The 934785-nt window shown below is 45.3% G+C and overlaps 2 protein-coding genes and 1 pseudogene across 3 annotated transcripts; 1 reads left to right on the forward strand and 2 right to left on the reverse strand.

The window, feature by feature from the left end:
* Window positions 1–237447: 237447 nt before the first annotated feature.
* RAB22A (RAB22A, member RAS oncogene family) lies at window positions 237448–521501 on the reverse strand. The gene is made up of 7 exons (XM_078651959.1): window positions 520637–521501; window positions 462001–462080; window positions 320777–320858; window positions 276035–276106; window positions 275832–275938; window positions 275330–275439; window positions 237448–242556 (listed from the first exon to the last, which is right to left on the reverse strand). Exons 1-7 carry the CDS (start codon window positions 520700–520702, stop codon window positions 242462–242464), a joined length of 612 nt encoding a protein of 203 aa, XP_078508085.1. The 5' UTR covers window positions 520703–521501; the 3' UTR covers window positions 237448–242461.
* A 39-nt stretch (window positions 521502–521540) lies between these two features.
* On the forward strand, window positions 521541–915053 carry LOC144768360 (serine/threonine-protein phosphatase 4 regulatory subunit 1-like). 2 transcript variants are annotated; one of them, XM_078651957.1, is made up of 20 exons: window positions 521569–521638; window positions 526077–526121; window positions 584688–585064; window positions 604779–604911; window positions 670167–670273; window positions 689878–690020; window positions 740846–740992; window positions 756279–756386; window positions 763769–763834; window positions 807644–807802; window positions 827671–827837; window positions 829002–829456; window positions 830940–831145; window positions 834245–834334; window positions 866390–866575; window positions 867209–867471; window positions 872805–872925; window positions 904686–904820; window positions 911859–912000; window positions 912785–915053. In XM_078651957.1, the coding sequence occupies exons 3-20, from the start codon at window positions 584923–584925 to the stop codon at window positions 912928–912930; spliced, it is 2916 nt and encodes a 971-aa protein (XP_078508083.1). In that variant the 5' UTR covers window positions 521569–521638; window positions 526077–526121; window positions 584688–584922; the 3' UTR covers window positions 912931–915053. The 2 variants fall into 2 exon arrangements, with proteins under 2 accessions (XP_078508084.1, XP_078508083.1); XM_078651958.1 differs by lacking the exon at window positions 584688–585064 and having other exon boundaries at window positions 521541–521638.
* LOC144766974 (uncharacterized) lies at window positions 618538–636554 on the reverse strand (annotated as a pseudogene).
* Window positions 915054–934785: the final 19732 nt, after the last annotated feature.

A 934785-nucleotide genomic window follows, 5' to 3' on the forward strand; every position in this document is an offset into this window, starting at 1 on the left:
AAACTTCATTTCTAAATATATGAAGTCCCTGTGGAGTGAGTGTGGGGTGACTTACAAGTTCACCACTCCTTACCACCCTCAAGGAAATGGTTTGGTTGAGAGATTCAACCGCACCTTGAAGGGCATGATCATGGGCCTGGAGGAGCCCATGAGGCGGAAATGGGATGTCTTGTTGCCATGCCTGTTGTTTGCCTACAGGGAGGTGCCTCAGAAATCATTAGGGTTCAGTCCCTTTGAGTTGCTGTATGGCCACCCTGTCAGAGGGCCTCTGGCTCTGGTGAAGGAGGGGTGGGAGAAATCCCGTGGGAAAACCCCTCAGGATGTGTTCAGCTATGTGCTGGCCATTCGCAACCAGACCAAGCGCTTCAGGAAGCTCGCTCAAGAGAACCTGGAGGCTAGCCAGGAGGAAATGAAGAGGTGGTATGACCAGAACACTTCTCTGGTTGAGTTCCAACCTGGTCAGAAGGTGTGGGTGATGGCGCCAGTGGAGCCTTGTGCGCTCCGTGACAAGTGGTCTGGCCCATATGAGGTGGTGGAGCGCAAGAGCGAGGTTACCTATTTGGTTAACCTGAAGACTCCCAGGCAGCCCCTGAGAGTGCTACATGTGAACCGCCTCAAACCCCACTTTGAAAGAACTGAAGTGACTATGCTCATGGCTACAGATGTTGGAGGGGAGGAGGATAGTGATCCTCTCCCTGACCTCCTGGCAGTCAAGGAGCAAGATGGGTCAGTGGATGGTGTGGTCCTCTCCCCCACCCTGACCCCAGAACAGCAGGAGGACTGTCGCCAAGTCTTGGGTCAGTTCACCCCACTGTTCTCCCTGACCCCAGGTGTCACCAAATGGTGCGTCCACGACGTGGACACTGGAGACAGCATGCCCGTGAAACAGAAGTTTTACAGGGTGGCTGACAAGGTCAGAGCTAGCATCAAGGAAGAAGTTTCCAAGATGTTGGCGCTTGGGGTTATTGAGCCCTCCAGCAGCCCCTGGGCTAGCCCAGTGGTCTTAGTGCCTAAGAAAGCTGCTACCCCCGGTGGCCCCCCAGAACTTCGGTTCTGCGTGGACTACCGTGGGCTCAATGCGGTCACGAAGACTGACGCGCACCCCATCCCCAGAGCTGATGAGCTGGTGGATCGGTTGGGAGCTGCCCAGTACCTGAGTACTTTTGATTTGACTTCAGGGTACTGGCAGATTGCCTTAACTGACGGGGCAAAGGAGAGGTCAGCATTTTCAACGCCGGAAGGACACTTCCAGTTCCGTGTCATGCCCTTTGGGTTGAAAAATGCCCCCGCCACATTTCAGAGATTAGTCAACCAGGTACTGGCAGGGCTGGAGCAATTCAGCGCAGCCTACCTGGATGACATTGCGGTGTTCAGCTCCACTTGGGAGGAACACCTGCAACACCTCACTGAAGTGTTGAAGGCTCTGCAGAAGGCAGGCCTCACTATCAAGGCCAGTAAATGCCAGATAGGGCAGGGATCTGTGGTGTACTTGGGACACCAGGTGGGGAGCGGCAAGGTGGCGCCCCTACAGGCGAAGATCGATACCATTCTGGCTTGGGAACCCCCCAAGACCCAGACGGAGGTGAGAGCCTTTCTAGGTCTCACCGGGTATTACAGACGGTTTGTCAAAGGCTATGGCACCATTGTGGCCCCTTTGACAGAGCTGACATCTAGGAATCAGCCCAGGAAAGTGAATTGGACTGAGGCCTGTCAAACTGCTTTTGACACCCTCAAAACTGCCATGTGCACAGCACCGGTGCTTAAGGCACCTGACTTTTCAAGTGAGTTCATTGTGCAAACTGACGCTTCAGAGCAAGGCGTGGGAGCAGTGCTCTCACAGATCAATGATGAGGGAGGAGACCAACCTGTGGCTTTCATTAGCCGGAGGCTAATCCCCAGGGAACAAAAATGGAGTGCCATTGAAAGAGAAGCTTTCGCTGTGGTCTGGGCTCTGAAGAAACTGAGGCCCTACCTGTTTGGGACTCACTTCCGTGTTCAGACCGACCACAGGCCCCTCAGATGGTTAATGCAGATGAGGGGTGAGAATCCAAAATTGTTGAGGTGGTCCATTTCCCTACAGGGGATGGACTTTACGGTGGAGCACCGCCCTGGTACAGAACACGCCAACGCTGACGGTCTGTCCAGATTCTTCCGCCTTAGTGATGAGGACTCCCAAGAGGTTGGGTAGTTCTCCCCACTTTCAGCTGGAGGGGACACGTGTTAGACCTGACACCTTTTGGCGTGGTTCTTCCCCCATCTTTTTGCCTCTGACTCATGTGTTTTGATGCTGTGCTGGATTTCGTTTTTGCTGATTTAGATGTTTTGGACACTCTGCCACTGCTGATCAGTGTCAGAGTGTAAGTGCTCCTTCTGTAAATTGTGATATTGATTGAGTATACCTAATTGGCATATTTGTATCACCACGAAGTCCCTAGTAGAGGGCACTGTGTGTGCCAGGGCTGGTGATGACAAATGCTACTAGTGGGCCTGCAGCGCAGATTGCGCCACCCACATGAGTAGCTTTTAAAAGGTGACTCAGGCCTGCCAGCGCAGGGCCTGTGTGCAGTCAGTGACTGCCATGTCAGCCTGGCCAGTGTCCCCACTGGCTAGGTCCAATCCTTCCCTGTCTGTGCACATCAGTCACCCCTATGGAAGGCTCAAGGTACCCCCCTGGGCAGGGTGCAGTGTAGGGATAAGGTAGAGCATGTGCTAGTGCAGGTACTATGCTCTGGTAGTGGGCTACAGCCATTTTTGTGTGCTCACTGCTGTAAGGCTATCTTGCTCCATAGAGTAACATGGAGGGGGGCTGGGCCCATGTGATACCAGCCTATCTCCCCATAGGAACAAGATGGGACATAAGTGAAAGATATCCCTGGACTCAGAATTTAATGACACATCTTTTAGTGAAGGGTGTTTTTAAATCCTGTGTTGGAGAATAGCACTTTTAGAAAGTGGCTGTTCTCTTGTCTAAACCTTTTTCTGTGTGCCTGGGTTTGTGGAATGTCTGCCTGGTCTGGATGTGACAGGAAGGGGCTGCAGAGCCCCAGAGGAGAGGGTCGGAGCCATCCCGGGGATGAAAGGGCACATCTGCCTGCTTGGAAGGAGGGAGGAAGGAATGCCAGATAAGTGCTGGGCTGTGCCTGCCTACCTCCCCCACATTCGCTCTCTCCTGGTGGTCAACTGACCCCCCTGGCCCTGAAGCTGACAGGAAGAAGAAAGCCAGAGACACCTCAGTGCTCCGCAACCCCCAGAACTGGTTTAGACTGGACCCAGGGCCTCCATGCACCAAGAACTTCAAAGACATTGGGGGTATAAGGAAAGGACCCCTGTCTGCAGAAAGTTAGATTCTGAAACTCTACAATCAAGACGGACCCTCTGCTGGAAGGAGGACGGCGAGAGAACTAAAGGAAGATTGCCTTGCTGTGTGCTCTAAGGGCTGACCTGTTCTGCTGTATCACTGGAAGCTGAGGAGGGGAAAGGGACTTTGCTGTGGGCTGTGTCCCTGCCTGCTTGAAACTGCTGAGACTTTGCTGTGTGCTGTGCCTACAGCTTGAATCTCCAAGGGCCTGAGAAGAGCTGGCCCCCTGTCTGCAACCCAGGGACATAAAGGTTGCCCAAGGACTGCCAAGACCCTGCTGTGTCCCCTGAAGCTGCTGTGGGCTGAAGAGATCGTGAAGCCCTGCTGTTTGCCTGACCGTCGACCCTCTGTTTGGCTGGAGGGTGCTGCGCTGTGCATTGTCTGCCCAACCGGCTGCTGTGCCGTGCTGTGAGGTCGCCGTGTTCATCGACACGGGTTATGTGCAGACGGAAGGTTTGTGAGCCTTCCCCGAGCAGAGCGCACTAAAACAACCTGGGTGCAGCTTCACCACCGCGACCCGGGGTCAGTAAACCCCCGACGAAGGGCCCCGTACCTTGCTGGTACCAACGCGACCGAAAGCGAGCCCGCTGCTCTCCGATTGGCCGAGAGAGCCGGGCCCCCTCACCAAACGCCGCGACGGGATTGGCCCGTGCGGCGCAGCGTCATCACTGTTGCCGTGCGGTGATTGGCTAGGGCGAGGAGCGTCATCGCAGGCTTGACCCGGGAGCCGCACTGCCATAGGCTGACTCCCGGGTGCTGTGGAGGCTCGCCCGTTCTGCCGCGTCTGGATTGGCCCGCTCGACTGGAGGAGCCGAGAATTCACCGCGATCACCGCCGGGCCCGGGGAAGACTGACCTGACCTCGCCGAGGGACCTGAAAGAGTGCTCCAGCCCCCGGCCTGCCGTCTCTGCTCCCCGCTGCTCCCTGGAGAACCGAGAGCGGGCGGTGGAGCGTCCTGAGACTGGCCGGGCTGGAGCGCTAGTGAGCGCTCGCCGCGAGGTGCGCCTGGAGGGGAATCCCCCCTCCCAACAGCATTGCGGTGAGACGCGCTAGAGGCGCGAAGGGTCCCTGACGCTAGGGGCCGGGTCCCGTTTATGTTATAAAACATTGGCATGATCCTTGGCTCGTTTTGAGAGCGAATTGCATATAAATCAGTGGCCATATTTTTGAGTGCTGATTTAAGAGACTAGAGACTATTCTTATTTTTATGCTAAGAACTGCCTATTTACAAGACCTACTAAGAATTAAGTGCAACCTTGTTCTAAATGAAGTGTTTAACGTGCAACCTTTAAGTTAGAAATGCTATGTGTTTTAAAGAAGTGATTATCATGCAACTGCTTCATTTACATGCTGAAACTAGATAAAGTTATATTTTATATATACTTACCTGTGTGGTCTCAGTTTGTGGTGGATTGGGAATTGCTGTTGTGTTAAGTGCAAATGTTATCCACATTGTCTCCGAGTTTAGCCTAGACTGCTCGCGCCATGCTACCTAGAGGGTGAGCAGGGGTTATCTCAGAGGGTTATTCCGTTGCCCTGACCGGAGCTAGGGGTCCCTACTTGGGCCAAGGTACTTACCTTTGCCAACCAGAGACGCCCGGTTCTAACAAATGCCAATAGCTTAATCGCTCGCAAATGCGAGACCTATTGCATTTGCACCCACACAGAGCCACCCACACACACATACAGAGCCGCCCATACAAAGTCATTCACATAGAGCCACCCACCCACACAGAGCCACCCACACAGAGCCACCTACACAGACAGATCCACCCACGCACACACAGACAGACAGAGCCACCCATGCGCACACAGAGACTGAGCCACCCACGCGCAAACAAACAGCCACCCACGCGCACACAGACAGAGCCACCCACGCGCACACAGACAGCCACCCACGCGCACACAGACAGAGCCACCCACGCACACACAGACAGACAGAGCCACCCACGCGCACACAGACAGACAGAGCCACCCACGCGCACACAGACAGACAGAGCCACCCACGCGCACACAGACAGACAGAGCCACCCATGCGCACACAGACAGAGCCACCCACGCGCACACAGACAGACAGAGACACGCACACAGACAGACAGAGCCACCCACGCGCACACAGACAGACAGAGCCACCCACGCGCACACAGACAGAGCCACCCACGCGCACACAGACAGAGCCACCCACGCGCATACAGACAGAGCCACCCACGCGCACAGACAGACAGAGCCACCCACGCGCACACAGACAGAGCCACCCACGCGCACACACAGACAGAGCCACCCACGCGCATCCTGTAGCACCACTTATTAGGCATTTTTGAAGAATGGATGACATTAGACCATGTAATAATTAAGCTGTTTGTAGCCAGATCTAAAAAAAAAAGAGATGGAAGAGAAAAGAAAAACTAATATCCAATTCTGAACATAATTTCACTATGGCTTCCAATAGTGGGGATCTGTTCGTCTGTGTTCACCCTATGCAACTGCAAAACACTAAAATACATTAAATATCCATTTCACCATTATTCATGTAGTTTCGAAAGCAGTGAAACTGTTGGAGCACAGGCACCAAGGTGCGGGTCTGATGTTTACAAAAAGCAGCAAAAAAAATATCCAACCTCATTAACAATCTTTCTCTTGTTTGATAAATGCCTCGACATAAAAGGCAGACCCAAAAAAAGAGCAGCAGACAGCAACAAAAATACTTCACTGCCAGTTGGCTCTAAACCACAAAGTCAGCTGTTGCGAGACATTATTTAGGGAATAAGCTAAATTCATCCCAACAGTAGGCAAAGATCGAGAAGGAAAACCATTAAGTGCATATTAATGGATGTTCTGGCATCAACTTTGAGTGGAGCCAATATCTCAGCTGCTGGCAAAGAAAGCATACAGGCCTAACTACTTGGTAATTGCTCTAGCAGCAGGCTTGTAATAGTATTTCCAGTTTAGATCTGGTTTCGTGCCGGGGTTACACAAACAGCGCCTTTCTGCCACATCTATCGGGATATTTAGGCTGAGAAAAAATGCGCAATATTTGTTGAATGTGCAACTTGAAACCAAATGGCGCACTTTTTTAGAGACATCTGAAAATGCAATGAAATGCTGGAAAGGGGGTGGGGGAGACCCAAGAACTCTAAAATTGAGACCAAGGGGAGCAGAGTGATGAGGGTAAGCACTGTGGGGAGCTGAGACAATGACAGCCAACCTCTGCATTCATTTTTACAAACTCTTTTACCCAAAGAAACAGGGAAATGAGGAAAAAGGTGATGGTAAAGCTTTGCTGGTGTAGTTAATCGTACAAATCTATACTTCCTTGTAAACTAGGAGTGAAATCACCTGCAATACAGAAAGATAAGCCTCGTGGTTAATGTATTTGATGCTAGAGTCTGTGCACAAACACTCATCACAGGTCTCGGTTATCACAAAATATCACAGAGATTTAATGTGCCTGATGCAGTGTAGCGTTTGAATCTAGGTTACAGGGTTCTATATGGTGCATAATAAACACTTATAAAGCGCCAACAATTCAGTATGTATTGATTGACACTCCCGCACCTCACCTCACCTCGTCGCGCTGTTCGACGGTTACCTCATCAGAGCCCAGCATACGTGATCTGAGCATGCCCAGTGCAGGCGATGCGTAGCGGCAGGACTTTCTCGATGCACGCCAGGAAGAGAGCAGTCATCGGCGCGCGGCGGGGACGCTGGCGCGCGACTAAATCCGCGCGTGGCCGGCACTTGTCGCTCCCTCTTCCATTAGGAATGCTGGGCGCGTGCCCAGCTCTTGTCTCCTTTTTGGCAGCTTTGGCGGCTGACACGATTGCAATAGTTCTCTGCCGAGAACACGCTTCGCGCGTCTCTAGGCCGAGACCTAAAAATCAATATTTGTGCTTAACTTCTGATAGATAAAAGACTGAGTTGGCATGCTAGATTTGAAACTTGTAACCTCGAAGTTTCATAAATGAATATGTCATCAAATCTTTTAGCATTTCAAATTCTTTGCTGAGCCAGTCAGTCAGTCAAGATCTTTATTCGATTTTCATTATTCGAGGAAAACAATAAAAGTACAAACTTAACATATTTACACTTAAAATCTTTAAAAAAAAATATGATTTGACTAAAGGATAAAACAGTAATTAATTAATTAAGATTTGGACGGTGATTTAAACAAAAATTTAAAAAAACAGGCAATGAATTTAGCATGTAATTCTATTTCTAACATCTGTAGTAATAGGAAAGCTGGGCGGCAAGTTCGGAGTCCCATTTGTCTCAATATCGGGACGATCCATCGTCCCGATGGGGCCTCATAAAACTTGCAGAACAAGGAAATATGGATTGAGGATTGCGGGGAATTACAATCACATGGACATGGTGGTGAATTCTTAGTCCAGTCGTTCTGCTTTGGAAACGAAATCAGCCTATGGAAAGTATTTAGTCTAAATCGAATAAGCAAACATTTTTCAAAATGATTTAGGTTATACTTCAGATATGGCTGGATCGAAACGGTGGTTTGAATAATCAGCAGATGTTGCACTGAGCTTTTTCCTATTTCTTGAATTAGTCGATGGTCGCCCAGATGAAGGATAGAGATCCTTTTTAGCTCTCTTCTGGGTATTTCGGAGATAGTATGTGGGTGTATAAAATATCTCTGGAGGCCTAAATCATTAAAAAAGGACTTTACGTAAGCTAACCATCTAATCTTTTGCGTGTTATCAAGTAGCATGCATTCCTCTATAAGGGAACGGGTTAACTCACACTGTTCAGTGGTCCAGATACGCCGCCACAACATTATTGGCTGGATCTTTAAAATATCTGATATATGATCCAGTCCTAATTCTAGGTGGCAGCCGTATGTCGTTGTACTTTGGGGGACTGACAAAAGATATCGGAGGAAGGAGTTCTCTACTCTCTGTAATACTTCCGTGTTTAAATATCCCCATAAACCTGAACCATAGCTGGCAACACTGGTGCATTTTGACTGATAGATCTTTAGCATTTCTTCAGGCGATCTCTTGCCTAGCTTTTGAGCAAATGCCACCAGTGCTTTCGTAGTCCTTAAAAAGGCTAGCTTCCTAGCTTGAATAACCTTTACCCAATTTAGCTTGTTGCCTATTAGAATCCCTAAATAAGGGTAAGATGTTGTAGACTCAAGCTAGAATTGTTGACGTATATGTCGTTAGTTTTTATTTTTTTTATTCTCGAGCCAATATGCATGGTAAATGTCTTTTTTATGTTAATTTTAAGATTCAGGGAGCTGATAAAGTTGCAATAGCTGGTTAATGAGCGTTGGAGCTGTACCGGGGTTCTTGCCAAGATGACGGCGGCGTCGGCATTTAAAAGTGCCAACGCCGTATTGCTGGTAGGTCTTGGCTCTCTTTAACCATCTCAGACTCCAACCCATTTGTATACAGTGTGAATCGGAAGGGGGCCAGGACACACCCCTGTTTGACCCCCCTCTCTATCCTGAATAGCTCGGTCAGCTCTCCCTCTACCCCATATCTTACCCTAGCCGATGCATCTGAGTAGAGCTCTCTTAAGAAGTTCACCAGCGGGGGATCTACCCTATATCTAAAATTATCGCCCACATTTTTGAATGACTGACGCAGTCGAAGGCTGCTGTCAGGTCTACATAGACCATGTGCAGGGCTCCTCCCTTCGCTGAGCCATACTTCCCTATTAAAAGGGCAAGATTCAAAGCTTGATCGACCGTGCCCAGGCCTTCTCGAAAGCAGTATTGTAAGTCTGATAGTATACTATTATCAGAGGCCCAGACCTGGAGACGGTCTAACAGAATTCATCCAGCGGTTTTACAGAGGGAATCAAAAAGCGATATGGGCCGATAGCAGGCCGGGCTGTGACGATCGACTTTTTAAAAAATTGGTACCAGGATTGAAGTGGACCACGACTCGACTAATCCTATACTGATAGCTGCTTCCAAAACTCTCGTTAAAATAGGAGACCACAAGTCTAAATTATATTTAAAGAGGTCCACTGGGACCCCATCAGGGCCTGGCGCTTTACCAGATTTCGACATTTTAAGGGCAGTGATGACTTCTCTGTGTGCAAATTTTAACTGTAAAGGGTAATTAATTTGCTTCATACACTCCGGTGGACCTAATAGACTATCATCTTCTTTTCTGAAGATGTTTGAAAAATGTTCGACTCAGGCGGCGGCGTCTACCGCCACCTCCAGCTTCGGAAGATCATTACCATCACAGAGAAAGGGAGATTTAACTACCCTCCAAAAGGTAGTATTATCTTTCATGGTGCAGCTCTCATGCAGCTGCTTCCATAAATTGTCCTTAATCTGGGTTTTGCGATTTGTTTGCGCTAACATAACTTTTCCTTAGTTCCGTTATTTCGTTTCTATCCCTTATTTTCTTAGTTAAAGCTACCTTTAATTTTGTATAGGCTTTTGTGCAGTCTGTGTTGAACCAACCCCTCCTAGTGGACCCTTTCAATTTCTTCTTACATAGTAATTTGTCTCTTATTGTTTTAGTAATAATAGCATAACTAGACAGTACCAACTCAGGGGTAGCGGACAGATCTAAACAAGTAAACACAGAGGGCAAAGCTTTCTTTAATACATTGCACATTAATAATTCTTTGTCTACCTTACCCCATTTTAATGAAAAACCATTAAGTCTGTCTAAATAGAGAGATTGCTGGTCCAGGATGCTCCAGTAAGCTTTCTCGGTCATAGCGGAGGGGCTGCTTATTAAGACTCTATTTGGAAAATGATCGCTAACTGCGTTCATGATTGTTTCAAATTTACCTAATCTTGATGTAATACTATGCGAGGTGAGTATAAAATAAATTATGCTATTAGAACCTCTCCCATTAAAGGTTGTAGAGAAGGGGACTGGAGGGCAAACTATTTTGTTTGCAAAACCCAGGTTCGTAGCTGCCATTATTTCATTCATGTGGTCTCCACTGATCGTGTGTGAAAAGTGTGTCGAGTTATTCCCACCCTCGTCCTCAATTCACAGTTTTTAGTGCTGCTTCCTTTCCACAATGTCAAATTAAAATCACCGCCCCATACTAATGTTACAGACTTTTTAATATATTTCTGAGATAAATCCTGGATTAAAATAGAAATCTTCTCCAGCTACTGCACAGGAAAAGGCTTGGAGTGCAGGGGAGCGACCATTGGTGGGCCAGGTGGCCGGCATAGAACCGTGAGTACCAGCGTGGGGGCCCCTGGACGCCGGTAGTGGTGGCCACTGGACTATCTCTTCCTGAGGGGTGCAGCACGGCCCGCGGGCCGCTGGCAGCGTGGGAGTGGATCCTGAGGCCTATTGCCGGCTTTCCTGAGCCGTGCCACGCGCCTGGAGCCTCGAGGGACACCACCGGGCGGAGGGTGAGCCCTGCACAAACGACGTCAGAGACCCATTGCAGTGGAGCCCATGGTCGCGGGAGAGTGGCGCCGCCTGGCCCGCCGAGAGACGGGGTGCCTTGCTTGTTGACCAGTGGGGGGCTGGACCCGGGGCCCGCCTGGACCTGGCCCGGACACAGCACTATTCCACGGAGGAGATTATCCGGGGCCCTCTGAAGGAACGGTAGCCCCGCATCCCTCGCCGGAGTAGACTCTGGTGGGTCTGTTTGGGACTGGCAGCCATGACCCGGGGGGGGGGGTGGCTCCACTAAGCAGCCGACCATCGATAAATTCACGGGACCCTCTGGGGGCCCGGGCCCTTCGAGTGGAGGACAACACCAGTCGCAATCCCTCCCGGGGGTGGGGCCGGACAATACAGCCCTCATGGCAGCCATCACTCAGTCCAGAGACATGCTGGACGCCAAGATAGGCGCAGTTGGCGTGGATGTAACCCTGATTCGCCAAGACCTGAGAAATGCGGTGGAACGGATAACCGAAGCTGAATCCAGGATCTCGGTTGTGGAGGATGATATGGGCTCACTGAAGAAGCGTCTGGCGGTAGTGGAATCCGTGCAAAAGAATCTGGCGCTTAGGGCGGAGGATGCAGAGGGGCGCACTCGGCGCAACAACCTCCGCTTCATTGGTTTTCCGGAGCGCTGTGAGAAGGGGGACATGGCGCGGTTTCTGGCTCAGTGGCTGCAGAGCTGGATGCCTTCTGAGGCCCTGTCCAACTGTTTCATCATTGAACGGGCGCATCGTGCCCTGACCCAGAGGCCCCCGGAGGGTGAGCGGCCCAGGGCGGTGATAGCCCGACTGCTGAACTACCATGACCGCGATGCCATATTGCGGGAAGCGAGGTCCAGGGATGCTCTCCTCTTTGAGAATTGCAAGATAATGATCTTCCCAGACTATGCTAAACTTGTGCAGCAGAAGCGTCAATCCTTCATAGATGCGAAGGCAAAGCTGCGGGGCCTGCAGCTCCAGTACTCTTTGCTGTACCCGGCTCGTCTGAGGGTGATCTTTCAGTCCAAGACGCTGTTTTTTGACTCCCCGGAGGATCTCTTCAGGTGGACGGACGAAACGGTGGCGCTGCGGCCGCATGCTCAGCCGGGCCTGAATCCGGGTTCCTCGAGGGGATCGTCTCAGGAGCCCGGGGATCGACCGCCCAAGGGCAAGAGGAATCGACGGTCCCGATCACGGAAGCGGTCGGCCTCTGTCTCTGGTGCGCGTGGAAGTGGCAGGACTGAGGACTCCGACCAATCTGGAAAGTGACATTGATGAACTCAGGTACTCTGTGGTCCATGCTTGATGGGGTGGCTCCCGGGCTCTGGAGTGGTGGTGGCTGTGGCCCGTTGGACTTGTGGCCTATTTGATGTCCCCGCGACAATCGAGACTGTGCTGTTGATCTGTGATGGGGGGGTGTAGATGACTCGGGGACCGCTGATTGGGGGCAGTCCCTCTCCTACATTGGTAGGATTTGTTGGGGGGGGGGGGGATGTGACGACTGGGTTTTCAAGTTTTGGGATCCATTGGTATGGTTGGTCCTAGGCCCTCCGTTTTGGGCCTGGGAGTGCCCATGCCGCGACAGATGCTTCATGGTTTTGTGAGGTATGGGGGGGGATGTTGGGAGGCGAGAAGGGGGGTTCTGAACCTGGTTGCAGTAGGGGGAGTTTGGGGGTTAGAGGAGGGAATGGCAGTTGCTGTCCCTGCAGTTTTCGAGTTCCGGGGTGATAGGGGGGGGGGTGCACGTACTTATTATGATGATGCAATTGTTGTTGAGTGGTGTGTGGTGTGGGCGCAAGGGGCATTCATGGTGGCCTCCATTTGATTATGGCCGATACGATACGCGGACTCCCGTTGGAGTCTTTGCGAGTAGTTACATGGAATGTGAGGGGGATGCTTGACAAAGTAAAACGTGGGGCTGTTCTGCGCTGGGGGAAGAGGGCCGCCGCAGATGTGCTTCTGCTTCAAGAGACTCATATGATGGGGTCGAAGGTGCTCTGCCTGCAGAGATTGGGTTATCAACAAGTATACCATGCAGGCTTTACCAGGGGGTCCAGAGGGGTGGCTGTCCTCATCCATCGTAGGGTGGCGTTTGTGCACGAGAAGACATGGGCCGACCCGCAGGGTCGTTATTTGTTTGTCAAGGGCATGGTGGGTACGGAGCCTGTGGTTCTGGGAAGTGTCTATGCCCCCCCCCCCCCTGCAGTGGGCCCTGGCTGAGAGACTGTTCCAGGTGTGGAGTGATATCCCAGAGTCCCTGGCGGTGGTCGGGGGAGACTGGAACGAGGTGATGGACGTCTGTATGGACCGCAGGGGGCGCCGAGAACTGAGTGGGCTGACCTCCCCTCCCCCTCCCTCTACTAGACTGCGAGCGATGTGTGATGGCCTGGGCTGGATGGATGCCTGGCGACATATGCACCCTACAGCGCGCGAATACACGTATGTGTCTGCAGTACATGGCTCCTTCTCCCGCTTGGATTATATGTTTGTTCCCCGGTTGTGTATGTGCAGAGTGCGTGCAGTGGAGATTTTGCCGAGGGGGCTGTCTGATCACTCCCCAGTATTGCTAGAAGTGGAACTCCGTCGGAGACGCCAGCCCTTTCGGTGGCGGATGTCCTCGTGGCACCTTCAGCAGCCTAGCTATGTCAAACATCTACGGGAGGTCATTGATCACTACTGGCGGGAAAACTTGGTTGGGGATATAGACGCAGTAGTGGTATGGGAGGCTATGAAACCCACAGTGCGGGGAGTGGACATTGCATGGGCCGCTGCAGCTCGTCGTGGGCGTCGTGAGGCGATCGCGACGGCTGCTACTCTGGTGGACACATTGGAGCGACAGAGTCGGGAAGGTGGGGACGAGGTTGCCGTGCGGCTCCTTCTCCAGGCACAGCAATCCTACGCGTCGGTCCTACTGGACGAGGCCAGGCAGGCGTGGCTGGCCACGCGGAGCCGGATATACCAATGGGGGAACAAATCGGGTTCCCTGCTTTATAGACTGTGCCAATATAATATCAAACCTGACACGCTGCCTGGTCTCATTGCGGAAGATGGAGTGGTTATCACGGACCCCGCCAGCCTGGCGGCGAGTTTCGCGGCCTATTTTGCGACGCAGTATGCCCCGTGTGATAGCCTGTCGGGCGCGGAGGTGGCTAAATTCATTGATGACCTACCCCCCAAAGCAGTGTCTGATGAAGCCCGGAATTCTCTGGATGCTCCTCTTACAGCGGAAGAACTGGGAGATGCTCTGGGACAGCTTAACGTGGGCAAGGCCCCCGGGCCGAGCGGTTACCCTTGTGAATTCTATAAAAAGTTTCACACGCAACTAGGGCCCCACTTTCGGCGTGCGCTTGAAGCGGCGCGTGCACAAGGTAGGCTACCGCCTGTTTGGCGTCATGCCGAGATTGTGGTTTTCCAGAAACCAGGTAAGCCCCCTGATAGGCACGACTCTTATCGCCCTATCTCGCTCCTTAACATTGAGGCCAAAATTCTGGCGAATCGGTTGCTCCCGTATATCACGGAACTGGTGCACCCCGATCAATCGGGCTTTATGCCCGGCAGGGCTACACGCCATAATATTCGGCGCGCGTGGGCTGCAATTGATGCCATGGGGGCCACAGGTGAGCAGGCGGCTTTGTTGCTAGCTGATATTAACAAGGCGTTTGACTCGGTGAGCTGGACATTTCTGTTTGCGCTCCTGCACCGTCATAACCTGGGCCCCGTATTTTTGTCATATATTAAGCTGCTCTTTACGGACATCACAGCTACTGTGCGTGTTGCCGGGGCGGTGTCGGAGACCTTCCACATTGGCCGGGGGACCCAGCAGGGATGCCCTCTATCCCCGTACCTCTTTGCCCTTGCTATGGAGCCGTTGGCTGCTTGGGTCCGTATAGACGCGCAGATGCGTGGCTTTGTGTGGCCCTGGGGCCTCTCTGATAGAATCGCGTTATACGCTGATGACGTCCTCTTCTTCCTTACAGACCTGCGACGCTCCGGGCCGCGTGTGTTAGAAATTATGCGGGTCTTTGGGGAGGTCTCGGGCCTATATTTGAATATGGGTAAATCTACCCTGTGGGTCCTTGGAGGTGGCACTGTGTCGGATCCTTGGACATTGGACCTACAGGTGGCAACCACTGGCTTGCAATACCTGGGAGTGTTTCTGTCGGAATCTGCGACCCACACGTGGGAACGCTCTGTCCTTCCGGTATGGGAGCGGGTGCAAGCCGACGTGAAAACTTGGTCCCGAATGCCACTTAATATCTTTGGCCGATCCGCCATCTTTAAGATGGTAGCGCTTCCACGCCTTCTGTATCAACTGCAAAATTATCCCCATCCGGTCCCGACCTCGTGGTTTCGGCAGGTGAACTCGGTATTGGGGCGGTTCCTATGGGCTGGGGGTTCTGCTAGGGTGGCGCTGCGTACATGCTTTTTATCTACTTATTGTGGGGGCCTCGCCACATCGGACCTCCAGTCCTACTACCAAGCAGCTCACCTGCTCATCCTAAATGACTGGTGGTACGGCCATAGGGGTGACCCGGCCTATGCCCTGGAGCGCGCACAGATGGGCGACAACACCCTTCATATGCTCCTCTACTCTGCTCGGCTGCGGCGGGAATTGCCCAGAGTCACGAAGACGGTCTTCCTTGTTTGGCGCCAGGCCCTGAAGCGCATGGGCTGGTGGGGTAGGCTGACTGCGGAAACACCCCTGTGGCGTAATGGTAGACTGCCTGCCCTGGCTTCCTTGTCAGGTTTCGGTGGTTGGGACGCGATCGGGATCTCGTCGCTGGGCCAAGTGATGTCTGGCACCGCTCTTAAGTCGTTCCAGGACCTCAGTGCGGAGTTCTGCATGCCACGGTCCCAATTCTTCCGGTATCTGCAGCTCCGGCATGCGCTAACACCATACATTGCCGACCTTGACTCGCTCCCTGAATTCAGCCCCATTGAGGCGAAGTTGTTCATGGGTGATCTCGGTGACAAAAAAGTATCCCGAATATACCAAACGGTGGTCACTCATTGTGCTTCAGATTTACTTCCCCTGCGGACGGCTTGGGAAGCTGATATTGGTCCCATGGATGAGGATGATTGGCGGGAGGCCCTGGAATCCCCACGAGGTGCTGCCATCGCTATGAGGCTCAGGTTTATTCAATTTAAAATTCTCCACAGGGCTTATTTTACCCGTGAACGCCTCTGGAAAGCGGGACTGATTGAATCCCCGGAATGCCTGCGTTGTGGGGCGGAGATGGGCTCGCTGCTTCATACGGTGTGGCTGTGTCCTGGGATAGCTGGCTTTTGGAGAGGTGTGTGGAATTGCCTGTCTGAGGTGCTACACTGGGACCTACCTCGCACTCACCGGTTGGGAATGCTCCATATTCTTGCAGGAGTGGGGGGGGAACTGCTATAAGCGCCATCTTTTGCTGTTGGGACTTGTTTTGGCCAAAAGAGACCTGGCACGGGCATGGAAAGACGAACGAGCACCTCCTTTGTGTGTATGGAAGGCGGGGCTGGATTTCTGTATGGGTCTGGAGCGCCCGATTTTTGAAGCGCGAGGGTGCCCTCGCAAGCACTTTCAGATATGGAAGAGATGGGCCGATTATAGAGGCTTGCCGCTGGACCCCCCGATCGACCCCGAAGAGGAGCCCTAAGCTCCCCCATTGCATGGGCCTATGTCTTGCGCCTTGCCGGATACACTATACTCACACACGGCTGTTTTTCCCTTGATTCTTCTTACGTGCACAGGGTTAGGGTGGGATTGCGGGGTGGAATTAGTTGAGGGAAGTGGGAGTTGGGATGGGATGGGGTGGGGGGGTATTATCAATAAATAAGATTTGCGATGATCTCATTTCGACCTTTGATCCTGCTAACAGTAATGTATCCAAATGCTTGGTGGTTTCTCCTGATTGTGGGGTGCCACATTGATTGCCTTGCTTGATTTCCTTAATAAAATCTGTTGTGAAAAAAAAAAAATAGAAATCTTCTTTAGAACATCAATTCGTTCCGATGTGTTCAAATTATTATAAAAATTTATAATAATGGAAATGGACGCAGTATTGTGGGCTATCATAAGGACCTGGTAATTAGTTCCTAACCTTAAAACTTCGATTTTGTCAACAGGCAGGGCATTAGATATGTATATTATCAAGCCCCCTTTTGCTCTTCCAGAGGGAGATGGAACAGCTTCTGAAAAATAGGTTTTGTATCCCAGCAAATGTACTGGGGTACGTAGCCATATTTCCTGTAGGCCAATCATATTATGTGTTGTTACTTGTGCTCTCCAGTTAGTATTTGTAAATTTATTCTGTAGTCCAGCCACGTTCCAGAAGATAATGTCTAACATTGATTTCTTTTTATCTTTTTCAGGAAGAGGGTTAGGATTCGGCGGAGAATGTACCATCTGGGGTGTTACAGATGAATAGGACTGTTCAATAACACTCTTCTCACATACGCCTACCATATCTCCAGCAAATGTCAAGCTTCTTAAATCATACATGCTGGGTGAAGGGCCCTTGGAAACATTTAGTGAGTCAGTATGGTTTGATACGCGAGGGGCCGTGGGCAGTGCATTGTTAAGTCAATCTACCCCATCCAAACCCGTAAATACCCCCCAGGGTATTCTGATGTGGATTCATTAACCTTGATTGCTGGGGTAATAGGGACCTAGGATAAAAATAACTCAGATCGTGTATCCTGATCCCCTCCCCTCCGCTCTCGTGGTACCAATAGTTAAGGTACGGAATAACCCTGCGATCCCTAAAATTGATGACTATGACATTGCCCTGAATGTCTTTAGGCCTCTGTCCTACCCATCTGAGCCTCCTCACATGCATGATTTCCCCGTCGATGTTGGGGGGGTAGTGGTCTGTTGTTCCTTAGCCAATAAATAACTTTATTTTTGAGTTCGGGATACCCTTCGGTTTTCCCTATTTTCATTTCTGGGACCGTTGTCAGTACCGCAACATAAGGGGCTGCTTCTGGCGGCAGGTCTATTTGTATTTGTAAATTGGGGCCATTAAGGTTCCTGGTATTTAACTTCTCCCTAACACTATTTCCATGTATATCCACTAACTTATTTACGTGTTCAACGGATCCTTTCGTCCTAGATGTTTTTAGGTCACTGCTTATCTTCATTAAAATTGGTGTTTTATCAGGCAGTGAGTGTGGGGGTTCTAGTGTTTTGTTCGCCTTACTTACAATATGCGTCCCGGGTTTCACTGTTAGAGTTATTTTCCTGTTATCATCTACTAAATCCTTTAATAAAACTGTGTTTGAGGTAATAGCAGCTTCTATTGACCCCAAATGGTTGGCTAACCTTTTAACTCTTTCCACCAATGGGAGTAATAAGGACTTCACTAGAACTTCAATATTCCCCATTAACTCTTGGTTTGAGGGAAAGGGAGTAGGTGTCTGAGCTGAAGGTGTATTCTCAGTTCCTATGATATGATTAGTTGGAGGGTGTCGGGAAGTATTAGGTAGTTTTGCCTGCCTACCCTTATGTCAGTTTCCCCCCCTTTTCTCTTTAATGTATGCCCTTGAGGTTGTGTTGGGACTTGAGATTTATTTTTTGGATTGGACATTAGAGGATTAGGTATCAAGGATTCTTCTGAGATTATTTTTAATACAGGATCTATCCTTGTTACTATATGACCTGCTAAGCTCGGATAATGTTGTAGCATCTTGGAGTAGAGAGGGAACACTAATATCACTATGTATGGATTTTTTCTTCCCTGAAATCGGAGTCGGAGTGGTCGCTAGTTGGAGGGGTCCTAACGATGAGCGTCTATTCTGCAGTTCTGTAGAAAGGCGGCGCTCAGTGATGGCTATCTCATGTTCCAGCACTGAGGCCGCCCTTGTAATAAACTGGTCAAGGGTCCCCCGCACAGACCCACCCACTAGGGATTTCCTTCCCTTTAATACCCCTTGCGGACATGTTCCAAGACACCCCACTACTCGTTCACTATATGGACTAGGGTACAGTCAGTAGTAGTACAACCAAACCAAAAACAATATGGCAATAGGCCAGTATATGCTGGAACTAAAGTTCAATGTACCTTATGTTGCAGAGTCCCGAATAGCCTGTATTTGAGGGGAAAGAGGGAATGGCCAGCCCAGCCTCCTCTGGCCTCTGAGGGCCACAGAGGTCCCGCCCTTTGCCCGGGCTTAGCCCAGCTTGGCCCGCGCGCGGTCCCGCGTCGCGGGCGCTGCAGAGGTTTTTAAAGCGCCTCCTGGCGTGGACAGGGCGATTACACTTCCGGTGCTGGTGCGCTGGGGAGCCTGGGAGTTGTGGTATCCCTCCACTCAGCGGCCGCGACATGACAAACTGCGGCGGCGGGAGGGAGACAGGGCAGAACAGGCAGCAAGAGTTCAGGTCTTCAGCTCCAAACAGGTAGAAAATACCTCTAAGAAAGTGTATGCAGCACCCGCTCCACCGGGGCTGCAGAGGTTTTTAAAGCACCTCCGGGCGCGAACACGGCGATTAACACTTCCGGCGCTGGGGAGCCTGGGAGTTGTGGTCTCCCTCCGCTCAGTGGCTGCGAGATGACAAACTGCGGCGGCGGGAGGGAGACAGGGCAGAACAGGCAGCAAGAGTTCAGGTCTTCAGCTCCAAACAGGTAGAAAATACCCCTAAGAAAGTGTATGCAGCACCCGCTCCCCCGGGGCTGCAGAGGTTTTTAAAGCGCCTCCGGGCGCGGACATGGCGATTAACACTTCTGGCTCTGGTGCGCTGGGGAGCCTGGGAGTTGTGGTCTCCCTCCGCTCAGCGGCCTCGAGATGACAAACTGCGGCGGCGGGAGGGAGACAGGGCAGAACCGGCAGCAAGAGTTCAGGTCTTCAGCTCCAAACAGGTAGAAAATACCCCTAAGAAAGTGTATGCAGCTTTGCTGAGCCATTCTTCCTTCCTACAGGTAATTTTTTACAGAAAACAATATTGGAAGGAAATTAATAAACGTCCATTGTCCTCCACAGGATTGGGAACACCAGTTGGATGGAGGCTTTGGTAGGTGCTTTGCATTGCATTTACGTTTGCTCCTTGCAAACTAGACTGGGCTGATGCTGCCAACAAGGTGATAGCCACTCCTGAGCACTATGCCAGCCCCACAAACTGATAGCTTGCTCAGGCTTACGTCTAGCTGTTTATCAGAGACCAGGATGGTAGCTGTGGGCGCTGCAGTCGCTGTGAGCAGAGCTTGAGGTGCAGTGGCAGGTCGGTGGCTCCTTGGGCAAGGCTAGGGTGGTAGGCCCTAAATCACGGGCAAGGGAACACAGCCAAATCACAGTGCCAGGCTGTTGAGTCGTACACTGCCTGCATACTTGCGTGTACCATGAGCCAGGGTTACATACTTGGGGTCAGATGTAGGTAGCAAATTAGCGATCCAAAACGCAGAAATTCGCTGAATTTCCACATTTGCGATTGCTAATAAACCATGTAAAATGTAGAGGCAGAAACACCGAATCGCTAAATAAGGAATCGCTAAAAACAACGGAAAACAACTAGCGATTCCTTATGTAGAGAAAATGCCACACCTACTCACTATTTAGCAATTCGCGAAATAAGGAATCGCTAAAACAAATCGCTAAGCAATGTACATAAACTCGCTATTACCGAATCCTTAAAAAATCGCAAATTAAGAGTCTCAAATTACCACAAACTCAAAGCAAGTGGTAACCAGGTGCACAGCATATAAACTGCCCCAGAATGCATCAGCCTGAACACAATGGCGGCCCTCTATGTCATTGCAAGGCGGTTACGGATACAAGTTGCAGCACAAAGGAGCTGGAGACGACAGGAACGCGTATACAGATTGCGCATCACATTATTCCAACTCACAGAGGCTGAAATCCTTGAGAGGTACAGGCTTCACCCAAACACCATCATGGACCTGATACAGGACCTACACCCAATCCTGGAGCACCAGACACCAAGGGCGCACGCAATACCTCCACATGTACAGATACTCTGTTGCCTGCACCTACTAGCTTCCAGCAGTTACCAGGGGTAATAGCTGCGGCAGGTGAAGTCTCGCAGAGTTACCTGTTATGTTTCTTCAATACATTCCTGGATGCCATGTTGCAAAGGATGCCACACTATATCCAATTCCCCAGCACCCAGGCAGAACTGCATAAGACAAAGATGGACTTTTATCAGAAGGGCCAGTTCCCACATGTCATAGGGTGCATTGACGGGACATATACCAATCTAGCCCCCTCTGCGACTTAGTACAACCACCGCAACCGCAAATCCACTCATTCAATCAAAGTACAGGTCATATGTGATGCTTCTCACATCATCACCGACATAGTTGCAAAATTCCAAGGGAGCACGCATGATTCCTACATCTTCAGGAACAGTGGGATCTATACCCGTCTTGTTAGGGGTGCATTTGGAGAGGGATACCTGCTAGGTAAATCCATGTGACACACCCTGATGTATACATTTGATGCCACGATTGCTAACTGTGAATCATTTTCCTTTCTTTTACATTTAGGTGATAGCGCTTATGCGGTGCGTGCTTTCATACTGACTCCATACCTCAACCCATCTACCTCAAGTGAAAGGAGATATAATGTGGCACATAAATCTACGCTCAATGTGATGGTGTGGCTCACTGGTTAGAGCAGGCAGACCCTGAAGCAGAGGTCAGACCCGGGACCAGGGTTCAATTCCCGACGCGGCAGGGTCTTGAGCTCAAATGTCCATGGACTCGATAATTCTCACTTCGGTGCCTGACCTAATCATGGGTTCACACTCTGCAACTCTGGGCATTAAGCTTGCTTAATCTCCACAACGGCCCCCCTGCGGCGGGATGCCTGGCTTTCACCTTGGGGATGCCCTGTAGGGGCTATCTCACAGGGAAAAGCCAGGACGGGTTCCCAAGGCAAGCGCGGAGATACCCCTTCGGGGGTCGATTCAGGCGCTATATAAGAAACATAATAATAATAATAATAATAATGGAGCATACAGTTGGACTCCTGAAAAGCAGGTTCCGCTGCCTCCACAAAAGTGGCGGTGCACAGCAGTACCGGCCCCTGATCTGCTGCAAAATATTAGCTACATGTGCCATGCTGCATAACCTTGCATAAAGAGGGGCACACCCGTGGAAATCAGTGAATCTGAGGATGAAGAATGTCCCCAGCCACAGCACAGCGCTGCAGGTGTCTCAGCTGCACTAGATGGAAGACACAGACGGGCAGAGATCACACACAACTATTTCTGAGTAAGTAATGAGACAAAGCTAGTAACTGCAATTGTGTGATGGTGTTTAATTGACCTTCAGTCAGGCAATTGGACAGCACACCGCAACACTATGATGGCCTCACAGTTCCTGGTCAAGCTAAACATGGCACAGTCACTCCACCATACAACATCCCTAGTCCCATCATTGTGTCAAATGGGTTACGTCACCCATCATACAATGGAATGTGATGGCAGTGCTCATCTTCTGCGCCCACGCGCAGCACTGCTGCGTTCAGCAGGCACACTGTCCTCCCCAGTGCTGTGTCTTGCGGCTGATCCATGCCCACCACTGCGCCTTCTGGTCTCCTGTAATGGGGCGGGGGGGGGTGTGATGCTGCTGCGGCTTGTTGCCTCCTCACTCTCAGCCCCAAACCCGATCCTGTGGCAGCAATTTGGTTGGTCTGAAGCACCTCCAAGGCACTGGTGACTGTCACCAACCCCGAGTGACATCACTGCTGCACTTGGCCATCTCCAATTGCATGGCCACCGAACGCCTGCTGAGGACATGGGTGGCATTGCACAGCCTGTTAACTGCCTTAGTGTACCCTTCCAGTCTCTGTCTGTCCCTGCGCCTTGCACCATGGTCGCTATCAATCTTGCTGCATAGCAGCCTAACAGCATCAGATATCTCCCTCATGCCCTCAGCCACGGTGTTAATGAGGCAGTTTATGGCCTCCTTCATGTCGTTAGTGTTTTTATTGTTTGCCACCATCTGGAGTTGCATTGCCGTCATTGTTTTGCCTTGCAAGCGCTGCACTTTATAAGCATCTTCCCCTCCAGACCAGAGAAGACACTGGACTCCTCTGCCTCAGGACTGTGTGCCCTTGCTCGGCGTCTTCGTCCACCTGTGTTGCCAACCTCCATGGGGGACTGTGTTACAGATGTGTGTGTACATCATCATCCTGTGGTATGCTCCCTAGCTCTCATCCTCTGTACCGTCCATCTCCCGGAGGCTACCCACTGTATACCTCCTGGCTTGTGGTGGTGGTGGTGTGGCATCAGCAGGTGATAGGTCATCCTCCTCCAGTGTGTTTTGCTCCCTGGAAGCCTCTTCTGTCTCCCCTTTTGCAGCCTGGCACGATGTTTTGCCTGTGGATATAGAATGTAGTATTACTCACTTGTCTGGCAGCATTTGCCTACAAATACATTTCATGACTGCCAATCTAGCTTTTCTGTCCTCTGCTTGCTTATCTATTGATGTGTGTGACATGCATATGTTTTTTGTGGACTGACTGATATGCTGTTCGTTGATAGGGACTACATCTCCCTTGATGCATTGCTGATTTTAGGCAAAACATGGTCTGGAGTGGGATTCTTGCAGGGGAATTGGGGGTAGGGAGGGGTGCCCAGCATGCTGTGCATGCATCTTACCTTGTCTGTTGGACCCTATGGATGAACTGTCCACGTCTCCAATGCCACCGACGCTCTGTGGCTGGAGGGTGGACTCCCCCATTTGTTCCAATGCTGTCGGTGCAGGCGCTATTGATGTCCCCCCACCTGTCTTTCTGACTTGTTTGAGCCGTTCGGCCACCCTCTCCTTGGTGTATTTCCGGAGATCGTACCAGCGCTTCTTGAGGTCTTCTATTGAGCGATGGGTGACTCCGATGGCATTGATCTTCTGCTGGATCACTAGCCGAATCTTCCGTTTTTTCGACTCAGGGATGTGCAGTGATTTTTTTCCGAAGAGCTGGTCGTGATCCTTCACCACCTCCTCTATTAGGACCTCCAACTCCCTCTCACTGAACTTGTGTTTACGCTTTCTTTCTCCAGCATCCTTCCCTTCTCCTGTGAGTCCATGGTTCTGTTTTGGTGTATCATCTAGGTAGTGGCTGTGCAGCTCCTTTGCTTTTGCTCCTGCTCCCTGCCTCTCCAACAGCTTCAGGATCAGTTTAGCTGCATGGGTGTGGACACTTCCTGGTTGTGAGGTCATCAGGAAGCACAGGTTTGGCTGATTCACAGCTTTGCGTTTTTTTGCGGATTCGCTAATTACCCATACGTTAATATGGAATCGGTAATGAGGATTCGGTATTTTTAATAGCGAATTATAACGGATCGCTAACTTTTAGTGATTTTTTTATCTACATCACAAATAGCGAGTTCTTAATAACGAATTGGTGAAATTCGCTATTAAGAACTCGCTATTTCGGTTTTACCTACAACGGGCCCATAGTCTTTAGTTTGCTTAGTTAACCCTGGCCACCAATAGCGCAGTTTCAGTAAAGTAATAGTAGCTGTAACGCCTGTGTGCACAGAACCCAAACCCTTGTGTGCAGCTAGTATTAACCCTTGCCTTCGATCCATATTTGGTATTGCTCTATTCCCTAATCCAGGAATCTGAGCATATGGAATGTTTTGTGCATCTAACTTGTAGGAATATTTGTGTGGAAATTGTTTAGCTAGTGCTGTGCTGCCTTTGTGTGATGCGATAACAGCTATCATTATATCTCCGTCTATTCTCGCTTTTGAACGAGGCAGCGCAGACACGGAAGCTGTGCAAACGACCCCCTTCTGATAGATACATCTGCCGTGTGGATTCCTCACCTTGTGAATATCCCCTTGCGTCAGCAACATTCGGAGGTGAGGAATCCACAGGCAGATATAGTATCTACCAGAAAAAGCGTTACCGAAGGTAAGTAACTTGTTCTTTGCTGCTATATCAGCCAATGAATTCCCTTCAACGTGCACGCTATCACGTTGATGACTCAGTGTGTGGATCACGTGAGTCCTCGGTAGCTGGGATTTCAGTTCCGCTACCTGTTTCCATAGCATTTTGTGCTTTATTGTGCCACCTTTTGTATCTTTAAACCCGTTCTGCTCCCAATGTTGTAAGTACTCTTGTATGCAGTAAAAGGAATACACCTGGGATGTTTTTCTACACGTGTGCTAGTCGACAAAATAGTTGCTCGGACCCCAACGCACTGAAGGCAGTAAAATACCTGCTTTCAGGTGCTATATTTTGGCAGAAAAATCCATTAGAGAAATCAAGAGTGGTTTTGTATTTTGTGTGCACAATGTTATTCATTAATGCAGCTCTATGTGCATCTGGACAGCAAATGTCTGAGTTTAAATGTTTGTTATCTAAAACTAGACGATATGTATTGTCGGGTTTAGTGACAGGAAACAAAGGATTGTTCAATGGAGAGGTACATTTTTCAATGAACCCCTGGTATTCAAGTTGATCATCTAAGATCTCCCTGACCTGTTTTTTAGCTTCTTGCTTTATAGGATATTGCCTCTGAGCATTAGGTGAAACTTTTAACGGGATCACGTGGTAGGCTGAGTTATCATTCCACCCTGCATGATTTTTGTACAGTGCTGGAGGTTGGGCTACTGCCCACTCCTGCGCATAAGCCTGTTTTAAGTGAACGGGAACATAGTTGGAAAATGCAGGAAAAACTTCATAACGAATGCAGGCGGCCAATCTTGTTCTGCTAACAGGATGTCATAACCAGATGATAAGTTCTTCCAAAAAGAGCTTTCACTTTCCTGGGCTTGTCCCCCTCCAGCGGGAGTGTTACTTCATATAACCTATGTGGAAAGCCCACCCTGGTATCTGGTGTTTCCACCGTGATGTAATCATTCAACTCCGCTGTCACCAGAAATTCCTTCAGGTTCAGGTGAGCTATTGTTACTTCTGCCTCACTGTCTAGCATCGTCAGAGCCCATTCCTCGTTCAGAAGTTGTGTCCTCAGAATTCTGGACATGTCTGATTTTCAGACCAGCAACTTTCTTTTTCTTAAACTAAGGTTTTGGATTTTGCTTATCTTTTTTAGAAGTAAAGTCTTGAGCGCGCTGCTTGTCTCTGGCCTGTGTGCGCTCCTCTCTGTGTTCTAACCGTCCTTCTCTTTCTGAGCCTTTTTTTTTAGCCCTGAAAAGAACGAGAGGAGCGTGTATCAGTATCCTGATACCTGTCAGATTTCCTAATATTATCCCTATTCCTGAGGTTATACCTCTTTTCAGAGGGCTCCTGTTGAGGAGACCTACCTCAGGACTCAGATCTCTTATCTTTAGAGGTTTCTTATTCATCCCACTTCTTTTTAGATGAAGTAGCTGTTTGTTTAACAGTGTCCTCCTCAGGACTGCCCTGTAGTTGAGATTTTAATGCTTTCCCCCCCAAACTATCTCTGCCTAGTTCTGCGTATGCAGTTTCAATTATTTTGGGTAGTTCAGCCTCCTGAATTAACAGGCCGACCTCCCTTAGGTGTTGGCGGATAGACACCGATGCGGCTTCTCCTTTAATATTAGCTAGTATTGTGGCTGACACCTGGTCGTAGTTATTTAATAACTTCATCCCTAAGTTTAGGGCAGGTTCTGCTCTATCGTCGTTTTGTATTTGTCTTAATACACCTGGTACTACTGCTAATGAAGGAAAACCATGTGTTCTGGTATATATGGAATTTGTTCATGTTTTGTGGGCACTTTGCCCATTACCGCGTGTAATGTTTGTAGAGTAATTTTAGTACCTGAGCTCTGTGTAGGTGCTGCAGTAGTTGTGATTACTGTAGGTTGGACTGCAAGTGTCCTCAAGACAAAATGTCATGTTTCTGTAGAGTTTTATCAACTCTTGTGTTAAACAAGTAGTTCATCCTGTGGCATTGTGTCAATGTCTGGATGTGGTGCATAGGTCGCTAATATCGGCCATGTTGCTCCTGGTCTTCCTAAATGACCAAGCCTTGCTCTTGTTTTTATGTGGGGTAGGGCGCCATTAAACCAGAAAATAAGTTCCTGGAAAGTAAGCGGAATCTCAATCTCCTCAAACGGAGTCTAGACCTCTGGAGCTTCTACATATATGTAGTAATGAAAAAGTTTTGTTACAGCATCTGCTTCTGGGAATGTATCCCATGAGTAAAATACCTCTGTTTTGAAGTCTTCATGTGCCTCTATCAGGAATATTACTACACTTCCTCTGGGTTGTAACCCATGTTTGAGTAGTTTGAAGGTAAGTGTTTGTCTTACTTTGGGTGCAATATGTATTGCATCCGTATCTACCTCACCAGTCCTATTAAGTCCCTGGGCTAGATCGTCTATTGGGTGTAAGTTTCTCTCCTCGTCTGCCATTGTGTTTAAGACACGGAATTACCGTACAAGGAAATTATGAAAATGTTTTAGGCACAATTTTGGGAATATTCCCTTCAAGCTTGAATAACTAACAGCCAATACAATGGAAATCTCGCATACTAAGCTGTGGCGGAGTTTTTTCCCACCTACTCCAGACGTCTCTGGGCTTTGTAAGTAGGGTCTCTGAGAATAAGCACGACTGAGCTACTCGGATTCTACTGTTGAGTATGTGCGCCATGTGTTTACCACGTTGGGCAAACCATGTTTGACACGTTGTGTGCCATTCGACCACGTTGGGCGCCATGTAGTGTAGGCCCAAAAAGTACCCTGCATTGCAGGACCTACAAGGATTACGGATAACATATACTGTGGGTCTGGTGGCAGACTGACTCTGTGTACACCCCTGCCGCATATATTGGCCTATGGTTCGCATTAGCTAGCTCAAAGTCCCACTAGAATCTCCTGTTATCGGAGAAATTAGTTTGTGCAACTTTAGAACACACTAACCTCAGACTTGCGGAAACAATATGTTACTTTTCACCCAGTCACTCGTGCTTGCTTGTTTTTGCTCTCAGAGAGATACAGAGAAGACACAGTCGAACGTTTTCACTATAAGAATTTATTGTACAGTAGTTATTGTTATTGAAAATCTTTATTTGGCATATAAAATACCATAAAAGATACAATTCATATACAATAAAAAAACATAAACATTTACAGTATACAGCTTTTAGGGACATTCTTACAAAGTACCATTTCATCATAGCCATCATATTTTGTTACTTTAAAAAATCTCAGAAAACTGGAGCCCTACCTACATTTTAAACCAATAAACATGTAACACCCAGTAAATTCATATTTAGGAGCAAGGAAATAATTAATAAACGACACAATAAAATTAAAAATGTTATAAAATACTTATTACAAAATAACAAGGTGTGAAAGGCAAGATAGTAATTTATTAAGGTCAACCGCCCCTTGAAACCCTTATCTAAGAGCAGATCTTAAAAAGTTTGTAATACTAAAAAGGGTGAATGGATCTGGTGCCAATTTTTAAAATGCCAAAGCAACACGTGCCTGCCTAAATCTGGCTTTCTTTAAAAGGCCCTTCAGGAAATATATTTTCTAGGGAATGCATAATACGGGCAAAACAGAACAAAATGTAGGGTATACTGCGAAGACCTATTGTCGCAGCCGCAGGATCCTTTCTGTTCTGTGGTCGCTGTAAAGCCTGCCTGCACCGCCAGTAGGTGCTGAAAAAGATTTAGCCTAAAGTGTGTGAGTAGAAATCTGTCGTGGGCCCTGAATATGAGAGGAAAGTAAGGTTCAATGCCCTTGGTAGACTTAATTACTAAATAATCTCTCACCGAAGACTTAATGAGCTCACTGTCCTCCCTCTCCCTCATAGAGTGTTTAATAAATAGTTCCTTGACAATTATCTTTTCCCGAGTACTCATATTAGCTGGTTTGTGAATAAGTCTGCACACCCTATTTTATCAAAGGGCTTATTCACATTCCCTAGCCAGGGAAATTTAAGCCCGTGTTCGAGAGAAAGACACTCTTCAATCACCAGCCTGCTAAAGGCCGCCTCCTCATTTGCCCAGATCTTTACCCAACCGCCGTTCAGGTCCGATATATAGCAGGTTCCCAACTCCTCATGGATAATATAGGCAGGAGTACTCTAGGGGACTTTTAGTAATCGTCTCAGATGTCTATTTTCTTCAATTTGCAATTTGTTGGCTTCCACAATTACCCAGACATCACTTCCGTTTAACACCACATTGAGCTATATCATTTTAAAACCACTTCTGGGGTCCATCTTCCTAATCTATGTGCAAAATTCGAAATTGACCCAGTTGACCTTACCAAAGCTAGGCACTTTTCCTCTAGCAGGTGTCTAAAATATAGGTGTTCATCAAATAGGATGCCCAGGTAAGAAAAAGACCGTACTTTGCCTAGGGTGTAGGAACCTATTGTGTAGTTATAAGATTTACTTGGCTTCTTTCCAATTTCCATAATGTATGATTTTGTGAGATTTGGAGACATTTCCAGTCACAAAACCATCAATTAGGAGCTGCAAACCTCTGGGAGTGCGAGCAAGCAGCACCGCATCATCTGCATACAGCAGAACCTAAACCACCCGATTACCTATTCTGGAGCTATCTGCCTGTATCAAGCTCAGTATGAAGTCAAGAGCATTAATATATAAAGTAAAAAGGAAGGGTGCTAGTATATAACCCTGTCTCACCCCGCTGGAGCACTTGAAAGGGTCCGTTACCTTCCCCTCCTGAGTATACCTAACCACCGCCGAGGTATTAAAATGTAAGACCTTTAGAATATTGATTAAGGCCGGGTCCACCTCAAGCTCCCTCATCGTCAACCACAGCTTCCAACGGTTTACTAGGTTAAAAGCCACAGTAAGGTCCATAAATGCTAAATACATCGTCCCTAATTTTGCAACCGTGTATCTAGCAGTAATAAGTTAAAGGTTGAGGCATTGGTCTGTGGTGAATTTCAGTACAGTAGTTCTCATGTAGAATATGTGTGCTGTTACGACTGTAACACAGTAACAGAGATATAGAGCCATCAGTACAGTGAATAAGAAGAAATAGTATTGTTCTACCATTTTGCAACGGTCATGAACCTTTACATGAATATAGAATGCATTTATAAAATAAAGTGCGTACTCCTAAGATGCCTGACTAGATGTACCTAAGTGTAACTAGCATGTGAGTAGGTGCTAAAGAGCTAATGAGACTTATAGTCTTAATAGTCTAGAATCTAAGAGCCAAAAATCCCGCTAGGATTTAGTCCAACCCCCATACCTGAATAGTGAGAGTGTGGGACTCCGTCCTGGTCTCGAGTTGGATACCCCGCAAGGGATCTTCAGACCACTGTCAGCTGGAGCGATGTCATGCCAGAGCCGCAGCTTCTCTGGTCAGTGTGCCGGCCTTGAAGTCTCGGGTCCCTCCTGCTTACTGATAGCAAGAGGTGCTGTATTTATACAGTCTATGTTCACGTGTTACCCATTGTTCAGAATGAGGAGGACCTTTCGGGATTAAACATTGTGCATCGATGGGAGATGAGAAGTGTACCTCCTGGAGAGTGTACTCATTAATTATTCATATGTGCTAAGATGACGTCCAACAGGAGCGATCAGGCAGAACCCACCCTCGCCATGAAGTAGGTGAAAGGTTTAGTCCATAAAAGGCTGCAGACCTTATAAGGCGTTATGTCCATACAAGGCAGTCTTTCCTTATTTGGAGTTATGTCCTTATAAGGCTTGTTCATATGAAATGACGGCAGCTGATGTAGGGAAAGTGTACGATGTTCCCTGGACCTATATTAGTGTACCAAAATGAAATATAACATCAGTGCCCCTACCAGTTTGTCTTCTGGGTGTGCCGCTCCAGGTGGTAGGGAACAAAGCCCCAGCGAGAGGACCGGGTGTGGGAGAGCCCACCCCAGTCCCTGGCTCAGCCCCGGGGTACAGACCCTGGGCTGGTGTACCAGTTGCAGGATATCACCCCTGAACTGGTGGGCAAAGTGTGCAGGACACCTACCACAGGTGCCCTGACAAATCTGGAAGGGGGTACGCTCCAGGTCGGAGGGTACAGAGCCCCAGGGAGAAGGAGAGGGTGTGGGAGAGCCCACCGAGTCTCCTATCCAGCCGCAGGGTGCAGACCCTGGGCTGGTGGGCCAATGCCAAAATGCCATACCTGACTTGGCAGGGGGAGAGTGGAGAAAGGGTGCCAGACACCTGGAGCTACCGGCCCCCACTCTCTGAGGCCATAGTGGTTGGAGTGGCCTGAAAGGCATACGGCCTGGCTCTCGTCATTGACAATTGTCAGTGGCCACTGTGACTGGATGTCCTGGTGGACAGAGTTGCCCCAGGGAGGGGGACAAGAGCCACACCCCGGGGGTGGACTAGGCCACACTCTTTTGTTGGCCGTGTGGGTACTGTCTGCCTGTTGTGACGCATCTGTGAGCAAAGTAAGTTTAGGTGCTGCACAGACTGAGGAGAAGGGTTCCCCATGGTTCAGCTCAGTGGGCCCGGAGAGTATGGATAGAGGGATCCAACTAGGTTCAGGAAGTCCGTAGAATGGGAAGAAAACCCTGCTGTTGCGAGCCAGGTTCCATGTTCTATCGCCCCAAGCAGGGAAGCCCATCGAGGTATGGATTGGGCTACCCTGGCTATAGGCTGGAAGGGGGTTGTGTTGGAAATTTCCCTTTTTGCTGGGTTATCCCCAAACTTTTTGCTTCTTCCTCCTATTTTTTCCCTGACCTGTTTGTGTTGGTTTTAGGACTCTGGGCACATTACCAGTGCTAATCAGTGCTAATGGTGCAAATGCTCTCTGTGTAAATTGTGTTATGGATTGGTGTTTCCATGATTGGATATTGATTTACTTGTTAGTCCCTAGTAAAGTGCACTGAGTGTGCCAGGGCCTGTAAATCAAATGCTGCTAGTGGGCCTGCAGCAGTGATTGTGCCATCCATGTGAGTAGCCTTAAAAATGTAACTCAGATCTGCCATTGCAGAGTCTGCACGCAGTTTGTAACTGCCATATCTGTTTGGCCAGTGCACACACTTGCTAGTCCCTAACCTTTTCCTTTTCCTACATGTCAGACACCCCTAAGGAAGGCCCAAGATACCCTGTGGGCAGGGTGCAATGTATGTGAAAGGTAGGACATGCCCTGGTGTGTGTGGCATATCCTGATTGTGAATTACAGCCCATTTCGTTTTCACTATTGCAAGGCTACCTGTTCCCCATAGGACAGAATGGGAAGTTTGTTTATAACATCTTATAAACATAATGGGCCCTGGGAACTAGGTAGGAAAATAAAGTTTAGTATGCCTGAACTCAGAATCTAAAGCTGCATCTTTTACTGAAGGTGATTTTTACATTCTGCGTTTGAAAATACAACTTTTAGAAAGTAGGTATTTTCTTGCTCAGTCATCCCGTGTGCCTCTGCTGGAATGTGGATTGGCTGTCTGGGTTACGAATGACAGAAGGCTGGGGAGCATGAGTGGCTCCAGATAGTCTAGGTAGTGTCAGGAAAGCCCTTAATAGACCTGGGCTGCAATGGGAGAAGGAGGAGGAGATTTCCTTGCACCTCAAAGGGCCTGGTTTGCCTATGACAATGCCGTCCCCACCTCCTGCCAGGAATTCACACCAGAGAAGACAGAACTGATTCTGGCTTGGCACAGACACTCTCTGCCTAAGAGATCAAATGATTTTGGAATATAAATATTGGGACCGAGACCCCTGAACTTTAGAACACTTTTGGATCAAGAAGACTGCCAAGAAGAAGAGCTGGAGAAGATGTGAGGAGGAACTACCACTTTGCTGTGTTGGCCTGCAGTGGCGGCTTCTGTCTTGGACAGTGAAAGGACTGGACTGAACTTTCTGCAATCTACTTCTGTGAGTTTCTCCAAGGGCTTGAGGTAGAGCTTGCCCCCTGTTCAAGAAGTCTCAGGAACAGCAAAGACTTCAAGCTCTTCTGCCATCAGCACTGGGGACTGTGTGTTTTGTGCTACAACAGAAGAAAAGTAACACGACAACGTCTATGACGCTGCTGCCGACTCTGTGTCCGGAAGGCACCACAGAGGGCCTCGCTGCAACGTGACCCTGGTCTCACCGACAACGCCTGCTGACGCCGCCACCAAGCCGCTGCTCTCACAGCGACCTGTAGGCACCGCACACCGCTTCGCTTCACAACGACGCCTAGGCTGCGCAGACAGCACCTCCGCACCGCTGTCCTGGTCTCACCGACGGCGCCTGCTGACGCCGCCACCGAGCCGTTGCTCACACAGTTACCTGTGGACACCGCACTCCGCACCGCCTTGCTTCACAACGACATCTTGGTATCCTCGACGACGCTGCTCCATGCCGAAATCGACGCCGCAGCCTGCACCATGGTTCGAGGGCACCGCTCATAAAGATACATGACGCACCACCCTCATCCCGCTCCGCAGCCTTGGCCTACCGACGACAGCGCCATCGACTCCAGTTCACCAGCCGATGACAGCGCTGCAGCAACAATGACGCCGCTGCTTGCACCGTGACCTGCCAGCACAGTGACGAGCACCGCCTTCATCTCGCACCACGACCCTGGTCTCACCGATGACACCATCTGATGCTGCCATCGAGCTGCTGCTCGCACCGCGACCTGAGGGCACCACACGCCGCACCGCTGCACTTCGCACCGCAGCACTCGACGCCTGCAGACGCCAGCGCTCCTGACTCCATCAGAGAGGAGATTGACCTGCAACGCGTGTGACTTCGAGGGCCCGACGACTCCTACACTGACTTCTGGAACCGACGCCTGCGGACGCCGTGTTTTCAGAAGCTCAACAAGAAGTTTTTATAAATACACTGTGTGGTTCTTTTTCACTTAATCTATTTCAATAATAATATTTTCTGGTAAAACAAGCTGCTTTGCACTCTTTTTGGACTAAGCCTGAAGGCTGCTCTCCACAGCTACCACTTAGAGAGCTTTCTAAGGTTGTCTAAGACCACTAAAATCAACATAATGGTTGTCTGGATTGGTGCAGGGTTCCCATTTACATAAGTGTGCATCATATAACAAGAAAGCTTCTCGTATATTGCTTTTATTGTAATTTGCTTTCCCTGAAATATCATGCACAACAATATCACTTCGCATAAATATTACATTTGTGGATTGGAACGCACATATTAGGGGGGGGGAAACAAGGAACTTTGTTGTGTAAAATACTGCGCTACACAGTATATATTAAGCACCATACGAACAGAAGGTAGGTCTTACCAGCTCCTGAGTCTGCAGTCTTCTGTGCCTTCATAGAACACTCAATGCATCATCAGCGGTTATATACAGATTAGAAGCCAATACACATTTCAAGCACATAGAAAATCCCCTTCCTTATTAAACAAAAGATACACATCCTACCAATATAATCATAAAGGTTCTACAATAATTTTTTAAAACTGCATTACCTAAAAGAAAGGAAAAATAAAACAAACATTTCAAAACATAGCTATACATCAATCATCCATTAATTCAATAAATGAACCTAATCATCCATTCTTTCCACAATGTATTCCTTCAACTATCCAGGTGGCCTTCACTCCCTCTTGCCACAAGTAACTTCTATACTCACAACAAGTTTGCCATCTTCCCCGATACATTCTGCCGCATCCTGATTAGGAATCACTTGTTCTCCTGCCATTCCTGATGGTCTCCCCTCAACAACGTTTGAGTCATACACCAACTCACCTTCAACACCACTTGTACATTCTAGATGCTATCCTCACTTGATGGTTCCCCAACAATGATATTCGAATCATACACCAACTCCCCTTCATCACCACTTGAATGAAGTGTTCAGCTTATCCACCAGCCATTGAAAACCATCTTCCAGGACACTTTTGAAATCCTTTTGAAATCCTTCCACAACTTTTGCAAACCTAAAGCTACTCTTTTCAGATTCTAGATTTTGCCACTTCTCACTCTGGATGCATTATCCAACACTCTTATCACCCCATCAGGATAAAAAAAATTACTCACACCTTCAAGGACCTTAAAAGTCTTCCTGACATGAACCCAATCACCAACTTTAATATCAGTGGGTTTCACTTCATGCTTACTGTCATAAAGGAGCTTTCTTCACTTCTACTTTCCCACTAATTGGACCCACCTTTACTACTCAACCATCTAGAGTTTTACTTAGTCCTAGGATTCCTCCCTCTTATGAGCAAAAATAGCAAAAAAAACTCTGACGTGATTATTCGTCACTCTATATGGCCACACTGATTTCTTTATATGTATCTCCCATACATTGTTACTGGCAACAATTGATTAATTCACCCCTGCCCACACACAGTTTAATATCTCAACCATACCATTACCACCTGGGTTGTATAGTGAGGTGGTTTTGTGTTTTAACTCCAATCCTCTCAAAGTACTCCTTAGATGCCTTAGACAAAAAATTGTACTTCTTTGTTACTTAAAATGGTAGCTGGGATGCCTTCAGAAAAAAACCCTGCGTTTCAGTATCTGTTTGTCCACAATGTCCGCCACAGGCCATCTTTTAAAGAGATCCATAAGTACAATGACATACCTCTGTGATTCACCAACTGGTCCAAGAAAATCAGTAGCTACAGAATCCCGAGGTTGTTCAGGAATATAGCAAACGCCCATGAGTGTTTTCAAAGTGCAATGAAATTTGTCAGCAAAATAACAGCTAGATCATTCCCTAACAAAACTCAACACCTGACCATCAAAACAACTTCTTCACTGCAGATTTAGTTCTCACCACCCAAAAATCAATCAATCCAGGATTTGTGAAGCACACTACTCACCTGTGAGGGTCTCAAGTTGCTGGGGGGTGGGGAAGGTTGTGCAACTCCAAATCAGCTGAAGAGCCAGGTCGTCAGGCTTTTCCTGAAGGTGTGCAGAGTGGGGGAACATCTGATGTTGAGCGGGAGTTTGTTCCAGGTCTTTGCTCCGATGTAGGAATAGGCTCTTCCACCCATTCTGGCTCTGTGGAGGAGTGGGGTTTCGGCGAGGTCGGCGGATGGGAGGGTTCTCTTGGGTGTGTGAAAGGAGACTCTTTCGTTGAGGTATTGGGGTCCGGTGTTGTGAAAGGATTTGTAGACATGAGTGAGTAGTTTGAAGGTGACTCTCTTCTCGATGGGGAGCCAGTGGAGGTCTTGTGGGTACTGGGTGATGTGTTTGTGTCGTGGGATGTAGAGGACGAGCGTGGTAGCAGTGTTTTGCATGGTCTGAAGTTTCTGGAACAGGGATTTGTTGATTCCGGCATAAAGGGCGTTTCCGTAGTCCAGTCTACTGGGTATGAGTGTGTGGGTGATGGTCTTTCTGGATTCGGGGAGATGGACTTGAAAGTCTTGCGAAGGATGCAGAGGGTGTTGAAGCACAAGGAGCAGACAGTGTTGATCTGTCAGGTCATGGTGAGGGAGGAGTCTAGTATGATACCGAGGTTCCTGGCGTGGAGTAGGGGGGCTGCGGAGGGCCACCAGGTGTTGTCCCATGCCGAGGTGGTGGGTCCGAAGACGTCTGTCTTCTCCGAGTTGAGCTTTAGACAGCTGCTGCTAATTCAGGATGTGACGTCTCTCATTCCTTCTTGGAAGCTGAATTTGGTGGTGTTGAGTTGCCTCATGATGGAAAGGATGAGCTGGGTGTCACAGGCATAGGATACTATGCTGATTCCATGCGGTCGGATGATGGCGGTCGAGGGGGGCTATGTAGGTGTCGAAGAGCGTGGGGCTGAGTTACGATCCTTAGGGTACTCCGCTGTTGATCTCTGTGGGTTCGGAGAGGAAAGGCGGGAGTCTGATTCTTTGGGTTCGGCTGGTGAGAAGGAGCAGATCCATTCGAGGTCAGTTCCCTGTATGCCGGCTTTGTGGAGTCTGTTATAAACAGGGGGTAACCCAATTGAAGTCAGAGGATCTGGGTATCAAGTATTATAGAAAAAAGCGGTCCTAGACGGTAATTCAAAATATACAGTATACACATAGATCAATTATTCATTTCACTCTAGATCCCCATCCGATTAAATCAGTTATGGTAGATATCGATCAAGACAAAGAAAAGAACATATATTAGCCGGAGATGTTTGTTGGTACAGGAAAAACACACTTGAAACAGAAAACTGTGTCTCGCCCAGTCTGGGAGATTGTATTATTTAATACATACTTAAAGAGACAGCATATTCAATAGGATAACGAATGCTGAGAGATATTTAATACATACTTAAAGAGACAGCATATTCAATAAGATAACGAATGCTGAGAGAATATATTCAATAAGATAACAAATGCTATGTGGAGTCTGGCAGTGAGAGTGCAGTTTGAGACAGTGTTAAATGCTGCGTAGTGATCCAGTAAGATCTGTGTGGCCCTGGTCGAGGAGAGTGCGGACCAAAAAGACCTTCATGACAAAAAACTATTATCATTCCACGCAACCCAAGCTGGAGAACAATCCTGTCACCTCTCAAAATAAAATCATTTTCCACCGGGAGCTCAGACTTAACTTTCCAGAATGGCCGCAACTCAGAACGGAGGTTTTCCTTTTTTGGCCATGTGCCATGAATACATCTGGACACTTCTTGAAAAACACCATCTTTCCCATACTCCGAAATCCACTCTTGTTCCTTAATAGCTGGTGTACCAGAGACATGCACTTTCACGATTGAGCAGGCATACAAGACAACTCGTCACCTAACACATTATCCCTTCCATGCACATACATAATATTGTAAATATAATCCTGCATGCACATTGATAGTCATGCAATTCTAGCAGACTTCAGATGTTAGCAATTTCACCAACGGTTTGAGATCACATTGATTAGTCATAGGCTTGCCCTATATAAAGGCTCTAAAATAATCCAAAGCTCATGCACTATCCAAAGTCTCCTTTTCGATAATGGGATATTTTTCTACTCATCTTTCCATTGCTGCGCCTTGTCAAAACTAATGGAGAAATCCACTCCTAGGATTCTACAGGTTCGATTACATCACCTGAAACTAGTTTTCCAACTCTTTAGATACCTCCTCCCTTATCACAATTGCAATACTCCTCACCTTGTGAACTTTAGGGGATGCATCGTCCTTAAGGGTAATTCTATGTTCAAACCCTCACAGATTTCCAAGGGTCTTACTGAAAACACTTGGAAATTGTTCCAGCATAGCTGCTCCAATGGTAACACCCTCATCCACAATTAACACTTTTTCTTTGCTGTTGGGGTCAAGCACAATATGTAAATTCCCTCAATCGAACCAACCTAAAATAGAATGTCTTTTCTTTGCTACATAGTGTGTCCCCCTTATTCTTCTCTTAATATGTTTAAATCGTTGTTATTGTTATTATAAATAAAACAGTGCCAATGGTAAAGGATCACAAATAGCAATAAGACATTACATGGCATTTAACATAAATAGAAAATAAATTGTACTAAGGAAATCCAAACTCCCTCCTTCCCTCCCCCCCTTGACAAATAAATTAAAGAAAAAGTAAAAGAAAGCGCTCTCCCTGGTCAAGATCTAGTGTACATCACAAACGCTTCTCTTTTTAAACTTAAGTGCAACCATCGAAATCCCAACATATCTATTTTCTCTCCATTGCATCCTTTAGGCTGTATGTCAGATTCCAAAAGGTGTGTACCAGTTTTGTCAACAAACTTATCTTTCCACACCTCCTCATTCACAATAGTGTAAGGTGAACCAGAATCAGCGTAAATCTTGACCTGTACACCTCCATTCATCATATTACACTCAGGTTTATTTTTCTTAATGGTGCCGCTTATGTTCAATACCAGTTTGTCATGGAAATTCATAACATTGCTAGATTTCTTCATTTCATTTTCTGAGTCACTTCCTTCCGAACCTTTGGCTTCTTCATACACACTCTAACACAGTTTTTGTTCTTCTTACAAACAGTTCTTGCTGTAGGCCAAATTTTCCTTACTGTCACAACGGAAACATCTATTACCTCCCTTCAAAACTGGTTTGTCACTGGTTTGGCTCTGTCTAGAATAATTCCTACCATTAGGATAATTAGTCAACTTGTTGACAGTGTCAGATTTTTTATCACTTTGCTTCAGAACATTTGCACACTTGCCAAACATTTTAGCCTCCCAAACAATGGGAAAAACATCAAGTGGGGAATCCCGATTGGGGCGTGGCCAAGATGGAGGCAGGCGTCATATAATTGCGAGCTCCGTCCTGGTGCTGGAGGGCGTTCTGGGGAAATCGTCATCTCCCCACCCTGCATGTGAAAACGGACTGCAAAGCCCACCCGTTGTCCAGAGCACCGGCAGGTCATGTGAGCTCCTCGTTGCCTTGGGAGCTACTGCAGCATATAGAGGCCTACGAGCAGAGGCCATTGGAAGTGACTGGAGTGGGTGAGTCTGAGCCCCATCTGAAGTACGGTACAAGGCAGCAGATTCGCCTGCCGGTCTGGGGGACATTTTTGAGGCACTGACAACCCAGGCAGTAGCTCCAAGCAATGGTGCGGACCACTCTGGCATCGGAGAGAGCATGTGGGCGTCTCCCTCTCAATTTTCTTGGGGCTTCGGACTATGCGAGGCCTGACAGGCGGCTAGAAAGGCCCCAGTACTTAATGGGCAATGCAGCAGGGCCTTGTGGTGCAGGCAGTCCTTATAGCCTGGCAAAACTTTTGGGCAGATTTACCTTTTGATTGTTATACTGCTACATGGACGCCTCTGCTTTTTCTTGCTTACTACAGAGGAGTAATCCAGGGCCTCACGTTGGGCTGGCTGCTCGACTAGGAGGTATTGGTACAGCTTTGATCTTGTGACTTCTTATATATTAGGGTGCCCCACCTGGCCCTTTGTGAAACCTGGCAAGACTGACTTCCAGGGGTGATTGAGGCTCGCCTTGTGTAGGGAAAGCCACCCCATCTCCTAGGTGGGTAAGCTGGAGACCTAGAGGCACACCAGGATTGAGGAGCAAGTGAGGAAGTCGCTGCATGGGGTGGGCCCGTCGAAGGGGTAGGGGATGATCAGGTGACATGGTCTGGACACACCCTGGACAATCCTTGCGGTGCCACAATGGTAAAGAAGAAGGGGTCCAAAGCGGGAGAGAGCCAACCAGTGCCCTCCTTGATCGACCTGGGATCTGCCCAAGCTGGGGCGCCTCTCAATTTTGGAGCATATGTTGCAGGACACTAATGCTGAATTTATGGAAATTCTTCCCATTGCACAATAGTTAAAAACGTCTCTGGAGCCGAAATTGGGCACACTGATCATCGACAATGGCATCATGCAAGAGAAGCACAATAAACTGAAGGCAAAGGTAGCCACACATGAGACCATCATAGCTGAGCTGCAAATCACTGTGTCAACGACACAGGCACAGATCGTAGCCCTGCAGTGGGAGGTGGACCTGTTGCAATGCATGGTGGACTATGTGGAAGTAGGTATGCGTAGATAGTGAAACTGGGTGGTGAAGAAATGTTGAAAAATGGGTAGTGGTTTCAGAAGTCGGCAAAGATTTGCTTAAGACGGAAGAGGGGTAGTAGAAGGGTGGGGCAAGAGGGTCATGGTAAAGTGGAATATGGAAGCGAAGAGAGGGGTGTTTTGTCACTTGGCAACCGAGTAATATTAAGCATGTACAATTAATGGTATGTTTTAAAAAAAAAAACAGTTTTCTTAAAAAAAAGAGATTTTGTTGGCATACATGAGGTGGAATACAAGCCTAAAAACGTTGTTGTTGTTATTTCAGTTTTCCCTGACGAAGGACCCGACGGAGGTCCGAAATGCATTGGATCAAAATAAACTGCTTTTAACAAATGGTGCTTTTTGTGCGTATTCTTGGAAGAAAAGGTTCGGAAGGCCGACTTGAATATGAGAAACTGTGGAAATTGGCTAATTTACCTTGCATGGTGATGTGGATGACATCTAAATTGGATAAAGCGAAAATGGAAGAGTAAAAGTAGAACGAATTTAAAAAGGAGGAAAAGACATTTGAATTTTAAAATACTGAATGCAAACGCGCAGTGAAAAGAGGTTGTCGCCACTGTTTTTTTGGGGTAAAAAGGAGCCCCAAAATATCGGAGTTACGTTCAAGCACGTGCTGTTTGGGCTTGGCACGATTCAGTGAGCACGCCGAATGTGAAAAGTGACAATTTAATTAAAGTGAAAGTTTGTGTTTAATGAAGGTGTGCTACCCATCCATATGTGAAAATTAGGGCTATGTGGAAGGCCACTTGCGCCACAATAACGTTAGGGTGGGTGGACTACCCGAGAGGATTGAAGGCCCGAGCATGGACCTGTACATGGAACACTGGCTGGCGCAAACAGTACTGGGAGGCAAGACGTCCCCCTTGTTTTTTGTGTATGTGCATAGAGTGCCAGCCGCGGTCCCCCGCCTAGAGCGCCTCCATGCCCAGTGGTGGCGCATTAGTTCCACTTCCGTGACAGGAATGGCATTCTGAAAATTGTCCATACCAAAGGCCCCTGGCAGGTGGAAGATTACACAGTCACGATTTTCTCGAACTACACAGTGGATGTGCAGAAGGATAGAGCATCTCATAACTCGGCAAAACAAAGGCTTAGACATCTGGGGCTCAAGTATGCATTAATATTTCCAGCCAAACTCAGGGTCTACGAGCGAGACAAGGCGTTTCTCTGTCAATCGTTACAGGAGACATGGTAGTGAGGGGTCCTTAGCTTGTTGCTGTGTAGAAGCTGGTCCCCCAGTCTTCTTACTCTTCCTCTTGGGAGGTTGGGCCATCCTTTCAGATTCCAACACTCCAACACTCCTTGCTCACCCTGTGCTCAAGTTTGCGCTATTGTCTTCATAAACATTATCTCTATCTCAGGGATTTGCAGCACAGCTGCAAGTGTCTTTCTCTCTACCTCAACCGATGCTGTGATCTTCAGGTCATTTTAAAGTAGGCCGGCAGCTAGAAGTTTTCGAGAGACCAGTACCCGCTTCAGGTCAATAATCCCGCCCCCACCCCAGTCTAAGGTCACCATAGCCATGGAGTGGACTGTGGTGACACTGTCAACAGTGGTGACTGGATACGTTTTCCCAGTCAGTTATTGTCCTGCGGAAACCAATGTATCTTTCACCATAGTGACACTGCCAGCTGTATCCCTCAGGGCTTCTATTCTTGTCCAATTCACTAAGGGGTATTGCAAGTAGTTCTTTAAGTTAGGGGGGCCAGCCAGCTAAAGCGGTCAACTCCCCAACCCCCTCAGAAACTAGAACAGCTTCAGTATGAACCCCGATTTGCTCTGGGGACACTGTTAATTCCATCTGGAGATTTGCCATACCATGGCTAACTGGAGGGAGACGAGAGGCATTTTTGTTGGGACAGGCAGGATCTCCAGTTGGGTATCCACCTTTTCTACAGTTGTGACACCATTCCTTTAGTGGATCAAAATGTTTACCCTTATACCCACCAGTGGGCTGGAAAGACTTTTGGGATGCACCCTCCTGAACAGGTTTTTGGGGGCCTTTAAAAGACTCTTGGATTTTATCTATGGGGGGATCATCCCCTTTCCCCTGGAGAGGTTTTGTAACCCCTTTCTTTTGGTCACCCCCATGTCTTGCTTCACACTCCCAAATAAAGGTATTTCAGCACTTCCAAGATGAGGCACCAGGCAAAGCAAGAAGAAACACTTGGAAAGGAAACTTAGCACTCACACAATGTGGCAAATTAACCATCAAAAGACAGTTACAAAATGAAGCGTAGGATTTTATTAATACAACTCTCTCCAACAGCAAGATTTTTCCAGATGTCAAATGAAACCGGTAAAACAACATGCAAATATATATAGATATATATGTGCATAAGCAAATATTAATAACACACTCACAATTAATCGAACTATCAAATGCATGAGATAATACACAAGCAGATAATAATATTAAAACACTTGCAAATAAGAATGAAGCATTCACAAGTCAAATGCAAGGGAGTAAAACACATGTGAGAAAGTGCCCTCTATCTGCATGATTGCTCCCACTTTTTGTTGCATTGCTGATGTGCTTTGACTTAGTGTGCCCTGGGCTCCTGCTAATCAGGTTCCCAGGGCATATGTTCTTGCCCTAAAACTGTATTGAATCCTAAACCCAACTGGCATCTCTGGCCACAGGTCAGCCCCAGGTAAATGGTACTACAGGTACCCAGGGCAGCGTGACCAGAGAAGGCCTCTAAGGGCTGCAGCACTTGTGCCACCCTTAGAGGTCCCGTACCATTACACTCACACACTGCCTTTACCTTTTAGTCCAATTAGACAATTCCTTATTTTATGTAGTCCTAAATGCCGCAGCAAGGGTATTTGCTTTCCTTGTAATATCCAACTTTTGTGGTAAGAAGTTATCATTGTCATTAAAAATAACGCCAAGATATTTATAGGAAACAACTTGTTCTAAATCATTGTCTTCCAAGAACCATTTATTTTTATATTTTAGTCGCGTGTTTTTTGTAATAACCAATATTTTTGTCTTAGCTTCATTTATTACCATTCCATTTGCCTTTGAATACTGTAAGATACAGTTGATTAGTCGTTGCAATCCAATTTTGGTATGACTTAAGAGAATAACATCATCTGCATATAACAAGTTCGATATCTGTTTGTCTGCTAACTTTGGAGGATGTGCATTGGTTTCATTCAAAACCGTAGAACAATCTGCTAAAAATAAATAAAAGGGTAAGGGGGCCAGGACGCATCTTAGTTTCAGTCCGCTAGACGTGGAGATTTTGTTTGTTAGAGTGCGTCCATCGGCAATCCTCACCCTGACCCATGTATCGGAGTGCAGAAGCCTAATCATTTTTAACAATGTGTCCGAAATTCCTTGTTTTTTAAGTTTTGCCCACAAAAGTTGTCTGTCAACACAATCAAAAGCAGATTTAAAATCAACAAAACAAAAGAATAAGAGTTGTTTTGCTAAAATTGCCTTATCAATTAATACAGATAATATTAGTATATTTGTAGATGTTCCAAGACCCTTAATGAAGCCTGTTTGGTTAGGGGGCAGTACCTGCTTCTCCTTTGCCCAATCTGTTTAAATCATTAATAGGATTCCAGCAAACAGTTTTGCATCCGTATCTTGAAGGGTGATTAAACGATAATTTTCTGGCAATTTCCAATTTCCTTTCTTAAAGATAGGAGATATTAGTGAGCCTCTCCACAATTTCGGAATTACTCCACTCTGAACCACTTCATTAAAGACATCAGTTAAATAGACAGACCAAAAATCTGGATCCTCCTTATACAGTACGAACGGAATACCATTGGGACCGGGAGCCCCATCCTTCTGTTTCTTTATCAGCTTGGCCACAAGTTAGGTTTTATCCTCTCTACCTGTATGTTATATTGGATATTTGCTGAAATATCTGGGTTTAGATGTTTTATAGGAAACGTAGCCCAATCGTCTTCAGTTAGGGCAGATCCTACCACCGATTTTTTTGGTCTTGCTAGACCGTTAATCAATCTCAGAAACTCCCTTGAATTTGTTAGAGCGCTTGCATGAAATATTTTTGTCCACAATTCTTGTCTGGCTTTATTTTTTTCATTCCAAATCAATTTCCTCAGGTTATAATTAGTATTTTTTTATTTTACCCGTATGTCTTCCTTAAACGGTAACTTAATTAACTGTTTCCTAAGTCTAATTTTTCTCACAGTAAACGGGAGATAGATGTTAGTTTCTCTTGATTCAATCTCAGTCGCTTATTTTGTTTGTACATACGATGTGTTTTCATTATAGCTCACTATTTTCTGTGTAAACGTTTCCCATTGCTCAATTACTGCTCTCATTGTTATTTCTTTAACACATTCTTTAACTAGACTTTGCGCTTTTTCCTTTATATCATCCGCATTATTTGGTTTCCATATGAGTTTCCTATAATTGATAGTACAAGTCTGGCCTTGCATTGTCAAATACGTTTGAGATTTTGGACAGGACAGTTTTATCTCAATAATTTGTTGGCTATGGTCGCTATCTGGGACATTATTCAGGTGGTAAGAAATTACTTTCTTGAAGGTATACAGTGATGTCATTGTATAATCGATTCGTGAGTTACCATTTTGCGAGTGAAATGACCAAGCAGATGGAATATCCATTGGGAATGTACTGTTTAATATTCTTAGTCCCAATGCTTCCATGTCCATTAAAACATTTCTCCCCATTCTATTTTGTTTGTTAGTTGTTCTAGGTTCAATTGTTTGTTAAGGGATTTACCATTGTTGGTTTTGGGAGTGAACAAAGTCATTCCGTTGGAAGGAAATTAACAGATTTATATTGAAATCACCTGTTACAATATAATCTGCCAAAGGCTCTTCCAAGATTTGCTCCAGACGCAAATTATTAAGGCAGCACACATTTCTTTCCTAGAAATCTGATTTGGCTGTATATATATATTGACTAGAATTAAGGTTTTTTTGTAACCTACTTTTACCAGATATATATCGTAGCTTTACTGCAAGAAGATTCAGATTATTCATAGCGAAGCGCTCATGATTTGCTTTTAAATCAATCAGTATGAATATTGCCAGCTCCCCACATGGACGTTCAAATTTGTGATTTTTGATTGCAGGTTCAAAGTATCCTTTATGTTGTTTTAACATTAATGGATCCATTACCCCTGTTTCCTGCAATAGTACTAAATGACTAGAATATGGTAATGCTTCTATGTGGGCATCTTTTATTTTTTTACCAATACCATTTATGTTCCATGAACACAACCTTATCATAGAGGTGTCCATATTCTGCTCATCTAATTCTGCCCGTGATAAGGTTTGTGAATGTTCTTCATTACGATGTAAAGCTGTCACGATCCATTTTTCTTTTATTCCATTTATATTTTCTCCTTGTATTTTTTTGGGAGGATTTTATAGCTTCAGGACTTGTTTTGCCAGGGGGATTTTTTAATATGGAGCAGATTGACTCAGTTGTTTCTAGCTTTGTTTTTTTTGTCGGGCTTCCTTTCAAAAAAGGCTGATTAGTATCCCCCAATTTTGAAAGATTCCTTGCTCTTGCATGATTAAGTCCGCTATAGACACCGTTGCCACTGTTAACATCGTTAGAGGATGTCTGCCTTCAGGATTAGGTAAAAAGCCTACACATTCAATATCTTCAGATTTTACATTATGTAAAGTTATTATTGTTTTCAGTAGCCGTGGGATATTTCCTCTATTTAGAATATTGTGTGTGCCCCGTAAGTCGTATAGTGGTGTAAAAATAATTTGAGCTGACTTTTTTGGGAGATCTATTTCCTTTTTTTAATCCTCAATTCTTCCGTGTTCCTCATATGTAATCTGCCTGTTATGGCCACTTCTTTCAATCACTAGATTAGCCCATGTTTTTTTACACATTGTTTCTTCTATCCTTTCTTTTACTTTCCAAGAGTTTTTTGTTGTTCTGTTGGCCCACAATTCGTATTTAATTCGGCCAGTTTGTTCTCAATCCCGGCTACTGCGTTTGCCATAACTCCAAGTATATCAATTGGAATGTCCATTTTGTTAGATTGTACTGATAGCGCTTCAGGGGTTAATACTGATGTTTGATAAAATATATCCCATATGGACCTACTTCTTGAGTGTCTTGATTTTTAATTTTTTTGTCCATGTATGTTTCCTTAGTACTCGTTACAACATTGATATCATCATGTCCACTTTCTTTATTAGCTAATGCTGATGCTTTTTTGACGTAGGCACACTACTATTATTGGTGTCATATTCATTTGTAAGTACAGGTTGGTCATTAATTCCTAGGATTTTATTCATAATGACTGGTGTTTTTGGTTGATTCATGGTTGCCTGTTCAAGTTGTTCTCGATTTTCGTAACTCTGTTCCATGATATTTTTTCCATCCGTATTTATTTGCACAATTGACCCATTTACGGAATTAATTATACCAGTTGAGCCTTTTTGTTTATTTCCTGATATTTGGTCAGTTTTATTCTTATCATTGATATAATGGTTTAGTGGTCAGTGTATATTCATTAACTAAATCCTCATTTTGTTTCCTTATCTCAACTTTAACTTCTGGTGGCAACGGGACTCCCCCAATATATACATTCTTGGTGTTATCAATTTGTTTACATTCCTTCGTCTATATTTCCATCCTATTTTTATCCGACACTCTGTTTCCCGTTTGTCGAGAGAATATTTGGTATAACGGATGTACTGGATGTAATGAGTCCACATCCTCTTTTTGCTCGTTTTTTTGTTCTTCAAGATCCTTCTCTTGCTGATCATTAAACTGGTTTGATTCCCAATCCACATCAACTACGTCAACTAAATCTATATTCTCGTTTGATTTGTTCGTTGGCTTGATTGGGGTCTGTAAATATTTTGATTCTCCTTCTGATTGCATTGACATGAGTGCGGTTGTTGGATCTCTCATAAAGTCAAATTTCTGTGGAATTTTTGTGGATTTTTCAAACATCCTAGCTATTGGTGAGATTAGTGTTTGATTCGCCCGCTTAATTTGAGCTTTAGCCTTTTTTAACACTTTTGGTGCCTGATTTTTTCGAGCACGTCTTTTCGGAGTAACCAAAGTTCTTTCTTTACCTGAACACATTTCCAGCGACTGCCTTGCTTACTCCCTTCACCTTTCTCTTCCACAGAATAACTAAATACTTGTTCTACTAGTATTTACTTATGCGCCAAAGTATGCGCCAGAGTGTGCGCTACAGTATAGACAATGCAGGTCGAGGGAAAGTATATGAAGGTTCACAAACTCACTTTCCAATGAAGTTACTCATGTAGCCTTGACCCTGATGAGAAGATTAGTGTATAATAATTTCACTAGACTAAGAAAACAATGGCCGATACCATAGCGGGCCAATTTAGCAAACAAGTAGCCCGACTCCAGTGAATCGGAGGCATTTTCAAGGTCTAAGGCCAGACATTCCACCTGAGGCCTAGCCTTCTTAAATGTTACCAGTGGATGTGCTGGTATGTCATCTCTAATGACACTGTCGGTAATAAGGATGTGCCAATTCTTTTTGAGCATTTTTTTCAGATGGTTAGCTTCTGAATAGTAAGGAATGATCATGCAAAATTTGCCCTTATTGTTGATGTCATTCACTTTTGGTTTGTCCATAAGGAGTTTATCCCTAGGGATCTTTCTAACTTTACACAGAGTCTTATCTAGGGCACCTAGATCGTAGCCTCTTACACTAAATCTGGCAATGCACTCCGTGGCAGCCGCCTCGAAGTCTTGCTCTCTAGAGCTGTTTCTCCTTAATCTAAGGAGTTCGCCATACTGTATGCTTTGGATTAGCTTGGGTGGATGATTACTGCTGGCAAACAGAGTGGAATTACCGGCAGTGGGCTTACGAAATAGTGCTGTGTGTAACTTGCCGTTATCTACAAACACCCTCAGGTCTAAATAGTCCACTGTCACTGGACATATTGTATCCGAGAAGTGAGATTGAGATAATTCTTGTTCAATATATCGATATATCCATGAGCCGTGTCCACCGTCCCTTGCCACACAATGAACAGGTCATCGATATATCGATGCCATTGCACTACTCTCCCACTACTCTGTCCCTTGTACAGCCTGGGCACCCGCTCCTCCCACCAGCCAACGAACAGATTCGCGCATCTGGGGGCAAAGCAGGTGCCCATAGCTGTTCCAGACACCTGCCTGAAGAATTGGTCCTCAAACAGGAAAATATTGTTTGTGAGGCAAAATTCCACAAATTCAAATAGCATTAGATTATGTTCCGCAAAGCGTAACTGTCGTTTCTCTAGATAATACTGAATAGCCCTCAAACCATGCTTATGTTTAATACAAGTATATAAACTTGTGATATCCAACACCATCAGCAGGTAGGTCGGATCCCAAGTGGTTTTGGCAACCTTATTCAGAAATTCTTTAGTATCTTTGGTGTAAGATTCAAGTTGAGCTACAAAAATAAATAGTTGTCAATAAACAAAGACAAATGTTCCGTTAGACTATTGACTGAAGACACAATTGGCCTCCCCGGTGGATGCTGGCTGTCTTTGTGTAGTTTAGGAAGGTGGTAGAATGCGGGGACCACTGGATTGTTGCTCCAAAGTGCCTCATTACGATATTGTTCCCTTGTTTGGAGGACCACATTTCCACCTTTGTCTGAAGGTTTTTTACGACTGAGGTGTCTTTCATTAGATATTGTAGTGCCATCTTTTCCTCAGGTGTGATGTTACCTCTTTGCACATGGTTGTTACCTTTTAGTCCGAATTTGAGAAGGTCATTTATCATAGCCTCGGTGAACACATCAATTGCGTCCAGGGGCATCGGGGGATTGAACACCGATGTTGGTTTGAATGCGCTCTCTTCCTGTTCTTGTTCAATGCCCAACATTTTGGCCCTCTCTGCCATGTTCATGCTCGCAACTGAATGCTCCTCTCATTCTAGTTTCACATTTTCAAGAAGTTCAATACCTGGTAAATCCTTTCCAATTAGTATGTCCGTTGCTGTTAATCTTGATGGCACTGCTTTTGGGTCCCTAATATGAGGTCTTAGTTTAAAGTACTTATGTAATTTAAGTTTGCATATGAATCTGAAAAGGTCTATCCGGGTTTGAATATACTCTAAATGGCTACTCGGCCAAAATGTCAGTCCAAGGCTTAACATTTTGGTTTCAATGTCCGTGAGAGATTTGTTAGTAAGGTTGACTACTGTTAAATTAGTAGTCTCCATTAGCGTTTGTTGAATCTTTTCTTGCTTTTGTTTGTCCATGTCTGAGTTCTTCCTCTTCCTGTCCTCGCCTGCTCTGCGAGTTTTTCTACAGGTCCTTCTGGGGGCTTGTTCTTTCCTCCCCGCAACCAGGACTGGCGAATGATCTTGAACTCGTCGTGAAAAGGGACAGCCACTCTTCTCCCTTCCACTCTCTGGTGTGTTTGATCATCACTCGAGCCATTCTCTGTGACCTCTGACTCCGAGGTTTCCACGCGTGGCATTGTCGTCTGTTGCATTCTCTGATGTAGTTCTTTTCTAGGGGCATCAAATTTAGGGGCAAACGTCCCGTCCTTGCAAGTAGTCATTTTCATCACAGTTAAACTTTTCATGCTTCCTTGTTTTAATCTTCTGTTCATATTTTAATAATCTTGTTTTCATTTGCCCCTTAAGCTCTTCTACTCGGCTTGAGTCGTCCTCTTTGGTCAGATCCTCTTCCAAATCATTGATTTACGCCAATGCCTTATCCCGGACACTCCAGGCATATTTGACTAGGATTTTCAAAGTCCCCTTACAGTAATGAGCCGTATGCTCTGCCCAGTCCGTGAGGAGCTGTGGGTTGGGATTTTCATAGGAAGGGACCGTATACACTCTTAGTCCCCTTGGAACTCGATTTTTGTCTATGTAGCTCTGTAAGCTGGTGGCCTCCCACCACTTACGAATTTTGCGCTCATAGAGTCTTTCTATCTTAGTCAGAATTTCATTAAGTTTGTTGCCCTATTGTTATAAGGCTGGTGCAGTGGATTGTGCCGCTCCTACCTTCTTTTTAAACATATCTTTGCCCACTTCGCGGCGCGAGGTCTTGCAAAACATGCCCGTTTCGAAACAACGTCTTAAAGTTTTAATTGAAAAAGTTCACTCAGCGCCCCCTACACCTTGCCGCTGTATTCACTGCTTTTAGATGAAATGCCTCACCGTTCGAGGTATCCTAGGACTCCCGTCACTGGTTGCTGTCTCGGCAGTCCTCCGGTCCAACCCAAACAGGAAATTTCCTTCGCCCAGCAGTTGCCGCGGTGCTCCGAATTTTCACTCAGCTTCCACTTAATGATGAGGCACTCCCAGGCGGGTGCCGGTTGCGGTAGTGGCTGAACCGCTATATAAAGTCACTCAAATTCTTTGTTTTGCTGAAAGAATTACTGCACTCACAGGGGCGCTTGTAAACTTTTATTTCAAGCAGCCTCTAAACAAAAGCGTTTCAGCACAGAGCCTTCTACGGTGTTCATGACACATCGAAGGCGGCATGTTAATAAAGCATTGTTCACATACATAGAAGTAAAGAAGGGACAATCATCCCATAGCTAGCATGGGCACCATATTAGAGTTACTCAATGCCTATTCATAGAGCGCACATCAAATTCATTAGTAAATACATGATGATGTTAATGCAAAACAACACTTTCATTAATCGTTACATTTCATAATACTCAATACAGCCGTTTGTAGGCATAGACTCCATGCAATGAAAAGGGGAAAAAACAAAACAAGGTCTTGCCGTATATATATATATGTATATATATATACTTTTTTTTCAAACAAAGGCCCGAAGCATTAAGAGGGCACTCCACCTCGCTCCCACCATCTGGTCGTTTGCTGCAGCTCGCCTCAATGTTCCAGTAAGTGTAATCTTTAGGAATAAAAGATTAAAAGATACAGGAATGCTAAAAAGGAATAAAAGATTAGAAGATGCCGGAATGCTTATGCTGGTTCTTCTTTGAAAACGAAACCTATTGGTTGACACTTGCTATATAGGAAAGAAAGGGTTGCCCCTGGAATGAACCAGCCCTCATAGTCAGGTACACGCTGTTGGTAGCAAAGGCAGCTCAACAACCACCTACTCAGTTCATGCGCCACTGCCGATGCATTTCGGGTAAGAACCCTTCTTCATGGGCAGCATTACAACAAAAGACGGCCAACAACTGAACAACAGTTCATCCCCTTCATTTATTTAGTGTAGGTGAGTACATGCATTGCATCATGGGACCAGTAGTTCCAAATTATATCTCCTCAGTGGGCTATGTGCAGCCAGCTGCTTCAACCACATTTTTAAAAGTCCCAAGGAAACAGCAGTTCGTGTTACCACCTTTGCATATTACTCCAGCACCTGCTGCTCCATACAAGCGGCTACCATACACCGCAAAGGACAAGCTTCAATCTCGCAGCAGTCCTAGTTCGTGGCCGGGCGAGCTACTGAAACAGGAAAGAAAGGTTTGCTCCTCGAATAAACCAGCACTCGCAGACAGGTACACGCTGTTGGTAGCAAAGGCAGCTTAACAACCACCTCCTCAGTTCATCCGCCACTGCCGACTCGTTTCGGGTAAGAACGCTTCTTCATGGGCAGCATTACAACAAAAGATGGCCAAGAACGGAACAACAGTTCGTCCTTTTCATTTATTTAGTGCAGGTGAGTACGTGCATTGCATCATGGGACCAGTAGTTCCAAATTATATCTCCCCAGTGGGCTGTGTGTCGCCAGCTGCTTCAACCACATTTTTAAAAGTCTCAAGGAAACAGCAATTTGTGTTACCACCTTTGCATATTACTCCAGCACCCGCTGCTCCATACTAGTGGCTACCATACACCGCAAAGGACCCGCTTCAATCTCGCCGCAGTGCTAGTTCGTGGCCGTGCCAGCCACTGAAACAGGAAAGTAAGGTAGCAAAGGTAGCTCGGCAACCACCTCCTCAGTTCATCCGCCTCTGCCGACGCGTTTTGGGTAAGAACCCTTCTTCCTGGGCAGCATTACAACAAAAGACGGCCAACAACGGAACAACAGTTCATCCATTCATTTATTTAGTGCAGGTGAGTACGTGCATTGCATCATGGGACCAGTAGTTCCAAATGATATCTCCCCAGTGGACTGTGTGCCGCCAGCTGCTTCAACCAAATTTTGAAAAGTCCTAAGGAAACAGCAGTTCGTGTTACTACTTTTGCATATTACTACAGCACCCGCTGCTCCATACTAGAAGCTACCATACACCGCAAAGGACCCATTTCAATCTCGCGGAAGTGCTAGTTCGTGGTTGGGCGAGCCACTGAAACAGGAGAGAAAGGGTTGCCCCTCGAATTAACCAGCATTCGCAGACAGGTACACGCTGTTGGTAGCAAAGGCAGCTCAACAACCACATCCTCAGTTCATCCGCCACTGCCAACGTGTTTCGGGTAAGAAACCTTCTTCATGGGCAGCATTACAACAAAAGACGGCCAACAACGGAACAACAGTTCATCCCCTTCATTTATTTAGTGCAGTTGAGTACGTGCATTGTATCATGGGACCAGTAGTTCCAAATTATATTTCCCCAGTGGGCTGTGTGCCGCCAGCTGCTTCAACCAAATTTTTAAAAGTCCCAAGGAAACAGCAATTTGTGTTACCACCTTTGAATATTACTCCAGCACCCGCTGCTCCATACTAGCGGCTACCATACACCGCAAAGGACCCGCTTCAATCTCGTGGCAGTGCTAGTCTGTGGCCGGGCGAGCCACTGAAACAGGAAAGAAAGGTAGCAAAGGCAGCTTAGCAACCACCTCCTCAATTCATCCGCCTCTGCAGACGCTTTTCGGGTAAGAACCCTTCTTCATGGGCAGCATTTCAACAAAAGACGGCCAACAATGGAACAAGAGTTCATCCCTTCATTTATTTAGTGCAGGTGAGTACGTCCATAGGAAAATGGCAACATTCTATTCCCAATAACTTTGGCACCGATTGACAAATCTTCGTGAAATTTTGAAAAACAATTCTTTGTTGATATTAGCTCCTATATTGAAAGTTTGGGGGTGATTCGTCAAGGGGGGCTGAGAAAAAAGGGGGTTACCAAAACGTGTTTTCTTCATGTTAATTTCAATAGGAAACTACAGGTCGAAAGGGTGAACGGAATTACCCCATATTTGGCAGGGAGAAGGGTCTTGGTCTTGAAAGCACGCTTTTGTTTATTTGGTGTAAATTCATTTAGTAGTTCTGGAGAAATATTGAAATTTACAGATATCGATATTTGGAAATTCTGCCATCTGATTGGCTGAGGTGTTACGAGCACGAGCTTGCTGCTGATTGGCTGCGAGCGGTTGCAACTAGTAAGTGTTGTCCGCCATTTTGTGATTCCGTTGAAGCCAGTAAGGGGGAAAAAAGGGCTAAAAAAGTGGAAAAGAGAAGGGTAGGATCACTGTAACCGCTGTGGAGTGTTTAGGGTGTGCTATAGAGAGGGGGAGAAGTGAAGTATTCACCCCTACCGGTGTGAAATTGGTGGGCTACAGAAATTAAGTGAAGTATTGCCTAGAGTCTGATGCTGCTAAGGTAAGCTGGTGCAGGACTCTGGGATTAAAGCGTGAGCCCAAATTGTGTGTCTTATGCTGTGAAGTCATGTGTCCTGTCCGCTGCACTACACTTGTTGATGTAGTGTCAGCATGTGTTTATAACTACTAGGATGAACTACTGACCCGTACTGGTCTGAAAGTCCTGGGGTACGGAAAATATGTGCGGTACTGTCTAGAGTCTCATGCTGCTAAGCTGAGCTGCTGCAGGACTCTGGGATGAAGGCTTGAGTCCAACTGTATGTCATATGCTGTGAAGTCATGTGCTCTGGCCGCTGTGCCACATCTGTCCAAGTAGTGTCATCATGTAGTTATAGCTACTTGGGTGAACTTTTGTTTCGAACATTGTAGCTTGTGTATGGTGCTTAGGGGGTGTTATAGAGGGAGTTCCAAGGTAAATTTGCGCGTATCAAATCAATTCGGTATTTGTGAAGTGCTAACTACTGACCCCTACCGGTCTGAAAGTGCTGGGTGCGGAAATGAAGTGAGGTATTGCCTAGAGTGTCATGCTGTTAACTTGAGCTGCTGCTGGGCTCGGGGATGAAACCGTGAGCCTAAACTGTGTGTGCTATGCTGTGAAGTCATGTGCTCTGGGCGCTGTGCCACACGTGTTCAACTTGTATATGGTGCTTAGGTGGTGTTGTATAGGGAGTGCGAAGGTAAATCAATACGGTATTTGTAAAGTGCAAACTACTCACCCTTATGGGTGAGTAGAGCCGGGGATCAAAGCGAGAGGTCTGTGCTGCAAAGTGAGATGATCTGGCCGCTGCGCAACAGCTGTGTGGAGAATACATTTTGGCGAGGGTCCGGGAGTTGCCATTATCTGGCCCTAAAATAGCGGGCCTAAGTTGTAAGTTATAAGATGGCTCTAAAAAGAGCCCTTGTGTTCATTAGTTGGAGCTACATATAAGTGCGGATGCACAGCTTCAAGTTATTCAGGAAAACTCGGTTTCCCTGATCTATGAAGTGTACTCCATCACTTCTGTATATATCCGCCATATAAAAACGCATGTTGTTGTTGTAGATGGAGCCCATTTTGTGGTCTCTGAGGTATGCAGACACAGCTTTATTGACTTTCATCCGATGTGCCTCATGACGAGCCAAGCTTGTCACAAGCACAGCGGTGCCGCGCGTGGCCCCCCTTCCCCCCGCACAGCAGGTGAAAACGCCCCAAAGCGAAGGGGTTAAAAGTATGGTGCACATTTGTTTTGTGGGAAAGCATCTTTGTGATTGGTGAAGAAAAAGCAGTTTGAACGTGGAGTACATATTATAGGATAACATTTGATCAACTCAACCACACCGGCTACTTGCATTTGGAATGCAGTGTTCGATCTTAAAACATTTGTGAACTTTTAACCTGCACGTGCCATTAACTGTTCGAGAAAATGTTGCAAAAAAATATCGTTAGGTTTAAAAAATTGATGAACGTTTAACCTCCACGTGTTGTAGAATGTTTTAGAAAGTGTGTTGATAGACTACGTTGCATTTCTGACTTCTATGTGTACTTGAATATTAATAAAATTGTTAATATGGAAAATTAGAAAGACAGTAATAGAGAGAAGTTTTGAAAGCTAAAAGAATCAAGGAACTATTCTAATTTGTTCTTTAGGTAGTTTTAGAGTTAGGACCGAGTTTTCATAGGAAGAACACTTTTAGTTGTGCTGATAACTTTGGCGTCCTTTGATGAATCTTCATGAAATTTTTAAAACAAATTCTTTCTTCATATCAACTCCTATGTTGAAAGTTTGGGGGTGATTCGTCAAGGGGGAGCCGAGATAAAAGGGGGGTCCCAAAACGTGTTTTCTCTATGTTAATTTCCATAGGAAAGTTTAGAAAAGGCTACAGGTCGAACGGGTGAACGGAATTACCCCAAATTTTGCAGGGAGAAGGGTCTTGGTGTAGAAAGCATGCTTTTGTTTATTTGGTGTAAATCCGTTCAGTAGTTTTTGAGAAATATCGAAATTTACAGATATCGATATTTGGGAATTCTGCCATCTGATTGGCTGAGGCGTTACGAGGAAGAGCTTGCTGCTTATTGTCTGTGATGGTGTTGCAACTAGGACGTGTTGGCCACCATTTTGTGATTCTGTTGAAGCGAGTAAGGGGAAAAAATTGCAAAAAAAAGTAGGAAAGGAGGGTAGGAGCACTGTAAGCTTTGTGGGGGAGTGTGAAATTAAGTAGTCACTGTTACCGGTCTGAAAGTGCGGTGTTGCTCAGAGTGACATGGTGCTGATATGATATGGTGCTACACTCTGGTATGAAACCAAGTGTCTTAAACCATGAGGTCATTGCTGTAAAGTGATGTGGTCTGGTGTTTGTAGCATACGTGTGCAAGTAGTGTTAGTAGGCGTTTATACCATACAGGGAGTGGGAAGCGAACTACTGACCGCTACTGAGTGTTGATAGTATACCAGAAGCAAAGTAGTTACGCCTACCGGTGTGAAGACTTGGGGATGAAGCCGAGATGATTGCTGTAAAAGGATGGGCTCTGGGCACTGTAGTATAAGTGTGCAAGTAGTGTTAGTAGGCATTTATACCATACAGGGAGTGAGAAGCACACTACTAACCGGTACCGTGCATTTATACTATAATGGAAGTGAGAAACGAAGTACTCACGCCTACCGGTGTGAAGACTCTGGGATCAAACAGAGCTGATTGCTGTAAAGTGATGGGCTCTGGGCACTGTAGCATACTAGCCGCTGTAGTATAAGTGTATAAGTAGTGTTAGTATAGGGAGTAGGAAGCGAACTACTCACCCCCTACTGGTGTGAAGACTCGGCGATTAAACCGTGAGCCTAACTTGTGAGCTCATTGCTGCAAACTGATGTGCTCTGGGCGCTGTAGCATACCTGTGGAAGTAGTGTTAGTTTGCGTTTATACAATATAGGGAGTGAGAAGCGAAATACTTACCCCTACCGGTCTCAAGACTCGTGGATGAAACCATGAGCTCATTGCTGTACAGTCATGTGCTCTGTGTAATATTCCAATTTAAGTCATAGTAGAATGTTTTTTTGGCAGTATTTGTGGCAGACTCTAGTTAGAGTTGGGATTAGAGGAGGGTATTTGAAAGCAATTCAGACTTTATATATGGACCCAGGAGCAGCATTAAGGATAAACGGGGGTATAACTGGTCAATTTAAAATCAAGAGAGGAACTCGCCAGGGATGTCCTTTTTCTCCCCTGCTATTTGCCATTTATATGGATCCCTTAATACGTAAGATAGAATCAGCACCAGAGATTACTCCAGTCAGTACAGCTCTTGGGCCATGCAAGATATTAGCCTACGCTGATGACGTTGCGGTGATAACACCCTGCCCTACGGAAGCAACTACGTTTGTAGAGGCTGAGGCCTTAAGATTTGGTCAAGTCTCAGGGTATTCACTGAACGCGTCTAAAACTCAGATTATTAAAAACTCTTTTACACATTGTGAAGATAGTAGAGTAGTGCCGGCAGGGAAATACCTCGGAATCAATATTATGTCTAGTTTAGATAGCTTGGTGGATAATAATATTGCCCCAGTAATTGAAAAAGCAAGAAAAGATCTGGATCGGTACGAGAACTTACATTTATCATTAGTTGGGCGAGTTAATATTATTAAAATGCTGATCTTACCCAAACTGCTGTATCTTTTTAGGGCAATTCCTTTTCTAATTGAAAATAAGTGGTTTAAAACTTGCGAAAGTATGGTAAATCGGTTTATTTGGGCTAGAGGTAAAACCCGGAGGGCATTGAGGTATATGTCCCTTCCTAGGGAGAAAGGGGGGTGGTCATTGCCGGATCTAAAGGTATATTATTGGGCTGCAGCAATACAAGGAATGGTGGGATTAATTGGGGGGGCTGAGGTGGATGGATGGGATAAGACAGGTTCGCTGGCTATATATGGTCTAGCTTTGGGTACAAATGCCAAAAATATTTTTTTAAGATTTACTGATGGAATTTACTTTAAAAGAACACGTTTCAAGATAATTATGGCGGCCTATAATATATGGAAAGGATTTTCCAAAAAAGTTGGAATAGGGAAATATAGTGTATATACTAGATTTAAAAATAATCCCTCACTACCTAGGGTAGTGTTCTCAGGAATGGTATACGAAGAATGGGAGAGTCGAGGCATAAGGATGATCGGTGATATGTGGGATGACAATGGTATGTTACAATTTATAGATTTGAAAAATAAGTATATGTTAAACACAAACCATTTCTTTAAATACCTTCAAATAAGGAGCTGTATATTAAATAAAAAAGGGGGAGCTCTAGGTTTTGGGAGGAGTACAATGATGGATCTCATACAAAAAGGTAATGACTGTACTATAAAAAGATTTTATTTAGAAATGACAAAGTTAAAAAAGGATGATCTTGATAAATGGATAGTTAAATGGTCCTCAGATTTGGATATAGTTAGAGAAAGAGATATTTTCTCTGAATCACTTGAGATGGGATGTAAACTACTATGCTCAGCGTCTCTTCAGGCCCAGCACTACAAGAGTTTGTATCACCTGTATTATACGCCATGGAAAATTGCTCAATGGGGGGCTGTGTCGGGCATCGCGTGTTTTAGATGTGGCAGTATGGAGGCCAACCTGTTACATATTTTCTCTACTTGTCCACATTTAGATAAGATAAAACAAGATATCAGGATTTTTTTCTGGAATGCCTTAGACACAACTATAGAGTTGGACTCAGCAACTATTTTGCTGGGAATCTCCCCTAACGGACAAATTAACTGTAAATATTTTCTGTTTGTAGCAATGGCGATTTTTAGATTGCTTGTGGCCTCAACTTGGTTAGATCCAAATCCTCCCACGTATCATCAATGGCTCGGAAAAACTTTGTCAATACAAAAACTGGAAACAGCTATTTATTCTAGGAAAGGGAGAAAGGGTAAAAAGCTGGGTATACAAATCTGGGGTCCTTTGATTGATTGGAAGGCTGGAACTGAATAAGGTATTTTGAGGAATATATGTATTATGGAAAGCTAACATATATTATTTGTATTTGTATATATTTTGATAGGATCTGTATGTAGTATGTACACTGTAATATTTTTATCCCTTTTTTTCTTGAATATGTGGTTGAGTATGTGGCTGCCTTATGAATCTTATTGTGCCTTGTCCATGTAATGGGGGAGGGGGGGGAAATAAAATGAGGGGAAAAAAATTCAATAAAAATATTAAAAAAAAAAAAAGAATGTTTTTTTTTTTAAAACTTTGTACAATACAAAGGTGAGGCTGAAAAGACGATAGAATAGCATCCAGAATGTATATCATTCACAGAATACGACAGTGTAATCACATGATTTCAACAATTGGCTTAGCAATCAGATGAGCATCATACCGGGTTCTCAGGGTAAGCACATGTAATTGGTATAGACTAGAGGGGAGGTCATGACTCAGTATGTAACAATGGAAGGTGAAGGAATGTATCTGGTGTGCACAAAGATAGCCGCGGTCCATTATCTATGGCCCACAGCAGCAAGTGGAGCATGCATGCGCAATGTGTGTTGGCGTGTGTGGTCGGAGGCCCTCCCCGTGCGAGGCCATCCGAGGGGGTGTATATGTTATATTTGGGCTTCGCCGTCATCTTGAAGATCAGTCCCAGTCTGGGCCAGTAGGTAGGTTGTTAGTGGTCCCCATATGTCCCTTGGTCTGGCAGTAATCTGAAGCAGCTCAGCAAAGGTGGTATGTTGTTCTTGGCTGTATGTCATGTCCGTGAGCCACTCCTTAAACTTGGGGGCCCTGCCACGACCCCATCTGCATGCCACTCGTCGTTTCGCAAGTAGCAATGCGATGTCTACGAATTTCCTACATGTCGTGGGAATGTGTGGTGTGTGTCCTAGGAGCGTTAGTAATGGATCAATACTTATGGTGATCCCGATCATTGATTCGAGAGCCGTCTGCACCTGCTGCCAGTAAGCATGAATTGAAGGACACTCCCAGGCGAGATGTAAAAAGCCAGCATGGTCCGCTCGACAACGTTCGCATTTGTCATTATCAGTCAATTGAAACCTACATTTCTTCACTGGGGTATAATACAAGCGCTGTAGGAATTTATAATGGATTATTTTGAGCCTGCTACTGGCCGATATTCGGGCTGTAAGGGAACAGCAGTATGACCACTGCTCATCAGTGAGCTCAGTGGTGAGGTCAGTGGACCAGTGCGAGGGGGCTGAGGTCTCCGTACCTGGAGCACATGACCTGATATGTCGATACATGCCCGACACTAAGTGTGAGCCATCTGGGGAACAGAGCATATAGTGCAAAGGAGACATGGTCTCGGGTTCATCCGGGAAGTCAGGCAGGATTTCCCTCATTCCCTGGCGCAGCCGCAAGTAGTAAAACACCTCAAGTGGGGTGCGACTGTGCGCGGCAAAAAAGAGGTCCGCAGTTTTAAATCGCTTAGCCGTAAATAGATCGCCCCAACATGTGATATGTAGTTTCCTGCAGAGTGTGCGGAAGCCCTGCTCACATAGGAGTTCAAGTTTAGGGTGATAGGCCAGGGGCATCCGAGGGGAATATAGCAAGGCACAGTCCAGCTTTTTAGCCACACGGCGCCAGGCTTCGATTGTACATGTGACAGATGTATACGGCATGGTGATAATTGAGGGTGGGCAATGGAGAAGCCCATTGAGGGGAAGAGGATTTGCAATCCAGTCCTCCACTGCCAATTGTGGCATAAAAGGAGTGGGGATCATCCAGTGGTAAGCATAATGTGCTTGAGCACACAGGTAGTAGACATCAAAGTCAGGGATATCAAATCCCCCCTTGTCATACGGTTGAATCAGCACAGACCATTTTAGTCTCGGGCTTTTACCCCCCCAGAACAAACGACAGAGTTCCGACCTCAATGTTTTGAAGAAATACGCTCCCGGATAGTACGGGATGTTTAGGAAGAGGTAGAGGAATCGGGGGAGCACCACCATTTTAATGAGTGACGCCCGTCCCGCCATGGAGAGGGGGAGGGATATCCAGCGATCCACCTGAGAAGCTAGCTTCGTAACTGCCACACAATAGTTGGAGCGTAATGTCTCGTCTTTGTCACGCGAGACCTGGCTACCCAAGTACCGAAGTTCCGAACGGCACCATTCCAGGGGGTAGTCAAGGGGGAAGTCTACCACGGCCTCCATAAGCGGGAAAAACTGTGATTTAGCTCAGTTGATATGTATCCCGGACATCCCGCCGAAGGTAACGAACTCTCTAAGTAAGGGGTTCAGGTTACATGCAGGGTCTTTGACAACTAGTGTTATATCATCAGCGTATAATGATACATCAATTTGACGTTGTAAGCAGCGAAGCGCACTCTCCCGATGTAGCTGACGCAGCCTGCAAGCTAGGGGTTCAACAGCTATTGCGAACAGGAGAGGGGATAATGGACACCCTTGACGGGTGCCTCTGGAAATATCAATAGAGGCGGACAGGTGGCTGTTGATCAGGACTTTCGCCGTCGGTCGCGTGTATAGCAGCTGGGTCCACAAGATGAAAAGTTTAGGAAAGCCCATTCGCGTCAGTACCGTGAAAAGGTACGGCCATTCGACCGAGTCGGAGGCTTTAGTAGTGTCAAGAAAGACTGCAGCTACTGGGATTACAGGATGCACAGTGTGCAGTAGAGAATACAGAGTGCGTAACTTATGAGAGGTGGAGCGGCCCGGAACGAAGCCAGACTGATCCGGCAATACAATCCGGGTCATAAGGAAAGACAGTCTGGTAGCCAGCACTTTCGCCAATATCTTTACATCGCAATTTAGGAGCGAGAGTGGGCGATAAGAGCCGCAAATGTTGGGATCTTTACCAGGTTTTAACAACGACGTTATTACGACTTCGCGCATTGACTGAGGGAGGAGTCCGTCATTCAGTGATTCTTCAAATACTTCGCGGAGGACCGGGGCCATAATGTCAATGTATGTTTTAAAAAACTCTGCAGGTAGCCCATCCAGGCCGGGTGCCTTCCCATTTTGAAGCGACATGATGGCATCACGAATTTCGTCCAGCTCAAAGGGGGCAGCAAGGAATGCCCTGTCGCTATCGCTAAGCCAGCAGAGGGCCACGTCGCCCAGAAAGGTATCATACGATATATCTAAGGTTGCGGTAGAGGTGTATAAAGTGCGATAATGTGAAACGAAGGCAGTGAGGAGGTCATCGGTATCTCTGAGTGTGTGCCCCTGGTCAGTTAGCAGTTCCAAGACTGTGTTGTTAGTGCGTGGTGGCCCGTCAGCAGCGCTAGGGCCTTGCCCGGCCTGTCCCCTTCACAATACTTTCTCGCTCACCAATGCTTCCCTTTAAATTTGGCCTCTGTCAGCTTCCTCCTCATATTTTGTCAGTTTGTCCCTAAACTCTGCATGGATGCCTGAAGACTCACCCTCTACCATCCTAGCCTCCAATCCCTTTAGTTCGCTCTCAAGTTTGCGGATCGTACGTTGGATATCTCGCAGGACCCCAAAGCTTTTCGATATGCAATAGCCCTGTACCGTCACTTTAAAGGCCTCCCAAATACTATCGACTGAATCAACAGAGCCTTTATTGTTAGGGAAGAAGGCAGCGATCTCTTCTCCAAGCTCGGTGCGAAACACGGTGTCCAGAAGGGCTGCAGGCTGAAGTCGCCATTGTGGCCTAGGAGTGTCTCACCCAGGTATTTGCAGGTGCATCAGGACGGGGCTATGATCTGAGTATGTCCTTGGAAGGTGCTCTATTCTAGTGACCCCCCCGCATATCTCTCTGGTGGTGAAGAAGTAGTCTAATCTTGCCCATGTGCCCGTCAGGGATGTAAAGTGTGTGCCCTCCCTTCGGTGGGGGTGCATAAATCGCCAACCGTCCACCAGGTCACCCTCCATTAGCAGGTCTCCCAGCACTCCCCTAGATCTAGGTTTGTAATGTGACACCCCGTCTGCCCAGTCCAGGTGTGGGTCCAACGCCAAATTACAATCTCCCCCCCAAATGACATGTCGGGATCCTACATCCAGGATCTTCCCCCAGAGTGCAGTGAAGAATAAGGGTGTGTCTGAATTAGGGGCATAACAGTTGACCAATGTGACGGTGTCGCGACCCAGACGACCCCACAGCAAGGCATATCGACCCTCCGCATCAGCCAGTTCGCCACATATGTGAAAGGGTATCGCGCGTTTTATTAGGATAGCAACTCCTCTCGCATACGTAGAATAGGAGGAGAAGGCACGAGCAACAGCCCATTTGCTTGCAAAGGTGGGGCGTGTCTGTGGTGACAAGTGCGTTTCCTGTAGCATAGCTATCTGAACATTATGACGCTCTAAGTATGCAATCACATTGCGACACTTTTTGGCATTGTTTAGACCCCGTACTTCCCATGACATACAATTCAAGCGTGCATCAACCCCTGAACCCGCCATGTCTTAAGGTCAGTATAGAAGTGTTACAGTTCGTGGTCGATACAAGTCCAGTAGTATCTCTTGAAAGATGCAAATTCCCGTGTTGCTTACCCAGCCTCCCGCAGAACGAAACTCCCCCCCAAACAAATGACTTAGAGCCCCCCATCCACGACTTCATCCCAATCATGCCAGCAGCCACCCATATCCACAACCCCCCCCCCCCCACCCTCCCTTAACGTATGTAACATGTATCCACAAAGGGGGTATACCCGTAGGGGAACCAACATCAAGGGCGCACAGCCACGTCTCCTCCCAGTAGCCTACCATACTGTACCACCCTCGGGGTAGGCCAGGGTAGAGATGGTGGTCCTTGTCATACTTTACCATTGGAGAGGTCTAGGAGTCCCCGGTGGCTGCAGGGAGAAAAAAGCAAACTGGTTCAAAACCTCAAGGAGTGGTCCATGATAATAGTCCAGGAATCATCCGAGCCATACGGAGAGTGTCATCTCATTCGTCATTTTCCACTCGAAGCGAGTCGTCGTCGAGGTCAGGATTGTTTCTCCGATCTTCCTTTTGCGCTTTACGAACCGCTTTCAAGTAGTCCTCAGCTTTGAGGAAGAACCTCTGTCGACCCTGGTGTGTCACACGCAGCTTCGCCGGGTAGAGCAGGGCATAGTCCAGCTGTGCTTCTCTCGTAGCTTCTTTTTAACTGCCAGAAATTTGCGATGCTCCTCCTGCACCAGGGGGGTGAAGTCAGGGTAGATAGAGAAGGTGACGCCATTGTAATGCAGGTTGTTTGGTCCGGGCCGCTCGTAGCGCGACATCCCGGTCGCCATAATTGAGTAGTCGGGCGATAATCGGTCTGGGCGGAGCTCCGGGCTTAGGAACCGGTGCTAATGATCTGTGTGCCCTCTCTACTATAAATTGTGGGGAGAAGGCATCCTCTCCTATCGATGCTCGGAAGATTTTCTCCACATACAGGTCCATCCGTCCAGTGTCTGTGGACTCCGGAACACCCGTGACGCGGATGTTATTGCGTCTGCTTCGAGCTTCCAAGTCCTCATTCTTAGCTACTATCACTCGCAATAAGTTATCCATGCGGGCTAGTTGGGACGTATGGGAAGCGGTAACGTCGTCGCCGTCGGAAATCCGCTGCTCTGCTGCCGTGAGTCTCTCTTCGTGCTGGTCCACCTTATGTACCAAGGCGTCCATCCTAGAAGACATCCTGTCCACTTTGTCCACCACAGTGGCGAACCCCTGTCGCATTTCTAAGAGCAGCCGGTGCATATCAAGGTCTTTAGAAGGGGAAGGCGCAGCTGCAGGATCCGCGCCACTAGGCCCTGGCTCCGCAGTCCCGGTCTTAGACCCTTTCTTCGCGCCGTCAAAGTTGATTTTCGTCTGACGGTTCTCGGGACGCACTATCGTGCTCTCGCGTTTCCCACGTCGCTCCGTCTTGAGAACCTTGGCGGTAGTAGGGGGTATCTTCTGGTCAGGCAGGGCTATGTGGGACAGTTCAGCCAATTGTGGAGCAATGGGCAGCGGCAGGGCCGCACCCGAGGGTCAGTACCCCACTAAGTGATGCCAAACCGGAGACTTCCTTGGCAAAAGCGTGTGGCAGAGCGTCGGTCAAAAGGGGACAGCCGGCAGCCAGGAGCGCACCGCAAGCAGGAGTAGTCAGAGCTTCGCGCTGGGTGCCCACGGCGTAGGTGCAGCCCTCAGCTTGAGAGGTCCGGAACACCACAAGCCCAGAGCAGCTCACCCAGCAGACCACAGACCGCGTCCGGGGGCTCACGACCACACCACCAATCAGGTCCGTAACACTGGTAGGAGTCCAGGATGATATAGAGAGCACCAGGGCACGAATCAGCGGGTCGCTCAGCTCCACAAACAGCCCCCGGGCGAGCGGGTGCCAACAGCTACGTCGTAGCCCAAGGTCTCACCTCTGCAGCAGCTTCACAGGCGCCATGTGCGCTACGCCCGCCCTCAGTACCAAAAATGCACAACGGGGGCAGGAGAAGTCTCGTAGCGAGGGAAGCCTCGCAGGCCAGATGGAGAGCAGTCCGAATCCCTCTCGCCTCAGCGTCCAGCAGCGCGATGTGGTAGGTCACGGTGTGAAAGAGCCCCCAGGCGCCAGCAATGGGGTGGGAAATCCAAAATGGCGTGTCTAGTGACGGCTCCTGTGAGCCGCAGCGACCTCGGGTGATTGTCCCCCAGGTGCAGCGCCCTGGTCAGGCACAGGATGAGGGGTAACGCCGGGGTTTCAGGTGGCCGCACAGTGGTCGGGTAGGGGGACCGAGCAGATAGCTCGCGGCCAAGGGCGCCGCCGCGTGCGTAGGTCAGCCCGCGCTCAAGGCCTACCCCAGCAGGAAGAGCACCGGCCTCTCGTGGTGATTCGCGGTCGACCGCCGCAGCACAGTAGTTCCAGGGGCCGTGCCGGCGTAGACTGATCAGCCCATTTCACGCTCTTGGTCGCACCCAGAGGCTCCAGAGTCAGAACGAGTGTGGAGGACCATCCACGGCACCAGTGCAGCCACTTTGGGGAGCAGCAGCCCTCCAGTAGGTAAGGATTAGGGAAGGATTACTGTTTCAAGGAACGGGAGCCACACAGTCAGGCGGCCATTCCGTTTGCGCGCCCTCTAGCGCCCCAAGTCATAGTAGAATGTTAGTATGTAATTCTACTAGAATATAAGTATGTAATGTTTAGAATGTAGGGCTGTCATGAGGGGAACCTTGTGGAGTTTGTACACGGTGCTGGAGAAGACGGTTTGCCTTGCTATCGGCTCCTGTTGGTGGCTGTTTCAGGTGTCTTGTTTTTCTATAATAAATCTACTTATTGGATCCACTGCTGTCTGCCTCTTCACTACATAAATTTGGCGACGAGCGGGAGAAGGTAAAAAGAAAGCTCCACTCACCAATATTTCAAAATTTCTTGCGTTGTGCTGAAGACCTGTTTTCTTCGTGTAGCTGTTTCTACTCATGCCAGGGTCGTCGACTCATTGAACTATGTCATCCGACTTCTGGTAGGATTTATAATTTTAGATTCTGCACCTCCTCTGCTTCTTCACTACATTCTGGTCGCTGTACTATACGTGTGTAAGTAGTGTTAGTATGCGTTTATACTAACAAATGTATCACGGTCCTAGGGAGGGCGACATGTCAGGCGCAGCTCATACTATGTCCCGGGGTGTGCATTCGGGGGACATTTGTGTTTGGTGTTAGAGGGCTGGTGCATCGCTTCCACCCTGTGATAGCAAATACTTGTTTGACTACTTGAAGCGAGAGGAGGAAAACCTTGTATCGCTTTAAGAGAGGATGCGGATGGTAAAAATGGAGAGAAAAAAGAAACAAAACAAAAAAGAGCAGGGTCTCACCCGTTCTTTTAAATGAGGCCCCTGGTAGGTAATGTTCCGTTGCCAATCCAATTATTATATTGCGAGGACTCTGTGGGACTGGGGATCTTAATGTCACATGTAAATTAGGCACGGAAGGGCACTGAGACGTTTGGCAGCCTAGGGGACCCCCACCTTCCGGGTATTGTTTACTAATTGTTCGGGGGGTTCGAGGTCTACTGAAGTCCGGGGATGGCCACACTCCAGGGCTTTATTTAAATATGCAGGGTGGGCCTTGGCAGTCCCTGAAGCCTCGGTGGTCCTAGGCAGTGCTTTATTTGTTCGGTAATCACACAGGCAGTACTTATAGTGTTATAAAGTGATACACTCATAGAACTCTTGCAGTTGTAGAATTACCCAGGCTTCATTTGTCTAATAGTCAGTTAGATTATGTTTGGTAGGTGCGCTGTAATATTAGGAAAGTTTGTCCTTAAAATCTCTTATAAACAGATGATTTTCACAATAAATTATAGACAAGTGTTTTCAGAAAAAGAAGACCTATACGATTCGATAACTTTATTTCGGCTTCAAAGGACCATAAAAGCTCAAAGAAATACATTCTATACAAATATTAAGACAATAAAAAGTTTCATTAAGATACATTATATATACAATAAAATACAGTACATGTTAAAACGAGATTAAACTATATTTCGTTATCGAACTTTGCATTGAGTTGTAACGGAAATAGATACTAGTGACTAATCAATCTCCTACGCCGATGCCAGATTGTGTTAAGGAAGAGCGAGACAGCAAAAGTAATAGGGGGGTGCGTATCATATTTTAAAGTTCTCATTGCTTGTGAGCACTTACGAAACCCCAAATTTATACAAATTGGGATTAACCAGTACTTACGAGCACCCCGGTACCCTGGGCAAAAGAAAAAGACATGGATTTCATCTTCTAGAAAATATCCACAGACTGGGCATTCTTTTTGGTTGTTTCTATCCCATTTACTAGTGAATACTCTAAGGGGCAAAGTGCCCAATCTGAGTTGTATATAGAGTTTTCTAGCTAGTGCAGGGAATACTAGGTCCAGTAATTGTTCCCTTTTATATTCTGCCTTGACCTGAAGAAACTCTGTGGTCAATCGTCCTAACTCTGTGCTCATCTGCAGGGTGGCTAAATTGTACTTCTTGTAGTGAGACATCACCTCAGCCTTGGTGATCTCCGGGCAGGCAACGTCCGGGGTCTCCCAAAGCTCCGGTAAGCATATTTTACTGCTAGTGAGCTTAATGTGTGACAACCACCTAATGTTCTTGCCTCTTAAAACATCCCAGATTTCCATAAATTCATTTCTGTAAGACACAAGTTCCAGCACGGACCAGAGTCTTTTCCAAAATAATAAAGGGCGTGATGACATAACCTCTTCAATGGGGAGCAACCCTAGGTCCAGGCGCAGCGGTACAAGTGGTGTACTCACCGGGAGACCAGATATGTTCCTTAAAAAGGTATGTTCGGCCTTCACCAGGTTGGGGGAATTTTGGTGCCCCCAGACTTCTGCCCCGTACAGCGCGGCTGCTCTGGCCTGCATATTGTAGATTTCAATAACAGGGGCTGCTGGTTTGAACTCTGACTCTCTATGGAGCTTCTGCATCCCCCACCACTCTTGTTAGTTTAAGTGTTGCCTTAGCCACCTGCGAATCCCATTGAAAATGTTCACCCAGGGTAATGCCCAAGTATTCGAAGGTTTTAACTCTCTAAAGGAACTCCTCCCAAAAACAGGTTTGGGTGTGTCTGCCTCGGGGGATTGAAAATAATAAACTTAGTTTTATCCAAGTTTATCTCCAATCCCCGCGAGACACAAAAGTCCGCAAACCCATTCAGAGTGCGTTGGATGCCCGTTGACGTCTTGGACAACAACAAAGTGTCGTCCGCGAACATCAGAGCGGGCACCCGACCCGTAGCCAACCTCGGGGCATCTATGTTGCCGATCCCAATAAGGTGATCTACCAAGCCGTTGATGTACAAGCAAAAGAGGGTGGACACCAGAACACAGCCCTGGCGAACCCCCTGTTTGACCGGAAATCATGGTGACAATTCACCCTGCCTTCCGCACCTCACCTGGGCATAGTTATCAGTGTGGAGCCTTACTAACACATTGAGGAGGTATCCAGGTAGACCCAGCTCATGTAGCACCTTCCAGAGTTTATCTCTAGGCACCAGGTCAAATGCTGACCGCAGGTCAACAAAGATTATGTAGAGGCTGCCACCCTCTACAGTCACTGTTCTCCAATAAAGGACCTGCAGTCTAAATAGTTGGTCCACAGTTGATGTTCCCTGCCTGAAGCCTGCCTGGAAAGTAAAAAGGATCTCCTGTTCCTCCATCCAGGTCTGTATTCTGCCCAGGATGATGCGTCCCATCAATTTTTGGGTGACATCTATAAGGCTAATTGGCCTATAGTTGGATGGTTTCAGAGGGCAGCCTTTTTTATAAATGGGGACAATTTCGGCACCCCGCCAGGAGTCCGGAGGATCCATACCCCTCAAAATAGCATTGTACAAAACACAGCGGTAGGGGGCCCATATGCTTGGCTCTGAACGGTACAGATCCCCGGGTAGCTTATCCAAGCCAGGGGCTTTGTTAGGGGGCAGTTTCAGAATGGCTGTCTCAACCTCCAAAAGAGTGATCTCCCAGGCCCCCTCCAGTCGATACTCATGGGGGGGCATGGGAGAGGGGTCTCTAGGACATCACTGCTCGGGAGGGAGTACAACTCCCCGTAGTGTAACTCCCAGACCGAAGCAGCAATGTGAGGTTTGTTGGTCAATTTTCCTTCCTTGGTCCCACTGTCAGGATTCCAGCCGATTGCGCCTGCCGAGAGAGAAGCTGCGAATCCCTGATCAGAAACTACCAGTCCCAGAAAGCCAAGCGGGGGAGGCGCGGTTAAAAAGAAGAAACGCGCGATCCCGCGCGTGCGTAATACTGTGTCCTTCGAGGTTTGTTTGGATTGCGTATCAAGGAAGACGAGAAAGCCGCGAACCCGTGTTTGGATTTCCGAATTTCTTGGGAGAGAAGTCCCCCAAGAGAACCCGGAGGTTTTTTGGAGCCTGGCGGGCAGGTAAGGAGAGACGAGACGCTGGGCGGCTAGTCTCTCTGAGTCCACACGAACTGTGTAAATATCGAAGGAGCGAGCTGGGGACTACACCGTGAAGGAACGGGTCTTCCTTGTCGCTCCGTTTTCCTGATTGGAAATACTTGGTGCAGCGCTGCCATCCTTGGGGCCTCTTATGAAGCGCTGTTTAAATAGGCAAGGAATTGCTTGGTTTGTTCTCATTTGACAGCGAGTTGATACCCCCGTGAGGAGGAGCGCTGTGGCTACATTAGTACTTACATTGGGACAGCGTGTTGATCCCCCAGAGAGGAGGAGTGCTGATAATATTGGTATAAAGGGCGGCGGTTGCAGAAAACCGTGGAAGCCAAGGAGGTATCAAAGTTCGAGACTTCTGACGAGGGCTTCAGGTTAGAGTAGGGCATTCTTTGGACTCCCGTGTGTGAAGCAGGAATGCAGCCACTCTACAGACTTTTCTAGGAGTTGAAGTTGAAACCCTGGGTGTCTCTCTTAAGGAGGTTGTGGTTTGGGACCTCAAGGAGGAGAAGTGTTTATAATTTCCAGATTTTGTTTGAAGGCAAGAGGATCTGCATTTGAAGGTATCTAGGGTTTAGCGAGACCTAAATGAGTGTAGCCTTTCCGGTGTATGTGATATGTTAATGTGTCTGTTTATGTATTACAGATCCTTTGTCCCTGCTGTCCCTTCCCGACCTATATCCCATGCCTGATCTGACCAGAACTCTGTGTATGTCATTCAAGAGTTCGCAACGATCTGGAAGGGGAACCCTTATAGCATCAGCCTGACCCTGAGGAGTTCGGGAAACCTGACACCCACAGCTCACAATTGACCAAAAGGATCTGGAGTCTTTAGTCTTGAGTGCAGTTCTAAGCTCTTCTCAATTATCTGCCTCCCACTCCTTCCTAGCCCTCTTAGTAGCTAGCTTGTACAAATGCAGACAAAGCTTGGTCTTTTCTTTGTCATGAAGCCTGACCGCACAAATCAGTTCTTTTTTAGCTTTCCTACAGTCGGCGTTGTACCAAAGTTGGACTGTGCCTCTTTTAGGCTTGGGTCTCACCTCTGGGTAGAACACCTTCCCCAGGTTCAATACAAGCCCCTGGTGGATATTTAGGGGTTCCTTACTAGCACCTGAGTTTTCCTCCGCCTTTGCCATGTCACAGAGGTGGGGCAGTGCCCTTAGGTAGACATCAGCCAGTTTGTTCGGGGAACCCAATATGTATGGCCACTTAACTCGCCGCCTGTTGTTGGTTAAAGATAGCGGTGGGCCTATGAGGTTTGAGTCAGTTACTGGATTAGACAGGCCCAGACTCCCAGGCGTAAGAGACATAACCAAGGGATTGTGATCACTATCTTTCCTAGGATGGATTTTAAAGTCTGAAACCATACCCAGGTTCTGGCTTCCACCAGGATATAATCAAGGATGTAATTTTGGCCCTCCCTGTTAAATGTCATTTGGGCCGGTCTATCCGAATTTGTCCTCCCATTGCATGCTCTAAGTGTGCTCGAAAGAGTGACGGAGTTAATTTGTAGGACCAGAGGGGTCCATGCTCTCACCACCCGGGTCTGCGGTTCCGGAATAAACCCGAACTGTCTTCTTCATCAGCGCAGTCACAAGATGGATCAGTGAGTGGCTCAAACTGGCAATTAAAATCGCCACCCATGATTAACAAAACTGCAGGGTCCAGAGTTGGGATGAACTGCGCAAGTTGGTCTATAGTTGGGGACTCCTTCCCACTAACAGTAGGTCGCGAGTAAATGTTTATAAGTGCAGCTTGTCTGTTCCCTGGGAGTGTAAGCAACACACACTGCATGTCTCGGGCCCCTGTAGGAATCTGGACGGCCTGGGCCCCTAAGTGTGTTCTGACCCAGATACTCAGTCCCCCCGAAGGTCTGCCCCTCCCCTTCTTGGTAGCTGGTTCACTGAACGTTGCATACCCGCACCTTTGTTCCCCTTCCAGTGCCCAAGTTTCCTGGAACAGGCAAACATCATTACTTTCCACAAAAGCTCCTCAATCGGGGCACAACAATTTGTTCTTAATTCCGGCCACATTCCAGGAGAGAATTTTAATAAAGTCCTTTACCATCCCCTCCATGGATTCGAAATCGACTGATTTCAAACTGTCCCCCCGAGCAGACCCCTCCACAGTTGGGTTTATAGAGAGTGCTTGCCCCAACTTTGATAGCTCGCTGTCGCCGGACCCTGCCACAGCCTCCAAGGTGGTCATACACAAACCCTCTAATCCGCCTGTGGAGGACCGGCCTGGACCCACAGACGTGCGTCAATCAAGTTGGTCTAATACACTAAATCTATTAGTAAGGGCAAGCAAATTATTCCGTGGGCCATTAATGTTATTTTTTACCCGTGTATCGTATGGTCTAGGATCTGGAATAACCTGCACGGCCCAGTTTTGGGACCCTCTCACCATACTCACAGTGGGATAGAAATAGGTCAAGGGCAAGGATTGTACTTGTGATGTAGGACACCCCGGGGCCCAGTTGGAAATATGGGCCACCACCCTACTGTCCCTGAAGTTTATGACTATACAGTCACCTTCAATATCTTTCACCCGCGTCCCTACCCAACTTACCCGCCGGGCAAAAAGGATTTCACTTGAAACATGCAGTGGCAGTGGCCTGTTGTAATTGAGCCAATGGATATATTTATTTTTTAGAGCGCCATAGTCCTCCCTTTTCTCTTGGTCCAGGGCTGGGACACCTGCGAGAACAACCAAATACGATACCGACTCAGGAGGAAGATTCAGACAATTAGTTAGTGTTTCAGAAGTTGGGGGATTGAAGGTTGCACTCCTGAATACGTGGGTTTGGCCACAGTCTAGCCCACCACCCTGCCTCCCCAACAGGTCTGTACCCCGCTGTGTGTCTATCATAGCCTACTCCAGCTAGGGCCCCCATTACTCCGCAACTGGTAATACTGAGGTTGTGGGACTATGGGCTTGGGTGCAGGCAATGCAGAGGGATTACAAGACACATTATTGGGCCCAGGTTGCCTCACTAGACTGTCCTTGGTTACCGGTGGACCAGGAACCACCCCCTTCCCTGCGCCAGCAGAATACAATTGTTCCAGACTTGTCAGTCTATTTTCAATGGCATTTAATCTGTCATACAAGGGACTACAAGTCTTGAAAAATATTTTTTCCATCTTAGCCCAGAACTCTTCTCCCAGGTCCGTGTGACAGACATCATTGGAGGCTAGAGATGTCATAGACAACTGTTCTGTCCGCTGGACTACAACTGGGCTCACGGTGTCAGGTGCCGTTTGGTCCATTCCCCCGCCGTTGCATTTTTACAGCTTGGCCTTCCTCTTATTGATAGGTGCTCCCCCACGCTTCCTTTTGGCAGGGGCTACCGGAGCTTCTGCACCTCTGTTTAAGCTAGTTGCGGAGCAGGTTTGTAACTTCCTACAAGTGGGGCCCAGGGCTTCAGTCCTAATGGCCGATGTTTCCTGTACAGGAGATAGAACGCCCCCCTCACTGGAGATACCAGGGGTCTTATTTCAATTTGCACCTGGTGAGGAGAGACCTCACCAGCGCCCCTCCTGCTAGATCTTTCAGATAGTTCCAACCTAATGGGTGAGGGGGCCAATGCTAGCCGGCCCAGAGATGACCGCTTGTCAAAGTTAGGATCCACAGAAAGCCTTTTTCCAGTTAAGTCTATTTGATGGTCCAGCATAGACGATGCCCTGGTGAGGAACTGATCGAGGGTTCCAATAAATGACCCTCCAGGGATCGACTTTCTTCCTGTTCCCCTTCCCACTTTAGCGCCTGCCATATCAAGGTTGGCGGCCACAGTACCTTATATCAGCTTTCAAATAGAATAAGCGGCCACTGCAATGCTCTCACAGCGCTAATTAATATACTAGTAGGAATTGCTTCATACCAACCATAGCTTGGTCTTTGCGATGGAGTTGAAAGAGGGAGGCCCCGTCCTGTCCTCTCTCGGCCTCGAACGGGCTCAAACGGGCCCGCCCTTGGCACGGGCTTCGCCCGGCACGCGCCCGCGCGAGTCCCACGGGCCGGAAGTAATAGCTGGCTGAATCACTCCCGGTAACACGGGGGAGGGGCCGCTTGCCTGCCGCGTCCTCCCGCAGCCTCCTGGTGGTTGTGGTTCGGCTTTGCAAACTGTAGCCGGCCGCGCTGCGTCTCCCAGTTAATTATTTTCGAAAAAGAAGTAACCTTTATTAAAACACAAATAAATAGAAACGTACGTTTAATAGAACAAACAGTATAATATAAAAAACGTGGGTTGGACTCCAGTGGAAGCAGCGTAGGAAACCTGCAAGACAAAAATGAAACATAAGTATATGTGCTATGTGGAAGAGGTAAAGAAAGGTAGTCCGAATGAAAGGACGATAGTAAGAATGGAAGGGAGGGGGAGTCGGTGGAAGGGAGACGGGTAGGGAGAGTCAAAAGAAGAGAGGGAGGAGGAGACAGAGCGTCGGCCTACTGCACCCAGCCCTTAGTGTTTACCCTCCCGTCCCCCATTTGTCTAGGACGCTGGGGTCCACGAGAAAGAGTGTGGTTCAGCAAGTCCTTAACATGATACACATGAGGGTAGAGATTATGGGGCCATATTGTCATGAAACGGCGATAACAGTATCTCCACTTTAGCGGCAGAAAACTGCCGCTAAAGCGACGATCAGGGGTTGATAATATGCCCTTGTGAACTCCCATTGAAGCCAGGTGCTGGTGTGGACCTGGGCGTCTATGGGAATTCACAAGTGCATATTATCACACCGATTATCACCGCTTTAGCGGCAGTTTCCTGCCGCTAAAGCGGCGATAATGGTATCGCCATTCTTTGATAATATAGTCCCACAATATTAGCTACGGGAAAGTTGCATGCACCTGTGCACCCAGGTTGCTGCACCCCAGCCCCTTCCCCCACACTGTGCTCAATTGTTGGTCTTGCCCACCGAGGCTTCACTGCTGACCGGCAGTGTCTGCTTCTATCATAATACATGGAATAGTAACTAAACTATGTGAATATGTGCATCACTGTCTCTGTTGTTGTATAACATGCTGCATCAGTTGGTCACTAACTACATGAGTGTGTATATTAGTTATTGATTAGTTGAGTATTTGTATGGGACACTGTGTTTGTGTGTGGTTGGATGGGGTGTGTGTAACTCTATGCATAGATTTGTGAATGGCTGATTGACTAGGTGTATAGGTTTAAGAGTGCATGTGGAAACAGTTGTTTGGGTGACTGAGTGTATTTATTTGTGTGTTGGTGAACGAATATATGTTTTAGTTGTACATCTTCAACAAAGTAAAAAATAAAACGCAATGTATGTGAGAGTTGGTGTTTATAAATAAGTATTTGTAAGAGTCGGTGATTGTGAGAGTAACTATATGAATGAGTGTATAATTGTAATGGTGATTTTTTAACATATTAACTATGAGTTACTATGTGTTTGAATTAATGAGGTTTTGTATGTATAATTGTGTAAGTGAGTACATTTAAGTGTGATTAATTTTTTTCATGAGTGAGTAGGATGACTGCATAACCGACTAAGATGACTGCTGATTTGTCAATGTCTCTATATGTGTATAAGTGCATTTGAAGTGTTCTATTAATTATTGACTGCATGTATAAGTGATTCTGTTGTTGAATGGGTAGTTGTGTGTGTAGACTTAAGAATCAGTGAGTGGGTATGTAGTAACTGGTATTGGCGTGTCAATGGTTTCAAATATGGTACTCTGTATTTTACAGTGAGTGATGAAAGGTTATACTAGTGTATCATGAGGTGTATCAGATTGTCACATGGATTATGTCAGCAGTGATGTCATCAGTGATGTCACTGACCATGTCATGAATGATGTAATATGTGACATCATCAGCAGTGCATTGCAGGTGCGCGAGTTATAGTTAGCAGAACTAAGTATAACGGAGGAATTTCTATGGTTTTGTACGAGTGAAATGTCCAGCTAACTATAACACCCCTGAAACCTATGTTTTTTTCTGTGAATTTCTAAGGTTTTTTAAATGCTAATTTCTAACTATAACATCTCTGAAACCTATGGGTTTGTCAGTGAATTTCAAAGGATTTTTAAATGCTAATTATTAAGTGTAATAGTAGTTATATCAATTTTTTTGTACTGATTTCTACATTTTTTTGACTGTTTATTTATAAATATTTTATTCATTAAATAACATTATATATTTTTCTGAAAATTGCAACAAAACATTTTTTTAAAAATTCAAACTGAAATATTGTTTTTTTTTGTTTTATTTTAATATATTTATATTATTTTCCAATTTTGTTCGGAGTCGCGCACCCAAAGTGTACACATCACAGTGGGTGTGCGAATTCTAGCCGCCATTTTAGAAAAGTCGTGAAGGATCCGCGTACGGTGTGCGATGGCTGCGTGTTTTTCAGTTACATTATATACTTTTAATATTACGTGATGTGCGCGATTGGTATGCGACCAGTCCGCTACTCCTGATCTCGTGCATTTGCGACACATGCGCATTACGGTACGCGACGCTTGTGCGGTGGCGGGTCCCGCGTGACGTCATATACGTGCTGGAGCGCGCTGGGTGCGCGACTCCCGCAACATTTTTTTATGTTCTAATATGATATGTGTGTGTCTTTAATATACATATAAGGGCAAGAGATTATCTAAGATATTCATAACAATAATATATTTGTACTTATAATAAACTTATATTATTTTAAAATATATTTTCGTGAAGTCGCGTCGGGTGCGTGCTTTGTGAGCGCAGAGTACGCGGAACCCATGTGACCTAAAAAAAAAAGATTTCATTGGTTCATAACATTTCCCACTGTAACTATTGAAGGACCCCACCTATTTTAATCATTCTTGTTGGAGCATCTTTAGAGAGAAATCTCTTTTCCTTCAATAACCCTTTTTGCTAGTTTTTTTGGTGTTTTTCAAAAAATATCAAACAAAATGGCATATGGACAGCAGCAGCAGCAGGAGGAAGTATCTTCTGAAGAAGAATTCTTGCAGGAGGCACCACGTCCACAGAGGCCGGAATCTGTAGTGTGGAAATTCTTCACTTTTCCACCTGGAGAGAAGAAAGTAAATGCGAGGAAGGTGACGTGCAAAATTTGTGACGGAGTCCTGTCAATACTCTTGTGGCACTGCTTCTATGCACAAGCATCTCCGGACCACACATCCTCTCAATCTTGCTTGGGAGGAAATGAGGCGAGCTGCTTTGAACCACTCACCTGCTGTGGCAAGTACGTCTGGAGCGTCCTCAGGAACACCTGCAATGGACATTAGGCCAGAATTCGCCTTTCTCGAGCAACACTGCGTGAAGTGTAAGAAACGTATATGCTTCGGTGAGCAGTCGGTGGATGCAGTTTATGCAGCGCAACGCAACCATCATTGTTAATTTTTTTTGTTATTTTTGGAATGATAAGTAATTCTAAAAGTTTACCATTTTATTTGTTCTTTTTTTCGTTCATTTTTTTAAAAAACACCCAAAAAATAAAACATTGTTAAAAAAAATACAAAAGAAAAAAAAGTTCTTATTAGAACTACCTTATCTGGTTAAAGAAAGAACTATAATTGCAAGGTAACGTGTGAAAGTTTGGTTGAATATATGTATACAGCATGATTGAAAGAACGCATTAGTAGTGTATGGTGAATTTATAGGTGAAGATTTATGAGGAAGTATTGCAGCGTGACACTGCAAGCTCTGTAGGTGCACTGCACTTTGGCTCTTCCAAAGCACAGGGATGTGACATATGTACATGAATATGATGCAACTCTGTGCTTCCCTCTGCACTGCTGCACAAACTGCAGTCATGCGGTGACACAGGCACCCTTGCACCATGGTGCAAGGATGTCTGTGTCATGCGGAGATTGTTTTTGTGCAGGAAGGGACACCTTCCTGCACAAAAACAATCAGTAAAGGCATTTTCCTCTTTCAATGTATGCTGTGGAAAGCAGCATGCATTGAAAGAGGAAAAAGGAGTAGTTTCTGTCCTGTAACTCCAGTTCTGTAGTAGGGGTATCTCTGTTATAGTCATAATCTAGTGAATAGTCCCGCCCATGTGCGTGGACCCCGGAGCAATCAAAAATAATCTCTTACAGTGTCAAAAAATGCAGAAAATGCATAGACACTTAAGAGAGAATTTAAAGACAGATAATGCAGCCAAAAGGCTACACTGTCCAGTACTTCAACTAGAAATTTCCACCATAAAATCCACAAAACAGCAAAGCCTGTACAGATTTCCCTTGCTTAACAGCAAAATCCCTCAGGAATGATAGAGAGAAGAACCTGGACAGACAAGCCCCATAGGCTGCCATTATGTGGCTTAATTAGGATACTGTGCCTTTAAGAGAACCTTCCAGAACCTTCTCTCAGTATCCCAGAATGCATAGCAGGTCCAACTTAGCCTCAGTTCTTTTCGAGGGCGTAGGAAACGCCAGACCTGTAGCATTATGATCATGAACAACACTCCACCGGGGAGGCGGGAGGGCGCTTATGACTATAACAGAGATACCCCTACTACAGAACTGGAGTTACAGGACAGAAACTACTCCTTCTGTAGTAGGGGATCTCTGTGTATAGTCATAATCTAGTGAATAGAATGGCAAGCCCATCCCCACACCAAGCGGCGGTGGAGAATAAAATAACGCCACTACTGTGCGAACAGATTCCGCAGCGAAGCCTGCCCAACCTGAGCGTCTGCCCTGGCATCAGTGTCCAGGCAGTAATGCTTAGCAAAGGTATGGACCGACTTCCAAGTGGCCGCCTTGCAGATCTCTGCAATGGGAACATTACGGAGCATAGCTGTCGTAGCAGCTTTGCCCCTGGTGGAATGAGCCTTAGGCTTACCTCCTAAGGTCTTATTAGCTTTGTAGTAACACAACTGTATGCAGGACACAATCCACCTCGAGATGGACTGTTTAGAGGTAGCAAGACCTGTCCTGACTGAGCCATAATTGACGAACAATTGGCCTGACCTACGAATATCTTTAGTCTTATCAAGATAAAACTTCAGCACCCTCCGCACATCCAGGGAATGTAAAGACCTTTCCGCCGGAGATGAAGGATTCTGAAAGAACGTAGGCAAAGTGATAGTCTGATTGATATGAAAATCAGAAACAACCTTGGGAAGAAACTTAGGGTGAGTACGCATAACAACTTTAGCATTATGAAATACAGTATAAGGTTCTTGGCAACACAATGCCTGAATCTCACTCACCCTGCGGGCCGATGTAATGGCCACGAGGAACGCCGCCTTCCAGGACAGGTGCTGCAACGAAGCCTTATGAATGGGTTCAAAAGGCTCCTTCATCAATCTGGACAGCACCACATTCAAGTCCCATGAAGGCGAAGGAAGCCTGACAGGAGGGAACACTTTCTTCAAGCCTTCCAAAAAATCTTTGATCACAGGGATCTGGAAAAAGGAAGTCTGTGAAGGGCCTTTCCTGTAGGCAGTCAAAGCAGCCAGATGAACCTTAATGGAATGGACATTAAGGCCCGACTGCGCCAGATGAAGCAGATATGGAAGGATGACATCTTCCTTGCATGACGTAGGGTCATAGTTCTTAGACTTGCACCAGATGCAAAACCTCTTCCACTTGTAAGCATAGGAAGTCCTAGTGGAAGGTCGCTTAGCCTCCTTCAGTATGCCCATACAATCCTCTGGGAGATTCAGATGGCCATATTGCACTATTTCAGGAGCCATGCCGCCAAACTCAAAGACGAGAGGCTGGGGTGCACCATCCGCCCCCCGAACTTCGTGAGAAGGTCCGGCCTGCACGGCAGCCTCATGTGAGGAAGGAGAGATCGGTGAAGCAGGTCCGTGAACCACCACTGTCTGGGCCATTCCGGGGCAATCAGAATCATTCTCGCCCTGGATTGAGACAGCTTGATGAGAACCGCCGGAATCAGGGGAATTGGTGGAAAAGCGTACAGAAAGCTGTTCGACCAGTTGATCCATAACGCGTTCCCCAGCGTCCCTGGCTGGTAGTACCTGGAGGCGAAGCCTCGGCATTTGCTGTTTTCGGCGGTGGCAAACAGATCTACGTCTGGAGTTCCCCACCTTGCGAAGACTTCTCCTAGTACTTCGTCGTTTATGACCCATTCGTGGTTTTCCTGCACGATTCTGCTCAGCTCGTCTGCCTGAACATTCTGCACACCTGGCAGATGGGTGGCCGTTATCGACAGTCCTCGAGCCAGAAGCCAGTGCCAGATCGCCTGCGCCTCCTGCGACAGAGTGCGCGATCTCGAGCCCCCCTGCTTGTTGAGGTAATACATCGTAGTCGTGTTGTCCGTCTGAACAAGCAGAGAGTTGGTCTGAAAGGACGGATGAAAGGCCTTCAGTGCCAAGTGAACAGCTCTCAGTTCCAGGAAATTGATGTGGTACGTGGACTCCGTCGGGGACCACGTCCCTTGAATTTGCAGATCTCCGGAATGCGCCCCCCAACCTAGGAGAGACGCATCCGTCACGATGGTCTGTGTGGGAATGTCCTTGTGGAAGGGAACGCCTCTGAGGAGATTCTCCTTCGAGCACCACCACTTCAGAGACTGAAGAGCATGTAGAGACAGTCGTATCCTGTCGTCCCAAGAACCTCTCCTCTGGTCCCACTGATCCTCCAAGCACTCCTGCAGAGGACGCATCTGTAGCCGTGCGTGAGGAGTGAGAAAAATGCAAGAGGCCATCGATCCCAGTAGAGAAGACACGGTCCTCACCGTCGTAGACGGAGTTTTCATGAGAGCCTGAGCCTTCCGAACGAGTGATAAACGTCGCTCTTCCGAAGGAGACACGCTTGCTGACAGCGTATTGATGGAGGCCCCCAAGTACTGGATGCACTGCACCGGAATCGGGACCGACTTGGACATGTTGATGTGCAACCCCAGCCTGTTCAAGAGAACGCACGTCTTCTGGAAGTGTGCTCGAGCTTCCGAGAAGGAGGAGGCTTTGATCAACCAATCGTCCAGGTACGGGTAGACAAACACCTTGTTCTTCCTCAGGTGTGCCGCTACCACTGCCATACATTTTGAGAATGTCCTGGGTGCAGACTTCAGTCCGAAGGGTAGCACCGTGTACTGATAGTGATTGGTGCCGACTTGAAAGCGCAGAAATTTTCTGTGTTTGCATGCAATGGGCACGTGGAAGTATGCGTCCTGTAGATCTATGGCACACATCCAGTCTCCCCGTTGCAGCTGAGGGTAGATCTGATGCAACGACAGCATGCGAAACTTTTCTCTGCGAATCCACTTGTTTGCCTGCCGCAAATCCAGAATGGGCCTGAACTCGTTTTTGTCCTTCTTGCGGACAAGAAAGAACCGAGAGTACAGACCTCTTCCTCTTTGAGACAGAGGTACGTCTTCGATCGCCCTTTTCCTTAGCAGAACGTCCGCCTCCGTCTGAAGCTCGCGCAGTTGATACTGCGAGCTGACGGGAGGAATCGATGGAGGAGGGCTGGTGAAACGTAGACTGTATCCATTGCAAACAATATTCAGCACCCACTTGTCCTGAGTAATTTTTCTCCACTCTGCCAGAAAAAATTGAACGCTTCCCCCCACCGGAGCGGGTAACGGACGAGGGGGAAGTAACAGCTCAGGGACGGGACCCGGCCGGGCCCTTGGTCGCGGTAGAGGACTGTTGACGACCTCTACCACCCTGTCGCTTCTGGAAGGGCTGCCTGTACTGCTGCTGCTGCTGCCGCTGTTGATGTTGACCAGCAGACTGCCCCCTTCCACGACCCTGCGCCCCAAACCGACGCTGGTACTGTCGGAAGGGTTTCTTTTCCTTGGGCTTTTCCAGGCCCACTGCCGTCAGGGTCTCCGCTTCGGCCTTCATCCTGGCCATCTCATCATCCGCGTGCTTCCCGAAGAGGGTATCTCCGGAAAACGGGAGATTCGCCACGCGTTGCTGTGCCTCCGGTTTCAACGATGTCAACCTGAGCCAAGCATGGCGTCTCTGGTGAATCCCGTGGCAATATCCGTGCGCGGACAGCAACGATATGTCTGCTGCAGCGCCGATGGCCTGATTAGAGACCAACATCCCCTCCTTGACGATCTCCACAAAGTCCTCCTTGCGGTCTCGAGGGACGAGGTCTGCGAACTGCTCCATCGAGTCCCAAAGGGACCGGTCGTAACGTCCCAGCAAAGCCGAGTCACTGGCTGCCTTCATGGACGAGGCGGATGTCCCACACGCCTTGCGACCAGCAGAATCGATCCACCGGCTCTCCTTGTCCGGAGGCACCGTGGACGCAGGGGAGGTGGAATGAAGCTTCCGAGCAGCAGTCACGATGACTGAATCCGGTACCGGGTCTTTCCTCAAGAAGGCTGGGTCTGAGTCCGGAGCCCTGTACTTTTTCAGTATCCTGGAAGGGACAGATCTCACCGTCGCCGGCGTCAGGAATAGCTGTTCGGCGGGCTCAAGGAGCCCCGGCACCAGAGGTAACAGGGGGCGAGACAAGTGCCTCTTGTGTAAAGTCTCAAAGATTACCGAGGTAGAAGCCGTAGGCGCTTCAACCTCAATGCCCAACTTCGCCGCACCACGCAGGAGAACCTCCTGAAATGTGCTAATATCGTCTATCGGAGACACCCTAGTCTCCGGCGAATCGGACAGCGTGGGCGAGTAGGAACGGGTCCCAGAAGGAGAACGTGACCTGGACCGACGTCTCTTGTGATGATGCCTGGACCGTGATGAAGATCCGCGGCCACTCCTCGATCTGTCCCGTCTCCCCGAGCGAGACCTCGACCTCTTGGGCCTCGGACGCTCCTTCGGCCTCCCAGGGTCAGGAGCTCCAGGCTTCTTAGGAGTCTTCTTCGGAGGCGTCGGGAACTTAGGCATCGACACCTCCCTCGGTGGGATCGGGGGTGGAGGGGCAACCGGACGCGGGTCCCGCGGAGCCGGCTTCGGAGGCGGGGTAGGGGCCTTCGGAGGAGGACCCTTCGGCACAGCAGGCCGCGGAGGAGGCGTAGACGGCTTCATCGGAGTATCCACCCCGGAATGCGCCGGTCCCGGCGAGCCATCACCTCTACCAGAGAGTGGGGAGCCCCCCACAGTCCTGGGCCTGTCCTTAGGACCTACAGACGCTGAAGACCGGTGTCCAGACGACGACCGATGTCCCCTCGACGTCGAACGGTCCTTCGGCGTCGACCGAATCACACTCCTCGACGTCGAACCGTGTCTTCGTCTCGACGTCGACCCCGACCAGATCGACGAGCCACGAAACCTCGACGACGGGCGATGGTGCCTCGACGGCGACCTCGACCTCTTCGCCGGTCTCGACGTCGACTTCCTGGATCGCTTCGACGGCGACCCTTTGGATCTCCTCGACGTCGACCTCTCCGACCTTCTCGACGTCGATCTTCTCGACCGTCTCGACGTCGGCCTTTTGGCATGCTTCGACGTCGACCTCTTCGGCGCCGGAGATGCCTTTTGTCTCGACGGCGACCTCGACGACGAGGATCCCCTCGACGACGATGTCCTCGACGGCGAACGGCGGTGTCGCCTCGACGGCGAGCGCCGACGCCGGGCCCTCCGATGTCGATCACTCGACGCCGACAGCGACGACGAGGATATCGACACCGGCTTCGACGGCGGCCGGAACACGTTCCTCGACGTCGACGGGCGACGTTTTCTCGACCCAGAGCCCTGGGGAGACCTGGAACTGGCCGTTGACCGTCCCCTCGACGTCGTGGTCAGCGCAACTGACCCAGACGGAGACCTTGGGCGCGGGCTGGTCTTCCTGCCCCTGGGGAGCCCCCCAGAGGCCTCAGCATGGGTAGAAGGAGCCCCTCCTGACCCACCTCGTGCCTTCAGCTTCCTCTCCTCAAGCCCCTGAAGCCTGATCTTCTTCCTCTCCTTCAGGGTCCTTCCAGAGAAGCTTCTGCAGATCCTACACTCCTCAGGGATGTGGGAAGAGGGAAGGCAGAGAATACAGACCTCATGGGAGTCTGTCTTGGCCTTCTTTCTTGAGCACTCAGGGCACTTGTCGAATAATGCAGGCATTATTGGACAAAAAAGAGTGCAGAAACACAGAAAGAAAGTCACCAGAGTACTTTAAAAGTACCAAAAATCGAAATCAGTGTAAAACACCAACAAAAACCCTTGAAAGGGAGAGCTCAATGCTCCAGGGTCCTGCTTGCAGGAGCCGGAAAAAAGAACTGAGGCTAAGTTGGACCTGCTATGCATTCTGGGATACTGAGAGAAGGTTCTGGAAGGTTCTCTTAAAGGCACAGTATCCTAATTAAGCCACATAATGGCAGCCTATGGGGCTTGTCTGTCCAGGTTCTTCTCTCTATCATTCCTGAGGGATTTTGCTGTTAAGCAAGGGAAATCTGTACAGGCTTTGCTGTTTTGTGGATTTTATGGTGGAAATTTCTAGTTGAAGTACTGGACAGTGTAGCCTTTTGGCTGCATTATCTGTCTTTAAATTCTCTCTTAAGTGTCTATGCATTTTCTGCATTTTTTGACACTGTAAGAGATTATTTTTGATTGCTCCGGGGTCCACGCACATGGGCGGGACTATTCACTAGATTATGACTATACACAGAGATCCCCTACTACAGAAATGAGGAGAACAATTCTCCTCGTTGCACCTTGCTATACCAACTATAGGATGACGCAGCATTCACACACATCTCCAGATTTAAGATTTCTCATAAATCTGGAGATGTGTCTTGTTCTATGGGTGTTGCGTGGGAACACCCACAGCAACACCTATGGAACGCCCCTTCAACGCAAAGGTCTGTGTATGAAGGTGTCGTATTTACAAGGAGAGGAAAAACCATGCAGGGTGGCTTCTCCTCTCCTTGTAAATATGAAGGAGTGCCTGGCGCCATCACTACGTTACAAAAAGTGACGTACTGGTGGTGCAGGGTGCTTGTAAATCTGCCCCCTAAGTGCTTAGGTATATACAGACGGATACAATAAGAACATAGTACTGGGTGGGTGATTGAAAAATTGCATGAGACTGACAGGAGGTATCCTATGCTGCCTGGGTACTACTTCAGTATTTAATAGAGTGGACCAATAGTATGTATCTGCTTAGAGATTTGTAGGGATTATGCACAGATATGTACTTGTGTTGGTGCGCAGGTCATTTTTATAAGAATACCACTAGTAACTGGAATGATGACAGTGCTGCAAACAGAGTGAACACTTTATTTATAAGTGCTTACGAATTGGTGGAGGGATAGGATAAGTAGAAAGTGGTAGATAAGTGATTAAAGAAGTGCATGGGACAGACTGGACGATTCCTACACTGCATGAGTACTAACTGGATATTTAGAAGAGTGTATCAATAGTATGTAGCTAGTTAGAGGTCTGCTTGGATAGTGCACAATATATTATAGCTGTACTTGTGTTAGTAGCTAGGCCATTCCATAAGTTCATGACTAGTAACTAGAATAATTACAGTATTACAAACAGTGTATAGTGAATTTATAAGTGCTTAGTTATTGGTGGAGTGATAGGATACATAGAAAGTGCTGGATGGGTGAATGGAGAAGTGCATGGGACAGCCAGAAGGATTCCTAGACTGCATAGGTACTAACTGGGTATTTAGAAGAGAGTATAAATAGTATGTAGTTGGTTAGAGGTCTGCATGCATAGTGCACAGAATATTGTAGCTGTACTAGTATTGGTGTGTCTATGGTTTCGAGAATGGTAGTCTTTATTTTAGGGTGTGAGGATGTACATCAGATGATCACGTGGATGATGGCATCAGTGATGTCACTGACCATATCATGAGTGATGTAATATGTGACGTCATCAGCAGTGCATTGCGGGGGGCAAGTTATAGTTAGCACAACTAACTATAACGGCCAAATCTCTCTTCTTTTATACGAGTGAAATGTCCAGCTAACTATGACGTCCATGAAACCTGTGTTTTTTTCAGTGAATTTCTGAGGTTTTTTAAATGCTAATTTCTAACTATAATGTCTGGAAACTTGAGGTTTTTTCAGAGAATTTTATATATATATATGTATTTAATCTCCTCTCTCTCTAACAAGGAAGGAATCAGCACTCATGTAGTTTGGAAGTATTTAATTTGCAAAGGACGTGATCCAAGCGTTTCGGCTCGTCCGAACCTTGATTATGATACAAGACGTCATTGTAGCATCCTTATTTAAATGTACAAATGCCTAAAGTTGCCAACATTAACAAAGGACTACATATTACTTTAATCCAAAAAGCTGGCTGCCAAATTGGCCTGGTCACGATGTGAAAATTCAGGAATTGATACAATAAAGAAAATAAAACAAGTGTTAATATGCACACAATCTCATTTCAGCTTATCTTGCCCCGTGACCGCCATACCTGTATGTTCGTCATCATGACTTATTCATAATAAACATACTTAGGATTGCAAACATAAACAATGGACTACACATTACTTTAAAGTGAAAGGCTATCGGCCATGTTAATCTGGGCACATTGCGTATTATAATGGTTCTTACACGAAAGAAAAGAAAAAAAGGGGTGTTAATATACACACACTATCCTTAAATAAAGTTTTCTCGATTATAGTTCCATTCCATTCACAGCTCATTTGAGATGTCATGAGTGATGTAACTGACCATGTCATGAATGATGTAATGTCTGAGGTCATTAGCAGTACATTGCGGGGGCGTAAGTTATAGTTAGCTCAAGTAACTATAACTGCTGAATTTCACTGGTTGTGTGTGAGTGAAATCTGAGTCTAACTATGCAGTCCCTGTAATCTTTGTTTTTTTCAGCAAATTTCTAGTTTTTTTAACATTAAGTAAGATGCATATCACAATGGATGGTGGGGGGTTGGAAGCAGGGCCTGGCATTGTGCTGCCCCCACCCAAGCTTGCTGCTCCTGCCTTCCCTCCTCCTAGATAAAGAACCAAACACAGTGCCAATACTGCTTGCTATTTGAAAATTATTTCTAACCAAAATGTGTGGACATACCATCAAACCATCTTCAAGCTCATTAGTCGCTTTTATTTAATTGTCGAAATTTCAAAAGATGTTTTCATTTGCAAACATACATCTGATACACATTTTATATACACCTTACACAGAAAGTAAAGAAATCCCATTGAACAGTCCACAGTTCTCTCGCCATCCCACACTCACATCAACCACACTGTCAAAAGAAAAAATATTAACCATTCATACTTGTGATTCCCATACCAAACAATCTTGCACTGGATTACACATCCTTTTATATCCTATACAATATTTACATGTTTTTAACTCCTATTGTACAATTTCATTTATTTGGATACAACAAAGCACAATTATTTCAAAACAAATTGTTCAGGGCAAGTGTTTGGTAGTTCCACGGTCTACGCGTTTCAAACCCCCTTTAATTCCGGGTCCTCATCAGGACCAACCTCACTTTATTCCATATGCCTCACATCACCTGCTTCCTTTTTCAGTGTAATGGAAAAAGACCAATTTTGAATTTCTCCCTCTGTCGTTTGACCTCCCGTATTAATTAAGCTCTTGCGCTGTGAATGATATCCCCAGCATTAGTCTCCTGTGTTGAATTTTATTTATCCATCAGTCAGGAGTCCTTCCTCGCGTGTAACCTCCGCGGGTGCCTGTTTCAAGCGATTCTCCCTGTTTGCGGACCTCTGTTCAAAACCGGAAGCTGTCATTTCCCTCCTCATAGCCATCCATTGTCCAAATCCATGTCCCTGCTCCCTTATTACAGCCCTGTGTGGCTGTTGTTCTGCCACTAGCCTTCCCGCCTTCTCTGAACAGTTAGCTTGCTGCCCTATCCTTTCCCTATCCTCTGTTGTCTAAATCCATGGACTAGCCTTCTCCCACCTGCCATGCATGGTCTGATGTGCTGCCACTGCCCTCCATTTAGCATGATGTACCAGTCCACTCCTCCTGCCCTCCATTGCCCTATTCTATGCCCCATCATTGACCTCCTGCTTAGCCTCTGTGCTTAGCTTGCTGCCCCTATTCTCCTTCCCCTTCCCTCCGATGTCTGTGTGCATGCCCCTGCTCCATCCTTTTTGCCCACCATGTTCCATGGACCTGCCACTCCTATCTACTCTGAGTGTTCACTCCCCTCCCACCTGCCTAGCATTGTCAGATGACTGTAACCTGTCCCTGCCACCTCCACCCTGCCTGTCCACATTCCATGCCCCTATCCCCTTCCTCCTGTCCCCATGGCCTATTTTACTGCCACACCCTTCTTCCTTCCCTGGTCTGTTGTGCTGCAACTGATCTTCCTGCCTGTCCAGCGTGGTCTGTTGTGAGTCCCCTTCCCCTGAACTCTCTTGTCCGTGCTAAGGTCCTGACCCTCCCTTCTAGCCTCCATGGTCCTTTGTGCATGCCCCTGCACCCTCCTTCTAGCCCATCATAGCCATTGTGCTGCCACTAACCCTCCCGCTGCCATGCATGGTCTTCTGTGCTGCCACGGCCCCTCCCACCTTCCCTGTGTGGTCAGCTAGCAGCCCCTGACCCCCTCCCACCTTCACTTCATGGTCTGTGTGCATGCCATTATAGTCTCACTGTTGCTCTCCATGGTGTGTCTTGCTTCTAGTGCCCATCCTGCCTAACCTCCATGGTCATCTTGCGGCTCTTGCCGTGTCCCCTTGCCCCCAGCCCTCTGTTTCCATGTGCAGACCCCTATTACCTCCTTCCTGGTTTGTCTGTTCCATTGTAATGCCCCTGATCCGTCCCTCCTGCCCCTTATGGTCCGTTATGCTGCAGCTTTCTCTCCTGTCTGTCCATTATGGTCAGCCAGCTACCATTGCCTCTTTCCCCTCTATTCTCGGTTGTCCATGTGTATGGTCCTGTCCCCTCCTTGTTGCTTTCTATGGATTATTGTGCTGCACTCCCACCCTACATGCCCTTTGTGGTGTATAGTGCTGCTGCAAACCCTGATGCCTGCCCTGTAGGCTCAGTTTGTTGCACCTCTCCATGTCCCTCCTGTCCTCTGTTATCTGAGTCCATGTCCCTACCCCAATTCCTCCTGCCTTCCATGATGCAATGTACCATACTTGCTAACATTTTGAACTTGGTAAGAGGGAGATTTTGAAAAAAAACTGGGGTATTGATTTTCCCCTTTGACTTACATTGAAAAAGAGGAGATTGTAGTCAGGAGACAGATCAAATAAAGCCCATTTGTGCTTAAAAACATTGGATGTTTCCTGGCTGAATCGGATCTGTTGGCATGTATGGTTGTACTGTCACTGCCTCTTCCTTCTGGCCACAATGGTCTATTATATTGCCACAGCCTCTCTTGCCAGTCCAGTATTGTTGGTTTGTTGCCCCTGCCCCCCTTTCCACTGCCCTTGTTCTTCCCGTTCCAACATCAAAACCTTATTGCAAATCAATTTTACCCACAACACATCCTCCTTCCTGATCTTTTCTGGTTCCTCATAAAGTTCTAGCCGTCCTATTTTAATAAACATACTTTTAACATACGAGAGCCATTTGACTTTTAGGGACTTATCTAACTTCAAACAGTCCCGTAAAATCACATGGTTCAAGGTTAAATCGGGGTTCAGCCAGGTTTTGAGCCAGCAGAGCAACGGAGCTGTATTCAAAGTATCAGTAACATAGCCTAACCCTAGCTCCTGGTGTATAGCATACGATGGGGCAGATTGTGGAACAGACAGGAGGCTTCGTAGGAATTTGTTTTCAGCTATCTGTATCCCAACCTGTTCTTTATAGCCCCAGATAGAGGATCCGTATGCCGCAATAGCCAAACACTTGGCTTTATAAACCTTTAGGATAGCCTCTATCGGTCTAGCCCCCAGTTGCCTGCAAACTCTAAAAGAGATGAGGAAGCACGTATAACTGCATTCTTTTGACTTTTTGCTGCATGACCCAGGACGACCTATCATCAAAAAGGACTCCCAGATAAGTAAAGGAGGACATGGAAGAAACTTCCAATCCATTACAATAAAATGTTTTCCTAACTCTGCGACCTACTGTCATAGTATGCGACTTTCCGTTATTCACAATTAAATCCAAAGAGTTCATAAAAGTCCCGAAGGCATCTAGAAGCCGCTGGAGGCCCACTGCTGTACGAGCTAAAAGTACTGCGTCATCTGCGTACAGGAGAACAAGAATTAAACAGTCTCCTACACGCGGAATATCCAAGTCCGCCTCCACAAGCACTTTTTTAGGTCATTTATGTAAAGGGTAAACAACAGGGGTGCAAGAATGCATCCCTGCCGGACCCCCCTCCCGGAATTAAATGATCTAGTGAAGTCACCAGCCTGCGTTACCCTAACCGAGGCTGTAAGATCTTGGTGAAGGTTAGCTTTAAAATAAACAAGACAAGGGTCGAGACCCTTTTCCAGCAAAATGTTCCAGAGCTTTGACCTGTTAACCAGGTCAAAAGCGCTCGATAAATCCATAAAAGCCATCGTCAAGCACCCCTCCTTGGCCATAGTGTATTTACTTATTAATAAGTGCAAATTTAAACACTCGTCCATCGTGCTCCTAAAACCTTATTGCATATTAGATAGAATCCCCCTCTCATGTACCCAATCAGTAATATTAGTTAAGATCACCTTTCCCAGAATTTTTACAGCAGAATCAATAAGGGATATCGCCCTATAACACCAGGGTTCCCCTCGCTGCCCCTTTTTGAAAATGGGTATAATGATTGATTTTGACCAAGAGGCCGGAAAACCAACTGAGCCCAAAGCACTAAAAACATTCATAAGTATATTGGCCCAAAATTGAGGATTACTTTTATAGAGGTCTGCAGGAACGCCATCTGGTCCTGGTGCTTTATGACTGGCAGTGTCTCTTATGGCTTTCTTGTTTTCCCCCTCATTAAACTTAAGCGGGGTACTGGCTCGATAGAGTGAGTACCAGGGTGCACAATCCGCAACCCCCACGTCTCATAAATTGCTTCAAAATGGGAAAGCCATTGAGCTTCAGAGATATTACAATCCTGAATCTCATTGTCCTCCCTTGGAAAAAAAGGGGTGTTTATGATGGTCCAGAACCTTGAACTATCTCTTAGCACCTCCACAGACAGCAATGAATTCCACGCCTCATCCTTAATCTCTTTTTTCCGGCTATCAAGGACTAATTTGTAATCCTTCCTTCTCCCAGCTATCAACTCCCTATCCCGTGGTAGTTTTTTCAAGGCTAAAATTAAAGACCGATGGGCTTGAGAGGATTTCTCGTTAAACCACTTAGGGCCACACTTAGGCCTCGCTTTATTTTTTGAACGTAAATCACAGCTTACTTGAGTAAAAATTCCCTCAAAAGCTCCGAGTACCGCATTCTTGGAGCTAAGAGGCTCAATGCAAATGGCAAATTGATCTGTGCATTTCTCACGCAGGCCCTTTAGAAAATTTTCTGGGATTACATTAGCCCATCTAAGCCTCCTCCCCTGATCACAGGGTAGCACCTTGTTCATAACCCGGTTCCTACCACCTTTGCTCAGGATACCACAAGCGATCTCCAGAATTAAAATGACCGGATTATGATCACTTAAAGGGGATTCCTGCGCATTATAGAAAATCAGCCTTGGCTTTAAACGTGGGGCACTAGTCTCCAGGGTTAGCAAAACTAGCTTAAAAAAGATCAGCATCCGTAAAAAGCGACTCCAGGCCCTCACCCCGTAAGGTGTGCTCAAAATGCGGGATCTTAGCAAAATTAAGATCATGCGGATCATGTAATAAACAATGTGATGTACACAAATGCGTGTTAAAATCACCCATTAATAAAACATGAAAAAAAGTGGATCGCTTTAAGTTATAATAGTTAAGAAAATAACTCAAAGTGTTTATATGCTGGTTTGCATAATCACACTCTCCCGACTTGTAAATATTACTAATAAGAGCTTAGAGCAATTAAGTTCACTAAGCTCCAATATCAAACAATGGGGAGAGTCTAGCTCTAACCTTTTTACAGAGCATCTCAGATGCAAGGAGAGGAGAAACAGCAGACCACCTTTAGCCCTGCCTGCTAAACCTGGGCATGCTGCTAGAAAGAATGAGCTAAAACCATCCAACCAAAAATTATCCCCCTTATCCCAGGTCTCCTGGAGGGCAATTATTTCATATGATTTATTAAAGGATAGCCAATTGGGATCGTCCCTCTTAGATCTCAAGCCCGCAATATTCCAGCTCAGGACTCTACAATTATTAGTGTGATCGCCCATTTGTTCAACTCTACCCTGGTTGACAGAACTTAAACCATGAGAACAAGGAACACTGCTCATAGTAATATATCCAGATATACTAGTGCATACCTACCCTGTACTTCTCACCATCTGACAACTTATCTCAGGCAGTAGAGAAACAACAGACTGACTAGTAACTTCCTTTGACTCTGGGGCATATAATGGTATAAGTCAATCACAGGCATCTAGGCCTGACAAAGGGGCAAATCTATTAACTAATTCAAGATCACAGGATCTCCCTAAGGGTCCATGAGGTACACTCCAACTTCTCCCCCCTAGCTGGGATGACTGATCCGGTCTATAAAAGAACCCTAATGGTAAAAGGGAGATTTTCCCACAATAGCACCCTTGCTTTCTACTTCCTAAGTGCTCCAACTGGAATCTGACAACCCATTCGTTGTTAAAATTGACAATTACACAATTCCCCCCACCATTCTTCCTCGAATGACCGATACAAGAAACCCGTCTTGCCATTATCAATTGGTTACAGATATCCCAATACCAGGCCCCCACTAGCTTTAATTGGGCTGTAAACCAGTGCATGGTTTTGGCCATTAAATGGTCAGTTGATTCAGAGTACCCTTCTTGTAAAGTCGGTACGTTCCTCAATACCACTACCAGGGGGGCAGCAGCCGGTGGTAGATGTAATACCCCGTGCCCATCCTTATCACTTCTATGGGCCACACCTTTATGCGTGACTACGGGATTTCGTCCTAGCTGTCCATTTACTGACATAGGTTGGCTAACCATACCACAAATAGAACGATTATGAGTGTTGTTACCTGCTAGACTACCCCGGGGTCTCTTTCCAGCCTCCTTTGGTGAGCTCGGTATTAACTGTGCAAATTCACTGGAGATATTCCCGTCCTCACCCACCTGACCACCATGGGCTACCAAACCCTCCGCAGAAACTAGACCTTCTGTATCCGTTCTATTGGAGGGTGGATCCCCAGTATTAGCAGTCATAATCAGCGGGGAGGGGCCAGAATTTACAGAATTACTCAAAACATTAGATTGGGTTTCAAATCCCGACCCATTTTTAGCAAAGAGGCTTCAATAACATGAAGATTAGGGACAACATTCAATTCAAAATCAGTCAGTCTTTCTTCAATGCGAGTTAGCCTATCAATGATCGGAAAAAGAGTTGACTCAATTATGGCCCCCAACTTCCCCCATAAGGCCTCCTGGGGTTCAGGGGGAACACTCAACTGGTCAGAATTCACGGTATCTTTAATACATGTTAGAGACTGCTGATCTAATTTCAGTGAGGGTGTCACAGTCACTATCCCGCCATTGTTTTTAATCTTCTGAGCTTTAGCGTTCTTCGGCCTTTGCGGCCCCCCCTCCCCTCCTCCTCTTAGTGGACGGTTCTGGCACAATTACCATGGTTTCCTTTGATTGCGATTTGGCTTTAGGCGCAGACCTAGTCACAGCACTTGTTAGGTACTATTACAAACCAGAACATCGACATTAGGGCTACTGGAAGGTTCCACAGTGGGCGATAAATCTAACAAGGCATTAGGAGGTTGAATAGTGGCTTTTACCACACCGCAGGGATCTAAGTCTGCAACCTCTGGGCGTTCTGGCGTAGGTGCAGATATTAGACCGTCCAATGACGAATGTTTAGATTGCAAGACATCTAGAGAAAGACGCCTCTCCATCAGGGCAATCTCATGAGCGAGAACAGAACTCGCCCTAATTAAAAATTGGTCTAAAGCCCCTGCAACGCTTCCCCCAAGGGTGCAAATCCAATCTTTCCAATTTCTCTGGCAAAATGAACCCCCTCACTGTGTTCCTTTTTAAATTAAACGTTGTAAATGTTACCAGTTTATTCCAATCAAGATGGCTTCAGGTGTGCCATACTTTTGTCATAAGTAAGCCAGTCAGCGCTCTAGTTGTTCTTAAAAACACTCTGGGACATTCTGTCATTGAGCTATACGTGGGCTACATCTGGATGATATTTGTGCTACATTTGGGCTACTTTGTCTCTGGTAGCCATCTTGGGAGACTTATTTGTTATGAAGTTTCCACATTTACTCATTCACTGCAGTCTCCTCAGTAGGAAATACTTTCAGTTTTTTACTTTGGTTCCATCAAGAAGGCATTCAGATGTGTCACACATTTGCCATAAATTCTGAATGTTAGCACTCTAGTTGCTCATTAGATCACTGTAGTAAAGCTACTGCTCACCAGGGAAGTCTGCTGCTGGTATTGAAAGTGCATGTGGAGAAGTGTGGCTCAGTGGTTAGAGGCGGCAGACCCGGAAGCTGAGATCGGCCGTGGACCAGGGTTCGATTCCCCGCCCCGGCGGGTCTCGGGCTCATAAATTCCACGGACTCGACAATTCTCGCTCCGGTGCCTACTCGACTCACGGGGTCACACTCTGCGACTCTGGGCAATAGCTTGCTTAATCTCCACTACGGCCCCTCGTGGCGGGATGCCTGGCTTTCACCTTGTGGATACCCTGCCGGGGTATCTCACAGGGGAATACCAGGACGGGTTCCCTAAGCAAGCGCCTTGATACCTTCGGGTGATACGTGCGCTATATAAGTCGCAATACATTTACATTTACATTTACATGTTTCAGTCTGCATGTCAGAATGTTTTAATGAAATGGAAGAGGATTTGAGAAGTCACTCAAAATGTTCCCTAATTTTTCTTTCTGCAGCACGAATCATACTTTCTATGGCAAAATAAACCCTCTCATTTTGTTCCTTTTTAAATTAAATATTTTAAGTGTTATCAGTTTATTTCAATCAAGATGGCTTCAGGTGTGCCATACTTTTGTCATAAGTTAGACTGATAGTGCTCTAGTTGTTTTTTAGAACACTCTGGGAAGCTGCAGTAGAACATAGAGGAATCAACTGACAGTCTTTGCCCTTGTAGGATGTACATGTTTAACTGAGAATGTCGGACTTCATTCTCACATGACTGAGAAAGATAATGGGAATTTACAGAAAATATGCTCTCAGTTTAGCTTATAGATCACCTTCCAAACCTCTGTGGGAAAAGCATGAGAAAATAGTTTTCTCTCAAACATGATTCATGATATCCCAGCAGAAGGCTTTTTCACATGGTATAGTCACCTTAGAACACACCACAATTCCTAAAATGAGTATGGTACCATCAACAAATGATTTATAATGTAACTAACGTCTTAAAACCTTCTATTAACTGCAATGCTTTTTAATGAGGTGCTATCATGTATATTGGTCCCAAGATGGCTGCCATCACTTCTTGGATGAAGTGCTGACAGCCAATCAGCTCTCACAATGAGATGTGTGGTTAGGCTCCGACCAGATATTGAAACTTTTTCTTTTTCTAATTTCTCGTGAACTACTGAACGGATTTACACCATTTAACAAAAAGGGCTCTTTCTGAGCCAAAGGCTACCTTTTTGCCAAATTTGGTGTAATTTCATTCAGCAGTTCGGGCTGTAGCCGTGTCTAAAGTTTCCTATGGAAAATTGCATGGAGAAAGCACGTTTTGGAACCCCCTTTTTTCTCGGCCCCCGCTTGCCAAATCACCCTGAAATTTTCAAGATAGGTGCGAACCGAAGTGGGCCATAAGTTTGAAAAATTACACAAAGATTCGTCAATCGGCACAAAAGTTATTGGGGATAGAATGTTGTGATTTTCCTATGGTAACTAGGTCCTAACTAGAACTACCCAGTAGGTAATACACGAAAGAAGTGGAAGCCACAGCAGGGGAACATCAAGGAGGCCGCTTTATTCAGAAGAAACACACATAGCAGGCAAATGAATTTCAGCATGAAAGCCTTCTTCAGTGCCCGGTGAGTATGACAGGAGGCGTGCACAGTTCCCAAGGAAATAAGTCCTGCTCTGTTCTGATTGGTTGAGGCCCATTAACTCACCCTCCAAGTGGAAACATCACCCTGATTGCTGACCACTGTGTGGCAATGGCCTGCAAGTCCCAGAATGCACCGTTCCGGAACTGGGCGATGCTGGGGTAGGTCACAACCAATTTGCCGGTAGAATTGCACAGGCGAGTCAGGGAAGATGGACACGGCCAATATCCTGATGTGTCCTGTAGAGCAAAGCACCCCCTCGGGTCCCCACACTGCACCAACCCCCTGTCCGGGAGTCTGTTTGGCGAGGGCACGGACGACAGTGCATCTGGCCCAGTGTGAGGCATAATGGCCTCCGCATCGCTTCTCTTCTTCTCGGGCGGTGAAGGTGGGCTCTGGTTGATCCGATACCTCGGCACACAACAAACGAGCAGCCGTAGCCGCCCACGCCAATGAGCACCAGAGCCAGCTTGCAGTGCGGGGGCTTCCAAAAGCATGTCACTGGCAAACACGCTGAAGTTATCCACAAACACCTCCTTTACACGAAAAAAGTGGAAGCCACAGCGGGGGAACATCAAGGAGGCCGCTTTATTCAGAAGAAACACACATAGCAGGCAAATGCATTTCGGCATGAAAGCCTTCTTCATTGTCCGGTGAGTATGACAGGAGGCGTGCACAGTTCCCAAGGAAATAAGTCCCGCTCTGTTCTGATTGGTTGAGGCCCATTCACTCCCCCTCCAAGTGGAAACATCACCCTGATTACTGACCACTGTGTGGCAATGAACCGCAAGTCCCAGAATGCACCGTTCCGGTACTGGGCGTTGCTAGGGTAGGTCACAACCAATTTGCCGGTAGAATTGCGCAGGCGAGTCAGGGAAGATGGACACGGCCAATATCCTGATGTGTCCTGTAGAGTAAAGCACCCCCTTGGGTCCCCACACTGCACCAACATCCTGTCCGAGAGTCTGTTTGGCGAGGGCACGGACGACAGGGCATCTGGCCCACTGTGTGGGGCACAATGGCCTCCGCATCGCTTCTCTTCTTCTCGGGCGGTGAAGGTGAGCTCTGGATGATCCGATACCTCGGCACACAACAAACGAGCACCCATAGCGGCCCACGCCAATGAGCACCAGAGACAGCTTGCAGTGCGGGGGCTTCCAAAAGTGTGTCACTGGCAAACACGCTGAAGTAATCCACAAACACCTACTTTACACGAAAGAAGTGGAAGCCACAGCGGGGGAACATCAAGGAGGCCACTTTATTCAGAAGAAACACACAGCAGGCAAATACATTTCGGCATGAAAGCCTTCTTCAGTGCCCGGAGAGTATGACAGGAGGCGTGCACAGTTCCCAAGGAAATAAGTCCCGCTCTGTTCTGATTGGTTGAGGCCCATTAACTCCCCCTCCAAGTGGAAACATCACCCTGATTGCTGACCACTGTGTGGCAATGGACCGCAAGTCCCAGAATGCACCGTTCTGGTACTGGGCGATGCTGGGGTAGGTCACAACCAATTTGCCGGTAGAATTGCGCAGGCGACTCAGGGAAGATGGACACGGCCAATATCCTGATGTATCCTGTAGAGCAAAGCACCCCCCCCACACCGCACCAACCTCCTGTCCGAGAGTCTGTTTGGCGAGGGCACCGTCGACAGTGCATCTGGCCCAGTGTGAGGCACAATGGCCTCCGCATCGCTTCTCTTCTTCTCAGGCAGTGAAGGTGGGCTCTGGATGATCCGATACCTCGGCGAGTCAGGGAAGATGGACACGGCCAATATCCTGATGTGTCCTGTATAGCAAAGCAATCCCTTGGGTCCCCACACTGCACCAAACTCCTGTCCTGAAGGGGCGGAGGGGAACAATCCACGGCGCTTCATTGTCAAAATCCTGAGAGATGCCTTTCCCGAACATTCTAATTGGAATCACAAGATCCAGCGGGCAACATGATGGCAGCAGCTACAGTGGAGATGAACCTAGTGCCTTTCTGGTGTTATTTAGTGAACATTTTGCTAAGACAATTGGTCTATGATCAGGCCTGTCCCAATTCCAAGGAAGGCTCTGGAGGGTGTTATTCGCCTAAACCTGATCTTTGTCATGCTACAGTGGAGCGGAGGTGGCGCCTTTGCCAGCTAATTGCCCCTTTCCAACAGCAGGGTGCCCAGGTTTTCCTAATGAACCCAGCCAGACTAAAGTTTATCTTGAATGGATCTTCTCACATCTTTCTATCAGAGATTAAGGCAGAGGAGTTCCTTGGGGAAGTCAAGGCCAGAAAGGGGAATAGTCAGTGAGCACTTTAGTTGATAAAGATTAATACTTTTAGTATACGACGGTCCCCTCCTCTTTTCTATTCTCTCTTTCTGCTTTTTTGCCTTACTATCTGCTACTGGGTTGGATAAGCCTGGGGGCCAGTGAGGTTTTCTAATGGGAGCTCCTCTCTAATAATTGCTGGTATACTTTAAAATTCTTAGCAAATAACCACAGCTTTGATAGGCGGCGGGTACTCACATCTGATGATCATCACTTAGGGACTTTCTGATTGCTCTATTTTTGGGGTGGGGTTGTGGGAGGGGTGTTTTTCAAGTAGAACTGTGGCAGGGGAACAATTGGTGTTAACGATTTTTGATTGCTTTAGATATTCTGAGAATGAACCTAGAGGTGAAAAGTGCAAGGGAATTTATATATATATATATATATATATATATATATATATATATATATATATATTTGACCACCAACAGAAATTATACTCGCACTCCACCAGGATGTTATTCTACAGCAGGTTTATTACTAACCAACGCGTTTCAATCTTACGATCTTGCTCACGGTTACAAACATTTGTTCCTTCTTAGTTTCCACATTTGATACCAGGAAATCATGCTTGCATTATTATGATGCATTATGGTACTGGTTGTTACATTCACGATTATTTCATTTATTTCATGTCATTTCTACGGCATATCCATGATTGCATTAAATTACTGGTGTCGGTCCATATACATGTATGTGTCTCTGCGTGTATAGATTACGCTTCTTACACCTAATGCTACGTGATCTCTAAGTGAGATACACTCAATTATATTACCACATCCAAACATAGTGTCTTGGTATGTGATTTCTCATTGTCAATAAGCTTGACATTTATAGTGTAGCGCCATATAATCTTTTAGGGGACTAAGTGCCCTGATTTTGAGACATTTATACATTCTATATATTAGACCTCCATATATCTTATTTTCAACCAAATTATCTCCACGGTGGTTAAGATTAATCAAAGGTGCACATAAAGTTCTTCATCGCCATTTAGTCCTTAAGGAATTTTTGTTTTAAATCCAATGATCAATCTTGACTCTAATCTGCGTAAGGTCATCAGTCTGTTTCCACCTCTCTCTTTTAATGGTACTGTTGCCAGTCCACAATACGTCATATCCTTCCATGTCTTTTTCTCTTTTGCATGAGTTAACATGTGCTTGGCCATAGCATAACTTAGATCACAGTTCTCAATTGCTCGGATATGTTCCAATATCCTCTTGTGTAAAGGACAAATGGTGCTTCCGATGTACCTTTTGCCACAAAAGCATTGCAATAAGTACACCACATGTGTTGTTTTACACGTGATGGTGCCTTCCACCGTGAAGACTTTTCCTTTCGGATCCTTTATTTTGGATAGATTGCGTCCTACTTGACAGGCTTTGCATTGAATGCATTTTGTAAAGCCCTGTCGTTTGCCATCTAGCCAATTCTTAGTTTTTTTCTTTTCTTCAAAGTGGCTGTTAACCAAATTGTCCTGCAAAGACGGTGCTTTTCTAAATGTCATTTTAGGAAACTGACCAAGTTCCTTTCCTATATCCGGATCTTTTTGCAGAACATGCCAATATTTTTGTAGTGTTTTCCGTATTTTGTGGCTTTCTTTTGAGTAGGTCAATATCATTCTAATCGGTTCCTTCCTGTTTTTTTCAATTTTCACTTCTTTTTGCGGTATCAATGTTTCAATTCGATTCTTTTCTCTTGCTCTTTGTTCACCTCGATCTATATCACATTTTTTGTATCCCCTGTTACTGAATCTTTTTGCAGTTTCTTTGAATTTCTTGTTCATTTCAGTTTGATTTGAACAGTTCCTCTTCATCCTAATGAATTCTCCATACGGTATATTCTTTTTCAGTACTTCAGGATGAAAACTTCGTCCATGTAATATGCTATTCGTAGCTGTTACTTTTCTGTGGACAGTAGTTTCTAGTTGACCATTATGGACATAGACCTTAGTGTCCAGAAATACTATTTCACTTGTGCTTATATTGTGGGTGAATTTCAATCCTATTTCGTTTTTGTTCAGGATTTCCATATATGCCAGAAATTCATCATTTGGTCCATTCATTTGGATTGCGAGTGAGAGGTCTTTGCCTAGTCCTGAGGCGGAAAGCCGGGACCCCGTTTAATTCATCTTTTAGGAAATATTAATTGTTTTTATAATATTGGGTGTGATTTGTGTTGATTTTAAGAACCAATCTGCACATACCGGGGCTCGAACTCCAGGAAATCGAGCCTCCGGTCCCGCCATTTTCTTTTTTTTTTTTAAAACCTTTATTGTACAGAGAAGGCTCACAAATACGGGCCTACAACCCAGCGGGCCGGCCACCACAAATAAGAAACAGAGTAAACAGCACCGAAACGCATACAGAATATCACATCAAAGCATACAGGAAATAAGGGCTAAAAGCCATATAGCAACCAGCAGGGGCAGGATACGTGAAGGTTGATTTTCTAATGTAGAAACGGGAATGACAGAATAATAACAGGTAGGAAGTCTCGGAGGGCCGGGGTGGGCCGCGAACAAGCCGCGTTGGAAGATACAGGATAACGCAATAATGACAAACACATATCGATAAAGGCAGAATAGGAGTCCCGCCAGAAAAACAGTGGCAACCGCCGTTCAGCGCCCACCCACCACAACAAGAACATATCATAACAAACAGAATCGAAAAAAGCTTATCAAATAAAGCCCTCCATCACACAACCCAAGGAATAAGGAAAAAAAAAAACCACGAGAGGGGGGAGGAAGGAAAAAAAAAAGAGAGAGAAGGGGACAAAAGGGGAAAGGCATGGCAAACGAGATCGGGAACCACAAATCGGTATACAGAACCAGTAGTAACCGGAGCAAAATTACGTAGTGAGCCCAAGTTACAGTGAGACCAAACGGTTAGTGCAACAAAAATAACCCACCCAGGGGGACATATGCTGAGACCGCGCCCCGAAAAAGAGGACACACAAGAGCCATAGAACCAAAGAATAAGAAAATGAGGGGAGAAAAACCCCAAAGAAATGACAGACCCCCCCCCCCCCACCCCACAAGCCCACCCTGCACCCCTGCAGAAGGCTATGGCCTACCCCCCAGCAGCGTGCCTGTCGCCCTAATCAGAACCCGAAATATAGAAGAACTAAAGCAAGATTGAACCATAAAGACAAAAAAGGGGAAAAGAAGGAATAAGGGAGGAAAGAACACGGGAGAGGGCCATAAAACAGAATCATAGGCTCCCACCCTCCCGTCCGAAACAGCAGTGCCCACGGGAAGACAAAGATTCCAAGGACACATTACAGGACTACGACAAGAATCCGACAAGGTCATACCGTTACCAGCCGCTCATCCAACCATTACAAAACACCAGTCCACAAAGGCAAGATCGTCTCATCCCTGTCCTTGTTTTTCCAAATCTGTGGCAGTCCGCCTCACGAAGAACCAGACCATGAGGAACAGGAGGCAGAGAACAGGGAGGTCAAACTTCAATCCGCAGAAGATGTTTCGTGTACCACTTGGATGATCCGGAACAGTCAGAAACCATTGTACACAATGCAGGCACAGTTCCGAAGATGATCTGAGGAAAGCCGACCCAGCGGAGTCAGCACAGGATCTACGGTCGGCCATTCGAGGTGATGAAGCACAGGAAGAACCACCGAGTCCGGTCCGGACAGGACCCGGCCTACCGACCCACAGCCCAGGAGAGGACACATCACGATGGAGGGCAGCGGAACTCCGCATATCCGCAGAAACGGCAGCCACCGGGTCCATAATTTCCAGGATAGTTCCAGCCGCACCCAGTAGCGACGTAGCCGCACACGCCAGGGGGGGCTCAAACGGCCCAGCGAAACAAGCCTCCTCCAGGTTATCAGCGGGTGCGGCCACCGGAGCACCCCAGGAGCGCAGGGCGGCGAGGACGTCGGCAAGTGTAGGAACACCTTTACAGTATCCGGCTTCTGTGCCACATCGTGGACCACCGCCGCCCATCACGGCCCGGCTGAGATATACAGGGTCGGCCGCCATTTTGGGAGCCCGGCGGGGCCGCAGCGATCCTCGACCCCGGCCCGGGCCACAGCAGGGCAAACAGAATTCAGCCAACCACCAGCAGAGGCACGTCCAGAGCAAGAGGGGGGCCACCAGAAGAAGGAGGATCGCAGGCCTCCCAATGCCACCGGCCCCGTTCTCCGAGTCCGGGCGGAGGCACTCAAAATGGCCGGACCGGAGAACAAAGGGGGGGGACAAGCCACATCTACGGTCAGCCCCGTCAACGGAAGGCGGCGCCTCCACCCCAGGCCGCGGGACCGCCTGATCAGGCCAGAAAGCCGCAACCGGCCTATCTGCACAACCGCCTCGTCGGCCGAGCCCACTGCGCCATCAAAGGCCGGCCATAGCGTAGCGCCCCGTCCGGGCGCCGCCGAGGAGAGACTCAGGCCAGTCCGCTCCAAAGGCCCCGAAGCGAGCGAAGGCACAGCTCCGGAACCACGGCACCCAGAGACAACCGGAACAGACGGTAAGTGCCTAGAGATCGCCGCAGATCCACAGCTTAGCAGAAATTGTCTTCCCGGGGCAGGATAAAGGCAGGATTTATGTTTCGAACAGGAAAGTAGACGGAGCCGAGCTAAAGCGCGGCCATCTCGGACGCGAGCTTGGCTCCTCCCCCGGTCCCGCCATTTTCAATCAGGCAGACGAGCTGGGCGAGCAGTCCAGTGCTCCGCCCCGCCCACCACAGCCGGCATAAAAACACCAGCTCTTTGACAACCCCGCTGATTGCGAGTGAGAGGTATTTGCCTAGTCCTGAGGCGGAAAGCCGGGACCCCGTTTAATTAATCTTTTAGGAAATATTAATTGTTTTTATAATATTGGGTGTGATTTGTGTTGATTTTAAGAACCAATCTGCACATACCGGGGCTCGAACTCCAGGAAATCGAGCCTCCGGTCCCGCCATTTTCAATCAGGCAGACGAGCTGGGCGAGCAGTCCAGTGCTCCGCCCCGCCCACCACAGCTGGCATAAAATGACACCATGGCCCAGGAAGCGCAGCGGATGAGCGCAGCGGGCGCGCAGCCGGCGCGCCAAAGGCAAGCCCGTCTGCGCCCGTCCGCGCCGGACCCGTGCCCAGGGCCGGTTACCCTGTTCAGGTGGCCTCTAATCCCGCACCTCGGTTAGTATATACCCGCAATACGCTTTTGTCATTGGGCAGCTACCCGGGTACCTATGGGTGCACCACCATTGTTATGGAGGATGACCGACAGCCCCTCCCCCATCACTGTGCTAACTGCAAACAAACTCTTCCCAAAGTACTCTGGCATGCTCTACCTATCCCCAAGGCCCCCCCATGGACCCAGAAATAAGAAAATCCAACACGACCAACTGCATGCTCCTTAACGCCAGATCTCTAGTGAAACATAGTACCGAACTGGCGGAGCTGATACTGGATTCCAAAGTCAAGATCGCCTTTATTACAGAATCATGGACAGACGCAGCGTTAGGTCCTGACATCGTTAAGGCTACCCCCCCGGATTATATCTGTCTCACCATGAACAGAGAAAGAAAAAAAGGAGGGGGGCTGGCCATTATTTATCATAAATCCATTAGAGGGACTATAAATCCCTGTGCGACCAATCTAGATGAAGCAATGATCTTCAATTTCACCCTCTCTGATCATCTAACTCTTAGAGGCTGCCTACTTTATAGGCCTCCGGGCGCTAAAGCACCTTTCCGCACAGCCTTAAACAGCCTATTAGAGGAAGTTATTTGTGCCAACTCATTTACCCTTTTAGGGGACTTCAATTTTCACCTCGAGAAGGACTCAGATCCAGACACTCATGATCTCCTAGATCTATTACAGGGGGTCGAACTAACACAATTGGTCCATGGCCCGACCCACAAGGCAGGACATACTTTGGATGGGATTTTTTCTAATCTCCCAAACCTAGAGGTGACGGCAGTTCAGCCCGTCTCCTGGTCGGACCATGCGGCAGTCTTCTTTAAAATCACCTCAGCCCCCATTGCCAGATCCACTCAGGCCACAATTCCACTTAAAAAGATCAGGAAATGGAAAAAAATAGAAGGCACCATGTTGACAGACCTCCTGATGTCCTCCTCTAAGCCCCGTTCAAGCAATGTAGAGGAAGCAGCTGCAGATTATACTAGATGGCTAGATGCCGCGTGTCTACAGCTAGCACCTCCAGTAACATACAGCCCCACTCGTTCTAACCCCTCGGCCCCATGGTTCACGGAACAAATTAGGGACCACAAAACTCGTTGTAAAAAATTAGAAAGAACATGGTGGAAAAACTACAGGGAGAACGACAAAAAACTGCTTAACGCAGAACTAAGAGTTTTTCTCCAAGCGCATTAAAGAAGCGACAAACTCCCCCAAAGAACTTTTTAGTACTCTGTCGTCATTGGCGTCCCCCAAACCGATAGACATACCACCCAGTCGCCAACTTTGCGAGAACCTAGCCAATTTCTTCTTGAGCAAGGTAGAATTTTTTTTCCATCCTTTAAACAATCAAATCGGGTCCACTGTCCCCGATCTCACCCCGGTGACGCTCCTGGAGAGTAATACGAACAGCGAATTATTGAACAACTTCTCCCCCACCACTGAGGAGGAGGTATTAGGTCGGCTCATGAGAATAAAATCAGGTTCCCCCCACGATCCTTGCCCAGCTACTATCGCTAAAATGGCCCCCGCAGCTATTGCATCTGGACTCACTCCCCTGTTCAACATAATGCTAGATAAGGGGGAATTTCCCTCGCGATGGAAACAAGCCTCGATCCTGCCCCTGTTAAAAAAACCTAACTTGGACGTCACGGATTTAAATAACTTTCGTCCCATTGTTAGGCTCCCCCTCCCTGCCAAAATCATGGAGGGCATACTGAACAAACAGCTCAGCAACTTCCTAGGTGCTGGAGAGAGGCTGGATTCATCCCAACATGGATTTAGGGCTGGACACAGCACAGAATTGGCGCTGATAAAATCGGCCGAAGACATTCGAATGGTGCTGGATGCTGGGGGCAGAGCCGCCCTGATCCTGCTTGATCTATCTGCGGCCTTCGACACGGTCCACCATAAGCTATTGGTGGACCGGTTGAGGGCCAGTGGGATACAGGGAAAGGCGCTCGATATTCTGAAAGCCTTTTTGGCTGGGAGGACTCAGTCGGTGGCCTTGGGGGACTTCGAATCCGAGCCATTTGTGCTCCCTTGCGGAGTCCCCCAGGGGTCCTCCCTGAGTCCGACTCTGTTTAATGTCTACGTTTCGACCCTGGCGCCAGTGATTAGATCCTTTGGATTTAATCTTACATCCTATGCTGACAACACCCAGATTGTGGTGTCACTGCGCCAGGGAGATCCAGACACCACGGCAGATCGGTTCAGATGCTGTATGCGCGAAGTGAGCAACTGGGTGGCAGGAAACTGCCTTAAGCTCAACTCCGCAAAAACAGAGGTGTTACTGTTTGGGACTAAAGATAACTTTTGGTCCCCGCGCTGGTGGCCAGAAGAAATGGGATCGCCACCGGTCCCAGTAACAAAGGTCAAAAACTTGGGTGTCCTGATGGACGATTCCCTATCCTTCAGGCCCCAAATCAATGCTCTATCCTCTGCGACGCACTTTGTGCTCAAGACTATCAGGAAAGTCTTGCCATTTCTCCCGGTGGAACACAAAAAGACAGTAGTCACGGGACTGGTTATGTCTCGGTTAGATTACTGCAACGCACTCCTTTTTAATGCCCAGCAGGGTCTCCTAGACAAACTTCAGATCCTGCAGAATGCTGCTGCACGTCTGATCACAGGCACTTCCAAGTTCGCTTCAGCTTCCCAAGACCTGGTTAAGCTACACTGGTTGCCAGTGTGGAAAAGAATCCGGTTTAAATCACTGTGTGTGATTTTCAAAGCGCTGCACGGCATTGGCCCCCACTGCCTGACTCCCCTCTTTCAGTGGTATAAACCAGCCCGAGCGCTAAGATCAGCCGAGCAGGGGCTAGTGGTAGTCCCTAGAATTAGGAAATCTCGCTGGGGAGGCAGAAGCCTATTACTAGGCGCTGCCAAGGCATGGAATGCATTGCCGGCCAGTTTAAGACAGACCCCCGACTTACTCAAGTTCAGGAGGGCTCTCAAAACCTGGCTTTTCTCTCTCTAAGGTCTTTTGCTCACCCCCACTAGCTTTCAGTTAGCGCCAGGACACCCCCGGGTAACAGTGCGCTCTAAAAATGGCAAAAATAAATAAATAAATAAATTCCATATCAGAAATAGGTCGTCTATAAATCGCAGCCAGAGAATTACTCTGGCTGCGTATCAGCCATTTCCTTCTCTCCAAGCTACCATTTTCTCCCACCAACCCATCACTAGGTTGGCGTAGCTTGGAGAGAAGGAAACTCCCATCGCTGTACCGCAGACTTGAGTGTAGTGTACCTTGTTGATAAGAAAAACATTGTTTTTAAGGCACATCTCCACCATTTCGATAAGCATACCACAATGCTTCAATTGATCTAAAGGTTTCTGTTTCAAAAAATATTTTACTGCTGTCAGTCCCAGTTCGTGATTTATAGAGGTGTAAAGAGATACAACATCTATGGTTACCAGCCGGTAACCGTCCATCCATTCAATGTTCATCAAATGTCTGAGGAAATCCCCCGTGTCTTTTATATACGATGGTAAGGTGGGCACAATGGGGGCTAAAAAATGGTCAACATAGATGGCGACATTCTCGTATAAAGACCCACAACTGGAGATGATCGGTCTCCCAGGGGGTTTGTTCAAATTCTTATGGACTTTCGGGAGAAAGTATAACGTTGGAGTGATCGGGGTTTGATTGTTGAGGAATTGCACTTCATTATCACTTAATAGACCCGAATCCTGCCAGTTTTTTAGTCAGATTTCTAAGTCTGTTGTCATTTCATTGATCGGATTCTTTTTCAACCTTTTGTAGTTATTAGTATCCATTAATTGGCGCATAGCCTCCTTCATATAGTCCGCCTTATTCAGACCCTCCAGGATTTCGCTATTTCGCGATTTCGCGATTTGCCGCGAAATCGGCACTTCTGTAAAAATGCCGCGATTTTTTCAAAAGTGGCCGCGAAATCGGCACTTTTGAAGAAATCGCGGCATTTTTACAAAAGCCGCTCGCTATATCCTGGGGGGTCTGTATGAATGAGTGCTAATTTCAGCCATGGATTATGCTTTGTGAAATGCATGACTCACAACAGACCACTAATCCCTTACTTGAACAGCAAGGACAGTGATATGGCAGCCACTGGGTGCCAGAGACTGTTCTGATTTAATGCATGTCAAAGTAGAATATGCTGCAGGGAAAACTCTGACTGTCGGAGTCAGTATCCAGGTTTCAGTTGAACGCTCCCACCAAAGAGCCTTAGGACGAGGTGAAGATGAAAGATGATTTCAAGCGTGGGTTAGACTGGCTGCCTCAAGCCAAAATTGGAAGCTAATAAACATTGCATAGACAATTAAGAAGCATTGGGCATGCAACATAATATGCTGCTTATGAGTACATTTTTATTGTTTGTATTCTTATTTTAGCCTATTTTATAGGGCGTGTGAAAACAAAATAATACATTGAAACATAAAATGAAGCATGGGCAAAGCAAACGGCGTTGCCATTAGGACTTTTTGGCTTTGCCAATGCCTTTTCGAGATGCCTTACAACATCGGGCTTGTTGCAGGATGTTGTGAAGCATCTTCAATAAATGCACAAATATATGAATAAAAAATAGATAAATAAAAAGGCGCAAAGATGTGAGCATGGCTGTCACTTCTATGTGCATGCCTGATGATGTACGGAAGAATGCACGTGCGTACCAATGGAATGACTCAGAGGCAATTTGCATTTATTTTTTATTTACAAATCCAAGAAGGAGGAGGAGGATGCCACTTCGATCAGTAAATACAAAATATTTTTTTTTTGACTGTTAGACTGTTTGAGTTCTAGTCTTTACGAGTGATACAAACCACTGTAAAGATTTAGAATGGAATCCAATTTTGTGAAGTTTTCTGATTAGCCGACTATAGTAGACGATGTCAAAAGCCGCAGACAGGTCACGTAGGATGAGGGCAGCGCATTTGTCCTGATCCACTACTGACCTGATATCGTCCAATGCGGCCAAAAGGGTGGCCGCTGTACTATTATTGGCTCGAAAACCCACTTGAGAAGGGTCCAGCAGATTGTTATTTTCTATAAATAGGCTAACTGTCCATTTACAAACGTTTCCAGTATCGTGGACATGAATGGAAACAAAGATATATGTCCATTCCTGGTTGCTTGGCTAGAGGTGATATTAAGCATGCTTCCAAGCATCTGGGGGGCAAATCTTCCAGCAATAGATAGAATGGATATGCAGGGGCTCTACGAAGGGGCGAAAAACAATTAAGCCTTGTTAACATGTAAATGGCCTCTGAAAGACCTGTGAAGTACTTGGTGCGGCTGCAATAATACCCAGGAAGCTGCGTCAGCCCGGGCTGCACACATGAAGGGAGACGGGGGGAGGGGGCGGGGGTTGTTAGGGCCTGAATCACTTTGAGCTCTGAATGCTTTTTGGCCCCTGGACGGCGCAAATAAATGTTGTGTAATATGCCTCCCCTTTTAAAATGTGTCATTGCATTATGTTCCCAGGGTATGACAGTGCCGCGGTGCTCTCTGTGTCTCAATGTCCCACCTGAAACATTAGCACAACCTATGTGTGTGACAGGCTGCTTCTGGCTCCCCTTGCCCAGAGCGCATAAACATAAACTGGATTGGGCAGCATTTTATCCTTATGGTGAACAGTACACAAAGGTTCCTTTTTTACTTTTCCCTGGGTGTGAACTGATCTCTTGGTTGAGTGCCCCCATAGCATTAGTTAAAAAAAATTAAAAAGAGGCTGCCTGAGGAAGAGGTTTCCTGCCTCTTGGATCTGGATCAGCGGTGCCCTGATAGGGGTGCATACATGGGCACTAGAACATCCCAGGGAGAAATACAGGCCCCTCACACAAGGTTAGGACTGGAGCTGTGCTTCTGTAGAGCTGCAGACACTTTAAGCATGCCTATTCCAAGTGCAATACTCTGCTAAAACAGTTTCCATTGATTTAAGGCTGAAAATGAATGATTATGAGTAAAATAAAGGGCCGCAAAATGCCGCTAAATTTCCATATTTGTGCCGCTAAATTTCCATATTTGTGCCGCTAAATTTGCTAATCCATGCCGCTATATCCTGGGGGGTCTGCTTATTTTGGATTACTATATTTCCGCCTTTGTCGGCGGGTTTGATTTCAAGATTTTCATTTGCCATCAAGGTTTCCAAGGCTTTTCGTTCTTCTATTTTAAGTTTTCTTTTTGTTTTTTATTGATGTTATTCAATTTGTCCAGTTCCTCATTCACCAGATCATAAAAGATGTCGATTTTGTTGCCTGGATGTAAGATCGGGCAAAATTTTGATTGCTTTTTAAATGTTGTACATGGATGACCACTGGTTGTTTGCCCCATTTCATTTAGTATTTGAGTATCTGAGACGTTCTCTTCATTTGTTTCATGTGCCAGTTCATGAGCAGTTCTTAATGCTGGTATGTCCTGAATACTCCAACCTTGATTATCATTAGTTATAGTATCAGTAATTGTCGGGTCTTTGTTTTGTCTCCCTCGCTTTTTAAAGTACTTCGCTAATTTCATCTTTCTCACATACTTGTAAAAGTCTATTTTGGTTTCCACTGGATCCCAATGTCTTTCCGGACAGAAGGTCAGTCCTTTGTTCAATAGAGTCTCTTCTGCTCTAGTTAATACGTGTTTCGATAGATTGATAATTAGGTATGGCTCATTTTCTTTTGGATTATTTACACATTCGTTGCTCTCTTCCTCAGATTGTATCCTTGATTATTTCCTTTGACTTCGTCTGGTTTTACGTTTTTTTCCCCTGATGCTTGCGATCCACTCCCTCTTCCCCGTCCTCTCAAGAAGCCCCTTCCTCTGCCTTCGCCTCTTCCTTTCGGTAATTGTTGGTCGAAGTATACCAATTCCATTTCCTCTAAAAAAAGAAGGTTTTTGGCCTTGTGGTGTTGGTGCTTCATTGTCGCTGAAGTCGGTGTCTGATTCACTCGGGGTCACATTCATTGCTGCTGCAAGGGGTTTCTTATTTGTTTTTAATTGTTGTTTGAGATTTATGAAGCGTTTGGCGAAAGTGAGGATTGTTCCTGAGGCATAATCATGTTGGTCTCTTCTGTATTTTCTTTCTTTCCTCTCTTCTACCTCTTTCTCATGTTTATCCAAATTGGATTCCATTATTTTACGTAATTTTTTTACTTCCTCCTCTTTATTCATTTCCAATATTTTTGCTTCGGTTTCTTCCACCTTTTTCTTTATTTCATCAATGTATATTTTCGCGTGTTTCACAATAATCGTCATCATGTTGTAAGAACACTGCATGTTGTTATTTCCCCAATCTATCAGTATTTCAGGTCTTGTGTCTGGGTGGTTTGGGAGCGTGAATATCCGTAATCCTCTTGGTACCATTTTTTGTTCCAAGTACTTCTCCATTGTGAGGATTTCCCAGCTTTTTGTTATTTCTTTTTTAAGACCTTTTCCAGTTGAAAGAATAATTGTTTCAATGTCGTTTCCCCAGTTGTTGTTAATACCTCGATGTCAGTTTTTTCTGTCTCATTTGATGTAGTTTTCAAAAACATTGCCTCTGCTCTCTGTGCACGTTTGAGAGCTCTTTCCTCCATTGTTTTACTTGCAATCCCTTTATGCCGTATTATTTTCCACTTAGTTATACAAATAAGTAACTTTGAGACAAAGCGCTATTTGTGGTTCTGGCTCCACAACGTTTCCTGCTTATCCTGGTGAGTTTTCTATACAATTGAGCAACGCTCGCGGTAAATTTGAAAGTACACTGTCGCTTGAATTGCCCAGATTTCAAGGGAGTATTTTCGTCCAAAGAAAGTGCTTGGAAAATGAAAACGGAGGCACAGGAAGTGGAGTGAAGCGTGAACCTACAATTCAGGTGAGAGCACGAAGCTCAAATGTGCCAAAAACATTAACCTTGCATAAAGTCGCAGCGAGTGTATTTGGGCAATTCAAGCGACAGTGTACTTTCAAATTTACCGCGAGCGTTGCTCAATTGTATAGAAAACTCACCAGGATAAGCAGGAAACGTTGTGGAGCCAGAACCACAAATAGCGCTTTGTCTCAAAGTTACTTATTTGTATAACTAAGTGGAAAATAATACGGCATAAAGGGATTGCAAGTAAAACAATGGAGGAAAGAGCTCTCAAACGTGCACAGAGAGCAGAGGCAATGTTTTTGAAAACTACATCAAATGAGACAGAAAAAACTGACATTGAGGTATTAACAACTGGGGAAACCACATTGAAACAATTATTCTTTCAACTGGAAAAGGTCTTAAAAAAAGAAATAACAAAAAGCTGGGAAATCCTCACAATGGAGAAGTACTTGGAACAAAAAATGGTACCAAGAGGATTACGGATATTCACGCTCCCAAACCACCCAGACACAAGACCTGAAATGCTGATAGATTGGGGAAATAACAACATGCAGTGTTCTTACAACATGATGATGATTATTGTGAAACACGCGAAAATAGACATTGATGAAATAAAGAAAAAGGTGGAAGAAACCGAAGCAAAAATATTGGAAATGAATAAAGAGGATGAAGTAAAAAAATTACGTAAAATAATGGAATCCAATTTGAATAAACATGAGAAAGAGGTAGAAGAGAGGAAAGAAAGAAAATACAGAAGAGACCAACATGATTATGTCTTAGGAACAATCCTCACTTTCGCCAAACGCTTCATAAATCTCAAACAACAATTAAAAGCAAATAAGAAACCCCTTGCAGCAGCAATGAATGTGACCCCGAGTGAATCAGACACCGACTTCAGTGACAATGAAGCACCAACACCACAAGGCCAAAAACCTTCTTTTTTAGAGGAAATGGAATTGGTATACTTCGACCAACAATTACCAAAAGGAAGAGGCAAAGGCAGAGGAAGGGGCTTCTCGAGAGGACGGGGAAGAGGGAGTGGATCGCAAGCATCAGGGGAAAAAAACGTAAAACCAGACGAAGTCAAAGGAAAAAATCAAGGATACAATCTGAGGAAGAGAGCAACGAATGTGTAAATAATCCAAAAGAAAATGAGCCATACCTAATTATCAATCTATCGAAACACGTACTACTAGAGCAGAAGAGACTATTGAACAAAGGACTGACCTTCTGTCCGGAAAGACATTGGGATCCAGTGGAAACCAAAATAGACTTTTACAAGTATGTGAGAAAGATGAAATTAGCGAAGTACTTTAAAAAGCGAGGGAGAAAAAACACAGACCCGACAATTACTGATACTATAACTAATGATAATTAAGGTTGGAGTATTCAGGACATACCAGCATTAAGAACTGCTCATGAACTGGCACATGAAACAAATGAAGAGAACGTCTCAGATACTCAAATACTAAATGAAATGGGGAAAACAACCAGTGGTCATCCATGTACAACCTTTAAAAAGCAATCAAAATTTTGCCCGATATTACATCCAGGCAACAAAATCGACATCTTTTATGATCTGGTGAATGAGGAACTGGACAAATTGAATAACATCAATAAAAAACAAAAAGAAAACTTAACAATAGAAGAACGAAAAGCATTGGAAACGATGGCAAATGAAAATCTTGAAATCAAACCCGCCGACAAAGGCGGAAATATAGTAATCCAAAATAAGGCGGACTATATGAAGGAGGCGATGCGCCAATTAATGGATAATAATAACTTCAAAAGTTTGAAAAATAATCCAATCAATGAAATGACAACAGACTTAGAAATCCGACTAAAAAACTGGCAGGATTCGGGTCTATTAAGTGATAATGAAGTGCAATTCCTCAACAATCAAACCCCGATCACTCCAACGTTATACTTTCTCCCGAAAGTCCATAAGACATTGAACAAACCCCCTGGGAGACCGATCATCTCCAGTTGTGGGTCTTTATACGAGATTGTCGCCATCTATGTTGACCATTTTTTAGCCCCCATTGTGCCCACCTTACCATTGTATATAAAAGACACGGGGGATTTCCTCAGACATTTGATGAACATTGAATGGATGGATGGTTACCGGCTGGTAACCATAAATGTTGTATCTCTTTACACCTCTATAAATCACGAACTGGGACTGACAGCAGTAAAATATTTTTGGAAACAGAAACCTTTAGATCAATTGAAGCATTGTGGTATGCTTATCGAAATGGTGGAGATGTGCCTTAAAAACAATGTTTTTCTTTTCAACAAGGTACACTACACTCAAGTCTGCGGTACAGCGATGGGAGTTTCCTTCTCTCCAAGCTACGCCAACCTAGTGATGGGTTGGTGGGAGAAAATGGTAGCTTGGATTGAAGGAAATGACCGATACGCAGCCAGAGTAATTCTCTGGCTGCGATTTATAGATGACCTATTTCTGATATGGAATGGACCAAATGATGAATTTCTGGCATATATGGAAATCCTGAACAAAAACGAAATAGGATTGAAATTCACCCACAATATAAGCACAAGTGAAATAGTATTTCTGGACACTAAGGTCTATGTCCATAATGGTCAACTAAAAACTACTGTCCACAGAAAAGTAACAGCTACGAATAGCATATTACATGGACGAAGTTTTCAAGTACTGAAAAAGAATATACCGTATGGAGAATTCATTAGGATGAAGAGGAACTGTTCAAATCAAACTGAAATGAACAAGAAATTCAAAGAAACTGCAAAAAGATTCAGTAACAGGGGATACAAAAAATGTGATATAGATCGAGGTGAACATAGAGCAAGAGAAAAGAATCGAATTGAAACATTGATACCGCAAAAAGAAGTGAAAATTGAAAAAAACAGGAAGGAACCGATTAGAATGATATTGACCTACTCAAAAGAAAGCCACAAAATACGGAAAACACTACAAAAATATTGGCATGTTCTGCAAAAAGATCCGGATATAGGAAAGGAACTTGGCCAGTTTCCTAAAATTACATTTAGAAAAGCACCGTCTTTGCAGGACTGTTAGAACCGGGGTCTCTAGTTGGCAGGGGTATGCACCCTAGTCCAAGTAGGGACCACAGCTTCCGACCTGGTAGCTTGGTGCAGAGCAGCAAAGGCGTAACTTCAGAGGCAATGTGTAAAGTATTTGTGCAACACACAACGACGATGACACAGTAAAAACACTCACAAAAGGAACACCACACCAGTTTTGTATAAGAATAAAAATTTCTTTATCTAAAAAGTATGCGAGAACCAAAAGCAGGTAAATCCAGCTCCAGGCAAGATCAATAATAAAAAGGATTCCAGTTTCCAAGCAAGATCAATAATCAATAAGAATGAATCCAGTTCCCAGGCTTGATCAATAACAAAAAAAGGATTCCAGTTTCCAAGCAAGATCAATAATCAATAAGAATGAATCCAGTTCCCAGGCCTGATCAAATCACCAAAAGCTCATGTGTGCCAAGGGCTCTTGCTGGTAATGTCTTTCTCACAGTGTCCTTGGATGGTAAAAGTACACTTGAGGTAGGTTCTTATGGTCAAAATTCACTGGGGGAAGGTTCTTAGGCCAAAGTTCCCTTGTAGCGTAATAAATGTGCCTCTCATAGAAATGATGCTCCCAGCGTAGGAAGTGCGGCTGCCCAGGCGCTGCTGGTAATGCTAAATAATGCCCCAGTGTCAATTACCAAGTAATTATGCCCCCGTAGGCCAGTCAGTGAAGGACGGTTCCCAGCCAAGCACAAAGCTCACACTCCAGGTACCCGGCCAACCCGCACCCCGCCCCTTCGCAGCAGCCTGGTTGCACTGAGGCGTTACCTGGGGTGGTGGTTGCGGACGCAGGTGCGAGGCTCCTCTCCATCTGGGGCATTGGGCTCAGCAGGCGCTGCACGGGTGGGGGTCACAGCCACACAGCGCTCCTTTAGCACAGCGCTTAACAGTGCCTCCAAGTCCTGGGCAACGACGGAGCCTCCTGCCACACAGCGCTTCGCTTCTCAGCGCTACACAGCGCGCTCCGGTCCCAGTGGCGGTGACCTCAGGGCCAGTTTCAGTGGGCTTGCGCCATAAGCAGAGGCAATCACAGAGCCCTGGGAGGATCACGGGGCAAGCAGTGCTGAGGGCAGGCACAGCGTTGCAGGGCAAATCTTGAGAGTGTTGTTGCTGTTCCAAAGGGAAGTCTTTAAAATGCTGTGGTCCAAGGACAGGTAGTTTCCTTTAGCTTCAAAAGGGTGCAGTCCCAAAAAGGCAATCTTTAAAAGGTTGAAGACTCTTTAAAATGCTGTTCAAAGAAAAGTAGTTCCTTTGGGATGTTGTGGAGACACTCTGGTGGTGATGTTGCAGTCTCCCATGCAGGGCAGGATCAGCAGACAGTAGGGCAGCTCAGCAGGTTGTGGGGCAGCAGTTCCTTGGAGCAGTCAGCCTCCTTCCTAGTGGCAATCCTCTTGCGCAGCAGTCCTCACTCCAGCAGGGATTCTTCCAGGTCCAGCAGTGTAACCAGAAGTGAGGCCAGGACCCTCCCTTATATATCTTTCAGTCTAAGGGCTAGAAAGTGGTGGAAGTCTCTGGAAGGGTCTGGGGGCAGGGGCTTCTGGAAGAGTCCAGGGAGTTCTGGTATGTTCCCTGCCTTCCCTGACCTAGCTGTCAAAGTGACGAGAGACAGGCCGTTAAGGCTACAGTGAACTGCCCATCACCGCTCATCCCAGGGAAGAAGGTGTGAATCACCACTCCCACCTCCCAACCCAGGCAGGCAATCAGTATGCAGAGGGGAGGGGGGAGTCTGCAGAGCCTAATCTAAGTGTAGGCAGGAAAAGGTCCCCTTTATAAAAGTGGGATCCCTAGCGTAGTAATGCCCAAACCCTATATATCATTGGAAAGGGTTCCCCGCCCCGAGTCCAACAAGACCAAACATGACAGACTTATTAGGTCCCTGTCAGAAGTTATCCCATAAGGGGAGGTTCCCAATGTTTGCCTATGGAGGATTAAACCTTACTGCGGTAGCAGTGGCTAGTGGCAGGTATGCCAGTCTCACAAGGTTTTAGGGAAGAGCACCTGCACCTCAGCACTGTTTAGCAGTGGTGAGGCGCCCAGAGTCCTAAGTCCAACAAAATCTAGGATAAAAATGGGAGGCAAAAAGGGAAAAAATGTAGGGGAGACCACCCTAAGGCTGACAGGTCTAACACGTGTCCCCCCCAGCTGAAAGTGGGGAGAACTACCCAACCTCCAGGGAGTTCTCATCGCTAAGGCGGAAAAACCGAGAGAGACCGTCAGCATTGGCGTGGTCTACTCCGGGTCTGTGTTCCACCCTGAAGCCCATCCCCTGTAGAGAAATGGACCACCTCAACAATTTGGGATTCTCGCCCCTCATTTGCATGAGCCACCTGAGGGGTCGGTGGTCAGTCTGGATCAGGAAGTGGGAGCCAAACAGATATGGCCTCAGCTTCTTTACAGCCCAGACCACCGCGAAGGCTTCTCTCTCTATCGCACTCCACCGCTGTTCTCGGGGGAGCAGCCTCCTGGAGATGAAGGCTACTGGTGGTCCCTTCCCTCCTCATTGAGTTGCGAAAGTACCGCCCCTATGCCATGCTCTGAGGCGTCCGTTTGGACAATGAACTCTTTGGAGAAGTCAGGGGCCCTGAGCACAGGAGCGGTGCACATGGCCTGCTTCAGAGAGTCAAAAGCTTTTTGGCAAGCCTCTGTCCAGATCACTTTCCTAGGGTATTTCTTAGAGGTTAGCTCAGTCAAGGGGGCCACAATGGTGCCATAGCCCTTGACAAATCTGCGGTAGTAACCTGTGAAGCCCAGGAATGCCCTGACCTCAGTCTGTGTTTTGGGAGGCTTCCAGGCCAGGATGGTTTCTATCTTGGCCTGTAGGGGTTGCACCTTGCCCCCGCCCACCAAGTGTCCTAGGTAGACTACCGACCCCTGCCCTATCTGGCATTTGCTAGCTTTGATAGTCAGGCCTGCCTGCTGCAGAGCCTGAAGCACTTCCTGGAGGTGACCCAGATGGTCCTCCCAGCTGCTACTGAAGACAGCTATGTCGTCCAGGTAGGCAGCAGAGAAGGCCTCTAAACCGGAGAGGACCCGGTTCACCAGCCGCTGGAAGGTGGCAGGAGCATTTTTCAGTCCAAAGGGCATCACCCTAAACTGGTAGTGGCCCTCTGGGGTGGAAAAGGCGGACCTCTCTTTAGCTCCATCTGTTAGGGCGATCTGCCAGTATCCTGACGTGAGGTCAAAGGTACTCAGGTATCGGGCAGCCCCCAGCCTGTCAATGAGCTCATCCGCCCTCGGGATAGGATGAGCGTCAGTCTTGGTCACAGAGTTCAGTCCCCTGTAATCCACACAGAACCTAAGTTCTGGTGTGGTGCCCGGTGGGGCAGCTTTTGGTACCAGAACCACCGGACTGGACCAAGGGCTGTTGGAGGGCACTATCACCCCCAACTCCAGCATCTTAGTGACCTCACTCTGGATGCTGGCCTTCACCTTATCTGACAACCTGTAAGACTTGGACTTGACAGGGTGGCTGTATCCTGTGTCCACATCATGGGTACACAGGTGGGTAATCCCAGGGATAATGGAGAACACTGAGGAGAACTGCCCCAGGACCTGGCGGCAGTCCCTCTGTTGCTCAGGAGTCAAGGATGGGGAGAGGACCACTCCCTCCACCGATCCATCCTTCTCTTTGGAAGCAAAGAGGTCCGCGAGAGGTTCACTTTCCTCTTCCTCGGCCCCATCAGTTACCATCAGTAAGGTAAGCTCAGACCTCTCATGGTGGGGTTTGAGGCGGTTGGCGTGTAGCACCCTGTGGGACTGCCTGGGGGTTTTAAGGTCCACTAGGTAAGTGGCCTTGCCCTTCTTCTCCAATATCTCATAAGGGCCTGTCCAGCGATCCTGGAGGGCACTAAGCTCTCCAGGCTCCATGACCCACACCTTCTGTCCAGGTTTTAGCTCCACAGGGTGAGAATTCTGGTCGTACCATTCCTTCATTACCGCCTGGCTGGCCTCTAAGTTGTCAGAAGCTTGTTTCCACAACTTAGCCATTTGGCTACGGAAGGCCAGCATGTAGCTCACTACATCCTGGGGAAGCCTCCTTGGAGTCTTCTCCCACCCATCCTTCACTAAACTGAGAGGCCCCATAACAGGGTGACCGTACAAAAGCTCGAAGGGGCTGAAACCCACCCCCTTCTGCGGTACCTCTCTGTAGGAAAACAGCAAACAGGGCAAGAGGATGTCCCACTTTTTCCTCAGGCCCTCAGGCAGACTCCTGATCATGCCTTTTAGGGTCTTGTTAAATCTCTCCACGAGACCATTGGTTTGTGGGTGGTAAGGGGTGGAGAACTTATAAGTAACCCCACACTCCTTCCACATGGCTTGCATGTAGGCAGACATAAAGTTGGTACCCCTGTCGGACACCACCTATTTGGAAAAACCCACTCTGGTAAAAATCCCCATCAGGGCCCGTGCCACTGCAGGTGCAGTGATGGTTCTCAGAGGAATAGCCTCTGGGTACCGGGTGGCGTGGTCCACCAGAACCAAGATAAACCTGTGACCAGAAGAAGTCGGTGGATCCATGGGCCCAACAATGTCGATGCCCACCCTCTCAAAGGGGGTGCTAACGACAGGCAGCGGTTCCAAGGGAGCCTTCAGCTTAGTCCCTGTTTTCCCACTAGCTTGGCAGGTCAGACAGGTCCTGCAGAATGTATCTGAGGAGATCCTCATCTGCGGCCAATAAAAATGTGGGACAAGCCTAGCAAAGGTCTTGTCTTGGCCCAAGTGTCCTGCCAATGGGATCTCATGAGCCAGTTCCAAAAGAAAGGCCCTGTAGCACTGGGGGACCACTAAGGCCCTTGATGACCCATGCACAGGAGCCTTGGGCTCACTGTAAAGGAGCCCATCCTCCCAGTAAATATGATACTTCGCGGAGGCATTGCCTGCTGCTTGGGCTTCGGCCTGTCGCCTCATGCCCTCAAGGGTAGGACACTCCTTCTGTGCCAGGCAAAACTCCTCCCTGGTGGTCCCTCCTTCCACCTGCCACCCTGCAGGGGTAGGTAGGTCCCCCAAGGGAGCAACGTCCCCCTCCGTGGACTCCGGTGCAACCTCCTCAGGTGCCCCATCCATCTCACGGGGTGACTGCCCTGGGGCGGGCTTCCCACGCCCTCGGGCTCCTCCCTTCTTAGCAGCTGGCTGGGCCATTTTTCCAGGCTCCAGCCCTGGCTGACTCCCTTTCCGGGCAGCCATAGACCGTGTGGTAGCACAAATCCACTCCGGTAACCCCAGCATCTCCACATGCGTTTTGAGCTCTACCTCCTTCCAGGCAGTATGCTCTAGGTCATTCCCTAACAGACAGTCCACTGGCATGGCAGGGCTCACAGCAACTCTTAAAAGGCCTGAAACACCTCCCCACTCAAATGGAACCTGTGCTATGGGATAGTGACCCCCCCTGTTATCAGCCATCACAACTGGATGGACTGCATCGGGAATTATTTGCTCTGGGGACACCAGCTGACTCCTTACCATAGTCATGCTGGCACCTGTGTCCCTCAGGGCCTCCACCCCCGACCATTGAGGGTGACCCACTGCCTATACTTGGTAGTATTTGAGGGCACATGGACCGTGGGAACCATCTCACTGTCTCCCAGAGACACTAGGACAAGCCCTGCCCCCTCACTCCCATCATCTAGGGACAGCTCCTCCCCAAGCGCTACACTAGCCACCCCGGGGTTTTTACCTCCAGTGGGCTGTGGTGCTCTCTTGCGACACTTGGGATCCCCCTTGTAGTGTCCAAGTTCACCACACTCATAGCACCGGACAATTCTGGGCTGCTGACCTTTGTCAGGATAAGTGGGCTTCTGGTGGCCAGATTGGGGCTGGGACCCAGACCCTTTCCCTTGTGAATTATTTTGGGGGCCTTTGGGAAACTCTTTCTTTTTATCTCCCCCCTCTTTCTTCTGGTAGGAACCCTGACCACCCCTTTGGGAGTCCCCCCCAGAACCCTTGTTGGACACCCTGGTACTGACCCAGGTGTCCGCCTCCTCCGCAAGCTTCCTAGGATTGGTCAACTTGCGGTCAACCAGGTGTTGGCGCAGCTCTGGAAAACATTTCTCTAGAAGGTGCTCTCTTAAAAACAAGTCATACAACCCTTCATAGTCATGCACATTGCTGCCCCGCACCCAACCATCTAAAGCTTTACTAGCGTAGTCCAGGAAGTCTACCCAGTTCTGTGTGGGAAGTTTGTGGCTATTCCTAAACCTCTGCCTATACCTCTCAGGGGTAAGACCAAACCTCTTAAGCAATGCGGCTTTCATGACAGAATAGTTAGTCTGGTCTTCCTTCTCTAGGTAAAGGAGGGTGTCCCTAACATCTGGAGGTAGGTACTTATACAAACCACCCCCCCAATAACTCTCTGGGACCCCATGGGCTCTTAAAGATACCTCATAGGCGGCAAACCACTTATCAATATTATCCCCCACCTTAAAACTGGCCATCACATCTTTAGGCATAAAGACCCTGGACTCACGTGAAGCTTCCATAGGTACGCTGCCACCATTCTTGTTGCTGTTGGCCCCTACTTCTAGGGCCCGGATTTCCAGTTCCTTCAGGCTGAGCTCATGGGCAAGTTCTTTTTCTCGCATAGCCAGTCGCTTGTTCTCGCGATCCTGCTCCATGGCCCACCTTTCTCTTTCCCGCTCTTTCTCCAGCTTGGCAAGCTCCAACTTGAGCTGTCTCTCCTCCCTCCTGTCCTCCAGGTCCTCTGAGGACAGGCTCTTCACTGACACACTACTGCCTGCCCTGGAAGGTACCCCTGTACCTGGTAACAAATTACCATTTCCCGCCATGTGCAGTAGGTCAAGGTTTCCCGTGGCGTTGTGCTCTGGTCCTTGCCCGTCCCCATCTCCTTCTGAGTGGGCTGTTACCCATGTTCTCAAAGCTTTCTGAAGCTCTGCCTTCTTGGCGCTTCGCTTGAAGGGCACCCCTTTCTCCTCGCAGAACTCTTTGAGTTGCGCCACTGTGTAAACTTCCAGATTGGCCAGCTCGAATTCCATGTTGCTAGGTGGGGCCTCAGACGTTTGTAGAGAAAACCAAATGAGACTTAGGCAAAAGGACTTTTAAAAAGAGCAGCCAGTCAGGGAGAATTTAAAAAAAATTCAAAAATGCCAATTGGAGAGGGTAGACAAAAATTCAGTAGAGTCAGGTGTAGGGTTGCGGTGTACACTGCGTCGCTGCGTGGTGTTACACAAGCACAAGTCCTATCCCACCGCTCGATCACTAATGTTAGAACCGGGGTCTCTAGTTGGCAGGGGTATGCACCCTAGTCCAAGTAGGGACCACCGCTTCCGACCTGGTAGCTTGGCGCAGAGCAGCAAAGGCGTAACTTCAGAGGCAATGTGTAAAGTATTTGTGCAACACACAACGACGATGACACAGTAAAAACACTCACAAAAGGAACACCACACCAGTTTTGTATAAGAATAAGAATTTCTTTATCTAAAAATTATGCGAGAACCAAAAGCAGGTAAATCCAGCTCCAGGCAAGATCTATAATAAAAAGGATTCCAGTTTCCAAGCAAGATCAATAATCAATAAGAATGAATCCAGTTCCCAGGCTTGATCAATAACAAAAAAAGGATTCCAGTTTCCAAGCAAGATCAATAATCAATAAGAATGAATCCAGTTCCCAGGCCTGATCAAATCACCAAAAGCTCATGTGTGCCAAGGGCTCTTGCTGGTAATGTCTTTCTCACAGTGTCCTTGGATGGTAAAAGTACACTTGAGGTAGGTTCTTATGGTCAAAATTCACTGGGGGAAGGTTCTTAGGCCAAAGTTCCCTTGTAGCGTAATAAGTGTGCCTCTCATAGAAATGATGCTCCCAGCGTAGTGCGGCTGCCCAGGCGCTGCTGGTAATGCTAAATAATGCCCCAGTGTCAATTACCAAGTAATTATGCCCCCGTAGGCCAGTCAGTGAAGGACGGTTCCCAGCCAAGCACAAAGCTCACACTCCAGGTACCCGGCCAACCCGCACCCCGCCCCTTCGCAGCAGCCTGGTTGCACTGAGGCGTTACCTGGGGTGGTGGTTGCGGACGCAGGTGCGAGGCTCCTCTCCCCCTGGGGCCTTGGGCTCAGCAGGCGCTGCACGGGTGGGGGTCACAGCCACACAGCGCTCCTTTAGCACAGCGCTTAACAGTGCCTCCAAGTCCTGAGCAACGACGGAGCCTCCTGCCACACAGCGCTTCGCTTCTCAGCGCTACACAGCGCGCTCCGGTCCCAGTGGCGGTGACCTCAGGGCCAGTTTCAGTGGGCTTGCGCCAGAAGCAGAGGCAATCACAGAGCCCTGGGAGGATCACGGGGCAAGCAGTGCTGAGGGCAGGCACAGCGTTGCAGGGCAAATCTTAAGAGTGTTGTTGCTGTTCCAAAGGGCAGTCTTTAAAATGCTGTGGTCCAAGGACAGGTAGTTTCCTTTAGCTTCAAAAGGGTGCAGTCCCAAAAAGGCAATCTTTAAAAGGTTGAAGACTCTTTAAAATGCTGTTCAAAGAAAAGTAGTTCCTTTGGGATGTTGTGGAGACACTCTGGTGGTGATGTTGCAGTCTCCCATGCAGGGCAGGATCAGCAGACAGTAGGGCAGCTCAGCAGGTTGTGGGGCAGCAGATCCTTGGAGCAGTCAGCCTCCTTCCCAGTGGCAATCCTCTTGCGCAGCAGTCCTCACTCCAGCAGGGATTCTTCCAGGTCCAGCAGTGTAACCAGAAGTGAGGCCAGGACCCTCCCTTATATATCTTTCAGTCTAAGGGCTAGAAAGTGGTGGAAGTCTCTGGAAGGGTCTGGGGGCAGGGGCTTCTGGAAGAGTCCAGGGAGTTCTGGTATGTTCCCTGCCTTCCCTGACCTAGCTGTCAAAGTGACGAGAGACAGGCCGTTAAGGCTACAGTGGACAGCCCATCACCGCTCATCCCAGGGAAGAAGGTGTGAATCACCACTCCCACCTCCCAACCCAGGCAGGCAATCAGTATGCAGAGGGGAGGGGGGAGTCTGCAGAGCCTAATCTAAGTGTAGGCAGGAAAAGGTCCCCTTTATAAAAGTGGGATCCCTAGCGTAGTAATGCCCAAACCCTATATATCAATGGAAAGGGTTCCCCGCCCCGAGTCCAACAAGACCAAACATGACAGACTTATTAGGTCCCTGTCAGAAGTTATCCCATATGGGGAGGTTCCCAATGTTTGCCTATGGAGGATTAAACCTTACTGCGGTAGCAGTGGCTAGTGGCAGGTATGCCAGTCTCACAAGGTTTTAGGGAAGAGCACCTGCACCTCAGCATTGTTTAGCAGTGGTGAGGCGCCCAGAGTCCTAAGTCCAACAAAATCTAGGCTAAAAATGGGAGGCAAAAAGGGAAAAAATGTAGGGGAGACCACCCTAAGGCTGACAGGTCTAACAAGGACAAATTGGTTAACAGCCACTTTGAAGAAAAGAAAAAAACTAAGAATTGGCTAGATGGCAAACGACAGGGCTTTACAAAATGCATTCAATGCAAAGCCTGTCAAGTAGGACGCAATCTATCCAAAATAAAGGATCCGAAAGGAAAAGTCTTCACGGTGGAAGGCACCATCATGTGTAAAACAACACATGTGGTGTACTTATTGCAATGCTTTTGTGGCAAAAGGTACATCGGAAGCACCATTTGTCCTTTACACAAGAGGATATTGGAACATATCCGAGCAATTGAGAACTGTGATCTAAGTTATGCTATGGCCAAGCACATGTTAACTCATGCAAAAGAGAAAAAGACATAGAAGGATATGACGTATTGTGGACTGGCAACAGTACCATTAAAAGAGAGAGGTGGAAACAGACTGATGACCTTACGCAGATTAGAGTCAAGATTGATCATTCGATTTAAAACAAAAATTCCTGGAGGACTAAATGGCGATGAAGAACTTTATGTGCACCTTTGATTAATCTTAACCACCGTAGAGATAATTTGGTTGAAAATAAGATATATGGAGGTCTAATAAATAGAATGTATAAATGTCTCAAAATCAGGGCACTTAGTCCCCTAAAAGATTATATGGCGCTACACTATAAATGTCAAGCTTATTGACAATGAGAAATCACATACCATCACACTATGTTTGGATGTGGTAATATAATTGAGTGTATCTCACTTAGAGATCACGTGGCATTAGGTGTAAGAAGCATAATCTATACACGCAGAGACACATACATGTATATGGACCGACACCAGTAATTTAATGCAATCATGGATATGCCGTAGAAATGACATGAAATAAATGGAATAATCGTGAATGTAACTACCAGTACCATAATGCATCATAATAATGCAAGCATGATTTCCTGGTATAAAATGTGGAAACTAAGAAGGGACAAATGTTTGTAGCCGTGAGCAAGATCGTAAGATTGAAACGCGTTGGTTAGTAATAAACCTGCTGTAGAATAACATCCTGGTGGAGTGCGAGTATAATTTCTGTTGGTGGTCAATTGATAACAGGGAATGCCCGTCCCTGAGACTCGCACCGGCTGTGAGAAGTGTGCCCTCGGTTACGGGATTACGTTGGTGGCCAAAAAAAATTATATATATATATATATATATATATATATATACTTGAAGATGAAGGATCACAAGAAAACAACAGCCAGCCAGGGCAAAAATCTGGATCCCAAAGGATACAATGAGTCACAAAGAAATAAAATATCCAAGAAAGAAGTGACTCAAACAGATATATTCACCAAAGAACAAAAATATATTTCCACTACAACGTTTCAGCTTCCGCCTTCCTCAGGTAGTTTCAAGATGGTAAGCTCAGTGGCTGCACAGATGACACAGCTGAATTTTCAAAAAGCATCATGAGTGAAGATTCCATTTGGAATGTGGAATCAATGCAGTCCTGAGAGTTCTTGAGATATGCAGTAATCAGGATGTGTTGTCAGTAATGTTCAGTCCATCTGGATGCAATGATTTTAAACGGTACATCCAGAAATTTTCCTTGGAGTCCAGTAGTTCTTCCTTTGAGACATGTTCCACGGGGAAAATCTTCAAATCTGATAGTGAATGATCCACAAGGTTAAAATGATTGGCTACAGGCTGGTCAATTTTCTTATTGATTATGGCTGATTTGTGGTTCCTGAATCGTGTGCGGAGGTCATTCATTGTTTGGCCTACATATTGTTTTTTACAGCTTTGTCGTTGGCATTCAATCACATAAATAATGCATGTTGAGTGACATGTAAGATGCTGTCTTATTGCATAGGTCCTTCTGGTAACATAACTAGTAACTGATGATGTTTGTAAAAGGTATTCACACGTGATGCACCTTTTAGAGTCACAGCAATGAACCCCTGGATTTGTTACAGCTTGCTTAAGTTCTGCTCTCACAATAAGAGATCGTAAATTTGGAGCTCTGCGGTAAGCAATGACTGGCGGTTTTGGAAAAACCTTTTGCAATTTTTCACAAGTGGACAGTAAGGGAAATGTTTTTTGCATTATATTTCTGTAGTTGGGAGCTGATGGATGATAGTCAACTACAAATGGAGTTCTGTCGCTTTTGTTTCTGGCGTTGGTATTCCAAATAAGTGCTTCTCTGGGTAACTGCAAAGACTTGTCAATTTGTTGCTGTATGATATGCAGAGGATAGCCTCGCCTTCTAAATAATGTAGCAAGTTCCTGTAGATGGTCTTTACAGGTTTCCTCATTGCTGCAGATGCGTCTTATTCTCAGTGCTTGGCTGTAGATGATGCTCAGTTTAGTGTGATGAGGGTGACATGAAGTCCAGTTTAGATACAAATGAGCATCTGTAGGCTTGTGGTACAGATCAGTTGTAATTTTGTGTTCATGAATGGTGACTAGCACATCCAGAAAAGGAAGATGATGTTTCTGTTTGGTATTGCTGCTGGTAAATTTGATGGTAGGATGGATATTGTTGATATTAGCTGTAAATTGTTCCAATGTTCTACTTCCTGCATTCCATATTATAAAAATGTCATCAATGTATCGTAGCCATACCAGTGGTTTGATGCTAGAAGTAGCAAGTATACTGTTCTCTAGTTTGCCCATGAAGATATTTGCATAGGATGGAGCCATCCGAGTACCCATGGAAGTACCTTGTATCTGCAGATAGTGTTTACCATTGAATGTAAAATTGTTGGATTTAAGGATAACTCTAGCAAAGTTGGTAAGCACATTTGTTGATGGTTTTTTCACAGTTCTTTTACTAAGAGCTTCAGATAACGCTATAAGCCCATCCTCATGTGGTATATTGGTGTATAATGATGTAACATCAAATGTAGCTAGAAGAGTATCATCATCAAATGTGTAGGTTTGGTTTAATCTTTCAATAATTTGAAGGAAGTGACTGGTATCTTTAACAAATGATGGAAGTTCCTGTACAATGGGCTGGAGGTGCAGGTCAACAAATAAAGATAGTCTCTCAGTGGCGGTGTCATTGCCAGAGATGATTGGACGGCCAGGATTGTTCATTTTGTGAATTTTGGGAAGCATATAAAATCTCCCGGGTCTTGGTTGGGGATGAACAAGTATATCTGCTGTTGTTTCATCAATGAGGTTTAAGCACCTGTACCTTACAACCATGTTTTTAATTTCTTTGTTCAAATCTTCAGTGGGATCAGTTTCTAAAGGTTTGTAAGTGTTGGTATCCATTAGTTGTCTCATTCCTTCCTCAATATAATCACTTACTTTCATGGCAACCACTGCACCACCTTTGTCTGCCGGTTTTATAATGACATCCATTCTCTGTTGTAGGAGGTGGAGAGCTTTTCTTTCTTCTTTGGTGATGTTATCAAAAATCCTTTTAGGTGTTGATTCCTTGATGTGTTTGTTGATGGATAAAATGTATGTATCAAGAACAGGATTTCTACCACATTGAGGAGTCCATGATTTGGGATGGCGGAACTTCTTAAATGGATCTGGAAGGTAGCTTGGCAGACCAACATTAGAATTATTGTAAAAATATTCTGCCAGTCTGCATCTTCTCTCGAAGGTTTTTAGGTCTCTCATCATGTTGGCCGTATTATGGTCCTTCGGTACAGGACAGAAATAGAGGCCTTTGCTCAAGAGGGTCAATTCACCTGGTGATAGGAGCCCTCCAGTCAGGTCAATAACTGAGTCAGATGTCTGGAAGGGTTGAAGCTGCGATATGGTTATGGTTATATATGTATATATATATATATATATATATATATATGGCTACGATACATTGATGACATTTTTATAATATGGAATGCAGGAAGTAGAACATTGGAACAATTTACAGCTAATATCAACAATATCCATCCTACCATCAAATTTACCAGCAGCAATACCAAACAGAAACATCATCTTCCTTTTCTGGATGTGCTAGTCACCATTCATGAACACAAAATTACAACTGATCTGTACCACAAGCCTACAGATGCTCATTTGTATCTAAACTGGACTTCATGTCACCCTCATCACACTAAACTGAGCATCATCTACAGCCAAGCACTGAGAATAAGACGCATCTGCAGCAATGAGGAAACCTGTAAAGACCATCTACAGGAACTTGCTACATTATTTAGAAGGCGAGGCTATCCTCTGCATATCATACAGCAACAAATTGACAAGTCTTTGCAGTTACCCAGAGAAGCACTTATTTGGAATACCAACGCCAGAAACAAAAGCGACAGAACTCCATTTGTAGTTGACTATCATCCATCAGCTCCCAACTACAGAAATATAATGCAAAAAACATTTCCCTTACTGTCCACTTGTGAAAAATTGCAAAAGGTTTTTCCAAAACCGCCAGTCATTGCTTACCGCAGAGCTCCAAATTTACGATCTCTTATTGTGAGAGCAGAACTTAAGCAAGCTGTAACAAATCCAGGGGTTCATTGCTGTGACTCTAAAAGGTGCATCACGTGTGAATACCTTTTACAAACATCATCAGTTACTAGTTATGTTACCAGAAGGACCTATGCAATAAGACAGCATCTTACATGTCACTCAACATGCATTATTTATGTGATTGAATGCCAACGACAAAGCTGTAAAAAACAATATGTAGGCCAAACAATGAATGACCTCCGCACACGATTCAGGAACCACAAATCAGCCATAATCAATAAGAAAATTGACCAGCCTGTAGCCAATCATTTTAACCTTGTGGATCATTCACTATCAGATTTGAAGATTTTCCCCGTGGAACATGTCTCAAAGGAAGAACTACTGGACTCCAAGGAAAACTTCTGGATGTACCGTTTAAAATCATTGCATCCAGATGGACTGAACATTACTGACAACACATCCTGATTACTGCATATCTCAAGAACTCTCAGGACTGCATTGATTCCACATTCCAAATGGAATCTTCACTCATGATGCTTTTTGAAAATTCAGCTGTGTCATCTGTGCAGCCACTGAGCTTACCATCTTGAAACTACCTGAGGAAGGCGGAAGCTGAAACGTTGTAGTGGAAATATATTTTTGTTCTTTGGTGAATATATCTGTTTGAGTCACTTCTTTCTTGGATATATATATATATATATATATAAATTCCCTTGCACTACATATATATAATCTCAGACTCAATCCTCAATCCCCAATGCTTCCAAGAAGTAGGCACAGACTCCTTCCAAGTGCGAATGTGCTTTTATTTAGTTAATCCATATAAATAAGCTAAAAGCTTTGTCCATGACATGTTTTGACCGCAACCATGCGTTCTTGATCGCATGATCGCGCTGCGTATACTAACACTCTTTTAACCTCTTGTGTCATTGTGCTACTCAATCATAGAAATAGGTAACAGACTTCAATATTATATGTTAATTTTACATAATTGTACTGAATCATTTTATATTTTCAGTTTTTTCCAAACATCTCAATTATACAATGAATAAATGTCATTATCAACTGGGCCACAGAGCACGAATGCAGCACCAGTCCAGACAATCTAACCAATATCTTTAAAGAAAAAAACATATGTACATTGTTTATGTGTGCAAATTCTAAAAGCACCCCCTGCCCAGTGGTGCTTCCTTTAACAGGAACAACAGAGAAAACAATAGATTGGAACTGCACCACTTTTCTTAACATATGTGCAAGAAATCCTAAATGTCCACAACATCAACTAGGAACAATTTGAATGCAAAAAATTAATTATACCGTCACTTACTTATATTAATTTCATTTCCAATAGAAAACCATCAACCAACACGCTTTGTCCTATTATAGTAGGACTTCTTCAGGGCAAATAGTTAATCCGTTTGACGTCCGCGATCTCAGGAAATTAATGATTGATTGCACAATTTTGTCAATTGAATGGGCAGCCGGTTTCTCAATCAACACCTCTTGGCCCAGAAGAGTTGCATCCCTCCCTACGCCCATTGATTTCCTTGTCCCTCACATTTCTAATTCCACCCGGTCCAACCCCAACATGATCCCTCCGAGACATACATAACCCATCTACTCTAACCCATACAGAGAACCTCCTCCCAATCCTAAAAGCAGCAATATTGACAACCTTACTCATCTGGCCATCACCCAGTCACCTTCCCCCGCTAATCCAGTACGTCTCAAATGTGCATTACTCAATTGCAGGTCAGCCAGCAAACATGCCTCCGATATCTTCGACCTCATCCAACACAAGGACTTAGACATTATCATTCTTACCGAAACTTGGCTAAATCCCTCTTCCACTCCCATCCTAGACCACCTTCTACCTCCCACTCACGACATTATCATGCTAGACAGAGCTCGGAAACTGGGTTGTGGCCCAGCCTGTATTCACAGTAACACAATCTCAATCTCTCAAAGTGAGTCCATTACGCCCTCCACCTGTGAATACCTGTGTCTCAGCATATCATGCAAGAACCTTCCAGTTTGTAAACTTCAATCAATCATGGCATTTGTATCGCGCGCTACTCACCCGGAAGGGTCTCAAGGCGCTAGGGGGAGGGGTTGCTACTGCTCGAACAGCCAGGTCTTGAGTTGTTTCCTGAAGGCGAGGTGGTCCTGTGTCAGCCGGAGGTGGATGGGGAGGGAGTTCCATGTTTTGGCTGCCAGGTAGGAGAAGGATCTTCCTCCGGCGGTGGCTCTTCGGATTCGTGGTACGGCGGCGAGGCTTGTAGAGCGTAGCTGGCGGGTGGATGTGTAGAAGGTCAGGCAGTCGTTGAGGTACTTGGGGCCCAGGTCGTGGAGAGACTTGTGTTCACACCTTCTACCACCCCCCCGGGAGACAAGCTCCCATTTATCAAGCTACTAATGGAAATCATCTCTGTAAACGTTGATCCAACCGTGGCCCGAATCTTCCTTGGTGATTTCAACCTTCACTGGTCGAACCCTAATGACCTTGCAGTATCCTTCCTCAAATCATTCTTAAATGAGCAAGATCTGACTCAGCACTGTGACCAACCAACTCATAGAAAAGGAGAAAGTTTAGACCTCATTATCTCTAATGAACATTCCATTACCTTGGCCCCATTACCCCATGTGACTGGTCCTATCACTACTACGTCCTCTTTTTAATCAACAGGGAGTTGTCGATGACGAAGGCTCAACCTACTAAATTAAAGATATGGAAAAGGGACCTCAGGTCATTAAACTCAGATGAAAGAGCTACCCACTGTAAAACGGCCCTCTCCTCCCTAACCGACTTGGTTGAAGTGCAGTCTCTCACCGACTCCTACAACTCGACCATCTCCAACATCATGGATGACTTTGCTCCAATCCAACAAAAAAATGCCTCAACAAAATTATCCAAACCCTGGTTTAATGACAATATAAACACGGATCGACGCAACCTGAGAGCACTTGAATGCGCCTTGCAGTCCAATCCCTCTTTGTACCATCTAAAACTCCTTAGAGTGGCTAGGAGGATTGACAACAAACAGATTAAGAGCGCGAAGGCTGACTATTTCAGATACCAACTTGATCAAGCGTCAAACCGCCCCAAGAAACTCATCGAACTGGTCAAACAGCAATCAGCGGTTGATCCAAATCACTCTGACCCTGGGGGCATCTCACCCTCCTGCGATGAACTTGCTGCTTTCTTCACTGAGAAAGCAAGACTCATCACCATTGACATCGCCTCTAAGAAGGATCTATTGCCCTCCTCCGGTGACATTTCACCTCTTGACCTCCTAGAAAAGCGCGGATCTTCTAACCTGAACCTCCGGAGCACCTTCACTCCTTTTAATGAAAAAGACATCACCAAGATCCTCCAGAATATAAGCCCATCCAACCACTTCAATGATCCGTTGCTCTGGGCCATCTTCAAAGAAATCAAGAATGTACTTATCTTCACCTGGACAAAGATTGTAAATGATTCCCTTTCACAAGGCTTGATCCCTGACTGCCTAAAAGCGGCTCAGGTATCACCTATACTGAAAAAACCTAACGCAGACAAGGCTGATCTCAGTAACTACCGTCCTATCTCCAACATTCCCACCTTAGCTAAACTCCTTGAAAAATGTGTACAATCCAAACTTTGTGCTCACATAGAGAATTACCAACTCCTTGACCAGCATCAATCTGGATTTCGAAAGGAGCATAGCACCGAATCGGCGCTCACTCATACTGGATCAAAACTAATCCTGCCTCCTGATCCTCCTGGACCATTTTCTCTGCATTGGACACGGTTAATCATGACAACCTCCTTGACATTCTGAAAAACAGGATGGGTTTTTCTGGTTACTGCTTCAATGGTTTTCGTCCTTTCTCCACCACAGATCTCAAAGGGTTAAGGCAAACCTCTCGCTCTCCCAGCCCTCTCCAGACCTCATGGGGGTTCTGCAAGGGTTCGCCCTATCATCCATCCTCTTCAACTTGTTCTTGAAACCATTAGCTACCTTTTTAAACTCCATGGACATTCTCTTCCATATGTACGAGGACGATACTCAAATCTATGTGAAAATCTCTTCCCCGGAAAATCTCATCTCTCTCAACACGACCCTATCGTCTATTCAAAGCTGGTTAACTGAGAACCATCTCCTTCTCAACACAGCCAAAACGGAATTCATGGTAATCTCTACTCCAAACCACACCCCCAAACTTGACGTTTGGTTGAATCTCCTCACGGCATTCAACTGCACTCCTCTCATCATAGACTCAGCCAAATCGCTCAGAGTCACCTTGGACAAGCACCTGAATATGAAAAATTACATCAGTAAGGTGTGCAAGGGAGCAAATCACCTGTTGAGGACACTCAGGAATATCAAACCTTTTCTTCCACAAAACGATTTCAAACAGGTGGTCCAAGCACTTGTCCTGCCGAGGCTTGACTACGGCAGTGTGACCCTCTGTGGCCTTCCTAAATACACCCTGGCTCCCCTAAGAGTATCACTGAACTCTGCAGCCAGGCTGGTTACAGGCTCCAAGCGAAATGAGCACATATCCCCAGTCCTAAAATCCCTCAAATGGTTGCCGTATGATGCACGTATTCAGTTAAAGATTGCCGTTCTGACGCACAAAGCTCTTCACTTAAATACTCCCAGGTACCTTGTGCAAAAACTTGAGCTATCTTGTGGGGAAAGAGACTCAAGGAGTGCCAATACTTTCCTCTTGAAACCACCCATCCTTAGGAAAAAGAGAACCTGTCACAGAGCCTTCTTAGGCGCCGCCCCAAATATATGGAACTCTCTTCCTCCAGAAGTACGCAGAATTTCTTCAACAACGGCGTTCAAAGTAGAAGCCAAAAGATTCTTTATGAACAAATTCTTACCCTAATTGGGCTTGGCCCACCTGCTTGAAGTCATTGCTCTTACTTTTTTTGTATCATCTTTTGTTAATTCTCCTCTTTTCCTATACAATGAACCCTTCAGGGCCCGCTTATACTCGTTTACTGTATTACCCTCCTTGGACATTGCTCTTACTTCCACTGTACCTTCTTTTGTTACTACTCGTCTTTTCCTTTTACAATGACTCCATCTGGGCTCACTTTTATTTGCCTAATGTATTACCTTCCATGGTGCAACTGTCCCTGAATCAGTGATCATTCCTGTTTGTTTTTCTTGACTACATGTTGGCGATTTTGCATGTATGTCCCTCCTCCCATCCTAATGTAAAGCGCTCTGATATCCCTTGGGATCTTGTTTGCGCTATATAAAACTTTATAAATAAATAAGTATTGCAGCCAGTTGTTGTTTCGAAATAAAACCAATGGATCGATGTATACAAATCCCAAGATAATTCGGTATGGTAACTGCTGAGAAAGTGGCCAATGTGTAAAAGCCATTATAAGCTAACACGTATGAATGGGTATTATCCACCCAATACGGTAATCCTTATGAGCGCAATGTGCGGCAGCATGCCTCAAGTCTCTATTCTTTCGAATAGGACGAAACGTGTTGGCTGATAGCTTTCTATTGGAAATAAAATAAGCAACTGATGGGATAATAACTTTTTGCATACAAATTGTTCCTAGTGGATTTTGTGGACATTTAGGATTTGTTGCATATATGTTAGGAAAGGTGGTGCAGTTCCAATCTATTGTTTTCAATGATTATTATGCCTTAATCCTAAAACGTTTGCAGTTGCAGATATCTAATATTGCCAACCTTCTTAAAGTGCAACGTACTCACCAAAGTGCAAAAAATTAGCAAAGGTGCTATTTAAGGGAAATTTAGCCGCATGTTTTTCTCCAGACGTTTTTCAATACTCTGAACCTTCAAAATCCAGCTCTCTTTAGATTCAATAGATTATTGTGCATAATGTGACCAATGCAAGAATTTAAAAGAGTGGAATCTTACTCCTCAGCATCATTTGCCTGTATGAAACCGTACCATATTTTACTGTTCTGGGTTCATACCCATCATATTGCTGCATAAATGCATTTTTATTTTAAGGTACCTTCAATCTAATCACCTCAATACTAACTATTGTAAATACAAATGTAACACAATCTATAAAACATTCTTAAAGGCCAGTATACTATATACAATTATCACTGTTTTAGAACTTCTTACTTTCATTTCATGTGTGAGGGCAATGGTTAAAACATCCATTGATTATTATTTACAAATTGATAGCTTCATTGTGGTATTGATAATTGTGTTACTGTGCACGTTACTCCATATTATAAAGTGACTCGTGCTTTAATTCTATTGAGAAAACGTTTTTTTAAATGTAGCTAAGATTTACAATGCAATTAAAGACGTGATGTTGACTTCACACTGAATCTAGATCACAACATCACTACAATTATATGCTTCAATGTGCCATAAAAATGTTTTATCCATTTTTATAGAAAGTTGTGAAGATCCTCACTAGTATTGAGCCCATTAGGAATCTTGGAGTCCAATTCTAAAATAAATTTGGTTTCAAGTTGCCTCAGTAGTCTCTCTCTGTCGCCACCTCTTCTTAAAATTCATACTGCCCCTATTACAAAATAACTAACGTTATTTAAGTTGTTATTGTGAACCTGTTTTAAGTGACGTGCAACAGGGTAAGCTCTGAGGTGCTGTAAAATTCTACTATGTACCTGTAGTTTTGTGCTACCAATATAAGGCCACATGCACACTTCAGAACATAGACTGCATATTCCGTTCTACAAGGATAATGGCCCTCAATTTCAACTTATTTCGCACTGAAAGTTGACATGTAACTGGTCCTATTTATTCCGAATTAGCATGCTCTGCATGAGCTGCATTTGTAAAATAAATTTTTGAGGGATAGCCAGTTGGAATTCATACTTAACTCAGTACTACTGTTGACCAAGGAATCTTTCATTGATAGTGCTCTTCTTAATGTCAGAGTGGATTTTCAGGGAGAACTTGCCTCAATGTAATATCAGTAAGTACAATGGGCCATTGTTTATTGACTATCGTTCATTTTCATTTTGATAACTTTATTTCGGTCAATGACCATAAAAGTGCAATAATATATGTACAAGCACAGAAATAAAACCATGAATACTGACAATTTAAAAAGTTATTAAACATTAAGTTATCAAAGATGAGATAAAAGAAAGAGCAAGGGCCGTTATTTTTTGTTAATAAAAACAGTTCTTCTCCGCCACATGCCATGTAAAAATCGGGAGACAGCAAAGACAATGGGAGGGGCAGTATCGTATGTTAAAACTCTGCAAGCTTGTGCACATTGTCTAAAACCCAAGTTTTTACACAATGGGATAATCCAGCATTTCCGAATTTCACTATATGCCGGGCAAAAAAAGAAAATGTGTACAATGTCTTCCCTACAATAATTACAAGCAGGACAGTTGGCCTCCATCGACTTTGCCTATTTGGATGTCAATGCCCCAATCGGTATAGAGCCGTGCCTCAGTTGGGTGTATAGTTTTCTTGCAAGTGGGGGCTGCACTAAATCCAAGAATACCTCCGTCTTGGGTTCAACTTTCATCAGTAGGAACTCAGTAGACAGCCTACCCAGGGAAGTCGAGCAATACAGTACTTTGAGGTTATAAGACCTTACAGCCGCCACTAATACAGACCTTTGCGTCCTCACGCAGCTGTCCTCTGGTGTGTCCCACAGTTGGGGCAAACCAATTTGATAGAGGAGAGCCTTTACATGAACCAACCAGGGTATGTTCTTGTTCTTTAGCTGCCCCCAAATTGCAATGAATTCTGCTCTAAAGGATGCAAGCTCCGGCACAGACCAGAGCCTTCTCCAGTAGAGCAGAGGTCATGCAGCTGCCAGTTCGTTAATGGGTTCCAAGCCCAAGTCCAACCGTAGTGGTATGAGAGGCATGCATTGGGGAAGGCCAACCAGATGGCGCATGAAGGCCAGTTCTACCTTCAGTAAATTATATATGTTCGTGTGTCCCCAAAGTTCTGCGGCATACAAGGCTGCAGACCTGACCTATGTTTTATAAATCTCGAGGACAGGGGTAACTGGTTTGAAAATTGAGGCTCTATGGAATCTGCCTATGCCTCCCATAATCTGCGCCAGTCTCAGGGAAGATTTGGAAACTTGATGGTCCCATACAAACTGCTGGGTCAACGTGACCCCCAGGTAGATGAAAGTCTTTACTCGTTCTAAGGGAGTTCCATTCAGTGCTGGATTTGGACGGGTATGCCTCGGGGGATTGAAAATCATAAACTTGGTTTTCTCCAAGTTAACCTCCAATCCCCGCGAGGCACAAAAGGTCACAAACCCGTCCAGGACCCGCTGGATGCCCGATGATGTCCGCGACAACAACAAAGTGTCGTCCGTGAACATCAGAGCAGGCACCCTACCAGTGGCCAGGCGCGGAGCATCGTTATCCCTAACACCGTTGAGTTCATCTATCAGACCATTAACATACAGGCTGAAAAGAGTGGGTGACAGTACGCAGCCCTGACGTACACCCCGGGTTACGGGGAAACGAGTTGATAATTCCCCGTTCCTCCCACACCTCACCTGTGCATAGTTCCCTGTGTGAAATCTAATTAGGGCATCTAATAAATAGGGGGGGGACCTAGTTCCTCCAACACCGTCCAGAGCCTCTCCCTAGGTACCAGATCGAACGCGGCCCGCAGGTCCACAAAAACAAGGTAGAGGCTACCACCCTCTACTCTTGCAGTTTTCCAGTATAGGACCTGGAGCCGGAAGATCTGGTCCATGGTCGAGACACCTGATCTAATCCGGCTTGGAGGGTAGTCAATGTTTTGTTCTCCTCCATCGAGCCCAGTAATCTGTTGAGTAAAATTCGGCCCATCAGTTTCTGGGTAGTGTCCAGTAAACTGATTGGTCTGTAGTTAGATGGGACAAGCGGGCAGCCCTTTTTAAAAATCGGAACAATCTCGGCTCCTAGCCAGGTCTCTGGTAATGCGGAACCCTGTAGGACCGCATTAAACAAGACCGCAAGGTATGGAGCCCAGATTTTTGGTTGGGAACGAAAAAGGTCCCCCGGGAGCTTGTCAAGGCCTGGGGCTTTATTCGGGAGCAGTCTCTCAATTGCGGATTCAACTTCCTTAAGGGAGATGGAGTCTAGGTTATTAGTGGCAATCCTCTCGTGGGCATTCAGTTGCTCTATCTGGTATCCAGGGCCCAAGACCCCCGGCAGTCTATGCTCGTGCGGGGGGTCTGGGGCCGTGGAATTCCCAGAAACTGGCATGGTATCCTGGTTTTGACGGGGAAGAGCCCGGGACCCCAGGACCCCCGGCAGTCGATGCTCATGCGGGAGGTCCTGGGCCATTGACTATCGATCTTATTGTTTCTCCTGTTTGCTAAACGTGGTGATCAGCCTGATGTTATTAGGTTCAACTGGAGTCTCAGGGTCATTATTCTTCACCTCATTGGTATTGGTTAGGATCTTGCCACGGATAGACTCCCTGGGTATTGCAGTAGTTCTTATTTTAGCCTGATTAATCCATTTCAAATTATATTCTCGCTCTATGAACCTATCTGTTGTTTCCCATTGACATGCATTTAGATCTTCCTCTGTTCTACAAATTCTGCACATTCTCAGAAATTCCCCAAATGGGATGCTTTTAATTAGATGCTTGGGGTGGAAACTAGTAGCGTGTAGGATTACATTTCTTGCAGACTCTCTGTTCTGTGCAGTTTATATTGCAATGTCCCTTCTTTGACATATATTTGAACATCCAGGAAATCTACTTGTTTGCTATTGATCCGAGCTGTGAACTCCAAATTCAAGTTGTTGTTATTAAAGGTGTTCACAAACGAAGCAGCACTGTTCTCAGTTCCCCTCCAAACTATAAAACAGCATCTTTGAACCTACCAATTTACCACATGATTATTCAAGTCCTGACTATGATTCACCTTAAGGACCCGCTCCTCCCACCAGCCTAAGTGCAAACATGCATAGCTGGGGAGAAGCAGGCCCCCATGGGAACTCCGCTTAATTGCTGAAAAATGTATTTTTCAAATAAAAAATAGTTATTGGTTAGGCATAAATTAATCATTTTTATCAGCATGCAATTGTGAATATAAAAACCTATTGGTCTCTTGTTGAGATAATGTTCAGCAGCTCGCAGACCATCCTCATGTGCTATGCTAGTGTATAGCGAAGTGATGTCCATAGTAATTAGAATATAATCATTGTGCCAAGACACTTCATCTATTTTCCTTAGAAAATCTCCTGTATCCTTTATGTAAGATGGAAAACTCATGACAAAATCCTGCAAAAAGAAATCAACATATTGGGAGATCTTCTCAAAAAGGTCTTTCTTTGCGGAGATGTTAGGTCACCCTGGTATTGGTGTCATTCCCTTATGCACATTAGGGATGAATTACATTACTGGCATAGTCAGAAATTAATTATGCAGCAATCTAAATGAATCTCTTGTGATCAAACCCTCACTCTTCCATTGAGCCAAATTTTCTTTCAATCTTGTTCTGACCGTCCTGAAACGTTGCCACATTGTTCTCAAATAACACTGTGCCTCGTCCAACTATCTATAGGCCTCTTTGAGATACTCCACCTTGGGCCAAAGTACTACATTACCTCCCTTGTTAGATTTGTTTATAATGAGTTCATTGTTGTTGTTTAATTTCTTCATGCAGCCCCCCTCTCAAGCTGTTGTCATCCCTGGGGACCCCATCCATAGGGCTACTTATTTAAATAAAGGGGAGGAGTTCCCCTTTCCTGACCCTTGTTAGACCCTGAGGACCCCATCTCCCAGGACTACTCTTAAATAAAGGTCAGCCTCCCCGGGCCGATTTCGGGACCAGGGACCCTAGCACCCGGCGTCTAGCTTGATTTTCAGGGGGAGGGGGCACATGGCCCCCTTACCAGAATGGCTTTGGCCCCAAGAACCCCAATCCCCTGTGGTCCGGGAAGATTTTTAGGCGTAGGGGTCAAGACTGATTTGCATATAGCTGAGCCTGAACTGGGGTGGCGAAGTGAGCTAAAGAACGATGATGGATTCAACCCAGATCTGTGACTGGGGGTGACTCTCTGAAAAGTTTCAGCGCACGTCAATCATCTCCTTGTGTTTGCTTTGTTGGCCCTAAGTTGCCAGGGTATGCCTAGACGTGGGTCCCTTGCTCACTTTGCCACTGGATTCAAGCTAGCCTGACTGATGAGGGCTGTTAGCCCGAACCCGGTGCTTGTTTCTGGTCCAGGGAAGACATAGCTTGGCAGTTCGGGCTGGACTGTTCTGATGAGGCACAGGGTCAAGACTGATTTGCATATAGCTGTGTCTGAACTGGGGTGGCGAAGTGAGCTAAAGAACGACGATGGATTCAACCCAGATCTGTGACTGTGAGTCTGAAAAGTCTCAGCGCTCCGTAAATCATCTCCTTGTGTTTGCTTTGAGGGGACACACTGCCCCACTCCCTGAGCCATTTTCTGCCCCGGGGACCCCATCCCCCAGCTCACTCAAACTTAAATGTAGGTTGTAGGAAAGTACCTCTTTTGGCATGTTTTTTTTTTTTTTGTAGAGTTTTATATAGCGCGAACTAGACCCGAACCGAATCAGGTATCAGAGCGCTTTACATAGTACAAGTTACGTTTTTACATGAGGACACACACTTTCATTATTTATTTTTTTAGGCACGGGGAGATTAAGTGATTTGCCCAGAATCACAGGAGGTTTTTGGCGTCGTTACCGAGACTCGAACCCAGATCCCTAGGACCGAGGTCGAGCGCCTTAGCCGTTACGCCAACTCCTCTCCCCAGGATTATTCTCCATTTTTTGCCTAACTCTTTTTCATTATTTCTTTTTTCAAATGTTTTTATTACATTTTCCAATAAAGGCAATGCAAGAACATAATGACACATGAATGTACAATAGGCGTAATGGGAAACATAAATACAGTTGTCTTGCAATGTCTCTATTAGTGCTTCGCACACATCAGATTACAGGTAGTTGTGGAAAAAGAACAGAGGCAAGATGGCGTCGGTGTGAGCGGTCACATAAGTCTCGCTCCGTGAGTTCTGAGCCAAGCAACCGATTATGCCCCTGTTTGTCCCAGCTCGTCAGTTACCACTCTACCGATATGCGGCCGGAGCCTGAGAAAACTCGACAATGAACAGAAATTGAACAATACCTGCTGAGTCTTCAGAGTTTACTGTTTACCGTTTCATCATCGCTTCAGTATTTCTGTCTCTGAGCAACAAGGCAATTACAAAAAGCCTGGGGTGGACCAAGGTGGACAGAGTGGACAGAACCTAGTGGGAGCTCCTAACCCCCAGGGGAGAAAAAAACGCATTCGGAGTATCAAGTATCAAATATCGAATGTCGATATCTGCCGCTATGACACCCTGAGCTGCCCGGATATGAGCATCGATCGCTGCATGTGAGTAACCCGAGGCTGCTGCTGATTGATGTGTGCCCGGTGAGCTCTAATCAGACTGTGTATCATTATATCATTATATCGCTATATCGCTATATCACAGCCCTATTTACTGTCTGGTCTCTTGCCTGGATGTCTAAATTTCGGCTTGTCATTTAAGCCTGTCTAAAGCCTGTCACCAGCTATCTTCCTCCAGTCAGCCGCCTGGCCTACCCGTTTTCACCAGTGCCCTGCACCACGCATCATTCTTGCCCGCCGCTATCACACAGCCTTCCCGCTACCTGCTACCAGTCTGGCCGCCCGCCCGCCTGCCTGCCCGCCCGCCTACTACTTACTTATATTCCTGCTGAGACTTTCACCCTTCTGCCTTCTCCTGTCTTGCTGTTTACCGTCCTGCCTCTCCCCGCAAAAATCTTTCAATCTACGCCACTCCTCCGCTTCCGTCATCAGGACACCGGAGGCTTCAAGCTATAAAGAGTCGCGCCTCCAGTTGCCAGGGAAACACGCGTATGGGAGTAGCACCGAACAGATGCATCAATAAGAAACATCATTCATAAAAAAGCGTGGTGGTCAGCTTAATGGAACAGACAACGCTACGAAGAGAGAGACTAGTCTAACAGAACGGCCAGGACGGCCAGAGAGTCACAGAGATACGGAGAGGTAGACAGAGAAAAGGGGAAAAGAGAAAGGAGAATATAACTGCGATCCAAGCGACTCAATCTGTCTAAATACACTTAAGTACACTTAAACACACCCAAAGGGCAAGAAACCAAAACAAAAAATCGCAATATGGTACTGAGACTTGCCAGGGTCACTAAGGGTTATTAAGGTCTATTGAGGTTTATTGAGGTTTACCGAAGCTTTGAAGCTGGGGGCAACCACAGAGCCACAGACAGGGGGTGCAGGCGTCAACTCCGACATATCAACGGAGGTATATATAGTTAAGGCAGGCTCCTCCCTCAAATACTCGCGCCCTAAAGTCTAGATGTGGAAACTCAGAGAAGAGGTTAAAGCCACGATAAGCCCACATAAAAAAACGGTCAGAAGAAACCAGGCAGCAACGAGGACCATCATAAGGACTACTTCACGGGGAACCACAAGGGCAAGGGAGACGACGGAGCAGAGTTCATTCGAGTTGGTTACACTAACTATATCATCAACAAGCATTAACTTAAACTAACACGGGCAGCGGTAGCGGCAGTGGTAGTGGCAGCGGTCCAGACACAGGAAGGGGCAGACATTCAGAGACAGTGTGAACACATTATGGATCAAAACTGCACCCAGAGAGAGATACAAGAGAAGCAAGTAATGCAAGTAATGCAAGAGATACAAGAAACCCCAGAGGCTCAACCAACCAAAGATGAAGTACCAGTTACTAGAAACACACTAATGGTACAGAGCCATGATAACACTTTAAGACAACGAGCAGCGTCCACCTCGCAGAAAACAAAAAACATTCAGAGACGACCCGAGACTAGAGGGTCCAAGGCCCTAGAAGACAAAGAGGGCAAAGAAGATCAGACTGGAAACGAGGGCAACGAGAAACCTAAAAGTAAAGATGAAAATAAAAGCAAAATCATGAATAAGAATGCCGAAAAGGAGAAAGACAAAGAGAAGGCGAAAATAAAGAGACAGGAGAAGGCAAATGAGCACTCAAAGAATAATGATATCGAAGATAACGCTGAAGATAATGTTGATGAAAAATCGGAGCTAATGGCCAGAAAGGCTAAAAGACTACAAACTATTAAAAACTTGAAGGCCACGGCCAAAACAACCGGCCAATTAGGAGAAACTCAGCCGAGGATTTCTAATATTTTCAGCCCGCTACCCAAGGAAGGCTCGAACAGCCCTACTAAAAATGGGAAACAACAACAGATAGTAACGGATGTAACGGATGTACAAAGGAGTCAAAATGGCCAAAATGGCCAAATAAATGAGACCAGTATGAACGCATTTACAAGTGCAGAGCAATCTAGCATTGGGACAAAAACAACCATAGACCCGTCACAGCGAAAGCATCTCTTCGAAAAAGAAAGTTTCTGCACAATGGATACTCAAGAATCCGACCATCTCTCTCCCATGGCTCAAACCACATCCACCGGGAAAATGCCACAATCGGAGTACGAAGATACCTCGGAGGGATCAGATTCAGACATCTACGAAACCGGAGTTTCAATCTCCAGCAAGACAGCAGAGACAAGTGAAACAAGCGACGACCAAAAACCCGATGTAACAACGCTGGAGGTGTCCGACCATACAGGGATAAAGGCAGTAAATTAATCAGGTCAAGACCTAATCCCCAAAAAAAAGAGTGGAAAAAAAGAGGACAAAACACAGAAGATCGTACAAACCGACATATGATGAAACCACGGATCAGGGGAGCAACACGGAGCAAGTAAAAGAAAGAACTAAGCACATACGGAAAAGCTGAACCCCAACATCATCAGGAGATATAGATGGTAAACAACAGAATAAAGGGGTGACCAAAGGAGGAGTCAACATATCGTATAGAGATAATGGGAATCCAGGACTGCCCACAGAGCCATCATTGAGTGAAGTACTCAATTCCATCAAAAATTTCCACACAGATGTGAAAATAGACAGCCAGAGAAACTACGCAGCAATACAAAAACTGCAAGGCGGTATCCAAAAAGTTGGCAACACTTGCTCAGAGATCGCGGACAGAATGGTCTCGGTCGAAACCCGCACCGAAAACCTCGAGTCTGACGTCACCAACCTCCAAACTCAGGGAAAGGCGCAGGCAGGTATCATTGAAGACCTAATGGCAAAAGTCGAAGACCTCAAAAATAGAGGCCGAAGAAATAACCTGCGCATTCTCGGAATCCCAGAAGGAGCAGAGAGCAACGACCCAAAGAGCTTCATAACCAATCTCTTAAAATCTGCCCTCCCTGAACTTCAATCATGGGAATTGGATCGAGAAGTCCAACGCGCACATTGCTTCCTTTAACACTCCCTAAACACGTTCACAAGGTAAATCAATACCCCAGAACTATATTGGTTTGTTTTCGGAAACTTTCTCCTATGAGAGGCTATCTATGATATCGCTAGACCGACGAGCAAAAGAGAATACAAAGGATTTAAATTTTTCGCGCGCCCAGATTTCGTGCATGCAACGGTGGAACGCCGCTGGAGAATGCTGCAACTCTTCACTCCATTTGAACAAATCGGAGCGACGGTATACCTGCAAAACCCAGCACGCCTAAGAGTTATCTACAAGGGAGCAACCAAAAATTTTACAAGTGAAGTCCAAGAGGAAGCTTACCTACAAGATCTCGCAGAGTCAGAAAAACGGGGAAAAAATACGGGAAAACATGTCGAAGGGTCGCAACTTCACTTATTGCAAACACTAGGGTATAAACTGATCACAGCTACAACACAAATAACTAAGACACGTGGGGTGGCTATCTTGGCAACAGATAGGGGCTCCTGTTCACTCGATCTGCAGCTGACAAATCCGGGAGATGGGCGCTAGCAGAATGCAAGTACGGGTGTTGAAAGAGACTAACCATCTGCTCAATCTACGGATGCGTCACAGATGATCCAGATCTTCTAGAATATATTACTAACGAACTAACACACTGGCCATTTCCAATAGTTATGTGTGGGGACTTTAATCTAAATATACCATCAGACAGGTCCGCGGGCCACAACTTTAAATACAAGGGTAGGAAACCCAAGGTTTTTTAGAGAATTTGAGGTGTTGTGTAATACACAGGGACTAACCGATTGTTGGCAATATAAACACCCCCAAAAAACAGGGTATACGTTCTTTTCTCACCCCCACCAGAAATTTGGTAGACTAGACTGCATTTTGGTTTCCAATACTATAATAACTAAGTGCCATATAGAAAAACTACCCAGGATCCTATCAGACCACAGCCCATTAATTCTAAACATCGATATAAAGAAAATTCAACAAGAACAAAATAGCTGGACATTTGAAAGGGCCTTATTATTAAATGAAAAATATTGTCAACTGATGGAAAAGTGGATTCCAGAATTCCTGGATGACAACCTGGGCAGCGCACCGATAGAAGTGGTATGGGACACACTCAAAGCCGCAATCAGGGGAGAAATACTCCGCTTTTCTATCAGAAATAATCTAAAAGAAAAACAAAAAATAATAGAATTACATGGGAAACTTGCAGAAGCAGAAGAAGGGCTTGTTAGAACAATCGAAGGGGGTCTAAACACAGAAACGGCAGTACAAAAGGTTGCTATAGCAAGAAACAGAATAACGGAAACATTCTCTGAAAAAGCAATCACTAAAGCGACAATGTATAAAGAAAAAGCATACGAATTAAGTGAGCAAATCGGGCACCATCTAGCTATCCACACAAGGCAACAACACACCACAAATACAATTAAAGAGATTAAAGATCGAAATAATCTTCTAAGGCAAGACACAGAAGAGATTAGATTAGAATTTCAAACATATTATCAAAATCTGTATAAAGAAACCGACAAGGATCAAGAACTAATCAATGAATAATTAGATCAAGCTCCAAGGCCGCAACTTTCACAAATAGAGCAAGATAATCTAGCGATAATACCTCAGTGGATTGAAATCCTATTATCCATTAACATTCTAGCCCCGGATAAAGCGACCGGATTAGATGGTATACCCGCTGAATTTTATGCCAAATTTCATAAGTCACTCAAAGGAATTTTATCGGCCCTAATGACTCAAGTATTTTTAGCGGGTAAACCGCCAAAATCATGGGCACGGGCTAAAATTATCGTCTTTCCAAAGAAAAATAAGGACCCAACTGAACTAGGATCTTATCGTCCGATCACATTAATCAATAGTGACTCCAAAATCTATTCTAAAATGCTAGCCACCCGATTAGCCCCAATTATTCATAAGATCATATCATCCCGACAACACGGATTTGTCCCCGGCAGATCTACCATTGATCACGTACAAAGGGTAATTACACTCTTTGACTTGGCAGAGGCCGCAGGAGACCCTATGACGCTTATACTCTTGGACGCCGAAAAGGCGTTTGATAGGGTCTGCTGGCAATACCTATGGACAGCCATGTCAAAGAGTGGAATTGGCGATCAATTTATCAATGCCACCCATAGTTTATATCACAACCCCGAAGCTGTAGTAATGATAAACGGCAGAATATCTGGCAAGATCAATGTGACAAGAGGAACGAGGCAGGGATGTCCGTGCTCCCCCTACTGTTTGCGATATTTATAGACCCATTTATTCACAAACTGGAGACCAATCAGAGCATATTACCTATTAAAACACCAAATGGAAATACCAAAACTCTTGCATACGCTGATGGCATCACGATCACTACAAGTAACCCCAGTGCTTCAGTTAAAATGATGAAAGAAGCTATGCGCTTTGGAGACATCTCGGGGTATAAACTAAATCAGGTCAAAACACAGATAATAATCAATAAAAATACAAATTACAGAGATGAAAGAATAGTTGAAAATGCCATATATCTGGGTGTTAATATACCCTCTAACCTAGATCAACTAGTAAAAATCAATATAGATCCACTTCTGAAACAGACTACGAGAAACCTCAGCAAATTACACAATTTACATCTCACCCTAATAGGTAGATGTAACGTCAGCAAAATGATCTATCTGCCAACATTTTTATACTTTTTTAGGACAAGCTGTCTAAATTTCGAACCACAAATCTTCAAAGAAATAGACAAGGTATTTTCTCGATTCATTTGGGGCTACCAAAGATCACGGAGAGCATACAGGTACATCTCGCTCCCCAGAGACAGAGGGGGCCTCGCTGTCCCAAACCTTAAGACATATTGGTGGGCTACACTCTTGAAATATGGTAAGGCCTTACTGACACCAAATAAACAACCGACAGAAGAAGGGGGAGTTCCAACTCCGCAAGAACTCATCCTTGGATCAGAAACCGGTGGACATCTGTGGCGATTGATCTATGACAACTATTTCAAAAAAGCTTGCTTTAAAACACTCGCAGGTATATATAACGCATGGAAAAACATACGCAAACTACTAAGAATTGGAAGATATCCCCATTATACGAGTCTCTATCAAAATCACAACCTTCCAGGGATATTCTGGGACACCTGTATGCAAAGATGGGCTAATACAGGGATCACGCGATGTGGCGCCCTCTTTTCACCACTGGCTTTAAATCGTTCGAAGACCTTAAGAACGAGTATGGGCTAGAAAACAGAGACTTTTTTAAATACCTGCAAATCAGAGATTTTTAAATGAAAAAGGGGGGTGGTAATGCCGAGTTCCACAAAGTCCAGACGGTAGAGGCTGTTATCAGCAAGAACACAGCCAAAATAGGGGAAATCTATAACAACCTAGTTTCTTGGCTGCCAGACGATGGATAAACATATCCTCAAATGGCAAAACAAATTAGAAATAAATCCAGACTCAGTTTGACTGGCATATCAATCATCACAAACACTACTAATGTCCCCCAAGCTACAAGCACAATATTATAAAACCTTTTTTCAACTTTATTATACACCACATCAAATAGCGAAATGGAGTACAGGTAAAAGTACCCAGTGTCCAAGATGCGCATTACAAGAGGCCGACATAATACATTTATTTGCCACATGCGAAACACTAGACCTCATCAGACGCGAAATCTCTAAATTTCTCTTTGAAGTTTGGAACACAACCATTGAAATATCAATAGCTGAAATAATGTTGGGAATGGATGGAGATCTCAGGCCAAAAGAAATACAGGGTCTCGTATTTATCTCCATGGCCGCTCTCAGAATATGTCTAGCATCTAGCTGGTTGGATCTAAATCCTCCAACCTTTCAACAGAGGAGGGCGAGACTATTAGCTACTTATAGCCTAGAAATAGCTATATATAGGAGGAAAGGGGTGAAGAGGAAAAAAAAAAGGCCTCGAAATCTGGGGCCCTCTTATACAGTGGATGCAACACACCGAATCATAAAGTATAGAGTACAACATCTTATATTTTGAAACTTAATGTGACTTTAACATAAGTTAATTTTTTACTGTTATGTGACTATTAAGTAATGCATTGTATTACGCTTTCGTTTCCTTTTTTTCTTTCTATGTTTTCTTTATTCGTTGCTTAAATCACCTGTCAAATGTGGCCGGAGGGGGGTGGGAATAGGGGAAAGGAAGGTCTCTGTCAAAAAAATTTCAATAAAGATTTATAAAAAAAAAAAGATTACAGGTAGTTGGTTAGACAGGGGACCTTCATGTTGCAGATACATTGAGCCACATCTGACAGTATTCCCCCTCTAATACATGAGTCTCTGACTGTTGTTAGGGCCCTCTCGCACCCTCCTCCCACCAGCCCCACCCCAGGAATTGTCCCTTTGCAGATCGTCCCATGTGACCAGCCGTCTATGCATAGTTTCAATCTGGGTGTTCCCTCAGGTACTCCATCCGGGGCCCCCAAATGTCTCTGGGGCGAGATGGAGCTGGCAGGAGATCTGCATATGGTGTAAGTTGATCCTTGCAATATATGACATCTGTGAGCCATTCTTTGAATCTAGAAGCACGCACTCTACCCCATCTACAAGCCACCCTGCGCTTGGCCAGCAGTAGACACAGTGCTGCAAATTTCGTACATGCTTTCTGCATGACAGCTGTATATCCCAGGAGCGCCATCAATGGAGTTCGCAGGACAGGAGTGCCAATCATTCTGGACAGTGCATCTAGCACCTCCCTCAAGTACTCCCGAACCTCACTGCATTGCCACGCGAGGTACAGGAAGTCTGCTCCCTCACTCCGGCCACGCAAGCAGCGGTCATCATCTCGTAGCTTGTATTTGCATATCTGTGCAGGAGTATAGTAGGTTCTGTTCAGGAACTTAAAATTATTGATTTGCAGCTGGCTGCTCGCCGGGATGGCCTCTGTTTGTGAGCAGCAGTAAGTCCACTGCTTGTCCGTCAATGGTGTCCCCAAATCATTACCCCAGTCTTCCCTGACCCCAAGCGTCACCTGATGCCGTTCTGTCAGCGCGGTTCGGTATATATTGGACACAGCGCGTGCTGGTCCTGGCATTTTCAACACTGTGTGCATAACCTCTAGCGTGGATAGTTCAGCTGGGAATCCTGGGACATTAACCCTGATCTCATGTTTGAGTCGTATGTACAGAAACACCTCCATGGGGGTGGTCCTATCTCCAGACAACAACTCCTGTTGGTCTTTAAACTGTCCTTCCCTGTACAGGTCACCCCGTACATTAAGGTTCCTTTTACGGAGCATCTCCTGGCATGCAACCTCTTGAGTGACAGGAGCAGATGGTAAAGACAGTAGTGGCATTAGCGGGGAATATAGCACTGGTTTGTACATTATTTTAGCCAAGCACCGGACCGGAGTTCCCAGGAAGGAGTTTAGGGGCATGGGTGCCATGTACCACTGCTCAATGGCCAGGTGGGGCATATAAGGGGGAGGATGGAGCCAATATATTGCATAATAGGCTTGCTCGCTGAGGTAATACAGTTCCATATCCGAGGCCTCAAATTCCCCTTAGAGAATGGCTGTGTCATGACCCTCCAGCCCACCCAAGGTTGCTTCCCTCTCCAAGCCAGCCTGATAAGTAAGGACCAAAGAGTATTAAAGAAGGGGCATCCTGGATTGTAGGGTATATTGATGAGTAAGTATAGGAGCTTGGGCAGAATGTTCATTTATCAACGCTACTCTGCCGGCCAGGGAGAGGGGCAGTGTGACCCAGCGGTCCACCCAGTTACGGATAGTTTCTACTGCAGGACCATAGTTGCCCCAAAGAGTTGCCTCTCTGTCCCTAGTGATGAAAAAGCCTAGATATTTTATTTCGTGTTCACACCAGCTTAATGGAAATTCATTGGTGAATATAGCAGTGTTGGGCGTGAGTGGAAAAGTCTGAGATTTACTCCAGTTAAGTCTTATTCCAGAGAGGTTGCAGAACCTCATGAATTCCCGGAGGATCGGATTAAGGCTAGTGCTCGGGTCTCGTATGTAAAGGGTAATATCGTTGGCATACAATGATATCAATTTCTGACGGGAGGGATATTGGATTGCATAGTCTCTATGATGTTGTCTGATTTTGGCGAACAACAACGAAGGAGCGTCACTTATAGGAATGACTACAAAGTGGAGCAAGAGCGGTGTCTTAACACATTGTTTTTGTTGCTTGAAAGAAACCTCAGTAGGTTTTTTTGAAGGCCCTCACTCACCGACCTGCAAGAATCCCTCAAAAAACATTTACCTTACTCGCAACTCCTACGTATCAAACGGATTTCATCCACTGAAGAAATTTACCATGAAAACAGCCTCAAACTGGTGAAGAAATTCAAACATAGAGCATACCCTGTTCCTATTTTACATGAGGCAATTGACCATGCAAAACTGATAAGCAGAACTGAGTTTCTCAAACCCAAAATTCCAAGTGACTCCAAAAACTCAAAAATGGCGTTTGTGTCTAAATATTCATCCCAAAGTGTCAAAATCAAAAAAATCAATAGGGAATATTGGCCTCTTATACAAACAGAACCAGATTTTAAAGGAATTTTCCACCTACCTCCTATTTTTGCTTATCAAAGAACCAACAAGTTGCAACAATGACTTAACAGGAGCACCCCACAACAAGAACAGAATTACAGAGGTACTGTGCCTTGCTACAATTGCGGCAGCTGCAAAAACATCATAAAGGGCACTAGTATCATGCATCCTTCCAAAGACAAGCCGATTAAATTACGTGTTACTGCCACTTGTCATTCCAGCAACGTGGTGTACTTATTGAAATGTCTGTGTGGATTACCATACGCTGGGAAAACTGAACGTTAAATCATGATCAGGCTCATGGAACATAAAAGTAACTTATAGAAGCAAAGCATGAGCCGCAGGTGGCGTTTACTTGGTCCTTCATGGCAGGAGACCGATCCAGCTTCACTCAGAGATTTTTCACAGCCTGCTTAGGAGAAGGGTCTGGGCCCAGTTCAGGCGGCCACCAGTCAGCAGACCAGAGCTCTAATACTTTCCCAAAAAGCATGATCTTGGTCTTGTCGCTGTTCAGGTGAAGATAGATACTAGAGATCCATGCAGCGACTTCCCTCATACAAATAGCAAACTTGCTTTCCACTTTGTCTGGGTCTGGTCTGAAGGAAATGAGAAGTTGAGTGTCATCGGCATTCAACACTATCTCCACATCACAGGTTCTCACAATCTGGCCAAGAGGTGCCATATAGATTTTAAAAAGGGTTGGACTTATACACAAGCCCTTGGCTATTCCCCTATGCAAGTGCATACTACAAGATTTGAAAGAGTCCAGGCAGACCGGTTGTGTTCGATTAGTTTGATCAGATTGCGTCAAAGAGGGTCCTAAGATTGTATATAAAAGACCGACCTGGTATAAAGCCAGCTTGTTCCAGGCCTACAATACCTGGGAGCAAAGGTGCCAGGCAGTTCACCAAGATTTTCGTGCTTGTGTTTAATAGTGACAATGGTTGGTGTTATGGCCCGATTTTTGCCAATAATCAGGTCATGCAGATACATCCCCCTTGGGATATACAACACTCTACAATACTTACCCAAGGCAGGAATAAAACACAATCTTCGCTTGCCAGGAGAAAACACCACATAAGTACATACAATCTCCTGCCACAAGAAGGAGACCAATTTGTGCATTTTGGGCTGGATTTATTGGTAATATATGATACACGGTAGGCCAATCTGTACCACTTTTAGCCAACAACCAACTAATAATTAGGCGATTACTAAACGCAATCAGGAAAACCTATGTAGAAATATTTGTATATAAATGTATGGAACCTGAAAATAAAGTTATAGTAAGCAAGAACAGTAGGAAAATTTGAAATTACTGGAACACCTCACCAACTGTCTGTCCATCCCGTTTCCACTTCGCCTGAGGGGAGTCCGGTTCTTCGGCCAAAACAGGAGACAGTAGCAACACTATACGCCCCACCGCCACAGCTGGACGTCTGCCCTGTGATGAACTTCTACCGAACAGAACCCAGACACCTCCTTTAATACAAGTGGAAACGTAAGACGAAGCTCCTGTGAGCCTTGCCTCCTTTTCCCATCAGAGTCTGTACCACTCCACACCAAGGCCACAGCTTCAGGTGGCCAGGCGTCTGTCATGGCTTCAGAGCAGAGCAAGCACATTCCTCTGACAAGAACCAGTTCTCTCTGGTCAGTAAAGTGCCAAAAACAAGTGGAAAGCAAAACATGCCCGTCGCACCTAGAGAAGCTCAGAAAATGGTGACAGCTCAGAAAATGGAGTCACTCAAGCATAAGCCTCTATTCACGCAAAAGAGCAAAATTAGTATGCAAGATGACATAAGATCATGCCAAAGCCAATAACAAGCAAGATAAAGTCAGAATCTGAAAGGGACATAATCAAGCCTTACTCCATAGCTTATTCTTACTAGGCAGGCCTACACATCACAATATTATGCTAAAATATGCTAAATAAGACTGAGATTGTGATGGGCGACGGTCATTATCAGGCCATCTATCCACATAAATGGCACATTCATTATATTCCACCCATGACCATCGTCCAACACCATCAAACATACAGAAAGTTTAAACAGTATGCAAACCATCCCTAGAATAATAAGAAACATAACTGATAGACTCGTCCTCGGATAAATAATCCGAGGACGGATCACGTCCTTCCTCTCCGGCAGAACCTAGAGCGTCCGCCTCCCACCCTTCCGATCCGAAGCCACCGACGACATCTGCGGCGTCCCCCAGGGCTCATCCCTCAGCCCGATGCTGTTCAACATCTACATGCCCCCCTCGCACAAGTGGCCCGCCACCACAACCTCAACATCATCTCCTACGCCGACGACACCCAGCTCATCCTCTCCCTCACCAAGGACCCACACACCGCCAAAACCAACCTCCACGAGGGAATGAAGGCCGTCGCTGACTGGATGAGGAGCAGCCGTCTGAAGCTGAACTCGGACAAGACGGAGGTCCTCATCCTCAGACCCACCCCCTCAGCGTGGGACGACTCTTGGTGGCCGACCACAATGGGAACAGCACCAACACCCACCGACCATGCACGCAACCTAGGATTCATCTTCAACTCCTCCCTCTCCATGTCCAAACAGGTCAACGCTGTCTCCTCCTCCTGCTACAACACCCTCCGCATGCTCCGCAGGATCTACAAGAGGATCCCAACCGAAACAAGAAGGTGACACAGGTCCTCGTCAGCAGCAGCTTGGACTACGGCAACGCTTCCAGCCAAACACCTACGACGATTACAACGCATCCAAAACGCCTCCGCCCGACTGATCGTCAACGTCCCCTGCCACAGCCACATCACCCCCCACCTGAGAGACCTACACTGGCTCCCTGTCGACAAGAGGATCACCTTCAAGCTCCTCACCCACGCACACAAAGTACTCCACAACACCGGACCAGCCTACCTGAACAGCAGACTCAGCTTCCACACCCCCACCCACCAGCTCCGCCCCGCCAGCCTCGCTCTCGCCGCTGTCCCCGCATCCAACGTATGACATACGGCAGCAGATCCTTCTCCTACCTCACAGTCAAGACCTGGAACCCCCTCCCTACCCACTTACGGCAGACCCAAGACCTACTCGCCTTCAGAAGACTACTCAAGACCTGGCTCTTCGAACAGTAGCAGCACCCCTCCTCCCGTCAGCGACTTGAGACCCTCACAGGTAAGTAGTGCGCTTCACAAGTACTCTGATTGATTGATAGATTGATATTAAAAAGACTAGGCACACATTGAATACAACAGCATAACGCAGTTAGAAAACAAATGACTAAGAGTGCACCACGCAAGAGAGAACGAAGCATACCAAAATCGGGTAACCACCCAAAAAGCCAGTCCCACCACCCTTTATCAAGGTTCTGTCGAACTACAGATGATAAGTTATGCAAAGCAGTAATATGAGACTGGATGGATCTAGAGTGTTCAGAAAGATTAAAGCAACATAATCCATCAAAATCAGAACAGCCATCATCATGTTTCAACAGCAAATAATCAGTAGCAGCCCTATTCTGCAAAATAGCTTGTCGTTCACCGCGCATGTCAAGCAAAAATTCAGATAAAGCAATCGAGGTATGATTCATCGATTTAACCATAAGACAAGCCAATCTACTAATAGCTCTAGTATTATAAATCGATAATCCTGGGATCCCTACAATTGAAGCAGCTAAACTAACATAGTCAGATTTAGAAAGCAGATGTAAATTAGACTCGCAGTGTTCATCCAGTTGAGGAATCTCACGTACAGTCCGAGTATGGATAGAAGGATTTAAAGAAAACATCATAAGATACAGTGTCGTCAAAGCACAAGGTGCATCCGAAATGTTCGCAGGAATAAAGGACCAGGGGCCAGATGTAGGTACCCTAATACCGGTCGGTAACGGCCGAAATTACCAAATTTCGGCCCTTATCGACCGGTATTAGGCATTTGGGATGTAGGTGGCTACATTTCAGATTCGGTAATTTAACGAATCGGTATTTAAGAATTCGGTAAATTACAGAATTCTTAAATACTGATTCGGTAAATTACCAAATCTGAAATGTAGGAAGCACTCAAGTGAGTGCTTTTCACCTGTAAGGATTCGTTATTTACCCCCAACTACAAGTTGGTGGTAAATTACGAAAACCCTAAAAAAAGCAAATTTTTGCATTTAATAACAGTGCCATGTGACAGACATACATGCACAATTCAGGGGTGCAACAGGGTGTCAAAGCCTGCCACCCTTGAATGTTTCCCCCCTTTTACCGAATCGGTAAATACCGATTCGGTAATTCCCGTTCATTCCTATGGGCCTACAGGCCCTTAGGAATGAATGGGAATGACCGAATCGGTATTTACCGATTCGGTAAATACCAAATCGCACCGATTTGGTAATACTTACAGAGTAATTACCTACATAGCATTTACCGATTCTAAAATACAAATGGGTTAAATTCGGTATTTTAGAATCGGTAAATGTAGTTTACCTACATCTAGCCCCAAGTCACATTTCCGCAAGAAAAAATCCATCCAGTCGGCAATAGAACATCTCTAATATGACTAGCTGCAAGAACAGTATGGTTGCAAAACAGAGTTATGAACCGAAGAGCACATATTAACTCTCCGGTCATAGAACAAAGTCTTTTCATGTTGAGAAAGCGTTGACGAATTATTTTCCAGCTTAATTTGTGCACATTTGCCAATTAGCTCCGGGTCACACGTGAAATTGTAACAAACATCACCATCAGTGATATTATAAGTAATTATTTTGAACATACGCAGTCCATCAGAGTAGGTAGTCTCTGGACAAGATCTACAAAATTCATAAATTGAAAAATGTGAACGGACATCATTAATGTCGGCACCAAATGTCAGTATGGGAAATGTTGAAAAACTGCAATAAGACGGCAGCAGGAGTTGGCACAGTCACAAAACAAGTTGACACCACGTCAAAGACACTTTTCATGTTCGACATGCAGAAATGTAAATGTAAATGTATAGGCATTTATATAGCGCACTACTTACCCGTAGGGTCCCAAGGCGCTTCGACCGCTGCGAAACCCTTCCTGGCTTCCCTGAGAGATGGTCCCTTAATGGGTATCTCCAGGGTGAGACCAGGCATCCCCGGCGGTCTGGTGGGGCCGTTAGTGAAGATGAGGCAAGCTAATGCCCAGAGTTGCCGAGTGTGATCGCTGATCAGAGTGGGCACCGAGGCGAGAGAATTATCGAGTCCGCTGACCCTGGTCCAGAAACCTGCCGTGCCAGGAATCGAACCCTGGTCCCGGGCCGTCCTCTGCTCTCGGGTCTGCCGCCTCTAACCAGTGAGCCACACTACTTCACTAACGAAATATGAGCGATTCAAGACGGTCTGCACCAAATACTCCTAAACATTCGTCTTCTGAGTCAGAAATAAGTTCGCTTTGTGTTGACGGTTGACTGCCTCGCCTTGGGACCCCTCCAGCCCTTCTCAGCCCCACTCGCACCATGCCAAAAGGAGTCCAGCGACGAAAAATACCGCAGCTGCAAGCCATGCAATGATCTAAAGAAAAAAGTAAAAACAGGTATTACTCATTCTCAAAGGTAACATTTATCCGCAGGAACACAATACCATTTTTCCTGCCCGGGTTTCATGATCAGAACTGTATTATCATCGCCCGTGGCAATAACTTCAGCCTGTTCAGGGGGTTGATTGGGTGACTGAACCCACACTTTGGCTCCTGGATTTTTATCAGTTGAGCCGAAACCTCCTTCTCCACGTACCGTCAGGAGGGTTGGGGCAGTCCCCTTTCTCACCACCCCTCTTAGGACGGGCATGATGACCAACTGGGCAACTTTGTCTCCGGGCTGGACCACTAAGTCCGCGTCACCACTGTTCAACAGGATAATTTTTATCTCACCCTGATAATCAGAATCAATGATGCCACCCAGCACCTGGATGCCTTTTAGAGCTAGTCCAGATCAAGGGGCAATCAAACCAAAGTGTCCCAGTGGTATTTGGACACCGATTCCAGTTTCAATAAGAACAATGTTTCCACATTTCAACACATGCAGTCTCAGAGTATGTAAATCAAGACCAGCAGCTTCAGGAGTCGCTCTGTGCGGAGCCAAAGCTCCAGGAATAATTTCCCAATAAACAATCATATTAGTAGCCGTATGGGGCTGAACATTTATTGATGGGGTCAGCATTCGCATTAACGGAGTCGCAGCATTAGTCAAGGGTCAATTGTTCAAAATTTGTAATGCATCAAATAAATTGTCTCTCCAATTTTTCAAAGAACCATCAGAAAGCTTTTTAAGTTGATCTTTCAAAAGACCATTCATGCACTCAATCAAAGGGGGGTAATAAGGTACATGGAAAATCCATTCAATATTGTGCTGTGCACAATTATCCTGCACCATTCTCCCTTTAAAGTGTGAACCATTATCTGATTGAATCTGTAAAGGAATTCCATAATACAAGATTAACAAATTCAAAGTTTTAAGTGTATTTACCTGGGTAGCACATTTGTATGGGGATACAATTAAATATACTGAATAGGTATCCACAATAGTACAAGCATATTGACAACCTCTACTTACTGGTTATGGTCCTATGTAATCTATTTGCCAGATCTGTGCTGGTAACTTACCTCTGTTCAACTGACCTCTCACTATCTGTGGGATAGGTCTGTGTCGAGAATGCTGACAAACAGGACACTGTAAAATCACTGTTTTAACTATATCTTGGGGAAGATGTATCCCTCTGTCTGCTGCCCACCTGCTAGTACTTTGTTCTCCAAAATGTCCACACTTCTGGTGTGCCCACCTCGCCAATCCAACCAGGTCAGAATTCTGCCCCTCCACCTCTGCCTCAGAGATTTTAACATTTTCATCTGCAATGAGGTTAAACCACCTATCAAGTGGATCAATCGAAAAATGATCATCAACATGATATACAGTAGGGGGGGCGCTAGAGGGCGCACGGCGGGATGGTTGACTTGTGAGTCAGCTCCGCCGGACTGATGCATGGACAGCGATAAACTCCCGTGAGAGCTCCGCTATACCACCGCAAACGGCATAGAAGGGGATCGGAAGGTAATGCCTAACAACGGGTGAAGGTGAAACGGACCAAAACACCGCATCGGAGAAGATATCCGTGAAAAACTGTACAGCGGGCTGCACTGCCGCAAGATGGCGGGCACCGAAGGCTGACACGGAAAGCTACGGGCGCTGCACACGGCTCTAACGGACGTCGGACACCGACTCACGGCGAGACAACTGGGCCGACGAGCGGTGGCGGAATCACACAGCGGTGGACTGCAGAAATAAGGGGCCAAGAACATCTACACACGGATAACAAGTTATGCGTTCCAAGACGCACAAGATGGCGGCCGCAGTGGAACGCAGGCGCCAAAGAACGTGTGAGTAAGCGCACGGGGGCCGCCCTGGAAGACAGCGATCACACCGATGCACCCAGACGCGATCTGCTGCTGCGGAGGTAGGGTGACACTGCGGCAGGATTGGAGGGGAAAAGTCGGAATAGCTCAAATGACTACATTAGCTGATTAGCCACACGGACCACGCTGCTGCTGTTACGTGGTTGCGAGCGCTGCGCCGGCCCTCACGGTGGCGGAGAATGTATAGCTGGTTGCCTGCCATATGCCTAACTACTAAAGAGTGAGCCGTCTACTACACCCACTGACTACAACAGATCGAGTTTGCACGCCCTGACACTGTAGCGGTGGGAGCGAACAAGCGCTGGCGACCAACCTCCTAACATGAAGTGTACTATTTGAGAACCACGTGTGCACAGCGGAGCTCTTCGCGGTTTTTTCTGCCGGATTCACCGCGCCACCACACAAGCCCTCAGTGTAGCTGATGCATTGCACTGGTGCTCGCAGGAAGACGGGAACGCTGAGGGGCAGCCCACCACATACATCGCCGACTGCTCCAGACAGTCCCGCCAAAGAGAAAACGCGGCGAAACGGCGCATCACGCTATACCACCATGGGCAAGCCAGAAAAACAACAAACCAAACTCCAATTCGAGGCGAAGAAGCATCAACAGAACGCCACAAGAACATCTGACGCTGAGGGAGACAATGAAGCGTGCGACGAAACAGGTATGGAGAAAGTCTTGCGTGCTATTCAACAAAGTCTGTCTGCAATGAACGATAAATTGGACACTGTGGTATTGAGAGTGGACAACATGGCCGCGAAACTGGATAAGCATGGGGAGAGGCTGGGTGAAGCAGAGCAAAGACTATCACGGGTGGAGGATGAGTCTACTACCACGACTAAAGCATGTGGCGATATGAACAAAACACTAGAAACGCTGCGCGCCAAGGTTGAGGACCAAGAAGCTAGGTCCAGGCGCAACAACGTCAGGATAGCAGGCCTGCCGGAATCCACAAACACGGGTAAATTGGAGAACTACGTGGAAAAGTTGCTCAAGGAACTGTTTGGCGAGGAACACTTATCACCGGTCTTTCTAGTGGAGCGAGCACACAGGTCTTTGGCGCCCGCTCCAAAACCAGGCGCGCCACCCCGAGTGATAATAGCCCGACTGTTGAATTACAGGGACAGAGACACTGTACTTCGTCTCGCCAGGGAAAAAGGGACAGTAACTCATCAAGGCAACACACTACAATTTTACCCGGATCACACCATGGCAGTCCAGCTAGCAAGGAAGGAATTCGCGCCAATAAAGAAGAAACTGCGAGATATGGGTGTGGAATATGCCATGTTATATCCAGCGAGGCTCAAGATAATGAATGCGGGTAAACCTATAATCCTCCTAACGGTCCAGGCAGCACATGACTATGTCAAGAAACTGGGACGGCGGCGTGTTCAACAGGACCGTGAGGACCAAGGAGACGAGGACGAATGAGCAATCAGTCGACGTACTGGAACACTACTATGAAAGTCTATGCATAGGGTGATGGCAGAAATGTTGGACCACGGAACTTTAAGGGGTACTATAATCTGTGTTCCGTCACGGACATTTTGGAAGCTGAACTGCACCCGACACGTGCCATGTGTTGGTAAATGACAATACGAGTTGTGGGCGCTAACACCTTCCAGGCGAATTGCACAGTGAGTAACCGCGGGGTCCGCACGAAAAAATAGTGGGTAAGAGGGTAGGAAGAGACTATGATGTCTTCCGCAACTGGCCCCGAACAGACATACTATGGCCGGGATGTGCGATAGTAGAAAGTTAAATATTTTGTTGGCTGGAAGGACGCGGGAAGAGGGTGGAGGGAGTGCGGGATACGTGCACAGAAATTGAAGAATGTTTAAAATGCATCAGTCCACATCCACTATGTGGATGGAGAAGTGTGCCACTGGTGACACCCCCGAGTGGGTGTACCCCAACTATGGTTATCTTGACTGTTATGTTCTAGACTGGGGATGGCTTTGGCAGAGTTTGGGGGCTGAAGTGGGTGGGGGGAGGAGGGGGGGCTTAGGGGAAGTTACAACTATATCACTGTATCTGAGAAGCATTGCGACCTCTGTAGTTACATTGCCGAATGTACACCGCTGCGCACACATGTCCACCTTGACACTGTCTCTGAGAGTCACACAAAGGACTGAATTTTTATCACACAATCCACCGAGCTGTCTGCACACCTCTCTAAAATGGACAGGCTAACAGCGTTAAAATGCATCACGTGGAATGTTAGAGGCCTGGGGAATCCTAAAAAAATACGTCAAATATTTGCCTACTTTGACAGATTGCATGTGGACATAGCGTTTCTTCAGGAGACCCATCTGGCCCCTTCCGCCGATTCCACTCTGGGAACTAAATGGGCGGAATCGGTAACCAGCTCCAATTATTCCACATACTCTCGTGGTGTCAGTATACTAATAAAAAAGGGAGTGCAGTTTGAGATAACTGCAGTACATAGAGATACAGGAGGGCGTAGTGTAATTGTCATTGGTAGGGTGAGACAGCAAAAGATTGCGCTGGTGAACACGTATGGCCCTAACACGGATGACCCGCTTTTTTTTGCGAATTTATGGCATGATATATCCCAGCTTCAAATCGACCACATACTGTGGGGTGGAGATTTTAATATCGCACTGCAGGATGGGTTAGACAGATCGCACCCCACACCAGAACCACATACACGTGCAAGGATGACACTGAGAGAAGCCCTCGCTGATTTGACAATGGAGGATATATGGAGGGTACACAACCCTGGGGAGATGGCTGCAACACACATCACTGCGTCACACAACAGTTGGTCCAGACTAGACTACTGGTTGAGCACCAAAGAAGTGACTAGCTGGACCGTTTCCATCAAACACTTACCACGAACACTATCAGACCATTGCCCGGTGCTGCTGGCGCTTCAAATCCCGCACTATGTGCCCCCACCATTCACATGGCGCTTCAATGCTACTGCTCTGCGAGACTCAATCTACACTGACACCCTTCACAAAGCAATAGTGGAGTACTTTGAGCTTAACTGCCCCACGACGGAAGACCCCTGCCTACTGTGGGAAGCTTTTAAAGCTACACTGCGGGGAGTTTGTATTAGCACTACCACAGGCCTTCTAAAAGATATTCGTCAGCAATTACACAAACGGGAAACGACCATACAGGCACTAGAACGGCAATATGCACAGACGAGAGACACCGCATTGTTGGCAAATATACAAACGCTGCTACAAGAACATAACCAGTTTGCAATGGATGAACTTAATTACATAACCAAGAGAAAGACGGCGAGAATGTACGGAGAAGGGGGTAGACCAGGCAGGACGCTGGCAGAGAAAATTTGCAAAGATAGACCACCCCAGCATATTACCGAGATCATGACTCGGGAGGGAACGATCACTCGAGACGTCGACAACATACTGGGCGAGTTCAGGGCAACGTATGGTCGACTATACGAGGCACGACCCTCTCCAGACCAAGTAGATATGCTGGCGTACATGGAGGATGTAGAGATAGCATGGCTATCGGACACGCACAGGGAATATTTGGCCAAACCTGTCACGGTAGAAGACGTGCTAGACACTATTAAGCTATTGCCGAACGGTAAGGCTCCGGGGCCTGATGGCTACACAACGGAGTTTTATAAAACTTTTGCCGACCTCCTGGCTCCACATCTGGTCCGCCTATACGGTGCGGCACATGAGGCACAACAACTGCCGGCATCTATGAGGGAAGCACTGTTGATAGCCTTACTGAAGCCTGGAAAAGATAAGGAGAACTGCGACTCTTATCGCCCCTTATCGCTCATAAACGTTGACACGAAGATAATTGCAAGCCTCTTAGCTGCTAGGCTCAAGCCGCTAATGCCTCTACTGGTGAGACCAGATCAATCTGGCTTCATACCGGATAGGTCAACAGCACACAATACGCGCACACTCTTTGCACTAGCACATTATCTAGCGCCGGAGGTGAAAGCAGTGGCGGTCCTTCTAGACGCGGCCAAAGCGTTCGATACCATAAACTGGACTTTCTTACACGCGGTTATGGTAAGGATGGGCTTTCCGCCTATATTCACACAGTGGATCGCCATGTTATATACTAATTTGACAGCTCGTATCCGGGTTAACAAGCATATTTCAGAACCCATAGACATATGTCGAGGAACAAGGCAGGGATGCCCGTTGTCCCCGATGCTGTTTGCTTTGGTGTTGGAGCCGCTGGCCTGTAAAATTAGACAGCACCACCACTGCTCGGCCATTCAACTCCCGACACGCCCAATTCACATATCATTATATGCAGATGACATGGTGATTTATGTAAAGCACCCGGAGCAGCATCTGAATCCGCTGATAAGAGAATACATAAAATATGGACACCATTCTGGCCTGCAGATAAACTGGTCAAAGTCGTTGATCTTGGCGCTCACAGACAGCACTTCCCCTTTCAAACTGGATTACCCTTTAGAGTGGCAGGAAGAACCCACTAAATACCTGGGGGTGTGGTTCCATAGGGATCCGGAACAAGTAATTAGAACCAACTACGGCAGAGTCTTACTGTCATTGGAGGACAAAATTAAACGTTGGAATAGACTGCCGCTATCCTTAGCGGACCGAGCAGCAATAGTGAAAATGGTATTATTACCCAAATTGCTCTATCTGTTCACCAACATTCCCATTAAACCTCCGGCAGAGGTGTTCCGAAACATAAACAGAATAGTACTAAGTTTGCTCTGGGCGGGAAAGCATGCTAGAATAGAGCTAAAAACGATGACACTACCATATGAGAGAGGTGGTTTCAAGGTCCCCGACATGTACTTGTATTACCTCTGCGCTCAAGCACAGTTTGCACATAATTGGTTCCACGAAGTCCCTTTTCTAACACATGTGGCGGTGGAAAAAGGCGATGCCGATCCGATTCCATTAATTAATATACTAACACACGTGAGGCCGAGACTACACGAAAGAGACATAAACCCAGTAAACGCCACAATAGACGCTTGGAGGCTGATGTGCAGGGCAGCAGACAAATCGCCGATCTATGCCCCAAGTCTCCCGTTGGCGAATCATCCATCACTGTCGGTGACACAGGAACCGGTAGGGATGGACTTGCTGCGGCATGCTGGCATTGACACACTGGGGGATTTATACGAGGGGGGGTTGTTTCAAACACTGGACAAGCTAAGGTACATACAACATCCTACACTGCTATTTAGTTTTAATTACTACAGACTACAGAGGGCAGTGAAGGACCACTTTCCCACTTACCCGGAAGAACCCAAAACGCTGGACACACTGCAACTGATGCTGGAAGCTCCTGCGGCTACACACCTGGTATCTAGGCTATATGTAAGTCTACAGAAAGACATAGGGGGTAACACAGAAAGAATGAGAGGTAAATGGAGCGCTATGTTGGGCGACACGCTGTCGGAAAAAGACTGGGAAATGACTTGCTCACTCACTAGTATGCTAACCCCTAATGGAAACCTTAGAATAATACATTTTAAATACATACATCAGGTGTATTACACACCGGAACGTCTCCATAGATATGGTTTGAGGGAGGATTCGAAATGTACAAGATGCTGGGCGGACAATGCAGACTTCCTACATCTAGCATGGCGATGCGGGATGGTGGGGGAATACTGGAGAGAGGTGGTGAAAACGATCAACTTAATGCTGGGAGAAACGCTTGAGTGCACGATATTAACTTGTCTGTTAGGCCTGGTCCCAAGTCTCAGAGCGAAGAAGCGAAAGTTTGGTGTAATAGCCCTGTTAATGGCAAAAAGGAGAGTAGCTATGCACTGGAACGGGAAAAGGGGGCCGAAGGTGAAGGATTGGTTAGTTGATCTAACTTACTGTAAGGACACTCTAAAGACCTACGAAGAGGACTTGCCGGCGAAATCACGTCCCAGGGATTATTGGACTTACTTGAGGGACTACCTGCAGGCGCAGCAGCAAGGCGAGCCTGATTGATGTAGATCATATCCTGGGATGTGAAGATGATTTGAGACTACTACATGGTGACTTTAACCGACAAGATGAGGGGGGAGAATGCTGTGATGCAGTGATTTTAGTTTAACCAGTTTGTGTTTTCGTTTTTCCTTTGTTCTTCAGTTACATTTAGTACAGTTCCGGTTGAGGGGGAACAAAAAGAGAGTAAAATGTAAGTGATTCAAATATGCATTGATTGATATATTGCAAGGTGCCACAGTGTACAGGTCGACTATACCCACGCCGCCGGTCCAATGGATGTCGGCTGAATGGCCGTGTTCTTCTGACAGCGCTTCGAAAGAGCTCTTTATGTATACAGCCGGCCTGTTGAGGTTGTAGGCGTGTTTTGTATAACTGATTGCAAACAAGGTAATAAAAGACTTACGCTTTAAAAAAAAAAAAAAAAAAAAAAAAAAAAACATGATATACAGTAACAGTGCTTTGGGGAAGCAGATCCCACACTTCTTTCCACAGTTCTTTTCCCCATACTTCCTTTGCATGAATCATCCAGTTGTGAGCATGCCACGTGGGAAGCCATGTAGCTAACCCATTGGCAGTACACCGTGAATCCGTATAAATATGACAAGTTCCAGGTAACTCTTGTTTCAAAGCTTGGTACACAGCATAAAGTTCTGCAAAGTGACTGCTTTTTCCCTCACCAGTCGTGCTCAACAATTTCTGGGTAACAGGATTATATGACACTGCTTTCCACTGTCTCTTTGCACCAACATACCTGGCTGAACCATTCGTAAACCACACATGCTTTCTGTCCTCCACGGAAAGATCACTAAATGGCTTACCCCACTTAACAGGGGATTCCTGTACTATAGGTACGTTGTTTTCCATGTCTTCCTCTTCTATTGGCGCCTGCACCACTTGTTCATGCAACACCACTGTGCCTTTGGGACCCACCCAGGCCCTATCCTGTATATACCACTTCCATTTAATCACACTGGCTTCTTGTGCATGTCCGATTCAATGAGTTTTAGGAGAGCTCATAACCCATTGCATTATTGGACTGTCAGGTCTTAAAACAACGCTGTGTCCTAAAGTCAACTGTTCAGTATCCACCAAAGCCCAATAACATGCAAGCAACTGTTTTTCAAAAGGAGTGTAGCGCTCACCAGCGTCTGGCAATTTCTTTGTCCAAAGTCCTAAAGGTACTTTTGTTCTACCTTGTTTTTGCCATAAACTCCAATTAGCATACAGTCCCTGTACTGTCACATTCAGATCAACATTGCCATCTCGCACCAGCCACAAATCCAGAGCATGCTAAATAGCCTCTTTCGCCAATTCAAACGCTGTTTGCTGTATCTCATCCAACTCAAATGCATTTTTCTTTTGTGTGACTTTAATCAAAGGGGCCAAAATCTGACTCAAATGAGGAATATGTTGTCTCCAAAACCCAAACAAACCAATACATTTCTGAGTCTCTTTTCTGTTTCGGGGCACTGCAAATTCTTTAATCTTCTGTCTCACCTGAGGGACCACTTCTCGATTTCCCTGATGCCACTTGATTCCTAAAAATTTCACACTCTGTGCTGGGCCTTGCAATTTATCAGGATTCATTTCCCATCCCTTACTTTGCATTGTGTTACAATTTGGTCTAACTAGGTTTGTACCTGTTCTCGTGTCTCACCTTGTATCATTATGTCATCAATGTAATGACAAAGCTGCACTCCAGGAATTACCAGCACCTCATCTAAATGCCACCAGCCGGTGACATATTGTTGGACTATGTAAATAGCCTTGGGGTAAACTTCAAACGTCATTTGTCTGCCACACCATGAAAAACGGAATTGCTCCTGACATTCGGGAGCTATAGGGATCGAAAAGAAAGCATTAGCAATATCAATGGTCGCATACCAAGTCCCTGCATGTCTATGAATTCTTTCTATCAAAGTAACAGTATCAGGGGCGGCAACAGTCAAAGGTGGTGTATGTTTGTTCAGTTCGCAGTAATCTACTGTCCTGCGCCATGAATTGTCACTTTTACGCACCGGCCAAACGGGATTGTTCCAAGCAGTAGTGATTGGAATTACCACTCCTACATCCATTAAATCTTGAATTGTGGCACTAATCTCTTCATGCCCACCAGGAATTCTGTATTGTTTCATAGAAATCACTTTAAACAACCTACTCTCACAGCATTAGCTGAAATGTAACGTTTTGTTCCAAACTGATAGTATCCATCATCCAAACACAAAGTCATTCCTTTCAAAATTCAATTCCGATGATATACCCAGAAAGGGGCACAATCAATACACTATATTCTATATTTGGTATTCTTCAAATTTTTAATTTAACGTTAATTTGCACTGCCGGAGTCTCCTTACCACCAAAACCTGTAGTTGTGAAATAGTGTCCCCTAAATTTCTTTGGATTTCCATATATTAACGTGGCCTCCGCTCCCGTATCTACTAGGGCTCGGGCCCTTTGTACATCGCAATGTTTCCAATAAATCTCTATATTCACATAGGGTCTACTGTCTTTGCGAGCCCAATTCTGTACCAGAGCGTGACCTATTTCCTATTTCCTAGTCATATTTATGTTTGGTTCGTGCCCAAGACCAATAAGGGTAAAGGTTTTTGTATCTGCTAGGAAGCACATCCTCTTCAGGGTACAGGTTTCCCATGTCCCTATCACTCTACGATCTACGATCTAAAGACCTCTCACTTTCATTTCACACTCTGCATATCTCTCCCTTTCATTTCTAACTCTGCGGTCTGAAGATTTTTCCCTCTCGTTTCACATTCTGTATTCCGGAGATCTTTCCCTTTTCCTCCTATATGTATCATTGTCACTTTCATCTGATTGTCTTTGTTCTGGATTCTGTTTATTAACGCTCCTGCTCCCTTCTTTCCTGTCTAAACCTCTTTTTCGAAACATGTGCCACAGACTTGTAGTAGGTAGTCCATCTATCACATCTCTCTTCACCCCACCCTCTAATAAAGCTGTAAACAAATCTCCCCTAGATAGTCTGTTATTATCTGTACGAGTTTCGTGTCTAAAGGGTCTCTCGATTTTCATCAACTCTCCTAGTTCTCCCAATTCGCGAACAGCCTCAACCACTTGCGCTAGAGTATTTCCAGTCTGATTAATTAACAAAGTCATCATTATCTGCTTATAAGCAGAAGGAGCAGTACAAATTATTTTATTTTGCACAGAGGTATTAACGCAATCCCTCCATAAATTTGTGTGTTTAGTCTTCATTACCTCTTCCTTCAGTCTCTGTATGGCATTTTTCAAGGTATACCAAGGCTTCTCGTTCACTGGCCAATCTGATTCTGTCGGGTATTTGTGACTGCATCCAACCACGGCCAATTGTAACACACTAATCTGTTTGTCATGTCCATAATTTCTAAATTGTTCCTGAACTGTTGAGTCTGTGCTCAACGTACTACATTTCACTGCATCTCCCTGGTCTAACATCACGCCTGCAGCACCCAAATCATAGATGCGAACCATCCATGTAAGTAAATGCTCACCAGGTTTCTGCCGAAACCGTCTAAAAAGTCATTAATCTCTTGCTGCGTGAAATCCTCCAAACTATCTAGAGACACCCCCTGTGGGTATTGCGGACCACCCTGCTACTTTCTACAGTGTATTGACTGCGCATGGACCTCTCTACGTTCTTCTGATTTATTCTCTCTCTCTGTTTTAACAGGCTCCTCTTTCCTGTTATCTTCCTCACCCGAGCCTGAAAACTCCGAAAAATCCCAAATATTTCCATCCCACTCCTCGGGATCCCAATAGAGCCCTGCCTTTGTGATAGCCAGATGCACTTTCTTCCTATTAATTGTTCCTCTCCTGTCCCTTTATCTGTACTTTGCAATGCGCACCACAGCTCTCTCAGCTACGGGCTGATAAGTCTCTAGCTTATCCAACAATAATTTATTTTGACATGTTAACAATGTAGAGGCATTCTTTGCTTCAACATACTGTTCTTCAAACGCTCTACACTTACGTTGTGACTGTACCTATTTTTCATGCATAATCTTATAAGCATTCAGGAGAATCCAAACCCTCCTTACTAATGTAGAGAGTTCTTCTCCTTTCCGTATAGGCACCTTTTGTAAGATTAAAACCACCTGAGCCGGTTCTGCTTCCAATAAGCTCGCATTCAGGTTCTCACTCAAACCAGCACAATTAGCCCACTCATGGGCCAGTACTCCATACAGAGTCTTTTCCCATCCAGGAATCTCAATTGGCAATTGGGATTCGGCTTTCATTTTTCTAGAAAACATAATTTATTTCCCCTTAGAATCCACCTCTTCGATCCTGTGAGTCACGACGCCAAAATGTTATGTCCCGATTGTTGCCAATAATCAGGTCATGCAGACACATCCCCCTTGGGCTCCAAAAAATACAACACTCTACAATACTTACCCAAGGCAGGAATAAAACACAATCTCATACACAATCTTCGCTTGCCAAGAGAACTCACAACAATTTCTCTGACGACATGCGCTGTCTAGGAGGGAATTTCACCATCCTCTCTACAACAGAATACTCGTACCGAGACAACACCATATACGTACATACAATCTCCTGCCACAAGGAAGAGACCAATTTGTATATTTTGGGGTGGATTTATTAGTAATATATGATACACAATAGGCCAATTTGTACCACTTTTAGCCAACAACCAACTAAAAATTATGCGATTACTAAATGCAATCAGGAAAACATATGTAGAAATACATGTATATAAATGTATGGAACCTGAAAATAAAGGTATAGTAAGCAAGAACAGTAGGAAAATTAGAAATTAGTGGAACGCCACACTTACAGTTTTTGCATCCCGTTTCCACTTCGCCAAAGGGTAGTCCGGTTCTTCGGCCAAAACAGGAGACAATAGCGCCACTACACGCCCCACCGCCACAGCTGCACGTCTACCCTGTGATGAACTTCCACCGAGCAGAACCCAGACACCTCCTTTAATACAAGTGGAAATGTAAGACGAAGCTCCTGTGAGCCTTGTCCCCTTTTCCCATCAGAGTCCGTACCACTCCACACCAAGGCCGCAGCTTCAGCTGGCCAGGCGTCCCGTTATGGCTTCAGAGCAGAGCGAGCACATTCCTCTGATAAGAACAAGTTCTCTCTGGTCAGTAAAGTGCGAAAAACAAGTGGAAAGCAAAACATGCCCGTCTCACCTAGAGCTCAGAAAATGGCGACAGCTCAGAAAATGGAATCACTCAAGCATAAGCCTCTATTCACGCAAAAGAGCAAAATTAGTATGCAAGATGACGTAAGATCATGCCAAAGCCAATAGCAAGCACTGCCGTTAAGCAAGATAAAGTCATAATCTGAAAGGGACATAATCAAGCCCTACTCCATAGCTTATTCTTACTAGACAGGCCTACACATCACTATATTATGCTAAAATATGCTAAATAAGACTGAGATGGTGATGGGCGACGGTCATTATCAGGCTATTTATCCACATAAATGGCACATCCATTACATTTGGTAAGACGAACAACGGTTAGCAGACTTACCCGGCTTTAGTAAGGTAACTAACAACACCTCTCACATAGTAGGGGGCATGCACCTGTCCTTCACAATATCATTAAATATGGTGACCAAATGAGGTATGAGTTTGCCCTGATAGGCCTTGTAAAAGACCACCGCCAACCCATCCTTACCTGCCGCCTTCCCGCCTGGCATGTCCTTCAGCACAACCACGACCTCCAAAGGGCGGAGCTGTGCAATGAGATGTTCCTTATGCGCCATCATCAGCCACTTCATAGTGATGTAGGCCAGATAGTCCACCATGGCCTGCTTGTTGTGTATGAATCACGAGGTATAGTGGTCTGTATAGTAACGGAAAAAACGGTCTGCCACCTGCTCTGCTGCATGGAGAGGTGCGTCATACTCATCATTAATAGTCAGCACCCACTATACTCACAGTAAGGTTGAACAAGGGCTGCCAGTGTTGCACTAGAATGTTCACCCTTGGCTTATATCGGTGCTGTCCCATCTTTAACCAGGTGCGTTACTTTGCTCTGAGCGACTTCTTTATACTCGTTCAATCAGGCCTTGATATCTCCCAGAACACTCTGGTCTGCAGTCTCTTTATAGGACTGCTCTCAGTCTGCCAGTTCCTCCACCAACGATGCTAAATGGGCCTGAATCGAGCAGAGCACACTAGCATGCTAGGAGATGGTGACACAGGAATAAAGACCGTAAAAGCTTCCCAGATAGTAGTGAACTTTGACAGACCCAATATTGACACAAAAGTATTCAATCACTTCTGCAAGCTCCTTGCCAAACACAGCAGCCAGCAAATAATACTGCAGAAACCACCAGAAAAATGCAGGGGATCGCAGGCTGTTCAGTTCACAAACCAGTATCACTGGGGAATACTCAGAATATTTGCACGGTAAGTGCTCACAGCGCCGGACTCGAGGCACCAGGCTCTAAGCCAAAAGCCAATAATCTATATGAGTGTGAATGTCATGTACCATGGAAAAAGGGTTAACCACTGCCCATAGCGGACCCGCGGCACCAGACATCCAGCAGCCATCAAGTGATGAGCAATGTCATTGAAAGCACAGGCTGGGCATAAGACACAATTAATATCACAAAGCATAGTAAAACTGCAGGTTGTCATAGTTGGGCCATATACCCACTCTAATAAAGCTGCAAATAGGTCTTTGTAACAATACATCACCACAAAGCGACTACCAGGATCCACACAGACCTTCTGGACTTTGATACCGGAGTCACGCCAAACACAAATCAGTATGTCACGGGCATGTGCAGTGAAACCCACTGAGTAACAAGCACCCATCATGCGCCTATGTGCGATCAGACCACTCCCCAGGACCAGGTGTGTTTTCTGTAAAATGTCAACATCAATGCTATGTCAGTATAAGTATGTTACCAATTTACAAACTTTTCTGTAGTTATTAAGCCCCCCTGACATTACAGGTGAGAAATTTCAGCAGCAATTGGCAGTTAGCATAATCACATTCGTCCACGGTACTTTCAGCCATAGCCATATGGTGCAAACTGTACATACAAAGCATTCTATGAACCACACATCGCGGTCAGCACTCGCCAGTGCAACATCAACAGTTGTGTAAAACCTATCATCACCCCACCCCACAAACACTGTGCTGCCTAACAAACCTCACAGCTATACACTGCCCACTTCAAACACTCCCTGTACCCAGAAAACAGAACCCCAAGGCAAACAGTGTTATGCACACATGGGGACAGATGGTGCCCTGCCGAGTGCCCCTGCTACTCAATGGTGCAGGGGGCCGCATTGTAGATATAGTGTGTACCAAACCTACAGTAACAAAACTTTTGTAAACTCAAATATCACCACCAGTCATTCACCCACACGCGACATAGCAAGCCCATTGGCCGCCCTGCTCCCGCCTCCCAGCTGCTCCTTCCTCCCACTTTGCCTTTTATGGAGGACGCTGCGCGGAAGCGCAGCAGGCGCGCCAAAGGCAAGCCCGTCTATGCCCGTCTACGCCCGTCCGCGCCTGGACCGCGCCCAGCGCCAGAACCCCTGGACCCCGCACCTCCAGACTCCGTTACGACGCCAACACCCTCCACGCTCTCAACACAGGTCGAAACCACCTCTGCTAAAGGCTGCCCCGAAACACACTCAAGGACCCTTCTCCTGCCGCACCTGCAGCTTCTCCTGTGACAGAACCACCAAGCCTCCAAGGACGGGACCCAACCACCTCCACTGCATACTCCTCAACACTCGCTCCGCACGCAAACACGCTGTCGAGCTCTGGGACCTACTCGACACAACGGCTCCAGACGTAGCTTTCCTGACGGAGACCTGGTGGAACGACTCCTCGGCACCGGACATCGGAATAGCCATCCCAGACGGATACAAGATATTCCGCAGGGACCGCACCCACGGAATTGGAGGAGGAATAGCCATCGTCCACAAATCCACACTCCAGGTCCACACCCTCGCAGACGACCCTCTCAACTCTGCCGAACACCTCCACTTCCGGATCCATACCGACCCCAACACCACCCTCAGAGGAACACTCGTCTACAGATCTCCAGGACCCGGGCCCCGTTCAGCGACTCCATCGCCGACCTCGCTAGCACCCACGCACTCGCCTCCACGGACTACATTCTCCTCAGGGACCTGAACTACCACCTCGAGAACAAAAAAGACACCAACTCCGCCACCCTGATCTCCAACCTCTCCAACCTCGGATTCCGACAACTCATCACCGAACCCACCCACGCCGCTGGCCACACGCTCGACCCCATCTTCTCCACAAGCACCCACGTCGCCTTCAACCAGACCACCGAACTCCAATGGACCGACCACCGATGCATCGACTTCCCATTCAAGAAGGCAACCATGCACCACCGCACCCAACAGCTGCCCCGTCGCTGCTGGGGCAAAGTCACCAAGGACCAGCTGACCTCCACCCTCGCCCTGAACACACCTAGCGACCCCACCGACCCAGACACCGCTGCCCGGAGCCTCAGACAGTGGATCGAAGACTGCGCCAACACTCTCGCCCCGCTTAAGTAACCCTCCAATAACCAGTCCAGCAAGAAGGCCGCCTGGTTCACAGAGGAACTCCGGACCTCCAAACACACGTCGGAAGCTAGAAAAGAAATGGCTCCAAGACCGCACACCAGACAACCACACTGCCCTCAAAGACGCCACCCGCAGACATCACCAACTCATCAGAATAACCAAAAGATCCTCCTTCAAACCCCGCCTTGACAACAACGCACACGATTGCAAAGAACTCTTCAGCATCGTGAAGGAACTCTCCAACCCCAGCGCCAAAACCAACGACATCCCGCCCTTGCAAGAACTGTGCCACTCACTGGCCACCTTCTTCCACAGCAAGATCATCGACATCCACGACAGTTTCAACGTCCCGCCCGCCCCGACCACGACAGACCCCACCCCGAACGACACCAACCTACTGACATTCAGGATCGCCAGCAGACCCCTGCCCACACCACATGTTCAGCAAAGCAGATACTACCATCGCACCCCAACTACGAAAGGTCATCAACATCTCCTTCAACTCAGCGACATTCCCGGAAAGCTGGAAACACGCCGAAATCAACGCCCTCCTCAAGAAGCCCAAGGCAGAGCCCAAAGACTTCAAGAACTTCCGGCCCATCTCCCTGCTCCCCTTCCCGGTGAAGGTCATCGAAAGGATCGCCAACATACAGCTGACCCACCACCTCGAAGACAGCAACATCCTAGACCCATCGCAATCGGGAATCACAGCACCGAGACAGCCCTCATCGCCGCCAGAGGCGACATCCGACGCCAACTAGACAACGGCAAAACCTCTGCCCTCATCCTCCTGGACCTGTCAGCCACCGCACACTAAGATTGCGCTTCCAAGAAGCCGGACATCAGGATAAAGCCCTGGACTGGACCTCGTCCTTCCTCTCTGGCAGAACCAAGAGAGTCCGCCTCCCACCCTACAGAGCCGAAGCAACCGACCTCATTTGCGGCGCACCCCAGGGCTCCTCCCTCAGCCTGACGCTATTCAACATCTACATGGCCCCCCTCGCACAAGTGGCCCGCCAACACGACCTGAACATCATCTCCTATGCCGACGACACCCAGCTCATCCTCTCCCTCACCAAGGACCCTCACAACGCCAAAACCAACCTCCACGAGGGTATGAAGGCCGTCGCCGAGCGGATGAGTAACAGCCGCCTGAAGCTGAATTCAGACAAGACGGAAGTCCTCATCCTCGGCCCTACCCCGTTCGCCTGGGATGACTCCTGGTGGCCGACTATACTAGGAACAGCACCGACACCCACGGACCACGCACGCAACTTGGGATTCATCCTTGACTCCTACCTCTCCATGTCCAAGCAGGTCAACGCCGTCTCCTCCTCCTGCTTCAACACCCTCCGCATGCTTTGCAGGATCTTCAAGTGGATCCGACCGAAACAAGAACAGTGACACAGGCCCTCGTCAGCAGCAGACTAGACTACGGCAACGCACTCTACGCTGGTATTCCAACCAAACACCTACAGCGACTACAACGCATCCAGAACGCCTCGGCCCGCCTGATCCTCAACCTCCCCCGTCGCAGCCACAACACCCCCCACCTAAGAGACCTGCACTGGCTCCCCGTCAACAAGAGGATCACCTTCAAGCTCCTCACCAATGCACACAAAGCGCTCCACAACTCCGGACCAGCGTATCTGAACAGCAGACTCAACTTCTACACCCCTGCCCGCTAGCTCCGTTCTGCAAGCCTCGCCCTCGCCGCCGTCCCTCGAATCCAACGGACCACTTCCGGAGGCAGATCCTTCTCCTTCCTCCCTGCCAACTCCTGGAACAGCCTCCCTACCCACCTACGGCAGACCCAGGACCGGCTCACCTTCAGGAGGCTCCTCAAGACCTGTCTCTTCGAGCAGTAGCAGCAGCCCCCCCCCCCCTCCAGCGCCTTGAGACCCTCACGGGTATGTAGCGCGCTTTATAAATACTATGATTGATTGATTGAAAGCCAACATCGAACCAGCAGACTCACAAGGCCCACCCCGCAGAAAGAGCATTCTTGCAGACACATGAGGCACCAGCAAAACGTATCGTGAGCGACCCTCCAAGGCGCCTTTTGCAGGTGATCAGACAACAAGCAAACCCACCCACTCATGACCCTAGCAACAAACAAACAGTTGCACATATTTGGAACACTGCAGCAGAGAGAGAACAGAATCAAGTAATCAAACAATAAGTAATAAAGGCATTAATCCTGCTCCTCCAAGTTGTGAGAGGCCTCTGGCCCACCATCATCCCAGTGAACGCCAACAGGCACCTGCAGCTGCATGCTGCTGGAGGAACTGCCTCAAGAATTTAGAGTCTCTGAAGATCTTGGCCTTCCCTTCCACCAACACCCGTAAACAAGCAGGGTAAAATATAACATACTCCAAATTCAGTTCCTAAAGCTGGCATTTAGCTGGACCTCCTGATCCTGCGGCATAAAATCCAGGAAAATGGGAAGTTCAGTGCCCTCCTGGCGGAGTGCATTTAATTCTCGGGACCAGCTAGCGCCGTGTCCAGGACTCTAATACAGCAGCCTTGCGATGATCGGGCAGGGCTCAGCCCCCGCCACCGGATGAGAAGCATGCTCCACCACAAAAATGTCTGTGATTGTCTATAGCCCCATGAGGTCAATGAGTAATTGCTCCACATATTTTTCCATGTTCCCTATTTTCGTGGAATCTGCAAGGCCTACAATGTGGAGATTGTTTCTATGGGTTCAAGCTCCAAAGTCCTCTGCCTTGAATAAAGGGACTTCTTCAGTTGCTTCTGGAACACAGAGGTAGTGACCTGTTCATCTACTGCTTCTGACACGCACTGCTGCACCATGTCCAGGCACTCGCATGCTTGTCCAGACGCTCCACCATTCAGTCTATCTGAAAGGAGAGGGCAGCGTTCTTGCCGTCAATTTTAGTGAGGCTGAGCTGCATAGCGGTCAAGATCTCGCGACCCATTTCTGTCCCTAAACCATCTAGACCATCCTCCGATGATGCTGCGCTCTCATCGCGAGGGTGTGGCTGTGGGGGTGGGGGGGGGATTTCCGCAGTTCAAATTAAAGTTTGAGCAGCTTTTTGTCCGTTATACCCTTTAGGCACTAGGAGTCGCAGGGGCCAATCGCTGAATCTAACGGCTCTTGTCAGATGACGAACCCTGGAAGGCCACATGAGCTACCGTCGACACTGCTATGATCAATGTCCTCACCTGCCTGCCCAATATCCAGGGGACCTACCTCGCTCGCCCTAAATCAGTGAAGGTAGATCATATATTGACAATAATGTCAGGGAATTCAGCAGTGATAATAAATATGATTTGCCTCAGGCAGAAATCTGTGCCCCCCACTCCTCACCTCTGGATTGGGCTAATCTCCTTACAGTGTCCTGCAGGAGCCTGACAGTATCTGACGCCTCCGCCGCATGATTGCGGCTCACGCACACAAGCTGACAGGCACCGTCCCGTCCCAAAGCCTAAAGCAACTCTGGGAGGCGGGGTCCTTTGGCATCCCTCCCTTTTAAAAGCAAAGGCCCTGGGGGATGGGGCCCCAGGGCCCAATAAGGCACAGGAGAGGGGCTTCTTGGTCACGCCTCCCGTTTATATAATTTTTTTTAAAAAAGGTTCTGGGGATGGGGTCCCCAGGGTCTAATGAGGTTCAGGGTGGACTGCATGGCCCCCCTGAACATTAAAAGAGATATGGCCCTGGGGGATGGGGTCCCCAGGGCCTTTTAAAGAATCAGTGAGAAAGGGCACCTCCCTGAGGTGCCCTGAAGGATGGGGTTGTCAGGGACTAATGAGGCTTGGGGAGGGACCACTTGGCCACTCCCCTTTTAAAAAAAGTCCCGGGATCGGTCCCCAGGGGCTAATAAGGCTCGGTGAGGGAGGCCGCTTGGCGCCCTCATCCAGAAGACAAAAAAGGACCGGGGAATGGGGTCCGCAGGGACTTATAAGGCTGCCGCCCCGACACCCACTGAGACAGTATCATGGGTGAGTTATGGTGATGTGAGGAAATAGTCAATGCGTGCATATGTTTGGTGTGCAGCCGAAAAGAAGTGTATTCCAATGCTGTAGGGTGCCTATGTTGCCAATCGTCTGTCAGACACGCCTCCAACCAGAGCCAAGTGGCCGCCCCCGGATTGCCCCACCCTGGGTGTGGTGCGGTCTTTGTATGTGTCCAGTACAATGGTGAAGTCTCCCCCAACTAGCATCCGTTTGTCTGCCGTCATCAAGAGTTAGCCCAAAGATTCCCTAATAAAGGATTCCTGGCCGTTGTTGGGGGCGTAAATCGTGGCAATTGTGTAGGCAATGCCAGCAAAGAGGATCTGCAAAGCTAACTGTTGGACCCGGCCCTTTTTGGCAGATTCACCCCGAAACTTTTTGCTTTTGCCAAGCCTGTTTCTGTAACCTGGTGTAAAGTGCGTGAGCTCTCTGTGTATGTGTGGTGAGTGACCTGCCCTCCCATAGGAATGCATGGGTAATATGTGTGACCATGTAGTTCCTGATGTGTGGGGAGTGCAGGGTCGAGTTTGGTATGTGCGAACTCGTGAGATTGAATGCTGCGTAATGATGTATGCGGCATGAATGTGTCTAGTGTGAAAGTGCCACTTCTAGACGAACAAGTTACTTACCTTCGGTAACGATATATCTGTAAGAAACAGTAGTTAGTATTAGATTCCTTACCTTAGAATATCCCCAGGCGTCAGTCTGGATCCGGAAACTTTTGCGTAGCAGTACCCCTGCGCGTCGGTAGGCGTCGTCTGCAGGCGTCCCCTGCGGCTCCGCGTCGTCGGCGTCGTGCGCCGTGATGACGTCGCTGGAGTATATAGACGCCGCCTCCGCGCGCTGACGTCAGTTCTTTGCACACAGCTTTTCCGCGCCAGAACACGCAGAGCCATGTGAGAACCAACACTGGTGCCATTTGAAAACTAGGGCCCTGAAAGGGATGTCCTTAACCCTAGGTATCAGTTCGCAGAACGGGGAGGATGGGAGGGGCGGTAAGGAATCTAATACTAACTACTGTTTCTTACAGATATATCGTTACCGAAGGTAAGTAACTTGTTCATCTGAAAGAAACAGGTTAGTATTAGATTCCTTACCTTAGAATAGATACCCCAGCAATACCAACCCCGGTGGTGGGTCTGCGAACCAATACAACCTACACCAGAAAGTCCTGGAGGACCGAACGGCCAAAGAAGCCATCCCTCCGGACTTGACTGTCCAGGCAGTAGTGCCTCGCAAAGGTGTGCAGCGAGGCCCACGTGGCCGCCTGGCAAATGTCCTGCAAAGGGACTCCCCGGCCCAGGGCAGTAGTAGCCGCCGTGGCCCGAGTGGAATGGGCCCTCAGCCCAACAGGAGGCTCCTTCCGAGCCAAAGAGTAGCATGCTTTGATGCACAGGACGACCCACCGAGAGATGGTCCGTTTCTGTACCGCCCTTCCCTTCTTCTCACCCACGTAGCCAACAAACAGTTGGTCATCCACCCGGAACTGGCGTGTGCGATCCATATAGAATGAAAGCGCACGTTTTGGGTCCAGACGATGGAGCCGCTCTTCATCCTTTGAAGGATGCGGAGGCGGGAAGAAAGAGGGCAAGGTGATGGACTGCCCAATGTGAAAAGCAGAGACTACCTTGGGCAGGAAAGAAGGTCTAGTCCGAAGAACCACCTTATCAGGATGAACAGACAAGAAAGGAGGTTGAATAGAAAGAGCCTGGAGCTCACTCACTCTCCTGGCAGAGGTGATGGCTACCAGGAAGGCCGTCTTTAAGGTGAGAAGACGGAGAGGACAGGAATGAAGGGGCTCAAAGGGAGCGCACATCAGGAAAGTCAAGACCAGGTTCAAGTCCCACTGAGGCATCACGAACGGAGTTGGAGGATACATGTGCGTGATGCCCTTCAAGAATCTTAACACAATAGGGGACTTGAATAAAGATGGCTGATCAGGTAGCCTCAAGAAGGCGGAAAGGGCAGAAAGATAGCCCTTGATAGTGCCCAGAGCAGAGCCCTGCTGGGCAAGGGAAAGGAGGAAGAGGAGAACCTCAGACAGAGGGGCAGAAAGGGGATCCACAGCCTTTGCTGTGCACCATGCCACAAATCTGTTCCACCGGCAGGCGTATACCGACTTCGTGGAGGGACGCCTGGCTGCCAGAATTACATCACAGACTTCAGGAGGCAAGTCAAATGGCCTCAGCTGCCGCCGCTCAATCTCCAAGCATGGAGGTGGAGACTGGACAGGTTCGGGTGGAGGACCGTCCCCTGCTGCTGCGACAGAAGGTCCTCCTGAAGGGGCAGGCGGATCGAGGGACCGACTGTCATGCTGAGTAGCTCGGGATACCAGTATCTTCGAGCCCAGTCCGGAGCCACAAGGATAACTTGGGCCCGGTCGCGCCTGATCTTCTTCAGCACTCTGGGCAGAAGTGGTATAGGCGGAAAGGCGTACAACAGACCGCAACTCCACTCGCGCCGAAAGGCGTCGCCGAGCGAGTGCCGTCTTGGAAACTCCAACGCGCAGAACTGATGACATTGCGCGTTCTCTTCTGTGGCGAATAGATCTAACCAAGGCTCTCCCCATTGCTGAAAGAGGCCTCTCGCCACATCCGAGTTCAGACGCCATTCGTGATCCACCGAGCACCGACGGCTGAGTTCGTCCGCCCTGGCGTTCAGAGAACCTGCCAGGTGTTGAACCGTCAGAGTCACGCCCTGACGTTCCAGCCATTGCCAGAGGCGCAGAGCCTCTTGGCAAAGGGTCCACGACCCCACACCGCCCTGTTTGTTGCAGTACTACATGGCGGTGGTGTTGTCCGTGAACACCTGCACTACACTCCCGTTGACAAAGGGGAGGAATGCCTTCAGTGCTAGGCGAATCGCCCGCAGCTCCAACATGTTGATATGGAGCCGGGACTCCGCCGGAGACCAGAGGCCTCTGATCTCCGCCTCTCCCAAGTGGCCACCCCAGCCTTGGAGGGACGCGTCCGTCACAACCACGTGCTCCGGTTGGGGAAGGGAGAGGGATCTGCCCCTGACCCAATCGCGGTCCGTAAGCCACCACTGCAACTGTCTCGCAGTGCCCTCCGAGATCAGGACATGGTCGGATAGGTTGCCCTGATGCTGGGCCCACTGAAACTTCAGGTCCCACTGCAGAGCCCGCATCCGCCATCTGGCGTGATGCACCAGTAGGATGCAGGAGGCCATCAGCCCCAGAAGCCGCAGCGTCAACCTGACCGAAACCCGGGATAACGGCTGAAAGATGGGAATCAGAGCCTGAATATCCCGGACCCGCCGTTCCGGAGGATAAACCCGAAACTGCGCCGAGTCGAGAACCGCTCCGATGAAAAGGAGCTTTTGAGAGGGACACAGGTGTGATTTCGGCACATTGATGGAAAACCCCAGCTCGTGCAGGAGGTCTGCCGTCATCTGAAGGTGGTGGACGACTGTCTGGGGCGAGCCCGCCTTCAACAGCCAGTCGTCGAGGTAGGGGAAGACTGAAACCCCTAACCGGCGCAGATGAGCTGCGACCACCGCCATCACTTTCGTGAACACCCGTGGGGCGCTGGTAAGGCCGAATGGGAGCACGATAAACTGAAAGTGCTCGTGGCCTACCGTGAACCGCAGGTAACGCCGGTGGGCCGGCAGGACGGGGATGTGAAAGTACGCATCCTGCAAGTCCAACGCTACCATCCAGTCTTGTGGGTCTAGAGCAGCCAAGACCTGAGCCAAAGTCAACATCTTGAACTTCTCCTTCCGGAGGAAGCCGTTGACGTTCCGTAGATCCAAGATAGGACGCAGGCCTCCCTTGTCCTTCTTGGGTACCAGAAAGTAGTGGGAGTAGCAACCACACCCTACTTCTGGCCCAGGAACGCGCTCGATGGCCCCCTTGGCCAAGAGGGCCGTAACTTCCTCCTGCAGAAGTGTCAAGTGGTCCCCCGACACACGGTGGTTCTGCGGTGGCATGGCTGGAGGAGTGGACTCGAAGGGGAGGGCATAGCCCCTTCGGACAAGCTGCAGCACCCACCTGTCCGATGTTATCGCGCGCCAGCGGGAGTGGTGATGGCGAACCCTGCCACCCACTGGCGTCACGTGAGCCCGAAAGCTCGGACTAGGAAGGCTTGGATGCCGCAGCGGAGGGAGGCGTGGACTGACCACGACGCTGGCCTCTACCGCCACCACGGCGGAAACCACGGGCGCCACCGCGCTGGGGAGCGCTCTGCGCCGCGTGGCTGGCAGCACGTGTGGGACCTCCCCTCCCTTGGCCACGAAAGGGCCGAAACGAACCAGTCTGCTGGCGCTGGGTCGAGAGACCCAAGGACTTGGCCGTGACCCTGGAGTCCTTGAAGCGCTCCAGCGCGTGGTCCGCTTTGTCACCAAATAGGCGACTGCCATCAAATGGCATGTCCATAAGTGTATTTTGGACGTCTGGTGAGAAGTTGGCAGATCTCAGCCAGGCATGGCGACGAATCGCCACCGTAGTGGACATGGCCCGTCCCAGTGAGTCCGTGGTGTCCAGACCACAACGGATCGAGTACCGCGCCGCATCCCGGCCTTCAACCAAGGCCCGGGTGAGCTTGTCCCGCACTTCCTGGGGGCATTGCGGCAAACACTCCTCGACCGTATCCCACAGGGAGTGGGTGTAGCGGCCCAAGAGGCACGCGGTGTTACAAGACCGCAGTCCAGCGCTCAAAGAGGAAAACACTTTTTTTCCAAATTGGTCGTACCTCTTTGATTCCCGGTCGGGCGGAGCCGACGGAAATGCGGACTGTGAAGTGGAGGCCTGGATCACCAGACTCTCCGGGGAGGGATGGGTGGACAGGAAGGCAGGGTCGTCCGAGCAGGGACGGTGACGCCTGGCAACGTTCCGGTCAACCGGCGCACCAGAAGCGGGCCTGGACCAGGTGCCCAGAAGGACATCCGTCAGGGCCTCATTAAACGGCAGCAGAGGCTCCTGGGGGCATGACTGCGGTTTAAAAACTTCCGTCAGAATATTCGGTTTGACCTTCGCGACGGGGAGCTCAAGGTGTAAGGCCTTGGCAGCCCTCATCAGGACCACCGAATAGGCAGCACCCGCCTCGGACGCCACAGGGGACGGAGAGACAAACCCAGGGTTGGGCGACTCGTCCAGGCCACTGGCATCACCCAGATCACCTACCCAGTCCACATCGTACTGGCAGGCACGGGATAGAGGGTCCTCAGACCCCTCCCAACCCTCTCCATACTCCTCCTCGTCATACCCATATTCTGGGTCGACGATATAGACATCGGGGTCAACGGGCCCCATCGGCGTCGGGTCCGGCGTCGGCCGACGCCGGTCCGGCTCCGAGTCCGGAGTCGGGGAGGAAAGGGGGGTGGCGCCGCGCGGCGTCGGGGACCCGACGCCGGCCGGAGCCGACGGCGGAGTCGCTGCACCACGCGGGGGCGGTACCACGGGTTGGCCCACAGGAACCGACGCCGGAGAGGCCGGGAGACCAGCCGGCGACGAACCAGAGGGAACCAGCGGCGCCGGGGCCGGAGCCACCGGCGGCGCCGGGGCAGGAGCACCCGAACCGCTCGGGCCCCCAGACGGGACCGACGGGCCCGCAGGCGCCGAAGGCCCCGCCGGAGAAGACCTCGCCCTCATAGCAATGAGGAAGGCCTCGATCTCCTCACGCGACGCGCCTTCCCCAGGGACCGACAGGTGTGGGGTAGACGGCGTCGGCGACCCATGCGGGACCGCGGGGGTGGGGTCACCCGAGCCCCCGGCCGCAGCACGCGGGCGTCGGGGGGAGTCGGGGGTGCGATGGCGACGCCCCGACTTCTTGTGCTTACCTGACGAGCCGGAGGAATGGTGGCGACTCCCGGAGCGCCCATGGCGGCTCCGCGACCGTTCCCTCGACCGCTCCCTCGACCTCCGACCGGACCGGGACCGTTCTCGACGCGGGGCCGACAACCGGAGCTCGAGAAGCTTGCGGGACCGCTCCCGCCTAGCTTTTCCAGTCAAGGCCCGACAGTCGACGCAGGACTCCACGTCGTGGTCCGCGCCCAGACACCGGAGGCAGAGTCGATGGTGGTCGGTGACCGACATCAGGCGGTCGCACTCGTCACAACTCTTGAAACCGGGCATCCTACCGGCACCGTAAAGATCAATCAGTTAACAAAAAACTTGGTCAAAAGACCGGAGTACTGCTCTTCGGATCTGCGCTAACTGGCGCGGAAAAAAGAAGAACTGACGTCAGCGCGCGGAGGCGGCGTCTATATACTCCAGCGACGTCATCACGGCGCACGACGCCGACGACGCGGAGCCGCAGGGGACGCCTGCAGACGACGCCTACCGACGCGCAGGGGTACTGCTACGCAAAAGTTTCCGGATCCAGACTGACGCCTGGGGATATTCTAAGGTAAGGAATCTAATACTAACCTGTTTCTTTCAGATATGGGTGTGCGTGTGTAGTGAGTGTGCTGACACGTGATTGGCTGGAGCCTGGCTCCAGGAGTCTGGATGGGTCTGCCCAGTGGTGAGTGTTGAGATTAGCATGCTGATGTGAGAGGAGGGGTGCACCGGGGTCCTGAATAGGGCTCGGCTTTCCCCACACAATGCTGGCTCCGCCCCCTGTGGTGCAACTGATGACCCTAGCCTGACTAGTGAATGGGAGGGGTGGCTGAGCTCATCAAGGGGGCTCCCAAACCAGCTGCACCTGGTTTTCCCCCACCCTGCACCTTTAGACTAAGGAATTCACTGTATAAAAAGGGGCTGTGTCCCCTTACAAAATGTTCTTGTTTCTGACTTGAATCCTGCCAGGGGCGTGCTGCTGCTTGGGCCCAGGGGAATGCTTGCCTCCCTGGGCCCTGCCCAGCCCCTGGATACCTGATGGACCTGGATGCCTGGAGGATCTTGTCTTTCTTAGGGTCCTCTTTTGCTGCACTTTGCCCCCAGAACCCTTTTTCTTTGAACCCTGTGCATTTGCTTAGGACTGCTAGGACCCTCCTTTCTAAGGGGGTAATTTCTGAGGGGCCTGGCACTGTCTGAGCCCCACCCAGGACCTTGAGAGCGCTTTATTTTACTTACTGGGCAGAGCGCTGTCGTTTTCCCTTGGAGGGAAGCGCTCCTGCCGCCGGCACCAGAGGAGTGAGGGGAGAGGTGTTGCGGGGCTCCCTCAGCTCATGGGAGCACAAGACACTTTTTGGAGCTAAAACATGAGCCTGAAGAATTTCTCTGGACAGTTCTGGAAAAACCAACCATACCCCCCCCCCATGTGAGTGACAGAACCAAATACCTATTTCATAAAGAGCAGAGGTGGGTGTTCAAACTTAAAAGTGCCACACAAGGCCTGAATGATGATATTCCGTGGACTCTGCTATGAACACTGCTTGTACAAATCAACATCATAGACGGTGTCTGCTTGATCATGGTGTCCTTTGCAATTCATATGCAGGTCATAGAAAGACAATATCGATATTCTGCGACTTTGGATTTGTTTATTTTTTATACAATAAACCGAGTGACTGATGAGCGCTTTTATAGATTGTTGGTATATAGCCAGTATAGCCCCTCCTATTTTATTAACATTATAAGTTTTACACACATGAGGGAATACAGCCCCTTCACAAACTCCGTCTTTATTACACATAACGTAAGCTCTGCTATGTCTCCCTGTTATACCCAGGTCTTACGAGTGAGTACTTGTGAGTGCCTACGGGGACAATGTTGAATGTTATTGCAATTTGTACACATTTACGGACTACAATTTTTAGTCCGATGACGTCACTTTGTAGTTCTAGCTTCCCATTGGTCGGGCTCCTGTGACATCATGTGCCACATGATCCAGCCCGGTTAGCACTAATGGCGGCTTGTTACGGTGAAACGCTACCTTCCCCTGCCTCAGGATACAACCTGGGGTATCGACGGATAGGTAAGTGTTGCCATGACCTTATGTTTCGTTTTTTACAGTAGAGCGGAGCGCTCCTACACTGCGTTTTGTTAACATTTCGTTCTTGTGGTGAGTGGCTTAATAAACATCACGAGTCATGCAGCATGGGTTTTGAGCAAGTACTATTATCTTGCAGACAACATCGTTTTTTACTTTCAAAAAGCTGATTGGAGACGTTTTTGCACAATAATCGGTTGCAATATGTTCTCTCTAGCTTTCTTGAAGAGGTATTATTCTCTGGCTCATTAAGAATATCATGAATGCTGAAATGTAGTTCTTTTGTCTAGTTCTAAACACTTTTCTCTTTAATTTACCACGTTCTTGGGAGACATGCCATCTTTTAGTTTGATCAATTTTTTGTTTGATCATTTTAACTTTGAGGACACATGTAATTTTATTTTTAAAGTATCAGCCCGACTACAACAATTTGTCCACGCATATCCCTGATTGGACATTTGGTTTACTGGGTTGTTGTACTTTTTACTCCTACTCTGTAGGGCGGTGCCTCCTTCAACCAGAGCCAGGAGAGGGGAGGCTTGTTACCTTATACAGGATAGGTGAGTGGACTACTTTAGTATTTTCTTTTGTAATCACAGAACAGGTTAACCCCTTCGATGCTGATGACGGAGCGGTTCCGTCATCAGCATCGGCTGGGCTGTGCTGATGATGGAACCGCTCCGTCATCAGTACAGCCCTGGGGGGGAGCGCTGGCGCTCCCCCCCCTGTGCAGCGATCTTTTTTTTTTTTGCAGGGGTGGCAGCGTAAGACTTTCCGCTGCCACCCCCTGGCCCCCCCACGCTTCCTGGTGACGTCAGCGCGCGCCGACGTCATCAGGAAGCGCTGGACGCGCTGGAAGCCATTTGTTTCCAGCGCGTCCAGCAAAGAGGTGCGTGTTTGCTGCTCCGGTGGGGCGGGGGGGGGCGTTTTTCGGTGCCTTGAGGCATCGGGGGGGAGATGTCCCAATGCACGGCATTCCTGGTGCACGATCGCGCACAGCGTCGCGATCGTGCACCAGGAATGCCCCACTAGACACCAGGGATTGCTTGTGTTTGTTTTTTTTTTTTGCAGGAAGCGACCCCTTGGGCAAGGGTCGCTTCCTTAGGGGGCCAAATAATGTTTTAGACTTTTCTGCCCCCCCTGGGGCAGATCGGCCGTTTTGTTTGGCCGATCTGCACCAGGAGGGGCAGAAAAGCCCACTAGACACCAGGGATTGCTTTTGGGCATATTTATTTGTCGAGGAAGCGACCCCTTGGGCAAGGGTCGCTTCCTTTTGGGGCCAAATAATGTTTTAGACTTTTCTGCCCCCCCTGGGGCAGATCGGCCGTTTTGTTTGGCCGATCTGCACCCAGGGGGGGCAGAAAAGCCCACTAGACACCAGGGATTGTTTTTGGGCATATTTATTTGTCAAGGAAGCGACCCCTTGGGCAAGGGTCGCTTCCTTTTGGGGCCAAATAATGTTTCAGACTTTTCTGCCCCCCCTCGGGGCAGATCAGCCGTTTTGTTTGGCCGATCTGCACCCAGGGGGGGGGCAGAAAAGCCCACTAGACACCAGGGATTGTTTTTTATTTATAAAGGAAGCGACCCCTTGGGCAAGGGTCGCTTCCTTAGGGGGATAAAATATTTTTCAGACTTTTCTGCCCCCCCTGGGGCAGATCGGCTGTTTTTTCAGCCAATCTGCACCCAGGGGGAGCAGAAAAGCCCACTAGTCACCAGGGATTTGTTTTTTATTTGAAAAGGAAGCGACCCCTTGGGGAAGGGTCGCTTCCTAGTGGCCCTAATATTTTTTTAGACTTTTCTGCCCCAGGGGGGGGGGGGGGGGGGGAATAGAAAAGCCCACTAGACTCCAGGGTTATTTTTTTTTATAGGGAGCGACCCCTTGGCCAAGGGTTGCTTCCTTGGGCCCATTTGTTTTCAGTATGTTCTGCCGTGTCTTTATTTGGCCTCTCTGCCATCCGTAGGGTTGCTTCCAGGGGGCCCACGTTTATAATGATTTATAATCGTCCCCCCTTGGGGACAGACACCCCATTTGTGACATACCCTGTGACATAGCCTGTTGTAATGTGTGTTGTTTTTGTTTCTTCTAATGTGTATTGGTTTTTTTTCTCTTTAGATTGTTGCAGTGTGCGGTTCTGTTACTGGTGGTTCTGTTGTTCTGCTGTTTCTGTAGTTGCATGTGTTTGGTAAGAGACCTTTTTTTTGTTCAATTGTAATGTAATTGTTTATTTTGCAAAGTGTGTAGTAATACAAGTATGTTTTGTTGCTGTTTGTTGTGATTGTAAAACATGTTTTGCATTTGTTTTTGATGTGTCCTTCTGTAGATGTAAGTTTTTTTTTCTTCTTTCTAGTGGGATATCGTTGCCTATTTGCTGTGTCTTTGCAGAGTAGGTGCTGGTGAGTGTAGTTGTGTCTTGTAAGTGAATTGTATATTTTTTCTAAATATTTTTTTTGTGAAAAAGTCTTACATTTTTATCTTACTTTGCGCAGTGTTGGGGTTGTTGAGTTGTTTGTGCAGACTCCTTTATTTGTAAGGATAATGGCTAGCCGCCGGATTACTGCTCAGCAAGTTGTTGGAATGCTTTTTGATTCTTCCTCTGACCATGGTCCAGAGTCTGACTCTGATTCTGAGCCAGAGGTGGGAGGTGAAGATTCAGGTAGTGAGTTTTCTCTACACATGGCTTCATCTGATGATGAAGACACTTTGAGTGCTGATGAAGCTACTTTTGGTGTGGATGATGTGCCTGTGGTTGGGGAGGACATTGCTGTGTTTACGGTTTGGGAGGACATTGTTGTGCCTGTGGTTGCGGAGGACATTGATGTGCCAATTGTGCGGCAAGAGACATCTGGGCTGCAGCCTGGGGCTGCTAGACTTCCAGTTGGTGTAGTGAGACAAGAGGCAGCTGGGCGGCGGCCTGCGGCTGCAAGACTTGACGATGAAAGTTCTGACCTCTGGGTTGCACCAGGCATGGTGCAGCCGGCATTGCCTGAATTTACTGGTGTTCCAGGGTGTAGGGTGAACACTGAAAACTTTTTGCCTATTGATTTTTTCAAGTTGTTTATAGATGATGTGTTTTTGGCAGAGATTGTAGAGCAGATTAATTTGTATGCTGAAATTTTTTTGAGGGTGAACAGTGCCAGCCTTAAGCCCCACGCTAGAGCTACCTGGTGGACTCCCACCAATTTGGAGGAGATGAAAAAGTTTTTGGGTTTAACTCTTTTGATGGGCTTGCTTAGGAAACCATCAATGGCTTCATATTGGTCTACTAGTCCCTTGATGGCAACAGCTATATTTCCGGCAGTCATGAGTCGTGATAGGTATTTGCTTCTGCTGCGGATGATGCATTTTGTTGACAATAGTCTTGCTTTGCCACGAGATCACCCTGATTGTGACCGTCTTTTCAAGATTCGGCCTGTCATTGATCATTTGGTTGATCGATTTTCTGAGATCTTTTATCCTGGGAAAGAAATTGCAGTGGAGGAGTCTTTGCTGTTGTTCAAGGGCCGCTTGGTATTTCAGCAATACATTCCTAGTAAGAGGGCACGCTATGGAATCAAACTGTATATGCTGTGTGACAGTGAGACTGGATATGTCTCTAATTTCAGGGTGTACACTGGTAAGGAATCCAGGATTAACCCCCCTGGTTGTCCGTCGACTTTTGGAGTGACTGAGAAAATTGTGTGGGAACTTGGTCGTGGATGGTTTAACAAAGGCCATCATTTGTATGTCGATAACTTCTACACTGGTGTGCGGTTGTTCAGGGAATTGGCCAAAGTGGACACTGTTGCTTGTGGCACAATCCGCTCAAACCGTAAAGGTTTCCCAAAATAACTTGTTTGTCGAAAGCTTGCTCGGGGACAGTGCAGTGCATTGCGTTGTGAGGAGCTTCTAGCTGTGAAGTTTACAGACAGGAGAGATGTCTACATGTTGACTACAATACATGATGAAAGCACTGAACCGCGGACTGTTTGGGGTCAGGTTGCAGAAGTGCACAAACCTGTGTGCATACTGGACTACAATAAGTACATGGGTGGTGTTGACAGAGTTGATAAGAGGTTGGAACCGTATGCTGCTCTTCGTAAGGCTTACATTTGGTACAAGAAGTTGGCTGTTAGACCTGTCTGCCTCTGGGGATGTTCTACCCATTATTATTTATTTTTGTCACCCTTAGCCTCCCAGTGTTTCTATTTTTTTTATGTTCACCAGGATTTTTCAGTGTTGTCAGGGGGCTAGGTGTTCCTTGACTATGTCGCCATCTTTCCCTTCATTTTCCATGAGGCCTAGTCAAGCTCCTGAAAATCTAGGGACGCTTAGAAACCTACAATGGTGTCCAGCAACTGCCATAACAGTCACTTCAGTGAAGCAGTCCCATTGGATTCAATGAAGAAGGTTCTGGAACCCATTAGCAGGTTCTAAGAGTCCGAGGTCAGCCTATAAAAGGCCAGTACTCAGGTGGCCATTTTGTGTAAGCCTGTGACCAGAGAGGTAGCATTGACCAGTGTGGAGAGAGGCGAATTTCAGAGGAGAGCTTTGCACCAGTAGGGGCGCAATTGACCTGTGGCCGACTGTGTTCTACTTGGATGTGACCCCCCTTGGATCCGACCAAACCCCACTGAGTCTGAGAAACATCTTCGCACCTGGACTTTCACCTCAAAGGCACCGGAGATTCCCTCGGTGTACTTTGATCTTAGCGGGGGTTTATACACCCCAGGGACACTCTCATTGCTATTTTCCCTCGTTTACCCTGTGGACCCGGCACCTCAGTGAAGAGGTTAAGTGAGCAGAAGGCGCAATCGCCGCGTTGTCAAAGCACACACCGTGGGAAGAGAGCAGCAATGACCGTGGCAACTGCAGGGCAGAACTCCGACTAACCTGCGGGGAGTTCTGTGAGGCAGTGTTGGTAATCCCGGGTCGCAGCTGTTCTGCGGAGCCGTCGGAACAGAGAACGGACCAACGTCAACAAAGGCGGGGCGAAGGAAGAGCTTCCGGAGCCGTCCTCGACATCAGCGGTGAAAGCGGACCTGCGCAGAGGGAGGAACAGCGCTCGCCTGGGGGAGGAGATCGTGAGGAGCTGTGACGCGACCCGCCAACACCGCCGGGGGACGTCCTGCTCCATACCCGGCCGCTGTGGAAGAGTGCCGCATGCCAATCACCAGACCCTCGAGGTGAGGCTGCCCCCGAGACTGACCCGCACAGGCCAAAGGACTCCGGCAGAGATAAAAGTAAGCTGGGCATTCCTAGGGCGAAGGGTGGAGTCAATACTAGGAGGAGCAGTGCTTGAGGGGGTGGCAGGCGATTACCGCCTGAAATAAGAGCTGGCCAGAGGAAACCTCTGAACTTTTCTGACACAATACGAGCCAACCCGTAAAAAGAGCTAAACCGGAAAAACACCAAGAGAGAGAGAAAAGAGTGGGACTCGTGGGAGGGAGTGTGAAAAGGATTATTAAGGAGGTGAGGTGAGGAGAGTAAGGCTGGATCTCTAACAAAGGGGAAAGTGTATGTATAATCCCACGATCTGAGGTAACAGTGCAGGAAGATCCTATCGAGCTGCATATAAGACAGCAGGGGTGATGTCACTGGAGGCAAAGTGAAATGTGGTGTTAATTTGCCTACTCTTTCCTAGTGGAACAGCCGTGCCAACCAATGTGAAGTATTGTGAACAGTGAATATTAGAGTGTTATGATCCTGCAGAAGCGGGGGTGAAGTATACTCTGGTTCCCTCTTGGGAAACATTTAATTCAATAATCTTTCAGTGTGTGTCTGTAATGTATTGATTACTCTAAGAGAAAGGGGGGGGGTCATGTATACTGATTCTGAAATGTGTTATGAAATGTACTAAGTGAGATAAACTGCATTAAGTTGAAAGGTGTTGTACTACTGTAACAAAAGAGCTAACAAACCAAAGAGAACAGAATCTATTTTTATAAAGTGCAAACCTTATTTTCCTAACAAGGTGTAGTGTCGTTCTTGGAATGGATGGGCGCTGAGTTCCTGAGAGGTTTTACGCAAGCTTCACACATTAAGCCTTTGGAATTAGTCTTCCCCTCTGTGCCATGCTATCCACGTGTTGACTAGGAAATCCCTAGGTCTAACATATTGGTGTTTTCAGCGGTGGGATACTACTTGTGCTTGCGTATACCTTGCAGTAACTCAGGGTGCACCATAGGCCTACACCTGGAGTTTTCTCCAAGCGGTCTCCCCAAATTTATATTTTGATTTTCCAAATTTACTCCTGGTGGTGGGTGGAGGTTGTCCTCAAATTACACTTCTTAGTTCTCTCCGGAGTGCCCATTTGATACCATATTTGAAAAATTGAATTGAACCTTGAAGAGATAGAGACCTACACTGTGGCCCAACTTAAAGAGTGGTGTCAACGACAGGGGGTGTTCTTCAAGAAAGGTGCCAAGAAAAGTGAGTTACAGACAAGCTTGAGGGCATGGCTGGAAGCTCATTCGGAGGCGGAACAGGACACAGAAGAGAGTGATAGAGACACTGTCCTGGGGACAGGGCTGCTGTACCAAACTGAAGGGGGGAATCTGCTGACAGGTCCCAGGACACTTTCAAGGGAGGGCAGCAGTGTCTCAGTGAGGAGCTTTACTGAAGCCGAGCTGGAAGACAGGAGGGAAGAGAGGAGACTGAAATTGGAGTTAGCTAGATTAGACATGGAGAAGGAGGACAGGAGGTTGGCCCACAAACTAACAATGAAGGAGCTAGACCTTAAAGCCTTAACATTAGGGTCCCCCAATCCTAACAATGGTGGCAGCGAAAACAAAGAGATCACCAGAGAACCCAGACCCTACTTACCCAAGGATGTCATTGCTAGCTACACCCCAGGTGATGATATTGCCAAGTGGCTAGCCGCTTATGAGGTCTCCTTAAGAGCCCATGGGATACTGGAAATTCACTGGGGGGGTGGTTTGTATAAGTACATGCTGGAAGGGATACATTGTTGGCCCTAGAGCAGGACAAGCAAACCCACTACCCTACCATGAAAGTGGCGCTGATAAGAAAGTTTGGACTCACTCCCGAGAAGTATAGGCAGAAATTTAGGAGTAGCTACAAACTAGGCACACAGAATTGGGTGGATTTCCTTGATTACGCAAAAAAGGCCTTGGAGGGTTGGGTGAAAGGCAGTGAGGTAGGGGACTATGAGGGATTATATGACCTCATACTCAAGGAACACCTACTTGAGAAATGCTTTCCCGAGCTGCGACAACACCTGGTGGACAGCAAGCTGACCAGCCCCAGGAAGCTTGCTGAGGAGGCGGATATCTGGGCTAGTACCCGGGTGTCCTCGAAGGGGACTGGAGGGGATTCCCATAAGTCTGGACAGGGCACCCCCCAGAAGAAAGAGGGGGGAGATAACAAGAGGGAGTTCTCGAAAGGTCCACAAAATACTTCTCAAGGAAGGGGCAGAGGATTCTTTCCTAAGACTAACCCACCCCGCAACCCTAATCCTGGCCAAAGCCAGCAGCCAAGGGTTGTTCATTGCTTCGAGTGTGGTGGTGTGGGACACTATAAAGGAGATGTCAGATGCCCAAAGAGACCACCCCCTCCCACCGGAGGAAAATCACTGGGAGTAGCTAGTGTAGCGCTCGGGGAGGAGTTGCCCTTAGATAAGGGGGGTGAGTGGGCGGGTGTCACCTTAGTGTCCCTGGGAGAACGGGAGATGGTCCCAAAGATCCAGGTGCCCCCAAATACTGTTAAGTATGGGCAATGGGTCACCATCAATGGCCAGAGAGGGGAGGCTCTGAGAGATACAGGAGCCAGTATGACTATGGTGAGAAGTCAACTGGTGTCTCCAGAGCAGGTGATTCCCAATGTACTCCACCCCGCCGCGATGGCTGACGGCAGAATGGGCCACTATCCAGTGGCTGAGGTTCCCTTTGAGTGGGAAGGGGTTGCAGGTTCACTTCGAGTTGCCGTAAGCCCTGCCGTGCCAGTTGATTGTCTGCTGGGAAATGATATGGAGCACAACACTTGGAGAGAGGTGGAATACCAGACGCACACTGCGATGCTGGGTACACCTGACTGGGCCTGTGTGAGCACAAGGTCTGCGACTGCCCGGAGAGGAAGTTCGCCTGGGTTGGAGCCTGGAACAATGGCCCAACCCGCTGCCAAAAAGGGACAGACCCGAAGACAGGAAGAGCCTGCTTCGGCTTCCGCACCCCATGTGACGGATCGGCCACCTGCAGTGGTGGACCGGGAGTCTGTGGAGGGGGAAGTAGACTCTCTGGAGGATTTACCCATCCCTGCTGAGTGGCATGTGGAGGGAGGACCTACCAGAGAGGAATTCTGTAAGGGGCAGAGGGAGTGCCCTACCCTTGAAGGACTGAGGCGACAGGCTGAAGCCCAGGCAGCAGGTGATGTTACGGGACACTACCATATTTACTGGGAGGATGGACTCCTCTACAGTGAACCCAGGGTACCCTTACCTGGTTCATCAGGGGCCTTGGTAGTCCCGCAACAATACCGAGCCTTTCTGCTGGAATTGGCTCATGCTATACCCCTGGCAGGACACTTAGGTCAGGACAAGTCCTTTGCTAGGCTTGTCCCCGACTTTTACTGGCCTCAAATGAAAGTGGCGTCCAACACTTACTGTCGGACATGTGTATCCTGCCAGGCCAGTGGGAAAACAGGGGTGAAGCTGAAAGCCCCCCTGGAACCACTTCCAGTCATCAGCACCCCCTTTGAAAGGGTGGGCATCGACATTGTAGGGCCATTGGATCCACCAACAACAGCTGGTCACAGGTTCATCCTGGTTCTGGTGGATCATGCCACACGGTACCCAGAGGCAATTCCTCTGAGGACAGTTACTGCACCTGTGGTGGCTAGGGCCCTAATGGGGATCTTTACCCGAGTGGGTTTCCCCAAGGAAGTTGTGTCTGACAGGGGGACCAACTTTATGTCAGCGTACATGCGGGCAATGTGGAAGGAGTGTGGAGTGACCTACCGGTTCACCACTCCATACCACCCCCAGTCCAATGGACTGGTAGAGAGGTTCAATAAGACCCTGAAGGGTATGATAAGAAGTCTGCCTGAGAGCCTACGGAGAAAATGAGACGTCCTCCTGCCCTGTTTGCTGTTTTCCTACCAAGAAGTGCTGCAGAAGGGAGTGGGTTTCAGCCCTTTTGAACTGTTGTACGGGCATCCTGTGCGTGGACCTCTCAGCCTGGTGAAGGATGGATGGGAAAAGTCTCCCAGAAAGCCTCCTCAGGATGTGGTGAGCTACATGCTGGCCTTTCGGAGCCAAATGGCAAAGTTGTGGAAGCAAGCTTCTGACAACTTGGAGGCCAGCCAGGCAGTAATGAAGGAATGGTACGACCACAATGCTCACCCGGTGGACTTGGAGCCTGGCCAGAAAGTGTGGGTGATGGAACCTGGAGAGCTAAGTGCCCTTCAAGATCGCTGGGCTGGCCCCTTTGAGGTGTTGGAAAAGAAGGGGAAGGCCACCTATGTGGTGGATCTTAAGACCCCTCGACAGCCCCTACGGGTGCTGCATGCCAATCGCCTCAAACCCCACCATGAGAGGCCAGAGGTCATCCTGATGATGGTGACTGATGGTGCCGAGGAAGCAGAAAGTGAGCCTCTCCCTGATCTCTTCTCATCTCAAGAGAAGGATGGGTTGGTGGAGGGAGTGATTCTCTCCCCATCCCTAACTCCTGAGCAGCAAGAGGATTGCCGCCAGGTATTGGAGCAGTACTCTTCGTTGTTCTCCCTTGTCCCGGGAAGAACCCACCTGTGTACCCATGATGTGGACACAGGAGACAGCCGGTAGGTTTTGGACTTTACTGGTGGGCTGTCAGACAAGGTGAAGGCTAGCATCCATGGAGAGGTTGCCAAGATGCTAGAGCTAGGAGTGATAGAACCTTCCAACAGCCCTTGGTCCAGTCCGGTGGTGCTAGTGCCAAAAGCCGCTCCACCGGGCACCACGCCAGAACTGAGGTTCTGTGTGGATTACCGGGGACTGAACTCAGTTACAAAAACTGATGCCCATCCGATCCCTAGGGCGGATGAGTTAATTGACCGGCTAGGAGCTGCCCAATACCTAAGTACCTTTGACCTCACTTCAGGGTACTGGCAGATCTCCTTGACAGATGGAGCAAAGGAAAGGTCAGCCTTCTCCACGCCTGAGGGACACTTCCAATTTTGTGTGATGCCCTTTGGGCTCAAAAATGCCCCTGTCACATTTCAGCGGCTGGTGAATCAGGTCCTCTCTGGAATGGAGGGTTTCTCTGCTGCTTACCTGGATGACATTGCTGTCTTCAGTAGCAGTTGGGAGGACCATTTGCAACATTTGCAAGCAGTTCTCCAGGCCCTGAAACAAGCTGGATTGACAATCCAGGCCAGCAAATGCCAGATTGGGCAGGGATCGGTTGTGTACCTTGGACACTTGGTGGGTAGGGGGACAGTGCAGCCCCTACAGGCAAAGATTGAGGCAATCATGGCCTGGGAACCCCCCAAGACACAGACTGAGGTCCGAGCTTTCCTGGGCCTCACAGGCTACTACCGTCGCTTTGTGATGGGGTATGGCACTATGGTAGCGCCCCTCACAGAGCTCACATCCAAGAAACAACCTCGACGGGTGGTTTGGACGGAGGCTTGTCAGCAAGCCTTTGAAAAGTTGAAGCAGGCAATGTGTGCAGCACCGGTCCTGAGGGCCCCAGACTTCTCCAAGGAGTTCATTGTCCAGACAGATGCATCAGAACATGGCATTGGGGCAGTGTTATCGCAACTGAATGAAGAGGGCCTGGATCAGCCTGTGGTTTTCCTATCTAGGAGACTGCTTCCCCGGGAACAGAAGTGGAGTGCAATTGAGAGGGAAGCTTTTGCGGTGGTGTGGGCTCTGAAGAAGCTGCGGCCATACTTGTTTGGCTCGCACTTCCTGGTTCAGACTGACCACCGACCCCTTCGTTGGCTAATGCAGATGAAGGGGGAGAATCCAAAGTTGCTGAGATGGTCCATCTCCCTACAGGGAATGGACTTCCGGGTGGAACATCGGCCTGGAGTGGACCACGCCAATGCAGACGGTCTCTCCAGGTATTTCCGCCTTAGTGATGAGGACTCCCAAGGGGTTGGGTAGTTCTCCCCACTTTCAGCTGGGGGGGACGCGTGTTAGACCTGTCTGCCTCTGGGGATGTTCTAACCGTTATTATTTATTTTTGTCACCCTTAGCCTCCCAGTGTTTCTATTTTTTTTTATGTTCACCAGGATTTTTCAGTGTTGTCAGGGGGCTAGGTGTTCCTTGACTATGTCGCCATCTTTCCCTTCATTTTCCATGAGGCCTAGTCAAGCTCCTGAAGATCTAGGGACGCTTAGAAACCTAAAATGGTGTCCAGCAACTGCCATAACAGTCACTTCAGTGAAGCAGTCCCATTGGATTCAATGAAGAAGGTTCTGGAACCCACTAGCAGGTTCTAAGAGTCCGAGGTCAGCCTATAAAAGGCCAGTACTCAGGTGGCCATTTTGTGTAAGCCTGTGACCAGAGAGGTAGCATTGACCAGTGTGGAGAGAGGCGAATTTCAGAGGAGAGCTTTGCACCAGTAGGGGCGCAATTGACCTGTGGCCGACTGTGTTCTACTTGGATGTGACCCCCCTTGGATCCGACCAAACCCCACTGAGTCTGAGAAACATCTTCGCACCTGGACTTTCACCTCAAAGGCACCGGAGATTCCCTCGGTGTACTTTGATCTTAGCGGGGGTTTATACACCCCAGGGACACTCTCATTGCTATTTTCCCTCGTTTACCCTGTGGACCCGGCACCTCAGTGAAGAGGTTAAGTGAGCAGAAGGCGCAATCGCCGCGTTGTCAAAGCAAGAAGAGAGCAGCAATGACCGTGGCAACTGCAGGGCAGAACTCCGACTAACCTGCGGGGAGTTCTGTGAGGCAGTGTTGGTAATCCCGGGTCGCAGCTGTTCTGCGGAGCCGTCGGAACAGAGAACGGACCAACGTCAACAAAGGCGGGGCGAAGGAAGAGCTTCCGGAGCCGTCCGACATCAGCGGTGAAAGCGGACCTGCGCAGAGGGAGGAACAGCGCTCGCCTGGGGGAGGAGATCGTGAGGAGCTGTGACGCGACCCGCCAACACCGCCGGGGGACGTCCTGCTCCATACCCGGCCGCTGTGGAAGAGTGCCGCATGCCAATCACCCGACCCTCGAGGTGAGGCTGCCCCCGAGACTGACCCGCACAGGCCAAAGGACTCCGGCAGAGATAAAAGTAAGCTGGGCATTCCTAGTGCGAAGGGTGGAGTCAATACTAGGAGGAGCAGTGCTTGAGGGGGTGGCAGGCGATTCCCGCCTGAAATAAGAGCTGGCCAGAGGAAACCTCTGAACTTTTCTGACACAATACGAGCCAACCAGTAAAAAGAGCTAAACTGGAAAAACACGAAGAGAGAGAGAAAAGAGTGGGACTCGTGGGAGGGAGTGTGAACAGGATTATTAAGGAGGTGAGGTGAGGAGAGTAAGGCTGGATCTCTAACAAAGGGGAAAGTGTATGTATAATCCCACGATCTGAGGTAACAGTGCAGTAAGATCCTATCGAGCTGCATATAAGACAGCAGGGGTGATGTCACTGGAGGCAAAGTGAAATGTGGTGTTAATTTGCCTATTCTTTCCTAGTGGAACAGCCGTGCCAACCAATGTGAAGTATTGTGAACAGTGAATATTAGAGTGTTATGATCCTGCAGAAGCGGGGGTGAAGTATACTCTGGTTCCCTCTTGGGAAAGATTTAATTCAATAATCTTTCAGTGTGTGTCTGTAATGTATTGATTACTCTAAGAGAAAGGGGGGGGTCATGTATACCGATTCTGAAATGTGTTATGAAATGTACTAAGTGAGATAAACTGCATTAAGTTGAAAGGTGTTGTACTACTGTAACAAAAGAGCTAACAAACCAAAGAGAACAGAATCTATTTTTATAAAGTGCAAACCTTATTTTCCTAACAAGGTGTAGTGTCGTTCTTGGAATGGATGGGCGCTGAGTTCCTGAGAGGTTTTACACAAGCTTCACACATTAAGCCTTTGGAATTAGTCTTCCCCTCTGTGCCATGCTATCCACGTGTTGACTAGGAAATCCCTAGGTCTAACATTGGCTATCCATCTTTTCCACTTGGCAACCTTTAATGCTTTTATTGTGTTCCAGAAATCTTGTCCCCAGTCAAAGATGACTTTTGTAAAGTTTCAGGAGTCTGTACTAGGCAGCCTTGTTTTAGTGGAACAGGCAAGTGTTCCTAGAGTTGGAGTGGTGGAGGATGTTGCCAGATTGAAAGATCGCCACTTTCCTGATACAATTCCTCCTACAACCTCAAAAGACTTTCCCAGTCGGAGATGTAGAGTCTGTTGGCGAAGAGGTTTGCGGAAGGAGGTTCGCATGTACTGCCCCGACTGCCCTTCAAACCCCGGGCTGTGTGTACCTGCTTGTTTTAGATTGTACCACACGCAAAAGAATTTTTGGGAGTATCAATGAGTGGTAAAGTGAACTGGTTGGTCTTTATTCTGTAAAAGTTATTGTTCAGTTTCAAAGTTTGTATTTGTGTAGTCTTTTTAGATTTAGTTGTCGAGTTAGTAGATTTGTATCAATTTGCAATTTGTTTTTGTTTCTCTTTTATTTAAAAAAAAAACTAAAGTATGATGTTGGTTTGCGTGTAGTGTCCATTGTCTGACTGTGTGCATGGTTTGGCGCTTGGCTGCCGGTGTCTGTGGACTGGTCCTTGTCTGGCGGTGTCTGCGGACTGGTGCTTGACTGGCGGTGTGCGTGGTCTGGTGTTTGGTTGGCGGTGTGCGTGCTCTTGCGCTTGCCTGGTGTTGTGTTTGGATTTGTCTTTGGCTGGTGGTGTTCGTGGAGTGGTGCTTGGCTGGCGGTGTGTGTGGAGTTGTGCTTGGCTGGTGGTGTGTGTGGAGGGGCGCTTGGCTGTCTGTGCACGGAGTGGTGCTTGGCTGGCGGTGTGTGTGGAGTAGTGCTTGGCTGGCGGTGTGTGTGGAGTGGCGCTTGGCTGGACGGTGTGCGTGGAGTGGTACTTGGCTGTCTGTGCACGGAGTGGTGCTTGGCTGGTGTTGTGTTTGTGGAGTGGCGCTTGGCTGGTGGTGTGCGTGGAGTGATGCTTGGCTGGTGGTGTGTGTGGAGTGGTACTTGGCTGTCGGTGTGCGCTGAGTGGTGTTTGGCTGGCGGTGTGCATGGTCTGGTGCTTATATGGTGGTGTGGGTGGACTGGCGCTCGGCAGGCGGTGTGTGAGTAGTTACTTTCTGTTGGTCACTACACACACTGCTAGTTGAGTGACACTCCACACAGTCCATCATTTTGTGTAGTTGCAGTGTCAGAAATGTGGGCGTGTGAAAGTGATGGGCCCTTGAATGGCGCTGTTTGCTGGTGTGAGTGTTGGAATGTGATGGGTCCGCGGCTGGCGGTGTGAATGTTTTGTATGTGTCACGCGTACGAAAGGTGTATGAATGGCCTGTAAAGAGGTTGGTGCCTTGACGTGGCTTTACAGCTCACGAGCTGTGAGTCAGTGGTTCAGTTTATCATACTTTCAATTATACACAGTGTATTTCATTTTTGTGAAATTACTTACGTATACAATTGTATGTACTGAATCATCACTCACCCTCGTGCCAAATCCAACCAGTATGTGTGTGTGCTTGCGGATTAGATGGGTGTGCAGTAAGAATGGTTTTTTTTCTCTTTCTGCAGTAGGGTGTACCTTGTCCCTTATTATGATTGTTGTTATGTGTTGCTTTTCCATTCGGATGGTGTTAATGGTCTGGTTTGTATCAGGTATGAAAGGTGCGTTAATGGCCTGTAAAACGGTTGGTGCCTTGTCGTGGCTTTACAGCTCACGAGTTGCGAGTCACTGGTTCAGTTTTTATGCATTTATTTATTGACCGAGCATTTCATTTTTTTGAAATATCTTGTTAATAAAATTTTATGTACTGAACCATCACTCGCCCTCGTGCCAAATCCAACCTGTATGTGTGTGTCTTTGAGGAATAGATAGCCGTGCTTGAATGTTTGACTTTTGAGTAACTCTGTTAAGGTGTGGTATCCTTTTACTCGGGAGAACAAGGGGAACGCAGGGTGGTAGGACATTTTTGCCGGCACGGCGATCCCACGCCAAAAAGTTTGGAAAAGTGCTATTTTTACCTAATTTTAAGGTTTGCAAGGAGTTCTGGGTAGGAAAACATTGGGGGACCCACGCATGCCATGCCTCCCTGGACTCTCCCGGGTGTCTAGTTTTCAGAACTGTTTGGGTTTGCTACTTTCCAAAGAATACCACCCAGCCCCGGGCCACAAACTCAGATCCCCCCCCCCCCCAAAATCAAGGTAGTTTTGCAATAAGGTAATGTAAATTCACCACCGTACGATTTGAACCGTTTCCTGCCGCAGCCACTATGCCTACCCACGCAAGTGAGGTACCATTTTTTTCGGGAGACCTGGGGGCACGCTGTGTGGGTGGAAATTTGTTGATCCACGCAGATTCCAGAACTTTCCACCACAGAAATGTGAAGAACATGTGTTTTTTTGTCAAATTTTTATGTTTGCAAGGGATTCTGGGTAACAAAACCTGGGGGTAGGCAGACGAGTCACCCCATCCTGAATTCCCCTGGGTGTCTAGTTTTCAAAAATGTATAGGTTTGCTAGGTTTCCCTAGATGCTGGCAGAGCTTCGGCGCAAAAAGAAAAGGTAGTCTTTTTGTCCAAAGCGTGCTAAATTTCACTGGGAAATTGAGGTGCGACCATGCTGCGTTTTGCGCTGTTTCATGTCGCAGCCACTATGCCTACCCACGCAAGTGAGGTACCATTTTTTTCGGGAGACCTGGGGGCACGCTGGGTGGGTGGAAATTTGTTGATCCACGCAGATTCCAGAACTTTCCACCACAGAAATGTGAGGAAAATGTGTCTTTTTTGTCAAATTTTTATGTTTGCAAGGGATTCTGGGTAACAAAACCTGGGGGTAGGCAGACGAGTCACCCCATCCTGAATTTCCCTGGGTGTCTAGTTTTCAAAAATGTATAGGGTTGCTAGGTTTCCCTAGGTGCTGGCAGAGCTTCGGCGCAAAAAGAAAAGGTAGTCTTTTTGTCCAAAGCGTGCTAAATTTCACTGGGAAATTGAGGTGCGACCATGCTGCGTTTTGCGCTGTTTTATGTCGCAGCCACTATGCCTACCCACGCAAGTGAGGTACCATTTTTTTCGGGAGACCTGGGGGCACGCTGGGTGGGTGGAAATTTGTTGATCCACGCAGATTCCAGAACTTTCCACCACAGAAATGTGAGGAAAATGTGTTTTTTTGGACAAATTTGTATGTTTGCAAGGGATTCTGGGTAACAAAACCTGGGGGTAGGCAGACGAGTCACCCCATCCTGAATTCCCCTGGGTGTCTAGTTTTCAAAAATGTATAGGTTTGCTAGGTTTCCCTAGGTGCTGGCAGAGCTTCGGCGCAAAAAGAAAAGGTAGTTTTTTTTGTCCAAAGCGTGCTAAATTTCACTGGGAAATTGAGGTGCGACCATGCTGCGTTTTGCGCTGTTTTATGTCGCAGCCACTATGCCTACCCACGCAAGTGAGGTACCTTTTTTTTGGGAGACCTGGGGGCACGCTGGGTGGGTGGAAATTTGTTGATCCACACAGATTCCAGAACTTTCCAACACAGAAATGTGAGGAAAATGTGTTTTTTTTGTCAAATTTCTATGTTTGCAAGGGATTCTGGGTAACAAAACCTGGAGGTAGGCAGACGAGTCACCCCATCCTAAATTCCCCTGGGTGCCTAGTTTTCAAAAATGTATAGGTTTGCTAGGTTTCCCTAGGTGCTGGCTGAGCTACGGCTCAAAAACAAAAGATAGTCTCTTTGTCCAAAGAGCTTAAGATTTCACTGGGAAATTGAGGTGCGACCACGTTGCATTTTGTGCCGTTTCCTGTCGTAGGCACAAGGCCGACCCACACAAGTGAGGTACCGTTTTTATCGGGAGACCTGGGGGAACGCTGGGTGGGTGGAAATTTGTTGATCCACGCAGATTCCAGAACTTTCCACCACAGAAATGTGAGGAAAATGTGTTTGTTTTGTCAAATTGTTATGTTTGCAAGGGATTCTGGGTAACAAAACCTGGGGGTAGGCAGACGAGTCACCCCATCCTGAATTCCCCTGGGTGTCTACTTTTCAAAAATGTATAGGTTTGCTAGGTTTCCCTAGGTGCCGGCAGAGCTAGGGTGCAAAAACTACAGGTAGGCACTTTGCCAAAAAAGGGTCAATTTGTAACTGCAAAATTTAGGTGTGACCACGTTGCATTTTGCGCCGTTTCCTGTCGCAGGCACAAGGCCGACCCACACAAGTGAGGTACCGTTTTTAATCGGACACTTGGGGTAATTCAGATTTGTAAATCAACTGTTATTACCAATTGAGCTTTCATGCATTTCTCCCTTTGAATGAAAGACATTGTGTAAAAAAAAAAAACTTTATGAAAAATGACCAATAATTCTCATGCTAGTATGAGTATTCCCAACTTTGAAAATGTGCAATTATATACTGTTTCTGAACTCTATAATTTGTACCCAATTCAGAAATACATAGGTGTCTTTCATACAGATTATTCCATGTATACATTTTCCAAGACAAAGTGCACTATACCCAGTAAATGAAAAAATACCATTGCAAGTTGCTGCTCAGTTTTTGGATCTGGGTTCGTCGGGTTCTTGGTGAAACTACAAGTCCTATATATCCCCACAGCCAGGAAGGTCTAACGGATGTAACGGTATATTGCTTTCCAAGAGTTGTCAAAATTAGAAAAAGTTATAGGTGAAAACGTTGAGACAAAAGGCTGTTTTTTTCAACAAATTTTCAAATATTCCAATATCTAACTGTTAGTTTATTTTTTTTTTTTTTTATTTTTTTTTTTTTTTATTGATATTTGAGTTGCAAGTTTAAACAGACTATAACATAATTCCTCCATGAAATCATACCAAGATACATGTTATACATCTAATTCAAAAGAAGATAAAGCAAAACAGTTCAGAATATCAAAAAGCAGATAATACATGACTAACCAGTATAGAAAGTTCATTATATCGTTACTTCATCAGTCCACTTCTGAATTGGTGACCAAATTTTTAACCCAAGCTGTTTTTTTTTTTCCCCTTGGTAGCATATATTGCTGACTCAAGTTTATATCTAGCAAGGAGACGTCCCCTCCATGTATAAAAAGATGGTGAATCTATACTAATCCAGTCCTGAGATATACATGCCCGGAATTCAGCCATCATAATGAATAACAAGTTCGTTTGTTCCATATCTTTTGAGTCTTTAGAAACACCAAATAATATAAGGTCAGGCGACAAAACAATATTTTTGCAAAGGATGTGTTCTATAAACTTCTGAACATCACAAATTAATCCATTTAGTTTTACACACGAGAAAAACATATGTAGAGTATCTGCCCCTCTTAAATTACAGCGATTGCATTTGATTCCAGTAATACTCCCCCATTTCAAAACTTTTGCCGGCGTATAATATAAATCGCACAAGATCATATAATGTTGAGTACGATTACGCCCAGAAAATAAAATAGAGGTGGCCATTTTGATTGATTCTTCCAAGAGTACATCCTTTGTACCTAATTTGTCTTCCCATTTATCCCTCAACTTATTAAGGTCATCCACAAGGTAAGTCATTAAAGTATTATAATAGAACCCAATTCTTCTTTTATTATTTAGAGTATCTATAAGTAAGATTGGGGTTAAATCTTGTCTTTCTATATTGGAAGGTGAATTTAGAAAACTATAAATCTGTAAAAATTTAAAATAATCACAAGAAGGAATTTTAAAGTTACTTTGTAGTTCACTGAAAGAAAATAAAGTTTCAGAATTATTATATAGATCAGAAAGAGCGGTGATCCCCTTATCGTTCCATTTTTTCATCACCTGGTCTCTAAATATAGCGGGAAAACAGTGACTTGAGTTTAGTGGCGTATATCTGATGATTTTTCTGATTCCCACCACTTTTTTAATGATTCGCCAAGCTTTATATGCTGCAGTCAATATCTTAAATTTTGTTTTTTTATAATAGCTTGGCTCAATGAATTTTAACAGATGATAGTCCGCATCAGTGCCTACTACCATTTCATAGATATTTGGATATTGTGCCCAGATGATAGGTATTTTATTGCCCACAATTAAGGGAAACATATATTGAAGTGTTGCAGCTAAATAATAAAATAGAAAATGAGGTGCGGCCCATCCCCCCCTATCTTTCGGTATAATCAGCTTCTTATATGCTCTTCTAATGCCTTTATAGCCCCACAAGAATCTTATTGCGGTTCTTTCAATTTCTTGAAAAAAACTTAAAGGAAATTCCAAGGGGATTGTTCTAAATAAGTAAATAAATTTCGGCAATATAAGCATCTTTAAAACATTGTTTCTACCATGAAGAGATAAATGTAAATGGTTTATTCTCTCCAAAGTTGATTTAGCCTTTTTAAGAATCGGAATATAATTGATACTAGGTACCTTAGAGATAGGTATAGTTAATCTAATACCTAAGTAAACTGCTTCTGTAACTATATTTGTAATAGGAGGTGGGTTTGATCCTGTAAACAAAATTTGTGTTTTAGATAGATTTAATTTATACCCGGAAAAAGATCCGAATGTGCCCGCTAATTCTTCAATCCTCAAAAACGTTCTTTCAGTATCTTTAGTGACCACTACTAAATCATCAGCATATGCGAGGGCTCTGTATACCGTACCTCCTAGCTGTACTGGAACTATACTTTCCTCCCTATTTAACTGGTTAAGAAAGATATCAATATATATAGCAAAAAGAAGAGGAGAAGACGGGCATCCTTGTCGTGTTCCTCTTTGGATGGGAAATGATGCAGATTTATTATGACCTATTTTTATTACTGAAGCTGGATTTTTATATAATGTCTTAAATGCATTTATTGTTCCTGGCCCGAAGCCTTTCATGGATAACACATCCCATAAATAGGGCCATGCTACTCTATCGAATGCTTTTTCAGCATCTAGGAAAATGATTCCTATTGGTATATTAGAGGCTTCTGACCAGTCCATCATTGCTATAATTCTGCGTACATGGTCCGCCGTATCTCTACTGGGAATAAAACCATGCTGCCAACGAGAAACAATTGTTGGTATAATTCTTGACAGTCTTGTGGCAAGTATTTTTGAATAAATTTTACTGTCAGTATTAATCAAAGATATTGGCCTGTAGGAGGCTGGGTTAAGTGGATCCTTGTCCTTTTTTAAAAACGTCATAATTATTGATTCAGCCCAAGAGTCTGGAGGTAAGCCTTTCTGTGCCTCCAAGAATACAATCAGCATATCATTCTTTATATGTTTGCTAAAGGACCTATAAAACTCAAGCGGAATAAAATCCGGACCAGTTGCTTTGCCCATTGCTAACGACTTTATGGCGAGTTCAATTTCTTCCCATGTAATCGCGGCATCTAACACTGATTTTTGGTCATGAGAGAGGGATGGCAGAAGACTTCCCATGGCAAAATTCAGACATCTATCAGATAAGTAGTTATCATCCTCTTGTGTATATAGTTTACAATAAAACTTACGAAAAACTTCCAAAATTTCCTCTTGTTTGTGATACACTTGCCCTGTTTCATCCTGAATTGTATTAATGGTATTATATACTTCTTTTTGTCTGATTCTATTTGCCAAGATTTTCCCTGTATTTTCCCCTATCTCATATATCTGAGTTCTATAGCTTGCCATCAGTTTTGCTGATTTTTCTGCAAACAATTCATAACAGATAGATTTACTAATTGCCAACCTTGATTCTATATCCCCGGTTGGTCGTTGATGTGCTATTGCTGTGATTAGTTCTTTCTCCCAAAATAATATTTTCTGAAACACCTTCTCATCCTTTTCACGCATAATTTTCTGTTTTTTAATTGTATATGAAAGGGTCTCTCCCCTTATCCCTGATTTAAACGTATCCCAGACAATCTGCATTGATGCTGTACCTCTATTAATATCAAAAAATTCTTTCATCCATGAAGCCAATGTATTTATATAGTCAGAGTCAAGTAATAATTTGCGATCAAAAGTCCAGGATCTCGTTTGAATAATTATTTCGTCAGTTTTAATTTCAATCAATATTGGATTATGGTCAGATATTATGCGTGGAAATAACTCGAAGTTTGTATCATGAATAAGTGATTTTTTAAGTGTTAGTTTCTATAACGAAACCTTCATGGATTTAGACAAATGACCCCTTTCTGAATTCAGAATTTTGTCTACTTTTCGGAAATGTAAATCTTTCCAGGATCCATTATTGCTTTCAAACTCATTTCTACCATTAACTGGAAGGAGGTGGAAAGCTCTAAAAATAGCAAAAATAGGCTATGTCCCAGAAAAATGCCAAAACTGAGTGAAAAATTTCGGTTCTCTGACAAAAGACTGTCATTCCCTGATAGCTGAGAAAATGGAGATTTCAGCCCCACAAACCCTTTTGTGATACCATTTTCAGGGAAAAACCCAGAGGCTTTCATTTGCAGCCCGTTTTTCCCATTTTTCTGAAAAAAACAAAACAAATCACTATATTTTGGTTAATTTCTGGGACCCCTCCAAGGGAATCCACAAACCCTGGGCGCCTTTAGAATCCACATGATGTTGGAAGAAAAGGACGCAAATTTGGCGCGGATACCTTATGTGGTCAAAAAGTTACAAGGGCCTAAGCGCGCACTACTCCAAAACGCCAAAAAAAGCCTTAGCACAGGAGGGGAAAAGGCCTAGCAGCGAAGGGGTTAAAAGGCAGCGATTGACATATCATTTCAATATGTATTCTGGATTTTTGATGCTTGCTTTGTCTCTACAGATATGAATAATCATCCATCCTGCGTAGAGGTATTGTGATTGGTCACACGTAATAACACTGCGATACTTTATGCTTTTTTGTTTTCACTGTTTTCCAAAATTGCACTTCATGCAGTAGCCATAACAACTAGGTCCTGAAGAAAGCCGGGGTCTCTCAATCCACTACGGCTGAAACTAGTAGACCATTCCTTTCGGTAGATTAATTCAAAAACTAGACTGTTTTTTAATAAGTACACCAGTGGTCATCAATAAATGTGTCTTGGACCACTTTTGTATCTTTTTTAACTCACTCACACTTTCACTTTTGTCTTTGCACTGCATCAGTATACTTTTTGAGATACTTAGTTCTTTCCATCTTGGCCACTATACGCCTAGCCTACCAGCGTTTGGCTTGTTGCCAGATGAGCTGAGGTGACAGGGGTACTTTTGGTTTTCCAAATGATGACACTGGCCACGAAGGGCAGATGATGGAAATCCTAACTGACTTCTTCTCCCCCTCCTCAGGGTTTCTCCTGGCATGAAGTCGCATTTGCACCATTATCTGGTTTTGATCCTGCTCGTACCCTCGTTCTAGACCACCAGTTTTCTTGTGTTATTTATTAGTAGGATTGGGGATTGAAACTGGTTGGGTCTTTAAATATTTTCCCTATGACCCCCTCTCTCTCCCTCTCTGGGAGTTGAGTTCTGTGTGTTTAGCAGTTATGTCTCCCAGCTGCCCAGCAAGTAGTGGAGTGAGTCCCTGTGTGGGACAGAGATGGCTCAGTGGTGCCAGGCCTTCTACAGCTGCGCAGCACTTAGTGCTAGCTGCAACGTTTAGGCCCTGTGGTTGTTCCCAGCTGCCCAGCAATTAGTGGGCAGCTGCAAGGTTTAGGTTTGCGCCGGTGGCGCACCCCTGACTGACGCTGCATTGGCAGCGCGCCCTGACATTCTGGACCTAGGGCTTTTGGAGTCCCCTTGTTGGATGGCCAGTTGGCCAGGGGGGGCTGGTATGTGGGTGGGGCGCAAGGCCCTAATGTGATTTTTGCTATGTTTATGATAGTAATTGCCTAAGGTGATGTTTGCGCAATGTGACTATGAGGTTATTTTACCTATGTAGGTTTATGCTAGTGAGATGTTTTCACTATGTGAGTTACGCCCCTAAATAGGATTTATTCTTAGGAGGCAGAGTCTAATGTGTTTAGACTAGTGAGGAGATTGCCTACTGTATTTTTACCGGTTAGGCCCAAATGTGAGTTATGCGTAATGTGCTATGCCATTATGCCTGTGACACCTCTGAATGTGTTTTATGCATTATGTGTCTTACCTACACCTCTGAATGTTTTTATGCATCATGTGTTTCCCTTCCCTACACCTCTGAATGTTGTGATGCATCATGTGTAATGTGTTCTTGCCTATACCCCTAAATGTACGGTGATACTTAGGTGGTTGTTCTTTCTAGTACAGGTGTGCTAAAGTGATTATTATTCTATGATCTACAAAGTGTTATTTCTAACAGTATTTCTGCTAAGTGTTTATTCTGACAGTGGTCCAGGTGGCCCTGTCTTGTACATAATCCCTTGTGAATATTGCCCGTGCTGGTTGGCACAATGTACATGTGTGACTACTATCTGATGTGTTTTGACAATACAAAAGTTATTTTTATATAACCGTGTGTGGAGTTCCTTTTGTGGTGTGCCTAGGATGTTGTTGCTGTTGTGTGTGATCCAGCGCCCCTATAGAAAAACTGCCTCACCAACACTACCCATCTCCATAATACTCACCATTAATCATAAATCACTCACAAGGCCCATTAACAAACGAGACAATTTTTTGGGTGACTGAATCATGTGACCTAATTAATAAAACCTATTCACAAAATATTTACAATTTTATATACAACTGCAGTTTATCATTTCTTATCATGGTTTTATGCATATATCATATTAATTAAGTCACTTTGGCAAATGGACCAGCTGATGGTAACTAGACCATGAATAAACAAGACCAGCTTGTCGTTTTAAAAATCAAATTTTATTATTTATTATTCAAGAATGCTGTTTATTTTGGTAATAAATAAAGATTCTTAATAAAATGAACAGCATTAGTTAAGGAAAATGAATTATTGACCTGACATCTTCAAAGCAAATCAGCATGTATGAGTTAAAGCTTAATAACAGTTTTTCAATCCCTAAATCTATTTCCCTGTCTAAATCTTACTTTACCTAAAAGAAAGTCATTTAACCCTATTATCCTTACGTGCGCCAAAATGTCCAACAGCACGACATGCCCTTCTGAAATCGGAAAGCGAGAAGCGCCCTCCTGCCCATGGGGGCAATTTTTATACCTTTTCTGCCTAGCTAATCTCACTAAAAGTATATTTTTTCTCTGCCAACCAGTGTTCTTATTGGCTGACCGATGTCAGTTCATATGGTGTCATCACCTTTCTCCAAGCCTAGATCAGGTTTTCTTAGAGTCCATTGTCTCTCATTCTCAAGTCACGCATCTTCTTCAAAAAGAAACATTTTTCAAGTCACAGGCCGTGACTTCCTTAGCTTGTCAAACTTTGCCTCTTCCTGTCCTTGGGTTAGTCTCACCAAGAGCACGTAAAACAATTTTCATTCGAGCTTGAAACATTTTTCAACGTGGGAAAAGTTTCCATGCAGGGCTCTTGCTCTCTCTGGACAGGATTTGTCAACGCCATCTTTTTTTCAGATTACCCTTTTTAGGCCTCACTTGAAAACTATTATTTAAACAAACACATCAATTAATTAGAGAATTGAGACCCATTCTGTTACCCACCCCCTTTGCTAATTATTAACCCATTAATTTATGTTACCTAGCTGTGCACACAAAGCTGCGTTTCATATCAACCTTCTTCTTATAGGCCGCAGGATTCTCCACGAGCTTATGCCACATAAAGACAGAAAGACTTAACATAAGCACACAAATAAGCACATGCCATAAGTTGAACAGCCGCATTTAATACTGACAAAAACAATAGACAAGGTTAGTTTATTATTTTCAACGCACTTGCTTTTGCAACAAAGAGCACATGTATTAGTCCCTCGTGTCATGTAAATGCATTTTAATCTAGGTTGGTAAATAATTCATCACAAATCAATTAATACGGTTATTTTATTATGGAAGTTTAACTTTGCGAGCCTGAACAAAGTATTATTCTGAAACTCGCTCCATCATGTGCGTGCTCAAATGCTTTACACATTGCCTCCAGGATAAGCCTGTCTGCTCGTGCCAAGCTACAAAGGGGGTGAGCAGGGGTAATCTTGGCGTGTGATTCCCTTGCCCTGACTAGAATGGTGGTTTCTGCCTGGCTCTGGCGTAAGCCTTAGCCAACCAGAAATCCTATTTCTAACACTAACAGTCTACCTGATATGTCTTGGAGGACCCTCTTGACTATCCCGAGAAATGTGTGGCCAACAGGACAACCATCCCCGCTCTCTTGGAGCCCCCCCAAAGAGAAAAACTGGCGATCAGACCTTCGGGAGCGAAGCCTATGCCAGTCACTCTAAAGCAGGTGTGTTTCTTTTAACATGCACATGCAAATGTCACACTTGGAGTCCCACAGAAAGAAAAGGAGTGCCAGGAGTTTAGACGGTGCATTAAGGCCTCGCACATTGAGTCTAAGGATATTTAGCACCACGTCATTACCTGAGAGTGGATGTGAGAGGGTAGGACCCCCAGAGAAGAGTGCCTATGTTTCAGAGAGGAGGAAAATAGGGCAATAATTGAGAGAGAGTAGAGAGGGAGATCACAGAAAGAGAGGGATATAACATTCTAATAGGAGAAAGAACAACAGCCCAAACAATTCCCCCACCTGGGGTCAAACAATTGGTGTGCAGTAGGGTCCATGTCGCCAGCTAGATTACCAACCAAGTAGAGGCTGCAAGGGGGGACCTCCGCCAGAGAGTAAAGTCTGCAGTTGGGGCCAACACATGATATTATAACTCATCCCTCATTGATCGATGCATTGCGAGAGTGTTGGGTGAGGGGTGGTACGGAGGTGAGGCAGCGAAAGGCAATCAGTCACCTCCGTCTGTTTGGTCAGATTCGCCATCTCTCTGGAGCTGTTGGATTAACTTATTGTGCGCTTCTCGGCTGTCTGACTCAGTTGGCTTGCTCAGAGCCTTCACTCATCGATGCCTGGAGTGGCTTGAGGTTGGAGCTGCCGCATCGGAGTTCCGTCGCAGGGATGCGGCCCTTGAGGAAGGGCACAGGTCCGGCATCCCAGGAAGTGCCTGAGAGTCTTCCAGGGACCACACTTTACATGTCTCCTTCTGCCACACAAATTGAAGCCGGAACTGGTGACCTCATTTGTATTTAATATTTTTATCCCAAAGGAGGTCTGTGCGGACCTTAATCTCTCTACTTCGTTGCGAAGTCATTGGTGAGAGATCCTGATAAAGCCACAAGCGGTATCCATCGAAGGTGTAAGTGGATTGATCTAGTTCCGCAAACATAATTATTTTCTTCTGTTGGTAGGAGCGTCTTGTGGTTGTCCTGGCGCAGTGTCCAGGCAGACACCCACTGTGCCCGGTCCAAGACGATTCCCTCATCCTGCAAAGAGGGGCAACCTGTTTGAAAAGGCGAACGAGAAAGTCCTCTAGAAAACCCGAAGTTGCCTGGAGTGGAACGCCCCTGATCCGTAAATTGGAGTGGCTGAATCTCTTTTCCAAGTCCCAAATGCAGAAGCGGAGGTCCAGGTTGCAGTCGCGTAGCACTATCAATTCGTGCCGATGTCCCTCGAGTTCTTCTTCATGTGTGTCCTGGCCCTTCTCTAGTGCGGCCACTCTCATACCCACTGTTTCTACATCTTGTAGTAGCTCCTTCATTTCAGCTGCGATTTCCCACTTAGGACCAGAAAAGTTTTCCCATAGTGTTCCAAATAGGGGTTTCAAAAAAGCTTTGGTGATAGAGGAGTCATCACCTTCTGCAGTACCAACACTGGTGGCATCCGTTTGTGGGTCTGATTGCATATGGCCACTCGCCCCCTCGTCCTTTTTAGGGGCAGATTTAGCAAAAAATGTCCTTCACCGAGGGCTCCTTCCTTGCAGTCTGAAGAGTAGACATACAAATGGCTCTAGTGTTATACAGAAATGAAGTGTGTTAGGACAAAACAGTAGGTCCACATGCAATTCTACTGCATGTTGAACCTCAAGTTTGTCTACAAAATTCATTGAAGCCAGAGGAGTAGAAGGATTTAAAGCAAATTCTTGATGGATTATAATAATTATAGCATGAATGCACCCGACCCTTCTAATATGAACTCTTTGATTTTTCTGATTTTCAAGCCAAACGGATCTTGAACTATAAGAACTTGAAAAAACTTATACAGCATAAGATGCACCTAGTACAGAATTGATGAATCGCTTATCTGTAAAAAATATAAAAGTACAATAGATGTAGCAAATTGATGTTTTAACTGAGACTGGAAGTATTGCCTGTGATTCATATTGCTTGACTGCATTTACATTAGTAGGGACACAATATCAATTGACTTGAGTTGCACCATAAACCTAAAAGAAAGAGCAAAAAATAATCACGATAGGTTGCAATCTGGTGTACAGAATGTCAATTTCCAATTCAAACGAGAATAAAAGAGTGATAATGATTTTGAGAATGTAGCAAGTAATGAGTTGGAGAGCTTACGTTTGAAGATGTACTAGGATGGTATATTAGCAAGTACAATTATTGCTTTTTTTGGCTAAATTTCACAAAAATGTTAATAAAATGTGTAAACGAAAAAAAGGTTAATTGGTTTTCGACATGAGACCCTCAGAGAGTCCACTGTGTAAAGGGAGCCTCTCACAACAGAGATAGGAAAGTTATATCACTTCCCCTGGGATCACAGCTTACTGGACTTTGGACGTTGCTTTAACTTGTCTAACGGTTTGTGTCCCTGTCACCCTTCCCCTCCTCTTCCGATGCTGTGTCTCTCACCCTCCCCTTTCCCGCCTTCATTATCTGTCTACTTTCCCTGCTCCTACCCCCCCGAATCTCTCCCCTCGCCTGCTTTTCCCCTTAACTATTTGTGCCTATTGTTTATCTCGACCTATATTGCCAAGCTCTAAGAACAGTGTAACCATTGTAATGATGTAACCTGTAACTTTGATCTGATACTCATGTAAAGCGCTCCGATACCTCCGGATCTAGCCAGCGCTATATAAAACCTTTAAAATAAAATATATATTTTTGGCTTGCCTTCAAATAAATATTTTTTTTTTACCTAAAAATGACAAACATGCATTTTAATTCTAGCTCGTAAATTATTATGGCAAGGGGGTTTGTTAGTGCGTTTATTCTATTTTTTGTGTTTTTACCATGTAGTCTGCAACACGAATGAGCTTCACTATCATATATTCTTTGCTTCACCTGTAAATAACTGATGAGCATAGCGCCTACTTAAAAAAATTGCAGAATTCTTCACTGCTCACTATCCCAAGAAGCTGTCCACATTCTAACTTTAGCCAAAGAAGTTCAGATTACCCTGCAGCTTTTACTAACACTGGTAAAACTTTCACTCGCTTTTTTTACTACTACGAGAGACTATCGTTTTAAAGTCTTACTGACCTCAGTTACACAGAATCGTTAGCAGTTTTCATTCACCTACATTCAATATTGAAATCTAGCATTATTTATGTAACTTTTTAAACTGCCATTGCAATCATTTTAAAACTCATAAAATATTTTATTTTTCATCCTAAGGGAAGAGGTGTGGCGCCGCGGCCAGGGCGACTGACGCTGGAATCTGGGGATCACAGTTCGATCCCCGGCGGCAGATTAGCCCAGCACCATGTGACTCTGGGCAATAGCTTGCTTAATCTTCCCGACGGCCCCCAGCGCCTAGAGACCCTAACGGGTGATTGTGCGCTTTACAAATGTGGATATTATTCTTACCATTTAGAAACTCCTGGTTACTGTTGCACTCTTTATTAATAATCACAATTTTAAGTAACACAAATATTACAAATGGCAATAGCGCTATGCATACATGATCACTGTACTGCAAATATAAAAACAAAAGTAAAAAACATTGCATTTTCAACGCCAAGAGCTCTAACTTTCACAAATGTGAGACCGATTACATTGCAAATGCTTGTTTTTTTATGTTCTTTTGATTTAATATGTCCCTAGTATGTCAGGATTTCAAAAGGCCCGATAGAACTACCAAAATATTCACCTTGGTATGTAATTTGCCGTCGGTGATGAGTGGCTTTTTTACTAGAACAAAGCAATGGTGATTTGAGAAGTCCTACAGTGCCTCTGACTCACCAACTCAATCACGACTGGGCCACTAAAAACTGGTGTAAAATATGCAATTGCCAACTTGCAATTGCATGGAGTTTGCAACTTAGCAAGAGCACTAATTTTCTAGTCATTACACGAATGAATGGTGCATGTTATACCCAATTAGAGGATGTAAAAACAACACCTTTGTGCGGTTTGCTCCATCCCCTTTGCACAAGATTTCACATGCCACACCTCAGGGCACGAATTGAGATTTTAGAACTAGCATAATTTCATTTTGGCGACAAATGGCAATGGGTGTTCCAAACAAGGTTTCCAACCAAATAATAGGCCATAATTTCTTTAAGGGATATGGGGGAATTCAGGGTAAAGAAACTGCATTTTCCACAACATGGTGCTATAACCAGTGAGCCAGACCAAAGAGTATCAAAGAAAAAGTGAAAGAGAAAAAAAGAACGAGATAAATAAACAGGTTGAGAGAAAGAGTGCTTACATATTTTTCCACTTATTCCGAGATCAAAAGGGTACTTTTGGTAATTTGACAATGCTTATAATTACCACACTCGATATTGCAACAGTGGGGGGGATAACGTGGCAATAAGCCTCTGCTGGTTTCCCACCTGTAAGGCTGTTTCTAATGGGCAGCTCTGCCATGTGCAGAGAGTAAATATTAACACCCAAGTGAACTCTCTCAGTACAAATATTTTATGACAGCCGGGGCGGCCTTAGGCATGTGCAAGCTGTGCACCTGCACAGGGCCACCAAACCCCAGGGGCCTCCACGCCAAAATATGTCCTTAATATAATAATCCTCTGAGGATGGATACATATTTGCGTGGCGCCCCCTGGCAGGGATTTGGCGGCCTCATGCTCTGTTCCACTTCCAAACACTCCGACACCCCCTCTTCACTGGCCTCCGCGCTCCGCCCTGCCTAGACCCCCTCTTCCGGGGTCCCCTACCTACGCTCCCTGCCCAGGGCCGACATGAGCCTAGAGCCACCCCTGGTGACAGAACACCCAGCAGAGATCAGTCCGGAATGGACAGTGGACAAGCAAGACAGGTGCGGATCTTGAAGTGGGGAGCTTCCAGTTCTCTGCTGAGTTTGTGTGATACTGGGCATCTTTCTTGGTAGATCTATGTTATGTTTAATCAATCAGTCACCAACTGGAGTAGTGTACTCTAAAAGACAGCACTTCTGTATGAGGCCTTAATTTTACAACTGTGTCATCTGCGAAATATCTCAGCTATCTAAACTGTGAGAGCCTGAGTCTCAAACTGCTCTTCGTAGTATGTTTCGTAGTACTACAAAGCATACTACAAATTATGTTTTGCCTAGATGTGCCAAGTTTTCTACCCAGTCTGTGGAGTCTCCTTACTTGGAAGTGTAGATTTTAGTAGTAGATGTAGGAGGAACAGAGGGGAGTGGGTGGGAAAAGGGGCAGACATACTACAAAAGGGAATGGGATTAGGGAGGAGTAAGAGGGATTTAGGGTGGGGTTCAGGGACAGACGTCACGCATCCACAAAAGAATAAGCGAAGTTCTTTACTCTGGGAGTGGAAACCGGTAACTCTGAGTTTGTGAACGCTAAAAGTAGTACACTTACTACAAAGTGTAAACTTACTCAAATGTGCAACTTAGCTTTGTGAATCAGGCACTGAACCTGTAACTAACAAAGTATAGGGTAGATTGTGCATACCTGTTTGAGGACCCTTTTGCACTAGTAGAAAAAAATAATCAGTGTGCTACACCTTCTGGGTGCTGCCCGACACGTGATGTCTGAGTGGAAAAAATGGCCAAGTCGTAGCAACTTGGACAAGGCGTGCACAACTAGCAAAAATATACACACAATTTAACTAGATGTCGTGTTTCAAAGTACAACTTATGAATCTGTGACCATGGATACACATATTTTTTATATGTTAATACTCATTATCAGAAAAAAAATATTCAGACAATTATAGGACCGCATGATCTACATAATCCAAAATTAGAACAATCCAACAATTATTGTAAAACCACATAAAAAAATATGCCCAATGCATTAAGAGACTTGATGTTCCTTCTTCAGGGGCAAATGATGGATGCTCAGAAGTTTTCACTCTGATCTGAGTGAGTACGTACATCTGTGGAGGAAATCTTTTGTGACCGAAGGCAGCGTTAAGGCAAAATGTTCAATCAAGACTCTGTATTGCAACCAACGGTTATATCTATCAAGTCTGTGCTTTGTACCAACTCAACGGCGACGTATGTATAACGGAGCGATCCCACAAACTAAATTTTGCTTTAGTGCCCAATTGCAGCACCTATCCCGCCCCCCAGTTGTAATCTGTCAGAATGTATGTTGAGTCGGCTCCAAAATAAAGTTGTGCTGAGAAGCCCAATGCCTAACATGACTCTGGCGTAAAGAAAACGATTTTTTTAATATGTAGAAAAATAGTCCTGCTCTCTGACCACCTCCAGGGGCATAACATCTATTGGCACAGCAGGTGCAGTGGCACCAGGACCCATTGACCTGCAGGTCTCGCTGGACCCTGATTATTGCTGTATTTCACGTTTCAAACAGTTGCCGGGTGGCCATTTCCTTTACTTTCACTAGGGTTCATGACACGCTGGCTAGTGGCTACGACCCTGACACTTTCTCTTCGGAGCATAAAATATTCTCCTTGATGCCAGTGCTAGTCAGTCTCTCTTTATTTTGCAGCAAAAGTTACAAAAAGTGATAGCCAGAAAGAAATTGTTTGCAATGTGCTTTCCTGTTCCTTAGCTGCTCAGATCTGCCTCCTAGTCCTACCTGGTTTTCAGTGGTCATGCATCATGTCATTATCGACTAGAAGAGGGATGTGACACGCTTCTGTTCAAAACCGGGAAAGGACTTGAAATCCAAACAAGACTTTCTTGATTTTGACCATCTTTGTAGTGCAGGCTAACATGACTTAGGGGCCAAACTCACTCACTGCTCCAGAACAGACAGTGTGGGCTTACCTCCATTCATCTACTAAGTTAACCCCTCTCCATGGGTCTATACCCACTCCTCAAATGAGCAGGCCTCGACCTCTACTTGAACCTGGCAGAGTTTCACAAAATGGAGAAAAAAAATAGTGTGTTACTTTTCTTTTTGCAGAACAGCTGCAGTCTTCCTTTGTGTACACAGAACACAGCAAGCTTCAGCATACAGCAAGATGTAAACTGGGGCAGCCTCCCCCAAGACTGAGGGCCGTGCTCAGCGTGGCCTGCTATGCCCCTCGTTGGATGTACATAGCAAAATGCTGGCATAGTTACATTGAAGGTAGTTCTTGGACAACGATGGCACAAAGTTCGGGGAGGCGCCGATCATGACAAAATGTAGGCCGTCATACTATAATTTAGTATTCAGTCTAGGTTAGACGGCACATGCGCTGTCTCGAAGAGATGGTGTATTCAATGTGTGGGCCCAAAAGTAACCCAGTTGCTGGCTCCATTGTTGCTCTCATATTCTTTCAACCATTTGTCCATGGCATGCATGAATCATGCCTCTTCCTGTGTTTAGCTTTCCCAGAGAGCCTGGAGCAATTACTACTATCCATCCACTCCTCCCATTTTAGGAACTACTTTTTTCTTTCTGAGCACTTCACACAGTCGCGCATGTTTTCATTCCCTCTGAGCTCAATTTCTGTAAACAGACCTGTACATCTTGTTCTTATCTCGTCACATTTGCCGTGCATTAAAAGAGCAAGATCAAGTGTCAGATTATGTTTTCGGAGGGGGCCGGTTTACTTATCTTTCACTGACTTCAAAGTGAGAGGATTTTTTTAATGTATGCCCCAGTGTTGCTTGCCCATCCAACCCCCTCCCGCTTCGCTGCTTGACCCTTTCCCCACTCGCTCCCAGTTTGCTTTGTGTATAAGTGTTCATACAGATTCTCCAACACTATTGGGTTTCATTTGACTGCGTTTTCTATCTGTCTGCTCCCCTTGCAATGAGCAGGGGTGGGCTGTGGAAAGGTGCCCACTCCCTGTACATTAGGAGCTCTAAGCACTATTTCATCGGTGCAGAGAGGTCACTGCATTATGTCTGCAGCGCATGCTTGTGTGTCCAGGTAGCTATTTATGTCTATTGGGTACAACACACAATTGCTTTGTTGGAAATGACTAGACACACTACTTAAAACTACATTAGCGAAGTGCTGCGGTCAAGCCTGCAATAGGTTGTTCCGGTTTCCTTGACTGGCCTTTTGCAAATTCAGTCTTCTCCCTTTGCAGCCTTTCATTGGGGATGGAGTCTGAGCTGTAGATGCTCAAGTCCCATAAGCACACGAGTATACAAAGAGTGACTGCCATTTTCGCTTGGATGGAGACTGACAGAGACACCCTCAACTCCCAAAACGGTAGCTGAGTGTTTACTACTTGAAATGTTCTGCAGACTGGCCATAGCGGCCTCTGGCCATTTTCCCAGGAGGCGCGAGGGTGGGGGCTGGTTTTGCAGCTATGGGCATGTTTTTTGGTACTGTTGGCCGGTTTTCCAACAGTGCTGTAATATCAGCCTCTCGTAAAAAATAGCAGCAGTGCTTCACACTTGCACCACCCTCCCCCCGGTCCCAGATGAGGGTTGGGTAGGGGAGGGGCTACAAAATTACCAGGGCTGCTTTGGGTTCCGATCTGGCCCTGCCAAAGAGATCTCTTGGTGCCTGCTGCCCTTCTCTAAGCAGATAATGCTTGGTGAAAACTATAACCAGCATCAATGCCGATCTAACTACCCATTTCCAATATCTATTCAGTCTTTGTGCTGTGAAGGTTCCACATACTGTACACTTCCGCCTTCAGAATCCAGCTACGTCAGTGCTTTTCCCGAGGACTTTCAGCCATGCTGCTTTGCAACATGGCTAAAAGACATCGACCATGCTAATAACTCTCACATTGGCAAGACCGATTGTCTATACAAATGCTGGTTGGTGTAGGGGTCACCAAAGGTATACTGATGCCATCAATTGTGCAAGTGTGGTACTGGCATACTGTACTTAATGTTTTTGGCATATGAATTCACCCATGAGATATGGGGCAGAACCCACAACAAAATGCCAACAATGGCACAATAAAGTTAATTTTGACACATGGATGCACTCGTAGCAAATTTTGGAGAAAAAATGGTATAACACTTGAGGAAGCTTCATTGGCTTGGCATACCTTGGAAGGGCCAGGATATTTAATGATGGTTATTTAAGAGCCCACAGCTTTTTAGCAAAAGTATGTGAAAACTATGTTTTAAAATGCACTAACCTAGTTTTTCCCCAAAATTTCCTTAGGGGGAAAACTCCTAACTCAAACCCTGCCCCCGAATCGTCCTAGAAAAAGTTGGACTCACTAGCTGGAATTCGGGGTTCCTTTCACTTCCCCACCGTTTTTAAAGCACACCAGTTGCCGCTGAGTTATGGTATCCAATGGAAGTGATGAAATATTTTTGATAAACAAAGTTATGCGAACACTGCAACGTTAAGCTTTTCCAGATTTGTACATTTAATTTACTCAGGTGACCTGCAGACTGTCCACACTCAAAACAGATGAAAAAAACGTAGTGACCGACACAGAAAACAAAATGCTTTATTAATACAATGCTTACAATTGCCATTTTACAGTACGTCAGACATTTAGTGATTGAGCATAATCTAGACCATACATTATGGACGGTGCTTAAGACCTATAAATCAGTTTTAAATATGCCAACCCAATGTTTATTTTTAGAGGCAATCTGGGTATTACACAATCAACAGAACAAAGAAATAGTCGTACTAATGACTAATCATACATTTAGATTTCATAATGTTAGCATGTACCAAACAAACTAAATGGACAATAAAAAGAATACATTGACTCAGGACCAGCCCAAGTTGAAGATTGTTCAAATCTACTCTAACACATTCATAGAAGCTTGGGGCAGCATTAGTACAAAATTATAAATCGCTAAAAACAGAACAAGATTTCATGCAATAAAGCAAGGGTTCTACAATTTGTGCATTTATAGCCTCACCCTGTTGGCTATAAGAGTATGAGCTAGAAGTTTGGCAACTGAAGATTTGGAAAGGCACCATATATGTAATTCTTGCACCAAAACAAAAGTTGACTAAAGATTCGTGAACTAAGCTAGAGCAGTTCATGCGGTAAGCTAGATTTGCTGGTAGAACGAGTATTTGGGAACACATGGACCTTGCAGAAAAATTAATTAGATCACAGCATAGGGTTTGATGCCATTTACCTACTGATTACACATTGTTTAAATATAAACAGCAACATTATATATAACATACATTTTGACTGTGCTAGGAGGTCAAGGGTAAGATGGTAGAAATGCCAGTGAAAGGTTTTCAATTCACGGAAAGGGGGCTGGAGCGGAACAAGAGAAATGGGTTTGGGAGTAGAGATTAGCTTGTTCAGTCAGTTTATTCCAAATAGATGGTTGAAAAGTAGCAAGTATGCACGTCTAAATGGGTTATCATTTTCACCCAGAGAATGGGCAATGGAAAAGGAGGAGGTGCTGAACTAGTGTTGTCAGATAATAAGGGTTGAAATCATGATTCCACCAAATAGCAATATAATTAGTGTTTCAAGATATTTAAAATTAAATATGCATAAAAAACATTTCAACCTATTGAATTGTGAATTCCTTTCATATTTTCAGAAAATCCATCAGGGCTTTCATGTCAGACAGATAATGTATAAAGTGGAGAGCAAAAAGAGTCTGAAACCAAAGCGGTTATACTTCAAACATACATTAGGCAAATACAGATTTGTGGGCCCATCTCCTACAGCCTCACAGACTAGCAAAAAAGAAAGGCAGATGTGTGGGGCCCATGAGGACAGGGACGAGGTTTTGGTGGAGAAATGATGTAAATGAATTTAACTTTACACATGTAACTCTTTCTTCAAAGTGCTAATTCTGTAAGATGTGGTAGCTTTTCTTTTAAGATGGTTCTCTCATAAAGGGCTTGAAGAGAGGGAAAATGTGAGCAGTGTGAAGGGAAAGCGAGCTACATTTCTAAAACCAAATCAAAGGTACAATTCTGTTTTACAAGAATTTAATAAAACAACACCCTGGATTTGGAAAAACAACTAAAGGATTTTTTTTTTAATTCAATCACAACAGCTTCATAGAAGCATTATCCAATAGGTTGGGAACAAATGCTGCAAAAGCGAAGAAAGAAAAAAATAGTCTGGTTAAGGAGGAAACAAAAATTTGCTATCTTTGTATGGTGTACTGGCTTAGTTGAAAGTGTGAAGAGGAAATCGTATGGAAAACAGAGGCAATGCTGACAAGATTTTACTTCGCACTTTTTTAAAAGTAAACTGAAAATTACTTTCTCCCTTCAAATAGGCTACCACCATGAAGCAAAACAAAATCTCTTGCCATCTGTTAATATTTGTACTTAAAGACTATGTAGTATAGCAGCAAGGAACATAGAAACAAATAAGGAATAAGCATGTTGAAATAGTGATGAGAGGAACAACCCGGATAACAGACTTCTACAACTGAGGAAAACCCAATGAGTTTGGACAAGTGTGCTTCAAAGAGTTTGCCACTGCATTCATGTGAATGCTCCAACTCTGTAGATGGAGAATCCTAAGGTGCCTGAATAAAGCTTTCCATGGGATAGGCCAGTGCTGACCAGTCTTGCTCCTTTATTTGATACAGAGGTATTATAACTAGGCCGTCTTGTAAACTTACCAGAAATTCCTTAATATCAGCAATCTGTTCAGGACCACTCTAGCATTCTGTGCTCCAGGACAATCATATCCTCTGCTGTATCATAAAGTGCTTTTCTAAACTAGGTATCAAGACGATGTCCATTCATTTTTCTTTATCTTGGCATCACGTTAATACTGCTTGCCCAAAGACTTGAACAAGACCCATATTAAAAAAAATATTTTTAATAAATGCAAACAGTGCAAAGAATATATCCTGTGCTGACATAAAAATGTGTTGTTATGCAGATCTTGGTTAGTGAAAGATTTTTACATAAAAGAAATAATTATTAACTTATATTTCTTTGAGTTATGTTTAGACACACACACACACGTAGATACTTCACCCCATTCTGTGAAATATGAGCAAATATATCTAAAACCCAGCGGATACTCAGAGCACCAGAATTCGGGCAGAATCACAAACCTTGTCCAAACAGGGCCCTCTATAAGATATCTTATTACAATTATGAAAGCCTTTGTGATCTTCCACGTAAACAGCAAACATAATTACAGGCACCGCATCTGCTGGGTGTTGGCTAGTCAACGTAGCCAATTACTCTGGATTCCTACTAAAGATATTCACAGATAAATAACAATCCCCGATCTAAGAGATGCAAGATTCCACAAGGCAATTATGTAAACACCCCTAAGGCATTCCAATGACCATTATTAAACTTAATAACAAAACTGTGGCCTTTACAAAGACAGTGATTACCATTTCCTCCACACTGCGTCCAATCTTCACAAAAAATACCCATAAGCACCCCTCACTGTAATCTTGGGGAATATGGCAATTTAGATTAAGACGCACACTGTTGCTGTATATTTCATCATCCACATCTGCTAGCTGCTGTTCAGGACTAGCAAAATTCCCAATAAGAGGAGGGAATAGCTTCAGAAAACTACTTGACTTTACAATACACCATTCCCCAAAACGAAATAACCCCCCCCCCCATGCCAGTAAGGGTTTGAATCTGTGAAGAAACACATGACTCCCTTAAATAAATCTCTTTGATATTTGAGACTACAGGTTGTTAGTTTCCCAATAATAAAGAGTTTCATCAACTAAATACATACTCAAATATACAAAGCTGAGCTAAGACAATATGGTTCGATTTGTTTTCTTTCTCCATAAAAAATAAAAAAAATGAAACATATTGGAATTACAGAAAAACATCCCCCTGGATTATAAGTGAACTGTGTGTTTGCTTGTTCCAAGGTTTGATATCTAACCAAGTAATTGCTCTCCCTCCCTATCGCTAACCAATCTGCAGATGTTACACTAACACCTGTTTTATCGTCACTCCAAGCTCTTGGTTTATGTTCTCAGCTACTCAAGTACCACTTCTGATGCAGACTATCAACCACCAGCAGAAAGAACCTGCATTATTGCACGCCCTATGATATTCAGCTTTCAAACCATGTCAATGTGCGGGTCAAAGCAATATGCAAAAGTATGAGAATGGATGCAATGTCACCCACTGACAGGCTAAAAATCCACTCCTGTTTTAAAAAAAAAAAAAAAAAACCCAAGCATTTGCAATGCAATAGGTCTCATTACTTAAAATTTGATCTATTGGAGTTGCTAATAATAATGCAACACCAAGAGCTCAAACTTTCAGTAATGCGAGAGCTATTGCATTGCAAAGCAATTGTGGCACTCGCGCTTTATCTTGAAACATCTTAAGCTAAAGCGCAGGTGCTGCGATAGCTTCAAAAGTAAAGAAATCGAAAAAAAACTGCACATTTTATTTCTTTAGTTTGAAAGCAATTGCAGCACCCGTGCTTTAGCTTAAGATGTTTAAAGCTAAAGTGCGGGTGCCACCATTATAACAAAAGGAAAAAAAAATGCAACCGCATTTGGCAATGCAAATAACAAAAGAAAGGCACGGCCACCATTATTCCAGCCGAGGTGTGCCCCGCTGGGTACATAAGAAAAAATAAGCTATTGGAGAGCATGGCCTCCTTGTAACAGCAGGCAGGAGAAAGCAATTTAAGAAAATAGTACTCCGTCCGAATCTGCAACACATGCAACAGGGGTTGTACTCATGGGAGGTTACCAGAAGAGAAAAGGCAGTACTAAGGTGGGCCTACTAGAGTATTTCATTCTCTTGTAAAATATTCAACTATTCATCCTACCACAAATGTTGCATTTCAATGGGAGAAGGAAAAAAGCCGAGATCGGGAGCGCTCCTGGGTGACGGGTGTGGTTTACAGGACGGGAAAACTACAGACAGCTAATACTGACATAGCGGAGGCCTTTGCGGTGCATTTTGAGGCAGTTTACAAACCAGTCAGCACAAGGACGGAGCATGGCTGAGGAATTCCTCTGAGAATTTTCCCTTCCAGCGCTCTTCGATGATTCACACAATGCATTGGAGGCAGATCTCACGACGGAGGAACTGGGAGTAGCACTAAGCGACCTCAAATCTGTGAAGGCAGCTGGTCCCAATGGCCTTCCTACAAAAATCAGGCCTCTATAATGCTGCTCTCGTTACTGGATATGCTGACAGAGGCCTGTGAGATGGGACGACTCCCGCCTGACCAGTGTGCGGCCACAATAGCGGTAGTGCATAAGGCAGGGAAACCGCCTGATCAGTGTGCCTGATCAGTGTGCCTCATACCGTCCTATCTCCCGGATCAACATGGAGGCGAAACTGCTTGCTAAGACACTGGCAAACAGATTGATACCTGTTCTCTCAGAGATTATACACCTGGACCAATCAGGATTCATGCCCCATAGAAGCACTCGTCACAATCTGTGCAGACTCTATGGAGTGCTCAACCTCACAAGTAATCCAGAGGTCCAACAGACAGCAGTGATGTCATTGGGCGCTGCAATGGCGTTTGACAGTGTGGAGTGGCCATACTTATTTATGGTCCTAAGTAAACTGGGCTTTGGTCCTAATTTCAGTAGATGGGTCAGACTATTGTATGTGTGTCCTCGGGCTCAGGTACGAGTCAACGGGGTACTCTCCAGGTCCTTTCGGCTAGGAAGCGGCAAATGGCAGGGCTGTCCTCTATCCCCACTGCTCTTTGCCCTGGCTCTGGAACCACTAGCTCACTGGGTGCGAAGGGATCCAGAGATCTGGGTCAAAGGTGCACCGGGAAGGGAGGGGGGGGGGAGGGGGGGAAGAGAGCATATCGCTCTATGCGGACGATATTCTTCTATACCTAGCTAGGCCTTACAACTCCATGGCACTGGTACTCCATATCTTTGAGCTTTTTGGCAGCTACTCAGGCTACAAAATTAATTGGGCAAAATCGGTCATGTCCCCACTCTCTGGCCCCCCTCCAAGGAAGCCAACCAATTGTGCAGCTCCGGTAGACAAGGAAGGGTTTAAATAGTTGGGCATATACATCGTCCGAGACCCTAAACTATTCATGTAGAAAAACCTAGACCCCCAGATGGAGCGCCTAAGTGCTGATGTGAGTCACCCGCATTCCCTCCTGTTGTCATTAATGGGCAGAGCGGACCTATTCAAAATGATGGCCCTGCCTTGCCTCCTTTATGTCCTACAGAATACCCCATATCGAGTCCCCCCAACCATTTAGAAAAAAATATCCTACGAAGTCAGGCAGCTACTATGGCCAGGTGGCTCACCTAGGATAGCGCTAACCAAACTGCAGCGGTTCCAGACCCCGGGCTGTATTACTGGGCCTCAAAGCTCATGGTCATAAATGACTGGGTATATGCCGACCCGGGCGAACCAGCATATCGGGTGGACAGAGCCAGCATGCCGGGGGTCATTATGACTCGCTCCTCTACTCAGGAAGGAGGCAGCTGCAGTGCACTTCCCACACAAGAGTAGAGGTGGAATGCTGGAGGGCGGCAAATAAGTTGCTGGGGTGGGCCGGAAAATTGACTAGCCAGACTCCATTGTGGGAAGGCGATCACCTGAAGGAGGTGGCGGCTCTGCCGGGCGTCGAAAAGGGGAAACTTATTGGGTTCGACCACCTGGGGGACATGTGGTGGGGAGAAACGCCACTCACCTTCGAGACCCTGCAGCAGGAATACACCTTGCACCACACGCAAAAAATACCACTACCTCAGTCTCACACACCCTGCAGCGTCATATCCAGGGCAGTTTCTCCCTGCCGGACTACTCCCCTCTGGAGGATAGATTACTCCTTGACCCTATCACCAAAAAGCCTACCTCTGCAGTCTACCGTAAGCTAATAAACAAAGTGCCAGATCCGCTCGTGACCCTGAGAGCTGCCTGGAAAGATGTCCTAGGGAATTTGGATGACACAGATTGGCAGGAGGCAATACAGAGTCCTAGGGAGATTGCAGTGCGGTCTCGCTTTAGATTAGTGCAAACTAAAATACCGCATCGTCCATACTACCCACGCACACATCTATACACCTGAGGCAGAACACAGTCTGCGCTGTGTCAGGGGGTGCCAGCAGGAAGGTACTTTCTTTGGTATCCTTTGGGAGTGCTCTGAGATAGTCAGATACTTAGAGGGGGTGATGGAGATGATGTCCAAAGTTTCCGGGGTACAGGTCCAGATGGATAATAAATGGCTACTCCTTATGATCAAAGGTGACTCAGATTGGCCCAGCCATACAGGAATTTGGCTTGCCTTGCCTCGCAAAACGGAACATTGCAAGACGGTGGGGAGCCCCCTCTCTGCCTTCTCTGAGAGACTGGAAGCGTGACCTCGATTGGTGCCAACGGGCAGAGGAAACTGTATACAAAGGCAGAGGTGTGCCAAAAAGTGGGAGAAAATATGGTCACCATGGTGTAAATACAGAGGCGGTTGTATTCTAGCGGAGCAGCACCCTATCTAGTACAACTATAAAAAGGTGTGACCCTGAATTGTTTAATGAAGCCACATTGCGGATGGTCAGAAGCATTTGTTGTATATTTGTTCTGCTGTAATGTATCTTATTGGTGAGCATGTACTCATCTGGGAGCCCTGAGTGTTTCCACTGTAATGTTACTGGTGTGCAAATTAACGTAAACTGTGTACTACGAATGGTCGATTAGGCAAAAGTTAATAAAAAGATTTCAAAAACTAAAAAATCATTTAGTTGTAATTATTTTCTGCTCTTTAAAGCCTACATCTGTTTGAAATGTGATAGTGAAGTCTACGACTTAATGCCAAGAACACGACCAATAATCTTCAATGTTACAGTCAAAGTCTTCACTGTCCTAGTACTGGCTTTCACACCCAAGCACAAAAACATCTTGATAGGTGTGCTTTTTTATGCTTAAGGGTATAGGAAGGGCACAGGAATATTTTACAGTGGGGGCAAGGTAACCACCCATAGCACTGGCAGGAGAGTAAAATACAATTTTAAAAAATAAATCATAGATTAGGTTAGACAATTCCATCTCTTGGATGAGTCTGCATGTCAATCTGCAGACTGAGAAGAGAAAGACCTGGACTGGAAGCAATAAAGATTATAAAAGGGTAATCTGAGCATAAATCTCTATGAACCCATAATTATGGTCAATCACTTAGATCAATCTAACAGAACCTTAATTTAAAGTTGGAATGGCATTAGATCTCCATGATTTAATTTCTAAATATATATTTTCATGCTTTCGTCTCAAAAGACCTTAGATCAGCAATAGGCCAATTCACGTGCAATAATCCAGATTCAGATAATATTCACAGAGCTACTTTGATACTGCTGGTATGCTCCGACATTATGTTACTCATGGTATGTGTGGTGTTTATAGTGAGCCCCTTCCCCCCAATCACTCATTTGTACTCATTTACCAGCAGGAAAAACTATTGGCTTATTCCATATTGCAGTCTCTGTAGACCTAGAACTTGAATATAAAAAAATATCAGAAAAAGAAAAAAATTCTTCCTAGATATGTGAGCACACAGGAATACACCGCTTTGAAAACTCTTCAAAATAATCCTGGTATTCTGATAAAAGAATCCGATAAGGGGGCAACATCGTACTTTGGACTCAGACGATTACATCAGAAGCAACTAAACTGACCAATAGCGATTGCTATAAAAAGAAAACCCTACAAAATAAATACTAGTTAAACTTAAAACAAGACAGGATGAATGGTATAATATGAATTTACTAACTGTGGAAGAACGGAACTACCTACATATTGAACATCCAAAGATGGCTACACTGTATTTACTACCTAAAATACACAAAAAGGACTTTGTACCTCCTGGCAGACCCAATATAGCGGGCATTAATTCTGTCCGCTCCTGAGTGAGGGAATATATTGGCCATCATATACAACCAATCATGAAAAACTTTCCTTCCTACATTCAAGTTTCAAAGGACATGCTACAAAAATTAGATCATATTCCAGGAGAAGTTGACTATAATTTGTTAACCATAGATGTCATTAGCCTATTTATCTCAATCAGGCATTTGGATGGTATGAATGGGGTACCGCAGGTGCTTGCTACTAAACTAGTTCATTTTATTGGATCCAATCAAATCATCTTAGACATGCCTACCGTAACATTAACAAACCAGGGGTGGGTCCTCCACTTACAGAACATTACAAGTTACATCACCTCAACCATAAAATCTTTTCTTTTTTGGATTGGAACAAATGAAAATGAACTTCAGGGGAAGCAACAAAGAACGTGCCATGAGGAGAAGGGAAAAACAAATAATATTAAGACTGGGCATCACAAATATGGATTAAATAAGGATGCAGAAATGCATTATTGGTTGTATTCATTCACGATATATTAATTTGATCGGGTATCTAACGTTACTTACCCTGTAGGCATCTATCCATAGCGTGTAGTGCTGCAGAGTCACATGCTATGCATAGGTCTAGTGTTGGGCCTGGACTCTGCAAGTGGCTTTTCTTTGAGGAAGTTTTATGACCGGCCTGGTCTCTCCTCCCACTCAAAGAATGGCGCATGTTGAACGCTTTGTTCCTTAGAAAGTTTGTTTTACCCTTGCCATGAATGAAGTGAGGGTATAGGCTGCTCAGTAAGCATTCGCTTCTAGACATGCGGTGTCTGAGGGTATTTTGTCACTCTAATATCCGCCGGAGAGGCGGGAAGGTGCATGCGAATCTGCATCACTTCACACAACGAATAAATTCTTACAGGGTAAGTGACATGATCCCTTTGTAGAATGTGTCGGCTGCAGGTACACATGCTATGCATAGACTGTAAAGCATTACCCCTCTACTCTTTTGCTTTAGGCATGAAATGGTGCGATTGTTTGAAATAATGTTTGAAGGACTGTTTGTCCACATAGAGCTTGTTGTTTTGATTGAACATCCACACAATAATGCTTTGTGAAAGTGTGTGGGTTTATACATTGTTGACGCTTTGCAAATGTAATTCAGAGGGATATTTCCTAAAAAGGCCATGGCTGCTCCTTTATTCCATGTTGATGAGCTCTTGGCACAGTTGCTAGTGTACTTTTTGATGTTGCATAACATACTTGGATGAATTTAACAATCCATCTACCTATATCAGTTTTGGATATGGTGTTTCCTTTGGCTGGATTTGAAAAAGAAACAAAGCTGTTTTGTTTTTCTGAATGTGTTAGAAAGTCCCACATAGTACATAAGTGCCCTTTTAACATCTAGTGTATGTCAAGCACGTTCTGCAATAGTTTGTGGTTTAGGCAAGAAAACCGGTAACTCCAACGTTTGATATAAATGGAAAGGAGAAATGAACTTGGGTAAAAATGTCAGGTTAGAGCGTAAACGCACTTTGTCTGAGAACACTTGGAAGAAAGGTTTTCAAATGTGAGTGCATGCATGTCGCTGACCCTTCGTAAGGATGTTATCGTTACGAGGAAAGCTACTTTGCATGCTAAGAATTGTTGTCGCCAACTATGTAGTTGCTCAAATAGTAGCTTGATAAGTTGTGCTAAGACAATGTTTAGATTCTACGCTGGTATTGGAGGGAAACGTGGTGGAATGATTATTTTTAATCCTTCCATTAAGGCTGTATTTACAGGAATGTGGAAAAGTGAATGGTGTTTCCTGTATTGTAAATATGCTGCAATCGCTGCTAAATGTATGTGTATTGGGGTGTATGCTAACTGTGACTTTTACTTAAGTCTAACAGGTAACATATCAGTTGTTGTTTTGTTATGGAAGATGGGTTAGTGTGCTGTACAGTGAGTAATGCACAAGACGCTTTACTTAGCTTCAAGCAAGCCCCTGTGGCAGGTCTTCTTTCTTCTTTGAGAATAGTCATACATTTGTTAATGATACATAGTTTGCGGTATCCAAAATCTATGACCTCAGGAGCCAGATTGCAAGACTGAGCTGTTGAGGATTGGCATGTCTCACCCTGCCCTTGCTGTGTGTGAGAGAAGATTTGGATAATTGGATAGCTACTTGTGAGGTTGTAGGGAGAGCTTCAATAGTGTTTTGTACCATGGTTAATGAGCCCAGGTGGGAGCGATCAGAATTAAATTCTGTCAGCGTTTCCTGACCACAGAAGTGGGAGAAGAGGAAAGGCATACACAAATATCCCTGACCAGTTTATCCATACAGCATTGCCCTTGGATTGTGGGTGTGGCTGTCTGGATGCGAAGGTTTGCTTTTTGAGTTTTCTTTTGTTGCAAACAAGTCTATTGTGGGGTTCCCCATAGTTGGAAGTACGATTGTAAAAATGTGCTGTGTATTTCTCACTCATGAATCTGCTGATGTGTTCTGCTGAGGAGGTCCACAATTATGTTGTCCTCCTCTGGTATGTATTGTACTAGGAGGTGAATGATGCATCTGTTCACCCATTTCCAGTGCTTGAAATGGAAAAATAGAAGTGCATACCTGTTTGTTTCTGAGAAGTGCCGGTACTCTACCTCTCAAAATAATAAAGGTCTGCTTCCGTACAGGCCCACTTAAAGCACTGCCCATTTACATATCTTTTGTCATATTATCTGTACCTAGGATGGTTTTCCATGCTATTTTTTTTTAGGAACGCTTTGAGAGCCATTACAATGGGCAGTAGTTCTAACATGTTGATGTACAGAACCTGTTGTGGTGTCCAGAGTTCCAGAACCACAATGCCCTTCTTAGGAGCTCCCCATTCCAGAAGTGATGCATCGGTTGGGATTGTTATCTGCGGGATTCGATCCTTGAAGGCTCTCCCTGCTAATATGTTTGGAGTGTTCCTGATGACACTTGGGTGAAACCAACACTACCCCTTCCATGTTCCCTCCCACTTGTGACCATTGAGATGCTAAACACTCCTGGAGGGGTTGCATGTGTAGGCGAGCATGTGGCAGAAAAAGATCCATTTGGTTTTGGAGATCGAAACCCTTTGGGAATTGGGGTAAGCTGTCCCAGAGTATTGATGGTTGGAGATGTGATTTTGTCACATTGATTGAGCAACCCAATTGATTTAATAGATTTGTCTTGTTGGTGTCTGATAGACGTTGGTTCTTGTTTGGTGTCTTGATCAACCAATCAATGAATATTTTCTCTTCGTAGTTTTTCTGATACTACGGCTAGGCATTTTATGAATACCCTGGGGCTGTTAGTCCAAAGTGTAGTACTTTGAATTGTTAATGATGTCCACTTAGCACAAACTTCTGGAATGTTCTGTGTGCTGGATGGATTGGAATGTGGAAGAGTCCATCAGTCCTAGTGCAGTCATAAAGTCACCTGTTGTAGTGGTATGACATCTTGTAATGTGACCATGTGAAAATGTTCTGATAGTATGTAGAGATTGAGTGGCCGCAAATCCAGAACGGGTCTTAGGGGTGCATATTTCTTTGGTATTAGAAAATAAACGGAGTACACTTCTCTGTTTTGATATTTGGGTGGGACTATTTTGATGGCCCCTTTTTGTAGTAATACCTTTCCTTTCTCTTTGAGCAGGCGTAGATGATGTGGATTTAAGACCTGCTTGTTTTGGTGGAATATTTGGTGGTTGTTGAAGTAGTTCTAGGCGATATCCTTGTTTGACAATTTCTAAGACCCATTGGTCTGATGTAATGTTTGCCACAACGGATGGGATTCTTGTTTTAACATTCCAACAGTGATGACTCAAACCTTTTGGCAATTAATGTGTCCTATTTAATGATTCTTTTTCTTTATTTGAATATAATGCTGGATCACTGTACTGTAAGCACTTGCACTTTTATGGTTCTAATGACTGAATAAAGTTTATAATCTGAATTGTTGTAGCTTTCCCCCCCCCGACTGATGTTTTGTGGCTTCTCCCTCTGTCTTCATTATTTTTGTAGCCTCCATTATAGCAACCATGTCTCTGCTAGAGGTATTGTTGTTGTTGACGCTGATATGTATTATTTTCTGTGGTAGAGACCTTTGCAGTTTCTCTATCTTGGTACCTCCAAAAGGGGCTATTGTTTTGTGTAGTGATTTGTAAGGCACCCATTGATTTGGAAGTATCAGTGCCCTTTTTTATTTTTTCAAGCCGAGCGTCTAGAGGTGGTCCGAAGAGGTGTTCCTCGATTCGAAAGTGACATTTAAAAATATGTTGCCGCACCTAGGATTTGAATCCAGAAATGTATAGCCATGCATGTCTTTTGAGCATGATAGATGTGTTTACGCCCCTAGCAGCGATGTCTGTTCCATATAAGGCACATCGGATTGTAGCGTTTGAAAGGAGTTTACCCTTGTTGGCTAGATCTTCTCTCTGCTTTTTATATTCTTCTGGAAGATGTTGCATGAGCTCCTGTATTTCATTCTAGGTTGCTCTGTTGTAACATGAGAGCAGGCCCACAGAATGGGCAAATCCAATGATTAGCATGCCTGGTGGCAACCCTTTTTGGAATGAGTCAATTCTTTTACTCTCCTTAGCCGGAGGAGGTGCCTCTCCAGTGCCTTTTTTCATCTGCCCTTTTTCTAGCAGCGATGACTACAAGGGAATTTGATGGGGGATGCCCATAAATGTAGACTGTTCCCAATATGTGGTGTTAGGACCCTTGATTTGACTGAGTCTTTGAACACCTCCTTGGAAACACTAAGAATGAATCCAATCATAGGCAAGTATTGGACTGTACGCTCTGCACGTGGAAGTGTTTCTACAAGAGTCACTTTACTCCTATGAAGAATGCACTGGGAGCTTATGATACTCTGCGCTCTCTGTATGATATTATAATAAGATGAAGTGTCATCGGGGGAGAAGGTTTTGTAGGCAAAGGTGGTTCAATATCTCTATCTGGCAGGACCATGTCATAGCCTTTCTATGGGTCAGGTGTGTGATCAGCATTTTGTGTCCGCTGGGAATCAGTGTCTTGTATTTCTCTCTCCTCTTCTTTTTGTGGAGAGGGGGAGTGATTTTGAGGTGAGGCACGTGAACAAAAAATTATAGAGCTTGTGGCCCTGTGGTACAATTTTTGGTGGAGGCTGAGGAAATTGGTCCTCCTCTGCCTATTTGTTTGCAGTCTCCTTGCGTTTCTCCTGCATAAAATTCTGTAGTCTCTCAACAAATACTACCCCCTGGTCTTCAGTGGGTTTGGCAGTTTGTGTTTTTTCTTTCTTTGGTGCCGGTGCTGTCTCTTTAGAAACAGTCTGTCGTTTTGAAACCCCAGAACCATGGATTTTCTTCAGTTTAGAAGAGTGTCTGTGCTGTTATTTCAATTAGATAAGTCGTAAGTTTTGGAGTGGGAATACTTGGCTCCACACCGTGGGCACCATCAGAATAGTTCTCTCTTTGTCTCAATCACCCAGAGATGCTCCATTTTCGACGGTCAACTGTTTGGATGCCAGGAAGTCTTTCCAAGTGTGTAGTTGCTCTCCAGATCTTCATTGTTTTCCCCATAGGCTGTCGAATTCTTCAGAGCTTGGATGCAGTCTGTCCGACCCGATGGCAGAAAAAAACTTTTTAAGGAACAAAGCGCTCAACATGCGAAATGCCTCCAGGGGGATGGTAATGATGCATGAAGTGGATCGGTAAATACCCTTGAGGAAAAACTTGCAGAGTCCAGGCCCATTACTAGATGCAGGAGTATGCATAGCATGTTTATCTGCAGCCAACACATGCTACGAATATGGATGTATCTAGATAGTATTTCCTTCCTGTGATTTTTTTTATCTACCTTAGTAGTGAGGTTGATAACAGTTACTCTATCAGTGTCGTAATCGTCATATTCTATAGTATAGTACACCGTCTACAATTTTACAACTTTTCTTTGCTAAGAGTAAAGGTTTCATGTTCATAATATCATGATTATTCGCAGACTGCCCTTGAGCAATTTCACTTGTTTTTCAGTAGACTCGCATTATATTGAACATTGACCCTTTATCAACGCGTCTTTCACATCATCAAGTAATTTTTGCATCTCCGTACAATGTGGCTTTAGGATCCTATTTTATAGTACCCATTCCAAGATGGCTGAAGTTTTACTTTCAAGAGTAAAGGCTCTCCTTCCGGGATCCTTCTGTCAGTGTTAACGTTTAACCTCCAGTAAGCGATGTGTGGTGACTCTCCTTTCCAATCTGTTAGTTCTTGTAACATTTTCCTCATTACTGTGCAAACATTTGGCTTTCCACCCCTACTTGTATGCTTTGCCTTCAGTAGTAGCCTTCTAGTTCGTAGGCCATTTTTTCCTTACTCCTGATTGTTTCCACTACTGATTCTCTTCGCATCACTTGAAATGTTTCCATCTCCTCCGAAGATAAGACCGGGCCAGTTTAGATTATGGTTTTTAGATACTTTTGTGCATGGGAACAATTGCCTAATATCTGCTCACCATTCTTACATTTGTAGACTACAAATTGAAGACCCTCTATATTACAGTCATTTGAGAGGCATATTTTGGAAATTTCAGAGCATAAGTTTGTTCAAATAGCTTTCCTTAGAATCATCGCTCCTCTGGTGACACTGGTGTATTTCTTCAAACTACTACACGGTTTTGTTTTGTTTCTTCACCACTATTTGAATTAAAATGACAAACATACTATGCAGATCTTGGCATGTAGACTGGTATAGATGCACAAGCTAGACTGGAAATGTCTGAAACATTTTCTTATTCTTGAACAATGCCCAGGCGGCACACTGTTCTTCCTTGTACTCCGGAGACCGGCACAATTACATACTTCATATGTGTTGGAGTCAGCATACTTAGCTCCACAAAGTGGGCACCATCAGAATAATTCTCTCTTGGTCTCAATCACACGGAGAGGGACAATTTTCGACTGTTGACTGTGTGGATGCCGGGTAGTCTTTCCCGGTTTGTAGTCTATCTCTGGCTCTTCATTGTATTTCCCATTGGCCGTGTGGCGTGGCGTAGAATTCTGCAGAGCTTCGACGCAGTCTGTCAGAGCCTGATGGCAGAAAAAACATTTTAAGGAATAAAGCGTTCGACATGCGCAATGCCTCCAGGGGGAGGAGAGACGGTGCATGATGCAGATCGTTAAACTTCCTCGAGGAAAAACGTGCAGAGTCCAGGCCCATTAATAGATAGCAGGAGTATGCATAGCATTTTTATCTGTAGCCAACACATGCTTCGAATATGAGTGTACCTAAATAGTAGTTCCTTCCTGTGATTTTTATAATAGTTTATAATAGTTCCACTATCAGTGTCGTAATAGACCTACTCTATAGAACACCTTTCTAAGATTATCAAGAGGTTATCAAAGATGTAAAGTTAAATTTAGCACCCACCTGCACATCAGTTAATATGAATATTATGACTGGATTACAATTTGTTTTAAATTATGTTTAATTAAAACAAACTGATGTTTATCTTTTTGTGTCTATTTCTTGTGTACGTTTGTTTTTCTTGTTCTTATATTGTATGTTAATTGTTCATCTGATATCACCTGATATCCATTAGGTTTGAAATAATGGAAGTATTCATGTTTTATTTTTACATGTTAAGGTTTTTCATGTTATGGTATATAAAATCAGCCTTGAAAAAGCCTCAGGTGCGCCTGACATAAGGAGAGAAACCCATGTTGGCTATAAATTATATGTAACACAGTGCATTACATTTGATGAGCATACAAATAATAAAATGCCACATCAAACATGAGGACTTATGGACTTCAATGTTCTTCTCCTACTTTGGAACTTTAAATACTATAACACAAGGGTACACCCTACTTTCAACTACTAAATCTCAACCACAGGTGACCCCCATTATACTTCAGGTTATGGAAGGGGACAGCCATCTTTTAAAGGGGGAGCAGGGCGACCAACCATAGTACCTGGAGGAGATTAAAATCATTTTTTTTTAAATACTGGATTTGATAACGAAATTCTAATTCTTGGATGAGGCTGTAAGTCAATCTGCAGACTAAGAAACCAGGACAGGGAGCAATGAAGAATATAAAAGGGTAATCCGAGTCTAAATCTCTAGGAACCCCTGATTTGGTCAATCACTTAGATCAAACTAATAGAACATTAATTTAAAGTTGCAATGGAATTATATGTCCATGATTTAATCCCTAGATCTAGGAATCACTATGCTTTCAAGCTTAAATCTCAAGAAGGTTTTAGAGCAGCAGTAGGCCAATTCATGTGCAACAATCAAGAAATCACAATCCCACAACTACTCTGATACTGCAAACACAAAGCTGGCATGCTCGGACATTATAAGCACTTCCAGAAAACAGTTATGAAAACTGAAAGAGTACCATTGTGGCTAAAAAGCAACTGCTGTAAACAGATTCGTTAATACAAGTCTTCAAGCAAAGTTCAAATAATGGGAAATTCTATTTACAATTTGAGCACTATGATTTGAAATTTCTATATCAGTTATTAAAACTTACGGTATAATCGTTTTAAATACAGCACACAAAGTACATTGATGGCAACCTAGATAAAGTTCATAATATAACGAATAACCATCCTCTAACATTGAAAATGTTTCAATCCAGGCAGATGAACTTAATAAAAACATTTATATTGCAGATACAATTTCTTAAATTGCTGGCGGCAGAAGGAGAACATTTGGAAGTTTGCATACAGTCACCACTAAATGTGGGAGCATTGATTTAAAAAAAAAATGTGGGTGCACATACTCACTAATGTAAAGAATACAATAGGAATTAATACTAAATGGAAATCCTATTTGATGTTTTAATATTTGCGATTTCAAATGTCACAGCATATGCATATAGTAAGAAATATTACCAAGCGGAAAACAAATCATCTGTCCTGCAAAGCACATGTGACTTAAACTAAGATGTCTTATCTTATCAACAGGGACTACTTCGTATACATAAAATTAAACAAAATGCAACCATACAGTGAAAGGCATTTTTACTAATTCCATTGTTACTTATATATTACGATACACACAACGTATGTGAAAGCTGAATCAAAGGTTAGTAAACCATTGGCAAAATATATTTCTAAAGGTTCTTAACCTCTTCCATGCTGCAGCGATTTTCCCCCTGTGCTGCAAAATCGTGAGTGGATGGGTTTATGACGGCCCCCCAGCCGTCATCCGCACACGAGCACCGTAGTGCATGACGGATGGGGGCCGTCATCAGCATGCAAGGGGTTAATAATCTGTTCTTTTATGGAAGTGCATAGGTCCTCCTTTCACATTATGCCATTCATAGACAAAGTATTCTTTGATGGCAGAATATGCCCACTCATGTAGTCTTGTAACTTTAGGGAATTTAAGCAGTGTTCTTGTTGGTAATGCATTAGCCATTTTCTTTTTAAACCCACAAATCCATGATCTCTGAGGCCCAATAAAAGAACAATACAGCAGGCAATCACAGATCATATTATAGACCGCATGATTGCAATGCTTCCTGTAATTGACGGTTTAGAATGTAATTACATATAAAATGTAAGTTATTTATCACTTCGCTGACAGACTTTCCACTTCTCAGAGCTTGATCAAACGCTAGCAGTAGCAAGTTGTCTTGTTGCCTAGGCTTCTGTGGTACCTCATGAATGATCATTGCAGTGTAGCACAATTAAAATGTATCACTTGTTGGGGATGGATAACAAGTTCAGAGGAATCCATTATGTGATGTAGAAAAACTAGTATTTAAGGTTGATGTGTTCCAAATCCACTTTAATGAAACAATAAATCACTTCAATATAGAACTTCTACAGAATACAGGGTTAAGTAGATTTAAAATAACAACCAAAAAATAAAGCTGCAAGCGGGGAGTCCTGCAGTACCCTAAATAGTTAAATGCTTTGAGCGATAAATACTTCAACGCCAACCTGGGACTTTCAGCAGTAGAAAATTAAACAATTCATTCAATTTATTGAAGGCTTCAGCTATACCCTAGAGCAAGATTCCATGGTCCACAATATGAAATGAAACCAGCATTCCATTCACAACTGATGTTCTCGTTTGACTATAGTGATGTTCTTTATAGACCCACTGGCTAAAACACTGACAGGGTTAACAGGTCACAGGTATATAAGCAATTGCTTAATTGCAGTTATAATTTTTCTAGGATTTAGCCAAACAAGGAAAAATTCGTAATGCACATTACCAATCTAAGATGGGATATAAGACCGTTTATGGCAGTAAAGGAATACAAGTTTGTGTTTCGCAAGACATTCTCTTAAAAAAAGACAAAGGTATTAATTTGTGGGAGCCCAAAAATCTTGTTGAATGGTGTTTAGGATAGTGTGGTCCATATGAGTTAGAAAATCATTTTTGCTACTAGTTGAAAAATATGGGGGTAGATGTATCAAGCTTTTTTCTTGTCCCAAACGCTGCGATTCGCAAAATAGCAGCGTTTGCGACAAGAAAAACGGGAAATGAGATGTATCATGCAAAAAGTTTGCAAAATTAAGGAATCGCAAATTTTGCGATTCCTTAACATTGCGCAAGCATTTAAGAAATCGCAAATTGCGATTTCTTAAATGCTATGTATGAAACATTTCATTTTAGTGAATTTTGGCTAAAAAAATCGCAAATTACCACCAACTTGTAGTTGGTGGTAATTTGCAAATTCTTTTACAAATGCACTTTATGCAATTTGTAAAGGTGCCATGTGACGCTCATACATGCCCTTAGGGCATGTATGTGCGCCATATGCGCACACATGTCGTTTTCAGGGGTGCAGCAGGGTGTCCTTGAGACACCCCTGAAATTATTCTCAATTTGCGATTAGCAGATTGCAAATCGCAAATTGAGAATAATTTCACATTCATTCCTATGGGCCTCCTGGCCCATGGAAATGAATGGGAAATTATTCCTTATTTGCGATTAGCAATTTGCTAATCGCAAATAAGGAATTTTAAGAAATCGCTAAAAAATAGCGAATTTCTACATACATGCCATTTTGCAATTCCCAAAAAGCGATTCCTTAAAAATCGCTATTTGGAAATCGCAAAAGGGTATGTCGATACATCTAGCCCATGATATGTCGGTTTCTCAATGTGTGACGGATTCACTAAAGTTGCAAGTATCCTATGATAGATGTAACAGTGACCAAATGTCCTACTTTTTTGATGTGACATGTTTCACAATTTACTTGCTTGGCTTTCTCACATTTACACAACAGAAAGGAGCCCTGGCACAAACAATACATCTTTTCTTATATGAATGCTAAAAATAGGTGTGGCATTTTTTTCGTTGAAAATGTATACATCTGTGTTATGGGCAAAGAGATCCTCAGTGAAGTAAACATTTTTGTTGTCCTAACCACCATAAAACTGGTAAATGTAAAATTCAGCGACATGCTCGTTCATGGGGAGCCTGGACCTTCTATCACAGACAATGGCTGACGAGGAGAAAAATAAGTAGCTGAAGAACATTGAACATTTAACACAGGCCTTAATTTTAATTTACCTTTCTAAGATTGCTAACACACTTCTTGGAGCAGTAAACTTAAAAAATAAAAAAATAAATGTGCAATAGCACTTAGAATAAGGACACCACAAAAAAACTAAACTTGTTACCTAATATTATGTTCAGACGGAACGTGGATAAAATACATTTGTTTTCTCTCACAGACTTGCCAGGATTTCACTTAAAAACGTATCCCTCTTCCAAACAATCATGGACCTACACAGGAGCAGGTAAAACAAATCCTGTTCTACAAAGTATTTTGAGACCATAACTTAACAAAATGAAGTCAAGCAACAGTCACCCATCCCTAGTTTTATACAAAAAAAAATGAATTTAAGTTCTCATGAACAGACACCAAATGGACTTAAGCGTAATAATTAACAGCTCCTTATTGATGGGTACATGCTTCAAATCCACAGACTATCAAACTTAAAAAAAGGGATTTATTTTAATACAGACAAGTGACCTATCTAGGAATCTCTGGCAATCTAGACAGACTTCAGTTAACTAACCAAGCAGGTAAAATGTTTACATCCCCTTTGTTGAACTAAAAGCATTTCACTCTACAGCCTACAACATATTCTTTGATTTAAAAAAGGACACTGATCTGCAAGGCATTATTAAAACCAAACGACATGATACTGAGGCATATTATGTGAAATAAGGGAAACATCCTGAACGACGACTCTGGAACAACGAGTTCCGGAGTCACGAAAGCAGAACAACGACTTGCCCGAACAACAACTCAGCCTTAACCACGCATGTGCGTGTTTAAGGCTGGTTCGGTCTAGTGTTCGGGCAGGGCGGAGTTCTCACCAAATTGTTAGCCATATGTCGGAGTATGGTTGTTGGATTCATACACGCACCGGACATAACACATTCAACTATGACTTTATTCTTTTTACTCAGCCACTGCTTTACTCCTGGCATTCAGGCGCGAGACAGGAGTATTCTGAGAGCAAGCCACATCTACTCCTAGTAATATCTTCGCAAGTTATTCGTCAATAGCCCATCTGCTGCATTGGGAATTAAAACCAGCATTTGTGGTTTATGTAACCTGGACAGTAAAAGCGATTTTGTGATAAAACAATTAGATATATAGCCATTCATAGTTTATAATAAAAAGTACTTCCGTAAAAAGAAAACTGTTCTCAGCAGTTTGCATTTAAGAACACGAGTGTTGTTTCTGGTGCGGCGCAGCTCTGCTCATTCAAACGGGAAACATGATGAACATCCTGTTATCGTCCGTGGACGATAAAAGCAGTCAGTTAGGAGGAACGTCGCAGAGGAACAGGTAATATGTTTATTTTTAGAGTGGGGGAATTCGTTTTTAGAGGGCAGGGTGTTTGGGGTAAAAAATAAAGGAGTTGGGAGGGTTTAAGATTTGTTTGTAGGGGTTGGGGTTAGTTAATAGGGTGTGTGGGTGATCGTGTTTGATTTTAGGGTGTGGGAAATTCGTTTTTAAGGGGTGGGGGGGGGATCGGGGTAATAGTTGGAAAGCATTTAATTTAACACGCATTCCTTTACCACGAAAAATCGTGGTAAAGGAATGCGTGGTAAAAAAAAATCATGGTTTAGACAAGGTTGTGGTTGCGACCTCGTTGTTAGGGAAGTCGTGGTTGGGGAGCACGTTGTAAAGACATACAATCGTGAAATAATGATGCAGAGACAAAGTGGTATTTTAAGTGGTGGTGGTGTCCATCCCTAGGTTCCTGTGTCCTGTTCCAACCACAAACAAATCCAGGACTCAAGTGCATATATTTTGTGCAATATTTTGAGAAACGGCCCCTAGCAGAAGTCATTTTATAAATTATTATATAAGCCTATCTGAGATTCCAAGAAAAATGTCTGCTTAGGAATTCTAACAGTTACATTTTGTTTTTTGTTTTCATATAAATCCCTATAACATTCAATCTGAAAAGAGACAAAATTACAGGGGTGTTGGAGGCAGATTCCTGAGGGTAATCCAGTACAGTACAAGATACAACTGTTCCAAAGCACCAGTTTTGCAGTATCCAGTGACAGTAGTCACTGTTGTTACTGTGTGTACTGCAAACTGAGTCAGTCTTTCAGCACTTAAAACAAATAAGGCCTTTTACAATAAAGGCCAAACTGAAGATTACAAAAAGCACAGCCCTAGATAGAAAGTGTGAGAACTTACATGTAGTGAGTGTGTTTCAATTCTGCTCAGGAAGTTCATGGGGTTACAATAAGGCTTTGTCAATGAGAGATGGGAATATAATATTCCCTCGCCGGACACAAAATGGCCAGGTATACTCTTTAGGGACCTTTGAAGAGACTCAAATCAGTCCCAAACTGATGTCAGGCACACATAATAAGCCACATGAGGATAAAGATTTGAATCTATCAACTCACAAATCCATGCCAGTGACTTTTAAAAGGAATACAACAATACTATAGAAAAAAGAGCATTTTATATATTTATGTCTGGGCTTGGCTTGCAGGAAAAATAACCTGTCTTTTAGATTTTAGGGCTTAACAATATAGCAACAAATGTAGTTATGTAAAAAGCCATTCCAATGTGGCAAGGGACCTTTTCCCTTTCTATACGAGTCAACAAAATGACAAAGTTAAAATTCACTACTTAAGCACACCGTGTTAACTGCACTTTACAAATAAGGACTTCAAGTTTTTAAAAGCTTTTACGATACCTCTGCAATTCCCACAGACTGATTAAGTAAACTTCGCCATTTCACAAGGTCTTAATGTGCTACCTTACATTAGTAGATGTAATCACAAAAAACATTTCTCAAAATGACAATAGTCATCTCAAAATTGGTTCTCACCACCAAAACATTCAGAAAGCTGCATGCAATCTATTCATAAAATGTTACACTAAAGAAAAGAAAATAGTTTTTGTCACAAAATAATAATAGCCTTAACTTAGACCAATCAAATGACAGCTTGGGAGAAACAGTTTGAGAGGACAGCGGATTTTAACTTAAGTATATCTGTAAACCCACCTTCATCCGCGAGGGTATCCTGGCGCTGAAAGGTGTGCGTGTGCCTACTACCAGCCAAGGTCTCCAACCAGTAGCTTGTGAGCTACTGTAGCTCTCCAGCTACCTCGGAGTAGCTCACCTGTGTGCAGCCTAGCTTATTAAATTAGAAAGCTTTTGCTCGGTGGAATTATTAGACATATAAAAAATTTGTAGCTCTCAATGCGTTTCATTGAACATAAGTAGCTCTTAGTATAGAAAAGGTTGGAAATACCCTAGTCTATGGTAAGTAGTTCATTAAAAAGCCAGGTATTCAGCTTCTTGTGGAATTCAAGAAGAAATAATGCAACTCTGATGTGGAGTGGGAGGTTGTTCCACACTCTAGAAGCAATGTAAGAGAACGCTCCTCCTTCGATCTGGTCTGTGTAAGCATGGGATGTGTGAGTAGGAATCCTGTGGAGCAGAAGTGTCTAGATGGTTGGTGGAAGGAGATGCAAAGGTCCAGGTAGATGGGACCACAGTTGGGGTGGGAGAGAGTGGGGAGGAGAAGAGTGTGTGTGTGTGTGTATGTGTGGTTTAAACTGACCGTATCTGTTTATCAGGAGCCAGTGTAGCTCCAAGAGATGCGGTGTGAGGTGAATTTTGTGTTGGAGGATGAGTTCGGCAGAATGTTCGATACTTTGCTGTTCAGGATTCCCAATACAACTTCAATACGATTTCCATCAGATTAGTTTACAAAGAATACATCACAGGAGGAAGGACTTTGTGCCATCCACAAAACTATTACAGCTTTAAAAAAACTATTACCGCCGTCTTATTTAGCCAAGTGCTGTGGCAAATCAATTGGGTGCAGTCTCTCGTCTTGCATACTATTTCAAGTCAAGATGAGTAGCTGTATGAAAATTAAATATAGCTTGTTGGAAAAATTACACAGCAAAGTGGATGTTTGTGGAAAAAAAGTGATGCTAACTTTGCTTTGAAAGAGAGAAGAAAAATATTGTTGTTGTTTGCTTCGGTGCTCTGAAAGGAAGATTCCATAATTCTCTGCACCCTGTAAAGTAATGTTTACTGTCACTTCCAGCATCTGACACTTTTCCAGTACCCCTGGTGTGGAAATGAGAGTTTGCTCTAAAATATGTATAAAATAGGAGTACTGTAATCTGCTAAGCTCTATAGTGAAACAACCACTAGAAAAAAAGAGTAAGCAATCAAACTCTTCAAATAAAGCTTACTTCATGTGGCTGTGAAGAACGCTAACTATAGTATATGCTAACAGTTTGTTTTTTGGATAGATTTGCTTGCAGAAGAGGGTTTATGTTGAGCAATGAGTAGAAAATTACAAATCCGTGTCCTACAGCTGAATACGGGATTTAGCTAGGATACGTTTTGGGAGGGATACAAATGTGCACAACGTTTGTACCTCTCTCACTGTGATCCGACAAATAAAGGCGTTTAAGGCATTCTCATGATGCACTCCTGTACATATTTCACAGCAAACACAACCTTGAAGGATAAATCTGAAGCGGAGTAGGTCTACATCACATTATTTTAAAACATTTGTTACAAATATAAGGCTCCTAACATTAAAAGGCATCCCACATAAACTTAATGTCTAAAGTATGTCAATCGTCAAATATCTCAAAAGTGCTTGATTTCCCTTTTACAGCTCTATAAAACATTCATCTTTCTTATAAAAACTAGTTAATGTATTTTCTAAAATTGTCCGAAGGATTCTAGGAGCTCAATTAGTAACTCCCTGCAAAGTGAATCACTGAAAATTGCTTCCCTTTAAAGGCGAATGTCTCTTGATTTGTGAAGGCAAAAATATCTAAGCCCAGGCAAAAGCGAAGGTAGAAGATGGATCTGGAAACCAAACACCAGTTTGTTTGTTTTAGTATGCTCGCGGTTATTTGCTTCATGGTCATTCAGTAAAAGGAAAGGATGGATTGGGTGTCGTAATCCAAACCCGAAACTTCCAGACCACCTACTTCACAAAAAGTCTCAATGTTTCAGTATTGGTCAACAGCAGCCACGTCTGGTTTCAGATGTCTGCTTTCGAAGTTTAAAGCCTTTACCACCAGCAACGTTGGCATCAGTTGATGGAAGTCTTCGACCTATGAAAGAAAGAAAAAAAATGTACAAAAGAACTATCAACAGAAAAAAACATACCTGAATGGTTTCACACAAAATATTAGTTTGATACTAGTCATGCCAAAAAGGGACTAACATAAAATGTTTAAATATGCCATCAGAGATAAAGCAATATGAACTACTACTGTACACGAATAAATTCCAGCACTAGAGGAATTGCCATAAAGCTTAGAGACTAAAAGGAAAAAAAGTATATAAAACTATAATGATCTCTGTTCTGAATTCTGAAACATGAGCATTTACCAATGAATGTTACTAAAAGAACAAGGTTGTATTTGAGCAAGTGTTTGGTGTTAATTTACAAATTTGGTGAAAATCACAAATAAGTTGAAGGTGATTTGAAACACTCACATTTTTTCAGGTAATTGATTGAATTTTTTTTATCTACTCAAAATAAGTGAGAATGTCATTACAGCAACAAAAAATATAATTTTAGTGTTATGTCATGCAGATTTTTAGAGCGCACTATCACCTGTGAGGTTAACCTGGCGCTGAGCAGGGATAAGCCTAGCAAACCCAGGGTCTAGTGGAACTGCTTGAAAAGCCAGGTTTTCAGCTGCTTGCAGAATTCAAGAAGTGGGGAGAAGGCCCTTATGTTTAGTGGCAGGTTATCCCACATGTTCGGAGCGATGCAGGAGATGGTGTGACCATCGGATTCAGTGTTCCGTATGCATAGGATGTGTGCAAGTAGCCTGAATGAGGTGTCTGAATTGTGCTAGTTTGAGTATGGTGAGCCAGTGGATCTCCTTCAGGAGTTGTGTGATGTGGAGTGCAGCTTGAGAGTTTGACAGTGATTTTGGCAGCCAAGTTCTAAATGGTCTGAAGCCTTGAGGAGAGTTCTTTGTTAATCCTGGGTTAGAGGGTGTTCCCGTAGTCCAGCCTGCTTGCGTCCAGGGTGTGCGTAATGGTTTTCCGGATCCTTATTGAGAGCCATTTGAAATCTCCCTCAGCATCTTCTGGGAAGGAAAGCATGACGTGGTGACGGCTTTGACTTTGGCGGTCATGTTGAGTTTGCTGTCGATGACGAGCCTGATGATCTTGGTGTGTGGGCTGGGCGTGTGTTGGTGCAAGCTCTGTTGGCCGCAAACTGAATCCCACGGTAAAGAGTTCTTCCCAAAATCATAATATTGGTCTTGCCTGTGTTCATCTTGAGTCCGTTGGTCTTCATGAGTGGGTGATTTCAGTCATTGAGATATTGAACTTGATCCAGGCACTGGGTGTCTTGACTGAGGAAGAGAATGAGTTGGCGTAGTCAGCATAGGAGAGGACTTTGATGCTGTGAGAGTGGATGATACTGTCAAGTAGATTCATTTATGAGTTGGAGAGGGTCAGGCACAGTGAGGATCCTTGTGAAACTTCACAGGTTATGTCGAAAGGGTCCGAGGTATACAGTACCAGGCTAACTGACAGGGTCTGTTCAGTCAGGAAGGAGTAGATCCATTGGAGTGTATGTCCTTGGAATCAGATGCCATGTTCGATGGGTGTGGGGTGGAAGACTGCCAAATGCTGCAGAGAGGCCCAAGAAGATGAGGGATGTGTCTTTTCTGTCCAGAGACATGCAGATGTCATCTGTGGCAGTGATGAAGGCAGTTTCCGTGCTGTGGTGGTGTTGGAACCAGACTGAGTGGCGTCGAAGAGTTTGTAAGTATGGAGGTATTCGATGAGAAGTCTGCTGATTTTCTCTCAGACCGTGGCAGAGAATGGGAGAAGGAAGAAAGGTTTGTAGTTGGCTTGCACAGAAGGGTAAGAGGAGAGTTTCTTCAGCAATGGGAGGACAGTTGTGTGTTCCTAACCATCTGGGAAGGTCACAGAAGAGGTGAATGCATTGAGAATATGGGTCTCATGGGCTGCAGTAATCTGGAGTAGGCGTTGTGGGGGCAGGAGTCGTATGGGACCCCCGATTGGATGGAATTCAAGGTGGCGGTGGTTTCTTCTGGTTGAAGATGGGCCCTGTGGTTTACTCTGATGACCGTAATTTTGTTGCTGAAGAATTTAGCGAGATTGTGTTAGAGGTCCTGTAAGTGGGTGATCAAGCTCTAGATGGCTTCTGATGAGGTGAAAGCCTTCACAATGGCGAAGATTCCTTTGCTTCTGTTGGTGTTGGCATCACTTCGGTCTGTCAGAGCAGCTCTTATCATTTGGTGGTAGTATCTCCCAGCAGGTTTGAACGTGCTCCTGTCTGTATTGTGCTGGCTCGTTCTTCCATTTAAACTCCAGTTGTTTGCAGTTGTGTTTTGTCTTTCTGAGTAACAGCGTGAACCAAGTGGTCAGGGGTCTAGATCTTGTTTTGCTGTGTTTGAGGGGCCAGGGAGTTGGCGCAGAAGGTGATCCACTAGTTGAAATTCTTAATGGCTTTGGAAGGCTGTTGCTGTGTTCAGACTGGTGGGTGCTGAGAGCGGTGTTTCACTTCTTGTCAAGGATGCGTTTTCAGTTTTGGCGGGTTGGTCTGGCGTGAGTCAGAGTTGCTAAACTTGATAAGGGTGTGGTCCAGGAGAATAGTGTGGACTTGTCAAACTGATGCTGTAGAAGGTGATGAAAATGGGGTCAAGGAGGTGTTCAGCAACAGGGGTAGGTCCCTCTACTCATTGTGTGAGGCCCAGGCTTCCAAGGTCTTTGATGAGCTTTTGAGTTTGGGTCAGCGCACTCTTCCAGATGGAAGTAGTTCAGGTCTTCAAGTAGGATTTAACTGCTAGTAACGAGGGTGAGTGGCGTGATGAAGTCCATGATGAAGTCAGTGAAGTTGGTGGATGGTCATGGTGGTCTGTAGATGAGTGCTGCTTCGGCTGAAGTTGGCTGTGACATGGAGCTTGAACATGTGCTCCGTGTTGGAGGATGACATGTCCACGGAGGTAGTACAGCTGTTTGTTTTTTGTGGACGATGGTGATTCCGCCTCCTGGCTTGTGAAATGACCCTTGCCAGGCGATCTAGTAGCCGAGGGAGATAGCTGTGACGACGTCTGGTGCAGATGAAGGGTAATCAATAAGAAAAAACCTAGTGCCTGAAAGTAGTTGAAGGAGAAGCTATGAGTCAAGGATTAGAGAAAATCACATCCCCCAGGAGCAAAAATATAGTGTGCTAACAGCCAAAAGGCAACAAACAGATGAAGGGTTCAGTGAGGAAAGTATGTCCCCAGGAATGTAGCATGTCCCAGATCTCTGTGGCCTGCTTGTTGAGTGGGCAGATGTTGATGAGCATGTATATGAGTGTGGAGTGTTGTGTAGATGATTGAAGCACTGTGTAAGTGCCAGAGAGTGAGGTGTTGAGGGCTGTTGGTGCAGGGCGGTTGAGTGTGGGTAGGTGCATGAAGCACAGGAAAATGCTTCCTTTATGTAGTGTCATGCAGTGATGCAGCATTGTGTGGAACAGCAGCCACGGTTTAGGGCACAGAGGGTTCCTTAGGGTGGTGGCAGGAGGAGAGAGGTTTCCTGGTGCTATGCGTAGTGCAGACACAGACGGGAGCAGACTGACGTGCCTTTGGAACACCCGCTGAATATATGACATGACTAAATCTATAACCGAACAACACTGCTACTCTGAGCCAGTCACCCGGCCTCAAACCACTAAGGTGGATGCAGTTGATGACAAGGAGCCTAACTAGACAACTTGGATAATTTGTGGTCCTGCACTGTAACCTGGAACTGAAGGTACAGCAAGGTGCCCCGGCAGAAAGACCCCCATTGTCCCAACTACCAACACTGCCTTTGTGGAAAAGGATGGCATTAGAAAGATACCCCAGATTTTATATCTACCTCTGATGTAGTTTTAAAAAAGGTCTCTTCACTGTGGCCCACCCAAAGTAAATCAGATGACCAGTTTAAGAATAGGGTGAAATAATTGGAGTACGTAGGGTACAGTGGGTTGGCAACACCACAAAAATGGACACTGGAGACTGTATTGTCACACATTTTAGTTACACAAAACTGGTGGGGTTTATCCTGAACAGATTCTCTAATTTTTTAAGACTTCCACAAGGAATATTCCCGGTTCCTCTGGGAGGCTTCTACAGGCCAAGTGTTGTTGACTCTTATTTTATAACAGGTCCTTATTCAGAAAATAGCCGGAACTTTCCAATACCAAATTTTAACAGTTTTAGGAGAGATTGACTAACTGCCCTGTGACGTGGAGGTCAATACTGCTGGTAGGATCGAAACAGATGAGCCAATCAACCAATCGGCATTTGAGGAGTGCAGTACTGTCAGCCCTGGGGGCATCTGGGCACTGGGGTGTGATGTCTCAAACGAAAAGATAGGTCCTGAAAAAATATTGGGAAGAGGGAAGAAGCGAGAAGCAAAAGGCAAAACAGACGGCAGAAAAACTAACAGAAAAGGCAAAATAGAGGACAGAAAAACTAGCAGAAAAGGCAAGACAGGGCAAAGAAAAAGAGCAGAAAAGGCAAGAGTGGGTGAGAAACGAACAGAGGAGGCACAAACAGAGGGCAGCAGCTAGACAGGCAGCAGAGGGTAGTGGACTGCAAGCTGGACAGGAGAACTGTCGCAGGGGGAGGCAGCACGAGGACCAACAGACGCTACAGCTGTGCTTGGAAAGCCCTCAAGCTTCTCGAATTACAGAACCGCAATATATGGACTTTCCCACTATTTATCAACACTTGAAACGAGGGAACAAATTCTGGCGATTTCCACCTAGTCATCTTCGATTGGTATTGATACTGATGTTGCTGCTCCACACCTCACTACCCACCTTAGCCCTAACCAATTCTCTAAAAATGAGCTTGTCTTGTTGCTCAAAGATAACTCTGGCATTCAGACTCCTGACCAGAGTCTCCTCTACTGGAATATTGCTTGACTAGGTGATAAACCAGCGGATAAAACCTGGATTACATTAACCACTAGCCATCAGAATATCTATCTGCAGGAAACATGGTCTCGCACTAACACATACTAATGGATTTTATTCAGTGTTCAGCCCCGCAGCAGCGTCGTCTTCTGGGCATCATAGTGATGGCCTTCTAACACTATTCAGTATCACAGTGGGGGTAAAAATACTGTAAACCTACGTAGATTTGTCTCTTTTTAAAATCATTTGTCTGTCCATGGCAAGGGCTCCCTTAGTGGTACTTGTTAAATTCTATCACAATAACTTGTAATAATGTGCAAATCAGAGTCATTTGCGTGTGCTTTAGACACACTACCATTGGGTTTGAAATAGGATTTTGTCAAACTGTGGGGAAGCGATTTAAATATCAGATTGTGTCCCATTGCGGAGGATTATGTACATGGTGGGGATGACTATGATTTCTGCGATCTCTCATATTCGGTCCATAATTCTTGTGGTGATAAACTGAATAGGCTGCTGGAGATTCATGATCTTACTCCCAGCTTAGACTTGGCCCTCAAAGAGGTTTTCAGCCAAATAACGTTTACGGGAAGAGACACATGGTCTTTGATCGATTTCATCGCACTTTCCAAAACTTGGGCGAGAAAGATGTGTATGTCCAAGATTCAGAAAATCGAGTTATCATAATCCTTTGCCCTTAAGCCTTAGCCTAGGTCAGTTCGAAGCAGCACATAAAACGACAGGTCAGATTGAAAATACAAAAAATGGGGGTATGCAGTGGAAATGGCAGGATGTGAAACCTAATGCTTTTCTTGGACAGCTTCTAGAAATTCAAAGTTTGAGATTTGCCTTAATTATATGAATCCAATACAGAGAAAGTACTGGGGGCTTTTGCTGAAATTTGTGACCAGGTATCCATTCACCTAATGGCACCCAAGTGTCAACATGCCCCTAAACTGAACTGGTTTGACAAATCCTGCTCACAAGCCCACAGCAGCCTTATTAAAGCAGTTAAAACTACCCCGAGGGACTTGGGTAAATTAGAAGCTGCAGAAAGCTTTACAGAATCAATCATGAAGAGAAAATAGGTGATTAGAAGGGATGCCTGGGAGCAGCTGACCACTGCTTGAGCTAGGAATGATGCATCACTATTTTGGAAAGTAGCTGATGCACTTTTTTTGCAAATAGTGCTACTACTAGCACTGATATTCACAAACAGGTCTGCTCTGCAGTGAGAGTAGTACCACAGAGGATATAGCTAGCCTGGACAGTGCAGAGCAACTAACATATACTGTCAAGGATGATATTATGGCTGTGAACAGATGCCCGTGCAACAAAATACCTGGGCCTGACCATGTCCCTGTAGACCTTTTAAAGGATAATTTGGATTTTTGGGCCACTGTCCAAACTAACACGCTCTCTAGAGCCAGTTGCTCTGGTACACACCAAAGTTTGGTCCAGGGCAATTGTCCCAATTTTCAAAAAAGTGGATAGGCGTGATCCCCACTGCTATCGGCCCATATCCTTAATAGATTCCACGGCCAAGGTCCTGGTCAGGGTAGCGCAGGACCATCTTGAAAATTGGGCAAAAGAATAACATTTTAACACCAGTTCAGTATGGATTTAAAGTCAGGCCCAGGGACAGTTGGCAAATGCATGAACCTCCATTTAGTTATGAGCAAATATGTGCTTGCCAAGGAAGGTTGCCTTTACTTGGCCTTTATGGACCTCAGTGCATCATTTGGACAATGTAATCAGGTCGAAGCTGTGGAATATGTTAATAAATTAGAGCGCCAACCCAAAAATGATCTACCTACTCGCCCAGTTGCACGCAGCTGTACAGTGAAGTATCAGATTTGGGCCAAGAGGGGAATATACCACTTATATAAAGATCAAAAAAGGGGTTAGGCAGGGTTGCATGTTGGCACCTTGCCTCTTCAGCTTCTATAGAAATGATCTTGATGAAAAACTCATAGCTGCTGCAACTGATTCGCCCAAGGTAGAGAATCGCCTGCTACTGGTGCTTATGTAAGTAGACAATTGCACTCCTATGGCTAGGATGGGTTGGGGTCTCCAGAAACTGCTAAACACTTTTGTGTTCTTTATGCCGGACTTGGGACTCCTTACAAATACAACATAGTCATTTGCCATGGTCTGCAGCCACCCCCAGAGCAGGTGGACTCATTTTTATATCAATGGCATCGCACTTAGGTGCATGCCCACTTTCACCTCCTTGAAGATCCCGTTTCACAGCATGATCCCCTGGAATCACTTGAGGATCATGAGTAACTTAATTTGAACTAGTCGAAGCCTCCCCAGTCAAATTCGCTGCTAAATTAGTGTCCATGCCTCTGGATGCTGGTAGGAAACTTTATAAACCAGACCTTTACAGACTGACTCCTACGGTGCAGGGGTTTGGGATATACCGACCACTCCAGGTTACAAACTACGAAAATAGATTCCTACATACACTACTGTCACTATCTAACAGTGTTTCCATCCATAATTGCACATGAAGAACTAGGTCTGCAATATCTGGGGGACCTATACCTGTAATACAAAATGACATAGCAACTCAACTGTACTAATTTATCACAGTTGAGCTAAGAGGTCATACTGGCTGCTGCCGAGCCAGAGGATGGTTTTAAAGGCAGATCAGTGAGCAGAATTACAACTGCCTAACGAAATTTTTGGGGATGTGTAAAACCTCTAATTCACCTCTATTGTATTACTATGCTAAATTTTTTCCAGGTTACATGCGTTTTTGTTTGGCAGCTAGTAATGGCTGCCCCTGGTGCAAAAATACAAGCAAAAAATAGAAAATCAATTGATGCCAGTCAGTCGAATTTTTACGGACATCCTTTTAAATTAACACTCCAACCAGGACATTTTTGCAATGCATATGCCTACCTCCCACAAACAAAATACAGCGCAGATTTATGTCCAATAAGCAACATCACACCTTTTATTAAAACCATAGTTTCATGCCAGTTCTGGTGCAAAGCCGTAGCTGAGAGCATGGCTTTGTGTGGTAATAAATATATAAATGGAACCTCTCTCTTTATTTTCCCTTATTCAGACAGATCAACACATACTTCCTAAATAAACTTTGGTATTTATGCAGGTTCATTTTAAAGTTTCTAAGGAAATCGAAGTGTCATATTTGTTGCAGATTCGACAAATGGTCCAAACGTCATAAGGGAGAGTCGTAAAACAGGGGTTCAATCACCTAAATAATGGGACTTACCTATGCCATTTTTGTGAATGCTACACTCTGAAATGGCAGATGATGGGACATTTACCAACTTTTGTGGGGGGTGAGGGGCAAGCGTGATTTCTTTCATTAAGTGCCTTTTCTTGGTTTGAGAAAAATCTATTAAGCAGTTTTGGAGATACATAATGAGAGGGCCTGGTACACATGAGAAAGAATGCATTTGTCAGTGATACTACTGAACACGGACAAGAGGAAAGAATAACAGTGTGCATACACAACATTGCAAAGGCAGACTCGTCTCTCACAAGTGTGCATGTGAGGATGCCCACTTATCAATCTCTCAGTGTTCTAATTAACATGCTAACGAGAACTGAACTGCTCTAGCTGGGACAAGGAACGGCTAACTGCAGACACCATCAGCGAATTCAAGGGCAGAGGATAGTTAACTTATTTTCTCCCCAGCACCTTACCAGAGTTTTATGGCAAAGCCACTGTTAATATAAGTCAATTATGACTCCCTTTCAACTTTAGATTGTATAGGCTATACGACAAATGCTACTTACATTGCGAGCATCTGTTCATGTCCGTGGTCTAGATTCACATGCTTAGCATTCTCCTACCATCGAGTTTTCGGATTTGTAAGTTGTGTTTGTTAAACAAGCCTCTTGAATCACAAGATGCAGTATGACTCCTCTCGGTGTAGGTTGTCCATGAGCTCATACTCCATGTTAGCATGTGAACATAAGTAAGGTATCAAACGCAATGTGTAGTAAAATACAGAAAGCTAAAAACGGACTTGGGGGGCTAAATCATAACACTACAATAAAATCCTTACGGGAAGTAGCACAAGTGGTTGTAGATACTACACATGCTTAGCATAGCATATAAAGCAGTGTCCCGCGGACGTGGTGACTAGTGTGTGGATGATGCAGTTGTCTAAAACAAGGTCTTTAACACGGTCTGGCCCACCATGGCCTGTTGATCGGCTGAAATGTTCACACAGTAGTGCATGGAAAAGGTGTGTGAAGTTGACAAGGTGGCTGCATTACAAATATCCACTAATGGGATTTTTCCTAGGAAGACCATTGTTGCTCTTTTGTTGTGGGTGGAGTGCACCCTGGTTGGAGCAGATTGAACACTCTTTCCTTTATGATAGCAAGTCTGAAAAGATTTGACTATTCACCTAGCTATGCTTGCCTTGGAGATGGGGTGTCCTAGGTGGCTTTCCAATGGAGACAAAGAGCTGGCCGGATTCATGGAATGGCTTGGACTCTTGACATGTAGCACGTGGAGTGCTCTCTTCACAACATAATCTAGTTGCAGAAGAAGACCGGGAGCTCTATGGTTTGGCTGAGGTGGAAGGGAGAAACCACCTTTTGGAGTAATTGATGTTGGTTTTAAGAACAACCTTGTCCTTGTGGACCTGGAATAAGGGCTTCTATAGAGACATTGCTTGCAGTTAGAGGAGTCTAAGCAATGTAATGGCCAAGCGGAATGCCACCTTTCAAGAGAGGAAGTGAAGGGGACATTAATGCATAGGTTGAACTGCTGGTTCCATGAGCCTGGTGAAGCCTACATTGAAATTCCACATGGGAGCAGAAGGCACTCTGGTTGCATAACAGCCTCTTTAGGACCTCCATTAAGGCTTTAACATCTGGAATTCTGAAGAGGGACAAGTGTTCCCTGTTCTGCATGTAGGCTGCTAGTGCAGCTATGTGTAGGCTTATAGAGGTGTAGGCAAGGCCTGATTCTTCAAATGCACATGGAAGGCAATAATATTCTATCAGGAAGGCTTTAGCAGGTCCACGTTTTTAGGTCTCCTGAGGCGTACTGCGCACATGCACAGTCGAGCTCGCGAGATTTTATGTTTTAGAGTGTACTTTACTAGCGAGGGTTAAGCCCGTCCCTCTTCTCCATTAGCTGGCCTCCTAAACGGTGGCCTGCCATTGGAGAAGAGGTCCTAGTAATGTTATTCTTTCTCTTTTAGCCCCGTCCTTTTCAGACTGGGTTACCTGACTTACTGTTGGCGTAAAAGGTTTCTTATCTTTTTTATGGGGCCATCTGTTTCGCCCCATAAAGAAGATAAGGAACCTTTTACTGCAGCAGTAAGTCATGCCGAGCCGGTCTCAAAAGGACGGGAAATTTCTTTTATTTTAGTATAATCGCTGTACCCGCGCTTTACTTTTAAAATGTTAGAAGTAAATTGCGGGTGCCGTGATTATTCTAAAATGAAAGAAACACACAGTTGAAACCCAGCCACTTATCAAAGAAAAAGCATCACTTTTCCACGCCTGCAATACCGCCAGCACCCGGGATAATTTACTTGATGTATATTATAAAGAACTGTTACGTATTCAGCGAACTTATGTTTACAGCACATGAACGGTCAAGAATGCGCCGGCCATCCATTGTTAAAGGGCCAAACCTGTCGGGTGTATACAAGGCCAGACTCAGACCCACGCTGCCCGCGATTCTCCAATCCCTGCTCTCCTTACAATCGCCTCCGTCTTTTTCAACCAACCGTTGTCTTGTTTCTATGGCCTATAAAGACTTTGGAAAAGCCCTGGTCACATGGGCAGATAGCTGGCTGTCCCATTGGCTGCTGTAATATATCTAGTCCTCATGCCACGTGAACATGTCCGCCACCCGCGAACAGGTTTTACTGCTACATTTGTTCCATTTTACCTTTATTGTTGTGGGCAGAACTTTACTGCATAAAAAAGGTTTATAGTGTCAATTTTGCTTCTAAATTGGTGTATAGAAGCACGAGTAAAACATGCACGCGGACAAGACCACACACAGACACAACCCCAGAAAGATGGAGATACACAAACATAGACGCAAAGATACACACATGAAGACACAAATATTCACACAGACGTGCACGCGCAGGCTCACATGTACAGGAGTGTTCGCACAACAGAGAGGCACGGAGGCATGGACACAGATACTGGCACGCCCCAGGCACGCATGTATGGGCACACATGTGGATGGACTGGTGCAGCTGCGCACACACACACACACACACGTGCACAACCAGATGCAGTTACACGCATGTATGGGCACTGGCACGCGTGGAGAGACTGGTACAACCACACGCGCTGCCACAGAGAACGAGACTGCGCAGCGCGATGTGTGTCCCATGGCGCATAGAGACTGCCAGGTGGGGGTGGCTGGGTGCCAGGGTTCCCCAGCGCTGCCCACAGAGAGCACAGGTGCCCTGCGCTGCAAAATCCAACACTGTCCATATAACTTGTAATTTCACATAAAGACTCATATATATTCTCTCTCTCTCTCTCTCTCTCTCTCTCTCTCTCTCTCTCTCTCTCTCTCTCTCTCTCTCTCTCTCTCGACATGACAATCAGATTCACGCCTGCAAGAGACAGGCGTTTGGGGGTGCCCGTGAAGGCACAACCAAGGATGAGACAAGCACACAGTCAGCTGTTATTAAGAGGAGCCGTCACGGGTGGGGTGGGGGTGCTATCGGCACCAGCTGCGCGTCACCAGAGAGGGTTTAATTCAGGATTATTCACACATTCAAGGAAAGGTGAGAGGAGGAATGGGGAGGGTGGGCAGACTGCAGGCACGAGCAGAAATGTGCACAAACACGTGTCTGCACGCCTATGATTACATATGGAATATACTTGTGTGTGTGTATAATATACAATGTATAACTATGTTAAACTGCCTCTGTAGAACCACATACAAATGTTAATATATACATATCTAAAGAAGCATAGATTATGCAGCCCCATTTCACGGAAATAAACGCCCTTTTCATTGCCGTTCCTGCCGGATCTCACTGCCCTCAAGAACAGGTTCAAGCCTTGGTTGTTTTAGAATGTCTATCCTTCTCAGGAGCAGCGCCCAGATGCCCCACCCGGGGTGAGCTGTGCTATACCAACTGTCTGAAATAAATCAGTAAAGATGTATGTGTGTTTGTGAATATACTGTGTGTATATATTAATTTTAAATACATGTGGGAATATTATATATATCTGAGGAAGGAGCACGATGGCTCCGAAATGCATTAGGCAAATGGACGTGACCTGTCGGAGTTGCACTCCTGTTTTGAAAAATAAAGGGTTTGAAATTCTACAGCTGGTGGAGTGCTTTTCTCAATGCAGGCCAACCTTTGAACATATATATTCAAAGGTTGCCCTGCATTGAGAAAAGCACTCCACCAGCTGTAGAATTTCAAACCCTTTATTTTTCAAAACAGGAGTGCAACTCCGACAGGTCACGTCCATTTGCCTAATGCATTTCGGAGCCATTGGGCTCCTTCCTCAGAGGAATATTGTCAGCACCCCATTTTGAGCTTCCACAGTTCCCCACATCACAGCACCCATTTATATGGACCTCTGGTGTGTCAATTTCATAGAGGTGAAAAAGCCCAAAATGACCCCGCACACTTCAACAATGATTATTACAGTATCAATAACGTTGTACATATTGTTACATTGTCTTTCCAAACATTCTCCCAAGAATTCCAAAGTCAGATTTCTTCAGTAGACAAATTCTTTACTCACAAGAGGTACTTAAAACCAATAGCCAACGCGTTTCGTCCGTGACTGTTAATACTTTTTATATGATGGTTATATCTGATTTCCTCTAAAAAATATGTTCTCCCCAGTAAAGAAGTATTATATCCATGTCAGATTCTGACTAATGTTTATCATAAACTGTCTGGTTTTTCCCAATGTTATCACTAATGTGAGTAATAATTGTACAGATTATTTCTGAATAGATTAATGCTATTCATATGCAAATATTTTTATGTTTTGTATTTTTTAATATAGCCCTGAAGAAGTCCGGTCACGGACGAAACGCGTTGGCTATTGGTTTTAAGTATCTCTTGTGAATAAAGAATTTGTCTACTGAAGAAATCTGACTTTGGAATTCTTGGGAGAATGTTTGGAAAGACAATGGAACAATATGGTCAACGTTATTGATACTGTAATAATCATTGTTGAAGTGTGCGGGGTCATTTTGGGCTTTTTGATTTGTAAAACAAGTTTCTAGTTTTCTAATATTGGGATCTAGGGGATTGTATCCCAGACCACCTGCACCTATACACACGCACACCATAGGGATTCTGCTACCAGTGCGGGCAAAGTAGCCTTAATCCCCTGTTCTGGCTTGATTTTCATAGAGGTGAATGCTGGGGCTTGTGGTACGGTACCCGTTCAAGCATCTGGGGATCGTCTTACCTGTAATGTTCAGGATAGGACGGCGCAGCCGTTTCTTAATTGGAAAGCAGGAATGCAACATCGAAGCCCATTGAAGGGTGAAAATTAGTCCATAAATTGATTGTGAAGCACAACAGCCACTGGAGGCTAAAAAGTGGGTACCGTACCAAAAGTGCTGGCTCTGTGTGTGTGTGTGTGCTGGCTCTGTGTGTGTGTGGCTCTGTGTGTGTGTGTGGCTCTGTGTGTGTGTGGCTCTGTGTGTGTGTGTGTGTGGCTCTGTGTGTGTTTGTGTGGCTCTGTGTGTGTTTGTGTGGCTCTGTGTGTGTTTGTGTGGCTCTGTGTGTGTTTGTGTGGCTCTGTGTGTGTTTGTGTGGCTGTGTGTGTGTTTGTGTGGCTCTGTGTGTGTTTGTGTGGCTCTGTGTGTGTGTGTCTGGCTCTGTGTGTGTGTGTGTGTGTGCAAATGCAATAGGTCTCACATTTGCAAGAGATTAAGCTATTGGTATTGTAAATGACAATGCCATATCTGTTTTCAAAACCAACACATACATAAAGAATTTGTCATTTACAATGCCAATAGCTCTAACTTTTCCAAAGGCGAGACCATTGCATTGTAAATACTTGTTTGGAAATGCAGTGGTGAATTAAAAATTTTCATTCTGCAGTGTAACAAGTTAGAGTTGTGGACCATCATAATTCCTGTAAGATTGATTATACATCGCTGCAAAAGGCAGAACTCCACCACATCAAGTGCCAATTCGCATGGTTGAGCTGTCCAGGATTCAGTTTCCTCACTTGACCGTGCCTTTGTATGAGAAGGTCTGGCCTAAAGGGAGCCTCCTGTAAGGGCTGACAGACATCCTACGGAAGCTGGGGTACCAAGGCTGTATTGCCCACGTTGGTGTTACCAGAACAAGGGTTAGTTGTATTTGCCTGAGTTTCCTTACCATGCAGGGAAGCAGTGGTAGAGGTGGAAAAGTATAGGCAAAAATCCCTGATCAGTTCTTCCACAGTGCATAGCCCACGGACTGTGGGTGGTTGGTGGTGAAGCTTGGGCATTTTGCATTTTCTGAGGTGGCAAACAGGTCTATCTGTGAGGTACTCCAGCATAGGAACTATTTATGAAGGATCTGGGGATAGCATTCCCACTCATGGACTTGATGCGTTGTGCAGGTTTGCAAAGTCCTTGTCTGCACCAGGCAGATTCTCAGTAATGAGATAAATATTGGAGTGCCCAATTCCAAATAACCTTGGCTAACAGAGCTGAAAGGGCGTGTGCACCACCCTGTTGCTGTAGGTATTACATGGTGGTCTTGCTGGCTATTTTAATGAGAACCACTCTGGTGTCCTTGAGGTAGAGCGCCAGACTGATATTACCATGTTGAAAGAGAGGGGTGATGTCCTGCGGAGTGGTCTGTTAAAATATTCCAATAAGATGTAGAGGTTGAGGAGCCACAGGTCGAAGATGGGTCTGAGACAGCCGTGCTTCCAGGGGATGAGAAAGTAGTGAGTAGAGGCTGCACCCTTGGTGTTGCTGGGTCACCCTCGCTATAGCGTACTTCTGTAGGAAGGAATTAACTTGTTTCTGAGGGAGAAAGAGGTGTGCACAAAGTGGGATTTTTTATAGTTGGATTTAATAGCCGTGTTGGACTACGGCTAGGACCCGCTTGTTGGTTGCTTATGCTAGGGCGTCTTTGCCTCAACCAAAAGCAGCTCTACTAAAAATTAACAAATCAGGCTATGCTCCCTTCATTTTGTTTACTTTTTAGTCTCTTTTCGTTCTTGCTCGCCATTTACCCCCCTCTCTGCCTTATGCTATAAACCACAGGAATCTTTAGACAGACAGTGGATGTTGACCTTCAAAAACTATCTCCAACTGATCCAGTCTGCTTGGGACATGCCCAATAGGATAAATGGCCAGTCTGGACCTAGTGAGGAGTTTGACAGAGTTACTGATAATGTTTATAAATATTTAAGAGGTTCAAGGGAGTGGATTTTTTTTTAATCCAATCCTGTCCTAGGGACAGGATGTTTCAGAAATGTACTTGTCCAGGAAAAAATCTACCTGTTCTTTGAGGTACAGTGAGGTGAGAAATTATGGCAGCGTACTCATTATAGCAATAGCTAACAGTAGCCCTTCAGAATATGCTAAGGTTCATGTTTTAAATAAAGTTTGAATTATAGTGAGGCTCTGATTACGCCATCTTGTTGAGACTCTACATACACGGCTGTAAGTAGGAGGAAGTATTAGTTCCAAAATGGGAAGTCGTGCAGACCTACAAACTTGCATCTTTAAGGGTATCACCTATCCAATCTCTTCCCATACTAGAAAAGGTTAAAATTGACTCTGGCATTTGGCACGAGTAACACTTTTTCTAGGGTAGAAGAAAGGTTCTCCAATGGGTGAATCTATTTTCTCACTAGAGAAAAACAAAGAAAAACAATTTTACCGAATGATTTTTGCAACTGATCAATAGATATACACATTAGCAAACAGATGTGTGCCCACCTACTTATATGAAAAAGAAATTCAAAAAGTTTAGTAAAAGTAGGGCTTCCAGGCCTACCTTTGTAAACTTGTGAGTTCCTGGAAGTCGTAAACTTGCCTCAATTCAAGATTGTACAACTGCAGGTGCACTTGTCTGATGTTTAAAGTGTGCCCCCCAGATTATTTTAATGATGTCCATTATGGTTTTACTCTAATTCCTGAATGCTCACTTTCTTTAAACATTTGCATGCATCAAACACATTTTCTTATATAATGCCATAGAGAAATGACATTTAAAGATGCACAATAGTTTAGCTAAATTTTTAAGTTGCAATTTTTGGCGTGAATTTTCTTTTGAAAGCAATCACCAATCTTGATTTTATGCTTCTGTATGTGTCTGCATATATTCATGGAGCATTTTAAACAGCCTAAAATATTTTATTTTTTGCAAACGTGTACATGTTTTTATAATTGGGAGAACTGTCAGGAACACAGCTGAAATTCCAGCTCCCTGAATTCCCTTTGAGTGCTCACCCTAATAGTAACGATGTTGCATTCATGAATCATATACACTTTTGAATAATGTATACATATAGACACAAATCTTGCTTTAGTGGCATACAATCCACTTTAAATAAACAATACTGTGGAACTGTTAGGTGGCAGGCAGAGAGTTTGTGCTGCAGGAAAGTGTTTTCTGGCCTGCTGATCTACTGAACATAAATATGAAAACTTGTTGTCCTTTAACTTAATATATACAAGGCACTGGACTATAAGAATTCAACATCCTTGAGAATGTATCACAGCGTGACAAGGTTCCTGAAGTGATAATGCAGAACATTTATAAATGGGGTGATGGGGAGGAATGTGTGGGGGCACAATGGAGGTGTGCTGGCAATATGATATAGTTGTGGGCATTTAATTGTTGATGCATTAACATGTTAATGGGTTTGGGTCATTGAACACAGCTGTCTGATAAGGGCTGCATGGGCGTATACTGGTGGTTGTGCAGCCTTCTGATGCCAGATTGGGTGCATACCATTTATGTATTTATTCATGGTGGGTGTATTGACATTATATAATTCTAAAGATTATTTAATTGTTTAATATGTCGCTCTAGTTATAAAACTTGTTTGAGGTGTGAAGAATGTATGCTGGGGGTTGGAGTAAGGGCAGACTTCGTACAGCAGGGCCTTGACATGAGGTGACTACATCACATCATGATGTCAGTTTTTTGGTCAAACCACTCTGAACTTAGTCAATTTAAAGTCATGATATAGATATGTATATAGATATATATATAGATATATATATATATATATATATATATACACACACATACACACACACACACACGCATACATACACACACACACGCACGCACGCACACACACGCGCACACACACACGCGCACACACACACGCGCACACAGAGTTCTGGTTGGCTTTGCTTAGAACATAGCATTAAAGTTAACTACCTGATAAAAAAATAATAAAAAACACCGAAATCCATCAATTATGGTGCCAGTGTACCGTTGATATAACCACCCTCTGTAGTGCAAGTCTCTGATAGGGCCTCATTAGTTACAGGTTGGCTTATTCTTCCACTGAGAGGTGGCTTTTGTTTAGCATATAACGTAAGAACAGTTTGGAAAAACTGAATGTGAGTTTAAAAAAAGATAAAGCAACTGTGAGGTAGATTCAGCTCGTCAGGTTTTGTGCACACCAGTTTGGTGGTGGAGTGGGGCATACACGGGACGGTGTCTATGACCTCATAAGGCTTACACCAATAGGAAAGGCCATCTTAAATCATATCATTATTACGATAACCCGACACCCAGGACATATTGTTTGGAGTTAATGGCAACACGTTTTAATGTGTATTGTAGAAATTGTGCAGTAACACATAATGGATCATGGAAGAGCAATGACTGCAGTTAAGGTAATGTTTGTGTCCATGTGTTAATGCTGTTGAAACTTGTATTTATGGTTCATTAATGCAAAGCCTTTATTATTAGAGTGAGCGCTCTAGGTAAATGTTGTAGGCTCAGACTGTACTACTGACAGTGTCTCCAGTATAAAAGTGTACACACGTTTTCAAAGTTTAGCAATATGACACTATGTATAATGCTCCCAGAATGCTCTCTGACTAGATGCAAATATTTGCAGATGTTTAAAAGCAAGCTTGAGGAGTCTTTGCTTTCAAAACAAAATGTTCATAAACAAATGCAAGTATGGAAAAACATTTGGTTAAACTACTGTAAAATGTTAAGTACTATTTCTTAGCAACATCATTTAGTAAGATGTGTTGATGAATGCTAGCATATACCAAATATACTTATAATGGAAAATCAGTGTAACCAGTTTCAATAAGATTGTGGGAAACAAAAATAAACATGAATTGGCAAAGCCAGTAGGTCTCAAATTGATGATCAGCGTTTTGGTTTTGTCAAGGTCTGACTTGGTTTGGCATGGTTTTTGTAAAACCAATTTGGTGAGAGAGCTACCTGGCCCTCACCACTCCGCAGCCTTCGACACAGTGTCCCACCACACCCTCGCAGCCAGACTCCACGATGCCGAAATACAGGGAACCGCTCTCGACTGGCTCTGCTCCTTCCTTGCCAGCAGAATCCAACGGATCAGATCGTCCCGCCTTTCCTCTCCGAACCCACAGAGATCAACTACGGAGTACCACAAGGATCATCGCACAGTCAGACGCTCTTTAACACCTACATGGCCCCCCTCGCTGCCATCGTCACACAGCATGGACTCAGCATTGTATCCTACACCGACAACCAGCTCACCCTCTCCCTCACGAAACACCGTGAAACCACAAGACTCAGCTTCAAAGAAGAAATGAAAGGCGTTGCATCTTCGATGAGCAGCAGCTGTCAGAGGCTAAACTCTGAGAAGACAGAGTCCTTGTCCTTGGACCCACCCCCTCAGCTTGGGATGACACTTGGTGGCCCACCGCCATCGGCACCCCCCACTCCCACGGACCACGCCCGGAACCTCGGCATCATACTAGACTCCTCCCTCACCATGACCCAAGAGATCAATGCCGTCGCCTCCGCCTACTTCAACACCCTCCACAAGACCTTTAATTGGACACCCTACTGAAGCCGGAAAGACTGTCAACCATGCAGTCATAAAAAGTAGACTGGACTACGGAAATGCCCTCTACGCTAGAATCAACAAATCCACAACATCGGACCCAAATGCCTTAACGAAAGTGTCTCCTTCCACGTGCCGAAAAGGAACTTCTGCTCCGCCGACCTCGCCCTAGCAGAACTCATCTGCAGAACCAGAGCGGGTGGAAGAGCCTTCTCCTACATTGTGGCCAAAGCCTAGAATAAGCTCCCAGTCAACATCAGATGCTCCCCAACTCTGCACACCTTCAGGAAGAGCCTCAAGACCTGGATCTTCACTGAACCGCTGCAACCCCAAGCTCCACCACCCCTCCCCAGTGCCTTGAGACCCTCATGGGAGAGAATCGCTATAAACCCTGATTGATTGACCATTATAACAAACCTTGGCAAAAGCAAAAATAGTTTTTGGGCTCAAAAAGCGCACATTGGCACAGTAGTTCCTGGCACTGAACAAAACTACTGTGTGTGCAGATATGCTCCTGGTGAAAGAACAGAAAGCGGTCACTCACAGTGAAGCCAGCTGATAGACAGAGAGACAGAATTTTAATAAACACTAAAGACCATGGTTAAAGCCAGACGTAATTAGGGGCCCAATTATTAAATAAAGTCTCAAAAGTCCACCCATGGTATAGGTCCTTGTATTAATTGCAGATGTACAACTTTCGTGAATTCACAAAAAGTTACAGAAGTAGGCCAAGAAATTGTACTCCTAGAAAATATTTGGGAACTGCATTTTAGCATGAGCAAATCTGCATGTGTAGATTTGCTCATGAAAAAATCTGAGTGTTTGCAAGTTCACTTTCCCTCCAACCACTTTTTTCCAAACCCTGTATAAAGTTTCGCATCTGCCATGGTCAGGAGTTAAGTTCCAACCTTTCTCAGTATGGGAAACGATTAGAGAAGAGTTGGTGAAAATCCTTAAAACATGCAAGTTAGTAGGGTTTCAGAGACTCAAAAGGACATTCCAACGCTGGAACTATTGCTTACCACTACCTTCAGCCCCACTATGTAGATCTACAAAAGCGTGGCAACATAAGGGAATGGCTAATATTCAAACCCTACTATGGTATGAGCCTGGCATAATCAGAGCGTCTATATCAGAGATTATATATAATGAGATTGCAGCCATAATGGCACAAAAGGGACAAGTGCATTTTGTTACTGGACAAGTAGATTTGTGAAGCAACCTGCCCCATGGACAAGTAGATATTTTATTAAATTCCACACCCCTAAATACACACACCATTCAATAAATATATTCATAGTGTCATTAGTTCTGATAATGCGGATGTGAAACTTACTCTAACTTCTGTCAGAGTTTCGGTCAATGGTAACTGAAGTTGTGATGTCAAGTGTTAGGTAATTCATATTGCACGTGGTACATGAGTTATGGCAGGTGTGTAAGTAATGGTTTGTAGAACAGGCCATAACTGGTGAATTTCAGGGGCTTTTTGTTTTTATTCTGTAACTGAGTGTGTGTGCGCGCAACCAGAATGTGTTTGTGCGCACATAGAATTAGCCTCCTATGCATACATAATCTTTTGTACACAAATACATAACCATATGTACGTCTGTAAAATGGCGCAAATAAATATACATAACTACTCCTGTATTAAAATGTATCATATCACAGAGAGTATCTCCTAGGGAGTACGCTGTCCTCAGATCCTGCAACCGATTTAGGTGGGAAAAAGGAGTAGAAAGAGATACTATTAACTCAATACTTCATTCATAATGGAACGCAAGCCCAAGAATGTTTCATCAACATAATGTAGAAACCGCTGTAGGGAATGTGTGTTTGTTTTGAAGTGTAACTACATTTAAGCGCATGTTTTCCTTCATATCAACAATGATAAACATCGAAAAACACCACAAATAAATATGGGTCTGAAATGTAGACTAATTATAGTATTTATTTTTTTTTAAAACTATATCTGCAGTACAATTCCCATAATTATGTTGCTACCAAGCCTCTCAGTAGGAAAGAAGCCTCATGGTAGTTACAAATGGGCATCCCATATTTTCGGTAACAAAAATTACTACCATTTTGCTCTCTGTGATGTAACATTTCTCCTTTCCGTCTTTGAAAATATAGCTATGAATAACGGACAAACAAAATGAGCAATGTATGTTTCTAAGGAACCCGCTTCAAATGTTTCGCAATTAAAAGCAACTAAAAAATGACCCTTATAGGAGAGGAAAGGACCAATGAGAAAAAAATGATGTGGCAAAGAAGTACATGAATCATACACAAATCTGAGTCTTAATGTGGACTGTGAGACAAGTTTCAGTTACGGTATCATACCAGAGGATGAACAGGGGGGGTGGGAGGGGGGGCACAGCCACTACACTCCTTAAGTGGGCATCTACCAACTGATCAGAAAGTACAGTAATTCATCTCTTTTCACTGACTTGAAGCTAATTGAGACTAGGGCACCTAAATAGCAGCTATCTCACCTGAGGACGTGTAGCAAAGAATGAAAATGTTGACAATAATTAAGATCTGTAGCCAAATCACTAAGATAAGTTGATCCTAAACTTTTCAGAAGACACAAAGAAACTTGCAAAAAAAATATATACCTCTAGTCATGCTAACCCCAATCAATGTAACACTTATCGAATTTTTTTTTTTTTTTTTTTTAGTTCAACAAGATTTTATTGAGAGAAATAAGGATCCAAATAATAGCAGTCAAAATACAAAAAGGTGATACACTCCAATATGAGTAGAACGTGAAAAACCAAACATGGATATCATTTGATCAGTAACTCAATTATATGTAAATAAAATTAGAAAGAAGGGAATCAATATGAAGTTACTAATATAAGTCAATAATGGGTATATCGTGCATAACGTGGAACATATCAGTCTCTGAAATGAGGGAGGGGGCAGGGGAAGAAACAAGAGCAAAAGGAGGAAGGAAGGAAAGAAAGGAAAAAATAGCAGTAGACAGAAAGAACGGGATGAGAGGACAGGAAAGAGGGAGAAAGAGAGAAGGAATCCCACAGGAATAGCCCAATGCAACGTAACTAGCAGACCAAACATTAAGTAGACAAACCAATAGGAAATCGAGGGACTACACCTTGCGAGGAGAGGTCCATGTATTCATCCAATGATGCCCAAATCCCACTTGAAATGGAAGGCGATAGGTGTGCTAGATCTACTGAGGTGTGAGCACTGCGTAAGAAGGAAACCCATGCCCACCACGTATGGTAAGAGACTGATGAGAAAGATTTCCAATCCATAAGGATAACCTTTACCGCAATAGATAACAGAAGATCTAACAGCTGTAATTGTAACAAATCAAGGGGAAGGGGCGTAGGAGCAGCCCAGGGACCTAATATAACTAGAGGAAAAGAGAGCTGGAGCTGAATGTCAAAGATAAGAGATAAATGTTGCTGAATAAGGTCCCAAAAAGGTTTAAGTAAGGAACAATTATAGAACATATGAGGGAAATCCCCCGCCTCCAGGCCACAACTCCAACAGAGATCATCTTCTTTAAGGTTGAGAGAATGCAGACGTACAGGTGTCCAGTGGAGTAAGTTAATCGAGAAAAACTTGGACTGTATTAGGGAAGGAGCTATTTTGTTACGAAGCGCAAATTTGCTAATGGATTGCCAAGCTTCAGATGATAAATGATCTGTAATATTGTGATCAAAATGACGCATCCATTTTTGTTGTGCAACCGTCTGGTCAGGAAGCGAAGTAGAAGATAGAAACTTATATATGCGGGAGGCAACATGACCAGCTTTAAGCCAAATACAAAATAGCGAGACGGTAGGGGAGGAGGGATGAAGACGAGTTTTTGAGATGGCAACCTTGATTTTAAGAAAGGTATAGAAGTCTAGATTAGTTAGAGAGTGATTGAGCGCTAAGGTAGAAAAAGGTAAGGGCTCCCCAGAGTCACTATACAGATGTTGTACAAGAGAGACACCTTTCGTAGCCCAATATGACATGAGGGTGGGAGTGATATTAAGTTTAATTTTGGAATTACGCCAAATGGAAGACCATCTAGTTTTGTGCAGAGGAAATGCCAGCTTCCTGTCGACTCTCTTAATTGCGGAAATTGTATCAATAATTATAGAGCGGGAAAACAGAATGTGGAAAGTGGAAGTAGTACAGAGAGAGGCAATTGGTAGAGGTGCAGCTAAGTCCTGTTCTATGTGTAGCCATAAAGGAGTATGATGGGATGGGGGAGAAAACCATAAGGCCCCCTGAGAGGCCAAGAAAGCCGTCTGATATTTTTCCCAATCCGGAAAATTACACCCCCCCATATCACAGGGTCTACGTAAATATTTATATGCTAATCGAGCGCGTTTACCATTCCAAAGAAATTTGGCGGTGATCCCATCGATTTCCCGAAAAAAAGAGTCGGATAATTTCATCGGAATCATGGATGAGACAAAATTAATAATCGGTGTGATCATCATTTTTAGGGTTTGTAGGCGACCCCACCACGAAATATGTTTCGGAGACCATGTATCCAGAAGACGACGAACCTTAGTAAGAGTTTGAGATTCATTATAGGCAACCGTGGTATGTAGCGTGGAACAGAAATAGATGCCGAGATATTTGAGATGGGTAGATTGCCACTTAAAGCCAGCCGAACCCATATGAGCAGGGAAACAGTAGGCATTTAAAGGGAACATTTCTGTCTTATCTCTGTTTAGAGTGTATCCGGATACTTTAGAGAACAAAGAAATGGTGTCAGAGATAGCAGGGATGGCCAACGCTATATCATCTGAGAAAATGAGAACATCGTCAGCGTAGGCAGCGGTTTTAAGACAATGAGGGCCAAAGGAAAATCCTTTGATATCAGGATGTAAATCAATCAGCCGAAGGAGAGGATCAATAGATAACAGAAACAAGAGAGGGGATAAGGGACACCCTTGCCTCGTGCCCTGGCAAAGATTAAAAGAAGAGGAAGTAGCACCATTAACCCTAATGTTAGCTTTAGGTTGGGAGTATAGAGACATTACCATGTTAATAAAAGAGTCTCCGAGGTTATGTGCACATAAGACAGCTCGAAGGAAAGGCCAAGAGACCTTATCGAAGGCCTTTTCGGCATCGAGGGCTAAGGCCGCGGCAGGTAATTGGGATCGCTTAGCCGCTCCAATAATATGACAGAAAGTGCGGATATTGTCTCTTGCCAGTCTACCCTTAACAAATCCAGTTTGGGAGGGATGGATTAGCTTAGGAATAAAAGATTCTAGACGTTTAGCCAAAATTTTAGCAAAAATCTTCGCTTCCATATTAAGAAGCGAAATAGGGCGGAAATTCTTAGGATCTGAATGATCCTTACCTTCTTTCGGGATCACTACTATTGTGGCATCAGCAGCTGTACCAGAAACAGAACCATTACGAATGAAAGTGTCAAAGACAGCTTGTAGCTTAGGAACAAGTAGCGGAAGAAAGGTTTTATAAAATAAGATCGGGTATCCGTCTGGACCAGGAGCTTTCCCCGAGCGGGTGGCCTTGATAGCAGCCGCTATTTCCTCCGGTGAGATAGGAGCATTCAGAGTAGAGCGATCTCCTTCTGAGATTGATTGAATCGGAATTGATTTTAAAAAGTCTTGGCACTTGTCAAAAGAAGCCTGGTTAGAGGGGGTGTATAATTTGTTATAGAAATCGCGAAAGACTTCAAGAATTTCCTCAGTTTGGAATTTGGTAGAGCCAGTGTGGTCTTTAATAGAAGAGATCTGGGAGGACTTATAGGAAGAATCTTGGAATTTTAGCGTGGCAGCCAAGAGTTTCCCAGCGCGATTCTTTAAAAGTAACTTTTTGGACTTTTGCGCCTGGAAGCCGATATGAGCCCGTTTAGTGACAATAGTATTATATTTGTATTTTAGGAGCTTAATTTGTTGTAGGTTAGTCGGGTCTTTAGTATGTCTAAAGGAGGCCTCCAGAGTTTTGATGTTAGAAGATAAGTCAGTAAGTTCCCTCTTAATCGTCAAGTTGCGTTTGGACATGCATGCTATAACTTGGCCCCGAAAAGTACACTTAAAAGAGTCCCATAGAGTTATTGGAGAAGATACCGAGTCCTCATTTTCACGGAAAAAAGTGGTTATGTCCGTGGAGAATTTATCCACTTGATCAGAGTCATGTAACACTTCCGTATTAAGTCTCCAGGAACGACCACGCGGTTTCGGCGCAAAGGACGTAAGCGTAAAAGTGACCGCAGCATGATCGGAAATGACAATGGGATGAATCAGCGGAGAGGAAGAAGCTGAGACAAGAGAGGAGTGAACCAGGAGATAATCAATACGAGAGAATGAGGAATGAGGGGAAGAAAAGAAAGTAAAGTCACTGCCAGTGGGATTATGGAGACGCCAAATATCATGTAATTGAGCAGTGGAACACATGTTAATCATCTGTTTATGTGCTTTAGGTGGACGAAACTGGAATGCAGAGTTCCTGTCTAATAAAGGATCCATTGGTAAGTTAAAATCGCCACCAACAATGAGATTGCCAGCATGAGGGGTGTCATGCAATTTTTTAGAAATGGATTTCCAAAAGGCTGGATTATCCACATTCGGGGCATATATATTCATAACAAACAAGTCATGTTGTCCATCCGACAATTTAGATAGAAGCCAGCGACCCTCAGAATCATGCTCAGAAGAGATGATTGATAATCCTGAATTCCTTGAAACTAACGTAAGCACCCCATTGCGTTTACCAGAAGCATCAGAACAAGACACATCCGACACCCATTCTTTCTTTAAAAATAAAGCTTCTCTACTGGTAATTTTAGATTCTTGAAAGAGGACTAAGTCTGCCGAGAGCGACTTACAGTAATCCAGGATTTTAGATCGTTTTACTGGATGATTTAATCCCTTAACATTAAGGGATAATACATTTAAACCCGGCATGGAACAAAGGGGGATACAAACGGAGACAGCATTGATGACAAACAAAGAACGGGGTGCAAACAAACAGTGGACCAGCTATTAAGCAAAATAGATGTTACGGGAGCAACCATGTGGGAGAACCAGGAAAAAAGAAAGGCCAGAAGAGAAGAAAGACAAGAAGAGAAAAAGAAAAGAAGCAGAGGGGGAGGTCTAAAAGAGACCCACATCATGCAAGGGAGAACGTGGAAAGGGCGAGTAGGGGAACCGTATTAAGAGCAAAAATTGGTAAGGAGAAACAGCCCAATTATTAGAAAAAATCTCACGAAAATAAATAAACCACATGAAGAAACAGCCGAACTCAGTGCAAAAACAGTTTGAAAATGAGGAGCTGAGACGCTATAAGAGGAATAATACACTTCAGGGCAGATTAGCGATATCATAACATGAACAAGATCATATAATGAAGAACAATTGAATCAAAAATGCAAAAAAAACTTAATTATGCAATAAACAACCTAAATAATATGTAACATTACATAAATATAGTGACGAATAGGCAGCTAATTCACATAGTAATAATAACAACAATTACATAACTATACTATAGAGTGGAATCGTAGAAGGAAAAAAAGATAAGTGCAAGAGAGGAGCATGTAGAGACAAGGAAGAGACAGAGATGGAAGAGGGAAAGGAGCAGAAACCGAAAGGAGAATTCTACTCCGCTATACTAGAACAATAACTAGCATAAGGTAAAAATGAGAAAAAAAAAAAAAGTGCTAGCGAAAAAAGAAATAGTATATTAAATACAAGCAAGAAATCTGCACCCAATAACTATAACCAGGCAAGTATCATGCAAAGGATAGACCAGAAAAGGAGGCTGAGAGAACGGAATTGAGAAGGAAGAAGAGATTCAAGAGTAGTATGGAGGAGAGAAAGAGAAGAAAGAAAGTACAATAGCAGAGAGGTAAATTAGCGTGTAAACACTACTAGAAAGAAAGAAGAGGAATTCATCTTGAAAGCAGTACAACCACAGGTATAGAGATAAACAAATCAGGTCCCTGAGGCCCCAGGAGCCTGCGTTGTTGCTCTTTGAATCTCCATCTCTATTTCCTCCTGGTTGTCTAAGAACGTTGTCAAGTCTACCGGTTCATCGAAGATCCTGGTACGTCCTTTATAAGTGATGCGAAACTTGGATGGACCTGAAAAGGAAAAAGGAATGCCCAAATCGGTGAGACGCTTCCGAAGATTCAAGAAGCCTTTCCGTCTTATGACTGTGTCTCTGGCAAAGTCTTGAGAAATGGAAATGCGATGACCCTCCCAGTTGAGTTGTTTAATCTTGCGCATATGAGACAGAATCAGTTCAGTGTGTTGATGTCGTAAGGGTTTAAAAATGATTGCTCTTGGCTGGGTGGCTGCCTTAGAACGAAACGTAGGAACACGGTGTGCTCTTTCAATCTCAAAATCTCTGTGAAAAGATAGTTGGAGTGTATCCGGAATCCAATGAGATAGAAACTCAATCATAGAGGAGGATGATTTCTCTGAGTCCTCCGGCAAGCCAAAAATACGGAGATTGGATCTCCTATTACGGTCTTCCTGCTCCGTGAGGTCTCTGCGCAACGCCACCATAGAACGCTCCAGTTGAGAAAGGGACCTGGATTGCTTTTGCATCCCATCCTCTGCAGAACCTATTCGTGTTTCTGTCGCTGATACACGAAGAGAAAGGGCTTTAAAGTCATTCCGGATAGCAGACACTTCCACTTGCAGTAAGTCAGTGTTAGTCTTTGTTGACTGCGCAATTTCATGAACTTCATTCAGGCGCGCCAAAATGGTGTCCAATGTGGAAGCATTGTCTGCCTGAGGAGATTCAGGCGACGGAGAGACTGACTTAAGTCTTTTTAAAGATGCGCCCAGGTCCTTAGAGTCCTTGCTGTTCAATGACCGACTCATAATGACAAGTGACGTAGCAGGAGCCTGAGAGAATACACTGGAATAGGCTGGAACACCAAAGTTGCGCAAAATATGTAGACTCAGTGTAGAACAGTGGCAGTTTACGCTCAAAACACGCAAAGCAAGAGTAGCTGTTCAAGTATGAGGAAAGTTGCGCAGGAAATCTCTTCAATAAAGCAGAACAGACACCTCCATGAAGAATGTGAGAGAAAAAATAAAAGCGAGCATCTCAAAAGACCAGCCAAGAAGCAAGAAAGTAACATCAAGGAAAAAGCATAAATGTTACCATTTCAGCCGTCGTGTGTAGAAACCCTCAGCCAAGCGCTGAATACCGCAAGTTTGTATCTGCTGCGGCGCCTCAGAAGTCCGATGACAGGAACGTCATGCGCGACAAAATGGCGGTCGCCCTTCAGGAATGCGAGCGCCTGTGAGGAATAATTCAGGAAACATATCCTCGGTGGCTGATAACGCGGAAAGAACAGCGTCGTGAAGGTCACCGCATGTTCCGCCGCTGATGAGTGAAGTTTCAGGTCGCAAGGGCACAAAGAAGCGGAGAGAAACGCTCTACGGGACCAACTCACCCCGGAGCTCATGCGCGGCACGCCATGTAACAGCGGCGCGCAAGCCACGCCCCCCAACACTTATCGAATTTAATACAATTCAATTAAAATCTCAACCTCCTAAATAAAGTAAGACCAACAAAATGAATTCTAATTTCAGGCAACATTTATGCAGAGAGGCATACACTCAACCTAAAATGGAGGGCACTTTCAATGTTAAGGATTTTGAATTTATTTGTAGACACTTTTAGACATGCAGGATGGTCTGAGAAAAATGAATGAGAAACTGCTGCCTACTTGTGAAGAATATATCGAACCAAAACGAAGAATCACCAACAGGGCAATACAAGAGCAACCATCCACTGATGCGTTTACCATACAGCAAAAAACACATGTGCCAGCAATAGCATAGACAATATGCATTAAGAACACTACCCCAATATCTTGTTTTTCCAAAGTCCACAAAATAGTAATGACTCTTATAACGATACAGAACTCATGTCTCGATTTGTAGTGAAAAAAATGTTAAAGTGTCTGCATTAGCAAACTAGACATTGATGATTTTTGGACAGGTTTTCATTACAGTGGTTGTACTGGACACCATCTTTATTTAGAAGGAGGGATACTGTGTTGTTTAGAAGGAGATATAGGTGAAGAGAGTCAAACCCATACATTCTTAGTTTAAAATATCACCATGGTATTACAGAAAGACTACACATTGTTAAAGATTGGACACTGGCGGGTAAGGTGATCAGAAAAGCAGTGTGGGATTCCAGAAAGGTGGCAATGTGGAAGATTGGACATTGCAGTTGGCACTGAAGGTTTACATTATCTTCTTGCTTCCCCTAAATTATGCCAGACGTGTGACAAATGCCCTCTGAAGTTGCTGTACATTGCAAAGAGTAGATGTGAATCCTTCTTGTGCCTGGGAGCAACCCTTCCCTGCTGGCTGGTGACAGTTCTTTCCTAGCTTGGGGCAACCCTGCCCTTCCTTATGGTCTCTAAAAGAGCAAAGCCATCTCCCATGAGCGAACACCCCGGCTAATACCCTGGACCTTTAAAAAAAAAAAAAAAACTAAAAAAAAACACTACGTAAAATAAAAGAATTTTACAAATCAATTTGTTGCCTGATCCTGCTCAATGGGTGGATGAAAGCCGCTGTAGGTTCTTGGTAGGCCCACAATAAGTCTTTTGCAACCAGACAGCTTGTGATGTCTGGCAGGCTAGAACTAAACATTAGCTTCACTGCAGAGGCAAGCTTGTATTTTTATCTGATACAAGAATATTGCACACTTGCACCTCTTAAACAGTGATTCATTGAGCTGCAGAAGGCGACAAAACATTTTGTGATTCAGTTTACTAACCTTGCAGGCAGCCATTAGTTAATTAACAAGTGAAATGGCACAAACTGTAAAGTTATGCAACTACGCATGAAACAGGATTCTGCTGAAGGCACCCTTGGCCAAGGCAACACTTAAGCTTTTATATGCAAATTAAAGAACTGGTGGTGCAGCTCAATTAATATTCACAAAAAAGCAACTGTTTGAATCGTTCATTCTACATAAATACTAGCGCTGGGGTAAAAAAACAAAATGAGGAAATACACGTTTGTCAGGTAGGCTTTAAGAAGCCAAAGTAGCAAAGCTTGCAAAACACGTTTAGTAAGTTTAACCTTTTCAATCTTGGCCTTACCAATGTACAACAACAAAACCACAGCATAAACACGGACTATCCTGGATGTTTCTTGCTCTATTTGTGACAGCCATTATACGCAATTTATTTTGCCACCTTAGTTGTAGGATGAAAATAAATTAAGTATCTGAAAAATATAAAAATACATTAGGAAGATGTGCTTTAGGTAATTATTTTTTATGTGTAAATTTCAGGTATAAGAAATAACGTAGGCTGGGTGTTTTATGGAGCTTTAACCATGTTTAGTATGCCATTTCACAGACCATTGGCATGATTAAATGCTAATACAAAATCCCTATTCTTATAATTCAAGTAAGCACTAAGCATTTAAAGGTAATCGCTGGGAGGGGACATGTAGGCGTGTGCCATGAAGTGCTAAGACTTGCCCATTCCTTTCCAGTTCTGGCCCTCACTGTTATCTGGGTGGAACTAGGAAAACATCTACTAGACTCTGTAACTTTATTAGTCACATTCGTATTGGTTACAGTTCGCTTCAGTCTGAAGGGCCAATGGCCAAATGGAGGCAAAACAGACTACAGGAAGTGTTGGAGAACATAACAATTGGGGCTAAAGGTAGGCGAGAAACAGTCACATCATGCCTCAAACTAATTTCCCAATTTAATGGTGAACAATGGATTTTGTTGAAACTCTAGGACAGACCACTTTAAATACAACCCCCCCAACGGTTTCTCTTCCCTATAGCAATAATATAACCCATTTCATATCCAAGTGCTACATCCAGGGTTTTAAAAAAATGTTTAAAGACACAATTTGTACATACCCGGAAATACGTTTCCTCCTTTGGACACTAACTTTTATGGTTAAGAAATGTGTTTCCTTAGATATTGCATTTTGTGGTCACTTCAAGGCACTACAGCGTATAGAAATAAAGCAAACACGCAGTTTGGACAACTATAGTAAACAATGAATGATGCATTTAAGGCTGAGTAATGATCTAAATATCTACAAACTCATGTACTGAAGTGAAATATTCCCGCCAGGCCTTGGAATGACAGGTTCATTAGGAAGGTTCACTTGCTCAGATGGTGCACACCTTTAGATGAGGGTAGCTTAAGTATGTAGGTCCCCTGTCGAGTACAAAATATGGTCGCCTGCCAGCTTGCGAGTCCTACTTCAAACCTTTTATTGATTGCCACCTCCTTTAGGAGTTCTCTAATACATGCCATCAAGAACACTCCGCCACAAACCACATTGTGACAACCTTCTCAAAATGTTTGAGTAAAGATCTGAAAACCCGGATGGAGGTTACTCCCATAAAACTTTAAACCATCTGGAGTTGTTCAGAATGAAAGATTGAGAAGTGAAGACTATAGATGTCGGAGAAAAGCATTGCACACTTGCTTAGCAGCACTTAAATCATCCAACACTATTTAGATCTCTTTTTTCCTCTCAAAAAGATTTACTCTACTGTATAATGATTTAACTTATCCAAAATATCATTTCCAAGTTTTACATTTCTTTTATTCATGTAAAATACATCAGTTTGTCCACAAATAACTGTAGGCTTCGGTTGCCCTTAGTTGTGCTGTCAGCAGGTTCAAAACGGCCTCAGTACTGAGACCTGAGAAGACTTTGGGCAGCATCTCCAGCACCCCCCAAAAAAGGGTTGCTCTCTACTGAAGAAGGACAATTATCCTGAAACATGTGTCTAGAGATACACAGCACTGGCTGCACCAAGAAGGTGAAAAACTAAAGCCGGACACCGAAGAAAGTGTTATCATGCACTGCATTTATTATGATGCATCAGGGCACACTGAGTGCTGGGGTATGAGGGAGTGTGCGCCCACCTCCTCCTATTCAAAACGGCCACATTTTGGCTCTTTCAAAAATCTCAAGTGAATACACTAACGCCAATTGGCTGATACATAACCAGCATCCCCGTTGTAGAAGTGTTAAATTGCAGAGATTTGAAAGCCAAGAGAAATTTGGGAAGAGATGGAAAAGATGACTGCCTAATTCAGAACGTAACATTCATTTTCTGTAGAAGTACCTCTGTTTACATCAAATGAAACATTAGGCATGTTATTGCAAGTATCCGGTCTTATTCAGTTGTGATCATTGGAAGATGCACAGTCTAGTCTCTCCGTCACCCTAAAAACCTCAACATAATTTTGAAACAGATAAGGTCCCCAAAATACTCACACAAAGTAAACATGAAACTACCAATGCAGAAGGATCAGAGGGGCCAAGTATTATCTAGCTAGCTAGTAGCCACTGTGGAAAACGGTTTTCAATATGCGCTTATGATGGGTTTCTTGAAAGTATCATATCACATTGTAATATCAAATAACACTGACGCCATGACAGAACGGAAACTAATGAGAAAAGAAAAATACGTAAAATAACATGGTGTCAATGATGAAACAAGACAAACATTAAATTTAGCACAAAATGAATCAAAAACTGAACTTGGGTAACATCGGTTTTAAATTAAACGAGTCCGAGAGAAACGGAAAAGCACTTAGACGCCTTTTCAAGGTGGCTGAAGACTGAAATACTATTTGGTCATTCAATTAATTCTGAACCAGAAAGTCCATAAACTGATAAACACAGTGAAAAAAAGCTACGATAAATAGCACAGAATGCAAATATTAAATGAAAACAATGTAAAAGGTGAAGCACAAGATATAGATTAATAGCATTGGCAACTGTCATGCCTGAAAAGGGAGGCACAGTGGACTCTATGCTACAGAAAATAAAAATAAAAATCACAGAGGACAGAAATTATTAACCAGAGCAAACCAAAGCACTCAGAATCCCACCACTGGGCATCACAGGGCCTTCCCTACACGTTTTAATGTCAGAAAGAAACAACATAGAAAATACTAGTACTTACTAATTTCTATAAATAGTTCATTTACGTTTATGGCATTTTTGGCACTCGTCTCCACAAACACTGCGTGAATAGAATCTGCGTAGTCTTTAGCATCTCTTTCCAAGACCTCTCTAAAAGACAAAAGTTTTCAATTATTGCAAAACACTTTTTGCCTCTTAAAATTTCATATCATTTATTCCACAACCTCTTAATCGATTTCCATGTCAGTAATCTCTTTGCTGCCACTTGTAAATAGGCGTACAGTGTAATGTTGGCTTGAGCTCCTGCAGAAATCAGTGTGGGGAGCAGATTCAATTGCCTAGGGGCACAGTATGAGATTATGATACATATTTCACTCCCCATTTATTTGTATCTAGGAATGCCCTTTGGATGTTTCAGTCTTTTGACCACCCCATCAGAGGCTAATTATTTTTCACAATGCTGCTTTAACACACGAATCAAAATAAGAGATATGAAAGCACAATTATACGAAACGGGATCTTAGAACAAAGGCTGTTTTTACCTGACGTCATTCAGATCGCACTTATTTCCTGCAATGGCTACCACAATGTTGGGGGGACCGTGCTGGCGCAGTTCCTTCACCCAATTCTTTAACGTCACAAATGTTTCCTGTGAATGAGAAGAGAGGCAGGCACGCAGTTAATTTCCGGTCAAGCAAAATGAAAGTAATTTTTGCTTAAAGCGTAAATCAAGCATATATCTTACTTCTTTTGTAATGTCATATGCAATGATCGCTGCTGCAGAGCCCCTGTAGTACATTGGTGCGAGTGCTCGGAACTGTAGAAGAAAGAAAGAAAATGTGAAGAAAAGTTCATAAGATTTCTGTTTTTATCCTCAACGTCTTTCTGGTAGTGGAAACTTTACAGATGTCCCACACACTTTGCTCCATACTTTTGCAAATTGTAGTCTGAATGTAGTGAGAGCCCGAAAAGCTGGACGTCTTAACAGTAAAAGAAGAGCATATACGCTTCTGCATTAATTTCCCCAAATTGAGAACTAAACAGAAGTTAGCTGGACTTCACCATCAGCAACAGTAAAATGCTTCTGCAGAGTACAATCAGGTTGATACAGAGCACATATCTAACCGAATCCATTTTCCAAGCATACAACCCAACCCAACTTCAAGTAAACATTCCACTCAACAAAATATGTTACTAAAGCATGTGTGCACAGAAAGGCCTCCAACAGAAGCCATAAATCAGCTTAGCGCCAACACTTGACAAATTAAAATAACTTAAAGAGCCACTGGGCACATATATACGGTCAAAGGGAAATCTTGTGTTGGAGCCGAACAAGTCATTAATCAGGGGTGGGTCGCGGGGACTTGCTATCAGAAGTGGGGCTAGTCAGTCTCACCATTTTGTAATACCAATACTTCAGCAATGAGGAACAACAAAGTCAACTATATCTTTGAAAAAACATGCAGAGTAAGTATCACACACAAATCCAGATAACTAAAAGTAACAGTAAGGAGTTGTCACTCTTTCTTTAGACTAACAAAATAAGCTATTTTGTTGAAAACTCCGACTCAAAATACCCATAAGAACTGAATTAAAATGGATCCTGAAAGTGCACAGGACTGACTTGAAAGGTAGAACGGACTGCAACATGGCTCCAGCAGGTTGCCTGTAGACTGTGCGAAAATTATTGATGAACTAGAGAACAGACCGAAGAGACGCCCTTAAGAAAACTTCAACGAGAAGAAACATAAAACATTCAGATTGATAACTACGTTAAGACTGAAGGTGGTGATGATCTTGGGGTGAATAACCTGGATCAGCCATGATGATCTATGCCATAAGCTGCTCCGAGTCCACGTTTAAACACTGATTCAACACCAAGACTAATAGGGCTATAGAATCAGATAAATGTTGTAGAAAACTAAAACAGGTTTCCAAATAGCGTAGAAAAGCATTGCCTGGTGCTGGGACCATAAACCACTGTGCACTGCTATTATGACTGTTTTGCTTACTTTCATCCAGACTGGAGTGAAGTATCCTCGCTAACCCTGTTTCTTGCGCAGGGCACTAAAGAAGTTGAAATGTAAATAAAATGGGCTTTTGGACATACCCGCTTGACCCAGGCTTAAGTTTAGTCCGGTATTGTGTGATAAGGCTGAAAACTATGACCGTGAAAAGTTACAGTAGCCGTTCCACTTAAGCTAGGAACTGACCTGAATGGACTGGGAATAAGTGACATTAGTAGCTATGTTACACTTCTAGACCATCTGGTCACAACTGAGAGGAAGGGCATGAGAAGGGTGGGTGCAAAGGACAGCCTTCTCGAGCAGTCCTATTAATATTTGAAAGCAGGAGGTACATTAAACCTTTTTTGAAGAGGGGGTTCTTTTTGGCTTTTGATTTCGGAACCACCATCCCAACAGGAGGGTTGATAAGTTTAAGCATTTTCACAGGCCTATACATTTAAATACTAATCGAGGTAGGATTGGCGAGGATGTAGGGGTGCCGCCTGGAGAGCCTGATTTTTACCAGGTGAAGAGAATGGGCAATAGTGGGTTACAACGGTGTGCCAAAACGTGGCAGTTAAAGGCAGCAAGGTTTCCTCTACAAAGGACCAGTGCTTTCGTACATGTCCGTGACCTTTTTCACACTTAACCACTTTTCTTCGGCCTTACATCACCTTTACAAGGGCAGAAACACCAAGATGCTCAAATGGCCTTTCTTCTTCAAGGTGACTTCAAGTTGACCAGGCAAGAGAAACCAATACCTCTGCACTGTAACAGGCTAATCTGAAAGGTGAAAATACTCAGGAAGGGGTGTATACCACAGAATACCAGCAAGCTCTCATTCAGTTTCAGTAATGCATAGTTCGTCTTGTGGACTCCGCTCCGGTTCTCCTTGCCTGCTGCATGTTTAGCACAGGAAAACGTTTGCTTAAGTAATCGGCCAGTATGAAAATTAGAAGATTTGGCAGACCACCACCGACATCTGGACAACTCGAATTTATGAGCTCTACGTTTCTTTTGGGCCAAGGCACAAGTTTTACTTGCTGACATTGCACTATTCCGGTTTCTTGGCTGTCAATATTTGAATATTTTCCACCCAGAGGCTGAGCAGTTAATAGAAATCGCCTCCTCAGCTTATCGAGAAAGCATATGTGGCCAGAAACTATTTCAGTATTTCTGCAGTCATCCTGGCCAAGGAGTTTAGGATTCCTTGTAGTACCGATGCACTGATCAGATCGGAATCCTTTTGCAGGATTAGTCTTCAATGTAGAGTGGAGACCGCAACAGCATGCGAATGAAAAATGTCATAGCCACCGTAACGAAAGTTTTAATTCTATTAAGGACTTGGAGGAGAGAATTATACTTCCATTTAATTCGTTTTTAATAAACAGCGTTTAAACAACTTCATAGAAACTACAATTCCAATTAATCTCTAGGAATTTAGTTAACAGCAAAAACAGACCAGTTCGTCTAGGCAGTTCAGCCTCATCCAATCATAGGTCAGCTCCTCCTATGTAACTCCTTGTATTCGAGTCCTCAACCTCTTTCGGCGCGCAAATCATGCCACAGCTATATCATCACTGGTCCTGCCCTCCCGAATCTGGATCTGTAAAATAGGAACCAGTTACCACAGAGTATCCATGGGCCGAAACCATAATAATAAGGCCACTTTATTACCACAAGTATCAACAGCGTATATCAATTGTATAATCCAACTATATTAAACAACATACCAATAAACCAGACAAAGTTAGAAAGGAAACGTCAATACCAACTAGTCATGGGGTGGGTTAATTGTGAGAAGGCTGCATGGGTGCGATAATCCTTGCCTCGGAGTCCTTAATAGAATTGAAACTTTCTGTTACAGTAGCTAGGAAATTTACATTCTATATCAGGACCCGGAGGCGAGGATTAAGCTAGTTTAAAGCTTGCCCACAACATGCCGAGCCATATCAAACACCGGCTAAAAATAGAACCTTTTGAAGGTAGAATCAGAGACCAATCAGCAGCATTCATAGTGCCTTTGAGACCACTGCCCCTCACGCTGAGTGTGTGCCAAAAATCCACAGGTCCACCCACTTCATGCATGACCCACCAAACCCAGCGGGCTATGGTCATGGAAGACACCACCCTTTGGGGCTTCCGGAGTGATATTAGAAGTTGCCTCTCCCCCAGGTCGAAATTCTGTGGACATGTCCTCATGAACTTTGAGGCATTGAACCACGCAAACTTACGGGAATCCGAAAGGACGGCCAATCAATGACCCTGGTATTGGACTTCGTCCTTCTGCTAACTGTAAATGAGACTCCAGAAGGAGAAAAAAACTCATCCCGTAATGTCCAGGGCCCATACATTTGAGACCAGTCTACAGGAGATCAAGCATAAAAGCATGGCTAGCTTCACAAATAGTGCTTTGCAGAGCAAGTACCTGTTCGGTTGCCAAGAAAGGATAAGGTTAAGCACCTTGTTGACATCTCAGAGAGCCGAATATCTTGGTCCTGGGGGGAGTGATAACTGAATCCCCAAGAGCAAGTGGAGAACAAAGGGGTGCTCCCCACCTGGGCCCTATCCAGAGGGGCGCGCCCCACAGAAATAGCGGAACATTTTAATCGAGTGGTATTCCAACCCCTCCTGAGCAATATTTGCAAAAACATTCAAAACGTGGACTAGCTTGGTGCCCACGGGGTCACAACCCCGTTACACACACACACCAACACCACCACCACCACCATTGCGTCCAAGCAGAACAATACTGTTTGTTGGTCCTGGCAACCAGGCCTTTGACAAGAATTAATCAGCCTTGCATGAAAGGCCTTGGACCAACCACAGACGCCTGAAATCCTCCATGCCATCAGTCGCAAGGAGCCTTCCAGATCCAATTGATGGGGGAGGAGATCTGGACTGAGTGGAAGCATCGGAAACAGAGGGGAGTTGGACTGGAGAATCCCAAGAAAGTTCCAGTAGAACTGGAAACCCCACTTGAGACTTCCAGATCGGGGTGATCAGCACCACCTCCGCTTGCTGACGCCTGACTTGGGCCGCCACCCTGGTGATCATGGCACTTGGGGCAGCTGATGACCCAGACAAGACACAAACAGGTCAACTGAAAACAGACTGCACCAGGCCTGAAGCGTGGCAAAGACCTCTGGGTTCAGCTGCCACAGGCTGGCATCTCAGAAATGGTGCGATAGCCAGTCCGCCACCCAATTATCCAGTCTGGGAAGGTACTCCGCAATGACTGAGACCTAGTTCTCCAGACAAAACTGGCAAAAAATGGTTTCTAGACCCGAGAGCGCCTTTAACAGGTGCCTCCCAGATGGTTGATATACCGAACCGCGGAGATTTTGTCCATCTTGAGGAGCACGCACAATTGGATATTGTTCATTGTCCAACATCAGACTACAAACAACCTGGCCAAGAGCTCCAAACAGTTGATATGTAACGTCTGCTCTTGCAGAGACCACACACCACCCATTGAGAACTCCCCACATCAAGCGCCCCAGCCTAACCTGCTGGTGTCAGACTCCATAACGAGGTCCAGAGTGGAGCCAAAGAGCGCCCTTCCATTCCAGGCTTCCATGTGAGAGAGCCACCTGTACAGTCTGCAGGACCCACGCATCCGACGTGATAGATCGCCAGACATGGATCAAATTTGCCAGCCGGCCCCTTACCTTTATGAGGGAAGAAGGGTGGACACTTACCGGAATTGGTGGACTGGTCATATCCTTTGCCTCCTCGGACCCATAAACGCCAGCCTCAGGTGGAAATTAGCAAACTGGGTCTGGTCCTGGTCCTGGTATTGTCCTCTCTGGGAGCCTTGCCCCCTTGCGGGGGTATTGTGAGGTAGCCTGTCCGGCTGAGCTGCCCCTGCCTCGACTGGCCCCCTGAAAACCCAATTTAGAAATGCTTTTTTTAATAGAGGACTGGGCCTTATCCAGCGATGTTATAGTATTTACAAATTTGCCTAATTCCTTGATAAAGGGCTCCCTAACGAGCACCCCCCCCTGCGCTATCGCTCCTGCCTCTGAATCCGCTAAATCCCCCAACGTGGAATCCATATTTATGAGCAAGGAGTGGCGATAATGAGTGGACAGAGTGCAGCTGGCATTACCAATAAATATAATGGCACATTGCACCCATACGGAAAGGATTTCTGGGGAAATCGAGGCCCCCCCAAGGACTTGGCGTCCTCTGCCATGTCGATCTTGGTGAACAGGCCAAGAACATCTAGGAGTTTATCCTGACACTCGCACAATTATCTATTGATCCCCTTTTTTGGATCTTTCATAGATTTTGCAAAAAAAGTGGCCATCCTAGGGTTCAACGCCGGAGTCAGAGCGACCTTCCCTTCCAAAGACTGGCGTGGGCACTCAGCCTTGGGCTTCCTTGCCTAGAGGGGCTCTGATCCTGGACACCACATATTTCACAACTTTTGAAGAGGAAGCCCACTCCGAAGAGCGAGGATGCGCAATTTCATCCAGATCTAACATGTCCGAATTATCATCCCCCGTTATGGGGACAGAGCCTGCCCCTGGGGCCAGAGGAGCGCATCACCATGGCCTGGAAGCAGCTTCGTGCTCATCATCACCAGGGTGAGGAGTGGGGTGGAAGCATCTGGGTCAGTAGAACCCCAGGGAGGAATGGTGGGCTGGTTCTGGGCCAAGAAATCATCTTGCAGGCTATCGAAAGCTTCGTAATTCACCCCGCCTCCCGGGGGAGTTTAGCGGAAACAGGGTTTGAGTCTTGAGGGGTGGTGGGGGAGAGAACTCGCGAACTTGGCACAAGCGCGCTCTATTTGCTGGGACAGGAGCTGATCCATAGGGGCCATAGCCACCTCCACAGCCCTGTATATAGAGGCATCAACTGCCTGGTAGTATTCATCATCCCATGGGAGGGAAACCAGTGGGTCCCCCTCCCCCAACATATCATCATGAGTCTCAATGGCAGAACCCAACGGAGAACAGCGAGACCAGAAGGAAGCAACCCTGCGTTTAACCTACAAAGCAGCAAGAACACAGGCTAGGACTGAGCGGTGGGTACAGCAGGCTGGAAGCACTGCACTATTGTAATGGGCTGGGTGTCAGCCACCAATTTGAGTGGGCACAGCCTCACCATCAGTTTGGGTCTTTGCCCAGGTACACCTCCCCTTCCCGGGTGCCAAGAATATAAGCTGGGGGTAATCCCTGCCTGGGAGCGTGTCCCTCGAAGGCCCCTGATACCAAATAAATCGTACGGACCCTATAGGGCGATTCACAATGCAGGCACACTATAGACCCGGTCGTTGAGTGGGCATATAGGACTTGATGCAGGCAATCGCCAGTACAGACCCCGCGTCACGGGGCGTCAACTCTCCAGGAGGACAAGGCTGGCGGACCAGCTCCGTTATGCGGTGCGTGATTCCAGTCCCAATATCGCAGGAAACAAATTGCGTGCCTTAACCAAACGAAAACGATGGATTTAGGCCTAAATCTCGGTACTGGGGTAAATGTATGACATTGTTCTGCATTCTGTCCATCAATTGTTCTTTTTGCATTTGGCACCCCTAGTGTGATGGATATGCCAAGACGTGGGTCCCATGCTCTCCATGTCACTGAAGTCAAGCTATCCTGGCTGATGAATGAAGGGTGAAACCTCGAAACCGGTCCTAGGATGCTTGTTTTCAGTCCAGGGAGGACCTGGACTGACAGTTCGGGCTGAACTGTTCCCATTGGGCGCGGGCTCAAGGCTGATTTGCATATGGATGGGTTCAAACTGGATTGGCATGGGTCGCAAAAAAACGATGGATTTAGTCGAAGCTATGACATTGTTCTGCATTCTGTCCATCAATTGCTCTTTTTGCAACAACAACAGAGCCTAACGCGGATCTGTGCCACGCCCCCTAGCAGGGTGCAGATCCCACCACAGTGTGAGCCGCACTGAGATCACCATAAATTACAGCCACAAAAAAGAGCGCAAAGCACCCTGCGGCCGGCAGCACAAAGGCAGCTCCTCCGATAAGGCAGAGGAGTGTCACCCCACTGCTTTTTAACATCATTCGGAAAAATAAAAGGATAATAACTCGAAGTTATAATTTATTTTGTTGTTGTTGCGGGCGGGGCTGCTCTTCTGACAGAGCAGGGGAGGGGAAGAGTGGTTTTCACTCCTTAAGTTCACATGAATATTTGGCCGGCCATCTCAGGCCGGCAAAACATCCATGCACACTTAGCATGTTCTTCACCCAGGCTGCATTACAGCCAGGGTGGAGAACATGCCCAGGCCCCCAGTCACCGTCTGAGCGCCGAACCAGACATTTAGACAAATCACAACGCGCATTGCAGCATAGAGATTGGCTCAGGGGAGCCTGGGTGCTACCTGTTCTGGCCGGAGGGAGGAGTGGAGACACACGACAAGGAGGAAGCAGTGAGGAGGTCGAACTTTCATTAAAAAAATGATTTACCGCCCTTCCCACCCCTGCCTCACCACCCCTGATCCCTGACAGCCGCCACTGCGGTAGCGCGTACACACACACACACGTTAAACAGTAAACTATTTCCAGTGTACACATACAACATAAGCCTCACTCAGACAGACCATGAACAGCGACAAAAAAGGAACTTCGCTTTATCAGCGAAGTAAGAGGCTGAGGACAGACGATGAGTTACATAGGAGGAGCTGACTTATGATTGGATGTGGCTTAACTGTCTACAAGGACTTGCCTGTTTTTGTTGTTAACCTAATTCCTGGTGATTCATGGGAATTGTAGTTTTTGTGAAGTTGTTTAAATGGCAGCTGGGTCCCAACATAGAATCACCATCCACCCTGGTTTGCAGTAGGTTGTCAATCAACTGCGAGAAAAGGTATAATCTAGGGGTGCATCAGAACACCATGGGATGTATAGTAGGAAACATAAGGGTTACTAATCTCACAGCTTAAAGATAACATGCCAGACATAAGTATACGGATTTCAGAAAAAAAAAAACACCCATGGCCTGACAACACCAACTAATTTTGCTTTTTCCATGCCTTGGGGTGTTGCATCTGGCACTACCAATGCTAGATGCTTTTATAATATGAAAGCATTGGCAAAGCCAATAGCGTCAACCTTAGAACAGTAGAAAGCATTTCCTATAATTGATAATATAAAAAAATCAAGCATTTGCAATGCAATAGGACTTAAATTTACGCAAGACCTATTGCATTGCAAACGGCAGTCCTCACGGACAATGGCAGGGAGGGTGGGGGTAGTCACAGTCAATGGGAATGAGAATGGGGGAGAAGGCATGGACAACAGGAGTGCGGTCAGGGGGGGAGAAGGCACGGACAACAGGAGTGCGGGCGGGGGAGAAGGGGCGAGAAGGCACGGACAACGGGAGTGCGGGCGGGGGGTGTGAAGGCACGGACAACGGGAGTGCAGGCGGGGGGTGAGAAGGCACGGACAACGGGAGGCATGGGGGTGTAGAGAAAGCAGTAGCAGAACCTCATTACTGAACATAGTGCTCACAGTCTAAATAACACGTACCGAGTAACACTCGAAGTAAAAGGGCCAGTAGCCATGGGAGGATACAAATGACGACATGGGCGTAATAAGGAGGGACTAACAAGCCTATAAACTAATCCGAAAGCAGCATTTACGAAGGACAAAGACACAAGCCAATGAAAAATATGGGCGGGGCTTCCCCTCACGTACTGAACTACAGCAGATCTTCACCAGAGCAGCGCTTGCGGGCTGTCTCTAGGCTCGACCTAAAAAAATGTTTGCTATACCTTCCACTTTTCTGCCAAATTGCAGGACGAAACATGATGCTGGAATGGGGCAACCATATAGAAAGTCTGAAAACTTATTTTATACTTTCAAGAAAGTCACAGAGTTGGGCTGTCGTGTTTGAACCTAAAAAGTGACGACCATCTTGAAAGTTTAGAAAACAGCTGCATTCTATAGTTTCAAGTACAGAAAACATCAATATATAGCGTTAAGATGACCGGTTAATGGAGGTACATTTTAAATGTATGCACATTAACATAGTCAACAGCAGTGGCAACCAAGAGTCGGAGAGGGGAGACAGTGAGGTAGAGAAGACCGGAGAAATGGACACCCAAGACCAGCAGGAAAATGCTGAAGGACCACATTCAGAACATCAGCAAACCTATCATCCTAGGCTTGTCGCGCCATACAGGAATACTGAGAGAGAAGTAGGGTAGGTGGGGGGATATCTACTAAGTGAGGTTTGGGGAGCATAGAATGCACACAAGCACACTCTCCAGCATGAAAGCAGAGGAAGGAGTAGCACATGTACTTCTTTGAAATGCTCAATAAAAAACTGAAATGGGGAAAGCATACTCTATCAAATGAAAAGCAAGGCTAAATGAGCTATGCACTAGGAGCGGGACATACACAAATTTTGAAGAAAAGTCATCATATAGAGAGCAAGGAATGATGGACAAGAAAGGCATCACTCTCTGCGGGTCTGCACCAGCCACGGGCTGTCTCAAAGGCAACTATGTAGTACCATATGCAGTGTAGTCCAGTGGTTCCTAACTTGTGGGTCCGTGATACCTACTAAGGGGGTCCGCGGCTGCTTAGAAAAGTAAATAATATTAACAGACTGCTAAAGTGTACATAAATAGAGAAGTAAAATGTAAAATTGAAAAGTGTAAAATGTTCCATAAACATGAAGACATTTGAAACTGGAGGCTAAAAATAAAGTTGGTATTCTAGGATGATTCGTAGGAGCAATGCAAGAGTATTGAACTTTTGACTGTAGTCTGTTGCAAGACCACAAAATAAAAACGAACAAAAGAACTGCAGAAAACAGAAGCACGAAGCAGTCCATATGTTCTAGCAATTCCGAGAGCAACATGTTTGATGTTCAATCAACTAAGAACAACAAAACAAAATACTGTTTTGAGTTCATGCTTCTTTATTCCCATCTTTGTGGTGCAGGAGGGTATAATTGTACCATGCTAGCCCAATTTCTATGGTTTATGGCAGTGAGATACTAGCATGTCACTACAATTTACAAGGTAGAAGGAAATAAGTCTGTAGCAGATCTGTGCTATTAATATGTGCATGTCAATGGGAGGGACCAATATTAATGCTAATGTATTGCAGAGCTGCGTCTTAGTTACAGCACCTGTAAGAAACTGGGCAACGTAATTAACTAAATGAAATTACAAAAAAGTAATAAAATGGCCAGCCCTTGACAACGCTATGGAATAGGCAAATTTTGCAGATTCCAGTTTGCGCCTCAATTCAATGCCCAGTAATATTCATGGTGCATGCCACACTGCCTACGCAGTTCAGGTATGTGAATGTATATATACCAAATGTACATATAGATGCAGGGACTATTTGGAGAAACGTGGGCCTACATGTTTTTGGAGTCATTTTACTGTTTTTTTTTGGGAAAATGTAGCTTGAACCTGTTAAAAGGAGAAAGCCTCCCCCTGAGCAGAAAAATCATTAACAGCCTTCCCCGCATCTCTAAATCATTGAAATGCAGGCCGTACAACAGCTTCTGGAGATACTGTCTGACAACACTGCTAGTAAAGAAATGTCTCATCGAATTTATGTCTGGCCTTAGTTCTCAAAAATCAATTAATTAACTCAAGCCATTAATTTCTCATGGAGTCATCTGAGTGCAAGGCAACACTCATTTCCTCCGCTATAGAGCCAGTAAGGAGATCAGTTTTCTTGTGATGCCATCAACGACCTCGGATACCTAAATCTCACAATAGAAAAGTGGTATGCTGTAGGGATGAATTCATAGAAGAAACATTCATGCCATAATGAAATAAATAATGCCAGGGTCATGACAATCCACTATGTATTAGTTAATCATACATTTCATGAGCCTATCTATGTATACATGTACATTCCATAATGTTTTAGAAATCTCTGGTGCAGAGGTAAAAACAAAAAAACGTAAATTACACAAGACATGAACAGGACTAAAATATTCCAAGTTCCCACAAATGACAGGACAGCTCATTTTCCATTTGTTCCTCTTTGCTTCCTTACTATTAAATACAAAATAAAAAGGATGGTTGCATACTCAGTCCAACTTCCAATCGACAAATCAAAGGAGTCCTGGGACACCAGTCCCTTTACTTTCTTCTTATGACTGTGCAAATTATATATCAATATATCCTGTTAGACTCCTCCAACTATAGTTTTATCAGTAAAACTATTTCTGTGCAAATGTAATTGTCATTTTAATTGAAAATGATTGTCTTCATTTCTATGAAACGGTCTTACATAACTATATATTTTCACAGTGTTTGTTTTTGTCTGGCAGCAGAATAGATGGGAGGAGGGCAGTCATTAGCTTTAGACTTTAGATTGCAGCAAAGGACTACAATACTAGACATGGAGTTTTAAGTCTGGCTTGACGGTGCAACTGTCACTGCACCTTATGTGATTAACAAAAAATAGTTTTCAGAGTCCTACCCACACATTGGCTTCACAAGCACAGGATTTGTTTGGGATGAATTGGTATGCTTCCACCAAAAAGGTTGCCTGTATTCCCATTTCTGGCTTGTGGCAAAGTTTATATTCGCTACAGCAGAAATGAGTTGGTTATGAGGGAAAGTTAATATTCATGGTTATAGGCCACAATTGTTTTATAATGAAACTTTATGATAAAGGCACAAGAACTGGCATATTTAACGTGAAAAACATATGTTACAGGCGATAGGCATTTAAGTGTGTATATTAAATGCCTACAGATGTATTTTGTTACACAGAATCTCACAGATTACAGAAGTATGCAATGGTTTTGGTCACCCACTGTGACAAACTGTGACTATAGGTTTGCTGTGTGAGAATCCTTGTTAGGCCGTTTTAGGAGAGGTAGTATTTTGCATAGCAGCTGTAATTTTGTATACCTATGCCTTAAGGCTGTTTTATGTTAAAGTTTATGCTCAAAACTGTAGGTTTGAGTTGTTTGCGGTGACAAGCTATATGCCGGTTTTGTTCATTGGAAAGGTTATGTCTGATACTATAGTTCTGGTTAGATTCTTAGGAAATATTATGACAAAGGCAGTTGGCCTAGCTTATTATCTGTGAAAAGCATTTGTAAAAGCCAGCAGGGATGGAACCGTCCTGTGCATGGTAACAGATGGGCACGCCTGCCCTTAGTGCGCCAGCTGCAGAAACATCTTGATCCTGGATATTGATTTTTGGTGATGGGCGAGTACGGATCATGCATGCGTGCTATTACCAAGGACCGTCTCACAGACTGCAGTCTTTTTAGACCGAGAGTGGTGCACATGGCATTACCTTTGTAGAGGTAAAGGACTGCTGACCATATCTAGTGTTAAGTAGGAAGAGTGTGGTGGTGGCAGCACACTGTTTTTGTAACAGTGGTCAGTAGAGTGACCGTTCCTTTTTAGCTGCATCATTCAAAACATGCCTATCGGCCTACTCATGGAAAGTTCTGCTGCTGTACACTTAACTCACCTTGGCCTACATCAGGTTAGAATGTAGCGCTTGGCAGCAAGTATGAGGTTGTGTGCGGATTCTATAGTGTACGTGTGCTTGTGTGTGGTACAGTACATGGAGGCCTGTGGGATCCATATTGGAAGCCCAGGGCTTGGAAAGACACGTGGATTTGGAGGAGCCAGAGTTGTGTAATGTTTGCATTCCTGGGAGCAGGGTGGGACAGACACAAACGCACACACCAGAGGAAGTGACAGCCAGGCTCTCTGGTGTGCTTCAAAAGGGCCCTTTGTTAGTGTGCCCAGTCCCTCTGACAAGTTACCTTTCCAGAATCCGAGAGGTTGGGTTTGATGTGGGAGACACTGCAGACACAGGTAATCTAAGAAGCAGGGCTGGGGACCAAAGTAACCTTTTAATAGGTAAATATCAGAGAGGCAGACATCCTGGTGTGATTCAATAATCACTTCCATGGCCAGTGTGGTCTGGCTATCAAGCTTGGACTTGCTACTGCGACAGACCTTTTACTGGACAAAAGGACATGACAAAGGAATAGGCACTTCAAGATGTGAAACAAATCTATGCATGAACATTAAAGACAGACACTAAAACACATCAGTGTCTGGGAACAGATTGCGAAAAAAGTGACTTCGAGCCTCCCAAAATTGTCAAACGACAGCTGTATATCAGCAGGAAGAACCTCAGCACAACCTCTCCCTATTGTGACTAAGAGTGTAGACCACGGTCTCACCACTAGAATCCTGAAGCAACTCAAGACCTGCTGCTTGAATCAGACGATTTACTGCACGACTGAAGGAGTGCCAGACTTCTGATCGCTGCTGGGCTGTTGACAGGCCTTACATACTGCAACACCAGGGAAAGTGATTAAGACTGATCACAGAGTTGCTGGGGGACCTTGCGCTGACTGAAGCATATAGCACTAAGAAACTGTCTTTTCGAAAGCTACTGTGGAACTTCAAAGCATAATATTCACTAAATGTGCCTAGCCTGAATGTTGCCTCACATTAACAGGGCCTAAACAAAGCCCTTAAGACAGGGAAATGGGACTCCGGATTTTTCCAGACCACGCTGGAGTGCAGGTCTTTCATTCACTGGAGTTGCGGAGTGTATTTTGAATTTTGTGCCCGTGTAAAACTTTCATCTACCTCCCACCTGAGAATACTTGGACTGGCGAACCAGCACTACCATTCAGTCAATGACTGAAAGGGTATTATTTGTCCCAGTTATTCAGAACCCATAACAGATCAGGCACTGTGATATATGGAGTCAACTCCACGGTCAGGCCCAGCAACTTCAGCTTGCAATGTGGTCCTCTGAAAAAGGTTCCGATACAAGCAGTAAGTCTTTAACAGTTGGTATCACATTGTGTTAAAGGACAGAAACAGGTATTTTGTGAAATGCAATCTCACAGATAACCATTACAGGCAAAGGTTTTGGCGCTGGCTTCCCACTCCGTAAACTCTGAGTGCGTTTCACTGTGATGTTTGTACCAAACTCCGACCAAATCTTGGAGTAGAAATGGACTATGAGGATTCTAGTTAGGCCAGACTGAGCGGGATTATATATTGTTTTGCGAAATGTAATTTTGTACATATTTGTAATTTGAAATGTAAGCCTAATGGTTGCTATCTGATGCGTACTTCACTAGTTCTACGTAGTGTGAAGCCATTGGTGAAGGCTTGAGGCCTTCTTGGTTCAATCTGAAAACTAATGTCAGATTATGGCAGGTATGATCAGTTTATGATGAAAAGTTATGACAAATCAAGTTGAGCTTACTTATTGTGAAAAGCATGTATTAAAGGCTATAGGCTTTTAAGGATGGACTGTAATAGCGCAGTATTAAATGCTCCAGATAGCTTGTTATATGAAATGTCAGATTACACACGTAGGGAAAGATTTTGGTGTTGTTTACTACCTTTGACAAACCCTAGGGGGAAAATATTATAGAATCACTTCTTTGTTTTTTTATTACAAGATCATGGCAGACAGCAATCATTAAATACATACCTCCATATATAAGTATATATCTAGATGGATACACAAAGTGCCTTTGAATTAGCTCTTTTCTGACATTGATCGGCCTGAATGTCATTTACATATGCTTTAAACCAAGACAGTATGTGTTAGTGGTTCAGTCCACATCAGTCATTGCCTCTCTTGATCTGTGAATTACTGCAGTTTCTGGTCACATGTTTACATTCATCTGAAAATTCGTGCAGAGTGCTTCAGTGACAGGGCTGGTTGGCCAGTCCTTCAATTTTTAATGTTCTCCTCTTCTAGCTCCCCTTTTGTTGCAGGGTTTCTGTGTAGGCACAGCACTATACTTGGGACCACAGAAACTTAGTAGGCAGGGACCACCTTAGTAGCCATGAGCCTGGGACCGACTAGCTATAGTGTCTCAATTGCCATGCTACTTACTCACAGAGGAACTAGTGATTAGACAGCCCAGAACACAACACTCCTGATTTTCTCAGGAATTGCAGTTACAGGACACACCCTTTCACTCTCACACTCTTACTAGTCCACAATAAGATCTGACATACATGAGGAAAATGTAAAATGTTTATCAACTACCGTGCTCTAGTATGCAGTATAGGTGCCACAATAATTAAGAAATGCCTAACACAAATATGGTCAGCATAGTAAGTAGTCCATAAATCATAATTGGAGTTGTCATTATATAAGACTGGGTATCATAACCCCCCTCCCCTTCTACGGAAGCAAAGTGATTATATATCAGAAGATCTTTGGGTATTGGCTGCAGACCCCGTACCTTAGCATGCACAGATGAAAGTTGTACATCTGAAGTGCGGTCACAAGCTCTTCCCTGGAAAGATCCCTATCCAAGCGTGTTGTTGCTTATCTGTGCATACCTATATGACAAAAGTATGTGTTCCCAAACAAAAGCTGCATTTGTGTGTTTTGTCTAGGTGCTAGGGCCTGAAAAGACCAAATTAACAAGGGGCATTGTTGTTTGACCTGGTCTACTGTGTTCAGACTAAATCCCAGGAGAGAAGAGACTGTGAAACAATAGCAGGTTCTGTATGTAAGTACAGTGTGGCATAAAGCAAAATACGTTTGTATATTACCGTGCGCAGAGCAGAGGGCAGTCTGCAACATGCTCATGCTAACATACGGAAAACGACAGGATGATCAGGATCCTGGTCAGGATGATAGCACCAAAATGACGACAGAAATCAAGCGATAAGAAGAACCAAATCATACAAAAAAATTGAGCAGTCAGTGTCTTGTATAGGGACTATGGCCAAAATGGGAGAAAAGATTTTTTGTGGAAAAATGAATCCAATTTCAACGTGTCGCCGGGGCCCAAGATGTGGGTTGCCAAGTGAAAAGACAATTATTCCAGTAAGAAATCTGAACCTGCCATATTAGAATTGTCAGCCATCCAGTTGAGCAGGTCAAAGGAACAAACATGCTCCTCGTATCCAGCTGTCGACAAGACCATCAAAGGACAACCTGTGTTGATTCCAATGAAACTGAAGACGCTGCCCAGTTGCACAAGGATCACCTTTGGCCACTGGCCATAATGCAGGGTTGTACACAAGCCGCTTAACCAAGGAACAGTCCTGATTATGGGCACTAGGGGACCCATTAATAGTTCGAGAAAATTCACCATCCAGAGCGTCTAAGGGTTCCACTCCAAAAAGCTGTAGCATTCGCTCATGTTACAGTTGCAGTGATGCCTGTCCGTGAAGGACCACAAATGGAGCAGCCATTATGGAATAGTAGGAACAGCGCGATGATGGCGCAAATTAAGACAAACATCAGCGGGAACCCACCGAACAAGCTGGAAAAATAGAATGTGTAAAAGCTGGGATTACTCTCAAAAATAGTTTGAAAAGATGTCACGAGGCTGGAGCCCACAAGTTTAAAAAAAGAGTGCCAGGCCCGTGGTATTAAGTACTTTATGTGTCAATTCACTGAAATGTAGGGATAGATTTGTGTTTAACAATGACTATTTCATTAGACGTTCGCCACCAGCAATTCAAAGGTCTCACATGCTGAGGTGAGAGCCATTTCTTGCTGAAACAATAATGCTTTGAGTCTGCTTAGCTTATTGAAATCTGTTTTCAAGGGTGGAATGTAAGGCCATAATTAACTATCTACACTCCTAGGTGGAGGGGAAAACAGGACCTTGTTGCAACAAGTAACTAACTGGGAAACAGATACCGCATATGGGATTCCCAGCCGCAGACCGCAACAGCCTTGATTTTTAAGAACAAGATAGCTTCCATTCTAAAGCTGTGTGAGAGTGGGAATAAATGCGGGAACAGGAGTTCCTTTCAAATAACCAGCATTATTGGGGCCAGAAACATTACAGGCACTGTGAATTTTCTATTGTTGACCCACAAGGGAACGACCAGCAGTGGAGTCACACTCCTCCCCTGTGTAAAAAAAACCCAAAAAACTTCTCTTACAGCTCGCTGACAACGATATTGAAAGGGCAGGGACCATAACTCATGCATGAAGCTGCTCCCAAGGTGTTTATATCTGCCTACTGGTAAGTGTTTCATGCAGGCAGGAAGTGAACTGAAACGTGGAAATGGGCAATGAGATAACCCCATGTATTAAACATAAAGCAGAATGAGTTTCCGCTTTAGTGAAGGGAAGTTGTTCAAGTTTCTCTATGTGTAGCATGATGTAACAAGCGTCTTTCATAGCCATTGATTTCTGTTTACTTGTCAAATTGAATGGTAAGAACAATGCATTACAATTAAGGAAATGCCAAGGAACGCGTCCATTCTTAAGTGTTTGCAGTGTCCAGCTAAATTGTATAACTGATCTAAGTTGACTCTGTCCATGATAAGAGGTAGAAACCTCATTTTGTACTATATCAATTACAGATGACACAATATTATCTAAAGTATAAATAAGAGATGACAGTGTATTAATTAGGTTGTTGACAACAGCAAGCACTTTCTCCAAACTATTTTGATCAATGTGGCATACTACTCCAGCTTATAGTTGCGACAATTTCCAAAGTGCATTACAAGCAGCATAAACAAATAGTTTCAAAAGTGGGGACTTTGGACCTAAAAGGAAATCAGATAGGTTTATATCTTTGGACAGGCGAGAAAGATTTTGTTTTACAGCAGACAATGTGGAATGTTCTAACATTTGTAGACATAATTTACCTACGAAATAAGTAGTAACAGCGTTGGAATGCTGGGTTTGTGGATAACATCGATTTAATTTGAACCCATAAGTAGTGTTCAGAAAACGAGAATGACAAACATTCGTATTCAAAGCCACAATGATCAACCAGTGGGAGCGATCATAGAAGAATTAAATGTACAGTTTTGCATTATATTATTTAATTGGTTTTCAGTATAATTTGTATAAGACTGCCAATTATCAAAGAGTGCCAAGGATGGAATCGTGGGAATTTTCAATTCTTTAATCTAAGCCAACCCCAGACAAGTAGTCTGTTGAACCATGTAATTATAAAAGATAATTTGCGTAGGTATCAGACATGCACAGAATAGAGATTCTGTACCTTGGACTTGCCAGGACTTAGTGGCCCTTACCGATTTATAGTCATTCCTGTAATCATATCCGTTCAGGGCTAGGTTATCAATAGAAAGAAATGCATATATTAACTTAGTCTGAGTAAGCATATATTTTTTCGAGAGAGTGGGATCCAATTTAAAATAGTATGATGCAGGGTCCAAAAGGTCATAACATGTGAAATAGGTGTACTTAATCTTTTGTGTATTGGAACCACCCGGAGATGGAGTTGGGCAATGTTCCCATTGAGTATAATTATATTGGGGGCACTGGCCATTACCTCTATGCAAAAAATGATGCCCATCATGTTGATAACAGAACAAATCGGCATAGTTAGCAGAATTGAAGTATAAATCCTCCGTGTCAAAGACAGTTTAATATTGAAATTCAGAAAACATAGAATTCACAGCATTGACGTCCCAATAATCCAATTGCAATCCAGGTACTATCACATTACCCATGGAAACAAGGAATACATACGATATCTACAGGGTCCTCATAGGACCGAATACATCGAATGGTACTTTATGCCATACATTTGGTCTCTTCATTTTATGCAAGGAGGAATGTGGGGCCAACACCCCGTTGACAAGTTCTGCAGCAGAACTTTCTGGGAGGTAATGACCATTAATCAAAAGGAAAAAAAACGGTCACAAATCCAATCCACATGAACAAAAATACCATGGAAAACACAATCTAGACATATACCCAAGGTGGAACCAGATAAGTGTGTTCTCACCAGGAGATGAAAACACATATCTGTGCTGGTGGTGGGGATAAACCTAAAGACAATGAAGAACTGTCTGAAGAATAGTTATCTTGATCAATATAGTAACCAGAAGAACTCAGCTGAAATAACGGATTCTGGATGTAGACCTGAGGCTTGCACTCCATAAGGGGCCTCGAGGGGTAGATCAGAATAAACGATTTCCATTATGGGGTGTGAAAAAGTAAAACAGGTACCAGGTCAACTGCAGACAACATCCCTCTCTGGCAGCCAGGGAGAATCAGAAGTAATGGAGCTCACAGGCTGTAAAGGAACATCCAGTGTGGGGACACCTCTAGGCATTTTATTGAGGATTGGCCTAATAGTGTAACTTGACCTGTTCAATTGAAATAAAGCAGTTGTATCCTAGGAGTGTAGGTAAAATGACAGTTCGGGTACCCTGAAGACCAAGCACTGGAACAGGAAGACGGAAGGAGGGACCAAATTCTTTCCTGATCGCCACCTTTTCATGAACCAGATCTCCAACTTTAGGAAGCCAGCTAGCCAGAAAAAGGAATCAGAACTGCGTTATCCGACAGCTGAGTCGAAGGAAAATGGGTTGTAGCTAAAGCATCATGACACTTTTGTAGATCCTGTAAGACAGCACAGTGGTTATTATCTACGTCAAAGGTTGGGGCTGCCGCCACATTGTCTAGAACATAAAGTTCTGGAACATACATCTAGATGCCAAAGCAGTTCATACGGGGTCCACCCACCAATAGATCGTCTTGGGAGCTTATTGAGAACATGTTGAACCCCCCATAAAGATGAGCTAACCAGCCATGTCCGGTACCCAATACACTTGCCGTTAAAGATTGTTTTAAGTCACAGTTTTTCTGCTTCACAACACAATTGCCTTCTGCCCTATACGAAGGCAAGAAATGCACATGCACGCCCATTGACGTCAACAAATCACAGTATGCCTTAGAGGCGAAAGTCAAACCCTGGTCTGAATGGAATGCGCCTCAGGCATAAGTTCTAACGAAGACATGCAAATCTTTTATAAAAGTGCGAGCGTCAGCCGAGCACTGTGGTCACACCCAGAGGAACCTAGTGCAAAAATCCACTGCAACCAAAATATATTTGAAAGCATTATTGGATACAAGAGGACCATAATGATCAATATAAACGCAGCCAAACGGCTGATTGTGTCTTAAGTGGTCACAACACAGTAGAACTCTTTAATTTGCTGGCAAATGTTGCAACAAAGAACATATCAGCAAGCCTGTTGGTGTAAACCATGCAACCAATAGCATTGCTGTAAAACAGAAAGGGTGGCAGTCACTTCTGCATATGCAGAAGCAATACCTTCATGAGTGGCAACTATCCAAGATGGTCTACTGTCAAGGTTGGGAATCAGACGTCACCAACCCAAGGAATGGACACAAAAGGAACTTTTTCAGTAGTTAACTGATCAGTATAACAAAAAAGAAACCCCTGAGGAAATAAAGTAGCATCCCCAGTTGGGGCAATGGCCGCCAAAATGTCACCATCAATTTTGGTCATAGAACGTGTAACTATGGCTACTTTAACTGTGGCTATTGCAGATTTGGCTGCTTCATCAGTCATCGAATTCCCAACGTTGTGTGCTCCTGCACGCTGATGGCCCAATGTATGTACAACATGTGTAAGTGGCAGGAGTCCTTTCAAAGCAGCCACTTGAACCCAAAGCTTTTTATGCTTTATCGTGCTATCTTTCAAATCCCGAAAATCATTTTGTTTAAAAAAAAAACGAATGGACATTGAAGGACTGTACACAATAAAAAGAACCACAGTACACAATAAAAAGCACCACACAACAAGGGTGGGTAATTTATTTATTTATTTATTTATTTTTTGCATTTGTAATGCGCGCAGATACCCACAAAGGGTTTCCCGGCGCCAGGACTAAGAAGCCAACAACACAGAAAGCAAAACGGCCAGAGACCACAATTATTTATTGAAAAGCCAGGTTTTAACGCTTTTCTTAAAGCTGGCAAAATGTTCCTCCTTTCGTAGAGCTGGGGGAAGGGAGTTCCAGAGGACGGGTCCCAGATAGGAAAAGGATCTCCCTCACTTTCTGGCCAGTTTAAATCTGGGTACCACAAAATTTGCTCCATTTGAGGAACGAAGATTACGTGCAGGAGAGTAGGGCCTAACTAACTTTTGCAAGTACTTTGGTGCGGTTCCTGCCTTTATTTTGAACATATAGTTCAGGGCTTTGAACCGAACCCGGTTCTCCACCCTGAGCCAGTGAAGGTCTTTAAGGTGCTTAGAGATCCTTGCTCTCCTGGGGATTTTACACAGCAACCTGGCTGCGGAGTTCTGGACTAGCTGGAGAGGCCTGATCACGGCTAAGTTGGAACCCAGGTAAAGGATGTTACCGTAGTCAATCCGAGATGTAATAAGGGCATTGACTACGGTCTTCTGGGTATCAACAGGCAGCATCCAGATAATTTTCCGCAGCCATTTGAGGATAGTAAAGCAAGTACCAGCTACTTTGTTGACCTGCTGTTTCATCGATAGTGTGTCATCGATGTGCACCCCTAAATTTCTGACATGGGTAGCTGGAATGGGAAAAGCGCCCAGGGATGGCGGCCAGTGAGTATCCTGCCAAAGGTCTCTGTTTTTACCTAAGAGAAGGATCTCCGTTTTCTCCCCATTAGGCTTCAGCTGGTTCGTAGACATCCAGCTGAAGACTTCATGAAGACCTAATTCCAGCACAGAAGGGGATGAAGGATCCGAATTGGTGAGAGAAAAAATAATCTGCGAATCATCCGCATAGGTCATGAGTTCTAGACCAGCTCGCTCTGCTAGATCGGCGAGAGGGCGGAGATACAGATTAAAAAATAACGGGCTCAAAATTGAGCCCTGAGGCACGCCATGGGGCGAAACAAAGGTGTCTGACTGAGCCTGTGAGGACGAGATCTGAAACGTCCGGTTGCACAAATAGGATTTAATCCAGTCCAGCGCTGCTCCTCCGACACCATCCTCACTCAGCCTGGTAAGCAGTCCGTCGTGTGAGATGGTGTCGAAGGCTGCACTTAGATCAAGCAGGACAAGTGCAACCGTTTGCCCCTCGTCCAAGAGCCCCCTGATCTTCTCGGTGACACCCAGGAGGGCGGACTCGGTGGAATGACCAGCCCTGAAACCAGACTGGGAGAAGTGGAGTAGGTTGTTATTCTCCGTAAATGTGGTAAGTACACCGTGAATGTGTTTCTCCAAAATTTTTGAGAAAGCAGGCAACAGGGAGATGGGGCGATAGTGGGCCAGCACCTCAGGATCAGCAGAAGGCTTCTTCAACAAAGGGATGACCATGGCGTGCTTCCAGGACGCTGGGACTTTTGCCAGGTGGATAGAGGCATTTAATGTCTCAGAAATGATCCTCAGAGCAGAGTCATCAAGTTGGCTCAGAATGCTAATAGGGAGAGGGTCACAAGGAGAGCCTGACTTGATAGAGATAGCTAAGGATTTCAAGGTTTCCAAAGTAATGGGTGGCCAAAAATCAAGCAGGCATCCTACTGATCTAACTGGAGATGGAACTTCTCTGCCGTCCCTCAACGGAGGGTTGATATTGGCAATAATGGTCTCAATCTTTTCCACGAAATAGGTGGCAAGGTCTTGACATTTTTGGGAGGTAAGGGGGCGTGCAGCAGCCATAGAATTTGCTCCAGCTAATTCCTTGACTGTATTAAAAAGAGTCCGTGCTTTGTTAGCAGCAGTGTTAATAGTCTCTGTTACATAACAGGCTTTGGCTCTCGTACAGGCCGAGTGATAAAGGTTTCTGGCCTTACGGTAGATCTCTTTTTTAGAGGGTCGTAGTGTTTGCGCCATTTTCGTTCGAGTGCCTTACACTTAGATTTTTCTAATTTGAGATCCTCCGTGTACCAGGGAGCCGGTGGTCGATGAACATTCCCTCTACACCTGGCAATAGGAAGACAAGTGTCAACTGCCCTCTCCAACCATGTATGGGTTTCCAACACATTTTTATCCATATCACAGCCCAGGACAGGGGGGGATTTCTTAAGTGCGTTCTGCAGCTCGGTCAGGTCCAGCCTTTTCCAATTTCTCATAAGGATCGGAGGCTGGGTGGAACATAGCTGCCTGGATTCTCTAAGGGTAATACTAAAGAGAGTTAAAAAATGGTCAGACCAACAAATAGGGTCAGTTGTAAGCCATTTTAACTCCTGTAGGTTTGATATAATGGGGTCCAACAAATGTCCTGCTTTGTGAGTAGGACCCTCATTTCGCAGTGTCATATTCAGAGCAGTAAAATCCTCCAGGAGGTTCACAGCTGTACTATTTGACTTGTCCTCCAAATGGAGATTTAAATCACCCAATATAGTTAGGTTTTGGGCGTTAAGAAAATAAGGGGAAATGATATTAGCCAAATTCGCAGCCCAAACATTACTATTTCCAGGTGGGCGATAAATTAAAAAACCAGAAAACAAAGTTAGGATTTAGTGAAATTTAAAAAAATGCTGCTTCACATCCAGGAATATTAACCATTTCAAGGTCACATTTAAACTCCCTGTTGAAAATCACGGCAATACCACCTCCAACCTGCCTCACTCTATCTACTCTAGCAATAGCATAGGTAGAGGGCAAGGCGGCGGCTACATCGGGACCTGCACTTTCATGCAGCCAGGTCTCCGTTAAAAACACCGCACATGGTTTTTCTTCAGCTAAGAGATGGAAAATATCTGATTTATGTTGGGGTAAAGATCTACAGTTAACGGTATAGAAAGTGAAAACACAGGGGTTATGGTCAGAGGATTGAGTAGGTAACTTACGAATATGTGTAACCTCTGGATGGGGCTGAACATTAGATAGGGCAAAAGCACAATGAGGACATGCTTGTGTACCTGTTAGGGAAGGTTTTAGGACGGTACATTTCCCGTTGCTACTAGGGCGCAAAGCCCTTAGCTGATCCGCAGAGATCATACCTGTAGCAGCGTTTCCTGCCCCGTGACCCGGCCTGGCCCGGACGGGCACAGACGGGCTGGTCTTAGGCTCGTCTTTGGAGCAGTCAAAGGCGCCTACCCTGCGCGCCATCGCTGCGCGCTGCGGCTGACGAGTGGCTAAATACCCTCCAGGAAGTGGAGGTCTAGAGCGCTAACCGCTCGACGCTCCGTAAGGTGCCGCCCCTGTCCCGCCCTTCACAACTGCGATTGGCTGGGGAGCCGGTTGCCTACACACAGAGCGAGAACAGCCCTCAAGTGAGTGATGAAAGTCCCTGGTGAGTGCGAGTAAGTGCTCAAGTTGTCAGGGTGATACTAAAACAAATACAGTCACTGCATTGATTAAAAATAACTATTTAAATTCGAGCTACAGCTCGAGTACACAGAACAGAGCTCGCCAAAACGGTCTAAAATGCCTCTGAAACGAAGCGCTTTCAAATGTTGCAAGGCTCGGCGCCCAGCGTGGAGTAGCTGCCACCAACTCCTACCGCCAGGTTCAGAATGATAGAGAGCTCAAAGAAGGGCCCTCAACTCGGCCAGCTAAGCCGTGCTGTGCACAAGTGACTGGGTATGAATCAAGATAAGAGAGAAAAACGCCATCCTTCATAGTACCTACGACAATAGCGCAGGCAGCAGAATAAATATGCTTGGAACCAATGGCCGGTTGAGCCGAACCATCAGTGTAAAGGTACATTGGTACTGATCAAGAGGAAGAATAGAAGAAGGCAGAGGGTGAACATGTTGTGGAAGAGGTGTGGGGCAGCGGCCAGGGTGCCTGACTCCAGACCACAGGGTTAAACGTTCAATCCCCAGCACCGGCGGCACGTTAGCCCAGCACCATGTGACTCTGGGCAATAGCTCGCTTAATCTTCCCAAGGGCCCCCAGCGCCGGGACACCACTTCGGAGGTAGCTGTGCGCTTTACAAATACTGGTATTTCATTTAATTTCTTCATACTGAAGAACCTCTTGCGTTTGCAAGGAAGGGTCTAAAACAAAGCGGACATCAACGGACTTTAAAGATGTAGCCCATTGAATCCAACGAGGACGTGGAGCTTTAGAATTAGGAACACTAGCTTTTGTGGCCGCCTCTAAGGAAGGCACAGGCGAAACAACAATAATGCATTTACCTTGAGCAAGAGGGCGTTCTTTAAGAACAGTCATCTGCAGAACAGTCGAACATTTTTCAGTAGATGAGAGAAACACATTTCCGCAGGAGTATACAGGTGCAATCTATAAGCATTCGGACAATGTCACCCTCATTAAATGTGACATAAGTGAAGCCGATCGCACTAGGCAAAATCTGGATGACCAAATTGGCAGTATACAGCCTAGTATGCAAGTATTGCGTAGCAAGCAAATCAGACTGTAAAGTGCACAACACCGCAGTGTGATCCGGAAGCAATGAGGAAGCAGAAAAGGATGGGTGTATCAAAGCATAAAGAGGTTTCATACGCTGAGCACAGTCAGGAATATAATTGCTGCTGAAAACCAAGCAGAGACTGAAATTTGTTTAATGGTATTAGGAGGTTACAATTGTTGCCACTTCAAAATAAAAAAAATTAAAAAATGGGGTGCCAAACCACTACCCTCATTTGTCAATTCATAACCAAGAAAATGAACTGCTAGAAACGCAATATGCGACTTCGCAAAATTCAACTTGTGTCCAAGAGCAGCAAATCGCATGATGGTTCGATCCACTCTCACTAGATGGAGATTTAACCGCCTCCATGCTCACGACGAGCCCAGCTTGTCATGAGTCACAGTAGAGCTGGGCTTGTCATAACTGCCGCGGTCCGCCCACATGCGATTGATTCCTTGCCTGTGCGGGCGAATTTATCAGTGGGCTGAGTCGTGACTAGCACAACTGGGCATGCGCACAGCTCTACTGTGACAAGCTGGGCTCATCACAAGCACCGCGCCCCCCCCACCCTCTGTGGGGGAATTACCCCCGCAGCGAAGGGGTTAATTAATCATGTGTCGGGTATATGTCATTGACATAAGAGGACGTGCCAGGATCAATATTATGCAAAAGAGACAATATGTGCTGCAAAGATCTCGGGGCTATTCTTATAGCCCAGGATTAGGACACTGAACGTGGACATGTCCCGGCTCTCAGGAGCTAGGTTATGACTGAAAATCCACTGGAAATATCTAGTGTCGTTTTGAATGTTTTACACACTATTTATCAAAGTTGTACTATGAGTGTTTTGCACGGTAAAAGTAAGTGTATGGCTATTCAAATGTCTATAATCCAAAACTATTCAATAAGAATCATCAGGTTGCAAAACCAGAAACAGAGGATTATTCATGGGAGACACTAGGTTCAATTACACTCTGATATTTGAATTGATTAAGAATCTCTTTTGTGGACGCTTTAGCACCACGTCCGATTGGATATTGAGGCTGCGGTAGAGGAGTAGAACGTATGGGAACAAAATGTAAAGGAGAATCCTTATACCAACCAGCCTGGTTGCGGTATAAGGCAGGGGCCAAAGCAAGAGCCTATTCAGAAGCATAAGCATGCTTAGTCTTATCAGGGACGAATCGCAAAAAGGAAGGTATAATCACCTCCTTGCCTCGAGGACAAACAAAACCAAACTAGTGAGGCCAATCGACCTCCGCCAGTAAAATATCATAAGAAGAAGTCAAGTTGTCCCAAAAAATAGAATCAATGGTGTGTTTAATGTCACCTTCAATCTGAATGTCTATATGATAAAGTCTAGCAGGTGGAGCTACACGGGTGTCCTTGGTTTCAACAGTTACAAAGGTGTCAGTTGCTTTCGCCTCCAAGAACTGGGAGAGTGTCTGGCGCTCCATGGTAACTTCCGCCACGCTGTCGAGGAGATCCACTGCCCACCTCCTGTCCAAGAGGAAGGTTCTCACCATCTGCATCTGGGGCATATTTCGCTGTTAATGTTGCAACTTTCTTCTTTTGAAAAAAGGCTCTCTAAGGAGGAGGTTCCTCCCTCTTGACTTTCACGTAAAAAGAGTGCTGTGGGTCCCACTTGAGTTCTGCGGACTGGCCCAGTCTGCGATTCTGCCGCCCTCCTCTGTCGTACTGTTTCTCTACAGGACCCTTAAGAGGATAAACAGCATCAAGCTGATCAATTTTCTAATCCAAAAGGGAAAGCCCTCATGATTCGGAGGTTGTTTAATAACAACAGGGCTAATGACATGACCCCCACCGTGTGCAGCCTGCACAGGAGGCACAGCCCCAGGTGGAGACGACAGAGGGGAACGTAAACCAGGAGTAAAACACTTTAAAACGGCACGCAGGATCGGCCTGGACCACAAAACCCACCAGAGACCCTTCATTGGAGACGCCATGCAGCAACAAATGCTGAGTAACCACAAGGCTGCAATGCCCCGGAATAGCAACCGGTTGAGCCATTAATCAGAACAAAGGTATTTAAACAGTAGCACTAAAATGGGTAAAAAAAACATTTAAAATTCAAGCTTGAAAAACCTACAGCAATAGGGAGTCCTTCGAACTGAGGAGGCAAAGCCTTCCCACTCTGGACGTCTACAGGAAACGGTGCGAGGGGATTGTGGACAAGCACAAGCCCTACTCATGGGTCCCATGAATAAGTACCAGACCAAACGACGGCGGCGCCATGTTGCAGGGGTTCTGCATAGGCACAGAACTGTGCTTGGGTCCACAGAACCTTAGTGGGCAGGGACTGAGTCATCCTACCCTTAGTATCCATGAGCCAGGAACAGACTAGCTATAGTGTCTCACTTGCCCTCCTTCTCATTCACAGACACAAGCGATTAGACACCCCAGAACACAACACTCCTAATTCTCTCAGAAATCGTGTTAGAGGACACACCCTTTCGCTCTCACACTAGTCCACAATAAGATATGACAGAGACACAAGGAAAGTTTAAAATGTTTCTTTTCAACTGTAGTATGCAGTAAACGTGCCACAAGAAGTAAGACCCCCCCCCCCCCTACGGAAAGAAAGTGATTATATAACAGAAGATGTCTGGGTGTTGTCTGCAGAACTCACAATTTTGAATGCACCAATAAAAATTCTACATCTCAAATGCTGTCACAATATCTTCCCTGGAAAGATCCCTCTCTAAGTGTGTTGTTGCCTATCTGTGCATACCTATATGACAAAGTAGGTGTTCCCAAACAGGTGCATTAGCGTGTTTTGTCTAGATGCTAGGGCCGGACCAGAACAAAATTACAAGGGGCATGATTGTTTGACCTTGGTTATGGTTTTCAGACTAAATCCCAGGAAAGTACAGAACGTGAAACAGCAGGTTCCTTGAGAAAGTACAGAGTGGCACAAAGCAAAATGTGTTTCTATAGTAACATGCGTAAAGCAGAGCAGTCTGCAATGTGCTCATGCTAACATAGGGAAAACGACAATGGGCCTGCACAGGACATGTGACACTTTCATTTCCTTTGTCATGTATTCCTATAGGTTCTGAATCGATCCCCCTATTCCTGACCCTATTCTGGTTAAACTAACTATCAAGTTAACTAACAGTCAGCCCATGAGGCAAGAAAAGCCCCCATGATGCTGATACCGTTATCTGACGCAGTCACACTACTGCACAGGAACGTGTTATCTGATTAGGTCATAACGCTTGAGATCTAATTAGACAAGCGACATTCCTCCAGCCCCTGATAAGGCATACGACGTTCTCATAACAAATCAAACCTATGACAACCTGGAAAATCCGTGCGGCCATTGTTTTGATTTCACAGAGAACTTCAGTAAAAGAATGTGCTAACGAGCAAGTCGTATGACATCTTTATTGACGTATCTATGTCCATCCTTACGTCAATCTCGGCACCTTTAAGGTATAAATATTGCCGATCTTGCCCTATGCAAACACACGCGTGGTGACGAGACGGAGCAGCCATACTTGCCGAAGCCCAGAAGCAGAGCAGACCCCGCTGGCAGCAGCCCCGCCTTCCTGACGCGCTGCTATCTCCTGCCGAGAGACCCAGCACCGGCGCTTTCGGGCAGCCCTCGCAGGCAGCCTGGAATATCGAGAGCAGAGAAAGAGATACCATTCCTCATTCATCCTAACTTCCAGGTACAGAACTGAATAACCCCTCACAGAGAATTCTTTAGCTATTCACTTGGCAAAAACAAACTTAACTTAAACTGTAACTTTCTATTCCCGCCCACGCATTAGACTTAGGTCAGGTACACGGGGTAGGCGTATTTAGAAACACCAGTTGAGTACGTTTAGTCAAATGTATATGTGTATGTAAATATATTTTAATCATTTTAAACATCATATGGCTCAGAAACCATATCAATGTTTTTACAGTATTATTTTATACTATTGCTTTTAATGTATGCACTTTACTTAACTATAAGTATTGCAATAATATCGATCCATTTCTCTTGTACGAGAAAAGAGACTGATCAATAAATAACACCTTTTTATTGAACACGCCCGTCTCTTCCTTTTCTCTACAATCTGATGAGACTAAGAATGCACGTACTGACTGAGTAAAATAATTGCCTTGTGCTCACACGACTCTGGAGATACACTCTTGATTAGGGGAGAGCAAAGTTGTCATGTTCTATGGTTGTCAGAAACTAAATCCCTTCTTGTCTAATCAGGGGAGTTAATGCTTTCCTGAACATTCGAGAAAGTTTCTAGCGAACTCTGAGCTACGCTGGCAAACCCAAAACTTAAGTCTAGTATCGACAGTAGTAGACCTAGTTAACGTCTGGCCTAGGCCTTTACTGCTGTAGGTATTATTCCAATGCGCAGAGCCTATTGGGAAGATAGGAACTACACTACATGGCGCCCAACGCGTTTGGAAAGGGCGATAAAACTAACGTAAGACATTTAGAGTAACTCAGTCGTGCTTTCTCACTCAGACCCCTTTTCCCAAATACTCCAAAGACGTCTGGAGTGGGTGAAAGGTAATATCCTCCAAAACCTCGCAGGAGGGAACTCCTATGTATGGTTCTTGGTACAGTCAACGTTGAAGGATACACCGTTCCAAAATATTGTGCATCTAATCTTTGTTCCATAAGAAACCTGATCTGCAAACAAACAAAATAACCATCCTGTCAGTAAAATGGTAGACAGTGATGATGAAAGAGAGACAGTTAGATTAGCAACTGAACTCGCAGTAGCTGATGCTACCATGCAAGACGCAGACCCGGATATAATACTCATCCCAGTCGCCAAAAGGAAATCTATAACCATAAAACTTATAGAAAATGGACTGACACCTAGAGGTGGCACAGTCATATTCGTAATTGAGGCACACGAATATCGGCAGACAGAGGTATATTATTCATGGATACATTTTCCAGCAGCAAATGCTGTAACAAAGTACTTCCACTATTACAAAATAGAGGAACCTCCTAATGAGTACACTCCTTTCGAGGAGGTGGAAGTACCACTCAAATTCCAAGAGCATTTGCTCTTATTTGATGGCGCCCTAAAACATAATAATCACATCACCAGGCTCGGTCCTTTAGGTAGACCAGGAGCAACGTGGCCGGTCTTAGCCGGATACACACCACACCCAGACATCGAAGGGATGTCTACAGGAGAGCTGTTAATACAGCTAAAACAATTACTAAAAATTCATAGACAATTAGTCCAGTATGTAATGCGGACTTCAACAATTCAGCCAGCTATTAAACTTCCACAGCTGACCCCTCACCAGGGGAACACAAATAAAATCACACCACAGAACATCCAATCCTGCCTAGGTAAAGTTCCGGCTAAACGGGAACAAATACCATTCTGGTTGGCACAGAAAATCACCCAAATAGAGGCGGTGTTTCCTGACACCACCCCGCTAGAAAAACACAGGATTCTGACTATATGTCTCCCAATGGGAATCGCACCACACATAGAGGACTGTGACACTTGGGGTACAGTCTTTGCTTCAATCTACACAAAAACGCACGGTGTTCCATCCATTTCGGTAATACCAGATGTGCTAAAACAAATTCAAGATGAATACGGTCCAGAACCAGCTTTAACTCTTGGTATGAAATTACTGAAAGACTTCAAGCAGGTCTCGGCTATATTATTAGCCAATATAAAAGGTGAAGCAGCAAACGTGGCGATCCGCCAGAGGTTAAAAGAGACAGATATAGCAGACCAACCAGCTGAAATTGCCAGAATCATAGAAAAATCCTATGAAGAACTAGGTAGAGATAGCTTAGGTGGAATACCAGTAAAACCACAACTGACTGAAAGTCCAGAAAAAATATTTTTTAATAATAATTCACCAAAAAAGAACTGGGATGGAAACAAACAATCCAATCCAAAAGAAAAGAAATTCCAGTCCCGAGGAAGGTCTCCTAGGCGAAGGGAGAAATCTCCGAACCAGAGACACAGGTCACCCCAGAGTGACCCCTCTGGGAAAAGATATAACCTTAGAAATAGGGATAATATTAAAAAACCTGATAGATATCAAGACATTGATACACGTCCCTCTCAATCTTTTCAGACTTCCTCGCAGAAATCGGAAAGAAGAGGACGATCAGAACAAAGAGAAGAGCACGCCAAGTCCAAAGACAAGGAACCTGCTCAGCTAAAAAAGAAATTACAATTTCCAAAAAAGAAGGTAGCCAGTATCAAGGTAGTTAACAATGCCGAGAATACTGAGGACACAACTGAAAAACGGAGAGTGGGCTCAGACAATGCTAGACAGCGCAGCAGAAGTGAGCATAGCTCGCAAAGTGCTTATGAATCATCTGGAGACAGTGGACACGAATGAATACCTTCAAGTGGAAACTGCAGACACCAGAGTTAGCAAACCCCACAAGATATACGAGATAACATTACGTATAGAGGGAGATAAGACTAGGAAAATAAGGGGACTATTTTGGGATCACCTCTCCAAGGGTTATGACATCCTTCTAGCTGAAAAAGACTGGCCACCAGAGTTTGTCAGGGAGTGCCCTCATGGCGAAGAAGTAATTATGCCTGCCTTCTCGAATCAAATCCCGATTCATAAAAAATACACACTTGCTAGAAAGTGGGCAGTGGCCTTAGCACCTGCTTTATATAAAAATCATGTAGGATGGGATGAGGATTCTCCTCCTCACAAAATCCAGTTAAAATCACAACCTACTGCACAAAGGCAGTACCCAATTAAGCAAGAAGCTAAAAAACAGGTAAATGAAATACTAGATCAGCTAGAATACCAGGGGGTGATTGAAACTTGCACCTCACAAATGAACAATCCTTTGTTTCCGGTCTCCAAACCAGACAATTCATATCGTCTAGTTTTGGATTACCGACACCTTAACACATGTTGCAAAACCTTTGCAGTGCAAAACTCACACAGTGCTGCACTAATGAATAACATAGTGCGCAAAAAATACAAAACAACCTTGGACATCTCCAATGGATTCTTTTGTCAAAACATAGCACCAGAGAGCAGATATTTAACTGCATTCTCAGTAAATGGCACTCAAAAACAATTCTGTCGGTTAGCCCAGGGGTACAAGAACAGCCCTGGGGTATTCTCAGCAAGAGTAACAGAATTACTACAACTATATGATGATGAAGCATTATCTTATGTCGATGACATTTACTTAACAGATGATGACTTGGAGACTCACTTGAAGAGAGTGAACACCATAATACTTGGGTTCGCAGCAGAGGGTTACAAATTCAACTTTAAAAAGTCCAGAATTGCCCATCTGACAGTCTTGTACGTAGGATATGAATTATCAAGTATAGCCTGGTTGACAATTTTCTAAGAACTAGAAGAATTAAAAAATCTAAAATATGAAAAGACGTATCCTCTGCCAATCGACATTCTACCTCTACGACATTACGCCTGTGTAATCTATACAGACGGACATGCTCAACCCTCCGTTTGGGGAGAACAAGCATACAACCCCACATGTGAGATTACAAAAGAAGTGTGGCGCGGAGGTAAACTAAGACCTCTATTAACAAAAACACACTCAGTTGAAACTAATTCAGAACAACAAACTGAAATAATAGCATTGAAAATGGCGCTAGATAATGCGGATCGCGAATTCCCGACGCTTATAGTGTCAGATTCATATTAGTGCGTCAAATCATATAACAAGGATTTGCAGACATGGATTCAGAACGGTTACAAAGATGACACAGATGCACCAATAAAGCAGAAATTGCTTTAGGAACAAATAGCTCTTTTACAAAAAGAACTACCAAAGACTCACGTGACACACTCACTGAGTCATCAGCGTGATGGCGTTCACGTTGTAGGGAATTCATTGGCTGAGACAGCCACAACGGCAGCCACTAAACCGGCTCCCGAAGATCGAAAAAAGCGTACATTAAAAAACATTGACGGTGAAACAGTGCTGGCGGTGAAAACGTCATCAAAAGGCGACTGCTCAGCGTTACCGATCAACTATCCACTCAATTATACATACATAATCGATGCAAACTCCGTCCCTTTTGCTCGAATCCCTGGAGTGGGGGATAGAGTGATTCCAAACATGGACAGGAGAAGCTTGTTAATCGCAGATGCACATATGGGCGAGGGTGAGAAACAGTTTAATACCTCGTCGTATCAAGGCAGATAATATGACCAATAAAAAGCAGGGCTTGCGATTAACATATACAGGCTAGTTTCCACTTATAATGTAGATCACCAGCACTCGGCTGACGTCCGGACTGTTATACAAAGATTTGCGAGTCTAAATGGCATATACGCTAAGAGCATGCTACGTTCGACCATTGTTTTCACTCAGGCCCTCCGGCCGGGGGGGAAACATGGCCAAATGAGCACAGCCCAGCGGGAATCTTCTCACTTCCTTCCTGAGGGTATGGGATGGTGTAAAGAAAAAACCAAGGCAGAAAGCAATCTATAATGGAAAGGATATTAGGTTCGGGAGCTGGGTGGGTCAAACATCTAATAAGTGTCCAACATAGTCTAAATAACTTGCCAAGAAATTCTCTGAAGGGATTCAGTCCGTACGAATTATTATTTGGAACTAGGATGATGATCTCTGACCTCGACAGTCAGACTTCAGTGGTTAAAGAAAAAAGCTTTGATGTCAAAGACCGTTTGGCTATTTTGCAGGACTTAAACAAAACAAGAAAAGACCTGAGCAACATACAGTTGAAACAACAGCCAACGACCACTGAAGAATCACCACCTGTCCCAGCAAGACCTGTCTGGATTCCAAAAGTCGGGGATCTAGTCAGGGAGAAGATCGCGATAAAGAAGGAATTTGGGCCTTCTTACAGAAAAGCAGTTCCTGTCTTGTCTGTCAACGGGACAAGATCAGTTGTACTACCGCCACTTGCTGGTAAAAAGGAGAACCGAGTTGTATCCATCGACCTGGTAAAACCACAACATGTGGCCGATAACAAACAGTAGGCCAAGTGGACTCCCAATAAGTAGCAGAACACCAAGGTTTGCTACCAGTACAGAGGTTCTAACGAAGAGGCTCATCACATTCGAAACGCCTACAGAAAAACAACAAGGACTATGCAACGATGCAATAGAACTAAGACCTCTGAAAACCCAAATAAAAACATTTAGCAGAGACACACCAATCTATAATGAAGTACCAGGTGACAATTCAAGAAACAAAAATCCTGAAGCAATTGGAACAATTGACAGAACTGCATCCGGCTACTTCATCAACTTCAATGATTCCTCTGAAAGCCTCAGTGAATCAAAGACACAGCCATCATCAAAATCCTTTAAAGACAAAGCTAAGGAACTTTTGAACCAAATGAAAGAGACATATCTGATTTCTCCATGGATTGAATTTTGGGTGGGTTTTGGTGCATTTATCCTCATACTTTGGCTCATCATGGTATTAACTTTGGGACGCTTCATTGAGGGAAAATATGCTAAAATGGACACAGCAAGTCAGAACATCAACTTGGTCCTCAAACCACACACATCTTCACACGTCGAGAAAAGAGAACTTTCTTCAGCCAACTTCACAGCCAATCCTATACCTGGTGGGGTAGCCTGGGACAACACTGACTATGAAATTTATGGTCCGGTCGAGATCCTGAAATATCCACACCAAATCAAGATCTCCTTGAGTGACTTTGCAAAACCAAACTCATTTGCTGATGATTGGGACTTCGAAAGCATTAATAACATGATGTCTGACTTAGTAATGTCTGCTAAATTTACAAAACATGATTATTTGCAAGGTTCTACAAATTATGATAGTATGTATTGCTATAACCACTATGGTAACCATTTTTTACATAAATCTGCACAACCTAGAAATGTTTTAAATTATAATCAATGGGAACATTGTGCAACACCTCCAAAAGGGAGCTCAAGAACCGTTTACGACAAATATTAATATTTTTCAGGTTTTAACACAAGTAATGCTGAAACATTTTATTTTAAATTGTCAAACAAGACAGGGATGAAAACCATGATAACCAACACAAAGTTGATATATTCAGATTCATTCTTCGAAGAAATGAATACTTTTGGATTTGATTATTGGGACAAAAATGTTGATTTGAAAAGTGTTTGGGGTACAAAAGATTGGCAAGTACAGGGTTTAGAAGCTTTGTTTAGAGCCTGCATGATCCCAGAACAAATGATATTTTTAAATGACACTGTTCAACAAACCACCTGTCTTGGCCTAGCCAAAATCAAAGATTCAAATAAACCGTCTATTCCAAAGCCAATAATGTTTAGCAATAACTCTGATACAGATGAAGAGATAGACGTAAACCATATATTAAACCAAAACAGAACACATCCTAATTGGAAACAATGGTTAATCTGGCCCACAGATACAAATAACTGTCAAGACAGATTCCTGAATAAAACACAGGGGTTCAAAATGACCAGGCCAGACCCTAGATATCCCCAAAGACATCACCCAGGGATAATAACAACCTACAGTGTGGGCAAATTATGCCTTCAGTGGCTACAAACTTCCACACTGCCTGAAATTAAGCAACACCTAACTTTACTTACTGATGGTGCTGACTTGCGTGATTTCATAATGGGACCACGCAAACAGCGTCAAAAGCGTTTCATAGCAGCCTCTGTATATGCAGCATACAATGAGGCCTGGAAGGTTAATCAAATTGAAACAGCAGAGAGAATACGGGAAATTGACCGTATTAATTTGGAAAAATCACTTTCTGTAGTGGACAATGGGTTAATGACTCTGTCCTCCAGAATTTTTTCATTGGACAGCATTGTGTCTTCAGCAATCGATATATTATCGCAAGACTTACTGTTATTACAACATGGTCAGTCACAATTACGTTCTATTGTACAGCTTGGCTGGACGTTACAAAATCTGCGTTCAGGCTATGTGCCTTGGCGTTTAATCAACACAACGTCACTATTCCAAATCTTTAACCTTACTGATAGACAAATCGGTATGGCGCAAAAGGGTGCTGATTATACAATCTTGAGCATTGAAAAACTAGAAAGATTACCAATGACAATGTCAGAACGACCTGTCAGTGAATGGATAATCCACGGAATCATAAATATTCCAATCTCAACCTTCAGGTTTCAATACTGCCAAAAATATATACAGGCTGGCATGTACGAGAAATTGGGGAAGGGGTATCTTAAAACAACTTGGATCCTGCCCTATTCACATGCATGTGTCAGTAATAAAGGACAGAAAGTGTTTCTTAGTGGCAACAATTGTGCCATGTCACTAAGCGGCACGCTTCTGTGTAACGGAATTAGTTTGCATGGAGCCTGTGAAGGGAATTCATACAACCTTTCATGTCACCAGCAAGGCGCACCTGCAACTGAAATAGAACCATTCTTTCAAAGACTCTATAATGGGAGTTACATTCTTATTGTAGACCGCAAATGTTGTAGTCTTATGCCCGGGACTCCTTATCTAGTCACTACGACTGCGAAGGTCAAGTGCTGTGGACGTTCTTTGTTCCCCAGCTCCTTTCCAGACAGGGAGGCAAGGGCATGGCCCGATTTGAAAATTACTTCTATTCGAATAGATACTTTAAGCAGAATGAAAACAGTGCTTCTTCAGACGCCTACAAGGCTCATGTCATCAAAAGAAACGTATGATCTACAAGTCGCAAGGACGACTGCAGAGATACATACATTATTATCGACTAATTCCCCCGTACATTTCGCGGAAATCCTGAGCGAAATCTTAAATATTTCTGATACCACTGGGGTCTCAAAAGGTATTTAAGACAGTATTTTCGATGGCATTAACACCATTCAAAGCCATACTGGGTATTTTTCCAGATTTCGTCCATTCGATTTTTGGCGGACTTCCCCTGATCCTGGGACTAATTGCAGGAATCCTATTCTTAGTCCTTATTTTTCGTTATGGCAACCCATGTCACAGAACAAACTCTCGCGACAATGGAAGATACAATCCTAGCCATTGGATACCGGGACCGGATATCAAAAATCCTGGGACTCTCCCGGCTTAGAGACCTGAACATGACTTGGTTTCTATCATTTCGACCAATGTGGCAAAGGTGTGTTTTACCTGTATTAAGATGTCTGCTATGCGGAGAAGAATGCGTGTTAGACACCTGTCTGACGCTACAATCGGATGCGCCAGTGGATGCAGATACATTGTTGGTTCCTACCAAGGTTCACGCTTTGTGCTGCCCTCAAAGGCTGCCAATCCTGATGACGGCATTCGTGGAATCTTCACCACTACGATTAAAAGTAGTGAGGTTCAAGATGAAAGCAGCATTGATCAGGTACGACCTTCTGTCAGCAATGCGAATCAGAATGTCAATGGAGACAATCATGCGCACGAATGCATGGTTACACCTATTTCCGACTTAGTGGAACTTTCCCATGAAGCTGTTGACAGTTTTTTCGAAAGCCTTAATGATATGATGTTCTCTCCAGAACAGAAATAGAGACTTTTGAGCAAGCTCGCACACGGCGTTCCCTGAATTCGGCCTTCAACTTTAAAAATAAAGTCACATGAACAATTTTTCCCACCAGTTCACGGACAGCAGTTTTTTAGCAGCCCCAAATTATTTCTTACAAAATTTTCGGGACACTTATCTTCTGCTTAAAGTAAGAAACTATTCCTAGAGAACTAAGATTTCTATTTTTAGATACTTTATAAACTTTAGTTGCCCGCTGGTATGTTCAGAAATATTTTATTATGTGATGAAATGGTCTCGAACTTTCTTTCTGTATAGCCATATTAAGAGCCATTTCATGTGTATTTCTCATATACCAAATGAGCAATAATGTCTACAAATGCGTGTTTACTTTAGCGTTTAATTCATAGCTTAAGTGCATACAATATATATGACTGCAATTTTTCAGTATATTTGAAAATTTCAAAATGCATTTATGTATTTTGGGGTGGTGAGGTATACACTATACTCTATAGTATGTTGTACTATGTTATACTATGCATAGATTAGTAAATATGACCATAGTTAGCGTGGAGTGGGTGTCATGTATTCCTATAGGTTCTGAATCGATCCCCCTATTCCTGACCCTATTCTGGTTAAACTAACTATCAAGTTAACTAACAGTCAGCCCATGAGGCAAGAAAAGCCCCCATGATGCAGATACCGTTATCTGACGCAGTCACACTACGGCACAGGAACGTGTTATCTGATTAGGTCATAACGCTTGAGATCTAATTAGACAAGCGACATTCCTCCAGCCCCTGATAAGGCATACGACGTTCTCATAACAAATCAAACCTATGACAACCTGGAAAATCCGTGCGGCCATTGTTTTGATTTCACAGAGAACTTCAGTAAAAGAATGTGCTAACGAGCAAGTCGTATGACATCTTTATTGACGTATCTATGTCCATCCTTACGTCAATCTCGGCACCTTTAAGGTATAAATATTGCCGATCTTGCCCTATGCAAACACACGCGTGGTGACGAGACGGAGCAGCCATACTTGCCGAAGCCCAGAAGCAGAGCAGACCCCGCTGGCAGCAGCCCCGCCTTCCTGACGCGCTGAGAGACGCGCTGCTATCTCCTGCCGAGAGACCCAGCACCGGCGCTTTCGGGCAGCCCTCGCAGGCAGCCTGGAATATCGAGAGCAGAGAAAGAGATACCATTCCTCATTCATCCTAACTTCCAGGTACAGAACTGAATAACCCCTCACAGAGAATTCTTTAGCTATTCACTTGGCAAAAACAAACTTAACTTAAACTGTAACTTTCTATTCCCGCCCACGCATTAGACTTAGGTCAGGTACACGGGGTAGGCGTATTTAGAAACACCAGTTGAGTACGTTTAGTGAAATGTATATGTAAATATATTTTAATCATTTTAAACATCATATGGCTCAGAAACCATATCAATGTTTTTACAGTATTATTTTATACTATTGCTTTTAATGTATGCACTTTACTTAACTATAAGTATTGCAATAATATCGATCCATTTCTCTTGTACGAGAAAAGAGACTGATCAATAAATAACACCTTTTTATTGAACACGCCCGTCTCTTCCTTTTCTCTACAATCTGATGAGACTAAGAATGCACGTACTGACTGAGTAAATTAATTGCCTTGTGCTCACACGACTCTGGAGATACACTCTTGATTAGGGGAGAGCAAAGTTGTCATGTTCTATGGTTGTCAGAAACTAAATCCCTTCTTGTCTAATCAGGGGAGTTAATTCTTTCCTGAACATTCGAGAAAGTTTCTAGCGAACTCTGAGCTACGCTGGCAAACCCAAAACTTAAGTCTAGTATCGACAGTAGTAGACCTAGTTAACGCCTGGCCTAGGCCTTTACTGCTGTAGGTATTATTCCAATGCGCAGAGCCTATTGGGAAGATAGGAACTACACTACACCTTGCTTCTAATCTTTTCATTTTTATGTTTCTTAAGAGGTTAGTACGGCTCTCCAGGAAGTGCTACCTGGTCTCTTGTTTGCTGCTCAGATCATCTGCAGTATGCCACATCCCACAAAGCCATTTCCTCTAAAGCAGGAGACCCTTAAGGAATTCTGTTGTCCATCGTGTTTCATTGCTTTACCATCCAAGATGGCCAACAAATTGGTTATAAATGTGGCCGCCATGATTGAACTTTAATACAACTGCAAAATATTCACAATACCTTAGTAAGATTACCAATTGCTGCCATATTTAGTTTTGTCTGCAAGTGTAGCTGCCTATAAGTATGAAAGAATCACAGAACCAACATCAGTGAGCCACTTTGCCACGTGTTCATCTACAAAACATGTTACAACATTTACGATAGCTGGATACATGGGAAGGAATCAGTCATACTCATTTGGAGTAGAGTTATCCTGCATACGTCCACCCCTAGAGGTGTTGGGTCTACTTATCACTGACTTGGGCGCACCTCTGGGCTGTAGATGTAAACTAATGAACTCCAGCGCATCATCAGGTTGCACAAAAAAAGTGCAACCTTTCAGGGTGGTCTATTTACAAACCGGCTGGGAACATGAAGTACTTGACAGAGAATGCCCGTAGGAGTTACTTGGCTTCCAGGAAAGATCTCCTTACCTCCTGCAGGGTCAGTGAAAAAGTCCAGTAGAAACCTATGGAGGGCACCAACATACTGGAGATCTGGTGAAACCCTGTTGAGTCAGCTATGGAAGATTCTCCAGCATTGGCAACAACAGGTTCACTTGCTAGTGCTTTTCAAAACTGGCTATTCTGCTTCTATGGCATACAGGTGGGGGTAGGACTGTCTACCTCCTTGCATTAATGAGAGAGCAGGTTGGCTAAAGAGATGGATCAATTGACAGTACAGTGATGAAAACAGAGCCTAGGCAGAAGCTCTTAAAGTCATTAGTAAACCAAAGCCAGTCTGTACGCATGACTATTCAAGTCCAACACTGCATAAATTGTATTCGAATTTCAGAAATGCTGTATATTCATTCACTACAAGACAGTCTAACTGATATCGTTTGAAACAATGGTAAGAGACCAAGAAAAACTGTTGGTCTTTCAGTTAATATTTAATTGAGATTAAGAAAATATTCCACTCACGTACACAACCAACATTTTCATAAACGGAACTGAAACTATGTATGAGATATTCACAATGGTGAGTGAACATATTACATTTCACACCAAGAAAACCCATTTATAAAGTGATTTGCTACCACAGCAGCTTTTTGTTAATATATGAATGTACGTTTTGTAAGTCACTCTTGTTGTAAACTTGAAAGTTTGAGGCAGGCATTGCGCGCTTGACGTGGTTTTCCGACCACTAGAGGACGTTCCTAATCCCACCTGGGAACGGAGCAGTGCGTACCTCAGTGACTGGCCAATTCGCATTCAAACCAGCTTTGGTTGCAGAGCGCAAAGCTCAGAGTCTGCTATCTTTGCCCGCTGGCCCGAGTGTGACGCCCGTCACGAGGGTCTGCATTTATATCCCAGACTCTGGATCAGATTGAATGTACACCATGCACGGGGACGGGTAACAAACAACATAGTGAGAAGACACTGATCCGGGTGCCTACCCTGCTATGAGAAGGGGTGTACAGTATAAGGCTATAAGGCGCATGCTCACTGTGGTTTACTGACCATGTAGGAACTTTCTGGTAACCTCAGCATAATTGCCCTAACCATGCAGTCCAATCTGCCAGATGCTCCAGTCTGAAGCGAAAAACGACTATGTCTTTCCTGCCTGGCACTGAAGAATTCTAGGAGGCAGTGGACGCCTCCATTTATAAATTGGTCTCTTCTGTGATGACGCTGCTTGAGTGCAAACTGATGTGACTGAAACAGTCCTGGCAACTCCTCCTTGCTAGGCAACTCTTCGAGGGCTTACCATCCCCCTCTCAAAAAGAATTAAGCTCAAAGTCAACTAAGGTCTCCAAGAAGAGAAAACACACAGATTGAAACCTAGACACATTTAAGGAGCTCAAAAAGGGGTTCTTGGAGAAAAAGGTTGCTAACCAACCTCAAGCCTACATCTAACCACAGAGACTTTTACTGAGGGGTCCCCCACTCTCGACACCTTTCAAACCTGTACCGCAGATTCCACTGATAATACTTCTATGGGGAATTCAGTTGATGAGTGGGATAATAGTAACATTTTTGGTAGGACATGGTTTCTTAGTTTTGGAATGCATGGTACCACCACAACAAAAGCAAAAACTCTTAGGTTTAAAAATGGTTTGGTGGCAACCTTGGTATCTCTGGGTACTTAGTCCTCTTTTGGCACAACAGAACATGCTGTTGTTTTAGCTAAACATGTGACAATTCAATACTTTTGGCAGTGCGTATACCTCATTTAAACATGGGCAAAAGACTTCTACAACAATTGATTGTGTATCTAATCAGTTCTCCAATAGCATCAGAAAAGACAGTGGTATCACCACACCAGTAGCGTTGCATACTTTGGCAGATCCATAACATGTGAAACAAGCATTCACAAAGCCAATAGAGCGGGCCTGTAACTGCAGAATTCTGGGGATCCTTTATTAGCACTGACAAAACAAATGTTGTCCAAGTTGTCAGTGGGTGGGAATGAGAAAGAGGGAGCTGTGGCATACTAGCCAGTATTGCAAGGGTTAGACAACAGTGGCTGAAGAGAGGCCGGTAATAGCAGAGGGCCTAGAAGAGAGAAACCAGGTAAAGGAGAGAAGGATGCAAACTGATGACAGAAGAGGAGATCAAGAGCTCACAACTGAGGGCTGAAGAGCAGTGAGTCCTAAGGGGCCAGGGACTGTGCAGAAGTGAACAGGTGAGGGAAAGAAGGATTACACCACAGTGTGCAAGAGCAAGACCAATGATATCCAATGAGAAAGGGGCACAATAGCTGTGTACACAAGGAGATAAATGAGACTTTAGGCCCAACAGAAATTAGAGCAGAGACCTCAGAGTACGAGAGAGTGTCAGAAACTTTGTGTGAAGAAAGACAAAGACAGGCTACAGAGGGGTACAAGGTATAGAAGGGGGTTAAAAGTGTGAGTGGTCTAGTGGTACAGAAGTGAAGAGTTAAAGTCCTAAGGGGATGACAAAAAGAGTTGGGCAGAGACTGAGTTAAAGAGTTAAAACAAGAGAGCCATTGAGGGCAGGGAGAGACAGCCCAGATGATATCAGTAAGAAGCCTGGTAAAGGAGCAGCGAGACTTCAGGTGCAATAATTATGAGAAAATAGTAATCAATAGATATGCAGACAAGAGAAACAGGCAACATGGGCATGAGAGATACATTTCAAAATGTGTTTGCAATATGTGCACGTTTGTGGTTATAGGAACAAAGATTTTGCATTCTTACACTACGTAGCACCACACGAAAAAGAAGTTAGAGTGCGTAAGAGCTGGTTTTGCTTTAGAACAATTCAGTCAATGTGAACTGATAGCCCATGCCTTTTATCGGGGACTAAGAAGAGAGTGCGTGGAATTGATGAGAGCAGTTGGCAACTACGTGGCATTATGCCCCGAAAATAATTAAATAAAACTTAATTGGCAGGCTAGGTGGAAAAATTATTGGCAAAGCCAAAACATAGTAAACATAACAAGAGAAGAGAAATATTGGCTCAGAAGTCCTGGCACAGAAGTGCACTACTTTGCATGTGTATATTATTGCAATAATGTCACTCATAGTGAGCAGAGCCAGTGCCCTCCTACTGTATGCAGTGGAGGGTGGATACAAAATATGAATGACGTCTGAATCGACCATTAACACACAGCTTCTGTATGAACATATATACACACACTTTTGTTTTCTGAAAAATCATAAATAAAAATGCATGAATTTAATAAATGGCTAAAGAGGTCTCTTGACCAGAGGGACAAAGGGATGCTCTGATACAGGGAGTTCAAATGCCATTCCTTTGTGTCGTGCTCATCTTATGGTATGCTACCATATCACTTAAATTCATTCAACCCTCTAACCTGTTGAAATCTGAATCTTCCCTTACACCTTACATTCTAGTTGCATAAATCACCACTTGCTGACTCAGCCTTCATTAATCCCACTATTGGGTCTGCCTCCCATATTAACACAGTCATAGCTGAGATTGTGTGATAATCTTTCTCCCTGGTTCCATACAAAGATGCCATCGTCTGACCTCCTGATGACAGATCAAGTAAACTTCATGATTCAATGTTATCAGGAATGTCCTCCCAATGGACTTGAGCAAATTCAACAAAAAATGAGAATCAGTCACATATGGTTGTATTTATGAAAGCTGCTCAAGATTTATATTTCACAGACGTAATCCAGAGACCGTTTGCTGAAATATACTGCTTAAATCGGTCATAACTAATGTGTTTTTTTTTGTAAATTACTATTTTTGAAAAGTCGAATGATATAGCAGTGGTGGTTATATTTCCTTTCCTTATATTTCCTTTCTCATTTTGAAAAAGAAGTTTAGTACAGTAAAACAAGGGAGAGAGGTCTGGCTGTTTACACTTTAAAGATTAATTACAAATAAGAGTTACTTTTGAGAAAAAAATAAAAGCAAAATTCATGAAGAAGCATCACTGTTGATTCTTATGATATTTTGACTACTTGTTGAAAATCATAAAACTGTTGGGTACCTGGTGTATATTTGAAGACATGTAAGACCTAGGCATACACTTAGTGTAATTGTCGATTATATTTTGTACATTAAATAGGATTAATTATTGGGCTACAGAAGATAGGCTCATTTGCAGAGTGGGCTACTGGTCTTTAGAGGAGCACAATTAAATTGTTTCCATTTCTGTTCAACTATTTAGTAGCATTACGTGAGAGAAAAGGCATTGAAGAGACCTAGGTATCAATTCTTCTCTTAAACCTGAACGTCTTGGGATTCTACAAGATGACACCAAAATCCGATCAGTGTTTCATTTTCCATATTTTGATTATACTGTACATGTGAGGTTATTTATATCCCAAAGTCCAGTCTTCTTGGACACTATTAAACAACAAAGTGCACTTACCCGTTCCTGTCCCGCAGTATCCCAAATTAGAAATTTATGAAGTTCATTCTGGTACTGCACTGTCTTAGTCATAAATGATGCCCTGAAAAAAAGAAGAAAAACAACAGCTTATTAAGAAAAATTATAAATATACATAAACTGCTTTCACAGACACTGAAAAATAGACAAAGTTAATAGGTTGGCATTTCCTTTTAACTAACATAGGCGTGTGTTTGGAGTACAAGTGTGCTGTGTGCAGTGGGTCAAGTAAAATAGAGAACAGCTAGAAGTGGCGCCCTAAACTTCACAACTGATTATATAGGTTTAGGTCTCACCTAGTCAACGCAGCGCATGGAAGGAAGGAAACGAGGACTGACCACAAGGAGTCAGGGCGCTAATAAGAGTGCATTGCCACGGGTGGCTAATCACAGCCTCGCTTGTATGGACTCACTGACACGACACTGAAGTACGTGTGTGTCAGACGAAGTACCACGCAAAACGAGTATCGGGATTTTCTCCCAACCCAAATACGGCCGGGACGGAATTACAACCGGCAGGAAGGCAGAATACACTCTTCAGAAACAGTACAGCCCTGAGGAAGTCGGGGGTCATATCCCCCTAGCGACGAAACACGTATTGGCTGGAGCACCTGGAATGACTATTAAATCTACAGCAACACTACTATGCATGGCTATGTCATAATCGTGTTGCACCATTAATGTGTATAAAGTATTCCCATATGTGTGCTAGGGCCTGTTAGCATTTTGATAAAGGATCCATTAGGGATCTAGACTGCGGGGTATTGGGTGATTACCCCCACCCTGAGCACCAAATCTAAAAAAAAGTCACGCAGTGTAAATACACAAACCGTTACTAGAGAGCGGCACTACCACATAGGGCAGTAGCATCCCATCTAGCATACAATACCGATATAATACTGTTGGACCTGGGGTACCCAGTCCACATAGGATAGCCTGGCACAGAGTGGAAAGACCTATCCCAAAGGAAATTGCATTATACTTGCGTCACACCTTTCACAGTAATCCAGCGCCCATCCACCAAAAAGAAGTCACCACAGCTTATTTAGAAAAGTAGAAAATCTTTATATTTTCTTTTGGTTAGTTTCTTATATTTCTCTTGTTCACAAAATCATTACCTCATTTACATTTCTGACATTGCATTTGAGTTACTTGTCCTTGTAAACACTCCCAGTGACCTAGTATTTTGGTTCTCTGGAAAATCTTACTTTGTTAAAACATTTTAAAACGGAATAGCAGTGTAATTCATCTCAATTTAACAGCCCCCTCCTTTATCTGAGAGGAGACCAGGCTTTAGGCACTTCTGTTGTACTCGGTCACCCCGCCTAAGCCTTAAACTTTAGCATTCATAAATTCTACACACACAGATGTGGATCAGCTTAAGATATCAGGCAAGTAAGTAATTAAATTGCTCTGTAGACAGTTCATCCGGGGGCAGTGAATTCGGCCAGTCAGTTATCCTTCGTTATCTAGCAAAGCCTTGATGGTCTCGGCAGTTCCCAATGAACTTGCACTTACTGCCGTTTAACTTCCCTCTTCCGTGAAACTGTGTGGGGAAGAAGTTCTGTCTGGTATGCCCCCCCTCCTTTATCTTCCGTGTCCTTCAGCAACTCCTTATTAAACTTTGAAGGCAGCGGTGAAGCCCTCTCAACACTTGGGGCTCTTCACAACACTTTTACGATCTTACCAGATTGCTGCCGGTTCAATTCTCAGTCCGCTCGCTCAGCCGCTTTCAGCCCAACTCACGTCTCTGTGGCTTTGACCGGTTCCCTGCCCTAACGCTGCAGGTTCCCAGCAGCTGTCCGGGCGGGGGCTAGGCGGCGACTCCCTCGGCGCTTCTCTCGGCCTTGTGTCCCGCCCTCTCCACGCTCGTCAGAGAGGGAGGGTACTGACACGGACCGGCCACCTCAGCTTCCCGCCCTGCGCAATCAGCTACATGGGAAACTGACACTTCGCCGACTAACACCGGGCCCCCTCCCTCATCTGCAAATCTCCACAATGGGGGCCCGTGGACGCAGTCAGCCCGCACATGAGGCAACAGTCTATCAACGGGGACCACAGCGGCCAGCCGCACTAAGGTAGGGTTGTTCTTATGTTTGACAGCCAAAGTCCCGGGGCCAGTGGCGGTGATTTATCCGACCCCAAGTTCTGTGACAACAGTTTAGTTAGGATAGTGGGCCGAAGGGGAAACCCTGATAGGCTCTGGATACTCTTACACCAGGCAGCGGCAAAATTAAGGTGAGCCCGGGCAGAGGTTATAATTCTTTTTCCAATGGCAACCCGGCTTCTTTCCCACCTTCTTTGGACCCGGGTCAGATGTCCCTCACCTGTCAAACTTGAAACAGGGTTTTTCACAAGAGTTCAAGGGGAAAGTTACTCCCAAGAAGGCTGAGAGGTTCAGGGCTCAATCGGCCAGCAGGGGGTAGCGTCAGCTGAGAGGGCTAGAAAGTCCAGTAATAGACAACCTCCCCCCTCCTCAGTGCACCGTCCTCCCCACAGGCAGCCTCCACTCCTGACCTCTCTCTCACTCCTTCACAAGAACTTAAGACCTAAAATGGCCGCCCCTGTCCACCTTTTATAGTCCAGGCCAGGTGAGTCCAAAGGGGTCCAGAAGGTTCTAGAACTCCTCATACAAACCTATGGCCACAGACCCTGAGGTGAAAATTGGCAGTTGGCAGGCCACTATTTTATGTTTCCCTACTCTCCATTTTGAAAGGGCACCTGTGCCTCAGGATTAAGTGGATATGATGAGGCACCCAAAGCCCTAAGACAACACCAAAAATGTTAGTGGACACAAAAATAAAAGAAAGTTAGGAGGTGAGAAGGGAACAAAATAAATAAATAAATAAATAAATAAATAAATAAATAGGAGGGACCACCCAAAGGGCTGACGTGGTCCACTCCAGGCCGATGTTCAACCCGGAAGTCCATTCCCTGTAGGGAGATTGACCATCCCAACAACTTGGGATTCTCTCCCTTCATTTGCATCAGCCAACGAAGGGGACGGTGGTCTGTCTGCACAATGAAGTGCGAGCTAAACCGGTATGGCCGCAGCTTCTTCAGAGCCCCCACCACCGCAAAGGCTTCCCGCTCAATCGCACTCCACCTCTGTTCCCGGGGAAGCAGTCTTCTGGACAGGAAGATCACAGGTTGATCCAGACCGTCTTCATTGAGTTGCGATAACACTGCCCCAATACCATGCTCTGATGCGTCCGTTTGGACAATGAATTCCTTGGAAAAATCAGGAGCCCTTAGGACCGGAGCTGCACACATTGCTTGCTTCAAGGTGTCAAAGGCTCGTTGACAGGCCTCTGTACAGACTGCCCGTCGGGGTTGCTTCTTGGATGTGAGTTCAGTTAGGGGTGCCACAATTGTGCCATACCCCTTCACAAAGAGACGGTAATATCCTGTGAGGCCCAAGAATGCTCGGACCTCGGTTTGGATCTTGGGGGGCTCCCAGGCCATGATAGCCTCAATCTTAGCCTGGAGGGCCTGCACTGTTCCCCTGCCCACCAAGTGGCCTAGGTACACCACCGACCCCTGCCTAATCTGGCATTTGCTGGCCTTGATTGTCAAGCCAGCCTGTTTCAGGGCTTGGAGAACAGCCTGTAAGTGACACAAGTGGTCCTCCCAGCTGCTGCTGAAGACGGCAATGTCGTCTAGATAAGCAGCAGAGAAGGCCTCGATCCCGGAGAGGACCTTGTTCACCAGCCGCTGAAAAGTGGCAGGAGCGTTCTTGAGCCCAAAGGGCATCACACAGAACTGGTAGTGGCCCTCAGGCGTGGAGAAGGCTGACCTTTCCCTTGCTCCATCTGTAAGGGAGATCTGCCAGTAGCCTGATGTGAGGTCAAAAGTACTCAGATATTGGGCAGCTCCCAGCCGGTCAATGAGCTCATCCGCCCTAGGGATGGGATGAGCATCAGTTTTTGTCACTGAATTCAGTCCCCGGTAATCCACACAGAACCGGAGTTCTGGAGTGGTGCCCGGTGGGGCAGCTTTTGGTACCAGAACCACCGGACTGGACCAGGGGCTACTTGAATGTTCAATCACTCCTAGCTCCAGCATCTTAGTGACTTCACTGTGAATGCTGGCCTTCACCTTATCTGACAGCCGGTAGGTCTTAGACTTCACAGGTGGGCTGTCTCCTGTGTCCACATCATGGGTTCACAGGTGGGTCCTTCCCGGTATAAGGGAGAACAGCGAGGAATACTGCTCCAGGACTTGGCGGCAGTCCCTCCGCTGTTCAGGAGTTAGGGATGGTGAGAGAATCACTCCCTCCACAGACCCATCCTTCTCTTGAGACGAAAATAGATCAGGGAGAGGCTCACTTTCCTCTTCCTCTGCTCCATCAGTCACCATCATCAAGATGACCTCGGGCCTCTCATGGTGGGGTTTGAGGCGGTTGGCATGGAGCACCCGATGGGGCTGCCGGGGGGTCTTAAGGTCCACTAAGTAAGTGGCCTTGCCCTTCTTCTCGATCACCTCAAAGGGGCCTGTCCAGCGATCCTGGAGGGCACTAAGCTCTCCAGGCTCCATCACCCACAGTTTCTGGCCAGGCTCCAACTCCACAGGGTGAGCATTGTGGTCATACCACTCTTTCATCACTGCCTGGCTGGCTTCCAAGTTGTCAGCAGCTTGCTTCCACAACTTAGCCATTTGGCTCCGAAGGCCAGCATGTAGCTCACCACATCCTGGGGAAGCTTCCTGGGAGTCTTTTCCCATCCGTCTTTCACCAGGCTGAGAGGTCCACGAACAGGGTGCCCGTACAGAAGTTCGAAGGGGCTGAAGCCCACTCCTTTCTGTGGCACTTCCCTGTATGAGAACAACAGACAGGGTAGGAGGACTTCCTATTGCCTCCGCACGCTCTCAGGCAGACTTCTGATCATGCCTTTCAAGGTTTTATTGAACCTTTCCACCAGACCATTGGTCTGGGGGTGGTAAGGAGTAGAGAACCGGTAGGTAACCCCACACTCCTTCCACATAGCCCGCATGTAGGCTGACATGCAGTTGGTCCCCCGGTCAGACACAACTTCCTTGGGGAAACCCACTCGGGTAAAAATCCCCATCAGGGCCCTAGCCACTGGAGGTGCAGTAACGGTCCTCAAAGGAATTGCCTCTGGGTACCGAGTGGCGTTATCCACCAGAACCAGGATAAACCTGTGACCAGCTGAAGTGGGTGGATCCAATGGCCCAACAATGTCGATGCCCACCCTTTCAAAGGGGGTGCTAACGACAGGTAGTGGTTCCAGGGAGGCTTTTAGCTTAACCCCTGTTTTCCCACTGGCTTGGCAAGACACACACGTCCTACAATAAGTGTCAGACGCCACCCTCATTTGAGGCCAGTAAAAATGGGGGACAAGCCAGGCAATGGTCTTGTACTGACCCAGGTGTCCTGCCAAGGGTATCTCATGAGCCAATTCTAAGAGAAAGGCTCGGTAACATTGGGGACTACCAAGGCCCGTGACGAACCGTGCACTGGAGCCTGGGGTTCACTGTAGAGGAGTCCATCCTCCCAGTAAATGTGGAAGTTCCCTACAATGTTACCCGCTGCCTGGGCTTCGGCCTGTCGCCTCAGACCCTCAAGGGTAGGGCACTCCTTCTGGCCCTGACAAAACTCTTCCCTGGTAGGCCCCCCCCCGGGTCCACCACCACAGGTGGCCTATCCATCTCACGGGGCGTGGATGCCGAGGCAGGAGTCTCCTGTCCCCGGATCTTTCCCTTTTTGGCAGCTGTGCCTTTGTTCCAGGCTCCAGCCCTGGCGAACTCCCCCTCCGGGTAGTCGCGGACCTTGTGCTGGCACAGGTCCAGTCAGGTGTACCCAGCATCTCTGAGTGAGTCCGGTATTCCACCTCCTTCCAAGCATTGTGCTCCATATCATTCCCCAACAGACAATCAACTGGCAAGGCAGGGCTTACGGCAACTCGAAGAGGACCTGCGACCCCTTCCCACTCAAAGGGAACTTCGGCCACAGGGTAGTGGCCTATTCTGCAGTCGGCTCCTGTATCCCTCAGAGCATCCCCTCTTTGGCTATTGATGGTGACCCACTGCCCATACTTGGTAGTATTTGAGGGCACCTGGATCTTAGGAACCATCTCCCGATCTCCCAGGGACACTAAGATGACTCCCGCCCATTCCCCTCCGTTATCTAAGGGCAACTCCTCCCCGAGCACTACACTAGCTACTCCCGGAGCTTTTCCTCCAGTGGATAGGGGTGGTCTCTTTGGGCACTTGACATCTCCTTTGTAGTGCCCAATCCCACCACATTCATAACAGCGGACAACCCTTGGCTGCTGACTATGGTCAGGATGAGGGTTTTTCGGCGGGTTGGCCCTAGGAGGGAATCCTGATCCCTTTCCTTGGAAACTGTTTTGGGGGCCTTTTGAAAACTCCCTCTTTTTATATCCCCCCTCTTTCTTTTGGGGAGCGCCCAGTCCAGTCCTTTGGGAATCCCCTCCAGTCCCCTTCGAGGACACCCGGGTACTAGCCCAAATGTCCGCCTCCTCAGCAAGCTTCCGGGGACTAGTCAGTTTGCTGTCCACCAGGTGTTGTTGCAGCTCTGGAAAACATTTCTCCAGTAGGTGCTCTTTTAGGATTAGATCATACAACCCCTCGTAGTCCCCCACCTCGCTGCCTTGCACCCAACCCTCTAGGGCCTTCTTGGCATAGTCTAGGAAATCCACCCAGTTCTGTGTAGCCAGTTTGTGGCTGTTCCTGAATTTCTGTCTGTACTTTTCAGGAGTCAGCCCAAACTTCCTGATCAGCGCCACTTTCATGGTGGGGTAGTTAGTCTGTTCCTCCTGCTCTAGGGCTAGAAGTGCATCCCTCCCCACTGGAGGCATATATTTGTATAGGGAGCCAACCAATCCCTGCAAGTCAAAGTGATGAGTCACAGAAAATTCTCAACAAGATGAGGAAAATACCCATCAGTCACCATACGGATCCGCCCTTCATCATTTGGGATTTTATCCGTACCACCCGTCTGAGAAGCTCGGTGCCACACTTAGAGGTCAACCCGGTGGTAAGGGGGTTCCTCACAAGGTAAAGGCAGTGACAGTGTGGTATACCACTCGATGTTTATGAGTGGCCCCAAATATGGGACTGGGGTGTGCAGTGCTAGAAAGAGTGAAGGAGTGAAAGAAACCAAAAAAGAGTGTATTTAAAATTGGTTTGGAAAAGGCACTTGACAACAAGTTTATTCGGTATGTGCCTAACATACCAAAGTTTAAAATCAATACAACCTAAGGCTGTCTCATAATGTAGACTGCTTGAGGTAGGGAAAGGTCAACTAGTTTCTGCAATACTGGGACTATTATTCCCTTGCATTCGTCAGGACCATTACACAATTAAAACTACTGCACCAAGTGAAATAAAGTGAAGGGTGACACCAGGATAACGAAAACAAGTGCATAAAGTCACCTGAATGCTCCAGATGCCCTTACAGTCTGTGTTGATCACTCGATCTGCAAGGTGGACTGACCTCACCCCACCTGGCAGCAGCTCAGAGGAAAATGAAGCACCGCTCTCTCCGTCAGTACTCCGGGCCGGCGTCCTGGCCGACTGGTGTCAGCCTTAGGTTGTATTGATTTTAAACTTTGGTATGTTAGGCACACACCGAATAAACTTGTTGTCAAGTGCCTTTTCCAAACCAATTTTAAATACACTCTTTTTTGGTTTCTTTCACTCCTTCACTCTTTCTAGCACTGCACACCCCAGTCCCATATTTGGGGCCACTCATAAACATCGAGTGGTATACCACACTGTCACTGCCTTTACCTTGTGAGGAACCCCCTTACCACCGGGTTGACCTCTAAGTGTGGCACCGAGCTTCTCAGACGGGTGGTACGGATAAAATCCCAAATGATGAAGGGCGGATCCATATGGTGACTGATGGGTATTTTCCTCATCTTGTTGAGAATTTTCTGTGACGCATCACTTTGACTTGCAGGGATTGGTTGGCTCTCTATTCCTTGTGGGCACACCTTCTGAGACCCTCTGGTACCTTTTGTTGTTTATAGGCTTTCCTGGGGATTGTATCCAGAGCGTGGTCTGTAAACTTCCCCTAGGTCCCCCCCCACCGTAGTGTTTTTGTTATATATTTGTATAGGCCACCCCCCCAGTGACTTTCTGATATCCCATGGGCTCTTAGTGAGACCTCATAGGCAGCCAACCATTTTGCAATATCGTCCCCTACACTGTAACTGGCGACCACGTCTTTTGGCAAATAGGGTCTGGGTTCCCTGGTGATTTCTTTAGGTATGCTGCCACTAACAGGAGTACTAGGAGTCCCCATTTGCAGGGCCTTGAGGTCTAACTTCTTTAAACTCAATTCATGAGCCATCTTCTTTTCCTCCCTCTCCTTCACCAACCTAGCTAGCTCCCACTTCAACTGCCTTTTCTCTCTCCGGTCAGCTAATTCGGCTTCGGTCAAGCTCCTTACAGAGTCACTACTGCCCTCCCTCGAAAGTGTCCTAGGACCTGTTAGAAGGTTCCCCCCTTCGGTTTGAACAGTACTTCCACTCCGATGACAGTGTCCCGATACCCCTCTTCCTCCTCCTTCTTCCCATCTGGATGAGCTGCCACCCATGCTCTCAAGCTGGTTTGGAGTTCCCCCTTTTTCGCATCACGCTTGAAAAACACCCCCTTACTTTGACAAAATTCCCTGAGTTGGGCCGCAGTGTAGGTATCCAACTCCTCCAATTCAAATTCCATTTTGCCAACAGGGTCTCAGACAGTCACTTTGAAGAATTTAAGAAAAGGGCGTTAATTAAGGGCTACCTCCACCCACCACCAGAAAAGAATTTGGAAATACAAAACTTCTAATTAGGGAGTCCGCCAGGAGAAAACTCCAGGTGTAGGTACGTGGTGGACACTGAGCTACTGCTAAGTGGACGCAAGCACAAGCTCTTATCCCACCACTGATCACCAATATGTTGGACCTGGGGTACCCAGTCCACATAGGGTAGCCTGGCACAGAGTGGAAAGAACTATCCCAAAGGCAATTGCATTATACTTGCTTCACACCTTTCACAGTAATCCAGCGCCCATCCACCAAAAAGGAGACACCACACCTTATTTAGAAAAGTAGAACATCTTTATATTTTCTTTTGGTTAGTTTCTTATATTTCTCTTGTTCACAAAATCATTACCTCATTTACATTTCTGACATTGCATTTGAGTTACTTGTCCTTGTAAACACTCCCAGTGACATAGTATTTTGGTTCTCTGGAAAATCTTACTTTGTTAAAACATTTTAAAACGGAATAGCAGTGTAATTCATCTCAATTTAACATCCCCCCTCCTTTATCTGAGAGGAGACCAGGCTTTAGGCACTTCTGTTGTACTCGGTCACCCCGCCTAAGCCTTAAACTTTAGCATTCATAAATTCTACACACACAGATGTGGATCAGCTTAAGATATCAGGCAAGTAAGTAATTAAATTGCTCTGTAGACAGTTCATCCGGGGACAGTGAATTCGGCCCGTCAGTTATCCTTCGTTATCTAGCAAAGCCTCGATGGACTCTGCAGTTCCCAATGAACTTGCACTTACTGCCGTTTAACTTCCCTCTTCCGTGAAACTGTGTGGGGAAGTTGTTCTGTCTGGTATGCCCCCCCCTCCTTTATCTTCCGTGTCCTTCAGCAACTCCTTATTAAACTTTGAAGCCAGCGGTGAAGCCCTCTCAACACTTGGTGCTCTTCACAACACTTTTACAATCTTACTAGATTGCTGCCGGTTCAATTATCAGTACGCTCGCTCAGCCGCTTTCAGCCCAACTCACGTCTCTGCGGCTTTGACCGGTTCCCTGCCCTAACGCTGCAGGTTCCCAGCAGTTGTCCGGGCGGGGGCTAGGCCGCGACTCCCTCGGCGCTTCTCTCGGCCTTGTGTCCCGCCCTCTCCACGCTCGTCAGAGAGGGAGGGTACTGACACGGACCGGCCTCCTCAGCTTCCCGCCCCTTCCTTCCAGCGCTCACTTGACAGCGCTCCCGGCCTTGCGCAATCGGCTACAGGGGAAACTGACACTTCGCCGACTAACACCAGGCCCCCTCCCTCATCTGCAAATCTTCACAATGGGGGCCAGTGGACGCCGTCAGCCCGCACACGAGGCAACAGTCTATCAGCGGGGACCTTAGCGGCCAGCCGCACTAAGGTAGGGTTGTTCTTACGTTTGACAGCCAAAGTCCCGGGGCCAGTGGCGGTGATTTATCCGACCCCACGTTCTGTGACAACAGTTTAGTTAGGATAGTGGGCCGAAGGGGAAACCCTGATAGGCTCTGGATACTCTTACACCAGGCAGCGGCAAAATTATATGAGCCCGGGCAGAGGTTATAATTCTTTTTCCAATGGCAACCCGGCTTCTTTCCCACCTTCTTTGGACCCGGGTCACCAATTTAGCTAACTCCACAAGTGCTGCGAATTCTGCAAATGCTGCAAATACTGCAAACAGTATTACAACAGTAGACCCAGAAAACTGCAATTCACAAACAAGTGGAGTTTCTAAAGAGCCTACAATACCCGAGTTATTTAAGAAAAAGCCTAAATTATCCCTAATAAAAGCACTACAATTGAAGTGTCTCCATCAAAGGCTACAGTACGCTCTAACCCCGATAAAACCAATCTAAACCAATTAGCTAAAACTGATGCTGCTTTAGCTCCAGCTGATGAAGATGTTGGTGTAAGAGGGGAAGTCAACGACGATGATGCAGGGTCTGATCTTTGCCTGGCTGTAGAGGGTGTTAGAGTTTCACCTAGACCGAATGACCTACAACAACAACATGATGCAGATTCTGTAGAATCTGGGGGCCAATTCTTTTCAATGTCTGATTTATCAGTTGCATCAGAAGGTGATCTTGAGGAGGAGCTCCTAAATGAGGAACACTCTCCGGTAAAAGATTGGGCGGAGGAGGAGTGTAATCAAATTACAGAGGAAGACATGCTCGGCCCTGACTTTCTAACTAATGAAGGAGCTTCTAATACAGTCCGCAGGGTCATAGAGGAAAAATCTAAGGAGAATTTAACAGCAATGAATCAAACTCAATGGGATGGGGCTGGTGTAAATAATGAATTTGATCATGAAAATTTTGAAATTCCTGAGTTATTAGAGGAAACTGAGGAGATCACCTTAAAGTCCATATATAAGTTACAGGCCTCAATGTACCGTATGATTCTAACTCACAGAGAAGAAACCAAGGCAGAGGGCCTTCGGACTCAGGGAGCAGTACGTAAACTTCAAAATGTTGTTCGACGATTGGCCAAGTCCAGTACGGACACTAACTTGAGAGTGCAAGAGACTGAAACACGTATATCGGCGGTAGAGGATGAGTTAACGCTCCAAAAGAACTCAATCAAAGACTTGGACAGTACTAGGCAAGATGTGGACTGGAAGTTAACGGATTTAGAGAATCGTGCTCGGCGCAATAATCTGCGTATCTTGGGAGTTGCGGAAAAGTCAGAAGGGAAAGACATTCGACGCTTTGTAATAGACTTGTTCTCGGATGCTTTTCAGGATCTCACTGGATGGGACTGGGATAAGGAAATTATATGAGCCCATCGGTTCCCATTTAATCAAAAAACAGATCAGGAAGGGAGGAACAAATATCCAAGAGCTATTCTCATCTGTGTGCAGAACTATCTTCTCCGCGAGATCCTTTATGATTTGGCAAGACCTTCTAAACCTAGAAAAGGTCTGGGGCACGAATTCTTTGTTAGACCAGATTTTTGTGCTGCAACTGTTCAACAACGTTGGAGACTAAAACAGCTTATGGCACCAATGCAAGCTAAGGGGGGGTCAAACCTTCCTACTTAACCCTGCTAAACTTAAAGTTGTGCATAAAGGAAGAACCTTATTTTTTGTATCGGAGATAAAAGCGCAACAATATTTAGAGACTATGTAATAAGTGTTATAGGAACAAGGTTATGTTTAACATTGCAGTTAGTTTGAATAGGCTGACCCCCTTAGCAATATGCTTAGTTACTTAACTGCTCTCCTCTTTTTTTTTTTTCCCTTTTGTCTTTTCTAGTCCCAGATGCACTCTATTTTCTTTTGCTATTTTGCCGGGAGGGTCAGACCCGGGTGGAACTCACAGCTGATACTCACATACCATCAATGAGGGCTATAGCCCTTACACATCTGGTGGGGGGGGTGGTGGGGGAAGGGAGGGGTGGGGGGGAATAAAGGGGTTGGTGGGAAGAAGCTCTTCTTTTGGGGTGCAAGGTCATACAGCTGGAAGTATTTGTTTTTTGTTTAAGATTCATTTTAGGTAGAAATCGAATTTCGGCAGTTGTTGCTCATATGTTTGTGTTTAAGTCAAGTCCATTTAAAAATGCTTTATAATGGCTAAATTATCGATATACTCTATCAATGTATGTGGTTTGAATGATAAAAGATAAAGAGGTATAATGGCCCAGATGTTATTAACTATGCGGGTGGACGTAGTTTGCATTCAAGAGACCCACATTGCCTAGTCTAATAGAGGGACCCTAGGAGATCTTGGGTTGGAAGTGGTAGGGTGCTCTCGCCAGAGTTCCACAACACGAGGGTTCGCAATACTCAAGAGGCGTGGAATGGGGGAAGTTAAAGGAGTTAAAGAGGATTTATCTGGACGATGGGCGATTGCTGAACTCAAAGTTGGAGGACTATTAGTTACCATATGTTCCTTGTATGGATCTATATTGGATGACTCTAGTGCACTTGATTTTTTAAGTGTAGAGCTTGCACAATGGTCACCCAATATTATTTTTTGTGGAGATTTTAATCTACATCTGGAAGAAACATTTGATATTCATAGTAGGATTCCATATAAGGGAAGGAAGAAGAAGGTATTTACAGCACTTAAAGGGATCATCGAAGAGTACAGACTAACTGATGTAGCCCATGAGAAAAGAGGAGGTATGTTTGGGCACACTTTTTTTTCTGCACCGCACCAAAGATTTTCTAGATTAGATTATTTTTTTGTATATAAGGGATTATATAATGATTTAGCACAAGTAGAATATGAGGTCCTTCCAAAAGTTATCTCAGACCATAATCCTTTAATACTCAAGTTTGCATTGAATATTGTTAATACTATCCGCTCATGGTCTTTTGACCGTAAACTACTGTATGACTCAGCCTATGTTGATCGCATGAATGCTTGGATTCCGGAATTCTTTCTTAATAATAAAGGCACTGCATCACCAGAAATAGTTTGGGATGCTTTCAAATGTGGGGTACGGGGTGAAACACTTAGCTACTCATTAAGCAAACAAAAAGAAATCCGAGTCCAGGTAACTTCTGAACTTAAAAATCTTAGATCTTTAGAGGTCCAACTTATGCAGTCATATAAGCGAGGATTACCTACGGAAACCATTATAAAGAAACTAGCAGCTCTAAAAAATACGATTTACCAACGTTTTGCTACAAAATTTGCACAACAAGTCTCTGCATTCAGGACAGAGTTATATGAAGTTGGAGAAAATTCGGGCAAAATATTGGCAAAGAGGGCAAGACAGAAAGCAGCTTTTGCTAGCATCAACAAAATAGATAACCATTTAGGGATGACAGTTAGCAAAATGGAAGATATTCTGAGAGTCTTTAGTGATTTTTATTCCAAACTGTATGCGGACGATGATCGCCCTGATTGTTTAGATCAGATTAATCAATTTGTTGATCCAGTATTGAATACCATTCTATCTATTGAAGAGAAGGAGAAACTAGATCTACCATTCATTTGGGAGGAGATTGAACTCTCCCTAATCCCTAATGTCCCTAGCCTCAGGCAAAGCTGCGGGACCTGATGCCATTCCGTTAGAATTTTATAAACTTTTTAGGAATGCATTAAAAGTAGAATTATTGGATTTATGTTTAAACGCACAGCAAGGTAACTCCCCTCAATCATGGCACGATTCTATTATTACGGTGTTTCTTAAAAAAGGTAAACCTCCGTTATTACCCTCATCTTTTCGCCATATTTCACTTATAAATTCGGATAGCAAAATTTTTTCTAAAATCTTAGCGGTTAGACTTTCTAATATTATTTCCCCTTTAGTCTCTAAATACCAACATGGGTTTATCCCAGCTAGAGACACCGCCGATCATATTCGACGTGTGATTTCCTTTTTGGATTGGTCCCAAGCAACTCGGTCTAATATTGGACTCGTATTTTTAGACGCTGAAAAAGCTTTTGACCGGGTTGCTTGGGATTATCTTTGGGAAATTCTGTTCAGGAAGGGATTAGGTCAGGGGATCATTAAAGCTTTGAAAACTTTGTATATTACCCCCAAAGCATATATTCGAATTAACGGACAATTATCTTCACCTTTATTAATCTCCAGGGGTACCCGTCAGGGATGTCCCTGTTCTCCCTTACTTTTTGCTTTTTATATTGACCCCTTCATCAATCGTTTTTTTTCGGAAGCCAATATCAAACCCATACATTTAGCTAATATTAACTATCGAGTCCTTGCTTATGCTGATGATATCGTGATTACTACTGCAGATGTCCAAACAGCCTTACCTATTATTGACCAGATTGCTAAACAGTTCGGGTTCTTTTCGGGTTATAAACTTAATTTGGAAAAGACTCAAGTTTTATGTTCAGGAGCAAACCCACCAGCAAATATCCCTACCACTTCAGAAGTCACATATTTAGGAATACAAATTTCGCTACCTATAGAAAAAATACCAGAGTGCAACTTAAACCCTATTATCACCCAAATTAACACCTCATTACAGCGTCTTGATAATTTACGGTTGTCCCTGTTTGGCCGAACCAACATCTTAAAAATGCTGGTTTTACCAAAGGTCTTATACCTATTCCACACAATTCCTCTAGATTTCCAATTACATTCCTTGAAAAACTTAGAAAGAACCACATTTCGTTTTCTTTGGGGTTATAAACGTCATAGAAAAGCTGCTAAAAAAATGATTCTTAGCAAGGAATGCGGCGGATGGAATGTACCGTATTTTCTTTTTTATTACTTTTCTGCTGTCTTACAATACATCGGCCCCTTAATTCTGGGTGAAAGAATTGAACTTGCAGAATGTCAGACTCCATCAATTTACCAAATGATTTTGGGCGAGAAAGTTAAGGGTAGCTTTTTGAGAATAGTAGAACCCAGCTATTACAAAAAAAACAAATATAAGACGCTGAAATCAGCTTTTGGAGTCTGGCAGAAAATTCGAAAACATATTAAATTAGTGAAATGAAATTTCTACACTCCTCTTATATCAATTGAGCTATTTCCAGAAATTTTTTCTGATTTAATATGTATAAGTGGCAGCAGAAAGGAATAAAGCACTTGGGTGATTTATTTTGTAATGGGCAAATGATTTTGTTTCAGGATTTAATGACCCACTTTTCTGTGGGAAGAAATGATTTTTTTAAATACCTACAACTTCGTAGCTTCCTACAGGGCCATCCTTCAATTCCACCGGTTAAAAATCCTTTATTAGAGCTTTTACAAAAAAAACCTCGGATAGGTGTTATATACTCAAGCTTAATGCATGAATACGGGGATGATTTAGGCCAATGTCAGACTAAATGGGCTAACAGTCTAGGTATAGTAGATGTCGATATTCTATTGTCGATTAAAATGGCTGCAGAATGTCTCATAACTGGGATGATGAAATCCCAACATTTTATGTGTATCCATAATCTTTATTATACTCCTAGAAAAGTAGTTAAATGGAGCACGTCGGTAGGCACGAATTGCAGCCGATGTGGATTGTATGCAGCCGATGAATTGCATATGTTCTTTCTTTGTCCTAAATTATCATTGCTGTTTCAACAAATCGAAACTTTTTTGTCTATTATTTTGAAATGTAATATAAAGTTAACTAATGAACTAGTATTGCTTGGTATAGATCATACTGCTACCCGGCCCAGACCAATTTCTTATTTTCTTTTTCTATGCATGGCCGCAATTAGATCCTGTATTACCAAAGAATGGATTAGCCAGGATTCCCCCACGTTTTTCATGTGGCGGGAAAAATTACTATTTATGTTTAATATGGAATCTGCTATTTATAAACTCAAGGGGGTTAAAAAAAGAACCATGGGGAAAAAAATCTGGGCACCAATTGCCGAGTGGATCTAATTTTTATGTATTCTATATCTGTTCTTCCATTTTGTACTTTGTTAAAAATGTATTATATAATTTGTTCTTCTTTTGAAGATACTCAGTTTTTTTGCTTTTTTTTTAAAAATTATTTTATTAATATGCGTTGCTGTATTACCTTGCAATAAAACAATAAAACTTTAAAAAAAAAAAAAAGGCAACCCGGCTTCTTTCCCACCTTCTTTGGATCCGGGTCAGATGTCCCTCACCTGTCAAACTTGAAACAGGGTTTTTCACCAGAGTTCAAGGGGAAAGTTACTCCCAAGAAGGCTGAGAGGTTCAGGGCTCAATCGGCCAACGGGGGTAGCGTCAGCTGAGAGGGCTAGAAAGTCCAGTAATAGACAACCTCCCCCCTCCTCAGTGCACCGTCCTCCCCACAGGAAGCCTCCACTCCTGACCTCTCTCTCACTCCTTCACAAGAACTGAAGACCTAAAATGGGCGCCCCTGTCCACCTTTTATAGTCCAGGCCAGGTGAGTCCAGAGGGGTCCAGAAGGTTCTAGAACTCCTCATACAAATCTATGGCCACAGACCCTGAGGTGAAAATTGGCAGTTGGCAGGCCACCATTTTATGTTTCCCTACTCTCCATTTTGAAAGGGCACCTGTGCCTCAGAATTAAGTGGATATGATGAGGCACCCAAAGCCCTAAGACAACACCAAAAATTTTAGTTGACACAAAAATAAATACCAATAAGAATAATTTCAATCAACGCCACACAAACTCCACGAATTTTAAATACACACCACATAATTCCACACCAAATGACATATTTCAACTACACAACACAATTTCACAACACACCACATACCTCCAGTACACATCACAAATTCCCACATCATGGCACAAAAATGTAAAAGCACAACACAATTTTACTCCACAACATGCCACTACAGAACAATTTCCACATATTTAACTTCTTTTCACTCTACATAATTCCACTATAGTTAATACCACTTAATTACTACCCACATAATTCGAAGCACACCGTACCACATATTTCCACTACACAACTCCACACCACAAAAAACCACACCACACAATTCCACAACAAACAATTCCACAAACAAATATCTCTAACTCACACTTCCACCAACACGGTCATCTGTCCTTCACACACACACTGCCCCTCTAATCTCTCCCTCAATTCCACAAAACACCACATCACAAATTTCCACATCATGCCACAAAATGTAAAAGCACAATACAATTTTACTCCACAACATGCCACTACAGAACACATTTCCACATATTTAACTCCATAACACAAAATCACACTCTACATAATTCCACTACAGGAAATACAATTTAATTCCCAACTACATAATTCCAATGCACACCGTACCACATATTTCCACTACACCCACAAAAACCCGCACCACACAATTGCACAACAAACAATTCCAGAACTATACATCTCTAACTCGCACTTCCACCAACACTGTCATCTTTCCTTCACACACCCACTGGCCCACTAATCTCTCCTTGACACTGCAACTACCGTCTCTCATCTCGCAATTCTACTACCCACTCTCATCTCTCCCTCACACTCTGCCTCCTCTCTATACTGCCTGCTCACACTTGCTCCCTTCCATTACCACCTTGCCCTATGCAAAAGTCCACCTTTTGCCTCCCCGCCTTCTGGGTGCACCTCCTACTTGTCTCTTTCTCGCTCATACTCTCTCACACCCTCATGTACTCTTTCTGACAATGTCATATTAGTTCACTTTCAGTCTTAAAGCACAATTTCTTTCCTGTGCCTTTTCAACATATCCATTCCTCAAACCCATGCTCTCCTCCCCTTCTTAGGGTCTCTTCTGCGTACACAGGTGCTACGACTTTATGCGTATGTGGTCTGCTGTCCCCTTCTTTCTCTCTTCCTCACACACTCATTCTGCTCCTCCACCTAGAGTTCATTCACCACTTCGTGCAGAAACTACCTATCACACTCTATCTTCCTTTACATCTATTCTGTCCAGCTCTCACCCCTATCTCTACACCATATCACATAATTACCCTACACAAGTACACTCCACTCCACACAATTCGCCCACACAACTCCACAATCTAATAATTCCAATTCAAACCACATAACTCCACTCAAAACCACGTACACCCACTCCACTCCACAGTAAAATACCAAGATAAAAGACATTGCCATTTACAATGCCACCAGCTCTAACTTTCTCAAATGTGAGACCTATTGCATTGCTAATGCTTGTTGAATTAGGCGTGGCAGGCGAAGCATAATAAAGCAGGAGTTGTTTATTTAACTGAGGGGTGTGAAAAGGCACAAGGTAGGCCAATAACTGGGGCTGATAAATAACAGATGACAGCACTGTCTATATTTACAAGGGTGTCGCTGGAATGAAACAAAACAAAATACAACCTAATTTTGGTAAGTAAATATTTATTAAGTAAATAGGTTGCCAAAATATACTTTACAACGAGCCAGGAATTAACAAGTCTTCTGAATCTAATAGTATCAAGAATATGGAGTTCTCCAAAATACATTCAGTTTGTTAAGAAAAGAATTGTGTTGACAACATTCTCATGCAAACAGGATTTGCATATATCAGTAAAACAAAGCTATTCATGTTTAGTTTTACACTGCATTTGAAGCCGAATTTCTGATATTTGTAAGAGCAGCAATTATAGATGGTACTATGACAAATGTCAAAGGTACTCTTGTCGACCGACGTCCGAGAATAAAGGGATGAGTCTCTCTGATTGAGAGCTGTCTGGGAGTTGATAGAGTTATATGTGGTCTCAGAGTTGGGCATTGATGGCTTCCTCCATGACTTTAGCTGTAAAAGGTAGGAACAAGATGGGCCTGTAACTGCTAAGGGTCTTGGGGTCTGCTGTAGGTTTCTTTAATAGGGCGTTGACTTTTTCATTTTTCCAACAAGACTGGGAGGTGCTGGTAGTTATGGAGGCGTTGCTGATTGAGGTAATCACAGGGGAGAATATTGAGCTTCCAAGGCTGTATATGAAGTGGGGGCATGAGTCTGAGGGGGCTCCCGAGTGGATGGCATTCATCAGGGCAGTGGTTTCTTCATTCGAGAGGGGATTAGAGTTACTTAGCTGCGGTTTGGTGATGAACGAGGTGTCCAGCTGTTTGGGGAGGTCGTCTCTGTATGCTGTGGGATGAATGGGTTGTATATCTTGCCAATCATTTGCTCGAAGAAGTTTGAGGGGTCCTTGCAGGGTCTTGGGATGGGATGATGTTGGCAGCTGCGGGATTGGATAACTCCTTGACTATGGCGAAGAGTTCTTTGCCATTGTTGGAGTTGGCTTTGAGTGAGATTTAGGGTCTTTGTGGCTCGAAGTTAATGATGGTAGAGGTTGAGGGCAGCTTAGTATGTGGATCTTGTGGAGGTGTTTTGGTCAAGTCTCCACTTTCTCTTAAGGTGCTTGCAGTGGCACTTGGACTCCCTGAGGTCGTTTATTTACCAGCTGGGTTGCGTGTGGTTTTTGAAGATCTTGTTTCTGGTGGTAGTGGTGTGGTTGGAACAGTTAGTGAGCATTTATTGAAGAGTTTTGTGTCGATATCGAGGTTCCTGGTGTGGTTGGGTGGGCATTCCTGTCAGGGTCTTCATTCTGCTTTCTTCAGATATTTTGCCCCAGTGTCTTGATAGTGCTTTGGGTATTTCTGGTGGGGTGGTTTGGCAGGCAGGTATCTTGAAATACATGATGTAGTGGTCGGACCATGTGAGCGGGTTATGTGGATGGTGATGATTATGTTGCTGGAGGAGGAAAACAGGGTAGAAGGTGTGGCCTGGTGTGTGGGTTGGTCCTTGTACAAGGTGGGTGAGCCCGGGGTTGCTGAGGCCGTCTAGGACGGCCACTGAGTTAGGGTCTGTGGTGTCTTTTGGTGGAAATTGAGGACCCCGAGGAGGAAGTAGCTTACTTATCTGATGGAAAGGGGAAGGATGAAGACTAATGTTGCAAATTTTTCGCTTGGGGGCTAGGTGGATGGTATGAGAAGGTTCCCTTAAGGGTGCCATTGTGGTCCATTTGTATTTTAAAGTGGAGGTGTTCCACGAGGTCGGTGTCAGAGTTTGTGGTGGTGGTGCAGTCAACCATGTTTTTTAAGACTATTGTGAGTCCCCCGCCTGGTTTGTAGATTTAGTCCTGGTGTATGATTTTGTAGGTGGGAGATGGCTTCAGCAGTGTCCGCGTTGAAGGCTGGGTTGAGCCATGTTTTGGTCAGGAAGAAAATGTTGGGTGTATTGCTGTTGAGAAAGTCCCAGATTTTGGTGGCGTGTTTCCAGAGGGATTGGACGTGGAGGAGAATTGCGAACAGTTTTTGTAGTGGTGGTGTGCATCGGTTGTTTGGAGGTGGACAGTCACATCTGCGGTGTCACAGGTAAAATTGTAATGGGTGCAGGAGAAAGGTTGTACCATGTGATGCTGGGGGATGCGTAGTAGCAGAGTGTTTGCAGGTATGAGTTGTTGAGGTCGCGGAGGAGAAGTGGTAGCGTTACTTTGTTTTTGTGGGGTCTGCAGTGTTGAGTTGGTCGTTGGGCCAGGGTTCCTTGAGCTGGGAACAGACAGGCTTGCCTTTGGCGCGGTCATGCTGTGGTCTGCATGAAGTAGGTCCTGGGTTGGGCGGGGCTTATTTTGGAGGTAAGAATAGTGAGTGGGAAAACACGGGTTGCGGGGGTGTATTTTGGTCAAAGGGTGGCAATTGGATAAGGATGGAATATGCAGTAACTGGAGGCCACTGTCACGTGGCAGGGTGCTTGGGAAATAGAATTTAAAAAACCTTAGAAAATCACTGAAAACAATAAAGGTTACAGGGACTTTATAGTTAAGCTCAAGTTTCATTCGTACAAAACCAATGAAATCCAACAGTTATAGTTGGGTGAGCTAACTAACGCGGTCCCCGCAATGCATAGCTTATAACCTCAGAAATTACATCACTGCGCTGGAAAGTACCTGAGAGACTCGCACACGGCCGGGCTTGGCTCCGCTGTGTGTCCTGTGGCCGGGCTGGGCTCCGCCGACCTGCGTCTGGAGATAAGAGGGCCGGGCTTTGCTCCGCTGGTGGCCTGGCCGGGCTTGGCTCCGCCGGGCTACATGAAACCACAACTCCCATCAGCCCCTGCGGCAAGGACGCCGTCGCGCAGGCAATCAGGAAGCGCCTGTCACGATCGCGGTTGACCGCGAACCACAATTCCCGGCATCCTCCGGGAAAGAACTACCGCTCCCGGCATCCTTTGCGGCGCATTGCGCTTCCGCGAGACTGCTGAAAAGGGGAATGGCGGCCGGGGAGCGGTGTCGGTGATTCCGGACCTGAAGTCGAGATCGACCCCTGAGTTCTGTGTGCTTGGTGCGGTAAGAGTGTTGTCACCGCGACGCTGAGAGGCTACTCAGCGGCGGTTGGGATCTTACCCGTCTCATGCTGTACTTTGTTATTGAGGAAACTTTGCTTAGTTCCTAATCTTGCTTTTGGTATTACTTCTTGGATTTGTCCCGGTTGGTATTTTCGGCCAACGGTGGTTTGACTTCAGTAGCTATCGAACATTGGATAGTTACTCATTTTGTGTTTTCCTTTCTTGTTGTAAATACAACATTCCTGGAACCCATCTAAGAATTATTAGTTGGGGTTTTCATCAATGGATATTCCATAGGAGCTTTGTGTGGAATAATAACACCGGTTGTGGAAAGAGAGTGTGTGTGTATGTATATATATATATATATATATATATATATATATATATATATATATATATATATATATATATATATATATATATATATATATATATATATATATATATATATATATATATATATATATATATATATATATATATATATATATATATATATATATATATATATATATATATATATATATATATATATATATATATATATATATATATATATATATATATATATATATATATATATATACACAAAACCAAAGTGTCCCCACTTAGGAAGTCGCACCTGGAGGGGTTTGACCGCACTCACACCAAAGGTCATGGCAGTCAGCAAAGTACACAGCTTTCAACTTGCACAGAAAGCCAGACGCGTTTCAAGCCGTAGCTCTTCTTCAATGGCATGCAAGAAAGGTAACAGAGGCATCGGAGCGTTTAGGAATGCTTTATTCGTTTACTCAGTCCCGCCCCTGTGGGCGTGCGCAGGCTGGGCATTATGGATGTTGTAGTCCGTGAGCCTGCTACTGATATTCCATCCACCCCAGTGGGTTTCGATGCCTCTGTAGTACACCAGCAATCCCAGTGGTCGTGTACTTGCAAAAATAAATCCAAGTGGGCAAAAGTTGTGAAACAGAGCTGACGGCACACTTTCTGTGCAAGTTGAAAGCTGTGTACTTTGCTGACTGCCATGACCTTTGGTGTGAGTGCGGCCAAACCCCTCCAGGTGCGACTTCCTAAGTGGGGACACTTTGGTTTTGTGCATATAGCGGCTCGTCCGGCCGCAGGAAGTCCCGCCGCATACCTAGCGGATCCATGCGCTTGACACCGCGAGCGCTTACGGAGTGAAGGGGGCCTCGCCTTTGGATTCACAAAGTGTGCCGTCAGCTCTGTTTCACAACTTTTGCCCACTTGGATTTATTTTTGCAAGTACACGACCACTGGGATTGCTGGTGTACTACAGAGGCATCGAAACCCACTGGGGTGGATGGAATATCAGTAGCAGGCTCACGGACTACAACATCCATAATGCCCAGCCTGCGCACGCCCACAGGGGCGGGACTGAGTAAACGAATAAAGCATTCCTAAACGCTCCGATGCCTCTGTTACCTTTCTTGCATGCCATTGAAGAAGAGCTACGGCTTGAAACGCGTCTGGCTTTCTGTGCAAGTTGAAAGCTGTGTACTTTGCTGACTGCCATGACCTTTGGTGTGAGTGCGGCCAAACCCCTCCAGGTGCGACTTCCTAAGTGGGGACACTTTGGTTTTGTGCATATAGCGGCTCGTCCGGCCGCAGGAAGTCCCGCCGCATACCTAGCGGATCCATGCGCTTGACACCGCGAGCGCTTACGGAGTGAAGGGGGCCTCGCCTTTGGATTCACAAAGTGTGCCGTCAGCTCTGTTTCACAACTTTTGCCCACTTGGATTTATTTTTGCAAGTACACGACCACTGGGATTGCTGGTGTACTACAGAGGCATCGAAACCCACTGGGGTGGATGGAATATCAGTAGCAGGCTCACGGACTACAACATCCATAATGCCCAGCCTGCGCACGCCCACAGGGGCGGGACTGAGTAAACGAATAAAGCATTCCTAAACGCTCCGATGCCTCTGTTACCTTTCTTGCATGCCATTGAAGAAGAGCTACGGCTTGAAACGCGTCTGGCTTTCTGTGCAAGTTGAAAGCTGTGTACTTTGCTGACTGCCATGACCTTTGGTGTGAGTGCGGCCAAACCCCTCCAGGTGCGACTTCCTAAGTGGGGACACTTTGGTTTTGTGCATATATATATATATATATATATATATATATATATATATATGTGTAACATGATATTTGACATTTTCTATTAACAGGGGATTAGGAGGTGTGGGTCACACTCTACCCCTGTGATGTTTAGTGGCGTCATATCTAGGTAGGTGCATAGAGTATGAGTGGTGAGTTGTGTAGAGCACTGAAGTATATGTTCCTCTTGATTGCTTATGTTCCTGTATGTTCTGTCTGTTTATAGTTGCATCATATCCCACCCTACGTTGCCTCTACACATCCACAAGGCTTTGTCTTTTCTTTTACAGGTATGAACCCTCATAGCAACCGGTATAGCAACTAACCGATCGCAGTGTAGGAATTCAGTCTTATGCATGTTTTATGTTTATGTCTTTCAGATCTCCCTCCCCGCTGTCCCCAACCTTTCCTTCCTTTCTCTTTCTTATTTTCCCCTCACTTAATCCTGTCAACACTCTGTGCCATAAAGGCTATCCAGGTGTTGGCTAGATTTAGAGGTGGGCTTACCTTTCAACAAACCGATCCCGAGGACTATCCACAACAGAATCACCGACCCACGAATTCTTGTCCTCCCGGTCGGGTTGTGCTGGTATGGCCACTTTAGAGGATGTGATAGAGGCACTGGGCGCATTACAGTTAGAGGTAGCTGCCTCTCGATTAGAGACTGCAGACCTGAGGGCGCGTGTTGATGGAGTCCAACGCAATCCCTTTGACGCAGGGAGTACGCCTCAACCTCAACCGGTTGTGGTAGAGATGCCAGTGTCTGTGCCATTGGCTTCACCAGAAAGGTTTAGTGGGGAGTCCGACAAGGTGCAGGTGTTCCTCACCCAGATAGCATTGCACTATTCCTGTAAACCCAGATCTTTTCCCACAAATCAGGCGAAGGTGGCTTTTCTGATTTCCTATTTAGCAGGCAATGCCGCACAGTGGGCAGTCCCCTTGGTAAATCGTAACGATCCTTTGTTGCATGATTGGGAGGCCTTCAAAACGGAATTTTTGAGGGTGTTCGATAGGAGGGCAGATTCCTATACTGCCGACAGAGAATTATTAGAACTAAGGCAAGGAAAAAAGGATCTGGTAACATATTTGAATGCCTTCAGACGCTTGGTAACGGAAAACACATGGCCCGAAAACAAACAGGCATCTTTGTTTCATCAGGGTTTGAACGATGAACTCAAAGATGTGATCGCCTACCACTTGCGAGGGTTTGATTAACTTGGCCCTACGTTTAGATCATAGACTGGGAGAGAGGAAAGGGGATAACCGAAGAAAACCTGTAGCAGAGACACATGCAGCTAAGGAAGCTAGTGCCGGTCCTTCATCCGAGCCTATGGAAATAGGGGCTGTGAGAACAGCCTTGACACCAGCCGAAAGGGAATCAAGGCGTAAACAGGGCCTTTGTTTATATTGTGGCAAGAAGGGCCACTATGTAAGAGAATGCCCTGTGAAGCCTAAACCTAACCGATTCAGGGGTAACCGAGTGGCTGCTGCTGATGCAGAAAAGGCATCGGAAAACTAATAGACTCTAGGAAACAGGAAGGGGTTTCTTGGAGTCCTCAATATGTCCCTCCATTGAGTAAAAATGGACAGCATGTGACAAATCATTTATATGTGTCCATTGTACTGATGTTGGCTGGGAATGCGATAGAATGTGAATGTAAATGTATGTAAATGTATTTGAGCTTATATAGCGCACAGCTACCCGCAGTGGGTTTCCCGGCGCTTGCTTAGGGAACCCATCCTGTTATTCCCCTGTGAGATATCCTGGCAGGGTATCCACAAGGTGAAAGCCAGGCATCCCGCCGCGAGGGGCCGTTGTGGAGATTAAGCAAGCTATTGCCCAGAGTCACAGAGTGTGAACCCGTGAGTCGAGAAGGCACCGGAGCGAGAATTATAGAGTCCGTGGAATTTTTAGCCCAAGACCCGCCGAGGCGGGGAATTGAACCCTGGTCCAGGGCCGATCTCAGCTTCCGGGTCTGCCGCCTCTAACCCCTGAGCCACACTTCTCCTCAGCTATGGTGGATTCTGGGGCAACAGGCATGTTCATAGATCATAAAGAGGCGAAACGCCTAGGTATTGTTCTAGTGCAAAGAGAGAGGCCAGAAGAAGTGTATGCGGTGGATGGGAGGAAGCTGAGCATGGGTCCTATTGGTTATGACACTGAAGAACTCGAGGTGAGGATGGGGGATAAGCATGTGGAGATGCTTACTTTTGGTATGATCAGGGCTCCTCAATATGGCATCATTTTTGGACTGCCTTGGTTGGAGAAACATAACCCCGAGATAGACTGGGACTCGAGAAAGGTGCATATGAGTTTTGAGTATTGTTTACATCACTGTTTCCAAGGAGCAATGAGACCTGCTCAGAGTCTGTTAGGGGGGTCCTGTATCGCCACTGCAGCCGAAAAATGTGTGCAACTCCCTTCTGCATACCATTCATTTGGCCAAGTGTTTAACGAGGAACAAGCTGAGGTGTTACCACCGCATAGGCAGTACGACTGTCAAATCGATCTGGTCCCGGGTGCATCTATTCCGTGTGGGAGGATTTATGCACTAACAGAACCTGAAAACATACATCTTAGGGAATATCTGGACAAGTTGTTGGCAGTGGGTTTTATACGCCCATCCAAATCCCCAGCGCATCGCCTCTCTTCTTTATCCCTAAAGCGAATGGAGAGCTGCGCGCATGTGTGGACTTTCGCGCGTTAAACGCAATTACCATCAAGAACAGGTACCCTTTGCCCTTGATCAGTGTGTTATTAGAACAAGTGAAAAAGGCCACTATCTTCACAAAACTTGATCTAAAGGGGGCGTATCATTTGGTCCGCATGCGTAGCGGGATGAATGGAAAACGGCATTCAAAACCAGATATGGACTTTTTGAGTACAGAGTAATGCCCTTTGGGCTCTGTAACGCCCCTGCGGCCTTCCAGTACTTTTTAAACGATGTGTTCCGTGACATCTTGGACCGCTACGTGATCGTCTATATAGACGACATACTGGTGTATTCTGAATCGGAGGATCAGCATTACCAACATGTCACCAACGTGCTTACGATTTTGCAGGCTAATCATCTATACTGCAAGATCAGCAAGTGCGATTTTCATGTTCATGAGGTGGAATTTTTAGGAGTAATGCTGAGTCCGGAGGGTCAAGAAATGGCGGAAAGGAAGGTGGCAGCGGTACGGAACTGGCCTGTTCCAACTAGTGTGCGGGACGGTCAGTGCTTCATGGGATTCGCCAATTTCTATAGGCGTTTTATCAATCAGTTCTCCCGGTTGGTGGCGCCCATCACTCATCTGCTGAAGAAGGGACAAGGGTTTGTGTGGACAGAAGAGGCGCAGTCCGCTTTTTCATCCCTTAAGGAGGCATTTGTAACGGCCCCTGTGTTGTCACATCCAGACCCCGGCAAGCCGTACATAGTGGAGGCGGACGCCTCGGAGGTGGCGATTGGGGCGGTCTTATCTCAACGCCATTCTGTTACGGGTCAGTTACACCCAGTGGCGTATATGTCACGTAAGTTGAATCCAGCAGAAAGAAACTATCACATAGCTGAAAAGGAGTTGTTGGCCATTCGTGACTTTTCAGGAATGGCGTCACTTTCTGATGGGTGCTCGTCATGTGGTCACTGTTTTTTCCGATCATCGGAATCTGCAGTTCATGTCTGCTGCGCGTCATCTGTCTCCTAGACAGCTTAGGTGGATGATGTTTTTCTCCGGATTCAATTTCATCATCACATTCCGCCCGGGAGCAGACAACAGGAAGGCTGACGCTCTCACTCGTCAGTCGACATACAATCCGAATGAGGAAAAACCTGAGGCTAGCATAGTGGCTCCGGAAAAAGTGGTGTGTGTGTTACAGCCGGATACCTTTTTGAGGGATGTTCGGTTGGGAGTGAACTCCTTTATCTGGAAGAGGTGGTTGGGTTGCCATAAGGAATGGAGACTGCATGGGGGCCTGCCCATGTTTCGTAACAGGTTGCTGGTGCCTACGCGTGCTCTGAGACGGCAGGTATACGTCTGGTGCCATGAATCGCCTAGTGCAGGACATCTTGGTGTGGCCAAAACACTGGAACGTGTTTTGAGACAGTTCTGGTGGCCCTCTGTAAGACCTGATGAGGGGGGCTGGGTGGCCGCCTGTGCTCAATGCGCTAGAATGAAATCGGACCACGGCCGTCCGCAGGGGTTGCTGCAGCCCCTACCTACCCCATCGATCCCTTGGGATCGGATATCGGTGGACTTCATCGTTGGCCTTCCAGCAGACAGAGGTTGTACGGCCATTATGGTGGTGGTCGATTACCTGTCCAAGATGGGGCATTTCGTGGCCTGTAAACAAGTACCGTCGGCGGGTCAGCTGGCAGTGCTGTTGATGGTAAATGTGGTGAGGTTGCATGGATTGCCAAGTGTCATTGTATCCGACAGAGGGGCGCAGTTCACAGCTCAGTTCTGGAAGACATGGTGTTCCTCGTTGCATATAGAGTCCGCCCTTTCCACCAGTTTCCACCCGCAAACTGACGGCCAGACTGAGCGGTTGAACCAGACCCTTAAGCAATACCTAAGATGCTATGTGGACCTTGACAAAGAGAATTGGGTGGATTACTTGTGGCTGGCGGAGGTGGCTTACAATAATGCCACGCACGGCTCCACCAAACACACTCCGTTCTACTGTATGTACGGCAGACACCCTCGATTTCTCCCCTTTGTGCAACCCAATACTGGCTCTTTGCTTCCTTGAGTGGCTCAACCGGTGGCACATATTAAGGAGACGATGGTCAAGGTACAGGAACATCTGCGAGTTGTGAAAAGCAGGTATAAGGTTGCGGCGGACAAACGCCGGAGGCAAGGACCTCTATACTGTGCTGGGGATGAGGTATGGTGGTCTACCAGGAATTTGCGTTTCAAGAAACACAGTGTGTTCAACCCTAGATACATTGGACCTTATAGGGTGCTGAAACGGGTGAATCCGGTGGCTGTGAAGCTTAAACTCCCTCCTCATCTCCGTGTCCATCCGGTGTTCCACGTTTCTTTGCTGAAGCCGTCACGGTCCAAAGGCAGGTCTCGTCCTCCACCAGTCTTGGTGCAGGGTGAGGAGGAGTATGTGGTTCGACGTATTCTGGACTCCCGTTTCAGGAGGAGTAAGTTATGGTATCTGGTATCCTGGAAGGGGTACGGGCCGGAAGAGAACTCTTGGGAACCTGCTCTGGGGGTTCATGCCCCGCGGTTGGTGTCAGCATTTCATAGGAGATGCCCCTCGAAGCCGGGCCCCTGTTCGCGCGGTTGAGAGAGGGATGTACTGTCACGATCGCGGTTGACCGCGAACCACAATTCCCGGCATCCTCCGGGAAAGAACTACCGCTCCCGGCATCCTTTGCGGCGCATTGCGCTTCCGCGAGACTGCTGAAAAGGGGAATGGCGGCCGGGGAGCGGTGTCGGTGATTCCGGACCTGAAGTCGAGATCGACCCCTGAGTTCTGTGTGCTTGGTGCGGTAAGAGTGTTGTCACCGCGACGCTGAGAGGCTACTCAGCGGCGGTTGGGATCTTACCCGTCTCATGCTGTACTTTGTTATTGAGGAAACTTTGCTTAGTTCCTAATCTTGCTTTTGGTATTACTTCTTGGATTTGTCCCGGTTGGTATTTTCGGCCAACGGTGGTTTGACTTCAGTAGCTATCGAACATTGGATAGTTACTCATTTTGTGTTTTCCTTTCTTGTTGTAAATACAACATTCCTGGAAACCATCTAAGAATTATTAGTTGGGGTTTTCATCAATGGATATTCCATAGGAGCTTTGTGTGGAATAATAACACTGGTTGTGGAAAGAGCCTATTTTTATATATATATATATATATATATATATATATATATATATATATATATATATATATATATATATATATATATATATATATATATATATATATATATATATATATATATATATATGTGTAACATGATATTTGACCTTTTCTATTAACAGGGGATTAGGAGGTGTGGGTCACACTCTACCCCTGTGATGTTTAGTGGCGTCATATCTAGGTAGGTGCATAGAGTATGAGTGGTGGGTTGTGTAGAGCACTGAAGTATATGTTCCTCTTGATTGCTTATGTTCCTGTATGTTCTGTCTCTTTATAGTTGCATCATATCCCACCCTACGTTGCCTCTACACATCCACAAGGCTTTGTCTTTTCTTTTACAGGTATGAACCCTCATAGCAACCGGTATAGCAACTAACCGATCGCAGTGTAGGAATTCAGTCTTATGCATGTTTTATGTTTATGTCTTTCAGATCTCCCTCCCCGCTGTCCCCAACCTTTCCTTCCTTTCTCTTTCTTATTTTCCCCTCACTTAATCCTGTCAACACTCTGTGCCATAAAGGCTATCCAGGTGTTGGCTAGATTTAGAGGTGGGCTTACCTTTCAACAAACCGATCCTGAGGACTATCCACAACAGCGCCTGGGGGCGCATAAAGGAACTCTTGCTCCCTCGTCACGCGCGCGGGCGCGCCCGGGAGAAGCCTGGGACAAGGGCGGGCCGTCTGTGGCCGTCCGGGGCAGGAGGAGGCAGGGCAGGGCCAGGATCCCTGGCTGTTTGTCCATGGATTGTAACATCTCGCAGTGAGTGTTTAATCTATTCTATCACCCATTTGTCTAAATCAAGCTCGTTCTCTACGTAAATGGCAAAACTGCGCTCTGCCAATACCCTGCTTTAGCCGGGACTATGGACAATTATATGGTCAAGATGGTCACAAAGATAAATTCTGATCGCCGTCAGTCGCTCAGCCGGATTACCCCTCCTGCTTCGCCCTCAGTAGCTGTTATTGCTGTAGACAATATTGATATTGATAACAGAAATGAGAGTGTTTTATCCGTTCCTCCCCTTGTTGTTTTGGACACTGACACTGCTTCCTCTTCAGCGGACATTCTTGATAGCAATGATAGCAATGTTGTATTATCATCTTCTCCCACTGCTGTCCCATCTTTGAACCGCCGCTCAGTTAGGGCTTGTAGAAGATTGATCAATAAGCGTGGGGGGCAACGTAAAAAGAAAACTGCAACCTCTCAGTCTGTTTGGGCAGAGGTAACAAATAATGATAGCACTGAGGGGGGACAAGAAGTTGTGAATAATGACCAACTTCAGCTACTTGCCGACATAATGACCACTAAGATGGAGTTAATGATTAAACCCCTAATAGCAAAAGTTGATATGGTAACAAAAGAGGTAGCCAGATTAAGCAGTTTACTATCTCCATCAGCTCAATCAATCACTGAAAATGTCACAAATGCTAATCAGAGTGACCTCTCTGAGGGTGCTGTAGCAAGCAGGAAGGGGGTTGACTACAAACTAGACGAAGTCTCTAAAGAGGTCTCCAGACTTGGGTGCCTCCTATCCACACATTTGTCACAGACTAAGCGGCCTCAGACTATTGGACCTGAGATAGCTGCCACAGTAGCAGTCTCTGGTTCAAATAGCGGCAAGGGGGCAAACGGCACACCCACGGGTCAACCTGTTCCTCGTGTGAGTCCTGCTCAACCTCAGACAAAGCCTGTCACCTTAGCTCCCATTCCACAGATAAAAACAGTCGCTAGTAAGACAGGAGAAAGCGGTCTGGGGAGGACAACGGAGAGGAGAAAACCTGTAGTTAACTTACCCCCTGATTGTGCACCATACACAGTGGTTTTAACAAATGTTCCGCCAGTAGACCCAAACTCCTTTGAAGCACGAGATGAGTTGACCAGCTCATTAGGCAATAAAGTCATTGCTTGGCTAAATAAATTTTGTGGGTTCCCCACCACTTTTTGTAATGACATATTGTCAGTGCGCAGGGTTGACTGGATTGGTACCTTAAGAAAATCATCTAGAGGCGACTGTGTCATTGTAAATCTAAGACACCCGCAGCACGTCGCAACTGTTTTGTTAAGGGCGGCTTCTTTACCAGTCACTGAGGACAACATAAGTGTGCGTCCGTTGGGGTATTTTTATAATCACTTAAACATGACTCTTACTCCAAATTCTTATGTTGGCCATCAAACTCCTGCTCACCCCTCAAATAGGCAGGTCTTTTTTCCTGGGATGCACCAAGAACATCGACCATCAGTGAATATGGACTCTTACTGTTATAACCTGTGCAGGCCCAACTCACAATCTCCCCCAGTTCTGCCCCTGTTCAATCGTTTTGCACCTCTTTCATCTTTAAATGAAAACGATTGACTGTCTACCAATGAGAGTCCCTCAAATGAACACTGTCGTATAGCGACCTGGAACATCGCTGGTATTAGGGCCAAGGCAGGGATTGATGAATGGATTAATATATTAAAGTCCTTTGATGTTCTTGCACTCCAGGAAACCTGGGATTTAACTAATAGTTTTTCTTTGGACGGATATATACATTTTTCTTTACCTGCTATTAGAGAAAGGGCAGGCAGACCAAGGGGGGGGGGGGTTTGCTAACATGGTTTAAATCGTCTCTTAATGGGGTGCTAACGCATCACAATTCTGGCTCCGAAAACTGTTTGATTGTCGAATTTAATCCTCCTTTTTCGAATATTTTGTTTATTAACTTTTATAATTCTAGTCCTAATGAGGACACTAGGAAGAATTTAGATATTATTGATTCTTTTTTGTCAGTATATAAAACAAAGGTAAATGAGTTCGAAGTTATTCTTTTAGGTGATTTTAATATTCATCCCTGCAATCAGTTATGTACAGATCCCCTAGCAGAGGGGCCTTTGTACTCTGTACTATCACACTTTGAGCACTCTACTAGGGGGGAGACCCTTGAATCCTACCTGAATGTTTGGAATCTGTACGAATCTAGTTGCAGGGAAAGTGATAGAAGAACTCCTACCTTTAAAGGTAATGGCAACGGTACTGTAATCGACTATATATTTGTGTCTTGTCAAATTTTAGAGAGGGTGGTTCATTATGGCACTAGGGTTTCAGCATTTAGCGACCATAATCCCGTAGTTGCGGAGTTGTTATCTAGTGTCTTTTTTAATCAGAGTCGGCCAGGGGGGAATAGAAGTCAAGATGTGGTGCTAAAGGACCAGGGTCGTAGATTGAAGTGGTCTTCTGTTGTATCAGAGGATGTTCTTCACGCAGTCCTTAATAGCACTGAAAATGATGTGTTGACATGTTTAGATACAAGGGCATCAAATTTTCAAGTTATGTCTGCCTTTGGGAACATCTGTAAAACTATTGACTTCAATCTGACAAATAAGAAAAAACAGTCTAAACCCAGGGTGAAAAAATGGTTTGATCATGCTTGCTCTAGTGCTCACTCTGCTCTGCTCAAGGCCCTCAAAACTGTCCCTAAAGACCGCCCATTAATAAGTACATTAAGATCCTTATATAAAAAAGCCCAAGAAAATAGGAAAAAGGAGATTAGGGACATTGCCTGGTCACAATTGTCTGACCCCGAGATTGTTAAAAACAGTGCTGACTTTTGGAAGGTAGTCAATCAGTCCTTTTTTTCAGACAAGGACCAAGTCTCCCTTGAGTTAAACATTTCGGATCATGATTGGATTGGCCACTTCGAGGCTATATATTCGAGCAACTTAGCTGAAGATGTGTCGGACAGTCTTCCGCTTCCAGATGAGACACAGGGAGTTGTTTTTGAGGTATCTGAGGCGGAGAAGGCTATTGATCAGACCTTAAAAAACAAAGCCCCTGGGCCTGATGGAGTCCCTGCTGACTTTTTTAAAATGGACCCTAAGCTTTGGTCAAGGGTGTTGTGTGGTGTTTTTAACGCTCTAACTAGATCCAGTATTCCAGCTTCTTGGAAGGAGTCGGTAATTATTCCCGTATTTAAGAAGGGAAGTAGGGTGGACCCGGCATGTTATCGCCCAATATCTCTTATTGATTCGTCAGTAAAAATTTTGGGTAGGGTTATCCTACTAAGACTCCAGTCATGGCTTGACGAAAGAGGGGTTTTATCTAACCTGCAGTACGGTTTCAGAACTAAACGGGGCACCATGGACCAGTGCCTTAATCTGCAGATGTTAGTGGATAAATATACTAGGGCCAAGGATGGGTCGTTATATTTAGGGTTCATGGACCTATCTTCGGCCTTTGATCTCGTGAACCGTAATAAATTGTGGCATATCCTTGTTGATTTGGGTCTAGATCGAGCACTTGTAAATCTTCTTGCCGATCTTCACTCAGACCTCTGTGCTTCCGTTAGGGTCGACCCAGGGGGGCGATGTACGAGTCATTTTAAGTCCAAAAGAGGGGTGAGACAGGGGTGCATTTTGGCACCCCTGCTCTTCAAAGTTTATATTAACGCCCTTGAATCCGTTTTAAAGACCGCAACATCGGACATACAGCGTATAGGAGAGACTTGTGTTCCTGTCCTCCTGTACGCGGATGACGCGGTGCTCCTGGCCCGCACAGGACTGGGACTCCAGCGGCTATTGGATGCCTTTGGGCTTTTTATGGCTTCATTAGATCTCAGAATTAATGCCAAAAAAATCACAAACTATGGTGGTTGGTAAAGGCTCACGCTGTAAGAAAGTTAAAACCTTTTACTGTAGCAATGTGGAAATGCAAAGAGTTTCGACATTCCCATACTTAGGAGTCACGTTTGAGGATAAGGGGAGTTGGTGTCCTCAAATAAGAAGTAGAAATAGTGCCCTATTAAGAACATCCTCTGCCATTTTGAGTTTCAGCAGAAGGCTGGGGGCTAGGCCAGTCCCAGCCCTTATGGCCATCTATAACGCCAAGTGCGTGTCTGTTGCAACCTATGGCTGTTCATTATGGGGATATGGAACTATAGATTGCCTTCAGGTTTCTGAAAATAAATTTTTTAAATCAGTTTTGTCTTTACCTCAGTCTACACCATCCTATTCGGTTCATTCGGAACTGGGGGCCGATTTTATTTCAGATAAAATTCGTGTGGCCCCTTTAATTATGTGGCTCAAAATTTGGCTTAATAATGAATTATCTTTAAATCAGGCCATTCTGAAAGATGGTCTTTTACTTGACAACGCCCATAAAATTAAGTGGTTGACTTACGTCAAAAATGGTTTCAGCGCTTTGGGTCGCCCTAACCTCTTTTCCTCACCGGAGTCTATATCCCGGAATGATATTTTCAGCGCTTTGGGTCGACCTAACCTCTTTTCCTCACCGGAGTCTATATCCCGGAATGATATTGTCAGAACTAAAAGTGATATGCTTGAGAGGCTGTCATTATTAAGAGAGGAAAAGGGGCTGATAAAACCCTTGGTTAGAGCACACACCTTGGTTGCAAACTTTTCAGGCCCTGAATTTTATCTCACCTTGGTTAATCGCCCTTTTCACAAGTTTTTATTAACCCGTTTCCGCTTCAATATGATCCATCTAATATTAGGTCAGTATACAACTTGGTGTAAACCTGATGATTTTCTGCCCTGTTCCTGTGATAGCTTTTCGATCCAAGATACAATACATTTTACCATATTTTGTGGCCACTTTGCAGTGGAAAGGAGAAAGTATCTTGTGCCAATCTTAAAAAAGGCAGGGTTTCTGCAAGTAAGACCAGCGTTTCTCTACATGCAGCTGTTAAATCATCCCAGTATTGTCTTTTGTGTAGCCAATTTTTTGGTGTCTGCGGTGCGCACCAAGAAAAGACTTATGGAGAATGAGAGATTGGCAACACTGTTATGAGGTCTTTTGCACCTAGCACTTTATTATATAAATACTATCATATATTAGGAATTATGTTGATAGCGGTATGATGATGCTTTTTTAAGATATCTTATGACATATCTTTTTAAGTAACTAACGATTATCTTAAAAGTTGTTTTTCTTTTTGTATTGTTTTTATCAGACCTTGATATGTGGTCTTCTTAAAAAACTCAAAATTGCTGATTTTTAACTTTGTATGTATGTATGTATAATGTGTGTATTTTCTTCATGTACTGTGCCTTTTTTGATATTAATTTATCGAATAAAGATCTTTGACTGACTGACTGACATCACTCATGGCATGGTCAGTGACATAACTCATGACATCTCTGACAGGTCAAAATAAAGGTTTTCAAACGTGAGTCAGATGATGAACTCAAATCAACTGTCAAATTCTATAAGTCCTTGGATAAAGAGGAGGGGGACAGCAACTACCTGGTACATGTAACCAATTTGCAGCACCGATTTGTGATGACAAGGCTGAGATGTTGAAACGCCTATCACCTTGTCGCTTTCCCCTTTATGGAGGTCCTGCCCCTCCAATCTACTTTTATGTCCATTTGACGGACTGAGTAAACAGAGCACCATGCACTTTTTACTGTTCTGCAAATTCGACCGGATTCCTAGGCTACTGTATTTGAAACCTATGCTTGGTGCCCAGAGTATTAGATCCCCTAAAGCAGCAGTGAAATACCTGGTGTCATTGGGCGATCCCTCTTTGTGTTAACATACTCCATTTTTTATACTGAATGCTATGAAAAGCTGAAAAGCCTACTGTAATGGATAGCTAACTGTTATTTATGTTTTTATCTTTTTTAATCAATTAATATCATTTTGACTGTTGCCTAAATCCAAATGACCATCTGTACAAATGAATTGTAGCAGACGACCAATTGCTTATTGTTGGACTTGGCCCTTCTGGCAGGTTCACCCCTGAACTTTTTGCTTTTCATGGTGACCTAGTGGTAGTGATTTTTAGCTTCTGCGCACTTTTACTGTGTCCCAGTGGAAAGTGTGTGCGCACTCTGCGTGTGTGTGGCAAGATTATCCTGCCCTCCCATAGGGATGCATGGGGAATGTCTGTGTCCCTGGTAGTTCCTGATGCATGAGCCGTGCAGGCTCGAGTTTGGTATGTGCGGACTCGTGTGATTACATGCTGCGCAATGATGTATGCGGCGTGATTGTGTCTAGTGTGGAAGTGGCACTTCTAGAAGTTGGCATGTTTGTGTAATTTGTGTCTGGCTTGTGATTGGCTGGAGCTGGCTGGTGAGCCTGGCTCTAGGAATCAGGATGGGTCTGCCCCGGTGGATAGTGTTGAGATTAGCATGCTGATGGCTGGGGAGGAGTGCACCTGGGACCTGAATAGGGCTGGGCTTTCCCCACACAATGCTGGCTCCGCCCCCTGTGGAGCGACTGATGACCCTAGCCTGACTAGTGAATAGTGAGAGGGGCTGAGCACATCAGAGTGCTCCAAAACCAGCTGCAACTGTTTTTCCCCCACCCTGCACACAGACAAAGGAATTACCTGTATAAAAAGGGGCTGTGTCCCCTTGAAAAAGGTTCTCTTCCTGGATCCTTTTCCTGAGGGGGGCTGCTGCTGCGGGACGCCAGGAGGACCGCCACTGGGAATTGCCTCCCTGCCTAGGAGGACCCTGTGAGCTGGCACTGGGCCCAGCCTTGCCCCCCCCCACATCCTGGAGGACTATTTCTGGACTTTGCCCTGTGGTGCCCCTGGATTTCTCCTCTCAGCGCCAGGGAAGCGCTGTTTCCTTGTCCAAGCAGCCCTTCCACGTTCCAAGGGCAGCCCAGGGCGGCGATCGCCCTCCTCAGGGATTCCCCGGCGTGGGGATCCCCTGCCTGCCGCATATTTTGCTCTGGTCTACGGCACGGGAACTTACCCCACTTATCGCCGTGATTTGGCCGTGTTTATAGGCCCCTGGCAGGTGCCCACCCCGCCAGGAACCTTGGGCTAAGTACCGAGGGAGCCTACCCCTCAGAATCACCGCCGCCGGCCCGGGGATGTTCTGTGAGGCGCTGTCCTGCCTCCACACTCCAGGGCCGCGCTGCTATTGGCCGCAGCCGTGACCCGGAAGTACTGCGAGCCAGGCAGGAAGCAGACGGGAGGTGACCCCATGCCCCTGCCCAGCAAGGAGGAGTAGTTCCAGCTCCGGCGAGGCTCTCCCGAGGAAGAGAGCCCCGCCCGTCACCATTGTCAAACACCCGGTCCCCAGGAGCAGGACCGGGTGAAAAAGAGGGCGCCGCCCTCGCCGAGAAGCAGCACCAAAGAGCAGCCCGGTAAGGAGGGGGCGCCGCGGGATCTAGAGTGGTGCCTGAGCGAGGCACCAGTCCCCTTGCCCCTCAGAGCGGCCCCACTTGGCAGCGGGCCGCTCCCACGTTGACCAGCCGGTGAGTGAGCCTCCGAGCGGGACTTCAAACCGGGCACATTTCTTTAGAGCCCACAGGGCTCCGGGGGCATACTTTGTTTCCGAGTCCCCAGAGGGAGGACTCACAACAGAATTGGGCCGCATTTCTTTCGGGCCCGCGGGCTCCAAACATCCCGGGCACCGTGTTGTTTAGAGCCTGAGAGGCTCCACCAGTCAAAAGGCATTTGTGAGGGTAGAGCGGCACCGGTTGGCAGCGGGTCACGACCAACAGTTTTTCAGAGCCCAAGTGGCTCCCACCCTGCGTTTGGGGCCCCCTTATTGTGCAGAGCCCACAGAAGAGTGCGAGCATCTGTTCCACAGCTGCCCAGCACTTAGTGGGCAGCTGCTACGTTCAGGCCTGGTACTTTTGTGCATCTTCTTTCCCTGCCTGCGCAGGCTGCCCTGACATTTGGGACACAGGGTGTCCCAGCCCCAGAGAGGCCAGTTGGCCTGGGGACAGTTTATGAGTTTATGCCTATGTGATTTCAGCGCAATTGTTCTTTGCTGCACCTCTGAATGTGTTTTAATGCGTCATGTGCTTTTCCCTACACCGCTGAATGTATGTTTATGCATCATGTGTTTTCTTCCCTACACCTCTGAATGTTGTGATGCATCATGTGTAATGTGTTCCTGCCTATACCCCTAGAATGTATAGATATACTTAGGTGGTTGTTCTTCCTAGTACAGGTGTTGCTAGTGAGGTCCTGGTTCCCTGCGTAATATTTTCCTATGGTGGTTAGGGTTGCGTAGGTGGTACGTACCGGTTACCAGTGATTACTGGTTGTGTGCTCCATCTTCTATTTTGTGCTACAGTGATTTTATATTCTATGTTCTAAGTGCTATTTCTCCAAGCATTCTAGTGCTAAAAGTGCATATTCCTGACAGTGGTCCATGTGGCCCTGTCCTGTACATATCCCCTGTAAATTCTGCCTGTGCCTTTTGGCACCTTGTAAAGTGTGTGTTTTTATCGAATGTGTTTGCTACAATACAAAGCCTATTTTTATACATAACCTTGTGTGGAGTTTCCTTTTGTGGTGGGCCTTGGGTGTTGTTGCTGGGTGCACGCGCAAACGCTGAACTCACATTGCCTCCGAGTTTAGCCTTACTGCTCGTGTCACGTTACCAAGGGGGTGAGCAGGGGTTATCTTGCGTGTAACTCCCTTGCCCTGACTTAAGAGTGGTGGTCTCCGACTGGTTTTGGCGCGAGCCCTAGTCAGCCAGAGATCCCATTTCTAACACTTACTTTATTGTGTTAAACTGCATGAAGTAATTTGGAAATTTGTAGGATTAAACCGGGTTTTTTATTGTCGTATTTTGATATTGGTAAGAGTTTTTATTGATGTACTTTAATGATTTTTTATTATTCAACGAATGACAGGTCAAAGCATGGCCTTGTTGTTCTTCGGCATTTTTATAGGCCTGTTTAATAGTTTGGCAGGAGGATTTACATTTTTTTAATGATATTAAAACAATCATGGACTGAAACCAGAATAAAGTATCCTAATCTAATAACTTGACACACTTTTACCCATCAAATTCAGTAAAGGGGGACCGTTTTATTTTTAGTGACTAGCATGATTTTGTGTGCGACCTCTAATCTTCCCATATTCAAACACTGACTAATTTAAAAGATATTCCACTGCTATCATTTGGAAACCTGAGCCTTGACATTATGCAAGTATGCCCAACACTTTCCAATTAAAATGTTCACAGCCTGGCCCTTCCTTGTCATCCTTTAACAAGCCACGGATGAAAAACATTCCAGAGGGGTAATGCAGTTCAAATTTGAAATTAGCACCTGCTCTCATCCTGTTTTTACTCTGAATCAATATTTATTTTACAGTTTGTCTAGAGAAGTGCTAGATTTGCGTTACGATTTGCTAAACAATGCCCCTACACAAAATCCATGCCACATAATTCCACTACACACAACACATTTAAACATCTCATAATTCTACGCTTCACAATTCAACACACACTTCCACTCCACATAATTACAATTCCATAAATTAAACTCCATATATTTCCACTCTGCTCCATGCCACATAATTCCACAATGCAATTCCATGCCACATAATTCCACTCCACGCTACATGATTTCACATGCCACACAATTCAAACGCCACACAGCATAATTACTCAACACAACATAATTCAGCTCAACAAAATTACACTCTACTCATTACTACACAAATACACCCCACAAACATCCACTCTATGCCACATAGCAACAATCCACATAAACAAACTGCACACCATGCCACATTAATCCACTCAACATAACTTAATTTACTGCCACACTGTTCCACACCACACCACATAATTACACTCCACAACACAATCCACTACACACCACATACATCCAATCCCACTACACAGAATTCATCATGCACAGATTTCCACACCACAATTTCACTCCACAACACACAAAAGCACTCCACATATTATCACGCCATGAAACCCAATCCCACTACACAGAATTCCAGTACACAATTAAAATCCATATAAGTCCACTACACACCATGTCACATAATTCCACTGCACAGAACTGTCCTCAACACCACTATTCCACACCACACACATCCACAAGAAATCCCAATCCAAACCACAGAATTTCACCCTACACCACACATCCACTCCACCCCATAACACATAGCTAAAAGAAGTTTTAAATGGACAAAGCCTATAGCTCTTGGGTTACAGCGGCAAATTGGATTTGGCAATGCTTGTTTAACTTTTTTCCTGCATGCTTGAAAGCGGGCAGAAAAACAGATAAAATGTCCCCTCCCCGCGAGCAGGAGCAGTTTTCCTGCTACCGCCCACTGGGGGTGGGGGGTGGCTTACTTTGCTCTCGTTTGGCAAGAGCCATCAAAGCTCGGGCCAAAAGAATGTGTCAAATCGGATAACCAACAGCAAAACCTTCACATAAAATGTGAATCTGTGGGATTTCATGTAACAATACACCTGACTACAGGCTTTAATACAACTCAAACAATGCACTATTAAAGACCTGCCGGCCTTAAAGAGTGTTACATAGTAAAATAAATCCGGTCTACTGCCTTTTTCGTAACTTTTCCTAATAAACACATCAGCCTTATGCCATCAGAAATGCCATTTCCTAGTGAACCAATCATAACTATAGCGGTTATCATGGAGTTGGCTCCATGAACAGCTCAGGAATAGTGTTTTGAGATTAAGCGCCCCGACAAGGAGACCATCAAATCGTTATTCAAAAGTAATTAAAATTACACTAGGCAAAGCAAAATACTAGCTCTCCTAAAAGGGTCTAATAAGGATTCTCGCAGTACAAATTTACTAACGGTTTGTCTGGGGCTAACCAGCACCAAAACCCTCGACTACTACATTAATCTTTGAGATTACATGTAAGAAAAATACTTATCTGTAGCCGTTCATATATAGTAATAATAATCTACCATTAAACGCCTATGGAGTGGTGTGGCTCACTGGTTAGATGAGGCAGACCCGGAAGCAGAGAACGGCCCGGGACCAGGGTTCAATTCCCGACGCGGCAGGGTCGTGGACCAGGGTCAGCAGACTCGATAATTCTCGCCTCGGTGCCTACTCTAACTAAGGATCACACTCGGCAACTCTGGGCATTAGCTTGCCTCATCTCTACAACGGCCCCCTACATTCGCCGGGGATGCCTGGTTTCACCTTGGAGATACCCAGTAGGGACCATCTCACAGGGATAGCCAGGACGGGTTCCCCAGCGGTCTACAGCGCCAGGACGCCTCAGGGCAGCAGTGCGCTTTACAAGACACATACATTTACATTTACATTTACTTTAACATACGCTTTTCATAATAAATTCTATTCTAAAAGCGAATAATCAAAGTTTTCCTTAGAGCACATCCTCGGTCTTTGCAGTTTGTTCAGGGGGGTCACAAACACCAAAACTGTTGTCTCTTATCATAATCTGTCAAATTCCATTTTAACAAAATACCTGCCTGCAGGCTTTAGCAAAGTGTAATAAAAAATCCATCCTTAAAACCCAATTGTAAGATGCAATCTTGCCAGGTTGGTCTGAATAACAGAAACCATGTGGTATTTAATTCTCGTGGACTAGGTAACCCCAAAATTAGGACAATGCGCTCACGACACTTCATCTCCAATAGAGGTCTCTTTATGGTGCTTGGAGTGGCACTGGTGATTTGGCTTGTCATATCGTAGCAGAAGGAGCAAAAATAGTATCCCTGCAACGAGTCTTAAAAGGAGGGGCAGTCCGCCAAACACAGAGTGCACGAAGTTTGGAAATATCTCGAGGACTGCTTGAAAAGGTGCTAACAGTCCGGAACATACGTTCTTAACCTCTTCGACGCTGATGACGGAACCGCTCCGTCATCAGCACAGCGCCACCGCGGCTGATGACGGAGCGGCTCCGTCATGGGCCGCCCGACGCGCCTGCGCGGCGCTGATTTCGCGCCTGCGTGGCGCGTTCTATTGAGCGGGCGGGGCCATGACGGAACCGCTCCGTCATCAGCACAGTTCACCCGAGGCTGGTGACGGAGCGGTTCCGTCACCAGCGTGTGAGTGCCGCGCGGCCCACCCCCTTAGCGCTGCGGCAGAATAGCCGCCGCAGCGAAGGTGTTAAATAGATGTACAATACGCTCGTATCAGACATGTTTAAGATACGACTTAACATTTCTGAGAAATGTATAGGGCAATTTGTATTCAAAAGGGCATGTATCTCGGCAAAGGTATGCGTTTTAGGCAATACTGAAAATGAAAAATTGTAACAGGCAGAGTGAATGTTCCATGTATTATCCATTCAGTAGCTGTTTTTTCTGCTACCATAAATGGCAATCTTTCCAGTTTTTCAATGCTCAGCTCCGTATAGTCTGCTCCCCTGTGTGCTAATTCGATCTGTTGATCAGTGAGATTAAATTCTGAAAACAGTGACGTGGTATTGATTAAACGCCAAGGCACATAGCCTGAACAAAGGTTTTGCAACGTCCAGCCTAATAGCATGATAGAACGTGGTTGCGACTGACCATGTTGCAACATGACCAAGTCCTGTTCCATGATGTCTATGGCTGAAGATACTATGCTGTCCAATGAATATATCCTGGACGACAGAGTCGTTAACCCATTGTCAACTACCCAGAGAGATTCCTCTAAACTAATACGATCTATTTCTCGTATTCGTTCTGCAGTCTCTGCTTGCGCAATCTTCCCTATTTCGTTATATGCAGTATATATATACCAGCATATATGAAACTTTTTGGATGCGGTTCTCAGTCCTAGCAAGAATTCCCTAAGATCTGCACCATCATTAAGTAAAGATAAGTGTTGCTTTACATCCTTAATCAATCAATCAGAGTACTTGTAAAGCGTGCTACTTACCCGTGAGGGTCTCAAGGCGGGGAGATGAGTGCCGCTACTGCTCGAAGAGCCAGGTCTTGAGGAGTCTTCTGAAGGCGAGTAGGTCTTGGGTCTGCCTTAGGTGGGTAGGGAGGGTGTTCCAGGTCTTGGCGGCGAGGTAGGAGAAGGATCTGCCACCGGAGGTCATTCGTTGGATGCGGGGGACAGCGGCGAGGGTGAGGCTGGCGGAGCGGAGCTGGCGGGTGGGGGTGTAAAAGCGGAGTCTAATGTTCAGGTAGGCTGGTCCGGCGTTGTGGAGTGCGTTGTGTGCACGGGTGAGGAGATTGAAGGTGATCCTCTTGTCGACGGGGAGCCAGTGTAGGTCTCTCAGGTGGGGGGTGATGTGGCAGCAGCGGGGGATGTTGACGATCAGTAGGGCGGAGGCATTTTGGATGAGTTGTCGTCGTAGGTGCTTGGCTGGGATTCCTGCGTAGAGTGCATTGCCGTAGTCCAGTCTGCTGCTGACGAGGGCCTGTGTCACCGTTCTTCTTGTTTCGGTCGGGATCCTGCGGAGGGTGTTGTAGCAGGAGGAGGAGACGGCGTTGACCTGCTTAGACATGGAGAGGGAAGAGTGAGGATGAATCCTAGGTTGCGTGCATGGTCGGTGGGTGTCGGTGCTGTTCCCAGTGTGGTCGGCCACCAGGAGTCGTCCCAGGCTGAGGGGGTGGGTCCGAGGATAAGGATCTCCGTCTTGTCCGAGTTCAGTTTCAAACGGCAGCTCCTCATCCAGTCGGAGACGGCCTTCATTCCCTCGTGGAGGTTTGTTTTGGCGGTGTGTGGGTCCTTGGTGAGGGAGAGGATGAGCTGGGTGTCGCCAGCGTAGGAGATGATGTTGAGGTTGTGATGGCTAGCCACTTGTGCGAGGGGGGCCACGTAGACGTTGAACAGCGTCGAGGTGAGGGATGAGCCCTGGGGGATGCCGCAGATGATGTCGGTGGCTTTTAGATCGAAAGGGTGAGAGGCGGACGCTCTGGGTACTGCCGGAGAGGACGGACGTGGTCCAGTCAAGGGCCTTCTCTTCGATTCCGGCTTCTTGGAGGCGTGTGTTTAGAGTGCGATGGCAGACCGTGTAGAAGGCGGCCGAGAGGTCCAGGAGGATGAGGGCTGATGTTTCGCCGTTGTCTCGTTGGCGCCTGATGTCGTCTGTGGTGGCGATGAGGGCTGTCTTTGTGCTGTGGTTTCGTCTGAATCCGGACTGGGACGAGTCCAAGATGTTGTTGTCTTCGAGGTGGCGGGCCAATTGCATGTTGACGATTTTCTCGATGACCTTCTCCGGGAACGGGAGCAGGGAGATGGGTCGGAAGTTCTTGAGGTCCTTGGGGTCCGCCTTGGGCTTCTTGAGGAGGGCGTGGATTTCGGCGTGCTTCCAGCTTTCCGGGAATGTCGCTGTTTCGAAGGAGAGGTTGATGACCTTCCGTAGTTGGGGTGCGATGGCAGCGTCTGCTTTGTTGAATACGTGGTGTGGGCACGGGTCTGACAGATCCTGAGTGAATGGAGTTCATGACCTTGTGTGTCTCGTCGTCGTTGGACCAGGAGGTCAGGCGGTTGGCGCTGGTGGTGTTCGCAGGGGAGGTGGAGTCTGGCGTAGTCGGGCGGTCGTGGTGTTGAAGCTGTCGTGGATGTCAGCGATCTTGCGGTGGAAGAAGATGGCCAGTGAGTCACACAGTTCTTGTGAGGGCGGGATGTCGTTGGCATTTGCGCTGGGGTTGGAGAGTTCTTTTACGATGCTGAAGAGCTCTTTGCTGTTAAGTGTAGTTCTTTGTAGCCAATCAAGGCAGAGCTTCCCTACACAGTATGTTGTTACTATTCCCGGATGCTGTCTTTGAACATATCTTGGGTCTGGCCTATTGATTTTAAACCCTTGTGTTTTGTTCAGGAATCTATCTTGACAGTTGTTTGTGTCTGTGGGCCAGATTAACCATTTTTTCCAATCTGGATCTGTTCTGTTGTGAAGCAAAATAGTATGTACGTCAAACTCCCCCTCTGAAGTGTTATCACGCTCAGCTGTAGGTATCGACTGGTTGTACATGTCTTGATCTTGGCAAACCCAAGACAAAATGTTTGTTGGACAGTGTCATTAAAAAACCTCATTTGCTCAGGGATGATACAGGCTCTAAACATAGCTTCTACCCCCTGCACCTGCCAATGTTTTGTACTCCAGACTGTTTTTGTCTCAATGTGGTCTTTCCAAAAGTCGAAACCTAGTCTAGACAGTTGGGCAAAAAAGGCTGCAGAATAAATCGGTTTGGTGTTCGTTAACATACTTTTCAGTCCTGTTTTGTTTACATTTCTAAAATAAAATTATTCTGAATTGGATACATTGAATCCTGAAAAATATGGAAACTTATTAGCAAAAGTTTTTGTGCTACCCTTTGGTGGCGTAGGACAATGTTCCCATTGGTTATACATATATACATTTCCAGGCATTGCTGATTTGTGCAAGAAATGAGGACCATAATGGTTATAACAATACATTTGTTCATAGTCTGAAGAACCTTTTAAATATTCATGATTAATGAACACTGCAGACATTTCTAGGTCTGACATCATATTAGTAACAGTTTCGAAGTCCCAATCATCAGAAAAGGTACTAGATGAAACAAAGTCACTCAATGAAATCTTGAATTGGTGTGGAATCTTCAACTGCTCCGACGGTCGAAAAATTTCATATTCTGTTTTGTCCAAAGCTATACCATTAGGTATAGGAACGGCTGTGATGTTCACTGCTGACAAGTCTTTGTTCACAATGAGATGATTTGTGTGGTTTGAGGAGTAAGTTGACGTTCTTACTTGCTGTGTCCATTTTTACACATCTTCCATTTGTCAGCATGCCCAGAGTTATTACCAGAGCTAACCGAAGTAGAAGAAAAATGATTCCCAACACAATCCACAGTTCAATCCATGGTGAAACCAGACAAGTCTTTTCCAGGTGATGAAAAAGGTCCGTTGCTTGTTCTTTGAAAGTTCTTTTTGCTGACGTTGTTTCAGGTTCACTGGGATCCTCAGAAAGCGTATCAAAGTTAATGAAATAGCCAGAGGCAGTTCTGTCAATAGTTGGAATTGCATCAGGATTTGTGAAATCGCGGGAACCACTTCATCACTGGTTACAAACTGTTATTTGGATCTCAAGAGGTAAAAGTTACATAGCTTTGTTGCATAATACTTCTATTCTCACTGCAGATTCTTCAAAGGTGATGAGTCTCTCAGTTTGAACCTCTTGGATTGTAGCTAGAGGAGTGTGTCTGCTACTTGGTCGGAGTCCACTTGGCCCACTGCTTAGTATCGGCCACATAGTGTGGTTTGATCAAGTCGATAGACACAAACCTGTTCTCCTTTTTACCAGCAAGGGTCGGCAGCAAAACTGTTCTTGATCTGTGGATTGCTAGGACAAGTACTGGTTGTCTGTAAGAGCACCCAAATTCCTTCTTGTCAGCGATCTTTTCTCTGGCTAGATCACCAAGCCTTGGGATCCAGACAGGCCTTGCTGGGACGGTTGGTTTTTCCCCAGTGGTGGTTGGCTTCAGGAACACGTTGCTTTGTTTCGTTCTTAGTTAATTTAAGTCCTGTAAAACAGCCAAACAATGTTTGATATCAAAATTCTTTTGTTCCACCACTGATGTGTAACAATCAAGGTCTGAGACCAACATTCTTGTCCCAAAGAGGGCCTCATATGGAGTGATATCCCCTAGAGAACTTCTTGGCAAGTTGTTAAGACTACATTGGACACTTATTAGATGTTTAATCCACCCGTCACCTGAACCCAACACCCTAGCTCTTATAGACTGCTTTATGTCCCGTTTTTTTCTTTCCACAACCGAATTTCCCTCAGGATGGAATGGAGAAGACTACCGCAATGCAACGCCCAAACTACCCATGGCTTCTTTAAAAACCCTAGAGCTAAACGCAGGACCCTGGTCAGAATACAGCATGCCAATTGCGTATGTGCCGATAAAGACTCGCAAATCTTTTATAACAGTTTGAGCGTCAGCTGAGCACTGAAGCAACATCCAAATGAACCCTGTCCTAATATTTGTGGGACCGCATTTGTCCACAGGGACTTCTGTGTGTAGAAAGTCTAATGCTGTCTAACAATGGTGTCTGTACTGGGCTGACTATGCTATAGTCAGGTATCTCTAAGACAATATTAACTGTAAAAGAGATGTGCTTGTGGCCAGGAATGAATGCACACATTCACATATTTGTAATTAACTGCATAGACTGCAATAGAGATCGCAGCACAGAACGCCGCCAGATCCCTTGATGTATCAGACCCACTCCCAAATGTGCTTCGTAAATCAAAGCTGCTCTACGTTCCCTGTTTGGAATTACTCTATCCCCCACTCCAGGAATTCGAGCAATCGGAACGCTATTTGCATCAATTATATATGAGTATTTGAGTGGAAACTTCCTAGGTAAAGTTTTTCCGCTGTCTTTGCTAGAAGCATTGACAGCTAGCATTATTTTGCTGTCTATTTTTGTTTTTGAACGAGTGATTGCAGCTACGGAAGCCGATTGCACAGCCCCCTTCGCGGCTTCATCAGCCAATGAATTCTCTTCAACGTGAACACCATCACGTTGACTCAGCGTGTGTATCACGTGAGTGTTTTGTAGTCCTTCTCGTAACTGAACTACTTGTTCCCAAAGCGTTTTATGCTTAATTGTGCCACCTTTTGAATCATTGAATCCGATGTGAAGCCAATTCTGTAAATATTCATTATAAGATTGAACACAATGAAAAGAAACGCGCACTATGAGTGTGGGGAATTCGCGATCCATATTTTCAAGTGCCATTTTGAATGTTTGTAGTTCAGCTCGCTGAGGTGTACAATCTCCTAGCGATTGCGTTTTTTGTCACCATCGGTCTGAATTTGCCATCGCGCATACGACCTTTAACAATCACGCATGCTGCACTATAGGCTTGTTTACCCACCCCTTAGCGGGTTGAGCTGATCCGTCAGTATAAATAATACATTCATACTGGTCTAGAGGCAGAATTTCGGTAGGCAGAGGACATTCTTGTTCGCATTGTAGAAATGCTTGTGTTTTCAAATATGAATCAAAAACATATTTAACATCAGTTGCAGTAAGAGAATTAACCCATTGTATCCATTTCGGATGTAAAGCTTTAGCATTTGGAATGCTCGCTTTTGTCACTGTCTCTAAGGCTGGTACGGGAGATACGACCATAATGTGTTTCCCCTGTGCTAGAGCTCTTTCTCTTTTTTTTTTTTTTTACACGTAAGACTTTATTTAAAGGTGCCATCATTACAGTACTGGTACATCATAGCACGATAAAACGTTTCGTATCAAATTGCACATCAATACTGGTACACAGCTATTCAGCCGACAACCTTCCGGTCCGGCAGCAAACGTTTGGCATAATACAAAAGGCAATCAGGATACATTAGTAGAGCGTGTATCTTCTTACTTTTTTTTTTTTTTAAACGTAAATCAAAACTATAGACTCCTGCAGAACAAATAGTCATTGTTAATCATCACAGTTATCCCCTTTGTCACTTGCCGGTTCCAGGTTCCCAGGCTGCCGCCCCTCCCCCTCCAAACGCCAGGCTAAATGGCACCTCCAGTACCCAATCCCTACCCTCCTCCATTCGTCTACGCGCCATCCATGGTCTCATTCATCCAGCTCTCCGTCCTCGTCTGCACTGTCATCCGTTTCCTCTGGAAGCGGCTCGCACAGATCCCCCCCCCTGTACCTATTCCATGCGTCCCAGACCTCGTTCCATTTGCGAGGGTTGGCTCTCATTTTGTACACTGCACGTTCAGTCAACATAAGTCTATCCATCGTCCTACACCACAGTGCTAAAGTAGGTGCTTCCGCCACTCCCCACCTCTGTGCAATGTCGCGTTTGGCCACCATAGTCCCAATAGTGACCCATTGCTGTTTCCGATGCGTCAGGTCGGTCCCATCCCATACATTCAGTAGACATACACGTGGGTCCGGCGTTAAAGAAGTGTTAAGGGCTTGGGAGATGGTGCGCATGATTTGTCGCCAATAGCTCAGGATGGTCGGGCAGTCCCAAAGCGTATGCAGCAGTGTCCCCTTCTCTCCACACCCTCTGAGACAGTACGGGGTGTCTGCCCTGTGCATTTTGTGCAGAGAGGTTCTGGTGTAGTACACTCTATGTAGTACTTTGAGTTGTATGAGCCGGAACCGGGCCGAAACGCCCGCCTCCCGTGGTGATGCCAGTGCGGCATTCCAGTCTGTCTCATCCATGGTACCCAATTCAGTTTCCCATATCTCCTTTAGCCGTTGCAAGGGATCCGGGAGATTGTTCAATAATTTGCGGTATGTGAGTGAGGTGGCGCGTGTTTGCATGAAGTCTGTGAGAAGTCGGTCCTCCAGAGGTGAGGACTCCGGGACAGTGGACCCTGGCGCAATGACTGCCATTAGTGCATGTCTTATTTGCATATATCTGTAGGTTTCAGTTGGGCTTAGTGCATATTGTTGCTGCAGGTGTGGGAAAGGGATCATTCCAGCAGAGGTCCATAGGTCTCCCACCGTTGTGATTCCAATATTATCCCATTGGGTAAAGCCTTTACTGGACCTAAGACAGCCTAGTTGTTTAGTGTCCCATAATGGAGTAAGTTTGGTTATGACCCCTTTCCACTTAAGCCGTGTCAGTGCCCTGTGCCATAGTAATACTGTGTGTTTGGTGGGACCGATGAGTTTCTTTATTAGGCCTGGATTATACAGCGGAGCCAGCAAACTGAGTTCCCAATTGCGCTCTATCTGCTAGGTATGCCGGATCATCCTGTGGGGCGTGGATCCATTGATTAATGACTTTGAGCTGTGACGCCCTGTAATAAAGCTGCATGTTCGGCAAAGCTATCCCTCCGTCGTAAATGTAAATGTAAATGTACAGGAATTTATATAGCGCAAATCACCGAGCGGTTTCTAAGCGCTTGCTTAGGGAACCCGTCCTGGTATTCCCCTGTGAGATAACCCCGGCAGGGTATCCGCAAGGTGAAAGCCAGGCATCCCGCCGCGAGGGGCCGTTGTGGAGATTAAACAAGCTATTGCCCAGAGTCGCAGAGTGTGAACCCGTGAATCGAGTAGGCACCGGAGCGAGAATTGTCGAGTCCACGGACATTTTAGGACTCAAGACCCCGCCGAGCCGGGAATTGAACCCTGGTCCCGGGCTGACCTCTGCTTCCAGGTCTGCCTCCTCTAACCAGTGAGCCACACTTCTCCACGTACTTCTCTTCGTACCACCCGCGATTGAGTTTATTATGCGCTATCCTGGGTGGACGCTCTCCCCATAACAGGTCGGTCATCACCGCCGTCACTTTTCGGAAATAGGAAGGCGGAATCAAGATTGGGGTGTTCTCTAGCACATATAAGAAGCGTGGCAGTGCCATCATTTTAAATAACGCCGCGCGTCCCAGCAGTGTGAGGGGCAGGGCTTTCCAATGTCACACATCCGCCCGCAGACGAGTGAGCGGGGGTGTCAAATTTTGATCGTAAAACACATCCGCGTCACCTGCGACGTGCACGCCTAAATATTTAAATGAGGTATCGGCTACTACCAGTGGACAGTTGTCGGGGAGGACTGGCGCAGGACCCCTCAGTACGTAAATGACTGACTTTGTCCAGTTAATCATATATCCGGAGTTCAGACCATGCGCATCACAGATTGCCAACAGTTTCGGGATGCCTACCTCTGGGTTGGATAGGTAAATTAGCATGTCGTCAGCATACAGGGATACCCTATCCTCCCAGGCGTCTCCCCATGTTAGCCCTTTCAGTAGTGGAGTAGTCCTAATGACAGTGGCCAGCGGTTCCAGTACCAATGCAAATAGTAGGGGGGACAGTGGACATCCCTGACGCGTCCCCCTTGCCAGGGGGATCGCTCGGGATATGTGGCCATTGGCTGCTACATGTGCCACCGGGTTCGTGTACAATAGTTTAATCCAGGAAATAAATTTGGGACCAAAGCCCATACGAGCCAAGACTGCGAATAAGTACTGCCACTCTACCATATCAAAAGCCATTCTGGCATCCAGTGATAGAATGGCCGCCGGCTCCAGCAACAAATGGGCTCGTGCCAGTGCCCCATGCACCCGCCGGAGGTTCAGTGCCGTGCTTCTGTGTGGCATGAAGCCCGATTGATCCGGGTGAATTAGGTGTTGTAAGTGTGGGGTCAATCTGTTCGCGATCAGTTTTGCCAGAATTTTCGCTTCTGCATTAAGCAGCGAGATTGGGCGGTATGACGCACAGTCCGTGGGCGATTTACCTGGTTTTGGGATTGCTACTATGGTCGCCACTCGCTGATCCAGGGGCAGAGCCCCCGTTTCCCGACACTCCGTAAACATGGCCAACAGTGGTGAGCTCAGGGTGTCCGATACTGCCTGGAACCACTCAATCGGAATCCCATTAGGGCCCAGTGCTTTACCTGTGTGCAACGCACCAAGTGCTGTTCGGAGCTCATCCTCCGTCAGATCTGCCTCCAGTTCAGCCACTGCCTCCGGTGTTAGAGTCTCGACCTGTATGTCCTGAAGCGCCGACATCGCCGCCTCAGCCGTAACCACATCCTTTGGGGTATAGACTTCTTGGAAGTGGTCAGCTAAGATTTCTATAATCTCAGAGCGACGCGTGTGAGATATCCCTTCCGGATCCTTCAATTGTAAAATGTGTCTGCTGCCCTCGCTTTTTTTATCTAGCCAAGCCAATAGTCTGTTGGCTTTGTCCCCTATGTCATAGACCCTATGCGCAGTCGTCTCAATGTGTTCCACTGCCCGTCGTCTGAGAAGGTCACCATGCAACTGTTGGCAAAGGTGGAGTGAGTGAAGTGTATCTTCCGACAGGTGTGCCATATGGGCCTCATTAGCTTGCTCCAGTTTTAGTTCCAGAGTTAGCAGTTCCTGTTTCTGTTCACGTCTATATCTCGTGATTGTCTCAATCGCCTGCCCCCTGAACACTGTTTTATATGCTTCCCACAAGGTCGTCGGGGAGGACACTGAGCCTGAATTTTCCGTAAAGTAGTGCCTAGTCGCTTTTTTTAAGTCTTTACGGACGCGGGGAATCTTGAGGTACCCGGGGTAAATTGGGTAGATTCTCTTACGGGCTTTCACTGCGCAGGACATGGTTATGGTTAAGGGGGAATGATCCGATATACCTCGAGGTCTGATCTGTACATCATTTATCGTGAGTCGGCAACCCCCAGTGTAAGGAAATAGTCAATACGGGATAGGCAGTTGTGTGTGGCAGAGTAGTAAGAGTATTGCTGATCCTCGGGGTGTAGGTGCCGCCATATGTCTACCAATCCCTGTGCCTCCATGAACTCACTAAATCGGGACGGGCCAGGTGTCCGCGCCCGAGTCGGGAATCTATCCTGTGTGACATGGGCCATCGCGTTAAAGTCTCCTCCCACCACTAGGTCTCCGTCCGGGAGCTCCAGGAGGAACTTTCCCAGGTCCGGAAGTGCAGTCGCATGAAATGCCGGGGGGATGTATACAGACACCACATTGATGGACACCCCTGCCCACATGCGGCCGCAAAGCGGCCATGACCATCAATCTTAGTAGTCTGTAGAATAAATCGTGATGCTTTCTTCATTAAAATGCCTGTCCCCCGGGACCCCGTAGTGAAGTCCGAGTGTGTTATCATGCGGTACCCCCGTCTATCCAAAGCCTTGCCAGCTGTACCCACTAAATGTGTCTCTTGAAGGAGGACCAGATCACAATTGAATCTTCTAATACTCTGGAGAACCAGCCCTCTCTTCACCTTATCCCCTAGACCCCTGACATTCCATGACATTATTTGCAACGGTGGCACCGGCCCTGCATCGGGACCGTCTATCACGTCACCTGACTGTGACAATCTTGCCATTGTAGACCTATTCTCACGGACATAGGTCCCGTAGTGTGTGGCGTCAGTGCTTCTGGTGTATACCCATCCCCATAGACGCTCTCATTCGGATGCAGTGACGGGTCTAGCAGCCCCGGGTCAGTACCGGCCTGCCTGGAGTGTGGAGTCCGGCATATTGTGACTATTGTGGTTTTTCGTGCAATCTGTAGAGTCAAACAATTCAAACCATCCAACCTTGTTAACCCCCCCTTATCCAGAACACCCCCCCTCCCAGCTTCCCTACCACACGGACTTGAAACTGCCCGCTCCCCTCCTACCCCCCTCCCTGCCTCCCTGCCATACGGACCTTGAACTGCCCGCCCCCCCAACTTAGCAGAGTGCTTGTTCCCCTCCCCACACTTAAAGATACTTGCTCGCTGGGGTGAAGGGCTCCCCGCCGACGACGGCCTCTCTTTCTCTCTTCAGAGACCTCCAGCCAGTGTCCAGGGCAGTCCATCAGGCAGTCCATTAAGGGATTAAAACATCCTGTGCGTGCCGGGCCATTACTGTTCCTCCGCAGTCTCGTCTGCCTCGGTTCGTCTCACCGGCGAGCGTTCCCCCATGTCATGCCCAGATGTTTGAGAGTTCGGCGAGTTTTCGGCCCTTTGATGTTGGTGCGTCCTCTGGGATCGGCGCGGTTGACTCGCCGGCCTCCAGCCATCCGCCAATCTCGTGCTACCTCGGGAGTATCAAAAAACCAAGTCTTGTTATCCGCCACTATACGCAGCCTGGCCGGGAACAGCTTCGAGTACGGAATCTCTCGTGATCTGAGCTCCTTTTTGACATCCAAAAACGTTCTCCTGCGACGTGCAACTTCGGCTGTATAGTCCGGAAAGAAGGCCACCGTTGAGTTTTGGATTTTTATCGGCGGAGCCACACGGGCTGTCTGCAGGATGACTTCTCGATCCCGGAAGTTGAACAGTCTAGCCAGGATCGGTCGCGGATTGGCGCCAGTTTTTTGTTTCCCCCCTGGTACCCGATGCGCCCTTTCGACGGAGAAGAAGGTGGACAGGCCCCTGGGTTTGAGTTCGTTCTTTATCAAGTCCTCAACATAGAGGTCCAAGGCTTTCGTACCTTCCGATTCCAGAACCCCAAGGATCCGTACATTGTTCCTTCGGGAGCGCCCTTCCTGATCGTCCAGTCTTTCTCGCAACGCTTTATTCTCCATTGACATCTTCTCCATCGCCGTTTGCAGCTCTGAGACATCTTCTACCAGAGACTTTGTAACCACTTCCATGGAGCTCACCTTTTCGGACATTTTGTGGAAGTCCGCCCTGATGAGGGTGATCTCGGTGGAGATAGTGCCCACTGTAGCCTGGACCTGTGCCAGGGCCTGCATCACGTCGTCCAACGCCGCCTTCTTTCCGCCCGTGGCCTCCGCCGATTTTCCAGCCCTCCCATCCGCCGAGGGAGAGACAGTTTTATCACAGGTGAACCTCTCGATTCGGGTTTGCGTGGTGCCTCCTCTCCCACCTCTGCCTGCCATGATGAGTGATCTGGATCCCCGCTGCAGACTGTACACTGCGGGCCGACTTGTAGGCACAGCGTGGGTCACGCCAAGCGATTCTGGAGTGGCACACGAGGAGTCTGTACCGCGGACCGTTCTTGTCGCACCTTAAGTCACTTGGTGTGCTAACTGGTAGGCACACTGTCAATCGGGCGTAGGGTTCCAGTCGCTTGCTCACTGATGCGTTGGCAGGCCAGTAATCGGTGGTCCCTACGCAGAGAGACCGTCAGCGTGGGACCCACGTATTGATGAGTGCACCGTCGCGCCGCCACCCCCAGGGTTCCTCCTCTCGGAAAGTGTATTCACCGTATTTACTGTAAGTGTGACAAGCCACACACGTGATGCTCGCAACCGTCAGCCCCAGGGCGTGAGGGGCTCCCACGGACAATTGCAAGGGCCCCACGTTATTTTCTTCGGTAGCTACTGCCAAGCGAGCTTTCCAGAGCAGTCATGGGGTACTGAGCCAGTTTATGTCTCTTTTGTCCTCCACTCTCACTGTGCAGCCATTCCGGCCCGGGTCCCACCAGATCAAACGGGGGCCAGTTGCGCCGTGTTTGAGTCCTCCTCCTTAATTCCCCCGGTGTGTGTTGCGTCTTTGTGTGACCCCGCAACTTTGGGGAGCACAGGTTCACCCGGCCTCACGTCGCATCCGATCTTCCGTGTGGTGCGCTATGAGCCCCCCGGGTCCAGGCGCGTGTAGTGTGCTCACCGCCGGCTCACCTCACAACAGGGGTATCAGAGTACTTCAGCCCCGGGGGTCCGTCTCGGTCGGCTCCAAATCGGAGACCCACCTTCTGTGTCCGCCGGCCTTCGGTTGTATACGCTGGTGCCGCGGAGCTCCCTCTCGCCTCACAGTAGCCTTCCACCAGGCTCGGAGCACTCCGGTCACCGTTACCGGCCGTACTTCGGATGTCCCTCTTCCCTTCGTCCTCCGACTGGGTGCTTCCGGTTCAGGGTGGCCAGATCCTCGGCACTTCCGGACGGGCACTCGCACAGGAAACTCCCCTGCTCCGCACCTTCAGCTAGGCCGCCGTCGCCGCCAGTCCGAGCTTCAGTGTCCGGCAGGAGTTGCCGCCTTCTGTTCCGCCCGGTCCCGGGCCTCGGGTCCCCCACACAGAGATTGTAGTGAGCACGGATCAGTGCACGGATCTTCGGAGAGGCCGTTTCTTCAGCGGAGCTAGCCCTTCAAGCTGCCGCCATGTTCGGCTGCCCAGATATACCAGAGCTCTTTCTCTTGCTAAAGCGGTTTGAACAGCAGTCAGAATTTTTTCTGTTGAAGTGAATTTCATTTACGCTTGTGTATACAAATGTGATTTGTAGGCTATTGGTACTTTTTCACCCTCATTAAATAGGTGAATCTGCATTGACCCGGAATGATTCGGATCACTAAGTTGCGTACGTTTACGCGTGTTTGTAAATGATTAGTTGCTAACACATCTGTTTGTAGCGAACGCAGAATTTCGGTATGTTTTTGAGTCCAATTTACTGTTTTAAAATCAGGTTTGATTAATTCGTAGAGGTTTAACCCTTTCTACGTAGTTTAGAATGTAAGTTCTTCTGAAATTCAGGAAACCTAGAACTGATTGTAAGTTTTTCAGCATTTTTGGAGGTTGGAGAAGTGCACACTTTTCTAAAAAGTTGGCTGCCAGGCTTTTGTCTTCACTTGATAGTTCATATCCTAGAAAGAGGACGTTGAGATGGGCAACTCTCGATTTCTTAAAATTGAATTTACAACCCTCAGAGGCAAAGCCAAGTATAATTGTGTTCACCCTGTTCAAGTGCCTATCCAGGTCATCGTCTGTAATGTAGATATCGTCGACATATGACAATGCCTCATAATCATAAGTTTGTAGTAACTCTGTTACCCTTGATGAGAATAACCCCGGACTATTCTTGAATCCCTGAGGGAGACGACAGAAGTGACGCTGTGTCTCCATTATTGCGAAAGCGGTCAAATACCTACTTTCAGGTGCATAATTTTGACAAAAGAAACCATTTGAAATATCTAACGTGGTTTTATAGTTTTTACGCACAATGTTATTCATTAATGCTGTACTGTGTGCATTTTGCACTGCAAATGTTTTGCAACAAGAGTTTAAATGTCTGTAATCCAATTCTAGACGATATGTATTGTCTGGTTTGGAGACAGGAAAGAAAGGATTGTTCATTGATGAGGTGCATGTTTCAATCACCCCTTGGTATTCAAGTTGATCTAAGATCTCATGACCTGTTTTTTTGCTTCTTGCTTAACTGGGTACTGACTCTGCGCAGTTGGTTGACTTTTCAACTGGATTTTGTGGTGAGGTGAGTCCTCATCCCATCCTACATGATTTTTGTATAATGCTGGGGCCTGGGTCACTGCCCATTTCCTGGCATAAGTATACTTTAAATGAATTGGAATATGATTAGAGAAGGCTGGCATAATGAGGTCTTTGTCATGTGGGCACTCCCTGACAAATTCTAGTGGCCAGTCTTGTTCAGCCAAAGTATTTATCGTAACCTTTAGAAAGTCGCTCCCAAAAGAGTGCTTTCACTTTTCTTGGTATGTCTCCCTCCAACCGGAGTGTTATTTCATATAACTTATGTGAAGAACTAATTCTGGTATCTGCAGTTTCAACTTAAATGTCCTCATAAGTCCATTGTCTCCAGACGTCCCTTCAGGTTCTGGGGAGCTATTGTTACTTCTGCTGCGCTGTCCAACATTGTCTGAGCCCATTCTCCGTTCTTGAATTGTGTCCTCAAGATCCTCGGCATGTCCGATTTTTAGACCTGCTACTTTCGTTTTGGTGAATTGAGGTTTTGATTTACTTTTCTGAACGTGTTGATAGTCTTTGGACTTCACGGGCTCTTCTTTATTTTCTGACTGTCCTCTTCTTTCGGATTTTTGTGACGAAGTCTGAAAGGTACGAGAAGAACGTGTATCAGTATCTTGATACATCAGTTTTTCTCAAATTATCCCTGTTCCTGAGGTTGTACCTCCTTTCAGAGGGCTCCTTTTGAGGAGACCTACCTCGGGATTGAAAACGCTTCTCTTCGGTAGTCTGTCTATTTTCCCACTTCTTTTTAGAAGTGGTAGGAGCATTTTTAGTAAAGTCCTTTTCAGGACTTTCAGACAGTTGTGATTTAACTGGTTTCCCACCCAAACTGTCTCTGCCTAATTCTTCATAGGATTGTTCAATTATTCTGGCTAGTTCTTGTGGTTTTTCTGTTACATCAAATTCCCTTAATTTCTGGAGGATCGCCACTGGTGCTGCTTCTCCTTTAATATTAGATAATATTATTGATGAGGCCTGGTTAAAATTTTCAGTAATTTCATACCTAAATTTAGAGCAGGCTCTGCCCCGTATTAGTTTTGAATCTGTTTCAGGATGCCCGGTATTAACGCCATAGACGGAACACCATGTGTTTTAGTGTAGATAGCAGCGAAGACTGTACCCCAAGTGGAGCAGTCCTCCAGATGTGGTGTGATCTCCATTGGTAAACAGATTGTTAAAATTCTGTGTATCTCAAGCGGGCTAGTATTAGGAAATACTGCTTCGAGTTGAGTAAGTTATAGAGCTATCCAGAATGGAATTTGTTCACGTTTTGTTGGTAATTTACCCATGACTGCGTATAAAGTCTGTGGTGCAATTTTTAGTGTATTTCCCTGGTGAGAGGTTTGTTGTGGAATAACTATTGCAGGTTGGACTGTTAGAGTCCGCATGACATATTGAACCAATTGTCTGTAAATTTTGCTCATGCTCCTGGTATGCGAGTGGAATTTCAATATCTTCGAAAGGAATATATTCATCCGGTGATTCATCTTCTTTGTAGAAGTGAAACAAATGTGTTACTGGATTTGATTCTGGGAATACAATCCATGAATAGAATACCTCTGTCTGGTTATATTCATGTGCCTATTCATGTGCCTCTATCACAAAAACTGCTTTACCACCTCTCAATGATAGGCCATGTTTTATAAGTTTTATAGTGATGGCTTTCCTTAAATTTGGAGGAATGATTACTGCATTCACGTTGGTTTCATTAAAACCTGTTAAGTTAAAAACTGCTTCGCCTGCAGTTCCAGCGTTTTCGGTGTTATTATCTCCGCTTAGGGACATTTTTGTTTAAATAAAATTGCAGAGCAAGATTTAAGGGACCAAAGATAAGGTGCACAATATTTTGGACCACTGTATCCTTCAATGTTGAACAAACCAAAAAGCTAATACATAGGTTTTTTTGTGCTACTCCGCTATAGCGGATATTTATCCCTTACCCATTCCAGACGTCTATTGGAGTATTAGGAGTAGGGGGTCTCTGAGAAAAGCACGACTGAGTTACTTCAGTATCTAGCGTTAAATTCGTGCCTTACCAAACCGTTAGGCACCATGTAGTGTAGTTCCTATATCCCGAATAGGCTCTGCGCATTGGAATAATATACACTATAGATTTGACATAGGACTGAGGTCAGTATGTCTTTATCGAGTACATTAAACTTAATTGTGTGTGCCAGCTAACTCAGAGGTCACTAGAAACTCTCAAATAAACAAGAAGGGATTAGTCTCGGACAACCGAATAAACATGACAACTTTGTTTACCTTAGAGTCTGAACAATATCTACAGAATCGTGGAAACAATAGATGACTACTTCACTCAGTCAATCGAGCATGCTTCCTTTCTACAGAGTTTGCAGAGAAATAGAGAGACGGGAGTTTCAATAAAAAGGGTTTATTGAAAAGTCTTCTTTCTCATGCAAGAGAGGTGAACTGCTACAATCGTTAGACAGAATGCGAATTATGATGTGTACAGCGTTAACAGTAATATAAAATAATACTGTAATAGCATTGTCTGTTGCTATGACATATATAAAAATACATACATAAAAAACACAGGCTAAAATACACAACTGGTGTTTCTAAAATACACCCACCCCAGTGTACCTAACCTAACACTAGTACGAGGGAAGACGTAGGTGCTTGTCTTAGCTATAGTTTAGCCAAGATTTGCCATAGGTAAGACGTGGCCAAGCGGCGTTCTAAGATGGCAGCATGTTAGAAACTCTCTGTGCCAGACCCACTCTCCGTGCATTATCCGTCACACAAATCTGAGCCTAGAAGCCAGAATCGACTTCCGGAGGCCTAGCGGAGCATTTGAGCCCAAGAATGAGCGGCGGCGACCAAGGGAGCGGGAGATACGGCGGGGCCCAATCCCGGCCCACTCACCGACAAAAGCCGGGGGCTCGAGTTTAGAGAGAGCCCGGAAATTGGAGCACAATCTCGGCGAGCGCCTTAGGCCCTCCCGGAGTAGCAACGGAGATTGCCAGAGGGCCTCTGGGGGGGGGGGGGGGGGGAAGAACACCACGCCTGGCACCAGGAGAGCCGGGAATAGCAGAAAGGGAGGTGAAATCCCGCAGTAGGGGCCGGCTCAGCCGGAAGCATCGACGTGGTTTAGAGGAAACTGGGGACTGCCAAAGGCGCGAAGGACCGGCAGATCTCAAGCTGAGGAGGTATACAGGAGGCGTAGTGGCAGGCCAGAACTGAGACGAGAGGTGAGCCCATCGTAGCCCCAGGCGGCACGGAGATAGAACCAGCATGGAAAGGAGGGCGGTGAATTTATTGAGCCCCGGAGGGACATGTATATCAGCGCCGGAGAAGCTGCGGTAAGCGAGGCCCCAGTACCCAAGCAACTCTGCCCAACTGAGAGGGGACCATCGATAGGGCCATCACAGCAAGCGCGGAGCTTAGAAAGGCCCCAGCACAAGTCTTCTCCAGTAACACAGACCGGGGCCCCAAGCAGCATCATCGACCCTACAGGGGGAGGCCAAACAAGACAGTGGAGAACTAGGGTGCAGGGGGGGGGGCCCACATAAGCAGTGCACCGCCTGAGCTGTGGACTTGTCAAGCTACCGGACTGGCCTCCAGGGACGGAGGAACGGGGGACGGAGGAACGGGGGGGTCGGACGGAAGATTTGGCAGACTGCGAAATTCATACTGCTGAAACGCAATCAGTGACAGTGCATCGAGGGAGTTCTCGTGGCCCATGGGGAGTTGGTCCCTGGAGTATTATAAGAGAGCGTTCCACCAGAGCAAGTGCAGCGGCGCCCACCGTGTTACCGAATATAAGCTTTTAACCTACCAGGTGACGCCAAGTCCCCTGCACCATAAAGATGTCCAACGCCAGTGACCTCAAAACCACCCAATCTAACAGACTGGACAGGTACACCTGTACAAAGGCTGCCATGCCAGAACAACTACCCAAAGGTAAAGCTTTGGGAGGACCTAGCAACGAGACCCCTGAGCACACCTTGAAAGATGTTCTAGATGCCATTGGAGGGATCCTTACGTCGCTGGAGCAGGGATGTACGCCATTTCCTCAGAGGTCATGTTAATCAGAGCAGACCTAGCCACAAACAGGGAGAAGGTCAAACAGCTAGAAATCACCACCACTAGTCTGGTAGAAGACACTAGCCAGCTACAGACGTAGATACAATAAATGCAAGCTTTCCGCAAATACACCAAGAGCAAGCTTGACGACAATGAAGGTCGCAGTAGGTGAAACAACATACGCATTCTAGGTGTGATCACCAAGCAATTACAACCAAAGGGTCTGTCCAACATGTTCGTTGTGGAAAGAGCACACAGGGTGGCAGGGGGATGCCCGAAACCCGGCGCTCCCCGCCCCATACTGGCTAGACTTCTAAACTATCGGGGCAGGAATGCGATTAGAGTGGCTCCACGGATCCGATTAGAGAACTCCGAGGTGACCTTTTTCCCAGACTTCACTCAGCTGGTGCTGAGACAGTGCAGGTCGTTCTTGGGAGTCAAAAAGATGCTGAGAAACAAAGGACTCAAATATGCAATGTCGTTCCCTGCCCGGCTGCGGGTGGAAGCAGGTGGAAAAAACAGATTCTTTGAGGCACCAGAGGAGGCAGCAGAGTGGCTTGACGGATTGAAGGGTGCATCGAATAACAGCTCCCAGAAAAACTAGGAGGAATCAAGAAAATAATACGAGGTAGGGGGCATGAACAAACTATGTGGGCCCACCAGGGAGGCGAGTGAAAGCGAATGGGAGGCCTGGTGCTGACGATTCTGATGTGACGGCGGACTAGCCAGAGGATCGAAGAAAGCAACTAATGTGACATTGTGGTGAGGGGGCTCAGGGAGGGGGGGACAGGGGAAGGGGTGGGAGGCTAAGGCGAAGGGGTCCCTTCACTCGCCGGACTTCTGCAGGGGAGCCGTGACTCTGATGGGATCATCCGAGACGAACGAGAAACAAGAAATACTAATGATCCAGGCCGAGAAGGCCAGAAGGTAGATCAGCAGGATAGCAAGGCATAATACTATGGTCAGGAGTGGTTGTGTGCCCCTTTTTCTACTTTTAGTACCACGTAGGGTGACAGGTACTCTGCAAGTTAGAGTAAGGGCAGTTTTAAGGGGTGCAGGGAGGGGGGTGGCGGGGAGAGTTGGGAGGGATATGTAATGGTTTCCAGAATTGAATTGTTCACAGAGTTGGTTTCTTCGACACCACCAAGGAGTAAGGCAGAGCTAGAGCTACTTCCAAAGCACAATAATAATGAGTACCAAACAAGTGTCAGGGGTTAGAGTCCTCAGTTGGAATGTAAATGGCCTGGGGGATAAGATCAAGCGTGGTATGGTCAGCCAGTTTATTAAAAGAGACGCCATAGATGTAATCCTTCTACAAGAAACACATCTAATCAGAAATAAATGTATGGCCTTGAATAAGGGAGAGTATAAGGTGGTAGCACACGCGGGTTTCACCTCCGGGTCACGCGGGGTAGGCATACTAATGAGGAATTAATTCCCCTTCATAATACAGGCCACCTGGTCAGACACACGAGGTAAATATATTGGGATCACGGGCCAGTGGGAAGGGAAAACAGCCACGCTCGTCTCAATATATGTTCCAACTGGCCTCCAGTCAGACACGTTCAAGGACATAGGTACAATGTTCCTATCATTCTCAATGGGCCTCCTAATAAGGGGAGGGGATTTTAATGCAGTGATGTCCGGTGAACTAGACCGACATCTGCCACGGGTTGTTAGGCCCCCTCAGAGATGGCTGCCAAACTTTCTTGAATCCATGGGGTTGGTAGATGGATGGATGGAGGACGAACAACCCGGACAGGGCTCAGTACACCCACATATCGGATGCACATCGTAGTCTTCCATGCATTGATTACATCCTGGTCCCGACAGCACTGGCACACAATATACAGGAGATTCGTCATTAGGGGCGGGGCATCTCAGATCACTCTCCAGTCTGGATGAGGGTGGGGCTAGATCACATGAGCATCGGAAGGATGGCCCCCATTAATCCATGGCTTCTGAAAGACCCGGTCACCCATAAGAATATAGCTAGGACGACTGATAATTGTTTTAAAGAAAATGAGGGTTCAGTCGACTCCGTTCAGACCCTATGGGAAGCGTATAAAACAGTCATCCGGGGAGAAACGCTCTCCCTGATTGTTGGGAAAAAGAGGGAAAGGCAGGCAGAGCTTGTGAAAGCAGAGGAAGAAGTATTGAAGTCAGAAGAAGCGTTAGTCCATGTAGTAACTCCCAAAAGACTTCACATCCTGAAACTGAGGCAGGATGAGTTCAATAGCATCGCGGGGGATAGAGTCAGGACGCAGAGTAGAGAGGTATAAAGCAGAATATATGAGCATGGAGATAAGGCAGGAAGGCTGATAGCATGGATAGACAGAAGAGAGTAGGCGTCTCGACCCACAAGAAACCCGCAGATGATAGCGGATACATTTGCAGACTATTATCCTACGGTGAATTGCACGGCCGGTGGGTTCTCTGAAGATGACAACAGTGAGCTGCTTAAACACATTTGGCTGCCCACACGCTCAGAAGAAAATAGGAAATATCTAGAATCCCCACTAACAGACGATGAGGTGGCACAGGTTATCAGGGGAGTATACTCTGTGAAGGCATACGGTCCCAATGGCATCCCCATTGAACTATATAAGTTGGGACCAGACAAGATTTCCCTTATATCCGTTCTATGCTGGCGGAGAGTAGAGACAGGGGAATGCTCCCGTATGATCAACGAGTCGGCAACATAGTTGTCATATATAAAGAAGGGAAACCCAGGACCAACTGCATATCCTATAGGCCAATATTGCTAAACGCGGAGCCGAAAATCCTTGCGAAGTTGCTGGCAACACGTCTGATTTCATTACAAGACAGGAGGCTTTAATCCTTTAATGCAACTCACAAACAGCCGCTTACATCATAAAGATAAGAACTAGAATGAGGTGACAACATAGCAACAATATAAGGCAAGAGCAAGGCTGCCTCTTAAATGCGGCTCGCAAACAGATAAGTTGGCTCTCCTTACTCTTCTTATTTTGATTCTGTTTAAGTCGAAGGTATTGATTTATGATTATTGTATAGTTTATCTACTGTTTTACTACAATGATTATTAGCTGATAACGCCTTTTTCTCACTGTGGCTTTGTTTCTGTATCCCGGTCCTTCCCTAAGCCCTTCTACCCTCCCTCAACTTCCAAAATATGGTCGTCGTTTTTCTCCCACCCTCCGCCCTCCCTTCCTCACCATTGTGTTTATCGTGGCCTCCTCGGCGCTCGGTTCTTTCGAAGTGCCCCCTCATTTTTCTTCTCTCCTGTGCCTTTTCCTTATTGGCGCGCCTCCTCCACTCTACCTTCCATATGCCCACATTTTGATTTCTTTGCCCGTATTTACAATTATTTCTTTAACCTTAGGACGCGCTCGCTCTTCCCCCGAGCGCGTCTCTCTCTTTCTCTCATGTACTGAGGAATGGACCTCGGCAGTAGGGGCGTTACTCCCCCTGCCTCTCGAGGTCCACTCCTCTAATCCTCCCGCAGCGGCTGGCTCGAGCTCGTCTGTTGCATCGCGCTTGCCAGCCGCTGCCGATTTGGTTCAGCTGTTCATTCGCTTCGTATCTAAATGCTTTTTTGGGGCTTATTCCCCTCCGCCCCCAACATCAATTCCTTGCCTTGCCACCTAGACTGGTGCATGTATAGGGAGAAGTCCGTCTACGTGGCCAGAGGGTGCCCTGGGAAGTGGAGCAAGGTGTGGGGAGCATGGAATCAGTACAGAGGTGATATTTGTCTTCCACCTTGCCACTAGATTAACACTGAAACTCTTAAAACTCCTTGATATAACAAAATGTGATAACTGTGACCTATATTGTGGATGAAAATAAGGAACTATGAAGTCACCTGCTTGTAATTTGATTTGATTTATGTCAAAATTGTTTAATAAAAAGAAATATATAAAAAAAAAAAATTGTCAAAGGTTTCTCTAGACTCTAATCAGCTACATATCTTAGAATGAGAGAGGTTGGTATCTCTTTTCTGGGACTCGATTTCCCAACACCCCCAAGGGGAGTCAGAAACACTGGAGCTGGATTCTCGGCAGGAGGTTGACAGCTTCTGGTCAGTGCATCAGCAGGGGAGTTGGCTTCCTTCGGTACTTGCTGTAGCGAGCTGTGTCGTGCAAGTAGGTAGTCGAACTGCACCAAAACACGGCGTGCTTTGCCAGTTATATTTATACCTTGAAGGTGTTTAGGAATGCCAGTATTGACGTAAAAGTCAGACATATGAACATCATGAATGAACCCGTAAGGAATAGATATTCATGCATAATAAATGAGTTCTTGGAGAAATCAATATCCAGGCAATGGGGAAGTCCCTATGGCTTAAGAGTCTGGTTCTTCCAGAAGTCGTTGTGACGTAGATGAACGGATGTAAGTAGTCATGCCTGTATTTGGGTAGCATGTGCTATGCCTAAATAAGGACTGGATTTCTATGCCTATATAAGGGCAATGTGAATTATACCTATACAAGGGCATGAATCGGGAATTGCATACGGAATCTAAATCGAAACATAACAGTAGTAACGAATGTGGAAAATGAGGGAAAAATGCTAAAGAAAAAAATGACCAAACTAAATTAAATGGTATAAAAGAATGAGAGAAAGAAGGAGAATATGTGTAGGGGCAAATAGGAGACGGGTAGGAAGGACATATCATTACTAGAGTATATACACAACAAAACACATCAAAAAACGTAAGCTCAGTAACTTAGCAAGAATTTGGCATTAGCAACCATAAATGAAGTTGGAATCTTTCATTTGATTCATTGGAGAAGCACACGTTCGGTAAGTGGTGGTGTGCTTGGTTGTGTTCTCATTGGAGCACTGGTCTGGCCCAACAAAAAGAAAGGCTGCATTAGGTGCATAAAAGAAAGTGATGTGCGAGAGTTTAGGATAGCACTTAATCTTTTAAAAATAAAACCACCTTTTGTAAAGCTCCAACATGTCCATTAAAATGAACATTTTGATTTGTGTATTAAAGAAAATATGTTGTAATTATTTTTATGTCTGCTTGTTACTATAGTTCGGGGTATTTTTTTTTCATGTTGTGGCTTCAAACAGTGATTCATTGGGGGTCCGTGGAAGTCAAAAGGATACGAGAACCGCTTCGTTAGAACATGCCTGGGGGGAGAAATGTAACACCTTTGGGCTTCATGAGACCCTTGAAAGGTTTCAGAAATTTAAGTGTAATATTAAGATGGTAAGAGCCACTGTCAGCTATTACAGAACAGTGTGCGCCTTTGAGGAGGTAAATATCCTGAGGATAATGAGGGAAGCCGGATCTTTTCAATGAGCCGCTCCAGGTCCAGTACAGCCACGAAAGACATGCGAGGTGTCTCAGTGAAGGGATGTGTCCACTCAAACCGTGGGGTGAGACGTGCCTGTATTGGAACAAGATCGGGGACCGTCTGAAGCGCTGTAGCAATAAGGAAACTAAGATGGTGTATATCTGCACTACAAAGGTGTGGGGTGCTTCCCATATAACTCTGATTAAATGGGGAAAACAGGTGGCCAGACTACAATTGCGCCTTGACTGCAGCCGTCCACAGAAATCAACGAGTCTTAGAAGGAAGGCTACTGCTCTTTAATATCGCAGCAGAATGCGTTCCTCGTAAAATCTGTAATGAAAATAAAGCAGGACTGCTTTGCCGTAAACATGTTTACAAACACTGGGCCCTTTTGACTTATAAACCGCAAATGTCAGGGAGACAGTCTCAGAAAACACTGCATTTATTTGGCCTTATGAAGATGTCATCGGAATTCAACCCTGCGGATGATTAATGGGAGATTTGGTGGGAAATCCGGAGCGCCGTGTCAGAAGGAGATGTGTAGGGGCAAATCAGAGACGGGTGGGGCTAAGGAAGGTTAGGAATGGAGGCTGCGGTCAGCGAACAAAGACTAAAAGAAACAAGTTTCGCTTTTCTGTCAAAGGGCGGGGGTGCAGAGCTGGAAAATGGAGCCGGAGCGGGAGGGTGAGACAGGCAAGGGAGAGAGAGTAGAGAAATGTAAAAAAAGCATGCGTGGCCACGCTTATTAGAAACAGATGGCCCCTGTGCGCCACTGCTCGCTCCCGCACAGGTGGATGCCGCCACAAGCACAAGTGTTAGGAAAGTGCAGACCGATTCCAAAAGGTCATCTCCTAGAGCAGCGCATGCGTGCTGCGCTAGGCTGGACCTAAAAATGATAAATAACATGAACAGCAGGGCAATAATCAATTTGGAAGAGGTTATGGAATATCACCCTCATTGCGGCATACGATCCTCGCAGTATAATTGGACGACTTCCACATATGCTGACAACATGTTACTGTAAGTCAGAAATCCTGAACACACTTTAACCACACTACAACAAGAGGAAGAAAGATTTGGCAGTCACTCTGGTCTGTGGATTAACTAGTCCAAATCACTCATATTTCCCTTGACTGCCCCCACTCCCCAGGTACCGCTAGACTATCCTTTAACCTGGACATCCGAGGCCATGAGATATCTTGGAATCCAGGTTCATGTGGACCCAGAGATAGTAGTTCGAGAAAACTATGGCAGGGCGCTACAACACCTCACAGATATGGTGGAGAGATGAATTAAATTGCTAATGCCCCTGTTGGGGTGCATAGCTATCCTGAAAATGATAGTGCTACCACGATTCTTGTTTTTTTCCCTCAACATACCAATCCTACTCCCGAACTCGTTGTTTCGCAGCATTCTTGCTCAGCTCATTAGGGTTGCTTGAGCTGGTAGACAGCCCAAGGTGCAGTGGGCCACTCCGATACCAGGCGGGTGGTCTTAATGCAACAGATTTGGAAACATATTACAGAGCGGCACAACAAATACACGCGCATGCTTGGATACACAGGCCTCCTAATCTACCGCACTTACATTTGGAAAGAGGAGCGGTGCAGCCACTTACTCTTTCACAGGCCTCACTCGCTGGCTGTCAGCTACATAGAGCGGTGGAGTTGCAAAGAATTCCATTACTTTATACACTTATAGTGCCAGTAGAGTGGTGCAGCTGGTTCTCACGGAGGGAGGATAGAGCAGCTATGCAGGCACTTCACACAATAAATATAAATATTATGGGGGACTTGTTTATACATGGTGAAGTTCGCACATGGGAACAGATTCAGGAGGCGGCTCCTGCTCCCTCTCCACAGATACCACTACCATAGAGTTAGACAGGCGTTGAGTGCCCAATTGGGGGATAGCAAGACAGAGCCTCAGGAGTTCACTTCACTGACATATCCCCAGAAAGCTCAAACCCCTCAGAGAGGTATTGCAACACTATATGCGCTCGCACAAAGGTGGGCCAGATGAAGATACGCCAGGAATGGGAGGAAGAACTAGGTATAGACATTTCAGAAGAGCAGTGGTCATATTGTTATGCAATAACAAAGTCTGTTTCACAAAACGGCAGACATTGATTGATTCATTTAAAATAAATCCATGGAGTTTACCATACATCAGTGCCAACTTTAATCATTTGGCTTGGGAGTGCCCCGGTGTGGAAGGTTTTGGGCGAAAGTAATCGGCGCATTACAGGACATAGCTAAGACCCCCTTCCATATCACGCCCTTTGTGGCTCTGTCAGGTTATGACAAAAGGGTGCCTCGGGCCTCCTGCAGGCTTGTTGCATTAGGAATGTTGCTTGCAAAACGTAGGGTGGCTATGCGGTGGATGAAGGGCCCACTATCTACACTCAGAGTGGCTCGCTGATCTATCCTATTGTAGCAAACATTTTGAAAATGATAATGTACTTAGACCAATAGGCTGTAGACCACGTGATATTTGGGAACCTTATAAGTTGTATCTCAGATGCCAGGCTGCAGATGTCGACAATGTAGAGGAAGACGTGGGGGGAGTCGCATCGGCGGCCATACTTGCCCCATTAACAAAGCAGAATGGTGCAGATAATTAAAATGAGACACATTGGAGAGGAAACCAGTGAAAGTAAAAGGATAGCATAATTTACTAGTTTAGTTTGACTTGCATTGTGGAAGTGATCAGTGAGTAAGCCCTACTGTAAAGCGATTTAACACAAGGATTGGGAAAGAAGAAAATGACTAGTTGGTTACGATCTCTTTATGTACTCAAAATGTTCCTCAATTAATACATACATGTACTAATATAATGGCTACAATAAAGAAAGTATGTTAAAAATACAGTTTATAAAAAAAGCACTTGAAAGTGGGAGTTTATTAAATGCATCTTTAATCTACATATACTACCTTCCTTGTGTGTGTATATATATATATATTCACTGAAAAAACCATAGGTTATAGACCATATATAGTTAGGAATTTGCATTTACAAAACCTTGAAAATTCACTGAAAAAAACATAGGTTAGAGACCATATATAGTTAGCTGGACATTTTATTGACATAAAACCAATGAAATTCCATATATAGTTAGTTGCACTAACTATATATCGCGCACCCGCAATCCACTGCTGATGATGTCACATATTACATCATTCATGACATGGTCAGTGACATCACTGATGACATCACTGATGACATCTCAAATGACATCACTGATGACATCACTGATGACATCTCAAATGACATCACTGATGACATCACTGATGACATCATCTAGTGTCTGTTTTTGTAAAGTTTAAATATGTTTTACATATTGAAGAATGAGTGGATGTATGGAAGACTGTGTGTGTGGCTGGCTGGGAGGTGTGTGACTCTTTGCATATCAATGTGTACTTGTATCAGTGATTGTATAAGAGAGTAAGTATGTGTTAGTATATGTGTGAAAAGTATGGTGTTCTGTGTTTAACTGTATAGATGAGGAAATCGAAGTGTGATTGATTCTTCACAGGACTGACTAGGTGTATGAGTGCATATGATAGTGTTGTAATAATGAGTGACTATATGTATGAGTGATTGTATGGGTGAATGAGTGAATATGTGTGTAGACGTAGGAATCAGTGAGTGCGTATGTAGTAACTGGTATTGGTGTGTCATGATGTCATCCGTGATGTCATTTGAGATGTCATCCGTGATGTCATGTTATGTTATGTTATGTTACTTTAATTCTTTTATAGCGCACGGCAACTCCGAAGGAGCATCCCGGCGCTTTGGCAAAGAAAAGAACAGCAAAAAGCAACCACACAACAAAGGAAGAGGGATAAAGGAACTGTTACCTAAAAAGCCATGTCTTCAAGTCCTTTCTGAAAGTAAGGAGACAAGGGGCCAATCTCAAGGACAATGGTAGTTCGTTCCATGCCTTGGGTGTCAGATAGCGGAAGGATCGACCTCCCTGACGAGCACGGCGAATTACAGGGACAGTCAACAGGGACAGACCCGATGACCTGAGAGTCCTGCTTGGCACATACCTGGAGAAACGTTTCCCAAGATATTTGGGGCCAATACCATGAAGGGCCTTAAAGGCCACCGTCAGCCATTTAAAAAGGACTCTCTTGGAGATAGGTAGCCAATGAAGGGTGTTCAGTAAGGCAGTGGCACCAGCTCTCCTCGGGAGTCCAAAGATGGCACGGGCTGCCGAATTTTGGACCACTTGCAAACGGGTCATAAGATATTTCGGTAGACCCACAAAGAGAGCGTTTGCGTAGTCCAGTCGTGACCCGATTAGTGCCTGAACGACTGTCTTCCTGTGGTTGAGTGATAGTAGAGGAAGAAATTTCCTCAGCATCCGTAAGATGCCGAAGCATTTCCCAACAGTGGACGAGATGTGAGGTCCAAAGGATAAGTCACAATCTACTATCACCCCCAGATTTTTGGCCTTAACAGCAACTTTGTCAGGAGGAGACATATCCAGTGGCCACCAGGATTTCCAGTCCAGTTCCGGTGCGCAACCGAAAAAAAGCAACTCTGACTTGTCAGAGTTGCATTTCAAGCCATGATCTCTGAACCACTCAAATACCGCACCAAGGCAGTCCCTGATCTTTGTGCCGTCAAATGACCCAGCCCTGTCACAAGTGAACAGGAGTTGGGTGTCATCGGCATAAGACACGATCTGGGCGCCAAAGGATTCCGCGACTTCCGCCAGAGGGGCCATAAAGATGTTAAACAGCATAGGGCTGAGAATGGAGCCCTGCGGGACTCCCACCTCTAGCGGAGCCATATCCGCGGAAAAAGGAGGCGCCCAGATCGTTTGTCGGCGGTCGGCCAGAAATGATTTTAGCCAGTTCCACACCGTTCCACGAAGGCCACACTCCCAGAGTCTTACAAGGAGGGCATCATGTGGAACGGTGTCGAAGGCCGCCGACAAGTCAAGCATGACTAACACGGCCTTTCCCCCCAGGTCGAGTACTTCCCTGATGGCGTCCGTGACCTCCAGCAGAGCCGACTCCGTGCTAAAATTAGTACGGAAGCCGGACTGCGAGGTGTGCAACAGGTCGTTTCCTTCGATGAAGCTGGAAATTATCCTGTGCACATAACGCTCGGCCACTTTTGCCAGAGCAGGGAGCAGGGAGATTGGCCTATAGTTAGCATGTATCAGGGGGTCCAAGGTGGGTTTTTTGAGCAGCGGTAGAATCATGGCTCGCTTCCAGGCCTGAGGTACCTTCCCTGTCATTTGAGATGTCATCAGTGATGTCATCAGTGATGTCACTGAAGTATGGTGTTCTGTGTTTAACTGTATAGATGAGGAAATGGAAGTGTGATTGATTCTTTACAGGACTGACTAGGTGTGTGAGTAACTCCATGGATGAGTGGCAGTGTGTGAGTGTCTGCATAGGTGTATGAGTGCATATGATAGTGTTGTAATAATGAGTGACTGTATGTATGCGTGATTATATGGGTGAATGAGTGAATGTGTGTGTAGACGTAGGAATCAGTGAGTGCGTATGTAGTAACTGGTATTGGTGTGTCATGATGACATCAGTGATGTCATTTGAGATGTCATCAGTGATGTCATCAGTGATGTCATTTGAGATGTCATCAGTGATGTCATCAGTGATGTCACTGACCATGTCATGAATGATGTAATATGTGACATCATCAGCAGTGGATTGCGGGTGCGCGATATATAGTTAGTGCAACTAACTATATATGGAATTTCATTGGTTTTATGTCAATAAAATGTCCAGCTAACTATATATGGTCTCTAACCTATGTTTTTTTCAGTGAATTTTCAAGGTTTTGTAAATGCAAATTCCTAACTATATATGGTCTATAACCTATGGTTTTTTCAGTGAATTTCATTGGTTTTTTAAAAGCTAATATCTATAGCTGTAAAATATATTCTTTATTACGTGACTTATCACGTAGCCACGTGAGACGCCTCATGGCGCGTCGCATAACCGTGACGTATCGGCTCTGCAGCGCAAACAAAACCCGTAACGTAAGCGTGCCGGAGCACGCTTACAGATATATATATATTTTTTAACCTTAATTAGACAAAATCCACACATGCACATATCTTGAGGCCTTGCAAAGGCACATCAAACAAACAGTCCCTACAATTTTGCCAAGTTTGCTGGAAATCTATTCCCTTAATTTTTTTTTTACTGTTTCTCTTGGTTTTCCCCTTGTTACGCTTACCGGGATGCTACCCGGTACGCGAACCGGACGCTCCAAAAACACAAGATGGCGGACTCCCGTTACGCTGCCGGTTAGCTGCCCGGTTCGCGTACCGGGAAGCGCCTCTACCGCGAAAAATCGCGGGGGACTTTAATATCCCCCTCATCAATCCTAGGGGGTCAGGAGGGGTTTACCTTGCCCCCTTTCCTTCATTTCCCCCTTCTTTTTTCACCACATCTTGTCTCTCGAACCTACCGAGAGACAAGATGGCGGCCGCTCCGGACTGTTTAGAATGTTGACAGACACCGGAGAGCCAATCAGCTTCGCTTCGCGAAGTTCCGTTACGCGTCAGGTACGCGAACCGGGGCGCTAACCGGAGCGCTGTCACAGATATATATATTTTTTTAAACGTTGATTTCTCAAAATCCACTGGAGCACATATATTGAGACATAGCAAAGGCACGTCGGGCAAACCATATCTACAATTTTGCCAAGTTTCATGTAAATCTATTCAGCCATTCGAGCTAAAAGTGAGTCCAACCGCCCTATGGAAAAATGAATGGGAAAAACGCGTTTTGGGACCCCCCTTTTTTCTCGGCCCCCCTTGACGAAACCCCCCCCCCAAATTTTCAGGGGCTGCTCAGAAACAAAATGTGCCATTTTCCTGAAAATTTTAGCCAATTCCGTCCACAAACGCCAAAGTTATTAGACATAGAATTTTCAGAAATCCCATAGAGAAAAAATCCTAACTATATATACCCACTGGCTATCGCCAGTAGGTAATATACATATATAAACATATATAATCTGCATATCTATATAAATATAAATGCATGCATACATATACATATATGCATACATATGCATGTTATTTACATGAAAGTTTTAAAAACACTAATAAAAGCAAAGCTAAAAAGCCACCTCATTACAAACAGAATGGCTTTAACTTAAACAAGGGCGAGATCTATTGCATTTTCAATGCTTGTTTACTTTGGTTCTACCAAGAAGGCATTCAGATGCGTCACACATTTGCCATAAATTCTGAATGTTAGCACTCTAGTTGCTCATTAGATCACTGTAGTAAAGCTAGTGCTCACCAGGGAAGTCTGCTGCTAATCATGGTTTGCAGCCATTTTCCCGCATTTTTTATCCCGCAGACTTTCAGTCCGCATACCATTATCCCGCAAGGTCATTGACCTCGCATACCATTATCCCGCATTGTTTCAAAACGCATGTGCATTTATCGCGCATGCCTTTACAAAGAATTACGTTTTAAAGGCATGTATGGTAAATGCATTTGCGTTGTGAAAACTACGATGACGAGAGCGGTAAGTGGGTTTGTGTTAATTTTTTCGTGGGTTAGTGATTGTGTAGTGTAGTGTAGTGTTGTGTAGTGTAGTGTTGTGTTAGTGTAGTGTAGAGTTGTGGTGGTTGTTTAGTGTAGGGTCATGCTGGGGGTAGTGTTTTAGGGTTTAGGGTAGTGTTGTAGTGTTTGCGTAGTGTAGGGTCATGCTGGGGGTAGTGTTTTAGGGTTTTGGGTAGTGTTGTAGTGTTTGCGTAGTGTAGGGTCATGCTGGGGGTAGTGTTTTAGGGTTTTGGGTAGTGTTGTAGTGTTTGCGTAGTGTAGGGTCATGCTGGGGTGTAGTGTTTTAGGGTTTTGGGTAGTGTTGTAGTGTTTGCGTAGTGTAGGGTCATGCTGGGGGTAGTGTTTTAGGGTTTTGGGTAGTGTTGTAGTGTTTGCGTAGTGTAGGGTCATGCTGGGGGTAGTGTTTTAGGGTTTTGGGTAGTGTTGTAGTGTTTGCGTAGTGTAGGGTCATGCTGGGGGGTAGTGTTTTAGGGTTTTGGGTAGTGTTGTAGTGTTTGCGTAGTGTAGGGTCATGCTGGGGGTAGTGTTTTAGGGTTTAGGGTAGTGTTGTAGTGTTTGCGTAGTGTAGGGTCATGCTGGGGGTAGTGTTTTAGGGTTTAGGGTAGTGTTGTAGTGTTTGCGTAGTGTAGGGTCATGCTGGGGGTAGTGTTTTAGGGTTTAGGGTAGTGTTGTAGTGTTTGCGTAGTGTAGGGTCATGCTGGGGGTAGTGTTTTAGGGTTTAGGGTAGTGTTGTAGTGTTTGCGTAGTGTAGGGTCATGCTGGGGTGTAGTGTTTTAGGGTTTTGGGTAGTGTTGTAGTGTTTGCGTAGTGTAGGGTCATGCTGGGGGTAGTGTTTTAGGGTTTAGGGTAGTGTTGTAGTGTTTGCGTAGTGTAGGGTCATGCTGGGGTGTAGTGTTTTAGGGTTTTGGGTAGTGTTGTAGTGTTTGCGTAGTGTAGGGTCATGCTGGGGGTAGTGTTTTAGGGTTTACGGTAGTGTTGTAGTGTTTGCGTAGTGTAGGGTCATGCTGGGGGTAGTGTTTTAGGGTTTAGGGTTGTGTTGTAGTGTTTGCGTAGTGTAGGGTCATGCTGGGGGTAGTGTTTTAGGGTTGTGTTGTAGTGTTTGTGTAGTGTAGGGTCATGCTGGGGGTAGTGTTTTAGGGTTTAGGGTAGTGTTGTAGTGTTTGCGTAGTGTAGGGTCATGCTGGGGTGTAGTGTTTTAGGGTTTTGGGTAGTGTTGTAGTGTTTGCGTAGTGTAGGGTCATGCTGGGGGTAGTGTTTTAGGGTTTAGGGTAGTGTTGTAGTGTTTGTGTAGTGTAGGGTCATGCTGGGGGTAGTGTTTTAGGGTTTAGGGTAGTGTTGTACTGTTTGTGTAGTGTAGGGTCATGCTGGGGGTAGTGTTTTAGGGTTTAGGGTAGTTTAGTTGTTTAGTGTATGCTAAAGGCATATTCGTTCTAAAAGTTTTCGTTATTTTAATTTGCGGCCTAATAGTACATGCGGGATTTCGTCATATATTCGCTAATCATACTTTCTATGGCAAAATGAACCCCCTCATTTTGTTCCTTTTTAAATTAAATGTTTTAAGAGTTACCACTTTATTCCAATCAAGATGGCTTCATGTGTGCCATACCTTTGTAATAAGTAGGACTGTTAGCACTCTAGTTGTTCTTTAGAACACTCTGGGACATTCTGTCATTGGGCTATAGTTGGGCTACATCTGGCTGATATTTGGGCTACATTTGTTTTTTTTGTCTCTGGTGGCCATCTTTGGGCTACATTGGGCTACATTTGGGCTCCAACATATATATAGCCCAATGTAGCCCAATATATATTTTTCAAAGTTAATTTTCGTAAAAACCACTGGAGCCTATATCTTGAGACATAGCAAAGGCACATCGGGCTACCAGTCCCTACAATTTTGCCAAGTTTGGTGTAAATCCATTCAGCCGTTCAGGCTAAAAGTGAGGCCAACCGCCCTATGGAAAATTGCATGGGAAAAACACGTTTTGGGACCCCCCTTTTTTCTCGGCCCCCCCTTGACGAAACCCCCCCAAATTTTCAGGGGCTGCTCAGAAACAAAATGTTCCATTTTCCTGAAAATTTCAGCCAATTCTGTCCTCAAACGCCAAAGTTATTCGACATAGGATTTTTTTCCTATGGGATTTTTGAAAATTCTAACTATATATACCTACTGGCTATCGCCAGTAGGTAATATATATATCCCATGTACTTATGTCTATACTTAAGTCTCTATATTAAAGTCTCTATATATTTATTACTTTTCTTCTAATTCAGCATATCCAATGTACTACTCTATTTCTCGCCTTATACCTCTATCAATATATCCTCTACCTCTACTCTCTCACTCATCCCAGGCCCCATGCCACTACTATTAGCCCCAGGATAACCCTTTCCCTCCTCTACCCTTCCTTGCATCATCTCATACCTCTTTCACTATTCAGATCTCCCAAAAAGTCCTTTTGGACATCTAGGACTGCCGATATCCCACTAAGAACATATACTAGGGACCAACTCCTGGCAATCAGAAGTGAGCACAAGTCTACCTGTAATTTTCTCTCTCCATATGTCAATGACCAGATCCCATGTAATGGATGTAATTTTAAGTTTACGGCTGATACGGCTGATATTGTTACCCCTGATGTAGGCTCCTACTCATTAGCACTAATAAATTGCAGATCCCTGCGCAAGCATGCGCTGGAATGAATATGCTACTTACCAGTATGCATTTGTTCTTGGCATGTAGGGCTGCTAACATTCATATCTTAGCATTAGATCGCCGCCTAGTGTTGGGCTCGGATGATTGCACATTGTTGTCCTGGAAGAGTCTTCGAAGTATCCTGAGATAGGTGGCTCCTCCCCTGGACTACAGTGCGCATGGGCATCGGCTCCATCCCCAGATTGTTTTTCGCCATTGTGGCAGGAGATGGAGTGAAAGTGTAAAGGATGTCCATGCTAATGAATAAATACAATAGTATATCTGCAGCTGCGACAGGCACCGGGGAGGAGGGCGGGCGATATGAATGTTAGCAGCCCTACATGCCAAGAACAGATGCATACTGGTAAGTAGCATATTCAGTTCGAGGCATGTGGGCTGCTAAATTCATATCTTAGCATAGAATACATAGCAGTCCCTCCATCAGCGGCGGTTGCCCGTGCCAGCTGCAGAAACCTGAAAAAGTGTCTTGAGAACAGCCTGTCCTACAGCTGCTTGCTGCTTGGAATGCACATCAACACAGTAGTGTTTTGTGAAGGTATGTGGTGTGACCCACGTGGCTGCTCTGCAAATATCCTCTAAAGGAATGTTCCCTAGGAAAGCCATGGATGCCCCCAGTTTGCGTGTGGAGTGCGCTCTGGGGGGTATTGTTAAAGTGCGCTTGGCTTTCTGATAACATATCTGGATGCACTTAACAATCCACCTGGCTATCCCTGCTTTAGAAATTGGGTTGCCTTTGTGTTGTGGTGCGAAGGCAACAAAGAGTTGTTTTGTCTTTCTAAAGGGTTGTGTTCTGTCTATGTAGTACATCAACGCCCTCCGTACATCTAAGGTATGAAGCATTCTTTCCGCCACCGTTTGCGGGTTTTGAAAGAATGCTGGTAAGTCGATAGTCTGGTTAAGATGAAACTGTGACACCACCTTAGGAAGGAATTTAGGGTTAGTGCGTAGCACTACCCTATTTGGGTGAATTTGAATGAACGGCTCTTGTATGGTGAGCGCTTGCAGCTCACTGACACGCCTCAGAGACGTAATAGCTATCAGAAAGGCCACTTTCCACGTAAGGAATTGGAGCTCACACGAGTGCAGTGGCTCAAATGGTGGCCCCATCAGTCTGGTGAGAACGACGTTGAGGTTCCACACCGGAGCTGGTGGCGTTCTTGGGGGAATGACTCTCTTCAGACCTTCAAGGAAGGCTTTAATGGCGGGCACTCTGAAGACAGAGAGGTGCTGCCTGTTCTGAAGATAAGCCGCTATGGCTGAGAGATGTATCCTAATGGAAGTGTACGCCAGATTGCACTTGTAGAGATGTAACAGATAGCAGATGATGTTGGGAATAGATGCATCTAGTGGGTTGATGTCATTGGACGTACAGTAGATGACAAAACGCTTCCACTTAGCAGCATAGCATGCTCTAGTAGTTGGTTTCCTCGCCTCCTTGACGATACTCATGCATTCTGGAGGTAGGTTAAGGTATCCAAACTCTAGGACTTCAGGAGCCAGATCGCCAGGTTGAGCTGTCGTGGATCTGGATGCTGAATGTCTCCATGGTTCTGCGTCAAAAGGCTGGGCGTGAGGCGCAGTCTTTGATGCGGCACCACTGAGAGTTCGAGGAACGTGGTGTACCAAGCTTGTCGTGCCCACGTTGGAGCAACCAGGACGAGAGTCATGGAGTGCTGCCTTAGCTTTCTTGCGACCAGCGGTATTAGAGGGGCTGGCGGAAAAGCGTATGCAAATTTGCCTGACCAGTTCATCCATATCGCATTCCCCTGCGACTGTGGGTGAGGGAACCTGGCGGCAAAGAGTCGGCATTTTGCGTTCTCCTTTGTTGCGAACAGGTCTATCTCCGGATGACCCCACTGCTGGAAGAACGGGTGGAGAACCGAAGGGTGTATCTCCCACTCGTGCATCTGATGGCTGTATCTGCTGAGCAGATCCGCCATCTGATTGTCCTTGCCCGGGAGGTGTTCTGCCATGAGGAAAATGTTCCTCTGAATGGCCCACTTCCACATGCTCTGAGCCAGATGAGACAGCTGTGGCGAGTGGGTGCCCCCCTGTTTCTGAATGTAGTACATCGCGGTCATGTTGTCCGTCCGGACTAGCACGACCTTGTTGCTCAGATGTACAATGAAGGACTTGAGCGCCATGAAGATTGCCATCAGTTCCAGATAGTTGATGTGCATCTTCTGTTGCTGCGTCGTCCATAGTCCCTGCACTGTGTAAGTGAGCACATGTGCTCCCCAGCCCTGGAGAGATGCGTCCGTCGTCAGGACAATCTGCGGCACGGGCTCGTGGAACAGTCGGCCCTTGCAAAGGTTGTGTGGAGTCCACCAATGCAGAGAGTCGTATGCCCGACTGGTAACCAACACTAGGTCTGTCAATTGCCCACGAGCCTGTGTCCACTGATTCGCTGATTCGCTAAGCACTCCTGGAGCGGGCGCATATGTAACCGTGCGTGAGGGACTATGAAGATGCAGGAGGCCATCATGCCGATCAACTGCATGAACACTCTCGCTGGCAGGGAGTGTCTTGGTCGGAATCGTTGGATCAGTGACTGAATGCTGTCGATTCTGACTTGGTTTGGCTGAGCCATAGCTGTCAGGGTGTTGATCGTAGCACCCAGGAACTGCCGGACATGTGCCGGCTGAAGATGCGATTTTGGGTAATTTAGGGAGAAACCCAGATCGTGAAGAAGGTGAATTGTAGTCGACATGTCTGCGGCGCACTGTTGCTCTGACTTGGCTTGTACGAGCCAGTCGTCTAGGTAGGGGTAGACATGGATATTCTGCCTCCTGAGGTGCGCCGCCACTGTCGCTAGACACTTGGTGAACACCCTCGGGGCCGTAGTGACTCCGAAGGGTAGGACTTTGAACTGGTAGTGCCTGCCTTGAATAGTGAACCTGAGGTATTTCCTGTGTGACGGGTGTAGTGGAATGTGGAAATAAGCATCCTTGAGATCCAAGGTCGCTAAGAAGTCTCCCTGGTTTAGCAAGGGAAGAATCTGCTGTAGTGTAAGCATATGGAAATGCTCTGACAGTATGTACAGGTTGAGGGGACGTAGATCGAGAATGGGCCTGAGAGAACCGTCCTTCTTTGGAATAAGGAAGTACAGGGAATATACCCCTGTGCCTTCCTCCCCCACCGGCACGAGCTCGATTGCGCCTTTTTGCAGCATCGCCACCACTTCCTGCTGCAATAAGTGCAAGTGCTCTGCGGACATAGGCCTTTGCCTCGGTGGGATGTTGGGTGGAGTGGATGTCAGCTCTAGGCAATAACCATACTGGATTAGTTGTCGCACCCACCTGTCTGTGGTGATGTTTCTCCAGACGGGCAGGAACTGCTGCAGTCTCCCCCCGACAGGTGTTATGTGGTCGGGGGGCAGTGACAGAAAGTCACTGTTTGCTTGGAGTAGAGGTGCGGGAGCTGTTGTTTCCTCTGCCGCGACCTCTGTTGCTGTTATTCCTATAACCTCCCTTGTTCTGTTTAATGAACGAGGATTGCGTTCCACCTTTGGAGAACTGGGATTGTTGCCCCATCTGTCCTCTGGTGACTCCACGTGCACCTGAGCGACGAAAATTGCTGCCACGAAACTGTTGGGACTGCAGGGCCCCCATAGACTTAGCAGTTTCCGTGTCCTTCTTTATTTTCTCTAGGGTGGTGTCAACATCCGGACCAAACAGACTATCAGGATTGACTGGCTGATTCAGAATTGTTGTTTGAATATCCTGCTTAAACCCTGAGATGCGTAGCCAGGCTTGTCTTCTCAGCATAACGCTAGTGTTGATAGCCCTAGCAGCTGTGTCCGCAGCGTCAAGTGCACACTTGATGGCTGCGTTTGATATTAGCTTTCCTTCCTCAATAAGCATTTTGGTGCCTTCTTGGAACTGTGGGGGCAGGTGTTGTATAACCTGTTCTAGGGTGTCGTAGTGCGCCCTATCATAACGCGCCAGGAGCGCCTGTGTATTTGCGATGCGCCAAAAGTTTGCCGCCTGTGCAGCCACTCTTTTGCCTCCTGCCTCAAGCACTTTGGACTCCTTATCCGGGGGAGGAGCTTCACCCGTTGTCTGGGAGTTGGCACGTTTCCTGGCATTGGCAACCACAAGAGAGTCCAGTGGCAATTGTCCCCGGATGTAGACGGGGTCCGCAGGCGCAGGCCTGTACTTCTTTTCAATGCGAGGGTTGACCACTCTCGCCCTTGTAGGCTCCTTAAAAATGTCCCCAGCATGTTTGAGAACACCTTTCAGCATAGGAAGTGTCTTTACTGTCCTTTCAGATATGGCAAAGGTGTCAAAAAGGAAGTCTTCCTCAACCGGGTCGGCATGCATGCCCACATCATGATTGGCTGCCGCCCGTTCAATTAGTGCATGAAAACCTGCTGAGTCCTCAGTCGGGGATGCACGTGCATTAAAGGTCTGCGGGTCTTGGCCCACACCTTGGGTGTTCTGGTCACCAGTGTCGTCGTAAGAATCTGGTTGTACATCAGGTTCATCGACAGGGAAATTGTACTGTTCATCCTCATCATATTCCTCACCCACAGAGTGTTCTGGGGAGGGAGTAGGGCTCCGTCTTGGAGGAGGCTGAATCGGTTCCGTGAGGCCTGAGGCGTCAAGGGGCACCCTCTTCTTTTTCAACGGGATGACGTAGGGGTCCACCGGCTCCGAAGTGATCTTCCGTTTATAGAGTGTCAGCTTGCCGGTGGCAGCATCGATGAAATGCTCTGAATCGTCTTCCGATTCGAGTACACGACGTGGAAGAGGGTCAGGCAGCGAGGAACCCTGTTTCGGAGCCGATTTCGTCGAAAACGCTTTCGGCGCCTCCTTAGGTGGCAAGAGAAAAAGGAGTTTCCCAGAAGGCTTAGCCGGAGCGTCCTTTTGCGGCTGCGGTGATGGCATCGGAGCCGATGGAGCAAAGGCTTTCTCCCTGATTCTCTGCAGTGACTCCGCAATGGGGGACGGTACACTGCCAGTGGGTTTCGTCGCCGACAAGGATGCTTTGAGCGGTCCCTCGGATCCGACGTCCTCGCGGGCCTTGTGCGGTTTGGGCGCGGAAACCGTCTTCGGCTCCTCCGAATCTTGAGGCCGGGGCGCAGACTTCTTGGGCGTAGCCTCTTTGGAGCCGACCTTGGCGGGCTTGGACGGCGCCGGAGCCGCTGATCCGTGCCGACCATCTTTCTTGGGGGCCCCTTCCTCGGGCGCCGGCTTCGATTTCGGAGCATCGGAATCGACAGACTTCCTCGGCTTCTGCGGACCGGAGGTCGACGGAGCCGACGGGGTGACGGGCACCGACTTCTTCACAGGCACGGCAGCCATCTTAGGGACACTCGAGTCCTTTGGTTTCAGTTTCGATTTCGGGTCGGCCATTTTAGGTGTTGACGACCCCGACGGTTTCAGTTTCGGTTTCGAAACATCGTGCCCAGCAAGTGAGTCCGTAGCCGGGCCCGAAGGCGGGGCTGTGGCTTGCGGCAACGGGTCCTGGGTAAGGCCGACAGGCGATCCCGTGTCCCGGTCGGTATCCTCGAAACCTTCGGGGCAGAGCTCGTCCGCAGAGCTATCCGCCGCGGCCCCATAAATCTCATCGTCGTCTCCTACCTCTTCGACGTATTCGAGGACCTGACCCGCGACTCCGTCGTCGTCTCCCGGATCCGCCTCGACCTCCGTCTGTGATGGGGAGATTTGTAGAAGGTGACCCTGGACCTCTTCTTCCGGGTCGCCGAAGATGTTCTCCGGGTCTGGGGCCGCTTGCCTAGCTTCCAAGCGCACCGCGCGCCGAAGCTTGAGAGTTTTCTTGGAGCGGAACTGTGCACAGGCCTTGCACTTGCCGTCGTCGTGGTCCGGTGAAAGGCACTTGTTACACACAGGGTGTAGATCGATGTGTGGGTACTTGGACCCACAGAGCGGGCAGTACTTGAACGGGCTCCGCTCCATGTCCGTAAAGGCTCGCTGTCGTGTCGCGATGAGAAGGCCTCAAAGTTTAGAAAGCGAAGAAAACTCCGCTTATTCCGGCTTCAAGAGACGGAAGACTCGAGACCGAGCGCAGACAATACCGACGCAAGAAAATCGAGGCCTTTTGGCCGGTAAAAGATAGTTTTACTTGGTTCCGACAGTAAGACGTCGAGACCACATCCGAACCCAATGGCGGAAAAAAACAATCTGGGGATGGAGCCGATGCCCATGCGCACTGTAGTCCAGGGGAGGAGCCACCTATCTCAGGATACTTCGAAGACTCTTCCAGGACAACAATGTGCAATCATCCGAGCCCAACACTAGGCGGCGATCTAATGCTAAGATATGAATTTAGCAGCCCACATGCCTCGAACATTTCATTACTCCTGGAAGAACGAGACCTGGAGGTACTCTTCTTAACGGAGACATGGACTAACGAGAGCTCCGACCCAGATATCGTAAGAGCTTTACCGCCTAATTATGCAATCATAAGACAAGACCGTACTGATGGAAGGGGTGGAGGGATTGCGATAATTTACAAAACATCAGCGATTTGCAGACAGGAGAAGGTCGCTATAGAAGGTTCAGAAAGTCTGTCCTTCTCCATTACACTGTCCCCGACCTGTACATGTACAGGGCTCCTTGTGTATAGGCCCCCTGGACCCCTCGGCCAATTTTGTGACGAGCTTGTGAGCTGCGCCATTAATCTCTCCTGCAATGCCCCTAACTTTACTATGCTGGGAGATTTTAATATTCATCTGGATGAAGGAGACTCCCATGCCTGTCAAAAACTGTTAACAGCTTTAGAGGTGATGGAACTCAAACAAATCGTTCTAGGTTCCACACATATAGCAGGTCACACTCTTGACCATTGTTATACCAATATGAACGCGCTGAAGTTCGAAAACTCAACAGTGGTTCCCTGGTCGGACCACAACCTCTTGTCCTTCTCCTTGACCCACTATAAGCAACCAATACAGACCAACGTCTCTAAAAAAATGTGTAGGATCTGGTCCAAACTCCCTGTGGACAAATGGACATCGGAACTTAGGAAATCAAAACCAGAGTATACTAATGACCCTATAGAGGCAAATGCGCGTTTTAATCATTGGCTAGAGGAATCCCTTGAGGTGACCCTGCCTAAAACTGAACTTTCCCATCGGAAAGGGGCGAATAAAAAAACGTGGTACACACCGGAGTTGAGAACACTCAAACAGATATGTAAACAGAAGGAGAGAAGGTGGAGGAAAGACTACGGTGAAGATAATAAAAAAGTTTACAGACTAGCATTACGCAATTATAAGCAGGCTATAAAAGTGACTCAGTCCAACTATTATCAGGAAAAAATCTCTTTAGCTGCTAGTTCCTCCAGGGAAATTTTTAAAATTTTTAAAGCCTTGGTTACCCCTCCTACCCCTGTTATGGACTTGAATATGGCACTCCCGCGCTGCAGGGACTTGGCAAATTTTTTTGCCGCAAAGGTAGCGAATATCTATGCATCTTTTCAAGCGACTGCCACAGGTGACTGCAATAGGGCTAACCCCCCTTTGGCACAAGATCTACCTACGCTCAATGAATTCTCCCCTCTGGATGTCGACAAGGCCCAATTGCTTCTGGGCAATTTGAAATCTGGATCACCTAGTGACATAGCTCCACCAACCATCCTCAAGCTTGTCTCAAACACAGTAGCCCCTGTGATGCAGAATGTGATTAATACATCCTTGTCCTCAGGGGTAGTTCCAACCATGTGGAAACAAGCAAGAGTAAGAGCGTTATTAAAAAAGCCCAACCTCAATCCTGACGATTGTTCCAACTACCGTCCTATTTCCCTGTTGCCCACTGTTAGCAAGATTGCGGAAAAACATGTTAACTCTCTTCTATCCACCTTCATTGAGGCTAATAATCTGCTACATTACACCCAGACTGGGTTTAGATGTAAACAGGGTACTGAAACGTCCCTGGTGGCTGTAATTGAGGAAACCAGGAAGATTCTGGACGAAGGGAAATGTGCGGCTATACTATTATTAGACCTCAGTGCGGCCTTTGATACCGTTAATCACGCGATTCTCATTCAGAGATTGAGTGATATAGGTGTCACTGGGACCGCACTGAACTGGCTTAGCTCCTTCCTGTCCAATCGGACCTTTTCAGTATTTGAGGATGACATAGTTTCAGCCCCAATACAGCTCCAATGTGGTGTTCCCCAGGGGTCATCCCTCAGCCCTACTCTATTTAATATTTACATGAGACCTTTGGCTGAGGTGGTGCAACCCTGGGGAGTACAGTTGGTAACTTATGCTGATGATACTCAGCTTATCATCTCCCTGTCGGGGCAGGAGACGACTTATAACAACCTATCCTCCTGTCTTAGTAAAGTGCAGGATTGGATGAACGACTCTTTTTTGAAGCTTAATGGAGCTAAAACAGAGGTCATGATGTTAGGACATAAACCACCTACCTCTGTGGATATGTGGTGGCCGGACTCTTTGGGGCAGCCTCCAACCCCTAAGGAGCAAATTAAGAGCTTGGGAGTGTGGCTCGACCCAGCCCTTAATTTTCAGGTCCAAGCCCGGAAGGTAGCGGGGACTGGTTACGCCCTCATGAGAGCACTCAGAAAAATTTTAGGACTACTTCCCTTTGAGGCTAGAAGGATCCTAGTCCAATCCCTTATACTATCTCGATTAGACTATGCCAACGCAGTCTATCTAGGGGCCCCTAAAGGGACAATCAAGATCCTTCAGACCATCCAAAACTGTGCTGCCCGATTGCTACTAAACATCCCACGCAGAACCTCTGTCAAACCAGCATTGAGGCAATTGCATTGGTTGCCTGTGCAACAACGAATTCAATTTAAAGCGATGACTATTGCTCACAAAGCCCTGCATAACTCGGGACCAGACATTCTTGCACCCTTGTTTATGCCTTATCAAACATGCAGAACCCTGAGATCCAGCAATAAGAATCTACTGGCAATCCCCAGGATCAGGAGATCGCGCACCGGGGGCAGACGTTTCGCTCTACAGGTTGCAAAGCTCTGGAACAATCTTCCAGATGCTATCCGATGGGAGGAGAACCACCTCAGGTTTAGAAAAATGCTGAAAACCTTCCTATTCTGCTAAAGTTTATGGAGATGACTTGACCACATAAGCGCTGGGATGCCTTAGGGTAACCATGCGCTATAGAAATGTGTAATCATTCATTCATTCATTTCTAAACCCGTACCTCTCTAACGATTCCCCCTTCAACTCCCTCTCCTACTGCTATACACTCGCCAAAAAACAATTTGAGACTCTGCCCTCTTCTATCCTCCTTCTCTCGCTCCACTATTCCTTCTCAATCCAAAAAGCAGAATTACATGTCCACTACTCAAATTATTTTCATATTTCACTATACTAATGCACCACTAATCCTTTATGGTATCCAGAGTAGAGTGGTACTCGGAGAAAAAGCACTTCAATACCTCATCAGGGGTAGCAAGCACTATATAAATGGAAACCTTTATCCATCTACTATCTCTGCACTAACCTTCTCAATCCAAATAACTGACTAACATATGCACCACTCAAACTACTTTCATATTTCACTATACAAATTCACCACTAATCCATTATGGGTTCCGGAGTAGCGTGCTACTTGCCAAAAAAGCGCTTAGACGCCTCGTCAGGAGTAGTAAGCGCTATATAAATGCAATTACAGTACAATATAGAGGTATTTTCCAATCCATATGGGGGGGCATGTACAAATACAGCAACACTTTTTTGTTGTTACTTTTTTAATGAAGTTTCCTAGTTTGTGGCAAACACACCCAGACATTGAGAACGTGAAAACAACTTGGGCATAGAAGTCTACTTAAAGATCGTATTAATGGTTTCTTTTTTGGGTTTCGCCTGCCGAAGGCTGCGCTCTGCGCAGCTTTTCGGCGCAGGTGAAATCCTTTGCTTTCAATAAGTAACTCGGGAACGTCCCCCCTCTCCCATTGGCCAGCTCCATAAATGGAGGCTAGCCATTGGCAGAGGGCTCTGTCCGTCAATCTCGGACCAGATTCGGGGGCGTTCCCGTGATTTTTTCCCTCTCCACCCCTCTGTGCTCGTCATCTTTGCGGAGGGCGTGTGTTATTTTTTTTTGTGGAGTCCGCCTGTTTTCTTCTTTTGGTAAGTTTTTTTTTTGGGAGTTGGCTGCAAGAATCGAGTTCCAATCAGGTAAGGAGCTTTTCGTTAATAAATGTGTATTCTTTTTGAACGTTTACCTATGTTGCCGTTTTAGCTCCTAATGTATATTTTCTGTTTCTTTTCTAGGTTCGGAAGTGTCGTATGAGCCGTTATGTGCTTGGCTCGTGAGTCCCGTTAGCAATCAGGTAAGGAGGATTTTGTTGACAAATGTGCTTTCACTTTCTAAGTTTAATTGTCGGATGTACTGTTATGTTATTTTTGTGGGGGGGGTGACTTTTCTTTGGATCTGTAACTTAAATTGCTTTTTTGACGAAAGTGCTTTTGATGGAACGTTCTGGGTGGGGCAGCTTTTCCGGTAAGCTATTCCACGACGCAATCAGGTAAAGAGCTTTTCGTTAATAAATGTGTATTTTCTTTGAACGTTTACCTATGTTGCCGTTTTAGCTCCTAATGTATATTTTCGGTTTCCTTTCTAGGTTCGGAAGTGTCGTGTGAGCCGTTATGTGTATTTTTTTTTAACGTTTACCTATGTTGCCGTTTTAGCTCCTAATGTATATTTTCGGTTTCCTTTCTAGGTTCGGAAGTGTCGTGTGAGCCGTTATGTGTATTTTCTTTGAACGTTTACCTATGTTGCCGTTTTAGCTCCTAATGTATATTTTCTGTTTCCTTTCTAGGTTCGGAAGTGTCGTGTGAGCCGTTATGTGTATTTTCTTTGAACGTTTACCTATGTTGCCGTTTTAGCTCCTAATGTATATTTTCTGTTTCCTTTCTAGGTTCGGAAGTGTCGTGTGAGCCGTTATGTGTATTTTCTTTGAACGTTTACCTATGTTGCCGTTTTAGCTCCTAATGTATATTTTCTGTTTCCTTTCTAGGTTCGGAAGTGTCGTATGAGCCGTTATGTGCTTGGCTCGTGAGTCCCGTTAGCAATCAGGTAAGGAGGATTTTGTTGACAAATGTGCTTTCACTTTTTAAGTTTAATTGTCGGCTGTACGGTTATGTTACTTTTGTGGGGGGGGGGGGGTTACATTTCTTTGGATCGGTAACTTGAATTGCTTTTTTGACGAAAGTGCTTTTGATGGAACGTTCTGGGTGGGGCAGCTTTTCCGGTAAGCTATTCCCCGACGCAATCAGGTAAGGAGCTTTTCGTAAATAAATGTGTATTTCCTTTGAACGTTTACTTATGTTGCCCAAATGTGCTTTCACCTTTAATTGTCGGCTGTGCTGTTATGTTACTTTTTGTGGGGAGGGGTGACGTTTCTTATGATCGGTAACTTAAATAGCTTTTTTGACGAAAGTGCTTTTGATGGAACGTTCTGGGTGGGGCAGCTTTTCCGGTAAGCTATTCCACAACGCAATCAGGTAAAGAGCTTTTCGTTTATAAATGTGTATTTTCTTGAACGTTTACCTATGTTGCCGTTTTAGCTCCTAATGTATATTTTCGGTTTCCTTTCTAGGTTCGGAAGTGTCGTGTGAGCCGTTATGTGTATTTTTTTTGAACGTTTACCTATGTTGCCGTTTTAGCTCCTAATGTATATTTTCTGTTTCCTTTCTAGGTTCGGAAGTGTCGTATGAGCCGTTATGTGCTTGGCTCGTGAGTCCCGTTAGCAATCAGGTAAGGAGGATTTTGTTGACAAATGTGCTTTCACTTTTTAAGTTTAATTGTCGGCTGTACTGTTATGTTACTTTTGTGGGGGGGGGGGTGTGACGTTTCTTTGGATCGGTAATTTAAATAGCTTTTTTGACGAAAGTGCTTTTGATGGAACGTTCTGGGTGGGGCAGATTTTCCGGTAAGCTATTCCACAACGCAATCAGGTAAGGAGCTTTTCGTAAATAAATGTGTATTTTCTTTGAACGTTTACCTATGTTCCCGTTTTAGCTCCTAATGTATATTTTCTGTTTCCTTTCTAGGTTCGGAAGTGTCGTGTGAGCCGTTATGTGGATTTTTTTTTAATGTTTACCTATGTTCCTGTTTTAGCTCCTAATGTATATTTTCGGTTTCCTTTCTAGGTTCGGAAGTGTCGTGTGAGCCGTTATGTGTATTTTCTTTGAACGTTTACCTATGTTGCCGTTTTAGCTCATAATGTATATTTTCTGTTTCTTTTCTAGGTTCGGAAGTGTCGTATGAGCCGTTATGTGCTTGGCTCGTGAGTCCCGTTAGCAATCAGGTAAGGAGGATTTTGTTGACAAATGTGCTTTTACTTTCTACGTTTAATTGTCGGATGTACTGTTATGTTGTTTTTGTGGGGGGGGGGGGGGTGACATTTCTTATGATCGGTAACTTAAATTGCTTTTTTGACGAAAGTGCTTTTGATGGAACGTTCTGGGTGGCGCAGCTTTTCCGGTAAGCTATTCCACGACGCAATCAGGTAAGGAGCTTTTCGTTTATAAATGTGTATTTTCTTTGAACGTTTACCTATGTTCCCGTTTTAGCTCCTAATGTATATTTTCTGTTTCCTTTCTAGGTTCGGAAATGTCGTATGAGCCGTTATGTGCTTGGCTCGTGAGTCCCGTTAGCAATCAGGTAAGGAGGATTTTGTTGACAAATGTGCTTTCACTTTTTAAGTTTAATTGTCGGCTGTACTGTTATGTTACTTTTGTGTGGGGGGGGGTGGGACGTTTCTTTGGATCGGTAATTTAAATTGCTTTTTTGACGAAAGTGCTTTTGATGGAACGTTCTGGGTGGGGCAGCTTTTCCGGTAAGCTATTCCACGACGCAATCAGGTAAGGAGCTTTTCGTAAATAAATGTGTATTTTCTTTGAACGTTTACCTATGTTCCCGTTTTAGCTCCTAATGTATATTTTCTGTTTCCTTTCTAGGTTCGGAAGTGTCGTGTGAGCCGTTATGTGTTTTTTTTTGAACGTTTACCTATGTTCCCGTTTTAGCTCCTAATGTATATTTTCTGTTTCCTTTCTAGGTTCAGAAGTGTCGTATGAGCCGTTATGTGCTTGGCTCGTGAGTCCCGTTAGCAATCAGGTAAGGAGGATTTTGTTGACAAATGTGCTTTTACTTTCTAAGTTTAATTGTCGGATGTACTGTTATGTTGTTTTTGTGTGGGGGGGGTGACGTTTCTTATGATCGGTAACTTAAATTGCTTTTTTGACGAAAGTGCTTTTGATGGAACGTTCTGGGTGGCGCAGCTTTTCCGGTAAGCTATTCCACGACGCAATCAGGTAAGTAGCTTTTCGTAAATAAATGTGTATTTCCTTTGAACGTTTACTTATGTTGCCCAAATGTGCTTTCACTTTTAATTGTCGGCTGTGCTGTTATGTTACTTTTTGTGGGGAGGGGTGACGTTTCTTATGATCGGTAACTTAAATTGCTTTTTTGACGAAAGTGCTTTTGATGGAACTTTCTGGGTGGGGCAGCTTTTCCGGTAAGCTATTCCACAACGCAATCAGGTAAGGAGCTTTTCGTAAATAAATGTGTATTTCCTTTGAACGTTTACTTATGTTGCCCAAATGTGCTTTCACCTTTAATTGTCGGCTGTGCTGTTATGTTACTTTTTGTGGGGAGGGGTGACGTTTCCTATGATCGGTAACTTAAATAGCTTTTTTGACGAAAGTGCTTTTGATGGAACGTTCTGGGTGGGGCAGCTTTTCCGGTAAGCTATTCCACGACGCAATCAGGTAAGGAGCTTTTCGTTTATAAATGTGTATTTTTATTGAACGTTTACCTATGTTGCCGTTTTAGCTCCTAATGTATATTTTCTGTTTCCTTTCTAGGTTCGGAAGTGTCGTGTGAGCCGTTATGTGTATTTTTTTTGAACGTTTACCTATGTTGCCGTTTTAGCTCATAATGTATATTTTCTGTTTCCTTTCTAGGTTCGGAAGTGTCGTATGAGCCGTTATGTGCTTGGCTCGTGAGTCCCGTTAGCAATCAGGTAAGGAGGATTTTGTTGACAAATGTGCTTTCACTTTTTAAGTTTAATTGTCGGATGTACTGTTATGTTATTTTTGTGGGGGGGGGTGACGTTTCTTTGGATCGGTAATTTAAATTGCATTTTTAACGAAAGTGCTTTTGATGGAACGTTCTGGGGGGGCAGCTTTTCCGGTAAGCTATTCCACGACGCAAAAAGGTAAAGAGCTTTTCGTTAATAAATGTGTATTTTCTTTGAACGTTTACCTATGTTGCCGTTTTAGCTCCTAATGTATTTTTTCGTTTTCCTTTGTAGGTTTCTTCTTTTTCGCTTGTAATCTTTTGTCTGTTTCATTTGTATGTTTGCCCGTGTTAGGCGCTTTGGCAGAGGTGCAAGGCCCGGCGCAGGTAAGCCATTTTGTTTTTGGGTTGGACGCTTTAGCCGTGGTGCCAGTAATTGCATTTGTATCTTTATCTATTTCTAGGTTTGCCCGTTTCAAGTGAGCTACTGTTTTCAGGATCGTGTCTCATGGTAACTATGGATGCTGTGTAATGTCGGGTAAACCATTTTGGTAGATTTCATACTTTAGTGTACTTTTATGTTTACTTTATACAGATTGCGCATGTTGTGTACTTTCTGTGTTTCAAAAATGTTACATTCTGTAAACTCGTGTTTCTGTTGGAAATTTCTACAATTCCACTCAGCAGCACGTTCTTTTTTTCCCCTTTTTTTGCAGACCATAAGTGACATGGCTCCAACTTGTCGGACACCATGCTTTGTTATTCAAGATAGGCTGATGTCGCACATCGCTGCAAACGTTTCTAACAAGCCACAACATCCACAGTCCTTTCATTATTACAGACAGTCTCCTATCTGCAATTTACATACGGCGAGACAGCAACATCCTCAGCAACATCACACCTACACGCTGTTCTTTAGTACAAAGAGTTGACCGCTTTTGTTATTTAATTAAGTAACTGTTAGTTTTTCTTTTTACAGTATTTAAAGGAGTAAGGCAACCGTCGTAATCATTTCTTGGAGCGAGCCCAGCAGGTATACTTCGAGCCAGCGAACTAAAGCTTTTCGGGGAAAACAGTAAGTAATTTAGTCTACCTTTAAAAAAAACGCCTCTTGCAATAGCGTGTTTGGATTATTTTCGGCTTTTGTTTTATCCTTCTCTTTGACCATGTTTAATTTCAATATTATTGAGTTAATATGTTTCTTAGCGTAGACTTCCCTAAGAATTATTTGATATGTTGTTTCTTAGCGTAGACTTCACTAAGAATTATTTCGTTTTAGCAATGCTACTTACGTGCACAAAGTTCTAGGCATTTATGTCCGCTTTTGTTTTACCGTCTATTTGCACATTTTGCTTTTACAGACCATTGTGTTAATATATTGTTTTGTAGCGCAGACTTCACTGAATTATTTTTAGCAGTGCTACTTACGTGCACAAAGTTCTAGGCATTTATGTCCACTTGTGCTTTTCCTTCGCTTTGCTTAGGTTTAATTTACAGATGATTGGGTTAAGATGTTGTTTCTTATCGTATACTTCACTTAGAAGTATTTTATATTTAGCAGCGCTACTAACGTGCACAAACTTATATGCATTTATGTCGCATTTGTTTTACTTTGTTTGCTCATGTTTCATTTGCAGGCCATTGTGTTTATATGTTGTTTCTGAGCGCAGACTTGACTCAAAATTAATTTGTTTTTACTAGCGGTACTTACGTGTAGTTATATAGTAACAATTTATTGTATGTAAGCTTTAGAGAGTCTTCAACATTCCACGCACGTCACTACAAACTTAGATACATTGCGCGCAAAATGTAGTTACAGACATTTGTTTTGAAGTTTGCGTGTTTTACCATCACGATTTACATGCATGTGCACTTTTCGATATATTTACACACACACTGTGCATAGGTAATGCACAGTGCATAAAAAATGCATTAACAATGCAAAGTGCATAGGGAGTACAGAGAGAGTACATAGGAAGTGCAGAGTGTATACAGAGTGCAAATTGCATAGAGAGTGCAAACAGAAAGCAGAGAGTGCATAAGGAGTGCATAGACAGTGCATACAGAGTGCAAAGAGCATAGAGAGTACAAAGTGCTGCATAAGAAATGCAGAGTGCATAAAAAGTGCAGAGTGCATAATGAATGCATAGGGAGTGCAGAGTACATACAGAGTGCATAGGTAATGAAGAGTGCATAAAAAGTGCATAAACAATGCAAAGTGCATAGTGAGTACAGAGAGAGTACATAGGAAGTGCAGAGTGTATACAGAGTGCAAATTGCATAGAGAGTGCATAAAGAGTGCATAGACAGTGCATACAGAGTGCAAACAGCATAAAGAGTACAAAGTGCTGCATAGGGAATGCAGAGTGCATAAAAAGTGCAGAGTGCATAGAGAGTGCACAGTGCATAAAGAGTGCATAGAAAGTGAAAAGTGCAGAGTACATAGAGAGTACAGAGTGCATACAGAGTGCTGCATAAGGAGTACAGAGTGCATAGGGAGTGCAAAATGCATAGGAAATGCAGAGTGCATAGGGAATGAAGACTGCATTCTGTATGCACTCTGCACTTCCTATGCACTCTCTATGCAGAGTGCATAGAGAGTGCAAAGTGACTGCAAAAAAAAATGGCAATGTAAATAACAATGCCATTTACTTATCTGTTTTCAAAACAGAAATACAAATTTTGGCCATATACAATGCCAATAACTCAAAGTTGTCCAAAGGCGAAACCATTGCATTGTAAATGCTTGTTTAAAGCATGCCTGACAGTATTAATAGATAGTGAATCTTTGCAACACAAATGCTTGTGTATTTTAACATTGTTCAATCCACAATCACTATATTAATCCTTTCAAACAGAAGATAACTTACCAAAACTACTTTTACAAGTGTGCAGAAATACACGTATCTACCATCACAGGTTTTTCTTCAACCTTTACTGATTTTTGATTTTGCACGATAGTGCCTTGCTTTTGTACGGATTCAATACTGTTATACAGTTTCCAGCTGATCAGTGTTTGTATTTCAAGGATTGCTAGAACACATTGCAATACAAATATCCGTAGTAGATTTATCATCTGTTGTCAGTACAATTTCATAGCATTAGATACCCACTTAACGCAATCAACAGTGATTATCTCATCGCCTTTTCCGCCAAAATATTCTCCAGTTTCCATTTCAGTATTTTCCATAACTATAGCGCATTTTTCTTCATTATCTAGGGCTAAGAATTTGAAGTAAATCATGCCTTGATTTATTATGACCCTTAATAGACCCCAGTGCTCCTTTAAACATTTTCAAGCCTAAATAAAAGCAGTAAGATTACATACTTCTAGATAATATTTTAGTTATTTTATTTAGGCTTCTAACTTCTTTATTGCCCGGAGGCATCGTGGTGCCAAATTAAATGACAAAAAGATGGAGGAATGATACTGCTCGAATAAAGTTCAAGGCCTTCCTGAACTCTACGAAGAAGATCAAAGATAGCAAATCAATAGAAAGAGAGGTTCAGAGAGAAACGACCTTAGAAGACCAGGTACAGCCATGTTGGAGTGCCCTCTTTATCTTATGCAACAATAGCAAAGCATCGGTAGAGAGGAAAAAGGTGGTGGAATTTACAGAGTCGGAAGTTATTTTAAAAAGGAAGAACTAGGGCAGTGAAGCCTTTTAAATCTGAATTTTAAAAATAACGAGCTAGTAAACTGGAAAACAGTTAAAGTGATTAGAAATCATAGTGGTGTAAGAAATTATTAACTGTTTTCAGCCATCTGCAATGAGTAAGTTATAGATGCTGGCAGGTCCATGTAGAAGACATTGGTGCAATCGAGATAGGAACAAACTATGGCCGAAAAGATACTAAAGTGGACGGATTTAGTAAGATTAAGAACGTTAAGATCTTTAAATTAAAAAGGCAGACACCAGATACCTTCGCAATCTGTGCCTTGAATGAGCTGCTCATCAAAATGAAAGCCAAGATTTTTCTTTTTTTCCTGTAGAAGATGCGGGGTTGATGCCTAGCACCACTGGCCACCAGACGGAAGATCAAATTGTGGTAGGTGGTCCCAGCACCACATCACCTCTTCAGCATTACTGGCATTCAATTTAAGGCATCTGCAACCCATTCAAGCTGCCACTGCAGTAGGTAAGAGTAGAAGTTAAAGCAAGCAGTCACAGAGCGTGTCGAGTGTCATCAATGTAACTCAGAGAACAGTCTGAATGTGCTTAGCTGGTGGGAGCACAGAGAATAAACATGGTAGGGCTGAATGAATAGCTGAGCAGCCCACAAGTAGATTTAACCATTGAAGAGCAAAGAAGGAGGCAGCAGGACCTCCTGGCTCAGACCAGATAGAAAAGAAAACCTATTACGAGGCTGGACTACCCCAGGGCCACCCCATGCATCCTCACAATCAAAGCTGCAGGGAACAGTGTCAAAGACATGAGAAAGGTCAAAGAGTATAAAGGGCTGCCTTACCTCACTGATCAAGAATCATGCAAAGCTACTGTTGTAGTGCGATCAATGCCATTTTGGTGCTGTGAGTAGGATCAAAGTTTGCTTGTGCAGGCTGTCAAAGAGAACTGGACACAATGAAAGAAGAAAGGAGGACAGTTACTTCTCTGTTGGAGATGAAAAGCAGTAGTTAAATGGGTCAGTAATTACTCCGAACAATGGCACCTGAGGAAGGTTTTGTCAAGGGGGGACACACAAGACTTTTTACAATTCAGTTGATACTGTGCATGCATTCTTCATGTACAGGAAGAATCAATAAGAAGTTCAGTCTGAAGAGCGAGCACAGTAGCAATTTGGAAAGAATTCCAGCAGAACATGGACCGTGCAGTGATCCGGATATATCTGCTTTAATCAGTTGGATAGTTTGCTTTAAGTACAGTAAAGAGAAACCATGTAGCAGTCTCACCGATGACACGGATAAATTAGTACTGAGAGAAAGGGAGCGTGGTCATGACTGGCGTCAAGATGGCCACCATCTAGTGAGGCTTCGGCGGTAGCAGCCTTTAATCTCGCTAAATCCTCCCCATCATCGCCTCTTGCTCAGAGAAACTGCTCAGATACTGCAGCTGAGATCCTGACCTACTGAAGGGACCAGCTTTGGGTGATATTGGTGCCTGCTAACCGCTACTCCTGCCATCAGCTAGCTGTGCAGCCTCAGAGGCCCAGTCGGCGACAGGGACCGCTGGAAAGCCTGAGGCAGAGGTCACTCAACCTCGCTGGGATTGCGTAGTGCACCCAACACTCTCTGTGGTCAGTGCGCAGAGTCCCCGTGTTGCATGCTGAACCTCCAGGCCGCACCAGACCAGATGGCGTGGGAAATTCCGTTCAGGCCCTGCAGCCCTGACCGGCTCTGCAGCTGCTGTTGGGGTGTCCTGTTGCGGCCAAGGGAGCCCGCTGCTTTTGCTGGCTGCCTCGCCCTTCGGCGGATACGGACACTGTTGCCACGTGAGTGTATGCGGACTCAGATCTGCTACGTGAGGCGGTGGAGGCCCTACTGCAGCCCCCGGCAGTTGCAATAGGTGCTTCCTCACTCCGCGAGGCCCAGTCTTCTAGTGCCACACCCCGGCTGACTCACAGGTAGAGACCGCCAGCCCATTGCCCCGGGTGCTCTTCTTGGGCATACAGTATATCCAAACCTCCTGTACATTGCTGAGCAATGCCTATGGTGGCTGGGGACTCCCCTCGGACTCCTTGCACCCCACTGTTTCATTGAGCTGCCTACTAAACTCATCGCCACATGGTCATGCTGGTGCATTGTATGTGGATAAAATGAATTGGGAGTGTGCCTAATCTTACGCCCTGCTGGTCTGGCCCCTTACACATCTGCATTTTTAATGAAGGGTCACATCTCACATATTCTTCCTAGACCCTGCCTCAACATCCGCTTTGTGGTCTTTCATTCAGAGAATTTCCCTACTGCATCTGTTAGACGCTCAGTCAACCCTTTCGAGGTCTTTCTGGCATTCCGGGCTCCAGTCATTCCCTTTAGTACTGCAACTGTCCAACCCACCCTGCCTGTGCAACTTCTCTCAATGTTCAGCCTACTATAGAACAGTCAACAAAAGGAGGTTTTGGGTCCTATCCCTGACCAGCCTGGACCTCAACAATCGCTAAACAGAACGGAATGGCTAGTCCGGTTCACTTTATAACAGATTTAAACCCCACCCAGCCAAGTATTATTTGTGATTCATCTTGTCACTGATATTAATTTGTCACTTGTATATATTGTGCACACTTCTGTTTGCTGACTCAACTGCTTGACAATTGTTTCTTGCATGTCATATGTGAAATCAAAGAAACCAATAACAAAAAAAAGGAAAAATAAATAATTTCTAAATGAATTGTGTCCCACGTAGCACAAATTGGCTGGGTGGGGTTTAAATCAGCCTACTATAGAGCCATTGCTACAACAGTACAACGCGGTCATCAGTATGATTCACCCTTCTGCCATAATGGGCCGCACAAATCCCAAACAGTGCAGACTAACCTTTGAAAAGATCAAACCTACCTGGGGCCATGGCTCTCATTCCAACACAGGCGAAGTTGAGGACCGTGACCCAGTTGAAGTTCTCTTCAAAGATATGTCCGCAATTATGGTTGAACTCAAAGCGGGCTTTCACACAATGGATCTGGGTTTCGGCATGCTTGCAGGCCGCATAGACAGAATGGGATAACAGTTGGATTGTCAGTGAACTAGAATTGATGGCGCAGAGGAGAGGATGTCTGGGTTGGAGGACGGCATGCCACCACGCAGAAAAGACTGAACAAGATGGAACTTATCCTGAAGCAAGTTGCAATTAAGAACAAAGACCTTGAAGCTAGGTCCTGCAGGAATAATATTCTTAATTCTGGTACCGCAGAAACCACCAACATGGTGGAGCATCTTCTTATCAATCTCTTCGACCGTTGAAGCTTCTGTACGACCTTTGCTGTGGAGTGTGCTCATCGTTTCATTGGCCCACGACACCCTGAGGGCACCCCACCTAACTATCTCACTGTCCATCTTTTCAACGACAAGGACAGTAATAGTGCCCACGGTGCCAGGGAGCGAGGTCCACTCCACTACCAGGGCGTCAGCATCTCGCTCAACCCAAAGTTTACCTCCACAATCCAGGAGGCTCATCGTAAGTTCAGTGATGTTAAGAATTCACTTACTAAACTGGGCCTCCGATACACAATGCTATTGACAGCCCGACTCAGTGTGGACCATAATGGGATAACCTGCATCTTTGATACTCCAGAGGCCGTGACTGCCGTTTGTAAAACACAGCCTTCCAACCCATCCTCATATAGGCAGACATTGTTAGATCATGCCGACACGGTGGTCTCTCACCAGAACATCCTGTACTGAAGTGACTGCCCTACTCTTCATGATATTTCAAACATATTATTGCTCTTGGGCATTATGCTAAACTTTATTGTATTCTCTGTGCATGCTACTGTTGTACAATTGCGGTTGATTATGCTCTCCTTTGCAGAATCCTTCTATGAATAGGCAGATGTAACAGAGTTGCCACAAGCTGAACACGGACTTTCTCAAAATGGGGTTACTTTATTTTCCATTTCTTTGCTCTGTGATTTTCTGGATGGCTTATTATCTGGTGTGAATGGAGGTTCTAATGTTCTGGGTTTATTGCTGTTGATCATTGCCTACTACATGTTCTTGCTAATCCCATTTTATCATCCGAGATGCCACCCTCCGAAATAAGTAGATCATTCGAACTCTCCCTAGTCACTTGGAATATACATGGAATCAATAACCCACAAAAGAGGAACTGGTTCTATCTTATCTGAACAGTCATGGCATTAGCGTCGAACACACATATGCTAAGACCTGGGGAACCCACTGTTATTTCTCCTGTTACTGCTTGTATTCCCTGGGCACATGCATTCTAATCCATAAAAGTGCCTCCTTCATCTTTCAAACATGTCAGTCTGACCCTAATGGCCGTTATGTTCTCCTTCAGGGTGCCATTGCAGGTAAACATGTAGTGTTATTAAACATCTATGCCCAGAATGTAGGTGACCCGGATTTCTTTCAAGATCTATTTGCCCTGTTGGGTTGAGTGGACGCCGATCATGTGTTACTGGGCAGCGACCTCAATCTGCTGGAAAGTCCACATTCCGATTCCACTAGGACACAATCCACTGACAAACCCCGGGCCCAGGATGAATTTAGGCACATTACTGACACATATGCATTGCTTGATGCTTGGCATACAGGATACCCATCCACTACCGCATTCACATTCTATTCTGCTCCTCACTCAGCCAGGACAACACTAGGGTTCCGCTCAGTTAATGTTCACTTCCGGGTTTTGGGGCTATCTCCCTTTGGGAGGCCTTCAAAGCCTATATTCGGGTAGTGTGCATTTCCAAACACACTGTAATCCAATGTGATATCGTACTCAACTACAACGCATTGAGACAGAAGGGTGAAACATAAATTGTACTGCTGTGGCTGGTGGGGAATCAATTACATCAACTCTTCGTATTGCTGACGGAGTTCCACGACTTCGCTAATAGGGAAGGTGCTTACCTGGAGAAACACGCTAGAGCCCGTCGCTACAGGGAGGGTGATCGTCCTGGTTGCACCCTCGCATGTTATGCCCAAATAGACTGCATAATTATATTACTGAACTACGGATGGACTCTGGAGGGCGAATTGTGGGTGGAGAGGACATTTTGGCAGAGTTTCAACATCTCTCCGCCTCCCGAATGCCAGGCGTTCCTACCAAGATCTCCTCTCATCTAGAGGGGGTCGCGATGATCTGGCTTACAGATGATCAACGTCAGTTCCTTGGTGAACCAATCACTTTGGAGGAGGTGACAAAAGCTATTGACACCGGGGGGGGGGGGGGGGCGCCGGGCCTTGATGGTCTAACAGGGGCCTTTTATAAGGCTTTTAAGCTGCAATTGGACCCACATCTCTTGGCGTTATAGAACTAATCCTTGACTACAGGCATATTACACCCCACCCGCTCCGGGAGGCTGTTATCACACTGTTGGTAAAACCAGGTAAAGATCTGTGCCTGTGTGGTTCCTACCCGTCCCTCTCCCTCTCTTGAACCTAGATAATAAAATCTGAGCTTAAGTCCCCGCTACAAGATTATCATTACTGATGGAGCAGATCATCTCGCCTGTCCAATCCGGTTTAGTTCCCCACCAATCAACTTCCTTCAATCTACATACCCTTTTTGCAGTTCTCAATAAAGTTTCACCAACTATTCCTGCCGCCATGGCCTTGCTGGGCGCCGAAAAAGCGTTTGACTTTCCAGTGCCCCTTTTTCAATGCTGTTCTGGTTAAGCTTGGTATTCCTTCTCCTTTCATAAGTCTAATTAAGCTCTTATACTCTAACCCTGAAGCTCGCACACAAGTCAATAATTTACCTACTGCTCAGTTTCCTATTATTCGAGGGACCAGACAAGGCTGCCCAGTCTACCCTCCTTTTCCTTATAGCAATGGACCCTTTAGTCAGCTTCTTGTAAAACCACAATGCACACTGTGGTTTACAGCTCACTCAGGGTCCTTTACTGATTTCTTTATATGCTGATGAGATTATGTCATTTATTCGCCAACCATCGGACAACCTCACTCCTGTCATGCAGTTAATCGTTCGTTATGGTAATCTTTCTGGACTTCAGCTCAATTGGGCCAAATTGCCTCCTGCAGAATACCCTTTCAAATGGGCTGCGGATGGCACCAAATACTTTGGCATCCAGCTCCACAGAGACTAGGGCCAAATTAAACAGCTTAACTATGGTCTGGCACTTGCTGATTCTACTACCCAGGTAGAACAATGGGTTAAACCATCCTTCTCTATGGCTGGGCACTTGGTTATTAAGATGGTCATGCTTCCCAGTTTCTTGCACCTTTTCTTAAATATCCCCATTCCACTATCACTGGCATTCATTCATTCATTCATTCATTCATTCGTGTAATTTTCTCTTATGCCTGATTTGGGCAGGAGTCGCCCTGTGTCTGCTGGGATGCGCTCACCCTTCCTTACAATCGTGGAGGTCTTGGGGTACCAGACCTTTTTTACCATCCTGCAGGCCAGTGTCAATATACACATTTGGTACCATCCTGCCACCCGCATCCCTTACTTGAGACCCAAGAGGGATCAACTAGAAAGTCTCTTACATTCAAATATTATGCCAAAGGGCATGCCACTGATGTGCAAACCGTTTCCACAACCTGCTGGGCATGGCGTAGACTACGACAGACGCTGGGCCATGGCCCTCTTTATTCATGTGTCTTCCCACTTCATGATGATCCGTGGCTCCCACATATTCGGGAAATATTTGTGCAACGCACACTATTGTCACAATTTATTTACTATGGGGGATCCTTCCCGAATGGCCTTGTTGTACAATTGCCTGATGACCCCCAACTGCAAAATGTGTCATATATGGACCTCTTTGTTTGTCACAGGCAGCACAATACTTGTGATTCCTCTTACCCTCATACCCATTACCTCCTGAGGCGTTCCCTTCATTATCACTCGTTGTGTCTGATTAGATGGCGAACGTATGACCGCTAGACTATACCATCTGTGTCTTACCATTTAGCAGGATACTACATTATGTGTACGAGAGGTGTTGGTGGGGGACTTGGGAACAAATCTCCCACACAAGATATGGTCATATTGCTGCTCACAGATTCAGCGTATTTCGATTAACCACAGGCATAAACTCTTGCATTTTAATTTCCTCCATCATATCTACCTCTCCACGTTGACAATATGACATTTGACCAAACTAGGTCTGACCGATGCCCTAAATGCCACTCTCTGGGAGCATACTTTTAACATTTCAGCTGGACGTGCTAAGTGATTTCTACATAGTGGGCTTCTGTTTTCACACACATCTCTTCCGTGAATGACAATGAGATTCCACTGGATCCTCCAATTGCTCTTTTAGGATACACTAGGCGCATACCACACTTTACCCGTCGACTCACTTCATTGGCCTTTATTAGCTAAAAGGCAGATCGCGCAACATTGGGAATTAACAGAGTTCCTACCCCCTCAGAATGGCTTAAAAGCATGACATATTGTGAGAGCATTAGGGAAGACTATGCTCTTCTTCAACCACTTACATCCCGGCCTAAGGATATTTGGCAGCCCTTTCGTGAATAACTTTGCACCCTTGAACATGGCTCTACTGCTTATAATCCAGACCCCCCCCCCCCCCCAATTGCTATTGATATGCTTCCATATATATTCCATCTATACACACTTTGGTCCTATGAGAGGTTATAATAATGTTATTTGTGATTGTAACATAGCGGTCCCGATGGCTGAGGATTACAAGATGACCCCCAGCTAACGACTGTTAGGAAAGGTGGTTGAAGGATGAGAGACGAGGAAGCACGCCGACCCAACGTCACAGGCTCCGCTCCAAAGCGAATGGATGAGTTCTGAGACGCGCGACGAGGGAGGAGAACCAGGCGAAAGAGAAGAGGAGACGGAGGAGGTAAGTTTACGGAAGAGGCTAAGATCCGGAGACGGAGAGAAGACAGAGGAAGCAGAGACCCCGCCCAGAGACAACACTGGTCTATCCAGTCATGCCGAGGAAGTGAGGACGCCACGACGCCCTTGCTGCGGTCCCGGAGGGCCGTAGCTCTAGGCAAGTCCCTATTCTTCGTAATTTACAGAGATTGGCAGGGAAGGGGGAGAAAGGCACCACTGCTTGACCGGGGCACATTTCCCCCCCAACCATTTCCCTCCCCCCCCAACCATTTCCCTCCTCACACAGGTGACTGGTAGTGTAACTACCAGAGAGGAGCAAACAGAAAGACTGACCTATCTCTTATGTTTGTTATTTTTTTTTTTGTTCTTCTTTGTGTGCCTCACTGCTCTGAGGGGACAGAGAAGTCCTATAAGGGGCCAGATAACGGCTGAGTACAGGCGGGAAGGCCTCCATGATGCGGAGATGATCACTAAAAAGAGAGGTTTTTTGTCTCTTTAAAAAAAAAATATTTTTATTTGCATTTTTAACCAACTTAAACACATTTGGCACATCACCGGCGAAAAACCACATTCCTCTGCGCTCCTCCCTCCCCTCACCCTCCACCAGAAATACAATACCAGAATCCACAGCATCTCAGGCCCCCGCCACCTCCCCCCCGTCCATCTGTTCACATGAATCGTTAAACAGGCTCCAGCCCTTTGTGAGTCCCGGGCTCCGGGCCACCTCTGAACCTGACCCCCTCCTGCAGGGCCCATAGTACATCAATCAGAGCCCAGCCCTCCATCCAGACCATGGTAGCTTCTCCATTTTCCCCATACTCGTCGGAATTTTTTGGGGCAAGCCCTTGCCTTATAAGTCACCCTTTTGGCCGCCATATACAGGTCCATCCCCGTCTCCAATCCTCCACCCGTGGCGGTAATTGCGCTCCCCACTCCCTCGCTACATCCCTCTTAGCCACCACCAGAGCCAGCATAGCAAAAATCAGGTGTGGGCGGCTCAAGTCCACATCATTAGTGATTCCTAAAAGGACAAACTTAGGTTCCATGGCTAGCTCAGTCTCCAGCACCTCCCCCAGCTCTCCTAGAATCCGTGACCACTAAGTGTGGATAACCGGGCAGTCTCAGAACACGTGATAAAAGTCTCCCTGTGGGTGTCTACATCTAAGACAAGAAGCATCACTGCCCGTCTCATACGGTGTAGTCTGACTATCGTAGTAGGCCCTGTGTAGTATGTTGTATTGGATGAGTCGAAGCCGGGACTTTATTGCCACCTCCCTGTGGTGCATTAGGGCTGTTTCCCAGTCCACCGTGTCCATCTCACCCACATCCTGTTGACAGGCTGTCCTAAGTTTCCCCAGCCCATCAGGTGCATTATTATTCAGAGTCCAGTACGTCAGGGAAACCAGTTTGTTGGGCACCTGTTCCTACAGCAAACGCCCCTCTAAAGGGGCATACTCCGGCAAGGGGGAGGCGAGCGCCGGCTCAGACCTCCATGCATGGCATAGTTGTGCATATTTAAGGAACTGTGTGGGACGGAGGCCAAACTCCGCCTGCAGAGTTTAAGATTTAAGGTCCCCTCGCGTCACCAGGTCCCCCAGAGTGGAGATCTCAATGTCGTCCCATCCCCTAAACCCCCTGAGTTTGTGAAGCTCCTTCAGCCAAGAGCAGGACCATATTGATGTCTGTTTCGTCAGTTTGTGCGCCCACCCCATCATCCGTGTCGCTCTGTCCCAGACTCCAATGATTATTTGTGTGGCTGGAAGTAGTCGTCTCCTACCCGTTCCCCCATATAAATAATGCAGGCTGGTACGTCTGCCCATAGAGTCCCTTTCCAAGCGATATGTAGGATGGTCCGCTTTTTTGTCTCTTTTTGAGTTGCCGTTAGGACTTCATTCTCTACTCCCCAAAAATAAAACAACAAAGACACTGGGAAAGTGTCTATCTAGAACAAAGAGCTTCCCTTCTTGTTGTTTTCAGCAGAGACAGTAGTTCCTTTTCCTCCCCTTTAGCATAGGGAGATACGTCGATGATGCTATTCTATTTTTTTCAATTTGATCTTACGACATGCTTGGTGATGTGATCCTTAACAGCGCACTACTGTTTGTTATACCTAAAAAAAACTAATAAAGACAATTAGGGAATTAACTGGAGTGCTGCGGATGTTGAAAGTGCATGTTTCAGTCTGCATGTCGGAATGTTTTAATGAAATAGAAGAGGAAAATATTTGAGAACTCACTTTACTGAACACCCACATTTTGTTCCTTTCTAAATTAAATGTTTTAATTTTTGCCAGTGTGATTCAATCAACATGGCTTTCGATGCGCTATACTTTTATCATAAGTGACACTATTAGCGTTCTAGTTGTTCTTTAGAACACTGTGAGGCTGCAGTAGACTACAAGGTAATCAACTGACAGGCTGCTCCTGTATGAAGTACATGGTTTACTGAGAATGTCAGACTTCATTTTCATATGGCAAAACAAAGTGCGAGTTTACAGAAAATATGCTCTCAGTTTAGCTTCTGGAGCACCTTCCATAACCTCTATGGGAAAATCCTGAGAAAGCAGTTCTCTCTCAAACATGATTCTTAAAATCCCAGCAGAAGGCTTTTCCTCAGGGTAAAATAACCTTAGAACACACCACAATTCCTAAAATGAGTATAGTACCATCAAAAAATGATTTATATTGTAACTAAAATCTGTTATCACCCTTTATACGTTCTCCTTTTTGTGACCCTCAAAACCTGCCATTCACTACAATGCATTACAATGGTTGCTGTTGTGTACATTGGTCCCAAGATGGCTGCCACACTTCCTGGTTCAAGTGTTGGTAGCCAATCATTTTTTAAGTAGGGTTTCAGTAGGTTGTTGGGCTCCCAGATATCTATATTTTTTAAACTACTTAAATGTCTCTGAAACTACTGATTGGATTTACATCAAATCATAAAAAGCATGCTTTCAGGATCAACATCTACCTTTCTGGCAGATTTGGTGTCTTTTTTTTTTTAATTAAAGTTTTTATATTTTCAACATATACCACCAAATGTTACAGCACACTTATATGGTTTTATAACATATCCTGTTCCTACATTAGACATTCTGTAATCAAATGTTTATACGTGCACTTTCAATTCCTTCCGATCTTCAAGATTACCGAGTCATAGTTATAGGCGTAAACATAAACATATTCATAACCATTTGGGCTTCTTGCTACATCATCTCTATCCATAACTTCTAAGCATTATGTACATCTAAAACCTCCACTATATCAGTGCTACCTTCCCCTCTCCCATCGCTCTATAGGGTGCCATATCTTCTCCCCCAGCTCTCTAGCTCTCCGCCCTTTCCTGTCATATATTGCCTTCTCCAGATTATACATAGAAAGTAGCCTAGCAATCCAGATTTGAAACGTTGGAGGAGCTCTATCAAGCAAAGCCTTTGCAATACATATTCGATACACTGACATAGCAACAAACAGAAACTCTATGGATTGACCCTCCCCCTCCCCCATCAGCCCAAGCAATATTAGTTCCGGTGATATTGCTACTTCAATCCCTAGCGATCCTCGTATAAAGGCCTTAATTGCCGTTATTAATGAGTACAATTGTGGACATTCCACAAACATGTGAACTATATCAGCATTGGTTGAATCACAGCGCGGGCACATTATTTCCGAGGTGCCTCCCCATTGTGCTATTCTAGCAGGAGTATGATATAACGAAAACAGCGTTTTGTAGTGCTGTGCTTGTAGCGTTGCTGAGCATAACACAGTACATCCTAGATCTAAGGAATCTTGAAATTTCTTCTCTTGCGAGGAGCATATTTTCTCCCCCCATTTTATAGCAAAATGTTCCCTATCGTCTATTTTAAGTGAATATAGTTCTGCATACAGCTGCCGAATCGTACAATGCTGGCCGCGCTCTATATATTCCATTATCTGGCATTGCCCAAACCCAAGTGTGCCTCCCTGTTTGTTCATAAAGTAGCTTCTCAGCTGTAAATACTTGAAAAAACTCCTTGCTGGATAGCTTATGCTTTGTTTGTAACTCCTGAAACTGGAGGATACCTTCCTGATCACACAGGTCTCCTATTTTCTTAATACCCTTTTCCTCCCATTCTCTCATAATTGAATCCCTAAAAATATCCCCAGGAAGTGACTGATTTGTATATAGACATGTATACTTATTGTACCATTCCAACCCTAATTTTTTAGGTTTCGCCTGGCCGTAGCACTGCGCAGGCGAAATCTTTTGATCTACAGTATGGGGCTTTGTCCCGCCTCTCTCTTCCATTGGCTTGCTCCATAAATAGAGGCTAGCCATTGGAAGAGATGGTTGTCAATTACTCTTTCCCCCGTCACGACGCGATTCGGGGGCGTTTGTCTCTTTTTTAAAGTCCCGCCCCTTTTTTCGTCATGCCATTCTGGGCGTTTCCTACCTTTTCTCTCATAAGCCTGTGGGACCGTACTGCGCACCATATCAAAGCCAATGACCTGACCCAAGCCACGTAACTGTTGGCGTGCTGCAAGCAACATCCAGCAGAACCTTCCTCGCCACCTTTGGGCTGCAACCCTATTTCAGACGGGAATTCCGTTTGAAATCAGACTGCCGCCTCGGATGACTGACCCGTCATACGGTCCGACCATCACTAATGTTCTCCACCTGAGGTCAGTAATGTTTTAAACTGACACGATAACTACCACCCAATTTCCCATCAAACGCCACTCCACTTCAAGGATTAACCCTTAAACTGTGCCCCCAATACTATTGAACGATCAGTGTTTATGCATTGTTGACGCATGTGCGTACCTACAGCCAATGACTACCTCGTAATGGCCTGCTGCGCGCTACGATTGGCCCAGATGCAGAGGATGCGCCAATCCCAGGTTTCTTTACACATTACGAGAGCCACACACTCCCTGTCGATTTCCTTTTGCCGTGTGATTGGCTGTGGTGGGATCCGAAAGTTGTCAAGATTTTGGATTATTTTTATCTGTTAAAATATCAACAAGGGACAGCGGACATTTGGCAGAATTCACTGACAGTCTTTGTAAGTACTCTGGACACGTACGCTCGGCGGAGCAGGGGGACCAAGCCATACCAGTTGGGCGCCTCCCTCCCCCGTTCAGCCTGCTTGGCTTGCAGGAGCTCGCCCATGTCCCTGGACACCTAGGGTAATGGCTGCGTTTGTTAGGGGGGGGGGCAACATGGGAGGGGTTGTTTAGGCCCACATCTGTGGGGGTATTCCCATCAGGAGGAGGGCCGGTTTCATTGCGCCTTTTGTTAGTCACAAGAGCCCGCGTGGGCATGCGGTGAGGTGCGGGCAGTGTGCAGTCTCTTCCCGGTTGTGCCTGGTGTCGCTTGGGCACAGTCCTGCGGGGGCCAGTTGTGGGGTACGGTCAGCTCAAGCTCTCTTTAGTCGCTTTATGTTAAGGCCCGTTTTCCCTGTACTATACACCTACACCCCCTACCGGCCACTTTAGAGACTGCCCCTTTCGCGCACAGTGAGCTGCTTACTATATGGGGCTGGCATTCCGTGGAATGAGGCCGTGCCTGGTCCCCGGGTCAAGCCTGCCTATGCCCTGGCTGCATGGTGCGCACCGGGGTGATTCGGTAGGTGGGGTCTGCCCGATGGTTTAGGAGGCAGAAGGCCCACCTCGAGCAGGCACCAAAGAAAGTTTATGGGCACTCAGAGTGGTCCGGTTCCCATGACCGCCGGTATGTCAGTTGGGCACATCGGCTGGCGTATAGAGTCGCAAGCTGGCTCGGCCGGGACTGGACTCTTGGGGATGCGTGCGGTGTGGAGGGCACGCAGCTGCGCTATGCACCAATGGCGCGCGGTTCAGGTCATCACAATTAAGGGAGACAGTGTTCGGCAGCCTGCTGAGCAGAGGATGTTTTTATCTGCTTTCTCCGGCAGCGTGCAACCATTGCTTGCTGTGCCGGTCGCGAGGTTCCTCCGGGGCATGGAGGTGTAGATTTGAACCACAACACTACACTACCCAGTCCATTCGCTGGCCACACCTTTTGAGATTACTGTACCTCAGCCGGAGGTTTATTGGCCATAGGGTGCCTGTGTGAGTGTTGTCAGCTACCTGACTTGCATCAGGAGCTGTAGGGATCCATGACAATTGTTTTGTTGGGGCCTCCCTTCTTTCCTGTTGGGCCTGTGCTCAAAAACTCTGTTACTGCTGGCAGCATGAAACGTGCCGAGTGTTCGCGGAAGCTGAATTAGGCGTTATGTGTTTTAATTATTTTACGGCCCACCCGAAAAACTTGGTGGCTGTAAAAAGTTGTGGCATCTTGTCGAGTCTGGGTCCCATGCTGACGGAAAGGCAGAGGAATCCCCTAAAGCTTCGCATTATTAGTAGTACATTTGGGGCGCTTAGTAGTACATGTGGGGCGCTCGAGCCCGGCGGTCACATGGGTCCCTTGCCCATCCCCCACCTGCAGGCCTAGTCCTGCTGCAGCCTGCTCGTGTCCTGGACCTGGTTTGCTTCAGCTCTGCTTCAAATCCCGGCAGAGGCACGATGCCCGTGATGCGGGGCAAACCCCCGACTATCCCCGTGTCCGACATTACAGATTTGTTCGGGTCCATCGGTAATGTTATGTAATGGTCCCCATGTAAGTGCTCCATTACCTGCTGGTGAGGTTTGCGCTATATAAAACTGCATCAGTCGGTGTACTAAGGATGTAGGGAGAACGCTGATTTAAGGGGATAGAAGCATTATATTCACCACGGGTTTATCTCAGCTTGTGTAAATGTAGTCTTTTCAAACCCGTGATGGCGCCTGGCTGGCAGGTGTGGCTCAGCAGCTGGTGAGCTCCCCCCCCCCTTTTTGGCAATACAGCCACTGCATGGGTGAACAGTCACATGACGCAGAGAGCCAGTTTCACTGGTTATAGAGCTTAAAGAGTGCACAGGTGAGGCTCGAAGCGCAAGCTAGTGGTAGCATTTAGCGCTTTGCTGGTTTGGTGCCTGCAGTCATCTGTGGGGGTCTATTCTAGGGGCTATGCTGAGAAGGAGCTGGTTTTTAAATTGCGGCTGCTGTAGTTGGCAACATGCAGGGCTGGCGAGCACATCACCGACCTGGGATTTCATGGTGATTACACAATGTCGACTTTCATGCATGCATCTGCAGTTTACATCTTGATTGCAATAGGGAGGGACCCTAAGGTATTTAACCCTGCCACTAAAAGTCCAGCGTTACTCACTTTCATTAGTTGACCCAGGCATTATAATTTCTGCCTCCCAGATAGCACAATTTTGCCTCAGAGCCACCGGGGGGCTGCACAACGATATCAGGATGAAATGTACTGTGAGGAACAGTTTCAATAATTTTACATAGCGGTCAAGGTTGTAGATAGCGAGGTGTGACAGGTTCCTTCTTCAGTGTAATATGTGTGACAGTCCAGCATATCTGGGGGACACTTTCGCCATTACATTGGGGAACACAGGATTGGTTAGCAGTCCGGGTGCCTTCTGCCTTTTTGGCTGGCAGGGCAGTGCCAATAAATTAGTCTGTTCGTATTTGCTCCCCCCCTTTTTGATGGTGCTGCAGGCCACTGCCGTGATTGGTGTTCAACTCCAGTGTTGAGGAGGGTGTATGTCCAGGTACGAAGTTGCAGCAGCAGATGATGTACTTTTGTGCAGTGGGGTTGCAGAGGCGTGTCTGGGTGTGAAGGGACATGTCTGCCAGCACACATTTTATTTGGTTTTATTTAATGGGAATGTTATAGCCGAAGGTGTCTGTGCGCCTCTCATTAGGACCAGTCACCTAACATAGACACTCCAGGCCCATGCATTACATGCATTTGCACTCGTTTTTCTTGCCTCTGCCACCCTGTTTGTGCCGTTTTTCTTGCCTCTGCCACCCTGTTTGTGCCTTTTTTCTTGCCTCGGCCACCCTGTTTGTGCCTTTTTTCTTGCCTCTGCCACCCTGTTTGTGCCGTTTTTCTTACCTCTGCCACCGTTTTTCTTGCCTCTGCCACCGTTTTTCTTGCCTCTGCCACCCTGTTTGTGCCGTTTCTTGCCTTCTGCCCCATGATTGCACTTGTTTTTCTTGCCTCTGCTCCCCTGATTGTGCCATTTTTGTTGCCTCTGCTCCCCAAATTGTGCCATTTTTCTTGCCTCTGCCCCCCTGATTGTGCTGTTGGCAATGTAAATGACAATGCCATTTATTTATAATAAAAAAAAGTCATAAGCAATGCCAATAGCTCTACCTTTAATAATGCCGAGACCATTACATTGTAAATGCTAGTTTCTGTTTGTATCTTTTATGTAATCCTAAGTCCTTATGTATCGCAACTGGTTCTTTTGTAAAGCGCTCGGACACCTTCGGGTTATGTTCGCGCTATATAAAATCGCATTAAATAAATAAAATTAATAATTCCAAGATTTATTGAAGTTGGGCTAGATTTGGTAGAAGTTTAGGGCTAGTTTGGGCTTCTTTCATAGAGGCAAGTGCTCGTTTTCGAATTTGAGTTTAGAAACACAATTGGGGGGACACCTGTCCGTTTGCGGACGGAAATGCCACATATCCTCGCTAACTTAACTACTACTGGTGAGTGCAATAGTTTCCGAGGCAAGTATGCCCTTCCCGCCGATCCAGATCCGCCTGGCAGCCAGTGTGGCTCTAAACACTGCCCAGAGCCACCCGGGCTATACCATGGTCGGGACGACGTCACTTCCTGCGTCCAGCCTTCTGTTGCTTGCTGCTGCTGGCCTCGGCGTCTCCCCGCCAGGTCCTGTAGTCTCACCCCTCCCTAACGGTACCGGTAATGTGAGTGTTCTGTGCGGGGAGGGCGAACTCTGCCAGCCCCCGTTTCTTTGCCACAGGCCCTAAGTCACGCTCCATCTTGTGCCCGTGCTGCTGAAAGTGCTCCAGTGTGCATGGCCATCTCCTAGCCTGGCCAGACAATCACCACCTTTGGGCTGCCTGGAGCAGCGGTGAGTATTACTTTCGGTTATAGAATGGGTCTGCCCCTTCATCCCCGCATCTACCCCAGATAAGGGTGCGTGTGCCTGCTAGATGCATAGCATCGCTAAGGATCCAGGCAGCTATACCATGGTCAGGACGACGTCACTTCCATGTGCATAGTGTTGTTTGCCTGTGGTTTAAATTGGGAACTAGTAGTTAAGCCTTGTTGCTGCTCCCTATAACTAGACATGGAAATGAGTTAGAAGGCATCACGCAGGTGTTAACAAAAACCTGGCCAAAAACGTCAGTGTCACTGTATACTTTATCATTACTAACCGTTATATACTATACCCTCTGGGGCCCGCTGCAATGACACTAAATAAAACCAAAAACAGGGAGAGGGAAAGAAATCGTTCTATTGTTAAATGTTAATTTGTTCTTCTGTTTTCCTGGACAAGTTTTATACAATGTTATTTTAGCCTCCGCTTTGACAAGTATCTATCTGTCTATCCTTGCCTACTCACTTCTTTTCCTCACTGTTTACTTACCAACTGCCACCATTTATCCCTGCAACCATCCACCCAAGCATCATCCATCCATTCATCCGTCCGTCCATGCAGTCATTCATTCATCCGCACATCCATCTCTCTTTTGGTCGTTCTTTCCTGCCTACCTTCCTCTTTCCCTACACCCCTCATTGCATCCACCTGTCCATCAATCAGTCCAACCACCCTCCTATCATTATATTCGTCATAACTCCCACGCATGTTAAGCTACCATATTCATTCACTTCTAATTCACTTTTAATATCAGTATTCACTGAGGACTCTATTCTTATCTACATTAAAATAAACTTGAAAATAACTTGTGGCTTCCGAGGGGACTAATCTTCATAAGCATGCTCGCCCCTTCTGAGTGCTGGATGCTGACTTGTAAAAGAATTACACACCAGGTGCCCGCCAATAGTCATTTCTCTAACAGAGCCTAGTTATGATGGTTGTTTTGAGATCTGGCCTTTCAGGCAGATTTAGCCGTATCACCAGTCTACTGTTTTTTTTTTTGTTCGGTCTGGCCTTTAAGACATTTGTTTTCTCTAAACATTTCCCTCATAATCTATCCACTTAGAGGGGCTTTGGTCTGAAAATCTTCTTCCGTAAATCTGTTAAAAAAAAAAAAACAGCAATCAAGTCCAGACATGTTGGTTTTGCCAAAGCTTGTTTGCTGGTTTGTCTAGTTTCTGTCTAGTGTTTGTCTGTCGAGCAGTCTTTTCTCCTCCGCCTTTATTCCCTCTCTCCCCTTCAGTCTTCAGAGCTTCCATTCCCTCTTGAAGCCGGCTTCTCTCCTTAACTCCTTGCTGCTGACATCAGCCATTCGTACCTCCGTTCTCGGCTCATGCTGTCTCTTCTCCTCTGCCCTTCTTCCCTTTCAGTCTTCAGAGCTTGTTGCTTCCATTTCCTCTTGAAGCCGGCTTCTCTCCTTAACCTCTCGCTGCTGTCATCAGCCTCTCATACCTCCACTCTCGTCTCATGCTGTCACTACAGCAGTCTCTACTCCTCCGCCCTGCTTACCTCTCTCCTCTTCAGTCTTCAGAGGTTGTTGCATCCATTCCCTCTTGAAGCCGGCTTCTCTCTTTAACTCTTTGCTGCTGACATCAGCCATTCGTACCTCCGCTCTCGTCTCATGTTATCACTCCAGCAGTCTCTTCTCCTCCGCCCTCCTTCCCTCTCTCAAAGCTGCCAACTTTATAGCTGGAGAAGCAGGTTCAAGTCTTGTTATTATAGTCCAATTTTCATTTTTTTGTAGAATGCAGTTCTACCGCTTATATTTGTCCATCGGCCTCCCATTTAGTTGTTCCCCAAATCCTTTTTGTCTCGAGAAAGTGAGGTCATGTCGTCGTGGTTAGAGACGTAGTAAAGTGACAACTTGAAACCTGCGTTGAATGTGGGGGTGGGTTCTGTCTGTGTGTGGGGGTGGGTTCTGTCTGTGTGTGGGGGTGGGTTCTGTCTGTGTGTGGGGGTGGGTTCTGTCTGTGTGTGGGGGGGGGTTCTGTGTGTGTGGGGGGGGGTTCTGTGTGTGTGGGGGTGGGTTCTGTGGGGGTGGGTTCTGTCTGTGTGTGGGGGGGTTCTGTGTGTGTGGGGGGGTTCTGTGTGTGTGGGGGGGTTCTGTCTGTGTGTGTGGAGGGGGTTCTGTCTGTGTGTGGGGGGGGTTCTGTCTGTGTGTGGGGGGGGGGGTTCTGTCTGTGTGTGGGGGGGGGGTTCTGTCTGTGTGTGGGGGGGGGGTTCTGTCTGTGTGTGGGGGGGTTCTGTCTGTGTGTGGGGGGGTTCTGTCTGTGTGTGGGGGGGTTCTGTCTGTGTGTGGGGGGGTTCTGTCTGTGTGTGGGGGGGGTTCTGTCTGTGTGTGGGGGGGTTCTGTCTGTGTGTGGGGGGGGTTCTGTCTGTGTGTGGGGGGGTTCTGTCTGTGTGTGGGGGGGTTCTGTCTGTGTGTGGGGGGTTCTGTCTGTGTGTGGGGGGTTCTGTCTGTGTGTGGGGGGTTCTGTCTGTGTGTGGGGGGTTCTGTCTGTGTGTGGGGGGTTCTGTCTGTGTGTGGGGGGTTCTGTCTGTGTGTGGGGGGTTCTGTCTGTGTGTGGGGGGTTCTGTCTGTGTGTGGGGGGGTTCTGTCTGGGTTTGGGGGGGTTCTGTCTGGGTTTGGGGGGGTTCTGTCTGGGTTTGGGGGGGTTCTGTCTGGGTGTGTGTCTGGGGTTCTGTCTGGGTGTGTGTCTGGGGTTCTGTCTGGGTGTGTGTCTGGGGTTCTGTCTGTGTGTGTGTCTGGGGTTCTGTCTGTGTGTGTGTCTGGGGTTCTGTGTGTGTGTGTCTGGGGTTCTGTGTGTGTGTGTCTGGGGTTCTGTGTGTGTGTGTCTGGGGTTCTGTGTGTGTGTGTCTGGGGTTCTGTGTGTGTGTGTCTGGGGTTCTGTGTGTGTCTGGGGTTCTGTGTGTGTCTGGGGTTCTGTGTGTGTCTGGGGTTCTGTGTGTGTCTGGGGTTCTGTGTGTGTCTGGGGTTCTGTGTGTGTCTGGGGTTCTGTGTGTGTCTGGGGTTCTGTGTGTGTCTGGGGTTCTGTGTGTGTCTGGGGGTCTGTGTGTGTCTGGGGGTCTGTGTGTGTGTGTATCTGGGGTTCGGTCTGTGTGTATCTGGGGTTCGGTCTGTGTGTATCTGGGGTTCGGTCTGTGTGTATCTGGGGTTCGGTCTGTGTGTGTCTGGGGTTCGGTCTGTGTGTGTCTGGGGTTCGGTCTGTGTGTGTCTGGGGTTCGGTCTGTGTGTGTCTGGGGTTCGGTCTGTGTGTGTCTGGGGTTCGGTCTGTGTGTGTCTGGGGTTCGGTCTGTGTGTGTCTGGGGTTCGGTCTGTGTGTGTCTGGGGTTCGGTCTGTGTGTGTCTGGGGTTCGGTCTGTGTGTGTGTGTCTGGGGTCTGTGTGTGTGTGTGTGTCTGGGGTCTGTGTGTGTGTGTGTCTGGGGTCTGTGTGTGTGTGTGTCTGGGGTCTGTGTGTGTGTGTGTCTGGGGTTCTGTGTGTGTGTCTGGGGTTCTGTGTGTGTGTGTGTCTGGGGTTCTGTGTGAGTGTGTGTGGGGGGGGGTTTCTGTGTGTGTGTGTGTGTGTGGGGGGGGTTCTGTGTGTGTGGTTCTGTCTGTGTGTGGTTCTGTGTGTGGTTCTGTGTCTGTGTGTGTGTGTGTGGTTCTGTCTGTGTGTGGGTGGATGTGGCTCTGTGTGTTGCTCTGTGTGGGTGCAAGTGCAATAGGTCTCGCATTTGCGAGAGATTAAGCTATTGGCATTGTAAATGACAATGCCATTTATCTATCTATTTTCAAAATCAACACATAAATAAAAATGTTGTCAATTACAATGCCAATAGCTCTAACTTTTGCAAAGGCGAGACCGTTGCATTGTAAATGCTTGTTTGAGACTGCCATCAACACCTTATACGCTGCCATCAAAGTCTTGAATCTTGTATGCTTAAAGTAGCTGAAATCAATTGTGTTTAAAAAGCCGTTCGCAGCATCTCCCCTCAATAGTGCACTATATACATTTGTGAAAATAGGTCCATTACCCCCATGCTCTACCCCTCCTCCCCCTATTATCCCCTGAAAGTACTGTAGGGCCGCCGCCCAGTAGTAAAGTCTAAAATCTGGGGCACCCCAGCCCCCTTTCCCTCTCGGGAGTGTGATGTACCGATACGCTCTCCTCGTTTTTCCTTGTGCCCATATAAGTCTGTTAAGGATTAATTCTATTTTGGAAAACCATGAGTGATCAAAGAAAAGGGGAATAGCTCTAAAAATGTAAAGAAATTTGGGAAATGTGACCATTAGCTGATACTTTTTAAATTTTGATTGTCACCATTTTCACTTGTGTATTTTTAACATCCAGAGCTTTCTCTTACCGCATCTGACGCTCCTTGCATCTCCGTGCAGCGGATCATAGCGCTGTTCAAGGAAACGACATCAACTAACGGCAGCCCCGCCATTACTGGCGCGAATCACGACCACGCCCCTTTTCCCGAGGCCACGCCCTCGGTAGTCGATTTCCGTGTCTCATAAATATGTGTCACTTCCGAACGCACAGCGGGCGCGCCGCTTGCGCGCCGAAGGCGCGCCTAAGGCAAGCCCGTCTGTGCCCGTCCGTGCCGGGACCGGGCCTAGGGCCATAACCCCTGACCAGAGTCTACGACAGGGATCACTATTCTACTCTAAATCCACCTTGATAAAACTACGCACGACTGCCCACACTCAATGCACACAACTTAGCCCGCACACAGTCCTGGAGGACACAATTCTACGCTGCCCTCACTGTAATATCAAGCAACCGATAGCCAATGAAAAGGTTAAGACGAACTTGACAATAACAGCCAAGCCCATAGACTTCTCCGCAGCACTAATCAATGCACGCTCCCTCGTAAAACACAGCCAGGAAGTATCCCACCTCATCCTGGATAACAACCTAGATTGTCTCTTTTTAACAGAGACATGGACGGATGAGGCATCCGACCCTGATATGGCAGTCGCCACCCCCCCAGCTTATAAAGCCTACCGCCTAGATAGAGTAGTGAAACGTGGAGGGGGACTAGCCATCATAGTATGCGACCATGTAAGTGTGAGAATAGCACATATCCCGTCCACCTCCTGTGAAGCTCTCCAATTTGATCTTAAAACCACTCCGTTGTTTCATTTCAAAGGAATACTTTTATACCGACCCCCAGGTGCACGTACAAACTTCCTAGACAATCTAGGCTCAATACTAGAAATTCTGGCTATGGAAGACTCATGTACAGTTTTGGGTGATATGAACTTCCATCTTGAGACTCTCTCGGACAAGGACACCCGCACATTGATATCAGATATGGACACCTTAAATCTCCGGCAACTTGTCACCACCCCCACCCACAAGGCCGGCCATACCCTAGACTGCATCTTTTCTAATTTGGAAGGCATAAAGATAACAGACACCTTACCAATGCCGTGGACCGATCACTATGCCATTCTAATAAAAATCTCAGTCAAAGCGAACAGAACCAGACGAGAGCCCGTACGGAAACCAGAAGCTTTTACGGTATGGAATGACATTGTTCCGACAGAGCTAACCGCTCTACTAGATAGAACTCGACCCTGTTTGTCCACTGAACCTAATATTGCTACACGTCAATTCTACGAGTAGCTGGGCACTGTGGAAAAGTAAATTTTGCCATGTTCTGTGTCCCTACGCCTCATCCATCATATGTTATGTGTGCATGACCAATATGCATATGTTATTCCCCATGTCCGATTAATGACGCAATTACAGTTGTGTCCACCTCTAGTATGTCAGTTTCCAGTCCTCGTGAATACTACGAATATCAGGCCTATGTAAAGTTATGTTGCCACGTTTCCCAGTGTGCACGTTATTTCATTATAAAGTCCCCGTTTCTAGGCCTCAACAGGGCCCGGACCACAGATTCAGCTCCTGTCTCCTGAAAGCCTCGCTGAGGAGCGATACAGCCCCCACCTGTATCCTCGACCCTTCACTTACTTCCTGCCTCGCAGTGCCCGGTGCAGCTTGGCTCTGCCTCTGAGTCTGCCAAGAGTATGTTATAGTTCCAGCTATCAGTTCAGTCCTCCTCTTCTGCATTCCTAAGCTACTGAACTGCATCAATAGTTTCCGTCATTGTCTAGCCTTCTCGTCTCCACGTTAGAGAAATACTGTATTAATGGTCATTTAATATTCTTCATCACGCACTACATGTAGAATAATGCATGGTCCAGTCTTAGAGTCAAGTTAGCTCTCCCCTCATGACTTCTAGTTTATATCAACATGTTCCCTAAACATCAGATACCAGATAGGGTTTAGGTACATGTCGCTCCGACCCTCCAGACTCTAGTCTCTGCTCCTAGCACAGAGTTCGTAGCCCCCAGCTTCTCCTAGTAACACGTCATTGCCAGTTTTCGCGCACCATTAGGTTAGAGGTCCCGGCTCCTTAGGTAGCCCCCTCCTATGTTTCCGCCCATTCATGACATATTCTGTTACGTTTGCATCACATGTCTATGTATACTCCCAGTTACACCTCTTTTTACTGTTATCTTTCGCGACTGCTACGCGTCACGCCTTCTGCTCCACCCACTGCTACGCCTACTGCAATGTAATGCTATGTGTTTGCGCTATGTATATAAATCGATGTATTGTTATTAAAAGTTAGCGCGCTCATCCCAGACCAAGCCCCAGCAGCTGCTGGGTCATCCTATGCAGGTTGTCCTGATCCTGTCCTTATGCTGTAATAAACCTGCAGAAACTCCTACTACCTCGAATCTTGACTCTTATTTTATTGAGCTATCTGTTATTCATTCATTTATTTAAAAATAGATCCGGTATTATTTATTTATATACCACAGCACTGCCGCTGATTCATTAGCCCCGACCAAAAAGCCTTCAAGGAACAGAACAATACCATCGGCCCGTGGTTCACAGAGGAACTGCGCAAAAAGAAACAGCATTGTAGAAACAAGGAAAGGCATTGGCGCAGATCCTACAGCGAAGACAGTAAAGCCAGCTACAAGGTAGCACTCTGGCAATATAAAGCCCTCATTGTCGAAACCAAGAAAAAGTTTTTTACAGAACAGATCGACAATGCTAAAAACTCCAATAAAAATTGTATGAGATCACCAAGATCCTATCGGGTAATACGCCGGACCTAGCTCCACCAATATCACAAGTCTTCTGTGATTCATTGGCCAATTTCTTTTTCACTAAAGTGAACGATATATTCCAAGCATTCTCCACCAATACAGCACTCAACTCACCTGAGCCAGATAGCAGGACTCAAGACACCGAACTGCTTCAGTTCTCAGACCTTGGAGAAACACAAATTAAGGACATCATTGCCTCCATTAAATCAGGATCAACATCAGACCCATGTCCCATCAAGGTCATCTGTCAGGTCCTGGATTGTCTCTCCCCTGATATAGCCACAATTTGTAATGCCATGTTCAGAACGGGTATATACCCGGACACACTGAAGAACACTCTGGTCAAACCACTCCTAAAGAAAGCCAACTTGGATTAGGAACAACTAAAAAACTACCGTCCCATAGCCAGCCTACCTTTTTTGGCCAAAGTAGTGGAGAAGGCTATGAACACGCAGCTTTCAGAGTTCATAGAGAAGTACCAATTACTGGACAACACCCAATTTGGCTTCCGCAAGCACCCTGGCACGGAGACTGCCCTAATTAAAGCAACAGAGGATATAAGAGTAATCCGAGACCAGGGAGGAACAGCGATCCTGGTACTACTCGACTTGTCCGCGGCCTTCGCCACGGTCGACCACAAGATCTTGATCGACCGTGTCGGAAAGATGGGCATTCGCCACATGGCAAAAAACTTGCTCTCCTCCTTCTCGGCTGATAGAACGCAGGTAGTCACACTGGGCCATTTCCAATCAGACAAGCTATCACTGCCGTGTGGGGTACCTCAAGGCTCATCCCCAAGTCCGACACTATTCAATATCTATGTGTCGGACCTGGCTTCTGTCATCAAAGCCCATGGGATGAGCCTTACCTCATACGCCGATGACACGCAGCTTGTGCTGGCCATTAACGGGGATGGAGAAAAGGTAGCACAACATTTTCAAAAGGGCATGCGGGCGATTGGAGAGTGGATGGCCTCCAATTCCCTAAAACTAAACTCCGAAAAAACGGAGGTGGTCATTTTCGGCTGCCTTTCTCCTAGCTGGTCGACCACCTGGTGGCCTGCCACGTTCGGAGCCCCCCCTTAACCAGTTCTTAGCGTCAGAAATCTTGGTGTGATTTTTGATGAAAACCTGAACTTTATGGCCCACACAAATAAAATAGCAGCCACCGCCCACTACAAACTCATGCTGATTAAGAAAATCATGCCGTTCCTTCCAATTGCAGCAGGTAAAACACTAGTAAGTATTCTAGTGTTGGCCTCCCTAGATTACTGCAATGGCCTATTTATTAACACTCAAGCCAGAGTGACAAATAAAATGCAGACGATCCAGAACGCTGCAGCCCGTCTCCTGTCCGGAACACCGAAGTTCATGTCAATCTCTGAGACCATAAGAAACCTCCACTGGCTCAGGATCCGGAACAGGATTAAATTCAAAACACTCTGTATAGTATACAAGGCACTGCACAACCAAGGTCCGCTTTTTCTTAAATCTCACCTTAGGCTCCACTCATCCACAAGATTGCTCCGTTCCAACAATCAAAAACTTCTGCTGATACCACGTACCAAAACAGTCACTTGGGGTGACAGACGCTTCTTGGTGGCTGCTCCCAGACTGTGGAACTCTCTGCCAGTTGCCATCAGAGAAAGCCCGTCTTTGATGCAATTTCGTAGAAAAATAAAGACCTGGCTGTTTGGTCAAGAATAGCAGCCGACTTAGTCTCTGGGAACTTCACACACAGTATCTAGCGCCGAGACGCCTACGGGCATTTGTTCGCGCTGTATAAATCTCAAAAATAAATAAATAAATAAATAAAATAAATAAATAAATAAATGTTAATGACTTTTATACGGCCCATTAGAGTTAGATGCAGGTTATGTATTCTTTCAGTGTTTTTCTTCACTTTTGCTATTAAAGGCTCCATATTTATCTCCACCAGCCTGTCTAGATACGCAGTCACCTTTATCCCTAAATAAGTTGCCTCGGGGACCACCCTAGCATCCTGATGTACTGTAATGTTATTTTGCACTATCTGTGTCTTCCCCTTATTAATTGAATACCCTGAAGTTGCCCCATTGTGCATTGCCTCCTGCTCAATTTCCATAATAGCCCTCCCTGGGTCTGGTGTAATAATTGCCATGTCATTCGCGTAAGCGAATACCTTGTATACCATACTATGCGGCTTAAAAGGGAGGATATTATTGTTGCCTGCCAGCCTACGTAGTAGAGGGTCCAGGTATAAGGCAAACAGAAGGGGAGAGGCAGGGCAACCCTGTCGCGTCCCACACCTTATTCGTACTACCTCAGTATAGCCTTTGTTGATCCTAATCCTAGCCGTTGGTTCAATATATAGGGCCTTAATTGCTTTGATAAACCCCTGGCCAATGCCAAACGAACAAGTTACTTACCTTCGGTAACGATATATCTGTAAGAAACAGTAGTTAGTATTAGATTCCTTACCTTAGAATATCCCCAGGCGTCAGTCTGGATCCGGAAACTTTTGCGTAGCAGTACCCCTGCGCGTCGGTAGGCGTCGTCTGCAGGCGTCCCCTGCGGCTCCGCGCCGTCGGCGTCGTGCGCCGTGATGACGTCGCTGGAGTATATAGACGCCGCCTCCGCGCGCTGACGTCAGTTCTTTGCACACAGCTTTTCCGCGCCAGAACACGCAGAGCCATGTGAGAACTAACACTGGTGCCATTTGAAACTAGGGCCCTGAAAGGGATGTCCTTAACCCTAGGTATCAGTTCGCAGAACGGGGAGGATGGGTGGGGCGGTAAGGAATCTAATACTAACTACTGTTTCTTACAGATATATCGTTACCGAAGGTAAGTAACTTGTTCATCTGAAAGAAACAGGTTAGTATTAGATTCCTTACCTTAGAATAGATACCCCAGCAATACCAACCCCGGTGGTGGGTCTGCGAACCAATACAAACCTACACCAGAAAGTCCTGGAGGACCGAACGGCCAAAGAAGCCATCCCTCCGGACTTGACTGTCCAGGCAGTAGTGCCTCGCAAAGGTGTGCAGCGAGGCCCACGTGGCCGCCTGGCAAATGTCCTGCAAAGGGACTCCCCGGCCCAGGGCAGTAGTAGCCGCCGTGGCCCGAGCGGAATGGGCCCTCAGCCCAACAGGAGGCTCCTTCCGAGCCAAAGAGTAGCATGCTTTGATGCACAGAACGACCCACCGAGAGATGGTCCGCTTCTGTACCGCCCTTCCCTTCTTCTCACCCACGTAGCCAACAAACAGTTGGTCATCCACCCGGAACTGGCGTGTGCGATCCATATAAAATGAAAGCGCACGTTTTGGGTCCAGACGATGGAGCCGCTCTTCATCCTTCGAAGGATGCGGAGGCGGGAAGAAGGAGGGCAAGGTGATGGACTGCCCAATGTGAAAAGCAGAGACTACCTTGGGCAGGAAAGAAGGTCTAGTCCGAAGAACCACCTTATCAGGATGAACAGACAAGAAAGGAGGTTTAACAGAAAGAGCCTGGAGCTCACTCACTCTCCTGGCAGAGGTGATAGCCACCAGGAAGGCCGTCTTTAAAGTGAGAAGACGGAGAGGACAGGAATGAAGAGGCTCAAAGGGAGCGCACATCAGGAAAGTCAGAACCAGGTTCAAGTCCCACTGAGGCATCACGAACGGAGTTGGGGGATACATGTGCGTGATGCCCTTCAAGAATCGTAACACAATAGGGGACTTGAATAAAGATGGCTGATCAGGTAGCCTCAAGAAGGCGGAAAGGGCAGAAAGATAGCCCTTGATAGTGCCCAGAGCAGAGCCCTGCTGGGCAAGGGAAAGGAGGAAGAGGAGAACCTCAGACAGAGGGGCAGAAAGGGGATCCACAGCCTTTGCTGTGCACCATGCCACAAATCTGTTCCACCGGCAGGCGTATACCGACTTTGTGGAGGGACGCCTGGCTGCCAGAATTACATCACAGACTTCAGGAGGCAAGTCAAATGGCCTCAACTGCCGCCGCTCAATCTCCAAGCATGGAGGTGGAGACTGGACAGGTTCGGGTGGAGGACCGTCCCCTGCTGCTGCGACAGAAGGTCCTCCTGAAGGGGCAGGCGGATCGAGGGACCGACTGTCATGCTGAGTAGCTCGGGATACCAGTATCTTCGAGCCCAGTCCGGAGCCACAAGGATAACTTGGGTCCGGTCCCGCCTGATCTTCTTCAGCACTCTGGGCAGAAGTGGTATAGGCGGAAAGGCGTACAACAGACCGCAACTCCACTCGCGCCGAAAGGCGTCGCCGAGCGAGTGCCGTCTTGGAAACTCCAACGCGCAGAACTGATGACAGTGCGCGTTCTCTTCTGTGGCGAATAGATCTAACCAAGGCTCTCCCCATTGCTGAAAGAGGCCGCTCGCCACGTCCGAGTTCAGACGCCATTCGTGATCCACCGAGCACCGACGGCTGAGTTCGTCCGCCCTGGCGTTCAGAGAACCTGCCAGGTGTTGAACCGTCAGAGTCACGCCCTGACGTTCCAGCCATTGCCAGAGACGCAGAGCCTCCTGGCAAAGGGTCCACGACCCCACACCGCCCTGTTTGTTGCAGTACCACATGGCGGTGGTGTTGTCCGTGAACACCTGCACTACACTCCCGTTGACAAAGGGGAGGAATGCCTTCAGTGCTAGGCGAATCGCCCGCAGCTCCAACATGTTGATATGGAGCCGGGACTCCGCCGGAGACCAGATGCCTCTGATCTCCGCCTCTCCCAAGTGGCCACCCCAGCCCTGGAGGGACGCGTCCGTCACAACCACGTGCTCCGGTTGGGGAAGGGAGAGGGATCTGCCTCTGACCCAATCGTGGTCCGTAAGCCACCACTGCAACTGTCTCGCAGTGCCCTCCGAGATCAGGACATGGTCGGATAGGTTGCCCTGATGCTGGGCCCACTGAAACTTCAGGTCCCACTGCAGAGCCCGCATCCGCCACCTGGCGTGATGCACCAGTAGGATGCAGGAGGCCATCAGCCCCAGAAGCCGCAGCGTCAACCTGACCGAAACCCAGGATAACGGCTGAAAGATGGGAATCAGAGCCTGAATATCCCGGACCCGCCGTTCCGGGGGATAAACCCGAAACTGCGCCGAGTCGAGAACCGCTCCGATGAAAAGGAGCTTTTGAGAGGGACACAGGTGTGATTTCGGCACATTGATGGAAAACCCCAGCTCGTGCAGGAGGTCTGCCGTCATCTGAAGGTGGTGGACGACTGTCTGGGGCGAGCCCGCCTTCAACAACCAGTCGTCGAGGTAGGGGAAGACTGAAACCCCTAACCGGCGCAGATGAGCTGCGACCACCGCCATCACTTTCGTGAACACCCGTGGGGCGCTGGTAAGGCCGAATGGGAGCACGATAAACTGAAAGTGCTCGTGGCCTACCGTGAACCGCAGGTAACGCCGGTGGGCCGGCAGGACGGGGATGTGAAAATACGCATCCTGCAAGTCCAACGCTACCATCCAGTCTTGTGGGTCTAGAGCAGCCAAGACCTGAGCCAAAGTCAACATCTTGAACTTCTCCTTCCGGAGGAAGCCGTTGACGTTCCGTAGGTCCAAGATAGGACGCAGGCCTCCTTTGTCCTTCTTGGGCACCAGAAAGTAGTGGGAGTAGCAACCACACCCTACTTCTGGCCCAGGAACGCGCTCGATGGCCCCCTTGGCCAAGAGGGCCGTAACTTCCTCCTGCAGAAGTGTCAAGTGGTCCCCCGACACACGGTGGTTCTGCGGTGGCATGGCTGGAGGAGTGGACTCGAAGGGGAGGGCGTAGCCCCTTCGAACGAGCTGCAGCACCCACCTGTCCGATGTTATCGCGCGCCAGCGGGAGTGGTGATGGCGAACCCTGCCACCCACTGGCGTCACGTGAGCCCGAAAGCTCGGACTAGGAAGGCTTGGATGCAGCAGCGGGGGGAGGCGTGGACTGACCTCGCCGCTGGCCTCTACCGCCACCACGGCGGAAACCACGGCCGCCACCGCGCTGGGGAGCATTCTGCGGCGCGTGGCTGGCAGCACGTGTGGGACCGCCCCTCCCTTGGCCACGAAAGGGGCGAAACGAACCCGTCTGCTGGCGCTGGGTCGAAAGACCCAAGGACTTGGCCGTGACCCTGGAGTCCTTGAAGCGCTCCAGCGCGTGGTCCGCTTTGTCACCAAACAGGCGACTGCCATCAAATGGCATGTCCATGAGTGTATTTTGGACGTCTGGCGAGAAGTTGGCAGATCTCAGCCAAGCATGGCGACGAATCGCCACCGTCGTGGACATAGCCCGTCCCAGCGAGTCGGTCGTGTCCAGACCACAACGGATCGAGTACCGCGCCGCATCCCGGCCTTCAACCAAGGCCCGGGTGAGCTTGTCCCGCACTTCCTGGGGGCATTGCGGCAAACACTCCTCGACCGTATCCCACAGGGAGTGGGTGTAGCGGCCCAAGAGGCACGCGGTATTACAAGACCGCAGTCCAGCGCTCAAAGAGGAAAAGACCTTTTTACCAAATTGGTCATACCGCTTTGATTCCCGATCGGGCGGAGCCGACGGGAACGCGGACTGTGAAGTGGAGGCCTGGATCACCAGACTCTCCGGGGAGGGATGGGTGGATAGGAAGGCAGGGTCGTCCGAGCACGGACGGTGACGCCTGGCAACGTTCCGTCCAACCGGTGCACCGGAAGCGGGCCTGGACCAGGTGCCCAAAAGGACATCCGTCAGGGCCTCATTAAACGGCAGCAGAGGCTCCTGGGGGCATGACTGCGGTTTAAACACTTCGGTCAGAATGTTCGGCTTGACCTTCGCGACGGGGAGCTCAAGGCTCAAGGCCTTGGCAGCCCTCATCAGGACCACCGAATAGGCAGCACCTGCCTCAGACGCCACAGGGGTCGGGGAGACAAACCCAGGGTTGGGCGACTCGTCCAGACCACTGGCATCACCCAGATCACCTACCCAGTCCACATCATACTGGCAGGCACGGGATAAAGGGTCCTCAGACCCCTCCCAACCCTCTCCATACTCGTCCTCATCGCCGTATTCTGGATCGACGATATAGACCTCGGGGTCAATGGGCCCCATCGGCGCCGGATCCGGCGTCGGACGACGCCGGTCCGACTCCGCGTCAGGAGTCAGAGGGGGAATGGGGGTGGCGCCGCGTGGCGTCGGCGCCGGGGACCCGACGCCGGCCGGAACCGACGGCGGAGTCGCTGCACCGCGCGGAGGCGGTACCACGGGTTGGCCCAAAGGAACCGACGCCGGAGAGGCCGGTAGACCAGCCGGCGACGAACCTGAGGGGCCCAGCGGCGCCGAGGCCGGAGCCACCGGCGGCGGCGAGGCAGGAGCACCCGAACCGCTCGGGCCCCCAGACGGGACCGACGGGCCCGCAGGCGCCGTAGGCCCCGCCGGAGGAGACCTCGCCCTCATAGCGATGAGGAAGGCCTCGATCTCCTCACGCGACGCGCCTTCCCCAGGGACCGACGGGTATGGGGCAGACGGCGTCGGCAACCCACGCGGGGCCGCGGGGGTGGGGCCACCCGAGCCCCCGGCCGCATCACGCGGGCGTCGGGGGGAGTCGGGGGTACGATGACGACGCCCCGACTTCTTACGCTTACCTGACGAACCGGAGGAATGGTGGCGACTCCCGGAGCGCTCATGGCGGCTCCGCGATCGTTCCTTCGACCGCTCCCTCGACCTCCGACCGGACCGGGACCGCTCTCGACGCGGGGCCGACACACGGAGCTCGAGAAGCTTGCGGGACCGCTCCCGCCTAGCTTTACCAGTCAAGGCCCGACAGTCGACGCAGGACTCCACGTCGTGGTCCGCGCCCAGACACCGGAGGCAGAGTCGATGGTGGTCGGTGACCGACATCAGGCGGTCGCACTCGTCGCAACCCTTGAAACCGGGCATCCTACCGGCACCGTAGAAGATTAAGTAGTGAACAATAAACTTGGTCAAAAGACCGGAGTACTGCTCTTCGGATCTGCGCTAACTGGCGCGGAAAAAAGAAGAACTGACGTCAGCGCGCGGAGGCGGCGTCTATATACTCCAGCGACGTCATCACGGCGCACGACGCCGACGCGGAGCCGCAGGGGACGCCTGCAGACGACGCCTACCGACGCGCAGGGGTACTGCTACGCAAAAGTTTCCGGATCCAGACTGACGCCTGGGGATATTCTAAGGTAAGGAATCTAATACTAACCTGTTTCTTTCAGATCAGGGCATCACCCTCCAGAGGTAGTTCCAGGAGACCCGGTCGAAAGCCTTCTCAGCATCAAGAAAAATAGCCGCGACAGGGTCCCCTGCAACCCCGGCAGCATCCAAGATGGTAATCATTTGCCTTGTATGTTGAGTGGTCCCATTCCCTGGGATAAACCCATGCTGTGTACTAATGACCATACTCTCAATAACCCTACCTAATCTTTGTGCCAGTGATTTAGAAAAAATGTTGGCATCCGCGTTCATAAGCGTAATTGGCCTATAGGACCCCGGGACTAGGGGCGGCTTATCTTTTTTAAGTATGAGTATAATATCTGCCCCCGCCCAGGAGTGTGGAACAGAGAGCCCCAACTGTGCCTGCCCAAAGGTCTCATGCATATCCTTCCCCAGCACCTTCCAGAAAGTTCTATAAAATTCTCCTGGGATTTGATCCGGGCCCGTAGCTTTTCCAGAGGGACGTTTCTTCATAGCAGCTTGAATTTCTTGCATAGTTAGCTGCAGGTCTAGCTCCTCTTTCCCCTCACCTGACAGTCCTGGATGTGGCAGTTCGGATAGATATTCCAAAGTCTCTGCATCAGTGACAGGGGAACCCTGATCATATAATGTTGCATAAAAAGTCCTGAAGACCTCTCTAACTTCTTCCACCTTATTTACGACCCCACCTAGCCCGTCCTTAATTTCTTTTATTTCTCCCATTGCCGAGCTTTGCCTTGCTCTAATTGCTAGCAAATGTCCAATCCTCTCGCTATATTCATACATTTTTCTTTCTTAGAGAGATAATTATCAGCAGCCTTCCTCGCTATGCTTTCGCTTGCTTCTGCCTTAGATATCTCCATCTTTAATAAGATGTCCTCTAACGGATCCTGCTTGATTATAGCCCCAATAAGTAGTTCTTCCAACTCCGCCAGTTTTTTAATCCTTTTATCCATCTTATTCCTTTCATGCCTGTCCCTATGCAAAGTGTAGCTCAGCGTTTCCCTGCAGCCTTGAATGTGTCCCAAGTTATACTTGCCGGAGCCGTTCCTCTATTTGTCTCCCAGAAAAATGCATTCCAGTCCTGCATATGCTCGACATAGCCTTCCTCCCTAAGAAGCCCTCTCTCAAAGGTCTGCGTGTGTTCCTTCCTCGTTTTATTACTGAGAGCTAGCGTTAAAATGAGCGGGTCGTGATCTGATAGTATCCTTGGTATCCTTACCAACTGACTACAGCTTACCAAGGAGCTTGAGATAAGAAAATAATGTAGCCACCATCCTATGGGGTGCCGAATAATACGTGCTCCCTGTACCCGCTGGGTTATTCTAGGCTCATAAATCCACAAGTGCATTATTTCGTGCTAGATTTCCAATAGCCTGACAGGTCTTCTTCTTTCTTCCCCTATATACACCCCCCTCCCCCCCCCCCTGATATACCTAACCCATCCATACCATTAATATTGAAGTCCCCACAGCAAATTATTGGTTCTGGCCACAGTGACAATTCTGCATCTAGAAATTCAAAAATATCTGGTTCATCGTCTGTAGAACCATAAACTGAAACTATTGTACACCTCCCCGCATCCGTTTCCCCCTCCACCATCACCCATCTTCCCCACTGATCCTCTTTTTTCCTCGTGACCCTGACCCCCCCTTTCTTTGCTAATATGGCAACCCCTCTTGTCTTCGTGCATGGTCTTGTGTGTGCCAATACCTCAAAGCCTACCTGATCCAACATATATTTGTTATTTCCCTCGATATGGGTCTCCTGTAGGCAAATAACGTCTAGTTTTAGCATTCTTAGCATAGCAGCCACCTTCAGCCTTTTGCCTCGATCATTCAGACCGCAAATATTTATAGAGGCAATCCTCAGCGTCATATTTGTTTGCTAAGTGTTTCCTTTCTTACTGCCAACTTCCCTCTAACCATTCCTCGTGCATTCATCACCAAAAAAGTGTGTCTTCCATACTTGTGCTGTAACAATCCTACCACCACCGCCAGCCCTACCACTGACCACGCCCCTCCCCCCTGCCCCCCCTCCCTGTTGGAAACCCTCCCCCCCCCCCATCACAGGCAAATAGGTCATGCATGACCTATGTGTGACTGCTGTAGATTGTAGTGTCGCTTCCCTCTCCAATATACATTTATGCTGTGTCCTCCCTATGGAGCTGCAGGTGGCCCTTTCCCTCTGTTACCTTGTCCCCTTCCACATTCTGCAAGTTCCCCTAGGAACTGGCTGGCTTTAATTTCCGACTGAAACATCCTGACCTGCCCTCTAGTTATAACTTTTAACCTTGCTGGAAACAATAAATATGCCTCTGAGCCTTGAGCTTGGAAGGGTGCAATTAGTTGCCTAAACTTCCACCTCCTCTCCACCGTTACATGGCAAAAATCCAGCCTTGAAAAGAGAGTGACCCCCTCAAACGTTTTCTTAGCATCTGGTCTGGCTTTGTCCATTATCTCTTGTCTTGCCAGGAAGTTTCCCAAAAAGACAAGCATTGCCCTAGGTAGATTATCCTGGTTACCATCCCTCCTTTTCTTGAGTGTGAGTGGGAACCTGTGCGCCCTTTGGACCTCGGTCTCCCACTGCCAGTGTGACTCAGGGAAAGCTCCCTCAATAACTTAATGACATACCCTCTAGCATCCTGCCCTTCCACCCCCTCTGCCAGACCAAGAAGTCTAATGTTATTCCGCCTATGGTTTTCAAAATCCTCAATCTTCCATTGGAGGTCCTCCACCACCTTCTCCTGGTCCGCCTTAAAAGTCTGCCAGTCCGTCACGTCATCCTCCAATCTGCCCGTTCTTTCCTCCACCTCAGTCACTCTTTCCTCAACTTCTTCATACTTCCTGTTCATCTTCCTTAGTGCACCTTGAATCTTTTTGGTTGCTTGCCTTGCTCTCCGGCTTTCCGCTCTGGCTTCCCCCTGCATCTGTTTTAAAGTGCCAAATAATAAGTCCAGCGTAGCATGTTGTGGGGGCGATCCAGTATTATTCTCTGTTGCCGCCCGTTCCATGCAAGTACTCTCTTGATACACCTTTGAGGTGGCCGAGTAGTCCCAAAGGAGCTTTTTATTCATGCTGGCAGGGGAGCCACCTCCTGCCCGTCTCATCGCAGACTTCCTTCTTTTCTGCGTACTTTTGCCCCCCGAGCTAGTGAAGCTTAGTTCGGAGTCAGAACTCTCCCCCGTGAGGCTTCCCCCTTCACTTGATGTTATAGAGTCAAATTCTTCATTCACTGAAAAAAACCTGTCCCCTTCCGGCGAGCCCCCACCTCTGGCCCCTTTATTCTCTTCCAGCTCCCTTTGTGAATCCAGGCTCACCAAGATGCCCCATTTAGCACCTTCATTCTGCCTGCTATTTAGTCCTGCCTCGACTTGTAGCAGAGCGTCCAACATCTGAAGATTAATGGGGTTCTCTGCGCCCTGTAGCGCTGCCTCTGCCCCCTCCAACGCTCCCCCGCTCACCTCCTGCTTGTTGTCTGTGTGTGCTGCTGCCAGAGAGCTTTCCGCGGGAGGCGTGCAATCCGAGGGCGTCTCTGCCCCTTGCGGTTGCCTGGAGATCATGACGCTTACGTCCTCGAGGACGGCTTCCCCCGGCCCGCCGTCTATGAGCGATGGGTGCTTCAGATCCGCACCGGCCACCGCTCCTGCCGCTGATTTAGTCGAAAATGCTTCCGTTAAGGTGGGTTGCCTCAACGTGATTTCCTTGGGCCCGGGGGTGCTGTTCGCCTGTTTACTTGTAGCATTTTTCGTAGCTGGGCTATCCTTATGCTGTATTCTGGCTGCCGCTATCGCCTGTGTTTCTTCCCCCGCGGAGCCCGCATTATGCAGATTTGGTGTCATTGCATTTAGTGGTTCGGGAAGCAGTAGTGTTCAAAAACATGAAAAATCTCCGTAGACCTTGGCCTCCATTTGACGTATCTCCCCGAAACTTTCAACACAGCAGCTGAACCAAAAAGGTGACTTTTGTGAAGATTAGTCAAGCTGCGCCAAAGTTATTGGCAAAACAAAAAAACGCTTTTCCTATGGAAACTTTGGTCCCAACTATAACTACCTGCTGGAGACTGCCAGTAAGTAATATATATATATATATAATATTATTCAGGTTTTAAAAAACATTACGTTTTTGTTTTTTTCTGAAGACACACAACCTTCAAATATCAGCTTTAACATTTAGTAAAGCAGAAATTCTGTCCTCAAACACCAACTTTTCGTTACAAAATAAATAAAAACACGTTACAAAACAAATTACTTTCTATCTAGCATATTCAGTGATGTATTGCAAATGTTTACAATTTTCTGAGTATGCACTAGTCTATTCTCCATTTCATTTTTTTTCTTCCATGTGCTTCATTTTACCATTAATTTCAAGGGCAACCACAATACATGGGACTGGGGTTCATCAGCACACAGAAAATCTTATTCCTTATTGAAAGCTAGCGAGGCTTACATTAATATGAAGGATTTTTTTAGAATATTCCAGCCAACTGCAAAAGCTCAAACACCCGCCATGCACTAAGTTCTCATTAATAATACAGTATTCCATATGTGTCATTAGGGCAATCACGAGGGTTAAAACACAATCTAGGACCATTTGAAAACCACGCTATCACTACATTGACTTCATATGGTCAGTTTTCTACAGGTAAAGTAAGAGAGCCAATCAATACATATAGCATTGATTTTACCGTTAGAGTTGAAGTAAAGCTCAATGTTATATATATATATATATATATATATATATATATATATATATATATATATATATATTTGTTAATTGGCTGGACATCCAGGATATCACAATTTTGTCACAATCTCGTCACGTGCATTTTTCAGTCACTTTTACTCTTGAAGGACATTCCTAGTGGGTGCCAGACACGCCATTGTATGTCCCTGGTCTTCAGTTTTCAGAAATGACAAGCGGTGGTAGGCATACCATGAGCGCAGTGGATCCTGATCCCCAAATGCTGCAGAAATTCACTTGGAAACTGAGGCGTTTCTAGTATAGATTTGTGTTTGCAGAGCTAAAAAAAACTTTGGGAAGGGTATTCTGTAGACCATGGGCACATTGAAGAGATTCTTCCAGAGGACAAAAAGTTTGGTCAAAGAGTTTGGTCTGTGATGTGCTCAATGGCCGCAGTGATGCCAGCGGGGTCTCGGTCGGGTGAGGTGGTATTGGTGGGTGTAGGAAAAGCGAAAAATATACATCCATTGGCTGAATTGATAATGTGAAACCAAAAAACCTTAGATTAATCTCAGATTCCCAACTTTACCAAACCGTGTGATCCTAGAGATTTGTTTAATTTTACTCTGTCATTTTTCTCCATTATCACATATAAGAGAACCTCAAAATACATGACGTTAGGATGTTCACTGTATAAAACCTGCTCCTATGTTGTTCATGTAAAATAGGAACCCAGGCCACCCAAGAAGTGCACATAACTGACTTGGCTCTTTAGTTCACTATTGGTGTTGTTCTCGGGGTAGGGTGAAAAATGAATGTTTCAAAACTCATGTTTGAAATCTATCACTTGTAACTTAATACTTCTGAATGCACCGATATAATCAGTTATAGTACGGTTAAAAGGTTCTGCATGTTAATTAAATCCACTTTTTAAAGAAACAAATTTTTTTTTTTACACTTGTTGGTGCAAGATGTCTTTAAACATTAAGTTGTTTAAAGCACTGAACTCCCTAGTTACTTCCTTTCTTTAACACTAATTAACATTGGAATAAATGATTGCCTATTTAGCATCTTTTTATTGTTGGTGCTAAGCTGAGCAAGCAGCCCAGTGCTCCTGTTGACCAGAGTGCCGCATGAAAACGTCAAGTGCCGCAAGCGCCCCCGGGCCATACTAGGAGTATCAATGCTGCAGACCTTTCAGAAGCTGTGGTTTGGGTATTTCCTGTCCTGGGATATAGACACACCCACACATTCCATTTAATTGGAAGGAAGGATGGTAAGACTTTTGTATAACGAATTTCTGTATACTGTAAGCATCCTATTGTTAGTCACCGTCTATTCGAAAGCACTTTTTATGGTCTGGCTTGACAGCGCAGCTGCCACTAGAAAATTATGTAAAAACCACCAAGAGATTAACTTTAGCTCCGCTTACATGTTGGCAGCCAGGAGTACATGTTTTGAGTGAGCAGGAGTTGTGTACTTCCACACAAAAGTACATGCCATCCACACAGCTGTGAACATTTTATTTTTTATCCATCTGCCAGAGCGTGAATTTTCAGAGTCAGACATGATATTGTAATGCTGTTAAAGTGTCTTATACAGCTAAATAATTCATGCCATTTTTTTCTGGCAGCAACACAGTGGGAGTAGGCAGTCATTTACGTACATGGATTTTTAGGTGTGGCTTAAAAGTGCATTCATAAGCCAGAACCATTGGAGGGGCGTGGCTAAGCACGCAATGGAGACGGACGCACTAGGGTAGAGCTCCGGCCCCTTTCCCCAGGCCATTACTCCGTCACACTTATCCGCCGACAGCTGAAACTTCAGGCGAGGTGCTACTGGGCTATCAACCACCACCCTGCTGCTTTTGGGGCTGATCGGGAGCTACCTGCCGCACCGCGGTCTTCCGGGGCGACTCCGCCGCACATCCAGCCACCTGGCAGGCGGGTAAATCTAGGCGAGGCCGGGGCTTGTGTTTGTGAGCTGGGCCCCGAGGCGCGGCCTGGTGGGCGAAGTGGCCACGACTGCCTTGGGGCGCCGAACTCAGCTGAGGCGCTCGTCGCTGTGACCCATGGGAGCCCGGACATTGGCACCAACATCCAGCTGCCGCCCACCCTGGGAACCCCGTGCATCAGAACACTAGTGCCCCGGAACGAGGTGCTTGCCTGACGCCACGGGCGGTGGTCGCAATGTCGGCAGGCCAGTCTACTGGTGGCCGTGGCTTGTGTCTGCCGGCTAGGCCCCGAGGCGTGGCCTGGTAGGCGTGGTGTATGCTTTTGGCGGCGGACGCTGAGTCTAAGGGATACGACTGCCGCTGCGGCCCGGAACTACGCTGGATTTGGGCTCCGAGCTGGGCCGCCCCCACCCTGAGGGCCCTGCGATCTGCAAGCGCTGTGCCCCTGCGCGAGGTACCGACCCGAGACACCCCCCATTGGTCACTGCGGGGCGGAGCCGCAGGCTGGTGCGGTTTGTGGTGAGGAGAGGATGAGGCGCTGTCTGCGTGGGGTTTATGCGGCGATGCCGCCGAATGCACGTCCCATGGCTGCCCTGGGGAACGGACTCTAGCCCATTGACGTTGCCTGGGCCGCCGTGGTTGGAATCCATTGCCTGGAGCGGAGTATTACCTCGACCGGCCCTGGGAGCAGGCGCAGTGACCCTCCAACCCTGGTTCCCAGTCAGCCGGAGGCGAGAAACTGAGGAGAGACGCGACAGCCATATCAGGTGAAACACTTTTCCCCCCCAAACCCCCCGCACCTGTGCGCCTCTCCATTTGCGCTACCTGAGCTGCCTGCTGGAGCCCCGCTAGCCGCTGGACATTGTTGTTAAGGGCGCAAGCTTTTCACCCACCACGCTGCTCATGTCTGGGGGTATTACGACACAGACTGGCACAGGAGGCACGCAATTGAAGGGGAAAATGGACAAGCTCCCGAAACCTGCAGATGCCGACCAGATGGCGGCGAAGCTCGACAACATGCTGGCTGCTATGGAAAGATTGGAGGAATCAGTCCAACTCACCCGCACCTCTCTGGAGACCAAAATAGACAGTGTTGCAATTGATCTCACACACCTGCGCGCCGATCATAAGAAATTGGCGGAACGCACCACTACTTTGGAGGGAGCTGTGGCAGATCTTGAGCCCCGGGTCAACCAGACTGATAAGCAGGTACGGGATCTCCTTAATAGGGTCGAATTCTTGGAGGACCGTGCCGAGGATGCGGAAGGGCGGGCACGGAGAAACAACGTGAGAATTGTAGGTGTGCCGGAGCAGTGGGCAGAGAAGGACCTTCGGCGCATATGGAGGACTGGCTGAAGGCCCTACTACCAGAGGGCGCGCTATTGCCTCACTGTCGTGGTGCGGGCACACCGCGTGCTGACGAGGCCGCTTCCTACAGGGTCTAATCCTAGACCACTACTCCGTAGGATTTTGAACTATCGTGACCGCGATTCCATCTTGCGTGAAACCAGGCAGCTTTAAGACGTCCGCATTGACAATGCCAAAATAATGTTCTTCCCCGATCACACAATCCAGGTTCAGCGCCAGAGGCACTCCTTCCTTGCCGTAAAACAGCACCTACGCCAGCTGGACCTCAAGTATTCCCTCATTTTCTTGCTAGACAGAGTGGTAGCGCAGGACAAAACGCACTTCTTTACCTGCCAGAGGAAGTTTGAGACTTGGCTGGATGGTGGAGCGGCCGCGACGTCCCAGCGGGTGTCGGGACCCTCAGCAATGCAACGCAATCGTGGACCGCGACGACGTCGCAGGAACAAGTAATCGCCAGCCATCAGTCCACCTGCGGAACTAATCCATCATGAACAGCAGGATGCCCTCCGAATGGTAGCGGAACTTAGCTGCTCCCCAACCACAGATACTGCTCCGGATGCCAGCCCCCGAGACTTGCCTAGCGATGATGAGGCTATTTATGGGCTGCCCGGCTCCCAGATGTCCACGGAACAGCCAGATGGTACCCCACAGACGGCGGACTTGCTTCATTGATTGGATGGCCACATCATCTGGCATAGTGCACCTGATCTGTGGCATCTTGGTCGCCTTGTATTCCCGAGCTCCTGTCGGGCCTCGGCCCTGACGGCACCCGGAGCATGTTCACCTTCTGGACGTTTGGCCATTGACGCGAGGCGCAGTGAGTACTGACTTTTGGTGCTTGACATTTAGCGAGACATTGTGCTGGTGGAGACTTTCTGATGCCCCTGTCTGCTGGGGCCCAGCTGATGTCGTCTCGGCTGAGTGGGGAATGACAGGGCCTGATTGACCTTCCGGATGGCGCCTCAGTCTGGGTGAGGTATGTGCTGCGAGCCGTGCAGCTATTGGCAGGAACACTTCATATTAGCTGTGCCTGATTTGTGATGCCTGGGGGGGGGGGGGGGGGGGGGGGGGAGCCGCCTTTGCTTACCCAGCAGTTGTGATACCACAGCCGTGCCTAGTGCACAGCGACCCCCCTGAACTTAAATGTTTATCTCATTGGAGAGTTTGGACGGCGGCATGTTCAGCTGTCGACCTTTTGGCATTTTTCACTAGTTCTGTTTTTTATGGCCTATTGCATTGTTTGGACTGCAATGTTTTTGTTATTTTGTATATTTATTGCAAGCACTTATGGATGTGTCTTTGGTAATCCACTGTGGGGGAGCCCGGGGAGTGCAGGAGCCACGACCCATTGTGGGGTGGTGGCAGGGTGCGGGGTTACTTAAAGTGATAAAATGTCAGCGATAAAAATATGTACGTGGAATATACCAGGCATGCACACACCATCACGCAGGTACCAGATTTATTCCTATTTTAAACGCCATCATGTCCATATCGCACTCCTACAGGAGACGCATCTGAATGGTGCAGAGGCACAAACATTACGCCGCAGGTGGCGAGGCAAACTCTATGCCACGGGATACTCCTCCTACGTCTGAGGGGCGCTGTTATGGGTGAGGCCCGGGACTCCTTTTGCAGTCTCACATTCCCGCATAGACCCGGAGGGTAGATTCATAATCGTTCATGGTAAGCTGGATGGGCAGCCGGTGGTTTTGGCTTCACTGTACGCCCCTAACACGGACCAGGGAGGTTTCTTTGCGCAGCTCTCTGCAGACTTGGCACCTTGGCATGGGATTCCCCTGGGTGTTGGGAGGCGATTATAATTGTATTCATGACATTGCATTGGACCGTTCTTTTCCGCACCTGGCTGGCACTCCTGTACAAGGGGCTATGAAAGTCTTCGTAAACTGGGCCTCACAGTGGGATCTGCATGATGCTTGGCGGAGTCGGAACCCACCACTAAGATGTACTCCTATTATTCAGGCGCGCACACATTGCATGTACGGTTGGATCGATATATGTTGTCAAGCGAACTGCTGCCCCATGATACTGACACTTAATTACATGGGCCGCACCCACTCTGATCACAACCCACACGTACTGGAGCTGGCGTGGAAACGCCCGCACCCGCCTATACCCACTTGGAGGCTACAACCAGATCTGCTCCTTGACGCTCCTTTTCGAAATTCCCTATATGCACACACTGCTCACTACTTTGAAGAGAACACTGGCACTGCATCCACCCCCCAAAAAGAGTGGGACGAATTCAAAGTGGTGATCAGGGGACATTGTCTGGGCACACAGGCTAATATGCGGAAACAATTGGAGGGGGAACTGACACAGGTTGAAGCAGACCTGCTTCAATGGGAACAGGAGGCGATGGAGGGTGATGACGAGCCGCTGCTAGAGACTCGCGCAGCAAATGCACGTTTGCTGGACAGGCTATGCCATCTCAATTACGCGGCCCAGTCGGCGCTCACATATCATCTAGGTGACAAACCCGGAAAATTGTTGGCCTGGCTGATCAAACAGGAAGACCGTGCGACGCCTGTGGCAGCGATACGCACCGGTCCCGGTGAGGTGGTCTACACGCAAAGCAGTATTCACGCGGCTTTCGTTGACCACTACCGCACACTATATTGCTCTCGGCTGCAGGTCCCCCTTGCTGATATCACTGAATATCTCTCAGCTATACCACTACCAGGGTTAGAAGACGTACACCGGGATGACGTGGAGGCCCCACTCACGCCTGATGAGCTGCGCACAGCCATTTCCGCACTATCTAATGGCAAGTCCCCAGGCCCAGACGGGCTACCTGCTGAGTTCTTTAAGGCCTACTCAGATATATTGATCCCTGAACTGTTAAAGATGTACATGGCGGCTGCCGAGGACTCCTCCCTTCCCCCTACGCTGAATGAAGCCACTCATCTCCCTCCCGAAGCCCGGCAGAGACTGCACGCACTTGGGCTCGTATCGACCGCTAGCCCTCCTGAACACTGATTACAAGATACTCGCTTCCACACTAGCTCAGCGTCTGGCCCCCTTGGTACCCACCCTTGTGCATGGCGACCAAAATGGTTTTGTGCCAACACGTAGCACCTCTCATAACATCCGGCGGCTGTTCAGAGTGCAAGGTTATGCTACGCTGCAGTGGCCCCGATCAGGGTGTCTAATGCTAGATCTGGAAAAGGCCTTTGACTCTGTGGAGTGGCCTTATCTCATGGCAGTATTGCGGAAATATCATCTTGGAGACGACTATGTGGACATGGTGGGTTTGTTGTACCAGAAACCTACAGTGCGAGTGCGCACTGGTAGGCTGCTGTCTGACATCATCCGAGTCAAAAGGGGCACTAGACAGGGATGTCCCCTATCCCCGTTACTTTTCTCGTTGGCAATGGAACCTCTTGCGGCACTATTGAGAACCCAGGGCGCAGAGTGGGGGATCCCTTTAGCGGATGGTCTCCATGCGGTCTCTTTATATGCAGACGATCTCCTCTTGTATGTCAGAGACCTGACCTGCTTGCCACTGACACGGTCAGACACCTTTCACACTTTTGAGGCTATGTCGGGGCTTAGGGTTAACTGGGCCAAATCTGGAGTGTATTCCTTCAGCCCGGATACGCGGGAGTGTGAGGTCAGAATGAACAATGAATGGCTCACTTGGTATCCCACTACGTTCCGGTATCTCGGTATCTACATCTACAGAACCCTGACTGATGTACTCGAGGGCAACCTGGTGCGAGCCATCTCCTCCTTACAGGCACAGATGACCTTTTGGAAGACTCTTCCCCTCAATGTACCTAGCCGTGTTACACTGACAAAAATTATAGTCTTACCGAGGCTGCTGTATCATTATTCTAACATCCCAGTGTATGTCCCGGCTCGGATCTTTCGGGAGCTGGAAACTTCGATTAGGAACCTTATATGGAATGCTGGGAGACCTTGTGTAGCTCTAACGAAACTCTATGCGCCTACAGACGCTGGGGGCCTTGCAGTTCCCAATCAGGAGCTTTATTATCTAGCGGCGCAGCTGCAATGGGTAACCGGATGGCTGAGTGGGAAGAACCTGTGCGATACTGCCACGGACGTTACTATCTTGACCCACACGCAGGTCCATACCTTGTTCCACCCCTTGACCAAAACCCCCTACCCGACGCAGCTACACCTGGCAGTGGCCCACAAATGCTATGTACGTAGTTCGAAACTCACCCGCGCTGTGAAGCCCTATGCCCCGGTACTCCCGCTGTTGGGAACGCCCAGGGACGGCGGGGTGGTAGTGGAGGCCGCGCTGGAGCGATGGATACAGGCTGGGGTGGACACGATGGGAGATTTGTATGTAGACGGTGCTCTGGTCCCCTTTGAGACACTAGCCATGGACACAGGCCTTCCAGCTGGGCAGTTTCTCTTGCATGCGTCTCTCATACGCACATTTGTGCGGGCTTGGGGCGACATCTCCGAGGAACTGCAGACACATCTTTTGGTGCAGTATTTACATGTCATGGGTAATGGTTCCCATGTGGTCCATTGGCTGGCGCAAGCTCTATTAACACACGCAGTGTACCTCCCAACCGCTGCGAGAGAAGTGGGCAGCAGACAGGGGAAAGGAGTGGACAGATAAGGAATGGACAGCAGTACTAGCCGGTCCCATTAACATTCCGCGCAACTCCCGCTTTAAACTAATTCAGTTATATATCTTACATCGTGCGTATTTGTCACCAGATAAAATTAATCAGTACTTTAAAGTCAACACTTCCGTGTGTCCGAGATGCTTACTGCTCGGTGCAGATCTCCTCCACATGCTCTGGACCTGTCCCCATATACAAACATACTGGCACACAGTGACGTCTCGGTTAGCGAGGGGTGTGGGCAAGGACCTGCAGCACACGTGGGAGGCATGTCTACTAGGCCTATACAAAAGAATGAAACATAACAAGGTCCCTTCTCGATTCTTGGATCTCTGGCTTATCACTGCCAAGAGACTCCTCACTAAGCGCTGGAAGTGTAGCGAACCCCCACTTGCTAGACACTGGCGTGCCTCTTTTGATAATTGGGCGAGAGCGGAAAGCACCACCTTCACAGGGAGGAGACGGCGGGGCTGAGAAATTTCCCCATAGCGCAGCTTTGGGATGACACCCTGAGGTCTTTCCGTCAGGCGTGTCTTGATCAGGGGGTTGCTTAGACACTTACCCCTCCGGACCCAGTCTAGGCAACGGGTGGGATGGAGAGCGGCGCACCCCCGCGTTTACTTCATGCCTGGTACCTGCCTGTGACGTACCGTGACTGTACCGCGTGATACTGCTCCTGTCCCGCACGACAGCGACCCTACCCCCCCCCCCCCCCCCCCGCCTCAGTACAGAGGGCCTGATGCCTATTGCCCATGATGTGTTGACTCCCCCCCCCCCCCCCCTCCTATTGAGAGACCTATATCACTTCGGACTCCTGCCTCCCAGACCCCCACACTGGCCTTTCCCTGGTGCCGAAGCCACATATCCATGGATCCACACGGATGCACTTCTTGCTTCCTTATTTCCTTGCTTCTTCTTTTCCTTCTCAGTTTTATAGTCCTTCTTTTCTTTAATCTTTTTCCCCTCTCCCCCTGTTGGTCAAGTTTCAGTGTCACGATGGTTCTTTCGCTTGACACGCTTGTTAAGATGTTTTGAATATAGTATTACAAGTCCATTGTTTTTATTTCACACCATCTACTTATGGGACCACCTTGGGCGGCACGCCCCATACCTGTTGTTGGATCGGGGCTGAAGGAGATACATATTTGATGGGCAATGCCACTTTACGTCATGTCCACAGACCCCGGGTTGCGTTCATACCTGAACCACGCGGCTGTACACTCTCTAAAGTCTTTCTACCACACATACCAGCATCATTTGTTCAGATTACGTCTCGGGGATTATTATGATTTCTCGTTGCCTGATGTATTGTCCCTTTCCATTACGGGCCTATTGCTTCGTAGGAATGTGATTTATCCTTGGGAATAACATGCCCTTCGAGAACGTTGATTTCTTTTTTCTCTTGCCGTATAGGACATGATGCGTGACCAATGTCCCAAAAGGCACAGTTATTGCTCCCGACTGTCTTTGTACGATTAAGGGATGGTTTGTTGCGTTTTGTTTATTATGATGGCATGTACTGTGAATATGTACTGAAAACTAATAAAAGATATTCAAACAAAAAAATAAGCCAGAACCCTTGGAATTGCTAATGCTCGTTGAAAAAAGTCACTCAATCATAAGACACTTCAAGGAATACAAAATTTGGACTGGTACAATTGCGTAGCTTTTGTTCATACTTAATTCATTTGATTTTTCATCATCAAGTGATCCATGATTGAAACACAATGAAAACGCACTGTGAGCCACTGCTCGGCTGCTAGTTTTGTGGATCCCAGAATACTGATCAAACAACAAGCCCTATATTTCTCTGGAGACTGTAAGAGTCTGGCAGGCATAACTATACATTACTTTCATACATGAATTTCAGTAAAAAAAAAAAAAAAAATTCAACAAAATAGTTCTTGCCCTTTCTCTTTCTGCCCCACGTATATTCACTAATTACTATTATAACAATTAGTTTCTTTAGTGAAACATTGAACATCTAAACAAATAATCTGGTTAACTCAGAATGCGTAACTTTTTTGGTTCACCTCTGGGTTTTCACACCCACTCGCCCCAAAAAAGTGCAAATAGGGATGAACCGAAAAACAGGCAATATTGGCCACTCCCTTAAAAATTGCAAAAACTATTGGCCTTTGAATGGACCTGAGTAAAGAATAGCCATCACAAACCTCGGGACCTCATCATATGGCAAAAGAAGGGCTCACTACAATACAAATGCGAAAAACACATTATTTAAGGGGTTATTGCATTTTACAATACAATGTAAGAACAATCGGAACATTTTCTCTTGATGACAATGACCTCAAAAATAACCATCCACAGTTGATAAATACACCTCTACTTCTAGTGCAAAAAACGAAGCCAGTGCTTAACATGCATAAGAATGTACTATAAACTGGACAGAGACACAGTGGAGAACTTTTAAGAAGAAAATGCAGTTTTACAGAATGCCACTGGCCTAGCAACAGCTAAAGCAAGGTGACGTACATAACGCTGAAATTTGTTTATTAGCCATCAGGCGTCTCAAATTCATAGTTTGTGCTACTTCTTACCCGATTGTTGGATTGATGTTAGGGTCAAAGCTGTCTTCCACAAAACGCCACACTATGCTTGATTTACCTACTCCTGTGTCCTGAAAAGATACAAAAAGGAGTGTCAGCCGAAGTTAATGTGGAACAAACGATGATTAAATAGAATTCACTGCATTTAAATTCTCAGACACCAATATCAAAGTGTTAGGACATGAAACAAACTGCGCATTTTGAGGTTATGAAGATGGTGCAAGAAAATACTTTCATGTTCTGCCAGCGTAGGATATATATGCAGCTTCTTAAAAGCACATCTCTTCGTCCAACTTCCTTCGAAGAACCAACAATGATAGTTGAACTATCATCCCATCCGCCCCAAAATATAGATGACATCAGTACAATCTTAAAGTCCATAAAATCGGACTTGCCATTAGACCCAGCTCTACCGGATTCCCTACGAATAGCTGGTAACATTATTCTATCTATTCTAATTAACATTCTAAATAGGCTCCTGGTACTCAGTAGTGTTCCCTCAGCATGGAAGCAAGCTAAAGTTTAAACTTTGCTTAAGAAACCACATGCAGACCGCCTGATGGTTGAGATCTTTAGACCAATTTCTTTGCTCCCAATCGCTAGGAAAAGCATGTTAATACACATCTCTCTAACTTTTTAGAAAATCATTCTATCCTTCATCCTACCTGAACGGGATTCATATCAGGACTCAGCACTGTGACTGCATTGTTGGTGGCAACTGAGGAGCTCCAGGCCATCCTAGACCGGGATGGCTCGGCGGCTGTGAGCATGCTGCATTACAGTGCCGCCTTTGACACGGTTTCCCATTGCATCCTGGTCCAAAGACTGGACTCGGTCCTTAGGTGGATCAAGGCATTTCTGAACAAAAGAAGTTCCCAGGTTCGTCATGAGCCAATTCTTTCACCTAGATAGCCCATCGGATGCAGAGTCCTACAGGGCTCCTTGCTAAGCCCAACCCGATTTAACCCCTTCGACGCTCATGACGAGCTGGGCTCGTCATGGCGTAGCCTCCTCGCACGCTCATGACGAGCCCAGCTCGTCACGTAAAGTGCGATTTAAAAAAAAACAGCGTACGGGCGGAATTCCGCCCGCACGCATGCGGTTAATGTAGATGTCGCCCCACTGGCAAGTATCCAGTATCCTGCATACCCACCGCAAGGAATTCTTTTCAAAGTACCAAGAGGACAGTTTCTTCAACTCTCAGCCTCAGTCTATCCAGTTCCTTTCACCCGCTGTACAGCCACCCTCATCACTTTGGCTATATTCTTACCCTTTTTTCTCCCAGCAGTTGAGGTCCAGCTTCACCCGACCTTATGACTCAGCTACCGCAACCAGCATGATATAATCAACAAGGACCACCGTGTCCCGACGCCGTTCCTTCCCATTCTCCCCTTCAGGTATTTACTCTTTCTGCAACTACCCACTCCCACTCACCCTTGTCCCCCCAACTCACATATGGTCGTTTTTACAGCACTTTCCTTTCCTCCTATAGAGAGTCTAATTGGACCCTTCTTAGTCCATTTTCCATCTGGTTGGAATTGTAACTACCACAACAGGTAGTTTTCCTCTCCTCTATCACAGTCCTGTTTTAATTTGAACCTCTTCTATTCTGGGCCTCATTCTTGTTTTCTTTGACTTTATACAGCACTCTATTGATTTAAATAACCTGGTTCTGAGGATGACCTGGAATCAAACAGGTCCAAACGCCGTCGACCACTCACCGTAACTTTTGGCATTACTGTGGTCACCCTAAGCAACTTGAGCAAAAGATCTGCTTTGTATATATTCTTCATTGTATTATTGACTACCTATTCTATTGCATAATCCTTAGCGCCGTTTTTCACTCCATTGTGTCACTGCGCCATTCACTGTCACGAGCACGTACAGTGCACACTCACGTTTTGGTTACTTAAGCATACATGGTATTGTAGTGCTGATATTACTACTTGCAAATACAAATGTAATTTCTTCCTACAAACTTCTTGTGGTCTCCCTTTCTTCCCCTTTCTGGCCGATTAATGCTCTTTGAATCTGCCCTCTAAAATGATAACCGGTTGAGACATTTTTGTTCACATACTCTACCCGGGTCTCGGCTGGGTTAACAGGTTTACTCCTGTTTTTCTATCCCACAGATGGAAAGAGGCATGCATTTTGTCAGAGCTGCGATTGCTATGCAGGGACAGGAACCCGCCTCAGCTTCCTGCAACTTTTAGTTGGAGAAGGGCGAGGAGACGTGTCCAGTGAGGCCTCGTCAGGGGTAGAAGCACTAAATAAATTGCCTTGTTTCACAAATTAATACCTTTCCAAGTCCTCGCTCTCTGTGATTGGTCTAAGTGTAGTCCTGTATTTACAAAGATGGGAAACAAACAACAAGTACCTGAATGCAAAGAATACTATATATAGTAGCCGCACACAACCGACAAGGAGAACTTAAGAAACCTGGACAATGTATGTTGGGGGAGATTAACATATAAACGTGAAGTGCACTGCACCATAACATTTCCACAGAAAATTAGCCCACTCCTTCCATATTGAGTCCAAGATAATCTTTATTTCTCACAGAAATTACATAGAACAGCCAATGCGTTTCATGCACTACATGTGGACTTCCTATGGGAATAGTTCTTTATCTTTTATCATAATAATGCCTGAAGCATATCGAGAGTCATTTTACAGACCATACAGAATCCCGGTTGTAGATATCAGCCTATTCTTCATAGGATCCCCATATATTATGGGGCAAGCTAAACTCCTCAAGATTCCAGAATGTGTAGCAGGATGGCACCTTGTTACGCGCAGTCACTCGCCTCCCAAACCGAGCTGGGTTGGGCTTGGGGCCAGAAATGCTGCTTTTATTGGCATTTACAAAGTACCAGCTTAGGCCATCCACAAACATAGTAACACACTCTCAGCAAATGCACACTACTCACCTACCACAAACAAATGATATCCACATTTCAATGTTTCAACGACAACAAACCCCCACAAACCACATCTTTACATCCTTCTATCCCAACAACCACACAATTACACTTTCACTCAAAACACCTCTTCGCGCTACACCAGTAACGCATCCACACATCGCCAACAGAACAAAAAGCCACATTATACATAACTTTAATCCCTCCAAACACACATACTATTCATACAAAACACAAGCTCTACCCCCTATTTGCTCCTAACAGACACCCCTTTCTGTCACCACCAAACGTATACTCAACCTTCCAACATATCATCCACCCACACCCTCCTACCTAAAACACACAACCAAACAATTCTTATACCCCAACGCACATATTACCCTTTCCAATTAGCAAATCTAACACAAACACTCTTCCCTCTTGTCCATCCCTTCTCACACACCACATACACTTTTTCAACACATTACCTCCCCCTTTACCATTCAACTTTAACTCACCAACAGTACTTTATATCCAAATCCTTCTCAGAAAACCACTACATCAATATCCCCTCTCACTACTCCACAAAAACAAAACATAGCACAGACCTGCACATCAAAATCTCAGCTTCATAATACATTTTTTAACAAATTGGAAGCATACACCCACCCTCCTGATTACACAAATACGCATCCTAAACCGTCTTTACTCCCAAATTATCTATCTTCACCAACACCTACCACAAATACACTAACACAACAAATCTTTCACCTGCCTCTTATCCATAGCACAATTTATATCCTCTAAACATGACCAACATGCTCTCCCACTACCCTTAACCTATACACCTTCCACCCTAAACGGACGCAACACAAATTAAAGAACATGCCACTCTTCACAGCCTCACTCTTTCATGTCTTTTACACAAGGCCACCCTACAAAAAAAAAAAGCTCATAAAGTCACTCTCACCCATCATCTTCACCACCTACACACGCAGACCTAACAAAGTACATTCTAACTGCTGGAGGAAAAAAAAAAGTAATTTATTTATTGTTTTTGGTTAATGAAAACCATTACAAAAATACCCGTTAAAAAAAAGATTTCATACGTATTAAGACAGGAGAAATGCAATTCTAACAAGCATTGAAAATGCAATAGGTCTCGCCTTTTATTAAGTTAAAGCCATTTGCTTTGCTAAGGGTATTGTATAGCAAAGCAAATGGCTTTAACTTAATTAAAGGCGAGACCTATTGCATTTTTAATGCTGGTTTCACCAGGAGTTGCCTGATGTGGCAAAGAATAGCAAGTAGTTTCAATCACTTAGTTCCTCAAGGTCCCGGACATATAATTTAATTTGACACTGTGAGGTGCTGTTACTCGACACACCAGAAAAGGAAAAACATTAGCGGACAGCATTCAAATTCAGGCATGTAGGGGTCTCTAATTTGCGTTCTCACTACAAAGCAGTCATCTGACTAATAACAGAGATCTCACATGGATAACAAGACGGTCAATATTCAGTATTAAGAATATATTGTCTGTGAACATTCTGTAATGAGAAAACCAAAGAACCTGGAGAACAAGAAACCGCAACAAACCAGATTTATGGTACCCCAAAACAATTCAGGTAATTTTTTTGTTAATTAAAGCTTTACATTTTATGGCAGTTACCTAGCACAGAGCAACAAATAAACTCTCAAGTCTTCCCATTGTAAAGGTGTTTCTTGTTGAAAAAAAACAAAACAAAAAAAAACTCCCCAGGTCCTTAACAACTGGTCATTTAATACAGGTATTCATTTGATGAATCAAAGAGAAGTCAAGTGTTCTGAATGTGGTTACTATTTAAGCGGATTCAAATGTCTAACATTCTATTTGATGGTTTCAAATTTGCAAGCAAAATAAGCACAAAATCAATATTTTCAACCAAATATCATTAACTGAGTGTGGGAAAGAATGTGGATTTTCAGTGTTTTGCAAGATTTTCTTTCAACACAGTCTGATTTAATTTTGTGCAAATACTATATTTCAACAAAAAAACCCTATCAGCTCGCAATTGAAGGGGTACCCTGCAGCCTGAATGAAACCCTCCAACCACAAGTCATAAAAGTTACATCTAAAATCTCAGTTCTAAATGCCTTTCTCTCGATGTCTTTATTTTTGGAAGATAATAAATGTGTACCTAGAGAGGGTTTCACAGGTTGATGGGACTGGAAAGCAGAGTACAAAGAGATTTATATTTTAGCACCTCCTTTACAAATAAAATATTTTACGTTTGCTTATCACACGTCTTCCAGAGATCACCCTGTTAGCCATCATAGTTCTCAAACAACCTTAAAAGGCTTGTGATGCACAAACCGGGACAGAAGGAATTCAGTGTTATGAAATGTTAAAATGTACCCCTCCAGTTCTCCCAGGAAAGTGTTCAGAAATGCCAAGTACCCCTCTGAAACACACTGTCTCCTCAACTTTCTTCAATTCAAGCTCAATTCACTTCCATTCTTGCCAACCTATTGCACAGATTTGAGCACCAAAATGAAACTCTGAACTTGACATTTTACATGAACCTCATCAAGGGATTATGCTCTTTCAATGTTCCTCTGTTCCAGTCATCTGCTTTTGTATTATTAACTACTGAACTAGTACAGCTGTCTACTGTTTCTTTCGGCCGATCACCGCACTAACACAAACACGACTTTGAAAATTATTCCCTGAAGGGAAGAGACTTCAGATGTCGATCAGCACGCAACACACAGAGAACATGGACTCTGTAGGTAAAGGTAATGTTATCGCTTACACCAATTTTGTAAACATATCATTCAGTATCTCAGCAACAATCAGATTTCCTTAAACTTTAAATTTTCTTTAAGGAAGACTGGTCTTCTGAACCAATGTCAAGCAAACACGTGGCAATTATTCCATAATAAGTACACTTTAGTCATCTTTGCACCTACAGTAGATTAAGGACAATGGGTAAGCTTGACATTTAACATAATTGCATAGATATGCTGTTGAAACCAAAAAAGGTTTTTTTTTTGTCTTTCATTAAGAAATGATACATGTTTTCACATGGTAATTTAACCCTGTACATATAACTGGAGTGATAAAAGATCCAGCTTGTGCTCTACAGTTAGAGGTTTGTGCAAACACTGCAGTGCTAAAGTAAATCCTCCACAGCCACGCTGGGAGCGAAGAGAGAACACATCAAAAACACATTTGAGAGAAGAGCTTAACTCGCGTCAGTCATCATTTTGCTGGTCAATGCCGACAGTTATATATATAAGTTTATACGCACCTCCGTTATTTTTTTTCTTTAGGAGTCACCTGGCTAATTTCAAACTGATCAAATGAAAATATGAAGCGGCAAAGATAGGAAAGGAATCAACATCATCCGATGGGTCTGAAGTTTTATGGTTTGCTACAGCTAGTTTTTACTGTAATCCAGCAAGCGTCTTTCACATGATTCCAGTCTGGTTTGTTACTGCTGGCCTCTAAAGGCCATGTGACCACAGAACTAGAGTGAGGCTGAATGGGAAATATTTTTTTCTTAAATAGAAATCCCAATGCTTGGCCACGTAACCTGAAACTAGAATTTTAATTTCACCATCAAAATCGTTTTAAATGTATTATGGGATGCAACTGTTTCAATGGATGAAAAGAGAATTTTTGAGAGATGAACAAGGGCATACCGATTTTCTCTCTAAGGCTAGTAATGCAGGTTAATAGAGGAAACCAATGGTTCCCAAGCCTAATGGATCAAGCATTGGGCATTCATTGATTAAACACACTGACTGAATCCCTCTCACTAAAGAGATTTAACTAGAAGTGACACAGTAGGAAAGGAGAGGTGCAAACTACAAAATTTGGGCCATAATGCATACGGCCTACAATCAGGCACATGAATATGTAGAGCTTTACAATCAAAGTTTCAAGCATGCAGGTTACACTTCACATCGCAAATTGGTAAGTAATTAATTTGGGGAGAACAAATGTCAATTGCTGTAACTGTAGGAAATTATCCCTACATTTAATTTTTGGGATCTGAATGCCAGTGGCCTCTGTGCCTCTTTAGGCTCTCCTGGTAGTACCAGTGTATTTTTACCATATATGAAATACGACACAGATGTAGATCACAGTGCAGACGTTTATTTAAAAATTGAGGGTTTTGAAAAGAGAAATCATTCAAAATTATACCTCAATAATAAGTAACTGGACGTCCGTAACAATAGCTTCTTTGCCCCTTGTAGTTTTTCTGCAGCTTCACTTCTTGAAATATTCCCAACTGCAAAGCAGGGACTCCAGAATGTGGTCTTACGGCGTCAGGGGTCACAGACACACCCACCACACCTTACGGTGCCCCCTGCATATGACAAGGGTCCATACATGTGGTGCTGCATTATCTCAGATACTCCCTGCCTCTGTCCGGTAAGCAACATTATCTGGGGACAGGAACAGCATTCAATGATAAAAAAATGTGAAAAGGAACTACAATATACCAACAGCACTAATTTTAGCAAAGGAAAGTACATTCTTGTAATGGACTTTTTTCATTTGCAGACCCATCATCCAATGAAAAAGTACTCTAACAATTTCGAGAAGCAATGCTAGGACATTTCGGGACATAAAACTCACCTATGTCCCAAAAACATCTTCCGCAGCCAATTCTTAATAGAATGCTGTAGGGTTACCACTACTCAAGTTAAATTAAAGGATGTTATTAAGAAAAGCTAAAGGGCGGTGTCAATAGAGGCAATGGCATCAAACCTCAAAAGATATGAAATTAACAATGTATGGCATTAAGTGTAGATGTAATCCTTCTTGTAAACTGGTTCCTCTACATTTAATGCAAATTCTGTGATAGATGAACAAATTAGAAAATTACCAGAATAGAAGTGCTAGCATGATCATCAGGTTACTGAAACAAAATCCAGCTTAAGCTGCCAGTGACACCAGGCAGCCGGAGACGAAAGTCCAGACTAACAATAAAACTTAAATCTGCAAAACTATGCGACGTGGACAGTTAAAATGAGGTTGTGGACTCCTGTGCTCCTATGGATGCCTGTACCTGAAAAGAGTCAATTTACTTCAAGTAAGTTAAAAAAAAAAAAAATAATCCCCAAATTTACCCGGGGCAGAGCAACTAGGCATATCACGACCTTGACAAAAAACAAACAAGCACTGGCAAAGCCAACCGGTATGATATGCATTCGGAGTTGTGAGAAACATTATAAAGACTGCTGCAGGTCAAAAACAAAACAATTGCCTACTGCATACAATATATCAATGGAATAAATAATGTAACGTGACTATTTAGAATACATTTTGGATGTAAAACATTGCGTAAAACACAACAATGCAAGTACTTCACTGGCGGCACAGGGCACACCAAACAACGGATTGCACGAGGTGACAGAGGCAAGCTCACTCGTGTGAGCAGAGCCAAAGCCCACACTGCCTTATCAAGAAGTTGTATAAAGCAAAGGTGACTGACTGTGTCCCTCGGCTTACTGTGAACAATACTTCACGCCATGCACAATCTGTTCGACGCCTACACAAACACATTGTGAACGCTAAACCTGCACTGCAAGGTAGGTTTAGAGACGGTTGCTCAGAGAGCAGTAAAAAAGTAAACCTAGGACAGCAAATAAAACAAACTAAGTTAATACGATTTGTCCTTTGGTGGTAATGGAAAAAGAGCATCAGCAGAGCCCTTCCAGCCCTATGGTTTACTCTTTGGCTTATTTACTTGCACAGTTTTGTGATGGTTTACTCTAACTCTGAACTTTCGGATCAATGACTCGGCCGGCACACATTTCTGCAGAGAATATGACACGGCTTGAACTTTACACCGTGAGCACTGCACACCGCAGAAAAGCTTTGTTGAACAGGTGAGAGAAGGGGACGATTACAACACTCAGTGAATGGGGGTTGGTAGTGAAACCAGCGAGCAACAACCCCCAATAATAAAGTGTCTAAAACTTTTATAGTAGCTCTGCTTGCAATAAGTACATTTCATTACAAGACTTCTGACTTTCTAGAGAAGGATGCGACAGCTGTGCGCACAAAGGAGTTGTTTTGCAGTGGTAAATCAGCTTTCATTTGTGGATTATACACTTGTTTCGCCAGCATTAATGTAGTTTTTAATGTGTTTTAATGTGACGGTTACGCTTGACGTTCCCGAGATTGTGAACTGAATCAGGGATGAAGTATAACACTTTGGGGGGTAGGAAGCAGTGCAAAAATATCTACGTTCTGGATGCCTTCTCGGCAGTTGTCAGTCTTTAAGTGGGCTACTTCATTGTAGGAGACTTTCAGTGTAGACAAATGGGGGAAAAAAAAGTTTAGACTGGATTGTTATTTTTGTAGTGGGTATGGCACTACTGATCATTGGATACAAAAAGGGAGGATCAGGTCAAGGTAGCCGGTCCAGGGTCTTCCTTTCTCCCTACTAGTGCAACTGGGTGGTAGCTGCCCAAAAAAAAGGCAAGTTATATGGCTGAAGAGATTGCTTTCACGGAACCTCTACGCCAAAACAACTTCTACCTCATCACCAGGGCAGTATAAGTGTGAGAGAGCCTGGCGAGCAACAGAGCACCTGGTTCGTAAATATGGAACGAAAACTCCTGCCAGCAAAGATCACTGCCAGGGAGTTCAAGCAGAAAATAAACAGAGACAGGGAAAGTGCAGACTAGTTTGACAACCCCAGGAAGAAAATGCAACCTCTGAGGTAGCATGGCAAGGAAAGGTGTGGGCAACCTTTTCTGCACATACACACAGAGAGGTAGCTGTGTGTACGGGTGCAGTGCGGGGGAGGGTTAAGAGGTGGCAAGTACGCAGCTGCCTGTTTTCATTTCCTGGATTTACTTTACTGCTGATGGTGCAATGAAACTCTTTTCAGCTTGAGTAAAAAATAGTCTGGCCTGCAGATTCAGGGAGCTGCCGGTGATGGGGTGGTGTTGCCCTTACCTGTTCTTGGCGTCTGCAGTTGATGGCGGCAGCGCTGCTCTCCTGCTCCTCTCTGTGCAGCTCCAGCAGCGCTTCCACGTCTAGCTGCTCAAAGTGGCATCTAAGGCCCAGCCCCCGCCGGACAATCGATGCGGACCAAAGACAGAGATGAAGGACTAACCTTAGCAAACATCAAAACCATAATGTACTGGTTGTTACCTGTGTGGTATGTATGTTATGCTTATAAAATACATAACACACAGTATGTCAGCGGTCTTGTCGGTAATATAGCGGCAGGTTGTTCCCGCTATGTTACCGACAAGACCAGTATTTTGATGGTAAGGTAAACTAAAAAAACACAAGCATTTGCAATGTAATCAGTCTGAACGCATTGCAAATGCTTAAGTTAAAAAAAACAGCCTGGCGCCGCTTCACGGACACGGCGCTCTGGTTCTTTATATATTTCTTAACTTTAACACTAAGCGCGGAGTCCTTGAAGCGGGCGCTGCGCTCAGTGCTAAAGTTAAGAAATATAGAAATAATATGAGCGCGGTGTCCGTGACGCGGCGCCGCGCTCAGTTTCAAAGTTAACCAGCTGGAATGACAAAAAAATCCTCAACCTATAATTAAAAAGGATGGTAACAGGCCGCCAGTAAATGATCCAATCCCGGTGGGCGGGGCCATAAGGAGACAAGGCGGTAACAAGGAGGGACTAAGAAGCCTCCTTTTCAATCAGAAGCCAGCGTTTTGCATGCCTGATGACGCCAGCGAATGAGCAAGATGGGTGGGGCTTCAACTCTGTCTCCGAGAGCTTTGGAATCTGTATTGATTCAAAGAAGCTCTCGTATGACGAGAGCAGCGCATACGCGCTGCTTTCGCCAGCCGAGACCTAAAAACTTGAAAGTCTGATAAAAAAAAAGTACCTTTGTTCGGCTTCTTCTGAAGAGGTTCAAAGGTCTGAGCACCATGTTTTCTGTTGTGTGGGTTAAAACTTCATTATGTGTTTTTTGCATTTACACAGGGCGCTGCCCTTCCTTGCTTGGTTTCTACTAGTGACAGGAATTTCACTAGCTTTCCATTTATCTGCGGGTCCTTGGAGTCAAAGCATGCATTTACAGCCTGTCTCCAGGTCCGAATCTCTTATTCGTTGAAATGTGCTTTGAGTAATCCTATCCTTCCTCCTTTAGTTTTGTGCAGGAGCAGATTTGATGTTCCATGTCTTCTGTGCCGTTCCCACTTAGTCTGCATGTGTTTCCACATTTTCCCCACTGCCAGGGTAGAAGGTGCGGAATGGCTGTCAGGATTCATAATCAATGAGAATGGATCACTTGTACCTGCTACCAGGGTTCTCGGTGTTCTATCCGTCAGTACTCTGCAGAGTACTTAAAAACCCTCATTCACATAGGCAGAACGAGTGGCGGTATATCTTGATTCTCCGCCTTTGTTATTTACGAGACAGCATCATCATCTGGTCTCTTTCTGTATGCTTTCTCCACCTGGAGGGAACCACTGGTTTATACAGTAGTGATCAGAAATCATTGAAAAAAGTGGTTAAGTGAGGTGAAGTGTTAAAAAATCCTTACACATACTACCATAAATAATGTATTCTGTCTGGTGTATGGGAGGAAGAGTCAAGATAAAAACGGGGGTGTGGTTCGTGCAATCGTGGATTGATTATGAATCCACCGCACTATTTTGCTGTGTCCAAAGGGTGGTCGACATGCTTCAGCCCTTGTACGTGCCCCTGAAGTGGGGTCTGTGGGCTTTCTTCAGAACCTATAAAATGAGAAGAGGATGTTGTCCAGTTCTATTTAATCATTAGAAGTTAATACTCCATATACAAGGTCAATAGTACCTTTCGAAGTCCCTAGTTTGGGCTTCTGTAGGACTCCCGGAAGCTTTATCCCTCGTGTGTAAGGTGCACAACTTGTGCTGACACTGCTCTCAGGGTCCCGGCAGGATTCATAGCCAGTATTTTAGGAATTGTTCTTTGGTCTTCCTGGAGCAGCCCATATTGAAGTATGCCAGTGATCCAAGTAATTTGTAGCCACTCAGAGTCATCAAGGCGTGGCTCCTGCGGGCAAATACAGCTTTGTCGTCGACAAGGGAGATTTTTTTGATTACCTTTTTTTACTACTTGCTTATAGAGCGAACGAGAAGTTTGAGTTTTCCATTGATCTACTAACCGGTAGTAGCAAGTGAGTCCTCCAAGTACTTCCTGGTCGGCGAGCTGGATATGTTGTAAAGTTCTTGCCAGAGCTGATGGTTCACTGTATTCCGGGGAAGAGTTCTCAATTTTATGCCAGACCATTATATAGAAACCTTGCCTTGCCAAGAGTTGTTTGGTTAGGCAGAACTCCAATCGAATCTGTGAGTGTGAGGCTTAGTTTGGCATGTTAAGCATAACTGTATAGGCCCTGGCCATGGTGTTGTCCAGCAGTTATGCGTCCCTACCCCTCAGAGCCTCACTGCCCTATGTGATGGAGGATAGGATTTTAGCTTGGGCTACCATGAGGAGAGGTGAAAGGATAGGCCCTGTGAGCTTTGTTTTTAACTGCCTTAGTGCTGTTGCTATTGCGATCCCCTTCCTTCTGATGGCCTTGAGTTGGTTGGCGAATAGACAGCCTTAGTCGATGGTTACCTGTAAGTATTTGTAGGCAGGGGTGTTCGCAACTGGGGGTTTTTGCTGGAGGAGGTATACGATATAGTAAAACAACACTATTGTTATCCTCATGCAGTTAATAAAACAGTAATGGGACCTGCTACAAGTTAAAAAAATACTGCTCACTCGTCTAAACAACAAAGTCACACCACCACCAAAACACAATCTCTAAACTGCTTACTAATAAATGCTCAATCACTCTATAAAAACATAAAAACAAGTACCATACCTACAACCTGCTCACTGGCACAACCGGACTTACTCTTCATAACTGAATCATGGGAGTTGACATGGCTCCAGAGTGGTATGTTTCCATTCCTCCAGGCTAGCAAACCATCATACATAATGGTACAGGCAACAGAAGAGGTGGACTAGCTGTTATATTCAAGCAAACAAATATTATCAAAGCTGACGAAATTTCCATACACGGTTGTGAGAACCTCATCACCAGGTGAAATCCTTTACCAACTTACTCCTTCAACTTCCTCCTCTTTCTGCCACCAGCAACGCAACATGCCCAGACATGTTTCTAGACACCGTTTCAAACCTTATAACACTACACTCCAACCTATGCATTCTTGGTGACCTAAACATTTTGTTTGACAAAACCAATCCCCCCCTTCCAAAAACTATCATCACTGGCCTAGTTACACTGAACCAATATCAGATCATACACAAACCCCACACACATCGCTGGACACCTCTTGGATGTCATTTTGCATATCCAGAACTATTTACCTTTTAATCACTCACTCCAGTCATACGGTTGTGCTATCATAGGGTAGCTTTCCAACATAAAACATAAAAAATAAAAAAGAAATCAACACACCTAAGACCACCTTACATGCATCCACCTAACAATTGTGGAACAAACTCAATGTTTAATACTTAGAAACACAACTAACATCCAACACAAGATCTACACATAAATTCTGTTAAAAAACTGAGTGGCTACAGGAAGCTTTTGATATCCTAATACCACTAAGAACAACATAACAGGAAAACTAAAACAAGCACCTTTTAGAAATATAGACATAAAACGGATCTGTTGCAAAACGAACCGCAATAAAGACGAATTTCACCAATGCAAACTTAACAGAATATACAAGTCAACAATCAGAAATGGGAGGGGGGTACTTTTCATTTAGGAGTGAAAATGCTAAATGTGCAAATAAAAAACTTTCTAAAATTCTCACAGAATTTCGTAAACCTGAATGCACAGAAGGAACTCAACCGATTACTCAAGATTTCACTGCACTGACAAACTGGCAAATAATTTACACAATCGAAGCAGACACATTGGACTCCTATTTAAAACAAAGGAAAACAATCCATTTCCAAAACTTCTCTCCAAGAGTAGGCTAACCCAGCCTCTGCATGTCTTCAAACAAATAAATATCCAAAAGCGAATTTATGGATCTGGTCAAAAGCAACCAAGTCAGCTGGCCACCCTTCTGCCCTATCCCACCACAACTCTGCAAGAACCTTCTTTTAACTACTTCTGCTGCCACACCAGTAAGAAGAATTATCAGTAATTCTTTAACCACTGGAATCTTTCCAGAAAACCTAAAGAAAGCATACAGGCCCATTATTAAAGAAAATTCTCCTGGATCTGCATGACCCCGACAACTACAGGCCACATACAAATGGACCTTTCCTGGGCAAACTGGTAGTCTAAAGTATGGAGTTATCTTTAATGAACTTTAACATCTGAGTGAAGGCTGCTCTTTCTATCAAACAGGATTGCTTCCAGGAACAGGCGCAGAATCTGACCTCATTGCCATCTGGGATGACCTTAAGAACACTGTTGACAGCAACAGGGTTGCTGCACTTCTCTTGGACCCATCAGTTGCCTTCGACACAGTTGACCATGACACTCCAATAAAAAAGGCTTTACGAAGCCGGCATAAAGGGGACTGCTCTAGAATGGATCACATCCTATCTTCGAAACAGAACACGTCATCCATTTTCCCCTCTTTCTTATCCAAACCGTACTTCTGAAAAGCAGGGGTTCCCTTAAGGCTCTATCATCTCACCCAAGATTTACAACATCTACATGAAGTCATTAGCGGCATTGATAAATGAATTCCAGTTCACATGCTATGCAGATGACAGAAATACTCCTTGAACTGGAAAGCCCCAAAGACACTGGGAACTGAAAAAATCTTCAGTTGCCTCAGAGCTGTTGATTATTGGATGACATGGAACCGTTGAACAGTAAAAAATGCATTCTGTTACGTTAGCCTCTACTCCTCTTCCATTTTGTCTACCAGCCCCCATTTTTGTGTTTCTGCACAGACATTTGTAAAGTCAGAAGTAACGCGTTCACTGAAAGATGGTTGTACTGATAATGCTCGCGTGCCACAGTAAGGAGACCTCCCCTGCCGAAGGGCCAAAGTGCACATATGGCTAATCTGTTTGCCCACTAACGCCTGTAACCTCCCTTGCCTATCTATGAAAGTGACGTGGGTAGGGGGGTTTCAGGATTCAACAGTTCAGCATGTAAGCGTTGTGTAAGCGTTATGTAAAAATGTCAGAAGAGAGTTATGTAAAAAGTGTGATGTATCCATGACAAAGGGGTTTTTGGTGAATTCCTAAAGTACCCAAAATGTATAAAAGGCAGGTTTGAAACTGTTCTAGTTCGTTCTCTCTCAGATATTTGTAGTATCTGCATGACAGAGCCATCTCATGAGATATAATAAACTTTTGTTTTGTTCCACTCCAGTGTCGATCCTCATTTAGTGAACCCGTAGACAAAGGGTGTCCCTGCACCAGTGAGACAGATAAGATATCACACTTCTACAGAACTATCTCAAACTGAATGTTTCCAAAACTTAAATACTCATGTGGCGAAAGGAAAAATTATGACACACTCTGAGCCTGACCTGATAATCTGGACGACCTCCTAAATTATCTAAGGAAGAATGAAACCTTGGAATTAAAATGGACTCCAAGTTATCAATGAATGCCCCAGAGAAGAAATTAGCAACATCAAGCTTCATTACCATGAAAACTCTGCAAAGCATCTTCCCCCACCTGATATTTCCACTCAAGGTCCAGGCTACTATTTCTTTTGTATGGTCTAAACTTGAGTGCGCCAATGGTCTCCGCCACGGTTTGTCTTTATGCACTACGAAAATACTACAACTGATTCAGAACTCTGCTGCTAGACTACTCCTACATGTAAAGCCACAAGCCCACATATCTCCTGCCTTGATTACAGGTTGCCACCTTCAATCTGCTTTGTATCACCCAGAAAGCAATACATGGACCAGGACCGCTTTTCATCAGGAATAAAATCACCAAATGCATTCAACAAAGGAACTCAAGATTGACCTCTCGCCTTAAAACCCCACCATATTAGAAAAAAAGATAGGTGGTACATCTTTCTGTGTTCAAGCAGCTGAACTACGGAATTCATTTCCCACAAACCTAAGATCCACAGATAACGGTCTTATCTTCAGAAGACTATTCAAGAGTTGGCTTTTTCCTATATAACCACCATACTCAAAAGTAATGTACAGCATATCCCTCTGTTTGAAACATTTATAATTATATTATATGTATGTATCTCAACATGTGTATTTCTTTGTACAAATATGTATAATAACTATGGTTTTAAAATATATGGATATTCTTTAGGTCGGCTTAAGAAATGTATATATTACTTATAGTTAAATAGATCTATGCATTATTCCATGCTTAACATGTCTATAGGTCACTGCATAGCTTCCATAAGTTATTTGATTAGATACTTATGGGTCCCTATTGTATTAATCTATCACAATATGCAAATATATCTATTTTATCAACAAGTGCTATACTATTGAAATGTTGAGGAAAAGATCAAATTGAAAGAAAATAGTTATAAAAAAAAACCCAAGTACAGCAACACCTGAAAGTCTGAGCCTATACAATACAACTTTAAATCTCAATATATTTGCTTCCTCATACATGCATACCCTTTCTATGTAGTTATAGGTCTATATTTATTCCTTTACTCCTACTGTAGAAGGGAAGAGGAAAAAAACACCTTTGACTCGGTCCAATGCACTACTCTGTCTCACCTATACACCTCTCAACATAACCTCTACCTCCACTCTACGACTCATTCCGAACCTCATTCTACGACTACGATTTCCAAAATAAACCTTTCTATACTCTTCCTCCATCTAGCCCTCCTTGGCTCACCTGAAACCTAATTTTACCTTCCCTTCTCCATCTCCATCTCTCCTTTTACTCATCCCAAACCTCATCTTACTACTGTGATCTCCTAAATAACACTTTCTAGACTCTTCCATCTTCTATTCCTCCATTATCCTGTTCAATCCAACTAACAGACTTGCATGTCCACCGCTCAAATTCACACAGATTTCCCTTTACTAAACCACCACTAATCTTTTGTGGGTTCAGGAGTAGCGTGCTACTCGCCAAAAAGCACTTTGACACCTCAGATGGGGAGTAAGCACTATATACATTTTTGCCCAAATAAATACTATCACATAGGCAGTAAATGTTACACCGCTATGCCAGACTTGAAACACTGCACACTTACGTTCTTCCTCTAGTCTAACTACCTATGGTTTCATGTTTACTCTAGCTGGGGTTCTCACTGTACATGTGTGATACAATTAAATGCAACACATTTTTAGGACAATTTAAAGTGTATCTCACACTACATCAACCTCCATTCTGTCCCTGTCATTATCAAGTTCCGAATACTATCTCATCAACCACATTTAACTTCTGGGGCTCCATTATGTCCTATATGAGACACTTGCAGCATATACAACATCATGGCATAGTCCGGGAGAGTGCTTTGTACCATATCTCCTTCACAGTCTGAGCCAACAAAACTTCAGATATTATAAAGTGGTCAATGTGGGCATGTGTCTTTCGGGTTACTGAAGGAAACTTAGTCCAGTTTCTCCCTGTATTGGGTTTTCCATATACAGGCCTCGAAAAATCATTTTAAAATGGTCTAGTGACTTGAATAACCTACTTGAGCTAATTGCATTGAGCTTGACCCATAAATTGTTCCAAATTGTGTGATCCTATGAAAATATTTTATTAGAGTGAGAAGCCATTTTCGTCATTATTAACTATGAGAGCACCTTCAAATTTGTAAGTTCAGCATGTCTGCTGTACAAAAACGTTATGTTTGATTAAATAGACTAAACTTTCGCACCATGGGTAACAAAAACCTAGCCCAAATAAAAGGTACTTTTGACCCCTCCCTTGCCTCATCAACATCAGGGCAGGAATGTTTCTAAGTTCATGTTTAAAAACTCACTTTTAATACATATATATGACTGAAGTATTGTGTGCTAGTGTGCAGCCATTTACAGACAGCAAATTTCCATTGAAATGGCCATAAACTTTCCCACAGACATGCAGTTTTACAGATTAAAACTATATAGCCTATAAACAATAATGGGGAATTTGGGTTTCAGCCAATATTTATCATTTGCACTTCACAAAGAAACTGTTTAACTGTGCACTTAAAGAACTTGAACGTTAGTAAAGTGTTCCGAATCCTTTTGCCACTAATAAAATATTTGTTTCCATCACACATCAGAATTTTTTTTAGGTCTCGCACCTGGCAACGCAGCATGACGCGCTGTCGCCAGCGAGATCTATTATTGCTGACTTGCCTCGGAAGGGAGACAGGAGATGGGCAAGTGCAGGGCGAATGGAGGTCGTGAACGCGCTTGTGAACACGCACGACACGCAATGTGCACATCTCCTGTCCCCCTTCCGTTCACGCAAGCCTCATGCAATCTAACTTTTTTTTATGCGCATGCGAGCGCCACTGTACTTTACATGTACAGCATGCCTCACCCCACTTACCGGCTCTTGTGGGGACTCTATGGTGCTCCTCGGCTGGTCTCCATCTTCAGCCGGTCACTGCAGTAATTCGCGGGGCTTCGTCTTGTTCACAAGAGCCCTGCCTGAAATCCTACTTTGGCCGCACCATGCGGCATTCACGAAGGCGGGGTGAGCTCCCGATGAACTTTTTTACTGTTTTTTCTTTTGTTGCTTTGGCGGCCCCCTCCCTGGTTCAGCTGGCCACCCTTCTGCCCTATCCCACCACAACTCTGCAAGAACCTTCTTTTAACTACTTCTGCTGCCACACCAGTAAGAAGAATTATCAGTAATTCTTTAACCACTGGAATCTTTCCAGAAAACCTAAAGAAAGCATACAGGCCCATTATTAAAGAAAATTCTCCTGGATCTGCATGACCCCGACAACTACAGGCCACATACAAATGGACCTTTCCTGGGCAAACTGGTAGTCTAAAGTATGGAGTTATCTTTAATGAACTTTAACATCTGAGTGAAGGCTGCTCTTTCTATCAAACAGGATTGCTTCCAGGAACAGGCGCAGAATCTGACCTCATTGCCATCTGGGATGACCTTAAGAACACTGTTGACAGCAACAGGGTTGCTGCACTTCTCTTGGACCCATCAGTTGCCTTCGACACAGTTGACCATGACACTCCAATAAAAAAGGCTTTACGAAGCCGGCATAAAGGGGACTGCTCTAGAATGGATCACATCCTATCTTCGAAACAGAACACGTCATCCATTTTCCCCTCTTTCTTATCCAAACCGTACTTCTGAAAAGCAGGGGTTCCCTTAAGGCTCTATCATCTCACCCAAGATTTACAACATCTACATGAAGTCATTAGCGGCATTGATAAATGAATTCCAGTTCACATGCTATGCAGATGACAGAAATACTCCTTGAACTGGAAAGCCCCAAAGACACTGGGAACTGAAAAAATCTTCAGTTGCCTCAGAGCTGTTGATTATTGGATGACATGGAACCGTTGAACAGTAAAAAATGCATTCTGTTACGTTAGCCTCTACTCCTCTTCCATTTTGTCTACCAGCCCCCATTTTTGTGTTTCTGCACAGACATTTGTAAAGTCAGAAGTAACGCGTTCACTGAAAGATGGTTGTACTGATAATGCTCGCGTGCCACAGTAAGGAGACCTCCCCTGCCGAAGGGCCAAAGTGCACATATGGCTAATCTGTTTGCCCACTAACGCCTGTAACCTCCCTTGCCTATCTATGAAAGTGACGTGGGTAGGGGGGTTTCAGGATTCAACAGTTCAGCATGTAAGCGTTGTGTAAGCGTTATGTAAAAATGTCAGAAGAGAGTTATGTAAAAAGTGTGATGTATCCATGACAAAGGGGTTTTTGGTGAATTCCTAAAGTACCCAAAATGTATAAAAGGCAGGTTTGAAACTGTTCTAGTTCGTTCTCTCTCAGATATTTGTAGTATCTGCATGACAGAGCCATCTCATGAGATATAATAAACTTTTGTTTTGTTCCACTCCAGTGTCGATCCTCATTTAGTGAACCCGTAGACAAAGGGTGTCCCTGCACCAGTGAGACAGATAAGATATCACACTTCTACAGAACTATCTCAAACTGAATGTTTCCAAAACTTAAATACTCATGTGGCGAAAGGAAAAATTATGACACACTCTGAGCCTGACCTGATAATCTGGACGACCTCCTAAATTATCTAAGGAAGAATGAAACCTTGGAATTAAAATGGACTCCAAGTTATCAATGAATGCCCCAGAGAAGAAATTAGCAACATCAAGCTTCATTACCATGAAAACTCTGCAAAGCATCTTCCCCCACCTGATATTTCCACTCAAGGTCCAGGCTACTATTTCTTTTGTATGGTCTAAACTTGAGTGCGCCAATGGTCTCCGCCACGGTTTGTCTTTATGCACTACGAAAATACTACAACTGATTCAGAACTCTGCTGCTAGACTACTCCTACATGTAAAGCCACAAGCCCACATATCTCCTGCCTTGATTACAGGTTGCCACCTTCAATCTGCTTTGTATCACCCAGAAAGCAATACATGGACCAGGACCGCTTTTCATCAGGAATAAAATCACCAAATGCATTCAACAAAGGAACTCAAGATTGACCTCTCGCCTTAAAACCCCACCATATTAGAAAAAAAGATAGGTGGTACATCTTTCTGTGTTCAAGCAGCTGAACTACGGAATTCATTTCCCACAAACCTAAGATCCACAGATAACGGTCTTATCTTCAGAAGACTATTCAAGAGTTGGCTTTTTCCTATATAACCACCATACTCAAAAGTAATGTACAGCATATCCCTCTGTTTGAAACATTTATAATTATATTATATGTATGTATCTCAACATGTGTATTTCTTTGTACAAATATGTATAATAACTATGGTTTTAAAATATATGGATATTCTTTAGGTCGGCTTAAGAAATGTATATATTACTTATAGTTAAATAGATCTATGCATTATTCCATGCTTAACATGTCTATAGGTCACTGCATAGCTTCCATAAGTTATTTGATTAGATACTTATGGGTCCCTATTGTATTAATCTATCACAATATGCAAATATATCTATTTTATCAACAAGTGCTATACTATTGAAATGTTGAGGAAAAGATCAAATTGAAAGAAAATAGTTATAAAAAAAAACCCAAGTACAGCAACACCTGAAAGTCTGAGCCTATACAATACAACTTTAAATCTCAATATATTTGCTTCCTCATACATGCATACCCTTTCTATGTAGTTATAGGTCTATATTTATTCCTTTACTCCTACTGTAGAAGGGAAGAGGAAAAAAACACCTTTGACTCGGTCCAATGCACTACTCTGTCTCACCTATACACCTCTCAACATAACCTCTACCTCCACTCTACGACTCATTCCGAACCTCATTCTACGACTACGATTTCCAAAATAAACCTTTCTATACTCTTCCTCCATCTAGCCCTCCTTGGCTCACCTGAAACCTAATTTTACCTTCCCTTCTCCATCTCCATCTCTCCTTTTACTCATCCCAAACCTCATCTTACTACTGTGATCTCCTAAATAACACTTTCTAGACTCTTCCATCTTCTATTCCTCCATTATCCTGTTCAATCCAACTAACAGACTTGCATGTCCACCGCTCAAATTCACACAGATTTCCCTTTACTAAACCACCACTAATCTTTTGTGGGTTCAGGAGTAGCGTGCTACTCGCCAAAAAGCACTTTGACACCTCAGATGGGGAGTAAGCACTATATACATTTTTGCCCAAATAAATACTATCACATAGGCAGTAAATGTTACACCGCTATGCCAGACTTGAAACACTGCACACTTACGTTCTTCCTCTAGTCTAACTACCTATGGTTTCATGTTTACTCTAGCTGGGGTTCTCACTGTACATGTGTGATACAATTAAATGCAACACATTTTTAGGACAATTTAAAGTGTATCTCACACTACATCAACCTCCATTCTGTCCCTGTCATTATCAAGTTCCGAATACTATCTCATCAACCACATTTAACTTCTGGGGCTCCATTATGTCCTATATGAGACACTTGCAGCATATACAACATCATGGCATAGTCCGGGAGAGTGCTTTGTACCATATCTCCTTCACAGTCTGAGCCAACAAAACTTCAGATATTATAAAGTGGTCAATGTGGGCATGTGTCTTTCGGGTTACTGAAGGAAACTTAGTCCAGTTTCTCCCTGTATTGGGTTTTCCATATACAGGCCTCGAAAAATCATTTTAAAATGGTCTAGTGACTTGAATAACCTACTTGAGCTAATTGCATTGAGCTTGACCCATAAATTGTTCCAAATTGTGTGATCCTATGAAAATATTTTATTAGAGTGAGAAGCCATTTTCGTCATTATTAACTATGAGAGCACCTTCAAATTTGTAAGTTCAGCATGTCTGCTGTACAAAAACGTTATGTTTGATTAAATAGACTAAACTTTCGCACCATGGGTAACAAAAACCTAGCCCAAATAAAAGGTACTTTTGACCCCTCCCTTGCCTCATCAACATCAGGGCAGGAATGTTTCTAAGTTCATGTTTAAAAACTCACTTTTAATACATATATATGACTGAAGTATTGTGTGCTAGTGTGCAGCCATTTACAGACAGCAAATTTCCATTGAAATGGCCATAAACTTTCCCACAGACATGCAGTTTTACAGATTAAAACTATATAGCCTATAAACAATAATGGGGAATTTGGGTTTCAGCCAATATTTATCATTTGCACTTCACAAAGAAACTGTTTAACTGTGCACTTAAAGAACTTGAACGTTAGTAAAGTGTTCCGAATCCTTTTGCCACTAATAAAATATTTGTTTCCATCACACATCAGAATTTTTTTTAGGTCTCGCACCTGGCAACGCAGCATGACGCGCTGTCGCCAGCGAGATCTATTATTGCTGACTTGCCTCGGAAGGGAGACAGGAGATGGGCAAGTGCAGGGCGAATGGAGGTCGTGAACGCGCTTGTGAACACGCACGACACGCAATGTGCACATCTCCTGTCCCCCTTCCGTTCACGCAAGCCTCATGCAATCTAACTTTTTTTTATGCGCATGCGAGCGCCACTGTACTTTACATGTACAGCATGCCTCACCCCACTTACCGGCTCTTGTGGGGACTCTATGGTGCTCCTCGGCTGGTCTCCATCTTCAGCCGGTCACTGCAGTAATTCGCGGGGCTTCGTCTTGTTCACAAGAGCCCTGCCTGAAATCCTACTTTGGCCGCACCATGCGGCATTCACGAAGGCGGGGTGAGCTCCCGATGAACTTTTTTACTGTTTTTTCTTTTGTTGCTTTGGCGGCCCCCTCCCTGGTTCGCACGAGCCGTGCAGCAATCCAAGTACGGCGAAGTCCGCAGGCGCCGCCACTGGGTACGAGGCACAGGCCACGCCGATGTGCACGCTCACGGCGTGCCTACAACGTGTGCATGGCGTTCTTTCACTTTCCTTTGCAGCCCAGATTTATGTATGTTTTGCCTCTTCCTCAACCTAGTCCGCTAAAGTAGGGTCTGCTGTTAACCAGGAAGGTGCGGGAGGGAGACGGCCAGCTGGGGGTGCGTAACCTTGCGGTGCAGAGCGCAGCTGAGCTACAACCGATGATGGGTCCGGGATCACACCTGTCCTGACCACACCGCTAGGGCTCACTCCGGCGGGCCAGTGGGTGGGGACGGTCGTGCCGCCCCCCTGGCAGGGTGCCACGCCAGACCCCCCTCGCTTTTGGCCACTGTGCTAATGCCCGTACGGGTGTCGTGTCCTGGGGTGCGGGCCCCCAGGCCAGGAGGGAGCACCCCCGCGGAGGACCTGCGGCTGCAGCTCAGTACGGATCCGGAGAGGAGCGGCGGGGGCTTCCGTCTCACCCTAAGGCATGGTCAGGTCTGCAGCCTGGTAAGAACACAGGGCGGGTAGAACGGATGGGGTGTGGCAGCCCCTATGTATCACACCCCCTACATAACAATGGTCTGTACTTTCTGCTTTTAAATCGTTGCAGACACTTACCAATTCTGACATGAACCTGCAGGCAGCCGGCGAGATACATCTAGTAATCTCAACTCTCCCTAGCCTACTGCCATCGAGGTGTCTACAGCAGTGAGGCGGGCACAACAAAGCAGTAGAACAAACAAGCTGTTGTCAGGAAACTGAATAAAAGTAATTTTTTGTTGGGAACATTGCCGGGACCATGACCAACACCGCACGCTTTCCTCTGTATTAGAGGCCCTTCACTCCTCCCAGCTCGAAAGTAAGGGCCTTATTTTTGAAGGCCTTGCGCCACCGGTACGTCACTTTTTCCCATTTTAAATGTGAAGCACTGGAGGCGCAAGTGCTTCATAAATAAGGCCCTAAGTTTCCTGGTACAGGGGTTAAGGAAGCACCCTACTGACACGACACTTCACGTGACACCAGGGGGCCCCTCCCTTCAGTTACCACTGAAACCTCATACATATTCGTCACAAGACGTACAGCGACCTCTAGCGGTGGGTAGGCATTTTCTCACAACTAAACAAACAACTTCTTTCAAGCCTAGACTCATTTAACATGAGTGCAGACTAAAACTCCCAAAATCCATCAGGGTGTGAAACAGATGCAACGCTATTAAAATGTTTGGGGGCTTATTTACGAGGCTTTGCGTCACCAGTGCGTCACTTAACAAGGGAAAAAGTGATGTACCGGTGGCGCAGGGTCTTTTAAATAAGCTCGCTGGTATCAGGTAACATGATGGCGCGCGATAACGGAGGTTAATTCCAACAGGCCCGGGGAGAATTCAATAGCGAGAGACTGAAAGAATGTGGGAGGGGAAGGTTGGAGGAAAGCGCTCCGGAAGGAAAGAGAGAGAGAGAGAGAATGAGAGATAGAGACAAAAAAAATGCGGCCTTGTGTAATGGAACTGGTTTCCATGTAAAGCGCTCTAATACCTTTGAAATGAGGATTGGACGTCCGATAAGGTTACTTAAAAGTTACTCCAAAGGGGGGGTGGGGGGGGAGGAGCTAACACTCCCAGTAATGGGCAGGACAAGCATTTCCAGAAATCGGGTTGGGGCTAACCTCATAGCCATTATATGAGAAACAAGCATTTGCAATACAATAGGTGTCGCATTTGAGAGGGTTTAAGCTATTGGCATTGTAAATGGCAATGCCTTTTATTAATGCTTTAAAAACCAACAAAGGGAATAAAAGGCATTGCCATTTACTATGCCAATAGCGCAAACTCTCACAAATGCGAGACCTATTGCATTGCAAATGCTTGTTTTTTAAGTGCTTTCCCAACTACTGACACATTTTGAAATATTTGTACAGTTCATATACAAGGTATTTAAATGCTTTTTAAGAACAAAACTGTAATCCTATAGCCTTTCATTGCAGACAGCAAGATTGCCATACAGTTCACTTTCTTTTCCTTTCTCAGACTGCAAAGTTAGAGGTTTTTGCAAGCACGATCTCCAGCATAAAATAAGGAGCAATGTGTAAGACATAATCTGACTTCTGTCTTTGAACGCACAGCACATGTAACAAGATTAAAAAAAGATGTATTTATTGTTCTTCCACTTTTTTAATTTTAAGAACATCTGTTCTTTGTCAGTGAGAGTCTTGCGCCAGACCAGGCCAGTAGTCCCTAAAAACAGCTTGCCCTGGTAACATCTGACTCACAACAGCGAATGGACAAGTAGATTTCGTGATGCCGTATATATCCACCAGGCTCACCGATTCAAGAAAATCCTTTGAGTCTTGTTTACCGCTGAAAGACTGCTTAAGAGCACTGTGAGGATCTGGGTGGGTTATATGACATGGCCTGGTAGCATTATCATCAAATGCACTCGTAAAACCTTTATTGAGTCCAATCAGGCTTGTTTGAACAACCTTAAGCTCAACCCTGAGAAGCTATGGCTTTCACGCAGCAAGGCCTGAAAAAAAAGAACTTTGTTTAAAGCATTTAACAGTACCAAACAACGAAATAAGAAACCCTACAATATGAAAGGAACGCCAATTTATAAAAATGTAGAGTATTTTTATGAATTTTTCGAGTGCAAGCAGAGCCAAATCGACCACAGTGTTCCGGAGATAGGATGTTTCAAAGATTTTATCATTTTTAATTTTGTCCTCAAGTAATCACTAGTCAACAAAAAGTTTGTAAACTTTTCAAAAGTTAGTAAAAGTTTGTTCACCTACTCTAGCCGATCTTGGGTGACCTAATCAGACAGGATGAAGGTCTGAGGGGCTAATGGGCTATATTTGAGCAGTTACCAGGCCACTAGACCATTTCCTAGTCCAGTTCCAGCCTTTACAGCACGATCGCCATAGATTGTAATGGAGTGGTCCTCATGCTGGGGACGCAGTTTAGTTGACAAGGGTGCATTTGTGGTGGCATCTGGGTCCACGAGTGATGTGGGTCCACAGAGGTCGGGTCCCATTAAATCGTCTTTCAATGGGTATAAGGACAGCAGCAGCTTTGCTTCTGTTCTCCAGATATAGTGGTTGGGCAAAATCCTTTAGTGGGTGCTAGGGTCCCGCTTGGGCGACCAAATCAGACTGACGCCACTTCCGGGTTAAACTGACTTGGGTGCAACTTTTGGCCATGGAGGATTGGTTTCTTGAGGCATCCAGCAGCAGCTAATAGCAAATCTTCTCCTGTGGCTGGATGACAGCTTGTCAGTATGAGGCCACTAGACCAGCTGGGTCATAGAGTGGCAACTTTCTAGAAGTTGCTTCACTTTACTAGTGACATTAAATTCGACCTGGGCATCAGGTTGGGCCTAATGTTACAGTACTCAAGTTCAAATTAACTTTATTCGGATTCCAAAAAATCCATAAAAGCACAGTAGCACAACATTTATACAACAACAATAATAACATTCATATCAAATTAGACAGTTTAGGTAATATACAATAACAATTCATCAATGAATTTAGCACGGTAATCATACAAAGATAAGAATGATCAGAAGTTAGATATCATCTTGCGTGCTCTGGTGGCAATTTTCAAAAAAGTGCTGCCGCGAAAGACCAATTCTTCATTATTCAAAGTAATCAACCACTGGTAAGCTTTTTCCAAACAAACAGGTCTCTTCTTTTTAAAAAAACTGAATTAAAAGCTTCTTCGTGTATTTTAAATAATATTTACAAGACAACAGGAAATGCAGATCAGTTTGTGCACTCACGCCGTCACATGGATATGGGGCATGGCCAAGGTTAGACTGATTGCCAAAAGGGAAACATAGCAAAAATTTTACAGTGCCCACTCTCAAACGGAATAAAAGGCTCCTTTCCCAATGGGTCATTGCTAAAGTAAGATAAATTGGTAAGGGATGCATTTACAGTTCAATGCTCATATAGCTTAATACAGACGATATCTTAGATTCCGTACTAATCCTTCCTGTGTTATATAATGTATAGAGTGCACTTTTTAACTCACTTTTATGGAATGAATCGGCTGTACTTGGGTTTAAAAAGAGACTACCTTTGTTGATACTACAGAGACTATGATACACTCCTGACGGACAAGGAATATCCATTCCTCTCTTACATTTAACGCTTATCAAAAAGGATTCCTTTCTGTGTATTATTCTTTTAATTGGTGACTATGAGGCCTACACATTTAAATCAGTGACCTTTGGTTTGTAACTGTGACACTAGACAAGTATTCGTGATCCACACTAAAGTATCATTTTTGTAACTCAAGGTTTATTTTCATAAAAAACATTTGTATTCAATAGAACCATATTTTAAAAATGCATTCAATATATACTTTAATTGGGTGCTCTGGTACAATCTTATATATACTATCTGACAATTCCGATTTACGGTGTCTAACTCAGAGTCACACACAATATATAAAATCGTATACTTTCATAATTACAAGTTAACACTGAACAAATACATTTCATAGACATTAAAAAGTCCCACTGTCGACGCGTTTCGGTGCGTAGGTTACAATTGTGGCACCTTCCTCAGGACGGACGAAGATTAAAAGTTTTTTTACTTCTTTCTAAAAGAGAGAATGCATGTGATTAATATTTTTTTGTGGAGAGTTACTTGTAGTTGTGGACTGTTCTAGTAGTGTTCACTATTTACATAATGACTGCCCTTACTTGAAGTATAGGGATTGGTGTCCTATCAATTTTCAGGACGACTGTATCTCCTTTTAATATTTTTGATTTAAGCCACTTGCATCAAGTTTAGTGGTATCATAGGATTCTACGAAAAAGAGCATGGAATTATTTGCCATACTGCTAAGACTTGCAACCTGTTCTTATACATATCACAGAGTCACTTACTATTAGAAGTCTGGATGACACATATTCAATGGTGTCGTGAAAGCAGGTACGTCTTTCAATATGCACCGTCTAAAGTAGGGTATCTTGCTGTGCCTGTAAAGTACACGGATAATGCTGTATATTGTAGATGGTGATGTCTTAACTCTAATCTTTTTTTTACTACTAGATTAAATACATACCAATTCGTTTTGCAACAAATGATGACATACAGGCTGTCCTTCCCTGCACCTCCTTAAGTGGTGTCTTGATACCTATATCCAAAATAACATAACGTTCTATTTTAGTATATGAGTCATGAATTTATCATCTGCCTGCCCATACATTCTTTATGGATTAGAGAGGTTACATACATACCGATTAAAGACTGCAATATTCTTTGGCAGCCTGCAGTTGGAATAACGCTATCTCCTTTTCTTTAAGCGCGGTTGTCTGCAATGTCTGTTTTGGGGGTCTTTTTACTTCTATCTTCTCCCAACCTGTGCGGTGGAAAGTCGTATTGAGTGTGGTTTATTTTAATTCCCCACATTTAAAATTACTAATGCATATTCAAATGCTTTAAATACCCCATTAAACGCTAGCTAGTATAGTCTCTACTCTCCTTTCTGCTATTAATTTAAAGTGCAGTCCGGGAATGAGCTGGAATGTATGTCTATGCTACCAGGAAAACTTTTTAAAGAAAGCATGCTTTGTTCTCATGCCTTACTTATGCCTTTAAATACGGTGCTGGATATATCTCCTCAGTGGAGTGCGTACTTAGGACAGTTTGTAAGACTATTGTCTTAAAGTTGAAAAGCTATAATCTTTTTGGTTCAAAAATAAAAGTCGGGGCTATCTCTGTCCATAATACTTTTATAGTCTTTGGACCAGCCACCGACTACCGCCCCTCACTTGAACTCGTGTTCAGTACACGTTGCAGAGTTATAACTTTTAGATTTACGGAACTCCCACCCTTGAGTTTAAGCTACAGAGCTCACTACTATCCTAGAGCATACTATCTGTCTTAATCGGATAGCGTTAAAAACTAAGAAGTCCTTACCTTCTGATTTTTTGAATATCGGCAAACTCGCTCGTACCGACGTCCTGCTTCCACCGGAACTGGTGAAGGCAGTCGGTCATGCGGGCTTTAAATACCCCTTTCTTTGGTTAATTGAATGCTTTATGACCCCTAAATTGGTATTTATCTTTTAATTACGGCCACTGTTTGTCAGCGCCATATTTGTAGTTTTTAAGGGATACAATTCGGGGACTACAGAGTCGTAAGTTCAATCCCGGTTCTCACCTTACAGAGTCATGATACATTCATTGGGCTGCTGCTACTTTATTATATGCATTGCCCCTTCTGTTCTTATTATTTGCGTTCCTTGCCTACTGATCCGTATTATGGCATAGTGTCCACAATTCAATCGTTAACACTTTACTCATAGGTATACGTTGGTGCGCGCCATTTTAGTAGTTTATTTGCCGCCCGATGAACTACATAATCACTGAATTCATCCTAGCTCTCTTTTTTTGTAGGTTATTAGTGTTTTATCCCTGTGTTTCTCAAGTTACTATTCATACTCGACACTTGGCTTTCTCATTCTCCTTATTTTGTCTGCTAGACTGGATATATCGCATTTCAATAAAGATATGCACCCTTGTTTTTCAGTATATTCCTAATTCTTTGATATGGCTGTTGTTGCCCATAGTAAAAAAACATCACATTGCCCATAATGTAAAACATCACATTCATTGTATGTAGTACTTAATTGAACCTCCGCTGCATTTCATATCGATTTTCATGTTCTTTTATAATACCGGATATACAGTCATAATGATGCAAATGGGTATATGTGTAATATTTCTATCTCATACATGGGTATATAATCCTATATTTCTATCACATGCAGCACTTTAAAAGGAAATGTCCCGCATAGTAGTCACAACAATGTAAATGGGTGTATAGTTCTGTATATGTGTTACGTACAGTGCTTTTAATGGCAGAATCTTTTACATCATTTTTATATGAACACTCGAACAGTAGCTATGTACATGTAAGCTACTTGCTTGACCAGGTGACCATTAATTCTAGCCATGTTGGTACTACCAATCTTCGGGGGGATAATTTTAAGCCTATTTGTAATCATCATGTATTCTTAAGGTATCAGATAAAAAAATCTACAGCACTATTGATCATTCTATCCCATTCCTCTCGACCGTTTAGTCCTGAGTAATATGATTTGAATTTGGGCATATAAAACTGTTCTCTCTGTTTTCGTTTTTTATTCAAATCACCTCCTCTTACTGAGATCTTGATCTTTTCTAAAATAAACCATTTAATTTCATCCATATTGTGGTTTTCAGATATCCAGTGCTCCACCAGGGGGGCGTTTTTTCTCTGATTTCTTATAGCGGATCGATGTTCGGTGAGCCGTAAACGCATACATTTCATAGACATTAAAAAGTCCCACGTAAACGCATTTCACGTCCGGTTTCACCTATATAGCATTTGTTGCAAGGACACACCAGGAGGTACGTTTACGGCTCACCGAACATCGATCCGCTATTAGAAATCAGAGAAAAAACGCCCCCCTGGTGGAGCACTGGATATCTGAAAACCACAATATGGATGAAATTAAATGGTTTATTTTAGAAAAGATCAAAAGATCAAGATCTCAGTAAGAGGAGGTGATTTGAATAAAAAACGAAAACAGAGAGAACAGTTTTATATGTCCAAATTCAAATCATATTACTCAGGACTAAACGGTCGAGAGGAATGGGATAGAATGATCAATAGTGCTGTAGATTTTTTTATCTGATACCTTAAGAATACATGATGATTACAAATAGGCTTGAAATTATCCCCCCGAAGATTGGTAGTACCAACATGGCTAGAATTAATGGTCACCTGGTCAAGCAAGTAGCTTACATGTACATAGCTACTGTTCGAGTGTTCATATAAAAATGATGTAAAAGATACTGCCATTAAAAGCACTGTACGTAACACATATACAGAACTATACACCCATTTACATTGTTGTGACTACTATGCGGGATATTTCCTTTTAAAGTGCTGCATGTGATAGAAATATAGGATTATATACCCATGTATGAGATAGAAATATTACACATATACCCATTTGCATCATTATGACTGTATATCCGGTTTTATAAAAGAACATGAAAATCGATATGAAATGCAGCGGAGGTTCAATTAAGTACTACATACAATGAATGTGATGTTTTACATTATGGGCAATGTGATGTTTTTTTACTATGGGCAACAACAGCCATATCAAAGAATTAGGAATATACTGAAAAACAAGGGTGCATATCTTTATTGAAATGCGATATATCCAGTCTAGCAGACAAAATAAGGAGAATGAGAAAGCCAAGTGTCGAGTATGAATAGTAACTTGAGAAACACAGGGATAAAACACTAATAACCTACAAAAAAAGAGAGCTAGGATGAATTCAGTGATTATGTAGTTCATCGGGCGGCAAATAAACTACTAAAATGGCGCGCACCAACGTATACCTATGAGTAAAGTGTTAACGATTGAATTGTGGACACTATGCCATAATACGGATCAGTAGGCAAGGAACGCAAATAATAAGAACAGAAGGGGCAATGCATATAATAAAGTAGCAGCAGCCCAATGAATGTATCATGAATCTGTAAGGTGAGAACCGGGATTGAACTTACGACTCTGTAGTCCCCGAATTGTATCCCTTAAAAACTACAAATATGGCGCTGACAAATAGTGGCCGTAATTAAAAGATAAATACCAATTTAGGGGTCATAAAGCATTCAATTAACCAAAGAAAGGGGTATTTAAAGCCCGCATGACCGACTGCCTTCACCAGTTCCGGTGGAAGCAGGACATCGGTACGAGCGAGTTTGCCGATATTCAAAAAATCGGAAGGTAAGGACTCATTAGTTTTAACGCTATCCGATTAAGACAGATAGTATGCTCTAGGATAGTAGTGAGCTCTGTAGCTTAAACTCAAGGGTGGGAGTTCCGTAAATCTAAAAGTTATAACTCTGCAACGTGTACTGAACACGAGTTCAAGTGAGGGGCGGTAGTCGGTGGCTGGTCCAAAGACTATAAAAGTATTATGGAGAGAGATAGCCCCGACTTTTATTTTTGAACCAAAAAGATTATAGCTTTTCAACTTTAAGACAATAGTCTTACAAACTGTCCTAAGTACGCACTCCACTGAGGAGATATATCCAGCACCGTATTTAAAGGCATAAGTAAGGCATGAGAACAAAGCATGCTTTCTTTAAAAAGTTTTCCTGGTAGCATAGACATACATTCCAGCTCATTCCCGGACTGCACTTTAAATTAATAGCAGAAAGGAGAGTAGAGACTATACTAGCTAGCGTTTAATGGGGTATTTAAAGCATTTGAATATGCATTAGTAATTTTAAATGTGGGGAATTAAAATAAACCACACTCAATACGACTTTCCACCGCACAGGTTGGGAGAAGATAGAAGTAAAAAGACCCCCAAAACAGACATTGCAGACAACAGCGCTTAAAGAAAAGGAGATAGCGTTATTCCAACTGCAGGCTGCCAAAGAATATTGCAGTCTTTAATCGGTATGTATGTAACCTCTCTAATCCAAAAAGAATGTATGGGCAGGCAGATGATAAATTCATGACTCATATACTAAAATAGAACGTTATGTTATTTTGGATATAGGTATCAAGACACCACTTAAGGAGGTGCAGGGAAGGACAGCCTGTATGTCATCATTTGTTGCAAAACGAATTGGTATGTATTTAATCTAGTAGTAAAAAAAAGATTAGAGTTAAGACATCACCATCTACAATATACAGCATTATCCGTGTACTTTACAGGCACAGCAAGATACCCTACTTTAGACGGTGCATATTGAAAGACGTACCTGCTTTCACGACACCATTGAATATGTGTCATCCAGACTTCTAATAGTAAGTGACTCTGTGATATGTATAAGAACAGGTTGCAAGTCTTAGCAGTATGGCAAATAATTCCATGCTCTTTTTCGTAGAATCCTATGATACCACTAAACTTGATGCAAGTGGCATAAATCAAAAATATTAGAAGGAGATACAGTCGTCCTGAAAATTGATAGAAGGACACCAATCCCTATACTTCAAGTAAGGGCAGTCATTATGTAAATAGTGAACACTACTAGAACAGTCCACAACTACAAGTAACTCTCCACAAAAAAATATTAATCACATGCATTCTCTCTTTTAGAAAGAAGTAAAAAAACTTTTAATCTTCGTCCGTCCTGAGGAAGGTGCCACAATTGTAACCTATGCACCGAAACGCGTCGACAGTGGGACTTTTTAATGTCTATGAAATGTATTTGTTCAGTGTTAACTTGTAATTATGAAAGTATACGATTTTATATATTGTGTGTGACTCTGAGTTAGACACCGTAAATCGGAATTGTCAGATAGTATATATAAGATTGTACCAGAGCACCCAATTAAAGTATATATTGAATGCATTTTTAAAATATGGTTCTATTGAATACAAATGTTTTTTATGAAAATAAACCTTGAGTTACAAAAAATGATACTTTAGTGTGGATCACGAATACTTGTCTAGTGTCACAGTTACAAACCAAAGGTCACTGATTTAAATGTGTAGGCCTCATGGTCACCAATTAAAAGAATAATACACAGAAAGGAATCCTTTTTGATAAGCAATTGATACCCAGTCCTTTCTGGTCCCTGGGAAACTCTCTATTTTGGAGATTCTCTTACATTTAACACAGACAGACACTGAATTTCTCTGGTTAGGGACGAAGATTGGTTCCTCCAAACTGATTACTAGAAGAGAGGAGGGCGAGCATTAATAAAATCATTGATATAATTTGGGTCACGTTCCCTATGGCAAATGTACTGAGAAGTGGAAATTGGAACACTCAGCAGCTTTCTGCGGAACCTATTTTCTTCCTGCTGGATGCAACAACTGTTCGCAATAATCCAGATCTCAGCCCCATACGTGGCTACTGGAACGCATTGTAACTTAAAAAAACCTTTAAATAGCTAAAATAGCAACTGTACTCTTTGGGCGGGGGAGGCTAAGAATGGAATTAGTGGCCTTTGAGAACTTGCTCCTGAGTGAGCCAAATGCTCAGTCCATGAGCAGTTCGCAGAAAAGACCACCCCAAGATAAGGAAAAGTACTAGTGGTCGTCTTTTTGACTACCTACAGTGATAGAATTAAGCGGGCACTTTCTGGGACCACAGGACATTATAAAAGATGTTTTAAAAATTGACACATAGTTCATAGTTCTAAACTGCCCATATAATTGTTGTGTGGCCGATAAGGACAGCATCATCTGCGTATAATAGTACAGGCAGTGGTTTTCCATTAATTCTGGGGACATCTGGGGTCATGGGTTTCAAGGAATTGTTCAATCCATTAATATAAATAATAACAAGCATTGGAAATGCAATAGGGCTCGCATTAGGAAAGTTTGAGCTATTGGTCTTATAAATGAATTTTTTTTATTTATGTGTTATTTTTTAAAATAACTAAATTAATAGCTTTGTCATTTACAATGCCAATAGTTATAACTTTCGCAAACACCTATAGCATTTGTAATGCAACATGTTTTGTATTTACGTGACTTAGATGTATTGATATTACAAATAACAATGGCTTTTAATTTTTTTAAATAATTAATATTTAAATAATATATTTAATTTGTAATGGCAATAACTTAAACTTTTGTAAATAACTTTTGTGAAGATTATGTTCAGGGTTTTTTATTGTGACGAAAATCCAAGAACAGAAGTGAAATATTAACATCTTTTTGTGATTTGTAATAAAGCATGAAAGCTTGAAAACAGCTTGAAACATTGAAAGAACATATTTGAACCAGTGATGCTGTGGTTGCGCTGAGCGATGCTGTGTTGCGCTGAGTGATGCTGTGGTTGCGCTGAGTGATGCTGTGGTTGCGCTGAGTGATGTGTGCATCGGTGGAGCTTAGTGGGTGCATTGGTGGAGCTGTGTGGTGGATGCATTGGTGGAGCTTGGTTGGAGCATCGGTGGAGCTGTGTGGTGGGTGCATTGGTGGAGCTTAGTTGGAGCATCGGTGGAGCTGTGTGGCGGGTGCCTCTGTGGAGCTGTGTGGCGGGTGCCTCGGTGGAGCTGTGTGGCGGGTGCCTCGGTGGAGCTGTGTGGTGGGTGCCTCGGTGGAGCTGTGTCGGTGGAGCTGTGTGGTGGGTGCATCAGTGGAGCTGGGTGGTGGGTGCATCGTTGGAGCTCTGTCGGTGGAGCTGTGTGGTGGCTGCATCGGTGGAGCTGGGTGGTGGGTGCATCGTTGGAGCTCTGTCGGTGGAGCTGTGTGGTGGGTGCATCGGTGGAGCTGCGTGGTGGGTGCATCGGTGGAGCTGTGTGGTGGGTGCATCGGTGGAGCTGTGTGGTGGGTGCATCGGTGGAGCTGTGTGGTGGGTGCATCGGTGGAGCTGTGTGGTGGGTGCCTCGGTGGAGCTGTGTGGTGGGTGCCTCGGTGGAGCTGTATGGTGGGTGCCTCGGTGGAGCTGTATGGTGGGTGCCTCGGTGGAGCTGTATGGTGGGTGCCTCGGTGGAGCTGTATGGTGGGTGCCTCGGTGGAGCTGTATGGTGGGTGCCTCGGTGGAGCTGTATGGTGGGTGCCTCGGTGGAGCTGTATGGTGGGTGCATCGGTGGAGCTTAGTGGGTGCATTGGTGGAGCTGTGTGGTGCGTGCATTGGTGGAGCATCAGTGGAGCTGTGTGGTGGGTGCATCGGTGGAGCTGTGTGCATCGGTGGAGCTGTGTGCTGGGTGCATCGGTGCAGCTGTGTAGGTGGAGCTGTGTGGTGGGTGCATCGGTGGAGCTGTGTGCATCGGTGGAGCTGGGTGGTGTGTGCATCGGTGGAGCTGTGTAGGTGGAGCTGTGTGGTGGGTGCATCGGTGGAGCTGTGTGGTGGGAGCATTGGTGGAGCTGTGTGGTGGGTGCATCGGTGGAGCTGTGTGCATCGGTGGAGCTGGGTGGTGTGTGCATCGGTGGAGCTGTGTAGGTGGAGCTGTGTGGTGGGTGCATCGGTGGAGCTGTGTGGTGGGTGCATCGGTGGAGCTGTGTGGTGGGAGCCTCGGTGGAGCTGTGTGGTGGGAGCCTCGGTGGAGCTGTGTGGTGGGAGCCTCGGTGGAGCTGGTGTTGTGGGTGCATCGGTGGAGCTGTGTGGTGGGTGCATCGGTGGAGCTTAGTGGGTGCATCGGTGGAGCTGTGTGGTGGGTGCATTGGTGGAGCTTAGTTGGAGCATCAGTGGAGCTGTGTGGTGGGTGCCTCGGCGGAGCTGTGTGGTGGGTGCATCGGCGGAGCTGTGTGGTGGGTGCATCGGTGGAGCTGTGTGGTGGGTGCATCGGTGGAGCTGTGTGGTGGGTGCATCGGTGGAGCTGTGTAGTGGGTGCATCGGTGGAGCTGTGTAGTGGGTGCATCGGTGGAGCTGTGTGGTGGGTGCATCGGTGGAGCTGTGTCAGTGGAGCTGTGTGGTGGTTGCATCAGTGGAGCTGGGTGGTGGATGCATCGGTGGGGCTGTGTCGGTGGAGCTGTGTGGTGGGTGCATCGGTGGAGCTGTGTGGTGGGTGCCTCGGTGGAGCTGTGTGGTGGGTGCCTCGGTGGAGCTGTGTGGTGGGTGCCTCGGTGGAGCTGTGTGGTGGGTGCCTCGGTGGAGCTGTGTGGTGGGTGCCTCGGTGGAGCTGTGTGGTGGGTGCCTCGGTGGAGCTGTGTGGTGGGTGCCTCGGTGGAGCTGTGTGGTGGGTGCCTCGGTGGAGCTGTGTGGTGGGTGCATCGGTGGAGCTGTGTGGTGGGTCCATCGGTGGAGCAGTGTGGTGGTTGCATCAGTGGAGCAGTGTGGTGGTTGCATCAGTGGAGCTGGGTGGTGGGTGGGTGGATATTACAAATAAGGAAAAAAAGAAAGAACAAGCATTTACAATGCAATGGTTTTGCCTTTGCTAAAGTTAGAGCTATTGGCATTGCTCTTGACATTTTTATTTATGTTTTTTTTAACATAAATAAATGGCATTGTCATTTACAATGCCACTAGCTTTATCTCTCGCAAATGACACACACAGACACAGAGCCCCCACACACACACACCGAGCCCCCCACACACCGAGCCCCCCACACACACAGCCACAAAGAGCCCCCCACACACACACAGCCACACAAAGCCCCCCCCACACACACAGCCACACAAAGCCCCCCACACACCCACACAGAGCCTTCCACACACACCCACACAGCACAAGCAGGCAACAGGGGCACACGGAGGCACAAGCAGGCAACAGGGGCACACGGAGGCACAAGCAGGCAACAGGGGCACACGGAAGCACAAGCAGGCAACAGGGGCACGAAAACTGAGGCACAAGCAGGCAACAGGGGCACACGGAGGCACAAGCAGGCAACAGGGGCACACGGAGGTACAAGCAGGCAACAGGGGCACACAGAGGTACAAGCAGGCAACAGGGGCACACAGAGGTACAAGCAGGCAACAGGGGCACACAGAGGTACAAGCAGGCAACAGGGGCACACAGAGGTACAAGCAGGCAACAGGGGCACACAGAGGTACAAGCAGGCAACAGGGGCACGAAAACGGAGGCACAAGCAGGCAACAGGGGCACGAAAACGGAGGCACAAGCAGGCAACAGGGGCACACGGAGGCACAAGCAGGCAACAGGGGCACACGGAGGCACAAGCAGGCAACAGGGGCACACGGAGGCACAAGCAGGCAACAGGGGCACACGGAGGTACAAGCAGGCAACAGGGGCACACTGAGGCACAAGCAGGCAACAGGGGCACACTGAGGCACAAGCAGGCAACAGGGGCACGAAAACTGAGGCACAAGCAGGCAACAGGGGCACGAAAACTGAGGCACAAGCAGGCAACAGGGGCACGAAAACTGAGGCACAAGCAGGCAACAGGGGCACGAAAACTGAGGCACAAGCAGGCGACAGGGGCACGAAAACTGAGGCACAAGCAGGCGACAGGGGCACGAAAACTGAGGCACAAGCAGGCGACAGGGGCACGAAAACTGAGGCACAAGCAGGCAACAGGGGCACGAAAACGGAGGCACAAGCAGGCAACAGGGGCACGAAAACTGAGGCACAAGCAGGCGACAGGGGCACGAAAACTGAGGCACAAGCAGGCGACAGGGGCACGAAAACGGAGGCACAAGCAGGCAACAGGGGCACGAAAACGGAGGCACAAGCAGGCAACAGGGGCACACGGAGGCACAAGCAGGCAACAGGGGCACACGGAGGCACAAGCAGGCAACAGGGGCACACGGAGGCACAAGCAGGCAACAGGGGCACACGGAGGCACAAGCAGGCAACAGGGGCACACGGAGGCACAAGCAGGCAACAGGGGCACACGGAGGCACAAGCAGGCAACAGGGGCACACGGAGGCACAAGCAGGCAACAGGGTCACGAAAACAAGCACAAGCAGGCAAAAAGGTCACAAGCAGGAATTGTAATTTAGACGGGGCTGAAGTGGAGAACGGTCAGTAGGGAAGTAGTGCGGCTGGTGCAGTGGTACCAGGCCGAAAGGTGAGAGGGGCTGTCTGCACCCCAGTTTGGACAGTTTCCACTACCTAACAGGGATTGGTGGGAGGGGGGCGTACTTCTTGCTTGCTTTAGGGCTGTTACTTCGGGGACGCAGTGCACGCTCTTGCCTGCTGCCACCGGGACACGACAACAGGCAGGGAGAGGACAGAGAAGCCAGAGGAACATGTGTAGACTCAAAAAACAATGCACCAGGCTTATAAGACGGCAGAGCAGCATGTGTGGCATCAAAAAACAATGCAGCAGTCTTACAAGACAGCAGAGCAGCCAGAGGAACACGAGTAGCCTCTAAAACAATGCACCAGACTTACAAGACAGCAGAGCAGCCAGAGGAACACGAGTAGCCTCTAAAACAATGCACCAGACTTACAAGACAGCAGAGCAGCATGTGTGGCATCAAAAAACAATGCAGCAGTCTTACAAGACAGCAGAGCAGCCAGAGGAACACGAGTAGCCTCTAAAACAATGCACCAGAGCAGCCACAGGAACATGTGTGCCTCAAACACAAAGGGCTTATTGCCACTAATTACAAACATTTTAATGAAAGATTTTGGCAGTATGGATGCAACAAATAAATAAACAAAAACTTAGTTTTAGACAGACATCAGATCAAGCGGTGGGTCAAAGAATTTGCTTTACAAACTACTATTGTACAGTAGGATCCGCAGGTCTGCGCACATTCACTACAATTATCACGTAGTCCAAGTGGCCCTGACCCGGAGTCAACTGAATTTCTTGAAGTTAAAAAAATCTCAATACTTGAATCACCCACTATTGGAATGTACAAATAATTGTTTACTTTTGTGCAACAATATATTCAATGCAACTCAAAGATCACCATATTTGCAGCATCTATTGTATTTTTAACTCTTGCCAATCACTTAAGCTAGTACATAATGTGTATTTGCAGCTCTTAAGCACTGGCAAAATCAATATGCCTCGGCTCTGTGACTGAGATCCATCAGCTTGGTCACTGGCTTTTTGTAATGCCGTACAGTGGGGTAATTTCCCCTCAATGCTGTGCAATATGGTTACAAAACAATAAGTGTGATGACACGACTGACATGTCATTCTGGTGATATGTGTATCACGACCCATGCAGGTACCTTGTCAAAGCATAGAGATTCGGCTTTAGGCAGACTCCTATTGTTGTGTTCTATGTCTGGAAGGAATAACCGAAAACGCACACAGGTACCTAAATACTGGTCAGGTCATGTCACATGATGGGTGAGGCCTACAATATTAGTTTACATGTTTTAAGCCACCCTTAATTACATAGGCCATGCCTCTTGGATAGGATTCCTTGCAGGTCACCCAAAGCACTGCTCCAAAGAGTGACCGAGGGCTTACCTGACCAGGCCTCCATGTTGCTGCATGTAGATGCTTTCCTTGCCTTCACCCGCACAGATCTCCGAAGCAGAGGTATCCACAGTGCAAAGAACCAGACACAAGTCTGAGGAGGTTGATGGCACCGGATCCACACCATAAATGTACACACAACCTCTCCTGACGTCCTCCAGTAACCAGTCTCCGGCCGACCTAATCAGCGGGAGGAGGGCGGGAACAAACACGGACAGCGGGAATGCCCTCATTTCCGTGGGTACTGAAGGGGCCAGGAAGCTGCCTTCTGTGCTTACCACCGCTTGGAAAAAAGTTTTAACAAGCATTTACAATGCAATGGTTTTGCCTTTGTTAAAGTTAGAGCTATTGGCATTGCTCTTGACATTATTTTTATTAATGCTTTTTTAACATAAATAAATGGAAGTCATTTACAATGCCACTAGCTTTATCTCCCGCAAATGACACACACAGAGCCCCCCCCCACACACACACACCCACACAGAGCCCCCCACACACACAGCCACACAGAGCCCCCCCCACACACAGCCACACAAAGCCCCCCACACACACACAGCCATACAAAGCTTCCTACACACACAGCCACACAAAGCTTCCCACACACACAGCCACACGGAGCCCTCCACACACACCCACACAGCACAAGCAGGCAACAGGGGCACACGGAGGCACAAGCAGGCAACAGGGGCACACGGAGGCACAAGCAGGCAACAGGGGCACACAGAGGCACAAGCAGGCAACAGGGGCACACAGAGGCACAAGCAGGCAACAGGGGCACACAGAGGCACAAGCACGCAACAGGGGTACACAGAGGCGCAACAGGGGCACACGGAGGCACAAGCAGAGTCCATAAAAAAAACGGCTTTTATTTTGAATGTGGTACTAGGCCTTATGGGTGTGCACTAATTTCGCTTCCAGCACTGACATTCATTACCTCTTTCACCAGTTGTTACTCAGTCTATACGCCAAAATATTGTTGATTCTGTCTTATTAGCTCAAACCTGGAAATTCTCCATGCGGTCTTCCTAATTCTTTACCAATGGGTGTTTACATTTTGTCTTCGCCTATTGCTTAACCACTGGAAATACACCAACCCTTCACCGTGCCCCTCCCCCCCCCCCCCCCCACGACACCTGTAACTGCACAGTAGGGAAGCTTATATTTAGCCAAAAATCAAAACGCAGGGTAACTTCAGGATGGAAAGTCCAAAAACTGGAAAATACAGCTGCAAAAAAAAAAAAAAAACAGCTGGTCACTTTTGTACTTACGCACAAGATAGCTTGTAATGCTAAAAAAAGAAATGTTCATTATGCCAAGTGCAAAAGTTACCAAAACAGAAACCAACCAGCTTTCTTCTGTGACTCACAGGAGAAGAAAAGAAACAATCTGTCACTCTTACAATCGACATAATATGACTTAAATTGCAGTGACTGCAGTTTTGCTGCACTGTTTCTTTTTGCCAACTTGACTGAAACCCTTCCAATCAACCTTTGAAGGATGAAGGGGTGAGGGGGCCTGCCTGGATCAGAACATGTATCCAGCAGGTCAATCACAATTATTAGCTTGGAGCACTTAACTCATGGCCATAGCTCAAAGCAGCTGAAATATCCATGTTAAAAACCAGGGACAAATTAAAACTTAGGAAAGAATAGTATCGAAAATTACAGATTCCACCACAATTTTTTATGGGGCGTCACACTGTCTCGATCGGGATTTGAATCACCCAGCCGAAGATTTGGGGTGGGTTACAGTGTCACACTCTAAATCGGTTTAAGGCGTGGGAACCCACCCCATATATTTGCAAGTAGTTCACTCATTCCCATGGATGAAAAGGGGTTCTTTTATAACATCCCTCAACCGTTGAGTGATTTACACAGCCGAGAGCGTTGCTGATCGTCCGCACGCCCCCTTACCCTAACTCCGAAAGCCCTGATCGTTGCTAGCCCAAAGCTCCCTCGAGAGGACCCGTGCCTCCCATCTTGACCCTTCTATCCACCGTAGCCTTTCCCCCCCTCCAGATTCACCACAAATATTTACTGCGAAGATAAGCGCAATAAATAAGCCAATGCCTCCTATTTTTTTTTTAAACGGACGTAAAGTTGTGTTCTTCAAAACTTGCAGTTCAAATAAATAAGTCTCTAAATCAATGTTATGATGCTGTATGCGCGTTACTACGCGCGGGGGGCGTGGCCATTAATCATCTATACAGAAATCGAGCATCTTGCAGTTACGGCCAGTATATGACGTTGCAGCTCAGTGGCGAGTCTGCCTGAAGTTTAACTCAAGCTCACTTATTTGGGGCCCTTTGGGAGAGGGGTGGTCATCACGTGCCAGTGCGCATGGGCCACTGGCCGCCAATAAACAAACAGTGCTGTGCATTGTGAAGGGGATGCAGCAGCAGTACGGAGTGCAGCGGCCCCAGACAGCTGCCCGCTGCAGTCCGAGGCTCGCACACTCCCCCGGGCTCGGATCTGGAAGGATGGGACGGGAGCACGGCCTCCAACTTTACACTCTGCGCTTCTGAAAACAATAGCGGAGCCTGCGAGTTCCCTCCAGCTCCCCTAGTCCCACCTACCACTTCCTGTCAGTGCCGTGGGGAGGGGGCAGACAGGCCTCGCCATCAATAAAAGTAATACCCGAGGGTTTGGGAAATGTACATCGAGGCGGGGAGGGGGGTGCGAATGCAAGGCGTCGCTGCATACCCCTCCCCCTAGGGAAGACCACGAAGCACCCGGCCCTGCCATATAGGCCCATGATATGGAGGGGGGGGGTGAGGGCAAATCACCGCCAAGCGCTGCCAGTCTGTGTCCCCTTCAGGTAGCTGTTGCTCCGGAATGAAAGACCCCGGTCCTGAATAGCACCATAGATAATGAGCCGCAAGGTCATGCCTCGGAGCCGCATGTGTTATAAACTGTGTAGGGTACAACCGACAATACGCAAACTGTGCCTGTGCGCAGTGATAGTATACATCCTGAAGTCCTTTTACTTAATGTTATAAATACTGTAGGGGACATCCGCATTATATTTAGTGTGCGAGTTAAGCTTTGAATGGCATTTATATGAACTATGGTGTGCGGAGCTAGCGAAAACTGGGGCATTTCAGAGGCATTCGTTTTTATTATGTAAACTTTAACTGTTTAAAATAAATTTCCGAGGTTTTCTTTAAACAGACATTAAGGTAACCTAAACTGCAAGCTCTTTCAAGGCTCAAGCTGGCTGCCTCACCCGTCCGCCGGCGTGAACAATGCCGAGCACACAAGCACTCATGCTCTCAGATGCGCGCCGATGCAGCTCTCGCTGAAGCCCCGCACCCGAGCCGACCACCCAGGGCCATCCCCGCTAACCCAGCCGTATGTGCCATCCACTCCTTACCCCACCGAAAATAGCAAATACCTGCCTGTTGAAAATGGCTTAGCGCACATGGGGCCACAGACCCGAGAAATACCGACTCGTCCCGCAGCCAGAAGCATCCCGACGCCATGACTCATCCACTACACTACAAACAAAGAGGCGGCATGGACACTCGCATCATCCGAACCGCCGGAAGAACAACACTGCCCGCCACGCTTCTCCCTCGGCCCCCCGGGCCACACAAACAGCAGCTCTGCATCGAGGACAACAAACGCCCCCCCCGCCAGCGGGTCCCGAATACCAGCACTCACCGCACACTCATCGAAGCAGACCCGACGCAAGACCAGCGAGGCAGAGACCGGAACAGCGCAGAGTAGTCAAGATGAAACGCGGCGGAAAAGAGAGGAAACACTAGAGAGAACAGAGGGAGAGCAAAGGAAAAAAATAAATACATTACAATCTAAACAATATAGGCTGAACACAGTTATTTCTTAATTACAAAACACACCATCGCTTACCTGCAAGTCGATTCGGGGGCGTTCCCGGCTTTCGGCTGACGTCGCGTGACGTCGGCAAAAGCCAAAGAATCTCGGGAACGCCTCCGAATCTGGTCCGGCATTGACGGACAGGCCCCTCCGTCCAATGGCTAGGCTCCATTTATGGAGCCAGCCAATGAATGACGAGGGCCGACCCAAAGCCACACTACAGAACTCATCAGGATTTCGCCTGCGCGAAAAAGATGCGCAGAGCGCATCTTTTCGCCAGGCAAAACCTAAAAAACCAGCCACATATACACACCTACGCAGACACAAAAACTACTCGCCGAATCAACATACATGCACCTACAGAACTATACGAACACAACTACGTAGGTGCAAAACCTACACACGGGAATCAAGTCAACATACATACATGCACCTATACGCACACGCACAACTATATACACACAACTACGAAGACACGAAAACCACACGCGGAATCAACATACATGCACCTACACAACTATACACACACAACTACGCAAGTACGCATGCACAAAACTACACACGGGAATCAAAACCCACACACTTGAATCAACATACATACACCTATACAACTACGCATACACACACAATTACGAACATTCACATACACGGGAACACAGACACTTACACAAACGCACAATACTACAGCCGGTTCAGAAGGCACAGATACTTCGAGGGGTAGTGAACCAGCTGCACTCCATATCACTACAGATTAGTCAGGTTGTAATGCAGGGCTGTCTTTGGACAGCGTGTGTTGTACAACTCGCCCGTTTGTTTCTGTGCATTAATCCAACTAGGATTTCTTGTGTGACTAACTGCAAACGCAGTGATGGGGCCTGCAAGGGACCAAATACCTGCCTGTGTAAACGCAGTGTGCCAGTACTGTAAAGGCAGTTAACACCTTGGAAAAATTACATGGGGGTAGCAATCAGCATCCATGGGATGGCTGCCTTCTCCCGGTCATGCCGAGAGAGCGGTCATTCAATGCCTCGCAACCAGCGAAGTGGTGGAAACCCACTGAGATAGCGGCCCCTCGCATGGGCACCGCTCGAGGCAAGGGCCTTGGGTACTTCTCAGGAGGCGCCGAGGCGGTGAACCTACTCTCCTATAACCACAAATCAAGTTCTGACTGAGCAGCCCTCGGTGGCCGCGTGCAAGAGCTTGCAGGGAGCCGGCCCCGGCTCTCAGATGCAAATATGCGGCGGAGAGGAAGGAAGCCGTCGCACCTCTAACAGACTGAACGCACTCGCCGCATTACTCAGTCTGTGATTTACTCCTCGGGCCGTCTGGCTTCCAGGGTGGGGTGAGGGATGCCTGCCAGTCACACCTCGGATGCCCTACCTTCGGCACACTGGATTACAGCGAGCGCTATCACTCCGGCCGTGCCTGGTTCAGTGAGGCGGTCTGACTCAGCGTGAGGCGGGAAGGGCGCAGAGCCCAGCGGAGCCGGCGGCCCCCTCTGAGTCAGGGGCACCTGTATAAGAGCGGGGCTCGGGGCGCAGGGACGAGGTTTGAGAATATTCAAGCTGTCAGAGGTGAGGATGGGGATCCCAAGGCCGGTGCACGTCAGGATCTACGCGGGATGTCTTTTGCTTTTACTGGCCCTGGGGCAGAGCGTGGCCCTGGAGGACATGCAGGAGAGACTGGCATTCCCACGGCTGCTGGGGCAGCCGAACAACCTGGACTTCAGCCTCAACCAGGTAACGCTATCACGCTTCGCCTCGCCTGCTCCTATTATGTGCGGCTTTAGCAGTGCTGCATAGACAACGCTGTCACTGTTACTTCACTCTGAACACCCACCTGCTGCAGTGCGCCGCTGTCCTCTGCAGTGACTGATGCAAGGCACACTCAGCCTTCCATCCCTCCAATGACGGTAAAGTGAGAGACCACATTGCATTGGACAATAGTAACATGAGGTTAGAGTTAGCTATATTGGTGCCGCGTAAAAGTTGCTATGTAAAGCGCGTTGGAGCACCTGGAGCAGGATTTGAAGCGCTAATAACTGAACATAATATAGTACTAAAATTAATGTGCTACAATGTCCGTGCTTTTGCGGTCAGACGAACGCCATTACTTCCGCTTGGATATTAGCTATTCTGAGCGTGGTGTCGCTTGGGGAGGTGCGGGGGGGGGGGGCGGGAAAAAGACCACGGCAGGGAAAGAAAACAACGGCCGACCTAATCAGCGGGAGGAGGGCGGGAACAAACACGGACAGTGGGAGGGGGGCGGGAAAAAGACCACAGCAGGGAAAGAAAACAACGGCCGACCTAATCAGCGGGAGGAGGGCGGGAACAAACACGGACAGTGGGAGGGGGGGCGGGAAAAAGACCACGGCAGGGAAAGAAAACAACGGCCGACCTAATCCTAACCGGATGACGTGGCGGAGGCTCGGCCGGCTGGGCCAATCCCAGCGCGGCCCTGGCTGGAGGCACACGGCTGCTTCCTTCGGGCCGGATCTCGCTGCGGGCAGCATCTCCGGTCTCCCTCACAACACGGGAGACCGGCAAGGCAGGAAATGGCTTCCCCAAGGAAGGGGGAAGCGAAACCAAGTCCTCCCGGCCCCGCCCACAACCAGGCGGCGGGCCGGACATCTTCTTCCGCTGTTTCTAATGCGGACCAGATTCGGGGGCGTTCCCGGCTTTCGGCTGACGTCGCGTGACGTCGGCAAAAGCCAAAGAATCTCGGGAACGCCCCCGAATCTGGTCCGGCATTGACGGACAGGCCCCTCGTCCAATGGCTAGGCTCCATTTATGGAGCCAGCCAATGAATGACGAGGGCCGACCCAAAGCCACACTACAGTTCTCATCAGGTTTTCGCCTGCGCGAAAAAGATGCGCAGAGCGCATCTTTTCGCCAGGCAAAACCTAAAAATGGACCAACAAAAGAAGAAAAGGGTATGAAGAGAAAGTGCAAAACAGGAAAAGGACAGAAGAATGAAAACAAAACTTTAAAAAAAAGCTTGAAACAAAGGGCAAGAAAATAAGAGACAAACAAGTTTATACAGTCATACATTGCTGGTCAAACAGCGAAAATGAGCAAAAGTATGCAAACAAATTTGTGCAGCCATGTTAAGCTAAATAAATGCCCAATAAAATACATGTGTCGTATAAACAAACAAATGTAGCCGTGCCTGGGCAGTGAAAGGGGAGGAGGGAGGAGAAATGCGAGTCACGGCAGCAGCAGCCTTTGTGAATGTGCCGGCCGGCCGTGCAGTGAATAATTAGGGGAGGAGAAATGCCGGCTGGGCGAAGCTTGAGATGCCTGGTGGCTTTGATGTGCACGCGCTTTTTGCAAATGCGCTTGCGCATTGAGCCTGTTTTTCTCGGGCACAGCAACAAATCGCCGAGATGGTTAAGCTCTGTTTAAGCCACAATATAGCTTGCCAGCTATGCGCAAGCGCATCAGCAGGCGAGCCCTAAAAAGCAGGGGTGCCAGAACGCATCCCTGTCTGACTCCCCTACCCACCCCAATAGCCCTAGAGACCTCACCCCCACAGCCGATCCTAACCTGGGCTTTAAGATCTCTGTGAAGATGGGCCAAAAAGTGTACCAGAGGCTCATCCAATCTATATGCCAAAAAAATGGACCAAAGCTTGGACCTATTAACTAGATCAAAAGCGGACGATAGGTCCATAAAGGCCAAATAGACTGGAGAGGATCGAGCGATGGTATATTTCCCAATGATCAGTTTAAGATTTAAACACTGTTCATTGGTCCCAACCTAACTGCGGAAACCCAGTTGGCATGGCTCTAGAATACTACTTTCCTCTGACCACTTTAGAATCTTATTATATAGGATTCTGCCCAATATCTTTAAGGTATTATCGAGCAAAGAGATGGGCCTGTAATTAATGGGTTCTGATCGATCCCCTTTTTTTTTAAAGGTTGGAACGATAGTACTCATGGTCCAAGTGCTCGGCAACGGGGCATACGGTAAATTATTAAAAACATTTATAAGGAGTGGTGCCCAGAACTCTGGTTTCCATTTGATTAAATCTATGGGCAGCCCATCCGGACCAGGAGCCTTATTCCCAAGGCTCTGGTCAATAGCATCTTCCACCTCGGACAAGGTTATTTGCAGACTAGACAATTTGCCAAGTTCATACTGAACCGACCCTTGTGAGGGCGTAGCATACATTTTAGAGAAATGGCTCTCCCATGACTCACTAGAAATGGTGCAGCTAACAGGTGTTAATAGCTGGCCCATAGAACGCAAATCCCTAACAGTAGACCAGAATATGTTGCCCTTTTTTGTGACAGCAGCCTTAGATAACGCTTCCCAGCGATCATTAAGGAGGGAGCCCTTCCGCTTACTTATGGCTATATTATACCTCCGCCTACCTGTTCTCACATCTGCTATGCACCTTGGGTTAGATGTTAAGACCTTACGTAGGTTCCTATTAGCCTCGGAACACTCATGATTGAACCACCTTGGAACGTTTTCTACCCGGGGGATTGGTTTTGACAAAAGGGTTTTAATTGCCAAACAAAGTTTAGTAAAATCCTCGATTACCCCTGGGAGTGGATCATAGATTGATAAACATGAAATAATTAAATGGATATTCTCCTTTGCTAGTGTCTGAAACAATGTACCACTATAAACACAACTCCATTTTAATCTTAGATTGTCAGTTGATGGTATTATATCCCTAGCCCCACCTTCATTAGAGAACATGGGGCGGGATGCTAATCTCAGGACTATTTGAAGAGGGTTATAGTCCCCGTAATTCGTGGCAGTGACCTCAGCAGCCATTAAACGGTGCACAAGGGAAGGGAAGATAAAAATCAAGTTGATAATTGAGGAACAATTCCTTCCTCTAAAAGAAGTTGCTTGGTAATTAGTGTCAGATAAAACACCCACAACATCCATAGCGTTAATAAGATTATGTTGAGTCAGGAGAATATCCAGCTCTGCACCCCTGCGCAGACCAGGATCTGGGGTGGGTGTACCCACACCATACGACATAGATGAGAATTTTGCATTAAAATCGCCACCCAAGAGGATCCCAATGGCCCCATCTGAACCTTGCTGACTGTCTAAATTAGAAATGTAATTAAAAAGCTCAATAAAATTCCTATTTGGAGTAGAATAAAAATAATTGTTGTAGAAATTAATCAAATAAAAAGGAACTCTCCTTTTAGATCTCAGTATTTGGAGGTTGCGGCTATTAGTTGGTAAAAACTTGGCACTCCCTCCAGCAGCAACGCTGATCCCAATGAACAAACCCCCCCGATGGGAGACCAAATTTAGGTTTGGGTGCAACTATGCTGAAACAATGAAACTCCTCAATATGTAATTCGTGTGTTGCCCATGTTTCTTGGAGCATTACTACATCTTTGTCGGATATTACACGCAGCCAGTCCTCATCACCTAACCTTGACTGTAAACCCGCTACGTTCCAACTCAGGACATTCAATTCAGTATCAGCTTTGAACTTGATTGGGATTTGCGAAATGTCAGTCATAAGCTTTTATTCGATATGCAAGATATCTTATAAGCACATTTACAGTATAATCATTACAGTGTACAAAAAAAACATTGCTTTAAGAAGTCAGTATAAAATACATTTAAAAGGGATAAAAGGACATGAAGTGCCCATTAATAAATTAGCTAAAAAAGAGAATTAAACCGCTACTGACAGTCTCTTGCTACGAATAAGCCAAAACTGTTTTAAAAATTTTGCTGTTCCACACACAATAGGGGGGGAAGTGTCCGTAGTTAGGATGCGCAGGGCTACTAGGTGGCTACGTATACCCATATTTCGGAAGAGAGGTTTCAACCAGAAGCTCCTGGGCCTTGCATAGTCCAGGCATTCAAATAGGACATGAGCAATGGATTCAACCTTGTGCGGACAACAAGCACAGTTAGGGGAAGATCGGGCCGCTGATGTCCACTTCGATACCACAGCACCTAGCGGGAGAGATCCAACTCTAAATTTAAAATAAAGAGCTCGGTCAAGGGGGAGGGTGATCAGGTCCAGGTAGGGTTCAAAGGCCACAAAGTCTTTAATTTGTAGGAAGGAGACAGTGGACTTACAGTGGTTCGAGTTTGTAATTAGGCGCTCCGCCGTCCATTTCCAGTAAAGCGTCTTGACCACTTCTTTTGGTGGGGCTGAACGCGATGACCAACAGTTCCCTAGACCAATCTTCTCCAAGAGCTTTTTAGTTTCCCTTAACCATCTGATCTTAGCCCAACCCCCCAGACTCATTATTTCCCCCAGACCCTCAGCGTAGGATTTTAATTCTTCACCCCTCCAGATTCGTGTCCATAGCAGGAGCGGGCGAAGCTGAGCCTGATCTTTAATGTTTTTACAGCCCGTATCCAACAACACTGGTACAGTTGGTGTGCTCAATGGGATAGAGATAATGGACTTTAGAAGTTTGCTCTCCGCTATCGCTAGGGCATCCAAACGGCAGTGGCCCCACAGCTCTGCCCCATACAAGGCTGATGTCACTACTTTGGCCTTGTAGATGTTGATTACTGGGGTAAGCGATCTCCTAGGTGAGGCCCGGAACTCCCTTATGAGGGCTCCTCCAACTCTCCTATGGTTTAGGACCATTTTGTTAATGTGATTTGCCCAAGACAACTTATCCATAATCCGAATACCGAGGTAATCGAATTCGGATACTTTCTCTAATGCAACCGAGTTAAGTGTAGGTGGGCGGCCCAGTTTCCTAGGTGGATTTAAAACTAGATATTTTGTTTTGTCCACATTTATTATTAAACCTTTTGCAGCACAAAACTCCTGAAAACGTGTTAGCAATTTCTGCAGGCCTTGAGGGGTCTTCGAGATCAGAAGCGTGTCGTCCGCAAAAAGCAAGGTGGGGATACGGACTCCACCGAGACAGGGGGCGTCGGCTGGTTCTTGTTGAAGGTGTTTTACCACCCCATTCACATAGTGAAAATAGGGTGGGCGCCAAGACGCAGCCCTGTGTTACGCCCCTGGACACTGGTATCTTCTCAGTGAGCTCTCCGTTTTTACCCCAACGGACCTGTGCAAAGGTATGGGCATTGAGACTAATGAGGAGGGACAAGATGTAAGAAGGTAATCCCAACTCATTAAGCACCCTCCAAAGCTCTTCCCGGGGGACTAGGTCAAAGGCAGTCTTCAGGTCTATAAAGGCCAAATAAAGACTACCCTTGCCCAGTTCCACCACCTTCCACCCCAGTAGTGCCAACCTAAACACCTGCTCTAATGTCCCCATACCAGCCCGAAAACCTGCCTGAAAATCTGATAGGATTTTATTCTCCTCCACCCAATGTAGGATCCTTCCAAGAATAGCTTTACCATGGAGTCTATCAGACTTATGGGGCGGTAGTTCCCCGGGGTTTCCCTACACCCTTTTTTGTAGATCGGGACCACCACCGCCCCTTTCCAGGATTCTGGCACTGCCCCTCCCATCATGATGTCGTTTAAGAGAGCGGCAATGACCCTTCCCCATTCCGCTGGGTATGCCTTCATAAGATCCCCTGGAAGGCCGTCTGGGCCCGCTGCCTTGCGAGGCGCTACCCATCCTATAACCCCCTCAATCTCTAAGGGAGTGAAGAGATCATAGGCATGGGGTTCAATTGCTAATGTAAGCTCCCTCCCGGCATTTAGTTCCCCATCTGGAGGGAGGTATAGAGTCCCGAAGTGTTTTATCCAGTTTTGACGAGGGATGTTGCAGGGTCTCATAGATCCATCAGGTTTATTCCGTGTGGCTATGAGATTCCAAAAGGCCCTTGAGTCCCTAACTTTACTAGCCTGGAGCAGGTCTTCCCAGAATTTGTCTTCCCACTCCCCCCTAGCAAATTTAAGGGACTTGTTATAGGCCTTCCTTGCTTCCTGTATCTCACCTCGGGATTTGTGTTTAACTGCCTCAACTAACTTCGTCTTGTGATCCCTACATGTTTGGGTATACCAACCATCAAGAGGTTTTCTAAAATCTTTGTTGCCTAACTTGTTGGGATGTGAGGTAAACACGCTAGATAAGTCTTCTACCAAGGAAACAAAAAGCCCACTCGCTCTGCCCACCCCTTCTAGGGAGGTTCCGAGGTTTGTTACCGCATGATTTAAGAGGGTTTGAATTTCCCTTACCTTTCCCTCGGAAAGAACCAATTTCGCCCATTTTATTCGTCTTCCACAGGGGGAGACTTCGGAATCATCCGGGGGTGCAGCTACCGGGTAAATATTATCCTTTCTTAAGGGGCACCACCACTGGTCCATACTTAAAGAGAGTGAGTTGTGGTCACTCTCAGTCGTAGGGACCACCTGCATGTCCCTTACGTAAGACCATAGACACACATCTATCAGTATATAATCTAACCTAGAGGTGTGTCCTGGCCTGTTGTACGTGTGGACACCCCCCCCTATCCGAGGTTGTCCTCCCGTTTGCTGCCCTTAAATTGAATTCCAGGCTCAGGGAGTATATCTGGAGCGCCACTTCTGTCCACCTTCTGATCGGTGGGATTTCCAGTACCGGAATCCCCAACCTAATATCATCCTCATCTTGGTCGCGGGAAACGTCCGAGCCCAGGGGCTCAAACGTACAGTTCATATCACCCGCAACCAATGTACGCGTCTTGTGAGGGGAGTTTTTTAGCAGGGTCTCGAGGAGTGATATTACGGGAGACTTCCTCCCTCCCTTAGTTCCCCGGGCGTAAATATTGAAAACATTTAAGACAATTCTTCCCCTTTGATCTATTAGGGTAATGTTTTGTATGTCCGGGCAGCCTGTGGGAAACTCCACTACTCTGCAGTCTAAGGAGGCTGAGACCCATATGAGAAGGCCACCCGAAGGTCGCCCTCTCCCTGATACCGAGACTTGTGCCGGGGAGGAATAGGAAGAAAAACCCACCCTATGAACCGGCACCAAACTCCATGTCTCTTGGAAAAGGCACAGAGAGTGCTCATCAGCCCATGCAGTGAATTCAGGTATAGCCAATTTTCTTGCAATCCCTGCGACATTCCAGCTGCAAACCTTAAAAGCTAGGTCCGTCACAGCTGAAGTGTCGTTGGGCGCCAGAATGTCCCTGTCTATGGTCCTCCTCAAGGGTATTTGAGGGGAGCAGCGATCTTGTGGGGTGACTAAAGAGGCTGCTGTCCCACTTACAAGGTTTGCATGGGTAGATGATACTCCTGATGGCTCTACTCTCCTCTCGATTTCCAGTCAATGTGGCCCTGGTGCCCACAATTGATTCTCCCTTGGACCTCCCGTGACCCCAGCCCAATTTTGACCAGAAACAGGGGGACTTGAGCTTCCTCCAATTAGGACAACACTTTGCCTGGGGTAAAAATAAGAAAGATCTACCAGTTTAACCCCTGGAACCCCCATATTTTTAATAGGAGTACAAATCGCGGGCACTACTCTTGGGTCTTGAAAATTTATAATTATACAATCCCCCTCCTGAGTCTTTTTCCCCTGCCCCACCCACCCCACTCTGCGGACACCCAGAATGATTCCATCCACATCCAACGGGATTGGCCTGTTTGCCTTCAGCCAGTGGATACACTTATTCTTAAGTGATTGGTGGTTTTCCAACTGGCCTTCTTTTAATGGAGGCACATTAACCATAACAACAACAAAAGGTTGACAGTCTGGTGGGAAGTTTACTGGAGGGATTCGTCGTACTAGATTTCTAGGCACCGGTAAGGTGGTGGTTGGGGCAGCAGGTTGGACTACAGGTCTAGGGGCTTTCCCTGGCGCTAACCCATTAATTTTGTTACATGCGCCTAGCTTTTGGGAGCCTTCCATTTTGCCACTAGCTAACTGTGGCTGCTTTTGTGGAAAAGGGTTAGGCTTACTTTTATCTGGCTCTAAATATGATGGTGGCCCCTTCTGTTTTGGTCCTGCTTTCAGACGGGGAGGAGATTTAGGGGCTGGGATTAATGGACTATTAGAGAACTTTATTTGGACATATTGGGGGCTTAGGGTCTCTCTGTGATGGTAGCTCGTTCCCCTTTGCGCCCATGTCCTTATTTTCACTCACTCTGGTTATTTGTTTAAATGTGGTTTTGAGTGAGTGGAACCCGTCAAGGGTTGATTGCTCTAATTTATCTATCCGCTCCCCTAAACCCTTGACCTGTATTAGTAGCGAAATGCCAAGCATATTGGTGGGAGCCACAGATGTAGGCCCTATAGAATTTTCTACATGTTGTGATTGGTCAGTCAATACAGGTGTTTGAATATTTTTTGTTTGCCGATCAACCGGCTTATCCGTGTAGGTGACTGATGTAAGGCCTAATGTATTTTCAACAGAGTCAGAATGACCACCCAGCCAAGATGGCTGTCAATCTTGAGCATCTAGATTGGATATGGCCTGAAACCTATTGGTTCCCAGAGGAAAGACATGAACATTCCTAGCAGATAAATTTTGGGGTTTATAAAAATAGCCCAACGGGAGTGCGCTGATACTAGTATTTATTGTTAATGATTGCTCTGGACACACAGTTCTCAGTTAGATAGTCCCATTCAGAGGTTAGTCTGGCTGGGCCAGCCTCTAACCCTGTATTAGCCAATGGGGCTCCTAACTTTTTCCACAGCAAATTGTCAATTTGAGGGGTTTTGCTGTACGAACACGCACAAACACACACATATACATATACATGCCCCACTTACTAATATACAACTCCCTGCCTTAGGGCTCTCTTGGCCTTCCTTAGGGGAGACTTACATATAAGGATTGCAATTAATAGTAATGACAAAGTCGAACTGGCAGTGTGACAAAGGCACTTCCAGTCTGCAGTGGCAAGCTGGGAATCATTTTGTACTATGTCGCATACATGGTGGCACAAACAGTGCTGCAGCCCTGGGTGGTCACACTGCCTTACATGTCTTTGGTACTCTGGGTGCCATATACTAGGGAATTAAAAGTAAGTCAGTACTTGCCAATTGGGGACAGCCAATTCGACATAAACTTTGTAATGGGCAAGAACACTGGCACAGAGGTCTGGTTAGCAGGCCTCAGTCCATTCTCAGAGTCGAAATGCCAGCAGCTAGTAGTCCAATTGGGGGTAAAAAGTGGGCAGAAACCTGCAAAAAGCCTGTTTCCTTCCAACTACTCAGTCAATATTCGGCCATGGAGTGCACAAACTGCAAGAACAGCACTTCAAAGATGCAAAGTGGAGCTTTGCGTTGATGGAGCAAGGTTTCACTCGTAAAGAAACTTGCTTGTACTCAGCCCTCTCTTAAACTGTAATACACTAATAAACTTGTTTTGTCTTATTAACAATGCAAAACACAACATTTCTAGTAAGCTGGGGAAGCTTGACAATGTGCTTCTTACTAATCGTAACTTGAGTAACCTTATATGGCCGCCACAACACGGGAACTTTACTGCGCATGCGTCTGTCAAACTCATGTGACATGACGTATTCTTAGCTTGGTGGGAAAACTTTGCTTCTGCGCACTAGAACTAAAGATGGCTGCTTTATGTTTTCATGTGCTAACGCTTGCATTGCAGCTTTTACTAAGTTGTTCGTTCTGCCTAAATCCTAACGCTGTAGTTAAAATAAAGTAATGGGAATAGAGTAGAGATAAGTGGTATACAGAGCATTCATTTATTCTCTGTTCTAAAACTGTTCTTCTTTGACTTTGCTATTAGCTCGTGTTTGGAGCAATCAAGTACAATGTTGCTCCATCTTGAGTCCCGTGACAGCGCATGTGCTGCGCTCTCAAGAGTCCACAAGCCATGGCATTGAATTCATGCTAAAGACAGTCTTGCCTGAAGATGCACCTGGGAAACTCACCCCGCGACCTCACGAGAGGAAGGCATGTTGATAATTTGTTTAACATTGTATTTACTATCAGAACATGAATTGTTGGGTGGAATAAAATGCATGGGAAAATTAAAGTTATGGGCGGGAAGATAATTTGCATTATTGAACCAAGTGACCTCATAACTGCTATGGTGTGATGACCTCTCCTCGTCCTTTGACCAATCAAATTGAGGGTATACACACATTTGCACATTGGGGGGTGGTACACTGCCCTGGAAATGGTATAACTAAGGTAGGCTTAGCTAGATTGTCCGACTTGTCCAAATAGCTGACCTGTCACTGACCCAACGCACTCAATAGGAGATCGAGAGCAGGGGTGCTGGCAGAGCACTGTCAGAAGAATCGAAAACCCAATCAGGGTTCCTGAGGGAGAAGATTCGCTAACCCAATCGGGGTCCAACTGTTAGCCGCAGTGAGGGGTGTAATGCTGGCGTTGCACTTAGCTGAGGGTACATGGTTCCTACATGAATCCATCCTAATTTGGTCATCACTGGTTCTGATCTACACCTGTGCTGTCTTATTGGCATCTGAACAGCAAGAAGTCCTGTCTTTTATCCCAGCCCGTGGCAGAGGGTTGGTCTTCACACCATTCTAGGTAAATATAAAATGTATGTGGGTATGTCACTGTACTGTTTCCCTTTTGTTAACCTTGCTATGTTTCAATGCTTAAAGAAAGTCTAATAATATTTTTGCATCATCTTGCTTTGATTATATTATTCCTAATTAAACAAGCTGTGACTAATTTAGTATGGACTCTGACATTTAAGAATTTACTTAGATAAAGTGTTCAAAGCTTTCCAGAGTCTATGGTTATTTTAATGAGTGCAAATGTTTATTTACTGCCTATTATTCTAACTTCCTTGATCCCTTAGGACTTTAGGTACTGGTGACAAGGATTGGTAAGATCAATGGTATAGGTCCTAAACAGTCAAATAAAATCCTGATTTAGCTTAGGTTTACCTGTTCAAATTGTGTCTGTTTATGGGCCCAGGTGAGTATGGTAAAATCCCGAGCAGGTGAGCATGTGCTCTATCAGCGTTATATGACATCTTGTACATTCCAATCTTTTTAGCTACGTTTTAATAATGCATTCTGGAAGGCTGCAGTTTTGTTTTAACACTGCACATATACATTTCCATATACCTGCGTTATTAGCTATAAAGCCAGAACTGACTGACGTCCACCATGATATGGTGCCACTTTGCAGCAACAGCTCCGCAGTCATGTAGCACAGGTCCTGCCAGGCACCTGATTTTTCAAAGGGTGGGACCGGTATTGATGCTGGGAGACAGTATTTATGCTGGCCACCAGCAAGCCTCTACACTCTCTTATGCCTGGGTAGACACTCTCACTAAATGCCAAGTCACAAGGAGTGGAGTAATGAGCCGCAGAATCCGACAGTCAACTTGTACATTTAAAAAAAAACTCGGCTGCATATTGTCAAGTAAGTATTAAAACTCCCTTTTGGCTTACTAAAATGTCACAAGTGGACTGCATTTGAAAATAACACATGGTCTTCGGGCACCTGCTGCAGAGCATTTTGTTTACGCAGCAAGTTATGCGGTATAATAGCAGTAAGATGATTATTGGGGTCAATTAACCTGCTGGAGAGATCTATTTTTTCACAGCTTAGACTCTTCATAAAACAGCAAAGTGGGTAAATGAGCCTGCTGCAAGCTATAATGTACACCAGGCAAAGACAGGAACAGATTTTTCTAAGTAGTGGGTTACTGCTTCTGTTGCAGAAATCCTGGGGCGTTAAGTGTACAATCCTTGAAATATTGCTTAAGTTACGAACTGCCATCAAGAAGCGACATGCTTTGCAAAGCTTAAATTTAGAAACCTGCTGTTTTTGGCAGCCTTTCTTTAGAAGAGGTCCTTCTGTTAGCAATAAAGATTTACTCGTAAGTGCTATATAAATGGTTATTAGTCTACCTGCTCATACAGACTGCTGAATGTGAAAGGCATGCGTGTATATCGCTTGCATTCAAAGCTTAATTTTTTTTTTTTAAACTGAACATAAATCATCTCTTGGGCGCTTTTAAAGTGTCAACCAATTTAACTTTGTTTTCTGGCATCAAGGTATTGGGTTTCACCTAGTACCGAGCCAGGAGAGGTCTGGCACAAAACGAGTGCTACTACCTTTTTAAGTGAGGCAGATTATGTTAAACCCAGCATGAACTAATAAGAGTATTCTCTCTCACCCTGTTGCTTAAAAAGCTGTTTTATAAAGTGCATAATGTTAACCATTTTTTACGTGCAGCGGGGAGCGTGGGGTAATAAAATGTGCCTGTGTAGATTTTGGTTCGCAGTCTAGTCCTGGTGTTGCACTAGTTATATAGGCACCACACTACTTAATAACGAATAATATCGTCAAATGAGAGAGAAATCCTGAGTCACTCGAGAACCTTGTATCGTAAATATTTGATTAGGTTTCTACATACACACACATCAATGAATTAATCAAGTTGAGTAAAGTGTCACTAACTTCACACAAACTACGGAAAAGTCATCGGTAAATAAGAGTTATTGGAAACGGCACACATAAGAAATCTGAAATCTTGGCAACCCTAAATCCCCGCCACCGTAAAAGCTCTCACAACACCCTCGCTCGGGGAGCTCGACTAACATTTTAAATGTTCATCCAAAAAAGACAAATTTCCTTCAAGAAATTAAGATCATTCCGCAATTCTAGAGTATTTTAAGAGACACTTTAATTTGAGCAACACAAAACTACGCCCACTCGCCTCGGGGTTTGGCAATCCAGTCTACTGCTAAATGCTAATGCATCACATATAGCTAGGCGATAACACCACCGCCCTGTTCTACTGAACACTTCAAGTTCCTTCTTAAACGTACTAAGAATACTGCCCTCTTGCACAAATGACCACATCTGTCCCTGTACCCTTGCTGCCACTCACCCCCAGCAAGCAGACCTTCAGCTCGCGCAGGGCCATGGTGGGCGGTGGCTCCCCTTCTGTTCCCATCTGTTTGCCTTTTAGTCCAACTCCACACGCATCCCGACGTCTACCGCCATCATGGAAGAAGGATGCACACACTACGTCACATGACGTGACCCCGCCCCTTCTTTTGTCATTCCGAAAGCAGTGGAGATCCTGTCACGTGACCATACTCTGCTGTCACTTTCTAGAGATCACTCTGGCTAATTAAGGGCTCAAGAACGGAGGATTCAATACGGGGTTCAATACGCGACCATGGCCTTGATTTAGGAATAGTGAAAGAAGAGATATGCATCAGTTCCAACACTTCTCTTCGAATGCCCTGCCCATATTTGAGCAAATCAAAGCAGGTTTCTGAAACAGACTTGAAATACTGAAAATTTCACATCGTAGGAAAAAATCAAGAAACCGGCCGCAGTATGCGCTTTGTGGAGGTTTAACCAGCGCTTACAATAAGATCATTTGCTGAGATTTTTCAATTTATAAAAACACTTTTTTAATACAGTCATACATGTTTCTATTTCAAATAAAATTCAAATTATTTACTGTGGATACGTCATAATTCTTTGGGAAAACAGCCTACTAACTTAGTTGCCTCGTTGCCTCAAAATACTTGCTTATATGGACTACATTTTTCGTAGCTTTTCTATGTCTATTGGGGACTGAGGCACAATTGCTTCCAGAATGGAAAGCACTCAGTACTGTCACGGTCGCCACGCAACGATAACACCCGCCTTCTTAGAACGGTGCGCTGCGGACTGTACGCACTGGGACCTCTGCTGATCGGTTGCCTGGCGGTATTGCTTGGCGGCCATCTTTCAGAACTGATGTTGTTCCAATTCAAATCAATGGGTAGCCAGTCTAGACTCCGAGCCTTCTCTATGGTTATTGCCCTTCCCTTCTCCCCTTTCAGGAAGTGAGAGGGCAAGGAGGCTCCGCCCCATGTCACTTCCAAGATGGCTGGTGAGTTGGGCTTTGCCCCTCTCCCTGTTTAGGGCAGGGAAGGAGGGGCATGTGAGGGTGGGGAAACCTTCTGCAGAATTGTGTTTATGTTTTTATTATATGATTTGAGTGTTGCTCACGCCGTGTTTGGTTGCTGCCCGCTATTATTTCATCCGGGGTGCTTGTACATCAACATAGCGGCCTTTATGGGAGCTCTCTGACTCTTCATAAGCTGTCTGCTCCTTGAAGCCGTTTTGCCTTTTCACGGTCTCTTTGCGACCCTTTGCTCTTCATTGCATCTTCTGGCCTTTCGGAACTTTTCTGTTGTCCGGAAGGCTTTCCCATGTGTACCGTTTTTGCCTCCCTTCAATAACCCAAACACCAGTGTCCTTATGTGTCCACACAGCCCCACTCCACTCCCACCATATGCCGCAATATCTAGATTGGAATGTATAGTTTCCGCTTTCAGTATGTGTTGCATCCGTAGGGTACTTATGCTGCACTTTTCCTTCCCTTACGGCCAGTTAACCCTTGTAATATTGTCGTCAGGCCCCTGCATATAATGCTGTTTACACCCGTTGTCGTTTTCAGCATTGCTGTCTTGGGATCTGAAATTTGCCATTTAAAATTGTATTGCATTTCGGTTTTAATTTCGAAACTCCTTACCTGTATCTGTTTTTTTAGAGCACCTTCAAAAGAACACAACGTTGGTTTATCTGCATGTCACGTTAATTGCTCTAAAGTATGTTGTGTAATTTATTAGAGTCTGAACGGTTTTCAATGATTACAGTTCTTAGTAAGGCAGTTCTTGTTGCAGATGCAGACCTAAACGACATCTATTTAAATGTGTGCTATTCCTTCCAGTAGTTTAAAGCACTGTCTAGTCAAATGCCACGTTGAAGAGCATTATGAGCACTTCTCACATGTGATGTTACGTTGCAGTGCCTTAAGATTTTGTCTAACGACGTGGCTAATATAATCTACCTATATATATATATATATCGCTAATTGGTATGAGTTATATGGATTGCATTTTGGCTTGCACTATTACATTCTGTGTCTGTTGTTATTAAACACTATCTGGACGAAGTTTGTAGGAGTTAACTTACATCTAGCATGTTATTTTTGGTTACAATATTACGATATTATTTTACTTGTTTTGTAACTTTTTAACTTACATTATTTGTTGCCACCCCAAATACCATATATTTTAATTTGTTCTTGTATGTATTTCATAATTTAAGTTTTTATACGAAAGCTTGTTATTTGTATCCAGTTTGGAGGCTGCCATTTTATTCTGGAAAGTGACTGTGTATAAATATGAACAATATGGTTGTGCGGTTACCAGCACCCAGAAAATATTTTTTGCGGTAAATATCCGTATTCAATTTTAATTAGTTGGTGTTGAGGAAACAAAAAAAAAAGGCATCCCTTAGTTTGGAAAGCCTGGACAGTTCAGAAATTTAACACTAAGACAAGTTGACCAGAGATTTGTTAAAGGTTTCTGAAGGACGCTCTATTATATTGAGTAAAAATACAAATAAAGGGGCACAGCAACATAAATGGAAAGACAGAAATTAAAAGAAAATGCAATAAAGTACAAAATAAATTGTGATTAAGACGCGAGTTGGACCAGGTGATGAGGCTATGAAGCCGTTTAAATTAAGAGGTCATAGCTACAGTTAGATTAAGGCATAGTGTATGGGTTATGGTTGGGGTAAAAGTTGACGAATGGGAAACAATTGATTATGTTAATCTTTGTGTTTAATTATAATAAGGGATGATGTAATTGCTACACTCCAAATAACTGTTAGTGTTAGGACGGAAGTGTTGATCTTCGAGAAGAACACATCTTTGTGGGAATACCTTGCGCCCCCCCCCCCAAGGGACAATACTTGGTGGGCCCCCAGCTGGCACCCACATCAACAGCCCATGCCCGCAACTTCAGCATCACTCTTGACGGACAACTCGTATCGAAAAGCTAAATCTACGTAGTTATCTCCTCCTCCGTCCACACCCTCCTCATGTTCCCGGAAAATCTTCAGATGTATCTCCGTCCACACCAGAGAGGCCGTCGTCACAGGCTGGCTAGACTATGGAAACACGCTCTACATCAGCATTGACTCACAACTCCTCAAGAGACTCCAGGCCATACAGAACGCGGCAGTCAGACTCATCCTCAATTTCATGCAAATAACAAAAAGGGGAGAGAGAGAGAATGATAGCGTGGATTCGTTCTCCCTGACTCGATATGTATAAACAACAAGAATCCACCTGTAAAAGTCAAGTGTTCCCTACAGTGGTGGGGAGCACGTAGTGTTTTTAAAATACCCTTCACACACCAAAAGGGCCCTTGATGTCATGCTTCATCATCGGGGTCTTCGCACCCCTCTACGGGATGCGGCGTGCTACTACCTACGACTACGCGGGAGCACTAATCCAATGACTATACGTGGTGCGTGTGAGGGTTATGTGTGAGTGAATGGTGGAGTTTTAAGTGAGTGAATAATTAAAAAGTGCCTGGATCGTGGGGTAGGTCAAAAGAATTTTTAATGAGCCCCCTGGCTGGTACTATTAAAAAGGGTGCAAATAGGAGGAAGAAGGAGTTGATCTCCGAAACATGTCGACGCACCCAAGAGGTGATGTGCATAATATCACATAACCACCTCTATTTGCGCCATTTTTAATAGTACCAGCCCGGGGGCTCATTAAAAATTATTTTGACCTACCCCAGGAGCCAGGCACTTTTTAATTATTCACTCACTTAAAACTCCACCACTCACTCACACATAACCCTCACACGCACCACGCATAGTCATTGGATTAGTGCTCCCGTGTAGTCGTAGGTAGTAGCACGCTGCATCCCGTAGAGGGGTGCGAAGACCCCGATGATGAAGCATGACATCAAGGGCCCTTTTGGTGTGTGAGGGGTATTTTAAAAAACCCTATGTGCTCCCCACCACTGTAGGGAACACTTGACTCTTACAGGTGGATTCTTGTTGTTTATACTCGTACTCAATTTCCCCATATGGACCAGCATCACCCCCACCTCAGGAACCTCCATTTTCTCCCTGTCCAGAAGAGATGCCAGTTCAAGATACTGACAAGCCTATAAGGCCCTACATGACCTAGGACCGGCATACATCAACCACAGCTTGAAATTTCACCAACTCACCAGGTTCCTGCACTCTGCTGCCTTGGCTTACAGCCACCCCTGCTTTCACTGAAGCAGCAGCAAAGGTCATACCTTTTCCTACCTCTCCTCCAAGGCCTGGAATGACCTACCCCTCCACCTACGAACTTCAGCCTCCCTGGTAGAATTCAGAAGGGAACTCAAGACCTGACTTTTCGACTGAGACCTGCTAAAAGAAACCTCAGCGCCTGGACACCCTCAGGGAAGCAGAGCAGTGCTTTATAAATAATTGATTGGGTTAAAGGTTAGGATTAGGAATGAGGTTAACATTTTAGTTTGAGGTTAAAGTCGCTGAAATTCTGCATGATGCTGTAAGAAGGATGTGCAGGGAATTGTGTCAGTAGAGGTAGCTCTGGGCCGTCTGCCCCCTAAAACTGCAGAGGCAACATGGTGTAAGGGTGGGGGGAGGTTTGGGTTAACGAGAGAGTAAAATAGATTAAGTTAAGGGCTAATGTATGTCTAGGTGTAGTTTACAGGTGAATTCAAAAGATTCAAACCTTTACTTTATTACCTTTACGTTTTTGCATTGCCCATAAAAGGGTTAGCCACTACTTTCTTGCCATTATTTAAAATCTACTTATATGTGTTAATTTTCTAAAACTTATAATTAAGTAATTAGGCTACCAAATCACCTAAGAATTTGATGACTTTTTACAAGGTTGTGAAATATTACAGTGTCTTTAAATACTGGACAAGCTGTACACCCTATTTACAATACAGGGTGCATTAATTAGGTTATTATGATACTGCATGCTCCACTTTACTCAAACATTGTTCCTAATTTATCTTTTAATTCGTAGCTGTTTATTTTATTTGCATCTGGGCATTTTTTTTCTCACTTGTGTTTATTAGAAATGTTTTTTCTTTTGTATACATTTCAACTGTATCAGCATATTCTGCTCTTCTCACTCACCCAGGGCTCTCATAGCCCATGTGCTATATGGACCCCAAATGCTCTTTAAGTTGGTGTTTTTTAATTAACACAGTTCCTTTTTTGACTATCTGCCATTGGTCTGCATTTCTGTTTTTAACTCCCTCCCCCTACACCAAGATATGTGTATGTCTCCCTTTTTCTGCTTACTTTGTAGTTACTGCTGAATTTACACTTACATTTAGGGGACATTACATTTTATTTATATGCTTCTGTTGTTTGACTCATGAGCGGTGGACCGAAGGCCACTCTACACTCAAACTGAACACTGTCTATTATTCTATTTTATTTCTCCGGACCCATGGTTCATAATTTTTTTTTTTTGTTTCCTTCAGGGATCCCTCTGTATTTTGTGGATCTGCAGGATGATCTAGATGACTGTGAGTATAGTTTTCTCCAACTAAGTCCTGATTACACCAAGAATCTGTCATAAAACGCCCTCCTGATTTTCTGCTTTCCTTGTTTATGCTGCTCTAATATCTGAAAAGAGCGCTGTCACACGTCCTTTTCAAATGAACCCTAAATTTTAGGTGTCTTCTCCAACTTCCAGATAATTAATTTTCTGTATTTTTTGTAAATTTTATTTTATGACGCAGTAGGTTTTGTAAGAACATAAAATATGCATCAATAGCAAGTTTACTTCTCGCCCCACCCCCTTTTCCGGGTTCCTCTATGAGTTACATTGCCCAAACATTAGCATTCAAAAACCTAGTAAGACAATTATGTGCAACATCACACTCTCTCTCAAATCATTCAGTGATAGGTATACATAAACTTAAGTTGCTGAATTATGCTAACAGTTGTCAGGCACTCAAATAGATGGCTCATGATATATATGTGCCATTTTAGACATATACTTCAATAGGGGTGAATTGTTTTTGTGTGATTGAGATCATGAGTTAATTTTGCAAAGTATAGCAGTTACTAAAGTTTTCTGAACCTCTATGCAATGTTAGTTGGTACTTTTTCCTCTGTATAGTTATCTGGTTTCTGGCCGCTCCGATCATATGCCAGAGCAGTCATTTTTCATTACCGTTGGATAGGTAGAGGCTTTCATTTTCTAGTTCTATTTTTTAAAATGCATTGCAAATCATCTTTTGGTGTTTGAGACTCTGGTTTCAGATAATTGATCTCGATTTGTTGGCCATGGTGTGTTTTACTACAAAAACAATGTCTTGAAGTTGGGAGAAAAGCAGGGCTTTAAAGATCAAAAAAATGTTACTAGACCTGCAAGTCTCATAACTTGAAAAATCTACTCGATCTAACTGTTATATACTTGACCTATGTCTCTGAAAGCGGATCAAATGTGACAAGATAACAAGATTTAAAGGCAACCTTTATTGCTCATTCACTTTGGGAGCAATAAAGATGCATTTAAATCTAGTTATTTGTCACATTGGCTCCGCTTTCAGAGACAGAGGTCAAAAGTCGGTTTGTCTTCCTACTTGCCAAAAAGGGCGAGTAGGCCCTAAAAATAGCTCTACCTGATTAAATCTGGCTCCTCACAGTGAGTGGGCGAATGGATTTTTCGAGCCCTGAAAAGTGACAGACTGATTCGACCTATAGAAATACTGACTGTATATAATCAGTTTTCAAATTTTAAAGTAGAATTTGCTCCGTGTCTCTGTACCAGCTAACTCTGTCGCAAACTATTATGGGAATCAAGGTAAGAGCTTTAGAAAGCTGACATCAAGCTTAATATAATAATGCTGTGATTTTAGTGAATTGTAGACCATAAGAATTATAAAAGCATTACTGATTGGAATAGGTTGCTTCTGGACTTTGGGCATTTTTCGGATCCGCATCAGAGTCTTCACATATAGCTTGAACATTCAGAATAGATTTGATAAAAAACTGGAGAGAAGAGAGGGCTTGGACTGCAGAAGGAAACCATAAGACGGTCTTAGACATAGCATCAGTGAATTGCTCCACTGGACTCTGCTTGGATTGAATAGCTCAAGTGGTTTATATAGCTGAGCTAAATTTGCCATGCATTTGGTTCGTTCTCCAAATGTGGAACTGTATGAAGGAATGACAAAATTCTGTTAATATGCTAACATTAAATGAGAGAGACACTTCCACCGCATGGGATTAAGTTGGAACTCTGTGCACCAATATGGAATTTTCAATTACAAACTCGGTGTTTGAGAACTTTTTGAAATCCAAATCCTTCCCTGAAAATACAAAGAAAACAAACATTGGCATAGCTAATAGGTCTCACCTTTTGGACAATATACGTGTTTCCAGCACGTGTCTACCTCGGCAATGTTATTTTATACTGTGGATATTTAAATAGTGCCCATTCATTTGGCCTTGCAGCACTCAATGGCTCTCCAAATTTGTTTTACGGTAAATCTTAGTGCTACAGCACACACTGTTCCGTAATTTTCCGCGCTGCTATTTTTCTTAAATTTTTGTCTGCATAAGGAGGATGTGTTATACTGGATTCAAGTTCGTCCAGAGCAGGCCAACACAAATAGGGTGCTGCAAATTGGGTAACGAGTCCTTAGGCGTCATTTTATTTAAACTAATGTTTACATCAAACAATGCATCCTAAGTGCTTCATATTAACTTCGGACAAATTATTTGCCTGGGTATTAGGGTGTTTTGCAGCTGAAACGCAGTCAGTCTGTTGATTTTCTAAACTATCAAACTAAGCAGTATTTATTTATTTATTTTTGATATTTGTAGAGCGCATGCAATGGCCCGTGGGCGTCTCGGCGCTAAGTATCTGAATATTTACCCTGAGGAAACTATAGATGATTTATTGATTAAAAAGCCAGGTCTTGAGTTGTTTACGAAAAGACCATAACGATGGACTGGCTTTAATCATTGGTGGCAGAGTGTTCCACAACTTAGGGGCTGATACCAGGAATCTTCTATCGCCCCATGAGACCGTTTTTGTGCGGGGTATAACAAGATCTCCTGAACAAGATGAACGTAGTGTTCTGGGCGGACGATAAGGAGTCAGATTGCGGATGAGGTGTGCTGGTCCTTGGTTGTGCAACGCCCTGTACACAATGCACAGGGTCTTGAACTTTATCCTGTTTTTAATGGATAACCAATGCAGCTCTTTGATGGTTTTAGAGGCAGAGTGATGTTTAGGGATATTTCCCAAAAGCCTCGCAGCAGAGTTTTGTATTATTTGCAATTTATTCAAGACTCCTTCCTGTGCATTGAGGAACAGGGCATTGCAATAGTCCAAGGTGGACAGCACAAGAGAGGTGACAAGAGTTTTGCCAGCTTTATCAGGTAGAAAAGGGAGGATTTTTTTGATAAGCTTCGGTTTGTAAAAAGCTGAAGAGGTAATCTGGTTGGCATGTGGATGGAACGTGAGGCGGTCATCAAAGAGGACTCCCAGATTCCTCACTTTGCTGACAGGTTCGGGGGGAGAGCCCAGGGAGGAAGGCCACCAATTGGATGACCACTCGGGTGTTAATTGTCCAAAGATGACTACCTCGGTTTTATCCGAGTTTAATTTTAAACAATTGGAGGCCATCCAACTCCCTATAGCCATCATGCCAGCCCTAAGGTCATCTGCCACTTTATAGCCATTGTTCTTGATGGCTAGAACCAGCTGGGTGTCATCTGCGTAGGACGTAAGGCTCATCCCATAAGCCCGAATGACATTGGCTAAGCCCGACACGTAGATGTTAAAAAGTGTCGGGCTTAGGGATGAGCCCTGAGGTACTCCACATGGCAGTGACATGGTGGACGAATGAAATGGTCCCGTTGTAACTACCTGAGTTCTATCAGCCAAAAAGGAGGCCAGAAGTTTGCTGGCAGTCCCTTGTACACCCAGGCCCTCGACACGGTCAATCAGGGTGGTGTGATCGACCGTGTCGAAGGCTGCGGATAGATCAAGTAGTATCAAAACTGCTGTACCCCCAGTGTCACGGATGAGTCTGATGTCATCAGCAGCTTTAATCAGGGCTGTCTCCGTCCCATGACACTGGCGGAACCCAAACTGAGTTTCATCAAGTAGCTGGTGTTGTTCCAAAAAAGCGGAAAGTTGTTTGTTAAACAAAGTGAATAATGAAAAAAGGGCTTAATTTTAATGCACTGAAATAAAGCAATATATAGAACATCTCATTTTGGCGAACCATTTGAGATTATCTTCGATCTTAATTGGGTTTCATTGAGTAGGGTTTTTAGTAATTTAACTTGCTTTCATCAGTAATATGTCTTGTAGCTAGCAGAAGTCTAAAGGTATGTAAAGCGTGTTGCTGTACCTTACACTTAGAACAGCAGCCCAAACAAGCTCTTGCACATGCAGCCTCCTATGCAACACTACAATGTGCAGGGCAAGTGAGAAGAAGGGCCAAGGGACCTGTTTTAAGGACCACCAAGAAGTATTGGGAATTCCCTGTTCGGTGGAGGTAAAATAAAAAAATAATTAAAAAATAGGCATGTGCGTGCAAAGGAGAGCACGAAAAAGCAAGGCATTACAATCACAAATATTGTAAAGATTAATTTGCCACACAGAGCAATTTATGTGTTTAATAGACTGGAGACCTTTAGATTAAAATTAATTGGAATTAGTGGTGTACCTTTACAGGAAACAAGGCGTGAGAAACAGCATCATGATCATGCAAAAGAAATAACACGCCATCCCTTCCCCCGCTTTGCACCCGCCACCAAGCAGTAAAAAGCAAACAGTGCGCCCACACGCACGCTTCTACCACTGCAGACACAGAACACGCACATGTTCCCTACTATAACCTGAGTAGATACACTGTAATAGTACTGCATCCAGGGTGTGTGTGCACAGAAAAATACAATAAAGGCACTTGTACTGCAGTTAGTGTGCACACACAGCACTACAGGACACCCAACACAGGATTGCACCCAATTTATGCAGACACAGTATTGTATAGTAACCACAGTAAACAAATACTGGAACTGTCTCTAGTGGCCTCACTGTCATCCTAAATCAACAAACGATGCGCAAGCTGGACCCGAAGATATTTGAGCGTTTACACAAGCACCACTTACATTACTCAAGGACATATTAATTTCTTGGCAGGCACAGGGAGATTAAGAAACAGCAAAAACTCATGCCGTTGTCTGCAGCATTGCCCCCAAAGGTTCTTTGGATTAGTGCGCTCTGAAAGACCCCCATGCCCGACCGAAGCAGATCCCCAGGTCCGACCGAAGCAGATGGAAGTTAACAAAAGGAAGCAGGGGAGGAAAGTGCACCACACAGGAGCAAACTTCTCCCATACGGTGCAGAAGAGCAGAGACTGAGGGCCTTGAGCAGTTACATAACCGATACGAGAGGATACCCTTAAGGGAAAATCTAGGGCTAAACGGAGAACTTTCACAGCGTCTGATCTTCCTCCTCTCCCTATACACTTTCACTGAAAAGAATGCAACACCGCCCCCAAGGATTCATCACACCCTCCAGCTAGGGGCAGTTTCGAGTGACCCGCTAAAGATGCAGTGCTAGTCATGTCGTTGATTTTCTCGGGAGCACCACAGATTTGCAGCCCTTTTTCATTCTGTGGTGATTTTTTTTCTTCTCCAGATTGACACCAGCTGGAAATGTTATGATGCAGCATGGCTGGAGATGTGCCAGTTGCATTTGCAGTCCTATCTCTTGTTCAGCATTGTTTTTTACATGACTAAGCCCGCTGGCAGGTTTTGTAATCCTGGTTTTTAAAAGAACGATAAAACGAAGTACGCCAAAATTAACATAAATGGCCAGAAGTGAACTGATGCATGTAACAGGGCCAGTCTCCAGAGCAGGAATAAAACAGCCAAAAGGTGTAACAAATGTAAACTATTCACCAAAGAAACCAAAGGAATTTCGAAAGGCAGAGGAAGGAACCAATGAAAAGCAATTGGCGTGCTGAAAGCCCATAGAGAAGATACAGCATGTCTCGAGAGGCAACGCATGCGCTGCCTAGGCTCGACCTAAAAATAAAGTGTGGGCATAATAGAACACATTTCTTTGGCCCCTGTCTCCGCCAAAACATGGCGAATAAGTGTCTGGAATATTGACATTTTAACGTATTTGCCATTTTCTAGTATACTGTTGTAAATGTAATCAAATGTTATTAGCGTGTCTCGAGGTTTGCAAACCTACTTAGATGGTGTTCAGTGTCTGTTTCTGCCACATGTTGTTTGATCTCAGTTTTGTCAGGTTTGAGAACTGCTAACCAAATTCAACTGTGTAATACATTCAAGCCAGAGTCAAGCCTGTCCCTTGTACTACAGTGGAATTTTCAAGACCCTGAAAAGGGATGGAATGTATTTAACTCCAAATTGCCAGTCATGTTTGTGGCTAAATAAGGAAAGCGTAAAAAGTTACCATCTGGTGCATGCATGTTAGTCAAGTGCTATTGTCAGGAATCACAGCATGAGAGGGTCACTGCGTGGAGCAAGACTGGAATATCTCCACAAGTATTTTGAGACTGTGCACTGAGGAATGGGGGCCCCATTGCTCTTTCAATCACTTGCGGGACATCAGTGTGTATAAAGAACAAAGAAAACCAGGGGTGTGGAATTTAATAAAATATTTCCTTGTCCATGGGACACGTTGCTTCTTAACTTACTTGTCCTGTAGCAAAATCCGCTTGTTCCTTTGGTGCCATGCATTGTGGTGACAAATTATGGCGGCAATCACGTTTTATAAGAGCTCTTAATAGCCTCTCCAAGGCAATTATGTGAGGGCTCAAGGTTTGAATACTAGCAATTCCCTTACTTTGCCATCTTTCTGCATACTGGGACTGAAGGTAGCGGTAAGCAATAGTCCCAGGTTTGGAAAGCAATAGTCCCAGGTTTGGAATGCCCTTTTGAGTCAATGCAAATCTACTAACTTGCGTGTTTTAGGAGTTTTCTCCAGCTTTTCCCATGTTGAGAAAGGTCGGAAATTTACTCCTGGACAAGGCCAGAAGTATAATTTCTTCCAGGGTTGGAAACAAATGGTTGGAGGGAATATTAACATGTTAATGCTCAACAGATTTTTGCATGAGCAAATCTACACATGCATATTTGCTCGTGCTAAAATGAGTTCACAAATATTTTCTAGGAGTATCATTTCCTGGCCTTCTTATGTAAATTCTGGTGAATTAATGAAAGTCATAAATCTACTCTAATGCAAGGGCATATACCATGGATGCACCTATGTGACTTTCTTTAAGAATTGGGCATCTAATTAGATCTGGTGTTAAGCAAGACCTTCTGTTTTAATTGAAAGTGTATATCTTTGTCTATCAGCTGGTTTCACTGTGACCGTATTCTGCTCTTTCACAAGGAGCGTATTGGCACAGAAAGATTTGTTTAGCGCCAGAAACTACGGTCACATTTTCTGCTGTTTAAAAACAAAACATATTTTTGTTTTTGCCTATTGTTGTTATAATAGTCAGGACCCAGCAGCTTTCACAACAATTAAGTTTTACATAAACTGTCAAAACAAAATGTGCATTGACAAAACCAAATGGCTGACCACCAATGTCAGACCTATTGGCTTTGCCAATGCTTGTTCATTTTCATGTTTCCCATAATCTCGTTGAAACCGATGACACCGATTTTCCATTATGAATATTTATTGGAATACTAGCATATATCAACACATTTTACTAAATTATGTTTGAAAGACGTGCTAACTAAAATTTTAGCAAAAGTTTTTTCTCCCGATTGCATTTGTTTGTGAATATTTTATTTTGAAAGCAAAGAACCGTCAGTCTTGCTTTCAAACTTCTGCAAATATTTGCATCTAATCAAAGCATTCCGGGAGCATTATACGTAGTCTCATATTGTTAAACTTTGTAAATGTTAGCACATTTTTATACTGAAGCCACTGTCAGTAGTACAGTTCAAGCAAACTACATTTTCTTAGAGTGCTCACCCTAACAGTAAATGCTTTGCATCAATGAACCATCAATAAAAGCTCAAACAGCATTAACACATGGACACAAATATTTCTTTAAAAGCAGACAATGCCCTTCCTAGATCCATAATGAGTTACTGTAAACTGGCAGCTGAAGGGTTTGTGCTGCAGGGGATTGGGCCTACTTGTCCCAAGGACACAATAAACACACAAACCTGTTGTCCTTGACTCCAAAGAATATGTCCTGGGCATCGGCTATAGGGATTCCACACCCCTGGAAACCCTGAAAGAGCATTTCAAAATACATTTTACTGTAGAATGCTTTATTGTAATTTTTCTAGCAATGTATACCCCAGTGGAAGTCCTGCAACAATTAGGTTGGGCCTTAATCGTTGCTACATCGTTACTTATACATGATTGGTGGACTATAGGTTTGTAATATGTCTGGTGCAGCGCTAATGCATGAGGGTTTTGGCGGAACAATCTTTGGAAGACAATGAAGGGGTTGGGCTTGTGCAGCCAATGCCTGTGGATCCTCCTCTGTGAATAGTTGGATTGCTGATTTGGGTGAAACAAGCAGGTTGGAGAATTCACCCTCTGCTTCTGGCCTTCTTTCTCCTCCTGGCCTGGCCATGGAAGACAGCTCTTCTTTGGCAGACATGTTGGAAAGGGTGGCTGTAGTTTTATATTTTTCTTCCTTCGGTGGCAAAGTGTACTTACCACCTCGTTGGAGTTCTTCACCCTGGCCAATCAGGTGTTGAGCTGGTATTGCCCTTCTGTGAGGCACTGCATGATGTTTTGTTCTGGGCCAGGTCTAAGCCAGATACTGGACTCCTGTGGACTGTTTTATTGCCCACAAGTACCACCCTGCCCCCACAGACCCAGATTGTCTCCTTCGTCACCCAACACACCACAGTTTTGCGGTGTAGGTCTCTGCGGCTTCTCATGATTTGGATGGTCTGCCTCTTACACCGCTTGACACAGGTTTCAGAAGGCAGGACTCTTGTGGAAAGCATATTTTCTCTTGCACTTGTGCTGCTCTATGTTCCATTAACACATCTTGTGTCCTCGGACCTGCTTCTCACGCCTTATGGGATTAGTTGGAATGACTGTTACTATTGCTCCCAGATGCTAATTAGAACGGTCTGGCCCATTTCAGTTTGGATGGGCAGCTGGCTGCTAAATTAATTATTCGATGTGTGATGGACACAACCGATTCGGTTGGCCGTGCCATGGCTGCTTCTGTGGTTTTGTGCGGGCGGGCTTGGCTTCGTACCAAGGAGTTTTCAGAGGCAACCCAATCCACATTAGTTGACATGCTTTTTGATGGCCTCCATTTATTTGGCCCCCATGCTGACGCTGCTTTGTTCATTTTCGACACAGATGGGGTACTGCTGACACTTAGTTCTGTTTCCCTTCTCTCAACATTCATTATTATTCTTCAGCAGAGTTGGTCGTGTTCAGCTTGTTAATCTGTTTTGTGTCACTGACTCACATCTGTGTTGTGTTATGTTTGTTGGAGGGCCCCTATGTGGGTCGGCTCCGTGTAGCATCATGCCGGGTGTGGCACTTGCAGTAGGCCTATTGACATTCTTTTTACTAATTTGCTATCTCTTATGGGATCCTATGGTTTGTTTTTCTTCTGGGGAAGGTTGTGTACAGTTTGTGAGATGCCACAACCAGTGCACTGTTGGTGTTTTCTGATTCTCTCAGGGAGCACCCTTTATGTTAAAGAATTTTCCACTAGCGCAGTGGATCATTTAGTAGGGTCTCTACTCAGCAATCCACGTTGAGGGCCTGACCAATGATTACTGTAAGGGTATCTTTTTCTCGTGTCCCTGTTTTCTTTCCGCGATGTTTCCCGCCTTTCTTCAGCAGGTTACGTAGTGTTATTTCCACTATTCTATTTTTCATCCTGCTGATTTTCTTTATTGGTGGTGTATTCCACATTCTTTATCTGTGTGGTTATGCATGAGGTTCTTGGATGCTTGGTCTTACTATTGGTTTCTAACCAATGGATCCGTATATGGTGTTCTTTCATAGATGGTTATGTATGTTTATGCTATACTGTTCAGGGTTCCCGCTGAAGATTCATACCAGCAGAGCCACAGATGGTGTGATTGACCTACACCAAGACCCTCTCCCGGATTAATTCTTCTAGCTGGTGTTTGACTTACACCACACCAACTAATGGATTCAATTGAAGGGGATCTTCAAATTCATCTTTACCACGCTAATTCTCAACTCATCTGGGATTCCATATATCCACCTATAGTCCTCTTCCGCTGAAGAATCTAAATATCCCTAACGGCGCAAGTCTCCAACGGAAGTGGGACGTCATTAAAACGCCATAATATATGTGCTCACTATTTCTATAGTCCTGATGAAGACCCTAGACTGAGGAATCACCTGCCCTTACCATAGGGGTCGAAACGTCGACAACATTACTTTCAACATACACGCTACAACAGAATTAGCCATATATGGCCCCCGTGTAATGTTTTTTTATAGGGAACCGTGTGATCTATTATAGACTGGAAATGTTCTCAGATTGATACAGAATTGTTCACAGGACACAATTCCTTTTCTATGTCCCTAAATCTATCCCAACCACACCCTACCCTACTGATTCAAAAACCCCTCCTTTTTCTTTGACACCCTCCGAGCACTATACTGAATGATGACCTCATTTATTGCCATGTATTGTATGAAATGAAATATAATACTTGTGAAAGTACTAGATATCACTGAATACAGCTGAATTAAATTCAGTTTCATATTTACTCTGTTTATGTGTGTACCTTTTAGCAATTACAGATGAAATTAATACTAAGAAATGTTATGTAACCGACCAACCCTTTTTGTAAATACTGTTTTGAATAGCCTGGTCTTCAGGCTTCTGTTATCACAGTAGTGACTTTTTTCTTTCTTTCTTTTTTAGATGATTTTCTCATCTTTTTACTGCAGTTACGTCAATTCTTAGACACACTGTGTTTGGCATATCACGCACAGCACTCTGTCCTGGCACTTGTTTTTCCTTTCACTCAAGGCTTACAAGTGTTGCCTTCCTCGTTCCTCCTATTTTGTTGAATCCTGCTTTGTGTTGGATCTGCTGTTCCTCCTTTGTTTATTTCATTTGCCTCTCCTTCTGCTTGGCTTTCATTGTTGGTTCACGATTTTAGACCTTATGCTTTATGTACCCTAATTTCTCTTCGGGACTATGTTTTTTTTACTTTTTCATTGGCTCCTGCTTTGTTGGATAGCCTTCATTGCTTTGACAGTCTTGGTCCTCCAATAATTGGCTTTTACTTACCGTGGCCTGTTTTTAGGTCCAGTTCAGCTTTGTATTCTTTATGGAAAGGCTCCCTTTCCTGTTGATTTCTGCAGTATGTGTCTTTTATCAGTCCCTTTTCAGGCTTCTAATCGGCTAGCATAACTTCATTATGCTTCCCTGGTTTTTCTTTTGTCTAGAGGTATGATTTCCCCTGCTATCTTTTTCTCTATTTATCTGTACTATGTTGCTAATTGCTCAGCCTCATACTACTTATGTTAATGAACGTCCGCTTTATGCTTTTTTGCTATATTTTATATATTACTGTATTATCTATGTATGTTTAGACATGCATATTTGTGTGGACACACACACACACATATATATATATATATATATATATATATATATATATATATATATATATATATATATATATAATGTGTGTGTTTTTTCTGCTTACCTACATTTTTAGGTATCTATCTGCTTGTTAATGTTCTACAGACATGAGAATGTCTTAGACAAAGGTGTGTGTGTATGTATGTGTGTGGATATCTTTCTTTCTCTCTCTCTCTCTCTATAATAAATATATATATATATATATATATATATATATATATATATATATTTTTTTTTCTTCTTGGTAACAAGGCCTCCATGTCACCCTTTTGAGCTATGTCGAGAAGCATTGCTTTTTTTCTCCAATTGCTGTGGATATGAGGACCTTTGCTCTGTAACAGTTTCTTTGGCCTTGTTTTCATGGGCTTCAGCTATTCATGGTTCCAGTTCCCTCCTTGGGTCTGTGTAATGTGGGATCATATTGATTTGGTGTATTTTGACACAATTTTTTCCATTGCCATGGGTTCAGCTTATCCGTGCATTTCCGTGTCTCTTTTTACTGTTAATATCTGTGGTTCTTCCACGGTTCTTATGGTGGGATGTATTTTTATTCTCATCTAATTTCTCATTCTGCTGGTTCTTTCTGTCTTTCATTGGACCAGTTAGTTCTATATTCAGATATTTTGTGAAGGGAGGGCAGTTAGCAGATCCACAAGGATGGTGCTGCTTTGGTACCTAATTCTAGGATAAGGAATCTGCGGGTAGATGTCTTTCAGATGGACAAGTTACTTCCCTTGGGTAATGCCTTATCTGGTAGTGACATAGTCTAGCCGCAGATTCCTTACTGACCCACTCATCCTTTCTGTTCTGCGAACTGTTTTCTTCTTACCTACAACTTCCGTTTTTTTGAAATAATTTTCTAGTAAATTACCACGTGTGGTGGTTGATTAATTATATAGTATGTTACCGCTTGTAGCGGTTAATAGTAATTTAAGGAATCTGCAGCTAGACTATGTCTCTACCAGATAAGGCATTAACTTTCTCAGGAGAACATTTGCTAGCAGTGGTTGTAGTGAGGTATTTAGATCATTGATTTGCACTTTTATTGTAAAGTAATGGGCGTGAACAAGCATCTTCGGTTTCAGTCTTGTGCTCAAGAGTGCAAATATGCATGCAAGAAATTTGTGGACAATTAGAAATCATATTCTACAGGATGTTACTTATATGGGGATGGATGAATCTACAAAATATTTACAATTGTGAGAAAAAGCAGAACCCAGATAAGTTAGATGTACAAATGTCTGGGCCAGTGATTCTTGAGGAGCTAGCATTTCCAGTGAATGAATTAAAATGTTAGTCTGTCAGTAACATCTTTACAGAGATTTTGGAAAAAGATGAAAGATAGAGGGCTTTGGTATGATATACATAATCAATGTAGGTTCATTGTTCATTGTGCTAATGCTAAAGAGCTTCCACTTGGGATCTGATTGTAGGAATTGTCGGAAAAGAGGACATAATTAAAGCTTAATAATGTTATGCTGTGACTCATCATAGACCTTTAGAAGTTTCACTTGATAACTTCTAGCGTTCTGAGTAATCTAATTGTGGCTTTAGTCCTTTATCACCTTCAATATCTACTGCAACATGTCGCCTATATGTAAAGTCTTGATTAGGATACTCTTCTGTAGCTGGCTTGCTAAAACCTCAGATTCCATCTTCCCCTCCAGCCCTTTCTAGTTATTGCCCCTTACGTGTCACCTTGTTTCACTCACCTTGCTCCCTCTGCTACCCTCTATGCTTTTACCCGACCCTAAAAGCCTTGTTCCTCCCATCACTGCCAGCAACTAGTGTGCTAAGGTCCCTTCTGTATGGTAGTATTGTGATATCTATTACTTCACCACTATACCTTACCAAATCATAACCCCTTTTAAGGCCTCCATGCACAACCTCTCTTCTCTTTTAACCAACTCATGCCCATCCCGTGCCCTGTAACTCTATTTGCCCCATGCTAGCCCCCACGTCTATGTTCTACAAGTCAGAAGTGCAGCAATCTGGAGAATGATGTTGTGGATGTGACCCTGATGAAGGGATTTTATCGCGAAATGCATTGGGACAGGAGAATTTTCCTTTTAGAATAATGAAGTTCAGTTCACACAATTCAGCGAATTGAGCAAGTTGCACACTGAAGAAGCAACAAATATTGTTTTTGAAACAAGAAAAGTATCAATCATGTATTTTTGAAAACAGCCATACTAATAAACTTTTTGAAAATTTACAAGCATATGGATCTTAATTCAGATAAAATCTAGCAGATGGATTTCTGCTAAAGGTAGTGCGGAAAGGGTCTATTGACGATAGTCACTAGTATATATTCGTAGGAAACATGTGCCACATTGATCATAAGTGGGCTTAATATTGAGGGTATTGGTGGATTCTATATATCGATGCACATGTATTCTGAAATCCTTTTGAGTGTATTTAAAGACCAGACGTGTTCTCCAGGAACTCAATGAAAATTCAGGCTGTTATGAACGATCGTGTATCAATTAGTTGTTTTTTAAATGGACTGGAGATTAAGTTTAAAAGAAGGCTCGCCAAGGGGCAGCAGAAAAGGGAAACTTTAATTTGATATTGGATGCATCAAGTTGAATAACAGATTGTGCTTTTTGCCAGTTGCTCAGAGTGGACAGCTACAGTAAGTCACAAATTGCAATATAGTAAATTAATTAGTAAAATTGTACTGGCAATTGATTGCTATGGCGTTATGAAAAATCATTCGATTCAAGAATGGACAGTGATTAAGTCCATCGTTTCATGGCTCTATACTAACATATACTTGATGCTCATTTAGCTCTCACCAAATCAACTAATATATACATTTCACTTTGTCATCATTTATTAAGCAAAAAGACTGAAAACTTTCAGAAAGCCTTGTGTTAAAAAGTGCAGCAGTACTGCTTCTGTAAAAGTTAAGAAGGTAATTGGATTACTGTGCTGTAAAACAAGTTTACAACGTTATTTAATCATCTAGCAGTGCTTCCACTTGTGTTAAAAGTCAAATGCTTTGACCGTTTGGGCTGGAGCTTTCAGGTTTGTTGTAACATATGTATAGGTCTAAAGATATATGTGACAGTCTCAGAAAAAGACGTGTTGATTGATGCTCATTAGTCTGAGTAGACTTATATAGCCATTTAAAAAAAAAAGTGTAGTCCATCATTCCACAATGAGAGAGATTATTTGCAAATGTAGAATGTTAAAGACTTTTACTGATTTATAATCCCATACCATATGATTCATCTAGAGATTTTAAAAGACCCTTAAAATGCATCCAGGAATATACAGGCCTCTGTCAGTACAGTTGGTAGAGTTCATGATTTTGCCACCTGGAAAAGACTGAACAAGCATGGTTTTCATGGAAGTCTAGACAGAAGAAAATATCTTCTCCCCGAGAAGAGCACTGCTGCTTGTTTGCATAACAGCACCTAAATAAATCGTAAGACGTTTAGAACCATTGTGTTGGGAGTCTTTTTGGGGCCTGAAGTATTTAAGGGTTTCTTTGGGAAAGTGCATTCCGACTTAAGGACCCCATTTCCTACAAGTTAATTTGCTAAAACAATACATGTAGCACAGGTAATCGGAGTGAAAACTCTGACTTCCTGGTGTTATGTTTAATTTTTAATCTTGACATAAGCACAGTGTCTTTTCTTATGGTAAGTGTTTTTAGGAAGTACAGTGAAAGTACATGACTTGGTGCAGGTATAGTTTGTCATCACAAGTGATGTTAAACCTTCTCTGAACCTAAGAATCTGAATGGTACAATTGGAATGCAAGTGATATTGGAGAACAGACACAGAAGAAGCAAGATAAATGTTTGTAAGGTAGGGTTAGTATGGCATTTTTTCAGGCCCGGTGATTGTCTGTTGTCTGTGCACGTGAGTTTGGAACGTTTTCTTTTTACAGGATTCTGAATAGATACTGTGTCCTTGGCCTCCTGCGAACTGTGTGTATATGTAGCTTTGTATAGATGCATCTATACTTCAGTAGATCTCATACGTTCTGTGCGTTCTATCTGCACTTTCAGTCACAACAAGGACACGCTTCAGTGGAATGCCCAGCCTCTTTTAGAAAAAAAGAATTGCTAACATTTTTTGTTTGTGGACCACAATGTCTGTCTTGCAAGAACAGCATTATATTTGTGATCATTTGCGGTCCACAAACTGGCAAATAATCTGGATTTTTTATCGAAGCAATAAGCATTTTTGCTGTGCCTTTGGAAATGGTTTGTAAACTGAAATGTAAGAAAATGCTTGTCAGTGTTATGTTATATTGATATAGAAAATTATAATCTTGGAATTGACAGTTTTGGTTCTCATCAGTGCATAAAACAAGGGGGCTAAATTATGACAAAAAGAATCGACTGCTTGGGGTGCGTTAGAATGGAGGTTGTAGTAATAATAGCTACGCAATTATTTTTTTTTAAAGATCTCAAATTGCAAAAATACACAGGGATAAAAGGACAGATAACATATTGAGTTTCAAAGACAGATGTCCGGGACTATGTAGATATGTCTCTCAAACAAACCCTTGTTTGGTTTCATGCACATTTGTACTCTACTTTAAGTATATTTCAATGATTGCCCAGAACCAGGAGTACAGATATATCCATCATTGTGGTTTGAATCATCTGTGTAGTTCCGCTAACATAATACCCATTGAGCATATCGAGCATTTGATAAGATTCTCTAGTCAATGTAGCTTGATTTACGTTGCCTTGTTTTATTTTTTAAAGTTAGTTCAACCACCATCGGGCCAAAAAGAATCCTTTTTCTGTACTGTGCATATAAAATCATTTAGAACAAGTTTAAATCAATATGAGAAATCCCATTAATTATCTCATATTACATTAAACTCAAATACCTTTCTGTGTAATAAAAGTAATGCCAAGTGAAATATTTGACAAACCAATAGTTGTCCTCAAAGATTGACTCCTTCACCCTACATGGAGGTTGTAAGTGTTTCATACTTGATAAACCTGTGAGTTTCTATCCTCAAAGTATGCATTCCTAAAGTGTTGTGTTTCAAGATCCTCCTGCTATTTTTAGTTTGCAATTAGCCTGGGGTGCCCTATTTGAAAGACAGCCATTGAGCTCAAATCTCATTATGACCCACTAAAAGTTAATGCAAGCCACTAAGAATTTGGGTGATGCAATGAAATGTACCAGCTAGGCAATAAAATGCAGCATGAAGCAACACCTTGAGAGGAGCCAATTGGCATATGGGTAGTCAACCCAGAACCCTATTTCTTGGACTCAGTGTAGCACTATGCCCCGAACCACTGTGCAGAAGTTGGCTGTAGTAAATGGGTGATGAATATGTTTCAAAATTAAGACTTTTAAGGTGGCTGATTTCACAGTGGCTTAAATGTTTGAATGCCAAATCCAGAACAAGATGTGAAGACTTGTCCTGAATAGTAAAAGTAGTCATTTGACCATCACAATAACTCTCTAGACTCTGTCTGAATTCAGTTTTAAGCAGTACTGGATTATCGACCTGCAACTTTCTCAGGACAGTGACTTTGAGCCCTTATGGCTGGAATTGATAACACACTCCGCAATAAAATGGTATGTCCCGAGGCACTGTTGAATAGAGATACCAAACTATTTCACAACACTTCCTAAGGTTCTCCGGACAGGTTAATGCAAGAAATCTCGGACCTCCACTAATTTTCATTCTTCCTCACTCCTGTTCTCAAACTGCATAGTTTTACAATACAGGGAATTAAAAAACATTTATGACATTACCACCAACTCCATCCAGTTTCTTTCGCGATTATGACAACGGTATAGTCGGTTGTTTCAAAAATTGCAGAGAGGTCATGAAGCCATCAAACTGGCTCCCCTACAATTTAATGTGGTCTGGGCGTCAGTCTGCAGCACAAATGCTAGACTGCTAAGACTTAACAAAGCCTTTGCTAATGACAGTCTTTATTATCTATAAGCCACTTACATTTCTAGTTCATGGCACTGGTGCAGTAGGGGAGGAATTTGGGGATATTAGATGGATCTACGCTGCCATGTTCACATTGGCTATATTGTCGAATGGTATAACCTATTCCATGTTTCAAGCTATTTGGCCAGGATCCCTCCAGCAGGAACGGATTCATTTGTGCTAAAATGGAAAAGGAAGTTAATTTTACTATCCCTGTGGGTTGGTTTTCACAAACAAATGATGTATGAGCATATATTTTGTTTGCCAGAAACCGTGTATGGCCCCAATATGTCAATTTCATTATGAAGTTCAGAGTTTTTTTTAATGAGATGTCAATGTTGAAGAGAACCTTTGGGATATCTTAGTAGAGAGCTGGTGTCAATGCTTTAAGACGTTTGTAGGTTGAAGCCTACCAGACACCGCAGCCGTATGGTTTGCTGAAGACATTCTGAAATGTTTCCCGGAATGCATTCCGCACATTGCACATTGCTTACCATTGGCTTTGTTGTTTGTAACTACAGATATTCTTGCTTTCTTTTTTCTGGCTTTTATAGCCTGTTTATTGTCTACTTCCAACAGTGCTTGCTTTCTATAAACACGCTTTTATATCTTGTACTTATGTTGTCACATTTGCTGTGCATTTGATAGACAGAGGTCAAATGTCAGACTGTCTGCCAAGAGAGCTTGGTGTTTATTTTCTTACGCGGGCTTCAAAGTTACTGGGTGTATGTGACAATCTTACTAGATTAATGGAGGTGGCAATGGAACCGTTTTTTTCTAGCACGTAACATTTTAATGTCTGTAAATGAACTGTGCAAATATTTCAGAATATGTCAGAATTAGAAAAGCACATATGTAGCACTTTTTTTTTTGTGTGGTGGAAACAAATATTTTAAGAGGATTAAAACAGATCAGTACACTAGGTGATACCATTTCCACACATTCATTTGTCTGGTGCATAGTTTTAACAGTAAAACTGTATGTGCAAATGTAATGGTCATTTCAATTGTAAATGTGTTGTCTGTAATGGCAGTGCACAACCACACAATGCATACTCCACTTCGCTCCACTGCACTCTGCGCCACTGCACTCTTCTCTGTACCACTTCACTGTATGCCACTGCACTCTACGCCACTCCATTCTATGCTACTCTAATCCACTCTGCGCCACTGCTTTTTGCACCACTTATGCTACTGCACCACTCCAGCCTATTCTGCACTACTCCAACCCACTCCTCTGCGCCACTACACTCTACTTTACTGCGCTCTACCATGCACCACTCTAAACCACTGCACTCTGCACCAGTGAACTAAGTGCCAGTGCACCCTACGTCACTATATGCCACTCTACTCTACTGCACTGTACCCCATTTTACTGCACTCTACACCAAAGCACTCTACACCACTCTAGTCTGCACCACTCTATGCTACTGCACCTTCTTCTACTCTGTGCCACTGCACTCTATGCCACTCTACTCTCTACCATTATAAGCCCCTCCACTCTGTGGCCCTCCACTCTGTGGCCCTCCACTCTATGGCACTCCATTCTACATCACTGACACGCTATGGCAGTTTACACCACTCTCCAACCCTCCACTCGACCACGCTCTACTCTACGACCCTCCACCATACGTCACTCCCTTCCCCTAATTTCCACAACACTTCACTCTATGACACTCAATGCACTCGGACACTCAATGCACTCGGACACTCAATGCACTCGGACACTCAATGCACTCGGACACTCAATGCACTCGGACACTCAATGCACTCGGACACTCAATGCACTCTATGACGCTCAATGCACTCTATGACGCTCAATGCACTCTATGACGCTCAATGCACTCTATGACGCTCAATGCACACTGTCACTCTATGCACACTGTCACTCTATGCACACTGTCACTCTATGCACTCTGACACTCTATGCACTCTGACACTCTATGCACTCTGACACTCTATGCACTCTGACACTCTATGCACTCTGACACTCTATGCACTCTGACACTCTATGCACTCTGACACTCTATGCACTCTGACACTCTATGCACTCTGACACTCTATGCACTCTGACACTCTATGCACTCTGACACTCTATGCACTCTGACACTCTATGCACTCTGACACTCTATGCACTCTGACACTCTATGCACTCTGACACTCTATGCACTCTGACACTCTATGCACTCTGACACTCTATGCACTCTGACACTCTATGCACTCTGACACTCTATGCACTCTGACACTCTATGCACTCTGACACTCTATGCACTCTGACACTCTATGCACTCTGACACTCTATGCACTCTGACACTCTATGCACTCTGACACTCTATGCACTCTGACACTCTATGCACTCTGACACTCTATGCACTCTGACACTCTATGCACTCTGACACTCTATGCACTCTGACACTCTATGCACTCTGACACTCTATGCACTCTGACACTCTATGCACTCTGACACTCTATGCACTCTGACACTCTATGCACTCTGACACTCTATGAGACTCTGACACTCTATGAGACTCTGACACTCTATGAGACTCTGACACTCTATGAGACTCTGACACTCTATGAGACTCTGACACTCTATGAGACTCTGACACTCTATGAGACTCTGACACTATGACACTCTATGACACTCTGACCCTCTGACCCTCTGACACTCTGACCCTCTGACCCTCTGACACTGACCCTCTGACACTGACCCTCTGACACTGACCCTCTGACACTGACCCTCTGACACTGACACTCTGACACTGACCCTCTGACACTGACCCTCTGACACTGACCCTCTGACACTGACCCTCTGACACTGACACTCTGACACTGACACTCTGACACTGACACTCTGACACTGACACTCTGACACTGACACTCTGACACTGACACTCTGACACTGACACTCTGACACTGACACTCTGACACTGACACTCTGACACTGACACTCTGACACTGACACTCTGACACTGACACTCTGACACTGACACTCTGACACTCTGACACTCTGACACTCTGACACTCTGACACTCTGACACTCTGACACTCTGACACTCTGACACTCTGACACTCTGACACTCTGACACTCTGACACTCTGACACTCTGACACTCTGACACTCTGACACTCTGACACTCTGACACTCTGACACTCTGACACTCTGACACTCTGACACTCTGACACTCTGACACTCTGACACTCTGACACTCTGACACTCTGACACTCTGACACTCTGACACTCTGACACTCTGACACTCTGACACTCTGACACTCTGACACTCTGACACTCTGACACTCTGACACTCTGACACTCTGACACTCTATGCACTCTGACACTCTATGCACTCTGACACTCTATGCACTCTGACACTCTATGCACTTTGACACTCTATGCACTTTGACAATATGCACTCTGACACTCTATGCACTCTGACACTCTATGCACTCTGACACTCTATGCACTCTGACACTCTTTGCACTCTGACACTCTTTGCACTCTGACACTCTTTGCACTCTGACACTCTATGCACTCTGACACTCTATGCACTCTGACACTCTATGCACTCTATGAGACTCTGACACTCTATGCACTTTGACACTCTATGCACTTTGACACTCTATGCACTTTGACACTCTATGCACTTTGACACTATGCACTTTGACACTCTATGCACTTTGACACTCTATGCACTTTGACACTCTATGCACTTTGACAATATGCACTCTGACACTCTATGCACTCTGACACTCTATGCACTCTGACACTCTTTGCACTCTGACACTCTATGCACTCTATGAGACTCTGACACTCTATGAGACTCTGACACTCTATGAGACTCTGACACTCTATGAGACTCTGACACTATGACACTCTATGACACTCTGACCCTCTGACCCTCTGACCCTCTGACCCTCTGACCCTCTGACCCTCTGACCCTCTGACCCTCTGACCCTCTGACCCTCTGACCCTCTGACCCTCTGACACTGACACTCTGACACTGACACTCTGACACTGACACTCTGACACTGACACTCTGACACTGACACTCTGACACTGACACTCTGACACTGACACTCTGACACTGACACTCTGACACTGACACTCTGACACTGACACTCTGACACTGACACTCTGACACTGACACTCTGACACTGACACTCTGACACTGACACTCTGACACTGACACTCTGACACTCTGACACTCTGACACTCTGACACTCTGACACTCTGACACTCTGACACTCTGACACTCTGACACTCTGACACTCTGACACTCTGACACTCTGACACTCTGACACTCTGACACTCTGACACTCTGACACTCTGACACTCTGACACTCTGACACTCTGACACTCTGACACTCTGACACTCTGACACTCTGACACTCTGACACTCTGACACTCTGACACTCTGACCCTCTGACCCTCTGACACTATGACCCTCTATGACCCTCTGACCCTCTGACCCTCTGACACTCTGACACTCTGACACTCTATGACCCTCTGACCCTCTGACACTCTATGACCCTCTGACCCTCTGACACTCTATGACCCTCTGACCCTCTGACCCTCTGACCCTCTGACACTCTGACCCTCTGGCCCTCTGACACTCTGGCCCTCTGGCCCTCTGGCCCTCTGACACTCTGACCCTCTGACCCTCTGACCCTCTGACCCTCTGACCCTCTGACCCTCTGACCCTCTGACCCTCTGACCCTCTGACCCTCTGACCCTCTGACCCTCTGACCCTCTGACCCTCTGACCCTCTGACCCTCTGACCCTCTGACCCTCTGACCCTCTGACCCTCTGACCCTCTGACCCTCTGACCCTCTGACCCTCTGACACTCTGACCCTCTGACACTGACACTCTGACACTCTGACACTATGACACTATGACACTCTATGACACTCTGACACTCTATGACACTCTGACACACTATGACCCTCTGACCCTCTGACACTCTGACCCTCTGACACTCTGACCCTCTGACACTCTGACACTCTGACACTCTGACACTCTGACACTCTGACACTCTGACACTCTGACACTCTATGAGACTGAGACTCTGACACTCTGACACTCTGACACTCTGACACACTGACACTCTGACACTCTGACACTCTGACACTCTGACACTCTGACACTCTGACACTCTGACACTCTGAGACTCTATGAGACTCTGACACTCTATGAGACTCTGACACTCTATGACACTCTGACACTCTATGACACTCTGACACTCTATGACACTCTGACACTCTATGACACTCTGACACTCTATGACACTCTGACACTCTGTTCATCACCACCCCCCTTTTCTGAATCGTTTTTGGCCACTATAGGTGTGGCAGGGTATACTCAGACATGAGTCCCTTGCTCACTGCTCCATCAGGATTCAAGCAAGCCGGGCCGACGAGGCTGAAATGCCAAAAAACGGTCCCCGGTAGCTTGTCTCCTTTCTGGTGAAGAATTGGCTTGGTAGTTTGGTCTGCCCTGTTCCCATGATGCACTGGGCCAGGGACAGACTAATTTGCATATAGCCAGGTTGTGAGCTAAATAACGGTGATGGATCAAGCCCTGATCTTTGGACTGGGTAAGAGTGGTCTGCTTAATTCAGACACTCTGTTCATCACCACCCCCTTTTCTGAATAGTTTTTGGCCCCTATAGGTGTGGCAGGGTATACTCAGACATGAGTCCCTTGCTCACTGCTCCATCAGGATTCAAGCCGGGCCGACGAGGCTGAAATGCCAGAAACCGGTCCCCGGTAGCTTGTCTCCTTTCTGGTGAAGAATTGGCTTGGTATTTGGTCTGCCCTGTTCCCATGATGCACTGGGCCAGGGACAGACTAATTTGCATATAGCCAGGTTCTGAGCTGGGATGGGGCAGTGAGCTAAATAACGGTGATGGATCAAGCCCTGATCTTTGGACTGGGTAAGAGTGGTCTGCTTAATTCAGACACTCTGTTCATCACCACCCCCTTTTTAGGTCTCGCGCCTGCGATGCATATGGCTAAGCCATATGCATCGCGCCAGGCGCGATACTATAGTTGCGGAGTCTGCTTCCCAGGAGACAGGAGACTGGCGCGCGCACGCTCAGGAAACGATCGGAGCCGGCCGCGCGCGTTCCCAATCTCCTGTCTCTCTGGGAAGCACACAAGCAGGCCCAGCAAGCCCCGCCAAGGCATCACGAGCACGTCGCATCACGAGCACGTCCCAGCCAGAGCCAGCCCGCGCGAGGACACCCCCTTTTCTTTTCCCAGCTGCCGTCATGGGAGTGGAGATCGAGACCATTTCACCCGGGGACGGTAAGCCGCCAGGCGGGAGGAGGTTACGCGTGCGCATGGGTGCCGAGCAGGGAGGATACCCGGGGCTGGCTGGTTCCATACAGCGAGGACGTTAGTCATTCGTAACTAGGTTGGTGAGCTGGTTTTTACAGGTCGGAATCGACCTTACACTGAAATTCAAAGTGCATCTTGATGCGTTCATTAGCTCTCAATCGGCAAACATTATCATTATGTATACATTGGCCAACTCTTGAATTGCATTGTAACAGTAGGGCATGATTTGGCAATTGCAGGTTGCATCGTCCTCTGGGGCTGGGTTTCCATTGTTCCGATATTGCATATACATTTATAAATATTCATATAGAGGTTTTGTTATACTACAGGTTAACATTTAGATGGTCTTTAATTAAAAAAATTAAATTGAAAAATGGGCAGTGACACAAGCTGTAAAATTAGAGTTCTTTGTCATGGTTGGACCGGCAGAATTGGTGTCTCGTTAATAGAGATCCTTTCTACAATGCAAATCTGTGTTATTAGAAATTTAATGCAGAAATTTGCTTAGGTAATTCATAAATGGAGGACATTTTTTTTTAAGCAACCTAAAAAAGATAGTGTCGCGCACCTGCATGCTTTTGGGGTGAGGTGGATGATGAAGCCTTGGTTTATTTAAGGTTTAGGTCACTATGACATGGCTGGCAATGTGGGTTGGCTGTCTAAGTCTGCTATGACCTTGTGCCTCAAAAGGTTATCGATCAACCTTGATAGGCCGGGGTGATGTTCGCCCTTGCTGATGGGGCATGGGTTGCTCCCACACACGCCAGTATTTTAAAGATGCACTTTTTTTTTTTAAAGTACTTGTCCCTTAGTGAGGAGCCCTGAGAGTTGTGTGGACTTGTACCCCTTCCGCCTGAAGTGCTGTGATTCATCAAACTGAAATGTTTTGTTCAGATATCAATAGGAGGTATTGGATGCTATTGATAGACGCACAGCCGGTGAATGCATGGTTTACAAAGGCCTAGAAAAAGATTGGAATGTGGTCTGGACATGACTAGACCTCTAGCCTTATCAATTTTTGCTGATTATATAACAGTAACCTGTTGCTGTCGCCTCATAAGTGTCATTATAGCAATGAAGTGCATGTAGGTCCTCAACTTTTTTTTTTTTTTTTACTTTTTATTAATCCTCAAAATTGTTGTATATACAAAGAGCGTTTATATTGCATCATCCATCCCTTTATCCCTTTTTTACAGTTGGCTTATCTACCGCTATTAACAAATCTAGGGCCAGGTTAATAATGTTCACCTTGGTACCCTGCTTCCCTCTTACAGTCCTCGATATGTCTGCCATGCAGTCCAGATGTTCTCCCCTTTCGTAAATCGTCAATTCCGCTTGCCAGCATCAGTCCAGATCATTTTCGCATTCCTCCAGTGTAGGGGTGGACATCAACCCCCCCCCCCCCATTTCCTTGCCACATTACTTTTAGCAACGACAGCCGCCAACACCAGCCACTGCTTCACATGTCGTGGCCAATCCTCGTTTTCTTCTGTTATTAGGAGGAACCATTTGGGCTCTAGTTGGACTTCCATGCCCAATACTACTGACATTGCCCTAGCACACCCCTCACCCTCACACCCCCTCACCCCCCTCACACCCCCTCACCCCCCTCACAACCCCTCACCCTCACACCCCCTCACCCTCCCACACCCCCTCACCCCCTCACCCCCCCTCACCCTCACACCCCCTCACCCTCACACCCCCTCACCCTCACACCCCCTCACCCTCACACCCCCTCACCCTCACATCCCCTCACCCTCACATCCCCTCACCCTCACATCCCCTCACCCTCACATCCCCTCACCCTCACATCCCCTCACCCTCACATCCCCTCACCCTCACATCCCCTCACCCTCACATCCCCTCACCCTCACATCCCCTCACCCTCACACACCCTCACACAACCTCACGCCCTCACACCCCCTCACACACCCTCACACCCCCTCACACACCCTCACACGCCCTCACACCCCCTCACACCCCCTCACACCCCCTCACACGCCCTCACACGCCCTCACACCCCCTCACACGCCCTCACACCCCCTCACACCCCCTCACACCCCCTCACACGCCCTCACACGCCCTCACACCCCCTCTCACGCCCTCACGCCCTCACACACCCTCACCATACAACACATATTGCATTACAAATGCTATAGGTGTCACATTGGTGAAAGTTATAACTATTGGCATTGTAAATGACAAAGCTATTCATTTCACTATTTTCAAAAACAAAACATAAATAAAAAAAATTGTCATTTACAATACTAATAGCTCAAACTTTCCTAATGCGAGACCTATTGCATTGCAAATGCTTGTCTGAATCGTTTTTGGCCACTATAGGTGTGGCAGGGTATACTCAGACATGAGTCCCTTGCTCACTGCTCCATCAGGATTCAAGCAAGCCGGGCCGACGAGGCTGAAATGCCAGAAACCGGTCCCCGGTAGCTTGTCTCCTTTCTGGTGAAGAATTGGCTTGGTAGTTTGGTCTGCCCTGTTCCCATGATGCACTGGGCCAGGGACAGACTAATTTGCATATAGCCAGGTTCTGAGCTGGGATGGGGCAGTGAGCTAAATAACGGTGATGGATCAAGCCCTGATCTTTGGACTGGGTAAGAGTGGTCTGCTTAATTCAGGCACTCTGTTCATCACCACCCCCTTTTCTGAATCGTTTTTGGCCACTATAGGTGTGGCAGGGTATACTCGGACATGAGTCCCTTGCCCACTGCTCCATCAGGATTCAAGCAAGCCGGGCCGACGAGGCTGAAATGCCAGAAACCGGTCCCCGGTAGCTTGTCTCCTTTCTGGTGAAGAATTGGCTTGGTAGTTTGGTCTGCCCTGTTCCCATGATGCACTGGGCCAGGGACAGACTAATTTGCATATAGCCAGGTTCTGAGCTGGGATGGGGCAGTGAGCTAAATAACGGTGATGGATCAAGCCCTGATCTTTGGACTGGGTAAGGGTGGTCTGCTTAATTCAGACACTCTGTTCATCACCACCCCCTTTTCTGAATCGACTCTGACACTCTATGACACTCTACGACACTGACACTCAATACCACTCATTTCCATCTATGCCTCTTTACTCCACTCTACGACACTCCACTCTTGACATTCGCTCTACGACACTCTACTCTACAACCCTCTTCTCCATTCTCCAACACTGTACTCCACTGTATGCTACTCCCTTCTGACATTCGACTCTACGCCTGTCACTCTGCTCTATTGAGTAGTCTTTCACATACTCTAAACTGATTTTGTGAATTGGCTGGCCCAAAACATCTATTACTTTTTTTTACCATAAGTGCAAAGTCCTTCCAATTTGTACTATTTGTATATGAATATTCTTTGACTAGTCCCATTTTATTCAGATTTTAGATGTTTTAGAGCTAAATCACAGAGGCGTGTTAAGAGTACATAGAGTACTTGAGGATTACTAGTTTACATTCTCAAAAGTGCCTTTGTGAGTATGTGTTCTAGATGTTATGCACTTGCTAATCTGCATATTATTTGTGTTGCAATTAAAATAGTTGCAACTTACCTAATTCAAATGCTGTTACATAACAGGAAAATAATTGAATGATTTCTTTCTAAAATATCCCAAAATATTACTACTGATTTCAAAACCAGAGTTATTTCTGTAGCAGCAGCATAACGTATGGTTCCCAAAGATTCCTTATCACTTAAATGATAATTGGCCACAGTCAATATTCCATGAATTAGATTTTCTTCAAGTCAAGTTGCTTATTCTCATGTCGTAATTTTTTATTTTTTTTTACTTCAGATTTTATTGATTTTCTGTATTACCAAATGGGCCGAGCCGGCAAGCATTGTACATGTGAATGACATATTGTAAAGCCTTTAGGTACTGAAAAGTTTTCACCCTAGAGGTATGCGGAACATCAGACCAAAAAGAGCCCCCCACCCCCAACCACGCACCATACATACCATAAAAAAAAAGATATAAACACAGCAAATGAGTTTACGTCCACCTTTTGTATATTTCTATCACATTAAACTAGCGAGTCATTTACTACTACCCGTTCAAGAGGGTCCTGGTTTACTGGCAGCGTTAGGAGAGAATTCGATGCCACGATATTTGGCTTACCTGGCCCAGATCTTCCCGTGCTTCTGTGGACAACCCCTTGCCTGAAACACTGCAATTTCAGCAGACATGCATCTTTCAAGGCCTTTTTCCAATTCGCATTATAGGGGGTGGGGTTGCCTTCCAGTGTTGTGCAGTGTCTCACTTAGCCGGTGTGAGGACCAGGAACAAAAGGTGTCTTTATATCTGTTCCCCCCAATGTCTTCTGTGTTGTGTCGGAGTGTCAATCTAGGGTCTGCTGGAATATCCAATGCCAAAATCCCACCCCATGCAGGACAAAACTCATGTCGGAAACTTTGATTTACCGTCCCGATACAGGCATGAAGGAATACAATTATCAGTAGTGGTTTGGACGTTAATTGCATAATATTTAGAGTTTTGTGCCATCTGCTGGGGTGAAAATATAGTTGTAACTTGTTGTTTTAAACATAACTGCAGACTTTCAAGTAAGGTTGGTCTGTAAATGGTTGTACGAATGGATCTGCCCAGAACACAGCTTGTACTGGTTTTTGAGAAATGTGACTGTCACAATGGATATGTTCAATGATCTGCAAATATGCAATGCTATTTAGAGCCGTGGACTTGAAATAGTTTTATAACCAGTATGCCAATTCTATACAAAGACATCTGTAGACTGTTCTCCCACTTCAGATACCAAAGAAGGTAGTTGCGCTGGTCCTGAGTAAGCTATGGTCCTTTATATGGAATGATAAACCTCCCAGAGTGGCCAAAGCAGATTTGCACCGTTCTTCATGGGAGGGTCGTTTGGGGGCCTCAAATGTAACCCGCTATATCATAGCTGCCCAGATTGTCCCGGCACGGAATTAGATCTCTGCTCCCACTAAACCCTGGGTCTGACTAGTCGAGTCCTACTTAAACATTTGCTGTGGTTGCCGCCCACAACCTCCCTTCTGCTGGCACTCTGTTGTCCTCCACCTTGTCCACTACACCACTGGAGACTCGCTGCCCATACGCGTCTGTTCAAGCTGTACCAATCCCCACACATTTAACATCTTGCTAATCCAGATTTCCCCCTAGGCATGATGGATGGAAAGTTCCACAAATGGGATGGGGCATGGGGTGAGTCAACCCCACTCTTCAAGATCTATATGCTGACGGGGTACCCCAGACTAGAGATCAGTGTGTGACTGACTTTTCATTACACCATACTGATTTTGTATGGAGTTATACAGTTTAGTTATTGGGCTCGCCAGACCGCCACCCTTCAGGGAGGTACAAGAGTATATTCTGAGTAGAGGGGACAAAAGAAAAGCGATTTCACATTTATACAATGCGCTAGAGCGCCCTCTAAATGTAACCAAAGTAGGCTATATTATACAGTGGGCGACAGGCCTGGGCTTTGAGACTGTGGAGGGGGGGGCGCAATATGGCAGATGTCGGTTAAGTCCTCCGTGCGCATCCAATACAGGGAGAGTGCTTACAAATAGCTCCTGCACTGGTAACTTCTTCCCAGCCCGACTGTCCCACATGATGGGTTGTGGGCAGGGATGCAAGACTCAACTCAAGGCGCACATTTTCACATATGGTAGTAATGTCATGTAGTCATGGAGTTTAGAAACATATGTTCTGTCAAATCTCCAAATTCCTACAAATTGTGGTAGGCAAAGTTCTGGGCTATTTACGGTTTGAAGAGCCTGACGGCAACTGTGAGAGAGATGAAGTTGCTTTTTGACAGAATATGGATCTTCTTTCTGACCTTTGTGAAGGTTAGCTCTTCAGATCAGATGTCTGTGTGCCCCAGGGTTTGTTAGCAATTGTAAATCTTGTGCACCAAGATTGGGTGGAGCTGGTGTGAATCTGGGGAGGGTATGGATGTTTTGAGGTCACGTTGACATCTCTGGAGAATGTTTGTCGGGTTTCCCATTTCCCCCCTCCCTTTTCTGGGAGGCAGTTTACACAGGGATCACCACATATACCCATTGTTGTTATGTTATTAAGGCTTTTCTTTTATGCTTCGATGCTCACTCCTGGTGGAAACCCATTTGTTTATGTAATGCATTTATTAACTTTGATGATAACTTGAAAAAGAAAGTTGTTAAAAGAAATTCTCTTTAGGTATTTCAGCTAGAATAAGATTCAGCTTAGGTCCCAAAAGCGAGACCTGTTGGCTATGTGTTGCGGGGCAGATGGGGCAGAAGGAACTGACGCAGAGTTGGTAGTCGTATGTTTCAGCGATGGCTTTCTTTTTATAAACACTCGCCGCTTTCTACTGGTCAGTTGTTCCCTGGCGAATGCGGCAGGGTCCGTTCTGTTCTGACGTGGGGGCTCCAGGCTCTCTTGGTATCTTCACCCAGTCTTAGCGTCTCAGGTGGCTCCGGAGGTGTTGTTGCCCCAAAAGAAAAAGAAACCAAGGTTCAGGACAACCGTCCTCTTACTTATTACCAGGGACCGGGAGTGAGGGAAACAGAGTGATATGGTGCTCTGGGGTTTTTAGTGAGGAGGGCGTTGAGGACTGGTGCTCGTGATCGGGAGGAAGAGTATTTACAATATGCACACTATGTACAAGGAAGTCTGTACACAACAAGGAATTGTGTACGTGAGTGGCGGGGCGCTTTACTAGGCAGGAGGGTTGCGTCTTCCCACCAAACCCGCTACCTTCCCCCGTACCTGGTCGAGCCACGCTCCTCCCGCGGGAACGTGGCGGGGCGACTCGTAGGAACATTGGCCTCCTGGCTTGCCGTCGATGCTCCTCTGATCCCCACCCCTCTCCTTCGCTTCGTCTTCTTCCTCCGCTGCTCTCCACTCCGCTCTCTCGCCTTCCACTCTGCTCTCTCGCCTTCCACTCCTTCCACCTCCAGGGAAACGTCGTCCGTCGACTTCCTGGTTCCGCTTGTTCTTGACGGGTCCTGCGCGATGACGTCACATCTAGGCGGAGTCGCGTTAAAGGAGCCGTGGATAGTTTCGTCGTCCTGCCACCACCAAGGGGTTCGTCTGTCCGGGAGCCAATCGACAGCAGGAGGTGGTTGCTGCATAGAGGGTACAAAGGTGGGTGAGAGGGGGACGGCGGACCACCAGTCCTGTAACTCTTTGGACCCCTCAGTCGTCTGACCCACCCGTCACACTATGCCAATGTTTGTTTTATTTAAAGTGACTTTGAAAGAGGGTTTCGCCCTGGACTGCACCCCTTTCTAGTATTTTCCCAGTGGTTACTCACTGAAGTGGGAAGAAGTTTTCCAGAAGCCCCTACCGGTTTCACATTGAAGGCTTGAAGCTACGCCTCGCCAAAAGCCGGGTTGTGACATCTCAACACAGATTTACTCCTGCCAAGCATCAACTAAAGGGAAAATAAAATAAGTGGCAAAGAGGGACGGTTTAGAGCACACCTTCCAACATTCCCCCGCTCCCCACCTCGAGAATATTTGTTCGGGATCGACAAAGTCTTGTTGACTGCTGGACAAGTGGTTCGTGTGGGGGGGAATAAGCCACGTTATCGCTTCTTAACATGTTTTGGTTATTGCACCCTTGCTGCAGCCGGCAATTTTCGATGGCAGCGAGTCTACTTTTGGAAGTAAATGTGTAAAACGTGGGTGTAAAGTGGTGAGGAGTAGGTTAGTAAAGCTAGGTGTTGTGGCTTCCATGTGGGTGCTTGGCAGCAAGCAGCTAGGTCTTAAGACTGAAACCAGCAGTAGAACCCAGAAGGGGGATGGGGTGGCATGCTACATGTAAGGGTACCAGATAACTAAACGCCAACAAACAGGCAATGCTCCCTTAGACTGCTTTTGTGGTTGTTGAACTCAAAAAGTAGTGTAACACTGTGTCCTTGGTGACAAAAACTTATTTTCACAGATAAAAGTATTATCAAACACTGCAGGACAGAAGCAGGAAATCTACATTTCTAAGTGGTATTTTTTTTATTTTATATTTTATTTAAACTGAAATGTTTCTCTCCAAATTACACATTTTATTCAGTTAATATTTTGTTTGTTGCTGTCTATTGCAGAATCGTAATTCAGACATCACCCAGATATATTAACTGTTTAACTGGGTTTGGATCTAACTGATTGAGAGGGTTCACCTGGAAATGAGGTGGTGTCTGAGAGACAGACTTACCACAACAATTCTCGTTGTCTTTGGAGTAAAACTATCTGTCTGAAGTAGTTGAAAACAATCTTTATTCTCACCAGGTGTGGGCCACATTCTCCCACCAGAGAATCACTTCTCTCATCAAATAGTTTGGAGGAGTTGCTTCAAAATAATGTAATTAAAATGCCACTGTCCATGACAAACCAAGAAAGGAATATTATTCATGTGTGAATTCCTTAATTGATTATATGTCTTCTCCACCATTCACCCACTTTCTAGAACTAAGAGACACCCTGGCAGATAACTAAAACCAAAGCTGAGTACTTCCTGAAAAAATAACACTGAGTTCACACTGGAACCCCAAAACTAAAAAGTCTTCACTCCAAACAACAGCCCAAGTTATTGTCATTCAAGCCCCTTCCTGTCACAAATGTCAGCTTATCAAAGTCAATAGCACTGCTGTATCACTAGCAAATATATGCTCCCCACAAATGTTCAGGAAAACCCTCCTCACCACCACTCTTGCCATCACAGCTAGATTCATCATCAACAAATCCCTGGCAAGCTTCCTAGTGATGTTAAGACTTCTCATATCAATGTCATCCTAAAGAAACAATGTCTCTATGGAGCAAAACAATTGAGCTACTGACCAATCTCCAACCAATCATGAGCAAACTCACTGCCAATGATGATCAAACTTATTGAACAATCATTCTTCAAATAAATATCTGTGAACTTAGAAGAAACCGGTCTTTTCCCTGATCCCAAAACCATGGTCCAAACAATCACTGTCCTCTTGCTACCCTTATGTATGTGTAGAAACCAATATAGTGTAAGATCAGAGGACTTCTGTATAATATTGAGAAGTTTGGGAGATGATATAAGACCACACTGAGCCTTGGAGGGACCCATATCAATAATATATGGACTACTTGGCTGACCCTGAGGCAGAACCTGAAAATGATGCAACACCTGTAATCTCAGAACCCCATAACTCTGTGCACACATTTTTAAAGCTTTTTTAAATTAACCTTAAATGACTGGTCCACCAGAATCTAATTCTTTCAGGCTAGTTCCTCCAAAATGCTGCTTATATTACTTCCATCAGAGGATGCTCCTACAGACATGCAGGCATACCTTGCGTGCGAATATAAGGAGCATAGTATTAGCTAAACTGATTGCAATCATTGAAATGTGTTTGCCTACTAAATACATCACAAACCCAATCGGGGCACCTACATAATTGTATACATACACAATCCTATATTACACACGTATACGCCCATGGCCTATTAGCCCGTTTCCTCACACAGTGCTACCTTTTACCTAGCGCCATACAGCCAATCATCAAATGCACTGGGCTCAATATTCAAACCCATGAGGAGACAAACATAGCACATTGTTAATGACACAAGGGAAATGGATAGAAAAGCTCATAAAACAGGTATGTACGCACTGAGATAATGCTATGCATTTGACAGTTAGTGGTGTAGTAAAATTGCACAAGACATAACCTACTGCAAGTCCCCTTCCTGCACAAGACATGTTTGCTTAAAACCCCTTCTTTAATTTTAGATGCAAGCTTTTGGATGTTAATAGCATTCAGCAAATAGCAACAGTTTTAGAAATGTGAGGATGCACTCAATCCTCACTTTATTTCAATACCTCAACCAAATGCCATAGTTAACGGCTATTTTTCTAACTTTGACTACTCTTAAAGTTAATGTAAGTTCTGACCTTTTCTCACCAAATCACTCTGCAAAATAGAACCATCACATCCAAACGGGATAAACAGTGGCAAAAGGTTTCCTATCACGCACTTCAGATGGTTGGCAAGGAGTCCGAGCACTTTATTGTTTCCTAAATAATATCAAGGAAGTGATGTCACAGACAGCGTGATCCGGTCAACAGTGTTCAACGTGGCCCAAAATACTGCATAAGCAAGCCTGAAAAGACTCCGTACCCACCTACAACCAAGGCATCCGCTAACCTGTGGTACCCCTTGGTTGTTCCTCCTTTTTAGGTCTCGCCTGTCAATGCGCATGCGCATTGAGCTTGCGAGACTATGGGGGCTTAAACAGACTTTAACCAACTTGCGATTCCATGGCGATTCCGTGCAGTGCCCGTCAAATTGAAGCTCAATGCGCTTGCGCATTGACCTTAAAAGCGCGTGCACATGAAAGCGACAAGGCTCCCTCCCACGGCAATCCCCAACCCCATCCGCCAGCACCTCCCCTCTCTCTCGCACATGAAAGCGTCAAGGCTCCCTCCCACGGCAATACCCACCCCCAGCCGCCAGCACCTCCCCTCTCTTTCCCCGCACACAGACAGGCTCGCATTCCTCCACAGCCAGGCTGCCATTTCTCACCCGGCCCCCTCCCCAGCCACCAGCTCCTCCCCTCTCTCTCCCTGCCGTTTCACGGACGTGTCTCGTCTTAAACCCTTAAACATGCACAACTCACACACTGAAACACACTATTTTTTTTTTTAAAAAACGGCAGCCTTCGACATCTGTTCCCCAGCTCCCAGCCGCCAGAACCTCCCCTCTCTCTCCCCGGACACAGCCAGGCTCGCAATTTGAAACACACTATTTTTAAAAAAAAAAATCGGCAGCCTTCGACATCTGTTCCCCAGCTCCCAGCCGCCAGAACCTCCCCTCTCTCTCCCCGGACACAGCCAGGCTCGCAATTCTCCTCCCCCTTCCCCTCTCTCTCCCTGCAGTATCACAGCCGTGTCTCCAAGTTGCAGCCCCTTCCTTTCTGCTGATACTATTGCCCCCATCCGACAGCACCTCCACTCTCTCTCCCTGCAGTATCACGGCTTTCTCTCCTCTTAAACCCTTAAACTTTGTCTCGTCTTAAACCCTAACCTGCACAAATCCTTTTTCGGACACTGAAACAGACTATTTTGTAAACAAATTTCACCAGCCTTCGACATCTGTTCCCCAGCCCACAAACGCCAGCACCTCCCCTCTCTCTCCCCGGACACAGCCAAGCTCGCAAATCATACAGCCTCTGTCCCATTCTCAAAACATTCACAAACATAACACATGCAGTTTATGCACATTTTTACACACGCCACACACAACTGCAGCTCTTACTGCATGCCTCAAAAACGCACATACAAACAACTGTTAATGCATATTTACAACACGTACACACACAGCAACAACAACGATTCCAGAATTTAAAACTACCCACAAACACACATTTAAGGGCCGCATCCGCACCAATGTTCTGTATTTTCCTAATAAACATAACGTCCCAACTTTGAGGGCAAATATTGCATCCAGCCTCTGTCCCATTCTGCAGCATACATCAGCTCATACCATTTTGCCACACCTGTGTCTACATTTCGGTCTTTACACACAAATCATCCAGCATCTCTCTCATTCAACATCATACATTGGATACATTATTTTAATTACTATTCATCCAGCCTCTGTCCTTAATACCGATGACAACAAACTATATCAGAAAACCATACGAGTTAATGTAATCAACTGCTCTGGGAAAACTACTTACAAGAATGCAAAACAAGAACAAAAATTTTTATTTCATTTGGCTCTAGCAAATACAAATGGAACTATGAAATGTACTTGATATCAAAAAGAATTATACTAGCAAACTAAAAGTAACTGTGGACGACTGATACGCAACTTCATCATCAAAAACAAAACAATTTTAATTACTAAGCAAAGCAAAGTTACAAAATTTCCCGCTATGAAAATGGAGGAGGGCCTTAGCCAACAAGCGAAGAAGATTTTACATCCGCCTGCACCATCTGCTTCTCCCATTAAGGAAATCAAACGTGCAAGTCTAAAAAGTCTTATGACAGTTTCAGGGACAATAGGTGGCGTAAGTATAAACGCAAACATGTCATCATGTCACAAAAAAAAAACCTAGTTAGCTTACAAACACATTACACCTTTGCTAACTTCACTAACAAGCTAAAACACATAGCATTATACACTCTGTCACACTATGTAGAAAGTAAGAGGTTTTAAAACCATAATATGCCAGTGTTTCACAGTCTACTATAAATACAAGCACTCTCTACAAATCCATTTTAAGACATAAACGATACGATCTTTTCTAAAGGAGTTTCAGTTCGGTCAAAAAATATGACCTTATATTGCCATTCATACAACGCACTATTACTAAGTGTTTTCCCATTCACAATTTAATACAATGCTTTTTTTGTGTAGGAAGGGGACGTAAAGACTGTTTTTATCAATGGACAAGATACTCCACTGAAATCTATTACTTTAAAAAAATGCAACAGATAACATCAAAGTGACACTGTGGAGAGAAGCTACACTATTTAACATACTTCTTGGAGATTGTCACGCTAACTCATGTAACTGTCCATGAATTTAATGCAAAGAAAATATTGAATACAACTAGCCACAGCAAAATAGAGGCAAGCACAACAAACAGAACATTTTGGGAATAAGAACTACTATTTCACTACCTATATACAACTTTCTCACTCTCACACCCACTCTGGACATATCACCCACTCGCTACATTTCAAGCACTCTCTATCTTTCAAGCACTCTGGAGCTTTCAGCCACCCTGTCTCTTTCACGCACTCTGTCTCTTTCAGACACTCTGTCTCTTTCAACAACTCTGCATCTTTCTCCCACTATGCTACTTTCACCCACTATGCTACTTTCACCCACTATGCTACTTTCACCCACTATGCTACTTTCACCCACTCTGCATCTTTCACCCACTCTGCATCTTTCACCCACTCTGCATCTTTCGCCCACTCTGCATCTTTCGCCCACTCTGCATCTTTCGCCCACTCTGCATCTTTCGCCCACTCTGCATCTTTCGCCCACTCTGCATCTTTCGCCCACTCTGCATCTTTCGCCCACTCTGCATCTTTCGCCCACTCTGCATCTTTCGCCCACTCTGCATCTTTCGCCCACTCTGCATCTTTCGCCCACTCTGCATCTTTCGCCCACTCTGCATCTTTCGCCCACTCTGCATCTTTCGCCCACTCTGCATCATTCACCCACTCTGCAAATTGATAAATGTTATGCCATTTTCAGAGACATAAAGAACTTTTAGGACGGAAATAAAAACAAAGGGGGTCAACGGAGTAATGCATCTGATACGTTACACACAAAATCGACTTCCCAAAAGTGAGCTACAGCATGCAAGGATGTTGATCAGGCTTCAGGCCAAAAAACAAAAATCATTCGGACAATATAACACCAACAAAACAACGAAAAATATGTGGCAGGAAGTGAGGACGAGGATGTACAAACACAAATGTGAAACAGCCAACTTTTTATTGGGGCAATAAACAAGCATTATTCACCCGGGGAATGGGACGGATTAAACACAATGGTCAAGAGTTACACAAAAAGCCGTACGCATATAACAATAGCATTTATTCACACGGAATTACATCAAATATAAAAAACATATTACGCAACTTGGATTCAGCGCTAACAACAGCATCAATAAACATTACATAGGTCTCTTAGCTTCAGAAACAACGCACAACAAACAGAACATTTTGGGAATAAGAACTACTATTTCACTACCTATATACAACTTTCTCACTCTCACACCCACTCTGGACATATCACCCACTCGCTACATTTCAAGCACTCTCTATCTTTCAAGCACTCTGGAGCTTTCAGCCACCCTGTCTCTTTCACGCACTCTGTCTCTTTCAGACACTCTGTCTCTTTCAACAACTCTGCATCTTTCTCCCACTATGCTACTTTCACCCACTATGCTACTTTCACCCACTATGCTACTTTCACCCACTATGCTACTTTCACCCACTCTGCATCTTTCACCCACTCTGCATCTTTCACCCACTCTGCATCTTTCGCCCACTCTGCATCTTTCGCCCACTCTGCATCTTTCGCCCACTCTGCATCTTTCGCCCACTCTGCATCTTTCGCCCACTCTGCATCTTTCGCCCACTCTGCATCTTTCGCCCACTCTGCATCTTTCGCCCACTCTGCATCTTTCGCCCACTCTGCATCTTTCGCCCACTCTGCATCTTTCGCCCACTCTGCATCTTTCGCCCACTCTGCATCTTTCGCCCACTCTGCATCATTCACCCACTCTGCAAATTGATAAATGTTATGCCATTTTCAGAGACATAAAGAACTTTTAGGACGGAAATAAAAACAAAGGGGGTCAACGGAGTAGTGCATCTGATACGTTACACACAAAATCGACTTCCCAAAAGTGAGCTACAGCATGCAAGGATGTTGATCAGGCTTCAGGCCAAAAAACAAAAATCATTCGGACAATATAACACCAACAAAACAACGAAAAATATGTGGCAGGAAGTGAGGACGAGGATGTACAAACACAAATGTGAAACAGCCAACTTTTTATTGGGGCAATAAACAAGCATTATTCACCCGGGGAATGGGACGGATTAAACACAATGGTCAAGAGTTACACAAAAAGCCGTACGCATATAACAATAGCATTTATTCACACGGAATTACATCAAATATAAAAAACATATTACGCAACTTGGATTCAGCGCTAACAACAGCATCAATAAACATTACATAGGTCTCTTAGCTTCAGAAACAACGCGTCACAACATTAATACTTTTGAAGTGTACAATATTCATGGCGAAAATAGTACTTAGAAATTCAAAGAACAGCTCTTGTACGTCAAATAACAAACACCAGCTAAAAATACATTACATGACACTTTACGAAAACATATACATTACATATCGACGAATAAAAACAAAACTTTAATTTACATTACATAATATTCAATTAAAAATATTGCGATAGAAAACAAACAATGTCAACATTTATAAAAATACACTCCTATTCATTCGTTTAGTTAAACATACTATAGATACTACTTTACATTACTTATAAAACAAATTTGGAATACATTCTTACCTGTCAAACGAAGCTGCAACAGCACAAGAACACACCTTCCGCGATTCAACATTCTCGATCTTCTGGGGAATTCCACCGTTGACGTAAGCAAATCAGAATGCAACGTCACAAACGTCGCATTTCGATTGGCTACAAATAAACGTCAAGGGGACTTAAACACTCACAACACAAAAAAAACTAGAACGCTAACGTAGGCAACGTCAAGGTGACGCATTGCGGCGGCCATTTTAAACCTAATACTATTAATACGGGACACCACTGACACAAAAAACACACATAACACCACACATTAATTTAAACACACACACAGTTAAATTACATAAAAAAATACACATAAGGCAGGACACTGACAAAGGGAAGCTCGATCACGCGTTTTTGCACACAACACATATTACAAAATTCTTATTAACATACACACACTCATAACATCACCCTCACACCCAAAAACTCTCACACACCTTCACACACCCTCAATTACCCTCACACAACATCACCCTCACACCCAATCACACACCTTCAGCCTCACACACACTCACTCACAATTACCCTCACACACAATCACACCCCCTCAGACACACACACACTCACACACCCTCACTCCACTCAAAAACTCACACACCTCACAACAAGCTCACAATGACTACACCGCACAAACTCACCCTCACACACTCACCCCCTCACACTCTCTCACCATCTACATCCCTCTGCCTCACACACCCTTACCCTTAACAGCACCCTCACACTACCTCTCCCTCACAACACCTCACGCTCACACAACTACGCTCCCCACACAACTCACAACAAACTCACTCACTACACATCACACCCTCACCCTCACAAACGCTCACACACACTTACAACTCTCACCCTCACACACACTCACCATCAACACCCCTCACCCTCATACACCCTTACACTCATTACATCACCCACACACACATATTTGGAGGAACACACACCCTCACACAATCTTACTCTCAACTTCACGCACTCATTCCCTCATACTCCCTCACTCCCCCTCACACACCCTAACACTCACACACGTCACACCACTCTAATAACTCTCACACTAACTACACCGCACACCTCACCCTCACACAATTTTACCCTCATCCAATCACCCTCAAGAACACTCAGTCACCCTCACAACCCCTAACTCTCCTAATCACCCACTCACACACCCTCACACTCCCTAAATAACCTTCACAGAACCTCACCCTCACACCGTAACACTCACACACACACACACTCCCTCACTCACCAGCAAACACACTCACTGACGCTCACACACCCTCAGCTTCACACACCCTCACTCACCCTCTCACACACACACACACAAATCCAGCATCCAAAGGAAGATTAGAAATAAACCATCCTAATCCACACTCTAACTGCAACATCGAAATCCAGAGTCCTAATCCACCCTAATAAACTAACAGCCGAATCCACCCTCCAAATACACCCTCAAGAAACGCAACAGAAATACATCCTACAAAACAAAATCCAAAGGATAAATACGCCATCCTAATCCACCAGACATATCAACAATCTAATTAAACTATACAAAACACAATATAACTAAAGACTCAAAAAATAGCCTCCTATTCCACCCTATTAAAAAAATAAGCTTGTGCATTTAACAAATTGATAAATGTTATGCCATTTTCAAAGACATAAACAACTTTTAGGACGAAAATCAAATCAAAGGGGGGCAACGGAGTCGTGCATCAGATACGTTACACACAAAATCTACTTCCCAAAAGTGAGCTACAGCATGCAAGGATGTTTATCAGGCTTCAGGTCAAAAAACAAGAATGATTCGGACAATATAACACCAACAAAACAACGAAAAATATGTGGCAGGAAGCGAGGACGATGATGTACAAACACAAATGTGAAACAGCCTACTTTTTATTGGGGCAATAAATAAGCATTATTCACCCGGGGAATGGGACGGATTAAACACAATGGTCAAGAGTTACACAAAAAGCCGTACGCATATAACAATAGCATTTATTCACACGAAATTACATCAAATATAAAAAAGAAATATTACGCTACTCTACAGTAATGTTGACATAAGTCAGAATTCTGATAGCAACATGGAGAAAGCATATATAAGAAGAAACTATTGCTTAAAAAATACATCGTAACACAAAGCTAAGACATTGCATTGATTATTAACGAAGAGGAAGTATCACAAAACACAGCACGAAATTTACATACACATCAAAATAAAAAGATATACAAACATACATTTAATAATAACTGAAATAACAGAACGTAGGGTTGAAACAATATAAAATATTCACGCACATATACAACATACTACACAATTACACAAAAAAATAAACTCTTCTAATTATTAACACAACTACTAACCAAAACGAAACTTGTTAAAAATTAGATCTGAACAATAGGATACAATGCATTACATACATAAAGAGCCGACATTTCGAAATAAACATCCTTCGTTGCTAAACAAAGACACTACTATGCAAATAAAACAATAGGAAACAACAAATCAAAACATTCATTACACTACACACACACAAAAGAAACAAAAAAACCAACTTACCTGTTGAACGATGCACGGAACGGACAAAGAAGCCAACACTCCTTACACGGGACCCGCTTTCAACAATATGGGGATTTCCAATTAGACGCGAGTAAATTGTTACGCTACGTGAGAGGGTTTTGAAATCTCATTGGCTGACAGAGACGTCAATCAAAATAGTACGGGATTCAAAAAAAAAAATAGAACGCTATAACTTCCATACGTAAATATAATTATGGGACAGTCACACTTCTGCTATTTAACATTTCCAAAACATATAATACAACAAAGATACACAAACAACTACACACACAATGAAAACACCACATACACACACACAACCACACACACCACAATCACACAAATACACAACACACAAACACCCTCACACACCCTCACCCTCAAACACCCTCACTCACACCCACCCTCACCCCCCCACCCTTACAACCCACTCACCCTCACTCACCCTCACTCACCCTCACACACACACCCTCACACACCCTCACACTCACACACCCTCACCCACCACCACCCTCCCTCACACACCTTCACACCCTCACCCTCACACATCCTCACTCACCCTCACACCATCACACACCCTCACTCACCCTCATGCACTCAACCCCCCACCCTCACACGCCCCCACCCTCACACACACCCGCCCTCACACACTCTCACACATCCTCACACACCCACACACATTCTCACTAACCCTCACACCCTCACCCTCACCCACCCTCACTCACCCTCACCCTCACTCACCCTCACCCTCACTCACCCTCATCCTCACTCACCCTCACCCTGACTCACCCTCAACCCCTCACCCTGACTCACCCTCAACCCCTCACCCTAACTCACCCTCACCCTCACTCACCCTCACTCGCCCTCCCCCTCACTCACCCTCAACACCTCAGCCTCACTCACCCTCAACCCCTCACCCTCACCCTCACTCACCCTCAACCCCTCACCCACAACACCTCACTCACCCTCACGCTCACTCACTCACCCTCACTCACCCTCAACCCCTCACCCTCACCCTCACTCACCCTCACTCACCCTCAACCCCTCACCCTCACCCTCACCCTCACCCTCACTCACCCTCAACCCCTCACCCACCCTCACTCACCCTCATCCTCACTCACCCTCAACCCCTCACCCTCACGCTCACTCACCCTCAACCCCTCACTCTCACTCACCCTCAACACCTCACCCTCACTCACCCTCACCCACCCTCAACCCCTCACCCTAAACCCCTCACCCTCCCTCACCCTCACCCACTCACCCTCACTCACTCACCCTCACTCACTCACCCTCACTCACTCACCCTCACTCACTCACCCTCACTCACTCACCCTCACTCACCCTCAACCCCTCACTCACCCTCACTCACACTCACCCTCACTCACAATCACCCTCACTCACAATCAACTCCTCACCCTCACTCACCCTCAACACCTCACCCTCACCCTCACTCACCCTCAACCCCTCACCCTCAACCCCTCAAACACCCTCAATCACACCCACCCTCACCCCCCCCCACCCTTACAACCCACTCACCCTCACTCACCCTCACACACACACCCTCACTCACCCTCACTCTCACTCACCCTCACTCTCACTCACCCTCACTCACCCTCAACCCCTCACCCTCCCTCACCCTCACTCACCCTCACCCTCACTCACCCTCAACACCTCACCCTCAATCCCTCACTCACCCTCACTCACCCTCACCCTCACTCACCCTCAACTCCTCACCCTCACTCACCCTCAACCCCTCACCCTCACTCACACTCACCCCCTCACCCCCTCACCCTCCCTCACCCTCACCCTCACTCAGCCTCGACCCCTCACCCACCCTCACCCACCCTCACTCACCCTCACTCACCCTCAACCCCTCACCCTCACCCACCCTCAACCCCTCACCCTCAACCCCTCACTCTCACTCACCCTCACTCACCCTCAACACCTCACCCTCAACCCCTCACTCACCCTCAATATCACTCACCCTCACTCACCCTCAACCCCTCACCCTCACCCTCACTCACCCTCACCCACCCTCACCCTCACTCACCCTCAACCCCTCACCCTCACTCACACTCACCCTCACTCACCCTCAACACCTCACCCTCAACACCTCACCCTCACTCACCCTCACCCCCTCACCCTCACTCACCCTCACTCACCCTCAACACCTCACCCTCAACCCCTCACCCTCACTCACACTCAACCCCTCACCCTCACTCACCCTCAACACCTCACCCTCACTCACTCTCAACCCCTCACCCTCACTCACCCTCAACCCCTCACCCTCAACACCTCACTCACCCTCAACACCTCACTCACCCTCAACACCTCACTCACCCTCAACACCTCACTCACCCTCACGCTCACTCACCCTCACTCACCCTCAACCCCTCACCCTCACTCACCCTCACTCACCCTCAACCCCTCACCCTCACCCTCACTCACCCTCACTCACCCTCACTCACCCTCACTCACCCTCACTCACCCTCACTCACCCTCACTCACCCTCACTCACCCTCAACCCCTCACCCTCACGCTCACTCACCCTCAACCCCTCACCCTCACTCACCCTCAACACCTCACCCTCACTCACCCTCACCCACCCTCAACCCCTCACCCTAAACCCCTCACCCTCCCTCACCCTCACCCTCACTCACCCTCAACCCCTCACCCTCACCCACCCTCACCCTCACTCACCCTCAACCCCTCACCCCCAACCCCTCAACCCCTCATCCTTACCCTCACTGACTCTCCCCCTCACCCTCAACACCTCACCCTCACCCCCATCCTCACTCACCCTCATCCTCACTCACCCCCTCACCCTCAACCCCTCACCCTCAACCACCCTCACAACACATATTGTGTTACAATAGGTGTCACATTTGCGAAAGATAAAACTATTGGCATTGTAAATAACAAAACTATTAATTTCGCTATTTTCAAAACAAGCACATAAATAAAAAATGTGTCCTTTACAATACCAATAGCTCAAACTTTCCTAATGCGAAACATATTGCATTGCTGTGCTTCTCTCCCCTGCTGCACTCTCCTGCTCTCTAGAGATGTGTCCTAACGACCAGAGCTGCCATCTAAGTCACGTAAATACAAAAAATGTGGCATTCCAAATGCTATAGGTGTCACATTCGCGAAACTTATAACTATTGGCATTGTAAATGACAAAGCCATCAATTTAGCAATTTTAAAAAACAACAAATAAATATAATATGTCATTTACAAGACCAATAACTCCAACTTTTCTAATGCGAGACCTATTGCATTTCCAATGCTTGTTTAACATGACTACGACTCGCATAGGTGCCCTTATAGGTTATAGACACTGCAATAACTTGAATAAACACTGCTTTCTGACTGATGCTGGAAACGGACAATATGAAAAATAAAGCTCAGTGCTAGCAGTGAGACCGTCATGGTCTGGTGCATCTCTTGCTAGACTATTTGGTACCTCAATGTCTTGAGCAGAAATGTGCTAATTGATTTGAGAATCCCAACACCACACTAGAGAGACGTTGGTGCTATACAAGCCGAACAAAATGTTCACCGTCCTCCGACGTTTCTATCCTTTACACTGCTGACAGATTCTGTAGCACACAATAAAGCAGAGATGTTATATTATGGCTGTGGAACTGGACGTCTGTGCATTGTAAACAAATGAAACAAGTATTGGCCGCGTGGCCTGCAAAAGTGATCGAGATCGCATTGCGGCTGCGCGCGCAAGTTTGAGGCCACCAAAAGCTTGTGGTGGCACTTTAAAAAGCTGCTTACTAAATGTCTCGCAGAGCAGCGCATGCGCTGGCTCAGCGAGACCTAAAAAGGTATACCGACCATCAGTGATCTATTGAGGAGGCTTTTCCTATTTGTAATCACCGAACCTGCTTTCTGAGGGTAAATTTTTCTGTATGACACATTGCATAGGTGTTCTTTGCCAATTTGTGCAAGCAAATCATTTTAGTTGTTTGGAGAAGTTCATAGTCTAGGTCATTGGATCCAAATGGATTTTATTAAAAAGCAAAGTACTCACATAGGATCCTTAACCCTCTTAGGCTAAGATTAATCTAACTTGCAGCCCTTTAAGGGGACAATGGTTTTTGGTCTAAAGACCAATACATAGCAGAATATGAGAACAAAGCATGACCTAGATTTTCAACCTGTAAGTTGTAATAGTTCTGATTCTACACATGTTTAAGGTATTGCATTTCTGAAGCAAATCACAGAAACTTTTTATTTGAGTTAATTTAGCCTATGATTGTCCTCTTTTGTCTGTTAAGTAAAAATACGATTTTCCACATGATCAATCAAAACACTCACGCAGATTAATCCACCATCTGTACAGGTTTTTACATCCACGTTCAAGTACCCAAAGAGGAAGAATTAAAGTGACAATTATTTTTATTTTTTATTTATAAAGTTTATATAGCGCGAACTTGACCCAAGAGGGTATCAGAGCGCTTTACATTGAGAATCGTTGCGTTACAGGTTACATCAGATAAAAGAGCATAGTAAGTTACAGTACACATAAACAATGTTTCAATAATTCGAAGGAGGGAGGGGTGGAAGGAGTAATAGCAGGGAGCCGAGGAAGAACAATGCCCAATGTCGGGCTGGGTAGGTGATGGTCAAGGGGGAGACCAGGGCCCATCTTCTCATTAGCTGTCAAGCAGCTCCACCGGTCATCAGCCATGTTGCTCAGGTCTCAGCGTTCAGGAAAAAGCAGTTTTAGATTATTTGATTTGCGAAGGTTATATAGCGCTATCTAGACCCGGAGGTGTCAGAGCGCAAAACCAGGGGAAACGTTGCATTAGTAGGTACATCAAAAGGATTATAAAGTGCTGGCTTTACCTGTAGGTATCAGAGCACTAGAACAGAGAAAACATTGAGTTATAAATTGCAATAGTTAAAATGGCGTAGTAAGGTAAAGTAAAACAAACAACGAGGTTGAGAGAATATATAGGAAAGGAGGGGAGGAAGGAGCCATAGCAAACTTTTGTTTCAGACCGGCTGAGGCAGGATAGTATGAGCTGAAGTATTTTTTAAAAGTGAGCATTGTATAAGCTTATTCTTTGATATGCTGCCAGATTGTTGCAGTAGGTCATTTGGTGTTGGTTTTATATTTGGTTATGGTAGAAGAGAGACATTTTTTGGTGTATACATTGGACTAGCATTACTGCAGTTTTGTAAAGTTACTGTGTAGAACTCCCCGGCATGTTTGGCATTGATGGATTTGAAGACCACTTCCTAAAGTCTTATATGTGATGGTTAATTGCCCACCATTCTACAGGGTTCCAGAAAGAAGAACAACTGGTCTCTGTGTTGACTCTCTGCAACTGCTGTGAAACACACGTAGATTTGTTACAAAACCCAACCACAGAAGAACATATTGAGGTTCCATTGGAATTAACTTAATTAATAAGCAATAAAACAGTAAGTGTTTCTCTGCCTTGCCTAATTTTTAGGGCTCGCCTGCTGATGCGCTTCAGCGCATAGCTGGCGAAGCTCTATAGGGGCTTATCCAGTGTTTATCCACTGGCGATTCCACTGGCGATTCCTTCAAGTGCATGTGCTTTTTAGGTTATTGCGCTTGCGCAAGCCCTAAAAAGCGCGTGCACAATGCCACCAGCCGCCTGCCTGCCTGCCTCGCATTACCACATCAAAGGCAGCCCTCCGAGCGCATTTCTCACCCCCTAATTATTCACGGCCGGCCGGCAGGCACATCAAAGGCTGCTGCTGCCGTGACTCGCATTTCTCCTCCCTCCTCCCCTATCACTGCCCAGGCCGGCCGTACTTTCTCTTTACAAGGGCGCCCATTCCTGAATCACTTGAAATCTCTCCACATTATTTGCATTTTGTTAATTAAAAAAATTAACTTCAACACAGCGTTGCACATTTTTCTCGACTTCGGAAGGATGAGTCCCAATCTCATTTGTACAAAGTGTTGTAATGGGATTATTGGAGAGTTAGAGAAACGTGCTCACAAGTTACATTTTTATGCAAATCATCTGAGTAAATAAACAATAGCATGGTGCCGTTTGCGTCCTTGACTTGATCTGGTTTTTATTTTTATTTTGCTATTATTCTCACAAAGGCTAAGAAGGTCTGCCTACTTTAGTATTAAGTGCTATACGTCGCATAAGCAACAGCTAACCATTCACTCACCCACGCAACGCCACTCACCCATGCAACGCCACTCACCCACGCAACGCCACTCACCCACGCAACGCCACTCACCCACGCAACGCCACTCACCCACGCAACGCCACTCACACACGCAACGCCACTCACACACGCAACGCCACTCACACACGCAACGCCACTCACACACGCAACGCCACTCACACACAACGCCACACACACACGCAACGCCACACACACATGCAACGCCACACACACATGCAACGCCACTCACACATGCAACGCCACTCACACATGCAACGCCACTCACACATGCAACGCCACTCACACATGCAACGCCACTCACACATGCAACGCCACTCACACATGCAACGCCACTCACACATGCAACGCCACTCAACCACGCAACGCCACTCAACCACGCAACGCCACTCAACCACGCAACGCCACTCACCCACGCAACGCCACTCACCCACGCAACGCCACTCAGCCACGCAACGCCACTCAGCCACGCAACGCCACTCAGCCACGCAACGCCACTCACACACGCAACGCCACTCACACACGCAACGCCACTCACACACGCAACGCCACTCACACACGCAACGCCACTCACACACGCAACGCCACTCACACACGCAACGCCACACACACACGCAACGCCACACACACACGCAACGCCACTCACACATGCAACGCCACTCACACATGCAACGCCACTCACACATGCAACGCCACTCACACATGCAACGCCACTCACACATGCAACGCCACTCACACACGCAACGCCACTCAACCACGCAACGCCACTCACCCACGCAACGCCACTCACCCACGCAACGCCACTCACCCACGCAACGCCACTCACCCACGCAACGCCACTCACCCACGCAACGCCACTCACCCACGCAACGCCACTCACCCACGCAACGCCACTCACCCACGCAACGCCACTCACCCACGCAACGCCACTCACCCACGCAACGCCACTCACCCACGCAACGCCACACACACACGCAACGCCACACACACACGCAACGCCACTCACACACGCAACGCCACTCACACACGCAACGCCACTCACACACGCAACGCCACTCACACACGCAACGCCACTCACCCACGCAACGCCACTCACCCACGCAACGCCACTCACCCACGCAACGCCACTCACCCACGCAACGCCACTCACCCACGCAACGCCACTCACCCACGCAACGCCACTCACCCACGCAACGCCACTCACCCACGCAACGCCACTCACCCACGCAACGCCACTCACCCACGCAACGCCACTCACACACGCAACGCCACTCACCCACGCAACGCCACACACCCACGCAACGCCACACACACACGCAACGCCACACACACACGCAACGCCACACACACGCAACGCCGCTCACACACGCAACGCCGCTCACCCACGCAACGCCGCTCACCCACGCAACGCCGCTCACCCACGCAACGCCGCTCAGCCACGCAACGCCGCTCAGCCACGCAACGCCGCTCAGCCACGCAACGCCGCTCAGCCACGCAACGCCGCTCAGCCACGCAACGCCGCTCAGCCACGCAACGCCGCTCAGCCACGCAACGCCGCTCAGCCACGCAACGCCGCTCAGCCACGCAACGCCACTCAGCCACGCAACGCCACTCACCCACGCAACGCCACTCACCCACGCAACGCCACTCATCCACGCAACGCCACTCATCTATATGCAAAACGAAAAATGTCAAACTCTTCTATTGCGAGACCTATTGCATTTTCAATGCTTGTTTCCTATATTTACATTTCTGTAAGCGGAACAAGCATACAGGGCCCGATCAATCATCCTGCCCGGGGCCTGGCCACGATCCATAGCATATCCTGGATCACCCGGAGGTCCATAAACAATGTTGTTTACGGTTGCCAATTGGGAGGCCCATTAATATTTCTTCAAATCTGGGAGTCCAGTCCCGCCATCATACCATGGGAGCGTCAGCTTAGCAAACAATATTCGGGGCCGACCGTCCCAGAGGAGTTGCCTCTGGAGAGCCTCAATCTCCTTAAAATAAGAAGCTGGCACTGGGTCCAGTGAGTTCTGCAGTACATACAAGAATCGCGGCAAGGCCATCATTTTGAAGAGGGTGGCCCTCCCAAGCAAAGCCTTCCATCTCCCCACATCAGTCTTGCATCTCTCCAATGGGGCGAGGAGGTTATTGGCGTAGCGGAGCCGCGGATCGAGTGTGACGTAAATACCGAGATACTTAAACCCAACTGTCTCAATCTGGATTGGACATGACTAAAAATACTTTTTAATGCTACTCTAGTATCAACTTTTCAAAGATGGAAGACCAATGTGCCCTCTCGGTAATTAAACTCCTGACCTGCAGGTCACCACAAATATGAGCCTTCAGACTCAACACACTACTTTGAATATGTCAAACTGGCGTTGCTCAATGGCACAGACCGTCATCACAACTAATCATATATATGTGCACACGCAGACTGCTCTTGTTGGAAGCACCTACTCATGCTAGTGGCGAGCCCCTGCTCGCTCCCGCAAGGTGGATGCCGCCACAAGCACAATTATTTGCTTCCAAAAAGAGCAGAGCGATGGCTAAAGGTCCTCCTAATCAGCGCATGCGCGCTGCGTAGGCAAGACCTAAAAAAAGACTTTCAGTGTTATTTGGTTAAGAGTTCACATTTCTGAAAGGTCATTAACTCAAACAGATATTTTGCGACTTTATCACCTGATGATGTAATGCCATGTTTGGTGTTGGCATTGCCACAAAGTCCCAAAGGTTTGCATGACTTTATGTCCTAAAGGCAGTCTTTTTGAGTCCACATATCGACTTTTGATGATTTGCTAATCACAAATAGTCTTGTGAACAGGGAATGTTATCTAATCCTGTGGCCATTGAAAAATAAATATTTACCTTATAAGCAAGCAGAGAAAATGAAGTACCTCCTACAAATAGCTGCCCTCAACACCACTCCCCCCCCCCTCCCCCGTCCTCCTCTGATGGAGATTAGATTGAAAGGGAGCTGCACATTTGCGAGGACATATCTTTGTATTCTGTGGGGGCATAGTCTGCAATGCGTTTCTTTTTATTTACTTTTTATATAAAGTGCTAACTATTACCACTACAGGGCTATAATGGCAATGAACAGCGGCAAATGTATAATGTTGGATCATTTGCAAACTTTGATGAGATTACCTGGCAGACAAAGATGGATTGAATTACAGTAGTCCTATTGAGTTTACATAAAAACATTTAAACATGAATCCCATGCGAAAAGCAAACAAATGTAGAATATGCTTTAAAGTAATAAACTGGAAAAAACATGACTTAACCACTGAATTGTTCTGGGTGACCAGCAGTGGTAACCGAGAATTAGGCTTTATACCTAGGTTCCTTACTCAATTGGACAAAAGAGTCTTGGGGCTCAGCTATGCTGACCAGTAACAAAAGTCCAAAAGGGGGGTGAGCTTGCTGGACAAAGAATTTCAGTTCTGTGCTCATTGAGTTTCAAATCATTATTGCTTTTCTAGCATTCCACTTTAGTTACAGTTGCATAATCACTTTGCAGCAGTAGTTACATCACCAGTAATTTTTAGTTTAACTTGTGTCTTCCTCCTAAAGAATCAGTTTAAAGCCACAAGAATGAATTTGGTAGAAGGGGTCATACATGAATTAAGCAAACAGGTGACAAAATGGATTCCTTTCATAGCATGCATAGGTCAAAAGCTGATAGTGCAGCAAAACGTCTTATTACTGTGGTTGTTTTTATGGTCTGTCTTGATAGAGCAGCTGTTGCCAGACCATTACTGAACATTACTAGAAAGGTGCTTTGGCTCCACACACATGTTGTGGTCCAGGAGTCCTTATTTTTATTAGGTAGAACTAAGTACTTGCCCTCCACGCAGCTTGGACCATCTTGTTTATTTATCCAGCTGCTTGAACTTTCTAGGAGCACACACATGACATTGGAATGCTGATAAAGTGGCTTCGATAATAAGACATGTTTTTCCTCCTCTAGCTAGACCACACATAAGAGGAGGGCTGTCTTTAACTTACATGTTTTTTTTGTTGTTCTGGCTTAACAGTGCAACTGTTACTTGACCTTTCAACCTACACCAGTACAACCTTCAGCTTGTGCTCCCGTACCGTGTACCGTAGTATACTACAGAACCATACTTCCACACAAATACATATTAATTCCCATGCTATTTACTTGTATTGTCATACAACATTCTTGTAAAGCCAGACCTATCAGCATTGCCAATTGTTGTTTTAATTGTTTTTGTAGATCTCCTCCCCAAGACACCCAAAAGAATTATATTTGGGAAGCGTACAGGTGTTGGCAAAAGCACTTGCTATTATCAGCAGCTTCTATTGCGAATCATACCAAATATTGTAAGAGAAAATAGCTGAGTACCTACTAATCTAGTTGCCTTTGTCTCATCATGGTACTCTGCGGGTCAGTCACCCTAGACAGACAGACCTGTGTTACATATTGGTACGATGTTCTTCACAAATTCCTTTGCCCATATTCTAGACTTTCTTTTTCTACTATGGATTTTTTATGTCTTTTCTTATGGTTAACTCTGTCCCAATTAACTTTCAGTCCACTCGGCAGCCTCTCCTGATTCTGTTCCTGATTAAAGTGGGGCACCGGAAGTTAGTTAGGGAAGAGTAATGATCTTAGATGAGAAGGCTCTGATGTGTAATAAAGCAGTTTGCCTGCAAGTACCTGTGCAATCACCAATGCATCTGTTTCCCTCACCAAAGTCATTTCTCCATTAAGCTGTACATGGCCACTCAGGCTTTTTACCCTGCCAATGTAAGACAGTCATGATCTTTTTGTAGCCCATGTGCAGCACCAGATACACGCTTGCCCAAATCAACTAATGCGTACCTTCCAAAATTCAAACTGCAAGAAATGTGTGTGTGGAGACAGGCTTGGTGAGCTGGCCACCTTGTTTCCCTTTATAATTCCATCACCATTGGTGCAAAGGTCTCCAGACAAGGCTGGTAAAATCCCTAAACCACTTACACAATATCCCTGTATGCAGTATTGTTTGTTTATTCACAATTTGCCTCACTCCTGTCTCCAGTAACATTTGAGGGTGAAACAGGAGATATGGAAAAGAGGGAGCAGCAGAAGGCATATGATGGGACAAGGTGTGGCCATAAAAGGGTCAGGTGTATGGCGTTCTCTTCTCCAATTGCAGTTATTTCACATGGCTGAACAGTTTTTGGTAGTGTTTATGCTACCATATCAGTTGATTTAAGACAAAGCACCTATGCAGGATCGGGGACCAACAGAATATATGAACCAATGTGCTCCAACAGATCACACAATTGACCTCAAAACTGCATAGTCCATTAAATAAGCCTCAAGTCAAAAAGGCTCAAGTCCAGTAGAGTTTAGAAACGATGAAGGTTTATTAAATTATTAAAGTGCAATACAGAAGGCCATAATCCTAAAGTTAGTCAAAATATATGTTCAGTCAATATAGGGATTTAGAATAAGGCTCAATCAAATACAGAAGAGAGAATGATATAAAGTCCTATCTCAGTAAAAATGTTTAAATCCTAAGCAAGAGACTAATTGGCGTGGGCCCTCTCTCTAAAGGCAGGGCAAACCAGATTTTGCTCATTTCCCAATTGGTGCCCTTTTATAAGAAAATACACAGTGAAAATCGTATTGTCGGTATAAGGTGATAGACTCATTGCACACATTGACAAATCACTATACTAAATGTAATACAGCATCATCTAACACCATCCCAATATCATCCCCTAAATAAATATTGATATATTTAAATCTGTGTTGTCAGTACAAATCTAGTTACACTCAAACAATGACAGTCCTATATTATGAATTGGCCTGCAGTAGTACAGGCTGGAATAGCCTTGAATTGGCTTCTTCCGGAGTTCTTTGAGAACAGCATGTCAATTTTGAGTATTTTATAGTGCACATTTTGCTATGTGTGATGAGGGAAAAAATTAAAATGCTCATCATGGCTGCATTATAATGCAATATGGCTTTTAGGCCTAGTTTGATCCTAGTTTAGTCGAGCACAGGAAAATACAGTTTTGCAATGTGCAGAACTTTTAATTTTAGTGCCACAATTGTCATATTTTTAATTAGGCACACAATTTTAGTAAATCTGAATCCTCTCTCAGTAGCCAGCCTTAAGCGCGATACTGGCGCATTGGGTGGCAGATGGAAAGTAATGGGGAGATGGGAGGCGGAAAGGGCATGAGAAAATAGGTGAGGGAACAAGTTTCATAATTGAGTTTAGAGGTTGAAGTAATATTTATCAAACAAAACAGCAAAACATCCTGACACAATGTTTGCAGAGACACTACGGGGTGCAGCATTAACCCCTCTCCACAGTGTTTACAGTCAGACCTCTCATGCAGCGTTTTCCTAATCTATGCTATTCAAAATGTCAGACGAATGGAGAAAGTCTCAGCTTAGCTTACCTAACCCCATGTTCTCCGTCCCCTGAGCATTAGTGTTTGCATTTGTGCAGGATCAAGCTTCATGCACCACTGCCTTTGATCAGGGGTCACCTAATATCACCATCTCGTTGATGCATACCTTTGCTTCTTCGTTGTCTGGTGCCACTTTAACAGTCTACTTCTAAATCTATGAGGTAAAGACTTGCAAAAGATTGAAAAATTACCATAAGTTCAATGCCTCTCCTTGTAATGCGCCAGATATGGCAATACTTGGTATGGCAATCCCATCCAAGAGGTAAACTAACTCAAACCATAAGATTCTCTTGAACCATCAGACTTGATTTCTGCCTCGCTTACCCTCATAGCCACAGTCCCCTATCCTCCAGTAACGGAGGACTTGGTTCACCAATAGCTTGAGGTAGCTGTGGGCACATAGAAACACAGCTGATGGCTGTCATGAGGCACTGTACCTTGAGTTACCCCCTGACCACAGCTTGCAGTCTGGTCAAGTGGAGAGCCATATTATGCGGTAGGCATTCCTCCCATCTTCAGGAATACTGCACTGTCCATTTTTGTGATGCTGGCCGTGCAGAATTACTGGTTTGTTGTTTTTTTGTGTCCATTTTTTATCAGAAACCCCTTTGCAAGAGTGGCTTCCAGGCATGCCTAGAATTCGACTCACCTTAAAGAAGGACACTTATTAACTTCAAGAGACCCACCACCAACACTGATACTTTGAGGAAATATATGTGGACGGTGGCAAAACTGAAGGGCAGTACTGCAGACTGGCATGCACAATATCTCAGACCAGCAACTTTTTTGATAAATAGGAATATTCACCTGTGCATCAGGTGAATGTACAATGATCAGGAAATCACCATGAGAAATTGCAGAATGAACTCCTGACTGGCTGCGATTTTGAAGGGCTCGTTTCCCACAAAATAGTTTTCATCTCAAGCCCAGAACTGTTCTGAATTTACCAGAAAAACCTTTAAAAGAGGATGGAGTATATGCCCAGACTCTCTTGATGTTACCTCTCTCTTGGTCACGAATCCTTATAGACTTGTTGCATGAACTGTCAGACACCTGAATTCAGTGAAAGAAATAATCTAAGTTTGGCTGGTTTTGAGTAAACGGAATGAACCTTTTGTGCACGAAATTGAGCATCACTGTGACTGAAATGCTTCTAGTTAATTTTGATGGAACTTCCAGAGATGGTCTCTTTTTAGTCTTGATTGAGGAATGTGAGATTAGCAGTGATGCCTTGGGGAATGGATTGAGTGGGGGTCTTAAGCGGGCTGTCCTTTGGTAGTGCACAAAGCCACTGGACAAGCCACTAGAATGTGCTCTCCAGCCTCTTTGTCTGGAAAGAACAGATCTTGGGCATGCTGTACCAGCACAACAAGGTGTTAACAATATCTTACATTCTAATATTACCAACAAATCCGTTATCTGAGGTCCTTAACCTGTTGCCTAACAGTCCAAGAAGTGGGATTTTAATTATCTGGGACTTTTATTATGCATCTAATTTCCTCAGCCTTTCAAGAGACTCCTTCTGATTACAATTGAGGCAGCTCAAGTTATTTTTCGACGGACATACAACATCAGAATCCAGCACAAGTCTATCGTATTGTTGCATATGCCACCGATCTTTACCATTCTCCATTATTTAGAACATATCCCGAAAGTCCTTCAGTAGTCTTTGGGCAGCATTTTCATGCCTTTACTTAAAGTGAAGAACCTCCTCAGAGAGCCCTCCACTGTGTCTACTGAATTCTGTGGAAGATGACCCAGTTATGCTGGCTAACAGGGATCACCTATGAGAATAAGCTGTTGTTGGAGGCAAGATTAAAAATCATTAAAGGATCATACGCATAGTTTTCTGTCTTGTTATAAAATCCAGTTTTGTTAATATCCTTCCATTGCTTTTTGGGGACATTTAGATTAGCACCAAACAGAGGAGGTTTACCTGATTCATCTGGTGAATAAGAGTTTAGGTATCCTGTTACAATAAGCTTTTATTTTGAGATCCTTAAATCTCCAAGTCACATTTTTGTGCCGTCAGCTGATCATTGGATTGTATTAAGGAGACAACACCACCATTAAGCACTGCTTAAAAGAATCCCAAGACAGTTCAGCTGCTTGTAAATATAGCATTCCCTGGCAACTTTATTTTGGCAGTTTATGCCACCCAATTTGGAACCTAGTACATCTCAGTGCTGGACACCGTCCATGTAGTGTTACAAAAGATTGTGAGTGTTGGGTGCATTTGCAGTAGATTCTTGTGTGCCCATGGTAGTAAGAATGGAGGTAGACCTTCTGAGGGGAAGCAGCTTTTCTGCTCAATGGACCCCAGTTATTCTCAAGCATGAACATGCTGCTGGGTTAGAATGGAGGTGGGAATTGAGCTAACTCTCGTCTGCTGAGGCTAGGTGGGTGACCTAAGGGGAATGGCTATTAAAGTGGCATCTATAAAAACCGAGCATGGGTATTCTTAATATTCAGTCTGGTTGTTTTCTGTCTTTGAATTCAAACCACAAAGAACCATTTTAGGCTTTGCTCGAGTTGGGGAATGCTGGTAATTGGGAGAGGAGCTTAAAAGAAAGCAGTTTTTAGATATTTTGTACAAAGAGGTGTTAAAGATGTGGACAAATTGATTTATTGGGAATATCTTTTTCCAATAAAAACATAGGGTTATCTGTTTCTGGATCACCTTTCTGTTATAAGGACATGTAACCCTAAAAATACAAGCACAACTAGGGAACAAATTAAAGAAGACTTTTTGAATTTTTCTTTTCTTCATTATTTTCACCATTATTGGTTGTGTTTGGTTTTAAAAAATGTTTAACCATCCAGATTCTCTGTGGGGTGTTGTGTTAATTGTCATTTTGATCACACATTCCAAATTGAAGCAGTCTGAGAGTCTTTGTCTACCTTTGTATACAGCGTTTGCTTTAAACTCTAATCCCTAATAGCAGTTTAGTCCTCGCAAGAGTTTCATAACCTCATCAGGCCTTTTAGTAGATACCATAATTTTCTGTCTCTGGCCTCACACATGGTTTGAACGTTCGGTTTGTTATTGTGCCATGTAGAAAGCATCACTAGTGTCTGTTAGGCAGGTGTAGAAGAAAAACATTATTTGTATTCGACTATATATACAGTTTGTCTAAAATGTTTCCTAATTTGGAGTGTTCATTAACATTTACCTCTGTAAGTTTAACAAAAATATATTTTTAAATTAAAATTCATTGGAGCAAGAAATTGAATGACTATGATCTCCAAGTTATAGGTTAACATTTGTAAGGAATCTAAATCCTTATAGTCATTTTGTACCAGATTGTTGCCTATTGCATTCTTACTATTATCGGTTCCTGCCAAGTATTTCTCCAAAATCTTTACTGAAAAATAGAAACAACTTTTCTTAGTTTTAAAATTGGAGTGGCACTTACTGTGTTTACTTCACTTCACACTTGCCAAATCCTTTCCTCGTAAAGTTTTGCATTTGTAAGGCCTGTTCATTTAAGTACTCTTTAGTTTGCATTTCTCCTGTAGCTGTCTTGTGAATGCTGTTGTATTGCTTGATAGGGTGGTTCTCTATAGCCTCTCCTCCTTTTTTTCTCTTTTACATTTTACCTCTGCCTACCCGTTTTTTCTCTTTTGAAACAATCACACTTCCCTGCACATGCTTGCTCGCACTTTGTATACATATAAACTCCCACCTAAGAACTGTCCCCGGTCCTTCCCTACAGCGTCCTCGTTTTGGGGCTGCCAGACCTACCAGGCTCTGCACGTTTCTTCTTTAGGCAGAGTTGGTTGTGCATTGGTAAATATTGTCCCTGCATTCAGCCAGATGACGGTGCCAACCCATCCTTACAGCTTGTTTCTTATAAATAGTCAACATCTTTTAAAAAACTGAAATAATGTGAGTATGCAGCTGAACTCTGTTTCATCTCCTCTTAGCTACATCATTGTTCACTTTTGCTTTTGTTCTAGATTCTTTCAGCGTATATGCTGTACAAGGACTGATATTGATTTCTTTTGTTATGTGATAATGAATTGGTGAGTTTGTTTTCCTTGAGTTTGAAAGCTTTTGGCATTGACTCGAAATGCTGCCAACTAAAAGTGTCCAAACTTGACAGTAAGTCTCATCACAGGTGCTTACCATACACTATTTATTGGTTAAACCAGCAATCCATAATACATTTTCCTTTTTGGGAAAACTGCGGACCGGAGAAGCAGCAGGATTATTGGACTCGATTTTCTCCCCTATGTCGAAAGGATATTTACACAAAGCAGTTTCTAACCCTTAATTGTGAGTGATTGGTACAATATCAACAGTTGGTTGTGCTTTCTGAATGCCTCCATCCATCTCTGTATTTAATAGAATTGTTCTAAGGAATGCTTCCTGTAATATGGCCTTAAATTGTTATGAAGTTTCTACTTTGCTTTTCTTAACATATTGTTCATTCAGTAGGTTTGATACAGTGAGGATCATGTTGCAAAGCGTTTCTTCTAAGAGTTAAAAAGAATAGGTACTAACTGAATATTAATATGCAGATAAGGCGAAATGAGATGTGGAGCCCACATCTTCACAGGGGTGTTTTGCCTTTATTTGCAGCCATGAGTGACTGGTTAGTGTTTTCCTAGTTTATTCCTATAAGTGTTATTTCATACATTGTGTAACCTAATTTGTATGTCAGTCATAGGTCTTGTTTTTACATTACATCCTCGCTTCATTTTGGGAAGTAAGGGGGAGTGAATGAAATAACTGCAGGCATCCATAATGGTGGCTGATCAAAACTGGTGTGCAGTTGCTCTGCTAAAAGGTACTTTAAAAATATATCTGTGTAGGGTCATCTGCATTTCTTTTGCCACGGTTTTGCTTTTTTGGCGAACTAAACACTATATTAGTGTTTTTCTTTTCTTTTTCTAGGTAGTTCCGCTGCTTTAAGAGAGGGGAGTTCTGATCGTGCAGAAGGTTTCCCATTGTGACACTTTTGCGACAGTTCATTCGTAATCTTTAGTGAATAGATTGCAGCAGGGGGTTCCCTCTACTCTTTCTAAATCACTGGATATATATTTTGATCTATACGCATTCACTTGCAACACCAGAATTACAACATGAAAGCTGGGCATCTTGCCCTGCGCTGGTCACCCTAATACCTTCAATGGCTTCAAAGGACTTGCCTACTTCAACTATATCCACTGCTGCCCTAATGACGTTCACAACTTTCTCAAGTACACCTGTCACCCTGGATATGATCTATACTAAAATTAACAAAATGGATGGGAGAATGTCTCGAATGGAAGGTAAGTTGGACAAACTAGGTTATCCAGAGTTCTGTTTCGACACGTACAACAAAGACCGCAAATATTGAGTATGAGATTAATTTAGTTATCCAAATAGCCAATTTGAACTGGAATAAACAACTTTAGTAATCTTTAGTATATTTCTGATAGACCATTGCTCCAGTTCGCAAAGTAACGTGCAGAGTCTGTACAAATAAAATTCTTAATTTCTTGTAATGGGGTATTCTATTTTCAGAAGACACTTCCTGAAATATCTACAAGGCAACACAAAATAAAGCAAATTGTTAAAAAGAGGTGCCATTTGCCCCACAGTTTGCTTCACAAGATGGTTTATTTGAGCACATATGTAGAACTAGGAGTGTAATTTCCTATTAATACTATGAGTATGAGGTACAGCATATGGGTTACATCACTGATAACATTAATTAAACCAGACCAAAGTCATCTAGTTGGTCTGTTGCTAGGTGGAAGGACATAGTTATTTTGAAAATGTGTTTTGTGGTGTTAATTAAATGAACTTGCAAATATTTGACGTTCGTCCTCAAAAGTTTCAAAGTCTGTAGTTATATTGATTTTTAGTGAAGAGCCGCAGCAAACGTAGAAATAGATATTCTTTAATGCCAAGTTAAGTGTTCCATTTTAAAAACCTTTGTAGTGGATAAAAAATGGCTTCCAGATTCCAACCAACCTATAAGCTAAGAGGCCTAATGGCCTAGCATTAAGTTGCATGATGCATGCATGATGAAAAAAATGTTGTGCAGTGTTTACCGAATTATATTTTGTGAACTGGGTCTGAAGAAGAGAAATAGATTTGAAGGTAAAAACACTCATGTTGGGGGTATTAACAGCATGGATTATTGATGAGACAACCGACAGTTTATGTGAGATACTTGACTCTCAAAATGTTTCATCTAATACAGAAATGAATACTTGTATGATATGTAATATTTGCTGTTTTTACATTTGTAAAAGATATTTCCGTCACCTAGTGCACTTGATCAAAATACGTTTTGCCACTCATTTACTGCCATTTCAGTCAAGGCCATTTGAGAAACTTTTGCAGCTGCTGGATTTCCATACATTGCTCTTCAACAGATAGGAAAACCTCTAATGATTTTTTGGGATGTTCATAGATCAGGAACCCTGTAATTGTCTCGCCTCGAAAACTCTGTTTTGCAAAGACCACAAATTGCTTTTTAGTCACTGTATTTAAAAGAGCCTTGTTAAAATAGCTCTAGTTCATAACCTTGTTCATAACCGGAATCATAAATGAACATGTTTTGTCTGACCAAGACACCCTATAAATTGTGAAACTAGTTTGTTTCTTAACATCTTGAAACTGAGGATTGGGAAATGTATAAGTTAAAATATTGTGTATATAGTTAAAAGTAGTTCAAAATGTGTTTGTTCTCTTACTGCGCCCAAGAGGAACCAGAATAAAGTTTTATGTTGTGCTTTGAAGTTTCTCCAGCTGTCCAGATGAATGAGGATTTGAGCTAAGTTTATGATTAATGCAGGAAAGCCCTTAACTTGTATGCATACAAATGATATATCAGCTGTAATGAGTGGAGCTGGATATGAGCGATCTGGGATAAATAGTTTATCCATAGACCGTAAAGACAAGGCAACAAAGCTAGTATAGATAAAAAAATCTAATTGAATAATAGAGATGTTTACAGAGTATATAAAAGATACACACAGGCTTTAATTTAACACTCATGCCAGATCCCACATTTGACTGCAAGTCTTAGGATCTTGTCAAGGTACTAATCATGCAGCATAGTGAAATCTGCCTATTAAAGAAGTCCACTAGTGCAATATTGCAACCAGATCGCCAATGGAAAGGAAACCTGATAGGAAGAGCTGAAATAGATGACCGAGAAGCAGAAGTGATCTTGAGCTAAAGATCATGAACAAAAGTAGAGAACTAGAACTGGCAAATACAAGAATACGCTTTGTATTGTGTGTTAACCCTAGGTAAGGCAAGGGGAAAGCCATCCCAGGTTAAGAATAGCTGGATATGCTGCCAGCACTGCATAGGCATTATAGAGGACTGACTGTCACTAGAGCATAAACAATGTCTTGTAGTTGAGATTTGTGACAGGGAAAAGGATGCAAACAAGGAGCTTGAGATTAGAATACCTGCAAGTAGTACAGACCGTATCAGAGACATACAGGTTTCAGGAACCAGGTGAAAGCTGGAAACTGGATTTGGGAAGCAGCCTGGCAAGGAGGAGTTGCAGAGAAAGATGGCTGGCTGAGGAATGCTGTTAATGGGAAGCATGTTATATCCACTTTTATTATCAAGTTCAAACATACAAAAAAAGATCTAGACTATATACTGTATGAGTTCATGCTGAGAACAGGAAAAAAGACAACATTTCTCTAAACAGACTTACGGATGCAAATATGACACCTGTCATAAAATTAAGCATATTAAGGGTATGCCACCACCCCTCCAGCGACACAGTCCGACAGCTTAGAAGTGCCACTATACACCTTGGACAGAAGAAATCATATATGGATGATGCAACGCCTCACCCACTGCGAATGTTCCACCCATTATTAACAGACAATTTCCAGATAGAACCCAACAATTAACATACGACTTCACATACCCATCTCCTGATGTAACAGATAACAATGTGGCCAGGCCCAAAAGTATTTTGGTCTATTTGTATCCGGAATTGTAGCACAGTAGATCTCTAATTGTTCATTACAATAGACCAGGTACGATAATCTTTTTTTGAGAGAGGGCTAACTCTTCCTTCACACATATGCCACTATTTTTGTTGCCAGTAAGCAGGGCTGTTGAGACCAAGCGTTGAACGTGCCGCTACATGTTAATTGTGCTAGAACAGGTAATGGCGCCAAAACCATATCAGCCATGGCAGAGATGCTCAGACATTTTGCTCCAGAATATATTAACTAACGGACAACTCCATGCCAGGTGGACAAAGTCGGGTGCATTTCATCTTTTACAACAAGGGTCGGGCGTTAATATATATTTAAACGACTTAGGGTGGTCTTTAGTGAACTTGGTGTCTGAAATTGAAAAGTACGAGGAGCAGTCTGCCATTCGTCTGTAAGGACCTGATTTGGTTTGAGCAATATATCCACTCCTTGTCTGAGATGGAACATCCCAGATCTATCCCCATTGTGATTTAGCACTGGACCCGGTGACAGGAGCTTCTGATTGGATAGTGGTATACAGCTCAGGGACCAGGCATTTATTTGATGAGCAGGAAATAAGCAGTGGCAATGCCTTCCTGGGAAGAGGTTACTGAAGGAAGGAAGGAAGGATGGATAGTATGTTAAACATATTGTGTATAGTTGGTAATAATAGAATGTGAAATAAAATCTGTGTGTTAGGTAACATGTGAATATAGTAGGACTTGGCCCCCAGGAAAGACATCACCGGTTGTGTTTTGTCCCCATTTCGGCAGCCTCTAGTGGGAAACATTTAAAGCAAATTACTTAACAGAAATAGCGAATACCTAATGATTAGCTTAGCTGCTGAGATCAGCTCGAATATACGGATTTCAATGAGTAGTCAATAGGTAATGAAGTCTCATTGACTACTCTTAGAGTAGGTTTTTTGTTGGTGTGCATATCAGTTGTAGTCAAAGATGCTCTGTCCTCCAACAGCCAAAAGTAGAAGGCACAAGGTCAAGTCAAGTCAAAATGTTAAGTTTATTTAGATCATTGATCTCTAAACCACAAGGAATACACATTTATTTTAAAATTCTTAAAATAATTACTAAAACCACATATTGTTTCCATATGTACTTATGATGTTCCAAGGTGCATGGTCACACTGGCTTGCAGCGGAATTTGAAACCACATTACCTTGGCTGGCAGTAATAATTTAGCAATGGGAGCATGGAATGGAGCCACTCGTGGAGCATGAAGGAGAGAATGCAGTGCAATTCTTGAAGTATTATGATCCAAAATAGTGTATGCAAAGGATTTTTGTAATCACAGAAGTTACCTAGGCAATGCAAGCTAGTGGTGGAATGATAGACTCCAACAGTGGCCTTCTCTAGATTAAAATGGCATGTAACTGCATTCAGTTACAATTGCTAGTATGTCCTAATCGCTAAAATCTGTGTAATTATTTAAGTCCGTTTATCAGGATCTAAACTCACTAGAGTTTAAATAAGCTACACTCTGTTTAAAACAGAAGGCAAAATAATAAGTTAAAGAACTGATTATGTGTTATTGAAGAGCTTTTTGGCCTTGTTCTTAATGTTCAGCGAAAGTACAGAGTGTCTGTGATCCAATCTGAAAAGACAGAAAAAAATATCCAGCTGGACCACTTGCCAAGCCTGCAGGTAGCATCAGCAGTTATCAAACATTTGGCTTCTTTAACACTATTAAACTTAAATTCATCACACACACAAAGCAAATGCCAAAAAAAGTGAAAATATTCCTCCTGAGGCCATCAGTGACTGACTGCCAGCAAAGAAAGTCTCAACACACGAATCCTCGATTCAGAATTTTGTGCTCTAGGAAAGCAGTAAGCAACTTCAGCTGCCAACCAAGGACACTTTTCTCTACCACATAATACTTCCCAAATCATCTTAGGATAATTTCAGTCCCACATTTGAATTTAAAAAAGAATACCTATTTATTTGTTCAATAATACCTTCCCAATTTATCTTGCTGTCAATTTTCCTAGAGACTTTGATTCAAATGCTCACTGTTACTAAATAAATCTCTTTACGTTTATAACAAACATTGAGACAGACCTCTAAAATGCTAGTACATTTCAGTTGAAATGCCTGCTTACTCAAATTAAATCAAATCCTGTTTCTTTTGGGAAAAGGAAGCCTTGAATCTTTCGACTGCTATAATTTGAGGCACGTATCCTAACACTTTTATGAGCAAATTGTTGAAAAGGGAGTCACTACCCAAATGACAACTGATGTTTCAAAGGGCAGATTCAAAGGAGCGGATCACTCATGCTTCTGATCTTAATTTATCACATTTAGGGCAAATCTGTATGTACCTGATGTACCCTCCATGGTATGGACAATGCATTCCTTGCTGGACCATTGAGCACTGTTTATGGTACCTTTAGTACCTGGAACTATGATCCACACAGTCCACCAAGATGGCTTGTAGCTTTTGGGTCTGGAAGGGTGCTTTTCCACTATGGATATTAGATCACAATCTTTGAATAGTGAACCCTCCAGATTGCCTGCTCTCCTCTAATGTTAAAAACCCCAGGTCTCTATGCTGTTTTCCAGACCATTATACCTCAGATGGAACCTCTGAGATCATTGCTTACCAGACTTATTAGTGTACATTGCTAGGCAGATGGCACCTGGCTGTATATGAAGGTTTGATTTCTGTAAACAAAATCACTAGTAGACCCTGTTGAAGTCAACTTGTCTTACATCTAGTTTAAAATATACCTGCTCAAAACAAAAATCTGAGACTCTCAGCATTGGTTTTAGATGGCTACAGAGTTAGGGCTGCTGTGAGAGGCAGTTTCCTCTGTTTTCCATGGTTATAAAAAGGTGGTAAATGGATGTCTCCTATATCCCATTTCCTTGTGTCTAATTTTAGTGATGAGATCTGGCGCAATATGTGCCATGGTGCTCCTGCAACTCTGCTGACTGGCTGAAGGGTTGAAAGCTGTAGCTGGAGAATTTATATGTCCGTGGTGGCTGTACTACAAGCACCCGACAGCACACACGTCAGCTGGCTCCAGGCTTAGATGATTGCTGAAAAAGGAAAGAATGAAACAAATCAGGTGAAAGCGGAGGCATAACTGGGGCCATCAGTGAGCCCCTTTTGCATTTTGGGTTGGTGGCGGAGCAATGACGTTCAGGAGGTCTTTATATGTGGTTGGGCATGAGTTGCTGGTGCTATGACCTGAACAAGACTTCACAGTTGGTGTGCAAATGGCTAAAAGGCACTTGACTGAGATATCAGTAAAATATTCACCCTCAAGTATGTGGCTTCTAACTAGTCTGGGCTTGAGAAAGCATATAGAAACCACCTGAAATGCCGTGGAGATCAGTGCTGTACGAGACGGATTAGCCTCTGAAACTGCTTGATATTCCAGATGGACCAAACATTGGTGAAGTATGGGATGGATGTACGTCTAAACATTGTCTTGATGAGATGTGGCCTCTGTGTAAGAGTTCCCCAATCCTGCCCCTCACTACTACTTCCCCTGCCCCACATTTGTGGAAGCAGCTAGTGTTGGACAATTAGTTAATTTTAAAGGGAAAGTAAAAAGATTTCAAAAACAAAACCAGGTTATGTTAAAATAACAAGGATACAAACACATCGTTTGCCTTTGATGAATAAATAAGTTGGGTGTTTGAGAACATCTGTATACATTTAAGTTTTTTCGTTTCCAAAAATATTTGAAATTGACCAAAATATCTTTAACTTGAATCAACAACTTCCCAAGTGCAAAACTGTCATGAGTATACATTAAACTATTGTAAGTTTTCCTCTTACAGTTGAATTCTGTGCAAAGTATTGGTATTAATCAGGGATTCAGATCTGTTCTTGTAGTACTAGTTGCCCAAATCGTTTAAAATGCTATTTGCCAAATACACTTCGATATAGGGTTAATCTGTTTATCCCTGACAAAAGCTTAAAACTGTAATCTTATTTCTCATTCTAACTCAATATATGTAGATTACGTAGTAAGAGCTGGCCTTGCAAAGTCCTTTCTGGTTCCACACAGTTAGTTTGTTTGTGCATGCTGCAGCCTGTGCTCTCTGGAGCTGGGCCACCAGGTGAGCCTCGGATAAGCCTCTACTTTGTCTAAATCACTACAGCTTGGTCAACTCTGGTATCTCAACTACAAACATTGCTGTGGGATCCCTTTCTTAACATCTGACAACAGAATGGACCATAGCATCTTGTTAACCAAAGGGAAAGCTCATTTAAACCAACATTCTATTGTCTCTCCTTCCCTGAAAAGATCTTTCGATAACCATTAGCTAACTTTCCCTTAAAGCATTCAAGACACATCTCTTCATTACCTACCTACTGAACTAGGCATGTTCTGTTCACTATCATATGTCCACCAGCTTTTGTCTGTTGACTGGTAGCTCTCTCCCTACCGTTAATTGTTATGCTTCTCTCCTTGTTTAGTGTGAAGCGATCCATTGACCCTTCCATGTGCGTCCTGAGCCATTTGCAATATAAATGCAATTACAATTTGACGTTTCATATTGACTTAATTATTGATGAATAATTCTGTTCCTTTCCAACACCCAGGCAACTGTAACCCCTTAAAGTTGTATTTTCATGAATAATTCTTCATATTGCACTTGATGTCACAGTTTTTGCCATACCCAAGTGCTGGATGTAACAGAGGTTACTATTTCTAAGTTTAATGGTTCTCAGTTTATTAACTTGCAAAAAAAGAAAAGTTATCCTTGATTAGCTTAAAACTTATGGGTCACACCAGATGTTGGGACTGGAGGCATTTGAACTTTGCCTTTGAAACTGAGTGTCCACCATTTTCACAATACGCTCTGTTCTGTTTTATATATCTGTTTCTGTAAACACAATGAGAGTAGTGGTTGAGGTTTTCGTGATCACTAAGTGGTGGTTGGGTGGAATATAGCAAGTTTGTATTAAATTGATTTGTACACAGCATCCTCCCAAATCCAGACGTGACCAACATTGTGATGGGAAGACAGGATCTTTTGCCATTTTGACTGGAAGACCTGACCTTTTGCCACTTTAAATAACTGTACATGTAATTAAACCAAATGGGAATCTCTTAAACACTCTGTCGTTCCCCTGGAAATTCAGCATCTCCGGTCCTAGTGAACTATTATCTTTGGTCACCTAGTTCTAAGTGCAGGTGTTGAATTGCCTCATTATTGCTCTTGAGAAATGTGAGTTGTCTCTTACTAGCTATAATTGCATTTTATTGTTTCTTCTGATATCATAGTTAGAGGTGCATGCTGAGCTTACTTCACATTACCTAGTTGTTTACAAGTTATCCATGAGGCTGTGTGAAAGAAACCCTTCTTGTCTTATTTTAGTGATTTTATAATGAAATGAAGCCCTTTTCTCCCGAACTAAGATCTGATGTTTGAAAAAGGGATTTAACCATTCTGTGCCTATAGTAAATGTGTTAGTTCACGTGAGCCTGCGTTTTCTAAATCCCTTTGAGAGAACTCTCAATAAATGGAGTGACACTAGTAATGCAGATGTTAACCACTGTGGCCTATAAAGCTGTGGAAAATGTTAGCATTTGAGTTTGGCATTTCGATGGGTAACTGTTTTGTTATTTCCTAACCACCCTTTTCCAAATGTAAATGTCCTTGTAGTTTAAAAGTACCAAGTTACAATGAGCGTTTCAGTACGCATTTCAATGTTTCATTTGGCTCTGCGTGGTTTTATTGCCTATTATATTTTTGCACATTGCGGTTGCTCGATCCAACATGAACACTTGTCTTGCGCATCGACAACATGTCTTAGTGCCATTGATTTTTGACTTGTCTTGGACCAACCATGTCTATTCTTTTATAATTTAATTTTGGGTGCTATAATATTTTATATTTCTGCTTCATTAGACGCTAGATGCAGCATCTTGCTCATGTTACTGTGTGTGGCCTTTTTTATTTTGTTATGGTAAAGCCTACTGTTGTGATAAGTATGGGGTCCTAGACTCTAACCGAGGGTTAAGGCTCTGTTTTTTTAGTGTCCAGTTTAGTTTCTATTCCATTTACCAACTAATAGTAAACTTGGGCTAGTCTGCAGCTGCATGCACCTTCAAGACCCAAAATAAACCTTGGATAGCCAAATAGCCTGCACATTTAGCCACATGTTGCTGCAACGCCAACACTGATCAATGGCTGGGATCCAGGAGAAGCGGTAGCTTCCCTTCTCATCCTCTTTTTCTACACATGTCCCCCATGTCCTCCTGAGCCTAGCAGCACTGGTTGGTAATCTTAGCATATCGAATTAAATGCGCAGGGTCACAGGTATGGCCCTTTAAGTTCCTTTCTGTATTTATTTCTTTACTTTTCCACATAAATAGAGAATTGTGCCCCGCGTTATATTGGAAGTTAAAGAATTGAATAGAAAAACAGGACCACATACAGGGTGCCAACTTGTCTGCCCCCTCATAACACTACAGACCTTAGGCCCCCATCTTGCCTTTGTTCTCATATTGCTATCGGTCGTTTGGCCAAGGTCAACTTGAATTCATTTACTGAATTTCTGGGACATTTTTTCATTTATTGAACTGCTCTTCCCACTGAAACATGCGTCCCTTTCTAATGTACCACTAAAAGTAACAGTGTCTAATTCCCATGTTCTCCTTTCATTCAGAAAATGGGATTTATTCATCTCTCTCTGCTCCTCGCGTGGGTGAATTTGGTAGCCAATATTTGGACTGTTTTGCCGGCTTAAACAGATATGGAATATAGAACCAAGCTGAATACTCTGGATGAAGCTTCTCAAGTCATGTGTTGTCTGTAACCTATCTTCCATTTTCATTCCTAAAACCTCCCTTATTCCAAGAAAAGTATTGTCTACAACTCCGCCATGCATTGTCACTACTAAGCAGTGGGATGGGGAGCACATTGATGGCCTGCTGGCACTTGTCTTCCCTGTGCACTATGGTCTCTACTGTTCTCAATGGTGTGTTTACTCAATGTCATTTGAGTGTTTGCCACCAAATGTTAGAGCGGCAAGTACTGGACATGCATTGCATGCTTATTGGCATTCTTAAGCAGAGAGCAGTCCTTTAGTTTGGGATGCTTGGGAGGCATCTTTTAGTTTCTTAGGTTCATTACCACACTGCATGTGCATCCCCAGCTTCCTCTCGGGTACTTAAACAGTGAGCGTGTGAACCACCGTTTAGCCTTTTAATTCTCTATTATCTCATAGATCTCTCAGCTGTTTATTTGTATAGTTACCTAATATTAGCCTACTACTTTGCTTCTACTTTCTGATGCTAGTGCCCCATACAATTGTAACTTGGTATAAAACAATGCTACGGATGGTTTAGCTGTCAACATTGCGAGTGTAGTCTATTTTGCGCTGCTTCATACTCCGAGTTACCACAGGAATCCAAGTCCATTGACTTGGTGTTGTGGAAATTCAGTTACATGGGCTGATTGAAAACACTATTCTAACTTCAGAATGGTGATAAATAGTATGCCAGTAGCTTAGCTTAGTTACAGAAATGAATTGAGTTGGAAAACGCATTAAAACTTACGTTGTAATAAAAAGTAAACATGCTGTCATCTGTACGTAGTGTGCATATGTTTGCAAAGAAAAGTAAGAAAAAAAAACATCAATTGAAAGCAGAGATTGGCCCACAAGTCTGGGCTCTGAAGTGAACTACTTTCTAAAAGGATGTGTGTAACCAAAATGCTTTTTCTCATTGTGAAGAGAACCCAAAGGCAGTAGACCGCTGACCCCTTTGCCCCGTGCTGTCTGCTGTGGTGGGTGGATGAGAAATGTGAATGACCAGTGGATTAAGAAAGATGGCTGACTTGAAGCCCCTGCATGTACATACATATATTTATTTTTATACATGAGGCTGGCGAGATAGATAAAGCTCTAGCCAGACCTAAAAATAAAATACAAATTCAGCACAGTGATATTTGTTGGGTGTGTGTATCCCTATAAAGGGGTAGCAGCTCATGAAGGGAAAGGGCCAATTCGGGCACTTTGGAGTCCAAATGCTTATCTGATGGGAGCTGTGTTATCTTTTTGTAACAAGCATTGGCAAAGCCTGTAGGTATCGCCTATGTAGGAGCTATTGGCTTTCCCAATATGTTATAGCCATGTTTTACACCAGCGTGGCTGCTGTTCAGCATGGCTAAAAGTTAGTGGTGTGAAAGAGAGAGGAGTGTTGTAAATTGGAGTAAAGAGGAGTATTCCATAGTGATGTAGAGTCGAGTGAAGTGGAGATCATGGAGTGGCGTTGAGTGGAGAGGTGTGGAGTCTTGTTGAAGAAGTAGAGTGCTGTAGAGTGCCATAGAGTGGAAGGGCATAGGGTAGAGAGTTGTGGAGTGGCATGGTGTCATGGAGTGGTGTAGAGCAGAGTGGAGTGGCGTTGATGGTGTTGTCTAGAGCAAAGTAGAGATTGGTGTGGAGTGGCATAGAGTGGAGTGGCGTAAATGGAATGGCATAGAGTGTAGTGGTGCAGTGGAGTAGTGTGTCGTAGAATACAGTGGATGATAGTGACATGAAGTTACGTAGAGGGAGTTGCGTAGAGCATCAGATTGGGGTTGTAGAGTCGCATAGAGTGAAGAAGAGTTTAATGGTGTAGAGCATCAGAGTGCAGTATTGTAAAGTGAACTATAGTGAAGTGGCGTAAAGTACAGTGGTGCAGAGTAGATTGGCATAGAGTGAATTGGCTTTGAGTAAAGTGGTGGTGAGTCGGTTGGCTTAGAGTGCAGTGGCGTAGAGCAGATTATTTCAGAGTAGAGTGAAGTGGCATAGGGTGGAGTTATGCAGTGTAGACTGCAGTGGTGTAGAGTAAACTGGCACAGAGTAGAGTGGTGTAAAATTCAGTGGCATGGACTGTAGTGGGCAATGGTGCAGAATAGATTAGAGTGGCGTTGAGTGGAGTGATGCAGAGTAGAGTGGCATAGAGTGTAGTGGCATAACGTGCAGTAGAGGGCTTAAAGTAGACTGCAACGGCATGGAGTGCAGTGGAGTGGTGGCATAGAGTAAAGTGGCATTTTCAGTGACGTAGAATATAGTGGCGTTTTCAGTGGCATAGAGTACAGTGGTGTACAGTATAGTGGCGTACAGTGGTGTAGTGTGGCATAGAGTACATTTTCGTTGAGTTCAGTGGCATATAGTGGTGTAGAGTCGAGTGGCGTAGAGTGCAGTAACATATAGTAGAGTGGGGTAAAATGCACTGGCATAGAATAGAGTGGTGTAGAGTGGGGTAAAGTACACTGTCATAGAATAGAGTGGGGTAAAATGAAGTGCAGAATAGAGTGGTGTAGAGTAGAGCGAGGTAGAGTGAAGTGGCATAGTCTGCAGTTTCATACAGTGCAGTAGTGCACAGTGTCGTAGAGTGCAATGGTGTAGAGTGCAGTGGTGTATAGCGGTGCAGAGTAAAGTGGTGTGGAGTGCAGTGGTGCAGAGTAGATTGGCATAGAGAAATGGCATAGAGTTGGTTTTATTTAAAGTGGTGTAGAGTGCATTGGCGTAGAGTAATGTGGCATAGAGTGCAGTGGGGTGGAATGACGCAGGGTAGATAGTAGTGGAGTGGTGTAGAGTGGAATGGCGCACTGTGTAATAGAGTGGCATAGAGTAGATTGTTGTAGAGCATCGTAAAGTGCATTGACGTAGAGTCGACTGGCATAGAGTGCAGTGGTGCATGGGAGAGTGCACTTGTATAGAGTAGAGTGGTGCAGAGTAGAATATAGAAGGGTAGAGTGAAGTGGCATAGAGTGCAGTAAGGACACTGTACTCTATGCCACTTCACTCAAGGGAGTGAGTGGCGCACAGTAGATTAGAGTGGCGTAGAGTGTAGTAAAGTATAGTGCATTGGAATAGAGTGCAGTAGAGTGGCGTAGAGTGGCGTACAGTTCAGTGGCAGTGAGTGCAGTGTTGCAGTATGGTGTCCTAGAGTACAGTGGTATAGAGTGTTGCAGGGTAAAGTGGCATAAAGTGCAGTTGTGCAGAGAAGATTGCAGTAGACTGCAGTGGTGTAGAGAATTAGTGTTGAGTAAATTGGTGTAGAGTGCATTGGCGTAGAGTCAACGTGATAGAGTTGAGTGGAAGAGTGCAGTGGCATAGAGGAGTGGCACAGAGTGGCTTAGAGTCAATTGTTTCAGAGTAGAGTGAAGTGGCATACAGTAGAGTGTCGTAGAGTGCATTGGTTTACAGTAAAGTGGGGCAAAGTACAGTGGTGCATGGGAGAGTGCACTGGCAGAGAAGAGTGGTGCACAGTAGAGGCGTGAAGTGGCACAGAGTGCAGTGGCGCACAGTAGCTTAATGTGCCGTAGTGTGGATTGGCGTAGAGTGTAGTGGTGTGGAGTATGGTGGCAGAGTGCAGTAGAGTGGCATTGAGTGGTGCAGTGTAAAGTGGAGTGGAGGCGAGTAAAGTAACGTAGAATGCAATGGTGTAGTGTGCAGTGGCATACTGTTGCAAAGTAGAGTATAATGACGTGCAGTGGTACATAGTAAACTGGCATAGAGTGTATTGGTTTTGAGTGCAGCAGCATAGAATGCAGTGGGGTAGATTACAGTGGCGTAGAGTGGAATGGCACAGAGTGGCGTAGAGAAGATTTTTTCAGAGTAGAGTGAAGTGGCGTACAGTGGTGCAGATTAGATTGGCTTAGAGTGGATTGGCATAGAGTGCAGTAGCGAAGCATGCAGTACTGCATAGTAGAGGTGTAGGACAGTGCATTGGCGTAGAGTAGAGTGGTGCAGAATATAGGTGTCTAGTTAAGTGGCATAGTGTGCAGTGGTATAGTGTGGAGTGGTGCAAAGTAGAGTGCAGTTGAGTGGAGTGGGGTAAAGTGGAGTATGCATGGTGTGGTAGTGTACTGTCATTGCACACAACACATCTTAAGTTGAAATGACCATTATATTTGTATAGACATACGGTTTCACAAAAAATATTATACAGTGAGGAAACGTCATCACCTACTGTATTGATTTGTTTTGGTCGTATTAAAATATTTTTTTCCATCATACTTCAGAATTACCAAAAAATGTGCTACATTTGTGCTTTCCATATTCTCAAATAGTTGCACAGTTCATTTACAGACATTTAAATTTTGTTTTGTGCTAGAAAACAAAATAACGTCTTACACCCGACTAGGCAGTTAGAAAGAATAACGACCTACAGCCTGTGGGTATCCAGCAGGATTGTCACCTAAATTCTCTCACTTTGAAGTCAGAGAGAAAAAAAATGTAAACACGAGGTCCTGGAAAACAGATGCTGACATTTGAGCTCGGTCTTTGAATAGACAGCAAATGTGACAAGATAAGAAACCAGCATTTGCAATGCAATAGGTCTTGCATTCACACGATTTTGAGTTATTGGTGTTTTGTAAATGGCAATGCCTTTTATTTACGTCTTGGTTTTTGAAACATAAAAGGCATTGTTATTTGCAATGCCAGTAGGTTAAACTGTTGCAAATGCGAGACCAATTGCATTGTAAAATTCATAAGAAATTAAATGTGAACACGTTAGAAAAAAACGGTTATATATAAACTGTGTTCAAAACGTTTTGTTTTGGATTTTAGCATTGTCTCGAGCAGAAATCGTGGTGCCGTGTATACATATGTACATTGTTAAATTTAAAGGGAAATAATAATACAACTTGATAATAAGAGGAGCCTACACACATGTTTAGCGTATTAAAAAGCCACATGCTTGTCAGGATTATGTGAGGATGGGGAAGCAGTACATTTGAAGGATGTGATCAGCAAGGACTAGGGCACGGTCTATATTTTAGAGAAGAACAGCAAACCTTGGATCTCTTTTTCACCTAGCAACAAGGGTAAAATTAACCTGGTCACTTAAATACTAAACTGGAGACTTTTATAGTACCAATTAAATCTACAGGACATAAGCTTAACCCGTGGACAAGTTATACTGGTTTGCATTAGCTCTTTTCCATTTTCACCTTTCACCGACATGTCTCTGCACTGCCCTCTACATGAAGTTGATCTGTACGCGTAGCAAACATACAAAACCAAGTAATATAAGATTTGTGGCGTCACTTTAGTAAGTAAAAAATTGATAAACGTGGACAAATTAGATATGATTAATGAGTTACTAAAGCACAGTTGAACTGCTCACGAAGGCGTGTTAATAAATAAAAGCACTACTACAATCTCATTTTCCTATTTTTTGGAAGACGCCACAGCTGAATGTTCTTACCTTGGCAGGCTTTTCTGGTAGTGCATTGTGGGGACAATACTTCAGCACAGGTATTCCGAGTCTGCCCGGCTGCTGTACCACTTAAACTGGCACAGAGCAGGGGCAGCAGGGGCCACAGGCAGAAGGGGCGATGTACTTCTGTTCAACTGGGATGCAATCAGTACCTTAGCCATAACTGTGGAAAAGAGTTACCCAAAAAACACTAGCAATGCAAAAGCACAGACCCTTGTATAGCCCAATGGGTGAGAGGCTTCAGCTCTTCAATACTTTGACCCTTCTTCCTCCTTTCAACACTCGGCAACCATGTAAATGGAGAAAGGACCAACTCTTGTTACGAGGTAACACAGAAATACACTGCAGTGGGTACCCCTGGGGTGCAATAAGATGCACATTTCTAGCAACTGATCAGAATTGATCCATGCTGCCTGGTCTGACCCTCTCGTTATGAATCTATTTCTCTCTCTCATCCTCTCGCTCACGCTTGAAACACTAAAGAAGGACTCCTATCATCGACTATGTTTAGCTTGCTCCATTGCCTTTGCTAATCCAATTGCCATCTTTGACTGCTCATGTTTATCACGGGGATGGGTAAATGCAGTTTTCGAAACCCACCTAATCTATGAGGCTCAGTACCAGAGTGTCCTCTTCAACAAAGCAGTAAATATATTTTAAAACTCTTCCAAACTGCATTAGATGCTACAGTGAATGGTTTTGCAAAAAGGGAAAGCTGCTCGCGCGGCAAATTAATTATTCCGACGGACAGACTCGCTGGGGCGCTGGCCACTGGTTCATCCCAGACATCGGTATCTCTTCAGTCTGGAGCAGGAGGCCGCCCACCCTGGGGGGGTCGGGGTGTGCAGCAGCTAAGCGCTTGGCTTAAAGTTACAAAAATAATAATAATAAACAGAGCGCGGTGTCCCTGAAGCAGGCACTGCGCTTTGAATTAAAGTTTTTAAAAAAATCACCCAGCTCACGCGAGTGGAGAGGAGCCGACTCAAGGGGGGGGTCGAGCGGGGCAGGCAACGCGGCGCAGCTTCGGAGCTCAGTCCAGAGCCCCAGAGAGCGACCTAGTGCACAAGTGCATCTATCGCTCTTTCACTTTAATGGGAAAAAAAAACAAGCCGCGTGCGTGTCCTTAACTTCAGTGCCTACATATCGGCTCAAGACCCAAGCATATAGTATCAATTATAATTAGTTAAACGCTGCTCGATAGTTACGCAAAACCCACTTGACAGTAACGGTGAAAGAAAAAAATCATTATTACACAAGCGTAACAGTGCTAAACGCACAACCCACATGCCAGTAATGGTAAACAAAAAAGTGCAGAGCCCATAATTATAAAACAGACCGTCTCACGCCGCTGGTAAAAGATCCAGTCCGGGTGGGCGGGGCTAAAAGAGGACAGGGCAGTAACCAGAAAGGACTAAAAAGCCTCAGTTACAATCAGAAGACACCGTTTAGCATAACAAATGACGCAAACCAATCAAGTTAACAGGCATAGCCGAAACACCACTTCTAAATGTGTATTGATTACAAGAAGCCCTCGCAGAGCAAGATAGCGCATGCGCTGCAATGCTAGGCGAGACCTAAAAAGGCCTGTTTACTCAATGCAAGTTTGTAGAAGAATACTGTAAACACGGTTTTCGTAAGAGGGACTAAGTGAACCTTTAGAGCCTAAAGCAAATAAAGGTAGCAAATAGAATGCCAGAAAATGTAAGTTACAAACCACAAAGCCAATGATAATCAACAGGCAAAATGCATTCCTATGTCAACTTTCTGAAAGGCCCCAAGATGTCTTTAACGTATGCAGACAGCTGTGCTGTCTGGTAAGCTATGACCTAAAAAGGATGTTCTTCAGTTGAGGTCACAGCGGCTGGTCAGGAATGTCCCCAGTCAGGATTTTCACACTTAGTAATTGGCCTTCGGTGAAGGTGTTTCTTGCCCCTGTGCTTGACCTGACAGATTGTGAGGTAAGTATTAGACAACCAATGATTTCCGTCCCGTAGGCTGGCTTAAGTGGTACTCCTGATGCATAGTGTTAGAATTTTACTTTCCTTGACACAATCTTGTTTTTGTATTATGTAAAATTATTGTATCGGATTAATGATACATACCCATATACCCCTGTGCTCGAGTTGGTTCTGGTCTGTGGCTTGCTTGCAAAACTGGATTACCTTCAAAGCATATTAAGTTGGAAGGTTGTTCCGTTGGCCCTTAGTCTTTGAGAGCTACTCCCAAATATTGTGACCATTTAGTTGCCTTCAAAATCTCCTCTCCAACGTTGTACTTGTTTCTGCATTTCTTTATACTAAATTGTAGCTGTCACCTCTGGAACCACTATTCTAACTTTTAATGTTGTTTTTAGAGTACCAATCCAGTGGCCATTTTTTAAATATCTGTGAATAGGGAGTTTTCTGTAAAGTATAGTTACTAATTTATCTTAAAGCACCTCACCTGCACACTTCATTACAATACTGATTCAATTCCAAGTATGGCATGATGAAATTAATCACTCCTTTATAGATTGAATCTGTGAGAGACTGCTAAAGATGGAGGGTGAGCGAGTAAGTTATAATCAAGAGACAAGGTGGAAGGGCGAGTGATGACGAGGGTAAATGAGAGATAAGTATTAGAGAAAGAAACCAGTGAGAGGATGTGAGAGTAAAATAGGAGAATGATCTAAGAGAGAGGAACTGATGAATATGTCAATCTGCAAAAGAGGAATAGAAAGCAAAAATCTAACAAATGGAGGAAAAGTAGGCTGGGGTAAGTGAGGAGGATATGGAGAGTGGTAAAAGTAAGCTTGTACAAAAAGAAAGGTAGAAAGAACTAGGGAACATGACTGAAAACACTGGGTTAAGTGGAAGACCAGGATCAGTAGAAAGCCTATGTCCACAAACACTTCTCTTAGAGAAAACAATCCCTTAAATTCTAAATTCATTGAGGGTTATTTCCTCGATTGACCATGATGAAAATCAAGACATGATGTATTCATTTTTGGTGTGGATATATGGCATAAAGTATCCCTTACCGCACATTATAAGGATATTCCAAGTCACCAAGGAGTTCTATGACCATATAGAGTAAAGAGCCTGAAGACCGGTTATAGAACTCTAAGTTGTCTTACAATATCCTTCTCATGTATGATGGGGTACTTTATTCCTTACTACATGGTCACACCATCATCTTTCCTACAACCCAATTAAATCTGTGGTACGTGACTCTTTAACAGGAATATATATAAAAATAGAATCTCTAGTGCAAAATTAAACACAGAAAAGCTGTTCGATCGTTGCTGCAGTAAAATAATAGAAGCAGTTTAATACAGGTTCCTTTTTTTATATGTATATGGTGCAGGAGACATATGCTCAAAGATTCGAACTTTTCTTTAATTACCAAAGGAGTGGAAAAATGAAACGCGATACTATTAATATCTACTTTCTACTTGTCAGTCTGCAGCTAGAAAAACAGAGCAGAAGAAAGAGTAGCAAAGATTTTTTTTATTTCTTTAAACAGCTGCTTTAATTACGCTCTGTACCTGACCTGGCTTTCCCCTCTGGCAGCTGGCACTGTGACCTCAGAACTCGACTGTAATAAGTTATTACAGTCAAATTCTAGCTCATTTTATAATCGGGGATTGGGTATCTCACAATTCACCTATTATAAAAAAAAATTAGATGTTTTTATATAAAGGTGTTGCAGAATGCCATGTATTATAAAACAATCTGCATTTTGATATTTTTGCACTTCAAATCTGATGTGAAATATAACTAATGTTGAACTACAAAAGTTGCCTTTTCTGTCTAATTTTGGATCCTCTATTTTTAGTCTCCTAGACTTTCTTACAGAAGACATTAGTTTTCATTCAGAACTTCCCATTTATACGAGTGCTTGAAATTAAGTTAAGCAACATCAATTCAATAAAATCAAATCTTATTTTAATCATTTCATATCATAGGCTTATAGTATTTAGCGATGTTTCACTCTTCGTAGGTGAAGATCAGAACATACACATCAATAGCCCTTTGTATTAGAAGTAGACTTGATAGTCAGTTGGAGGCAGTAGCTGTGCTTTGCTTTCTTGGAACTGTACATAGTATGGACGTTCCTTGTAATTCTGAGCATGATTTATATAGTTACAATTGCTTCTCCCCTCTCTGAGATTCTCTTCAGTATTTAGAATTTTAGTTTTTTCCCTGAAGCAAGTCGTTAAAATGGGCTCTTTTTAAAAGGATTTGCCTCTGGGATGTGACTGTTACACACATGAATTTCGGTTACCTGTCCGTGAAGATTACTAAATAAAAGTGCAGTTTGCAAAATACGTCTGAGTGTTCTTGGTGTTTTCTTCATGTTTTGCATGTTGACTAACAAGCACCTCGCCACCAAATTGGAACGAAGATCCATGCTCTAGGATAACTCCTGACTATCTAACATCTACACAGATGAACAGTTTTGTTCTAATTTTAGACAACAAAAGGACGACCTGAATGGATCAGAAATATAACGCTACTCAAATATCTGTTTCGAACGTCATGATCATTCAGCTAAATTCTGATAGCTCATATTTAATCGTTCGGTAGAATAGATGAAGCTACATGAATTATTGAGGCTCTAGAACTGCAATAGATAACTTGTTTTTGCAAAACCGTCTAGATTATCTTCTAATACCCCTAGTTCTAAATATATGATGACAGTTGTCATTGAAATCAACATGTATGCATTACTACATAAATGAAAGTATATTTTTCTGTGTTTTGGAGCCCACTAGTAATTGTATGATAATAGCAGAGTGAAATGAACTGGAGCGTGTCGAGTTGCTGAGCAATGTGTATATTTTTTTTAACTTTCTAGTTGGGTTTGAAGATTATGGGCCGGATTGTGAAAGCATGCGAATCACTGCATTCCTAGACATCCCAGGGCAGGATAACCTGACTCCGCTTGCTCGTCTGGAGAAATACGCCTTCAGCGATAATATATTCAACAGGTAAGTTATAAAGTATTTTAGGAATTTGTGCAGGTAAATGTTGGTGTTGGGATTGCATGGGAATTCCATAGAATGATACGAACGTGCTTTGCTGTCAGTTACACCCACAACGCTTTACAAAAATTCAATAAACATACGTTTCACTACTTTATAGCTTTAACTTTAATTGTACTTTAGCACCACGAAGACCACAACCAATGCATAGTTGTTTTTGATACATTTTTGACAGTGTGCATTAAAGCTATACCTTTTGCATAAATGTATATTACAGAAATCATTGTTTAACACAAAAAAGTGACTGCAGAGATATGCTTTACAAACAATAGTAGGATTTATCTCCACAGTGTCACTGCAGAGAAAAGCTTTGCAAAATGCAACGAAAAATTGTCTGTGTTTTCCAGCATGGAAATATGTTGGAATATTTTTATTGTTTATTTGCTGCTCCTTCAGAGATAATCTCACCCCAGTTCCGGGTATTTATTTTCTTCAAGTCCTTCCCAGCTATTCCTTACTTTCTACACACCTTGCTAAAGTAGCATTGCCAAATGTAGTTAAGTCAGATCTCGGCTCATGTAGTTATTAACCTCAAACCCAAATTCTATCAATCCAAGAATATTACACTTTGTCCTCCCATTAAACACAGTCCATGACGTAACCAATTTCTCTTACAAAATGTGCACTCATTGACGTTTTAATCTGAAAGAAACAGATAGTTATAGATTCCTTACCTTAGAATTACACCCAGGATTCAGACTGGATCCGGAAAGTTTTTCGCCAGCAGTACCCCTGCTCATCCAAAAGTGGCGTCGGTCGGCTCCACGTTCGTCGTTGGCGTTGTGGTCGCCGGGATGACGTTGCAGCAGCTACTTAGACGCGGTCCTCGCGCACCTGCTTCATTTTTCTTTTTCCGCGCCAGCAAGCGCTGATCTGGAGAGAGCGCTATCTCCATTCACTTTTTGACTTTTTGCAACTTTTGTCAAAACTGTTTTTGAGTATTTGACTCCTGGTGCACGTCAGGGATGCCCGGCTTCGAGGCATGCGGTTCCTGTATCTAGCTGATGTCGGTGACCGATCCACACCGCGTGTGCGTCTACTGCCTGGAGCGCGATCACGACCCCAAGTCGCGCCCCGACTGCCGAACAATGGTTCCGAAGTCTTTGTGGGAGTGGTCCCAGAAACTCCTTGAGGTGAGGCAGCCGGTTCCGTGTCTCTCAAGGTCTCGGCCGCGTGGGAGGTCGAGGAATCGATAGCGGATTCATCCTCACTCTTCGCACTCTGGGTCAGTTAAGTCGCAGCACAAGAAGAAGTCGAAGAAGCATCATTGCTCTTCGACTTCCACTCTTCCGTCGGCCGACGCGACAAAGGGTGCGGGTGGTGGCCCACCCGCGGCTCCGCGTGCAGAGCATTCAGGGTCGACTCCGGCCTTCCCTCCATTCCCGGCACCGGCAGCAACCCCTGCCCAGCTTCGTCAATTTTATGAAGCGATGCATGCCATCTTTGGGCAGCCCGACTCTGCCGGCGCGCTTCAGGCGCCAGCGGACTCTGCTCGTCAAAGCCGGTGGCTTCAGCCTCGGCACCGCAGGGCCCCCTTGGATCCAGGTCTGGATCCGGATCGTCACTGGGCAACCTCGTTACACCTCCACCGGCGCCGATTCCACCGGCACCCCGTCCACAGCCGACACTGGCTGGACCCCCAGCCAGCGCCGACCCCGGCTTCCGCCTCGATGTGGACATGGAGCCAGACCGGCGTCGACCGATGACTGATCTGGTGCCGATGGGAACTTTTGTTCCTGTGTTCCACCCTGGCTAATTTCAGCCAGATTGGCAGCCAGAGGAGGGTGAGGAAGACTGGGAGGGGTCTCGTGACCCTTTAACAGACCAGTTGGATTATGATCCCGCCTGGAGAGAAGAACTGGGGGATGCCAGTGGTCTGGATACCTCCCCAAACTTAGGCATGTTGTCTCCTACTACCGTGGCTACGGAGGAGGGAGTGTGATACGCAGTGGTGTTGCGTAGGGCGGCTAGGCTCTCCATCTCAAACTTCCTACGGTGGCAGTCGGGACTAACCTTCTGACAAAGGTCCTTCAAATGGCAGCCAGCTCTTCGGAGCCCTGCTGCTGTTTAATGAAGCCCTCACGGACATCCTTTTGGGCACTTGGTGCAAGCCCAACACAGGAGCTTTTGTGGACATGATGATTGCCCAACGCCACTGCCCAGCCCCGGCGACCCCACTTTCCTCTCCCAACACCCCATCCCTGAGAGCTTGGTGGTCCAAGCCTCCACGTTCAAAGGCGCATTCCCTACCACTCAACCTGATAGGAAATCCAAAAAGATGGACCAACTAGGGAAGAAGATGTTTTCTTCCTCCAGCTTTGGACTGTGGCCGGCAAACACCGCATGTCTGTTGGGCCGTTATCCCCACTCTGTGTGGGATATGGTGGCGCGGGTGCTCCCTCAGTACTCGTAGGAGCCCTGGGCCGTACACACCCGTGCAGTTGTCGAGGGGAGAGATATGTCAGGTTTACACTGTGGGCTGGTTACTGCAGTGCACTCTGCCGGACGATTTCCACATCAGTAGTCTTTCAACGCTACGCCTGGTTGCGTTTGACTGTTTTTTCCAGGGATGTTCAATCCACCCTAATGGACATGCCTTTTGATGGCCGTCGCCTTTTCGGTGACAAGGCAGACAGCGCACTAGAGCGCTTTAAGGACTCTTGGGCTATGCCCAGGTCCTTGGGCCTCCACCACCCGCCCAGCGTAGTCTTCCTTTCATGGCTACGGAAGGGGTGCCTACTACGTCCTGCCCAGAGCCGCAGGTTGGCACAGGCCAATCAGTCCCAGCCAGGGACGTGAGAACCACCGGCATGGTTCTGGGGGCCAGCGGGTGGGCCCGTCCACCCCAGCCTCCTCTGCAGCAGCCTCCAAGCCCTCCTAGTCCGACCTTCCAGGGCCAAAAAAAGCCAGTGGGCGTCAGGATCCGCCATCACCTCCCCCGCTGGCGCACCATCACGTCGGACAGGTGGGTTTTGCTGATAGTCCGAAGGGGCTATTCCCTCCCCTTCGAGACTACCCCTCCTTCCATGCCACCTCACATCGCATTTCGGAGGATCACCTGGCTCTTCTCCAACAGGAAGTTTCGGCACTCTTGGCCAAGGGTGCCATCAAGCGCGTTCCTGTCCTAGAAGTAGGTTGCTATCCCCACTACTTTCTGTTACCCAAGAAAGACAAAGGCCTGCGTCCTATCTTGAATCTCAGGAACGTCAACCGCTTCCTTCTGAAGGAGAAGTTCAAAATGTTGACGCTTGCTCAGGTCTTGTCTGCCCTCGACCCTGGACACTGAATGGTAGCGTTGGACTTGCAGTACGCTTACTTTCACACCCCATCCTGCCGGCCCACCGGCGTCACCAGCGGTTCACGGTAGGCCATGCGCATTTTCAGTTTACCGTGCTCCCCTTTGGCCTTACCGGCGACGCTCTGGTGTTCACAAAAGTGATGGCAGTGATCGCAGCTCATCTGCGCAGATTAGGGGTTCCAGTCTTCCCCTATCTCGACGACTGGCTGTTGAAGGCGGGCTCGCCCCAGGCTGTCGTCTTCCACCTTCAGAATACGGCCGACCTCTTGCATTTGCTGGGGTTCTCCATCATCGTGCCAAAGTCAAACCTGACCCCCTCTCAGAAGCTCCTCTTCATCGGAGCGGTTCTGGACACTATGCAGTTTCGGGTTTATCCTCCCGAACAGAGAGTCCGGGATATTAGGGCTATGATTCCGATCTTTCAGCCTCTATCCTGGGTTTTGGTTAGAATGACCATGAGGCTTCTCGGCCTCATGTCCTCCTGCTGGTCGATCATGCCAGATGGCATATGCGGGCTCTGCAGTTGGATTTGAAGTTCCAGTGGGAGCAACGTCGGGGGAATCTGTCAGATTGCATCCAGATCTTGAACGGCACTGCCCAACAATTGCAATGGTGGCTATGAACCAGGATTGGGTCAGCGGCAGATCGCTCGCCCTTTCCCAACCAGAACACACAGTGGTCACAGATGCATCCCTTCTAGGATGGGATGGCCACATGGGATAGCCGGAGTTCAGAGGCATCTGGTCTCCGGCGGAGTTGGGCTCCACATCAACCTTCCGGAGCTTCGGGCGATTTGTCTTGCACTCAAAGCCTTCCTTCCCTCTGTCCAGGGAAGAGTAGTGCAGGTGTTAACGGACAACACCACCGCCATGTGGTACTGCAACAAACAGGGCAGGGTGGGTCATGGACCCTCTGTCAAGAGGCCCTCCGCCTCTGGATATGGCTGGAACATCAGGGCAGGGGGTGGTTCAACACCTAGCAGTTTCTCTGAACGGCCGAGCTGACAAACTCAGCCGCAGGTGCATGATAGATCACGAATGGCGTCTTCACTCAGAGGTGGTGCAAAGTCTCTTTCAGCAGTGGGGAGAGCCTTGGTTAGATCTCTTCGCCACCGAAGAGAACACGTAATGTCAGCAATTCTGTGTGTTGAAATTGCCAAGTCCGCACTCGCTAGGCGACGCTTTTCGGCGCTAGTGGAGTTGCGGTTTTGTTATACGACTATCCGCCTATACCCCTTCTGCCCAGAGTGCTGAAGAAGATCAAGCGCGAACGGGCCCAAGTCATTCTTGTGGCTCCGGATTGGTCAAGAAGAGTCTGGTATCCCGAGCTGCTCAACATGGCCATCGATCCTCTGATCCGACTGCCTCTTCGGGAGGTTCTTCTGTTGCGGAAGCAGGGGACGGCCCTCCACCCAAACCTGTCCTGCCTCCACCTCCTTGAGTGGAGATTGAGCGGCGGCAGTTGACGTTGTTTGACCTGCCTCCCAAAGTCTGTGATGTAATCTTGGCAGCCAGGCGTCTCTCCACTAAGACGGTATACGCCTGCAGATGGAATATATATTTGTGGCATGGTGCACAGCAAAGGCTGTGGATCCATTTTCCCCCTCTTTCTGAGGTTCTCTTGTTCCTCCTTTCTTTGGCCCAGCAGGGCTCTGCTCTGGGCACTCTTAAAGGCTACCTTTCGGCCACTTCCGCCTTCCTTAGGCTTCCTGATCAGCCTTCTCGTTTCAAGTCCCCTGTTGTAAATCGATTTCTTAAGGGCATTACTCCTCTTTTCTTCTGTTCCCTTCGTAATGCCTCAGTGGGATTTGAACTTGGTTCTTACCTATTTGATGCGCGCTCTCTTTGAGCCGCTCCACAACTGTCCTCTTAGGCTCTTAACCTTGAAAACTGCCTTTTTGGTGGCCATCACCTCTGCACGCAGGGTGAGTGAGCTAACAGCTCTTTCTTCTAAGCCTCCTGTTCGAGGCATGTGTGCTGCTGAATTCATATCTTGTGCATAGATTGCCGCCTAGTGTTGGGTCCGTATGATTGCAACTTGTTGTCCTGGAAGAGTCTTCGAAGTATCACGAGATAGGTGACGCCTCCCCTGGACTACAGTGTGCATGGGCATCTTCTCCATCCTCAGATTGGTTTTTTTTGCCATTGGGTTCGGATGTTATTCCTCTACTCCAACTTCGGAACCGAAACTAAACTTCATTAAAAGGCCAAAAGGCCTTCGACTTCGACGGTATTGTTCTCGCTCGGTACTTCTTGACTCGACCAAACTTTCCATCTTGATCCCGTCGTCGACGTGGGCCGTTGGGCCTTTCGACGCTACGTGGGCCTGCTGTCGATGGAAAGGAGTCCGTTCAAAAGGTGCCCACAATGCCACTCCAAATTCCCGCATACTGACAAACATACAGTATGCAACAAGTGCTTGTCACCACAGCACAACGAAGAAAATTGCCCAGCTTATGCCCAATTCCGTTCGAAAACGACCATCCGGATTCGACGGGCCGCTAGGCAAGAGATGCAGCGACTGGCACCAGAACCGGAGAACATCTTCGATGATGAACACGACCTACCAGAAGCGGTGGACTCTGATCTAGAGATCGTCACCGCCGAGGACCAGTCGGACTCAGATAACGAGATCCCACCGGGGCAAATCGTGAGTACACAGCCCCCAACGCCGCTTATCCCGAAACCGAAGGCTCCGGTCGAAGCGTCGCCTAAAGGCCTTAGCCGAGATCGACAAGCTCCTTCAGAAGCCCCGCCTTCCGGCTCGGCTCCGAAGCCAAAAACAAAGCCTTCCGATAGCTCAGGTCCAAGTAACGTTCTCCCCAAGAAGGTTGTCGAACCCAAGAGGGTCATTGAACCGAAGGTCGTCGAACCCAAGAAGGCCGTAGAGCCAAAGGTCGTCGAACCGAAGAAAGGCGTCGAGCCAAAAGTCGTCGAGTTGAAGAAGGTGCTCGAACCAAAGCGGGTCGTCGATCCAAAAGGAACACACGACCCAAAGAAGGCCGTCGATCCTAAAAAGAGGGGAGATCAAAAAAACAGGATCACACTACAAAACCCATCGAACTGAAAAAAGTAATCGAGTCGACAAAAAACATTGAGCCTAAGAAAGCTGTCGAGCATAAAAAGCGTATTGAACCAAAAGCTCCAGTCGATCCGAAACAGGGCATCGACCCAAAGACAGTCTGCGAGCCGAAAAAGACTGCTAAACCAACAAAAGTAGTCGAACCGAAAAAGGTTACCGACCCCCAAATCAACGGTCGAGCCGAAAAAGACTCCACAACCGAAGGCCCTAGAGCCAAAAAGTAAAAAAACAAGTCAGTAAGCCAAAAACATTGGCGCCAAAGACACGGACAGTGGAAAAAGAACTCTTCCATTCCGATCCGGAATCAGAGGAACAATTTAAACTGTATATAAACCCCGAGACTGGCAAAGTTACAGTTTATTACCAGAAAAAGAGACCATTGGACACAGGCACTCCTTCCCCTGTTCCTCCGAAGAAAAAGGACTTCGGGACTTCTCCCTCTAGGCCCTTTACTCCTCCTCCTCCTTTCTATCCCAATATGCCTTTTGTGCCCTACTCCTCTACACATTCTAACTATAATGATGAGGATAACATGGGGGAAGATCCTCAAGATGACTTTAATTAACCAGAGGATCCACATCCACAAGATGACACATGGGAGGATCAGAATGATCCATACGACACACAACCCATCCCCGATGCCTCCCCATACCCTACAAAGCCGTCGCCTACCGACGACACCATTGTGTTTAACCAACTGCTAGATAGGGCAGCAAAATACCACAAGGTCAACATGCACACTGACCCAGTAGAAGAAGATTTTCTATTCGACACTTTTCCTACCTCTGAGAAAAATGTCAGGACACTTCCTATGCTGAAAGGGGTACTAAAACACGCGCCAGATATATTCAAAGATCCAGCCAGAGCACGTGTACTCAATCCCAGGATTGAAAAAAAATATAAAGCGGCCCCTACAGACCCTGCCTATATTAAAGGCCAGTTGCCTCTAGACTCACTGGTAGTAGCAAACACTCGCAAAAGAGCAAACTCGCAAACTACAGGTGATGCTCCACCTGCTGACAAGGAGTCTAAAATATTGGAAGCCTCAGGCAAGAGAGTGGCCTCACAGGCTTCTAATTCATGGAGAATCGCAAACACATAGGCTCTACTAGTTCGCTACGATAGAAAACACTATGACCAGCTTGAGGGTTTAATGCAACACCTGCCAGAACCTTATAAAGCTCAGGCTAATGACCTCATTCAAGAAGGCAAAATGTATTACCAATGCCTCCATTAAATGTGCGCTTGACGTAGCTGACACAGCAGCCAGGTCCATTAATACAGCGTATTACTACGCAGACACGCGTGGCTACGCATCTCTGGTTTTAAGAATGAGGTGCAATCCACCATCCTCAACCAACCAGTTAATCAAGACTTCCTGTTTGGCCCTGCAGTAGACACCATTTTAGATAAAATGAAAAAAGATACAGAAACTGCTAAATCTATGGGCGCACTGCAGTTTCAACAATACAGAGGTTCCTTTCGTCGTTCCTCCTACAGAGGCACCGCACGAGGCAACACTTAACAGACTTCTTCTACATTTAAAAGCAACACCCAAAGTTCCTTTAACAAAGGCTCTAACATGGGAGGTTATAGGGGCAATAATAACAAGGGCAGATGACGTGGCGGCAATAACACCAGAGCCTCCACTGCCACCAAACAGTGACTTCATCACACTCTCTCCAGACCATCTAACACCAGTCGGAGGCAGAGTCAAACAATTCCTACCAGTCTGGAACGCAATTACCACAGACATGTGGGTGAGACAAATTATCCAGTATGTTTATTGCCTGGAACTCACTTCTACTCCACCCAACATACCATCCAAACACCGTCCTATGTCCAAAGAACACATCACCCTGTTACAACAAGAGGTGAAATCCATGCTAGAAAAGGGGGCCATAGAGCCAGTCCCTATTCAACACCGAGGGACAGGAGTATACTCGCTATACTTCCTTATTCCCAAAAAGGACGGGTCCCTCAGACCAATATTTGACCTCAGACCGCTAAACCAATACATACTCTCGGAGCAGATCACTCTACAACAAGTACCCCCGTTACTCCAGCAAGGCGACTACCTAGCAACATTAGACCTCAAGGACGCATATTTTCACATACCTATACATCCAGCTCACAGGAAATACCTCCAGTTCAGAATAGAAGGTCAACATTGTTAGTTAAAGGTTCTCTCCTTCGGGGTAACCACAGCCCAAGAGTATTCACAAAATGTCTAGCGGTAGTAACTGCACACCTCAGAAGGCAACACATCCACGTGTTTCCATACCTGGATGATTGGCTCATAAAAGCAAACTCGTACGCGCAGTGTGCAAGCCATACATCTCAGACACTCCAGCTGCTACACAGCCTGGGTTTTTCCATAAACTACCCAAAATCGCATTTACAACCCTCCCACATACAGCAATATCTGGGAGCTACAATAGACACCTCAGTAGCAAAGGCATACCCAGGTTCAGCCAGGATAGCCAACATGCAGTCATTCAAAGATTTCAGCCACATCACTCTTTGCCAGCTCGAGTGTTCATGCAGCTCATCGGCATGATGACCTCCTGCATAGTCATTGTCCCTCATGCCTGACTTCAATGCGTCCACTGCAAGAATGCCTAGCACGGCAGTGGAACCAAGCTCAAGGACAACTGAAGGACCTAGTGTTGGTAGACAGTTGCGCTTACAACTCTCTGCAGTGGTAGAACCCACAAAACCTTTCCAAGGGGCGACTGTTCCACAACTAGTACTAACAGTGGACGCGTCACTGAAATGCTGGGGTGCCCACTTACTTCAATACACAGTCCAAGGGCTCTGGACAGTAAAACAAAAGAAACTGCATATCAACCAACTACAGTTGCTAGCAATATTTCTGGCACTAAAAGCATTCCAAAAATACTTGTACAACAAGGCCGTGTTGATCCGGACGGACAACATGACAGCCATGTACTTCATCCAGAAACAAGGAGGGACACACTCTCCACAGCTGTCCCACTTAGCACAGAGCATATGGAGGTGGACAATTCCAAAAAAACATTTTTCTCCTAGCAGAACACCTGCCAGGAAAAGACAATCAAGTAGCGGATCTGCTAAGCAGACACAGCCAACAGCTACACGAATGGGAGATTCACCCCCAAGTTCTCCATCCATTCTTCTAGAAATGGGGGCACCCAAAGATAGATCTGTTTGCCACAAACGAAAACTCAAAATGCCAGTACTTTGCCACCAGGTTCCCACATCCGTTGTCACAGGGCAATGCCATATGAATGAACTGGTCAGGCAGATTTGCGTAGGCTTTTCCGCCAACTCCACTGATTCCGCTGGTGGCACGCAAACTACGTCAGCAGTCACTCACAATGATCCTGGTTGCTCCCACATGGGCAAGACAACCATGGTACACCACGCTCCTGGAACTTTCAGTAGTTCCCCATCAAAAACTGCGCCTCTCGCCTAATCTTTTTACTCAGAACCATGGAGAAATCCAACATCCATATCCCAATCAGATGAACCTAGCGATCTGGCTCCTGAGGTCTTAGAGTTCGGATACCTTAACTTACCTCCTGATTGCATGAACATTATCAAGGAGGCAAGAAGGCCAACTACTAGAGCATGCTATGCAGCTAAATGGAAAAGATATGTAATCTATTGCAACAATAACCAAATCAATCCATTAGATGCTTCCATCCACATCATTATCTGTTACCTCTTGCATCTTCAAAGATGCAATCTAGCATACTCTTCTATAAGGCTACATCTTGCTGCTATAGCAGCATATCTCCAAAACAGGCAACACCTTTCCCTGTTTAGGGTACCACCAATCAAGGCTTTTATGGAGGGTCTTAAAAGGATAATCCCTCCAAAACACCCACCTTCACCAATCTGAAACTTACATTTGGTACTAATCAGACTTATGGGTCCTCCTTTCGAACCACTCCACTCATGTGAATTGCAATTTCTAACATGGAAGGTGGCATTCTTGATTGCCATTACCTCCCTCAGGCGAGTAAGAGAGCGTCAAGCACTAACAATTCAAGAACCCTTCATGCAAGTACATGCAAATAGGGTAGTACTTAGGACAAACCCTAAGTTTATGCCAAAAGTCATATCCACTTTCCATATCAATCAATCAATAGAACTGCCAGTTTTCTTCCAAAACCCACAGTAAGTAACCGAAAGAGCCCTACACACAAGGAGAGCTGTGCTATATTATGTTGACCGGACTAAATCATTTTGGAAAACAAAGCAACTGTTTGTTGCTTTTTCACCGCAACATAAAGGTAATCCCATCTCAAAATCAGGAATAGCCAGATGGATAGCTAAATGCATTCAGATATGCTATCAAAAAGCTAAACGCACTCTAACAGTTCCCCCAAGAGCACACTCTACGCGCAAAATGGGGACATCCATGACTTCCTTAGGGAATATTCCCCTTGAAGACATATGTAGGGCAGCAACATGGTCTACCATACACACTTTCACTAAACACTATTGTGTAGACGTGCAATCAAAGCAGCAAGCTGCTGTAGGCCAGGCTGTCCTTACTCTTTTTCAGACTGCTGCAGCTGGTACAGGTGACCACCGCTAGAGGAGACACTGCTATACAGTCTATGCACAAGATATGAATTCAGCAGCCTACATGCCTCGAACGGAATATGCTACTTACCAGTATGCATCTGTTCTTGGCATGTAGGGCTGCTGACATTCATATCGCCCACCCTCCTCCCCGGTGCCTGTTGCAGCTGCAGTATTCTCTCTTGCAATATTCTCTTTTTCATGGCCATCTCTTACTTTGCTATATTCCATCTCTGCCACAATGGCGAAAAACAATCTGAGGATGGAGAAGATGCCCATGCGCACTGTAGTCCAGGGGAGGAGCCACCTATCTCGTGATACTTCGAAGACTCTTCCAGGACAACAAGGTGCAATTATCCGGACCCAACACTAGGCGGCGATCTATGCACAAGATATGAATGTCAGCAGCCCTACAAGAACAGATGCATACTGGTAAGTAGCATATTCCTTCTGGCTATTCATCCGGACAAGGTCGTCCTTAGAACTAGACCTTCGTTTCTTCCCAAGGTGGTCAATTCTTTTCACATTGGCCAAACCATCTCTTTGCCCACCTTCTTTCCAACTCTGCATCCTTCAAAAGAAGAAGAGAAGGTCCTCTGCCTGGATCCAAAACGTGCGTTTTCCTTCTACTTGGACCGCACCAAATCATTCTGGGTGGATGACCAGCTCTTTGTTGGTTACGTGGGTGCGAAGAAATGTCGGGTCGTTCACTAACGGACCATCTCCAGGTGAGTCATTCTGTGCATCACAGCCTGCTATTCTTTGGCAAAGAAGAAGCCTCCAGTGGGGCTGCGTGCCCATTCCACCAGGGCGATGACAGCTACTACTGCTTTGGGACAGTAGTGTTTGGTGAACGTGGGTATCGCTGCACACGTTCACCAAACACTACTGCCTGGGCAGTCTAGTCCGGAGAGACGGCTTCTTTGGCCGTTCTGTTCTCCAGGACTTTCTGGTGTGAACTTGGTTCGCAGACCCACCTCCGGGGTTGGTATTGTTGGCGTATCTATTCTAAGGTAAGTAATCTATAACGAACTGTTTCTTTCAGATGAACAAGTTACTTACCTTCGGTAACAATATATCTGTAAGAAACATAGGTTAATTATAGATTCCTTACTGCCCCACCCATCCTCCCCGTTCTGCGAACTGATTTCTAGGGTTAAGGACTTCCTTTCAGGGCCCTAGTTTTGTGCACCAATTGTCAGTGTCTTGCATGGCTCTGCGCTACTGGTGTGGAAAGTTGTGTACAGAACTGACGTCAGCGCGTGAGGGTGGCGTCTAAGTAGCTGCCGCAACTTCATCCCGGCGATCACAAAGACTAACGCAGAGCCGACCAACGCCACCTTTAGACACGCAGGGGTGCTGCTGACGAAATACTTTCCGGAGCCAGTCTAATGATTGGGGGTAATTCTAAGGTAAGGAATCTATACCTAACCTATTATTCGCACAGATATATTGTTACCGAAGGTAAGTAACTTGTTCATCCAAATAAAAAAAGCTTCAAGACTCTGTCTGCCCTTCCTGCTCCAAGCCCATTACATGACTACTGACGTTCATGCTATATAACGTGTACATCATTCAGACATTGCGAACTTATTAACTAATCAAGAGTCCACCTTCGTCAATTAATAGAATTGTGATCAAAACAAAGTCAAATGCATCAAAAGTTCACAATTCCAACTTGAGCAAAAAAAGAAACTACCCTGTTTCTTTCTCAATGATAGATACACTTAAAATCCCACTCTTACCTTTGAGGACACTATACATCCATGCTATGTCTCACCCCTATAAAGCAGAACAATCTTATTGAGCAACTAGGAAAAATACATTTTGTTTAAAAACGTGCTCTCATCTTACTTTCCGTCTTGAATAACACAACGTGTATTTTGTAAAGCACACATTTATCCGTAGGCAACTTGGCACTGAATAACAGGTGTTTGTTACCCAACTCAGTGGTACTCATTTTATCGACCTCAGATGGATTAAAGGCTGAGTGGACCCTCCGGGATTTGAACCTGTGACCATGAGGTCTAAAACCGGCCCCTGCAGCGGACGCATTAGTCCACTGAGCCACCAGACCCGGCTTAATAGTTAAATGTAGACTCAATTCCTCACGTCCCGTTATTCTCCTACTCCATGAAAATAAACGTGACTGATATTTGTTCCCGACAATAACAAGCAAATGATTACAGGCTCAATCGTCACCAAATGTCTATTGTAGACTTGCAGGTACGCATAAACATAGACGACCTGGCAACCTTCGACGTTTATTAGGTCTTGCCTGCGTGGGCTACGCACATGCGCAGTCTCGCTGGCGAGATTTAATGATTTAGAGGGGGTTTCAGTAACGGACTTCAAGCCCCGCCCCTCTTTCCCATGGGCCGCGTCACCATTTATGCTAAACGGTGGCCAACCATTGGGAAAGAGCATTCTGTGACGTAGACTTCTCTTTTTCTGCTGTCCCACTTGGACGGCCTGGCCTGCTTTCCTTCTAAAGTAAAAGGTTTTTTATTTTTATGGGGGCAAACACATGGCCCCATAAAGATAATAAACCTTTTACTTCAGAAGGAAAGCAGGCCAGGCCGTCCAAGTGGGACGGCAGAAAAAGAGAAAACTCTACGTCATGGCAAGCGCTTGTTTAATAGGCGCATGCTTTTCCTGGTTAACTGGATGTGCCTCCTCAGTATAGTGTATTGCTGGCCATGCTCTGTACGAGGTTGCGCTCCATCTCGAAGATGCTCAGCGGGAGGAAGGTTGTGTGGGGCGTGGTTCAGAGATTGTTTTCTGATAGCTGTGGCTCTCTTGCATGTTTAGTGGGAGGGTCCTCTGTAGCATAGTAGTGTGATGCCTTAGCCGAAGGCAGCGCTTGCTTCTCTGAACAGTGAGCAGGATTCTCTTGTGAAAAATACTGGCGTCTCTTTCTGTGAATATTTTCTTGAGTGTAGCTGGTGTGTTTCGAATCCCGTAGAGTATAATACTGTGTACCCCCTGTTTGTGGCAGGGACTGATTTTGCTGACAGTCAGTAGCATCAGCATGCCGCCCAGGGCAATTGGGCGACCCATCGTTCAGCACCTCTTCTTGCGAATAATTTGAGTTAGTAGGACGCTGTTCAGTGTACTGCTGAGCAATTTTTCTCAGTTCTACTTTAGTGGCATAGTCGGTTGGCTCGGGGTGCTGCTCAGTATAATTCGATCCTTGTTCATTGTTTTCTTCTTGGCTATGCTCTGTGTGGGCAGCCTGCTGTGAAGTGTGGTGAAGAGATTCCCTGATCTGTGCCGATTTGTAAGGATAGGCGCTTTTGTCCTGTTGCTGTAATGGGTAATCGTGGCGCTAGCTCTCCCACCCCGTGGGTACTTTGTGATGGACGCTGTCCCTCTTGCCTGTGCATGGCAAGATGTCCAGGTGCATGCATCCCTCCTCTCCTCTCCTGGCTCTGCTGTTCGGGCTCAATCTCCCCGATGTGAGATATGGCCTAACACCACATAGGCTATTAGGGCTACAGTGCGCACAACTTAAATGAAAAATTTCAGAAATTCTGTATTATTTAGAACATTTGACAAATGTTAAACCATGTTATAACATATTTATTTCTTAATCATCTCAAATCATAAACATCAGCATATTCACTTTTGAGGATTAAATACTTTTACAAAAGTCATCTGACCCACAACCCAATGCATTTCGGGACCTCTTGGTCCCTTCGTCAGGGGTTCCAGTAGTCACTGTAAAATAACAAGGATGCAAGATCAAAAACGATGCCCAATCGCAAACAATAATTACAAGCTTCATAATGCTTAATATTTAAATGTATCGTTCACATACATATTGTTCATGTCCACACTACATGCATTTCTCCTCTTATAATCTAAACCACAATCTGTGTATACAGACAACGTGAAAGAGCTCATGCTAAAAAAATACCCAACCACCAAACAGATACCAACACGTGAATGAACATACCTCGTGAATATTCAAAGAGATGTTTCTGAAAAAAAATCCCAAAAATATCACTTCACTGAACCCAAACAACAAAAGAGTAAAAAACGATCACCAATATTATTTAGACACACTGCTCACCTTTTTAAGCAGTATTAGCACTTAATCAAAACAGCCAATTCCGTGGTCAGATGCGGACTCTAAAGAAATACGACAACGCAAATTAGTACTATGACCCTTAACCTAACAGTTCTAGGTCCATGTGATCACCGCCGATGGCTTACCTCTATTAAAATCAAAAATCCCAAATGAAGTCCGTGTATTTCGCCCTCGATGCCTGCAACAAACGTAAAGGTAACATGAGTACCTTTATAATATATCCCACTAATTATGTTAACCACAGAACGATCTCCTCGCGTACCTCTATGCGCGCCGAGTGCCTTCCCAATTCATCCGCCTCGCTGTTTGATGCACAGCCGTGTCATCAACACAGCTTATACCAAGCTCTTCCGGTCAGATTACTAGACATCGCCAACAGACTATACTGCACTACAAAAGAAGAAATGGAACTACAAAAACGTCCGTTTAAGCTCAACAACTTCTGGCTTTCGCAACTTTAATATTTATTTATCAATAAAAGCGGGATGTCGGGCGGAAAGTCAAAACTAATAAATGAAGGTCAAGTGCTCACTAACCACTGGTATCACTCGCGTCAACAACAACTTTATCCACGAAAAAGTAAAAAACATGACAAACATACTAATCACCCAACAAAAACGTGACTTGACAAAAAACAGTGACATGTCAAAAGTAACGATGTGATCTGATCAAATAACTGATATAATTGAAAAATAACAAATGAATGAACTAACTACTTCCCTGCCTACTATTTACACCTAAGCATAAAACAACCAATCAGTGACCTGCCTGCTATTTACAACTCTTACTTCCACGTAGTATATACAACAAATTACAAATCTTTAAATTTAGATTACTATGTGTAGTGTGATCATATGAACAGTCCGATTCCTTAAAGCCCTGAGGCTGTACACCTACCCTGTTTATTTAAAGAAAACAACTATATTCAAATTTGTCATTGAGACCCCCTGGGGTCAAAGTTTGAAGTTTCTTAATCCAGAAAGCCTCTCTCTGGAGGAGTGCCTGATCATTGTCTCTACCTGCATGCCGGATTACTACTTCAATGATTTGACATTTCATCTGCGCAATGGTGTGGCGCTGTTCAATCCAATGTACTGCCAATGGAGACGTGTGATTTAGATTACGTATCCTACTTTTGTGTTCTGATATACGTATTTTGAATTTCCTTGTTGTTTTGCCAACATACAAAAGCCCGCATGGACATTTGATGGAGTAAACTACGAAATCAGTGTTGCAATCTGATGTATGATATAGTGGAATTTTTGCTCCAGTTCTAGGATGTAGTAGTGTGTTTCCCAATATCATATTATTGCAGTTGTTGCAATTCCAACATTTCATGGTGCCCCGAAATGAGCCACTTTTCAGTTTTTCTTTCACTGGTTTAGTTAATAGTTCTTTTAAATTTTGGGCTCTTGAGTATGCGCATAATGGTTTTTCGCTGAACAAATTTCCAAAATCTGGTTCAACTTCCAACAGTTCCCATCTATGCAATAAAATCTTTTTGATGTCTCTTGAGGCCGATGAATACTTTGACACGAAAATCATCCAGTTCGTGCTGGTTTTTTGTTTTTTAGTCAGTAGTGAACTTCTTGTCATATTGTTGACCTTGATCAGTTGATTGTCAAGCATGGATTCTGGATATCCTCTTTGCATGTATCTTGCTTTTTGTTGCATTAGGGATGCTGCACAGTCAATTTCATTCGAAGAGATCCGTTTAATCCTCATGAATTGGGATGTGGGTAAATTATCAATTACATTTTTCGGATGAAAGCTGGTATATAACAATGCATTGTTTCTATCCGTTGGTTTCTTGAACAACTTAGTTTCTAAGGTATGCTCCTTCAATTTTACCACAACATCCAAAAATGAAATTTCCTCATGATGAATCGTAGAGGTGAATTGTATCCTCGGATCAATTTGGTTGAGACGAGTAATGTTACTCCTGAGTGAATCTTCAGATAGACGCCAAATTAAAAAAATGTCGTCGATATAGCGTCGAAAAAACACAAGGCCTTCTTGCCAGTGTGTGTCCAACAGTATATGATCATGTTCATATTTCGCCATGAAGGTATTAGCGTACATGGGTGCCCCTGGAAAACCCATGGATGTCCCGTTCATCTGATTGTAAAAGACGTCTTGCCACTCAAAATAACTGTTCATGAGACAGAACTCAAGAAGCTGTAACACAAAACATTTCTGGTTATCTGATCCTTCTTCCTGAAGCAGTGCCCATTCAACCGCTTCCAAACCTGACTGATGTGGAATAGATGTATATAATGCCACGACGTCTATCGTGCATAAAATCCAATGTTCTTGAGTTTTGGGAATCGCTGTTACACTCCTCAAAAAGTCAGAGGTGTCCTCGATGTAAGTGGACCATTTCCGCACAAAGGACTGCAGAAAATGATCAATATATCTCCCTGGATTTTCAAAAATTGACCCACAGCCAGACACAATGGGTCGGAATGGCGGATCCTGAAGATTTTTGTGAACCTTGGGTAGGAAATAAATCCTAGGGCGTCTTGGGTGCATTTGCTGTAGGTATTTCCTGGTTTTCTCATCGATCCATTCAAGTTGGACTGCTTGCTCAAGAATCTTATCAAGCGTTTGAACAATTTCACTGGTGGGGTCTTGACCCAACTGAAGGTACGTATTTTCGTCCATGACGTGTTCAGTCCCTTTCCTCATGTAAAAGTCACTATCCATCATGACAAGTCCCCCTCCTTTGTCAGCCTTCTGGAAAGTAATAGTTTTGTCCTGAGATAATTTTTGAAGTGTGCCATATTCTGCACGAGTCATATTTCTCAATTGTCTCTTGTACTTCAATTTTTGCAAATCAGTCTTTACCAGGGTTTCAAAATTCTCAAGTGTCTTATGAGACACTGGAGCTTGAAATTTGCTTTTTGGTTTGAAAATGCTTGTATCTTGTGGTGCAACATTTGGGCAGACATTAGTGAAGAAGTGACGCAATCTCAGCAGTCTCATGAATTTAAAAAACGAAACTTCAGTCTCCAAATCTGTAGTATGGTATGTACTCACAAAAGAAGTGCCCTTATTTAATACTCTCTCCTCAAGTGAAGTTAACTTTTTTATGGAAATATTGATTATGAGAGTTTCACTTGACTCCTCAATCCAGTCTTTTTTTCTATTTCTTTTTCTTTTCCCCCGTCTTGTCTTTTGTCCGGGTGTTTTGATGTGGAGGGATCCGGTGGTTTGGTCAAATCCAGGCCTTCCTCTAAAAAAGCCACTGTGGGAATGCTTTCAGAAGATGCGCCATCTTTATTGGAAGAACCCTCTCTTTGTCTTTGGTTGCTTGGTTTTTGTTTCAAATGAGAGCTGGCCGATGGCCTTGATGTATCAATGTCTTGATCTGAAACTCCACTTTCTTCAGACGATTGGGTTTGTGATTGAGGTTTCCTTTGGGTGTATCTTCGCTGAGCATATACCTCGGCCCATGTATAAGCTTCATTCAACTTATAATCGATGGTATCTCTTTTGAATTTCCTCAATTTCGTTTCCTGGAGTTCTTTTCCATATTTATCCAGCTTAATTTCCATTTCTGCCAAAAAAGCTTCCCATGGTTCCTCCTCCATCCTTGCTGCCAAATCCTCTTTGATGTGGTCAATCTCTTCCTCTAGATCTTTGATGGTGGTAGATAATTCTTCAATTAGTAATAAAATCAGATCTAATGAGCATTTATTTAAAATGCTATACCACTTTTCCATGAATTTACTGTTGCTGTGTAATCGAAATAACATGGGCCTGATGGCCAGTCTCAGGCCTCGCGGAATCCTTTTTACTCTGTGATATTGAATTAAAGTTGAAGCGTGTAATCTTTGATTCAATTCACGCCTTGTCAGATATTCAAGTTGGCGTAACTGTTGCGTCACAGTTCCACTTTGAGCATCGAATTTTTTTGCCTCCTTGATTAAATTGTAAATTTTATCTGCTTCCTCCGGTGTGTATGATTTCGTTGGAGCTCTGTTCTCTGTAATTGAAGAGATACTTTCGAACGACATTTTGAACTCAGATAAAAATTACAATTTAATCAAGGAGGCAAAAAAATTCGATGCTCAAAGTGGAACTGTGACGCAACAGTTACGCCAACTTGAATATCTGACAAGGCGTGAATTGAATCAAAGATTACACGCTTCAACTTTAATTCAATATCACAGAGTAAAAAGGATTCCGCGAGGCCTGAGACTGGCCATCAGGCCCATGTTATTTCGATTACACAGCAACAGTAAATTCATGGAAAAGTGGTATAGCATTTTAAATAAATGCTCATTAGATCTGATTTTATTACTAATTGAAGAATTATCTACCACCATCAAAGATCTAGAGGAAGAGATTGACCACATCAAAGAGGATTTGGCAGCAAGGATGGAGGAGGAACCATGGGAAGCTTTTTTGGCAGAAATGGAAATTAAGCTGGATAAATATGGAAAAGAACTCCAGGAAACGAAATTGAGGAAATTCAAAAGAGATACCATCGATTATAAGTTGAATGAAGCTTATACATGGGCCGAGGTATATGCTCAGCGAAGATACACCCAAAGGAAACCTCAATCACAAACCCAATCGTCTGAAGAAAGTGGAGTTTCAGATCAAGACATTGATACATCAAGGCCATCGGCCAGCTCTCATTTGAAACAAAAACCAAGCAACCAAAGACAAAGAGAGGGTTCTTCCAATAAAGATGGCGCATCTTCTGAAAGCATTCCCACAGTGGCTTTTTTAGAGGAAGGCCTGGATTTGACCAAACCACCGGATCCCTCCACATCAAAACACCCGGACAAAAGACAAGACGGGGGAAAAGAAAAAGAAATAGAAAAAAAGACTGGATTGAGGAGTCAAGTGAAACTCTCATAATCAATATTTCCATAAAAAAGTTAACTTCACTTGAGGAGAGAGTATTAAATAAGGGCACTTCTTTTGTGAGTACATACCATACTACAGATTTGGAGACTGAAGTTTCGTTTTTTAAATTCATGAGACTGCTGAGATTGCGTCACTTCTTCACTAATGTCTGCCCAAATGTTGCACCACAAGATACAAGCATTTTCAAACCAAAAAGCTAATTTCAAGCTCCAGTGTCTCATAAGACACTTGATAATTTTGAAACCCTGGTAAAGACTGATTTGCAAAAATTGAAGTACAAGAGACAATTGAGAAATATGACTCGTGCAGAATATGGCACACTTCAAAAATTATCTCAGGACAAAACTATTACTTTCCAGAAGGCTGACAAAGGAGGGGGACTTGTCATGATGGATAGTGACTTTTACATGAGGAAAGGGACTGAACACGTCATGGACGAAAATACGTACCTTCAGTTGGGTCAAGACCCCACCAGTGAAATTGTTCAAACGCTTGATAAGATTCTTGAGCAAGCAGTCCAACTTGAATGGATCGATGAGAAAACCAGGAAATACCTACAGCAAATGCACCCAAGACGCCCTAGGATTTATTTCCTACCCAAGGTTCACAAAAATCTTCAGGATCCGCCATTCCGACCCATTGTGTCTGGCTGTGGGTCAATTTTTGAAAATCCAGGGAGATATATTGATCATTTTCTGCAGTCCTTTGTGCGGAAATGGTCCACTTACATCGAGGACACCTCTGACTTTTTGAGGAGTGTAACAGCGATTCCCAAAACTCAAGAACATTGGATTTTATGCACGATAGACGTCGTGGCATTATATACATCTATTCCACATCAGTCAGGTTTGGAAGCGGTTGAATGGGCACTGCTTCAGGAAGAAGGATCAGATAACCAGAAATGTTTTGTGTTACAGCTTCTTGAGTTCTGTCTCATGAACAGTTATTTTGAGTGGCAAGACGTCTTTTACAATCAGATGAACGGGACATCCATGGGTTTTCCAGGGGCACCCATGTACGCTAATACCTTCATGGCGAAATATGAACATGATCATATACTGTTGGACACACACTGGCAAGAAGGCCTTGTGTTTTTTCGACGCTATATCGACGACATTTTTTTAATTTGGCGTCTATCTGAAGATTCACTCAGGAGTAACATTACTCGTCTCAACCAAATTGATCCGAGGATACAATTCACCTCTACGATTCATCATGAGGAAATTTCATTTTTGGATGTTGTGGTAAAATTGAAGGAGCATACCTTAGAAACTAAGTTGTTCAAGAAACCAACGGATAGAAACAATGCATTGTTATATACCAGCTTTCATCCGAAAAATTTAATTGATAATTTACCCACATCCCAATTCATGAGGATTAAACGGATCTCTTCGAATGAAATTGACTGTGCAGCATCCCTAATGCAACAAAAAGCAAGATACATGCAAAGAGGATATCCAGAATCCATGCTTGACAATCAACTGATCAAGGTCAACAATATGACAAGAAGTTCACTACTGACTAAAAAACAAAAAACCAGCACGAACTGGATGATTTTCGTGTCAAAGTATTCATCGGCCTCAAGAGACATCAAAAAGATTTTATTGCATAGATGGGAACTGTTGGAAGTTGAACCAGATTTTGGAAATTTGTTCAGCGAAAAACCATTATGCGCATACTCAAGAGCCCAAAATTTAAAAGAACTATTAACTAAACCAGTGAAAGAAAAACTGAAAAGTGGCTCATTTCGGGGCACCATGAAATGTTGGAATTGCAACAACTGCAATAATATGATATTGGGAAACACACTACTACATCCTAGAACTGGAGCAAAAATTCCACTATATCATACATCGGATTGCAACACTGATTTCGTAGTTTACTCCATCAAATGTCCATGCGGGCTTTTGTATGTTGGCAAAACAACAAGGAAATTCAAAATACGTATATCAGAACACAAAAGTAGGATACGTAATCTAAATCACACGTCTCCATTGGCAGTACATTGGATTGAACAGCGCCACACCATTGCGCAGATGAAATGTCAAATCATTGAAGTAGTAATCCGGCATGCAGGTAGAGACAATGATCAGGCACTCCTCCAGAGAGAGGCTTTCTGGATTAAGAAACTTCAAACTTTGACCCCAGGGGGTCTCAATGACAAATTTGAATATAGTTGTTTTCTTTAAATAAACAGGGCAGGTGTACAGCCTCAGGGCTTTAAGGAATCGGACTGTTCATATGATCACACTACACATAGTAATCTAAATTTAAAGATTTGTAATTTGTTGTATATACTACGTGGAAGTAAGAGTTGTAAATAGCAGGCAGGTCACTGATTGGTTGTTTTATGCTTAGGTGTAAATAGTAGGCAGGGAAGTAGGTAGTTCATTCATTTGTTATTTTTCAATTATATCAGTTATTTGATCAGATCACATCGTTACTTTTGACATGTCACTGTTTTTTGTCAAGTCACGTTTTTGTTGGGTGATTAGTATGTTTGTCATGTTTTTTACTTTTTCGTGGATAAAGTTGTTGTTGACGCGAGTGATACCAGTGGTTAGTGAGCACTTGACCTTCATTTATTAGTTTTGACTTTCCGCCCGACATCCCGCTTTTATTGATAAATAAATATTAAAGTTGCGAAAGCCAGAAGTTGTTGAGCTTAAACGGACGTTTTTGTAGTTCCATTTCTTCTTTTGTAGTGCAGTATAGTCTGTTGGCGATGTCTAGTAATCTGACCGGAAGAGCTTGGTATAAGCTGTGTTGATGACACGGCTGTGCATCAAACAGCGAGGCGGATGAATTGGGAAGGCACTCGGCGCGCATAGAGGTACGCGAGGAGATCGTTCTGTGGTTAACATAATTAGTGGGATATATTATAAAGGTACTCATGTTACCTTTACGTTTGTTGCAGGCATCGAGGGCGAAATACACGGACTTCATTTGGGATTTTTGATTTTAATAGAGGTAAGCCATCGGCGGTGATCACATGGACCTAGAACTGTTAGGTTAAGGGTCATAGTACTAATTTGCGTTGTCGTATTTCTTTAGAGTCCGCATCTGACCACGGAATTGGCTGTTTTGATTAAGTGCTAATACTGCTTAAAAAGGTGAGCAGTGTGTCTAAATAATATTGGTGATCGTTTTTTACTCTTTTGTTGTTTGGGTTCAGTGAAGTGATATTTTTGGGATTTTTTTCAGAAACATCTCTTTGAATATTCACGAGGTATGTTCATTCACGTGTTGGTATCTGTTTGGTGGTTGGGTATTTTTTTAGCATGAGCTCTTTCACGTTGTCTGTATACACAGATTGTGGTTTAGATTATAAGAGGAGAAATGCATGTAGTGTGGACATGAACAATATGTATGTGAACGATACATTTAAATATTAAGCATTATGAAGCTTGTAATTATTGTTTGCGATTGGGCATCGTTTTTGATCTTGCATCCTTGTTATTTTACAGTGACTACTGGAACCCCTGACGAAGGGACCAAGAGGTCCCGAAATGCATTGGGTTGTGGGTCAGATGACTTTTGTAAAAGTATTTAATCCTCAAAAGTGAATATGCTGATGTTTATGATTTGAGATGATTAAGAAATAAATATGTTATAACATGGTTTAACATTTGTAAAATGTTCTAAATAATACAGAATTTCTGAAATTTTTCATTTAAGTTGTGCGCACTGTAGCCCTAATAGCCTATGTGGTGTTAGGCCATATCTCACAGTGTATTAATACTTAGCAGGTGTTAATGCAGTGCTGCACACATATCGCTCAAACAGAGTTTAAAACTTAAGGAGAGTGTGCGACAATCATCCACATTCATTCAATCTCCCCGATGTCAGTCTCTTCCTCTTGTCCCCGGACACCCTCATCGGCTCGTTGGCTCTGAACAGGACGCTACTGTAGAAGGCTTCACCGGGTCCCACATGAGCTCGCAGCAGATACACTAGGTAGAGGTCAAGCTCACGAACACACATGGCAATGTGCCGGGGCTGCACACAGAGCGCCGGGCTGCGGCACAGGGGACCGCGTACCAGCCACTCGCCATCTGTGCTTTCCAGGGGAATACCCTTGAACAGAATGACCAGGTCCAGGCGCCAGATCTTTTTGCCCTAGCGCTGGCAGTCTATGTGGCGCATCTGGCCCCACTGGTCGGGGTTGGAGAGGAGGCACCAGGGCAGCTTATGACCTGTTGTGGTCAGCACCAGGTCCTGGCGACTCTGCGGGCTCAAATCACGGCTTAGCTTGGCCAGCAGCCGGGCGGCCCATGCCCGCTTGTGTTCGGCCCTCTGGCTATGAAGCTCTTCCTTGGCTCCTCCTCCTTCATAACAAAGGCACGTGCCATTTCTCAGGACAGTGTTTCAACTCAATGTTTATGTTTATTAATTGTTTCTAGAGAGAACATCTCAAAAAACCTCCCCTGCTTTTCTCTCCTAAACTCTTTTTCAATAAATAATCAGAGGTTTAAATAAATCCACTAAAAGATGGGCGATAATAAGCTGCACATTTTCTATTCAGTGCTGGCTACTGGGAATTGGTTCTGTGTAAATCGCTGCTTTCTGACTGTAGGGCGTTGCTATAGAAAACACACCGCCCACAGCTCCTGGAAGGCAGAAATGGGTCTAGTGAACCCCCTTAATGTGACAAAGAAAGGATGTGGCCTAACTGTCAGAGCTACCTACTGTATAGCTGGGGAACCAGGTTGGAGCTTGGCGTTGGCTCAACATCCTGAGATGCAGGGCAAATCACTTAATCTCCCCGTGCCTACCAAAAAAATAACAAGCATTTGCAATGCAATTGGTCTTGCATTTACGCGAGTTTGAGCTATTGACATGGCAAATAACAATGCCTTTTATTTTTGTTTTTATGTTAAAAACATAAATAAAAGGCATTGTCATTTACAATGCCAATAGCGAAAACTCGCGTAAATGCGAGACCTATTGCATTGCAAATGCTTGTTCTTTTCTTACTCCAGCAAAATAAGTACCCCCAACCACCGTTCCCTCTAGGGCGCGCGCGCACCTCCCCTGACGTCAGCGTGCACCACCTCGCGTGGAGCGCCCACACAGGACTTCGCTAGAGAGAGTCGCGCCGCCGGCCGCTTTAAAGAAGCGAGCGGCGCGAACATGAGGTACTGAGTCGTGAGGAGTGCAGGTAAGGAGGCGGGGGGCTGGTGGGGCTTGTGGCTATGTGGGAGCGGGGCAGACTGGCCTTTTGTTTAAGTATTGCTGTTAATCCGAGCCCCTTCACGGGCTCCGATTAACAGCAATACTTAAACAAAAGGCCACAGTCTGCCCGCGCTTTACTAACAAAAGCGTAGAGACAGTTTCCAAACACAGGGTGTGCTAAAGTACGCGCTGTGTTTGGAAACTGACTACGCTTTTGTTAGTAAAGCGTGGGGCAGACTGTGGCCTTTTGTTTAAGTATTGCTGTTAATCGGAGCCCGTGAAGGGGCTCTGATTAACAGCAATACTTAAATAAAAGGGCACAGTGGGCAGTCAGGGGGGCGGGGCCGCAGAGGGCACAGCGGCTGGGAAAACTAGTTGAACAGAAGGCAAAAGGGGCACAAAAACAAGGAAACAAGAATTTACAATGCAATGGTCTCGGCATTATTAAAGGTAGAGCTATTGGCATTGCTCATGAAATTTCTTTTTTTTTTTTTTTAAATCATAAATAAATGGCATTGTTATTTACATTGCCAATAGCTTAATTGTTAAATAAATGGCATTGTCATTTACAATGCCAATAGCTCAATAGCTCGCAAATGCATGACCTATTGCATTTATACCCACACAGAGCCACAGACACACACACAGAGCCACAGACACACACACAGAGCCACAGACACACACACAGAGCCACAGACACACACACAGAGCCACAGACACACACACAGAGCCACAGACACACACACAGAGCCACAGACACACACACAGAGCCACAGACACACACACAGAGCCACAGACACACACACAGAGCCACACACACACACAGAGCCACACACACAGAGCCACACACACACACACAGAGCCACACACACACACAGAGCCACACACACACACAGAGCCACACACACACACAGAGCCCCACACACACACAGAGCCACACACACACACAGAGCCCCCCACACACACAGAGCCCCACACACACACAGAGCCCCACACACACACAGAGCCCCCCACACACACAGAGCCCCACACACACACAGAGCCCCACACACACACAGAGCCCCACACACACACAGAGCCCCACACACACAGAGCCCCACACACACACACACACACAGAGCCCCACACACACACACAGAGCCCCACACACACACACACAGAGCCCCACACACACACACAGAGCCCCACACACACACACAGAGCCCCACACACACACAGAGCCCCACACACACACAGAGCCCCACACACACACACACAGAGCCCCACACACACACAGAGCCCCACACACACACGGAGCCCCACACACACACGGAGCCCCACACACACACAGAGCCCCACACACACACAGAGCCCCACACACACACAGAGCCCCACACACACACAGAGCCCCACACACACACAGAGCCCCACACACACACAGAGCCCCACACACACACAGAGCCCCACACACACACAGAGCCCCACACACACACAGAGCCCCACACACACACAGAGCCCCACACACACACAGAGCCCCACACACACACAGAGCCCCACACACACACAGAGCCCCACACACACACAGAGCCCCACACACACACAGAGCCCCACACACACACAGAGCCCCACACACACACAGAGCCCCACACACACACACAGAGCCCCACACACACACACAGAGCCCCACACACACACACAGAGCCCCACACACACACACAGAGCCCCACACACACACACAGAGCCCCACACACACACACAGAGCCCCACACACACACACAGAGCCCCACACACACACACAGAGCCCCACACACACAGAGCCCCACACACACAGAGCCCCACACACACACACAGAGCCCCACACACACACACAGAGCCCCACACACACACACAGAGCCCCACACACACACACAGAGCCCCACACACACACACAGAGCCCCACACACACACACAGAGCCCCCCACACACACAGAGCCCCACACACACACACAGAGCCCCACACACACACACAGAGCCCCACACACACACAGAGCCCCACACACACACAGAGCCCCACACACACACAGAGCCCCACACACACACAGAGCCCCACACACACACAGAGCCCCACACACACACAGAGCCCCACACACACACAGAGCCCCACACACACACACACAGAGCCCCACACACACACACACAGAGCCCCACACACACACAGAGCCCCACACACACACAGAGCCCCACACACACACACACAGAGCCCCACACACACACACACAGAGCCCCACACACACACACAGAGCCCCACACACACACACACAGAGCCCCACACACACACACACAGAGCCCCACACACACACACACATAGCCCCACACACACACACACAGAGCCCCACACACACACACACAGAGCCCCACACACACACACAGAGCCCCACACACACACACAGAGCCACACACCCACACACAGAGACACACACTCACACACACACACACACACACACAGAGCCACACACACACACACACAGCCACACACACACACACACACACACACAGCCACACACACACACACACACACACACACAGAGCCACACACACACACACACACACACAGAGCCACACACACACACACACACACACACAGAGCCACACACACACACACACAGAGCCCCACACACACACACAGAGCCCCACACACACACACACAGAGCCCCACACACACACACAGCCCCACACACACACACAGCCCCACACACACACATACAGAGCCCCCCACACACACCCAGAGCCCCACACACACCCAGAGCCCCATGTAGGAAGGTAGATCCCTGACTATGGTTGCCCCCAACTTTTTGCCTGGTGTTTTGCTGGTTTTCTGACTTAGTTGACCTGAGGCCCTGCTATTCAGGACCTCAGGCCCACTGCTCTCTCTGTTAAAATGGACTCCATGTACCCTAGGTACATATCCAATTGGATACTGAGTCACCTTATCAGTCCCTGTACATTGTACCTTAGGTACCCAGGGCATAGGTGTACCCAGGGCCTACCAGGGGCTGCAGCATGTATTATGCCACCCCTGGCTGGCCATCCAAATCTGACACAACTGGCTGCACGACAGCTGGGGCAAGGTGGTGTAATCACCCTTTGCTTTAGATATAGTATACCTATATCTAACCCTAAAATGGACACATGTATTCCTATCAGTCACTCCTATGGCAGGCCTTGACAATCCTGAAGGCAGAGTGCTTGGAATCGTGTGAGATAGTGCTCTGGCATGAGCTGAGCCTGTCTGCGGATTTCGGGATCCATCCCTTAGTTGTTTCCATGATATCGCATACCATATACTCTTAAGTGCATTATAATCCTCGCGGTTATATGCCAACTCTGGTATCGCTTTATCAAAACATGTCGAGTAAGGTGTCATACGAATTGGAATACTAACCCCTCGCCAATTCTGGCGACGGGGTTAGCATTCCACCCTTCTAGAGGGACACGACATGTATGTAACCTGTAACCCCGGTTAAAGTCAGACATAGCCTTAGCTCCACAAAATGGATGCTGCCACCGAGACACAAGTCTGCCCCCCTGCTGCTGGGAGTCCTCCCAGAGCAGGAGGCAAGGACAAAGGGTTTCCTGTCAGGGGCGGTGCCAGCACCGTCCCAGACAGGATTTTGTGTATCCTAGGTAGGCAGGGCTTTAGAGGAAGGTGACTGCAAGTGGCACCCCGGTGCTCACTGTGCATAGGCCGGCTGGAACCAGTTCCAGGGGCACTCCAGCCCCTGATCTGGGGAAAGCCCGCCAAAGGAGAGGGGTGTAACCACCCCCCTCCTAGTCCCACCCATAGGGCAGGACTTAGTCGCGTGCCAGCCCCTTTTTGCAGGATAAAGGTAGGAACAGGCCCCCTTCCACATCAGATCATCTTTGAATCCTGAAACTACTTTCCACGAAAGGAACTCAAGACTTCTTCCCAAGATTCTCCCTTGTGACTAAGGAGTAGTCACCCTGCAGCAGCAGGCACCAACCAAGCATCGCGGTTTGTTGCCAGTCTCTCCTCCGGATCAAGACTGCTCCAGCACGACGAGAACCGGCTTCCCTGGCACCTCTGACCTCAACCTACATCATCAGCCCAGCTCTGATCCGTGGGTGCGACGAGACCTCGAGGGACCGGCCATCTTCAGAACTGCACGGCGCTTGTCCAGCACGACCACCGAGCGACCCTCGACTGAGTGCTTTGGGGTAAGAGAAGCCCCGACCCTGAGCAGCTCCAGCACCGAAGTTCAGCCCCCCTGCATCCACGAGATCTGCGTGGGGCCCTTCTGCTCTTTTCTGCCAACCGCGTTGTCCAGGTTGCTTGCCCGTTGGCTAGTGGCCCTCTCACGACGCTCCACGACGACAAACACTGCTGGTCTGGTTGCTCCAGACTAGCCCTTGCTCCCCTCCAAAAGAGGAGCACCCTGGACCCTCCTGGTCCACTCAAGACGCCATTTTAGGTCCACCGCGTGGGCCTTGCATTTGCCAAGACTTGTTGCCCAATCCTGGGTCCAGCGACGTCGACAGCAAGAACCTTCGTGGGACAGCTTGCACCTCCATCCTGGTCGCCGACAACGCCTCCTGGTCCAAGAGACTGCAGAGCCCAGCAGCGCCCACTCACCTGGCTGAGGTGACTTCGTCCGGTGCCATCCTGGTGCCCACTCAAATCACTGGCTAGTGATTCAGAACTTGGTCCCCTCTGCTTACAGGTTTCTTCTTCCCTGATCCAGGCTTGGATCACCACGAACTTCTTCACTGGTCGCCTGCCAGCAACTTCTTTCTTCAGGCTCCTGGATCTTCAACGAGGGTTTCCGACGCAACTTCAACCCTATGCAGCCGCAGCCCCTGGGCTAGGTAACCTGAGTACTCCGGTGCTCCAGCATAGTCCAACACCCTAAGTGTTCGGATCCACTCCCGTTTTCGACCCACCTAGTCGGGTTCGCCCGAGAACAGTAACTTTGTCTTTACTAGCTTCCATAGACTTTTTCCCGCCTTACGCGTGAGAGTTCCCACTCTGCACACGACGTCCACAGGCCTCCTGCTACTAATCTAAGGGTTTAGTATTGTAGGCCTAGTGTTTCTAAAGTCTATGAGAATAGTTACTTACCTGCTAGTAATTCGCATTCCACTTTTGTAATATATGGTTTTTCGTGCCCCTCGGGCATTTGTGTAAATTGTGCGACTTAAAGTATTTTCGTAAGAGTTTTGTTGTGTGCTTAGCTTCCTGACTCATAAAGAGTTCAGGGTAGTCTTGTTATAAATAAATATCTGTTTATTTTCATAACAACTTGTGTGGTGTCCTTTCACTTGGTGTTCAAGGGGTAATGTGATGGTAAAACAGCTGGCTTAACACGCCCTCTAGAGTCTTAGCCTTAGACTGCTCGTATCCATGCTACTAGGATAGCTGGTCTATAAGGTTGACTTACAACCAATCATCAATAAGGGTTGTTTGGACTGATACATAGTGATCACTAGAATAGTGAGCACTGCATATCAGGCCAACTTCTCACACCCCACACACACCCAGAGCCACACACACACCCAGAGCCACACACACACCCAGAGCCACACACACACACCCAGGAGAGCAAGCACAGCCAGGGGGCAGGGAATCCAGCACAGCCAGGGGGCAGGGAAGCAAGCACAGCGAGGGTGCAGGGAAGCAAGCACAGCGAGGGGGCAGGGGAACCAGGGGGCAGGGGAGCAAGCACAGCCAGGGGGCAGGGTTGCAAGCACAGCCAGGGGGCAGGGTTGCAAGCACAGCCAGGGGGCAGGGAATCCAGCACAGCCAGGGGGCAGGGAATCCAGCACAGCCAGGGGGCAGGGAAGCAAGCACAGCCAGGGGGCTGGGAAGCGAGCACAGCCAGGGGGCAGGGAAGAGGATTGCTTAGAACTTGAGAAGTTGAACAAAAAGTCAGGACAATGAAAATGCTGTAACGATGTGCCAAATGACCAACACAGTACAATTATGCAAACTGTCTTCATTAAAACAGACATTTCAAAAAATCCCTGCGCAAACCCCAAAAAGTTATACTTTCCGCGGCGGGGCTTAAGCCCAAATCAAGATCCTCTTAGTCCTGGAGTCGCGGTAAACCTCCTTTGTCGGTGGACTCTCCCGATTTCTACCGGAAAAGAAGAGCTCGCATCAGCATGCCCAGAATAGCCCCGCTGAAACGCTGTTTTCAAACCCACGATCGGTCCTGGTGGGAGGGCGCGATCGTAATCACTCAAAGTGTGCCTGGATCTTACAGCTGGGAGGATACACAGGCGTAGGGCAGTCACAGGGAAGCTGCAGCTCGTTCGCCAACAGCTGTGTTGCGCACTCAGCAACCCCCACCAGATGAAGCAGCCCGCAGGGCTCTCACCATCTTTAAAAGCCTCCGCGGCACAGAGAGTCAGAGTTCCGCCGCCTCGCCCAGCACCGAACACAGTCTTGTCTCTGATACCTGTGAGGGGGGCGCCATGCTCGACCCCACTTGCCAGCGGCTGTATAAACATTGTCCGGCTATCACGCTGGGTCCGCTTCACTTCAGGAGTGCTTCGGGATGCCCGGGATGTTTCCTTTGTTCCGCTGCTCGGAGCTGGTGGTTGCCATCTTGCAGGTGGAATCTCCGATAAAGTTAGTATTTAATTCAAGCACAATTGACAGTTTTTAGACGCTGTCTGTAAATCCTCGGATTCTATAAATGTTCCGATTCCAGAATTTGGCAACATTGGGGAATTTAAGCCGCATTTGCATGCTTTTTGAGGTCGTGGAATGCGAGTTCGACACGGAGCTTCGGTTCAGGCGGCCCCGCTTTTCAAAAGTTATTTTACGGTGTGGTACCGAGTTTATTAATCGCACTTTTGAGACCCTTAAAGTTGCAGTGACAAAGTGGGCTGGCTGTTAAAAAAGTCCAGCAATCAAGCCTTTCTCGCAAGAACAATATAATGTAAAACAAGAAAAAAATTAAAACTTACATGTCGCAAAGGTCCGAAATTTTCGGAATTGGGGGCGTGTTTTTTGGTGAGTGACGGATGACGTCACAGGTAGAACGCAAAAAACACGCCACCGAATCCGAAAAAGACGGGGCTTGAACCGAGTGACGCCCATCTCCTCCAATGGCTGGCCAGCATTTACTAGGCCAGCCAATGGAGAAGAGGGGCAGGTTCCAAGCCCCCTTTAAGAATCATTTAATCTCGGGCTCCGCCCACTGCTACGCAGTGCGACGGTCCCTCGACCTAAAAACGAGTGGCACAGAGGGCAGAAAGGCACAAGAAACGAGTGGAACAGAGGGCAGAAGGGCACAAAAAACGAGTGGAACAGAGGGCAGAAGGGCACAAAAAACGAGTGGAACAGAGGGCAGAAAGGAACAAAAACGAGTGGAACAGAGGGCAGAAAGGAACAAAAAACGAGTGGAACAGAAGGCAAAAGGGGCACAAAAACGAGTGACAATGAGGGCAGACGGGCACAAAAAACTAATGTTACAGAGACAAAATACAGAATACAGAAATATAGGGGCAGCTAAGAACAGAAGGCAGAACGGGCAGAGAGGCACGGGGGCAGCGAGGTGAACAGAAGGGAAAACTGGGCAGAGACACAGGCAGTGAGGGGTACAGAAGGAAAGACCGGGCAGAGAGAGCACTCGGACAGCGAGGGGAACAGAGCGAAGAAAAAGGGACACGGACCACGTACAGGCAGCGGGGAAGACAGACAACAGCAGTCAAGAGACACAGCAATGAAAATACAGGCAATACAATACATTTGCAAACTGCCCTTAAGACCCTTATTGTGGCTCTGTATGTGTGAAAATGCACCATCTTTTCACTTTTTAAAGTAAACGTTTTGAGTGCCATTTGACGCCGCAGACACGCGCGGTGTGGTTCCTGGCGCACATAGCCATGGTTGCAGCGCACAGAGGCCCTCCACTGTCGCACACAGAGCAAAAAAATTAGAGGGAACATTGCCCCCAACCCTTAAAAAATGGGAAAAATACACTGAAGAATCTGACTCTACAGTTTTACTGGTATGGGATGAGTCGGATCGTATGACCAGCCATGGGTCCTGTGCACACTTTGTCACTGGAACCAATCTATACTGATGAGCCCATAACAAGGGCGACACCGGCCCTGCGTTGCTTGCGTTCAGGTTCAGGGAGGACCTGGCTTGGCAGTTCCCATTGGAGCAGCGTCAAGACTGATTTACGTATCGCTGGGTCCAAATTGAGGCAGCATGATGTGCAAAATAACGATGGACTGGGATGGACACGAGTAATTACCAGCGTCTGAGATTTATTCAAGTATTCCAGCGATCACTTTTTGTATGCTTCAGTATATCACCCTAATTAGGGCGGGTATGCCCAGACCTGAATCCCGTGCACACTGTGTCACTAGAACCAAGCAGCACCCAGGACAGAAGCAGGGTCAGGAGCAGGTACAGTTTTCTCCATATGGGCAAAAACCAAGATAGAAATGAGCAAATACCAATCGTTAGTACAAGAGAGAAAATAATTTCTTGTTTCTAGAATTAAGACTGAGCGTTTAATCAAATATGTGAATACATGTTAAAGGTCAAAGTGAAAGTGAGACTGAAGTAGATTTTTTTCAAAATGGGGTATACAAGTGTTAGAAATTGGGTCTCAAGTTGGCAGAAGTTTGCAACCTGTCCAAATAGAAACCACAATCCTAGTCAGGGTAAGCTATATACACTCTTTAAATTGTGCTCACCCTATGGTAGCTTGGCACAGCAGGCAGCCTTAACTTAAGAGGCAATGTGTAAAGTATTTGTGCAACACACAGGAACGCAATGAATGCACCACAAAAAACTCCACACGGTTTTAGAAAACTAGAGAATATTTATCTGAGTAAAACGAGACCAAATTGACAAAAATCCAATAGGTAGAAGTCAAGAGATGAATTTTTAAGGATTAAACCAAAAATAATGCTTAGAAGTCACTAGGGTTTAAAGGTTACTTAAGCTTGTGACGGACAGGTATACAAATCCAAAGTTCCGGCTGACTGCAATGGAGGGCAACCTGGCTACAGAACCCAGACAGGTTCCGCTGGAGGATTGTGGCGTTGAAGGGCGATGCATCTGTTTCTGCGGTAGTGAAAAACTAATTTAGCTGTTGGTCACTACCAGTACATGTAAAATTTTAAAGTACATATCCTACCTTTTAGTTTCACAGCATCTTGCCCATAGGGCTTTCTAGGGCCTACCTTAGGGGTGAACTCTGTGTAATAAAAGGGGAGTTCAAGTCTTGTCAGGTAGTTTTAAATGTCAAGTCAAAAGGGCAGTAAACGGCACACACAGGCACTGCAATGGCAGACCTGAGACAGGTTTGAAAGGCTACTTGTGTGCGTGGCTCAATCAGTGCTACAGGCCCACTAAGTAGCATTCAGATTACAGGCCCTCGGTATATGGTATACCACTTTAAAGTGAACTAAATATGCCAATCCGGTGTATAGCAATGTCAACATCTTGGGGAGAAGCACATGCACTTTAGCACTGGTGAGTAGTAGTAAAGTGCTCCAGTTCGAAGGCCTACAAAAAACAAGCATTTGCAATGCAATAGGTCTCGTATTTACTGGTTTGAGCTATTGAGATTGTAAATGACAATGCCTTTTATGTTTTGGTTTGTAAAACATAAATAAAAGGCATTGTCATTTACAATGCTAATAGCTTAAACTCTCGTAAATGCAAGACATATAACATTACAAAAGCTTGTTTGTAAAAGCGCCCTATGCTGGGTTTTCACTTTAATGGCGGCCACGCCCCTTTCTTTAGACGACCTGCTTCTAGAGAACGGTGCGGAGCCGACATTAAAGTGAAAACTTTGGTATGGGTCGTTTTAACCAAAAAAAAGCATTTGTTTAAGTTGTCAAATGTTTTATTTTTTTGTAAAAGCACCCTATTCCACGCTTTCACTTCAATGTCGGCCACACCCCTTTCTGTATAGGGAGCTTTTAAATATAAAATGCACTTGTTAAGCAGCATAGCGCATGCAGAAGTGCAGGGATAATTTTTAAAGATAAAGCGCAGCATCCATGATCAGTGCCGCGCTGTCCTGAAAAAAGGGTGGGTTAGAGTTGACCTGGTGTGCCTGCAAAAGCAGCTAGATTAAAGACATTGAAGAAAATGGTGCTTATAGATTGTAGCAAAAACTGACTGTGTGACAACACAAGTAAAAATGCAGACAAGGTGTTATAAAGGCGGGACTAACAAGCCTACTAACAAATCAGAAGCAACCATTTAGAAAGGAAAGTTGCAGTAGCCAAATAAAAAGATGGGCGGCGAGTGGGCGGAGCTTCAAGTCCATACCTGAAAACAGCATGCCTCTCAGAGCAGCGCATGCGCTGCCCAGGCTCGACCTCAAAACTGAGCAAAAAGTTGGGGAAGACCACCATAAGGATGACAGGCCTAAAAACAAGTATGAGGAAACTAACCACGCTAGCAGTATCTCTGGAACATTTAAAAATCACAAACTAAAGAAAAAGAATTATCTTTTTCAAAGTTCTATATGGCCACGTGGATAGGGAAATCAAGGAGGTCAATTATTTGTTCATTGTTGTGAAGGCAAACCAAAAACAGCAAACAAATTGAATTATTTAGCTGCAAAAAACAGCCTCTCTTCACTTTTAAAATTGTAATTAAAATTGCGATCTATAAATATGTTGAAAAATATCTGAATGAAATATCTAGCTGCAGATTCCTTACTTCAGAATCCTCCCCCAGGCTTGAGACTGGACCCATACATTTTTCCATAGTACATCTGCGCATTGGAAGAATTCGCTGTGCGACTGTATATTGATGACATCGACGGAGTCTATATAAGTCACCAATTCTTTCTTTTCCGCACTTGCAACACAAATCCGGAGCAGTTAGGGGGGCCGTTTCTTGGCCCATCTCAGCAGTTTATTGAAATAGTGTGCCTTTGTCTTGAAATGTCTTCGGGGTTTAAGCTCTGTGGATCTTTTGGCAGACAAATGTCAGCTACGGACATCCATTCCATCTGTGTGTGGTTCCTCAGAAAATTTCACAATTCAGAGGAATGTGGTCCCCTCCGTCTTCGGCCTAAGGCGTTGAGGGAGTGTCATTTGAAAATCCTAGTGGCGGGCCCACATCGTTGTCGGTCCCTCTCGAAGTCCAGAGATGTCTCGAGGAGCCATTTGTGTGAGGGCTCTTCATCATCCACATTGAAGGAGTCCCTGAAGAGGAACCGGACAAAACTGACACGCAAGTCATTTTTCTCCCAGCCTTTGGTTGAGAAGTCTTTACAAGAGTGTACCCCACTCCTCCCTTTTTTTGTTGGGAGCCGGGGTGACTCTGGCCCAAATGTGAGAATATAATTCCCTGCAGGAAGTCTTTGGGCCTAAGCCTCCCTTTAGCACCCTTTCTAGCCCCAAGGAGGTGGGGGTATCTTAACTGAGTCTGTGCCGGCAGGTTCGCCCTTGGAATCAGTTAGGCCCTCTGGATCCGTTGTTGGATCCATAACTGCGCCACTGCACAGCCCTTTGGGGTTTCCACCTTCGGCGCCCTAGTCTGTTCAACCATTGACGTTAGTGGCGCTGGTCAATGTCAAGCCCATTACTCTTTATGACATAGCAAAGGTGTCGGTTATTGCACTGTTGGAGCCGTCTACTTTAGACAACTCTTCCTACAGGAATAAGTAGTTTTCAACGTGAAGGGGAAAATATAAGGAATCAAAACCCTTTGCACAACACTGTCTTTCCTCCTGTAGAAGGAAATTGGTTGACAGAACTGGGTGAGGCTAGTGGAATTGAATCCTCTCCAGTTTTGGACTTAATTTCTACACCTGGTAGTGCTACAGAGTTGAGTTCCTCTTATGCAAGAGTGTTAAGGGAAGAAATTGCAGTCTTGTATTGTCAGCTTCTCTTGTTATGAGCCCCTATGTACCCCAATACAGGCCTAGGTACCTGTACAACCTTTTACCTACATTTGTCCTACCCTCTTCTACATAACTGCTCTGGTGCTGCCCTTTTGCTTGTTATATGCCGAATAAATGTTGGTTTTTCTTTGAAAAATAGCCTAATTTATTATGAATGATGAAGAAAACTCCATCCTAGACGCTTCCCTGTCTGGATTCCGCAGCAACCACAGCACCGACACCGCCCTCCTCGGCGCCACTGACGATATCCGCATGCTATTAGACCAGGGTCACACCGCGGCCCTCATCCTTCTAGACCTCTCTGCAGCCTTCGACATCGGCTTTCATCGCACACTCGCAGCCAGACTTCACGATGTGGGGATACAAGGAACTGCCCTCGACTGGATCCAATCCTTTCTCACCGTGAGAACCAGCGGATCAGACTCCATCTGTTCCTCTCCAAACCCACGGAGATCAACTACGTAGTAACCCAAGGATCATCACTCAGCAACACTCTTCAAAATCTACATGGCCCCACTCGTCGCCATCGTCCGACAGCACGGGCTCAGCATTGTATGCTACGCCGACTACACCGAGCTCATCCTCTCACTCACAAAAACCCCCAAAGACACCAGACTCTGCTTCTAGGAAGGAAGGAAGAACGTGGCAGCCTGGATGAAAGACAGCTGTTTGAAGCTCAACTCAGAGAAGACCAAGGTCCTCATCCTCGGACCGTGCACCCCCGCCTTGGACAACATCTGGTGGCCACCCACCCTCGGGAACCCACCCACCCCTACGGGCCATGCTCAGAACCTCTGCATCATCCTTGACTCCTCCCTCTTCATGAACCGCCTGATCAACTCCGTGGCCTCCACTAGCTTCAACTGCCTGCGCATCCTCCTCAAGACCTTCAAATGGACCCCCCCCCCGAATTCAGAAGGACTGTCACCCACGCACTCATAACCAGCAGACTGGACTACTGCAACGCCCTCTACGCCGGAACCAACATGATGCTTCTACACAAACTCCAAACCATCCAGAACGCCGGAGCCTGATTCGTCCTCGGGACACCGCATCACAAACACATGACCCGACACCTACGAGGCCTCCACTGGCTCCCCATCGAGAAGAGGGTCACTTTCAAGCTCCTCACCCACGCCTACAAATTCCTTTACAACAGCGGACTCCAATACCTCCATGAGAGAGTCTCTTTCCACGTACCCAAGAGGAACCTCTGCTCTGCCGAGCTCGCCCTGGCGGAGGTCATCCGCAGTAGCAGAACGGGCGGGAGAGCCTTCTCCTACATCACAGCCAAGACCTGGAACGAGCTCCCTGTGAACATCAGACTCTCCCCTACCCTGCACGCTTTCAGAAAGGACCTCAAAATCTGGCTTATCGACTGATCTGGAGCCACCCCTCCCTTTCCTCCCCTTTCTTGCGCCTTGAGACCCTCACGGGTGAATAGCGCGCTGTTCAAACCCTTGATTTATTGATTGATTCTTAGTATCACTCAGGATTACCATCTTCTGTATAATAACTCTGTACAAGAGTCACCGCTATTGTCATCCTTGGGCGACAGACCCACAGTACCATTACACATCTAGGTAGAAGTCCTGAGGGTACCTTTTGGACATATAAGCACCATATGTTCGCTTGACAAACCAGAGGATAAGCTTCCATGCTGACACAAGGTGCTGTGATTTCTGCACGTAGGAACTCCAGCACGCAGTGGTCTGTCATCCCTTGTGGGGTGTCCAACTTGAGACCAAGACGGGGTCCTTCGCTCTCTCCCATTAGGTAATGGGGTTGGCTCTCTTCTAGAGGATTCTTGGCTTTACACCCTACATGCACGCTAGGTACATTTAGGTACACTTAGATATGGTTAGCATTTTAGGAGTTTTCGTGATTATTGCCATGTATCTGCATGAATTCACTGTTTTAGCACCATGGTAGAATTCTACCTTTTATTTACTCCATGCTTGCAGTCGTATATATCTGTTTCTGTATAATGGTTGTCGCAGAACACATATTTTATACTAGAAAGAGGCTAGTTCAGTAAATGCTTATTGAAAACCTCCCCATCATTTATTCTGTGTATTTCTTGGGGACCAAGTGAGCACGAGTGACTAAGTGAAAAGTAGTACACTGTTTCCAGGATCCTTGAAGGATCAAGGGTTGTCATGCTCGATACTTGCCAGAGACTATTTGCTCCTTAGTAAAGTTAGGGGGCTTATAGTGGCACTGTGAGCTAGCTGGTCTAAAGGCCAACATATCCTTCAGGGTGTCTGGAATCGGTCTAGATTTATGTTATCTAACTGCGCAGATCCTATATAGATTTATAGGAACTACATGACACCCTCAGCGGAACTATCTACAGACCCCTTAGTGAATGTATTTCACATGGGGCTACAGGAGTGGAGCTCTTACTCCCTTATAATGAGTCTCTATACAACATTTTATTAGGAGCTTGGGCAAGGCCAGTAACAGGAATGCCAGTGGACTGGTCTATATCCCATAGGCATCCGCACGCTCCTGTGGATACTGTCTGTCTCTTGAAACACCCCTCCACAAGGGGTCTAGATGTGCAGGCAGTGACCGCTTCTGCGGACCCTAGTGTGCTTACTCTGGTCCCACCAAGCATGGAGTCAAGATGGCTGGAATGTTGTGGGAGAAATATTTTCTCTTCGGTTAGTGAAGCATTACAGTCTTTGAATGCTGCATATGTTCTTGGCAGTTTTTCCCAGGGTTCAATGGAGCGTTTGCTGCCTTCTCTTCCAGTGGGAGCCAGAAGTGAAATGCCACAGTGCATGCAGGATGACTGAGAAGCGACTACATGTACCATTAAAAGTGGTGTGGATATCACACATTCTGCGGGGAGAGCTATGGCTCTAAGAGTTGCGCTACGTGGACTTGCATAGGCTGCGTCAATCTGGATTTTCGGAGGCAATCCAGAATAGCCTAAAAGATATGCATTTGATGGTGTACACTTAATTGGTGTACATGCTGATTCCGCTGTGCAGTGGTGTAGAGCATGTCGGTTCGTCAAAGACACCTAGACATATCTTTAATTGTTTTCATTCTTTCAGGAATTTGAAAGAAGGATTGTTATGATTGAAAAAGTAGCAAATTCCTTTTGATGGCACACAGTGTGGTGCACAATCCTGGTGTTAATGGTTAAATACTTATGGTTATTTACATGAATCATCATCACCCTTATTTACAACATGTTAAGATGAGAAAGTTTATTATGTGGGCAGTTATTCTAATTGTCACTTTTCAATTGGAGTCCTATTCTTTAAAGTTATTACCTACTATCCTTTGATATGTGTTAATTATTTATTTTCACTGTTTAGATGTGGAAGTGATGTCTTTCTACTTTAGGTCTGTTGATGACAGTCTTTCATGTGTTTATTGATTTTCTGATCCGTAAGGGGTTGTTGCCTGATACACCTGTCATACATTTTTTTCTTTTGTTTGATATATATATTTTCGCTCTGCTTGTGAAGTAAAGATCCTCAATCCTCATTGGGGAGCTTAGAGTTGCCACTATGTCAAGTGTTAATTGATCTGTCTTAAGATATAATAAATTCATATAATTCAGTATCCCTTATACAGATATTATGGTAATTGAAACTCCCATGAAGTCTCTGTCTGTGGCTTGCTTATTTTCAGAGAGGGTATTTAATTTATCCTCTTATGTATTTTGTTAATGTATAACAGTGTCTCCTACATTTGTATGTATATGTTATATAGGGTTATTGTAACAGTAGGTGGGGACCAGGAAGTTAACATCTTGTGAGCATTAAGACACCTAATGTTTTTGCTGTTAAGGTTTTGTCCTATAACCATTACAGTTTGGTGACTGATCTACATAGAATTCTTGCTCTTTCTAGCCAGTAGTTTTTAACATTTTATAACACTCTAAATGTATTATATGAATTGTGTGATTTAAATGTGTACCTTTTATGATTGTAATTAATCGATTAAAGTGGTTTTGAATTGAATTGACTGATCTACACATTCATGTAGACATTTGTTGGTTTATAAATGTTCTTTGATTTGTTATTGTTTTGTTTTTCTGTGATTATGTCAAGCTGTTTTAGAGCTCCAGAAAGACATAGCTTACTGGCCGATTCTATATGATGCTTTGCTTTATTACTCAGGATTTTTCTTCTTTTCTGGAGGAAATTTCCCTCTAAGAGTGTACATTATCTTCTCTATGAAGATATTCATGTACGTTTGTACCTGAGGAGAATAGGTGATTGCCTCATAACTTCTACTTTTATAGTAGACTTTGATTACTATATTAAAGGATCTTTCTTCTAGGTGACAACTGTTTTTCATCATTCCTTTAACTCTAATTGTTTGTAGTTTGGATTCACACTTTGCGGAGTGTGGTCTCTAGATGGGATTTACAAGATAAGTTGTATTCTTTTTATTATATAACCCTTTACTTTTTTCGGTTTAGATTTGGGAAACTCTGGATATTTTGTAGATGGGTCTCTATTCATATAGTAGGATCACGTACTAACCTTGATGATTTTTTTTTTTTTAATAGGCTTTAAAAGGTTTCTTTTTCATACTACTATCTTATTCAACTTTATTGTACGATTGTTTGATGTTGGTATATTTGGGAATTCGCATTACGCTGACGTTTTGGATGGCTGTTGCTTTCCTGCTTGATATAATGCCCACTATGGTTTCCATACTTTAAAGTATGTATTGTGTGACTGCTTTATTTTATATCTATGAGCAATACATTTTTCTCTTGTTAATACATAGGCAGATGTTTATTTTACTCTAATGTCCGTATTCTGGGGACATCCTAGAGGTATTTGTATTATCTCTAGTTGATTTTCCTAGGGATAGGACTGGTTCTATGCCAATATTTGCTATTGTTGTCTGCAACTCTTTTTAATAGAGCATTTGCTATGCTTTCCCACGGGTGATGGACTTTTCTCTGTGGTTACAGACCAGGTCTGGCTCAGATATAACTCTATATGGCAAAGAGGTATTGCTCAATAGCATCACCTGCTGATCTGTGTTTCACCATTTTCAAACAAGCGTTCGAGTCTGGATACGTGAGCAAATAGCTTTTTCTTTATAGGGTCATTTGGCAAAATATTGTCCTACTGTCACGGGTAAAGTTATCCTCATGCATTCAATGTTTTTATGACTTTTCTTACTTTGGTCCTTTCGATAGTGCTTATGTTGGAAGCATGCCTCGGTTTAGATCCCTTTAAGGGTTAAAATAGTTTTCTATTCAAATTGTTAGTTGGCTTCTACCACAGTTTGTATTGCATTCATGGTTAATTTTATTTCCATGCTTTTTTATGTCTTCTGACTTATCTGTGGTTCCTTCCACAAGTATTCAATATGTAGAGTATGTTATTCCAGTATTGGAACTTTCATAGATTCACATGCTTGAATCATTCCCTGTCGTCAAGATAGGAGCCCCCGGTAAAGAAAAATAGCAATGCAAAGCTATCATAAACTAGAAACTAGGCCTAGGCCCATTCGTTTTATAACATATCCACCTTTTTGTAAAAGAGACCAAATAAAACACACTACCAATCAGAACAGCCTCACCCTTTAGAACCTTCCTGAGAGAACATCAGCCTTCAGATTTTCTACTGCACGTTGTGCTAGGGAGTCTCCACTGAGCTTTGCTCAGTTTTTTCTTTATTTTCTACTCTTGTGAGATATTTTCAGCTCATTTTCTTCAGATTACTGTTCAACCTGTTTTTTTTCAACTTCCTGATGGCAGACAAGGAGAAAAAGGTACTTTTTAGAGCTTGTGCCTCCTGCTCTAAGAAAAGGCTTTATGTGGACGACCCTCACTCGGACTGTATTTACTGTCTGTATCCTGACCACAAAGCCAAGGATTGTAATGTATCTTTTCCACCAAGACCTTAAGGGATCGTGAGGGACGTCTCCGGACCTGGCTCCAGAATTTGAAGTTGAGGAGAGAGCCGGTTTCTAGTGACAGCGATGAGGCCTCACCTGTTTCGTCTTCTAGAAGATCTGTAAAAAGGGGAAGACCTGAACCCCTTTCTTCAGAAGAACGTCCTAAAAAAAGCCTCCAAAAAGTCCTTTCATGGGTATGTCAGGCTTAGTCCTATTAAATCTCTTCACCGAGGTGAAAAGGAGAGGAAAGGACTTATGTTAGGAGATGCTGGAGTAAAGAAGGCAAGCTCTGTCGCTCCTTCTTCTCTTCCTGAAGGAAGGAAGTCTTTCAGAAAACCTTCTTCTGTTCCTCTTGAGGAAAAGCAGCATAAGAAATTGCCATTGTTGATGACGCTGTCGACGAAGAAACCAGCATCTATATCGTCGACGCGGAGTGACAAAGATCAGTCTCCTCAGCTTCCTGCAGTTCCGAAGACTGGATCGTCGCCAAGAACTTTGATGGTGTTGACAAAGACGGTTCCAACTCCATCGACGACGTAGGCGACAATGATAGTGACGACTAAGCTATTGATGTTGACACCGATGACGTTGACTAAGGCGACGACTGCGACAAGAATAACTATGACGGCAGCGTCAATGATGGTATCGACGACAGGGCTGTCGTGGCAATATCTTCATCGTCGACGACACCGTCGATGGGAGTGTAAAATCCGGCAGAGAAAGACAGAAAATTACATGTGACTCCTGAAGTCACTTCACATAGCAAGGTGACCCCTCTACTGCCTTCTCACCTCCTGGAAGAGGAGACTCGGATGATGACGACCCTTTCGTATATGCCCATAGGCCTTCAGATTCTGAAGAGGAATATGAAGGGGAGCAGGACTATGATCCTCCTCAGGACTACCATAGAGGATATCAAGAGGAGATTGTCTGTATGCCGTCCTTGTTGATTTCGGACTTGCAATTTATGCTGTCAGACTACAAACGAAGATTTCCAACACCATCTTCGGCTCAGGAACAGGGCTCAGTTCCCACTGGACCAACTTCGGTGTCTTCCACTCCCCAGGTGCTACCACCACCACCACCACCGCTGCAAATAATAGAGGATCCTCCACCAACTACTCACTTTATCCAACAAGATACCTTGGATGATGACCAAAGGGGACACAGATCTCCCAGACCAGCAAAGGGAGTGGGATGATTATATTATCCCTACTCCTTCATCCCCTTCACCGGTTCCTGTGGATTCTCCACCTGGAGACAATCTGCTGGAATGGGCGGCCAAGAGGTTTGATCTGCCTATGCCTTCTGAGAAGACAGAGTGTTTCTTATATGACTTTAAGGAACCCTATAAGAAAACGGTAAGAACCATTCCCCTTGTAAATCATGTATGTGAAGAGGGCCTTAAGGTCATGAAGACCCCAACCACGGTGGTCCCGGTGCTTCCTCGATTAGAAAAAAAATCTAAAGTGCCTAGTGAGTCAGCTGAAACCGGACGCCGTCGTATAACAAGCAGTGCAGCGGAAGCCGAAAAATCTGGCAGCTCCTCTAACTACACCTCCGGACAAAGAAAGCAGGCGCCTAGACAATGCGGCAAGAGATTCTCCTCTATGTCAGGCCTACTGGTTAAAGCAGCTAACGCCTTAGCTGTTCTAGGCCGCTACGACCGCCAGATGCGGTGTGATCTGTCTCCTTACCTCGACCAACTACCTGAAGACAGTAAAACCGAGGCAAAAAAGATCCTCCTGGAAGGGGAGAGGGTCTCCTCTGAGGTCATTGATTGCGCAATGGCTATTGCTACAACTGGTTTTCCTTCCCTGGCGGGAACAGCGGGCCTCAATTGCCATGGTTGGCTATGAGCGACCTCGTTTAGACCACAGGTCCAGAACAAAATATTAGACCTTCCAGTCAATGGAGAAGCGCTCTTGAAAAACATGTGGATGACGCTCTCCAAGACATAACAAGCATTTGCAATGCAATAGGTCTCGCATTTGAAAGAGTTTGAGTTATTGGCATTGTAAATGACAATGTGTTTTACCCAAGCGTTTTGGTCAGGAGTGTAGTGGATGTATGTGGTATGGAGTGAAATTATGTGGGTTGGATTTGGAATTGTTAGTTGTTGAATTGTGTTGGGTGAAACTGAATGGTGTAGAGTGCGTTTGTGTTTTTGTTTAGTTATTAAAATGGATGTGAATGGATCACAACAATACTGCATGGCCAGACTGATATGATCATACAATGCCACTAAAAAAGGCAGTCAGGGACAAAGGAAGTGGGTATGATAGAAACAAGTTAATTTTGTGCAGAAATAGGATAAAATACCTACTGCAAGAAACCTATTTCCATAAACATGACAAAATCGTGCTGAACGTATGACACTGTGATAACTTATTCCCCAGGAATCTATCTTATTGTGCAAATCACGTAGTAAAATGGTCCTCTACAATCTTTAGTATTTCTTCTTTGGGGAAGTGTTAATATCTTACAATAGAACCATCATGACTCTTTGATGACATCATCGCATAAGGCAATGTACTCAAACACTGTTATTATAAGCAGAGACCCCACTTTGAATATGTACAACTCACTGCAAAGTAGAGTATGTTCGTGACCAATTTCTGCACACACTAGGTTTTGAGGACATTTGCAGTGTATTATAAGTTTTATTTTTTTACAGCACTCATACAAAGAGTAGAAAAATAAAATAGATTTGCCCAAGTGATGGTCTATTTACCTTATGGGGAGATAATAGCAGGGAGGAGTTCAGTGATGGCATACATTTACCCCCTGCAGGCCATGGGTGGAAGCCTGTATCACAGCTGGTTGCACTCAAGCTCGTGAGTAGATCTGCTCGCGAGCTGTCTCATAACTTACTTTGCTGTCTAGAGCCTGGGCGTTGTTAGACAGGTGTAACGCGCTGTCCAGCCCCCTCTTCAGGATTGCACTGTGAGAAACGCACCTGGGCACAGGGCATCTTATTGCACATCACTCCAAGCTGCAAACTGCTCAATGCTGTCTCCGTGTCTAAAGGGACCAATTAGACACATTGGTTTGATCGCATCAGGGTAAGTCGCCGCCTTAAGATCTATGTGGCGCCAGGCCCATATAGTATGCTGCAGCAAAAGGTCGAGCTCAGCTGAAAGCCCTGGCGCCAATAAGTAACACACACACAGTTCTGTTGATTTGTCTTTTATTAAACAGGACGCACAGTGCATTTCTGGCAGCTGGCAGCACACCAGACACAGTCACCGAGCGCGCACGCTCCCTGCTTAAATGTAGCTCCTTGATGAGCGCGCCTCCCACAGGGTAATAAGGGAGCTATAAATGCATGACAAATGAAATATTTGGTGATGGCACACTAATTTGTAGTGTTTGGGAGGGCTGGGGAAGAAGCGGAGGAATGGGCAATGCTGTGTGTGTGTGTATATATATATATCTATATCTATATCTCCTTATATATATATCTATATATATATATCTATATATATATCTCTATCTAAACAGGAAGCCCCATTGAAGCAAAGCCACACGAAGTTCAGATCAGCACGTTTATTTGCATCCATTTCACTGCTCGCTCCTTTACAGCTTTCAGAGCAATCTTTGAACATGTAAAGCCTGACGCGTTTCAGGAAATAGTCTTTTCTTCAGAGGCATTGTTCACGAAGGGCTGGAAGAGCAGTTTCTGGCCGCGTCTGCTCATATAATCACTGGCACCTGCCACAGTGGGCGTGGCTACATCACAAAGCCTTCTGTGCCTTGTAATACGCTGGCCCTCTTCCCACAGTGGGGCATATATATATATATGTATGTATGTATGTATATATGTATGTATATATATATATATATATATATATATGTATGTATATGTATGTATGTATAAATATATATATATATGTGTGTGTGTGTATATATAATCTATATCGGCCAGTGTCAGGACTTGAAGACTACGGAAAGCATCTTGTGTGGTGGCGTCCTTAATTCGGATTGTGATTGAGCTGAAATCCTTTTTTGTGGCAACGGATATTCGTCTTATATCGTGTGCCACTATTTGCCTATATTAGCTTTTCGGCATTCAGTCTTTTTCATACTGATGGTTTCATGTCTAATTGGGAAACTAGAAGTCCCAGAAAGCACAATGGTGCTGGTTAAAAAAAGTCAAGATCCCTTAAAAAAATCCCTGCGGGCCCCAGGAGGAAGGCCGTGAAACACCGCCTGCACTCGGAGAATTTGGATGGAGAGAAGAGCAGTATAATGAAATAGGCGGCCATGTGGGTGGTGGAACTAGTCACTGTTGGGCATTCGGGGAAATCACTTTTCACCACTTCGCTGAAATACGAGGATGTGTGCCTCAATGGAGAGGCGTGTGTGAATATGGCATGCACCCATGGTTTTCAAATACCGCTTTCAGGGGAGCTGCGGCTCAAGAATTCAAAATGTGCCTTCAGAAGTATGAGCTGTGCACACAATCAAGATTATTACTGGTGATAGTATAATACTTGAAATATTTGAAGTACCCTTACACAGCAGACTGTGCCGTCTCCCTGTGTTTCAGCATGAAGGAACTAACCGGAACTAACCGGATCTGGCTTGAGGCTACTCCCCAGGAGACTGCGTTTTACAAGCTCATTGGCTTAAAATTATTTTTTCTTATTGGCTGATTTAACGCTCAGTTATTGGTTATAAATTACAAATTGGTCATTTCATGACAGTGCCCGAGACTGCTGACTTCACAATCCAGACATGTTCAAAGCAACAGGAAATATTGTGCACTTCAAATAAATACTCCTAGAGCAAGTAAAAAAATTCCACTTTTGGTTTGAGCTAATGCCCAACTCTTATTTTCAGACGCATTTTACCTTAGTAATACAACCGTGCTTATGGCGTGCTGAAATGGTAAGTCCACATTAGATAGCAAGTGCGCCGGAACCATTAAAGAGTTTTGTGCTTTTAAACATGGAAACAAAGTCTGTAAGGAAAATCCCTCCGCACCACTAATGTGAATGCCTGCTTTGGCCCCGAGGGCATCAGAGAATGCACAAAACACGGGAGCCCGCAAGTAGGTCCCTGCTTGTGCTCTGGGGGAGAGATGGAGTGCACGCTCGATCGGAGCGTGAAACTGACCCAGGCATGCTGGGTCTGAGCAACAGCTGAGCCATTCAGTAATTGGGAAGGGCTGGAGAGCACAACCAGTAGTTTAGAAGCATTTATCAAGTGGAACTTGGAGATCTGCATGGCATTAAGAGGAGGAGGGAGGAAGAATGCTATATGTAAATGTAAGCAACTTGGGCACTGAAGCTGAACACAGACAAACAGGAAAAGAGCAGGAAACTAAATAAAATATAGTCCCTCATAGAACAGACAAAGAACTGTAGTGTAATAAGATAGTATTTAGTCCCTGCTGCATGGGAGGAACGGAAGAGAGAAAGGAGGTACAAAGAGGCAGGACTGGCCACTGGCAAGCAAGGATTTTTGAAGGACACTGAAACTAACAAATCAAGCGATGGGGGGAGGTTTTAACCCAATATAAGAAATTACAATAGGTCTTGAATACTCAACCTAAAAAAGAACACAGACACAGCGAAGTCGTTTGGGACGCTTCAATACCGCTAAGTTCCTTTTCGAGGCGCAAGGGGTAGAGGGCTTCTTTCATACATAGGAGGGCACCAACAATAAAGATGCTCCTCTTCTACACCTGCCAAGCAGTCTTACCATCTGCAGTACGATCAGCTGCAAGGTCAGTCAACAACATATTCAAAATCAGCACCCATAGGCAGAGCAGGATGTCGGGGAAAGGATTCCTCAAGACGTCAATAGAGGCTTGCAGGCTCTGACTACTGTTCCTTCCCCTCATCAAACTCCTGTAGGGGGCAGGATTTCTCTCTACTTCCAAAATTGGCAACAAATAACCTTGGATCGTTGGGTGCTCAACATAGTTCAGTTTGGACATACGTTGAAGTTCGTTCATCCTCCTCCAAACACTCCTCCTCGCATCCACTTGACAAAACATATCCATCTCCTGCGCCTAGAAGTCCAACAAATGTTACAGAAAGGGGCAATAGAACCGGTCCCTTTACCTCAAAGAGGAAAGGTAATCAACTCTTGGTTCTTTCTTATTTGAAAGACTGACAAAGTGGCGCCCTATCCTAGATCTGAGAGAGCTCAATACCTATATCATCAGGCAGTTGCTCCGAATGATCTCCTTACAGGACATACTTCGACTTCTAAATTCAGGAGATTTCTTTGCCACTTTGGACCTAGAGGACGCATATTTCCACGTCCCCATTCATCCATCGCACAGGAAGTTCCTTCGCTTTAACCAAGAGCCACTTTCAATTCACAGTCCTCCCTTTCAGCCTCAGATCGGCACCAAGTCTTTACAAAAATTCTGGCTCCTGTAGCGGCTTTCCTCAGAAGGCAACAGCATCAGGTGTTCCCCAACCTAGACGACTGGTTGTTAAAAGCCCCCTCCAAAACTTCAGCCAGGAATTCGGTGACAGCTTGTACAAAACTGTTTGAGTCTAGGTCTTACCCTCAACATATCTGCACTAGCCTCAGTTGAAAATACCCATCCTGGCCAGGATAGGGTGCCTTTTGCACCTTCTAATAGTCTGGACACATGGCCCTTACTAAACACAGCCTCCTTTAAATGTCTTTTAGACAACATCCAATTGGGATCGCCCAGGGACCCTCGTCCTATCTCTGTGCTCAAGCAGCTTGAGCCGCCATTTCTGTTTGTTATTATGGACCTTTTAAATACCTCCTTACAGGAAGCCACAGTTCCGCCAGAGTGGAAACATGCCATGGTGCTCCCCCTTTGAAAAAGGCTAATGCGGACCCCGATTTACCCTCTAACTATTGGCCTATTTCTTTGTTGTCGGCTTTCTCAAACATTTTAGAGAAACATATCTATGCTCAGCTCTCTTATTTTGTTGAAACACTAAAGTTCCTTCACCCATCTCAGTTGCTCAGGGATCTCTGGAGCCCATAACATTGGCCCAGTGAGATGGGAGCACTTCCTCTACCCTCTTGTTAAGTCCGTAATTTGGGTGTCATCATTGATGACTCGTTAACTATGCATCATCAAGCGGTCAAGGTAGCCGCTACATGCTTTACCATCCTAATGTGGCTAAAAAAGATCATCTGGATGCTGCCTGAGCCCACCCAGAGAACAGTAGTCCAGGCGCTAATCACCTCAAGACTGGACTACGGCATTGTTCTTTACCTAGGATCCAAAAAGGAGGTGACTCGCAGGCTGCAGATGATTCAGAACTCTGCTGCAAGATTACTTTGCTGGGTTCCTAGAGCCACCTCTGTCTCCAGTTACCTGTGGGACCTGCACTGGCTCAGGGTGGAGAAACAAGTTAAGTTCAAAGCCCTGAGCTACATGTTCAAAATCAAATTAGGTGTTGACCCTCAGTATCTACAGTCTCTGGTCTGCTCCGATGCCTTCGCTCATCCAGTCAAGGGAAATTCTCTGTGCCCAGAGTCGGACTATCTCGGATGGGGGTAGATCATATGCATACCTTGGTCCCTCACTCTGGAATTCCCTTCCCACAGCTATTCGTAACGAAACGGTATATGCCTAATTTCGCAAATCATTGAAGACTTGGCTTTTTAACAAATAATCATTTAAGCTGTTATTCAATCTTTGATCTGCTCTGGCAAACCCTTTTTGGGTAGCGGTTGCGCCTGATAAATTTAACTAATAATAATAATAATAATAACAATAGGGAAAAGTCAAACTTGTGTCCGTCCAAGAACGCCATTTTTCTGGGAGCCGTATTGGTCACATTCCTGAACAGGGCTTTTCTGTCACTCGAAAGGCAAGCCAAACTTATGTCAATGTCCCGGCTACTTCTAAAAATGTAACTTTCAGTTAGCCTCTACAAGTCCCTTCTGGGATCCATTTCGTCCTGCATTCCTCTGATACCCCACTGCAGGCTTCGAATGCTTCCTCTCCAAGAACAACTGCACTTACAGTGGCGTCAGGTGCAGGGATCTTTCGAGGAGATAATCCCGCTCACTACGCTAATGAGAGAAGCCTCTTCTTTTTTTTCTTTTTTTTTTTTTTCTTTCAAAAATCTTTATTGGAGTAAGCATAGAAAAGTACAAGAATGGGCCTACAACCTCACGGGCTGGCCGCTAATAACAAGGCACAATGCATGAAATAAAAATGTACACCCGTGGTTAGGCACAGCTCGAATACAAAGCATTACTCTACAGCTATCACAGAACAATTCGTATTTTTATTTTTACAAAAAGAAAAACAAACACTAAAAAGGCGAATGCACGAGAATTAAGGTCAGCCCAAAGAACGGAGGGGACGGTCCACGATCAGGAGAACACACCCAGAGCCCGGAGGCTCCAATCAAGTCGGGAGGGGGGGAGGGGAGCAGCGGGGAGAACCGGAAGTAAAAAAAACCTTATGGAAAGGTTCCGGGAACGCTAGTCTAGGGAGAAAGGACAATCTCAGCAGTGTCTACAAGGGGAGGGGTGCAAATACCCCCACGATAATCATTCCACTGGCCCCAAACCTTCGTCCACGCCCTGGGTCTGCCCCTGGCCACATAAACCGTCTTTTCACGAAACATGGACCAGTCCATGTTGTCTTCCCACTTCGAGACCTCAGGGGGCCTGGAAGCGCCCCAGAGTTGCGCGACATCCCGCTTCGCAATCATGTAACCTAGGGTAGCCCATCTGGTCTGGGCCACAGAGTAGTCAGTGGGCTCCCACACATTCAACAGACATCGTCGAGGCTCCGGCCGCAGGGCCACATCCGTGACAGCAGTCATCACCTCAAGCACCGCAGTCCAGTAAGCAGCTACAACCGGGCACTCCCAAAGGATATGTAAAAAGGTCGCACTCAAACCACATCCACGCTTACATAGCCCATCCGAAGAAAAGCCCATCGTAACCAGACGCGGACCAGTGACATAGACTCGATGAAGAATCTTAAGTTGAACCAAACGGAGACGGGCAGGAATGGCCACCTCCTTGGGAGAAGAGAGTGCCGACTGCCAATCCTCGTCGTCCAGTTCCAACCCATCGCCAACCCAAGCCTCCCGAAGTCGGACCAGTAAGTCCGCCCGATTATTAATCAATTTCTTGTAAATCAGAGAAATAGTGCTATCGGGAAGATGCCCATCAAGGAGACGGTCCTCGAGGGGGGAAGATTCAGGCAGGGCCTCATCAGGAACCAAGACTGAGGCGAGGGCGTGCCGGACCTGCAGGTAGCGAAAAAATTCCCTACCGCTCAAACCATATTCCGCCTGGAGGGCCTGGAACGACTTCACACAACCGTTCGAGTACACGTCACCCACCTTACAAATCCCAATCACATCCCAGCGGTCGAAACCCTTGGTAGACCAGAGTCCGCCCAAACGTTCCGAGGCATAAAGCGGCGTCGCCAAAGTCAATCGATCCTCCCATCCCAAACTCACATTCGCAGCTCGCCATACAGTTACTGCAATCTTGGATGGGCCCACAAGATGGCGCCCGGCCGATCGGGAATAAAGCGCTCTATTAAAGTCCCCACCCGGAAGCTGGAGTCTATCCATCTCGAATGCAGGATTACGACCCGGGGAAAACATCACGTGATTAATGGCAGACAACTGGGAAGCCCAGTAATATCGCTTGATATCGGGGAGCGCCATGCCCCCGTCATACCAGGGGATGGTGAGCTTTGCGAGTGCGATACGCGGTCGCCCATCCCATATCAATTGCCGTTGAAGACTCTCAATCTCTTGGAAATAGGTCTTAGGAATAGCGTCATAGGAGTTGTGAAGCGCGTAAAGGAATCGCGGCAAGGACATCATTTTAAACATGGCCACCCTGCCCAGAGGAGACAAAGGAAGCTTGCGCCAACGGGCCACATCCAAGCGCAGTCTAAGCAACGGTGGGAGGAGATTACGCTCAAAGCGGAGCGTCGGGTCCAACGTAATAAAAATCCCTAAATACTTGAAACCCGATTGGACCACCTGGATAGGAAGTCTGCTCGGCAAGGGGGGCAAAACCCCCGAAAGAACATATACACAGGACTTGGTCCAGTTAATAACGAGGCCCGAGTTGGCTCCAAAAGAAGCAAGAACGTCAAACAGAACAGACAGAGATTTACGCGGGGAAGTGAGATATAAAAGGATATCGTCCGCGTAAAGCGAAACGCGGTCCTCAAAGTCCGGAGACCAGCGAATCCCCTTGCGAGACGGTTCCCACCGAAGCCAGGCAGCCAATGGTTCCAAGGCGAGAGCAAACAGTAACGGAGACAAGGGGCATCCCTGACGGGTACCCCTGCCAAGGGTGAAAGGAGCCGAGACCCTACCATTCACAACTACTTGCGCCAGAGGTGCCGCGTACAGTAACTGGACCCAACCAATAAACTCAGGTCCAAAACCAAATTTCTCTAGAGCCGCCCAGAGATAAGGCCACTCCACCGTGTCGAAGGCCATGGATGCATCCAACGATGCCAAAATGGCCGGCTCCGTCAGAAGCCCCGCCCTCGCGATCGCGCCGTGAAGACGACGCAGGTTCAGAGCCGTGTTGCGATGTGGGATAAATCCAGATTGATCCGGATGGACCAAGTCACTAATGACCGTCAAGAGACGGGATGCCAGGAGTTTCGCCAATACCTTGGGTTCAACATTCAGTAGGGATATGGGCCTATAGGAGGAACAAAGATCACGTGGTTTACCCTCCTTGGGGATGACAACTATCGTGGCCAGTCTCTGATCATAAGGGAGAATACCCCGTTCCCGGGACTCCAGAAACATGGCACGGAGATACGGAGCCACCCTATCGGGACGCAACTTGTACAATTCGATTGGCAACCCGTTCGGGCCCAATGCTTTGCCCGAACGGAGGGAACGGATGGCAGTAGCTATCTCATCAACCGTAAAGGGGGAGTCCAACGCCACACGGTCTAAATCAGAAACAATGGGCAGGGCTATATCACGCAACAGAAGGCGAGAGTCAACCACATCCCTCACAGACACAGGGGTATACACCACACGGAAGTACTCGGCAAACCGGTCAACTATCCCAATCGAGTCCGTTACACTCACACCACATGCAGACTGAATCACGGGTACCACACGATTAGCTCTCTCCTTCTTATCCAGCCACGCCAGCAATTTACCCGCTTTGTCACCCACATCATACAGACGTCCCTGTTGCTCCCGAAACATCACTTTGGCGGCATCCGTGACCAAGGACTTATAAGCAAATTGTTTCAGACCCAGGGCATGGAGTTTCTCAGGCGTGATACCAGATTCCAAACCCTCCTCCAATACAGAAATCTCCCCCTCAAGATCAACCACCTCTCTATTCCTCTCTCTCTTAGCCTCAACAATAAGGGAGAGGGCCTGCCCACGAATCACGGTCTTAAAGGCCTCCCACAGGGACACAGCAGATGAAACCGACCCCTCGTTATCCAGAAAATACGAGTCCAAGGACTTAAGCAAAAGGGTGCGGGTCTCGGGGGAGGTAAGGTACCACGGATTAATGGGAGCCACCCTGCCCACTGCCTCCACCCCAACCTCAAAACGAAGCCAGAGCGGAGAGTGGTCAGAGATACCCCTGGGCATGTGCACAATCTCACGCACCGCCGGGGACTGAGCCGCAGGCATCAGGAAATAATCCAGCCGAGACAGACTCCCATGGGCCCCAGAGTGAAAGGTGTACTGAAGCTGCGTAGGATGCAAAAGCCTCCAGCAATCCACCAGGCCAAAGGTATCCAAAAATCCACCCAACCACTGCTGAGCCACAGGGGTATCCCTAGGGGGATGGCGATCGTGGAGACCGGAGACTACCGAATTAAAATCACCAGCCAGAAAGAGAGTACTATCAGGGAGGTCCAACAAGACACGGCCCAAATCTGAAAAGGTAGAAGTCTGCAAGCCGGGGGGCACATAAACAGTTAATAAGGAGAGGGCACGGCCTTCATATCGACCCACAAGAACAGCATACCGCCCCCGGTCATCCTGAATAACATCATCAATAGCCAGGGGGAGGGAAGCCCAGACAAGGATACCCACACCCCTGGAACCCGAGGTAAACCCCGAATGCGCTACGAGGCGATAGCCCCACCTATTCATTGCATGACAAACATTGCCTATCAAATGAGTCTCCTGCAGGAAAACAATGTCAGGAGATAAACGTCGTATACATTTCAACACCACACTTCGTTTGATACGATCACCCAGACCGTTAACGTTCCACGAAACAAATCGCAACCCGCTACCCCCCATCCCACCCGACAAAGCCCAAACCCCCCATCAATGAGCATGACCACAAAAAGCAATTCAAATACAAAATAAAGTCGCCTTGAACACAGAACACACAAACAACGAACTTCCCAACCACCCACCCCCCCCAATAACAAGAAAACACCCCCCACCCTGCACCCCTGCAAAAAGCTAAAAAGCCACCCCAACCTGCAGTGTGCCTGTCGCCCAAGAACCCCTATTCTACACAAAGACCCCGGAGGAGGAAAGGCTCCGTCCCACCCGCCCCCCGATCAAACCAATAGCGAGAAGAAGACCATACATCAAAACACAAATGAGGTAGAGGAACATAGGCTTATACCCCTGGACCAGTTATACAAAACAAGGCATCAGTCAAAGACGAAACGTTCAGCTCTCTACACCACCTTCAGCACCGCCCGGGTGGGCTTCGGACTCAGTCTCAGGGGGACGATTAGGCAGGGAGTCCAGCCAGTCATTCGCAGCATCTGGCCGATCAAAGAAGAAAGTTCGATCATTATACTCCACCCGCAGCCTGGTCGGAAAGAGCATTGCGTAACGCATCCCCAAGTCCCTAAGACGTTTCTTGGCACCACGAAATCCCATACGCTGCTTCTGGACCTGTTGGGAAAAGTCCGGATAAAAGTTCACCGTGGCATTTTCAAAGGCTACCGGGCCCTTCACCCGCGAGGCCTGCAGGATAGCGTCCCGATCTCTGTAGTGGAAAAGCTTTGCAACAATAGGTCTCGGCGGGGCGCCTGGCTTGCCCTGGCCCCCCGGAACACGATGTGCGCGCTCCACTGCGAAAAATTTACTAAGGCCAGACGGAGAAAGGTGGTTCTGGATAAGGTCTTCAACCAGGAGATCAACCGAGTGGGGTTCTGGGTTCTCCGGCACACCAACCACGCGAACATTACAGCGACGTGCCCTGTTCTCAAAATCCTCCAAGCGCCGGGTCATGAAATCGTTCACCCTACGGAGATTGCCAATCTCCGTCTGAATATCAGAGACGTCCGTCGTGAGGCTGGAAGATTTGATATCCAACGACTTCACCTTTTCGTTCGTCTTGGAGAGATCGGCTCGAATCAAATTCACCTCAATTGCCACAGTGTCAAGTTTGTGGGCCAAAGTTTCGTACTGTTGGCCTATGGATTCCCTCATGCCAGAAATGGCGCCCATGATGTCCTGCAAGGAGGGCTCCGTCGACGCATCCATTACTTGGTCCGACGCAGTGGGACCGGGCAGGGCAGCTCCGGGGGACCCCTTAGAGTGGGTATAACGATCCATAACATTAGATTGAACCGGACCCCCGCGCAGAGGTGTCTTCGCCTTGCGCGTCTCTCGGTCCCCTCTGCCCGCCATTTTGAAGATGCGTCACGAGTAATGTCACCAGGGTCGACGGACCGGGCACCAGAAATGGAGGCCCCGGGACCAAAGGACTACAAGAGGGGTATCACCAGGATAGAGGCAGCCCACTCCAGGAACAGAGCAGCCAAGGGCCAGACAACCTACGTGTGTCCCGGCCGCAGCTCTGGCCCGACACTCTCACCAATGTCCCAGTCCGAGGCAGAAACGAAACCGAAACTTAAGAGGGGGACTCACAAGACCAATCCCCCTGCCGTTGTTGTTCAACTCCAAGACGGCCACCGAACCTCACCCAGTCCCGGGCGCACTTCGAGGGCGGAGCCCAAAAGTTCAATTGAACATAATTCAGGCACCCGATGTCCAAATCAGTTTCTGAAAGGTCCAGGTAGATCAGCCCAACGTCCTCTATATGAATCCTCGCAAAAATCAGGATTAAAGCAGGATATTAAGCCGGGAGCGGCGGGGGTCCGGAGAGCGCTGGGCTCACGCGGCCATCTCGGATGCCCGCCAAGCTCCTCCTCGAGAAGCCTCTTCTTGGTGGATTCACAAGAAAAACATTTCCCGGGGTCTCTCCTCCTTGGTCATCCCAGCTTCTCAGATAATTACAACAGATTCATCCCTGGAGGGTTGAGGAGCGATCTTACAGGACCTCCAGATAAGTGGTTGATGGCAATAGCATCATAAATCTGCTAGAACTCAGAGCAATTCCCCTAGCCCTCCCGGCTTTTCTCCCAAGAATAAAAAATTCATTGGTTCTGATAATAACAGACAATACCACAGCCATGTATTATGTCAACAAACAGGGCGGCACGAGATCCCGTCTGTTGTCTGTGGAAGCTCAAAGTATCTGGGAATGGGCAATCCTACATGGAGTTTCACTGAAAGCGGAGCATCTTCCTGGAAATCTCAACAAGAAGGCAGATACACTAAGTAAACTAAAGTCAGTCTGCCACGAGTGGGAGCTGCATCAGAGGACGCTAGACGAAATCTTCTGTCTATGTGGCAGACCGTCCGAGATCTGTTTGAGATACCGGAAAACAGGAAATGCTGGTACTTCGCAAGCTGGCACCACCATCCGGAATACTGGGGGAGTGCATTTTCGATGGCATGGTCAGGCACCTTTGTCTACGCTTTTCTCCCCATTGCACTACTCCTGAGGCTTCTCAGGAAGTTTAAGGCGGCACCCTGCAAAATGATCCTCATAGCACCGTCCTGGCCTCGCCAGTACTGGTACACGGAGCTTCTGCTTCTTTTCGATGGAGCAACCGAATCCCTTAGATCCTATCCCATTATTGCTGACGATGTCCCAGGGCCAAGTACTGCATCCGGATCCCAAATCCCTGTAATTATCAGCATGGCTCCTGAGCACAGAGAGTTTCTCGACCTGAAACTGTCTGCAGAATGTAGAGACCTGCTTTCCCAAGCTCGTGCTCAGAGGACACACAAGGCATACCAGATGAAGTGGAAGAGATTTTGTCACTGGTGCCAAGAATCGGGAGTTCATCCTTTCTCTTCTTCGGCTCATGAAATCCTTCCTTGCATCCTTTCTTTGGCAAAAGCTGGCTTGGCTCATGCATCTATTAAGTTTCAACTTGCGGCCATCTCTCGTTTCAGAAGAACATCTTCAGGTCCTTCTCTTTGGTCAGCGAGAATAATTAAACAATTTTTGAAGGGGATTTTTCGAGTCTTCCCTCTGGTTAAGACCCCTCCACCACTGTGGCACCTTAACATGGTCTTGGCTCAGCTCATGAAACATCCCTTTAAGCCTATCCATAAGGCACACTTCAAATTCCTGTTGTGGAAGGTGGCTCTTCTTCAGGCTCTAACATCGGCTAGAAGGGTTAGCGAATTGCAGGCACTCACTATCCAGGAGCCTTTTTCTTTAGTTTAAGAATGACACACTAGTACATCCGTACTAACCCTAAGTTCATCCCTAACGTGCCCTCGGATTTTCACTTAAATGAACCTGTGGTTCTTAATACTTTTTTCCTTCTACCTACAACTCCGGCTGAGAGATCACTTAATTTACTAGACATGCAGCGTTGCTTAAAATTCTATCTCCAAAGTACTAAACACTTTAGGAAGACACCTCAGCTGTTTGTGGCTTACAGTGCTCCTCGTAAATGTTTTCTCCATCCTAAACAAGGAATTGCATGGTGGATTTCCAGCTTTATTCAGTATTGTCATCCATTAGCTGGCAAACACCTACCGGGAAAAGTCCGTGCTCACTCCACAGCTGGGGTACCTATCCGGGACATCTGCAGAGCAGCCATCTGGAAGAGCATCCATACCTTTACCAGACATTACTGCTTGGATTCTTCGAGACGTAGCGATATGGTAGTAAGCCAAGCAGTCCTGAGGGACCCATTTCAATAGCGGTGAGTTTTCTGTTTCACCCCTCCTTCCTTTTTTAGTTACGAACTCTTCGTACATATTTTGGTAAATGTTGGTTTTCTTTTTTCACTTATACTATTTGCATATAACCTTTGCACATTCTCAAGAAACCCATGATGGTTTCCTATTTCTTGGAAGTTACTGCATAGTTATATAAAAGTTTAAATGCTTTTTTTGATACTTTTCAGAGTCTAGATTGAGAAAACAATGTGGTAGTTTCCACTCTTTCTGTTCTTATGTACTATTTCTAAAGGGATCGGGGCAACAAATGTGCTCATAACTGCTAGCTACTCTGATTCAAGCATGTGAATCTATGAATGTTCCAATACTGTACTAAGAAAATAAGTTACTTACTTGTAACTTTAGTTCTCTAGTATTGGAAGCTTTCATAGATTAACATGTGACCCACCCTCCTCCCCTGAGAAAGCTCGACCTTCTTTTGACCTTTATGGTTATCTTGTAGCACTACTGCTGCGAAAATCTGAAGGCTGAGGTTCTCTCAGGAAGGTTCTAAAGGGTGAGGCATTTCTGATTGGTTGTGTGCTTTATTTGGTCTCTTTTACAAAAAGAGGTGGATATGTTATAAAACTAATGGGCCTAGTCCTTGTTTCTAGTTTGATACCTTTGCATTGCTATTTTTATTTACCGGTGACTCCCATCTCGACGACGGTGAATGATTCAAGCATGTGCATTGCTCTCCTACGTTACTATGAATGTCAAGTCTTTTTCTCTTGTTTCAGACCAGTTTTGTTCTAGTTAGAGACTTTGTATTGCTCTCAGTTTTCAGACCCTCCTCTGGGGATGGTATGCTTTGGTATTTGATTCTAAAGTAAGGAATCTGCAGCTAGATGACTCTATCAGATGAACAAGTTACTTACCTTCGGTAACACATTTTTTGGTAGGGACAGGATCTAGCCTCAGATTCCTTAACAACCCTGCCATCCTCCCCGCGAGCCGAGTCCTCTTTTGTCTCAGTAAAATAGTTCCTAAATTCCATATATTGTGCCCATTTCAGAAATACATTGACTTCCTTGATACCTATTTTTCACTCATTCTATTTTGCCACATAAATTGCCCCTACCTAGCACACAATAAAAAAAACCACAGTGTAAGGTTCAGCTCAGTTATTGGCTATGGGTACCTCGATTGTTTGGAAAACCTACAGATCCTATATATCTCCACAACCAGAAGGGTCCATTGGACGAAATGGTATATTTCTTTTGTAAATAGGCCATTGTGACAAAAAGATACAAATGAAAACATTGTTACAAATGAACCTTTTTTCCTACTCATTTTCAATATTTTTAGTTCGAGCCTGCGTGGGCTGCGCACATGCGCAGTCTCGCTGGCGAGATTTTATGATTTTTAGGTAGCTTTCAGTAACTGGCTTTTAGCCCCGCCCCTCTTTCCCAATGGCCGGCGTCACCGTTTATGCTAAACGGTGGCCAGCCATTGGGAAAGAACACTTTGTGATGTATAGTTTTCTCTTTTTCTGCCGTCCCACTTGTACGGTCTCGTCTGACTTCCTTCAGCCGTGAAAGGTTTCTTATCTTTATGGGGCCAAACACTTGGCCCCATAAAGATAACAAACCTTTTACTTCAGAAGGAAAGCAGGCCGGATGGCAGAAAAAGAGAAAACTATATGTCATGGCAAGAGCTTTTTTCCATCTCGCACGCTTTCCCGCAACACTGCTGGTATTTACAGTGACGTGTGGAGATGCTGAAGGCTGTGACCTGTGACATTTAATAAAGTCAATCAATTGAAAGGTATCGCGCTGGTGCAAGAAGCAGTAAGCCAGTAGAAAATGTCTTCACACCAGCTGTCCTCTTTATCAGCGGATCCGGGTGTTTGCAAAGGCTTGAAAGCTGTTTGCGTTTGTTGAATCCGGTATGAAGTGGCTATCAGTCCATCTGAGCTTGTGTCTTGAAGAGTCTTCTTTTTTAGGCGGGAGCTCGAGGGCGCCGGGGGCTTCCTGCTGCTAGAGCCGGGGCACGGGGGCTGTGCTCATGGCTGCGACGTGGACCACAAGCTGCCGCCCGGGGCTCTGCCTGCTGCTACTCTGGGCCCGGCACATAGGGACAGGAGCTGGGCTGCTGATGCATCCACGGCTACCACTAAGTGCAGGATACCCTGACCTCCGCTGGACACCCGCAGCCCCAGGCTGCCGCCCCCACCTCCGTGTGCATAGGGTGCGCACCCTTGTACCACTGACCCCCTGTGTGGTTCCTCCAGTGTTGACACAGCCAGACATTCTCTGTGTATCAGCCTCAGAGTACCGCTGCATCATACATTCACTGCATCAGCCTTGGATTACCCCTGCATAGCTCATCTGAACTCGGCGCTGCCAGCGGCCTCTAGGTCTGCGTCGGCTGGCACAGAGGAGAGTGCCCAAGTTTGTATTTGGAGGCACCAGGCGCCCCTCTCTCCGGCTGCTCCTTTTATGGGGTCACCCGGGGTCTCAGCCCAGAGAGTCGGTCCATGTTTGAATGATTTATAGGGACTGGATGAGGGTGGGAAGGGGTTGTGCCTATCCCCTCCAATCTGCACACTTCATCCTGGCTCTCTTCTCTGCATCTTAGTGCGTGCGTGATTACATGTGTGCGCTCTTTTGTGTATGCACGTGTGTGCATGTGTGGGCCTGTCTCATTGTGTGTCTGGATCTGTATTTGTGTGTGTGTGCACGCATGTGTGGGTCTATGTGTGTTTGTTTGGCGTGTGTCTGGATCTGTGAGTGTGTCTGTGTGTCTGGATCTGTGAGTCTGTGTGTATGTGCGTGTGTGATTGTATGTGCGTGCTGTGTAGATCAGTGAGTTGGATGGTGTGTCTGGATCTATGAGTCTGTGTGCTTGTGAGTCTGTGTGTATGAGTGCCTGCGTACTCGTCTATGCTCCTGCTGCTCCTTTTATGGGGTCACCCGGGGTCTCAGCCCAGATAGTCGGTCCGTGTTTGAATGATTTATAGGGACTGGGTGAGGATGGGAAGGGGTTGTGCCTATCCCCTTCCAATCTGCACACTTCATCCTGGCTCTTTTCTCTGCATCTTAGTGTGTGCGTGATTACATGTGTGCGCACGTTCGTGTATGCACATATGTGCGCGTGCCTGTCTAATTGTATGTCTGGATCTGAATTTGTTTGCGCTTGTGTGGGTCTATGTGTGTTTTGTTTGATGGCGTGTGTCTGGATCTGTGAGTGTGTCTGCGTCTGTGTGTCTGGATCTGTGAGTCTGTGTGTATGTGCGTGTGTGATTGTATGTGCGTGCCGTGTGGATCAGTGTGTTGGATGGTGCGTCTGGATCTATGAGTCTGTGTGCCTGTGAGTCTGTGTGTATGTGTGCCTGCGTACGTGTCTTTGCTCCTGCTCCTCCTTTTATGGGGTCACCCCGGGTCTCAGCCAAGAGAGTCGGTCCATGTTTGAATGATTTATAGGGACTGAGTGAGGGTGGGAAGGGGTTGTGCCTATCCCCCTCCAATCTGCACACTTCATCCTGGGTGTCTTCTCTGCATCTTAGTGTGTACGTGATTATATGTGTGTGCGTGTTCGTGTGTGTGTGTGTGTGTGTGTGTGTGTGTGTGTGTGTGTGTGTGTGGGCGCGCCTGTCTGACTGTCTGTCTGGATCTGTATTTGTTTGTGTGTGCGCATGTGTGGGTCTATGTGTGTGTGTTTGATGGTGTGTGTCTGGATCTGTGAGTCTGTGTGTGTGCGCGTGTGTGATTGTATGTGCGTGCGCGTGTGGGTCAGTGTATTGGATGGTGTGTCTGGATCTGTGAGTCTGTGTGCCTGTGAGTCTGTGTGTATTTGTGCCTGCGTACGCGTCTATGCTTGTGTTTGCCCGTGGTTAAGTGTGCAAGTCTTTGAGTACGAGTCTGTATGTGTACGTTTGTGTTTGTATGTTTTGACTTGTGCATAAGTACTTGTTTCATATTCAGTCACCAGCACCAGGAGACGCTGTCCATCATCATCCGCGACATCTTGAGACCTCACTGGAAGTGATGCAACCCTATATAAAGATCACAGGTTCCAGTCACTTTAGTTCCCTTTCTATGCATGCCTCAACCAACGTGGGGATTCGTAACCTCTGACTATTTTTGGGGCATTTTAGGCCTGTTTTTTTCTTTTAAAAAGACTATTCGATTAATTTAGAAATCCTTTTATATGCGATTTCAGACTGTGATTCTCAAAATGTACATCTGTCATAGGCACAATGTATTTTCATAATGTAAAACAGTCACTGTGCACAGTGACTTCATTGCAAACTGAGAATTATATATAAGAACTTATGTCTCCTTTTAATTTAACAGGCTTCTATAGCTGTTATGCACCTACTCAAAGCCGTCACAACTGGCACCCCTGCCTACTTGACTAACTAGTTTGCCATCTTTAGTTGCCCTGGCACACTCGCACAAGGGCACAATCTGAAAGAAGTTGAAGAAATGCAAAAAAAAAAACATGCCTGCAAGAATTCTCTATCCATGAACCTATAATCTGGAACAATATCCCCATATCCATTAGGACTGCCCAACCCTGCTCCATTTTAAGCAAGCATATACAATGCAATAGGTCTCGCATTTGCGAGAATTTAACCTATTGGCATTTTTTTATTTTAATAGTTAGTTTCTTTGGGAAATCCATAAGGGATCTGCACAAATGACCCCTTATCTACTTTTCAGAAATCTATAGCTCTCCGAAATCAAACTTGGGTTTCACAGCAGTTTCAACCACAAAGTGGAAATAGGTTGAAAGCACATAAATTAGGAAAAATGGATCACCCCTTTGAAAAATGCCAAACTTTGGTAAAAACAATATATATATTTTTTAATTCAGCTCTACATTCCCGAAAACTAGAAAAATGGCACAGCATACCTTTCGTTTAAGCCATTTGTGGGAAAAAACAATCACTTTTTTTTCTCAAAGCCCTGTTTTCCTGTTTTGCCTCAAAAAACAAAATGTAGCTATATTTTGGCTATTTTTGCAGTCACCTCCAGGGGAATACACAAAACCCGGGTACATTTAGAATCCCCAGGATGTTGGGGGAGGACTCAAATTTGGCATGGATACATTATGTAGAAAAAAAGTTAAGGCGGCCTAAGTGTGAACAAACCGGATAGCCAGAATAGCAAGAAGACAGAAGCTACAGTCCCCAAGTTGTGCCCTGGAGGTGTGATCTATTTTACAAAGACGAAGAGATGGTGGGGTCCTGCATTCACATGCCTCCCCAGTCCTTGGGGAAATACTGGGAGCTGGCTGAAGATGTGCTTCGTGCTCGTTTTCTGCTTCCAGTCATAGGACTGTAGCAGTTTTGACCACCCAAGATGTTTGCACAGCGTCTCTACCATTTTCTGTACCTCACCTTTAGTTAGTGCAGTAAATGGAAATATGCATTTTTTTCTCTTTTCCGGTAATTTTTGCAAACTGGTTGTGCTGGAAATGAATTGCGTAATTGCCGAGTAGATAAGAAAAAGTATCACATTCAAATATATTCAATTTTTTATTTAAATTTTAGTTTCTGAAACCGTTCACAAACAAACATTACCAAATATCCGCACATTTTGACTCATTTTTTTTTTTTAATTAACAAACTGCTGCAAGGATATTCAACCAACTATTTCCAAATCTAAGTTTGTCAACATCCTCTATTATGGTGCAAGTTTAGGAATTTCAGTCCGCATGGAAATTGTGTGTCTTCCTTCTCTTTCACTTCTGCAACCCTTCTATTGCTCCTCCTTCTGCTATTGCTTTCCCCTTTTGATCAATTTACACAAAATCTTAGCCGCATATTTGATTATATTGGAAAGTTTTTTGCATGTGTATCAAAGAATTCCAAAGTTTATTAGTGATTTACATACTTTACATAGTTTGGCAGAACATGATGTCTGTTACAAGTATAAATCAGACTTTACTCATCTCATAAATGTTTGAAAGGTCAGAAAAAACGAATTCACTTGAATTTTTCGAGGCTGCATTAATATTTACTGTAAAAGTGCATCGCTTTCTATTTATAGAAGTATGTCTGTAACCACGGTGGCATTAAAGTAGCCTTCACCACATGATATCCATAGCAACAGAAAAGGCTAAGTCGACCCGATGCTCCATTTCTTTTGGAGCTTGAACTACACAAAACATTACAAGTCTTCAGTTTATTTAAATCTATCAAGGACCTTCCATACACTCTTGTGGTTTATGGTGGGCTACTTTCCAAACCTTGAAATGCAAAGCATTTGAATTTCTTTGTCGATTGATTTGCGTTGCTATTTTCTGTTGTAGCACTGTGCCGCTTCACAGTATTTTTTTGCAGTGTGTTACCAGTAGTGGCATGCATGCTCATGTTCACCTTTTCCTTGCAGACAGATCATTGCCCGGGGTCTGCTGGACGTACTCCGAGATTTCAGCAGCAATGAAGAAGATTTCCAAACTGTGATGGAGATCGTGGTCAGGCTCTCAGAAGATACAGGTCTGGTGTTTTGTTTGTTCTCTGCGTGATTGTTAATGTTTTACTGTGGCTACTACTTCAGAAGGGACATTTTTAAACTGCCTAATGTTATGTGTTCACAAGAATCAACTGTTTGTGCATGTTGGTACTGGTATAATTATGTGTCCCTTTAGTCACCCTTTTCTGAAATTCGAATAATACGGCCTTCTAGACATGAAGGCATGCATTTTGTTTCATTAAATCTGACAGATCACTGTGGATGGTAAAATGTTTGGTATTGGCTGACCCCTCTGACAAACACAATGGATTTGAAATATTCTCTGCAATACTCCTTCTTAGGCCCCCTTAGGGGAGGTTGTATATTGTATTGCCATCTATAATTCTGATACATGTCCAATTTTCTGACACTACACCTAATGGTGGCCTTGCAGAAAAGCTTATGCTGTGTACAGTATGTCTAAGCTGGTGATGGTGCGAAGGCCGTGATAAAGGTTATGACCGTGATTTGTTCATTGTGAAATGTTATGCCATAGGTCTGGTCTGTTCATCATAAAAGGTTATGACCCGGCAGTAGACCTGATTTTTTTTTTATTGTGAAAGCATATGTTAAAGTGAATATCCCTTAAATGGTGGTTTGGTTTCTACACTCTTTTAAAGTTTGTTGCCGAGGATGTGGTCACATGGAAACTCAATGATTACTGATGTATGCAAGGGGTTTGGTGCTTCTCAGATACATCCTTGGGTTGGTAGCTTGTCACTGTTATAATCCTTGCTAGGCCCACTTAGGTGGGGTTTGTATATTGTTTTTGGCAACTAACTTAGTTAATATTTTCAATTTTATGATTGTATGCCAGACGATTGCCTTGTGGTAATGCTTTATACTTAATATAATGGACCTGATTTGGTTATGTTGGCATGGTAATGGTAAATGCTATACGTATGATTGCTTTTTTTTTGGGGGGGGGGGGGGGAGTCATCTGAGAAGCCATGGCTCTGATCTGTTTAATCTGTAAAATTACAACAAAGGCTATAGACCCGACTTTGTGATAAGCCTATGTCAAAGCCATTAGACTACAGAGGGTTGATTTTTATTACACTATTTTGAAGACTAAAAAGGTATTTTCTTTTGTGGATTTACATAGATCACTGTAGTAGGCAAGAGGGTTGGTATTAGTTCTCTCAATGACAAATGGGTGTATAGAAGATTTGTATTATGATAACCCTTGGTTTTTATTGTATACCTCTAAATACATTTGTTTAGTTGCTTGTTGGAAAGCATATGCTTAATACAGTAAGCATTAGATGGTTACTCTTGACAAACCATTGTTAATGCCTAGAGGCCTGATTGGTTCATTGCAAAACATTCTCTCAAATGGCAACGGTTGAATGTTTTGGCAAATGCACTAGGTTTGACTTATTGTGAAAAACATATGCTGAGGCCAGTAGGCCTTCAAGAATGAATTGTTTTTACGCTGTTCTAAATCCTGTAGACACGTATTTTGCTACTTTCAGTCGCACTATTTACCATAGTGGGTAAGATTATGACAAACCCTGGGGGCAGAACATTTGCTATCTTAGAATACTTGTTAGGACCCCATAATAGGGGTTGTATATATTGTTTGTCAACAGTGACTTTGTGCATGTTTATAATTTGTTTGTACGCTCGCAAAAAGCCGTGTGTAAAAGCTAGTGCTTGTGTTGCTTTACTTGATAGTCCTTCTTAGATCCTCTTAGCAGGGTCTGACCAGTATAATGGGAAACATATGCATATACAGATAGCCTTTAGGTCAGCCCTAGTCTTCCATCGGTCTGTTAGTATAATTTGCAATCAGTATCTGCCTACAAGAGCAAACCGCATAGGGTAGTAGGTCAGCCCCCTTCAGCCACTTAATCGATTGCCCTGTGAGTCACGGTATTTTGCCTGATATTTTGTGCACATTTATCTGAAAACAAGGGTGCATCAGTACCAGGGTCTGCGGCGTACCCTAGGGCTCAACCTCAGCCAGACATTGCTCACCATCTACATGGCACTGCTCGCCCACGTTGCCTGACTGCACGACCTCAATGTCATCTCCTACGCCGACGACACCCAGCTGATCCTCTCCCTCACCAAGTACCCCCTCACCGCCAAAACCAACCTCCACGAAGGAATGAAAGCCGTCGCAGAGTGGATGAAAAACAGCCGACTGCAGCTAAACTCGGACAAGACGGAAGTCCTCATCCTCTGCTCCACTCCCTCGGCCTGGGACGACTCCTGGTGGCCGACCGCACTGGGAACAGCTCCAACACCCTCTAACCACGCACACAACCTAGGGGTCATCCTCAACTCTACTCTCTCCATGACAAAGCAGGTCAACGCCGTCTCATCCTCTTCCTTCAACACCCTCCGCATGCTCCGTGAGATCTACAGGTGGATCCCCACCGAAACAAGAAGAACGGTCACCCACGCCCTCGTCAACAGCAGGTTGGACTACGGAAACGCCCTCTACGCAGGAGCCTCGGCCAAACTCCTGAAACAACTTCAACGCATACAAAACGCCTCTGCACGCCTGATCCTCGACATCCCTCACCGCAGCCACATCACACCCCACCTGAAAGACCTGCACTGGCTCCCCGTCAACAAGAGGATCACCTTCAAGCTCCTCACCCACGCACACAAGGCACTCCACAATACTGGACCAGCATACTTCAACAGACGACTCAGCTTCTACGCCCCCAACCGCCAGCTCCGCTCCGCCGACCTCACGCTCGCCATAGTCCCCTGCATCCGAAGAGCGACCTCAGGCGACAGATCGTTCTCCCACCTCGCCGCCAAGACCTATCCCCCTACGGTAGACCCAGGTCCTGCTTACCTTCAGAAGACACCTCAAGACCTGGCTATTCAAGCAGTAGCAGCACCCCCACCCCCCCAAGCGCCTTGAGACCCTCTCGGATAAGTAGTGCACTCTAAAAAAAATTCTGATTGATTGATGGTGATTCTGTAAATATTGTTCAGCTGTTTTGACGTAGAAAATCTGTTTTTGAATTTCTCAAAATTGTTACCCTTTGACAAATCTGCAGAGTTAAAAAAATATATATTCTGCCTTAGAATTTCTTTGCCAAATTTAATTTAGATTTATTCAAGAATAGATAAGGTTTTGAGGTTCTTAAAAGAGGGCGTGTTTTTAACATAAGTATTGCATCAATATTTAGTGAGGAGCACAACATAAAGTGATTGACAGCATTATATTTAGGTAAAGTTGATTAAGGGCCCATTTAATAATGAGGACAACTGAGCATAGGATGAGCGCTAGTACTTTAACACGCTAGCTGCTTCAGGTCACGCTGTGTTTTTACTTTTCCCCTGTTATTTTAAAGAAACTTTTGATATTACCTTGTGTGTGTGACTGACTTCCCGGCACTCGCTCGTAACGCCAGCTACTTCCGCCCCCTACCCCGGTCCACCACGGGCTTGCCCGATTGCTGTGGAGGGTTGGCGTGGCGGCCAATCACCATCTCTGGACGCTGGGAGGGTGGAGTCTGGGGTCAGCGCACCAGCCATTTAAGGCCAAGCCTTTAACCTGAACGCTGTGGACGCGCGCTAGTACTTTAACGCGCTAGCTGCTTAAGGTCACGCTGTGTTTTTACTTTTCCCCTGTTATTTTAAAGAAACTTTTGATATTACCTTGTGTGTGTGACTGACTCCCCGGCACTCGCTCGTAACGCCAGCTACTTCGGCCCCCTACCCCGGTCCACCACGGGCATGCCCGATTGCTGTGGAGGGTTGGCGGGGCGGCCAATCACCATCTCTGGACGCTGGGAGGGTGGAGTCTGGGGTCAGCGCACCAGCCATTTAATGAGATGCACTTTAGGACGCGCAGCGGGCGCGCCAAAGGTGCGCCTAAGGCATGCCCGTCTGCGCCCGTCCGCGCCTGTGCCGCGACCAGCGCCAGGCAGGCTGCCGGAGGGGACACAATAAGGCAAACACGCTGGTCTAGGGCTCAACTGCTGGCCTTGACCAGTAGCTGCAGCCCCTCTCAGCTACTCGTCGAACACTTTGTGTGCAAAGACTGCTGCTTCCGTCTAGATGTACTTACTATTTGTCCGAGTAAAAAATGCTATAAAACACCAGACCATGAGTCGCCCAGAGAGGTCAAGGCGTGCCTCCTCAACTGTCGATCTCTCCCGCGACATGCAGGCGATATATGGCTATCTCTTACTACCCACTCATGGGACCTGATGTTTCTCACTGAAACTTGGGTCAAAGAGTCCTCTAATCCAGATATATCGCTTGCAATTCCCCCAGATTAACACTTTGTTGGGATTAGTCGACCAGGGACAAAAGTGGGAGATGGGATCGCCATTATTTCACGGTCCCAATGGAAAATTACCTCCAGGAAATTGCCTAACTCAGGCCCTATCGAGGCGATGTACTTCAGTATCAAGGATCCTACTCACCTGATCCTTGCTGGAGTCCTAATCTACAACCCCCCCTGGCACACAGACCTCTCATCTCACTGAGTTATTAACCACCCTTGCCGACCTATCCCTAAAACATTTTACCATCCTAGGGGATTTCAATCTACATGTGAATGATTCTTCCTGTCCTAAAGCGAGGTCCCTAGTAGAAACGCTAGCTGGAATAAACTTGGACCTGAGAGTTCATAGCCCCACCCACACGGCTGGCCACACCTTAGATCTGATTTTTACGAACCTGTCAGCTCTTTCTACTTTGCCACCAAGTCCCCTGGCGTGGTCCGACAACTCGCTCATCCCTTTCACTCGGACTATCCCCCCCCCTTACTAACCATGAATAGTGTAATACCGAATTTGGGAAGAAAATGGTACAAAGTCACATGTGACGCACTTGAACCAGCACTTTCGAAAAAGGATTGGCACCCGTCAGAGGAGTTAGATGCTGATGTGAAAAAATTCAATACCACTCTCACTACAGCGATAGATGCGATCGCCCCCTTACTGCCCCTCTCTTCTTCCCGACTGAAACCCTCCGCCCCATGGTTCTCCCCGGACCTACGTACAGAAAGAAGTAAATGTAAAAAAACTCGAGCGCCTCTGGCGATGCACCTATGATCCTCTCGCTAAAAATACATATAGAACTGCGTTAAAGTTTCATAAATTAAAACAAGCCACTATGAAAAAATACTTTGCCAACAAAATTAATTCTGCAGATGATTCGGCCAAAACCCTTTTTCAAATTGTGAAGGACTTCACAAAAAAATCAGCCCTTACCCGTCTTTCCAAACCGAGTCAAGAACTCTGCGATGGTCTCTCGCACTTCTTCATCATAAAATCGTTGATATTTTCTCCTCTTTCACACCCACGAGGGAGCATGGTGAGGTCTTATCAGTCCAACCCCCTCCTCCGGCTAGTGTAACCACTTTCGAGACGTTCAAACCCATCGTAAGGGACTCTGCCCTGCATATAATGCAAAAATGTAAATCCGGCTCTCCCCTAGACCCCGTTCTGGCTCATGTATTCACGATGCTGGCGCCACTCATTACCGCCCCCCTAATCTCTATCTGGAATACCTCCCTCTCCTCTGGCCAATTCCCGTCAGAATGGAAACAGGCAATGCTGATCCCCATATTAAAGAAAGTGGATGCTGATCCGGCGGTATTTAGCAATTACCGACCTATCTCACTCCTCCCCAAACCTGCCACAATTTTGGAAAAAGTAGTACAGGAACAGCTGGCTGACTACCTGGAATCTAACACTCTTTTGCATGATACTCAATCCGGATTTAGATCCGGATATAGCACAGAGACGGCCCTCCTGGAATTAACAGAGACTATAAGAGAGAGCGTGGACAGATACGAGGTGGCCATGCTGGTGCTCCTCGATCTGTCCGCGGCCTTCGACACTGTGTCTCACTCCATATTACTGGACAGACTTCATGACATGGGGATACAGGGCACACCACTGGCATGGATACAATCATTCCTGTCTGGAAGAACGCAACAGGTGTGGTGTCGGCCCTACTTGTCAAAAGATAGGAAGCCCCTTGGTTGTGGAGTCCCTCAGGGGTCGGCCCTCAGCCCTCTCTTTTTCAATGTTTATATGTCACCGTTGGTGAGGGTTGTTGAGGCCTGTGGAGTCAGAGTGGTCTCTTACGCTGATGATACTCAGCTGATTTTTTCATTTAGAGACCACTCTGACAAAGGGCTCGCAAATTTTAAATCCTGCCTCACTAACATTGTTTTATGGATGACATCTAATACACTAAAATTGAACACCGATAAAACCGAGGTGCTATTTTTTAATCTGAAATCCCCACTGCTGTTTTCCATATGGTGGCCACCTGAGTTGAACCCACCCCCATCCCTGCCAACTCTGCCCGGAACCTTGGGTTTTATATTGACAATGAACTGTCGTGCAAAACACAAATCCAAAGGGTCACCTCTGCCTGTTTTGGCAATTTAAAAATGATTAAAAAAATCTCCCCCTACCTTTCCAGGGACTCGATGAGGACCGTCGTGCACGCCCTCATCACCTCACATCTGGACTACTCTAATAGTCTCTATGTAGGGGCTCCTGCATATCTATGTCATCAACTACAGATCGTTCAGAACACGGCGGCAAAACTGATTTGCCACGTCCCCTACCGCCACTCCATTTCACCATACTTAAAGAACTTGCATTGGCTCCAGATATCTCATCGCCTCCAGTTCAAAGCCCTGATCCTGGCCTTTAGAGCACTTAATGGGAATGGTCCAGGCTATCTCAGGAACAGACTGAAGCAGGTCCAATCAGTTCGTTCCCTCAGATCTAACCACCTTAGTCTATTGCTCCCGCCCCATTTCCATCGCTCCAGAAGAGGAGGCAGAGCTTTTGCGGTGGTTACTGCTAAGCTATGAAACTCCCTGCCGCTTAACCTCAGACTAACTGAATCGGAACCCCAATTTAGGTCCAAATTGAAAACATATCTGTTCTCCAGTTACTAGCCGCCTTGGTCACTACCGTTACTGTCCACAGCGCCGGGACACCCCCGGCGGGGGTAGCCGTGCGCTTAACAAATTCCATAATAATAAATGCTTCAGAGTATTGTGCACCAAACAATTACTTTAGGCTAAGTCTTCAAGACAGCAGGCTTGTCTGGATATACATCAAAGTATGCAGTTGTGAACCTGCAACACCTTAAACTCTGACTCGAGGTTTGAACTCTGGACATCGCAGTTAAAAGATGCACAATGTTGACAGGTTCGCTGTCATTAGCTTGAGGGAAGACACTGTTATTAGTTGGACACACTTTGCATCTTAAGAGACGCAACATGATAGCTACAGAACTTCTATGCCTAGAGTAGTATAAACATGCTAGAAGGTCTATTGAGCCATGAGAACAACAATGTATTAATGACATCGATCTAGAGAAGGACTATCACAAGACCTAACAGTTGGAGTGTACCTGCTGGACTTGTCTATTTGTTTACTCCTTGGTCACAGAGCTTTCCTTTCTATCATTACATTTGAAGTGGAATTCTGATGCTGAATGAACAATGGAATAACTCTTACTATGTGGTTCTTTTTGATCAGCAATGTGTAAAGCTCGGTACTGACAGAGCTACAGATGGTACTAACCTGTCTCTAGTACACTAGATTTTCAACCAACATTTGCTTAATGGCAGAGCATTAGGATTCCACTAAAACATAGAAATATTGACATGAATTGCTTTACAAAAGCTTTTACTGATTATTCATTTTCTAAAGGCAAACTGTGTGACCTAGTTCAAATGTTAATTGAATTCTTCTTAATCTTTTCTTCAAGGTAGCCTCTAAAAGTAGCCCATGGTTATTTTTAAATATTTATTTCAGGTGTTAACTCCATACCGGTCTAGTGGAATTTGCTCAGACTGTTCTACCAAACACCTGAGCTATTGAATGGATTGCCTTCAGCATTGTGTACCATAGTCCTCTAATGCACCCTGTAACTACTTCACTAAATAAGTAACTTTGCTGGCTCTAAAGGAGTTATGTAATTGCACCCAGAAATCCTCATAGCGGAAGTCATCAAATGATTCCAACCGTCATTTAGAAATAAACATACTAATCCACTACAGATAGTCAAGATTCTCATCAACAAGAGGAATAAAGAACTCATTGAAAAATATCCTAAAACAAGGCCTATTACCGGACAGATGGATGCCCATTAGTTATATTTTCAACCTCTCAACATCAAAATAGTAGATCTTAGACTGTGTAGCCCAGACTCCCCATGTGCAAGAGCTTGTCTTTTAACATTAATGTATTAATTTCCAAGACAAAGTGTCCTGGCAGGATGAAATGGGGCCCTTTGAAACGCCGACCAAGGTTAGCAAAACCACTCGTCTTTGCACTCATATAGTAATTAAAAATGTACTTGTATTTTGAGGTCAAGCAAAATTTGGCAGAGCTTAAACTTGCTTATTTGTTTAGCCACTTTTGGGACTCTGTTCCCAATCATTGGAACCTCACCTACCAAGATCTAGGGATAGGAGGGTTATGATGGTGTTCAACTGGAGCTTCTCCAATGGCTTGACAAGTGGACAGGCAGGACAAAAGGTGTCAATGCTGCTTTGAAACTTTAGAACCTGTGACTTCTGATGGTTAACTCGTACCGCCGATTTCTCACCTTAGTCTGTCCCAAAGTGGAAGACTGAAACCAGAGATTGTTGCAGCAGTGCTACACTGCGTCGGTTGGTGGCATCATGCTACTTCTTTCTGACTGTAATGCCTCCTGTTTCAGCGCCAACCCTGGGTGCTGACATCAGTTCCTATCTTTCTACACCTTCTGATATGGATCCAGAGCAGCACCCTAGACTTTGCTGGACCGCTGACGACTCCAAAATTTTTCCACTGTGTGCTAGTGACCAATGTCCACACCATGCCGTGCCACTACTACAGAAAGCTGATTTTGGTCACTGACCCCCACAAGGCATGCTTTTGGTTCCTTGGCTCTGGACATAACTCCCGTCCAAAGTTCTGTGATAAATGCTCCACGATGCACCCAAAGTCGATTCAATATTGGAGGTGAAGTTGTATCACCGAACACAAGATGAGCTTGCGTCTTCATGCAGATCCTGCGCCCACTCCAAGTTGTGCTCATAGTCATGGCCATTCCCATGACCTCTCCACTTCCCACTCAAATCCTCCGGTAATGCCAAGTATAAATGCAAGCATAAGAAAGCAATTGGAAACTCAATCTCATCCTGACATACCAAACCTACAGAGAAGGCTTGAAGGTGTTGACATGTAAGTCACACTCCCTCAAGGTCATTAACATGTAACCAGTTTCACAGTTTGTCCCAACACGCCCTGAGTTCCCTGGGATGTTGTCGAACCCACTGCAGAATGAGGGTCCTCAAGGGGGCTTTGCTGAAAAGTTTCAGTGCACCTCCGGGGTGTTTCAGGTCCCATGGAACTGCAGACACCTCCAGTCTGTTAACACTTGTGGCCCCTCCCTTGAACAATCTGTCCCCCTTGAAACCTATTCACAAGCTCCCACCTCTCTGGTGAACACTCAAACTCTTGCCCCACGATCCCCACCTGGTCCTGATGCCAGTGGATGATCCATGTCGATGCCCCTGTCGAATCCCAGACTGACATCTGCTAGAACTTAACCAGTTGCCATGCATCTGAATTCTAACTCTGTTTCTCTACTGCGTCACAACTATCTGCAGAAGGTACATTATCTTTTTGACTTGGACTCTGATACTATCCCACGGTAGGGTTCACCACAGGATAATGATGGTTGTAGTGATGATGGTGAGTGTGATGGCTTGAAACCTCCCCTGAGAATAGTGCTGGACTAACACATGGGTCACCGACAGAAGAAAGTGTATAATTTCCAGTGGTATTTCATTGGGCAACCAAGGTACTAGAATTGCAGCGGCCCTACATTGAGACTATAATGTTCTGCCAGTAATTCTACAGCCTGGGCCAGGAATGTTGGGGCACTTAATTGCATTTAATGATAACCTTCAATTATCTTCATAACTACCTGGTGTCAACCATATTCTATCCTGCCTTTTAGCTGTTAGATGGCCAGATACTGTAGGCTGGTCCCCTGAAAAACAGATTTTCTCACAAGCACCCTACTGTGGAAAGTCTTATTGTACAGCCCTCGACCCAGTAATGTGAAACGTAACCTATTTCCTACCAGTCCTGTGGATAGGCAAACCAAAAGAACTGATTCAGAGGAAAACACATATTTGCTAAAGGCAACCTGGTACTGCAATCCATAAACACAGTCTGTCTCTTGGGATGAGAAAAAAAAAATGTAAACAAACAAGGACCCCCTGGGTAGTGATAGCTAGAGACTCCTAGGGCAGGGTAAGCAAGCTGTATGTACAAAAACTTCCTAGGCAATCTAAATGGCAGAACACAGATAAATGGACCAAGTGAAGCTAGGAATAGGCAAACAATCAAGGGAAAGCATTAATAAAAAATAATCATGATTTTAATAGACACATTAAAAATCATATAGAGAACAGGGTGTTCAAGTTATATGACAAACAATTACATAAAATAACACGATATACACTCGTTATAGGTTAAAAAGACACCAACAACATAATGCAGTGTCAACAATAAAAATAGCAGCAAAATTACTCATGAGACACACATGGCTTTGGGACATAGGCAGTGAAATCTTTCCAGCAGTCCTGAGGTTCTTAATGTCTCCCTGGCCCAGAAGATCCATGATGGACAGGATGCGGCTAATTAGATTATCCGTGCCTGTTTGGATACTATGGACTGTACTGGCAGGTCAGTCTGTACAAGTGTTGTCCTTCATAGACATTCCTAGACAAAGTCCACTGGATTCTCCGTTGATGTACAGGCTTCCCTAATGGACATGCCCTTTTATGGATCACACCACTTCAGAGAGAAGCCAGATTCCACTTGTGAAGCCTTAAACAGTAGAGCTTCAGCATGTTCTTGGGACTGCTGAATCTGCCAAACTTCACCAGTTATAAAAATGTGCGTGCTATTGCCGTGGTGTGGCATATAGACCGAGATAGCCTTACCTGGCAATGATACGGCAGACAGCCTAGTCCTTTCACAGCTATGGACATGTACTTGGCAGACAGTGTGCAGACAAGCAGGGGCATCAATCCTCTAACTTCTCTTCCTCTGCTACCACGGCCTCAAAACCTCTTTAGTTTGCCCTCAGCGGTGCATACACAACTAGTAGTAGGCTGGATACTGCACTTCCTGCCAGGTTGCCAATTCATCACATTCAATAGATGTTTTTTGAAAATTGTTCAAAAAGGATATGCTTTACTTTTTGTCACCATGCTGTCCAATATACTTCCTGTCCCTAAATGAGTTTCTGCGGAGCACCTAGCCATCCTACTAAAGGAGGTGAAGAAGGATGGTTTTTTGCAGGTTCACCTTCTCTTTTTGGTTACTTTAGGTGTGATGACTGCACATTGGGGGGCTGACATCCAGTGTATGTGCTCTGATCTCTAGAAGCGTATTCTTGTGGGTACAAATTGGCAAATTCCCTGATTGGCAAGATTAACTTATATGTAAAGCCCCTAGAAAAAGCTACTCTGAGTACCTAGGGCCTGAAGGTTAAGGTGCCTTTAATGGATTTCACCACTATCTGTGCCACCAATAAAATAGCAAATAAAGGTTTGGCGCTAGTCCCTGTTATGCAACCTAGTTGGCAAGTAAAAAGATATCCAAATTGTTAATCCTACTTGGATAGTTTAACTGACCTATAAGTCCCTAGTATAAGGTAACGAGGGTACCCAGGCCTGCATGTTGAAGTGTCACTTGTGGAAGCTAGTGGTTCTTTTAAGTGTGCACCACTGCAGTGGCAAATAAAAACATGCCAGTTAAAATACTCTCAATTTCGACTGGTCAACATGCCCAACCTTCCATATTTATTGCCTATAAGTCATCCCTAAGGTCTACCATAAGTGCCCAGAGGGTAGGGTGCATGGTTCGAAGTAGCAGCGCATGTTTAAACTGTTTTACGTGCACCGCTTGTAGAAAATCTCAAGTCAATTTTCCCTATTGGAAAGCTGAATGCCCCATGGGATAACTTTTATTAATTTCAATAAAGTGTAAGTTCCCAATGAAACCAACTTGAAGGTTGTGTCAAAGTGTCATATTAATATTTACATTAAACCCAACTTAATGCCAAAGTCAGATTTAACAAAATTATTTTAGAAACAAAGCTTTACTTTTCAAAGCTAACTAAAAGGCCACTGGTACCCTTTTCTGATTGGCTCAGCAGCTTACAACTTCCATAAATGCCTTGTGAATTAGGTGTCAAGTGTTCTCAAGAACTGAGAACAAAAGGAGCCATTTGCTGTGAGGAGTTTCCTCTCCTGTAGCATGATGGCTGGGAAGGGCCTCAGTGGGCTAATTACACTTCAAATGCATGTTGCTTCTGCAAGAACATATGAGACTGTGCCAGCCAGCCTGGGTACTCTTTACTTTAGATTAGGGTGGGTAAAGGAGCTCTACACGTGCAAAGAAGGGTCTGGCCATGTTTAGTGGGCAGAATAGTGCATTCTGGGATAAGTAGATCCCATACTTCCCGGTGAGTAGTCATACGTAGGTCAGATGTCCCAAAGAAGTTGTAGCTCTATTGGCTAGGGAGTCCTCCCTCCCACCAGCTTGTTCAAAGGGTAAACTTGGCAACCCTGCCAAGAGAACTCTGATCACTTCTGGACCTGTGGAATACAGGAGGAGGAGTGTGCCTGCTGGACCCCTGGACTTCATCTAGGAGGACTGCTCTTTCTGCAGCAAGGATTTCACCAAGGAAGGCTGTGCCTGCTGTTTGACCTGTGAGAAGCACCCACAAGAGCTGGATCTGCTCCCACTTGTACTTAGGACAGAAGAGTGGTCTCTTAGGACTAGTTGCCTAGTCTCCTATACTGCTACAGGGTCACAAAAAGTTACAAGAAGTAACCTGCAACCTAAGGTGGAGGAATTTCCAGTTGACCAGTTCCAACTGGTTTTGCCTTGGATCCTGGTGGTGAATCCTGCGATACTGTGTCTTGACTGCTGAGTGGTGTCCTGAAGTCCTGGGGTCCTTATAAAATAGTCAGTGTGGACTCTTCCTGCCTAACCCTAGTAGTTGGTACTATGAACATTTTTCAAGGATTTTTGCTGGGAGAACAATGGTGACCAGGACCAACCTGGAAGCCAGCCTGCAGAAGGTCCGTCGCCAGTCTGATTCGAATAAAATCTAAGTACCCTCATGGAAGATTTCAGTGGGACCAGTGCCAAGGAGGTAGCCACAGATGTGAAGCTCGTATTCAGACCCCGCAGGCAGGCCTCACCATCAACAAGACAAATCCTCCAAGAAAAAGTCTAAGTCCAGAGGTAAAGATTTAATTGGGATGAACCTGATCCCAGTATCTAACCCATGCTCCATCACGTCAGCCATAACTTTTGACTGTGACCCGGCCTAGCGCAATGAGCTAACCGCAGTAGGCACTTTGTGCATTTTGGCGCTGGATTCAAGTTGAAAAACTAAAATCTTCTAAAAATCAGATCTCCGATTCCCTAAAATAGATTTGTCACTTTGTTGTCATTTTTAAGGCTATAATGTATACTATCTTTATAAATTAGAGTGGAATGTTTATTATGCTGTTTCTTACTTTTTAATAGTTTTGGTGTTAAATGCTTTACTCTGGTTGTCTCCTAAGTTAAACCTGACTGCTCTGTGTTGATTTTATTGAGGCCTAAGTAGACCCTATAGTTAATTGCGGCATTAATACTTGATGAGGTCTCTCAACTCCATCAGCCAATAATCCAGTTTCCTGCAGGAGGGCACACCTGTTAATTTTTAAAGGTTCCATAAGGAGGGTGCCAAACTCTTGGAAAGGTAGTGGTTGCTATTCCCACTACTTCCCCATCTTAAAAAAAAAACAGGACAGCTGTCTCTAGCCTGTCCAGGACATCCAACCTCTGAATGCCTTCCTGTGGAAGCACAAATTCGGATTGCTTCCATTGGCTCAAATGCGTCATGCTCTGGACCCAGGGGAGTGGATAGTGTCCTAGGGCTTTCCATATGTGTATTTTCATATACCCATCTTGCAGGCACTATCTTGGATTCAAGATAGGTGTTTGTATACACCATTCAGGACACAGGAGCTAAGTAAAGCTTCTTTATTCAGTTGCACGGAGAGAAAGGCCAACACGTCTGCTCACTGACGGTTCAGGCCATAACTGACGACAACTCTGTTATGACATACAACATTCTACCTCGTGCTAGAACAAGGTAAGTACTGACTTAACAATGCAAAGTAATCATTAGTGAACACAACGGTGGGCCAGGAGCCTTGTCCCCTCTGGTCTCACCCGCGCCTCTTTCGCGTTCACAAAAGTAATAGCGGTGGTTGGCCATCTTCGGAGGTTTGGAGTTGCTGTGTTCCAGTTCCTCAATAACTGGCTGCAGAAAGGCAGGCCCACCTGAAACATTTATGGACCACCGTTAGACAATGGCAAAACCATTGGGAGTTTACCATAAGCAAGCTGAGGTCACACCTGATTCCATCACAAAGGCTCTCATTCATCATGTAGATTCTGGAATCTGTGGCATTCAGGGCCTTTTCTCTGCAGCAACAAGTACAGGCCATTCAATCTTAAGATTTCGATGCATCAGGTTCACTCTGGGATCCTGGTGAGGCTGGTTCTGAGGTATCTTGATTCCTTAGCCTTCTTCCTTGTCAACTAAACCATGTGGCACATAAGAGCCCTGCTGTGGAACTTAAAATCCTATGGAATCCAGCATCAAGGCCACGTTTCCAAAACTGTCCAGGCCTCGAAGGAGATGGCCCAACCTGCATTGGTGGCTAACTGGTCCCAGTGGTGACGGACGCATCACTGATGCTTTTTAGGAGGTCATCTTTGGAAGGCCTCTGGTCTTCATTGGAGGTATGGCTCCACATCAGCCGTCTGGAGGTGCAGACCATTTGTTTAACCCTAAAGCCATTTCTGCTGTCCATCAACGGGAGGCTGCTGCAGGTTCTGCCATCCTATACTGCAAAATCCAGTACAGCGTAGGGTCCTGGGGTAGGGCTTTGTATCTGTGGAGGTGGCTAGATCACCTAGACATCTTCCTTGCCGCCATCCACCTGCCAGGTCCCTAAATGCCAGAGTGAGCAAACTGAATAGGTGTCGTCTGGAAGATTCCGAGTGGCATCTACTTTCTGAGGTGGCGCAGAGTGTCTTAAATCAGCATTTCTCATACAGTGCAATAAAAGTGATCAACAGCCTGGTGAGGTACGGTAGAATACAGAGTGGGAAAACCCTGGCTAGATCTTTTCGCAACCATTGAGAATGCGCAGTGTTAACACTTTAGCTTTTTGCAGTTTTTCGAAGAGCACTCATTAGGGCACGCATTCTGGCTGGTATGTGACAAGAGACTGTTGTACGCCTTCCCACAGCTATCTCTTCTGCCTTTAGTTCTGAAGAAGATCTGGACCGTCTGGACACAAGTCATTCTCTTGTAGCTCCGAATGGGGTTAGGAGAGTGTGGTGCCCAGAACTCATGAGCATCTGTACTCCAAACAGATTGCCACTTCAGGAGGACCTCCTTTCTGAGCAGCAGTGCAGGGTCCTACACCCAAATATCTGCTGTTTACTCTGCAATGTGTGGAGAATGAGCACCCACAGTAGAATGGGGTAGTCCCTAGGACACTGGCCCTTTACAGGCAAAGAAGCCAGATGTCCTTCTTTTGTGTTAAGTCCTTAGCCTAGCGAAGGTTTGCAGTAGGCATTGTTAAAAGTAATTTGTCACCATTTTGGTTCCTCTGTGTTTGCCGGATCAAACACCCTTTTTTTTTTTAAATCACTTGCACTAATGAGTTTTATTAAGGTTTGACATAGATGTTTCCTCCTAAACCATTTGCGATTCCAAAGTGGGACCTTTACTGGTCAACATCCCTCATGTAAACGCCCTTAGTGCCTAACCCAGCAGCTCTCTGCATCCTTTAACTTAATTACTTTCTTTCTCACTGTAATTATGTTGACTTGTGCGAGTGAACTGCAGACACTTTCATTTAATATTTGCTACATCATTCTTTTTCCTAACAAGATGCTGAGGACTCGGGTGGCCTTCTTTCTGAAAGCCATGCCTCCTTTCCACTTTGGACAATTAATCAGCCTGGCAGTGTTCTTTTCTGCCTCTCACTCCTCTAAAGAGAATGGTAGGCTCAATCCGTTGCCCCACAAAAAAGCTCTATATTTTTAAATATTCATAACAAAGAGCAAATAAATTGCACGCTGTGACAGAGGACCCTGTCAAGATTGACAGTCCGCTGCATTACGATCTTCTTCACACTGGGCAAGAATAGCCTCATAGGGTCAGATAACTCATTCCACCAGGGACAAGAACACTACCACACATTGGCACAGGGGTCGCCTATCCATGAAATCTTCCAGGCTGTGACGTGAGCATTGCTGCATACATTCCCAAATCACTACTGCCTGGACAGCCAGGTCCAACAGGTAGGACACTTTACCTGGTCAATTCCGCAAAACATTTTGGTCTGAGTCCACTACACAGACCCTCCACCTTTGAGAGCTACTGCTTTAGTATTCCAAGATGAAGACTCTGCTGTTGGAAGTGTCCATCAGAAAAACAAGTTACCTGTTTTTTGTAATGCTCTTTTTGGTGGATACTGAAACTAAAGATTCCTCTGCGCATTCTTACCTTCCCTGTCTGTGGCGTGAGCTCATTCTAACATCTGAAAAGGTCCAAAGTTAGTTCTCAGCACACTGTTACCAACAATTGTTCATGCTCTACCTCTGAGGGCGCGGAAAAGGGAAAACGCAAGAAAGCAGGAAAGGGAAAACACAAGAAATTGACACCCGGGTACAAGGGTGTCTCTTGTATTCAGCTTCCTCCCCGTCACTTCTTAGGCGTTATTGAGGCAGCAGTGAGTTGCACTACTCCACTTGCAGGCCCGGGAGAGCACTGCTTAAAAATACAAAAAAACTCCAGCTCCAATCTGGCACCTGTGGGATATTCTAATGTAAGGAAATTACAGTATCCATCAGAATTAACAATGGTAAGTACCTGGTCAGCTGGAAAAATCTGTGCCTGTGAGGAAAAAATATCAAATCGGTCGTGTTCGAATGGGACCAGCACCAGCACATCTCAAAGTGAATAAAATCGAGCCTAAGCCACCCTCAGATGAAGCAGCGGATGTGTGGCTTTACTTCTCTGAGGTCCACGTACTTACCAGGTGTTAGTGTCAAACGGAAATCTTTTTGCAGTTAAGATTAGAGAGAATATTAGCACTTTGTATAAATTACAAACCCGGATTCTTAACTAGGTTAACTAAGTTTAATGAAATTGTTGAAATGTGTTTTTCTGGCACCCCAGCTATTTTTCTCTTATATTTGTTGGCGGTTGCATGGTCAGGAAACTTGCAGTTTTAACTTGAGAAAACCCTTGAAGTCACAGGGGGATCCAAACCAAAGGCTCCAATACTACCATTGGGTTAGACACCACCTAGAAAACATTCCAAAGGGTTTGCAAAACAAACTTTACCGTCTAGGTCGATAAGAAATATGGTTTTTGAGATGTCTCCATACTACCCAACTATCAATATCTCACTCAGTCAGTGTGATGTGCCTAATGCCAGCACAGATGAGCCACCGATTTCTAGGCTGCACAGGTTAGTGACATCGCCACAATTTTCAAGTGTAATGTTTGTGTCTAAATAGCTTGAAAAATGCAAATGGATCATGACCAAAATATTAGAAATCGTACTAGTACCCTCTTCGTGCCTTTCTAGTTTCAAACTGATTACTGCAATTGCACACAAATCAAAAAATATCAAAATGCTGTTGTTGAATTTGAATTTTAAAATATTTATACAGCGCGCGTACACCCAAAGGTTTCATGGCGCTACAGTAGGCAGAGTCTCTAAGGTCATGGAGCGGGGAGAGAAAATGAGGAGAATTTATGAGGGGAATGCTTTGGAAAAAAGAAAGGTTTTTAAGGCCTTTCGAAAGGGCTGGTATTGATTGGAATTCACCCCTATACAGTTTAACAGTTACGGAAGATAGAGTTAAAAGTAGGAGAAAATAGTTTTTCCTTATGTCATCTTGTTTCTGGAATATTTGATAAGATCATGTGGCAAACTAATGTGCATTGACCTTTTTTTTTCCTAAGGTTTTGAAGGATTGTCATCTATGTGTGTCTCATTCTGTGTTTGGCTGTGCTACAATTCACCCTTTGTGTTTTGTTGAAATAGAAATACTCTAGTGGAATGCACTTTGGTGTGTTCGTGTGTAACAGACCATACATTTTTCTTACAACAGGTTTCTTTCTCTCCCTTGCTCCACACACACCCATATCAACCCCTGATTATATATTAAAGGTGTTTGCCTGGCCTTGTTGGATACGATGCAGCCAAATGTCAACTATCTTAAATATGGATGTCTGTTTACTCAGTTAAGGAAAATAAAACTTTACAGGGAAGCTAAATGCCAAAAGTGGTTAGACAAGTGATCCCTTATTGTACTATGTAAAACAGTCAGGACGTGCTTTAATTAGTAGCCAGGATGCCCGTAGGGTTGCAGAGCGCTTTATAAATACTATAAATAAATAAAATAAGTATGTCGGAACGTTGTCTCGGTCTTTCTCCTATGTACAGTTATTGGGACATTATGGTTGAATCCCAATTACGTGCCTCTTTCAGAAAAATGCACCCAAAGTCACAAATAGTTAATCCACTCAAGGCTCGTCCTAACAAATGTTGATCAGTTGGTGGTATGCCATTTGGTACAATGAAAACTGAATATTATAGTGATAGGCCACACAGAATATTTTTGTATTCATATTTATTTTGGAGATTTTACCCCAGAATACATAGCATTAGCTGGTAGTAGGTGTTTTAGATTTTGGAGGAACATTTTTGCCTGAAATTTAAGATGGTTGCTCAGTTTTTGAAAACAATGCAACAGCATTTCTCCGAGGCACATTTGCCAACCACACTTTTCACCTATTCGAGGCCTGCCGTTTTTATTTCTGCCCCAGGACAGCGTTGATGCTCAGTACCCGGAGCCATTAAATAGGCATAGATTTAGGTAGTGACGAGCCTGTGGCACTCTTAAAGTGAGCCTCTCTTTACACATTAGAATATATCAGAAGGCTCTGCTAGGTTTGTTTGCTTTGGTGGCGATGGACCACATAAAGTAATTATTTTCCGTCATGGTATTTCTACCGCTATCAAATGAATATAAACTGGTCCTTCTACATGAAATAAAGTATGGGCCCCATACACCCTGGCAGGGCACAGCAGAAGTTCACTTGCTCACAGTGGCCACAACAAGTCTTAAGTTGACTGCAATCTTTATATCTGGTCTGACTCAACCTCAGTATAGATTGGAGCATCATTCAAATGATCACACCTCTATGCACATGGCTGGCACTGACAGTGAGGCCTAAGTGAGGAATGCACTGTGCTGCTGGGGAGTGCTGGAAACCCGTGCTTATCTGTCCGCTTTGGCCCTCCAGACGGGGAGGGAATAATTAAATGATAAGTCTGCGTTTTAAGAGCTTCCCCCGCCATCCACAATGTGTATGAAATAAAAATAAATAAGTCAAAGTTATTTGCAATTCATTGAAAATCGAACTTTAAACTGTAACATTTTTCTTTGTTCCTCCACAGAGGCTTCAGTGCGGACAGAGTTGATGGAACAAATTCCACCTATTGGCATTTTCTTGCAAGAGAGCCGACCAAACTTTCCCATGGCGTTCTCCGAATACCTCATGCCTATTGTTCTGAGATACCTCACAGACCCCAACAATCAGGTAGGAAGACATCCACTCACAAATATTAAATTCAACAGACCCTACCTAAAAACAATTTGATTTGGACGAGGAGTTGTAAGCAAAACTGTCAAGGAAAATGAGCTTGTTTGTGAAAAGTTAATGACTAAAGCTGAACTGATTTCAACCCTCCGAGCAAGAGCATTATTACCATGGAAGCAGTTCCAAGTTTGTGTACGAGGCACTAGATTTGGTAGCCAAAAGGAACATTTCACTTTGCAGATTGACCACGAGCCAAAACCTAATGATTGCTTGTGTACGTGTTGTGCTGCTGGTACTGTAGGGCGATATTTAGGAGGACGGATTATGCAATTGTTTTCTAATGCTTTTGTTACAGTTTTGAAAAATATAGGTTCGAGGCATATGAGCTGCAGATTACACACTGTGCATAAATCACCACGTAGTGTTGTGCCCGGATGTTTGCAGTTTGTTTTTGTCCTGAAAAGTTCTTTGGAAGTCACAAGATAGGTGACTCCTCCTTTGGACCATATTGCGCATGGGCATCAACTCCATCCTCAGATTGTTTTTTTCCGCCATCGGGCTCGGATGTGTTTCCTGCGCTTCGGTTTGGCACCGAATTTCATTCGGCGCGCAATCCTCACCCAGTTCAACGGTATTGTTTCGATCGCGGTCCCCATCGACGCAACTCTTCACGACTTCGAAGTCTTCGATTCCGGTCGTCAACGAAGGCCTTCGTGCCTACCTAGGCCTTACTCTCTGGCTCATTGAAAGGACGCCATTCAAGAAGTGTCCTCAATGTTGGTCGAAGTTTCCCCACACCGATCTACATGAGGTGTGCAACCTTTGCCTCTCCCCAGAGCACGAGCCCAAAGACTGTTCCACTTGTGCCTCCTTCCTCTCCAAGCTGACGATTCGGGACTGACGATCTCGAAGAACCATGGCTCGATCCCGGACGACATCTTTGAAGAGGGCGTCGACGTGCCAGAACAGCAGCGGGCCGAAGAAAGTGCCAGCTCCTCTGATGCCGAAGATTCAGACGTCGAGGACATCACTCCAGCTCAACGGGTCGTAAGTACACACGTCGGCCTGACCCTTCCTAGACACCCTCCAAAAATGCTTCCGTCACACCCTCACCTTCGGGCCCGGGTGCACAGCGAGAAACTGCTTCCCACGCCCTGCCTTCGGGCCCGGCAAAGAAGCCTTCTAAGCCTTGAGGCGGCTCGTGCTCGAGTCAGCCTATTCCCGATGTCGATCCCATACGGACACCGAAAAAGAAGCCATCTTCCTCATCCACGCCGACCGCTTCAACACCCAAGCACTCTGCGCCGAAGTCTGGCACCGGCTCATCGACGTCAAAACCGCACTCAGAGCCGAGTAAAAAACTGCCTAAAGGTCCAGACTCCCATGCTTCGGAGCCGAAAACCCCCGGAACCGAGAACTTAGACACCGATAGATCTACCCTCCACAGAAGAGCTTTTTGCACCAGATCCTACTCAAAAGACTCTTGTAAAGGATCCTAAGACTGGCCAACTGACTCTTAGCTCCAAGAAGAGACCACTAGAGGCGCCTGCACCTCCTCCTCCTCTTCTAAAGAAGAGAGACACTGCAACCTCTTCATTAAGGGTCCCTTCTCCACCACCTCCCCATACTCTTCCTCCTCCTCCACCACATCATTCTCCTACATCATCCCCTAATCCAGATGATGATGTAGGTACAGACTCTGATGACACAGGTTGGGGGGCACATGACACAGTAGGGACCAATAGTCCCCCTCAATCACCTAATCCATGGGATGATTATACCAACCCTGATGTGCCTTACGTCCCTCAAGATGATGTATATCCCTCCAGGCCTTCTCCCCCCAGAGGACACTATAGGTTTTAACCTACTAGTCCATAGGGCTGCCTAATACCATGGGGTCGACTTGCACACAGACACTGTGGTGGAAGATTTCTTATTGGACACTTTTGACACTTCACAAAGGTCCACTTCGCCAATGCTTAAGGGGGTCATTAAGCATTCAACAGAGGTATTTAAAGAACCTGTCAGGGCTCGAGTCCTCAACCCATGCATTGAGAAAAAATACAAAGCTGCCCCTACAGATCCAGTTTACATTAGAGGCCCAGCACCGCTAGATTCCTTTGTAGTTTCTAACGCACGTAAACGTGCCAATTCACAAACATCAGGTGAGGCCTCACCACCAGATAAGGAATCTAAACTCCTTGACACCTCCGGCAAACTAACAGCGTCACAAGCAGCTAACATATGGCGCATTGCCAATACTCAAGCGCTATTGGCAAGATATGATAGGGAGACAACAAAAATACTTTTTTAGGGTCATGGGGATTTAAAGACCAGGCTCTGACACGCCCCAAATATATACTGAACAACAAAGAATATCAGAGGGTCTACAACTATCAAAAGGAGTGAACGCCTAAAAAAACCAACAGGAAACTACAGCACCATGTCTCGTGTAAAATCTAAATGAGGTCACCCCTATAACTAACCCACATAGTGGTCAGGTAAGGATGCCCATCAGTCACCACACAGAACCGCCCCTCATCATTTGGGTTTCCCTTTCAGACCACCATTAAAGGTGCCACTTGTCATTCACAGGGAGGGTATAGATAGTAAGAAGACCCTCACCTGATCAGACAGATCTTCCGTGGTCTTACTTCTCATTTGAGAGGCTGTTAGAGAAATTAGAGGGGACTGACGTCGCAGTGCAGAAAAAAAGTGTAAAAAATAAGAAAAGTGTGAGCTAAAATTGGATGAGGGGGTGCTGACAATAATTTTTATTCTGGTGCTACCCACTCTACCAAGGTTAAAAAGCAGTTGATGACAATCACAATGTTCTTGAATTGTCTAGATGTACTGTGAGGTCAATTCAGCAATTAACGACACATTATGTCATTGCTTTCATCAGGACCAAAAAATCAATCAAATGATAGCTACTGCAACTGAGTGATAGTGTAACAAAAAAAGTGCTTAGAATCATACACTGATACAGAGATCACCTGAATCCACTAGGTGCTTGCATCATTTTCTCCACCTGTCCAAGTCGTCACAAGTGTCCAACTTGGAAGATGTACAGACCTCACCCCACCTGGCCACGGCTCAGGAATGGGGGAGCACCGCTCTACAGAAGGAGAAAGTAAAAACAGAACTAGCTGAAAATGCCACTCCTTCATAGATTGTTTAAACAGAAAGGAATCCGCGTCACTCATTCACAGACAATGCTCCACTGTAACTATGTAGTCAGAGAAAAGACCAGAAAAGCCATGGTCTTAAAGTTAAAAAGTCTCATGAGTCTTACCGCTAGAAAGTGTACATAAATGTACCTAAGATGGACGGATAGCCTCTGACTAAATGTCTAGCGAGTAATCCCTTTCAAACAATCCTACTATCTCAGCGCGAGTCCTACCTGTCCGTCGGTACTCCGCACTAAAGCGTCCGAGCCGATCGGGGAGGTGCAGAGATCTGCAAAGGCTGCAGTATATGACGCTTGGCGCCATTTGCCAGTTGCCGATCACGTGATCACCGTCTTGGTTTAATGAGGTGTCCGATTGGCTGAACAAGCAGCCAATCACAGACCCTCGTTGGGTGTTTGTAAGTAGAGGTAAACACTGCTCGTGCATGGAAGCTTTAAGAGGGAGGAGTTTTTTGGAAGTTCGATGAACAAAACTTTAACAACTCAAGTGAATGTAAACAAACAAACCAAAGAGCAAGTATATTGCCAGTGATAGTCGGCTGACATCGTCGATGATTTTAATGATATTGATGACAAGCCAGACACCTGGAAATAAAGCTTTTAAAATTCAATTCTTGTTTAATTTCACAAGTCGTCTTATCAATTGGTATGGAGATCTTAAAATATGCATACAAAATGACGGCTAGATGCATCAAGCTACGCATACCTATCATTCATGTTCCTTATGATGAACACTAGTGGAGTTAACCGTTATCTACGTTTGTAGATGTTTTCTTGCGCCCTTTAGTGCATAAGATGCCCACCTATCTAAAAGACACAGCAGACGTACTACGCCTGCTACCTGAGATTGACTTTGATAGCTCCATGGATCTCCTCGTTTCCTTCGATGTGGAGGCTCTTTATACATCAATACCGCAGGACGAGACCTAAGAAGTCATCCAGCTCCTATTACAATCTCAAACACTGGACAGTATCACCCCAGTCCACTTCATAATGGCCTGTGCCACCCTGGCTATGAAGCGCAATTACTTTAAATTTGAGGATACTATATACCTTCAGGTATCAGGGACCAGCATGGGGAGCGTTTATGCTCCCAGTCTGGCAAATTTGTATGTTCACTCGTTCGAACAGGAACATGTCTTGGCAACCACCAACCCTTTTCTTGGATGTATCAGAACGTGGAGAAGATATATCGATGACGTTCTAGTGGTGTGGTGAGGCACGAGCGAGAGATGCCAAGAATTTTTACAGTGGTTAAACAGCAGGAATGATTTTCTGCGGTTCACGATTGAAATAGGAAGAGATAAATTGTCTTTCTTGGACTTACTGATCACCTCAACTCCAGAAGGGTTACATTCTGAACTTTATAGGAAACCTCTGGTGAAAAATTCTCTTCTGTGCTTTGACAGTCACCATCCCAAGTCCCTACGGGAAAATCTACCTTTTGGGCAATTTCTCAGGGTCCAGAGGAATTGCTCGAGTGCAAGGGCCTTTAAAATCCACTCTACGGCCCTTTAAAAAACAACTGATTGCACGGCCGTATCCAACCAGATTGGTACAACATTCACTTAAGAGGGCCAGCAATAACAATCGCCTGGCCTTGTTGGAGCAATCCACGCCTAAACCCCCCCTCGAAAGGCTGACCTTTGTTACAACTTTTGGGACACTGTCTAATAAAATACAAAAGGTGGTGAAACGAGATTGGTCGATCTTGAACTCTGATCAGGCAACAATTCAGACCCCGCTCTTTTCTTTCAAGAGGGGACCGAATCTTAGAGATCGTTTGATCCACACTAGGCCACGCCAAGTAGAACCCAGGGCTCTGTGTTCTCTCTGGGACTTTCCCCCTGTCATGGGTCATGTCAGGCCTGTCCACAGACCAAGAAATCAACAGAGATAGATATTGGGACTATGAAACCGTGGATCCAGACCAAGTTTACAAACTGTAATAGCAACAACTTGATCTATCTCATTGTGTGTCCCTGTGGGCTCAAATACATAGGGATGACCACCCGAAAGGTTAAAATCAGGATATCCGAGCACAAGAGCACCATTAGGTGCAAGAGACAAGCTACAAAACTAACAAACCACTTTTTGGAGGTGCGCCATCCATCTACGGCCTTTCAATGGACAGTAATTGAACAACCTCACATCCCTGCACACGTTTCCGACATATCCAAATATCTCCTACTTAGAGAACAGAAGTGGGTTTTTAAAATGGGTACGAACTGTGTAGGGCTCAATGATGATATACCCTGGACCATTCTGTAATATAAAAAGTCTTTATTGCGTTATGGTCCTTGACTGAGGGTTCTGTGATGTTTAGTTATAGCTATATCCAGTTACACTGTCCACTCGGCTTAACTCCACTAGTGTTCATCATAAGGAACATGAATGATAGGTATGCGTAGCTTGATGCATCTATCCGTCATTTTGTATGCATATTTTAAGATCTCCATACCAATTGATAAGACGACTTGTGAAATTAAACAAGAATTGAATTTTAAAAGCTTTATTTCCAGGTGTCTGGCTTGTCATCAATATCATTAAAATCATCGACGATGTCAGCCGACTATCACTGGCAATATACTTGCTCTTTGGTTTGTTTGTTTACATTCACTTGAGTTGTTAAAGTTTTGTTCATCGAACTTCCAAAAAACTCCTCCCTCTTAAAGCTTCCATGCACGAGCAGTGTTTACCTCTACTTACAAACACCCAACGAGGGTCTGTGATTGGCTGCTTGTTCAGCCAATCGGACACCTCGTTAAACCAAGACGGTGATCACGTGATCGGCAACTGGCAAATGGCGCCAAGCGTCATATACTGCAGCCTTTGCAGATCTCTGCACCTCCCCGATCGGCTCGGACGCTTTAGTGCGGAGTACCGACGGACAGGTAGGACTCGCGCTGAGATAGTAGGATTGTTTGAAAGGGATTACTCGCTAGACATTTAGTCAGAGGCTATCCGTCCATCTTAGGTACATTTATGTACACTTTCTAGCGGTAAGACTCATGAGACTTTTTAACTTTAAGACCATGGCTTTTCTGGTCTTTTCTCTGACTACATAGTTACAGTGGAGCATTGTCTGTGAATGAGTGACGTGGATTCCTTTCTGTTTAAACAATCTATGAAGGAGTGGCATTTTCCGCTAGTTCTGTTTTTACTTTCTCCTTCTGTAGAGCGGTTCTCCCCCATTCCTGAGCCGTGGCCAGGTGGGGTGAGGTCTGTACATCTTCCAAGTTGGACACTTGTGACGACTTGGACAGGTGGAGAAAATGATGCAAGCACCTAGTGGATTCAGGTGATCTCTGTATCAGTATATGATTCTAAGCACTTTTTTTGTTACACTATCACTCAGTTGCAGTAGCTATCATTTGATTGATTTTTTGGTCCTGATGAAAGCAATGACATAATGTGTCGTTAATTGCTGAAACATGTCGACCTCACAGTACATCTAGACAATTCAAGAACATTGTGATTGTCATCAACTGCTTTTTAACCTTGGTAGAGGGGGTAGCACCAGAATAAAAATTATTGTCAGCACCCCCACATCCAATTTTAGCTCACATTGTTCTTATTTTTTACACTTTTTTCTGCTCTGCGACGTCAGTCCCCTCTAATTTCTCTAACAGCCTCTCAATTGAGAAGTAAGACCACAGAAGATCTGTCTGATCAGGTGAGGGTCTTCTTACTATCTATACCCTCCCTGTGAATGACAAGTGGCACCTTTAATGGTGGTCTGAAAAGGAAACCCAAATGATGAAGGGCGGTTCCGTGTGGTCACGGATGGGCATCCTTACCTGACCACTATGTGGGTTAGTTATAGGGGTGACCTCATTTAGATTTTACACGAGACATGGTGCTGTATTTTCCTGTTGGTTGTTTTAGGCGTTCACTCCTTTTGATAGTTGTAGACCCTCTGATATTCTTTGTTGTTCAAGATATGATAGGGCACATTATGATGAACTGGAATCCATAATGCAGCATCTACCAGATAAATACAAAAATAGGGCCATTGAACTCATACAGGAAGGTAAAAATATCACCAATACTTCCATTCGTTGTGCCCTAGATGCCGCAGATACTGCCTCAAGGGCAATTAACACCAGTGTCCTCTTGCGTAGGCATGCCTGGCTATGTATTTCCGGTTTCAAACCTGAAGTACAAAATTCCATCCTCAATCAGCCATTTGATGAGAAACACCTATTTGGCCCTAATGTCGATGTATCTTTAGAAAAAATGAAAAATGACACCGACACAGCTAAATCTATGGGAGAATAGCAAGCTCCCAGACATTCGTCGCTCATCATACAGAGGCAACACAAGAGGCTACTGCTCCGATAGCCCTCCACTTCCTATAAGACCCCTAGTCAATCCACATTCTCTAAGGGCTACCAAAGAGGGGGGATATAGGGGTAACAACAACAAAGGCAGATGCAAAATCAACAACTGCCGCTCTGCCTCCACCCCTACCCAATGACTTTCCTCCACTTCCCGGAAGACTACAGCAATTCCTTCCTGCCTGGACCAACATCACACCAGACAGGTGGGTGCGACAAATTATTCAATCAGGTTACTGTCTAGAACTAACATCTACCCCCCCCCCCCCCAAAACATACCGCCCAAACAGCGATCAATGTCACAAGAGCATCTATCACTGCTAAAGCAAGAAGTAATATCTCTACTGGAAAAAGGTGCAATAGAACCTGTTCCTCTGCACCAACAAAACAAGGGAGTCTACTCCCTATACATTCTTATCCTAAAGAAGGACGGCTCTATAAGACTTATTCTAGACCTCAGACCTCTAAACATATACATACAGTCAGACAATTTTCACATGGTCACACTCCAACAAGTCCTTCGTCTTCTGTTACAAAACGACTTCCTTGCTACACTAGATTTCAAGGACGCATACTTCCACATAGCTCACAGGAAGTATCTCAGATTTGTAATAAACGGACAGCACTATCAATTCAAAGTACTCTCATTCGGAGTCACAATAGCACCAAGAGTATTCACCAAGTGCCTAGCAGTAGTGGCAGCACATTTACGAAGACAGCACATCCACGTCTTCCCATATCTGGATGACTGGCTCATAAAAGCCAGCTCCTACAACCAGTGTGTAGAACGCACTCATGCCACTATCCATCTGCTTCACAACTTGGGGTTCACAATAAACCATACCAAGTCCCACTGCAAACATCCAAAGTACAACAATACCTCGGTGCCACAATAAACACCTCAGCAGCGCTAGCTTATCCCACTCCGGTAAGGATAGCCAGCATGCAAGCTCTTCTCACAAAGTATCAGCCACAACAGTCCCTTCCAGCACGAGTGTTCATGCAGCTCATAGGGATGATGGCCTCTTGCATTTTCATAGTGCCCCATGCAACACTTCAAATGCGTCCTCTCCAAGAGTGCTTAGAACGCCAATGGAACCAGGCTCAAGGTGGTGCCCGAGCAAACTTGGCCGATTCCCGGTGGAGCTGACAAATGTAGCTGTAGAGGAGTCTGGCCCTGGTTTCACCCCCTCGGCCGTCACCTACCCAGCCGGTCATCTGACATTGTTTTCCTCGTTTCCCCTTGGTGTTTCCCTCCCTCCCGTTCCCTCCGTGATTCTTTGATTTAATTGATGCAACTATGTAACCTGTAACTCTGGGCGGATACCAAAACTATTTGTACTTACCTCAGTGCACGAGCAACCTTTGCAGATGCTCGGTGGATCTGTCATATGCAGCTATAGAGGAGTCTGTCCTAGGTCTCACCCCTTCGGCCGTCACTTACCCAGCCGGTCATCTACACTGTTTTCCTTGTTTCCCCGTTGTGTTTTCTTCCCTCCCCCTTACCTCCCTCTGTGATTTTTTTATTTAATTGATGTAACTATGTAACCTGTAACTCGCTGATCCTCATGTAAAGCGCTCTGATACCTCCGGGTCTAGCCAGCGCTATATAAAACTTTTCAAATAAATAAATAAGGTCAATTAACAGACCTAGTGTTGGTGGACAGTTGGACTCATTGCTCTCTGCAGTGGTGGAACACCAAAAACCTTTCCAAAGGGCGACCGTTCCTAGAGCCAGTTCCTCAGATAGTCTTGACAGCGGACGCATCGCTCTCCGGCTGTGGAGCCTACCTGCTGCAACACACCATGCAAGGCAGGTGGACACCACAACAAAAGTTACTTACTATCAATCATCTGGAGTTACTAGCCATATTCCTAGCATTAAATGCTTTCCAAAAGCAAGTACCAAACAAAGCTGTGTTAGTCCGCACAGACAACATGACAGCCATTTATTACATATAGAAACAGGGCGGAACACACTCCCTACAACTCTTTCAGCTAGCACAAAACATATGGCGGTGGGCTATACCTCAAAACATATTCCTCTTAGCCCAGCATGTTCCAGGAGTACAAAACACTATAGCAGATCTGTTAAGTCGTCAGACACAACAGATCCACGAGTGGGAACTTCATCCGCAAGTTCTTCAACCATTCTTTCAGATGCGGGACAACCTCAGATAGACCTCTTCGCCAGCCACGAAAACCCAAATGCCCAAGGTTCGCTGCCAGATATCCACACCCACTGTCCAAAGGCAATGCGATATGGATGAACTGGTCAGGCAAATTTGCGTACGCTTTTCCGCCTCTACCACTCATGCCACTAGTAGTACGCAAACTACAGCAGCATTCTCTAACCCTTATCCTAGTTGCTCCAACGTGGGCCAGACAGTCGCGGTACACTATACTGCTACAACGGTCTGTAGTGCCGCACCAAAAGCTATACCTAGCTCCACGCCTTTTAACCCAGAACCGTGGAGAGATCAGACACCCTGACCGAGCTCAACTCAACCTTGCGATCTGGCTCCTGAAATCCTAGAATTCGGATATCTTAACCTTCCTCCTGACTGTATGAATGTCATAAAAGAGGCTAGCCATCCAACCACTAGAGCATGCTATGCAGCCAAGTGGAAACGCTTTGTAATATATTGTCACAATAACAATATTAATCCTCTAGACGTGTCTATTCAACACATCATACCATACTTATTACATCTTCAAAAATGTAACTTAGCCTACACGTCTATTAGACTGCATCTTGCTGCCATAGCAGCACAGCTACAGAACAGACAGCATTTATCTCTGTTTAGAGTGCCTGCTATTAAAGCTTTCATGGAAGACCTCAAGCGAATAATTCCTCCCAGGGTTCCACCTTCACCAATGTGAAATTTAAACATTGTTCTCACACGAGTAATAAGACCTCCCTTTGAACCTTTACATAAATGTGAACTACAATTTTTAACATGGAAGGTTGTGTTCCTAGTAGCTATTACTTCACTACGTAGAGTTAGTGAACTAAAAGCACTAACCATTCAAGAACCTTTCTTGCAAATGCATCACAATAAGGTTGTTCTCCGTACCAATCCAAAATTCCTTCCCAAATTCATCTCTCCCTTCCACCTCAATCAATCTGTGGAACTCCCTGTGTTCTTCTCGCTGCCACAAACAGTAGCAGAAAGGGCTCTTCATACTCTAGATGTCAAAAGAGCATTGTTATACTACATTGAGAAAACACAACCCTTTCGTAAGACCAAACAACTTTTTATGTCTCTCACCACCACACAAGGGCAACCCTATATCAAAATCTGGGTTAGCTAGGTGGATTGTTAAATGCATACAAATTTGCTATCACAAAGCTAAACATATGTTATCTGTTCCTCCTAAAGCCCACTCTACAAGGAAAATGGGGGCTTCATTGGCATTTTTGGGGAACATTCTCTTAGATGACATCTGCAAAGCAGCTACATGGTCAACACGCACACATTCACAAAACACTATTGTGTAGATGTGCAAACTAAACAACAAGCTAATGTGGGCCAGGCTGTTCTTAAAACACTATTTCAAACTACTGCAACGGATAGGGGTGGTCGCTTCTAAGAGTGGGTGCTGCTATACAATTTATGCACAGTGTGTAATCTGCAGCTCGTATGCCTCGAACGGAAAATGCTACTTACCAGTATGCATCTGTTCTTGGCGTGTAGAGCTGCAGAGTTACACATGGCCACCCGCCTCCCCGGCTACCCTTATCTGTTCCAGTATTATCTTAATTAGATACAGCTTACATGGACATCCTTCCTTTTCTTGCAAAGGTCCATCATTTCCCTAATGGCGAAAAACAATCTGAGGATGGAGCCGATGCCCATGCGCAATGTGGTCCAAAGGAGGAGTCACCTATCTCGTGACTTCCGAAGAACTTTTCAGGACAAAAACAAACTGCAAACATCCGGGCCCAACACTAGGTGGCGATCTATGCACAGTGTGTAACTCTGCAGCTCTACATGCCAAGAACAGATGCATACTGGTAATTAGCATTTTCCTTTTCATTGTCCACTTAAGTGCATGCATTTTTAGGTTCTTGAATCATGTGTTGATTCATTTTACTGTGCACAATCTGCCTTTTAGCTTTAAATTCAGACTATTACAACTTGTTTTTCTTGTAATTTTCTTTTAAAGTTGAGCATGACTATTTGAAATTCGACTCCCAGAAATTCGACACTGCCCAGAAACCCACACAAATTCCACTGCAAGATCCATTTCCTCCAGTCAGCCCACAACTTATTTACAAACAATGTGTGCCGCTCAAGAACAAACTGTCCTTTTGAAAGAATGACATACCATAGAAGAACAAGCATTGGCAAAGCCAATAGTTCTCACCAGCACATGAGCTCTTGGTTTTGTCAATGTTTTGTTTAGCCATGCTGTACAGCAAAGCGACTGCTGAGCATCATGACTGAAAGTAAAGGAAAAAAGTGCGATGACTGAATCATAGTGCTTTTTTCCCCTTCACTTTCGACCATGCTGTGCAGCTGTAAAACATGGTCAGAACACATTAATGCAGCCAATTGACTTTGCCAATGCTTATTATGAACAGTCGTGAGCGTTCCTGATCACATTTAATCCCAGCTCACTGAGCAACACTGCCATGATGCCTTGTCTACGTCTTCATAAAATACGGAATGTAGAACGAGTAATCTTAATCTCTACAGGGAGTAAATGGATGCTTCTGTCAAAGTGCACTTTTCAGCAGTGTTATTAAATACTGGAAAAATAGCCCAGCGAGCTGCAAGTACAAGGTTCGAATCGTGGCACGGTGGACTGAACCCTTCATCCTTCAAAGCCTGATAAAAAGAGACTCAATTTTATGACTGAGTAAAAATAACCCGTCAGTAAAAATACTCCATTACAGCACTTTGGCAGAAGTACGGTATAACAAATGATGACCATACTGAACCCCTCATTCAATGTCACCACAAAAAGCCTAAATGAAGCAAAGGAAGCCATTGGGCTGCCGCAGTTGTCTGACAATGATCATATACGTAACCCTGCAGCAGACTACGGCACTCAGGACTCAAAGCCATGACAAATTATTCTTCTATACAAAAACATTTGGTGAGGCAAACAAAAAACCTTACTACCAAACAGTTTCAAATCATCTGCATAACCTCAACATCTCCTTTTTGACATGCAGAGAAGTTTGTGTTGTGACCGATACATTTTATTAGGCAATTTTGTAGTGTAATATGCCCAATGTAAACAAATAATTTAACTGGGATACCTAGCATTGCTCTTAGCCTCCTTTAAGGTACCTCGTTATTTTATTCGACTAGACATCTTTAATATGGTGGCCCGCGTTCCTTTTCCATTTAGCTCACATGACCTAATTCTAGCATTACACCACGACCGATATAAAGCAGACATTGGTGTTCTGCCATTGGTCCCAACATGTTGTTCTACCCATTTGCTTATTTCTAGTGGTGTTCCAAGAAATCCCTCCAGCCATGTCTAATGGGCAACTCATGCCAACCTGGCATAAAGAAAGTTTTATATGCAATCAAGGAGGGCTAGCTAATGTTTAAGAGCTGTGTGGTTTGTCTGGGAAAGAAAACCTTTTTCTTTTGAAAGCCCTCACCCACCAACCTAGTTGGTGGCATGCTTCATCATCAGGCCCCACCCGGTGGCACCGAGCGTGCACCAGTGTGCTACGACGCCTCTTTACAGCGGAGCAGGTTTTTGAGGAGTGAGTGTGCTGTGAGAGTGTGCGTTAAATACTGTTCTCAGGTCCCTTTACCCACGGGGGTTATTTAATAAGTGGGCCTTAGGCAGTAATAATAACAAGGCGGATGTATCTGGAGTCAGTAATGGTCTCCAATATCCATTGTGGTCGACATGTTTCAGTCAGACCTTGAAACTACACTGGCTTTCTTCAGGATTTATGTGCATAAAGTGAATGGTCAACAAATAAAATAAGGAAGACCAATTATGTGCTGCATTCGCTAAGGTGCATTATAGGTAGAGGGTTAATGCTCTCCCGAGATCTTCTTTTGTGATTGACAAAGTGAACCTCGTAATATCCTACTTGGTTGCTTCGGATCTCCGTTGACGGAGATCCGAAGTAGGTTATTACGAGGGTCCGGACCAGTGACAAAAACTCACCGCCAGACCCCGTTGCCGTATACTTAAGAGGTTCACTTTGTCAACCTTTGTCCCTTTCACTTGCCCATATGGAGAGTATGGGCAAGTGAAAGGGAGGCAGAGCATAGTCTTCTCGATGGTTGGTGGAAGTTCAGGTGGTTAATGTATGTGAGTCCTTGGTTAGATCCTTGTGTGCGTAGATCAGCAGCTTGAATTTGCATCTCTTCTGTACAGGGAGCCAGTGGAGTTTCCTGAGGTGGGTGTGATGTGGGATCCTCTGGGAAGGCGAGGATGAGTCTTACTGTGGCTTTCTGTGTGGTCTGGAGTCTCTGTAGGTGGTGTGCAGCGATTCCTACGTAGAGGGCATTGCTGGTCATGAGGGCTTGTCACGGTCCGTCTTGTGGGTAGGGGTAGCCACTTAAAGGACTTGCGTAGCATGCGCAGTGAGGAAGCAGTTTGAGGAGACGGCGTTGATCTGTGATTTCATGGTGAGCTTGTCAATTATTGTACTGAGGTTCTATAGCCACAAAAATTGCCTCCCAAAAGGGCTCTAACCTTGGACAGGTAAAGAAAATATGGTGCCAACTGCCCTGGCAATTGGCTTGGCATCTAAAACACTTATTTCCGACCTCCGGATATCTTTTCCCCTAAGGCCTCCGGAGTCAAATAGGCAAGCCAGCGTGATAAAAAAAGCAATCCTTTTCAAATTGGCCGAGCGCAGGGATTTGCTTTCTAGGTGGCATAGGGTCTCCCAGTCCTTACATAAAAAAGCGCATTGTGTCTCATGGCCTATTTTACCCAGATGACTTTCTATCAATGATGTTTGTCCCTGGCAGTGTAGCAACCTATACCAGTTCCCTATACCATTGATTTTGCCCCATAAAGGGCTACTACCAATTTGTTTGGAGACTCACAAAGGCCGCTAATATTTTTTAAAAAGTGAACAACTTGCAAATATTAAAAAAAGATGGGTCTCCTAGGGTTGTTAGCCATTGCCATCACCTCTTGCCAAGCAACCACCCTATTTTGAATAACAAAATGGCTTAGCTTCCGTAGCCCACAATTTTCCCAATTTGTTAGATGGCTCATCTTTAATGGGAGGCCTAGGCTGGTACACTCCCTCAAACTCAGATATTGCACACCCGAGGAGCCGGTCTTTTTAATAAAGGACTGAAGTCTAAAAGAATATTCCCAAAGGTCTTGTATCTAGTTTTTTTTTTGAAGTTTGGAGGTTTTTAAAAACACTTGAGTTTGAGAACCAATTTCTTGTAACATTTTATCAAAGAAGAAGCTATCTCAAATGCATTTGGATCCTATCAATCCCGCCACTATATCTAAAAAGGCAGCCTCATAATACGTTTTTAAATTAGGTAGATCTAGGCCCCCCTGGACAATGGATAATTGTACTACTGACAGCTTGACCCTCGATACTTTTCTCCCCCAGACAAAACCTCTAAACATCGTTTCCATTTCTTTAAAAAAGGACAAATTGATTTTTATTGGGACATTACTAAATAAAAATATAAGCAGCGGTAATATCGACATTTTGATTCGTGAAACCCTGCCCACTAGTGAAAGAGGGAGTAAAAGCCACTGATCTAAGAGTCTCTTGATTTTATTTTTCATTCTTGTATAATTCAGATGATATAGCTGATTGTACTGGCTAGATACAAATACCCCAAGATATCTAACTGGATCTTGAATAGCGGCTTGGACCCTCAAACAAGATGGAAGAAGATTTAGCTCAGTGTTGAGGGCAATGACCTCCGTTTTATTAGGATTTATTTTGTAGCCCCCAATTTGTTCAAAATCTCGCAATTCCCTCAGTACACTTTCCACATTTTCTTTATTGGGCATCAGATATAAAATAATGTCGTTCGTGAAAAGTTTCAGCTTAGTCATTTTGGGAATAGGGGATTGGATAGCAGCATTATTTCTTTATTTTAATTACTAATGGTTCTATAAAAAAGGGAAAAAGCAGCAGCGAAAATGGGCAGCCCTGTCTAGTCACCCAGTTTATTTTTATCAATCCTGCTCGTTTTGTGTTGATTAATACCTGGGCCGAAGCCCCCTGATAAATATTGCGCAACATATCGATAACCTGAGCTTGGAAACCGAAATGACCGAGGGGAAAAAAACAGGGTTGTCCAATTAACCAGGTCAAATGCTTTTTCAGCATCAACCATAATAATACATGCCGGGGTTGAATTGGTGTTAAAATAGTCCAAGGCCTGTATTAAAAACTCCGTTTTAGCTGCCATAGAGCTTCCCTCTATAAAACCTGTCTGATCACTATGAATTACCTCCTGGGCAGCAAAAAAAACATGTTCGGCCCATACTTTCATTAAAATCTTATAGTCCGAATTCAAAAGACTGATGGGCCTATAGGAGTTTACAACCTCAGGATTTTTATCTTTTTTAACAAATGACACAATTATCGCTTCTTTAAAGGTTGCGGGAACCAAACCTCCTTGCTTAATATAATTAGTTTTTTCAAAGGTGTCAGCAATTCATTTGAAAAGGTTTTATAAAATTCGATAGGGAAGCCATCCTGACCACATGCTTTTGCCCCAGCTGTTACTTTAATAGAAGTCAATATTTCTGCAGAATTTATATCAGATCCTAATTGACTGATCCGGTTGTCTGAAAGTTTAAGGATATCTATATTAGAAAAATAATCCTGGATCGGTTCTTCCCCCACTAAATACTCTGTGGAATAAATACGGTGAAAATGTTCTAAAACAATCTGTGGAATCTTATCACCATTGACCTCTTCCTGGCTGGTCTGGAGGTCCCGTACCTTCGATATTATTGCCGACTCCTGTCTTTTTCTTGTTGTGTTTGCCAAAAGTTTCCCTACTAGCTGGCTATCTTCATACACCTTTTGCTGCTACATTTTTGAACTACAAATTTCCTCTGATACAAAAAAAGTCTCTCAGAGCTGCTCTCGCCTGCTCAACTTGAATAGGATACTGCTGAAGCTGAAGGGCATATTCTTTTTCAACTGCAGTTTGTAGCTTGGCTATTTTAAGCCTCCTACCATTTGCCTGGGCAGCCATATAGGCGATGATCTGGCCACGAGCTGCCACTTTGAACCCACCCCACACAGAGAAAGGCTCTGCAGTTTTTTCGTTAATCTTGAAATATTCGGAGATCCATTCTCTAAAGCCCTCTACCCAATCCTGATCTTGGAGCAGAGTACAATCCAGCTGCCACCTGGACCGCTCTCTGTTTTCCCCACCAAATACAATTTCAAGCTCAACTTTAGAGTGGTCTGAGAAGGGATTACACCCGCTATCTATCTTAGAGACCTGAAGAGATCTTGATATGAGAAAAAAATCAATTCGAGATCCAATTCTAAAACGATGCGAATAGCAAGTAAAATTTGTTTTATCTGGATTACTGTTTCACCAGGGATCTACTAATTCATATTCTAGTTTAAGGGCTTCCATAATTCTTTTGGTGTTCGGTTTCAGTTGTTTCTTATTTTTATTTGAAGTGTCTTTTTTCAAATCCTGTATGAAATTAAAATCCCCTCCTACAATAAGCCTCCCTGGTGCCCCCCTCAAAAGCTCATTAATTTTGACCAGACTGGAAGTATCATCCGAGACTGGACCATAGTAATTTACAAAATTCATGATTCCCCCCTGTAACCTAGCCATTACCCATAGCCATCTCACCTGTGGATCTCTCTGAACTTGTAGAAATTCCCAAGATAATTTTCTGGAAAAATAAATGGCAACTCCTCTCAGGGCCAAACCCGCTGATGCAAAATAGACATGAGAAAAAAACCTGGGTAGAAATAATTTAGGAGAATTTGATTTTAGATGTGTCTCCAGAAAGAACACCACTTGGGGATTAAAATATATCAACCATTTTATAAGGGCGCCGTATTTTTGTTGGTTTAGAATTCCATTAGCGTTGACTGATAAGATCTTACATTTGTTAGTTTCCATTAAGGTTTCTAATCGCAAAATAGCCTTGAACTCCAAATTGTGTAATATCTGTACCTTTTGCTCTTAGTCTTTTTACTGCTGTTGACCCAGTCCACCCTGCCGTCCCAAATACTCCCAAGACCCCTCCCCACCAACCACGCTAACCACATTTCACCCCTCCCCTTTAGCCTGGGTGTCATGTAATTACACCAGAGTGATCCTACCCCTGCCCCCCAGCAATTCTGAAATGTATTGAATACTAATAAAGCGTGCAAGCAAGTATATTTTAAAGGTGTACAGCCCAAATTATAATCAAATAACCAATTAACAAACATTGCTGCCCTCCCGAAGCAAGGCAAGGAAACTCACCCACCTAACCCCCCAATTTATACCAAGGAAACAGACCATGACCAATATAGTACATCTGGCAAAATCCTTTCTAAGCCTTTGAGCCCTGTGAGATCTCCTTTAATAATTCCTGGGCTTCATCCAAATCAGAAAACATAAAGAATTTGCCCTTCACTAATACTCTTAATTTGGACTGCTGGGTGATAGAAGCTTGCGCCCCATTGGCTTTAAACAGATGGAGGATCTTTACGAATTCTTTTCTCCGACGTGCCACCACAGCAGTCATATCTGAGAAAATACGACATTTTACAGTCTCGTTCACAGCAAACTGTCTTTGTTGGATTGCTTTAGTCAGTATTCTCTCTTTTACATGATAGTCAGCAAAAGTTAACAGTATTGTTCGAGGCATTGTAGAGTTAAGAAACGGGCTGGTAGGAACACGATGAGCCCTTGTGATGGTAAGATCGCCCTCAAACTCTGGGATTACTTTTTATTTAATAAATGAGTTGACCCATTGCAAGGTTTTGGAGCCCTCAATACCTTCCGTTATTCCAACTATCCGGAGGTTGGATCTCCGAGAATGATTTTCTAATTCCTCCAATTTGTTCTCAAGGAGATTCTTGCTTTTGTCCACTGCTTTAGCTTCTCCCATTACGATTGTCATCCGATCCTCCAGAACAGAGATCCTAGCTTAAGCCTCCTGGAGTCTAATTGGCTGGCTTGACATAGTCTCTTTGATTTTCTCCAGCCACTGATGAAGAGAGGAAAGTTCAGCTTTCTGTTATCTCTTCAGCTCACAGACTTCCTCCAAGATTAAATTCAGCACATCTTTGATGTTCACCTGAAATTAACCAGCCGACTCCATATTTGGGCTGGGGAAACTATGCGGAGAGTCCACGGCGGAAGAGAAATGCCTTGCCAAAGTCCCCTTAGAAGACATCGGGCTAGTCAGGGGAACCTGTGCCTGTGGCGAGGCCCGGAGCTGTTTTGGAATCTTTGCAAGGACTTTGGGAGTCAACGATATACCGGGGACACTGGAGATGGTAACATTCTGACCAGATGCTTCTGATGTACCTATTACCCCCACCTGTCTCTCGTACTGCATGGTTAACAAAATTAAGGAGATCGGCTCATCTTGACTAGGAGTTAGTCCCACAAATGTCTTCATGATTTTAGGGGGATTGACTCTTGGGTTACCTTGCGACCCTTCCTGACTCTTATAGACCACGTCTGCTACTGGAGCAGGAGCTGATGATATTATGGCAGCTGAAGTCTCCTTTGAGATTCGATGCTGGGCTGGAGCTTAAAGAGGGTGATGGCAGCGTTACCTTTTTCAAAAATAGTGCAAATTGTTTGGTCGCTTTTGCCTTTTTAGGATCTTCAGACCCCGCATTCTCCTGCGGGGTTGTTGCTGGCATAGCTGTAGGAGCGTTCCCATCTGCCACGTCTGCCGTGCCCACCTGTTCAAAAAGAAGTGACGAAAGATAATTCCTCCTCCTCTGAACTTTCAGGTGTAGAGTCGAGACTGGGCTGATTGGGTGCATTCTCTATACTAGCCAATCGAACTACCTCCTTTGCTTCCTTAGCAAGGGCTCGGCAGGTTTTAACTTTAAGGCGAGCATTAAGCAATTTTCCACTCCCAAAAATAGGTTTGCTGGCACTTATGACTTTTATGCCTCTTTTTATTAATCTGGTCTCTCTTAAGATAAATTATGGAGTTGATATACACAGAGAAGAGACTCAGAAAGGCACCTTTTGAGGTCAGAAAAAGCAAAATAAGGGGGGAAAAAACTGTCCCAACTCAGGTGTTGAGGCAGGACCTGTCAGGGGCCGGTGCAGACTGCTCAAATTGGCATCAGCCAATAAAGGGGAGTAGAATGTAACCATATCACCAAATCAGTTCTGTGGCAATCGGACTCATTCCTTGCTATGGAAAATACTTCAGCGCCAGTTTTTTACATCAACCAGCTGCAGGATGGGGATGAGCACCAAATCAGTTCTGTGCCACTGTGCTTCTGTCTGCCAAAGAATTTCTTTTCAAATACCAGCATAGACAACACGTCCGCGCCGGGTTTTTTCGTCGACCAAGGGCAGAAGGGGGCAGGCAAACACAGCTCAGTCCGTAACTCAACCTGCCAGCAGCCTGCTCCCCCTCGCCTGCTACCGGACTCCGTCCAAGCCTGTCAGAACCCAGGTGTTGAGGCGGGAGCTCTCAGTGGCCGGCACACACTTCTCCCATTGGCGTCAACGATCATCCTCCCCCAAGCAAGACTGCAACAAGATGCCTGGGAGCCCTCAAGCACTCCGGTAGAAAAGAGAGTGAAGTGCCATCAAAGCACCGTCAAAGCGGAGGAGCCGGGGAGTGTGCCGCGGCACTTCAAAGGTAAAGCCGCAATCGCGGTTACCCCCCCATAGCCGCGCTCACTCAGCAGGATACCGGGAACGCCGGCTTGCTGCATGCCGAGCGGAGTCCACCATTGCTGGGGGGGCGGAGCAGGAATCACCTGGCTACTCTGAGGCGTTTGACTCCGTAGCCATCACCGAAGATCGTCAAAGATTAGTACTTGTTTATATATAAATATTTTAGACATACCCAGCCCCCCCTAAGCCTTATTGGGGGGGTTGGCATCAGAGGGACACCAGCTTGGGCCAAACATCTGTGGTTTATCCCACAGGATTCCCACAAAAAATAACATAAAAAAGGAATTGGTGGCCGCCATTCTCTATATTAAATATATGGTGTGGGCATTAGTAGGGCCCCTGGTACTGGGCATATTAAGGGGAGTGGGACACGCAGCCTCCTCTCCAAGCCTTGTTATGCCCTGGACAACGCAAAACAACAGTTTTGTACATCAGGTTCTCTGATGCACCTCGACGGCCTACGGGCCACGCACGACTGGACCCTTTAAATTTAAAACCGCTCTGAACTGAATATTAGCTGCTAATGGATCTCACTCCGGTCTGTTTCAGCCCGAATTGCCTTTCAAAATAACCTTAAAGATTGATCAGCGCGGCTAGCACACCCGACATCTTGGTTGTCAGAACAGGGAAGAAGAGGAAGCCTCAGCACCCCAAGAGGAATGCTTCTCCATCCACAAATCCGATTATGAGGCTGAACAAGATCCAGAGCTTTGTCCTACGGGTACACACGATTTACGACAACTGATGGTGTTGTATAAGGGTCTTGCAGTAGAAAGAAGCATCCTGTGACAAGGTGGATAGCTGCTACGAGGGGCCTTGGCTAACACCTGTCACTTTGTGTACAAAATTGTAGTACAGTAAGGTGATCTACGACCTCGAGCCCTGACGAAATTGCCACAACAAAGAAAAAGGCAATGAAACATGTTGGCCCATCCTAAATTGGTCTGCAAAATCCAGTTGTTTTTTAACCTTGAGTAAGCTCACGATTTTCGAATAAAATTGGCATTTGGTATATGTGAGTCTTCACTCAATTTTAATTAGAGATATTCTTTATCCCACAATAACACGGGGTCTCTCTTTTTCTCTGTGACATACACTAACATTCTCTTCACCTTTATTGTTTGTACCGGACACTTTTTCTTTTTTTCACAGGTGAGATAGCTACCATTGATGAGAAACGTGGGCACAACCGGTGAGAACCGACCCGGAAGCTCCTTTGGTGTAGCGCACGTGAGGGGCTGTCTCACCTACACACATTGTTTTGCTGTTTATACACCTGTATATTTGGGGGTATACTTGGAGTGAAGTGACTGACAAACCAAAGTTTTTTTTAATAAATATAAACATTTATTGTGGGCTATAAGGATTGAGTAAAATTTAGAAATTTCTTAATCAATAGGTTGGTATATGAAGTTGAACACCCACTCTCAATCCTATATACAAAAGTGGATTAAGTCCCTGATAATCAGGTCTTTTGGTGTTTTTTGGTTACTTGTGAGTGGAGGGCGACCTGATTAATTTTACCACTCTAGCTCCTTATTGTGATTGACCAAACTACTCCTCTCAATAACACACTGATGCCACTGTGGGATTTATTGAACCATGTACTTGGAGGGCACCTCAGAGGTGCCCCCTGAAAACCTACCAACCCTGGTGTCGTCACAGACTGGCTGTAGGCAACCTGCCACCACCAGACATGTTTCTGGACTCTGGGTCAAGAGACTCTGCTCTCTGGGACCAGAAACCATGAACATCCTGGACGGATGTGTCACACCTCCTCCCCCCAGGATGGGCACAGTGCTCGAGAGGAAGCTTCAGAGGCCGGCCGCCTTTGTAATGCGACCCCCAGCCCCTGTTGCGCAATCTTATTGCAGGCAGAACGATGTTGGGGAAGAGAGCTGACCACTTCGGAACTATAGAATTGGGTTCGAGTCCCAGTGTCTGCTCATCATCCCCGTGATTCTGGGCAAATTATGTAATCTCTCCATACATTAAAAAAAATCTGACCTTGTGTAATGTGGGGCTTATGTAAAGGGCTCCAGTAGTTCACTTTAGATTAAACTGGCCAGCGACAACTTCTGTGCATTAAATAAAAGATTTCATAATGTACTGTAGTGCATTTCCCACTGAGTAACAACTTCTGTATTTGTTTTTCATTTAGGCTGCATGTTGTTTAATATGTAGCTACCAGACAGTGAAAAGCCAAAATACATACAGAATATTTTGTTTTTTTTAGCCACACCTTTGACCCCCTGCCCCCATGTTCACTGACCCCGCCTTCTCTGCATGCAACATCACAGTTCCTATACTTTTTTTTATGCACTTTGACCACTGTAGCGCCTATAGTTTTACAGAAATGCCTATGATTTTACCCATCACCTTAATATCTGAGACATCAGTCAGTCAGTCAGGATTCTTTATTCGATGATTAAAAATCACCATAAAAGTACAAACATACAATATGTGTTTCCCCCCATAATTTCCCTTATCTTTTAAAAAAACAATTTAATATACATGAATCCCAATATTAATACAAACATGTCACACAATATATAAGGGAGGGACATAACTGATCTTTAAAACCTATCTCTAATATCTCACAATTCCCCCCCCCCCCCCTCTAGTTGCTCTTAGGCGTACCACTACTTTAATAAAATTAATAATGCAGCACAATGTAAGGGGATCAGTCGCTTGCTGTAGAAAAATCAAACCTTCTTGAGCACTTTTAATGTTGGCATATTTTAAAATGTCAACCAAGAATCTACGCCTGGGCTCAGAATAAAAAGAACATAACAATACAAAATGAAGGGAATCCTGCGGAGACCTATTGTCGCAGCCGCAGGTTCCCTTCTGCTCAATTGTAGACGAGTACCCTAATGGTGTTGCCAATAAATATGCTAAAAGATTGAGCCTAAAACTGGTCATTAAAAACCTGTCTTGTGCATTATATATCAGGTATAGGTAGGGTTCCATTCCTTCCGTGATCTTTACGAGGTTATAGGCACACACTGTGGTTTTGGTCCTTTCTTGCTCTATTCTCTGTGTAGCCCTATGGGCCAGAAACACTTTTTTTACAATCATTTTATGCTGTGGAGTGATTGCTACTGGATCAGAGAATAGATTTCCAAGGCCAAGGTTTCCAGTGCAGTCTTGACATAACTAAGCCACTGGATTTGCATCCATTTGTCTCTACCCAGGCAATCATTCATAATTTCCCTACTTACGGTTGCCTCAGGGTTTACCCAGATTTTTAGCCAAGCTAAAATAGGCCTAACCTTCACCAGGTCTTCAAGATAAGGTATCCCTAACTCCCTGTGTGTAATTGCTGCAGCTAGGCTCTGTGGGGCTTTCAGGGCAGAGCGTAAATATTTATTCTCTTCCCGCTGCAGTTGACAAATATTCACAAAGCCCCACACCTCTGCACCATAAATAACCTTAGAACAACACATGAATTTGAATTTGAATTTAAAATATTTATATAGCGCTACATACACCGTGCGGTTTCTTGGCGCTCGTGGAAACAGATTTAGCAGCAGGAACAAGGAACCAGTGAGGGGAAAAATTAAAATCAGATTACATTAGGAAAAGCCTGGGTGAACAAAAAAGTCTTGAGATCTTTTCGGAAGAGGGAATACTGTCTGGCCAGACGTAAGTGATCGGGGAGGGAGTTCCAAAAGGATGGTGCCAAGAATGAAAAGCTGGCTCCGCCCCATTTCTTACGTCTGTAGCGAGGTACATAGAGAAGAGATGGGTGGATGAGCGGAGCTCACGGGCAGGGGTATACTCTTTTAGCAAAGAAGAAATGAAGACAGGGGCCGTGCCCTGGCGCGCCTGGAAAACCATACAGCCAGTTTTAAAAACATGGAGTTATACAAGTTCAAAACCTGTTCAGGGCACCATCTACCCAACCTTCGGCCATATCCTGCAATTGTCCCGTTGGTGACATTCATCTTCCTACAGCGTTCCTCCACCAAACAATTAGATTTCAGTGCGCCGTCAAATAGTAAGCCCAGATACGAGAATGTTTTAACTTTCTCTATCTTATGGCTCCCTATCATGAAGGTACATTTATTGCAGGGTTTGTTGCCGACAGCTAAAACATAGGATTTACTCAGATTAACAGACAGGTCTAATGAGCCCATAAAATTTACAAAACCATCAATTAAAATCTGTAGACTCCTTGGTGTGCGCCCGAGTAGGACCGCGTCATCTGCGTAAAGTAACACAGGTACATGACGCGTCCCTACTCGTGAGCAATCCGTTCTCAACTGTAGGAGTTGCTGCTCCAAATTATTTATGTAGAGGGAGAACAGAAAAGGCGCCAAAATGCAACCTTGGCGTACCCCACTTTTGCAGGGGAAGGAATCAGTACATCCGCCCTCCATGTTATACCTAACCTGCGCTGAGATACTGCTGTGCAAGTCTCTTAGGATCTTAATTAGGCCAATCTCTATCCCCATTCTGGTCATCATATCCCAGAGCTTATCCCTATTTACATGGTCAAAAGCGGCTGCCAGATCCATGAACCCCATATAAATTGATTCATTGCTGGCCTTCGTGTATTTGGCTGCCAACATGTACAGGTTCAAGCATTGGTCACTCGTGGACCGGCCCATCCTAAAGCTGTACTGGGTATCTGAGATTGTATTATTTGCCTCTGTCCATTCCAACAGCCGATTTAATATCCCCCTCCCTAATATTTTGGCAGATACATCAATCAGGGAGATCGGGCGATAACATTGGGGATCATCCCTGCTACCCTTTTTAAAAATAGGGACAATGGTAGCTGTTGACCAGGAGGGCGGCAAGCCCCAGCAAATTGCTGTGTTTATAAGTCTTGTAATTAAAGGGGCCCATAAATCCACAGAACTTAAGAACAAATCTGGCGGGATGCCGTCTAGGACAGGGGCTTTGTTTTTGGACAAGCCCTCAATTCCCACCTTAATCTCCTTCAATGAGAAAACTACTGGCTGTCCCTGGTCATCATTCCCACATTCATTAGAGGTTCCCCTTGCATGATTATATAGACCCCTATAGTGAGTGATCCACATGTCAGGCGTGATATTTGTTCCTATTTCAGGTGCCTTGTCATCCTGGAAAGTGGGTCTATTAATAATCCTCCAAAATTCTGTCATGTCCCTCTTTTCCCCAGCCTCCCTCCCTTTTCCCCATCCTTCTGCTTGAAGCGCCAGTTTCCTCCTACTCAGCTCTCTCTCATATTTTTTCCTACAAAGTGCAACTTGTAAAACATCCCTTGGATTCGTTTTGATACTAGTTTTAAGCTCCCTCAAGGCCTTAGAGCAGTCTCGGTCGAACCACCGTGGCTGACTAGAACTTCTTTTTGCCGGGGCGCTAGTCCTTAACAGGCCATCTACTAAACCAGCAATCTGTTCGAATGCTGTTAGTAGCTGCCGCCCTTCTGTTGTTAGATTTGAACATTTCTCAAAAGCTAATTTCCCCTTTTCCATCAGTGTTCTGGTGAACAGTTCTCCCTTAATTTTGGACCACCTGAGGCGTCTTCCTTGGTCTGTGACCCTTTCAGTTATCAAATCAGGCCTTCTCCCTCTGGGACGGGCCCGATAAAGAACATCTAGTACCAGAGGGTTATGGTCACTGAACGGGTTCCAATCAATCCCAACTTTACAGATTCTGTTTTTAAAGACCCTTGAGACAATGATATAATCGATATATGAGGAACATCCCCTGCCCTTGAAGGTTGGTGGCAAGGTACTGATAGAGATCGTGGGTCACCCGACCAACAATTTCCCCATATAGATTTTGGGCCCATAGATTTCAATTCACCATATACATTAATCAGGCGACCTCACAAACCTACCATCAGCAACCCTGATTCCCTCTTATTTATTCTAGTGTACCCGATTTACCAATCCACCGTTACGGGTACCTATGACCACAATGGATCAGGGAGCTAGCTGTGAAGAAAAGTAGACAAAATACAAAACCCAACTTTAAATACCTTTGATATTCATAAAATGACCACGGACAACTGAGAAGTTTTAAAGGTTTTATCTAGAAATCAGTTTCTGAGAGCATTAGGCTTACAGTTAAAAGGCAATCGATAATCAAGATAACAAAAAGAACATAACCATACAAGAAAAGTGTAAGGGCAATCATTTAATTTGTAAATAGTGCGACAGGGAACACGCTAAGTAGACTTAAACTGGAACTCAAGAATAGACATCTATAAATGAGCAAACTTATTGCATGTACTAGAATTATACTATTTGGACGTACTTCATGAAAATGAGTGGAAAATTAGGAATCCTATACATCTATCGGAAGGGTGAAAAGTGGAACACGCTATAATTCTAATATTATTTCAAGAATAGAATTCAGGAGAAACTATAAACCACATCTAAATTCATAAACAGGATGGAGAGAATTGTGCTCTAAAAGGTAGGGTAACATAGGAACATGCTATGGAAAAAAAATTCAATGGTCATTCATATAGTAGATTGCGAAAAACATGGAAATTATAACATGTGCAAATGTATGTCTTTATTGAAGCAAAGACAGAAAATAGAAAGGTGCAGTATAGAGTTCTCAGCCCTATCTATATATTTACCTAGAATGGTGTGAAAACCAACCCTGGCCACTGATCAGTCAAGGACAGGAAATACCCCAAGGAATAGCAGTCATCATTGGGACAGCAGGTGCAGAATGGACACCCCAGGACAGGACAGGAAAACCAGATAAGGATCAGGACAGGACCACCAAGGCACGACCAGCACCCGCAGTTCGGAAGCAACGCCTGTGCTCCACCCTCTCTGCAGCTATCAGTCAGAACCCCGATTGGGTTAGCGAACTCCCCAACAAAGTGCTCCGCCAGCACTTAAGGTTTAGTAAAACCCTTAAAGTCTATGGTCAATTTCGGACAGAGTGCTCCGCAGCGCCCTGTAAATTCAGTCACCTATTGAGTGCGTTGGGTCAGTGACAGGTCAGCTATTCAGACAAGTCGGACAATTTCTCTAGCTGAACCTAGGCTAGATATACTGTTTTGGGGTCAGTGTACCACCCCCCAATGTTGCAAAATGTCAGAATCCACAATTTCGATTGGTCCCAAAGTAGGCTAGGTAACACACCAATCAGAACAGATTATTGTAAGCCCAAATTTACATTCTAGGGATCCGCCTAGCAGGATTGGGGTTCCCACGAAAAGTTTCACAGAATACGATGAAGAATTACTATTGTTACAAACGAAGAACAAATTCTGCTCCATCCTCCTAGGTCAGAGGTGGCTTTCGCAGGAGCATCTTGACTGTGGCTTCCAGCTTGCTGAGTTCCACTGCTCAAGGATATTTCTCCCTGGCTGCGTGTCATGCGCAGAAGGGACCGTCAGAATGGTTCTCATCACAGTCAGACCCCCCAGTTATCGTGGTACATGAAAAGTAAGCGAAAACAAATTAAAACATAGAAATAAATGAATATACTACACATCATGATTGTGTACTTATGGTTTATCACTATAAAAATATACTATGCGGTTTTATATTAGTGCAATACACAATAACACGAGAGCATCTGCACGAGCTTCACCTCGTTAATACATAAGCAGCCATCTTGTGGCTATTACGCATGCGCACCCTTTCCCTCCAGAATTACAACCACGTCACGTGAGTGTGACTAACGCATGCGCAGTAGCAATATTCCAAACGGCGGCCATTTTAAGGACACAGATTAATCGTATTAGTAAAACACATAGGCAAGCATCACTAAGATACACGCGCATTCAAAAATAAAGGAGAATTAGTACAACATACAATTTTGTTACCGGGTTATAACAGATTCGAGGTTCATGACTCAAGCAAGTCGCGTAATATGCGAAATCTTGCTCTATCAATCCCCTCTTTGATGATATTTACTATCATCACAAATAAAAATGGAACCAGATGCCAACTTTTCTCACACTTTATGCATCTCAATCTCTTCCAACAAGCGATTAAATTTCTCTTTCACATCTTTGCTAGGGTGAGAATTTTTCACCTTTTTGTAAATCTGATTATTCATTTCTTCCAATTCAAGCTCATCCACACTCCGTTTCACACCCCTTCTATCCACCGTGTATTTCTTTGTGTTTTTGCGACATTTGCAACAGATGAATATGAGGAGAATGATGAGACCTATCACTCCAATTGGCATCAGCACCTTAAACAATAAACTTCTACCTAAATTAGCAAACCAATGACCTACGTTGGAGATACCATCGACAAGTCTCTTCCAGGCACTGTCAACCTCCAGTGGTTTGAGTTCCTTTTCCAAATTAGTAATGCTTTTCACATATCTTTTGATCTGTACACTTTTGTCCGGTATGTAAGTGCAACAATGTTGCGCTTTCAGCATCCGGCAGACTCCACCCTCTTTTGCTAATAACGTGTCAAGCGCAAGTCTGTTCTGCAAAACCATTGATCTGATCGCAACCATTTCAGTATTGACCAGCAAAAATCCATGAGCTGTGTCAGTAGACAGCACATCCACTATTGTGGACAATTTGCAAATTCTGTGTGTGTTCAGAACCACTCCCACTCCAGGTATCAGTGCACTAAAAATACTACCCATTATTTCACCTACGCTTTCTCTTCTACTACGCACTAAGCCATTAGTGTTTTCATTGCTTCCAGCAATTTCTTTCACATGGTATATTTTCGGGAAAACAATGCCAAAGTAGCAGCTTCCATACCAGTGATCCGGCAATTTGAAATAAGCCTTGTCTCCACATATATAATAAATTCTGGGAAACACAGGTTCTGACCCATTTTTGAAACCCCAACCTCCAATTACCTTGTAATTGTGCTCACATTGACTGGAACCAATGAAAATGTTATTATAATAACTAGTCTTCTCGCGATGAAGACGGAGTTTCCCTTTCTTTTCGAAATCCAGCAACAAAGCAGGACCACTCCCACCATTTGAGGTGCCTTCCATGTTTTCATCCCATTTAGGAGTTTTCTGTCTTTTGTCATTAGCTTTTCTTTGGAAACTCTCCCTTCTTTTCTCTGCCATGTTTAAAAATATTTTTTCTTGTTCATGTAATGAACAGGTCAAGTTATCTCTGTGTGCTTCATTTAAGTCTATAGTACCTATTGTCAGAAAGTATTCTCCCATATAACGTGTAACGTCACTTTTAGTATGTACAGGATTCAGATTTCCACGTATGGGAAGTTCAGAAAATATTACGTCTGAATTAGAATAGTAATACTGTATTGGTCCTCTTTTGTAAAATAAACTAGCTAAAATGCTACAGGAAATTCCATAGGTCAAAGGTAGGTGATAAGTCACGCCTTCAGCTACAGAAGTAGGTAGCTTCATGCAGACATAGCAGTCTTCTATTTCCATAGTTTCTACATAGTGCACTAAAAGATTAGCGAAAACATTTAACTGTGTCTGGTTTCTAACTCCATGATAATGTAGTCCTTCCTCATCTGATGCTTCTAAGTCTCGTTTTGTTTGTCTGAGTGCTTTTTCACGTCTTTCTACACTTCGTGTTGTCAGTTCTTCAGTATCAATATTCACAGTCTGAGTAGGGTCTATATTAGTATTTTTGCTTACCATATAAGGAATGAAAACTGTTAGTCCTATCCAAATTATTATCACTATAACTATGCTACATATACATACTCGGCAGCATGTTTTGCAACAACTGCGTCTAGGCCTTCCATTCACGTTTGAATCAGACATTTTCGTTCAGAAGAAGATTTCCCAACCCCTCTTTGTAACTTTGCACAGTTAGCTTACTCTGCGCAACTTCAGGTTAATTCGTCTTCCTCTTCTGTAGACTGATCAGCAATCGGTTCTCCGTCACTTTCGTCAGTTATATCAAGCTCCTCAAAATCCTCCAAAATTAAAAATGTCCATTCAGGATCTTGGTATTTTTCGTTCAGTCTTTTTATTCGATCACTCCTTCTTTTGGAGCTTTCTCCAGTTTGTTCTGCAATTCGAGGACTTTTCCTTCTTTCTGTAAGTTTTTCTTCTACTGTTTTTATTCTCAGTCTGTCTTTTAATGTATCTTGGTCCGATATGTTTCTTTTTCTTGAGTCTTTTAGTTGGCACTGTGATTTGGCTTTCTTCTAATACTCTTTTATTTTCGTTTGTTTGTGGCACTTCTGTCTCTTTCTTCCCTTCCTGTCTGACTAGTTCCAGGTCTTGTATCTGTTTCTACTGCCTGGTTACTAAGCTGGCCTGGTTCAGGTGAATTTTGGGTTTGGCTTTCGAGTGTCTCTGTTTCTGTGTCCTGAACACGTTCTTCTAATTCTATCTGATCCTGTTCAAGCACTTCGATCTCTTGATTTCCTTCTGCTCGAACGTTTACACTAGTTCTAGTCTGACCCTTTTCAATTTCAGGAGTTAGTGGAGGTGTGTCAATCACCTGTTCTGTCCCTGTCTGACCTTCCCCTTCGTCCTCAGACTTGACGTGAATCTCAATGATCTGAGGGTCTTCGCCTGTGCCTATCTCTTCCTCTCTATTCCACTCTCTATCTTCGTAGCTTCGCTCTCTTGTTCTGATTGGGTCTTCAGTTAGGTCGATTATGGGTATCCAATCATCTTGGCTGGTGCTCGGCTGTTCGTCATCAGCTACTTCAGGACCGGCGTCTGCAGACCCCTCAGCTGGACAACCTTCAGCTCCAGGTTCCTCGTCTGGAACTACTTTCTGTGTATGGCTGGCATGGATCCACTTGGGAACGCCTGCACACTTCACTGCTGTCGTGGTCACCAGTATTATCTGGCGCTTTTCTCCCCACCTCGGTGCAAGGCAACTTGAACGAGTATGCTTCTTGATTCTAACCCAGTCACCAGGAACCAACTTGTGAACTGGAGTTGTCGGGTTGGCGACGGCGTCTTCCCCAATCTGGCGAGAGATAGAACGCACTTGGTCACCCAGTTGCTTGCAGTACTCAAGTACCAAATCATCAGTAATGCTTAACAGTTTGTATCCTGGTACCCATGCTTGTCTCATTACTCTTCCCATCAGGATCTCATGGGGGCTTAGCCCTGTTTTTCGGTCTGGAATACTTCTGAGTCTCATCAGTACAAGAGGCAAGGCAGTTATCCAGTTCATGCCAGTAGAGTCCCACATTTTTGCTAATCTCGATTTTATAGTGCCATTTATTTTCTCTACTACTCCAGAAGCCTCTGGACGATATGCACAGTGCAGCTTTTGTGTGATTCCAAATGCTTTACAGAGCTGATCGATTACCTCATTCTGAAAATGTTTTCCTCTATCTGATTCAATAGTGACTGGAACCCCGAACCTAGGTATTAGTTCTCGTAGTAACATTTTGGCTACGGTTATGGCATCATTCTGTGTGGCAGGGTAAGCTTCCACCCATTTTGAAAACTGGCAGACAATGACAAGGACATACCTTTTTCCCTCACAACGAGGCATGATAATGAAGTCAATCTGTATTCTCACAAAGGGACCCCCTGATTTTCCAATTTTCCCTAGTTCAACTACTGTTCTTTTACCAGCGTTGAACTGCTGACATGTTAAGCACCTCTGGCAGAGTGATTCTGCTACCTTCCTGAACTTCGGATTATACCAGGTCTGCTGAAACACCAGAACCATGGCATCCCTACCAGTGTGTGAATTTCCGTGTATCAATCTTGCCATAGAAGCGAGCAGGTGTCTAGGTAACACAGGCATACCATTTGGGCCCACAATGACACCATCCTCACTTCTTGGTCGACAACCAAGTTTTCTCCACCTTTCTTGCTCTTTCAATGGCGTAGCATGCTGCCAATCTCTCACCTCATCCCAGGTAGGCACTTCTTCAAACACCATAAGTTGGCAGCTGTTTCCAGTCCCTCCCAGTTTGATATTTATGGACATGCGATCTTTAGCACACTGTTTTGCCACTTGATCAGCAAAATCATTTCCCAAAGATACAGCGTCAAGGTCTTTTTTATGGGCAACACATTTGACCACTGCTAATTCTTTTGGTAATTGGATTGCTTCCAGTAAATTTTGTACAACCCTTCCATTCCGAATGGGGGTACCTGATGAAGTCAGGAATTCTCTTTGTAGCCATAATTGGCCAAAGTCATGCACAACCCCATAACAGTACTGACTGTCAGTATACACTGTTATTCTTTTGTCTTTTTCCCAATTTGCAAGCTCTTATCAATGCTATCAATTCGGCTACTTGTGCAGACTTTACTCCAAATAAACATGATGCTTCTTTAATGCTGTCTAAAGAGACTACAGCATAAGCAGCGCTTAGGCCTACAAGTTCGTGTCTCATACATGAGCCATCCACAAAGAACTCCTCATCATGTACAGGCAAAGGTGTTTCCTTAATGTCTGGGCGGGGTTTAGTACTGAATTCTGTCAGGTCAATGCAGTCATGCTCGTTCTCTCCTTCATCTTCTACAATCATTGAGTCAGGGAGTAGGGTGGCTGGGTTCAGGATATTACACCGAGTAATAACTACATTTGCAGCACCCACGAGAATCCTCTCGTATTTAGTCAGCCGACTAGGGGTGAGATACTGAGTCTTGGTTCGGGACAGTAAAATTACAACTGCATGTGGAACATACACAGTTACAGGATGTCCCATTACAATGGATTCACTCTGCTCTAAGCTCGTGCAAGTGGCAGCTACCGCTTTCAGACACCCAGGTAATCCAGCAGCCACTGGATCCAAAGTGGCAGAAAAATATGCCACTGGGCGCCTAATCAACCCATGCTCCTGGGTTAAGACTGACAATGCACAATTGTCTCGTGTGTCACAGAACAGTGCAAATTCCTTAGAATAGTCAGGCATGCCTAAAGCAGGGGCTGTACACAGACAATCTCGTAATTTTGTAAATGCTGTTAAGCTTTCATCATCCCATTCAACTGGGTCTTTTGCTCCTTTCTTGGTCATTTTTATCAAAGGCTTTGCCAGGACTGCGAATCTCACAATCCATTGCCTACAGTAACCTACAACCCCAAGGAACATTCTGATCTCTTTCTGAGTACGGGGTAACTGCATCTTTTGAATTATTCTGACTCTCTCTGAAGTGACTTTTCTGATGCCTTTTTCTATCTGGTGCCCCAGATATTTTACTGATTTTGAACAGAACTGCAATTTTTCAGGGGCCACTTTATGTCCCTTTTCACCTAGGTGATTCAGTAAGGCAATGGTATCAATCACACACTCTCTATGACTTTTAGACGCCACCAAGAGGTCGTCAATATACTGCACCAAAACAGACTTTCCAGGTAAGACTAAGGATTCGAGACACTTTTTCAGGATCTGATTAAATATAGAGGGACTTTCGGAGTACCCTTGGGGGACACGATTCCAAACATACATGTGACTGTTGAAAGCAAATGAGAAAAGAAATTTGCTGTCTGGATGCAATGGGATCGAAAAGAATGCATGACATAGGTCTATCACAGTGAACCACTCCGCATCCCAAGGAATCTGATACAGGATCACTGCGGGGTTCGGGACAATAGGACAGCAAGGAACAACGATCTTGTTTACCTTTCTCAGGTCCTGTACTACTCTGTACTTGCCACTAGGTTTCTTGATTCCAATTATGGGGGAATTACACAGGCTGCTCATCGCTTCTTGTATGATGTTTGCTTCTAGCAATTTCTGTATTTCAATGGCAACTCCTGCTCTTACTTCGGCACTCATTCTGTAAGGCTTGGTATTGGGGTAAACTGCATTTTCTTTCATGGCTATTTGTATGGGATCTACATTTGCCATTAATCCTACATCCTTTCCAGTAAAGTCCCATACTTCTGGTTTCACTGTCTGTTGAAGTTCTTCAGGTAAGTCTTGTATAGTCATTCGTTTAATTTCTGAGTCAGGTCTGATTAACATTAACTTGTAGATGCCATCTTCGTCTGGGGTCTGAATTTCGACGCCCTTTGGTGTGCAAAAGATAGTACAGTTCATTTTGCACAACAAATCACGTCCCAGTAAGTTTACTGGACTAGTGTCACAAACGACAAATCTATGCATTTCTTTAAAGTTCCCTATGGTGATCTCCATGGGCTCAGTAACTGGGGTACTAATCAATTGATTAGATACACCTACTACCTGGATTTCTTCTCCCGAGAGGGGTAGGTTTGGAACGTCCGCTGTTCTCACAGTAGAACGGGTAGCACCAGTGTCCAACAGAAAGGTGACATCATTTCCATCAACCTTTCCTTCAATGTATGGTTCTGAGGCGCCAAGTACACACTCCCCGTCCTCCCCTCTCAGGCCCCGTCAGTACTGGTTGTCACAGAGAAAAGTGTCATTTAATAAATACTGCGAAGTTGCTGCATTTCTGTTCTCATTGCCTCCCCAGATTTCTATGTCGTCACCCTGCGGTGATTTTCCCTTAATATTCGGTTTTGGCGCTCGGGGCACTTGGATTGTTTTTACCTGCTGCTGGGTCTTTCTTGGTTTTTCATTCTGCGTCTGTGGAATTAAATCAGGGGTTTGGGTATTATCATGCTGTAAATACGGACACTCGTCTCGCCAATGTCCCCGCACTGGTGGCAGGGAAATTTCTTTTTAGCTTCTTCTCTGCTCATTTTTACTTTGGGCTTTCCCCCACCCCCAGGGCCTTGATTTTGGGTACTCTTACTCAATTTACTTAATTGCTTTTCCTGCTGTTCTGCGAGCTTTACTTGTGCCCACATCACCTTTTCCTTGAGTGCTTTTTTCTTATCTGCCATCTCGTCCTCACAGTATTTTGCATACCGTAGGACCTCATCTATTTTCTTAGACTGCCAACATATTTTATTATCTTTGATCCACTGACAAATTTCGGGTCTTAAACCGTTTACAAACCTGTAAATGAAGTGAGTCATATCCTTCATCTCGATGTTATCTATGCCGCTGTATGTTTTAAACACCTGTAACAGTCTTTCATAAAAGGAGTGCACAGTCTCGTCCCTTTCCTGCGTGGTTCTATCTATTTTTGTCCAATCAGTTTCCTTTGCGGGCACTTTTAGCTTCAAATGTTGAATTACTTGTTCATATTTTCTCATCGCTTCTTTAGAGGGTTCCCCTGTTCTAGAGTCCCTCGGGTACTCCTCACTAGGCCAAGCTATGGCTATTTTACACTCGGTCCATAAGTCTACCGGAACCACAATATCAAAGAACCCATCCAAATCTTTCCACAGGCATTTTTGAACCTTCACAAACCTTTCCACCTGCCTGTACCAGTCCACAGGCTTCTCTCGTAATTTTGGGAAATCATTTGTAAAGGACACAATATCCTGTCTGGACCATGGAACATGTACGTAATTTCCACCTGGCACTTCACGCATAGGACATAACTGTTCTGGTTTATCAGCTTCCTTTAGAACGAATTGAGGAGTCACTTGTTTAGATCTAGCCTCCTCTTTCTTTTTGGCCCACCTGGCTTTCCACCTGTCCACATCTCCCCATTTCTGTAATACTGTCAATAACTCTTTGACCTGTGCCTTCTTCCCTGACATGTTCAGGTTTTCCAGATCCTTGTCCGAGAAATCTGCTCTGTACGGTTTTTGCAAAGGTTTTGATTTCGAGATATCTATTCCCATACTAGCTGCAGTGTCAGTTAGCTTTTCATGGAGTACCTTGGCATTTCGAGTAAGGCTCTTGCAGATAAACAACAGCTCTTCTTCTGTGTAGGTATTTAATCGATCTAACCCTACATTTCCTGCCATAAGTTCTTCTATTTCTACTCTCAGTTTGTAGAGATCTAGAGTTTTCGACTGAAGAGTTTGTTTTTCTAATTCTCGACTCCATCTCTCAATTTCTTCAGGAGTTACTACAGTGACACTCTTAGTACCCGAAGTTGATTCCATTTGAATCTCCCTCGCATTGAAAGGATTATGTCTTTTCTGCATCCTTTTTCCTGGTTCCCTAATGGGCAGATCCATTAGCGACACTTCAGACTCACATTCACTTGTTAAGTCATCTACAATTAAGGGCTCTGATCTCGGTTGGGCTACAACTGGGGTAATAACTGGAGTTCTTGGACTTCCCTGTCGATCCCCATACAATGGAACCACTGATCCAATAGTAACCGGGATTGTTAAAGACTCAGGACTTGCATTTAACTGAGAAATCTTCTGAATTATTTCAGCTCTCTGCTTAACTAGTGCCTCTCGTTCTCTGTCCTCCAATATCCTTTCGACTGAATTGTCATGTAATACTTGTGGGGTTAAAGTTGGAGCACAACTCGGGGCAGTGGGAGGTGTCTCTCTGGGTCCTTCACCATAACTAGGTCTTGGGTGCAAAGCACCTGTGCCTAGGGATCTTGGTTCTTCCTCATATGGAGAGTTTAGGAACTGCATTCCTGAACTGAATGGTCTTGCCTCACCTTCGTAGGGAGATCTGGGAAAAAAGTCTCTTTCGCGTGTGTATCTCGTTTCTCCACCAGCGGGTACTCTAGGATAAATATCTCTTGCATCTATGGGTCCTAAACTATCGGTATAGGGAGGTATTTGTCAACTCCCTCCTACACTTGCGGATCTGGCCTCATCTTGGGGCGGAGGTCTTCGAGAATTATCCCCTTCACTAGAAGGTCGGTGTCCTTCATTATAAGGAGGCGGACTTCTTAAAAACATGTCATCTAACAATTCATCATCCGACTCTCCAATGGGCACCCAGTGTTTACATTTTTCTGTTTTCTTCTCTCCCGTAGGAGGACCACCCACTGGCATCATTTGACACAGTCCTTCCACAATCATATTCTGTCTCCACTGTTTCATCTTTTTGTCACGGGTCTCTTGTTTCAGTTTCGGATAAAATCCGGGGCTTATCCCTTTCAAAAGCTTCGATCTCCCATTCCTCTAAAGCATCGTACTGCGTTAATCTAGGTCTGGGATGTAAATCATTCATTCGGGTTCTCAAATTAAATTAAATTCTGCCATTGAATGTACCTTCCAACGGAAAAGCCAATACTCCGTCATCTTTCGTGTACTCCACCCAATTTTCCAACCATACACACGAGTGGTACCCTTTATCAAACATCATGAAAGATGCGGGAGTATTCGGTGGCGGAATGACAACACCTTCTCTGGTTCTAATCGGTTTGTCCTTTTTAAAATAATTCTTCACCTTATTTACAAGGGATATTTTTCTCTTATTTCCGTACATAATGTCGGTTTTATGCCCTTTCCACTGATCGTTCTCAAACCCTAAATATCGTGGATCAGGTCTAGTATGCGGTCTATACGAGTGCCACATACGACTTCTGCGAGCGGCTTTGTTTACAAGTCGCTCCCAATCCTAGTGCGTCTCTTATTTTCGTGCGACCAATGAAATGCACGAATTCAAATAATCTCGACCAATGGGTGCGCGGCCTTTCGTGAGACAGGTTCTCACGCTTCGGCACTCACCCCTCCTTTACAATTCCTGCTCCGCTACACCCCCGCTGCGTCTACCAATCCCAGCGCGGCACGGAGTCACGTCAGAGCAGCCTCGCAACTGACTCCCTCCTTCACAAGGTAACGGAAACTTTATTTCTTTCTAAAGTGCCAGTGCTTGGTTATTTAACAACGAATACACATTCGCCACTGTACTCAAGTGTCTAGACAGAAAGAATTTGTTTCACTGCAAGTAAGTTACTTCCATTTACTTTTCATACACTACGGATAGATCTCTTCTGCCTATCCTTCACTCAAGCATTAGGGAACCCGTTACTTCCTTAGACTCATCCACTTTTCTGGGATATATTCTAAGTCCAACGTTTCACCAGCGAACCCCTTTGCTATCACTCGAGCTCCGACGAACCTGCTACTCCTTCCTCTGTGACTCTTACTAGGTTATATCATGAGAGAAGTTTTGCCAATGATCTCGTAGCAATCATTTATTCAAACATATATTCAGAAAAACCCTAGTTAGTGCTTCCAGTTCTACCTAACCTGCACTAACCTTCCTGGAGTAAGTGACCTCAAAGCAAGTGGATTCTCTTCACCACTCGCTATTAAATTCCCCGGGGATTCCCAACAAACATGTAACAGTAACTTTACAAGTGGGTTAATACATATATCAGTACAATAATAAGAAAAACAAATTTAAAACATTTCATAATTTCCAAAGCAAAGCATTTCACGTGAGTGATCAGTTCACCTAAAATCTTTACTCTTTTAGCAGCAAAAGTTCTTTCTCAACTAGCAGCATCCAACTTATCTAGCTTAACTAGTCCTACCTAATTTTTAACTAGTCCCTAACCATAGCTCTGCTACCAGAAAATTACTGATAGAGATCGTGGGTCACCCAACCAACAATTTCACCATATAGATTTCAGGCCCATAGATTTCAATTCACCATATACATTAATCAGGCGACCTCACAAACCTACCATCAGCAACCCTGATTCCCTCTTATTTATTCTAGTGTACCCGACTTACCAATCCACCGTTACGGGTACCTATGACCACAATGGATCAGGGAGCTAGCTGTGAAGAAAAGTAGACAAAATACAAAACCCAACTTTAAATACCTCTGATATTCATAAAATGACCACGGACAACTGAGAAGTTTTAAAGGTTTTATCTAGAAATCAGTTTCTGAGAGCATTAGGCTTACAGTTAAAAGGCAATCGATAATCAAGATAACAAAAAGAACATAACCATACAAGAAAAGTGTAAGGGCAATCATTTAATTTGTAAATAGTGCGACAGGGAACACGCTAAGTAGACTTAAACTGGAACTCAAGAATAGACATCTATAAATGAGCAAACTTATTGCATGTACTAGAATTATACTATTGGGACGTACTTCATGAAAATGAGTGGAAAATTAGGAATCCTATACATCTATCGGAAGGGTGAAAAGTGGAACACGCTATAATTCTAATATTATTTAAAGAATAGAATTCAGGAGAAACTATAAACCACATCTAAATTCATAAACAGGATGGAGAGAATTGTGCTCTAAAAGGTAGGGTAACTTAGGAACATGCTATGGAAAAAAAAATGCAATGGTCATTCATCTAGTAGATTGCGAAAAACATGGAAATTATAACATGTGCAAATGTATGTCTTTATTGAAGCAAAGACAGAAAATAGAAAGGTGCAGTATAGAGTTCTCAGCCCTATCTATATATTTACCTAGAATGGTGTGAAAACCAACCCTGGCCACGGATCAGTCAAGGACAGGAAATACCCCAAGGAATAGCAGTCATCAATGGGACAGCAGGTGCAGAATGGACACCCCAGGACAGGACAGGAAAACCAGATAAGGATCAGGACAGGACCACCAAGGCACGACCAGCACCCGCAGTTCGGAAGCAACGCCTGCGCTCCACCCTCTCTGCAGCTATCAGTCAGAACCCCGATTGGGTTAGCGAACTCCCCAACAAAGTGCTCCGCCAGCACTTAAGGTTTAGTAAAACCCTTAAAGTCTATGGTCAATTTCGGACAGAGTGCTCCGCAGCGCCCTGTAAATTCAGTCACCTATTGAGTGCGTTGGGTCAGTGACAGGTCAGCTATTCAGACAAGTCGGACAATTTCTCTAGCTGAACCTAGGCTAGATATACTGTTTTGGGGTCAGTGTACCACCCCCCAATGTTGCAAAATGTCAGAATCCACAATTTCGATTGGTCCCAAAGTAGGCTAGGTTAACACACCAATCAGAACAGATTATTGTAAGCCAAAATTTACATACTAGGGATCCGCCTAGCAGGATTGGGGTTCCCACGAAAAGTTTCACAGAATACGATGAAGAATTACAATTGTTACAAACGAAGAACAAATTCTGCTCCATCCTCCTAGGTCAGAGGTGGCTTTCGCAGGAGCATCTTGACTGTGGCTGCCAGCTGGCTGAGTTCCACTGCTCAAGGACATTTCTCCCTGGCTGCGTGTCATGCGCAGAAGGACCGTCAGAATGGTTCTCGTCACAGTCAGACCCCCCAGTTATCGTGGTACATGAAAAGTAAGCGAAAACAAATTAAAACATAGAAATAAATGAATATACTACACATCATGATTGTGTACTTATGGTTTATCACTATAAAAATATACTATGCGGTTTTATATTAGTGCAATACACAATAACACGAGAGCATCTGCACGAGCTTCACCACGTTAATACATAAGCAGCCATCTTGTGGCTATTACGCATGCGCACCCTTTCCCTCCAGAATTACAACCACGTCACGTGAGTGTGACTAACGCATGCGCAGAAGCAATATTCCAAACGGCAGCCATTTTAAGGACACAGATTAATCGTATTAGTAAAACACATAGGCAAGCATCACTAAGATACACGCGCATTCAAAAATAAAGGAGAATTAGTACAACATACAATTTTGTTACCGGGTTATAACAGATTCGAGGTTCATGACTCAAGCAAGTCGCGTAATATGCGAAATCTTGCCCTATCAGTACCATCCTGCGGTATATGCGCCATGTCCATTGTATGGACCAGGTCTTGGTTATGCAAAAATGTTGTTAGTGCATGACCATCCGCAGAATGCTCAAAATGAGCCCCATTATCCTCTGGGCAGCGCGACCAACCCTCATCTAATGGGAAAAGAGCTGGACAGAGGTGACAGTTCAGGTCCCCCATGACCAAAATATTTTGACCCAAGCTCCCAATTTCAGCAACAGAATCCTGGCACAATCTGCACTCCAGTTCTCTTATCAGTGCATTACAACCTCCACCCGCTCCATTGTTATAAACATTAAACATGGTCAATTTTAATCCTTTACCATTAAACCGTACCTCTTGAATGTTTTGTGAGTTACAGTTTACGGTCGACCATGTGCCGAGTAGGTTCAGGTCTACATATAGTGATAGCCCTCCCATAGCTCTACCTGAACTAGATTTCTTTGCAGGAACAAAGAAACACTTATACCCTTGGATGTGTAGGGAAGCATTGTCAACTGCCCAGGTTTCTTGTAAGCAAATTATATTAAATTTGCTTATATACCGGCGCCATTCTGTATTATTAAATTTGGCTGCCAGACCAGCTATATTCCAAGACACTATTCTGATTGTCTCATCATCTAACTTCCCACTTTCATCTCCCAAACTTGAAACATGTACGGGATCGGTTGGCCCATCAACTTCAGCTACATTATCGATCAATATGTCCAGAAGACATATATGCTTTGGGGAAAGGACATGTGAATTGCCATTGAGGGGCAATTCTACCGTCAAGGGGGGCACCATTTGTAAATCACCAGTAACCTCGTCTGCTGCACCCCCTGAGACAAGTCAGTCGACTCCCTCCATGCCTGCCAAAGCCGCAAAACGGTTATAGGTGGGCAAGGAGTAGTCAACATTTTGCTGAGGAATTTGTCTAGATCCACATCTCTGCGTTTGGAGTGAAAACCCAAAACCAGTGCCAGCATCCTGATATCGAGATGTGAAACCAGTATGATTGCTCTGGTAATAGACCGGGGGTTTAAGAGTAGGTACCGGAGCCACTATTGCTCTGGGGTAGAAGTAAGTCAAATCATGAGCAATGATTGAGTTACTAACGTTGTAGGAGAATGAGTTGACAATATGCCTAACTGCTCTCTCATCACGGAAATTTATAATGATAATGTCGCCCATTATATCCTTAGGTCTTTGCCCCAACCATGGAAGACGCCTAACATTAAGAATTACCCCATTTATATTTGGTGGTAGTGGACAATTCTGACTCAGCCAATATATGACCTTATATTTCAGCTGATGCTGATTTTCTCCACTACCCTCTTCTTGGGCTGGCATTCCTGTGAGAACCACTACATACGGGACTGCTTCCGGAGGCAGTTCTACTCTAAGCTTCTTAGGTGGAAGTGCCCTAGCAGTTTTATCCTGAACAGTGGGTTTAGGAACATTTCCTACAGGATTCAATTTTACACACTCATGTGCCTCCTTTTCCTTGTTTTTACTGTTTAACCCTGCTATGTTAGGGGGCATTAATTTCCGGGGTTTCGGTTTAGGCAAGTTGGTGTTTTTTAATCCATCTGTGACGGTAATTAATGGGGACAACACAGGGGTTAGGGACACTGGTGTTAATTTGACTAAATCCTTAATTGCCACTTTGATTTCCCCAACAGCCTTTTCTAATTTCTCCAATTGATGGGTTAAGCCTTTAGTCTCTCTGCTAATGGCAGTGTGAGTGATTTCATTAATAATTCTATACTGCCCATTAGCTGGACACTAGATTGATCATTAGCTGGAGTGAGTGTAGGGTTAACCGCTATGGGGGATCTGAGTGCATTTAGTGTAGAGCTTTTACTCAGTCCAGACTCGTTATCAGAGTTCTTGTTTTTCCGTAAGGAGTTCCCCCTCTTTCTTCTTCTTTTAGGCGGTGGGCCTTGAGCTCTTGTGGTTTTCATACTTTCCTTTGGATTATGGGCTGGGTCAACTCGAGGTAGCAGAGTATCAAGCAAGACTTCAAGCTCCGGTGTTGTATTACACTGCAAAGCCGACTGATTTGCAATCAGATCACTAATTGCGACTACTGGGGGGGTTCTCTCCTGCAGAAGTAACGGTACACTATCATTAAAGGATACCTCACAAACCACATTTACAGAGGGGGTACTGTGGATTGGTGAAATCGCTAGTTGGAGCGAGCCTAAGGATGATCGCTTGTTCTTAATAAAAATCAATGGAGCGACGTCTCTCAGCCCGTCGCTCTGCAAGAGCGATTTCCTTATCTATTCCTGGGGCTGCTTTAAAATAGCTATCAAGCGTTCGTTGATTGGTTCCCACTGGTGGTGATTGCTTGGCCTTAATAGGGGACGACATCACCTCGTACTTATAAGTCCAATACTAACCAAACAGGTGCAACCCACCCAGAAAATGGTTCAGGTAACAAACTTTATAGACACTCCAATTGGGTATAAACTATATACCAACTTACAACAACATCATACTAAGTGTCTAGCAGACGAAATTAACTTCAAAGAGGGGGGGCCCAGCCCAGCCTCCTTCGGTCTCTGAGGGCCTCAGAGGGCCCGCCCTTTGCCCGGGCTTAGCCCCGGGCGCTCCCGCGCAGCGTTAGAGTGAGCTTAGTAAAATAGGGCGGATGACATGCTGTGGGCGTGGCGGGCAGGGAGCGCTGACCAGGTGTAGCAGGTCGAGCAGGGACTCCTGGGAGAGCGAGTCCCTGCGGCGTTGCTCTACCTGCCTAGCCCCACAGTCAACAGCTCCTCCGGTCTCCTGTTGGCAGTCAGTCAGCGAAGCGGCACCCGCGAAGCGGGTGCGGCGAGCAGTCGCTACGAGGCACAAACAGCCCCCGGGCCCCTCACGAGCAAAAGTCCACACAGACGTCCAAACTCCGGCAAAGGTAGGCGAAATGTCCCGCTGATCAAAGAGAAGGGCAGTGCTTTAGGTCCTCGGTGTGCTGTGGGCGTGGCGGGCAGGGAGCGCTGACCAGGTGTAGCAGGTCGAGCAGGGACTCCTGGGAGAGCGAGTCCCTGCGGCGTTGCTCTACCTGCCTAGCCCCACAGTCAACAGCTCCTCCAGTCTCCTCCTGTTGGCAGTCAGTCAGCGAAGCGGCACCCGCGAACCGGCACCTGCGAAGCTGGTGCGGCGAGCAGTCGCTGCGAGGCACAAACAGCCCCTGGGCCCCTCACGAGCAAAAGTCCACACAGACGTCCAAACTCCGGCAAAGGTAGGCGAAATGTCTGAGACATCAAGTTGTGCAGCTCTGGACGAAACCCTAAGTAGCTTCAAAAGCTCCTCCTTTGTTACACAAATCTTGATAGCAGCTAAATAGCTGAGCTCGACTTACACACATCTAACTGAGGAGACAACAGAAACACTCCTTGTATTACTAATGTATTGTTGTGGGTAGCCTCTGCACGCAAAGCCTTTTCTTTCCAAACCACATAGAGGTAATGAATTTTGTTAATGGTTGGTGCAAAGTATACTCACGGTGCGGAAATGAAATGGCAAGGATTTTATTTCCTGAAAATCAAGAAGCTAGCTGTATGGTGTCACAGACTACAAAATCACTGGCAAGGGCATTCATATTGGCTCTAAAAATACAGAATTGCACAGTATGTACTGTGTAACGGACAGCAAATTGTTTTCGTTAGTGTTAACTCACTTATCGATGTTTTGCTGCAGAGGACCTGCACAGGATTATGTATTTGTATACAATACACATTACAACGCTCTGAAGAAAATCTGTCTTCCCCTTTGCGTGTAGTTGTAAGTGGTCTAGTTATCAATCGTACATTTGTTTGATGTTTTCCCACTCTCCAACTCTTTACAAGCGGTGCTCTGCTGTTTAGATCTGATCACATGACCAGAGACATGTCCATGTTTTCTCATCTTTACAGGGAGTGCGCAAGGATGTGGGCCTAATGTCTCTGGTCTTTTTTTAAGTTATATGGTGCAAACTTGGCCTTGAAGTACGGGTGCGCTTTATTCGAGCAACAGTTACTTTACTAAGTCATATGGTGCAAACTCAGCCCAGAGGTACGGGTCTGCTTTACATGAGCAACAGTTACATTACTAAGTTATATGGTGCAAACTCTGCCCGGAGGTACAGGTGCGCTTTCCGCGGACTAACTTTACATTAAATAAGTATAGGAAGCTGGCTCTGTACATACTATACCAAACTGAGGTATAGTGTGCACAGAGTCCAATGGAACCCCAAAGGTAGACCGAGGTAAAAGAAGATAGCACCTATCTATTTCTGGTAGTCTGGGCCAGCAGTAAGGCTTTATCAGAGGGTAGTGTTAAGCATTTATTGTACACACTCAATCAGCAAATGATGTCACACACTCAAGACTGAACTCAGACTAATTTTATTTGCATAAATATATTAAGTTATTTTATTTCTAGATCCAAGCCAAGCCTGGCACAGGTGAGTGAAATAAATGCTTTGCAATATCTTATGCTGTGTTTACAATTGAATGCAGGTTCAAATGCAGTTTGAAATACAGGTAAGTCAAGGATTCGAAATTACTGTACAGATTACTTTTCAGTTACTTTTTAGATTACTTTTTCTACTCGGTGTGATATGCCTAGATAACACACTGGGACATTTCTTAGAGAAAAGGTAAGTAAAATCAGTTTTGCACAGTTGTAGTTTTTCAGGTTTCTATACAAATCAACTCCACACAACATTTTTCAGAGAAAAACAGTCAATGTATTCCTATGGAGAGAAATGAAGCTATCGTTTACCGGGTAAGTACTCGGTCTTTGGGGTTGAGTTTCTGGGGTTAGAACAAGGGTGCCCACAGGGTCAAGGATGCACTCTTGTTACACAGTCAGCGGCACTAGGGCGGCTGGGTGCTGAGGCCCAATGTTATCCAATGGGTGATAGGGGGCCTCCGGTTGGTGACTGCTTACGAATAGGCCACAAGGTTGTGGGAGCAAAGCTCCTGGGGATTAGCTCAGGGCAAAGGGGGATCAGAGTTAGCACCCAATGTACACCCGCAGCGGCACAGGGGCGTCTGGGTGCAGGGTGCTGTTTTGCCGTTGGGTGCCCTGTTGATTTCAATGAGGATTCTCTGGTTTCACAGACTGCAGGCTCGAGGACAAAGATCTTCTGGAGGTGACCACCGGTTGGAGAGGTAAGTTGGGATGCTGCGACACTGTCGGTTGGGTCACCCAAGGCCGTGGGGCTTCGGGTGCAGGGGTGTCTTTAGGCGTCGGGTTTCTCTTACCAGCTCCTGTCGCGATCGGGGTGAGTCTCCATAAAAGAGGCTGCAGGCTTTGCTGGGAGAATCACGGCAGGGCAGAGATCACCAAATCTCGGGTCAGGATCGCCGGGGAGACCTCCCCGTGGTGTTGGGCCACTCTAACTCGGGCAGTGGGCGACGGGTGCAGAATGGTGCAGACTCACGTATTTGGCCGGAGCCAGAGTCTGTGGGTGAACAAATCCGGTGTTCACAGGAGTCAAAGTCTCCTCTGCGGAAGGCAGGGCAGGTCCTCTGGGTTCTTGAGGTTACTGGCTGCAGGACACACCAGAGTTTCGCTCCTGCAGGTTTGAGGTCGGGACTAGCTGGTAGGGCTGATGCCAAGTCAGTGGGCGTCCTCCTTCTCTTAGCTTCAGCACAGCTGTTCGGTCCAAGATGAAAAGTCTTGGTCGTTTCTTGTCTGAGGAGGCCAGGTTTGGGGTGGCCCCTAAATACTAAATTTAGGGGCGTTACAGGTAGGTAAAGGGTGGGACCAATGGGTCCCTTCCTTGGGGTGGGTACACCCCCTATTATGCCACCCTCCAGTGCGAGGGGCCCATGTGCCTCACTCTGGTTGGCTGGGTCCCCCACCATCTGCAAGATGGCGGGGACTGAGGGTTGTGCTTCACCTCACCTCCCCCACCTGAGGGGTGGGGTTGACAAAGGTGGGCACACCTCCCTTCCTCACTTGGTTTTCCCGCTGATGCTCTTGCCCAAAGTGGGGGTCAGAACCTGTGGGGGCCAGTTGCTGGAATCAGCAAAGGGCCTAGGGAAGCTCACAAAGGCGGCAAGCCTTTGATGCTTCCTGTTCGTGGACCCTGCCCATCCTGTGGGAGGAGGCTTGGCACCTCGTCCCAGAATGTGCATCGTTTCAGACCCCCTGAGCAGCAGGCTCTCGACCCAGGGGTCCAGAAACATGTCTGGTGGTTGCAGCTGGTGATCAGCCACTCAGCCTGGACACTAGTGTTAGGGCGTTTTTCAGGGGACATCTCTAAGAGGCCCTCTGTATGCATTTTTCAATAAATCCCACACTGGCCTCAGTGTGGGTTTAATGTGCTGAGAAGTTTGATTCCACACTTCCCAGGTTTCAGTAAAGCCATTATGGTACTGTGGAGTTCGTAATGACAAACTCCCAGCACCATATACTCTTAATGTCATTCTTGCACTTACAATGTCTAAGAATTGACTTAGACACTGTAGGGGTACAGGGCTCATGCACATGCACCCTCACCATTGGTATAGTGCACCCAGCTAGAGGAGTGGCTGATCTATGCTAGGGCAGTGGGTTGTAGGCATGGCATACAGGTATGTGTGCCGTGTCGACTCTTCACTTTGTTCCGCACCAAAACACGCAGTCTGCAAATTCAGTGTGTGAGTGTAAAGGTACAGGGCCTCTAAGGGTGGTACAATAAGTCCTGCAGCCCTTAGAGGCCTTCCTTGCCCACAGTGCCCATGGTACCTGTGGTACCATTTACAAGGGACTGACCTGTGGCCAAAAAGTGCCAATTGGGTTTTGTTTGCAATGCAGTTTGGGGAAAGAGTATAGGTCCTGGGTACCTGGTTGGCAGGAACCCAGGGCAAACTCACTCAAAGGACATCAGCAGTTCAGCAAAAAGCAGGGGCAACCATGCAAAAAGAGGGAACTTTCTTACAATAAGGTCACACTAATGTTTTCAGGCATGGGGGAGACTAAGTGATCTACCCTGAAATTGCAGGCTGTTGATAATAGCTGAGACTTGAACCTGCTTGCCCAGTTCCATAATCAACAGCACCGGCTGTTCCACCACACCCTTTCTGGGATAATAGGCAACAATAATCTGCTACCCACTTCTGCCTTTTGTCACATGCCTGTCACGTCTCCTGCCACTGGATTGGTTATTTCGAACAGTGGTCAAAATACATTTAAACAAGCCCTTTTGAGATCAACAAATTAGAGACATGCTCATATGAAAAACTTTAATTAAACAACGTACGTTTATAAGCACTAAGTCGAGCAGGGGCAGGAGGGATGAACGCTTCCTGGGGACAAAAAAGTAAACCATTAAAACACACGGACATCGGGACGGGTGAACGGGTAGAGGAAGAAAAGCCGACATTTGAGATACAGGGGCCAAAACAAACTAAACCAAGCAATACAAAAAGAAAAACACCACATGCCCAGAAAAGGGAGAGGTGGAGGGACGAGGGAGGTGGGAGGTGGTGAATACGACAGCGGGTGGGGGCAGGAGTATGCCAACATGACAATGGGTAGAGCTCGGAGGTAGGAGCAGATCGTAAATATACATAAAGGGAGCAAGAGTTGCTGCGGGCAAGCAAGAAACTGCACGGGACTGTTCAATGCAAAAAAATTAGCGCGCCGGACAAACTATAAATAAATGTAAGAGAAAGAGCACATGTAACCGGGGCCGTTGCAATCGAAGTGAAAACACACTCAAAGGCGGGACAAAGAGCAGCGCTTCACCAATTAAAAAAAAAAAAAGCAATTCAGAAAGGCACACAAAGCAAGTAATAGCGGTGGGTGTGGACTAAGTCCACAGAGAAATTACAGCATGCCTCTGAGAGCAACGCATGCGCGTTGCCTCTAGGCTCAACCTAAAAAGGACATTGCTACTAGCCCGTTACACATTCCTGTTTCTACCTCTCCAACTCTACCAACACCACCCCCATCCTCCACTCCGCCAGCTGCTTCACGAGACAAATTTGAAGAAGGCGCTTTGTGTAGGTCACAGTTCACTGCTTGACCTTAATTCAGTTTACTAGCATGGACTTCACATTAGTAATGCTTACTTTAACTCCGTTGTCACCCACCTGTGGCAAAACAATCTAACAATGGGGTCGATGCCCATGCGCAGTATCACCAAAAGGAGTTGTCACACAGCCTTGTGACTCAAAAAACGTCTTCGTAGAAAAACAAATTGCAGTCATTGAGCTCAGCATTAACTGGCTGACTTACACAATGCATGTGAATCTGAAGCTCTACATGCCAAGAACAGATGCTTACAGGATAAGTAACATAATCCATATCTATCTGTCTGTCTGTCTATCTACTGCTTTCACTATCTCTCTTTTAGTTTTGTAGCAGGAATTGAAAGGTACATGTAAAGTCAAAGGGGAGTTGTAATCAAAGAGTCTTAGAAAAATGTGATTGTATGTAAAGATAGTTTAATGTACACGTTTTGCCACAAGACTAGCATATGCTTGATGTTGAATGATTGCACAGAATGGGCATATATGCTCATCTCATTGCATTTTAGGCCAAACTAAATATACCTGGAGTACCTCCCTTTTCGGCCTTCTCCAGTAAAGGATCTGCACCTATGAATTAACACAAACGAAAATACCCTTGAGAAAACAGTTTGCCTTTTTTGCAGCTTTCTTGGTCTGAGTGAAGCAATACATGCAGATTCCAACATTGTGCATGACAATAAAAGTGATAAACATTATTGAGCAGTGTTTCTTTACTTATTTTCTAATTTCCTTCATGATATGTGAAGAGCTGTATTTAATTGACTTAGTGCCGCATGTATATCCGTTATATGGCCCCAGAATCCCTTGTTCATATGTTTTGATACAAAATCTAATAATACTGTGGATTCAGAAGCATACCACACAGCCGCAGCACTTCTGAAATCAGTAGTAGTTTAACTTTATGGAACAAAGTGTATGCTATTTGTAAAAAAGTAGAAGACCTCATCTGTTCCATTAGTTAAGCAAATCGGAAAATGTTATTTGGGAACACTGAAAGACTGTATGATCCTACGAAATCTAATATTGTTACTTTGTCAAAATGTATGTCATGGTAAATAAAGTAGCTTAAGATTTGGAAGTTGTGGTGTAACCAAGACTTTCAACCAGACAAAATTAAACAGTGTCCCAGACAATAGAGACGCTATGACGGGCTTGCGTAGAGACACCTATTCCTAAACATAGGCATCATTGCTTTTGGCAATAAGGAAAGATAGCAGAAAGGTATAGAACCCTGCCTTAATAACTATCATTTTTTTTAAAGCACATTTGCAGCTTCTTTATGATTCCTGCAAGTGACCTCCTAATACTATATTTAGTGATGAACTTTGTTTGGATTTAGAAATTCTATTATTCTCTGCTACAGTAAAACAATTGACCTAAAACCCACTTGCCTAGTTACAGTTGGACCTTTTTGAGAGTAATATGTGCGTGCTACACTGAAAGTTTCTCAAGCCTGTAGAACTTGCAGACTACTACTACACACAGGATCATATGCCACTTGTGTTAAAAAAGGAACGTTTGGTGCATAAACCATTTATGTATTTTGTAGGTACTAGCAATATGGGAAAAGCCTGATCCACCTGGCATGGTGCTATTGCTAGTTTGTTGGTGTCAATGTCTTCATACATTGAGCATTGCTAACTAAAGGTGCTGCGACTGAGGTTGCATGGATGATTATGGGGTAGATGGATGGCTATACTAATCACAAATGGATTTGTCATTTTGGCACCAACTGTTGTAAAACGAGACATTGCTATATCATGTTTGCCGCCCAGGACCCCAATCATATGTGATTGAAAGAAAACACTTAGATTTTGCTAGGAAATTAAGGTTCTCCAGGTGAATTGACAAATGTTACAGAGCGGTTTCTTTTTTAACATATTGTGCTGCACTGAGTGGAAAATTAAAACAATTGGGCACAAAAGAGCCTTAGGGATATGTGAAATCCTAAAGGATATTGTGCACATCAAGCTAAATCTTTTATACAAAGTGCTAAATTTATAAATTTTTGTGCGATGTTATGTATTATACATATGTTTTATACTGGTTTAGTATAACCGGATCTATACAACAATGTTTCTGATTTAAACTGTTGTAAAATATAGTAAAAAATTGATTCTATGTTTTCATCATTTTAGGTTCGAAAATCAAGCCAAGAAGCCTTGTTAATGTTACTTGACCAAGATTTAGTCGACCAAACTGACATTGAAAACAAGGTGTGCCCTATTTTGCTGGACCTTTCATCTCCAGAGAGTGATGACGAATACAAAGTGGAAGCTGTGAATGTAAGTTCCGGTGAAGGTCCCATGCTTAATCTTTGAATGGCTGTTTTTGTCTGCTCCAAGATGTAGAAGTTAATTATGAAGAGAAGTGTTGTCCACACATGGAATAACAAAAATATGAGTATATTTTCAAATTGATGAACATGCGCTTGTAGCTCATTAGGTCTTAGCTTTACAGTTAAATTGGTTTGTTTTACCAGTCTTATTAACAATACACATTTGCCCATTGCTATGTAGCCATTTAGTTCTGTGCTAGTAAGATGCCCTTAGTACACCTGTTGAGGCAGGCCACGAAATGCCTGGCTAAAAAACGACACTAGACCCACTGATAAGGGCAGTGGTGTCGCATGCAGAATGTTTTTATGATGCTTAGAACATTTATTTTTATTTGTGTGATTTGTGGGAATCAAACGTAAAGGAAAAGTACAGATTTGTGTTGGCGAACATTAGGAACTTTGCCAGTTTACCATAATCTGTGACCTGTGGTAGCCCATTCAATAGGTGTGGTTGGTATGTGAATGGATAACAGTGCTGAATTCTATATATACATTTTATTTTTCTTTCATAATGTTTCTCACTCTTTTTGCCGACTATTATGAATGTATATGCTTCAAACATGTCCCACCTTTTACCCAGCTTATTCTGTATATTTCTTTTTCCTCCAAAGATGGAATGACCATCATCACAGTCTTTGCCATAGGAGTTCGTAAATATTAAAATATGTCCATGGCAGATCCTATAAAATGTTATGTAGAGAAATAAGTATGATTCCTAAGAAATGTTGCTGGCTGTTAGAAATGGTGTCTCTAGTTGGCAAGGGTTTGCACCTTTGTGCAAATAAGCACCCTTCTTCCTATTCAGGATAAGGGAGTTAGACTCCTAAAATAAATTACCCCAGCTCACCCCCTTGGTAGCTTGGCATGAGCAGTCGGGCTTATCTTAGAGGCAGTGTGTAAAGCATTTGCAAATAACCAACAGTAACAGTGTAAGCACTAAAAAAGGACATCACACCAGTTTAGAAAAATACCCAATATTTTTATATACTTAAGACAAGACCAAAAACGATAAAAATCCACTATACAGTACTTAGAAATCTTCAGTTATCACAATATGCTTGAAAAACAGTTCATTGATGTTAACTCCATCCGGGGCTATCACGGCGTTGTGAACAAATAAATCCAAACCGTTCTGACTGACCACAGCGTTGCAGGTCAGTTACGGTGTCGGGAAGACCTGAAAACAGTCCTTTTAGAGATGCAGGGTGACTGCGACCTCTCGTTGAGCTTCCGAAAGCATGGCGTCCGCATGCGTCTGTTTCCGGAGATCGGTGCAGGAGTCGCCGGACCCTCGAAGTCACACATGTTGCAAATCAAACTCCTCTCTATTGAAGTCAGGAGCGCTGGCGTCGGCAGGCGTCTGGTGCGGCGCCAGCAGTGGCTCAGTGGCGGCGTCAGATAGCGTGTTCGGTGAGACCAGGGTCGCGGTGCGAAGGGAATGCGGTGCTTGTCGCAGTGCTGGCAGTTTGCGGTGCAGGCTGCGGCGTTTTCGTTGCTGAAGCGCTGTCGTTGGCTGACGAACTGGAGTCGATGGCGTCGGTAGGCCAAGGCCGCGCGGCGTGATGAGGGCAATGTGTCATGTAACTTTACGAGCGGTGCCCTCCAACCACAGTGCAAGCAGCGGCGTAGATTTCGGCATGGAGCAGCGTAGTTGGGGATAGCAAGGGATCGTCGTGAAGCGAGGTGGTGCGGAGTGCGGTGCCCTCAGGTCGCGGTGAAAGCAGAGGCTCGGTGACGGCATAAGCAGGCGGTGAGTCTGCAGCGTAGTCTGTCGTCGGGTTGCTTTTTCTTCTGTTGCAGCACAAAACACACAGTTCCCAGTGCTGAGGGCAGAAGAGCTCGAAGTCTTTGCTGTTCCTGAGACTTCTTGAACAGGGGCGCAAGCTCTACCTCAAGCCCTTGGAGAAACTCACAAAAGTAGATTGCAGAAAGTTCAGTCCAGTCCTTTCACTGCCCAAGACAGAAGCAGCCACTGCAGGCCAACACAGCAAAGCACACAACAATGTGGTAGTTCCTCCTCACAGCTTCTCCAGTTCTTCTTCTTGGCAGTCTTCTTGGTCCAAAAGAGTTCTAAAGTTCAGGGGTCTGGTCCCCAATATTTATATCCCAAAATCCTTTGATCTCTTAGGCAGAGAGTGTCTGTGCCCAGCCAAAACCAGTTCTGCCTTCTCTGGTGTGGCTTCCTGGCAGGAGATGGAGACGTTATTGTCAGAGGCAGACCAGGCCTATTCATGTGCAAGGAAATCTCCTCCCCTACTCTAAATGCAGCCCAGGTCTATTCAGCCATTTCCTGACCCACCTAGACTATCCGGAGCCACTCCTGCTCCCCAGCCCCTGTCATCCAAAACCCAGACAGTCAATCCACAAACCCAGCAGAAGCACACTGGATGGTTAGGCAAGAAATTACCTACTTTCTAAAAGTGGTATTTTAAAACACAGAACGTAAAAATCACCTTCACTAAAAGATGCATCTTTAAATTCTGAGTTCAAGCATTCTAAACTTCATCTTCCTACCTAGTTCTCAGGGCCAGTTTTGTTTATAAGATGTTATAAACCAACTCCCCATTTTGACCTTTGGGGAACAGGTAGCCTTGCAATAGTGAAAAAGGAAATTGGCAGTAATTCACTATCCGGACATGCCACACACACCAGGGCATGTCCTACCTTTCACATATGCTGCATCCTGCCCACAGGGGTGCCTTGGGCCTACCTTAGGGATGACTGACATGTAGGAAAAGAGAAGGTTAGGGCCTATAATCATTGTACCAGCATAGCAGGAGGACTGGTGTTTCCTGTCCTACTATAGAGAATCTCTGTTGATGAAGTGTCAGATAAACGCTCCAAAAATCACCAGTATTGCAAATAATCCTTTCTTACCCATTCAAGTCTATTACAAATTTTCACTTGGTTTGCTTCACCGTACGGACCAACCAAACCCACTTATCTAACCTGAAAGATATTGAGCAGCATTTCCAACCAGCCTCGAACTGACATTTTACTCTCAATTGATGGACAATAATCTAGAAACAAGTGTCAAGAGATACACAGCACTGGCTATACCAACATAAGGTAAATGCTTCAATACTAGTGAATAAGCTGAAGTGACTTTAACTACACACTCCATGTACTATAATGCATCAGTGACCGTGGCGGCTGGTGACAAGTGTTGGGGTAAGCTTTTGATCCTCTGACAGGCACTTTTAGAAACCAGCAGTGCCTTTTGGGTCAGTGCCAAAGCTCTCAATCATAGCTTGTTATAAACAATGGTTAAAACGGACCAAGACTGAGAGCTCAGGAGTTGAGGCTGAAGGCAGTGTGGAGTTTTAATATGTTCTGAAGCTTCACAGAATCGACAGTGCAATAAAGCTGAAATAATGAATTTGGATGCTGTCGCTGTCAAAAGGCCTTACTGCCAAATAGTGGTTGGTGATGTTGGGGTCAATATGATGGCGGATTGCGGTTCTCCATTTACTTTAATTGATGTTCCTGACTGGAAAAATGTTAGCAGTGTGGAATTGAGGAAATCTGCTATGAGACCCCTAGGGTATGGTGGGAAACCGATTGATGTACTCTTTAAAGGCAAATCCGCACTGGTTGTTGTGTACATAGCAAAATATGGCTCATCATTGTTGGGATTGTTCGAACAATGAAATTTAGAAATCATCTTAGACCCTAGCATTTCTGAGCATGTTTTGCTTAAATGATGATATTCAGGGCTTATGTGAGCTTTAGCTTTCTGAGTAGGAGGTGAAATATCCTTAAGTTTTTTCTGAGAATCTTGGAAAGATTGAAACACAAAATTCAACTTAAATCAGGATTAGACCCCATAATCCAGAAAGTGATGAGTACCCTTTGTACCCCTTGCAGTCAGAGCAGAATTGCGAAAAAACTGGACAACCAACAACATAAAGACATCATAGAGCCCATAGAGAGCTCAGAATGGTTATCGCCTACTGTTTTAGCACGGAAACATAATGGGAGTTTAAGAATGTGTGTTGATGGCGTGGCTCATATAAGGTATGGGATATCATGATCTCCATGGGAATTGACACTGAGATTATCAATTTTACCAGGCAGCTTTATGTAGAGGCCACAGCAAGTGCTAGGTTTGGCAGAGCTGGGGAATGCACTAATCCATTTGGCATTAAGCTTTGAGTGCGACAAGGATGTGTGCTTGCCCCATTCTTGTTCTCCCTGTAAACTAATAAGGTGGAGAATGCCCTAGGAAATTGTACTAAGGATGATCCATATATCGAAGGGGCCCAGATTCCTACTCTCCTCTATACAGACGATGCAGTGATCGTGGCACGTACTACTAGAGCACTGCAAAGCCTCAAAGAAGAATTTGCTAGGTTCATGTTCTCCCTGGACCTGCGTGTAAACCAGTTAAAATAGTTAGTATTAATCGCATGCTCACCATCAAAAAAGTGTCCAGCTTTTTATCTTGCACAGTGCAGAGTAGAGGTGGTTGATTCTTTTCCCTATTTTGGGGTCTTAATCAATGAGATTTCTTGTAACTATATGGTGAGCAATAGAGCCCTGAATCTGGAGAGAGACGCTGCTGCCGTCTTTAACTTTGCAAAGAATGTGGGGAACAAACCGATCCCTCACAAGCCAAAACCACGTATGGGGTGGCAGTGTTTGGTAGAGAAAAAATAGTTTCTCTACAAGGTATTGAAGATACCGTTGCTAAAAGGCTACTTTCCTTGCCTCAAAGATGTTCTAATTTTATATCTCATAATGATTTGGGTCTATCTAATATTAGTGACACAACTAAACTGCCCCCGTTACTGTGGCTTTCTATTTGGAAGAGGGAGAGCCTGACTCTCAACCAGGCAGTATAAAGGGATTGCCTCAAACTGGATCATGCCAAGGCAATACCATGTCTGAGATATGTGAGATCCACATTGGCAAGCATTGGCTTGCGTTAACTGTTTCACTCCCCACTAGCTTGTGCTACCTTCCCTAAAACTAAACTGAAGCACATCTCCTAGAGAACGCAGCTGCCATCAGATGGGAGGCAAACAAAACTAAATCCACTGTAGCTCTGTATTATAGGGCACCTATAATAAGATGTGATGCTAATTCTTATCTTACACTAGTTCGCAATTTACGGCATCATTTTATATTGGTTGGATTTCGCCTAAATTTTATTCCACTAATGGTGGACTTTCCACCTAAAACTCGCACGCTTAAAAATGTGTCACGTTACCCATGCGATGGGGTTTCAGAACAATCGGTTCATCTACTGTTTTTTGCTCATTTTATTCTCAACAAAGAAAAGCTATATTGATTCCATTTCTGTGCTCAACTAATTTCAGACAGTATAAACAAGCCTCAATCCATCTCCAACAGCTTGATAGCCCTGCTGTCTATTTGGTATAGGCAATATATTTATGGGCTATTGTTAAATGCAGGAGAGCACTCTAGTGACTAGAAAGGATACGTTACTGTTGCACATGTTTGCTGCTATTGGATAAAGGGCGCTGGGATAGACTTTGGGGCGGGGGGGTAATGCATTGCCTTGCCCTCGAACGTAGAGGGTGTTCTGTGTTTTCAGGATGATGTGTTGGTCTTTGGCAGTGAGGGAGCTAGCCATTACAAGAGGTTGTTAGTCCTGAATCTTCTAGAACCAAAAGGAGTCACTCTTAAAGTAGAACAAAGTAAGTTTGGTATATCTGAAGTACATTTTTCTGGCCTTAAATTGTCAGAACAAAAGTAAAGTTTTGTTAAAGCCATGGTTGAAGCACCTGTTATTCAAGGGAATGATCAGTTGTGATCATTTATGGGACTGATGGAATTCTATTAGTTTTATTCCTCATTGTGTAGAAAGAATTTACGCAATGTGTCCGTTATTGAAAAAGAGGAAACATTTGTAAAGAATGATCTGTCTGAACAGAAGTTTGAAAATGTTAAAAGAGAAATAGCCAATACTATACCCCTCAAACCACTTGATCCCAGTATTGTCATCACAGATGTCAATCAGTATGGTTTGGGAGCAGTATTGTTGCAAAGTAAAAATAGTACAGAGGAAGTGTTAGCATTTGCCAGTCTTAGTCTTTAGGGTGCGGCGACCTCATACTCTGTTGTAGAACATGAAGCCTTGGCTTGCTGGTGGGGTGTAAACCATTTTCGATAGAATTTGTGTGGCACAGAGGTTGTAGTAATAGTTAATCAGAAACCCTTGATTGACATTTTACCACCAATGGGCGCTGGTAAGGGGACTCCCAGAATAGCCAGGTGGTAATGTAGAATGCAAGAGTTCTGCTACAAGGTTGTGTATATTCCTGGAATTAGAAATATGATAGCAAATTGTTTGTCGAGATTACCAGTGAATTCAAACGATGAGGATTAGAGAATGAGCATGATAGAGGAAGAAGATATAGTTGTTAGTGTGTTAACATACATCATTAACAATGCCATTTCGGAAGTCAGAATGGTTAGTTGCTTTGAGTCAAGATACCTCATTGATAGAAGTAATGAAATATGTCAGTGAAAGTTGGCCTAGAGGGAAACCGAATGATAATCTTGTTGATGCTGTTAGGGAAATTGAATCTGAGATATCAGTGGTGGGTGGATTGCTTCACAGTTCTGATCTTTTGATGGTACCTATTTCCTTAAGGAAAAAGCTGTGGAGTTTGCCCAGGAAGGATTGGCATGAGAGCCATGAAAAGAAGGGTGAGAGAGTTGTTTTGGTGGACGGGTGTGAACCAGTGTATAGAGTAATATGTGCTGGAATGAAAATCATGTTTTGCATATGATATAACAGAGGTTACAATATCTAGTCCTATGATTGCTGTTCCTGAGAATGCATGGTCTAAATTGGACATTGACATAATTGGTCCTTTGGGGATAAGCAATGGGCATGTTAAGTATGGCATTGTGGTAGTTGATTATTATTCTGGGTGGTTGGAAATGGCTTTTTGAATAAAAATGACCTCTTCTGTGGTGGAGGATGTTTTGAAAAAGTTCTTCTGAGAGGGGATTCCGTGGAGATTGTCATAGATAATGCCCCTCAGTTTACTTCTTAGGAGTTTAAGATTTTTCTATTTAATTTAGGTATTAAGCACATTACTTCATTCTAGCATTCAAGTAGCAGTGGTTTGGTTGATTGTTAAAATAGAATAATTAAAGAAAACATACAGTTATCAATAGTGAATGGTTTAGATTGGAAGCAAGAAGTAAGGAATTTAGTCTCTGCTCTCCACGCCTAATGCAGAGACCAAGGTTTCTCCTTTTGTGTAATTTAGAGAAAGATTGCCTGGACAAAAATGAATCGGCTATGGATGAAGAATAAAATAATCTCTGATGAAGTTTTGCAAAAAGTGAACGAGTAGCAGAGAGAGGCTCAAAGAAAGTATACCGCAACTGAGAGCAGAGCACTTAATATTAAGGAAGAACATTATATGAGGGTGAAAGTTCTATTCAGGAGAGTAAAACAAAATCTTCCTGATTTTCAATATCAAACGAAGTGGTTTGTGTAAATAAATATTCAGTAATATTGGTTGATTTGAAAGTGTTGGAACAAGAATCAAGTATCTATTGTTTGAATGCAACATAATCCTGTAGGTTTTGAGCGGAAACTTAAGGTAGTTTCTGAGATTACTTTGAATGAAATTGTGCATGAATACCAGTCTTTCATTAAAGTTACAGGATTATATTTTGAATTGAATAGCAATTTTTAAGACTAAACTTGATGTTTGTATATAGATGTAGAATCGTTTTTTTCTTTTTTGTAGAGCGATTATTTAGTTATCAGTGATTATTTATAGGCAGTCATTCTTTACATATTGTACGGGGGAGATGTGTTGGATTCTCTTGCTTTGTGTTCCTTATTTAGAATTAGAATGTGGTAGATGTTTGAAATGTATTTTCCAGAATTGTAGGGCAGTTGAAGGTTCCTGCCTGTGTTGCCGATCATGTAATGATATGCTGAATAAACCTTACCTGGTGGAGGCTAACCTCCACTCCCAGGGAGCTTCTTTTTACCTTTACATGGACAGTTGGTTAGCAAACGAAAATACAGCTCAGCAATTTGGTCTTGTACACAGAAAACATTTTCTTGACATCATCAATAAGGGTTTACCATCAAGGTCCTGAAATCCCACCTGCCACACTCCCCCAGATCCAACAATTATCTTAGTTTAACATGCAGTACCTAAGTAGCTCAAGCCTTCCTAACTCTGGAAAGGAAAGCAGCTTTTCGGAGACTGGTATCACTTTTCTAGACTCCACAATCTCTCACATTGAGAATGGGGATGAAGTTGCGTAGAGTTAGTCCCTAATTTACACTTCAAATATGCCCTTTGCGAGTTTGGTGACTTGGTAAGTGCAAGCATCTGAGGATTGGGAGAATCCAGTCTAGTTTGGTTGTCGCCTCTGCTAAAGCACTGGCTGATATGGTAGCATACACAATTTCACAATAGGCTAGCTATTTCTAGTCTCGGTCACACTCACCACAGACTTTCCCTTCAAGGTTGAGAGGCCCATATATCAAATTTCAGAGACTAGGACAAATGAGCATAATGAGACAAATCCACTACATAAATGTGTTGGGATTACAATCCGTGTTTTCGTCCTTGACTACCATGTAAACTGCACTTACATGGCAAGAATGTTATGCCGTTCACAAACATTGTGACTATATTCAGAAGGAGGCGTGTCCTCACTCGTTTCACGAGGTGCAGACATATGAGGCACTGGCTCTTCAATTCCATACCCACCTCCTCAATGAACTCCTGCCTAGAATACACTATGAATTTGCAGACTTGCTTAGTAGGAACAGTAAGAGAACAAACACCAAACCACAAATACTCTCACTAATTCTCACACTCCCTCTCTCTCTCATACTCCTTTTCTCTAACACTCCTTCACTCTCACCCACACTAACTTATGCGCTCTCATTCCCCAAATTCCCAACTTTTTCTTTCACAGCTGGGGCACATATACTCAGTTGATTAACTAATCAGGGATATTTATTTTCACTTTTTTGCCTCTACCACTTGTCCTTGGAGTTGCTAAAAAGCAGTGACTAGCACGCTTGACAATGATTTTAGTTGCACCAACAATGGTGGAGAGGTCCTGGTGCACTTAGTTGCTAGATATGCCATACAACTTCACTGCAAGCTCAAGGCATGCTTAAACAGGTTAACAACGAACATACAAATGTACCACTCCAATTCGTAATTAATGAACCTGACATTCACCTCCTAAATTGTTGATTTTGAATATCTTAACCTTCCTTCAGAATGTGTACTTACTCTTAAAAGAAGACAACACCCACAACACAAACTTTCCATACAGCACATTGGAAACACTTTCTTCTTTACTTGGAAACACTGTCTTCTTTACTGTACATGTTCCTCTGTAGATCCACTCGCTGCAACTCTATGGAGTATTGTCCGTTATCTATATTCTCTTAAGGAGGCAGTCCTATCCTACACTTCTATTCAGTTAGGTAATGCTTGGTATATCCCAGTCATTAAAGCATTCATCTAATATAGAGCATCCTGTGGGCATACATGGGATTTCAACATTTGCTTAACCAGACTTATGGATACACCTTTTGAACCACTGAATTTCAGTTCACCACATGCGTGGAAAGAGAAAGTTGTATTCTTGGTCTCAGTTGTTTCTTTGGGTACTCCAGGTGCTCTTCATGGAATGCCTTTTGTTCAGGACCATAAAGACAAAGTGGTCTTGCATACACATCTAAGACTCCTCCCAAAGATCATCTAACTTTTAACGTCAGTCAAGCTATTCAACCTCCAACCTTTTTGAAAAACCCTCCAAACAGATCACAAAGATCTCTTCATTCACTGGAAATCGAAGTGAGTACTAATGTAATAAATAAACCAGTGCAGGCTTTAGGCACGGCGGTTGTTTGTCTCATTTGAACCAGCACCCCTTTCTAAAGCGGGCATTGTCAGATAACTGTACTGTGCATTCATATTTTCTATGCAAGCACAGACAGACAACTTTGGCACATTCAACATGCAAAAAATAGGCTTAGTTATCCTTCGCAACCTCCCACTGATATTTGTAAGGTGGCAACATAGTCATCTGTTCATACTTTAACTACAATCAGCTTGTCTGATTGTAGATTCATATGTGCCATTGACCTCCCCTGTGGGTGGAAAGTAGGTGGTAGCTAGTTGGTTCTAAAAAGAATGTTGTACTTTAATTCACAGGTACAAACAGACACAACTGTATTCAATGAGGAACAAAATACCATGTGTGCAGATGTATTGTGGGTTTAAGTATGTGATCACTGGTCATTCTTACAGGGTTCTTGTCTGAGCCCTAAGCTGTTCAACATGTATGTGGCCCCCCCTTGCAAAGATTGTGAGAGAATTTGGTTTTGTCCCCATTTCTTATGCGGATGATACCCAACTTCTCTCATCCTTTAATAAAAGTTCCCTAACCATAAAATCTCGTTTTATGGAGGGCATGAAAAGTATTCCGTCATGGATGACGGATAACTACCTCCAGCTAAACGCTGGAAAGACTGAGACTATGCTCTTTGGTAATGATAATATACTCCTGTCCACAGATTGGTGGCCGGTGTATTTGGGCACAGCCCCTATCCCTAAGAGGGGTGTAAAAAACGTAGGTGTGTATTTAGGTCAGACCCTGTCTATGAAGGATCAAGTTGTGGGTACCTCTGGGACCTGCTTCCGTATGATGCGTTGTTTGCATAGAGTATTCCCCCTCCTTCCATTAGCTGTATGTAAAACCTTGGTTCAGGCACTGGGTCAGCAGTAGTCTGGACTGTTGTAACGCTCTTTTGTTCGCAGCTAATGAGTCATTACTAAAGAAACTACTGTAATACAGAATATGGCGGCGCGGCTTGTCACAAATATACCCCCTAGAACGGCCTCCCTCCCACTCCTGCAACAACAACATTGGCTGCCCATTCGCCAGAGAATTAAGTTCAAAGTTTTCTGCACAGCACATAAAGCCTTAAATGGCAAAGGACCCAGTTACTTAGCTGAGAAGCGTATCCCCTACCAGCCAGGCAGGGTCCTAAGCTCTGCAGAGAAATGTCTCCTTACCATTCCTCACTTCAAGAAATCCCATACAGGAGGTAACGCCTTTTCGTATATAGCCCCTCTGTTATGGAATCAACTGCCTCTCACTCTTTGAAGATGTATTTATCTTTTGATTTCTAGGAAAATCCTTAATACTGAACTTTTTGCTGATTAACTCTGCTGGCTCTGTACTTGTACTGCTCTAGAACGGAGATAACCCTTCGGGTGATTCGGGCGCTTTATAATTTATTAAATTAAACCCAAACTTGACCTAAAGTCAATAACAAGTTCAAGCATTTTTTTTTTTTTTACATAACCCATGACAGTGTATAAGAAATTGGTCTCCTCTAAACGTCAAGTATAGTACTTTAGGAATTGGCTGGGCCTTTTATTTTATTGAAGCAATTTGTAGACTTGAAGTCTGCATCGTTCAGGTAAAGTAGACAAGTGTGCATGTTTTTCGTTGTCCTGAGCCTTTGCATTATTTAGAAAGTCTCAAGTCTTTCAGAAGAATTTGGCAATTTTTTCATGCCAAAGTGTTTTTCTTCTGCTTTATTAGAATGGAATAGGACCATTCAGGGTTAGCGACAGCAGGTACTGCTTCACAGATATTAGATTACATTTGCAGAGTTGATTCCGGGAAAACGATCCAAACCTTTGTAAATACTAGCGTCCTGACTCTTATTGCACAGCAGCTTTGCTAGCAGGTCAGTTATCCTTCTGAAAGCTTCTGAATTCTTTTTTTTACTTTATTCCTAGTTCTATGGTCTCTTGGCCTTCCCATTACTCTTTGCTTGGGGGTGTGCTTACAAGTCTAAGAATTATAAATATTATAGCAAACCACTTGGAGATGGAAATGTTACATGCAACCTCATTCTTCCGTCTGCTCTTTCTCGCTCTCCTTCCCAAATTCTTTGTCATCTGCCTGAAAGCATCTGAAAAGAGATTTCTATTACCTTAAATAATTTTGTAGCCCTCCTTTCTTTGGAAAAACACTTTGCGAGCTCCATCCACTACTGCTTCGTCATCAATAGTCACACACAGCACCTGTGTATGTGTTTTAGAAAAAATAAACTTCTTTCTGAAGGCTGGGGGATTCACCTTGATCTTTGCTTTGTTTTTAGGTCTCGCGCCTAGCGGTGCACTGCGCAGCAGTGTTTGTGCAGCACAAGACATTTTGTGGGTGAAAAACGAGGAATCTGAGCTGACCTAGGAATTTCAGCTACCCCATTGGCCTTAGCATGCGTCTTTTAATGAAAGACTGCACGCTATTGGCCAAAGGTGGGCGCATTGCTCTGCCCACGGCCTATTGGTGTCTATTACACACTTGGTGCCGCGGTTATACCAAAGGTAAAGAAATTGGGGTTTTTGCTATTTCTTTACTTTTGGTGTAATCTCGGCACCCGCGCTTTACTTTTAATGTTAGAAGTAAATCGCGGGTGCCGCGATTATACCAAAGGTAAAGAAATAGAAAAAAACATCTATTTCTTACTTTTGGTATAATCGCGGCACAGGCGCTTTACTTTTAACATTAAACGTAAAGCGCGGGTGCCGCGATTACACAGGCGTGTATACCTCCCACCGTCAAGGATCTCACTTAGACGCATGTAGATATGCATGTTTCATCCGCTATGAATTGTGCACAGCAAAAGCAAAACAAGCATTTGCAATGCAATAGGACTCGCATTACTGAAAGTTTGAGCTATTGGCGTTGCATTATTGTTTGCAACAGCAATAGCTGAAACTTTTAGTAATGCAAGACCTACTGCATTGCAAATGCTTGTTTGATGATGCCGTTTGTTCATAGTCTCCCTTCCTGGTGTTTTTTAGATTGAGAACTGCAAAAACATAATAAAGCACAAATTAACAGTGTAGAGACGCTCAAAATGGGGAGATACGTAAGTGAATGGAAATGCAGATGCCGGTACCAAAATGCTCTAGATAGCCAGATAGCCTAAGAATTGAAAGCATGGAACATAAAACAGGCTAGTTTATGTGATAACATATAAGAAAGGAAAAAGATGATGTTGCGGTGTGCTCCTTTTTTTTTTTAAGGGCTGGAAAAATAATTACAAAAAAAAGTTTGGCTAGTTTATTTAGATGCTTTCAGCGCAAGTGGCTTTCACCCTCCTATGTTAAAAACAATTAAAAATGGCATCCTTGGCGGGTTCCCCCCCCCCCCTCTTAAATCAGTTTTTCATTACTGCATGACCTACCTCTTCCATAGGATAACATTGGAGTTACCTTATTACATTTATTAAACTGTAATTTCCAAATGGGAGGAGGTATGTCATTCACGTTGTGTGTCCTTTAAATTTTAATGAAAAATCCTAACTTATGGTGAAGTCGGATTCTAAATTGCAATTTTTAAAATTCTACTTTTAGAAACTTGGCAAACACAAGGAAATGATGGACGGAGTGCTGAAACATTTCAGATATTCACCCCCAGTCACAGATCTGGGTTGAATCCATTATCATTCTTTAGCTCACTATGCCACCTCAGTTCAGACCCAGCTATATAAAAATCCGTCTTGACCCTGTGCCTCATGGGAACAGTTCAGCCCGAACTGCCAAGCCAGGTCTTTCCTGAACCGGAAACAAGCATCCTGGGACTTGTTTCTGGGTAACACCCTTCATCAGCAAGGCAGCTTGAATCCAGTGGCAAAGGGAGCAAGAGACCCACGTCTGGGCATACCCTGCCAACTTAGGGCGAACAAAGCAACCACAGAAACTTGACATTGTCCTGCTTTAACCAGTTGGCGCCTGCAGCCTGTCTCTGGGTCATATGGTGTAGTTGGCTTTGTGTATTCCTCCTACACAGCAGCACACAATAGAGAGCTTAGGAGTGCCAGAATGGGCCATCAATGCTAGGGTGGGAGGGAGGAGCAGGGCACAGCCCCACTTACACATGAATAGGCCTCCATTCTAAGGACTACAACCCCATGTATCTATCTGGAGCCAGGGCAAAGATGGCAGGGCACCTGTGCACTTCAAAGGCAAGCTTCTAGAAGCTTCTCCCACTTCAAAGGCAGAACTAGGTATAAATATTAGTTCTCAGACACCAACTCTTCAGTACACTTATGGACCTGTAGATTCTCTGGTAGGAAAAAAGACTGCTATGCTGCTAAAAGGACTTCCAATCTGCTGGAGGCTGCGCAACGCATTTTTATCATGGGCCCTCGCAATGCCCGGCAAACGAGGATTTAAGGTACTCTGTTCAGCAGGCCTAACTGGATCACTGTAGTCGACCCACACTCCATCGCATTTGGCCTGAACTTGTGACCTTGTCCCAGTCCCGCGTGACCAGATAACCACAGTTGGTGCTTTTTGGGGCTATTTTCACTGAAATCTTTAAACTTTAATATATCCATTTGTACTGATTGGATTTTTGTTGTTGTGGTCTCGTTTTACTTATTAACAATTACTCTATTTTCCTACTCTGGTGTGGGTCATTTTTCTTTGGGTGGTATTTTCACTTTATTATTGTTTGAAGTGTTTCAGAAACATTTTACACATGGCTCGTAAGTTAAGCCTGACTGCTCTGCGTCAAGCTACCAGAGGGTCGAACCCAGGTTAATTTAGGGTTGGCTTATGCCTCGTGTTGACAAGAATTATAGTTGCTGCTTGACCAAGGTTCACACCCCAGTCAACCAACAACCCAATTTCTTACAAAAGGTAAAAGCTCAAATATGGGAGCTCTAATGTCAGTAACCTGTAGTACTAATATGACATGGGTGTTATTGGGTTTGTGAGGTGCCTTAATATAAATACATTTGTTGAATACTGTTGGATTGGGTCATTGGTCTGGAGTTGATCCTCTCTGGAAATGATTGCATCAACTGTGATGTTAATGGTTGGTGGTCAGCAGTGGTAAACAGGCTTATTCAGCTTTGGGGCAGAACTAAATTCCCAAATGACTTTGCTAGACTGTTTATCATATAGATTTATTTAATGTTGTGATCTAAAATTTGTAAATTATTCCCGGCATGATGATGCAAAATATTCATGTGAATCTCTGAATTATGTCGCTCACTAATGCTAGTTACAGATCAAGTAACTTTTTTTTTACTTTCACTCTCCTTTTAAAAAGTCTAAGCAACATTTAAACAGACCAAAAATTAACATTAAAAAACTGTTGAAAAACCATAGATAAAACAAGTAATCCTTGTCCGTAATCTTCTGTTTTATCTTGTTTTGTGTTAGATTATTTGTAAAATGACTTCCATGATGAGCCGAGATACTGTGGAACAGATGCTCCTGCCTCGTTTCTGTGATCTGTGCAGTGATGGGAAATTATTCCAAGTCCGCAAGGTTGGTATAAATTGTTTCTCTGATTATTTAAAATGATGCTGAAAATTCACAACATTTGCATGGATTCTGTTTTTTTACGTAATATATATATATATATCACTTGTATTTAAGATCTGTGGGTATCACCACATTACCAGTGCAGAGGAGAGTCTTGCAACAAATGGGGGCAATCACAAATGGGGGTCACAGGTACCCTATGGACCGCCTCTGTTACGTATTTCATCAGAAAGACCCTGAACAAATTAACTATTTTGTGATGGATGCGGTACCCACAAGTAAAAGAGGGGAGATCGCACAAAAGCACTGAGGGAATTGGAAATTAAATATATCCTTGGTCTGGATTGCAGAATACCCAGTGGGTTAAATTATGATGAGGAACTATATTCTTGTCTATAGATTAATGATTAGAATAAGATAATGTATACAGTGTGTCCTGTAGGGGAAAGAGAAGGGATAAAAAAATAAGAATAAAAGAGACAAAAATATGAATGGAAAATGAGGGTTTTCCATTTTTTTTCCTTCCTTATCCTTGGTTCATTTACTCTCTGGTTTTAGAACATGAGCTGAAACCTGATCAGTTTACCAATGAAGACCATACTAAGGCCCTTGATGGAGATTTTGGAGGGGAAAGTAAAATGCGTGTTTGATACAGACATTAAGAAAGTAGCAATACTATAATAAAACAAGCATTTGCAATGCAATCTTTCTCACACTTGTGAAAGTTAGAGCTATTGGCGTTGAAAATGACAGGCTCTATATAACATGTCCACCATTTCGCGAAGTCCTATAAGTACACTCTGAGACATTAACTCCAATGTAGAAAAAAATAAACATCAGAAAAACATTTATTCAACATTATCTTGTTTTTCTGCTGCGCTAGTTTCTCATAGAGTGTTAAATGAATGGTCGTTTTCACCTAAACTGTGATTTTTGCGTTCAGCGACCTTATGGCTGGTATGTTAGTTGTTTTCAGGTTTGTTGCTCATTGCTGCATTTTTTTAGAGGTATTCTCCAGTCATACCTTAAAGAAAAAAGCTGTTGGTAAAAGCTACAAATACACTAGATAGTGTATCGTTTTGTTATCTGTGCTGACTGAACTTACCCATTTCAACAGTTTAAACAAGCCATGGTATTTAAATAGTGTTGCAGATGGCTTGAAGAGATCAGGATACCACAAGGGGACAGTTACCTGATTGGCTGCTGTGCTGGGTGTGCCGCATCCGCCGGAGAGTACTAACCGCTGAGCATTGTTTTCACTTAGTAGGGAAGCAGTGTGGTGCGCCGGGTAAGGGGGCGGAAGACTGTTTTGAGCTCTCACTGTGTTGTGGCACAGACATCTGGCTCGGAGCACAGCATTCTGAAAGATTATGCAGCCGTAAAACGAAAAAGTGTGGTGCACTGGGTGAGGGGAATGGAAGTGTGCTCCGAGCTCTCACAATGCTGTGCCAGAAGTGTAGTGCAAAAGAGAAAGCAGGCGTGAAGACACAAAAGCGAAGGTGGGAGTGGGATTGGAGGCATGCAAATAAAAATTTAAAATAAATACGGTCATTTGTCACAGGTGAACGGTAGTAACAGCTGAGCGACAGAAGATAAATCGCTGCGCTCGTGAATTGGGCGCCGCTCTGAGATTTAAAGTATACTTAGTCTTTTAATAATATGGAGGCAGGTGAGTTGTGTTGTGCAGAACAAACTGCTTGGCCACCACAATAAAAGATACACCATGTGAAATGTAAGCAGGAACAACATGGTAACCTTAACACGTTTACACTTATTATTTATAAATGACATGAGCCTGAAGGGAGGGGGGACTGGAAAGTGCCAACGGCTGAGCATTTCTTTTCACTTAGCTGGGAGCAGTGTGGTTCGCCAAACGAGGGGGCGGAAGACTGCTCTAAGCTTGCAACATGCTGTGCCACTGAAGTCTGGCATGAGCATGGCATGCTGCGAGATTAGACGTCCGTAAAGCTTGCGCCGTACGGTTCGTCTCTGCGTCATAAGAACTAAAAATGCCACTTCAATAACAAGCTGATTATAGTTGAGCAAGCAGTGCGGTGCATAACAAAAGAAAGGTGCCACCACACTAAAAGATAAAGCTCGCTGTCAGTGTAAAACAAGTAAAATAAAAAACCTAGTCCACTGTGCGACGGGGGAGATGCAGCATGCCGAGGAGCAGCTTCAGTTTGACAGCTGAAAACAGTTCGCGGAAGCAGAGACGGATGTTGTCGATGACGGAGGTGGTAAGGAGGGAGGCGATACTCGGTGGCACCCATTGCTCGTCCATGGATCCCAATTTGTTGTGCAGCCACAACACGGTGTCGCTCTCCCTCATAGACGCCATCTTGGAACAAGCTCTCGTGCATTGCAGACGCTTGTTTACATCGTGCTATCTCCGTACTGATGAACATAGTGCCTACACGGAGTAATGAAGGACAGAGTGTCACGCCGCCAATAAAAGAGCCAGTCCTGGTGGGTGGGGCTAAAAGCGGACAGAGCGGCAACAAGGAGGGATTAAAAAGCCTCCTTCACAATAGAAAGGCTGCGTTTAGCAGCATCTATGACGCCAGCCAATGGAAAGAAGGGGTGGGGCTTCAAGTCCCTTTCGGAAACTGTCTTGATTCCAAGAGGCTCTCGCATGGCGAGAGCACCGCATGCGTGCTGCTAATGCCAGGCGAGACCTAAACATGAAAAATTTGGAAATTAGATTATCAGTAACAGGCACTTGCAATTGAGTATTAAGGTGAATTAATATGATAACTATATATTTGCATACAATAATTAATTGCTAATTTACTAAAAATATGAACTGTATCTAAGAAGAGTAAATAGTGGATGAATGATTTAAAATATTACAATGAATTTAAAAATCGCACTTTATTTAAAAAGCAGAAAAAATGTAATGTGATCAAAGTCTTGCTTCTCTATTCATAGAAACGCTGTATGTAAATGGAACGGTATGATGCGTACATGTCATGTGATCAAGGCCGTCTATGCGGCCAAAACGCGTTATGTAGGAAGGCAAATAAAATCTGAAAAAAGAAAAACACATTTGTGGCTGCTCAGTTTTGGCTTGGAAATTGGCGAAGCAAACTCAGGAGTGATATACGATATATAGATATACACCTTCTTACCTTACATATTGTGCACTTTAAGGTAAAAATGAAAGGAATGGCTTACTCTGACATATCCGCTTATGTTCAGGTCTGACCTATTAATGATGTAGGTTGAAAGTGCATGTTTAGCTCACTAATCAGTGAATTTACTGAGGTTCCAATGAACCTGATGTGTATGTGGTAAGTTAACAGACATATCAGTAGTTAAGTCTGTGTTTTATGGATGCTGAACTTGATGCGATTGAGAAGTAAAGGGAGCTTAGTAAGACACTTCAGTTGAGTTGGAATGGTAGCATGCCATTCTCACTGCACTTGTAGTTAAGTGAGATATGTGGAGATCAGGAATTAAGTAAAATCTAAAGGTATTTTACCCTTCATCTGGTAGAGCTGATGATCATCACATATTTCATTTTCACTGGGATTGCCATTAAATCTGTTTTTCAGCAGATTTAATTTCCATTATCTAGAAAAGATGTCTTTCTACCATTGACAATACCTTTTAAATGATAGTCTGCTGGTGACTCTTTTGTTTTGATTGAAAGGCTTTGAATAGGAAAGATTGAGGATTATGTGAATTCAAAGCATTGCACGGGGTTTAATGGCATTATCTGTGAAAAAGAACTCACCAATGCAGGATTTAACAGGAGAGACCAAGAGTGGTGATGAGGTATACTGCGTTGATTAGAGCACACTCTAACACAAATATATGTGGATAAATGCGTTTATATTTTTAATATGTATATTATTGTGTGTGTCACTAGAGATGTGTGTATAATGCCAGTGAAAACATGTGTGCCACAAATGTTGTTTAGGGACAATATAGTAATAAACATACATTACAACTGCCCAAACAAGCTCCAAGTCATGACTCGTTTATGTGACTTCTCCCTTAGTTCACATTGCACGTTGGCTTCAGCTCCACATTCTGTTTTTTTCTGTCATCTAGTTTGGACATGTTCTGCAACAACTCCGAGATCAACTTGTTCCATGTGGATTTTTTAGGCCCAAGTATTCTACGCCTTGAGACCAACTGGAGAAAAATCATTGCATGTGGTTCTCCCACTGCTACACCACTCCTCTTCGACTGACTGCTTTGCGTTGATGCCCAGGTAGCTGGCAGCCCTGTTCTACGACTCAGTCCAGTCCTCTTAGATATCTGCAAAGCTCAACTCAGAGAATGCAGACTCTAGGGAATGAAGGAATGCACACCTTTTCATTTTTGTTCATGGTACAATGCTGAATATCCATGGGCGAATGAGCAAGGTGCGTGCAACCTTACCCCTCTTCCTTGACTAGAAGAAGTCGTCCTGGGAGTTCTGCCTCAGTTTAAAAAGACTAGGGTACTGAAGGGAAAGGCGATGGGCATGCTTGAAAATACAGCAGCACTTCTAGTCTGCAGATAACTCAGGCTTAGAGCCTCACTTAGCCAAACTATCTAGATCATCAAGGCCAAGGTGGTCAAGCCCACTGATCCAAAAAAGTTAAAAGCTTCACCAAATAACCCGCCTTCAGATAGAAGCCAGATCCTCCCTGATGCTCTAATTGTTCATTCGGCAAGGAAGTGGGCATTTGCCTAGGCAACTTGAGACCCCTCCCAAGATAAGCAGAATAAGCTTCTCAGTGTTGTAGGCAAAGCGTGGTTGGTGCACCCACCCATTGGCGAGTCTGCAGTTGAGACATGACAGATAGCAATGGTAGGAGATGGAGTCCTTATTGCAGCACCCTCTTTGAGAGCTACCGAAAAAGAGATGAGGAGCTAGTCACAGAACGAAAGATAATTTCCAGCGCGTTTCCATTGCACACTGGGCACCGTAGATATGCTTCTCCTAGTGTAAATACGAGCATCTTGTTCCATCACCCCAAATGGCTTTGTGTCTTCTGTTTTGTACCTGAGGTCCAGCAACACCTCCTTAACATCTCTTTTGATGGGGAACATTTTGTTGGTCCCCCAAGTAGATGACATGTTTGGGAAAATCTATGTGGCCATCAAGATTGTGAATCCATGGATGCCTTAGAGTCTGCCACACCAAGTGGCACTCTTCACGGACTGCAATCTACTAGAGGCAGAAATGCTACAGCCTGCGGCCAGGCGCAATCCTACTAGTGCTAAAATATGACAACAGTCCAACAGCTTCCTGATTCCCAGGAAGGCAGAGGATACAGGGATAACAACTGTAAGGACAGTGGTAGATGTAACTCTGCTAAAGAAGCATCTGCTCCCAAACAATGACTCTCCAACGTTTCCCTCTCCTCAGCGTCCGCACAACACCTGTCAGGGGATTAAGAGATCAGATTGTTGGGTACTAGCATTTTATCAGCGGAGTTGCTGCCCTGAATAAAAACTAGGAAGGATCCCTTTTATGTTTAACGCTGTTACTGGCACCCCTGTATATTCATATACATCATCAAAGGGAAATCCAACATTCATTTCAATATACTCAACACTGCTTAATGTAAAAATCTCTAATTTATTCAATAAAATCAGCCGTTTATAAGTCTATAATTATTCTCAGAATTAAAAATATACTGTATCCAGTATTGCCTTCATATAATACAATAGTGTATCAACTCTAATTTTTTTTTTAAATGTTCATATTGTATGCAACATTCCATCAGTATAAAATAGCTCCCTAATACAGTATTCTAATATTTTATCAGAACAAATTCCTCTGATCTACACAATCAAAGAGCAGACGAATACCATAATATACAAAGGAAAACAAATATCATCACATGTTGTCGACTCAGAATTTCGGTGATATTGAGTTGGTTCACCCCACATTCTTCAGGACAAAGTATTATAAGATATCATTTTTTCTAAAAAGATAGAGAACAATATTCAAACTCAGTGATAAAAGGCAAGTTTACATAAATCTGGCTCAGTGTGTAACTGTTCTAATTCCTACTCCTCTTCCGTGCATTTACAACTATTCAAATTTACTCTCTTACAGGAATTCCTCTTTTCCCCACTCGCATATTCACGTATTCATGTATCACCTCTAGCGGTTGAACATTCCTCAGAAAGTCATTCCTCGTTATTTAACAAAAAGGCTCTGAATTACTACTTAATAGCTCCCTCATGAGCCATTGTTCTTATTTTCTTTTTTATATATCTATTGTTGTTATTTGGGGTCTGGGAGCTAATTAGTAACTTTCTTTTATCAATGTTTCACATATATGTGATGTTTTCTTAACATACTGTAAAAAAATGTACTTATATCTCTTCCCCTTCACTGACGCATGTAGTGCGGATCTCACTAGTTTTTTCTCTGCAAAAAAGGGATAACTGTTCTAACTTAAAATTCACTGTAATAGTGACTCCACACAATGAATGGTGGGCTGACATGTCAGACTTACTTTAGATATGTAAAACTGATCTGGTCATATTCCAATGTGTAATTATAGAGTAATCGTACCAATAGTCTAGGCCGGAGTGTCACTTTCTGTCCCTTTCCTGTCCTCTTATCATTGGGACAATATTCTACACAGAAATAAGATATATATATATATATATCTTTGTTTTCTTATAGAAAGTTATATATCTCTCTCTTATTTTACTCGATTACCTTAGCTCCCTTATTGACTTACCTCAGATTGTCACTGGTAGGATACATAGAAGACAATCTCCCCTAAGCTGCCCATGATGTTCCTATTGACAGGCATCCTCATTTCAATTTTTAATTATTATCTTTGTGGTAATCTCTGGGACTCCTAATTTGCGTCCTCCCGCTTGTTCCATTAAATAGGTAGTAATTTGCGAGACATTGCCTGCCATTTGGCCTCTGTCTTTGAAATCCCATCAAATGCAGCTAGATAAACGGAACATTTCAAAGCCTTTTTATCGCTTATTCTCCTTCTGAGGTTCAGCAAGTTTATTTTGAGGGTGCTGTAGCACGCCAGCTTCCAGTGTTCCCGTTGAGGCTCAGGTGAAACACAAATTTCCTGTGTGAGCTAAAATGATATAGCACATCTGTTTTTTAATCCATTAATCCACTTAACCTTTTTTTCCCTTCACAACAATTGCCATGACTGACCTTATATGACTGCTCAAAGAGATTCAAAGAGATAACCAGATGTGGTGCTAATCCGTCCACAGTGTCATAAGTTATAGGCTAATCAAAAAATGTCTTTTCACTGGAAAGTGCAGTTAAACCAGTACTACTGCGTCAACCACCACTGTGTAATATGATATAGTGATATATATATATGGTAAACAGTAAAGGCAAAGTCATGTTTTTGGAATAATTGTGCTATCTTTATGCTACTCTTCAGGTTTGTGCTGCTAACTTTGGAGATGTCTGTAATGCAGTTGGACAAGAAGCCACCGAAAAGTACTTGGTATGTAAAAAATAAATAAAGGGCACAATAAACTAATTAAGATTGTTATTCTGTTGGTAATGTGTGAAATTGTACTGAAGCATGAGGGGAATAAGAGAAAGTGATTACCATCTTACACGTCACTTGCAAACAAGATTTCTGTTGATGTTCAATAACTTTATAGGTGGGTAACAAAAATAATTGATCAGTGTCCTTTATTGTGAATTATTAAAATGTATTTAAGTATTAGAGGATATTATCCTGAATCAAGTGGTACAAGGCTCAAAGGTTTGATATCCCCCAGAAGTGTACATGACTCACTGCAATCTCAAAGTGCTCTATTTGTGGTAGTGTGGACAAGCAGCCTCAGGCCTAAGACAGAGAAGTGTAAGACGTTTGTTGTGCACACAATGACCGATGAATGAGTCACGACTCAAAAAGGAGATCTACTCTAATTTTATTAAAATAACCTTTGTTTGAGTTTTATTATAAGACCAACATCTTCGCGAAAAGGTAAGTACGTTTTTCAGGAAAAATACTTCATTCTTTCAAAAGTCGACAGTACAATTTTCAGACAGTTCAATGTTAACCTAAGGAGGAAAACAACAATGCGGTTTCATGGATGAGTACCCGACTTACACTTCCAGTCTTTGGAGTTTACGGTAAGTAGAAGGCAAGGTTCAGGTAAGTACAAAGTCTACACCACCAGCAGCACAGGGGCGGCCGGGTGCAGAGGTCAAATTCGAAGATGGGCCAGAAGCGTTTCAGTGGAGCTAGGGGTGATTGAAACCACGCTGCTTGCAGGTAAGTAAATCTGTTGCAGGGGCCTAGTATTGAGGGTGAGAGCAAGCACATGGGGGGGGGGGCCACAAGGCAGCACCAACCATAAACCACCAGTGGCACGGTTAACCGGGTGCAGGGTACAAATCAGCAGCGGGCACCCAATGTAAGGCAAATGGAAATCTCGGTCAGACAAAGAGGCTGCAGGCTGGGACCAGGAGGCTGGACGAAGGTGACCAGCAGCTAGGCAGGTAAGTAGAAGTTCTGGTGGACTTCTGAGCACCGTCGGCCCTCTCCCCAAAGTCAGGTAGCTGAGGATGCAGGGATACCTTTAGGTGACGGATTTTCTTTGTTGGTCACGGTCAGGTAGACCTTTCATGATAAGGCTGCAGGAGTCTTTGTGGGGCCAAGGAGAGGTCAGCCACCGATGTTGTTGAGGTCAGGATCGCTGGGTCGACTTCACTGGCCAGGTGAGCCACTCAAACTCATGCTGTGTGTGTCGGGTGCAGAGTGGGCAGGAGTTGCGGATCCAGCTGGATCTGCAGTCCTTGTAGTTGAATTCTTCTGAACAGGGCCGCTGTCCTCTGGAGATCTGATCTTTGTTGAAGGCAGTCTTCCTTAGGTTTCTGGAAGTTGCTGGCAACAGCATAAGCGTTGTCTTCTTTGCAGGGTCTTTAAAGCTGGAGACAGGCCAGTAGGGCTGGGGTCAAGTCAGTAGACGTCTTAAGGCTTTGCTGCTCAGTGTTTTCTTCGTCCTTCTTCATAGGTTTCAGGAATATGAGGATCAAGTTTCAGGGGTGCGCCTAAATACTGAATTTAGGGGCATTGGAGGCACTGCCAGGTAGTAGCCTTTGGGCTACTTACCTTTAGGGTGACTACACCCTTTGTATGTCCCCTCCCTTTGGGGAGGGGGCATCCGGTAACATTTTTGGCCAAAATCCTTCCATCTAACATGGAGGAATGTTTATGGAGAGGGGTCACTTCAGGTGTTGACACCTTAGGGGGGTACTGGCTGAGAGTATACACACCTCTCTTGACTACTTATTTTCCCACTGACATTGTTGCCAAAAGTGGGGCTTGGTCAGAGAGGAGGGCATCTCCTCTAGCTGGAGAGGCCCTGGCTAACATTTCAATGGTCAGGAAGTCTTTGAGGCTCACCGTCTTGAATACTGTTCCCACTTGGTGTGCAGTACCTCCACCCTAAACTGGCTTTGTTTCTGACCCACGAGAGCACAACGGCACCCACCTCAGGGGATCAGAAACATGTCTGTAAGTGGCAGGCTGGTACAGACCAGTCAACTGCGCACCAGAGATTTGGTAGTTTTTCAGATGGTATCTCTAAGATCCCCTCTGAGTGCATTTTCTAATGAATCCAGCACATACTACTGTGTGGGTTTATTATGCTGAGCTGTTTGATACCAAACTTCTTACCATTCAGTAAAGCCATCATGGAGCTGTTGAGTTCGTAATGACAAACTCACAGCCCACGTACTCAGTATGGCTCCACTGCACTTACAGTGTCTAAGAATGGTCTTAGACACTGTAAGGGCATATTGCTCATGCAGCTATGCCCTCACCTGTGGTATAGTGCACCCTGCCTTAGGACTGTGAGGACACTAGAGGGGCGACTTACCTATGCCACAGGCAGTATTTGTGGTCATGTATCGAGACATAAGTTTTGTCTGCACCAAAACACAGAGTCTGCAATGGCAGTGTATATGTGTTCGGTGAGGGGGCTCTGAGGGTGGCATAATACATGCTGCAGCCCTTAGAGACCCCCCTGGTCTCAGGGCCGTTGGTACCACTGGTCCCTCTTACAAGGGACAACATGTGGGCCAGAAGTGTGCAAATTGTGGAAACAGAGGTACAGTTTTGGGAAAGAACACAGGCACTGGGTACCTCATTAGCAGCGAACCGGGGCTTGTAGCTCATCTGCGTACATCGAGGTGGCAGGCTTCCCCAAGGCTTATCCAAGGCACTCGTCTCCCACCTCCAGACTACAGCGGACCTCTTGAACTCACTAGGGTTTGCTATCCATGTGCCGAGAGTCACAAGGACTCCTTCTCAGACTCTCCTTTTCATCTGAGCCGTTCTGGACACGGTGCAGTTTCGGGCTTATCCTCCCGAATGGCGAATACAGGATATTCAGGCCATAATAACGATGTTTCAGCCTCTTTCGTAGGTTTTGGTGAGACCAATTCTGAGGCTGCTGGGCCTCGTGTTCGCCTGCATCCTGCTTGTGACACATGCTGGCATATGTGGGCTCTGCAGTGGAACCTGAAGTTCCAAGTAGATGCGGCATCAGGGGAATCACTCCGACGTGGTCCAGATCTCAGAACAAACTGCAAAAGATCTGTAGTGGTGGCTAACGAACCGCGATTGGGTCACCGGCAGACCCTTCTCCCTTCCCCAACCAGATCTGACAGTAGTGACAGAAGCGTCACTCCTGGGATAGGGCGGCCATCTGGGAGAGGTGAAGATCAGAGGTCTCCAAGCAGAATCCGGACACCACATCAATTTACTGCAGCTCCGGGTGATCCGGCTGGCATTTGAAAGCCTTTCTTCCCTCTATAAAGCGAAGGCTAGTTCAGGTGTTCACAGACAACACCACCGCCATGTGTTACTGCAACAAACAGGGTGGGGTGGCGTTGTGGGCCCTTTGTCAAGAGGACGTCTCTGGACATGGCTGAAACAGTGGTTCAACACCTGACTGGCTTTCTGAAAGCTAGTGCGAGCAAACTCAGCCGAAGATACCTAGCGGATCGCAAGTGGTGTCTCCATCAGGAATTGGTGCAAGGCCTCTTTCAAGAATGGGGAGAGCCTTGGTTTGATCTGTTAGCAACTGCCGAGAGCATGCAATGTCTGCAGTTTTGTATCCTGGAGTTCCCACAATGGCCCTCGCTCGGAGACGCTTTCCCTCTAGGGTGGCGCTCATGCCTCCTGTATGCATTTCCGCCCATACCATTCCTGAGAGTTCTCAAGAAAATCAGGCACTATCGGGTCCAAGTCATCCTGTGGCTCCAGACTGGGCTCGGAGAGTTTTGTATCCTGAGCTGTTGAGCATGACCATCAGTCCTCTGATCAGGCTGCCCCTTTGATAGGATCTTTTTTTCGCATCAACAGGGGAGGGTTCTCCACCTGAAACAATCATTGCTCTGCCTTCATGCATGGAGATTGAGCAGTGACAGTTGATAGCTTTTGACATTCAACCCGAAGTCTGCAATGTTATCTTGGCAGCCAGGCTTCCCACTACCAAGACAGTACACGCCTGCTGTTGTGGCATGGTGTGCAGAGAGACAGATTGACTCTCTTTCTGCTCCCTTCTCTCAAGTTCTTCTCTTTATTCCTTCTCTTGCCTAGCATGGCTCTGCTTTGGGCATCTTAAAGGGCTATTTTGTTTTGCCTCTCAGCCTTTCTGAGGTTGCCAGATCAGCCATCCCTGTTCATATTCCTAGTTTTTGCAAAGTCTGCCACACATTTCCACTTTCTCCCTTTATCTGGTCTCAGTGGGACCTTAATCTAGTACTTGCCTTTCTAATGTGCGCTCCCTTTGAGCCACTGCACAACTATCCTCTCAGGCTCCGTACCATCAAGAAGTCCTTCCTATTGGTGATACCATCTGCCTGGAGGGTCATTGAGCATGAGGCTTCGCCATTTAAGCCTCCGTACTTGATCATCTTCCCTGACAAGATGGTTCTTTGCACTAGAGCCTCCTTCAAGCCAAAATTTGTCACTCCCTTAAATGTAGGCCAGTCTATCACCCTGCCTACTTTTAACGCTCCACAACATCCCTCTAAGGAGGAGGAGCGACTCCACAGATTGGATCCAAATAGAGGGCTGTTGTTATACCTAAAGAAAGCCTTCACCAACCCCAGCTGTGAGAAGTTGGCCTGGTATATGATGTCCACTATTCTAGTGGGCTCCTTCCACCAGTCCAAACGACCCTTATTGATGGTAGGTTATAAGGTCAACCTTCTAGAAAGCTAGCCTAGTGGTAGCTGTGGAGAGCAGCCTTCAGGCTAAGACTTGGAGACGAGTTAAGCTAATTGTTTTACCATTTATAATCTCTGGAGTACCAAATGAAAGCACACCACACAAGGTATATATCAAATATATATGTATTTATTCTAAACACAAACCCTCTGCATTCTTTATGAGGTCAGAGGTAAAAGTACAATACAAGGAACTTAATTAGCATACAATAAGTTGCACAGTATACATTATGCCCTAGGGGCCTCACAAATCATATACTAAAATAGTGGTATAAGAACCCTGTGAGAGTTAGAAAGCAGGCCTGGGGCCTGTGGAATCGCTGGGACTTCTAGGAACAACCAAAGGTTAGGAGGTAGGAGGCCCACGGGAGACGCGTGCAGTGTCTAAACACAGCTGCGGGTTACCATTGACTTTCTATAGGAAACGAACATGTTTACAATTTAAGGACACTTCTAGGTTAACTACGATGGAACCCTTTTAGACTTAGACACTTCGAGAGTCCAGACCCACGGGAGCAGCGGAGTACTCTTGTTACCTCACCCAGGGAAGCCGGGTTCATAGGTGCCTTTTTGTGTCGGGTTTCGTCGTCGATTCCAATGGAGAGCTGCGAAGAAGTACTGCAGGCGACCAGAGCAAAAGTCTCCGGGTGGATCCAAGGGTGGATCGGAGATGTGAAGAACCTGAAAGCAGAAGGGACAGAGTCTGGGCCACTAGCCAGTGACCGGAATGGCGATAGGAAGATGCCACCAGATGTCAGGTGAAAAAATGAAGCTTGTCTCTTCAGCCACGAGGACCAGGAGGCGTCGACGACAACCAGGAGCTGGATTTGAGCTGTCCCACGAAGGATCTAGTTGACTGCGGTGTCGGTAATCGGAAGGGACCCAACAAGCCTTGGCAAACGCAAGATGTCGAGATTGACTTCGGTGCAGACCAGCAAAGTCTGAGGAACTTCTCTTTTGGGGAGAAGTTGGAGCAAGCCTGGAGCAACCAGGGAAGCAAAGTAAATCAAGGATCAAGGATTGGTCTTCTTGGGGGCTCTCTAGCCAACGGACTAGGAACTGCGAAGACGCATCGAGCTGGAATGCACAAAGCGGGCCCACGGGACACTCATGGAGTGTGGACCTCTGAGCTTCAGTGCAAACGGTGCTTGGGCTGGGGCTTCAAAAACTCCAATGCACAACTTTGGGATACCTCAGGAAGTAGGTGCAGCTTGCAAAATGCAGGATGACCAGGAGTTCCGGTCCCACGTCCCACGTCTCTCGCGTCCGCTACAGGTCTCAGCTTTGCTGGGAGACGCAGGTCAGCTTCAGATGTCTGGGAGTCTGTGTCCTGTGTCGCAGATTCTTCGGGATCCGGCGGGAGCCTCGGACATGGGACCCGTCAAGGCAGTTCAGGGGGCCAGCAGGCGGGTCAGTCCACCTCCACCCCAGCAGCATCCACTGCCAAACTTTCCTAGTCCGGTCTTTCAGGCCCATCAAACGCTAGTGGGTGGACGAATACGCCATCATCTCCACCACTGGCGCAACATCACTTCGGACAAGTGGGTGCTGCAAATTGTCCGAAGGGGCTACTCCCTCCCCTTCGAGACAACCCCTCCAGCCATGCCACCTCAGTACCACTGCATGTCGTAGGCTCACTTGGCACTTCTCCAGCAGGAAGTTGCGGCCCTCTTGGCCAAGGGGGCCATCGAGCCCGTTTTGATGTCCGAAGTAGGTTGTGGTTGTTGACAAGGGCCTGTGTCCCATCTTAGACCTTCGGAACGTCAATCTATTCCTCCGGAAGGAGAAGTTCTGTAGTAGGGGATCTCTGTGTATAGTCATAATCTAGTGAATAGTCCCGCCCATGTGCCTGGACCCCGGAGCAATCAAAATAGTCTCTTAAGTTGTCTTCTTCTGCAGTCCTGCATAGACACTTAAAATCAAAGACAAATAATGCAGCCTAAAACTACACTGGCCAGTACTTCACCTTGAAGTGACAAAAATAGCCAAATAATATTAAATTTTACACACTTTGTAAAGTTCACAGCTAGAGAAACTCCCCTCCACAAAAATGTCATGATAGAGAGGAAGGGTTGGACAGATAAGCCCCATAGGCTGCCATTATGTGTCTGGAAAAGGGATACTGTGCCTTTAAGGAACTCTCCAGAGACCCTCTGTGTCCCAGGATGCACAGCCAAAGGCCTTTTACTTTCAGTTCTTTTTTCCGGCTCCTGCTAGCAGGACTCTGGAGCATTGAGCTCTACCTTTTTGGGTATATCTTCAATTTGTTTGAACTTTTCCAGTGTTGTGAGTGTTTCGCTCGACGTCTGGTGTCTTCCTCCTCCAGTTGCTGTGTTTTTGACCAGTTTTGTTACCTCTATATTGTCAAAATGCCAACTTTATTCGACAAGGGCCCTGAGTGTGGTAGGAAGAAGGCTAAATCTGACCCCCACAGAGTGTGTATACTCTGTCTCCCTTCTAGCCATGTCCCTGACTCCTGTGATATTTGTCACTTTCTCCAGGAGGACCCTGCGTGACAGGGAGAAGATTCGTCTACAAGGCCTGGAGCAAAGGAGACATCAAGAAACAGGTGGGACTTCTGGGCAGGAAGGGACTCTATCTTCATCCACTGCCTGTGCATCGCCCTCTGGGGGGCTCCCCAGTCAAGAAAAGGGCCAGAAAAGGCACCGGCCCCTGTCGACGTCGATGGCTTAGGCGTCGAGAGGTATGACTACCATCTGCTCCCCGTCGACCCAGGGCTCTGGGTCGAAGCGACTTCGCCGTTCGGCGTCGAGGGGTAGGACGTCGAGACCTCGGACGAGGTCGACGTCGAGGAGTTCACCGGCGTCGACACATCATCGGCGTCGTGATGATTCCCGGAGAGGCAGGTGCTCGCCGTCGAGGCGACGCCGCCGTTCGCCGTCGACGCGAAGATCGACGTTGAGGAGAGAAAGATTGCAGTCGAGGCGAGGACACTCGACGTCAGGGAGTTCGTCGACGTTTAGAAGAAAGACGTCAAAGAGGTTGACGTCGAGGATAGAAAAATCGACGTCGAGGGGTGAACAGTCGGAAGTCGAGGCCCAGAACAGTGTCTAGTGCCTCTGTGGTGAGCGTCTCATCGTCATCAGCGAATCACCGGTCGTGGTGGCGCCGGCATTCGTGCTCTGAGAGGTCGGCCTCCAGAGTGTCCTCTCCGAGGCCTGCTCGCAAGAAGAGACGAGTCCTTAGGTCACCGGAATCTGATTACTCCCAGACCAACAAACCCTCAAGGCCAAGGGCGCCTACTCCTCCTCCGCCTCTTCCGCAGCTGCCTTCTCCTCCTCCTTCTCCTCCTCCTCTTCATCTTCCTCCACCGCCTCCACCACTGCCTCGGCCTCCTCTACCGAGCCCTGTGGTTCCGGCGCTACCTGTTCCGCAGCTCCCGGGTCCAGTGGTTCCTGCAAGGCACAGAAAGCCAAGGTCAAGATCCAGAGGGAGGCATCGCTCTCGCAGTGAACGTCTATCTTCGACGAGGTCACGCCATCGTCGGCGGAGAGACAGGTCGCGGTCCAGGTATGCGGACTCATCTAGCGACAGGAGGTATTCTCCCACTTTGTCTGACTTTCCTCCAACGAGAGTGTCCCCAACGGATTCTGTCATTGTGACAGCAGCCAAGAAACAGCATTCTACTGCCCCGTCGTCTACAGTTCCTCCAGACAAGGAGAGCAGGCACATGGATTCGGCAGGAAGGAAAGTCTGTAGTACGGCTGCCACTTCAATGAAGGCAGCTAGTGCACCAGCACTTTTGGGCAGATATGTTCGCTCATTGTGGGAGTCCCTGCAGCAATTCATTGAGCTCCTCCCTAGAGACAGGAGGGAAGACTTCCAGGAGATTCTGAATGAGGGCATGATGGTCTCAAATCAGGTCATCAGTTCGGCGGCGGATGCCTCTCTCCTGGCCGCGCATGGGTACTGCCATGGCATTAACTTGAGGCGACATTCCTGGTTGTGCCTTACCTCTCTTAAACTCGAGGCGCAACAGCAGATCGCTAATTTACCCTTTTCAGGATCCACCCTCTTTGGGGCTCATGTGGACGAGGAGATGGCCCGCATGAAGGCAGAAGTGGAAACACTGAAGGCTGTAGGTTTGGAGAAACCGGAGCAGCGGCTCCTTCCAGAGGCATTACTCTTCCCAGAGGTATCAACGGGGGCAAGGTCGCCAGGCTGGCCAACAGCAGCAGCAACAATAGCAATACCAGCGACAACCCTTCCAGAAACGTCAGAGGGGCAGAGGCGGACAGCAGTCCTCCTCGGCGAATAAGGGCCCGGCCAGGTCTAAACCCTGAGGAGTTACTTCCCCCTCGTCCGTTACCCGCTCCGGTGGAGGGAAGCAAACAGAGTTACTTGGCAGAGTGGAGAAAAATTACTCGGGACAAGTGGGTGCTGAATATTGATTGCAATGGATAAAGTCTCAGTTTTTTCAACCCTCCTCCAGCTATTCCACCGGTTTCTTCGCACTACCAGCAGCGAGAACTCCGGGCGAAGGCCAATACCCTGTTAAGAAAAAGGGCGATAGAAGACGTCCCTCTGTCTCAAAGGGGAAAGGGTCTATACTCGCGGTTCTTTCTGGTACGCAAAAAGGACAAGAACGAGTTCAGGCCCATTCTGGATTTGCGACAAGTAAACAAATGGATTCGCAGGGAGAAATTTCGCATGCTGTCCTTGCACCAGATTTATCCTCGGCTGCAGCAAGGAGACTGGCTTTGTGCAATAGATCTACAGGATGCGTACTTCCATGTGCCCATTGCACGGAAACACCGGAAGTTCCTGCGATTCTTAGTCGACACCAATCACTATCAATACACCGTGCTACCGTTTGGACAGAAGTCTGCACCCAGGACTTTCTCAAAATGCATGGCAGTGGTGGCAGCGCACCTGAGAAAGAACAAGGTGTTTGTCTACCCATACCTGGACGACTGGTTGATCAAAGCCTCCACATTTCAGGAAGCGCAATTGCATTTCAACAGGATGGTCGTTCTGTTGAATCAGCTGGGTTTGCACATCAACATGTCCAAGTCTGTTCCGACTACGGTTCAATACCTGCAGTACTTGGGAGCCTCCATCAACACTATCGGAGCAAGCGTGTCTCCTTCGGAGGAGCGACGCTTATCGATCCTTCAGAAGGCTCAGGCTTTCCTGTCGGTGCCATCAACGACAGTAAGGACGGTGTCTTCTCGTCTGGGGTCGATGGCCTCTTGCATCTTCCTCACGCCACATGCACGCCTCCACATGAGACCGCTGCAGGAATGTTTGGAGGATCAATGGGACTAGAAACGAGGGAGCTGGGACGACAGGATCCAACTGTCTCTACACGCTCAACAGTCTCTGAGATGGTGGTGTTCGGCAGAGAATCTCCTAAAGGGGGTCCCCTTCCACAAGGACATTCCCACACAGACTATTGTGACGGATGCGTCTCTCCACGGCTGGGGAGCGCATACAGACCATCTTCAGATCCAGGGAACGTGGTCCCAGGCGGAATCCACGTACCACATCAACTTCCTGGAACTCAGAGCTGTTCACTTGGCGCTGAAAGCCTTTCATCAGTCCTTCCAGACCGAATCCTTGCTTGTACAGACTGACAATACGACCACAATATATTACCTCACCTAGCAGAGGGGCTCGAGATCGCACAAACTGTCCCAAGAAGCGCAGGCGATATGGCACTGGCTGTTAGCCAGAGGACTGACGATAACGGCGACCCATCTACCAGTTGTGCAGAATGCTCAGGCGGACTCACTCAGCTGGCTCGTTCAGGAGAACCACGAGTGGGTCTTAAACGACGAGGTGCTAGGAAACATCTCTGAAAGATGGGGCACTCCAGACATAGATCTGTTCGCCACCGCCGAAAACAGCAAATGCAGAGACTTTGCCTCCAGGTTTTACCAACCGGGGACTCTGGGGAATGCGCTATGGATCAGCTGGTCTAACTGCTTTCTGTACGCTTTTCCACCTATTCCCCTGATTCCGGCAGTGCTCATCAAGCTGTCGCAGTCCAGAGCGCTAATGATTCTCATTGCTTCGGAGTCGCCTCGACAGTGGTGGTTCACAGACCTGCTCCACCGGTCTCTCCAACCTCACCTGAGGCTTCCATGTCGGCCGAACCTTCTAACGAAGTTCGGGGGCAGATGGTGCATCCCAACCTCTCATCATTGAGTTTGGCTGCATGGTTCCTTAGATAGTACAGTATGGACACTTGAATTTGCCTGACAACTGCATGGAGAACTCAAGGAAGCTAAGAGCCCTTCCACCAGGACTTCATGTGCCTATAAGTGGAAGAGGTTCTGCATCTGGTGCACGTCCATGAATGCTGATCCTACCTCTTGTAAGGAAAATGTCATCCTTCCATATCTCTTGCATTTGGCTCAATCTGGCCTTAAATTCCATTCTATTAAGGTTCACCTCGCAGCATTAACTGCATATAGGAAATGCCCTTCACAAACATCCTTCTTCCAGATTCCTGTAATTAAAGATTTTTTGGACGGTTTGAAGAAAGTGTTTCCTCCTGTCAGGCGTCCGTCGCCTTCATGGCAACTGAATGTGGTGCTGTCTCGGTTGATGAAGCTACCTTTTGAACCCATTCATGAGGCTTCCCTGCAGCATCTTTCCTGGAAGGCGGCCTTCCTTGTGCCTATAACATCGGCCCGCAGGGTGAGTGAGATTCAGGCCGTTTGTTGCAACGAGCCTTATACAGTGTTTCATGCTTCTAAGGTTGTCATGAAGACTCACCCGAAGTTCCTGCCTTTTTATTTTTTTGTTTTTCAAAAATCTTTATTAGTTGTTACACGTGTCGTACACAGCACATGGCCTACAACCCAGAGGCCGGCCGCTCGAGATGCAAAGGAGAAATGTCAAATCATGTCCCATACAACACAGCCTTTCAGCCGACAACCCGGGAGTCCGGCGGCGAGGTGGTGCAAGTGTACGTAACAACAACAAACTTGAGAGGAATCATCTTGAGGGAGAAAGTTAACTCCCAGCCATACGATAACCCCACTGCTTCCAGTAGGGAGCATAGTCCCCGCACCTTGCTTTGCGGCTACAGTCATCCATGTTCCTAAGAAGGTCCGAACAAAAACCAAGAACTCAAAAGAAACACCCCCCCACCTCCCCCTCCCCAGCACTATCACCCCTAGTCAGTCACGAAATGCACGCCACTCCCTACTTCTTGCATCCAGACTAGTCTGCTACCTGTGAACGCCGTTATGGTTATTGCTCTCAAACCTGCGCCTAGCAGCATGCCATGTGGCGGAAGGGTCCTGATCTAATCTCCCCCCCCTAACAACCTGCAATTGCTCAGGGTGTTAAACAAGGACACCCTCATACCCGGCCACCAGCCCCACCCACACACCTCCCCCAGGGCCAGCGTCTAGGACTGCTCCATCGTGTCCGGGACTATTCCGCTACGGCAGGTGGCACTCCTCCAAGCGTCCCACCCTCCTCAACTGACTCCTCTCCCTCCGCTCCATCTACCTCCTCAATCTGTAGGTGCGACTTGTATAGGCCCCAAAAGTTCTTCGGGCGGCTGGTCGGTGGCATCAACTCACTCTAATGTTCCGCTTGAGTGCAGCAGTACACCATGTCGTGTGCCCATCTCTTCACCGTGGGCAGGGGCCCTCTCATCCAGCACAACGCTAGTACACGCCTGGCGATCAGCATACCCATGTCTTCAAGTCGCCTATCGGCCACCGGTAGAGGCTTGGAGTAGCCCATTAGCGCCAACGCCGGATCAGGGGTCAAGTCTGTACCAAGGATCTCGTTCAATTCCGCGTAGATGCCATTCCAATATTTACTAATCCCCGAGCAAGTCCACGCCAGATGCATAAAATCCGCAACCTGAGCGCGACAGCGTTCGCACTCCGCCGAGTGCCGGAGGCCATATCTATGCAATCGCTCCGGAGTGTAGTAAACTCTGGAGAAATTTAAAATGGATCAATCTATGCCTGCTATTGAGCGAAATCCTCTGTGTGCTCGTGCAGGAGTATCTCCACGTCATCATCAACAGTGGTCCGCAAGTCCAGTTGCTAGGCAGCCCTGGCTTTCATGTACTGGTGCTCCCTATGCGTCACTGCGGCTTTATATAGCGCAGTCCCGAGCTTGCGGGGCGACTCTGCCTTAATTACATACGTAAGTTCCGGAACCTCCGTTGGCTCCGCCAAATCAGGCCCCAGCAATTCCCAAAAAGCGCTGCGCACCCTATGGTACTGGAACTTCGTCAACAGTGAGCCATGAGTAACATCCGACACCACCTGGTCCCACCTCTTAACCCTGCCGTCCGAGAACAGGTCACCCATTGCGTAGATGGCCAAACTATGTAACGCTTGAATTACGCCGTGCTCCGTAAGTGGCGAAAGCCAGAGGGCCCATTCAATGGGCATAGAGGGTGAATATAGCAGAGCTCCCCCCTGCATCTGCAGGAGAGAGTGCCAAGCATGATTCGTGGCAGTAATAGAGTCCAATACGCCAGTCCTACGGTCCATCGGCTGGCATATAGTAGCCGGCAGGGGCAGAGGGTCTGCAATGAGCCGCTCCATCCTGACGTGGGGAATATGCTCCTCCCCATGTATCCAAGTGTGGAGATGCGCTGCCTGTGCCACTCTGTCGTATAATTCGAGATCAGGGGCCGCCAGGCCACCCATGTTGTATGGAAGTGTCAAGAGAGACCACCGGACTCTGGGTTGTTTGCCCGCCCATGCTAGCTTAACCATTAGCTGAGTCAGAGTCTGAAAGAAAGCTTTAGACAGCACCATCGGGATGGCGCTGAATAGAAAGAGGAATCTTGGGAGGACCACCATTTTCATGATGGCTATGAGCCCCATGAGGGAGAGGGGAAGTTTGCACCATGCGTCGACATCATCTTCCAGCTTACTACAGGCGACCCCATAGTTTTCTCGTAGCAATGTCTCCGGGTCCGTGTGGATCCGGATTCCCAGGTATCTGACAGTATCACTAGACCACTGCAGAGGGTATTCCATGTCAAACCGTCCCGTTACTGGGGTAAGTGGGAAGGCGACCGATTTCGACCAGTTGACCTTCAGGCCAGAGAGAGCCCCAAAGCGAACAACCTCTCTAAGCATAGATGACAGATTGCGTTCCGGGTCGCAAACATACAGTAAAGTGTCATCAGCATATGTCGAGACAACAATCTTGTAGGTCGTGAACCTGATTCCCTCATGCCCATGGTATTCCCGCAAGGAGCAGGCCAGTGGCTCAGCCACCAAGGCATATAGCAGTGGAGAGAGGGGGCATCCGTGTCTCGTTCCTTTACCAATTTGGATAGGGTCTGTGACCAGATCTCCCAGACGAAGTCTCGCCATCAGCTTATGGTACAGGTCCCCTATCATTTGGAGAAACGGCTCGCCCAAGCCAAGCCGTCGCAACACCAAGGTCATGAAGGGCCATTCAACAGAATCAAAGGCCCTTTCCATGTCCAGGAAGACCGCAACCGCTTTCGTGTCCTGCCTAACATGCTGTATAGTGCCCTAAACCGTACGAATATTGTACGTCAAGTTTCTGCTGGGGATGAAACCAGCCTGTTCTGGCGCGACCAGCTTAGCTTATGGGCCAAGAGGGCGAGCCGAGTCGCCAACACTTTAGCATAGATCTTGGTATCCACGTTCATCAACGAGAGAGGTCTGTACGAGCTGCACTCACTGGGATCCTTCCCTGGTTTAAGTATAGTGACTATCAGGGCCTCCCTCATGGAAGGCGGCATAGTGCCGTTCACACAGATGTCGTCGAAAAGTTTAGCTAAATGGGGGAGCAACTTATCTTGAAAGGCTTTATCAAATGCTACAGAGAGCCCGTCCGCTCCCGGTGCACTACCAGAGCGCATGCTCGCGAGCGCCTCTGTGATTTCATCTCAAGCTATGGGTTGCATTAGGAATTCCCTATAGTTGTCGGTCAGTTGTGGCAAATCAATGTGGTCAAGATAATCTGTCGTCTCATCAGCGAGGTCCCCCTGTGTAGTGGAGTAAAGATCAGTGTAATACCTCCTAAATTCCTCCGCAATATCCAGCTCCTCCGTCACCCTATGTCCATCCGAGGCTCGCAGCTCCGAGATTAAGGTCTTCCCCCTATTTTCCTTAAGTAATCTGGCTAATAAAGAGCTCGGCTGCTTCCCCTCTCCATACGTGCGCGCAGTGGCATATTTCCCCATATGCTGCACCTCCCTATCAGCTTCCTCGTGGTATTCGGAGATCAGCGTTTTGATTTCCTCGTTGCAGGGTGTAGCTCGCTGCCTTTGCTCGAGGGCTGCCAGCTGTTCTTCAAGTGCAGCCAATCGCTGTCGAATAGATTCAAGCACACTAGAGTGCTTTGACATTGCCACTCCCCGGATATAAACCTTAAAGGTCTCCCAAACAGTATAGAAATTGTCCACAGAGCCTATATTAGCCTCAAAAAAGACATCCATCTCCTCCGCCAGTTCGCCCCTGAACACTGGGTCAAGCAACGAATAGGGTGGGAAGTGCCAGGTAAAGGGAGGGATCGATTTCTTGGGGGACTCCAGCAGCAGAGGGTAGTGATCCGACAACGTCCTAGGTAAGACCATGCAGGAACTAATTTGGGCCATCATGGAGGAGGAGGCCAGCCAATAATCTATTCTGGTGTGTATGTTGTGATAAGCAGATTAATGAGTGTATCCCCCCTGTTCACGGTGCCTAAACCTCCAGACATCTTCCAAATCTAGCGTGGTGATCGCCTGTTGTATCGCCTGCCCCGCCGCCGAGGGCCTGCGCAGTGGGCCTGCAGACCTATCAAGCGCTAGGTCTAATGCTAGGTTCAGATCTCCCCCCCCCACAAAAGTCGCGCCGCAGGGTAGGTACGCGCTACAGCTGTCACTTTTTGAAAAAACTCTGCTGAATCGTAATTTGGGCCATAAACATTAATCAGCAGGTCAAGTCCCATTCCCGTAGTATCAAAGTTTTCCCTCATCGACCAAATTATTTGCATACAAAAATTACTTCACATCATTTCACTATTCAATTCAAAAAGTACACTTTATGAACACAGCATTTTATCTCAAAAATTCATTTTTATTTGTATCAAAAAGTTCTTAATTATTTTTTATTTTTCACTTCAACCCGTTGTGCCTCTGCAAAGTATAGCTATACTTTGCAGAGGCACAACGGGTTGAAGTACAATGACGGAGTCCTAAGAGAGAAGGTATTGCATAAAAGATTTCATGAGAACACCATGGGTGACAACCTAAACTAAACCACAGCGCAGATATAAAGAAAAGGGAAATTGAAAGGACGCCATCCCTAAGGTATTGCAAAGGATATCATATTGGACTATCGTGAAGAATTTTTAAAAGCAACTACAGTACAGATACAACTAAGGGAAATTTAAAAGAGCGCTATTCCCAAGGACAATACTATCGCTGTATATCAGAGAACTGGAACAAATCGTTGGCCCTTACATAATATGTGGACCTCAATCTGTGTGCATAAGATCGATTGACAAAAAATTCCCCGAACTTATAAACGGACAACCCTGTATTTCTAGGGATATCATTTGGTATATTGGAATTCCTATTCTTCGCAAGTAGCAACATTAACTGGTCCCCTGGAGCCCACATGTGTTATATCTTTACAAGGTCCTGAAGAAGGTGGTGTTTGGACAACTTTTAAAACCACCGAAACGCACGTAGACCATTCTAGTGCTGGGTCTCATATATTTTTTATAGAGACATCTTGAGTACCTAGTTGGGATATAGTTGGTATTGTTGGTGTGAGAGTGGAATTAGTGGTATGGGAGTTGTGGTGTATGAATGAAGTGATCCAGGGGGATTTAATGATATTAGGTGTGTTTTTTATGTAATTATTTTAGAAATAGTAGCAGAGAAATATATGTATCAATGAACATATGCATTGTTGAACTGATGTCTACTGTTTGTTAAGTGTTAAATGGACTGAATTTAGATAAAAAAGAAATGAAATATGAAAAATAAAAAATAATTAAGAACTTTTTGATACAAATAAAAATGAATTTTTGAGATAAAATGCTGTGTTCATAAAGTGTACTTTTTGAATTGAATAGTGAAATGATGTGAAGTAATTTTTGTATGCAAATAATTTGGTCGATGAGGGAAAACTTTGATACTATTGTATATTCATTCTCCTCTTTTTCCCTGACCCTACGGTCTCATAGAGGAGGTCCCCTTATATTGCATTTTCAAGTCCCATTCCCGTACAGCGGGACACGACAAAGCGTCCCTCGGGATCAGCAGCCAAAAGTGTCTGGGTAAGTTTAGATCTAGGGTTAACCCAAGTGAGCACTCCCCTGGCGTGGGTTGTGAAGCCCGCAGCAGCTATGTTACCCGCCCAGCCCCTACTAAGCAGCATTCCACTCGTGAGAGGCAAATGCGTCTCCTGTAGGAGTGCAAGGTCTATCCGTTGTCGCTGTATATAGTGCATCACTTTCCTAAGCTTGCGGTGGTCATTAAGGCCACGCACATTCCATGTGAGAGCTCGGAGCAAAGCTTGAGGAGCACTGTCAGTGAGTGTAGGCGTGGCAGCCATAAGAGTCATACAAAAACATCATGATCAGCAGGCATTCTCCCAGTGACTGAACGGTGCGTGTGCAAAAACAAAGAAACCACAATAAACCCCCCAATCCAACAGATGCCATGAAACACTTATCAAATAATCCCACCCTCCACCCACAGCAGACATCCCCCAACCTGGTCTTGCCAAACCCGAGACCCACCCGCCCGCCCGCAATCCCTCCCCACAGGTTTTTTGACTCAAACAAGTAGTTTGGGAGCATCGTGCACGGGGGGCGAGGTTGCCATGCCACCATCAACAAATGTGTATAGAAACAACTTCGGAGCAGCCTCGTGTGGCTCCCTCTGTGGCTCCATAACCTTACTAACTAGCCGGCAAGGGACCAGAAGAGGCCCCGTATCTTTATCAGCTATTTGAAACATAGTTGAAATCAGCATGACCCCATCATCCAGGGTGGGAAGGCACCCACTGGGCGCCCCCCCATATTACCACAGAGGCCAGAGCAGTCTTTAACGTCATAAGCACCGGCAGCACAGAGAGTGCAATCATAGTCTCGTGTCCCACCATGGGACACAGCCCACCCCCTCAGCGGTACAGTTCAACAAAATCTGGCATAGTCCATAGACCAGTTCCGAGGGGAAGCCGTCTCAGGTGAGGGAACCCCCCCCCCCCCCCCCTACATCTTACCACATCACCAGACCAGCTTCAGTTGGGCCTATACTCCGGCTCATCTAGATGGCTATCAACTCCAGCCTCAGATCGCTGCCCCGGGGCATTCCTGCATCGCTCCTTCGCCCAATTCTTAAGGGCCTGTTGCAGAGCCCGTGGGTCCGTAAAGAAGTGGGAATGGCCTTGCCTGTTAACTCTCCATTTAGCTGGGTAAATCATTGCGTAGTCCAGCCCCTGTTCTCGGAGTTGTTTCTTATATGGAGCAAAGTGCTTACGGGCCTCCTGCACCCTAGCGGGGAAGTCCGGGTATAAAGATATTTCAGAGCCCTCATATTGCAACGTCTTCTTCTCTCGGGCCAATCGAAGCGCAGTGTCCCTGTAGTTGAGCAGTTTTGCGATTATAGGACGAGGCGGCGCACCCGGGCGCGGTCGGGAACCCAGCGAGCGGTGTGCTCTCTCAACAATGAAAACCTGGGAGAAAGAGTCTTCCCCCAGCAGAGTGACCAAGAGCTTCTCGATAAAGCGTTCCATATTGCCCGTCTGCGTCATCTCGGGAAGGCCCGTAATCCTAAGGTTGCACCGACGTGAACGCGCCTCCAAGTCTTTGGTCTTGTCCAGCAGCGTCTGCATCGCCTTTTCCACCTTATGATCTATGCCCAATTCCATCTGCGATTCTTCAACCTCCGTGAGGCGCCTCTCAGACATATCCAGCAGCTCTGCGTGCTTATCTATCCTCTCCGCCATTCTGTCCATCCTGTAAGTTAGTGCATCAATCTTAGAGCCTAAGGCAGTCATGCTGGTCTGTAAGCCTTTCTCCATAGCTAGCAGGATTGTTTTTATATCCGAGTTGGCAGTAGTGTCACCGTCTGTATGCATGTCCTCGGCCTCTGTTTCCGCCGCCTCCTGCAACTTAGTCCGCCGCTGGCCAAAGGTGAGCTTAGACTGAGTCTTATCACCTTTTCCCATCTCGGTGAGAAGACCAGGGTTAGCTTAGTTACGAGTATTACTTCGGGTACTACAGATCACCTGTACACCAGCGCGTAGGACAGCCGGGTCCGCAGGCTGTGCACCCTCCCTGGCCCCAAGGTTGTCACAAGCCTCACCGCCCTCCACCACACCGCAGCGGGTCCAGTTGCAAACTGTGGGACAACCGTGAGCCCCACCAAGCGCCGCAACCTCATCCCACTCAGCAACCGCGGCCGCCCGCTGTCGCAGTCCTCAGGTGCTTGTTCTAGCGTGAGGGGACACCATTACACACGCAGCTGACGTAGCACACCTGTGCACAGTGGGGGGGGCTGGCACCTCGACCGGAGCCCAGCCAGTATCACGATTCGCAAGGCAGTTCCCTGCTTCCTCTGCTATGGCAGCCACAAACGCTTCACTAATAGGACTCCGGGCAGCAGTCAGTCCCGAGGGCTTCCGCCGCTGCGCCACCAGGAGGTCACGCCACCATCCAGTTCAGCATTCCCACAGCAACTCCGGCGTTGGATGCACGTAGTCGGGGCTCCGACCTCCGGCCCGCCGTCCAGTGTCCGGCCTCAGCACCCAAGTGCAGACGGGACCTTATGCGCCAGTAGGGCGGGAGAGGTGGTAGCCTGCACCCAGCGCTATCTCCCACTATTCAAGGGAGGCCCTCTACGCCCGAGGCCACCGACAGTCACCACAGCTTCGTCACAGCCAGCACGCCCACTCACGTCTTCCTTCCTCAGGGCACTCTCTGCTCAAATCAATTTCTGGGCTCGAGCTCTGGGCCCCATTCAGCATCGACACAGGCACCCCCTCACCGGCAATCCAGGCCGCAGTTGCGCAATCCACCTTCGGATGGCCTCTGCTACTCCAGTGTAGCCAGCAATCTCGGTGCCGCGGGACAGCGCCCAGGGGTCCAGGCAGTGCGCCGCGACCTCCCACGGCAGGGCCAGCCTCCAGGGCAGAACCCGCGCGGCCGCCAGTCCACTCGCCACCTCCAAGGAGCCGCGCCGACCCGCTCCCCAGTGGGCAGGGCCAGACAGCCGCACGCAACCGCACGCACGTTGGCCTCTCCAAGTACGCCAGACCGCGGTCCGCGGCCAACACCCTTCCTCTCCTGCGGAGAGGTCTCTTCGTTCCATGGATGTAAAAAGGGTGTTGAAGTTCTACTTAGATAAGACTAAGGATATTCGTAGGTCAAACCAATTGTTTGTCGACTATGGTTCGGTCAGGACTGGTCTTGACACTTCTAAACAGTCCATCTCTAGATGGATAGTGTCCTGTATCCAGTTGTGTTACCAGAATGCTAGCTAGACCTTAGGGGGTAAGCCTAAGGCCCATTCCTCCAGGGGCAAAGCAGCTACAACGGGTGTGCTACGTAATGTTCCCATTGCAGGTATCTGCAGGGCTGCCACCTGGAAGTCGGTCCATACCTTTGCCAAACACTACTGCCTGGACTCTGATGCCAGAGCAGACGCTCAGGTTGGGCAGGCTTTGTTGAGAAATCTGTTTGAATATAGAGATTTTAGGGAGACACCCTTGGGCGAAAAGGGAATGGGTCTCAAGTACAAAAAAACAAGGGTTTCCCTTTTCCTGGTTTTTGTAGATAGATAAGACAGGTTATGAACAGTCTTATTTATCAAGTTCTAAGTCACATGAATATGAGGCACCCACAACTGGTAACAAATTTACAAATAGAACTACTGAATGCAAATGTCCTTTTTACATGCAATTATCTTTTTTCAAGATGGCAAGAGGTTATTGAAATACTAGTCATATTAAAATTCACACATTTATTTAGTTTATCCGACAAGGTAATACAATTTTTAACAATTTCATTAAAAAACGACTTTACTTTAAAAAACATGTGAAATGCAATGCAATTAAAAACAAAAGCAAAAAAGCACAGGGGTTGTCGACGCGGCGTTTCGGTGAACTGGATTGAACACCTTCTTCAGGACTATGCTTTTTACGGTTAAAAACAATTTTTTAATTATTTGTATTGGAGTTTTTGGTTTCTTGCTCCTTTCCCAATTTTCAATTAAACTGCCTTTTGTTAAAAACAGGTTATTTTATTACCCAAAAGTTGGTAGCAGTATTTGATCCAGGGTTGATTCTCAATTTCTTCCCTTCGGACCTTTACTGAGGCTCTTAAGCTTAATGCCCTATGGATCCTTTATAGGACGGGTGTATATATTTTCTTTGGCTTGTATTTCTTACTCCATTTTCTTTCTTGTATGGTTCTGCTGCCTGATGGCACTTAGTTATCTTTTCAGGAATTTTCTTGAGAGACTGCAGACCCGCATCCACTCCGTCCTACGCCGAGACCGTAACTATACACCCGTCCTATAAAGGATCCATAGGGCATTAAGCTTAAGAGCCCCAGTAAAGGTCCGAAGGGAAGAAATTGAGAATCAACCCTGGATCAAATACTGCTACCAACTTTTGGGTAATAAAATAACCTGTTTTTAACAAAAGGCAGTTTAATTGAAAATTGGGAAAGGAGCAAGAAACCAAAAACTCCAATACAAATAATTAAAAAATTGTTTTTAACCGTAAAAAGCATAGTCCTGAAGAAGGTGTTCAATCCAGTTCACCGAAACGCCGCGTCGACAACCCCTGTGCTTTTTTGCTTTTGTTTTTAATTGCATTGCATTTCACATGTTTTTTAATGTAAAGTCGTTGTTTTTTAATGAAATTGTTAAAAATTGTATTACCTTGTCGGATAAACTAAATAAATGTGTGAATTTTAATATGACTCTAGTATTTCAATAACCTCTTGCCATCTTGAGAAATCTGTTTGCACAGTAATAGCTTATCTGTTTCCTCCAACGCTGTTTTGGTTTGTTGGGATGGGCTTGCCATTCTATTCACTAGATTATGACTATACACAGAGATCCCCTACTACAGAAGGAGTAGTTTCTTACCTGTAACTCCAGTTCTGTAGTAGGGGTATCTCTGTTATAGTCATAAGCACCCGCCCTCCTCCCCGGTGGATGAAAGGATAATGTACTGAATGCTACAGGCCTAGCTTTATACACCTTCAAAAAGAACTGAAAGTAAAAGTCCTTTGGCTATGCATCCTGGGATACAAAGGGTCTCTGGAGAGTTCCTTAAAGGCACGGTATCCCTTTTCCAGACGCATAATGGCAGCCTATGGGGCTTGTCTGTCCAACCCTTCCTCTCTTTCATGACAAAGGATTTTTGTGAAGGGGAGTTTCTCTAGGTGTGAAACTTTACAAAGTGTGTAAAATTTTATATTATTTGGCTATTGTTGTCACTTCAAGATGAAGTACTGGCCAGTGTAGCCTTGTAATTTTAGACTGCATTATTTAACTTTGATTTTCTCTTAAGTGTCTATGCAGGACTGCAGAAGAAGACAGCTTAAGAGACTATTTCGATTGCTCCGGGGTACACACATATGGGCGGACTATTCACTAGATTATGACTATAACAGAGATACCCCTACTACAGAACTGGAGTTACAGGTAAGAAACTACTCCTTCAAGATGCTCACAGATGGTTTCGGTCAGGCTGACCCTTCGACTACTGGGCCTGATGGCCTCCGGCATCCAGCTGGTGATCATGCCAGGTGGCATATGTGGGCTCTGCAGTGGGACTTGAAGTTCCAGTGGGCACAGCATCAGGGCAACCTGTCCGATCACATTAAGATCTCTGAGGGCACTGCACGACAATTGCAGTGGTGGCTCACAAATCGCGATTGGGTCAATGGCAGATCCCTTTCTCTTCCCCAACCGGAACATACAGTTTTGACGGACGTGTCCCTTCTGGGATGGGGCGGCCACATGGGAGATGCGGAGATCAGAGGACTCTGGTCTTCGGCAGCGTCCAGGCTCCATATCAGCCTTCTGGAGCTTCGGGTGATCCGACATGCACTGAAAGGATTCCTTCCCTCTGTCATGGGGAGAGTAGTGTAGGTGTTCACGGACAACACCACTGCCATGTGGTACTGCAACAAACAGGGCGGGGTGGGGTCGTGGACCCTCTGTCAAGAGGCTCTGCGCCTCTGGACTTGGCTGGAACATCAAGGCATGTCCCTAGTTCAACACCTGGCAGGTTCTCTGAACGCCAGGGCGGACGAACTCAGCCGCCGGTGCTTGATACATCACAAATGGCGTCTGAACTCGGATGTGGCGCAAGGTCTCTTTCAGCAGTGGGGAGATCTACTCGCCACCGAAGAGAACGTGTAATGTCATCAGTTCTGCGCGTTGGAATTTCCAAGGCGGCACTCGCCCGGCGACGCTTTTCCTCGCGAGTGGAATTCGGGTCTGTTGTATGCATTTCCGCCTATACAGTTTCTGTCCAGAGTGCTGAAGAAGATCAGGCACAACCGGGCCAAAGTCATCCTTGTGACTCCGGACTGGGCTTGAAGAGTATGGTATCCCGAGCTACTCAGTATGAGCATAGAACCCCTGTTCCATCTGCCTCTGAGGGAGGATCTTTTGTCGCAACAGCAGGGTACGGTCCTCCACCTGAACCTGTCCAGCCTCCACCTCCTTGCGTGGAGATTGAGTGGCGGCAGTTGACGTCTTTCGACCTGCTCCCTGAAGTCTGTAATGTTATCTTGGCAGCCAGGAGTCCCTCCACTAAGACGGTATATGCCTGCAGGTGGAATACGTTTGTGGCATGGTGCTGTGGATCCCCTTTCTGCCCCTCCTTCAGAGGTCCTTCTTTTTCTTCTATCTTTGGCCAGGCTCTGGGCACTATCAAGGGCTATCTCCCGGCTATTTCCGCCTTCTTAAGGCTCACAGATCAGCCTTCCCTTTTCAAATACCCTGTTGTAAATAGATTCTTGAAAGGCATCACACACGTTTCCTCCTGTCCCTTTCGTGATGCCTCAGTGGGACTTGAATCTAGTTCTTACTTATCTGATGTGTGCTCCCTTTGAGCCACTTCACAATTGTCCTCTTCGTCTTCTCACTCTAAAACTGCTTTCCTGGTTTCCATCACCTCTGCCAGAATAGTGAGTGAGCTCCAGGCTCTTTCTTCTAAGCCTCCTTTTCTCTCTGTCCATCCGGACTCGTCCTTCTTTTCTGCCAAAGGTTGTCACTGCCTTTCACATCGGGCAGACCATCACTTTGCCCACCTTCTTTCTGCATCCCTCAAAAGAGGAGAGGCTACACCGTCTGGACCCAAAACGAGTGCTCTCATTCTACCTGAATCGCACACAACAGTTCCGGGTGGATGACCAGCTCATTGTTGGCTCTGTGGGTGCCAAGAAAGGTCAGGCTGTGCACTAGCGGACCATCTCTCGGTGGATCGTTCTGTGCATAAAGGCTTGTTACTCCTTGGCTAAAAAGGAGCCTCAGGTGGGGTTGCGCGCCCACTCTACCAGGGCGACGGCATCCACTACTGCTCTGGGACGAGGATTTCCCTTGCATGACATCTGTCAGGCAGCTAGGTGGGTCTCGCTGCACACGTTTACCAAGGCACTACTGCCTGGACAGCCAAGTCCGGAGAGACGGCTTCTTTGGCCGTTCTGTTCTCCAGGACTTCCCGGTGTGATCTTGGTTCGCAGGCCCACCACCGGAGTTGTTATTGCTTGGGTATCTATTCTAAGGTAAGGAATCTATCACTAGGTGTTTCTTTCAGATTCACAAGTTACTTACCTTCGGTAACGATATATCTGTAAGAAACATTCGTAGTGATAGATTCCTTACTGCCTCACCCGTCCTCCCCGTTCTGCGAACTGATTTTTAGGGTTAAGGTCATCCCTTTCAGGGCCCTGGGTTCATGGCACCAGTGGTCAGTTTCTTGCATGGCTCTGCGTTCCTGGCGCGGAAATTCGTGTACAGAACGGACGTCAGTGCGTGTGGCGCATCTAAGTAGCTCCAGTGACATCATCCCGGCGCCAACGACGCACACGGAGCCGCACGACAACGCCTACCGACACGCAGGGGTACTGCTGACGAAAACCTTTCCGGATCCAGTCTGACGCCTGGTGATATTCTAAGGTAAGGAATCTATCACTACTAATGTTTCTTACATATATATCGTTACCGAAGGTAAGTAACTTGTGCTTTAGTTTTGCTGTTAAAGTTTTGAGAGGTTGTTGTAGAGTACCTCAGAGCGGGTGATGGAATGGACTGAGGCTTGGGGATGGTGAATTCCTGATGTTAGCAAACATCTGTTTGTCGTTGTTGAACCTGGCTTCTATTCGGACCGTGAAGGTTCTTCTGTTGGTCTTGCTTAGGAGGAGATGGTAGTGCCGGAGGGAAGCCTTGTAGATTGATCTGGCGTCGTGGCTGACTCTCCATTTCCTTTCCAGCAGTTTTCAATATATTTTACAGACCCAGAATTCAGCACAGTTGGAGATCCACTGGTTGAAGCTGGTAATCTCCTCAGCTAGGTTCTTTGTGCTGTTGGGTTGTTAAGGTTTGTGTGTGCCGCGCAAGTCAGTTTTAGTTAGTCTGTTCCAGTTCTGCCCGGGTTGGTTGATGTTGATTGGAGCTCATGCTATTGCTGGAGCAAATATTGGGTTTAAAGTGTGTCCTGCATTGTGTGTGGGGTCCGTGATGAGCTGGGAAAGTCCCATGTTACGTAGACTTATAAGGGAGTCCGTGGAGCAGTTGTCAGAGGGGTTTTCCTCATAGAATTTAAAATCGCAGAGGAGTAGAAACTCCTTGGAGTTGATGGCGTGGACGGCGAAAAAGTCTGAGATGTGTTTGCTGAAGTTGCCTTGTGGACTGGGTGGTCTATAAGCCAGAATGCCCTTCAGGGAGGCTCTGTTGTTAGTTTGTAGGTTGAAGTGCTTGTAGTCCCGGAATCGGGTCTGCAGGTCTGTGGTAGTTGTGTTTTGTATCTGATGGTGAGTCCCCTGTTGAGGCTGTGAAACCACCCTGCAGCCGCCAATAAGTAGGTCCTTGGAGAATGGAGGAGTGTGGGGGTGGGGGCAGAGCCATGGAAAAGCGGTATGAAATAGAAGACGCAGGAGAGCAGGTAAGGAGTAGGAAGGAGGAAAAGGAGTGGGGGGTTGAGGGCTGTGGGAGGAAAGATCAACAAAAGTAGGAGAAAAAGTATGAAAAAGGCAATGAAGACAGAAGTATGAGAATAAGAGACCCAAAAGTAATGGAAACGAATGAGAAAAAAGACACAAAGTAAGGAAAAAGTGAGGTGCTGTGTAATCTTCACACTGGTACAGCTGCACCTCTTGTACTAATGATAGGTAAACATTTGTGGCCAGAACCCTCCCCGCCTGCCAGATTATAGTGATTTCACACATTTTCAACAAAAACTACTGAGGCATTCAATTTCTACAAATTCTAGGAGACCTAATGTAAAAACAGAAAAAAGTGTCTGTGGTGTTTACTTGCTTCATTGTTTAAAAAATATGTGTGCCTATTGGCTCTGTACACAGAACATCATAACAGCAAGCCTGTGTGTGCTGTTAATATAGCCATAGTGATCTGCTCCGACTAATGCTTGTGCCTGCACCGTGCGCAGATGTGTGGCCCATATGTTTAGCAGTAGGCGAAACAAGTCACTTGTCTGTCCTGCTACGGAAAGTGTTTTGGGCACGACCAAGGATGGCAACCATATCTTTTTATTTTTCTTATTTTATTTATCTATTTATTTATTTTAACTGTGTATCTCATCTGCAACTCACCGGGATAAGCTGCGTAGATGAAAACATACCCCCAATTTTTTGTTGTCATTATCTGCGCACCAAATTGTGGGGCGATGGTGTGCGGATAATGAACACTGTATTTTATCTTGTTTCCATCAACGTGCAGAAATGGAATCCATAGAAATGTACAGCGATGGCAAAGCTGGACACTTAAAACAATCTGGATCTGCTCTTATAAACTTTTATATATGCCGCATTTACCTGTGAGTATGTTAGTAAAAATATTACTCTGGCATGCTTATCGGAAAGTTGTGAGTTCAATGATTGTTCTTTTACACAGGCAAGCGTTCTACAGGCAGAGTATCTCATAAACGGACAGTGAGGATTGTGGAACTACCAATGACTAAATCAACATTCACTTGTTTTTTTGTGTTATTGTCATGTCATGTAGGCCTTCTTTCTCAAAACATCGTGCCCAACTCAGAAATGTATTTTCGGCCATAAACCTACTTTTATTGCTGTAAATAACTCCATTTATGCGTGCCAGAAGTTTGGTAAAGGATTCCTGGCAGGCGCAAGTGAATTTACCATTACAGGTTTCTCAACCACAAGTGCGGAGAAATCCACAATAATAAATCCCATGCAAGTGGTGGAAAGGGAATATTACAAGGCGTGGTTTGCTTTGTAAGTTTGTGAATACCCACTAATGTATGCTTCTGGGCATCCAGCAACTGAAATCTGACACTTTTACATACTGGAAATGGGTGGAAAGTTCATCCAATCAGGGATGGATGAACTCTCCTTCCAATATCACCCCCAGATTTGCTGGGAGCTTAGAGGAAGGGCTTTTTTTTCGTTAGAAACAATGTTGTTCCGTATAGAGAGAATAAAAAGTCAATTTGCACAGGGGGCTGCACAGCCACTGTGCTTAAATGTTTGGTATGCAGATCTGCATATGGTGGGAGGAATAAGAGCCGGGAGTATATCTTGAAACCTGTGCTGGTTACATCTTTCAAGGCATAGTGCTGGGAATGTCTGTGAGATCCCAGACAGTACTAAATATGCACCGTTACGTAGGTGTATTTCCAAGGGTGCAGATTTGCTACTTTTTACATAGTGCAGGACTACATGCTACCCAAGAAAACTCCTTATGGGAAGGCCTATGCACTCTCTATTAGTAGTGTGGTAGCTACAGCTCTTTTCATGAGGACTGGATCAGCACTGAAGTTTGACGAACGATATATACCCTGAACCATCATTGCAACTTTTTCATGAGCAGTGATTCCAGGCTAAGATTTCAAGTAGGTCGAGCTTACGTAATCATTTTGGTTAGCTACCTGTTTTACGCCTGTTCTCCTTGATTACCCTCAGCTGACATTGAACAATAAGTTTGATGTGCACCTCTGTGTTCATTTCCAGGGGATCCTCATCAATAGTCATGAGCACTGAATATTCCCGCCCATGTGCGGGGACCCCAGAAATAATATGAAATTATTTATGGAAATCACATATATCTAGCTCCACATATATGTATGTACATATATAATTTTTTCTCACACCAATGCAGCCCCAAAACTGAGGCTAAACAATGTAATTACCCATAAATAGACTGGATTTGCAAGCATATAAAAAACACATTAGGTCAAATAGCACTTGAACTCTGTGTTTTAATGAGCAAAACACTCGTATCATGAAAATTGCCAATAAATAGACATTGTTAGCCCACAGGCTGCATTGTAAAGCAATAGCATAGAAAATAAAAGCATTTTCAACACAAACTGGCACCGTGCCTTTAAGGCAGCCATGACCCCTGTATTGCCATCATGCCTCAGAGGTGACAGTTAGGTCAGTTGTTCTTTCTGGCTCCTTCAGTCAGGACTCTGGTTTTACAGCTCCTACCTTTTTTGACTTTCTGTCAAAAATATCTTTAAATTCAACTTTTTCACTTTCACTCGACGTCTTTTGCCTTTAGAGTGCTGGTGCTGCCTTTTTTGTTTTTCAAAAAAGGTTTATTTTTGTCAAAATGCCTTCACTTTTCGATCCTTGCCCCCCCTTTGGCTAAAAGAAGGCCAGGACTGACACACACACTGTGTGTATCCTTTGTCTCCCTGAGACACATAATGCTAATGCAGACGGCTGTCAACATTGTAAGAACTTATCATGGAGAACCCTCAAGGACAGGGAGGGAATCCGAATTTATGTCCTCTCTGAAAGAGGTAGGTCTCCTAAAAGGCAGCAGAAGAGGAGAAAGCGGTCGACGTTGAGAGAAGACCCAACCTGTTCTCCGTCGGGATCGGTGTCGAAGCTGGTTGCGACGACAAAGACATCTTCGAAGACAGCTCATCATTCTTCGACGGCGAAGACTTTGACGTCGAAAACTCAGGTACTTTCATTGACGTCAACCAGGCGGCGTTCAACGTCGAGAGGCAGGCCTCCGTCGTAGCCAGGTGGGCATACGATGTTGAGGCAGATCACTCCGTCGTCGCCACAGCGATCGTCATCTGAAAGAAACAGGTTAGTATTAGATTCCTTACCTTAGAAAATCCCCAGGCGTCAGACTGGATCCGGAAATGTTTGCATAGCAGTACCCTTGCGCGTCGGTAGGCGTCGTCTGCGGCTCCGCGTCCGTCGTCTGCGGGTCCGTCGTCTGAGTCGTGGGCGCCGTGATGACGTCGTCGGAGTACTTAGACGCCGCCTCCACGTGCTGACATCAGTTCTTCTTTTTTCCACGCCAGCAACCGCAGATCCGGAAAAAGTGGTACCGTAGTCATTGTTTGACTAAACTTTTTGAGATCTTTTTTGATCCTTTGCGAGTCTTCGACTCCGAACGGTGCCGGTAGGGATGCCAGGTTTTAAACCCTGTGAGGACTGCGACCGACTGATGTCGGTTACCGACCCTCACTGCCGGTGTCTACACTGTCTCGGAGTCAACCACGACGACAAGACCTGCTCCGACTGCCGGGCCCTGACTTCGAAAGCTAGGCGGGAGCGGTCCCGCAAGCGGCTTGAACTCCGGCAGTCGGCCCCGCGCCGTGAAAGGTCCCGGTCCGGACGGAGGTCAAGGGACCAGTCGTGGGGTCGGAGCCATCATAGCTCCGGGAGCCGACATCACTCATCAGGTTCGAAGTCGTCAGGTAAGCACAAGAAGTCGAAGAGACGTCATCGCTCTTCCGACTCCCGCCGACGCGGCCGGGGGTTCGGGTGACACCGCCCGTCGGACACCGCCCGTCGGAGTCGTGGGCGTCGCGGCCTGCTCCATACCCTCCGGTCCCTGGGCAGCATGCGACGCCGGAGATCGAGCACTTCCTCATGGCCATGAGGTCCCTCACACCTCCTGCGGGCTCCGCTGCGCCTTCGGGCCAAGCGGACCCGTCTGGGGGCCCTAGCGGGTCGAGGGCTTCGGCCCCGACGCCGTCGGGTGCTTCGGCCCCGACGCCGTCGGGTGCTTCGGCCCCGACGGCGCCGCAGGGCCCCACTGGATCCGCTTCTGGATCCGGGTCGTCGCCGGTTGACCTGACAACCTTACCGGCGCCGGTCCCACAGGTGTCACCTCTGGCGCCGTCTTCGGGCGGCGCCGTCCCCGGGCGGCGCCGTCCCCGATGCCCCCCTCAATCCGGCGCCGGAGCGGCGCCGCTCTCGACGCTGTTTGGAGAGTTCTACTTCAACGAACCGGCCCATCCGTTTCCAACCCTGAGCTTCAGGAGATGGGTGACAAGGAGTATTGGGAGGGGTCTGAGGACCCTCTGACACGTGAGTGCCAGTCCCAGGAGGACTGGACAGGTGGACTTGGGGATGCCAGTGGTCTGGACACCTCGCCAGACACTGGTTTTGTCTCACCTTCTACCGTAGCTACGGAGGAGGGGGCAACCTACAGTGTGGTGTTGACGCGGGCATCCAAGGCCTTGGGCCTTGAGCCTTAAGCTCCCTGTCGCGGCCGTGAGGACTAACCTCCTTAAACCGCAGTCATGCTCGGCTGAGCCTCTGCTGCCGTTTAACAAGGCCTTGTCCGACGTTCTTTTGGGCACTTGGTCCAGGCCCGCTACAGGTTCGCCTGTAGATAGGAACGTGGCCAGACGCCACCGCCCGGCCCCGGGCGACCCATGTTTCCTGTCCACCCACCCCACCCACGAGAGCCTGGTCATCCAGGCTTCAAATTCCCAGTCCGCATTCCCGTCGGCCACGCCGGACAGGGAATCCAAGAGGTATGAGCAGTATGGCAAAAAGATATCCTCATCCCTGAGTCTGGTACTGCGGTCTTCCAACACCGCTTGCCTCTTGGGCCGCTACACCCACTCTCTGTGGGACACGGTCGCGGAAGTGCTGCCAGAATGCCCGTTGGAGGTACGGGCTAAACTCGGCCAGGCCCTTGTGGAAGGCCGGGATGCAGCACGATATTTTATCCGGTGTGGGCTGGATACCACCGACTCACTGGGCAGAGCGATGGCAACGACGGTGGCGATTCGTCGCCACGCCTGGTTGAGGTCCGCCAACTTCTCGGCTGATGTCCAGAATACCCTCATGGACATGCCGTTTGATGGCCGTCGCCTTTTTGGCGACAAGGCAGACCATGCGCTTGAGCGCTTTAAGGACTCCAGGGCTACGACCAGGTCCTTGGGCCTCTCGGCCCCGCCCCAGCAAATGGGTGCCTTTCGCTCCTTTCGTGGCCAAGGAAGGGGCGCCCCCACACGTGCTGCCAGCCACACACCGCAAGGTAATATCCAACGCGGTGACGGCCGTGGAAACTGCCGTGGCGGCGGTCAGGGACAATGGCGAGGTCAGTCCACACCTTCCCCCGCAGCATCCGCCTCAAAACCCTCCTAGTCCGTGCTTTCAGGCCCATGTGATGCCAGTGGGGGGCAGGGTTCGCCATCACCTCTTCCACTGGCGCACTGTCACATCGGACAGGTGGGTGCTGCAAATAGTCCGAAGGGGCTACTCCCTCCCCTTCGAGGCGACCCCTCCACCCATGCCACCGCAATACCACCGCATGTCAGGGGATCATTTGCGACTTCTGCAGGAGGAAGTTACGGCCCTCTTGGCCAAGGAGGCCATCGAGCGCGTTCCTGGGCCAGAAGTAGGGTGTGGTTGCTACTCCCACTACTTTCTGGTACCCAAGAAGGGCAAAGGGGGCATACGCCCTATCTTGGACCTACGGAACGTCAACGGCTTCCTCTGGAAGGAGAAGTTCAAAATGCTGACACTGGCTCAGGTTTTAGCTGCCCTGGACTCAGGAGACTGGATGGTAGCGTTGGACTTGCAGGACGCTTATTTCCACATCCCCGCTACCTGCGGTTCACGGTTGGCCACGAGCACTTTCAGTTTAGTGTGCCCCCCTTCGGCCTTACCAGTGCCCCACGGGTGTTCACAAAGGTGATGGCGGTGGTCGCAGCTCATCTGCGCAGGTTAGCGGTTTCATTCTTCCCTTACCTCGACGACTGGTTGTTGAAGGCGGGCTCGCCCCAGACAGTCGTCAGCCACCTCCAGACGACGGCAGACCTCCTGCAGCAGCTGGGGTTCTCCATCAATGTGCCGAAGTCACACCTGTGCCCCTCTCAGAAGCTCCTCTTCATCGGAGCGGTTCTCGACTCGGCGCAGTTTTGGGTTTATCCACCCGAACAGCGGGTTCGGGATATTCAGGCTCTGATTCCACTCTTTCAGCCTTTATCCTGGATCTCTGTCAGGTTGACGCTGCGGCTTCTGGGGCTGATGGCCTCCTGCATCCTTCTGGTGCATCACGCCAGGTGGCGGATGCGGACTCTGCAGTGGGACCTGAAGTTTCAGTGGCCCAGCATCAGGGCAACCTGTCCAACCATGTCCTGATCTCGGAGGGCACTGCGAGACAGCTGCAGAGGTGGCTCATGGACCGCGATTGGGTCAGCGGCAGATCCCTCTCCCTTCCCCAACCGGAGCACGTAGTTGTGACGGACGCGTCCCTCCACGGCTGGGTAGGCCACATGGGAGAGGCGGATATCAAGGCCTCTGGTCTCCGGCGGAGTCCCGGCTCCATATCAACCTTTTGGATCTGCGGGTGATTCGTCTAGCACTGAAGGCATTCCTCCCCTCTGTCCGGGGGAGTGTAGTGCAGGTGTTCACGGACAACACCACTGCCATGTGGTACTGCAACAAACAGGGCGGGGTGGAGTCGTGGTCCGTTTGCCAGGAGGCCCTGCGCCTCTGGCAGTGGCTGGAGCATCAGGGCGTGACCCTGGTGGTTCAACACCTGGCAGGTTCTCTGAACGCCAGGGCGGACGAACTCAGCCGTCGGTGCATGATGGATCACGAATGGCGTCTGAACTCGGACGTGGCGCAAGGCCTCTTTCAGCAGCGGGTAGAGCCTTGGTTAGATCTATTCGCCACCGAAGAGAAAGCGCAATGTCATCAGTTGTGCGCGTTGGAATTTCCAAGGCAGCACTCGCTCGGCGACGCTTTTCGTCGCGAGTGGAGTTGCGGTCAGTTCTACGCCTTTCCGCCTATACCACTTCTGCCCAGAGTGCTGAAGAAGATCATGCGCGACCGGGCCCAAGTCATCCTTGTGGCTCCGGACTGGGCGCAAAGGTACTGGTATCCCGAGCTACTCAGTATGTCAGTCGATCCCCCGGTTCATCTGCCTCTTCAGGAGGACCTTCTGTCGCAGCAGCAGGGGACGGTCCTCCACCCGAACCTGTCCAGTCTCCACCTCCATGCTTAGAGATTGAGCGGCGACAGTTGAGGCCATTTGACTTGCCTCCTGAAGTCTGTAATGTCATTCTGGCAGCCAGGCGTCCCTCCACAAAATTGGTATACGCCTGCAGGTGGAACAAATTTGTGGCATGGTGCACAGCAAAGGCTGTGGATCCACTTTCTGCCCCTCTTTCTGAGGTTCTTCTCTTCCTTCTTTCTCTTGCCCAGCAGGGCTCTGCTCTGGGCACTATCAAGGGCTACCTTTCTGCCCTTTCAGCCTTTCTAAGGCTGCCTGATCAACCTTCTTTGTTCAAGTCCCCTATTGTAACTCGTTTTCTGAAGGGCATCACGCACATGTTTCCCCCTGATCCGTTCGTGATGCCTCAGTGGGACTTGAACTTTGTACTTACGTTTCTGATGTGCGCTCCGTTTGAGCCACTTCACAACTGTCCTCTCCGCCTTCTTACTCTGAAGACTGCTTTCCTGGTTGCCATCACCTCTGCCAGGAGAGTGAGTGAGCTCCAGGCTCTTTCATGTACACCCCCTTTCCTTTCTTTCCATCCGGACATGTTGTGTTACGACTAAGCCATCTTTCCTGCCCAAGGTTGTCGCAGCCTTCCATATCGGGCAGTTTATCACCTTGCCCACCTTCTTTCCGCCACCGCATCCCTCTAAAGAGGAAGAGCGGCTCCACCGTCTGGACCCGAAACGTGCGATTTCGTTTTATCTAGATCGCACACGCCAGTTCCGGGTGGATGACCAACTCTTTGTTGGTTACGTGGGTGCTAAGAAGGGACGGGCGGTGCACAAGAGGACCATCTCTCGGTGGGTCGTCTTGTGTATCAAGGCATGTTACTCCTTGGCGAGGAAGGAGCCTCCTGTTGGGCTGAGGGCCCATTCCACTCGGGCCACGGCGGCTAGCACTGCCCTGGGCCGGGGGAGTCCCCTTACAGGACATCTGTGAGGCAGCTACGTGGGCATCCCTGCACACGTTTGCAAGACACTACTGCCTGGACAGCCAAGTCCTGAGGGATGGCTTCTTTGGCCGTTCCGTCCTCCAGGACTTTCTGGTGTGATTATTCGTTCGCAGACCCACCTCCGGGGTTGGTATTGCTGGGGTATCTATTCTAAGGTAAGGAATCTAATACTAACCTGTTTCTTTCAGATGAACAAGTTACTTACCTTCGGTAACGATATATCTGTCAGAAACAGAAGTTAGTATTAGATTCCTTACCGCCCCACCCATCCTCCCCGTTCTGCGAACTGATATCTAGGGTTAAGGTCATTCCCCTTCAGGGCCCTAGTTTCAATGGCACCAGTATTGGTTTTTAACATGGCTCTGCGTTTCTGGAGCGGAAAAGCTGTGTCGAAGAACTGACGTCAGCACGCGGAGGCGGCGTCTAAGTACTCCGACGACGTCATCACGGCGCCCACAACGATGCCGACGACGGACGGGAACCGCAGACGACGACTACCGACGCGCAAGGGTACTGCTACGCAAAAATGTCCGGATCCAGTCTGACGCCTGGGGATATTCTAAGGTAAGGAATCTAATACCAACTACTGTTTCTTACAGATATATCGTAACCGAAGGTAAGTAACTTGTTCGTCGAGGCACAGCGCTTCGTTGTCGCACCAGCGATCGACGTTGAGGCACAGGCGATCGATGTCGAGGCACACTTCGTCGACGCCTCATCACCGGAGTTCGACGTCGAAGCAGGTTTCTCAGTCGGCGTTCGACGTCGAGCCACAGATCTCCGCCAAGGATAGTTCATCAGTCCCCGGCGTAGAGACACCAGCCGTCACCTTCAGTGTCGAGACCGGCGTTGTGCCCAATGTCGACACAGAAGACCCCTGTAAGAACGACGTCTAGTTTGCGAATTCCGTCGAAGCAGAGATCTCCAAAGTTGACGCCGAGAAAGGAAGCAGCATTAGGGTCAGAGAGGCGTTCCAAGTCAAGGGGACGTTCTCCTGTACGCTCGAGCCCACCTTAAAAAAAGAAGAGATTTTCTTCAGGGCAGTCTCCGCCAAGACACCAGGCATCACAGTCGGTCCAGATCTCGCTCTAGATGTCCTTCAGGAGAGGTCTCTCCCCCAGAGAGCCTATTGTCATCTCCCTCAGGCTCTCATATCTCTCACCGTGAATCTGAGATCTAAGACCTCGGATGTTGTAATCTATTCTTCTGACAGTACATAAGAACATTCACCTGCCAGGTGAATCCATCTCCTCCAGCACGTTCCCCTGAGAGGAGAGAAAGGCAGAAGGCGCCTTCCATCAGGCTGTCACCTAGGTGGTACAGGCCATTACACCACTGGGCCCCCGACAAAGACACAGCAGCTCGGTTAACGCAGCAGGTGGATCGGGATCGACCTCCGTCCAGACCCAGAGAGCGAACGTGCACCCCGGTGCGCTCAAACAGGTGGAGATCCAGGTCAAGGGAGCACAGATCTCCTACTTCTTCCTCATTGTCTACTCACTCACATAGAGACTGTTCACCCACACTAACCGACAGCTCACTGTCGAGAATCTCTCCAGTGGACGACATCTTCACTTTCCACGACATCTTAGGCAGAGGGGCGCTTAAGCTGGGGATTCCCATGACCGCACGCCAGACCACGTCTTCAGTAATTTTTGAAACGCTGCATCATAAGACAGCGGCCAAACCTCTGCTTCCCTTGGTTCCAGGGATCATAGGACCAGTCATGGACGTATTCCTCACGCCTGTGACCATAAAATCAGTACCGCGAGGATTCTCAAAAAATATCGGTCGCCAGAGGAGGATCCACTATTCCTCAGAGCTGACCCTCCCCCCGGATTCAGTGATTATCGCAGCGGCAAGAAAGACCCATGCCGTGGCATCTTCCTCCACTGTACCTCCAGACAAGGAGAGTAAGACGCTAGACTCCTGGGGACCAAGAGTATGCGGCACCTCGGCCTCCTTGCTGAAGGTTTCCAGTGGCGGAGGCACTATTGGGCCGCTATGATACATCCCTGTGGGATTCCCTACAGCGCTTCATTGAAAAACTCCCTCCGGAAGATCGCAGGGATTTTGAAGAGATCCTTACGGAGGGTAGTCAGGTCTCCAACCAGATTATTAGCGCTGCAGCGGACAGAGCTACCCTGTCGGCGCATGGATATGCTCACGGGGTATGCGCAAGGAGGTCTTCTTGGTTGCATCTTACTGCCCTAAAGCCAGAAGCTCAGACACGAATCATGAACCTGCCCTTCTCTGGATCATCTTTATTCGGTTCACACACTGATGAGGAAATGCAGCGTATGAAGACGAAATTGGACACTCAAAAAGCCGTGGGGCTTGAAAAGAAAAAAGAATTCCGTAAAAGGTTCCGCCCCTACAATAAGCGATCCTCCCAACAGAGGGTTCAAACCCCTCAGGGGCAGCAAAAATCCCAGTACAGAGGCAGGCGCTCCTCAAGAGGTGGAGGAAATCGGCACCAAGGCAACAATTCCAACAAAGCGCAATCCAAACAATGAGTCCTTCCTTCCCCCAGTGCCGTTGACCACTCCAGTGGGGGGAAGCATCGCGTATCATATGGAAGAGTGGCGTGCCATTACAAAAGATCGCTGGGTGTTAGCTACGCTTCAGAATGGTTACTCTCTTCGGTTTCAACATCAACCTCCCTCCACTGCCAACATCGAGTCATCAGTTAAAACACCTACAAAAGGAGGTAGCCACCCTTCTCACAAAATCAGCTATCGAGAGGGTACCAAGATCTCAAAGAGGGAAAGTAGTTTATGCAAGATACTTTCTGGTCAAGAAAAAAGGCCAGAAAGCGGAGTACAGACCCATTCTGGACTTGCGGCCACTCAATCTTTACGTCAAAAAAGAAGTTTTGCAGGCTGGCGCTTCATCAAATATTTCCACATCTCCGGCAGGGGGATTGGATGTGTTCGCTGGACCTACAAGATGCATACTTTCATGTACCAATAGCTTACAGTCACAGGAAATTCCTCCGTTTCCGGGTGGGGACTTCTCTTTACCAGTTCAAAGTCCTCCCATTCGGGTTGAGGTCAGCTCCCCGAGTGTTCACGAAGTGCATAGCAGTGGTAGCAGCCACTCTATGCCGCAGGGGTGTCTTCGTGTACCCATATCTGGACGACTGGCTGTTAAAGGGTCCTTCCCCAGACAGTGTAAGGAACCACTTTCTGAGTTGCATCGATCTATGCCAACGTTTGGGTCTGCATGTGAATTTCAACAAGTCAACTTCACAGCCTACGTAGCAAATACATTTCCTGCTAGACTCCAAGGCAGGAAAAGTGTTTCCTTCGGAGGAGAGACAGTCTTCCATCACTCAAAAATGCCAACTGGTTCTACGAAACAGGGATCTGACGGTGCGAAGGATTGCCTCCCTGCTAGGGTCGATGGCATCCTGCATTTTTCTGGTCCCCAATGCCAGACTACGGATGCGTCCTCTTCAGGAGGATCTGGAGGACAAGTGGGACCAGCAGTCAGCTTGCTGGGACGACAAGATAACTTTGTCAAACACAGCGCGAGCGTCCATACCTTGGTGGATGAAAAGGCGATATATGCAAGTCTGCATTCCGTTCCATCAACCTCCACCTGCCCAGACGCTGATAACAGATGCCTCTCTACAAGGCTGGGAGGCACACATGGGTCATCTCCAGACGCAAGGACTGTGGTCTCCCAAAGAGCGCTCCTACCACATCAACATGTTGGTGCTGAGGGCAGTCCATCTAGCCCTCAAAGCTTTCCTGCCCTCGATTCAAACATCATCGGTGTTAGTACAAACGGACAACGCCACCACCATGTGTACTAACTGAACAAGCAGGAAGGAACACGCTCACGCACCCTCTCCCTGGAAGCGCAAAATCTGTGGCATTGGCTCCTGGCTCGGAATCTGTCAGTCACGGCAGTCCATCTCCCAGGAGAACAGAACATGAGAGCGGACGCTCTAAGCTGGCATTTCGAAGACAAAGAGGACTGGGTTCTCAACGACGAGGTAGTTGAAAGCATCTTCCAGTCATGGGGTCGTCCCACAATAGATCTCTCCGCGGACGACAAAAACACCAAATGCCGAGACTTCGCCTCAAGATTCTACCGACCAGGATCGAAAGGGAATGCCCTTTTGATAGACTGGTCAGGGGAATTTGTCTATGCCTTTCCACCCCTTCCGCTGATCCCGAAGGTGGTGAGCAAGCTAGCTCACTCGTACACAAGGATGATTGTCATTGCCCCCGATTGGCCGAGACAGTGGTGGTACACGGACCTTCTACATCTGTCAGAGTGTCCTCACAGGAGGCTGCCGTGCAGGCCGGACCTGCTATCCAAGATGAACTGGAGGATTCCTCATCCCAACCTTCCGTCACTGAACTTGGCAGCATGGCTCCTGAGGTCATACAATACGGCCACCTAGGACTGCCACAGGACTGCATGTCCATTTTGAAAGAAGCGAGACAGCCTTCCACAAGGCATTCCTATGCATGCAAGTGGAAGCGTTTCTACATGTGGTGTATGCAGAACAATTGTCATCCTATCAAGGGTCATGAATAGGTAATTCTCCCTTACCTATTATATCCGGCTAAAGCAGGGTTGAAATGTAATTCAAATTAAGGTGCACTTAGCAGCTATAACAGCTTATAGGCTGTCACCTTCCCAACCTTCTTTTTCCCAGTTACAGGCTGTGAAAGATTTTCTACAGGGCTTGAAGGTCTACCCTCTGTTACGCCCTCCGTTGCCCCCCCTGGAGTTGAACCTGGTGCTATCGAAATTGATGGGTCCTCCTTTCGAACCCATTCATAAAGCAACCTTGCAATATATTTCTTGGAAGGCTGCTTTTTTGGTAGCAATCACGTCAGCTCGCAGGGTGAGCGAAATTCAAGCTCTCTGTTCCAAAGAGCATTATACAGTGTTCCATCTGAATAGGGTGGTGTTGAAGACACATCCCTCTTTTCTGCCTAAGGTGGTGTCAGATTTCCATGTAAACCAGACCATCTCTCTACCCACTTTTTTCCCAATCCCTCCACTCCAGCTGAGGGCCTTGAATTCTTTGGTCCTGAAAAGGGTTTTAAAATTCTATCTTGATAGGTCCAAATCTATACGCAAGTCTGATCAACTGTCAACTATGGATCGATCAGATCAGGTTATGCAGCTTCGAAACGTTCCATCTCAAGGTGGATAGTTTTGTGTATCAAACTTGCCTACCAATTGGCGCAGAAGACCCTGGGGTTTTCTCCCAAAGCACATTCCACCAGAGGGAAAGCGGCAACTACAGCTTTTCTTCATAATGTGCCCATGTCAGAGATTTGTAAGGCGGCGACCTGGAGGTCCGTCCATACATTTACCAGACACTAGAGCAGATACCCAGGTAGGCCAGGCCTCCTTGCGGTATCTGTTTAACGGCTGATTTTCAGCTGTTACAACCTTTGGTTGGGTCATGTGTTTCTCATTTACCTGCAGGTGGTTGATGGGCTTGCTATTCTATTCAGTGCTTATGACTATTGATGAGGATCCCCTGGAAGAGAAGGATACGTTACTTACCTGTAATCCTAGTTCTCTTCCAGGGTATCCTCATCAAAGTCATAAGCAACCCACCTGTTGAGCCCTGACTTTCAGGGTTATGCAAAGAACAACTGACCTAACTGTCACCCCTGAGGCATGATGGGAAGCCAGGGTTCATGGCTACCTTAAAGGCACGGTGCCAGTTTTGTTGAAAATCCCTTCATTTTCCATGCTATTGCTTTACAATGCAGCCTGTGGGCTAACAATGTCTATTTATTGGCAATTTTCATGATATGAGTGTTTTGCTCCTTAAAACACAGAGTTCAAGTGCTATTTGACCTAATGTGTTTTTTATATGCTTGCAAATACAGTCTATGTATGGGTAATTACATTGTTTAGCCTCAGTTTTGGGGCTGCATTGGTGTGAGAAAAAACAATATATGTACGTACATATATGTGGAGCTAGATATATGTGATATCCATATATAATTTTATATTATTTCCGGGGTCCCCGCACATGGGCGGGAATATTCAGTGCTTATTACTTTGATGAGGATACCCCTGGAAGAGAACTAGGATTACAGGTAAGTAACTTATCCTTTCTGAAGAACATAAACAGCATGGGTATCTGTTGTAACTTGTATCTCCAAGTGGTATCTTCCGTCCACCCCTCCCCTGCTGTCCCAGTTGGTATCCCCTGCCCTGAAGCTGTCAGTGGAATGTTGGTGCGCTCTTCAGTGAGGAGAGTGGATGGTCAATAAACTAGTCCTAAGGTATCCTGGAGTCTTGTCCTCATTTTCGAATTCCTACACTGGCGACGGAACTGCGCAGGGGGCGGAGATTGACTATTTCCCCTTTGTGTACTCTCTCCACACGAGTGAAGAAGGAAAGAAGGACATTTGGCAGATAGAAGTAGAAAGGAGGTACCGCACCAGGTGTATTCCCGGATCAGCAAGCGACACGGGGAAGCTCACTAGGAGTGACGAGAGACTGGTGTACCTTCACAGACAGAAGTGCGAGTTGAGCTTCACATGCAGCGAGACTTTGCGGGTCTCCGGAGGTGCACGTTGATTTGACACCACCGTAGTATTTCACCAGGCACCCGTGTATTCGGATATGGGAGAATAAGAAGCGAGCTCATTCAAAAACAGTGAGTAGCAGTTTATCGAGGCATCCTCAGTGACTTAGCAGTAATCAAGGTGAATGAAAGGGAAACGAGGGATTAAGTGACAATTGCCACGTACCTGTGAATTCGGCAAGAGGAAGTCTTGCCTCAGGGTGGTGAGCGTGAGGAGCTCGGAGCGTAGGCCACATCCAGGCACTTCTGTGAGGGGAGCCGAGTCTCGTTTAGGCGTGGGATCAGCGGCACCATGCCAGCATGAGCAAGTCACCGTCGTTCTCCCCGCTAATCGATCCTGTTGAAGTTGACGGACCATAGTTGTTCCGGCAGGCGTTGACTCAGCTGTGAGAGATTCCTGTCACCAGCCATTGCGTCCTCCAGCAGCGAGTTCAGTCAGGAAGCGCGCGTGGTCAGCTGACCGAAACCGGATTCCTTCGCGCTCCCGGCGCACCAGCCATCCAGGGCGGTATGTTTTCGCTAAAACAGGAAGTACATTATTGGAGCATCCAGCTCGGGAATCGAAGGCTATATACTGGAGTTTTTGCAGACGAGGAGCATTAGTCACCTCATCGAACTGCAACTATCCTTATCCGTGTTGTTCTTGTGTTCACTGTACACATTGTGGTGAGTGTACGGCTGCCATTTGTCAGGGTGGAATAGATACCGTCTAAAGCATCCTCATCTGGACAGGAACTTTAACTTTGCTAAGGAAGCTGTTTGGGGTAAAGATGTATTCCAGCCTTCTCCTCTTTTTGCAACCCTATGTGATTGTATTTGCAAATTACAGAATTTTTACATGGAATGTTGGTAATTCCTTCTAGTATCTGTTAAGAATACAGCCTCCAAGGGAATAAAGTATTTAGTGTCCACCTCCCTCCTTTCTTATCCACCTGGGGTAACCATGGCTGCGGCAAGTATGAGTCAACCCCCGCCCTTCTTGAATGAGATAGGTGAACCAGAAATTAGTTGGAAGCAGTGGGTGAAATTGTTCGAGTCATACCTAATAGCGGTAGGGGGTGAAAAACACAAGGCAGAAAGGAAAAAACATATTTTGCTGCATAACTTGGGCATTCAGGGGCGCAAAGTGTATGAATCCCTGCCTATGCAAGTACAGGAGGGGGAGGTGGAAGGTGACATAGATGTCTATGAGCAGACAATGAGTAGATTAGAAAAACATTCTGGGGAAAGGGTGAATGTGGTGTTAGAACGCCACAAGTTCTTCAAGAGAAGCCAAGATAAACAGGAATCTGTGCAAAATTACATTGCATCATTGTGGGGTCTATCTCAGCTATGTGAGTTTGGTAGTTTAACTGATTCTCTCATAAGGGACCAACTAGTGAGGTGCACCAATAACCCACGCATTCAGGAGAAATTACTGGCGAAAAACCCAGGGTTAAGAGAGGCTATTGAAATAGCTAAATCAGTTGAGCATACCGCAAGATGCATTAAGGAAATGAAACCCAGTAGCGAGGTTGTGGCTTCTATTAATGACGAGGACAGGAATGAAGTGTACAAGGTGAGGTCAAAAGAGAATAACAGCAATAGGGGAGAAACTAAGGAGAAAGGTCCCAAATGTTACAGGTGTGGCAGCAATAACCATTTTGCCACTTTTTACCAATGCCCTGCCAGATATGTCACCTGTAAAAAATGTAATAGGAGAGGGCATTTCGCGAGGGTGTGTAAAGATGGAGAACCGCACACCAGAGATCAGGAGAGAAATTTTGAGAGGGGCACAAGTAAGGAAGTAAAGTGTATAGAGCAGAGAGGAGGAAAGATAATTTTGCAGTTAAAGGATCTGGATAGTACTGTAAACTCTATATATCCAAAGTGCGATGTTTTCATTGATAACAAGTGTGTGGAAATGTTCGCGAACTCATGTTCCCCGTTCACCTTACTGAACAAAGATGATTTTATGTCTGCGGGTATTTGCAATGTAAATGATTTAAAAATGCCTGACATTTCTCCCACAGGATACAACAAAGGAATAATACCCCTGGTAGGCATGAAAAATGTACAGATACGTTTTAAGGACAGGAAAACGTATGGGACAGTGTATGTGGTGAATTCAGGTTCCAACTTACTCTGGTGGGTCCACCAGAAAGAGCTGGGTATCATCTTAGACCCCAATAGTGTTGAACAGGTTTTGCTCACAAACAGGTCTCAAAAGAGTGAAAATATTTGTGAAGAGTTCAAACAGTTATTTAAAGAGGAGCTAGGATGTTTGCACAAGTACCAACATAAGATCAAGTTGAAATACAACACTAGACCACTTGTACACAAATTACGCCCTGTGCCACACAAGTTAGAAATACCCTTAGAGGAGGAGTTGCGCAAGCTATGCGAGTTAGATATAATTCAACCTATAAACTGCACAGAATGGTTGGCACCAATTGTGATCGCGGCCAAGTCTAATGGAGAAGGAATCCCTCTCTGTGTGGATTTGCGCAGTATAAATGACAATATATGGGTGGAAAGACATACATTGCCAATAATAAATGAAATGCTGAGCACAATGGGTCCTGCAAAATACTTTAGTGTGATAGACCTATCTATGGCATATCACCAAATTGAGCTCCATCCAGAGTCAAGACCACTCACAGCGTTCATCACCCCATTCGGGGCATTCATGTTTAAAAGAATGCCCTTTGGGCTGGCATCTGCAGCAGCCATATTTCAAAAAGCAAAGCAGAAGATCTTAGAGGGTGTACAATGTACCATGTGTTTCCAAGACGACATACTAGTCTATGGTCAAACTGAGGATGAACACGACAGTGTATTGAGACAAGTCTTCAAAAGACTCATGGAGTATTTTGATCTCCGTAGTACAATACTAGTAATAGTATACTTTTATATATTGTTATGTATCACGGTTTTCTCTTTCTAAGCACTGTAAAGAAACTGCATGTCTTTCTATTACCCTGTGTACTTCTTGTAGTCTTAAAGCACCTTTTTACACTACTGTTTCAGAGCATCTAACAATGAAATAAAAGTATTAGCTTTCTCTAATCTGAATTTTTTAAATAAGTGTTTTTTGTGTGTTTTGTTATAACAGATCCCCAAGTTTTTGGAGCTGTGTTCTGATAGCGTATGGGGAATGCGCAAAGCTTGTGCAGAATGCTTCATGGCTGTGTCCTACACCACCTCCAGTGAAATTCGAAGGACCAAGCTCTCTCCTCTCTTCATTAATCTCATCAGTGACCCGTGTAGATGGGTACGTTTATCTCTTGCATTAAACTGAGAAACTGTTGTCATCATTGGTACCTTACGTCATATAAAGAGGAAAAGATCAAAGTAAACAGGACTATTTTCTTTGGTCTCTACCAGTTGAAAGGAACTGCACTCTTAACTTCGGAGGCTTTTTACTATGCCTCTGGGAAGAAGGGAAACTCTAACACCGTGTTTTAAAATATCTTCCACAGGTACGCAGATATTAGTTATTATCAATAGATTATATGGCATAACAACGAATGCCTTTACCTCCCATACTTTTACCAGGCATATTTAAGGCAAGTAAAACGTATATATTCACGGAAAAAAGCCAAAGGTTACAGGGACGTTACAGTTTAAGTTTGAGTGTTAATCATATTTACTAAGGTATTACAAAAGTTAAATTAGTATACTTTGTGTACTTCCAAGTGATACTATTCCTAACTTGTATAATGCGAGTGGCTATGTAACTGTGTGTATCCGTGTGTGATTATCTGTATGGGAGAGTGAGTGGCTGTTTGAGTGAGTGTTCGGTTAATTGAGGGGCGTGTGAGTCACTCTATTGTAGAGTGTCTGTGTGAGTGAATGTATGGGTAGGTAAGTGGACGTGTGAGTGCTTGTATGAATTTGAATGTAAGCAGTGGCTTCTGCCATCGAGTAGCATGGGTCGGCCGGGGGTGGTGGGGATAGAAAATATATTTTATATCCCCACCACCCTGCTACCGGACAGCTGTCTTGCCCTCTTATTTTCCTGCTTGAAGCAGTAAGCACTCCCAGGCTACCCTAAGCCACTCACAACACTGCAATGCTACGTTTGATTAGTCTGAGTGCCCACCACGCCTCCTTGCTGACTGTGATGACAGCCAAGCCCTGCCCTGTAAACCTGCGTGACAGCGGAAAAATAAAACAATGATAAGTGTAGTTATAATTGTATTTGTCTTTTTTCTACTGTGCAAAATGCAGTGGGGCAGTTCTCCTCCGCCTTAGTGGAGGAGCCTCCGCTGAATGTGTTTATGTGGGTGTGTGAGTGGTGATATGGGTGTGAGTGGCTATTTTGAGAGGCAGTATGGGTGAGTGAGTGGGGATGTGAGTGGCTGTATGAGTGTGTGAGTAACTGCATACGTGAGTAGCTGTGGGAGTGACTATGGGCAAGGGGCTGTGTGAGTAGGTATATTGGTGAGTAGTGTGTGATTGTATGTGTGTGTGAGTGGGTGGGTGGGTGTATGGGTGAGTGGTTGTGTGAGTAGGTGTATAAGTGGGTGTGTGTGGTCATGTGGATTATGTCATCAGTGATGTCATTTGAGATGTCATCAGTGATATTCATTCACCTAAAAACCAAAGTTACCACTCACACACCCACTCATTCATCCAAAGAGCCATTCACACACCCACTCATTCACCCATACTCCTATTCATGCAACCACTCACTCACCCATATATCCTATCAACAGAGCCACTCACTCGGCTATACCACCACTCTCACACCCACTTACATATCCATTTACACATCCATACAAGCACTGACACGTCTTCTCACTCACCCGTCTTCTCACTCACCCATAGACACTCACTCTCCAATACAGCCACTCACACACCTACTTTGTTAACCAAACGCCCACTCAAACAGCCACCCCCTCACCCATTCAGCCACTTACACAGCTACAAACCCAGCCATCCAGCCACTCACCCTCCTACTCACCAGTGCAACCACTCAGACAGCCACTCACTTACCCATACAGCTGCTCACCCCCCCACTTATTCACCCATTCAGATACTCACCCCCACTTTTTCACCCATACAGATACTTACACACCTACTTATTCCCCCATACAGCCACACACACCCACTTATTCCCCCATACAGCCACACACACACACTTATTCCCCCATACAGCCACTCACACACCCACTCACACACCAATACACACAGCCACTCACATAATGTATGTTAGAAATAGTATCACTCATTAGGAGTACACAAAGTATACTAATTTAACTTTTGTAGTACCTTAGTAAATATGTTTAACACTCATGAAGGTTTAGAAAACATTCACAATCACTTGATGATGTCAGCAGTGAAGTCATTTGAGATGTCATCCGAGATGTCACTCGCCATGACGAGTGATGTAATATGTGAGGTCATATGCTGTACATTGCGGGGGCGTTAGTTAGCTCAGGCAACTATAACTGCTGAATTTCTATGGTTTTGTGCATGTGAAATCTGAGTCCCTGTAACCTTTGTCTTTTTTCAGTGAAGGTCTGCAGTTTCTTACTGTTATTTCCTAACTATATATGGACTGTAGTGGGTGTGTAAGTCTCTGAGTCTGTAAGTTGGTCTCTGACTTTCTGAGTGGGTCTGTCAGTGGGTGTGAGACTGCTTAGTGGGTGTGCCTGAGTGGGTCGGTGAGTGGGTGTATTTGTATTTGCCTTGTTGGTACTTAGTGGGGGTGGGGGTTTGCTGAGCATCGCAGAAGATTTGCGAATTCTTTCACATGGAAAAATAAATTGTTCTGGGGTGTATTCTGGCCTTTCAAGGATCCCCAAAGACCACTAGATTGCACCCATGGGGCCAGGGTACCTATACCCTAACACCCTTCTTCTACATTGTTTATGAATTTTTACTGCTGAGGACCTTTGCTCAATATCTAAAATGGCAGCTGCAACTTTCTACACAGGTTTCGGTCAGCCAATCACAGCTTTGCTGTGGGCACTTGGATTCACAAAGAATTTGTGCCTCTAGATTTACCAATTTGTTTTCCCTTTAATAGCTCAAAAACTACTGAACAGATTTTCCCCAAATCATTAAAATCATGCTTTCTGTACAATAATCTGACTTTCTGCCAAATTTGGTGTAATTCCATTCAGTGGTTAAGGCTGTAGTCGTGTCTAAAATCTCTGAGAATTAACAATGGAAACACACTTTTTTTTACAGCCCCTTTTTCTCCGCCCACGCTTGATGAATCACCCCAAAAACTTTCCTTGCACAGCTAAACAAAGTGTGGCACTTTTTGTGGAAAATTTTGAGAAGATTCGTCAAACGGCACCAAAGTTATATGCAAGTCGAAAAATACTGTTTGAGGCATGTGAGCTATAGATCACATGCTTTGCATAGCCCCCATCTAGTGTTGGGTCCGAATGTTTGCACTTTGTTTTTGTTCAAAGAATTTTTTTCCAGTCATGAGGTAGGTGACTCCTCCTTAAAGGTGATTGTGCGCATGGGCATCGGCTCCATTGTCAGACTGCTTTTTCCACCATCGGGTTCGGATGTGAATTGCTAAGCCCTGGTTCGGCACCGTTTCTCGGGTTCCCTTTGACGTGCAATCCACTCCCCTCAACAGTATTGTTCCTCGATCTCTTTTCCCATTCTCTGCGTATCATTTAGACTCAAATAACTTCGATTGGGAAACTCTTGGAGAGCCGTTGAGCCTACCCGCGTCGGGCTCGCTAGCAGTCGATGGAACAGACTCCATTTAAGCTCTGTCCCGGGTGTCGTGCCAAATTTCCGTGCACCGACCTGCACGAAGTGTTTATCCCCTGAACACAACGAGAAAGATTGCAACTCGTGCCATCGTTTCGATAGAAGAAGATACTTTGTGACTGCCGGGCTCAAAGTCACGAGATGCAACAGCAAGGTGGCTCCGTACCTGACATCTATGGCGAAGATACCGAGAAGAAACACAAGCTTAAGGAGTCAGGAAAGAACACATCTCCGTGTACGAGGCTGACTCTGACATGGAAGAAGAGGAGCCAGTTACACCGGGTCAGTGTATCGCAAGTACAGAAACCCCCTTGCTCCCACAACACAAGACAAAAAAGGCACTGGTCCTTCCTATGCCTGCGGGCCAGGGTCGGCACCGAGAAAATGTTTAGAGTACCTCGCGCGCGGGCCCGGCACCGAAACACAAAGAGAGAACTTCCAGCTCAGGACCGAGTCGGCCCCATGCCGGCGCCAAACCGATCCTCGGTGTCAAAATCCAAGCATGTACTGGTCCATGTTCCATCTTTGTCGAAGACTAAATCTTCGGTACTGAAGAGTTCAAAGCCGAAGCTTTCGACACCGAAACATAAAGATAAAAAGACCGCGCCAAAAGATCCTCGGTCCGATGTTCCACCTTCGGTTCCGAAACAGAAAGAACTGGTTAATAACCCAGATACTGGACATGTTCATGCCAAGCTGCCTGAAAAAAAGGAAACTGGGCCAGCAGGATGAGCACCACATGTCCCTGAAGAAAAGGAATGTGGGTACTAACACTTCCCCTTATGTTCCCATCCTTCGCCTACTAATCCTCAATCACTTATCACACCTACTAATTCACCACCACTATCACCTGACCCACATGATGAAGGGTATGAGGATAGGCCACAAGATGTTGACCTATGGCAGGATTATGACACTGACCCACACACAGATACTGACCCTGACTTATACCCGTACAGGCCATCACCACCTGATGACAATATAGGCTACATTGAGCTTCTTAACAGGGCTGCTCATTACCATGGGGTGGAACTACATAAGGAGGCTTCAGAGCAGGACTTATTGTTTGAGACCCTAATTCCTCTTTAAAAAAAGTAGACATACACTGCCAATGCTTAAGGAAATGGTTAAACATGCAAATGAGGTTTTCAAAGATCCTGTAAGGGCAAGAATCCTCAATCTCAGGGTTGAAAAGAAAAATAAACCAGCACCTACTGACCCTGCCTACATCAAGGGTCAGCTGCCCTTAGACTCTCTTGTGGTTTCTAATGCTTGCAAGAGAGCGAACTCTCACCACAGGTGAGTCCCCTCTTCTTGATAAGGAGTCCAAGTTAATTGATGCCTGTGGCAAAAGGGTAGCCTAACAAGCAATGAATCACTGGCGCATTGCCAATGCTCAGGCTTTGCTAGCCAGATATAATAGGGCTCATTACGATGACTTAGAAAAACGTATGCAATTTATGCCTGATGAGCATAAATCTAAGGCAAATGATATTATCCTGGAGGGCAAACTTATCACAAATTTCTCCATCATGTGCGCCCTAGACGCAGCAGACACAGTAGCGTGTGCAGTAAACACCAGCGTACTGCTACGAAGACATGCATGGATGAGAATTTCAAGGTTCAAACCTGAGGGACAGGCCTCCATTCTCAACCAGCTATTTGACAAGGAACACCTCTTTGGTCCAGCAGTTGACACCTCGCTGGAAAAGATGAAGGAAGACACTGAGGTCGCAAAGTCCACGAGGGCTTTTCAGTTAACCGCGAATAGGAGTTTGGCGCTCTTTTTACAGGGGTGTCTCCAAAAATATTTCCACAGAAAATCCCCCCTCTTACAAGGCCAAAACCAATCACCCTCATCAAGAGGCTAATTCAGAAGAGGTTTTAAAGGAAACAATGGTAAGGGAAGAGGCTAACTCCACACGCACTTACCCCGCAAACAAGCAGTGACTTCCTTCCGCTACCCCCTATCATTCCACTTCTGTCGGGCGACATCTCTCCCCTTTTCTTCCTGTTTGGAACACAATCACCTCAGACAAATGGGTCTTACAAATTATCCAATATGGTTACTGCCTGGAACTTGCAGACATTTCCCAAACATCCCTCCAAGATAATCATGCAATGTCACAGGAACATCTTACCCTTCTAAAGCAAGAAGTTCTCTCTCTGTTCGAGAAAGGAGCTATAGAACCAGTCTTATAAAAATATCAAGGGGCCGGGGTATACTCCCTGTACTTCTTGATTCCCAAGAAGGACGGCTCTCTCAGGCCTATACTAGACCTCGGGGAACTAAATCTATACATTCAGTCGGTAAAATTTCACATGGGCACTCTCCAGCAAGTGCTCCCGCTCCTTCAACAAGGTGACTTTCTGTCCACTCTGGACTTTAAGGATACCTATTTTCATATCCGAATACACCTTGCTCACCTCAAGTACCTCCGGTTCTTTTTAGCAGGCCAGCACTATCAGTTCAAGGTGCTCCCATTGGGAGTAACTACCGCACCCAGGGTTTTCACCAAGTGCCTGGCAGCAGTAGCAGCTCATCTACAAAGTATACACACATTCACGTCTTCGCATATTTTGTTAATTGGCTCATAAAAACCAGCTTGCAAAAAAGCGGTCTACGCCACACTCACAAAACAGTGCAATTTCTCCACTATCTTGGATTCACAGTAAATCTGTCCACATCCCATCTACATCCATCCAACACACAGACGTATCTGGAAGCCACAATAGATACACAAAAGGCTTTGGCCTACCCCAATCCGGCCAGAATCCACAACATGCAGACTCAACTCTGTCAGTTTCAGCCTCAACACTCATTCCCAGCTCAAGTGTTCATGCAGTTACTAGGGATGATGGTGTCTTGCATTCCAATAGTCCCTTACGCAAGACTCCAGATGCGCCCCCTTCAGGAGTGCTTAGCACGTCAGTGGAATCAGGCTCAGGGTCTCTTTTCAGATCTAGTGTTGGTGGACGGCCGCACCCATCACTCTCTGCAGTGGTGGAATATACCGAACCTTTCAAAAGGGCAGCCCTTCATAGACCCGGTTCCACAGATAGTGCTAACAGCAGACGCATCGCTCATTGGTTGGGGAGCTCCTCTCCAGATGCATACAATTCAGGGCATGTGGAGCCTGCAGCAAAAGCACCTTCACATAAATCATCTAGAGCTGGTAACAATTTTTCTAGCGCTCAAAGCGTTTCAAGTACATCTAGTAGGCAAAGCTGCCCTGATGCGTACAGACAACATGACCACAATGTACTACGTACAAAAACAGGAGGGGTGCACACTCTCTCCATCTGTCACAACTACCACAGATCATCTGGAGATGGGCTATACGTCACAAAATATATCTCCTTGCAGAACACCTTCCAGGAGTAAACAATCAGATTGTAGATCTGCTCAGTCGTCAAAGACTCACAGATTCACAAATGGGAACTCCACCCTCAAGTTCTCCTCCCATTCTTCCAAATGTGGGGCTTTCCCAACATAGATCTGTTAGTCACAAACCTAAATGCAAAATGCCCAAGCTTCTCATCCAAGCATCCACACCTGTTGTCCAAAGGCAATGCACTATGGATGAATTGGTCAGGGATATTTGCCTACGCTTTTCGGCCACTTCCACTTATTCCATTAGTGGTTCGGAAGCTTAGACAGGGGTCCCTGAAACTAATCCTAGTTGCTCCCTAATGGGCTCGGCAACCTATGCTCACAGCACTGTTGGAGCTCTCCGCAGTTTCTCACTAAAAACATCATCTCACTCCCAATCTTCTCACTAGAGCCAAGGAGAGATAAGACATCCAGATCCCAGTCATTTCAATCTTGCGATCTGGCACCTGAAATCTTAGAGTGTGGCTACCTTAATCTCCCGCCAGACTGCATGAACATCATCAAAGAGTCTAGACGTCCTGCAACAAGAGCATGCTATGCAGCAAAGTGGAAGCGATTTGTGATATACTGCAATAACAATCAAATCGATCGGCTGGACGCTGCAGTTCAAAACATAATTTGATATTTATTACTTTTGCAGCGTTCCAATTTAGCGTACTCTTCCATACGCTTTCATCTTGCTGCAATAGTTGCATACCTACAGAATAGACAACATCTGTCTCTCTTTAGAGTGCCCGTCATTAAAGCATTTATGAAAGGACTTAAAAGAATCATTCCTCCAAGACTCCCACCTGCTCTAGTGTGGAATCTCAACATTGACTGATGGGTCCACCCTTTGAGCCATTGCATAGATGTAAACTACAATTCTCACTTGGAAGGTAGCTTTCCTCATAGCTATAACATCACCGAGGAGAGTGGGTGAGCTTCAGTCATTTACCATTGAAAAAACATTTTTACAAGTACACCAAAACAAAGTGGTTCTTAGAACCAACCCTAAATTCCCAACAAAGGTAATTTCTGCCTTTCATAACAACCAATCTGTTGAGTTACCGGTTGTGAGAAGTTGGCCTGATGTGCAGTGTTCACTATTCTAGTGATCACTATATATCAGTCCAAACAACCCTTATTGATGATTGGTTGTAAGTCAACCTTATAGACCAGCTATCCTAGTAGCATGGATACGAGCAGTCTAAGGCTAAGACTCTAGAGGGCGTGTTAAGCCAGCTGTTTTACCATCACATTACCCCTTGAACACCCAGTGAAAGGACACCACACAAGTGTTATGAAAATAAACAGTGTATTTATTAGAATCACAACAACCCTGTACTCTTTATGAGGACAGGGTGCTAGGCACACAACAAAACTCTTACGAAAATACTTAAGTTAGCACGTTATCCACAAATGCCCGAGGGGCACGAAAAACCATATACTTTAAAAGTGGAATGCGAAATTACTAGCAGGTAAGTACAGTACTAATAGGCTTTGGAATCGCTAGGACTTGACTAGGGAATCGTTAGATTACTTCTAGGAGACCTAGGGGACTCGGGTGCAGAGTGTGCACTCTCACGCGGGATGCGGGACAAAGTCTATGGAGGCTAGTAAAGGCAAAGTTAGTGTTTACGGGCGAACCCGACCTGGTAGGAAGAAAACGACAGTGGATCCTGACCCTTGGATAGTGAGGCTATGCTGGGGCACCGAAATGCCGAAGTTACCTAGCCCAGGGGCTGCAGCTGCATAGGTCTCAAAAGACGTCGGGAATCCTCGTTGCCGGACCAGGAGCCTGGAAGGAAGATGCTCGCAGGCGACCAGTGAAGATAGTTCGAGTTGATCCAAGCCTGGATCTGGAAGATGGATGACACCTGAAAGCAGAGGGGACCAAGTTCGTGACTACTAGCCAGTAGTCAGTGGGCACCAGGAGGGCACCGGATGGTAGTCACCTCGACTAGGTGAGTGGGCGACGCTGGCTCTGCAGATCTCACGGACCAGGAGGCGTTGTCGGCGACCAGGATGGAGAGGCGAGCTGTCCCACGATGGATGAAGCTGTCGGCGTCGAAGTTACCCAGGATTGGGCAACAAGCCTTGGCTAATTCAAGCCCACGCGGTGGACTCAAAATGGCGTCTTGAGTGGACCAGGAGGGTCCGGGGTGCTCCTCTTCGGAAAGGGAGCAAGGGCCAGTCTGGAGCAACCAGACCAGCAGCAGTGATGGCGTCGTTCAGAAGGCCACAAGCCAGCGGGCTAGTAGCCAAACAACACGGTGAGCAGCAAAAAGCAGAAGGGCCCCACGCAGATCGTGGAGATGCTGGGAGGCTGCACTTCGGGGCTGGAGCTGCTCAGGGTCGGGGCTTCTCGGACCCCAAAGCACTCACCAGGAAATTACTCGGCGGGCTTGCTGTGCAGAAGTCGTGCAGTCTTGAAGATGGCCGGTCCCTCGAGGTCTCGTCGCACCCACGGTTCTCAGCTTGGCTGTAGAGGTGGGTAGAGGTCAGAGGTGCCAGGGAAGCCGGTTCTCGTCGAGCTGGGCAGTCGGATTCCGGAGGAAGGACTTGCAGCAGACCGCAGTGTTCTTTAGATGGTGCCTGCGGATGCAGGGTGACTACTCCTTAGTCACAAGGGAGAAATCTTAGGAAGAAGTCTTGAGTTCCTTTCGTGGAAAGTAGTTTCAGGATTCAAAGATGATCTGATTTGGAAGGGGGCCAGTCTCTACCTTTATCCTGTAAAAAGGGGCTGGCACGCGACTAAGTCCTGCCCTATGGGTGGGACTAGGAGGGGGGTGGTTACACCCACTTCCTTGGCGGGCTTTTCCCCAGCACAGGGTCTGGAGTGACCCTGGAACTGGTTCCAGCCAGCCTATGCACAGTGAGCACCGGGGTGCCACGTGCAGTCACCTTCCTCTAAAGCCCTGCCTACCTACAATACACAAAACCCTGTCTGGGACGGTGCTGGCACCGCCCCTGGCAGGAAACCCTTTGTCCTTATCTCCTGCTCTGGGAGGACTCCCAGCAGCAGGAGGGCAGACTTGTGTCTCGGTGGCAGCATCCATTTTGTGGATGCTAAGGCTCTGTCTGACTTTAACCGGGGTTAGGGGTTACATACATGTCGTGTCCCTCTAGAAGGGTGGAATGCTAACCCCGTCGCCAGAATTGGCGAGGGGTTAGTATTCCAATTCGTATGACACCTTACTCGACATGTTTTGATAAAGCGATACCAGAGTTGGCACATAACCGCGAGGATTATAATGCACTTAAGAGTATATGGTATGCGATATCATGGAAACGGCTAAGGGATGGATCCCGAAAGACGCAGACAGGCTCAGCTCATGCCAGAGCACCATCTCACACGATTCCAAGCACTCTGCCTTCAGGATTGTTAAGGCCTGCCATAGGAGTGACTGATAGGAGATCTATGTGTCCATTTTAGGGTTAGATATAGGTATACTATATCTAAAGCAAAGGGTGAGTACACCACCTTGCCCCAGCTGTCGTGCAGCCAGTTGTGTCAGTTTTAGTTAGTCAATCCAGGGGTGGCACAATACATGCTTCAGCCCCTGGGAGACTTCTGGGTGCACCTCAGCCCTGGGTACAGGGACTTTGAGAGGGCCCAGGGCCAATTCAGTACCTGAGTACAATTTGGATAGAGAGAACAGCTAGGCTGTGGGTCTGATTAGCAGGCCCACAGCCAGGGAAAGTCGTAAACCAGTGCAGCAAAAAGCAAAAATCTGGGTGATCATAGGATTGCAGACCCTACTCTCCTATACCGGTGTTCTTCTCTCAACCCGTTTCTGTGGCAGAACGTGCTTTACACACTTTAGATGTGAAATGATCACTACTTTACTATGTAGAAAGGACAAAACATTTCTGAAAGATGAAACAACTTTTTCTTGCTTTTGCGCCACCACATAAAGGCAATCCTATATCAAAATCGGGCATTGCAAGGTGGATAATCAAGTGCATTCAGACATGCTATGCAAAGGCAAAATGAACACTGACAATTCCCCATAGAGCACATTTCACACGCAAACTAGGGGCTTCTATGGCATTCTTAGGGAATATACCCACAGATGACATCTGCAAAGCTGCAACATGGACTACACCTCATACATTCACAAAACACTATTGTGTAGATGTGTTAGCAAGACAGCAAGCTAGTGTCGGGCACGCAGTTTTACGGACACTATTTCAGACGACTGCATCAGCTACAGGTTCGCCGCCGCTTTGGGAGATAACTGCTGTATAGTCTATGCAAAGCATGTGATCTACAGCTCACATGCCTTGAACGGAAAATGCTACTTACCCAGTATGCATCTGTTCTTGGCATGTAGAGCTGTAGATTCCCATGTGCCCACCTGCCTCCCCGGGTACATTTACCTGTTGCAGTAATATCTTACTTAGATACATATATACATGGACATCTCTTACTAATCCCATTATCGCCCTCTGTGGCAAACAATCTAACAATAGAGCCGATGCCCATGCGCACTATCACCAAAAGGAGGAGTCACCTACCTTGTGAGTGGAAAAGACTTCTTCGAACAAAAACAAAGTGCAAACATCCGGACACAACACTAGATGGCGGGCTATGCAAAGCATGTGAATCTACAGCTGTACATGCGAAGAACAGATGCATACTGGGTAAGTAGTATGATAGAGAGAGAAGAGAGAGAGGAGTTATAGTGAATTAAAGGTTTTGCGTAAATTGTAACTAAGGTAAAACTATAACTTTAGATTTTCTAATGTTTGTGGTTTGGTTTGTATATAAAGAATAAACAAGGGTTTCCTAACCTATGACTAGGTGTTTAATCTTTGGGTTTTTTCATTGAATTTTGATGGCTTTTAATTAAAAAGTCTTTTAAATCGTAAGTATACTATTGTCCACTTGAGTCTCATTAAGTGGAGGTTTATAGAGTACAGGACAGTATTGTAGCAGGTAGTGTTGAAGCGTGGAGTGGCATAGATTGAAATATCATGGAGTGGCTTAGAGGCTTAAAGTGCTTCCACAGGCATATATCCTTGCATTGGTACAGACATACGACTTTCAGGAATTTTCAAGATTTTACAATAGTAGACTTGGGAACTGTATTCCTAGCATATTTTTGTGATTTTTTTTTTGTCCTCACATAAGCAATCAAGCAATTTTGTGAATTAAGATTTTACATAAGCAGAAATACATGCTTATATCAAATATGCTCAGTGTTTGCAAATTCACTGTCCCTACACTATAGAAAAATATTTAATTCTGTCCTTGTAAAGAGTAAATTACCCCCTTTCTAAGTATGGGAAGATATTGGATAGGAGTTGGTGAATAACCTTAACCATGTACATTTGTGGATGTGCACAGACTCTCATGGCGTTCCAACCTTGCAACTGCTACTTCCTGTCCTTGAAAGTAGATTTGCATAAGAAGGCTACATCAACCTGCCTTTGAGGAGTCTGTTTTTGCGATCCCACCGTTGCTGCATTTCTGCCTGTCCGGAGCCCACTCCTCGCATCGTCCGTGTGGGCCTGAGGAGGTGACTCTGTCCATTGAGGGGGAGCTTGTGAAGGCGGAGTGAACTGTGCGAGGACTCAGTGTCCCAGGAGCCCCCGCACGCATACACACCTGGGCTGATTTCATTGCCCGGCCCCGCCCGCCCGCACCCGCAACCTTGAAAAGACCTGTTGAACATTTGACCGGTGGGAACCTGCCTTTGAGGAGTCTGTTTTTGCGATCCCACCGTTGCTGCATTTCTGCCTGTCCGGAGCCCACTCCTCGCCGCACCCGCTGCGCGAGTGCTGCATCGTCCGTGTGGGCCTGAGGAGGTGACTCTGTCCATTGAGGGGGAGCTTGTGAAGGCGGAGTGAACTGTGCAAGGACTCAGTGTCCCAGGAGCCCCCGCACGCATACACACCTGGGCTGATTTCATCGCCCGGCCCGCCCTCCCGCACCCGCAACCTTGAAAAGACCTGTTGAACATTTGACCGGTGAGAACCTGCCTTTGAGGAGTCTGTTTTTGCGATCCCACTGTTGCTGCATTTCTGCCTGTCTGGAGCCCACTCCTCGCATCGTCCGTGTGGGCCTGAGGAGGTGACTCTGTCCATTGAGGGGGAGCTTGTGAAGGCGGAGTGAACTGTGCAAGGACTCAGTGTCCCAGGAGCCCCCGCACGCATACACACCTGGGCTGATTTCATCGCCCGGCCCCGCCCTCCCGCACCTGCTTGATTACTTAATAGATCTGTCCGCGCTGCGCGGGAGTGCCCGGGGCTAAGCCCGGGCAAAGGGCGGGCCCTCTGCGGCCTGAGGAGTCTGGTCTGGGCCACGATCCCTGGCAAAATACTCAGGTCATTGTTCCCCCTTTATGTGTGTTAAGTCTGTTGTGTGTTCTGCTACTGTTAAAGATCTTGTTTAGGGTACAGGCAACGCATTATCTGATATCCAATCTGGGATAAGCATCTTGTCTCTGCATATTACATAGAGTATGTCAAAACTGAAGGTTGACAACATTTCTTCTGGGGGGGCCACTATGGACAATTACTTAGTAAAAATAGTTAACAAAATAAATAACGAGCGGAGAGTCTCTCTAGGAAGAGATAGTCCTGTAGTAATAGATTTTCCTATCTCTCCTACTCTCTCTCCTCCCTCTATCGCCCCACCGCTGGTAACTTCTGTGGTGACACCATCTGCTACTTGCAAATCTATAGCTATTTTAGAAGGGGCCCAAGATGGCAGTGCACCTGTTGTGGTAGATAAGACCCCTGGCCCAGCAACTGTATGTGCAGGGAGTTCCGCTTCTGCTCGAGCTCGTGCCCCCATAACCTTGGCTGTAGATACAGAGAACCTACAGGTGCAACCAGCGGCAGTAGTAAAATTAAGAGTACGAGGGCTGTCCATTAAAAGGAAAAGAGCTGTTAGTGGTGTAGGGGGTGGGAGTACAAAATCCACCAAGAAGCCCAAAAAATCGAGGGAAAATCATAGAGCAGGGGGAGGGGTGAAGGATGTGGCAGTTGGTGTAGTTAATATCCAAACACGCCATATGCCTGCCACTCTGGCTACTGTAAGTCATAGCGACGTTATCTCCCTTGGCCCCTCTACTCTTGAGCCTAACTTGATTTATTTAGAGAAACTTATGAAATCCCTGTTATCACCCATTATTGAGAGCCTGGAATGTCTAAAGGGAAGGGTTGATAGGCTCGAACAAACCTCCCTGGACAATTTCCACTCTTTAAAAACCTTAATAAAATTCCAGGTAAAAAACAGGGAGTTGGCAAATTTATCCGACAACAACTCGAGGGGAGTTCTTGAGCCAGCAACCCAAGATTGGGGGAGTGCTAGCAAGGGGCCCTCTGCAGGGAAAGCCTTATCCAAGGCTTCCAATGATCTAGCCAAAAGTAGGTGCCCCAAAAATTTAGCATCCCACGCAGGAGGGAGTAACTCTCAGGCCCTGGGTACAGACATTACACCCATATCGAACTTGGGTTCCAACTCTAATGGCACCAGTAGTAGGCCCTTGGCCCCTAATTGTCCTTCATCAGTTGCCCCTGAAGATCCCATAGCTGAGGCAACCACGGGTTTAGTTCATCTTAGTTTGCCCCCAGCATGTCTCCCCTATGTAGTGGTCCTAACAGGGGTCCCTAAACTTAAGGAGGGTAAACATGAATCTTACCAGGAACTGAAAAATAAAACCATGTTCTGGTTAAATACAAATAGGCCTATTCTAAAACACCATGATGGGAAAATCTTAAATGTAAGAAGAGCAAGTTGGGTGGGCGACCGTAGGAAGGATATAAGTGGCGATTGTATTTTGGTCAATTTTGGCGATCCTAGGGCAGTTAGCCACATATGCAACCAGCAACCCAAACATGGAAGCACGGGGATTGGCACTTTTGACTTAAGCTATTTCCATCAGCAAATTTTGCCCCCCTACTTTGTGGGCTATGAACTTAGGGGAACTGAGCCTGGAGGGCTTTATCGTCCAGCTATTTTTCCTAATAGCCCTTGCTTTCCTCCATCTAGAGGCAGGGGTGTTCCAGGATGGCCTAGTGGCTATTGATATAATGAGGTTTTGGGGCTAGCCCTGGGAATGCATGCTCCAGTAACACCAAATTGCGACAGAAGATCACGTATCCCTGTCCTAGGAGAACTGTTTTCACACCTACCAAGTATTGACATTGTGAATGTGCCACCTGTTCTTCCTCTTATACCCCCCAGTCCTGCTACTGGATGTGATCTCCCCGAGTTGGCTTCCCCGGTTCCCCCATCAGACAGGCCGAATCTCAAAATCATTAGCTGGAATTTGGCCGGGATTGGTAGGAAGCTCGATCTTCCAGATTGGAACTCAACTATTGGGTCATATAATATATGCATTTTCCAAGAAACATGGAGTCTTGCTCCCTGCCATAAAGTAGGTTACTCGACTTATCATATTCCAGCAGTTGCTTCTTGTTCAGGGCGGGGCCGCCCAGCAGGAGGACTACTCATCTGGGTGGATATTGCCCTAGGGCTCCGTGTTGCCCAATTTGAAGCTAATTCCCCTGACTTACAAAAAGTGATTCTGTATGGACCTAGGAGAGGGGAATCATTAACTATTTTTAATATCTACGCCAGGGGGTCGAGGGGCAGTTTACCATCGCCCACTGTCACCAAGCTTGAGGAGGAGCTCAGGAATCAGACGCAAGGCTCACTAGTCATGGTGGCGGGTGATCTGAACTGTACCTTCGAGCCTCTTGCGTCCGAAGATTTTCTTAACATTATGGAAGAGGATGGCAGGAGGGGTATTCCGCAGCTGTCAATTCCCTCTGTTAAAAGGTGGTCTTCCAGAGTAGTCCAACTTAATGCTCTGGCACTGGAATTTGATTTATGAGCAGTAAATGGAAAGACAGTTTCGGACATGGTGGGGGCGGATACTTATAATAGAGTTGGTCATTCGTCGCGCATAGATTATATTCTCCTAGACTTCCAGTTATGGAAGTGTGTGGAGGATATGGTGGTTGTATCCACGGTCCTTAGTGACCATAATCCGCTTTCCCTGACCCTGCATCCCTTATGGATGAGCTCCCTATCGACTATGGCCCCCCTCGAATGTCTCTCCTCGACAGAGGTGTGCCCTTCAAATTGTGGCAGACGCCTCAATTGGCCCAGAGTTCTGCTTGATGAGGGAAAGGTCCAGCTTATTGGCTCCATTTTGGCTTCCTACCAAAGTAAAGTAGAACTTGATGGATCAAATCCGGTTATTATTTCATCTACATTTTGTGGCACAATTAAAGCTTTAGGAGATTTATTCTTGACTAAAGGTAATAACTCCAAGGGGAGCCAGAAACGCAGAGACAAACCAGGCTGGCACTCTAAGAACTGCAGAGTAAATAAATTGTTACTCATCCAGGCAATTAAGGGCAAGCAGCCGTCTCTGATCAAAGTAGCAAGATACAATTATAATCTGGCCATTAAGAAAGCAAAGAGGGACTGGGCCGATAAGTTTTGGCATGACCTCAAGAAGGCCAGTGCGGGGAAGGACGCACAAGGTTTCTGGGATCTGGTAAGATCAAGGAATAGACCGGATAGTTCTGTGATCACCTGCAACATCACTGGTGACAGTTGGTTTGCCCACTTTTCTTCCCTATATACTGTTGATTCCCTCGGCGAACAAGTTCAGTCTTTGGATAGCCTTGAGCTGTCCAAGGAGGAGGCCATCGGATTCACGGCAAAAGAGGTTGAAGCGATTATTCGCTCCTTGGTTCCGCGTAAAGCAGCAGGCCCTGATGGGGTTCCAGGAGACCTGTTGCGCTTAAACTATTCAGAGTGGGGGAGGATCTTGGCAGGTCTCCCTAATGCCATCATGAAGGGTGCGCCAATCCCGGAGTCTTGGAGAGGGGCGGAGGTGGTCCCTATTTTTAAGAAGGGCTCGAGGGACGAACCCGCCAACTACCGCCCTATTAGCTTAATAGATTACACGCAAAAGGTTATAGGGAAGGCAGTATTAGGCAGAATCCTCCAGTGGGTCGAAGACAAAAAAATTCTGTCCGACTTACAGGCAGGTTTCCGCTCTGGAACGGGAACAATCGAGCAAGCCTTCCGACTACATTTGTTGTACTGGAAGACAGTTGTTCTGGGCGGAGGCAGTCTTTACCTGGCCTTTATAGACCTGAAGACTGCCTTCGATCTAGTGCCGAGGCAGAGCTTATGGGGGGTTCTGCAGGGCCTGGGTATGCCTACATACATTTTGAGTATCCTAATCAAGCTTCACGAGGGAAACTTCGCCCAGGTGAGGAGGGGTAGCCAGGGCCAAAAAACATCTAGAATAGCTGTGAGTAGGGGCGTCCGCCAGGGTTGTGTGCTAGCACCCACTCTATTTTCACTTTATGTTAATGGAGTGGTGGAGCATCTGCTAAGAACACCTGCAGATGCTCCCTCCCTGGCGGGCAAACGTATCCCGACCCTGCTATTTGCGGACGACACCCTCCTCATCTCGAAGTCCCCAGTGGGCTTGCAGAAGCTACTCGATAGTTTCTATGTGTTCTGCACACTTAGGGGACTGGTAATTAATACCGGTAAAACTAAATATCTAGTATTAAATCCGGCAAAAAAAATGGGAATTCCGCCAAACCTGAACGGTGTGCAGCTGGATAGGGTGGCAGAATACGATTATTTGGGCATCAGACTCTCCGATCGAATGCACTGGGGCCCTCATATTAACAAAATGGTCCTCTCTCTTAAAAGGGTAACAGGCACACTTATTAAAGAACAGTGTAGTTCTACAACAAAACCTATTTCCCCCATTGTAGAGATCTACAACGCAAGAGCAGTTAGTGGGTCCCTGTATGGGGCAGAATTATGGGGTGCCTGTAACATTGACCAGCTTACCCTGTCAGAGAACACATTTTTTAGGTCGTTGTTGTCCCTTCCCCAAAGTACACCTATGATTCCGGAACTGTACGATTTGGGGAATCGCCCAATTAAGGACCAGGCCCAGCTCCGCCCATTGCTACTTTGGTCACGTCTATGGCGAGTCCCGGAACTTGCTCATTATGCGGAAGGGCTGGCAGAAATTCTGTCTATGTCTGGTTGGACAAAAATTAGTTGGCTGCGTAATGTAAAATCTTTACTTGTTGAGCTTGGGTTGGGGGAGGCATGGACAACTCGATCTGCTGTGCCAAAATCCCAATTGAAGCAGATTTACTGGAGCTGGGTGTATAATAAAAAATATTCAAATCCTAAAAATTGGTAGGATTGTTTCTAACTATCTTCTTTTAAAGGATGCACCCTCGTTAGAGCCCTATTTTGATTTTATTACCAAACCGCGCGATCGCATGCTGTATTTTAAATTTAGGATTGGCACCCTTCCTCTTGGTGAGTTTACAGCACGCTGGAGCGTGTCCCCAAGTACCCTTAGCTCATGCCCATTCTGTCCGCTGATCTTGGAAACAGTGCCCCATATCTTATTCGAATGCACTGCACATAAACTCCCGAGATCTAGGTGGTTGAAACCAGTGTGCAGGAATATGGGTACTAGGTCTCATTTTATGGCCTTGCGAATCCTCATGTCAGATACTCGGCTAGTATATGTTTGTGCTATCTCCAAATTTCTTAGCTGGGTATGGATTATTAGAGCAAGAAGGCTTAAAGATAAATGATTATAATGTTTAATCAGTTCTTAACCCTAATGTGCTATCAAACTTTTTATTACTGGATGGTATACTGTGTATGATCATTCCTTTTTTGTTTTATCTTGTGGAATTTGTATTGTGAGATTGTTTTTATTGCGATGCTTTTTAAGATAACATTTTATCGAAATAAAGCCTTCTACAAACAAACAGTGCCTTGTTAGAAACCAAACCTTATTTGGCTATTTTCTGTCCCATTAACTGGTAATAATGCAATTGATGCCATAATTTGTTCCTTCACTGTCTTACCCCACGAAGGACAAACAAGACACTTAGATTCCTGAAGCATTTCGTCCCTTGGATGATTGAATTTTTTTATGAACGTAACACGCCTGCTGTAGACTAATTTCAAAACTACAGTTGTTTGTGACACACTTTTAAGGAGAAGCTATTTGATTCCATAAAGTTAAAGGTCAAAATAATATTGTATCGAAAGTAAGGTCTTTTGTGTAATTGTAAAAACATGCCCTTATCTGGCAACAACGTATAAATTCACTTTTTTTTTTATTTCTTTACTTAATAGTTCCACAGATTGTGCATGCCTAGTTCTGAATGCACAATTTTCCATTATTGTTCTCCCTCACATTGATAACATGTTTTGAGTTCATCTCTTACTTTTTCCATTTTATCTTGTCCTGAGTCCATTGAATTAACTGAAATTATTGATTTGTCTTTAACAGATGTATCTAGCTTCATACAAAGTTGAAATGTAATCTCATTGCATTTAATCTTAGTATCACTTTTAATTCCGTTATGTCTTTCAGTATTTACCTCTATTTTCTTAATTAATACACAGTTTATGATCAGAACTTAAGTATTATGAAAGACTAACTAGTCCTGGTTTTTTTTCTTAATAGGACTATTTTTACTGACTCTTTTAGAATGTTAAAATAAGCTGCTTTGAGTCAGTAGTGTATGTAATCTCCATCAACTAGTAGGCAAAGTCCAAACGTTAGGAATATTAAAAAGAAGGTGTCATAGTCTCTTCATCCTGCAGGAAAGTTCAAATTGGTAGAACATCCAAGAAAAGGCGAAGGCTTGGGTGGATAGGGGTAGCCAGCAGTGAGGTGTTTGTCAGAGTAAGAAAACCATAGCGTGGAAAATTCATAAGCAGTCATTAAAATGTGATGAATACCTCCAGTCTTCAACATCTTGGTTTATCAGCGTTTGAGTGACGTAAATCGTTGATAATTATTTCTACTCAATGTATTCACCTAATGTCGTGGCATAGCATCAACTGGTTCCTGTAACACATACAGGAATGGCTTGATTTTGTAACTTAAAGCCCCAGAACTGCTTGTTGCCATGATAGCTTTGTATTGCTCAGTGTAAAGACCACTGTATTTTAGTTTTCTTTTTTATTACCACAGGTTCGTCAAGCTGCCTTCCAATCCTTGGGTCCATTTATTTCTACCTTTGCTAACCCATCCAGTGCTGGCCTTTATATCAAGGAGGACGGTACACTCAGCATACGCCCATCTTCAGAAGATCTATTGACTACTTCCAACTCTAGTGAAAATAGTGTTGATTCCAGCAGGTAAAAATCTATAGGGAATGGAAATGCCAGAGAACCTGCTCTATCTGATAAAGCTTATTCCACTGTGTATATATAGCATGCTATTAAGAACAGATGCATTGTTAAAATAACAGCACCTTGTTTTGGTAAAATAGCTCAGGAACCCGATCTTCGGTCTATGAATTTGTAGGTAACAATCTTGGCAGAGCAGACTCATGTGGGTGATGAAACAAGAGATAGCCAGTTGGGTAATAACACTTATTAGGACCATATGTGAAGCATTTAGAGCCGGATTGCTAATAAGGACTCTATATTCACAGACTATGACTGTCATGATGCTGGCTTAGGGAGCATTCTGTACTTACCACCACTTTCCTCTCTTGTGTGCTGATGTGCTTTGCCTCCCCATCTCTTTATTCTTTTTATCTCTCCCCCAAAGTTGAATGGTGGATCTGTTGTCCAAAACTCAAATAGAACTGCTCCTGTTACGTGTGGTGCAGATCCCATGGTTTGACTTCAGGAAGATCTTTCTCACTTTAAAGGTTCTCCATGTCATCTCCACCTCTCACCTCGCTCAAGTGCAGAACAAAGCCCAGTAGCCATAGAATAAACTAAAAGGAGTGGTTTGGTTATTCTTCTCTGCTTCTGTGGTACTGAACTGCTTTCCTTGACCTTTTGACAATGGATCCATTATTCCCTTCCAGTGAGACACATGTACAATGTCTGAATCACTTTATCATTCCACTTGTAGATTGCTTATAATTGTGCTTTTTTAGTTGCAGGCATGTTTTCACATTTGTTCTTCTGCTTGCTAGACACTTGAGTCCATAGTCTGGTACTGTTAGATAACATTAGTTTTCTGTTTCCAACATGGTAATTTGAATCAGTTGGCTTCTACATGACACATTTCTAAACTGTTACAAGAGGGTACAGTTGCTCTATAAGCTGCCATGTTTGTGCATTGTGTGTCCTCCACATATTGACCATTATCGTCCATGTTGATGTTTTAATGGACTTTCTTTAAAACACCGGATGCAATATCAAATTAAAACACATTGTGTCGTTTAGACCTCATTAGTGGCAGCTAGCATAATAAATGTGCCCTGAATTCTGAGAGTTTTAGATCTGCTTTGTTTGTAAGTATATGCTATTGTAGTCTAGTCTCTGCTTATTGTGTACTTGCAGTGCAGAGGAGGTTGTCAAATCCCAGGCCCACCATGCAGCTGAGGTGCCACCAACTGAGAAAAATGGCCCACAGTCTTCGGAGTCAACAAACGTGGACATAAAAGTGGAAAGAGTGACCGCCTCTGATGGCGGGAGCACAGATGGATTGCCTTGTAGTGAGCATACATCAGCACCGGAAATCAGGGGGACTGGAGAGTGTCCTGGGCCTGGAATGAACACCTCTGATTCCATTTCTAATCATTGCAAGGATGTGTTTAACTCTTTCCTTTACTGGCGCTCCCCTTTACCGGATATTAGCCAGGATTTGAAGTTGCTTCAGACAGATGGTGAAAAGGACGAAGAAGAGCAAGACAACACACAGTCAGCATCCCTCTGCAATGCATACGCAGCCAGCAGTGAGATTAAAAAGGTCCTGGAAAGTTTAAAAGAGCACATGGATGACCCAGATGTTCAAGGTAATGCAATGAGTAATGAAATAAGGGCAGGTAGAGGGCACACTGAACCAGCCTAGAAAGTTAATGATAAGGCGGCACCACTCTCCATTAAGGGGTACCATAGGTGAAAAATGTCACCACAGAGAATCCTGCTTTGGAGACAAGAGGGTCAGTGACCAGAAGAGGAAATCTTAAGTCACTAGCTATAAGGAGAATACCTTATAAAAGTACAGTGTAACAGAGGTTAACCCATCCAATAATAGAAATTGAGTGCAACATAAAGGAGTAGATGGAGACACATTATGCATGTCAGTCAGAGATGGGTTTGCCTAACTGATATTACATTTGGGTGCCATGTTTTAAGACTATACTGCAATGAACACCTACTTATCAGTATAAAGCGCTCTAAGAATGTATTTGCTAGTTCATTATAGAAGAACATAAAAAGTAACTAGAATGTTTAAGCTCTGCCTGTTTGGTATGATGAGTTGGCATGCCAGCATATAGTTCTAATTTGTAACCCTGAAGGCATATTTTTGGCTTAATTCAATGGAAAAAAGGGGGGCCCCTACAATGTACTGAGTTAGCTACTCGTAGGGAATACAATCTATGTAGAGAAAAAGGGTGTAGCAAACTCTGAGGATATATATAGACCCTAGACCAGCGTGCAATAATATCTACTGTACAGTAACTGAATAAATATATGCTGAAACACTAATATATTCAAAATTATTAGATCTTTTTATTTCAGTCATTTTTTTTATATTTTTTTGATTTTTGGCCGAAACGCGCGTAGTTCCATTCAACCGCATTTGCCTTCATCCAATTTTCCAACGACTGGTTATATCGTATATCACCTTTTTTTCTTCTGTTGTTGATGATAGTGTGTTCATTTATTTGCTCTGTTTACACTGATTGTTTTTGCACTACTTTATTTGTAAAAAATTCTCATCCATAGAATATGATTGTCATGTATATTTGAAAATATTTTTAAAGGAAAATATGAAATGAATAAGTAAAAATCAAAAAAATATAAAAAAATGACTGAAATAAAAAGATCTAATAATTTTGAATATATTAGTGTTTCAGCATATATTTATTCAGTTACTGTACAGTAGATATTATTGCACGCTGGTCTAGGGTCTATATATATCCTCAGAGTTTGCTACACCCTTTTTCTCTACATATATTTTTGGCTTAAAACACTATACATTCTACATAATAAACATAGATGGCTTTTTTAATTTGTTTTGTTGCTCCAATTGGGGCAAATGGGATTAAATGCCACAGTGTCTGTGATTGAGTAATTGTGTATGAAGCCATTAATGTTTTTTGAGTGGAGTCAGAGCCCTTAACATTTCATGAAGTCACGTCTAGTGGCTTACTTTGCTCTCCATAATACTGCTCTGTACCTTTGAAAGTCTTTCAAAATAGGACAGAACTACTGATATGAAATCGTTTTTAAAACATTACTCTTTTTTTTTTTACCCTATATATGTTACAGCTCAGGTCCAGGTACTGACTGCAGCTTTGCGGGCTGCTCAACTAGATTCAGTGAATGACAATGAAACAAGAAGCACTGAGAAGACTATGAAGGCTCTGCCGCAGGAAGCACCCTCTTTTAAAGATGAAAACAAAAACATTCCTGCCTCTCCTGAGTCTCCTGAGAAAGCCTCTGAGGTCTCAAAGGCCTGCTCATTTCAGAGCATTGTGAGTATTTCAAGCCAGTGACTTGCACCATGTTTCACTTCATAACCAGACATCTACCATATGATGTGCCAAAGCTGCATATTCCCCCATACAGCGCATTATTATTCACTGCCAGGCCATTGCTTTTAACATGTTATGATACAAAGTTCTCAGAAAGGTGAACTTTTTAGACCTGATAGCTCAACAATCAATTTCAATGTTGGGTAGGCCATATGTATTTTGTCTTATCCAAGCGTCTCTACTAGAGAGAAGAATTTCATGATCTGCAATTTCAGGGCTGTAACTAGACAAGTGTATAGCTAAGAATTAACAGTGTAATTCAGATCAGTTGCGTCTTGTGAACAACATTGTGTCCATAGCTATAAGTCGTACCACATTAGGAGTGGAAGGATATATGTTGGCATATGTGTCACTTTTTGAAGGGTAGTGTACTTATATGCCACTTAAGCTCTTATTCAGTTGCTGCATAAGGATGTATACTGGTGCTGCTTTGTGAATTATAGTAGCCCTGTGGATTTGTGTAACATTGGGGCAGTATCTCCATTAATTCTCCATTCAAAGCTTCATTTGGTCTTTTTTACACATAAACATTGTGTTATTCCTTGTTTTCCACTCAAAATATACTAAAACTTCATTCTCTACAAACCTTGTTAAACCATTACTTTGCACAGCCTGCATTGGCATAGCAAAAGGGTGTCTCGTTTAGGACCTTATAAGTATTTAGTTATGCAGCACAATATCCTTGGTGCAACATCAACTGTTGCATGGCTAAACCCTTATAAGGTCCCAAAGGCGAGACCTATTGGCTATGCCAATGCTTGTTTTAGGTTTTGTGCGCTGCTTTTTTGTTCCCTCTGGAAACAGCTGAACCAATATACATGGGTACGGCTATGAATTATTTGTGCTAAACATGGCAGTATAAAGCCGTTGAGCTGTTTTATTGCTGTGAGTGTAGTTTGCGTGCTTCTCAGGGGGTAGACCCTGTCTACATTTACAGCATCCCTTATGGTGAGGTATGCGGTAGTATGGGTGCAAAACACCCCCTGAAAGGTAATGTAATTGTGTAATTATAAGATGTACATTCTCCACTAGATATACCGAATGTTGTATGTCTCAGAACAGCCTCAGAATTTACATTCTAGGCGACAGCCTCTGCTTTTGCGAAAGGAGAATAAAGTTAGCAGCCCACAGCTCCCTCTAATCACAAGAAAATCTGATTTCTCTTCTGTAGACCAAATACATCCACCTCTGAAACTTACTTGATTCGAAGATCACCTTAAACGTTAACTCTTCTTAATATTTCGACTTTAAGCAGGAACTCCTGAAAGTTAAACTTTTTACGATTTGTAAGAAAACGTTTAAGAAACTTGGAGATCTGACGTGAGTAAAAGAACGTAGTTGGTTACTGCACCTGCTGCATAGAACTTTGAAAAACCTTAGGATCACATAATCCAATTTCAGCAGGGTATCTTTTTAAGGTTGATATATTTTTTCTTCAAAGTAGCATGTATCTGGGGAAGAACATATTCTTTAAGCGCCATGACACTTCGTCGAGATAGCCAATTATCGATGATACAACACTTTCATTTTTATCACCAGTTCAAGTATTAACCATATTGATCTCGTTCTCTAATTCATTTGATTGAGAAAAGAAAATGAGCCTTGTGATATTTGGAAGGAACCGAAATTCTCCGATAGAAGAATGTTCACATTTGTTCTTCTTGTGGTGGGAGGTGAAAACAAAAGCAGTGAAGTGAGGGTTGTGAAAGGAAAGGCCTAGACAAACTAGGACAGACGGCACCCACCTTTCCAAGGTGACTGACCAATATTTGGGAAATATTGGGACATGTCTAACTCCATCATGAAGAGGACAGGCTAAAACGTACATTGTGTAGAAGGGAATCTGCCAACAGACTGATGCCCCTAAGAAACTTGCTGGGCTGGGACAGAGAAAGTTTAACTTTCCTAAGAATTTGGCAACATCATTCCATGTAAGAGTACTAAAAAGGCACAACAGCTCATTGTTATTAATATCACATTTGCCAGTTCCAGCATTTTAAATGCTTGCCAGTTCCTGGCTGTCTCCGCTACAAGTGAGCGACCTCTGCTGCACACTGCGCCACGTAGGAGATGGTAACATGACGCCTAATTAACAAATAGTAATCGGCACGATGAAAGGCACACAGACAGGGGAGCAAGAGTAAAACGCGTGCGGCCATGCTAATTGAAAACAGATGGCCCCTGCGCGCGCTGCTCGTTCCCGCAAGGTGGTTGCCACCACAAGCACGAGTGCTTGAAAAGAGCAGATCGATTTCTAAAGGTCATCTCCTAGAGCAGCGCATGGGCTGCTCTAAGGCTCGACCTAAAAAGCAGTGTGTTTACATCATTGCCTATACTGTATTCTGATTGCTGTTTTGCCTTGAAAAGTGCACACTGTGTGAATTAGTATATTCTTATTCTGCTTTTGGTGCATTTGCTTGTCTTGTGCTTTGTAGTGTTTTACTGATGTATGCTAGCTACTGTCTTTGAAGCTGAGCCTCATAATGTGGCACTGGTGCCAGACCCACCAACAGAAGTTATAATTGGAGGCAGTTAACTGGATCATATACTGCTGTTTTTTTTGTGGGTGTAGAAATGGGTGAGCACCAGTAAAGAGGAGATTCACTCTATGTTCATGAAGGCTGAAATTGATGCTGCCAAAGAATGCTGGAATATAAACCTTACTTTATATTTAGAATTCTCCAAATGAACTGCTGCAACTATGCATGGATATTCAGGTCACCTCACAGGAGATGATCTGTGAGTAAATTGACTACTTCGTTCCATCTTCTGGTGTTCAAATTGAGGTAAAGATTATTTCCTTCATTGCAGATTATTGGCTGTACCCAAAAATCGCACACTGTCTTTAGGGAGCCAGGTCTTGGCCTAAATTCTCCCAACATACTTCAACCTGCCCTTTAATGTTACTAGTACTGGTTTTAATCTGGCTGCACTAGAGATGTCCACAAATATCAATCTGCTGCTGCACCTCTATGGAGGTTGACAAAATATTTACCCAAGTGTTGTGAATTTTTAGATTTTTTTGTTTTTGTTTTACAGGACTCCCAAGAGGAAATGATTACAGCAAATGAATCAATGCTAGAAGACAGCACAGACTTGTTATTTGAAGATGAGAAATCTAAACTACAGGTACAACTACATATTACTTTGATCACACAAGTTAATCTCTAAGGGAGACGAGTGCTTCCAATTACAGCATCAGAAAAGTTTAGTTTCAAAACTCCAAAACTTCTTAATAAATGAGTTTGCCAAAGACATTTTGAGTGCACTCCATACCCTGTCCAGCGGTCGGACCTACCAGTATCCTTTTCCTTAGTCAAACGCGAAGCTGTTCCTCAGATAATTCAGAGAATGCTGCTTTCTTTGATCATTCAAGCTATAGTGTACTCTTCTGTAATATGGCAGGTTTGTGCAACAAAGTAGTTAACCTAGACTGGTTCACTTTTGTTTCTAAGCTTTACATCTTATGTGCACAGGAGACCTGGGCAGTCGACCCTTTCCATGTCAGTGGATTCAGAACTTTCCTCCAACCTGCGCTGTTAGAGCTAAAGGCGGCTGGTGTATTTGTTTCTAACATTTTGCCACTTTCCCCAAATAATTGTCTGGTCTACATCAAATTTTAACCAGATAATCTTGTTGGAACTTTCACAAAAATGTAATTGTGTTCTTAATTATTACAACATCCCTGACTCTGGGGAAGTTTTGACTGTATAAAATCTTGTGTCTCTACGGCAGAGAGCGTCAAAGGAATACATAATAGTATGGGGTGGTGATTTTAATATTCATCCTTCCCCCCGCCCCCTAAAAGCGTATGCGGTATGATGGACATTCGATGTGACGATCAAACACGTTATGCACTCAGAATATGGCAACAAGGTAAACGAGATGATATATGAACATGACCTCGCTTAAGCTAATGACATATGTTGGGGCTCCCTTTGAATTGTAATTTCAGTGGTAGGGGCACCCACGTGGCAATTGATTATATTCTTTCATCTTTTACCGCACAGCGCTTTCTCACCAATTTTACTACGCATTGGAACGCCCTTAGTGATCATTATCCTCGGAGTTCGCATTTCAACTTTATTTCTCGGTTGAAACATGCACCCATGGATAAAGTATGTGCATGGAACATTGAAGTAGCTTCTAGCAGTGGTCTTTCCTTACACTGGTCGAAGGTCAACTTGACTGACTTTTTAAGTAAACTGTTTGCCAAGTTTAGGTATGGCTTTGATAACTGCTTGGATGAGACAGCCAACCCTACAATTGTTTTGTGTGCTTTCGTAAACATCTCTACAGGGATTAAAGATCTCTTTCGAGATGAGAACCCTCCAAGTAAACCTCCAAATCAAGGGTTGTTTGATTCACATTGTTCCAAGGTGCATCCAAATCTTAAAGCCGCCCTTCATTAAACTCCTAGGTGTACCAGTGAGGTGCAGATGCCTAGGTAGGACTATAGACTAGCCTTAAAGCAAAGGAAACATGCCTTAAAGGCAGAGTCCTGGGAGGCCCTTATTGCGGCTAGTTCAGTCAGTGATTTCCCACCCTTCTGGCTCGTTGTAAATTCGGCCTTCTTGAAAGATGAGGAAGTACCATGATTGGAAGTAACTATCACCGAAGCGGAGTGGGTGGCACACTTCTCTAAAATTTACTCCAATCCTATTCTGAAGCTGCCACAGCAGGTGGCCTCCCTATGAACTCTCAGGGTGGAACCATCAAGTAACCGGAGTTTCTGCCTTGATGAAGTTAACAGGGCTCTCATGCGCAGTAAAGGCGGTAAGGCTCCCGTCTCACATGAAATTCTGGTTTACCTTTATAAAGAGAATGTTTGATCATGGGGCCTATTTGAACCATTGTGCTTAGAGCAAGCTGTAGTTTGATGCCTTTGAATACCTAGCTGGATTCTTTAATTCTCCCTATTTACAAAAAAGGTGATCGTGATAATCCTTCATGCTACTGACCGATCCCCTTACTTGACTCCCTGGTTAAGGTCAACAGCAGGATTATACTGGACAGGTTGGAGGAGTGGGATGAAAACAGAGATACTGTGAAACACTCAATATGGTTTCCGCAGGGGCATAGTGATGATTGAGCAGTGTTTTAGATTTGAATTTGTTAATTGGCAAATATACTCTGGGAAAGAAAGGACATCTGTTCCTGGCATTTCAGTTTGACTGCATCATCCACGCTAAATTGTGGTCTATTTTAGAGGACCTAGGAGTAGATCCCACTATAATTGTGTTCTTACAGGACCTGTACTTAGGCAGCGGAGCTAGAGTGTCCCAGGGACTAAAGAGTGAATGCAAGTTGTCGTTTACTGAGGAGAGGGGTGAGACATGGATGTCTACTTGCCCCCTTCTTGTTTACCCTGTACATCAACAATCTTGGTAATGCGTTGGTTGAGGGATGCAGGCAACTCCCCCACATCGAACAGCATCCACTTCCATCCTTCCTCTACACTGTTGATGCCATCCTTAAGGCCGTAACCCCATGGGCCTTCAGCGCTTACTGATCTCTTTTACAAAGTCCATAAAGGACCTGGAATTAATAACCAATTTGACTGAAACCTTTGTAATGAAGTGCCAGAAGGGCAATGTGGAATATCGAGATCTATTTGTTAATAGCACAAAACTGAGTTTTACCCCTTCATGTTACTATCTGACGGTTATGCTTTCAAAGAGTAGGTCATGGAAGGATGCAATTAATGCAAGGAAGCTAACTTATTTTTTATAAATCAAATGCTGCATTGTGTAATTTTGCACACAAGCTTGGTAATAAATCGATTCCTTAAATGTTAACTATATACAAGTGTGTTTCCACACGATTGTAAGGGGTGGATCTTTGGGGATTTTGGAATACTGTTAATTTAAAACTGTGGAGAATTCTTTTTTTAGAACCCGATCAGCAGTTCCCCAGAGCTGTCTGTCCCGAGTTTGCTGCTCAGAATTGGGGATGCCGTTTTAAGTTGATTTCGCTCACACACGTTGCATTCTGTTGTGACTTAAAGTGTGGACCAGTGATGACAACAAAGGTGATCAGGGATTGCCTCAAATCGACTGCATCTTTGCAAATTCCTTGGCTAAAAAATGTGAAACAAGTCGGCTATGATTTGGGGCATGTGGAATTTTTTGAGTGCCCGGAAACATTGTACACTGTGTCAAGGAAAGATTTATACAAGATGTGTTTCACTGTGTGAGGAAGCTAGGCTCGCAAATGAATTTACCTAACCAAGTGTTCTTAAGAACAAATTGGCACTGGTCACCTTTTCCTTGCAACCATACCCAAGGTATGCTTATAACACCCAAAACAATTTGGTCTTCACCTGCTTTAGATACTTGTCACCTATTAGTTACCTTCCCAAATCAGAATGATTGATTAAAAATCTTTCGAAATACGCATGTGACAACACTTCATCTCAAAGCACCTTACATACTTTTGTTAGGACTTAAGGAAATACTATTTTTTACAGATTTTCTGCAACCTTGATTTTAACAATGTCGTTTTACTCTCTTGTACTTGCAAACCTTACAGTTTCTGTCAATTTGTTATTCTGTTGCAAGATACTTATGGACAGTTTTACAGTCTGGAATTTTTTTTATTTTATGCAATGATTTCAAGATGGCAATAATTGTTACTGTTGACTGTTTTCTATGTGTACTTTTTTGATTTCTGATGAAATTTAATAAAGTATATTTTAGATATTTTTTTTAGTGCACAGTTTTGAAAATATCTTACAATAAAGAACGTTACCTGTAAAAAATTAAGATGGCTACATTATCAAAAGGTGATTTGAGGCATAACATCAATTACAAGCAAAGTAAAAAATTCATTAAAGTTATTCAGGGACCAACAGAGTATGGAAATCATCACATTTAATACCTCCAAAAGAAATAGATGGTGAGAACTCATTCCTTTTTATGAAATCTACTGTTTTTTTCCCACATCAATTTGTGAACATTTCTAGCCCCACTGTCTTCCATTGAGTCGCATTCCGTCATGAATTTTGTTCAGCGCCATGAAAAGGAGCTCCTACTTTGAGGTGTAGGGAAAGTTCTCTTTATATAGTGGACCAAAACAAGGTACACTGTATAATGAGTCCAATCAAACCCCAATTGGTTTTCAGAGGCACAAATGATATCCCAAATGCTCTCTTTTGTAGTAGAGAGGGCCATCAGGTTGAGGGTTCAAAATCAAGACAGCTGGGCCACTCTGCGGTGCTGATGTCCCTCAAGGGCTCCTTTGTTTTGGATTCATGACTGGACTCTCACAGACTCTGCTTGCTGCAAGGGTTACAATACCTCGAGTATTGGTACTGTGTGGCTCCAGTTGGTCCTGGTACCTCTCACTCGGTGAGGGAGGCAGATCTGACCTTCAGAAGCACAGGGCCCTCTTCCTGGGAGGCTGCTGATTCGGGCTGGCCAGGGAGTGGCAACACAGTAAAATGGACTTTGCGTTTCGGTGCCTGTGGAATGCAGGGTAGTAGCTCCGCTAGCCCACCTTAGGAGTAGTTCTATCGTTAGAGGGGGCATGCCTCTTGACGGCGAATTTCCCTGCCTGTCCTGTTACCAAATTGGGCATGGGATGGCATCGTTAGAGGGGGCATGCCTCTTGACGGCGAATTTCCCTGCCTGTCCTGTTACCAAATTGGGCATGGGGTGGCATTTCCCCTGTCTGGGGAAGCCTTGGGTCACATATCTGAGGCAGCAGAGGCCGTTGAAGCCTCCTGCCTTGATATACTGATCACTTTACCATCCTGCTTGAAGGAGGTGACAACACCTCTGGCAAGAGCAGGAATTGTTTCTGCCTCCAAGAGCGTGGGATCTCACCTGCAGGGGATCAGAAACCGGTCTGTTGCGGCAGGTTGATCTACACCAGTCAGCAAGCACACTAGTAGTTGGTAGGTTTCAGGGGGCACCTCTAAGGTGCCCTATGGGTGGATGTATTAACAAATGCATCACTGGAATCAGTGTGGTTTATCAATACGAGATGCTTGATACCAAATCTCTCTACTTTCAGTGAGCCATCATGTAGCTGGGGAACTCATCTCTGGACCCTGGCAGCTCTGGCCTCTCCGGCTACACTAAATGCGGTAGCAGGTCTTAAGCGACTCCAGTTTCCCTTCCTTGGCTTATGTTGTCCTCATTTTGTTGTACCCTATGTCCCCAGTTGAGTTCAGACTGCACAGTATTTGATCCGTTTACATGTCACCCGCTGGTGAGACTCGTCAGCTATGATATGCCTTGTCTAGGGGTATTGACCCATGACTTTATATGATTGCCTTGAACTACTCGCCTGTTATTCTTTTTCTTTTGCTATTAAGCTCTGCACATTATGATGTTGGCCATCACCTTTCTATTTTCTTAAGTTTCTGCTATATGAGCACTGCTCTGATCTTAACGTATCTTTTAAAAATTTGCAAAAAATTTAATAAAAAGGTTTAAACAAAAATTTAGCTGGGGAACTCGTAAACATCAGTGTCCAGCATATGTTCTTAAAATGGATTCCTTGTTAGCTTGTAACCAATAACCAATCGGACTTGGATATCATAGGGGCATATCTGCTCATGCCGATATATCCACACATGCAGTGTAGGGCACCCTGCTTTAGGGATGTAAGGCATGCTCTAGGGGTGACTTACCTGTACTGCATGCAGTGTCGCAGGTATGGCACACAGGAGGTGTGCCATGTCTTTTCTTTTCTCTGGACCAAGGCACGCAGCCTGCTATGGCAGTTTGCATGTTTGAGCTCAGGGCTCCCTTAGGGTGGCACAATACATGCCAGTGCCCTTAGGTATCTACTTTAGCCTCCTACCATAGGTACCAGGGGCACTATTCACTAGGGACTTACAAGGGGTGCTAAAGGTATTGACGATTGGGGGAACAATGTTACAGTTTTAGGGAAACATCTGGCACCTGAGACCTGGATAGCAGGATTCCAGTGCACTTCTGTCAAAATTATACCAGGCAAAAAGTGGGGGTGACCATGTCTATAAGCATTGGCATAGCCAATAGGTCTTGCTTTTGGGACCTTATAAGTATTTAGTTCTGCAGCACAATATCCTTGGTGCAACAACATCAACTGTTGCATGGCTAAACACTTATAAGGTCCCAAAGGCGAGACATATTGGCTATGCTGTCGTGTATTTCTATAGGTTCTGAATTGATCCCCCTATTCCTGACCCTATTCTGGTTAAACTAACTATCAAGTTAACTAACAGTCAGCCCATGAGGCAAGAAATCCCCCATGATGCAGATACCGTTATCTGACGCAGTCACACTACGGCACAGGAACGTGTTATCTGATTAGGTCATAACGCTTGAGATCTAATTAGACAAGCGACATTCCTCCAGCCCCTGATAAGGCATACGACGTTCTCATAACAAATCAAACCTATGACAACCTGGATAATCCGTGCGGCCATTGTTTTGATTTCACAGAGAACTCTTGCAAAAGAATGTGCTAACGAGCAAGTCGTATGATATCTTTATTGACGTACCTATGTCCATCCTTACGTCAATCTCGGCACCTTTAAGGTATAAATATTGCCGACCTTGCCCTATGCAAACACACGCGTGGTGACAAGACGGAGCAGCCATACTTGCCGAAGCCGAGAGCAGAAGCAGACCCCGCTGGCAGCAGCCCCGCCTTCCTGACGCGCTGAGAGACGCGCTGCTATCTCAAGCCGAGAGACCCAGCACCGGCGCTTCCGGGTAGCCCTCGCAGGCAGCCTGGAATATCGAGAGCAGAGAAAGAGATACCATTCCTCATTCATCCGAACTTCCAGGTACAGAACTGAATAACCCCTCACAGAGAATTCTTTAGTTATTCACTTGGCAAAAACAAACTTAACTTAAACTGTAACTTTCTATTCCCGCCCACGCATTAGACTTAGGTCAGGTACACGGGGTAGGCGTATTTAGAAACACCAGTTGAGTACGTTTAGTCAAATGTATATGTGTATGTAAATATATTTTAATCATTTTAAACATCATATGGCTCAGAAACCATATCAATGTTTTTACAGTATTATTTTATACTATTGCTTCTAATGTATGCACTTTACTTAACTATAAGTATTGCAATAATATCGATCCATTTCTCATGTATGAGAAAAGAGACTGATCAATAAATAACATCTTTTATTGAACACGCCCGTCTCTTCCTTTTCTCTACATTCTGATGAGACTAAGAATGCACGTACTGACTGAGTAAAATAATTGCCTTGTGCTCACACGACTCTCGAGATTGACTCTTGATTAGGGGAGAGCAAAGTTGTCATGTTCTATGGTTGTCAGAAACTAAATCCCTTCTTGTCTAATCAGGGGAGTTAATCCCTTCCTTGAACATTCGAGAAAGTTTCTAGCGAACTCTGAGCTTAGCTGGCAAACCGAAAAATTAAGTCTAGTAACGACAGTAGTAGACCTAGTTAACGTCTGGCCTAGGCCTTTACTGCTGTAGGTACTATTCCAATGCGCAGAGCCTATTGGGAAAATAGGAGCTACACTACATGGCGCCCAACGCGTTTGGAAAGGGCGATAAAACTAACGTAAGACATTTAGAGTAACTCAGTCGTGCTTTCTCACTCAGACCCCTTTTCCCGAATACTCCAAAGACGTCTGGAGTGGGTGAAAGGTTATATCCTCCAAAACCTCGCAGGAGGGAACTCCTATGTATGGTTCTTGGTCTAGTCAACGTTGAAGGATAAAAACAGTTCCATAATATTGTGCATCTAATCTTTGTTCCATAAAGAAACCTGATCTGCAAATAGACATAATACCATCCTGTCTGTAAAATGGGAGACAGTGATGAAGAAAGAGAGGCAGTTAGATTAGCAGCTGAAATAGCAGCAGCAGATACTGCACTAAAGGATGCAGACGCGGATATAATACTCATTCCGGTCAGCAAAAGGAGATCTATAACCTTAAAACGTATAGAAAATGGACTGACACCTAGAGGTGGCACAGTTATATTCGTAATTGAGGCACACGAATATCGGCAGACAGAGGTATACTATACATGGATACATTTTCCAGCAGCAAATGCTGTAACAAAGTACTTCCACTATTACAAAATAGAGGTACCACCTGACATTTACACTCCTTTCGAGGAGGTGGAAGTACCACTCAAATTCCAAGAGCATTTGCTCTTATTTGATGGCGCCCTAATACATAACAATCACATTACAAGGCTCGGTCCTTTAGGTAGACCAGGAGCAACGTGGCCGGTCTTAGCCGGATACACACCACATCCAGACATCGAAAGAATGCCTGCAGCAGAGCTATTAATACAGCTAAAACAACTACTAAAAATTCATAGACAATTAGTTCAGTATGTAATGCGGACTTCAACAATTCAGCCAGCGATTAAACTTCCACAGCTGACCCCTCACCAGGGGAACACAAATAAAATTACACCACAGAACATCCAATCCTGCCTAGGTAAGGTTCCAGCTAAACGGGAACAGATACCATTCTGGTTGGCACAGAAAATCACCCAAATAGAGGCGGTGTTTCCTGACACCACCCCGCTGGAAAAACACAGGATTCTGACTATATGTCTCCCAATGGGAATCGCACCACACATTGAGGACTGTGACACTTGGGGTACAGTCTTTGCTTCCATCTACACAAAAACGCACGGTGTTCCATCCATTTCGGTGATACCAGATGTGCTAAAACAAATTCAAGATGAATACGGTCCAGAACCTGCTTTAACTCTTGGTATGAAATTACTAAAAGACTTCAAGCAGGTCTCGGCTATATTATTAGCCAACATAAAAGGTGAAGCAGCAAACGTGGCGATCCGCCAGAGGTTAAAAGAGACAGATATAGCAGACCAACCAGCTGAAATTGCCAGAATCATAGAAAAATCCTATGAGGAACTAGGCAGAGATAGTCTAGGTGGAATACCAGTAAAACCGCAACTGACTACAAGTCCTGAAAAAATATTTTTTAATAATAATAATTCACCAAAAAAGAACTGGGATGGAAACAAACAATCCAATCCTAAAGAAAAGAAATTCCAGTCCAGAGGAAGGTCTCCGAGGCGAAGAGAGAAATCTCCAAACCTAAGACAGAGGTCACCGCAGAGTGACCCCTCTGGGAATAGATATAACCTTAGAAATAGGGATAATATTAAAAAACCTGATAGATATCAAGACATTGATACACGTCCCTCTCAATCTTTTCAGAATTCCTCGCAGAAATCGGAAAGAAGAGGACGATCAGAAGAGCACGCCAAGTCCAAAGACAAGGAACCTGCTCAACTGAAAAAGAAATTACAATTTCCCAAAAAGAAGGTAGCCAGTATCAAGGTAGTTAACAATGCCGAGAATACTGAGGACACAACTGAAAAACGGAGAGTGGGCTCAGACAATGCTAGACAGCGCAGCAGAGGTGAGCATAGCTCGCAAAGTCCTTATGAATCATCTGGAGACAGTGGACACGAATGAATACCTTCAAGTGGAAACTGCAGATACCAGAGTTAGCAAGCCCCACAAGATATACGAGATAACATTACGTATAGAGGGAGATAAGACTAGGAAAATAAGGGGACTATTTTGGGATAACCTCTCCAAAGGCTATGACATCCTTCTAGCTGAAAAAGACTGGCCACCAGAGTTTGTCAGGGAGTGCCCTCATGGCGAAGAAGTAATTATGCCTGCCTTCTCGAATCATATCCCGATTCATAAAAAATATACACTTGCTAGAAAGTGGGCAGTGGCCTTAGCACCTGCTTTATATAAAAATCATGTAGGATGGGATGAGGATTCTCCTCCTCACAAAATCCAGTTAAAATCACAACCAACTGCACAAAGGCAGTACCCAATCAAGCAAGAAGCTAAAAAACAAGTAAATGAAATACTAGATCAGCTAGAATACCAGGGGGTGATTGAAACTTGCACCTCACAAATGAACAACCCTTTGTTTCCGGTCTCCAAACCAGACAATTCATATCGTCTAGTTTTGGATTACCGACACCTTAACACATGTTGCAAAACTTTTGCAGTGCAAAACTCACACAGTGCTGCACTAATGAATAACATAGTGCGCAAAAAATACAAAACAACCTTGGACATCTCCAATGGATTCTTTTGTCAAAATATAGCACCAGAGAGCAGATATTTAACTGCATTCTCAGTAAATGGCACTCAAAAACAATTCTGTCGGTTAGCCCAGGGGTACAAGAACAGCCCAGGGGTATTCTCAGCGAGAGTAACAGAATTACTACAACTATATGATGATGAAGCATTATCTTATGTTGATGACATTTACTTAACAGATGATGACTTGGAGACTCACTTGAAAAGGGTGAACACCATAATACTTGGTTTCGCTGCAGAGGGTTACAAATTCAACTTCAAAAAGTCCAGAATTGCCCATCTGACGGTCCTATTCTTAGGATATGAGTTATCAAGTGAAGGTAAAAGCCTGGCAGACAATTTCCTAGAGAAATGTGCCGTAATCCAAGCTCCAAAAACACTAAAAAACCTACAGTCAATTCTAGGCTTCCTAAATTTCGGAAGAACATACATTGCAAATTACGCAGAAAGGGTCAAACCCCTTTATGATCTAATTAAACCAGACTTTAAAAGATCCAGTTGGACTCAAACACACACAGAAATTTTGAGATCCTTACAAACAGACATGCTAATTAAAACAAAATTAGAAACCCGTGATAATACACGCAACCTTGTGATCCGAGTCATCCCAGGGAGATGCGGATTCACATACCTAACCTCTAATGAGGGAGATAAGGTACCAATTGCATTCAAATCACACATGTACACAGAAGCTGAACAGAAATTCAGTAATACAGAAAAAATCATTCGTGCAGTTCAAACAGCAATAGCTAGAGAAAAAGACATAGCTGACGGTAGACATATCACAGTCAGAACAGCAGAATCAGCCTTTGAGGCACTAACAGCACCGTGTAATTTACCAACAACAACATTGAATCCGGAATGGATACAATGGGTGAATTCAATCACAACGGACAAAGTATACTACTACTTTGATCCAGAACTAGAAGAATTAAAAAATCTAAAATATGAAAAGACGTATCCTCTGCCAATCGACATTCTTCCTCTACGACATTACGCCTGTGTAATCTATACAGACGGACATGCTCAACCCTCCGTTTGGGGAGAACATGCATACAACCCCACATGTGAGATTACAAAAGAAGTGTGGCGCGGAGGTAAACTAAGACCTCTATTAACAAAATCACACTAAGTAGAAACTAATTCAGAACTACAAACTGAAATAATAGCTTTGAAAATGGCGCTAGATAATGCGGATCGCGAATTCCCGACGCTTATAGTGTCAGATTCATATTACTGCGTCAAATCATATAACAGCGATTTGCAGACATGGATTCAGAACGGTTACAAAGATGACACAGATGCACCAATAAAGCAGAGACTGCTCTGGGAACAAGTAGCTCTTTTGAAAAAAGAACTACCAAAGACTCACGTGACTCACTCACTGAGTCATCAACGTGATGGCGTTCACGTTGTAGGGAATTCATTGGCTGAAACAGCCGCAGCGGCAGCCACTAAATCGGCTCCCGTAGATCGAAAAAAGCGTACATTAAAATACATTGACGGTGAAACAATGCTGGCGGTGAAAACGTCATCAAAAGGCGACTGCTCAGCGTTACCGATCAACTATCCACTCAATTATACATACATAATCGATGCAAACTCCGTCCCTTTTGCTCGAATCCCTGGAGTGGGGGATAGAGTGATTCCAAACATGGACAGGAGAAACTTGTTAATCGCAGACGCACACATGGGCGAGGGTCTCAGACACCTTAAATTAAAAGATTCTCTGGAAGAATTACAATCACGGTACTGGTGGCCAGGCATGAGCCTGCACTACACCATGTTTGTAAAAAAACTGCCCAAACTGCAACAGAGATCGCAGTGGGGAGAGAAGCAGTTTAATACCTCGTCGTATCAAGGCAGATAATATTACCAGCAAAAAGAATGGCTTGCGATTAACATATACAGGCTAGTTTCCACTTATAATGTAGATCCTCAGCACTCGGCTGACGTCCGGACTATTATACAAGATTTGCGAGTCTAAATGGCATATACGCTAAGAGCATGCTACGTTCGACCATTGTTTTCACTCAGGCAATCCAGTCTGGGGGGGAAACATGGCCAAATGAGCACAGCCCAGCGGGAATCTTCTCACTTCCTTCCTGAGGGTACGGGATGGTGTAAAGAAAAAACCAAGGCAGAAAGCAATCTATAATAGAAAGGATATTAGGTTCGGGAGCTGGGTGGGTCAAACATCTAATAAGTGTCCAACGTAGTCTAAATAACTTGCCAAGAAATTCTCTGAAGGGATTCAGTCCGTACGAATTATTATTCGGAACTAGGATGTTGATCTCTGACCTTGATAGTCGGACTTCAGTGGTAATAGAAAAAACCTTTGATGTCAAAGACCGTTTGGCTATTTTACAGGACTTAAACAAAACAAGAAAAGACCTGAGCAACATACAGTTGAAACAACAGCCAACGACCACTGAAGAATCACCACCTGTCCCAGCAAGACCTGTCTGGATTCCAAAAGTCGGGGATCTAGTCAGGGAGAAGATCGCGGTAAAGAAGGAATTTGGGCCTTCTTACAGAAAAGCAGTTCCTGTCTTGTCTGTCAACGGGACAAGATCAGTTGTACTACCGACACTTGCTGGAAAAAAGGAGAACCGAGTTGTATCCATCGACCTGGTAAAACCACAACATGTGGCCGATAACAAACGGTAGGCCAAGTGGACTCCCAATAAGTAGCAGAACACCAAGGTTTGCTACCAGTACAGAGGTCCTATCAAGGAGGCTCATCACATTCGAAACGCCTACAGAAGAACAACAAGGACTATGCAACAATGCAATAGAACTCAGACCTCTGAAAACCCAAATAAAAACATTTAGCAGAGACACACCAATCTATACTGAAGTACCAAGTGACAATGCAAAAAACAAAAATCCTGAACCAATTGGAACAATTGACAGAACTGCATCTGGTTACTTCATCAACTTCGATGATTCCTCTGACGGCTTCAGTGAATCAAAGACACAGCCATCATCAAAATCCTTTAAAGACAAAGCTAAGGAACTTTTGAAACAACTGAAAGAAACGTATCTGGTTTCTCCATGGATTGAATTTTGGGTGGGTTTTGGTGCATTTATCCTCATACTTTGGCTCATCATGGTATTTACTTTGGGACGCTTCATTGAGGGAAAATATGCTAAAATGGACACAGCAAGTCAGAACATCAACTTGGTCCTCAAACCACACACATCTTCACACGTCGAGAAAAGAGAACTTTCTCCAGAACTTTCTTCAGCCAACTTCACAGCCAATCCGATACCTGGTGGGGTAGCCTGGGACAACACTGACTATGAAATTTATGGTCCGGTCGAGATCCTGAAATATCCACACCAAATCAAGATCTCCTTGAGTGACTTTGCAAAACCAAACTCATTTGCTGATGATTGGGACTTTGAATGTATTAACAATATGATGTCTGACTTAGTAATGTCTGCTAAATTTACAAAACATGATTATTTGCAAGGTTCTACAAATTATGATAGTATGTATTGCTATAACCATTATGGTAACCATTTTTTGCATAAATCTGCACAACCTAGAAATGTTTTAAATTATAATCAATGGGAACATTGTGCTACACCTCCAAAAGGGAGCTCTAGAACCGTGTATGACAAATATTCATATTTTTCAGGTTTTAACATAACTAATGCTGAAACATTTTATTACAAATTGTCAAACAAGACAGGGATGAAAACCATGATAACCAACACAAAATTGATATATTCAGATTCATTCTTTGAAAAAATGAATACTTTTGGATTTGATTATTGGGACAAAAATGTTGATTTGAAAAGTGTTTGGGGTACAAAAGAATGGCAAGTACAGGGTTTAGAAGCTTTGTTTAGAGCCTGCATGATCCCAGAACAAATGATATTTTTAAATGACACTGTTCAACAAACCACCTGTCTTGGTTTAGCCAAAATCAAAGATTTAAATAACCCGTCTATTCCAAAGCCAACAATGTTTAGCAACAGCTCTGATACAGATGAAGAAATAGACGTAAACCATATACTTAACCAAAACAGAACACATCCTGATTGGAAACAATGGTTGATCTGGCCCATAGATACAAATAACTGTCAAGACAGATTCCTGAATAAAACACAGGGGTTCAAAATGACCAGGCCAGACCCAAGATATCCCCAAAGACATCACCCAGGGATAATAACAACCTACCGTGTGGGCAAATTATGCCTTCAATGGCTACAGTCTTCCACACTGCCTGAAATTAAGCAACACCTAACTTTACTTACTGATGGTGCTGACTTGCGTGATTTCATACTGGGACCACGCAAACAGCGTCAAAAGCGTTTCATAGCAGCCTCTGTATATGCAGCATACAATGAGGCCTGGAAGGTTACTCAAATTGAGACAGCAGAAAGAATACGGGAAATTGACCGTATCAATTTGGAAAAATCACTTTCTGTAGTGGACAATGGGTTAATGACTCTGTCCTCCAGAATTTTTTCATTGGACAGCATTGTGTCTTCAGCAATCGATATATTGTCGCAAGACTTACTGTTATTACAACATGGTCAGTCACAATTGCGTTCCATTGTACAGCTTGGCTGGACGTTACAAAATCTGCGTTCAGGCTATGTGCCTTGGCGTTTAATCAACACAACGTCACTATTCCAAATCTTTAACCTTACTGATAGACAAATCGGTATGGCGCAAAAGGGTGCTGATTATACAATCTTGAGCATTGAAAAACTAGAAAGATTACCAATGACAATGTCAGAACGACCTGTCAGTGAATGGATAATCCACGGAATCATAAATATTCCAATCTCAACCTTCAGGTTTCAATACTGCCAAAAATATATACAGGCTGGCATGTACGAGAAATTGGGAAAGGGGTACCTTAAAACAACTTGGAACCTGCCCTATTCACATGCATGTGTCAGTAATAAAGGACAGAAAGTGTTTCTTAGTGGCAACAATTGTGCTATGTCACTAAGCGGCACGCTTCTGTGTAACGGAATTAGTTTGCATGGAGCCTGTGAAGGGAATTCATACAACCTTTCATGTCACCAGCAAGGCGCACCTGCAACTGAAATAGAACCATTCTTTCAAAGACTCTATAATGGGAGTTACATTCTTATTGTAGACCGCAGATGTTGCAGTCTTATGCCCGGGACTCCTTATCTAGTAACTACAACGGCGAAGGTCAAGTGCTGTGGACGTTCTTTATTCCCCAGCTCCTTTCCAGACAGGGAGGCAAGGGCATGGCCCGGTTTGAAAATTACTTCTATACGAATAGATACTTTAAGCAGAATGAAAACAGTGCTTTTTCAGACGCCTACAAGGCTCACGTCATCAAAAGAAACGTATGATCTACAAGTCGCAAGGACGACTGCAGAGATACATACATTATTATCAACTAATTCCCCCGTACATTTCGCGGAAATCCTAAGCGAAATCTTAAATATTTCTGATACCACTGGGTCTCAAAGGTATTTAAGACAGTATTTTCGATGGCATTAACACCATTCAAAGCCATACTGGGTGTTTTTCCAGATTTCGTCCATTCGATTTTTGGCGGACTTCCCCTGATCCTAGGACTAATTGCGGGAATCTTATTCCTAGTCCTTATTTTTCGTTATGGCAACCCATGTCACAGATCAAACTCTCGCGACAATGGAAGATACGATCCTAGCCATTGGATACCGGGACCGGATATCAAAAATCCTGGGACTCTCCCGGCTTAGAGACCTAAATATGACTTGGTTTCTATCATTTCGACCAATGTGGCAAAGGTGTGTTTTACCTGTACTAAGGTGTCTGCTATGCGGAGAAGAATGCGTGTTAGACACCTGTCTGACGCTACAATCGGATGCGCCGGTGGATGCAGATACACTGTTGGTTCCTACCAAGGTTCACGCTTTGTGCTGCCCTCAAAGGCTGCCAATCCTGATGACGGCATTCCTGGAATCTTTACCACTACGATTGAAGAGTAGTGAAGTTCAAGATGAAAGCAACATCGAACAGGTACGACCTTCTGTCAGCAATGCAAATCAGAATGTCAATGGAGACAATCATGCGCATGAATGCATGGTTACCCCTATTTCCGACTTAGTGGAACTTTCCCATGAAGCTGTTGATAGTTTTTTCGAAAGCCTGAATGATATGATGTTCTCTCCGGAACAGAAATAGAGACTTTTGAGTAAACTCGCACACGGCGTTCCCTGAATTCGGCCTTCAACTTTAAAAATAAAGTCACATGAACAATTACCATCCAGTTCACGGACAGCAATTTTTTCAGCATGCCCCTTAAAATATTTTTCTACATATTTTTTCCCGGGACACTGATCTTCTGCTTAAAGTAAGAAACTATTCCTAGAGAACTAAGATTTCTATTTTTAGATACTTTATATAGACTTTAGCTGCCCACTGGTAGGTTCACAAATATTTTATTATGTGATGAAATGGTCTCGAACTTCCTTTCTGTATAGCCATATTAAGAGCCATTTCATGTGTATTTCTCATATACCAATAAGCAATAATGCATAACAATGCGTGTTTACTTTTGCATTTGATTCATAGCTTAAGTGCATACAATATATATGACTGCAATTTTTCAGTATATTTGAAAATTTCAAAATGCATTTATGTATTTTGGGGTGGTAAGGTATACACTATACTCTATAGTATGTTGTACTATGTTATACTATGCATAGATTAGTAGATATGACCATAGTTAGCGTGGAGTGGGTGTCGTGTATTTCTATAGGTTCTGAATCGATCCCCCTATTCCTGACCCTATTCTGGTTAAACTAACTATCAAGTTAACTAACAGTCAGCCCATGAGGCAAGAAATCCCCCATGATGCAGATACCGTTATCTGACGCAGTCACACTACGGCACAGGAACGTGTTATCTGATTAGGTCATAACGCTTGAGATCTAATTAGACAAGCGACATTCCTCCAGCCCCTGATAAGGCATACGACGTTCTCATAACAAATCAAACCTATGACAACCTGGATAATCCGTGCGGCCATTGTTTTGATTTCACAGAGAACTCTTGCAAAAGAATGTGCTAACGAGCAAGTCGTATGACATCTTTATTGACGTACCTATGTCCATCCTTACGTCAATCTCGGCACCTTTAAGGTATAAATATTGCCGACCTTGCCCTATGCAAACACACGCGTGGTGACAAGACGGAGCAACCATACTTGCCGAAGCCGAGAGCAGAAGCAGACCCCGCTGGCAGCAGCCCCGCCTTCCTGACGCGCTGAGAGACGCGCTGCTATCTCAAGCCGAGAGACCCAGCACCGGCGCTTCCGGGTAGCCCTCGCAGGCAGCCTAGAATATCGAGAGCAGAGAAAGAGATACCATTCCTCATTCATCCGAACTTCCAGGTACAGAACTGAATAACCCCTCACAGAGAATTCTTTAGTTATTCACTTGGCAAAAACAAACTTAACTTAAACTGTAACTTTCTATTCCCGCCCACGCATTAGACTTGGGTCAGGTACACGGGGTAGGCGTATTTAGAAACACCAGTTGAGTACGTTTAGTCAAATGTATATGTGTATGTAAATATATTTTAATCATTTTAAACATCATATGGCTCAGAAACCATATCAATGTTTTTACAGTATTATTTTATACTATTGCTTCTAATGTATGCACTTTACTTAACTATAAGTATTGCAATAATATCGATCCATTTCTCATGTATGAGAAAAGAGACTGATCAATAAATAACATCTTTTATTGAACACGCCCGTCTCTTCCTTTTCTCTACATTCTGATGAGACTAAGAATGCACGTACTGACTGAGTAAAATAATTGCCTTGTGCTCACACGACTCTCGAGATTGACTCTTGATTAGGGGAGAGCAAAGTTGTCATGTTCTATGGTTGTCAGAAACTAAATCCCTTCTTGTCTAATCAGGGGAGTTAATCCCTTCCTTGAACATTCGAGAAAGTTTCTAGCGAACTCTGAGCTTAGCTGGCAAACCCAAAAATTAAGTCTAGTAACGACAGTAGTAGACCTAGTTAACGTCTGGCCTAGGCCTTTACTGCTGTAGGTACTATTCCAATGCGCAGAGCCTATTGGGAAAATAGGAGCTACACTACAATGCCAATGCTTGTTTATTTTTTTGTCTTTGAGTGACTTGTGATCACTCTGGTCTAGCATGATTGTGGCCGTCCAGTGCTTTCTAGTGGAGTAATGAGCAGAGGTGGAAGCCCTTGGGCAGTGTGGTTTGCGCCTGCCCAGTCAAGGAGGTGAGTAGTAGGGAATCGGGATGCGAGGAATCAGTTGAGACAACAACCTTACCATAACTATCCTCCCCGGTAACAGCATGATCCTAGTAGTGGCCTGTATGGGAGAAACCCCTCTCACACCGTGCAGAGTGCTAGCTTGCCAGGATGATTGGAAGACGCAGTAATAGGCACTGTACACAGAACGCTGAAAGTTGAGCACTGTTTGTCAAGATTATGACACCAGCTGAAAGATTCAGGTCTCAGTTGTAGATGTTAGGGTGTAAACAGTACTGCAGTGTTATAGCTAAATAATAATTGTGTCCATATATTCCTGAAGAACCAGGTCAGTACCCAGGCATTCAAATATGTTCAAATACTCCTGCAGAGACGGGTCAGAAGGCAGTTGAAGCCAGTTGGAACTACTGGCTTAGAGAGCAAAGCAGGAGGAGAGGCCAGATGGTGCCAGGTAGGTATCCCAAACTCAGACTTGGTCTCATTCAATGGGTTATGGCAGCCCTCACAGTTTATAAGTTATTAGTATGGCAAGCTGAAACCATTTCGATGCAGGATCAATAGATAGCGATATTAGAGAGGACAGCCATCCAGGTTGGGGTTGGAGCGTTACTGGCGATAATGGCGATGGTCGGGGCAGCGCTAAGATACCGGTGGAGACTGAGAAGCAGGGGCTGCGAAGGGCACTCCCTGGATCACGCTGCAGATGCAGATCAGCGTGCACGTTCTTTAGGCATGGGGGAGAAGGAGATGCTCACCGGGTAGGCACAATGATATCAGCGGTCAATCTAGGGCCGTGGCGTCATTTAGAATGCCTGCTGTAGGTCTTGTGGGAGATTTGGTGTTATCCGCAAACAGTTGCATTTGATCGCCCGGCAAGCAGACGCTGTCACCTTAGCGATTGCACCGGGAGGCGTGTCGGGAAACAGACCTCGCAGGGTGACAGCGATTATAGCAAAAGTAAAGAAATAGATGTTTTTTTCTATTTCTTTACTTTTGCTATAATCACAGCACCCGCGCTTTACTTTTAACGTTAAAAGTAAAGCGCGGGTGCTGTGATTAGCATGAAGCTGATGAGGGAGTGGGAGAAGGGGGGTGGTAGGGGGGGGGGGCATTCAAGCGCGCGCTGAAAGAAGCCAAATGGCAGCTGTGCACATCGTGCGCGCTTGTGCGCGTAATAGCAAGCTGGTGACCGGCAAAGTAGCACTTTTAAAAGCAGCTACTAAATGTCTCACCAGACCAGCGCATGCGCTGGCTCAGGCGAGACCTAATAAGGGGCACTTTAGTACACAACTCCTCCTCCCCAAAATGAAAAAGGAGATTAACCTTTCCCAAAACAGTCTTCATCGTCTAAATGGAAAAACCTGTAAAGACCATCTGCATTGCCATGGTCAGTCCCAGGTCTGTGCTCCACTCAAGTCCATACCCTGTTGAGAGATGGACTACCTGAGCAATTTGGTCTTTTCACCTTTCATCAGCATTAACCAACTGAGACGCCTGTGGTCGGTTTGGACAAGGAAGTGAGTGTGAAACAGGTATGGCCTCAACCTCTTAAGGAACCAAATCACAGCAATGGCGCTCAAACACTTTTCTCTGTGTAGTAACCACCTGCTAATGAAAGCAACAGGCTGGCTATGGCCATCATCATTGATCTGGGAAAGGAGAGCTCCAATCCATGTTCAGAGGCATCTGTCTGCACTATGAACTGCTTGGAATAATCTGGAGCTTTATAAATGGGTGATGAGCACATTGCTTCTTTCAGGGTATCAAAGCCTTTTGACAGCTCACAGTCCAGTTTATCATCTTTGGCATCTTCTTGGAGGTAGGTTCTGTGAGGGGTGCCACAATGGTACCATACCCTTTCACAAACTGACCATAGTACCCAGTACAGCCATGAAATGCTCTGACTTGGGTTTATGATTTTTGAAGATTCCCAATCCAGAATTATATGGATCTTGGGCTGTAAAGGTTGAACTTAGTCTCCACCTACAAGGTGTCCTCAGTATACAGCTGTGCCCTGCTCTATCAGGCATTTGCTTGCCTTGATAGTAAGGCCTGCAGCGAGCAAAGCTTTCAGGACCTACCCAAGGTGGATCAGGTGATCCTATTAAGTGGAACTATAGACAGCAATATGGGTGAGATACGCTGCACTAAACGTTTCTAATCCAGCAAGGACTCAATTCACCAGCCTCTGGAAGGTGGCAGGGGCATTCTTGAACCAAAAGGCATAACAGTGAACTTACAGTCCCCATCTGGGGTGGAGAACTCTGATTTCTCTTTTGCTCCTTGGGTCAGACCAATCTGCCAGTACACTGATGTCACATCAAAGGTACTGAGATATTTGGCTGCCTCCAACCTGTCCATTATTATTATTATTTTAAACATTTGTAAAGCGCGGCTGACACCTTGCAGGTTTCCTGGCGCTGGCGAATACTCTAAAACTCAGGGGAACAGACGGCGAGGAGCAAGTGAAGAAGGGGTTTTTCTAAGGGAATAACCACGTCTTGATGCGTTTCCTGAAAGGGAGGAGCTGTGAAATTTGACGGATATCAGGAGGCAGACTGTTCCACAGTTTAGCCGCTGCGACTCTGAAAGATCTGCCCCCCGTCCTGACTTTGTTGTATTTAGGAACAATCACCAGACGGGCTGAGGCTGAGCGTAGAGCTCTGGAAGGGGTATACCATGTGAACATGGCCTGCAGAGGTTTAGGTCCAGCTCCGTGGAGCGCTTTAAAAACAAGGCAGAGGGACTTGAAGGCCACACGTTGTTTAAGCGGAAGCCAGTGTAGTTCAGCTAGGGCCGCTGAGGCTGAAGATCTCCTAGTCCAACCCAGAACTAATTTGGCTGCGGCCGACTGAACTCTTTGAAGTCGGTCAAGCAGAGCAGCTGGGGACTCAAGTAACAGCGAGTTGCAGTAGTCCAGGCGACTGAGGATGGTGCACCTGACTACCTGCTCCCGAGCTTGAGCGGGTAGCAGTGGCATAATTTTGCGCAGGGAGCGCAGGAGAGCTGTGCAAGTTCCCACCGTTTTTGCAACTTGGGTTTCAGAGTTCATTTTATCATTCAGTGTGGCCCCTAGGTTGCGGACCGATGTAACTGGCCGAGGTTTATCTGCAGTTTCCGGGGGCCAAAAGTCGCAGGGGAATTGTCGAGGAATGCGACTTCCTGAACAATACAGAACCTCCGTTTTGGAGGAGTTAAATTGCAGCGAGTTATTGTGTAGCTCATCAGCTCTAGGAATTGAGTGTGCATCTGTGTTGGTTACTGCATTGAAACCTACATAAAACCTCAGTTCTGCTTTTCCATCTGTGTTGGTTACTGCATTGAAACCTACATAAAACCTCAGCTCTGCTTTTCCATCCTTGGAATGAGGCTTGGGGACTATCACAACTGGGCTTGCTTTGGGGCTCTCAGGGTGTTCAATGATTCCCAAATCCAGCATCTTGCTGACTTCAGCTCTGATGCTCTCCTTAACTTGATCAGACTGTCTATATATTTTGTTTTTGACAGGGGTATTGTCTCCAGTGTCCACATCATGGGTACACCAGGTAATCTGACCAGCGTTTCGGGAGAAGAGCTCAGCCTAATGCTCCAGGACTTGCCTGCAGTCAGCAGGCAGAGAGGGTGTGTAAGAAGCTGGCTCTGTATTTACTATACCAGTAAGGCATAGTGTGCACAGAGTCCAGTGGATCCCCAGAGGTATAGCAGAGGCTAAAGTAGATAATACCTTACTCACTTTTGTGGTAGTGTGGTTGAGCAGCCAGTCTTATCAGAGGGTAGTGTTAAGCATTTGTTGAATGCACTCAGGCAAGAAATTATGCCACACACTCAAAGACTGAATCACAACCAATTGTTTGAATAAAAAGTTGTTACTTAATGTTAATTACTAGAACCAAGATTTACTCAGTAGCAAGTAAGTGATACTTTAAATACTATACTTTTCAAGATACAATGTGTAAAGGTTTTGTAGTAGCATACAAATTGCTGTGCAGTCACGAAAATGGGTTGTGAGCTCTTCAGAATACTTCTAATTACTTAAGATTACTTTTTAGTTACTTTCCAGTTACTTATCTACATCTGAAAGAGACATGTTGGTGATAGATTCCTTACCTTAGAATATCCCCTGGCGTCAGACTGTATCCGGAAGGTTTTGCTTAGCAGTACTCCTGCGTGTCAGTAGGTGGTGTCCTGCGGCTCTGCATCCGTCACTGGCATCGTGAACGCCGAGATGACGCCACGGAGAGTACTTAGGCGCCACCCATGCGTGCTGACTTCAGTTCTTTCTTTGTCCCCGCCAGCAAGCGCAGATCTGGATTGAGCACGTACCTTACTCACTTTTTTACTACGATTTTGAGACTTTTGTCTCCCCCTTTTTTCTCCAGGTGCACGTAGGGATGCCCGGCTTTAAGTCTTGTGGGGCATGTCTCCGTAGTATGTCGGTGGAGGACACCCACGATGTTTGCCTCTACTGCCTGGAGATCGACCACGACTCCCGGGACTGTCGAGCCATGGACCCCAAGGCCTTGCAGGAGCGGCATAGGAAATTGCTGGAGTTCCAGCATTTGTCACACCGCCGCTCGGGGTCTAGCAACCGTTCACAGGACCGGAGCCGTCGCTCCTCGGGCTCCAAGTCTTTGCCTTCGGATTCCGGTAAGCGACACCATAAAAAGAAGTCGAAGAAGCGTGTTCGCTCTCCAACGTTCCCCCGTCGCTCCTCGGAGGCGGACGAGGGGGACAGGGGCTCCGCCACTGCAGCTCCTCTGGAGCCTGGGAGTCCCGCGGCCTACCCGCCATACCCGGGTCCGTCGGCGACTCCCGAACAGGTGCAAGACGGAGACGCTGCTTCCTTTCAATGAGGCCCTTACCCAAGTCCTATTGGGCACTTGCTTGCGGCCGGCCACGGGGGCGCCGGTGGATAAAAACGTCCCCAGGCGTCACCACCCGGCGCCTCGTGATCCCGCCTTCCTGACCACTCATCCTATGCCTGAGAGCCTGGTCATTCAAGCCTCGACGTCGCAGAGTGCCTTTCCCACAGCTCCGCCGGATAAGGACTCTAAAAGGCTGGAACAATTTGGTAAGAGGTTATTCTCCTCGGCCAGCTTAGGGCTGTTACTCCCACGCAGTGTGGGATTCCGTTGCTCAGGTCTTGCCTCAGTGTTCTGAGGAGGTCCAGGCTGTCCTTTCCCTGTGATTACTGAAGGTAAGGATGCGGCTAAATTTGCCATCATGTGTGGTTTGGACACCACTGATTCATTGGGCAGGGCAATTTCCACAACTGTGGCGTTGTGGCAACACGCCTGGTTGTGTTTGACTGGGTTCTCGCCCGATGTCCAGGGCTCGCTCATGGACATGCCCTTTGATGGCTACCGCCTCTTTGGCGATAAGGCCGACAGTGCACTGAAGCGCTTTAGGGACTCACGGGCTTCGGCCAAGTCCTTGGGTCTTTCTACGAAGAACCCTGCCACTCCTGGGTTTCGTTCCTTTCGTGGCCAGGACAGAGACACCCAGGCACGCTCCTCCAGCAAGCCTGTGCAGAACCAGCCTCAGCGCGGCCGCAGCGTGGCTTCTGCAGGGGCGGGTCTGGGAATCAGCTTGCGGGTCAGTCCACCTCTACCCCCGCTGTTTCCACCTCCAAGCCTTCCTAATCCGAGCTTCAGGGAGCACCCCACGCCGGTGGGTGGCAATGTCTGCTACCACCTACACCACTGGTGCGAAATTACACAAGTTCCCTCCGGTGCCGTTTATCATGCCTCAGTGTGACTTGGACCTTGTCTTGACATTTCTGATGTGCGCTCCCTTTGAGCCCCTTCATAACTGTCCTTTACGTCTTCTCACTCTTAAGACCGCTTTCCTGGTAGATGTCACCTCTGCCTGAAGAGTGAGTGAGCTCCAGGCTCTTTCTTCTAAACCTCCTTTCCTTTCTATTCATCTGGACAAGGTGGTTTTGAGGACCCATCCTTCTTTCTTGCCAAAGGTTGTCACGCCCTTCCACATCGGGCAGAGGATCACTTTGCCCACCTTCTTTCCGCCTCTGCATCCTTCCAGAGAGGAAGAGAGGCTTCACTCTCTGGACCCAAAACGTGCGCTCGCATTCTATCGGCAGCGTACACAGCAGTTCCGGGTGGATGATCAGTTCTTTGTCGGCTACGTGGGCGCCAAAAAAGGTCAGGCCGTGAACAAACGGACCATCTCCCGGTGGGTCGTTCTGTGCATTAAAGCATGTTACTCCTTGGCTAAGAAGGAACCTCCTGAGGGACTGCATGTCCATTCGACCAGGGCTACTGCAGCCACTACTGCCTTGGGACATTTGTCAGGCAGCTACGTTGGCCTCGCTGCACACGTTTACCAACCACTACTGCCTTGACTGTCCGGTCCGGAGAGACGGCTTCTTTGGCGATTCTGTGCTCCGTGACTTTCTGGTGTAATCTTGTTTGCAGACATACCACGCTACTTGTGTGACAATATATCTGTAAGAGACATTAGTTAGTGATAGATTCCTTACCGCCCCACCCATCCTCCCCGTTCTGCAAACTGAATACTAGGGTTAAGGTCATCCCTTTTAGGGCCATAGTTTTATGCACCAATGGTCAGTATCTTGCATGGCTCTGCTTTCCTGGCTCGGAAAGTCGTGTACAGAACTGACGTCAGCGCTCATGGGTGGTGCCGAAGTACTCTCCGTGACGTCATCTCGGTGCACACAACGCCAGCGACGGACGCTGAGCCGCAGGACGCCACCTACTGACGCGCAGGGATACTGCTAAGCAAAACTTTCCGGATCCAGTCTGACACCTGGGGATATTCTAAGGTAAGGAATCTATCACAAACTAATATCTCTTACAGATATATCTTTCACAAGTGGTAACCTGTGCTTTTGCACAAAACAAACTAATTATACAGTTTGGGCACTGTAGTACATTAGCAAGCGGGTTAACTCTTTTGAAGACACCAAGTTACTTTTGTTGCAGTACAAAACAGGTTGAACAGTTAAAAAAAAATTCTGAGAAAAACCACCATGCAATCCTTTGGAGAACAACAAATTGTTAGGTTTTCAGGTAAGTAAACGGTTTTGATAACTGAGTTTTGGGGGGTAGAACCAAGGTTCAGTTCATTACTCGAGGTGCACCACCAGTGAGACTGGGGTGGCCGGGTGCAGAGTTCAAGGGTTCCGATGTTGGGCAATGGGGCACCTCGATTGGTGGCTGCTCATGGGCTGGCCTCGCGGTTTATAGAGGAAAGCTCTTTGGGTTAAGGTAAGGGCAGAGGGGTTCATAGGTCTAGAGATATCGAAAGTTATGGAGGGGTGACCGAAAAGAACTGTTAGTGAAGTTGCCATTTGGAGAGAACGAGGTACACAAAGGAGTTATGGAATCTTGTATTAGATTTTAAAATGCTTTTATAAAGTAAACACATTGTGCTGTGTGTGATTTTCTTGGACAGCAGAAGGCTTTGTGCTGATGTTTTTCTCCAGTTTAGAGAACAAACATGCTTTGCACTTGCAGCTCATTAAGCAACAGCGGGGTTAGCTGTGTTAAGTTCTCTGCTCCTGCTCAGATAAGAGCTCAGACATGAGCCCGCCCAGGGACTTCTCACAAATAAGGGGAATGGTACCACCATTTTAAAAACACCCTGAGGCCAGTTTACAAATACCAAGCGTTTGCAAATAAGAGCAGCTGCAATGGTGGGGCACCAGGTGATATATCTGCCTCCTTCTGCCTCATACAATATCTGAAATAGTGAGGGGTCTCCGGCCATCCTGACTTGTGCCATACACCAGACAAAATCCCTTTTCAATGTCCATCTTCCCCTTTCTGAAGGTCAAGCCTTCTACTGAGCCACCTCTGCAAAGTTTTGAATTAACAATTTTGCTCAGCCACGGTATGCTGCGGTGGAACTTTGATTAAAATTGTGCCATAATACAATGAAGGTATTACTGCCAACTGGACCACTGTCATTAGTGATCCCCACAAGTCAGTCAAGTTTTGATTTTGTTTTAGGTAATATATATTATCACTTTTAATTCTGTGAGTCGTAGTTGTTTGTTTTATTATACAAATTAATTTAAAAGGCGCATCATGCCAAGTGTGGTTGAATAAAATGGCAAGCCCGGCTTACGGTGTCTTACACGGGAGGGGTGGGGTTCGGCACCTTCTTGTGCCGACCTACTGCAGAATTTTCATATTAAATCCACCTTCTGGAACATTACAACAAATGATTAAAAAGTTACAATTATTTAAATTAACGGATTCAAGTTTTCAATTAAGAAGCAAGGCCGGAGTGAGAGGCGGTTTATGGCAGGCTGCATACCATCAGTTCAGGGACACCAGAGCAGGCCTGAGTGATGCCAGGACAGGTCATGGGGGTAACCTTGCAGTCAGCAGGTACACCCTAGTCGGCGCATTGATGCACCAGATTACATACTGTCGATGTCACCAGGCTTGGCTTTCTTCCTACAGCCCTTTGCAATGTGACAGCTCAGCCTGCTTGATCTGATAGATTCCAGCACTACAAATAGCAGAATGCACTGCATTGTTAAATATAAACCTGGGGCTGGAGTATTGCGCCCTTCAAGACATGAAGTCACCCAGGTACAGTACAGAGGATGCTCGTGCAGTCATATGGCATCTTAGTAAAGGCAGACAGTACCGGAACAGTTAGGAGGGATTCCAGTGGGATGGGCAGGCAAATTCTAGCAGGCAGCAAGGATTTCCTGTTAGGCATACCAGAGCAGGCAGCAGAAATAATGGAGCAAGCACCAGGAATAATAGTCCAAGATGACGTATGCGAGCATGTAAGGAGAGTAACAGAGTAGGCAAATGTAATAGCAGGGCACACAGAGGGGTTAGCGCTGCAGGGAGCTATGACAGGAGGACAGAGTACCAGCGAGGGCAATAGAGATGCCAAATCTTTCAGGAGAAACACCCCAGCAGGCAGAAAGGGTAGCAGAGCACGAATAACCAAACAAGCATACCCTTTCAGGCAGACTGCTGTATACCAGAGTAGTCCGCAACAGTTCCAGAATAGACCTTGAATATACATGAAAAGTCGGAGATGTTTAAAAGAGCAGGTAACCGAAGAATTTCGAGCGGGTAGAAGAGATAGCGGTGAAGGCAACAAGGCACCCGTGTAGGCAGCCAATTAGAACAGAGTAGGCAGGAGTAGAATCCCGAGCAGGAAATGGTCATGCACTACCAGCTACCAATGATAATACTTCATCAGGCAGCAAGTAAACCTGAGCACGCACATTGAAACACTGAAGGGATACCTATGCAGACAGTACGAGATACCCATGTAGGCTGCGGACATACCATGTCCACTCAGATAATAAGAGATACCCAAGTTAGTAACACACCAACACCCAAGTAGGCACAGTGGATATCAGAGCAAGCAAGAGTAAAGTCCAGAGAAAAGAGCATAGACATCAGGGTAAAACGCTTGAACAGCCAATACCGTGGTGGTAGATAAGGCAGCTGGGGATACTCGATGAGGCAATTATAGAGGCGTAGCTGCTAACAGTACAGCAGGTGCAATGGCACCAGAGCCCATTGGTGTAAAGGTTGCTCTGGGCCTCAATTATGACTGTCTTTCAGCAGCAAGCTGTACGTGAGGGAATTTCTCTCGCCTGCATGAGGAACCATGGTACCTTTGCTACGCCACTGAGTACTGTGGTCCCTTACAATACCCAGCAGCTATGGGAAGAGTCCAGCATGTTTATAGACAATACCATATCAATTTAAGTGGGCAACAGAGCATGCAAAGGCGAGCAGACAGAGAGAGGGGTAATAGAGGACACTAAGAGCGATATATAGCAGGCAGAACAAAATCTAAAGAGCCGATGGAGGGCCTGGCAGGCATGAGACAAAGGAGGAGTCCCCAATTAGGAACAAGTGCCTGCATCACACATCTGAGGGGACTGCAAGATGAGGCAAAAGAAAGCAATGAAAAGGCATGATCATTCCAGACTCATTTGTGTGGTTACGGTTACCCTATGTGATGTGGGAACTATCATGAAGCACGAAACGTAGATTAAAATCATGCATGCAGCACATTTGCTTGTTGGTTTTCCATGGATCACAGGACTAAAAGAACAGGCAGTAAAGAACAAGTGATTGTAAATGTTAGACCTGGCGCCTTGGCGTGAGTTTCCCTTCCACTTTTTGCTGTTGTGCCTCAAATGTTTTGCTGGTGTCTGCTACTCAGGGCACTGCGCCACGGCCAACCCGTGCCGCAGTGCAAGTGCTCCCTACTGTAAAGTGTACATGTGATTGATGTCCATGATTGGTTCATTGGATTTACTGTTAGTCCCTAGTAAAGTGCACCTGGAGTGCCAGGGCTTGTGAATGCCAACACTGCTAGTGGGCCTGCAGCGCTGGTTGCGCCACCCACAGAAGCGGCCTTAAAATGTGTCTAGGGTCTGCCATTGCAGAACCTGCGTGCAGTCTGGTACTGTCATGCTGGCTGAGCAAGTGCACCCACTTGCAAGCCCCTAAACCTTCCCTTAACTTCATATTAGTCACCCCTATGGTAGGCCTGAGGGCAGGGTGCATTGTAAGTGTAAGGTAGAACATGCCCTGATGTGTGTGGCATGTTCTAATAGTGAATTACTGCCAAATTCGTTTTTCACTATTGTAAGGCTACCAGTTCCCTTTAGGCCAGATGGGCTGCTGGAATTATTACACTCTATAATCCCAGCAGGCTCAGGGAACATGGTAGAAATTAATGTTTAGTATGCCTGAACTCAGAATAATAAAATACTTCTTTTAGTAAAGTTTATTTTAATATCCTGTGTTTGCAAATGCTACTTTTAGAAAGTTAGCATTTGCTGGCCTAACCATTTCAGCCCGCCTCTGCTTGGATGTGGATCTGACTGTCTGGTGTGTGTGAGTGACAGGGCTGGGAGTTGACAGGTAGTGATTAGCAGGATGACCCCTTAGTGGGTGGTGGGAGTTTCCCCTGAATGATGCATCAGGCTGTGCCCCTGCCTCCACAATGCTGGCTCCGCCCTCCTGGGGAGCGACTGATGACTCAGCCTGCACCTGGCCCAGGAAGGACCGAAGCCTGTCAACAAGGTGCTCAAGCTGCCCCTGCCTTCACAATGCCGGCTCCGCCCCCCTGGGGAGCGGCTGATGTGCCTGCCCTCACACTGAATGCAAAAGCCAGAAGTACCCACAACAAGTGCTCAGAGACTGGAGCAGTTATGCAGAGGCCCCCCTGGCTTGCTAGAACAAAAGAAACTGGGTATAAAAGAAGGAGCCCTGCTCCTTGTGAATTAGATCCTGTTTGCGCTACAGAACAAACTCTGCCCGAAGAAAAGGACCTGGAAGGACTACAAGGAGGAGTGCTGTCTCTGGCCTGTGTCTGGTGCCTTGCTGCCAAAGGAGAGGAAAGAAAAGACTACATGAGACTTTTGCTTTATTGAAACTTTGTGCCAAACTCTGCTGAAAGATCTCCAAGGGCTTGCCTGTGAACTTGCCCCCTGACCAGCGCCCCAGGAACAGTGGGCGCTACCCCTCTGAAGAAAAGCTGCTGCTGGCGTGTGCTGTGTGTCTCTACAGCGCCAAGGAAAAGAGAGTTGAGAGCACTGTGCCTTCCGCCACGTTCTCTGACAATTTGTGCAGCTGTGGCCCTTCCCCGACCACCGTGACTGTGGCCTGTTCGTGTGCCAGCCGCAAAGTAAGGACCAGCCCCACGCTGGTTCGAGCGCCGTGACTGTCCGCGCTGAGCCGCCCTTGCAAAGGAAAGGGAGGACCTGCCCGGTCTGAGCATCGCCGCCTGTGTGACCCCCGAGGTACAGGCTGCTCCGCAAAGACCGGCACTGCCAAGATTGTGCCCCTCGTGACTTGGGCGCTGAGACCCCCTGGCCCCCGCAGCTGGAAGTGACTCGCTGCTGAGCCGTGCCTGAATTGTGCCCCGCGCTCCGTGGAGTGCACCCCCCTCAGCCCCGCCTGCCTGCAGCTTCCCCCTTCAGTGTGAGCGAACCTGACCCCGGAGAATCCGGCCCCGCATCTGCACCGTCATCCCGGGTGCCCTGTGACCTGCGCTGAGACTCGCAGGCCGCCGCACCCTCCCGGAAGACAACGCGACGTAGGACAGCTCCACGGACAGCCGTCCGCTCCAAGATCTGCGAGAAATCCAAGGTACTGTGTTCTTTGCCCTTGCGGTGCGAGCGTCCTACGACCTGAGCTCGCACCGCGCTGCCTGCTTCACAGCGCGAGCCGCCTCTGAAACCGAGGCTCGCACTGCTCCTGGTCCGCGAGGCCCACGCGGAAAGCGTGAGCTTTGGCCGGCCGGGCCCGATCTCCTCTCTGAAGCGAGCGGAGACAGCGGAACGCGCATCTAGGCGCTACAAAACACTGAACCTTGTTCAAAACCAGGGCAGAAGGCCCACAAGACTGCATTTATTCAAGAACTGTGCCTTTTTATAAAGAGTAACTGGAACCTGCATTTAAAGTGAACCAAGACTGTATTTACAAGCCTGCTTGAAATTTATATAAAGAGAATATGTTTTTACAAATACAGTTTGGTGTCATTGTGTGGTGGGTTGGTTGTGATGGTGTGATATTGCAAATGTTTAACCCTATATGCCCCAGAGATTAGCCTAAGACTGCTTAAGCCACACTACCTAGAGGGTAAGCAGAGGTTGTCTTGAAGGTAACCCTCAGCCCTGACGGGGAAGAGAGAGGCCCTGCTTGTCGCCAGTGCTGCACTGCGCCAACCAGAGACTCCCCCTTCCTACAGTAAATATAGCTCCTTGTTGTTTCCGTGAAGCAGCCAGCGGAAAAGCAGCCAGCGGAAGTAGCTGGGAAAGTGAGGTTTTGGCAGGACGAGACCGATGCCTAAGTGGAAGGAGCGGCCATGTCGTGCTCGTTGGATTGGCAATCCAAATGAACAATGAGTGAAATTGCCTGGGAGAGAGCGAAGCACACAAAGGAGGGACAATTACAACCAATGCACGAATAAAAAGGTAGCATTTCCAATTGGCACATCAAAGAACCAATGGCAATTGATGGGCGTGGTTAAAGTCCATATTGTAGATAGCGCATGTCTTGCAGACCGCGCTTGTGTGCTACCTAGGCTCGACCTAAGAATGGCTTCCCTGTTCGCTTGTAATATCCAAGAATCGACTTTGATATCATAGAGCCATAACTGCTCGTGCAGATATGTTCACACATGTAGTATAGTGCACTCTGCCTTAGGGCTGTAAGAAGAACTGCGGTAGGGGGTGGCTTACATTTACTGCTTGCAGCGCCTGTAGGCATGGCACTCAGGAGGTGTGCCACTTCGTGTCTTTACTTCCTCTGCACCAAGGCACACAGCCTGCAGTGGCAGTTTGCATTTTGGTCTGAGCGGGTCCCATAGGATGGCACAATGCATGCTGCAGCCGCTATGGACCCTGTTTAGCCTCCTTGCCTGAGGTACCAGGGGTACCATTTAGTAGGGACTTACAAGGGGTGCTAAATGTATTGCCAATTGGGAAAACAATTGTACTGTCTTAGGGAAAAGATCTGGTATTGGGGACCTGCATAGCAGGAACCTAGTGCACTTCTGTCAAAATTGCATCAGATATCAGGCAAAAAGTGGGGGTGACCATGTCAGAAAAGGTGCACTTACCTACATGAGGGAAAGTCCAAAGAAGCGGGTGGTCTACACAGCTCAAGACGTTTGGTGGCTTTAACATTTTCTACGAAGGTGTTTTTCTAAGTCTTGCCTCTCATCTGATGGTGAAGATTCTTTACAAACAAATGATGAAACACTGTTGCGAAAACGCTGCATAGGTTGGTGTTAACTGGTGTTGCTGCTCTTGTTTGCGCTCAGATTTGCCAATTTTGTTTCTTCTAGGATGTCATACCTCAGCCTCTTCTGGACCAATATTTGTCTATGACTGACCCAGCTCGTGCCCAGACAGTAGACACTGAAATAGCGAAGCACTGTGCATACAGTCTGCCTGGAGTGGCGTTAACACTAGGAAGACAGAACTGGCATTGTTTGAAGGATACCTATGAAACGCTGGCATCTGATGTCCAGGTTTGGCCTTTATTTTCACTGATTAGAGTGGTATAAACACTTTTCAGCTGATTCTGATAATGAGTACTAAAGCCTACCATAAATGTGTTAAATCTGCTATATTATAGTTAAGGCCTTTTCCAACTGCAATTACTTAACTGTGAAATACATGCCTGTAAGAGACATTTAAAGTAGTGTTGACAAAGACAGGTATAGTTCTGTAATATAATTATAACTGACGGGAAAAACTTTCTTTAGAGGATAAGTAGACATTGTGCCATGATTGATGAGCTAAGCTTTAATCCACAGTTCATGAAAAAATCTTGCCCAGGCATACAAAGTGAAAGCTGCAAACCTGATTTTCTCCTTCTGTTTCACAAAGCATGTTCATGTGGTTGTTCGGAATCCTTTCTTTACCATAACCACATTGCTTGGTTAGTATACAATGAGTTAAGTAGCACAGGAAATGTTTGAGATGTGTTCACTAGGCATATTAGATGCTTCAGTTTTAAGTACCACATTCCTAAATTTCTGTCTAAATATCCTTGTGTAAATATTATGAGAAAATATTGCATTTCAGAAAATTTAGTGAGTTTTATTGCATGTCCAGTACTGCTCTCTTACTTTGAATTTGTATTTTTTCATTGCCAACAGTGGAAGGTCCGACGGACACTCGCTTTCTCCATTCATGAACTGGCTGTCATTCTTGGAGACCAACTCACTGCTGCAGATCTTGTGCCGATCTTCAATGGATTCTTGAAGGATCTAGATGAAGTTCGAATAGGCGTTCTCAAACATCTCTATGACTTTCTTAAATTGCTTCATGCAGACAAAAGAAGGGAGTATCTATACCAACTGCAGGAGTTTATGGTGACAGACAACAGCAGGAACTGGAGGTTTCGGTATGAATTGGCAGAGTAAGTACTCCCATTATTGTTTTTCCTTAGGCACTATTTGGAAATATTTAGTGTATTTGGTTGACCCATGGTTTCCTTTATGAAAGTACTATACTTTTAATGTTTTTTAGCAGTACCACAGAGCTAGGGATACAAGGTATCCTTTTATTTGGTTCACCATAAACATTAGTGTCTGTTTTGTGCAGTGCCTCATTTTGCATTGAAGTTCATAGAAGGTTGCATGTTTAACATTTTGTGAACCTATTGTCGTGATTAGCTTAATTCCTTCAAGTAAACACCTTGTCACAGAGAATTGTCTTGTGTTATATTAAACATTTTAATGCAACTACCTGTTGGAGTGACTTTCTTAGTCACCTTAAAGAAAAGGAACGCAGATCCTAATGAGTTTTTGCTATCATATGTTTTCCTCTGTGTTTACAATTTGAAATGGATATTTTAGTTACAAACAGAACCTAAATCCTGCCCCTTTGTTATGCCCACTCTATTCTATTCTCTGTTGTCACTTGCATAAAACACTCCGCTCCAGTGTCTTAAATGCTTGTACATAAACCAAACTAGAATTAGTATGGGATACCGTTATAGTTCGGAAAGCCTGTTTGGAAAACAAAATACGATTTTCAATCATGCTGTTAGAGTGTAAAGGGGATTGTGGCCTAATCCATATAATCTACTTTTATATGTATCAGAATAGCTTAGGGGAGTGGTTGTGTCATGAAGAATCCATACAGTTCAGATTTCAACCATAAAGTAACTTTCATGATTGGAACTAAATCCCTCATAGGAGAAAGGTGATTAAAAATGCAAAGCAGGCTGTTATTGAGCATCATTTCCATCAAAGCAAAACCGTTCAAGAAAAGATGCCCTTAAAATGCACTATAAACCATTTAATTAACTTCCAGGCCGATCAGGTTTATATACCACATATGTTTCACATTTACTTACTTTGCCTACTACCCCTACTGGGGTATAGGCCATTACCAGGACTATTTAACCATTTTTGTCCTGGGCTTTTCTTTCAGTCTGACTTGAAGCCTCTGCACGAGGTGGTTTCGGCTATCCTCTTTTCCTTTTTCCTTGAGGGTTCCAGGTTAGAGCTTGCCAGGTGGTGTTTGAAGCGGGCTTGCGAGGGTGTGACCTACCCAGCCACAGCATCTTTTCATGATTTCTTCATGAGCAGGGAGTTGGAAAGCTTGCTGCCATAGGCCGTTGTTGCTGATGGTGTTTGGCCAGCAGATTTGGAAGATTTTCTTCAGACTGATATTGATGAAGGTCTGAGCTTTGTTGCTGGTGGTTACTGTTGTCTTCCAAGTTTCTGCTCCGTACAGAAGGACCCATTTTACATTGGTGTTTAAAAGCCTAACTTGGTTTGCAACATTATGTCCTTAGAGCTCCAGATCGTCTTTAGCTGAATGAAGGCAGCCATTGCTTAGCCAATTCTTGCCTTAAGGTCCGCGTCTGTGCTGCCCTGCTTGTCCATGACACTGCCCATGGAGGTGAGGGTCTCAGCCTCTTCCAGTGCATCATTTGTAAGAGTGACCACAGTTGTGCTGGCTTTGCTACCCTTCAGGATCTTGTTTTTTCCCCAGTGCATGTAATGCTGATGTGGCTGCCACATTCTCATTCTTCTTTTGCATCTGCAAATGGGTATGGGAGAGTAGGGCCAGGTCATTAGCTGGATGTCTTTATGATCCAGTGTATGGTCATTAGTAAGAGAAAGGCAAAAGCAAACAACCCTGGCAAACTCTAGTCCTTACTTTGAATGCTTCAGTGAGTTGTCCTCCATTGACTATCTTGCAGGTCTTTCCCTCATAAGAATTCCTGATCATTCTAAAGAGTTTATCTGGCACACCATAGGGGTGGTGGAGGTTCTAAAGGGTCTCTCTGTACACACTGTTGACTTCCTTCTTATTGTCAAATAAATTTACACAGAGTGGGGGGCGTAGTTCCATTTCATTGCTTGCTCAATGATGATGCTCTGTTTTGCAATGTGGCCTGTGCAGGATCTATCTTTGCAGAAGCCAGCTTTCTGGTCTTGCAACTGAACTTGTTCCTTCTGTTCAGGATGACTGTTGAACACTTTGCCTGGGGTTGATAGAAGAGTTAGACCTCTGGAATTTGCGCAGTTACTCAGGCTACCTTTCTTCTGGATCTTGATGAGGTATCCCTCCCTCCAGTCTGATGGTACCTTTTCCTCTTCCCAGATCCTTCCGCACACGAGGTAGAGCATATCTACTGATGTTTCAATATCTGTCTTCAGTGCATCTTTAACAGGTCTTACTGACTTGCTGTATGTGCTGGAGAGTTTCCTTGTTGTCAGTGTTCTTTCAAGTTTCCATAACTTGCAGCTTCCTGGGTTTCTGTGGCAAGACCATCAATGAACCTTGGCGTGTCTGCTCTTAAGGTTCTCTTTGCTTCCTTGTTGTTTCTACTGAGTGTCGGTCGTCCTCTAGTTCTTTCAAGATTTGGAAATTGTTACTGGGGGTGACAGAGTATTCACTCAGTCTCTGTGAGTTTTTGAGGAGAGTTTTATAGCTGGCATTGGTTTGTCTGTATAATCCATGCTTTCTTCAGATTTAGCTCTAGCCTTGCCACGACAAGGTGATGGTCTGACGGCACGTCCGCTCCTTTTATCACGCTCATGTTTTGCAGGGACCTCGAACTTCTTGCCAATGCAGACATGCTCGATCTGACTCTGTTGAATGGTCTGGTGACACCAACATGCTTTTTGTATTCTGTTGTCTGAACATACACTACCGCCTATCACCATACTCCTCAGGGCACAGAGATATTCAAGTCTTTCTCCATTCTCGCTCATATCGCCAAGGGCACTACTTTTTTATTGATGTTATCGTGGGAGTCCCACCATGATGACGGGGAAAATTCCAGCATTTAAATCTATGGAAGATATTAATACTGGAGAACCACAGTGTACAGTTAAGTAACTTATTATATATGTAGATAGATATAATATAATTGTTTATATTCACTCTAACAGTAGCAATGGTTGTTTGGAAATCAGCCTTAAACAATCTCTCGGTTGATTGCTTCTAATTCAATTGTCCAGTAGCCTTGAGCTAATATGGTGAATCTCTTTTTATGTCAACTGAATGTGATGAAATAAAATTTGTGGCCAGGCCTCCTGGCATGCCAGTATGGGGATACGTTATTCCCAACCCGTACAAGGATTTTTGTGGTTTGCAGAATCAGAAAGTAGGAGTTGGGTGTTTGTGTCATGGTCACTGGGATTCCAACTAATCAAAAGGCTAAGGTCTGCATAGCGTCTAAAAGGAAATCTGGAGGAGACAATTGTGTGAGTGTCCGAATATTTCTCTTCACTGTGTGTCCAGTATGCATATGCTGAGAACACCATGGGAACACACATGTGGGTTTTCTATATTGAAGCCACTAGGTTCCTTTTCTATGAAAGCTAAAACTGCCATTTTCTATTTGTTCTCCTAGCCAGACAGTCCATGAAAGGGAGACTGCCTTGTATAAAGTGTGCAGAATTTAAAAACAATGTATGGTTTTGAAATGTTGGGAATCCAAGTAGCAGGCAATTGGGTGAAAGGTCCACAGATGTAAAATGACTTAATTAAAAGAAATGTATATAAATAATATGTTGCAAAACTAAAAGGTTGAATCCGTGGTTAAAAACTGCTGGGAAAAATCCAACATTCCTTGGGAAAGAAATGGGCCTCTCTGGGAACTGTCTCCTTCAGTTCTTGAAACAGGTCCACATGTACAATCTAAAACCTTTAAACATGTCACCTAGTAGCGCTCCAGGGGAAGAGTAGGATTCAAATCTTTACAGGAGCACACAGACATGCTTCACACTTTCTTTTCCAAGCTGTTGTGAGTTCTAGTGGGCTGTAAATAGGTTCTGAAAAGGACAAGCCTTCCTTAAACCACTCTTAACTGTCCATAAATTACCCCCTCTTACACTGTCCCAGAAATATGATGCATTTCTTTGTCTGAGCAATTGCCTTGCAGAAGATACATCTTTGCAAGTCTTTCGAAAAATGTCAGTCTTTTAGAGATACTTTAATTCTATTTGTTTTTCTGTTTTAGTTTGTTTCGGCCTTTGTACATAAACTTTCACAATTTAGATTTTATGTACGTAAACAGGCTTTATAATTTATTTTCCTTGCTATAGATGACAAAACCAGCTGCAGTAAGGCTGTCTGCATTGAGTTTGACACAAACGCCATTGGAGACATTTTGATTGTGGGGGAAATTACTCCACAGACATAAAAATGTGTTAGTGGACTTGGTGGTCGGTACTATTCCAGCTAGCTTAAAATTTGTCGGCCACCTGTTTGTGAAACCCCTTAACCCCCCGCCCATATTGACCAGGTGTTGACACTGTCGGGTCTGCCTCATTTTATTAGGGGCTGTGCTGAAATTGAGTTGGGTGCACCATTTTAAAAGCATGTCTTACCGGTGTCTTTTAAATAGGTGTCCCGTGTCAGTCCATAGCAGAGATCAAATTTTCCAGAGGGCCAAAAAGACAAACGCATAGAAGAACATCATAGCAAGATGGATTAAAAAAAACTATGTCATTCACTTGTTGATTTCTGTCCCCAGATGACAGATAGCCAAAGTAGCGTGTTTATGCAATTTCTTTCTAACGCCGCCTGATGCACTGCACCCATTAAGACTTTGGGGCAGTCCACACATCAGTTGGCAAATGCTACTTGGTTGGCTTGCCATTGTATTCTCACTGTTGGTGAATTTATGGGAATTAGGTGAATGGCTCTCTTCCCATTATCCACTAATGTGTGGGACCGTAACAAGCTTTGACACATTTCCTATAATGAAAAAATAAAATTAATGCACTACAGCTTTTGGGCCAGTCAATAAAATCTAAGGAGATTCGCCACTCACCATTAAATTATTCGGTTGTTGAGAGTTGCAAGATAAATAGAGGGGTCTTCATGTTCCTTTGGTTCTATGTTTGATATCAGTTGTCCGCCGGTAACTAAAATCATGGTTATACCAAACTTTACTGATAAACGTCAATATTATATCAATGTCTGTTGTGGCCAGAAGTCAACACAAACCTAATATTCAAGATAGCATTTCCATTGTTAGTGTTCCATTTTTCAGCTTTGTTTTGTTTAACACAATAAAGTGACAAATTGTAAAAAAAAAAAATGAAAACTGCTTCACATTTTACGACTTTAGCATGCAAAAAGATATTGACTGGGTTGTACTAATTAAAAGCTCAAGTCAGCAGGTAAATGCATTTGTATGACCTTGTGAGAAAATTTATAAAAACATTTGGTTTAGGGATGCAAAGACTTGAAATCCTGACTTTCACTTGTTTCTTTCAGGCAGCTGATCCTCATCTTGGAGCTTTATAACCCCAATGATGTGTATGACTACTTGCGCCACATCGCGTTAACACTTTGTTCAGATAAAGTGTCTGAAGTCCGGTGGATTTCTTTCAAACTGGTAGGAAATTAAACTTAAAACTATTGATTTGTTTTTTGGAACAAATTTAACTTCTGTCTTCTCATTAAGGATATTCAGGACATAAAAAAGTTTAGCAGAAGAATTCACAACTTGTTTTTAAAGTCTTGAATTATCGTTAATTATGTACCAGAACTGAGTCTATTTGATAGAGCAGCACTGATTGACTGATCAAAGGAGAACACCTATTTTGCCTCGATTCTAAGAAGGATTCTTCTATGTATGAAGTTTCTTTTTGGAACATGTTAAGAGTGCCACCGAATCCCTATACCAAGTTTTTGCCAATTCTCAGCGAGCAGTAGCAAGGCCAATATCTCTTGCTTTAATGTGCCAATACATGTAAACAAAGGCATGCACAAATGTTTTTCCCATTAAAGCCTGCTCTACAGGCCGTTGCTGGAAACTAGTGGCAAAAAAGGATTGCTTTCTCTATATAGTGCATACAGGAAACAAAGAGTTGAATGTGACAAAACAGTTTAATTATTGAGTACTGTTCAGATGAAAAATGGTCCCTCCTGTATTCAAATGTACGCAAGTCCTTTATAGGGCCAAATGATGTACCAAATAGTGAGTACCATGCGGGGAGGGTGTAACACATCTCAAGAGTGTGGCCATGGGCCCACTCTGTGTATTTCAAACAATAGTTAATAATGGATCTTGCAGACCTCTGCGCCATCAAGCCAGACCTAGAGAAAGTATCCATGGGACAAACTGTTCAATTTGAGTTGTAGCAGACTCCACACACATTAAAATGTGTAATACTGCCTCCATCTCAAGCAGTCATGCTTGAGCTCAAAGCATCAAATCACCACAACATTGCCATTTATTGCTTCTCTCAAATAATAGTTGGGGAAAGACAACAATTGTGACTGACCTTCAATCTCCAGTGTTGAATAGTTCCATTATGGAAAATGTAGCAAACGACTGAATGTTTCACTTGCTGTCAACAACTACTTCTTCTCTTTTCTTTAATCTGATCTCAATGGCTTGGTACATGGTTTAAGCAAATGGGGATCAGGCCTGCCCTGCAAAACATTTTAATACCAGACCTGTATGGCACCAAACAAGAACATTCAAAAATCTTGAGAAGTTCACAGAGGGTCCCAATACTTCAGTCCTGGCACAATTCCTTCTCTTCATAAATTGTTTATGTAGCTATAACAATTTGTGTACCGTTCCTTCAGGAGTGCTTACAGGAATGAATGGGCTGAGGACATTCCTGGCCTGAAAACAGGTATTGCCCCCACTACCCTTTAAAGTTTTTCAGGGTACTTGGAAAATGCAGGTACAACATTTCTGTATGTTCAACTGTGCACATTTGAGATTTTCTACGGTAAACATGGCTGTGTACACTGGGTGGAATATCTCAATTCTTTAATTTTCTGACCTTGGAGCACATGAGCCGCCCTTTCCCCCAGTAACTTATGTCAAATTTGGTAAGAAATTTCCAGGAAGCGCCTCGGTATCCTCCTTTTGCCCCTTAAAGCTAGTGCAGTACACTGTGCTACCACCTGTCGGGAAATAAATTATTTTATTTTCTCCCGACTGTACAGTGACCTATATTTTTGGTCTTTTTATTGTGTTCATACAAATTATTTAAATTTGACAGAGTAGCTTTTGTTAGTTGATTATATGAAACAAAGCAGGTTTCTCTTGAGAATTATTGAAAGTATTATCTACTGTCATACTCAAAGGTGATTTCAACTAATCCTGTATGTGTTTTCACACATTAACCCTCCAGATGCACAGAATTGGAAATCAGTCAAGCTTAGAAAACATCTTTTAGAACAACACAAATGGGTGTTGAATGGCAATGTGTAACGAGACCTTTTTAAAAGTTGGGACACTCTACAATTAACCTGTTCACCACAAGAGAAAGTGCAAAAATCTCATGCCTTCGAATCCAGGTTCCCAGTATACAAGAACAATGGCTTTTTAAAAAAAATGGATGAGGACATGCATCTCCACCTTTCTTCCGATTTCTGCTGCTTCCTAAGTCATTGTCATGACGGTGCAGTTCGAAATAACAATTAATATTCATTGTTCCCTGTCACTTCAGCAAAAGATAAAGCACAAGCCAGATTTTCTCTTCGGGATGTCAACAAAAAAATGTAGTCGCATCCTGCAATGTGTGAACTTTGCCACCAGGCGTCTGACTATCTACAATATGGCTGTCTGAGTCTACCTAATGACCCTGACAATGAACATCCTGGAAGAAGCAAACCGAGCATCTACTTGCTTATCTTATGCTTTCAAATGGAAGCGATTCTGCACATATCTCAATTTCAAGCAATGTGGAGAATAAGATTTTAGCGCTCAAAACACAAATATTTAACCCCTTGGCCACAACTGTAACTACGCCGCGGCGCTAGGGGGGGGGGGCGCGCGGCACCACCATGCTCGTGACAGAACCACTCCGTCACGAGCCGCGGTGGCGCTGTGCTTGTGACGGAATGGTTCAGTCACGGCCCGTCCGCTTAATAGAACGCACGGCGCAGCCGCGAAATCAGCACTGCGCAGGCCGGGCTGTGACGGAACCAATCCGTCCCCAGCACAGCCCCACTGTGGCTCGTGATGGAATGGTTCTGTCACGAGCACGCAAGGAGTTAAACAAAAAAGCAAACTTATTTATTTTCTTTTAAGAGTAGAGATGTCATCCCTGCATCCCTTAAATCAGTGGTTCCCAAACTTTTTCAAATTACGGCTCTCTTGACCCCTTCGCTGTTGTTCGCGGCTCCCCATTATATTACTCTTTTTTTTGCAGGTTGGGGGGATGTAAGCCTGGCCTTGGGAGTACTTCCATTTTCTCCCTGAAAATAAATGGGATGAAGCCGGTGAAGTTATTGTATCATATGGCTTCCCTCTTGCCTGCAGCCCCCACAGGGGCAGCAGTGTGCACATTTATAGATGCAGATGCTGGAGGCCCTTTCCTCCAGCCTTTGCTGGCCACTGTGTGCCAGTGGTTCTCCTACAGCATCTCATAGATTATGTATTTACTTTTGGCCTGAACTGGGGTGGCCGAGTGAGCTAAAGAATGGTGATGGATTAAACCCAGATTAGTTGACTGGGGGTGAGTGTTTGAGTTGCTCAAACGCTCCGTCCATCATCCCCTTTTGTATCGCTTTGTTCGCCCTAAGTGTGGCAGGGTATGCTCAGACGTGAGTCCCTTGCTCACTTGGCTACTGGATTCAAGATAGCCTGGCTGATGAGGATTATGAATCCGAAACCGGTCCCAGGATGCTTGTTTCCGGTCCAGGGAAGACATGGCTTGGCAGTTTGGGCTGGACTGTTCCCATGAGGCACAGGGTCAGACTGATTTGCATATGGCCATGTCTGAACTGGGGTGGCCGAGTGAGCTAAAGAATAGTGATGGATTAAACCCAGATCAGTTGACTGGGGGTGAGTGTTTGATTTGCTCAAACGCTCCGTCCATCATCCCCTTTTGTATTGAGTGGTTCTCCTGCAGCATCTCATAGATTATGTATTTACTTTTGGCCTCCTCTCTGTATGTCTGCAGTGTGCACACGGCGCACACATGGAGTAGTGGTCGTCCTGGGTGTGCTCTCACTTCTCCACTGAAGCTCACTCAGTATGCAATTTTACATCCCGGTATGAAGGGATTCACCTTGTACCTGCTGCCCCGTCCCCCCTCAAGCCCCGTCACTTTGTCCATGAAAGGAGTTGGTCATCTTGGAATTGCTGACCCGTGTAACCTCTATCCCTCTCAAGTGCCAGTGGCACTTACTCAGTGCCGCAGCAGACGCGGGCTTACCTTGGGCCCGTTGTCACTCTCCCCTCTACTATTATTCCATCACAATTTTTTTTAACAGCTTTTATGATTGTAGCTTGTTTTATGTTGATTAAGTGATCATGTTTTAATTTAACTGACCCATCTTTACTGTATCACTATCAGTTCAAATTTCATCTATATATATTACATGGATAAAGTCAAAGTCAAAGTCAAAGTCAAAAAAGGCTTTATTTCGACATATAACAATATCTTAAAAAGCATACATACAGTAAGAAAAAATACTTTTCAGTACATTTAAAATAAACCGTAACTTTCTGCTATCAGAAAATGGTTCTGTAGGTTTTAAAATAAGCATTTAGTTTAAAACAGACCATGGTAAAAAGTGTAATTAAACAATTTGCCTAAGTCTTTTTGACCGGATTCGCCATGCCCACCCAAGGTACTTCGAGGTGGCACATGGATAAAGCAACGTACCTGTTACGCACTCCAAACTCAAAAGTCCATACAAACACAGACATACTCAATGAAATCCCAAACCACAATCATCCATGTCCGCCTGCGTTACATAAAAAGTAGTACAAAAAAAGTCCGACCTATTTTCTTCTTAGAATATGTTCGTTATTAATTGTAGATCCGCAGCATGGTCTTGAGTCTGAGCGGTGCAATGCAATAGTGTTCAATAAAAAAAAACACTAAAGGGAACAGCATTTGAAGATACGTCAACTGTCACTAACTGGGAGCAAGTTCAGAGCACAGTGTTGCTCTAGGACAATCTGAAAGACCCCAATTGCGCATGCACTTGTTTAACATAAAAATTCTACACCTAATAGCCACTGGGGAAAAAAATAATTTTAAATTCGAGAATCAAACATTTCGATTGCTACAAGGAGTCAGTTTCAAGGTGTGGCTACCAATAATGGACAGCTTACAAACAGTTTATATGCTGAGTTGAAGCAGTCCACTGATGCAAGAAACTCAAAGTTCGAGGCATATGAGCTGTAGATCATGTGATTTAGCTCAGATCGCCGTCTAGTGTTGGGTCTGGATGTTTGCACTTCGTTTTTCTTCGAAGAAGTCTTTCCAGTCACGAGTTAGGTGACAGTGCGCATGGGCATCGACTTCATCCTTAGATTTTGTTGTCCGCCATCGGGTTCGGATGTGTATTGCTGCACTCCGGTTCAGTATCTTTTTCGAACTCTTCGACTTGCAATCCTCCACCCTCAATACATTGCCATCGATTGCGGTTCCCCATTTGACGTGCCTCGTTTCAACTGAGAATACCTTTGATCGAGAAACTCTAGGCGGGCCATTGGGCCTACCCGTGCCGACCGCGCTAGCAGTCGATGGAACAGACTCCATTTAAACTATGTCCCGGGTGTCGTGTTAAGTTTCCACGCACAGATTTGCACAAGGTCAGTAACCTCTGCTTATCCCCGGAACACAACGAAAAGGACTGTGATGTGTGTCTATCGTTCCGATCGAAGAAGATAATTCTTGATCGTCTGGCTCAACGTCACGAGATGCAGTATCACAGCGGCTCCGTACCAGACGTTTCCGGCGAACATCTCGATGTCCAACATCCAGTTGTAGGAGCCGAAGAAGAACAGGTCTCTGTGTTTTCTTAAGCAGACTCCGACATGGAAGAAGAACAGCACATCATTCCAGGTCAATGTACCATGAGTACTGATTCCCCTGTGCCCAGTCAACATAAAACAAAGGCTCCGGTACCCCCTTCGCCTTCGGGCTCAGATCGTCCCTGACCGAAAGTTTCAGATGCCCCACCCTCCAGCCTGGTTAAAAAACATAAAGAAAAGCCTTCCGCTCGGGCTCGAGCTGCCCCATTCTAGAGCCGAACCAACACCTTCGGCACCGAAATATAAGTCGAAGCATCTATCGGTCACCACACAACCGGGGCCGGAGACTACACCTGCGGCACCGAAGACTTTGGAGCCGAAAGTCTCCACACCCAAAGGTTCGGAGCTGAAATCCTCCACAAATACAGGTTCAGAGCTGAAATCGTCCACACCTAAAGGCTCGAAACCGAAACCTACCAGGCACAAATACTCGCAGCCCAAACCTCAACACCAAAAGGGCCAGAGCTGAATCCTTCGGCACCGAAATCGAAACATAAAGAAAAGGACACTCCAGCCAAAGAGCCTCGGTCTGATGAACCACCTTTGGATCCAAAACAGAAAAAACTTGTCATTAACCCTCAAACAGGTCACATTCATGCCACTCTTCCCAAAAAATAGAAGATTGATCTCTCAGAGGACCCTGCTATACCTCTTATGAAAAACGACACGGGTACTAACCCTTCTCCCCCTTACATTCCACCTCCCTCTCCTCCTCCTCCTCCTAATCCGATTATCGCATCATCAAATTCAACACCACCTCCACTTTCACCTACCACACAGGATGGCGATTATTGGGATGGGGATGGAGATACGGACGAAGAGCAGGATATACCGCAAGATCAGATTATACCATAAGGCACTGATCCTTGGGAAAATTATAATAAGGAACCGGATACAGACAATGACCCTGACCTCTATCCCTCTAGACCCTCCCCATATTACAATGTTGGATACGTTCAGCTCATTAACTGAGCTTCTCAATATCACGGGGTGAAGCTCCATAAAGAGCCTTTGGAAGAGGATTTTCTCTTTGAGATACTCACTTATTCCCAAAGGTCTACTCACACTTTACCAATGCTAAAAGGCATCTTAAAGCACACAGATGAGGTATTCAAAGATCCGGTTAGGTCAAGAATACTCACACCCAGAGTAGACAAGAAATATAAACCCGCTCCTACCGATCCTGCTTACATCAAAGGTCAGTTGCCTTTGGACTCTCTTGTAGTCTCTAACGCTCGCAAGAGAGCTAACTCTCAAACCACAGGTGAGGCCCCTCCTCCTGACAAGGAGTCCAACCTCATTGATGCCTCAGTTAGGAGAGTGGATACGCAGGCTGCAAATTTTGGCGTATTGCAAACGCTCTGGCTCTGCAGGCACGCTATGATAGGGCGCATTACGCTGAGTTAGAACAACTCATGCAACACTTACAGGATCAGTACAAAGCAAAGGCTAATGACCTGATCCAGGAAGGCAAACTCATCGCTAATTCTTCCATTTAAATGTGCACTAGATGCAGCAGACCTAGCAGCTCCTGCAGTAAATACTAGCGTGCTACTGCGCAGAAAAGCTTGGCTTAGTATTTCAGGATTTAAACAGGAGGTACAATCCTACATACTTAACCAGCCCTTTGATAAAGAACATCTTTTCGGGCCAGCTATCAATACCTCGCTGGAAAAAATTAAGAAGGACACTGAGGTCGCAAAGTCTGTGGGGGCATTACAGTTACCTACTAATAGGGGTTCCTTTCGCCGCTCCTTTTACAGGGGTGGTTCAAAGACTGTGTCCACCAAAAATCCCTCCTCCTCTTACAATGGTAACAACCAATCCCCCTCTTCCAGAGGTTATTTTCGAGGAGGTTATAGAGGAAACAATAATAAGGGAAGAAACAGAGGTAACTCAGCACGCGTTTCCCCTGCCAACAAACAGTGAATTCCTTCCACTACCCACCGATCATTCCACTAATGTCGGGGGATGTCTCTTGCAATTCCTACCTGTCTGCAACCTAATCACCTCAGACAAGTGGGTACTACAAATTATCCAGTATGGTTACTGCCTGGAGCTTACCAGCACTCCCCCAACTATTCTTCCAAGATCACCTACAATGTCACCAGAACATCTCACCCTCTTAAAACAAGAAGTTCTCTCTCTCTTGGAAAAATAGGCGATAGAACCAGTACCATTACATCATCAACGGACCGGTGTATACTCCCTGTATTTCTTAATTCCCAAAAAGGACAGCTCTCTTAGGCCTATATTAGACCTCCGACAGCTAAACCTCTATATTCAGTCAGACCACTTCCACATGGTCACACTTCAACAGGTACTCCCACTGCTTCAGCAATGCGTCTTTCTATCCACTCTGGACTTAAAGGACGCCTATTTCCATATCCCCATTCACCCGGCTCACAGAAAATATCTCGGGTTCGTGGTAAACGGACAATATTACCAATTCAAAGTTCTCCCATTCGGGATAACTACCGCACCCAGAGTCTTCACCAAGTGTCTGACAGTAGTCGCAGCTCATTTAAGAAGACAACACATTCACGTCTTCCCTTACCTAGACAACTGGTTAATAAAAGCCAGGTCACGACACAGTTGCCTACACCACTCTCCGAAAACAGTTCAACTACTACACGACTTGGGATTCACTGTAAACCTCACAATGTCTCTCCTCCAGCCGTCCCGCTCACAAGCGTATCTGGGAGCCACCAATATATACTTGCAAAGCTCTAGCATAAGCCAACCCAGTCAGGATATGCAACATGCAAAATCTAATATCACAATTTCAGCCTCAACGCTCGTTACCAGCCTGAGTGTTTATGCAGTTGATCTAAATGATGGCTTCTTGCATTCTAATCGTTCCTTATGCAAGACTCCAAATATGTCCCCTACAGGAATGCTTAGCACTGCAGTGGAACCAGGCTCAAGGTCAGCTGACAGATCTAGTGTTGATGGACAGCTGCACCCATCCTCTCTGCAGTGGTGGAACATACAAAACCTTTCCAAGGGGCGTCCATTCGTCGACCCGGTTCCACAAATAGTGCTAACAGCAGACGCATCGCTCAGTGGTTGGGAAGCGCATCTGCAAAAACATACCATTCAGGGCATGTGGACTGCACAACAAAAACAAACCCACATAAACCACCTATGACTACTAGCAATTTTTCTAGCATTGAAAGCCTTTCAACAGCATCTAATAGGCAAAGCTGTCTTAGTTCGTACAGACAACATGACAGCAATGTACTACATACAAAAACAGGGGGACACACACACTTTACAGCTTTCACAACTAGTTCAAGGCATCTGGAGATGGGCCATACCTCAAAAAATATATCTCGTTGCAGAACACCTCCCAGGAGTAAACAACCAGATTGCAGATCTGCTCAGTCGTCAGCGACTGCAGATCCACGAATGGGAACTACATCCTCAAGTCCTTCACCCATTCTTCTAAATGTGAGGTTACCCAGAAATAGATCTGTTCGCCACACACCTCAACGCAAAATGTCCAAGCTTTGCGTCCAGGTACCGACACCCATTGTCCACAGGCAATAGGCTATGGATGAATTGGTCAGGAAGATTTGCTTACGCTTTTCAACCTCTCTCACTAATTCCGTTAGTGGTTCGAAAACTCAAACAGCACTACCTGACACTTATCCTAGTTGTTTCCACGTGGACCCAACAACATGGTTCACAACCGTGTTGGAACTATCAGTAGTTCCTCGCCAAAAACTATACCTTTCCCCCAGGTCTCTCACTCAGAACCATGGAGCGATAAGACATCCAGATCCAAGTCACCTCAACCTTACGATCTGGCACCTGAAATCATATAGTTTGGCTACCTTAATCTTCAGCGAGACTGCATGAATGTCATCAAAGAGGCTAGGCGCCCTACCACAAGAGCATGCTATGCAGCAAAGTGGAAGCGATTTGTAGTTTACTGTAACTACAATCAAATCAATCCATTGGATGCTTCGATACAAAACATCATTTGTTATATGTTACACCAACAGCGTTCTAATTTAGCGTACACATCTATACGCTTACATCTTGCCGCAATAGATGCATACCGGCAAAACATACAGCACTTGTCTCTAAGGATGGAGTCGATGCCCTTGCGCACGATCACCGAAAGGAGGAGTCCCCTACCTCGTGACTGGAAAGACTTCTTCGAAAAAAAGTGCAAACATCCAGACCCAACACCAGATGGCGATTTATGCTAAAGCATATAATTCTACAGCTCTATATGCCAAGAACAGATGCATACTGGGTAAGTAGCATTTTCCTTCTTGCTGTTAGGAAAATTGTTTTTTTTTGTATTCTAACTCTCATATCTCATGGTATAATTTTTCCAATAATATTGGGTAGAGAATTTTAGCTTAAATGGTCGAGCGTCATCACCAATCAGAATAGTTTCACAATTTAACTTACCGCCATAGTAACGAAGTTATCTTCATTGTATAGTTAATTAAAACCATTACAATTATAAATTCAACATAAATAGTAATAAGATTAGTCACACATTATCACCGTTATAACATTTAAATATAAGATGTTAAAAGGAACAATGTAGGAAACTGGGTTTTTGTTTCATTAGCCCCCTCCCCTTGCCTGGTATTTGATGCAACTTTGACTGGAGTTCAATGCGTTCCTGCTAACCAGATCCCCAGTGTCCGTATTCCTTCCCGAAGCAAGACAAGTGGTCGCTTGATCCCCAAGTGACCAGGCCTTAAGCACTACTGTAAGTCCCTAGTAAGTGCTATCTATGGTACCTAGGGCATAGGTACTAAAGAGGGTCCCTAAAACTGCAGCATATTATTTTCCACTCTAAGGAACACAACACCAAACTCATACGTACTGCCACTGTAGGATTTGTGAGGAGGTGCTCCAAAAAGGTAAACACGACATGGCACACATTTGTGTGAATTTATCCCCCAACACCGCATGCAATATTGGTAAGTCACCCCTACAGCAGGCCTTACAGCCCTAAGGCAGGTTGCACTGCATTACATGTGAGGACATATCTGCATGAACAGATATGGCCTCTGTTGGCCAATTCAATTACAGACAGTACAGGTTAACAGGGAAGCCATCTTAAAGTATGTTCTGGGCGGTAACCAGTCAAAATATCGAGTTTTTAATTTCGACTAGACATAATATCGAGTCAAAAATATAGAATGGCCATAATATCGACTAGACATAATAGAGACAACATAAATATCGATTTTTAGGTAAGTTAATATTCATTTTTATTTATTGAGTAATATAATTCTGTAGCGGGTTGTGGGTTTATAGGGCAATAGGGTGGGAAGTAATTTAATTATAATTAATTAAATATGTTAATTTATTTTTATTTATTTAGAATTAATTGTTAATTATTAATTGGTAAATAATTAAAATATAATTGGTAAGTAATTTTAATTGATTAATTGATAAATATTTTAATTATAGTCATTTATTTTCTGTAGCGGGTTGTGGGTTTATAGGGGAATAGGGTGGGAAGTAATTTAATTATAATTAATTAAATATGTAAATTAATTGGTAAATATTTTGAATTAATTAATGATTAATTTTTAATTGATGATTAATTGATAATTAATTTTAATTAATTGTTTAATTGACAATTGTGAATAATATTTTTTTTCTGTAGTGGGTTGTGGGTTTATAGGGGAATAGGGTGGGAAGTAATTTAATTATAATTAATTAAATATGTTAATTAAGTGATTGGTATTTATTTTGAATACATTCTCAATTAATTTTTAATTGGAAATTCATTATTTGTTAATTGATATTTAATTTTTATTAATTGATAATTATGTGAATAATATTATTTTATTTTTAGCAGTGGGTTGTTGGTTTATAGGGGAATAGGGTGGGAAGTAATTTAATATAATTAATTAAACATGATAAATAATTAATTGGTATTTATTTAAAATAAATTGTTAAATAATTTTTTATTGGTATTTAATTCTTAGTTGGTAATTAAAATGTATTAATTGATTAATTTATAACTATGTGATTCATATTGATTTATTTTCACTAGAGTAGGGATATTAACATTTACCCTTACGCTATCCAACGGTTTCCCTACTGTTGCATTCGCTGGAGTGGGAATAGTAATTTTTACCCCTACGCTATCCAACGCTTTCCCTACTGTTGCATTCGCTGGAGTGGGAATAGTAATTTTTACCCCTACGCTATCCAACGCTTTCCCTACTGTTGCACCCGCTGGAGTGGGAATAGTAATTTTTACCCCTTCGCTATCCAACGCTTTCCCTACTGTTGCACTCTCTGGAGTGGTAATAGTAATTTTTACCCCTACGCTATCCAACGCTTTCCCTGCTGTTGCACTTACTGGAGTGGGAATAGTAATTTTTACCCTATGCTATCCAACGCCTTCACTACTGTTGCACTCTTTGGAGTGGGAATAGTAATTTTTACCCCTATGCTATCCAACGCTTTCCCTACTGATGCAAACGCTGGAGTGGGAATAGTAATTTTTACCCCTATGCTATCCAACGCTTTCCCTACTGTTGCACTCACTGGAGTTAGAATAGTGATTTTTACCCCTACGCCATCCAACGCTTTCCCTACTGTTGCACTCTCTGGAGTGGGAATAGTAAATTTTACCCCTACGGTATCCAACGCTTTCCCTACTGTTGCACTCGCTGGAGTGGGAATAGTAATTTGTGCCCCTACGCTATCCAACGCTTTCCCTACTGTTGCACTTGCTGAAGTTGGAATAGTAATTTTTACCCCTATGCTATCCAACGCTTTCCCTACTGTTGCACTCACTGGAGTTAGAATAGTGATTTTTACCCCTACGCCATCCAACGCTTTCCCTACTGTTGCACTCTCTGGAGTAGGAATAGTTATTTTTAACCCCTACGCTATCCAACGCTTTCCCTACTGTTGCACTCACTGGAGTGGGAATAGTACATTTAAACCTCTCGCTATCCTACAGGAAAAAATATTGTATATGTTTTGTTAATAATGTGTATATATATATAGATATATAAATATATATTTAAAAAATATATTTTTTTTTAAGTTACAATAATTATTTATTAATTTTAAGTTTAAGTATATTAAGTATGTTTAAATTATTTATAATTATTATTATAGTACTTTAAAATTACTTTTAAGATATTTTAAAAAATCGATATTTTGACTGTCTATATTTTTTCCTATTGATATTTTGGAGTCGATATTTTTGTACTTACCTGTTTGTAGATAGGAAGTCGATATTTTGGCATTCTATATTTTTACCTCGATATTTGGGTAAGTCGAAATTTTGACTGTCGATATTATGTCAAGTTCAAGTTCAAAGATGCTTTATTCGGTTTGTAAAAGAAAATACAACCATATAGCAATATACACATAAAGGGAAATTTAACACAATACTAAATTAGGCTGTCACAAAAACAATCTTACATAATAGCACTCATGATAAAAACATTTTAGCAATATTGATAGTGCATAGTCATTGGGTCATTCAAATTTAGCTGAGATTTTAACAATCCTACGACCTTTGATTATGTACAAATATGCAATTTAAAGTGCTAAATATTGTCTCTAGATTAGTATATGTGCAAATTGGCAATTCTAAAGTGCATATGCAATTAGCAGCACCTAGACTAACTATTAACCAAAAATAATGTTAAATGAAACAAAGTGCAAATGATAAGCCAATCCTACAAAAAATATAATGTAGTAGCAGCAATTAGTCCAACCAACATATATGTGCAAAATACAAGTACGTAATTCAGCAGCATCCAATTTAAAGTGCATAGTACCTGTAGCAGCTGAAAAAAATTCATATAATAATTTGTCATATTATGTCAGTAATCCGTTCTGGGCACTGGTCAGAAAGAGTTTCCCACCTACATAATGGCTTCACTGAAACCTATGGTGTTTGTTATCAAACATCTTGTATTAATAAACGCACACTGATTCCAGTGTTGGATTAATTATTACATGCACCCAGAGTGTACCGTGGAGGTACCCCCTGAAAGTTACCAGCGCTCTAGTGTTCTGGCTGACTGGTACAGTCCAGTCTGCCACCGTAGATGAATTTCTGACCCCCAGTAGTAAGAGCCCTCGCTCTCAGAAGGTCGTGAACAATGCTTGCTCTAGAGAGGTGTTATCATCTCCTCCTCCAGGAAGGCTGGTAAACCAGCATATCAAGGTAGGAAGCTTCAAAGGCCTCTGCCGCCTTTGGTAAGCAAACCCAGGCTTCCCCAGACCAGGAAAATGCCACCCCCCTGTTCTGGGCCCATCTGGCAGCAGGACAGTTGGAGTAATTAGCTGTGCAAGGGGTGAGTTACATTGCCAGGCTGGACACACCTCTAGGGTGACCAGTTGGAAGTGACACGAAATTAGGAATTACACCATCTTGTATGTGGTGGATTTAGGAATTCTGGGACAGGATGATGCCCATTCTCCAATGGGAGTGGTCATCTAGGGGGTGTAGTATCCCGGACGTAAGTAGCCCATTGGCTACTAATCCTCCCTTCCCTTCACCCCCCATAATTGATATTTCGAGGACCCCCTGATACCAGGGTATCAGATTTTGACAGACAAAAAGAAGTGAGCAAAGAAGAAGATTGCTGACCCGAGAACCAAGGAGCACGACTGGCTTGGCGCCAACCTTACCAGCCTGCCCGCTGCACCTGACCTCCGTGGAGCAACTGACTCATCCTGCCACTGTTCTGACTTCAAGAAACCAGGAGGGCTGCCAGTGCTTCGTCAATCAGCAAAGAAACTTTCTTGAATTAGAGGAGCTACTCCCTGGCAGCCACAGGCACCAAAGAAACAACGCCGGGTACACCGACTTGCCGCCTACGGGGACTACTGACACAGCAGCTGCCCAGGAAGAGGTAGCAGTGCTCCTGTAGGTCAGGTCCATCCCTCCTCCAAGTGTGGGGACTCCAGAAATGACCGGAGCCGCAAAGTACCAATACCTGGGGTACTGGAACCCTTGCTGTCTTCCTGATTCTCATTCTGCAGAAAGCTGTGTTCACTGCAAGTCCTTGTCAAGTAGAACTCTCAAGGACAGAGAAAAAATCAGAATTTATGGACTTTCTGAGAGGTAGGTCTCCAAAGAGACAGAAAAAGCGGAGGGCGCGGTCGACGTCGAGAGATGTCCCGGTTTGCTCTCCTTCGGCGTCGGGATCGGCGTCAAAGGTTCCACCGACGACGACGAGTCAACTCCCCTCGACGGTGAAGACTTCAGCGTCGAGAGTCAAGGTAACTCCGCTGCCGTCAACCTCGGCGATGTGCAGCGTCGAGAGAGAGGTCGTCGTTGGAGCATGGCAGCTCAACGTCGAAACCTCCGCCGTCGAAGCCTCAGGTCCAGTCTTCGACGTCGAAGCTTCCGTCGACGCCTAGTCATCGGCGTTTGGCGTCGAGGCATCCTCGGTTGGCGTCCCGTCATCGATGCTCGACGTCGTGGCACCCTCCGACGGATTCCCCACCATCAAGGGTATCTCCGATCAATGATATTTTCACCTTTCAGGACATACTGGGTAGAGGGGCTCTGAAACTGGGAGTTCCGTTAACAACTCCGCAGGTCAAGACCTCCGTGATTTTTGAAACACTGCATCACAGGTCGGCACCTAAACCCCTTTTGCTGTTAGTGCCTGGTATCATAGAGCCGGTGATGGAGGTATTCCTCACTCCAGCAACGGTCAAAGCGGCTCCGGCAAGGATCCTGAATTAGTACAGATCTCCAGAGGAGGACCCTCTGTTTCTAAGAGCTGATCCGCCCCCGGACTCAGTAATCATCGCAGCAGCGAAGAAGTCCAGTGCGATTTCCTCTTCTGCCACTGTACCTCCGGACAAGGACAGCAAGACGCAAGATTCGTGGGGGAGACGAGTCTGTAGTACTTCAGCGTCTTTTCTTAAGGTTTCCAACGCAGAGGCCCTTTTGGGGCGATATGATAGGCCCCTGTGGTATTCTCTACAGCGTTTTGTGGACAAGCTCCCTCAAGAAGACCGTAAGGACTTTGAGGAGATCCTTATGGAAGACAGTGAAGTCTCCAACCAAATTATAGATGCCGCAGCGGACGGGGCTACCCTGGCGGCGCTTGGATATGCCCATGGAATATCGGCGAGGAGATCATCCTGGTTGTGCCTAACGGCTTTAAAACCAGAAGCCCAAGCGCGCATTCTGAACTTGCCCTTCTCAGGTACCTCACTGTTTGGAGCGAGCACGGACGAAGAGATGCAGCGCATGAAAGCAGAGCTGGATACTCTCAAGGCGGTAGGGCTCGAAAAGAAAAAAGAATTCAAAAAGAAATACCGCTCCTACAACAAGGGCTCTTCAAAACAGCGGGTCAAACCCCTAACAGGCAGAAGAGTCAAGACCAGCAGGGCCAGCAAAAGTCCCAGTATAGAGGAAAGCGTAATTCCAGAGGAGGAGGGTGTTGCAGGGTTTCTGTACTCACACAGAACTGTGCACAGAGGAGTGGAACCTCGGCAAATTAGGGTGTCCCAAAACTTACCTTAGCAACCAACTCACCCCTTACCGAGCTAGCTACAGTGTCTCATTGGACATATCAAACACCCAATGTTTAGACAAACCAGAACATGAACTTACAGTACCTCAGGGTACGTGGGACTCATGAACACTCTTTCGTTATATTATCATTACAAACCAGAACATGGAGTAAAGAAGACACATGTGCATTTGAAATGTTTATTTACTAATGCCGTCTTCTCAGGCGCAGTATCTTAGATAATACAAGTATACTTATTATCAGTAGCAAAATTATCAGCATAGTTACTAAGACATAAAAAGCGAATGGTGACAGCATGTTAACATGCTGTAATGAATAAGAGTTAACAACACTTATATCTCACCCTCCCTAACACATATATTATATTATTAGCTAAGAAGGTCTCTTTGGGTTGTTTTAGGGCGGGCCCATACCTTAGTGTCCTAGCATGAAAGGAATCACATCAGCATACACCAGCTCTCTCTGCATGTGCACCGCATCAAGTGTGTTAACAATTCTCGTGCAAAGCAATATCAATCCCGCCTCAAGCCCAAGTTGGCAAAGGCTGCACTTGTGTTATGACTATGAAGGCGTGGAGATCAGACCTCATAACAATTCCATATCGTGTTGCTCCTGAAACTTCAGCACTCTCCGTGCAGACATGGTTTATTAAACAAAACTGATATCAGAGCAATAACATATTATTCTCACATACACCACGGCAAACCACTAGGTTGAAAGCTAAGTCAACAATTAAGGGTCGTGTGCAGAAGTTGCAAGAAAGGAAAAATGGCATTTAAATCTCAAATGTACCTATGCTAACTTAACACGATATAAGGATATATAGGAGCTATACAACACCCCCCCATGATCCGAGAACGGACTAAATAAGATAACAGAAGTGCCATCACATGAGAGCAGAATCCAATTATAAACGAGCATGAATAAAAATTCAATTATAAAAACTAATGCTAAAAAATAGCCCACAAGTATAATGTGGCTCAAGCCAATAGGCAAGCAAAAATAAAATGTCTTGACCAAAAGTCAATAAAATCAAGGAAATGCTATCAATCAGCATGTCAATTTGAGGCAGTGTCTATGATAAGACTGTATATGAAAAGTAAGCCGCAACAGCCTCCAGGAGGAAGTCACTGTCCTCATCCGAAAACAGTTCAGCCATCCAATTTAAAAGATGAAAGGAACATACGTGATCTTCCAGCACCGGATCCTCTATAACCATCAGAGGACAGCTCGGTGGGTTTTCAAGAAAACTTCGTTCCAAGAAATTTCGCGCTGCCGACAACACATCCCAGGGACCCATTAGTCCATGTGCCACCGCCAAGGCCATAATCCTTTCGTCAGAACAAACCAACTCGTGAGCAATGATAGGACTCATCAGTTGATCAAAATCGACGTCAGAAGATATTGGTCCGCAGAGACACAAATCAATGGCCCAAAGGAAATCACAGGTCAGGCAGCGAAATACAGGCTGGACACAGGTGAAATAGGAGAACCGAAAAGATAATCCAAACGCCGTGCTTAGAGTCGCCAACGGCAGTGTGCCATAATAATCAAGCATGCGGTTGCGAAACCGCGTCAGTAGCAGCCGAGCGTGGTCTTGCACAGGAAGGGCATCCATATTTAAAAAGGCAGAAAACCACCAATGCGCCAGCCGCTAATGCAAGTAAAAACGGGAACCCTCCAAATAAGGATGAAAAAATAGAATGGAAGAAGGCAGGGATGACTCCAAAAATCTTCTCAAAGGAAGTCACGAGACCACCGCTAACAACTTTAAAAAAATGTGCTAGGCCCGTTGTGGAGGATGCGTTAAAGATAGAACGGACCATGGCTCCGAAATGCAAAGGCAAATCAGTATTTAAAAGAGCCTGAACCTCCGTACGGGTGTTAGCAATGTGAAGCACGAAAGTTTCACGGGCCGAGCTCAAGGCCACCTCTTTCTGGGACAATAGAGCTCTTATTCTAGCCATGCCGCTGAATTCTGCTCCCAAGGTCGGTATCTGTGGCCAAATGGAAGACTCCCTATGTTCACGTGTGGGAGGATAAAGAACATTTCTGCAGCAAATAACTCGCTCACTAACCGTTACTATGAAAGCTATACCTTTAATTAAACCACAACAGTTTTCATTATTGAGCATTAAATAACTACCATTCTCTAACAATTTAAACGTGGGGATGATAGCAGGAACTGGCGTGCCCTGTAAAACGCAAGCCATATTCGGTCGGTCCTTGTTACATGAACCGTGTAACTGTATGTGTCTGCACATTAAAGAATGATCTGGCGTCTCAGTACACTCATCCCCTGTTAGATAAACTTCTTGTTCATCCTTGAAACATCTGTATGTGTATGGGAGTGACCAGACCTCATGAAGAAAACCGCTACCTAAGGGTTCAAAACGACCTATTGGCACATATTTCATACAATTTGAAAACTTATATAAAGCAAAAGGCAGTGTTATTAAACCGTGGATAAGCCACGTAGCAGCAGTGGCTTCTGCCACAGAAAAAGGTAAAGACTCCAATCTTTCAATATGGAGCATAGAAAAGGAAGCATCACGCATTGAAAGCAAGCGTTGTTTGTCTGTCAAATTAAACGGGGAAAATAAAGAGGAAACGTTCATGTATCCCCAGGGAACTTTACCCATTTTCAGAGTCTGAAGTGTCCATGCAAACTGCATGATTGACCGTAATTGATTTTGACCATGGTATAATACTGACACTTCATCATGCACAATATCAACAACAGACGACACAATATTATCTAATGTGTAAATTCTAGAGGAAAGCACGTTAATGCTATTGTCAACAACTGCAAGCACTTTCTCAAGATTCGCCTGATCAATAGCCCTAAGGCGTGAAGCGGCCTCAATCTGTGAGAGTTTCCAAATTTCATTGTAAACCCCATATAACCACCTTTTCGACCTGCCACTAGCTGGGCCTTTAATGAAATCATTCAAATCCACGTCTGCATTCAGTTTGGAAAGGTGATACTTAACCGCAGGTAAAGTTGAATGTTTCAGCCAAGCTTGACACAGCTTGCCCACAGAGTAAGAGGTGACAGTATGACTCAAATCAAACCGGGGATCAGATCTAACAGTCTTAAAACCGTCAGATATATTCAAAAACCTTTTTTGGCAAGAATCAGCACTACGGTGCCAAAGCAGCCAACCCCTGGGATTCATACTGGAAATGTTAAAGGAGGAATTAAGAAGCAGAGCCTGTATATCTTTAATGGACAATTGAGTAAAATTACTCCAATTCCGGGAAAGACGGGGTGTTTAACCTTTTAGATGTAGCCAATCCAAAGCATGTGGTCTGGGAAATGGTTTCATTTAAAAACAACATATGATTCGGGATGAGACATGCACGGTGCAAAGCCTCAGTGCCTCGTACCTGCCAGGCCCTTGAACCCCAAACTGATTTAAGGTCTATTGTTTCCTTCCATAACTCATAGCCCCCAGTAACTAATTGATCTAGGAAGGCCTTCGAGTACAACAATTTTGTATCGGTAAGTCTAACCTTGGACAGTGGCTGTTTGTGAAATTTAAAATAAAAGGACTCGGGATTGGACTGGTTAAAGTCAGTGAAATAAGTATACTTTTTAAGAAAAGTTTCTGAACTCCCTTGTGTAGGAGCTGGGCAATGTTCCCACTGAGTAAAATTAACAGCCTCCCTTCGGGAAGATGTTTTGTGTAAGAAGTGATTGCCATAATGTTGGTAACAGAACAATTCACCATAATTAGCAGATTCTAAATATAAATCCTCAGCAGCAAAAGCAGCATAGTATTTCAAATCAGAAAACAAACTTTCCACAGCATTAACATCCCAATCATCAGAACGAATGTTTTGTTTCACCACATCCCCCATATTAACTCTTAGTACATTAGGAACATTAACGACTTCCGTTGGGCCATGAATCTGAAAACGAACTGCATCCCACGCGATTCCATCCAGAACAGGCCATGCTGTGATGTTAACCAAAGTCAAGTCTCTTTTTAATCTGTGTGTAGAATGTGAAGAGGAAAGTGGGGCCAATGTTCCATTTAAATGAGTAATGCAAGTTCTCTCCTCGACATAGTGTCCATTCATAATCCGAAAAAAATAAAACACAAAACCAATTGACATAAAAAGGTAAACCGAAAAAAGGACCAGCCAAATGTATATCCAAGGAGGAATCAAAAAATGTTTTTTAAACAGGCTAGCATATACTGCAATTTGAGAGGGCTTTTTCGAGGCAAGGGAAGCAGAGTCAAATGAAAATCTGGATTCCGTGGCTAAACGAGCTTGCAGGTCAGGCATGGACAAATCAGTGGGGTATGTATAGTCTGTCTCATCCATGTTAGTTCCGGGCAAATTATTTAATAATGGACTGGAAACAGCAGGTAATTCGATGGCCACTTCAGGTTCAATATTAGAGGCAGTGGGCATAATTGAATTTCTCACAATGGAAGGACAGGAAACAGCCGGTGTCATGCTAAGAAGAATCGGCCACTCTGTGTATCTTGACATTGTCAATAGAAATAAACCTGTTTTCCTTACGACCTGGAAGTGGTGGTAAAATGACTGTTCTTGTGCCCTTCACTCCAAGCACTGGGACTGGAGCTCGATAGGAGGGACCAAACTCTTTCTTGTTGTCGATCTTCTCTCGAACCAGTTCTCCAACTTGGGGTAGCCAGCCAACTACCGGGATCTGCAACGCATCATCCGGTGTGGAGGGCAAATGTTCCTTTGCAAGAGTGTCTCTGGTCTTTTGTAGATTCTGTAAAACATTGCAATGTTCATCTGCGTCAAAGGAAGTGGCGCGAACCACAGAGTCTAGACCGTCAAGGTCAGGGACGTACATCTTGATGCCAAAGAGCATTTCGTATGGGGTCCGCCCACCCAGAGACCTTCTAGGGAGATTATTAAGAGCACGCTGCACGCCATAGAGGTGAGCCAGCCAGTTTCTGCCAGTGCCTATAACTCGGGCTGTCAAAGATTGCTTTAAATCACGGTTCATTCGTTCAACTACACTATTACCCTCAGGTCTGTAGGGTGACGAAAACTTGACTTGGACCCCCATCGAAGTCATGGCATCCTTATACGCCTTAGAGGCGAAAGCCGGACCCTGATCCGAATGGAAGGTACCACAGGCAAAAATCCCTATAAAGATACGCAAATCTCTAATGACAGTCCGTGAATCAGCGCTGCGATGTGGCCATACCCACACAAAGCGTGTGCATGAGTCAACTGCTACTAAGATGTACTTATACGCAGTATCAGATGAAAAAGGACCGCAGTGATCTAAATAAACACAGCCTAGTGGTTTATTAGAAATGTACAACTGAGTCTGTGGCGGACGCGTAGCAGTTGAAGGTTTAATCTGCTGGCATATGTCACAAAGAAGGACATAATCACGTGTCTGTTTGTACAGTCCCCGCCACCAGAAACGTTGTTGTAGTTGCGTTACAGTGGCTGAGACGCCCGCATGCGCAGACGCCACACCTTCATGAGCCGCTGTAATCAAGTCTGCTCTGCGATCCGAGTTGGGAATCAGCCGTTCCCCAACATCAGGAATTGTCACAAAAGGAACCTTTTCGGGACTTAAGTGGTATTTATACTTCGAAGGGAATCCCGCAGGATGTTTACTTCCCTTCTCAGAGGCAGCTATCGCTGCCAAGATGTCGCTATCAATCTTGGTTTTAGACCTAGTAACTGCTGCGACTAAGTATGTAGATACTGCTGATTTCGCTGCTTCATCAGCAAGCGAGTTGCCAACAGCGTGAACTCCTACGCGCTGATGACCGAGAGTATGAATCACATAAACGAGTGGCAACATAGCCTTAAGCTCTGCCACTCGAACCCAGATCATTTTATGTTTTATTGTGCTACCCTTGGAATCATGAAAATCATTTTGAATCCAAAAGAACAAGTTTTCATTGTAAGACTGGACACAGTAGTAAGAATCACTTACAATTAGAGTAGTAACACTTGGATCTGCGTACTCCAGAGCTAGTAAGAGAGCACGAAGCTCTGCCAATTGTGCGGTGCAATCGCCCAGGGGCAACGTGTGTACCTCCCTGGAAATGAACTCATCATTCAACATAGCACCGACCACAATGGCGCATGCGGAAACGTAGGCATGTTTAGAGCCATGCGCAACCTGCGCCGACCCATCAGTGTAAATGATGCAATGGAAGTCCTCCAAAGGTCGCATCGCCAGAGGAGCAGGATGAACGAATTCATACTGCAAGTACTCTTGCGACCGTAAGGAAGCGTCAAAAATAAACATGACATCCGTGGATGACAATGACGCAGCCCACTGAATCCACCGAGGGTGCAAAGCCTTTGAATTTGGTACACTGGCTTTCGTGACTGCCTCCAAATGAGGACAGGGTGTTACCACTAGCATGCGTTTCCCCTGTGACAGAGCTCGTTCTTTTAGAATTGCCATCTGTACAGCAGTTAAAACTTTTTCCACTGTGGGAAACCGCATCTCAGCCGAAGTGTACAAGTGTGACTTGTAAGCGATAGGTACTGTGTCACCTTCATTAAAAGTGAGGTATGTGAAACCCACCGTCCCGGGAATTATTCTTATTACCAGGTTGGTGTGGTTATCACGAGTCAGTAAATATTTAGAAGCGAGCAGATCAGCCTGCAAGGATAGCAAAATGGCTGAATGCTCAGGCAGCCAGCATGATTTTGAGAAAGTTGGTTGTATCAAAGCATACAAAGGCTTGATACGCTGGGCATATTCCGGAATGTAAGTTCTGCCGAAATTCAAAAAGCCCAGTAAAGACTGTAATTTTTTCAGTGTTGTTGGAGCGCGCAATTGTGCGCACTTCTCTAAGAAGTGAGGAGCCAAACCTCTACCTTCATTGTTGAGCTCATAGCCCAAAAACAACACTGTGTGTTCAGCAATGTGCGATTTTGCAAAGTTAAATTTGTAACCCATGTCTGCGAAGTTGCAAATAACAGAATTTACACGACACAGATGCTCCCAAATATCGTCGTCTGTGAGATATATGTCATCCACATACGAAAAAGCATCAGGGTCGAGTGCCTCCAGAATAGAGACAATTCGAGCGGTAAATATACCAGGACTATTCTTGTAGCCCATTGGAAGACGCCGGAATTGCTTTTGGACTCCAGCGCTCGTAAAACTGGTCCATTGGGAGCTAAAGCTGTCCAATCTGTGGGCATAAAAACCATTGGATATGTCAAGCGTTGTCTTGAAACGCTTACGCACGAGACTATCCACTAGGGCAGAGCCGTGGGTATTCTGTACAGCACAGTTACGGCAATGCGAGTTTAAATGCCGGTAATCCAAAACCAAACGATATGATCCGTCAGGTTTGTTCACAGTAAAAAGGGGATTATTCATCGGTGACACACACGTTTCAATAACTCCCTGATATTCCAATTGTTCAAGGATTTCTGCGACGGAAGATTTTGCTTCACGCCGAATGGGATATTGAGGTTGAGGCTGCGGCTGAGACCGCAACGGAATTTCGTGGCAAGGCGACAATCTATCCCAACCACATTGGTTACGGTACAGAGCCGGCGCGAGAGCCCGAGCCCACTCTTCTGCAAAATGCTGCGCATGCTCTTTCGAGACAGTGTTCGCAAAACTGGGTAGGATCACCTCCTCCCCTCGCGGCGCCGCGAGCACAAAAGGTGGGGGCCAGTCAGCCTCCGAAAGTAAAATATCATATGTAGAAGACAGATTCTCCCAAAATACACCTTTAACGGTACGCTGTATGTCACCTTCAATTAACAGGACAATTTCAAAAAGTCTTTCAGGGGGAGCCAATCTCGTATCGGCTGTTTCTATAACAACAAAAACTTCAGTCGCTGTCACCCTCAGTAGTGGACGGAGCGCCTCTCTGACTATGGTAATCTCCGCCGCGCTGTCCAGCAAGGTCAGAGCCCACGTCAGATTCCGAAGCCGCGTTCTCACTATCTGTGGCATATCTATGCGCTGTTAAGGCCGCGACTTTCTTCTTCGCAAACTGCGGACGCTTAGGCGTAGAATCCTCCTGCTTCACTGCGCCGTCTGTCTGGCGGGACTGACCACGTCCTTGCTGGCCACCACGTCCACGTCCACCCCCTCCTCCACCACCGGTCTTCTGGGCCGATGTTTCCTGAAAGGAACGAGGAGAGCGTTGATCAGAACCCTGAAAACGATCAGGTGATTTAATCATCGCGCGATCGCGCAAATCATAAACTCTGTCTGCCGGCGCAGGAGCCTGTATTGCAGGAACAGGATCCAGAGTTTGCCTAGTCTGCTTCCCCTGTGTCTGTTTTTTAGGCCAATTCAGTTTTTTGGACTTGGGCTGTACATCTGTCACTGCAGATTGTCCCTGAGGTTGTTTTTTATCCTTCACTGGAAAATATTTCAGACCTCTACTTGTGCGGCCAATTGTCTTATAAGCGGCCACCACAATCTTTGCTAACTGGCGGGGTTTGTCGGCATCGGGCAGAGCAGCCAAAGCATTCGACACCTGAAAGTTAACTGCATCTCCTTTAACATTGGAGAGAATGAGATCACTTACAATCTCAAATGAACCACACAGGCGCATACCCAATTCCACCGCTGCCTCTGGACCGTGATCATTCTGAACACGTCTAATGATTTCAGGCAGGGCATTCATAGACGGGGTGCCGAAGCACCTCGTATAAACTGCCGCAAAAGTTTTTCCCCAGCTTTCACAGTCAACAAGTTCAGGAGTTATATCCTTCGGTAGAGTAATCGTTAACATTCTATGTTTATCAGCAGGAGTAGAATTCGGAAAAACCGCCTCCAGTTGATCAAACTTCTCTGCTAGCCAGAATGGGAAGTCATCGTTGTCAACAGGACGCGCACCAAAAACCGAATTAACCATCACTGGATTGAGACGCATTCCGCCTCGTTCCATGGGAGCGGCCGCACCCCCCTGGGGACCACCAGGAAGATGTCGACCGATGTATTGCACTAAAGCACGAATCACGGAAATGGAAACTACATGTAGCCTGCGAATTTCTGCCAGGGTACAAGCCCCGTGATTCGGGTGCGGGGTAAAGCCACCCAACGCAGGCCAATTAGTACCTGGAATTGAGAGTGGACCTAACCTCGCAGGGGACAAAGAGTGGGGGAGGGCGCCATCAAACCAAACTCGATGCTGCCAATGATCAATGGGTATTTCCAATGCCCTGTACGGCGTATATTCAGCTGGGACATCCGAGGCGGTGTAGGAGTGGAACAAACCAGAATTAGCGTCCACAGCCGGAAACGTAACCCAAGAGTAAAACAACTCGTAAGGAAACGCCGGATCTGCACATACCACGAAAATCACAGCCATCCCATCTACTGGGACCTGGTACGTCTGAAGATGGTTGCGTACCGCTACGCGACTATGCTGCGCAATAGCCACCGCTGCCGCCATTACAGAATTGGAAACAAGAAAAAACAAAGAATACTTTGTAGCACAACTGGGTAGTAATTCAAAGAAACCTTTTGAGAAAGAATCAAGCTTGAATAAAGACCTATTTCAAAAAATAGGTAGGTTTCACCGACACCCCGTTTTCCGGAAACGGATGTGAAGGGGTTAAGGCATGAACGATAAACTACTCGAGTGTCATGATATAAGACCACCGAAAACCGTTGGGCGCCATGTTGCAGGGTTTCTGTACTCACACAGAACTGTGCACAGAGGAGTGGAACCTCGGCAAATTAGGGTGTCCCAAAACTTACCTTAGCAACCAACTCACCCCTTACCGAGCTAGCTACAGTGTCTCATTGGACATATCAAACACCCAATGTTTAGACAAACCAGAACATGAACTTACAGTACCTCAGGGTACGTGGGACTCATGAACACTCTTTCGTTATATTATCATTACAAACCAGAACATGGAGTAAAGAAGACACATGTGCATTTGAAATGTTTATTTACTAATGCCGTCTTCTCAGGCGCAGTATCTTAGATAATACAAGTATACTTATTATCAGTAGCAAAATTATCAGCATAGTTACTAAGACATAAAAAGCGAATGGTGACAGCATGTTAACATGCTGTAATGAATAAGAGTTAACAACACTTATATCTCACCCTCCCTAACACATATATTATATTATTAGCTAAGAAGGTCTCTTTGGGTTGTTTTAGGGCGGGCCCATACCTTAGTGTCCTAGCATGAAAGGAATCACATCAGCATACACCAGCTCTCTCTGCATGTGCACCGCATCAAGTGTGTTAACAATTCTCGTGCAAAGCAATATCAATCCCGCCTCAAGCCCAAGTTGGCAAAGGCTGCACTTGTGTTATGACTATGAAGGCGTGGAGATCAGACCTCATAACAATTCCATATCGTGTTGCTCCTGAAACTTCAGCACTCTCCGTGCAGACATGGTTTATTAAACAAAACTGATATCAGAGCAATAACATATTATTCTCACATACACCACGGCAAACCACTAGGTTGAAAGCTAAGTCAACAATTAAGGGTCGTGTGCAGAAGTTGCAAGAAAGGAAAAATGGCATTTAAATCTCAAATGTACCTATGCTAACTTAACACGATATAAGGATATATAGGAGCTATACAACAAGGGAATCAGCGCCAGGGCAATATTGCCGGCAAAGCTCAGTCAAAACAATGAGTCTTTCCTTCCCCCCAGCGCCGTGAACCACTCCAGTGGGGGGAAGCCTTGCGGGTCATTTGGAAGAGTGGCGAAACATCACAAACGACAGATGGGTGTTAGCTACACTTCAGAATGGATACTGTCTTCGTTTCAGTCATCAGCCTCCACCTGTTCCCTCGATGGCAACATCGAATCATCAGTTACACCTTCTGCAAAAAGAAGTGGCCACTCTTCTCGAGAAGTCAGCCATCGAGAGAGTGTCAGTGTCTCAAAGGGGAAAAGGAGTGTACTCCCGATATTTTCTAGTCAGAAAAAAGGGACAAAAGGCTGAATTCAGACCCATTCTGGACTTGCAAACTCTCAATCTGCGCGTCAAAAAGGAAAAATTTTGCATGTTGGCGCTTCACCAAATATATCCACATCTCAGGAGGGGAAATTGGATGTGCTCGCTGGACCTCCAAGATGCCTACTTTCATGTTCCAATACACCATAGTTACAGAATATTTCTTCGGTTCCGGGTGGGGACCTCCCACTATCAGTTCAAAGTCCTTCCCTTTGGGTTGAAGTCGGCTCCCCGGGTGTTCACGAAGTGTGTTGCAGTAGTAGCAGCCGCTCTACGCCGCAAAGGGGTCTTCGTATACCCATACCTGGACGATTGGCTGTTGAAAGGTCATTCCCCAGAAAACGTAAGAAGTCCGTTCCAGACTTGAATGAATGAATTGTGTCTTATACCGCGCTAACTTAGCCCAATGGGCGTCAAGGCGCCTACATCAAATAAAGGAAAAAAACAGGTCAGACAGCAGTATCTCATTGGTAGGCTCTGATGAAGTACCAAGTTTAAGGGCCTTTTTAAACAGGTCGATGGAGGGAAGGGTTTTGATCTCCACCGGAAGGGAGTTCCAAAGCTGGGGAGCGGCAACAGAAAAAGCTCTCGCTCCCCATCTGGTCAGCCTAGCGCGGGGCACTACCAATTGGTGTAGCCCGGCCGATCGTAGGCATCTCGTGGGTACATAGCGGGTAAGCAGGGTACCAAGTGCGTCCGCAGGGCCAGCCACAAGTGCTCTATATGTAAGACATAGGAGCTTAAATGAGATTCTAAACTGGACGGGGAGCCAGTGAAGATTTCTCCTAGCAGTGGTGGCAGATGATGCTATGGGAAGGGCCAGGACGAAGCGCCCTGCGGTGTTCTGTACAGTTTGCAGTCGATGGATAAGGCCCTTGTTGGACTCCACATAGAGAGAGTTACAATACATAGAACTGCATAGAACTCTGCCAGCGACTAGGGCTACATGTCAACTTCGGGAAATCAGTCTCTCAACCCACCCAGAAGATTCACTTCCTAGGAGCTCTGCTAGACTCCGAAGTAGGAAAAGTGTTTCCTTCAGAGGAGAGACAGTTTTTGATAACCCAGAACTGTCAGCTGGTACTTGGCAACAAAACTCAGAAAGTGCGCCTGATTGCCTCCCTGCTAGGGTCGATGGCATCATGCATTTTCCTGGTCCCGAATGCCAGACTTCGAATGCGTCCTCTTCAGCAGGATCTGGAGGACAAGTGGGACCAACAGTCTGCTCGCTGGGACGATCCTATCACTCTCTCAGACGCAGCTTGAGCTTCCATTCCATGGATGACCAAAAGACAAAATATGCAGGTGGGAGTTTTGTTCCATCAACCTCCCCCTGTGCAGACACTGATCACGGATGCTTCCCTTCTAGGTTGGGGAGCGCACATGGGTCAACTACAGGTGCAAGGTCTGTGGTCGCACAAGGAAAGTACCTACCACATCAACAGGCTGGAGCTGAGAGCAGTCCACCTAGCTCTGAAAGCGTTCCTTCCCTCGCTTCACAAAGGATCAGTTCTAGTACAGACGGACAACACCACCACAATGTACTACTTAAACAAGCAGGGGGGAACACGCTCACGAACTCTGTCGCTGGAAGCGCAACGGATCTGGCATTGGCTTCTGGCTCGTAAGTTGTCCATCACAGCAGTCCACCTCCCAGGAGAGCAGAATGTGAGGGCGGACGCTCTAAGCCGTCATTTCGACGACAAGGAGGATTGGGTCCTACACGACGCAGTGGTAGAAGAAATTTTCCAATCTTGGGGTCGTCCCACAATAGACCTGTTCGTGGACGACCAAAACACAAAATGCCAAGACTTCGCATCCAGGTTCTACTGGCCGGGAATGCTCTTTTGATCGACTGGTCAGGGGAATTTGTGTACGCTTTTCCACCCCTTCCGTTGATTCCGAAGGTGGTGAGCAAGTTGACACACTCGTGCACAACGATGATCCTCATCGCCCCTGACTGGCCGAGACAATGGTGGTACACGGACCTGCTTCACCTGTCAGTGACTCCTCACAAGAGGCTGCCATGCAGGCCGGACCTGTTTTCCAAGATGGACAGGAGGATTCACCATCCCAACCTTCCGTCACTGAGCTTGGCAGCATGGCTCCTGAGATCATACAGTACGGACATCTAGGGCTGCCAGAGGACTGCATGTTCATCCTAAAAGAGGCAAGGCGGCCCTCCACAAGACATTCTTATGCATGCAAGTGGAAGCGATTCTATATGTGGTGTATACAGAATAATCATAATCCAGTACAATGTCAGGAAGAAGCAGTTCTTCCTTATTTGTTATATCTGGCTAAAGCAGGTTTAAAGTTTAATTCCATCAAGGTGCACCTAGCTGCTATAACAGCTTATAGGCGGTCACCTTCTCAAACATCGTTTTTCCAGTTACCATCAGTCAAGGACTTCCTGCAAGGGTTGAAAAAAGTTTACTCTCCAGTGCGTCCTCCTCCTCCCTGGGAATTGAACCTGGTGCTATCAAAGCTAATGGGTCCTCCTTTCGAACCCATTCATAGAGCTACTTTACAGCATCTTTCATGGAAAGCAGCGTTTTTGGTGGCAATCACATCAGCTCGCAGGGTAAGCGAGATTCAAGCTCTCCGTTCCTCTGAGCCCTATACGGTGTTCCATTTGAATAGAGTGGTGCTACGGACGCATCCATCTTTTCTTCCTAAAGTGGTGTCAGATTTTCATGTAAATCAGACCATTTCTCTGCCCACTTTCTTTCCCAATCCCTCTACTCCAGCTGAGAGGGCTCTGCATTCTCTAGACCTGAAAAGAGTTTTAAAATTCTATCTAGATAGGTCTAAGGGTATTCGTCATTCTGATCATCTCTTTGTTAACTATGGATCGATCAGGACAGGTCATGCTGCCTCGAAACGTTCTATTTCTAGATGGATCGTTTCATGTATTAAACTTGCTTACCAACTAGCGCAGAAGCTCCTGGGGTATTCTCCCAAAGCGCATTCCACCAGAGGGAGAACTGCGACTGCGGCTTTCCTCAATAATGTACCCATATCTGAGATTTGTAAGGCGGCGACCTGGCAGTCCGTCCATACATTTACCAGACATTACTGTCTTGATTCTGACACAAGAGCAGATACCCAGGTAGGCCAGGCCTCCTTGCAGAATCTGTTTAACAGCTAAGTTGGGCTGTTATGATTGGTCTTTTTAAGTTGGGTCATGTACTTCTCATTTACCTGCAGGTGGTTGATGGGCTTGCTATTCTATTCAGTGCTTATGACTATTGATGAGGATCCCCTGGAAGAGAAGGATAAGTTACTTACCTGTAATCCTAGTTCTCTTCCAGGGGTATCCTCATCAAAGTCATAAGCACACCCACCCGCCTCCCCAACTAATTGAGAGATGTACGTCTCTGACTTGTGGTTTAGCCCTGACTTCAGGGTTAAGCAAAGAACAACTGACCTAACTGTCACCCCTGAGGCATGATGGGAAGCCTGGGGTCATGGCTGCCTTAAAGGCACGGTGCCAGTTTTTAACTGAAAATGCTTTGTTTCTGTGTTATTCACTTTTCAATGCAGCCTATGGCTGACAGTCTTTTATGGGCAATTTTCAAGATTTATGAGTGCTTTTACTCATTAAAACACAAAGTTCAAGGACTATTTGACCTAATGTGTTTTTATTTCCTTTCTAATTGCTGTACATATACAAGTGTTTACATTGTCTAACCTTGGTTTTAAAGCTGCATTGGTGTGAGAAAAATTATATATGTATTTACATATATTTGGAGCGAGATATGTGTTTTTTACATATATATTTTTATATTGTTTCCGGGGTCCCGCACATGGGTGGGAATATTCAGTTCTTATGACTTTGATGAGGATACCCCTGGAAGAGAACTAGGATTACAGGTAAGTAACTTATCCTTCCGGTCCAGGGAAGACATGACTTGGCAGTTTGGTCTGGACTGTTCCCATGAGGCACAGGGTCAAGTCTGATTTGCATATGGCCATGTCTGAACTGGGGTGGTGTGGTGAGCAAAATAACGATGGATTAAACACAGATCTGTGACTGGGGTGAATGCTTTGCCAATGTGCAACATTCCGTCCATCATCTGGTGTGTTTTGCTGTTTACACTATGTGGGAAGGGTATGCCCAGACGTGGGTCCCGTGCTTACTACGCCACTGGAGTCAAGCTATCCTGGCTGATGACGGCTGATAGCCAGAAACTGGTCCTAGGATGCTTGATTTCGGTCCAGGGAAGACATGGCTTGGCAGTTCGGGCTGGACTGGTTCCATGAGGCACTGGGTCAAGACTGATCTGCATATGGCCAAGTCTGAACTGGGGTGGCGCATTGAGAAAAATAACGATGGATTAAACCCAGATCTGTGACTGGGGGTGAATGTTTTGCCAATGTGCAAATTCCGTCCATCATCTTGTGTGTTTTACCCTATTAATCGTCAGTCTGAAATGGCTAGTGAGATTTTTCAGTAGCTTATGCCGGTAGCAGCTTGCGGTTACGGCTGCAGCCTGAAATACTCAACCTCCCTTAAAATTATTTGCACACCTGCTGTGATGTGTCAAAAGGAGTGGTAACAATACCGGTGTCTGAGGAAATGCGGGTGACAGCTTTTTTGCCGATATCTAGAGTATTTGGTCGCTTGTATCCATCCTGCCTTCCTGGAGCACCTTGCCCAAAGGGGATGTATGGAGCTGGCTGTGAATTCCTTTGGTACCTGCCCAGGGGGGGAAAAACATCCAAATTAAATATTTGATTTAGGACTTTCTTCAGTAGAGGTGGTAGTTGATGCTGAGCCTTAACTTGTGGTTGTGCTTATTGTCAATATGTGCTCAAAATGCGTGTTTTGTTGTTGTTTTTTTTTTAAATTGGAAAATGACTTCACTTTACATGCATGTTATTACCATTCTCGCAGGTTGTAGAAATACTTCAGAAATTCTATGCAAACAATGAAAATGAACTTGGGATTAATTTCATCAACGAACTTATTGTGAGATTTCGACACTGCTCTAAGTGGGTTGGAAGACAAGCTTTTGCCTTCATTTGTCAGGTCAGTATTTAAATGCATGCTCCTTTTTTAAAAGACCAGAGCAACCGATGTGGACTATATCCGATTTCTATTATATCATATTTTTAATTCCCAGTATGTTGTTTGTTTTTCTAAGACTATTTACCATCATGCTCTCTTCCCCTTACAGTGGTGCCCTAAATCAGATTTCAAGGACCTTGCCAAATGTCATTTTGAATACAATGTTTTTATTAAGATTTCCAAAAAACACATATCCGACATACAGCAGAGATAATGTTTCTCACAATAGCGCAGCAGTCGTTATCCGTGGGCCCTTCAAATAGGTTTTGGCGCGAGTCAGGGTTTCATGTTCAGCCAGAAAACGTTTTATCATGCCTCTTTACTTTTTTTGTATGTTTCCCCATTAGCATGTTGCTTGTTCTGTGGCATCACTAAGTAGGTCTGACTTGTGCCCTAATGGTCCACGTCCTTGATCTCCCCACACCGCAGGTTTGTCTTCCTCCAGCCTTCAGTCACAGTGCTTGAAACAATTTGTTGCACTGTGGGTCTGCAGCATTCTGGAGTATGATTTCTTCATATAGGAAGTCTTGGTATTCCATTCCTACACTCAATGGAATACCCTCCCTCTCTGGGTGTGACCTAATGCAGCACAATAGTGTTGTTCCAGAGATTTGCCTAAAACTATATTGCCTTTAATGTGGACTTGCTGAACAGTCATATTGTGTGTGTTTCCAGGTAGTGGATAGGAGAGAGTAGGCACCACTTGTTTGTACCCCCCCCCCCTCCCCCAGTGTAAACCTTGCAGATAACTGGTCATTGATGCTCATCCCTTCCACTGAGTCTCTATAGAAATTCAAGGTCAAAATTCATGCTCTTCAGAAGCCGTGAATTGAAGCCCCTCTCTTCTGAACAAACCCTTTCTCAGCATCTGACACAGGTATCAATAAGAAGCCTTTGATGTTTTACAGCTAGCTGAGGTAGTTATTGAAACTTCAAAATCCAATTAACATTTCCACCTCCCAAATTAATTTCATATTTCCCTATTCTAAGTCCCCACTAATCCTGTTTGTGTTCCAAAGTAGCGTGCTACCTGCCGAAAAGGGCTTTGTCACCTCATTGGGGAAAGCAAGCTCTATATCAATGCAAACCTTTCCCTCTTCTATATTTTTTCAATCCAAATACAAACTCACATGTCCACCACTCAAATTAATTTCATATCGCCGTATAGTAATTCACCAATAATCCTTTTTGGGTTCAGGCATAGTGTGCTACTCACCAAAAACGTGATTTGACGTCTCGTTGGGGGTGGTAGCACTATATAAATGCAATTGCATTTACAAGTAGACTAGCATACATCCAGTTGATCAGGGTTGAACCGAGTGACTTATCATCAGCTGTTTTTTTTACCTACGAACCTCATCTGGCATTTTTGTGTCTGTATTAGGAGAGAATGACATGATGCCCATTCAGTTTTTCTTTTTTCGCAAATCAGCCAGGAGTTTTACTTTTTTGCTTAGGTCCGAGGTGTTTCCAGAAAAGCCTCTTAAAGGACTGTGACAGAAACCCACTGCGACCTGGTGTCAGATCTCGTTGCATTCGATGTGTGCACTCTGACTTCAAGCATAATCTCTTACCACTATCTTTTCTCGAACTCCAGTGAATAAACAATGCACCTTAAAATACTGTATTAACTTGAACATTAATATTCATTGTTTCCAGTACCACAAGCTACAAAGCCTGCTATAATATTCCGTGAAAGTATTGACTATAGATTTACTCTCCAAAATGTCTGTCCTTGAGCATTCTTAATAACCGCTACCCAGCACGTCAGTTCATCTCTTCTGCTCACCACAGAGTGACCTTACATGCCTTGTTCCCCATGCCATCCAGGCAATATTGTGTCCCCCAATGTTTGGCCCATGTTGCTACTGTTTTTTGCTTGTAATATTCTTCCTTCATCCATTCCATCATCCGAAGTATCCTTTTCTTAACATCTTCCACGTAGCCCTTTACCCGAGACAGTAGTACATGCTCTGTCTGACGCCCCCCACGCCCTATCATTTCATTCTTGTTTGTCTAAGGAAATCCGTGGTGCATAGCCCCCCCCCTAAGGAGTCACTCTTTTGTCAAGTATTCTCCCAGATGCAAATGCTTCACCATCTCTGGATTCCTTGAATTTAATGCATTCCGTGTCCAAATTCCAATTCTTCTTCCTCTCGCCCCATCCATGTTCATGACCAGTGGGTGTTTGTCAGAAATACCTCTTTCAATGAACTCGATCTCCATTATGTGTTCTTCATTGGAAACGATGTAATGATGTGGTTTGTCCTGGACAGGGCTTGCGCCCTGGTAAAGTGTACTGCCTGTCATTGCATTTTGGATAAGGCAAATCTTTTTTTTTTTATTATCTTTTTACTGAATATAATAAACGAACAAACAGTTGGAAAATCACAAGTCATTGAGATATGGCATGATTGAGTACAATGTTTCACATGGGACATGGGACATTGAGTACAATGTTTCACATGGGACATAGAGCAAATACAGTAAACCGTGTCTATGATGGATCGAATACTTAGGGAGACAGGGTTTTATTGTCGATGGGGGCAGTTGGTGCGTAACAGTATCTCCTCTATAAGAGTTCCACTTAGCCCAAACTCGGGACCATTTTTGGGGGCACCCTCTTGCAACATAGACCGTTTTCTCATAGGCAGTAGGGGGTGCCAGTCCTCCCCATAGTTGAGTGATGTGTCTTTTGGCAACCGCAGCACCCAATGTGACCTACAACTTCTCCGCCCCTCCCAAATCAGTGGGTTCCCACACATTAAGGAGACATTGTTTGGCCTCAGGGCGGACAGATTTGTGCAGAACCTCACTCATGATCACATGTATCCCCCCTCCAATGCCTTTGAATTTTCTCACACTCCCAAAGAATGTGCATAAAAGTGGCTACCTGTCCACACCCCCGTCTGCAGCTTGAGTTTTTGCCCGCCCCATGCGGACCATCTGTAGGCCAGTGATGTAGATCTTGTGAAGAATCTTTAATTGTACCAAACGGAGATGTGCCGAGATCGGCACCTCCCTGGGGGAGGCCATCGCCCCCCTCCACTCCTCGCCGTCCAGCAGGAGACCTTCTGCCTCCCATGACACCCGCAGCTTGACCAGGGGATCCGACATGTTGTTTACAAGTTTTCTGTATGTTCGTGAGATTGCCCTCTGTGGGAGCAGTCCAACCAATAATCTATCCTCTAGGGGGGAGGAGTCTGGGAGGGGGGAGTCCCCATTAATGTCGGTGGTTAGGCGTGACGGATTTGTAATTAACAAAAAAACTCAGAATCTTTTAACTCTTATTGCTGTTGCAACCGGCTAAAACTGAGCATTTTACCTTTAACCCAGAGGTCGCCCACCCGGGAAATACCTATGAGGTCCCAGTTATCAAATCCCTTGGAGCCATGTAGACTGCCAAGTAGCTCCGAGTCCCACAGGGGTGTTGTAAGGGTAAGTCTACGATCACAACCTAAGCTCTTGTTGACTGCGTGCCACACTTGGACTGAATGGGAGGTAGGCCCAGGGATTGGCATAGAGGGCTCTATTAAACGTCCCACCCGGCAGCAGCCATCTATTCATGGCATAGCCTGGGTCACCCGGAGTCCGGTACATACCCTGGTTGATGTCTTCGAGGTGGGCCGTCCAATAGTATTTCTTTATGTCCGGTAGACTGATGCCGCCGTCGTACCAGTTGAGGGTTAGTTTGGGAAGTGCTAATCTCGGTCTTCCGTCCCACAGCAGTTGCCGCTGTAAGCCTTCGATCTGTTTAAAGTATTGCGCTGGAACTGGGACAGGATAGTTTTGCAAGGCATTGAGGAAGCAGGGCAGGGACCTCATCTTAAAAAGCGCGGCTCAGCCAAGCAGCGAAAGAGGGAGCGCCTTCCAGTGTGCAACGTCACGTCTCAGGCGCTGCAGGGGCGGGATCCGGTTTCTCTCATAGCGGAGCCCGTGGTCTGCGGTGACCAAGATCCCCAAATATCGGAATTCGTCTGATACCACCTGTATCGAACACCCCCTGGGGAGAGACGGATTCACACCAGAGAAGGTGTACAGGAGCGATTTATTCCAGTTGATGAAGTAGCCCGAGAATCTACCGAAGGATGTGAAGATGTCTAAGACACATCTGAGGGACTTTGCAGGGGGGGTCAAATATAAGAGGATGTTGTCTGCGTAGAGTGAGATACAGTCCTCCCACTCTGCCGACCACCACATACCACGTATGGCCAGGTCGCCCCGGATCCAGGACGCAAGGGTCTCCAAAGACCGGGCGAAAAGTCTGTTGCCCCAACCAAGCACAAAGGGCTTGGATCGTTTATTGTTAACCACCACCTGTGCGAGGGGTGCAGAGTAGAGGAGCCGAACCCAAGATATAAATTGCGGGCCAAATCCCAACTTGAGAAGTACTGCAAATAGGTAGGGCCATTCGAGAGTATCGAATGCCATGGAGGCATCTAAAGACAGGATTACCGCATTTTCTTGAATCGTTTCGGCCCGCCCCATCGCTCCGTGGACTCGTCGTAAGTTCAGAGTAGTATTACGGTGGGGCATGAAGCCAGATTGGTCTGGGTGTACCAGAGAACTAATCACTTGTGTTAGCCGGGTGGCTAGGAGTTTAGCGAGTATTTTTGGTTCGGCATTAATTAAGGAGATGGGTCTATAAAAGCACACCTGTCTTGTGGCTTACCTTCCTTAGGGATGACCACTATGGACGCCAACCTCTGGCCGGGTGTCAGTTCCCCAGCCCTCCTACTGTCCTCGAACATGGCCTTCAGGTGTGGGGCCAGGTTGTCTGGACGCAGTTTGTAGAGCTCAATGGGCAATCCATTGGGCCCCATTGCCTTCCCAGTTTTAAGGGCTCTGATCACTTGTGCGATCTGGATAAGGCAAATCTTAGTGCCTCTGCATGTCATTTCTACTCGATGAGTCCCACATCTTTCTGATCTGCACGATCTGTCCCCCTTTTCGCTTCATAATGCATTCAAGCCTCACTCCCACATATCACCACCCCCCTCCACCAGTTAACCCATGAGCGCCTCTACCAGCCTTCCAGCTCTTGCAAGAACGTCCTGAATAGTTGGTGGGCAAACACACTTTAAATTGTCAATATCTGCCCCTGCTCCACACAGTAATCCTAATTTAGCACTCCAGTGGGCTTGTGCATGTTTGGTGTGCTCTAAATGGCACATTTTTCCAGGCGAGTATCGCCTCTAACCCCCCTTGAAGAATACACCATGAATTAACTGCGCATAGTATGTTCTGTGTGCAACCTGGGTTTTGTTCAAAATTAAAGGTCTCTCGTGCCTACCCTCTGACAGTGTGAGCCACTGTTGCTCTTTCACTTTGGTACCTAAATCCATTGGGGTTACATGTCACAATTATTATCGTATTATCCTTCACTTGTCCATGATCAATCCACTTTCTTTCAACAGTTGCTCGTGTCTATCTTCCATGTGAACTAAAGTCTTACCTTTTACTCTATCCGTTTATTTTTTGCTCATTATTTTCCCCCTCATCTGGAAACAGTAAGTCACAGATGCATGGTTGCCATCATGTTGTCTCTCCTATTTCCCCTATCCTTTTTTAGAGCTCTGCGAACTCCCATTGTGTTTTGACTCTTGCAAAGCTTGTAAAGAACACCACTTGAAGTCAATGAATTAGTGGACTTTTTGATAAAAATCTGCACCTCGGTTTTGAGAATTTCCTGGTATATGGTTGTGCTGTCTTGGCAAGGTGGAGGTAATGGCAGCGTGCCTGTTTTGGGCTCAGGTGCTTGCGGAGGACAGGTAGCTACAGACTCCATGTACTCAACTGGTTGAAGTGCCTACAGTGTCAATACGGTACAAAAGGGGGTGGTGATGGACGGAGCATCTGAACCAGTCAAACACTCACACCCAGTCAACAGATCTGGGTTTAATCCATCACCGTTCTTTAGCCCACTCTGCCACCCCAGTTCAGACATGGCCATATGCAAATCAGTCTGACCCTGTGCCTCATGGGAACAGTCCAACCCGAACTGCCAAGCCTTCCCTGGACCGGAAACAAGCTTCCTAGGACCGGTTTCTGGCATTTCAGCCATTTTCATCCAGACTTGCTTGAATTCAGTGGTAAAGTGAGCAAGGGACTCACGTCTGAGCATACCCTGCCAACTTATGGCGAACAAAGCGGTACAAAAGGGGGTGGTGATGGACGGAGCATCTGAACCAATCAAACACTCGCACCCAGTCAACAGATCTGGGTTTAATCCGTCACCGTTCTTTAGCCCACTCTGCCACCCCAGTTGGCAGAGTGGGCCAGTTGCATATGGCCATGTCTGAACTGGGGTGGCAGAGTGGGCTAAAGAACGGTGATGGATTAAACCCAGATCTGTTGACTGGGTGTGAGTGTTTGATTGGTTCAGATGCTCCGTCCATCACCACCCCCTTTTGTACCGCTACAGTGTCAATACGAGCACAGATTGGTTATAGATGGCTGTGGAGAACTTACTACATGTGTAAATCCTAAATCCACTCCTTAAAGCACCCAAGCCTTTTCACTTAATTGCTATGGATTGGGTGATTCATTTCCATGCTCTTTACTCCTTGTTGCATGTGTCCTTTGGTAATTCTGTATTGTTATTGTCACCTACTGTCAGTTCTCCAAACATGCCATTGGTTCCATTCTAGGTTTATCCTGTTTGCAGATTGTCTCACTAGTACTTTTGAGATAAGACCTTTGTGGAAAACAGCTTGTAAATTGCTGTAGTAAGTGTAGTTGGGCGATTTCTTACTGGGTGTCCACACTAACACTTCATTTTAACTCTCCAAGCCCTCCAGAACGCTGGACCAACAAGCTATCAAAGAGAAGGCCCATTTGAAATCTACTTCTTCTGTACATGTTGCCATCACTGAACTTTATGAAAATCTGCATTATGAATAAAAGCATGTAGATGCATATTGTTTAGGACTGTCGAAAAGACGGTTTGCAGTATATATTTCCTGTCTGTATATATATTTATATATTTTCTTTTTGCAGGCTGTGGTGGAAGAAGAATGTATTCCTGCAGAACAGTTTGTAATGCACTTGCTGCCAAGTCTTCTAAGTCTTACGTCGGATCCCGTGCCCAATGTCAGAGTACTGTTAGCAAAAGCTTTGAAGCGTAGCCTGTTAGAAAAAGGTAAATGTGTTTTCCTTACTTCCTCCTCCTCCGCCAGACTGCAAGTTCAACACTAATTGTTCGAGTTAGGTTTTTATGTATTTGTGTATATCATTGTACAACAGACACAACTGATCTACTGTCTACATATGTGCTGATTTTATGTTGTGTGTGTCTCTGGGAGCCTGCCTTTTGAACGCTATTCTGAATGATAGATTTATGTGAACAGGACAATTTAATGAAACAATGGTGAATGGTCTCGGAAATTTGGAGTCTCTTTCTGATGTCTGCTGTGTAGTTTCATAAATTGGGCAGCTTGCAGAATCTTTTGAAGCTATTTGAGTGAACAAAGTGTTAGCAGTTGGATAACAACCTGTGTATTTTGAACCACGTAGTAACTTCAAGCACAGAGTAGATTAGAGATGGGGCGATGAGAAATTCAATTCTGTCTGTGATGGCAAAAATAGATTTCACTGGAACGGTAATTGATGAGGTGTGAAACCAAATAAGATCCAAGAAACGGTGTAGGTAAGAAGTATTTATTATTATTATTAACAGGTATTCCCAAAAAACCAGACTAAACTATCTCAAGTTTCTCAGAAAGCCCCCACATCAACATTCTAACCTGTACTCCCTTGGATTTTAGAAATTCCATGGGGCAGGGAACTATGATACAAAGGTGGGGGGTAACTGGGAATATACCAATTACCATAATTACTGATAAATGCAGATGTCATAAAAATGTGTGTGTATTTATATATAACAGGAATTGCAACAGTAATGTCATATATTTGTTTTTCTTCAGCTTACTTCACAAGCGTTGGCAATCCTCATCTGGAAGCGGTGGAAGGGGCTGTTTTAACCCTGCAGTCAGACAGAGACCAAGATGTTCGTTTTTTTGCAACCGCAGAACCAAAACAAAACAATACAGACACTAACTTCCTCCCATGAAAACCAAATGGACCTATCATAAACTTTCTACGCGCCGGCCCTCCATCAGCTAACATATTCCATGGACTGTGAACTTAACTGCTGCAGACTGTATACTCCATTTCTATAATACCATACTTTCAAGCTGGATCTGAAGAATCATTTATATATCGGGTCAGAGGGGGACCTCCTTAGTGAAAATTACATCATACGCATTTGATAATTTTATAATATGGCTTTTTTAAATCAGTTTGTTAGAAAATAAACTGTACAAAGGGGTTAGTTATGGGTGATGTGGCAGTTGAAAGCGATGGGAGTCTGTGTTCTGAATTGCTCATGTTTGTTTTTAAGCTGGGGGTGGGGCGGGTCTAGGCTTCTGCTGGTACATGTGTCCAGTCACACTCCCTCTCTTGTCTGAATAACTTGTTCCTCTTCTAAGCAGAACTATTTCCTACTTACTATGGACCTTGTTGTACTCTAACCTTTCTGAGCATGATTAGGTGATTTAATTGGCGGACTTGGTGGACTTCAGCCATTAACCACTTACCAACATATTTCTACTTCGGCTTTCTGTCACTATTTTATCAGCAGACTGCCACTCCAACTGCAACTATTGTAAGTTCCTCTAAAATGTACAGTACCTGTTGATGACATGACAAAACTGAGACAACTGCCCTATCTGCTTCTCCCACTATGTAAAGTTTACATGTCTCTGGCAAGGTTTTCACCGTTGAATTTATCTCGTTGATAGGAAGAGGGTTTAAGAAATCCTCAATGTGTTTCAAGTAGAGCAGTAGGGAAGCACATGTTCAGGTGTAAGACGTATGACCGCAGTGGTTTGGTAGATCGAAAGGTTTTCTTTTAATTTAAGATCCAGCCACCACACACGCCTATAGGTCCCGCCACACTGTAAAATGCACTTTACTGCATTCCTCGTATATTTATTCTAAAGGAATGAGCATGACACTGAGCTATGAACACCTCATCCCCCCTCATCCTCACCCCAAATCCTTGCACTTTTACCATACAAATTATTCCTCATGAGAAGTTAAGCTTTTTTCGTTTCCCACCACAATGCCACTTGAGTGTCATAATCTCACAACTGGTAGTGTACATCCCAAGTCCTACTTTTAATTTGCTGTGTCTTCCCTTTGTACAAGTTCAGTTTTATATTATTTCAGCAATAATAGATCACCCGTTCAATCATTACTATTCTTGTTGCAGCAATTGGTCTTTTTTCATGCCACGGACCTCTAAATGAATAAAAGGAAAGAGCAGCAGCTGTAGCAGAGTTTAGGCTAATGTTTTGCGGGTAGAATTGGTTGATTCAGAAGTCCACATATGGTAGTCTGCCCATGAATTTCTAAGCCTCTTTCATTCTTCTCTTTGGAAGAGATGCTTGTGTGTGTATAATACATGGAGAGAGGTACACCACAATATAGTTGTTGAATAAGGCAACTTATGATCAGATGAATTAAGAGTATATAGTAAGAGCTGTGAGTATTTCACTAGGAGGCAAATTGTGCCATATGCATAACGCCACTGAAGAAAAAGGCAAAATGTGTCAAATCCAGACAAATTTCAAAAGTATTTAAAGCCCGGAAAACGAACATTTCAAAAGTCTATGGTTCCCAAACTTTCTGAGCAATTCCTCCCGTTTCAAAGTGTAGCAACCATTCTTATCACAAAGATCTAGTACTGTATATACTTAAAAAGGAAAAAATAAGATCAGTAAAAATCTGGTTGACTTACAGTAATTTATGTTGATAAATATTTTTTTAAAACCTGTGGATGACCGCTATAAAGCAGTTTATTATAGACCCGAAGTGGCTTATTAGCTATAAGGTTAGTAAGCTCACTTCTCCTGGATGCACTTATACTCCATTTTTATTTTTTTATGGTTTTCTCGTTTTTTGAATTGTTATTGTTTTTAACAGTAAAACAAATGTACATATGTGAATATGCTCTGGAACTTTGCAAACAAAAAATGTTTTTTTTCACAATGTCTAAAACCTATATCACTGCAAGAGAATCTTACAACGCCAGGTAGTTAACACAGCAGCACTAACATTGACTGTGATGGGGTTTATATTAATTTACTCTCAATATGTATGTGATGGTTTAAAAAAAAAGATAAATGTTAACTTTTTCTGTTGTGGTTATTTTGCATGGTCCAATGAAAAAGATTTTGTTGCACGTGCGAGCAAATCAAAGTGCTGCTTGGTTTGCGGCATGCATTAATGTGGATCTAAGAGAGTACACCGTTGATTTCAGTTCTTCATCACTTTTTAATGGTATATGCCTGCATCGCGTTGTTCAGTACCTCTGTCCTTTAAATGCCCTATTGCAACATTAGTAGGAAATCCCCCTTTTTGTTCACTTGCTCTGTCTACTATCAAAATTCCAAGTTCACAAAACGTGGAGTAAGAATACAATTTTGGATGAAGAAAATTACAATGTAGAAAGTGTTGCATAATTTTGTCATGTAGCCCTCTGGTTTGCCCAAGGGTCACTGTAGATGAGCCAGATATACATTGTAGTTAAAGAAATGTGTGCATCATCGCAGCACAAGTTAAAATAACAGTATATTTTAACATTATTGCTTTAGAATAGCTTTGAACTTAAATCCTGTTAAATAGAATTGGCACAATTTAATGTAAATTTTACAGCAGCAGGGGAAAAAAGTGATAGCTTTTCTTTTTTACTGTGAACTTTTTTATACATAATGTACTCGGATTGGTTTTTGAGACATCCAGTGAAGTACTTTTCAATCCCCTTATGCTATGTTAAGCAGCCAAAGAAATTAATCTGAACATTCGTTGGGAGTCATTATGATTTGTATTGCTGGCAGAGCTTTGAATTTGAAATGTATGTAGTTGACCTATGCAAGAGACCCATGCACCCACCAGCTGTTGGGGTGGACGAGAGATGTTACACATTTGTGATAATCTTTTTACTATAATGTATTCTGGAATTTCGTTTTGTGAGCTAATAACCAAAATCCAGCTCAGGATATGTTAACCAAAAAAGTAAAGTCTTAGTAAATTGTATTTAGTCACTAGGCTTCCCAGATGAGTGTGTGTTCCAGATTAGATTTTTCAGAACAGCACATTGACACCGAATGGGAATTCTGCCGAACCATGGCCTGGTGATAACTTCATTCCTGGGATCTTAAAATTAGCCATTTTTATTTCAACCTGAGTTTCGAGTTTTCATTACAAAAAACAGTTTTCATTTTCAGGTTGTAAGAGAAAGATGTACCAATGACTAGGGGCGGAAACTCTCCTAAATGTATAACCCTAAAATAATTATTTACTGCCAGGCACAGAATCTCAAATCCGACTGAATGAGCTCAATGGAGTACAGAGAAGTCTCCTGATCACACCATCCTTATGTAATATGCTAAACACAATAGTGATCAGTGCAACTATAATCTCTACATAGCACAGCCTGTTGATTCTTTATTAGGATGATGTATGTTTGAAGGTGCTCATTAATTCCTGTACCATCATGCCAGCGTCTCCATTCTCTTAAGATCATATCTGATGATGTTGTGCAGTTAGCCTCTTTTGAATAGTGATTCATCAATACCCATTCAGTGGCACCGAAAAGGTATTGAGAAGTTAGACAAAAGTAAAACAACTGTATTTCTCTTCCACATTCCTGTGGCAATTTTTTGTAAAGTTTAAGAACCCTAGGCACCTGGAGAGATGACATTTTGGGTTGAGGACTAAATTCATAAGATTCCCATACCAGGAGCTTTTGGGCACCCCTTGTTCTAGCCTCTTTTGTTAGGGATTATGGTCTACAAAATTCCAGACCTTACATAGGGACTGATGAGTTAGGATATTCTAACATGATGGTACAGGAATTAATGAGCACCTTAATATGGGTCCGCTATAGAAACAGCACAATATACTATATAGTGACCATAGTTGCACTGATCACTATTTATGCATAGCATGAATCTCACAAACACCATGAAATCTGAGTCTAACTGTAACAGTTTGTGTGTATGTATATATATATATATATATATATATATATATCATTCAATCTTTATTTCGATCAATTAAGATCACAAAAGACAATTAACAGTAGAAAAGCACTCATCCCCACCATTAAAAAGATAAAAAATCTTATTATAATATAAGGGTATATAAAATTAATATACAATCATTCCAGAATTCCAAACATTAAAAATGTCAAATGATTTGCTAACAAACCTTAAAATTCATATTAGTATAAAAAGTCATTAAACAAGTCTACAATACAATTTACATTTCTAGACGACAAAAAGAACCTTGGAATGCACAATCATAGGTAGGCACAAATAACTAGGTACAGGGTTTGTCAAATGTACACCAGTTTTATACAAAAAGTTTGTTTGAAGCTATTAAAGGAAAACTCCACCTTTTATTGGAATTATAACCAAATTCCGGTACAATCCCATCCTGCCCATTTCTACATCTTTTAATTTTCTTTACAAACATTAGGTTGGATAGGCTTAGATGGTCTCAACAACCTTTGTCGTTTTTCTTTCCCGAATTGTCCATATCCAACTCAGGAATTTGGCAACCGCTTTTACACATGGTATATTAGTGTTGGTTACCAGTATTCTCATTGCAATAGCACTGCTCCTAACGCCCATATTCTTACATAATGGCTGCAACCATTTTTTCAATGGAGCCTGGAATGCCGGGCAAACAAATAAAACATGAAAGTAAGTTTCCTCATATTCCAAGCACAACTTACACTTACGATCATTTTCACTATGCCATTTGCATGTAAATGCATTTACAGGTAATGAGCCTACACGAAATTGCAAATATAGACGTCTATCCTTTGGTTTGGTGATAACATCCCAATAATGCTCATATTGTGGGCTGGGCTTGAATGCCAAAAATTTACCCGTCAGTGATGTTGACTCTGAGGTAATTATACAATTCTTCAACACCATGGACCAATAGAGCCTTTTCATCTCTTTTTTGGGGGGAAATTGTTGGCTCTCTGGCTCATCCCATAAGTGTCCCATTCTAACAGTGTTGGTTTTAGAGCTCGTACCTGCGTTGCAGTGCGCAGCACTGTTCGCGCAGCGAGAGCCCTTTTGTATGTGGTTTTGAAAGCAGACCACACGCTCATGCATGTGATCAGCTTTCGCCATTAGGCATTGACTTTCGCGTGTGTTTTTTTTACAAAAAAAGGCACGCGATTGGGCAAAGGTTGGCGTATGTCCAGCCTTTGTAACGCCCCTTCCCGACGGTGGCCAGCACACGCAGCAGCGCGTTCGCCTAGCTGCCACGCTCCCTCCTCCCCCTCCTCTTTGGTGCGCGCGCACCACTTGTTTTCTATGTGACGGCTGTCACTAAGGTACTTATTGTGCTGCTGTAAAGGCATCGAAATCCGTTTGCTTAATTTTTACGTGCGGAATTTCATATGCACATAATAATTTATATAATTTTGCCTTTGAAACCTATAGCGGCAAAAGTTTGGTTAGTTTGTGGGATGCAAAAATAGTTTACTTACTTTCCTGGCGCAATATTTTCGTTGTTTTGGCCGCTGTGCTGTTTATGTATGCTGTTCCGGTTTTCAGGCCTCTTGGTTGCCTACTTTTGTCTTGACCGCTACCTTTCTTTAGCTGGTGACGTCAAATCTCACTCCAGGCAGTATCTGCAATGTGGAACCTTCTCATCTCTTTGTTTCATGGGGTGTAAGAGGCAGTAGCAGCAGCTCAATTGCTCTTATTACCTTAATAGAGGAAATTATATTTAAGTCAGTTTTGTGTCAGAAGTAGTAATGTCGGGTTCAGTTACCGTAGCTTCGTGTACTAGTGATATTGGGTAATGTTTTGGAGTCTGAAATCCCGGGGTTTCATTCTCCACTTTGGGGTGACATGTTAAGCTTCTGTGTGCAATGTACCTCCCGGTGTGACTTGCGTGATATATGCCGGTTGATTCTTAGATGCTGGCTGCATTTAGTGGGACAGAAACAGCGTTTAGTCTGTTTTCTGTGAGATTGCACTCTCCTGCCTGCTTAGGGGGTAAGATGGCTCAGTGAGATGAGTGGGCGCTGCTTGCTGGATGCAGAGCCATGTCTGCAAGAGATCCAGATCTGGACGGTGAACCCTGTCAATCAAATGCACCTTGTTCTCTTGGGTAAAGACTTGCCAATTGCTGACCTTAGTTCACATCTCTTATCCTGTGTGAAGAACATTAGGGTGGTGTTCTTAATTCTGGCTCTCTTCCCTGGATGCTGTAGACCTGTTGCGTTGTAAACACATTTCAATATGGCTCTGGGTGATTCCCAGGTGATCGCGCTTTATTAAACAAACAAATAAATGGCCTGAGTAGTTTGGGCGTTGTACTCACCAATTCTATAATTCTGTTATGGGTTTGCCTTGATCCCCCGATGTGGCAAAGCGGCATACACCAGTTGCGGCCCTGACTGGTGTAGCTCAACAGATTTAGGACGGTGGTTGTTGCTGACCTGTGCTGGGCTGCAGACAGTCACAGGGGAGCCCCACAGACAGCGTTTGGGCTGGTGGGTGCTGTGGGCAGTAGGAGGGCAAGGGCATCTATCTGGGCAGGACTTGGATGTGCCCCATCAGATACTATCTCCGAGTTCTCTGCCTGGGAGACCGTGTTTTACATGGCAGAACCCCTCTTTCCCTTCCACTATCCTTATAATATGCAGTTGGGTGTGCTCTATTCCGTATACTATTCAGACTGCTATTCACGGGTTACCTCACAATTTAGACCTCAAAGGCTAGTTTTTTACTTTTTGTTATAGTTGAAGATAATCTTTTTACAAATATTATTTTTTTATTGTGTGTGTATATGTGAAAGAAACACTTAGCAGCTACCCCCCACCTACCTCCACACCAATCCTAAAAACCATTGTTAGGCTCTGTCTACAACTATTGCATGCTAATTTATTTGTTGAAGCCGCACTCTCTGAACCTCTAGTAAGTGCCTAAGGAATGGTATAACAATTTGAACCACATTATCAAAATTACAAACTGGTACAGCATGAACTTTTTATCAGAACTCCTTGCAATGGACTACTGGGTCCAGCCATGGGAGTTGAGCCCTTTTACTTCTGATGTTACTAGGGCTTGACTTACCATAGGTCCTAAGCAACTGGCCCAAGTAACCCATCAGCAGTTGACTCTCCATAGTAGCTTGTTTATTTCTTTCAACAGTAACTTGTTACATATGGCGACGCATCTGTTACTTGGACGCTTGTGGCCGAGGGGATTTCCCTCCATGGCTTTCATTTCAACATTGTTTTTTAGCAAGCATTAACAAAACCCATAGGATGGGAATAGGCAAGTGTGCCTTTTTTTGTACATTTCTTATGCATATGCAATAGAAATTAAAAGTTTAAGAAATAAGTAAATATAAAAAAAATAAACGAAAGGACAGATTGGCCCTCAGCACTAAGTGCGTTGCTTTCTAAGTGCATGTGTTACTATGAAATGCTATCCCAGGCAAGACAGCCAGGAGCCTAAGTGGGCTGACCCATTTTGTCTGCAGTGGTCGGCAGAAGCAACATGTGAACGACAATTTAACTTATGAACGGATGAAGAGGGCTCACTCGGAACCTCCTCTATGTATATATTTTAATTCATTACTTTTTTAATACCCGAGAAAGGTCTTGAAATATTAAAGTTGGAGCTATTGCTGTTGCATTATTTAGCAATGTCAATAGCTCAAACTTTAATAATGCGAGACCTATTGCATTGCAAATTTTGGAGCCACTTGATTTTGCATGAGGTATCAAAATCCCATACATCTTTTAGAGCCGCTGCATACTGTGATAACTCGGGGGTAGTCCATAGTCTCCGCCAATAAGCAATTGTACAAACCTTAGCAACCTCGTCCAGTCTACGACAACCTAAGTCATAGAAAACTGACTTTAATGGAGTGCTCTGTGGTAGACCAATAACACTTCTCACAAATTTGTTCTGTACTTAGACTAATTGTTTTAAATCATTAAAACCCCAGAGTTCGACTCCATAAGTTACAGAGGCTGTAACTTTGGTATTATAGATCTTAAGTAAGGGGTGCATGGGTTGGGTATGTGAGGACCTCTATTCCTTCAGCAAAACACCAGCTAAAAGACCATGTTTTAGGGCCATGGTATCTATCTGGGGATTCCAATTAAGTTTATACCCCAACGTAATTCCCAGTTTGTTCCAAAAGTTCACCATTTAGGGACATCCTACCCTTAATTGCTCGGTGTTTATGGAGGACCATAAATTTTGTTTTATCTGCGTTTATCACCAACCAACAATCTATACAAAACCCCTCAAACCTTATTAAGGCCCTCTGCAAACCACTCTGTGTCTTGGAGATGATTAAAGTATTGTCTGCAAACATGAGTATGGTAGTTTTGACACCTGAAAGGGATGGTGCGTCAGTCTGAAAAGCAGAAAAGTAGTCTACAGCCCCATTAATAAACAATTAAAATAGTCAGGGAAAAAACGCACCCCTTTAGATACAGGGAATGGGTAAGTTTTATTACCCTGAAAATTCCAACGAACTTGGGCATAGTTCCTTGCATGTAGGTACTCCACAAAAGATAGCAATCCTGCAGGCATACCCAAATACTTAGACCCTCCAAAGTTTGCTTCGAGAAACCAAGTCAAAAGCGGATTTTAAATCCACAAAGGCTCCATAGGTGGTACCACCAGCCAGCACAGCAACACGCCAATAAATCAAAGCTAACCGGAAGAACTGATCTTTCGTACTCAATCAATCAATCAATCATGGTATTTATAAAGCGCGCTACATACCCGTGAGGGTCTCAAGGCGGTGGAGGGGTGGGAGGGGGGAACACTGCTACTGTTTGAAAAGCCAGGTCTTGAAGTCTCCTGAAGGTTAGGAGGTCTTCAGTCTGCCGCAGGCGGATGGGGAGGGTGTTCATGTCTTGGCGGCAAGGTGGGAAAATGATCTGCCACCGGTGGTCACTCATCGGATGCGGAGGACGGTGGTGAGGGCGCGGTCAGCGGAGCTGGCGGATGGGGGGGTAGAGGCTGAGTCGGCAGTTGAGGTATGCTGGTCCGGTGTTGTGGAGTGCCTTGTGTGCCTGGGTGAGGAGTTTGAAGGTTATCCTCTTGTTGATGGGGAGCCAGTGCAGGTCTCAGGTGGGGTGTGATGTGGCTTCGGCGAGGGATGTCGAGGATCAGGCGGGCGGAGGCGTTCTGGATGCGTTGGAGCTGTTTCAGGAGTTTGGCCGGTGCTCCTTCGTAGAGTGCGTTACCGTAGTCCAGTTTCCTGCTGACGAGGGCCTGAGTGACCGTCCTTCTCGTTTCAGTGGGGATCCACTTGAAGATCCTGCGCAGCATGCGGAGGGTGTTGAAGCAGGAGGAGGAGATGGGGTTGACCTGCTTCGTCATGGAGAGGGTGGAGTCGAGGATGACCCCTAGGTTGCGTGCATGGTCGGTGGGTGTAGGGGGTGCTCCTAGTGCAGTCAGCCACCAGCAGTCGTCCCAGGCCGAGGGGGTTGGTCCGAGGATGAGGACCTCCGTCTTTCCGAGTTCAGCTTCAGTCGGCTGTGTCTCATCCAGTCGGCGATGGCCTGCATTCCTTCGTGGAGGTTGGTTTTAGCGGTGTGGGGGTCTTTGGTGAGGGAGAGTATCATCTGGGTGTCGTCGGCGTAGGAGATGATGTTGAGGTCATGTTGTCATGCTACGTGGGCGAGTGGTGCCATGTAGACGTTGAACAGCGTTGGGCTGAGGGATGAGCCTTAGGAGACGCCGCAGACGATGTCAGTGGCTTCAGAGCGGAAGGGGGGAGGCGGACGCTCTGAGTTCTGCCGGAGAGGAAGGAGGTGGTCCAGTCCAAGGCCTTCTCTTGGATTCCGGCGTCATGGAGGCGCGTTCTTAGTGTGCTGTGGCAGACCGTGTCGAAGGCGGCTGACAGATCCAGGAGGATGAGGGCTGCGATTTCTCCGTTGTCAAGCAGGGTTCTGATGTCGTCTGTGGCGGCGATGAGGGCAGTTTCAGTGCTGTGGTTGCTGCGGAACCCGGAGTGGGACGGGGCCAGGATGTTGTTTTCTTCAAGGAAGCTGGTCAGTTGTTTGTTGACTGCCTTTTCGATGACCTTCGCTGGGAACGGGAGAAGGGAGATGGGTCAGAAGTTCTTGAGGTCTGCCTTGGGTTTCTTGAGTAAGGCGTAGATCTCTGCGTGCTTCCAACTCTCCGGGAAAGTCGCTGTCTCGAAGGAGATGTTGATGGTTTTCCGGAGGTGGGGTGCGATGGTGCTGCTGGCTTTGTTGAAGATGTGGTGTGGGCAGGGGTCTCACATTGGTATGAAATCCTGCCTGTAATGGGGTTAGTATATCCTTATCAATCCAATCTCGTATCCTGTTTAGTACCATTCTACCCATAGTTTTTTGAATGGCATCTATGAGACTGATTGGTCTGTAATTACCTGGGCAGGAGCGATCACCTTTTTTGAATATTGGCAAAATCTCAGAACCCTTCCACGTATCTGGAATAACTGCACCGCTAGCTATTGCATTCACTAGCAAGATTATATACTCTTGCCAGATAACCCTATCATTCTAATGCAAACTGTCCGGGACGCCGTCAGGACCAGGAGCTCGACCATTAGCAACTGAACCCAGCGCTATTTCTACTTCCCCCTATGTCAAAATTCAATACTATGTCAGATGACGAAGTAGTGTGGACATCCTCATTATCACCCCTTGCCTCCAAAGCAAATTGTGTTGCAAAATGGGAAACCCACATATCCGGGGCTAAATGGTTATGGGGCGCAGGAGCTTGCCCCCCTCTCCCCCACTTTAGCTGCTGCCAAAAAAACTGTGAGTTCCTTTCTTTGCTGGCTTCATTTAATACAGATTTATATTTTTGTCGGGTGAGCTTGACTGCAGTATGATCATTCTGCAATCCTTATTATACCAATTAGTCTTTACACTTCCGCTTACTTGAACTACTAAGTGGTTTTAAAAAGAAGGTGCTACTTTTACGAAACAGATACTCGTGGAGCTTCGTAATTCTATTATTTAACTCTGATTGTGTTGCAATGGCTCGTAGCTCTCCCAAAGTTTTAGAGACTGCAGCCCTTATATCTATAAGTGTTTGTTCGCTGGTCACTAAGTTGTCCCATTTTACCCTCCTCATACTGCTACAAAGCTGAACCTCACAAGTTGAATATGGCAATGGGGGAATTGGCAGATGAATTGGCAGATGACTTGGACCCGTAGTTTCCAAAACCTCTATGTCCCAAAATATGGACCAATGTTCCAAGTTAATGAGTATGTAATCAATCCGACTTGAACTCACACCATTATTATAGGTGTTGGCTCCTGCTTATCAGAGGGAAGGCAACCATTTACTGCCCTAAGCCCTCCTTCCAAATACAATGCCATAAGTTGGTGATCTGCCTTAGACCATCTCTTGATGGGGGGTAGCTCTAAAATGGGGACACTCCATAACGCATCTTCTTCTTCAGTCAATTTGGACTCCTCATTACCAAGGGGTTCAAAGGTGGTATTAAAATTCCCTGAAATAACTAATTTGGGGACACCGGTCAATCCGCCCAGGAAGTCTTCTAGATTATCAACTGCTAGATTGCCTTCCTCCAGTGAAACCCCTTGCGTAAACATTTATGATTATTGTCTGAATATTAGGGTTAACCTGTAAGGGTATGACCATAATATCTGTACTTTCAATAGGGATTATACACATGGTAAAACCCAAATTCTGCTTTACCCAAATAGTTAGCCCCCCGGCAGGTCTGTCCTTCTGCCCTTGAATTGCTGGTTTGTAAAAATTAAGATATCCCAATCGATATAGAGGTTTGGTACATCGAGTCACCTAAAATAAGCAGATGTCATAATGCTCTATGAATTCCTGCCAATCCTGGGACTCTAATTTAAACTGCAGTCCCGCGACATTCCAGGAGATGTAAAATACAAGTACGGGATTAAGTTGATTCGACAGATCTAGACTACTAGTGTGGTTACTTAGTGGATCATTCTTACTCCCCTTATCTAGATGTGGGGTTTAATAACTAGCTCGCCCTTAATTATTTGGCAAATTTGATTGCTCTTCAGGTGCTGGGCAATCGCGGGATTCCAAACCACTGAGGGGGATAAATGTATTCTATGTTTACTCCCATACCACCAAGGTTACCTAGGACCCCATATTTTGGTCCCTTCCCCCAGTAGGCACACCAATACCACCATTCCACTACTCCAAATATTTGGTGACCTAAAAAAGAACGCATAGGGCAATGCTCTAATTTGGGTACCGTCCCGTGGATTCCAACACAGTTGGTCTACAAGAAATCATGGCGTTATTCGGTTGTTGAAATTTAAAACCACACAATCTCCCCCCAATGTTTTTTGAGCTGATCCTAGGCATTCCACTATTCTAACCATTATAACTTGATTACCAAGCGAGTGCCCCCCCGAATCCCTCTTGATGGGTCAACCAGTGCAAAGATTTATTTATTAGTTGGGCAGTAGACTCAGTCTGGTCCTCTCTCAAGGGTGGGACCTTTCCCATGATCAATACAAGTGGGGATGATGCCTCTGGTAGGTGTAGGGACTGGCGCACAGTGTGGGATTGCCATGAATCCACACCGCGCTGCAATGCGCCAGCCTCCTTTTCAACCACCTTCAATGGTAGTCCGCTATTAGTAACCAGACCTGCTATGTTGGCTAAAAGATGTGACCCAGGGTTTGGTTTGGAATTGATATTAGAGTTTATATTTCCACCCATGTTCCCATTTATTGCCAATGTGTCAGAGTTATCCACACATTTATCAGAGCCCTCTGTGGTGGGTATCCCTAACAAGGGCCCTCTAATTGCGGATGGTTCTGAGCCCTCAAACTACTGCTGGATTGGGGTCTAGACATTTACAGTGGCATGTCCCTAGCCTTTCTATTTGCAACAGTTTCTCCTCAGTTAACAATAGTTTACTTAATAATGGATTCAATAGAACGGTAACCAAAGTCTCCAGTCTTTTCCACTGATCAGAGTTGCAGTCGAAGTCCGGTGGGATATGAGTACTACCGTTGGGCTTAGTTTGTAATATTAGGTCTTGTTCGTTTTCTAAAACCATTATTTTGTTATTCTTTGCTTTAGTGATTTCCTGCTTCGATTTTGGCTTATGCTTTTGTATAGTGCCCCCGACTCCGTTTAGCGGGTGGTTCATTGTTAATTGCGTTTGGCGGCCTTAGCGAACCACCTCTCAATGATCTCTTTGATCTAGGGGAAACCTCACTATCAGGATCGCATGGCACTGGCAACTTGGGGGGGGAGGGGGGTGCAAGGATTACAGAGGGTTCCAAGGATGTGGCCAATAGCAAAGAAGGTACTTCCAAAATAATGATACATCACTTCCCTTCAAAGCAAATTCTGTACCAATAGATTCGTCTGTAATGGTAGAGATAAGACCTATCGATGCTGGTGTAGGGTCTAATGGCCCCCTTGCCCCAGCCCTGGCATGCTTATGGTATTGACAAGCTGGCGCTCAACTCGGGAGGACACAGGTGATTTAGCTGTACTTATGCCGCCTAACGTGGAGCGTTTATGGATAGCAAGGAAGTCCCGAGAGAGTCCCCTTTCTGTTAGCTGAATTTCTTTAGACAGGACCGACTCGGCCCTAGTTAAAAAAGCGTCTAAGGTCCCCTCAATTTTCTCTTGACCATAATTCCGTGACCTTAGTGTCTCAGAGGACGTAGAAAATATGAACCCAGTACCTTAAGTATATGATTCCTAATGCCTCAGTCCAGACGTCCGAGGATATGCCCAGCCCGGCTTCTTCTGGGCGCAGACGGGCCTGCCCATGGCCCGGGCAATCCCGCACTGCGGGAGCCCGGTCCGCGCTTAATAGCGCTGCCGCCCTGGTGACGTGGGCAGCTCCTGCCACGGTGCGCTGTGAACCTCAGAAGTCCCTCTGACCTTCCTCTAGCAATCAGACTCCAAATGACAAAGACTCCCGCGCTGAGGGAGCCTGGTCCGCGCTTAATAGCGCCGCGGTCCTGGTCGGTGCGCTGTGGATCTCAAAGTTCCTCCGACCTTTGTCTAGCAAGCAGACTCCAAATGACAGACTCACTGAAAACACCAAAGGTTACAGGGATGTGTCTCTTGGTGTTTGTGAGATTCATGCTATACATAAATAGTGATCAGTACAACTATGGTCACTGTATAGTGTGTGTGTATATATGTATATATATATATTCATTCACTGATAAAGCCAAAAGTTACAGATATGCTCAGATTTCTCTCGTACAAAACCATAGCAATTCAGTAAAAGTAGGTTTGTGAGTAGCTGAGTGGGTATGCAAGTGACTTGCTGAGTGAGTGGCTGTCTGAGTGACTATGGGTGAGTGAGTAGCTAGGTGAGTGGGTGTATGAGTGAGTTACTGAGTGTGTAAGTGGCTGTATGGGTAAGTGTTTGGCTAAGTGAGTCAGTGTGAGAATGGTTGTATTGGACAGTGAGTGTTTGTATGGGAGTCATTGTATGGATGTGTGAATGGGTATGTAAGTGGGTGTGTGAGTGCCTGTATGGGTGAGTGAGTGGCTATGTTGAGAGGCTATATGGGTGTGTGAGAGTGGGTGTATGAGTGGCTGTATAGATGAATACGTGTTTTAGTAGCTTTATAGGTGAATGAATGGTTGTGTATGTGGCTGTATGCCTGGGTGTGAGTGGCTCTGTGAATGAGAGAGCGGGTGTGTGAGTACTGGTATGGGTCTGTGAATGTGTGTATGAGTGGGCGTATGAGAGGTTGTGTGGGGTGTTAGTGGACGTGTGAATTGCTCTGTGGATGATGTCATCAGTGATGTCGCTGACATGTGGCGACTCCAAGGCTCTGGAACTCCCTGCCATTGGCCATCAAAACCAGTCCCACTCTCATTATTTTCCGCAGACTACTGAAAACCTGGCTATTTGATCAATGATTCTAACAGCGGGTCTCTTGTCCCAGGAAGCTTCTTATGCGCAGAGACACCTTCGGGTATTTGTGCGCAATACAAATCACGAAAACATAAACATAAACATAAACGTGTCCCTAGGGATGTAATATGTGAGGTCATAAGCAGTGCATTGTGGGGACGTAAGTTATAGTTGGCTCAGGTAACTATGACTGCTGAATTTCTCTGATGTTTGTATGAGTGAAATCTGAGCTTAACTATAAGGTCCCTTTAACCTTTTTTTTCCAGTGAATTTCTAAGGTTTCTATAATTTTGTTTACCAACTATAACGTCCATGTAACCTTTGGTTTTTTAAGTGAAGTTCAAAGGTTTTTTAAATTCTATTGCTTAACTATAAAGTCCCTGTAACAACTAGTTGTGTTTGCAGAGTGGTGGAGGAATTGGACGGGGCCTCCGACCAGCTCTCAGCAATCCCTCTGTGTGGGACTTAATGCTGGTAACAGGAGAGCTTCTTGGCCCCCAAAGACCCTCATCAGCCAAAGGGACTTCATCCCCCAGCAAGTAGTGCGCCAGGAGGCACATTTGCAGAGTGGTGGAGAAAGGGGGCCTGCCTCCCATGAGCTGTCAGCAATACCGCTATGTGGGACTAACTGGAGGTAACAGGAAGGGTTGTTGGCCCCTAAGGACCTTCACCAGCCAAGGGGGACTTAATCCCGCAACAAGTTGTATGCTAGGAGGCCTCTTTGCAGAGTGTTTGAGAATGGGGATAGGCCTCCGGTGAATTCTCCCAGGGCTGCCTTTAAAAAAAAAAAAAAAAATTAATTACGGAGGAGGCCTTGTCTCCCCACCTCCCCTAGACTAATTTCGGCCCGAGGACTCCGTCTCCCACGGCCAAGCCCTTTTGCAAAGGGTGGGGGTGAGGGCACACGCACCTCTTCCCGATTTCAGCCCCGAAGCCTGCATCCCCCAGCCTTTTTAAAACCGAAATTTTTTATAGGTGTAGGAGAGAAGGGTCTGCTATCCTATGTTCACCCCAAATTTTTGCTTTTTGCTTCACTGGTTTATGACTTAATGTGGCTGTGGGCCTGCTAATCAGACCCACAGCCTGCTGTTCTCTCTCTAAATTATTACCCATGGACTTTAGGTGCATAACGAAATTGGAACTGGTTCACCTTATTGGCCACTGTAACAGTGTACCCAGGTACCCAGGGCATAGGTGCTTCCAAGGCCTACCAGGGGCTGCAGCATGTATTGTGCCACCCCTGGCCTGGCCTCCATATTTGACACAACTGGCTGATCACTCAGCTGGGGTAAGTCGGTGTAACCACCCCTTACTTAGGTGTAGTATGCCTATACCTAACCTAAAATGGACACATATGTTCCTATCAGTCACTCCTATGGAAGGCCTCATCAATCCTGGAGGCAGAGTGCTTGGAAATATGTGAGATGGTGCACTGGCATGAGCTGAGCCTGTCTGCAGCTTTCGGAACCATGTCCTTTAGCTGTTTCATGATATTGCCATACCATATACTCTTAAGTGCATTATGAACCTCGCGGTTAAATGCTATCTTGGGTTTGGCTTTATCAAAACATGTCGAGTAAGGTGTCATACGAATTGGAATACTACCCCCTCGCCAGTTCTGGCGACGGGGGTAGCATTCCACCCTTTTAGAGGGACACGACATGTACCTAGCCTGAACCCCGGTTAAAGTTAAACCGAGCCTTAGCATCACAAAATGGATGCTGCCACCACAGACACAAGTCTGACCTCCTGCTGCTGGGAGTCCTTCCAGCGAGGGCGGCTTGGACAAAGGGTTTCCTGCCTGGGGAGGTGCTAGCACCGCTCCAAACAGGATTTTGTGTATTGGGTAGGACAGGGCTGAATAGAATCAGACATGCCTGGGGCACACAAGGTGTCCCTGTGCATAGGCCAGTTCAAACCGGTGCTGGGGCTTTCCAGCCCCAGTCCTGGCGCGAAACTGGACAAAGGAAAGGGGGTGTAACCACCCCCTTCCTGTTTCCACCCAGAGGAGGGACCTAGTAGGTGATCCGGCCCCCCAGATTCGAATAAGAGTGGGAGCTGTGTCCTGAGACTTCAGATCATCCTGAATCAACTTGAAATACAGAAGAAGACTGGACTTCGACATTCTGCTGCACAGAAGACGGAAGAGAATCTCCCTTGTGGCCAAGGAGTGACCACCCTGTGAACACAGGCACCAACCAGCAACTCGACGTCTGCTTTGCCGCCGCCTCCCGCCGGAGCCCGAGCCCAGTGCCTGACAAGACCCAGACTCCCAGACTTCTCACAGCCCGATCCACAGTCCCTGCAAAGAAGGGACCCGTGGAGGCACCGAGAGACGTGGGACCGGACCTCTTGAAAGACCCCCGAGAAGCTGACTGCGCAGCACCTGAGGCACCCTCGACGCTGTGCTTTGGGGTTTGAGAAGCCCCAACCTCGAGCAGCCCTTGCACCGAAGATCAGCCCCCCAGCATCTCCACGATCTGCGTGGGGCCCTTTTGCACTGTGCCACTCGACGCGCCATCCCGGCCACTTGCCACGTGGCTAGCGGCCATCTTGGCGACGAAACCTTCAACTTACACTGCGGGTCTGGTTGCTCCAGACTTGCCCTCGCTCCTGTAAAAAGGAGCACCTGCTCTGACCTTGCTGGTCCGAGTAACAAGCCTTTTTTGATTCCTGCGTGGCTTGCATTAGCCAAGGCCTGTTTGCTCCAATCAAGTTGCCGACACCGCCAACAGCGAGAAGCCTGCGTGGGACAGCTCGTGACCGACTCCTGGACGTCTTCGACCCCTCGTGTCCACGTGGCTGCAGAGAGAAGCTACACATCGATGCCTGTTTGCACCCAACATCGCCTGGTTCCACTCTGGTTCCACTCTGGTTCCACGGTGGTCACTGGCTAGTGACTTTGAACATTGTCCCCTCTGCTTTCAGGTCTTCACCTCTTCAGATCCACCCTTGGATCCACCGGAACTCTTCACATCGAGTCGCCTGCAGCATCTTCAGCTCCAAGCACCATCGACCTGCGACACTACTTCGACCCTATGCACCCGCTTCCTGTGGGTGAGGTAACTCAGCTCCGCCGGTGTTCCCACACTGGTACACACCTCTAGTGTCTGTGTCTAAAGTTTCATCCTTCTAGGTCACTCGGAAGGTTCCTTTTTAACTAACTTTGTAACTTTTACGCACCATTGACATTGCATTGGTAAAGCGTGCACTTTCCGCACTGCACCCGAGTCCCGCGGGCCTTTCCCGACTTCTTCACTGCTAGTCCCGAACAGCTCCAGCGATTCCCCAGGTCCTAGGCCTCTTCACTTTCCCCATAGTGGTTCTTATACCACTATTTTAGTATATGGTTTAGGTGGCCCCTAGGGCTCATCCATAATTGTGCAACTTTTGTGTATTTAAACTGTTTTTTGTTTTAACGCATTTGCTTCTGTGCTCATAAAGAGTATCAGGGATATTTGTAGAAATAAATCTGTATATATTTTCAATATATATCTGTGTGGTGTCCTTTCATTTGGTATTCAAGGGATTGTGTATGGTAAAACAGCTTGCTTCACATGCCTTTACAGAGTTTAGCCTAAGACTGCTTAGTCCATGCTACCCCTAGGATAGCTTGTCTATAAGGTTGACTTTACAACCTGCACCATAAGGGTTGCTTGGCATGGTACAAGGTGATCACTAGAACTAGTGAGCATCATATACCAGGCCAACTTCTCACAATAGGGACAGGGCCGAATTCGGTCTTGGGCCCCCATTCCCCAGGGCCTAGCCTATTTGTAGTAGTGGAGAGGGCCCCTCTCCCTGGGCTACTTTTCTCCCCGGGAACCTCATCCCCTTGTCCCGGCCATTTACAAATGCTGTGCAGCCCCCCTTCCTGGGCTCATTGTAAACCCCATCCCAGAGGGCTGGACATTAGTCCTGGGTGCCCCCAGGGCACCCAGTTTGCAGTGGTACCGAGAGGGGAAGCTCAAGGCCCCCACAGTCCCTTCTGGCTCCCCTAGTTCTGCGGACATCGGCATTACTTTCAGACACAGGGAGCTTCAAAACATGCGGGGGGCACCCAAGGACATAGCAGGAGCCGGCCCTAGGGGGTGGCGGTTCCCATGGCCATTATTGGAGAGATATATATATATTACCTACTGGCGGTCGCCAGTAGGTATATATAGTTAGGATTTTTTCCCAATGGGATTTTGGAAAATTCTATGTCTAATAACTTTGGCGTTTGTGGACGGAATTGGCTGAAATTTTCTGGAAAATGGAACATTTTGTTTCTGAGCAGCCCCTGAAAATTTGGGGGGGGTTTGTCCAGGGGGGGCCGAGAAAAAAGGGGGGTCCCAAAACATGTTTTTAACATTGAGTTTTCCATAGGGCGGTTAGCCTCACTTTTAGCCCGAACGGCTGAATGGATTTGCACGATACTTGGCTAAATTGTAGGGACTGGTAGCCCGATGTGCCTTTTGTAGGTCTCAATATATGTGCTGCAGTGGATTTTGAGAAATTAACGTTCAAAAAAAGATATATATCTGTAAGCGCGGACCGGGCAGCGCCCCGGTTCGCGGACCTTAAGCGTACCGGAACTTCGCGTAGCGAAGCTGATTGGCTCTCCGGTGTCTGTCAACATTCTAAACAGTCCGAAGCGGCCGCCATCTTGTCTCTCGGTAGGATCGAGAGACAAGAGGAGGCCAAAACAAAGGGGGAAATAACTATAAGGGGGCATAGTAGATCCTCGCTGACCCCCTAGGTTTAATGTGGAGGTTTTAAAGGGGCCTCGCGGGGCAAAAAAATATAAAAATTTTTTTGTTTTTTTTCGTGGTTAGCGCCCGGTCCGCGAACCGGGAAGCGTTCTGGGGAGCGTACTACAATGAAAAATGAATGATAGTCTTTTCAAATGCTGTATGTTAATTGATTGTTGGATTTTTTGATTATTTTTTATTTCCTTTATCTTCCCAGGGAGCGACCCGGTACGCGAACCGTTGAGCGCCTCGGTTCGCGGACCTTAAGCGTTCCGGGAGTCCACCATTTTGTGTTTCGGTCGAATTAAGATACAAGATGGAGGGCAAATAATGTTCGGAATGGGTAGAAGGGAGCACGGTAGAGTTATCTTGACCCCCTAGGTTTTCTGAGGGTGGCTGAGGAGGTTTATATGTGCGAAAAAAAAACATTTTTTTAAAAAAAAATTCGCGAGGTTAGCTCCCGGTACGCGTACCGGGTAGCGCCCCAGGGAGCGTACTTTGTTGAAAATTAGTGAAAAAAGTTAGAGTAAAATAATAATTGTGAGTGATTAGATGTAGGGTAGCTCTGAGAAGAGCTTTTGGGTTTATGGTACATTTAGGTACTTATAAGTAGGTACCAATGCACATTCTTAAATTCAGAGTGAAAACTCTGTTGCCCTCATCTGAGAAGTGAACTCCATCTCCTCTGTAGATATCTTGCATGTAGTAACGCAAGTTATTGTTGTACAGGGAGCCCATTCCATGGTCTCTCATGTAAGCTGAAACAGATTTGTTTACATGCTTCCTCGACTTCTCAATTTGTGGACAAAATTGGTTTGACCACCTCCATTTCTGTCTTTGGCATATATTTGAATATACCAAGGCAGTCTGAGGAAAAAGTGCCATTAATTGCTCAAAGGTGTCCTTTAAAAGCATTTCCAGACCTACACCAGTCAAAGTGCCCAAGTCATTACCTCCACAGTGCACAATTAACAGGTCAGGTTTTGGCAAATGCATAAAGGTTTTCACCAATGGTATCAATTGGTGACATTTTAATCCTCTGTGGCCAAACCACTTAATTTCCACATCTTGTAAATTGAGGTTAGGTAAATTCCTGCTTTCAACGTACCTTTGAGCCCAGTGAATATAACTATGACCAACAATCCAGACAGAAAACATGGTGAGAGAAGGTTCTCCTGCAGTCAGATGAAGTGTGGCAATGAAATGGCAGTTGAAAAAATGAGAGTGTAAAATGAAAAAAAAACTGTGGAGTTTCTGTGTTCATGAAGCAGTAACAGTGATTGGTGGATTTTGATTGATGAAAACAGAAAGTTAGGGTGCACAGATGTGTTCTTTGAAAGATGTATTTTGAGTGGTCAATAAAAAATCATTAAATGAAAGAATGCACTGGATATGCAGGTGCAATGAGAGTTCAGAGTTCAATTGCAACATTGTTGTGTGAACTTGCAAACACCAGAGTTTTTCCAAGAGGTGGTTGCTATGGAAAATAGGCAGAAAGGGCAGAGGGGGAAGGGTTTTCATTTGAAAAAAAGTGAGGGAAGAGTTTTGATTGGGTGACATGAGAAATATGTGTGAAGAATTACAGCATTTCTGTGCTTTTGATAGCTGCAGACTGTGGAGTGCATACCTTTTGCTCTGCTGAAGACAAATTGGTGTGTTTCTTAGACTGTTTTCAAACTCAAAGTATTTGCTAAGGTGAGAAAATATTTCTTTAATTTAGATAGAGAATAGTGTGCTTTAAGGAGAAAATTATGATTTATGTGGCGCAAATTGCTTGTAAATATGCTCTCACATGTGTATGGAAAATTTTGATTTTGAATGTTTGTGTTACATAGCCATGTTAAAAGTGACCCAACCATGCTGGAAAGCCAATCAAAAAATGCTTTCATGTGTTTTAATGACATTTTAAGTCATTTTCCCATGTGCAGTGTTTAGAAATTATGATTTGAAAATCGTTTTTGGGGAAAAGGAATTGTTTTTAAATTCATGACAAGGACATAATGGTGTATGCTTCTTTATAAGGCAATTGACTGTCCCTGATGTTATTTATTAGACATAGAATTTTCAAAAATCCCATTGGGAAAAAATCCTAACTATATATACCTACTGGCGACCGCCAGTAGGTAATTCACTGAAAAAACCATAGGTTATAGACCATATATAGTTAGGAATTAGCATTTACAAAACCTTGAAAATTCACTGAAAAAACC

Source organism: Lissotriton helveticus, chromosome 7 (assembly GCF_964261635.1).
Source record: "Lissotriton helveticus chromosome 7, aLisHel1.1, whole genome shotgun sequence".
Classification (NCBI taxonomy): domain Eukaryota; kingdom Metazoa; phylum Chordata; class Amphibia; order Caudata; family Salamandridae; genus Lissotriton; species Lissotriton helveticus.

Coding starts and splice junctions, on each gene's coding strand:
- RAB22A (XM_078651959.1), bottom strand. CDS start 520,702: ATGGGAACAGAAGGGGAGCCACCGCCCACCATGGCCCTGCGCGAGCTG. Junction 276,107..320,776: donor ATACTGCGGGACAGGAACGG/GTAAGTGCACTT, acceptor TTTCTTCTACAG/TTCCGAGCACTCGCACCAAT. Junction 275,440..275,831: donor TGCGATCTGAATGACGTCAG/GTAAAAACAGCC, acceptor TTTGTCTTTTAG/AGAGGTCTTGGAAAGAGATG.
- LOC144768360 (XM_078651957.1), top strand. CDS start 584,923: ATGGCTTCAAAGGACTTGCCTACTTCAACTATATCCACTGCTGCCCTA. Junction 604,912..670,166: donor AGCGATAATATATTCAACAG/GTAAGTTATAAA, acceptor TTTTCCTTGCAG/ACAGATCATTGCCCGGGGTC. Junction 740,993..756,278: donor ACAAAGTGGAAGCTGTGAAT/GTAAGTTCCGGT, acceptor GTTTTGTGTTAG/ATTATTTGTAAAATGACTTC.